At 42.4% G+C, this 1,153,433-nt stretch overlaps 11 protein-coding genes across 22 annotated transcripts; 4 read left to right on the top strand and 7 right to left on the bottom strand.

The window, feature by feature from the left end:
• Positions 1–311,021: 311,021 nt before the first annotated feature.
• On the bottom strand, positions 311,022–580,463 carry rpl12 (ribosomal protein L12). Of its 2 annotated transcripts, none has more exons than XM_060841286.1 (7): positions 580,315–580,463; positions 578,951–579,024; positions 578,763–578,861; positions 577,690–577,771; positions 577,137–577,223; positions 576,502–576,614; positions 311,022–311,033 (listed from the first exon to the last, which is right to left on the bottom strand). In XM_060841286.1, the coding sequence occupies exons 1-7, from the start codon at positions 580,349–580,351 to the stop codon at positions 311,028–311,030; spliced, it is 498 nt and encodes a 165-aa protein (XP_060697269.1). In that variant the 5' UTR covers positions 580,352–580,463; the 3' UTR covers positions 311,022–311,027. The 2 variants fall into 2 exon arrangements, with proteins under 2 accessions (XP_060697269.1, XP_060697268.1); XM_060841285.1 differs by lacking the exon at positions 311,022–311,033 and adding an exon at positions 576,118–576,415.
• On the top strand, positions 562,824–575,416 carry pole3 (polymerase (DNA directed), epsilon 3 (p17 subunit)). 3 transcript variants are annotated; one of them, XM_060841288.1, is made up of 5 exons: positions 562,824–562,907; positions 567,420–567,499; positions 568,180–568,265; positions 571,125–571,243; positions 575,024–575,416. In XM_060841288.1, the coding sequence occupies exons 2-5, from the start codon at positions 567,434–567,436 to the stop codon at positions 575,206–575,208; spliced, it is 456 nt and encodes a 151-aa protein (XP_060697271.1). In that variant the 5' UTR covers positions 562,824–562,907; positions 567,420–567,433; the 3' UTR covers positions 575,209–575,416. The 3 variants fall into 3 exon arrangements, with proteins under 3 accessions (XP_060697271.1, XP_060697270.1, XP_060697273.1); XM_060841287.1 differs by lacking the exon at positions 562,824–562,907 and adding an exon at positions 562,927–563,025; XM_060841290.1 differs by lacking the exon at positions 562,824–562,907 and adding an exon at positions 563,025–563,114.
• A 411-nt stretch (positions 580,464–580,874) lies between the features above and the next one.
• On the top strand, positions 580,875–661,839 carry lrsam1 (leucine rich repeat and sterile alpha motif containing 1). 4 transcript variants are annotated; one of them, XR_009645817.1, is made up of 26 exons: positions 580,875–581,381; positions 589,378–589,434; positions 594,079–594,123; positions 594,744–594,821; positions 596,112–596,180; positions 597,554–597,638; positions 598,892–599,013; positions 606,908–606,998; positions 608,279–608,409; positions 621,757–621,786; positions 625,747–625,869; positions 629,427–629,566; positions 631,577–631,621; positions 633,641–633,711; positions 635,652–635,751; positions 636,447–636,534; positions 640,316–640,390; positions 643,098–643,178; positions 643,935–644,030; positions 645,204–645,302; positions 646,724–646,855; positions 647,302–647,371; positions 649,219–649,373; positions 651,750–651,897; positions 658,876–659,073; positions 661,564–661,839. XR_009645817.1 is itself a non-coding variant. In XM_060841283.1 (25 exons), the coding sequence occupies exons 1-24, from the start codon at positions 581,310–581,312 to the stop codon at positions 651,873–651,875; spliced, it is 2,181 nt and encodes a 726-aa protein (XP_060697266.1). In that variant the 5' UTR covers positions 580,875–581,309; the 3' UTR covers positions 651,876–651,897; positions 661,564–661,839. The 4 variants fall into 4 exon arrangements, 3 of the variants coding, with proteins under 3 accessions (XP_060697266.1, XP_060697267.1, XP_060697265.1); XM_060841283.1 differs by lacking the exon at positions 658,876–659,073; XM_060841284.1 differs by lacking the exon at positions 661,564–661,839 and having other exon boundaries at positions 631,580–631,621; positions 658,876–660,804.
• A 2,447-nt stretch (positions 661,840–664,286) lies between these two features.
• On the bottom strand, positions 664,287–762,796 carry fkbp15a (FKBP prolyl isomerase family member 15a). Of its 2 annotated transcripts, none has more exons than XM_060841279.1 (29): positions 762,639–762,796; positions 750,103–750,212; positions 748,332–748,410; positions 747,825–747,894; positions 747,625–747,699; positions 746,395–746,493; positions 745,287–745,436; positions 744,807–744,875; positions 742,731–742,874; positions 742,063–742,214; positions 734,563–734,611; positions 733,936–734,052; positions 725,234–725,342; positions 724,760–724,854; positions 721,596–721,698; positions 721,175–721,284; positions 719,517–719,621; positions 718,184–718,278; positions 713,984–714,086; positions 705,390–705,561; positions 702,671–702,807; positions 702,248–702,403; positions 694,914–695,066; positions 690,348–690,440; positions 685,734–685,856; positions 677,961–678,068; positions 672,214–673,055; positions 670,696–670,798; positions 664,287–668,118 (listed from the first exon to the last, which is right to left on the bottom strand). In XM_060841279.1, the coding sequence occupies exons 1-29, from the start codon at positions 762,692–762,694 to the stop codon at positions 668,041–668,043; spliced, it is 3,855 nt and encodes a 1,284-aa protein (XP_060697262.1). In that variant the 5' UTR covers positions 762,695–762,796; the 3' UTR covers positions 664,287–668,040. The 2 variants fall into 2 exon arrangements, with proteins under 2 accessions (XP_060697262.1, XP_060697264.1); XM_060841281.1 differs by having other exon boundaries at positions 742,072–742,214.
• A 5,249-nt stretch (positions 762,797–768,045) lies between these two features.
• Positions 768,046–839,692, top strand: slc31a1 (solute carrier family 31 member 1). Its single transcript, XM_060841277.1, has 5 exons — positions 768,046–768,121; positions 825,875–826,039; positions 830,171–830,237; positions 834,177–834,345; positions 835,328–839,692. The coding sequence occupies exons 2-5, from the start codon at positions 825,917–825,919 to the stop codon at positions 835,527–835,529; spliced, it is 561 nt and encodes a 186-aa protein (XP_060697260.1). The 5' UTR covers positions 768,046–768,121; positions 825,875–825,916; the 3' UTR covers positions 835,530–839,692.
• A 4,954-nt stretch (positions 839,693–844,646) lies between these two features.
• Positions 844,647–858,356, bottom strand: cdc26 (cell division cycle 26 homolog). Its single transcript, XM_060841278.1, has 2 exons — positions 858,195–858,356; positions 844,647–845,174 (listed from the first exon to the last, which is right to left on the bottom strand). The coding sequence occupies exons 1-2, from the start codon at positions 858,273–858,275 to the stop codon at positions 845,001–845,003; spliced, it is 255 nt and encodes an 84-aa protein (XP_060697261.1). The 5' UTR covers positions 858,276–858,356; the 3' UTR covers positions 844,647–845,000.
• Positions 858,357–858,531: 175 nt separating this feature from the next.
• Positions 858,532–898,884, top strand: prpf4 (PRP4 pre-mRNA processing factor 4 homolog (yeast)). 3 transcript variants are annotated; one of them, XM_060841753.1, is made up of 14 exons: positions 858,532–858,679; positions 860,422–860,606; positions 869,327–869,513; positions 872,479–872,563; positions 872,725–872,804; positions 873,782–873,875; positions 874,867–874,961; positions 880,059–880,117; positions 883,791–883,914; positions 886,484–886,573; positions 888,806–888,928; positions 895,034–895,141; positions 897,279–897,397; positions 897,967–898,884. In XM_060841753.1, the coding sequence occupies exons 2-14, from the start codon at positions 860,444–860,446 to the stop codon at positions 898,158–898,160; spliced, it is 1,521 nt and encodes a 506-aa protein (XP_060697736.1). In that variant the 5' UTR covers positions 858,532–858,679; positions 860,422–860,443; the 3' UTR covers positions 898,161–898,884. The 3 variants fall into 3 exon arrangements, with proteins under 3 accessions (XP_060697736.1, XP_060697737.1, XP_060697738.1); XM_060841754.1 differs by having other exon boundaries at positions 858,532–858,701; XM_060841755.1 differs by having other exon boundaries at positions 858,532–858,711.
• Positions 898,885–906,582: 7,698 nt separating this feature from the next.
• LOC132825795 (E3 ubiquitin-protein ligase RNF183-like) lies at positions 906,583–914,223 on the bottom strand. The gene is made up of 2 exons (XM_060841275.1): positions 913,834–914,223; positions 906,583–912,994 (listed from the first exon to the last, which is right to left on the bottom strand). The coding sequence occupies exon 2, from the start codon at positions 912,921–912,923 to the stop codon at positions 912,354–912,356; it is 570 nt and encodes a 189-aa protein (XP_060697258.1). The 5' UTR covers positions 912,924–912,994; positions 913,834–914,223; the 3' UTR covers positions 906,583–912,353.
• Positions 914,224–944,154: 29,931 nt separating this feature from the next.
• On the bottom strand, positions 944,155–975,048 carry LOC132825796 (RING finger protein 225-like). The gene is made up of 2 exons (XM_060841276.1): positions 974,926–975,048; positions 944,155–944,721 (listed from the first exon to the last, which is right to left on the bottom strand). Exon 2 carries the CDS (start codon positions 944,701–944,703, stop codon positions 944,158–944,160), a length of 546 nt encoding a protein of 181 aa, XP_060697259.1. The 5' UTR covers positions 944,704–944,721; positions 974,926–975,048; the 3' UTR covers positions 944,155–944,157.
• A 58,617-nt stretch (positions 975,049–1,033,665) lies between these two features.
• wdr31 (WD repeat domain 31) lies at positions 1,033,666–1,077,242 on the bottom strand. 3 transcript variants are annotated; one of them, XM_060841750.1, is made up of 11 exons: positions 1,077,064–1,077,242; positions 1,076,837–1,076,970; positions 1,076,202–1,076,346; positions 1,055,768–1,055,897; positions 1,055,257–1,055,331; positions 1,052,844–1,052,988; positions 1,051,835–1,051,935; positions 1,048,382–1,048,449; positions 1,044,312–1,044,453; positions 1,038,850–1,039,012; positions 1,033,666–1,034,910 (listed from the first exon to the last, which is right to left on the bottom strand). In XM_060841750.1, the coding sequence occupies exons 3-11, from the start codon at positions 1,076,246–1,076,248 to the stop codon at positions 1,034,750–1,034,752; spliced, it is 1,032 nt and encodes a 343-aa protein (XP_060697733.1). In that variant the 5' UTR covers positions 1,076,249–1,076,346; positions 1,076,837–1,076,970; positions 1,077,064–1,077,242; the 3' UTR covers positions 1,033,666–1,034,749. The 3 variants fall into 3 exon arrangements, with proteins under 3 accessions (XP_060697733.1, XP_060697732.1, XP_060697734.1); XM_060841749.1 differs by lacking the exon at positions 1,076,837–1,076,970; XM_060841751.1 differs by lacking the exon at positions 1,076,837–1,076,970 and having other exon boundaries at positions 1,044,429–1,044,453.
• A 2,988-nt stretch (positions 1,077,243–1,080,230) lies between these two features.
• On the bottom strand, positions 1,080,231–1,091,707 carry LOC132826027 (ganglioside GM2 activator-like). Its single transcript, XM_060841748.1, has 4 exons — positions 1,091,441–1,091,707; positions 1,089,059–1,089,220; positions 1,087,399–1,087,581; positions 1,080,231–1,082,300 (listed from the first exon to the last, which is right to left on the bottom strand). The coding sequence occupies exons 1-4, from the start codon at positions 1,091,678–1,091,680 to the stop codon at positions 1,082,145–1,082,147; spliced, it is 741 nt and encodes a 246-aa protein (XP_060697731.1). The 5' UTR covers positions 1,091,681–1,091,707; the 3' UTR covers positions 1,080,231–1,082,144.
• Between the last annotated feature and the right edge of the window lie 61,726 nt (positions 1,091,708–1,153,433).

Raw genomic sequence — 1,153,433 nt, 5'->3', positions numbered from 1 at the left:
CAGGAGCAGCAGGTAATCAGGAAGGCTCATAGATTGTTATCCCTAAGTTCATGGGGGTTTGAGTATAAGAGTAGGGAAGTCTTACTGGAACGGTACAACGTGCTGGTGAAACCACACCTGGAGTACAGTGAGCAGATTTGATCCCCTTTATTTAAGGAAAAATACTACGTCACTGGAGTAGTTTACAGAAGGTTCTCCAGGATGATCCCTGGTATGGAGGCATTGTGCTATGAACAAAGGTTAAACAGGATTGGACTCTACTCATTGGAGTTTAGAAGAATGAGAGGTGTTCTCATTGAGGATATAGGATTCTTTATAAGCTTGACACGGTATAGACTGAGAAGATATTTTCCCTCTTGGGAGAGTCTAGAACCAGAGGACATAGTCTCAGAATTAAGAGGCACCAATTTAACACTGAGTTGAGAAGGAATTTCTTATCTCAGAGATTTTAGTCTGAGATAGATTCTTGACGAGTTGGGTAATCAAGGATTATGGGTAAAGGCAGGAAAGTAGATGTGACGATTGTCAGAGCACATTGATCCTATTGAATTGTGGAACAGTCTCAAGGGGCCAAACAGTTCTATTCATGTTCCTATTTCTTGTAGTCTTTAAAGCAGTAGAGTTAACCCCAGTGTCTTATCTAATATTTATTTCAATCAGTGGAAAATGTATCTGGCTATCATTGCATTGCATGTATACGAGTTCAGTTAGCACAAATTATTGATTACATTTCCTATATAATAACATCAAAAAGTATTTAACTGGTAATTTTTTTTTGATGATAATCAATTCCATGGGATGCAGGTATGCTTTAGTTCCCACTGTTGGAAATGATGAGTAAAACTTTGCAACATTAACAAAAATCTCCGGCAGTTGAATTGATGCCAGTTACTTCCTGCACGCTATAAGTCATTTCCTTTGTGTCAGTATGCATTCACCAAAACAATTTCTGGAATGGCTAATGTTCTTGATTGAAAGAGTAAGGGAAAGTGGCGAGGGCTCTTTATTTTCAGGCAGGAGACAGACTGACAACCTCATGTTTGCCAAAACTTAAATGGACTCCATCCAACTCCAAAGATTCTTGTTCAGAGTGCAAAGTTTTGGCAGTTTTTGTCACAGACTTTAAACATGCTCAATGGTGGTCCATGTTTTTAGAATTAGATATTGGGAATTTGTGATTTCATTGTCAAGCAAAATAGTGCAAATGCTAAAACTGTGAAATGAAAATATAAAATGGTAGAACACTTAGCACAAAAAATGAAATAACTGCACATTATACACTTAATAGTAGGTCCTGGGGAGTGTCGCTGAACAGAGACCTTGGAAGTACAGGTTCATAGCTCCTTGAAAGTAGAGTCACAGGTAGATAGGATAGTGAAGAAGGTGTTTGGTATGCTTTCCTTTATTGGTCAGAGCATTGAGTACAGGAGTTGGAAGGTCATACTGTGGCTTTACCGGACATTGGTTAGGCCACTTTTTGAATATTGTGTGCAATTCTGGTCTCCTTCCCATTCAAAGGATATTGTGAAACTTGAAAGGGTTCAGAAAAGATTTACAAGGATGTTGCCAGGGTTGGAGGATTTGACCTACAGGGAGAGATTGAATAGGCTGGGGCTGTTTTCCCTGGAGCATCAGAGGCTGAGGGGTGACCTTACAGAGGTTTATAAAATCATGAGGGCATGGATAGGGTAAATAGACAAAGTCTTTTCCCTGGGGTAGGGGAGTCCAGAACTAGAGGGCATAGGTTTAGGGTGAAGGGAAAAGATATAAAAGGGACCTAAAGGACCATGTTTTCACGCAGAGGGTGGTGTGTATATGGAATGAGCTGCCAGTGGAAGTGGTGGAAGCTGGTACAATTACAGCATTTAGTCATAGAGTCATAGAGATGTACAGCATGGAAACAGACCCTTCCGTCCAACCTGTCCATGCCGACCAAATATCCCAACGAATCTAGTCCCACCTGCCAGCACCCGGCCCATATCCCTCCAAACCCTTCCTATTCATATACTCACCCAAATGCCTCTTAAATGTTGCGATTGTACTAGCCTCCACCACTTCCTCTGGCAGCTCATTCCATACACGTACCACCCTCTGCATGAAAAGGTTGTTACTTCTTCAAAAAACTCAATCAAGTTTGTGAGACATGATTTCCCACGCACAAAGCCATGTTGACTATCCCTAATCAATCCTTGCCTTTCCAAATACATATACATCCTGTCCCTCAGGATTCCCTCCAACAACTTGCCCATCAGTGATGTCAGACTCACTGGCTATAGTTCCCTGGTTTGTCCTTACCACCTTTCTTAAATAGTAGCACCACATTTGCCAACTTCCAATCTTCCGGCACCTCACCTGTGACCATCAGTGAAACAAATATTTCAGCAAGAGGCCCAGCAATCACCTCTCTAGCTTCCCACAGAGTTCTTGGGTACACCTGATCAGGTCCTGGGGATTTATCCACCTTTAACCGTTTCAAGACATCCAACACTTCCTCATCTGTAATCTGGACATTTTGCAAAATGTCACCATTTATTTCCCTACAGTCTATATCTTCCATATCCTTTTCCACAGTAAATACTGATGCAAAATATTCATTTAGTAGCTCTCCCATTTTCTGTGGCATCTGGATGGCTATATGAATAGAAAGGATTTAGAGGATATGGGCCAAGTGCTGGCAAATGGGACTAGATTAGATTAGGCTACCTGGTCAGCATGGATGAGTTAGACCAATGGGTCTGTTTCCATTCTGTAGATCTCTATGACTCTATGCTGAAAATCAGAATAAAAAGCAGAAATTGCTGGAAAAGCTCAACAGTTTGTTGAGTTCCCAAATGGAAAATGGGGTCGCTGTTCTTCTGGCTTGTGCTGAGCCGTTGTAGCAATGCAGTCTGTCCAACTGTTCTTCTATCACTTTAGGCTCTATCTCCATCTTTTGTTTACTCCAGTCCCTCCACCTAGCCTATCCTCTCCATAAAAGCAAACTATTCCCTAGCTATCATCAGTTCTGAAGAAGGGTCACTGGACCTGAAACTTACTGCAGCGCTCCAGTGAAGATCTGCGCAAGCTGGAAGAACAGTATCTCATTTTCCACTTGGGAATTCAACAGCATTCTGCATTGAGTTCAATCACTTTAGGGCTGAAGGCACCTTCTCCCATGTACTCACCCCAACCCCACATGCCAGGCTTTGCTATCATGTGTTCTGCTATGACACACAACCCATTTTTAGCTACTAATAGTTCTGAATCATAGAATCCCTACCATGTGGAAAAGGCCACTTGGCCCAACAAGCCCACGGCAATCCTCCAGTGAGTAACCCACCCAGACCCATTCCCCATACTAATGCACCTCACCGAGGCATCCCTGAACACTATGGACAATTTATCTAACCTGCAAGTCTTTGAAAGAAACCCACACAGGCACGGTTAGAATGTGCAAACTCCTCATGGAGGGTCGGCCGAGGTTGGAATCGAGCTCAGGTCCCTGGCGCTGTGAGGCAGCAGTCCTAACCACTGAGCCACCATGCTGTCCACATTAGCAGCTATTCATTCTACTAAGGTTATCCACTCCTTTGTCTGTCCAACTGTTCTCCTGTCTCTTTGGGCTCTATCATCACCTATCTCCACCCCTTTCCCCCTTCCTCCATCTCATCTTCTGCATTAAAAAAACCCACGTTATTCCTAGATACCGTCAGTTCTGAGGAAGGGTGGCTGGATCCCAAAACATTAACTGTGATTTCGCTCCACTATTGCTGCTGGACCTGCTAAGCTTTTCCAGCAGTTTCTGTTTTGTTTCACTCAGTTTCTGTGCAGAGAGAAACAAAGTTAACATTTCAAGTTAGAACTGGTGAAAGAGCATTGTTTTCCTCTCTACAGATGGCCTGGCGAATATTTCAACATTTTCTGCACTCGTATTAATTTCATAGTCTCTAACACAGTGTTTAATATTTTATACCTTTGAAAACTAAACCCAAATATTTACATTGTATGGGGGTGGAGGTCATCAGTTAGTTTGAATGCTGGTTCGGCAATGTGGAGAGACACTCACAGTATGAGTTCAAGTCCCACACAGGCTGAGGGTTACCATGAAACACCCTCTTTCTCAACCTCTCCCCTTCACCTGAGGCATGATGACTTTCAGGTTAAATCACCACCAGTCACCTTTCTCTTTCTAACGAGAGAGCAGCTTCATTGGCCAGGAGGACAATGGCAAATGTATAGTGCTGTACGGAGACTGAGTGCTGGCATGTATCATTTCAAGGCTGCATTGTATGACTGTTGTTTGGAAAATGTAAGCGTGGCTCATCCAGTAGAATTGTTGGCTGCTCAGGGTATTTTGTCATTTGGAAGGTGTTTGTAAATTTCAGGTAAGTGAATATGTTCTTAGAGCTTGTTTACAAAGGATGTCAAGTGGTGCATGACCAGCACAAATTTCTATATAAATATATCTCAGGCAGATATAGCTCCAAGCACTTTTAACATTTATTGTAGTGAAGAGGGAAGGATATTCCCCCAGGGAGTTTCAAAAGTAGGGCCCACGTTTCTTAAGGCGAGAGGGGAATGGTTGAAAATGGACATGAGTGGCTACCCTTTCACACAGGGTGGTTCGCGTGTGGGATGGACTTCCTGAGAAAGGGGTGGATGCACGTACAGTTATAACATTTAAAAGAGATTTGGATAAGTACATAAATACAAAAGCTTGGAGGGATGTGGACCAACGGCAGGCAGGTGGGATTAGTTTAGTTTGGGAACATGGTCAGCATGGACTGGTTGGACCGAAGGGTCTGTTTCCATTGCTGTATGACACAGAATGAAATGCGCAATGCGTTGTCTATTTTGATGAGGAGATACTTGTGGCTTTCTATGGATGAAAGTCTGACTGAGTCCATATTTCACCAGTGACTTTCTTTTCACTATAATTTATTTATTTAGCACAAGCATAATTACAGAACCAAGCAATATTCTTGTCAGAACATAGATGCGCTATTCAGGCCAGCCTTGATATTTAGTCAGCGGACAGTCCTCAACCATGTCAGTCATTGGTTGGATTGCACTATAGCTGCAGCCTACATGGTGTTGGTGACTCCACTGATGATGGTTGGCTACACAGAGGTGATTTAAAAGGGCTCACTGTCACTCCAGGATATCAAACTCAGGTGGACCAGTGGGATGGATTCTTGTGTATAATGAGAGCATGATTTCTGATGGATGTTATCTCCTGTCGTTGGTCCTCAGCTGTTATTCCTTTTCTTGGTGGGTTGATCATGTTGGACGATGTGATGGAAAGTGCACTGCAGTGAGTTGAAGAGCTCATTGAATAAAGGCAGACTTGTGTTGTAATACACACACTATCGGTGATCTCGTACCATCTGTCAGTAGTCGGCTAACGCTAGGGAAGCCAAAAATCTGTCAAATTCAACAGGTTTTCACTTGAAAAATCCCAATCTAATAATAAAAAACTGGAACAACATGAAAATTGTGTGTCTCCACATCATTTAATCCATACATTGTTTCCTTCAGTAAAGTTATACATCACCATACATATTAAATCAACTGAAATTATTAATTCCAAAGTACAAGCTACATACCAGGTTTGAGATGAATAGGATTGTCTAGTAATGGGCAGGGGCATGCATCATCTGATGACAAAGGTGGGCAGTCTGAAGGTCTGGAGTAATGGAGAGTGTAGGAGTGTATTCTGGGGGCAGCACCAGGCACAGCTCAAAATGTGGTGTCAACCTGGTGAAGCTACCAAACCTGTGATAGACAGAGTGATGTGATCCCACAATTAAAGGATCAGTTCTAAGTTCCGATGTCCTGCCTTGTCCAGTTGTGAATGGTGATGGATTAGTAAGCATCTCACCTCCAGCATGTATCCCAATCTGTAATTATAGTGAGGCCCAGCAGCACATTGGTATAAAGGCTAAGAGTGGAACATTTGCAACAATCTTCAGCCAGCCGTATTGAGTGGATAATTTAACATGGCTTCCTACTGAGATTCCCAGCATCACAGAAGCCAACCCTCAACCAAATCAATTTACTCCACATGATATCAAGAAACAGCCAATTTGTGTTTTGTTTCAAGGTCAGTGTACCTTTAAGAGACATGCGCATGACTGTATCACTGGATGCGATCTGAGGGTATAAGGGCTTCAGACTTCATCGTGACTTGAGTCAGATGAAGCATGGCATGCTGATGGAGGCATGCTAGTGTTTACCGCTGAATAGCCTCACGTTAGCCCAGGCACAGATGTGCCTGTGAATGTAATGCTTGATTATATTAGTGAGCTGTGAGTAAGTTCTGTTGGGTGTTTCAATATTATGTTAGCCACATTCTAGTTTCCTACATTGTGAGGGATTACATCACTTTGCCACTTGAGATGAAGATGCTGGGAGAGAGTGCAGGGGCTCAGACATTAATATTTAAATCCTCTCTGGACACAGGAAAGACGCAGATGTCTGGAGGCAGCTCATGTGATAACATTATTTAAGAATGGAGATAAATTAGGGAACCAAAGGTGAATGAGTGGTTAGGAAACTTTTAGGAAATATCTCCAGTTGGGAGGATGTGATTGCACTGGAGAGGATGCAGAGGAGAGTCACCAGGATGTTGCCTAGGATACAGCACTTCAGCAATGAAGAGAGACTCAATAGATAGCTGCTGCTTCCTTACTGCAGGAAAGGCTGAGTGGGGACCAGATTGAGGTCTACAGAAGTATGCAGGACATAGATGCAGAAGATAGGAAGACTTTTTTTTCACTTGAGTAGAGAGATCAGTAACCAGGGAACAGATTTAAAGTATGGGGTAAAATGTTTTGAAAGGATTTAATGAATTCTTGCGTCTGAATGTGTGATGTGCATCTGGAACTCACTGCCTGAATGTGTGGCACAGGCAGGAGCCATCACAGCATTTGAGAAGTATTTAGATGATCTCTTGAAATGCTATGGCATACAAGGGTGTGGGTTGAGAGTGTGGTGCTGGGAAAGCACAGCAGGACAGGCAGCCTCTGAGGAGCAGGAGAATTGACGTTTCAGGCAAGAGCCTCATTCCTGATAAAGGGCTCTTGCCTGAAATGTCGATTCTCCTGCTCCTCGAATGATGTCTGTCCTGCTGTGCTTTCCCAGCACCACACTCTCGTCTCTGATCTCCAGCATCTGCAGGGTATGGTCAAAGTGCTAGTAAATGAGATTAGAGCAAGTAGGTGCTTAATGCCCAGCATAAATACAATGGGCCAAAGGGCCTCTTTCTGTGCTGTAATAACTAATGTTTATGACTTTATGACTCTAAGACACTGGCATCTACCTGGCAATGTGGAAAATTGCCCAAGTATGGCTGCCCCCCCCACAAAAAGCAGGACAAATCCTACTTGGCTAATTATCGGTCCATCAATCTCCTCTTGATCATCGATAAAGTGTTATCAATAGTGCAATCAAGCAGCACTTACTCACCAATAATCTTCTCAGTCAGTGATACCCTTTGGGCTCCACCAGGTTTATTCAGCAATTAACTTCATTACAGACTTCTTAAAAACATTGACAGAAGAGCTGAATCCCAGAGGTGAGGCAAGAATGACAGCCCTAGACATCAAGGTTATATGCACCTGACTGTGACATCAAGGATCCCAAGTAAAACTGGAATCAACGGGGGAAAACACAACTGACTCATGGAAGCTGGTTGTAGTTAATGGAGATCAATTATCTCAGCTCCAGGACATCTCTGCAGGAGTTCCTCAGGGTCGTGTCTTAGGCCCAACCACCTTCAATGATCTTCCCTCCAACATAAGGTTAGAAGTGGGGATGCTCGCCAATGGTTGCACAGTGTACAGCACCATTTGCAGCTCCTCAGCTACTGGTACAGTCTGTGTCCAACTGCAGCAACACCTGGACAACATTAATGATTAGGCTGATAAGTGGCAAGTGACATTAACACACCAGTGTTTGGCGATGGTCATCTCCAACAAGAGAAAATCTAATTATTCCCCCATGACATTCAATGGTGTTACAATCATTGAATTCCCCACTGTCCTGTGGATTCAAATTGACCGGACACTGACCTGGACAAATCATTTAAAAACTGTTGTACAAGAACAGACCAGAGGCTGGGGATTTTACACTGAATAACGTAACTCCTAGCTCAAACCCTGCCCACCATTTGCAAGATCTAAATCAGGAGTATGTTGGAATACTGTCCACTTGCTTTGATAAGTAACGCTCCAACAATAATTAAGAAGCTCGGCACTTTCCAGAACAAAGCAATCTCTTGATTGGCATCCCATCTAACCCCTTTAATATTCCCTCCCACCACCACGAATGCACCGTGGCAACAGAGTGTACCATTTACAAAATGCACTGTCACAACCCATCAAGTATTGCTAGATAGCACTTTCCAAACACATGACCTGTCCAAAAAATATACAAGGATGATATATACCAGGGAGAACCACCAACAGCAAGTTCCCTTGCAAACACTCACCAAGCTGACTGAGTGTCATAGAGCCATACAGCACAGAAACAGACCCTTCAGTCTAATGGGTCTGCATCAACCAGTCATCCTAACCACCTAGTTCCATTTGACCCACATCCCTCTGAACCCTTCCTATTCCTATACCACATTCAGATGCCATTTAAATGCTGTAACTGTACCAGCCTCCACAACTTCCTCTGACAGCTCATTCCATACACGCACCACCCTCTGTGTGAAAAGGTTACCCCTCAGGACCCCTTTTAAATCTTTCCTCTCTCACCTAAAACCTTTGCCCTCTAGTTTTAGACACACTATCCTGGGAAAAATACCTCAGTTATTCATGCCCCTCATGATTTTACAAACATCTATAAGGTCACCCCTCAGTTTCCAAAGCTCCAGGGAAAAAAGCCCCAACCCATTAACCTTCTCCCTATAACTCAAACCCTTCAGTCCTAGCAACATCCTTGTGTATCGTTTCTGCACTCTCTCAAGTTTAACAACATCCGTCCCATAGAAGGGCAACCAGAATTGTATACAGTATGCTAAAACGTGGGCTCACCGATGCCTTGCACAGCCACAGCATGATGTCCCAACTCCTATACTCAATGTTCTGACCCCTTTTCCGCCAAATGCCTTCTTTATCACCCTGACGACCTGCGACTCTAGTTTCATGGAACTATGCATCTGCAACCCTAGGTCTTTTTGTGTGGCAACACTCCCCAAAATATATCGCCTTTCCTTCATTGTTATCACTCAAATTCCGAGAACTCTTTCCCTAACGGCATTGCTGCTGGATATATACAACCTGCAGTGTTTCAGGAAGCCACTACCTTCACAAAGGTGATCAGGGATGGTCAGCAAATGTTGGCCATTCCAGCAATGCCCACATCCCGTGAATGAATGCTTAAAAATTGACCATCTTTGCAACATTGTGACAGATCCTCATATAAAAAGAAAGGCTAATTCTTGGATTGTGGGCACGACTGACAATGCCATCAGTTCTTGTCCAGCTTCGAGGTAGCATCCATGCATTGTTATAAACAAGGAAGATACTTAGAGTCATAGAGATGTATAGCACGGAAATAGGCCCTTCGGTCTAACTTGTCCATGCCAACCAGATATCCAAACCTAATTTAGTCCCATTTGCCAGCACTTGGCCCATATCCCACTAAACCCTTCCTATTCATATACCCATCCAGAGGCCTTTTAAATGTTGTAATTGTTCCAGCCTCCATCACTTCCTCCGGTAGCTCATTCCATACATGCACCACCCACTCTGTGAAAAAGTTGCCCCTTAGGTCCCTTTTAAATCTTTCCCCTCTCACCCTAAACCTATACCGTCTAGTTCCGGACAACCCCACCCCAGGGAAAATACCTTGTCTATTTATCCTATCCATGCCCCTCATGATTTTATAAACCTCTACAAGGTCACCCCTCAGCCTCTGACGTGCCAGGAAAACAGCCCCAGCCTGTTCAGCCTCTCCCTATAGCTCAAATCCTCCAACCCTGGCAACATCCTTGTGAATCTTTTCAGAACCCTTTCAAGTTTCACAACACCTTTCCAATAGGAGGGAGAGCAGAATTGCACACAACATTCTAAAAGTGGCCTAACCAAAGTCCTGTACAGCTGCAACATGACCTCCCTACTCCTGTACTCAATACTCAGAACAATAAAGGAAAGCATACCAGATGCCTTCTTCACTATCCTATCTACCTGCGACTCTACTTTCAAGGAGCTATGCACTCCAAGCTCTCTTTGTTCAGCAACATTCCCCAGGACCTTACCATTAAGTGTGTAAGTCCTGCCCTGATTTGCTTTTTGAAAATACATCACCTCACATTTATCTAAATTAAACTCCATCTGCCACTCCTTGGCACATTGGCCCATCTGACCAAGATCCCATTGTACACTGAGGTAACCTTCTTCGCTGACTACTACACCTCCAATTTTGGTGTCAGCTGCAAACATACTAACCATGCCTCCTATGTTCACATTCAGAAGTCTTTAATTTGTGGTAAAACAGAAAATGAAAGGGGTCATGTGACTTCTTTAGGCCACCGCTCAATAATGACCTTGTGCATCTCAATTGACTGAGGCTCAAGGGGACACAGGTATTACTACAAGGAAGAATGTGTAAGGTTACAGATAAAGAATGACCATGACAGCTGTGTTGTCAGTGGACAGACTGCTTCACCAAGTCACAAAGAGGTATTAAGAATGTCAAATTTTGGAAACAGCTATTTTTGAAATGCTCAATTTAATTTCAAGGTAACATGGAGTAGAGAGGTCTAAGGAATAACTTAAACCATAAGACCATTAGATATGGGAGTAGAATCAGGTTATTCAGCCCACTGACTTTGATATGCTACTCCACCATGGCTGACATGTTTCTCAAACCCATTCTCCTGCCTTCTTCTTATAACCATTCTCTCACTTACCAATCAAGAAGCTATCTTTTTCTGGCTTAAATAACGCTTTAGTGTTTCTGTCTGTATACGAGGCCCATATGATTCATGCTGCCATCATGATGGCATTAGAGAATGAAGAAGCCTGTAGGAAGACATTCTAGGATCGTTCTATAGTTTTTTTCCCCTAAAAGGTCCTTAAACCTCACTGACATGTGCAGTTTATCAGAAACTGAGAGAGTTCAAAGGTAGAGGCAACCAGTCCTGCACCTTAAGCTGAAAAACACTGGCGCTGTCAGTCACCACAGGAAACACAATGATTAAAGAGACCGAGTTCATGCGAAATTAAATCGAAATGGAATTTGTTTAACTTGGCAAGAGGTGAAAAAGTCTTCAGTGTATCCCGTACTGTGAAAATAGGTTCTGAATTTAGCAATTGCCTGGCTTGGAAAGGAAAAGAATAAAAATAGTAGAAAGACAGGAGGAACAGGGAATTTTTTTGAAATTGTTCCTCAAAAATGAAGGATCCAATTCAGAGACATGTTAAGTGCACTCAAAACATGGGAGTTTCAGGTCCCCAAACTGGTAAAAGGGCGAAGTATGGTTTGGTAGCTTAAAGTATAAATTGAAGAGAAAGTGAATTAATTTTTAGTGTTCCTTTTAATTATTATGTTACAGTCAAGTTCCTAAAATGTGAAATTTTGACTAGTGATCCTTTCAGTCAAAATTATTAATACCTATAGAGATTGTTCCAGTAGCTTCCTTATTCTATTCTGAGAACAGCCGGGAGACAAGCATGTCAGTGTGTGACCACAGTCACATATCAGGTAATTGAGACAAGAATGAGAGCTTCTCATTCCAGAACTGAACTAGATGATTTTTACAATAATCCGAAAGCTCATGGTCACTTCTTTTGATATCAATTCTTCTTTAGTTTCAGATCTGAGGGCATAGGAGGGTAAAGAAACAAATGCGAGAGAACAAGGGGAAAAAAAATTCAATTCTTTAATATTTGTCCAAAGTATTAGAAGGCATGAGGAGATTTTTGTATTTTTTTTAGACTAGATTACTTACAGTGTGGAAACAGGCCCTTCGGCCCAACAAGTCCACACCGACCCGCCGAAGCGCAACACACCCATATCCCTAACCTAACACTATGGGCAATTTAGCATGGGCAATTTAGCATGGCCAATTCACCTGGCCCACGCAGACACGGGGAGAACGTGCAAACTCCACACAGTCAGTCGCCTGAGTCGGGAATCGAAGCCGGGTCTCAGGCACTGTGAGGCAGCAGTGCTAACCACTGTGCCACCGTGCCACCCACATTCTGTAGAGTGAAATAATCTGAAAGTCTGGAATGTGCTGTCTGATATGGCAGTGGGAACAGAAGCAATAATAATGTTTGAAAGAAATTGGATAAATATTGGACTGGATGAATCTGTAAGGCTCTGGATAAGAGGCAGGGCAGGGAGACTGACTGGTCAGTTCTTCCAAAGAGCTAGCACTGGTGTAACAGCCTGAATGGCTCCTGCTCAGTCCAATTGGTCTTCATTCAGGAATTTTGTTTTGTGATGCCTAAACAGGACAAGTGTAGTTCCATGTCATTGAGATCCCAAATTTTCAGCAGGTTTTAGGAATCACTGCTTTCATTACAGGTAAATCTAAAACTGAAGGTATTGCTTTTGGCATGAAAACAACTAAATATAATGAGATTGCAGCAGGATGTGTGCTTTACATATATTTAATTGCCCAGGACTGTCTGAGTGTATCTGCTTTTGTGCACATTTGTATATGTGTTTTTACATGTGTGGTTGTGTATGTGTGTGTGTAAGCGTCTGTGTATATAGGTGTGTGTGTACGTGTATGTGTTTTTAGCACATTGTTTTTATGTGCGTGAGGTGTCGTATTTTATGTGCATGCTGTTTGTGTGTTTGTGTGTGGGAATATATGTGTGTGCATGCTATGGATGTGCTGCGTGTGTTTTAGTGTTTGTGTGTATGTGCATGTGCGTGCACAATTTTTGAAAATAATCTGAAATTGCATGATCACTTCTTCTGATTTCAAGCTTAGTTAGAAGGGGTAGGAGCAAATGACTGCAGATGCTGGAATCTGTGCAGAAAACAACAAATACTCGCAAACACAGCAGGTCAGGCAGCATTCATGGAGAGAGAGCAAGTTAATATTTCAAGTCTAGATTTGAGCTGTAGGGAGAGGCTGAATAGGCTGGGGCTGTTTTCCCTGGAGCATCAGAGGCTGAGGGGTGACCTTATGGAGATTTATAAGATCATGAGGGGCATGGATAGGATAAATAGACAAGGTATTTTACCTGGGGTGGGGGAGTCCAGAACTAGAGGACATGGGTTTAAGGTAAGAGAGGAAAGATATAAAAGCACCTAAGGGGCAACATTTTCACACCGAGGGTGGTATGTGTATGGAATGAGCTGCCAGAGGAAGTGGTGATGGCTGGTACAATGACACCATTTAAAAGGCATTTGGATGTGTATATGACTAGGAAGGGTTTAGAAGGATATGGGCCATATGCTGGCAAATGGGACTAGATTGGGTATGGGATGGCGCGGTGGCTCAGTGGTTAGCACTGCTATCTTACAGTGCCATGGACCCGGGTTCGATTCCAGTCTTGGACGACTGTCTGTGTGGAGTTTGCACAGTTTTCCTGTGTCTGTGTGGGTTTCCTCCCACAGTCCAAAGACATGCAGGATAGGTGAATTGGCAATGCTAAATTGCCCATAGGGTTCAGGGAAGTGCAGGTTAGGTGCATTAGTCAGGGGTAAATGTAGGGTAATAGGGTAAAGGAATGGGTCTGGATGGGTTACTCTTCTGAGGGTAGGTGTGGACTTGTTGGGCCAAAGGGCCTGTTTCCACACTGTAGGGATTCTATGAAGTAGATTTGCGTTAGGATATCTGGTCGGCATGGAAATTGTTTCCATGCTGTCTATCTCTATCACTGTGATGAAGAGTTATCTAGACTCAAAACATTAGTTTGATGATAGCAGAGCGGGCTGCTCCTGTCAGTGAGATCCTGGAGCACTATGACCTTCCCTGCGACCTCTCAGGTATGACCTGAATGATGCTGTGGGCCACTGGTGAGCTTACATCTGTTCACGGAAACTGTGAGAATCAGCCCTGAATGATGGAGGAAGCAGAATTGTGGTCATAGGGTAGAGTGCTGAAGAGAAGAAATATTTGCTCTAACTTTGTAAAGTGGGGAATGAAATACCATATTTTCATTTTCACTGATGTCTCTCACATTACTGTGAAGCACATTGTCCAATCGGGCCCAACTGCTGCATCATCACTTCATTTGGAAGTCAGCTAATTTGTCTCAGCTTAATGCTCAAGCTGCCTTTCATTTATCACAACTTGGTGGCTATGGGAACAGCTGTGCATGACTCAAGCGTCAGTTGCACACAGACAAGCTCTGGAACTTCACACGAACTGAACAGAAAAGCTCCATGAAACCCACAGCCAGGAATGCGAATGTGTCTGCTCGATCCACTTCCTCATCCATCACTCTGAAAACAGTTTGCAGTGAAGCTGTCGTGATGATAACACTGTCAGCTGAAGAATTCAACTCATAGAACATGAGTTCCCTGATTGGGGCTGTTAATCTGCTCCAATCAGGGAGCCCTGGCTGACAGGTGTAAACAGGAGTGTCAGATGTTCTGTCCACTCGGAGAGCTGGCTCTGAGGGAGCTGTATCAGAGTCGAGGGCTCTTCATGAATAAATGAAGGGTGATAGGATATCGGCTTTTGTGGCGTTACTTCAGGCTTTTGCTGGAAGTGTGAACTGATAATGATGCAGTGGGGGCAATGAAAGATCGGGGCCCATGTGAATGATAGGATTAACTGCTTATTTTCATTAAGCAATAAGCTTAGAAATCAGCTAAAAAAGCAGAAGGACATCAAGGTTAAAAAATTGACTAATTGAAGTCAAATTAGATACATAGAGGGAAATAAAGGAAAGAAAATGATAGAAAAAGTGGATGCAAGAAGCAACAGAATCTAATTCATAAATATTTAGTAGGGGTAGGTGATGGGCACAATGTGTTATTGCTAGAATATTAATCCAGAGACCCAGGTCAGATTCTGGTTTGAATCAAACCATGGCAGATGGTGACATTTGACTCGCATAATTTTCTGGAAATAAAAGATAAATAAATAAAATAAAGAATAAAAAATAAAACAAAAGATGACCATGAAACCATTGTTAATATTCAGGAAAAACCCATCTGGTTCACTCATTTCTTCAAATGTAGAAATCTGTTGCTCTTACCTTATCTGACTCCATGTGACTCCAGGTCATAGAAAAGGGTTGACTGTTCACTGCCTTCTGTACAATAAATGCTGGTCCCACCCGTGACACACACATAACGTAAATTAATTAAGAAAAGATATAAAGTGTTACGAGACTGGAGGAGAATATTTTTCTGTAAGGCTAATTGTTAAAATCTGTAAAGTGCTGTCTGAAAGGGCAGAGGGAAGAGATTCAATAATTACTTCTGAAATTGGATAAATATTGGACAGAATGAATCTGTAAGGCTCTAGATAGTAGGTGGGGTAGGGAGACTGACTGGTCAGTTCTTCTAAAGAGCTAGAACAGGCATAACAGCCTGAATGGCCCCAGCTTGCTTTATTGGCTTTGGATCAGGAATTTTACTTTGTGATCACTAAATAAGGCAAGTTTAGTTCTATGCCATTGAATTCCCAGATTTTCCAGTAGGATATGGAAATCACAGTTTTCATTTTTGCATAAAACGAGCGTGAAGGTTTTGCCTTTGGCCTGAAACTAAGGAAGGCTGCTGCAACAGTAATAGGATGTGTGCTGCAGATATGGTTAATCACCCAGGACTGTGTGTGTGTGTGTGTGTGTGTGTGTGTGTGTGTGTGTGTGTGTGTGTCTGTATGTCTATATGAGTCGATGTGTCTGCGTATCTGTCTGTGTGTGTGTGCATGCCTGTGTGTGTGCATGCCTGTATTTTTGTCTATATGTGTGTGTCTATGTGTTTGCGTGCATCTGTCTGCGTGTGTATCTGTGTGTGTGTCTGTCTATGTGTGTGCGGCTGTCTATATGTGTGTGTGTGTGTCTGTTAACTCTGTGTGTGTGTCTGTTAGCTCAATCTGTCAGCCCTGTGTGTGTCTATCTGTGTTTGTCTGTATGTGTTCATGTGAGTCTATGTATTTGTACATATACCTGAGTGTGCGTGTGCGTGTGTTTGTGTGTTTGTATTCCAAGATGACAGACCTTTGTAGTGACCTCTTAAAAATAACCAAATCTTTGTGGTTTTATGCCAATCCTCTGCCAAAACGATGGTGAAATAAGGACAACCATGCATCGGAGGCGGCAGAGGAAGTTGGTGTGCAGTATAATCACTGAGCTGACCCAGTCAGACCACAGAGCTGATGCCGGTACTACGTAATGCACATTATTTCACAGATATTGGAGGGAATAACGATTATTTTCTGCAGTAGTAGTGACTCCAGGATTTCCACAGGCTTCTCCTGGCTCACATTTGTAACTTCATGAATATGCCTTTTCACAGGAGGATATCCAAAGGAAATTTCGAACCATTGGCTCAGTCTTCCTTGGCAGCGGCATGTTGTGGAATTTATTGTTGATGGTCCCAGAAACAAATCTATGCTTATTTTGGTTAAACTTCCTCTTTACCCTTCAGCAGGAGCCTCCACCACAGCACCTTACTGATAAAAACCACCAGCCTTTCTGATGTCACCAGCCGAAGACATGCCCTTTGAGGTTTACCTTCAGCTGAACAACAGGTATATCTTTTAATTTTAAGAAATAATTTAAAACAGTTATGACACTTTTAAAAACTGTCGTTCACCCGTAAATACATGTAATATTTTTATAACAGCTTAAAAAGGAACACAGAATGCCTATGGTATGGGGTTAGGCCATTCAGCCCATCAAGGCAAAAAGTGAGGACTGTAGATGCTGGAGGTCAGAGTCTAGATTAGAGTGGTGCTGGAAAAGCACAGCAGGTCAGGCAGCATCTGAGGAGCAGGAAAATCACCGTTTAGGGCAAAAGCCCTTCATCAGGAATGAAACAGCCCATCAAGTTTACACTGCCTCTCTGAAGAGCATGCCACCCAGACTCACCCTCCTACCCTCTATTGTCTATGGCTAACCCACCTATAGGGAATTTAACATGGCCAATTCATCCAGTCTGCATACCTTTGGTGTGTGGGAGAAAACCACAGCTCCCAAAGGAAACCCACACAAACATGGAGAGAATGTGCAAACTCCACACAGGCAGTTGCCCAATGATAGGATTGAACCCAAGTCCGATAGTGCTGTAAGACAGCAGTGCTAACTAGTGGGCCATTGTGCTGGCCAGAGTCTATTGGATGTTATCAGCAATGAGCTCCTCTCCAGCAACACCACATCCACCAGTACCTTCATGCTGCCTTAACTCCAGTCCCTGCACCATGGCCCCCCTGCTCTTCCAGCTCCCTCTACCTCAAGTGCTGCTTCCGAATTGGGAAGACTGAGGAACCAGGAAGGAAGTGGAGTAGGGGAGAGCTGGGGTAACTGTGGGGTCAGGAAGGGGTTGCAGAGTTGGGGCAGGAGGAGTCAGACATTCACGGAGAATCACAAAAATCAGTTTTACTTATGATTAGCAATATAATAATTATAGTTAATATAGTTATGAATTATAATATAGATATACCATAATAAGTAATCGTACATAATTATAAATAATACAATACATATAAATAACAAAGTTAAAAATCACACAACACCAGGTTATAGTCCAACAGGTTTATTTGGAAGCACTAGCTTTTGGAGCGACGCTCCTTCATCAGGTAGCTGTGGAGCAGGACCATAAAACTCAGAATTTAGAGCAAAAGATTTCAGTGTCATACAGCTGAAATAATATCTTGAGCAAATCTAGATTGCTGTTAAGTCTTTCATCTTTTAGAATGGGTTGCAGGTTTCAGTTCATTAATATGTAAATCCCAGAACTTCTTTTAAGTCACATTCTTGAGATAACAAGTTTTTTTATAAAAAGAAGGTGACATCTCAGCTCAGACAATGTATTAAAGGTGTGAGATTATAGTCTGTCTGTATCCCAACTTTGAGTAAGACTGGTTCTATTTCCAAAGTAGAGTAGGGGAATGGCAGATAAAAAGGTGGGGTGGAAGGGTTATGGGTGGGGAGGGGGCAGAGTGATGAGGTGGTGATAGGTGAATATAGATGGTAGTAAGAACTGGTAGGTTGGTAGGAAGAATGAATCCAGTTAGTAGCTGGAGGGAGTGGACAGTTGGAGGTATGGAGGAGAGGGGGAGGGGCTGGGAGGGGAGTTGGGGGATGCACTGAAGGGTTATTCTAAATTGGGGAACTCAATGTTGAGTCCTTCAGGCTGGAGGCTGCCCAGGCGGAAGATGGAGTGTTGTTCCTCCAATCTGCAGTCTGATTCGCTGTGGCAATGGAGAAGACTTAAGATGGACATGTCGAGAGGGAGTGGGAAGGAGAATTGAAATGGGTGTTGACTGGGAGGTCAGGCTTACCCTTATGGGCCCGGCTGAGATATTTGGCTACTTCAAAAGTTGCATGGGTCCATACTTTATCCTGGCAGTAATACTGAAATCTTGTGTTCCAGTATGAACTGGAAACTTGATCAAATGGTCTCAGAACGGCTATAACACTGGCATCCATCTAATAAAGTGGAAATTTGCTCAGGAATGTCCGTCCACAGAAAGCAGGGCAAATGCAATCAGGATAATTCATGCACCATCAGTTGGCTGCTGAAAATGATAGACAGTGTGGTCTATAGTGCACAGGAACAACGTGCGTTTGGTTCTGTCTAGACCACTCACTTCTTGACCTCATTGAAGCCTTTGTCAAAACATTGGCAAATGAACTGAAATAAAGGAGTGAGGTGAGAGTGACTGCTCTTGACATCGGGGCAACATTTGAGCAAATGTAGTATCATTGAGCCTAAGCAAATTGGAGTCAATGAAAATTGGGAATGTGGCAAGAAATGATCTATTGGTGGGTCTCACACTGAGAACCAAGTAAGATGATTGTAGCTATTAGAAACGAATATCAGTTTCCTTAGGGTAGAATCCCAGACCAAACAATCTTCAACTACTTAGAGTCATGGAGATGTACAGCATGGAAACAGACCCTTCAGTCTAACTCTTCCATGCCGACCAGATATCCCAAGCCATTTTTGCCCCACCTGCCAGCACCCTGCCCATATCCCTCCAAACCCTTCCTATTCATATACCCACCTAGATGCCCTTTAAATATTGCATAGTGCCAGCCTCCACCACTTCTTCTGGCAGCTCATTCCACACACATGCAACCCTTAGGTCTCTTTCATACCTTTTCCCTCTGTTTTATGATGTTCTATGAGATCCCTATCCAGCGAGTTAGGTTAAAATGATCCTGTCTGTATGTCCAGGTGTGGACTTGGCTGGATCTGCTTTAGGTAAGTCTGATGGATGTTGTGGCACAGTAGCAGTGCCCCTATCTCTAAACTTGGAGACTTGGGTTCATGTCCTGCCTGCCCCAGATAATAACATCACTGAACAAGTTGATTAGAAAATACATCTACACTTGTACAGTCAGAGTTAAATTTGGCTCATTCACCAAAGCAGTTAAGAGCAGGAATACTTTAAATCTTACTCACTTTCTGTTGCCAACACCATAGGAATGATTCATTTCCAAAAGGATCAACGAGCCACAGAGTTAAGCTCATTAATTAGCTTCATTCTAAATTGGGTGCAATTGGACATTTAAAATGTCCTCAAGCCCCACAGTGAATGCTGATACTTCGCTATAATAGCAAAATGTTTACAAAAAAAAAGGTTTTCTTTCCATTTCTCTATGAATACTTGGCTCTGGATGTTGAGTCAGGACACCAGTCTGACTCTTGGGATGGTATATTTTTTCTCATATTGAAAGCTGGAGATCTTCATCACAAGTGTTCCAAAATCCTCCAGGGAAGTCATTGAAGAATAAGCTACATGTCACTCCTGAAAGCAACCTGGGAAAAATTCGTAGTACCCTTAAAAACCAGCATGTTTCTCGGTCAGTTTCTTTGGACTCTTGTGTTGAGTGAGAAAGAGCAGGAGTTGTTGGGGCGGAAAGTAATGGAGACATAACGTGAGGAACTATCTTCAAGCGGGTTTAGAAAAAAAATTTATAGGACCTTATAGATCAATCAAAGGTCCTAACAGCGCGATTAAGAAGTTCATAATGTGACAGTTTCTTCCAGGATCACTAACAATATCATACAGTAACAAATTCTTCTTAGTTCACTTAGAAACTCATACAGTGAGTGATCATTCCCGGATCACTGAGATGCTAATTAGCTAATTGGTCCTTATAGTGTTGTTCTGAACTTAAGACAATGAGAGCTCCTTGCAGGTTAATAAGAAGTTGATCAGTTGACAGATTTGTGAAGGCTATTGAGAAACCATTAAACAGTCTCCAAAGGTAATTGCAAAGCTAATTTGTTCAACTATGCTTTCAGGATGGTGAGAAGCTAAGTAAAGTTAAAAAATAGGTATATGCTGCAGGATAAGAGTTATTGCTGGGGGAAAGGCAATTATAATGCATTTAGACAAGGTTTAGGATACATAGAATGGGGAAGAAACTGCAGGGGATGGGCACAGTTGAAATGTGGAGCTTATTCAAGGAACAGCGTGCACTTGATAAGTATGTACCTGTCAGGCTGGAAGGAAATTGTCAAGTGAGGGAGCCGTGGCTCACAAAAGAAGTTTAGTCTCTGGTCAAGAGGAAAAAGAAGACTTAGGTTAGGATGAGACGTGAAGACATAGTTAGGGCGCTTGAGAGTTACAGGTTATCCAGAAAAGACATCGAGAGAGCTAGGAAGAGCCAGGAGGGGACATGAGAAGTCATTAGCAGACAGGATCAAGGAAAACCATAAAGTTTTTTGCAGGTATATCAGGAATAAAAGAATAACGAGAGAAAGATTAGGGTCAATCAAGGATAATAGTGGGAAGTTGTGTGGAGATAGGGGAAGTGCTAAATGAATATTTTTTGTCAATGTTCACACTAGAAAAAGACAACCTTGTCAAGGAGAACACTGAGATACAGATTAAGGGACTAGACAGGATTAAAGTTCACAAGGAGGAGGTGTTAGTAATTCTGGAAACTGGGCAAATAGGTAAGTCCCCTGGGACAGATGGGATTTATTTTAGGATTCTCTGGGAAGCCAGAGCAGAATTGCAGAGCCTTTGGCTTTGATCTTTTTTTATTGTCATTGTCTACAGGATTAGTGCCAGAAGACTGGAGGATAGCTAACGTTGTCCCCTTGTTGAAGAAGGAGAGTAGAGACAATCCTGGTAATTATAGACCAGTGAGCCTTACTTCGGTTGTGGGTAAAGTGTTGGAAAAGGTTACAAGAGATGGGATTTATAATCACCTAGAGAGGAATAAGTTGATTGAGGATAGTCAACATGGTTTTGTGAAGAGTAGATTGTGCCTCACAAACCTTATTGAGTTCTTTGAGAAGGTGACCAAACAGGTTGATGAGGGTAAAGCATTTGATGTGGTGTATATGGATTTTAGTAAGGTGTTTGATAAGGTTCCCCATGGTAGGCTATTGCACAAAATACAGAGGCATGGGATTGAGGATGATTTAGCGGTTTGGATCAGAAATTGGCTAGCTGAAAGAAGACAGAGAGTGGTGGTTGATGGGAAATGTTCATCCTGGAGTTCAGTTACAAGTGGCGTACGCCAATGATCTGTGTTGTGTCCACTACTGTTTGTCATTTTCATAAATGGCCTTGATGGGTAAAAGGATGGGTTAGTAAATTTGTGGATGACACTATAGCAAATGGGATTACATTAGGTTAGGATATCTGGTCAGCATGGACGAGTTGGACCAATAGGATCTGTTTCTGTTCTGTACATCTCTATGACTCTATGACTCTAAAGTCAGTGGATTTGTGGATAGCGCTGAAGGATGTTGCAAGTTACAGAGGGACACAGACAAGCTGCAGAGCTGAGCTGAGAGGTGGCAAATGGAGTTTATCATGGAAAAATGATTCACTTTGGAAAGAGCAATAGGAATACCGTTTACTGGGCTAATGGTAAGATTCTTGGTAGTGTGGATGAGCAGAGAGGTCTTGGTGTCCATGTACATAGATCCCTGAAAGTTGCCACCCAGATTGATTGGCTGTTAAGAAGGCATACAATGTGTTAGCTTTTATTGGAAGAGGGGTTGAGTTTTGGAGCCATGAGGTCATGCTACAGCTGTACAAAACTGGTGCGGCCAGATTTGGAGCATTGTGTACAGTTCTGCTCAGCTCATTACAGGAAGGATGTGGAAGCTTTGGAGAGGGTACGGAGGCAATTGCCTGGTATGGAGGGAAGGTCTTAAGAGGAAAGGTTGAGGGACTTGAGGCTGTTTTCATTAGTGAGAAAAAGGTTGAGATTTGACTTAATAGAGACATAAGATAATCAGAGGGTTAGATTGGTGGACAGTGAGAGCCTTTTTCCTCAGATGGTGATGGCTAACATGAGGGGACATAGCTTTGAACTGAGGGGTGTTAGATATAGGACTGATGTCAGAGGTGTTATTTTACTCAGTGCATAGTAGGGGCATGGAACACACTGCCTGCAACAATAATAGACTTGCCAACTTTAAGGGCATTAAAACGGTCATTGGATAAACATATGGATGAAACTGGAATAGTGTAAGTTAGATGGGCTTCAGATTGGTTCCATAGGTCAACACAACATTGAGGGCCGAAGGGCCTGCACTGTAATGTTCTATTAAAAGATTTGCAAGTAATTTTGCAAAATGGGGTAACTTGAGAAATGATATACAAAGTTCAGACCTACAAACAGTAATTTGTCAATATATACTTCTGATGAATGCTAAAAAGCAAAACAGTAAAACACAATTAACTTAATTGCGTGATTTTAGAATTTTATTATGGAATTCACTGAAAATTTAGCTGTATTAGTGAACCCCTTTTACAAACATATTCCTGAAAGGTCAACGTTTATTTTTAGCCACTTGATGATAATGATTCAAATATTGGGTTTGAATTGAACAGTTCCAGATGTTTGCAGTGATTGGAATGTAGAGCAGTAAGATTCCAATGTGCTTAAAGTCTCAATCAGATTCCACACAGTGACCTCCAGTCAGGCTCACTTCTGTGAGACATTCACATCCTCTGATCCCATCTGCCTAATGTCGTGTGTGAGCCGTGAACCTGCAGCATGCTGACGTTGGAATCTGTACTTTGACGTCAAACAATCACTGAGCTGGGTTTAGTAAATGGGCAGGGATCTAAAGACAGGCAAGGTTCTGTGAAATTGATGGATAGAGGCTTTACTGATGGAATGCAAGACTTCAGTATAAGTTGGGAAATGCAGCAAGTGTTCAGGGCCTCTTGCGTTTAGCAGGTCACAAGTAGGTGCTACATCTCTCCTGACTCATTTCCTGTCAGTCTAACCACCAAGCTGTCAATGAATGCAGGCACAGCGGTGAGAGTTAACACAATAGCTCTGAGTTTCTGTTTACTCTGAGCTGAGCAACATGCTGGATTACTTTCAAACGCTGTGGATCCATGCTGTGCTTCTCCACCTGGGCTCGAATCACCAAGTGGAAATGCAAAGCCGGAGATAGGTATTAGCTGAAAACATCAGTGTGATTGGGTTTGGTCACTCTGTTGGAACCATTGCACATTTTAATCGTGTGATTGCTAACCTCAGTGAGGATGAAACTGGGCTCAGACTGAATATTGAGTAGGGAGTGCTACCACCCCTGGTAAATGTCAGGATTCCAGAGAGAACACTGTGAGTCCTCAGCACAGAGCAGGACAAACACCAGCGGAATCCCTCATCGAGAAATTTGACTCGAAGCAGTATTTCTCGTGTGTTGCTCCATTCATCACTTTGCTTTGTAACCAGCAAGTCCAGCACTGCACTCTAGTGTTGCACAGTTAAAAAATATTTACAATCCGCTGCAAAATGACTAGAGCTCGACTGATGGATGTTTCCAGTTCGATCTCCCACATTAACAGTTACATCTAAATCATGCAGACAGCAACAGTGGAGGAGAGGAATGCTGGACTTGGCACCCTGGCATATTCCTGTCCACACTCATATGGCAGGTTACAACATTGGGGAAAGGGCTAGATTGTCGACACTCACTCTCCAACAGAAATGATAGACAATATGAGACAGCCTTTTCAGCAACTTTTATTGGCAAAAACACTCTGCAACTAACAACTGTGGCTGGGTGCTGGCTTAAAATGGTACTGACATACATTTATATAGAACCTTCAACCCAGCTAAAAAGCATTCCAACGATGATTCACAGGAGAGGGTAATCAGACAAACTTTCGCACTGAACCCTATGCAGATGCCTGAAGAAAAGTGGCAGAAACACGTGGTCAAAGTGATAGATTATAAGGAATGTTTTAGAGAAACAGACACAGCGAGGTGCAGAGGTTTAGAGAGGAGGTTGCAAATACTCCAAATGAATGAGGGCACATTCCCCAATCCTGCAGCTGGAGGACTGCAGTAAGCCCAGGGCGTTCTAAGACAGGAACAGCTTACAGAAATAAGGGAGGGCGGAAGCCCGAGAATTAGAAAACCTCAAAGTGAATTTGAAAGTCAAGGCATGGCTGGACTGGGAGCCAATGTAAATCAGAGAGCAGAGGAGTGATGCATTACAGTAAAAGAACAGTTTACTATCACAGTGCAGTCAAGTAGAGATAGGAATTAAAGTCTGATGTCACCTCGGGGTAATGTTATTGGATAAATTCTGAGTTGAACAGCTTTGAACACCATCAGTCTTTATTGTTCAGTTGTTCCACTTTGGTACTGACTGCCTTTCCCGTTGCTCATGTTGTACTAATCCTGAGATGCCCATTAGATGGGTGTCATTAGCTGGTAGCTTTAGTGTCCTCTGTTGGGACTCAATTTAACTTTATGTTCTATGTCTATAGCTTTATGGAGTGCAAAACAAGGCCATTCAGTTCATCAAGCCTGTCTAAGCTCTTTGGAAGAGCTATTCCTTTAATCCCATATCCAGCTATTTCCTCAGAAGATTGAACATTTTCCACTGCAATTTTCATCTTATGAAGTATTTTTCCAATTTCCATTTAAAGGTTACCATTGAATTTGTTACTGTCACCTTTCAGGTAATGAATCCAGATCCTAAGAAAAACAGAATTTATTGGAAAAGCTCAGCAGGTCTGGAGGTATCTGTGGAGAGAAATCAGAGTTAACATTATGGGTCTTCCTCAGAACCTCCTCAGCTGCTCTCACCACATCCTGAGGCCCACACTCAGGGCCATGCATCACCATTTGCATACTCTCAATCCCTCTCTCCAATGGCATTGCATCATGCTGGCATTGGGCTGCACCACTCCCCAGTTCCACTTCATCCTCCAACTCATCCGAAATGCTAACAAAAAAATTTTTATTTTCCTTTCAGGCATCAAGGCACACAAGATGTAACAACTTAGAGATTTCCATGGCCCTCCGGAACCTTCCACACCTCCTCTTCCCTCTGACTCCATCCCCTCCCCCAACCCCACCTCCTGTCATGCATTCACGATCTCTCGTGACCTTCCGCTCTCCATCGCTGTTTGTAAAAAAGAAACCCTGTTTTAAAAAAAAACAACAGGTCTGAGGAAGGATTACTGAACCTGAAACGTTAACTCTGATTTCTCTCCACAGATGCTGCCAGACCTGCTGAGCTTTTTACAGCAATTTCTGGTTCTGTTTTTATTTCCAGCAACCACAGTTCTTTTAGTTTTTTAACCAGACCCTAACACTGTGTTAAAAATTCCCCTGAACTGTCCCCCTTTTGCTTCTTCCCTGTATGACCATGAGAGTAATGTTTTACCAACTAGATGTTACACTGATGTCCTATTTGCCCTTTTGGTTGGTGCTGTGTAAATAATACCAGCTCTTCTCAAGTGCGCTCACTGATGGCTTTGCCATAAACAAACCCTACAAATGAAATAAGTATGGCTGGCTGCCATATTTGTCTTCATAACAAGAGTGGCTACGTTTCAAAAGCAGTTAACTTGCTACAAGATATTTTGAGATGATTTCAGGATCTGAAAGATCTTACAGACAACATGCCACAGAGAAATGGGAGCTCTTAAAGACATGATACATATCATAATAGTTTTAATTCCCATTTAAGAACAAAATGTTTGAAATCTCATTACGGTGAAGTAGGCAGCTGTTACCAATGAATGAGTCACTTTTCTTAATTGCAGATGTGAGAAATGTAATTGGTTCCTTGTTTTTTAAACCTATGAAGAGACTGTCTGTGACAACAAAAGTCTGCCACAATTTCCACACAGTAAGGATTACCTAATATATATCATCTTTCCAACATCTGGGGCTAGTCATTGGTGTTAGATGAATAGCGGCCTTGGAAACCCAAATAAGTGACCTCACTTAACAAAGTGGCCCAACTCAAAGAGATTTTTCAATAGGTGTGTAATGGGAGTCACCTGATTGGTTACAATTACAAATGAGATCCCACTGCCTGCTTCTATTGTGACCTGTTGAATGTATCCACTAGACCAACGTAAAGACAAACCTGACAAGTGGCAACAAACTGAACAATGTAACAATGGAGGACTCTCCCATTATGGCATCAATAGTTGGCATGAATCACTCAAAACAGGGCACTGCACAGTTGGTGCTGTAAACAGCTCCCTCTATGCAAAGTGGAGCAAAGTGCCTTACCTCTAATCGCCAGAGGAACATTCAATGCAGCACCTCATACCGCTTTTCCAGTTACCACAATAAGTCGCCCATGGCCTCTCTAAGGCAAATAAAAACAATTTTTGAACTCCGTAAACTTGATGTCATCAAGTCTCTGCTTGTACATACCTAACTCATAACATTCACCCTTCACTCATGGGCTCACAGGCACACACTGATTCCTGACCAACTACACAACAAATCTAGAATTCTCATTTAGTTTGCAAATCCTTCTTTCATTTTTCTCTGCCTCTGTAACTGACTCCAGCCCTTCTCCAAGTTTTACTTTTCTTTATTTACACATGAATGTGAGCAGCAGTAGCTGAGCTACTATTTATTGCCTATCCTTAATTGCCTTTAAATGGAGTGGTTTGTCCTGCTAATCCAAAGTCAGTTAACTGTCAATCCCATCACTGTGGGTCTGAAGTCATACGTAGGTCAAACTAGATAAGGATGGTGGGTTTCATTCCCTAATAGTGAACTAGACGGGTATTTACAATGATTTACAATAGTTACGTGGTCACCATTAGACTAGCTCTTAACTTAGCTAACTGTCTCTACCTGCCAAGATGCAATTCAACTCTATGCCCTGAAACATGAATCTGAGACTGTGAGTTACTAACCTGGCAATATTATCACTTTGCCACCATCTGCCCATGACTCTGATCTCTTCAGCATTCCTGTTTCGTTTAATTGTTCCATCAGTTTCGTTGCAGATTGTCATAACTTCAAATGGTTAGGCATTTTGGAGTTCCGATCCTTAAATCCCTCTAACTTTTGCCTTCTCATTTAAGGTGCATATAAATCCTACCTTTTGACCTAGGTTTTGGTTATCTTTTATTGAATAATGTTTCTATAAGCCATTTTGGGATGTTTTACTACAATGAAAGTATTCAATGAATGTACATTATTGTTGCTGTTAGATCAGGAAAAGACATACACTATCTGTAGTGATTGAAATGAGGTCAGCCAGGTGAGCCTCATAGAACATGAATTCCCTGATTGGGGCTGTTAATCTGATCCAATCAGGGAGCCCTAGCTGACAGATTAGAACAGCAATGTCAAACCAATATTAGATGTACATTATATGATATTTATGGACAACTGAAGGAAAACAAAGCATGAAAGGTGATATAGTATGAAAAAATCTAGAACAGCGATGTCTGGGGGTCGTTAGGGCCGACTGCCTGCCCCTCTTCTGCAGTTATGTTAGAGCCTGAGTGTCTCTGGAAAAGGAGCATGCGGTGTCCACCAACACCCTGGAGTTGTTCAGGGAGAGGTGGGTGCCGCAGGGAGTGGAGTGCATTATTTCCCCCTCCAACTCTATTTTGATTTAGTCCCTGCCCTCCCCTTCACTGTTTGATCACACAACATTGCCCTTTGTGAGGGGCACTGCTTGTCACTGGCCACTCGGGTGTTTCCTTTCTTCCTGGTGGTGGAACATAAATAAATAACACACTTGTTGTTTCTCGCTGTGTCCGATACCGCACACGCACACACAAAAGAAGAAAGAGAAAAATAAAGAAAAAAGAAAAGAAAGAAGAAAAAGGCAAAAAAAGAACAGCAAAGTCAGAGGTTGTGTTCAGTCTCAGAGCCGGCACTGAGGGAGCTGGATCAGTGTCAAGGACTCTCCGTGTGTAAATAAAAATCGACTTGGTGATGGGATATCAGCCTTTGTGCAGTTATGGACTCATAGAAGGTTGGAAATATGGGACCCATTCAACCTATATTCCAGAAATCAAGTCAGTGAAAACCCTTTATTCCATGGTCTAATCTATTCAAGTGACAGCACCTGTTTGACCTTATTGATCTTTTGGGTGTATGTTCTCAGGAAGATATTTATCCTTGCATCATTGGAGGGCTTTTTCTCTGGTACATGATCGCTTTCCAATGCAAAGGTCACTTCCTGACTCATTGCTTAGAATGTGGCTGGCTTTTAGCAGAAATTAGCAACGTGGGAGTTTCTGATAATTTCATGGATGGTTTTTCTCATGCATGCTAATGAGATTTCACAAACTGTTTTACATAACTTGCCCATTACCCATGTCCCATGTCTCCATGAGGTCCTGCGCGTCAGATCTACGACCTTCTGCCAGAGGTGGAAATATTCATCACTTCCTCCTCGGATTTCGATCTCCAGCACCTGGTCAAGCCCCACCAGCCAGGAAGTGACATCATAATAGAAGGGGATTCAAAAACCAACGCTTCTCTGGGCACACCTCTCTCCTGTGTGACATTTCCTTGCAAATACAAGTGTACATTGCTAAGTCATACAGTCATAGTCATACAAATCATAAACAGACGCTTCTGTCCAACCAGTCCATGCTGAACATAATCCCAAACTAAACTAGTACCACCTGCCTGCTCCTGGCCCATATCCCTCCAAATCTTTCCTATTCATGTAGTTATCTAAGCCTCCTTCTTGCCATTTAAGAGGGAAGTCACACTGTTTACGTGTCATTATTGTAATTCCATTTTTGAAGCCTGTCTCAGGGGGTTTTTCCCATTCCCCAGTGCTCAGTGCACCTTAACTGCTCCCATTGTTCAAAGTGGGAGTGTCACACACTGAAAATGCTTTAAACAGTTGCAAACATTCACATGTATTCAGCAACAGCAAAGAAAACAAACAAATGCTGCATTTGCTTTTGGAGCAGACAGGGACCATTTGCCTTGTGACAGCCACAAACTTACTGTCAACAAGTCAATTTTACAATCACAGCACTGAGCTCACACCTTCAGGGGCAAATTTAGTCTTGTCTTAGCTTCATGCAGAAGCTGGTGTTTCTCCTGGCCAATGTCCTCACCTGGTCTCTTCTGAAGGCACTTTCCCAGCTCTTCAGAATCCATCACATCCTCTTTTTGTCTGCTGTAGCTTAGCAGAGCAAAGCATGCTGGGATCACATGGCAGACTGTCTGGACTGTACTGCCAAGCCCTCCCTCCCCAGGCTGATCCAAGCATTGGAATCTTATATTCAGCAGGATTATACTCTCTGCTCCCATGGTTTCAGAGAGTAGCCCTTAACTCCCAGCTAAGGATTCTTCAAAGTGGACAGTCAGTTCTGCTATAATGCATGTTTCTTGAACATGGATTGGCTTTAACACGATCTAGACCATTATTTGTAGAATGCGAACTTTCCTTACCTGTATTGGCTAAAACGCGATTCTGGCCCCATTCCGTTAAACGTGCAGCTATTGCACGATTTCCTTATGATGTGAGATCAGACGAGAACAGAACTATCACATTATGTCAGAACCGACCATACTTCCAGCGCATTCTGTAGTTGCTTCATTTTATTTCTGCAATGATCCAGGGGAGTTGTTAATCTTCATTCCCATTGATTTCCCTAGTAACGTTTCTCTAGTGATCATTATTACAATTATTTCATTTCCCCTGATTGTCCCTTGATTACTTAATTTTCTTGAATGTCTTCTACTGTGCAGACCGATGCAAAATATTTATTCTGTTTTTCTGCCATTTCCTGGTTCCTCATTATTATTTCCCCAGCTTCATTCTCTAAGGGGCATATATTCACTTTGGCTGTCCATCTTAATGTTACTTGCAATCTCACCCTTATGGTTTATTTTCTTCCTCTGATTTTTTTGTCATCGTTTGTTGGTTTTTAAAACTTTCCAAACTCTTTGGCTTATGATTAATCTTTGCCGCATTGTATGTCTATTCTTTCGATTTGATGTTATCCTTAACTTTCCTGGTTAATTATAGTTGCCTTACGTCTTCCTAGAAATCCTTCTCTCTCACTAGGATATGTCTTTGCTGTGAGTCTTGACGGTTTTTTTTAAGTGTATGCAATTGTTCCTCAACCAACTTTGCTGATCAACTCCTTTTCCAGTCCACTCTAGTCAGCTCTGCCTCCATTCCTTTGTAATTATCCTGATTTAAGCCTAGCACAATTATTCATGACATGGAGATGCCGGTGTTGGACTGGAGTGTACAAAGTTACAAATCACACAACACCAGGTTATAGTCCAACAGGTTTAATAGGAAGCACTAGCATTCGGAGCGCCGCTCCTTCAACAGGTGATTGTGGAGGGCTCGATCGTAACACAGAATTTATAGCAAAAATTTGCAGTATGATGCATTCTAACAGATGAGAAACTTAACAAGCAATCAAAGTATTTTTCAATGTATAATTTCAGTTACATCACAGTGTAAACTTTTGCTATAAATTCTGTGTCTTACAATTGTGTGCTCCACAACCACCTGATGAAGGAGCTGTGCTCCAAAAGCTAGTGCTTCCAATTAAACCTGTTGGACTATAACCTGGTGTTGTGTGATTTGTAACTTTGTACAAATTATTCATGTGACATTTCCTCTCCTCTCAAACTGACTGCTAAATTATACCATGTTGGGATCACTGTTTCCAAGGGGATCTTTTATTAATTATTAAACCCAACTCTTTACATATCACTGGATCTGCCTGTACTGCACGCAAAACAAAATTTTCACTGTACTCAGGTATATGTGGTAATTATAAATCAAACCAAATCTAATCCAAAATAGCCTGATGCCTGGTTGGATATAAATGAACTGTCAGAATGGAATTATTTGCATTTCTGAAGGATCCCTGCCTGAGCAGAATCTCATCTCAGAAATGTGGAGCTCCCTTCGCTTACAAAGAGATTATAACCTCTTGGGAAGTCTGACCCATTGTCTTTCAGGAGTAGCACTGAGTGCAGGGAACAGAGCACTAGCAAACAGATACAATCAATGTGTTCACAACCATCACCAATGGGGCAGAAAATCAGTTGTAAACGTACATATCACTTCTGAGACTTGAAAGAGGCCACGGCAACTCGTGACAGAATCTAAAGGTCAGTAGATCTTTAGATTGAGAGATCTATAAAAGATAACCCGACTGATTAAAGTCTTCACAAGAGAAGATAAAGAATAACCATCCTCATCCAGTCAGTAATGACTTCTTGGATAAAAACGGCATGATTCTTACTGAAAGAAAGACATTTTGCCAAAGCTTTTCATTTTGTTCTCCTCAGTACAATTCAGAAGAAATGCCAAAGTAAAGGGAATACAACATTTCTATGATAGGAGACGAAAGTGCTAGTTAGTTCACAAGAGAACAGCACAGTCGAGGCATTGCCATGAAGGATAAAGATTTGGCAAATGAACTAATCAGATATTCTGTCTCAGTCTTCAATAGAGTGTAGCATCCTAGAAATAGCTGTAAATCAGGAACTGAAAGGGAGGGAGGAACTCAAGAAAATTATAATTACCAGAGAAGTAGTACTGAGTGAATTGTTGGAACTCTGAGTTGACAAGTCCCCAGGGCCTGATGGATTTCAGTCTAATGTGAAACCTTGCAGAAGTAGCCACTGAGGTAGTTGATGCTTTATTTAAATTTTCCAAAGCTCATTAAATTCAGAGAAAGTTTCTTTAGATTGGAAAATAGCTAGTGTAACTCTTTTATTCAAAAAGAGAGGCAGGCAGAAAGCAGGTCGCTACAGGCCAGTTAGCATCTGTCAGAGGGAAGATATTAGAAACAAGACATTATTACGGGGCACTTTGATAAATTCAAAGTGATCAGGCAGAGCCAACATGGTTTTGTTAAAGGGAAACCAGGTTTAACTTATTTATTGGAGTTCTGAAAAGAAGGGTCATCGAAGGGGAATCAGTGGTTGTATTTCACTTAGATTTCCAGATGGTATTTCATAAGGTGACACATCAAAGTTTCTTGTGGAAAATGGTGGAGGGTGAAATCTTTAATGTCATTGCCATCGGTTCTTCCTTCTGGATTGCTTCACACACCAGTCTATCTCTGACAAGATCATTTACGTGAATTTGTGGAAACCTACTAACTTCTTTAAAATTGCTCTGACCTGGGTGATGCAGTCATTATCACACCAGTTGCATTTATGGGATCTGAATCTATCGGCCATCACCAATGCATTTAGTTTTTAAAAATGGCTCCATAGGAAGCCGATTATTTCTCTCTCAGTTTTACAACTTGGTTTCTTTGGCTGTACTCAATGGGTTAAAAGTTGCCCCTTTCATAATACATGGGAATGTGAGCCAACAAATCTGCTTCAATTTTGTTCACTTGAACAAGATAACGTAATCTGTCCATGTCAAAGTTCCAGCTCTCTATTTTTATCATACAGCATCTGACAGCGCCAACATTTCCCACTATCTTTTTAATAAGAAAGGCCTCAATTTTACCACTGGGTCATCTGAGGCAAGGTATTCTGGGGACTACCTGTTTCTTTCCGAGTCTACATGCCTTTCTCAAAACATTTCCCTCCATATAAGATATTCGTTACTGAGTGTTCTTTCAGGATACAGCTTCTTTTGAACTGTTCACCTCTTCCCCAGGGCAATTTTACTTTTGCTGACAGAGTTGCCTCAGTGTAGAAATGGAGCCTTTTTGATTTCTTTTCTTCCTTTTGTTGAAGTGCCTCTGAGATCCGCAGCAAGGACCATGATTGTTAGTTTATAACAAATCAAGTGGAATGACCTTGTGGATCTCAAAGCCGTTTATTTATCCCCAATGCCAGTTTTCTTCTTTTGTGAAGCTGCCAGAAGGAGCAGGCAGCTGAATTGGTAGGACAGTAGGGGCTTTAGTATGGAGACATTTACAAGCAACAGCATAAATATGGAAATGATTACAGGCAAATGTTTTATTATGGACATGTTAACACACAGCAGCTTTATTATGGAGATGTTTATCATCGAGAGCTGCATTATGGAGATGTTTACAGGCAGGAGCTGCATTATGGAGATTTTTACAGGCAGCAGCTTCATTATGGAGATGTGTACAGGCAGCAGCTTCATTATGGAGATTTTTATAAGTAGGGGCATTATTATGGCGATGTTTAGAGGCAGGAGCTGTATTATGGAGATTTTTTGAGGCAGGAGCATTATTATGGAGATGTTTACTGGCAGATGCATTATTATGGAGATGTTTACAGGCAGCAGCTTAATTATGGAGATGTTTACAGGCAGGAGCATTGTTACAGAGATGTTTACAGGCAGAAATATCATTAGTGAGATATTTACAGGCAGGTGCTGTATTATGTAGATGTTTACAGGCAGCAGCATTATTATGAAGAAGTTTACAAGCAGGAGCATTATTACGGAGACGTTTACAGGCAGGAGCTGTATTATCGAGATGTTTACAGACAGGAGCTGTAATATGAAGATGTTTAAAGGCAGGAACATTATTATGGAGATGTGTACAGGCAAGAGCTGTAATATGGAGATGTTTACAGGCAGAGTTGCGTTATGGAGATGTTTACAGACAGCAGCTTAATTATGTAAATTTTCACAGGCAGGAGCTTTATTGCGGAGATGTGTGCAGGCAGGGGCTGTTGCATGGAAATGTTTACAGACGGGGCATTAGTATGGAGATGTATATTGGCAGGAGAATTATAAGTGAGATATTTACAGGCTGAAGCTGTATTATGTTGATGTTTATGGGCAGGGGCATTATTATGGAGAGGTTTACAGGCAGGAGAATTATTACAGATTAATTACAGGCGGGAGTTTTATTATGGGGATGTTTACAGGCATGGACACTATTATACAGATGTTTACAGGCAGGAGCTTGTATTTTGGACATGTTTACAGGCAGGAAGTGTATTGTGGAGATGTGTACACGCAGGAGCTTTATTATGGAGATGTTTATAGGCAGAGCTGCATTATGGAGATGTTGACAGACAGGAGCTGTATTATAGAGATGTTTATAGGTAGGTGGCATTATTATGGAGATGTTTACAGGCAGGAGCAATGTTATGGAGATGTTTACAGGCAGATGCTGTATTACGGAGATTTTTACAGGCAGGCGCATTATTATGGAGATATTTACAAGCAGAAGCTGTATTATGGAGGTGTTCACAGACAGGAGCTGTATTATTGAGATGTTTCCAGGTAGCAGCTTTATTATGGTGATGTTACAGCCAGGGGCATTTTTATGGAGATGTGTACCGTTAGGAGCATTATTATAGAGATGTTTACAGGCAGGAGCTGTATTATGGAGATGTTTACGGGTAGGGGCATTATTATGGGGATGTTTAGAGGCAGGAGCATTATTACTGTGATTTTTATAGCGAGAGCATTATTATGGAGTTGTTTACAGGCAGGAGCAATATTATGGAGATGTTTACACATAGGACATTATTATGAGATGTTTAGATGCAGGAGCTCTTTTATGGAGATGCTTAGAGACAAGAGCATTAGTATTGAGAAGTTTAAAGGCAGACGTTGCATTATGGAGATGTTTAAAGGCAGCAGCTTTATTATGGAGATGTTTAAAGCCAGCAGTTTAATTACGGTGATTTTCAAGGGCAGGAGCTTTATTGTGGAGATGTTTACAGGCAGGAAAATTATTATGGAGATATTTACGGGCAGGAGCTGTATTATGGAGATGTTTGCGAGCAGGGACATTATTATGCAGATGTTTATCGGCAGGAGCATTATTATGGAGATGTTTACAGGTAGGAGCATTATTACAGAGATATTTAGAGGTAGGAGCATTATTGTGATGATGTTTACAGGCAAAGGCATTATTATGGAGATGTTTATAGGCAGGAGATGTATTGTGCAGATGTTTACAGGCAGCAGCTTTAAAAAGGAGATGTTTACAGGCAGGAGCATTATTACGGAGATGTTTACAGGCAGGAGCTGTATTATGGAGATGTTTAGAGGCAGGAGCCATATCATGCAGAGTTTTACAGCCAGCAGCTTTATTACGGCGATGTTTACAGCCCGGGACATTATTATGGAGATGTTTACCGGTAGGAGCTTTATTATAGTGATGTTTACAGGCAGGAGCTGTATTATGGAGATCTTAACAGGAAGGAGCATTATTATGGAAATTTTTAGAGGCAGGAGCATTATTACGGTGATTCTTACAGTGGGAGCATTTTTATGGAGTTGTTTACAAGCAGGAGCACTGTTATGGGGATGTTTACAGGCAGGAGCTTTATTATGGAGATGTTTACAGGCAAGTGCATAATTATTGAGATTGTTACAGGCAGGAGCTGTATTTTGGAGATGTTTACAGAGAGAAGCAGTATTATGGAGATGTTTACAGGCAGGAGCAATATTATGGAGATGTTTATAGGCAGCAGCTTTAGTAAGGAGATGTTTACAGCGAGGCTGCTTTATTATAGTGATGTTTACAGGCAGGAGCTGTATTATGGAGATGTTTACAGGCAGAGTTGCGTTATGGAGATGTTTACAGGCAGGAGCTATATTATTGAGATATTTACAGGCAGGAGCTGTATTATGGAGATGTTTAGAGGCAGGAGCATTATTACGGAGATGTTTACAGACAGAAGCAGTATTATGGGGATGTTTACAGGCAGCAGCTTTAATATGTAGATGTTTACAGGCAGGGGCATTATTATGGAGATGTTTACATGCAGGAGCTTTATTAAGGAGATGTTTACATGCAGGAGCTGTATTTTGGAGATGTTTACAGGCAGGAGCTGTTGTATGGAAATGTTTACAGGCAGGAGTTGTTTTATGGGGTTGTTTACAGGCAGGAACATTATTATGCAGATGTTTACAGGCAGGAGCCGTGGTATGGAGGTGTTTACAGGCTGGTACATCATTATGGAGATGTTTACAGGCAGGGGCTTTATGTAAGAGATGTTTACAGGCAGGAGCTGTTGTATGGAAATGTTTACAGGCAGGAGTGGTATTATGGAGGTGTTTACAGGCAGGTGCTTTATAATAGAGATGTTTACAGACGGGGCATTATTATGGAGATGTTTACAGGCAGGGGCATTATTATGGAGATGTATACAGACAGGAGCTGTATTATGGTGATGTTTTCAGGTAGGGACATTATTACGGAGATGTTTACAGGTAAGTGCATTATTATTGAGATTGTTACAAGCACGAGCATTATTATGGGGATGTTTACAGGCAGGATCATTATTATGGAGATGTGCACAGGCAGGAGCTTTATTATAGAGATGTTTACAGGCAGGAGCTGTATTATGGAGATGTTTACACGTAGGTGCATTACTATGGAGATGTTTAGAGGCAGGAGCACTAGTATTAAGACGTTTACAGGCAGAAGCTGCATTATGGAGATTTTACAGGCAGCAGCTTTATTATAATGATGTTTACAGACAGAAGCAATATTATGGAGATGTTTACAGACAGAAGCCGCATTATGGAGATGTTTACAGGCAGCAGCTTTATTATGGAGATGTTTACAGGCAGGTGCTTTATTATGGGGATGTTCATGCACCAGAGCTGTATTATGGAGATGTTTACAGGTAGGGACATTATTATGGAGATGTTTAGAGGCAGGAGCTGCATTATGCAGATGTTTCCAGGCAGCAGCTTTATTATGGTGACGTTTACAGCCGGGGCATTATTATGGAGATGTGTACCGCTAGAGCTTTTTTATAGAGATGTTCACAGGCAGGAGCTGTATTGTGGAGATGCTTACAGGTAGGGGCTTAATATGAAGATGTTTAGATGCAGGAGCATTATTAGGGTGATTCTTACAGCGACAGCAATATTATGGAGTCGTTTACAGACAGGAGCAATGTTATGGAGATATTTACTGGCAGGATCATTATTACAGAGATGTTTAGAGGCAAGAGCCTTATTACGGAGTTGCTTACAGGCGGGGGCATTATTATGGCGATGTTTACAGGCAGGAGCTGTGTTATGGAGACGTTTACAGGCAGGAGCAATGTTATGGAGATATTTACAGGCAAGAACATTATTACAGCGATGTTTAGAGGCAGGAGCCTTATAACGAAGTTGTTTACAGGCAGGGACATTATTATGGCGATGTTTACAGGCAGGAGCTGTATTATGGAGATGTTTACAGGCAGGAGCATAATTATGGAGATGTTAACAGGCAGGAGCTGTATTTTGGTGATGTTTACAGGCAGGTGCTGTGTTATGGAGACGTTTACAGGTAAGAGCTGTATTATGGAGATGTTTACCGACAGGAGCATTATTATGGAGATGTGCACAGGCAGGAGCTGTATTATGGAGATGTTTACAGGCAGGAGCCTTATTATGGAGATGTATACAGACAGGGGCATTATTATGGAGATGTATACAGACAGGAGCATTATTATGGAGATATTTACAGATAGGGGCTTATTATGGAGATGTTTAGATGCAGAAGCATTATTAGGGTGATTTTTACAGCGACAGCATTATTATAGAGTTGTTTACAGGCAGGAGCAATGTTATGGAGATACTTACTGGCAGGAGCATTATTACAGAGATGTTTAGAGTCAGGAGCCTTATTACGGAGTTGTTTACAGGCAGGGGCATTATTATGGCGATGTTTACAGGCAGGAGCTGTGTTATGGAGATGTTTACAGGCAGGAGCTGTATTATGGTGATGTTTACAGGAAGGGCAATTATTATGCAGATGTTTACAGGCAGGAGCCTTATTGTGGAGATGTATACAGGCAGGAGCATTATTACGGAGTAGTTTACAAGCAGGGGCATTATTATGGAGATGTATACAGACAGGAGCATTATTATGTATATGTTTACAAGTAGCAGCTGTATTATGGAGATGTTTACAGGCAGGAGCATTATTACGGATTTATTACAGACAGGAGCATTATTATGGAGATGCTTATAGGCAGGAGCTGTATTATGGAGATGTTTACAGGTAGGGGCATTATTATGGAGATGTTTAGAGACAGGAGCTGTATTATGTAGATTTTTCCAGGCAGCAGCTTTTTATGGCGATGTTTACAGCCAGGGGCATTATTATGGAGATGTGTACCGGTAGGAGCTTTGTTACAGAGATGTTTACAGGCAGGAGCTGTATTATGGAGATGTTTACAGGTCAGGGCATTATTATGGAGAAGTTTAGATGCAGGAGCATTATAAGGGTGATTTTTAGAGCAACAGCATTATTATAGAGTTGGTTACAGGTAGGAGCAATGTTATGGAGATATTTACAGGCAGGAGCATTATTACAGAGATGTTTAGAGGCAGGAGCCTTATTACAGAGTTGTTTACAAGCAGGGGCATTATTATGGCGATGTTTACAGGCAGGAGCTGTATTATGGAGATGTTTACAGGCAGGGGAATTATTATAGAGATGTATACAGACAGGGGAATTATTATAGAGATGTATACAGACAGGAGCATTATTATGGTGATGTATACAGGCAGGAGCATTAATACGGTGATTTTTGCAGCGAGAGCATTATTGTGGAGTTGTTTACAAGCAAGAGCAATGTTATGGAGATGTTTACAGGTAGGAGCTGTATTATGGAGATGTTTACATGCGGGAGCTGTATTATGGTGATGTTTACAGGTAGGAGCTGTATTATGGAGATGTTTACATGCGGGAGCTGTATTATGGTGATGTTTACAAGAAGGGGAATTATTATGCAGATGTTTACAGGCAGGAGCCTTATTATGGAGATGTATACAGGCAGGGACATTATTATGGAGATGTTTACAGGCAGGGGCATTATTATGGAGATGTGTACCGGTAGGAGCTTTGTTATAGAGTTGTTTACAGGCAGGAGCTGTATTGTGGTGATGTTTACAGGAAGGGCAATTATTATGCAGATGTTTACAGGCAGGAGCCTTATTATGGAGATGTATACAGGCAGGAGCATTATTACGGAGTTGTTCACAAGCCGGGGCATTATTATGGAGATGTATACAGACAGGAGCATTTTTATGTATATGTTTACAAGTAGCAGCTGTATTATGGAGATGTTTACAGGCAGGAGCATTATTACGGATTTATTACAAACAGGAGCATTATTATGGAGATGTTTACAGGCAGGTGCTTTATTATGGTGATGTATATACGCCGGAGCTATATTGTGGAGATGTTTACAGGTAGGGACATTATTATGGAGATGTTTAGAGGCAGGAGCTGTATTATGTAGATTTTTCTAGGCAGCAGCTTTTTATAGCGATGTTTACAGCCAGGGGCATTATTATGGAGATGTGTACCGGTAGGAGCTTTGTTATAGAGATGTTTACAGGCAGGAGCTGTATTGTGGAGATGTTTACAGGTCAGGGCATTATTATGGAGATGTTTAGATGCAGGAGCATTATTAGGGTGATTTTTACAGCGACAGCATTATTATAGAGTTGTTTACAGGTAGGAGCAATGTTATGGAGATATTTACAGGCAGGAGCATTATTACAGAGATGTTTAGAGGCAGGAGCCTTATTACGGAGTCGTTTACAATCAGGGGCATTATTATGGCGATGTTTACCGGCAGGAGCTGTGTTATGGAGACGTTTACAGGTAGGAGCTGTATTATGGTGATGTTTACAGGCAGGGGAATTATTATAGAGATGTATACAGACAGGAGCATTATTATGGAGATGTTTACAGGCAGGGGCTGTGTTATGGAAACGTTTACAGGTAGGAGCATTATTATGGAGATGTTTACAGGCAGGAGCTGCATTATGGAGATGTTTACAGGCAGGGGCTGTATTATGGAGAAGTTTACAGGCAGGAGAATTATTACGGATTTATTACAGACAGGAGCATTATTATGGAGATGTTTACAGGCAGGAGCTGTATTATGGAGATGTTTACAGGCAGTTGCTTTATTATGGGGATGTATATACGCCGGAGCTTTATTATGGAGATGTTTACAGGTAGGGGCATTATTATGGAGATGTTTACAAGCAGGGCCATTATTATGGCGATGTTTACAGGCAGGAGCTGTGTTATGGAGACGTTTACAGGCAGGGGAATTATTATGGAGATGTATACAGACAGGAGCATTATTATGGAGATGTTTACAGGCAGGGGCATTATTATGGAGATGTTTATAGGCAGGAGCTGTATTATGGAGATGTTTACAGGCAGGAGCTGTATTATGGAGATGTTTACAGGTAAGTGCATTATTATTGAGATTGTTACAAGCACGAGCATTATTATGGGGATGTTTACAGGCAGGATCATTATTTTGGAGATGTGTACAGGCAGGAGCTTTATTATAGAGATGTTTACAGGCAGGAGCTGTATTATGGAGATGTTTACACATAGGTGCATTACTATGGAGATGTTTAGAGGCAGGAGCACTAGTATTAAGACGTTTACAGGCAGAAGCTGCATTATGGAGATTTTACAGGTAGCAGTTTTATTATAGTGATGTTTACAGGCAGGAGCTGCATTACGGAGATGTTGTTAGACAGGGGCAGTATTATGGAGATGTTTACAGGTCGGGGCATTACTATGGAGATGTTTGGAGGTAGAAGGTCTATGATACAGATTTTTACAGGCAGGAGCTTTGTTACGCCGATGTTTACAGCAGGTGCATTATTATGGAGATGTGTATCGGTACGAGCTTTATTATAGAGTTGTTTACATGCAGGAACATCATTATGGAGATGTTTACAGGTAGGGACATTATTATGGAGATGTTTACAGGCAGAGCTGTATTATGGAGATGTTTACAGGCAAGGGCATTATCATGGAGATGTTTACAGACAGAAGCAGTATAATGGAGATGTTTATGGCAGTGTTGTATTATGGTGATGTTGACGGGCAGGAGCATTATTATGGAGATGTTTCCAGGTGGTAGAATTATTATAGAGATATTTACAGCCAGGTGCATTATTATGGAGATGTTTACAGGCAGGAGCATCATTAAAGATATGTTTACAGGCAGCGGCCTAATTACGGAGATGTTTACAGGCAGGAGAATTATTATCTATATGTTTACAAGCAGAAACATTATTACAGATGTATTACAGGCAGGATGTTTATTATGGAGATGTTTAGAGGCAGGAGCATTATTATGGAGATGTTTACAGGCAAGAGCTGTATTATGGTGATGTTTACAGGTATGGGCTTTATTATGGAGTTGTTTACAGGCAGGAGCATTATTACGGAGAAGTTTACAGGCAGGAAATGTATTATGGAGATGTTTACAGGCAGGAGCAGTATTATGGAGATGTGTACAGGCAGCAGCTTTATTCTGGAGATGTTAACAGGCAGGGGCATTATTGTAGAGGTGTATACAGGCAGGAGAATTAGTATACACATGTTTACAGACAGGAGCTGTATTATGGAGATGTTTACAGGCAGGAGCTGTATTATGGAGATGTTTACAGGTAAGTGCATTATTATTGAGATTGTTACAAGCACGAGCATTATTATGGGGATGTTTACAGGCAGGATCATTATTTTGGAGATGTGTACAGGCAGGAGCTTTATTATAGAGATGTTTACAGGCAGGAGCTGTATTATGGAGATGTTTACACGTAGGTGCATTACTATGGAGATGTTTAGAGGCAGGAGCACTAGTATTAAGACGTTTACAGGCAGAAGCTGCATTATGGAGATTTTACAGGCAGCAGCTTTATTATAATGAGGTTTACAGGCAGAAGCAATATTATGGAGATGTTTACAGACAGAAGCCGCATTATGGAGATGTTTACAGGCAGCAGCTTTATTATGGAGATGTTTACAGGCAGGTGCTTTATTATGGGGATGTTTATGCACCTGAGCTGTATTATGGAGATGTTTACCGGTAGGGACATTATTATGGAGATGTTTAGAGGCAGGAGCTGCATTATGCAGATGTTTCCAGGCAGCAGCTTTATTATGGTGACGTTTACAGCCGGGGCATTATTATGGAGATGTGTACCGCTAGAGCTTTTTTATAGAGATGTTCACAGTCAGGAGCTGTATTGTGGAGATGTTTACAGGTAGGGGCTTAATATGAAGATGTTTAGATGCAGGAGCATTATTAGGGTGATTCTTACAGCGACAGCAATATTATGGAGTCGTTTACAGACAGGAGCAATGTTATGGAGATATTTACTGGCAAGAACATTATTACAGAGATGTTTAGAGGCAGGAGCCTTATAACGAAGTTGTTTACAGGCAGGGACATTATTATGGCGATGTTTACAGGCAGGAGCTGTATTATGGAGATGTTTACAGGCAGGAGCTGTATTATGGTGATGTTTACAAGCAGGAGCTGTGTTATGGAGACATTTACAGGTAAGAGCTGTATTATGGAGATGTTTACCGACAGGAGCTGTATTATGGAGATGTGCACAGGCAGGAGCCTTATTATGGAGATGTATACAGACAGGGGCATTATTATGGAGATATTTACAGGTAGGGGCTTATTATGGAGATGTTTAGATGCAGAAGCATTATTAGGGTGATTTTTACAGTGACAGCATTATTATAGAGTTGTTTACAGGCAGGAGCAATGTTATGGAGATACTTACTGGCAGGAGCATTATTACAGAGATGTTTAGAGTCAGGAGCCTTATTACGGAGTTGTTTGCAGGCAGGGGCATTATTATGGCGATGTTTACAGGCAGGAGCTGTATTATGGTGATGTTTACAGGAAGGGGAATTATTATGCAGATGTATACAGGCAGGAGCATTATTACGGAGTAGTTTACAAGCAGGGGCATTATTATGGAGATGTATATAGACAGAAGCATTATTATGTATATGTTTACAAGTAGCAGCTGTATTATGGAGACGTTTACAGGCAGGAGCATTATTACGGATTTATTACAGACAGGAGCATTATTATGGAGATGCTTACAGGCAGGAGCTGTATTATGGAGATGTTTACAGGCAGGTGCTTTATTATGAGGATGTATACACGCCGAAGCTATATTATGGAGATGTTTACAGGTAGGGGCATTATTATGGAGATGTTTAGAGGCAGGAGCTGTATTATGTAGATTTTTCTAGGCAGCAGCTTTTTATGGCAATGTTTACAGCCAGGGGCATTATTATGGAGATGTGTACCGGTAGGAGCTTTGTTATAGAGTTGTTTACAGGCAGGAGCTGTATTGTGGAGATGTTTACAGGTCAGGGCAGTATTATGGAGATGTTTAGATGCAGGAGCATTATTAGGGTGATTTTTATAGCGACAGCATTATTATAGAGTTGTTTACAGGTAGGAGCAATGTTATGGAGATATTTACAGGCAGGAGCATTATTACAGAGATGTTTAGAGGCAGGAGCCTTATTACGGAGTCGTTTACAATCAGGGGCATTACTATGGCGATGTTTACAGGCAGGAGCTGTGTTATGGAGACGTTTACAGGTAGGAGCTGTATTATGGTGATGTTTACAGGCAGGGGAATTATTATGGAGATGTATACAGACAGGAGCTGCATTATGGAGATGTTTACAGGCAGGGGCTGTATTATGGTGATGTTTACAGGAAGGGCAATTATTATGCAGATGTTTACAGGCAGGAGCATTATTACGGAGTTGTTTACAAGCCGGGGCATTATTATGGAGATGTATACAGACAGGAGCATTACTATGTATATGTCTACAAGTAGCAGCTGTATTATGGAGACGTTTACAGGCAGGAGCTGTATTATGGAGATGTTTACAGGCAGGAGCATTATTACGGATTTATTACAGACAGGAGCATTATTATGGAGATGTTTACAGGCAGGTGCTTTATTATGGTGATGTATATACGCCGGAGCTGTATTGTGGAGATGTTTACAGGTAGGGACATTATTATGGAGATGTTTAGAGGCAGGAGCTGTATTATGTAGATTTTTCTAGGCAGCAGCTTTTTATAGCGATGTTTACAGCCAGGGGCATTATTATGGAGATGTGTACCGGTAGGAGCTTTGTTATAGAGATGTTTACAGGCAGGAGCTGTATTGTGGAGATGTTTACAGGTCAGGGCATTATTATGGAGATGTTTAGATGCAGGAGCATTATTAGGGTGATTTTTACAGCGACAGCATTATTATAGAGTTGTTTACAGGTAGGAGCAATGTTATGGAGATATTTACAGGCAGGAGCATTATTACCGAGATGTTTAGAGGCAGAAGCCTTATTACGGAGTTGTTCACAAGCAGAGGCATTATTATGGCGATGTTTACAGGCAGGAGCTGTGTTATGGAGACGTTTACAGGTAGGAGCATTATTATGGAGATGTTTACAGGCAGGAGCTGCATTATGGAGATGTATACAGGCAGGGGCTGTATTATGGAGAAATTTACAGGCAGGAGAATTATTACGGATTTATTACAGACAGGAGCATTATTATGGAGGTGCTTACAGGCAGGAGCTGTATTATGGAGATGTTTACAGGCAGTTGCTTTATTATGGGGATGTATATACGCCGGAGCTTTATTATGGAGATGTTTACAGGTAGGGGCATTATTATGGAGATGTTTAGAAGCAGGAGCCTTATTACGGAGTTGTTTACAAGCAGGGGCATTATTATGGCGATGTTTACAGGCAGGAGTTGTGTTATGGAGACGTTTACAGGCAGGGGAATTATTATGGAGATGTATACAGACAGGAGCTGTATTATGGAGATGTTTACAGGCAGGAGCTGTATTATGGAGATGTTTACAGGTAAGTGCATTATTATTGAGATTGTTACAAGCACGAGCATTATTATGGGGATGTTTACAGGCAGGATCATTATTTTGGAGATGTGTACAGGCAGGAGCTTTATTATAGAGATGTTTACAGGCAGGAGCTGTATTATGGAGATGTTTACACGTAGGTGCATTACTATGGAGATGTTTAGAGGCAGGAGCACTAGTATTAAGACGTTTACAGGCAGAAGCTGCATTATGGAGATTTTACAGGCAGCAGCTTTATTATAGTGATGTTTACAGGCAGGAGCTGTATTACGGACATGTTGTTAGACAGTGGCAGTATTACGGAGATGTTTACAGGTAGGGGCATTATTATGGAGATGTTTACAGGTCGGGGCATTACTATGGAGATGTTTGGAGGTAGAAGGTCTATGATACAGATTTTTACAGGCAGGAGCTTTGTTACGCCGATGTTTACAGCAGGTGCATTATTATGGAGATGTGTATCGGTACGAGCTTTATTATAGAGTTGTTTACATGCAGGAACATCATTATGGAGATGTTTACAGGTAGGGACATTATTATGGAGATGTTTACAGGCAGAGCTGTATTATGGAGATGTTTACAGGCAAGGGCATTATCATGGAGATGTTTACAGACAGAAGCAGTATAATGGAGATGTTTATGGCAGTGTTGTATTATGGTGATGTTGACGGGCAGGAGCATTATTATGGAGATGTTTCCAGGTGGTAGAATTATTATAGAGATATTTACAGCCAGGTGCATTATTATGGAGATGTTTACAGGCAGGAGCATCATTAAAGATATGTTTACAGGCAGCGGCCTAATTACGGAGATGTTTACAGGCAGGAGAATTATTATCTATATGTTTACAAGCAGAAACATTATTACAGATGTATTACAGGCAGGATGTTTATTATGGAGATGTTTAGAGGCAGGAGCATTATTATGGAGATGTTTACAGGCAAGAGCTGTATTATGGTGGTGTTTACAGGTATGGGCTTTATTATGGAGTTGTTTACAGGCAGGAGCATTATTACGGAGAAGTTTACAGGCAGGAAATGTATTATGGAGATGTTTACAGGCAGGAGCAGTATTATGGAGATGTGTACAGGCAGCAGCTTTATTCTGGAGATGTTAACAGGCAGGGGCATTATTGTAGAGGTGTATACAGGCAGGAGAATTAGTATACACATGTTTACAGACAGGAGCTGTATTATGGAGATGTTTACAGGCAGGAGCTGTATTATGGAGATGTTTACAGGTAAGTGCATTATTATTGAGATTGTTACAAGCACGAGCATTATTATGGGGATGTTTACAGGCAGGATCATTATTTTGGAGATGTGTACAGGCAGGAGCTTTATTATAGAGATGTTTACAGGCAGGAGCTGTATTATGGAGATGTTTACACGTAGGTGCATTACTATGGAGATGTTTAGAGGCAGGAGCACTAGTATTAAGACGTTTACAGGCAGAAGCTGCATTATGGAGATTTTACAGGCAGCAGCTTTATTATAATGAGGTTTACAGGCAGAAGCAATATTATGGAGATGTTTACAGACAGAAGCCGCATTATGGAGATGTTTACAGGCAGCAGCTTTATTATGGAGATGTTTACAGGCAGGTGCTTTATTATGGGGATGTTTATGCACCTGAGCTGTATTATGGAGATGTTTACCGGTAGGGACATTATTATGGAGATGTTTAGAGGCAGGAGCTGCATTATGCAGATGTTTCCAGGCAGCAGCTTTATTATGGTGACGTTTACAGCCGGGGCATTATTATGGAGATGTGTACCGCTAGAGCTTTTTTATAGAGATGTTCACAGTCAGGAGCTGTATTGTGGAGATGTTTACAGGTAGGGGCTTAATATGAAGATGTTTAGATGCAGGAGCATTATTAGGGTGATTCTTACAGCGACAGCAATATTATGGAGTCGTTTACAGACAGGAGCAATGTTATGGAGATATTTACTGGCAAGAACATTATTACAGAGATGTTTAGAGGCAGGAGCCTTATAACGAAGTTGTTTACAGGCAGGGACATTATTATGGCGATGTTTACAGGCAGGAGCTGTATTATGGAGATGTTTACCGACAGGAGCTGTATTATGGAGATGTGCACAGGCAGGAGCCTTATTATGGAGATGTATACAGACAGGGGCATTATTATGGAGATATTTACAGGTAGGGGCTTATTATGGAGATGTTTAGATGCAGAAGCATTATTAGGGTGATTTTTACAGCGACAGCATTATTATAGAGTTGTTTACAGGCAGGAGCAATGTTATGGAGATACTTACTGGCAGGAGCATTATTACAGAGATGTTTAGAGTCAGGAGCCTTATTACGGAGTTGTTTACAGGCAGGGGCATTATTATGGCGATGTTTACAGGCAGGAGCTGTATTATGGTGATGTTTACAGGAAGGGGAATTATTATGCAGATGTATACAGGCAGGAGCATTATTACGGAGTAGTTTACAAGCAGGGGCATTATTATGGAGATGTATATAGACAGAAGCATTATTATGTATATGTTTACAAGTAGCAGCTGTATTATGGAGACGTTTACAGGCAGGAGCATTATTACGGATTTATTACAGACAGGAGCATTATTATGGAGATGCTTACAGGCAGGAGCTGTATTATGGAGATGTTTACAGGCAGGTGCTTTATTATGAGGATGTATACACGCCGAAGCTATATTATGGAGATGTTTACAGGTAGGGGCATTATTATGGAGATGTTTAGAGGCAGGAGCTGTATTATGTAGATTTTTCTAGGCAGCAGCTTTTTATGGCAATGTTTACAGCCAGGGGCATTATTATGGAGATGTGTACCGGTAGGAGCTTTGTTATAGAGTTGTTTACAGGCAGGAGCTGTATTGTGGAGATGTTTACAGGTCAGGGCAGTATTATGGAGATGTTTAGATGCAGGAGCATTATTAGGGTGATTTTTATAGCGACAGCATTATTATAGAGTTGTTTACAGGTAGGAGCAATGTTATGGAGATATTTACAGGCAGGAGCATTATTACAGAGATGTTTAGAGGCAGGAGCCTTATTACGGAGTCGTTTACAATCAGGGGCATTACTATGGCGATGTTTACAGGCAGGAGCTGTGTTATGGAGACGTTTACAGGTAGGAGCTGTATTATGGTGATGTTTACAGGCAGGGGAATTATTATGGAGATGTATACAGACAGGAGCTGCATTATGGAGATGTTTACAGGCAGGGGCTGTATTATGGTGATGTTTACGGGAAGGGCAATTATTATGCAGATGTTTACAGGCAGGAGCATTATTACGGAGTTGTTTACAAGCCGGGGCATTATTATGGAGATGTATACAGACAGGAGCATTACTATGTATATGTCTACAAGTAGCAGCTGTATTATGGAGACGTTTACAGGCAGGAGCTGTATTATGGAGATGTTTACAGGCAGGAGCATTATTACGGATTTATTACAGACAGGAGCATTATTATGGAGATGTTTACAGGCAGGTGCTTTATTATGGTGATGTATATACGCCGGAGCTGTATTGTGGAGATGTTTACAGGTAGGGGCATTATTATGGAGATGTTTAGAGGCAGGAGCTGTATTATGTAGATTTTTCTAGGCAGCAGCTTTTTATAGCGATGTTTACAGCCAGGGGCATTATTATGGAGATGTGTACCGGTAGGAGCTTTGTTATAGAGATGTTTACAGGCAGGAGCTGTATTGTGGAGATGTTTACAGGTCAGGGCATTATTATGGAGATGTTTAGATGCAGGAGCATTATTAGGGTGATTTTTACAGCGACAGCATTATTATAGAGTTGTTTACAGGTAGGAGCAATGTTATGGAGATATTTACAGGCAGGAGCATTATTACCGAGATGTTTAGAGGCAGAAGCCTTATTACGGAGTTGTTCACAAGCAGAGGCATTATTATGGCGATGTTTACAGGCAGGAGCTGTGTTATGGAGACGTTTACAGGTAGGAGCATTATTATGGAGATGTTTACAGGCAGGAGCTGCATTATGGAGATGTATACAGGCAGGGGCTGTATTATGGAGAAATTTACAGGCAGGAGAATTATTACGGATTTATTACAGACAGGAGCATTATTATGGAGGTGCTTACAGGCAGGAGCTGTATTATGGAGATGTTTACAGGCAGTTGCTTTATTATGGGGATGTATATACGCCGGAGCTTTATTATGGAGATGTTTACAGGTAGGGGCATTATTATGGAGATGTTTAGAAGCAGGAGCCTTATTACGGAGTTGTTTACAAGCAGGGGCATTATTATGGCGATGTTTACAGGCAGGAGTTGTGTTATGGAGACGTTTACAGGCAGGGGAATTATTATGGAGATGTATACAGACAGGAGCTGTATTATGGAGATGTTTACAGGCAGGAGCTGTATTATGGAGATGTTTACAGGTAAGTGCATTATTATTGAGATTGTTACAAGCACGAGCATTATTATGGGGATGTTTACAGGCAGGATCATTATTTTGGAGATGTGTACAGGCAGGAGCTTTATTATAGAGATGTTTACAGGCAGGAGCTGTATTATGGAGATGTTTACACGTAGGTGCATTACTATGGAGATGTTTAGAGGCAGGAGCACTAGTATTAAGACGTTTACAGGCAGAAGCTGCATTATGGAGATTTTACAGGCAGCAGCTTTATTATAGTGATGTTTACAGGCAGGAGCTGTATTACGGACATGTTGTTAGACAGTGGCAGTATTACGGAGATGTTTACAGGTAGGGGCATTATTATGGAGATGTTTACAGGTCGGGGCATTACTATGGAGATGTTTGGAGGTAGAAGGTCTATGATACAGATTTTTACAGGCAGGAGCTTTGTTACGCCGATGTTTACAGCAGGTGCATTATTATGGAGATGTGTATCGGTACGAGCTTTATTATAGAGTTGTTTACATGCAGGAGCATCATTATGGAGATGTTTACAGGTAGGGACATTATTATGGAGATGTTTACAGGCAGAGCTGTATTATGGAGATGTTTACAGGCAAGGGCATTATCATGGAGATGTTTACAGACAGAAGCAGTATAATGGAGATGTTTATGGCAGTGTTGTATTATGGTGATGTTGACGGGCAGGAGCATTATTATGGAGATGTTTCCAGGTGGTAGAATTATTATAGAGATATTTACAGCCAGGTGCATTATTATGGAGATGTTTACAGGCAGGAGCATCATTAAAGATATGTTTACAGGCAGCGGCCTAATTACGGAGATGTTTACAGGCAGGAGAATTATTATCTATATGTTTACAAGCAGAAACATTATTACAGATGTATTACAGGCAGGATGTTTATTATGGAGATGTTTAGAGGCAGGAGCATTATTATGGAGATGTTTACAGGCAAGAGCTGTATTATGGTGGTGTTTACAGGTATGGGCTTTATTATGGAGTTGTTTACAGGCAGGAGCATTATTACGGAGAAGTTTACAGGCAGGAAATGTATTATGGAGATGTTTACAGGCAGGAGCAGTATTATGGAGATGTGTACAGGCAGCAGCTTTATTCTGGAGATGTTAACAGGCAGGGGCATTATTGTAGAGGTGTATACAGGCAGGAGAATTAGTATACACATGTTTACAGACAGGAGCTGTATTATGGAAGTGTTTACAGGCAGAAGCATCATAATGGAGATGTTTACAGGCAGGAGAATTATTACGGTTTTATTACAGACAGGAGCATTATTATGGAGATGCTTACAGGCAGGAGCTGTATTATGGAGATGTTTACAGGCAGGTGCTTTATTATGGGGATGTATATACGCTGGAGCTATATTATGGAGATGTTTACAGGTAGGGGCATTATTATGGAGATGTTTACGGTCAGGGGCATTATTACGAAAATGTTTACAGGCAGGGGCATTATTACGGAGATGTGTACAGGCACTGGCATTATCACCTCTTTATTTCTACCTTTGCTTCTGGAGACATGGCTCACCTTCTCTCATCCTAGTATAAATACCTACCTATTTCTCCCTTTTTGTAGCTTTGACAAAGGGTCAGTTAGACTCGAAACGCCAGCTCTTTTCTCTCCTTACAGCTGCTGCCAGATCGTCTGAGATTTCCCAGCATTTTCTCCTTTGGCTTCAGATTCCAGCATCTGCAATAATTTGCTTTTATTTTGTACAGGCAGGAGCATTACTATGGAGATGTTTACAGGCAAGGGGCATTACTATAGAGATGTTTACAGGCAAGGGGCATTACTATAGAGATGTTTACAGGCAGGAACATTACAATGGAGATGTTTACAGGCAGGAACATTACTATGGAAATGTTTACGGGCAGGAGTTTTATTATGGAGATGTTTAAGGGCAGGGGCTGTATTATGGAGATATTTACAGACAGGGGCATTATTATGGAGATGGTTACAGGAAGGAGCTGTTGTATGGAGATGTTGACAGGCAGCAGCTGTATTATGGAGATTTGAACAGGCAGGTGCATTATGTAGATGTTTACAGGCAGGAACATTATTATGCAGGTGTTTACACGCAGGAGCATTATTATGGAAATGTTCATAGGCTGCAGCGTTATTATAGAGATGTTTACAGGGAGGAGCTGTATTATGGAGATGTTTACAGGCAGGAGCATTGTTACGGATTTATTACAGGCAGGAGTTTTATTGTAAAGATGTTTACAGGCAGGAGCATCTTAACAGTGATATTTACGGGAAGGAGCTTTATGTCGGAGATTTTTACAGGAAGGAGCATTATTATGGAGATGTGTACAGGCAGGAGCTGTATTCTGGAGATTTTTAGAGGCAAGAGCTGTATTATGGAGATGTTTACAGACAGGAGCATTACTATTGAGAAGTTTACAGGCAGAAGCTCCATTATGGAGATGTTTACAGGCAGCAGCTTTATTACGGAGATGTTTACAGACAGGAGCTTTATTATGGAGACGTTTACAGGCAGAGGAATTATTATGGGGATGTTTACAGGCAGGAGCGGTATTCTGAAGATGTTTACAGGCAGCAGCTTTTTAATGGAGATGTTTACAGGCAGGAGCTGCATTATGAAGATGTTTACAGGCAGCAGCTTTATTAGGAGATGTTTACAGGCGGGGGAATTATAATGTAAATGTTTACGGGCAGGAACATTTTTATGGAGATTGTTACAAGCAGCAGCATTATTATGCAGATGTTTACAGGCAGGAGCTGTGTTATGGAGATGTTTACAGGCAGGGGCATTATTACGGAGATGTGTACAGGCACTGGCATTATCACCTCTTTATTTCTACCTTTGTTTCTGGAGTCATGACTCACCTTCTCGCATCCTAATTTAAATACCTACAAAATTCTCCCTCTCTGTAGCTTTGACAAAGGGTCAGTTAGACTCGAAACGCCAGCTCTTTTCTCTCCTTACAGATGCTGCCAGATCCTATGAGATTTCCCAGCATTTTCTCCTTTGGCTTCAGTCCAGCATCTGCAATAATTTGCTTTTATTTTGTACAGGCAGGAGCATTACAATGGAGATGTTTACAGGCAAGGGGCATTACTATAGAGATGTTTACAGGCAGGGGGCATTACTATGGAGATGTTTACAGGCAAGGGGCATTACTATAGAGATGTTTACAGGCAAGGAGCATTACTATAGAGATGTTTACAGGCAAGGGGCATTACTATAGAGATGTTTACAGGCAGGGGCATTACTATAGAGATGTTTACAGGCAAGGGGCATTACTATAGAGATGTTTACAGGCAGGAGCATTACTATGGAGATGTTTACAGGCAAGGGGCATTACTATAGAGATGTTTACAGGCAAGGAGCATTACTATAGAGATGTTTACAGGCAAGGGGCATTACTATAGAGATGTTTACAGGCAAGGGGCATTACTATAGAGATGTTTACAGGCAGGAGCATTACTATGGAGATGTTTACAGGCAAGGGGCATTACTATAGAGATGTTTCCAGGCAAGGAGCATTACTATAGAGATGTTTACAGGCAGGGGCATTACTATAGAGATGTTTACAGGCAAGGGGCATTACTATAGAGATGTTTACAGGCAGGAGCATTACTATAGAGATGTTTACAGGTTGGGGTTTATTAAGGAGATTTTTACAGACAGAAGCATTATTATGGAGATGTTTACAGGCAGAAGCTTTATTACAGAGATGTTTACAAGCAGGAGTTTTATTATGGAGACATTTACAGATAGAAGCATTATTATGGAGATATTTACAGGCAGGAGCTGCATTATGAAGATGTTCACAGGCAAGAGCATTATCACAGATTTATTACAGGCAGGAGCTGTAATATTCAGATGGCTACAGGCAGGAGAATTATTATGGAGATGTTTACAGGCAGGAACTGTATTATGGAGATGTTTACAGGCAGGAGCTGTATTATGGAGATGTTTACATGCAGGGTCATTATTATGGAGATGTTTACAGACAGGGGCATTATTATGGAGATGGTTACAGGCAGGAACTTTATTATGGAGATGTTTAAAGGCAGGAGAATTATTAGGGAGATGCTTGCAGGAGCTGTATTATGCTGATGTTTACAGGCAGCGGCATTTTTGTGGAGATGTTTACAGGCAGGAACATTATTATGGGGATGTTTACAGACAAGGGCATTATTATGGAGATGTTTACAGGAAGGAGCTGTTGTGTGGAGATGTTGACAGGCAGCAGCTGTATTATGGAGATGTGTACAAGCAGGTGCATTGTTATGTAGATGTTTACAGGCAGGAACATTATTATGGAGATATTTACAATCAGGAGCATTATTATTGAAATGTTCATAGGTTGCAGCATTATTATGGAGATGTTTTTGGGCAGAAGCATTATTACAGAGATATTTCCAGGCAGCACTTTTATTATGGAGTTGTTTACAGGCAGGAGCTGTATTACAGAGATGTTTACAGACAGAAGCAGTATTATGGAGATGTTTACAGGCATGAGCTGCATTATGGAGATGTTTACAGGCAGGAGCTGCATTATGAAGATGTTTGCAGGCAGGGGCAGTATTATGGAGATTTTTACGGTCAGGGGCTGTATTATGGAGAGGTTTACAGGCAGGAGCATTATTATGGAGATGTTTATAGGCAGCAGCACTATTATGCAGATGTTTACGGGCAGGGGCATTATTATGAAAATGTTTACAGGCCGAAGAATTATTACGAAAATGTTTACAGGCAGGGGCATTATTACGGAGATGTGTACAGGCACTGGCATTATCACCTCTTTATTTCTACCTTTGCTTCTGGAGACATGGCTCATCTTCTCTCATCCTAGTATAAATACCTACCTATTTCTCCCTTTTTGTAGCTTTGACAAAGGGTCAGTTAGACTCGAAACGCCAGCTCTTTTCTCTCCTTACAGCTGCTGCCAGATCGTCTGAGATTTCCCAGCATTTTCTCCTTTGGCTTCAGATTCCAGCATCTGCAATAATTTGCTTTTATTTTGTACAGGCAGGAGCATTACAATGGAGATGTTTACAGGCAAGGGGCATTACTATGGAGATGTTGACAGGCAGCACCTTTATTATGCAGATGTTTACAGACAGAAGCAGTATTATGGAAATGTTGACAGGCAGCAGCTGTATTATGGAGATTTGTACAGGCAAAAGCATTGTTATGTAGATGTTTACAGGCAGGAACATTATTATGGAGATGCTCATAGGCTGCAGCATTTTTATGGAGATTTTTATGGGCAGAAGCATTATTACAGAGATGTTTACAGGCAGGGGCATTATTATGGAGATGTTTACAGATAGGAGCATTATTAAATATTTATTACAGACAGGAGCATTATTATGGAGATGGTTACAGGAAGGAGCTGTTGTATGGAGATGTTGACAGACAGCAGCTGTATTATGGAGATTTGAACAGGCAGGTGCATTGTCATGTAGATGTTTACAGGCAGGAACATTATTATGGAGATATTTACAATCAGGAGCATTATTTTGCAAATGTTTATAGGCTGCAGCATTATTATGGAGATTTTTATGGGCAGAAGCATTATTACAGAGATGTTTACAGGCAGGGCCATTATTAAATATTTATTACAGACAGGAGCTGTATTATGGAGAGGTTTACAGGAAGGAGCTGTTGTATGGAGATGTTGACAGGCAGCAGCTGTATTATGGAGATGTTTACAGGCAGGGGCATTATTATAGAGATGTTTACAGGAAGCAGCTTTTGTATGCAGATGTTTAGAGGCAGGAGCTGCATTATGGAGATATTTACAGACGGGGCATTATTATGGAGATGGTTACAGGAAGGAGCTATTGTATGGAGATGTTGACAGGCAGCAGCTGTATTATGGAGATGTGTACAGGCAGGTGCATTGTTATGTAGATGTTTACAGGCAGGAACATTATTATGGAGATATTTACAATCAGGAGCATTATTATTGAAATGTTCATAGGTTGCAGCATTATTATGGAGATGTTTTTGGGCAGAAGCATTATTACAGAGATATTTCCAGGCAGCACTTTTATTATGGAGTTGTTTACAGGCAGGAGCTGTATTACAGAGATGTTTACAGACAGAAGCAGTATTATGGAGATGTTTACAGGCATGAGCTGCATTATGAAGATGTTTGCAGGCAGGGGCAGTATTATGGAGATTTTTACGGTCAGGGGCTGTATTACGGAGAGGTTTACAGGCAGGAGCATTATTATGGAGATGTTTATAGGCAGCAGCACTATTATGCAGATGTTTACGGGCAGGGGCATTATTATGAAAATGTTTACAGGCCGAAGAATTATTACGAAAATGTTTACAGGCAGGAGCATTATTACGGAGATGTGTACAGGCACTGGCATTATCACCTCTTTATTTCTACCTTTGCTTCTGGAGACATGGCTCACCTTCTCTCATCCTAGTATAAATACCTACCTATTTCTCCCTTTTTGTAGCTTTGACAAAGGGTCAGTTAGACTCGAAACGCCAGCTCTTTTCTCTCCTTACAGCTGCTGCCAGATCGTCTGAGATTTCCCAGCATTTTCTCCTTTGGCTTCAGATTCCAGCATCTGCAATAATTTGCTTTTATTTTGTACAGGCAGGAGCATTATTATGGAAATGTTTACAGGCAAGGGGCATTACTATAGAGATGTTTACAGGCAAGGGGCATTACAATGGAGATGTTGACAGGCAGCACCTTTATTATGCAGATGTTTACAGGCAGGGGCTGTATTATGGAGATGTTTACAGACAGAAGCAGTATTATGGAGATGTTGACAGGCAGCAGCTGTATTATGGAGATTTGTACAGGCAAAAGCATTGTTATGTAGATGTTTACAGGCAGGAACATTATTATGGAGATGCTCATAGGCTGCAGCATTTTTATGGAGATTTTTATGGGCAGAAGCATTATTACAGAGATGTTTACAGGCAGGGGCATTATTATGGAGATGTTTACAGATAGGAGCATTATTAAATATTTATTACAGACAGGAGCATTATTATGGAGATGGTTACAGGAAGGAGCTGTTGTATGGAGATGTTGACAGACAGCAGCTGTATTATGGAGATTTGAACAGGCAGGAGCATTGTCATGTAGATGTTTACAGGCAGGAACATTATTATGGAGATATTTACAATCAGGAGCATTATTTTGCAAATGTTTATAGGCTGCAGCATTATTATGGAGATTTTTTATGGGCAGAAGCATTATTACAGAGATGTTTACAGGCAAGGGCATTATTAAATATTTACTACAGACAGGAGCTGTATTATGGAGAGGTTTACAGGAAGGAGCTGTTGTATGGAGATGTTGACAGGCAGCAGCTGTATTATGGAGATGTTTACAGGCAGGGGCTGTATTATGGAGATGTTTACAGGGCTGGGGCATTATTATGGAGATATTTACAGGCACGAACATTATTATGGTGGTGTTTACACGCAGAGGCATTATTATGGTGATGTTTACCGGCAGGAACATTATTATGGAGCCGTTTATGGGCAGGGGCATTATTAATGGAGATGATTACAGGCAGGTAAGTTAAAGTAAAACAGTTTCCTGCCTAAAATCACATCATCATTATGTCAATTGATCCAATTCTTCGAATAACAGCCCACCATACAAATTTATAAGTATTTGCACCCAACACAGATGTCTAACACATCTCCTTTTAGCCCCTGAGCATCGTCAAGATGCCAGATATATTCCTCCGCTGTCCCCATATTAAAGTCAGGCTGCCCTTCCACATTCCCTTTACCTCCCATTCTCTGTTGTCACTCCCCCTGACATATTGAGTTGGCCCCTTCACAATTGTTAACCCCCTCTGAACCCCAGCATGCTATCTCCAAGCCCCACACCGAGTTCTCCCACTTCCCCCTCGTAAAGACGACCCCTGAGAACCCCCCTCCCCCCTTGTCTCTTAGTGTACAGATCCCCACGACTGACTGTGGGTCATCCCCTGGAACAACCCTGGATGGACAGCCCTGAAAGACGAGTGTTCAGTTCCCTGAGCGATCTCTGTGAAATTCCCCAACTGCCTTTCGTGTCTCTCCAGACTGCTGGGGCTGACTGTGGCCCACTCCCTGGCTTGTAGAGGGTCAGATGCCTTGGCCCTGATTGGGCCGTTGACCCTGCCCAAGCCCTTAGAGTGGAATTGGGTCTGCTCTTGACTTTGTCCACTGGTATCCCTGACTAAAGGCTGTCTCCATTGCCTAGACTGAGACTACCCTTTAGACTTTAAGATGTGGCCGTTTAGTTGAACCACATACAGTGTGTGCGGCATGTGTGCAGATGGCACATGTGAAGCTGCGAGATTGACATCTCACGGTACAATACAGTAATATGTCCACTCCCTTGACTGATCACTTGCTGACAAGCAGGACATGCTGCCTGGCCTTGTATCTGCACTAAGAGCCAAGGCAAGACAGAAGTCCGAGGAGCCACTAATCTCCGGCTGAGGGGGTGAAGTGTAAGAAGGTAAGGCAAGGCAAGGCAGAAATGCTGTGGGCATTAAATTAGGCACAAAGTGAATGAGCACGAAGAGAGCGAGCGAGGAGCACCGACACATGTTCCAGTCCAATCCAGGCAACAGCTGCTCGTCCCTGCAGTGTCCTGGCAGCAACATTGCAATCAAAGGTGCCAGTGCACTCCATAAGACAGCACTGAAATGTAAAACTGACAGTAAGTGGATCAGAGATGTGTCATGATGACGTGGTGAGTCTGGTACATATCTGATGCCAAGGTCTGCATCTTGCATGCAGTCACTGCCCATAAAGTGTGCCCTGAAATGTTGGTGTTCTAGATGGAGGTCTGGAAACACAAGTGGGAAGTACCCCTTAAGGGGAGATAATGGCATTATAGTGGCATTATCACTGGACTGCAAATCCAGAAGCCCAGCTAATGTTCTGGGGTCCAGGGTTTGATTCCCACCAGAGCAGATGGTGAAAGTTCAATTCAATACAAACCTGGATTTAAGAGTCTAATGATGACCATGAATCTCATTGTTAATTGTCAGGTAAAACCCATGTGGTTCACTAATGCCCTGTCAGGAAGGAAATGGCCATCCTTACCTGGTCTGGCCTACATTTGACTTCAGACCCAAAGCAATGTGGTTGACACTTAACTGCCTTCTGGGTAATAAATGCTGGCCAAGCTAGTGACATCACATCCTGTAAATGAATAACAAAAGAGTTGGAATCACAATCTGACTTTCATCTTGGGAATTGTTGTCATCTAATTGGTCAGTGGCAGTTTGGGAAACTGCGGGAAGATAACCTCTGGAACATCTGGAACATCTGGACAACAAGGACACTTACATCACACTCGCTCATCAACTAGAGCTCCATCTTCAACGCCACTAGCCCCTCAAGACAGATCACAAAACTGAGACATAGGTCTCGGCTCTGCCCTCTGCAACTGGATCCTCAACTTCCTGACCCATAGATTGCAATCAGTGAAGATAGACATCAGCACCTCCTCCACGATAACCCTCAACATTGGAGCCCTTCCCCACCTGCCCACACTCCTCTCCCCCCAAGGATATGTCCTCAGCTCCCTAATGTACTCCCTGTAACGTCCACAACTGTGTCACCAAATTCCAAACAACCTCCATACTGATGACACCACTGTGGTAGGACAGATATCAAACAATGAGTCAGAATACAGAAAGGAGACAGAGGACTTGGTGACATATTGCAATTAGAACAATTCCTCTCTCAGTGTTGGTAAAACTAAAGAACTGATCATTGACTTCAGAAAGAAAGGAAGACAACACACTCCCATCTACATCAACGGAACTGAGGTTGAGAGGATGGAGAGTATCAAGTTCCTTGGAGTGACAATAACTGACAATAGCTTGCCTGGACTTCCCATGTAGATACTAGGGTCAAGAAGGCCCAACGATGCTTCTTCTTCCTCAGGCAGCTCAGGAAATTCAGCCTGTCCATAAGGTACCTCATCAACCTGTACAGATATACCATTGAGAGCATGCTGTCCAGATACACAACGGCCTGGAATGGCAACTGCTCTGCCCAGCTTCGAAAGAAACTACAGAAGGTGGTGCACACAGCCCAGATCATCATAGAAGCCAACCATCCATCCATGGACTCCATTTACACCTCTCATTGCTACAGAATGGCTGGCAACATCAAAGACCCCTCCCACCCTGGTAATGCTATCCTACCTCTTCCGTCAGACAGAAGATACAGAAGCTTGAACACACATGGGTTACAAGAACAGCTACTTCCCTGCTGTTATTAGACTGATGAATAGATCATGCTCATGTTGATCTTGCCTCAAGCATGTCCTGTGCAGTGTAACCTGTGTGCCTCACTCTGTCCAAGCTTCTTTCACCCAACGCTCTGCACGTCCTTGCTTACTATGATCTGCTTGTACTGCTCGCAAACAAAGTTTTTCACTGCACTTAGGTACACATGACAATAAGTAAAGCAAAACACTGATGTGTTAATTCATGGCAATAGACATCTTGCCCGCTCACTGATAAGAATCCAGCCTTGCTGGTCAACACTTGGTTAGGAAATAAGATTTTTTGCTCTCAATAAGAAGGTTCTTCCTGGCCACCTCATGAAAATTTCCCAATTTTCTCTCCATGGCCCACACAATTCAAAGGCTGGGAAGCTACCCAATTGGCCAGACTACCTCTTTATGTAAACACCATTCGATGATTCATTTGTCTGTGTGCATGAACATTAGCTGCTGGCTAGTTGCAGTGCTCTTCCGTTTCAGTCTAAAAGTTGTGGGACCCAAATTCCATTCCAGAGACTTTCAGCACAAAATTTAGTCTACCCTGGTAATGGAACTGCCAGTGGAGATGTTAAGCTAAGCTATAGTCTACCCTTTCAGTTGAACCTAACTAATCCCATGATGCTACTTATAAAAACAAGGGTGGCCTCTCTGGTTTCCTGACTGGTTTAAAGATAAATGTCAATCAGTAAAGAGATTATCTGATCTTTGTCATTATCCTTACTGTTTACTCTGCACAAACTCGATCCCACAATTCTTACAATACAACACTTTAAAAACACTTAATTGGCTGGAATGCACTTTGAATGCCCTGAAGTTGTAACAGGTAACAGGTATCTTTCTTTGTTTACTTTACATCTTAAATACAACAAAGTTGTTACAAGTGGTTATTTGGTTGTATGAAATGTGAGAATTGCTGACAAAATTTCATTGAAGCATTTCGTCTTCCCTCGTCATGACAGTTTGCAAGAAATGCCAAAGTATAGGGAAAACAGCATAGATACTAGTCATGATTTGGAGATGCCGGTGTTGGACTGGGGTGTACAAAGTTAAAAATCACACAACACCAGGTTATAGTCCAACAGGTTTAATTGGAAGCACTAGCTTTCAGAGCACCGCTCCTCACACCAACCTGATGTGTGAGAGGAGAGTGCTGATTGGGCAATTAGCACAGCCAATTCACCTTTCCTGCACATCTTTGGACTGTGGAAGGAAACTAGAGCAGCCAGAGGGAACCCACGCAGACACAGGCAAACTCCACACAGAGAGTCACCCGAGGCTGGAATCAAACCCGGCCCCCCGATGCAGTGAGGCAGCAGTGCTAACCACAGAGCCACTGTGCGGCTCCTTAAAAAGGACCTGCAGGGCAACTTTTTCACACAGAGGGTGGCGCATATATGGAGCTAGCTGCCAGAGGAAGTGGTGAAGGCTGGCACAGTTACAACATTTAAAAGACATCTGGATGGGTATATGAACAGGAAGGAGTTGGGCAAAAATGAGCTAAATGCTGGCAAATTGGACCAGATTAATTTAGGATATCTGGTCGGCATGGACAAGTTGTACCAAAGGTCTATTTCCATTCTGTATCCCTCTATCTCATAACAGGGCCCAATGTATTAAAATTAATGAAGCTTCCAGTATATCAATGGACAGAAAGAACACGTACATACACTATGCCTGGTTCAATTTATCAAAATAGGGGACAGCTATCCTTTGATTAATTGCTCAGTGCAAGCCTTGACCAATGAGTCAACCTGTCTGGTTTAAAATTTAAATATATCTTGGTCAGCATCATGAACTGGTGTTCTGTCTATAAAAACATCTCTACTACCAATCAAAGTGCATTAGTCAACCAAGTAGCAGTTTCCTATCATATTGTATAGATGTTGTCTGCCTTTACTTTTGTATTTCTTGCAAATTGTCCTGATGAGGGCACATTGAAAATCTTCAATGAAATGAGTCCTTTTAGCAATATTCAAACTTGTTTCATGACATGTAAGTATTACATATTATTCAGGATCTTAAATATTTGCTACATCGCATTGCGTTACTATGTCAACAGGCTACCACTGCTGTGCAAATAAAGTTGTGTTGGAGAGTTCGCGGAGATTTCACTCACATTTTAGTTTGAACAATCAATTCTGCAGTTTCGATCTGTCAAATTAACTTTTGGTCAAAAGTATTTGCTCCTGTGAAATAATGAAATGAGTGATTCTCAGCGAGCCCGGACTAGGTACATTTTTAATTGGATTTTCTGGAAAACTGCCTAAACAAATTAGCGCTGAGAAAGTGTGGGTGGGTGGGAGTGGCTGGGAGATGAATGTCTCATTGCCGACCTGTTGCTAGGATGACAAGAAAAATTGCGAGCATCATCATCAAATCTCATGCCTCAACCAATTTTTCTGAAGTAAATTACTTTACCATTTCTTAATTTCTTTTTGTGAGAATCTGTCTTGCATAAATTGGATTTTTCTATTAGAATAACTGTGCTTCAAAAATAATAGCATATAATTCAAAAATAAGTACTTATCTGGAGTTTTTTAATGGTGCTACATGAATGCAGGTCCTTTGTTAACTAAAATGCCTTCACACCGTCTGACATTCAGTGACAGAATCTCTATCATCCCTTGCCCACAAGTCCACACTGACCCTGCGAACAGTAATCTATCTTGACCCATTCCCCTACACTATTACGCTACGCTTTTCCCATGACTTAGTGAACCTAACCTACACATCCCTGAATACCATGGCCAAATGACCTAACCTGCACATCTTTGGACTTTGGGAGGAAACCAGAGCACCTGGAGAAAACCCACACAGACACGGGGAGAATGTGGAAACTCAATACAGGCAGTCACCCAAGGCTGGAATTGAAACCAGGGCCCTGGCGCTGTGAAGTAGCAGTGCTAGCCACTGTGCCATGTGATGAAGAATTCCCCCTTGGAATTTTCACTGCATGCACATACATACACACAAAATACATACACACATGTGTGCACACACACACATATATACACAGACATACATATACACACACACCACACATGCACACATATCTACATACAGGCACATATACATACAAACATATATACACATGAACACATATTTACACACAGACACATACACATATATTTGATGTTGGACTGGGGTGGACAAAGTTAAAAGTCACACAACACCAGGTTATAGTCCAACAGGTTTATTTGGAAGCACTAGCTTTCGGAGCGCTGCTCCTTCATCAGGTACCTAGTGGGGCAGGATCATAGGACACAGAATTTATAGTGAAAGATCAAAGTGTCATACAGTTGATGTGACGTATTGATCAAAACAAGATTGTTGTTAAGTCTTTAATCACTGAGAATGGGTTTCTGGTTTCGATTAATTAATATGTAAATCGCAGAATTTCTTTCAAGTCACATTCCCGAGATAACTAAAAAGTTTTATAATAAAGGTCAGATCAGACAATGCATTAAAGGTGTCTGTATTCTGATCTTGAGTCAGGCTGGTTCTATTTCCAAAGTAGGAATTTATAAAATGTCACATGGACTGACTCCCTAGAGATTGTGTGCTTTTTGAACAAAATAGCATGTATCTACAAATGCAAATTTACCCAATAGACTTAAATGTGTGTGGCACATGTACCTGTGTGAGGGAGACAGAAAATGAGATAGAGAGAGAGTGTGTGTGTATGTGAGTGAGCAAGTTTGTGAGTGATTCTGTGTGCTTGATATAGTGTCTGCACAAGTGTGATGAAGTATATGCCTGTGAGAGGGTGTGTGTGTGTGTGTCTGAGAGAGTGTTTGTATGAGAGAGGATCTGAGTGAGTGTGTGAGTGTGATCATGTTATGTGATTTTTAACTCCCTTCACACATATATAAACACAGACATAGATGCACACAGACATATTTACACACGTACACACTCACATATACAGACACTCCCAAATACATACACATATGCATGTACTGTCATATTCACACATGTACATACATTCACACACTCTTTTGCACATACATGCACACCCACACTGTTATTTTCTTTTTCTTTTCAAAGGTGTTATTGCATACCGCTGGGCATTTTTTTAACCACCAGCAAATTGCCCATGTTACTAACTACAATAACAATTAATTGTCCACCAGTTTAATATCGCTGGCAGGATATTGTTTCTTGGAATTATCTTACTGACGTCTTTGAATAGATTGATGAAAAAATGTTCAACTACCACTATCCAATCATCAGTCAGAGTTTTCCAATCTCCGTTAAGGGTGTCTCTTCTTCTCTTAAAGGTGATAACTCTGGCTCACTGCCCAGCCCTGCCACCTCTCTGAGGTTAAAAACCAGGTTACAGTCTAACAGGTTTATTTGGAGACACTAGTTTTTGGAGCACTGCTCTTTCATCAGGTAACTAGTGGAGTAGACCTTTCTGAAGGTCAGGGATTAAAGCTCCACTCCAGAAGTTAAGCACATAATCACAGCTGATATCTCAGGGTAGTGATGAGAGTGCCCCACGCATTTGAAAATTCTACTTTTTGTAAACTATGTTATCATGTGATGTTTTCTGGCCACTCTGATGGATGTAAACATATAAAGTGGTCATTTAGTTCACTGATACATGTGAGAGTTGTCTCTGTGCTAATTGGTTGTGATGTTTCCCTCCATTACAACAGTGACTACACTTTAAAATACTTCATTAACTGGGGGAAAAAAAAACTTTAGGGTGTTTTTCCTGGGGCTGTGAAAGGTGCTACAGAAAACCAAGACTTTTTAAAGCACTGCATCTCTTGTTACTAACTCTCAATGACAATACTCCCTTGTTCAGAAACTCCCTTCTTTCCTCGACCCTTCCCTGTTCCTGCTCATTCACTTTGCACCACTTGACCCTTTATTCATGGTTGAAGATCTGGAAAGTTCCATTTGTCACCTTAGACCCATTCTTTGCAGCAAATGAATCAAAGTCTCCACCATAAACCTGATCAAATGGAAATTCATGTCTACATAGAGATCTTTCCTAATCAATCTTTGGCCCTTTGATACTTTGGGTCTGCACTGGTGAAAAACATCCACCTAGCGATTCTCACCCCATTTTCCAGCACTTGGCCCAGAGTCTAGCCATCAGAAGTGCGCATCTAAATACTTCTTCAATGACTTCCTTACAGGCAATGAGTTCCCTCTGGATGAAAAAGTCTTTCTTTACATCATCTCTACCTCCTGTTCCTTACCTTAAGTCTACGCTCCAAATTACTGATCCTTCCATCATGATAAAAGTTTCTTCCTGTCTACCCTATCTATGCCCCTTGTACTTTCATACATCTCAATCATGTTCCGTTTCACTCTGCTCTGCTCTAAGCAAAACAACCCCAGACTGTCCAATCACCCTTCATACCAGGAAACATACTGGTAAATCTGATATTAGATATCTCTGGAGTAACCGGATCACAGGCAGGGATATTACCACTGCACCATGGAAGCCCTTACATCTCTACTGCAATTACAACATGGGGATAGGTTAATATGTTCATGTTTACATTTACCATTCAGTTTGTCATTGAGCTCAATGGCAATTTGTGACATTGTGGCAAGGTCCTACAGTACAGAGTGAAACTAGGGAGAACACTGTCCATGCAGACTGAAACCAGATAATACAGGATCACCTGCAGAGTGAAACCCGATAGCACAGGTCCCAACCAGTACGGCTGTTTCTGTTTGGGGTGTGTTATAAGTCATTTGAAATACATCATTGAATTTGAAAATATTTTTCAGCAAATTCCTCATACATGCTTTTAAAGAACATTCCTGTCAAACATTCCTCTTCGTGTATCCAAGGTGTGTCTGACTAGGTTGGGCTGTCAGATCACTCCAGAAACTTTATGAGCTTTGTTCAACTGAAACCAGTTCCCAGAGTAGTATCAGGATTGGCTGGTATTATTTCCCTTGGTGAAGAAGGTGAACACGCTCTGTTTATGGTTCCATTGGCTCCTGTGAAAGATCAACCTCTCGCTCGATCATCATGCTACAAAATGGATTATGTTGAGAACATCACTGTAATAATACTTCTTTGGTTTCAACACCAGCTCACCATGTGGCAGCCTCACCTCTGAGTGATAGATTGTGGGTTTGGGTCCCATTCCAGAGGCATGAGCACTTGGCCAGGACTGATCCTCTAGAGCTGAAAATGTGTTGCTGGAAAAGCGCAGCAGGTCAGGCAGCATCCAAGGAGCAGGAGATTCGACGTTTCGGGCATAAGCCCTTCTTCAGGACATCGACTCTCCTGCTCCTTGGATGCTGCCTGACCTGCTGTGCTTTTCCAGCAACACATTTTCAGCTCTGATCTCCAGCATCTGCAGACCTCACTTTTTCCCACTTGATCCTGCAGTACATGGGGACACAGAACACGAAGAGACCAGTCAGCTTCTCAAGACTGCTCCATCTTTTGTCATCCTGTAGAGTTATCCTGTATTGTTATTATTTGGAAGGGTGGGTTAGAAGGTGTAGCAGGCAGCAGTGTTCTAACTTGTCCAGAGGTAGTTGTCAGAATGCCAAGCCCAGTGTACCCCTACAATGCAACATCTTCTTCTTCTGGGGCCATCGAGGATCTCTACATGTGGTTTCATTCTGATGCCATCCAGATAGCAGACACCACCTTATCCTCCAACACTCTGCTCTGGACCACTGCAGGATGTATTAAGATTGCAGGATGGATGAAAGGAATTCACGAGAGCAGCAGCACCTTCACCACTGCATTCTTCAAAGAAACCCAAAGTACCTAAGATGAAAATAAAGCTAATTCCAATCAATTCAATTGAGTTCCAAGCAGGATTTCTTTTGAAGCTTATTCAGTGGGAACTGATTTGTGAGAAGTTGTTTTACTGACTGCAAATGTTTAATACTGCTCAGGCCAGCATCTCCTATATAAGCTCAATTCCAGCTGCTGCTTAAAGGTTAGATCTTTCTACGCATTCTATGCTGCTTAGTAGAGGTTGAGGTCGCAAATGGATTGAAACCTCCACAACATCTGATGCTCCTTCATTCAATCATGACAAAGTCTCATGGACGCTGGCTGAAGGATAACTCAGACAGGGCTCCGACATCATATGGTCCTGGATATCCCATCAAGCCATGGGCACCAGACCAGCCAAGGTGGCAACTTTATCCAGTTTGGAAGGCCTTGGTGCCATGGTGTCCTCCTGGCAGTGCTGAGGAACAAAGATGGAGCTCCTCTGCACTAATCCACCATGGCCTCTGGTTCCCTGTTGATATAACATTGTATCCACCTGTCTCTGTTGGCCATCTCAGAGCCAGTTCTTCCAACACTCTAACTACGAAGGGCAGCTCCTCGGATGCTGCCTGATCTGCTGTGCTTTTCCAGCACCACACGCTCGACGCTAATCTCCAGCACCTGCAGTCCTCACTTCCTCCCTCTCAAATGAAGCTCATCCCAATAGTTATCTTCTCCCAGTACAGGTGTCAATGCCCCACGTGTCTGAACCCATTTCTCTCATACCAATTTTTGAGCCACACATTTGGCTCTCTGCTTGTAATCTCTCAACAGGTATATAAAAAGAAAGAGAGTAGCTAAAGTGAGCATGGGATTCTTTCTTTGGAGGGAGGGAATGGGTTGAGGCTTAACTTGTGTATCATCAAACCTCAAGTAACAGGAGAGGTTGATCTCAGCTGGTACAGTAATTGGACTTGCACTGTTAGCATAGCTCCGTAATACTAACCAGTCATACAACCAAATGGGGCTATCAAACCGTCATGTTATGGCCACAGACAAGGCAATATAGCCTCAATACGATGTATAATTGAGTTATACAAGTGTATTGCAACACAGTGGGTATTGAGAAAGACATTGGAGAAGCTCTTTTTGAACACTTTCAAAGATACAGCTCACCTTGGCAAAAGAATTCAGAAAATGTGCTATAAATGTCAATTTAAGACATTTTGGAATTAAATTACAAAGCAGTTTTCCTTGTACCATTTTAGAAGTAAACAGTATTATGAGTCATAGCAGAGTCACCAAGGACTTTTTTGATCCAGTTGGATGATTAACTGAATACCTGCTTGACAGACGTAGGTTCTGAATAGACTTTGTTCTCCTCGTTGGCATTGTCATATCAACAGACAGAATATAGTTACACCGGGTGTTCAGAACTGGCACATACCTAGATCCCTGGCATACGACAAAAAGAATGTTGAGCTGCCAGTCTAGTATTTGGCACTCATCCTGCTGCAGAGGTGCAGAATAACAGGTGTACAAATAACTTTGCCAAGTATGGTGTCCAGCCCAGCTGGATGGAGAGAAAACAGGGAGGAACCAAACCAAATTGCTATGGTCTCCAATTCATAGATCATATAACACAAAGTGACAGCATTCTCAACCCATTGGTCCATTTGGAAAGGGCAGTGCAGTAAATCCCATTAATCTGTCTATTTCCGATATCCCTGCAAAATTCCTCTTCTCAAGATTATTTCCAATTTCCTTTTGAACGTTATGACTGAATTTGCTTCCACCAAAATGTAGTAGGTTCCAATTAGAGCAACTCATTACATTAGAAGATCTCTATTGCTCCTCGGCTCTTTTGGCAATTATCTTAAATCTGTATCCTCCTGTTACAGATCTTCCTGTTAATCAAAAGTTTCTTCCTACTTACTCGGTCATAATTTCTAAAGCACCATTAAACTTCCCCCAAGACCCCTGCTCCAAGTAAAAGAGCACAGCTTCTTTCCTCATAACTGAAATCCCTCGACCGTTGTCTCCCTCACCCTGGTAAATTTCCTTTGTACCTTCTCACTGAATATTTTCTCTACAAACGCACTGGAAACACAGCTGGTGACAGCATCCATGGAGAGAGACAAGCTAACATTTCATGTCTAGATGTCTCTTCATCTCTCCATGGATGTTGCCTGACCCACTGTGATTTCCAGCACTTTTTGCTTTGAGTACAGATTCCAGCAACTACGGTAATTTGTTCCAATTTTCTCTACAATGCTGGTTGGGCCAACACATTTGATCTTCACAACATGGACTCTTTGTGTTACCATTCCACATTTCTAGTAACTGCATGTAACGCTGAGCAAAGCTGTTCCCATGTCTGAGGCTTGTGACCTCAGACATTATATAGGATACTCTTCTAACTCAGCCCCTCACATTGCAAGAATGAAGAGTTGCACAAACTTTGTAACACAAAAGAGTCCAGTTGGCTCAACTGATCCATGATAGAGATTGTGCTCCTTCTCCCACCTGACTTTGTCTAACTCCATCAACATAAGCATCCATTCCTTTCACCTTCTTGAATTGGATTTTAAGGGGTGCCAAGATCCCATGGTGAAAAAAAATCAAGTGTTCCTAATGGCTGCCCTATCAAAATTAAATGCTGGGAGCAGTGTTAATCACTTTGAGGCAAGACTTAGGCCATAGACCGAGAGAAATAGAATCAGGATAATGCTGTTTAGTCGTCCAAGCTTAGTGTTCCATTCAAATCTAACATTCCTCACTTTCCTGCTTTTTCCCAGTGACTCTTGATAACCCAACTGACAAGAGTCCATCTATTGTCACCTTATATGTACACAAAGTTTCTGTCCCCACAACTCTCTGTCAGAAGGAGCTCCAAAGGCTCACAACTTTCTGAGAGAACTTCCTTCCTCATCTCAGTCTTAAATTGGCACCCTTTTATTCTGAGACTATGCCCTCTGGGCCAACACTGCCCCACAAGGGGAAACATCCTCTCAGCTTTTACCCTGACAACACCCTTAAGGATTCTCTATGTTTTATTGAGCTTAACACTCTGGAGACATGAGCTTGAATCATTGGCAGAAACATAAACATACAATGAGGCTTGGAATAAGCACATAGAAATCCAATAGTCTGTGTCCAAGGGAAAACATTGCTAGATTCGCAGCTCTTATATATATTTATATTTATCTCTCAATTGTTCAATGTTTGTTTTTACATAATAAAGAGGGTTTCTGATCCTGATACTTTAGCAATCTGTTTGATTGTCATCTTTTTTAAAGGTTGTTGAAATAGGATTTTACTTCCCAACAGTTATGAACGAATGACAATATTTGAAAAAGAACACATAAAGCACTGTTACAATGGGGTTCACTGGTTCTGGGCAGCATGTATTCTGAGTGAATTGAAGTGTCATAAGTTGGCATAGAGAATATAGAGAGAGGATATAGATTGGCATGAAAGGTCATGGTGAGTGATAGAGTGCTATGAGCTGGAGGAGTCATGAGATTTTGTTGGTAGAGGGCTGTTCTCTGTTTTATTGTTTTTATATCACTGGATGAAGTCCTAGAGCAATGAGGCAGAACTTTTTAAGCAGCCTGTCCCTGCAGCTGTTTCCCAACTTTCTGAGGAAATGATGGACCCCAACATGTGTTAGCACCAGCCACCCCATCTCCCAAAACTCTCGCCTTTACAGATATCTTCTGAGGTGCGTGCACCAATTTGGGAAGTTTGCCCCAAGGGAAGACTACATTCCAGAAAAATCAATTGCCTGCAGTTGGGGCTGGTTCCACTTCAACGACCATTGACCTGCCCCCTAAAACTGCCAACCAATCAGAGACCTGGTAGCTGTTCAGCCCCAACATTGCCTCTGGGAGCAGTGGCTATGATTGGAACTGCAGACAAATAGGATCACCATATGGAGAAGGCCCACATTAAAGGTAAGTGGGATTGGCCTCAAGGGGGATGGGAGGCGGGTGAATCATGTAAGTCCCACCGAGGTAATCAGTCATGAGGGCAAGGGAAGCCTTTCAGCAAGAGCAGCCCCTGTCACCTTTGGGTGTGGAGACACTCCCTGGGTATAGTGTTTGATCAGGGTGGGGGTGGGCTAGCTTCTCTATGAACCAGCCTTACAGAACATTAAACAGAAGGCACACCAGAGTGTATCTGGTGGAATCCCCACATGATAATACCTCCCACCTCCCCACCCCATGAAACCCATCCCTGCCCCCAGTGTTGGTGGATCGCAAACTATTAATTGCCCTCAATTCGCCAAAGGGCAGGAAGGCCACCATACTTACTGCTGGCAGAATGCAGGTACCAATGGCAAGGCAAGCTATGGGCATATACCCCTAAACCACAGTTATCACACCCCAGTTTCTGTCACTCAGAGCAAGAATCTCAAAAAAACCTTTTTCATAATTCCTAGCTGCAGTATAGGAACAATTTCCAAATGTCTCTGTTACAAACCCCAATGGAACCCACCCTCACTTCTCAAGTTGGGCTGACCAATGGACCATGTGAATAAACCCACTCCAATGCTCCGACCTCTCCTAGGGCAGATCCCAGAGTCAAAGCGCAGGTAATATTGCCCAACATGTCCCACAGGCTTTGATCGGATTTACACCCTGCATATGAGGTTAGTGCTGCATAAAAGCAGGAGGTAATGCTGTAGTGGAAACCAGGCAAAAGTCCATTGAGTGCCTTCAATTAAAATTGCCCCATGACTGTCTGAGCAGGGACGTAAGAATGTACTGGGCAAGGCTCATGTTGATTGTAGTGGCTCCATCTGGTCCATATCAGTCATTGTGTGATTTTATTTGTGTGTGCCTACAGTAGGTTTAGATGTCGTAAGTCACAGGCTGTAAAGTCAAGGTTTTTAGTTAAAAAAACAGATGTAAGTGAACTCTGAGAGTGATGTAATGGATGTTTTGATTAACTTGATTGAGTTGAGCTCAGCACTGACAGGAGTCGAATACCTTTCCTGAGCAATAAAAGATGTATACTAGGTAACATCAGCAGGCACTGTAATAATAAAAAAAAGTTTCTGTTTAATGTTCTCTAAGGCTGTTGATTTCTTCACTTTGAGATGTGAGGTAATTGTGTGCACTTGTGTGCGCATTTGTATGTGTGTTTGTGTACATGAGTTCGCTTATACTTGTGTAATGTCTGACAAATCTCTGCCCCCAACATGAACCTGTCCTTTGCTTTTATCAGATACTGACAGACCCTGTAATATAATCTGTCCAGCACTTTCTGTCTGCGAGGGGTGAGTGCTCTTTCGGGGTCTTTTGGAGTCAATCCAGAAAAGCAGCCAGACACAGTCTAATGTGCAGTAAAGGCATCATCCCCACTATGCCTGTTATTCAAGAACTTCACAATGGCCCTTTTCAGGCTGTTTGTAAGCAGAATGTTTCACTGATTTATTGATCTTAAATCACTAAGATTTGGGAATGAGAATCAAGAGTGAATAAACTAAAACAGATTACAGATCCACATACAGAGCTAATACAGCATACACCTTTTTGGCTGTATACACTTGTCACTGGCAACTGCCTAAACCTGCAGACAGCATTCATCATTTGCCATTGATATAGGAGTCAATTACAGCTGCATCACTTGCAACATACAGCCACAGCGTCATAGAGATGTACAGCATGGAAACAGACCCTTTGGTCCAACCCATCCATGCTGACCAGATATCCCAACCCAATCTAGTCCCACCTGCCAGCACCCAGCCCATATCCCTCCAAACCCTTCCTATTCACATAACCATCCAAATGCCACTTAAATATTGCAATTGTACCAGCCTCCTCCACTTCCTCTGGCAGCTCATTCCATACGTGTACCACTCTCTGTGTTAAAAAGTTGCCTCTTAGGTCTCTTTTATATCTTTCCCCATGAATATGATGGATATTGCGTGCAGTACTTGTTTAAAACTGAATAAAGCTGCTCAAAATCTGTCTTTTCCTGTGCTCGTGAACAGTTTTGAACAGCTAACAGAGACACGAGATAGGCTTACTCAGCTGGTTTTACTGTGTGGACAGCAGATAAATCACAATCAGTACAAACACCCCCGTTGGGAACTATTTCATCCAGGGCAAGATTCTTACTCCATATCGTTTAGTGTTATAATCCCAGTGGGGAAACCATACTCGAAAAAAAACCACCTTTACCTGAATGAAGGAAGTGGCAACAAGATTTCACTTTTTGCAACTTTGCTTTAAAGTGAATCAGACCAACATAAATTAAACATAATTTATCAGGTGAATTAAACTTAAAATAAAAAAGGTACATTTCACATTAAAGAGTTGACAGAACAAAGAAATGTTAAATGCAAAAACAAGCATTGCATCATGCCCTGTATTAGGTGAGGAGCTGAGTGTAGCTAAACAGTTCTACAATATACTGCCCTTTCTTGTTGCAGGGTAAGTCAAAGTCAGATTCAACAACAGCTGTGACCTTTGAGTTTCACACATTATCATCAGCAAGACACATTTCAATCAACCATTTCCATCTTGGGTCATAATTGTCCTGATGCTATATCTTTCCAAAGTTCCTTTTAAACTATCCAACCGAAATCAGTCGCCTGTTCAGAATTTGGCCACTTTGACGTTGTCCCTCCAAGAGCTCCTTTTCATCTCAAACATTTGGTGTTCTTCTTTGTGTTTCTGCCTGTTTTCTCTCTGTGTCTGTAATTGTGCCTTCATCCTCCAGCCCTTCTCATTGTTCTTTGCCTAAAGCTGTCCATTGTATCACAGCTTTTGGTCGTCACTTCCTTTCTGCTGACCTTGGTTTCAGGCAAGGGAGGTTAAGAAACTTTAGGAGGAAAAAAGACCACTTCCCGGAGGAACAGGGGCTGAGGTATGAGGATTATCTCCCACCCTCAGGTTTGTCCACACGTCTTTTCACCCTGTTTGTTACCTGCCTGGATCCCTATTGCATCAGGCCTATCCCAATCCCTTCACCATCTCAGGTCAGCTTGGAGCCAGGGGCTCAGAATGGTGATATGGCTGCCAGTATCACTAGATCACACGTTCCTCCCCCACCCCCTCACATCTCCCCACCCCCTCAACCCCTGCCCCCAAATCAGGTCTGAGTGCTGTCTCTGACCCACAGCCATGGAGACCCCCATCTAACCTGCCCAATCCAAACCATCCATGTGCCAAGGCTGGGCAGAGGAGAGATCTGGCCAGTGTTGATGCCCCTTTGTAGTTCGCGGTCTGCACGTGTGCAGTCCGGTGACTCAGCACTGCACACGCAATGTTGCTGGGGCAATGGCAAGAGCAGGCCTCAAGCCCTCACTACCTATCCTGCACAGAGAAATCCCTTTCAATTATTTTAAGAACAGTTACTGATGCTATTAATATGTTACAGAAATGTCAAATTTTCTTTATTGTGTGGTGTCCAGGTCACAGTCACCTATCCCCAGAATTCCCATAGTGCATTTCTAATCAACCTGAATCCTGTTTCTAAGTGAGAGGTAAATTCAAAACAGCCATTTTTTAAAATCCAGCAGAAATGTCTAGAGAGACTAGTGCAAGACAATTTCCATATTCTTATTCTCAATTGCATTTGGTGGGATTCAGATATCAAAAGTGGGATTGGTACATTCTGCAGCTGTACAGAACTCTGGTGCAGCCGCACTTGGAGTATTGCATACAGTTTTGGTCACCACATTATAGGAAGAATATGGAAGCTTTGGAAAGGGTTCAGAAGAGATTTACTAGGATGTTGCCTGGTACGGAGGGAAGATCTTACGAAGAAAGGTTGAAGGATTTGAGGCTGTTTTCATTAGAGAGAAGAAGATTGAGAGATAACTTAATTGAGACAATATAAGATAATCAGAGGGTTACATAGGTAGACAGTGAGAGCCTTTTTCCTTGGATGGTGATGGCTAGCACGAGGGGACATTGCTTTAAATTGAGGGGTGGTAGATATAGGACAGATGTCAGAAGTAATTTCTTTACTCAGAAAGTAGTAGGGGTGTGGAACGCCCTGCCTGCAACAGTAGTAGGCTTGCCAACTTTAAGGACATTTAAATGGTCATTAGATAGACATATGGACGAAAATGGAATAGTGTAGGTTAAATGGGCTTCAGATTGGTTTCACAGGTTGGCGCAACATCAAAGGCTGAGGGGCCTGTACTGTGCGGTAATGTTCTATGTTCTAACCTCATTATATAGACACTTCAGTTGTTGTTTTTTGTATTCAGTACACTTCCCTACTGGTGTTACATGGTTAGAGCAATAAATCATAGTAATAATTCAGTAACCATCCAGTTATAGCACAGTAACAATATATTAACAGCACAGTAACAAACAGTAACAGCGTAGTAACAATACAGTAACAGTGCAGTAAGAATGCAATAACAGCACTGTGGCACCACACTGTCATACTACAATAATAGCACAGTAACAGGTGTTACTGTATTAGAGTACGGTTATAGTTACTGTCCTGTTAATATGAATACTAATGTTTTCTTACTATATTGTTACTTTTCTACTTAATGCCATCTTAGTCAAATAAGAATATATGGTATTGCACAAGATAATGCTACTGAAAGGGTTAATGGCAGAGATTGCATGCAGCTGCACACAAGTTGATGATGCCATAAATACTTGGGTGTGGTAAAGGCTGGATCATAGGATCTTGCATAATGAAGACATATATTCATGTGTCCCCCATAGTCATTGCTAAATGTTTATCTTGATTATGTAACTTGTACCTGATTGCTACATCTTACTAAAGACAAGAGCCATTTCTCACCAACTCGGCCCTTTGTCCCAGTCGTGGAAAGTCAGTGGTAACGGCAAACCATCCCAATCACAGGTTGGTAGGGGCTGGCATTGCATACAAATAATAGATGGGCAGCATGGTGGCACAGTGGTTAGCACTGCTGCCTCACAGCGCCAGAGACCCGGGTTCAATTCCCGCCTCAGGCGACTGACTGTGTGGAGTTTGCACATTCTCCCCGTGTCTGTGTGGGTTTCCTCCGGGTGCTTCGGTTTCCTCCCACAGTCCAAAAATGTGCAGGTTAGGTGAATTGACCATGTTAAATTGCCCGTAGTGTTAGGTGAAGGGGAATGGGTCTGGGTGGGTTGTGCTTCGGCGGGTCGGTGTGGACTTGTTGGGCCGAAGGGCCTGTTTCCACACTGTAAGTAATCTAAATTCTATTCCTGTAACATGTTCACACAATACAGCATTATACAGTATCAACATGAATTATAGAAATCAGATATTCCCATCTCTATGATTGAATTCCTGGTAAGCTAGAAGGAAACCAGCACTCCTTTTCTTTGCTTTAACATCCTTAGGAAAGGGATAAGTTACATAGAAACATAAGAGGAGGAGTAGGCCATCTCGCCCCTCGAGTATGCTTTACCATTCAATAAGATCATGTGGCCTAACTCCACATACCTGCCCTGGGCCGTATCCCTTGATGCCCTCACTTAATAAAGATTTGTCTACCTCAGATTTAAACTTAACAAATGAATTTGCATCAACCATCATTTGAGGAAGAGAGTTCATAATCTCCACTACTCTTTGCATGTAGAACTGATTGCTAATATCTCGACTGAATGGCCTGGCCTAAATCCATGCCCCCAGCTCGAAAATCTTCAATGAGTGGAAATAGTTTATCTTTACCTACCCTATCTCTCCACATTAATATCTTGAAGACCTCGATTAGATCACCCTTTAAGTTCAAGAGAAGAAATGCCTAATTTACCTAACTCTCCTCATAACCCCTGAAGCCCAGGTATCATCTCTATAAATTTGCATTGAACTCCCTCCAGGGACAAAATATCCTTCCCAATGTACGGCGCCCAGATTTGCTTAAAAGACTGTGAAGAGGATTTAACTTGAATGTTGTACAAATGCAGCACAATGTCTGCATCCTTTTACGCAGCCCTTTAAATATTTCATTGGATATCCATTGTATTTAACTTTGCACGTCTTAAAAAAAACTATGATCTATCCTTTCTCAGTTCCCTTTCTTGATTCAAAAGCAGTGAAAATGCAATATGTTAGCTGAGAATTCAATCAAATTCTGTGAAGAAGCCCAATATTTAAAAAGAAAATACTCATGAGGCTCAGAGTGAATTCTCACTGACTGAAATACAGAGTGGAGAAAAACTGCAGCCACAGGTAGGAGGGGGTGGTTTAGATGCCCTGAGATCAACTACATAATTTAGGGTGGCCACGAGTCACCAGTTGTTCAGGAATTTTCCAGGAATGTGCACTGGAATCAAGTCTCAATGGGCTTTAACCAGAGAAGGCCTCGTGCCTACTTAACCTTTCAATCACATCAAGAGAGGCTTGTACCAGAATAGCATTCACTGTCCTTGCTCTATAGCTTCCACTAACCAAAATCCATTAATGGCAGCCTTTACAACTGATACACTTTCCACATATTTTGAGGCTGAGTCCAAGGCAATTGTCTTGTGTGTGTGCATGTGTGTGTGTGTGTGTGTTGGGGGTGATGCAGGTAGATGGGAAGGAGAATTCAGTATTCCATTGCCCTTTATGAATGGACAGGAAATCAGAGCTGTGGGTGGGGATGGTTTCCTGATATATAAGATTTGGAAAGTGAGAAAATCACGTGCATTAAACTAATTTCCAGAATCTCCCCCAGCATTTGATCTTGTAACTCTTTTAAGGTAGGGAAGATATGAAGGACAAAGGAATCCAGGAAATATCTGGAGTCAAGATATGGATCAGACCCTACCTTACTGAATGACTGAATGGCCTATTCTTGTTTCTAATGTTCCTGAAGGTTCTCAGGAAAGTGAAGCACCTGCGGCAGTATATCACTCACAGTGAAACCAGTGACAGAGAGCGATTGATGAAAGAATTGTTTGATGGAAATATCTTTCTACACGTCCTTGGCACTGAGACAAGAATGTTTCTTCAGTATGACCCTCAAACCATATCTGACTTAGATTTAAATCGAAGTTTCAGTGATTCACTGCCACCCGGAGCTCCTTGTCCAGCCACCCTGAATCATACTGATGATCTCAGGGCATCTGAACTATCTCTTTCTGCCTGCGGTTGTTTTTCTTTTCTTGGTCTGTGTCTCAGTTGCTGAGAATTCCTACTGAGCCTGCAACATTTTTTTGATATATTGAATAACAACCTCTCATTCAGAAATGCAATACCATTGTGAAACATGCAGGATTGCCATTTGAGGAATTTGCTCACTTGGAGTTGGGTAATGTAGATTGAAATGTCAGATTGCGATTTCAGAGTTTCACTCCATCGCTTTTTGGGAGGGGGGTAATTTGCACAGGGCCGCTCTTTTCAAACAACTTTCTTTTCAACAGCTCCTGCCTCAGTTTAAGTTGAATATTGATCATCATAGTGAGATGGATTGACCTGTTTAAAACCCTTGCATTTATCTTTAAGATATATTTCACTGCTGGAATATATCATTGTTAGTGATAGTAATTGTCAAAATAAGCACATCTGCTCTTCTGATACAAAAATTAAATGGTTTATTTTAAGCAAGTTATAACCTCTCCCAAAACAATGAAAAAGTGTCACAGAAAGACTTAAAATATCTGTCCACCCTATTGCAAAGTGTTATTTTAAAGTTGGTATGTACGTTCGAGAGAGTCTCATTGATTTAAAGAGAATGATCGCACGCTGATTAACTGAACAATCATATCCAAGAAACAGTGTAAATATTTCCATCATCGTTTCGTTATTTAAGTGTCATCCATGGCTTACTGGGAAACATGCTATCCTCTGATTCAGAGTGTCACAGTTTCATATCTTACTCTCTGAGTTCCAGCACCCAAATCTAGGCTGACTCCAGTGAGTTAACAGCCTTTCTGTTTTCTCAGGTGGATATTTTTAAGTAAGGTTGGGATTCTCCTAGGTGCCTGGCCAACATTTACCCAACACGAAGCAGATTATTTCATTTCTGTTTTTGGCTCCTTGCTGTGTGAAAAAAAATCAGCTGTCCTGTACAATAATGACTACACTTCAAAAGTACTTGTTTGGCTTTAGAGCTCTCTGGGACATCCTGAGATCATGGAAGCAACTATAGAAACAGATTTCTTTTACCTTCCAGTCTGCTTAAAAGACCAGACAAGAGAACCCAAATTGTGCATCATTTGCAAACACTCCCACAATGTTCAGAAATAAACACTTACAATAGATGATGAATATCACCAATGTCCATCAACCACTTGATATGCACTTGGCAAAACCAAAATAATAGCACAAATGGTGACCAACCATTCTGCATTTTTTTTTAACATCTAGGACAAACCTGTCTGGTTCACTAATGTCCTTTAGGAAAGGAAATTGCCATCCTTTCCTGGTCTGACTTCTATGTGATTCCAGACCCACAATGTTGTTGACATTTCACTGCCTTCTGGGCAATGAATATTGGTCTAGCCTGTTATGCTCACACTCCACGAAAGAATTTTAAAAATTGGCTTTATCAAAAGCAATGTTCAATCCACCGGTTTCTTCAAACAGTATGGAACATTGGTGCCTGGTATTAATCTTCTTGCTGAACTATTCCTGATTTCTTTTGATTTCAGAGGGTCCAAAAAGTCTCAAGTTTCATGAGTTCAGCAGTCCAAAGAGTTTTACGGTCAATTAGATACTTTTAAAATGTTAGTATCTATGAAATGTTGGAAATGGGGCAGCCAATCTGGGAACAGTAAGCCTATAATGAGCAGACAGCTATCTATTTTTCTTTATTGCATAGGACAAGATTGTTACTGGCTGGACCAGCATTTATCACCCATCCCTTTTTTATCCAATAAGGATCAATCATATCGTGGGTCTGGAGTCACATGAGGGTCAGGCCAAGAAGGGACACCTTCATCAAAGGTGTTAATGAACCAGATAGATAATTAAAACAACCATCGGTAACTATACTGCCACCCATAGGCTAAAAATCACACAACACCAGGTTATGGTCCAACAGGTTTAATTGGAAGCACATTAGCTTCCAATTAAACCTGTTGGACTAACGTGGTGTTGTGTGATTTTTAACTTTGTACACCCCAGTCCAACACCGGCATCTCCAAATCATGACCAATAGGCTAGCTTGCAATTCCAGATTTTTATTGAACTGCAAATTTTGCCATTTGCCCTGGTGGATTTGAATCCGTAGCCCCAGATGATTAACCTAAGGTTATTTAGATTATTACCATCTCTGTGATCCTGGATAAATATTGATTAGGACAGTGAGAGTATCCCCTCTTTGCCTTGGACTAGTGCTCTAGGGATCTTCAGTTAATGAGGCATATGACTCCTCAGAGATCTGCCCATAATCAGCAGGAATTTGCTCAGTTGCAGTTGAATGATTGTGAGTTCAGAGTTTCGCTCCATTGTGTTTCGGGATGGGGTCATTGCACAGGACCTTTCTTTTCAGACAACTTTCTTTCCAACAGCTCCTGCCTCAGCTCAAATTGAATATCGTTCATCATCGTGGGGTGGGTTGACCTGTTTAAAGCCCTTACATTGTCAGGAGGGAGTTAAAAGCCAAGTCAGTAATACCATGGCTCATTGATTTTTATGATACATTACAAACTCAGATGCTGTCACTGGGACCGCATGGGGTGGGCCTGGGGGAGAGCCTGGTGGGACCAGGGTTCTGGGGACCGTTGTCTGCCGGATGTGCAGCGTGGATCTTCGGTCCAACTCATCCTTGCTGACCAGAGAGTTAGCACAGCTGCCTCACAACTCCAGGGACCCGGGTTCAATTCCCACCTTGGGGAACTGTCTGTACAGAGTTTGCACATTCTCCCCATGTCTACGTGGCTTTCCTCCCACAGTCCAAATAATGTGCAGGTTAGGTGAATTGGCCATGCTAAACTGCCCATTGTGTTAGGTGCATTAGTCAGGGGTAAATGCAGGGGAATGGGTCTGGGTGGGTTGCTCTTCGACGGGTCGGTGTGGACTTGTTGGGCCGAAGGGCCTGTTTCCACACTGCAAGTAATGTAATCTAATCTAAATTAACTAATTCTGTGGCAATGATACATACAAAATAATGTGTGTGGCTCATCTCCTTACTTACTGAGGAGTTCCTTTTCCTAATTGTCGGGGGAAGAATCTCAGTCATTTCAGAATGACAATTGTTCTAACTGTTTTGTGGACAATGTTTTAAATTCTCATTCAAGTCTCCACTCTGGTTATTGATTATTTTCTGGGAAAGCTTTCACAGGCATTGATATCCCTGCAGGAGCAGGCTGAAGTGACCAATGTTTTCTGTTATGACCACCTGGATTAGATTTATCAACTTTGTACTAAAAGCAAAATACTGTTGACATTGGAGACCTCAGATGAAAATGGAAGTGCTGGAGAAACTCAGCACAACTGGCAGCATTATTGGAGAGAGAAAAACAGAGTTAAGTTCCGAGTCTTTTATGTATCTTCCACGGAATACCAACTATTAGCTCTCCAACTATTGGTTTGTTCACATACTCTGCGTTGAATGTTGGATGTTTTGGCTATGAGAAAGTGAGGACTGCTGATGCTGGAGATAAGAGTTGTGAGCGTGGTGCTGGAAAAGCACGGCAGATCAGGCAGATTCCGAGGAGCAGGAAAATTGATGTTTCGGGCATAAACACTTCATCAGGCTACGCCAAACCCAAGTGCCGGCTGGCCTTTGGTAACTTCATTGTCAGTAACTTTAATTTCATTGTTCAATTTACAAGCACCAGTGACATGGTGCAAATCCCTTGACAAGCATCTGACCCTGAAGTACCTTCACTCTGTGAAGGAAATGGAGGATAAAATTACTACAAATTAAATGTAACTGGACTTTCCAAACAGCTGCTTCGTATATCTGTTCCTTCAATATCCTGGTGCCCAACGCTTTCATCCTCAAACTAAACCCTGACTCTGCCCACTATGGGTGTTGGCCCAGCCATTTTCTTGAGTGGTTTGCATCTTGAGAGGGGGAAATGATGATGGGAACACAGCTTGCGATGGAGACCATCAGCATACACCCCTAATTGGTCACCAGAGGTCTACAAAGTCTCCAATCTCCTATATCCCAGTACTACCCCAACAGTCACAGATTTATAGTAATCATGTCTTAGAGTCATAAAGCACAGAAATGGACCTTTCAGTTACGCGTACCCTCATGATTTTATAAACCTCTATAACATCACCCCCTCAACACTCCAAAAGTCCCAGCCTATCCAACCTCAGCTTATAACTCATCTCTTCTGAACCCTGTCCAACTTAATATCCTTCCTATAACAGGGTGACCAGAACTGGACATTGTACTGTATGACCTCAGACTAACATAACGTCCCAAATCCTATACTCAAAGGTCTGAGCAATGAAACAAATTTCCTTCTTAACCATCCTATCGATGTGTAATACAAAGAATGATGGACCTGAACCTCTAGGTCTCTCTCTGTTCTACAACACGATCCAGAGCCCTACCAATAATTGTGTAAGTCCTGTCCTTGTTGATTTAATCAAAATGCATTAATACAAATTAACTCCATCTGCCATTATTCAGCCCATTGACCCAACTGATCAAGATTTCTTTGTAATCTTAGATAACCTTTCAATACATACTCTATACCACTAATCCTGGTGTCATCCACTAACTTACTAATTTACAAACTCATTAACCTAACCTTCTATATTCTCATCTAAAAGCCCATTTGTACCAGTACTTTCCACCCCCATGTGGAAATCCACTAGACTGAATTTCATCTACACGTTCTCCCTGCCTCCTGACATTATACTATAATGATGCCTCATCCTGCTCCTTTATTTGCCTCCAATTCCCTATCACTGACCCACCCTCCTATAGCTTAACCATACCCTGTGAAGCTGTTTTGCGTATGCCCATCAATGTCCTTGCCTCCACATCTACAAATATCTCTGCCTCAGCCCTGGAAGACTGCCCATCTTGGCATTGTTTCCCATGCTGCCCTTACAACACCCTCTTGCCGCCTTCTGAAAGTTCAACACTCATACCCTTGAACAGTATTCGCCACAGAGTTCAGACCAACATTGACAGGCAGCCCCTAGAAATGACTGAGCAGACATGTCCACTATCTTTGCAGCTCCCTGACTGACAACATGCGATTCCCCGGCTGCTGATGTCCCTGAGGGAATGCACACTGCCTATTCTATCCTGGACAAACTCTCCCCCTTGAGCATCCCATGTGAGGGACTGACTGTGGTGAAGCCCTGGAATATATGTATACTGTGCCCCTGACTGACAATGCCAGAACCACTTGACCAACAGCACCTCCACCCTTGACTGGGCTGAGGACCAACCCTCACCAGTTTCCAACAGGCCAAGTTGGTTGAATGGATGCACGTGTTTGCCACACAGGCAGCTGGCACACACTGCAAGTGTCCAATTGGCATCTTGTTGTGCTGCACAGCAATTTGCCCCTCGATAGATTCTGCCACAAATCTTGCTGTAGCCCCCATCACTCAGACTCCTAGCAGATTCTGCATCTCCTGAGTCAGATGATCCTCTCTCTGGGATGTCTCTAAAGCTAACAAACCGATTCTTTCTTCCAGAGCCTTAGGTATCCAACATCTGGAATAACATGACAGTGCAGTTCTGCATGAACTCAAATAACGGGAAAGATAAGTTCAGGGAAATCAATCTGTAGCATGGTCTTGTCTATGGGTGTGAACTGTGGCTGAGTTGGGAGCATTGTTATAATGAGTTGGAAGGCTGTGGACTCTCGTCTTAATTCAGGGCGTGAAATCAAGACTGACATTTTAGTGCAGTCGAGAAAGAGTATTACTCTGTTTGAACAGCATAAAATCATACAAGCTTTCTGATTCTGGTGAGCTGCATGTGTGCATATCAGTAAAGCTATACGCCCAGTAGGGAGCATATTCCAAGCCACTTCTGTCAGATTCAGGGTGGCATGGTGGCTTAGTGGTTAGCACTGGTGCCTCATAGTGCTAGAGACCTAGGTTTGATTCCTGTCTTGGGCAAGTGTCTGTGTGGAATTTGCACATTCTCCACGTGTCTGTGTGGGTTTGCTCTGGTTTCCTCCCACAATCCAAAGGTGTGCACATCAGGTGAATTGGCCATGCTAGGTTGCCCACAGTGCTGAGTGCATTAGTCAGAGGGAGATGTAGGGGAATGGGCCTGGGTGAATTACTCTTCAGAGGGTCAGTGTGTACTTGTTGGGCCGAAGGGCCTGCTTCCATACTGTAGGAAATCTCATCTTTAAAAAACGATTTTTTGCCAAGGAAGCCTCATCCTTAGGATATTCCAAAGTGTTTAAAGCATAATTGCTGCCGTAATGTGAAACAAACCAGTCAATTCAAGGTTCCAGATAGAACATGTGATAACCATTACATAATCTGAAGCTGTCTGAGGGATAAGTTTTGGCTAAGGAGGGAGGAGCTTGGAGGACAGCACTCTAGGATTTCTTGAGTGCAAACTGGGCCTCAGTTTAACCTTGGGTCTGAAAGGCTGTACACTTAACAGTGCAGCAAGCCCTCAGTATTACGCTGAACTTTCAGGCAAGTTGATGTTTTAAAGTCTCTCAAGTGGGACTTGAACTCACAACCTTTCTGGCCCCAGTGCATGAGTACCGAGTGTTAGTTTGAAAGAAATACAGAAAGTGAGTTCACAACAGTTATTCTACTGCTTCGTCTCGACTATAGGTATTTTATACACAAACACCAGTGTACACAGTGATGAAAAGCAGCCGCTGTAACTGTTTATTTAGTGGGTCTGACATTTTTGCACATTAATAGTACAAAGTTAGTGACATTTTGTTTTGTGCTAACACCTTATAATTCTTCGCAAGTGAGCTGCATACTTCTTGATGTTATGAGCGAGAACATAGTTATTTGACTCATTTTCAAACATTCCATATCGCCCTCCCCTAGTCCCTCTCCATCCGGCCTCAGGATCCTTCAGTATTTCCTTTACTTAGCGGTATACTGGGGAAGTGTGTAGTTGGTTTAAGTATTGCTCCCTTGTTTCCACCAACAGTTTTAATGTGTTGTCGCTAAGAAACCGGCATACCCTAATCACCTATGAAACAGCTCAGTGCAAATGATGAGGGGTGGCATGGTGGATCAATGGCTAGTACTGCTGCCTCACAGCACCAGGGTCCCAGGTTCGACTCCAGCCTTAGGCAACTGTCTGTACATTCTCCCTGTGTCTGTACAGGTATTCTCTGGGTGCTCTGGTTTCCTCCCACAGTCCAAAGATGTGCAAGCCAGGTGAATTGGCCATGCTAAATTGCCTGTAGTGTTAGTTGCATCATTTTGGGGGAGATGGGGTATTGTTTGGAGGGCCAGTGATGGGGCCAAAGGGCTTGTTTCCACACTGTAGGATATCTAATCTAAATGACACACTTGTAGTCCCCAACAGTTCTGTCTCCTTTGATTTACCATCTGGTAATGGTGAACTAGTTCAACCTTCATATACAAATAGCAAGGAGCTGCTATATCTGTAGCACTTAATTGATATCTAGCCTGCACCCTTCTAACACCAGTCCATAAGGTTTTACTGACCATTTACACACATGTGTAGCATGGGTTAGATCCAAGGTAAAGGTTGTTCCAAGGTCAAACATGGGCCAGATACAAAGTATATAAGCCTTCTCTCAGGCCAAGTATATATGTGTTAGATGAAAGGCAAAGCCCACTCCAAGACCAAGTCCAACATGGGTTGTATCGAAGACTACATTTCATAGACACCTAAGTTAATTTGCACACTACCCTCAGTTTAAGAAAATAAATCACAGATCCAGGTCCCCATTACCTCTGCTGGATAGTGAGTCTCTGGCATTTCCAATGCACACTTGCATACCATGTGATCTTTGATGCTCAGGACTGTTACTCAGATCCTTTGGGAATGGTTAGGTGTGACTCTGAAGCATTTCTGTCTTGTTTGTACTTTTAAACCAATATGGCTATGCACCAAGTTAAATACATTAATTATTCAAGTCCATTTCTGTAGAGTGACACATCCTTGTCACTTGGATAGCATACAGCAAGGTTTTTGCTGAACAGACCAGCTCATTGTTCTCCTTGTGTCCTTACGGCCCAGTCTTTTGAATCATGGAAAGTAACACAGAGTTTCAGATCATGTATCAGGTGGCTACTGGAAGTTTGTAAAGCCAACTCCACCAGTGTGATGAACTCAAAGGATGATTCAGCTTTTAAAATGACACTTCTAATTGTCTGATTGGTAACTTTCAGAACGTCACTCCTCAGGACTGTGTTCCAGATGGATTATTTCCAAGTACAATCATTTACAGTTAATTACGATGAATGAATTGATGTGAAGTTTCTGATTTTCAGATGTAATGAGAAGAATGAAAGTTGAAAATGTTGAATTAGATGCTCATGCTAAGGTAGTGACCACGTTTACCTTCATAACCATTGGATGTGTGGTTCAAAAAAATCCAAACGTCACCATCAATATCTCACAGGGTCACTTTAATCAAACTCAACTGACAGGAGGCCATCTGGATCAGATTAGCTGCCTCTTTTCTACTTCTACTGATTTCTGGTTTTACTTCATGCTTCTGATTTCTGAAGTACAGATTTCAAAACATGTAAGTGATTTAATCAATCAGATTAGGTTAAAATTATCCATCAATATAAAGAAACCTGCAGCATTCCACTTGGCAAATTATCAGCATGTTGATATCAGCACCCCCAATTAGCATGAGAACCCTGCAATTTCAACTATCACCCCACAAAGTTGCTGATGAGAATTGTCACTTTTCACCATTTTGTCTCTGTGAACTGGTGGCTTGGAATTATTTTGTTTGCAGGTGTCGTTATCCAATTAGGTCAAATGCATTAGATAAACTCTCAGGCCGCTTGGTCATGCTGCTTTGCAGCTGTTATAACACTTCGGCCTAGCAGTTGGCTGGACGGCTAATTTGTGATCCGGTTTCTTGCCAACTGCTTGAGTTCAATTCCCGCGCTGACTGAGGCTCCCGTGGGAATCTCCTTCTCAACATTGCCCAACGCCTAAGGTATGGTGACCCTCAGGTTAAACCACCACTGGTCGTCTCTCGCTCTAGTGACAGCATTACCCTCCAGCAACTTTACTTTTACTCATATATGTTGAAGTGCTGTGTCAGCTACAGATATTGGACTAAAGTTGAAGTATCACATTTTCAGCATCTCCAGTATCTGCAGACCTCACTTTCTCCTCGTATAGATCATCTAGGCGAAAGTGAGGACTGCAGTTCAGAGTCAAGATTGGAGTGATGCTAGAAAAGCACAGCAGATCAGGCAGCATCCGAGGTGCAGGAAAATCGACATTTCGGGCAGGAGCCCTTCATCAGATAATCAGGATAGATCATTTAGATGAGCGTAAATTGTGATAGCAGCCTCCATCTGAGGACCTTATAGCACACCCACCCCCCCTCCCCAACCCCAGCTGACCCAGCTCCCTTCCACTACTGCTGATGTTCTAGCCACTGGAACTGACCACCCATTCCCCTCACCCACCGTACAGGACTCAACCCGACCTTCTCATTTCCATTCCTTCCTTCCGACCCAACCCAACCCCACCACCAGACCCGAAACCCCAGAAACACCGCCAGACTTGGAAAATCTGCCTGGATATGAATTTAACACAGGTTTGACAAAACATACCAATAAATCACATTTCACCTTTCTCTTTGATGACAACAATGAAATACATCAAGTAAATGTGAAACAATGGCATTTTTTGATGCTTCGCTAGCCACTTTATTACTGCGTAAACTGATACTTGCACCGGATCAAACCTACAAGTTTCACTTTCTTCAGTGGCTGTATGCTGAAGCTGACTGTAGGTTGAAGGCTGACTATGTCTTCTCAGACTATGGGTACATCATGGACCACGCATCCGTTTCCAAATCAAAGCAACTAATTAAAGATACCGCGATCTCTTTATCTCTCTCTCTCTCTCTCTCTCTCTCCCTCTTGCATATACAACAGAATCTGTCAGGCATACACCTTTCTCTATCTCTCAAACTCGTTCCTTACTTTAGTACGTGCTCTATTCTGTGATGAAACATATATGTGATTTGCAGAATCTGAGGTCATAGAATCCTGACAGTGCAGAAAGAAACCATTAGGCCCAACAACTCTGCACCAATCCTCCAAAGAGCATCCCACCCCATTCTTGTTACCCACCACCCCCCCCATGGGGTTTTAAACCATTGTAATCCATTTAAACTGCACATCCCTGGACACACAGGGCAATGTTTAGTATGGCCAAACTCACCTAACCTGCACATGTTTGGACTGTGGGAGGAAACCCACGCAGACATAGGAGAACGTGCAAGCTCCACACAGTCACCCAAGGCTGGAATCGAACGTGGGTCCCTGGTGCTGTGAGGGAACTGTGTTAACCACTGAGCCACCGTGCTGCCCAGAGTTGTGAAATGGCAGCCAGGAAGTGAACTGAGCGCTGGGCTCATCCACAGATCTACCCTCCTTATTCTTACATAGTGGCTTCCTGAAGAAAAGAAGCAGATCTGGCTGTTTCTAGATTTTAGGCAGACAAGATAATGGCCCAGCCTTTGAAAGTGCACAAAGTAATCTCATCTGACCCACAGTGAAGCACATCTATGGGGTTCAGTTGACCAGTTTTGAGAGAAGAGCTTATGAGGCAGTTGGAATAAACTGAACATAAAATTCCAATCTGGGACCAGAGATAAGGAAGAACAGGGAATGAGAGAAGTTGCAACAGTTCAGTTATTTTTAAAGGAACTCATTGCCCAGAACCAACTATATGATGCAAAGTGCTGTGATTGTAGTTTTATGATGATTCTGCTAGATTGATACTGTCAAGACAGATTTGGTTCTTTAAGTTTCTTGATTTGCATTAGGATCACAACAGTTCCCTTTCTTGCCATATGTTTCTCTTCTCACACTGACTCTCTAATAAACTTTCACTCTCTCATTGTCTTTCACACTCCTGGAGTTCTTGTACAAATTACACCACAAGTCCTTTCTGTGTTTTTTTCAATGGTTAGGGATTGGTGAACTGGTTTGTGGTGTAGATTGATGCCAACAAACACTGGTTTGTGGTGTAGATTGATGCAGGGTTCAGGTCCTGCATCAGCTGAAGTAACCATGAAGGACTCTCCTTCTCTATCTCTCCTGTTGCCTGAGGTGTGGTAGTCCTGAGGTTAAACCATCATGAGAGCTATGGTCTGCAAGGACAATGGAACTTTATTACTGAGGTGAAGAGGAATTTCTTCAACCGGAGCATGGTGAATCTGTGGAACTCATTGCTACAGAAATCATTGAGTGCATTTAAGACAGAGATAGATAGGTTTTTTTTAGATTAGATTACTTACAGTGTGGAAACAGGCCCTTCGGCCCAACAAGTCCACACCGACCCGCCGAAGCGCAACCCACCCATACCCCTACATTTACCCCTTACCTAACACTACGGGCAATTTAGCATGGCCAATTCACCTGACCTGCACATCTTTGGACTGTGGGAGGAAACCGGAGCACCCGGAGGAAACCCACACAGACACGGGGAGAATGTGCAAACTCCACACAGTCAGTCGCCTGAGTCGGGAATTGAACCCGGGTCTCAGGCGCTGTGAGGCAGCAGTGCTAACCACTGTGCCACCGTTCTTGATTAGTCAGATGATCAAAGGTTACAGGCAGCAGGCAGGCAAATAGGGTTGAGAAACATTAGCTGTAATCAAATGACAGAGCATACTCAACGGACTGAATGGCCTAATTCTGCTCCTAGATTTTATGGGAGAAAGTGAGGACTGCAGATGCTGGAGATCAGAGCTGAAAATGTGTTGCTGGAAAAGTGCAGCAGGTCAGGCAGCATCCAAGGAACAGGAGATTCAACGTTTTGGGCATGAGCCCTTCTTCAGGAAGGGGTCATGCCCGAAATGTTGATTCTCCTCCTCCTTGGATGCTGCCTGACCTGCTGCACTTTTCCAGCAACACATTTTCAGCTCCTAGATTTTATAGTCTTATGCTTTTTATCTCAAACTCTCATCCTTCACTCCTTATTCCCAATCACTACGTATCTCCTTGGGAATCTTTACTGATCTCTCACAATGTGTTTCCCCATTTCTATTATCTTCTCTCATTCCCTGTCTCTCTCAAACATTTAATTTCCTTTTCTCCATTGCAACTTCTCTCACTCTCTGTTTTGCTATCGCATCCTGTCACTCTGTGTTTCTATCTGTCCTCTGGTGTTTCCGTCTCATACCGTTTCATTCTCTTTCCATCTCAATCTTTTCCTCTCTCAAAATGGATTCCACCATTCTTGAAGAATGGTATCTGATTTTAACCCAGTGCAAATGGATGGATTTGGAATGGGTTAAAATCTTGTCTGTATGTGTTGTCGGGAATCCTGTCTTTCTCCAGACTAATGTTAAGACAGTCACCTCTCAGCACACTCTTAATGGCAGGTGGCCTATAAAATAGAGGATCTTGGCTGATCCTTGGGTGAGGTTCAAGTTGCAAAGTTCAGAAGATTAGTCGTGAAGATAAAAAAGTAATAATTGGAATCTTTGGAAGATGACTATGAAAGAAATGTTTGTATTGCAAAGTCTGGAGCTGCTGAGCTTGTTCATTCATGGTACATTGTGTAAAATCAGCTTCTGATTTAGTTGGACTGTAAATGGACCTCACTTGCCAAGACAAGTGTTTCTCTAGGTTGCCTCTGAAAATGTAAGTTTACTGTACAGGACCTGTATGTTCACAGGGAGGTACCAATGCAGAGAAATCCCAGGGACAACTGACAGGTACTTGCACGTGGAATGAGAGGTGACTTCTCACTGCTTTCAGTGGACAAAGTAGCTTTCACCATTCTAGAGAAATGGTAGCTGATTTTAACACTGTGCAAATGGATGGATTTTGAATGGGTTAAAATCTTGTCCAAAGGTGTAAAATACTAGAGGAATAAAATTGAAAAGCAAAGAAACTATATTAAACTTGTACTGAACTTTGGAGGTATCAGGTTGGACAAAGCGCAGAAAAGCTTGCAAAATGCCCACAGTAAGGAGCGTGACAAGCAACAGGACAAAATCAAAATTAACCCGCTACAATGAGTAATAAATTTCCACAGGTCAGGAGTCTTTACTGAGAGGAATAGTTACACAACAGTGAAAAATCTCGCAATACTAAAAACAAGGTGGAAACGAAGAAGTAGCATTTCAATTGCCATAGCCTACATAGTGAAAGCATGATAACGGCAGATACTCTCCTCCTCCAGATCCTCTAGAACAGGCAGAGCACCCTGACCAGATTATGTATTGGATAAACTGGTGATGGCTTAGTAGATGTTGTACTGCTTTAGGCCTCAGTAAAAAGTCAGGCAAAGACCTGTTCAGTGTATTCTAAATGCTCAGTGGCAGTGCTGATTCCAGTCTCACACAACAAGATGTCAAAGAAGAAACAAAATCAGAAATTGTTGGAAAAACTCAGCAGGTGTTGCAACAACTGTGGAGAGAGAGCAGGGTTAACACTTGGGTCCATTGAGCCTTCCTCAGAACAAGATGAAGAAGTAGAAGAAGAAAATGTAGAAGAACAAGTTGCAGATACACTGGTGGGAAACAAGTTTTCAACTCTTATTTTAGTCTACGATAAAACCCCATTATGATTGGGGTAAACTTTAATCAGCACAATTAGGAACCACGGGAAACTGCTTTAATAGACATTTATATCATCATGCAGATAATTATCAACATGCAACTTTCAAAGAGGAGTCCACATGGGACCATAATTTAGTGGGTTACACAATGAAGCTCTATCAGAACTTTTATAGTGTAAAGAAGACCTTAATTACGACAAGCTGTTCAGTTTGTCAGACAGGTTTGCTCTGCAAGCAGAAAAGTCTCCTTAAATAAAGGAGCAGAAATTCTTCCTGGTATCAGCCCACTGACTCTGACTCAATTCACTTTGTAAGTCAGAGAGCTAGAAATAAATAGGGAACATAGTAGTCACAACAGAAGAGAACATTACTCCTGCCTTTGCTTCTGTGAATGAAAAGCTTAGTGTCAATGTACACACTCAGCAAATCTGAATGCTGTGTGTTAGGCCATTTTGGTTTGCTGAACCTGCAGCAATGAGTTTCAAAACAGACTAACCCAAATCTGTTAATGTTTAAGAGCTGGACTCTTTTCGGACAAGTGTTCGTTCAACAATGAAAAGTAACTATGAAAGAGTATTCAAAGAACAGGATATGACTGGGTTCAAATTGGATCATACCTGTATTCAATGTTCAGAAGAGTTTTGGACATGTGCAGGCACAAACAGACCTAATTCAAGCACAACACTAAGGCTTTCATGTGAGAGTGTGGTAGTTGGTAATGAATGTAACCAGGGCCTGCTAGATCCTACAAGGAGCAGCATAGCTGATGACAGGCACTGCAGCAAGAAAATAGGATCAGTACAAAAAGGAGGACAAGGAGCAAGTGATTAGGAGAAAGTGAGATGCTGGAGTACCAGAGTTGAAAAATGTGGTGCTGGAAAAACACAGCAGGCCAGGCAGCATCAGAGGAGCAGGTGACACCAAGACCAGGCAGTGACATAAGGTGCCCGTACTATTAGTCTAAGTGGAACATGTGAACAGTGTGCATAACTTGAAAGGATTTGCTGTCAGGAAGAGAGTTCCAGGATTATAACCCAGTGTCAGTGAAGGAATGGTGATTGTTGTATAAGATGATGGTTCTGAAGAGATTACTGTTCATTATACATTGGAACCATCCATTCCATTGATCTCACACCCAGTCTCTGGGTGGAGGTAAGGTGCACTGCTCCAGCTTTCAAAGACAGCAAATGTATCTGTATTACCTCCCTAAAGTCCTTGTGATTATGTGCATCCAAATATAATTTTATGTTGTCTGAGAACACTATCTCTTTGTAGATACTCCACAGTGGTGTATCCTCAACCCAGAATCACTAAAGAGGTCAAAATCAAATAAAGACAAAGGCGGGCTAATGGCAGTAAAACAACTCACACAGCCCTTCCTAGTACCATCTGACAGAGAGGCAAGAGTGGTTATCTGGGCAATATACCAGATTGGTTAAAAACTACAGTGATATTGTTTCCAAGCAGGTTGATGGGTGGCTTGGTGAGAACTTGCAAATGGTGCTGTTTGCTTACAACTGCTGGTACCCTCAAAGGCTTTGTGCTGGATTAATTCTCTAACATCAGTCCTATTACTTTGGAAGATTCTGTGGTCAGTAATCGCAACTGCATCATAATCACACCAGGAAACGTTTTGTTTGGAGCACAATCCTTATCTTCTTTTTGAATGCTGCATGACCAACAATGTGTTCTCCAGTGAAGAGAGATGAAAATACTAATTTAATACCTTAGACGTCCCCTTTATTTCCACAATATCTCCTTTTAGGTTCTCAACTGACCCTTCTCTCCTTTAACAACTCTCATTTTACATGTCTATGAAGACTTTGGGATTCTCTTTTAAGTTAACCACCAAACTATTCTCATATTCTCTCTTTCCCTTATTTAGATTTTCTCTTTGGTCTTATCAATCTTACGATCGTCATTTGCGTCTTTGTTACCTGATATTATTTGAAAGGATTCCTGGCTTCTTATGATTCCCTTCAGCAATGTTACATGTTCTTATATCAGCTCATTTCGTAAATCCCTTAGTGTGATAAAATTGTGTTCTCATCACTCATCTGTCATCAAATCTCAACAGCTCCAGCCAAGCCCAGATTGTGTTTTTATACTCTTGTCTATTTTAGAATTTAATTAAATTGGGAATTAAAACAATGTAACGCTCTCATGCTGGGCCTCAGTCCACAAGGGCACATGTATAGTGGCGGTGCACTTGATGAGTGTTATGGGTTGAGGACTTCTGCAGGTAATTCTCTCATACTCTGTGCCAAGGCCACACCCATTGTGTATGCGTGCTCTCGACACATTGTATTTGGCAACACTCTGTAGTACAGGCTGAAACAGAAGCCTGTGGTTTCTTAGCTAAATTGGCTCCAGCTTTCTCCTGCTTCCCTGGTATCTGGAAAGTGAAAGGATAAACATTTGACCAGATTGTAAAGAGGATTTTAATTTTCATCACTTAGTGCTACACTACTGGTAGCAGAACGGACACATGGCACGTACCCACCTGATCTAACAGGACTGGAAAGGAGGAGTACTCAAAGACAGGTTATCGGCCATTACAAGTTCCTAACCACTCACCACCAGACCATCACCAATTAAATCCCTGGATGTCATAAAATATAAATAGGGGTTGATAAAAGAAAAATGCAACTGAAACAGAAAATTAAGACCACCTGGTTAGCAAACACTTAACCTATACTTCCTCAACTCAGAAGAGTATGTGTAAAACAAAGTTTTAAAGAAGTCTGATAGAAGAATGAACAGAGAGCTCTCCAACAGTGGCTTACTTAAGAAATCTACTTGCGTCAAAAGAATGAATTGCAGTGTAACGCACATCCAAAAAAAAAATCAAGTTAACTTCTCAACAAATTAATCAATTTAAAAACATGGGGGTTTTGATGTAATGACAAAAATAATCACAAATTTACCAAGTAACAGAAGTGGTGAATAGGATATTTTAAAATTTACAACTGGTATACTATTCCCACATTACAGTGTCCTCCTTCACTGTAACCACCTGCTCCTGGAACTCCTGCACTATTGTGGCAGCTGCCTGCTCTATTCCCTCGGTCACAATTGCCACATGCTACAGGAGGTTCCATCACATTAAATATGACATATTTTATCAAACAACAGCAATGAGGTACACATTACATTGTTGTGAAAGACATTGAGTATTTCTGAAAAGAGGTGTATTTTGTCAAAACTTTTCATCTTGCACTCATCAGGATATTTTGCAAGAATATAAATTAAAGGAGAAAACAGTTACACTGCATGAGAGAGAATGTTGATTGGTCAGCAAATGGGCCCAGATTGGGCAGCGTGATGGCTCTGTGGTTAGCACTGCTGTCTCATAGCCCCAGGCACCCGGGTTCAGTTCCAGCCTCAGGCTGTGTGGAGTTTGCATATTCTCGCGTGCCTGTGTGGGTTACCTCCGGGTGCACCAATTTCCTCCCACAATCCAAATATGTGCCGGTTAGGTAAATTTACCAGAGTGTTCTGGGATGTGTAGGTTAAAGGTGAATGTAGAGTTAATAGGGTAGAGGAATGAGTCTGGGTGGGTTACTTTTCAGAGGGTCAGTGTGGACTTGTTGGGCCAAATGGCCTGTTTCCACACTGTAGGGATTCTGTGACTACCATGGAGAATGTACCAGTAATGCTGACTGACAGTCAACAACTAAATTTTGGTAAATCTTAAACGAAGCAGGTTAACTCTGAGTAATCAGGGCATTGCCCCCAAAAATAAAATGGCAAGATAGTTCTCAGCTGAAACAGGTGCAGTGTTTAAGCAAGTGTTTCACTTGGGTGTACCACATACATTAATACATAGGACCCTGTTTGTTGTAGACAGAAATGTCTTGTTAAGGTCTGTACTGCAACATGATTATGAAGGGACCTAGCTGATGGGTCTATCTTCTTTGAGACAGAGTTGTTCTGCATTTCCCCATCCAAGTCTCTTTAATATCATTCACATTGGATGGAGCTTAATGTAATCCTCAGCATTAACCATTCCCTTCCTCAACAGAATTCAATGGTCTTGATTGGTCTTGCCATGGTGATGGTAACTAGTTCTGAAACTAGATGGATTCCATCAAAACTTGTCAAATTTAGTGCAAATATAATCTCTTCATATTCATAAATTTTCGAGCTTTACAATATAAGAGGCTGTGCCATGCAACAGGTACTGGGGGCCTAAGGTTGATATCAGCGCACACCTCCATATTCTTCTTATCTGGGCATTTTTTGCATGCGGGAGGCAAGGTCAGACAACACATGATAACAAATTTAAAGTATTTGGAGGATATTCCTGATTAAAGGAAACAACCTGAAGAAATTCCATAGAATCCTTACAGTATGGAAGCAGGCAAGACTACACCAACCTTCTGGAGGGCATCCCACTCAGACTCAACGCTCTACTCTATTCCTGTAACTCTATATTTCCCATGGCCAATCCACCTAACCTACACATCCCTGGACACTACGGGTAATTTAGCGTGGTCAATCCACCTAACCTACACATCCCTGGACACCACGGGCAATTTAGCGTGGCCAATCCACCTAACCTACACATCCCTGGACACTACAGCAACTTAGCATGGCCAATCCACCTAACCTACATATCCCTGGACACTACAGGCAATTTAGCATGGCCAATCCACCTAACCTACACATCCCTGGACACCACGGGCAACTTAACATGACCAATCCACCTAACTTGCACATCTTTGGACTGTGGGAGGAAACAAGAGCACCCAGAGAAAACACATACAGACACAGGGAGAACGTGCAAATACAGCATAGAGAGTCGCCCAAGGCTAGAATTGGTGCTGTGAGGTGGCAGTGCCAATCACTAAGCCACCATAGCAGTAAAATAAACAATTTGGGGGGAAAAGAAACAAAGGCCTGAATCTAAATGTTGAAGACAAAACAATGAGAGTTTAAAAAGAACACAGAATAGTGAAAAAATGGAAGTCAACAATGAGGACTTGTTAGTAGTCACCTCCTTTCCCACCTGCCCAGTAATGTGCATGATCAATTGAATAATATGAAATAAATGTGACATAGGATCGGATGGCCAAACAAGCAATAACTGCATTGGCTAATGTTGAGAAAGTTAAACGTATCAGGAAAACAACTCAGCTTAAAGCATTCATCTTTTTTATTTTCTCTTTTGATGCAAAATGTTGGACCATGAAGAAGACAGGCATGAAAAATCTCAGTTATTTTGCAGTTGATTGTTTCTGAAGGATGCTCAGGGTGAAATGGACCAATAGATAGATATACAAACAAAATAAACAGATTGTTACATAGAAATATAAAAAATAACAACTGGGGTAGGCCATTCGGCCCTTCGAGCCTGCACTGCCATTCAATATGATCATGGCTGATCATCTAACTCAGGACCGTGTTCCTCCTTCTCCCAATACCCTTTGGTCCCTAAAGCCTGAAGAACTATATTTATCCCCTTCTTGTAAACATTCAATGTTTCGGCCTCAATCATTTTCTGCTATCAATGGTAGACAGGTGGAAGTTAAATATTTTGGGTATGCAGCATTATATAAAAGATGACATCACAAGGAATGGTGGATGGAAAACATAATGTAGCCAGGCAGAAATCCAGTAAAGCGATAACATTGTGAAACTAATGGGATTGACTTTCATGAGTGCATAGGGAGTGACACAAGATCAATGCACCTGGAGGAGGCGAGTGGGGGCACGTTGCCACAGCAACTTGGCCTCCAGTGTTATCTGCCAAATTGAGGACAGGATGACACACAAGTATAGCACGTTCGACCAAGGATTGGATGTATAAAAATCAACAGCAGCTTGTGAGCAGGAAGTCTGAAAATGATGGGTGATCTGTGAATAAACATTTGATTTTTTTTCTGGGTAACATCCGCTCGGCCATCCACTTCCAATCAACTTGAATGTATATCTCCAAGATTTTCAAGGGTTTCACTTCCACCAGAATTTAATTGCTTAAATTTATGTGCTCATGTCTACCACTGTCTACTTGCATGGGATTACAAGTAGCAGCATTAAACTGCTTACTGTTTTCCTCACAGCTTTCATTGAGAGTTTTTGGAACCTCACTGACCACATCCCACCGCCCAGACTGTTATATCATTATTGTATTTGAGGCCAGAAACAGTGGGAGTTTCACAAATAGAACTTGGGAAAAGAAAGGGATATAAGATTAAAATTAGGGTCAGATGTTGTGGTTCTGTTCGCCGAGCTGGGGATTTGTGTTGCAGCTGTTTCGTCCCCTGTCTAGGTGACATGCTCAGTGCTTGGGAGCCTCCTGTGAAGCGCTTCTGTGATCTTTTCTCCGGCATTTATAGTGGTTTGAATCTGCCGCTTCCGGTTGTCAGTTCCAGCTGTCCGTTGCAGAGGTCGGTATCTTGGGTCCAGGTCGATGTGCTTATTGATTGAATCTGTGAATGAGTGCCATGCCTCTAGGAATTCCCTGGCCGTTCTCTGTTTGGCTTGTCCTATAATAGTAGTGTTGTCCCAGTCGAACTCATGTTGCTTGTCATCTGAGTATGTGGCTACTAAGGATAGCTTCGTGTCGTTTCATGGCTAGTTGGTGTTCATGGATGCGGATCGTTAGCTGTCTTCCTGTTTGTCCTATGTAGTGTTTTGTGCAGTCCTTGCATGGGATTTTGTACACTACATTGGTTTTGCTCATGCTGGGTATGGGGTCCTTCATGCTGGTGAGTTGTTGTCTGAGAGTGACTGTTGGTTTGTGTACTGTTATTAGTTCTAGTGGTCGCAGTAGTCTGGCTGTCAGTTCAGAAATGCTCCTGATGTATGGTAGTGTGGCTAGTCCTTTGGGTTGTGGCATGTCCTCGTTCCGTTATCTTTCCCTTAGGCATCTGTTGATGAAATTGCGGGGGTATCCGTTTTTGGCGAATACATTGTATAGGTGTTCTTCTTCCTCTTTTTGCAGTTCTGGTGTAATGCAGTGTGTTGTGGCCCTTTAGAATAGTGTCTTGATGCAACTTCTTTTGTGTGTGTTGGGGCGGTTGCTTTCGTAGTTCAGGACTTGGTCTGTGTGTGTGGCTTTCCTGTATACCTTTGTGCTGAATTCTCCGTTCGGTGTTCTCTGTACCATCACGTCTAGGAATGGGAGTTGGTTGTCCTTTTCTTCCTCTCTCGTGAATCGGATTCCTGTGAGTGTGGCGTTCATGATCCGGTGTGTGTTCTCTATTTCTGTGTTTTTAATGATTACAAAGGTGTCATCTACATATCTGACCCAGAGTTTGGGTTGAATTTGCGGTAAGACTGTTGTTCTAACTTTTGCATTACCGCTTCTGCTATGAGTCCCGAGATGGGTGAGCCCATGGGTGTGCCATTGATTTGTTCCTATATTTGGTTGTTGAATGTTGGCTATTGTTCCTCTGGCTAGGATTTTGTCGATAGAGGTGAACAGTGCCGTTATATCGAATGAGACCATGGTTTCTTCCTTGTCTATGTGTATATTTCTGATGATGTCCAAGGATTCCTGTGTTGACTGTATAGAGTGTCTGGATCCGCTGATCAGGTGTTTCAGTTTCTAATGTAGTTCTTTAGCCAGTTTGTGTGATGGTGTCCCTGGTAGTGATACGATGGGTCTGAGTGGGATGTCTGGTTTGTGAACTTTAGGTAGTCCATAGAATCTGGGGGTGTTGCTTTCAGGTTTCATTCTCTGTAGGTCAAACCTGGTTATCTGTCCTTTTTTTTGTAGATTCCTCAGTGTGTTGTTTATCCTATTGATGAGCTGTAAGGTGGGGTCAAACTCCCTCTTTTGGTAGGTGTTGGTATCTGTAAGTAGTGGTTGTGCTTTTTGGATATACTCTGCTTTGTCCAGGATGACCGTCATTCTGCCTTTGTCTGCTGGTAGTATGATTATGTTCTTATCGTTTCTTAGTGATTCTTAATGGGAAATATCAGGGAACACTTTTTCACACAAAGAATATCAGAAATCTAGATCTCCTTTTTCCTCTAAAAAGCTGTTGTGGTTGGGGGTAAATTGAAAAATTAAAAGCCAGGATTAATTACTTTTTTTTCTCTAGCAAAGATTTAAGACATATTAAACAATAGGAAGAAAAAAAATGAGATTCTGAAAGGAGAATATAGGAAGTTATGCAGAAATTTAAAAAGGAGGTTCTTGACGGTATTCATATCTGGATTATTCCCCACACCATGATCTAGTGAGGGTAGGAATAGGAGGATAGAGCAGATGGATGCATGGCCGAGGAGCTGGCGCAGGGGAGAAGGATTCACATTTTTGGATCATTGGAATCTCTTCTGGGGTAGAAATGACCTGTACAAGAAAGACAGATTGCACCAAAATTGGAAGGGGACTAATATACTGGCAGGGCGATTTGCTGGAGCTTCTCATTAGGATTTAAACTAGTAAGGTGGGGAGGGATCCAGGAAGATAGTGAGGAAGGAGATCAGTCTGAAACTGGTACAATTGGGAAAAGGTGCAAGTCAAACAGGCAGGGCAGGCAGGAACCACACTTATTTCAGATGTAATGGGGAAGGCAGATGAACTCAGGGCATGGTTAGGTACATGGGATTAGGATATCATAGCAATTATAGAGACATGGCTCAGGGATGGACAGGACTGGCAGCTTAATGTTTCAGGATACAAATGTTACAGGATGGACAGAAAGGGAGGCAAAAGAGGAGGGGAGTATCATTTTTGATAAGGTATAGCATTACAAGTGTCCTTAGGGAGGATGTTCCTGGGAATACGTTCCAGGGAAATTACTTAGGTGGAACTGAGAATTAAGAAAGGGAAGATCACCTTATTGGGCTTGTACAATATGCTCCCCAGTAGTCAGCGGGAAATTTAGAAACAAATTTGTAAGGAGATCTCAGTTATCTGTAAGAATAATAGTGTGGTAATAGAAGTGGATTTTAACTTTCTAAACATAGACTGGGACTGCCATAGTGTTAAGGGTTTAAATGGAGAGGAATTTGTTAAGTGTGCACAAGAAAATTTTCTGATTCAGTATATGGATGTACCTACTAAAGAAGGTATAAAACTTGACCTACTCTTGGGAAATAAGGCAGGGCAGGTGACAGAGGTGTCAGTGGGGGAAGCACTTTGAGGCCAGCGACCATAATTCTATTAATTTTAAAATAGTGATGGAAAAGGATAGACCGGATCTAAAAGTTGAAGTTCTAAATTGGAGGAGGGCCAGTTTTGATGGTATCAGGCAAGAACTTTCAAAAGTTCATTGGGAGTAGACATTCGCAGGTAAAGGGATGGCTGGAAAATGAGAAGCGTTCAGAAATGAGATATTGAAAATCCAGAGAAAGTATATTCCTGTAAGGGTGAAAGGGAAGGCTGGTAAGTATAGGGAATGCTGGATGACTAAAGAAATTGAGGGTAAAAAATGAGGTCTGCAGATGCTGGAGATCACAGCTGCAAATGTGTTGCTGGTCAAAGCATAGCAGGTCAGGCAGCATCTCAGGAATAGAGAATTCGACGTTTCGAGATGATGAAGGGCTTATGCTCGAAACGTCGAATTCTCTATTCCTGAGATGCTGCCTGACCTGCTGTGCTTTGACCAACAGTAAAGAAATTGAGGGTTTGGTGAAGAAAAAGAAGCAAGTATATGTCAGGTATAGACAGCAGAGATCAAGTAACTCCTTAGAAGATAATAAAGACAGTAGGTGTATACTTAAGAGGGAAATCAGGAGGGCAAAAAGGGGACATGAGATAGCTTTAGCAAATAATGTTAAGGAGAATCTAAAGGGTTTTATAAATATATTAAGGACAAAAGGGTAACTCGGGAGAAAATAGGGCCCCTCAAGGATCAGCAAGTCAGCCTATGTGTGGAAACACAGGAGATGGGGGAGACACGTAATGATTATGTTGCATCAGTGTTTACTGTGGAAAAGGACATGGAAAATCTGTCACATGGGAAAATAGATGGTGACATCTTGAAGAATGGCCATATTATAGAGGAGGAGGAGGCGCTGGATGTCTTAAAGGTGGATAAATCCCTAGGACTTAATCAGGTATACGCTCGAATTCTGTGGGAAGCTAGGGAAGTGATTGCTGGGCCCCTTGCTGAGATATTTGGATCATCAATAGTCACAGCCTGAGGTGCTGGATGACTGGAGGTTGGCTGTTTAAGAAGGTTGGTAAAGAAAAGCCAGGAAACTACAGGCTGGTGAACCCAATATCGGTGGTGGTCAAGTTGTAGGAGGGAATCCTGAGGGGCAGGATTTACATGAATTCAGATAGGCAAGGACTGTTTAGGGATAGTCAACATGGCATTGTGTGTGGGGAATCATGTCTCACAAACTTGATTGAGTTTTTTGAAGTGGCAACAAAGAGGGTTGATGAGGGCAGAGTGGTAGATGTGATCTATATGGACTTCAGTAAGGCGTTCAATAAGGTCCCTCATGATAGATTGGTTAGCAAGTTTAGATCACATGGAATAAAGGGAGAACTAGGCACTTGGATACAGAACTGGATCAAAGGTAAAGGACAGAGGGTGGTGGTGGAGGGTTGCTTTTCAGACTGGAGGTCTGTGACCAGTGGTGTGCCACAAGGATCAGTGCTGGGTCCACTGCTTTTTGTCATTTATATAAATGATTTGGATATGAACATTGGAGGTGTAGTTAGTAAGTTTGCAGATGACACCAGAATTGGAGGTGCATGGAAGTAGGTTATCACAGAGTACAACTGGATCTTGATCAAATGGACCAATGAGCCAAGGAGTGGCAGATGGAGTTTAATTTAGATAATTGTGAGGTGCTTCTTTTTAGAAAGGCAAATTAAGGCAGGTCTTATACATTTAATGGTAAGGTCCTGGGGAGTATTGCTGAACAAAGAGACCTTGGAGTATAGGTTCATAGCTTCTTGAAAGTGGAGTTGCAGGTAGATAGGACAGTGAAGGAGGTGTTTGGTATGCTTTCCCTTATTGGAGAGAGCATTGAGTATTGGAGTTGGGAGGCCATGTTGTAAAGGACATTGGTTAGGCCACTTTTGGAATATTGTGTGCAATTCTGCTCTCCAGAAGGGTGCCGTGAAACTTGAAAGGGTTCAAAAAAGATTTCCAAGGATGTTGCCAGGGTTGGAGGATTTGAGCTATAGGGAGAGGCTGAATAGGCTGGGGCTGTTTTCCCTGGAGTGTTGGAGGCTGAGGAGTGACCTTATAGAGGTTTATAAAATCATGAGGGACATGGATAGGGCAAATAGGCAAAGTCTTTTCCCTGGGGTGGGGGAGTCCAGAATTAGAGGGCAAAGGTTTGGGGTGAAAGGAGAAAGATACAAAAGGGACCTAAGGGGCAACTTTTTCATGCAAAGGGTAGTGCTTGACATTTAAATTACAGCATTTAAAAGGCATCTGGATAGGTATATGAATAGGTAAGTTTTAGAGGGATATGGGCCAAGTGCTGGCAAAGGGACTAGATTAATTTAGGATATCTGGCCAGCACGGCAGAGTTAGACTGAAGTTCTGTTTCCATGCTGTACATCTCTATGACTCTATAAGTGGGAGATTGAGTTTAGAAACAAATTAGCCGTGACCTGAAAGATTTTAGCCTCCAATCCTTTCTTCCTAGACCTCATTGTCACACACATACCATGTGTACCTTGAGGCAGTGCAAGCCTTTCCTTTTGAGGTGATTTTATATGGGTTCATCTACCACCCTGTGTCCTGGGAAATCTATCATCACCATAAGACTATATGTGCTTACCTCTCTGCAACCTTACAGTGATTAGTTCACAAGTTCCTCTCTAAAGTGCTCCAGAGACCTAATGCATGATGCTTACTGTGATATATCAGAGAACGCATAAATTTAGTGGGTGTCATAAATGCTGAGACTGTCACATCGTCAAGAAATACTCATGAATTTACCAAGTATGAGTTACCTTTAGAAAATTCATGTGCACTATCCTTATCAACACAAGAGACATTTTATGCTTTAAATACTTAAAAAAAATCAGAGAAGTTTTAGCAGAGACCATGACCTCAATTTTTCAATCAATTTCGGTTTATTTTGTGTGAGAAAACTCACTGAATGTATCCTCAGTTATATGTAGTATAAGGAGTCCATTTGTTTTATACTATTGCACAATTGACAGCAGTTTTACATCTCTTTCAATATTTATCTGCATTGAAATTGACTGCAACTTATTTTACAATATTGCAGTAAATCCAAAATTCCAACAGCATTAGATTAATTCTGACAGGATGTTACCGATCAATAAAGAGTCCAGCACCAGGGGGTCACAGCTTAAGGATACATGCTAAGCCATTTTGGAGTGAGATGAAGAGAAATTTCTTTGCCCAGAGACTGGTGAGCCTGTGAAATTCTCTGTCACAGAAAGCTGTAATGCTCTCACGAAGAAGTTAGATACAGTTCTTAGGGTTAAATGGGTCAAAGGGAATAAGGAGAAAGCTAGAACAGGGTACCGTCCAGGACACGGAGTTGGCTGATCAGCCAGGGTAATGTTGAATGACATAGGCCAGATGGCTTCCCCTTCTCCGACTCACAAGTAACTGATTAATCCTTTTCTCCTTTCCTGAATGTAGGTATTAATGGGCCACCTAAAAGATATGAACACACAAAAATGAAGAACATGATAACTAATCCATCAAACTGCCTTAGATAGTTGGGATCATTTCTATATCAACACACAGATATTCTCAAACTATCCAGAGTCAGTTGACCTCCACAGAGAGAAAAGGATCATAGGACAATTGCAGCGATATAATTGGGAAATTTGATCTCCAATTCCTTCAAACAGTTATGGTGTTGGACTGGGGTGGACATAGTTAGATATTGCACAACACCTGGTGAAGGAGCAGTGCTCCAAAAGCTAGTGCTTCCAAATCAACCTGTTGGACTATAACCTGGTGTTGTGTTGCTTTCCAACTTCAAACAATTAGACCTAGTTCGAGCGACCCTGACTTACAACTCAACCTATAAACCTTCCATACAAAGTAAACAAATGTGGATTGAAAAATTGAGGTCAGGGCCTCTGCTAAAATTTCTCTGAATTTTAGTCAAGTATTTAAATCATAAAATATCTCTTGCCAGCAGAATTTGGCACCCAGACTAGTGATCTCACTCGGAGTTTCCATAGAAAGGTAGCCACAGATTTGCGTGGGACCTGCAATGGGTGTGAGAGGGTGTAGTTTATTTGGCTGTGCATGAGTAGCGTCATGTGACTGTTACACAACATCCCAGGCATTTTCAGCTCTCTAATAATTGGGATTCCTGCCATCAGACTACAGCACAATGCAAAACAAATAATAAAAACTTGATAATAGTAACAGAGCTGCTGCTACACGATTTTATCCAGCTGCAGTATCTTTCTGTCACACTGGATAGTTCAGTATTTATCTCTCTGTCACGAATGTAGGCTGTTGGGCAAGCAATGTACCAGATGTGTAGATATGAAGCATTTGGCACACAACAGCAACTACAGTGAATGAAAGGGAATCATACTTTGTCTTTGATGTTTATTGTATTTAGGAATGAAATAAATGAAGTCAATTAGCTCATTCTTCTGACATATCATTTACAGCTTGAATTGTCATTAAATAATGTTAAAAATCACACAACACCAAGTTATAGAACAGCAATCTAGGTTTAATATATTGTATCAGTTGTACAACGTTATGATCTTTTGCTATAAATTCTGTGTCCTATGATCCTGCCCCACTAGCTACCTGACGAAGGAGCAGTGCTCCGAAAGCTAGTGCTTCCAAATAAACCTGTTGGACTATAACCTGGTGCTGTGTGATTTTTAACTTTGTACACCCCAGTCCAACATCGGCTTTTCCACATCATAGCAGAGACACACACACAGTGAGGGAAGCAGAGAAGCATCGGTGACAATTCCCCCTAAGTTGCAAAATAAAAGAGTACGAACTCCAGCATGTCAGTGCAGCATTAAAACTGGCAGGCAATCTGAGTATTTGTGATGACCAAGTGACACCAAATTTAAAATACATGACTGGACTCAATGTCTATTTAATCACCAGCATTTCTGATCAACCTTCAACAATTTCTGACTAGATATCCATTTTTTAAAATGGTTTTTAATGCTCATTATCATTGCTTTAATTTCACTTGCTGTATAGTAGAGAGGCTGGGTACTTATCTGAAAAGTAAACATGAAAGTGGAATGAGTTGATTGCTCAGTTTGTACAATGGGTAGTTAGTTAGGGTACTTTACGTCTATTTGCACAAAGCCACTCATTTTTTTTCCACAGCTCTGTGTCCAGAGCAAGCCATCTAACCTGAATAAGGAAATGTTTTTATCTTACATTCAACAGATCGTGGACTGCTGTGGTCGATAAGGCTGAAGTAGACTTGTCCCATGTCCAGGTTATTTTTGCAACAAAAGATACTCAGATCTGGTCAGGTTGCTTTACCTATCAACCAGTCCCAGAACAGGAGGAACAGACTGAGTTTTCATTTGCCTCCACCCTTACAGCCTAACCTCCTACTTTGTGGACAGCGTTACAACAACAGATTAAAACCCCTGAAATACAGACTTATAAAAACTTCTTAATTTCAAAACGTGTTATTTTTTTAAAGGGGGCTGCTGCAGAATAAAAAAAGAACCCCGTTGATCTAAATTCAGCAATCATCTGGCAAACAAATCTGAAGCCCAGATGTACCTCTTAATGTATCAGGGAAACTTCAAATAGGACAAGTTTCAACAATAAGATAGGGAGGGAGCTGATTATCCCTCCCCTCTGAGCAGAAAATCACCTCTTGCAGATGTGTCTGTTTTACACTTCAGTAATTATAAATAAAATAGGGATTAAAATACAGTTGGAACATAAGGATGTGTGTATTTTTGGCTGGATGTCCTAGTGTGGGGACTGAGTACTATACGGATCACATTTTTGAGAACAGCCATTTTAAATACCCTTGCTCTAAGATTAGATTAGATAAGAAGAGGGAATCTAATCTCATCTAATCTAAAACAAAATGAAAGGCTCTGTCTCTCTCGCTCAATTTGAATGCTCTAATTTGGTCACTGTGAAAGGAAGCAGACCAACAGAATCACAGCGGACCGAGGGATGGATAAGTAACCAATGGCAGTCAGTACGCCTTCCTCACTAAGAGACATAACAAGTTGGGGTATCTCATCTGACTCATAACTAATTGCGCAATCTCCTCTGATGTGATTACAGCAAGGACTCCGCAGTGTGACAATGATTTTAAAAGTTTTCATTTAGTGCCATTACTTGAGCAATAAATAATGCAGGCCACAAGGAAGAACTGAATTTTGTTTCTTTAAAACAGTCTTTTATATTAATCAGGAAAGCAGATGTGGTCTCCGTTTAAAAGCTCATCTGAAAGACAGTAGGGCAGAGTGTTAGGCAATGTGACAGGCCTGGTAATATAGCCGGGCAAGGCATCAGTATGGAAAGTAGAAATAGGAATCTTAGCCTCCTGACAGATGGAAAATGAGACACTTGTACTCTATTAAGATCCAGTTCCTACCATTGCTGGAATTTATTTCCTTGTCAGGAGACCTCCCCCGGCATAAAAGGAGACTTCCACAAACACCCTCGTCACCTTCCAACAGGCTTTGGGGAGATGAGGAGGATTGAGTCCTCAAATGATGGGTGCTCCAAAATCCACAGATAATGTGCATTCTATAGCAATGGGTCTGTTGATGAACCACAGGCACGCAGCTCAACTATCGTGACCCATCTGCCTGATGTGTGTTGCCCAGAACTGGATGCTCTGTACCAGATGTGGACTTAACAAAGTTACAATTATGACAATAGATTCACCTCTTCATATTCCAGCTCTCATGGGAACACACCAGAATTCCATTAGCCTTTTAAGTCATTGTTTCGTGATTGTCTTTATTGATTTTCTGTCCTGGGACCCCTATAAGTCCCTGCCCCTCCACAGTTTCAATCCTCTGACCTTTGGGAAATATTCTGATTTATATTTCTTAGGTCCAAAGTTAATGGTTCGATACTTCCTCACTCTGGTCTTCATCATGCATTTTCACATTTGCTTTATTTATCACTGCCGTTTGTAACTTTCTGCCATTGACATGATTTACTGCACGACTGGGCTACTCAGCAAACTCAGATATACTTCTCCGTAACCTTTATCACTGGACCTGAGGCAGTGCTGCAGCCTGAAAACCCAATTCACTGTGGATGGTTGTGTTATCAGCTAGTCGTTTAGGGTTAGGAGCTGAGATGGGGGAGGGGGCTTTGTACAAAGGCTAGAAAATGGGATAACCTGGGATATCAGAGTAGAATCACACCCTTCCCCCACTTCCATGGCAGAGGGAGATTTTTTTTTGATCCTGACTGCAACCCATATGTTTTCATTGCCCGTTTACAATCAGCCTGACGTCAACTCTGCTGCACAGGGTGAACCGGGACATGCTCCAGGAGGGTTTGTGTGCTGTTATTTGAATGAGGTAATCTGATGAGAAAATGAGTGAAGGGACTGGGTTCAAATGCTTTATTTTGCTCTGGGCTTGGTGACCTGCAGTGATGTATAAAATCAGCACACAGGGAGAGTCAGTGTGTGCAAATTATGTGAGGGGAGCCAATGTTCCAGATGAGAACCATTAAAAACCAGCTGGGGGTAAAGAATATAGATGAGGTCCCGTCTGATCGATGTTATGACCCTCTCTCAGCCTCCAAAAGATAGAGTTCAAAGATTTTCATGTTGCCGTTTGTGCCTAAATTGTTCACTTAGTTTAACAATGACCACATGCGAAAGATCCCAAAATCAGCAAGAGAGATTGTTGGGAGGTAATGGCCTAGTTTTATCACGAGGCTATTCACCCAGAGACCTTAGACATGATCCAGGGGCCCAAATTTGAATCTCTGCCATGGCAATTCATGGAATTTGAAATTTTTTTTAAAAATGGCATTAAGAGTCTAATGAGGACCATGAAACCACTGTCAACTGTTGAGGGAAAATCCATCTGGTTTACTAACATCCTTTAGGAAAGAAAGCTACCATCTGGGCAGTTAGAGACGTGCAATAAATGCTGGCCCAGGCAGTGATGTAGTCAATGAATGTGAAGTTATTTTCCCAAATATTATGGTTGTTGTCAGGCTATCCTATCCTTGCTCTCACAATCGTTAATCATAAGTTAATTGTATTCAATTATATGGAAGTGGAGGATCTTCATTAGGATTTCATTTGAATGCATAAATTGTGGCACATATGCAGTGTCCCTACATCTGGGTTAGAAGCGTGGGTTGAAGTGGGTGGCACAGTGGCTCAGTGGTTAGCACTGCTGCCTCACAGCGCCAGGGACCTGGGTTCAATTCCAGCCTCGGGCAACTGACTGTGTGGAGTTTGCACATTCTCCCTGCATCTGCGTGAGTTTCCTCCCACAATCCAAAGTTGTGCAGGTTAGGTGAATTTGTCATGCTAAATTGCCCACTGTGTTCAGGGATGTGTAGATTAGAGGAAAATAAGAGTAATATAGGAGGGGAATGAGTCTTGTTGGGATACTCTTGGGAGGGTCAGTGTGGACTTACTGAGCCGAAGGGCCTGTTTCCACACAGTAGGAATTCTATAAAGTCTCATAGACAATATGTCAGAACACATTGATTAAAAATACTTTTGTTCTTTTAGAAGAGACATTTGAAATCGACTATCCAGTCAGTGGATAATTGCATTGAGCAGGGCTATCATTTGACTTGGCCGCTTCAGCCTTTCTAAGACACTGGGTTCCAGGGATTTTGTAATGCTTCATCATTCTTAGAAATATCACTTTAATTTAATGGTTAAACTTTCTGCAAAATTTCTTTTGATAGTTTTGTTGCAATATATTAACATACTCCTTTAAAAAGAGGCACTTAGTTCTTCTTTACTAGTAATCTTCTGGCTGGACAAAAAGGGGATATAAAGACTCCCTTCAAAACCTTGGTGTTTGTAACGTTTCTCTCTATAAACAAACATAAGACTGAGGAAAGGTTAATTCCAGCACTATCCTTCATCAACAAGTTTCTGCAATGTTACTTATTATCAGGGGATGGCTACCTGAGGTTGGAAACCAAATAAAAGTTCAGAAAGAAAACAATAATCCCAATAGCCATTGTGAGAAATTGCAGAAAGTAAGTGTAAATTGTGAGTGCATAAATACTCTCTGACATTCTCAGTGTCTAACTTATTTGACAGTGGAAGGATGAAATAAAGTGCAGATACAGGTTACATTCCTAATAAAGGACAATCAGAGAACAGTCAAGGAATGGATGGCATTGTTGCTTGCTACAATAAACGAAACCAGAAATGATGAGATTTGTAAGCTGGATGCCTGTCAGTTGGACACTGATGAAAGCTTGACTTTTCGACTATACAACTTCAACAAAATTTGCAAATAAGTTAAATGCCAATGAGGCGTGGTCAGATCGTGATATATTTCAGTTTATTCAAAGGAGGACCACAGTTTGGGCTTTAACGGACTTTATAAAAGATTAATGAAATTCAATACAGAAATCCCTTGCTAAGTATTAATCTTTTAAGTTGCAGTGTTGTGGAACGGTGTCTCATAGGGACAGGCTCCAAGTTCTAACTGATGTTTTGGGGTCATAGAGACAGATTTCCTGTTGAATCAGATGTCGGCTGCCTTCTGAACGATTGCTTGGGAAAGTCATTTTCCGCAGCCATAATGAAGCAAAAGGAACATTCTGCAGTCACAAAATGAATAAAGGACTTAGTGATTGTCAGAGTTCAAAATGGTCCAAATACTGGGCACAGGAAGGGCTATGGGCACAAGGATGGAAGCAGCTTTACAACATTCAGTTATTACACATTCACATTAAGGAAAAACTTAAAGCTTTCTATAGGTATATTAGGAATAAAAGAATGACTAGAAAATGATTAGGTCCAATCAAGGACAGTAGTGGGTGGTTGTGTGTGGTGTCTGAGGAGATAGGAAAGGGGCTAAATGAATTTTTTTGTCAGTATTCACACTGAAAAAAGACAACGTTGTCAAGGAGAATCGAAGGTATAGGCTACTATACTAGTTGGGACTAAGGTTCACAGGGAGGAGGTGTTAGCAATTTTGGAAAATGTGAAAATAGGTAAGTCCCCTGGGCCAGATGCTGTTTATCCTAGGATTCTCTGGGAAGCCAGGGAGAAGATTTGCAGAGGCTTTGGCTATGATCTTTATGTCATCATTGTCGACAGGAATAGTGCCAGAAGACTGGAGGATAGCAAATGTTGTCCCCTTGTTCAAGAAGGGGAGGAGAGACAACCCTGGTAATTATAGAACAGTGAGCCTTACTTCAGTTGTGAGTAAAGTGTTGGAAAAGGTAATAAGAGATAGGATTTATAATCATCTAGAGAGGAATAAGTTGATTGAGGATAGTCAACACCGTTTTGTGAAGGATAGAATGTGCCTCACAAACCTTACTGAGAAGGTGACCAAACAGGTGAATGAGGGTAAAGCAGTTGATGTAGTATATGAATTTCAGTAAGGTGTTTGATAAGGTTCCCCACGGTAGGTTATTGCACAAAATATGGAGGTATGGGATTGAGGGTGATTTAGCGGTTTGGATCAGACATTGGCTAGCTGAAAGAAGACAGAGGGTGGTGGTTGATGGAAATGTTCATCCTAGAGTTCAGTTATTAGTGGTAACTGTTACTAATGCAAGGATCTGTTTTGGGTCCACTACTGTTTGTCATTTTTAGAAATGACCTAGATGGGTGCATAGAAGGATGGGTTAGTAAATTTGCAGATGACACTAAGATTGGTGGAGTTGAGGATAGTACGGAAGGATGTTGCACATTACAGAGGGACATGGTTAAGCTGCAGAGCTTGGCTGAGAGGTGACAAATGGAGATTAATGTGGAAAAATGTGAGGTGATTCATTTTAGAAGGAGCAACAGGAATAAAGAGTACTGGGTTAATTGTAAGATTCTTGGCAAGTTGCAGAGCAGCGAGATCTTGGTGTCCATATACATAGATCCCTGAAATTCTCCACCTAGGTTGATAGGATTATTAAAAAGGCATATTGTGTGTTAGCTTTTATTAGTAGTGGGATTGAGTTTCAGGGCCATGAGGTCATGTTGCAGCTGTACAAAACTCTGGTACAATACTCCGTACTTGGATTCTATATATAGTTCTGGTCATTGCATTAGAGGAAGGATGTGGAAGCTTTAGAAAGGGATCAGAGGAGATTTACTAGGATGTTGCCTGATTTGGAGAGAAGTTCTTATGAGGAAAGGCTGAGGGACTTGAGACTGTTTTTGTTAGAGAGAAGGATGAGAGGCAACATAATTGAGACCTATCAGGTAATCAGAAGGTTAGATAGGGTGGACAGGGAGAGCTTTTTTTCTCGGACGGTGATGGCTAGCACGAGGGGACATAGCTTTAAATTGATGGGTGACAGATGTAGGACAGATGTCAGAGGTAGGTTCTTTACTTAGAGAGTAGTAGGGGCATGGAACGCACTGCCTGCAAGACTTGTCAACTTTAAGGGCATTTAAATGGTCATTGGATAAACATATGGATAAAAATAGAGTAGTGTAGGCTAGATAAGCTTCAGATTGGTTCCATAGGTCGGTGCAACATTGAGGGCCAAAGGGGCCTGTACTGCACTGTAATGTTCCATGTTCTAATTATAATGTGCTCAAAGTGAGGATCTGCAATTCTTGAAATAACATGAAATGGAAATCATAAGAGAAACAGAAATCAAAATTATAAGTAATGTTCAAATTATGAGGAGCTTTAGTCCTGTGATAATGCATAAGTGAGTGAGTTGTGCTAGATAGTACATGCACTTTTGGACAAAATTTAAAAATCACACAACACCAGGTAATAATCCAACAGGTTTATTTGGAATTAATAGCTTTCGGAGCGTCGCTCCTTCATCAGGTTGTTGTCTGACCTGAAACACCAGCACCTCCATGTCAGGCAGCCTCCTGATGAAGGAGCGGCGCTCCGAAAGCTAGTACTTCCAAATAAACCTGTTGGACTATTACCTGGTGTTGTGTGATTTTTAACTTTGTCCACCCCAGTCCAACACTGGCACCTCCAAGTCATGGCATCTTTAGACAGTATAATAGGTAAAAGTGTTAACTGAATTCACTAAGTAACAGGTTAAAGAGTCATGAAGGTTAGAGAACTAAGGTTAAAGAGTTGTGAAGTATTACATCTTTTAGGCTTGGAGATAAGAATGGAGCAATGTCAATCACTAAAGACAGTTTGTGTTCCGTGTACATTTAAGGCATATATTCCGGCAAAAATTTGAAAATGGAGGGATGCAACATTTGTAGGTCATGCAGGGAAATCCACTGCCAAATTCAAACATTGGCAGAATGTTCAGCATGATGACCAAGAAGCAAGATCCATGGGATGAAAGAGTCCGCATGCTGTATCAGTTATAATAATGGGTTCAAATGTGATTCTTGCATCAGACAAGGATCAGATACCAGGCAAGAACCTCCAATTGTGCAATAGAGAGATCTAGTACACATCTAATAGTCCTAATAGATGTAAAACTGCAAACTGCTGCCATAGCCTGAGAAGATTTCACAATTAAATGAGTGTGACAGAGCAGTCTTGGAACTGAATTTGAAACAGAAGCCCTTATGACTGTGAAGTTTTGGGGTTTGCCAATAACTTGAGGAAAAGTTAATAAGAGAGGCAGGACAGGGAGACTGTGCAGTTGGAGAGAAGTTGACTTTATCCTGACAGACCAAATAAGGAGCTGAAAATGTGTTGCTGGTTAAAGCACAGCAGGTTAGGCAGCATCCTAGGAACAGGAAATTCGACGTTTCGGGCCGGAGCCCTTCGTCAGGCTCTGGCCCGAAACGTCGAATTTCCTGTTCCTAGGATGCTGCCTAACCTGCTGTGCTTTAACCAGCAACACATTTTCAGCTCTGATCTCCAGCATCTGCAGACCTCACTTTTTACTAGACCAAATAAGGAGCATGCAATCTCATCACATAGCTGGATTAGTAGTGAAAAATATGTTATACAATATGTGCCTTTAAGAGTGATTTGGAGATGCCGGAATTGGACTGGGGTGTACAAAGTTAAAAATCACACAACACCAGGTTGTAGTCCAACAGGTTTATTTGGAAACACACTAGTTTTTGGATTGATGCTCCTTCATCAGGTGATAGTGGAGGGCTCAATCCTAACACATAGAATTTATAGCAAAAATTTACAGTGTGATGTAACTGAAATTATACATTGAAAAATTGATTGTCTGTTATATCTTTCATCTATTTGAATACAGTGATAGTTTCACTTCTTTCATGTGTAAATCACAAAACATTTTTTTAAAAAGTTGCATTCTCAGGTTAGTTGTTAACAATGGTGATAGCTAGACAATATGTTGAAGATGTTAGCCCCCTGTGTTCTCTGTCTATGCCATGATGTTTAGATTTATTCTAATCTAAAAAGTGAGATAACCCGAGTATTACAGGAATTCATGCAGTTTTTGAGCTCAGAGTTCTACATGAATGCATGCATGCATGTAACCCTGCAAGGGTAACATTGTACTTTGCTCAAAAACTGCATGCATTCATGTAAAACTCCGTTATCTCACTTTTTAGATTAGAATAAATCTAAACATCATGGCATAGACAGAGAACACAGGGGGTTAACATCTTCAACATATTGTCTAGCTATCACCATTGTTAACAACTAACCTGAGAATGCAACTTTTTAAAAAAAGGTTTTGTGATTTACACATGAAAGAAGTGAAACTATCATGGTATTCATACAGATGAAAGACATAACAGACAATCAATTTTTCAATGTATAATTTCAGTAACATCACACTGTAAATTTTTGCTATAAATTCTGTGTGTTAGGATTGAGCCCTCCACTATCCCCTGATGAAGGAGTGTCGCTCCGAAAGCTAGTGTGCTTCCAATTAAACCTGTTGGACTATAACCTGGTGTTGTGTGATTTTTAACTTTGCCTTTAAGAGGGATTTGTTCTGATCTGTTTCTCTTGAAAGAGTGTTGTAAACCTCACGCCGCGGTTCCTGCTTCATAGAAAGCAGAGTAAATGGCTTCGGATACTTTTTACGTAAACAAAAGGAGCATGAGTTAGGCTCAGACAGACTGAAGGTTTTAGTTTTGTTTTCAGTTGTTGAAGTTGGGGTTTTGAAGTAACAGCTGCAAGACACAGCTGTCTCTCTGCTGCTGCAAAAGTTTGAGCTTTCTCTTTGCTGCTGGATTAATTCTGTCCATGTTCCTTCCCCTGAAATAGAGGAGACAACAATTAAGGGAAATCTGTTTTCCTCAATTTGCCTCTGCTAAGGGTGCATTGATGGAATGCTGCTATACTGGAATAGTTGATGAGCAGTAGTTAAATAATAATTAAATAATAGTTAATGTTAATCCAATTCTTCCTTTTTGTTTGTATTTTAATTGTGGTGTAAGAATAAAGTGTGGTTTGCTTAAAGTCCAATAGTTTGAACAATTCAATCATATCTTGAACATAGCACCTCACACTTGCCTCTCAGTAAGATAAAAGTTAGGGTCGAGGCTGTCTCCTTGATATGCCTTGAGAAAGTTTGGTCTGGTCCATAATATACATTACAAATGAGTTTGACATACTCATTATAAATTGGGAATAAAGCATGTGAGGTATTTATATTTATTGATTTAGGTATTAAGCAGGATCTACAATCCCATATAGAGGGGCTACTCCCTTCCTAGCTAATCATGATAAAGTACTACAGACAAAAGATGTTATATCTAAAAATGAGACACAGCAATTGTGCAGCTTGATCAGTTCACTGAACTGGATTAGCATTCAGATTAGATCAGATGCTAGTATTATTGTGTCAGAGTTAAATACTACAATGAATCAGAATAAAATTAATAATATTTTAGGTAAGTAAAACATTGTATAAATTAAATCTGGAAAAATCTGTATTAAGATACCAATCCTTAGATAAACCAAATAATGCATTTCACACACTAGTCTTCTGGATTGAGGTTTATGTAATACCTTTTATGGGTAATGGTGGAAATATCCTTTTGATTAGAAAGCTAAATATTAAAAATGATTGGTAAAAGTGCTTTAGCTGCTGAAACACTCATTTTTGTGGAGATAGTGGATATAGGATTCTATTTCTCAAATATTTTAAGTAATCGTCTCCTCATATTTTCTGAAGATAATATACCGATGAAATGTTCTCTTCATCATTCATAGAGTCATAGAGACGTACAGCACGGAAACAGACCCTTTGGTCTAACTCATCCATATTGACCAGATATCCTAACCTAATCTAGTTTCATTTACTCTTGGCCCATATCCCTCTAAACCCTTCCTCTGCATATACCCGTACAGATTCAATCTCCACGAAAGGAGAATACACAATCTACACAAAATGTAAATAAGAAAAGGTGACAAATTCACCTTTTTGCCTTGAAACAAATGCTTGAAAAGATGAATTCTATGAAATTAAGTAGGTGGATGCAAGCATCCCAGTGAAGAAGATGGATTTTAGGAAGGGAATAAAAGCCAATAAAATACAACAAATTAAAGTAATGAAGAGGTGTAAGTAAATCATGAGGACAAATTGACAAGTAACAAAAAAAGAGCTTCTTTAAATATATAAAAAGGAAGGGAGACGAAAGTGACCATAGGTACCTTGCACAATGAAGCTGGGAAAATAATAATGAGGAACTAGAAAAAGGCAGGAGAGTTGAATAAATATTTTGCATTAGTTTACATGGTGGAGGACGCTAACACATTTAAAAAAAACTCAATAAATAAGAAGCTAAAACAGAATAGGAAATAAACATATTAACAATCGCTAGAGAAAAGGTACTTTTTAAAATTCACTAATAGGACATGGGCATCGCTGTCTGGCCAACCTGTCCCTGGTTGCTCTTGAGAAAGTGGTGGTGAGCTGCGTTTTTCAACTGCTGCAATCCATTAGCTGTGGTTAGACCCACAATGGCCATTGGGAGGGACTTCGAGGATTTTGACCCAGTGACAATGAAGAAATAATGATATATTCCCGAGTCAGGATGGTGAGTGGTTTGGAGGGGAACTTGCAGGTGATGGTGTTCTTATGTATCTGTTTCCCTTGTCCTTCTAGATGGAAGTGGTAGTAGGTTTGAAAGGTGCTGTCTCAGGATCTTTGATCCAAGGATCTCTCCTACACTCTCCATTGAACCAGGGTTGATGGTAATGGTTGAGTGGGGGATATGTCGATCTATGAGTTGGCAGATTGTGTTGGTGTATGATCCTGCTGCTTTCGGGGACTCATTGCACCTCATCGATGTTCAATTTTGATTTGCTAGATCTATTTGAAATCTGTCCCATTTAGCACAGTGATAGAATCACACAACATAATAGAGGGTATTCTTAATGTGAAAGCTGGACTAGGGAAATAATGGGGATAAAGGCCTATTGCCCCCTGGACCTGATGAGTTGCATCTTAGGATTTTAAAGGAATAGAGATGTTGGATGCTCTAGTCACAATCCTCCAGGTATTGTTATATTTTGGAGAAGTCCCAGAGGATTTGAAATCTGCCAGAGTAACTTCCTTATTCAAAATAAGATAGACTAATAAAAACAATAGCTGCACATCAATTGGTTTAACATCCATCATTGAGAAAAAGTTGGAATCCATTATAAAGGCTGTAACATTAGAGCATTTAGAAATACATAACACAATCAAGCATGACTTCATGAAGGGGAAATTGGTCGTGCCTGAGTTATTAATTGGAGGTGTGCTATATGGCTCTAAAGGTAATAAGTGGGAAAAATAAAATGGAACTAGTCGATGGATTTCGATAAGGTGGTAGTCAGAGCATACTTGAAAAAACAGTTTTGATTCCCTATCTAAAAAATAATTGGCATTGGAAGCAGTTCAGTGAAGGTTCACAAGGTTGATTCTGTACGAAGGAGAGGTTGACTAAGTTGAGCTTGTGCTTATTGAAAATGTGCTTAGAATGGAGGAGGCTTTATTTAAACATGTGAGATACTTAGAGGGCTTGACAGGATAGATACTGAGAGGTTGTTTCCCCTTTGTAGAAGTATCTAGGACCAGAGGGAATAATTTCAGAGCAAAGGTTTGCTGATTTAAAACAGAGATAAGAAGTAATTTCTTGTCTCAGAAAGCAGTGGATCTGTGGAATGCTTTGCCGCAGACACTGTCAAAGTTGTGTTAGTCTGCAATTATGCCCCTTTTTGGTTTTTGAAAACTCATCTTTGCATGTAAAAAATGCATAAAGCCATTGAATTTGGCAAAGTAGTCATCTCCTGAAGGGTCATGGGGCTCGAAACATTCACTATTTTCTCACCACAGATGCTTCCAGACCTACTGAGTTTCTCCAACAGTGGCTGTTTTTGTTTCAGACCTCAGTATCTGCAGTTCTTTGTTTTATTATAGGATTTGTGCTGCATGACCGAACTATCATTGATATCCATGACCTAGAGGTGACGGTGTTGGACTGGAGTGGACAAAGTCAAAAATCACACAACACCAGGTTATAGTCCAACAGGTTTATTTGGAAGCACTAGCTTTCAAAGAACCGCAATCAGGTGGATGTGATTATCATTGATATCAAACGATATCCTGAACAATCAGTTTCACGATGGGCTGCTTGGACATAAGGTTATTAAGTACTTAGGTAAAATTTTATTTTCTGTAAGTCATTGAACATAGGCAACATGTTTGCTTGCTTAAGGGATTAGTTGACAACAGGAGGCAGGAAAGACACAGCAAGCCAGGCAGTATCAGAGGGTGGAGAAGTCGACGTTTTGGGTGTAACCCTTCTTCAGGACTGCAGGGTTGGGGTTGGCCAGGCGGGGGGGGTGGAGCTCCAGATAAAGGGGGTGGCGGGGGCAGGGTGGTGAAGTGGGGATAGGTGAAGACTGGTCAAGGGTACGACCTGGTTGGTCAATGGGAGGCATGAATCCGGTTGGTGGCAGGGAGGAGTGGAGGGGAGGGGGAGGGGCTGGGAAGGGAGTCGGGTGATGGGAAACGAGCTTATTTGAAATTGGAGAACTCAATGTTGAGTCCTCTTGGTGGAAGATGAGTTGTTCCTCCAATTTGCAGTTTGGTTCATTGTGGCAATGGAAGAGACCAAGGATGGTCATGTGGGAAAGGGATTGGTATGGGGAACTGAAATGGGCGGTGACTGGGAGGTCCAGTCAGCCCCTACAGGCCCAGCTAAGCTGCTCGGTGAACCATTCCCTAAGTTGACGTTTGGTTTCCCCGATGTAGAGAAGACCACATCGGGAGCAAGTGATGCAGTAAACCAGGTTGGAAGAGAGGCAGATGAACCTCTGTTTCACCTGGAAGGACTGTTTGGGGCCCCGGATGGCGGTGAGGGATAGTTCCTATCATCCTGGGAATTAAGTTCTGGGCAGGGAGGCCTGAGTTTCACCTTCCTGCCTTGCTGTAACTTGAACATTTAAGTGGTCATTTAGAGACACAGCGGTCTCTTCATGGCACCTTGACTACGAGCTCTGATTCATACAAGTGACAATACAGGTGACCTTCCTGACTGATGAAATGGAGCTACCTACTGGGTTTGAGTGGGACCCTCAATCCACTTCAATGTAGGAGCGATTGAGGGCAGGGGTAGGCGCTGAAAACCACGCCCTGCCCTTGCCTCCAGCCCCTCTGACCCCAACCCCATGGTCCCTTCCTGAAAAGTAATCTACCTTTCTTACTGCTCCTGATCCTTTGGCGTTGTTGTTTCAATAGCAGCCTCAAAATGGCTGACTGCTATAGGTGCAGGATATTACTGTTCCAGGATGAGAACCGCTGAAAAAGCCGATTGAATGGCCACTTAGATGTCCGAGGGGCACAGGGTCACAATCGTGAAGGTGGGGATATCCTGTATATTTTATGACTATAATTACGCTTGGACAAAAAGTTTGAACATTCCACATGCTGTGATTGGCTCCATTCTAAGGAAACATTGAAAGTTATATTTAGCCAGATATCATAATGGGCCTGTACAATTAACTGTTCCAGTTTCTTCTGGGCAGCACAGTGACTCAGTGGTTAGCACTGCTGCCTCATAGCACCAGGAAATCCTGGTTTGATTCCATCTTCGGGTGACTATCAGTGTGATATTTGCACATTCTCCCCGTGTCTGCATGGTTTCTCTCTGGGTGCTCTAGTTTTCACCCACAGTCCAAAGATGTGCAGGTTAGATAGATTAGCCATGCTAAATTGCACATAGTGTCCAGTGATGCGCAGGCCATGTGGATTACCAATGGGAATTGTAGGGTTACCGGGATAGGGTAGGGGGTGGGGCTTGGTGGGATAGTCTTCCGAGGGTTGCTATGCACTCAATGGGCTGAATGGCCTGCATCCATACTGTGGTGATTCTATAATTCGAAGAGTCATGCCTTCTCTCATTATTAGTAATGTGGGAGCTTTTTGTATTCTTTCACATGAGGTGGGTGCCGCTGGCAAGGCCAAGTTAAAAATCACATAACACCAGCTTACAGTCCAACAGGTTTATTTGGAAGTACAAGCTTTCGGAGTGCTGCTCCTTCCTCACATAGCTAAACGGGCAGGATCATCGGACACAGAATTTAAAGTAAAAGATCAAAGTGTGACACAACTGATGCGATGGACTGAAAAAACCCAGATTGCCCTTCCTTCGTCAGCAATTGATGGAACAGTGCTCCAAAAGCTTGAACTTCTCAATTAACCTACTGGATTGTAATCTGGTGTTGTGTGATTTTTAAAATATGCCAGACAGACTTGAATTGAGAAAGAATGTATTAGAATTCACTAGAACAATACATGAATTGGAATAATTTCAACTCTAATTTTTTTTCTAATCTTTTGCTAGCAGTTGTTGTGCAATGTTGACAGCTAAGCACCATTTCCCAGTGCTTGATATTTTCAGTAAATGATGATTTTCAAAGTTTTAAAGGACACTTGAGAAGGGCAACTTTAGAATTATCACATGCAGAGAGGGTTGTAGCATTTGAACGGATTTCCAGGCACAGACATGGAAAAGAATATGCGGGAATCACTTAAGGAACAGTTGAGTGTCAACCAGCATCAGAACTTGATTCCAAGACCACAAGGTACTAGGGAATCATTAATGATAACCATGTGGCCATCTGGACAGTAAGTTCCTATTCTTCTACTTTACTGCACAATGTCATGTACCTGGCACAACCCCCTAAGTCTACTAATTGAATGTATGTTGTGCTGCTCTTGTCTACAGATTTGACTGAGTGAAGTGCAGGATGTTGTGCAGTCTTTAGAGAGATTACTAACTGAAAAGAAACACAAATGCTGGCTCCAAAACATCTTGATTTCAGAAGTTACATTACCACAAATAACCGCGAAGCTGTCTGACTGTCATAAAAACTCATTGGTTCACTAAATTCTAGTCTGAAAATAAAATCACCATCCTTATTGGTCAGGTTTTTTTCAGTTCCAAATGAACATAATTGATTCTTTACTGCACACAAATTGATTAAGTTAGCTACTTAGTTATATTCAGAGCAATTAATAATAGGCAATAAATGACACATCCTGAACTGAATGTAACATGACAGAGGTGTTTTCCTGGTAGTGAAAATGTTGAATAAAATATTTATGCACAAAGGTGTCTTTGCTGAGTCACAGCTGTTACACACACACACAAGACAGGTACTAAAAAGGAGAGAAAAAACTATAAATAGGGATTCAGAAACTCCTTACTTAGAAAAAAGTATAACATGACAGAAATAGAGAGTAGCCTTGGCTAGAAGAATAGAACATAGAACATTACAGTGCAGTACAGGCCCTTCGGCCCTCGATGTTGTGCCGATCTGTGGAACCAATCTGAAGCCTATCTATCCTACACTATTCCATTATCATCCATATGTTTATCCAATGACCATTTAAATGCCCTTAAATTGGTGAGTCTATTACTGTTGCAGGCAGTGCATTCCACTCTCTGAATAAAGGAACTACCTCGGTCAACAGTCCAATGTCTATCACCCACCAATTTAAAGCTATGTCCTCTCGTGCTAGCCATCAGCATCCAAGGAAAAGGGCTCTCACTGTTCACCCTATCTAACCCTCTGATTATCTTATATGTCTCAATTAAATCACCTCTCAACCTTCTCTCTAATGAAAACAGCCTCAAGTCTCTCAGCCTTTCCTCATAAGACCATCCCAACATCCTAGTAAATCTCCTCTGAACTTTTCCAAAGCTTCCACATCCTTCCTATTTTGCAGTGACCAGAACTGAACACAATATTCCAAGTGCGGCTGCACCAGAAAGATGCAGCATGACCTCATGGCTCCAAAACTCAGTCCTTCTACCAACAAAAGCTAAGACATCATATGCCTTCTTAACAACCCTATCAACCTGGGTGGCAACATTCCAAGATCTATGTACCTGGACACCGAGATATTTCTGCTCATCTACACTACCAAGAATCTTACCATTAGCCAGTACTCTTTAGTCCTGTTGCTCCTTCCAAAGTGAATCACCTCACACTTTTCGTATTAAACTCCATTTGCCATCTCTTAGCCAAGCTCTGCAGCTTATCTATGCCCCTCTGTATCTTGCAATCTCCTTCAGCACTATCCTCAACTCCACCAACCACAGTGTCACTCACAAAATTATTAACCCATCCTTCTTCACCCCCATCTAAGTCATTTATATAAATAGCAAACAACAGTGGACCCGAAACAGATCCTTGTAACTGAACTCCAGGATGAACATTTCCCATCAACACCACCCCCCTGTCTTCTTCCAGCGAGCCAATTTCTGATACAAATCGCTAAATCACCCTCAATCCCATGCCGCCATATTTTGTACAATAACCTACCATGGGGAACCTTATCAAACAGCTTACTGAAATCCATATACTACATCAACTGCTTTACCGCCATCCACCTGTTTGGTCTCCTTCTCAAAGAACTCAATAAGGTTTGTGAGGCAAAACTTACCCTTTACAAAACTGTATTGACTATGCCTAATCAACTTATTCCTCTCTAAATAATTATAAATCCTATCTCTATAACCTTTTCCAACACTTTACCCACAACCGAAGTAAGGCTCACTGGTCTATAATTACCAGAGTTGTCTCTACTGCCTTTCTTGAACAAGGGGACAACATTTGCTATCCTCCAGTCTTCTGGCCCTATTCCTGTAGACAATGATGACATAAAGATCAAAGCCAAAGGCTCTACAATCTCTTCCCTGGCTTACCAGAGAATCTTGTGTTAAATCCCATCCGGCTCTGGGGTTTATCTATTTTCACAATTTCCAGAATTACTAACACCTCCTCCTTGCGAATGTTAATCCTGTCTAGTCTAGTAATCTGTATCTCAGTATCCTCCTTTGACAACCTTGTCTCTTTCCTGTGTGAATACTGACGAAAAATATTCATTTAGTGCTTCCCCTATCTCCTCAGACTCCACACACAACTTCCCACTACTATTCTTGATTGGCCCTAATCTTTCTGTAGTCATTCTTTTATTTCTGATATACTTATAGAAAGCTTTACAGTTTTCCTTGATCCTACCTGCCAATGACTTCTCATGCCCCCTCCTGGCTCTTTGTTCTCTCTTTAGGTCTTACCTGGCTAACTTGTAACTCTCAAACGCCCTAACTGAGCCTTCACATCTCTTCTTAACATAAGCCTTCTTCTTCATCTTGACAAGAGATTCAACCTCTTTAGTAAACCACGGCATCCTCACTCGGCCACTTCCTCCCTGCTTGACAGGTACATACTTATCAAGAACACGCATGTTCCTTGAATAAGCTCCACATTTCAATTGTGCCCATTGCATCATTATTGCCTTTCCCCCAGCAATAACTCTTGCCCTGCATTATACCTGTCCCTTTCCATCGCTGAAGTAAACATAATCGAATTGTGATCACTATCACCAAAGTGCTCACCTACCTCCAAATCTAACACCTGGCCAGGTTCATTACCCAGTACCAAATCCAATGTGGCCTCACCCCTTGTTGGCTTGTCTACATACTGTGTCAGGAAATCATCCTGCACACATTGAACAAAAACTGCTCCATTCAAAGTACTCAAACTATAGTATTTCCAGTTAATATTTGGAAAGTTAAAGTCCCCCATAACAACTACCCTGTTACTCTCGCACCTATCCAGCATTATCTTTGCTATCCTTTCCTCTACATCTCTGAAAATATTCAAAGGCCAATAGAAAACCCCCAACAGGGTGACCTCTCCTTTCCTGTTTCTAACCACAGCCCATACTACCTCAGTAAACGAGTCCTCAAACATCGTTTCTGCTACCATAATACTGTCCTTGACTAACAATGCCACACCACCCCCTCTGTTAGCATCATCTCTGTTATTACTGAAACATTTAAATCACAGAACCTGCAACAACCATTCCTGTCCATGCTCCATCCATATCTCTGAAATGACCACAACATCGAAGTCCCGGTACCAACCCATGCTGCAAGTTCATTCACCTTACTCCAGATGTCCCTGGTGTTGAAGATGACACACTTCAAACCACTTTCTGTGTGCCGGTGAACTCTTGCAACCTCAAAACCATAGTTCTGACCTCACCACTCTCAATCTCCTGGACACTGGAACTACAATTTAAGTTGGATCCTTCTGCTGAATTAGTTTAAACCTTCCCAAACAGCATTAACAGATGTCCCCCCCCCCCCCCCCCCCCCCCCCCCCCAGGATTTTGGTACCCCTCTGGTTCAGATGTAGACCATCCTGTTTGTAGAGGTCCCACCTATCCCAGAATGAGCCCCAATTATCTACAAATCCGAAACCCTCCCTCCTGCACCATCCCTGTAGCCACATTTTCAACTACTCTCTTTCCCTCTCCCTTGCCTCACAAGCACGTGGCACGGCAACAAACCAGTTGTTATCTACAACTCTGTCTGTTCTGGCACTTAGTTTCCACCCTATTTCCCTGAATTTCTGCCTTACATCCTGATCCCTTTTCCTACCTATGTCATTGGTGCCTAAGTGGACCATGACTTGAGGCTGCTCTCCCTCCCCCTCAAGAATCCCCAAAACACGATGTGAGCCTTCACAAACCCTGGCACCTGGCAGGCAACACTCCAACCGTGAGTCTTTTTCATTCCCAAAGAACCTCCCTAATCTGTCCCCCTCAGTTAGACTCGAAATATCAGCTCTTTTCTCTCCTTACAGATGCTGCCAGACCTGCTGAGATTTTCCAGCATTTTCTCTTTTGGTTTCAGATTCCAGCATCCGCAGTAATTTGCTTTTTTCCCCAATGACTGATGCTCTGCTCCTCTTCCTGCCTTCCCTTCTGAGCAACAGGGACAGAGATGTATACACCATGGCTTACCCCTGGTAAGTCATCCTCCCCAACAATATCCAAAACAGTATACTTGCTATTAAATGTGGAGACTAAAACAATTTATAATATTCATTAGCATTTAAAATGAAATATAATTAACTAATGACACTGGACCTGATGGGTTGTAATGTAGGATATTAAAAGAAGTAGCTATCATGAAAGTGGATCAGGGTTTGCATAAAGATTTGTAGCTCGGATGACAGTGGTTGTAGTTGTGGGTATGTTCACCGAGCTGAGAAGTTGATTTTCAGATGTTTCATCTCAAGGTAGCAAGGATCTAGCACAGCTTTACAGGATTACAGGTTTGCTAGAAAGGGGCTCAGAAATGAACTGAGGAAAGCCAGGAGGGGGCACGAGAAAGGCTTGGCCAGAAGCATTAAGGAGAACCCAAAGGCATTTTACTCATACATGAGGAATAAGAGAATGATCATGGAGAAGGTAGGGCCGGTCAGGGGTAGCGGAGGGAACTTGTGCGTGGAGTCTGAGCAGATAGGGGAAGCCTGAAATGAGTTTTTTGGTTTTTACTAAGGAAAGGGACTTTGTTGTGAATGAGAACTTTGAGGAGTTGGGATACAGGCTTGAACAGATCAAGATTGAAGTTGATGCACTGGAAATTGTGACAAACATTAAGGTTGATAAGTCCCCAGGGCCAGACCAGATTTATCCTTGGCTGCTCCGGGAAGGGAGAACGGAGGTTGCTAAGCCACTGGTGAAGATCTTTGCCTCTTCACTGTCCACAGGAGTTGTACTGGGGGATTGGAAGGAGGTGAATGTTGTTCCTCTTTTCAAGAAGGGGAATAGGGAAATCTCTGACAACTACAGACCAGTCAGTCTCACGTCTGTGGTTAGCAAAGTTTTGAAAGAATTCTGAGGGATAGGATTTATGACTATTTGGCAAAGCATAGTGTGATTAAAGGCAGTCAGCATGGCTTTGTGAGGGGCAGGTCATGCCTCACAAATCTTATTGAATTCTTTGAGGAGGTGACAAGACAGGTCGATGAAAGTCGAGTAATGGATGTGGTGTATATGGACTTCAGCAAGGCATATGATAAGGTTTCCGTTGTTAGGCTCATTTATAAAGTCAGGAAGTATGGGATACAGGGAGATTTGGCTATCTGGATTCAGAATTGGCTGGCTGACAGAAGGCAGAGTGTGGTTAGAGATGGAAAGTATTCTGCCTGGAGGCCAGTGTTGAGTGGGGTCCCGCAGGGCTCTGTTCTTGGGCCTCTGCTCTGTGTAGTTTTTATAAATGACTTGGATGAGGAGGTTGAGGGGTGGGTTAGTAAGTTTGCAGATGACACAAAGGTTGGAGGTGCCGTCGATAGTATCGAGGGCAATTGCCGGCTGCAGTGTGACATAGACATGATACAGGGTTGGGCTGAGAAATTGGGCTGGATAAATGCGAAGTGACGCATTTGGAAGGTAGAACTCAAATGCTGAATATAGGATTAAAGACAGGATTCTTGGCAGTGTGGAGGAACAGAGGGATTTTGGTGTTTAATTAATAGATCCCTCAAAGTTGCCACCCAAGTGGATAGGTTAGTTAAGAAAGCATATGGTGTTTTGGCTTTCATTAATGGGGGATCGAGTTTAAGAGCTGTGAGGTTTTGCTATGGTTCTACTAGTCCCTGGTGAGGCCACACCTGGAATATTGTGTCCAGTTCTGGTCGCCCTGCTATAGGAAAGATACAGAGGCTTTGGAGAGGGTGCAAGGAAGGTTTATCAGGATGCTGCCTGGACTGGAGGGTTTGCCTTATGAAGAGAGGTTGACTAAACTCGGACTTTTCTCTCTGGAGAGAAGGAGGAAGAGAGGTGATCTGATTGCGGTATACAAGATAATGAGAGGCATGGATAAAGTCAATACCTAAAGACTTTTTCCCAGGGCAGGATTGACTGGCACGAGGGGGTCATAGGTTTAAGATATTAGGAGAAAGGTATAGAGAGGACATCAGAGGCAGGTTCTTTACACAGAGAGTTGTGAATGCATGGAATGTGTTGCCAGCGGTGGTGGTGGAAGCATTTAAGGGGCATTTAAGCGACTGCTGGATATGCACATGGATAGCAGTGAGTTGAGGGGTGCGTAGGTTAAGCTATTTTATTTCACATTAGAATTAATCCACAGCATAACATCGTGGGCTAAAGGGCCTGTTCTGTGCTGTATTTTTCTATATTCTATGTTCATCGCCTCTCTAGGTGACATCCTTAGTACTTTGCAGCCTCCTGTGAAACACTGCTGTACTGTGCTTTCTGGAATTTATTTGGTTCCATTCCTGCTGTTTCCGGTTGATGGTTCCAGTTGTTTGTTGCAGTGGCCGGTACATTGGGTTTAGGTCTATGTGCTTATTGATGGAGTCCATGGATGATTGCCATGCTTCTAGAATTTCTCTGGCTGTCCTCTGTTTGGCTTGTCCTATGATTGTTGTGCTGTTGAATGGTTCCTGAAGAAGGGCTCATGCCTGAAACGTCGATTCTCCTGCTCCTTGGATGCTGCCTGACCTGCTGCGCTTTTCCAGCAACACATTTTCAGCTCTGATCTCCAGCATCTGCAGTCCTCACTTTCTCCTATAAATTTATAATGAAAAGCTATCCACATGCTTCTGGGTTGGAGAATCGAAAAGGTGAACGTATTGTAAGTCAAGAAATTTCTCCGCATCTCAGTCAAAATGATAAGCCTCTTAACCTGAAACTGCCTCATTGTTCTATATTCCCTGCCCAAGGGAAATTACATCCCAATATCTATCCTGCTGAACCCCTTCACTTTCAGAACCCTAGTATGTAAAAAAAAATCAGGTCTAAAGATTTGTTGGATTTTATTTCCTTGTGTTTCTTCAGTACCTTATCTCTGTGAATATTAACTACAAGATGTTGCGGTGGAAGTAGATCATTTGTCCCATTGAATCTGTCCACCATTCAATGAGATCATGGCTGATCTGATTATTCTCAGCTCCATTTTTCTGCCTTTTCTTCATAGCCCTTGATTCCCTTATTGATTAAAAATTTGGTTATCTCAGCCTTGAATATACATTTGTGTGCGGCACGGTGGCACTGCTGCCTCACAGCACCAGAGACCCGGGTTCAATTCCCGCCTCAGGTGACTGTCTGTGTGGAGTTTGCACATTCTCCCTGTGTCTGTGTGGGTTTCCTCCGGGTGCTCCAGTTTCTTCCCAGAGTCCAAAAAATGTGCAGGTGAGGTGAATTGGCCATGCTAAATTGCCCGTAGTGTTAGGTGTAGGGGAATGGATCTGGGGGGGTGCGCTTCGGCGGGTCGGTGTGGATTTGTTGGGTCGAAGGGCCTGTTTCCACACTGTAAGTAATCTAATGATTCCTGAAGAAGGGCTCATGCATGAAACGTCGATTCTCCTGCTCCTTGGATGCTGCCTGACCTGCTGCGCTTTTCCAGCATCACATTTTCAGCTCATTATAAATTTATAGCTTTGTGATACAGCTTTGGTCTCTAAGAACATTAAAAGATATTAGGAACAGGAGAAAACGTGCAGTTGAAGATATGGTCATATTCCATGGTACAGCATATTCAATGGCTATATAATCTTCCTCTCCTATTTCTGATACTCTTAACATAAAACATTTAAAACAATGAAGAGTACAGCATCTGCTGATTATAAGGAGCACTTGATACGACCACTTTTTGTAGTTTTGATTTTTTCAATGTTGCAACATTTAAATAAAACTTTAAGTTCTTGAACGATATGTTTTTAAATTTCTTTGAGTTGTTTGCAGCTCAATTATCTACAATCACCTCCTGAGTGAATACTATTGTTTGTCATAATTCCATTTTATCTGAAACAAGTTTCAGTTCAAGGTCAGTGAAATATCCCTGAATTCAAAATATTTAAATAGACAAAACAGTTGCTTCTATTCTCTTTCCCACAATGGATAATAAGGCGGCAGCTACAAATTCATTGATAATATACAATAAATAATTAGAACGCACAGGCAGGATTAAGTCGGGCTGTTTGTACATTGCTGAGGTTAATCTAGGTCAACCCAAGGTTAAATGAATGCTTTGCAATGCAGTTGTGTCAAACCATTCACAGAATACAAGACAAAGCAGCAACCATTAATACAGTCATAAAGCCACAGAGATACACAGTACGGAAACAGACCCTTCAGTCCAATTCGTCCATGCCAACCAGATATCTTAAATAAATCTGGTCCCATTTGCCAGCGTTTGGCCCATATCCCTCCAAACCTTTCCTATTCATATACCTTTTGAATGTCTTTTAAATGTCATAATTGTAGCAGCCTCCACCAATTCCTCTGGCAGCTTATTCCATACAGGCATCATCCTCTGTGTGAAAAAGTTGTCCCTCAGGTCCCTTTTAAATCTTGCCCCTCTTATCTTAAACCTGTACCCTCTAGTTTTGGATATCTCCACCCCAGGGAAAAGACCTTGCCTATTTTCCAAATCCATGCCACCCAGGTAAATAGTGCTGTGAGGAAGGCATATGGTGTACTGGGCTTTATTGGCAGAGGAATTGAGTTCCGGAGTCCTGAGGTCATGTTGCAGTTGTATAAGACTCTGGTGCGGCCTCATCTGGAGTATTGTGTGCAGTTTTGGTCGCCATACTATAGGAAGGATGTGGAGGCATTGGAACGAGTGCAGAGGAGGTTTACCAGGATGTTGCCTGGTATGGTAGGAAAATCGTATGAGGAAAGACTGAGGCACTTGGGGCTGTTCTCATTGGAGAAAAGAAGGTTTAGGGGAGATTTGATAGAGGTGTACAAGATGATTAGGGGTTTAGATAGGGTAGACACTGAGAACCTTTTACCGCTAATGGAGTCAGCTGTTACAAGGGGACACAGCTTTAAATTAAGGGGTGGAAGGTATAGGACAGATGTTAGGGGTAGATTCTTTACTCAGCGGGTTGTGAGTTCATGGAATGCCCTGCCAGTAGCAGTGGTGAACTCTCCCTCTTTATGGTCATTTAAGCGGGCATTGGATAGGCATTTGGAAGTTATTGGGCTAGTGTAGGTTAGGTAGGATTCGGTCGGCGCAACATTGAGGGCCGAAGGGCCTGTACTGCGCTGTATTTTTCTATGTTCTATGTTCTATGCTCCTCATGATTTTATTAACCTCTATAAGGTCACCCGTCAGCCTCGGATGTTCCAAGGAAAACAGCCCCAGCCTATTCAGCTTCTCTCGATAGCTCAAACCTTCCAATTGAGACAACATCCTTGTAAATCTTTTCTGAACCTTTTCAAATTTTACAACATCCTTACAATAGAAGGGAGACCAGAATTGCACACAATACTCCAAAAATGGCCAAACCAATGTCCTGTACAACCACAAGGTGACCTCCCTGCTCCTATGCTCAATGCACTGAGCAGTAAAGGAAAACATACCAAATGCCCTCTGCACTGTGACTCCACTTTCAAGGAACTATACACTTGCACTCCAAGTCTTCTCTTTGTTCAGCAATATTCCCCAGGACCTTACCATTAAGTGCATAGGTTCTACCCTGATTTGCCTTTCAAAACGCGGCACGTCACATTTATCTAAATTAAACTGCGTCTGCTACTCCTCGGCCCATTGGCCCATCTGATCAAGATCCCATTGTACTCTTAGATTACCTTCTTAGCTGCCCACTACACCTCCAATTTTGGTGTCATCTGCAAACTTTCTAACCATATAACCTGATTTGGAGATGCCGGTGTTGGACTGGGGTGTACAAAGTTAAAAATCACATAACACCAGGTTATAGTCCAATAGGTTTAATTGGAAGCACACTAGCTTTCGGAGCGATACTCCTTCATCAGGTGATAGTGGAGGGCTCAATCGTAACACGATCGTAACACGATCGAGCCCTCCACTATCACCTGATGAAGGAGCGTCGCTCCGAAAGCTAGTGTGCTTCCAATTAAACCTGTTGGACTATAACCTGGTGTTGTGTGATTTTTAACTTCATATAACCTGTGTTCACATCCAAACCATTTGTATAAATGACAAAAAGCAGTGGACAAGCGCCAATCCTTGTGGTACACTGTTGGTCACAGGCCTCCGGGCTGAAAAGCAACTCTCCACCACCACCATCTGTCTTCAAGCCAGTTCCGTATCCAAATATCTAATTCTTCCTCTATTCTATGTAATCTAACCTTTCCAAGCAGTCTACCATGAAGAACCGTGTCAAAGGGCTTATTGAAGTCCATATAGCTCACATCCAATGCTCTGCCCCATCAATCCTCTTCCTTACTTCTTCAAAATTCTCAATCAAGTTAGTGAGTCAAGATTTCGTCCACACAAAGCCATGTTGACTATTCCTAATCAGTCCTTGCCTTTCAAAATACATGTAAATCCTGTCCCTCAGGAATCCCTCCAATAACTTGTCCAACACCGATGTCAGACTCACCGTCTATTGTTCCCTGACTCTTCCTTACCACCTTTATTAAATAGTGGTACTACATTAGCCAACCTCCAGTCTTCTGGTACCTCACCTAAGACTATTGATAATACAAATATCTTAGCAAGGGGCCCAGCAATCACTTTCCTAGCTTCCCACAGAGTTCTAGGGTACACCTGATCACATCCAGGGATTTATCCACCTTCATGTGTTTTCTGATAATATGGACATTTTTCAAGATTTGCTATTTATTTCCCCACATTGTCTATCTTCCATAGCGTTCTCCACAGTAAACACTGATGAAAAATATTAGTTTAGTATCTCTTGCAGTTCCACAAATAGGTGGCCTTGTTGATCTTTAAGGGGCCCTATTCTCTTCCCAGTCAATATGACACCATCTCAGCTTATTCTCTGCTCAAACCCAAACTCAAATCTGACATAAACCTGAGCTTGGATTCAAGACCAAATGGTAATCTCAACCAGAATCCAAATTTGGATCTTATTCCCAGGCAGGACCAAATCTGAAACTGAACTCAAATTTGAACCCAAACCCAAACTTGAACCAAGAATGAAAACAGACTTTGTCCTCAAGAAAGTCGAACAAGAATCTCCTTTGGGGATGCTAGCAGATTCAGTACAAGAATGAGCACATAGGTAAAGCCTATAAAGACAATCAAACCTTTAGGTGCATCCTTGTGCTAGATTCAAAAGCACTATTATTCAAAATTCCTGTTCAGATCCAAATCAGATTCGTGAAGGGCGTTTGGCCGAAACATCGATTTTCCTGCTCCTTGGATGCTGCCTGACCTGCTGTCCTTTTCCAGCGCCACACTCTTTACTCTAATCTCCAGCATCTGCAGCACTCACTTTCACTATTATTCAAACTCTATTTAAGGATTTAGATCTGAAAAAAAGGTTCTAACAGTCTCAAGGCTTATCATTAACTCACTGTGCTGATTTATAATTGGAGTCAATACTGTTCCAGGAACTTTTTGGCATAAGATTTCTGCTTTGGACAGAATTGAAGACCTGGCGTCATATTGGTTCCAAAATTATATCAATCTGAAACCACACAAACTTTTCTGCACATTAGTGAATATAAAATCCACAATGAACCAATGCAATCAGACAATGGTTAAAACATAAAACATATTAAATATCAGTTGTTATTTTTTGATTGCAGTAATTTTGTGTCATTTGATTAATATTGATAAAAATAAGCTCAACACAAAACTAAGTATTTATAATTATTGTCATAAAGTGGTAGAAATGTACAGCACAGAAACAAACCTTCAGTCCAACTCATCACTGCTGACCAGATATCCTAAATTGATGTAGTCCTATTTGCCAATATTTGACCCATACCCCTCTAAACCCTCCCTATCCACATACCCATCCAAATGCCTATCAAATCTTGTAATTGCACCAGCCTCCACCATCTCCTCTGGCAGCTCATTCCATACACGCACCACCCTCTGCATGAAAAAGTTGCCATTTACATCCCTTTTAAATCTTACTCCTCTCACTTTAAATCCAAGTCCTCTTCTTTTGGACTCCCCTACCCAGGGTAAAAGACCTTGGCTATTCAGAATTGGCTTCAGAATTGGATCTCTCTCTCTCAAGGTCAAGAATCCAATTTTTCCAATCTTGCCATATTTTCCAACTGACTTACCAATGTTCAATTATGTTATGAATCAATCACCGGTAAGTAACTTGATTTTAAATGATTGAAAGTTATTTTTGAAAAAAAACACTAAGTAACATTTATGAGTTGAATGGGGGTTCAGTAGTTAGTTTCCTCATTAGGTTTGCAGAATTTACACTCAGAAGTTTTAAAGATTGCCTGTTAGAGACCTTGTGCTCAAAAGAACCAGGATTACTTTTACAAAGCCTCCTTTAAGGCCTGAAAATGAGTGCAAGAAGTTGAAATGCTCAATTTACTCTGGAGTTGTGGCTGATTTTGTGGGTGGTTTTCAATGTTGCCTTGAAGTACAATGGTTTTCAAATTAACACAAAAAAAAACAGAATATTGAGTTGCTCTTAACATAAATTGCACCTAAAAATCCACAATATTTCCCTGGAGTAATGCTGCCTTTGGAATGAATAAAAAACATAATGAAGTTGAAGCAATACTCAGTGCTGCACTTTGGGAGTGTTGCACTGTCGGAGGGCGACCTTTCAGAAAATATGCTAATCCAAGGCCCTGTCTGTCCTCTCTGCAGATGTAAAACATCCATGATAATATTTGAAGAATATGAACTGGCCAATGTTCATCTTTCAAGCAACATGATTGAAACAGATTATCATGACCTTATTTCTGATTCTGGGGATCAGTGTGCAAACTGATTGCTGTGTTTTCTACATGACAACAGTCATTCTAAATGTTGATAATAAAGCTCTTTGTGACAGCCTGAGGTGTAAAAGATACTATTACAATGAATATTCTTACCTTTAATTACAAACCTTTGGATTACTGAACTTTATTGAATGCTTAGAGCCTTCCTTTCGTCAACCGAATACAGTGCATACAACACGAACAAGACAACATTATATTTATTTGTATATTAACTTATGTATTTCTTAGTGGCTGTCACATTGCTGTGACCGAAAGGTGTGGGTGGGTTCCAGCAGAAGGTCACTATCTCCACAATCACAAATCAATGTCCTCCATTGTAACATGGTCCTGGGCTGGATTTTGTTTCAATGACTCTTTGACATCAAGTTATTACAGGTTCAATTCCAAGTCAAAAGCGGAATTTAAAACAGGATGAAGCAGTTTAAGGAGAGTTCGCAAATTAGGGTTTCTGTCATTTTAATGATCACATCTCAATATCTGTTTTGAAAAAAATGAGGTAGTTCACCTTCAAACCCCAGATATTGAGATGAACATGAGCAGCACAACAGTAGATGGCAGCAAATTGTTCCCCATTACCCAATCTATATTTCACATCATCAAGATCTAACATTAAAACCCTGATTTTAATCTTAACACCCAACCCAGCAGACATGGGCTTAGATTGGAATTTAATCACTTGAGTCCAACGAAGAGCAAAATTGGGCACGTTCCTGCTGTACAGTTTAGGTATGAATTGGAGAATTAAATTCCAGACTGAGATATAGATCCTACTCCATAAGACTGTGCATATTGACATTGGAGTTCATTAGTGGTGCATGAACACAGGGCTCTGGTCCTGTATACATCTGATTCCCTTCCACACAATGTACACCTTCCTACCTTTCCATTGTCGTCAATATATATCAGTCATGTTTTATGCAAGTATTCCACAACGTGATTTGATTTCTCACCTATTAAATGTCACCCAAAATACTTCATCCTCTCCCACTGTGTGCCTCAATCATTTTACTCCTAAACTGGTCCTCACCCTCAATAATTTCTCCTTTGAATCCTCCCACTTCCTCCAGATGAAAGGGTTAGCCATGGGCACTCATATGGGCCTCAGCTATGCCTGTTTCTTTGTTGGCTACGTTGAACAGCCTATCCTCTGCAGTTACACCGGCATCACCCCCCACTTTTTCCTCCACTACATTGATGACTGCATTGGCACACCTCGTGCTTCCATGAGGAGGTTGAACAGTTCATCAACTTCACTAACACATTACGCACCGATCTTAAATTCACCTGGACCAACTCTGATACCTCCCTTCCTTCTTGGACCTTTTCATCTCCATCAGCGGTAGACCTACTCAACATTGACATTTTTTACAAACCCACCGACTCCCACAGCTACCTGGATTACACCTCCTCGTGTAAAAATACTATCCCTTATTCTTAATTCCTCCGCCTCCGTTGCATCTGCTCCCAGGAGGACCAGTTCCACCACAGAACACACCAGATGACCTCCTTCTTTCAAGACCATAATTTTCCCTCCCACGTGGTTGAAGATGCCCTCTAGCACATCTCATCTGCATCCCGCACCTCTGCCCTTAAACCCCACCCATCCAACTGCAACAAGGTCAGAATCCCCTGGTCCTCACTTTCCACCCCACCAACCTCCGTATACATTGCATCATCCTCCACCATTTCCACCACCTACAAATGGACCCCACCACCAGGGATATATTTCCCTCCTCACCCCTATCCCCTTTCGGTGAAGACCGCTCCCTCTGCAACTACTTCGTCAGGTCCATACCCCCCTCCCCCACCATACAACCCACCCTCCCCTCCTGGCACCTTCCTCTGTCACCGCAGGATTTGCAAAATCTGTGCCCACACCTCCCCCCTCACCTCCATCCAAGGCCCCAAAGGAGCCTTCCACATTCATCAAGGCTTCACCTGCACTTCCACACATGTCATTTACTATATCTGTTGTTCCCAATGTGGTCTCCTCTATATTGGGGAGACAGGACGCCTAATCACAGAGCGTTTCAGAGAACATCTCCGGGTAACCCACACCAATCAACCTCACTGCCTCATGGCTGAACACTTCAACTCCCCCTCCCACTCCACCAAGGACATGCAGGTCCTGGGCCTCCTCCATCGTCACTCCCTAACCACCCGATGCCTGAAGGAAGAACGCCTCATCTTCCATTTCGGAACCCTCCAACTCCATGGCATCAATGTGGATTTCACCAGTTTCCTCATTTCCCCTCCACCCACATTATCCCAGTGCCAATCTTGCAGCTCAGCATCGCCCTCATGACCTGTCCTACCTGTCCATCTTCTTTCCCACCTATCAGCTGCACCCTGCCCTCCGACCTATCACCATTACCCCCACCATTATCCACCTATTGCACTCTCAGCTGCCTTCCATCCAGCCCCACCCCCTCCCATTTATCACTCCACCCAGAGGCTCCCAGCCTCATTCCTGATGAAGGGCTTTTGCCCAAAACGTCGATTTTCCTGCTCCATGGATGCTGCCTGACCTGCTGTGCTTTTCCAGCAACACACTCTTGACTCTAATCTCCAACATCTGCAGTCCTCACGTTTGCCTCATATAAAAAGGTGACATCTGTGAAGGGAAGGGGTGATCCACCTCATTGCTTTCTACTTAATGTGATTTAGCATAAATCATAGAATCACAGAAACCCGTCAGTGCAGAAACAGGACATTTGTCCCAACAAGACCACACTGACCCTTTGGAGAGTATCCTATTCCCCAACCCTATTACTCTGCATTTAACCCTGACTAGTGCACCTAACCTACAAATTCTTGAACTCTATGGGCAATTTAGCATGGCCAATTCACCTGCACATCTTTGGACTGTGGGAGGAAACCAGAGCAGCTGGAGGAAACCCACGCAGACACAGGGAGAATGTGCAAACTCCACACAGACAGTCGCCTGAGGGTGGAATCACATCTGGGTCCCTGGCGCTGTGAAGCAGGGTGATGACTGAATATCTCTGCCAAGTTGCATATTATGCTTATTTCTAGGAACTAACATCGTGGTCCACTTTTCTTGTAGCTTTTACAAAGAATGCTGCCTGTAGCCTTGGCCGTTACTACTTAAACCACTCAGCACCATGAGGTTTCAGACAAACAAATGGAGTTTTTTTTTGAGATACTGTGTCAATGGAGTGCTTTGTTAATGGCTAATCAATTATTTATTTGAGAGGGTTGTTTTCCCCTGCAGATATCAGGAGGTTCAATGTGTTAGCACAGGAAGCTACTCTTGTTGTATTGGTCTCAGTATCTCAAAAATATTCCTCCTGACTGCAGATCCAAGGATGGATCTCTACAATGATTATGCAGTGATTCCTGACCAGGTTGAGCAGCAGTACTCTGCTGTTGGGTAGACCAGGACAAATGAAGCATTGTGTAGTGTATTAACTCTGCTTCCCAGATGGTATCTGCCAGTTTCCATGTGAGATTGACTCAGGGATCAGTGCTGGGATGACAACTGTTTACAATATAGAGTAATGACTTGGAGGAAGGAAGCAAATGTACTGTAGCCAAATTTGCAGAGACACAAAAATAGGTGGCAAGGCAGATTGCGAGAGGGTACAGACAGTTTACAGAGACATTTCAATACATTAAGGAAATGGGGGAAAAAAATGGCAAGTGGAGAATAATGTGGGAAAATATGAAGGTATTCATTTTGTAAAGGGGAATAAAAGAAGAGGATTGGGGGGAATCCTGTGCCTGAAACACAGAAAGCTAGCTCACTGGTGCAGCAGGTAATCAGGAAGGCTTACCGGAACTGTACAAGGTGCTGGGGGACCACATCTAGAGTAATGTGAGAAGTTCTGCTCCCTTTATTCTAGGGCGGCTCGGTGGCTCAGTGGTTAGCACTGCTGTCTCACAGTGCCAGGGACCCAGGTTTGATTCTAAACTCAGGTGACTCTCTGTGCTGAGTTTGAACATTCTCCCTGTGTACACATGGGTTTCCGCCTGGTGCTCCGGTTTCCTCCAACAGTCCAAAGATGTGCAGGTTAGGTGGATTGGCCATGGGAAATCGACTGTAGTGTTTAGGAATATGTAGGTTCGGTACATTAGCCACGGGAAATGCAGGGTTACACAGATAGAGTAGAGTGAAGGGTCTGGATGGGATACTCTTCACAGGGTCGATGGGACTTGTTGGGTCAATTGGCCATTCTCCACACTGTAGGGATTCTATGATTCCTTGAAAGATAATACAAAGGTTCACTAGGATGATCTCCAGTATGAAGGGATTGTCTTATGTGCAAAGGTTAAACAGATTGGGATTTTACTCATTGAAATTTAGAAGAATGAGAGGTGGTCTCATTGAAACATATAGGATTCTTAAGGAGCTTGACAGGGTCAGTGCTGAGTGGATGTTTCCCCTCATGGGAGAGTTTAAGACCAGAGGACATAGTCTCAAATGAAGGGGTGCCAATTTAAGATTGAGCTGAGGAGGGGCTGAAATAGATGGAGTTTTGGTTTGTAAGGGTTTTGGGGAAAGGGCAGGAAAGTAGATATGAGGAGTGTCAGAGTTGAAAAGTGTGGTGCTGGAAAGGCGCAGCAGACCAGGCAGCATCCGAGGAGCAGGAGAATCGACATTTCGGGCATAAGCCCTTCTTCAGGAATGAGGCTGGTGTGCCAAGTGGGTTGACATAAAAGGTGGGGGGGGTGTGGAATTTGGGGGAGGGGCGCTAGGAATATGATAGGTGGAAGGAAATGAGGGTGAGGGTGATAGGCCGGAGAGGGGGTGGGGGCGGAGAGGTCGGGAAGAAGATTGCAGGTCAAGAGGGCGGTGCTGAATTCGGGGGTTGGGACTGAGATAAGGTGGGGGGAGGGAAATGAGAAATCTACATTCATCCCGTGTGGTTGGAGGGTTCCCAGGCGGAAGATGAGGCGCACTTCCTCCAGGCGCTGTGTGGCAGGGGTCTGGCGATGGGGGAGGCCAAGGACCTGCATGTCATTGGCGGAGTGGGAGGGGGAGTTAAAGTGTTCAGCCATGGGGTGGTTGGGTTGGTTGGCGCGGGTGTCCCAGAGGTGTTCCCTGAAACGTTCCGCAAGAAGGCGGCCTGTCTTCCCAATGTAGAGGAGGCCACATCGGGGACAGCGGATGCAGTAAATGATGTGTGTGGAGGTGCAGGTGAATTTGTGACGTACATGGAAGGATCCCTTGGGGCCTTGGTGGGAGGTGAGGGGGGAGGTGTGGACACAAGTTTTGCACTTCTTGCAGTTGCTGGGGAAGGTGCTGGGAGTGGAGGTTGGGTTGGTGGGGGTGTGGACCTGACAGGGAGTCGCGGAGGGAGTGGTCTCTCCAGAATGCTGATGGAGGTGGGGAGGGAAATATATCCCTGGTGGTGGGGTCTGTTTGGAGGTGGCGGAAATGATATGATGTATCCGGAAGTTGGTGGTGTGGTAGGTGAGGACCAATGGGGTTCTGTCCTGCTGGCGATTGGAGGGGCAGGGTTCAAGGGCAGAGGAGCGGGAAATGGAGGAGATGCGGTGGAGGGCATCGTCGACCACGTCGGAGGGGAAATTGTGGTCTTTGAAGGAGGAGGCCATCTGGGCTGTACGGTATTGGAAAAGGTCCTCCTGGGAGCAGATGTAGCGGAGGCAAAGGAATTGGGAATATGGGATGGCATTGTTACAGGGAGCAGGGTGGGAGGAGGTGTAATCTAGGTAGCTCCTAGAGGAGTGTCAGATTAACCATAATTGTACTGAATGGCAGAGCAGACTCAAAAGGCTGAATGTGTTTCTTATGGTTTTATTCTTATTCTGGAAATGTCATCTGTTGCTCAATGTACAGAGTATTTTGTCAGCAGAAAAGAGCTGAAATTGAAATACAGAAGGTCTGCACAGAATCCCACAGGATCTAACCCTTTTTCACTTGATTTCATCACATGCAGGTTCCAAATGTAAGATGAGTACAGAACATGCAACACCACACAAGATTAGTTTTTTTTCTCTCTGTAAGTTATCTACATGTACAGGAACTGATACCAAGGCATACAGCCAGGACAAAATAGGACATCAGAATGAATCCTCTTTTAATCTTACATGTGGTGCAAATGTGCAGGAACATTAACTGTGACAGATATTGACCATCTAGAACTGGACATAATGCCAGAAACAAAACCATTTAGTATAAAAGTTGAAGGTCACCAGCCTCCAGCAACTCATAGGCAAGGCATCCACAGTTTTTCACGGAGCAGAGTGTGACATTATGCTTAATCATTGCACAATGTAAACAATATTAACACTTCAGCTGCAGTGCAGAGGTTGACGTGAAGAGAGGAATGATTCCTCTGTTGTGTTAGGTGATGGCTTAGTTTAATAATCACATCAAGATTAATGATTCAATTAATAAGGGACAGATGGTGGTGTGGGCAGTGTGCCAATGGGTTTAAATTACTAAACTGCCAAGTGATGGATCCAGAAACTCTACTGTAGGGAATGTCTAGACCTGTTCAACAAATTAAGAGTCTTTGCTTGATGAGTTCAATTGCAGTATTAGGATTTTTTTTAAAAAAGTTCTTTCCATGTTTACTGCTTGAGGACCTGACATGTATATAATGATTGTGACTGCTTTTTAAGTTTGTTTTCTTCATGCCAAAAGGGTGTCATTCAATAAAATGAATGATAGTATTAATCAGAGCAGGGAATGTAAATTGACAATCAGACATTTCTGCCCATGCCAGAATAAGGGGGCACAAATTCCAGTTCTCTACGTTGATGGGTAACAGCCAACATAAAAATATCAGAATGATAATAGGCTGTTCAGTCCCCTCAAAGTTAAGAAACATTGAAACATAGAAACTCACAACAGGAGTAGGTTGTTTGGTCCTTCAAACATGCTCTGCCATTCAATACAGTTGGTTCTCTATCACAATGCCATATTCCTGCTTTCGCCCAGATCCCTGGATGCCTTTTAATATCTTGATATTTACCTATCGCTTTCTTGATTATATTGAGTAACTTGGCCTCCACAGCCTTCTATGGCATAACTGTGTATAAGTGTAGTAAGACATCCCTACTTCTGAACTCAAATCCTTTTCAGCAAACGCCAATATATAGTTAGTGTTCCTAGGAAGCCTGGGTTCAAATCTGACACCACCTCCCAGATATCTTTGAAACTGTTTGATTCAAAATGCATAGATGAACAAGGTTCACGGAAGACTCTTGTGGCACAATGGTAGTGTCCCTATATCTGGGGCAGGAGACCTGAATTCAAGTCCCATCTGCTCCAGAGATGTGCTCTAACATCTCTGAACGTGTTGTTTGGAAAATTGAATGCTTTACCTACCTGACTATTTTCATTGACTCAGGTAGTCAAAAAAATCACATGACACCAGGTTATAATCCAACAGATTTATTAGAAACTGCAAAGTACAGGAAGATCCAAAGCCCTTTGTAGATCCAGAAGTCCCAATATATCGCCATTTAAATAATACTCTTCTTTGCTGTTTTTCACACCGAAGTGTGCAACGTCCCATTTACCATGTTGCATGGCATCTGCCATGTGTTTGCCTACTCAACTAACTTGCCTAGATCCTCCTGACACCTTCCTGCATCCTCCTCATAACTCACAATCCTGTTCTATGTTATTAGCAAACTTGGACATATTGCATTGGGTCCCTTCATCTAGGTCATTTAAACATAACATGAAGAGCTGGGTCCAAACTCTGATCCTTCCAAAGAGAGACCCGCTTAATTCCATACTGTTTCCTGTCTGTCAACCAATTCTCAATCCATACCAATATAGTACACCCATGTGCTTTAATTTTGCCCAGTAACCTCTCATATGAGACCAAATACCCCACTTGTTCTCCCTTACCAATTCTACTCGTCACACCCTCAGAATACCCCTCCAGATTTGTTGAAGTATCATTTGCCTGTATAAACACATGCTGGTTCATTGACATGAGTCATCTATGTCCAAACTATTTTCCCAATGTGAAGAAGTATCAGATTTTGCCAGCAAATTTAGAAAAAATTTTTGGAATAAAAGCATGGCTATCAGGTTGACTAACTATCTAGGAAACAGAGTTGTGGTGAAAGGTGTTTTTGCAGACTGAAAGAAGTGTTGAGACAGGGATAACAAGCCGAAGCAAATTAGCCAAACTATCACTGGATTCGCAACACAGTGAAATTAAAATATTCAATAACGCTCCAAACTGCCCAATTGTTCTAAACCAAACTTTATGAATACCACATATTGGGCAACAAGTTTAAATGAAAAATAACAATTCATTATTAATATGGTAACTTCAGCAGAACACATAAACAAGAAGTTACTCTAAATAATATAGAATTTCTACAGTGTGAGAGCAGGCCATTCGGCCCATCAAGACCATACTAACTTTCCGAAGAGCAACCCACCCAGACTCACAACCCTACCAATCCTGTAACTCTGTATTTCCTATGGCTAATCTACCTAGCCTGCACATCCCTGGACATTACAGGCAATTTAATAGGTCCAATCCACCTAACCTACATATCTTTGGACTGTGGAAGAAACCAGAGCATTTGGAGGAAACCCACGCAGACACGGGGAGAATGTGCAAACTCCACACAGACAGTTGCCCAAGGGTGGAACCAAACTGGGTCCCTGGCACTGTGAGGCAGCAGTGCTAACCACTGAATCACTGTGCACCCTAATATCTGTAATCTAAAACCCAACCTTCTTTGGTCATAACCACTACTCAGGCACAAATCAGAAAACAGAGGTAAGGGATAAATTACAAACAAAATAAGAGAATTGTAATTTGCTCGTTCAATAAAGTTTCAAATGATGGATACCAGGTCTTCAGAAATCCTTGGACAATGAGCTATTCACAGGCAAGTAGGACTGTATACCCTGTTTGAATTCCAAAGTCACCAGATAAAGCAAACAGCTTCATTGCTCAGTAATCACTTATTTCTGACAGACTTGAATTCTTTTCTTAGACATTCAATAATTCGATAACTGAAGAGTAACTAGAGTGAGAGCAAAACAAAACAAAGACAATCTCTGGAAATTTCCAACATCATCCAATCTCCTGCTAAACCCAGTCAGATCTGGCGCTCTCCCTTCTTTCTCTTTCCAGTTCTCTGTGGTTGGCTAACACCAGTCCTCCCTCGATTGACCAATTCGACATCTAACCAGCTTCCAACCCCAGCAAAACAACCACTCAGTGCCGGTATATCTGCAGCATCCTTAGAACAGTAATTACATTACATAATCTTCAAGGCCAGTTCCCAACAGTATTTTGTTATCTTCTTCTTTAAAACAAGTGCTGTTCAAAGTTCAATTCCTCATCTTAACTTACATTTACAAATCAAAAAATGAGAAAAATAAAAGAAAGGAGGTGATGGTCTGTAAAGAAGTTATACTGTCAGGTTCTCCAGTGGCTGATAATTGGACCATTACTTTTCTTAATCTACATTAATGACTCAGGCTTAGATGTGTATAATTTCAAAATTTACAGGTTCATGGAGTGGTGTAGATGTCTAGGTGATATAGACAGGCCAGTGGAATGGAAGGACACATCTCAGATAGAACACAATTCAGAGAAGAGTGAGTCATATGTTAAGGCAATTTAACATAAAGCATACAGCAGAGCATAAAGGGGTACAGAAAAGAGAGAACGAGGGGTATATGTTCATAAATCTTTGATGGTGATAGACAGGCTTGTAAAGGTGGTGATTAAAACAAATGAAGGGAAATCCTTTGGCACAGTGGGATCATCTCTTCCTCTCAGCCAGAAGTTACAAGCTTTCCAGGACTTGATAGCCAAGATAGGTTTTATTACACAGCCAAACAGGCTGAGAACAGAACAGTATCAATGTGCAAAGCCTTCCAACATACACTCGTTAGAATGGGAGAGATCCCTGGTTCGTCCCATGATGGAAAGAAATTGCAACCTCTACTAAATGTCCATAGGCTCAGGTTATAACATTCATATATACAAAGGTATGTCACCACAGCCACTTGGAGTCTCAGAGGGGAGTGGTTGACCGAGATGTCTGGACAGTGGTGTGAATTAAACAAGTATCAACATCACAGGGTGCGATCCTATTCCAACTGGGATAGCTTTGGGACCCCTGTCTTGTTGTTCTCTCTGTGATAGAGACCTTGGCATTGAGGATCAGCGATGCCTTTGGATACTGAAATCTAGAAGAAGACAGTAAAAGCCACCCTGATCTTCAAAAGCACAGTAGTTATGAGGAGCATTCACAAAACAGTAGCTGAGACTCAATTTATATTCCTTTTAATTTTTCCAAAATCCAATCATCAACTTCGGAGCCAGACATCAAAGCATCCCTATGCCAATCGGGTGCATGGCCCCTCTAAGCGGCGGTTTAACAGGGACATTGACCTAAAGTATTCTGTCTAACTCTGGACACCAGTAAGGATGTGAAGGCTTACGAAAGGACGCAGAAGAAAAAACATTGGAATGTTCCAGGTACCAGGAACTTCAGTTATACGGATAGATTGGACACACTTGTGTTATTCTCTATTGAGAAGGCAGATGTCAAAAGAGGTTTGAACACAAGGCTAGCTCCCTATATTTTTGAAGTTATCTTTTTAAAACATTCAACTGATTGCAACAGCCCACAAAAGGGAAACTGTTTAAAAATGCTAAGCCACCTCAAGATGGGGGGTGAGAGAACAGAATAAATGTCCTTGGGTGGGGGATGGTGTGAAAGGAAAGACTCCTTAAAACCCATTGATATTTGTTGTGGTTTCAGGAAGACCTTAAGAATTGCAAAGTACTTGACGTCTGGACATGACATCATGGCTATCACAGTCAAAGCCACTCAAAGAATTTCTTGGAAGTACAGAGAAATCACAATGAGTCAAAATCAGTCAACATGAAACTCTAGTTGTGTCAACATTGTCAGCCAGTAGAACAAGAATCCAACAGATAGATGCCTGAGAGATGTCAAAGATCAGGACAGATAACTCCATATTGGCCAAACTGATATAAAAAAAATGACATATGACTATCCAAATGAATCAGAGAGGAAATAGGCCACACCATAAAGTGAAGTCTTAGGTAAAACTACATTGAACATCAAGATCTCTCTGTGAAACCCCAACAGTGTGGCCAAACCTATGCTAAAGGTAAAAGTGCAATCGATTGGAAACAAAGTGATGTTTTAAAAGTGTGGTGAAAAGCAAAAAGCAGACATAGCTAAGGAGTGAGATTTCAGCCTCGGATTTGTTAACCATTCCGAAACACATGGAACACTGGCAGACATTCCTTCCAGCAGGGAAGATAACCTTGACACTGAAGAAGCTCTACTAGCTCAAGCGGAAAACATTCCCATCTCCAGTTTAATCCGGTAGGAAAAGGAAATCAGCAAAGATGCTAGGAAGTAAGGAGGTTCAGCTGCAGTGATGCATGGGTAAACTGATCCAAGGCAAGTACATTATCCTCAGCTGTGCAATAAGTAGTGAAGGCAGCAACAATTTTTGTTATGTGATCGTGGGACGTGGGTTTCACTGGCTAGACCAGCATTTACTGCACTTCCCTGTTGAACAGCACGCAGTTAAGGGTCATCCACATTGCTGTGGGTCTGGAGTCACATACAGTCCAGACCAAGTATTATAAAAGATCAGATCACTACAACGTTTGAACAACTACAAAAATAAAGACATATATCATGTATCTACTGTTTTATTGTTTGTCATTTTGTCTCATGAACGGAGCTTACCGTCGGCAAAACCACTGCTGTCTCCATTCTCACTTGTTCTCAAAGAACTGGCATCCAGTTCCCATGCAAGCAGATCCAGTGAAGAGCAGTAGAGAGCTGAAAACTTGTAAAATAATTGCAACATTTGCTATTGTTGACTTCATCCAAGAAACCAGCTTAACAATCTTGGCCTCTGAGCTACAGAATTGTAATGCTGCAGAAGGAGGCTATTTGGTCCATCATGTCTCCACCAGTTGTCTAAGCATTTTATTTAGTGTTACTTTTCACTGTAAGCCTGAGCATTGTTTCTGCTTCTTAATAGATTAGATTAGATTCCGTATGGTGTGGAAACAAGCCCTACGGACCAACAAGTCCACACTGACCCTCTGAAGACTAACCCACCCAGATCCACTTCCCTCTGACTAATGCACCTAACACTATGGGCAATTTAGCATGGCCAATTCACCCTACCTGCACATCTTTGGACTGTGGGAGGAAACTGGAGCACTCAGAGGAAACCCATGCAGACACAGGGAGAATGTGCAAACTCCACACAGACAGTCGCTTGAGGCGGGAATCAAACCTGGGTACCTGGCACTGTGAGGCTGCAGTGCTAACCACTGAGCCACCTTGCCGCCCAAAACAGGCCCTTCGGCCCAACAAGTTCACACTGACTCTCTGAACAGTAACCCATCCACCTATCCTATATTTACCCCTGATTAATGCATCTAAAATTATACCTGAAAATGTGTTGCTGGAAAAGCACAGCAGGTCAGGCAGCATCCAAGGAACAGGAAATTCGACGTTTCGGGCATAAGCCCTTCATCAGGCTTATGCCCGAAACGTCGAATTTTCTGTTCCTTGGATGCTGCCTGACCTGCTGCGCTTTTCCAGCAACACATTTTCAGCTCTGATACTCCAGCATCTGCAGACCTCACTTTCCCCACTTAAAATTATAGGCAATTTAGCATGGCCAATTCACCAATAATCATCTAATGTCCTTTTGAATACTCCAGTTGAACTTGTCTCCACTATACCCAGTACATTCCCTAACTATATGCTCTGTGACGGGGTCTTCCTCTCTTTTACATTTGCTTCTTTTGTAAAACTGTGCCCCTCATTTGCTAATGAATGGGAACAGTTTCTCCTGACCTATTTTATTTAGACCCCTTACAATTTTGCAAACTTCTTTCAGATATCCTCTTAACTTTCTCTCCAAGGTCTGATATCTATTTATCTCTCCAAGTTCTTTGTACTAAAATACATCACCGCACAGTTCTTTACATTGAATCTCATCGACCACCTGTCCACTCACTGCATCAATTCGTTGATCTCCTGTTAAACTTCTATATTGTCCTCCAGTTCCAAAGTTTTGTATTGTATTGACCCATGTACACCAAGATTTATATCATCCCTAGTGAACTCCACCACCTCCCTTTCTCCAGATGGAAAAATTCCAGGAATCATTACTCTCAATTTCCTATCCCTGAGCCAATTTTGTTTCCATGTTGCTCCTGTCTCATTCATTTCATTAACCATAAGTCAACTTAAAGTCTACTGTACCGCATTATAATGAATGTTTTTTTAGGAAGTTCATGTGCACCAAACCAATAGACTTGTTCTCATTAATACACTCAGTAATCTCTTTTTAAAAAATTCCAGTATTTAGACATCATTTTCCCTTAACAAATCCATCCTGCTTTTTTCAAATTAATCCATACTTTTTCCATGTGACTATTAATCTTATTCTGAATAATTGTTTCTAGATGCCTAGCAAACTTAAATTGATTGGTCTGTAATTGCCGGGCTTATCTTTATAACCATTTTTGAATAAGGGAGTAATGTTTGCAATTTTCGAATCCTCTGGCAACATCCAAGTCCAGAGAAGATTGGAAGATTATTGTCATTGCCTCTGCAATTTCTCTGCCATTTCACAACATCATAACCCCACAGGGAAATGTTTACCTGTAACTCACCGTCCTATTGACAATGCTCCATGCATTCACATACATGCAACATACTGTCCCTGCTGTCTCCTGCACTGTTTCAGAGGGTTCTGTCTCTGCTCTCTGTTGCATTGGTTCAGAGGCTGTTGCCCCCACACTTTAATGCTCTTTATAAAGCTGGTGTCCCCTCTCTTTAGAGCACATTATGAAGTTGCTGTTTCAGAAGCACTCTCTTGTGCTCTTTATGATGCTACTGTCCCCTCTACCTCGGGCTCTTTAGAATGCTACTGTCTCCGCTCTCATTCGCACTATTTCAGAAGCTGCTAATTGCACTCTCTTTCACACACATTGTTTATGAAGCTGCTGTCTCCGTGCTCTCTTGCCATTTTTCTAAGGCTCAGGTTAAAACCTTATACCTCAAAGACAACCAAAGGACTCTGAACTTAATATTCACCTCGAGATTCACACGAATGATCCCTGGAATGGTAGGCCTAACATACGATGAATGGCTGAGGATCCTGGGATTGTATTCATTAGAGTTTAGAAGGTTATGGGGACATCTAATAGAAACTTGGAAAGGGTGGACGCTGGGAATTTGTTTCCGTCAGGCGGGGATACTAGGACCTGTGGCACAGCCTTAGAATTAGAGGGGGGTCAATTTAAAACGGAAATGAGGAGATATTTCTTCAGCCAGAGAGTGGTGGACTTGTGAAATTCATTGCCATGAAGTGCAATGGAGGCCCCAATGTTAAATGTCTTCAAGGCGGAGATTGATAAATTCTTAATCTCGCAAGGAATTATGGGATATGGGGAGAGTGCAGGTAAGTGGCCTTGAAATACCAGTCAGCCATGGTTGAATGGCGGAGTGGACTCGATGGGCCAAATGGCCTTACTTCCACTCCTTTGTCTTATGGTCTTATATCCTTTATTTTCCTTTGCCCTGGACATTATCCCCTTTAACTTTGTAGATGTGTGTATGTGTGTAGTGAGGGCCCAGTCTGCTTGGGGTTAGCAAGTAATAAATTTGCACTTTCATGAACTCCAGAAAACTTTGTGGTTGATTATTTATTGTCTACAGTAAGAACGTTAAATATCTTTAAATTGGAGAGAGGTGTAGCTTTATACTACCAAGATCAATTAAGAAGGTAGCTGGTTCACCCCTTCTCGTAAAAAATGAGGTCTGCAGATGTTGGAGATCACAGCTGAAAATGTGTTGCTGGTTAAAGCACAGCAGATCAGGCAGCATCCAAGGAATAGGAAATTCGACGTTTCGGGCATAAGCCCTTCATCAGGAATGAGGAGAGTGTGCCAAGCAGGCTAAGATAAAAGGTAGGGAGGAGGGACTTGGGGGAGGGGCGATGGAGATGTGATAGGTGGAAGGAGGTCAAGGTGAGGGTGATAGGCCGGAGTGGGGTGGGGGCGGAGAGGTCAGGAAGAAGATTGCAGGTTAGGAGGGCGGTGCTGAGTTGAGGGAACCGACTGAGACAAGGTGGGGGGAGGGGAAATGAGGAAACTGGAGAAATCTGAGTTCATTTCTTGTGGTTAGAGGGTTCCCAGGCGGAAGATGAGGCGCTCCTCCTCCAGCCGTCGTGTTATGTTCTGCCGGTGGAGGAGTCCAAGGACCTGCATGTCCTCAGTGGAGTGGGAGGGAGAGTTAAAGTGTTGAGCTACGGGGTGGTTGGGTTGGTTGGTCCGGGCGTCCCAGAGGTGTTCTCTGAAGCGTTCCGCAAGTAAGCTGCCCGTTTCCCCAATATAGAGGAGGCCACATCGGGTGCAGCGGATGCAATAGATGATGTGTGTGGAGGTACAGGTGAACTTGTGGCGGATATGGAATGATCCCTTGGGGCCTTGGAGGGAAGTGAGGGAGGAGGTGTGGGCGCAAGTTTTACATTTCCTGCGGTTGCAGGGGAAGGTGCCGGGAGTGGAGGTTGGGTTGGTGGGGGGTGTGGACCTGACGAGGGAGTCACGAAGGGAGTGGTCTTTGCGGAACGCTGATAGGGGAGGGGAGGGAAATATATCCCTGGTGGTGGGGGCCGTTGAGGAACCACGAGTGTGGGCGTAAGTACATGAAAGTTTTCGGTACTTACTGTCTTTAATTTCTGATATGGCTAGGAAGAACTGTTTGTTTAGTGTGTGGATTCTTCTGTAGATGAAGAACAGCAGAGGTCCTTTGCAGGTCTATGAGAGTGTTGTCCTGAGCTGGGGTAGGGCTGATTGCAGGGAATGTAGGTAGCGACGCATGGCTGCAAGGGTGGAGCGGACGATCCGGAGGGAGGTCTGATGCAGGAGGCTTCGGATTTGTTGTAGGTACAGGTTGTCCTGGTTGGGTCCAAATTTTGTTGGTTGTGAGGAACCACGAGTGTGGGGGTAAGTACATGAAAGTTTTCGGTACTTACTGTCTTTAATTTCTGATATGGCTAGGAAGAACTGTTTGTTTCGAGTGTGGGGGTAAGTACACTTCCCGCTCCTCCGCTCTTGAGCCCCGCTCCTCCAACCGCCACCAAGACAGAACCCCACTGGTTCTCACCTACCACCTCACCAACCTCCGTATACAACGTATCATCCGCCATCATTTCCGCCACCTCCAAACGGACCCCACCACCAAGGATATATTTCCCTCCCCTCCCCTATCAGCGTTCCGCAAAGACCACTCCCTTCATGACTCCCTCGTCAGGTCCACACCCCCCACCAACCCAACCTCCACTCCCGGCACCTTCCCCTGCAACCGCAGGAAATGTAAAACTTGCGCCCACACCTCCTCCCTCACTTCCCTCCAAGGCCCCAAGGGATCATTCCATATCCGCCACAAGTTCACCTGTACCTCCACACACATCATCTATTGCATCCGCTGCACCCGATGTGGCCTCCTCTATATTGGGGAGACGGGCCGCTTACTTGCAGAACGTTTCAGAGAACACCTCTGGGACGCCCGGACCAACCAACCCAACCACCCCGTAGCTCAACACTTTAACTCTCCCTCCCACTCCACCGAGGACATGCAGGTCCTTGGACTCCTCCACCGGCAGAACATAACAACACGACGGCTGGAGGAGGAGCGCCTCATCTTCTGCCTGGGAACCCTCTAACCACAAGGAATGAACTCAGATTTCTCCAGTTTCCTCATTTCCCCTCCCCCCCACCTTGTCTCAGTCGGTTCCCTCAACTCAGCACCGCCCTCCTAACCTGCAATCTTCTTCCTGACCTCTCCGCCCCCCACCCCACTCCGGCCTATCACCCTCACCTTGACCTCCTTCCACCTATCACATCTCCATCGTCCCTCCCCCAAGTCCCTCCTCCCTACCTTTTATCTTAGCCTGCTTGGCACACTCTCCTCATTCCTGATGAAGGGCTTATGCCCGAAACGTCGAATTTCCTATTCCTTGGATGCTGCCTGACCTGCTGTGCTTTAACCAGCAACACATTTTCAACCAGGATCACCCCTTCTCACCTAGTTGTAACAGTGTTCAGAACTATGTGGGATCTGGTGACAGTAATAGGGAGAACCTTTTCCAGAGATGGAATGCTTAAAATTCAGAGAGCATCAATTTAATGTGAATGATAAACGCTCCAAAAGCAACAGAAAGAAAAATAATTATTTTACATCAAGTGTGGTTAGAATCTGCCTGACAGTGTGAAGGAGGTCAATTCAACCGTGACTTACAAAGGGAAGTTAAATAAATATCTGAAGAGAAAATATTTACAGGGCTTTGAGAAAAGGGGAAGTCAGATTAGTCGAGTTACTCTTGTAGGGAGCCAATATACACACGATTTGAAGACTAGCAATAAGTGATTTCCCTAGATAGACCCAAAAATCTCTCTGCTGTTTCAGAATTTGTAGCTTTTCTCAATTTAGAAACTACTCTGATTTATACTTCGTCGGTCCAAAAGTGGAATATGGTACACTTCTCCATATCAAACTGCATCTGCCAGAGTTCCACAAAGTCACAATTAACTGATGTTCCTTTGCAATTGTTTGCTTCCACCTTTTTTATGTAATACAGCATGGAAACTGGCCCTTCGGCCCAAACTGGTCCATGCTGATCATGGCGTCCATTCAGCTAGTTCCAATTTCCTGCAATTGGTCCATATCCCCCTAAACCCTTCCCATCCACTGATCTATCCAAATGATTTTAAATGCTCTTATTGTAACTGCCTCAACCACTTTCTCGGGCAGCCCATTCCTTATCCACACTAGTCACTGTGTGAAGAAGTTGCCCCTCAGGTTCTTCTTAAATCTTTCTCCTCTCACCTTAAACCTATGCCCTCTATTTTGCAATTCCCCATCAATGGCAAAAAGACTATATACATTCATCCTATCTATGCCCCTCATGATTTTCTACACCTCGGTAAAGTCACCCCTCATTCTCCTCCGTTCCAAGGAATAAAGTCCTAGCCTGGCCAACCTCTCCTGATAACTCAGGCCTACTAGCCCTGGCAACATCCTCATAAATTTTCTTTGCATTCTTTCCAGTTTAACTATGTCTTTCCTATAATGCAGTGACCCAAATTATACACAATACCTCAAGTGCGGCCTCACCAATGACTTATACAACTGAAATACAATGTCCCAATTCCTAACTCAATGCTTAGACCAATAAAGGCCAGCACACTAAATTCCTTCTTCACCGCCCTGTCTAGCTGTGACGCTGCTTTCAACAAACTATGTACTTGTACTCCAAGGTCCCTCTGTTCCACAAAACTCCTCAGGACTTTACCATTTACTGTATAAGTCCAACCATGGTTTGACTTTCCAGAGTACAACATCTCATACTTATCGATATTGAATTGCATTTGTCAAACCTCAGCCCACTTCCCCATCTGATTTACTCGACTTAACTTGGAGAAATCAGCAAACCTGGGGAAATGGTTCTCCATTTCTTTATATGCCTATCAGTACAGACCCAGAAATTCCAACAGTCAGATAGTCTTTTGGCAGGGCAACTTGGAGCTGTATGTTGGGATCATATGAAAATAGTACTGCAGCTGAATGCGGAAATTACACAGGAAACTAAATTTTCTGAATCCGGAACCCTCCAATAAAGTCCCTTAAAGTCAGATATTTTAAAAGGGTCTGACTCACACAAGCCTATTGTTTACTCACAAAAGTTGAGGATATTAAAAACCTGCTCAGACTCATAAGTAACTATAAAACTGAACTCATCACTGACTTCTCCCACAAAAACACCTCACTCCAACCGTCAACAAATCCTGACCTGACAATCCCAACCACAAGACTCAGCCTATCAATGCTGGCACCAACTCCAATCCAACACCTCCCACACCTGACCAAACCCTGTCAGACCTGACACCCCTCATTAATTTGAAATGTCTCATTAACCTGATCTCTCAAACTAAGCACTCATCCATTTACAGGATACTATACTCAGACACATGTCCTTTAACCTCTTATCTCTAACCCCTCTCCTCCCAACTCACTGGTTATCCTAACCTCTCACCCAAATGGAATTCTAACACCCCACCCAACTCACCTGCTTACCTAACTCCTCACCCACCTATCACCCTCACCAACCACACTCTTCCAGTTTGTATGGCCTTTGCCCTATTGTCTGCTGCCCTTCTTATAACCAATTCATGATCTATTTCAGTAGGTCATCTCCAAGCCTATGAAATATCATTTCCATTGAATCCAACTGATGTGTAACTCCCTCCCTTTGCATCCCAGCCAATAAATTCAGTTGGTGTCCGTGCAAACTGCAGCATAACACACTTCTGCTTGAGTTAAGAAACTGAAGTAAAAGGAACTCAGAGTAATCTTTGCCTCATTGTTATGATGGTGTGTGTATGATGGCACCTTGCCCTGTTGTAGGCCAGGAAGGCAATGTGAAAGTGGTTCTTCTTTTACAAGAAGCGGCTTTGAAAGTAGGGGAAGCTGTTAAGTCAGGTTCAGTGAGCTGAGAGTATAACTTTGATAAAAGTGCCTGAGTGCAGCTTCACAAGGTTTCTTTTAACAGGAAGACAGTTTCCCTGACAGACACCCACAACAACAGAAGATTAACTGTAGCTGAAGAAGGACTTCAGTTGGACCTTTTGTTGGCTCTGATCTTTCTCCACAGAGGCTACTAGACCTGCTGAGTTTCTCCAGCAATTTCTGTTTTCGTTGCAGATTTCCAGCATCCTTAGTTCTTTGCTCTATTATATCAGACAACTTTAATGGTCTGACTCTGATCTTAAGATAATCTTTCCTTGTTTCAGGTTCCCCACCAAATGGAATAGCTTCTCTGTACCTAATCATCAAATCACTTTAACATCTTAAATACTTCAACCACATCATCAATCTCCTGTACTCAAATAATACATGTAATGGCCTGCTTACCCTTTGTGAGATTATCAACTTACCTGTGGTGGCATTGCAACTCTTACGGCGTTGGAGGTTACACTGTCTGCAGCAGCTTCTTCTCCTGGTGTGGATTGTACTTCCCACCAATGGGGCTTCCTATCATCAGTGCCTTTCACTCCTGCCATCAGCAGTTCGACTAAGAAATGAGAAAGTCTGGGAGATTCTAAGAGTTGCTACCATTCCCAAAGTTCCTGCTCCATCTGCCATCCGGCTGGGAAGGGATGTACTCATTAATGTGCTTTTCAGACCGACGTGTTTCAGGCTGCAGCAGAACCATTTGTTTCTCCCTTCCAGAGGTGGGTGCTTGCTAGATTCCAAAACGACGGCTAATGAAGAAGAATAAAGTCACAGGTTAAAGGTGCTATCAAAATGATAAAAGTTTAGATTAGATTCCCTACAGCATGGAAATAGCCCAACAAGTCCACATCAAACCTCCGAAGAGTAACTCACCCAGACCCATTTCCCTCTGATTAACGCACCTAACCTATGGGGAACTTAGCATGGCCAATTCACCTGAGTTGTACATCTTTGGACTGTGGGAGGAAACTAGAGCAAACCCACGCAGACATGGGGAGAATGTGCAAACTCCACACAGACAGTTACCCAAGAATCGAACCCGGGTTCCTGGTGCTGTGAGGCAGCAATGCTAACCACTGAGCCACCATGCCAACCCCAAGGTTGTAACTGTTCTGCTACAAATCGACCAATGAAGGAAGTAGTCTGATCCCCAAACAAAGAATCCCAACACTTTGGATATCAGCATTGCTCATTGGGCCATAATTCACTGTGGCTGGCACTGACAAGGCATATGCAGCCAAACTGATTTTTAAGGTTTTATCATATTGCCAACAAAATGTCATTCTGTCTAATTGTTCCAAAACCAGCCTCCCATTGTTTTAACCATTGTGAACTCCAGTTCATTCAACACTCTGCTATCCAAATCCTAACTCACATCAAGTCTCCTTCATTTCTCACTCCCTCTTATGCATGCTCACTGATACTGTTCTCCAGTATGGCAATGCTTCGTTTTTGACATTTAGAATTTGCACTGCCAATACCAAGGCGGTTGCTGGCCGCCCGCATCATTAGTGATTGTGAAGTTGTGGCTGTGACTGAGTCCTCTGGCTGCCCCGCTGGATGTCCTGAAGGCTGCTGTTATGTATGCCTCCTCACTGACGCATACCCCCTCTCCCCACCCTAATCCCCGCACCGCTCTCTCCAGCTATTGGCCACATCACTCATTGCACAGCTTGCCAGTTCATGCTCTGAGTATGTTGGTTGCTGTGTCAGCTAGTCATGGCATTGCTAATAAAGCTAAACTTTAAATTTCTTATCCTCACTGTATTGTGAACCTCCCCCAGCTCGAGAAGCCTCCAAAGATCTCATTACTCATTGAGTTTCAATGTCCCCAGTTTCCTTTCTCTATCTGCTGATTCTCATGCCTTCAGCTGTTTGAGTCCTAAGCTCTGGAATTCCACTTTAAATCTCTCCACTCTCTCCTCCTTTAAGATGCTTCATAAGGACCTATGTCTTTGATGGAACATTTGGTTACCTGTTCTAAAATATCCCAATTTGGTGTCAAATTTTGGTTCCTGTAAAACATCTTTGTATGTTTTCCTATATCAAAGGTGCGATATACGTACAAGTTATTCTTGTCGTTACGGTGCAGTTTCAGAGCTAAACGTTTTAAAATATAAAAGATTGCAAGCTGTCTTATTTTCATATCAAGTGTTCAAAATGGCTCCTGCTGCAGCTCTTAGACAAGGGCAGTCTCTAAATGTATTCAAGAAGTGTTACGCTCACTGTTCCTTTAAATGTAGTAGAGCCAGTTCCAAAGGGAGATAAAGTGAGCTCACTTAGGTTCCATCTCATTGCCAGCATTCACTCAGCATGAACACTGTTAAAATATTTCAGAACCGTTTTCCTTCAATGAAAGTTCCATGCATTTTATGTTTAATCAGGGAACAGAGTTTCTGATTAATGGATGGTACCGAGTGCCTTGTTTGAGAATAAGGCATGCTGACCATTGCCAGCAAGACTGTAAAGGGATATGAGGTAACCTAGGAATGTGGGCTTTGACCAAGAATTATATCACAGTAATAAGTAACAATACCATTAGAAGTGCCTCAGTAACACTCAGAAAGTGTGATATTGCCAACTTTAATCAGTTTGAATTATGTTTCCAAACTGTATTTGATGTTTAAAACAAATGAGATAGCATTTCTGTACCAGACATAGCAAAAAGTCTAAATACCTTCACAGTTATTTTTACAATTAGTCCCTACTTCCTTGGACAAAAAAAACCAGTTTAACAAAGGCTGCATATCAGATCCCACACACAAAACAAGAAAAATAGCTCATCAGTTGGATCTCGGATACAGCGCACGTGCAATTCCTCCATGACAGATTTAGATCAGGTAGGCAACCGAGGGTGAAGAATACACACAATTATAGAAAGAAAATAGATTCGCACGTACACGCAAAGCCTTTCAAAATTCATGATGCCCCAAGGAACTTTACTACAAACATGTTCATTGGAACTCACCAATGGGTATCAGAGGGAAAACTCATCATTGGTTGGAGTACGTCAGCATAGTCCCAGAGGACCATACCCTCTTTAGAGAGAATGAGACAACTGGCAGTGGGTTTAATCAAAGGTTTAACCTCAGGCGAGATTGAGAAGCCAGGATCTTCACAGTAATTTCAGTCAGTACAGGAACTGAGCCTGCACTGATGGTATCACTCTGCATTGCAAACCAGCTATCCAGACAATTACACTAAGAGACCTCCAGCATGCCTAGGCCAAACAAAGATGCCTATGGTACTTTACGGCAATTATATTAGCCACAGGTGATCACTGCAACAGTTCTTCAGGATGGTGTCCTCAGCTCAAGTCTCTTCAATAATTGTCCTCTCCATTCAAAATCAGCTCAGAAGTGGAGATGATTGCTAATAGTTGCAATCCTCAGTACCATTCATGACTGTGTGGATATAATAGCAGTCCATGGTTGTATGCAGCAAATCCAAGACATTATTCAGGTTTGGGGTGAAACTAAGTGGCGAGTAACTTCAGTGCTTTGTAAATATTATGACCAGATCCGTGCACGTTTCTACAAATTATTACGGTTCAGATGGGATACTTCAAACTGCCAACTCCTGAGTGAGGAGGGATGAACTAGTTCCCTTCTTTATTCACCCACCCCCACACTGGGTCACACCCTAACAGCATGTGGGTGTCTCCACATTCCAAGGACAGCCGAAAGCAACTCATCAGTAGATTCTCAAGGATTGTTAGGGATGGACAACAAATGCTGTCCTAGCCAGCAATGCCCACATCATGTGGACGAATAACAAAAATCAACAAGAACCCATTCATGCAGGAGAAAAAAACATAGTTCCGCCTTAAATTTCTACACTTCAGACTACTCTCTATTAAAAAAAGCATTCTCTTTCATAAATATACAATTAGACAGTTCTATACACTTTTTGAGTGGTCAATGTTAGTAGGCACTTGTTGACATTTCTTGGCAGGTCAACAATTGTTGACACTTATGGACAGGTCTTGACAAATTGGACATTTCCAAAGGTTTATGTACCATATGTGCACAATCTTCTCCAGGGTTAAAAATCTCAAAAGATAACCTCTGTGACAGATCACTGATTTCCAGTCCCAATGGAAAACTTATATCCCCCTAACCCAAATGGTCCCCTCTCACAAATACCATAAAGCTACATTACTTCTGCAAAGTGGACTCTAGCTATCTAAAAAAAATGCACAGGAAACAGACACACTTTGACTCGAGTTCCAGATACCAGGGATTCCAAAATCCCACTTCAATGGAGGGAGCTGGTCATTTAAGTTGTCAGCTACCTTCAGGAAACATTCATGAATGGACTATGATCCAATCCAATCCTGCCTCTGGGGAAATGAAGGATGCTAGGTTTGGGACCCCAGACTTGTGATTCCTGAACGTCTTACACTTTAGCCGCATCACAGATGCTCTTCATCCTAATGAAAATTGACACCTAACTGTAACAAACATCATGCCAATCTTGGAACATCACTCAAATAGCAGGGTTGAGGAAGCGATCATGCTCCACCAGTAATGTAACGACTGAAGGTTAAGGAGATAGTCCAAACCAATCAACATGTTAAAATAAAAGCTTTACCTGATTCAGCACAAATCTACAGGGAGACTGGGAATAAAAATCTATTCACACGAATTGAAGATGTGATGCATACAATTCTATAAGTAAAATAATGCAAAATACTGCAAAGAAGAAATTGGCTGTTTCAGCAGGGAAGGCATCCTCCATGAATGAAATCCAAGAGGTTTAAGTCCCCTAGTTTAAAGAAATATATAGACTTCAGACTGTCAGACAGAAAATCAAAGCCAATAGCCTTCCACACGGCAACTTAGCAATTTTCCAAGTCTGAACAGAACACATTCCAGGAGAATGGTCAAACCTTCAGATTTCATAAAGTCAGAGCATTAGGGATGTTAGGGTAATGGTCAATGTAATTGCATACACAAATGTACATCAATATTGAGGAAAAAAATGTTTGTGGGCATCTGTTGTATATGGGTATGAAATGGATAAGATGTGCCACAAGCACTACCCTGTGTGATGATGCCAACTGAACTTGTAAGCAGAACAGCCTAGCACCTCAAAGCAGTGAGACCAAACATCTGGTCCCTTCAACGTCTCTGTAACACTTCTGTTATATCAATGTAACCTGTAACTAGTTGCAAACATGGAATAAACTATTAGTGCTAACTACAAAAGGATCTTCTAATTAGACAAGAAAGTGATTTTCCTCTACCATAAGAGACTAAACAGGCAGTACAGTTTCCTCCACTTAAAGAGGGTGGTGACAGTGATCTTCGTTACAAGCAATAGTTTGTACATTACAGAGAACTGGCAAGTACCTAAATGTATGCAAGCAGCAACCCAGGACATTTTATCACATTAAAATTGCATAATACAGCTTGTAAATAAAAATTTTAAATTGTTATATATGTGTGAATGGATATAACATGCACAACAAATAAATTCAGAGGGAACATTGAGTGGCAGCCCAGCCTTTTGTGTTTAAGTGCCTGCAGTGAGGCTTGGAGCCAGATCATCTAACTTTGTAGTTCACAGGTAGGAAACACATCTCTTCTCACTGTACCAACCAAGTCAGATGAATTGGACCAAGGTTATTGATCAGTTAATAGCAGAATGTAGAAGATTGTGTGCTCATGTTCTGTCAGTGTAAAACCTAAACTGGAACTCCTGAGAAAGTGCTGTGTTGCTGGCAATGCTGTTTATTTTGATGAGGCTTTAAACAAAGGTCCCATTTGCTTAGACCATAGACCATAAGACATAGGAGTGGAAGTAAGGCCATTCGGCCCATCAAGTCCACTCCGCCATTCAATCATGGCTGATGGACATTTCAACGCCAGCAAAAGTGAGGACTGCAGATGCTGGAGATCAGAGTAAAGATTAGAGTGGTGCTGGGAAAGCACAGCAGATCAGGCAGCATCCGAGGAGCAGGAGAACTGAATTATCGGGCAAAAGCCTAATGCCACTAACCCACCCTCTCCCGTATCATCCCTTAATTCCTTTCCAGGGATCATCTGTGTGAATCTCTGCTGGACATGCTCCAGTGCCAGTATGTCCTTCCTGAGATGTGCCGCCCAAAATTGGACACTGTATTCTAAATGAGCCTAACTAGAACTTTATAAAGTCTCAGTAGCACTGATATAATATTCCATTATACTATTTCAATGAACAGCAGGAAGTATCTCTGGCATCATGACTTTTTTTTTCCTCAACTAACATTATTAGAACAGAATGGAAACAAAAGCAGAAATTGCTGGAAAAGCTCTGGCAGGACCTGTGTAGAGGAATCAGAATTAACGTTTCGGTTGAATAACTCTTCCTCAGAATGGGTCCACACAATCTAGAATATCTGGTCAGTATCATATTGCTGTTTTAGGTATCTTGCTGCATACAAATTGGTTACTGCAATTCCTACATTAACAAATGAAACTTCAATTTTTAGAAAAAGTATTATTGGGTGGCACAGTGATTAGCACTGCTACCTCACAGTGGGTTCAGTTCCCACCTCAGGCAACTGTCTGTGTGGAGTTTGCACATTCTCCCCATGTCTGTGTGGGTTTCCTCCCACAGTCTAAAAATGTGCAGGTTAGGTGAATTGGCCATGTTAAATTGCCCCAGTATTAGGTGAGGGGAATGGGTCTGGATGGGTTGCTCTTCGCAGGATCAGTGTGGACTTGTTGGGCCGAAGGGCCTGTTTCCATACTGCAAGTAATCTAATTGGCTGTAAGGTATTTTGGGACTGCCTGAAAGATGTTTCCTTTTACTGAAGATACTTTCCTCATTAACCTGTTCAGGGATTTTATTACAAACTTCAAGGCCAGGTAGGACTTGAACCTCCTGCTTCAGAGAAAGGGACATTACCACTATACCACAAGAGCTCTTTCCTGTTAGTGAATGAGACTCTAATATGTAGATTGCAATCCACCAGTGATTAGGTTTGGATTTAATAGTCTGGCACCTAATAGTGAGAGAGCTCAATTGGATAAGCAGTCAGTCATAATAGTAAATGAGGAAGTGGTTAAGCAGGCTGCCATTTAGCACTGCGAATGTAAACCTAGCTCTAAAGGCCTCCACTTCATCCTGAAGAAGGACTAAGTTCAAGGACTGCCACCTAATACTGAAGTCAGCTAAGTCACATCAACAGACATATTGATTCAACATATTGCAGAGGGGTAGAACCTTGGTGCCAGAGATGGAAATTTCAGTGAATTTTATTAATGTGCTTGTGCAAAAGGACAGCGAAATAGGTTTCCCTCATTCTCCACGTAGTGCGGCATCAGCACTGAATTGATACTGCAGCCATCAGAAAGGCCACCTCCCTTTCCTTGTGCTATTTGGTTAGTCCAGCAACAGAAGCGAAAACTTGAATTTCATGGTGGTCCTGGTAATGAATTCGTGGAAGCAGTAAGAGAGAGACGATAGTCTCTTGGCATGTGGGATTTATACTGGGTATCTCAATGAGATCAAGTTAGTTTTCAAAATGATGAAGCGGCCCACGTCTTGGTATCCTGTTACAGCATGGCAAAAAACTTCTTAAAATGTTCTTTACACTTGCTCAGAATTGTGGTTGTTCCACACTGAAAGGAGGTGACTCAATCCTTTTGGGAGAAAGGATTAGAAAAACTAACAAGAACACAAATCAGGAGGGTTCAGACACTCTCTGAAAGAGGGCCAAGAACTAACCTTTCATCTGTTGTCATGTGAGTCAATGGAGTCTGGAGCACAGCTTACCCCATTATGTAATGTTCCAGTGATGTGTAGAACAAATCAGACACACAGGGGACCCATATACAGAAAGCCAAAGGGCTATAAAGGAGTTTTGTTTGATATGGTGTGTCATAAAACGCACTTAAGGCAAAACAGAAATTATTTTATGTGGTTCTGATATCATCGTAATGGTTTTAATGAACACTGATCATTCCAGTGTTGTAGGATCACCTAAATGCAGTAACCAAGCAAAGCAATTCTCAACTACATCAACTTTTATTTTAAAATAATATTAATGCAGCAACAAACACACTCTTAAATTGCCTATGGTTTTGCATTTTAAAATAACTGAGTACAGAAAAGCATCAACAGTGCTGAACTAAGATATACAAAGCAGTCAGGTCCTGGCTTGGATACAAATCACATTTCACGTCATATGGTAAATTCAGAGATTTCAACACACCACAATAAATTACATTTTTGATAAGCAGATGAAGCAATTATATAGAAAATACACAGCAGATTTCTAAGCAGCAATGAGTAAATAAATTGAATAGCCAGCGTTTCTTGGAAAAAAGAAGTTATTGTGATTCCTGCTCTTCTTTTTTCCTTTATTCATTCACAGGATGAAGGCATCACTGGCCAGGCAGCATTTATTGCCCATAGGGCAGTTCAGATTCAACTACATTGCTGTGGGTCAGGAGTCACATATGCGCCAGACCAGGTGAGAATGGGGCAGTTTCCTTCCCTAAAGAACGCTAGTAAACCAGTTGGGTTTTTCCCAACAATCAGCAACGGATTCATGATCACCATTAGATCCTTAATTCCAGATATTTATTGAATTCAAATTCCACCATCTGCCGTGGCGGAATTTGAACTCAGGTCCCCAGAACGTTATCTGGGTCTCTAGACTAACAGTTTAAAAATGTGTTGCTGGAAAAGCACAGCAGGTCAGGTAGCATCAAAGGAACAGGAGAATCGATGTTTCGGGCATAAGCCCTTCTTCAGTAGAGCAATAATACCACTAGGCCATCACCTCCTCTTACTTTTAAAATAAGGATAATGGGATTGTTTACATCCATCTGAAAATACAGATCTGCAATTTAATGCCGATCTAACATAAAGCACCTTGAATGAGGCAGGATTCCCTCAGGTCAGTCTAAGATATATGTCCAAGAGTTTAAAGTAGGACCTGCATCCAACTCAACGCATGAATGCTACCACTATGCTACCTGCTTTTAATCAATACTCAAGGCAAGACCATAGTTTTTGCCATTCCTTAATTGTCCTTGAGGACCCGGTGATGGGCTGTAGTTTTAAACCAAACACTTCGTACATAGTGAAGGCTATATATCCAGATTATCTGACTTGAGGATATAGCAGAGGTACCAACCAACCCAACTGCCCTGCGGCTGAACACTTTAACTCCCCCTCCCACTCCCCCAAGGACATGCAGGTCCTTGGCCTCCTCCATCACCAGACCATGGCAACACAATGCCTGGAGGAAGACTGCCTCATCTTCCGCTTAGGAACCCTCCAACCACAAGGGATGAATGCAGATTTGTCCAGCTTCCTCATTTCCCCTCCCCCCACCTTATCTCAGTCCCAAACCTCGGACTCAGCACCGCCTTCTTGACCTGCAATCTTCTTCCCGACCTCTCCGCCGCTACCCCCTCTCTGGCTTATCACCCTCACCTTAACCTCCTTTCACCTATCGCATTCCCAACGCCCCTCCCCCAAGTCCCTCCTCCCTACCTTTTATCTCAGCCTGCTTGGCACACCCTCTTCATTCCTGAAGAAGGGCTTATGACCGAAACGTCGATTCTCCAGCTCCTTGGATGCTGGCTGACCTGCTGCGCTTTTCCAGCAACACATTTTTCAGCTCTGATCTCCAGCATCTGCAGTCCTCACTTTCTCCCACCTGGGTTTAAGTCTCACCTGCTCCAGAGGTGTGTAATAACATTTATGAGCCGGTTGAATAGCAAAACAAGCTAAAAAAAAGTGAATGTTTTAAATAAACTTTAGAATCATAGAATACTTATAGTACAGAAGGTAACCTTCTGGCTCTTTGAGAGTAACTCATTTGCTCCCATTTATTCACCTTTTCCCATAATTTTCTTTTCCTCTTTAGATAGTTATCGAATTTTCTTTTGAAGACGATGACTGAATCTGGTTCCTCCACACTCACAAGCCTTTCTCAACTAAAAACCTTTTACATCCAAATGGCCTGTATCCCTCTATTCCCTGTATCCCTCTATTCCCTGTATCCCTCTATTCCCTGTCTATTTATATGTTTGTCAAGATGCCTCCTAAATGTTGCTATTTTATCTGCTTCTACCACCCCCGCTGGCAGTGCATTCTGGGCACTTACCACACTCTGTGCCTTTCATATCTCCTTTAAACTTTCCCTCTTTTACCTTAAAGCTTTGTTATCTAGTAACTGACATTCATACCCTGTGAAAAATACTCCAATTGTCCACTCTAGCCATACCTCTCAATTTTGTAAATTTCTATCAGGGCGTCACCCCTCAGTCTCTGATGTTAAAGTGAAAACTAAGTTTATTCAACTTATCCTCCCAGCTAATTGCCTCCAAATCAGGGAACATCCTGGTTAACGTTTTCTGTACCTTCTCCACAGCCTCCACATCCTTCTGGTATTATGATGACCAGAACAGTATGAAATATTCCAAATGTGGCCTAACTAAAGTTATATACAGCTACAACATGACTTGCCAACTTACTCTATGACTGATGAAGGTAAGCATATCATATGTCTTTATGACCAACTTATCCACCTGTGTTGTCATGTTAGTGGATCTCTCAGTATGTTAATATTTCTACGGGTTCTGTCATTTACTGTCTACTTTCCTCCTGCATTAGGTGTTTCTAAATGCATCAGTTTACAATTGTCTGGATTGAATTCCATCTGCCAGTTTTCCACCCAAGTCTCCAGCTTATCCATATCCTGCTGTTGCGTCTCGCAATTCTCATTATCCCCCAGCAGGTCCCCCAATCGTTGAGTCATCTGCTAACTTTTTAATCAGACCAACTGATTCTCCTCCAAATAATTCATATACATTACAAACAACAGGGGTCCCAGCACTGATTCCAGCGAACTACTAATAGTCACATATCTCCAGTCAGAAAAGCACCCTTCCACTGCTACTCTCTTTTTTCTATGACCAAGCCAGTTCTGTATCCATCCTACCAGTTCACTGCAGGTCCCAAAGACTTCACTGTCTTTACCAGCCTATCATGAGGGACTTTGTCAAAGGCCTTGCTAAAATCCACGTAGACAACATTCACCACTCTCCCCATATCAACCATCTTTTTCACTTCCTCAAAAACCTCAATCAAGTTTATGAGATACACTTTCTCCTGCACAAAGCCATGCCGCCTATCACTAGTAAGTCCATACTCTTCCAAAAATGAGTAAATCCTGTCCTAAGAATCTCCTGCAATAATTTCCTGACCACTGACATCAGGCTCACTGGCCTGTAATTTCCCAGATTTCCCTGATGTGTTTCTTAAACAGCGGAACAATGTCGGCTAGTCTCCAGTCCTCTTGTACCTCTCCTGTGATTAAAGAGGAAACAAAGATTTTATACAAGGCCCAGCAACTTCAGCCCTCACTTCCCTCATTATTTTGGGATAGATCCCATCAGGTCCTGCGACTTGAGCACCTTAATGCTTTTCAAAACACCCAACACCTTGTCCTTTTTTATATCAACAGGCTCTAGAATATCAACAGATCCCTCATCATCCACCATGTCCTTCTTTTTTGTGAATACTGATATAAGTACCCCATCAAAATGACTTTTCTGTTCCTGAGATCTGCCCAAAAAGCCTTGCATATTGAGCCCTCATGGTATTCTCCCTCAGTACAGCTGTGATATTCTCCCTTATCAGTAACGCAACTTCCCCAATTCTTTTACATTCCTCTTTATCTCACCTGAAACATCTAAACGCGGAACGTTAAGCTGCCAGTCTCGTCCCTTTCTCAAATGACCTCCCTACCTATTTTCTACCTGCATCAGCTGTACCAGCAACCTTCATCCCACTCAATCTTTCTTTTTGGCAGAAAGAGTCCAGATGGATGATGGGGAACCTGACATTCATCTCATCATCCCTACAGCGACAGGATCTTAACCAAGATTGTCCGAGCTGCCAATTGACCATGCCTAAGCCCCTGACTGTTATCCAATGACACTGTTGACTAACTGCGCTAGGACCTGAAGGGTGTCTACTTTGACTTGAATGGAGACAACGCCCCTTAGACATTTGAGACAAGGCCATTTGGTTGAAGTACATCCAATATATTTGGTGCTATATTGTTAGCACATGGAGTAGGTGTATATACATCATAACATAACATAGCGCCATATTGCAATATATCCACCATTGACTTGCTGCCTGATTCAGTGCCTGCCCTAAAAGGCATTTCAAGATAGAAGTTCTGTGAGCCTATTAACTATGGCTGAGAGGGCAATTTGAAAATTTGCAGTTGATACAAAATTTGGAAGTATTGTGATACAGTTAATTGTGGATTTCAAGAGGACACACACAGGTTGATAGAATGGCAGAGGAAATTTAGTACACTGAAGTCTAAAGTGATGTATTTTGATTGGCATAAGAAAGAAAAGCAATAAAGAGGTTCAAATTTAGATGATCAAATTGTCTAAAGTGGTAGTTCAGTCTCAGTTAGGCATTGGGCTAGACTTTCATTGAATTGGGAAATTCTGTGCACTTTAAAAGTAATGGCAAGATTAGCCTCTGGAAGTCCCACATTCTGTAGGTGAAGGGGGTCAGGGAATGAAATGAAATCTAACCTCAACTCAACCATTTCAACTCTGCACAGAACCAATCGATCTCAGTTTACTCCAAAAACGGCCTGAACCAGAAGTGTATTTTCCACAACTACATGATGGAAATGAAAGTGTTGATGAAGGCCAGATAAGGCAATGTAGACCTGTCAAGGTAATTAAACGTACATCCTTAAAATTTTGAAAATAAATTGGATTGCCTACATCTCTCAGTAAAATATATTGTGTCACCAGCTCAATGTTGAGAGCCCTCAGGGTAATATTGTCACTGGACTCATATTTCTTGTCATTGTCATAGTGGGGTGGGGTGGGGTGGGGAGCTGGGGGCTGTAAATTCACTTTAATTGACAGCACGAAGATGCTTATCTGTCTTGGAGGTAACCTTATGAACACAACTGCTAGTTTATATAAAGAAATATATACTTGAAGGGATGAGTTGATGAATGTCATATTTGAAATCCCTTCCAGTATATAATCATTTATCTAAATAATAGGTAGAATCTTCTCAGTTCCTGGACAATGTCAGCTATGGTGAGAAATTTAGGAAAATTGGTAAGTTTGGGTAAGTGAGACATTTTCCTCCTAAGACCTGGATGTTGTGAAGAGATTCTCACTGGTACAGAATATCTCCCATTATCATCCTCTTTAGTTTTTAAACTCATCAATATGCAGTCTCCCATGCTCTGGACAGAAAGTAGAAAGTCAGAGGGTACCTGGTGACACGAGCTCGATGCTTGCTCTTCTGGATCTCCATCTTAGACACTAATTGTCAGGCACACTAACCCTAACCACCCTCACCCCAATTCTAACCCAATGACTGCACACCTCATGTCTACAAGTGTTGCACTTGACACAAACACAGAGTCTTACCGAATTCAAATTCTATTCTCTGCCACAGTGGGCTTCAAACCCAGGCCCCCAAGCCATTACCTGTATCGGTGGATTAATATTCTAGTGATAATGCCATAAAGCTATCACCTTCCCCTTCTCATCAGTTCCAATGATAAGATAATTCCTCACATTACTCCAGCTAACTGTCCTGCATGCACTCTAGAAATCAACTCCTAGTTGAGGTAAAAATGAAATTTAAAATGTCTGGATGCAGAAACAAGTGTACTGTGGTATATTTACATATAACATATATAACTGTTCAGACTAGGTCTGAGGAAAAATAAGATTTGGCTGGAAGTACTCAAGTAGATGTATTTTCAGTTAATATGCCCTACCAATCACAAACAACACTCACAAACAAAAACAGAAGTTGCTGGAAAAGCTCAGTATGTCTGACAGCATCTGTGATGAGAAATCAGAGTCAATGTTTCAGGTCCAGTGACTCTTCCTCAGATGTCAACTCTGATTTCTCTTCACGAATACTGCCAGATCTGCTAAGCTTTTCCAACAATTTCTGTTTTTGTTTCTGACTTACAGCATCAGCAGTTATTTCAGTTTTTACAAACAACATTCAGTTTAGTTCAAAACTTAACAAATGCCCACTGGTACCTACTGGGAGAACAATAACAACTTGCATTTAGATGGTGCCTTCAAAATGGTAAAATATTACAAGATGCTTCGCATTGACACATTTAACACCAAGTTACATAGTTATTTTAGGACAGCTAATAAAAACCTTAGTTAAACATGTACCAGCCAGACACACAACAGATGTCTGAGGGAAAGACAACGCAATGAGGACATGCCACAACGCAAAGGACTGGCCACACTCCCATACATCAGGAGCATTTCTGAACTGACAGCCAGACTGCTGCGACCACTAGGACTCATAACAGCACACAAACCAACAGCAACCCTCAGACAGCAACTCACCAGGACAAAGGACCCGATACTCAGCATGAGCAAAACCAACGTAGTGTACAAAATCCCATGCAAGGACTGCACAAAACACTACATAGGACAAACAGGAAGACAGCTAACAACCTACATCCATGAACACCAACTAGCCACGAAACGACACGACCAGCTATCCCTAGTAGCCATACACTCAGATGACAAACAACACGAATTCGATTGGGACAACACCACTATTATAGGGCAGGCCAAATAGAGAACAGCCAGGGAATTCCTAGAGGAATGGCACTCATCCACAAATCCTATCAACAGACCCATCGATCTAGACCCTATATACCGGCCACTGCAGTGGACAGCAACTGACAACCGGAAGCGGCAGATTCAAATCAGTATAAATGCCGGAGGAATCAGCACAGAAGTGCTTCACAGGAGGCTCCCAAGCACTGAAGATGTCACCTAGAAAGGGGACGAAACATTTGCAAGAAAAACTCCCAGCTCGGCGAACAGAACCACATGTACCTTTTAAGAATCAAGATAACGAAGCAACATACATGGACATGCAGAAAGTTGGGGATTCCAGAGCTTAGGACCTAGATAGGGGAAGGCGTGGCCATCACTGATGTGGTGATGTAAATCTGGAATTGGAGGAGCATAATGTGTCTCCTGTAGCATACTACTAATCAATAGATAGGACAAAGGTAAAGCAGAGATGAAGCAAGGTTGTTGATAGCAAGCTACCTTGCCATAAGGTACCAGCAATGGCCATCTGGGAAAATACCTCAGTGGTCCATTCCTGAACCCTGATTTTCATCCCCGGACAGGGCACACAGATGACAGAAGAAAGAGCCATTCTGCAAACACAATCTTTAAAAATGACTACTGTTCACGCCCACTGTTCCATCTCATTTTCATTTACTTTATGATCATTTAGTCCCTGCGCCATTCCATGTCCATCTTCCCAAACTCCATAGGCCCTTATTTTCTATGTGCCTACCCTTGCTGCTAATAAACTCAATGGCCCTCAGAAGCCCCAATATCAGCTCATACCGTCCATCCACCCACCTTTGTTCTTCCCTCTTCCATGCCAACTCATCTGGTACTCATCAAGGGCAAACATCAGGAGGCAGGCTGACATTGTCAATGATGCTTTCACTATTGCAAAAACAAAGTTTCATTAATAACAAAATGTCATTATAACTAAATTCCTTCAACTAATTATGTGAAAACAAATATTTCCCTAAAGTGTTTAACCTTTAAGTGCTAAATCCATTCTGCAACAAACAAGTTTATAAAACATGCTGCCACTAAAATGTTGACTTGATAGGCATTCCATTGTAAAAATGATAATTTCAGAAATCAGTCAGATAGCACACATCTTATAATTTTACATGAACAGGCACTCTGAACCACCTAGTTTTTTTGTGAAGAGTTCTTTGCCATTTATTTCAGTCCCAATGGGTTGATGTACGTTTTACACACAACAGGTTTTTTTTTACAAAGTCTCAAAGGGATACTTCCACCAAAGGATGTCTGGCTTCCATCAAAGGTGACCTGGAAGGATCAAAATGGATATCCTACCTCTTCAAAAGGGGGAAGAGATACATAAATCATTCCTTCAGCACTCACCATGTGTACACCACTTACATTCTTTACGTAATACCCTCTACAATTCCTTATGATCCTCATTCCCCATATCAACTTGGTGTTTACTTCCACCCACCACTTTCCATCATACCAAATCACTAAGTACACACATGCATCCATACATATAGGATAAAACTTATAGCTCTGTCACTCAAAGTTTTTGAATACGTTCACTAAATCGCAGTTTGACACTAGTTGACACTTCTCGTCAGGTGGACACTGGTTGAGACTTTTGGCACTTCTTGCTAAATTGATTCGCCGTTGACATTTTTGATGCCTCTTGATAGGTTGGCACTTACCAAACTGCTGCCTTGGTAGAACAGATTGATTCCTGTTAAGTCAGTAATATATAAATCATCCAGTGGTTTTCACTGGCTTTTGTGCAAATGATGTGGAGGTGCCGTTGTTGGACTGGAGTGGACAAAGCTAAAATTCACACTGTGAGAAAAGACTTGCTAACCCACGATAGGCCCACAAAAGCAAAATTGGCCAAACTGTACCAGAACACCCAGAATTCCCGAGCAGCTCATAAGCTGAATCAGACAGCATGCAGACAAAGGAATACACTTTAAGCTCCCATGGACATGACAGAGCACCACAGATATCTCAAAGCCCTAAGGGCAGTTTCACAACCCAGCGATACCAAAGCCACACAAAGAGCAGGTCAGACAGAGAGGCATCAGCAAGGACATGCTCCAGGCACAGGACAATGGAAGCACCTTACCACTTCAGAAGAGACATTAACACCTACCTGTGAAGAAGAATGGAACCATCGATACTGTCAGGATGTTGCATTGTGAGAAGGAACAGGACATTCATCCGATATTTGTTTTCCAATTAGCATCCTTGTAACTAGATTACTCCGTTTCCAGGTACATTGTAGTTTCCCATTTCTTAATCAGTGTCATTGTGCAGCATTACTATAAAACTGGTCTCATCCTCAGCTCCGAGAAGAGAAATTCTGATCTACCTGCATAGACTGTCAGTTCTGTGTCAGCTGGTCGGTTTTCTCTTCCAGCAATATCGCTTACAATAAACGGTTTGTCAATTTCACTTCGAGCTGTGTTTTGTGATCTCTAAAGCTATTGGGCAAATCTCGTCGACACACACAACAACACGTTTTGAAGGAGCAGCGGTCCGAAAGCTAGTACTTCCAAATAAACCCGTTGGACTATAATTTGGTATGTGATTTTTAACTTTATTGTGCAAAAGAACAGGATAAGATGGATAGTTAAATACATTCAAGCATGCGTATCAAACTGGCTTATCTTTTATTTGTCAAAGATTAGGCAAATCAGTGCACGATTTATATACTAAAGGACTTATATACCCCTGGGAAGTGTTGCTGAACAAAGAGACGTTGGAGTATAGGTTCATAGTTCCTTGGAAATAGAGTCGCAGGTAGACAGAATAGTGAAGAAGGCATTTGGTATGCTTTCCTTTATTGGTCAGTACATTGAGTATAGGAGTTGGGAGGTCATGTTGCAGTTGTACAGGACATTGGTTAGGCCACTTTTGGAGAATTGCATACAACTCTGGTCTCCCTCCTATCGGAAGCATGTTGTGAAACTTGAAAGAGTTCAGAAAAGATTGACAAGGATGTTGCCAGGATTGGAGGGTTTGAGCAATAGGGAGAGGCTGGACAGGCTGGGGCTATTTTCCCTGGAGCATCAGAGGCTGAGAGGTGATCTTATAGGGGTTTCTAAAATCATGAGGGGCATGGATAGGGTAATTGGGCAAGATCTTTTCTCCAGGGTGGGGGAGTCCAAAGCAAGAGGGCATAGGTTTAATGTGGGAAGGGAAAGATATAAAAGGGATGTAAATGGCAACTTTTCCTTGCAGAAGATGGTGTGTGTGCAGAATGAGCTGCCAGAGGAAGTGATGGAGACTGGTACCATTACAACATTTAAAAGGCATCTGGATGGGTATATGAATAGGAAGGGTTTAGAGGGATATGGGCCAAATGCTGGTAAATGGGACTAGGTTAATTTAGGATATATGGTTGGCAAGGATAAGTTGGACCAAAGGATCTATTTCCATGCTGCATAATTTTATGACTCTATGTTATTAACCATGGCTCAGCTCATAGCCTTCTTTAAGTCAGCAAGATGTATGTTTAAGCCCCATTGTCGAGATTTGAGCAGAAAATATTCCAGGTTACCCTTCCAGTGTAACACATTGCTGGAGTTGTCTTCATTTGGATAAACAGTAAATCATAGACCTTTCAGGTGCAAGGAAAAGATTTACATTGTATGAAATAGACTGGTGAATTCTTCTACAAGGTGTTATGGACCAGGCCAGACCCGTTCAAAATATTTTAAGAAGGTGGCCTAGACTCTAACTGTTTTCTTAGGGTTTCAAAGGCAGTTGTGAAGTAGATATTCCAGGTGTGATGAAACTGGTCAAACCACTCGGCTTTAAGCAAAACAGAATTTATATAAACACTACAGTTGAAATATGAACACAAAAGAAAACAGAATTTAAAATAACTTTACTATCGAAAAACTTAACTGATCCAACACAGCAACCATTACTAATTAACTGTTCCAATACAGTAGCATCCTAAAAACACACCTCTTGGCAAAAAGGTAAACTCAAACACAGATTCTTACAGGCAGGAGGGAACTTCCAGAGAGAGATTTCAGAACAAAGTCAGAAGAATTCTTTACTGAAGCATGCAACTCCCTTGATTCTCACATCTTGTGACTGCTATAGCTAAAATAAACTAGAAAAATCCTGAATTGGGAGGACTGGCTACTCCCCTTTCATTGTTCAACCATATTTTTTCACCTCTGCCTTTACAATGTCTCTTTAAAAAAACCATGGATAAAATCACCTTTGCATTGTCGCAACAGGAACTGAACCTCAAAAGCGTTTTAATTGGGTGTAAACCGTTCTCAGATATCATAAAGTCATGAAAGATACTGTGGAAACATAATTTGTGAATTGCTCATTGCAACCAATATTTACATATCTGTGTCCACAGGAATATATGTGTTTATACACTTGTACTCTGTACATGAATATATGTAAGTTCATACTCATGAACTTGCATGTGTTTGTTCCTGATCTGATAACTATCTGGGTCTGTTCTGAGAGTGGACAAGGGGAAAGGCTAGTATTCTGATTTTGCATTTGTAATCACTATGGCTGGATGATTGCTGTCTGAATCAGAGAGATGCAGACAGCAGAGAAATGGGGTGTGGTGGGGGTGAGGAGGGCACAGCTGGCAGAATAATGAGTAAAAAATTCCAGTCAAAAGAACTCTTGCCCACAGAAGACGTTGAGGAATTGATATAATTGTGAAGAAGCCAACTGGGGCTAGAGAGTGATGTCACACAATGATGTCACCCTGGGAGGGCATCTCTCTGGAGGCAAGAGGGGCTGCACCAGGAGCCAAATGTCATAAAGAACATCTTTCGCCTCGTAAAGCTCCAGGAACTTAACAGTTTCTTGTTTTTGTAGAGAGTGTTTATTGAGATAGAGCAAGGAATAAAGTGTTATCCTAACTTAATGTTGCTGAAAATTAGGCTTTACTTTCAGGACAAATGAAACTGTTTCTCTGTCTCATTCCATTTAAAAAAATGGGTGTGAAGTATTACATCAGTTAATTGGCTTTCAGTAAGAAAAATCTGGAGCCAGAGTTAACTCATTGGTGCCCCTGAGGCTGCTGTTCATTATAAACCTTTTACTGCCAGAAATCTCACTTAATAATCAGTCACTTGAGGGGTGAGTGATAATTAGAACCAAAAAAGATCTGCAATTGTGCCAAACTTGATTAATAAAATTGGATAATTCAAAACAGCTTGTTATGAATAACACTGGGGCGACAATTGTATTGCTGACAGAACACTTTGGCATTCGCTTCTAAAATAGGCTATCATTGTCATTGAGATGACAAGACCCAATATTCTTGAACATGGAAAAATCTAATACCATGTACTCTCCTCAAGGTGAATTCTTCCAGTTCTCCCCTTGTTGAAATGGAATACTCCCAGATTACCTCCTCAGAAAGAATCATTCCATTACCATTCACATCAGACCCCCTCTCCACATCCACCCCAACCTTTGATTACTGGAGCTCTGTGTTCCCAATAATAGTTTGTGCACAAGCTTGTAAGGTTCCAACAGGTGATGAAGGGCATTAACTGAAGACAGACTGCATGCCGCTTGGGTGGGTGAATGTGTGTGTTGGCTCAACACAATGAGCAACACCACCAACAGCATCGCAATGCACACATTGCATAGTGGGGGTATTACACTGTTCTTGTAATGTCTTACATCACTACTCTGAGTCTTTTGGAAAGGAAAATCTGCCTTCTGCCAACTGAATAATGTGATGCATGGGAGGCTGTCCCAATCTGTAACCAGCAGCAGCTAAGCATCTGCAAGTATGATCGTCAGATCTGGTTTCTATGAAGAAAATTTGATCATGTTTTCTTTGAAGTATGACAATATTTTTTCTTCTTAAATGTAATGAACAGCTCTGAGAAATCATATACATTCAAAAGCTTAATTAAATATGGGCATAGTGGCCTTTTTCTATTGAATAATCTATGTACCATCTTAGCTGACCTGTAAAACTAAGTGTTAATCACAATAGATTTTGTTTCCCTGCAGAGTGAGGGTTATGAAGGAATGAGGCTCCGTCCCTCTCATCATTTTGATGTAGAATCCTTGCTGTTAGTTTGTTTGAAGATGGCTTTGGATGTTATATTCTAATCGTGCCATTGAATTCTCACAAAGTTTGAGGGGATCAAAAGACATGAAGAATATTCTGAGGTGTTTATTCATACAACAGCGATATGGAGAAGAGCCTGGTGAGACTGGGACAAAGATCTCAACAGCAAGCAACTTATGATTCTGATCTTCTATTGGTCATTAGGTCAGAAATAGGGCTGCTTGCTAATGTTTACAGTTAAATTCTCAATTTCTGAAATCATGAAGTGGTTAATGTAATATGCAACAAGACATGGAGAAGTGACAAGTAGCATTCACATCACCAAAATGACAGGAAATGCTTATCCCTGACAAGAGACAGTCCAACTAACTCCCCTTTGCATTCAGTGGCGTATTGGCTTTTCTGGCTAATTGGTCATGTTGCAGTTTAACACAGACTCTTAGCGAAGTGGGAGAAATAAGCAAGGAACCACCAAAGCTAGCTGCATCAATCTTTCTCTCCCCTTTACTGATAAATTTGCATTCTCAAATTTTCTTAAAAAACTTGTACATGGAAATGCTGAATGAAATCCAATCATGAGCAGAAAGATCACAGGTCTAATTGAGCAACCAGTGAACAAAAGACTGATCATCACTGTGCAAATAGTATTGAGGCATCATCGAAGAAAGTGAAAGGATTACAGGATTAAGCCATTTAAGTTTGTGATTTTAGACTGGTGATTTTGAACTGTGTTACTCCAAATACTTCACTCCCTCCACTCATGACATTAGTGATTGCCTGTTTTTCCTCTGCCTACCAATTTAGAAAGGATTGAAGTTTAATTTTGGAGAAGATTTGTAGCTCAGGTTGTGGTTCTAGCTGTAAGCTTGCTTGCTGAGCTGGAAGGTATGTTCTCAGATGTTTCATCATCATGCTGGGTAACATCGTCAGTGAGCCTCCGGTGAAGCACTGGTGTTCTGTACCACTTTCTATTTATCTGTCTTAGTCTGTTAAGGGGGGTGATATCACTTTCGGTTCTGTTTCTGAGAGGTTGGTAAATGGGGTCCAAATCAATGTTTGTTAATGGAGTTCCAGTTTGAAGGTCAGGCCTCTAGGAATTCCCATTCGTGTCTTTGTTTAGCCTGTTCCAGGATGGATGTATTGTCCCAGTCAAACTGGTGTCCCTCTTTGTCTCTGTGTATGGATACTAGTGATGGTTGGTCATGTCTTTTGATGGCTAGTTGATATTCATGTATCCTAGTGGCTAGTTTCCTGCCCATCTGTCTGATGTAATGTTTGTTGAGTCCTTGCAGGGTAGCTTGTATATGACTTTCATTCTGCTGGTTGTTGGTATGAGGTCCTTTAAATTCATCAGAAGCTATTTCAGTGTAGTAGTAGGTTTGTGAGCTACCATGATGCCTAGGGTCTGGTCATCATTTCCAAGATGTCTTTAGTGTGTGGCAGGGTGGCTAGAGTCTCTGGGCGTGTTGTGTCTTTTTATTTAGGTTTGTTGTGCAGGAATTAGAGAACTGCGCTTATTGTGTACTCCTTGTTCCTGAATATGTTGTATATATGCTTTTTCTTGGCTTCTCATAGTTACTGGATGCTGCAGTGTGCTCTGGATCATTTAAATAATGTTCAGATGCAGCTCCATTTCTGGGTGTTGGGATGATTGCTCCTGTAGTTGAGTATCTGGTCTGTGTGTGTGGCTTTCCTGTAGATGCTGGTCTGCAGCTCTCCATTGGCTTTTCGTTCTCCTGTGTCATCCAGGAAGGGGAGTCTGTTGTTGTTTTCTTTCTCTTTGGTGAACTTTATACCGGTGAGGATGTTGTTTGTGTGTTTGTGGGTTTCTTCTAATTTGTTGTGTTTCGTGACGACAAAGGTGTCATCCACATAGCGGACCCAAAACTTGGGCTGCACCACGGGAAGGGCGGTTCATTCTAACTTCTGCATAACTGCTTCTGCTAAGTGTCCTAATATTGGTGATCCCATAGGTATCCCATTGATATGTTTGTAGATCTTGTCATTGAAGGTGAAGTGCGTTGTGAGGCACAGGTATACTAGATTGAGGATGCTGACCAACTATCACTAGTATCCATACAGACAGACGAAGAGGGACACCAGTTCAACTGGGACAACATATCCATCCTAGGACAGGCTAAACAAAGACATGTATGGGAATTCCTGTAGGCCTAGCATTCAACTGGAACTCCATTAACAAAAATATTGATTTGGACCCCATTTACCAACCTCTCAGAAAGAGAACCAGAAGTGATATCATCCACCACAACAGACTAAGACTCATAAATAGCAAGTGGGAGAGAACACCAGTGCTTCATTGGAGGCTCACTGACAATGTTACCTTGAAAGATGACGAAACATCTGAGAACAAACCTACCAGCTCAGCAAGTAAACTTACAATCTGGTTAAAGTTTAAGTTTAATAAATTTAAAATCTTGTTCTTTTACTGCTCTTGTTAAAATTAAAAGTTTTATAAAAGTACAGCATGTTATTTTTTACACCACGAATCTGGAACGGTTTGCTTTTGGCCTTGGTAGCAGTAAGTCAGAACCAAATTGAGATTTGTGGTAGTTGTCAACAAATCTTAACATTTGTCGCGACTCTGGGCATAGTGGGGTTTGATCCATTGTATGACCCCAGTGGATCATGACAAGTTTGGGGACTCATGGCTGGAATATTTGAGAACAAGGATAATGCAAATTTGTGTGTGGAGTTAAGTGTAAATAATTAAGAGTAAAATGATAGACATGGTTTTTGCTTTAAGAACAACAGAGACCTAGTCTAACGAGTTAACACCTCAGCATGAAAGAATTTAGCCATGCATGCACTACATGCATAACGTCTTTCTGACATTTTTAATATCTTTCCACATACAAGAAGCCCTAGAAGCTTCTAAAGCCTTTTTGCAGATTGAAGAGATGTACCTTATGAGTGATTGCAAAGCCATGTTAATTGAAGTAGCAAGTAAATTAGAAGTGGAATTGTCTGCCAGAGCTTAGAAGGGAGAGATAACTGAAGTACTAACACAGAACTTGGGCTTGGTGGAAACACAAAAAAAGAAGTGAGACAAAATATTCCAAATAGAGACATTAGAATTGACTAATATTGTATTATAACAAAAGCGACTCAAGCGCAAGGAGAAATGTAAGCAGCTTGAAATAGAAAAAGGGATTAAGAACCAGTGATGGAATTCCAAAGAGCATTAGAATTGAAAAGGATGGAGATGAAAAGGCTTGACCTTGAACAGAAAGAGAGAGAATAAACATTTCAGGAGAGAGATAGGCAATATTGTTTCATAATGAAGATTTTTTAAAAAAAGATGCAAGATGCTTAAGCAAGCTTTGAATAGGAAAATTCTCTTCATCATTTAAAAAGTCCAACCAAGAAATGTTTATATTTGTACAGGGCCTCCCAAAATTTGGGAAAAGGAATGTGGAGGCATTCTTTATGTCATTTGCAAAATAGTGAGTTCCCTCTATTCCGTCAACAACCAGTGTCACCATTAATTTTAATTGTACTAGTCACATAAACACAGTAGCTACTAGTGCAGTCAGAGGTTGGGTATTTTATCACAGTGACTTACCTTGTCTTTTCCAAAGCCTTTAAACACAAGCAAAGCACAAGTTAGAACTGTGAAGAAATGTTCTCACCTTTTTTGACAAGTATTCTCTAACACACTTAATAAAGCTTAACAATATCCATGGAAAAAGCTGTCTACTGGATTCGCACATCTTGTGCCAGCTCAAACATTTACTCTTTTCACCACCAGCCAAATGTGCCTTTAGTGGGTACAGGGAGGCTTCATTTTAAATCACCCCTCTTAAATTTTTGTTTCCCAACTTAACAGTTGTTTCTTTTTAATGTCCGTTCTTCTCATTTTAAGTACCACCCCCATAATTCATGATCACATTTTGCAGTTACACTCTCATAGCATTATGCTTTTCAGATTATTGTTTCGCTAGTGAGGCCCTCTGTTTGTGCCGTCAGGGTTGGTACAGCTGTTCTGTTTTTAAGTAGCTCTCTATTCAGGTTCTGAAATAAAATTTTCTTTTTAATCCTCAGTTTTTGCATTCCTTTGCTGTTTGTAATTCTACCAGCTAGTAGAGTAACTGCTGTGGCCTTAGTATTTTTAAAATAATTCTCAGATCTATAGGTACTACAATTGAGGAACTCGTACCGTAGCTGTACTATAAATGTCTTTAAAAACTTCTCTGTAAGCAAAAAGGCTGCTTTCTTCATTGAAATACACCTTGCTTTGTTTTGCAGGTTATTTCAAATAGGAATGCACAGTGCTGCACACTTATAGCGCAGTATTTCAACCTATACATTGGTTTTTAGATTTGATTAGATTCCCTACAGTGTGGAAACAATCCATCTGATCTTACAAGTCCACACCGACCCTCTGAGAGTAACCCACCCAGACCCATTCCCCTACCCTATTACTTTACATTTACCCCTGACTGATGCACCTAACACTATGGGTAATTTAGCATGACCAATTCACCTAACCTGTATAGCTTTGGACTGTGGGAGGAAACCAGAGGAAACTCATGCAGACGCGGGGAGAATGTGCAAACTCCACACAGATACTGTAATCGCAAAAAGAAATTATCGGCAAAAATTGTCCTAAGGGACCCTACTCTTTTACGGAAAACCACACTTCCTATAAAGTTGTTTCAGTTTAGAATCACAGAATCCCTACACTATGGAAACAGGTCCTTTGGCCCAGCAAGTTCACACCAACCCATTCCCCATTACTCTACATTTACCCCTGACTAATGCACCTAACCTACATATCCCTGAACCTATGAACAATTTAGCGTGGCCAATTCACGCAACCTGCACATCTTTGAGTTGTGGGAGGAAACTAGAGCACCCAAAGGAAACCCACGCAGACAAAGGGAGAACATGGAAACTCCACACAGTTGCCTGAAGCTGGAATTGAACCTGGGTCCCTGGTGCTGTGACGCAGTAGTGCTAACCACTGAGCCACCATGAATTAAAGTTATGATTTTCAGAAACGCAACCAAGATAGACTGTTCGGTTGACAAAATTTACTGCACCAGCTCATGAAGGACCTCTATCATGGAAGGGCAAAGCAAGAAGTGTGCTGATACGCTTTGACTCCAGGATTGCCTCCTAGACACATACTCTCCTGCTTTGGATATACCCTGCCATTCATTCACTGTCACGGAGTCCAAATCCTGAAACAAGCTATAGATGCACTTCCATCACACAGACTGTTTTCACATGCCATCTTAGCACTTGTGTTCAAACCTTCAAAAATTCGTCTATATGCTGCTCCTGCTTTTGATTCTAATTCCTCTAAGTATCAGTTCCATAATGCATCTTTACTCATAGCAGATTCTTACTGCTTCATTCTCCCTGACCAACATTGGTTCCTCCCACAGCAAAGCATTAAATTTGAAAGTTATATCCTTATACACAAATCTCTCCCTGGCATTACCTCCCCCTATCCCCAGTCTCCCTCACCCCTCCCATCGCTACAATCTTCAGAGAACTGTGAGTTCATCTAATCTTGAATTTTTGCAGATCCCGATTCCCAACCAACAGGGCTGGGGAGCAAGAGCTGGCATATTGGATCAAATTGGTTAGGTTTTTTTAATGGCTTGAAAGAAGACAATGGGCCAATGGCCTCCTCTGTGCCGATGATCTTTCTGTATTTGTTCGATCTGAAAGCTTCTCAGGTACATGTTAGCAATGCCAGGATGACAAATAGAAATCATAGCTCAGAAGAGGTCTTAATTAGAGCAATTCAGCAGTACAATGGAGTACCACAATGCTCCAAGCGTAAGGCCAATGTAATCTTTCCAAAGAAAGCTTAAGTGATCATAAGTATTTTCAATGTGCATACATTTAAGATTGGATACAGCCTTCAATGCTTAAATTGCAGACACTGAAACAAAAAAATCCAATTAGCCAGGTAAGCAACTCTGAAGGTTATCCATGAGATAAAAGAAAACTGTTTAGACTGTGATTTCAGTTTTCATGAAAAGGCCTTGCATTTTTGAACTTCTAGATTCTTTTGAAAGTCTCTTCTGTTGCATATTAATACTAGCTGGGAAAAAGAAGGATGAAAATGGTTTTTAATATGTTGAGAAACAATGATTACATTAATAGATGATGGGTGGAAATTATTTAACATAGACTATGATAATGAGAAGCTATCCACATGGTCCAGGCCAATACTTATCCTCCAATCAACATTACTAGAAGCAGATAATCTAATCCTAGTTTCATGAGTGATTGTGGTATCTTACAGTGTGCAGATTGGTCGCCATGCTTCTTACATAAAATAATATAAAATTGAACATGAAGGCATCATCTATGCACAAGTCTTCCTTTAAACAATCATCCCTTAAGAAATGTAATGACTAAATTATTCTTCTTTCACATGGAATGGATTTGAGGATGTGCAACGATGCCTGCAGCCATTTCAGAATAAATGACAAAAGGATGAGTGTCAGCGAGAGTGGGTGATTAAAAATATATTAAGGTTTCAAAAAGAACCGAATATATATTTACTAAACAACTGGAGTCAAGGTTAAGTACAATGCTTGACTGCTCTGTGGAATGCAAAGGTTAGTGTGCCATTTGGCTGATGCTTGAACCTTCTGCCCTTTATAATAAGTAGGCACCTGAGTGCGGATTGTAAATGATAGTTTATTCTCTGGCTTTCTCATTGGGTGGGGGGGGCATTGGGATGCTCACCCATTGTGCTACTATTTGTCAGGAGTACCTCTGTGAGGAAGTTGTTTGTGGGATAGTTTCACTATCATAGTTGAGTGGAGGGAGTGGTGCAAAGTTTGAGGATCAAAGTTAAAATGGGTCCTTTTCTTCAAATGCTTGACGCTTCCAAAAGTGCAATCATTACCAGGTAGTCTAAGTGGGTCATTGCAATCGTGGACATGAAATTAATGAATGCCAGAACAAACTCAAAACTTGGATGACGTCCTCTCTTTTCTATCTTATCCTACTACCGTTACCTCTCACTACTGCTATCAAAATTATTGTTATTATTTGTTATTTCAGGGTGTCCCTGGCTCTGACAATATTATTGCTCATCCCTAACTGCCTGGAAGGAAGTTAATCTTGTTGCTGTGAATCTGGAGTCAACTACAGCCTAGACCAGGGAAGGCTGACCACAGTGGTTATTGGTTGCCATTATAGTGGCTTTTCTACAAAAATCCAAATTTTTAGTGAATCCAAATCCCATGTTCCCCAGAATATGAGCACGGAGATCTGGATTGCTTACCCAATGAAATCATACCTTTGCCACAGCTTCCCCAGCAAAGTTATTAATGTCATTTGCCCCATTCAGTATCTAGAGAACATTCATACTTGCAATAAAACCCTCATCCAAAGTAAGCATTGGACATTTCTAATATTCATCCTATTCAAATATAGTCTTTAGATGTTCCCTTAGTTCCTTAGGAAGTTGCTTTCTGCAGGAGCTTAACAGCTGTTATACAACAACACAGACCCTGTTCTGAAGTGATGTTTTAAAAATGATTGAATGTCAGTAACAATAGGAATAACCAGTTGAGTGCTGCACATGTCAGAAGCTCCTATAATTCTGTGCCCTAATATTCTCCATTCATCAAAATTAATAGATGGAAAACCATGACAATGCATGCTCAAATTGCTAACATGCATTTCTGTGAGTACAGTTTCATAAAATTACTTCTATTATGAGTGAGCATTATGAATGGTCATAACTTAGTCACTGTTAATTCAAAAGATTGTGGCTTTGAGTCCCAATGCATAGACTTGTGTCTTGAGCCTAGGATGGCACTTCATGCAGCACTGAGAAAGTGCTGTACCATCAGTTGTGTTGGCTTTCAGATAATTTATTAACAGAATACTTTCCCAGATGACATTAGAAAGTGTCTTGCTCTCTCAGCCAATATAATTATCCCTCAGCCTACAGCTACAACAGACGATTAGCTCATTATTTCTTATGTTTGGGCAGTCTTGCTGAACACAAAGTGGATGCAGCAGAGTATTTCAATGGCTGTAAAACACTCCAGAATCTCGTGAAGAATATCCTGAAGACAGTAGATTATATAGAAAAGGGGAAAGTCCATACTTATTCTTCTGCCCTAATGTAAATGATACCCCTGTCAAATAATTGTCTAAATGCAAATGACTTTGTCATGTTTCTGATACAAGGCACTGCATAAATGTAAATACTTTCTTTTCTTCATTACATAGAATTCCAATGAATTGAACATTATTCCACTAAGTCCTATAATATAAACTTTGAATAGAGAAAACATATTTGCCGTCCATTCTTGATATGTAGATTCCAGATGGACCAAACCCTTTCCTACTCTTTTCCTACACATTTCCATTTTATCAAATTTTAAGATCTAAAACCAATCATATTCCTAAGTAATTTAGTTTGTGACATACTTTGTAATATCTAATCTTAAACTTCAGTTGAAATAATAAAATATTTGAAAATATTTATATCTCTATTTGAATTTTTACTCCAACATTTCTATTTGCAAATAGGCTATGTCACTGGTTAAATGATTAAACAGATTAAGTGGATCATGTGATAAAGTTTTATAATTTGGTTTAATTCATTGTTTCTGATCAATTTTTTATGTGTACAGACCTATTTTACACAACTGTTTAGCCACCTACTAGATTTAATAGTATTTAATGCAAGGGTGAGACAGGTTTCATCTGCTTTTATAGTCCTAAATCAGCACACCATCCAAGGAGTTAGAGATAGAATTCTGGCCTGAAATGCTAAGTTAGTCTACATTCAATGCAAGGTTTAATTTTGGTGAGGATGTTAAAGCCTGTATTGGAACAACCATCTACAGGCTTATTAAAAGATCAAACACCACTTAAAATATCTGCTAGTGCTCACATTGAAGAGGTTGCATAGAGATTTAATGGGTAGCATTCTCTGTTAATAGTGACTAGATCTAAAGGATATTAGTTTCACACTACTCAACTTCAAAACCTTCTAATTTCCCTTTGATTTCTTTGGAACTGTCCTCCGTTAGTCCAAATCTTGCTGTTGTACAATGTTATGTGGAAGTACAGGACACTGTAGCCACTGGGGGCAATGCAACGCTAGCAGTCTAACATGTTTTCATTAAATCAAAATGCACTTACTCTCCACAAATATATCCATATAATGTTAACCAACTACAAAAGCCAAATCCTCAATCCCCTAAAACTATCAAGTCTACCAACATTAACCAATCCTTCAGTGAAGCTTTCCTTTCAAACTCTACCTCATGTCAGTTCACATTTACCATGTCACAATTGAAAAAAACACACTTGCCAGACAGCAACAACATTAATTTATTGGGGAAATTGAGAGGTGCGTACTAAAAGGTGCCTCCAATCTGCAGAAGCAAATGAACTATATCCTCAGTATTCCAGTACATCGAGAAATCATATGGCATTCGCAAGCTGAATTCCTTGGATTTCTGAAAGATATCATCAGGTGTCTCTGATCGGCCACCAATAGGTGGCTTCAAAATGTGAAGAGGTCAGGGAGTGTAGTCCGTTTCCTTGGGAATTATGAGCATACCTACATGAAGTTTTTTCTGGGATTCATATCGGCTGCATATTGATGAAGTGGAAGTTTTACAGGTGATAAATACCGCTGGGTGATCAATATATGCCTTAATTACAATGAGCATGTCACTGATCACTCCCTGACCTGTGGGAAGGCATCAGAGGTGAAATCCTACCACCCTTCATCCCAATGTTTATTCTTAATAGCATCATGCCACCTTCCCTCCATTACAAACTTTTACTCCACACGCTGCATCCAAAAGGCTAAGAGCATTGTGGAAAACCTCAGACACCCCTCACTCAATCTCTTCTCCCTCCTGCCATCTGGCAGAAGATACCGGAGCATTCGGTGTCTCATGGCCAGACTGTGCAATAGTTTCTGCCCCAAGCCATCAGGCTCCTTAGCACAGTATGATCAGACTCTTTCCCAACTGAAACTCTTTGCATGATTTTGAATTGCTGCTAGGAAAAAGTCTTATTATTCATCATTCTTATATTACACTGTAACTTGCGTGTTTTGTACTTCTGCAATTCATGCCGTGTATGATTGTGGAGTTTGTGCTGTCCACGTAGTACCTTTAGTTCTGAAGGAACACTGTCTTGGTTTTACTGTATCAGTTGTATGTGGCAGAAATGACAAAGAAAAGCTACTCTACTCTCCACTCATTACTCTAAATCTAGAGCTGTGCCCCTCTATTGATCGTCTTTCCCCTGTGGAGCTACACGTCTGTGACCAGATTGTGTGACCAGGTCCCATTGCTCTTGTGCTTTTCAGGATCTTGCTCCTTTTCTGAGATCTAAGGTAACTCAGTATAAACAGCACCCACTGCTGATTTGATAGATCAAAGTTCCAAAATGTAGGTCAGATTTCCAAACCTCCAAATATTCATAAGAAAATTAGGGAAGTAAACATGTGGCTAAAGGATTGGTGTGGGAAAGGGGCGGAGGGGATTCCATTACATGGGGCATTGGCATCAGTTTAGGACTAGGTGGGATCTGTAATCCACCTGAATCAAGCAGAGAGAGCCACCAGCAAACATAAACATTGGTTAAGTGTGCGTGATGAGGGATCAGAAGTAAGATCCATGGATATGCAAAATGATGTAAAGATCCAGAAGACTAGAAATTGCAGTGCAAACTCTGAAAGTGACATGGCCTTAAGAAACAATTGCAAACTTCCAGAAGAAATTCTAATCATGGGAGGTGGAGATCTTGTAGCAATAGTCAAAAAGAAAGGTCATTATTTGACAAGATGGAAGAGGCTGGAAATGCCATAAAAACTAGTAGGCTTTATGACTGAGAAGTCTTAGTGGGCACAAACAATTTAGAGGATGAAATAATGGAGAATGCCAAAGAAAATAGTTTGAGATATGGAAAAAAAATTGATGCATACACAGAGGTCCCAGATAGGGGATGGCTTTCCTTTTCAAACAAATGGATAGGCTCCCAAAAAGAGCTCCCTATGCACAGCCAGACTAGTGGTTCAGGTAGCTTGAAAGGGAAGCCTGGGTGATAATGATGTTAGAGTAGATTTGTTTACCATAGAATAAGTGACCCAGAATATATTCTTTGTTGTTTTAGCAATCTACTGCAGGGGAGTAGTAAGTCAATCAACATAAACCTGCACTTTTACAAGGTGTAAAATTTCAAAAGGAAATATTTTTGTAACCACCTAAAGAAGGTGTTGATATTAAAGAAAAACTATGTAAATAAACAAGTATGTTTATGGGTTAAATAATGCAGTGAGGGTATAGTATTTTTAAGTCAAGTCTGTCTCACAGAAAGTAAGTTCTGATCAGTTTAGATTAGATTCCCTACAGTGTGGAAATAGGCCATTTGGCACAACAAATCCACGCCATCCCTCCAAAGAGTAACCCACCCAAACTCATTTCCCTCTGACTAATGCATCTAATACTATGGGCAATTTAACATGGCCAATTCACCTGACCTGCACATCTTTGGATCAGAGGAGGAAACCAGAGCACCCGGAGGAAACTCATGCAAACACGGGGAGAATTTGCAAACTCAGTTTAAAGCAAATCCAGCAATATTCTACTGGTGTTACAAGGAGAAATTAGCACAGCTTTGAGAGACACTTTGATGGTTTGCTGTGAAGAGATTCTAGGAAATTTGAACAATATGTGATGAATAACATGAAAAATGAAAAGTCAGAATTCAGGATATGCAGAGTGAGAGACAAAGTAGAAGTCAGGAGTGACTTTGAATCAATCTACTCACTTTATAAAGTGTTAATTGTGTATGGCAAATTGGGCCTGCAAATTTTGCTTTAAGGAAGAAACTGCCCAGTTGAGAATTTTGATTGGGCAGTTAAACAGATGGTGCACTTGAACTAGATTCAATATCAATTATGATATATTGAACATGAGTACAATCATAGAACATGTGCCATTGAGGAGAGCTTGAGAGAAAATAAAATGTCAAAAAATTTAAATTCATAAAAATACACATCCAGCATCTTTGGATTGACCAAGAAAATTGATGCTCGTCCTTTTTAGTGATAATTCATGTCCCTTTCTTCTGGATGGCTATCAGAATAGGCACAACTTATCATATTTGGGGTGGGAAAGAATAAAAAATGTTTGTGTTGGTTTGAGAAACCAAGGAAATAAAGGGCATAGTTAAAACATGTGTTAGCTGTTGAAACATTGGCATCAGTCAAAATCATAGATATAAGCCTGTATTTGTCTATTATTCAAAAGCAAATCTTGTACCAAGGGCAATCTGAGAAAAGTTTGCCCCTAGAAAGTTATGTGGACAACCCTTCTCTTTGGGGTAATGTACCTGCAACCAAAGGTGTTGCTGAGAAATGGATGACAATTGACTTGGTTTGCATAAAAGAAATGTTATAATGTAAAGAGATTTCCAAAATAAAATAGGTTGGCTTGGTCACCAGCACAGCAGGCCAGGCAGCATCTGAGGAGCGGCAGCTGCCTGGCCTGCTGTGCTTTTCCAGCACCATACTTTTCAACTCTGGTCTCCGGCATCTGCAGTCCTCACTTTCTCCTGGCTTGGTCACCACTCCATCTGCTCAGGTTGTGTGTGACAGGTTGGATGACAATATCAATTTGTTAATTACTCTGAGTGTGATATTGAAGTGGCTTTTGCAGTGTTTTCATGGGTTTCTCAGAAAAAAGTGATCATTGAGATGTCTGCAAGGAAAGTGTCAATAAATACTCATAGCCCCTTCTTACTTGCTTATGCAGGTAGGTTTGTTATCTATACTTGTCTGAGAGGTAACTTTAGTGGGCACTATACACACTTCAGTGGGGTTTGGTGGGAGATCATAAGAACATAAATATAACATAAGAACATAAGAACTAGGAGCAGTAGTAGGCCATCTGGCCTTTCGGTCCCGCTCCGTTATTTAATAAGATCTTGGCTGATCTTTTCATGGCATAAACTCCACTTATCTGCACTTTTACCATAAACCTTAATTTCTTTATTGTTCAAAAAATTATTTGAGCTTTAAAAACATTTATTGAGGAAGCCTCAACTACTTCACTCGGCAGGGAATTCCATAGATTCACAATTCTCTGGATGAAGAAGTCCCTTCTGAATTCAATCCTAAATCTGCTTCCCCTAATTTTGAGGCTATGCTCTCTTACCCTAGTTTCAACTGCCAGTGGAAACATCCTCTCTACTTTTATCTATTCTCTTCGTAATTTACATGTTTCTATAAGACACCCCTTATTCTTCTAAATTCCAATTAATATACTCAGTCTCTCCTCATGAGTCAACCCCTTCAATTCCAGAATAAACTAGTGAACCTCCTCTGCACTGCTTCTATTGCCAGTTCACCCTTCCTCAAGTAAGGAGACCAAAACTGCATGCAGGCCTCACAAGCACCAAATACAGCTGCAACATAACCTCTCTGCTTTTAAACTCAATCCCTTTAGTAATGAAAAAACAAATTTCCATCTGCTTTCCTAATTACCTGTTGCACCTGCAGTCCAACCCTCTGTGATTCATGCACAAGGACACCCAGGTCCCTCTGCACAGCAGCGTGCTGCAATTTCTTACCATTCAAGTAATAGTCTTTTTAACTGTTATTCCTGCTGAAATGGATGACTTCACATTTATTAACATTGTATTCCATTTGCCAGACCTTTGCCACTCACTTAAACTATGTCCTTTTGCAACATTTCACAGTCCTCTGCACACTTTGCTCTACCACTCATCTTAGTGTCATCCGTAAGTTTGACACACTACACCTGGTCCTCAACTCTAAACTATCGGTGTAAATTGTGAATAATTGCGGTCCCAACACTGATCCACAAGGCACACCACTAGTCACTGATTGCCAACCAGAATACCATTCACTTATTCCCACTCTTTCCTTCCTGTTGGTTAACCAATCCTCTATCCATGCTAAGACATTGCCTGTAAAGCCTTGCATCTTTATCCTATGCAGTGATCTTTTGTGTGACACCTTGTTGGATGCCTTTTGGAAATCTAGGTACATCACACTAACTGGGTCCCTGTTGTCCACAGTGTTCATAATGGTTTCAAAGAATTCCAAAAGATTAGTTAAGCATGATCTGCTCTTCGAGGACTCACGCTGCATCTGTCCAATAAAACAATTTCTATCTGGATGCTTTGCTATTTCTTCCTTGATAAAGGTCTCAAGCATTTTCCCCACTATGAAGTTAAGCTAACTGGTCTATAGTTTCCATGTTTTATCTACCTCCCTTTTTAAACAGTGGTGTCATATTTGCTCTTTTCCAATCTGCTGGAACTGCCCCAGAGTTAACTGAGTTTTGGAAAATTACAACTGCATTTGCTATTTCTCCTGCCATCTCTTTTAGCACCTGGGATGCATTCCATCAGGGCCATGAGACTTGTCTACCTTAGCTCCATTAGCTTGCCCAACATTACCTCTTTCATGATAATGATTGTTTCCAGGTCCTCACCTGCCTTCGTCTCTTTGTCACATACTGGCATGTTATTAATGTCCTCCACTGTGAAGACTGATACAAAATACTTGCTCAATGCCTCAGCCGTTTCCTCATATCCCATGATTAAATCCCCCATATCATCCACTAAAGTGCCAATGTGTTCTTTAGCCACTCTTTTTTGTTTTATAAATTTACAGAAACTCTTGATATTTGTCTTTATATTCTGAGCTAGTTTTTTTTTCTCATAATCTATCTTAATTTTCTTCATAGCTCTTTTTGTGGCTTTCTGTTGACTTTTAAAGCTTTCCCAATCTTTTAGTTTCCCACTGATCTTGACCACTTTGTATGCCTTCTCTTTCAATTTGATAGCCTCCCTTATTTCCTTAGATACCCTTCGCAGATCACCCCTTTTCCTACTATCCTTCCTTTTCACCGGTATGTACTTTTGCTGAGCACATTAAAAAATTGCTTTGATGTCCCCCACAGTTCGTCAACTGTCCCACCATAAAGTCTTTGCTTCCAGTCTACTTTAGTCAACTCCTCCCTCATTCTATTGTAGTATTCCTTGTTTAAACACAGAACCCTGATGTTGGATTTTATCTCCTCATTCTCCATTTGCATTCTAAATTCAATCATACTGTGATCACTCCTACCAAGAGGATCCCTAACTGTGACATCATTATTTATTCCTGTCTCCTAACACAGGACCAGATCTAGGATAGCTTGCTCCCTTCTCAGTTCCATCACATGTTGTTCAAGAAAACTATTGCGGGTACATTCAGTGAGCTCCTCCTCAGGGCTACCCTGACCGACCTGGTTCAACCAATCGATGTGTAGATTAAAATCCCCCATGACAAAAATCATAGTAGTTTTACAGGCATTAGTTATGTCTTTGTTTATTATCTGCCCCAATGTGATATTATTATTTGGTGGCCTATAGGCTACATCTATCAGTGACTTTTTCATCTGAGAATTTCTAATTTCCACTCAAATGGATTCAACCTTATTCTCCATAGAACCTATATTACCTCTCAGCACCGTCCTGATGTTGTCTTACTTTCCTGTCTGTCCTTCCAAATAGTATGACACCTCCTGGATATGTAACTCCCAGTTGTGACCATCCTGCAACCATGTTTCCGTAATGGCTACCAAATCATATTCATTCGTGATGATTTGTGCTGTTAACGCATCTACCTTGCTGCAAGTGCTCAGGTAAAGTGCCCTTATGCTAGTTTTTGTACCCTCTATATGAATTCCAACATCTCCAACAATAATATCTCCTGAGTTATCCTTCCTATTTCTTTCATAGTCTGCTATGTAGTTAAATCATCCTGCACACATGCTAACCTGCTGCTTTCCTTTTTACTTACCACCATATCTCCTGTCATTCTTCCCTTCCTTTCCCCGACTCATTAGTTTAAGCCCGTAGTGACCACCCTAATTATGGCATTCTTCCATTTGCTGGTCCCTTCTGGCATATGTGTTACTTTGTTGCCATCTTTGGTTGTTGTCCTCTGGGACAAGTAGCCTGGTCCTTGACCTCTGCATCACTTGGTCTATACTCAATCAGCCCTTTATCTTTCATAATCTGGTCCTCACAATTGTTCAGCATATTTATATGCAAGATGCATGGCGCCTTATCATTTTGTATGAAATGTTCAGATTTTGCAAGTGTGTAATCAGTTACAAGCTCAATTAAGCTCCACAAATGCACTTTTACAGGTTCATTGCTATGTCGCAAAATTACATCACTGTCTACAATTTTATTTGGACGTTCTGCCCTGCTTTTGTATCGTTGACAGAAGACACACTTTGCTGAAATTTTTCATCTTATGCTCATCAGGACAATTTACAAAACTAATGATTCAACTGAAAAGCCAACATTTACATTGCATAAGTGCTCATTAGTATACTTCGGTTATGGTAGAGTCATTGCCATGGAGAATGCATTAATTAATGAATAACAGTTCACTGCCATACTTTAAGTTTTTAACCGGACAATGTGACTCAGATTGGTCAGAACATTGCCCTGAGAAACCAGCGAATGGCAGTCACCTACAATATTGAGCTGAAACAAGTGCATTGTATGTACATGTTCTGTCTGCAAAGAACAAGCTCCTCTACATTAGTATTTGTAGCTTCCAGTACATGCAACTGGGCTACACTTAAACCCAACTGGCGATCCTAAATTGGTTCTAATTCTTCACATACTCAGGAATATCCAACTGAAGAACCATATCTAATGTTGGACATTGTGTTGTGAGATTTACAAGGATGGGCTGTTTGGAGATGGTCAATATCTTGCTTGTTGTTAAAAGTCAGAAGGCCATTCGATTCAATCAGCAGCTTTGGGACATGCAGCCTATTCACCTGTCCCCCTAAGTACAATTTCACAAGCAACCCTTCTCTTGTCCCATAGTTTAACAGCCATTCAGATCGGAAGTTAGAAACACTTCTTCTCAGTAAGCATGGTATGAGTACAGAAATGTTTACAACAGAAAGAGCTAATGCCAGCTCAATTAAACATTTTAAATCTGAGATTGATAAATATTTTTGAGCAAAGAGTGTTAAACAAGCAAAGGTTAAATTAGATAAAATTGGGATATAGTCAGAAATAAACTCATGTACACTAGGCTTGGGGTGCTGAATGGTTTATTTCTATAATTATGTTTCACTTTATCTAGCCCATGCTGTACTTATCCTAAAAGTTTTTGATGGAATGGTGTTGATATAACTTACTGTATATAGCCTATTCAATACCAGGCCTGGTTAACAGTGGGTAACATAATGAATAGGAAACTTTAATCTGAATCTCAGCTGCACTATAAGAGTAGATTGAGGTTTACTGATACTATAATCAGCGCTGCACCTGATGTGGTATTGTCGCTAGGATCACGGAGAGGTAGCTTGGTTTGTATCTTGTGCTGTACCAACTCTCAGCAGTTGATGGGGCATTTTGGAGGAAGCCTTATTGATATCTAACCTGAGCTATATCTGATTTGCAATTGTTAGTGCTAACAAATCATGGAAAGTGAATCCCAGTGAGGGAATATGTTGAAAGGTACTGCAGTTATACTGGAATTAATGTTGAGCTATGGTTTTGTTTGCTTGATACTAAACATCCTTAAACAGGATCTGTCTACAGGAATGTGTTTACTAAGTTGGCAAGATGTGAAACAAACTGAAGATCATAACAAAGCCACATTCCACAGACCACAAGTACACTCTGTTTGTTCTGCAGATAACAGAGAAAGCATTTCTTGTTCAAACTGATGAAGGGCTGTTATTTTTAATTCTTAAACTGGTGGACTGGACATTTTCTTAGTGAAAGTACTATATTGAATTTTAACCTGTTGCGCAGCCAAACAAGGACTCGTACCCAAATTCGATACTGAGTCCTTGATTTAAATCATTCCCTGAGGTAAAAGGGCAAAGGTTCAGGACCTATTCCAGAGAATTGAGTGCTTTGCTTGCTAGAATACCCTTTTGCCTCAGTGTTAGAGGTTTCAGTTATGAAGTTGTGGTGCTCCTGTCTCTGAGTTAGAAATTATGGTTCACAGCACTTTAGAAACTTCAACACATAATCTAAATTGATACTGCAATGTAGTCATGAGGAGGTGAGGAGTGTTTGAGGAAGTTGTGATGATCTGGATTCTTGAGAAAATACAATCCACCCATATTACTGTAAGAAAGACTGTGACAAGCACCTGACTCAGCCACAGTCATGGCACTGTGAGTCCTCCAAGTCAGAATGACATGTGCCTGACTAAAACTAGCAGGGACTTCCACATGATTGATGCTTTTGTCCTTCTAGGTGACATTAGCTTACAACTATCAAGGACCTCAGTGAACTGCTGCACTACAACCTGTAGATGTTACACACTACTGTCACTGTGCACTGGGGGTGGGTGGTGAACATCGAAGGATGTGAATCGCGTGGCAATTATACATTTGGTTTTGTCCTACGGGTGTCAAGCTGCTGATTTTCTGTTTGCCCATATTCAAGTATGCACATCCAGAGTGTGTCACTCCCCTGTACATATGCTCCTTGGATGAAGTGTACAGGCTTTGGCCAAATATGAGGAGAAGTTGTTGCTGGTCAGTTGCCAGCCTCTTATATATAATTGTGGGCCCAGCTTCTAATGGGCATCTCAAGGTCCAAGAGTGGAGAATGATAAACCTAAGGGTAATGATGGTGCAAGACTCAGCTATTCTGGTGACATACAAGTCAAGGGGTGGTGTTGGCATTCTCAGTTAATGTGGATGGTCATCTCCGAGATGATATGCAGCAGCAATGCTAATAGAACAAAGAACAAAGGAAATTACAGCATGGGAACAGGCCTATTGCCACCACCACCAGCTCCCCCACCCCAAGCCTGCGCCGATCCTGATTCTCTATCGCTTATTTTCTAAGGATCTGTATCCCTCTGCTCTCTGCCCATATATGTATCTGTCTAGATATTTCTTAAATGACACTATCATGCATGTTAGGAGAAAGTGAGGACTGCAGATGCTGGAGATCAGAGCTTAAAAATGTGTTGCTGAAAAAGCGCAGCAGGAATGCCCTGAAGAAGGGCTTATGCCCGAAACGTCGATTCTCCTGTTCCTTTGATGCTGCCTGACCTGCTGCGCTTTTCCAGCAACACATTTTTAAACTATCATGACTGCCTCTACCACTTTCATTGGCAATGCATTCCAGGTACCCACTACCCTCTGCTTAAATAACTTTCCATGCATATCTCCCCAAAACTTTTCCCCTCTCACTTGGAACTCGTGACCCCTAATAATTGACTCTCCCACTCTGGGAAAAAGCTTCTTGCTATCCATCCCGTCTACACCTGTCATGATTTTGTAGACCTCAAACTGGTCCCCCCTCAACCTCCATATTTCTAATAAAAATAATCCTAATCTACTCAACTTCTCTTCATAGCTAGCACCCTCCATACCAGGCAACATCCTGGTGAACCTCCGCTGCACCCTCTCCAAAGCATCCACATCCTTTTGGTAATGTGGCAACCAGAACTGTATCAGTATTCCAAATGTGGCTGAACCAAAGTCTTATACAACTGTAACTGGACCTGCCAACTCTTGTACTCAATACCTGTCCGATGAAGGAAAGCATGTTCTTTGCCTTCTTGACCACTCCATTGACCTGCGTTGCCATCTTCAGGGAACAATAGACCTGAACACCCAGGTCTCTCTGTACATCAATTTTGCCCAGGGCTTTTCCATTTACTACATAGGTCGCTCTTGAATTGGATCTTCCAAAATGCATCACCTCACATTTGCCTGGATAGAACTCCATCTGCAATTCCTCTGCCCAACTCTCCAATCTATATTCTGCTGTATTCTCTGACAGTCCCCTTCACTATCTGCTATTCCACCAATCTTAGTGTCATCTGCAAACTTGCTAATCAGACCATTTACATATATCACAAACAGTGGTCCCAGCACGGATCCCAGTGGAACACCACGGGTCACAGATCTCCATTTTGGGAAACTCCCTTCCACTACTATTCTCTGTCTCCTGTTGCCCAGTCAGTTCTCTATCCATCCAGCTAGTACACCCTTGACCCCATGCAACTTCACTTTCTCCATCAGCCCACCGCGGGGAACCTTATCAAATGCCTGACTAAAGTCCATGTTTGTGACATCTATAGCCGTTCCCTCATCAATCAACTTTGTCACTTCCTAAAAGAATTTTATTAATTTGGTAAGACATGACCATCCCTGCACAAAACCATGTTGCCTATCACTGATAAGCTCATTTTCTTCCAAATGGGAATAGATCCTAGCCCTCAGTATCTTCTCCAGAAGCTTCCCTACGACTGACATCAGGCTCACCGGTCTATAATTACCTGGATCATCCCTGCTACCCTTCTTAATCAAGGGGACAACATAAGCAATTTTCCAGTCCTCCGGGACCTCTCCTGTGTTCAAGGATGCTGCAAAGATACCTGTTAAGGCCCCAGCTATTTCCTCTTTCATTTTCCTCAATAACCTGGGATAGATCCCATCCAGACCTGGGGACTTGTCCACTTTAATGCCTTTTGGAATACTCAACACTTCCTCTCTTCTTAGGCCGACTTGTAGGATTCTGGGTAATCCAAGATAGAGGACTGGAAAAATATCTGGCTGTAACAGCTGCTCCTTTATTGAGGTATTTTAGGTGTTGGAGGTGATTTCCTCAAATTCCAGGAGCAGCAATTACTGTTTTATATGCTGTTACATTGTTTTGGAACGTTGGAAAAAAAAAGGCAAAACAACAGCAGTTTTAAAAGGGAGACGAACAGTCAAAGGGAGCACATGGTGAGGTCAGACCAGGACAGAGAAAGAAAGAAACTGACACAGCATTGAACCTGCACAGTTATGCCTTTGCTGTTTGAATTCATGTATCACTGGACATCGGAGTCCGTCTGGGAAAATGAACAAACAGTGAAATTCACAACTGATCTTGGAGGAACTGTTTAAGCGAAGTTCATAGCACAGAAGCAGATGAATGTATTGTTTTTAAGTGGGACCTACAGAAAGTCTGCAGTAGTGAGTAGAATGGGTTCTTTCTTGATGATACATTTTTGAGATATATCTCTTGATTAAACTTAAAATATAAGCCATAAGTATTAATTTAACCTGGGGCAGTGTTTTGTAGAGGAATAAGACGGTGTTATTTTCTGGGTCTGTAGATTGTGAAGGAGAAAAATGGCCTTTAGTAGAGTGATTCTTGTCAGATGTGGGAGTTTATAGAGAGTTTAAGGATTACTGCGGATTATATCTGCAATAAATGCTGTTGGTCGCAACTCTCATCAGATTGAATGGATCGGTTAGAGAGACAGTTAGAAGCAATGAGGAATTTGCAACAGCAACATTATGTGATGGATGGCAGTTATAGGAAGGGGGGCAAGTCTCAGATACAGTCACATAGATGGGTTAACTCCAGGAAAGGTAAGAGAGGTAGGCAGCTAGTGCAGACGCCTTCTGTGGCTATATCCATTTCAAACAAGTATGCTGTTTTGGAAAATATAGGGGGTGATGGATTCTCAGGGGAACGTAGTATGAACAGCCAAGTTTCTGGTATTGAGACTGGCTCTAACGCAATAAGGGGTACATCGGGTTCCAAGAAATCAATTGTGTTAGGGGACTGTCTAGTCTGAGGTACAGACAGACGTTTCTGTGACCAGCAGCGAAAAAGCAGAATGGTGTGTTGTTTCCCTGGTGCCAGGATCAGGGATGTCTCAGAGAGGGTGCAGAGTGTTCTCACGGGGGAGAAGGGGTCAGCAAGAGGTCATTGTCCACATTGGAACCAATGCCAGAGGAAGGGAAAAGGTTGAGATTCTGAAGGGAGATTACAGAGAGTTAGGCAGCAATTTAAAAAGGAGATCCTTGAGAGTAGTAATATCTGCATTACTCCCAGTGCTATGAGCTAGTGAGGGCAGGAATAGGAGGATAGAGCAGGGTAATGCATGGCTGAGGAGCTGGTGTATGGGAGACAGTTTCACATTTTTGAGCTATTGGAATCTCTTTTGGGGTAGAAGTGACCTATACAAGGACAGTTTGCACCTAAATTGGAAGGGGACTAATATACTGGCAGGGAGATTTGCTAGAGCTGCCCGAGAGGATTTAAACTAGTAAGGTGGGGAGATGGGACCCAGGGAGATGGTGAGGAAAGAGATCAACCTGAGACTCGGACTGTTGAGAACAGAAGCGAGTCAAACAGTCAGGGCAGACAGGGCAGGCAGGGACAAGGTAGGACTAATTAATAAAACTGCATTTATATCAATGCAAGGGAAGGCAGATGAACTTAGGGCACAGTTAGGAACATGGGTCTGGGATATCATAGCAATTACAGAAACATGGCTCAAAGAAGGGCAGAACTGGCAGCTTAATGTTCCAGAATACAAATGTTACAGGAAGGATAGCAAGGGAGGCAAGAGAGGAGGAGGAGTGGCATTTTTGATAAGGGATAGCATTACAGCTGTGCTGAGGGAGGATATTCCTGGAAATACATCCAGGGAAGTTATTTGGGTGGAACTGAGAAATAAGAAAGGGGTGATCACCTTATTGAGATAGACCCATTAATAGTCAGAGGGAAATTGAGAAACAAACTTTGTAAGGAAATCTCAGCTATCTGTAAGATCTGTAAGATAAGTTTACGGTAGGGGATTTTAACTTTCTGAATATAGACTGGGACTGCCATAGTGTTAAGGGTTTAGATGGAGAGGAATTTGTTAAGTGTGTACAAGAAAATTTTCTGATTCAATTTGTGGTTTACCTACTAGAGAAGGTGCAAAACTTGATTTACTCTTGGGAAATAAGGCAGGGCAGGTGACTGAGGTGTCAGTGGGAGAGCACTTTGGGGCCAGCGACCATAATTTAAAATAGTGACGGAAAAGGATAGACCAGATCTAAAAGTTGAAGTCCTAAATTGGAGAAAGGCCAATTTTGACGGTGCTAGGCAAGAATTTCGAAAGCTGATTGGGGCAGATGTTCGCAGGTAAAGGGATGGCTGGAAATTGGGAAGCATTCAGAAATGAGATAACGAAAATCCAGAAAAAGTATATTCCTGTCAGGATGAAAGGAAAGGTTGGTAGGTATAGGGAATGCTGAAGGACTAAAGAAATTGAGATGCTGAGAAGATGGTTTCATGAGTGGGGGTATTTGGAACAAGGGGATATATTTACAGAATAAGGGGACCCTCATTTAAAACTGAGGTATGAAGAAACTTCTTTACCCAGAATGTAATGCATATCTTGAATTCTCTACTCCACAGAGTTGTGGAGGTTTGATCACCGAAAGTATTTAAAGAAGGTAGATAGGTTTTAAAAATACCCGGGCTCATGATTTGGAGGTGCTAGTGTTGGACTGGGTGGACAAATTTAAATATCACACAACACCAGGTTATAGTCCAACAGGTTTAATTGGAAGCACTGGGTTTCGGGGCACTGCTCCTTCATCAGGTGGTTGTGGAGTCAACTTCATCAGGGAGTTCACATGTAGCTGAACCATTTTGTTGGGGATTTGGATGATGGCTCATCATTTTTCTTCAGCGATGCTTTCACTGTAAACATTCTACTTTCAGCTTTACCGTTCAGGATATCTTGGTGATCTGGTAGTATGTACAAATGTGAGTAAAGTGGAAGGCTTTGGCACAAACTTCATCCCTCATTTTGATTTGGATTTGATGGAGGTTTTCAAAACCATGAGTGGGCTGGATAATGTAGAGAGCAAGAAGCTGTTCCAGCTCGTAAAAGAAGAGAGGGTATAGATTTAAGTAATGTGCAAAATAAGCAAGGGTGATGTAAAACTTCCTACTCTTCCCCGAGAACTTCCTACTCTTCCCCAGAAACCCATGTCTGTTAGTAAGATGATTACTTGAAAAGAATGAAGGAGTAAGAGAGTGAGTACTACTCTTTGAGAAGGTGGCCAAACAGGTGGATGATGGTAAAGCAGTTCATGTGGTGTATATGGATTTCAGTAAGGCATTTGACAAAGTTTCCCATTGTATGCTATTGCACAAAATACAAAGGCATGGGATTGAGGGTGATTTAGCAATTTGGATCAGAAATTGGCTAGCTGTAGAAGAATGGATTAGTAAATTTGTGGATGACAGTAAGGTCGGTAGAGTTGTGGATAGTGCCAAAGGATGTTGTAGGTTATAGAGGGACATAGATAAGCTGCAGAGCTGGGCTGAGAGGTGGCAAATGGAGTTTAATGCGGAAAAGTGTGAGGTGATTCACTTTAGAAGGAGTAACAGGAATGCAGAGTACTGGGCTAATGGTAAGATTCTTGGTAGTGTAGATGAGCAGAGAAATCTCAGTATCCAAGTCCATAGATCTCTGAAAGTTGCCACCCAGGTTGATAGGGTGGTTAAGAAGGCATACAATGTGTTAGCTTTTATTAGTAGAGGGATTGAGTTTTGAAACCATGCTGCAGGTCATGCTGCAGCTGTACAAAACTCTGGTGCAGCTTCACTTGGAATACTGCGTACAGTTCTGGTCATCGCATTATAGGATGATGTGGAAGCGTTGGAAAGGGTTCAGAGGAGATTTACTAGGATGTTGCCTGGTATGGAAGGAAGGTCTTACGAGGAAAAGCTGAGGGACTTGAGGCTGTTTTCATTGGAGAGAAGGTTGAGAGGTCACTTAATTGAGACATATAAGATAATCAGAGGGTCAGGACAGTGGGCAGTGAGAGCCTTTTTCCTTGTATGGTGATGGCTAGCAAGAGGGGATGTAGCTTTAAAGTGAGGGGTGATACATATAGGACTGATGTCAGAGGTAGTTTCTTTACTCAGAGTAGTAGGAGCGTGGAACGCACTGCTTGTAACAGCAGTAGACTCGCCAACCTTCAGGGCATTTAAATGGAATAATGTAGGTTAGATGGGCTTTGGATTGGTTTCACAGATTGGTGCAATATTGAGGGTTGAAGGGCCTTTACTGTGCTGTAATGTTCTATGTTCTAAAATAAAACACAGAATAGTTAGGATATAGAATGCACTGCCTTGAAGTTGGGTGGAAGCATTTCATTAGGCATTCAAGATGACATTGGATTAATATTTGAATATAAAAGGTGTTGACGGATATGGGAAAAAGGCAGAAGATTGGTACTAGATAGTAGAACTGGTATGGCAGTTGCTGGTATAGCACAATGGGCTAAATTGTTCCTTCTGCACCATAACAATTCTTTGCATGCAATGATACTGAACAGGTGGCTTTCTAGTTTCAAACATTAATTTCTATTTCAAGTCAGCTTTGTGCTCTGATCATTTCTATCAATTTTTACATATTTTACAATTGCTTTTTATACACATAGGATCAATGCCTGTAAGGCAAAGACTCTCATAACATTTAAGAAGTATTTAGATTTACACTTGCAAAGCCAAGGCATGCAAGGCTATTAGTCAAGCACTGGAAAATGGTTGGGTGCTTGTTTTTGACTAACACAGACTCAATGGGCCAAATGGCCTTTTTAATTGCTGTATACCTTTATGACTGTGACATTAAATTAAATATATTCTCTTGCCTCACTGGGGTGGTGCATTGGAAATCAGGTCCTGCTATTCCAGGAGTTGTGACAATACCTAAACGTTTTTGAAAAGTGTTCATAATTCCCCAATATCCCTACTTTTTAGATCCAAGTTGACAGAAAGCATGGACTGGGTTTGTGTACTTAATCAAGTTGGCTATTTATTACAAATAAATATATCCTAGCAATAGATAAACAATTATGATCCATCGACATATACTTATATCAATTAAAACTCTAAACCCTGTATTATCTCTCATTCTAATCACACATACAGATAGACACAGACAGGAGGAGAAAAAATATGGGTATTATATGCAGAGGGAGAGACTGGGAATGTAGTTCAGTGGTTCCTGACAGCAAAGTTTGCTAAGGTGATATTTTTGTTGATCAGAACACTGCTTCTCAATCTTCCTTCTCCAGGTATTGATTCCAGGAGACACAGGGTGATTGGTTCATACTTGTAAAAGTCCTTAACTTATTTATTAAAAGTCACAGCTTCTAACTAGAAAGGGGAATAAACTGGCTATCTTCAGACTTCAGATCTTTTTCTTCTACAGATAAATGGGACAATTGCTTTTGCAGAGATCCAATAGCTTCTGCCAAATATTCCCAACTCCAAGCTGTTCAGCTATCTGGGAACCAATCACATAGTTGTTGACAGGCAGAAGCCTTCATTACCTATAACTGGTCACTAGTCCACAGACCAATCAGTTACTTGTTACCAGGTAAAGCTCCATGCATACCCCTTGGATCCAGTTCACTTAGGCTTCAATTACTGCTTCAACATGCGGTTGTGTAAACAATACTCACAATGAGTGTCAGGCTGTCGCTTTTAAAAAGTGCAGCAATCATTCTACAATACTTTTTAAAAAAAGTTTTTCCCATTTCAGTCCCCAATGTAAAATATAGAAAAATAAAAAGATACAATCTTTACAATATTCTCAAACCAGCACAACTGAAGTGGAAAGTCTGTTGGAGACTATGCACAACAAAAAATTTCAGGCCTATATATGTCAAAATTGTAGTTAAGCTTTTACCAACAGCATCACACAACTTCAGCAGAATGATGCTGCTTTATATGGTATTGTGTGAGGTAATATTGTTTGTCGAGCTAACTCTGATCAAACAGCATTAAAAGATATTAAGATTTCGAATAGCAGACTGCAACTTATCAAGACATCTCTAATCAGCTCATAGGAGACTAGAGTATCTGAAGATTATGACTTCAAAGTTAAAGTGGACATAGAGTCATAGAGATGTACAGCATGGAAACAGACCCTTTGGTCCAACTCGTCCATGCTGACCAGATATCCCAACCCAATCTAGTCCCACCTGCCCGTACCCAGCCCAAATCCCTCCAAACCCTTCCTATTCATATACCCATCCAAATGCCTCTTAAATGTTGCAATTGTACCAGCCTCTACCACTTCCTCTGGCAGCTCATTCCATACACGTACCACCCTCTGCCTGAAAAAGTTGCCCCGTAGATCTCTTTTATACCTTTCCCTTCTCACCCTAAACCTACGTCCTCTAGTTCTGGACTCCCCGACCCCAGGGAAAACACTTAGCCTATTTACCCTATCCATGCCCCTCATAATTTTGTAAACCGCTATAAGGTCACCCCTCAGCCTCCGACGCTCCAGGGAAAACAGCCCCAGCCTGTTCAGTCTCTCCCTATAACTCAAATCCTCCAACCCAGGCAACATCCTTATAAATCTTTTCTGAACCCTTTTCAGTTTCACAACATCTTTCCGATAGGAAGGAGACCAGAATTGCATGCAATACTCCAACAGTGGCCAAACCAATGTCCTGTACAGCCGCAACATGACCTCCCAGCTCCTGTACTCAATACTCTGACTAATAAAGGAAAGCATACCAAACACCTTCTTCACTATCCTATCTACCTGCGACTCCACTTTCAGGGAGCTATGAACCTGCACTCCAAGGTCTCTTTGTTCAGCAACTCCCTAGGACCTTACCATTAAGTGTATAAATCCTGTTAAGATTTGCTTTCCCAAAATGCAGCACCTCGCATTTATCTGAATGAAACTCCATCTGCCACTTCTCAGCTCATTGGCCTGTCTGGTCCAGATCCTTTTGTAATCTGAGGTAACCCTCTTCGCTGTCCACTACACCTCCAATTTTGGTGTTATCTGCAAACTTACTAACTGTACCTCTTATGCTTGCATCCAAATCATTTATGTAAATGACAAAAAGTAGAGGGCCCAGCACCGACCCTTGTGGCACTCCACTGGTCACAGGCCTCCAGTCTGAAAAACAACCCTCCACCACCACCCTCTGTCTTCCACCTTTGAGTCAGTTCCGTATCTAAATGGCTAGTTCTCCCTGTAGTCCATGAGATCTAACCATGCTAATCATTCTCCCATGGGGAACCTTACTGAAGTCCATATAAATCACATCTACTGATCTGCCCTCATCAATCCTCTTTGTTACTTCCTCAAAAAACTCAATCAAGTTTGTGAGGCATGATTTCCCATGCACAAAGCCATGTTGACTACCCCTAATCAGTCCTTGCCTTTCCAAATATATGTACATCCTGTCCCTCAGGATTCCCTCCAACAACTTGCCCACCACCGACATCAGGCTCACTGGTCTATAGTCCCTGGCCTGTCCTTACCACCCTTCTTAAGCAGTGGCACCACGTTAGTCAACCTCCAGTCTTCCGACACCTCACCTGTGACTATCGATGATACAAATATCCTAGCAAGAGGCCCAGCAATCACTTCTCTAGCTTCCCACAGAGTTCTCGGGTACACCTGATCAGTTCCGGGGGATTTATCCACCTTTATGCGTTTCAAGATATCCAGCACTTCTCCTCTGTAATATGGACATTTTGCAAGATGTCACCGTCTATTTCCTGACAGTCTATATTGTCCATATTCTTTTCCACAGTAAATACTGATGCAAAACACTCATTTAATATCTCCCCCAGTTTCTGCGGCTCCACACAAAGGCCGCCTTGCTGATCTTTGAGGAGCCCTATTCTCTCCCTAGTTATCCTTTTGTCCTTAATGTATTAGTAAAAACGCTTTGGATTCTCCTTAATTCTATTTGCCAAAGCTATCTCATGTCCTCTTTTTGCCTCCTGATTTAACTCTTAAGTATACACCTACTTCCTTTACACTCTTCTAAGGATCCACTCGATCTATCTTGTCTATATCTTACATATGCTTCCTTCTTTTTTCTTAACCAAACCCTCAATTTCTTTAGTCATCCAGCATTCCCTATACCTACCAGCCTTCCTTTCAACCTGACAGAAATATACTTTCTCTGGATTCTCATTATCTCATTTCTGAAGGCTTCCCATTTTCCAGCCGTCCCATTACCTGCGAACATCTGCCCCCAATCAGCTTTCGAAAGTTTTTGCCTAATACCATCAAAATTGGCCTTTCTCCAATTTAGAACATCAACTTTTAGATCCGGTCTATCCTTTTCCATCACTGTTTTAAATCTAATAGAATTATGGTCACTGGCCCCAAAGTGCTCTCCCACTGACACCTCAGTCACCTGCCCTGCCTTATTTCCCAAGAGTAGGTCAAGTTTTGCACCTTCTCTAGTAGGTACATCCACATACTGAATCAGAAAATTTTCTTGTACACACTTAACAAATTCCTCTCCATCTAAACCCTTAACACTATGGCAGTTCCAGTCTATGTTTGGAAAGTTGAAATCCCCAACCAAAACTACCTTATTATTCTTACAGATAGCTGAGATCTCCTTATAAGTTTGTTTCTCAATTTCCCTCTGACTATTAAGGGGTTTATACTACAATCCCAATAGGGTGATCACCCCTTTCTTATTTCTCAGTTCCACCCAAATAACTTCCCTGGATGTATTTCCAGGAATATCCTCCATCAGCACAGCTGTAATGCTATCCCTTATCAAAAATGCCAACTGACCCTCCTCTCTTGCCTCCCTTTCTATCCTTCCTGTAGCATTTGTATTCTGGAACATTAAGCTGCCAGTCCTACCCATCCCTGGACCATGTTTCTGTAATTGGTATGATATCCCAGTCCCATGTTCCTAACCATGCCCTGAGTTCATCTGTCTTCCCTGTTAGGCCCCTTGCAGTGAAATAAATGCAGTTTAATTAATTAGTCCTACCTTGTCCCTACCTGCCCTGACTGTTTAACTCGCTTCTGTTCCCAACCGTACCAGTCTCAGATTGATCTCTTTCCTCACTATCTCCCTGGGTCCCACCTCCCCCCCCCCCCCCCCCACCTTACTCGAGCTCCTCCCGAGCAGCTCTATCAAATCTCCCTGCAAATATATTCGTCCCCTTCCAATTTAGGTGCAATCAGTCCTTCTTGTACAGGTCACTTCTACCACAGAAGAGATTCCAATGATCCAAAAATGTGAATCCTTCCCCCATACCCCAGCTCCTCAGCCATGCATTCATCTGCTTTATTTTCCTATTCCTGCCCTCAGTAGCCCATAGCACTGGGAGTAATCCAGATATTACTACTCTCAAGGATCTCCTTTTTAAATTTCTGCCTAACTCTCTGTAATCTCCCTTCAGAATCTCAATCTTTTCCCTTCCTCTGTCGTTGGTGCCAATGTGGACAATGACCTCTTGCTGGCCCCTCTCCCCTGTGAGAACATTCTGCACCCTCTCTGAGACATCCTTGATCCTGGCACCAGGGAAACAACACACCATTCTGCTTTTTCGCTGCTGCCACAGAAATGTCTGTCTGTACCTCAAACTAGAGAATCCCCTAACACATTTAATCTCTTGGAAGCCGATGTACCCCTCGTTGCATTACAGCCAGTCTCAATACCAGAAACCTGGCTGTTTGTGCTATGTTCAGAGAGAAGAGAGTCTGTCATCGGAACCCCAACGGGCAAGTAAAGGGTCAGGCTTCCTGAACACGTTTCTATCTTGGAACAAAACAGTTTGATCTTCCAAATGATTCCATGCAAAGGATTTACTCTCAGCTGAAGACATGAGCTAACTTTAATGGCATTATGTCTGGAATAGGTTGTCGACATAAAGTACAGTATTTAAGAATCCTGAATTCAAAGTAGAAAAATTCTGACAAACTTCTATTTTCAATAACTTTAGCAGGCTGTGAATCACATACATATTTCTGCCGATCAACAATACTGTGATGTAAAAGAACAGAAACCACAAAACTCTGGAAAAGTGGAAGTCAGTATGCTTTCTGAAGTGACTGACATCAACAGTCTGGAGACCAGGCACCAATTTCAAGTGTCGAGCTACTAACGTTTGGCAATGAAATTTATTAGATTTCTAAGAAACATAAGGTAGTTGAAGTCAAAGGAGGCATTTGTGAGGAAAGCCTGTTAATACAAAATTGATAAAAGGCAATTCCCAACATCATGAGATGAGGGATATATAATATTCAGAAGGATATAGGGATTGCTGCCCACTTCAGGAGACAGGTATACAATGCAGTAACCCTGACTGGCAATGCTGCCTTCTTAGGTACTTCCTCATTTTGAGCATGTGTGTTTGAGGATAAACACAAATTTGCAAATGTATATGATAATTAATTATAATTTGTAATTAATTATAAAGCAATTCTCCAATAAATTTTCAATCATTTTAACAAAATGCAATCATTCACATATTTCACAACTTCTGGGGTGTTGCAAAGTGCTTTACAATCAATAAACTGTTTCTGAACAGTAGTCATTAGTGTAAAGTAGGAACTGCAAAAAGTAATTTCTAAAGCAAGATTCCCAATCTGCAACATGTGAATCACCAGATTGGGAGGAGGTGGAATTGCACTAAGTTGGATGGTACAGAGGTCATGAGATATGATTACTTTGTGCAGAGCAACCCAAGCACCACTGAATTCATGTTAACTCCGATGATTACTGCATTTAACTGGCTGCAATTATGCTATTCAATATCTGGGGCCTGATATCATTACTTGCCAGCACTATTTAAAGTTAACCTAATGCTGTATATCCTGCACCTATCAAGGAAACAGACAATGCAGGCATCAATATCATTCACAGTTACAACAATCAGCATTGGGCACACAGGTTCTCCAACACAGCACTGGAGGTCATGGAGTAGGAGATAGAGAGGGAGAGGGATCTGCTTTATCTGCAGGGAGTTAAGAGGCCCTCCAGTTACAGATAGAAGGCAACACAAACAAATACCAATGTAAGCAAATAGTAGGAGTACAGCTCCGAGGACTTGGATGAGTGCTGCAATAAGTAAACTTACCTCCATGAGTCATTAAGATCAATGAAGGCATCTTCAAATGCCACATCCTTCTAGCCAACTGCATCACCAGTCTCAATCTGCTCATTGTCCATATTTCCAAAAGTCACCTACCAAAAATCTTTGAATGAAATTTTAGACCTAATAGTCATATGCTCTGGCTCAAGCCTCACATCTATATCTCACAGCTTGCATACACTATCAGCAAATCAATCACATCGTTCAACATTATTGCTACACTCATCAACACAATCTGTTTCACTTGCAGAAGATGTGGCAAGAAGAGAAAAGATAGCAAGAACTAACCAGAGTGAAGCCATGCTTGCATGCTATGGCCCCTATAAAGGAGATAATGCTGACTATTATGAGGAGGATTATCACTACCATTTAGCCAGCAGCAGAACTGAATCCAATTATACTGCTGTATGATTGTATGCAAGTCTGAAGTGGTGTAGCATGGAAGAGCCAGGAGGGGACGTGAGAAGTCTTTGGCAGGTTGGATCAAGAAAAACCCTAAAGCTTTCTATAAGTATGTCAGGAATAAAAGAATGACGAGAGTAAGATTAGGGCCAGTCAAGGACATTCATGGGAAATTGTACGTGGAGTCTGAGGAGATAAGAGAGGTGCTAAATGAACATTTTTTGACAATATTCACATTGTCTTTCTCCTATGTTGTCCAGGAGAATACTGAGATACAGGCTATTAGACGAGACAGGATTGGGGTTCATAACGATGACGTGATAGCAATTCTGGAAAGTGTGAAAATAGATGAACTGGATGAGATTTATCCAAGGATTCTCTGGGAAGCTAGGGAGGAGATTGCAGAGCCCTTAGCTTTGATATTTATGTCATCGTTGTCTACAGAAATAGTGCCAGAAGACTGGAGGATAGCAAATGTTGCCCCTTGTTCATGAAGAGGAGTAGAAACAACCCTGGTAATTATAGATCAGTGAGCCTTACTTCAGTTGTGGGTAAAGTGTTGGAAAGGATTAGAAGAGATAGGATTTATGATCACCTAGAGAGGAATAAGTTGATTAGGGATAGTCAACACGGTTTTGTGAATTGAGGTTTTTGAGAAGGTGACCAAACAGATGGATAGGGATAAAGCAGTTGATGTGGTGAATATGAATTTCAGTAAGGCGTTTGATAAGGTTCCCCATGGTAGCTCTTGCAGAAATTACAGAGGCATGAGATTGATGGTGATTTAGTGGTTTGGTTCAGAAATTGGTTAGTTGTAAGAAGACAGAGGGTGGTGGTTGATGGGAAATGTTCATCTTGGAGTTCAGTTATTACTGGTGTACCGCAAGGATCTGTTTTGAGGCCACTGCTGTTTTTCATTTTTATAAATGACCTGGATGAGGGTGTAGAAGGATGAATTAGTAAATTTGTGGATGACAATAAGGTCGGTGAAGTTGTGGACATGCGGAAGGATGTTGCAGGTTACAGAAGGACGTAGATAAGTTGCTGACCTGGGCTGAAAGGTGGCAAATGGAGTTTAGTGTGGAAAAGTATGAGGTGATTCACTTTGGAAGGAGTAACAGGAATACAAAGTACTGGGCTAATGGTAAGATTCTTGATAGTGTGGATGAGCAGAGAGATCTCGATGTCCATCTATATTGATCCCTGAAATTGCTACCGAGGTTCATAGAGTTGCTAAGAAGGCGTACGGTGTGTTAGATTTTATTGGTAGAGCAATTGAGTTTCAGAGCCATGAGGTCATGTTGCAGCTGTACAAAACTCAGGTGCAGCCGCCCATGGAGTAATGTGTACAGTTCTGGTCGCCGCATTATAGAAAGGATGCGGAAGCATTGGAAAGCACGCAGTGGAGATTTACTAGCATATTGCCTGGTATGGAGGGAAGGTCTTATGAGGAAAAGCTGAGGGACTTGAGGCTATTTTTGTTAGAGAGAAGGTTGAGAAGTGACTTAATAGAGATATACAAGATGATCAGAGGATTAGATAGGGTGGACAGTGAGAACCTTTTCTCTCGGATAGTGATAGGGACATAGCTTTAAATTGAGGGGTGATAGCTATTGGACAGATGTCAGAGATAGGTTCTTTACTCAGACGGTGTGGAACATCCTGCCTGCAAAGCAGTAAATTCGCTAACTTTAAATAGTCATTGGATAAACATATGGGTGATAACGGAATAGTGTTGTTTAGATGGGTTTCAGATTGGTTTCACAGGTCGGCGCAACACCAAGGGCCGAAGGTCCTGCACTGCGCTGTAAATATTCTATGTTCTATGAAGCCAACAGATTCAAGCATGCTATGATTTACCTTCTTTTTACTCAAATCAAAATAACTCTGCAGAAACAGCTCAGTAAAGATTTCAAAGACATAAGGAGTGTAATGCCTTAAATATTAGAAAAAATGTCTTTCATACCTACCATCACATTACTAATGATCAAGACTAGACGGATGGAGTGGTAATTGAATGGGGGGATGTCACTCTCACCTTCCCTCTGGAGTTCAGCTTTTTTCTCCATGTTTGAACTAAGGCTTAAATCAGGTCAGGAACTGAGTGGCCCTGATGAAACCCAACTGAGCATTATTAAGCTGGTTATTAGAGCCACAGATCTTCTCAAGCAATCACACCCTTTTGATAGTGTGGAGATTAGAACTGCAGCTCCAGCTATGGTCTAACAAATGTACTGTACAGTTTCATCATAACTTTCCAGTTCTTGTATTCAATGTCTCAATTAATAAAGTATCAGATATGTGATGGAGGTAGATTCAATTGAGAGATTCAAAAGGGCATTGGCTAATTATTTAAACAGAAACCACCTGCAGGGTTATGAGGAAAAGCAGCAGTTTGTCATTCAATCAAAACGTTCAGACAGCTGATGTAAATGAGATGCGCTGAATATACCATAACAATTCTGTGCTTCTTCATTATTCTGCAACATTACGCTAGCATAACATTATGTTTTAAATCATTTGGAAGAGCTAAGAAAACATAACAATTATAATCAGTCTGTAAAATTCTTGCTGATTTCAATAGAAGGAAGTCTGATTAATTGTCAAGCAACGTGACTTAGCACCTACATAGAGACTAGTCAATTTAACAGTCATCAGAAACAATGATTTGCAATGACATTTATACACTGTTGCTATGTTTTCCGAGATATTACAACCAGTTTAATATGTAATGTTGGGAGCCTGTTTACTTGTACTGACTGGGAATGAATTTCAGCACAACAGACATTGCCATCTTTGTCAAATTCAGTCATAAGAAAATAAGAATTAGGAGCAGGGGTAGACCATGTGATACCTCTAGTCTGCCTCATCATTCTATAAGATTTTTTTCCATCTGCCCCAGGCCTCAATTCCTCTTTTCTGCCAACTCATCGTAGCCCTCAATTCTCCAATATTTCAAAAATCTATTTACTTCCTCTTTAAATACATCTTCTCAACATCTACTTGAGAAGCACCCTCAGAATCATATATCTTTTAATCAGATCACCCCTCTTTCCTTGAAACTCCTATGAGTAAAGATCTAACCTACTTAAATGTGTTTTATAAATCAATCTTTTCAACCCAGGAATCTCACCAGTGTTTCTCTTTGAATTGGCTCCAAAGCCACTGTATTCTTTCTTAAATACAGGACCAAGACTGTATACAGTACTCCAGGTGTGACCTCATCCACAGCCTGTCCTACTGGAACAAGACTTCCCTATTTTTACACTCCAACCCCCAGCAGTAAAGATCAAATTTATTTTGCATTCTTAATTACTTATTGCACACGTATGCATTTTTTTTTGTTTCATGCATAAGAATACTCAGATTCCTCAGCGATTCACTTTTTGGAGTCTCTTTCCATTTAATAATCCTTTTGATTCTTCCAACCAAAATGCGTGAGCTCACATTTTCGATATTAAACTCCATCTCCATTTGCCCATTCCATCATCTTACTTATTTCTAATATCCACATCACAAGTTGCTCTTCCACTCATTAATTCATGCTCCAAGTCATTAATATAAGGACTGCAGTGGAAGTTTACCAAGCTGATTCCAGGGATGGCAGGTCTGACATATGAGGAGAGATTGACTAAGTTAGGATTGTTTTTGCTGGAGTTCAGATGGTTGAGAGGGGAATCTCACGGAAACTTATAAAATTCTAATAAGACTAGACAGGGTAGATGCAGGGAGGATGTTCCTGATGGTGGGTACATCCAGAACCAGGGGCACAGTCTGAGGATTCAGGGCAGACCATTTAGGATGGAGGTGATGGGACGTTTCTTCACCCAAAGAGTGGTGAGTCTGTGGAATTTATTACCGCAGGATGTAGTTGATGCCAAAACATTGAATATATTCAAGAGGCAGTTAGATACAGCACTTGAGGTGAATGGGATCAAAGGTTATGGGGAGAAAGCAGGATTAAGCTATTGACCCGGACGATCAGCCATGACCATGATGAATAGCAGAGAAGGCTCAGAGGGCCGAATGGCTTCCTCCTGCTCCGATCTTCTATGTTTCTATAAATAATTGAGCCCTTCGGGGTTTGATCATTGTGTCACTCCACTGATTTGTCAAATATGATTTCCTTTTCACAAGACCAAGTTGATTCTGTTTGATTGAATTCAACTTTTCTAAATGCCCCATTAATTCTTCCTTAATAATGGACTCCAGCATTTTCCCAACAATGGATGTTAGGCTAATTAGTCTATAGTTTCTTGTCTATCTCCATCCTTTCTTGAACATTAGTGGTTTTTCAATCCATTGGAACCATTCTCGAATTCAGTGAGTTCTGGAATATTTCAAGCAATGCCTCCAGTATCTCTGCAGCCACTTCCTTACCAGACCCATGGATGCAAATGTTCAGCTCCTGGTGACTTGTCTGCTTTTAATCACATTCATTTATCAAATACTTTTTCCCTCATGACAGAGGCAGTCACAAGATCTTTCTTCCCATCAAGAATGACTCGACAGTAACACTACTGGCCGATGTTGAGTCCAAAAGGATGTTGCTGTTAGACTAGGTCTGCAGCAGGTGGCGAGGGAACCAAGAGGGAAGAACATACTTGACCTCATCCTCACTAATATTCTTGGTGCAGATGGATCTGGCCATGACAATATCAATAAGAGTAACCATATCTTTGGAAATAACATTACATCTTCACATTGAGAATAGCTTCCATTCAGTTGTGTTGCACTATTGCTATGCTAAATAGAAGACTTTGAACAGATCTAGCAACTCAAATCTGGCATCCATGAGGTGCTGTGGGTCACCAGCAACAGACCAATTGTACTCCAACACAATTTGCAAACTCATTACCTGGAATGTGCCCCACTCTGCCATTACCATCAAGCCAGGGATCAACACTGGCTCTGTAGTGATTGTAATGAGGTCAGCCAGCTGGACATCATAGAGTTTGAGTTCCCTGATTGGGGTTGTTAATCTGGTTAAATCAGGGAGTTCTGGCTGGCATATAAAAAGGGGATTGTCAGAGATACTGACACTCAGAGCTGACTCTGAAGGGGCAGTACCAGTTTCAAGGACTATCCATATGTTAATAAAGGGTGATTTGGTGACAGGATACCAGCCTGTGTGGAGTTATTACTGTTTCCATGAAGACTGCAGGAGAATATGCCAGAAGAGGCACCAGGCATACCTAAAAATGATGTGTCAACCTGATGAAGGTACTATATGGGAATGTCAAATGACATAGCCAGCAAGTGGTATACAGAGCTAAGATATTTCAAAACCATGGGTGAAATCTAAACTCTGCAGTCCTGCCACATTCAATCATAAATGGTCTTTACCAAATTTATGAATCCTAGTTTTGATTTCCATCATAAACAGGAACAATTTTTCCATTTCTGCCTCATAAAGGCACCACTCCAGTATATCCTATGTAGTTGAGTAACGTTAATCACATGGTTTTGCACTTCCACTGCACCTTCAGATAGAGTCATAGATTCATACAAGACTGAAATAGACCCTTTGATCCAATCAGGTGACCATAATCCCAAAATAAACTAATCCCAAAATAAACTAATCCCACCTGCCTGCTCCTGGCCCATATCTCTCAGAACCTTTCATATGCATGTACTTAACTAAGTGTTGTTGAGCATGCCCTCATCCACCACTTCCTCAGAAAGCTCATTTCACATGCAAACCAACCTCCGTGCAAAAAAATTGACTCTCATACCTTTTTTAAATATCTCTCCTCTCACTCTAAACATATGCCCCTTGGTCTTGAAATACCCCACCCCAGGGAAAAGACAACTACCATTACCCCTATTAATACACCTCATTATTTTAAAAGCCTTTATAAGGTCATCGTACAACATCTTATATTCCTGTGAAAAAAAGTCCCAGCCTTTCTTTATAAATAAAACTTTCCATACCTGGCAATATCCTGGTAAATCTCCTCTGAACCCTCTCTAGCTTAATACTATTGTTTTATAACAGGGCAACCAGAACAGGACACGATACTCCAGAAGAGACCTCACCAATGTCCTATACAATCTCAATATGACTCCACAGCTCCTATTCTCAAAGAACTGAACGAAGGCAAGCGTGCTAAACACCTTTTTAACGACCTTGTCAAAAAGGTTTGTATGTGAACCCCTAGGTCCCTCTGTTCTACCTCTACAACATAGCTCAAATAGTTTGGATGGAGCAGTTTTTGTCAGGTGTGTCAAGGAAGACTCCTGACTCAATATGTAAATTGACGTTACAGGGGAGGCCATGTTAGATTTTGTGCTTGGCAACGAACCATGCCATGTGTCAGATCTCTCGGTGGGAGAGCATTTCAGTGATTGTGATCACAACTCCCTGACCTTTACTGTATTCATGGAGAGGGATAGGAGCAAATGGTATGGGAAAGTATTTAATTGGAGAGGGGGATGTGGAAGATCTAGTCAAGAGGAAGAAGAAAGCTTACATAAGGTTAAGGAGGCAAGAACCTAGAGAGTGATAATGTAGCCAGGAAAAAACTGAAGAATGGACTTAGGGCAGCTAGAAGGGGGCATGAGAAAGCTTTAGCGGGTAGGATTAAGAAAAGCCTTAAGGCATTCTACCCTTATGTGAGGAACAAAAGGATAGCCAGAGTGAGGGTAGGGCCCATTAGGGCTTGGAGTCAGACGAGGTAGAGGAGCCCCTTAATAAATACTTTGCTTCAGTATTCACTTCTGAGAGGGACTTTGATGTTTTTGAGGACAGCATGAAAGAGACTTATATGCTCGAACAGGTTGATGTTAAGAAGGACGATATGCTGAAAATTATGAAAAACATAAAGATAGATAAATCCTCTGGGCAAGATGGCATCTACCCAAGGTTACTACAGGAAGTCAGGGAAGGGATTGGTGCACCTTTGGGTGGTGGTATTCGCATCCTCATTGTCCACTGGAGTATTGCCAGATGATTGGAGGGTGGCAAATGTTATTCTCTTGTTCAGTAGAGGGATAGGAATAATCATGGGAAGTACAAACCAGTCAGTCTTACATGTGTGGTGGTCAAAGCATTGGAGAGGATTTTGAAAGAGAGGATTTATGATTATCTGGTAAACCATAGTTTAACTAGAGATAGTCAGCATGGCTTTGTGAGAGACAGGGCATACCTCACAAGCTTTATTGAATTCTCTGCAGATTTGACAAAACACATTGCTGTGGATGTGGTGTATATGGACTTTAGCAAGGCACTGGTAAGATTTCCCATGAGAGGCTCATTCAGAAAGTAAGGAGGCATGGGATACAGGAAAATCTAGATGTCTGGATACAGAATTGGCTGACCCATAGGAGACAGAGGGTGGTGGTAGATGGAAAGTATTCAGCGTGGAGCTTGGTGACCAGTGGGTTCCACAGGGATCAGATCTGGGACCTCTGCTCTTTGTGACTCTTATAAATGACCAGGATGAGGAAGTGAAAGGGTGAGTTAGTAAGTTTGCCAATGACACAAAGGTTGGTGGTGTTGTGGATAGTGTGGAGGGTGCAAAGGAGATTTACCAGGATGCTGCATGTCTGGACTGGACGGCATGTCTTATAAAGAAAGGTTGAGGAAGCATGGGCTTTTCTTATTGGCGTGAAGAAGGATAAAAGCTGACTTGATAGAGGTAGACAAGATGATGACAGGCATAGATGGAGTGGATAGCCAGAGACTTTCTTCCAGGGAATGTTTATCATGGGGGGGGGGGGCATAATTTTAAGGTGATTGGAGGAAGACTTATGGGAGAAAATGAGGACTGCAGATGCTGGAGATCAGAGTCGAGAGTGTGGTGCTGGAAAAGCATAGCAGGTCAGGCAGCATCCGAGGAGCAGGAGAGTCGATGATTCGGGCATAGGCCCTGATTGAAGAATCAGAATAAGATTAAGAAGTGCATACAATACTCCAAATGTGGCCTAACTAAAGTTTTATATAAGTACAACATGACTTGCCAATTTTTATGTTTAATATCCCAACTGATGAAGGTAAGCATGCCGTATGACTTCTTTATCACTTTCAGGGACCAATGAACTTGCACCCAAAATCCCTTTATATATCAATGCTCTTAAGGGTGCTGCCATTTACTGTGCACATTCGATCTGCATGAGATCTCCAAAAATGCATCACCTTGCACTTCTCCAGATTAAACTTCATTTCACCACCCCCCAACTTTCCAATTGATCTAAATTTGGTGTATCCTTTGACCACCTTCCTCACTATCCACATCTTCCCCAACTTTTCAGTCATCTGCAAACTTACTAATCAGTCCGACTACATTTTCATCCAATTATTTCACATATATTACAAACAATAGTGGTCTGAACACTGATCCTTGTGGAAATCCACTGGTCACTATAACGGACCAGACCAGACCCCCTCAAAAATATATTAAGAAGGTAACCTAGACCCTAGCTTTTTCTTATTTTAAAGTTGTTGTGTTCCAGATGTAATTTGATCAGTTAAACTACCAGATTTGAAGCAAACGTACTTTATTCATACACTGTTAAAATACAACAAAAGAAAAAAGAAAAACATTGGCTAAGCTGTAACTCTATTAGAAACTTAACAGAACAATAGATTTATTAGCTATTAAACTGTAACTATTCCAATATAGTAACATCTCATAAACACACACTTGGCAAAAGGCAAATTCTAAGAACTGACTGTCTCACATGCAATTCCAGCAGCGCAGGAGGAAAAACATCACAAAGACTTGGACAGAGTGCAGGAGGGAGAGGTGTACTCCAACAACAGACCCAGCAAAACAACTGCTACTACTGAAAAGCTAAGAAACTAAAAATCCTGTTAGAACCTGATCACACCCTTCCATTGCTCCAATTTTAAAAAACCCAAGGACTCATATGCTGTTCACGAATTCTCAACCTCTCGGCACCTCTGTCTTAAAAACTTTTTAAGAAATAACCTAAAGCCATAGTATCATCACATTACAAACCTCCAGTCAGAAAAACACTCCTCCATAACTAACTTCTGTCTTCTATGACCAGATCACTTTTGTATCCAACTTATCAATTCAATATGGATCCTATGTGACTTAATCTTCTGGTCCAGCCTACCTTGAAAGACCTTAACAAGAACTTTGTAAAATCCATGTAGGTGGCATTCACTGCATTACCCTCATCAATCATCTTCACCGCTTCCTCAAAAAACTCAATCAAGTTTGTGAGACAAGATATCCCCATACAAAGCCATGCTGACAATTCCTATTAAGTCCATGCTTTTCCAAATACAAATAAATCCTGTTCCTAAGAATCTTCTCCAATAATTTCACTACTACTGATATAAGACTTACTGGCCTATAATTTCCAGGATTATCCCTGTTCCTTTCTTAAACAAAGGAACAACATTGGCTATTCTCCAGTCTTTTGAGACTTTGCCAAGGCTAAAGAAGATATAAAGGTCTCTGTCAAGGCCTCAGCAATATCCTCTCTTGCCTCCCTCAATATCCTGGGATAGATCCCATCATGCCCTGGGGACTTACCTACTTTAATTTTTTTCAAGGCACCAACACCTTCTCCTTGTTCATATTGTTAAATGCAGAGGAATTTCTTCCCTCCATTGTTAATTGAAGGAATTCTTATCCACAGAGCAGTGGAGGATGTTACTGAAGATATTCAATGCTGAGTTAGATAGATTTTTAATCTGCAAGATCTTAGCTGTGGGAGACAGGCAGGAAAGTGGAATTAAGACTTTTGCACATAGAGGGTGGTACGTGTATGGAATGAGCTGCCAGAGGAAGTGGTGGGGGCTGGTACAATTGCAACATTTAAGAGGCATTTGGATGGGTATATGAATAGGAAGGGTTTGGAGGGATATGGGCCGGGTGCTGGCAGGTGGGACTAGATTGGGTTGCGATATCTGGTCAGCATGGACAGCTTGGATTGAAGGGTCTGTTTCCATGCTGTACATCTCTATGACTCTACGACTCTAAGACTACAATCAGAAGAGTCAAAATTATATTGAAGAGTACAATAGGTACAATGGGCTACATGGTGTACTCATGCTTTGATTTCTTACCATTTTATAATCAGATATATTGTTGAAAAGAGCAAGAGAATTCACCATCAACACCATAGACAATCGGTGTCACCATGAAAAGGTAGTCTTTATTTTCAAGCAATAGAATTCATGGAAGCCCAAGAGTTATCGATTGCATCTTCAATTTCATAGGCACTGTTGTCCTAAAGCTCACAATGTACACCAACAAGATTTTTTCTACTGGCTCAGTGTCCAGTTTGACTGAGTGCAGTATCTGATAATGCATGGAATATGTCACTTTTTGAACGAGTGTCACATGGTTTCATTTTAAAGCATGCTACTGTCCCCACAATCTATCAACCACAAAGTCAAGTATCCAGGTGAATTCTGAGACCAGGGCTATCCCAGGGCAAAAGGGCTGAATTCTGATAGAATGACATTTGTTCTGCTACTAAAGAAATCATAGAAGAATTGGTGGAATTATCAAAGGATGATTCAGCAGTCTGGGTTATTCTGAGTTGTTCTCCCAACAAGAATCTGAAAAGCAGGGGTCTTGAGTTGGATCCTGCACAACTTTTCTTTACAAAGAATTCTCGCCATGAAGTTCTTGGTGGAGAAAGGTTTACAATGTTTGCAGGTGCATCAGAAAGGCAAACAGCGCTGTCACGAAATGCATGAAGAGAACAACTCATTTTCTGTTGTAAAATATGTATCTTCAAATCTGATCTGGGAAAATTTCTCTTGTCTACCACATGGAAAATCTTGGCTTTTTTTTGTTCCCACTTCCAACAATTCACCCCAGCTCGGATCTCAAGTGAGCTCAGCATGGAGGAGAGCGAGCCCAGCGCAGACCTCGATCAAGACCAGCGCGGAGGAGAGTGGGGCCAGCATGGTCCTCAAATGATCCCTTACTTACCTACCCAGGGTGAGCACGGGATCTGGCATTGGAACTGGCGGCTGTTACATCGGTATAGACGATGTTGGCAAGCTGGGCCTAGTGAATTGAATGTATACTAATGTAGTAAGTACAGTGGAGAAGTCCATGGGAAACAGTGCTGAAATCAATACACATCATTGCTTATTGCCATTGGTGACAGGTAAGACATCCACTGACATAGCATTTTTCAACAGACTGGTCATCATGAAATAAGCAAATTAGATTGATCATCTTTTCAGAACAGCCACATTTATACAGAATATTCCACAGGCTTTTCCTGTTTACTGCATGAAAAGCATTAGTCAGGTCACCAAACACCCTATAAACGTTCTTATTCTGCTTGCAGGACTTTTCTTCAACTTGACATGCTGATGTCCACTGTTCTGCATCAGAAGCCACACTGTGCTTCTGAGTTCAATGAGGTGAGTGATTAAAAGTTCTGATTAAAAGTAACCCTTGCAAACGTTTTCCTGCTATTGTGAATAACTGATATTCTATAACAGTGGTCATTGATAGTCTTGCTCCCTCTCTGTTTACAGAAATGAGTTATCCTGATGAAGGGCTTATGCCCGAAATGCTCCTCAGATGCTGCCTGACCTGTTGTGCTTTTCCAGCACCACACTCTTCAACCCTGATCTCCAGCATCTGCAGTCCTCCCTTTCTCCTATACAGGCATCCTTATAGGTCTGGAACACAGTGATCTGGTTCCAGATCAAGCAAAAGAAATTAGTGAGTTTCCTAATCATGTGAATTATTTATTTTGTTACAACAGGTCAGTCGGTGACTCTCCAAGTTGTTAAATTCCAGATGGGAGAAGATCAAATGGTTATTCTAATGGGAGAGCAGGAATAAACAGGCTGCCTTTCTTTTCTTAACTCCTCCTTTGTTGGTCGCAACAAGGTTAACTTAGCAGAAATCCTATCTCTCATGAATACCTATTCTCAGCCCAAATATGTTTGATTTAAAAGGAGGTAATTTAACTACGTTTTTTGAGTTAAAGAGTGAATTTATTAGCTATTGAAACATAAGAAAATGTAATAAAATGTGATACCCATACAAACGGATTAGAAATGAATGGCAAGTCCAAAAAATAAAGATATAAAACAGGAATGTATAAATCTACCTTTGGCCTGTCTGTGGCAAAGAGACTGTGAAATATTGTGGCTGTTAAGTGGGTGAGTCCAGTCGTGCCAGCATTGGCAGTTGAGTAGTTATTGGATATTCTTGATTCTGCAGCTGCCTGAAAGGAGTTTCAGTGTCCTTCAACAGTGGCTTTCCTGTTGACTGGGAAACTCTATTTCCTTTTTATCTGCACCTACAGGCTGTGGAATGGAAGATCTTTCTTGTGCACCTTCACAGGATATGTAAGCATAGTTGAACTTGAATCACATTGGTACACTGAGACACCAGCTCTCTAGCACATAGAAACAACAGGACTTTAGCACCTTACCTTGTGTATTCCTGGAAGGATAAAACAGAAACATGTCTTTCAACTAGAACTGCTTTTCTTTTAACCTGTATCATTTTCACAGTTTGCGACACAGCCCACAGATGATCACAAATCAGTTTTTGAATGACATCTCTTCTTTTGATGTGTTGTTATCTGAAGTTCCTCTGATATTCTTCAGTTATAAAATTCCATAATTCCTTTCAAGATTCAGTGTAGTCCACACAGGGGTTTTAGATAGCCACTACATCCTGAGTCATTATTTGGCTAGCATGCCTTTCTTTTAAAAATCACATACTGTACTGAAAAGTTCAAAATATCTTTAAGCACTTTCAGGCATTAATTTGTTGTTGTTATGTATAGTTGAATAATTCAGGTGGGAGGCCATCAACTTTCCCAGAGAAAACAGCATTTTGGCTTCATGACTTCTGCTGAGAAGGGACAAGAGCAAGTTCTTCCATAGTGTGATGGTTTACGAAATTACTGAAATGGACTACCGACTTGTTAGAAGCTGATTGCTACCTGCTGAGATGTTGAATGACACATTATTGATTTTGGAGTGATAGCGTTTTCAGGATTTTTTTGTAGCAGCGACTACTTGAAGCTCATCAACCTTGCTTTCCCACCATTGGTTCTTGTCCTCTTAGTTTGGCCTGTATTATATGTTTTGCATGACAGCATCTCATGAGTGTTGTTGATTTATTTTCAGATGTGTAAAATCAATGATCAGTATGCATTTCATTTGGAAGGATGTCTATGTCTTGTTTGTTGTTGTCAAATCAGTTTAATGTTTCTACTTAATACCCTGTATTGAAGGAAATCTTAATATTTTGTGTTCTGTAATTAATCCTCCAATGTGTGGATATAAAAAGTAACATTTCCTAAATATGAACTGAATGCATTTTAAAAACAAAAGGACCCACTTACATTTGAAACCTTGGACAATTAACATCTAATAGACTACAAACAGGGATTAAACTGGAGGCGCAGAGCAGCAGAGTCCCAGTTGTTTCATAAATCTAATCTCTGCAGTAATTGCTTTAAAATAAGTTCAAATGCATACCATCTTGTACTAAATTATAGCATCTAATGTGAACACTTTGTACTGTACCTTTTACTTAAAAGATATGCAAGTGTGTGTGTGTGTGTGTGTGTGTGTGTGTGCTGATTGACAAAGGGCTCCCCAAGTGAATAAGAATTCTTCAGATCAGATGTCAGTACAAAAGCGCTGAAAATGGGATATTTAATTATGATTCTTTCAATCACACTAGGACACGCAGTACTCTTACATCTAATACTTTGGCTCCGAGTCAAGCATTTCAGACTCAACTATTAAAATAAAATGCTTATTCCAGTTGAACCACTTTTCATTGTTAGGGAAAGTGTTGGGAAAATGTGGAATTGCCATGGATCAGTCTAGCCGTAAACAGCATACATCATGAGGGCTTATATTCTCAAAGGCAAGCTTATTATCATGATACTAAAAGAGGTCAAAGGCAATTACAACAGAAAGAATACACATATCTGATCAGAAGAAGTGAACATACAGTAAGTCATTGTACGCTCCCGTATTTGGCATTAGTAGTGCTGTTATACAACAGCAGCCCAGGACTCAGTTTCTCCATCACACTAACAATCACTTTCACACTGTTCAGCTCTTTGAGAGAAAATGTCATCTACAAAGCACAAGTCAGGTGTCTGGATTACTCTCCACTTGCCTAGATAACTGCAGCTCCACCACTCAAGATTTTAACACCATCAAGGACAAGGTAGCCTTTGATTGACACCCCATTGATCATCTTCAACCGTCATTCCTTCTACCATGAAACATTGTAGCACTATGTACTATCTTCAAAAGTTATAGCAGCAATTCACCAAGTAACTTTTCAAAATGCCTTCCAAACCTACAACTGTCACCATCTAGAAGAATAAAGGCAACGTATACCTGAGGAAACCAACATTTGCAATTTTGCTTCAAAGTCACACACCATCTTAATGGGTAGCTTATATCATCTGTTCCTGTACAGTGGCCAGGCTTAAATCTAAGGGGTCCTTCCTGAACAACAATGCATCTATCTACACAACATGGATTGCAGCTGTTCAAAGGAGCAGTATACTGCCATCTTCTTAAGGGAAATTCGGATGAACAATTAAACATTTCAGAACATTGTGAAGAATGGTCACTGGACTCAAAACATTAATTGTGTTTTCTATCCACAGATGCTAGCAGACCCATTGAGTTTTTCCAGCAATTTTTGTTTCAGATCTCCATTCTTTGTTTTATATTATTATAGAGCATATGTTATCCATGCTTTCATTACCATTAGTTTCAACTGTATTTATATAGTGCTTTTAATGTAGCAAAGCACCCCAAACTACTTCATAGCAATGTTATCAAACAAATAATCATTGGGTAGTATAGAACTTGAGTATTGCTGAAGGTACATTTTGTAACAACCTGCACTCATCAGGACAGTTCTCAAGAATACCAATTCAAGGGATGACCAACTGCTTAATGAAGACAGAGCTGATTGATTGGCAAGTGGACTCTGATTATTCTCCTACATAATGACCATAACAAGGCTAACGTAAATATTCTGTCTTCTGAAACCACAAAGAGCATACCATAAATTATGAGGCTCTTACGAGAAATTTAAAATAACTGAGATTAGTAAAAGTAAAGTAATCCAGAACTGAATGGAACGAAGCTACTTCAAATCCAGATTAGAGTGGTGCTGGAAAAGCACAGCAGGTCAGGCAGCATCCGAGGAATCCTGATTAAGGGCTTTTGCCTGCTGTCGATTTTCCTGCTCCTCGGATGCTGCTTAATTTGCTGTGCTTTTCCAGCACCACTCTAACTTTGACTCTAAGCTGCAGAATGTGCAGTACCCACTTCTGCCGAGATCAAATTCATGACAGCCTAGGATTTTAAAAGAGATGTTTGCAGCAAATATGGATGCAATTATTTTGAACATCCAGAATTCAAGGATAGTCCCAGTGGATTTGAATATAGAAGTTGGAACCTTAGATAAAACAGAACTTTTAATTTAACATATTTTAACTTGACAAAAGACATTCAACAGGTACCGCATAATAGGCTGTTACACATGATTTGCACTTCTTGGAATGTGGTGATATATTAGCATGGATTGATGACTGATTAATGAATAGAATTTATAAATTGAGAATAAACAAGTTCTTTCAGTGATGACAGAATGTGATTAGTGGAGTTCTGCAACAATCAGTAGCTTGGGTCTCAGCTATTGCTAACCATATTCATGACTAATGTTATACTCCATTTCCTCATTTATCCAAGTTTGCTGATCATGCAGATGGGAATGTGAATTGTGAGAAAGAGGCTGGAAAATGATTTAAAGAAGTGAAGTGTTTGGGCAAGGGAGTAGCAGATGGAGTATAAAGTGAAAAAATGTGAAATTATCCACTTTGACAGAAAGCGTGGAAAAGCAGATTTTTTAAAAGGTGAAAAGTTAATAATTCTTGGAATTCAAAGTGATTTTGTTGTCCTGGTAAAGGAACATGCTGGCATAATAAACAATTTTGGACAGAAATGATATGTTAGCTTTAACAGTGAAAGGACTGAAGTAAGTGTAAGGAAATCTTGCTATAATTAGATAGAACTTTGATCAGACAACAGCTGGCATACCTGGTGTACAGTTTTGGTCTCTTCATTGCTAGAGGGATTGAATTTAAGAACAGGAAGGTTCTGCTGCAATTGTACGCAGTGTTGGTGAGGCTGCATCTGGAGTATTGTGTGCAATTCTGGTCTCCTTAGTTGAGAAAGGATATACTGGCGTTGGAAATGGTGCAGAGGAGGTTCACCAGGTTGATTCTGGAGATGAGGAGTTTATCCTATGAGGAGAGGTTGAGCTGCCTGGGACTGGACTTGCTAGAATTTAGAAGAATGAGAGGGGATCATATAGAAACAGATACAATTATGAAAGAGATAGATAAGAAGGCAGCTAAATTGTTTCCGTTGGCAGGTGAGATTAGGTCTAGGGGACATGGCCTCAAGATAAGGGGGAGTGGATTTAGGACAGAGATGAGGAGGAACTGCCTTTTCCAGAGAGTAATGAATCTATGGAATTCTCTGCCCAAGGAAGCAGTGAAGACAGCTTCATTGAACATATTCAAGACACAGTTGGATGGGTTTTTGCATGGTAGGGGAATGAAGGGTTATGGGGATAATGCAGACACGAGGAGCTGAGTTGATGGACAGATCAGCCATGATCTTAATGAATGGTGGAGCAGGCTCGATAGGCCAAATGGCCTACTCTTGCTTCTATTAATGTGACATACTATGCAAATACCATAACTTATGAGGCACTTTAGATGAAACTCATCTAAAGAAGGACCTTCTTGTCCCAAAGAATGCAACAGAGGTTTAATGCTTTGACATAAAAATAAAACAAAGAATGCCAGGTGCTGAAGATCCGAAACAAAAACAGAAATTGCCAGAAAAACACAGCAGGTCTGATAGCATCGGTGGAGAGAAAGCAGTCCTTACTGCCTGAAAGGAAGAGATTGTTGAACAAGCTGGAGAATGAAGTGGATTTGGGGTCAGGTCAGCTCTGAGAAAGCATGAGGTGGTGCTGATGGAGAAGTCAGGAGTGTGCGTATGGCAGTGCATGGCACTGAGTGTGTAACTGAGGATGTGATGAGAACAGCTGACTGAGGAGTGGTGTGATCCTGGTTGGATTCAAAACATGAATGATGAAACTTCAATTGGAATCCACGTAGGGTGGGTCTGAGCCAGACAATTCTGAAGGGTCACTGGACTCGAAATGTTAACTCTGCGTTCTCTTCATAAAAATGCTGCCAGAGCTGCAGAGTTTCTCCCACAATTTCTACTTTGGTTTTGCTATTTTGACCTTTGGGATGAATGAGAGAGATTGAGCAGAATAGGACTGTATCCTCCAAAGTCAAAGAGAATAAAAGAAGTTCTAATTGAAAAGTATAACATCTTTATAGGTTTGACACGGTTGGTGTTGAGAGATTATTTAATCTGGCTGGAGAGCTCAGAACTTTAGAGACAGTCTGAAGTTAAGGAATCAATAATTTAGGGCTGAAGTGAGGATACATTTCTTTACTCAGAGGGTTCTGAACGTTTATTTATTAAGTACGTTCAAGGCTGAAATCGATAAATGCTTGAGAGAATCAGAGATAAACTGAGAAAGCAAAATTGCCAGAACCTTATTGAATGACAGAGCAGGGTCAAAAGTTCCAATCACCTATTTCTACTCCTATTATATTCTTATGTTCTCTAGTGAAATAGCAGAAAGTGACCAGAATATAATTTTAAAAATTTCTGCCAAGCAAGAATTCCACGCTTGTTGACTCGTCAAATTTGCTCCTCCCGGCCAGTGCACTTGATGGAAATAAAGAAGGCCAGATTTGCATTCATACAGCATCTTTCATCACCACTTGATGTTTCAAGGTATTTTACAGCCAATTAAGAACCACTGATGTGCAGCAAGCTTAAAAAGAAATGTATTTAAAACTGGGCAGAAATTAAGCTTAGGTGAGGAGATTGTTTAAAAAAATCCTTTCTAATAGATTTTTTTTAAAAATTCAGTTGGTAGCACTTTTTCTAAGCCAAGCCATTGTTTTCACTGTTTAGTTTCAGCTCCAGTGAGACACACTTCCACTGGTGACCACGAGCAGAGTATTTTTACAGACCACATTATGTGCTTCTGACATGCCTTTAAGGACTTGGAAACATATTTTCCTTCAGAATCTTTGCACTCGATTGTCTGACAGGATTTAGGTGGATTTCTTTGGTGGCTTACTGGTGCATTTAATTTATTTGCTACCACACAGATATAACAGAGTCAGGTTTCTGAAACTCTGTGTCTGCCAAGGCTATAACCCACAGTGAAAATATTTGCAATGTTTAGGGCTATGGCCAAGAAATGCAACCATCACCTAGTACAAACTAAGAGGATCTGCTTCTGAAGAAAACTCGTCAATGTTGTATAGTCCAGCCGGACAGTCTGAGATAAACCTTTAGTTTGAGAATGACAGCCTGGTTTTTGGCAATCAGCTACATTGTTCAAGTATATCACTGATTTCTTTATGGTATGAACAGAATTTCATTTAAAAAGGAAAGCAAACTTTAGTTTAATCAAACAAAAAATTGCACAAGTCGGAAATGTAAAGCAAAAACAGGAATTGATGGAGAAACTCAGCAGGTCTGGCAGCATCAGTGGAGATAAAACACAGTTAAGTCTTAGGTCCAATGACCTTTCTCCTGAAGGGTTCCGAAGAAGGATCACTCAACCTGAAAAGTTAACTCTTTTCTCTCCACAGATGCTGCTAGACCTGCTGAGTTTCTCCAGAAATTTTGTTTTAGCCTCAGTTTAATCTATGATTCGATCAATGACATCACCTCCAACCATGTTGCACTGGAATGTCAATTGAGCATCAACTGCCAGCGTGTTGTTCTTAGTAGAATAACAAGGCAGCACAAATAGTAAAACTTGCCTTTTCTCTCATAAACTACAGCTGAACATGACAATCTATGCTGATCATTTGGTATGTCCGATTTATGCCCCTGACACTTGAATGAGTAGAAATTTAAATCCTAAGCATGTGAAGTTTAGTGCACACTGCTACTCCACATGTGTTCATCACTTAGCAGCAGGTCAAAGCTGTTAATTAGACACTCATCTAATTTAGCTACTCGTGGTGTCTTGCTATGTTCAATTTGGTTATGGTGCCTGAGTACATTGTCCTTACTAATCTTAATTATTTTTAGTTCTTCACTAGTTCTCACAATTTTTGACATGCTCTTTGTCCCTTCTGAAGACAGGGTATATGTGTAGCCTCATTGTGGTTGATGCATGGAAAACCAATGGTCACAATAAAGGTGGAGTATTCACAGATTGCACATGCAATAAACCTATTTCATCTTTTGAAATCAAGACTACATCAAAAACAAGTTGCCATCCATCAGAAATCAACGAAGAGAAAACAAAATGAAAGGGCTTGCATTTCGATAGGGTCTTTCTTAACTTCTGGACATCTCAAAGTGCTTCAAGGACAAATACTTCTTGAATTGTCACCACCATTGTCAACAGAGAATTTACAGTTCCACAGATCCCTGAGCAGTACCCGTCTCAGGGATACTGTGACACTAGTTGTGGCCCAGTGTTGCATATCAGTGGTGTGCTCTCATTATCGAGCTCACTTCAAATCTGGAATGCCTTCAGCCTCAACAGTCAGGCATCGAAATTCTATCTTGCAAAACTCCCCTTGTACTTAAGAATGGGGACACTCAAGTTTCTACACCAAAGACGCTAATAATCTTTGTGAGTGCATGGGATCAACACAGTAAAGCAGAAAATCTGGAAATTAAATGAACATTTAACATATTATATTTAATTCAATTTTAAATTATGTATTTAAGTATAAACATTAAGTATGATATTAGGTTCAATAGGATTTTTCTAATATTGCATAGAAATAGAATCTTAGACTGGAGTTATACATGAAATTGACAATACAATCTGATATTTTGTCAGACACAACTTTCCTGATTATATGTATAATAGCTGTAAATGAAAGTATAAGCCAGTTGATTTCTGAATCCAATCTGCTCACCATTGACATGTTAACAGAAACCATCTAAATTCCATCTACTTTGACAAATCCCCCAGAACTCCTTCCCATATGCTTCCATTATTCGTTTGTATATAACTTCACTGTATCAAAGCAATTTGATTCATCCAACACACAGAGGGATCTTGGGATCCAAATTCATAGATCCCTGAAAGCGACAACACAAATCAAATAAATAAGGTGGTAAATGAAGTGTATGGCTCCATCGGTTGAGGAATTAAATATAAAAGTTGGCAAATTATGTTGCAGCTATATAAAACTTTAGTTAGGCCACTTTTGGAATAGTGTGTGCAGTTTTCATCCCCACACTATAGGAAGGATATGGAGGTTTTGGTGAGGGTGCAAAAGATGTTTACCAGGATGTTGCCTGGATTAGAATGCATTAGCTATAAGGAGAGGTTGGTCAAACATGGTTTGTTCTCCCTAGAGTGTCAGAGGCTAAGTGGTGTTCTGACAGAAATATATAAAATTATGAGAGACATAGATAGGATGGATGGTCAGATTATTTTTCCTAGGAGTGGAAATGTCAAAAACTAGGGGGCAGAGGATGAAGGTGTGAGGTAAGGTTTTTACAAAGGGGGTGTTAGGTGCAGATAGGAATGCAGATATTCCTATCTACAAAGCTGAAGATGTGCTCAAATGTGATCTGCACACTTTGAGAATCAATGTGAATAGTTGCAACTGACAATTCCCAAAGATGATCAACTACAAGGGCTGAAAAAGATAATTATCCAGCGATGTCCTGAGGAGATTTGTTCATTTTGTAAATATAGAGATGAAATTAGATCACAATAAGCATCGCTTCAAGGGCAACAATTCATAATAGCAAAAACATCGCACCAAAATATCATGTACACGTTACACCAAGGACACGTGGGTATTGAATGGACAAGATGGATAGTGAGTCTGCATACCCAGTAAGGAGGAATTAGAATATTCAATGACATGTGAATGCTTGTGAGGCATGTCAAAAGTACCAAGCCTAGCAGCAGATGGAGCCTCTATATTCAAATGGTGTTCAATATTCTTTGGACAGAAGTAACAACAGACTATGCTTGCAGTGCACAGGAAGATTACATCCTTGAGATGGATTACTTCTCCAAATTTTCCATGGTTCAACGATAAAACAAAACATCAAGCCAACCACCATTGACACAGTGAGCACTATTTTCAATTTATTCAGCATCTCAGATCAGACTGCAGTACACTGGCAAATCATTTCAAGGCATATGCAATAAGTGGGAAGTGACCCATATCACAATCACCCCATTACTGATGGTCAAACAGTCTAGAAGGCCAAAATGGTATGCACTATCAAATCAATTATCATTAAATGCAGAGTAACCAAGCAAGAATTTCACATTGCGTTGCTGCATTCTCCTTCCAACATCAATGGAGAAGAGATTATCACCCCCTGCAAAACGTGTGCCCAGAAAGCAAGTGCAAAAGACTGACCATGAACCAACTGTCTAACCATGCTGAGACATTCTTCTTCTTAGACAGAGGTGAATAAAAGAGATACACAATGAGCAAGCAAGTGGATAACTATCAAAATCGCACACTGGGTAGACAGTACAGGTCTGAAATTCAAATACAAATCCTTGGCTACCAGCAAGGGTTTCTAGAATATGCAACCATAGCTTGGATTAGACACAAAGTCATAACTGATAATGGTGCCACATTGCAAAGGAACGGAAGTCAGCTCTGACCAATACACAGTACACCAACGAAGCATGAAGAGTGAGTAAAAATATCCCAACAATGATGATTGTGTAGTGATGTTGAGTCACAGCAACCAGCAGCAAGACAACCAAATTGTCAAACAAATACAGCACAGAACAGATAACTGTTCAATCACCAGAGCAAGATAGGCTGTCAAACACTCAAAACATTAGATTGTATGATTTTGCATATCTGTTTGCACTAAGGTTTTATTTTTGGAAAAGGGAACTTTGCTGTGTCTCATGGTCAGTGTGTTAATAAACCTTTAAGAGACATGCTCATGATATCATTATATTGTAGCATGCGACCTGAGGGTATTAAGGTCTCATACTCCATCTTATTTGGATCAATAGAAACATGACAATCTACTGGAAGTATGCTCCTCTGTTGCAATCTAATAGCTTAATATTAGCATATGTTCAGGAGGAGCATAGTGTTTGTATCTAAAGGGTTAGTTGTAGCAACTGACTGTTCAAATCTTCAATACCTCAATATGCATGTCCAGTTTGCCATATCAAGTAAACCACTATGTTGGAGACAAACCCAGGCCATGTCCCTGGGTGTTCAGTCTACCAAAGACTAGGAATATTGGAACGCTTAGAGTCATAGAGATGTACAGCCTGGAAACAGATCCTTCGGTCCAACCTGTCCATGCCGACCAGATATCCCAACCCAATCTAGTCCCACCTGCCAGCACCCGGCCCATATCCCTCCAAACCCTTCCTATTCATATACCCATTCAAATGCCTCTTAAACGTTGTAATTGTACCAGCCTCCGCCACATCCTCTGGCAGCTCATTGCATACACGTATCACCCTCTGCGTGAAAAAGTTGCCCCTTAGGTCTCTTTTATATCTTTCCCCTCTCACCCTAAACCTATGCCCTCTAGTTCTGGACTCCCTGACCCCAGGGAAAAGACTTTACCTATTTATCCTATCCATGCCCCTCATAATTTTGTAAACCTCTATAAGGTCATCCCTCAGCCTCCGAGGCTCCAGGGAGAACAACTCCAGCCTGTTCAGCCTCTCCCTGTAGCTCAAATTCTCCAACCTTGGCAACATCCTTGTAAATCTTTTCTGAACCCTTTCAAGTTTCACAACATTTTTCCGATAGGAAGGAGACCAGACTTGCACGCAATATGCCAACAGTGGCCTAACCAATGTCCCATACAGCCACAACATGACCTCCAAACTCCTGTACTCAATACTCTGACCAATAAAGAAAAGGTACTCTGACCTATAAAAGAAAGAAGCATTGAAAGAAGTCTCATAACTAGCAGACAAATGACAGGCAATGGTCATCTCTAATAATTCCAAATCTAACCATCACTTGACATTCAAAGGAATTACCATAGCAGAAGTTTGTTTTTACTTATTCATGGGATATGGGCGTAACTGGCTAGGCCAATTTTTTTCCCCATCTCTAATTGTACAGAGGACATTTAAGAGTCAACCATATTTGCATCAGTTGTCAGTTACAGATTCCCATTTGTCATGACTGAAATTCGCGGTTTTCACATCTATTTTGACAGCATCCTTGAATAGGTACTTTGAGCACCCCACTATTCTCTTGGCAAAGGATAGCATTTTCGTGGGAATGCAGTAATCTTCCATCCTAATTAAATACACTAGTTAGAAAAATCTTCTTTTCTTGACTAGCACCAGTACACATGCATGTTGCCCTAAAACTGACTGCTTAATTGATCTCTTTACCTTTCTTTGTGCTGCTGAGGATGTGTCACAGGCATTGGCAATGAAAGTTATTGAGTCTTTTTCTCTTGGCAAGTGGGAATTGTCCAGGCTTTCCTCCCATAGAGCTGAGGATACTGGCCTACTGATCTAGGATTTCTCTGTTGTCCTGACAGATTACCAGTTCCAGAATTTAATGGTTTGTCTGTCCCATACTTATGTTATGTTCTTCTGCACCATCAGTATCAAAAAGAGTAGAATTGAGACACTAGATGTTGTGACTCTACCTGCAATCAGACTAAGTAGCACACCAATTGAAGTAGGCAATTACCTTGGACCTCCACCAGTAGACAGCCTGTCACTTTACAAAGAGCTCAGCACATTCATTAGATAGGCAGCCATTGACTTTGGCTAAGCAATAAAATAGATATGAAAAAACACTGATACACAGGGCCAAAATGCCAGTGTCCTTAACAGAAATATTGGCCAGGGCACCTTCAAAATAGTCCCAGTATGGGATATTTTACATCAGCCTGTGATCAATCACCATATTCTAAAAACTGTAGCAGAAACTCCCTTAGTTCCAGACTCAACTATCAGTCTGGGTTTTGTGCTCAAGTCTCTGGGATGAAAGTTGAATCCAAAAAAACTTCTGAGACAAGAATATTTTGACAAGAAAACATATATGGCCAGCAAACTATCCCCATCAAAATCATGTTACTGCTACATCAAGGAAGAAGTTTCCTGGATTTAGAAACATCAAACTATAGCATTCAATCCCTGGCTGCAGCATAGCTCAATTTCAATTCTACACCCTGGAACCATATTCCTTGCTAACATCACATAACAAAAATGTATCAATATCAATTCTGGAAGTTTTGACTCACTGAGCATCCGGAGTCTTTTTGAGGGAGAGGGTTTCAGATTTTCATTACCCTTTGTGTGAAAAAATGCTTCATGATTTCACACATGAATGACTTAGCTGTGTCTACATCCTTGATTTTACAGAACTCATAGATCACCTTGTAGCACATTGTTTTTAGCTTCACTTTTTTTTATGAGTTAGTTTTCACATTCCAAACATCATTCACTTTTCACTAGACAAACACTATTTCCATGGACAGACTACACGTTCTGACTGACAGTAATCATTTCAAGTTTTACTGCCTGCTATGACTTAGTTCTGGTTTGCTTCCATAGTCCATACATATTGCATTACAGCCATGTCCAGGCCTGTATGTGAATAAGGCATTTGAAGACAGTGATTCAAAGTTTTTCTGTAATTTGAGAACTGTAACCAAAGCATGCAATTCCATTATTGGAAAACAGACTTGTCCTGCCCACAACGCTGGCTTGACTTGTTTGAGGAGTGTTCTATTTTTACAAGTTGATTTAATTAAACAATTATGGCTACTGGCAAGACTGTCTACTGAGATATCATTGTTACTAAACGCCATTTCAACAGACTAACTGACACATCACTTTATCAATTTCTCACCATCAAATTGTGCCTATTATTCTGCAGTTCAATTTAATTGTACCTTGTTGGATCACTTCAAAAGGCAATTTGATTACAATTTAATGATCATGGGTTGCAGGTTTTGAACTTTGCTATTAAGGAAAATTAGTACAGTACATTTCTCACTATTTATGTCTCTCCTTTAACTTCGATGAGAATAAAAATCAGGTTGCCTATTCATTATCATGCTTTTTAAAAATCAAAATTACCATCAACTATGTTAATGTGGTTCTCAGATATAGACTAGATGGGTAAAAATAGAAGGCATCTTTCCTTAAAGGAAATGAGTGAACCAACTGAGATTTTTACAATAATCCAAACAACTTCACAGTATAAATGAATCATGAGTGTTCTATGTTTAACGTGCTTGGTTAAATTATGAAACAATATATAAGAGATTATTTAATCACAGTAGTGGAGGAAATGCAGTAGACAATGAGCAAACAGTAAGGTTCCAAAAGTGGAAGTAATGTTCTGACTTAAGGAGGACCCCTCTAAATCAAGGTTCATGGGACAAACAACTCACTTTTAGTACATACCTTACATTTTATTCATGCATTGCTGAACAATTATTAAACAATTCAATCCACCATAAAGCTTGGAATTGGTGAAAAAAAAACTATGTGGAGTACTCCGAGAAGCAATTGTTTCACAGACTTCTATTTAGTACAAAGCAAAACTACCCCAGTATGAGCTAAAGTGATGTAAAGTCTTTCAGCAATTCTGGGTTTGATAGTAAGTTAACTACAGTAAGATAGCAGATGGCCCATCCAAAGATTGGTAGAAAGCAGAGGTACGAGAGAGCCAAGGGAGCAGCTCTGTAACCTGACTTTTAGATTAGATTAGATTAGACTTACAGTGTGGAAACAGGCCCTTCGGCCCAACAAGTCCACACCGACCCGCCGAAGCGAAATCCACCCATACCTCTACATTTACCCCTTAATTGAACCCGGGTCTCAGGCACTGTGAGACAGCAGTGCTAACCACTGTGTCACCGTGCCGCCCTGAAAACACTACAAACACAACAGTGTCAAAAGCAACAATCTAAAATTCAGAATACTGGTTCAAAGTTAGTTTTGGAAAACTCAGTAATTTATTCTGCTTAATGTGCTATCTTTGGCTAAGAACAATATCAATTGCCTTGTACATGCAGTCAAACATATCTTCCCTGTTGTAATGCTGTAGTGAGGAATTAAGATGCAGCCAAGGAAGCAGCCATGTAAATAAATTTATCGACAACTATCCTGCATGTAAAGAAAACCAATTAAAAAATAGTAAAACAGTAAATAGGTGAGAAACGCCTTTATTTTCAATTTGTTCACATGTTATGACAGCCTGACCTTGTACAGTAAAACACATTGCAAAATGCCAAGAACTAGCTTTGGAAAACTCTGTAATCTTTCTCTGCTTAGTGTACTATCTTCAGATGATTACAATACAGTCCACCATTTCAACAATGCAATCAAGAATGTTTTCATGCTGCAGTGTGTAATCCCAGAACAACTCCATGGCATTGGAAATTCAGCCTTTGTTTGCAGGTTTGAAATGGAGATGGGAACATTCTCTGCTCAAGCTGCCTTGAACCATATTAACAGAAAATCTTTGCTGCAAGAATAGGCAGCCATTCTCATTTGCTTACTACAGGAGAGAATGCCTACTGTTGAACTGTTCCAAGATATTAACGTTGTGTTTCAGGGTTGACAATTCAATGATAGAATATCCCAATCCTGAACAAAGTCCATTTTTCACTTCGCACTACAGTTTTCTACTTGATGTATTAACGCCACTTTGAATCCAATTGACAGCACTTCTAACTTTTTCTATGGTTTGGCTACACCTATGAGAACATCCTCTCATAGAGATATCTCAATGGTGAATGATTACATATATGGTGCAGGGATGAAACCCCAGAGGAGGATGTTTCAAATTATGTACACAGACTGCACTTACTGCAGAGGTAGAGAATACAGGATTATGATAAGCCTGTCAATGCACAAACCTCCCATTTTGATAAAAAAACAAAAAAAGAATTGCACTGTTATGTTGCAAATTACTCAAGTTACACTATATATATGGTCACAAAGGTCATTCAGGGTCTGCAGCTGAATTATGTGCAAATTGAAGCAGGTAAAAGAAAAATAAGTTAATAAAAAGGTCAATGTATGGTTTATTGATTGGGGTGGGAGAAATGAGCTCAGAATCATGGGACACTGGCATTAGTACTGGGGAAAGAAAGAGGTGTTTCATTGGGACAGATTGCATTTAAAACACACCATGGCCAGAATCCTGGTAAACGGTCTGGGTAGGTTTGCAGATAGGGCTTTACATTAATTAGGCCGTGGGAAGATGCAGTTGAAGGGAAGGTTAAAAAATACCAAAGAACTGACGGAGCAAAGGTACATGGTAATGAAGAGGCAAATCAATATTTGAGGGTCTTTGACTTTTCCAGAATAATATCCAAAAAGGAGGTGGAATAGTTGTGGATATTAACAATTAATCAGTGCCATGGTGAATAGTGATATCAGTGCAAAAGATGGTGATGTGGAATCAATTTGGGTGGAACTATAGAATAACAAGGAAAGGGATCATGGGTGAAAGTTGTTTAAAGGCTTCACTGTATGAAAAAGTAATCAGAAAAAGCTATCAGGAAATAATGGAGATGCCAAAGTTGTAACTGGTGATTTAATCTGCATATTAGATTAGATCAGATTAGATTAGGTTAGATTCCCTATAGTATGGAAACAAGCCCTTCGGCCCAACAAGTCCACACCAATCGCCACCCAAGACCCATTCCTCCCCACCAATCTTTACCCCTGACTAACACACCCAACACTATGGGCAATTTAGCTTGAGTGAACAAATCAGATAGGCCAAGTTAACATTGAAGATGAATTTTTAAATACTTCAGGAATTTATTCTGAGAGCAGAAACTTGCATAACCGACCTAGGAACCTGCTATTTTGGATCAAATGATGTGCAATGAGGGAGGATTAATAAGAGATAGGAATTATAGTTTAGGATCTTCTCGGGGTAGCAACCATAACATAGCGCAATTTCATTTTGAGGGTAAATAATTTGTTTCTCAAAAGTGTCCTCAACATACCTAATGGTGATAACAGAGGCATGAAGGAAGAGTTGTCTAAAGCAAGCTGGGAAAATGGACGAAGGGAAATGTTAGTAGCTGAATATTGGCAGACATTTAAACACATGTTTTATAATGCTCAACAAAGATTATTCTGGTCAAAAAGGACACCCATAGTTAAAAAAGGCAGTCAAGCATACAAAACAGCAAAAATGATTGGCTAGAGGATTGGGAATTTTAGATGAATTAGCACTAAACAACTAAAAAGCTAAAACAAAGGCAGAAAATTGATTATGAAAGAAATTTAGCAAGAAAGAACAACATGAACGGTAACACTTCTATGGGTATACAATAATAAAAAGAGAACAGAGCAGCTAAACTAAATGTGGAATCCTTGGAAGATGTTATTGGGGAATTGAAAAAGGGGAACAGGGAAATGGCAGCTAATTTAAACTATTATTTTGTTCTGGTCTTCATAAGCATCCCAAAGATAACAGATAAGTAATATGCTAATGGGAGGAAAGAACTTGTAATGGTCTCGAAATATTTGACAAACTAATGGGATTAAAGGCATACAAGTTGGAAGGACCTCATGGCTTGCCACTGAAGGTGTTAAAGGACGTGAATGCAGTGATCACGCAGGCATTATTGAAATTTTCCAGAACTCACTGGATTCTAGGAGGGTTCCAGCAAATTGGAAAACTACTAATGTCTTGTTTAAAAAGGGAGGGAGATTGAAGGCAGGAAAGTATAGGCCATTTCGTCTCACATCTGACAATGGGAATCTGTTGTTGACAGAGTCCATTACTAAGAAAAAGAATAACAAGACATTTGGACAAGCTTAATGCAATCAAACAGAGTCAACACAGTTTTATAAAAGAGAAATCATATTTGACAAGTTTTACCAAATTCTCTGAGGATATAAAAAACAGAGTTGTTCAAGGTGAACTGGTAAATGCAGTGTAGTTACATTTATAAACAGCATTTAATAAAAGGTTACTGTGCATAATAGGAGGCTCATGGTATTAGAAGTAATGTTTCCTTTAAGTACTGCTAGGAAGGTGTGTACTAACGAATCAGCATGCCACACACTGCTTCTGCTTCTGGATGCTGCCATCATTCTCTGACCTCGGAGGTCCACATAATGGCAGGAAAAATTGATCGGAAATAGTGTATTATCACAGATTGACAATTGCTTAACACAAAGAAGATACAGAAGCTGGATTACTGGGTATTTCTTAGGTTGAAATGATGTTATTCGTAGAGTACTGCAAGGATCAATTGTAGGACCTCAATTATTTCCTATCTGTATTAATGACTTGGAGGAGGCGACAGAGAGTAACATGTCCAAATACACTGATGATACAAATATAAGTGAGAGGGCAGGTGGTGATGAAGATGTAAAGAAATGAAAGAGGATATAGATAGGTTGAATAAGTGTGCAAAACTTGGCAGGTGGAGGTTAACAAGTTTTTAAGGAGGAGGCAGATTGATTTTTGAAATATCGGGGAACTTAGGCCTATGAGGAGATGTCATGGAACAAAGGCTGAGGTCTATGTCAGATCAGCCATGCTTTTATCAGATGGGAGGGCAGGTTTGACTGGATTAATGTCATATGCCTGATCCTATTTCTTATATTGTATTATCCTTATTAATAGAAACATGCGTTAACTCTAATCAGTTCTACTTCTGTTCTGCATTCTGTTTTGTTATACATTGAATACAAATTGTGAAGGTCTCCTAATCTAACTCTTGTGCATTGTCAAGTTGTTCATTTGGTATCTGTTCATTGCTGTGATGATCCCTGAAATAACGCCACAGAGGCTGGTATCCTGTCACCAAGTCACCCTTTATTTATATGTGCACAGTACACAGACTCTGACCAGCCAGTTCAGAGCCAGTCCCTACAGTGAGGAGAATCTGTGAGCCTCCTGTCAGGCAGGACTTCCTGATTGGCCCAGGTTAATAGCCCCTTCAGGGAACTCATACTCAATTAGTTCAACCTGGTCAACCTCATTCCAATTGCTACAATCCCCCTCCAAGGATTACTGTTCCTATTGTTAGTGCTGCTGCCATGATAAATGTTCTTGCCAATCTATTTCTGTTGCAATGGAATGTTGGATCTAAGGAACCAACGGCTGCTCTGTGCATTGTGCAAGTCTGGACATTACATCTTCCTGATCAACAGCATTCTATGAAGGATCAGTTTCTAAAGATGTAAATAGACATCCACTATTGTGACTACATAACTGGTCATTCCAATTCACTGCATACAATTAAGGTAACAATTCTCAATACAGTTGTTATCTGGACCATCTCTTGTTAAGTGAGTCAAATATTTGTACTCTGACTCTCAAGTGCTCTGGCAATAATTTGTTGGTTTTATCAAAGTGAAATTTAGCTTTCTGCTATTTTACCTTGACATCCTGTTGCTGCACCTGGCTTCAGTAGTTCTACCATCAAAAAAAGAGTATCTCAGGTGCATTGTAACATTAGTCTGGATCGAATTACTTTCCATGCCTCCAGCAGAATTACTTCTCAATTCGAGGACTGATGTTCAAATGTGTGTTAGATTTGATTAATTTCTTTATAATCGCTTTTCACAACCATTTCCCTTTGACTGGGCCAAGTGTGGAGATGTTGGAAGTGTTGAATTTCCCATCCATTTTCAACTTTTCACTCATGAATTGAGGGCAAGTGTCACTCATCAGAGTGTGTGGAATGTCATATTGACTGAGGTATGCTTTCAGGCATTCTGCAATCAAACTAGTTGTCATCGAGCTCAGCTGCTCTAACTCCCAGTAGTCAGGATAATAGTGATGGTGATAAAGTAATCAATTCTGGTGAGCACCACTTCAAGTTTCATTCATGTTTTACTATGGTCCAACTAGATGCCATGTGCAATGAGAAGTTATAGAGTTATAGAGTCATAGAGCTGCAAATTGATCCTTCAGTTCAACTCGTCCATGGCGACCAGATATTCTAAATTAATTTAGTCCCATTTCTCAGCATTTGGATTGTATCCCTTGAAATCTATTCTCTTCATATACCCATTCAGATACCTTTAAAATGGTGCAATTATACCTGCCTCCTCCACCCCCAGCAGCTCATTCCATACATGCACAACCCTGTGTGAAAAAGTTGCCCCTTAGGTCCATTTTAAATCTTGCTCCTCTTACCTTAAACCCATACTCTCTAGTTTTTGACTCCCCCAACCTGGGAAAAGACCTTGGCTATTCACCTTATCCATGTCCCTCATGACTTTATAAATCTCTATAAGATCACTCCTCAGCCTCCAGCGCTACAGGGAAAATAGCCCCAGACAATTCAGTCTGACCCTTTAGCCCAAACTCTCCAACCCTGGCAAACATCTTTGTAAATCTTTTCTGAACCTTTTCAAGTTTCACAACATCCTTTCCATAGCAGGGAGACCATAATTGAATGCAGTACTCCTAAAGTGGTTGAACCAACATCCTGTACAGCCACAACATGACTTCCCAACTCCTGTCCTCAATACTTTGACCAATAAAGGCAAGCATATCAAATACTTTCTTCACTATCCTACCTACCTGTGGCTCTACTTTCAAGGAACAATGAACCTGCACTCCAAGGTCTCTTTGTTTAGCAACACTACCCAAGACCTTACCATTAAATGTATAAGTTCTGCCCTGATTTGCCTTTCCAAAATGCAGCACCTCACATTTATCTAAACTCCATTTGCCATTCCTTGGCCCATTGACCCATCTGATCAAAGTCCATTATATTATGAGGTAACCTTCTTTGCTGTCCACTACACCATCAATTTTGGTATCATCTGCAAACGTATTAGCCATATCTTCTATGTTCACATCCAAATCATTTATGTAAATGTCAAAAAGCAGTGGAACTAGCACCAATCCTTGAGGCACACCACTGGTCACAGGCCTCCAGTCTGAAAAGCAACCCTCCACCACCACACACTGTCTTCTAACTTCAAACCAGTTCTGTATCCAACTGGCTAGCTCTCCCTGTATTTCATGTGATCTAAACTTGCTTAACAGTCCACCATGAGGAACCTTGTTGAAAACCTTATAGAATTCTATATAGATCATGTCCACTGCTCTGCCTTCAACAATCCTCTTTGTTACTTCTTCAAAAAACTCAATCAAGTTAATGAGAAATTATTTCAGATGCACAAAGCCACATTGACTATCCTCATCAGCTCTTGCCTTTCCAAATACATGCAAATCCTGTCCCTCATGATCTTCCCCACACAACTTGCCACCACTGATGTCAGACTCATGGGTCTATACTTCATTGGCTTTTCCTTACTGCCTTTCTTAAATAGTGGCACCACCTTAGCCAACTTCCAGCCTCCTGGCAACGCACCTGTGGCTATCTATGACATAACTATCTTAGCTAGGGGCCTAACAATCACTTCCCTAGCTTCCCAGAGAGTTCTAGGGTATACCTGATCAAGTCTCAGGGATTTATTCACCTTTATGTGTTTTAAGGTGTCCAGCAGCTCCTCTTCTGTAATATGGACATTTTTCAAGACGCTGCTATTTATTTCCCCAAGTTGTCTATTTTCCATAATCTTCATAGTAAACACTGAAGCAAAATACGAGTTTAGTAAATACCCCATTTCCTGCAATTCCACATGCAGGCGGCCTTGCTGATCTTGAAGGGCCCTATTCTCTCCATAGTTATCCTCCTGTCCTTAATGTATTTGTAGAACCCCCTTTTTGCCTTCCTGATTTGCTTCTTATGTATATATCTACCGCCTTTATATTCTTCTAGAGTTTCACTCAATCCCTGCTGTCTACACCTGACACATTTCCTTCTTTTTCGTGATAAAAACCACAATTTCTCTAATCATCCAGCCTTACCTATACCTACCAGCTTTGCCTTTCACCCTAACAGGAACATACTGTCTCTGGACTCATTATCTCATTTTTGGAGGCTTCCCATTTTCCACTTGTCTCTTTACTGGTGAATATCCATCCCCAATCAAGTTTTGAAAGTTCTTGCCTCATTCCATCAAAATTGGGCTTCCTGCAATTTAGAATTTTAAATTTCAGATCTGGTCTATCCTTTACCATCACTATTTTAAAACTAATAGAACTTTGGTCACTGGCCCCAAACTGCTATTCCACTGACACCTCAGTCACTTTCCCTGACTTTATTTCCAAGAGAAGGTCAAGTTTTGCACCTTCTCTACATCCACATACTGAATCAGCAAATTTTCTTGCACATACTTGCCATACTGTCCATCCAAGCCCTTAACACTATAGCAGTCCCTGTCTATGTTTGGAAGGTTAAAATCCCCTACCATTATCAGCCTATTATTCTTACAGATAACTAAGAACTCCTTATAAATTTGTTTCTCAATTTCCAGCTGACTATTTGGGGCGTGGGGAGGGGGTCTATATTACAATCCCAATAAGGTAATCATCCCTTTCTTATTTCACAATTCCACCCAAATAACTTCCCTGAACATACTCCCAGGAATACCCTCGCTAAGTAGTCTAATGTTATGTCTAATCAAAAGTGTCACTCCTCCTCCTCTCTTACCTTCCCCCTGCCTTTTCTAACCTTCCTATAGCATCCAAACATTAGAACATCAAGCTGCCAGTCCTGTTCATCCCTGAGCCACATCTGTGTAATCGCTACGATATCCCGGTCCCATGTTTCCAAACATCTGCCTTACCTGTTAGGCCTCTTGCATTGAAGTAAGTGCAGTTTAATTTATCAGTCCTACATCCTTCTCTGCCTTGTCCCTGCCTGCCATGACCGTTTAACTTGTTCCTTTTCCCAAATGAACCAGTCTCTGACTGATCTCTTTTCTCACTATCTCTCTGGGACCCAACAGGCTCCACCCCCCTCCCAACCCTTATGCGTTCAAATCCTTCCGAGCAGCTCTAGGAAATCTCCCCCAGTATGTCAGTCCCCTTCCATTTTGGGTGCAATCTGTCCTTCTTTTACAGGACACTTCTACCCCAGAAGAGATTCCAATGATCTAAAAATGTGAATCCTTCTCCCCTGCACCAGTTCCTCAGCCATGCATTCATCTGCTCTATCCCCCTATTCCTACTTTCACTAGCTCATGGCACCAGGAGTAATTCAGATCTTACTACCCTCAAGGACCTACTTTTTAAATTCCTACCTAACTTCGTGTATTCTTTCCTCAGAATCTCATCCTTTTTTCTGCCTATGTCATTGGCTCCGATATGTACAACAACCTCCTGCTGGTCCCTTTTCCCTTTGAGAATATTCTGTACCCTCTCTAAAATGTCCTTGATCCTGGCACCAGGGAGGGAACACACCATTGTGATGTCTCATTGTCAGCTGCAGAAACATCTCTCTATGCCTCTGACAAGAGAGTCCCCAATCACAGTTGATTGCTTGGAACCTGATGCATCCCTCGTTACATTACAGCCAGCCTCGATACCAGAAACCTGGCTATCGTGCTACAATCCCATGAGAGTCACCCCGAACATTTTCCAAAACAGCATACTTGTTTGAGACGGGGATGCCCCACAGGAACCTTCTGCACTATCTGCTCACCTCTCCTATCTTTCCTGGAGGTAATCCATCGACCTGGCTGTATCTTCGGTTTTTCTACTTTCCTACAACTGCCATTCCTCACACTCTAGCTCCCATAAATTTCGCATGGCCTCCATCTGCCACTCCAACCGATCCACGTGATACAATACGATTCGCAACTAAACACACTTCCTATAGACATAATCATCATTAACATGGAAACTCTCCCCCATCTCTCACATCTGATAGGAAGAGTACATCATTCTACTAAAGGCTATCTTAGCACCTTAAGAATCTACAGACCCAGAAAATAGCCGGTCTTACTGCTCTAAAAACACTGCTCTAGGATAAATTAATACCTATGCTTTATATTTTTAAAGTTTAATCAAGAGACAGATTATAATAAAATATACAATTAAAAAACCCACTGTATCAACTCTTGAAAAGATTTAGCAGATTGTAGATTTACAAAAAAACACTTTTAAATATAGCCACTTAGCTGTTCCCCTGCTGTGAAGGAGCAGCTTTTACAGCCACAATTTTGTCCCTGTCCTTGTCTTGGAGTACCCTTATTCTTCAATTGCGTAGCATGGTAACTGTTACAAGTGTGGTGATTGGACTGAGGTCAGCCAAATTAAACATCACAGAATATGAGTTCCTGCTTGGGGCTGATAACCTGGGCCAATCAGGGTGTCCTGTCTAACAGATTAAAACAGGAGTGTCAGAGCCCGGGTGTCCTTGGAGAAGGAGCACGCGGTGTCCACCAACACCCTGGAGTTGTTCAGGGAGAGGTGGGCGCCGCAGGGAGTGGAGTGCATCATTTCCCCCTCCAACTCTATTTTGATTTAGTCCCTGCCCTCCCCTTCACTGTTTTGATCACACAGCATTGCCCTTTGATGTGAAGGGCACTGCTCGTCACAGGCCACTCGGGTGTTTTCCTACTTTTCCTGGTGGTGGAAATTAAATAAAGATTTGTGCACTCTATGTCTCTCACTGTGTCTCACAGCTGCACACACACACCATGGGTGCTGGGGATAAAAATAAGCACTACCGCAGTTAGGCGGTAGTGTGGGGTTTAAAGAAAAAGAAAAAAGAAATAAACAGGAGTATCTCCCCTTCACAAAAAAAATAAAAAAAGAAAAAAAAAGTAAAAAAAAGTAAAAAAAAATTAAAACCAGGTGAGCATTTAAAAAAAAATAAAACAGGAGTGTCAGAGCCCGGGTGTCCTTGGAGAAGGAGCACGCGGTGTCCACCAACACCCTGGAGTTGTTCAGGGAGAGGTGGGCGCCGCAGGGAGTGGAGTGCATCATTTCCCCCTCCAACTCTATTTTGATTTAGTCCCTGCCCTCCCCTTCACTGTTTGTTCACACAGCATTGCCCTTTGATGTGAAGGCCACTGCTTGTCACTGGCCACCCGGGTGTTTTCCTAAAAAATAAATTAAAAAAATAAAACAGGAGTGTCAGAGCCCGGGTGTCCTTGGAGAAGGAGCACATGGTGTCCACCAACACCCTGGAGTTGTTCAGGGAGAGGTGGGCGCCGCAGGGAGTGGAGTGCATCATTTCCCCCTCCAACGCTATTTTAATTTAGTCCTTGCCCTCCCCTTCACTGTTTTGATCACACAGCATTGCCCTTTGATGTGAAGGGCACTGCTTGTCACAGGCCACTCGGGTGTTTTTCCTACTTTTCCTGGTGGTGGAAATTGAATAAAGATTTGTACACCTTGTCTCTCACTGTGTCTCACAGCTGAAAAAAAAGGAGTGTCAGAGCCCGGGTGTCCTTGGAGAAGGAGCACGCGGTGTCCACCAACACCCTGGAGTTGTTCAGGGAGAGGTGGGTGCCGCAGGGAGTGGAGTGTATTACTTCCCCCTCCAACTCTATTTTGATTTAGTCCCTGCCCTCCCCTTCACTGTTTAGATCACACAGCATTGTCTTTTGATGTGAAGGGCACTGCTTGTCACTGGCCACTCAGGTGTTTCCTTTCTTCCTGGTGGTGGAAGTTAAATAAAGATTCATGCACTTTGTGTCTCTCACTGTGTCTCACAACTGCATACACACAGCATGGGTGCTGGGGAAAAAATAAGCACTACTGCAGTTAGGCAGTAGTGTGGGGGTGGAGAAAAAAAAATAAGCAGGGAAAAAAAAATAAAGAGAGGAAAAAAAAGAAAAAAGGAATGAAAAAAAAGAAAAAATATAACCAGCCACCTCACACACAACATGGGTCCTGGGGAAAAAATTAGCACTACTGCAGTTAGGCGGTAGTGTGGGGGAAAAAACAAACCAGGAGTGTTAAAAAGAGAGAAAAAATAAATAAACAGGATTTAAAAAAAGGAAAAAAACCTGAAGTGTTAGCATTGAAAAAAAAGTAAAACAGGAGTGTCAGAGCCCGGGTGTCCTTGGAGAAGGAGCACGCGGTGTCCACCAACACCATGGAGTTGTTCAGGGAGAGGTGGGGACTGCAGGGAATGGAGTGCATTATTTCCCCCTCCAACTCTATTTTGATTTAGTCCCTGCCCTCCCCTTCACTGTTTGATCACACAGCATTGCCCTTTGATGTGAAGGGCACTGCTTGTCACTGGCCACTCGGGTGTTTTCCTATCTTCCTGGTGGTGGAAATTGAATAAAGGTTCGTGCACTTTGTGTCTCTCACTGTGTCTCACAACTGCACACACACAGCATGGGTGCTGAGGAAAAATAAGCTCTACCGCAGTTAGGCGGTAGTGTGGGGGTTAAAAAGAAAAAAAGAGGAAAAAAAAGGATTGTTCACAAAAAGAAAAACAAAAGAAGAAAAAATAAATAAAACAGGAGTGTCATCGGTTCTGCTCATGCTCAGAGTCAGCTCTGTGCTAGCTGAACCAGTGTCAAGTACTAAGCATGTGTAAACAAAAGATGACTTGGTGACAGGATATTGGTTTTCATGGAACCATTTCAGTGGCGACAAGAGAAAAACACACCTCTGAAAAACTTTGCTTGCAATGGTCGCCTTTGAGTTGTGGTAAGCATTTCTGGTGACATGCCACTATTTGGCAAGCTTGGTTCATTCGATCCTGCTAAATAAAACTAGGCCCACTATATGGAAAGAATGTGTTTTTTTTTCCAGTCACATGACTTTGGGATAGATGAAAAGCAATGAGCAATTCTCCTGACAGCTTGTGGACTTGCAGCTTTTCCAGTTAATAGGACCTTAATGTTTCCTGAAGCACCAGATGCTAAATCTTTTCAAAAGTTGATAGATTTGGTTAAGGAACATTACAACCTCTCTAATTCTGAGATGTTGTCAGTTTTACTCAGCAGTTCAAGAACCATTGGAATCTGTATTGGTGTTTATGACTAGCTTAAACTAATTGGCAGTGGCATGTGACTTTGGTTTAACCCTTAATGAGATGCTGAGAGACCATTTGGTATGTGGGATTAATGATGTAACCTGAAAATATGCCACCTAGCTGAAGCCCAACTGGACTTCAAACAAGTACAACTAGCTTTGTCACGAGAGAATGCAGCAAGTAGAGCTTATGAGTTACAGGGTATTCTGATGGAAGTGGACCCCAGTCAGCCAGGCCAACTGAGCTTGGAGGACACCGCTTGAGTAAAGGTAATTGCAAAACCTCACTCAGGCCATAGACTGAACAGTGGGACTCTAGGTCAGCCCAAAGCAAAAGTCCAAAACAAAACCAAGCTTCAGCCAAATGGTTAACATTGAGGATCCAGGATGGCAAGCCATTATAGTTGCTGCCGGTATTCACATGTGAGACAGCAAAAGAGTCCCACTTGAGTAAGAAAATTCATACGTCAGTATCCAGGAGAATGCACACTGTGAAAGTCAACTAGTTCTGATGAAGAATGCACACCCTGGAAAGTCCACCTACAGCTAGTTTGGAACAGACCTCAGCCAGGCTGAGAACCTAAACTTGGGAACTCCTACAGATTAAGGGTATAACTTCGGTTCTGGTGTCCTATGAGAAGCAGCTGGTTTAATTACCACTGATTATAGTAAAAGGCTTGGGCCAAAATTGATGGAGTGAAATTGATTGAGATACATTCACCGAGATTGGATCAACATTTTTGCGATTAGAAAATGGTTGCCCGAGTGAAATCCTAATGAAATACCCAGAACTGTTCCAGAATGGTCTAGGGGATTATCAAAGGGGCCAAGATCACCTTACACGTTGACCAAGAAACGATTCAGGTTTCTGCAAGATCAGCCCAGTGCCATTTGCCTTACAGGCATAAGCAGAGGCAGAAGTCGGGAGGCTGCAAACCAAAGGAATCATCAAACCAGTCCAGTTTATGGAATGGACAACACCAGTTGTACAATTTGTGACGCATCCGTTTGACTTTGTGGGGATTTCAGATAAATGGTAAAACACTTTTCACAGGTTACCAATCTCTCCAGAGGGGACTTATATGCAAAACTGGCAGCACGGCTGTCCTTCATGAAGCTGGACATAAGCCATGCATACCTTCAACTGCAACTAAATGAGGATTCCCAGAAGCACACTACAATTAATACCCATAAGAATTTGAACCAATAAATGAAACGGTCTTTTGGGGTAGCATCAGCCTGTTCAATTTCGGTTGGACCGGCAGATGGAGGCAATGCGAAATTTACGGGAGAACATTTTACAAGGCTTACGCCAGTTTGCTATTTATCTGGATGACCTGCTCATAACCAGAAAGACCAATAAAGAGCATTTAGAGAACTAGGATACAGTGCGTAAATTTTTCGCCCAGGTAGGTGTAGGCCTCGGGAGGGAAAAATGTGTGTTCCAGGCACCCCAAGTGACCCGTTCTAACCCTAACCCTAACCTGTTTAGACAAGAGTCGACAAGACCAGATTACACCCGTTGCAAGATAAAGTTGGGGCAATCAAAGGTGCTCCCGTTCCCATGTCTGTACTGAAGCTCAGATCTTCCCTTCGGTTGGTAAATTATTATGGAAAATTCATACATAACCTGGCCTCTATCCTGGTACTCTTACATCTGCTTGGAAATGGTCTCGTAGATAAGATATAGCCTTCAGAGAAATAAAGAAGCAGCTATTATCCTCTGAGCTGTTGGCACACTACAATCCCAAGCAAGATGTGGTGCTGACATCCTCACAATTTATCAGGGTAGTGTTGGCTCACCGGTTGCCCAGTGGACAGGAAAGCCCAGTTACTTTGTGCTTTCCGGACTCTGGCTGATGCTGAATGAAAATATACCCAGATAGAGAAGGAAGGTTTGGCAGTCATTTTTGATGTGACAAAGTTCCACGAACACCTTTACGGACGTAAGTTTGTAATAGTAATGGACCACAAACCCCTGCTCGGGCTACTTAAGGAGGGCAGGGTTTTGGCACCCATAGCTTCAGCTCGAATTCAGCGGTGGGCTCTTATTCAGAGTCAATACAATTACAAGATGGAACACATCCGGGAAGCCAAGCAGCCAATGTCTTGAGCCACATCCCACTAGTGGATACACCACCCCCTTAGAGTCCATTCTGGCTTCAAACTTTCCAGTTACCTCTTGACAATATCAGATTGTGGACGCAAAAAGTTCCATCCTGGAAAAACTAAAATAGCTGATAGTGGTAAGGGAAACAAAAGAGTTATCACAACCAGAACTAAAACCTTTCTGGACCCAGCCAGACCAGATCACCACAGAGAACGACACATTATTATGAGGAGCAAGAATGATTGTCCTGAGCAAAGGTCACTGCTAGATACTGGCTCAAATCCACCAGGGTCATCCAGCAGTTTTGAAAATGAAGTTGTTGCCAAAAAGTTCTGTCTTCTGGCCAGCCATGTTCATAGGACAATGAGGACCTAGTGGGAGCACGCCTTATGAGAAGCTACAGGAAAAAGAACTGTCTATGTCCCAGGACTTAGAGGGGAGGGATGTAATGAGGTCAGCCAGGTGGATATCATGGAATATGAGTTCCCACAGTGCCAACAGCGATACAAATTACTGCCCATACCTCCCCCACATCTGCGGAAATGGCCGGGTAAACCCTGATGTTGGTTACATGTTAAACATGCCCGTCCTTTCATGTGCTCTATCTTTTTCGTCATTGTGGATGCCCATTCAAAATGGTTGCATATGCATAGAGTTCATTCGGCAAACACAGGAGTGACAACCTGAATAGCTGTGAGCATCTTTTGCAATACACAAACTCCTGGAGGTGTTGGTCACACAACAGGTCATCATTTAACAGCAGGCAATTTGAGTTCTTCCGAGAGTCAAACAGCATTTGGCGTGTAAGGACAGCTACACACCAACCAATGTCCAATGATTCAGTGGAAAGAGCAATCCAAACTTTGAAGGCAGGCTTAAAGAAGCAGCATACAGCTTCACTGGATACCAAACTGTCCCGATTCCAGTTTAATGCATATTCACTTCTCACACAATTACATGGATAGCTCTAGCAGAGTTGCTAACGAAGTTAAACCTTATCCTCCTAGACCGGGGGAGGGGTTGTTGAAATGGCATCAGGAACACCAATGCTGGACACAAGACTCCTCTAAGTGAGAGAAGCAGTTTATTTCAAGGGACTAAGTTTGCTGTGAAAACCGCAGGAATGGCCCTGCATGGGTCAGAGGTATGGTCAACGCGAGGACAGGTCCCATGACATACAAAGTTTGGGCAGGAGAAGCAATTCTGAACAAGCATGTAGACCATATAAAAGCAGCAATCCTGGAAAAATGGGACAGGAGCAAAACATACTCCACTCCTCTGAACATTCCTGCAAGGCTGCGAGAATTTGTGGGTTCTCCCCTTCCACCTCAGTTCTGAGGACAAGATGGGCATGGTAGATGTTGCAGCATCAACACCATTACTACCCGAGGGTGAATTTTGGCCAAAACAATCTGGGGGCAAGAGGCGGGCAATGGTCCGGTAACGCCATAATTCTACGAAACAGCGTCAGAGGAGTGGGACCTAGTGGGAGCACACCTTATGAGAAGCTACAGGAAAAAGAACTGTCTATGTCCCAGGACTTAGAGGGGAGGGATGTAATGAGGTCAGCCAGGTGGATATCATAGAATATGAGTTCCCTGATTGGGGCTGTTAACCTGGTCCAAACAAAGAGTCCTGGCTGACAGATATAAACAGGAGTGTCAGGGGTTCTGCTCACTCTAGGAACTGGTTCTGTGCCAGCTGGATCAGTGTCATATACTATGCGCATGTAAATAAAGGGTGACTTGGTGATAGAATAGTGACCTTCATGGAGTTATTTCAATAACCACTACATTGGCTATGGTGGTCATGCTTGGCCAGTGGAACCGTTCTCTTGTCTTTGTAATGACTGTGTCTTTTTTATTATTTTAGTACTGTGGACTGAAATGAGAAATTACTGTTCTGAAAATTAGGGATTTAAAAGGGTGATTGCATGTTTTGAAAGTAAAGAATTTGATATCTATCGCAAACAAATGAAGCTGATTGTCTTTGATATCTGGTCCCCAGTACACAAATCAAAGATCCTCTGTAAAGTGATTGTCAGTTAGCTGAACAGCTTGGGGCTGTGACTAAGACAGACAGAAGCTGGGTCAGAACAGAAGAGAAACACGGAGGTCTGCAGCAACCAAGAAATCTCTTCCTTTCTCAGTTGTCTACGGCACGGCGACTTCAAAGCTGGAGAAAATCAGCTTATCTTTCTTTCAGTAGATCCTGCAAGTTGTGACTTCGATTTAGATTAGACAGAAATCTTTTATCAGTGCTTTTTGTAAACCTGGGGAAGCATTCAGAAAAATAAAGGTCCAAGAGAAACCTTCGGATCAGCAGGAACCAATCCAAATGGATCTTGTGAACAGAGACTATGGGACTGTGTTCCCACTTTTCACTCCACCAATGTGATTTTTTTCTCCTTTTGCTGTTTAAATTTATCTGTCTGCATCAACCCTGGGTATGAAAGCCAGGTCATTTGGGGACTTTAAACTTTTGTGATGTCTCTGCAAATAGCAAGGCCTTATTTTAAACACGATACCCAGTAAGTCGTGACATCATCCTCTAACAACATTTGTTACTTCATGGCTTATAAACTTGGGCACCTCTGTTCTCATCTCCTTAGGGTTAACGGCTCGAGTCCATAGGACACAGAAACATAGGAATAGGTGGAGGCCGTTCAGCACATTGAGCATACTCTGCTGTTCAACACAATCGTTATGGCTGTTCAAACAGTTCAATGTCTAGACTATTCCTATAATCCTTTATGCCTTTGGTAATCAAAGACTAAGCTTCCACAGTCCTTTGCGGTAGAGAATTTTTTAATGGTCCACAACCCTCTGAGTAAAAGCATTTCTTGCCAACTCAGACCTAGTGGCATCCATCTTATTTTAAAATTGTAAGCCTGATTCTCGACTCCCCAAGCAAGGTAATGCCTTACCTGCATCCATCCTGACTACCTCTTTAAGAATGTTGTAAGTTTAAATGAGATGTCCTGTCATTCCTGAATAATTCAAGTAATACAGACTCAGTTTTTCCAACTTCTCCTCTTAAGACAGTCCCACTATCCTGGGAATAAATCCACTGAACCTTCATTGCACTCCTTCGATAGCAATAATATCTTTCCTGAAATAAGGAGACCAAAACTGCCCGCTGTTCTCCAGGTGTAGTCTAACCAAGCTCCTACACAACTGAAACAAGACTTCACTAATCCTATACTCAAATCCTTTTGGTGCACCTTCATGTTAGCCTTTAGTGACATATTAGTAGAAAGTGAGGACTACAGATATTGGAGATCAGAGTTGAGAGTGTGGTGCTGGAAAAGCACAGCACGGCAGGCAACATCCGAGGAGCAGGAGAATCAATGTTTCGGGCATCAGCCCTTCATCAGGAATCTGGCTTATGCCCGAAACGTTGATTTTTCTGCTCCTCGCATGCTGCCTGGAGTCAGGACTGTTGAGTCCTGGCAACAGTCTTGTACATTTCTTCTGTACTCTTTCCAGTTTAGTAACATCCTTCCTATAGCAAGATGATCAAAACTGAACATAATACTCCGAGTGCGAGCACATTGACATCCTGTACAACTACAACATTAATTTCCCAACTTTTATACTAAATGCCCTGACTGACGAAGGCCAGTGTACCAAAAGCCTTCTTCACTACCCTGTCTACCTGTGACTCCATTTTCAGACAACTATGCACCTGAACACCAGGGTCCCTCTGTTCCACTATGCTCAAGGCCCTACCATTCATCATGAAACTCCGACCTTGATTTGACTTTCCAAAATGCAAGACCTCACACTTATCTATATTAAACTCTATTTGCCATTCCTTGGCCCACTTCCCCAATTATTCAAGATCCTACTGCAATTTCTGATAACCTTCCTCACGGTCCACAATACTTTAGTGTTTTTTGTGAATCTACTAATCATACCTTGTACATACTCATCCAAATCATTGTTACAGATAACACACAACAATGGACCCAGCACTGACCCCTGAGGCACATCACTAGTCACAGGCCTCCAGTTCGACACGCATCCTTCCAATATTACCCTCAACTTCCTACCTTTAAGCCAATTGTGTATCCAATTTGCCAGCTCCCCCTGTATTCCGTGCAATTTAACCTTCCAGAGCAGCCTACCATGTTAAACCTTATCAAAGGCCGAACTGAAATCCATTTGGAAAATGTCTACCACCCTGCCCTCATCAACCTTCCTGGTCACTTCATTAAAGAACTCTAACAAAATCTGAGAGGCATGATCTCCCCCGCACGAAGCCATGCTGACTTTTTGTAATCAAACCCTATCTTTTGAAATGTATGTATATCTTATCTCTCAGAATCTTCTCAAGTAACTTCTGTATCATAGATGTTAAGCTTGCTGGCCTACAGTTTCTAGGCATTTCTTTGCAGGCCTTCTTGAATAATGGCACAACATTTGTTACCCTCCAGTTTTCCTGGACCTTATCTGTATGCAAAAATATCAGCCAGGGACCCTGCAATGTCTTTTCTAGTGTCCTGCAGGGTTCTTGGATATGTATGGTGAGGACCAGGAGATTTGTCCACTTTCATACATTTTAATACATCCAACACATCCTCTATTGTGATATGGACTGTCCCCAATGGTGCAGCTATTGCATGATTTTCTTATAACACAAGAACGGAACTATCACTTTATATCATAACCCACTGTATGACATTTTGTTCCAGATTGCCTCACAAGTGGAAACATCCTTTCTCGTCTACTCTGTCAATGTCCTTTACCATCTTATATATCGATTAGACCTTCTTTAATTCTTCTAAATTTGAGTGACTAGAGGCCTAAATGGCTCAATAAGATGTCATAAGTCAAGCCTTTTATCCCTGGAATTAATCTAATGAATCTTTTCTGAACAGCTTCCAATGCAATTCCAACCTTCCTCAAAGGGATCAAAACTGAATGCAGTTCAGATGTCCAGATGTTCTCTGCAAATGAAATAATTTTGCCGTCAAATAGAAATACTTCCAATTCTGTCTTATGTCTCCCTTTAATTTCAACAGCAGTGAGGAATGGAAAATGAAGCGCTATTTTTGACACCCCAAGTAATTTAAAGTTGAAAACTTGTATTTTGTTAATTTTTCTTTGCTGTTTCCTTCAGATATTTCTGTTACAACACAGAAAAAAAACATTTCCAGATGAACATTCCTTGTACAGTAGCTGGTTTTCTTACAGCTCTGAAAATTCACACGTTACGCTACACCGTTCCGAACACCATGTTTCAAAGGATGTGTATTTATGAACACTTCAGATGCACATGAAGGCAAATACAGTAGAAGTGAAGATCACATAATTCCAAGAGTCCAGCCATAACCCTAAATATAAGTGCATATTTCCAACTTTGTTTCAATTAATGTAGTCATGTGTACCTAAGTACAGTGAAAAGCTTTCTTTCTGAACAGTACAGGCAGATCATAGTAAGCCTAAGGAGATACAGATCATAGAGTGCTTAGACAGAGTGAGGGCATAAAGATTACACTGCAGAGGAGGTGCGTGAAGCAAGATGAACATTGACAAGATCAATATTATTTGAAGTTAGAGAGTCCATTAATCCATCTAATAACAGCAGGGAAGAAGCTGTTCTTGAATCTGTCAGTGCATGTGTTCAAGCTTCTGTACTTCCTGCCTAATGGAAGGAGTTGTAGGAGAGCATTACCATGGTGGGAGGGATCTTTGATGATATTCGGGTAAAAAATGAGGTCTGCAGATGCTGGAGATCACAGCTGAAAATGTGTTGCTGGTTAAAGCACAGCAGGTTAGGCAGCATCCAAGGAATAGGAAATTTGACATTTCGGGCATAAGCCCTTCTGAAGGGCTTATGCCCGAAACGTCAAATTTCCTATTCCTTGGATGCTGCCTAACCTGCTGTGCTTTAACCAGCAACACATTTTCATCTTTGATGATATTGACAGCTTTCACATGGCAAGGAAAAATTATAAATAGAGTCCATGGCTGGAAGAAACAGTCATACCAGATTGCTTCCTCAGCATGGTCCCATCATTAGGATATTTGACCAGCAGTAGGTAGAGAGGCTGCTCTGTCCATGGAAACAGACAGTCAATTTCATGAGCTAAAGACCAATTACAGGTCATTTTGCAGTGCTGTTTTCATTTTACTGATTATAGAAAGAACCCTTCCCTCCACCCCAGCTACATGGAACTAGCCTCCCAATGTTGGTCCAAGTGGGGAGGATTTACTTGAATAAAGATGACTGGTGTGGAAGGCTATTCTCAATGCCACACCTTTTTTTTTAAACAAAAGAACTACCCCTCCAACACTCAACCTTGTTATTTTCAAAAGTTGTATTTTATTTAGTAGGCCTCTGCTCTCCTGTATTCTTCAATAGCGACCATCTCTCAGCCCTCGGAGATGACAGCCCTCTAAGTGGATGAATAACACCAAAAGCTCACTCAACATTGGATCCTCAAGCAGTTTACTATGAGTTAGCCTATGGTAAAACTGACAAACAAGTCTTGATGTTGGAAAATGATGGCTCAGGACCCGAAAGTTGAAGTTCAAACTTATCTCATTAAATACTGCCCCTACTGTAGCACAGCCAATGTACAGACAGATGCCGAGTACTCTCTATAAAAGGCTAAAGTAACATTATATAAACATGATTCTCAATCCTGTTTGAAACGTAGCCAAGGCCGGATGAAAAATAAACTGCTAGCATGAAGTTCAAGGCCAAAAATATTTTGTTAATAAAGTTTATGATAATAAAATTAGTGAACTGGCCTCCCAATATATCTAAGCCTTGCCATAAGTTTGGTTAATGCTGCTGACATAACTGTTTTGGAATCGTAAAGGTTGCAGTCAATTCATAAAACCTTTCTTTTAAACTTCTCGGGCTTGAAAGGCCCTACTGATGCCAAAATATTTTTTAAAGATGTACTGCCCTGCTTTAATAAAGTTAACAAGGAAAAGTGAGAGTGATTGCCTTAACATCAATGTAACACTTAGTTGAGTGTGGCACCAAGGAGTCCTACTAAAACTGAAATCAATAAAGTTCGGAATCGAAACTCTCCATAAGCCTTTTTCCAACATAACTTTAGAAGTCACGACGTTCGCTGATAATTTTTGTTCATTTTACAATTCATCAGACTTCTGAAGCAAGAGCTGGAAAACATCCAGGCTTGGGCAATGAATGTCAAGAAATGTCTATGTCATATGAGTGCCAAAAGGCGACCATCACCAATAAGAAAGTCGAATCATTGCGGAGACTTTTGAAAACAATTTGAATTCAGAAATTTTGTAACTTGTTTATAAAGTCTGTGGAATCTGCAATTGTAGGTTCTGAAAAGAATTTTGAGAGTTTACATCAAATGTAAAGTGGTCAGTTGTAAGTTTCTTGGGAAAAAAGAAAACTGGTTCATGTGGCCTGATGATCCTTAATTGTGAAGTAGTATTAACAGGAAGGAATTTAATACACAAATATTACAATGTGGCCAGAAATAAAGGAAAGCTGCAAAAAGATGTATAAAAGCATTCAGTAAATTTGGTCATTTTGGTTTACAGTTCTTCCATGGGGGCATAATACATTGTCCATAATTCAACAATATTTTTGAATTTCCAACCATAAAGATCCTGTGGGTCACCATCTACTAAATGCTTTTCCAGTCCAGCCACATAAACATAGTGAGTCCAGAGAAGAGCTGAATGATGGTTATTCTGCCGTAAGTGACTCACATCCTGATTCCACAATACCTACTTGCCACAAATCATGAAATGCTTACCAAGTGCCTGCTCCAACATCATGGAAGAAACGTATCATCATATAAGAGACACAGTCCAATTGGATTGGAACGCTATCCACCACCTTGAATATTGTCTCCCTCCACCACCTGCGCATTGGCAACAGTGGGTGACATTTATCTAGATATACTCCAGTAATACAGTGCTTCAGTAGCACCTCCCAAAACTGCACCTTCTACCATCTAAAATATCAAGGGCAGTAAGTACTTGAATACATCATTCACTTCCAAGTACGTATCCTGAATTGGAAATATTTCCGATTCTAACACCACCACCATCTCAAATGTGGAAGGAAAATGGATGTTGATGTTGTCATTGATTCCCTCACGGCATAGAATGCAAGTTAAAACCTTGGGGTCACTGGAAGAATGGTAGAGTATAGAGGTTTAAAACTGGGATGTAGAGGGCAGAGGTGAAAAGAAAGAATGGGAGCTGTGTTACAATGCTATGGAGCACAATGGAATAATTGATTGTGCTGTGGAGGAAGAATGGGCAGGCGAATAGAATAATGGGTGGTGCACTCCATCCAAACCTTATATCTATGCCCCTTGTTCACTGATCCTTCAACCAAGGTGAAAAGTTCCTTCCTGTCTATCCTGTCTATGCCTCTCTTATATATTTATATATCTCAATATATTTATATATGTTCCCCTAATTCTCCCTGCTCCAAGGAAAACAATCCCAGCATACCTAACCTTTTTTCATTAGTAAAACTCTGCTGCCCAGGCAACATCCTGATAAATCTCCTCTGCCCCCTCTCTAGTGCAATCACATTTCTTCCATAAAGTGGATTCCAGAACTACTCACAATCCTCTAGCTTTTGCTTAGGCAAAGTTTCACACAGTTCCAGTATAACCTCCCTGCTCTTAAACTCTATGCTTCAGTTAATAGTGGTGAAAGTCCATCTTAATAATTGGTTATGTGTTAGAAAAACAATGATTTGTTGGTGTTGTGAACCATCATCTTTCCCCAGATTTCATTTTGATATTGGTATTTGGTATGCAGTTGACAATGGCTGCTTGGAAACTTTCTCACTAGGCAGATATCCAATCAGCCCCTCAGCATAGACATGTTTCTCTGGACTATCTGTCAGCTCAGCACCCTGTTCCTTGAAGAGATTGAGCAATCTTATGTCAGGCATCACCTAAGTATGTTGCACTGGTTGTGTATGTACTTCTTCTGCTTAAAGAACAATGAGGAGGCATTAGCATACACATGAACATTTTGCTTGCATTGATAGATAGATAGAATACCAATCCCAGGAGCTTTGACTGTGTGTGTTATGAGTCAAAAAATGTGGTATAGGGTAAGTTAGGAGTTAAAGTCTTCCAATGGAGTTTAATCTAGATAAATATGAGGTACTATATTTTGGTAGGACAGGACATATACATTTAATGGTAAGGTCCTGGGGAATGCTGCCAAACAAAGAGACTTAGTTTCTTGAAAGTGGAGTCATGGGTTGATAGGACACTGAAGAAGGTGTATATTTGCCTTTGTTGGTCAGTGCATTGAGTATAGGAGTTGGATGTTCATGTTGCGGCTGTACAGGACATTGGTTAGGTCACTTTTGGAATACTACGTTTAATTCTGGTCTCCCTGCTGTAGGAAGGATGTTGTGAAACTTGAAAGGGTTCAGAAAAGATTTATAAGGATGTTGCCAGGGTTGGAGGGTTTGAGTTATAGGAAGAGGTTGAATAGGTCGGGGCTATAATCCCTGGACCATTAGAGGCTGAGTGGTGACATTACAGAGTTTATAATATCATGAGGGACATGGATAGGGTGAATAGTCAAGATCCTTTCCCCATGGTAGGGGAATCCAAAAGGGCATAGGTTTAACGTGAGAGGAGAGAGATTTAAAGGGACCTGAGAGGCAACTTTTTCATGCAGAGGATGGTACGTGTATGGAATGAACTGCCAGAGCAAGGTTTGGAAGTTGGTACAATTACATTTAAAAGGCATTTGAACGGGTTAATGAATAGGCAGGGTTTAGAAAGATATGGGCCAAACGCTGGCAAATAGGACTTGATTAATTTAGGATATCTGGTCAGCATGGATGAGTTGGACCAAAGAGTCTGTTTCCATGCTGTAGACCTCTATGACTGAAAGACAGTTCAGTGTCATCAAAGAGCTAGAGTTGACAGAAATCAATAAAGCGTTGTGTTATATGTACGCACATATAACCAATCTGAAAAACAACCCACCACCACCACTCTCTGTCTTCTACCTTTGAGCTAGTTCTGTATCCAAATGGCTGGTTGGTCTTGAAGGAAGGCACTCAAAAGGTAGGAATCCTTCTTAAATGGAGAGCAGTAAGACATTCATTCGTTTATGCCACTAGATTTAGGCACTCTTAAGATATCCAAGGGTGCTGACCTTCACAGCAATCTCTATCCAGGTTACTGTCAACAGATAGGTTGGCCTCTTGTTGCTACCTCTGTACTTCCTTTCTCTCTTGGACAGCCTTCAATAGAATTGCTTGGGAGACACTGCTGAATCGTAGCACCATTTTTTTTTCAGGTCTCTGCTATCTGTACGACCAGGTGTATGCTCCTCTACCGCAGGGAGTACAGTGCTGTCTGTGCAGTTTACAGCCCAGGAGGTCAAGATGGGGGCAGAAGTAGTGAGCAAAATTTGATTATTTTACCATATCTGAGTATGCAATGAGCGGAGAAAAATGTAATTGCAGAAGAAAACCTTCCCCACCATCAAGCAAAAGTGCCACTCACTTTTAGGTCCACATCTACACTTAGCCTCAAATTGATAAGATTCCATCCTTGTTTTCTGCTTCAGCTTTTTCTTGAATACCAGCTACAAATGAACAATTTCCCAATCTGTTGGGACTGTTTCTGAAGATAGGTAAGTTTAAAAAATTAAAACCAATGCACCTACTCCATCAACAGATCATCCATGATTCCCAGTTAGCAAAAGCACTGAAGACAAGGCTCATAAGCTCACAAAGACCCTTGCAGAGTGATGGTTTTAGTTCTTAAAAGGAATGAGTTTTGCAAATACAATTTTCTCTAATTAGATAAGCACTCCATAATGCCACATGTTGTATAAATAGAATAAATTGAAAATGCTGAGTCAGACCACTCATTGCAGAACTGACATTACTCAGTAATTTACTTCTTAGGTGGGCTCCACACTAAGCTACCCTGTTCATGTGCCTTGTATCACTGCTTCTGCAGTATTTCTACATTTTAAACAAAGAATTCCCGGCAGAATATTACATAGTGAAACAGAGCAATGAAAATTGCATGCTGATGTTTGGCCTGTTTATGCATCCAGATTTAGACTTCCTTTGTCGTTCCTGGTGGTGAAATAAATATTTTATGAGCAAAAATCTTAATTCTTGCCTCTGAACAAAAAAGTCATAGTTTTAAATCCCATTCCAGAAACTTGAGCACGATAAACTTTGATATTTGCATGTAGTACAAAGGAAGTGTTACATTGTGAAAAGTGCTGTCTCTTAGGTTAGATGTTAAACTGAAGAGTCGTCTGCTATCTCTTCTAGATTTCAAAGTCCCATTATTTTGACAAAAAGTATAGGAAGTATCCCTGGTGCTCCTAGCTAATATTTATCCCTCAACTAACACCCCGCTGCTGTTGTGGGTTTGTGCCATGTACAAATTGGCTGCCAAACGTCCCCCATCTAAAACTGTGAAATAGGTCTTAAAGATAACATTTCTTTCTCATAATATCATAAGACAACAGTTTATCTGCATTGGAGATATAGTCATAGTCATACAGCATGGAAACAGACCCTTCGATCCGACTAATCCATGCTAACCATATTCCCAAACTAATCTAGCCCTACATGTCTGCGCATGGCTATCATACCTCCAAACCTTTCCTATTCATGTACTTATTCAAATGTATTTTAAATGGTGAACAATACCTACATCCATCACTTCCTCTGGCAGTTCATTGCACACGCAAACTATTCGCTGTGCAAAAATGTTGCTCCTCATGTTCTTTTTAAAACTTTCTTCTCTTGCCTTAAAAGTATGCCCCCTAGTTTTGAACTCCCCCATCATAGGAAAAATACCTTTGTTATTCACCTTATCTATGCCACTCATGATTTTATAAACCCCTCCATAAGGTCACCTATCAATTTCCTATGCTCCTGAAAAAAATCTAATTAACTCAAACCCTCCATTCCCAGCAACATCCTGGGAAATCTTTTCTGAGCCCTCTCCAATTCAGTAATATTCTTCCCATAGCAGAGTGATCAGAACTGCACACAGCATTCCAGAAGAGACACCACCAACATCCTATACAACCTCAATATGATGTCCCAACCTCTATATTCAAAGGTCTGAGCAATGAAGGCAAATATGCTAAACACCTTCTTAACCACCCTATCTAACCGTGACGCAAATTTCAAACAAAAGGATTGAACACGTGGCACTACATAGATGAAATTTTACTGTCAAGTGGGCATTCAAAGATGTGGCAGAATGGAGTTAGAAGGACATTAGAAATTGAAATTCCAGGACGACTGCAACAAGTACCAACAGCTTAAGGGGAAAAAAAATACCAGTTTCTCTGCAGCTGCGAGGTCAATTCAAGGATTAGGAAGCCTGATCTAGGGTCTTATCAGTGGTGAGAGACAGACAGAGAGCTCCAGACTCTGGGAATTGTAGCATCCAATTTGGTGAGCAAGCCCCAAAAAATTGGAAGTTGACATTGGCAATAATGTGAAACAGGCAGTAATGCTTCAACCACCAGTTATATTGACATCAACTGAATGAAATATGAAGCGGGACAAATAATATGATTTGGCCCATTTTGCGACGGTCCTTCAGATAAATTGGTATTATGCACAACCTTGTGATGGACAGTGTGTAAACCAATTGAATGCAAACTAGTATTGGCCTCTCAAAGTGGCAGGCCCTACCCTGATCATCTTTCTGATCATCAATATCTTCCCTTAGATCTAGCCACGCTTCTCAACCACCTCCATCAATATCATCAACCCTATCAACATCATCAACTATTTCTTGTCTTTACATTCTACCCTTAAAATACTTAATTGTTTCAAAAATGAATGGATGAACAAATTAAAAATGTGGATACTTAATTTTCTCTCCCAAGAGCATTTGTTAAAGGGAAAAATTATTTTAACATCAATACATTCCCTTAAAAAATACTGAAACATGAACTCCCAATTACATGTGTTGCCTGTTAATATATTTTTTTAAATATCAGCCTTTCTAAAATAATGCCATTAGGAATTCAGTCTGCCTCAGTCTTGATTGAAGCAAGCAAATGAATTCCTGATTGTCACAGGATGAAGAGATGCACTGAAATAAACCCATTAGAATACAGAGTGAAAGGAGAGAGAAACAAACTGATGCTTCACGACTATGAATCTTTACCAGACCAATATCACAGCTGTTGTCACACATTATATAAGCTGAAATGTTTTTTGTCAAACTTCATAAAATTGGACTTTTATTTCTCTCATCCTTCATATCAAGAAAGGATTTGTATTTATCACCTATGGCACCCTAAAACACTGATATTCTTTATAATAAAAGAGAGAAATAGGAGAAATTATCAAGACAAAGATTGAAAGGAGGCTTTTAACACTGGATGAGGGGGAGAGTGAGGTTGGAAGATTTAGGAAAATGAGTCCAGAATATGGCTGCAGGCTTGGCAGTGAAATGTGGCAGGATGTGCAATGGTCAAATTTCAGAAGTGTGAGGTCAGCATTGGCACACAGCATTGCTGGAAGTGACAAAGAAGTAAAGGCAAGGTCCATGGGAGAATCTGTCAACATGGTCAAAACGTTAGAGCTGAATGAATTGAGAAACAGGGAACAATGGGGCTGCGAAGGACAAACAGCAGCAGGGAAAATAGGATTGGATACGGGCAGTGTTAATTCAGATTTTAGCTACTAGAGTCAGAGAGAAATACAGCATGCAAATAGACCCTTTGGTCCAACTCATCCATGTCGATCAGATATCTTAACATAATATTTACTAGCACTTGGTCCATATTCCTCTAAACCCTTCCTATTCATTTACCCATCCAGATACCTTCTAAATGTTGTAATTTTACTACCTACATCACTTCCTCTAGCAGCTCATTCTATACATGCACCACCCTTTGCGTGAAAAAGTTGCCCCTTAGGTCCCTTTTAAATTTTTCCCCTCTCACCCTAAACCTAGTTGTACTTCAAGAGGTAATTCAAGAGCTTGGACATGGTGCTTCAAATGTTTTGAGACGTCCTTAATCCCAGCATCAGGAAAGCAACATACTCTCTGAGATGGAGAAAAAGATACCTTCCTTTATGGATAAATTTTATTTTCAATCAACTATTCAAATGTGTTATGACATAGTTCCATGGTTTCACATTCTGCAGTGGGACTTCAATCAGAACCTTAGCGAGTTTTGAGAAGATTTGAGTTAGTCTCCATCTACCACCTCCTGAGAAAAGGAACAGAAAGTGACTTCACCACAGGAAATAACATCACCACTGGAAATGACATCACCAACCCAAAGAAACCCAAACGTATAAATAGAAAGCAGAAATTTTCAGCATTGCTTTGCATGAGGTCCACTGAAGATGTTACCTAGTAAGGTAATGAAATGTCTGGAAATGAACCTTTCAGCTCAGCAAGCAAACCTGCATTCCATCTGAACCTTCTGGCCTATAGGTAGGGATATTACCACAGCATTTTTGGATGGAGTTTATAATTTTCATATTCAGAAGTGACCTTGCACATAATTGGACAGTACTTTTCCATCAGTCAAATCATCTGTGCTACCTTTCGACTATTAACCACTACCAGTAAATCACCAATGTTTTCTGATTAATTTACATGCAAAACCCATTAAAGACAGTGTAGTCATCAGAGGTGAGAGAGAGGTTCGGAGAGGGCTAAAACAAACAGAGATTGAAGGGGAGATAAAGTACTCAACCCACTGAGGTGCCCACTTCTCATCTAAAGACACAAGAGTATTGGTGGCCACTGTACGGATGAAATTTATTAACTACTCAGTCCTACAACTCTACAAAACAATTCCCCCAGAAATTCTCTTGCACACAACTGAAAAGCTTTATTTCTCCATCCACAAATCACCTATGGCATTTTATTTCACTTTTCAACCACCAGCAATAAATCACACATATTTCCAATGAATAATTAACGTGCAAAGACCATTGAAGGCAATGGAAAACATAGAAGGTGAGGGAGAGATAGGAAAATGGGAAGGGAGCTGAATCAAATGGAGTTGGAAGGGGAGATAAAGCACTTTACCTGCTGTGGTACCCATGTTTCTCTAAAGGCATTGAGAGTATTGGTGGACACTGCATGGATGGAGTTTATTAACAACTCAGTCTTCCAGCTCTTCCACAAAGTAGTTCCTCCCCATTTTCCTATATTTTTCTTCAGCAGTAGTGCTGATATTCCCCAGCATCCATGTTTGTGTGTGTCGGTGCAAGACACAGTGAAAACACCAAGTGAAAATAACTTTATTAATATTCTACTACCAGGAATGACACCCATGTGGTCAAGGAACCAGTGACAAGCAAAGCCCAATGCTTACATGAAAAAAAGTGAAGGGGAGGTTTGGAACTAAATCAAAATAGAATTGGAGGGGGAAATAAAGCATTCCACTCCTGTGGTGCCCATATCTCCCTAAAGAGGTCAATGGCATTGGTAGATACCACGTGCTCCTTCTCCATGGATACCTGGGCTTGGAAGAAGGGCAGGCAGTCACTCGTAACAACCCTCTTAACAGCCTCCTGCCTGTACCTGTTAATGACCAGCCTGGCCAGGCCCAGGAGCAGATTCACTAGGAGATCCTCTGACCTGCCTGCTCCCCTCTGCATCAAGTGGCCAAAGACCAGAGATTTGGGAAAGAAGTCCAACCAGAAGCAGAGGAGAAGGTTCTTCAGATTCACTAAAGAGGGAGTGCAAATGCCTACATCTAACCTATACATGGTCCACAAACTTCACAGTGCCACAAAACAAACAGTTGGGCTGGGAGTCTGTGAACCACCGCAACCTGCAGTTACAAGGGATTATTGTGTGCAACACCTTCCACCCCAGATCTCCAAGGGAAAAGGGGAGGACCCTCCCTAAAGAGAACCATCCACTGGGAATCTCCACCACCTGATGGTAAATGGGCACTCCAAGGCATGTTTGAGTAGTGGATGTCCTATTTTATGTCAACCTAGTCAATTAATTAATCAATTAACCCTATTCATCTGAGGTCACTAATGAGAGGGAAACTGGCAGTATGCCTCTGAAGGATCATAGGATTTAAGGATTAGCACAAGCTGAGAACCTCAAAGCAAAATGCACCATAGAAATGAGTTAGATTTTGAGATTTGATCCTTGTTGAGTGAAAAATTACTGCCATGTCAGATTAAGAAAAATTAAATAGCATTTACAACATTGCAACATGGCATTAAGTCCAACATGCCAATGTCAGTTATTATACTCCAGAGGGCAAAATATGTACTTGGATGAGCAATTTCAGTGTGGGAGAGGAAGTCTACCCAATGTTTTAGTCATCACCAGTATGTTGTTTGTGTTACTTCGCAAAAAGTAGATATTAGCACGAGTCATGTGGATATTTCTGTATTTATTCGACAATGTTAATGTTGCCCTTCATCGCTTTGCTAATGGTTGAGAGTAGACTGAGGAGGCAATAATAATTGGCTAGGTTCGATTTTTCCAGTTTTTCATGGACATACCTGGGCAAATTTCCATATGGTTGCTTAGATGCTAGTGTTGTAGCTCTAATGGAACAGCTTGGGTAAGGGCATGGAAAATTCTGAAGCACAAGTTTTCATTAACATTGCCAGAATGTTGTCAGGACCAATAGACTTTGCAATGTCCAGTGCCTTCAGCCATCTGTTGATATCATGCAAGGTGTACTTGTATCTATGACGCTGTGGCCCTCAGGAAGATATAGAGATGGAACAACCACTGGCACTTTTGGCCGAAGATGCTTCCAAATGCTTTAGCTTTGTACTTTGCATTAATGTGTTAGGCCCCTCAATCATTAGGGATGGGTATATTTGTAAAGTTTCTAACTCCAATGATTTATTCAATTGTCCATCACCATTAACGATTGGTTGTGAAAGAACAACATAAGTTAGTTCTGACCCATTAGTTGCAGGATTACTTAAATTGCCTATCGCATGCTGTATGTTCCTTGACATGCAAGTAGTTCAGTATTGTGCTTCACTAAGTTGAACCCTCTGTTGTTATGTATTTCCGATGTCTACATGACCCTGACATGCCCTCCTGCACTCTTCATTAAACAGATAGAAAGAGACTACAGATGAAATCATACAAGATGGTGAGGAGTGGGAGAGGAACGTTGAAGAAATGTAAAAGCATGGAGGACCATCAGAAGTTTGTCCCAAAAAAAGGATATAGATTACAGTTGCCCCAGTAGAGGCAAATGAATTAGTGCAGGATGCTACATTGGAAAGTCACCAGTGGAAACGATAGAGGGCCTCCTACTTAACAACCGAGGTAGGATATGAGGCCTATTAGGCAAGATTCAGTTGTATGGTAGCAGTCATGAATGTTAGTAGAGTAAGAGAGGGGACAATGTGCAATTTAGAAATTTAAGGTAACTCTGCACTGAGGACACTATGCACTGTGTAGCATGCAGGATATCTTCAAAGTGATAAATTCGTGAATGCAAACATTATTATCTCAAGACAAATATATAAATGCTACTAAAACAGAACCATGCATCACAGAATTGTTATGGTGCAGAGAAGGCCATTCAGTCCATCATGTCTGCCCTGGCTGTCTGAGCAAAATGCATGGGTTTGAAGTGCTTCCATTGTTTACACGTTCTGCTTCCCCACAGTGACCAATTAATATAAACACATAAAACTGGATTGTTAATTTATCATGCACAAAAGAAATCTCATACAGTAACTGGCCAATCTAATGTTATCCTTAGTCTCTGATTCTAATTTTGTCACTGACAGTTTACACAAGGCTGTTTATGAAGAGTTGAAGAATTCTTTCTTTGACTCCAGCAGGTATACTTGTGTTTTACTGACACAACTGTCGAAGATGAAATGCATCATTGCTAGAAATGTAAACTTTTGTGCATTACGGAATTTAGAATTAACTATATCTCTCTTGTCACAGGCCCTTCATTGTTACTTTTAGGTTGGTCAAACGATGTGCCTTAAACATCCACTATGAATTGTGTAGACACTGCCCCAACTCCAGTAGGTAGTGCCTGTTCCACAAAACATTTCCAGAATCTTCTATTTCATTTAGGTAAGCCCTTAATAGACAGAAAAGTGGGGAGTCTTTAATCCTACCGGTTTGAGTTGGATTGAAACACGATTATGAGAAAGATAAGGGCATTATTAGTCTCTGTCACTAGATCAGCCAGAATGCCAACATCATAAATATTTTGTCTATTGACTTGAGTTCTCACTTAGAATTAGTTTTTTCTTTGTTCAATGAAGAAATGCTTCTGTGTATCACTTCAATAATTGCAATTCCTTGACTCTCTGACATCCAGATTTAAAATGTTCACTTACTTCTTCAAACTTGTTAGAAGGAGATTAAAAGCAATGTTGCCTATAAAGAAAGAAGTTCTTCCAGCTAATAATAATTTAAAGCTTGTAAAGAAAATTCCAGGAAGAGATGAAAGTGCTGCAATTTGGCACTGAATGAAATGTGTAAAATTATACAATAACTGATCTTGAATTCCTGCACTGAATCAAGGCCTAACATTTTGTTGTTTCTTGCACTTGCCAAAATTTATTGATTGCAAAATAACATACTCATTTGTTGACGTCTTGCTTCCTCGAATATCGCTCAGCTAATATCAGGAAATTGCATTCTCTACTTCAGGGTTTCATTATACAATATAGGTATTATGTTTCAGTCCAGCAATGAATAAGTATTGCATTTTTGCTGGTGCTGTTCTTTTGATGATTCATAAAATCAAGACACCATTTACTGGTTCAGGTTAACAACAAAGGCCCCATGTATTATTTAAAGAGTAAAGAGTTCTCCTACTATCATGATCAATATTCCTATGTCAACCCACTATCAACCTCAAAAACAGATCAACTGGGCATTGAGCTTGCAATTTATTTTAAACTAACTGTTTACATAAAGAGTTGTGATATTGTATTAGATTTTTTTTCTATAGATTGGCTACCTTTTTGTCTATTAGATAGTCTTCCCAGATTAGTACTAGTGATCTGGTGAAACTAGTTTGTAAGCTCCAACTTCTTAATGGGAATATCTTAATTCAGTTGCTCCCAAGCAGCCCAGTTAAGATCACTGGTTAGGAAGGAATAATGAGCATTTATTCTGCATCACTCATGTCATAGTATGCTTGATGTGTTTCATCATTTACAACATGCACAAGTTACAAGTCACCAGAGATTCCAATTAGTGATGTATTGGCATTCATGCTACTGCAGAAATTCCATTAAATCATAAAATCATATAATGGTCACAATATGAAAGGAAATAATTTTGTCTGTAATGTCTGTGCCAGTTCTCTGGGAGAGTAACTTGGCCAGTTCCACTGTCCAATCTTTCTCCTTATCCCTAGAAATGTTTATTCTTCAGATAACTATTTAAATCTGTTTTGAAAGTCAGGATTGAAAATGTCTCCAACAGATTCTCAAGCAGTACCTACCAGTTCCCCACAATTCAATGCACATAAAACAATCGCACATAATCATTAATTTGCCAATTATTTTAATTCAGTGTACTCTGGATATCAATGCTTTTACTCATGGGAATAGTTTCTTCCTATCCCCTTTGTTAAGACCGCTCAAGGTTTTGAACATTTCCAAGTAATGTCCTCTTAACCTTCTTTTCTCTAAGGAGAACAGTCCCAGTTTCAGCAATTTACTCATATAGCTGAAGTCTCTTATCCCTAGAATAATTCTTGTAAATCAATTCTCCAGCCTCTCCAATGCATTGAGTTCTGTATATGATGCCTAGAATTGGACACAATACTCAGTTAAAGCCAAACCAGAATTTTATAAAGTTCATCATAACCTCCTTACTTTTGTACTCTGCCTACATTTCCAAAGCTCAGGAACCTAAATGCCTTGGTAAACATTCTCAAACTAATCTACTACCTTCATCTATTTGTGCATATACACATACATACAGCACCATAACAGACCCATCTGTCCAACTTCTCCAAGCTGAGCAAGTTTCTCAAACTAAACTAGTTCCACTTGCCTGTGTTTGCCCCTTACCTCTCCAAACCTTTCCCATTCACGTATCTGTCCAAATGTCTTTTAAATGTTGTAACTATACCTGCACTTACCATTTCCTCTGCAGTTCATTCCATATATGAACCATCCTCTGTGTGAAAAAGTTTCCTCTCAGGTCCTTAAAAATATGTCCACTGGTTTTGAATTCCCCCTCCCTAGGGAAAAGACCCTTAGTATTCACCTTATGTACTCCCCTCATGATTTTATAAATTTCATAATGTCACCCCTCAGCCTTGTACGCTTCAGTGAAAAAAATCTCAGCCTATCCAGTGTCACCTTATCACTCAAACCCTCCAGTCTTGGCAACAATCTAGTAAATCTTTTTGAACCCTCTCCAAATTTAGTAGTATTCTTCCTATAACAGGGTAACTAGAAATGTACCTAATGCAACAAAAGTGGCCTCACCAACATCCTGTACAACCTTAACATGATGTCCCAACTCCTATATTCAATGGTCTGGGCAAAGAAGGCAAGCATGCTAATGCCTTCCTAACCACTCTGTCTACCTGTGATGCAGCTTTCAAAGAAATCTGTCCCTGAACCCCTAGGTCTCTCTATTCGACAACACTACCTAGGGCCCTACCCTTAACTGGGTAAGCCCTGTTCTTGTAACTTTATCAAAATGTAATACTTTGCACTTATCCAAATTAAACTTCATCTGCCACTCCTCAGCCCATTTGTCCAATTGATCAAAATCTCTTTATAATCCTGGACACCCTTTCTCATTCTCAACTATACCACCAATTTTGGTGTCATCTGCAAACTTACTAACCGCGCCTCCTAAATTCTTATCCGTTTATATGAATGACAAATAACCATGGATGCAGCATCAACATATGTATCAGTTCCCTCTGTTTCTGCATTCCCTTTAGAATTGTGTCTTTTTGGTTACATTTCTTTCCACATTCTTCCTACCAAAATGTGTTACTTTGCATTTCTCTGCATCAATATTCATCTGTCACTAGCTTGTCAATGTCCATGTCTTAGAATTCACAATATATTCAAGCAAAATCTGCAAAGTTTGAAACTATGTTTTTCACAACCATATCAAGGTCATTAATATAGATTGAGAAAAGCAATTATCTTTACACTGACACTTCAGAATTTGGATTCCAATTTAAATGGACTGGATCCATTCTGAACTTACTGAAATTGGCCTTCTCCCAAATAAATATTTTTATACCAGATTTGTACTTATTCTTTTCCATAGCTAATCTAAACCTTAAAATATTATAATCGCTATTAACTAAATGCTTCCCCATGATGTGTGATTCACATGTCCCATCTCATTACCCAGATCCCGCAATTCTTCTTCATTGTCAGGCTAGATATATAGAGGCAGAAAATTCTTTCGAACATATTTTTAAAACTCCTCTTCTTCTATGCTCTTTACAATATTAGCTTGATCTACAGTCATGTAATTAAAATCCCAATTATAGATGTTACATAGTTTTTGTACTTCTGTTATTTCCTTGCAAATTTGTTTCTCTATGTCTTTCCCTCTTGTTGATAGCCTCATTGATTCCCCCTAGCCGTCTTCTCATTTCAGTACGAGAATATTAACCTCAAATTTTACTTTCACCTCCCAACCATCTTTCTTTCATACCTATTTTTCCTGACCAAACAAATAAAAGATTAATGAAAGGAACACTTTCATTTATAAATGCTAAATATGTTGAAGCCTGGTCTGTAATTTGGTAATTTTCCAAACTTTATTTAGATGTAGAATCCAGTATTTCAGTAACGCTGCACGTACAGTCTTATCACATTGGATGCATTTAAAAAAATGGATCTGTGAACAGATGAAATGTTGATCCAGCCAAAATCTTCATGATGTTCTATAAAAATCACATTTGTAGATCCAGTTCTTATGATTAATTGGTCACTATTAAGGCACAGAAATATTACTGGAACTAACTGGTAGGTAATGAACTAAAACAATGTAGATATTTACTCAAACCACTCCAAGTTCAAATTCTCCAATTATGATTCACTTTCAAAAGAATCATATTAGCCATATCACAACATTCTATATGAAATATTCATTTAACAGGAATTATTATTGAATGCACATGAGTGATAGGTTATCACACATCGGCGCCTGCTAAGTTTAAACACATCTGGGTTCTGAATAGTCAGCACATGTTTTAGTGCTAACTCCTCTCGTCACAAGAGAACCTATGGGTGTTTGAAATGGCTTAATTGTTTATCCATCTTGGCAAATGGGCTGGTATTTGACAGTGAAACAAGCTGTCTGTGGGATGGTGAGTTTTTGTGTAACAGGAGAACAGCTTGTGTCAATATTACAACCAAGATGCAAGACTGGAATTTGATAACTTGATGATCCCAAAGCTATTTTAAATGATATTCAACACACTCTATTTGCAACATCGGGGATAGTGTGTCAGATCATGCTGGGCTCCATAGTTTGATGATATTGAAGCTGGCTAGTGAGATCATGTGTCAGTGATACCAATGTCTTTAACTACGATCATGAGAGATTTTGTCAGTGATGTCAGAGCTGGAGATTAACTACAAACACACAAAAAGGTCAAGATAAGATAGGCTACTCATCAGTAACTACACTCTCTGCCAGGTCTGCAATCTCATGCACTACTCAACTTCTAAAAAGATTAACTCCCGGGAGTCAAGAGAAAATCAACAGTCTACAATTGCAAGAAAAATTCTTCCAATCTACATAAGGAAACCAAAGGCATCACCAAAAATCTTAATTCAGGTACCAACATCATCTTCTATCAACATCTTGTCAAGTTCCTTCCTAAAGGATAGTCGAATATCTAACCTAAGCAGTAATATCCAGTTTCAGTGGTCTACAATCTTTGGTGACAAAATGAATATTTCCATTAAGATTAACCTTATCCAACATATCATATCTTAACATATTATTATCATTCACTTTAATTATCATTACCAGATTTACTGTATCTTTCATAATTCATAATTTCAAAGACACAAACCCTACACTTCACTGATACTGCGAACACTGCAGGGCATTTTTTTAATGAATAGACCCAAGTTTAAGGATCATTCATCGCTTCCTCTGAGTGATCTCTTTCGCCTCAATATTTATTGTCCTTACCGGAATCAAGTAAACAGATACAATAAGCTTAGGCACACCAAAGATTCCCAGTCACACTCAATTCCAAATGAAAAGGCTACAAAACTACATTAATTTGGAAGCAACATGTTACAGCACCAACTTTTAAGTGAGATAAAATAAAACTCAATAGCCAACCAGATCACTCACTCTAAACTATTCAAACTTGAAACAAGCACCTAAAAGATCAAAAAATCTAATACAAAAGATCCAATTGTACCCACAAGCAGAAGAAATAATCCAGCAACTAGATGATAGTAATTCATGATTCTCATAAACAGAACTGGTGGAGGATGCTTTTTTATATTTTCTAATTGACCTGTTCAGAGATATTATTACATACCTCTGGAGCAGTTGAGACTTGAACTCGGGCCTCCTGATATAGTAATAGATACATAAACCATCATACACACACATTTCAGATCCAATTTTTGAGCAACAGGAGGCTGTTGAATGACTAAAACAAAGTACTTCACAACACAATTTCTATCCTTCTAGACTAGCCTATTCCAATCACAGTTGATGTAAAGCAACCTTAGGGAAAAGCTAAAAGGAATCGAACATGAGGGCAACTTGATATTAATTGACGAAGCAGCTAACGGCTCTAGAAACCTATCATGAGACTTTTTGTCATTCAAATACAATGGGACTAGAGTGGTTGATTGCATTTTGACTTAATTTTCTGCATAGCAAAACACACATAAGTATCCTGTTTTTCTTGCAGACAAGACAATTGCCAAAGTAAGATGCATCCACAAGACATTATTGCCAAGTATTTAACACTGAATTATTTTGGTCTGCTTATTCCAGCCGCAAAAAGTGCAACTGAAATTTTCCAGACCACTCCAGGTCTACAAACCAAATCAAAATCTCACTATAACCGAGTCCATGTTGTTTTTTAATGTTTTCTTTTATTATGATTTTAAAATGCCACCAAGTAAACACTTTGACTGAGAATGACTGAAGTAGTTAGTTAGGGCGATCAAGTCATGAAATTTCCTGACAAGATACCCACGTTAGTAATGAAAATGTGACCCCATGAATAAGTTTGATTAAAAAGATGGTTAATCATTTCAACATAAGTCGTTATAGGTAAGAAAACTGTGAGCTTGTGAACACGATGTCCATTATGAAATGCACTTGCTGATGGGAGAAAGAATCAGATTTAATATTAATTTTTGAAAGGGACTTGAAAAGAAAATTCTGCAAGACAACAGTTAGTGGAACTAATCAGATAGATTTTTCAAAAATTCGGCAAAAGCATGGTAAGAAAAAAGGCTTCCTTCCATGCTGTGTGATTCTATGATCTTGCAAACTGAAAATTAAACAGCTAAATGTTTCATTGTCTCAAGAAAGGTGAGCTCATAGGAATACATTATAAGGCTTCAAAAACAAATATAAAGATGATCAAATAAGGCTAACTAATAGAAACGTTCACTGCCTGCTACCAATGGCATATATTTCATTTGCAACTGATATTCTGTTATAACATAAACACACAGATATAAATCATATCTTATTTTCAATTGCAAGGATGCACAACCCAAACTAGTACATTAACATCCTAATTGAAACAGGGTTGATTGTAATTACAAAAAAGAACATTACCCGTGTCTCTGAAAGAACAGTTAAATTTCAGAATAACAAGTTTCCTGCTGAAGCACTATTCTGGCATGTGACAGAAATGATACTGAGTTCAAGCCATCTGTGGCTAGCTCTAACCTAGCTTTAATCATCATACGATAGCAGAAATCCAAAAGAGCAACTAATGTGTGTCAATTACTACTACTATATTCATTCTAGGCTAACATGTCCCAAATTACAAGGTGGAACTGGGGAGCTTGCAGGGAAGGACCCAGGGACATCTCTGGCCATATGGATCCACATACGTTAAGGTAGTAAATCTTTCTGAGATACACAAATATATCTATAGATGTAGTAAATTCCCCATTCAGCAGTATATGCAAGTAGTGTCTACATCCCTTGTAGAAGCATTTAATCATTTTTAAATTCATCCTCAAGATCCAGAGCTTTGTAAATATGGGCACAGAGTGCAAAAGCTAGGAATTTATGACAAACCTGGATGAAACATTGGTTCTCCCTCAACAGGGATACAGTTTTGAGTTCTGAGCACCATTCTTCACGGAAGAATGTGAAGTCATTAGAGAGGGTGGTTCCAGGGAAGAGGAACGTTTAACTATATGGATAGATTGGTGAGGGTAGGGTTTGTTCCCCTTGCCAATGAGAAGATCAAGAAAAAGCTTGTGAGAGGAGTTCATAATCATGAGGAATTCTGACAGAAAAGATAGCATGAAGTTGTTCCTCATAGCAGAAAGAAGATGAGGGGATCAAGTTCAAGGTGACTGACAAAAGGAACAAAAAGCTTCCTTTTCTAATGGACTTTAGTGAAGCTGTTGTGCTTTTACAATACTCCAATAGCTTCATTTACTGTTTCATCAACATCAGCTTTTATATACAGATTTGTAAACTGATTTCAAGTTCTGAAACTTCCAAATCACACTTTCTGGAATACCTGACCAGTAACATAACCACAACATCACCATATCTGATATTTCAGATTGTGAAAGGAGGCATTACTTACTCATGATGTCTCATCTACTCTTTCAACAGATCAATAGTTGTCAGACATGAGCTAAGAAGATAACCTGAGAAAGAATTTGCCTCACTGACAACTTTTAATTCATCCAGTGCCAGTACAAAGACCCATGGAGAATTGCAAAACATGATTCACTAGATGATGGTGTTAGTATGACTAAATCTGAGAAGTGAGATTGTGGGAAAAGCTTCAGATGGTCAAGGACATTTTGAAAAGAAGTACAGTATGGATGTTATCCTCTGTTACCTAGAGGTGCACATTTCAGTGAATATTTCAGTTATGAAAGGACTTCAAGAGTAGGTGAGTGTTGATGCATTATTGCCTTCTCAGGTCAGTCTGCCTTGTCAGATCACCTTCTCAAGGTGCAAAGGATTCTTGGATACAGAGGTATACCACATAGCCAAGCTGGCTGCTGTTACCAAGTGACAATAATTTCAACTGCAGCCTACCATAGAGCAAGGGCCAGTGGCTGTGTCAAGTGTCAAGGCACTGGCAGCTTATTTTTGGTCATACTAGTGACATGGATGATTTGGAAATAAACTTTGAAGTGGTCATGAGCAGGATTCAATTATTCCACTGAAGAGAAAAGTGAACAATGAGAAAGGAACGTACAGGACACATTGCTTGATAGTTGACAGTTCCTTAATACTCAGATAGGGTTATGCCCAAAACCACTCAGCTCCAATTCTGAATCATTGTAACAACCTTGCAACATTTTAAATCATAGGGCAACAACATCTCAGGGTGACTTTGCATCTAAATTTCCTCATCATTCCTTTACAACTCTGGAAGAGGTTGAGACAAGCCAATGTAAATGGACATGAGAAGCAGATGTGTAGCTGGGAGGAAGGACACAATTTAATATAACTAGTGCTTCTCATCTTCAGTCACCCAATCAGCTTATCACAATATTTAGAATCCCCAACAAATTCAAATCGTCATTCAATTAACAGAACTATTATAATAGAATTATTATGGTTCCAACAGTTATGAGCTGCTAACAAGATGCATTTTTGCTTAAAGCTATTTGTAATGGTTATTTGACAGTATGGAACTTAAATGTTGCTGAAAAAAGCAAAAAAAACTTCTCATCTTGCAGTCATCAGGTCAATTTGCAAGAAATGCCAAAATAAATAGAAAAGATAGTTCTTTTAAATTTATTTAAGAGATGTGGAAATCATTGGCTAAACCAGCAGTTGTTGCCCATCCCTAACAGAGGGCAGTTAAAAGTCAACCACATTGCTATGTATTTGGAGTCGCATGAAGTCACACTGACATTCTTTAAAACATTACGCAGTATACTATCTCTCTGTTTCTCACCATCTCGAGTCTGTATTGTAAGGTGACATGGCTCAATCCAAGAACTTGAAGTTTCACCAAAATACCTTTTAATGCTCAAGCATATTATTCTACTTGTACATACATTGGAGGAAATGATGCATGGCTGTCTTGAGGCATGCTCACGTGACATGCCCTCCAGGTTTCTATCTCTCTTTCTACACCTATTTTGATCAACCCACAATGAACCATAAGGATCCTGAGCTGGTAAGGCACTGAATCCACTGTTCGAGGATGCCAATATTGTCTTTTGCTGCAGGTTACTGCCTAGTAACTTGTCATCAGCTGCATGATGTGGTGTAGATGGTCACATGCTGCCTGGATGTTAAGGAAACAAAGGCCCTTGTGATTCATGTCGGTGCACATCTATAAGGAAAACAAAGGGTTCAAGACCTTGTGCATTTCATCATATTTGATTATTCAATCCCTTGCTCTTTATGTCTTCCATGTGATGATGCTAATATTGATGTTCCTTTCATCATTTCTGCAGTAGAGTGTGGCTAATGCAATGAGATTATGATGTGGAGGAGCCAGTGTTGGATTGGAGTAGACAAAGTTAAAAATTGTACAACACCAAATTATAATCTAAAAGCGTTGCTCTTCATCAAGGTGGTTGTGGAGCATGAGACCATAAGACACAGCATTTATAGCAAAGGATTACAGTGTCCTACAAGTGAAATGATACATTGAACAAACTTGGATTGTTGTTAAGTCTTTCATCTTTTAGAATGGGTTGCAGGTTTTTGTTCATTAATATGTAAATCCCAGAACTTCGTTTAAGTTACCTTCTCGAGATAACTTAAGGTTTTATAACAAAAGGAGACATCTCAACTTGGACAATGCATTAAAGATGCAAGTTTAGAGTCTGTCTGTATCCCAATTTTGAGTCAGACTAGTTCTATTTCCAATATGGAATTTACAAAATATTACATGTACATTTGAGCAAAATAGAATGTATCTGAAATACAAATTGACCCGATAGACTTATATGTGTGTGCGTATGCATGAGAGAGACAGACAGTGAGCGTATGTATGTGAATGTGAGTGCATGTAAGAGAGTGCATGTTTGCATGTGTAAAGCTGAGTAAAGTGCGTGTGTGGGTTTGGTGGAGTATAAGCCTGTGAGAGGGTGTGAGCGTGGGAATGAGTGCCGGGGGCTGGGGGGGTGGGGGGGTGGGGGGTGGTGGATATGTATATATGAGAGGGTCTGCGAGTGTGTGTGTATGTGTGCTTGTGTGTATGTGTGTTGTGTTTGTGTGTGTGTGTGACAGTGTATAGTGTAGTGGGGTCACCTGTAGTGTGACAGGAACCCACGTCCGGTTGAGGCCATCCTCATGGATTCTGAATGTGGCTATCAGCCTCTGCTCTGCCACTTTGCATTGTTGCCTATCCTGAAGTTTGCCTTGTAGGATGGTCACCTGAAGATCCAAGGCCAATGTGTTGCGCTGAAATGTTCCCCGGCTGGGAGGGAACATCCCTGCCTGGTGATTGTTGTGCGGTATCCATTCACCCATTGTTATAGCATCTGCTTGATCTCACCAATGTACCATGCCTCCGGGCACCCCTGCCTGCAGAGTATAAGATAGACAACATTGGCCAAGTCACGTGAATACCTGCCACGTACATGGTGGGTGGTGTCCCCTTGGGTAATGATGGTATCCGTGTCAACACTCTGGCATGTCTTGCAGTGGTTGACATGATAGGGTTATAGGGTGTTGTAGTCGATGTTATCCTGAAGGCTGGGCACTTTGCCATGAACAATGGTCTATTTAAAGTTTGGTGGTTGTTTAAAGGCAAGAAGTGGAGGCATAGGGAAGGTCTTGGAGAGATGCTTATCCTCATTGATAATGTGTTGCAGGCTGTGAAGAACAAGATGTAGTTTTTTGGCTCCTTGGAAGTACTGGACAATGAAGGGTACACTATCGTTTGCAACCCATGTCAGTCTCCTGAGAGGTCATTGCAGTTTCTTACTGTGGCACGTCAGAACTGGCAATCAATGAGTTGAGCATTGGACCCTGTTCTTATGAGGGCATCCTTGAGCACCTTCAGATGTCCATCATGTTCCTCCTCATCTGAAGAGATCCTGTGTATGCGTCGGGCTTGTCCATAGGGATGGCTGTTTTAATATGTTTAGGTTGGAAACTAGAGAAGTGTAGCATTGTGCGATTATCCATGGGTTTGCAGTAGAGTGAGGTACTAAGGTGCTCATCCTTGATGGAGATGCATGTCAAAGAATGAGACAGATACTAAAGAGTAGTCCATGATAAGTTGATGGTGGGATGAAACTCATTGATGTCATTGTGTAGTTGTTTCAGTGGCTCACCGTGGGTCCAGATGAAGAAAATGTCATCAACATATCTGGTGTATAGTGTTGGTTGGAGGTCCTGTGCAGCAAACAAGTCTTGTTCAAACTTGTGCATGAAGGTGTTGGCATTTTGGGGTGCAAATTTGGTCCCCATGACTGTTCCATGTGTATGGATGAAGAACTGGCTGTCAAAGGTGAAAACATTGGTTGAGGATGAAGCGGATGTTTTGTAAGAGGTTGCTTGGAGATTGGCAATTGGGTTGAGTACTGAGGCTGTTGTAGCGATGTTGTCATTGTGGGGGATGCTGGTGTAGAGTGCTGAAATGACCATTGTGACAAAGAATGTTTCTGGTTCAACTAGTCTGTGGGTGCTGAGTTTCTATAAGAAATTCATAGTGTTGCGACAGAAGCTGGGGCTCCCCTGTAAAAAGATTTCAAGATGCCTTTGACTTAGCCACAGAGGTTCTCACAAAGAGTCCCATTGCCTGATATGATGGTAAGTCCTGGTGTGTTGGATTTGTGTATCTTCAGTAGGCAGTAGAAGTCCCCTACGCAAAAAGACACATTGCTCCAGCAATTGTGGTTGCAATCAGAGCATCTTTAACACGATGAAAGGAGATCACTGGTGACAATGTGAAATAGAGGCAAGTTCTGAGAAAAACCACTGAATGTTTGCTACTTTGTACTTTATTCACTTGCAACTCCAAGAATAACTAATAACTTACATTTACACTTAAACATTTTAACAAACCATAAAGGTGCACAGGAGCATACTATAACAAAATAGGACAACAAGCCACAGAAGGAGTTGTCAGACTGGATTTCAATTACTGGTGAGGTAGGGAGGGGATGAAGGCAAGATTTGAAAATTGCATTCCTGGAGTCTGTGACAATTTGCAATTTTTCAGAAGGTCTGCTAGAGGCAATGGTCAACCTACTCATGCCAACTGGTAAGCCCTTAGTCATCTTAAGGAGGTTGCTATGTAGCTTCTTGACATGTCTGGAACAGAATGGAACTTTTTTTTCCAGATAATGTTGAGCTGCCTGTTTATTTGCAGTTTTTTGCAATCACTACAGTGCAAAAGAATGTTTAGATTTGTGAAATTTGAAGGATGAACAGCATCGCGCCACATACCTCAACTTAACATGTGTATCATCTTTAGCCATGTTTACTCTAAAGGCCCTTTTCTGATCTTCTTGGTGAGGCATTAGCAGCCTCAAACATGATTGTTACTTGCCTTGCCACTGGCAACAAGCTAGCAGTTCCTATCCCTTGGAGAAAAATAGTGTTTCAAATTTGGTATCATTTAAGGGTGGCACGGTGTCTCAGTGGTTAGCACTGCTGCCTGACAGCGTCAGGGCCCCAGGTTCAATGCCAGCCTTGGGCAATTGTCTGTGTGGAGTTTGCACATTCTCCCCATGTCTGTATGAGTTTCCTCCTGTAATCCAAAGATATGCAGGTTAGGTGAATTGGCCATGCTAAATTGCCCATAGTGTTCATGGATGTGTAGGTTCGGTGCATTAGTTAGAGGTAAATGTAGGGGAATGGTTCTGGGGGGGTCAAATGGCCTGTTTCCACACTGTAGGGATTCTAAGATATTTTGCCTTCTGCCCAATCAGCCCATTTAGATTTTTAAAAATTGTGAGAATCGCACAGCTCAGGCTGGGGTCAAGATATGGAATTCCTAATCTGGCTTTGAAAATGCAGTCCATCGAGTCCAATGACTAAGAAGTTGGTCATAGAGGTAGATTTTAAGAGGTGCCTTAAAGGAGGAAAGAAAGACAAATATTAGGAGAAAATTACAGAATTTATGTCCTCGGACAGAAGGCACAGCCACCAATTGTAAAGCAATTAAAACCAAGAATACACAAGAGACCACAGATGTCTCTAAGTTTTCTGGCTGGAAGAAGTTACAGAGGTTGGACAAGGAGAGGCCATGGAGAGGTTTGAAAACAAGGATGAGGTTTTAAAAACTCTGAACAGCTGTAAAAATGGCAGACGAATTAGGAGCAGATAGGCCCTCGACTCATACTTTTGAGCCTATCCATAGCTGTTCTATTACTCCACACTCCAATCAATGATAAACTGTGCCAAAAAAAAAGAAACATGGTCTTCCTTCATATTGGCAGAACAAGATCACTGGTCATAAAGTGTTGAAACAATCTTGAAAGCACCAGCATGGAGGCTATTATAATCAATGCTCAACTCAATAGGCAGGATGTGTTGTTAAGATAGATTATACTCAGATTAATAAAGCAGATGTTTATGAGATGGTTGAAGAATGCAGGACAACAATAAAAGTGCTAGAAACATACGCTGAATATTCACTTGAAGCACAGAAACATGATCTTTGTTCCTTGGGAAACTAATGGTCACTGACAAGTGGGAATGAGGTACTAAAATGTGAGGAAAAGTGAAATGTTTTCAGCAGAATATATTGGAAGGATCAGAGGGATCAACAGAAGAATCTCTCCAAAAACAAGGATGTGTTAAGGTTTGTGATAGACAATATCTATCACGTATTAGTTAGCATAGTTATCATTATGTCTTATTGTCATCTCTTCTTCCTTTGCACCACCATCCTCGAGTTCAAGATGCCAAGCCACTATGCAAGAAAAATAATTAATTGACAGTAATGGTAATTGAATCAAATAGTTTTTCTCCCTCCAACCATTGTTGCTATACAAAAGTGACTTATCCAGCTGGATCCATTTGCGTGTCTGAAACCCACTCAACTGTGATCTGCTGGCTAACTGTATCTACTACAAGCTGGGTATTGTATTTGATAAGTGGATGAACTGAATGCAACATCATAGCTCCTTTCATTTCTTCCACTTAGTGCACAACACAAATCAGAGATTTGAATATGAGAAGAGTTACCGAACATTGTGGTAAATTAAAGAGAAGAAAAGTTCCGCAGGGCTTTTTCAAATGAACTAATCATATCATAAGCACAGAAGTAATAGTCCAATGTATAGGCAAGAAAAGAACTTTTAAATGGAAATTCACTTCATCAGTGTATCAAAAAGACAATAGAGACCTGCAGGGAATTTAAACTTGAAATCCAATCTCACAAATAGCAAGGCTCTGTCACATGTAAATTTTACAATTACTACTATATAATTCTCTTACAGCTCTTGGTTACAAGATGATATCGGATCAAAACTCAATTGTAACTAAATCCGCCCAAGTTATTCAGTATTGTATGGTGTGCAGGATTGAGTTTAATCAACATGTTTTAAGTTCTTTTGAATCTTGGGCCAAGGTGCTTTATATCTAATTTAACTGTAGAATTTGATCACTTTTATAAATACAATTTGATACAGTTAATGTTACATCGCAATTATATTTTTGGAGTTGGTACGTTTTTGACACTTGAACAGCCTGTCTGTCACCACTGATACCATGCAGCAGACATATTAACAGTGACCTATCTTCTATAATCATCTACAAAAATGAAAAAGCACCATCACCACTGTCATAATTTGTCCAAAGTCAAGTTTGTTGAACAGTCAGACATGCCTTTGAGCCTACCTTTAAATTCACCTCATTCATTGCACCTCTCATCAACAATATTGGGGTTAGTTAAGAATATATGAATGACATTACTCAGCCCACCTTGTTCTTTGGATAGCAATAATTTTCATGGAATGAAAGGAGTGTAATGCTGTCCTGTAATCAAGTTACATCATAACAGGATGTGAATAATTTATATCATAAGACACCATTGACAAAAAACATAACTAAATATCTGTTGCATAAAACTGATTATTCCACTTAGTGAAAGTCACAGATCAGAGGCCCATTAAAAGTCAACTTTGTTGTTGTAGGATTGGAATTATATAGGCGTGATAAGGATGTCAGTTTTCCTTACCCAAAGGGCAGTTATTTGTTTGTGAGATATCACATCACCAACCAAGCAAGTATTTATTACATATGCCTAACTACCTTTGAAAAAGTACTGCTGAGCTGGCTTTTGGAACTGCAACAGGCCACTTGCTGGAGGTGCACCTACTGCACTATGAAATGAGTAGTTCCTGGATTTTGACCTGATGTACTGTAGGAATGGCAATATAACATACTGAATGTTCAGTAACTTGATGGAAACTCGCAAGTGATAGTCTTCCTGTGCATTTGCTTTTTGTGTTCTTTTAAGTGTACACATTGCGTATTTGGAAGATGCTGTCAAAGGAGTCTAAGTAAGTTGCTGTATTGGTAAATGGTACACACTGCTGTCACTATGCACTGATGGTGAAAAGAATAAATACTGGCAGCAGTGAAGAAAAACACCATGACCTGAGAAGGAATCTGAATTAGCAAAGATAAAAGTGAAGAACGCGAAAAGGAAGTTCATGAGATAGGATACTAACCAAGCAGACTGTTTCCTCATGGGTGGTGTCAAGCTTCTCAAGTGTTATTTAAACAGCAATCATTCAGGCAACTAGGATTCTGTGGTCGCAATCTTGCTAAACATCAATGTGAATGAGTAGGCTTTTTGTACTGTAGGAGTTGGTCATTGCCTGGCTCTTGTTCGCCACAAATGTTATTTGTCATTTATCAGCCCAAGCCTGAATGATGTCCAGGTTTTACTGTACGTGGACATGAACTGCTTCAGTATATGAAGTTACTGAGTAGTACTGAATACCAACAAAGTGTATTCCTAGTTCTAAGATTAGAACAAGAGAAGAGAGCTCTTGTGGTGAAATAATAGTATCCCTACCTCTGCTCAGAAGGTCAAGATACAAGTCTCATCTGCCCAAGGCATGTTATAATATGTTGTGGCTCTGTTCGCCGAGCTGGGAATTTGTGTTGCAGATGTTTCTTCCCCTGTCTAGGTGACATCCTCAGAGCTTGGGAGCCTCCTGTGAAGCACATCTGTGATGTTTCCTCTGGAACTTATAGTGGTAATGGCACACAAACCAACAGCCACTCTCAGACAACAACTCACCAGGACGAAGGACCTGATACCCAGCATGAGCAAAACCAATGTAGTGTACAAAATCCCATGCAAGGACTGCACAAAATATTACATAGGACAAACAGGAAGACAGCTAACGGTCTGCATCCATGAACACCAACTAGCCACGAAACGACATGACCTGCTACCCCTAGTAGCCACACACTCAGATGACAAGCAACATGAGTTCGAATGGGACAACACTACTATTATAGGACAAACCAAACAGAGAACAGCCAGGGAATTCCTAAAGGCATGGCACTCATCCACAGATTCAATTAATAAGCACATCGACCTGGACCCAATATACCGGCCACTGCAGCGGACAGCTGGAACTGACAACCGGAAGCGGCAGATTCAAACCTCTACAAATGCTGGAGGAAAGATCACAGAAGCGCTTCACAGGAGGCTCTCAAGCACTGAGGATGTCACCTAGACAGGACGAAACATCTGCAACACAAATTCCCAGCTCGGCGAACACAACCACAACAATTACCACATCTTTCTAATGAAGTTGGATAGAAACTTAAGAGAAAATATGGGAGTCTCCAGTTTTGGATAAGGTATAAATGATATTCAAGATGTATGTGACATTTGATCAAACATTAGTGCTGCTGGATATTTGGCCTGGAGCTACAAATATTGGGTATCATTCAAAAACATAATGTATGAGACCAATTCCTTTGGTAAATCATTTTGTTTTGCATTTGGATGAGTCAATGGAGCCAAGTATTTAACAATGGCTGTGTCTTTTTTTTTAATGAGCATGTTGCGCCTGAAGGGAATTACAACAAATTCTGGGGAATATGAAGATTTATAATAAGAACTGGGCCAGCAGCAGTGAAGAAAAGCACTTTGACCTGGGAAGGAATCTGAATTAGCAAAGATAAATGCAACGAAATTATTGATACTTTTGTTCAATTGCTGAGCAAGACAGGACTTGGAAACATATTCAAGATGGCATGAGTGACTTCATTAAAATATTACATGAATCTATCTCAGTAAATTCCCCTTCACTTACACCATCCACTTATCATCAGCAGCTTTGAGAAGAGAAAAACTACATTAACTATGATAGCTTGCTGTCAATTGCAAAGACATCAATTAGTGGGGGGAGGGTGAATGAAATTTTATAAAATCTGAAATTGCAGGAATGTGACATCTAGGTTAAATTAATTTTTCAGGGTGAAAAATTTCCATTTCCAAGGTGGTTAGCACTGCTGCCTCACAGCACCAGGGTCCCAGGTTCGATTCCAGCCTCGGGCAACTGTGTGTGGAGTTTGCACATTCTCCCTGTGTCTGCCTGGGTTCCCTCCAGGTGCTCTAGTTTCCTCCCACAGTCCAAAGATGTGCAGGTCAGGTGAATTGGCCACGATAAATTGCCCATCGTGTGAGGTGCATTTGTCAGAGGGAAATGGGTCTGGGTGGGTTACTCTTCGGAGGGTCAGTGTGGACTGGTTGGGCCGAAGGGCCTGCTTCCACACAGTAGGGAATCTAATGGCAAATTGAGATGCAGAGAAAAGGTCAACAACATATTTGTGGCATGTCAAGCCTCATGCCACTTTGAGGTAGGTTAATATTTATAATACTGTTGCACGCTATAGTTAGGCAATAGCATAAACATTTTCTCAAAACTATATCCTTCTCCCTTTAAGATAAAGTCAGTGGCGCATGGGAATCTTATAGTACCTGCTTCAGTTTTGTAAAACTGGTGTGCGCCAGTCAGCTTTGTGCAATTGCATATAAAGACTGCAGTTTTCTTTGTTCAGCTTGACAGAACAAGGAAAGGGAACAGGTAAGTAGCTCATATACTGACAAGAGTGAGTCCACTGTAATAGGGGAAGGGGAGCATACAATGGAATGAAAGTTATGGAGGAGGAGAAGAGGGATTCAGAGGAAGATAGACGGTGTGGTTAGGTACATGGATGAAAGAAGTGGAAAGGCCTGGAATCCTAGCTGATGTTTGAGGAGCGGTAGTTGGAACAGTCACTCAAGGTTAGAAGACAAAAAGGCCTAATGGGTAAGTCAGTACTGTCTAAGAATTTGTCCAACATGGGGTGTTGAGCTGTAAAGGTCCCTATAGCATCTTTGAGTTCACATATTTTTTCAAATTACCCCACTGTGCTCTCAGACAAAGTCCTTTAAGATGCGTGGGAGCTGAGTCTCCAAGTTCATCCGTGTGTCCCACAAACAGGCAAGCATATCAGCAACAAATGAAGTGCAAGGGATTTTTTTTTAAATTTTGGGCTGTAAATTAGAAAATGGAAGTTCGACTGCTTTAGGGTGGAGGTGAAAATCAAAGACTTAAATATTTCCATTGTAATAAAGTGGGACACCTTCATTCAGAATGGTAGAAGTTGTGTGGGAAGACCATGGGATTTATTGGGGTTGATTGAAGAGAGTCAAAAAATAGGAGTTCACAAGGAAAATGCCATGGATCAAATTATAGCTTTAACTATAACCAGGAAACAAAAATGCTGCTGTGTGTGCAACAGAGTTAAAAAGGTAGATGAATGGTAAGAAATATTTTGTCAGAAGAAAAGATGATCCTTTTTGCATCAAACGATATTGCTAAACCGATGACTACGATACTGAGCTACTCAATGCTATTTCTGGAGAAAGACAGATATTCCTCTGCAATGAAAATTAAAATGTTAATAAACAGGATAAATGGAAAGTATATCTCCCAGTGTCCTTGTACAAAATTAAATTAGAGTTGTCCTGAAAAGTGGTAATAGGAGTTGTTCATCTATGGGTGGAGTTGACTACTCTTGGGTAATTATTCATTTTGAGTGAAAAATATAGCTTTGCCAATATTCACAAAAGGTCTGAGTGAGGTTAAAGAGACAAACAGTTACAGGTACAAATTCCATGTAATTTTTGTTCGCATGTGGCAACGACGAAGCAAAGTCCACCACCAGAGATCAAAATAATATGCCAAAGAGATGTTATTGGAGTGGCTGAAACTTTCTTTATGGGGATGCTACAAAAGAAGTGTTTAGTATATCTTCATTAACAGACACTTAAGAAACAGATCTGGAGTTAAGCAAGTTAATAATGTTAATGCAATCAGCTCACTCTGAAGCTGAGGCTAAAGGAGTTCTTGTGCATTATTGTATTCAAAACTAAGTTAAAATCAGGAAGCGAAGATACCTTCAAGAGTTGAAGATGAGGAACAGACAGTTGTTCATCAGATAGTGGTATGTCCAGATATTGTAAGGAAATATTGTGACTAGCACATGAAATTCCTATATCAGGACATTTAGGACAATGGATAACTCAAGCATTAATAAACCGACATTTCCCCTGGCTAAGGAAGTGTAATGCACTTCTGTCAAATGTGCCACACAAGTCTGGGAGTGAGAAACCTCAACATCAATGGTCCCCTTAATTTTCTTTCTGGCTGCGTGTCTCTGAGGTCTGTGCATGACAGCGACTTCAGGAAGAAGTCAATGCTGCAAATCACACGCCAGTGCTGATTGCTCTGCGTGGAATCTTATTTTACAGGGATTGTTGTTCAATATGTAATCAAATCTGACACCTTTAACACCCATGCCAATTTTTGAAGAACCATTCAGCAGGGTGTTAGTAGACTGTGTATGACTGTTGCTGAAAACAAAAGTAGGCCATCTCCTTACAGTTATGGTTATGACAACCCAATTTCCGGAAACTGCTCCTTTGAGGACCATTACAGCTAAGGCAGTCATGGAAAAAAAATAACTTTCACTTGTTATGGGCTACCATTTAAAATACAGTCAGACTAGAGTACAAACTCTGTCAGAAATATTTCAATTTGAGTCTAAAACAGTTGAGGTTTACCAACTATAATCTACAAACAAAGGGAGTTTAGAGAGATCCCATCAGACTCTCCAAAATAATAATTAAAGCAGGAAAAGTTGAAAGAATGGGCAGACACACAATGTATAACTATAGTACTTCAAACAGAAGACAAGTTGCTGCTGCTATAACCTTTACAAGGTAGACCCCAAAACTGAATTTCAATGATGCATACAAGATTGTCAGGAAGATTTGTAAAGTGACCTGTCTGATAGCATCTCCAGATCACAATAAGAAGCATTGGTCATGCAAAATTAATACATTAAAGCTATCATAATAAAGAAGAAAGTATTTCGGGGAAAAGAGTAACACAGGATGGCAGAGACAGTAAGAATGAGATAGAAAAAGAGGGAGACAGTTCACAAACAAACCTCTTGCAATCCAACTAACCAATACAGAAAGTTTAGATAGTGAGACAATATATTCTCATACTTAAAAGAGCAACAGAAAAGTTTCATAAGGTTACTTCAGAAATTCAAGGAAATCTATGTATACATCCAGATGTACTGTGTTAGGCAGGTAGAATATGGAATCTGCATCAATAAAACAACACTTCTCAATTAAACCTGGTTAAAAGGAGATTCATTACATGCTAAAAGATTGTCTGATCCACCGAAGACAAATCAGTTGGTGTTCATTGGTAGTGTTAGTTCCAATGTGGATGAGTCAACAGGATTCTGCATTGATTTTCAAAAAGCAAGTGCAGTAACAATAGTAGATTAACACCCAATTCCTTGGTTAGAAGATTATATTGATAGGGTTTGTGGTGTTTCAATAATTTCTAAGATTTACATATTAAAAGGCATTCAGCCAGAATATCTAAAGAGGTATCAACATTGTTATATTAAATGGATTACATCAATGTTGAGCAGTGGCATTTGGGTTTAAAAATTGCCTTACAACATTTCCAAAAAAATCACTAGCCATTTGGATACAGAACTGGCTCAAAGATAGAAGACATAGGGTGGTGGTGGAGGGTTGTTTTTCAGACTGGAGGGTTGTTTTTCAGACTGGAGGCTTGTGACCAGTGGAGTGCCACAATGATCGGTGCTGGGCCCTCTACTTTTTGTCATTTACATAAATGATTTGGATGCGAGCATAAGAGGTACAGTTAGTAAGTTTGTAGATGACACCAAAATTAGAGGTGTCATGGACAGCAAAGAGGGTTACCTCAGATTACAACAGGATCTGGACCAGATTGGCCAATGGGCTGAGAAGTGGCAGATGGAGTTTAAATCAGATAAATGCGAGGTGCTGCATTTTGGGAAAGCAAATCTTAGCAGGACTTATACACTTAATGGTAAGGTCCTAGGGAGTGTTGCTAAACAAAGAGACCTTGGAGTGCAAGTTCATAGCTCCTTGAAAGTGGAGGTGCAGGTAGATAGGATAGTGAAGAAGGCATTTGGAATGCTTTCCTTGATTGGTCAGACTATTGAGTACAGGAGTTGGGAGGTCATGTTGCGTCTGTATACGACATTGGTTAGGCCACTGTTGGAATATTGCATGCAATTCTGGTCTCCTTCCTATTAGAAAGCTGTTGTGAAACTTGAAAGGGTTCAGAAAAGACTTACAATGATGTTGCCAGGGTTAGAGGATCTGAGCTACGGGGAGAGGCTGAACAGGCTGAGGCTGTTTTCCCTGGAGCATTGGAGACTGAGGGTTGACCTTATAGAGGTTTACAAAATTATGAGGGGCATGAATAGGATAAATAGGCAAAGTCTTTTCCCTGGGGTCAGGAAGTTCAGAACTAGAGGGCATAGGTTTAGGGTGAGAGGGGACAGATATAAAAGAGACCTAATGGGCAACTTTTTCACGCTGAGGGTGGTATGTGTATGGAATGAGCTGCCAGAGGATGTGGCGGAGGCTGGTACAATTTAAGAGGCATTTGGATGGGTATATGAATAGGAAGGGTTTGGAGGGATACGAGAGGGGTGCTGGCAGGTGGGACTAGATTGGGTTGGGATAGCTGATCGGCATGGACGAGTTGGACCAAAGGGTCTGTTTCCATGCTGTACATCACTATGATTCTGTGATTCTATGAAGTCCTAGCTAACATACCTAACTGTACCATTTATTTTCCTTCAGATTTCTAATCAACCTATTCAGAGATGTTATTACACGCATCTGGTGCAGGTGAGACTCAAACTCAGGTCTCCTAGTCTAGAGGTGGAAACCACTAACAGTGCACCACAGAACTATTAAAAGTCAACTTTGGGATTATTATTGATTTTTCAAAAAATGTTTAAGCCTATGTCGATCACTATTGCAAAGAAACACTACTATGGATGTTTTCTAACTGATCTGTTCAGAAATGTTATTACATACCTCTCGAGCAGGTGGGACTTGAACCCAGGCATGCTGGCTCAGAAGTAGACACTTGCACTGCATCCCAGTAGTCCCTAAATGTAGAGCCAAAAAAAAAACCCACCATGGAGCTCGACAAGATTCCAATTCTCCACTTCTTGGAAGAAGGTGCAACTTCTGACCAGATTCCCTTAGATTTTGTCAAGAAATTTAAGACTTGAAATGTGGAATTATTTCAATGGAGGTTTTTGATTCTCCTTTATAATATCAAAATTGTTTACATTGCTGGAAAGGATAGATACGTAATGAAGAATATAATTAGGCTGGAACAATTTAAGAATTTGAGAGTGAAAATATTAAGAAATTGTATAAGTTCTGCTTAATGGATGAATAAGGCTGAATGGAAGTAATTTTCTTGTATCTTACTGTATATGCATGTCATGTTTACCTTGCAATGAAATACATTTAAAAATGGCATCTTATCTCTTGCAAGGGATATAAAGTAGCATTTTTTTTTCCCTTTTGGACTTTAAACTGGAAAATGGAAGTTGATATAGAGCTGTAGTAGTTGAAGACCTTTTGCAAGTTGAAGATCAAAAAGATTAGATGGTCATAGAGTCATAGAGGTCTACAGCACTGAAAAAGGCCCTGGAGCCCATCGAGTCTGCAGCAGTTGGAAACAACCACCTAAGAATAGAGGAACCTCAATTATCCCAAAGGACACGGGTGGGGAGTATTTTGTTTGGTTAACTGAATTCAGGTAATCGAATACCAGATAACATTATTTAGCCAAGCATCAGGACCTTGCAATCTTGCCAGATAATCCGATATTTGGATATTTAAATGCCGAATAATCAAGGTTCCTCGGTATTCTAATCCCATTTTCCAGCACTTGGCCAATATCCTTGTACGCACCATAAGTGTGCACCTAAATATTTCTTATATGTTATGAAGGTGTCTGCCACCCTTATAGGCAGGGAATTCCAGATTCCTACCAACCTTTGGGTGAACTGTTTACCCTCACATTTTGGAAGGTCAAATTTGAATGCAAAATACAGGGTTAAAGGCAGGATTCTTGGCAGTGTGGAGGAACAGAGGGATCTTAGGGCCCACGTCCATAGATCCTTCAAAGTTGCCACCCAATTTGCTAGGGTTGTTAAGAAGGAGTATGGTGTTTTGGCTTTCATTAGCAGGAGGGTTGAGTTTAAGAGTCATGAGTTACGCTGCAGCTCTATAAAGTCATGACTCAAGATCTGAAATAGCTTTTTTTATTTCAAAAACTTACTTTATTCATAAAAATGTATTTACATACATACACAGTCACTAAGCCAGCTCAGTTTTGTACAGTAGCATAAGAAGAATCAAATAAACATTGGAGTTTGACTATCCAGCAAACAAAAGAACGGCATTTCTTACTTATATAAGATTGCATTTAAGATTTGAGGCATTGGGAGAGTATGAAACTGAACAGACTCACATTGTACTTTAGCAGAAAGACCTTAGCTGCCTCAAGTTTCACTGAATCCCTCAGTATGTCGTCCAGGATGTTGGAATGAGCCAGTCTGCAATTGTTGGTTGGGGTCAACTCCTTGCTCTGGAAGACCAACAAGTTTCGGGCAGACCAAAGAGCTTCTTTCACCGAGTTGATGGTCTTTCAGGCGCAGTCGATGTTTGTCTTGGTATGCATCCCAGTGAACAGGCTGTATAGCACAGAGTCCTGCGTCATGAAGCTGTTTGGGAGGAACATTGACATAAACCACAATATCTTTCTCCAGACTTCCTTTGCAAAGACACATTTCAGCAGGGGATGTGTGGCCATCTCAGCTATACCACAGCCACTTCGAGGGCAGCATGCAATAGTGCACAAGTGTCTGGGCACACTTGGTGCTTTTTGGAAAGTTCAGGTGATGAGGCATTTTGCTAAATAACTTTGACAATCTGCTCAAGAAACAACCTGACAGGATCCACTCTCTCCTTTTCCCACAGGGTCTCAAGAATGCTATGTGCTGGCCACTTCCTGATGGACTTGTGATCAAAAATGTTTTTCTTTGCAAATTTCTCCATGAAGGACGGGTGATACGGCTCAGTCCAACTACATTGGAATGGTCCACGGCATTGAGGCCAAACCTATCCTTCACAACACAAGGCATAGGTAGAACCTCAGTATGAAGTGACACTTACTGTTCACATAACGAGGGTCTACACATGGCTTTTTGCAGCCACACACAAAAGTGGCCATCAGGATGAGGGTGATACTGCTTACGTTCTTACCCCCACACCCCCCACCTTATCCATAGTTTTGTATGTGGTCTGCCAGCAGACATAGTCCATCTTAGACCTCCAAATGAAGTGGAAGATGATTCAGTTAATTGCAACAATGACAAATACAACAACAGAGAGTGCCTCACACTTGATGACCAGGGCTTTACATGCAATGGAAATGGACCAGTGTTCCCAAAAGCCCAGTATGTACCTCACCTTAGTGATACACATTTCCCAAGATTTTGCACATACCCCAGCTCCTCCGAACCATATCAATTTGCACTATCAGCAGTCTCCCTCCCCAGCACTCAAATACCCTCTCACTACACTAATGTATAAATGCCACCTCCTCCACTCTTCATGTCAGCTCTGATGAAGAGTCATTTAGATTCAAACCATTAGTTTGTTCTCTCTCCATGGATGCTGCCTGACCCGCTGTGATTTCCAACATTTTTTGGTTTTAATACAGATTCCAGCATCTGTAGTAATTTGCTCCTTCAGGCAATCTGTCCTGATGGTGAAGGGGATAAAGGATCAGTTGGCCCAATTCCCAAAGAACATGACCTCGTTCTTGCCTTGATTTAACTTGGCTCCTGAGATTTCACATAGCACCAAATATTATCATTGAAACTCAATACAGGTAGTTCTGGTATAATGCACATTTTGGCAGTGCAAGTTAGCTATAATGTCGCTGAAGAATTAGGGAACGGTATTTTAGAAACGCTTACCTCTGTTGGCAATAGTGCGATTCCTACAGGGATCGGTTTGCGCACTTCATTCAGCACATGTGTGGTTTTGCACACCGAAATCTCTGTGCTGTTCTGCACATGCACCAGTATTCTTGCGTTCTGCGCATGCTCCAGTGTCTGTGCATGCACAATGTTGATATCTGTCTTCATGCCATCCTGCACATCACTAAAGTCTCTGTGCCATCCTGCGCATGTGCTTTGTGAGCTCCGGTCTTCGAGCCATCCTGCGTATGCGCCAAAGTCTCTGTGCTGTCCTGCACATGTGCTTTGTGAGCTCTGGTCTTCATGCTGTTCTGCGCATTTGCCAATGTCATCTGCCAAGAGAGCAGCTTTCTGTGAGATGTAATACACGGGTACCTCAATTATCCAAAGGAGATCTCAAGGTCCCGATAGAAACATTACATCAAAGACGTGTTTCCAACAGGGATCACATCTTTTGTTTACAGTGATCAAACAGGCACCATCTCCAAATAACTGACCTCCCGCCCTCTCTCTCTCTCCCCACACTTACCATGGAATTCTACAGAGGGGTGTACCCTAACCCGCTTCCTAGGAATGCTCTCTCCAACATTGTCCTGTGCAGGGTAAACATAGAACCTGTCAAAAATTTGCAGTAAAAAGTTGTGTGCGGCTGTGGCTGTGTCTGTGTGCTATTTGGAGACTTACTCCACAAAGGCCACAGCAATCTTGTCGGTGTCCAGTCCGGGGGGGAGTTGGGGGCAGGGGCTCACGCACTTTGTGCTGGGGGCGGGGTTGGATGGTGTTGAGGGTCGGGGATGGACGGTGTTGAGGACAGGCTTGGACAGGGTTAGGTGCGGGGTTGGACAGGGGAGGGGGCTGGGTGTCGCGCGCTGTATGCTGCTGCCCATCACCTGAACACGGAGCAGACTTTAAAACACCGAGCCCCAGAGGAAAGGCATTTAATCAATTTTCTGAATAATCAATTTTCCGAATGAAATAGTGCCCGCCCATCTCATTCGGATAATTGAGTTCCCACTGTATATAGAGAGCAGCTTTCTTACATTTTTAAATGTATTCTGGTAGATTAGTTTTGTATTTTTAATAAATATGGTTTCAACCTTCATTCAGGCTGTGCTTTACTTTGTATTACACTTTTGGGTGATTTTTGAGTGATCGTGAGTGATATTTTTTGCTGATCTGCCCCAACCCCATTATTTCTAGTAAGCAATTTTCTATTAAGTGAGGTTTCACTGGAACGCAACTATGGCATAATAGGTGAACTACCTGTACATACTACTTTAGCACATTATCAGGATGGTCACATTGATAATCATACTCTGGATTTGGAGATGACGGTGTTGGACTGGGGTGTACAAAGTTAAAAATCACACAACACCAAGTTACAGTCCAACAGGCTTAATTGGAAGCACACTAGCTTTCGGAGTGTCGCTCCTTCATCAGGTGGTAGTGGAGGGCTCAGTCCTAACACACAGAATTTATAGCAGAAATTTACAGTGTGATGTAGCTGAAACTATACATTGAAAAATTGATTGTCTGTTAAGCCTTTCATCTGTTAGAATACCATGGTATTCTAACAGATGTATAATTTCAGTTACATCACACTGTAAATTTCTGCTATAAATTCTGTGTGCTAGGATTGAGCCCTCTACTACCACCTGATGAAGGAGCGACGCTCCAAAAGCTAGTGTGCTTCCAATTAAACCTGTTGGACTATAACCTGGCATTGTGTGATTTTTAACATAATCTTACTCAGTAGACATCTATCAAAGCCTGCTTACACAGTATCACAATTGGTAACACTGGGAAAGAGTGCAACCTCTTCACAAATGCAGCCCCCACATGTTCAGCTCAAGGATGATCAACAACCTTGTAGAAAAGGAAGAATTCCAGATGACACAGCTAACGTGAAATTATTTTGACTCAGCCAGTTCTTAAGGACAGGAAATGCTACATCCCTCTACTTGAATTATCAGCGCATTTGTGAAAGCAATTTCAGTGGTTGCATTTTCACTTCTAGGTCAGATGACTGTAGGATTAAATTCCATTCAGGGACTTCAGCCCATAGACCAGAGGGAGTGCTGCATGTTGGAGATGCAATCTTTCAGATGAAACAGTAAACTGAGGTCAGACTTCACAGAAGTAAGGGATCTCGCAGCACAACTTTGAAAGAGGATGGGTGAATTCGCCTCAATATTAGGCAAAATACTTCCCTCAAGTAATATTATTAAAAACTGATTTACTTACCATTTTTACTTACTATTTTACTTATCATTAATCTGTAGAAGTTTACTCTACGCAAATCAGCTTCTGCATTATTTGTATCATAATCGGTGACGACATTTCCAAATTTCTTAACTGCCATAAGGACATAAAGGACACAAGAATAGGGTCCCTTAAAGATCAACAAGACTGTCCATAATTGGAACCACAGGAGGTAGGTGAGATACTAAACGAGTACTTTGTGTCAGTAGTTATTGTGGAAAAAGACATGGAACCTAGGGAACTTGGGAAAATAAACAGTGATGTCTTGAAAAGTGACTATAATACAGAAGAGGAGGAGCTGGAGGTATTAAAACACATAAAGATAGATAAATTCCTGGCACTGGATCAGATGTATGCCAGATCTTTGTGGGAAGTGAGAAAAGAGATTGCTGGGCTCTTTGCTGCGATATTTGATCATTGACAGCCACAGGTGAGCTGTCGGAAGACTGGAGGTTTGCTAATGTGGTGCCACTATTTAAGAAAGATGGGAGGGAAAAGCCAGGGAACTATAGACCAGCAAGCCTGATGTCTGTGTTGGGTAAATTGTTGGAAGAGATTCTGATGGACATTTACATACATTTGGACAGGCAAGGATTGATTACAGATAGTCAACACGGCTTTGTGCATAGGAGATTATGTCTCACTAACTTGATTAAGTTTTTTTCAAGAGGTGACTAAGAAGATTGATGAAGGCTGGGCAGTAGACATTGTCAATTTGGTCTTCGACTGGTTAGCAAGGTTAGATCATATGGAATCCTGTAGATAGCTAATTGGATACAACATTGGTTTGAAATTAGGAGACAGAATATAGTGGTAGAGGGTTGCTTTTCGGACTGGAAGCCTGTGACGAGCAGTACGCTGCAAGGATCAATGCTGAATCCACTTTTAGCCATTTACATAAATGATGTAGATGTGAATACAGGAGGAATGGTAAATAAGTTCACAGATTACACCAGAATTGGTAGCAGACAGTGAAGAAGATTATCTCAGAGGACAATAGGACATTTTCACTGTACTCAGATACATGTGGCTACAATAAATCAAATCAGATGGCCATATGGGGCCAAGGCAGGTGGGGTTTAATTTAGGTAAATGTGAGGTGTTGAAGTTTGGTAAGGCAAACCAGAGCATGACTTACACAGTTAATGGTAAGGCCCTGGAGAGCGTGCTGAACAAACAGACCCAGTGGTGCAGGTGCATAGTTCCTGGAAAGTGGAACTGCAGGTGGACAGTGATGAAGAAGGTGTTTGCCTTCGTTGATCAGTGCACTGAGTATAGAAGTTGGGAGGTCATTTTACGGCTGTACAGAACATTAGTTAGACCACTTCTGGAATATTGCGTTAAAATCTGGTCTCCCTGCTATAGGAAAGATATTGTGAAACTTGAAAGGTTGCAAGGATATTGCCAACATTGGGGGTGGTTTGAGCTACAAGTAGAGGCTGAATAGGCTGGGGCTATTTTCCCTAGAGCATTCGAGGCTGAGGGGTGACCTTATAGAAAGTTTATAAAATTATGAGGGGCATGGATAGGGGCAATAGCCAAGGTGTTTTACTCAGGGTAGGGGAATCCAAAACGGGAAGGCATAGGTTTAAGACGAGAGGGGAGATATTTAAAAAAGACCTGAGGGGTAACTTTTTCATGCAGAGTGTGGTACATGTATAGAACGAGCTGCCAGAGGAAGTGGTGGAGGTGGGCACAATTACAACATTTACAAGTAATCTGGATGGATATATGAACAGTAAGGGCCTAGAGGAATTTGGGCCAAATTCTGGCAAATGGGACTAGATTAGTTTCAGATACCTGGTCGGCATGGATGAGTTGGGCCACAGGATTTGTTTCCATGCCATATAATCTATGACTCTATAACACAATGAACATCCTGAGAAATAAATTGTAGTTTCTCCTTTCTTGATGATGGAGGATATGCAATGCAGGAAAATATGAGCCAGTGTGGAAACTTCAGGTAACTTGAAGTATCTTGGATGACTGCATGTGGAGGAAATGTCCCGGCTGTTTGAGCTCAAACTCAAGATTTCTGACATTGAGGCAATTAGAGTCACTGCACAGGATCATGGAGCATGAGAGTTCCCACACAGGCAATATTCTACAGGCTTCTAAATAATGTGAGACAGATAGACTAAAAATTCTGCAGACTACGGAGTTATGCACTTGAACTTTAAATTGTCCAGATATCAATTGGGACAGTGTTAGATAGGTTAAAGTGAAAGAAGGTGGAGAAATTTCTAAAATATGTGACAAAAACATCCTTTATCAGTTGAACTGGAAAGCTGGCATTGCTGGATCTGATGCTGGGGGATGATATAGGCCAAATATATTTCCCCTGCTATTTTGTAATATTACCATATAGCATGTTTTAGATTAGCAATCAAGAAAACCAAGGAACAGTCTAACTGCAAATAATGAAAGGGAAACAAATTTGAGTAAATTGGAACCAAGGATTGATAGGAATAATTGCCACTGAACATGGTGATTTTAAAGAGATTTTCAGGCATTGGCTAGATACATTACTAGTAGGCCAAAATATCGGGGAACTAAAGTCAGGACTTTTAGATTAGATTCCCTACAGCGTGGAAACAGGCTCTTTGGCCCAACAAGTCCACACTGACCCTCCAAAGAGTGACCCACCCAGTCCCATTTCCCTCTGATTAATGCACTTAACACTACGGGCAATTTAGCATGGCCAATTCACCTAACCTTCACACCTTAGGACTGTGGGAGAAAACTCACAGGGAGAATGAGCAAACTCCACACAGACAGTTGCCCAAGACTGGAATCAAACCTGGGACCCTGGTATTATGAGGCAGCAGTGCCAACCACTGCACCACCCTGTTGGATGATATGTGATGTAGAGAATATGATGGGACAAAAATAGGTGAATTCTTTAACTGAGCACCAAGCCAATTACAATAGTTTATGGGAGAAAGTAAAAACAAAAACAAGAATGGCAAAAAGGAAATAAGAGAACAGAATGACAGTGCCCCTTCAAACCCCTAAACATCTTTTACAAAGTTGAATGAGTGTATGGTCACTTTAAGAGAAAGGTGCCTTTTCTGAGCTGAGAGATTGTGGCAGCAGATTGTCTGTGATTAAGTGACAGGAGCAGAGAGTGCTGCAAATTGATAAAATGGCCGTGGACCGCCTAAGACCAGCAAGGTACCACAAAACAGCACAGGAACGGTGTCTGGAGGCACCCAGAAGGAAGGGCAGGCTGTAGTGGAGCAGACGGCAGCCAGCGAGGAGGTGCAGCAGCCGATCCAAGCTCCTTCAAAACAGAAATGGAAGAGGAGGGTACAAAGGAGGCAGAGGATTGGATTACTGTCAAAAGCAGGAAGAGGAAACCTCACCAGGCCCCCAAAGGCACCCAACAAAGGGGGAAGCAACACCTACACGACGAGGATACAGGCAGCTCTTCCGACGGTGAGGACGGGCGCAAGGAGGGTCGTCACCAGAGGAAGAGACAGAGCGCCATGGAGAAAAAGGAGGGCAGCACCGCCCAAACAGGAAAAGACGATCTCTCTGAGGGGATGGATAAAGACCCCCGCCCCCACCTGGTGAGAACCAAGAGGTACCCACCGGCCCAAAGATCCAGGTAACTGGGAGCAGCGGTCCTGTGACAGCCCCGCTGTCAGATGGACAACTGGACTGTGCAGACCCTGGGCCCGACCCGAAGACACTAGAGTGGGGAAATGGCTCCAGTGTGAGCCAGACAGCTACCTCAGCTCTGGGAGGGTCCAGCAGTTTGCCGTCACCTCGGGGATGCACATAGCTACCCCAGAGAGGCAGAACTAGCAGCAAATGGACACTGGCAACCTCGTAAACTGTTAAAATGGAGATAAGAGTTGCCAGCATCAATGTGCGTAGCATCAAATCGGCCACACGATGTGTATCTATGATGGCCTTCCTGGCCAACGTTAAAGCCGACGTCCTGTTTCTTCAGGAGTGTGGGATACCGCACCTCAGCAGCTACAGGAGATGGTCGAGCTTGTGGGCCCATGGGTCGTCAGTTTGGTCGGGCGGCAACAATAGCCGCGCCTCCGGCCTGGGTATCCTGTTGCGAGGAGGCAACTTCACCATCTCCGAGGTTAAGGAGGTGGTAGGCGGGCGCCTCCTCGTCACTGACGTCATGTACAGGAATGCTCCCCTGAGACTGATTAATGTGTACGCCCCAGTGGGTAAGAGTGAACGGTTGGCCTTCCTGCAGCCACCGTTGCTAGCTACGTCCAGGCCGGTCATTCTGGCCAGAGACTTCAACTGTATCATTGATGCAGATGGACGGTCTGGTGGGGGGGAACAGTAAACTGGACGCCACGTCCAGAGCCCTGATGGACAAAGTAAAGATGCCAAGCTGCACAACGTCTTCAGCACCCCTGCAGACGGAGCGCAGCGTAGATACACCTGGTCACGGGCAGACGGGTCTATCCGCTCAAGGATAGGTTACCTGTTTGTGTCCCGAACGCTCTCGGTCAGATCCACCGACGTCAAGCTGGTGTTCTTCTCTGAACACTGCCTCCTGCTGGCCCACTGTCACCTACAGGACGAGCAGCGGGCTGGTAAGGGAACGTGGAAGCTGAATACAAAGCTGTTGACCCCGGGAAACATTGAGGAGCTCAAGAGGGACTAGGCAGGTTGGAGAACCGTGAAGCCCCTCTTTGAGTCCCCAGCAGACTGGTGGGAAACAGTAAAAGGGAACATCAAGAGGTTCTTCATCTTCGAAGGTGTTCAGGAGGCGACAGAGAGAGGCAGGGAAAACTGTCCCAGCTCCAGAAAAGTATGCAGAACCTGCTCCTGCTGCAGACAATGGGAGTCAATGTCACGGAGGACCTCCAGGAGGTGAAGGACCGGCAAGCCTCACTCTTTGCCTCGTAGGCCTCCAAGACAATCTTCCGGTCCAGGGTCCACTCAGTGGAGCAGGACGAGATGTGCTCATGTTTCTTCTTCCAGAAGGTGCACAAAGAGAGCTCCATGCTCAACAGCCTGAAGGAAGAAGATGACTCGGTAACGTCATCTCAGGCTGACGTCATGAGGATCAGCAAATCCTTCTATGCCAGTCTGTATGACACGAAGCCAACTGACAGCGTGGCCTCCCAGTCCTTCCTGTCCTCTATCACGGAGGTCTTAATGACAGAACACGGGAGAGGCTGGACCAGCCACTATTTCTGGACTAGCTGACCAAGGCTCTTGATTCCTTCCAAAAGACTAAAACACCTGGAAGCGACGGCTTACTGGTCGAGCTGTGTTCTGCTCTGTGGGACTTGATTGGCCTGGACCTGCTGGAGGTGTATGTCAGTATGTTTCTGGCAGGTACCGTGAGTGAATCCATGAGGAAAGGCATCATCACCCTCATCTACAAGCGGGAAGGGGAGAGGGAGGAAATCAGAAATTGGAGACCAATCTCACTATTGAATGCAGATTACAAAATTCTGTCAAAGGTCATCGCCAACTGGGTCAGGTCTGCTCTGGGGTCGGTGATTCACCCTGACCAAACCTGTGCTATACCAGGCAGGAAGATCACTGACAGTCTCGCACTCCTCAGGGATACGATCGCCTACGTGCAGGACAGAAGGTTGGACACCTGCCTCATCAGCCTGGACCAGGAGAAAGCATTTGACAGGATATCACACATGTATATGAGAGATGTTCTCTCCAAAATGGGCTTTGGGGAGAGAATCTGCAATTGGATCAGACTGCTCTATACCAACATTGTCAGTGCAGTCTAAATCAATGGGTGGGAATCAGATAGCTTCCAAGTCAGATCTGGAATCAGGCAAGGCTGCCCTCTCTCTCCTGCCTTGTTTGTGTGCTGCATAGAGCCATTTGCTGAATCCATCAGGAAGAATGCGAGCCTGAGAGGGGTGACTATTCCTGGCAGCAGGGGCCTGTAGGTCAAGGCCTCCCTGTACATGGATGACGACGCCATTTTCTGCTCGGATCCGCTGTCCGTGCACAGACTCATGTGCGTATATGACCAGTTCAAACGGACCTCAGGGGCCAAGGTAAACCGAGGCAAGAGCGAGGCCATGCTCTTCGGGAACTGAGCCAACCAATCCTCGATCCCCTTCACCGTCAGGACCGACCACCTGAAGGTGCTGGATATTTGGTTCCGGGGGGCTGGGGTGTACGCCAAGACCTGAGAGGAGCGTATCAGCAAAGTGAGGCAGAAACTGGGCAGATGGAAGCTACGGTCACTCTCCATCGTGGAAAAAAACCTGGTCATCAGGTGTGAGGCACTGTCATTGCTGTTATATGTGGCACAGGTCTGGCCTATTCCCAGAACCTGTGCCGCTGCAGTCACCCGGGCCATCTTCCAATTTATATGGAGATCAAAGATAGACTGGGTCCGAAGGGAATCGATGTATAAAGATCTGGGCAACGAGGGAAGAAAACATACCCAATGCCACCCTCACCCTGATGGCCACCTTTGTGTGTGGCTGCATCAAGCTGTGCCTGGATACCTGGAAAGCAAACACCAAGTGTCACTACGTACTGAGGTTCTACCTGTCCCCGGTGTTGCGGATTTGGGCCTGGCTTCGCTGCCGCGGAACGCTCCGAGTAATTGGACCGTTCCATATCACCTGTCCTTCGTGGAGACGTTTATGAAGAAAAACACCTTTGACCACAAGTCCATCAGGTAGTGGTCCTTGAGACTCTTCAGGAAAAGGAGAGGGCGGATCCTATCGAGCGGTTCCCTGAGCAGACTGTCAAAGCCATTTGGCAGAATGCCTCATCACTAGAACTGACATAAGTACAGGAAAGCCACACACAGACCAAGTCCTGAACTACGAAAACAACCACCCCAACACACACAAAAGAAGTTGCATCAAAACACTGTTCAGAAGGTCCACAACACACTGGCACATCAGAACTGCAAAAAGAGGAAGCAGAACACCTATACAATGTATTCGCCAAAAACGGATACCCATGCAATTTCATCAACAGATGCCTAAGGGAAAGACAACGGAATGAGGACATGCCGCAACCCAAAGGACTAGCCATACATCAAGAGCATTTCCGAACTGACAGCCAGACTACTGCGACCACTAGGACTCATAACAGCACACAAACCAACAGCCACTCTCAGACAACAACTCACCAGAACGAAGGACCCGATACCCAACATGAGCAAAACCAATGTAGTGTACAAATTCCCATGCAAGGACTGCACAAAACACTACATAGGACAAACAGGAAGACAGCTAACGGTCCACATCCATGAACACCAACTAGCCACAAAACAACACGACCAGCTATCCTTAGTAGCCACACACTCAGATGACAAGCAACATGAGTTCGAATGGGACAACACTACTATTATAGGACAAACCAAACAGAGAACAGCCAGGGAATTCCTAGAGGCATGGCACTCATCCACAGATTCAATCAATAAGCACATCGACCTGGACCCAATATACCGACCACTGCAGCGGACAGCTGGAACTGACAACCAGAAGCGGCAGATTCAAACCACTACAAATGCCGGAGGAAATATCACAGAAGCGCTTCACAGGAGGCTCCCAAGCACTGAGGATGTCACCTAGACAGGGGACGAAACGTCTGCAACACAAATTCCCAGCGAACAGAACCACAACAACGAGCACCTGAGCTACAAATCTTCTCACAAACTTAGAACAGTATGTTGTGGAACCAACCAGGAAGCAGGCTACTCCGGATTTGGTATTGTAATGAAAAGAGTAATTGATGACATCTTAGTTAAGGATCTTCTAGGGAGTAGTGACCATACTATGATAAAATTAAAAATTTAGTTCAGGAGTGAGAAAGTGAATCCCACAGTAGAGTATTGGAATTAAGCAAAGGAAATTACATAGGCACAAGGACAGACTTGGTCTCAGGTAGATTGGGCAGGAAGGCGAAAAGTTAAGATGGCAGATGTTTAAGGAGCTACTCAGTCCCTCACTTAAAATACTTCCCAGTGATTTTTGAAAGATGGTAGTGGGGGGAAGGGGGGGTGGTGTTCAAAAAATCCATACCTCAACAATGATGAACAGAAGAATACAATCCAAAAACCGAAGTATACCATATTGCAAATGCCAATGGCGGGCTGGAAGATTGGGAAACTTTCAAACATCAAACAAAGGATACTAAAAAAAATTGGATAAGGTAAGTTACAAAAGAGAACTAGTGGAAGATATCAAAAAGGATAGCAAAAGTTTCTATTGGTTCATAAAAGGAAAGAGTTGCTGAGGTAATGTTGATCACTTGGAAGATGAAGCTGGATAATTAATAGTGGGAATACTGAAATGGCAAAGATGCAAAATCAATACTTCACTTCTATTTTCATGGTGAAGGAAAACAGCACCATTTCTATTGAATGGGCAAGTCAGAGGCTGTGATAGACCAGGCAAGACAGCCTCAAAACATTTTAAGAAGGTAGCTCAGATCCTAATTTTTCCAGTTGTTTTAAGCAAATGTGAGGTAGATATTTCAGGTGTGATACAACTGGTCACACCACCATTTTATTTAAAACAGTGAACTTAGTCACAGGCAATTAAATGAAACACTAACAAAGGAAAACAGAATTTAGAATAACTATTTGAAAACCCAACCAACACAATATTCCCTGCAACCTAAACACATGTTCTGATTTCCTGCAAAATCCCATAAGCATGCCCCTTGGCAGAAAAGGTACATTCAAACGTAGGTTCTTCCAGAACAGATAGATTGCAAAGAGGATCAGCCAGGGATCACTGGCTGAAACCTGGCTCTTTTTTTTCTCTGAGCAGCTTTTCAGGCACCCCAGCTAAAACTAAACCAAACCAGAAAAATCTCTGAACTGAACTGGCCACTCCCTTTCATTGTACAGGTGTTTTTTAAAAAATCTAAAAGACTTTTCTTTTACTGATTACTATGTTAAGCTTGTTTAAGGAGCAACATTGTTGCACTATAGAAAGGGTAGAACTTAGAGTAATTAGCATCAAAAGGGAAAAGGTACTCTGCAAGCTACTAGGATTGAGGGCAGACAAGTCCCCCCAGACCTGATGGCCTACATCCTAGGGTAAAATCTTCCAAAATTCCCTGGCCACAGGGAAAGTTCCATTGGATTGGAAAAATAGTAATGTAACACCCTTCCTCAAAAAGAAGGGAGGCAATATACAGGGAAACTACAGACCAGTTAGCTTAAGATCTATTGTTAGGAAAGTGTTAGAATCAATTATCAAGGAAGCAATATCAACGCATTTGTCAAAACACTATCCAAAAGAGTCAGCACAGTTTATGAAAGGCAAATCCTGTTTAACTAATTTGCTAGAGTTCTTCAAAGACGTAACAAGCAAAGTAGATAATGCAGATCTTTTGGAAGAAATATATTTGTACGTCCAAAAGGCACTTAAGAGGCTGCACAAAAGATTAATTCACAAAGTTGGATCATCTGGATAATTTATTATATTGGCTTCTGTCTTCTGTCCATCAGTCATAGTTAGGATAAATGGTTTTTTTTCTGGATGGCAATATGTAACTAGTGGGGTACCGTGGAGATCAGTCCTTAGACCCCACTAGCTACAATCTAAATTAACAACTTGGGTTCAAGGATAGAAAGCTCTATAGTAAAAAGTGAGGTCTGCAGATGCTGGAGATCAGAGCTGAAAATGTGTTGCTGGTTAAAGCACAGCAGGTCAGGCAGCATCCAAGGAACAGGAAATTCGACGTTTCGGGCCAGAGCCCTTCATCAGGAAGGGCTCTGGCCTGAAACGTCGAATTTCCTGTTCCTTGGATGCTGCCTGACCTGCTGTGCTTTAACCAGCAACACATTTTCAGCTAGAAAGCTCTATAGCCAAATCTGCAGATGACAAAAATGAGCAGGATGGTAAATTGAATGAGGAAGTAATAACATTACAAATGGATATACATAGATTAGGAGAGTGGACTAAAACATGGCAGATGGAGTTTAATATGGATAAGTGAGGTCATGCATTTTGGTTTGGGGAAAAATAGGAAGGCAACCTATTATCTAAACAGGGAGAGAGTGTTTTTGTTCATGAGTCACAGAAAACTAGCATGCAGGTACAACAGATCAAGAAAGCTAATGGAATGTTGGCTTTTAGAGCTAAAGAAATAGAATATTGAGTTAAGGACGTATTGTTGCAACTATACAAGGCAGTGGTGAGACCACACCTGAAGTATTGGGCAATTTTGGTCCCCTTATATGAGGAAAGAAGGAGGCAGTTTAGAGGAGGTTCAATAGATTGATCCCAGAGATGAGGAATTTGTCATATGAAGAGAGATTGACCAGTTCAGACCTATACTCTCTGGAATTCAGAGAATAAGGGGAGATCAGGTTGAGGTAATCAAGATGATAAAAGATAGGGATAAAATATATATGGAGTGGAATCTTCCATTTGTGCGGTTTTTTTAGGACAAGAGGTCAGTCTTAGGGGTAGCAAATTTTGAAGAGTTGAGGAGAAACTACTTCCCCCAGTGGGTTGTGAATCTGTGAAAATTGCTACCCCAAATCAACTGGTCAAAGCTGAAGCAGTGAGTAAATTTAAGGAGGAGTTAGATAGATTTTTAATTGGTTATGAGGAGAAGGCAGGAGAATGGGGATGAGGAGCATATCAACCACGATCAATTGGCAGAGAAGATACAATGGACCAAATGACCTAATTCTGCTCCTCTGTCTTATGATTTTGGATTCAGGTTGTTCTCTCTTGTGGATGAGTCTTGGACCAGAGGATATAATCTTAGAATAAAGGGTCACCCTTTTAAGACAGATGAGGAGGAATCTTTTCTCCCAAAGGGTAGTGAATTTGTGGAATTTATCACAGCACAGGGCTGGGCAAGATTGGGTCATTAAGGATATTCAAGGCTGAGATAGAAATTATTTTTTAATCAGTAAATATGGAAAGGATTATGGGGAAAAGGCAGAAAAGTGAAGCTAAGGATTATCAGATCCTCAACTACGATCACATTGAATGATGGAGCCAACCTGATGGGATGAATAGCCTGCTTCTGCTCCTATGTCTTATGGTCTTAAGTCAGAATAGTGTGTGACTTGGAAGACAACTTGCAAGTGGTGGCATTCCCATGAATCTGCTGCATTTGAGAGAGATTATAAATTTGGAAGGTGCTACTGGAGAAACCTTACAAAGTTGCTACAATATATCTTGATGATGCTAACATTGCTGGCTACAGCATCTGTACATGGCTTAACACTGTACAGTGGTGATAAAGGTGTGAATATTGAACATGGCGAATAAGGGTGCCAATTAAATGAACAGCTTTGACCTGTCTGGTGTCAAGCTTCTTGAATGTTATTGAAGTTTCACTCATGCTAAGTATTAAATTTGAGGATCATGGAATAGCAGAATCAAGTGTTGCCTTAGATTTTTTTAAAAAATTGGTCCTAAGGACATAAACGTGGTAAATAGTTGATTTTTCACACTGAAATATGGTAGGCAGTTATCGTCTTCAAGATTCATTTCCTGGATAATTGATTTTCACTATATATTAGAATGGATATTGGAATATAAAACAATATTGAAAACATTTCCAAAGATGCTAAACTTGAAAGTAAGGCAGACAGGGAGGATGTCAACTGCAATAGGTTACAGAGTCGAACAGTGTGGTGCTGGAAAAGCACAGCCAGTCAAGCAGCATCCAAGGAGCAGGAGAGTCAATGTTTCAAGCATAAGCTCTTCAACAGGAATGATGGGGTGGCCAAAGGGGGCTGAGATAAACGGGAGGGGTTGGGGCTGGGTGGAAGGTAGCTGAGAATGCAATAGGTAGATGAAGGTGGGAGTGAAGGTGATAGGTCGGAGAGGAAGGTGGAGCGGATAGGTGGGAAGGAAGATGGACAATTCAAGGAGGTGCCAAGTTGGAAGGTTGGATCTGGGATAAGGTGGGGGGGAGAGGAAATGAGGAAACTGATGAAATCCACATTGATCCTGTGTGGTTGGAAGGTCTGAAGGCAGAAGATGAGGCGTTCTTCCTTCAGGCAATGGTGGGTAGAGTTTGACGTGGAGGAGGCCCAGGACTTACATGGAGTTAAAGCGTCCAGCCACTGGGTGGTGGGGTCATTTAATGAAGGTGTCCCAAAGATGTTCTCTGAAACATTCTGCAAGTTGGCATCATGTCTCCCTAGTGTAGAGAAAACCATATCAGGAGCAAGAGACACAGTAGTTGATGTGTGTGGAAGTACAAATAAATTTCTGTCGGATGTGGAAGGATCCTTTGGGGCCTTGGATGGCGGTGAGGGGGGAGGTGAGGGCGCAGGTTTTAGCCTTCTTGCGGTGGCAGGGGAAAGTGCTGGGAGTGGAGGGTGGATTGGTAGGGGGCATGGACCTAACATGGGAGTTACAGAGGGAATGGTCTCTCTGGAACACAGATAGTGGTGGAGAGGGAAATATAACCCTGGTGATGGGGTCTGTTTGTAGGTGGCTGAAATAGCAGAGGATGATGCGGTGTTTCAGGAGATTGGTGGGGTGGAAGGTGAGGACTGGGGGAGGGGGGAGGTTCTGTCTTTGTTGTGATTGGTGGGGTCCAAGGTGCGGATGTGGGAAGTGGAGCTGGAGGGTATCGTTGACCATGTGGGAGAGCAACTTGCAATCTTTGAAGAAGGAGGATGTTCTATGGTGGAGTTGGTCTTCCTGGGAGCATACGCAGCGGAGGCCGAGGAATTGGGAATAAGGGATAGGGTTTTTACAGGAGGCAGGGTGGGAGAAGGTGTAATCCAGGTAGCTGTGGGAGTCCATATTGAGTCGGTCACCAGAAATGGAGATGGAGAGGTCCAGTAAGTGGAGGAAGATGTCCGAGATGGTCCAGGTGAAGTTGAGGTCAGGGTGGAAGGTGTTTCTGAATTTGAAGTTCAACCTCCTTGTGTGAGCATGAGGTGGCGCCTAGACAGTCATCAATGTAGCCAAGGAAAAGGTGGTGTATGGTGCCAGTGTAGCTGCAGAAGATGGACTGTTCCACGTACCCAACAATGAAGCAGGCAAAGCTGGGGCCCATGTGGGTGCCCATGGCTACACTTTTGGTCTGGTCAAAATAAGATACAGATCAGCTTCGGAATGGACAAATAATGAATGAGACAGAATTCAGGAGAGAAATGTGAAGTGATCTAGTTTGGAGAAGGAAAGAAAGGAATTTTACACTTGGCAAGAAAAGAAGCACCAAGAGAATTTAAGGGATATTGAGAGAATGATTGATTATCAAAGGATATGGGATCTTTAGGCTTCATAAGCAGAGCTTTAAGGACAAAAACAGGATGTTACACCAAACCTTTATTGAGCTGTGGTTAGGCCCATTACTATAGAATTGCATCAATTTCCAGTCAATACACTTTTTAGAAAGGAGGGTACTTCACAGGGTGTACAGGAAATAAAACAATGGTTCCAGGAATGAGGAGTTTTAGCTACAAAGTTAGAGAAGCTCGAAACATGGGAGATTGAGGAAAACTGATAGCAGTGCACAAGTTTATTAAATATTTGAATAAGATAAAGTTATCTGATAGTACAAAGCTCATGCCCTCATGTAGGGCATGAGGATGAAGGATGAGAAGAGCTGTTTTACAAAGTAATGGCAATAACCTGGAATTTGCCACTCAAGGGTGATAAAGCAATGAGAATCAGTGATTTTCTAAAAAAAAATTATATGGAACCTGAAGAAAATAATGCTGATCCAGCAATCTACAAAAAGTTGGCATACGCTCAATGGGCAAAATTACATTCTGTGATGTAATGACTATAGTTTGTCTTAATTGAAATATTATAAAATGATATACAAATCACAAAGTGAACACAACATTTCAAACAGGAAACAGTAGTGACTTTCAGATGACCGGGAGATCTGATGAAACTGTGGAAGGATGAGGTTCAGTCTTATTCATGGCAATGTTTGTCTTATCATGCTGCTGCCAGGACAAGTTTTTATTTCCACCACCTGGTTATAAATTACTTTCTTGTTTTAAAGCCCACACTTTTATGAGAAAGCTGGGATTTAAAATGTGATCCAAAAGTTCTCAGCTAAAAACATAGTATAAAAATTAATATCTTGGTATGCTTTAAAAGCCATTAAATTGGTATGTAAGGTGGAAAAGAACTGACAATGAGAAAATAACAGGAACCATTTATGTCCTGAGCATGCAATGTTTTAATATTGTACATTTCATATAGAAAACTGAGTTAGATTTTACTGTACTAGTATATTGTGGTAGTCAAATGATTCACAATGGGTACAGTAAAGGACACTGTGGGAACAGTGGGAGCAAAACACACAGGCGAACTGCTGATTACAGGGATGATAGACTGGGGAAAAAATGATATGGAGATCCAACAGTAGGGAATAGCAGAATATGGGGGAGATATTGGGGGTTTGATTTCTAATCCAGAGTTGGATACTAATGCTTGGTTCATTTTTGGGTCTCAACACTAGGCTGTATCTGCATTGCTCTCATGCTTTATTCTAATGTAGTTACCCTAATTGGACCACTAGTGAGTTTGGTACGCAATTAAAATGCTGCCAATGTAAGCTGTTAGGTGGTAGTGTGGGAAAAATTTAAATAAAAAGAGAAAGAAAAGAAAAAAAATATATAAAAAATATGCTGGCAGGTGTCACAAACTGATGGCAGAGCACAGGTTGTAAAATCAGACAGCAACCAGGGACTTGCCACTGATTTGTGGAGTACAGAAGGTAAGACCTGAGGGTGAGTAGCTTCACAGTACAGAGAAATGGCCAAATCAACATTCCAAAGTCACTGGTCAATGCAAACAGCTTTCACCAGGCTCCAAGGAATATTCACTTTTTATAAACTCGGATTCTTTTGTCAGAACACTTAATTCTTAAATGGAATTTTAAAAAGTAAAATTAAATACAGCTTCCCAGTCAGCAGTTTCAGAGTACACAGCTTTCTTCCTGAAATCTGAGTCAAAACCAGTTCAATTTTCAATTTATCCTAACATGTCTCAACCTTAAACTTTCAAATCACTTTACCTACTTTAGCTTACTTTCGTCTTACTCTTCTTCTATTAACAACAAACTGGTGTTGAGACCATCACTGCTTTTCTTTATTTTTCTCATTTTTGGTTTGGAACTTTGACAGCTTGTTTTGGAAGGAAGGAGAGAGCAGACAAACTAAAGTTAATTTGAATGTTTCCAGTGGGAACAATGGATGAATCAGGTGTCATTTGCCCACTGAAGGCTAGGTGTGTGGATCCTTTACAGGAAATCCAGATACAACCTCCATAAGGCTATTAACAGACGCCAAGATGGAAGACCAGACTAGGTTAGCGATCTAAACTAATCACATGGACACCTGCCGTTGATGGCAAAGCTTACGTGGCATGGTGGCTCAGTGGTTAGCACTATAGCTTCTCAGTACCAGGGTCCTGGATTTGGTTCCACCCTCTGGTGACTGTCAGTTACATATTCTTCCTAATTCTGCATGAGTTTCCTCTGGGCATTAAGGTTTCTTCCCAGGCTCCAAAAATATGCAATTTAGGTGGACTGGCCATGCTAAATTACACATGGTGTTCAGGGATGTGTAGGTCAGGTGCAATTAGCCATGGGAAATGCAGGGTTACATGGATAGGGGTTGGGTAGGATGCTCTTTGGAGGTCGGTCTGGATTCGTTGTGCTGAATAGCCCGTTTCCACACTGCAGGAAATGTATTTTAAAAATATTAGCTACAAAGTGAAGCTGAACAGAATAACAGACAAGAATAGACCCCTCCCTGATGTGCTTAATGTATTCTATGCTCATGTTGAATAGAAGGACAGTGAAACGATGCCCTGTCAGCCTCTCCTTATTTTGATCTGAAGTCCCCACCTGCTTCAAGATGACCACTATCATTCCGGTACCAAGGAATAGTCATGCAATGTGCCTCAATGACTCACACCTGGTAGCTTGAACCTCCATAATTATGAAGTACTTCAAGAGGTTTTCATGGCTCACGTCAACTCTAGCCTCCCAGGCTGCCTTGGTCCCTTGCAATTTGCCTATCTTAGCAACAGATTTACAGCAAGCATTATCTCCCTGGCCTTACATTCATTCCTGGAACATCAAGGATATCTACATCAGCCTCCTACTTACTGACCATAGCTCTGCCTTAACAACATAATTCCAATGAATTTGTTTCCAAACTCCATGACTTAAGTCTCTGGTCCACCCTCTGCAACTGAGTTGACTTCCTCACCTACAAACCACAATCAGTGAGAATAGACAACACCTCTATCACAATACTCAACACTGACATCCTGCAAGGTTGCATACTCAGCCCCTTACTATACTCCCTGTACACTCATGACTGTGTGGCCGAATGTCATCCTAACTCCATCTACAAGTTCGCTGATGACACCACCATTGTAAGTCAGATCTCAAACATTGACAGACAAACAGAGAGAGTATTTGGTGACATGGTGTCAAGATAACAATCTCTCCCTCAATGTCAGCAAAACAAAACAGCTGGTCATTGACTTCAGGAAGCAGGTTGGAGGGTACGTCCCTGTCTTCATCAATGGTACTGAGGTGCAGATGGTCAACAGTGTCAAGTATCTAGGAGAGATGACCACCAACAATCTGTCATGGTCCACCCATGATGATGCTACTGTCAAGAAAGCACAATGTTAAACTTTATTTTAAAGTGTTTTCTAAATTTTGGAGTCAACTTAATGTGCAGGCTCAGCTGCCCAAACGGAAAAGCTGGGAGACGTGCTGTTCTAAACCAGACACCTAACAATTGGCTGTTAAATCTGGCTGAATTTGGCTGTTGTTTTGACAACAATTCAAAGTTAACCAATTAATTTAAATGATGCCCATTTTACTAAAACCCAATTGAGTTTGAATTTATTGTATTGACAATATTGGACCAATGCAAGGGAACAATGTTGGAAGTATAAAAACGCAAGCCTTTTGAAAGTTGGTCAGAGCAACTTCCACTGATCAGAGCAACTGCTGTACAGCTGGAGGGCTAACTGTCCATCTAATAAGTTGCTCTCAAAGAAATAAGAAGGCACCATCTCCACCAAAAGGTATGTTTTCCTAGACAAGCAGTAAAAAGAAAGAAGACAACCAGAGAGATCAGCATATGGAAGATTGAAGACAGCAGAGAAGGCAGAGACAATGTGAACTTGAGATTAAGTTCATGCAATGTCAAATAACTGTGTTACTGGAATAGCATGTTAATAGGATTGTGTTCAGTTCAGGGAATCAGTGTTTGGTTTGTTAATAGTGTTTAGTGTTTACTGTCAGAGTTAGGAAAATAAATTGTTATTTTTCTTTGAATAGTAGAAGTTGAGAGTTCTCTGTCACCCACTCACATTTCAACAGATTATGAAACGAAGCGAGCTTCTGGGTGGTTGATTTAATTCGACCTCCGTGTCGTAACAATAACAATGCTTCTGCTTTTTCAGGAGACTAAGGAAATTTGTCATATCCATAAAGACTCTTCCCAATTTTTATAGATGCATTATAGAAAGCATTCTATTCGGATGCATCTGCCGCGCCCAGGACCGTAAGAAACTACAGAGTTGTGAACACACCCACTCCATCATGCAAACCAACTTTCGATCCATTGACTCCATTTATATTTCTCGCTGCCTTGGGAAGGCAACTAACATAATCAAAGACCCCTCTCACCCTGGTTATAATCTCTTCCAAATGGGCAGAAAATAGTTGGACAGAAATACAAATGCTTAAACACATGGACCAACAGATACAAGAACAGCTTCTTCCCCACTGTCATTAGATTTCTGAATGGACCTCTCAAATTTTAAATTGCACATTGAACTCGGTCTTTGTGCACCTTCCCTGCAACCATAACATTGTATTCTTTGTCTGTTCAAATACCCTATTGCACTTTATATAGTATGATCTGTCTGTATTGCACAAAAAACAAAACTAGGTACGTGATAATAATAAATCAAATTAAAAGGACAGTACGGGGCCTCTATTCAAGCCAATGGGGGCTAAACGTATAGCCATGTTGTCATGGATCTGGCTACCATTTCCCAGAGACTGTTCCCCTGCAAAATATATGTGTCAAAGCCTTCAGCATATCACAGCAATGCAAGTGAATTGAAGTAACAAACTCCACTAGAGCAAACTAGCATTCTAGGTTTTAAACTTTTCCATAATAGCTGATGGGTTGTGGTAAGTATAGACGATGGCCTTTTGTAGTCTGGTAGAAAGGCATGTACAAGAGATGTTACAACCAACTGAAGGGATGCCTGAACAAATTAGGGAGCAAGGTTATCTCTCACAGCCTTGGAGGTTAACAGTTTGAAGAAACCCACATAGGCCCGTGATAAATTAGATTAGATTAGATTAGATTACTTACAGTGTGGAAACAGGCCCTTCGGCCCAACAAGTCCACACCGACCCGCCGAAGCGCAACCCATCCATACCCCTACATTTACCCCTACCTAACACTACGGGCAATTTAGCATGGCCAATTCACCTGACCCGCACATCTTTGGACTGTGGGAAGAAACCGGAGCACCCGGAGGAAACCCACGCAGACACGGGGAGAACGTGCAAACTCCACACAGTCAATCGCCTGAGTCGGGAATTGAACCCGGGTCTCAGGTGCTGTGAGACAGCAGTGCTAACCACTGTGCCACCGTGTCACCCACTACCACCGTGCCGCCCACTACCACCGTGCCGCCCACAAATTGGGGAATGTCACACAGTAACTGGTCCTAACAGTCTAGGAAGCTCACTAAAATTTCCTACAGGTTGATCAATAACAGTTTATTATCAAATCAGTTGTTCTCGTGGTTCTGACTTCTTCTAACTGAGGTATACTTTTAAGCTCAAAAGTGAGAAGTATTTATTTTGCATCATTTGTAGATCTTTAACTTTCAAACACTGTGTTGCAGTGTTAGTTAAAGGCTACCTTTAATTTTAGGAATTCCACCTAGACCATGTAGTTTAATCTTTATTGGCCATAACTTCAGTTTCTTCATCAATGATATTTAATTTGAAATTATTGTGACAAGTATTCCTGAAAATTGGCAAGAGTCCATTAACAGAAAAATGGTCTGTGAAAGCCAAGTCAATTAAATCACTATTTTCATTGAAAATGATAATTTGTCGATGGAATTCCTCTGCAATCTTTTCTAGTATAGCAATATAATCTAATGAGGGTACCTTTATAACGGTAGTGCGAGCTCTGTGGTGAGATTTATGGTAGCATGGTGGCTCAGTGGTTAGCACTGCTACCTCACATCACAAGGGTCACAGGTTCGATTATACCCTTGGGTGACTGTCGGTGTGGAGTTTGCATGTTCTCCCTGTGTCGGTGTGAGTTTCTTCCCACAGTCCAAAGATGTCCAAGTCAGGTAAATTGGCTATGCTAAATTGCCCATAGTGTTAGGTGCATTAGTCAGAGGGAAGTAGGTTTGGGTAGGTTACTCTTTGGAGGGTCAGTGTGGACTTGTTGGGCTGAAGGGCCTATTTCCACACTGTAGAGAATCCAATCTCTTTACATGTGTGACCACAACTAGGTCCATTATTCAGAAATTGTATCTTACTTCTGAACATTTCTGGAAGTCACCTACAGTTTTACAATTCTAGCATTCCTTTGTCATGACTGACATTGTGCTTATTATCCCACAGTGCTGACATGGATTCTTAGTTTCTATTATTTGACTTACTTTCTATTTGATTATAATGTACCTGTTTACAGCGTCCATGGATTATAAAGTGAATAGACTCTTTGGTTATCCTGAGCTAAGGTGGCTTTTTCCCTCTTAAGAGCTGGAGTGAGTCTTTCTGGCTTCTGCTTCCAGCACAACTTGAACAGTTTTCTCCAAAGTTAAATTTTCCTTGGACTGTAAGAAATCTGACAATGTTTAATGAAGAATTCCAACTGAATTCAAATAGATTCCTTGAGGGCAAAGCCGAGGCAACATTCCCAGGGCAAAAAGTGAGCTAAACCTGGCATAAAACCATTTTATTCCTGACGTGAAAAATTTCAAAGCCAATATCAGTAGCCAAGCAAGGAACTTCCTGATTTTGTGCATTTAAAAAAACACTCACAATTTAAAAACTAAATACTTTATACACTCTGATACATGTTGATTCTTTTGGTGCTCATTTCCTCTGCTAGCCATAATAGTCATAACAACTTGAAATAATTATAAAGTAAAAAATGAGGTCTGCAGATGCTGGAGATCACAGCTGCAAATGTGTTGCTGGTCAAAGCACAGCAGGTTAGGCAGCATCTCAGGAATAGAGAATTCGACGTTTCGAGCATAAGCCCTTCATCAGGAATAAGAGAGAGAGAGCCAAGCAGGCTGAGATAAAAGGTAGGGAGGAGGGACTAGGGGGAGGGGCGATGGAGGTGGGATAGGTGGAAGGAGGTCAAGGTGAGGGTGATAGGCCGGAGTGGGGTGGGGGCGGAGAGGTCAGGAAGAGGATTGCAGGTTAGGAGGGCGGTGCTGAGTTGAGGGAACCGACTGAGACAAGGTGGGGGGAGGGGAAATGAGGAAGCTGGAGAAATCTGAATTCATACCTTGTGGTTGGAGGGTTCCCAGGCGGAAGATGAGGCGCTCCTCCTCCAGCCGTCGTGTAGTTGTGTTCTGCCGGTGGAGGAGTCCAAGGACCTGCATGTCCTCGGTGCAGTGGGAGGGGGAGTTAAAGTGTTGAGCCACGGGGTGATTGGGTTGGTTGGTTCGGGCGGCCCAGAGGTGTTCTCTGAAGCGTTCCGCAAGTAAGCGGCCTGTCTCACCAATATAGAGGAGGCCACATCGGGTGCAGCGGATGCAATAGATGATGTGTGTGGAGGTACAGGTGAACTTGTGGCGGATATGGAAGGATCCCTTGGGGCCTTGGAGGGAAGTGAGTGTGGAGGTGTGGGCGCAAGTTTTACATTTCCTGCGGTTGCAGGGGAAGGTGCCGGGGGTGGAGGTTGGGTTGGTGGGGGATGTGGATCTGACAAGGGAGTCACGAAGGGAGTGGTCCTTGCGGAACGCTGATAGGGGAGGGGAGGGAAATATATCCTTGGTGGTGGGGTCCATTTGGAGGTGGCGGAAATGGCGGCGGATAATACGTTGTATGCGCAGGTTGGTGGGGTGGTAGGTGAGAACCAGTGGGGTTCTGTCTTGGTGGCGGTTGAAGGAGCGGGGCTCAAGGGCGGTGGAGCGGGAAGTGGAGGAGATGCGGTGGAGGGCATCGTCGATCACGTCTGGGGGGAATCTGCGGTCCTTGAAGAAGGAGGCCATCTGCACCGCCCTCCTAACCTGCAATCCTCTTCCTGACCTCTCCGCCCCCACCCCACTCCGGCCTATCACCCTCACCTTGACCTCCTTCCACCTATCCCACCTCCATCGCCCCTCCCCCTAGTCCCTCCTCCCTACCTTTTATCTCAGCCTGCTTGGCTCTCTCTCTTATTCCTGATGAAGGGCTTATGCTCGAAACGTCGAATTCTCTATTCCTGAGATGCTGCCTAACCTGCTGTGCTTTGACCAGCAACACATTTGCAGCTGAAATAATTATAAGTCAGGATTGGTTTAACGAAAGTGCTTCAATGACTTGTGTTTCAATCAGATCTGTCAGCCCTCAGTAATGTTTCATTCTGAAGTGAACAAACAGAATGACAATCAACATTAGTAAAGACATGCACTTCTGCAGTGCCTTTAACGTAGATAAATGTCCCAAACCATTGAAGCATTTAAAAGTAGTGCCAGAAAAGTATGAAGCAAAATCAGCATATCAGTTACAATATAAGCCTTCATAATTCAAAAGTTACAATGGAATTTATCTGCTTAGGTCTAATGAACCTTAGAAGCAAAGGGAATATTAATTGTTAATAATCAGAACCACCACCACAGACAAAGAACTTTCTTAACACACAGATGTCCTTTAAGCATTAATAATGTGTTTGCATTTTAATGAAAGGGACTGTGAGGAGCTATATCAAGTTGTCAAGGTCACATGCATTCATAATCCAGCTCTGCTGAAGTTCTCCAAGGATTGTTTTTAGTAACGTTTTTTTTACAATCTGGAATGCACTGCCTGAAAGCACAGTGGAAGCAGACTTAAAAGTAATTTCCAAAATAGGACTGTATAAAACTTAAAAAGAAAATATCTGTAGGGCAAAAGGAAGGAGCAGGATGTGGAACTAACTGGTTAGCTTTCAAAGAGCTGGTGCAGTCATAATTGGCCATATTGCAATTTCTGTGCTGTGATTCTAGGAAATTTGTTGGGAAACAAATATCTGTAATGCAGAGAAAACCTTCCTAATCTAACCAAAAACACAAGTATGAATGAAGACAGCCCTTTAAGTGTCAGAATTAATTTTTAAAAATGTCTTAGCCATATGTCAAACTAAAAGAACAGGTACATGACAAAAGAAAGATGATTATCCCTGTCAAGGAATTCTTTAGAACTGTACTGGCCAGAATAAAGAACATTTGAAGTCTTTTTGCTCTCAAGTTCTGATATTAAAGATCATTTGTGATCTGTAGCTGAGTATTTTTCTTAATTCACTCATGAGACATGGAAGCTGTTAGCTTGGTTTACATTTATTACCAGTCCGTAGTTACCATTGGACCTTCTTGAGCACTGCAATCCATGTTCTGTAGGTATACCCACAATGTGGTTTGGAGGGAAACTTGCAGGTAGTGATGTTCCCATTATCTGCTGATCTTAACTTTTTAGGTGGAAGTGCTTGTGTATTTGAAAGGTGTTGTTTAAGGATCTTCTAAGAATTTCTGAGGTGCATCTTCTAGATGTTACACGCTGCTGCAACTGAGTATCAATAGTGGAGGGATTGGATGTTAGTGGATATTAGGCCAATCAAACCAGCGGTTTGTCCTGGATAGTGTTAAGTTTCTTGAGCATTGGCAGGCAAATGGGGAGTTTTCCATCACACTTCTGTGGACAGGTGTTAGGGAGTCAGAAGGGGAGTTACTCGCTATAGTAGTCGCAGCCTCTTACCTATTCTTGTAGTCACTGTATTTTTATGGCGGGTCCAGTTCAGTTTCTGATCAATGGTAACCTCCAAGATGTTGATATTGGGGGAATTCATGATGGTAATGCCATGAAATGTTCAGGAGTGTTATTAGATTGTCTCTTATTGGAGATGGCATTTGTGTGGCACAAATGCTACTTGTGACTTTTCAGTCTAATCCTGAATATTGTCCTGTTCTTGTTGCATTTGAACATGGACTGCTTCAGTTTCTGAGGAATTGTGAATGGAGCTGAATATTGTGTAATCAGCAAACATCCCCACTTCTGACCTTATGATAGAGGGAGGGTCGTTGATGAAGCAGCTGAAGATAGTTGGGCCTGAGGAACTCCTGAAGAGATATCCTGGATCTGAGATGGCTGATCTCCAACAACTGCAATTATCTGCTTATCTGGCAGGTTTGACTCCAACCAGCAGAGACTATTCTGCTTGATTTCCATTGACTCCAGTTTTGCTAGATCTCCTTAATGCCACAGTATTATAGCATTTCTGTGAAACCTTGGAGATATTGCAGGATGACTTCCCTGACAGACACTGGATAAATTTAATTTTCACCCACACTTCTATCCCAGACACTAAAAACCAGACAGGACTTACTTGAAACCTGATTCCAGTAATTATCAACAAGGTGCGCAAGACCATCATCAACTGTCAAGGTCACCATGGAAGCTTTTGGTTTACTTTGAGGAGCAAGCACTTGTTTTCTTTGTGCACCCTTTGGCTGGTGTCATGTTTGGATTTGTCTTATTGCTTGCCAACATGCAATGTTTCCTTGCTGAACAATGACAGGATCCTGATGTGTAGCAGACATTGCTACACAGACAAAAAAGTACTGCTGACTTAAAGAGTGTGTTTAGATGAGATGTAATTAAGAACAGGCAAACTGTGAGACATGGTGGTTATACAGTGACTGCCATGTGTCACAAGGTGACATATGTTACACAGTGTCAGCCCTGCTGACTATGTGCTGTGAGCAGCACGGCTTTGTTACTACAATGTCATTGCATTGTTAGTGAGCAGCAAAACTGGATACAAATGCTTCAAATGGCCTTTCAAACTTCAAACAGCCTTTCTCTTGGTGGTCCAACTAATATCTATCCCTCAACTAACATGACAAAAAAGTAATTATGCGGTCACGCTGCTGTTGTGGAACTTTGCGTTACAGCAATGACTTGATCTCTAAAAGGTGTATGTCATTAGCGCCAAAGTGTTGTGGGATATCTTTAAATTGTGTAAAGCACCACATAATAGACTATGAATTGTGTCATCTTCACTTTTACTATGTTCAAAATTAGCTGTGTTGTTCATCCAATTGCTGTGCTCCATTGAAGATATAATGAATATATTAAGTGATAATGTTTGTGACTATAGTTAATGAAATACATCTCTTGAGGAATATCAATCTATCTTGATTGTAAAGTCATTTCTGAGTCTTTCAAGATGTATTTATGCTTAGGAACCTTCTTAGCATTCTGAGGCCAGGTTTCTGATATTTGAGCTAATGTGCTTTAGATTAGATTAGATTACTTACAGTGTGGAAACAGGCCCTTTGGCCCAACAAGTCCACACCAACTCACCGAAGCGCAACCCACCCATACCCCTACATCTACCCTTTACCTAACACTACGGGCAATTTAGCACGGCCAATTCACCTGACCCGCACATCTTTGGACTGTGGAAGGAAACCGGAGAACCCGGAGGAAACCCACACAGACACGGGGAGAACGTGCAAACTCCACACAGTCAGTCGCCTGAGTCGGGAATTGAACTCGGGTCTCAGGCGCTGTGAGACAGCAGTGCTAACCACTATGCCACCGTGCCGCCCACATGTGATCCTGACCTGAGCTCAAATAGCAACAGAAAAGTGGCAAGTACTGTGTGTCTGTGCCTGGAAGATTCTTTGCTCTTCTTTTCACTCCTTACACATGTCATACAGCACAGAAGAGGCCTTTCAGCCCATTGAGTCTGCGCCAACCCATCTACATTAATCCTACTTTTCAGTATTTGTTTCGAGATTTCAAGTGCTCATCCGTGTACTTTTTAAAGATTGTGAAGGTTTTCACCTCCACTACCCTCACCAGCCGTGTATGCCATATTCCCACCATCCAAGTGAAAAAACATTTCCTCAAATGCCCAGTAAACCTTCTGTCCTTCACCTTAAAATTATATTCTCTTGTTATTGACAGTTCAACTAAAGGGAACAGCTGCTTCCTATTTACCCCGGCTATACCCCTCATAATGCTGTTATACACCACAATAAGGTGCTGCCTCAACATTCTGTATTCTAATGCAAAAAATCTCAAGCCATTCAAGCCTCTCTTCGTAACTAATATGCTCCAACGTAGGCTACATCCTGGTGAATTTCCTCTGCATCCCCTCCAGCATAACTACATCATATAGTGCGGTGACCAAAACTGCACACAGCACTCTAGCTGTAATCGAGCATAACTTGTGTACAAAGTCAGAAGTCACACAACACCAGGCTATAGTCCAACAGGTTTATTTGAAATCACGAAAGAGCAGCGCTCTGAAAGCTTGTGATTTCAAACAAACATGTTAGCGTGGTGGCGTGTGACATCTGACTTTGTCCAATCCAGTCCAACACCAGCATTTCTACATGAAAGTTTGTGCAGCTCCAACATAACCTCTTTGCTCTTATAATCTATGCAACAATGAGTAAGCTGTGCACGGTCAAGAAGGAGAGATCACATTGAGAATTAAATACAGCCCGCGTGAGTACATAATTTAGGAAATTTGGAGACAGTGTTGGAATTCAGTGCAGAGGAAAGAGTTGTTTTTTAGCTCGCTTTTTTGGTTCCTAGTTTGTAAGGTCTTTTGCACAATAAACTGAAGCCCAGGATCACAGCCCAACACACAAGTGACGTCACAGGAAAAGCCATAGCCACCAATTTGATTATCTGTTATTGGTTACTTTCAAATTTAAGGTAAAAGGGGAAATATTACAAGTTACAAACTAAAAGACCAATAGGAAATGTTTAAAACTCAAATTAAGAAAATAAGCAAATTAGAAATTCAGGGCCAGGCGATGTGTTGTACTTGCCTGTCATGGGAGTTGGTGGACCCCATTGTGGTTCACAGTTAGAACATTTGTAGTAAATGTTAGTTGCTTCAGGAACTCCAGCTCCTGATAGTTTTTTGGAGCAACTTGTCGTAAAGCCCACTAGGGAACAGGCAATTCTGCATTTGGTGATGGGCCAGTGACCATAATATGATAGAATTCACCCTGCAGTTTGAGAGAGAGAAGCTGGAATCAGATGTAATGGTATTACAATTGAGCAAAGGTAACTACAAAGACATGAGCATAAATGAGCTGTTTCATTTCTCTATATAAAAAAGTGATTACATTTCAAGAGAAGTACTTTGCTGGCTGTAAAACACTCTGAGACATTCCAAGGTTTTGGAAGGCCAAGAAATTTGAAGATAGGAAAACAAGTCCAGGTCGTTCCCTGATAACGTGCATTTTGTCAATGCGATTTGGCTGTAACACGACTGGCAAATTGGGGAACGATTTTTTCTAAATGCAAACTCCTGTTGGCTATTGTGCGATTTCATCCCAGGCAATAGGTGTCGTGGTGCGCAGAGGACTGGTCCGCACTGACACCACCTGGTCAGTTGGCTTGCGCGCTTTATGGTGAAGTGTTTTGTGACAGGTACAGTGCTGCACTCAGTCATTTTCAGTCCTGTTTTTTGCAAATCTTGCTGTGTTTTCCACGAATATGGAAGGACAAAGTTGCAAAAAATGTCAACAGGAAGCATACAGGTAAAAGAATCACAGATGGTGACTGCTATACAGCAAGGCTATACAGGAGCTAGATGTTATAAAGCATTTTGACCGTAATGAAAGAGCATGTGATATTGTTTGTGTAACAAGAATAAAGAAGTCCACGCTGCGCACCATTAGAGATAACACTGATCTACAACAACTTGTTGATGTAGGCGAAACTGAAGTTTGAGATGAAGATGATGAAATCCAGGAAGCAGGACCATGAGAAATTTGCACTTTTCTTTTGTCTTCTATATTGAGGGAAGTTAAGAAGCAGTTGCAAAACAATGGCTACAATGCAGAACACAGCAGGATAGCAGCTCATGGCAGAAAATCTTATCTGGCACCCTATGAACAGCTTCTTCATGAAAGAAGAAAGATGGCAAAGCAGCAAAAACTAGATGCCTTTTTTAATCCAAATCTCAAAAAACAGTTTGAGGACAATGAACCACAGCCATCCACTTCTAGACTAAATAACCCTCAACCCGTGTCTTAATACAGTACTGTAACTCAGCAAACTCAGAAACCCCTTAAAGTGTTACATTTATTGTATGATTTCAATAAAATATGTGACTTTAACACTTACTTAGACGAGCTATTTTTTGTGTTAGGCTAACCACTACTTTTGTTTCAATTTTTCGCCCCAACCCTGTTTTTCCCATAGGCCCCATTATTTCCATTGCGATTTTCTATAACACAAGGTCACATGAGAATGTAACTACCACATTATAGCAGGACAAGCAGACTAAAACAGAAAGATGAACTAAGACAACCTGAAACTAATTAGAACAAAGCGACATAGACAGCCATAGGATGCAGCCTAATTTGGAATTTTTGAACAAAATAGCCTTCAGTCTAATGTGTTGAAAAACAAAATAATTTTAATTTAGTGTTCATACAATTACATTAGATTCATACATCACTCTCATTTGTAAACAAAAGCTCAAACGCAAGAAAAAGACATTATGGTAGAGGAAAAATGCTTTATTTATTTCTCCGTTTTCATACATTCAATCCAGAGCATTAATTAGACTCCTCTAAACACCAATCAAAAGCGTATCTTATAACACAATGTAAGAGCATGTCGGTGTGCAGAAATGCTAGAAATACAACTGATAACATAAAACAAGTCAGATGTCATACTAGTTGTCATTCAGCCACTCAGTCTTTTTAAAGTCAATTGGTTCAGCTTTTGGGAAAATCTTGAATTGGTTTGTTTACACTAATAATTCAACTGAAATCCAGAAAAAAAGTAACATCAACATAATTGCCATATTCTACTTTGTAAAACACAGTAAATGCGTAAATACTAAAACAATAAAGAAAAACTAGTCCCCAAAGACTTTACAACTAGTGGGAAAGAGACCACTATCTTCCGCTTACTCAAAGTACAAGTAAAACAACAACATTTTTATTGTAATTCTAAAAACTCCCAAACATGCAAAATGCACAAAGATGATATGGAAATCAAGACAGTTTTAAGCACTCAGGGAAACTAATGGCAATGAATGGAAAAATGGAATATGCAAATAAACACAAACATCTAACAAAGAATTTCCATTAAACATAAGCACAGGACAGCTGCACATGAAATCGTTGTTAGAGATAGGCTGTTACAATTCTCACTTTTTTCCAACAGCTTTTTCCTTTTTTAACAACTTGACAACAGTTTCCGTAGGGGAAGCAGTCTGCCTATGATCTAAAACATGCATTACTTCACACAATATCATTCCTAGCTAAAAATAAATCACAATCATAATAAATTGCTTACCACATTGTGTGAAAGATTTAATACCTCCTGTCAGTCTGGAATGCAGAACAGATCATAATGTAAGACCATTTTGTGCTACTGACCAAACTTACTTAGGAATAAAAGTTAATATATAAAACAAAATGAATGCTGACAAAAAAAGGTTCACAACACTTGCACAAAGTAGGATTTATATTTTTATTACACCTTTCGTGTCCACAGGATGCCCCAAACCACTTTACACTCAATTAAATATTTTTGAACTGTTCTGAAATAGAAAAAGAGGAAGACAATCTACCCCAGAAAGCATTCACAAATAGCAGAGAAATAAATGTGTTTTAGGTGTTACTTGAGGGGCAAGCCTTGGCCAGGACATTACAAGACATTGCTAACAGTGTAATCCCCAGCAAAGTTGGATAGTACAATGATTGCTGATTTCTTTTTTACTCTTCTTTCAACAGAATACATTAAAAGGATAATCAGACAAACATTTTTCTTTTCTTTGGTAAAATAGGTAGAATCTTAAGGTCCAATATTTCAGAATGAGATACAGCTACTGCTCTTGACTTGCTTAAAAGCTCCCTTGCCCATGACTTTGTCACTCTTCATGTCCTTCTTTATCTCCCATCCTCACAATTCCCTGATACTATTCTCTGCAATATAGTTGGCTAGCAATTTATGAACAGATGTATCCTAGTTGTTTAAATATATGTAAAAATTCATATTTCTAAACACAATCAGCACTAGTCAGATATGCAGGTAAAGAAAAACAGAAGGGTCTGTGGTTAAAAACGTGCTAAAAATGAGATCTGCTCAACTTCTCCAATAACATCACCAAGCATTTTGAAGATCTGGGTGTTTTTTGCAAGAGAAATATTAAATAGAACTTAGTAAATAATGAAAAGATTAAGAGGAGAGTGCAAGTTATATCAATTTGTACCATAATGGAAAGAAGATGTAATGCAGGAAGAAATTTCCATGAACTATATCACTCTTTGTTAATTCTCATGCTTTTACATTTTTAAAGGTAAAATCCAAGAGGGCAGCAAATAACATGTAGTAGACCACATTGCCACTGTTAATTCTGCCCTCTTTCTGACTTGCCTGCCATAATAGTGTCATTTTCATAAGTAAAGGATGTTAGGTGGTGACTAACAAGATAGAGGCAACTCATCTAATCATGTGCGAATTAGCTTGTTAAAAGCAGACAAGAAATGTGGGTGAATTTCTTGGCCTATCAAATCCTCAATAGTGAGATCTAAGATTGCCTAAAAGCTGCCTGACAATCAGAAGCCAGCAGCTTTGATGTGGTCAAAGGCAAGGTGATGGTCAGAGGAAAGGGCAGGGAGGTGACTTCCTGAAGCCACCTTTTTGCCACAGTTTATGTTCTGATTACACCCAGATGAAGCAATTGCAGGTTTCCCCCATCCCCTGGTAGGCAAGTCTAGGCAATTGGGGAGTCGGTGAATTAAAGCCTGTAAGTGACCAGTAATTGATCAGTTGGGGACCTTAATTGGTCCTCAATGGACCTTCTTCCCAGATTTAATCAGTGAAGTGGTAAGAAGGGGCTTAGTCTCTCAACAGGACCAACTCACACAATTATTTCCCCTTCTTGCTACCATTCTTATCACCTCCAAGCAGGGGAAAATTCTGCTAATTGAGTTGCACAGCACAGAAGAATTAGACCTACTGAGTCTATATCAATACTTTTAAAGACCAATTACAGTACGCCGGACTCCCCACCAAATTTCCCTGTAGGTTTTTTCTCTAAGTATTATCCAATTTTCTGTTAAATCTGTTCCTATCACTGTGACTACAGAGACTGTTCAAATCTGACTTTAGCTATTTGAGGAGAAAGTGAGGACTGCAGATGCTGGAGATCAGAGCTGAAAATGTGTTGCTGGAAAAGCACAGCAGGTCAGGCAGCATCCAAGGAGCAGGAGAATCGACGTTTCGGGCATGAGCCCTTCTTCAGGAATGAGGAAAGTGTGCCAAGCAGGCTAAGATAAAAGGTAGGGAGGAGGGACTTGGGGGAGGTGCGTTGGAAATGCGATAGGTGGAAGGAGGTTAAGGTGAGGGTGATAGGCCGGAGAGGGGGTGGGGGCGCAGAGGTCAGGAAGAAGATTGCAGGTTAGGAAGGTGGCGCTGAGTTCAAGGGTTGGGATTGAGACAAGGTGGGGGGAGGGGAAATGAGGAAACTGGAGAAGTCTGAGTTCATCCCTTGTGGCTGGAGGGTTCCTCGGTGGAAGATGAGGCGCTCTTCCTCTAGCCGTCGTGTTGCTATGGTCTGGCAATGGAGGAGTCCAAGGACCTGCATATCCTTGGTGGAGTGGGAAGGGGAGTTGAAATGTTGAGCCAGGGTTGGGTTGGTTGGTCTGGATGTCCCAGAGGTGTTCTCCTGAAATGTTCCGCAAGTAGGCGGCCTGTCTCCCCAATATAGAGGTGGCCACATCGGGTGCAGTGGATGCAGTAAATGATGTGTGTGGAGGTGCAGGTGAATTTGTGGCGGGTATGAAAGGATCCCTTGGGGCCTTGGAGGGAAGTAAGGGGGAGGTGTGGGCGCAAGCTTTGCATTTCTTGCAAAACTTCTTTGCACCTCTCCGCCCCACCCCCACTCCGGCCTATCACCCTCACCTTAACCTCCTTCTATCTATCGCATTTCCAACACCCCTCCCCCAAGTCCCTCCTCCCTACCTTTTATCTTAGCCCGCTTGGCACATTTTCCTCATTCCTGAAGAAGGGCTCATGCCCGAAACGTCGATTCTTTAGCTAATTGAGGACATGGCTCTGGGAGATGCTGCAAAGCAATTCTGAAGGAGGACTGTTTTGTTAGGGCTGTAGCATAGCCTCTCAGAAAGAAAACAAAAAATCATAAAGCTCCTTTCAAAGAAAGACTGATGAATTTTCAAAGCAAATATTTATCCCTTGGCCAACATCACTTTTTATAAAATATTATCTCATTATTGCTTTGCACAAAGTGGCTCTTTTGTTTTGTACATTACAACAGTGACTGCACTTCAAACTGGAATGTCCTGAGATGTGAAAGGTGATATTAAAATAGGAGTTTGTTCTTTAATTTTCATGTAGGAGACATGCACATGTGGCATTAGGCATATATATGGCATCATCTATCCTATTGCCAAAGCAAACCGACACTCCCTTCATTGGTCAGTGCATTGAGTATAGAGTTGGGACATCATGTTATGACTATACAGGACATTGGTGAGGCCACTTTCGCAATACTGCATTCAATTCTGGTCTCCCTGCACTAGGGAAGATGTTAAACTCAAAAGGGTTCAGAGAAGATTTACAAGCATGTTGCTGGGATGGATGGGTCGAGCTATAGGGAGAGGCTGAATAGGCTGGGGCATTGGAGGCTGGGGGCGCGGGGGTGACCTTATAGAGTTTGAAAAATCATGAGGGGCATTTTATCGGATGAATGGCCAAGGCATTTTTCCCAGGGTAGGGGAGTCAAAAACTAGAGGGCCTGTGATAAGGTATGTGGGGAAAGATTTAAAAGGGATCTGAGGGGCAACGTTTTCACACAGACAGTGGTGTGGAGAGAATGAGCTGTTAAAGAAGGTGGCAGAGCTGAGTACCATTACAATATTTCAAAGGCATCTGGATGGGTACATGAACAGGAAAGGTTTAGAGGGATATGGGCCAAATTCTGGCAAATGGAACTAGATCAGTTTAGGATATCTAGTTGGCATATACGAGTTGAACTGAAGGGTCTGTTTCCATGCTGTATAACTCTATGACTCTACAATGCTGGGTTGTTCAGACACCTGGTGAACACGCTCTCTAACAAAATTCCCGTGCAGATTATATCAGCATTTTATGGAAGAGGAACAAATTGCAATTTTTAAAAAATTCCTGTAATCACTACTCTTACCAGAGATGACAGAAAACCATCCATTCCCAAATGTGAGCTAGCTAGATGCCATTGAGTACCACCTAAATCATAGTAATGGCATCCAGTTCAATAGCAGGTACCAAATGAACTGGGGAAATGGGAAGTCTCAGCATGGGGGACAGCCTTATTGCACCTTTTGATCTTGTAAACAACAGGCAGAGTTTCACACTTGTCATGAAAACTCAGAGAATCTGGGAAATGGCATATTTTCAGGTGTCCATGGAACTATTCATACAGTTATGAATTATATCTCCCCACTTTGGTTGCAAGTGGGTTAGGTAGCAAGTGGATTGCATCAGTTACCACTAAGTTTATGTGAATAAAAGCCCATTTTTAATTTCAGCGGTATTAGATTTATTGCTATCATTTATCTTGTTAGCTATTTATAGATCAAATACTGAAGCACGAAGACAAATACTTTCCTCAAAGGCAATTTCTGGGAATTCAAACATTGTTTATTACGTCTTGTTGTATGTTGTCACTAAAGAACATTATTAAATGTCATTCAGTTATACACTTCAGTCCTCCCAGGGAAAATTCTTTTTAATGACGCTTAGACTATATAAATTAGTATACAAGCAGTACCCAGGTTACAAATGGATTCTATTCTTGACTACCTTTGTGAATTAATTTTAAACAAGTCTTAACACAATACAGTGCAGCATAAACCACCATTTGTAAATATGAGCAAATATTCACGTCAGATCATTAAAATGAATATGAATACACCCTGTTTGGAATCTCGTTTGTAAGTCTGAGCATTTGTAAGTTGAACATTCATGAATCAAAAGCTGCTGTATTGGCTGGGCTGCAATTAGGATTCTGTGTCCAGTTTTGAGCAATACTTAGATTCATAGAGACATAGAGATGTTCTGCATGCATACAGACCCTTCGGTCCAACTCATCCATGCCGACCAGATATCCTAACCTAATCTAGTCCCATTTGCAGGCATTTAGCCCATGTCCATCTAAACCCTTCATAATCATGGATCCATCCAGATGCCTCTTCAATGCTGCAATTGTACCAACCTCCAACACTTCCTCTTGCAGCTCGTTCTATACACAGACCATCCTCTGCACGAGAAAGTTGCCACTTATATCCCTTTTATATCTTTCCCCTCTCATCCTAAATCTATGCCCTCTAATTCTGGACTTCTCCATCCCAGGAAAAGACTTAGTCTATTTATCCTATCCATGCTCCTCTGATTTTATGAACCTCTATAAGGTCACCCCTCAGCCTCCGACCCTCCAGGAAAAACAGCCCCAGCCTATTCAACCTTTTAGCTTCAATCTTCCAACCCTGGCAACATCCTTGTAAATCTTTTCTGAACGTTTTCAAGTTTCACAACATCCTTCTGATAGGAAGGAGACCAGAACTGCATGCAATATTCCAAAAGTGTTGTGTACAACCGTCACATGACCTCCCAACTCCTATACAGTGTACTCATTACTCTAACCAATAAAGGAAAGCATACCAAACTCCTTCTTCAATATCCTATCTACTTTCAAGAAACTATGAACCTGCACTCCACGGTCTCTTTGTACAGCATCACTCCCCAGGACCTTACCATTATGTGTATAAATCCTGCTCTGATTTGCTTTTCCAAAACACAAAATTAAACTCCCTCTGCCACTCCTCAGCCCACTGGTCCATCTGATCAAGATCCCATTATACTCTGAGGTAGCCTTCTTCGCTGTCCACTATACCTTCAATTTGGTGTTACCTGCAAACTTACTAACATACTTCCTATGTTCACATCCTGGACAGAAAGAATGAGTACAGTTGCATTTATATTATGTATTTTATGACATCAATACATACCAAAATATCTTACAGCCAGTTAAGTAATTTTTGAACTGTTATCATAGGATCAGGAATAAATTATTCAGCCTGTTGAACCTGTTCTGGCATTAAACCAGTTCATGTCTGATTCAGTTTATATCTTTATCTATTCGCCTTGGCTCCATATGTCCACTCATTCTGGACTCTCCCACCACTGATAATAGTTTATTTCTATCTGTCGTTCCAACTCAACTAATCATCTTAAACACATAAAAGGAATCTCCTCTTAGTCTTCTGTACTCAAAGGAATAGAAGCCTATTTTATGACCAATGCACTTATAAGTTAAAACCTTGAGCCCTAGTATAGGCAGTCCCTGGGTTGTGAATGGCTTTCAAACCTGTCCATTCACAAGTTGATTGGTATGCAGCAATGCAAAAACGAGGAGCTAAACTTGTTTTAGCATATATTATGTAGATGAACAAATGTTACCTAGGTGTCAGAAGAACTCCACTACTCTTTGTTAAAATGGCGCCAATGGATCTTTTCCACCCACCTGAGCAGAAAAAGGGATAAATTTTGGATGTAAATTGTTTGCTTGCATAATCCACCAACTAACTAGAAATTCATTGATCAACCAGCTGACTGAAAAGGTGGCTGCCTGCAACAATATTACACAAAGAATAGTTTTGGGTGAATCAGAATGGGACCTCAACATTCACCTGGGAAGGAGTCCTACCGTGATTTGCCATCAGCCAATAGAATCGTGACCACCTCTGGGGCTACTGCCTATCTCAAAGGAAGAAAAGTCAATGGAACCTGGACTCAGAGGTTAATCCAGTAGTTTGAATGGGCCCAAACTTGAAGACCCCAGTGAGAGGTGTAAGGGAGGTGGCGAAAATTGGTTAGGGATACCGGGGATCAAAGTTTTATACAATTGATGTGATGTATTGAACAAACCTAGATTGCTGTTAAATCTTTAATCACTTAGAATAGGCTTGCAGATTTCAACTGATTAACAGCAATCTAGGTTTGTTCAATACATCGCACCAGTTGTATGATACTTTGACCTTTTACTATAAATTCTGTGTCCGATGATCCTGCCCCACCAGCTATCTGATGAAGCAGCAGCCCTCCAAAAGCTTGTACCACCAAATAAATGCATTGGACTATAACCTGGTACTCTTGCTTTGTTATGTTAGCTCTTGCAGTGTGAACATTGAGACTGGGTTCTTACTGAGATGAAGACCCCACTCCAGCCCTTCTTGTTTGAGGAAGAGTGCTCCGTATGTTTGAGAGGAGATTCAGCCCTGGATCCCCTCACAAATGCAAATCCATACTTCCCTCCTGAGAGTCTTTTTTGTCATGCAAAACTGACAGCGGAAGGCAAAGCATGCAACAAATACTATGTTACCAATTTCCCACTTTGTCAATATCCCTTTGTACTTTCTTCAGTCCCCTAATAGATGAAAAAAATCTCCTATTTTAGCATTAATTTTAAATGTCAACATCACTTCCTCTAAGTTTATTGCATATCTAACTCATTTATATACAAAGAGAACACGAGTGACCTCCCTAATAGTGCTGCATGTCCTCTTGGTGCATCACTATCCAATCCAGACTACACTGAAAAACTTTTGATTTATTTGCCATGTTCACATCTATTGAATCAACCTTTAATTTTCTAATTATCTCTTAATTCATAACCCTTAATTTTCTTTTATAACCTCATGTGTAATCAAGGATTCCCCAAAGTTTTGTACATTAATTCATTCCTCTAACTACCACACCTGCTGCCTCATTGTGCATAAAGCATTGACACTCCAGTGCAATTCTGAGGGAGTGCTGTACATTCAGAGATATTACTTTCATATGAAACATTAAATCAAGGTCTAATTTGCCTACTTGGGTTAATTTAAGAGATTCCATTACATTATTTCAAAGAAAGTCAGGAATTACATTCAGTGCTTTGATCAATATTCATTCCTCAGTAAGTATCACAAAAAGACAGTCATTATCATATTGCTGTTTGTAGGAGTTAGCAATATGATCATTAATGGTGCATTTCCTACATTGCAATATACTTCAAAATACTTCATTAGCTGTAAACCACTTTGATTCACCAAGTGGTTGTGAAAAGCGTTTGATAAATGCCTTTGATAAGTTCCTTTTATAAAAAAAAGTTTAGTTTTTTCAACATTGACTGCTTCTATATTCTTTTTATCTAATCATATGATAATTTTATCCTTGATTAAAGATGCTAAAATATTCTCTACAAGACTAGTTAAATTAATTGTTTTGTCTATAATTAGATAGGTCACTACTTATTCCCATTCTGAAAATGAGCACTATGTTGGACATGCTCAAATCATCTGACATACATTCAAAACACATATAGCCTTGAAATATAATTTATAGGTTCTCTGGTGTTTCCTGCTTTTCCCTCCTTCAGAGTCAAGAATACATCCTGTCAAGTGCTGGTGCTTTATCTTTCCTTGACCTAATAAACTCATTTAAAACATTTATTTTATCCAATATTCCAGGATTCTCCTCCTCCAAGTAACTGTTAAAAGAGTTAAAAACTCAACCATTTTTGATCATCACCTATAAACTGACAACTTTCTCAGAGATCCAATTTCATTTCCCAACTATTACCTTATGGTATATTTTGAAAATACTTTATCATTCTTATTGATGTTTCTTGAATACATTTTCTGCATATTTCCTATAGGCTTTCCTAATTTTGCAGTTTAATCTTTTTTAGCTATTCTTATTATCCTCTCACTCCTTCTTTAATTTTAATTGATTTTTACCCTCTTTCTCTTATCTATTTCCAACACTCAATGAGGGAAAGCTGTTGTGGATCAATATGGTTAAAGTTCTTGTTGCAAACATTTCGTCCCCTTTCTAGGTGACATCCTCAGTGCTTGGGAGCCTCCTGTGAAGCGCTTCTGTCATATTTCCTTCAGCATTTATAGTGGTTTGAATCTGCCGCTTCCGGTTGTCAGTTGCTGTCCGCTGCAGTGGCCGGTATATAGGGTCTAGGTTGATGTGTTTGTTGATAGAATTTGTGGATGAGTGCCATGCCTCTAGGAATTCCCTAGCTGTTCTCTGTTTGGCTTGCGCTATAATAGTAGTGTTGTCCCAGTTGAATTCATGTTGTTTGTCGTCTGTGTGTGTGGCTACTAGGGATAGCTGGTCGTGTCGTTTCGTGGCTAGTTGGTGTTCATGGATGCGGTTGTTAGCTGTCTTCCTGTTTGTCCTATGTAGTATTTTGTGCAGTCCTTGCACGGGATTTTGTACACTATCCCTAGTAGCCACACACACAGACGACAAACAACATGAATTCGACTGGGACAACACCACTATTATAGCACAAGCCAAACAAAGAACAGCCAGGGAATTCCTAGAGGCATGGCACTCATCCACTGATTCTATCAACAAACACATCGACCTGGACCCAATATACCGGCCACTGCAGTGACAGCAACCGACAACTGGAAGCGGCAGATTCAAACCACTATAAATGCCGAAGGAAACATGACAGAAGCGCTTCACAGAAGGCTCCCAAGCACTGAAGATGCCACCTAGACAGGGGGCGAACGTTTGCAACAGAAACTCCCAGCTCGGCGAACAGAACCACAACAACGAGCACCCAAGCTACAAATCTTCTCCCAAACTTTGAGTATGGTTAAAAGCAAATCAAAAGCTTATGTAATCTGTCCTATAGTATAGGAGCGACTACCTTGCAAAGTACTGCTTTGGCTGCTAGCCACTTTAAGATGTCCTGAAAGTACTATATAAATGCAACACTTTTTTGACTTTAAGTGTAACATGAACTGAAATTCATGATGAACCATTTTGCGATAGTGCCCAAGATGAATTTCCCACCTAATCACCCCAACATTTTTTTAATATGAATATGTTGAGATAGAACAATATAGTCTATTGCAGGAAAAGAATGGTTGACAATCAATCCTGCCAAACACTGTGACGAGTAAAGCATTGTGATTGAATACTTTCTACCCTCCCCCCCCCCTCCAATGACTTCCCAACGCACATCTAACACTGCATCATGTAATGTCCCTGGAAAACCTCAAGGTCAATGTGGGAAAATTGCTCTATAAATTTCATCTGGACCCCCTCAGAAGATCAAAACCAGTCCAGGTTACATTCACAACATTACATTCATTACATTACATTCACAAACCTCTATATGATGAAATTCTTCTGCTGTCAGGAGTTAGTCCTACTCTCTCTTGAACAACTATACCACCCATCAAATAACACAGCAACATTTCCAGAACGATCACAATTCTCTAAGGAGAAGCTCTCAGCAGCATGCGTATTCCTATTTTTGAATATTTTATATCACGTCCGCCTTCTCAATTTTTAAAACTGGAATAATTCATCCGCAGAGATGCTATCCAGCCTTTAAATATTTTGTAGATCTCTATCAAGTCACCTCTTAAGTTTAGAAATAAAAATAACATCTAAGTATATGAAGTCCTTTAAGCTATAAGCCATTATTGTTGCTATCCTCTGGATCTTCTCCATGGCATCAAGATCATGCACCAGGTAGCAGGGCTGCAACTGGACACAGTGCTCCAGATACAATTTGATGGGTGGCCATTATAATGTCAAAATAGATCCTTTGATTTATAACAAACAAAAACAGAAATTACTGGAGAAACACAGTAAGTCTGTTAACATCTGTGGAGAGAAAACAGAGTTAACATTTCAAGTCCAGTGCCCTTCCTCACAACAGACTCTGTGATTTATACCAAGTGGTTCTATTCATGGAAACTGTTGGTTTTAACTAATTTTCTACATTGGTCATGAATCTTTCATGATTTATACACAATAATAACTAGATAATTTTCTCTTTGGACTTTGCTCAGTATTGTTCCCTGCAAATGATAGGTGTAGTCTGTGTTAGTCTGACCAAAACACATGACTTTATTTTTCTAAATACAATCACTTGCATTGATCCCGCAACATTCAAATATTTTGAGACTCAATTGTGCATCTCCATTTACAATCTTAACCTTTTTTCCAGATTTTGGTGCAATCATTAGAATTTACTCACCATACTCCCAATGTTGCTGTCCAAGCAATGATTGGAAATCACAAATAGTTCCATGGAAACTCCAACGTTAACATTTCTCTGAGCCAATCACTTTTGATAACTACAATTTTTGCATTGCAGGAACCCCAATTTCCAACCTCGCTTTTCAAATTTCTACTGACAGCACAAGATTCTATTTTGAGAAACAGACTCGTATGAAGAAGTACTTCATCAAAGCTTCTTTGAAATTCCAGAATAATTTCTACCAGAGTTCCCTCATCCTCTAGCCTTGTTTCTCCCTCAATAAATGCTACCAAATTTGTAAGACACAAGCTATTATTTTCAGAAGCCCTGGTATGAATTTCTAATAGTCCCCCCCCCCCTTTCCTAACAATCATTAAAGAATATCTTACATTTTCAAGCAAATGCTCAACACTGCACTTTAGGTCTGGTATTGCTGGTTCTGACTTTGTCCTTTTTCTTTTGAAAATCAAACTATCTTAGTTTAATATCACACAAAGGGAACTGTCCTGATCCACTGAATGATTGAAAATACAGAAAAGTAACTGATAGATACTTGTGCCATCTCTTCAGTCATGCTTGGACTATTATCTTCGAATCTTTGATTTCTATCATACATTAAAAATTATGTTATGATCTATTTTAATGATAATGCTACTTAATATTGAGCATACCTCACCTGGAACATAAAAAGCATCATTAAAAATAGTCTTTTAGGAGCTCTGTGTAATCTAACAATCAGTTAGAAACTACTCTGCAGTATCTTTTAGTGACACTATATGACCCTTGGCTACCTTCTGACTTCTGACACAGTATAAAAGTCTCTTGCTATTATTGACATTATTATGCACCATGCTTTTTTTTTCCAGAGACATCTTAGCTAATCTCATGTCTATTTCTGTCCTCTTTAATTGCATGCAATACTTCTCTGTTTTTATGAAAGCTAAATGCCTTAAATGTGTGGAATACATCTTTACTTCAATCAAATTTGCCTTTGTAAATTCCTCAGAAAGCATAATTATTTGGTTTATCATTTTAAGCACATGCTTGGTTTTATTCTTTTTGGGAATGGTTGTAATTAGGACCCAGTTTCTCTAAACATTTAATTCTCTATCTAGTATGGTTACCCAGACAACTCAGCCACTTTTGTACTGCCTGTTCTTTACAAAATCTGGGATCAGCACTAGATTGATTGCAAACTTATTTTGTGCTCATGGAATCTCTTTTATTTTCAAAATAAAAACATTCTACTGTTACTCTACAGTACTCTCCAGCAATTTCACCTTCCTGCTCAGCACAGTAGCATATTGCAGAGATATTGCAGGCTAAAATCCCTGACAGTGTCGTATAATGTAGATATGAGACACCTTAACATTCTCCATTGCAATCTGAGTAGACAAACTGCCATGGAGAATGTTTACAATCCACTCACATAGATTTGCCAACTATTACCCAACCAAATATCAACTACTCTGCCATTTACACTGGCAATTACAAAAGTCACTGCGACATGCAGGCTACCATAAAATAGACCAAATGAGCACATATTTGGAAGGCTGGTGCTGGCTTCTGATATCCATCTATGATGACAAACATCAAACACTCTTTCCTCTGCCTTTCCTCCAACATACCCTACCCCGCTGACAGAAGGAATACTGACCGAGCATCTGTTTCACTACCAATGACAGCTAAGGACAGCCACTCATCATCTTCCAAAAAAACGATAATAACATTTCCCATTTATAACAACAACTTAACATTGTGCAAACTGTTTTGAAGTGAGGATTAAGGACAGAGTAACTGGGAAGGGATTACGTCCATTGGCAGTCTTTTAGCAGATGGATTGCGAACTGAAGTATACTAGTCCCTGGAACTATTCTGAAGCATCCCTTCCTCATCTTTTTCAATGTCTTCAGTCCTTTCCTAAAGTGCAATGTGCAGAACTGAATGGATATTCCAATTGAGACTGAAGCAATGTTTTATGCCAACTTATCATAACACTTTTCTTTTTTGTACTTCATGCCTCTTTTAATGAAACCCAGGATCCTTGATCTTTTACTAACCCCGTTCTCAGCCTTCACGACCATCTTGGAGATCTGCATACATATTTTCCTCTGCCCTTTAGAATTTCTATTATATTTCGTCAAGTTTCATACAAAATAACATCATGTCACAGTTGAAAATGCACTGCTGGTTAAAGCACAGCAGGTCAGGCAGCATCCAAGGAATAGGAAATTGCTGCCTGACCTGCTGTGCTTTAACCAGCAACGCATTTTCAACTGTGATCTCCAGCATCTGCAGACCTCATTCTTTACCTGAACATCATGTCACACTCCACTATATTAAATTTTGTCTTCCACTTAACCAGCCATTCTACCAACTCGTATATGACCTTTTAAAGTTTATCCTCAGCACAGTTCACAGCACTTCCAAGTTTTGTGTGATACACAACTGTGAAATTGGGCTTTGTACACACATATATGGGTCAATAATATTTATCAAGAAAAGCAGGAATCCTAACTCGAATGTCCTCAGAAAATTCTCACAACACTGACAGTATATCAATGTCAAGTTCTTCAGAATTTCAAGAAAGCAGCTCACTCTAAATGCATACATCCCATGAGCAAATAACAAAAAAAAGTTTCTCCAGTCTAAAAAAAAATTCACCCTTGAATCACCCAGCCAATCTTGCATCCAAATAAAGTTGAAAAATGTGGTGCTGGAAAAACACAGCAGAGCAGTCAGCATCCGAGGAGCAGGAGAACCGACGCTTCGGGCATAAGCCCTTCTTCAGGAATGAGGAAGGTGTGCCAAACGGGCTGAGATAAAAAGTAGGGGGGTAGGAATTTGGGGGCGGGGCACTGGAATACGATAGGTGGAAGGAGGTGAGGGTGATAGACCAGGGAGGGGGTGGGGGGGGGGGGGGGGGGGCGCGGCGGAGAGGTCGGGAAGAAGATTGCAGGTCAAGAGGACGGTGCTGAATTCGGGGGTTGGGACTGAGATAAGGTGGGGGGAGGGGAAATGAGGAAGCTGGAGAAATCTACATTCATCCTGTGTGGTTGGAGAGTTCCTAGGCGGAAGATGAGGTGCTCTTCCTCCAGGCGTCGTGTGGTCAGGGTCTGGCGATGGAGGAGGCCAAGGACCTTCATGTCCTTGGCAGAGTGGGAGGGGGAGTTAAAGTGTTCAGCCACGGGGCGGTTGGGTTGGTTGGTGTGGGTGTCCCAGAGGTGTTCCCTGAAACGTTCCGCAAATAGGCGGCCTGTCTCCCCAATGTAGAGGAGACCACATCGGGTGCAGCGGATACAGTAAATGATGTGTGTGGAGGTGCAGGTGAATTTACGACGGATATGGAAGGATCCATTGGGGCCTTGGAGGGAGGTGAGGGGGGAGGTGTGGGCGCAAGTTTTGCATTTCTTGCGGTTGCAGGGGAAGGTGCTGGGAGTGGAGGTTGGGTTGGTGAGGGGTGTGGACCTGACAAGGGAGCCGCGGAGGGAGTGGTCTCTCCAGAACGCTGATAGGGGTGGGGAGGGAAATATATCCCTGGTGGTGGGGTCTGTTTGGAGGTGGCGGAAATGACGGAGGATGATACGATGTATCCAGAGGTTGGTGGGGTGGTAGGTGAGGACCAGTGGGGTTCTGTCCTGGTGGCAATTGGAGGGTCAGGGTTCAAGGGCTGAGATGCAGGAAGTGGAGGAGATGTGGTGGAGAGCATCATCAACCACGTCGGAAGGGAAATTGTGGTCTGTGAAGAAGGAGGCCATTTGAGTAGTTTGGTGGTGGAACTGGTCCTCCTGGGAGCAGATGCGACGGAGGCGACGGAATTGGGAATATAGGATGGCATTTTTACAGGGGGTAGGGTGGGAGGAGGTGTAATCTAGGTAGCTGTGGAAGTCAGTCAGTTTGTAGTAAATGTCTGTGTTGAGTCGGTTGCCCGAGATAGAAATGGAGAGGTCTAGGAAGGGGAGGGAGGAGTCTGAGACGGTCCAGGTAAATTTGAGGTCGGGTGGAAGGTGTTAGTAAAGTGGATGAACTGTTCAACCTCCTCGTGGGAGCACGAGGTAGCGCCAATACAATCATTGAGGTAGCGGAGGAAAACGTGGAGAGTGGTGCCAGTGTAGCTGCGGAAGATGGACTGTTCCACATATCCGACGAAGAGGCAGGCATAGCTGGGGCCCATGCAGGTGCCCATGGCTACTCCTTTGGTTTGGAGGAAGTGGGAGGATTGGAAGGAGAAGTTGTTAAGAGTGAGGACCAGTTCAGTCAGTCGAAGGAGGGTGTCAGTGGAAGGATACTGGTTGGGTCGGCGGGAAAAGAAGAAGCGGAGGGCTTGGACGCCTTCGTGATGGGGGATGGAAGTGTATAGGGACTGGATATCCATTGTGAAGATAAGATGTTGGGGGCCGGAGAAGCAAAAATCATGGAGGAGGTGGAGGGCATCGGTGGTGTTCCGAATGTAGGTGGGGAGTTCTTGGACTAAGGGGGACAGGACAGTGTTGTTATGAAAATAAACACAGGAACAGGAGAAGGCCAAAAAAATGAAAGAACTGCAGATGATGGGAATCAGAGATTGCTGGAAAAATGTAGCAGGTCAGGCAGCATCTCTGGAGAGAAAGCAAAATTAACATTTTAGTATATACTGTAGAGAAGGGGTGGGGAGAGGAGGAAGAATAGAGACCAGAGAGAAGAAAAAATCAGTTGGTTGGATAAATGAGTGAGGAAAGGGAAGCCTGGGAGAATGAACAGCTGCTAATGGGGTTCGTTACTGGCTGAGTAGGTTGTGGTAGCAGCCCATGCAACGACATGGTCTGATATGTGGGGGCTGGGGTAAGGACATAGGAGAAGGTGCTCAGGCCCTAAAATGATTTAACTCAATATTGGGTCCAAGAACTTGCAGGGTTCCCAAGTGGAAAATGGGATGTCATTCTTCCAGTTTGTGCTGAGCTCGAACAGGTTGATGTTAAGAAGGAAGATGTGCTGAAAATTTTGAAGAAGGGTAGATACGTTCCCTGAGCCAGATGAGATATACTCAAGGTTATGAGAGGAAGCAAGGAAAGAGTTTGCTGTGCCATTAGCGATGATCTTTGCATCCTCACTGTCCACTGGAGTAGTGCCAGATGATTGGAGGGTGGCAAATGTTATTCCCTTGCTCAAGAAAGGGAATAGAGATAATCCTGGGAATTACAGTCCAATCAGCCTGTGGTGGGCAAATTATTGGAGAGGATTCTGAGAGACAGGATTTATGATTACTTGGAAAAGCATAGTTTGATTAGAGATAGTCAACATGGCTTTGTGAGGGGCAGGTCATGCCTCACAAGTGTTACTGAATTCATTGAGGATGTGTCAAATTACACTGAAGAAGGTACAGCAGTGGATGTGGTGTACATGGATTTTAGCAAGGCATCTGAAAAAGTTCCCCATGGTAGGCTCATTCAGAAAGTAAGAAGGCATGGGATTCAGTAAAATTTGGCAGTCTGGATAAAGAATTGGTTGGCCCATAGCAGACAGAGGTTGGTAGTAGATGGACAATATCAAGCCTGGAGCTCGGTGTCCAGTCGTGATCCACAGGGATCTGTTCCAGAACCTCTGCTCTTTGTGACTTTTATAAATGGCTTGGATGAGGAAGTGGAAGGGAGTGTTACTGCATTTGCCAATGACATGAAGGTTGGTGGAGTGGTGGATAGTGTGGAGGGCTGTTGTAGGTTGCAACAGAACATTGACATGCTGCAAAACTGGGCTGATAAGTGGCAGATGGGGTTCAACTTGGAAATGTGCGACGTGATTCATTTTGAATGCTGAATACGGGTTAAAGGCAAGATTCTTGGCAGTGGGAAGGAACAGAGAATCTTGGGTTCATAGATCCCTCAAAGTTGCCACCCAAAATGATAGCTTTGTTATGAAGGCGTATGGTGTGTTGGCTTTTATTAACAGGGGAATTGAGTTTAACAGTCACAAGATTTTGATGCAATTCTCTACAGCCCTAATTAGACCACACTTGGAATATTATGTTCAGTTCTGCTCATCTCCTTATAGGAAAGATGTGGAAACTTTAAAGAGAGTGCAGAGGAAATGTACCAGGATGCTGCCTGGTCTAGAGGGCATGTCTTATGAAGTAAGGTTGAGGGAGCTAGAGCTTTCCTCATTTGAGTGAAGGGTGAAAGGTAAGTTGATAGAGGTGTACAAGATGATGAGAGACATAGATAGAGTGAATAGTCAGAGACATTTTTCCCAGGGCAGAAATGGCTATCACAAAGCTATCATAATTTTAAGGTGATTGGAGTAAGGTTCAGGGGAAATGTCAGTGCTTGGTTCGTTACACAGAGAATGGTGTGTGCATGGAATGTACTGCCAACAGTGGTAGTAGAGTCAGATGCATGAGGGACATTTAAAAGCTCTTAAATAGGCATGTGGATGATAGTACATTGAAGGATATGTAGATTAGTTTGATCATAGAATAGGATAAAAGGTTGGCACAACATCAAGGGCCAAAGGGCCTGTACCAGGCTCTACTGTTCTGTGTAAACTACATTGTGAATAGCGAATATAGTGAGACTAGATTGAGTGGAGTGCAAGTAAATCACTGTTTCAACTGTAAGGTGCATATGGGGGCTCAGTTAGTGAGGTGGGACAAAGTAAACACTTTCTGCGTTTGCATGGGCAGGTTCCGTGGGGGTGTGGGGATATATTGGGAGTGGAGGAGGAGTGAACCAAGGCTTCTCAGAGGGAAGAGTCCCTGCAGAAAGCTGACAAGGGAGAAGAGGAGAATATGTATCTGGTGGTGATATTCTGCTGGTGGCAGCGGAAGTGGCATCTCATGATCCTTTGGATGCGGATGCTGGTCGGATAGTAGGTGAGGACGGGGGGATTCTTTTGCTGCTGTAGGAGGGAAAAGAGGGGGTGAGGGCTGAAGTGCCATGGGGTGGACACAGCTGAATCCCCTGTCAACCACAGTAGTGGGGAGCCCTTGGTTGAGGAAGAAGATGGACATTTGAGAGGCTCCCCGGCGTCTTGTTGAAGTTGGCATCATCGGAACAGATGTGATGGAGATGGAGGAGTGTGCCATTCAGCCCACTGAGTCTGCCCTGTCATTCAATATGATCATGACTGATCAAATGCTTTCACCTATTTTAAAGGAACCTCGATTATCCGAATACCAATTATCTGAAAATCGGATTATCCAAAGTAGAGCTCGAGATCCCAATAGAAACATTGTGTTTCCAAGAGTGATCACGTCTTATTTACAGTGATTAAACAGGCACCGTCTCCAAATGACTGACCTCCCGCGCTCTCTCTCTCCCCACACTTTCCCTGAAGTTCTACACAGGGAACCCCACCCCCACCCCTACTTCCCCAGGTAATCTGACCAACATTGTCCTGTACAGGGCAGAGGTGGAACCTGTCAAAAAGGTGCATAGAAAAGGTGTGTGTGTGTGTGTATATGCTATTTGGTGACTTACCCCACAAAGGCAGTAGCAGCAGTCTTATTGCTGGTTTCCAGTCTGGCTGCCCCGAAGACGGGGCAGGGCAGTGCTGGATGGGCATTGGGGGGGAGGTGGTGTTGGATGGGGTTGTGGGGGGGTGGTGTCGGTCTTGGTTGGGGTTGAGAGGCAGGAGTGGGGGGAGGTATTGGACAGGATTGGGGCGGGTGGCATTGTCAGAAGGTGGGGTGAGGTATTGGATGGGGTTGAGGGGCGGGGGACATTGTCGGGAGGGCGTGGGGAGATGTTGGACGGGGTTGAGGGGAGGGGGCGGAATTGACAGGGGTGGGGCCTCGTGTGCTGCTGCAGTCTCCTGAACGGTGAGCAGACTTTAGAGCTCCAGAGCCCCAGAGGAAAAGCATTTAATCGATTAACTGAATAATCGATTATCCGAAATGAAATAGTGCTCGCCCATCTCATTTGGATAATCGAGGTTCCCCTGTATCTACCCTATCCACATAACTTTGCACTCCATTGGTAATCAGAAAACTATTAAGTTCTACCTTAAACATACTCAAAGACTGAAGTCCCACAGACCTCTGGTCAGAATTCCAAATGTTCATAAGCCTTTGAATATAAAATATTCTCATCTCAGATGAAATGGAAATTACCTATATTGTTCCTAGAGTCTTCTAGAGACAGGAGTAATATTTTGCCCACACATACTCTGTCTATCCCTTTAAGTATTTTGTAAGTTTCAATGTGATTATTTCTTATTCTTCAAAACTCTTGAGATTACAGGTCCAGTTTTCCCAGCCTCTTTTCATAGGATAGTCCCACTATCCTGGGAACAGGCTGAGCAAACCTTTGTTGTAATCCCTCTCTGGCAATAATAACTCTCCCGAGATAAAGACACCAATCCTGCACACAGTATTCGAGGTGTGGACTAACCAAGTTCTTCTATAATTGAAACAAGACTTCGCTATTCCTACCCTCAAGTCCTCTTGTAATAAAGATTAACAGAGTCTCAGAGACATATCGACAAGGACACCTAGGTTCTTTTGTACATTTACTTTCCAACTTCTTCCCGTATAAGAGATACTCTGCATACTTGATCTTCCGAACAAAGCGGATAATCACACATTTTTCCGCTTTAAATTCTATTTGCCATGTCCTTGCCCATTCATTGTCTCTCAATCTTCCTGAAACCGCTTTACATCTTCTCCACCATACACATTCTCCTGGCTTTGCATCATGTGCAAATTTATAAATGTTACATTTAATCTCCACCATAAATTCATTGATATATTTTGTGAACATCTGAGCCCAAATACTGATCTTTGTGGTAGCCACCCAGTTACAGCCTGGGTATTTATTTTATTTATTCTTGCTTTCTGTTTTCTGTCTATAATCTGAATCAGTACATTGCCTTCTATCTGACATGTTTTCATTTTTCTAACCAGCCATTTCTAGAGGATTTTATGAAAAGCCTTCTGCCCATCCCTCTCTTTCATGAATTTTGTTATTAACCTCCTCAAAAAGCTTTTCTGAATTTGTTGAGCATGATTTCCTAGTTGCAAATCAATACTAACTATAGCCAATTACATCATTATCATCTAGATGTCAAGTTATCACCTCCTTTATAATAGTCAGCTCTGCTACAACAGGGGTTTCTTCAATGTAACTTGGCTTTAACGCAATTGAAGAACTTAGATCATTATTTGTAGAACGTGAACTTTCCTTACCAGCATTGATTATAACACGATTCTGACCCTGTTAGTTTAAATGGAGCAGCTAGTGCGCAATTTTCTTACAACGCAAGATCGCATGAGAACATTACTATCATGTTATATCAGAACTGACTGTAGATTCTAGTATTATCTTTACTAAAGATGTACAGCTAACAGGTCAGTGATTCCCTGCTGTGTCTCTTGCTCCTTCCTTAAATAGTGGGTGGCATTTGCTACCTTTCAATCTGCAGAAATCATTCCAGAATCTATGGAATTTTAGAAAATAATTACCAATACATCGACTATTTTTATACTCAGCTCTTTCAAGAGTCTGGGATTGAAACTGTGGGGAATTATCAAATTTTAGCCCCAATAATTTCTCTAGTGCAATCTTCTGAATAACGCTAATTTCCTGCAACACCTCATTCTCTCTAACCACTTGGATCTCTTGTTTTAAAGAGATTTCTGCTATTTTCCTGAGTAAAAACAGACTCAAAGTAATCATTTTATTTCTCTATTTCCCAGTATAAATTCTCTTGTCTGTCCTGTAATGGAACTAATTTTTTTTTGACAAATTTTCCTTTTTTACATACCTCAGAAGCCTTTACAGTCCTTTATTTTTTGCTAAATTACTTTCATATTCCATTTCACTTTCTTATCAGTTTCTGGGTATTCTATAAGCCTCCCAATTCTTAGAATTAATCAGATCAGATCAGATTCCCGACTGTTACTTCTAGCAAGAATATCAGCCTTTTTGAATTTTATACAATCCTGAACTTTCTTTGTTGCCTGTAGTTGACTAACGTCTTTGAGTTTTGCACCTTCAAAGAACGCATGGTTGCTGTAAGCCTTTAAAGACTACCAAGATTCTGAAGGGAGAATATAGAAAGTTAGGCAGGAATTTAAAAGGAGGCCCTCGAGGGTAATAATATCTGGATTACTCCCAGTGCTACAAGCTAGTGAGGGTAGGAATTAATGGATAGAGCAGATGAAGGCGTGGCTGAGGAGCTGGTGTAGGGGAGAAGGGTTCACATTTTTGGTTCATTGAAATGAAGTGCGAGGTGCTGCTTTTTGGAAAGGCAAATCAGGACAGGGCTTCTTCACTTAATGGCAAAGTCCTGGGAGGTTTTGCTGAACCAAGAGACCTTGGAGTGCAAGTTCATAGTTCCTTGAAAGTGGAGTCACAGGTAGATAGGATAGTGAAGAAGTCGTTTGGTATGCTTTCCTTTATTGGTCAGAAATTGCATCTGTACAGGATTTAAAATCTGATTGAAGATTTGTAGCTCGGGTATCCGTTGTTGTGGTTCTGCTCGCCGAGCTGGAAGTTTTTGCTGCAAACGTTTCGTTCCCTGGCTAGGGAACATCATCAGTGCTGTTGGAGCCTCGTGTGAAGCGCTGCTTTGATGTTTCTTCCGGTATTTATATTGGTTTGTTCTTGCCGCTTCCGGGTGTCAGTTTCAGCTGCAGTGATTTGTATGTGGGGTCCAGGTCGATGTGTCTGTTGATGGATGTTCTTGCCGTTTCCGGGTGTCAGTTTCAGCTGTAGTGGTTTGTATATGGTGTCCAGGTCAATGTGTTTGTTGATGGAGTTTGGGGATGAATGCCATGCTTTTAGGAATTCTCTGGCTGTTCTCTGTCTGGCTTGTCCTATGATAGTGGTGTTTTCCCAGTCAAATTCATGTTGCTGGTTGTCTGAGTGTATGGCTACTAGAGATAGCTGGTCGTGTCGTTTTGTGGCTAGCTGATGTTCATGGATGCGGATTGTTAGCTGTCTTCCTGTTTGTCCTATATAGTGTTTTGTGCAGTCCTTGCATGGTATTTTGTAAACTACGTTAGTTTGGCTCATGCTGGGTATTGGGTCCTTTGTTCTACTGAGTTGTTGTCTGAGCGTGGATGTTGGCTTGTGTGCTGTTATGAGTCCTAAGGGTCGCAGTAGTCTGGCTGTCAGTTCTGAGACGCTCCTGACGTATGGTAGAGTGGCTAGTCCTTTTGGTTGTGGCATGTCCTCGTTCCTCGGTCTATCTCTTAGGCATCTGGTGATAAAGTTGCGTGGGTATCCGTTTTTGGCGAATACCTTGTATAGATGTTCCTCTTCCTCTTTTCGCAGTTCTGGTGTACTGCAGTGTGTTGTGGCCCTTTTGAATAGTGTCCTGAGGCAGCTTCGTTTGTGTGTGTTGGGGTGGTTACTTTCATAGTTTAAGACTTGGTCTGTGTGTGTTGGTTTCCTGTGTACCCTTGTGGTGAATTCTCCGTCGGGTGTTCTCTCTACTAACACGTCTAGGAATGGGAGTTGGCTATCCTTTTCCTCTTCTCGTGTGAATCGGATTCCTGTGAGTGTGGCGTTGATGATTCGGTGTGTTTTTTCGATATCTGTGTTTTTGATGATTACAAAGGTGTCATCAACATATCTGATCCAGAGTTTGGGTTGGATTTGTGGTATGGCTGTATGTTCTAACCTTTGCATAACTGCCTCTGCTATGAGTCCCGAGATTGGTGATCCCATGGGTGTTCCGTTGATTTGTTCGTATATCTGATTGTTGAATGTAAAGTGTGTGGTGAGGCACAGGTCCAGTAGTTTAAGTATGCCGTCCTTGTTGATAGGTTCGGCCTCCTGTGTTCTGTTATGTATGTCCAGTAGGTTGGCTATTGTTTCTCTGGCTAGGGTTTTGTCAATTGAAGTGAACAGTGCTGTCACGTCGAATGATACCATGGTTTCTTCTTTGTCTATGTGTGTATTCCTGATGACGTCCAAGAATTCCTGTGTTGATTGTATGGAGTGTTTGGATCCGCTGACTAGGTGTTTCAGTTTTTGTTGTAGTTCTTTGGCCAGTTTGTATGCTGGTGTCCCTGGTAGTGATACTATGGGTCTGAGTGGGATGTCTGGTTTGTGTACTTTGGGTAGTCCATAGAATCTGGGGGTGTTGTTGCTTTCAGGTTTCATTCTTTGCTGGTCCGCTTTGGTTATCTGTCCGTTTTTTTGTAGATTCCTTAGTGTGTTGTTTATTCTATTGGTGAGTTGTGGTGTGGGGTCACTGCAGCTGAAACTGACACCCGGAAGCGGCAAGAACAAACCAATATAAATACCGGAAGAAACATCAAAGCAGCGCTTCACACGAGGCTCCAACAGTACTGATGATGTTCCCTAGCCAGGGAATGAAACGTTTGCAGCAAAAACTTCCAGCTCGGCGAGCAGAACCACAACAACGGATACCCGAGCTACAAATCTTCAATCAGATTTTAAACACTTACGGGCAAGAAACGCTGAAACAAGCCAGGAGATGGGAATCTTGCGCTAACCGCCTCAGCGCAACATATGAACAACTCCGGTTCCTCCACGAATGCAGAAAAAATCAAATCCTTCCACAATGTGTCAAGTACAGACCTCCAGTAAATAACCCACAAGCCAGGGAAACAGCCAAGAAGAACGGATTCAGGATGGTCCAGGTAATGATCACAGACGCTCACAACCGACTGCACAGATACAAGCAAGAAATTGCGCGCCAAAAGTCGTTAATTTCAAAAACTACTAATCAGGAATGGACCCGGACCATAGAACAGGCTATCACTATAGGACAGAACAGGACAACACTCCGCAAAAAAACAGCACTAAGAGAAAAAAATGGACAAACAAACACACAAAAAGGAGGACACTACAACACACAACTGGGTTAAAAACCTCTCCCACAGACAGCTCACAGACATGGAAAGAACTATACTGGCCAAGGGACTCAAATACAACCACAGGGATGCCAACACAGCAGACTTCCTAGCAGCACTAGAAAGCACACTCAGGAACAATGGACTGACAGAAGAGACACAACAAACAGTGAGACAAACGGTAGTACCCATGATGATAAGAAAACGACAAACACATAACCTCAACACCAAGGAGAGGGAAGCACTGAAAGCACTGAAAAATGACAAAAACATAATCATACTACCGGCAGATAAAGGCAGAATGACGGTCATCCTAGATAAATCAGACTACATCAGTAAAGCACAACAACTACTCGCAGACACCAACACCTACCAAATGAAGGATTCCGACCCCACACCACAACTCACCAATAGAATAAACAACACACTAAGGAATCTACAAAAAAACGGACAGATAACCAAAGCGGACCAGCAAAGAATGAAACCTGAAAGCAACAACACCCCCAGATTCTATGGACTACCCAAAGTACACAAACCAGACATCCCACTCAGACCCATAGTATCACTACCAGGGACACCAGCATACAAACTGGCCAAAGAACTACAACAAAAACTGAAACACCTAGTCAGCGGATCCAAACACTCCATACAATCAACACAGGAATTCTTGGACGTCATCAGGAATACACACATAGACAAAGAAGAAACCATGGTATCATTCGACGTGACGGCACTGTTCACTTCAATTGACAAAACCCTAGCCAGAGAAACAATAGCCAACCTACTGGACATACATAACAGAACACAGGAGGCCGAACCTATTAACAAGGACGGCATACTTAAACTACTGGACCTGTGCCTCACCACACACTTTACATTCAACAATCAGATATACGAACAAATCAACGGAACACCCATGGGATCACCAATCTCGGGACTCATAGCAGAGGCAGTTATGCAAAGGTTAGAACATACAGCCATACCACAAATCCAACCCAAACTCTGGATCAGATATGTTGATGACACCTTTGTAATCATCAAAAACACAGATATCGAAAAAACACACCGAATTATCAACGCCACACTCACAGGAATCCGATTCACACGAGAAGAGGAAAAGGATAGCCAACTCCCATTCCTAGACGTGTTAGTAGAGAGAACACCCAACGGAGAATTCACCACAAGGGTACACAGGAAACCAACACACACAGACCAAGTCTTAAACTATGAAAGTAACCACCCCAACACACACAAACGAAGCTGCCTCAGGACACTATTCAAAAGGGCCACAACACACTGCAGTACACCAGAACTGCGAAAAGAGGAAGAGGAACATCTATACAAGGTATTCGCCAAAAACGGATACCCACGCAACTTTATCACCAGATGCCTAAGAGATAGACCGAGGAACGAGGACATGCCACAACCAAAAGGACTAGCCACTCTACCATACGTCAGGAGCGTCTCAGAACTGACAGCCAGACTACTGCGACCCTTAGGACTCATAACAGCACACAAGCCAACATCCACGCTCAGACAACAACTCACTAGAACAAAGGACCCAATACCCAGCATGAGCCAAACTAACGTAGTTTACAAAATACCATGCAAGGACTGCACAAAACACTATATAGGACAAACAGGAAGACAGCTAACAATCCGCATCCATGAACATCAGCTAGCCACAAAACGACACGACCAGCTATCTCTAGTAGCCATACACTCAGACAACCAGCAACATGAATTTGACTGGGAAAACACCACTATCATAGGACAAGCCAGACAGAGAACAGCCAGAGAATTCCTAAAAGCATGGCATTCATCCCCAAACTCCATCAACAGACACATTGACCTGGACACCATATACAAACCACTACAGCTGAAACTGACACCCGGAAACGGCAAGAACATCCATCAACAGACACATCGACCTGGACCCCACATACAAATCACTGCAGCTGAAACTGACACCCGGAAGCGGCAAGAACAAACCAATATAAATACCGGAAGAAACATCAAAGCAGCGCTTCACACGAGGCTCCAACAGCACTGATGATGTTCCCTAGCCAGGGAACGAAACGTTTGCAGCAAAAACTTCCAGCTCGGCGAGCAGAACCACAACATCTGTACAGGACATTGGTTAGGCCACTTTTGGAATACTGTGTGCAATTCTGGTCTCCCTCCTACTGGAAGGATGTTGTGAAACTTGAAAGGGTTCAGAAAAGATTTACAAACATGCTGCTAGGGTTGGAGGATTTGAGCTATAGGGGAAGGCTGAATAGACCGGGGCTGTTTTCCCTGGAGTGTCAGAGGCTGAGGGGTGACCTTATAAAGGTTTATACAATCATAAGGGGCATGGATAGGATATGTAGACAAGGTCTTTTCCCTGGGGTGGAGGAGTCCAAAACTAGAGGGCATGGTTGTAGGGTGAGAGGGTAAAAATTTAAAAGGGACTTAAGGGGCAACATTTTCACACAGAGGGTGATGCGTGTACAGAATGAGCTGCCAGAGGAACTGCTGGAGGCTGGTACAATTACAATATTTAAAAGGAATCTGGATAGGTATATGAATAGGAAGGGTTTAGAGGGATATGTGCCAAGTGCTGGCAAATGGGACTAGATTCAGTTAGGATATCTGGTCAGCATGGATGAATTGGACCAAAGGGTCTGTTTCCATGCTGTATATTTCTATGACTATCCACTGCCCATGTGCAGTCATACCTTTTCAAGTATTTTCTGAATCCATCTCAGCAATTTGTGCCTCATTACCTTCATAATCTCCCATACTCAAAGTTAATACACTTGCTTCAAGATGCACCACCAACTCTCAAACATAATGTAAAATTCTAACAGGTTGTGCTCACTCATCCTTAAAGATTATTTTACAACAAGAGTGTTAATTAGCCCTTTGCACTGCATAATACTAGATCTAAAACAACATGTCCTGTAACTGGCTTCTCAACATTCTGTTCTGGAAAAAACATCCCTAACATACTCCAGAAAGTTGTCCACCGCAGCTTTTGTGCTCAACTGAATGCCTAGTCTTCATCCTGCAGCTGTTCCATGACATCCTTGACTCTGGCATCAGACAGGTGACACACCATCCTGGAGTCATGTTTCCTGCCACAGAAATGCCTAGTTGATTCCTTGACAATAGAATGGTCCATAACTATTGCTCTTCCATTCTTTTTCCTCCTTTTCTGTAAAGGATAGTCACTCATGGTACCATGGCTTATCTTTGGCTGCACTTCCCTGAAGAACCATTGACCTCACTGGCTTTCAAAATGGAAATCAGATTAACAAACATGATTAGCACAGGGCACTCCTGTACTGCCTGCCTCAGCATTTTAGACTGCCTGGTCGTCAGCCATTCCTTCTCTTCCCAAACATTGCTAATCTGCAATGTGACCACCTTCCTATACATGGTATCCACATAGTTCTTTGCCTCGTGAGTGCACAATGGTAACTCCAGCTGCTCTTCAATTTCTAAAACCTGGAGCTCAGACTTGCGCATGGTCAATCCACCAAACTTGCATATCTTTGTGAGTGTGGGAGGAAACCAGAGCACCTGGAGAGAATGTGCAAACTCCACATAGACAGTCGCCCAAGGCTAGTATCGAACCCAGGTCTCTAGCACTGTGAGGAAGCAATGCTAACTAATGAGCTGCCATGCTGCCCCAAATTTGATTTGGTTTATTACTGGCACATGTACCTAAGTACAGTGAAAGTTTTGTTTTGCATGTAGTACACACAAATCATATGATACCAAGATAAAAGGGGAAAGAGCAGAGCGAGGAATACAAAGTTACAGCTGGAAAGAAGGTACACAAAAAGCAACATCAACATTAGATTTTAAATTTGAGATGTCCATTCAGAAGGCTGATAGCAGCGGGGAAGAAGCTGTTCTTGAACCTCTTGGTACATGTGTTTATGCTTATCTTTCTTCTGCCTAACGGAAGGGGTTGAAAGATATTATAACTGGGGTGGGAGAGGTATTTGATGATGATGCTGGTTGCCTTTCCAAGGCTTGCATGATGGACTGCATGTGTTCACAACTCTCTGTAGTTTCTTATGGTCCTGGGCAGAGCAGTTGTGTACCAAGTTGTGCTGCATCTCGATAAAACGCTTTCTGCAGTGCATCTGTAAAAACGTTAGTTAGAGTCCTTATTAACATTCCAAATTTCCTTAGCTTCCAGAGGAAGAAAAGACATTGTTGTGCTTTCTTGACCATCGCATCAACATGGGTGGTCCAGGACAGATTGTTAGTGATCTTCACTCCTGGGAATGTGACACTCTCAAACATTTCCACTTCAGCTCCATTGATGTACGTAGAGGCGTGTCCTCCTCGTTGCTTCTTTCAGACATGTCATCTTGCAAATCTGAAATCTACCTGTTACCCTTAGAATAAACATGGTTGTATCCAAACTTAATCAGCCATTTCTCAAAAGAAAAGAAAAACCAAGTACAGTTCAACACAAACTAAATACCCAACCTTCACCTTTAAGATTGAAAATACTGACCAAACCTATTCACCAATCACAGCTGCAAATGTGTTGCTGGTCAAAGCACAGCAGGCCAGGCAGCATCTCAGGAATAGAGAATTCGACGTTTCGAGCATAAGCCCTTCATCAGGAATAAGAGAGAGAGAGCCAAGCAGGCTAAGATAAAAGGTAGGGAGGAGGGACTAGGGGGAGGGGCGATGGAGGTGGGATAGGTGGAAGGAGGTCAAGGTGAGGGTGATAGGCCGGAGTGGGGTGGGGGCGGAGAGGTCAGGAAGAGGATTGCAGGTTAGGAGGGCGGTGCTGAGTTGAGGGAACCGACTGAGACAAGGTAGGGGGAGGGGAAATGAGGAAGCTGGAGAAATCTGAATTCATACCTTGTGGTTGGAGGGTTCCCAGGCGGAAGATGAGGCGCTCCTCCTCCAGCCGTCGTGTAGTTGTGTTCTGCCGGTGGAGGAGTCCAAGGACCTGCATGTCCTCGGTGGAGTGGGAGGGAGAGTTAAAGTGTTGAGCCACGGGGTGATTGGGTTGGTTGGTTCGGGCGGCCCGGAGGTGATTGGGTTGGTTGGTTCGGGCGGCCTGGAGGTGATTCACCAATCAGTTGCTTTCCCTGCACTCTTGACATCACGCACCATGAATGCAAGTAGGTCTTTCAATCTTTGCCTTATTTCACCTTCCATTCACCTCTTGCTCTGCAGACTTTATTTCTTGGATTAACTCTTAACTAAAACAACCATTTGCTTCTTTGCCCCAAATTTCCATTTGAGTCAAATTCCCAGTTACTCACTCTGTCATAGCCTCACCGTAACAAAATCTCCCTTGCTCTGACCATGTGGCTTACGTTGATCTATCCTACCATTTATTACTGTCCTTTATATATATTGAACTTTGACTCTGCTAATAAACCTACAGGTTGTTCTGCCAAAATACGTGTTTCGTCAGCGCAAATTGGCTATAATGTGATTGACAAATTGTGGACGCTGCTGAAAATGTGTTGCTGGAAAAGCGCAATAGGTCAGGCAGCATCCAAGGAGCAGGAGAATCGATGGTTCGGGCATGAGCCCTTCTTCAGGAATATTCCTGAAGAAGGGCTCATGCCTGAAACATCGATTCTCCTGCTCCTTGGATGCTGCCTGACCTGCTGCGCTTTTCCAGCAACACATTTTCAGCTCTGATCTCCAGCATCTGCAGTCCTCACTTTCTCCTGGAAAATTGTGGACATTACTTGGATAATGCAAACTTTCTACTGACCAGGCATAGGGATCTTCTATTAGCAATCTCCTACAGTGTGATTTTTTTTTAATAGTGTGATTTTCATTAGTGAGAGATTGCAGAAGAACACAATTGTTGTATTATGGCAGAATGGCCAGTATTAGGTTGTACTATATCAAATAACTTTTTAATTCCCTCAAATATCATATCACACCATTAGCTTCGCAAAAAAAACCTCAAGAAAATTAATCATAGAATCTGTCCAATGCAGAAAGAGACCATTGGGTCTGCACTGACCCTCCAAAGAGCATCCCACCCAGACCCAAACTCCCACCTATAAGTGGGGATTGGTTTAGCTCATTTGGCTGGACAGTTAGTTTGTAAAGTAATATCATGTCAACAGTGTGGGTTCAATTCCCATGACCAGCTGAGGTTAACATGAAGGATTCTCTTTCTCAACTACTCCCCTTGCCTGAGGTGGGGTGGCCCTCAGCTTAAATCACCACCAGTCATCTCTCTAATGACAGCAACCCTATGTTTCATGTACACTTATTACAAAGACTTCTAACACTGTTTTATGAGTAAAAAGTGAGGTCTGCAGATGCTGGAGATCAGAGCTGAAAATGTGTTGCTGGTTAAAGCGCAGCAGGTCAGGCAGCATCCAAGGAACAGGAAATTCGACGTTTCGGGCATAAGTCCTTCATCAGGAATCAGCCATTCCTGATGAAGGGCTTATGCCCGAAACGTCGAATTTCCTGTTCCTTGGATGCTGCCTGACCTGCTGCACTTTAACCAGCAACACATTTTAACACTGTTTTATGTAAAACAGGAATAAATATTTATTACAATACTAACAAAAAGTACTTTACAACTTCTAGGAATGGTAAGGATACATGCTGTTAAACTATTAACCACTCTCTGTACTATTAGCCCAAAATTCCCCTTTTACCTCAAGCTGACACAAATCTTAATAGACACAAGGTTAGTAGTAAAGGCTAGTTATTAGGTTTAAGATAGAAAGAGAGTAACGTGGTAAGCCAGTATTTAAATCTCAGGCTAAGAGTTCTGCCCTTCAAATGTGCTGAACCCCTGAATGAATCATTTATTCATTATCATTTGCATTTTACAGTGAATAATAGTGAAATACAATAAAAAGTTTCAACAGTTGCCACAATCCAGCACCATTTTGAATTGTTTATGAATACAAAGGATAAAAGATATCACTTAAAGAGTGTGGTAGCATGGTGGCTCAGTGGTTAGCATTGCTGCCTAACAGTACCAGGGACCCAGGTTCAATTCCAGCCATGGATAACTGTCTGTGGGGTTTGCACATTCTCCCAGTGTCTGCGTAGGTTTCCTCCCACAGTCCACAGATGTGCAGGTCAGGTGAATTGGCTGTTCTAAATTGCCCATAACATTAGGTGCATTAGTCAGAGAGGGGTGGGTTACTCTTTGGATGGTCGGTGTGGACTTGTTGGGCTGAAGGGCCTGTTTCCACATTGCAGGAAATCTAATCTAAACAGTTTAATAATTTAAAAGATATAACTGAAACAGAGACCCAAACGTGTTCACCAATGACACCCGTGCAGCTACACCTCCTTTACTGCCTTGCCACCACCTGCGCTGGACTAACCAATGTAAAGTTGCCTCTTTTTAGGTCCCATCTCTTCACCGCTAGGCCTACCTTGCCAATGCTGTTGCCGACATCTGGTCCCATGCCGAAATCACACTCGCCCTGCAACCAGGAGACCCCAGTCCTGCTGCCACCTCAATGATGCCAGGAGTCCTGGCTCTGGGCATACGATGGTGCTGCCTCTAGAGCCACCACCTTACCACTATGAGGGGTTTCTGCACTGGTCCTACTGTAACCAAGAGTCCCTGACTCTGTTATGAGACAAGGACCCTGCTGCCATCTTGCCAAGAGTCCCACTCTGGCCACCATCCTCCAAGATGCCATCTTGCTGACACTGCTAACTTGAAAATTCCATTGCTACCGCTGTTCCAAATCGCTAAAGGAGCTTTACCTCCACTTCTGCCACCAGTGCCAATCGTCAGGAGGATATCCCTGCTGCCACTGCCACCACCGCCTCCAGTCGCTGTGAGAAGCTGCATCTGCTGCCACCTCTGACCAGTGCAAGGAGCCGTCATTCCACATATGGTTCACTCTAACTACCAACCAATTTTGTTGACTAACCTGCTGATAAAAAGCTCCAAAGAAGAGAGAAACAAAAGAAAGAAGTGAAAGAAACAGAGCAGAAGTAAAAAGAAAAGAAAGCATGCGCGAAGGGATGAACCCCATGCAAGCACCCACACGCAGGTCTAATGGTGCGCTGCCATCTTCATACACCTTTTGAGCAGCTCTAAGACAGTTTGGTGAGAAAAAAGTTGAAACCTTTGAAAGAGTTACTAACTAAGGTTGGTTCCTTTTTCTGGGCAGTTTCCTCTTGGTACCCTATCGATTGGATTCTTAGGACATGGCTCCTCACTGAAAACGGTCTTCTTGTTGACCTTTACTGTTCCAGATGGTTATCTGTTCTTTGCTTCAAGCAGTGTCCTCATGGTTCCTATCAAGTGGGCGCACACAGTATGTCTCTTCTCTGGGAGCAATCCTTTCTCACTGCTGTCGACTCCTCTTACAGGGATGCAGAGTTTGCCTTTACAACTCTGCCCCTCATTTTCCTGGCTGATTTTGTACCTATTGTGAGGTCGTTGGGTTAAATTCCCTTGTAGCTCGATTGGCTTTCTGAAGTGGGGAGGTCAGCGGCCAGTCCCAATCAATACTGACTTCTGCTGTCTGCAAAGTTGATTCCTCAGGGGTTGACTGAATTTTGAAGCTTACAAGGAATCCCAGTATTTTCTGCTAAATTTCTTTAAAAGTTGATACTCAAAGTTAATTATAGAAGGCAATGTTACAACAAATGAATAGGATTATAACACAATGCATTTCGATTCTGAGAAGAGAAATGAAATTTATACCTTGAAAAGGAAAAATTGCAAATGCATCTATAAGCAGGATGTATAATGGCGGTTTGATCATTTTAGACTGTAAAAGTATGAAGCTACAATTTAAGCTACTGCCTAACATTTCAACAATAGCATCCAATTCATACTGATCTGCAGTATTGATCAGGTACTGCTTACATTACTCTGGACAGAATGATATAGAAGTATGAATGACGCGGGTACTGGTGAAATTTGAGAGCAAAATCAGACAAGAAATCCAGCAAGACCTATCTCAACATCGGAGCTTCTTGCTGAATCTTCTGTGCATTTGCTGAGTGGCAAGACAGGATTCTTGCTATAGAGTACAAACAGACTCAAACAAACAGATGTGGAGGCAAAACAATGAAAGTTGTACAAACATGACAATTCGTATATAATGCAAAGTCACCCCTGCCACCAAAACATCCTCAATAGGTTTTCCCTCCAACCCAATATGAGTGAGTAGTTTCTAGTTTCACGATTAGGATGGAGCCCGTTATCCCTGGAGGTTTGGTCAGGCGAGCCCTCAGGCATTTGTGTCTGGACAACACAAATAAGCTGAGGATCTGCTTGCCAAAAGCAGGTGCACTTTCTAAGGGTCACAAGGAAGCAGGCCTTGTAGGGCCCAGCTGCCTCCTGTGTTCTAAGGGGGTCTGTGAGTGGTCCCTTCTCTGGCTGAAAGCCTCCTGGCACTGTCATCTTCTTAAGAGGAAGGCAATGTTGGGTGCTCCCAAGTCACTGTTGACAAGCCTTTAGTCGTGAGGACCAGTAGCTGGGATAATGCTATGCAAGTGTCCACACCTCTCCAGCAGACCAGAAGCAGGCAGCCGCTCCAATGCATGAAGTTCTACAAGTTGGAAGCTTACAAGCAGGGTTCACAGTGGAAGGCCCTAGCCTTCTATAGGTGTCTTAAGAGACTTAAGAGAATGATTCCTTCTGCTGGCTGGGTGCTAGCTGGTACCACTTTGTCTCTTTGTGAGGAAGAGACATCTGGAGTGAGCTCAAGACTCCCAATTCCCCTGTCACCTTCAGTCATGAAGATCAATTACTAGAGTGACGGAGTCCAGATTTATGTGTATATCCAACAGACTCTAAGAATGCTGGACCTAGATCTCCACGGCAGATACCAACCTGTCCGTGGAGGCAGCCAGACGATCACACAAGTTACTGCACTGCTGCAGTTACTGGGCAATGACCCAGCGACTTACCAGTCCATCACTCCTGTTCCTCCCTGTGCATTCTGATGAAGTGCCTAGTTGCTAACACCACAGTCTCCTCTCCTGCCTGGGCTTGAGCAAGTACCTGATCTCTGTCAGTCCACCATGGGTGGCACGGTGGCTCAGTGGTTAGCACTGCTGCCTCACAGCATCAGGGACCCGGGTTTGATTCCAGCCTCAGGTGACTGTCTGTGTGGAGATTGCACGTTCTCCCTGTGCCTGCGTGGGTTTCCTCCGGGTGCTCCAGTTTCCTCCCAAAGTCCAAAGATGTGCAGGTGAGGTGAACTGGCCATGCTAAATTGCCCAAATTGCCATTAGTCAGAGAGAAATGGGTCTGGGTGGGTTACTCTTCGGAGGGTTGGTGTGGACTTGTTGGGCCGAAGGGCCTGTTTCCACACTGTAGGGACTCTAATTTCCCAGCAGTAAGCTGCAGAGATGTTGCAGTGAGGTTCTCAAAGGTTGTGCTTCCAAAGATTCTAACACTAATATTCTTACTGAGGTGTTAAGAGGGCACAAGAGCAAATGGGGAAGATGTTGCATTCAATACCAAGAATGGTACAGCGTTGGCAGCCGTCTTACGGGAGGTGGCTGCAAGAGCAGAATTAGACTGAGTGTAAGGTATAGAAAGAACAGTATGGTACTTATTTTGGGGGAGTGGAGAAGATTCTTACAACATTGATGGCTGTTCCTCCACACTGGCCAAGTGCCAACCTCTAACCATGAACTCAGGGTCTGGTGGTGCAGCCTCTCTGCCAGTTCCTTGGGAACAAGACACCCCTCCTTTGCATCATTCTCTCCATCAGATCTCCAAGTCCCTGCTGGAGAATCATGACGTGGTTTTCCCCTTCTCCAACACGTTCAGATTCTGTCCTTGACCAAGCTGGGTAGATTCAGAATGTCAGTGCTCATCCAGTTGCACAATGGCCCTTTCAATATAATACAGGCATCAGATATGCTCATCTTTTAGCAAATATCTCATGAGCAGTGAGTTATTCCAGGAATTGCGCATTTCAAAATGGGGATAGAATGAGACATGACAGATGCCTGGGCATGACAGATTGTTAATGAGGCAAGTTATGTAAGAAACTGTCAGAGATATTGCTAGGCTTCACGACAAGAATTGCTCTAAATAACTCAATATAACTTGCATTAAGCCAATAAAAGTTTTTGACTTCTTTAATATAATACACTCCAAACAAGCAGATTATAGATTAGCATTGCTAGCAATACAGTCTGGAAGGTGTGAGGTTTTCTTGCCCATGAAGAATGAAGTGCCCTAGGGCCCCCTGGTTCTATTAACATTGCAGATGTATGTCCCTGTCTCAGACAGTTGGTAGTTTCCAACCAGAGGTGCAAAAACCTATACCAGTGTTCAAATCATTGAAGTGACAACGGCTCCAATATCAACACAAGGTTTTTCCTGCACAACATTTTCTTCCTTTCTCTTTGTTCCTTCCGCTGACTAATTTTCCTGTATATTTCCTGTATATATACACATACCAATACTCTAAGAAAAAATATGGAAATAATGAAACACTTTCCATGCTATTTTATGATTTGTTCTCACTATTGTTTATACAACAGAACCTTCAATCCAAGGTTACATTTAAATATTTAAAATTACTGTTACTATCTCCTCGCGATTATTTTCATTGTTCAGTCTCTCCAACGCTGCACTTTCTGTTCTTTTTAAAAGAAAAATTTGTTAATAAACATTTTCACAATCACTGGATATCTTAAAGCTCTTGATAGCCAATGAAGTACTTTTGAAGTGCAGTCACTGTTATAATGTAGGAAAGACAACTGATTTGCACAGCAAATTCACATTTTGTCAAAATATGATAATTATCAGTCAATCTGTTTTGTGATATTGATAAATATTTGCCACCACATGTGCACAGACACATTTTTTGGCTTTCCTTTGAAACAGTGTCATAGGATCTTTTAGCTTCCATAACCAATTAGATCGGGCCTAAGTTTAAAATCTCTTCAAAAGATTATACCTTGACACTGCAGCAGTCCCTCAGTAATGCCTTGCACTGTCAGCCTTAATATCTGTGAGAGACTTGAATTCAGAATCTTGTGATTCAGAATCAAGAGTACTACCAACTCAGGGATGACTGACAACTTTTCTAATTCTTCTGATCTGCCAAACATCTTAATGCAACAAGTTATCACATCCAATTCTCTGATCAATTCCACATTTTTCAAGAAATGTATTTCACTCTGTATTAGTAGCTTAATTTCAGCTAAGTTTCTATAATACATTGGAATCATCACAGAAGCCAGAATACTGTCTCTTTGAAAAAATATTTCAATCTACAAAATAGGATGCATTTAAGAGGAAGAGGGAAAGCTAGATAAAAACATTGAAAGAGAAAAGAACAGGCAGGCAATCCACTAATTGTGAATGATCTTATTCTTGAGTCTACAAGTCGATTAGTTCACAAATCCAAACACAAAGCCGGACAAAAAGGCTACTTTATATGAATGAATGTATGTTTACAGTAGCCATTTGCAAATACACAAAATGTTTATTTATCAAATCTTTAAAATTACACACCTGTATGTAATCATATCTGTAAGTACAAACATTCATAAGTCAAACATTCGTAGATCAAGGACCCCCTGCAAGTTACATTCATCAAATTACAGAGGAACCTCGATTAACCGACCGAGATGGGTAGGCAGTATTTCTGTCGGATAACTAATTCAATGCCTATCCTCTGGGATTCTCAAGTTTCCTTTTTCCTCGCTCTGCCTGCCTTGCTCCCTCTCTCTGTCTCAGGGTTTGTTTCTGAGCAGACACACACTTGTGTGTAAGGGACGTACAGCATTGCTGAAGCCCCCGCTCCAACCATCAGTTCAAAGGGATGGACACAGCGAGCACTTGCTAAGTCCGCTCCCTGTTCAGGACACTAGGCAGCAGCACACCATGTGTGAGTCAACCTCCCCCAGGACACCAACAGCAAAACTGCTGCTGCCTTTGGGGAGGAGGGGTTGTGTTTCAAAATAGCACGCACACACATTTTTACTGCAACATTTTGACAAGTTTGTCATGTACAGGACAATGTTGGAGAGATTATCTGGGGAAGTGGGGTTTACTGTACACCCCTGTGTAGAACTCCAGTGAAAGTGTAGGGGGAAGACAGAGAGAGAGGGCAGGCTGTCTGTCATTTGGAGACGGTGTCTCCCATTGATGTCCAGGACTGTTCTCGGCAGCATTTCAGTAAGCTGAATTCATTTTTAATCATTGTAAACAAAAGATGTGATCAGTGTTGGAAACACCCCTTTGATGTATTGTTTTTAATAGGGACCTTGAGATCATCTTTGGATAATCCAAAACTCATATAATTGATATCCAGATAATCGAGGTTCCTCTGGAGATGAAGAACATGGAATAATTATGGTGCATAATGTTCCACAGCACCACGTATTACAGGTCCATGTCGCTTCACAGGTTCTTGAATCGCATTTATACTGGGATAAGGTAGAAAGGGAAATTAGTTTACTAAGGACAAGAAAATAAATAAATTTAGACTAACAATCAGACTTGGTTCATTATTTAGCCCTGGTTGGTGCATGTGTGGCAATTTTCAGTTGGGATCTTCTTTATAGTTAAATATTTTACTAGTGCTACTTTGGTTTACATGCAAGGAACAGTCACAGGAAATATTAGAGGGCTGTCGCAGCTCTTGTGCATAATCTAGGCTGACGTTTCAACAAAAAGTGCTGCACTGTCAGAGATGCCATCTTTCAATGAAACATTAAACTAAGGCCCTATATAGTGACTTGGATGAACATTACAGGTCTTTGTTCAAAGGAAAGTAAAGTTTTCCCTTGCCTTTCCCATATTACATTGACAAGTATGCTTTAAAAGTACTTTATTGCAATGCATTTTGGGATGTTCTTAGATGTTTAATAAAGGTGTTATATAATTGTATGTGTTCCTTCCTTTTCATTTTAAGAGTTAACATCTTCAGAAAAAGAACATTACAGACTTAATATTATACAGTAAATTATACAGGTTATTCTTGACAGAACCTTTTTCCTGAAAGATGCAGGCCATAACAAGAGAGTTGGGAAAATCATGAGATGAACGGCGAATGCAAAAAATACCATTTCCTAACCAAGTAATGAACGGGTGACAAAATTCTCATAGATGATTAGTGAGAGTACTATTTGCATGCATTAACATCTCATTATCAAATAATGTCACCTCATTAATATGCAGTTTCCTATTCTCTCACCAACCAGGGAGAAACTAGAGAACAACTCCTGACATGAAAGACAGAGGAGTTACCTGTCGACTCTAGCTTGCTGCTTGTCCCTCCAAGCCTCCACCTTAGACACCAGGCAACAAAATTTCAGGGCCCATTCCATGGGCAACCAACGTATACACCTTACATCCACTGACCTTGGCATTTGACACATACTAGCCACACTGCATCATCACAGCATATCCCGGATCTAGTTACTGTATGATTCCGTAATTCATTGCTGCACGATACAGCTCACTGGTGAATGCTACTGCCAGGATACTGCAAAGGGGGTGGGGTGGGGATGACAGTCAACTGCATTGGACTATATGTCAAAGTAGGGATCTCAGAGCTTTTCGCTTGCTCTCTTAGCATTCACTCACTTTGTTCCTTCTTGGATGTTTTGCCTTTTGGATTTTGCTGTCCCAGCCAGAGCTTAAAGTACTTCTGTCTTGCCCTGCTATTTAATGCAGACAAAGCCAGGCTGTGTCATGGCTTTGATGGGCAAGACTAAACTGTAGGGCTGGGGTTAAGGGGTAGATGATGACAAGTGCAGACATAATTCCAAATGATGTGTGAGAACACATGGAGAATCATTACTGATGGGGTGGCCAGGGAATGTCAGGAAGAAAGAGACATTAAGGCTGACTACCAGGCTGCGCTTGTGACTCACTAAATCAAACACATTCTGTGTTTCCTTCTATATTCAAATTAAAAACAAATTCATATACTGCAAATTAAATCAGCAGCAACCACACTGGAGTAGGTGAAGTCAAGAGTTTCTTTTTCACCTGAGTACACAGACTCTACTTCTAAGTGATCTGAGGCCCTTCAAATAGCAAATGAATTAATCAGGCACTTTCAAAGTAGAGTAAATAATTTATAATTGGAGCTGGTGTGTGTGGAACACATTGTGTACAATTGTGTGGGGTGAAAATGCTGATCACAAGTAATCTTGATCAGGTAATTGGTCATTGTAGAGTGAAGACAGTCATCTTTGTGAATGTGATGATTTTCGTGGGAGAAATGGGGCTCAGAGGACAAGTCTTGGGACTCATACAGAACTTGGAAGCTCCTACAGTCTCTGTGACATTTAACAATGGTAAGAATTTGGGCTACATTGGACAGTAGGAAAACAGTAGCATTGATTGAGAGGCTTGGATCTTAAACAGAGGTAGACGTGAGACTGCACTTACACATACAATCAAGTGTCAGCCATGTCACTTATGTGGTTGCTCTCCATTACATGTACATTAAAAGGCAACCCCAGACTACCAACACTTGACTAGATGCACAGAAGAGCTTCAAACATGGCACTGGTGACAGGGATCCTGGGAGTTCAAAGTTTGGGAGATTTGTAGCTCAGTTGCTCATTGTTGTGGTTCTGTTCGCCAAGCTGGGAATTTGTGTTGCAGCGGTTTCGTCCCCCGTCTAGGTGAAATCCTCAGTGCTTGGGATCCTCCTGTGAAGCGCTTCTGTGATGTTTCCTCCGGCATTTATAGTGATTTGTACCTGCCGCTTCTGGTTGTCAGTTCCAGCTGTCCGCTGCAGTGGCTGGTATAGTGGGTCCAGGCCGATGTGCTTATTGATTGAATCTGTGGATGAGTGCCATGCCTCTAGGAATTTCCTGGCTGTTCTCTGTTTGGCTTGTCCTATAATAGTAGTGTTGTCCCAGTCGAAATCATGTTGCTTGTCATCTGAGTGTGGGGCTACTAAGGATAGATGGTCATGTATAGTTGGTGTTCATGGATGCGGACCGCTAGCTGTCTTCCTGTTTGTTCTATGTAGTGTTTTGTGCAGTCCTTGCATGGGATTTTGTACACTACATTGGTTTTACTCATGCTGGGTATCGGGTCCTTTGTCCTGGTGAGTTGTTGTCTGAGAGTGGCTGTTGGTTTGTGTGCTGTTATGAGTCCTAGTGGTCGCAGTAGTCTGGCTGTCAGTTCAGAAATGTTCTTGATGTATGGTAGTGTGGCTAGTCCTTTGGATTGTGGCATGTCCTCATTCTATTATCTTTCCCTTAGGCATCTGTTGATGAAATTGCAGGGTATCCGTTTTTGGCAAATACATTGTATAGGTGTTCTTCTTCCTCTTTTTGCAGTTCTGGCATGCCACAGTGTGTTGTGGACCTTCTGAACAGTGTTTTGATGCAACTTCTTTTGTTTGTGTTGGGGTGGTTGCTTTCGTAGTTTAGGACTTGGTCTGTGTGTGGCTTTCCTGTATACCTTTGTGGTGAATTCTCCATTCGGTGTTCTCTATACCATCACGTCTAGGAATGGGAGTTGGTTGTCCTTTTCTTCCTCTCTCTTGAATCAGATTCCTGAGAGTGTGGAGTTGATGATCCAGTGTGTGTTCTCTATTTCTGTGTTTTTAATGATTACAAAGGTATCATCTACATATCTGACCCAGAGTTTGGGTTGAATTTGCAGCAAGTCTTTGTTCTAACCTTTGCACTACTGTTTCTGCTATGAGTCCAGAGGTGGGTGACCCATGGTGTGCCGTTGATTTGTTCATAAAGTGGTTCTTGAATGTGAAGTGCATCGTGAGGCACAGGTCCAGTAGTTCGAGTATGCAGTCTTTGTTGATATGGAACAGACAACAACACGGGGAACCTATGTCCAGCAGATTGGCTATTGTTTCTCTGGCTAGGGTTTTGTCGATAGAGGTGAATAGTGCCGATACATCGAATGAGACCGTAGTTTCTTCCTTGTCTATGACGACGTCCAAGAATTCCTGTGTTGACTGTATAGAGTGTCTGGATCCGCTGATCAGGTGTTTCAGTTTCTGCTGTAATCCTTTAGCCAGTTTCTGTGATGGTGTCCCTGGTAGTGATACTATGGGTCTGAGTGGGATGTTTGGTTTGTGCACTTTAAGTAGTCCATAGAATCTGGGGGTGTTGTTGCTTTCAGGTTTCATTCTCTGTCGGTCAAACCTGGTTATCTGTCCGTTTTTTTTTGTTGGTTCCTCAGTGTATTGTTTATGCTATTGGTGAGCTGTGGGGTGGGGTCAAACTCACTCTTTTGGTAGGTGTTGGTATCTGCAAGTAGTTGTGCTTTTTGGACGTACTCTGCTTTGTCTAGGATGACCGTCATTCTGCCTTTGTCTGCTGGTAGTATGATTATGTTCTTATCGTTTCTTAGTGCTTCCCTCTCCTTGGTGTTGAGGTTGTGTTTGTCTTTTCCTTGTTATCAGGGGTACGATACTTTGTCTCACTGTTGTGTCTCTTCTGTCAGTCCATTGTTTCTGAGTGTGCATTCTAGTGCTGGTAGAAAGTCTGCTGTCTTGGCATCCCTGTGGTTGTAGTTGAGTCCCTTGGCCAGTATTGTTCTTTCCGTGTCTGCGAGCTGTCTGGGAGAGAGGTTTCTAATCCACGAGTGTGTTGTGGTGTCCTCTCGGTTGTGTGTTAGTTTGGCCATTTTTGCTTTTAGTGCGGTGTGTGGTCCTGTTCTGTACTATGGTGATGGCCTGTTCTATGGTCTGGGTCCATTCCTGATTGGTGATTTTTGAAATTAACAATTTTTGACATGCAATTTCTTGTCTGTATTTGTGTAGCCTGTTGTGTGCATCTGTAATCATTACCTGGATCATCCTGAATCCGTTCTGTCTGGCTGTGTGACTGGCCAAGGAAACATCACCGAAGCGCTTCACAGGAAGCTCCCAAGCACTGAGGATATCACCTAGACATGGGACGAAACAGCTGCAACATAAATTCCCAGCTTGGGGAACAGAACCACAACATCCTGGGAGTCCCAGCCTATGGTGAGTGGGAGAATACGATAATTGGGGCACGACTGGAACATAATGCACAAGTTATGATGCACATTTGGACAATCGTACCAGAAACTTACTAGGCCTCATTGAGAATTCACCATGAATTTCAGTGAAAATGACAATTAGCTGATTTCTGGTAAGATTCAGTCCTCTGTCTCTTTATCATGCATACAATAAATACACTCATCTTTATACAGAGTTAATCATAGCACAAGTTCAGACTTAACACAGTAAAAAAAAGCTTTACTTATTTTCAATAAATAGACTGTGGTTAAATTGTAATATTGATTCCAGCCTTTGTTGGTTATACATGACATGCAACCTCAATGAAAAGTGTAGTTTAACTGTAAGTTCTCAACAGAGGAGTACATGCAAAAATACTTTCAAATTAAGCAACGTCAGTATTAGTGAACTGACTGACATGAAATTTGAAATGTAATATCTTCAAAGGATAAGACCAAGTGTTCATGTGCCTGCAGGGTACCTAGTGCAGTTCTCACCCAAAATGCTTTAAACTGCATGTGGGAGAAAATGCACTGAATCTTGTGATTCATTCTGACTTACACACACACAGTCTATGGGGGGAATTTGCACATACACTGTTTTGGTCAAAAAGCACACAATTTGTACACAGTCAGTCTATGTGACATTTTTATAAATTCCTATTTTGGAAACAGAACCAATCTGACTCAAGGTTGGGATACAGACAGGCTCTAACCTGACATCTTTAATGCATTGTCTGAGCTGAGATGTCACCTTTTTTAATAAAACCTTAAGTTATCTCGGTCCTATGACTTGAAAGTTGTTCTGGGATTTACATATTAATCAATCGAAACCTGCAACCCCATTCTAAGTGATTAAAGACTTTACAGTAATCTAGGTTTGTTCAATACATTGCATCAGTTGTATGACAATTTAATTTTTTACTATAAATTCTGTGTCCCATGATCCTGCCTCACTAGCTACCTGACGAAGGAGCAGCACTCCGAAAGCTTATACTTCCAAATCAACCTGTTGAACTATAACCTGGTGTCATGTGATTTTTAACTTTGTCCACCCCTGTCCAACACCACCACCTCCATATCAATGCACATACATGCACTCAGGTTAATTGTCTTTTGCAATGATGAAGGTCAGTTATTGGGCTTTTTTTAAATATATCAGACGATAACAAGAGCTGACGTTTTAAAAATGTAATCCACATTGCCGTAGATTAGTTGAATAATGAATTTAGCAAGGACCCCAGTGGGATTGCCAAATACATGAGAAATATCTAAATGTCTGCAAGAAGCTTATTAGGTTCAAACCATTACCTGCGAAAAGTCACAGATCAGGATGTGGGAGCAAATTGAAATATCTGAGGATCCACTCACTTTTTTGGTCTTGCTTATTTCGCTCAGTGACTTTTGGAACAGATTTCAAAAAATAATGAATGATTTTTATGAAAAGATTTATTATTTTGAAGCAGCATATGACTGCCACAAAAAGTGTAACAATAAAGGTTTTCAAAAGAGCTGTTTCGAGTTGGTGTCAAGTCAGCTGCCAATGCTACAGACTGTATGCACAAAACCCATTAATGAAGCTGACGCATGATTGTTATTTTATTACTTCAGTGTTTCAATTAACTGGCCCCTTTGAAATGCACGGTATGAGCAATACAGTGCACAGCTATTTGACTTATTGGTACTGCCAATTTAAAAGTGAACAAGACTTTTCCTTCTGTGTTGTATCAGGTGCACTGACATCTGTTAAACAGCAACAGTCTCCCTGTCATAACTATTTCTCAAACTATCTACAGAAGGGTAGAAAACCTAATAGGCAATACATTATCAACAAGTGATACAACAATAGATTTGAACATGATTAAACCAGAAGATGTGTCCCGAAAAACTAAGTAAAAGGGTCAGTACTTATTCATTAGTGTCATAACACTAAACTTAAAGACATTTTTCAGTATGAGGACTCCTCAAAAGAAGAAAGAGTCCAAAAGTTGTAAATACTTTTTTTCTCTAAATGTCTAGGATTTTTATGCACACATGCTTGCACACCCACATACTCAAATAAAGTGTCTGCTTCAATGTCCAAGGTCAGTTAGTAATTTCTTTTTCACATATCAAATAATACCAGAGCTGGGATTTCAAAAATACACTCTACACTGCCACCTAGTTAAAGGGTCAGCACATGCAGAGCAGCGAAACAATAAAATTACAATGGTCCAGGGCTGAAGTCATGCTTGGCAGTTCTTTATTGGTAATGCCACCTGAGAGGCAGTAGTTGCTGTTGGTAATGCATTCATCCGAGACACAAGACCCCAGGTCACAGATAGAGTTATAGAGTCATAGAGGAGATGTACAGCACGGAAACAGATGCTTCGGTCCAATTCATCCATGCCGACCAGATATTCTAAACTAATCTAGTCCCATTTGCCAGCACTTGGCCTATATCCCTCTAAACACTTCCGATTCATATATCCATGCAGATGTCTTTTAAATGTTGTAATTATATCAGTCTCTTCCTCTTGCATCTCATTCCATACATGCGCAACCTTTCACATGAAAAAGATGTCCCTTAGGTCCCTTTAAAATTTTTCCCATCTCACCCTAAACTTATGTCCTCTAGTTCTGGATTACCCCACCCCAGGGAAAAAACCTTATGTATTTACCCTATCCATGCCCCTCATGATTTTATAAACCTCTGAAGGTTACTCTTCAGCCTCCAACACTCCAGGGAAAACAGCCCCAGCCTATTCAGCCTCTCCGTTTCGCTCAAACCCTCCAACCTTGGCGACATCCTGGTAAATCCTTTCTGAACCCTTTCAAGTTTCACAATATCCTTCCTATAGGAGGGATACCAGAATTGCACACAATAAGGAAAGCATACTAAACACCTTCTTGACAATCCTTTCTACCTGAGACTCCACTTTCAAGGAACTATGAACCTGCACTCCAAGGTCTTTGTTCAGCAACATTCCCAAGGACTTTATCATTAAGTGTATAAGTCCTGCTCTGATTTGCCTTTCCAAAATGCATCACCTCACATTTATCTAGATTAAACGCCATCTGCCACTCCTCGGTCCATTGGCCCATCTGATCAAGATCCTGTTACAATCTGAGGTAACCATTGCTGTCCATTACACCTCCAATTTTGGTGTCATCTACAAACTTACTAACTATACCTCCTCTGTTCACAACCAAATCATTTATATAAAATGATAAAAAGGAGTGGACCCAGTACTGATCCTTGTGCAACACCACTGGTCACCGGCTTCCAGTCTGCAAAGCAAACCTCCACCACCACCCTCTGTCTTCTATCTTCGAGCCAGTTCTATATCCAAATAGCTATTTCTCCCTGTATTCCATGAGATCTAACCTTGCTGAGCAGTCTACCATGAGGAATTTGGTTGAATGTCTTACTGAAGTCCATATAGATCACATCTACCACTCTGCCCTCATCGATCCTCTGTTACTTCTTCAAAAAACTCAATCAGATTCGTGAGACATGATTCCCCATGCACAAAGCCAAGTTGACTATTCCTAATCACTCCTTGCTTTCCAAATACATGTAAATCCTGTCCCTCAGGATTTCTTCCAACAACTTGCCCACCACTGTCAGGCTCATCAGTATAGTTCCCTGGCTTTTCTTTACCAGCTTTCTTAAATAATGGCACCATGTTATCCACCTCACCTGTGACTATCGATGATGCAAATATCTCAACAAGGTGCCCAGCAATCATTTCCCTAGTTTCCCACAGAGTTCTAGGGTACACCTGATCAGGTCCTGGGGATTTATCCACCTTTATGCATTATAAGACATCCAGCACTTCCTCCTCTGTAACATGAAAATTTTTAAGATGCCACCATGTATTTCCCCACATGTCCTTCTCCACAGTAAACACTGATGCAAAATATTTGTTTAGTATCTCCCCATCTCCTGCAGTTCCACACATAGGCTGCCTTGCTGATCTTTGAGGGATCCTATTCTCTCCCTAGTTACCCTTTTGTTCTTAATGTATTTATAAAATGAGAGATAATAGGATGACAGACTGGCTGTGGGTACTATCAGGATTTACTTTTCAGGATTGACAGGCCAGAACCCCATTGCTGGTGGGTGCTGGATGAATAACCGTGAAATTCATATTAATTGCCACTTGATTTGTCAACAGGGCAAGAAAGCCATCGAGTCTTTTACCATAAAAATAATTGGGATATTGGCATGAAGATGTCACAGAGTCCATCCATCACCTTCCTGATTTCTCACTACAAACCTGGCTCAGGAGAGAACATTAAAGTCCACATGTAGTGTACTTGGACCAATCATATCTTCACGTCTGATCACCAAGATAGTGGGAGATACTTAAGAGTTAGAGTCTGTGCAAGTAAGCATCATAAGTCTGATCCTATGTCCTTTGAGGATTGTGTAAAGAGGAAAGACTGATTTTATATTGATTTCTCATGATATTATACATCTCTATTAGGTCACCCCTCAACCTCCAATGCTCCAGAGAAAAACATCCCAGCTTATTCAGCCCCTCCAAACCTGGCAATATCCTTGTAAATCTTTTCTGCACCCATTCCAGTTTAATAATACTTCCTATATCAGGGCAACCAGAACTGTATGCAGTATTCCAAACGTGGCCTCACCAATGTCCTGTACAGCACAACGTGACCTCCCAACTCCTGTACTCAATGTTCTGAACAGGGAAGACAAGCATGCCAAATGCCTTCTTCACCTTGCTGTCAACCTGTGATGTCACTTTCAAGGAACTATACACCTGAACCCTTAGGTATCTCTGTTAACACTCTCCAAGGCCCTACCATTAGGTATGTAAGTCCCAACCTGGTTTTTCTTACCAAAACGCAACACTTCACACTTATCCAAATTAAATTCCATCCACCATTTCTTGGCCCATTGGCTCAGCTTATCAAGATCCTGTTGTACTCTTAGATAACCTTATCACTGTCCATAATACCACCAGTCTTAGTGCCATCCACAAATTTACGAACCATTTCTGCTATATTTTCATCCAAATCATTTATCTAAATGACAAACAACAGTGGAACCAGCATCGATCTTTGCAGAGCACCGCTGGTCACAAGCTTCCAGTCCAAAAAACGATTATACAGATTAGCTCTCCTTGTTTAAGAACAGACATAATTATAGTAAAAGCAGATCAAACAAGGTTTACTTGACAAAGTTTAAGGATGATATAATAATCTGACAGAGAAAGGTTGGGCTTGTATTTCTTGAAGTTTAGAAAATTGAAAGACGACCTTCTGGAAGCATGTAAGATGCTGAGAAGACTTGACAGGTTGGTTGTTAATAGGATGTCTCCTCTTATGAGAGAGACAAGAACAAGGGAGCTGTATAAAAATAAGAGGGTCTCCCAGTTAAACAACATCATTTTTTTTCTCAGAGGGTTATGAATCTGTAGAATTCATTCCCCCCGAGAAGAGCTAACAAGGTCATTAAATGGTTTTAAGGCAGAAGTAGGAGTCAAAGAGAAGAGGCAGGAAAGTGGATCTGAGGCCACAATCAGATCAGCTATGGTCTTATCAAACTTAACATAGGCATGAGGGACTAAAATGCTTACTCCTGCACCAAATTCATATGCTCATATTCCTGCAGAATTCAGTTTATTTCCCTAGACACAGCAGCTATGCAACATCACAAGGAAGCATTCAATCAGCTAAAAATCCCAAGGGAAAGCTAATATTGCTAACTGATTTCTACAACTCGGAGAAAGTGAGGACTGCAGATATTGAAGTCAGATTGAAAAGGTTGGCGCTGGAAAAGTATAGCAGGTCAAGCAGCATCCGAGGAGCAGCAGAGTCAACATTTTCCTGATGAAGGGCTCATGCTCAAAACATAGACTCTCCTGCTCCTCAGATACCACCTGACCTGCTGTGCTTTTCCAGCACCACCTTTTTTGATCTAACTGATTTCTACATTGATTCTTTGACATAGTTCCAAGAAAAGTGATCTACACCTTTAGAACAAGGAAAACTACAGTACACTTACAGTATTGCAGTAATGGGGAGCACCATCTAGTGGCAACTTCCTCCCTAAAACCTGATGGAAAAAAATAACCGAGGCTGAGATAAAAAAAAACCTGAATATATGTGTCACCTTATTACATCAAGACTCCTCAAAGGACTTCATAAAATACGTTACATTGGAGAAGTAATGTCTCACAAAAAGGGAACAGACAAAAACGTGGCTGGCTAAAAAAATCTTAATACAAATCAATCAAGATCTAGAAGTACCCTGACAGAAGTTGGCTGTGTTAAATCAATTCGGGAGGAAATCTGGGGGAGAGGCACTGGGAATACGATAAGTGGAAGGAGGTGAGGGTGATAGGCCAGAGAGGGGCTGGGGGTTGAGAGGTCGGGAAGAAGATTGCAGGTCAAAAGGACAGTACTGAATCCAGGGGTTGGGACTGAGATAAGGGGGGGAGGGAGGGAATGAGGAAGCTGGAGAAATCTACATTCATCCCGTGTGTTTGGAGGATTCCTAGGCGGAAGATGAGGCACTCTTTCTCCAGGCGTCGTGTGGTCAGGGTCTGGCGATGGAGGAGGCCAAGGACCTGCATGTCCTTGGTGGGGTGGGAGGGGGAGTTAAAGTGTTCAGCCACAGGGCGGTCGGGTTGGTTGGTGCAGGTGTCCCATAGGTGTTCCCTGAAACGTTCCGCAATTAGGCGGCCTGTCTCCCCAATGTAGAGGATGCCACATCGGGTGCAGTGGGTACAGTAAATGATGTGTGTGGGGGTGCAGGTGAATTTGCGACAGATATGGAAGGATCCATTGGGGCCTTGGAGGGAGGTGGGGGGATGTGGGCGCAAGTTTTGCACTTCTTGCAGTTGTAGGGGAAGGTGCCGGGAGTGGAGGTTGGGTTGAAGGGGGGTGTGGACCCGACAAGGGAATCACGGAGGGAGTGGTCTCTCCAGAACGCTGATAGGGGTGGGAGGGAAATATATCCCTGGTGATGGGGTCTGTTTGGAGGTGGCGGAAATGACGGAGGATGATACAATATATCCGGAGGTTGGTGAGGTGGAAGGTGAGATACCTTTTATCTCAGCCTGCTTGGCACACCAGCCTCTTTCCTGAAGAAGGGCTTATGCCCGATACGTCAATTCTCCTGCTCCTCGGATGCTGCCTGGCCTGCTGTGTTTTTCCAGCACCACATTTTTCAACTCTGGTCTCCAGCATCTGCAGTCCTCACTTTCTCCCAGTGTTAAATCAAGGAAATTTACATAAGAAAGGGAAAGGAGCATTGAACAAAAACAGAGAGAGAGAGAGAGAAAGAAAAAATAAGCAGTACTGCAGTTAGGTGGGAATGGGGGGGGGGGGAAATTAAATATAAAAAAGAAAAATAAACAGGAGTGTGAGAGATGCAAAATGAAAAAAAACTAAATAGGGGAAATCTTCAGGCACCCGGTACAGAGGAGGGAGGGCAGGTCTGAGAACCTCCTCGTGGGTCTACTCCTGGACCTGGCCAAACTGGCTATAAACAGGTCCAGGCAGCGGGCCATGGAGGGGGTTGTTAGGGCTAATTGCCTGCCCCTCTTCCACAGTTACATAGAGCCCAGCTGTCTCTGGAAAAAGAGCACGCGGTGTCCACCAACACCCTGGAGTTGTTCAGAAAGAGGTGGGTGCTGCAGGAAATGGAGTGCATCATTTCCTCATCCAATTCTATTTTGATTTAACCCCTGTCCTCCCCTTCACTGTTTGATCACACAGCATTGCCCTTTGATGTCCAGGGCACAGCTTGACACTGGCTACTTGGGTGTTACTTTTCTTCCTGGTGGTGGAAACTGAATAAAGATTCGTGCACCTTGTTTCTTTCACTGTGTCTCACACCTGCACACACACAATATGGGTGCGGGGGAAAAATAAGCACTACCGCAGTAAGGCGGCAATATGTGGGTAATGAAAAAAAACAAAAAAAAACAGGAATGTCAGAGGTTCTGCAAAAAAAAACAAGGGAATCAGAAAAATAAAAAAAAAGCTGGATTCCGTTTCAAATCATACAATCTGGTGGTAGATGCTAGATTGAAGTTCCTCCCAATAATGGTTGTGCTAGAAAGTGATTGCTTCACCTCTTGCATACATTCTAAAACAAGGCTCAATTTGTTTTGATATAAACTGCCATGTACACCTCAAATAAGCTGACAACTAATGCTCATCACGTTCACATCTAATTTCTCACCTCGAGTGAAATTACTCCATTCGATGATCCTAATGATTGGCCAGGAGCATCAGTCTAGAATTTGTGTGTGTGCTGTGAATCTGCATCAAGTTCATCCTAGATCATGCCCTCTGTGGTTATGTCTAGTAAATGTTCCTGGCTTTCTGTCAATTCATACATGCATGGATAACACACATTTCACTCTGTCATCATTATCCCATGCTTGTGACCACATTCCCCCAATTATTAAATTATTGATGAGTATGCTGTTAACAAATAGAAAACCTAGAGTATTCTTCTTTCACACTCATAGGTGTCTATTATCATGTATTCACAGCTTTTGTCAGCCACGAGTACAAAAGTATTTGTAAATAGTTTGCCATTTTGAATTCTGAAACATGGGTAGGATAATTTCTCAATTGCTTGCATGCTCTGCTAATCAGCAAAGTAAATACGCAACATCAGGCATATTCCAAATACTTAGTACCAATGCCGACTTCAGGTGTCATCTGTTATGCGGTATTGCTGAAGGTATTTAAAAAGGTAATTTATGTATTGACAGATGGTGTCAGTCAGCTCCATAATTAAACTGATTGGTGGTCATTTCGCAAATATAATTACATAATAAATTCAGTAATGTATATGAAGGGGAGGAAAAATTAATAAATCAAAAATTCCAGCACAGGGAGTCAAGCATCTTTGTCCAATGATATGCTGATGGGACAGGCCCTTTACAGGAAGATCCTGTTTGACGCATGCATATTTCATTAACTGTACCAGAAGACAGCTGGTTGAACTGTGCTGACTGATAGTCTTGGCACAATGGAGGAAGCAATGAGCTCATAGTCATTGACAGTTCTTGAGTCAGCTCAGATTGAACAGCCTTGCATTCCCGACTTTTGATTCAATGCCCTTCTAATCGACAGGAACTTTTGCATTCTCCACTTCTTCAGCATTCAAGTCATACCTGACAGTAGATACATTACTTGCAAAAATGGAATGGAATCCCAAGATGTTCCCTTTAACAAAACTGTAGCTAAACCTTTCAAAATGTGCAGAAACTGAATCAATTCATACCATAACAAAGATAGTGAAGGAACTGGCTTGATGTTAACATATGAGGCATGGTCCTGTTATGGAGTAAAGAATGCAGAATTAGCATTGAACTTTATAACACAATACATATCAATTTCAAAGTAGATACCCACTGACAATCCATTCTTTTCCATTGTTCAGATATCAGTTGTGGCTCCATTGGTGGCAATCTCAACCACAGGAACGAACTCTAAAAGAAATAAGTCGGGGGTTGTGGAGTTTGTAAGATAGAATGCAAGATAGTTGGTGGCATTTGATAACTATCATCTATTCAATAAAATATATAAATTCTATGCACATGACACTATTTAATGACCGATGACTGCATTCCCTTAAAAATCACTAGCCATTTTTAAACTGCAGAAGCTTTGCAATGCTTTGAACAATTTGTGCTGCTGAAGTATGAGAACAAAACAAGCCACACTTTCAAATTACAATGCATAGCTTTTCCTAGTTATAAAGAGCATGTAATGACATGCTTGATGAACTCAACCCAATCCAGATCAACAAACTACAAATCCTTTGAGGTTTTTGCTTCATTACTGCCAATGAAATGACCATATATTTTCATCACTATAACATTTGTGTCAACATCTAGCTGCCAGAGCCCTGCATTGAACACACTACTGACAATATGAGTGAAAAGCAATCAGCTTTGAAAAATTCAGGGTTCTTGTCAGAAAATATTTTGTATGCTAAATGATGAATTCCCAAATTGTCATTGGTATTATCAGCTGATAAGTTGGCACTTGTTGAGAATCCAATCCTTCCTTATCCAAGAGCTATCAAAGCTAGCTTTGCAGCAGTCTCAGTCGATTCAGCTCAATGTTCAGAAAATTTTAACAGTTTGATCACACAGTCATATGAAATAGCGTAGTACTGTACACATATAGGGTGCATCATCTTACTTTCTTGCTCAGAAGTCTCTATTGCAACTGAGAAGAGAGGATATGGTGATACAATTCAAAACTGAAGTAAAATGAGACCTACAGACTGGTTGGCTCAGTTGGCTGGATGGTGGTTTGGAACTCAGAGTGATGCCAACAGTGTGGGTTCAATTCTACACCAGATAAGGTTACCATGAGGGACTATCCTTCTCAACTTCTCCCTGCACCTGAGGTACAGTGACCTTCAAGTTAAACTCATCACTAGTAATCTTTCTCACATGAGACAGCAACCCTCTGAGACTATTGTGACTTTATCTTAGTCTTGTGAGTGAACAGCAACATACAAAATAACTATAAACAAAAGATGGTAAGGGAAGGCACATTACCTGCAGCACTACAGACCAGGGCTTGAGTTCTAGTGCTATCTGATGTCACTAGAACATAAATGCTATAATTTCCTCGATTTACTTTTATCATACTTCTTTAACCACTGACATTTAGCCATTTAATACTTAATACTTTTCCACCCCTCCAAGTTTCTTGTTCTTGAGGGACTAATCTCCATCTATATTCCTGGTTCTCTCTTGTCGTTTCTAGTCATTTCCTTGGAACTCCAAAACATTGAAGCAATAGAATGACAGTTGGGTTTTTGGGTCTCACCCATGTGAAAACTTGCATGTAGCATCAGTGAAGAACAATCACAGAGTCATACAACATGAAAACAGACCCTTTATCCAACCAGTCCATGCGGAACATAGTCCCAAACTAAAGTAGTCCCACTTGTCTGCTCTCAACCCATATCCCTCCAAACCTTTTCTATTCATGAATTCATCCAAATGTTTTTTAAACATAATTGTACACACATCTACCACTTCCTCAAGAAGTTCATTCCACACATGAGCTACCTTCTGTGTAAAAAATTTGCCTCATGTCTTTTTTAAATCTCTCTCCTTTCACCTTAAAGTTGTGCTCCTTAGTGTTGAAATTCCCCATCTGAGGGAAGAGACTTCTACCATCAACTGAGAAACCTCTAATGCTGTCACCGTGAAACCTATGTGATGCCTGCCATGCTCAATGTCTACTGTAAAATTTCAGCATAGCTTTTAGACATATTGCACATCACCTGCACTCTAGAGAGAAATTGCTGGTGATGGTGAAACTCCAAACTTTTCATCTTCATGCACAGCACATGAAAGCACTGATCTTGTCTGTGTGACAACTTCCACTGCTGGCCATTTGCATGAAAAGGCATCACAACTCTACTCAACTAGATAATCCATTCAGGTTTCTATGAACAGTTTTGTAGTACCCTATATGACTCAAAAGCCAATCGTACCCGGATAACCTGCAATCAAAGCATCTAACAATATGTATTATCCAGGAAGGTCTAAATCCAATCAAATTGGGCCAGACCACAGCAGGCAAGCAATGAAAGCCTTATTCCAATGCTTTTCAAACTACTTCCTACTGTGAATCCATTCCTAGACTGAAAAATTGCCATCACCCCTCAGTGGCAGCTGCATGTGATGGGGAGAGTTGTGAGGGAGAGGGCAGTGGGGAAAGCTATGAGAACAGATTTAGGGCGGGAAAGAGCTGAGAGCAGGGTCATGCCCACACTTATAAAATGCCAGAATTTAAAGGGTCTTTGCAGCTGTTAACACTTGGTTGGAGATCCATGATAGCCATTATTCACTTGGAGCATATGACCGTAAAATATAATCTCACCATGTCCACTACAGTTGTCAAAAGCTGCCTTATTCCACCCAAAATTTGTGGTGGATAAAATAAGTCTGGAATAAACAAACAAACAATATGCATCACGACACCTCTGCAAGCTGCCAACAATTATTTGGTAGACAAACAGGAGGCTGGAAAAACACAGCAAGCCAGGTAGCATCAGGAGGTGGAGAAGTCAACTTTTCAGGTGTAACCATTCTTCAGGACTGGGGACAACTTCTCCACCTCCTAATGCTGTTTGGCTTGCTGTGTTCTTTCAGCTTCCTGCTTGTCTACCTTGGATTATAGCATCTGCAGTTTTTTTTGTCTCTAGCCAACATCTATTTGTCACATAATAATAGAAGAATTAACTATCATAATTGCAAGACATTCAACATCCTGATTTTGAAAAATATCACCATTCCTTAACTGTTGTTGGATCAAAATCCTGGAACTCCCTCCCCAACAGTATTATGGGTATACCTGTAAATGGACTGCAGTAATTCAAGAAGGCACCACCATTTTGTGAAGTGCAATTAGGGTTGGGGACTAAATGCTGGCCCAGTCAACAAAGTCCACTTCCCCTGAGTGAATAAACAAAAACTGCTGTTCATTATAAATAGCCCAAGATAAGATGACAGTATAGCGTCATTTATATCATAGAATCCCTACAGTGTGGAAACAGGCCATTTGGCCCAACAAGTCCACATCGATCCTCTAAAGAGTAACCCACCCAGACCCACTTCCCCACCATATTACTCTATATTTATCCCTGACTAATGCACATAACCTATACATCCCTGAACACTACGGGCAATTTGATTAAGAGATTGTAAGTACAGGATAAGGTGATTAACATTACACACTGCCATTGGCAAAACTCAAACAGCTCTGTTTCTGGTCCTTCACAATGAAACCCATCCATTGTGTTCTAACTCTGCTGCTGAGTTCCTTCTACCCACGCCTGAAGAAACAAAACTGGTCATAAATATTCAAACTATGCACTCTCTCCCTCAATGCTTTATCTCTGATCACTTTCTCCTCATCTCTCAAGTGGTCTAAAGCATCAACTTATTCCTTGCTTTTCTATGTGGCTCCAGGCCCTGCTACTATTTAGATGAGCAACTAGTGCAGATAGGGATATAAGCAGGTCAGCTGTGCTGTGCTCAAAGTGGCTCCCACATAAGCTACATGGTGACTGTGAATGTATTTCAAAAGAATTTAATTGATTGTACAGTGTCTTTTGGACATCTGAGGCTGTGAAATTTGCTATGTAATTTTTTTGTTATTTCATATAGGGCAGAATTTTAGAGGCTCCCTCTGTGGGCATGCAGATGGGAGATGAGTCTTCACATTCTCCATGTGGCCCTCCTGCCAGCCCCTGATAATTGCAGACTGATACAGTGAGGGTAGGAAAGGCTTAGGGAGATCCAATTGCCCTCAACCAAATGAGGCTCACAAACGGCCAATTTTTATTAGCAATTTAAGGGCTGCATTCTGCAAGCCTTAATTTTCAAGGAAAGGGGAAAGCAGCACTTCTGGGCTTCAAGCGGGAAGAGGATGTATGGGGACTGGTTTCTAAATTGGGATTGCCCCCAATATTGGCATTCCTCCCGACTTCAGTTGCTCCCTCCTTAACCTGCCAATTTTTAGCCTCTTCATCAAAACTCTCCGTGATGCTCCTTGAGCCATTGTCTGGCAGCTCTCAAAGAAGGGACTTATACCCAAATAAGGAGCAAAAGAGCCATGTTCAACCAATCGACAGTCCTTGGAGGATTAAATGGCAGTAGCAATGTCATGATAGGCAGAGATTCCCATTGATTCTTCAGCTGGACAGCAGGAATCTCAGTCATCCAAAAATCATGCCTAAAGTAAATATAAATTAAACAGAAAGCTATGTCCTGACAGTAGATTTCAGTGTGCATTTGATTCACACTGCGATAAATAAAATTGAATGACAGTTGACAAGTTTTAACTTTCAGAATACTAAAATCTGTCCAGAAAGGAAACACAATTCAAAAATACAAAGAAATGCTGAGACTGGAAAGGAACAAAGTGAAAAGGAGAGTAACAGCTGAGGGCAGCACAGTAAATGGATAGGATCAAAGAGTAAAGCACACGCATGAAATGAGGATGTAACTTTCCAACCTGATACATAAAATTACACACATCTGAAACTCACAATTTCTCAAAAAATTAGAACAAATCTAAGTTAGCTCATTTGTGTTAATAATTTACAATATTATTACTGTGTACACAAAATTTGGCATACAATTTATACAAACAAGAATATAACCATCAATAATTCTGTCAATATAAAATGTTACCTTTGCTACTTTTACCTTTTTTCTAAAAAACACATATAATTCCAATTTAGGCAACAGTCTGAATTTAAAATGAAAACTTGGTAAAATTTTCAGAGTTCAGAATCATAGTTCATAACATCATTTGTCCTATATATATCCAGATGATTTGTTCATTTACTAAAACACAAAGGATTCCTTGGCAATAAGAATCAATATCTTGACTGAGAAGAAGTCATAGAACAGTACAGGCCCTTTGGCCCACGATGTTGTGCCAACCTTTTATCCTACTCTAAGATCAAACTAACCTACATACCCATCAGTTTACTATCATCCATGTGCCTATCCAAGTTGCTTAAATGTCCCTAATGTATCTGACTTCACTACCACTACTGGCAGTGCATTCCACGCATCCACCATTCTCTGTGTAAAGAACCTACCTCTGACATCTCCCCTAAACCTTCCTCCAATCACCTTAAAATTATGTTCCCTCGTGATAGCCGTTTCTGCCCTGGGAAAATGTTCTGGCTATCCACTTTATCTATGTCTCTCATCATCTTGTACACCTCTATCAAGTCACCCCTCATCCTTCTTCACTCCAATGAGAAAGGCCCAAGCTCCATCAACCTTTCTTCATATGACATGCCCTCCAGTCCATGCAGCATCCTGGTTAATCTCCTCTGCACCCTCTCTAAAGCATCCACATCCTCCCCATAATGAAGCAGCCAGAAATGAACATGATATTCCAAGTGTGGTCTAACAAGGGCTTTATACAGCTGTAGCATAACCTCGTGGTTCTTAAATCCACTTCTCCTGCTAATGGAACCCAACACAACATAAACCTTTTTAACAACCATATCAACTTGGGTGGCAACTTTGAGGGATCTATGGATGTGCACTTCAAGCTCCCTCTGTTCCTCCACACTGCCAAGAATCCTTCCTTTAACCCTGTAAGCTGCCACTTTTCAGCCCAATTCTGCATCCTGTCAATGTCCCTATGCAACTTACAACAGCCCTCCACACTATCCACAACTCCACCAACCTTTGTGTCAACGGCAAATTTACTAACCCACCCTTCCACTTTCTCATCCAAGTCATTTACAAAAATCACAAAGGGCAGAGGCCCCAGAACAGATACCTGTGGAACACCCCTGGTCACCGAACTCCATGCTGAATACTGTCCACCTACGATTACCCTCTGTCTTCTATGGGTCAGCCAATTCTGGATCCAGACAGCCACATTTCCCGGTATCCCAAGCCTCCTTACTTTCTGAATGAGCCTACCATGGGGAATCTTAGCAAATGCCCTGCCACAATCCATATGTACCACATCTACTGCTCTATCTTCATCAATATATTTTGTCACATCCTCAAAGAATTCAGTAAGGCTTGTGAGGCATGACCTGCCCCTCACAAAGCCATGCTGACTATTTCTAAGCAAACATTACTTTTCCAAATAATCATAAGCTCTGTCTCTCAGAATAACATTTGCCACCCTCCAATCATCTGATACTACTCCGGTGGGTGGTGAGGGCACAAAGATCATCGCCAAAGGTGCAGCAATCTCTTCCCTCGTTCCCCTGGTAACTGTGAGTATATCCTGTCTGGCCCAGGATACTTATCTATCCTCATGTTTTTCAAAATTTCCAGGACATCCTCCTTCTTAACATCAATCTGTCTGAGCATAGCAGCCTGTTTCATGCTGTCCTTACAAACAACAAGATCCCTCTCGCTAGTGAATACTGAAGCAAAGTATTCATTAAGGACCTCCCCTACCTCCTCCGACTCTAGGCACAAGTTCCCTTCACTATCCCTGATCAGTCCTACCCTCACTCTGGCCATACTCTTGCTTCCCACATGAACTGGAAGAGTGGATTTCATAGGCTCCCTGGCATGTTAACTGATATTTGGTACTCATGTGTTATAACTCAATCAGGAAGTTTGAGTTTGTGTGAGCACATGCATTTTTACTAACATGTTGTTGTCAGATGCTTCAAAATGACAATAATTGCTCAACATTTCGTTCCAGCACATGGCTGATGATAAATCTCTCCCACTTCTACTATTTGCCATTGGTATGATAGGAAGATTTCTATGTTGATAATCAATCTGTTTGGACATACTGTGAACACACACTTTCCTTGGTCATCAAGTCCTGGTGTGGAATTCAAACCCAGAGCTTCTGACATTGAGGCAGCCACGCTACCAAATGCACCACAACACCTCATATTTACCCACTATCTTACAGGTAAAAATAAACAATTAAAGAATCTTCTATTACTTTGCAAACCAACAGATGTGTTTTCTTTCCTAGTTCATCAACATAGTGCTGTTTTGAAAAACTCTATCAGATCTATTCTTGGTTTTCTTGTTAAGTTGATGCCAGGACTTGCTGTGAAAATAACAATAGGTTTAATGCACACACCATGATGAAGTTAGTGAAGAACAAAGAATAGCCTGCCACAAGCTGCTAATGCTGCACTCTGCCATTTGTCTTGCAAATAGCGACATCACTCACAAACCTCCCTCTATGAGTTTAAGGAAATTTCTGCAGTTGCACTGTTAAATTTGATGCAGCATGTTAGGACCAAAGTACTTTCTAAATTTTTTGAACTTGTATAACCATTTAAGAATACAGGTCCTTTTTTTTGTGTGTGGCTGCTTGCAAATAGTAATTTAAAGGGGAAACCTGTGTGGAACTTCCAAATTGCTGTGCAGCCTTTTAGGAACATTGGTAAGACCTGATGAAAAAAAAACTTAAGATTCCTTTTAATGATGAAATTTCTGAATCACCACTCAATCACTTAGCTCAGGGAGGGAACAAATGGACCTGTTCCTTGCAAATACTAAATTGTTCCAGAAATTCTAAAATTTGTTTGTGTTTTTTCTGTTTCTTTTTCAGTCTTTCTCTTAATTCAATCTTTCTTTCCTTTTTTTTCAATGCTAACCGAATTCTAATTGACTCCAAACTCCTGTCATTTCTTTGCTTCTTTACAATTAAATCTTAATTGTCGCATTGTTCACCAAAATCTAGATGTCTTTTTGACCTCACAGCATCATTAGCAGTTCGTAATTCCAGCAGTTTGCAGGGCACAAGCATTTCCAGTTGAAAGCTAACAGATATAGCACATTGCACAATCCACCACCCAATTCTCCCTTCTCCCCCACATGGATAGTCTGTACTTCTGTCAGTTTAAAGTTAACCTTTATTAGATTAAATCCATGTTAAAGTTACTTCAGACAAGTGGGAGAACTCTTGCTGATTTTCACCTTCAGTCCAAACTCTCCCATTGCTCATAAACAAAATTGCTATCTTGGTCCAGCTTGGTAAATCTCAACACTATTTTTGGCCTTGATTTTTACTTTAGACTAACATTAGTTATTAAATAAACTGCCCAATATTCTTCGGCGCTACATCACTTACTTGCTATCATTTTTATTCGATGAATTACCTTGATTGATACACAAAATGTCAGTAAATTCTAAAATGTTGCAATTAGCAAGTACAGTGTATTAAAATGTCAAATATACTTTGCTATAAAATATGACGCAAACACTATTTTGCATCAGCATTCAGGAGATAATTAGCTGATCAGTCTTTCTAAAAATTAAGAACATCTGATGCTGAAGATTCTGGTGTATTTATTAAACAAATTCATAACTCATTTATGAGGAACAGATTTACTGAGCACAGGTGTTTCTCTTACTGTCTCAGATTTTCAGAGTAATTATGGTAAAGATATAATTAGTAATTTGTTTTTGAACAGGTGGATAAATATTGTATATTAAAAATGTCTGAACAGCTGCAGGCCTCCCCTGTGAAGTAGTAATTACTGCTAAGTGTTGGATTACCATCAATGGTACCACAGTTCAAACAACACTAATTAGACATTACCACATAGGACCATTCTACTGTGTGGCTTTAGAAGCAGCAATGTTAAGACAACAGCAGCCCCTAGTGGTTGCAGTGAGGTTCTCTGTTAAGTATTGTTACAAATCTAACTATCCTCTGCTTCAACCTGAAACCCAGCAGAGATGAAGGATCCAGTGGTTTGTGTGTTTAGATTATGACAGAGTGCCCAAGTTGCATTCTTCTGACATATGGCTTAACTCCCCCTCCCACTCCGCCAAGGACATGCAGGTCCTTGACCTCCTCCATCGCCAGATCCTGACCACACGACGCCTGCGGAAGAGCGCCTCATCTTCCGCCTAGGAACCCTCCAACCACACGAGATGAATGTAGATTTCTCCAGCTTCCTCATTTCCCCTACCCCCACCTTATCTCAGCACCGCCCTCTTGACCTGCAATCTTCTTCCCGACCACGCCGCCCCCCACCCCCTCTCCAGCCTATCACCCTCACCCTCACCTCCTTCCACCTATCGTATTCCCAGCGCCCCTCCCCCAAATTTCCTCCTCCCTACCTTTTATCTCAGCCCGCTTGGCACACCAGCCTCATTCCTGAAGAAGGGCTTATGCCCAAAACGTCGATTTTCCTGCACTTCGGATGCTGCCTGGCCTGCTGTGTTTTTCCAGCACCACATTTTTCAACTCTGGTCTCCAGCATCTGCAGTCCTCACTTTCTCCTAATTTACCAGGATATTGTCAGGAATAGAAGGTTTGAGTTATAGAGAAAAGCTGGAAAGGCTGGGACCTCTTTCACTGGAGCGTAGGAGGTTACAAGGCAACCTTATAGAAGTTTATAAAATAATAAGGCGTATAGATAGAATTGATGGTTGTTGTCTTTTCCCAAGGAAGGGGGAATTTCAAAACTAGGGGGCACAATTTTAAGGTGAGAGGAGAGTGATTTAACAAACATGTGAGGGACAAATTTTTCACACAGAGGGTGGTTCATATGTGAAATGGACCTCCTGAGAAAGTGGTGGACATGAGTGCAATTACAATTTTTAAAAGACATTTGGATAAGTACACAAATAGGAAGGGTTTGGAAGGATATGGGCCAGGATCAGGCAGGCGGGACTAGTTTAGTTTGGCATTATATTTGATATGCAGCGGTTGGACCAATGGGTCTGTTTCCATGCTGTATGACTCTCTGGCTATGAGGGGCATGGATAGGATAAAAAGACAAAGTCTTTTCCCTGGGGTCGGGGAGTCCAGAACTCCCCGGCGGCACGGTGGCACAGTGGTTAGCACTGCTGCCTCACAGCACCAGGGACCTGGGTTCAATTCCCGCCTCAGGCGACTGACTGTGTGGAGTTTGCACGTTCTCCCCGTGTCTGCGTGGGTTTCCTCCGGGTGCTCCGGTTTCCTCCCACAGTCCAAAGATGTGCGGGTCAAGTGAATTGGCCATGCTAAATTGCCTGTAGTGTTAGGTAAGGGGTATATGTAGGGGTATGGATGGGTTGCGCTTCGGCGGGTCGGTGTGGACTTGTTGGGCCGAAGGGCCTGTTTCCACACTGTAAGTAATCTAATCTAACTAGAGGCCATAGGTTTAGGGTGAGAGGGGAAAGATATAAAAGAGACCTAAGGGGCAACTTTTTCTCACAGAGGGTGGCACGTGCATGGAACGAGCTGCCAGAGGAAGTGGCAAAGGCTAGTACAATTGTAACATTTAAAAAAGCATTTGGATGGGTATATGAATAGGAAGGGTTTAGGAGGATATGGGCCAAGTGCTGGCAGGTGGGACTAGTTTGGGTTGGGATATCTGGCCGCATGGACGGGTTGGACCGAAAGGTCTGTTTCCTATGACTGTAGGACTCTCCAAGCCACTTGCTGGCCTTTAGGAAATGTAGCTCAGTAACTAACTTTTTTACGTATTGGTGGCATTGATGACACTGCACTATATATTGATGTTCAAGTTTCCATAAATGCTAAAGGTTTTGCACTAAATCTCTTAATTTGAATCTTTGCATAACCCTAAATGTAACTATGCCATCATGAAGCCTAATATCATATCTATACAGAATTACTCTGGAGCGATATCTGTGTTGACAGTCAACTACTGCATGTGGAAGCAAGATGAACAAGGCTTACTTAGGACAATGTATTCTGCTAGCACCATTTTTCCTCTTAGCCAAATATTCCTTGCCTGGCTTTTGTATGCAAAAGTGCTGTTCTTGAATGAAATGGTCAGTAACATCGAGGGCAGGGAAGTGTACAGAACACAGGGAGCTAATACATTAGTATTCCAAGGATTGGGCGCATGCACATCTGTGTCCAAGAAAGTGCATCGGTCTTGTGTAATGTTGTCGCCCTTTAAAGGGACTCACATTGGTGGAATAGTAGCTCCTCTCTCACAGATCAAGATATGTAGCCTGCCCACTCTAGGTTGGCCATAGCCATTTTCTTTTCCATTGCTCAGTTTTGATTTCCAGCACAATTTGTTTCCGTGCTGCATGACCATATAACACTATGGCAGAGAGCATGATTCAACCAGTGGTTTCCAGCCTCTGTTTCAAAGTGTTTCTGAGCCCTCAGATATATAGTCCCTTTCTTAATAGCCCTTCCCATGAACCCCCCAGGCTCCGCATCACCCCAGGTCACTACTAAACCATCTATATGCACCTACCCTTGTCTCTCACTTACACATTTCCCTTTTGTTTTCTGAATGGACCCAATAGACTGACTATGGCCAATCCCTTGAGTGACCGAATCAGCCTTAAATAAGAAATGCCCAGATCGCAGATTGAAGCCTGTACATTTCCCTGACTGCAGTAATCCTAATCCCAAGTGACCATGATAGAGTCAGAAGACTTAGACTGGCCCACTCCATGGATTGTAGTGACACAGACCCCCCCGACTGCAAAGACTCCAACCAGAAGTGGATTCTGGGTAATCCAAGATGGAGGATGGGAAAAATTTCTGGCTGTAACAGGTAGCTCCTTTTTGAGGTATTTTAGGTGTTGAGGGTGATTTCATCGAATTCCAGGAGCAACATTTTATATGCTATTGCATTGTTTGGGAACTTGGGAGAAAATAAAAGTCAAAACAACAACACTTTTAAAAGGGAGGGGGACAGACAAGGGCATGACATGGTCAGGTCAGTGCAGGAGAGTGAGAGAGGAAAAAACCCACACTGCTAACTGACACGGTAGTGAACCTGCGCAGTTACTGCCTTTGCTGTTCAATTCATGTATCGCTGGACATCAGAGTGTATCTGGGAAAATTAACAAACACAAAATTCACATCTGAGCTTGAAGGAACCTGTTTGGGAGACGTCACAGCACAGAAATAGCTAAGTGAATAGTTTTAAGTGGGGTCTCGCTCTAAGTCTGTAATAATGAGTAGAATGGGTGCTTTCTTGATTATATGTCTTAGACATATGTCTCTTGATTAAACTTAAAAAACGCAGTGTTTTGTAGAGGAATAAGACAGTGCTATTTTCTAGGTCTGCAGATTGGACGAAGCAAAAATGGCCCTTAGTAGAGTGATATCTTTTCTTGTTAGATGTGGGAGTTAGGGAGAGTTTACGTGTTACTGAGGATTATATCTGCAATAAATGCCATTGGTTGTGAATCCTATCAGATCAAATGGATCAGTTGGGAGTGACAATTAGATGAAGGGCTCATGCTCGAAACGTCGAATTCTCTATTCCTGAGATGCTGCCTAACCTGCTGTGCTTTGACCAGCAACACATTTGCAGCTGTGATCTCCAGCATCTGCAGACCTCATTTTTTACTCAGTGACAATTAGAGGCAATGAGGAATTTACAAGAGCAGGGGGGTGTGATGGAAGGCATTTATAGGAAGGGAGTAAAGTCACAGATACAGTCACACAGACGGGTTAATTCCAGGAAAGGTAAGAGAGTTAGGCAGGTAGTGCAGGAGTCTTCTGCGCTATCCCCATTTCAAACAAGTATGCTGTTTTGGAAAATGTAGGGAGTGATGGATGCTCACAGAAATGTAGCATGAACAGCCAAGTTTCTGGTATTGAGACTGTCTCTAATGTAATCTCGGGTTCCAAGAGATTGATTCTGTTAGGGTACTCTCTAGTCCGAGGCACAAACTCACTCTTTGGCAGTTAGCATAGAAGAATCAGAATGGTGTGTTGCCTCCTTGTTGCCAGGATCAAGATGTCTCAGAGAAGGTGCAGAATGTTCTCAAGTGGAGAGGACCCAGCAGGAAGTCATTGTACACATTGAAATCAATGATGTAGGAAGGGAAAAGGATGAGATTCTTAAGAGAGAATATAGAGAGTTAGGCAGAAATTTAAAAAGGAGGTCCTTGAGAGTAGTAATAGCTGGATTACTCCCAGTGCTACAAGCTAGTGAGGGTAGAAATAGGAAGATAGAGCATATGAATGCATTGCTGAGTAGCTGGAGTATGGAAGAAGGATTCACATTTTTGAAGCATTGGAATCTCTTCTGGAGTAGAAATGACCTGTACAAGGACAGATTGCACCTAAATTGGAAGAGGACTTAATATACTGGCAGGGAGATTAGCCAGAGCGGCTCAGGAGGACTAGTAAGGTGATGGTGGTGGGGATGGGCACGAGACAACCAAGGAGATAGTGTGGAAAGAGATCAATCTGAGACTGATACAGTTGAAAAAAAAGCAAATCGAATTGTCAGGGCAGGCAGGGACAAAGCAGAGAACAAGGTAAGACAGATAAATGAAATTGCATTTATTTCAATGCAAGAGGCCTAACAGGGAAGGCAGATGAACTCAGGGCATGCATAGGAACATGGGACTGGGATAGCATAGCAATACAGAAACATGGCTCAGGGATGGACAGGACTGGCACCTTAATGTTCCAGGATACAAATGCTATAGGAAGGACAGAAAGATATGGGATAGCATCCAGCTGTACTGAGGGAGGATATTCCCGGAAGTACATCCAGGGAAGTTATTTGGGTGGAACTGAGAAATAAGAAAGGGATGATCACCTTATTGGGATTGTATTATAGACCCCTAATAGTCAGAGGAAAATTGAGAAATAAATTTGTAAGGACATCTCAGTTATCTATAAGAATAATAGGGTGGTTATGACAGGGGATTTTAATTTTCCAATCATAGACTGGGACTGCCATAGTGTTACGGGTTTAGATGGAGAGGAATTTGTTAAGCACGTATAAGAAAATTTTATGAATCATTATGTGGACAAGAGAAGGTACAAAACTTGATATACTCTTGGGAAATAAGGCAGGGCAGGTGACTGAGGTGTCAGTGGGGCCAGCAACCATAATTCTATTAGTTTTAAAATAGTGATGGAAAAGGATAGACCAGATCTAAAAGTTGAAGTTCTAATTTGGAGGAAGGCCAATTTTGACAGTATTAGGCAAAAACTTTCATAAGCTGATTTGGGGGCAGATATTCGCAGGTAAAGAGACGGTTAGGAAGTGGGAAGCTGGGGGATCCAAGATGGCGGCGACCCAGCAAGTCTGAGTCTATAGTGCTCTTCCCAAGACTTGGGTAAAGTGGGTCACCCACCCCCACCACACTCACCAAATCATTCATAATAGCTGTTAAATTTAAATAGTTGCTGAGTATTAAATTTAAATAATCTAATATTTAGTGAAAAATGACCAAAGGGAAGGGAGCCCGCAGCTCTCAACAAGCTGGACCCCCTCCCCCACCCTCTTCAGCTGCAGCAGAGGCGTCCACAGCCACCCCGAGGGAACTTACTGACGGTAACAAGCCTTGTGGAGATGATCACCAAGCTGGACGCGAAGATCGACGCATTTATCGAGGAATCCCGAAAGCGATGGGAATCACTCTCGGCCACGCTGCAGAAGCACAGCCAAGACATCCAGGAACTCGAGCGCCGAGTCGGAGGGGCGGAGTTAAAGGCCACGACCTCCGAGACTGCAGCTCAATCGACTGTGGATCAGGTCCGGACTCTCGAACAGCGAGTTCCGGACCTTAGAAAATCATATTGATGACCTCGATAATCGAGGTCGTCGAAAAAATATTCGTTTGCTGGGCCTTCCCGAACGGCAAGAGGAAGGCCAGCTTACAGCATTCCTGGAGCAGTGGCTGCCACAGCTTTTAAATCTGCATGCTGGATCAGGCCAGGTAAGGGTGGAATGGGCCTACCGGGTCGCAATACGTGGGCCCGGCTCGAACCAGCGCCCACGCCCGGTCCTGTTCTGGCTGCAGAGCTATAGGGAGAGGCAGATGCTCCTAGAAACCTCTAGAAATCTTGGACAAGATCCCCAAGCCATGATCTATAAAGGATCCAAGATCATGCTATTCCAGGACTTTTCCCCAGCTCTGGTCCGAAAGAGGAAGGCATTCGATGAGACGAAGAAGCGTTTAAGGGACTTAAATATTCAGTACTCCTTACGCTATCCAGCGACGCTACGCTTTAACCACGAAGGATCCATATATAACTTCGGATCACCAGAAAAGGCTCAGGAATTCTTGGACTCTCTTAGATAAACTGTAAGAGATAGTGGATGTTGGTTTGCCTTTCTCCCCACTTTGGTCTATATCACCCCCTTTATTTTCTCTTTTTTCTTACCTTATTGTTTAATATTATCATGGGGGGGGGGGCGGGGAGAGGGATTTGATTTTCTCGCCCCCCCCGGGTTGTTTTCTTTTATTACTTTATGTATATATGGGGGTATGTATGTGTGTGTAAGTTGGGGCGTTTGGTTAATGTTGGTGGGGGGAGGTGGTTACCTTATTCTATTTTACCTCTGTCTTTAGGAGCGGGGTTGTTTCTCTCTTGTTATTTTGTATTATTATATTTAATTACTTGTTGAGATTGTAATTTTATAGTTATATATGGTATTAACATTCCCAAATATATCCAGGTGTTGGTGTGGGCGGGGGTAGGGTGCTCACTGTTAACTCTAGCTTTGTATTATATCTGAATACTCCTCATTTTATTGATGAGCACCTGGGTCAAGGGTGGGGCATTGGTTGGGAGAGGATAAGATGGACTTTTGGAGAGGAAGGGACGCTCCCTGGGAACAAGGGGGAAAATCTCCATTTAGGTACGTTTTATAATTTTTTTTATTTTGAAATAGTTTTTTATTATACTGTTGTGAGTGTATTAGAGAGCCTTTATTTTTGTAAATTTTATATGCTCCATGCTCGGGATGTTCCAGATAGGGTTTCCCCTCCCGAGGGGTCTCGGATTTGCCTAGATGATTATGGTTGATCAGTCGGTTAAGTGGTGCACCTGGAATGTCAAGGGGAGTAATTCGCCAGTCAAAAGGAAGAAAATATTATCAAATCTTAAGAAAGAAAGAGGTGATATAGCTCTCCTCCAGGAGACACACCTGTCGGATAAAGAACACTTGAAATTCGACAGGGTGGATTTGATCAGGCCTTTTTTTCTTCTTTTAGCTCAAAAAGCAGGGGAGTTGTTATTCTTGTTCGGAAGAATTTCCCTTTCAAAATCCTAAATCAGATAAAAGACGAATCTGGACGATATATTTTAATTAAAGCCCTCATAAATGGAGAGGAATATGGGATTTTAAATTTGTACTGCCCCCCGGCACACCCCTTTAAATTTATAACGGAAGCTTTTTCAAAATTGATGGCCTTTGGTACCCGTCATACAATTATAGGGGGAGACTTTAATTGTATTATGGATCCGGAAATAGATAGGATTCCCAAGAGTGCTACAGGAGTATCTTCCAGATCTAGACAATTGGCGGATCTGAATAAAGAATTAGGATTGGTAGATGTATGGAGATGTCTTCATCCACAGGGCAGAGATTTTTCTTTCTACTCTAATCCACATAAACGTCATACCAGAATTGATATGTTTTTTGCTCCCTCGATTTTTTTAAATTCCATATCATCCTGTAAAATAGGTACTATAGCAATTTCCGACCACGCTGCTGTATATATGGAAACTAAGGCGAGGAACAATGGGACATCCGCTCGGCATTGGCGAATGGACCCCTTCCTGATAAAAGATAGTAAATTTGTAAAGTACTTCTCCCAAGAATTTAAAACTTTTTTAGAAATTAATTCAGGTACGGCTAGCAACCCATCAATGATGTGGGAGACCATCAAAGCTTATGCACGAGGTTTGATCATCTCCTACTCAGCGACCCAGAAAAAATTAAAGGGAGAACAACAGCGTCTGCTCGAAGCTCGCTTAAAAGCAGCTGAAACAGCATACGCTGATAGACCTTCTATTATAAAATTGCAAAGGATTAGGGCTTTTAGGACAGCTCTGAACACTACGCTTACTCAAACGGCTAAGAGGGAAATATTATTTGCAAAACAAAGGTTATATGAATATGGCAACAAACCGGGTAGATACTTAGCATTTCTCGCAAAGGAAAAGAAGGCCCCTCAGACTATTATGTCTACCAAGGAAAGTACAGGTACTTTGACTCATGATCATAAAAAGATTAATGCGATCTTTAGAGAATTTTATTCTGAGTTATGTAAATCACAGGATTGTGAAGATAGGACTAGGAGGATGCAGTCATTTTTAAAAAATTTGACCTTTCCGGGCCTAACTCCGGAACAGGTATCGGTCCTAAATGCTCCTCTAACAGTCCAAGAAATACTTGATGCAATTAGGCAACTCCAGAGCGGAAAGGCACCGGGCCCAGTTGGTTTTCAAGCTGAATTCTATAAAGAATTTACAGAAATATTGGCTGGTCCACTTATGGACATGTATAACTACTCATATAGTCAGGGCTGTCTCCCGCCTTCGCTGAAAGAGGCAAATATCTCTCTTATCCTTAAAAAAGGAAAAGATCCAGAAGACTGTACGTCATATAGACCAATATCCTTGCTAAATGTAGATTTTAAAATCCTTTCTAAAATGTTAGCACTGAGACTAGAAAGGGTACTGCCACATATTATAAACGAGGATCAGACGGGATTTATTAAGGGTCGTAGATCATCCAATAATATTAGAAGGGTTTTGAATATGATTCAAGCCTGTCATCAGGGAAAGACACCAGGAGTAGTAGTTTCATTAGACGCAGAAAAGGCATTCGACAGGGTTGAATGGTCATATTTGTTTTACACATTGGAAAGGTTTGGCGTTGGACAGGTGTTTACCAAATGGGTCTCAACATTGTATAGTGATCCCAAAGCAGTTGTGGTTACCAATGGATTAGGTTCGGATAGCTTCAGTGTGGGTAGGGGCTGCCGTCAAGGATGTCCTCTCTCGCCATTGTTATTTACGTTAATAATTGAACCACTAGCAGAAGCTATACGGACTGATCCTAATATAACGGCCCCGAGGATTGGTACAGGTAAACATAAAATTACCCTTTATGCAGATGATGTTCTTTTATTCCTCAGTAATCCTCTGATGTCAGTACCTCGCCTAATCCAAGTTATTAATACATTTAGTGCATTCTCAGGCTATAAAATTAATTTTTCAAAATCGGAGGCTATGCCAATGGGTGGCTGGCTATGATACCCCACTTAGTGGATGGATCCCTTTTTCCCTTTCGTTGGTCCCTGGAGGGCTTCTTATATTTAGGTATTTTTATTACTCCTGTATTTGGTCAGTTGTATAAGGCTAATTTTGTGCAATTACTGGAAAGGATAAGGCAGGGCCTCCAGCGATGGGGAGGCCTTCCAATTTCCTTGTTGGGTAGAATAGCACTAATTAAAATGAATGTTCTGCCCCGTCTCCTATATCCTATGAGAATGCTCCCGGTGATGCTGCCGAGGATGGCTCTATGTAAATTATATGGCTGGCTGGGTTCCTTTATCTGGAATCATAGACGGCCCCTCATTAAGCTGAAGAAGCTACAGCTTCCACAGGCAAGGGGAGGACTGGACTTCCCAGACTTTAGGAAATATCAGTTAAGTTCCCTATTAAGTTACATAGCTGATTGGGTCTTGTCTGATCCACAATCAATCTGGCTGGACATCAAGGCCTCTCAAGTAAAATACCTACTTATTAACCTCTTATTTTCAGACAAGAGGAAAATTATTACAGATCATTGTAAAAAACCCATAATACTAAACACAATTAAGACTTGGAATATAATGCGGCAAAATGAGGGTAATTTACATAAAACATCCTCCTATGCACCGATAGTAGGAGCATGGGGATTCCAACCGGGGTTTACAGATGCCACTTTTAAACTCAGGAGATCCAGGGGTATCTCATATTTAGGGGACCTATTTAAAGATGGGGTCCTGATGTCTTTTGAACAGCTGCGTCAGAAATTCGGATTACCTAATGGAGACCTCTTTCGATACTTCCAAATTCGAGATTATATACAGAAGAAGACTACGTTATTAGATAGTCTTTATAAATCAGATAGAGAATGTAATGTCCTACGACCAGTGGGGGTATCCTCCGTCAGTACTATTTATCATTTACTACATGATGAAGTATCGGGAGATATGGACAATCTGCTTAAAACATGGGATCAGGATTTGGGACTAGAAATCTCTATAGAAATGTGGAATGATATTTGGGAAAACACTAGAAGAATTACTATCTGTAACAGAACCCAGGTTATCCAGCTGAAGATACTTCATAGGGCCCATATAGCACCAGTTCGATTGGCAAAATTTAAGGCAGGAGCATCTCCAATGTGTCCCAAATGCAAAATAGAGGTGGGCACTCTTGTACATTGCCTATGGACTTGTCAGAAGATCCGTAGATATTGGACTAAAGTAGCAAGTACCCTGACAGAAATTTTAGGAACGGAAATTAGAGTGGACCCTATATCTCTCCTTTTGGGCTTTTCGAACTTTCCCTCCTGGATATTCACGGGAAGAGACTATTTTCTATTCTCTCTTTCTGTGCAAGAAAAAATATTTTGGTGAACTGGGTGGCTGAGGGCCCCCCTGGACTTTTAAATTGGCACAGATTAATTATGGAATGTATTCCCCTTGACTTCCTTACAAATATGGTGCACCAAAAGACTGAATTATTTTATAAAATATGGCAGCCCTTCTTGAATTACATAAATATAGATATTTCGGCCATCTTAACAAGGGCTTTTATTTAATGGAGATTACAAACCTGGCTGCTCCGGGGCCCCTTAGGAGGGAAATCCCACACGAATACGGGTTTTATTACATTTGATGTTAATACATTCCGAGCATGTAAGAGACTTAAATACACACTCTGGTTAGCTGTAGGTTAGATTAGTTGAAAGTTGAGTTTTTTTTTCTCTATTTCGGTATTTTTTTTTCCTTTTCCTTTGTTAAATTTTGACTATTGTATATTTGATTTAATTGTATATCAATGTTTGTATTTGAGAGTTTTGTTTATTTTTGTAAACTTGTAAAAATGTTAAATTTCTAATAAAAATATCATTAAAAAAAAGAAAATGGGAAGCCTTCAGAAATGAGATAACGAGAGACCAGAGACAGTATGTTCCTGTTAGGGTGAAAGAAAAGGCTGGTCGGTATAAGGAGTGCTGGATGACTAAAGAAATTGAGGGTCTGGTTAAGAAAAAGGAAGCATATGTCAGGTATAGACAGGATAGATTGAGAGAATCCTTTCAAGAGCATGAAGGAGGTGGGAGTATATTTAAGAGGGAAATCAGGAAATAAAAAAAGGGTCATGAGATAGCTTTGGCAAATAGAGTTAATGAAGTGCCAGAAGACTGGAAGTTGGCTAACATGGTGCTACTGTTTAAGAAAGGTGGTAAGGACAAATCAGGGAACTATAGACAAGTGAGCCTGATGTCAGTGGTGGGCAAGTGTTGGAAAGAATCCTAAGGGACAGATGTACACATATTTGGAAAGTAAGGACTAATTAGGGATAGCCAACATGGCTTTGTGTGTGGGAAATCATGTCTCACAAACTTGATTGGGTTTTTTGAAGAAGCAACAAAGAAGACTGACAAGGGCAGAGCAATAGACGTGATCTATATGGACTTCAGTAAGGTGTTCAACAAGGTTCCCAATGTGAGACTGATTAGCAAGGTTAGGTCTCACAGAATACAGGGAGAACTTGCCATTTGGAAATGTAGAAAACAGACGGTGGTGGTTGAGGGTTGTTTTTCAGATTGGAGATCTGTGATCAGTGGAGCGCCGCAAGGATCGATGCTGGGTCCACTGCTTTTCGTCAGTTATATAAATGATTTAGATGTGTGTAAGAGGTACAGTTAGTAAGTGTGCAGATGACACCAAAATTGGAGGTGTAGTGGACAGCGAAGAAGGTTACCTCAGATAAAAAACAGTATCTTGATCAGATGAGCCAATGGGCTGAGAAGTGGCAGATGGAGTTTAATTTAGATAAATGTGAGGTGCTACATTTTGGGAAAGCAAATCTTAGCAGGATTTATACACTTAATGGTAATGTCCTAGGGAGTGTTGCTGAACAAAGAGACCTTGGATTGTAGGTTCATAGCTCCTTGAAAGTAGAGTCGCAGGTAGATAAGATAGTGAAGAAGACGTATAGTATGCTTTCCTTATTTGGTCAGAGTATTGAGTTGGAGGTCATATTGCAGCTGGACAGGACATTGGTTAGGTCACTTTTGGAATATTGCGTGCAATTCTGGTCTCCTTCCAACTGGAAGGATGTTGTGAAACTTGAAAGGGTTCTGAAAAGATTTACAAGGATGCTGCCAGGGTTAGAGGATTTGAGTTATTGGGAGAGGTTGAATCGGCTGGGGTTGCTTTCCCTGGAGCATTGGAGGCTCAGGGGTGACCTTACTGAGGTTTATAAAATCATGAGGGGCATGGATAGGTTTTCCCTGGGGTGGGGGAGTCCAGAACTAGACGGCATTGGTTTAGGTTGTGAGGGGATAGATATAAAAGAGACCTAAGGGGCAACGTTTTCATGCAGAGGGTGTGCGTGTATGGAATGGGCTGCATGAGGAAGTGGTGGAGGATAGTACAATTGCAACATTTAAAAGGTATCTGGATGGGTATGTAAACAGGAAGGGCTTGGAGTGATATGGGCCGGGTGCTGGCAGGTGGCACTAGGTTGGGTTGGGATATCTGGTCAGCATGGACGAGTTGAACCGAAGGGTCTGTTTCCATGCTGTACATCTCTATGACTCTAAGTCTGACAGTGGCTAACTCCCTACACTAGCTTCAGAGGATGTCATTGATTTATTTTGCTGTGGTTGGTATTATAAAACGTTTTCTATTGATAAGATAAGATCAACAATTAATAAGGTCATTAATAAGCAATAGATCCCTTAATAGGGAACTCACAGCCACCGAGTGAAAATCTTACCAGTCAGGATCTTGTTAAAAGATGCAGCGAGTTGATTCAAATGACAAGATAGGCTTCTCACCACAACCCATGTTGCTCAGCCCCCTATAAGATTCCACCCATTGTATATTTAGAGGGAACTGAATTGTATCATAGAAAAATATAGGTCATAGGACCATCGACATTTACAGCATGAAAGGAAACAATACAGCCTATTGTACTCATTGACTGACAAGTAGCCATTTAGCAAATCCCACTGGCAGTTCTTGATCTGTGGCCTTGTAGAATGAGTCATCTCAACCTAGAACTCTGTGGGAAGCTAGGAAAGTGATTGATTGCTGAGATATTTGTATCATTGATAGTCACAAGTGAGGTGCCGGAAGACTGGAGGTTGGCTAACATTGTGCAACTATTTAAGAAAGGTGGTAAGGAAAAGACAGGGAACTATAGACCGGTGAGTATGACATCGGTGGTGGGTAAGCTGTTGGAGAGAATCCTGAGGGACAGGATTTACACAAATTTGGAAAGGCAAGGACTGATTGGGGATAGTCAACATGGCTTTGTGCGTGCGAGATCATGCCTCACAAATTTGATTTAAGTATCCTCTAAACCTTCTTCCCCGCACTCTAAACACATACCCCCGGATTATTGATCCTTCAAACAAGATCTCCTAACTTTGCTCTCATAAGAGCTTTCATGATATAACACATGACTAGATCGCACCTCCAGTCCAAATTATGATCTCTCCCACCTAGAATGGAAATAGCAACAGGTGAACAGGAACATCACTATTTACAATTTTTCTTCAAGTCATAGGCATCCTGACTTGGAACTAAATGGTGTTTTTTCACTATCACTAGGTCAAAACCTAGTGTGCCACTACACCCCAAAGATTGAAGTAGTTTAAGAAGGCAGTTCATTATCACCTTCTCCAGGATAGTCAGGGCTGGGCATTATGAATGAATATGGTGCAATTACATCTATTTTACAGTGCTGCACCCAGCATACCCATAGTACTCCAGGTGAAGCTTAATTAGTGTTTCGTACAGATCTAGCATAAAGCCCCAGTTCTTAAATACAAGTCCCCAGCTATAAAGACAAGTGACCTTCCTGACCACCTTACCTCCATGTCCAACTATCTTCAGGAATCTTTGGACATGATTTTCAAGGACTATCTGTTCCTCTGCACTTCTCACAATCCTACTGCTTCCTGTAATCTATTGCCTTGTTCACCTTTCTCAAATGCATTAGTACACTCTTCTCCACTTGTCATTGTTCTACACATCTGACTAATCTACTAATATGATCTTGCAGACTTTGGGTCTTTCTTTGTTAACAACTATATGGCCAATTTGTGTATCATCTGCAAATTTTCAAAGCATACTTTCTACATTCCAGTCCACATAATTACAATAAGCAAGTGTGACAACAAATGAGTCCTGAAGAAGCCCACTAAAAATAAATACACCGTCTGACATTAGTTTTTGCTTTCTGCTTTTGTGCCAAATTTGAATCCAATTTGTCACTGTGTCTTGGGTCCCAATAGATTTTACTTTGGTTTGCAGTCTGCCATAAGAGGCTTGAAATAGACTACATCAAAACATTACCTGCATCTATTCTCCTTGTTAACTCCTCAAAAAAATTGATCATGCTCTCAAACACAAACTTCCGTTTTAAAAGCCATACTACTTTTGATTACCAATCACAAAGAATTCTGGAGAAACTTGACAGATCTGACTGCATCTGTGGAGAGAAAAACAGAGTTAACATTTCCACTGTTACGATTCTTTATTAGAATACCATGTGGGGCAATGCAGGTATTTGCACATGATTGGAGCTCCATGGCAGCCTTTGGGGGGCCATGACCTACAGTTTGGAAAGCCATGTACAAAACTTACTTTCTCTCTCACTGAGTACATTTCATTGAACATTATTCAGCTGTCCTACCTGACTGCAATGTCTGCTTTGTGAAAACAGAGGCAAATATGCATAAGAACCAGGTCAATTTAGCTTTAACTACGCTCTTGCTCATTCTGGACTTACAAAAATATCTTTGAATTTTCCACGATTTTACTTGCCAGTTTTTTTTTGTGTTCTCTCTTTGCTTTCCTGAGTTAATTTTAATTCTACCCATAGACTTTCTATTACTTTTCTAGAATTATTTCATTATTGAGCATTTGGTATTAATCATAAGCTTCTCAGTTTTCTTTAGCCTCTATATTAAGCCTGTTAACAACCAGAAGTTCTATTTTTTTTTAAATCACCCCATTTTCTTTAAGGGAACATACCTGCAATTAATTCTGACTAGTTCTTCCCTGATCCCCCTCATTAATCTAGCACTGAATTCCCTTCAAGCATCTGTTTCCAGTCCACTTTAGCCAATCTCATCACAGCTCAGCAAAATTAGTTTTTCCATTATAAAAACTTTATATATCATTATTGTCCATTTCCATTATGGAATCATGATAATCATTTTGCCAAATTGCTGCCCTACTGATACCCCTTCCACGTGCCCAGTTTTATTCCCAAAAATCTGAGTACAAAACCACTCTCTCCCTTGTTGGGTCTGCTATGCACTGGCCAAAAAAAAACAATTGAATGCATTTTAAGAATTCTCTCCCCTTGAATCATCCACACTAATTCTTGCTAATTACTAATGAAGTATTTGAAATCTCTCAATAATTCTGCTGATTGATTTTGTACTTCTTAAAGAGATTTCCTGAAATATTTATTCTTCTATTTCCCTCTAATTGTTTGGGAGATCCTAGTATATTCCCTGTATCATAATTGCCCCTTCCTTGTTCTTCATTTCCAATTATGTAAACTTAATTTGATGATCCTTACTTCATAGTTTTAATTGCTTCCTTAATCAATATTGCAACTTCAACTCCTTTCCATCACCCTTTCTATTTATTCATCCTCTATCCAACAAATATCAAGACGTGCTCTTGCACAGAACTGAATGACTTTTTCCCATCACCAAATCACCCTTTGTTCCCCCCTTATCCTTCACCATTAAATCGCCTGTGTTTCCACTCAATGAAATTACATGAATGGCAAGGGCAATGCAGACCACCAAAGGTGACAGAGAGGGAGGAAGGAAAATCAAAGTGGAGTTGGAAGGGAAGATAAATGGTGGTGCATCTGTAGAATTAAATACTCAAAAGTGTAGTGGACGATGGAAAATTGAATTATTTTTAAATTATAATGCTTTGGAGGGTTATGGAGAGGAGACCAGAAATTGGAGTTGAGGCTGGATGAGATCAGCCATGATCATATCAAATGGCAAAGCGAGCTAAAGGGGAGGAATTGCCTACTCCTGCTCCTAGTTCTTATGTTTTAAAATGATCGATTTATTTCATTGTTGATTGATTTGATTTATCTATTGTCACAAAATACAATGAAAAGTGTTGTATTGTGTTGCCAATCTCTGGAACCATCTCAAAACACACCAAAACAAACCTAAACCAAGGCAGAAAAATAAAAGAATAATAAACTATGTTCAACATTACAGGCCTTTGTGTTATGTGCTCAACTAAGGACGATGGGCTGATAACGAGGTATCGCACCAGCTCAAATTTGACTCCACCACTGCCATGAGTCTGTTTCGGCTCACCCCATCAATGCAGACGCTGCCAATACCTCCAAGTCTCATACTGGGCCCGAACTCGCCTCTGATGTTGCCTCTGTGTGCCAGTGCTGGATGCAGATGATACCAGGACCCAAACTCTCCTCTGTCACAAGAGCCATGAATTGGCGTTAGGACTATCATGTCAAAAGCGCAGGCAATTAAATTCACCTCCAAAGTTATCGTCACAAGTCCACACTACTGGGCCTACTTGAGTTCACACTCGGCTCACTCACCAATGACATTGCCGCAACTGAACTCTTCCTAAGAGGTAAGTTCTAGAAAATAGAAAAAAGAAACAAAGAGAAAAGTTGATACAGCAGATGAGGCTAGGGATTTGGAGCCCTACACCACCTCCATCTTAGTAAATAAGTTGTAAAGCACTTATAAAGCACTCCTGCAGTGCCAGCACACATCTTAAATATTACAACGTTCAAACAATAATGCCTAAAAATACATTCTCAAAACCCTTCCTCTTAAGCAGACCATCAGGGTTGTGGGTCTCCTGCTTTCGCTTTGGTGCAATGCATTCTGATGAGGCCACCACATGTGGAGCAGGTGGTGCCTGAAGGGTTGGATTTATCAGATGTTTATAGGTTTGTATACTCCGCCAATGATTTAATGTATCTCTGCACGTTCCTAAGGAAGAAGGTAAGTATATCTCTATGCATTCATTGGTTTCCCATTTGTATTGGTTATAAGTAAGGGACTTCAATGAGTGGGTCAAGATGACTTCAAGAATGCTTTGGAGACATCCCTAACTTGTTTCCCTTGTCCGCCTGGAAGCTCTTCTGCCATGATCGAGTTCTGAATAAAGCATGACTACATGCACAACACAGGAGGGATGATTTTGAGGGATTCACACTTTGATGCAAGACAACGAGGTTGAATGCTACTGTTGAATCGCCATTGAATCTTGAGGATCTTGCAAAGATACCTTGGTGGTAATTCTCCAGTGCTTTGAGGTGCCCGATGTATGTTGGACAAGTATAAAGGAATGCAGGGACCACTGCTACCCAGACAACAACGACTTCAGTTCTGGATCTGCGATAATAATCTTTTCCTCAAACAGCTTAACATTGAGTTGCCACTTTGGAAGAATTATTCAATTATTAAATTCATTGTACACAGTCTGACTTCACTGAAAGGAATTTTCTAAGATAGGAAAATGGTTCATATTTTCTAGGATCTTGCCATTGATCTTAGTCATTGATCTGGAAGAACTGGTTGAGGGCATTTGTTTTCCTGTGTTTGGTAAAAGATTGATTTTCTCATATGGTTTGGAGGATGGTGACAATTTTTTGAGGGTGGCCAAATTTGAGTGTGACGCTCCATTAGCCTTTGTAATTGGCAAGTTAAAGGCTTTCATGAAGTTGGAAAAGGCCATATATAGCACTTGTTGGTGCTCCTTTCATTTTCCTTACATTTGCCATGTTTATGCCTATTGTACCTATTGATGGATATTGATGTATAAACTACGACTCTGGAAGGAGTTCCTCAGCCGATGGCAGCAGCAAGTAGAGCAAGATTCTTGCAATGATCTTCACATTGGCAAACTCCAGTCAGTGACAGCAATTAATCTTGTCACCCTTCTTGAATATAGAATTTTTAATCAACCCTGTACAGGGATGTTATGACTTATGACATCTGGAGCAGGCAACATTTAAACCTGGCCTCCTAGCCCAGAAGTTCAGACATTACTATTGCCCCATAACAAGCCCAATCCTTTGTTGAATATATTTTCTAATCAATCTGTCCAGAGATATTATTACATGCCTCTGAAGCAGAGGCAGCTTAAATCTAGGTTTCCTGATCCAGAGGTAGAGACACTACCACTGCACCACATGAACTTTCCCTTCTTAAGTACTTCTTTCCTTTGTTTTCTGTTTATATCCAGTCTTTTTTTTCCTCATCACTCATGGTATTTTTTCATTTATTTACTACCGCCGTGTTCTCCAATTGATTAATTTGCATGCAAGGCCATAAAGGGCAATACAGACCACAAAGGTGAAAGAGAAGGGAAGAGAAACGGGGGATAAATTAAAATGGAGTTTGGAAGAGATAAAGTACTCTACCCCATCCAATGCCATTTCTCTCTCTCTCTCTCTCAAGGCGCTGAACTTTATGTTCCCTCTGCAAGTCACCCGAGCATGAACATAACTATGGAAGTGACACAGTCAGCGGTAACTATAAAGCACCATTAAAATCTTTTTTTAAAATATATTTACTAATCACTCAGTTCAGAGATGGTATTACACATGTCTGGAGTATATTGGACTTGGAACTTGGATCTCCTGTCTCAGAGGTAAGAATACTCCTACTGTGGCACATGGATCCTCTCATCCTGAATTTAGTTACAATCACAGAAATATCTGTGAAACATTACAGTTTACTTGGCTAGTTCAAACACCCACTTCTTATGTTATTGGTATACCACAGATGCTATTTGCAGAAATTTGCCAGCATATCTTCAGTAGGACCTCTCAAACACATAAACTCCATCACCTAGAAGGACTAAAACAACAGTTGCATAGATACACCAACGTGTCCAAACCCTTGAAGTCATACACCAACATGGCTTAAACATATACCACTTGTTTTTTTGTCAGTGGGTCAAATCCTGGGACAGCATTGCTCCTACTTTCAGCACAGGTGTTTGAGATGATGGTCTACCACCGATTTCCCAAGGGCAACGAGGGGTGAGCATTGAATGTCAGTCATGAAAGTGTTAGGAACATATCAAGAATAATTTATTTTAAACATCCTCCAACGCTCAGCTAGACAAATAATGATCTGCTTCTTAAGTTCACTACTTTGTTGATTATTTAAGGAGAGTTTCTTTTGATGGGTTTTCTCAGTCTATCTTCCCAAATTTGTCTCATTACCTAAACAACCTACGGTTCCCTGTTTGTTGTATTCTCCACTTGCTGCAAGTGAGGAAGAAATCATAGGTTCCTCAGAGGATGCATTGGCAAATCTACATTAAGCAGCTTCCATCAGTAGCTGATAGGTAATTTTGCAAGATTTGCGTTGGGAACAGCTACTAGTGAGGACATCACTGCCACATTTCTGCAGCTGGTTTCTGGCATTCAAAGGACTGCTTGAGACCTAGCAATTTTTCAGCCCAAGATAGAAGAGGACTGCATGGTGTCAGCAATTAATAACTTCATTCGAAAGAATAGCCAAAGCAGTGAAGGGCTCTTGTGGCACAGGCAGGATATTCAAGGATTCCCAAGAACTACCCTATGCTCTTTTGGCACAGGGTAGTGTCTCTACCTCTGACCCAGGAGGCCCAGGCACAAGTCCCACCTCTTTCACAGTATGCAATAGTAACTCTCAATAGATTGATAATAGAATATATCTACATAAGATGGAAGAGGTCAACACAGGGAGAAGCACTCGCAGCAATCTTCAGCCAGAAATGCCAAGTAAATGATCAGTCCTGGTTTCCTCCAGTGGTCTTCAGCATTATAGATAAAGTCTTCAGCCAATTCAGTTATATCAAGAAACATTTGGAAGTACTGGACACTGCAAAGGCTATGGGGGTCCTGATAACATTCCAGCAAACATACTAAAGACTTGAGCTCCAGAACCTGCCGCTCTCCTAGCAAAGCTTTTCCAGTACAATTACTACACTGGAATCTATCCAGCAATACTGAAAATTGCCCAAGTTTATCCTGTGCACAAAAAACAGGACAAATCCAACCCGACCAATTATTGCTCCATCAGTCTACTCATCAGTAAAGATGTCATTAACAGTGCTAACAGGTAGAACCAGCTCAGCAATAACCTGCTCTCTGAGAGAAACTACTGGAAAAGCTCAGCAGATCTGGCAGCACTTGTGGAGAAAAATCAGAGTTAATGTCTCAGATCGAGTGACCTACCTGCACTTCAGTCCTCATCCTCTCGCTTACTTCCCACAACAGTGGAAGGGCTCCCTTGTCAATACCTATCATCCCACCATCATTCACATCCAGAGGACCCTTGCCACCTCCAGCAAGATAACACCACCAGGAACATATTCCCCTTCCCTCCCTTGTAAGCATTCCACAGGGACCGCTCCTTCTGGGACACCACAATCCACTCTTCTATCAGTCCCAACACCCGCCCACAGCCACACAGCAGCTCCTGCCTCAACTGCAGAAGGTATGACAAGTGTCCATTTACTTCCTCTCTCCTCAGTATCCAAGGGCCCAAAACACACCTTCCAAGTGAAGCAACACTTTACCTGCACTTTACACAATCTAGTCTACTGCATTCACTGCTCACAATGTGGCTTTCTCTACATTATGGAAATGAAGCATAGACTTCTGGAGCCATGACTCACCTTCTCTCGGCCTAGTAATAAACACCTCCTTATCTCTCCCTTTTGTTAGCTTTGACAAAGGGTCAGTTAGACTCGAAACGTCAGCTCTTTTCTCTCCTTACAGATGCTGCCAGACCTGCTGAGATTTTCCAGCATTTTCTCTTTTGGTGAATCATAGACTGGGTGACCGCTTTGCAGAACACTTGCATTCTGTTTGCAAAAAAGACCCTGGACTTCCAGTTGCCTGCCACTTTCACACACCACCCTGTTCCTGAGCCAACATTTCTGTCTCAGGCTTGCTGTGGTGTTCCAGGGAAGCTCAACGCAAGTTGGAAGAACAACAGTTCATTTTCTGCCTGGGCACCCTGAGCCTTTAAGACTCAATATCAAGTTCAATAATTTTAGGGCCTGAGCTCTCCCACATCCTTTCCCTATACCCCAAAACCAGGCCTTGTTAGTCTGCTATTACTCACCACCATTGTTAGCCACTAACAGTGTCCATTAACAGCTATTCACTCTGTTCGCCCGATTATTATCTCTCTGTGTCTCTCTCCCTGAGCTCTATCCCCACCTATTGTTTACTCCTTAACCCCTCCCCCAACTCTATCTTCTGCATATAAACCCACATTTTCATAGCTACCATCAGTTCTGAGAAAGGGTCACTGGATCCTAAACCTTAACGCTGATTTCTTTCCGTAGATGCTGCCAGCCCCGCTGAGCTGTTCCAGCAATTTCTATTTTTGTCTTTGATTTACAGCATCTGCAGTTCTTTCACTTTTTATTTAGTATTTAACTCATCGCCATTTCTCTTCTAAGTATGCCCACTTTGAAGAAGTTCTTCTCCTCTCTTCGATGGGATTTCCATTCCAATCTTTTTTCTTGTCCACTGACAATAATTTCACTGTCGTTCCTGGCATTTGACTAGGTATTTACTGAAACTCGTTTTCACAGCCACATCATAGTCCTCAGTGACTGCTTTCAGCTCAGGCTCACCCCACATGGATTCAAAGTCAATTTTCATCCTTCGTACTTTGAATCCACCTAGGATCATAGGTATCTCCACGATGTTCAACGTTCCAGACTGCTGCACTTGCTGCATCCTGAGGTCCACACTCAGTGCCATGCATCGCCATATGTACACTCTCTACCTCTCTTTCCAACTGCATCATATCATGCTGGCTCAGAGCTGCACAACTCCCCAGTTACACTTCATCCTCCGACTCATTCGACGTGCTAACAAAAAGCCTTTTCTTTTCCCTTCAGACATCAAAGCACACAAAATGCAACTTAGAGATTCCCACAGCCCTCCGGAACGTTCCGTACCTCCCCTTCCCTCTGACTCCAATCCATCCACCAACCCCAACTCCTGTCATGTATTCACTATCTCTCGTGACCTTCTGCTCATCGATGCTGAATTTCCTGTACTCAGCAAAGGTCTCAGTTCTATCCCTCTGCATTCCCACCTAAATGAATTCTGTGCTGCCTCTCTCTCTCATCCAGAATTTGAAACATTTATCAATTTCACTTCCAAGTTTGCAACCTGCTCTCATCTTCATCTGGTCCATCTCTGACTCCCCCCTCTCCTTCTTCGACATTTCTGATTCCATTTTTAAAAACAAAACGTAGTTCTGAGGAATGTCAACTCTGATTTCTCTTCACAGATACAATCAGGCCTTCTGTGATTTTCCAACAATTTCTATTTTGTGTCTGATTTACAGCATCCACAGTTTTTTGAGGTTTTTTACCGCTCTCTGATACCCAGTTTGGCTTTGGCCTGGGCCACTCAGCTCCTGACCTCATTATATCCTTGGTTCAAACATGGACAAAACAACTGGGGCCATTCGCACACTCGCACCACTCAAATGCCAGGCAATGACCATCTCCAATAATAGACACGAAGAAGGGTTTATGCCCGAAACGTCAATTCTCCTGCTCCTTTGATGCTGCCTTTCCTGCTGCGCTTTTCCAGCAACACATTTTTCAGCCCTGATCTCCAGCATCTGCAGTCCTCACTTTCTCAATAGACAACCTAATAACCATCTACTGACATTCAATGGTGTCACCATTCCCACTATCAAAATCTTTGGGGTTACTAATGACAAGAAACAAAACTGGACTTGCCACATAAACACAGTGCCTACAAGAACAGGACAGAGGCTAAGAATACTGCAACAAGTAATTCACCTCCTAGTTCCCCAGAGCCTATCCACCATCCACAAGGCACAAATCATTAGTGTAATAGAATACTCCTCACTGGCTTGTGTGCAGCTCTAACAACACTCAAGAATCTTGATACAGGAGAAACAACCCACTTGATTGGAACCATATCCACAAATATCCATTCCCTCCACACCTAATGCTCAGTAGTAGAATTGTGTACTATCTATATGTTGCACTGCAGAAATTTACCAAAGATTCTTAGACAGCATCTTCTAAACCCACAATCACAAAGGCAGCAGATAAATGAATACCACCACCTGCACATTCCCCTCCAAGCCAGTCACCATCCTGACTTGAAAATGTATCGCCATTCTTTCACTGCTGCTGAGTCAAGATTCTGGAATTCCTTCCCTCAGGACATTGTGGGTCAACCTCCAGCATGTGGACTGCAGTGGTTCAAGAAGGAAGTTGACCACCACCTTCTCAAGGACAACTAAAGCTAGTCCACCCACAATGCCAATGTCCCAAAGTGAATAAAAGATAAAAGCAGCAGGTAGGTTTGTTGGAGGCACTGAGCAAACTGTTTGCAACATGCTGCCCCTGACATGGAAGTATCTGGCTGCCTCCATAGACAGGTTACTCGCATTCTGAGAAGGCAACCAGATCCTGCATTCTCAGTGTCTGTTAGATAAGCACATTGACCTGCATTCTATCATTCCACCAGTGGTGCTCAATAACAAGAGCAAGGTGGCAGGGGCACCTCACTCCAAGTACAACTTCCTCACAAGAAAACAGAGCGGTGCCATTAAGAACCTGAGAAGGCACCACATAAGGTCCCCCAGAAGTGTCTCCTCAGATCCATGAACAAGGGGTGCAGTCATTGCCACTGAGTGTGCTCTGACGTGTTAGTTACTGGTGTCTAGGTGGAGGTCTGGTGAAGCAAGTGGTGAGATGGAGTCACTAGGGAACCACTCTGACTTCCATGCTGGGAATTGTTGCTATTTTCTACCCAGCGGCTGGGCGAAATAGAAACTGTATATTAATAAGGTGAGATCAGTTAGTAATGAGATTTAATGCATGAAATATGTCTCTTGCCACTCACCTAACATGCCATTCAAAATCTAGTTGGAAAATGGGACCTTTTGTTCTCCACATCAGAAGGTTCTTCATTACCTATCTCTCCCAATTTCCCCAACTTTCTCACTAATACTAATATTGTTCACTACCCGGAAAGATTCTGCCCATGGCCAGACTATAATGAGTGTTGTACTGCTTGCAGCAGACAATGTTGCAGTGAATTGGAATAGAAGTGCCAAAATTATGAAGGAATTTGAGATAGCAAATAAGGAGAATTCAATTCCACTAGTAGGAAGCACTCATGAGAAAAAATGTTTAGAGGGGAATGACTGTTTTTCAGCGAATTGTTATGATCAGGAACATAATAGAAACTTACTGGGAACTGATTCAACAGGAAGTTTAAACAGAGAATTAGATAAATATTTGATGACAACTATGGATAAAACATTGAGGAAAGAGAAGGTTGTGACACTAATCAGCTGGTACTTTCAAATGATATGACAGGCTAAAGACCTCATTTGATTTGAATATTCAAAGAGTGGCAAAACAAAACTTCTTTATTTCACCTCGTTGAAATGACCAACATGGAAAAAAAATTCAAATAACAGCAAGTCAACTCACTGCAAGGAAGTCATGTTGCAGCTGTATAGAACAATGACTATGCCACCTTTGGAATACCTGATGCAATTCCGAGTTCCCTGCAAATAGGAAGGATGTTGTGAAATAGAAAGTGCTCAGAGGGGATTTACAAGAATACTATCAGGATTGGAGAGTTTGAGATACAGGAAAAAGCTGAATACTCTGGAGTTATCTTCCTGGAGCATCAGAGGCTGAGAGGTGACCTTGTAGAGGTTTACAAAATCAGGAGGGGCATGGACAGATTGAATTTCATATCAGAGAGCAGCGGGAGCTGGGCGGAAGTGAAGGCAAAGCGCAAAGCCGGTCGGGAATGTAAGTGATTGTTATTTGAGTGGGTGTGTTCTAGACCCCAGGTCCTACAAAGTAGGGCCTCCCTCCTCCTCTAACCTAAATTAAAAGCCCACAGACTTGCCCCAAAAAGAGAGTCCAAGGAAGTTCCTGTGGATTGAAAAGTGAGGTTTTAGCTCAGAAGTCTTTGACAAGGAGGTTAAGTGAAGTGATTGTGCCCCAATTGAAGAGGGTGAAGGCATGATTGCCAAGCAGGTTCAGTGTGCGACGTGCCTGATGTGGGAGGTCAACGACTCTGATGTATCTGGCTCTTATAAATGTGGAAAGTGTGTGCACGTTCAGCTATTGACAGAGCATATTGCAGCACTGAAGAAAGAACTCGAGGACCTTAGGCTCATCCAAGAGGACGAGATCTTTCTGGACAAGACCTTCAGCGAGGTTATTACACCAGTTGTACCAGAAGAGAGCAGAAGAGAGCAGATGATGAGGAAGGCAGAGAGGAGACAGGTGGAAGAGACCTCGGGGGAAGTACCCGTCAGGAACAAGTTGAATCCTTTGGAAACAGTAGAGACAGATGACACTGCCAGTCTGCGAGGTGGCCAGGTCTGTCAATCAAAAGTTGGCATGGAGACAGAGTGGAAGAGTCGGACATCGCACAGAGCCATGGTAATAGGGGACTCCATAGTGAGAGGAACTGACCGGGGTTTTTGTGGCAGTAGACGGGATTTAAGAATGGTGTATTGCCTTCCTGGTGCCAGGGTAAAGACATCACAGACAGAGTGCAGGAAATGCTCAAGGACAAAGGTGAAGAGCCAGAGGTGGTGGTACATGTCGGCACAAATGATGTCAGGAAGAAGAGGAGGAACATACTACAGCGGGACTTCGAAGAACTAGGAAGAAGGCTGAATTATCTCCATTTGCTTCCAGTTCCTTGGGCTGGTGAGGCCAGAAACAGGAAGATAATGGACTTGAACGTGTGGCTGGGGAACTGGTGCAGGAAGCAAGGATTTAAATTCTTGGATCACTGGGGTATGTTTTGTCGTCAGCATAAATTCTACAAGAGAGACGGTTTGCAACTTAATTGGTTAGGGACCAGCATTCTGGCAGGCAGGTTTCCTACTGCAACACAACTACGGCTGGGGGGGGGGGAACAAACTGGATGTTTATGAAGGAAATTGGAGGGAAAGTTAGAAGAGGGGAAGTAAAGAAAGACAACTGTATCGATGAGGCAGAAAACTCGGAAAGGGATCATGCTGTAAGGTTGAGTGAATTGGAGTTGATGGGAAGGGTGAGGGCAGTAACAAATTAAAAATACGATACATGAATGCACGAAGCATTAGAAATGAGATGGATGAGCTTGAGGCTCTTTTGCAAATTGGCAGATACGATATTGTGGGGATAACTGAGACATGGCTTCAAGTGGACAGGGCCTGAGAAATGAATATTCAAAGCTACACGTGCTACCGTAAGGACAGACTGACGGGCAGAGGGGGTGGGGTGGCCATGTTGGTAAGGGATGATATTCAGTCCTTTGCACGGGGGGAGGGACCTGGAATCAGGGGATGTAGAGTCAGTGTGGATAGAGCTGAGAAATATTAAGGGTAAAAAGACACTCTTGGGAGTTATCTACAGGCCCCCAAACAGTAGTCTGGATGTCGGATGTAAGTTAAATCAGGAGCTGAAATTGGCCTGTCGCAAAGTTGTTATGGGGGATTTCAACATGCAGGTAGACTGGGAGAATCAGGATGGTACTGGACCTCAAGAAAGAGACTTCGTGAAATGCCTCAGAGATGGATTCTGAGAACAAATGGAGTTCAATGTAGCTAACTGTGAAGTCATTCACTTTGGTAGGAGTAACAAGAAGATGGATTACTGGGCTAATGGTAGACTACTTGGTAGTGTGGATGATCAGAGGGATCTTGGTGTCCATGTACACAGATCTCTGAAAGTTGCCACCCAGGTAAATAGTGCTGTGAAGAAGGCATAAGGTGTACTGGGCTTTATTGGTAGAGGAATTGAGTTCTGGAGTCCTGAGGTCATGTTGCAGTTGTATAAGACTCTGGTGCGGCCTCATCTGGAGTATTGTGTGCAATTCTGGTCACCATACTACAGGAAGAATGTGGAGGCATTGGAACGAGTGCAGAGGAGGTTTACCAGGATGTTGCCTGGCATGGTAGGAATATCGTATGAGGAAAGGCTGAGGCACTTGGGGCTTTTCTCATTGGAGAAAAGAAGGTTTAGGGGAGATTTGATAGAGGTGTACAAGATGATTAGGGGTTTAGATAGGGTTGACAGTGAGAACCTTTTTCCGCTAATGGAGTCAGCTGTTACTAGGGGACACAGCTTTAAATTAAGGGGTGGTAGGTATAGGACAGATATTAGGGGTAGATTTTTTACTCAGCGGGTTGTGAGTTCATGGAATGCCCTGCCAGTAGCAGTGGTGGACTCTCCCTCTTTATGGTCATTTAAGCGGGCATTGGACAAGCATATGGAGGTTATTGGGCTAGTGTAGGTTAGGTAGCTTCGGTCGGCGCAACATCGAGGGCTGAAGGGCCTGTACTGCGCTGTATTTTTCTATGTTCTATGTTCTAACAGCTGGTGCTGGAGCCGACCAGGGAGAAGGCAATTCTGGATCTGGTATTGTGCAACGAACCAGAATTAGTCAGGGACCTCGAAGTGAAGGAGCCATTGGGAAGTAGTGACCATAATACAATAAGCTTCAATCTGCAATTTGAGAGGGAGAGGGTACAATCGGAAGCGACAATATTTCTGTTGAATAAAGGGAACTATGGAGCTATGAGGGAGGAGCTGGTGCAATACCTTAGCAGGGATGACAGTGGAGGAACAATGGCGGATATTTCTGTGTATAATGTAGAAGTTGCAGGATCAGTTCATTCCAAAAAGGAAGAAAGATCCTAGGAGGAGGCATGGGTAGCCGTGGCTGACGAGGGAACTTAAGAAACATATAAAGTTAAAAGAAAAAAAGTATAACATAGCAAAGGTAAGTGGGAAAATGGAGGACTGGGAAGCTTTTAAAGAGCAACAGAGGATTACTAAGAAGGAAATACGCAGAGAAAAAATAAGTTACGAAGGTAAACTGGCCAATCATATGAAGGAGGATAGTAAAAGTTTTTATGGGTATGTGAAAGGCAAAAAAAAGGTTAAAACTAAAACTGGGCCCTTGAAGACAGAAACAAGGGAATATATTACGGGGAACAAAGAAATAGCAGAAGAATTGAATTGGTACTTCAGATCTGTGTTCACTGGAGAAGACACAAGCAATCTCCCTGAGGTAGCAGTGGCTGAAGGACATGAACTTAAGGGAATTTATATTTGCCAGGAATTGGTGTTGGAGAGACTGCTAGGTCTGAAGGTTGATAAGTCCCTGGGGCCTGATGGTCTACATCCCAGGGTACTGAAGGGGGTGGCTTGAGAAATCGTGGATGCGTTGGTGATTATTTTCCAGAGTTCGATAGATTCGGGATCAGTTCCTGCGGACTGGAGGGTGGCTAATGTTGTACCACTTTTTAAGAAAGGTGGGAGAGAGAAACCAGGAAATTATAGACCAGTTAGTCTGACCTCAGTAGTGGGAAAGATGCTGGAGTCTATTATAAAGGATGAAATTACGACACATCTGGATAGTAGTAACATGATAGGTCAGAATCAGCATGGATTTATGAAGGGGAAATCATGCTTGACTAATCTTCTGGAATTTTTTGAGGATGTAACTCTGAAGATGGACTAGGGAGATCCAGTAGAGTTGTGTACCTGGACTTTCAGAAAGTTTTGATAAAGTCCAACATAGGAGGTTAGTGAGCAAAATTAGAGCGCATGGTATTGGGGGCAAAGTACTAACTTGGATTGAAAGTTGGTTGGCTGATAGGAAACAAAGAGTAGTGATAAACGGCTCCATTTCGGAATGGCAGGCAGTAGCCAGTGGGGTACCGCAGGGATCAGTACTGGGACCGCAGCTTTTTACAATATATGTTAATGGTATTAGTGATAACATTAGCAAATTTGCTGCTGATACTAAGCTGGGTGGCAGGGTGAAATGTGAGGAGGATGTTAGGAGATTACAGGGTGATCTGGACAAGTTAGGTGAGTGGTCAGATGCATGGCAGATGCAGTTTAATATGGATAAATGTATGGTTATCCACTTTGGTGGCAAGAACAGGAAGGCAGATTACTACTTAAATGGAATCAATTTAGGTAAAGGGGCAGTACAGAGAGATCTGGGTATTCTTGTACACCAGTCAATGAAGGTAAGCATGCAGGTACAGCAGGTAGTGAAGAAGGCGAATAGCATGCTGACCTTCATAACAAGAGGGATTGAGTATAGAAGCAAAGAGGTTCTTCTGCAGCTGTACAGGGCCCTGGTGAGACCACACCTGGAGTACTGTGTGCAGTTCTGGTCTCCAAATTTGAGGAAAGACATTCTGGCTATTGAGGGAGTGCAGCGAAAGTTCACGAGGTCAATTCCTGGAATGGCGAGATTACCTTACACTGAAAGACTGGAGCGACTGGGCTTGTATACCCTTGAGTTTATTAAAGGATTGGACACTCTGGAGACAGGAAACATGTTTCCGCTGATCGGTGAGCGCCGAACCAGAGGACACAGCTTAAAAATACGGGGTAGACCATTTAGGACAGAGATGAGGAGAAACTTCTTCACCCAGAGAGCAGTAGCTGTGTGGAATGCTCTGCCCCAGAGGGCAGTGGAGGCCCAGTCTCTGGATTCATTTAAGAAAGAGTTGGATAGAGCTCTCAAGGATTGTGGAATCAAGGGTATGGAGATAAGGCAGGGACAGGATACTGATTAAGGCTGATTAGCCATGATCATATTGAATGGTGATGCAGGCTCGAAGGGCAGAATGGCCTACTCCTGCATCTATTGTCTATTGATGGGCCAAGGTCTTTTCCTCGAGGGCTGGGGAGTTCCAGAATTACAGAGTAAATGTTTAAGGTGAGAAGGAAAATGGATCATTTAAAAGGGACCTAAGCGGCAACTCCTTCATGCAGAGAATGGTGCATGTATGGAACGAGGATGTGGAGGCATATGGGCCAAATACTGGCAAATGGGACTAGATTTGTTTAGGATAATTGGTCGGCATGGACGAGTTGGGCTGAAGGGTCTGTTTCCGTGTTGTATAGCTCTATGACTTAATATTAGCCTCTCCCCGCACTGATGTAAGTCGTACGAACTGAGGATACGTTAGGTAAACCAGGGTTGGCTGATTAAGATTAAATGCTCATTTTAAAAGAACTACTGAGGGACCACCGCCAGGAAGGACCATATAGTAAGTTTAACTTTTCTATTGCTGAACACTCACGATTGTCTTTTCCGACTAATTCGCGCCGTGAAAATATTAAAAGGATTCAGTAGTTGTTGAATCAGTTAAGTATAAATATAAATACGTAAATATTTACTATTTAACTAGAAAACTACCCTTTCATTCAGAGGTTTCGATAGCACATTCAGCAGCATCCTCGCCTCGTGCTGGATACGTTTCCCTTCCATTGCCGCCACCATTTAAGCTCCGCCCATTCGGGCAACCGTCGCACTGAGGACATCACCTGGTGCGTGACGTAACACGCAGCCACGTGCCCCAGATTCCTGCGACTTCATTGGTCAGCGGGTAGAGAGGGGATGTCAAGCAGGCGATGTGTCTGCGCCCTCCTCGGCCGGTGAAGCGCGCTTCCGGATGGTTTCTGACGTCACTGGACGCGCTCACGGCGATCCAAAACGTCACTGGCCGCATGTTGCGCCCTCGTGGAGCGCGACCTCGTCGTCGTGGGCGGCGAGGCGCGATCGTGGCTGTTGCGAGAGGCGTGTTTGGGGGGCGACGGAGTAGTTGGTTGAATACGAGCGGCGGTGGCGGGGTGAGAATACCGTCGCCACTCAAACCTCACCTTCTCCAACACTGCTTTGGGTGTCGGTAGTTGAATCGTTTGGCCTGAACAGGGTAGCTGAGGTGAGCTTGATGGAGGGAAGCAGGGCGGCGGCCATGTTCTTTGTGGGTGCTCTGGGACAGTGGGAGTCAGGCCAACCCAACAAGGAAGCCGACGTTTCAGAAAATACCTCTAACCGTACAATTATTGCGGGTTGTAGAACGGGAGCTCGCGATTAACTCACCGTGGAATGTTTTTGGCAGCCGTGAGAAATTCATATCTGTCCCCGAGGCTGAAGCCACGAGGGAGGGCGAGTGCGCTAGTGTCCTTCCCGCTCAGGGGGGAGCATGGCGAAATGGTGAAATCAGTGAAGTACTGGACAGAATGTGTGTCTCTGTGGAACACTTGTTCCTCCAGATAAAGTATCTGCGGAGTTTATCGAGGGTGGATTTTGTTTTTGGTTTTAGCGGCGAACAAAACGAAAGGAAGTACTGCCAATGTTGGAAATCTTTGAAGGTGAAAAGTGAGTGTTTGGGTAAAAACAAAACCTCCATAGAAATGACCCGCGACGTGATTTTCATCGTTTTTTTTAATTTAAACTGTACTATCATTCCAGAACATGTGAATTCCCCAAAAGTAACAAATATAGGATCAAAATGTCTGCCAACTTTAATTAGATGAATGATTTGGATAATTAATTGAACATGTTGAGCCGATCACTTAGTAATGTATTCCGAAAAATCTGTGAATTAGTGAAAAACTGGATTTAAATACATACCGGTAATCAGACAGAACAAAAATTGCTATTAACAGTGTAGGAGACGTGGGTCGACGGAGAGTGTGCAGCAGAATCCTGAAAGTTTTATTTCCCATTCTTAAAATTTGGACAGTGTCCTCGACAGATTTAGTTGGAGGTTGCCTCATTACTGAATTAGGGCTATTGATGGTATCTGTGTGTTTATTCCAAAGTGTTCTTGATTGTTTACCTTTGAATAATTTATCTTAAATACTTCAATTCTATTTAGATTGAAATTTTTTCACATCAATTCTTCTTGAAAGCTACTAAATTCTTACCACGATAACCTAATTTTCATCGAATAAAGTCAAGCATTTGTTTGCTCTTTCCATTTGAGAAATGCATTAAGATGCTCAATTTCAACAGCATCTATCATACAGGAAGCTTTTAAAGAAGTTATCTGAAAACTGCATGGCTCATTTCGATGCAAAATGTGTTTGCCTCTGCTTTGCCTTGATTGTATTTATGAATCATCAGTAACACAACAACTTTCCAAGGAGGCGTAATTAGCCAAAGAGGGATGTCAACAGAGGTTGTAGAAGGGATGACCAAAAGGTTTGCTAACGAGGTAGATATTAGGGAGAGTCACTTGTTTTGAAAGGAAGGTTGAGGGATTGAAGGAAATTGGCTGTAAGTCCAGCTGTAAATGAAGGGGTGAACTGGAGAAGGGTGCAAACACAAATAGGCCAGTCAGAAGAACCCATGCATTCTAGTAGAGGTTGTAGGGCTGAAGGAAGATAAAGAGAATGGAGGAATGAAGTCTTGAAGATAGTTGAATTGGGTCTGTTATTAAAATTTCACAATGCATGCTCCAACATAATTCTGTCGCACTCATATTTAACCTGTTTGTCCTATCCAGCAGTTTTCTTCCTAAACCTTAGCACTCTGGTTCCTTTAGGGGTTATATATCCCATACAACTTCACTGTTGTACTGGTGTTTAATTTGTTGTCACTTCTGTTCCAGGAACACCCACCTTGGAGATGTTCTGCTCTTGTCGCCTGTTCACCTCTGTTGTCTTCTTCATCTTTATTAGTTTCTGTTTCCCTTCTTAATTTAATCAGATTTGTACGAAAGCTAACTTTCACAGCCATATCTCCTTCTACAACTGTCTCCAACTTTGATTCCTCCATCTGGATTCCAAATAAAGTTTAATCTTTCTTGCTTCATGTTCACCCAACATTGCAGAAATCTAGCCAAGATATATAACATTCCTCAAATCGCTGGACTTGCTCCTTATGACAGTTTACTAGCCTGAAATGTTAGCTCTGTTACTATATTTACAAATGCTGTAAGACCTACTATTTCCAACACGTTTTTCTGCAATTGAGGCGCAAATTTTATTTACTTTCATGATTTTTCAATGTATCAAAAGAAATGAGCAACACCTGCAGCATGATTCATCCTCCGAGGTCAGTTGGGTTTCTTTCTGATTCTTACTACCACCCAGAAGGTTGGTGGGAGCGGAAACAGGGAGGAAGTAGTTTACAACTGTGATCTTTATGGAGCCAGGCTGATGTTTAGCTGTGGATAGATTGACAATTGGACAAAGGTAGGAATCAAACAACACCAGGTTATAGTCCAACAGGTTTATTTGGAAGCATTAGCTTTCGGAGCGCCACTTCTTCAGGTGGTGAGGGAGCAGCGCTCAGAAAACTAGTGTTTCCAAATAAACCTGTTGGACTATAACCTGGTGTTTTGTGATTTTTAAGTTTGTCCACCCCAGTCCAATACTGGCACCTCCAAGTCAAAAGGCAGGAATGTGCAAGTTTGGGCCCCATTTAATGGTTGCCATTTGACTGAAGGAGTGGATGCTTCAGAGCTTCTCAAGAAGAAACATGTCTGCCACTAGGAGCAGGGATGTCGCTCCGTACTCCAGAGCTGACCTCAAGGTTTTTCAACGACATGAGAGGAGAATGTTCTCTTTAGGGTGATTGAAGAAGAAGCCACTCATTCAAAAACAAACCTGCCAGCATCAGCATTATTTTTGGGAAGTGAGGTGAGTGCCATAAAGAACATAGTGTGCTTCTTCCCTCTGAAAAGGCAAATGCAATGTCACTGCTTCATGACTGGCCTATGGGTATTCACCCTCCAGATGCTAATGAGTTTGAGGATACTTGTTAATCTTGAATACATTAGTGATGTGTGCTGAGGATACTTAATGGGCGCTCAGCAAAGCTTAACACCCACTATTGAGGGTTTGCCAGCATTGAAATTTACAGCTTCCTTTTTAAAGAGTTTGTAGCTTCTGTTACAGTGCCCTTTTTGTATCTATCAAGTGAAGAGGCCATAGAGAGTGCCAAAGAAAAGGCTCTGAAAGGAGTATTCCATTTATACGTAATCAATCCCATGGAAAAATTGTGGGAATCACAAAACTCGACAGGTGTAAATAAAAGGAAGCCTGAAGAACATTCCTGTTGGTCAACGTGGAAGTACTGCAGTCTGTACATGAAGGAAGTGGAGTGTATTCCTCCCTATTTGATAGCAAGCCGAAAGGTCATCAATGCTGGGAAGCTTTTATAATTTATTCATAGGAAGTTGGTGTCGCCAGCTTGGCTGCCATTTATCACCCATTCCTATTTATCCACACAGCAGTTAGGAGTCAACCATGTTGCTGTGAATCTGCAGTCACATACAGGTCAGACATGAATGGCAGCAGATTTCCTTCTTTAAAGGGCATTAGTGAACCGTATGGATTTTTAGAACAATCAACAGTGTTACACAGTCACCATTAGTCTTGCACATTATTCAATACTTACACTGAATTCAAATTTCACCATGATTTCATAAAATTTTAGACCATGTCCTCAGAATATTAACCTGAATTTCTAGACCACTGGTCCAGAATCATTACCATTGTGCCACTGCCTCTCCAATAATTTGGCATTGGTCAGGCTTCACCTTATATCCATAATGTAGAGCCTTAATGCATAGTCTTTACAATGAGGGGTAAGCCATTTAGGACAGAGATGAGGAGAAACTTCTTCAATCAGTGATGCATCTTTAGAATTTGCTACACCACAATGCTGTGGAGTATTGACGTAGTTTCTGATTATCAAAGACATCAAGCGAAATCAAGATAATGCAAGAAAATGATGATTTAGTCAAAAGACAGCCATGATCAAATTGAATAGCAAAGCAGCTTAAGGAGTTGAATAGCCAAATTCTTCCATTTTCTGTATTTCAAAGATATATTCTCATGTTTTTGTCTTGTGTCTCCCACAGGCACTGCTGTGAAGTGGGCGTGCCAGGGTCCAGGAATGGCATCAAGGCAGTCATGAAACAGATAGCAGAGCACAATCATACCTTACAAACACACCTTTTAATAACACAGACAACCTCAAATTTATTGATCTTAGCATGAGATTAAGAAGAAACTGGGTGAATCGTAAGTCCTGAGTAAACAGGAAGAGATGAGAGACGTAGTTTTATGCAGTACCCCATGGAGTATTGACAGCAGACACAATTATGTTGAATGCTTAGTTACAAGGAAGGAGGCTTTACCTGATCAAGTCGCAGCAGGTGTATACCCAAGTAATAGAGTTTCCTAAGACAGTGTAAAGCCATGGACTGAAAACGAAGGAGCTCATGTGCCATTGTGGCTCAGTGCTTTGTACATAAGCGTGTGATGGTTTTAGCCTGATCTTCAGCCTACAGTGACTAACAACCAACCCATATTCCTTGAAAGTTCTCCAAGCCGTCACCATTTTAGGCACAGGTCTTTAGCAGCTCCTCAATTCTGTTATAAAATGTCTGTCTGGCATACAACAACCAATGCTATCTTGAAGAAACAAAAGCAGCTGCTGCACTATATAATAGCCTATTCTCAACTTCTGGTTCTGCCTTCTGTTGCCTGTTTGTACTGCACAACTGCCAACATTGCCTCATCCTAATGGTGTTCTTGTACTTCTAACCAATTTTAATTTTGGTTTCCAATCCTGTTTCAGTCTTGCTTTTCTTCATGAATCAGTTTCATTTTTCAGGTTCACTTTTTAACGTAGTACAGTTTCAAAACTACAAGCTTTGAAATTAAGGATTCCACCACAGAATACCTTGTAAGTTTGGTAAATGACACCGATGTGTGAGTTTCCATTCTTCAATAGTATGTCTGGAAGAAAGGGGTTGGATGAGGAATGGAAGCAGAGATCATGAAGGAGGATAGATCTTCTGGACAGTTCTATATCATTCATTGGCATTAATAGTGAGTCTATTTAAAGCTGCTTCTTTAAGGGAAGTGTTGTTATGTGTTTGCTCAGAGACCATTCTTTCTCCAACCTAGTTGAAATGTACATGGATCAGGTGACCTTGACATCCATAAGACATGGAAGCAAAAGTAAGTCATTTGACCCATTTTGTCTCCTCCATCATTCATTGAGATCAAAGCAGACAGGATAACACTACTTACCTGCCTTCATACCCTTAATTTCCTTACCGATTAAAAATCTGTCAGCTTCAGCCTTGGATATTCTGAATCCCTCAGTTACAACAGCTTTCCATAGTGAAGAATTTCACAAGTTCATGACCCTCTGAGAGAAAAAAAATTCTTATTCATCTGTGTCTTAAATGAGTGATGTCTTACTCTGAGACTTTGTCCTCCTCTTCCTAGACTCTCCTAGAAGGGGAAATAGTCACTCCACATCTGCCCTAAAAATCATGTCTGTTCCCATAAGTAGCTTCCCATTTTTCTAAATTCCAATAGGGTATAGGCTCAACTTATTTAACTTCTTCTCATATGAAAAGACCTCCATACCTCGCATCAATCTAGTGACCTTCTCTGGACTGCCACTATTTCTTTCCTTAGATAAGGAGACTAACCTAAAGCTTTAAGTGTGGCCTGCCTTTTTTAAACGTCACATATTCCTGAATATTTAGTTCCTGCTTTTATTTCCTTGTAACTGTGTATCCAAATGGCTATAAGATTATATTCATTAACCTACATTTGTACAGTTCATTAATTAAGTTTATTCCAAATATTATGCAGTCAAATAGAGAGTCATTTTGCCTCTTTTCTCTCAGACCATATTTGCTGCTTTTTCTTTATGTTTGCATGGAACCCTCTTGTCTGACACTGGATATCATTATCTAAGTAGTATTCCAACAACACTGCTATATTCTTTTGCTTTATAAGCCAATGTATCCCCTCTTTAAAATCCTCTTTTTCAGCTCCCCCTCCATGAGATTAAAGCCCTCTCTAGAACCACAAGTCTTTCAACAGGGCATTAGTCCTGACATAGTTTAAGGGAAGCCCATCTCACCAGAGCACCTCCTTTGTCCTCCAGTGTCAGTGATGCCATATAAGCTAAATCCTATCTCTTCAACACGAGTCTTTAGGATGTATAATTTAACTGCTTGACTTTATTTTCCTTATTCCAGTTTGCCAATGGCTCAGGTAGTCACCCCCAAGATTCCTACTTTGAAATTCTCCTTTGTAATTCAGCTTCTATTTGCTAAAAATCATTCAGCAGAACTTCCTTTTTGCTCCTTACAATGTCAAGATACTGATGGGGACATGACAACTGGATTGCTTCTCTCTCTATCCTCAGCCCTGAGGAAATGTTGTCAATCCTGGTACTGGGCCAGCAGTAAATATACCTTTGCAGTCATGCACTCAGATACACAGAACAGTGTCTATCTCCTACCAGTGCTATATTCCTGTTGCTTCCCCCCTTTTAAATTGTTTCCTGTACCATGGTGCTGTGGTCTGTTCACTTTTCCATTCTGCAATCCCCATTCTCATCGATTTAGCCTGCAAGAACCTTAAAACTGTTGGACTGTTGCAGGCCTCTTTGAGAGCTATCCTTGCAAGTCTATTTCATCTGCAGTCATATACTGCTGTCTCTGACCATAGGATTTATACACCCCCTGCCCAATCCATGTGGCATAATTCCTACAGCCCAGCACTACAGCTTTTCAACTATGATCCAAAATTGCTCCAGTACCAAACACATGTCACAAGTTACAGCAGCAACTCACCACCTTACCTACCATCTTGTCATATTTTACTTAGTTTATTCATTAATCACTTAGAGCCGTACTTCTTACTCTTTATTAATTAAAATTATTTGTTAACACCACTATCTATCTTATTCTTTACAAGTTTTTTTTAAAGAAAATGAATCTAGATTAGAGACCAGTACATAAATCAAAGTTCTTAAGGACTGGAAATACTCACCACTCTACTGACCAATCAGTTTGCTTTTTGTTTAGACAAAAGCAAAAAAAAATCTTTTTCCTTACTTTGCTTAACTCCTGAATATACTCAACTTTGGACTCAATTGCGAGTCATACTTTCAGGTACTAAGTCACACTAAGTTGGCTATCTATTTATGCAGCCAACAAAAACGTCTGTCTGTTTAGTGTTTGCAACGCAAGGAACTTCAAATCTGAGTTGCTGAATTGAAATCTGAGTTACAGATAATGTGACATATCAGGGAAAGGAAAAGTTACCTGGACACATTGCTCCAGACACTAGTAACACTCTCCGACTAAGTAAGTCAGAATTGGTCTGTGATAAGGGAAAAATGGATGTGACCAGGTGAGGATATTCGAGGACCTAGGGGTTTGCAAGTGAGGAATGTCTGCACTTGCAATTGAGTGATAATGTTCTTGCAAACTGTGTGGACAGAGGTGGGGAATACAGGGAGGATGAGCAAACTGACAATGGTATCTTGGCATCCATTCAAGTGAGGCCGGAAATAGTTTTTGTAGTATTGGTGCAGGACAGTATAATTAGTTGGATAGATAACTGGTCTCTGTATCCATGAATGGGAGTCCCAAAATCTGTGTTACCTGCCTGCTGACAGGGTTAAGAAATCTAAAGAAGAACTTTGAGAAGGTGGGTAGGGATCCAGTAGTTATTGACAACATTGGCACCAATGACATTGGTAGGACTACAAAGGAGGTGTGCTAAAAGATTTTAAATGGGAGCAAAATTTGAAAGCAGAACTTCTGAGGTAATGGTCTCTGGATTATTATCTGAGCTAGGAGCAAACTGAGTAAATAAAGACAAGGATTTAAATGTGTGGCTTAAATATTGCTTTATGTGGAATGGGTTTCAGTTCATGGAATACTGACACCAATACTAATGTTAAAGGGAGGTGTTTTGGTGGGATGAGCTACACTGGAACTAAGCTGTGATAGCATGGTACTGATGTAGTTAGTATATTAGCACCAGGAGACAGAGTTGGGATAAGGGAGTCATTTTCAGGATGACAACCTGTAACTACTGGAGTTCTGCAAGAATCACTGCTGGGTCCACAATTATATACAGTATGTATTCAAGAATTGCATGAGGAAAGTGATCGCCAAGTTTGCAGATTATACAAAAATAGATGGGAAGGCAAGTGGTGAGGATGACAATCCAGAGAAATACAGATAGATTAGGCGAGTGGCAAAAAGTTGGCAGGTGAAATAAGTGGAAAATGTGAGGTTACACTTTGGCAGCAAGAATAGAGCAGTTGAATATTACTCAAGTAGGGAAAGACCGCAGAGAGCTGCAAAACAAATGGATTTGGGAGTCCTAGTCTCAAAAGCAAGCATCCAAGTTCAGCAGGTAATAGGGACGGCAAATCAATCCTTTATTTCAAAGGAAATGGAGTATGGGAGGTTTTGCTAAAACTGAACAAGGCACCAGTCAGACCACACCTGGAATACAGTGAAGTGTTTGGGGTCCCTCATTGGAAAGATATACTGGCATTGGTGACAGTCCAAAGAAGATTCATTATGTTGATCTGGGTATGGAGGGACTGTCGTAGGAGGACAGGTGAGTAGGTTGTCCCTGTACTTGTGAAGTTTGGAAGAATGAGACACTACCTTATTGGAATATATAAGATTCTTAGGGGACTTGACAGGGAAAATGTGGAAAAGTTGTCTCCCTTTGTGGGAGAGTCCAGGACCAGAGGGCATGATGTTAGAATAATGCTCTCCCAATTAAGACAGCAATAAGGAATGTCTTCTCCCTGCGGGTAGTGAAGTTGTAGAATTCATCACTGCAGAGAGCTTTTGAGACTTGGTTATTTTAAGTATATTCAAGGCTGAGGTACTGCAAACAGATTTTTAATCAATAAAGAATTGAGTGTTGTGAGAAAAAGGCAGGAACATGAAATTGAGGATTATCAGTTAAACCATAATCTCATAGTATAACGAAAAAGACTCAATGGACTAAATAGCAGACTACTGCTCCTATATCTTGTGTTGTTTTTAATTTGTTCATGGAATGTGGGCATCACTGGCTGTGCCATCATTTATTGCCCATTCCTTGCTGCCCTTGAGAAAGTGGAGTTGAACTCTCTTGTTGAAATGCTGCAGTTCATATGCTCTAGCTAGACCTGGTGGCATTAGGGAGGGAAATGCAGGCTTTTGACCCATTGACACTGAATGTCTTTCCAAGTAAGGATGGGGAACTTGCAGGTGATGGTATTCTATATATTTGCTGTCCTTGTACTTTTGGGTAGCTGTGATCATAGATTTGGAAGGTACTGACTAAGGAACTTCTGAAGTGTATCTTGTAGATGATAGACACTGATACTATTCAATTCATTCATTAATCAGTGATGGAGGGAGAGGATGCTTGTAGATGGATTTCCAGTCAAGTAGGCTGCTTTGGATGGAGCCAAGTTTCTTGACTGTTGTTGGAGTTGCAGTCATTCAGATAATTGGAGACTAATCTATCACACTCCTGATTTTGCTTTGGAGATGGACAGGCTTTGAGGAGTCGTGATGAGTTATTGAGGAGTCATGAATAGTTTAGAACATTGTGAAATCATCAGCGAACATCCCGCTTCTGACAGTATGATTGAGGGAAGATCGTTGATGAAACAGCTGAAGATGGTTTTGCTTGGGACATTACCATGAAGAACCCCTGAGCAGAGATACCCTGGAGCTGATCTCCAGCAACTACAACCATCTTCCTATGTGCAGGGTATGACTCAACCAGAGATTTTATCCCCATGATTCTCATTGATGCAAATTTTGCTAAGATTCTTCAGCGCACACTAGGTCAAAAGTGGCCTGGATGTCAAGGGCAGGCACTCTAATCTCACCTCTGGAATTCATCTCTTCTGACCATGTTTAAACCAAAGCTGTAATGAGGTAAGGAGCTGAGTGGCCATGCAGAATTTAAACTGAGTGTCACTCAGCAGGTTATTGCTGAGCAGAAGAGGAACGATTTTGAAACTGGTGAAGTCGATAGAACATTACAGCGTGACACAGGCCCTTTGGCCCTTGATGTTGTGTCTATCTGTGAAACCAATCCAAAGCCCATCTAACCTACACTATTTCATTTTCATAAATATGTCTGTCCAGTGACCATTTAAATATCCTTAAAGTTGGTGAGTCTACTACTGTTGCAGGCACCTACTACTCTGAGTAAAAAAAACTACCTCTGACATTTGTCCTATTTCTGTCATCCCTCAATTTAAAGCTATGGCCCCTCATGCTAGCTTTCACCAGCCGAGGAAAAAGGCTTGCGCTGTCCACCCTATCTAACTCTTTGATTATCTTTTATGTCAAGTCACCTCTCAACCTTCTTCACTCTAACGAAAACAGCCTCAAGTCCCTCATCCGTTCCTTTTAAGACCTTCCTTTCACACCAAGCAACATCTCAGTAAATCTCCTCTGAACCCTTTCCAATTCTTCCACACCCTTCCTATAATGCAGTGACCACAACTGTACACAGTATGCCAAGTGCGGCTGTACCAGAGTTTTGTACAGCTGCAGCATGACCTCATGATTCCAAAACTCAATCCCTGTACTTATAAAAGCTAACACACCACATGCCTTCTTAACAACATTATCAATCTGGTGGCAACTTACTGCGATCTATGTAATGGAAGCTGAGATTTCTCTGCTCATCTACAGTAATGGTGAGGCCATTAGGCTGTAAGCTTCTCAGGCAAAATATAAGGTGACGCTCCTCCAGTTTCTGTTTGGCCTCACTCTAACAGTGGAGGAGGCCAAGGATGGACATGTCACCAGAGCAGTAGGTAGGGAAATTAAAGTGGATAGAACCAAACGTTTAGGTTGGTTAATACATGCAGAGCACAGATGCTTTGCGAATTGGTCCCTGAATCTGCATTTGGTCTCCCCCATATAGAGGAGACCACATTGGGAGCAACAGATGCAATAGATGAAGTTGATGACGTGCAGGTGAAACTCTGTTGGATCTGTTAGGATTGTTAAGGGCCTTGTACAGAGGTGAGAGGGAGGTGTGGGGGCAGATGTTGCACCTCTTGTGGTTGCAGGGAAAGGTACCATGTGTGTTAGAGAAGTTGGTGGGGAGTGTAGAGTGAGCATTACCTGCAGAAAGTGGGCAAGGGTGGGGAGGAAGTATCTTTCTGGTGGGGGGGTCTGATTCTAGGTGGCGGAAATGTCAGAGGCTGATGCGTTGGATTCGGAGATAGGTGGCATGGTAGGTGAGGACTAATTCTTACAATTGTTGGGAGGAGAGGGTTTGAGGGCAGAAGTGCAGGAGATGTGGTTGAGGGCACCTTGATTACTGAGGAGGAGCAACTACAGTCCCTAAAGTAGGAAGATATCTGGAATGTCCTGGAGTAAAACGCATCATCCTGGGAGCGGAGGCAGAGGAATTGGGAGTACAGGATAGCACTTTTTCAGGCGCGTGGGTGAGAGGCGATGTTAAGACTGATTGTAGGAGTCAGTGGTTTTGAAATGGAGCAGGTTCTGCTTGACAGCATAGTTGATATCACTTTACTCATCAAGAGTAGACTGTTGTGGTGGCAATTGGCTAGGATTATAGAATCATAGAGCTGTACAACATGGCAACATGTATCGGTCCAACTCGTCTGTGTCGACCATATATCCTAAATTAAGCTAGTTCCATTTGGCTCATATCCATCCAAACCCTTCCTACTCATATACCTATCCAAATGCCTCCTAAATGTTGTAATTATACCTGCCTCCATCACTTCTGCTGGCAGCTCAGTCCATGAATGCAACACCCTCTGCCTGAAACATGCCCCATAAGTCTTCTTTTAATCTTTCCCACACACCTTAAACCTATGCCCTGTAGTTTTGGACTCCCCACCCTGGCGGAAAGATCTTGGCTATTCACCCTTTCTGTGCCGCTCATGATTTTATAAATCCCTATAAGGTTACCCCTCAGCCTCCAACCCTTTAGGGAAAATAGCCCCAGCCCGTTCAGTCTCTCCCTGTAACTCAAATCCTCCAACCCTGGCAACATTCTTGTAAATCTTTTCTGAACCCTTTCAAGTTTCACAACGTCCTTCCTATGGCAGGAAGACTCTAAAAGTGGCCTCACCAATGTCCTGTACAGCCACAACATGACTTCTCAACACCTATACTCAATGCACTGATCAATAAAGGCAAACATACCAAACACCTTCCTTATCCTATCTACCTGCAATTCCACTTTCGAGGGACTGTAAACCTGCATTCCAAGGTCTCTTTGTTCAACAATACTCCCAGGACGTTATGATTAAGTGTATATGGCCTCCTTTTTTTCTGTATAAGACATACCTGAAAATTTTCCACATTGATGGATAGATGCTAGTGTTGTAGCTGTACTGCAGCGGCTTGGTTATGATTGTGGCAAGTTCTGGAGAACACTTTTTCAGTATTATTGCCAAAATGTTGTCAGGGCACATAGTCTTCGTAATCTCCAGTAACTGCAATCATATTTTGATATGACATGGAGTGAATGAATTTTGTGACCACTGGTATGTATGTCACTGGAGATCTCTGGAGGAGGCTGAGACGCATCATCCACTTGGCATTTCTAGCTGAAAATTGTTGCAAGTGCTTTAGTCTTGTTTTAGTACTGATGTGCTGAAGTTGGAGTTATTTGTGGAGCTACCTCCACTAGTGAATTCTTCAATTGTCCTCCATAATTCACAATTGGATGAGGCAAGACTGCAGAGCCGAGATCTGATCTTTTAACAGTAGAATCATTTAGTTCTGTCATTTGCTGCTTAAGCTGTTTTGACATGCAAGTAGTCCTCATTGGTAGCTTCACCAGATTGACACCACATTTTTAAGTAGGCCTGGTGCTTCCCCTGACATGACATCCTGCACTCATCATTGAACCAGGATCAATCCTGTAATCTGATAGTATTGGTAAAGTGGTTGATTATGCTGTGTTGAGATTGCATATTCTTTAGGAGCTTGATTCTCTTTCTGCTGATGGCCTACAGTGCCTCATAAATGCCCAATCTTGATTTGCTAGATCTGTTCAAAGTCTGAGAGGTTAGTGTGTGATAATAGTAGGTTGTTTCCACCCATGTTTGAACTTACGTCATGAAACTTCATGGTATCTAGAACCAGTGTTGAGGACTTCTGGGTAACTCTATCCCAACTGTATCTCACTGTGCCACCACCTCTGTTGGGTCTGCCTGCCTGTGGGCATGATCCATAAAGGGATAGTGATGGTGGTAATCTAGGACACTTATTAAGGAATGATTCTGTGAATATGGCTGTGTCAGGGTGTTGCATGACTAGTACATGAGACAGTTCTCCCAATTTTGGCACTAGACCTCTGGATGTTACTAAGGAGGACTTCTCAGGCTCGACATGGCTGTTTTTTGCCATTGTCGTTTCCACTGCCTCAAACACTTGCCAGGTAGTCTGTTTGATTTCATTTCTTCTTTGAGACTTTCTGATGATTGTTACAACTGAGTGGCTAGCTAGTCCATTTCAGAGGGCAAATATGAATCAATCACATCCTGTGAATCTGGAATCATGTAGACTAAACCAGGTAAGGGGGCATTTTCTTTCCTAAAGGACATTAGAGAATCAGATGAGTTTTTTTCTAACACTGATTTCATGGTCATCATTAGACTTTGAATTCCAGCATCTGTCATAGCGAGCTTTTAAGTTGGCTTCCAAAAACATTAGCTGGATTAATAGCCCAGCCATAATGCCACTAGGCCTCCCCACCCCACCCAATGGTCTTATAATTCCTTATGATATTTGGGTGGGAAATTGATTATGAAAAACAAAGACATAGAAGATACTTTGAACAAATAATTTGTATCCACCTTAACTGTGGAAAAAGTTAAATATATCCAAAGATTAACATTAGAGGCAAAGGAGATGGAGGGAATAACTTTAAACAATGATCATCCCTAATTTTATCTCTACGTGAAAAGAGTCCACGTTCAAGTCCCCTTTCAAGAATACACATCTTGTTCTATACAACTTATATCTAGCATTTAATATTTTTGCCTCCAGTAGAGTAAAGTTAAATTTGTTATGCCTGCTCAAAGAAAATGTTAATAAGGTCCTGCGCTTGAATTGAATACAGCATTGCATATTCTGTAACACTTAATATGCTGATCTCTTTCCAGCCAATTAATTTTTGAGAGAAGGTTGACAATTTTAAACTCTGAACACTGTTTCTTCATTGGCAATTTTCCTAGCTAAGTACAACTTACCATGTCATCTGCTATAATATGTTGCAAAATACATAAATTAGTTTCTAAAGAAATGAGATTCTTATTGAAATAGTGATCAGTAAATTTTGATGTCTGTGTAGTCGGTGTGAATATCCAAGAACTTAACACCTTCAAAAGACAGTTGGGTATTACAGTCCGTTACTTACACAAAATTGCCAAACTTCCAGTGTTGCTACAGACTTTGTGTAGTGTAACCCAGTTTTTCCTGAAAGTTGAATACTGTCATGTTTTAGGGACAGAGTTTTTAAAATTTGAATACGGTTCGTGAATCACCAGTGGATTTCTCTTATAAAACTAAGTATTATGTGTGTGTGTGTACATATAGTTTTGATTAATATTTAAAATGCTTGGCACCTGAAGTGTGAAACTTTAGATAGCCATTCACAGAGAATAACCAAACTTATTATTTTTTGTCCCTCTCTTATTTTGAACCGGTTTTTATAAATTCTCAGTTTCCTTATGATGAACTAGATTTTCCCACAACAACATGTATCATTTGGAACGGAACAATCAACGAATAAGAAAATATTGAACCAAAGTATGTTGATGAATTTTGTTTTGTAGGTCCTTAATACACTCTTAATACAAGAGTTCCCAAACAAGAGTGTTGTGGGCAGCCATCTATGGAACATTGTATTAGTCATGAATCAGTTAGAATGGTATTCAGAATTGATTGCCATCAATGAATAAATATCCTATTCATTGTCAATTAAATATCCTATGATTAAATAATGAAATAGCTCTTGTAGGAAAGTATGGAGGCTTTAAAACTACGTAGTGCAACATTTTGATGTAAGGAAATAAAAGATTATGGGATGTAACGATAGTAAATAACATGTATAATATCATTTACAATGTTATTTCATTGAAGTTACTGTAAATTTTACTGAATCTTCATGCAAGGGAAAATTGGTCATTTTCTGCAGATGTCTAGGTATTTTGAGGATATCATCTTCCTGTGAAATCGGTGCCAATTTCACAAAAAAAGTGAAAGTAGTAGTTGGTCCTGATAGTAATTGTGAACTCTTATAGTACCCCTTAAGGCAACCATCATTTGAATGAATATTGCTTAAATATCTTTGAATTAGTCACCATAAAAAGTCACATCAAATATAATGCTGCTCCTTCATGCTGAGATGCCTAACCTCCCTCCAAGTTCAATGATGCAGATAGATTGAAAAAAGTTGGTGTGGCTTTCTTGAATAGGAGAAGCTTGATACAAATACTCTAGAACCAATGAGGGGCCTTGATAAGTTTCGAGATTGAGTAAGTAGAGGAAACTGTACCCACTGGTGGAAGAATCAAGAAGAAGAAGGCATAGATTAATGAAGAAACGATGGAGACAAGACATTTATTCATACAGCAAACGGTTAAGATCCAAAATGTACAACTTTGAGAGTATGGTCGAGGCAGGTTCAACAAAGGAATTCAAGAAGGATTAGATTAGTATCTGAAGTGAAAGAATGTGTATGGAGAAGGCTAGTTTAGATATGAGAAGACAAATGGTGACAGTTATGGGACTCAAAATTATGTAACATGAGTTGCACTTATTGTTGTAAATCCATCACATTGTTAGCGATGTTAAAATTGTTATAATGTTTTGCTTTTCCCCTCAACAGGAAAATACCAGTATGGCAACATCTGCTGATAAAAGCCACAGTACCATGTGGGCACGGTTTCACAATGAATCATCAAATAAGGTTGTAAAACTGCTGAGAAAAAGTAAAAGTATGGATACATTGCTGGAAACCTCAAATTGGACACTGAAGGATATCCCAGAATATGATACAGTTGGGACCTTACTCCCTACATCTTTACCAACGGTGCCACTTACAAAATGGGAAGCTCTGCTTCATCAGCATGGGGAAGACATTTTCTCATATCCCAAAAGGAACTCCACTACCAGTAGGAGCTGCCCATCACTTCTGTGCAGGCCAGAATCTGCTGCAGACTTTACAGTACACTGTGTTGTCCAGTCACGCAGTGCAGGTTAGATTCTATCCCTTGCAATGAGAGTTTAGAAATACTGAGAAGCTAAAAAACCTAAATATTGTCAGATGCGCTACAAGTAGAGAACAATTTGTGCATTACATGCAAATTAAACCCATTTATGTATTTCTGCATATAGATTAATATAGCACTTCAAATTCTTGGAACCTGCATGACATTAACTTTTAGATCTGCCATTCACATGTAAATTTCTTACTTTGATCAAAGTTTTATCATTTTTAAAAAATTTATGTTTGTTTTTCTGCTAAATTAACACACATTTCAGGAAATAAAATATTGGAAGTTGTCTTGAAAAAAGTATTGCATTCAGTTTTGGTCACCTTGTTATAGAAAGGGTATTATTAAACTGAAAAGAGTGCAGAAGGAATTTTCAAGGATGCTGCCTGCACTCAATGGTCTGAGTTACAGAGAGAGGTTGGACAAGCTAAGACTTTTTTCTTTAGAGCTTAGGAGACTGAAGGGCAACCTTATAGAGGTGTATAAGATCATGAGAGGCATGGATAGGATGAATGCACTCAATCTTTTTCCCAGGGTTGGGGAATCAAAGACTGGAGGGCATCAGTTTAAGGTTAGAGGGGAAACAATAAAAGGGAACCTGAGGGACACCGTGGATGATATGCATGTGGAATGAGCTGCCAGTGGAAGTGGTTGAGACAGGTGCATTAGTAACATTTAAAAGGCATTTGGATAAATACATGGATAGGAAAGGATTAGAAGGATATGGACCAAGTGCAGGGAATTGGGGTTAGCATGGATGAACATTTTGGATGGCATGGACCTGTTTGGGCCAAAGGTCCTGTTTTGTACTGTAGGATTCTATGACACTTGGTCCAACTAGTTCACGCTGACCCTTTGATGAGTAACCCACCCAGACCCATTCCCCAACCCTATATTTACTTCTGATTAATGCACCTAACCTACACATCTCTGAACTCTATGGGCAACTTAGCATGGCCAATTCACCTAACCTGCACATCTTTGGATTGTGGGAGGACACCGGAACATCTGGAGGAAACCCACACAGACACGGGGAGAATGCGCAACTAAGCACAGACAGTCGCCTGAAGCTGGAATCAAACCTGCCTCCCTGCCGCTGTCAGGCAACGGTGTTAACCATTGAGCTGCAGATTGGCAAATCTGTATTCTTTCAAAGTACATAAATTTGCATTTCAAAAATTGAACATAATATGTAATAATTTTTCAGCTAATTTGTCAGAGTGGTTGTGGTTCTGTTCGCTGAGCTGGGAGTTTTTGTTGCAAAAAACTCCCAGCTCGGCGAACAGAACCACAACAACGGGCACCCGAGCTACAAATCTTCTCACAAACCTTGTCAGAGTGGGCCATAAGTCTTAGAGTATCCATTAAGTGTTCATTTATTGTGTTCTGCAGATCAGACCATGATAATGTTGATTCCATCTCAGTGCCAGTTTAATATTTTAGCTTTTGGTATGTATGCCTTGCTTGATAGTGTGTTAAGCCTCCTAAACAAACAGACTAAGTAAAGACAGAATAAAAATTGAAACAACTGCCAATACTGTAAATCAGAAACAAAAACAGAAGTTGCTGGAAAAGCTCAGCAGGTCTGGCAGCACCTGTAAAGAGAAATCAAAGTTAAAATTTCAGGTCCAGTGACCCTTCCTTGGAACTGGTGGTAGCTAGGATAATGTCAGTTTATATGCAGAAGATAGGGTGGTTGAGAAAGGGGTAAGGAGTAAACAATACATAAAGATAGAGCCTAAAGAGAGAAAAACTGTTGGACAGACAAAGGAGACAATAACGATCTGGCATGGAGGGTGAATAGCTGTTAATGGAGACTGTAAGTGGCTAACAGGTAATGTGTAATGGCAGACTGTGATAACAAAACCTGGTAAGTATGTGTGGTAGGGAGCTAGGACGTGGAGGAGTTCATTTTATTCAAATTATCGAATTTGATGTCGAGTCCAGAGGTTTGCAAGGTCTCCAAGTGGAAAATGAGATGTTATTCCTCCAGCTTGTGCTGAGCTTTGCTGGAGCACTGCAGCAAGCTTGAGACAGAGATATTGATCAGGGAACTGGGTGGTGTGTTAAAGTGGCAGGCAACTGGAAACTCAGGATCTCCTTTGTGGGCAGAACATAGATGTTCTGCAAAGCACTCACCTAGTCTACACTTCATTTCCCCAAAGTAGAGGAGGCCATCATTGTGAGCAGCAAATGCAATAGACTAAATTGTGAGAAGTGCAGGTAAAGTGCTTCTTTACCTGGAAGTTATGTTTAGACCCTTGGATATCGAGGAGGTAAATGGGCAAGTGGTACACCTTTGATGATGCAGGGGAAGGTGCCATGGGTCTGTGGAGGTGTGTGTAGGGAGTGAGGGGAGAGTGGACCAGTGTGTCTCGGAGGGAACAGTCCCTACATAAGGTAGAGAAGGGGAGGTGGGGAATATGTGCCTGGTGGTGGCATCTTGCTGGAAGTGGTGGATACAGCGGCTGATAATTTGCTAGGTGTGGATGCTGGTTGGATCGTAGGTAAGGACAAGGGGAACCCTATTGTTCTTGTGGGAGGGAAAAAAGGGGCTGAGGGCAGAAGTGCAGGAGATGGGTCAGACCCAGTTGAGGGCCCTGTCAACAACAGTGCTAGGGAATCCTCGGTTGAGGAAGAGGATAGACATTTTGGAGGCTCCCTGTGGCCTCATTGGAACATATATGACGGAGACGGAGGAACTGGGAACGTGGTGCAAAGATGTGTAGTCCAAGTTGCTGTAGAAGTCGGTGGATTTATTGTGGATACTGGTATCCAGTCTATTCCCAGAAATGGAATCAGAGATGTCAAGGAAGGGAAAGGAAGAGTCAGAGATAGAGCAGGTGAAAGTGAGGGCGAGGTGGAAATTGGAAGCAACATTGATTAAATTGTCCAGTTCCAGATGAGAGGGAAACCGAACTAATGATATCATCTCTATTGCATATGTTCCTATGAAGCCAATTTCAACAAGGGAGCCTCTGAAATGTCCGCCTTCTTCTTCAGTGGAGAATTCCCCAACACCGTTGTCGGCCCTCAACCAGGTTCAACCCATCCACTCTCCGTTTTCCCTCCCACAACAGTGATAAGATTCCCCTTACCCTTACCTACCATCCCACCAGCATCCACATTCAGAAGATCATCAGCCGCCATTTCCGTCACCTCCAGCGAGATGCCACCTCCAGACACACATTCCCTTCCCCTCCCTTGTCTGCCCTACACAGGAACCCTGGTCACCCTGGTCTACCTTTCCTTCACTCTCAACATTCCCTGCCACGGGCCCATGGCACCTTCCCCAGCAACCGCCGAAGATGTAATGCCTTCCCATTTACCTCCCTGCTCTTCAATCTCCAAGAGTCCAAACATACCTTCCAGGTGAAGCAGCACTTTACTTCACAATCCAGTCTACCGCACTCACTACTCACAATGTAGCCTCTTCTCCTTTAGGGAAATGTAGCATAGACTGGGTGACCGCATTGCAGAACATCTACATTCTGCCTGCAAAAAAAGACCATGAGCTTCCAGCTGCCTGCCACTTTAACATACCACCCCATTCCCAGGCTGCCATCTTCATCTCAGGCTTGTTGCAATGCTCCAGCGAACCTCAGTGTAAGCTGGCAGAACAACACTTCATTTTCTGCTTGGGGACCCTGCAGCCCTCCGGACTCATGAATTTTAGAGCTTGAACTCCCCTATGGTCTAGCCCCCTACCACGCACACACCAGGCCTTATTATCACATAGTCTGCCATTGCACACAACCTGTTGTTAACCTGTAATAGTCTCCATTAACAGCTATTCACCCTGCCAGCCAAACCATTATCGACTCCTTTGTCTGTCCAATAGTTCTTCTCTTGAGCTCTATTCGCACCTATCATTTACCCCTTACCCTCTTGCCCCAGCCTATCTTCTACATATGAACTGACATTTTCCAAACCACCATCGGTTCTGAGGAAGAGTCACTGGACCTGAAATGTTAACTTTGATTTCTCTTCACAGATACTGTCAGACCTGCTGATCTTTTCCAGCAACTTCTGTTTTTGTAACTTAAGACAGAGATTTATCCATGCTAATGTTTCTTTCTGTTGAGTGCATTAAAATTTGCTTAGGACTTTAAATCTGCAAACTGCTTTAAGAAGATAATATTGGAAATACACCCATGCAATTTAACCTATTATTTGTATTTCATAGGCATTCCAAGTATTTCCATTCAAGCTGACAGTGTTTCTAGTGAGGAAACAAATCGGTAAGTAGAATCTGTGCCATTGCTTATTGTGAGATGGATAATGCATTTTCTTGTAGCATGTCATTAATTCAAGAAGGACTGAGAATTATAAATGATTGCAATAATATGCAACCCGTAAATAAGTAGTATTTTTTTTCCCTTTGTCTCCATATTTAGTTTTCATTCCATAACAGTTCTTAATGATGAGAATATGCATCAATTTGTTTTCAAGATATATTTGTCAAAGCTCACTCCTGGTTAGCAACAAGTGATAGGAATCCAAATACAAAGAGAGCAGTCATGAGCTTTGTTAACACTGTGGGACAATGCCAGGTTTTGATGGAATTGGATTGGGTGTATTCAGGTTTGGCAGTAATGTGAGTTTGGTGGAATGCAAAGTTCATTTCATGTTTAATGTCAGAATATAGACATTGCTAAAAGCCTGCATTTCTTACCAATCCCGAAGTGCTTTAAGAAGGATCGCCTTCTTAAACCAGTATTGTATACTTGATTAAAGTATTCCTAGATATTCTCATCCACTATTCAATGTGGAATTAAAGGATTTATTCTTAAATAATGCAGGAACAGCAACATCCCAACATGCTGGGATGGTCTTTAACTCAGAGGTGATGGTGCTGGTATACATCTCCTGTGCTTGTCTTTCCTCATGGCGAAGGTCTCGTGATTGGAAATGTTGTTGAAAATACCATGACTACCTGCACAGTGCAGACATAGTGCACCAAATTGACAACTGAATGTTTAAACTGCTGGGTAAGAGCATGTTTGACAATCTGTGGACGGCAGAGACCTGATATTTGCCATATGAGGCTGAATGTGTACAAAACATGGCCACGTGTCAGTTTCAGGCAGTTTTGTGATGAGAGTTTTCGTGAGTGTTCTCTTGCAATTTTTGAACTGGTCACCTCATTAATTACACGCCACAGCACCAATGTCACACTAGCTTGCACTTACCAGCAGCAGAAGCACTGCCAATACTCTCTCTAATGTCTTTTTGATGCACAGTGATTTCCGATGGATGTGTGCAGAACCTTGGAGTTGGCATGCAGCTTAGAAGGACCACTGCTCGCTACAGCCAGAACCTTGCAAGATTCCTGCCATCAACGCCTTAGTTCAAATCCAGCTGTATACCAGTTCAAATGCTGCAATCCAGAAATTGCCTTTGACAGTTGCAGTTTATCAAGAGTTGTCCCAGAGATGGCCAACTGAGATGAAACCCCTAATTTCCTAACAAAGACTAGATGGACTGGGTAGTTGAGCGGAAGATCATCTTCTTCCCTCGGGATCAACGAAGGAGACCATGGTAGCAGATCCTGTCGGTATGTTGCACCAGGTAGGTGCAGTGTCCATGGTCTAAAGGAATGCCCAAAAATGCAGGAAGAAAGACCTTTTGCAGTCCTGAAACGTAAGCACCACCATCTTCTCTCTGCTACCTCATACTCATTCTAACTCTGCAGCTGCATACATCTCCCACTAAGGGTCTGGGCCAAGCACTTTTATTATTACTTGGCAACATCTCTCTGTGAGTATAATCTATGCTATTTCTCCAAACTCCTCTGTCACTCCCTGAGGACATCTCACCATATTCCCTCCACCTACACAAGCACTAATACTGGACGGCACGATGGCTCAGTGCTGCCTTGCAGCGCCAGGGACCTGGGTTCGATTCCAGCCTCGGGCGACTCTGTGTGGAGTTTGTACATTCTCCCCATGTCTGTGTGGGTGTCCTCCAGGTGCTCCAGTTTCCTCCTGTAATCCAAAAGATGCGCAGGTTAGGTGAATTAGCCATGCTAAATTGCCCATGGTGTTCAGGGATGTGCAGATTAGGTGTATTAGCCAGGGTAAATATAGGATAATAGGGTAGGGGAATGGGTCTGGGTGAGTTACTCTTTGGAGGAACGGTGTAGACCTGTTGGGCTGAGAGGCCTGTTTCCACACGAGGGATTCAATAATAGCTGTGCCAGCTGCTTTGACTTTACTCAGTTCCTCACAGTTCTTTCCAAGGGAGCACCAGAAAGCCTGTCCCCTGCACTCTCCATCAGCTCAAGTACTGATAAGACAGTGAATAATTTAGCTAGATCAACTTGAGAACACATCCTGGTGAGCGCTTCAAAGGCATGCCTCATGGCTGGCCAAGTAAGAAATGCTCCACGTTTCTTTGATTTGGAGGACAGCCGAAGACCACATAGCTGCTCAGCCACAGGGAAAAGGAGACCTCATGATCTTAGCCATTAGCATCAAAATGCTCAAGCTGAAAAAGGAACAGCAGGCAGATTTGTTGGAGAAATTTAAGAAACAGTCAAAGTTTGGAAAAGACTATTATGCCATCTATGCTGTGTTGGCTCCAGCATACATGTGTCTGGCTGCCATGGACAGTTTGGTGGTTGCCATGAAGAGTCTGATCCTCTGTCTCCCAGATGTGCACACAGTCATGCACTTCGTTGCTGTAGCCATTGGTGCTCAGCACCAACATCAAGGCACCAGGCAGTCATCCACACTTTGAATCACAGGCTACCCATCCTCCACTAAAAAGTGTCCTCTCAGCACACTCCAGAGGTGTCCTGCCCCTCCAGTTTCACCCTGCCTGTAATTCAAATCCTGCAGAAGTGCAATCTGAGAAAGGAGAACTTGCAACTGACCAGGGCACTTTGTGTATGCCTGGGCTGTCTAGCTACGGAAGTCCCCAAGGTCACCCACTCAAAACTCTAACATCAACAGTCTCCATTATAGTCAAACAGAAAGTGCTGGAAAACTCACCAGATCTGGCAATATCTATGGAGAAGGAAGCAAAGATAACATTTTGAGTCCAACAACGCTTCAGAACTGAAAATTGATGGGCAAGTGTGGCAGATGGGATTGGGAGGTGGTAGAGAATGGAGTACTGGAGCTAGTGCCCAGAGAGAGGGAAAAAAAGGATAAGCCAATAGAGAGAAAAATGCTCAGAAGGTATTATCGAGAAATATAAATGGTAGAAAATGTACAATAGGAGTTTGGGTTTGGAGAAGGTAATGAACAAGGAAGAGGGCACTCACATTCTGAAATTGTCGAACTCAGTGTCCTGATGATTGGAGGGCACCGAGGTGGAAAATATGATGTTATTCCTCTCACTTACACTGAGCCTCACAGAAGCATTGCAGTAGGCCTGAGACACAAATGTTGACATGGGAGCATGGTGGCATGTCAAAATGACAGGCAACTGGAAGCTTTTTTTACGAACAGAGCATAGGTGTTCCACAAGCAGTCACTCAGTTTGTGTCTGATTTCCCCAGGCTTCGTTAAAGTGCAGACTCTGTCTATCCCTGTGAATCCTAGTACGGCACCTAGATCTAGTGGGAGGGAAAAGGTACATAATACACAGGTGAAACTTCAATGTAAGTCAATTATGACATTGGCAAATCGCGGGAACCGTAGTTTATTAAGTTGAATCTCTTGTCAAGAGGAAAAAGGAGGCTTATGTTAGGATGAGATGTGATGGCTTAGTTACAGTGCTTGAGAGTTACAAGTCAGTCAGAAAGAACTTAATGAGAGACATAAGAGCCAGGAGGGGACATGAGAAGTTGTTGGCGTATAGAGTCATAGAGATGTACAGCATGGAAACAGACCCTTCGGTCTAACCCGTCCATGCCAAGCAGATATCCCAACCCAATCTAGTCCCACCTGCCAGCACCCGGCCCATATCCCTCCAAACCCTTCCTATTCATAAACCCATCCAAATGCCTCTTAAATGTTGCAATTGTACCAGCCTCCACCACATCCTCTGGCAGCTCATTCCATACAAGTACCACCCTCTGCATGAAAAAGTTGCCCCTTAGGTCTCTTTTATATCTTTCCCCTCTCACCCTAAACCTATGCCCTCTAGTTCTGGACTCCCCGACCCCAGGGAAAAGACTTTGCCTATTTACCCTATCCATGCCCCTCAATTTTGTAAAGGATCAAGGAAAGCCCTAAGGCTTTCTATATGTATATCAGGAATAAAAGAATGATTGGAGTAAGATTAGGGCCAATCAAGGATAGTAGTGGGAAGTTGTGTGTGGAGTCAGAGGAGATAGGGGAAGTGCGAAATGAATACTTTTTGTCACTATTCACACTTGAGAAAGACAGTGTTGTCGGGGAGAATACTGGGATACAGACTACTAGACGAGATGGGATTGAGGTTCACAAGGGGGAGGTGTTAGCAATTCTGGAGAGTGTGAAAATAGATAAGTCCCCTGGGCCAAATGGGATTTATCCTAGGATTCTCTGGGAAGCCAGGGAGGAGATTGCTGAGCCTTTGGCTTTGATCTTTATGTCACCATTGTCTACAGCAGTAGTGCCAGAAGATTGGCGGATAGCAAATGTTGTTCCCTAGTTCAAGAATAGGAGTAGTGGCAACCCTGGTAATTATAGAACAGTGAGCCTTACTTTGGTTGTGGCTAAAGTGTTGGAAAAGGTTTTAAGAGATAGGATTTATAATTATCTAGAAAGGAATATGTTGATTAGGGATAATCAACATGGTTTTGTGAAGGATAGGTCATGCCTCACAAACCTTATTGAGTTCTTTGAGAAGGAGACCAAACAGGTGGATGAGAGGAAAATAGTTGATGTGGTATATATGGATTTCAGTAAGGCATTTGATAAGTTTTCCCATAGCAGGCTATTGCACAAAATATGGAAGCATGGGATTGAGGGTGATTTAGTGGTTTGGATCAGAAATTGGCTCGCTGAAAGAAGACAGAGGGTGGTGGTTGATGGGAAATGTTCATCCTGGAGTTCAGTTACTAGTGGTATACTGCAAAGATCTGTATCGGCTCCACTGCTGTTTGTCATTTTTATAACTGATCTGGATGAGGGCATAGAAGGATAGGTTAGTAAATTTGCGGATACCACTAAGGTCGGTAGAGTTGTGGGATAGTGCTGAAGGATGTTGTAGGTTAAAGAGAGACGTGGATAAGCTGCAGATGGCAAATTGAGTTTAATGGGGAAAAGCATGAGGTGACTCACTTTGGAAGGAGTAACAGGAATGCATAATACTGGGCTAATGGTAAGATTCTTGGTGGTGTAGATGGGCAGAGAGATCTCGGTATCCAGGTGTGTAGATCCTTGAAAGTTGCCATGCAGGTCGATAGGGTTGTTAAGAAAGCATGCAGTATGTTAGCATTTATTGGTAGAGGGATTGAGTTTCGGAACCATGAGGTCATGCTGCAGCTGTACAAAACTCTAGTGCAACCGCATTTAGAGTATTGTGTACAGTCTGGTCACCGCATTATAAGAAGGATGTGGAAGCTTGGGAAAGGGTTCAGAGGAGATTTACTAGGATGTTGCCTGGTGTGGAGGGAAGGTCTTATGAGGAAAGGCTGAGGGACTGGAGGCTGTTTTCGTTAGAGAGAAGAAAGTTGAGAGGTGATTTAATTGAGACATATTAGATAATCAGAGGGTTAATTAGGTTGGATAGTGAATCTTTTTCCTCGGATGGTGCTGGCTAGCACGAGGGGGCATAGTTTTAAATTGAGGGGTAATAGATACAGGACAGCTGTCAAAGGTTTAGGGTGTAGGTTTGCTCACTGAGCTGTAGGTTTGATATCCAGACATTTCATTACCTGGCTAGGTAATATCATCAGTGGCGACCTCCAAGTGAAGCGAAGCTGTTGTCTCCTGCTTTCTATTTATATCTTCCTCCTGGATGGTGTTCCTGGGGTTTATGGCCATGTCATTTCCTGTTCATTTTCTGTGGGGTTGATAGATGGCATCTAGATCTATGTGTTTGTTTATGGCGTTGTGGTTGGAGTGTCAGGCCTCTAGGAATTCTCTGGCATGTCTTTACTTAGCCTGGGACAGGGTTCAGAGGAGATTTACTAGGATGTTGCCTGGTATGGAGGGAAGGTCTTATGAGGAAAGGCTGAGGGACTGGAGGCTGTTTTCGTTAGAGAGAAGAAAGTTGAGAGGTGATTTAATTGAGACATATTAGATACTCAGAGGGTTAATTAGGAACCCCATCCAGGAGAAAGAGATAAATAGAAAGCAGGAGACAACAGCTTCGCTTCACTTGGAGGTCGCCACTGATGTTACCTAGCCAGGTAATGAAACATCTGGATATCAAACCTACAGCTCAGCGAGCAAACCTACACCCTAAACCTCAACCTGAGCCACAAACCTTCCAAAAAGATGTCAACGGTAGTTTCTTTACTCAGAGTAGTAGGGGCGTGGAATGCACTGCCTGCAACACAACTAGACTTGCCATCTTTAAGGGCATTTAAATGGTCATTCGATCGACATTTGGACAAGAATGGAGTAGTGTAGGTTAGGTGGGCTTCAGATTGGTTTCATAGGTCGGCACAACATCAAGGGCTGAAGAATCTGTACTACAATGTAATGTTCTTTGTTCTATATTCGCTTCAGCAATAGCTGCGTCAGTGGCTATCAGTTATTGCAGTTACAAGGGTAAAAGTAGTGAAGCTAGTTATCCTAAATGCCAAATTATATTCTGATGATATCTGAAGAATATTCTTTGTTTAGTGCCGGTAGTAATATTATGATAATTGAATGAAGGAATATCAGATGTTGTGAAGATGTCGTAACCTTAACTTTTGTTAAACAACAGCAAAAGCAAAGTAAGAACAAACTGGTAATCTGCATAATTTGGATTAGCCAGGACATGCTGGCCTCAAAACATTCCGTCAGTGAAAACTGATTTCACACAACTCAGTTTCATTTGAAGTGGTTGCCAAAGAGATCTTAATCTTGTTTGCTACAACTGATGCTGCTACACTGTAGGATAGTTCTGCTGATGGATGCTCTTATGTTTCTGTGGTGGCGTGTGTCAGAATCAGGCAAACAAGTAAGCAAGTCAACATGGAATCCCATGTTGTCACCTACCCATTCAACTGGGCCTGCAGGACTCTGCCCACAAAGCAGGGTGCTTTTTCTGGGGCAAACATCAGCAACTCTGCAGCGCAACTCTGATTAATGGTACTCGTCCAGTTACATATTGGGCATTCAATGATGCAGGAACACAATGGATGCCAGTGATTTCCGGGATATCTATTGTGTAGTGAGTTGCTCCAGGAACAGTGTATCGCAAGAGGGGGAGGAAATTGACTTGTGTGATACTATATGGGTGTGGTAATAATTAATAGGGCAAGTTTGCTAAGCTATGCCATGAAAACTTTCTAGGCTTATTCAACATACCCTCCAAAAATCTCAATGCAACTTGAAGTTAGCCAGCAAAGAGTGAGATTCAGTATCTGCCTTGGTTCAAACTTGGACAAATGAGCTGAATACCAATGAAGTGGTCAGAGAGACTGCCTTTGACACCAGTCAAGGCACATTTGACCAAGTAAAGCATCAAGAAGCTCTAGCAAAACTAAGAGATCAGTGCAAATTTGAGAGAAAATTGACTGTTGTTTGGACCATAAGACAATGCAGTATGGGAGCAGAATTAGGCCATTTAGCACATTGAGTCTGCTTGCCATCTGATCATGGCTGACATGTTTCTCATCCCCATTCTGTTGCCTTCTCCCTTTTAGCCTTGATCCCCTTACTAGTCATAGAAATACTGTGACTTGCAGAACAAGTTAGCGTCTAGGCATTCTTCAGTGAGTAACTCACACCCTGACTTCCTTTCCACCATCCTCAAGACACAAGTCAGGAATGTGATGGCATTCTCTGAACTTGTTTGGCGACTGCAGCTTCAGCAACAGTCAGGAAGCTTGATACTGTCTAGGTCAAAGCAGCTTGCTTGATTGATGTCACTGCTACAAAATATTCTTCCTCCACTGACACATAGCAGTTTACCATTTACAAGATGCAATGCAGAAATTCATCAAGAGTTCTTAGACAATGCCTTCCAAACCCATTATCACTACCATCTAGAAGGAAAGGGGTAGAGATAAGGGATCGCTATCAGCCACAAGTTCCCTTCCAAGCCACTCACCATCCTAACTTGGATATATGTCACTGTTTTGTCTGTGTTGCTGAGTCCACACCTTGGAACTCTCTCCCGAACAGCTATGTGGGTATAGCTACAGTAAATGAACAACAGGACTTCAATACAGCTACTTACGACCTCCTTCTCAAGACCAATTTGAGTTGGTTAATAAATGCTGGCCTACCAGTGACACACACATCCATTAATGAATAAATAAAAAGACCCTGATACCTGTGCAGCTGCCTTAATAGCATACTTCCCTGACTGGTTGTATTGGAACCACAGGATTAACTATGGCCCACACCACAAGTGTAAGGTTGTGGAATCATGACCCTGATTGTTGTTGATTTTGGGGGGTTTGTAATCAGAGTTACCTAATGTAGACCGTGTGTAATGTAAGCAATGTGTAGGTCTCAATAAAACTGAGAAGGCAGCATCCTGCTTTCTTGCCAAAGTGTTAGCAAACTCTTCCTTGAATCTTCCTCATCCTTTTCTGGTCCATCATCCATCTGGTGAAAACAGCTCCCTGACAAAGACTGCAGAGATGACAGCTGTCATCTGCCTCTGAGTACTTGTTGATATACCCAATTTCTAGAGATTGGTAGCAAATCCTGTGCCAGTCAATTGTCTGAAAATGTGTTGCTGGTTAAAGCACAGCAGGTTAGGCAGCTCCAAGGAACAGGAAATTCGACGTTTCGGGCATAAGCCCTTAATCAGGAAGGCTTCATCCTGATGAAGGGCTTATGCCCGAAACGTCGAATTTCCTGTTCCTTGGATGCTGCCTAACCTGCTGTGCTTTAACCAGCAACACATTTTCAGCTGTGATCTCCAGCATCTGCAGACCTCATTTTTTACCCAGTCAATTGTCTGAATGCTTTTGACCAATGGCCATGGGGCAGGAACTGTTGTCACCTTTTCTGCCTCCCTTTTGAAGATTATTTTTTGTTCCTTCCCGAGAAAAAGACTTCTTATGTTCCCAGGCTTTGCATTTATAATCAGAGTAATGTGGTACCCAATAGATCTTTTCCTTTGCAGGCAGATATTTACTACTGTAGTGCAGTCAAATGAGGTCTCATTCCACACAAGCGATACAAAATATGGAATACTAAAGTAATTTAAAGGGACCCTAATTTTCCAACATTAGCTCAAGTTCCCAACTGTGTTCAGTGCTCCAAACTGGTATCAATTAATGCCCTTGACTGAGTGTTAGATCCCCTGACTGATGATGGTACCCCCTTAAACTGAGGATGACTCCCCTTAGACGTTAGACATTGATTATGTTTTGAAGCATATTCGCTGATGACATGAACTGCAGGTGTCGATATAGCACTGATACCATACAACAACATGCCCATCCTTTGGTGCGCTAAAAGGCAAGACAAGATGGAAGTAATGTGAGCCAGTAAGTTCTGAATAATGCAACAATGCACATAAAAGCAAGGCAGGAATGGTCTGAGCATTGAAGTATGCAGGAGGTGAGTGAATGCGAAGAAAATCAGCCGAAATCCCTGAAGTGTCGTCTGTTTCTGTTGTTATGAAGATGTAGGGGTACTGTACCTTTAAGAGAGTTGAAAAGCTAGCAGAACTACCTGATACCACACAAAGTGTTCGCAACAAGGTAACAATGTAACATTTAGTCGAACAGCTAGTTTAGCTGGGTTGTCTGGATACAAAAACAAATTCAAATTCGACCAATCAGTTTATATTATGCCCCAAGATACCAAATTCCAATCAAGTTTGAATTTAGTATTTTGACAATATTAAAACCATTGAAATGATGCGATATTTTGGGGTATAAATATCAGACTTTTTTAAACAGTTAGACAGAGCAGCAAAGAGAACTGCCAAGCACCACCAACTATAGAGAGCCTGCTTGCAGAAGTATCTGCTCTCTTAAAGGTACCTTTATCTATCAACAGCCTGTGAAACAATCTCTAAGAAGAAAAGAAGACAGAGGAAAATCTGCAGAGGATACTCGGCAAGCTGACTGGTTTTGAAACATGGTTATATTTTTTGTAAATTGTAATGGGGATTTTTATCGGACCAGTATTGTAGAGGGGGATGTAAAAGATAGGTTTAGAGAAAGGAGTTGTAAATAGTTGTTAGTTAATATTCTCTGTTAGACTTAAAGAATAAAGTTCTTGAATTTTTTTGTACTTTAAATAGTGAGTTTGGGATAGTTCTTCGCCTCTTGAATTTACACATTTCAGCACGGGATGAATCTATGCTGTGTTGCTGGTTTAAATTAGCAGAGGGGTTCACCCCATGTCGTAACAGTTTGGGGGCTCATACATTTAATATGTCTTCTTAAGTTTATTAAATAAATTATAATTTTAACATTTAAAGCTCCAACATATATAACCAGCAGAATCTGTCACTTTTGTTTGATTACCAAAAATTGACTTTGTGAAAATCTTTGCTCTGGAACAGTAACTCCAGACAGCAAACCAATTCAAATTGGATATGTTGCACCGTAATCAGAGTTTTGGCATAAGAATGTTTTTGACACTGCATGAATCAGAAAAATAACCAATGTCATCAAAGAAATACACTTCTGACAGATGATTTTAGTCTTTCATAATCCACCATATTTGTCAAAATTATTTTTAAAATCAGAAATCTTGTCCTATTAACAAGAGAGGAAGTAATGCTATTTGGTCTCCTGCATTCCTATAATTGGATCTGCTGCATCTTTAATATAGTGCTTGGTGTAGAAGTTATATGTTTTTTCTACATTTCAGGTTTGGTGATGAAGAGGAGGGCCATTCTCTGCAAACCACCAGACGTACAGAAGATAACAGTAAAACACAAGTGGATGTGAATCAGAAAGATGAATTCTTCTCTTGGGCTTTGGAACGGTAATGGCATATTTCTGCAAATGTATGGGTGTGGATGCTCTCACTATTTCATCAGAACTTAAATATTGGACTGTTTTGGCTATAATGACAATATTGCTGCATAAATATCCACTTTGTGGTGAATAAGTTCGAATATTTTGAATTAATTACTTGAAGCATAAATAACTTATAAATAAAAAGTTAAACCTTGTAAAGCAAAACTGTAAACACAGGCATTATTGTATCAGAACTGAACTTTTTTCAAATTTAATTACTTCTCCAGTGGTTCACTAAGTATATTTGTGGTCCACTTTTGAGCTATTTAGAATATAGAAATCCATTTTTTATTAGTTATTCTGAGTTCATTAGAAAGACAATTAAAGCATTTCAGCTGGAATATCTGGAGTAAAAACAGGAAAATTAATCATTATCCTTTTCCAGATTGTAATAACTTAGAACCAGTAATCACATGGTAAATCATATGGCCTAACCTTGAGTGAAGAAAGGAATCAGCAATTGAGATGGCACAAGCTGTCACATTGGTCTGAATTTCCACTTCACAGTCAATAATTGAGAAAATTTCCAACTTCACAAACTCAGTTCAGGAGAAAGTGCTCCAGATGGTCTGATTTTTATTCCAGGAGGACAGGTGTTGACAGGAGGTAAAAGCAATGACTGCAGATGCTGGAAACCAGATTCTGGATTAGTGGTGCTGGAAGAGCACAGCAGTTCAGGCAGCATCCAACGAGCAGCGAAATCGACATTTCGGGCAAAAGAAACAGTTCTGATGCAACCACTGTGTTCAGCACTTTTAAGGAAAAGTATATAAAAAAACACTCACTTTTACCAAACTGACATCACCTCTCTTAGCCCTTATATCTCTGTGTCTACTCACCAAGTCCATACATTTTTGGAGCAAAAGTTCTGAAATTACACTTCATTTTGTGCAAAAAGGAGATTTCTGATTTAGTTTTTAGATAGTCTAGTCATAATTTTAAGAATGTCTCCTTGTTTTTGATCTCCTATCAGAGGAAAGATTTTCTCAATATTACCTTTTTTTAACTTTGCATAAACTTTGATCAGATTTCCTTTCACACTCTGTACTCAAGGGAAGTAATAATCAAGGGAGTTGAGCTACTATTCTTTATCATTGAAACTTTTAAGTGTAATATAATTCTGGTGAACCTGTGCTACACTCACTTCAAGGCCAGTATACCCTTCCTGAACTGCAGTTTTCAAAACTGAATGCAGCACCTCTGATGGATGAATAATTGCTTAGACAAGGGTTGCGTGTTCCTATGATGGTTTCAATACAGTTGCGAGGAGAGAGAAAAATTGTATCAGAGAATTAACAAGCAAATAGAACAGGTCTGTGTGTTATTGCAGTGTGGTCTATAATTTATGAACGACATGTAAAATTTGTTAACAGCCAGAAATAGTTTAAATTTATATATATATATAAATATTTCTATTTCTAGAGCTGAAAGTTCAAATATTAAAGATCAAATCTTTGAAGAATTTGCAATGGAAGAAAAGGAAGGTTTGATTTTGGAAAATGACTACTTGAGCCCACCAATGACTGTTAATCAACCGGTGAGATGATTGTTTTCTATCACTTGCACCCACCAGTCAACCAATGCACCCCTACCCCAATGCTCATCGTTCACAATATTTTTTCTCCCCACTGGACTGTGGTGGTGCCTTACATGCATAGGGTATAGAATACAGAAGGTGGGCATTTGGCCCAAGTAACCCTTGACATAATTATGCTTCACTCAAACCTTCTCTCATCTCTCCTCATCTAAATCCTTCAGTGTAATCCATTACTCCCTTCAAATTCATATGCTTGTCTCCACGTTATTGCATCTGTAGAGTGTGTTGTACCTCAACTTCCAAAATACATTTCACAGAGTTCTATTGGAAACATTATTAAATTCAAAACTGCAAGCCTCATAACCAGTTGAAGATTAGGAAACAGTGTATATTCATTAGAGGACTGGATCAGTGAGAGGGGAAAATACTGTATAAGATGTTTAAGAGCTCAATACATTGATTGTTCCTAATTTTCATAAATGACTCATTCAGAAACTCAGTACACAGTGGTGAAGTTTGCCAATGATGCCAATCTAACTGGACCAGTACAATTTTAATGTATAAATAAATGCAAGGTGCCAAGTCCACAAAGGATTATAAGTATCTCTTTCCATATTAGAGAGAGATGTGGTCTCATATAGTTTAAAGATAATCACTCCACCAGCATGCAATGAGGTGGATAGGCAGGCCTTCCTGAACTTCCACAGACAGTCCGGGAAGTAATATTACGAGGCAACTGATAAATGATAGTTTGGGTTGCTCAAAATATTTAAGCAGACAGAACAACAACGGATGAGTTTATTACAAACCCACGAGGATGAATAATAGATGGACCTATATACTCCATGAATACTCTCATCAGATCGCACCATGAACACAGCATCCAGTTCTGGTTGCCAAGAAACAAGAAAAGTTCTTGCACTGAAGTCTGCAAAAATGAACCACAAAACTCATTTCCAATGTAATGAGCATTAATTATTGAAAAAGCTTGCAGGAACTCTGATTGTAGGTTCAAGAAAGGAAGTTAAGAAATAACTTTGTACAGCCTCATGTAATACTAAAATTAAGAAAATATTAACCCGGGCTTTTTTTTTAGAATAGAGTAAGGGGTACAGACTAGTAAAGAAAATATCTTAGATTAGAAATTGAAAACTGCTGTTTCAGACAAAGAATTATCAAATGTGGAATAAGCTTCCATCAAGAGCGGAGATTGCATTAACCCCTGAGACACATCACCCAGTATATCTATACCAAATAATTGATTTCTATCTCAATCATGCTGCCCCATGCAGACACAACTGTGAACAGTAGAATAAAAGATGCAGTTGACCATGTGAATCCTGATACCAAATTTAATTATTTTTTATGACACTAACTGGTCAAAAAAGAACAAAATCAGGTTTAATTACTTGGATTTATTAATCCAAATGAGATTAAGTTGCTTCAGTTCTTTTGTAATTATTGTACAGTTTTGAAGATGACATTTAGTTGGATTGGAAAAGGAATTACAGCTAGAAATAGTCACAATTGCTGTACCATAATTGGGATATAGGACAAGGTTCAACGTTCTCTTTCCTTTTCTGAAGTTTTCACTAGTCACAAATTATCTCTGCGAAATTAAATTCAGGAAAGGCCAGAAGAACCTTTCTTAGTTACGTTACTGTATACTAAGTATATAAATGGTAAATGATGCTATTTCTACAAATCAGGTGAATCAAAGACCTAAAGGAGGAGCTGAAGATTTGGAGGAAACTATGGCAAGTGTTTGCATTGTCTGTAATTATTATATTTCTTCGATCAGAGTCTCACAAAATTATTGAATATGATAAAATGTTACATACAACATTCAGCTGAAAGAGAAACAGTGCGCTACTGGTTTTTAAACAAGACAGAGTTTGCTAAGAAAACTAATTTATGTTTATCATCTGAACCAAAATGTGTTTTTATAAAACTTCAGTTTAAATAGGCAAGGATGAAAGAAGTGAAAGAAAAAGCCTTAGCAGCTTTACGTTTCCCAAATCCAAGATTGCAGCATTTATAAAACCAATGGGACCTTGCATGCGCAGATTATTGGTCAGTCAAAATAAAGCTGCTGAGTCAAGTTTTTTTTATGAGAGAAAGTCTCCTTAGGTCAATGAATTTACAAAAGAATAGTTAGGAAACACATCAGATCTATCAATGACCATTCTAAGTTAACAATTGTGCTAGTTAAAATTTTGATTTTCTCTATTTCTAATATAGAAATAATTTGAAAATACGAATGTGTTTTATGAGAAATTTGTTTTTACTTGCAGGCAGGGAAAAGCATCATCCATTCAGAGTATTTTGGCAACAAGGAAAAGGTTGGAAAGGAGATTTACTTGATCTTTCTGAAAATATGATGATTTTCTTTAAGTTGTGTGAATTACTCATAGTTTGCCAGCTTTGAAATTCTGACCTTTTGTGTAGACAGTATTGGTGGTCACTTAGACTGTGAATTGTGTAGCACGGTGTAAGTGGATATAGAAATGCAGTAATGTGCATCTGTAAGCTGCAGGAGGCTGTGAACTGTCATACAATATTGTTATAATGACTGAAGATAACTTTATATGCAATGATTATAGTTTCCCATTCTAATTTGAAATGATATTTATTCTGGTGAGGTTGCCTGCCTTAACTGCCATCTTTTTGGTTTAGAAGGTTTGAGCTTGTCTAACCTTCAGAATTTGTCCCATTTAGATTCACGGTTAATCTTTTTCCTGTTCTGAACTCTGCAGTACATAATTTAGTGGCTGTGTCCTCTTGCTTTTAAATTTTTTTAGCTTTCAGAAACTAAAATGAATGTGAGGTGTATCTGAATGTGAGGTATATTGTGGACAGTCAAGAATGTAACCTTGCTGAAAAGTTTTTGGATGATGCTCAGATGCAGTATCCTCTGGTCTATCAACATGCATCTATCATTACCTAACCTAGACTGAAAAGAGTTCACGTGGAGACTTGGGGCTGAATTTTACCAAACATTGGCTATGTCAATTTTGTGCTGTTTCGTGGGGGTTTCTCTCCATGAGATCTCTCCCACAACTCTCGACTGTTCACCTCTTTATGTATTCATTGCGCCAATGTAATATTGATCTCACACAACTTTGCGCTCACTGCATGCCCTAGGAGAAAGTGAGGACTGCAGATGCTGGAGATCAGAGTCTAAAAGTGTGACATTAGAAAAGTACAGCAGGTCAGACAGCATCCAAGGAGTAGAAAAATCAACGTTTCCTTGTGAAGAGCTTATGTTTGAAACATCAATTCTCCTGCTCCTCAGATTCTCCTTGACCTGTTGTGCTTTTCCAGTGCCACACTTTTTAGACTCTGATCTCCAGCATCTGCAGTCCTCACTTTCTCCTAGACCATGTTTTGACCAGGACATTCCCTGGCCATTATCATATTTAAAGCCCATCTAAAGTCACGACTAGCTTTCATAGTACATGTGCAAAGATCTGCAGGTTAGGTGAATTGGCAATACCAAATTGCCCTGTAGTGTCCAGGGATGTGTAGGTTAGGTGGCTTAGTAATGGTAGATGCGAGGTTATGGGTGTTTTCATTTATAGCACATGCAGCTGGGGGCAGCTAGTTATGCTGGCAAAACTTACTGATGTGGTTCTATAAGGAAAGGAGCTAAATGTCACATATTGTATCGGTAACAGTCTTGGTACCTTTGTAGGTTGAGGATTGAGAGATCTCACACAGATCCCAGTGGAAGCACATAGTTACATAGAAGTTTAGCACAGCTATCTCCTTGATGGCCACTGAGATAGGATGGCCACCCCATCACTTCAGGTCACAACTCATACTCCAGCAGGTGACACAGTTTTGTGACAGTATCCTGAGAAATCCTCAGTGTATGGCAGCAATTGGATCTTACTCATCTGGAGGAAATGGCATGTAGGATAATAGACTCTGAGCCTCCTGTACATCCTCCACACCTCAGAGGACCTTCAGCTGCAACTACTTCATAGGGAGAGAGCTTCTGGAGGTTGCAACTGGGCCTGAGCTTCCTGATGTATTTGTTCTTCCTAATTTTGTCTGCACTTTTGTTGCACCACAGCTTCAGTGATGATAACCCTCCTGTGGCTGGATTCATTGGAGCTTGTTCTGATAATCCTATGTGTGGAACAACAGAAACAGGACAGGTGCTTAGTAATGAGAGCAGTCAATATTCGTATCACACACTAGTAATCGTTTAATATAGATCTCAATGCTGTGAAGAAAGTTTGAATTTAGATATGCTACCAGCTGATCAGAGTAGCATTTGAATTCAGACCTCAGAGCAGCAAATTTTTAGCTGATTTATGAGTGTGAAAACTGGAAAGCTAAGGAAAGAATGAAACAGTGAATGTCGAAATTAACTCCAGCTCATTGAATGAAATGTGCGACAACATCACCCTGCTTCCTTATTATAAAAATTCCTGCATGCATTGGGAATTATAAATTTGATGAACTCTGGATTAAATAACTTGCCTCAATATAGTGGAGAAAGTGAGGTCTGCAGATGCTGGAGATCAGAGCTGAAAATGTGTTGCTGGAAAAGCGCAGCAGGTCAGGCAGCATCCAAAGAACAGGAGATTCGATGTTTCGGGCATAAGCCCTACCTTTTGTATTAGCCTGCTGGACACACTTTCCTCATTCCTGAAGAAGGGCTTACGCCCGAAACGTCGAATCTCCTGTTCCTTGGATGCTGCCTGACCTGCTGCGTTTTTCCAGCAACACATTTTCAGCAGCTGCCTCAATAATGGCAACCATTAAAATATCATGTTATTATAAAACCTTAACTAATTCTCCAATATCCTTCAGGAAAGGTAACCTACTGTCTTTTACCCCGTTTGGCCTCCAGATTCTCTGACATGCCATTTGAAGTGGTCTAGTAAATCACTCAGTTGTATCAGAATTGCTGCAATAGACTTCAACACACAAGAAGGTAACTCATCACTATCTTCACCAGGGCAAATAGGATTGGGCAATAAAGAATTAGGCTTGTTGGGGGTTGGTTAACTCAGCTGCATGACTGATTTGAAATGCAGGGACACCAACAGTGTGTGTTCCTAGCGAGGGTTACCATGAAGGAGTCTCTTTCTCAACTTCTCCTCTCACCTGAGACATGGTGATCCTCATGTTAAACCACCACCAGTCATTGCCCTCTAAGAGAGAGTAGCCCTACGGTGACTTTGCCTTTACTGAGATTGCCAATGATATCCAAATCCTGTGAATGACTCCCCACCTCTTCCTCCGCTATATTGATGACTGCCTTGGCGCCACCTCGTGCTCCCGCGAGTAGGTTGAGCAATTCATCAACTTCACCAACACATTTCACCCTGACCTTACATTTACCTGGACCATCTCTGACACCTCCCTCCCCTTCCTGGACCTCTCCATCTCCATTAATGACAACCGACTTGACACCGACATTTTTTACAAACCCACCGACTCCCACAGCTACCTGGATTACACCTCTTCCCACCCTACCTCCTGCAAAAATGCCATCCCATATTCCCAATTGCTCCTCTCCCAGGAGGACCAGTTCCACCACAGAACACACCAGATGGCCTCCTTCTTTAGAGACCGCAATTTCCCTTCCCACGTGGTTAAAGATGCCCTCCAACGCATCTTGTCCACATCCCGCATCTCCGCTCTCAGACCCCACCCCTCCAACCATAACAAGGACAGAATGCCCCTGGTGCCACCTTCCACCCTACCAACCTTCGCATAAACCAAATCATCCGCTGACATTTCCATCCCCTCCAAACAGACCCCACCACCAGGGATATATTTCCCTTCCCACCCATTTCCGCCTTCTGCAAAGACAGTTCCCTCCGTTACTACCTGGTCAGGTCCACACACCCCTACAACCCACCCTCCTGTCCTGGCACCTTCCCCTGCCACCGCAGGAATTGCAAAACCTGCACCCACACCTACTCCCTCACCTCCATCCAAGGCCCTAAAGGAGCCTTCCACATCCATCAGAGTTTTACCTGCACATCTACCAATGTCATTTATTCTATCCGTTGCTCCCGATGCAGTCTCCTCTACATTGGGGAGACTGGACGCCTCCTAGCAGAGCGCTTTAGGGAACATCTCTGGGACACCCGCACCAATCAACCACATTGCCCTGTGGCCCAACATTTCAACTCCCCCTCCCACTCTGCCGAGGACATGGAGGTCCTGGGCTTCCTTCACCGCTGCTCCCTCACCACCCGATGCCTGGAGGAAGAACACCTCATCTTCCGCCTTGGAACACTTCAACCCCAGGGCATCAATGTGGACTTCAACAGTTTCCTCATTTCCCCTTGCCCCACCTTACCCCAGTTCCAAACTTCCAGCTCAGCACTGTTCCCATGACTTGTCCTACCTGCCTATCTTCTTTTCCATCTATCCACTCCATCCTCCTCCCTGACCTATCACCTTCATCCCCTCCCCCACTCACCTATTGTACTCTATGCTACTTTCTCTCCATCTCCATCCTCCTCTCATTTATCTCTCCACCTTTCAGGCACTCTGCCTGTATTCCTGATGAAGGGCTTTGCCCGAAACGTCGGTTTTACTGCTCCTCAGATGCTGCCTGAACTGCTGTGCTTTTCCAGCACCACTAATCCAGAATCTGGTTTCCAGCGTCTGCAGTCATTGTTTTTACCTAATAAAAAAAGAATGTAATGCAAAGCAGAGGGCCCAGAATATTAACTTCCTAACATCACTAGAAGCTAGTCTGTAGTATTTAAAACTACATGTTTGAAATGGGAGATTTGTATTTTTACCAAGGTTATAGTATGTTCTGGAATCAAGGGCTCCGAGGCAAAGCTTGTCCTGCATTTTGTGGACAGGACATTGTTACGAAGTCAAAAGATTTGAATGGTCACTTTAAGATAGAAAGCATTTTCTGCATTTAAAGTACAGCCACAGCTGTCAGTACACAGATCAGCTAGGAGGCAGGCTGTTCCAAAACAGATACATGTGGCATTTAGATGTTAAATGGATACCTGAGTTTTGGTTGCTTTTTTGTAAACAGTTCAAAGTTAACCAATTTATTTAAGTTGTGCCCAGGATTCTAAACCCCAATTGAGTTTGAATTTATTGTATTGACGACATTGGAACAATGAGAGAGAACGGTGATGGAGGTATAAAACAAGGGCATTTTGAAAACTGGTCAGAGCAACTGCCATCCGAAAAAATAAATGTGCTGCTCTCAAAAAAAATTTTCAAAAGATATCTTTTCCTGTAAAAGCAATAAAAATAAGAAGACAACCCAGGGAGAAGACAACAGAATCGGAAAGAGGAAGCAGGATAGCAGAAGAGACTATATGGACCTTGAGAAGTTAAATTAATGTAATGTTTAAGAATTGTATTATTGGAGCAGCATTTTATAAGACCATAAGACATAGGAGTGGAAGTAAGGCTATTCGGCCCATCGGGTCCACTCTGCCATTTAATCATGGCTGATGGGCATTTCAGAACCACTTACCCACACTCTCCCCGTATCCCTTAATACCTTGCGAAATCTCACAAAGAATTTATCAATCTCTGCCTTGAAGACATTTAACGTCCCGGCCTCCACTGCGTTCTGTGGCAATGAATTCCACAGGCCCACCACTCTCTGGCTGAAGAAATGTCTCCTCATTTCCATTTTAAATTGACCCCCCCCCTCTAATTCTAAAGCTGTGCCCACGGGTCCTAGTATCCCCGCCTGACGGAAACAAATTCCCAGCGTCCACCCTTTCTAAGCCATGCATTATCTTGTAAGTTTCTTTTAGATCTCCCCTCAACCTTCTAAACTCTAATGAATACAATCCCAGGATCCTCAGCCATTCATTGTACGTTAGGCCTACCTACCATTCCAGGGATCATCCGTGTGAATCTCCGCTGGACACGCTCCAGTGCCAGTATGTCCTTCCTGAGGTGTGGGACCCAAAACTGGACACAGTATGCTAAATGGGGCCTAACCAGAGCTTTATAAAGTCTCAGTAGCACGTCACTACTTTTACATTCCAACCCTCTTGAGATAAGTGACGACATTACATTTGCTTTCTTAATCATGGACTCAACCTGCAAGTCAACCTTTAGAGAATCCTGGTTTGCACTCCCAGATCCCTTTGTACTTTGGCTTTATGAATTTTCCCACCATTCAGAAAATAGTCCATGCCTGTATTCCTTTTTCCAAAGTGCAAGACCTCACATTTGATCACATTGAATTTCATCGTTTCTTGGACCATTCTCCTAAACCTTTCTGCAGCCTCCCAACCTCCTCAGAACTACCTGCCTGTCTGCCTAACTTGGTATCATCGGCAAACTTCACCAGAATGCCCCTAGTCCCTTCATCCAGATCATTAATATATAAAGTGAACAGCTGCGACCCCAACACTGAACCCTGCGGGACACAACTTGTCACTCGCTGCCATTCCGAAAAAGAACCTTTTAACCCAACTCTCTGCCTTCTGTCAGACAGCCAATCCTCAATCCATGCCAGTAGCTCACCTCAAACACCATGGGCCCTCACCTTATTTAGCAGCCTCCAGTGAGGCACCTTATCAAATGCCTTTTGGATATTTAAGTAGATAACATCCATTGGGTTTCCCTGGTCCTAACCTACTTATTACCTCTTCAGAGTTCTAACAGGTTTGTCAGGCACGACCTCCCTTTACTAAATCCATGCTGACTTGTTCTAATCCGACCTTGCACTTCTAAGAATATAGCAATCTCATCCTTAACAATGGATTCTAGAATTTTACCTACAACCGAGGTTAGGCTATTTGGCCTATAATTTTCCAACTTTTGTCTTGATCCTTTCTTGAACAAGGGGGTTACAACAGCGATTTTCCAATCATCTGGACTTGCCCTGACTCCAGTGATTTTTGAAAGATTACACCCAACGCCTGTGCTATTTCTTCAGCCACCTCCCTCAGAACTCTAGGTTGTAGCCCATCAGGGCCAGGAGATTTATCAAATTTTAGACCTTTTAATTTTTCTAGCACTTCTTCTTTTGTAATGGTTGGAGTTGGAGTCATAGTATTTTTTTAAGAAAAAGAGGGCTTTGATTTGTTAATAGTTTATGTTTAGTTGTTCGCTGTTAAAGTTACGAAAATAAATTGTTATTTTTCTTTAAACAGTGAAAATTAAGAGTTCTCTTTCACTCACTCACACTTTTATCATATTACAAGGCGAGGCAAGCTTTTCTGCATGTTTGGTTTTAATTAACAGAGGGGTTCGGCCTCTGCGTCGTAACAACATAACTTGAAATTTTCCACTGAAATCAGATTGATGTGAGTATTGTAGCTGTACTGGAACTGCTTAGCTAGAGCGTGGCTAATTCTGGACCACAGGTCTTGATACAACAGCCATGTTGCCTAGGCCCTTAGCCAGTGCACTCAAGCATTTCTTGAACACTTATGGAGTGAATTGAATCATTTGAAGACTGACATATGATCCACAAACCTCAAGAACAATTTCATATGGATGATCTATTGGCATTCTTGGCTGAAGGTAGCTCCAAATGTGTCAGCTTTATCCTCTGCACTGACATACTGGGCACTATTACAGAATGTTTATTGATCGTCTCTTCAACTTGTTCAGTTGCCCTCTGTCATTCATGGAATGGATGTGGCAGAACTACAAAACTTTGGTCTGATCTATTGGTCCTAGGATTGCTTGGCTGTCTCTATTGCTCGCTAATACAGCTAATACAGCTGAGTCTCAGCCATTGAAATCCTTGCTATTCTCAATAATTTTTCCAAGTGATACATGAGACCCCATGGGCTCCAGAATCAATCTTGGGTCCAGAGCTGTTAATCATTGTGACATCACTTCTGGCGTCTTAGGCATCGGCTGTAAGTTATGAAGCTGAGCGTATAGTGTCAAAGTGCTGCTCAATTAGTCTGAGGAACAACTTTTGGCACAACTCCAAAAATATTCACAAGAATGTCTTTGCATGATATGGCTTTTTTTTTGTCCAGTGTCTAAGTCAATAAACCAATTAGCTAACCTATATGTAGCTTATGATTCCTAGTGTCCTTGCTGCACACTCAGTTATGAAAATTTCTTCAGGTCCTGCTTGCACTTAATCAGACAAGGAGTCATAGAGTCAGACAGCTGTCATGGTATGCCATGCTCATCTGCCTTGCACACCCTCACATTCATTATAGCTTATCTGCAATCTCTCTGTGAAATCCAACTTTCAACCATGCCTAGGTCAATCCGTCTTTCTGCTGCCCTTAACTCAAGGTTAACAACTCTGGGTGGCGGTGGGTAAGAGATTAGAGATATTATGGAATGCAAGAAAAAAGGTGACTAAATGGTCAGTGCTGGTGAAACAACAGAGGTAGGTCATGGAGCAGCAGTTATGCTTTCTGTAAATAAATTCAAATTCTATATAGAACCAGGAAATTTGCAACAATCCATGTTTTGTTTATTTATTGACTTCTGTCTCCTCTCTCCGACACTCCAATAAGTAACTGCTTTGAACAAAAAGAAAAGAGTCACCAACAATCTCCAAGTTGCTATCTTAGGAATGTTGGGCAAAGGTATTCCAGCAGCAAATAACCAAACACACAAGACCATTGTCCCAAATTACAGGATGGTCTTAGAAAGTTGGTCACTCTGCCCTCCAGAAGAGAGCTTTTCTTTGATTAAATGACCAAATTATTGACATTTTCTTTGCTGTATGTTCCTTTTTAGTTTTTGGTCTTGCAGTTTCAAGCACTCTTTAATTTCTGTTATGGTTTGTTAATGAAATTTAAACAGATGTCTTAATATCCTGTTTCAAAGGGTTTTTTTTCTTCCACAGGTCTTTATTTATTGTCCAAGTTTCTGAGATATTAAGAAAATTGGGAGCTACGTAGCAACTCATGACCTTTTTCTTGTTTCAAATTCAAGTTTTCATTGTTAACACATCTTTCAACTTCACAAAATTATTTTAAGCTATTTCTATTCTTCTGATCTCAGCATCACATGCAGAGTTATCATTTGTCCTAAGATACAAACATACCTGCTTGTTACAATGTGACATCAATCACTTCCATCTTAACTTGAGTTTCTTCTAATAACATTTTCATTGCTGAATTTCTTCACAGAACATTTTCTCTTTTCTCGCATTGGTCTCTGACTTATCCAACTCTTGAACGATTTAGATCTTTTGATCAAAATAGTTGTTGGGACATGGGTAGTCTTAACATGAGGATGCAAATTACTTTTCAAGTGAAAGCGAGCAAACAATTGAACAAATTTTAAATGTTTGAGGGAATGGAATATGGTTTTTGACTAAATATGTAGCACTTTCAGAAACCTGACACAATTATAAAGCTTTGAGGAGTGGAGGAAGTGGGAGGATTGGAAAGAGAAGTTGTTCAGGATGAGGACCAGTTCAGTCAGTCAAAGGAGGGTGTCAGTGGAAGGGTACTGGTAGGTACGGCGGGAAAGGAAGAAGCGGAGGGCTTTGAGTCCTTCGTGATGGGGGATGGAGGTGTACAGGGACTGAATGTCCATCGTGAAGACAAGGCGTTGGGGACCAGGGAAGCGAAAATCACGGAGGAGGTGGAGGGCGTGGGTGGGGAGTTCTTGGACTAAGGGGAACAGGACCGTGTCAAGGTATGCAGAGATGAGTTTGGTGGGGCAGGAGCAGGCTGAGACAATGGGTCGGCCGGGGCAGTCAGGTTTGTGGATTTTAGCAGGAGGTAGAAACGGGCGGTGCGGGGTTGTGGGACTATAAGGTTGGAGGCGGTGGATGGGAGATCCTCTGAGGTGATGGGGTTATGGATGGTCTGGGAGATGATGGTTTGGTGGTGGGAGGTGGGGTCATGCTCAAGGGGGCAGTAGGAGGAGGTGTCCGTGAGCTGGCGTTTGGCCTCTGGGACACCTGGACCAACCAACCCAACCACCCCGTGGCTCAACACTTTAACTCCCCCTCCCACTCCACCAAGGACATGCAGGTCCTTGGACTCCTCCATCGCCAGACCATAACAACATGACGGTTGGAGGAAGAGCGCCTCTTCCGCCTGGGAACCCTTCACCCACAAGGGATGAACTCAGATTTCTCCAGTTTCCTCATTTCCCCTCCCCCCACCTTGTCTCAGTCGAATCCCTCGAACTCAGCACCGCCTTCCTAACCTGCAATCTTCTTCAAGACCTCTCCGCCCCCACCCCACTCCGGCCTATCACCCTCACCTTGACCTCCTTCCACCTATCACATCTCCATCGCCCCTCCCCCAAGTCCCTCCTCCCTACCTTTTATCTTAGCCTGCTGGACACACTTTCCTCATTCCTGAAGAAGGGCTTATGCCCGAAACGTCGAATTTCCTGTTCCTTGGATGCTGCCTGACCTGCTGCGCTTTTCCAGCAACACATTTTCAACAATTATAAAGCAAATGCATCACTTCTGTGTAAAAGTTTCAGATATGAAACAGACTGTATAAAATATCTGCTTCCCAAATGTTTCTTTTGTGGATGTTGTGTTTTGCTCTGAAACTCTTTTTGTGCTATTGAGATTGTTACTGCTGTGTGTGAAATGAATCTCAGCGCACTTTCTCTTCATTGCTTTAGTTGTAGCTTGTTCAAAATAATGTGAGAAGTTTGGGCTCTGCCTTGTATTGTCAAACTAATACTCAGTACACAGCAGTTTGAAAGATGAAGTATTGGAGTACCCCATAGTCTTACATTGAAACGTGATTTTATAGATGAAGTAATGAGAAGTTAACACTCCGATAGAAATGTAGATGGTATGGAATTATTTTATGATTATATAATGAACATAAATCAAAACCTTTTCTCCAAAAGTAGAAATTAGGTTACACTGCCTTATTTACTAATAAATATATCTAATAATCCAGTGTGAAGATCAGATATGGATATTTCTGCATAAATATTAATTATATCTGACCAAAATTTCCCAGTTCTGAAATATTGTTTTTTTTTTCTAGAAGGATCAAACGTGCCAACAGATGGATATAACTGTACAACCCGAACATTTTGAACAGGTAAAAGCAACAGTAGTAGAAAGCAGTTGGACCTGTTGTGCTTTATTTACTTGTAATTTTGAATGGTTGTGATTGTGAGTTATTCATCTTCTGTGGAACCATTTAGCAAATGGCATGTCATGAAAAGACCTACAATTCTCTTCAGGGCTGCAAGCCATGGAGTATTTCAGTTTTTAAAATTATCTATATTATAAACTTCTGGAGCTCTAAATTTGGCCTGGATCAATACTAAGACCATGACCCTGTGATGAGAGAAAAGGGACAATATAGCAAAGGAATAAAAAAAGTTGAAGTTTAACATTTTAATTTCAATGGTCAGATAAGCAGGAGGTTGAAAGATCTTTAAAGAAACAAAATGATATTTAATAAATATGTATTTAAAGAAGCTAATATTAATGCAAAAAACTTTAAACTTATAAGTTTCTTTCAGAGGATTCCAGTGTCGTGAATAAGGATCTAAGATTTCCGGAAATGGTCTGTGAACATTTCAGGCAGAGCACAAATCTAAATTGTGTGATTAAAGTACAAGTTATGTAGAAAAGTATTTGCTAGCTGTCTACATGTATAACATGTCTCCCACAAGAAGAACTTCCTCGAGGTCAAAGACATCAAATTTCTTCTCAGATGACTCCTCCCATTCTCAGGGGTTTCTCAGCATCAATCATGTGGAGAAATAAATAGCAACATCTTAAAAATTATCCATATTGCAGAAGAGGAAGTACTGGACATCTTAAAAAGTATCATGGTGGATAAATCCTCAGGACCTGATTAGGTGTACCCTAAAACTCTGCGAGAGGCAAGGGAAGAGATTGCTGAGCCACGTGCTGAGATATTTTCATCAATAGCCACAGATGAGGTGCCGGAAGACTGGAGGTTGGCTAATGTTGTGCTACTATTTTAAAAAGGTGGTAAGGAAAAGCCAGGGAACTATAGACTGGTGAGCCTGACATTGGTGGTGGAGAAGTTGTTGGAGGGAATCCTGAGGGACAGGATGTGCATGTATTTGGAAAGGCAAGGACTGATTAAGGATAGATTAGAGTGGGGCTGGAAAAGCACAGCAGATCAGGCAGCATTCAAGGAGCAGGAAAATCCACGTTTCGGGTAAAAGCCCTTCGTCAGGAAAGTATAGTCAACACAGAAATCATGTTTCACTCACTTAATTAAGTTTTTTGAAGAAGCAATGAAGAAAGATTGATGAGGGCAGAGCAGTGGACATGATCTGTATGGACTGCAGTAAGGCATTTGACAAAGTTCGCATGGTAGACTGGTAAAGCAAGATTGGATCACACAATACAGAGAGAACTAGCTATTTGGATACAGAACTGGCTCAAAGGTAGAAGACAGAAGGTGGTGGTGGAGGGTTGTTTTTCAGACTGGACACCTGTGAACAGCAGCGTGCCAAAGGATTGGTGCTGGGTGCAACGCATTTTGTCATTTTATATAAATGATTTGGATGTGATCATAGAAGATATGGTTAGCAAGTTTACAGATGACACTAGAATTGGAGGTGTAGTGGACAGTGAAGAAGGATACCTGAGTGGATCTTCAATAGTTAGGCAAGTGGACCAAGGAGTGACACATGGAGCTTAATTTAGATAAATATGAGGTACTACATTTTGGAAAGGCAAATCAGGCAGGACTTATACACTTAATGGTCAGGTCCTGGGGGGTGTTCCTGAACAAAGAGTCCTTGGAGTGCAGATTCATAGCTCCTTGAAAGTGGAGTTGCAGGTGGATAGGATAGTGAAGAAGGCATTTGGTATGCTTTCCTTTAATGGTCATTGCATTGAATATAGGAGGTGGGAGGTCATGTCACGGCTATACAGGACATTAGTTCAGCCACATTTGAAATATTGTGTGCAGTTCTGTTCTCCCTCTTGTCGGAAGGATGTTGTGAAACTTTAAAAGGTTCAGAAAAGGTATACGAGGATGTTGCGAGGGTCAGAAGGTTTGAGCTATAGGGAGAGGCTGAATAGGCTGGGGCTATTTTCCCTGGAGTGTCAGAGGCTGAGGGGTGACCTTATAGAGGTTTATAAAATCATGAGGGGCATGGATAGGATAAATTGGCAAGGTCTTTTCCCCAGGGTGGGGGAGTCCAAAACTAGAGGGCATAGGATTAAGGCAAGATGGAAAAGATGTGAAAGGTACCAAAGGGATAACTTTTTCACACAGAGGGTGGCACATGTAATGAATGAGCTGCCAGAGGAGATGGTGGAGGCTAGTATAATTACAGCATTTACAAGGCATCTAATGGATATATGAGTAGGATGGGTTCAGAGGGATATGGGCCAGATATTGGCGAGTGGAACTAGATTTTTACAGGCTATCTGGTCAGCATGGACGAGTTGGACTTCAAGGATCTGTTTCTGTGACTCTGTGACTTCACCTTGGTGCCTACTGCAGTTGTACAGTCCAGGATGGTATAGCACACTCTGGGCTATACTGAAGGTCCACACCAGACTGCTTCAGAGCGGATCTTCAGAAGCTGCTGCATAATGACTTTGGTCACAGAACATACACCAACCTGGTGAAGGTGTCATGAAGGGCTTATGCTCGAAACGTCGAATTCTCTATTCCTGAGATGCTGCCTGGCCTGCTGTGCTTTGACCAGCAACACATTTGCAGAAGGTGTCATACCAGGGTCAAGATTAGAGTGGAGCTGGAGATGCACAGCAGGTTAGGCAGCATCTGAGGAGCAGGAAAATCAGTGTTTTGGGCAAAAGCCTTTCATTATCATTCCCAATGAAAGACTTTTGCCTGAAACGTCTATTTTCCTGCTTCTCGGATGCTGCCTGACCTGCTGTATTTTTCCAGCTCCACTCTAATCTTAACTCTGATCTCAGCATCTGCAGTCTTCACTTTCGCCTCCGGTGTCATACCAGCTGAGTGATCAACACATTATATCCAAAAGGGAGTGCCTGCTGTAGTCTGACCTTGTTCCAGTCCCAGACGTACTTCAACCCTATATGTCTTATGATATAGCAATGTTCCGCTTGTCCTTCGTTGCCCTTAGATATTTCACAAATGATGGGGTACCTTTGACCAGTATTTGCTTTTTCTTAAATTATTGTTACTAATGTCTGTACCATTAAAATGACAAATTACTTTTGCTAGCACCAGTGGAATGGTGCAGTCTGCCTATGACCAACGTTTGACACATAGCGTGTTCACTTTTTATGAGTTTGTACATGTGTGAAGAAACCTTTGTGAACAGATTGTAGCTGGACTTTGCCATCTCATGCTTTATGTATTTGTCCTAATTTCTAACAAGCATAAATCCCACGCTTTGCCCAAAGTGATATTAACTCTCCCCAACATGGACATAGTCAAAGCTATTTTTCAGTTTCATTGTGTGCCTAGAAAAGAGCAACTGAAGACAGGGTGTGCAGTTTGCTGTGGATACCATCAGCACTGGGCTCTGTGTAGTCACCAGGTATCCGCGGTGCTTCACTCTACTCCTACAGCCCATTTCCACCCATTACCCCAATCTGGACACCCATCACACTGAACTTCACCTCTACTGTCCTGCCTAGCCCCGAACCCTGAGTTCATCTTAAGGATACCAACTCTACTCTCAATGCTCCCTGTGGTGCATGGTGATGGTCACTGCCAATAACCGCCTATCCCGCCCACAGTCTTTGATGCTGTTCCACATGTTCTGTATATGCCTTGAGTTTTACCCATTACTATTCTTGTTCCACAAATGCCTATTCTCTTCACCATAGCCTTGACGTAGCTACCCCTTTTGTCAGTAATCCACCCATCTAACCCAACAGGCCTCTCCCCCACATCTTGCAATCTCCTTAACAATCAGTAAATGGAAACCCCTGGTTATATTCATTCCAGACCAACTTCAAAGAGCAGTACCTAAACATCTCTGCAGCTCCCCAACTGATGGCATACAATCTCCCAGACTGCTACTGCTGGCCCTACAGGATAACTGTTGACCACTCCCCAGCTGGAGTCGGGTAGAGTCCCTCACAGTGTGCATCCCAAGCTGACTGTGACTGGGCCTGTGGGCTATGTAGACTGTGCCCCAGACTAATGGTACTTGGATCCCTGATGGACACTACACCTCCATAGGAGATGTAGCAGTGTGTTTGCTGTATATGGTAGAGGACAAGGTAGTGAATGTGGTAATTAAGAGAGAGGAAGGTGAGACAGACGAAAACCTACCATGATTTTAGAATAGATGGGGAAACGGGTAAACAGAGGAATTTCAGTAGACAGGGTATATATGGCCAATTTCCTCCCATAGTCTGTAAATTTGTATGTTAGGTGGATTGGCCATTCTAAATTGCCCTATAATGTCCAGGAATGTGCAGGTCATGTGGAATAGTCCAGGTTTACGAGGTTAGGTTGGGGCTGGGTGAGATGTTCTTTGAAAAGTGGGTGCAGACCTGATGGGTCAAATGACCATTTTCCATATTATAGGGATTCTATGATCCTGACTTCATCAATAGGCTGACTGGACTAAACTCTGGGACTGATATCAGATGCTGCCATTGACTTACTGTACTGAGGTAGCCTTTCTTAATGTTACCAAGAATCACTCCCTTTAAACTTGGAAACATGACCATTTGGTTGAAGTACATCTGTACTGACTGCATAAGTTGCTGTCACGTGGTACATGACACAGTGCCATCCAACATCCTGTCCGGCCTCTTGATGGATCACAGTTGACACCCATGATAAACTGCTAAATTGGTTTTGTTGCTAAGCTAAACAGGAAGACAAGGTAGAAGTATTGACCTTTAAATTATGAATGAGGTGGCATAGCGCAAACAGACAAGGCAGCAATGTTTCGAGCGGCCAAACAGACACCAAGTGAGTGGATGCTAAAAGAGTAAATGAGGAGTCTTCAGATGCATCCTGGTGAAATCCATGAGATGGGTGCTTGACTCTGCAAAGTGTCCTAGCAGCTGTATCAAGGTGAAAGGCGCTAGTATGTTCCAAAATGCATTATTGAAGTGAGTTTGTGATGTACCAAAATGACACAGAGAGGCTGATAAGTGCCTTGTGTACAGTCGCTCTGCTTGGAGTATGCTTTGAGCTACCTGTCCAACATGGCTGCCTGGAGGATCAAGTGATGAGCTGCAGTCACCAGGTACCCAAGATACTTTCATGTTGGATTTGTTCCTATCTAATTTTTCTTAGGCCCCATGGGATAATAAGAAAATGTATATCAGTGAGGTGAGATTATATAGTAATGACATGGTAACTCATGCAAATTCGCTTCTCGATGAGCAAGAGTCTCATTTCTGCCATACTGTGACTATCGTTGTAGTCCCACTGCCCCACCAGTTGCAACACAGCATAAGAATACTTTTTCTTGTTGCCAAGATGACCATTTAAATACCTTACCTATATCTGATTTTAAACAAAAAGTAAATCAACCAGGTTCCTTAATATATGAAACTATGGATTTATTATCAAATAAACCTTACTCAATGAAGATGCATAATTGGTTCATGTACACATTCAGTCATATAGAAGTTGAAATACATCTCCCCCTAGGTATCCCCAACACACACACACACACATTTCTAGAAAAGAAAATTATGTGAAGAAATTGGCTTTCTGAGAAAAAAACACTGACCAATGGGCTATTTTTGGCATCACAAGCATAATGCGTGGAATGTTCTGGAGTCTGTTGCTCTGATGTTCTGGCATGAGTTCAAGTTATTAATGACATGTTTGACTCTGACATCTTGCAGTCATAGCCTTGAGAAATACACTCTTGACATGTTCCTTCAATCATTCTTCCAAAAGAATGAACAACTCTCACATTGAACATGAAATAATTGTAATTTTCCATAATCCTTCAGGATTTAAATCTTCCATGCATTATTGTATATAAAGCTCTTTGTAACAACGAAGTTTTAGATACAAAGTTTATGAACAAACATTTTTGGAAGATTAAACTATTTTAAATTAAAATCAACTTTTGTCTAATTTTGAAATGAGAAATGAAAACATTTTTTGCAGATTGGAAGCATGGAAACATTTGAATATTCGTTCGCTAAATCTAAAGGAAAGGTAACAATTTGGGCTTGGTGTCACTTAAGTAATGTTTCATTTCATACTAGTTTCGGCTTTCTTGGGGTTTTTACCCTTTCGTGTAGAAGTGTTAAATTAAGTAAAATATTAAGGGATCAAAGGCTAGTTCATGTGTGAATTGACTTGATTGGCTGCTTGTACTGTGAATAGGGAATGCTTTGGGCTTTGAATATATATTTTCAACTGTACAGCCTATTAGTACATGACCCACAAGGCATCACAGGAGAGCTAGGAAATTAGCTTAGTTTCAGTCAGTGCAGGTATCTTTAAATAGTTATATAGCCTGATAAAGACTGAATCAGTTAGTGTCCTGTTGATTTTTTTCTGCTGCATCCACCCAGATCTCTCTTATTCTTTTGAGTTTAACTGTAAATCCTTAACATGCATATGTATAAAATGGTAATTTACTCATTCTTAACTTCTATATTTATGTAGTCTTACTGTACAGAGGAAGAAATGAAACTTGTGGTGAAGGATAAATCTCAGGTATCTATAATTCCTATAGATTTTGATTTTATGGGGAAGAGACAAATGAAAAGGATTGTTGCAAATCATTCAGGCTAGCAAATAGCAAGCAGGATTGGTTGGATTATTAAATCACTTATTCTAGAATAGTTCCATAACTTGAAGGCTACAGTGCAGTGGTGAAGACTACCAAGAAATGCTGGCAGTGTATAGGTTTTTTTCAGAGTTCTTTGATCTATAAGTGCATTCTGTTAAAAAAAGACTTAGAGTCATGCAACATGGAAACAAACCCTCTGGCCCAACTTGTCTGGACGGGCCAGACATCCCAATCTGACCTAGTCCCATTTGCCAGCATTTGGTCTATATTCCTCTAAAACCCTTCCTAATCATATACCCATCCAGATCCCTTTTTAAGGTTGTAATTGTACACACCTCCACCACTTCTTCTGGCACCTTGTTCCATACATGCATCATCCCCTGTGTGAAAACATTACCTCTTCGTTCCTTTTAAAATCTTTTCCCTTTCATCTTAAACCTATGATTTCTGGATTTGGACTCCCCCACCATTGGAAAAATACCTTAGCTATTCACCTTATCTATCCCCCTGAAGAATTTATAAGCCTCTAAGTTTCCAGTGGTAGGGTTGCTGCAATATTTTTGGACATTTATTGTCCATTAGTATCTGCCCTTGAGAAGGAGATGGTAGTGAGCCACTGCATTAAAACATGCTGCAAGTCATGAAGGTACTCCCTAATTATTAAGTAGAGATATCCAGGATTACGACCAAGTGACAATGAAGGAACCATGACAAGTATCCAAGTTAGAACAATCTGTCATTTTGAGGTGACCATGACCCTGTGCATCTACTGCCTACTCTCTCGAGGTGATAGAGATCACTCGTTTGAGAGGTGCTGTTAAAGAAACCTTAAGAGGTTATTGCAGTGCAGACTGTTTGCAGTACACACTGCAACCATGTTCTCAAAATGGAGCAAGGAATGGATATTATTGATGATGGATGGAAAGCTGGCATGTGCACTGTTTTGTCCAGGATGTTGTCCAGCTTCTTGATGTTGGAACTGCACTCATCCAAGAAATTTGGAGGTTATTTCATCATATTTCTAAATTGTGATTAGTGGGTGGCAGAGAGGATTTGGGCAGTTAGGAAATGAGCCACTCACCATAAAATACTTGACCTCTGATCCACTGTAATAGCCATATTTGTGTCTGGTCTGATTCAGTTTCCATTCATTGGTGACCCACAAAATGATGATGGTGAAGCAACCTGTCAACACATTGTTACAGGGTTCTCCTTCACTTAATTTCAATTTCCAGGAGAAGCAGCCAGGTCCATGTCATTCCCATGAGATATTTTCTTTAACCAATCTTTTTGTATTTAGCCGATGATCATATTTATACATCCTCATCAAGTGTTCATTCTGTGTTGAATGCATTTTAAACTCAAATCTGCATGGTCAAACATTTAATAAAACATTTTAAACTGTGACTTTTTTTCTTATACAGATTGACAACAAGAATACACAATCTACGTTTACTCTAGAACATTATCAGGTAAATTCTACAACTTGAGATCTTGCCAATAAAAATGCCATTATCTGGGAAGTCATTTAATCAATGGACTATGTCGAACTGACTGCTAATTATTTTTGGACTTTTGAAGAGCTGTTCATCCCATGGATTCCAGACTTAGTCGACTAGCTTCTTAATTTTTAAGCCAGCTCCATGTTACTGAAAGGAAGTGGTACAGATAAACAAAGGTTCTAAAGAAGGGTCACTGGATTCAATATATTAACTGTTTTTTCCACAGATGCTGCCACGCCTGTTGGGTTTCTCCATCAATTTCTGTTTTTGTTTGCTGATAGGAAATGCAGGCTACTCTTATTATAGTAAAACTGTTCACATATCAAGATGTCAGGCTTTACTCCTGTAAGATTTAACTGCAAATCACTTGGCTTACATGAGTGGATTTCTAAGCCTGGATCTGGTGAGAGAGCAAAGATCACTACTGAGTTGTTTTATGATATAAGTTGAAATGTTGGAAAGGAACACAGGGATTGAAGAATGCTATTTAGCTCCTCAAGGCTGTTGACTCTGACTGATTTGCAATCTTTGCCCCCTTTAGTTATAAAAACAATCTGCTGGTCTCCAGTTTAAAAATATAGGTGGGCTAATTAGGATTGAGGTAGAAATATATTTCTTCACTCTAAAAAGGTAGTGACGCTTTGGAATCCTCTACCCAGAGGCCTGTGGAGGCACAGTCATTGAGCATATTAAATGAAAAGATCGTTCATATATGAAAGATATCAAGGTAAATGATGATCATAGAATCATAGAAACTGTGTGGAACAGGCCCTTCAGCCCAACAAGTCCACACTGACCCTCCGAAGAATAACCCACCCTGATGCATTCCTCTACTCTTTTACTCTACATTTACGCCTGACTAATGCATCTAACCTACACATCCCTGAACACTATGGACAATTTACTTTGGCCAATTCACCTAACCTGCACATCTTTGGACAGTGGGAGGAAACCAGAGTACCTGGAGAAAACCCATGAGACACGGGGAGAATGTGCAAATTCCACACAGACGGTTACCCAAGGCTGGAATTGAACCCTGGCGCTGTGAGGCAGCAGTGCTAACCAGTGAGCCACCGTGCCATTCAATGGAAAATGGTGTTCAGATAGAAGATAGCAAAGCATTCTCGGAAGACCAAATGGCCCAATTCCACTCTATTTCCAATGTTCCTTTGACATATAAATGAATGGGCAAAACAATGTGGATGGAATATTTCCTCCTTAAAGTGTTGTGGAGTAGACAGCAAGGTATAGATTAGACCCTCAAAAGGAAATAACATTAACCAAGAATGATCTAAACTAATAAAAGGCACAGACAAAACTTTAAAATCACCATGGATTTCCAAAATGAAGACTTAAATAAAAAATTCCTGGATCTTTAGTTCAGGGGGACAAAAAAGCAAAGATTACACGAGACAACATGTAACCACCAACGAACAAAAGTACATTCAAAACAGATCACAATGAGTAAATACTTAGATCAGTGAGAGTAGCCTGTGTGATTTTCATTTTCTCTTTTTCTTTCTTACTATATATCATTTTCCTGATCAGATATTCTCTCACACATAGTTGGAGTATCCTTTCCACCTACACTGAGGGACTGTCCCATTGTACCTTATGACTCCTTGCTCTCCACTAAACAAATTTCAACCGGAAAAATCAATAAAACCGAGTGAGAAATTTACCAACCCTGTCTTCCTTTTTACATAATTTCATATATTTAACCGGCCATTTCAAAACTACAGAGTAAGAAATTTACCGAGACTGCTCTCCTTTTTCTCTATTCTTATGAGTTCAACCAGCCATATCTGAAGGAGTCAGCTCACTAAACCAAATCTGTCAGGTAGTGGGGAACACTTCCCTGACTGGGGTCCCCAGTCCCATTTCTTCATTTCAGGAACAAGACAGAGTAGCCAGTGTCACCCCGCAGCAACCTTGGGGGAAAAAAATAGCTTCATACCTTATTCTTCCGGTCCAAGCAGTTCAGTCGATCCCTTCAAGGTACAAGTCTCACTAGGCGAGGAGCAGATCGTCTGTTCGGACACAAGGAATACCTAAGGGGCTCCCACTGCTGCATTGTGACTGATTCAAACCTTTGACCACTTACTCAGCCTGGAGAAACGTTCCCTTTGTTGGGAGAGCAGAGTCACAGCATCAAAATGTTAACTTAGAAATTCTCGGACCCATGTAAGTTGCAATAAACACACTTTATTGTAATTACGCTGCCGAGAGATAATAGTCAATAATACAGAGTATCAATCATAGGTATCCCTGAATAAGTTAATAATAGATATCTAATTCTTAGTAATATTTAGTAAAGTAAATAGATATCTAATTCTTAGTCATTTTTACCCTTAATGTGCGTAGTTATCTCGTTTTTGTCCAGTTCCCACCATATAATATTTCTTGTTTTAATTAAATTCCCATTATATAATTAATACATTTAGTGCTGTTTCACATAGGTTAAATAAAGCCATTAATGTGGTGTCATTTATGTCACTGCAGATAATACTAGGTTACAATCAGTATTGTAGTCATTGTATTATAGCAATTGCTTAGGAAACAGACAGATACTTGATTATACCAAGATTCATGCATTCCCTTATTCCATTCTCATGGTCACTGTGCTTAGCCATTTTAAAAGGCAAGTTATTATTACAAAATAGAGACTTACAAAATGGAGGATTTTAGCTATTATTTCCCTAATACTTTATCAAAGAAAATGTTTCCTCCATGATCTATAAATACGACTTCAAACTCTCACTAATGGTCAGACCTTCCACTCATTTGCACTATTATTTCAACCAAAATGCACATCATTTCTATTCCACTTCCAATTCTCCTCTCCTCTCCTCCAAGAAACTAGACGGTACAAATTCTCACTTGTAAATATGAATAGATACCTGATACTTGTAATCACCAAATGTTTGTTCTGGCCTTCATTCAACTCTTGTCTTCACCTCAATGTCGTGTATGCTCCATAGACACCATCCTCCTCCACCTTTTGTCCATACAGGTTAGCATGGTAAACCACCAGGATATTCACATGATCTTCCCTGCTCTGGGTCCAACTGTCACAGCATTTCAAGACTTTGGAGCTCATGGTCAGCTAGGGCTTGCATGTTTATGCTAAGCTACTTTGTACACAGGGACACATGCATACCATGCTTTTAAGGAAGCATCTAATGGTCCTTAGATTGATTTCTTAGCGTAAGTTGCAGACTTGGTTCATGCTTAGTTGAAAGCCACTATCCTTTGTGGTTTACAGTCCTTTTTAGCACAGACGGTAAGATAGGCAACTTGTCACAATGGGGATCATTGAATATTCAAAGGGCTGGACATGTCACTGTTCTACATAAGTAACACACCTACATCATTTGCCAACAATTTTCATGAAAAACGCATTGCATGTGCTTCAACTAAAAGTCAAAAGGGAGCAATCCTTAGCGAAGTCAGTCGGGGTGCCACCAGAGCTAGTCAAAAGGCTCATCTGATTTCCAAGCTGGGAAGTTGGTTAGAGCAATTCAGGCACTTGTTCTTACTAGAGTCTGAGGAATTATGTCCTTGCAAAACAAGGATTGGACCATAATCAGTCTGACAGATCAAGTGCGAGGAATTATAAATGCATTAGTCAAGATGCAATGGAGACATCAATCCAGGGCTGAGCCATATTTGTGTCATAGAGACATACAGCATGAAAACAGACCCTTCAGTCCAACCAGTCTATGCTGAACATAATCTCAAACAAAACTACTGGGCCATGATCCTGGCTGTTTGCTAAATAATGGGCAGGGGCTTATCTGGGAGAAGTCTGTGAAGTCCAGGAAAGTGAGCATCTCAGTTCTGAGGATGGGATTCAATCAGCTGAGCAGCTAAGGAAATGACTACAGTGAAAGAGGGCAATTTGATATAGACTAATGGCACATCTTGGACTATAGGAGGGGACAGACAACTGCAAGAGGGGTTTCTCATGGAGCATTATGGCTCTGGAGATGGTGTAGGCCGAAAGGGCAGTTCACAAGGCCATAGGCTCTGGGGGTAAATTGAGCAATTCATCAACTTCACCAACACATTCCACCCTGACCTTAAATTTACCTGGACCATCTCTGACACCTCCCTCCCCTTCCTGGACCTCTCCATCTCCATTAATGATGACCGACTTGACACTGACATTTTTTACAAACCCACCGACTCCCACAGCTACTCTTCCCACCCTATCTCTTGCAAAAATGCCATCCCTTATTCCCAATTCCTCCGCCCCCGCCGTATCTGCTCCCAGGAGGACCAGTTCCACCGTAGAACACACCAGATGGCCTCCTTCTTTAGAGACCGCAATTTCCCTTCCCACATGGTTAAAGATGCCCTCCAACGCATCTCGTCCACATCTCGCACCTCCACCCTCAGACCACACCCCTCCAACCGTAACAAGGACAGAACGCCCCGGTGCTCACCTTCCACCCTACCAACCTTCGCATAAACCAAATCATCCGCCGACATTTCCACCACCTCCAAAAAGACCCCACCACCAGGATATATTTCCCTCCCCACCCCTTTCCACCTTCCGCAAAGACCGTTCCCTCCGTGACTACCTGGTCAGGTCCACGCCCCCCTACAACCCACCCTCCCATCCTGGCACTTTCCCCTGCCACCGCAGGAACTGTAAAACCTGTGCCCATACCTCCTCCCTCACCTCTATCCAAGGCCGTAAAGGAGCCTTCCACATCCATCAAAGTTTTACCTGCACATCCACTAATATCATTTATTGTATCCGTTGCTCCCAATGCAGTCTCCTCTACATTGGGGAGACTGGGCACCTCCTAGCAGAGCGCTTTAGGGAACATCTCCGAGATACCCGCACCAATCAACCACACCGCCCCGTGGCCCAACATTTCAACTCCCCGTCCCACTCTGCCGAGGACATGGAGGTCCTGGGCCTCCTTCACCGCCGCTCCCTCACCACCAGACGCCTGGAGGAAGAACGCCTCATCTTCCGCCTTGGAACACTTCAACCCCAGGGCATGAATATGGACTTCAACAGCTTCCTCATTTCCCCTTCCCCCACCTCATCCTAGTTTCAAACTTCCAGCTCAGCACTGTCCCCATGACTTGTCTGGACTTGTCCGACCTGCCTATCTTCTTTTCCACCTATCCACTCCACCCTCTCCTCCCTGACCCATCACCTTCATCTCCTCCCCCATTCACCCATTGTACTCTATGCTACTCTCTCCCCCCACCCCACCCTCCTCTAGCTTATCTCTCCATGCTTCCAGCTCACTGCCTTTATTCCTGATGAAGGGCTTTTGCCCGAAACGTCGATTTCGCTGCTCGTTGGATGCTGCCTGAACTGCTGTGCTCTTCCAGCACCACTGATCCAGAATCTGGTTTCCAGCATCTGCAGTCATTGTTTTTACCTGGGGGTAAATTGGTAACAGTGGTTGTGTAAAGGGGCTAAATGGAAATTAACAGGGAGGCTGAAATGTCAAAGAGGCCACAAGGACAGCAGCACAGAAGGAAACATTTTGTGGGTGGGGGAGTTATCTTGCATTTCATATCAAGCCTGCAAGTCACTCACAAGCATAGACTTGAAATTTTTGCCATCCTCCATCTAACATTAACTACATAATCATGAGACAAAGTAGCTAGCATCACATTAAAAGTGAACAGAGTAAGTTATTTTTTCTTCAGGGGCAGAGTAAAATTGTTTGAATTTGAATACCTGTTTGGGACAATTGGAGTTATCATACATTCATTGATCAAATAGTGTCACCCATTTTCAAATTGCCCTTCTTCAAGAAATAACATATTGTCGAAGAATGCAACATGATTAATTATAGTCTAAAGCAATCACAACCTTTACATTGTTCACGCAAGTTGCTTTCATGTCAAACTGGCTAAAGTAATGTAATCAAACAAGCTAACTTAGAAGTGTCAACTGGGCATCACATTTGTGACACTAATTCCATAAATATTACCGGAAAAGAACACAGATGCCACATTTACATTCTAAATTGTAGATGTGCAAGGACATAATCTGTGAGGTACAGGGATGCCTTTAACTGGGGAGGGGTCTGTCATGACTTGCTATCTATGCGGAGGCAGAGAAGTGGCATACTTCTGTAAACATATATTTACTTGCATTCTTAGAAGTCTGCTGTTGCATCTTTGTTGCTGTAAGACCTGGAAAAGTCACAACTATTTAAGAGATAAGCAACCTGTTCAGACAACCCAAAGATGAAAGTAGTTGTAGGAGCCAAGAATCACTCATCTGCCACGAGCAATTGATTCCTTAACTGCAGATAGCCATAAATGTCAGGGATTCTTGAACCATAGCATTGACAACTTAAATCTATGGCACTCAGTCGGAGGAAATGTTTCTTCCTGTCTACCTCATTTCTGCCTTTCAAAATTTCATACATCTCAATCGTGCCTCCTCTCAATATCCAATGGTGTAAGGAAAACAACCCCAGTCAGTTCAATCTCTCTTCATAACTGAAATTCTCCAGCCAGATAATATCCTGATAAATCTCCTGTGCACCCTCTCCAGTGCTATCACAATCTTCCTATATTGTAGATTCCAGAACTGTAAACAATAATTGTATCCTAACCAATGTTTATACAGCTCCAACATAACATTCCTGCTTTTAAACTTTATGCCTCAGCTAATAAAGGTAAATATTAGGGAGGAGGAGAACTTCTTCAAGGCAGGCATCCTTGCAAGAGGATTCGCAGTAAGGTTGAAATCAACTAGGTAAAAACGAGGACTGCAGATACTGGAAACCCGAGTCTGGGTTAAACTGGTGCTGGAAAAGCACAGCAGGACAGGCAGCATCCAAGGAGCAGGAAAGTCAACGTTTCGGGCAAAAGCCCTTCATCAGGAATACAGGCCTATTCTTTTTATATATATTTATATGTGTGTGTGTGTATAATATGCATTTATATATAACATGTTCCAATGGGCAGTTGAAAATATGGATATAATAATTTACTAGAAACATGGATGGAATGCATTTCACCTGCATGCCAGTAATCTGACTGTGCTTACGCAAAAACTGGGCCAGTACATTTGTACATGTGAACTAACTATTTACTGAGTTGATACACCCTATGTGGTGTCCATAGTGCTGTAAAGCGCAGCTACTGTTTGCAGCTCCACATCTTCTTCATAGTTAGATAGTATCAAAACCAAAGATAACATAGGGTCTATCTAGATGCTTTCAAGTGATATGCCCAGAGGCCTGTTTACAGAGTACAGGTTTCTGTCTGATAGTGCATTGAGAGGTGGAAAGGAGGAAGGGATAGAAATGATGTATTGAATCTTTCAAATGTGAACTCTTATTCATATAGGGATTGGATGTAGACCTTAAGTATTCTGAGGAGCTGTTTGATGAAATTGATGATGATGAAGATGAAGAAAGTACTGAAATGTAAGTACTGAAATTTCATGTACAATATGTAAATGGACAAGCACAATTCAAGAGCATCACTCATGATCCAACATGCAGGTGCTAAATGTTCAATATTTTTGCTGAATTCCTTCAGAGAGTTATCTACTTTTAAAAAAGAATTGGAGAATGAAAAAGGAAGAAATGATTGCAGAACACACCATAATATTTGCATTAGTTTAGCAAGTAAATAGTAACCTGTACCCTCTAAATTGAATCCATTTGCCCCTGTAAGCAGAGATATTTTGCTATTTCACAATTCTAGCTTTCAGGAGGTCATTTTGAGAAATTTTTGAAATAGATTTTATTTGCAGTCACCATATTTTCAGCTGTACCATTCTCCTCACTTTTGTTTCTTTTTAGGGAGACACAAACAATATTATGCCTACCGTTTTTGTGTTGGAAAAGAAGAAATAAACATGAGGAAGAAGAAGAGAAGGTATGTTGAAGGTAATAATTTTTGTAGCTTGTAAATTTTTGTAAATATTTTTACCAAAACAATTTGGCATTTGTTTGATGTACAGGTAGTTCTCCTATAATGCCTTAGTTGCGTTCCAGTGAAACCTTGCTTAATAGAAAATCACTTAATAGAAATAATGGGGCCTATGGTAAAAGATTGGGGCAGACCGGCAAAAAATATTACTCATGATTGCTCAAAAATCACACGAAAGTCTAACGCAAAATATAGCATAATCTGAATGCAGGTTCAAATCATATTTATTAATTAAACAAAAGTAAATTTAACAGCACATTTTAGAAAATGTAAGGAAGGTGCTCTCTGTACAGTAGCTGTCAGCAGCTGATATTGGTGAATGCGCAGAACAACATGAAGATTGGCGCTGACCCACACATGCTCAGAATGGCGCAGAGACTTTGGCACGGATATCGCGCATGTGCAGAACCATGCAGAAACTTCAAAGCATGTGCAGAATGGCACAGAAACAGGCACAAATTTGGCGCATGCACAGACATAGGTGTATGAGCAGAAAGGTAAGAACATTGGCACGTGCACAAAAACGGCTTTAGCAAATGCGCAGAACGAAGTGCGCAAACTGATTCCCACTGGAATTTTGCTATTGCCAATAGAGGTAAGCGTTCTCCAAATATCATTCCCTAACTCGGCAGTGACTTTATAGCTAAATTGCACTGCCGAAACACGTGTTATACCAGAAGTAGTTGTATGAATTTTTTGAATAGATATAATTTCAGATATGAGAATTATAGAAACTTGTGAGTTTTGTTTATGATGAGCTGTTCACTATGAGCTTCTCAGAAAGTTGCTGAGCATTGCTGAGAAGTGGTGCATGATGAATAAGGAAGGTCAGGATCTTCAAATATGCCCTTGATATTTGCTCACTGTATGAAACAGCTGATGAAAGTCTTGGAGCCGGTTTTCTGATCCCCAGCTGCGAATTGGGATTTTTTGGATTTGAATGGATGATGTATAAGATTTTTATTTTGATCCATTTTTCGCTATTTTTGAAAAATCATACAGAGAAAATATATGCGCTGAAATTGAAATAAAAATGAAATGATCAGCTTGATGGGATTGTACTATTGAACCCCAATAGTCACAGAGAACTTGAACAAATATGTAGAGAGATCTCAGACATGTGTACAAATAATAAGGTTGTAATATTATGTGATTTTAATTTTCCAAACATTGACTGGGACTACCATAATGTTAAAGGTTTGGATGGGGAAAAATTTGTCCAAGAAAAATTTCTTTATCAATATGTTCCCACTAGAGAAGGAGCAAAGTTTGACCTTCTCTTGGGTAATAAGGCTGGGCAAGTGACTGAAGTGATAACAGGGGAACACTTTGGGTCCAGTGATCATAAATCTGTGTGTTTTAAAATAGTCACGGAAAAGGATAAGCCTTCCATAAACATTAAAGTTTTAAATTGGACTAAGGCACATTTTAAGAGTATGAGACAAGAACTTTCAAAAGGTAATTGGAGTAGACTGTTTGCAGGTATTGGGACATCTGATAAGTAGGAGGCTTTCAAAGTGTAATAATGAGAGTTCAGAGTCATTATGTTGCTGTTAAAGTGAAAGATAAGGCTGGTGGGATTAGAGTTTAGATTAGAGTGGTGCTGGAAAAGCACAGATCAGGCAGCATCCGAGGAGCAGGAAAATCAATGTTTCGGACAAAAGCCCTTCATGTTTCCTGATGAAGGGTTTTTGCCCAAACCGTCGATTTTCCTGCTCCTCGGATGCTGCCTGACCTGCTGTGCTTTTCCAGCACCTGACCTGCTGTGCTTTTCCAGCACCACTCTAATCTAAACTCTGGTTTCCAGCATCTGCAGTCCTCACTTTTGCCTGGTGGGATTAGAGAACAATGGATGAATAAAGATATTGAAGTTCTTGTCAAGAATGAAAAGAATCATCTTTGATGTACACAACTGCTTACAAATGAATCTTGAACAGCATAAAGAGTGTTAGGGGCATTCTTAAGAGGGGATCAGGAAGATAGAGCAGAGATATGAGATAGTCTTGGCAAGTAAGATTAAGGATAATCAAAAGAGATTCTTCAGGTACATTAAAACCAAGAGAGCAACTAGAGAGAGAGAGAGAGTAGGGCCTCTTAAAGGTGAACAAGGTCATCTTTATGTTAAACCTCAGGAGATGGGAAGGAGATTAAATACATATTTCACGTCACTTTTTTTTACTGTGGAGAAAGAAATGGAGACTAGAGAACTCGGAACTAAATATTGATGTTTTGAAAACAGTTCACATTATAGAATAGGAAGTACTGGAGGCCTTAGAAAATATAAAGATGGATAAACCTCTGGGACCTAATCATGTGTATCCCAGGGTGTTGTGGGAGATTAGTGAGGAAATTGCAGGGCCCATTGCAGAAATATTTATATCTATAACTATGAGTTAGGTGCGGGAGACTGGACAGTGGCTAATGTTGTACTTCTTTTTAAGGAGGGATGTAAGGAGAAGCCAGGGAACTACAGACCTGTGAGACTGACATCGATGGTGGAGATGATTCTGAAAGATAGAATTTATGTGCATTTGAAGAGGCAAAGAATGATTAGGGATAATCAGCATGGTTTTGTGCGAGAGCAATCATGTCTTACAAACTTGATTGACTTTTTTGTAGAGGTAACCAAGAAAATTGATGAGGGCAGAGCAGTGGACATTGTTTACTTAGACTTTAGTAAAACCTTTGCATGGTAGACTAATTACTTAAATTAGATCACATGAGATTCAGGGTGAACTTGCCAATTGAATAGAAAATTAGCTTAATTGCAGGATACCAAGTGTGATGGTGGAGGGTTGTTTTTCGGACTGGAAGCCTGTTACCAGCGGTATTCCACAGGGATCAGTGCTGAGTTCACATTTGTTGTCATTTATATAAATAATTGAGATAACAATATAGAAGACATGGTTTCTAAGTTTGCAGATGACATCAATATTGGTGGGAGAGTGAAAAATGAAGATTATCTAAGATTACAAAGAGATCTTGATCATTTCGTCAATGGGTTAATGAGTGGCGGATAGAGTTTAGTTTGGATAAATGCAAGGTATTCCATTTTGGTAAGACAAACAAAGGCAGGACTTATACAATTAAAAGTAGTGTCTTGGGTAGTGTTGTAGAACAGAGGACCTAGGGATTCAGGTATGTAATTCTTTGAAGTTTGCATCTCAGGTAGATAGGGTGGTTAAGAAGCACACTTGCCTTCATAGCTCACACCTTTTTAGTATCGGAGTTGAGACGTGTGTTGAGTTATACAAAACATTGGTGAGGCCTCTTCTGGAGTGCTATGTACAGTTCTGTTTGCCGTATAGTAGGAGGATATTATTAAGTTGAGGGTTCAGAAAAGATTTGCAAAAGATGTTGCTGGAGGATTTGAGTTTTAAGGAAAGGCTGGATAGGCTGGGACTTTTTTCACTGGAGCAAAGGCTTATAAAATCAAGAGGGGTATAAATACGGTGAATGGGAGGTGTATTTTCCAAAGGATGGTAAACGCAACAGGACAAAGGGGCAACTGTAAATGCACATAGCACTGGTCTTGTACTCCCTGAGAACTTAGATCTGCAACCTACATTCATTTTTAAGTTGAGTTTAACCTATTATTGTCAATCGAAGCTTCAGTCCAGAGTCATTTTGCAAATATACTTTAACCTCAGATCATAATATTGTTCATTTTTGCACAGGATCTAGGTGCTTTTTGATGAAAGATTAGAAAAACAGGTTTACCTTCATTTTATTTAGTGGGACAAAGTTGTCAGTAAATGGGTAGCCATCCCAGTGCTGGGCTTCTGTTCCCCTGTTCTTTGCAATCTGACTTCTATGCATTTGAACACAGCAAAATTATGGAAGCAATACAAGTTTTCTTTTTACTTTTATCTGTATGTACAGAACGGATGTCAGCTTTAAATCAATCGTTATTGTCCCTGTAGTTTTCAGTGATGTGGTGCTCTCTACTTTAGTCTAACACGCAGCAGGCCACAGATCCCAAATTTTCTTGCTTGTTTTTAACTTTGTTGTGTGTGTACTCAGGAGTAAGCCATTCAGACCCTCAAGCTCCAGCATTGTAGATCATGGTTGATCATCTGCTTCAATACCATACTATCCCCATATTCCTTAATGTAATTAGTAACTGGGAATCAATCAACCTCTTGAGCTTTCAGTCTGTGAGCTTTTAGTCTCCTGTGATTGAGAATTCCAAGCATTGCCTTTTGAGTGAAGAGGTTCCTCTACATGAAGAAGATTGATGAGGGCAGAGCAGTGGATGTGATCTATATGGATTTCAGTAAGGCGTTCAACAAGGTTTCCCTTGGGAGACTGGTTAGCAAGGTTAGATCTCATGAAATACAGAGAGAACTAGCCATTTGGCTACAGAACTGGCTCAAAGATAGAAAACAGAGGGTGGTGGTGGAGGGTTGTTTTTCAGACTGGAGGCCTGTGACCACTGAGTTCCACAAGGATCAGTGCCGGGTCCACTACTTTTTGTCATTTATATAAATGATTTGGATGCGAGCATAAGTTTGCAGATGACACCAAAATTGGAGATGTAGTGGACAGCGAAGAAGGTTACCTCGGATTACAACTGGATTTGTTCAGATGGGCCAATGGGCTGAGAAGTAGCAGATGGGAGTTTAATTTAGATAAATATGAGGTGCTGCATTTTTGGAAAGCAAATCTTAGCACGACATTAATTTAATGATAAGGTCCTGGGAAATATTGCTGAACAAAGAGACCTTGGAATGCAGGTTCATAGCTCCTTGAAAGTAAAGTCAAGGTAGATAGGATAGTGAAGATGGTGTTTAGTATGCTTTCCCTTATTGATCAGAGTATTGAGTACAGGTGTTGGGAGGTCATGTTGTGGCTGTACAGGATATTGGTTTGGCATCTTTTGGAATATTGCATGCAGTTTTGGTCTCCTTCCTATCGGAAGGATGTTGTGAAACTTGAAAGGGTTCATAAAAGATTTATAAGGATGTTGACAGAGTTGGAGGATTTGAGCTATCGGGAGAAGTTGCATAGGTTAGGGCTGTTTTCCCTAGAGTGTGGGAGGCTGAGGGGAATGACCTTACAGAGGTTTACAAAATCATGAGCATGGATAGGATAAATAGTCAAAGTCTCTTCCCTGGGGTGGAGGAGTGCAGAACTAGAGGCCATAGGTTTAGGTTGAGAGGGGCAAGATATAAAAGAGACCTAAGGGGCAACTTTTTCACGCAGAGGTGATGCGTATATGGAATGGGTTGCCAGAGGAAGTGGTGGAGGCTGGTACAATTGCAACATTTAAAAGGCATCTGGATGGGTATTTGAATAGGAAGGGTTTGGAGGGATATGGGCCGGGTGCTGGCAGGTCGAATTGGATTGGTATGGGATATCTGGTCGGCATGGATGAGTTAGACCGAAGGGTCTGTTTCTGTGCTGTACATCTCTATGATTCTACCTCAGTCCTAAATGTGTTGCCTTTTATCTTGAGACTATTTCTCCTAGTTGTCGACACCACAGTCGGGAGAAACTTCATTTCTGCACCTATTCTGTCAATCCCTTGAAGAATTTTGTAAGTTTCACATTCTTCTAAACTGCAGAAAACGAATGAATAGAATGAGTATTCTTTACTGTCACTATGCAGTGAAAAGTGTGTACTATCGCCATGCCCAGTCTACACCATGCCGCCAAGAGTGACCCATTCTGGGCTTCCCAGCCATGGCATGATGCTGAGCGTGTCCAACTCTAGGAAGCCCAGAGCAGGACACTCTCAAAGGTGATGGCCTAATGGCATTATCACTAGACCATTAATCCAGAAATCAGCTAATTCTGTCATAAAACCATAGAAATAATAACAGCACAGAACAGGGGGCATTTGGTCCATATGTCCATGCCAATCAAAAGAAAGATGCTCTTTCTAATTCCATTTTCCTGCACATAGTCCCTCGCTCTGCAGCTTACAGTACCTAAGATTCAGACACTTTTTAAAAGCTTTAAGGGTCTTTATCTCCCTAGTTTAGTTCAGGTACCAAATTCATGGCAGATGGTGAAATTTGAATTCAATAAAAATATCTGGAATTTATCATGTACTAATGACCATGAAACCATTGTTGATTTTTGGAAAAACCCATCTGTTTCATAAATAACCTTCAGGGTGCCATTCTCACCTGGTCTGGCCTACATGTGATTCCACATCCAAAGTAATGTGATTGACTCTGAACTGCCCTCTGGAATGGCCTAGTAGCCACTCAGTTGGAACAATCACTATTAAGTTCAACAAAGAAATGAAACCAGACTGACCACTTGGCATTGACCTAGGCACCAGGAAAGACAAAACAGCCCTGTCAACCTTGCAAAGTCCTCATTACTAATATCTGGGAGCTAATACCAAAATTGGGAGAGCTATCTCACAGGCTAGTTAAGCAAAAGCTTGACATAATCATACTCACAACATCACGTCTGTTGGGACAGGACTTCTGTCCCCGTGTTCGTTTGGAGGAGAGAGACACCGGGTCTGATTAAAGTATAAACAGGTTTAATGAGAGAGAATCGTACACAGTACAGTGAGGTGTCTAGCTCACTGGAGAAGGCGCGTTCTGACTATATTTTTAATTTGTCTATCCTTTTGTTCTCTCACATTCCAGAGTTACATCCTTATTTGGTAAAATGCAGAATTTTGGTATGTCATTGGTTCTCACCTGATAACATTCTATTACCTCAGTTTGAGCTACGTGCATTTAGACACGGCTCCAATGTCCTGTTATCTCTCACCCTCCCTGGGGCCTCTTCAGGCTATGCCATCAGCTTTTCAGTCTGTTCTTAGTGTAACATAATGGCTTACTGTTGCCTAGTGAAGCTAACAAGTTCCAGACTTGCTAATACTACCTTACGTGAGCACTACCTAACAATAAAGTTTCTTACACTACCTAACCTTAATAATGGATCCCAACACTCCCTCCCTTGGCCTCGAAAGAGGCCACACAAAATACAGCAGTTCGCGCGCAGCAGTCAGGACCCGGATGGTCGGTGAGCGCCCCTCCGTCGCTCGTTTGCAAGACCGACCAATTAGCTTAACCCGGCTTGTCTGACTGTAGGGAGACATAGTTATAGGGGATAGGAGTCCCTAAGCAGCATACAACTTCACAAAGCAATCCGCGTCACAAAAAAATCCCTACTCGAGGCGCCTCTCCAGTTCGCATACAATCGTTAAGGCACGAGAAGCAGTGAAATAATACATAACAGACATAAGCACTCAAAAGTCGTAATATGCGGGTGGGAGGTCCCCCTCCATCTCAAATTCGGCCATGCCAACTGTCGCATAGGGAGCGCCTGCGCACTCCTGCTGTACAGCTTGATAAGGTGAGGGCGAAGAAAGGTGGTCATCCTTGCCTGTAAGGGCTCGGTCGATAGTTTGAGTTACAAGGGTCCTGCACGGAGAGTCGTACCGCAAAGCACAGACCCAGCCCTATGAGAAGATGACCAGTCCGCCTTGGTTCAGACATCATCACCACCACTCTCCGTCTCCTCTCCGGGAGCGCCCTCTGCCAGTGATTGTCCTTTTGGAGATCTGGAACAGTGTGAAAAGTGGTGCCAGTTATTGTCCCCCTCCCTGTCCACCCTCAGGGTGTTGTTAGCCACTTCGGTGACTCGGAATGGCCCTTGCCACCTCTGCTCACTCCAGGACGTCCTGCCTGGGTGTCGGAGGTAAACTTCCTCCTCCACCGAGAGCGGTGCCGTCGAACCAGTCTCCTTTTCCCGAGCATCGATCACCTGTTGCCTGACTAGCCTAACCATCTCGTGCAAGACCTGCATGTACTGGGTCATGCCCTGGTTCATGAAGTCCCAGGTGTCCTCACACCGGGGTGATAAGCGAGGTCCGGGCATGGGTCTACCGGTCAGAATCTCATGAGGGGAAAGGAAGGTGTCTCCGCACTTCTCCTGGCGCATGGACATAAGAGCCAGGGGCAGTGCTTGTTCGCAAGTCATGGAGGTCCCCGCCAGGACCTTCGCTATCTTGTCCTTCAGGGTCCTATTTGCCCGCTCAACTAAGCCCTGGCTTTCTGGATGGTATACACTGCCAAATCTATGGCTTATTCCCAGCGCCGCCTCCACACGGGCTAGGTGTTCGTTCTTAAAGTGGGTGCCGTTATCGGTACAAACGAATCTGGGCACCCCATGTCTGGGGATCAACTCATTTCGCAGCCAGTTGGCCACTACCTCCCCATCCTCCTTCTTTGTTGGCGTCGCCTCCACCCACCGGGAAAAACGGTCCACAGTCACCAGGAGGAACCTGTAGTGGTCTGGCGTGCGCCACTTGGCCCCCATGTCAGTGAAGTCCATGCAGATTTCCTGCCACGGGCTGAGGGGCGTTGGGAAAGTAAGTAGTGGGTGAGGGAGAGCTCTGCGAGCGTTATGCTCATTGCAAATCTTACACTTTGCTCTCAGATTTTCCAATTGTTCCCGTAGCTTGGGGGCCCACCAATGATCCCGCACTGCCAGGAGGACCTTAGACAGTGCCACATGCGTTGGCCCATGGAGTTCAGTAAATAGTGTAGGGAGCAGGGACCGGGGTGCCACTACCTCTCCGCCTGCCGATCTCCATAGTCGATGCTGCGAAGTCCCCACACAAATCGTCTGGGCCACCGCCCCCTTGCTCTCCCACTCACCTTTCTCGGCCGCACTTGCGCGGTCCTGTAACTCAATAAGGTGCATAATGGCATCCTCCCGGTTGACCGGGTTGCCCACATCGCGTTCATTCCCATGTGGTGTCCCCTGTTCATCCGTTATCCCTTCTTCCGTGGCCCCTCTAACACTGTCTCCCTGTGTGCGCCTCCCTTCAAAATCCTGAGCCACCAATCTTGTTTCAGTATCAAATGTCCTTCCACAATAATGGCATCCTGCCTGTGGAGACCTTCGTCTCTGCCCCTGTCGCTCAAACTCTCTATCAAATGCTCCTCCTTGTCTCTCCCTATCCCCTTTCTTCTCTGCCCTACATGCTATCTCTCGCTGCTCCGTTTGCTCACTTTTGGTTCCATTCTTCTCCTAATTACCTCATCAACCACAGCTACCATCATTTACGCGTACTGCTCCAGTCACTCGTCCTTTCTCTCTTTACAAACACTTTCTGTGCCCTTCCTAACAATTCATTTAATGGTTTTATCCCACTTCACCCTTCTATCTTCCGTATCTTTCCCTATCCAGCATCCCCATATAAGTCTCCTTTCTCCCGCAGTAAATAGTAACATTCAAAATAGACATCAACTCAGCCCACAAATACAGACTGGGCCTCAAAAATAAATTAATTTGTTCTGACAATCCTATCGGATTCTCAACCAGGACCGTCATTTCCTTTTAAATGTTCCGACCTCCCCACTGGTGAGGGGGTCACACACAAACCCAATCTCCTTGTCCCCTATCAACACTTCCCGAAGGGGACAAGTCGTTATGTTCTTCCCTGTTTCTTTCTTTTAAGAAATTTTCCAATGTTCCTATCTTCCCATATGCTCAAACACCAATTTATCAATTCGTGCTTGACTAACTTTAAGGCCTGTTCCTAACTTGTAAACATATTTATATATTTACGTCCATTTATTCAGTGTTTAATATTTAAAATGTAAAATGCGTACAGTTCCCAATTTTGAAATCCACTGTAATCGTCCAGATTTAGTACCCTAATTTAGATCCAAAATTAGTTTTCTTATGTACTCCTGACCAATCATTTCTCAATTACAATACTTTAGGTCGTAAAAATAATCAGAGCTGTCTTACAACAATTTGTCAATTCAAGTTAAAAACTTCTAACGCATGCACAATGGTCGAATCCAAGGTCACAGATAATAACCATGGAAATTTTCGTTTTTACAACTACCCACTGTCGAACGAAACTTCGACTGTCCTTCATATATTGCTTTTATGTAAAAATAAAAGAGGTTAGTAAGAAAAGTAGTTAGGGAGTCATGACTCATAAAAAAACAGGAGTTATTAGCCTTAAAAAATCATGTTAAGTTCACATAAAAAGAAATCACTTTAAACAGCAGTCCCGGAACTCAAGCTCTAGAAACAAAAACAAGAATTCAATCACCAAACAAACAGATGCATCTAAATCATGTTAAACAACCATAACAATCACATCCAAAACAGTCCCGGGACTTACGCCCTAGGTGACAAGACTTAAACATTCAATCACTATCAAACAGATGAATTCAAGCCAGAGCACAAAGTGTTAAACTGTGTGTTAGCAGAGAAGCTTTCAGCCAGTATCTCTCTTTTACACAGACACACTGCTGACGCACGCAGCAATAGCTTTCTCTCTCTCTTTGGGCAATAATACAGATTATTTTTTACAGACTCACACACAGATTTCCACACACAGAAACTCTCTTTCTCACACAGACTTTTACAAACACAGAAATACTTATACACACACAGATTTTTACACACCCAGAGACTCTATCTTTCTCATAAACAGACTCCCTCTCACACACACACAGTCGCTCTGTCCGTAACTCTGTGTCTGTCTCTGTCCCCTGTCCTCTGTCTTTGTCTCTCTCTCCTTGCCCAATGCCCCCCTACTCTAGGAATTCAACTTATGTGCGTCGGGGTTCGTGAGCCCCTATTAAATACTTCCATTATATTGCGGGACGGGACGGCTACTGAAATACGGTCCAGAAATCGGGTTCTCAAATCCTTGTAATTCGACTCCTGACAAAGCCTGTTCCAGTCAACACTCCTCTGGTCAGGGGAAGTATACACTTTACCCCAAATTCGTCAGCGCGGGGGGAAGCATACGCTTTACCCAAATTCGTCAGCGCGGGGGGAAGTATATGCTTTACCCAAATTCGTCAGCGCGGGGGAAAGTATACGCTTTACCCAAATTCGTCAGCACGGGGGGGAGCATACGCTTTACCCAAATTCGTCAGCGCAAGGGGAAGCATACGCTTTACCCAAACTCGTCAGCACAGGGGAAGTATCCGCTTTACCCCAAACCAGTCCAAAGCGCAGGGGAAGTATCCGCTTTACCCCAAAACTATCTCTTCACCAAAACTTCGCAGCGCTGCATCCAAAAATGACTCACCACTCTTGATCACCGGTTCACTCTACTTACTCATCTCTAGGACTTTCAATCCTTCACCCAGAGACTTTCGTTAACAGTGAAACAAAACAGTTCGATTCTCTCTCGGGCTGACAAGCTCAGAATTTCAGTTGGCAAAGAGTTGTGAGATGCCAAACAAAATAAGAATTTAGTGTATTCAAACCCCTACTGGAGAACTTTTGTATAAAGGGCGTCTCCGAGCCCGATTAGGAGTGGCCGGCCGTCCGGCGAGCTCTCAATCCCTGCCAACAGGCGTGTCTCTACTCCTATCTCGCGGCGGGGTCACCATCTCTGTTGGGACAGGACTTCTGTCCCCGTGTTCGTTTGGAGGAGAGAGACACCGGGTCTGATTAAAGTATAAACAGGTTTAATGAGAGAGAATCGTACACAGTACAGTGAGGTGTCTAGCTCACTGGAGAAGGCGCGTTCTGACTATATTTTTAATTTGTCTATCCTTTTGTTCTCTCACATTCCAGAGTTACATCCTTATTTGGTAAAATGCAGAATTTTGGTATGTCATTGGTTCTCACCTGATAACATTCTATTACCTCAGTTTGAGCTACGTGCATTTAGACACGGCTCCAATGTCCTGTTATCTCTCACCCTCCCTGGGGCCTCTTCAGGCTATGCCATCAGCTTTTCAGTCTGTTCTTAGTGTAACATAATGGCTTACTGTTGTCTAGTGAAGCTAACAAGTTCCAGACTTGCTAATACTACCTTACGTGAGCACTACCTAACAATAAAGTTTCTTACACTACCTAACCTTAATAATGGATCCCAACACGTCTTACAGACAATTCTGCAGGCACCATTATCACCATTCCTGGATATGTCCTGTTCCACCGCTACAACAGGCCCAGCCTAGGTCTATAATGATATACTGTAAGGAAGGAATTGTCCTATGAGACTTCAACATTGACCGCATGAAGTCTCATGGCAACAGGTTAAACATGCGCAAGGAAACCTCCTGTTGATTACAATGTACTGTCCTCCCTTGCCCAGTGAATCAATGCTCCTTCCTATTGAACAACACTTGGGGGAAGCACTGAGATGGCAGGGAAATGGGGTTCACCTGAACAGACATTTTGGCTCACATGGTCCAGTTTGGGCCAAAGGGCCTGTCTCTCTCCTGTAGGACTCTATGACCTTGGATACTCAAAGGCTACTGGGCTCTGACAGCATCCCAACAATAGTACAGAAGATTAGTGCTCCAGAACTTATCACTCCCATAACTAAGGTTTTTCCAATACAGTTACAATACTGACATTTATCTGACAATATGGAAAATTGCCCAAGAACATCCTGTACACAGAAAGCAGGACAAATTTAATCCGTCCAATTACCATCCTATCTACTCAATCATTAGTAAAGTGGTGGAAGGTGGGCGATGGCTCAGTGGTTAGCACTGCTGCCTCACAATAAAATACAATATACTTTTACTTTCACATGTACCCCACTGTAGGAGGACAGTGAAAAAACTTTTACAATGTAACCATTTTATGGTGACATCTTAGGTACAGGTACCTTGGTACAATTCTTGGATGCAGCACAGAAATAAAACTAATTGCATTATTTACAGAGTTGAAAAATAAGTTAAAAATAGGATACCATTAAAGATTTGACATTGCAGTCAGGTAGGAAATTTCAAATAGGCATTACAGTGTAACATCTGAGTGCAAGGCGTCTTAACATGGTCTGACCGCCCGTGCCAGACCCCTAGTCCAACAGACGTCCCAACCCTTCACCAAGCCCTGGACTGTTCTGTATCGGCAATCAGCTGCTACAAGGTAAGTGCCAGGAATGCCTCCCTGCCCTGTATCAGGGCTCACTGCCTGCGCTGTTATGAGGCTCACAGCCGACACACTGTTGGAGGGCTCACTGCTCGATGTGTTCCAGGGCTCATAGCTCATGTACTGCTCTGGGGACTTGCTTCCAATGTCTGCTACTGCACCAGTATTCACCTCCAGTGCTGAGGGGAGAGCAGAATTAAAAAAGAGAAAGGAAAAAGAACAGGCAGAGCACAGAAGCTCAGGCGGGTGCATCCTACTCTGCCACATTTTGCTAGGTCAGCACCAGGGACCCTGAGTTGTATTCCAGCCATGGGCAACTGTCTGTGTGGAGTTTGCATATTGTCCCCATGTGTTCTCCAGTTTCCTCTCAAAGATGTGCTGGTTAGGTGGATTAGCAATGCTAAATTGCTCAGTAGTGTCGGTGGGATGCTCTTTAGTGAATATATGTAGATACGATTGCCCAAATGGACTCTATGCATTCTAGGGATTCAATGAATAGTGCTATCAAGCAGTACCCACTCAACAATACCAGCTTACTGATGCCCAGTTTGGGTACTACCTACAAGATACACTGCAAAAATTAACCAAATATCCTTAGAGAGCATCTTCCAAACCTGTGATCACTTCCACCCAGAAGGACAAGGGCAACGGATACATGGGGAGACCACCACCTGCAAATTCCTCTCCAAGTTACACACCATCCTGACTTGGAAATATAGCAATATTCCTTCACTTTTTCTCGGTCAAAATCTTCAAATTCCCTCCTTAACAGTATCCGTCGGTTCTGATATAATGCGATTGTTCTGTTCTTGTGCAATTTCACATTATAAGAAAATTGCACAATAGTAGAATCATTTAAACTAATGGGGCCAGATTCGAGTTAGAGCCAATACAGGGAAGGAAAATTCGCATTCTGTGAATAACAGTCTAAATTTCTGAATCACATTAAAGCTGAACAGACTGTAGTCCATCTACCTACAGCACATTAACTGCAGTGGTTCAAGAAGGCAATAAATGTCGGCCAGCCAGGGATGCCCACATCAAGTGAATAAAAAAACAGACCAGTCTCCTCAATCTCAAATTATAGGTCAGTCTCACCAACCCTCTTTGGCAAGTATATCCTTCATCAGGCAAGGGGATGAGAACTGTCCATAAAACTTCAGGTCAATCACCAGTGTTCTATACAACTGAAGCAAGATTTCTTTGTTCCTGCGCTCAAATACTCTGAAAAATGTGAATTGCTGATCGCACCTGCACCATAAAAATCAGATGGCACAAGTGTTATCAATTACTTTAAAGTATAAATTAACCCTTCCCATCTGATATATCCTCCAATACAGAAAGTTCCTTGGTTATGAGCGCCTGGCTTACGAATGTCCTGTACTTAAGAATCGACCTCCGGCTTCTCATTTTTAAAAATTATTTTTTAAAATCCAAGTTATGTACGATGTTTCGTCCTAACGAATGGGCAGACTAATTAGCCCATATTTGTTCTGACTTGCACAAATTCAGCTTACGAACAGCAAAAAAAACGGAACTTGTTCGTAACCTGGGGACTTTCTGTATGTCACTCAGAACAGGTAATTAGAAGAATATAGTGCACAATGAAGAATAAACAGAAACCAGCACTACATTGCATTCATGTGTTGTTATCATATCCAATGTCATTAACAGCAAGTACACTGAACTGACTCAGATGAGCCAGTTTAGGAATAATCTCATTGGGTATTAAGTTGCATGGTTTCAACACCTCTTAATCTGCCTTACTTGAAAGAATAAATGTTGAGTTAAGGGTTGGAAATTCTTAACATGTTCATTTGTCACACCACTGGGAAAATTTTAAAATAAGCTTATTATATGCAATAAATTCAGAACTTTGATTGTTTTTTTTATTTTGCAGAAGGGCACAAGCTGCTTTGGGAGATAACTTCATGCCTGTAGAGACATTTTGTTAGAATGGAACTAATCAACCTGTTTTATAATAAGTGGAGTTCTACAAAATCTGTTGTAAATTGTTCTGCCTGTTGATATGTTTAGCTGCATTGTTTTGACTTTTAAGCTAACTTTAATAAAGATATTATTTCCATAATACAGTTATTGTATTTCCTGGCCCCTCTTAGATGTGTATTAGTAGCAAACTCATTTCCACAGTGCTACATTGCTGGTCTGTTGGTTCAGACTCAGGTGTCAAAGAGACATATATTTAAAACTATTTGATAAGTTCATCAGGTCTGCAGCATCTGAAAGTTTACCTTCCATATGTTTGTAAAAAGCTAACCATAATGGCATTGCTGTCATACAGGATATGGGCTGAACAAGGATTTTACTTAATGACAGTATTGGGAAGGAACTGGAATGACAAGGCAACTAACCTATCTTATTTCAAGATTTGGAGGAGCCAGTGTTCGACTGAGGTGGACAGAGTTAAAAATCACACAACACCAGGTTATAGTCCAACAGATTTATTTGAAAGCTAGTGCTTACAAATAAACCTGTTGAACTATAACCTGGTGTTGTGTGATTTTTAACTTTATCATATTTCACTACTAAACAATTATCCAACCATAAATTATTGATTGCCTATAATGTTCTCAAATTATGGAAGGATGAAGGCAGTAAATAAACTAGGAATTGTTCCCACTACAACTATGCATGTAAGATTCTGTACCTTTTACTGTTTTTTTCTTCCATGACCACTTAAGTACAACCTATTCTGACATAATGCAATATCTCTATTCCCATGCAACCCCCATTATAAAAAAATCTCATAATATCAGCACTGTTTAACTAGTGGGGCCAGAATTGTGTGGTAGCCAATTGTAAGGAAAGTTTGTGATCTACAAATAATGGTCTAACTTCTTCAATCGTGTTATAGCCAATCGCATTTTATAAACACACATTAAAGCTGAACCAACTGTATTCCACCAAAGAACATAATCTCAGTCCCAATTCCTATGTCACACCATGTTGATATTATTGCATATCCTATGAATGGGCATTGGCATTATTGTTGAAGAGTTGTGAATGCTGCTGAATAAGGTACACTGATTGGCAAACATCCTCACTTCCAAACTCATGATTGAGGAAAGGTCATTAACAAGGCAACTGAAGATGATGGGCCGAGGACACTCCCCTGAGGAACTCCTGCAGACCTGTCCTGGAGATGCCTAATCTCCAACAACTCAACAATTGAGTAGAAGAGTTGGGAAATTATGCTAACCTTTGAAGGAATTTACTTTGCAGGCTTATATGGATAGAGTGAGGTTATGGAACGAATTCAATGGGATTGCTCTATCAGGAGCTGACATTCATTCAGCTGAAAATAGGTTAAGAGAGATGGTGCAGTGGACTACATTAAGAAAAGGATTAGGCCATTCCCAAACATGCTCATCTGTACTCTGTTGAGATACCCATCACATTGATTACAATCTTGAAAGCTCCAACTGTGCCAGATTTCCATTACTGTTTAGGTGAAAAAATGCTTCCTGATTTCTAACTCTTATTTCATAATTCATCACTGAACTTGTTCCCAATTAGAGAAACTAAGTTCCCTCTGAGGAATCATTTAGGGAGATCAAAATAAAGTACTTGCCAGAAAATGTTATTTGTAACTGACCCAAGGCATGGTAGCACTATGCTAGAAAGATTGGTGCCTGACTGCAGGAACCAGAAAAAGATTTTGGTTAAGGCAGGCAATAAGGTGACTAAAATTCTGAAAATAGATGGCTTGAAGATAGAATTTTTCATAGAATCCTTTCAGTGTGAAAGCAGGCCATTCGGCTCATTGAGTCTTCACCTACCCTCCGAAGAGCATACCAACCCCTACACTATAACACTGTACATGTCCCTTTTTGAAGGCCTTGGGACAATAACCATTCAAAATAACAATTATATCAACGGATCACTTAGTTGAGTAATCAGGAGATCAAGTGAGCTAAAGAATATCACAAAATTAAATTGAATAGCGCAATTGGGAGAGAAACTGCGGAGTGTGAAGAGGTCTTGCATTTCCACTTGAAAGAGCTAAATGGAGCCTCAATTTAACATAGTAAGCAGGAGTAGGCTGTTTGGCCCTTTGTGCTTGCCATTCAATATAGTCGTGCCTGATCATCCAACTCAATAGCCTGAGCCCACTTTCTTTCCACATCAGTTAATCTCTTTAGCCCTGGAAACCATATCTAACTTCTTGAAAACATTCAATGCTTTGGCCTTGATATGGTTAATGTAATTTCTGCAGTTTCATGCATTCTCTCACACACACACACACACACACACACACCTCACACATAACCCACACACACACACATACACATACACACACACACACACACACCTCACACATAACCCACACACCTACACACACATACACACACACACATACACACACACACACATACACACTGTACTAAAACTGAGGTTTAATGAATAAAAGCTAAATTATGAAACTAATGATCGACTAGGCCATAATGAAGCATGAACTAGAAGTCACCTCTGTTATGCCAGGAACATGGTAACCTTGGGCAAGAAACCAAGGAATGCTTCAGTTAGACACAGAGGGCAAAATACAATGAAAGCTCTTTTCATGACATCAATAAATGTTATAACTAGTAGCAGAAATTGTAAAATAATATAACATTTTAATTAAAGAAATTGGCAGAGAAAAGCGTGAAATGCTTTAACCAATGGAATTGGCATTAATGATTTTTAATGAAAGAAAAATCCATAGCGTGAGATGTTTAAACCAATGAAATTATCACCAATGTATTTGAATGGAAAAATAATGTATAAGTATTAGTGCTGTAAAATCTCCCGTTGCGACTTCCGAAGTCCCTTTTGGAACTTGCCCAATCTTCGAAGATTGAATAAACATCTGTTGCTCCATTTGTGTGTGTCTCGCAGTATTTCGATTTGCCACGGGAAAAGTGACAGCCGGTGGGGATAAGGGCTGATACCAGTCAACTTGGAGTTCGCCTTTTTGAACTTAACCTTGCGGACAGTCTCCCTTGACACAAGGGTTAAAGGACAGTCCGCGGTTGGCAGAGTTCGGAGGCAGGACCCGGTTGTTCTGAATCAGATCCCTAGAGTTAGAATAGTTAGCCAAGTGTCAGGAACTATTCTCTGGAGATTCAGAAAGCCTAGACAGAAATCACTTATAACAAATTTGGGGGCTCGTGTCCGGGATCCTAAACAGAACTCCCACGGGAGGCTCTGAAAGATTCTGGGACACTGTGACACACACAGATGTTTGAGCAAACGATGTGAATAGGTGGTGCTCGCAATAAAGTAAAAAGGTTGAAGCTTCGAAAAGTAAAAAGGTGATTTTTTACTTTGAGTCGGACAACTCCGTGCACAGGATCAAGGTAAGAACCTTCTCTGGTATTTTGGGGCTTTCACAGTAGGGAAGGGTACACTGCCTTGTCGACTCGGTGGTTGTGACAGGTAACCGGGGTTAATTGAGTAACCAGAGTGTAGGTTAGCCTGAAGACCAACCATGGGTGGCCGAGGTTCCAGGTCTAAAAAGGAACGGGAAAACGAAACCCCACAGATTCCCCTTAATAGTCCGCTGGGACGAAAATTGGGGAATTGGAGTCCCTACGAAAGTCGGGGCTTAGGAAATGATAAAATACTGTTGTTTTGTTTGGGTAAAAGAACCCATCCCGTCCGCCATCAGTGATCTGGCCAAAATTTGGATCGGACGAGGATTGGGTTTGTCAAATTTTAAATGATTATGTAAAGAATAAACAGTATCCAGGTTTAAAGGAGAGCGAGTATGCTGCATGTTGGGTAGGGAACCTGACAGCAACTGCTCCAACCCCAGTACCCTTATATCCTTTAACCCCACTGAATGAGAGTAAGTGGGAAGTGTTAGAGAACTTACCCCCGCCTGTGGCACCCCCGCCATATGCTCTTCAGGAGGAACAACGGCAGCGGCCGTTGGAGAATCGGGAGCGGGATCCAGGGGATCTGGCGAAGGGGACGTAGAAGCCACAGCAGCAGGGGCTGAGGGGGTAAGGAGATCTGCACGACTAAAGGAGAGAGAGATGAGGGGAAAAGGTGATAAAGAAGTAGTGAGACTGTGTCCCCTACGGGAGGTCCCGTTTGGGGAACGGACCACAGGATTTGTTGTAGCCCCATTAAACTCAAATTATATAAGACAACTGAAGTTTATTTTTTACCAGCAGCTTGCAGTAAGACCAACAGAGAGAGAAAAAGTGCGAGAACTGCTCGCAAAACATTTAACCCTCTGTGATTCGGTTTGAATGCACATTGGTTTGTTGGTGATTGAATGAGGAAGTTTTATTCACTGGAGCTTGAGTTCCAGGATTGTTTTAAATGTGGTCTTTATGTAAACTTAACATGATTTATTTTCAATATGTGAAGGACAGTTGTAGTTTCAGTTCAACAGTAGACTGTCGGGAAAAAAAAGACGATAACTTCCATGGTTATTATCTGAGACCTTGGATTCGGCCATTAGAATTTTTTTTTAAACTTGAATTGACAAATTATTGTAAGACAGCTCTGATTATTTTACGACCTAAAGTATTGTAATTGAGAAATAATTGGTCAGGAGTACATCAGAAAACTAATTTTGGATCTAAATTAGAGTACTAAATCTGGGTGAATACAGTGGATTTCAAAATTGGGAACTGTATGCATTTTACATTTTAAATATTAAATACTGAATAAATGGACGTAAATATATAAATATGTTTACAAGTTAGGAACAGGCTTTAAAGTTAGTCAAGCATGAATTAATAAATTGGTGTTTGAGGATATGAGAAGCTAGGAACATTGCAATATTTCTTAAGAAAAGGAAGAACGTATCGACTAAAGTGCCAATAGGGGACAAGGAGATTGGGTTTGTGTGTGACCCCCTCACCAGTGGGGAGGTCGGAACATTTAGAAGGAAATGACGGTCCTGGATGAGAATCCGATAGGATTGTCAGAACAAATTAATTTTTGAGGCCCAGTCTGTATATGTGGGCTGAGTTAATGTCTATTTTTGAATATACTATTTACTGGGGAGAAAGGAGACTTATATGGGGATCCTGGATAGGGAAAGTGTTAATTGAGATTAAAAAAACTAGTAGCAGTGCCGGTATTAAGCTTGCCGGACAATTTGGCATGAGAGGGGGATGGTTAGGGGTGAAGACAAATATCCCCTTCAGAACCCTAACTGGGACCACCACAACATAGAAGGGTGGAATAATATGTTAGACATGCAAAATTTGATAATCCAAGGGATACAAACTTGCATCCCCAAACAACAAAATTTAGCCAAGGTTTTCGACCTGAGGCAGGGAAAGGACGAGTCTCCCTGTGCATTCTTACACAGATTAAGGGAGTCGGTTAGGAAATGTTCGGGTATAGACCCAGATGGGGAAATAGGATGACGGATGGTAAAGGTTCACTTCGTGAAGGGAGGACTGTATGAAAGACAAAAGGAGTCGGATAAATAAGGTGGTTATCTAAATCTGAATATTTATGTCTTTGTGGGCCGGCCCCCGATAGGAATTTTGTGTTGGTGAAGATTTATGTGTGTCTTTGTGTGTGTAAATTTGATTGTAAAAAAGTCTCTGTGGATGTGAGAATTTGTGTTTGTGTATGGATTTTTTTTAAAAAAGGCTTCTCAGCTAACAAGCAGTTTAACACTTTGTGCTCTGGCTTGAATTCATCTGTTTGTTAATGGTTTTATGTGTGAAACTTGTTGTTTGTCATTTGATTCAGTGCGCTATTTTTGATTGTAATTTTATGAATGCTCAACGTTATTTTTTTTTCTCATGATATGATTTTATTAGAACTTAAGGAGGACCCTGATACTGGGAGAAAACAGCAGTATAGGTGGACTGTCTTAGCTGAAGGTTTTACCGAGTCACCAAACTTGTTTGGACAGATCCTAGAACAAGTTCTTGAGGGCTTGACTTTAAGACCAACTTTAAAGTTAATTCAGTATGTGGACGACCTCCTGTTGTCCGGTCCCACCCAAACTGACACACAGCAGGGAACCAATGATTTATTAAACTACCTTGCAGTGAAGGGATTGCGAGTTAGTCAGAACAAACTACAGTATGTGGAATGGGAAGTCAGATATTTAGGACATCTAATCAGTCAGGGACAGAAGAGAATAAGCCCTGAAAAAATAAAAGGAATTGTAGAATTAGGATTACCCAGAACTAAAAGAGAACTCAGAAAGTTCCTGGGTTTGCTGGGTTATTGCAAACTCTGGATAGATGACTATGCTATTCTTACAAAAAAGCTATATCTACAGCTAACAGAAGAAGCTCCGGACAGGGTTAAATGGGACCCAGAAGGAAAAATGCTGATTGAAACTTTAAAAGAAAAATTAGTTACAGCACCCGTTTTGAGCTTGCCAAATTTTAATAAAGATTTTAGACTATTTGTTAATGCCAAAAGCCGGACAGCTTTTGGGGTCTTAACTCAAGAATGGGGGGGGGGGGGCAGGCATAGAAAACCTGTAGCTTTCCTCTCCAAAATTCTAGACCCTGTCTCACGGGGTTGGCCTGAATGCGTTCAAGCAGTAGCAGCCACTGCTAAACTAGTGGAAGAAAGCCAGAAACTGACGTTTGGAGCACCACTGACTGTGGTTACTCCTCACCAAGTCCGCACTATTCTGAATCAAAAAGCGGGACGATGGCTCACAGACTCCCGAATCCTGAAATATGAGGCAGTGCTCTTAGATAGAGAGGACCTTAAGATAGAGGTGGGTGCATGTTCAAATCCGGCTGACTTCTTATGGAAAGGAGGACCATTCATGAGATTGAGTGCAAGGTAGTAATAAGTTAGAACAATTCCAAATTCACACGACATGAGGGGTGGTATCCACCTTCAGGAAAATGAGGCAGGGGAGCAGGGGCTCCAGGGGCAAATGTACCCAGTTACACAGAGAGATAGGCTGCCAGTGAGGCAGGGGAGCAGTGGCTCCGGAACAGATGTACAAAGAAATAGGCTGCTGATAAGGCAGGGGGGAACAGAAACTCTGAGGGTAGATGCGAATTAATATGGGTAACTTGAGAGTGAGTTTCAGGACGTTGAGACAGTAAGTAGACTGTATTGCGCTGAGATTGTTCGTGGGGGCTATACGGCGCGTAGGACCGCATTGAAAAACGGTAGGTAGGGAGCGGGAGCTCCGGGGGCGGATGCGCCCAGACACAGGGATGTGCTTGAAAGAAAAGAATTAGTACTTGAAGACCTGGTGGTCGAGGGGAGGTCGCTATGAGCTCCGATGCGCAGACACAGGAGACAGTGACAGGCAGACATAGACAGAGAGACCAACACTGTATGAGAGAGAGAGAGAGAGAGAGAGACTGGCTGTGTGTGAGGACCTACAGAGAGAGAACGGAAGCTATTACATTTTGTTGTGTTTCTGGCTGAAAGTCATCTGTTCGTTAGTGCATGAATGTTTGAGTGTTTATCACCTAGAGCTTGAGTCACGAGATATGTGTATCTGTAAATATGTTGAGACCCTGGGCTTCGCTGTTTCTCGTTTACTTCACCAGGGACTCCTGACTCAGACACCACCTCTGGATTTCGCTGTGCACACTATTGAACCCGGTGAAGGGGTTTTGATCAAACATTGACAACAGTTAACTCTCGAACTTGTGTGGGACGGCCCGTTCCTAGTACTCCTCACCATTGAACGGCGGAGAAAAGCTGGCAAATGGCCAGTCACCTCTCCAGTTAAGAAAGGAGTCTGGACAGCCGAATCAACACGTGACCCACTATAACTCAGACTGAACAGACTTTGATTAACTGACTATACTATGGCGACGTGAGTGCGGGGACTGTTTCTTCAGAATTGTATGTTAATCTTGTTTTGTGCTTTGATATATTGTTTAAGTTCTTAGCACTAGTCAGAATTATGCTGCTATTCCTGTTACCTCCAAGATATTTCTTCACACCCTACCGAACCGCAAAAGCCACCGCCTAGCATCACTATCCATAGAGCCCCCTTTAGCCCAGCCCTAAACTGTTTTGACAGGAAGTGTCATCCTACATATATCTCACCATTAAGAAAATGCTTCCTCTGAAGACTCATTTCCCCATAAAAATGGGTCCCAACTCCTTAGTAAAGATTTAAAGATAGAGATGACAGTGTATGGGAAGCGTTTTGTGGGCTGCTATTTTTGAATTGGCGTCAGACGGGGGCAGCCTTTGGGATTCCTTGATTCTAAACTGCAACCTTTAACCCCTTACACTGATCCAAAGTCACTGCAGATTATAGAGGTTAAAGACCTGAGACAGACTCTTGAAATAGAAACAGGATATGGAGAAACAAATGCCTGGATTGAATGGGTTAAATATACTGTAAAAAGTCTGAACAAAAGCAATTGCTATGCATGTGCCTCCGGTAGGATAGTGTCTCAGATAGTTCCCTTTCCGCTCGGGTGGGAGCGAAACAAACAGGGCATGGAATGCATGATAGCCCTATATCAAGATGAGACTGCATGGAAAAATCCGAATTGTGCTTCTTTGTCTTTGATGTTCTCTTCCTTAAAAAGACATAAGAGGCAAGCTCCCCCTGTGTTTTCTGCCGCTGTTGGGAATCACACATCGTGTGTTTATAGACAGGGTGGATCTATTGATTTGGGGGAGCTGAGATTGTGTTCGGTGATTAAAAACGTTACTGAAGCAGTGGAAGGAAGAAATTACTCATCTTTAAACGTTCCCCGAGCGGATCTGTGGTGGTATTGTGGAGGAAAACTACTGAGACCCACCCTGCCCCCTGATTGGAAGGGGATATGTGCAATTGTACAATTGGCAATACCATTCACCTTGGCATTTGAAAGAGAACAGTGAGTTGGGAGAAAAGGAAGAGATAAGAGATCACTGCTACCCACTTCTGTTGATGAAAGGATTTATCTTGATTCAATAGGGGTCCCTGGAGGGTGCCTGATGAGTTCAAAGCTCGTAACCAGACTTCAGCAGGCTTTGAATCATCCCTATTCTGGTGGGTTACTATTAATAAGAATGTGGATTGGATAAACTACATTTATTATAACCAAGCACGGTTTATTAACCATACTAGAGATGCAGTAAAGGGTTTGGCCGAATAACTGGATGCCACCAGTCGTATGGCTTGGGAAAATAGACTGGCCTTGGACATGCTCTTAGCTGAAAAGGGGGGCGTTTGTGTCATAATAGGCTCTCAATGTTGTACTTTTATTCCCAACAATACAGCCCCTGATGGCTCGGTGACCCGTGCCCTGGAAGGTCTCCAGGCACTGGCTGATGAGAGAGCTGAGAATTCAGGTGTAAATACTAATTGGACTGGCTGGCTAGAGCGGTGGTTCGATAAATGGAAGGGGGTGATGGTCTCAGTGGTGATTACACTTCTGTTGGTAATCGGGATTTTAGTTGCTTTGGGCTGTTGTATAATTCCATGTCTGCTTGGTCTAATTACCCGCCTTATTGAGACTACTTTGATTAAGAGTGACCCGCATACAGTTGTGGGCATTCACCTTCAAGCTAATGCAAATGATCCTGAGGCTGATTGGAATAGACAGGCCATGATTATGTTGCAGAAATTACAGACTGTATAAAAAGACAGGGGGGATTGATATGGTTAATGTAATTTCTGCAGTTTCATGCATTCTCTCTCACACACACACACACACACACACACACAACACACACACACCTAACACATAACCCACACACATACACACACCTACACACACACACACATACACTCACACACACACACACACACACCTCACACATAACCCACACACATACACACACCTACACACACACACACACATACACACACACACATACACACTGTACTAAAACTGAGGTTTAATGAATAAAAGCTAAATTATGAAACTAATGATCGACTAGGCCATAATGAAGCATGAACTAGAAGTCACCTCTGTTATGCCAGGAACATGGTAACCTTGGGCAAGAAACCAAGGAATGCTTCAGTTAGACACAGAGGGCAAAATACAATGAAAGCTCTTTTCATGACATCAATAAATGTTATAACTAGTAGCAGAAATTGTAAAATAATATAACATTTTAATTAAAGAAATTGGCAGAGAAAAGCGTGAAATGCTTTAACCAATGGAATTGGCATTAATGATTTTTAATGAAAGAAAAATCCATAGTGTGAGATGTTTAAACCAATGAAATTATCACCAATGTATTTGAATGGAAAAATAATGTATAAGTATTAGTGCTGTAAAATCTCCCGTTGCGACTTCCGAAGTCCCTTTTGGAACTCGCCCAATCTTCGAAGATTGAATAAACATCTGTTGCTCCGTTTGTGTGTGTCTCGCAGTATTTCGATTTGCCACGGGAAAAGTGACAGCCGGTGGGGATAAGGGCTGATACCAGTCAACTTGGAGTTCGCCTTTTTGAACTTAACCTTGCGGACAGTCTCCCTTGACACAAGGGTTAAAGGACAGTCCGCGGTTGGCAGAGTTCGGAGGCAGGACCCGGTTGTTCTGAATCAGATCCCTAGAGTTAGAATAGTTAGCCAAGTGTCAGGAACTATTCTCTGGAGATTCAGAAAGCCTAGACAGAAATCACTTATAACAGCCTCAACCATTGCAGAGAATTCTCCAAGCTGGCTGGCTGAAAGGTTGGATTTGTGACCAATCAGCACTCTCTCAGGACTGCACAGATGTGTCAGCCTAGATGATTCTGCTTAAGTAACGAGTAGGATCTGAAGGTACAACCTTGCTGGCTGAGAGGTGTGTGCCAACCCCGCCAAGGTTGAGAATACTGTAATGGAATTGAAAGGGTTACATCACTGAGAGAGGCCATAGGGTAATAATGCACGGCTGAGAGATTGAGTAATGTATTGTGAGGTGGCTGCCCTTAGTGCCTCAGTGAGGGGATTCTCGATTGTCTCTCGTTTTTTTTTGCCTGTTTTTTGTGTTTGGACAAAAACCAGTTTTCACAATGAAAGGTTCAGGTTCTGAACTCGAGAGCGCGTCCTCCGCTCCTAAGCAACCGCGCCTGTAACAGAGGAGGTAGTGCGTGTCTGAGAGAGTGAGCACCAATAGCACCCAGGGTCACTGCAAGGCACTGTACCAGGTAAAGTCATTTCAGTCTGTTGACTGTCTAATAGATTTAATAGACTAACCATGACGGTTGAGCTTATTGCTCGGTTGGTTTCTTTTCGGGGCGGTTAAAGTTGTTCCACTGAAGGACTCGGAGAAGTTTCTCGGTGGGACGAGTCTTTCTATTCGTTGACCCAAAGACTTTGTTGTTCTATGCTTTCGATTTTGAATATTGACACATTACCGGCAATCAAAAAAAGAAATTCCACTGGTTAAAAAGCCACTCGTCTAACAAAAATATGTAAAGGAATTCTAACGAAATTTGGTTTCAGGTTTAGGTTTAAAAAAACATTCCAGATCCCAGTGCCCTCGGCTAGCTGCGGATATGTGTGCTCCCAGCTCCAAGTTCGATAACATAACCCACTGCGGTGTCTGAAGGAAGCAGCATTGCCCGTGCTTAGTCAGAACTCTTCACTCCAAAGGATCATAGAGGTCCATTTTTGGGGGGGTCAGCCCTTTTGACTGCCCAGTGACTATATCCTATTCCATCTTGCCAACATACAAAAGAGTGAACAAAGAATCCCTATGGTGTGGAAGCAGGGCCACTCAGCCCATCATGTCTACACTGATCATCCAAAGGAATCCCACTTCCCCACCCAGTATTTCACATGGATAATCCATCTATTTTACACATACTTGGGCATTATAGGCAATTTAGCATTGCATATCCACCTAACGGCACGGTGGCACAGTGGTTAGCACTGCTGCCTCACAGCGCTAGAGACCCAGGTTAATTTCCCACCTCAGGTGACTGACTGTGTGGAGTTTGCACGTTCTTCCCCTGTCTGCGTGAGTTTCCTCTAGGTGCTCTGGTTTCCTCCCACAGTCCAAAGATGTGCGGGTCAGGTGAATTGGCCATGCTAAATTGCCCATAGCGTTAGGTAAGGGGTAAATGTAGGGGTATGGGTGGGTTGCGCCTTGGCGGGTCGGTGTGGATTTGTTGGGCCGAAGGGCCTATTTCCACACTGTAAGTAATCGAATCTAATCTAACCTGCACATCTCTGTGACTGTGGGAGGTAGCTAGAACATCCGGAGGAAACCCACGCAGACATGGAAAGAACATGCAAACTCCACACAGTTGTCCAAGGGTGGAATCAAACCCAGATCCCTACTGTTGTGAGGCAGCAATGCTAACTACTGAGCCACCCTGCCACCAAACAGAAGGTAACATGGCCAGTAACGATTAATATATGTCACTGATAGTGGAGTTAATATGAAGGTTGCAATGGAATGAGGACTGGTATTTACTCAGTTGGCGAGATACAGATGCATCCCCATTGGAGTGGTCGCAATGCTCTCCTGTGAGAACCAGGGTTCTTTCTTCACAGGAGATGATGATCTAAATGTCAGGCATTCCACTGTCCATCTTTCTACCTTATTATGGGCCATTTTCTCCTGTGACAAAAAAGGAAGGATTCAGTGAGATGGAATTGGATGCAATAGCTGATGTCTTTGCTGGTCCTGATCAATGAATAGCAGTGTGGTTTCTCAAGTGAGTAAGTAGGCAGCAGAGAGGACATGCAGGGTCAGTAGTTGCTAGATCTCATATTTTCAGATGAGGGTCTGCGTCTGATTCAGGTACAACTTAATTTTGGTACAACTCATTACAACTTCAGATTTTCTTAGCAGCATGGCACACACAAAGCTTTGAAATGACTTAACTTATACAGTTTAAACTTAGTGTGTGCACACAAACCCCACCCCGATTACTATTGGTCAGCGAAACTAAATTATCCCTTTGTAATTTGCTGTCTGGTACAGTATTTTATACAATTCAAGCTTGCCTCAGCAAAATGAAAAGAATTGGACAGACTTGTGCTTCAACCCCCACCCCCCATCCTTCATGATGTTTTCCAGACTCTTATTTCCCTTCTTGAGACTTATAACAATGGATACTGTATTCAAGTAATATTTGCCAGCTGCACCATGTTAACTGCCAATTAATTCGAACTTGCTGATCACTTCATGACTTTATTCATTTCTCCCAGCAATATCAGGGACTACTTTTACTGCCTGAACTGATTTGAAACTTTTCCTTTAATGTTTTTAGTAATCTTTGAATATATGTGGATATATAATTCATTTGGAAATTATAGTTATTGATTAAACAACTATCCAGTGGGAGATATTCTTCTTATGCATACAACATTAATCAAATCTTAAATGTTATTATCTGTGTCTTATGCGTAGCTGCCAATGTTCTATTTGTGAAGACTACATTAATCAAATGTTAAATGTTATTACCTAACTTGATTGAGGTTTTTGAAGAAGTAATAAAGAGGATTGATGAGGGCAGAGCAATAGACGTGATCTATGTGGACTTCAATAAGGCGTTCGACAAGGTTCCCCGTGGGAGACTGGTTAGCAAGGTCAGATCTCACGGAATACAGGGAGAACTAGCCATTTAGTTACAGAACTGGCTCAATGGTAGAAGACAGAGGGTGGTGGTAGAGAGTTTTCAGACTGGAGGCCTGTGACCAGTGGTGTGCCACAAGGATCGGTGCTGGGTCCACTACTTTTCGTCTTTTTTGTGAACATAGGAGGTGTAGTTAGTAAGTTTACTGATGACACCAAAATTGGAGGTGTCGTGGACAGCGAAGAAGTTTACCTCAGAGCACAACTGGATCTTGATCAAATGGCAGATGGAATTTAATTTAGATAAATGCGAGGTGCTGCATTTTGGAAAAGCAAATCAGAGCAGGACTTATACACTTAATGGTAAGTTCCAAGGAAGTATTGCTGAACAAAGAGACCTTGGAGTGCAGGTTCATACCTCCTTAAAAGCAGAGTCACAGCTAGATAGGATAGTGAAGAAGGCATTTGGAATGCTTTCCTTTATTAGTCAGTGCATTGGGTATAGAAGTTGGCTGGTCATGCTGCGGCTGTAAAGGACATTGGTTAGGCCACTTTTGGAATATTGGTCTCCTTCCTAATGGAAGGATGTTGTGAAATTTGAAAGGGTTCAGAAAAGATTTACAAGGGTGTTGCTGAGGTTGGAGGATCTGAGTTACAGGGAGAGGCTGAATAGGCTGGGGCTGTTTTCCCAGGAGTGTTGGAGACCTTTTCCCTGGGTGGGGGAGTCTAGAACTAGAGGGCACAGATTTAGGATAACAGGGGAAAGATATAAAAGAGACCTACAGAGCAATTTTTTCACGCAGAGGGTAGTGCCTGTATGGAACGAGCTGCCAGAGGAAATGGTGGAGGCTGGTACAATTACAACATTTAAAAGGCATCTGGTTGGGTATATGAATAGGAAGGGTTTGGAGGGATATGGGCCAGGTGCTGGCAGGTGGGACTAGATTGGGTTGGGATATCTGGTCGACGTGGACAGATTGGACCGAAGGGTTTGTTTCCATGCTGTACATCTCTATGACTCTATGGTGGATGTTGTTTTAAGATAGTGATGGAAAAGGATGGACCAGATCTAATAGTTAAAGTTCTAAATCAAAGGAAGGCCAATTTTGATGGTATTAGGCAAGAACTTTCAAAAGTTGATTGGGGGCAGATGTCCGCAGGTAAAGGGACGGCTGGAAAATGGGAAGCCTTCAGAAATGAGATAACGAGAATCCAGAGAAAGTATCTTCCTGTTAGGGTGAAAGGAAAGGCTGGTAGGTATAGGGAATGCTGGATGACTAAAGAAATTGAGGGTTTGATTAAGAAAGAGAAAGAAGCATATGTAAGGTAAGGACAATAGAGGTTGGGTGAATCCTTAGAAGAGTATAAAGGCAGTAGGAGTATACTTAAGAGGGAATTCAAAGAGAGCAAAAAGTGGACATGAGATAGCTTTGGCAAATAGGGCTAAGGAGAATCCAGAGGGGTTTTACAAATACATTAAGGACAAAAGGGTAACTACAGAGAGAATAGGGGCTCTGGATTAGTAGTGCTGGAAGAGCACAGCAGTTCAGGCAGCATCCGAGGAGCAGTAAACCTTTTGCTGGAAACCAGATTCTGGATTAGTAGTGCTGGAAAAGCACAGCAGTTTAGGCAGCATCCGAGGAGAGGAAAATCATTGTTTTTACCTAGAGAATAGGGGTTATCAAAGATCAACAACACAGCTTATGTGTGGAGCCGCCGGAGATTGGGGAGGGGTGGGATACTAAACAAGTATTTTGCAACAGTATTTATTGTGGAGAAGGACATAAATCATATAGAATGTGGGGAAATAGATGGTGACATCTTGAAAAATGTCCATATTACAGAGGAGGAGATGCTGGATGTCTGAAAATGCATCAAGGTGGATAAATCCCCAGGATCTGATCAGGTATACTCCTCTGTGGGAAGCTACAGAAGTGATTGCTGGGCCCCTTGCTAAGAAATTTGAATTATCAAATAGCCACAGGTGAGGTGCCGGAAGACTGGAGATTGGCTAACGTGGTGCCACTATTTTTAAAAACTGGTAAGGAAAAGCCAAGGAACTATAGACCAGTGAGTCAGACATCGGTGGTGGGCAAGTTGTTGGAGGGAATCCTGAGGGATACGATTTACATGTATTTGGAAAGGCAAGGACTGATTAAGGATAGTCAACATGGATTTATGTGTGGAGAATCATGTCTCAATAACTTGATTGAGTTTCTTGAAGATGTCACAAAGAGAATTGATAAGGGCAGAGTGGTAGACCTGATCTATATGGACTTCAGTAAGTCATTCGACAAGGTTCCTCTTGATAGACTGGTTAGCAAGTTCAGATCTCATGGAATACAGGGAGAACTAGTCATTTGGATACAGAACTGGCACGAAGGAAGAAGACAGAGGGTGGAGTTGGAAGGTTGCTTTTCATGCTGGAGGGCTGTGACCAGTGTGTGCCACAAGGATTGATGCTGGGTCCACTGTTTTTTGTCATTTATATAAATGATTTGGATGTGCACATAGGAGGTATAGTTGGTAAGTTTGCTGATGATGCCAAAATTGGAGGTGTAGTGGACAGCGAAGAAAGTTACCTCCGAGTACAATGGGATCTTGATCAGATGGGACAATGGGCTGAGGAGTGGCAGATGAAGTTTAATTTAGATAAATGTGAGGTGCTGCATTTTGGAAACGCAAACCAGGACAGGACTTGTACAATTAATAGTAAGGTCCTAGGGAGTATTGCTGAACAAAAAGACCTTGAAGTGCAGGTTCATAGTACCTTGAAAGTGGAGTCGCAGGTGGATAGGATAGTGAAGAAGGTGTTTGGTATGCTTTCCTTTATTGGTCAGTGCATTGAGTATAGGAGTTGGGAAATCATGTTGCGGCTGTACAGGACATTGGTTAGACCACTGTTGGAATACTATGTACGATGCTGATCTCCCTCCTATAGGAAGGATGTTGTGAAACTTGAAAAGGTTCAGAAAAGATTTACAAGGATATTGCCAGGGTTGGAGGGCTTGACCTATAGGGAGAGGTTGAATAGGCTGGACCTGTTTTCCCTGGAGCATAAGAGGCTGAGGGATGACCTTATACAGTTTGATAAAATCATGAGGGGCATAAATAGAATAAATAGACAAAGTCTCTTCCCTGAGATGGGGGAGTCAGAATAGAGTGCACAGGTTTAGGGTGCGAGGGAAAAGATATAAAAGGGACCTAAGGGGCAACTTTTTCACGCTGAGGGTAGTGCATGTATGAAATGAGCAGCCAGATGACGTGATAGAGGTTGGTACAATTACAACATTTAAAAGGCATCTGGATGGGTATATGAATAGGAAGGGTTTAGACAAATGTGGGCCAAATGCTGGCAAATCAGATTAGATTAATTTGGGATATCTGGTCGGCATGGATGAGTTGGACTTAAGAGTCTCTTTCTGTGTTGTACATCTGTATTACTCTTATCCTGGTGGCAGAGAAGATCACTGACTTTCCTGCACTGCTGGGCATCCTTTTGGATAATGAAAACCACACTGACCCTTACAGAGTCATACTTCACAGAAACAGACCCTTCGATCCAACCAGTCTGTGCCAACCATAATCCCAAACTAAACTCAGCCCACCTCCCTGCGTTTGGCCCATATCCCTCCAAACATTTCTTATTCAAGCACTTACCTAAATGTCTTTTAAATGTTGTAACTATGGACAGCGAAGAAAGTTACCTCACAGTACAATGAGATCTTGATCAGATGGGCCAATGGGCTGAGGAGTGGCAGATGAAGTTTAATTTAGATAAATGTGAGGTGCTGCATTTTGGGAAAGCAAATCTTATCAGGACTTATACACTTAATGATAAGGTCCTAGGGAGTATTGCTGAACAAAAAGACCTTGGAGTGCAGGTTCATAGCTCCTTGAAAGTGGAGTCGCAGGTAGATAGGATAGTGAAGATGCCACTGACTGCATCTATCACTTGCTCTGGAAGTTAATTCCACACATGAACTCTGTGAAAATAATTGCCCCTCAAGTCTTTTTAAAATCTCTCTCCTCTCACCTTAAAAATAGCCCCCTAATCTTGAAATCCCACACCATGGGAAAGAAACACCTGCCATTCACCTTATCTATACCCCTCATGATTTTATAAACCTCTATAAGGTCACTTCTCAACTTCCTACAATCCAGTGAAAAGAGTTCCAGCCTATCCAGCCTCTCCTAACTCCAACCCTCCATTCCCGACAACATGTCAGTAAATCTTTTCTGAAATCTATCCACCGTAATAATATCCTTTTGGCAACCTCGGCGCAAGTTGATAGAATCTGGTATTGTATTTCCTCTGCTGGTCTTCCGGGAAGGGGACATCACTCCTCTGCATGACCCTGTCCACGAGAATCTCCAGGTCCCTGTCGAAGAATTGTGGCACCAGTTTCTCTTTGTCCAACAAACTTCCATTAGACTGGAACTGAACAAGGCAGCTTTGGAATGCTAGTGTTATCCTTGTGCACAATGGCCTTCCATGTATGGTGTGGGTGCCAAGATGCCAGTCTATACCAGACTATAGAGATTAGCAAGCTCCTCTAGGTAAGGCAAGTGGTAGACGACAGGGTAAAATGGTAGCTAATGAGGTGACTTTAGGATTACAGCAAGAAGTTTTGCAAATCTCATGAAGAGAACACCTCCACGAAACTTGACATAATTGACACTCAGGATCGAGGGTGTGGTACTGGAAAAGTACAGCAGGTTAGGCAGCATCCGAGGAGCAGGAGAATCAATGTTTTGGGGATTACGATTCCTGACGAAGGGCTTATGCCCAAAACATTGATTCTGCTGCTCCTCAGATGCTGCCTGACCTGCTGTGTTTTTCCAGTACCACATTCTCCACTCTGATCTCCAAGATCTGCATCCTCACTTTCTCATAATTGACACTTAGCCAATATATTGTAAGATTCAGTCCAGTGAATTTCAAATAATATGCAAAATTGAGGATCGTGAAATCAAGCATTTAACTATCAACATCAATGCTACCAGTAACTTCTACTGTAATAGCTGTAATATTCAACAATTTGCTCTTCACAATCAATTCAGAAATTGATCCATAAGACCGTAAGACATAGGAGCAGAAATTAAGCCATTCAGTCCATCAAGTCTGTTCTATCATTCAATCATGGATGATAAGTTTCTCAACCCCATTCTCCCGCATTCTCCCTGTAACCAGGCAAAAGTGAGGACTGAAGATGCTGGAAACCAGAGTCTAGATTAGAGTGGTGCTGGAAAAGCACAGCAGGTCAGGCAGCATCCATGGAGCAGGAAAATCGACATTTCGGGCAAAAGCCCTTAATCAGAAATAGAGGCAGGAAGCCTCCAGGGTGGAGAGATAAATGGAGGGGGGGTGCGCTGGGAAGAAGGTAGCAAAGAAGGTGAATAGGGGTGGGGATAGAGGTGATAGGTCAGAGAGGAGGCTGGGTGAAGGTAGCAAAGAGTACAAGAAGGGAGGGTGGAGCGGATTGGTGGGAAGGGAGATTGGCAGGTAGGACAGGTCATGAGGACGGTGCTGAGTTGGAAGTTTTGAACTGGGGTAAGGTGGGGGGAGGAGAAATGAGGAAACTGGTGAAGTCCACATTGATGCCCTGGGGTTGAAGTGTTCCGAGGTGGAAGATGTTCTTCCTTCAGGCGTCGGGTGGTGAGGGAGTGGCGGTGGAGGAGCGCCAGGACCTACATCTCCTTGGCAGAGTGGGAGGGGGAGTTGAAATATTGGGCCACAGGGCAGTGGGGTTGATTGGCGCAGGTGTCACAGAGACGTTCCTAAAGTACTCTACGAGGAGGCATCCAGTCTCCCCAGTGTAGAGGAGACCGCATCAGCAGCAACAGATACAATAAATGACATTGGTGGATATGCAGGTAAAACTTTGATGGATGTGGAAGGCTCCTTTGGGGCCTTGGATGGAGGTGAGGGAGTTGGTGTGGGCGCAGGTTTTGCAATTCCTACAGTGGCAGGGGAAGGTGCCAGGGCGGGAGGGTGGGTTGTTGGGGGGGGCGTGGACCTGGTCCCTATAACCGCTGATCCCCTTGATATTCAAGAACCTATCTATCTCGGGCATAAATATACTCAATGACCTGGCCTCCACCGCCTTCTCTGGCAATGGATTCCATAGATTCACCACTCTCTGGCTGAAGAAGTTTCTCCTTATCTCTGTTCTAAAAGTGTCTTCCCTTTACTCTAAGGTTGTGCCCTCGGGTCCTATCTCTCCTTCCAATGGAAACATCTTCCCAACATCTACTCTGTCCAGGGCATTCATATTCTGTATGTTTCAATTAGATTCGCCATCTTCCTTCTAAATTCCATTGAGTTTTGGACTCAGAGTCCTGAAGCATTTCTCAAATGTTAAGCTTTTCATTCCTGGGACTGTTCTCGTGAACCTCCTGTGAACACGCTCCAAGGCCATTCCATCCTTCCTGATATATGGGGGCCAGAACAGCACACAATATTCTAAAGGTGGTCTGACCAGAGCCTCATAATACCTCATAAGCACATCCCTGCTTTTATATTCAAGTCTCTCAAAATAAATGCCATCATTGCATTTACCTTACTAACTACTGAATCAACCTGATAGTTTACCTTGAGAGTATTCTGGACTAGAACTCCCAAGTCACTTTGCACTTCAGACTTCTGAATTTTTTTCCCCATTTAGAAAATAGTCCATGCCTCTAATCCTCCTACCAAAATGCGTGACTTCACACATTTCCATGTTGTACTCCATCTGCCACTTCTTTGCCCATTCTCCTAACCTGTCCAAATCTTCTGCAGCCTCCCTGCCCCCTCAATGCTACCTGTTCCTCTACCTATCTTTGTATCATCTGAAAACTTAGCCAGATTGTGTCTATTCCTTCTTCTAGATCATTAATGTATAAAGTGAAAAGTTTTGTTCCCACACTAAGCCTTGCAGAACACCACTTGTCACCAGCTCCCATCCTGAGAAGTACACTTTTATCTCCACTCTTTGCCTTCTGCCAGACAGCCAGGCTTCTATCCATGCTAGCACCTTGCCTCTGACACCATGGGCCCCAATCTTAAACAGTAGCCTCCTGAGTGACCTTGTCAAAGGCCTTCCTGAAGTCCAGGTAGATAACATCCATTGGCTCTCCTTGGTCTAACATGCTCGTTACTTCCTCAAATAATTCTAGTAGATTTGTCAAGCATGACATCTTGATGAAACCATGCTGACCTTGCCCTATTTTTACCATATACTTCCAAGCATTCAGAAATCTCACCCTTCACAATGGATTCCAGGATCTTACTCACGGACGAGGTTATGCTAATCAGTTTGTAATTTTCCATCTTTTGCCTTACTCCCTTTTTAAACTGGGATGTCATGTTAGTGATTTTCAGTCCTCTGGGACCCTTCCTGATTCTAGTGATTCTTGAAAGATCACCACTAACACCTTCACTATCTCTTCAGCTCTCTCCCTTAGAGCCCTGGGATGTAGTCCATCTGGTTCAGGTGATTTATCCACCTTCAGGCCATTCAGGTTTTCTAGCACCTTCTCCTTGGTGACGGCTCAACTCTGCTCCCTCACTGTCTTGACTTTTTGGAATATTACTCATGTCTTCTACCGTGAAGACTGATGTGAAGTAATTATTCAGTTCCTCAGCTATTTTCTTGTTCTCCACAACTATCTCTCCATCGTCATTTTCCATCATCCTAATGTCCACTTTTGCCTCTCTTATGCCCTTTATATATCTAAAGAAACTCTTACAGTCTTCCTTTATATTATTGGCTAGATTATCCTCATATTTAATGTTCTCCCTCCTTTTTTTTGTTGTTGGTCGTTGTAAGCTTCCCAATTCTCTGGTTTCTCACTGCCCTTTGTCACATTATATGCTTTTCATGCTATCCCTGACTTTCCTAGTCAGGCATGGTTACCTCATTCTCCCTGTACCATGCTTGTTTTTACCTCAGGATGAATCTCCACTGTGTCTCCCAGAAACTCCTGCCATTGCTGTTCCATTGTCTTTCCTGATAGGCTCCTATCCCAGTCACTTCTATCCAATTTCTCCCTCATGCTTCTGTAGTTGCCTTCATTCAGCTGTAATACTGTTACCTCTGATTCTATCTTCTCCCTCTCAAATTGCACGGTAAATGCAGCCATATTATGATCACTGCCTCCTAAGGGCTCCTTCACCTTAAGCTCCCTTATCAAGTCTGCCTCATTGTTCAACACTAAACCCAGTATTGCCTGTTCCCCCGTAGGCTCCACCATAAGATGCTCCAAAAAGCCATCTCATAGACGTTCCACAAATTCCTTTTGTTGCAATCCACTACCAACCTGATATTCCCAGTCCTCCTGCATATTGAAATCCTCCATGATCTCTATAGCTTTGCCTTTCCTACACATCTTTTCTATCTTCCTGCGCCCCAGCTCCTGCCTACTGTTTGGAGGCCTGTACATGACTCCAACTATGGTTCTTTTACCTTTGTGGTTCTTCAGTTCTACCCACACAGATTCTACACCATCTGACCTTATTTTCTTTCTTCCTATTGATTTAATTTTATTTCTTAATGATAAGGCAACCCCCGCCCTCTGCCCACCTGTCTGCCCTTTCAATAGGATGTATGTCCTTGAATATTCAGCTCCCAATCCTGATCCCCTAGCAGCCACATCTCTGTGATTTCCACCACATCATTCCTGCCAGTTTTGATCGACACCACCATTTACCTAACTCCTTTCATTTTATTCTTTTGGGACTCACCTCTTAATTTTAAGCTGTGTGTATGTGTGTTGCATTAGTAATTTCTCTCACATTTAGTCATTAATAAACTCACTCTGTTACTTTAAGAAAACCTGGTTAAATTGGCTGCATTTAAAACACAAGTACTTTTGGGTCTGACAGAAAGGTATCCACAAGGGAAGGGATCCTTTCCACATTAACTTTGTTGCAACTAACCAAGGATTCAGAATGGGAACCAGTTCAGCCCCTTAACTCGAGAGCTTAACAGTTTGTGGTGTCTTACTCTGAAACTGGAACAAATTGTGGGACTTTGTCTGGGGTCTAGTCATACTCAGGTTCACAATTAACAGTTCCTGTTGTATCTTCTTGCCAACCATAAATTGTTGGTTCCTTTCCAAAATTTGTTTCCTTGCATTTCAGGATAGAAAGCTTCAAGTTTATGTCTCTTTTTAGCCATGTGTAAACTTTACACTATCAAACATTTACTGTAGATGTTAACTGTTCACACATTCAGAGGAATCCCCTGCAAATATTGTCATACTTTTAGCAATCCTCTGTCCACCTTCACTTCCCAAAGGAAAACAGAGCAACAAATATGGAATGTGTAGTTTATTGGCATTTAGCCACTGGAATAACCTGTTATTTATGTGAGGTATATAAAAATGATGGACATGAAAATCCAATGCCACGATCCTTCAATCTGTCGAGACAAACCACAAAGGACATGACCCGCTTCGTAGCTTCTGAGGGAAGGCTCCAGTCAACATCGGTTCTGCAAAGTGATTGGGTGAGGTGACTTTTTAAAATTTCTCCTTTTCCCCAAGGAGCATGGCGACCATCCGAGAAGCCCTGAAAAATGTGGATGAGACCCTGTGTGAAGATGCACTCTGCCCACACCCGCTGTGCTGGGAGACCCTGAGGCGCCTGCAGCGTGGGCTTCCTCGCAGGAGATTAGAGTCCATTCACAAAGTCCCTCCGGAAACTGAAGGTGAAGGTTGTGATGGATTGTGATTGGTTGGGATGAGATCCTCGGGAGGAATCAAGTGATACACTTTTGGCACCAACTGTGTCATTTGGCTTTGGTGCCTAATTGAATCGAATTAACTTCAATAGAGATAGAGCTTGATGCTGAGGGTGGGGTGTTTGTTACGAAATGACAATATGATAGAACTGACTGAACAATTAATAAGAGCAAAGTGAAAATGACAGGAAGTGGAGTGGATAAAAAATACTCTTTATATACTATATTCCGATGCTTCAATTCTCGAATTACATCCTTAGTAAGGCATACCCCCCTAGCATTCTACAGTTTCCAGCTCCTCAGTACATCATAGCTGAATAGCCTCAGACTGCAACCTTTCCATATTGGCCGTCTGCAGTGGATGACAAGCTTTAAAATATCCCTCAATGCATAGTCCTATGCATTGGAATGTGCCAGTCCACAACACTTGGTCAAGGACAACTACTTGAATTGGAAAACCAACAAGTTTCAGGCAGACCATGCAGCACCTTTCACTGTATTTCTTTATGGGTCTCAATCTCACATTTTGTCTGATTGGTTTTGAGCAAAGTACTTCAGGGTGTTAAAGCAGCAGTTTGGAAAATAACCAAAGAGATGGTGTGGAGTTTTCTATTTAACCAGAGGCTTACTGTGATTGTAAACTCCTTGAAAGGATGGGTAAAAACAAATCCAATAGTTAAGCAAATACTTGAAAAAGAAAATTGACAGGCCACAATGAAAGATCAATAGGACAACTCTTCCAAAGAGCCAGTACGGGCTGCTGGGCCGAATGGAGTCCTATGATGTAGGTAAATGGAAGTTGGAGAACAGACTGACCCTTTGTTAATGATTGCTTACTTTTCATTTTGCAGATGAGTTGCCATCACTGAGTTTACTGGCGCTCCCCCAGTGGAGTGCGGATCGGATGTTTGCTGCATTGGATCTACCCATAACATCAGCAACAACCAGTGTCAGTTCTCAGTCTCATGAAGCAGCCAGACCTGGTAGCCCACAGACTATGATGGGCTACAACTTAGAAGACAGGTGGGGACAGAAAGAGTCTGGGAGAAACGTCACCAGCCACTGAGGGGGCTGAATTAGAATAAAGAATCAGATGAGAGATTTGTACAACTTTTGAAATTTAAAGAGACAGTGTTACAACATGCGGTAAACCCCTGTGCTAATTTAAACCAGCCAACAACTATTTACAATTCCTTTCTCTTAAACTTATCTTTTACCTCCCATCTACAATACTAGTCCAATTAAAAAAATTCCCATTTAAGATTTACAAAAAAAAACCATGTTCCAAACCCAGTCAGCTTTGCCAATTCTCCTTTGTAGGTTTTTCTCGGTAGATTTTCTCTAGGTCAGTTTTGATGTTCTCCTGCACAAACGTAGAGACAGGTACCTTTCAGAAAGCTGTTCTGCTGGCTGTCTATACTTGGTGATGGCTTAGCAGTTCTTCCTCTAACTGTTCAAAATATCTGATTTTATACCCCAAAACATTGAATCGTTTCATTGGTTTTATTATTATCAAAATACTAAATTCAAATTTGATAGGATTTTGGTATCTTGAGGCATAATTTAAACTGATTGACCAAATTTAAGTTTGTTTTTTTGTTTCATGGCAATGCAGTTCCAGCTATTTGTTTCCCAAATGTTACATTCTAATGCTCTTAAAGGTAAAGTACGCCACTATCCCTTCATGACACTGGAAAAATGTCAAAGAAAATTGTCAAACCTCAAATGTGTATATCCCACACCTCAATTCACTGCACTGGGATCATGCACATCAATAAGCAGTATTAGTTCTTGCAAACCTGCACACTCTCACATATACAACCTCACAATGTGCAGCAACTCACAAGTACAGTCTCACACAAAAGCATCATTGCACTGTTTCACACATCAGAGTCTCATCCAATAATCAGTGTCCCAATTTTACAGTCTCTCACACACAGACACACAGTCTCATACTTATCCAGTTGGAGTTGTTGGTCTGTTCGCTGGGCTGGTGTAACGTTTTGCAAACATTTCATCTCCCTATTGGGTGTAATCTTCAATGCGGTGTAGCCTCCGGTTAAAGCACTGTTGTTGTGATCTGCCCAGACTTTATATAGTTCTATCTGCCATGACCAGTGGGTCTATTTCTGATTTTGTACTGTAGTGCTTTGTTGATGGGGTCTATTTCAACATGTTTGTTTATAGCACAAGTAGATAAATACCAGGCCTCCAGGAATTCCTGAGCTTGTCTTTCTTTTGCCTGTCCCTATATTAAACATTATCCCAGTTGAATTGGTGTCTGCCGTTGTCAGTGTGTATTGACATGAGAGAGGACTTGTCATGTTGTTTTGTTGCAAGCTGATGCTCATGTATTCTGCTGGTGAGTTTCCTGCCCGTTTCCCCTTTGTACTGTTTCTCTCGGTTGAAGCATGGCATTTCTAGACAAATCGACAACACAGACCGCCAATGAAACTATCGGTAAAGATAATAGCTGGAACCTACTGGACCCATGACTGACCACACACTTTGTATTTAATGACCAGGTGCACAAATAAATTAATGGGACACCCATCTCTGGGCTCACCCAACTCGGGGCTCATTGCTGAAGCAGTAATGCAAAGACGAGAAAGCACAGCCCAAACGATGGATCAGATACGTGGACAATACCTTTGTTATCATTAAACGGTCCAAGTTAGAAAGCACACGCCACCTTATTAATAGCATATTCACTGGAATCAAGTTCACCAGAGGAGAAGAGAATGACAACCGACTCCCATTCTGGTAGAACAAATGAACAACAGTGAATTCCCTTCCAGAATTTAAAGAAAGTTTACACATACAGACCAGATTCTTAATTACAACAGTAACCAACCCAACATCCACAAACAGAGCTGTGTCAAGACTCTATTTAAATGAGCTCTAATACACTGCAAAACCCCAGAGCTCCACAAAAAAGAAGAGGAACACTTACACAAAGTCTTTGCTAATAATGGGTAGCCTAGCAACTTCATCTGCCAATGCCTAGCAAATAAACAACACAAAGAAAACACTGCACACGCCAACACACTGACCACCCTACCCTGTATTAGAAATATCTCCGAACTGACTACAACACTCCTACATCCTCTGGGTCTAATGACAGCACACAAACTCACAGTCACACTTCGCCAGTTACTATCCAAGACAAACACACAACATGCAGGACAAATGTGATATACAAAATACCATGCAGCAACTGCAAGAAACATTACAAAGGACAAACGGGCAAGAAACTGACCACCAGAATATATGAGTAACAGCTTGCAACAAAACAACACGACCAGTTCTCCCTCATGTCAATACACACTGACAAATGAAGGACACCAATTCAACTGGGACAACATTACGATACTGGGACAGACAAAATAAAGACAAGCTTGAATTCCTGGAGGCCTGGTATTCTTCCACTGGTACTATAAACAAATACTATAAACAAACATGTTGAAATAGATCCCATCTACAGACAATGCAAAACTGGAAATAGAAGCACCCGCCATGACAAACAGAACCATATAAATTCTGGGCAGATCACAACAACAGTGCTTCAGCCAGAGGCTACACAGCACTGAGGGTGTCATCAGTCGCGAGATGAAACGTTTGCCAAAAATCAACTGGCTCAGCGAACCAACCAACAACTCCAACCACAAAAACCTTATCCATATGGTCACAGTCACAGACATTCTCCTTGGAATAGATACAGAGAGGTAGGCTAATGCTCTGTAGTCATGGCATGAGATTGAATCTCATGATTAGAGATGATGAAATTTGAATTCAATAAAAATCTGGAATTAAAATGAGTTCATAATGAACATGAATCCATGATCGTTTGTCATAAAACCTCTCTGGTTCACTAATGCTCTTTAGGAAGGGCTTCAGCCCCCTTACCTGCTCTGGCCTACATGTGACTTCAGACCCACAAGATGTGGTTGACTCTTAACTACCCTCTGAAATGGTCTACCATTTGTAATGCTTGCTAGAAAGTCTCAAGACACTTGACACTATCCAGGACAAAGCAGCACATTTGAGTAACAATGTCAACTTTCACTCCCTTCACCATCCAGGCGCAGTAGCAGCAGTGTGTGCAATCTGCAAGATGTACTGCAGGAATTTACCAAGGCTCCTTCATCAGCACTTTCCAAACCTGTGAACTCTATCACGAAAAGGAGAAAGGCAGGAGATATATGGGAATACTACCACCAGGAAGACCCCTAGCCACTTACAATTCTGGCTCACAACTATATTTACTATTCCTTCATTGTCACTGGTTCAAAATTATGGAACTCCTTTCCCAACAGCACTGTGTACCATACAAACTGTTCCTCAACATCACCTTCTTAAGGGCAGTGAGGGGTGGACAATGAACGTAGTCCCATTAATAATTTTTTTAATGAGTCATACAGAATGGTTACAGTGAAAAAGAAGATAATATAAAATATAAATTATTTTATATTATCTCTCTATATCCTTGTGATCGCACCAACTCTTCAAATAAACACTTCACCCAATGTCATTGCCTCCCTGAAACCCCCTCACATTGCTCCTTTGAGGATAATAGTCTAATTCCCTTTCAAACACTTCAGTTGAACCTGCTTCCACCAATCCTGAAATGCAGACCTTAACCACTCACTGAGTGAAAAGGTTTCTCATGTCAACTTTGCCAATTACTTTAAATCAGTGCCCTGTCATTCTTTACCTTTTGACAAGTGGGAACAGTTTCTCCTTGTCTATCCTGTCAAGACCCCTCATTATTTTCAACACCTTGGACAAAATCCCTCTTCTCCAAAAAAAAAACTTGCGGTTTCTCCAATCTACTTTTGTAACTATTGATTCTTAACCCTGGAACCATTCTTGTTAATCTTTTCTGCACCTCTAATACTTTCACATCTTTCCTAAAATACGGCACTCAGAACTAGACACATACTCCAGCTAACTAGTGTGTGATTTAAGTTGAACATTGCCTCCTCCCTCTTCTACTCTATGCCCCTATTAATGAAGCCTAAGAGATACTGAATATTTTATTACCACATTCTCACCCTTTTGGAAATTACCATTATTTTATATTATCTCTCTATATTCTTCTTAACAAAATGAATCACTTAATATTTCTCCACACTGAACTTCATCTGTCACAAACCAACTTTCAGTTTTTGGTCGCAGACTCTTAATGGCCAGTGGCTTTATGGTCACCTTTTTTGGGGATAGAATTGCCCCAGAGTATCTACAGAATCTCAGTGATGTTACAATGCAGAAGAAGATCTTTGTACAGCCAATGCCTGCATTGGCATCATTACCTAGTGTCAATCACCCATTCTTTCCCACACCCTTGCATATTATTTTTATCCAAATAAGCACATAATAACCTCTTGAATGTCACAACTGAACCTGTCATCATTACATTTTCAGGCAGTGAATTCCAGACCCTAACTACTGGCCCAGAGAAAAGGTTTCCTTGCTTCACTGTTGCTTCTTTTGCACATCACTTGAAACCTACAGCCTCTTGATCTTTTGACTTTTGTAAGCACGAGATCATCTCCCTGTCTACTCTATCCAGTACCTTCTATCAGATCTCCTCTTGGCCTGCTTCTCTCCAAAGAGAACAGTCCCAACTTCTTCATTCCTTCCTTATATTAAAGATTATCATTCCTCAAACTATTCTTGGAAATGACTTATGCACCCTCTCAAAACATTCATATCCATCCTAAGGTCTAACAAGTGTCTTGTACATGTTCAACATCACCTTCTGAGGACATTAACCTGGAGTTCTGTATTATGAGTCCAATGAAATTACCACTGCCTCCCCTGAATCTCTACTTTCTTTAGACTTGTAGCCCCTAGTTTATAATGTCTTTCAATACTCTTCCTACCGATGTTCATCATCTCACATTTCTCTGCGCTGAACCTCATCTGCCACCCATTCACCCACTCCATCAACAGGCCAATGTCTTTCATAAGTCCACATTATCCGAACAGTTTACATTTCTCCTAAGTTTTGTATCATCTGCAAACTTTGAAATTGTCCCCTGCCCAACAAGATCCAGATTATTAAAATATATCAAGAAAAGCAAGGGTCCCAGTACTGAACCCTGGGGAACCCCACTTCAAGCCTTCCTCCAGGCTGAAAAATATTCATTGACCATTACACTCCATTTTCTATCACTCAGCCAATTTTGTATTCACATTGCTACTGTCCCTTTTATGTCAGGACTTCTAACTTCCTTTTAAACCACTTATGCACTTTCTCTGATGTGTTCATATCCTTCTTGTACAGGGTACCCACAACAGTACATAATACGCTGGTTGTGGTCTAACAAGTGTTGTACAAGTTCAACATCACCATCTGGCTCTTGTCCCCTATCCCCTCTGCAGTGCAGAGGAAGGCCCTTCAGTCCATTAAATCCATGTCTCGTGAAGACAAATGCCAGCACAGCATCACCAAGCAGGATGGGACTAGGTCAAGACAGTGTCCAGCACCACAAAGGAAGTTAGAAAGTGTCACTGAAACAATTATTCATTTCCTGACTGTTTGTTTAACTTTGATAAAGAGCTCAGGAACAGGTTTAGAGCTCCTTTCCCCAGTGGCTGGAATCTATAACTAGGAGGATTTGCTTTGAGCAATTTTTCTTGTCTATGTTACTCCAAATGTAATTGATTTTCAGATGCTCTAAAACCACAGAGACCACTCTGATAAAGAATCATTAGACTTGAAATGTTAGCTTGCTCTCTCTCCATGGACGCTGCCTGACCTGCTGTGATTTCCAGCATTTATTGTTTTCAGTACAGATTCCAGCATTTGCAGTAATTTACTCCTCCATAATGAATTTTCAGTTCAGCCTACAGCTCGGTATGAAACTAATGTCAGGTTCTTCCTCTTGCAGTCTGCACAGAAGCCAAATTTGTTCCTTCACAACCAGGAGTGGTCCTTCCACACTGAGAAAGGTTGGTATGAAAGGAGATGTTGCTGGGGCAAGGATTTGGTGGGTACAGAATGTTATAAATTAATATGCAGCACTAGGGGCCAAGGGGCCCAAGTTTTCTTATTGCACTGATTAATCTGTTGTTGAGATTCCAACTGAAATTCTCATAGACTGGTGTGAGGGAGCATCCCCATGGCTCCTGGTATCTCTGGTTGGATATAAACCTAGTTACAGCATCACTAAATTGTCCAGCAGTAAATGGGAGTGTTCAAAGAGTTTTTACTTTTAAAAAACACTTCCTCTTTTGCTAAATTATTCCCTCATGCGGTGCTTGCTGCAGTTGTCATGGAGATTGTGATTTGATTGCTGGTGACTTCAGACAAGCGTTAATGTAGTCGGAGGACCACCCTGGATCCCAGTGAAAACATTTTGCACAGACTTCACTAGCATCACTGCCCCTTGTGCTGCGCTGGAGTCTGTTCACTCCACGTATTTTTTAATTTTCTTTCTAATATTCTTTCCCTCTCTTCCTCCAACATTTCCTCTCGCTTCCCACACAACACACCTCCCTCACCCACCACCACCCCCACAATCTAGATGGACACACATTCTTACCCACCACAGCAACATAACAAAAGGAAAGACTCACAATTTTCTTGCACATTTCACAACCTCAGAATTCTCATCAGCAATTCACAGCCAATGAAATTAGTTTTTAAAGGTGACCTTTTTTTGACCAGTGTTCAAAACAAATGAACTAATGTGCACACAGCACGATGCCATTGACAGTAATTTGATGCAGACCTGATGTCAGCCTCCAGGACAGTACAGAACTTGTTGATTCTTCCTTGAATGGAGCCAGTCCTCTTACCATCACCCTCCTCTACCTGGCTAAACTTATTCTCACATTAAACAACTTTACCTTTGACTCCATTCATTTCTTCTCTAGCTGCAGGTCCAAGCCATGCCTGTCTTTACATGGGGCCAGTCAATTTTTATTTTCACTCAAGTCCTTCCTAGAGCCCCTCCCTCACTTCTTCTGATACATTGTTGACTGCTTTGTTGCCACTTGCTGCTCTCACCCAAAACTGTTAGGTCATCAATAATGCTTCCAGTTTCCACTTGGGCCCTTGACATTACCTCTGCTCTCAACTCTTCCTTCCTTTCACATTCCTCTCACATTCCTCAACTCCCCTCAGCTCTAGTTATTTCAGTGGAAGTGCAATGAATCTTGCACTTCAATACTTTTGCAGCCTTCTGGATTCATCATGGAGTTGTTGTGGGAAAATCACCAGCCTCAGAGTCAGAGTCAGGGTTAAACGACAGAGTTTATTGTACAAGGACATACCAGAGCTCCAGGGAGAGAAAGACACTAAAAGCACAGTGGTCAGCTGCGAGTACTTCTCTCAACCCAGAGCACATGTCAAGATACTTTTATACATTTTGTAATATAATAGGTTGGTGATGAGGTATTGCTGTAATAATGGGTGCTAATCACTCTTCCTGACGAGGACGATTATTGCAGACCTGGCCATTAGCACTTTGTATTGAATCAGTATCAAACTGTTAGCATTTCCATCAAAGGTGTTGGCTGGACCCAGACACTTCAGGGGGCAGTATATGCTACTCGTGTATTCTCTCCCCAATCCACCTTAAACTAATCAACTAGGTTGTGAGTGCATTGTGCTGGCATTCTGGTGGCCCCAGGCAGTATCTGTGTTTGCTCTGCTGTCTCTCTCCATATTGTGCTCCAGGGACCATCTTGTGTGTCAAGTGGCCAACTTATAGCTCAGCGGCCATTTTGTGTGTCTGTGTGCCTAGTGTCACCCTGCCCTGTGCCATCTCCCACTTCAGGTCATAAATTGCTACTTCCATTTATTTTCTTAGCACAGTTATTATGATTTTCTGTTGCCACTACACCTCCCCTATACTTTTGATTCTGTGCTTATTCTATTATCTTGCCCCTTTGGCATTTATTTTCTCCAGTCTCCCACCTTATCACAGAGCTTTTCTTTTGTATTTTCACACATTCATCCTTTTCCAACCTCTGTACTCACTTAAAACCTCTTACATATCTAACCTTTTCCAGTTTTAATGGAGGCTCATCAACTAGACAGCTTAACTGTGTTTTGTTCCTCAGATGCTGTTTGATGATTTGCAGCATTATTGGTTTTAATTTCTGACTCCATAACCCATTGTCTTTTTTTTGCAATTCAAACTCATTTGGTTCAGAGAAGAGGACAAATTTCTGCTTTGTGTAATCTGATGTTTACTTTATGTTTGCAGGCTAATGTAGTGGAGTTGAAGCAACCTCCATCATCTTGTGACCAGTACCTGGGGAAGACAGTGTTTATCTGGGTCCCAAACCCCTCATATGATCGGAGACAGCAGAAAAAGCGGACACAATCGTAAGAATGAATGGTTTCTTCTGTCAAAACGTACTTCCCCAATAATTAAAACACAACATGAAAAGACAATCATGGAGGTTTTGGATCTTTTGGACATTTTAGCTCCCTATTCTGCTACTTACAATATCAAGCTGGAAGGTCAAAAGGAGCAAGTTGCAAAGACTAGGCTTGTGTTCCATGAAGAGTCACTCGCCCCAAAACATTAACTCTGATTTCTCTCTACAGATGCTGTCAGACCTGCCAAGTTTTTCCAGCAATTTCTATTTTTGTCTGATGTTCCATAGACTAGGCTTGTGTTCCATAGATTAGGCTCATGTTCCCTTCAGTACTGAAGATTAGGGTGTGATCTAATTGTGCACTTTTAAAAAGTAATAATTGATGTCATGTTGGAAATGTGGCAGCCCATATGCACACAGATAGGTCCCACAATGACCAGATCATTTGGTACAGTGTCAATTTTAAACCCACCTGAGGAGAAGGATAGACTTTCTGTATCATCTAAAAAGCAGCATCTCCAACACTGCAGAACTCTGCTGGTCTAGCCCAGGTGCTCGCCTCTGGAACGGGATTCAAGCCAACTCAGCCATAACTGGCACCTAGGGCAAAGATTCTTTCAAAAGTTAGGTTGAATAATTCAATTGCTTCTGTTCCTGTGTTTTATTTTTATTGGCCCATTTTATTTGTATTTAAACATTATTTTCACAGTCCGGCCCTAATTCTCAGACTATGTTCCAAGTTCTAGAATCTGCAATCAGTGGAAAGCGTTTATTTTTATCTACCCCATCATTTCCAAAGCAATCTCAAAGATTTTGATCAGATCACCATTGACCTTCTAAATCCTAAAAAAAACCAGACCTACTTTGTATAATCTTTCCTTATAATGTAATCCCTGAAATCCAGGTATCATTATTGTGAACCTACATAGTTCTCCCTCCAAGGCCAATATAACCTTCCCAAAATGTGGTGCTCAGATCTACTCACAGGACTCCTAATGTGTTCTAACCAGGGTTTGTATAACTGCAGCATAACTTCTCATTCTTGTGTTCCAGTGCTCTAGATATAAAAGCCAGCATTCCATTAGCTTTCATGACTTCTTCTGCTCCTGTTTGTGGCATTTTAAATGTCTATGCACTGAACTCCCAAGCCTCTTTGGACATCCACTTTATTTCAGCAAATCTGGATATATGACCTTTATGTGGAGAAAGTGAGGTCTGCAGATGCTGGAGATCAGAGCTGAAAATGTGTTGCTGGAAAAGCGCAGCAGGTCAGGCAGCATCCAAGGAACAGGAGATTCAATGTTTCGGGCATAAGCCTTTCTTCAGGAAGGGCTTATGCCCGAAACGTCGAATCTCCTGTTCCTTGGATGCTGCCTGACCTGCTGCGCTTTTCCAGCAACACATTTTCGGCACAAGACCTTTATGTGCCAATATCCAAGTTGTTAATAAATCATGTGAATAACTGAAGCCCTAACACAGATCCTTGACCACTTAGGGTGATGAGTGCCTTGGAAGTGAGGTGTTCCCGAAGTACCTACCACCTTTATCCTTCTAGATGGTAGGGTCAAGGATTAGGAAGGCACTGTGGTCAATTTGCTGCAATGTGGATGGTGCGGTGGGTGCTACTGTGCATTGGGTGGTGGTGAATTGTTCCGATTAGCTGCACCAAAAGGATTTGAAAGCTATTTGAAGTGATTTCATTGCCTCAGGCTGTGGTTACTTTATTTGTAGATGTTAAGTTTGAGTTGTGAAACATATGATCCAATCTCCGATGTAAGATTTGTGTTTTGGTAGTGTCACAGTTTTCATTTTTACTGACACGTTCTCTCGTGATATTAAACAGCATCACATCTGCACGGCATGTCACTGTCCAAGAACTCAGATTCCAGGGTCAGCCCCATGACAAACAGAAACAAAGTCAAAAAACGGTGAGTCTCAGCCATGACACACTCTGCAGTTTATCAGTCACATTGAACATGGCTAACTGGTTAGCAGCTGTCCCTTTTTTTAAGTAAAAACTTGAATTTCTGTAGTGGCTTTATTACCTCAGAGAATTCCAAAGGGTTTTACCAGCAATGAAGTGTTTATTTTAGGTATTGCGGCAGACAATTTCCATATGACAAGGCCATGTAAACAGCAATGTGATAATGAGCAGATATTCTGTTTTACCAATGTTAGCTGAGAGACGAATATTGGATAACAAGGCAAACTGGTCCTCCTCTACTTCAAAATAAAGCCAAGGGGGTCTGTAATAGGCCCTGGAAAGTGTCATATTAAAAGTGTCACTGTGGATAACAGGCTCCTGTCCCTGGCACGCGACTCGAACCTATGGCTTTCTGACACAGAATTGAGAAAGCTACAAGTGAAGCAAAGCTGGGCTACCTCTTGCTAAGGCCACGAGTCAGTAGGAGCATAACGAGGCCAATTGACTCTGCTCTGCCATTCAATGAGATCATGGCTCATCTGATAATCCTCAACTCTACTATTCTCCTTGATTCCCTCACTGTTTAAAATCTGTCTCAGCCTTGAATATAACAACTCAGCCTTAACAGCCCTCTGTGGTAATTCCACAGATTCACTACCTCAGGGAAAAAATTCTATCTTATCTCTTAAGGCATTACCCCTCTGGTTCTATACTCTCCCAGAAGGATATCCATCCTTTCAGCAATTACCATGTCAAGTCCTTTATGAATCTTATATATTTCACTAACATCGCTTTTCATCCTTCTAAATTCCATTGAGAGCAGGCCCAAACTATTCAACCTCTCCTCAGAATCTCTCTCCCACCTGGAGTCCATTTAATGAACCTTTTCTGGACTGTCTCCAATGTTTCCTTAATTAAAGGGACCAAAACTGTTCACAGCTCTGACAAATGCCTTGTATAATTTTAGCAAGGCTTCCCTATTTTTCTACTCCATTCTCTTTATGTAAAATTCCATGTTCCAATTGCCATCCCTTTTACCATCTGAGCTTGGAAGCTAGCTTTTTTGTGATTCATGTGCGACGACCCCAAATTCCTATTTGCTGCAACTTTCTGCATTTAAAAAGTATTCATCTCCTCGAATCTTCCCGCCCAAAGTGCATAACCTTACACTTTCCCACATTGTATTTTATCAGCTAAGTCTTTTGCCCACTCATTTAATCTGTCTATATCCCTCCACAGACTCTTTGTGTCATCCTTAATACTTGCCTTCTCACCTATTTTTGTCATCCATGAACTTGATTGTAGTTCATTCACTTTCCTCATACAAGTCATGAGTATGTATTGTAAATAATTGTGATCCCAGTACTGATCCCTGTGTACTCTACTAGTTATATGTTGCCACCTTTATCCCAACTCTGTCTTCTAATTGTCAATCCTTTGTTCAGACAAATATACCATCTCCAACAGGATGTGTTTTTATCTTATTAAGTAGTGTTATATGCAGTACCTTCTCGAACACCTCTTGGAAATCCAAACTATCCCAAAAGAATTCTAGTAAATGTCAGGTATGAGGCCATTTGTATTATTACACATTTCCAGAAGTTCTGCTACCAAATCCGGCTCAGTGGCTAGCACTGTTGCCTCACAGCACCAGGGACCCGGGTTTGATTCCCACCTCGGGTGACTGTCTGTGTGGAGTGTGCACATTCTCCCTGTGTCTGCATGGATTTTCTCCGGGTGTTCCGGTTTCCTCCCACAATCCAAAGATGTGCAGGGTAGGAGAATTGGCCATGCTAAATTGCCCGTAGTCAGGGTAAATATAGGGTAGGGGAATAGGTCTGGGTGGTTTACTGTTCAGAGGGTTGGTGTGGACTTGTTGGGCTAAAGGGCCTGTTTTCATGCTGTAGGGAATCTAATTTAAAAAATTCTTTATATTATATGCCCAGTTAAGCCAACTAGTTAATATTATTTGTACTTTGTCCAGGAACTTTTTAAATCTAAGAGTTCTCAGATTCTAAGGATCCCTCCGCTATCTATGTTCCTGCATCCTTTATTAACTTAGAAGCATCCCATCAGGTCCGGGGTTTATCAGTCTTAGCCCCATTAGTTTCCCTAGTACTTCTTATGGAATAATATTTATTCTGCATTTTCCTCACCATCCTGTGCCCCTTGATAGGGTATTTTTGGAATTCCATTAATGTCCTGTAGAGTGAAGATGGATGCAAAATATTCATTCAACTTCTCTGTCATTTTATGGTTAACCATTATTATTTTTCCATTATTATTTTTCCAGCCTCATCCTTTAAGGGGCTTATGTTCACTTTAGCCTCTCATTTCCTTTTTTATATATTTAAGGAAGCTCTCCCTGTTCATATTTATATTATTTGTAATTTTATCCTCAAAGTTAAATTTCTCTCTATTATTTTTGGTCTTTGTTTGGCTTATAAAACTCTCCTAATCTTCTAGCTTACTACTATAACTTCACCACATTGTATGTTTTTTTTCTTTCAATTTGTTTCCATCCTCAACTTCCTAGATTAATCAGGGTTAATGTATACCCTTCCTGAAATCCTTCTTCCTTACTGAGAAATACCTTTGTTGAGAGTCATGAACCATCTTCATAAATGTCTGCCATTGTTCACCAGTTATCTTTCTCTGCTAACCCCCTTTCCCATTTGCTGCATTCAAGCCAAAGAGGCTTACCTCCATTTCCACTTCACTGCCTCCCCCTCCTTTGTCAATAACCTAACACTGCTCAATTCTGACAAATGGAATTCATTTAACCCCAATACTGACTGTCACCTTCATCCTTCCATTAATGTTACAAACAGCAAAGGCTCAGATTTTATTCTGTATCCCAACATGTTACTTCTCTGGTTGCCTCTTAAGTGTCACAATTTGACAGTTCCTTGTGGTACAATGCTGCAATCCTCCAGGGTTGACAGAAATCTTCTGTCCTGACATCCTCCCCTGAGATTGCTTATGGCCTGCCTAAGTCATATGGCACAGAAACTGTTGTTTCAGTCCAACCAGTCATGCCGAACATAATCCCAAACTAAACTAGTTCCACTTGCCGGCTCTTGGCACCTGAGTTCATGTCTAGTCTTTCAAATGTGGCTACTGGAGGGGCACTGCTTTCCAAAGGTAGATGGAGGGGCTACATGGCAAGAATTGAAGGTTATAACGATTAATTCTCTTCTCAGAAAAAGAAGGCAAAAGACTATGTCCCGACTGGTGGGCAACCATACACCTTCCTTGCCAGACAACAGCAGCTCCTCAAGGAATGGAGAGATACAACAAAGGGCAAAAAACATTTACTAGAGTTGGCTAGACCAAACCAGAGGTAATGTAGAAAAAGCAAGCCTGGATCATGCATGACATTGTGAGAGTGAAATATTGCTGTGTTAGAGAAAAATATGACCACTGCAGGGCAATGTGCTTAATGCCGATTAATGAATCTCAGTCAAGTGACTGAATTACTTTTACGGTTAGTGCTTTAGCTGACAGCTCTGATCAAGGCAACACAACAGTTCAGTGGTCAGCATTGCTTTCTCACTGTGCCAGAGACCTGTCACCAGCCTTGGGTGACAATCTGTGTGTAGTTTAGATATTCACTCTGTGTCTGTGTGGGTTTCCTCTGGGTGCTCTGGTTTCCTCCCACAGTCCAAAGATGTGCAGGCTAGTTGGATTGGCCATGATAAATTGCTGATAGTGTGCAGGCTGGTTGGATTGACCCTGGGAAATGTGGAGTTACAGAGATAGGGTAGAGGGCTGGGTTTGGAACAAGTTGAACATTGGATTCATTGAACAAGTTGGTCTAGGTTAGTTCCCAGACAGTCTTTCTCATTCTCTTGCTGTCCTTGTAAACACTGTGGGTCTCTTGTGTCTTTGCTCACTATAGTAACCGTGCAGTTGAGCAGATTCTGAAATAACACTATGTTCAAAAGCCACCTTAGACTCATCTGCCGTGATTTTTCTCGCTGGTTTGGGGAAAATCCTCACTTTTCACTCCTGACTGTTAAAAATGATTGCTTGCATTTCATACTTTCATTTTGAGGAAGGGGTATTGGGTGAACAGGAAAGATACTCGAAGAGGCAGACCAGTTCCTAAATGGAAAACATCTTTCCTGCTCCCACCTCCTCACTCCCTTCACTCTCAATGCACCCTTCTTATCAACATATATCCCTACAGCCACTCTCCAAACTCTCATAGTGCCTGCATCACTCAACGCCATCACCATCTACCCATTTCCCACGGCCTTTCTTGTCTCATATGCCCCAAATCATCCCTATGTCCCATTATAGCCCCTATCCTAATTCAGAGCCACTGATCTCCCACCATCTTTTGCCCTTCCCTCTCCATGCCAACTCACTGAGTATCTAGTGTGGACATTCTTCAGAAAGCATCTTGATAGAAAATGAAGTTACCAGTCAATTGGTTATGTTACAACTGAAACAAATACACACTCTCGCTGTTACAAAATAAACATCCAATGCAGTGAAATTGTAAGAACAAATCTTGTAAGAAAACAAACATCTTACTCTAGTGTTTAATAACTTATATAATTTGGGAGAAGATTTGTAGCTCGGGTGCTCATTGTTGTTGTGGTTCTGTTTGTCGACCTGGGAATTTGTGTTGCAGATGTTTTGTCCCCTGTCTAGGTGACATCCTCAGTGCTTGGGAGCCTCCTGTGAAGCGCTTCTGTGATATTTCCTCCGGCATTTATAGTGATTGGTATCCTCCGCTTCCGGTTGTCAGTTCCAGCTGTCCGCTGCAGTGGTCAGTATATTGGGTCCAGGTCGATGTGCTTATTGATTGAATCTGTGGATGAGTGCCATGCCTCTAGGAATTCCCTGGCTGTTCTCTGTTTGGCTTGTCCTATAATAGTAGTGTTGTCCCATTCGAACTCATGTTGCTTGTCATCTGAGTGTGTGGCAACTAAGGAAGCGGCAGATACCAATCACGAAACGTCTGCAACACAAATTCCCAGCTCGGCGAACAGAACCACAACAATAACTTATATAATCAAATATTTCACTTGCAGAGTGAATAAACATCTTGGTCAAACACTTAAAAATCTTATGTCAAAAGATATTTCCAATCAACAACCAACTGGAGATACCCATCAATAGACACCACCTTGTGAAAATAATAATTTAGGAAATCATTCATGCAGCATAAATTCTGCATTTGTTTACATAATCAGGTACTATGAAATACCTCACAATGAGTTTTTTTTTAGTATCATGCGTTTTTATGATAATTTCTTGACAAGTGTGCAAGTCCTAATGGGTTTATACATTTCTTAAGCACAAACATGTTTCTCTTATACTCAAAGGATACTGAGCCTCAATCAAACATGTCCCTGGATCAGATCCAAATGATAGTTTATCTCTCCGAAAGAGGAGAAATGTAAAACATTCCGGTAGCACTCATCCCTCATACTCTCTCACGCCTCACATATGCCAACCAAATGTAACCTAATGCCCTCTACCCATCCCCAAGGCCTCTCACACCTCGATGCCAAATTAGTGTCTACTTCCACCTGTTGTCCTTGACCCCCTTCACCTTCTATGTCAACTCATTGAGTGTCCCAGATGGTGCAGCTCCAACAACACTCAAGAAGCCCAACACTACCCAGGACGAAGCAGCCGTTTGAGTGGCACCCTTTTTAACATCTTCAGTGTTCACTCCCTCCACCAGCAAGACACAGTGGTGGCAATGTTTGCAAGATGCTATGCAGTGAGTCAAACTAAAGACACAATCTACCATCTAGAAGGACAAGGGCAGCAAATATCTGGGAACACCACCACCTGCATGTTCCCTCTAAGCCTCTCATTATCCTGACTTAGAAATATTTTACCATTCCTTCAGCATCACTGGGCTAAAATTCTGGAACTCCCTCCGTAATGGCACTGTGGATAAGAAATACCATTTTAATGAATGCAACCGGTCATTTAAGTGGCCAGCAACCTCTGAGAACAGTGCATTGTGAACCACAGCCTGCCCCAATCCTGACCCCACAAAAATTGAGGTGAGAGGTTTGTGGACAGATCTAGAGATTCCTGGCATTTTAGCCATGACATCCTAGTCAAAATCAGGACCATGGAGGTCATTGAGTGTACAGGAGATCAAAAGGCCAATCAAGTAATGCTAAGTCTCTGTAGATCAACCCAGTTGGTTTCATTCCCAAGTCCCTGGAAACTTTTTTCCCTCAAATATCCATCAAAATTCCTTTCAAAATTGTTAATCGTATTCATTTGAACCACCCTTGTAGGTCATGAGTTCCAGATTATTACCATGTGCTGCATAAAACTTTACTGCATCTCTTGACCAAAACCTGCATTTCCTTCTACCATTAACCAGTAGGAACAACCTGTCTTTATCTGTAATACTATGTCATAATCTTGTATACCTTCATGAATAAAGGCCAATATTTTTTGCGTAATATTTCAAGATCTCCTGCCACCTCAAAGACACCCAGGATCCTCTGTTTCTGTACATTCTTTAGAACTGGACGATTAAGTTTGTATTATTTCTCCTTATATCTCCTTATAATATTTCACCTTCTTCCAAGATACTCTCCACATATTTCTCTCTACTAAGCTCTATCTTCCACTTGTCTGCCTATTTACTAACCTATCTCTATTCCGTTGCAAGTAATTTTTTTAACCTTCCTCATTGTTTGTTACCAAACTTGGAGATGTGACATCGGTAAATGTTGAAATTTGAAACTTTATTCCAATGTTTTATATGCATACGTTTTATATGCATTCCTTGTATTGAACTTTGGGAAACACCAGTGTGATCCATTTTCCAGTTTGAAAAATAACCATTTAACATGACTTATTGCTTAATGTACTTAAACCAGTTCTTCATCCAACCTGACACTGGCCTCTGTATTTTATGAGCCTCAATTTTGTTAACCAGATTTTTATGAGATACATTCTATAAATCCATAGATACAGCATTCATTACATTTCCTTCACCAAAGCGTTTCTTGGTTATCTCATCAAAAAATATTTGATTCGTCAAGCATGATATTTCTTCTACAAATCCGTTCTGGTCCTGACTAATGACATCAAACTAAGTGCCCTTTGATTTGTCTTCCCCCAATTATTGTTTCTAAAACCTCACCCACCATTACATTGAACTGACCAGACTGTAGTTGATAAGAATGTCTTTGGATCCTTTCTTGAATACAGGTGTCACAATGGCTACTCGGTTTTCCTCTGGAACACCGTCCAATCTAGGAAAGGTTATCACAAACCTTCAACTATTCCCACTCCCAGTTCCTTTATTTGGAGTGCAATTTTTCCAGTCCCTGAATGATGAAGGCAATGACAAATTAATTGGGAAACTACAGTGAGATCAGAAAAATTAAGTTCTCTCATATCCACAGAAAGTAAAATATTCCACCTATGGGAATCTCACTATGAAGCAGCCTATTTCCAAACATTAACATCTCATTTCTATTTGATCTCACCTCATTTATATGTAGTTTGATATTTTCCCAGGCAGCGGAGAGAAACTAGACAGCAATAATCCCCAACATGACAGCCTGGGTAGGTACCAGGAGGCTGCAGCTCACTGATGCCTTCTCATGTTGTCCATCTTGGTCAAGATTCCCAACATCGCAGGACACACTCTATGGGCAATGACTGTCCGCACTCACTGTATATTACGGCTGGTATCAGCAAAGTGTCAGCCTTACCACATCACCAGGACATAGTTGGGAAAAAAAAGATTAATACAGTTCAGTACTTCAACAGTGCACCTTGGAGTTCAGTGATACCTTACATTGCGATTATGTGGTCAGGTTGCTTTGCACATAATTACAGACCCCCATCTTGTGCATTGGAAGAAAGAGCATTGTAAAACTTTTTGCTTGCTTCGTTGATGCTCACTCACTCTGGGTACTGACAGCATCTGCCTTGCTATTTAGCACATACAGGTTACCAGATAGCTTCAAAAATAGAAATTTCTGGAAAAATTCATCAGAACTTTTTTCCTGAAGGGACATCGGACCCAAAATGTTAACTCTGCCTTCTCTCCATAGACATTGCCATACCTGCTCAGGTTTTCTAGCAATTTTTACATTATCTTTACATTTCCCATAGTTCTTCTTATAACCAAAACAGAAATTGCTGGAGAAGCTCACTCACTCACTCCAATCACAGACTCCAATTATTCATTCACTTGAATCACCTGCAGGAGAAGGGTGACCTGAACAATGGGGTGAGGCAGATAACTGATGGAGGATCACATCGATCTATCACCTTCGCACCCTTGAATGGATGGATCTGAGGGCCACAGTTCCAGTGCAATGGATCCAATGACACTGGGCAATGCTGAGGGCATCTTGTGTGATGCTATTTGCTGGTTTATTCACCTTCTCGACTAAATCCTCATCTTCAAGCTGAAATATGTCTTGAATTGGAGGCTGTGCATGGAAATGACCTCATACATTCTCACGAGCTCTTTACCCTCAGCCTTCCCCTTATGTTTCTGTGCTTTCAGGTACCCAGATTTGCAGACTGTTCAACCTTTGCAGCTTCATAAGTAAGTGCACTAGGGGTTAGAGAGATTGAAGGAAGATTCAGTGGCATTTCAACACAGTTCAGACACCAGCACATTGGGAAATTGGAGGTACATGGTGAGTATCCATGAACAAGTGGGCTGCAGCCAGGCCAGGATGATAGGTCAGATTGACTACAAACTCCCCAGAGTACAAGCTTTCATTCAGACTAGTTCACCTGCAGGACAATGCAGGACGAGGACTCTGTTGGAATGATGTAGTGACTGGAACCTCGTAAACCTCATTGACTGCGAGGCTCTTGTTCGGGGTTGTTAAGCTGGGCCGATCAGGAAAGCCTTGGCTGACCTATACAACCAGGACAAAATAAATAAACACTACCGCTGTTTGATAGTGGTGTGTGGGAGCTTAGAAAACAAAAACATACCATAGGTAAGTTATGGTTAGACTCAGGGTCATATCTGATGAAACTCAGCACTGAGGGTGGCACGGTGGCACAGTGGTTAGCACTGCTGCCTCACAGCACCAGAGACCCGGGTTCAGTTCCCGCCTCAGGCGACTGACTGACTGTGTGGAGTTTGCACATTCTCCCCGTGTCTGCGTGGGTTTCCTCCGGGTGCTCTGGTTTCCTCTCACGGTCCAAAAATGTGCAGTTAGGTGAATTGGCCATGCTAAATTGCCCGTAGTGTTAGGTGAAGGGGTTAATGTAGGTGAGTGGGTTGCGGGTCGGTGTCGACTTGTTGGGCCGAAGGGCCTGTTTCCACACTGTAATTAATCTAATCTAATCTTATTCTAGATCATTTTTGTCACCAAGAGTTTGATTGGCATTCAATAGCTCTTATCACATTGTTTGAAAAGGGAGAAATGTACTGAAAATAATTACTTAAAAAACAAAAAAAAACTAGGAGAAGAAGAAAAATATATAACCAGGAGATTTGAATCTCCTCAGTTGAGGACTGACTCCAAGCTGGATGGCCACAGCCAATGTACCGTGCCCTAGCAAATAAAGGGTGACTTGGTGACGGGATACCAACCTCTGTGCTCTTATTTCAGTCGCAACAAGGATAGAATAGGACATGCCTGAAGAACAACAGTCATCTTGGAGTTGGGGTAAGCATTTCTGGCATCATGCCTCTATTTGGGAAACTTGACTCATTTGACGCTGTTGAAGACTGGATCCAGTATGTGGAAAGAACATTTTTTTTATGGGCAAATGACTTTGGGACAGATGAAAAGCAATGAGTAACCCTTCTGACTACGTGTGGACCTGCAGCATTTTCGATTATGAAAGGATGAACTTGAGACACCAGTCACTAAAACCTTCCAAGAGTTGACAGAGTTGGTTAAGGAATGTTACAAGTCCAAACCTCCTCTAAACGTGAGATGCTATTGGTTTTATTCAATGTTTAGAGAACCAGGGGAATCCACATCGGGATTTTTGACAAGGTTACAACGACTTCCAGGGGCATATGACTTTGGGTTGACCCTAAATGAGAAGCTGAGAGACCGTTTGGTATGTGGGATTAATGACATAACCATGCAGATGCGCCTACTAGCTGAGGCCCAACTGGACTTAAAATAGGCAATGTAGCTGGCTTTGTCATTAGAAAATGCAGCAAGTGGAGAATGGGAACTACAATGTATCCGAATGGAAGCAGACACTCTCACTGAACTCGGGGAATACCACTTGTGTGTGGGCAATCGCAGGGCATGTCTTGAGCAGAGGGATCCTAGGCCAACCCATCTCAGGACCCAACAACATAGCCAAACCTCAGCCAAGTGGCTAAAAGTTCTTCAGGATTTGGGTTGTTGTTGTTGTTACGGTATGCAGACGCAAAACAGCAAAGGAGTCCTGCAAGGCCTGACTCGAATAGAAAAACTCAGAGATGCGGAGAGTGCACACCCTGGAAAGTCCCCCTATGTGTGGGTTGGAATAATTAAATTGCTTAGTGACACCCAAATCGGAACCAATTAATGTTTGGTTAAATGGTCAACCAGTTCCCATGGAGGTCAATACTGGTGCAGCTGTATCTGTGGTTGCAGAATCCGTCTTTAATAAGATTCACTTGGACTCCAGTCTTTAAGTTTGTGCAAGACCTCAGCCAGACTGAGAATATGCACCATGGAACCGTTGCAGATTAAGGGTAACAATTCAGTTCCGGTCTCCTATGAGAAGCAGTTGATGCAGTTATCATTGATGATAGTAAAAAGGGCGGGCCCAAGCCTATTGGGGCGGTATTGGTTGAGAAAGATTCACCGAGATTGGAAACATGCTGCCTCAGTGAAGTCCTAGTGAAATACCCAGCAGTCTTCCAAGAAGGGTTTGACACTATCAAAGGAACCAAAGCCACTTTACATGTTGAGCAGGACACAATTCTGAGATTTTGAAAGGTTCGCCCAGTGCCATTTGCCTTGTGGGCAAAAATGGAGGCGGAAATCAGGAAGCTGGAGAACAAAAGAATCATCAAACCAGTGCAGTTTGCAGAATGGCCATCATAGGTTGTACTGTGCACTAGTAAATAAAGGGTGATTTGGTGATAAGATACCGGCCTCTGTGCAGTTATTTCACACAAACTGATAAACACTGGTAAAAACTAGGAAAACACAGGTAAACATGTACACTAAGATGCTTAGGGCAATAAAAGAGCAATCAACTCCCATTACTGACTAGGAACACAGAGGACTTGGGCTCCACCATGGCACAGAACACAGCACAGGGGTGACCTTATAGAGGATTATAAAATCATGGGGGATTTGGTTATGATGTCTTTTCCCTAGAGTGAGGGATTTCAGGGCAGGGGCATATTTTAACGTGAGAAGAGAAAGAATTAAAAAAGACATGAGGGGCAACTCTGTTACACAGAGAGTGGTTCATGCGGCCAAAGGAAGTGGTGGGATGCGAATACAGTTACAAACTGTGCAGGTGCAGGACTGGAATGGACAAAGTCAGAAGTCACACAACACCAGGTTATACTCCAACAGCTTTACTTGAAATCACAAGCTTTCAAGAGAGCTGCTCCTTCATGAAGTGCAGGGAAGTGCACAAGTACAGAACTTATGGGCAAAGAGACAATGGCAAGATAATTCCAGGTCGAGTGTCAACGGATAAGTACAAATAGTACGAGTGGAGTGTCGATAGCTGAATAGCACATCATAGAGATGTAGAGCACTGAAACAGACCCTTCGGTCCAACTTGTTCATGCCGACCAGATATCCCAACTCAATCTAGTCCCACCTGCCACCACCTGGCCCATATCCCTCCAAACCCTTCCTATTCACATACCCATCCAGATGCCTTTTAAATGTTGCAATTGTTCCAGCCTCCACCACTTCCTCTGGCAGCTCCTTCCATACATGTACCACCCTCTGCATGAAAAAGTTGGCCCTTAGGTCTTTTTTATATCTTTCCGCTCTCACCCAAACCTATGCTCTCTAGTTCTGGACTCTCCCACCCCATGGAAGAGACTTTGTCTATTTATCCTATCCATGCTCCTCATAATTTTATAAACCTCTTTAAGTTAACCACTCACCTCCAACGCTCCAGCAAAAACAGCTCTAGCCTATTCAACCTCTCCCTATAGCTCAAGTCCTCCAACCCTGGCCACATCCTTGTAAAACTTTTCTGAACCCTTTCATTAGGCCTGTTTGTAAATTGGTGGTTCCCTGTACTCTCAAATGCTGTCAAATCACTTGAGGATAATAGAGTCATAGAGATGTACAGCATGGAAACAGACCCTTCAGTCTAACCCGTCCATGCCGACCAGATATCCCAACCCAATCTAGTCCCACCTGCCAGCACCCGGCCCATATCCCTCCAAACTCTTCCTATTCATATACCCATCCAGATGCCTCTTAAACGTTGCAATTGTACCAGCCTCCACCACATCCTCTGGCAGCTCACTCCATATACATACCACCCTCTGCGTGAAAACGTTGCCCCTTAGGTCTCTTTTATATCTTTCCCCTCTCACCCTACATCTATGCCCTCTAGTTCTGGACTCCCCGACCCCAGGGAAAAGACTTTGTCTATTTATTCTATCCATGCCCCTCATAATTTTGTAACCCTCTACAAGGTCACCCCTCAGCCTCTGACGCTCCAGGGAAAACAGCCCCAGCCTGTTCAACCTCTCCCTGTAGCTCAGATCCTCCAACACTGGCAACATCCTTGTAAATCTTTTCTGAACCCTTTCAAGTTTCACAACATCTTTCCGATAGGAAGAAGACCAGAATTGCACGCAATATTCCAATAGTGGCTTAACCAATGTCCTGTACAGCCGCAACATGACCTCCAAACTCCTGTACTCAATACTCTGACCAATAAAGGAAAGCATACCAAATGTCAAGACATTTTGGATTTCAGCGGTATGGGGTACTGTATAGCTGTAATCAAAGTGCTCAACTATAACACAAATCACAGGAAGCCAGAGTTTGGTTAGGTCAGTCTCACCCATACTGGGAGCTTGGCTTGACTTGACATAGAAGCACAAAGTGATATTGTAATTGCTAAGAGAAGGTCCATAAGCATAAGGAGTATGAGACTGACAAGAGAGGAAAGTGTTTCAAAGGAACTGGCTAAGAATGAACCCGAGAGGGGCCTATAGTGAAGGGATGACCTATATTCCAATTAATTAAGGCAGAGAGATAATTTTTAAAAATCAAAAATAAGATGGTTGCCATCTCTCTGCCTTAATTAATCCTATCTTAGGTGATCCCTTCACTTGCTATTGAGCTGTTGACACTTTATTCACCTGACACTTTTATCAACTGCAAAGACTTGTTATTCAGCCTGTCAACACTCCACTCACACAATTTGTCTTTATCTTTTGATACTCTCAATTACCTGGAATTATCTTGCCATTACCTCTCTGCCTATATTTCTGTGCCTGTGTGCTTCCCTCCACCTCACCTGATAGAGGAGGAGCGCTCCAAAAGCTTGTGATTTTGAGTAAACCTGTTGGACTATAACCTAATGTTTAAAATCTGATTGAAGATTTGTAGCTCGGGTATTCGTTGTTGTGGTTCTGCTCGCCGAGCTGGAGGTTTTTGCTGCAAACGTTTCGTTCCCTGGCTAGGGAACATCATCAGTGCTGTTGGAGCCTCGTGTGAAGCGCTGCTTTGATGTTTCTTCCGGTATTTATAAATATATAAATGCTTCACACGAGGCTCCAACAGCACTGATGATGTTCCCTAGCCAGGGAACGAAACGTTTGCAGCAAAAACTTCCAGCTCGGCGAGCAGAACCACAACATATAACCTAATGTTGTGTGACTTCTGACATTTGGATAAGTACATGAATTAAAAAATGTTTGGAGGGATACAGGCCAAATGCAGGCACGTGGGTTTAGTTTATTTTAGGATTATGGTCATGATGGAGAGTTGGACCGAACGGTCTGTTTCCATGATGTATGACACTATGACTCTATAGGTCAGCATCTGTGGAGAGAAAGCAGAGTCAACATTTCGGATCCAGTGACCCTTCACCAGAAATATCAGATATAGGTTTACTTATTCTGCTCACAATTAATATGCTAATATTTCCTTCTTTAGTACAAGCCTTTATGCACTTGATTTCTTTTTTCTACTTCAAACTATTGGTACTCCCCTCTTTGCCAATACCTCATGCGAGGACATGCTCCCAGTTTGCTGAGGTACAACCAATCCTTTTCAGAAGGTGCCTCCTGCCCTTGAACTGGTCTTAATTCTCAACAATCTGTAGCCCTCCCTTTTGTACCACGCTTCAAGTAACACATTGATCCTCCCCATCTTCATATTTCTACTTATGCTAGTGCATGGCACTGGGAGTAATCCAGAGATTGCTACCTTTTGTGACTCTGCTTTTATGCTGACGTCCTGTTCTGAAAATCTGGCTGCAGGATCTCAATACTTGTTCTGTTTATGTCATTGGTGCCAATATATACCACAACTTCCTCTTCATCCCCTTCTTCCTGCAGAATATTCTGCGGACTCTGTTATCAGAGAGGTGACCATGGGGACTCAGGGTGACAATTACAGAAATGCCTCTTTATCCCCACATGTAGAATCTCCCATAACACTGCAGTTCTCTGTTGATACCTCCTGTGCAGTCCCTTGACCACTGGCATCATAGCCTTCTGATGTCATCACTCCCACTAATCTTCTATGACTTTTGTACTACATGCCCCATCCTGATAGTCACACAACTGTAATGTTGAGCTTGTACTATGGGTAGGGTTGGCCAACTAGAATGTCTGATCCAGGAATCTCTCATTTTTCCTGATTCTCTGCAGTGACTCCAGTTGCCCCTCAAGTTCAGAGTTTCTAAGCATTTGAGAACACTTACTATATACATAGCCCCTGAAGATATCTGAAATGCTCTGAAGATCCACAAGCTGCAGGAATTGCAAGCAACAGGTCTTGACTGCTCATCCATGAAGTTTATTTCCTCTTTGAGAATCTAGTTAGTACCCTAATGAAACTATTGATTTTAATTAGTGTCTCCAGACATCAATAATTTTATTATTAATTCGCTTACTTTTACACTAATTCTGATTTTAATATCCGATGTCTTCCTGTCTTTTAATGTCATACTTTATTTTCTTTCCTTTTTTTACAGTGTGGATGAGAGTCAGGATTCTAGAAAGCTCTCAGCCCAAGTTGTGCCAACCCCAGTCAACAAGAAATTTGCCCTGCGTAGCCTCACGGGGAAGCAGCAGCAAGTTCCACCAATCACCCGCTGCAATATGGATGGCAAGGTAAGACAGGGACGTTGCAAGTACATAGGCTCAAAGATCAGCTTAAATCAAAAGAAGAGAGTTCCTTTTACTGTAAGTGCTGGAGAACTGGAAGGTGCGATTGTAAGGGATGTGCCAGGGAAGGGAGCAGCTGCAGTTCTGGAGATCCAAATGGATTTTCTGTACTTGTCTGTTCCTTGGCAAGGGGTCAGTTAGCTCATTTGCCTGGTAAGTGATGCCAACAGCATTGGTTCAACTCTTGCACCAACTGAGGTGACCATGAAGGGCTCCTTATTATATTTTCCCCTCCTCAGCCTGAGTATGATGACCCTCAAGTAAAGCACTATCAGTTGTCTCTCTCTCTAATAAGAGAGTAGTCCTATGGTCTAGCAGGACTTTGGCAACTTTATTCTTGGCAATAAGAAAGATTGTAACCCACTCAGTCATCTCCACTGTGGAAGGGAAGATGCTGCAAAAGGCAAAGATTATCCACTCTCTCCAAAAAGGGACTTGTTAAGAAGGCAGAAGACCATAAGACATAGGAGCAGTAGTAGGCCATTCAGCCCATTGAATCCACTCTCTATTCAGTCATGGCTGATCATAGGATGCTCAACTCCACTTTGCTACCTTTTCTCCATAACCCCGAATCAGTCTGTCTCAGCCTTGTACATACTTATTGATCCAACTTTGACATCTCTCTGCAGTCAAGACTACCACAGATTCGAACCCTCATAGAAAATAATTCCTCCTCATCCCAATCTTAACTGAGAGACCCTTTACACTGAGACTTTGCTCTCAAGTCCTAGACTCTCCCACAAGCAGAAACAATTTCTCCACATTCATCCCTCAATCCCCCTAAGAATCTTCCATAATGTCTCCTCTTATTCTCCTAAACTTGAATGAGTACAAGCCTAACCTACTTAACCTTTCTTCAGAAGAAAATTCCTCTATACCCAGAATCAGCCGAGTGAAATTTCTCTGGGCTGTCTCTAATACCAGTACACTCTTCCTTAGATCAGGGCACCACAACTGTTCACAGCATTCCAGGAGTGGTCTGACCAGTACCTTGTACAGTTTAAGCAAGACTTTCCACTTGATCATAGCCATAAGATATAGGAGCAAAATTAGGCCATTTGGTCCATTGAGTCTGCTCTGTCATTCAGTCATGGCCGATATGTTTCTCAAGCATCCTGTCTCCTGCTTCTCCCCATAACTTTTGATTCCCTTATCAATCAAGAACCTTTCCGTCTCTATCTAAAATACACTCAATGACTTGGCCTCCACAGTCCACTGTGGCAATGAGTTTCGCAAAGGAACCACCCTCTGGCTGAAGAAATTTTCGTCATCTTAGTTTTAAAGGGTCATCCCTTCATAGAACATAGAACATTATAATGCAGTACAGGCCCTTCGGCCCTCGATGTTGCACTGACCTGTCATACCAATCTGAAGCCCATCTAACCTAACTATTCCATGTATGTCCATAAGCTTGTCCAATGATGATTTAAATGTACTTAAAGTTGGCAAATCTACTACCGTTGCAGGCAAAGCATTCCATACCTTACTACTCTCTGAGTAAAGAAACAACCTCTGACATCTGTCCTATATCTATCACCCCTCAATTTAAAGCTATGCCCCTTCGTGCTCGCCATCACCATTCTTGGAAAAAGGCTCTCCCTGTCCACCCTATCTAACCCTCTGATTATCTTGTATCTCTCTATTAAGTCAACCTTCTTTCTCTAATGAAAACAGCCTCAAGTCCCTCAGCCTTTCCTCATAAGACCTTCCCTCAATACCAGGTAAATCTCCTCTGCACCCTTTCCAAAGCTTCCACATCCTTCTTATAATGCAGTGACCAGAACTGTACACAATACTCCAAGTGCGGCCACATCAGAGTTTTGTACAGCTGTAGCATAACCTCATGGTTCCGGAACTCAATCCCTCTATTTATAAAAGCTAAAACACTCTATGCCTTCTTAACAACCCTGTCAATCTGGGTGGCAACTTTCAAGGATCTGTGTACCTGGACACCGAGATCTCTCTGCTCATCTACACTACCAAGAATCTTACCATTAGCCCAGTACTTTGCATTCCGGTTACTCCGACCAAAGTGAATCACCTCACACTTGTCCATTTGCCACCTCTCAGCCCAGCTCTGCAGCTTATCTATGAAAATGTGCCCTCAGGTCCTAATCTCTCCAATTAGTGGAAACATCTTCTCCACAACTGGTCTATCTAGGCATCAGTGTTCTGTAAGTATCAATCAGATTCTCTCACCATCTTTCTAAACCCAGAGTACAGACCCAGAGTCCTCAACCACTCTTCATATGACAACCCCTGGATCATTTTTGGTAGAAACTTCCTCTGGGCCTCCATCAACACCAGCACATCCTTTCTTAGATGCATGACCCAAAACTGGTCACAATGCTCCAAATGTTTCCTGATGAAGGGCTTATGCCCGAAACGTCAAATTTCCTATTCCTTGGATGCTACCTAACCTGCTGTGCTTTAACCAGCAACACATTTTCAACTGTGATCTCCAGCATCTGCAGACCTCATTTTTTATGCCCCAGATGTAGTCTGACCAGAGCCTTATACAGCCTCAGCAGTACAATTCTGCTCTTGTATTCTAGCCCACTTGAAATGAATGCTAACAGTGCATTTCCCTTACTGCCAACTGAACCTGGTGTTATCGTTAAGAGTCCTGAACTAGGACTCCCAAGTTCCTTTGCGTTTTGATTTTCAAAGCCTTTCCCCATTTAGAAAATAGTATACACCTCTATTCTTACCAAAGTGCTTAACCTCACACTTCCTCCATTGTATTCCACCTGCCACTTCTTTGCACACTCTTCTAGCCTGTCTAAATCTTTCTGCAGCCTCCCTACTTCCTCAACACTACCTGTTCCTCCTTTTACCTTTATATCATCTGCAAATTTGCAACAGTGGCCTCAGTTCCTTTATGTTTATCATATGAATTATACATTTTTTAAAAACTCCTCCAACTGTCTTTTATGTTGCTAGCTAGTGTACTCTCATATTTTAGTTGTCCTTTGCTAGTTTGTAAAGACTTCCTAATCTTCTGGCTTCCCACTAATTTTCATCATATTGTATGCTTTTTAAAAAATATTCCATTTCCTTTGAAATAAACACCAATATGTGCCTTCCCTATTACCTGCTGAACTTTGATATAAGTGCTCTGTTTATCTGCGACAGAAATACCATGCTTGTTGCATTGATTAAGTGCATTGAATCTAAATTTAGATAAAGCTTCAGGCCAGGGCAGGGCTAGAAATGGTGGGAAAGATCACCCATCGTGGAAGGAATATACTTGCTATACTGTAATAATAACATAGTATTGTATTAGTGTGAACAAATCATGCTGGAAGTAATGACATATGAATTCAGATGGTCAGTTGTCTTTTTACTCTCACCCTCACATTAAATGAACTGTTGGCAAGTGACTGGGGAGATAGCCAAGTCAGCACCATGAGAGCAGGAGTGAAAAACTATGAGTAAAAACAGAAAACATTGGAAAGTTTCAGCAAGTCTGGCATCATCTTTGGAGATAAGCAAAGTTAACAATTTGAATCTGATATGATTGGCATGTACTGCATGTTTCCAGCACTTTCTATCTTTATTGCAGGTCTCTAGCATTTGCAGTATTTTGCTTCTAGTTTAGAGAAAAATGAGAGGGAGTTTGGTTTTAAAAACTGAGGTGACAGGAGAAACTGAACCTCTGGTGGTCAGTTCACTATCTTAGCCTAGTCACGCCAGGTCTTATTATGGCACGGTGCCTCAGTGGTTAGCACCACTGTCTCATCATGTTCAGGACCCAAGTTCAATTCACCCTTAGGCAACTGTCTGTGTAGTTTGCACATTCTCCCCGTGTCTGTGTGCATTTCCTCCATCTGTTCTGGTTTCCCTCCACAGTCTAAAGATGCACAGGTTAGGTGGATTGGCCTCACTAAATTGCGCATAGCCTCCAGAGATGTGCAGGCTAGGTGGGTTAGCCGTGGGAAATGCAGGATTACAGTAATAGTATGGGTCTGGGTGGGATGTTCTTTGGACAATTGGTGTGGACTCAATGGGCTGAATAGCCTCATTCCAGACTGTAGGGATTCTATCATTATTACAATGCTTAACATCTCCATGTTTTCTTTCAGTTCTTGATTGGCAAGAGGATGAACATCGTTCAGATGGAGATTTTGAAGCATCACAAATACTTGGATAAGAATCTTTTTACTTCCCACAAGGCAGACACAGGTATAACTTTATTAGAACATAGAAAAGTACAGCATAGAAAAGGCCCTTTGGCCCACGATGTTGTGCCGAGGTTTAATCTTAATGTAAAATATAATAACTTAGCCTATGTACCCAACTCACTGCTATCCATGTGCATGTCCACCGGTCGCTCAAAGGTCTCTAATGACTCTGCTTCCACTACCACCACTGGCAACGCATTCCATGCATTCACAACTCTCTGTGTAAAGAACCTACCTCTGATGTCTCCTCTAAACCTTTCTCCTAATATCTTAAAACTATGACCCCTGTACCAGTCAATCCTGCCCTGCATTTATTTGGCATTTCCTGATGAAAGTTTGGAAGAAACTTTGAAGGCAAGTGGTAGGATGAAAGATAGAGAAGAAAAATGAATGCCTCCAAATTCCTGCAAAATATTTCCCACATTGATTTATTTCATGAGGTGTAGTGATTACCAAACTTTCAGAAATCAATGGGAAAGCCACAACTGAGAATGGTGTTTGGTTTTAGGCAATATACTTTGACAAAAAACATCAAAGAGAACTTTACAAGAATGGTACCAAGTCTGAGAGGATGCAGTTATATGGAGACAACTCTGATGGTGGGACTGTTCTCAAGAGCAGGAAGAAAATGTAATAGAGGCACCCAAAACAAAGAAAATTTTGAGAAGATGGAAAGAAATTGTTTGCACCAGTAAGTGGGCTGTAACCAGTAGAGCGAAACAGAAAGGAGTTGGAAAGAGGACCACAGGGAAAATTAGGGTAATTACTTTTATGCAGTGATTTGTTAGGATTCAGAGTCCAGTGCTTGAATGGCTGCAGATTAAACAGTCATTTCCAATTCAATATTTAATCTAAAATGCAGGAGCTTTGAGAAAAAGCAGGAGAGAGGAACTAATTGGTTGGATCTTTCCAAAAGCCCAGGTAGAACGGGATCAATAGCTGCCTCCTATCTTCCATGATATTTTGGACTTTTATATATGATGTATAATTGTCCTTCCTTCTCATCATTGTTTACATGATATAGTGAGAGGAGTGAGATTCCACAAGTCAAAGGCTAGGGAGCTTTACACACTGTATGGCTGGTTATGGTACTTAAGAGTCATAGCAATGTACAGCAGGGAAACTGACTTGGCGATCTCCCCAGTCGGTTCACCTCATCCCTGCCGACCAGATATCCCGAACATATCTCTCCCCATTTGCCAGCACTTGGTGCATATCCATCTAAACTCCTCCTATTCATATACCCATCTAGATGTCTTTTAAATATTGTAATTGTACCAACTTTCCTATGGCAGCTCACACACGCACCACCCTCCGCGTGAAAATGTTACCCCTTAGGTTCCTTTTACATTTTTTCACTCTCACCCTATGCCGTCTAGTTCTGGACTCACCTACCCAGGGAAAGGACCTTGCCTGTTTACTTTATCTATGCCCCACATGATTTTATAAACCTTTACAAAGGTCACCCTCAGCCACCAACACTTCAAGGAAAACATCCCCAGCCTATTCAGCCTCTCCCTGTAGCTCAAACCCTCCAACCCTGGCAATATCCTTGTAAACCTTTTCTGAACCCTTTCAAGTTTCACAACATCTTTTCTATAGGAGGGAGACCAAATTGCACGCAATATTCCAAAAGTGGCCTAACCAATGTCCTGTACAGCCGCAACATGACCTCCAACTCCTTTAGTCAATACACTAACCCATAAAGGCAAACATATCAAACGCCTTTTTCATCATCCTATCTACCTGCAACTCCACTTTCAAGAAACAATGAACCTGCACTCCAAGGTCACTCTGTTCAGCAACACTCCTCAGGACCTTATCATTAAGTTATAAGTTCTGGCCTGATTTGTCTTTCCAAAATGCAGCACCTCACAATTATCTAATTTCAATTCCATTGCCACTCCTCATCCCACCAGCCCATCTGATCAAGATCCCATTGTACTCTGAGATAACATTTTTCACTATCCACTACCACCAGTTTTGGTGTCATCTGCAAACTTAATAACCATACCTCCTATGTTCACATCCAAGCCATTTGTTCCACAGACATGATTCCTGAAGCAGCCGGCTCCTCATTGGCACAAACATGTCAGGAGAGGACGGCAGAGGGTAATGGTCATTAGCTCAGAACATTCTATGGGAAAATGTGGACTTTCTGTGTCCTCACACCACTGGCCATGGTTTTGAATTGGACATTCAACTCATCAGAAAATTCCCAGGCCCTGCCAACCCAATTGTTTCCCCGATGATGCCAGAAGCAGCAGGACAGGAAATCATGGAATCTGTACTGTGATGTTAAAATAAACAATATGACACAAAGTTACAAAGCACACAACACCAGGTTATAGTCCAACAGGTTTATTTGGAAGCACTAGCTTTCGGAGTGCCTCTCCTTCATCAGGTGGTTGTGGAGGTTAAGATCATGCTCACAGAATTTATAGCCAAAGGAGTTTTGTGTCGTGGAGATGTGATACAGTAAACAATCTGAGATTAAAACTTCCATCTTTTATAATGGGATATGCTGATTTCTGTTCTTTGGTATGTAAATCCCAGAACTTCTTTTAAATTACATTTTCAAGATAGCTCAGCTTTTTGAACAATAGGTGTGTCCCAATGCTATGTCAGACTGACAAACCCTCTGTATAGTTTTACGAAGTTTTACATGGATTCATGCAGTTTTTGAGCAAAATAAAATGTATTCTGCGAAAACAAATTCACCCAATAGGCTTGTATGTGTGCACATGGAGGAGCGACAAATTGAGTGTGAACGTGAGCGTGTGCGTGTGGGTGTGATTGCATATGATATAATATGTGTGTAAGCTTGGTTAAGTGTGTGTGTGTGTGTGTGTGTGTGTGTGCGTGCCCCCGCGCAATGGAATATGTGTGAGAGGGTGTGTGTGTTGGTGAGTGTAGGGGGTGTATGTGTGTGCATTTGAGACAGGGCTTGTATATGAGGGAGGGTTTGCATGGGTGTGTGAATATGTAGGAGAGTATGTGTGTGTGTGTGTATGAGAAAGAGTGAATGTATCATGCATGGGGTAACCTGTAGTGTCACATGAAGTGAAGGGCCTGGTTGAGGCCATCCCATGGGTATCAAATTTTGCTATCAGCTTCTGCTCAGCCACTCTGTGTTGCTGCTTGTCACAAAGTCCACCTTGGAGGGTGGTTACCCAAAGGTCCGAGACTGAACGTATCTGACTGCTGAAGTGTTCCCCGATTGAGAGAGCACATCCGTATCTGGTGATCACTGCGCAGTGTCCATTCATCCATTGTCGTAGCATCTGCTCAGTCTTGCCAATGTACCATGCCTAATATCAGGGCAATTGACATCTCCCCGAAATCTTCCTCCAATCATCTTAAAATTATGCCCCCTCATAATAGACATTTCCGTCCTTGGAACAAGTGTCTGGCTATCCACTCTATGTCTCTCATCATTTTGTGCACCTCTATCAAGTCATCTCTCATCCTTCTTCACTCCAATGAGAAAAGCACAGCTCCCTCAACTTTTCTTCATAAGAAAGACATACCCTCCAATCCAAGCAGCATCCTGGTAAATCTCCTCTACTCCCTCTCTAAACCTTTCACATCTTTCCGATAATGAGATGACCAGAACTGAACACAATATTCCAAATGTGGACTAAACAGGGCTTTATTCAGCTGCAGCATAACTTTGTGGCTCTTAAACTCAATTCCCCTGCTGATGAAATCCAACACATCATACACCTTCTTAATAACCCTATCAAATTCGGTGGAAATCTTGACAGATCTACGGACGTGGATCCCAAGATCCCTCTGTTCCTCCACACTGCCAAGAATCCTTCCTTTAACCCTGTAATTCAAAGTTGACCTTCCAAAATGAATCACTTCACACTTTTACAGGTTGAAGTCCACCTGCCACTTCTCAGCCCAGCTCTGCATCCTGTCAATATCCCGTTGAACCTACAACAGCCCTCCACACTATCCACAACTCCACCAACCTTTGTGTCATCGGCAAACCTACTAACTCACCCTTCTATTTACTCATCCAAGTCATTTATAAAAATCACAAAGAGCAGATCCCTGCAAAATACCACTGGTCACCGAGCTCAAGACTGAATACTTCCCATCTACCACTGGCATGGTGGCTCAGTGATTAGCATGGATGCCTCACAGCGCCAGGGACCCGGATTCAATTCCAATCTCAGATGACTGTCTGTGTGGAGTTTTCACATTCTCCACATGTCTGCGTGGGTTTACTCTGGGTGCTCCGGTTTCTTCCCAAAGGTGTGCAGTTTAGGCGAATTGTCCATGCTAATTTGCCCATAGTGTTCAGGGATGCATAGGTTAGGTGCATTAGTCAAGGGTAAATATTGGATATTAGGGGAAGGGAATGGGTCAAAGAGTTGATGTAGACTTGTTGGGCCAAAGGGCCTGTTTCCACACTGTAGGGATTCTGTGATTCTCTGTTTTCTATGGGCTAGCCAATTCTGGATCCAAACAACCAACTTTCCCTGCATCCTATGCCTCCTTACATTCTGAATGAGTCTACCATGGGAAACCTTATCAAATGACTTGATAAAATCAATGTACACCACATCTACTTCTCTACCTTCACTAATCTGTTTTTATCATATCATTAAAGAGTTCAATAAGGCTTGTGAAGCATGGCCTGCCTCTCACAAAGCCATGCTGACTATCTCTAAGCAAACTCTGATTTTCCAAATAATCATGAACCCTTTTTCTCAGAATCCTCTCTAATAATTTGCCCACCACTGATGTATGACTAACTTGTCTGTAATTCCAAGGGTTAACCCTTTCTTGAACAAGGGAAAAGCATTTCTGACCCACCAATCATCTGGTACTACTGCAGCGAACATCGAGGATGCAAAGATTATCACTAAGGCACAGCAATCTCCTCTGTTGCTTCCTGTCCTAACCTTGGGTACATTCCATCTGGCCCTGGGGACTTATCTATCCTTGTTTTTCAACATTTCCAGCACATCCTGCTTCTTAACATCCACTTGTTCAAGCATATCAGCCTGTTTCATGCTGTCTTCACAAACAACAAGGTCCCTCTCAATAGTGAATAAGGGCTTATGCCCAAAACGTCGAATTTCCTGTTCCTTGGATGGTGCCTAACCTGCTGTGCTTTAACCAGCAACACATTTTCAGCTGTGATCTCCAGCATCTGCAGACCTCATTTTTTACCCTTAAGTGAATACTAAAGCAAAGTATTCATTAAGGACCTTCCCTACCTCCTCTGACTCCAGGCACAAGTCCCCTCCACTATCCCTGATGGGGTAAAAACAATGACTGCAGATGCTGGAAACCAGATTCTGGATTTGTGGTGCTGGAAGAGCACAGCAGTTCAGGCAGCATCCAAAGTGCAGCTAAATCAACATTTTGGGCAAAAGCCCTTCATCAGGAATAAAGGCAGTGAGCCTGAAGCATGGAGAGATAAGCTAGAGGAGGGTGGGGGTGGGGAGAAAGTAGCATAGAGTACAATGGGTGAGTGGGGGAGGGGATGAAGGTGATAAGCCAGGGAGGAGAGGGTGGAGTGGATAGGTGGAAAAGGAGACAGGCAGGTTGAAGAGCTTCAGGGCAGAGGAAATGGCCTGGGAGCTGCAGTGGGAGAGGGACTCCCTACCCTCACTCTGGCTATCCTCTTGTTCCTCACGTAAGTGCAGAACACCTTGGGGTTTTCCTTAATCCTACTTGCCAAGGCTTTTTCATGCACCCTTCCAGCTCTCCAAAGTCCCTTCTTCAGTTCCTTCCTAGCTGCCTTGTAACCCTCTAGACCTCTGCCTGATCCTTGCTTCCTCAACCTCAAGCAAGCTTCCTTCTTCTTCCTCTTGACGAGGCAACATTTGTGGAGACAGAATCAGCATGAATATACTCTATTATAAATGTGTCTCAGAGCAAGGAATATGCAGTGTATCACATGCGGCTTTTAAAAAAAAATAAAAGCTTTACATTTTGTGTGTGCAGGATCTGAGTGCCGGCCTACTCCGATCTCCTCCATGGAAGGTGAATGGATGGAGCAATACCCTGAATTATTTCAAAGGGATTTGAGGAATATTTCAGCTCACTATTCAAACCTAGGTGACAACAGACAGTTCACTGACGTTATACCGGTGAGTTCTTCATTCCCTTGTCACTCAAAACTCAGGTCCAGATCAATCATGGCATTCCCTCATGATCAAATAGTTGCAAAGGAAATATACACATGATATATATTTACCTACATTATGCATAAAGGGTGTTTTACTAATGTTAGTGTATGGCTAAGCAATGTTGCCACAGCCATCATGACAAGTCTCCTGGAACTGATGGCCAGCATTTTAGGGTTTTAAAAGCAGTGGCTACAGAGTAGTGAATGCATTGGTTGCAATCTTCCACAATTATACAGATTCTGGAAAGGTTCCAGTGGATTGGAAACCACAAACGTAATACCTCTGTTCAAGAAAGGAAGAGGACAGAAAGCAGGGTACTACAGGCCAGTCAGTCTAACAGTGGTTATCAGGAAAATGTTAGTATCCATTATTAATGATGAAGTAGAAGCAGACATTTAGAAAATCATGATACAATCACATGCATAGCCAACATGGTTTTGTGAAAGAGAAATCATGTTTAAAAATGTATCCCAGTCTTTGAGGATGTAATAAGCAGGGTCACTGGAAGGAACCAGCAGACATGATGCATTTAGATTTCCAAAATGCATTCCATAAGGTTCCACGTAAGGTATCACTGCAATCTTATTGCCTCAGGGTTGATATACTAGCATAGTTAAAGCACTGGCTAAATAAAAGAAAATGGAGTGCTAGGATAAAAAGGCTATTTTCAGGATGGCAAACAATACTTAATGGAGTTCCAGAGTTCATTTTGATAATTCCACATTAATGCCTTGGATGAACGGACCCTACTTCTATTATTAGTTAATGCTCTGAATGTAGGAATGGGAAGTCATGTTGCAGATGTACAGGACATTGGTTAGGTCATTTTTGGAATACTGTGTTCAATTCTGATCTCCTTGCTTTAGGAAAGATGTTGTGAAACTTGAAAGGATACAAAAAAGATTTACAAAGATGTTGCCAGGGTTGGAGGGTTTCAGCTATAGGGAGAGGTTGAATAGGCTAGGACAATTTCCCTTGGAGCTTCAGATGTCGAGTGGTGACCATATAGAGGGTTATAAAATCCTGAGGGGCATGGATAGGTGAATAGCCAAGGTCTTTTTTCCGAGGGTAGGGGAATCCAAAACTGGAGGGCATAGCTTTAAGGTGAGAGGAAAAAGATTTATAAGGGACCTAAGAGGCAACTTTTTTCCACACAGAGGATGGTGCATGTGTGGAATGAACTGCCAGAGTAACTGGTGGAGGCTAATACAATTACAACATTTAAAAGGCATCTGGATGGGTAAATGAATAGGAAGGGTTGAGAGAGATTTGGGCCAAATTCTGGCAAATGGGACGAGATTAATTTAGGATATCTGGTTGGCATGGATGAGTTGGACAGGAGGGTCTGTTTCTGTGTTGTTCAAGACAATGACTATAACTGAATAGTAGCCAAAGTTGCTTTATTACAAAAATGGGTAGAAAAGCAAACTGTGAGGATTGTGGGATTGTGTTCAAATAACAACCGGAACTGCTGAGTGGTGAAAATAGCCTCTTTTATTCAGTAGCACAGCACAAGTTCAAGGTGGCAATAGAATCCCAAAATACAGTTCTTACAAAACCTCCTTTACACATAGTTCTTACGTATATTAAATTCCATTGCTATGGTGTTACATCATTTCATCTATAGCACACAAAGATTTGAAGGGGAAACAGGAGGTGGGTTAACACGTGCTAAATACTGGATACGACTTCTGATAGGATGAAAAGTGTCTGTCCGGTCTGCTTGCATAATTAGGAGGCATTAGTCCTTCTGTCTTTTAAATTAGTAAATATTAGCAAAATGCTAGGTCTATATATGCTCTAAATAAATTAGAAATTGTACCTATACTTAATAAAAGAATAAAGGATGTTAAACTGATTACTGCAGCTGGTTTTACTATTGTTTACTATTTGCCGGTGTGAGTTTCATTCATTCATACAATTTCATAGAAGTGCTGTTTTGTCAGTTAGTTTCTTAAAGGATTTATGGCCCAGTTAAAAGGTATTTAACAGATGCTTACTAATTGGGGAATTTTTTCAGGTCCTGGATATGGTTAGTAAGGGTTGATTAATTTTATAATGTTCAGTGAAGACTTGATGGAGATTAGAGAATCCCTACAGTGTGAAACAGGCCTACAAGTCCACACCTAACCCTCTGAGAGTAACCCACCCAGACCCCATCCCCAACCCTATTATTCTACATTTACTCCTAACTAATGCACCTAACCTACACACCCTTGAACATTATGGGCAATTTAGCACAGCCATTTCACCAACCAGCACATTTTTGGATCATGGGAGGAAACCGGAGTACAGACACAGGGAAAACGTGCAAACTCCACACAGACAGTCACCCAAGGCTGGAATCGAACTCAGGTCCCTGGCATTGTGAGGTAGCAGTGCTAACCACTGAGCCATCCAGAGAGAGCATAGAGATGTACAGCACAGAAACAGACCCTTCGGTCCAACTTGTCCATGCTGACCAGATATCCTAACCCAATCTAGTCCTAAATGCCAGCACCCAGCCCATATTCCTCCAAACCCTTCCTTTTCATATACCTATCCAAATGCTTTTTAAATGTTGCAATTATACTAGCCTCCACCACTTCCTCACACATTCCACATACGCACCACCCACTGTGTGAAAAAGTTGCCCCAAGGTTTCTTTTATATATTGACCCCTCACCCTAAATCTATGCCCTCTAGTTCCGGACTATCCATCCCAGGGAAAAGACTTTGTCTATTTACCCTATCCATGCCCCTCATGATTTTATAAACCGCTATAAGGTCACCCCTCAGCTTCCTATGTTCCAGGAAAAACAGCCCCAGCCTATTCAACCTCTCCCTATAGCACAAGTCCTCCAACCTGGCAACATCCTTGTAAATCTTTTCTGAACCCTTTCAAGTTTCACAACATCCTTCCGATAGGGAGGAGACCAGAAATACACATAATATTCTAAACTGGCCTAACCAATGTCCTGTTTAGCCTCAAAATGACCTTCCAACCCCTGTACTCGATACTCTGACTAATAAAGGAAAGCATACCAAACGCCTTCTTCACTATCATATCCACCTGCAACTCTACTATCAAGGAACTATGAACCTGCTCTCCAAGGTCTCTTTGTTCAGGAACACTCCCTAGGACCTTACCATTAAGTGTAAACGTCCTGCCCTGATTTGCCTTTCCAAAATGCAGCACCTCGCATTTATTTAAAGTAAACTCCATCTGCCACTCCTCATCCCATTGGCCCACCTGATCAAGTTCCCATTGCAATCTGAGGTAACCTTCTTCGCTGTCCACTACATCTCCAATTTTGCTGTCATCAGCAAAATACTAACTATACCTCTTGTGCTCACATCAAAATCATCGAAAGGTAGTGGTCCCAGTAACGATCCTTGTGGTTATAGGCCTGCAGTCTGAAAAACAAACCTCCACCACCACCCTCTGTCTTCTACCTTTGAGCCAGTTCTCTATCCAAATGGCTAGTTCTCCCTGTATTGCATGAGATCTACCTTGCTAAACAGTCTTCCATGGGGGATGGGGTCGGATGCCTTACTGAAGTCCATATAGATCACATCTACCGCTTTGCCCTCATCAATCCACCTTGTTACTTCTTCAAAAAACTCAATCAAGTTTGTGAGACATAATTTCCCACACACAAGGCTGTATTGACTATCTTTTATCAGTCCCTGCCTTTCCAAATACATGTACATCCTGTCCCTCAGGATTCCATTCAACAACTTGGCCGCCCCCAACATCAGGGTCACCGGTCTGTAGTTCCCTGGCTTGTCCTTATCACCTTTCTTGAATAGTGGCACCATGTTAGCCAACCTCCAGTCTTCCAGTACCTTACCTGTGACTATCGATGATACAAATATCTCAGCAAGAGGCCCATCAATCACTTCCCTTGCTTTCCACAGAGTTCTAAGGTACACCTGATCAGGTCTTGATGATTTATCCACTCTTATGTGTTTCAATCCATCCAGCACTTCCTCCTCTGTAATACGGACATTTTTCAAGATGTCACCATCTATTTCCCTAAATTCAATATTTTCCATGTCCTTTTCCGCAGTTAGCACTGATGCAAAATACTCGTTTAATATCTCCCCCATCTCCTGTGGCTTCACAGAAAGGCTGCCTTGCTGATCTTTGAGGGGCTCCATTCTCTCCCTAGTTATCATTTTGTCCTTAATGTATTTGTAAAAAACCCTTTGGATTCTCCTTAACCCTATTTGCCAAAGCCCTCTCATGCCCCCTTTTTGCCTTCCTGATTTCCCTCTTAAGTACACTCCTACTGACTTTATACTCTTCTAAGGATTCACTCAACCCATCCTGTCTATACTTGACATATGCTTCTTCGTTTTTCTTAATCAAACCCTCAATTTCTCCAGTCATCCAGCATTCCCTACAACTACCAGCCTTTCCTTTCACCCTAACTGGAATATACTGTCTCTGGACTCTTGTAATATCATTTCTTAAGGCTTCCCATTTTCCAGCTACCCCTTTACCTGTGAAAATCTACCCCCAAACAGCTTTTGAAAGTTCTTGCCTGATACCATCAAAATTAGCTTTCCTCCAATTTAGAACTTCAACTTTTAGATCTGGTCTATGGTATTGTTCTATATGCTACACTTATTCCGAGGTAAACAAGGGCTGATAAGGTGTGAAAATGCAGAAATGGGGTTTGAAAGGGTTGTTTTAAATTTGGCTAGTAAAATATACTACAGAACGGCAGTTTTATGAATGAATGAATGAAACCACGTTATAGTAAATAATGGGTTAGTAAAGGGTTATGAATGAATGAACAGGAACCTGGTATTAATAGTTATAGCGAGCTTGTGAATGAGTTAGTAAAGATAACCTAAAATACAATATCTCACAGGAGGATACAATAATTTGCAAAGGGATATAAACTGGCTAAGTGTGTGGGCAAAAAAATGGACATTTGGAGGCATAAAGTGAGGTCCACTTTGGCAGGAAGAGTAGAAAAATCGAATACTACTGAAATGGAAAGTTTGAAAAAATGGTGTGGTGCAGAGGACTTAGGTGTCTTTGTCCATGAATTATAAAATGTCAGCATGCAAGGTGTGGCAAATAATTAGAAAGACAAGATGACTTTTAAAAAAATTAATTCACTGAATGTGATTGCTACTAGCTAGGTTTTTTTATTACAAGGAAAATGGAGTATAATAGGAAGGTCTTGCTGTAACAATACAGGATATTTGACGAAGTTGCATCTGGAGCACTACACACAGGTTTTAATGAAGGTAGGAGATAATTCAGAGAAGGTTCAACTCACTGGTTCCTAATAAGTGGGCTTTGTCCTATGAGGAAAGGTTGAGCAGGTTCAGGCTTGAGTTTCGAACAAGGAGAGGTGGTCTCATTGAAACATGAAAAAATTCTGAGGAAACATGACAGGGTAGATGTTGAAAGGATATTACCCCTCATGGAGGAATCTCCATCCATGGGTCACAGTTTCAAGACATGTGAATGGAGATGAAGAGGAATTTCTTCTCTCAAGGGTTGGTTAATGTTTGGAATTCTCTTCTCTATCGAACAGTGGAGACTGGGCTACTAAATATATGCAGTCTGAGTTGTGAAGATTTCTGATTGACAAGAAAGTCAACAGTCATTGGGGTAAGTAGTAAAGTGGATTTGAGGCCACAAACAGATCAGCCATGATGTGTGGCAGAGCAAGCTCAATGGACAAATTCTGCACTTATTTCTTACAGTCACTCTGAAAAAGTGACCCTCTGAGTTTTTTTTCCAGAACATTCTCCTGGTACATAATCCTTGAGAGAAAGTTGTGTGTGTGCAAAGCAATAGCAGATGCAGTCGAGCTTGCATAAGTGTAAGGTTATTCACTTTGGAAGCAAAAGCATGAAGGCAGATTGCTACCTAAATGGCTGTAAATTGGAAGAGGGGAGTGTGCAGCTGAACTTGGGTGTCCTTGTGCACCAGGCGCAGGGGTGAAGAAGGCAAATGGTATGTTGGCCTTCATTGTGAGAAATGTTGAATACAGGAGCAGAAATGTGTTGTTGTAGTTATACAGGGCTTGGTGAGGCCACACCCAGAACAAGGTGTGCAGTTTTTTCTCCTTTTCTAAGGAAGGGTGCTCTTGAGGGAGTGCAGCAAAGACATACCAGGCTGATTCCAGGAATGGTGGGACAGACGTACAAAGAGAGATTGACAAGAATACGATTGTTTTCACTGGAGTTTCGATGACTGGGGAGTATCTCATAGAGACTTATAAAATTCTAACAGGACTAGACAAGGCAGCGGGAATGTTCCTGACGCCGGGTGTGTCCAGAACCAGTGGTCACATTCTGAGGATTTGGGCTTGATCTTTTGAGATGGAGATGATAAAACATTTCTTCACCCAGAGAGTGTTGAGCCTGTGGAATTTATTACCAAAGAAAGTAGGTATTGTCAAAATATTGAATTTATTCAAGAAGTAGCTAGATATAGCACTTGGGGTGAATGGGGTGAAAGGTTATGGGGAGAAAACGGGATTATGCTATTGAGTCGGACGATCGGCCATGAATGGTGGTGCAGGCTCGAAGACCAAATGGCCTCCTCCTGCTCCCATCTTTGATGTTTCTAAGTAGAGTTGCCAAGGACAATTTGGGCCCCAGTTGGAAAGATAAGGGCGTGAACTGAGAAGAGAAAATGAGTTAAGGGAATAGAAAGCTGTGTGTGATATATTGAATATCTGTTCCTGCCTACATGTATCTTAGCCACATTGCCAGCTATCTTCTATTCAAAGCTGCACATCAAATACAACCCTGGACCCTGACTGACTGCATCCCCAGCTCTCACTGCCTGACTGCTCTTTCTTGCTACAGGAAATGATTACCGAAATGCAGGGCAGTTTATCAACTGCTGTGGATAACCAGATTACAGCGGAGACTGACATAGAGAGAAAATTCCCAAGCAGTAAACTAACAAAGCCGGGTAAGTGACAACATCACTAAACTTAAAGTAAAAGAGCAAATGTTACATTCCATAAGGTTGTGTAGGTGATGCTGTGACCCCCCACCATCAGCATGTATTCTAGCAACATGAACCTAGGAGGAAATGGTTTGCCTTTTAGCCAAAACATAAAGCAAGGCATTGGTTTAGGGTGAGAGAGGAAAGACATAAAACGGACCTAAGGGGCAACTTTTTCACACAGAGGGTGGTGTGGGTGAGGAATGAGGTGCCAGAGGAAGTGGTGGAGGCTGGTACAATTGCAATATTTAAAAGGCGTCTGGATGGGTATATGAATAGGAAAGTTTTAGAGGGATATGGGCCAAGTGCTGGCAGATGGCTCTAGTTTGGGTTAGGATATCTGGTCTGCATGGATGAGTTGGACCAAAGAGTCTGTTTCCGTGATGTACATCTCTGTGACTGTGACACTATTTGACTGACTTTCAAAATGCCTCAAATACTCAAATTATGAAATAAAAGCAGAAAATATGCAAGTTAGACAATGGTTTTGTAGATTTTGATGCAAGTAAGATTCCCAAATACAGGTGAGTGTATTGATTCCCTCCTATTTTGCCCAAACTCAAAGTACCAAATCCAGTCAACTGTCCTTTCCCCTAATCCCCAATCTCTAGCATTTTTACAACTATCAGTGCAAAGGGACAGAAATCTTTTTTTAACACCATAGTTATTTTTCCACTGGGTTCCTTGCAGTAGCATTCAAGAGATCAGCCAGTAGTTATTCCCAGGGTCTTTAGAACAATGTTGATGAGGCTGGCAACATGATTGTCAGTCAGCCCTAGAAACCTCCTCCCACAGCACAGTCTGTGTGGGAAAACCAAACAACCAACGGTTTAACTTAAAAGCAACAGATTCGGATTGCACTTCAGATTTTGAAGCATCACTAATATCTCTAAAACACAACTAGATCATAACAGCAGGGACTGGATCGGAGGAATGGGAAAATCCTGAAGGTTTCACATATCAAGCAAGGTGTTGCACATTATAACCTAGAATGTCTTTGACATGCAGGCTAAAAAGGAGCTATTATACCAAGAAAAATAGTACTTTGCACCCGAGTCCCAGACGTGACTGTAGCCCACTGATGAAATGAAAGTCCTGTTTGCCAACTGTTCTATAGACAATTCCACTCTAGTTTCTAACGGTCTTGGAATCCCAACAGGCCTTAATTCAACATTACATAGTACTTTGTAGGAAATGAGTGCGTCACAGTGCAGCAATTTAATGTGACAAATAGTACCTTTAACATGGCAAACTATCTCAAAGTGCTTCACAGAAGATAATCAAAGGAAATTTGGCCAGATGGTGGAAAAAGATTCAGTAATAATTTTCTAAACAGTAGAAGAAATACTTGAAGAGGAAAAAAAATTGACAAGGCTAAGAAGTTGTCTAGGGGTGTAGGATTAATTGGTTAGCTCTTTGAAAGTGCCAGCACAGGTACAACATGCTAAATGGCCTGCTCTGTGCTGCATGAATCTATTGTTCTGAGGGAACTCTCAGATATTTGAGCTCCTAAAACACAGTTTAATGTCTAAGTTAGTAATATGTAATAGAACAAGCTGTGATTGGATTCCCTGAGCAATAAGTTGCAGTGTAATCCTTCACCTGTTTTCTCTTTACTGTCACCCAGGAGATGAAGTGCAAATTGCAAAGCAGATTGATGAGCAATCTCTGTATAGCACCACTGAAATGGGGTCTCCGATTGTGGAACAAAAAGGCTCTGAAACCAGTCTTTCAGTTGCTGAGAGGAATCACCAGGTTGTCTCCAGTACGACCACTGAAATGGAGTCTCCGACTAAGGAAAACAAACCCTCTGAAACCAGTCTTTCAGTTGCTGAGAGGAACTCCCTGGATTTCCCCAGTATTACCACTGATATGGGATCACCAACAGTGGGACAGATACTATCTGATACCAGCCATTTAGTTGAAGAAAGTTACCAGGGTACTCCTAGTACTACCACTGAAATGGGGTCATCAATAGTGGGACTGATACTATCTGATACCAGCCATTTAGTTGCTGAAGGAAGTTACCAGGAAACTCCCAGTACTATCAGTGAAATGGGGTCATCAACAGTGGGACTGATACTATCTGATACCAGCCATTTAGTTGCTGAAGGAAGTTACCAGGAAACTCCCAGTACTATCAGTGAAATGGGGTCATCAACAGTGGGACTGATACTATCTGATACCAGCCATTTAGTTGCTGAAGGAAGTTACCAGGAAACTCCCAGTACTATCAGTGAAATGGGGTCATCAATAGTGGGACTGATACTATCTGATACCAGCCATTTAGTTGCTGAAGGAAGTTACCAGGAAACTCCCAGTACAATCAGTGAAATGGGGTCATCAACAGTGGGACTGATACTATCTGATACCAGCCATTTAGTTGCTGAAGGAAGTTACCAGGAAACTCCCAGTACTATCAGTGAAATGGGGTTACCAACAGTGGGACTGATACTATCTGATACCAGCCATTTAGTTGCTGAAGGAAGTTACCAGGAAACTCCCAGTACTATCAGTGAAATGGGGTTACCAACAGTGGGACTGATACTACCTGATACCAGCCATTTAGTTGCTGAAGGAAGTTACCAGGAAACTCCCAGTACTATCAGTGTAATGGGGTTATCAACAGGGGGACTGATACTATCTGATACTAGCCATTTAGTTGCTGAAGGAAGTTACCAGGAAACTCCCAGTACTATCAGTGAAATGGGGTCATCAACAGTGGGACTGATACTATCTGATACCAGCCGTTCAGCTGCTGAAGGACGTTACCAAGATATTTCCAGTACTACCACTGAAATGGGCTCACCAATAGTTGAACAGATACCATCTGATACAAGCCATTTAGTCACTGAGGCAAGTTACCAAGATACTCCCAGTACTACCACAGATATGAGGTCGCCAACAATTGAACAGATACCATCTGATACCAGCCATTTAGTTGCTGAAGGAAGTTACCAAGATACTCCCAGTACTATCACTGAAATGGGATCACCAACAGTGGGACAGATACTATCTGAAAAGAGTCTTTTATTTGCTGAAGGAAGTCACCAGGGTATTCCCGGAACATTTGAAACGGGGTTATCAATAATGGGACTGAAACTACTTGAAAGCAGTCTTTCAGTTGCTGAAGGAAGTTACGAAGGTATTCCCAGAACACCTGAAATGGGGTCATCAATAATGGGACTGAAACTATTGGAAAGCAGTCTTTCAATTACTGAAAGAAGTTATCAGAATACTTCCAGTACTGCCACTGAAATGGGGTCACCAACAGTGGGACAAATACTATTTGAAAACAGCCATTCAGTTGCTGAAGGACGTTACCAGGGTACCCCCAGTACTACCACTGAAATGGGGCCACCAATAGTGGGACAGATACTGTCTGAAAACAGTCTTTCGTTTGCTGAAGGAAGTTACCAGGGTACTCCTAGTACTATCACAGAAATGGGGTCATCAGTAGTGGGACAGAAACTATTGAATAGCAGTCTTTCAGTTGCTGAAGGAAGTTACCAGGGTATTCCCAGAACACCTGAAATGGGGTCATCAATAATGGGACAGATACTCTCTGAAAACAACCTTTCAGTTGCTGAAAGAAGTTACCAGGGTTCTCCCAGTACTATTACAGAAATGGGATCTCTGACTGCCGAACAGATACAGTCTGGTGATGAAATCAGTCAAGTTACTGGAAGAAATGGACAGAAAGATCTCAGTACTGCCAGTGAAAATAATGTTCTGAACCTAGATCACCGAAATTCCGAAAGGTCTGAAGACCGTCAGAACAGCACTGACATAACCACAAGAGTTGAACAAGATTCTGCAGCTCACAGTGAAGGCCTATCCTCACATGTTGCAGAGATGGATCTAAGACGTGCAGAGATTTAGCATCAGGGATGTGTGGAAAATTATCAGTTAAAATTGTTCCTTCTCTCACTTTTTTGCTGTCTCTTTTCATGATATCAAACATGAAGACTTTTGTGATGCTGGTGATAGTCATGATACGGAACGGTGTAAACTTACTGGCAAATTGCTTTGTTGGTCAAGGTGGACCACATTAACACTGAAGAACGAAATATTCTTGCTATCCATTGTCCAATTCAGGTTTTTATAAGTCAGAAGCATTTCACCCAGATATTGAAAGTAGTCAGAGCCATGTGCCTTGATTCCAACTCCAGAAAAGCATCCCTTCTGGACCAGAAAAATACTTCAAATAATAGTAACGTCTATATCATGATCAGAGATTCTGTTTACAAATTAGTTTCCCCTTTGCTTGCATGACTGCTTTTCCTTATGGGATTAAATATTTTCTGTGCCTATATTGCTGTGTTATCATTGTGAGAACAAATATCATCTAATATTACATTTGTATTTATGTTTTCTCTTTGTGGTTCCTCTTTTTTATTCCTCAGTCTCTACTGATTCTTCATTGCATTGATGTTATATTGTCTGCACATTATCTTGTGATAATCTGTCTTTATTGATCTACCTTCAGTCTGTTTCTCACTGCAGATCCCTCAGCATCTCAGCTGCTTAGCAAAAAAGGCTATGTGCAACCATGTCACAATTTTACATTTTTAAAAATTATTATGAAGTGAATTCTCAGGATGTGTGCATCACTGGCATGCCTGGCATTAATTGCTTATTGCAGTTACTGTTGAGAAGGAGGCTATGACCCAATTTTTGAACTACTTTTTGGTACAATCAAACAGCTTGCTAAGATATGTCACGGTCAACTAAGAGGTCAATGATCACTGTGACACTAAGATCACTGCCAAGAGACAAGACAGAGATTGCCTTTCCCAGAACACATGATTTCAATATGTTTGCTTCCCTGTTATGATAATTTCACAGTTCTCTGTAACACAATTACTTTTGTTTGTAAAAATATTGGAATACAAATAAACGTGGATATTATTTTAAGTTTACTTACTGGTACTTAATGTGATGGTTTTGAACAGCAATGCAGTGGACTATGCAGGTATCTCAAGCACTTGTCACTGTCATAATTAATGTTCATCCTGACTCAATATTCATTGAGGTTTCTGCAGAAATTCCAGCTTCACCTTATGTAAACTGTACTAAATAGCACTAGCAGACTTTGGTGCATTAATGTACAGGCAACAATGATTTGGATGAGCGCAACTTTACAGAGTGTGGAAGGACCAAGCCTTTGTGGAAGAGTGGTCAGTAGAGGTATTAAATATCAGGTTTTGGAGATGCCGGTCAATGTATGCAGTTTGTATTAGGGAACATTGGTAATTTTTTTTCATTATTCATTCACGGCATGAGGGCATTGTTGGCTAGGCAGCATTTATTACCCATCCCTAATTGCTCAGAGGGCTGTTAAGAGTCAACCATGTAGCCACATCACATGTAGGTCAGACCAGACAGTTTCCTTTCCTAGAGGACATCAGTGAACCAGTTGGGTTTTTTCCCAACAATCAACAATGGATTCATGGTCACCATTATATTTTTAATTCCATATATTTATTGAATTCAAATTCCATCCTTTGCAGTGGCAGGATTTGAACCCAGATCCTCAGAACATTATCTTGGTCTCTGGATTTATGGCCCAGTGATAATACCACTAGGCCATCAGGGGTGGTATGGTGGCTCAGTGGTTAGCACTGCTGCTTCACAGCGCCAGGGACCCAGTTTTGATTCCACCCTCAGGTGACTGTGTGTGTGTGTGGAATTTGCATGTTCTCCCTGTGTCTGCGTGGGTTTCCTTCCACATTCCAAAGATGTGGAGGTTCAGTGAATTTACCATGTTAAATTGCCCATAATGTTCAGCAATGTGTAGTTTAGGTGCATTGTTCAGGGATAAATGTAGAGTAACAGGATAGGGGGAATGGGTTTGGGTGAACTACCCTTGGAGGGTCAGTGTTGACATGTTGGGCGGAATGGCCTGTTTCCACTCTGTAGGGATTCTATTCTATAGCTTCCACATACCTGTTAATGTGTAATTGGTAAGACAGGGCAAAGTCCCTTTCTTGCTATTGGCAATTTTAAAACAAAAATCCAGAAAAATTGTTTGCTGTGCAGAGGAACAGAAATTTGAACATTTTAAGATAAATAAAATCAGTTTAAAAATGACAAGATGTTTTCAGTAAATTTGAACAAAACTCCCTTCCTCTTCAGATTAAAGTACTGCAACAGACAAGTTCTTTGTGGATTCTAATATACCAGAAATTGGGGAAATCAACAAAACGTGCATTTCTTGGGAAATCATGTCACCAGATCTAACCATAATCATAAGATATCACACATAAGAATAATTAAAACTCTGTCTTTCAGTTTTGAATACACTTCCAAGTTTTGATGTCAGAAATGGCATCTTTCAAGGGAAAAGTTTAAACTCTACATTCCCCAGTTTGTTATGGTTCCAGACAGTTTGTCCAAGTTGTTAAACCCCTCGGTGCAGTGGGAGGAGGGAGGTAAAATGAACTGCCTTTTCCTATTCACGCAACCCATGTTGATCACAACAAGTTTAATTCAAAACCAAATCCTTTCTCTTGTGGATGCCTTTCTCCCAGACTCAAATGAACTTATGTTTTTAAAGAAATAAATTTAAATGTGCAAACAAATAATGCATTTAATAATTATAATACAGTGGTGGAGGCTGGTATAAATACATCTAAAAAGCATCTGGATGATTACATGAACAGAAAAGGTTTAGAGGAATAAGGGCCAGGTGCTGGTAAACGGGACTAGATTAATTTAGAGTATCTGGTCAGCATGGACGAGTTGGACAGAAGGGTCTGGTTCTATGCTGTACATCTCTGATTCTATAAGAATAATTAGTAACGCAGCATACAGATTAGAAACAAAGTGCAATCTAAAAGATAACAATTTTAGAAAGCAGATAAAGCAAATTTTGTTTTAACTAGCATCTTACAAACCAGCATACTTGATAAAATGGCAAAAATTATATACTTAAATTCCTGATGTTAATTGTACTATTGCGATCCCCAGGATGTCTGAATACTCAGACAATGGTGCAAGTGAAGACTCTCTGCGAGTAAGTATTATTTAAGGCAAAGTTGCATTAAGTGTTGCAAATACAGTGTAATAGTGATGTGTACACACCCAACATTCAGACGGCACGGTGGCACAGTGGTTAGCACTGCTGCCTCACAGCGCCAGACACCTGGGTTCAATTCCTGCCTCAGGCGACTGACTGTGTGGAGTTTGTACATTCTCCCCGTGTCTGCGTGGGTTTCCTCCGGGTGCTCCGGTTTCCTCCCACAATCCAAAGATGTGCGGGTCAGGTGAATTGGTCATGCTAAATTGCCCGTAGTGTTAGTTAAGGGGTAAATGTAGGGGTATGGGTGGATTGCGCTTCGGCGGGTCGGTGTGGACTTGTTGGGCCGAAGGGCCTGTTTCCACACTGTAAGTAATCTAAGTAATTACATTTTTATTACTTCGTGTGTTTTTACATTGATTAGGTGGACATCTTGATCAACTGGAATATTTGATTAACCAGCATACTCCTGGTCCCATAGGTGTCAGTTAATAAAATATTTGCTGTATACAGATCAGCCTCTGAATTGTTCCCAAAAAGTTGATGGTTGTGACAGTGGAGTTTATTGGTGGCATTGATGTTGGTAGTTGAACAGTTTTTTTTAAGATTATAGTGTGGAAACAGGCCCTTCGGCCCAACAAGTCCACACCGACTCTCTGAAGAATAACCCACCCAGACTCATTTCCCTCTGAGTAATGCAGCTAACACTATGGGTAATTTAGTATGGCCAATTCTCCTGACCTGAATATCCTTGAACTGTGGAGGAAACCCGCACCGATCGTCGCCTGAGGCTGAAATCTAATCTGGGATCCTGGTGCTGCAAGGCAGCAGTGCCAACCAATGAGCCACTGTGCCTCCCGAAGTTTTCAAGTCTTACATTTGCATGTTGATTGAAATCATGTAGTTCTGATTCTTTTTTCATGAATGAATCACAACATTCAGAGTGACAGTCCTTTTGTTGCCTTTGCTACCTTTTCTCTAGTTACCCAACTGCTGGTTATTAGCACTTAGATTACAAGGCTCCCTTTACCTGCAATGCAGGGGTGATTAGACAATGACTTTGTCCTTCAAAGCACCAACATTCAAATGCAGCTTAGAACAAATGGGTACTTAGTCTTTTTAACATGCCTGTTCCACCTGTAAAAGATTATTCGTTGAGGTTTCCTTTCGATCTTTTAAGTGTGACCTTCGTGGCTCTGATTAGATACATTACCGTGTGGAAACAGGCCCTTCGGCCCTACAAGTCCACACTGACCCTCCGAAGAGAAACCCACGCAATCACGGGGAGAATGTGCAGACTCCACACAGTCTGTGGAGGCTGGAAATGAACCTGGGTCCTTAGTGCTGCAAAGCAGCAGTGCTAACCACTGAGGCACCGTGCCTCTCTCTCTCTCTCTCCAGATAGCCAAGTGATTTACATCTGCAGCTATTTACGGCAATAACACTTTTTTTTAAAAGAACCGACTTTGGAATTATGAGTTAAAAACATTAACAGAACTTTGGGTTCTTGCCCCGTGGTCATGACAATATGAATAAGTCCAGCATGGCAGTGTTAGTTTTAAGTGAATATTGGGGTGTTAAGTTGGAAAAGAACGCGGTTTTTGAACCATTTTTCTTACTACAAGACCGGGATGATTGAAGAGCACCACTCGTGGATTTTCTCCACTGCCTTCAGATGGCGCCGCACTCTGGAACTCACCGCCAAGCGCGAGCAGATGACACGTGGGGCGTGTAACGATCACATGCCATAGGAACCGTCCAATCAGACGATCCGGAGGAGGTGAGGGGTGAAAGGTTCCCGGATGCTGTGGACGGACATGCTGGCTGGTGAGTGCGCGCGAGGAGGGGAGAGTCGGGGCAGCCGTTATTCTAATGAGCTGCTTCAGTGCCATGGCGGCGACATGTGGACACTTCACTCCAGCTAGTGCCCGGGGCTAGACTGTGGGTGAGGCGGTTAAAAAAAACGGGAATCACCTGGCAGCCGGCAATCTGAGGGAGGGTCAGTGCCCGCACTGTCGGAGGGTCAGTGCTGAGGTAGGGTCGGTGGTGAGGGAGTGCGGCACTGTCGGAGGGTCGGTGCTGAGGGAGGGCCGCGCTGTCGGAGGGTCGGTGCTGAGGGAGCGCCGCGCTGTCGGAGGGTCGGTGCTGAGGGAGCGCCGCACTGTCGGAGGGTCAGTGCTGAGGGAGCGCCGCACTGTCGGAGGGTCAGTGCTGAGGTAGGGTCGGTGGTGAGGGAGTGCGGCACTGTCGGAGGGTCGGTGCTGAGGGAGGGCCGCGCTGTCGGAGGGTCGGTGCTGAGGGAGCGCCGCGCTGTCGGAGGGTCGGTGCTGAGGGAGCGCCGCACTGTCGGAGGGTCAGTGCTGAGGTAGGGTCGGTGGTGAGGGAGTGCGGCACTGTCGGAGGGTCGGTGCTGAGGGAGCGCCGCACTGTCGGAGGGTCGGTGCTGAGGGAGCGCCACGCTGTCGGCGGGTCGGTGCTGAGGGAGCGCCGCCAGTGCTGAGGGAGCGCGGCACTGTCGGCGGGTCGGTGCTGAGGGAGCGCGGCACTGTCGGAGGGTCGGTGCTGAGGGAGCGCCGCGCTGTCGGAGGGTCGGTGCTGAGGGAGCGCCGCACTGTCGGAGGGTCAGTGCTGAGGTAGGGTCGGTGGTGAGGGATTGCGGCACTGTCGGAGGGTCGGTGCTGAGGGAGCGCCGCACTGTCGGAGGGTCGGTGCTGAGGGAGGGCCGCGCTGTCGGAGGGTCGGTGCTGAGGGAGCGCCGCGCTGTCGGAGGGTCGGTGCTGAGGGAGCGCCGCGCTGTCGGAGGGTCGGTGCTGAGGGAGCGCCGCGCTGTCGGAGGGTCGGTGCTGAGGGAGCGCCGCGCTGTCGGAGGGTCGGTGCTGAGGGAGCGCCGCACTGTCGGAGGGTCGGTGCTGAGGGAGCGCCACGCTGTCGGCGGGTCGGTGCTGAGGGAGCGCCGCCAGTGCTGAGGGAGCGCGGCACTGTCGGCGGGTCGGTGCTGAGGGAGCGCGGCACTGTCGGAGGGTCGGTGCTGAGGGAGCGCCGCGCTGTCGGAGGGTCGGTGCTGAGGGAGCGCCACGCTGTCGGCGGGTCGGTGCTGAGGGAGCGCCGCCAGTGCTGAGGGAGCGCGGCACTGTCGGCGGGTCGGTGCTGAGGGAGCGCGGCACTGTCGGAGGGTCGGTGCTGAGGGAGCGCCGCGCTGTCGGAGGGTCGGTGCTGAGGGAGCGCCGCACTGTCGGAGGGTCAGTGCTGAGGTAGGGTCGGTGGTGAGGGAGTGCGGCACTGTCGGAGGGTCGGTGCTGAGGGAGCGCCGCGCTGTCGGAGGGTCGGTGCTGAGGGAGGGCCGCGCTGTCGGAGGGTCGGTGCTGAGGGAGGGCCGCGCTGTCGGAGGGTCGGTGCTGAGGGAGCGCCGCACTGTCGGAGGGTCGGTGCTGAGGGAGCGCCACGCTGTCGGCGGGTCGGTGCTGAGGGAGCGCCGCCAGTGCTGAGGGAGCGCGGCACTGTCGGCGGGTCGGTGCTGAGGGAGCCCCGCGCTGTCGGCGGGTCGGTGCTGATGGAGACCCGCGCTGTCGGCGGGTCGGTGCTGAGGGAGCCCCGCACTGTCAGAGGGTCGGTGCTGAGGGAGCGCCGCGCTGTCGGAGGGTCGGTGCTGAGGGAGTGCCGCGCTGAGGGAGTGGCGTACTGTCGGAGGGTCGGTGCTGAGGCAGTGGCGTACTGTCGGAGGGTCAGTGCTGAGGGAGCGTGCGCTGTCGGTGCGTCAGTTCTGAGGGAGTGGGCACTGTCGGAGGTTCGGTGCCAAGGGAGTGGGCACTGTCGGAGGGTCGGTGCCAAGGGAGCGCAGCGCTGTCGGCGGGTCGGTGCCGAGGGAGCGCCGCGCTGTCGGCGGGTCGGTGCTGAGGGAGCGCCGCGCTGTCAGAGGGTCGGTGCTGAGGGAGCGCCGCGCTGTCGGAGGGTCAGTGCTGAGGGAGTGCCGCGCTGAGGGAGTGGCGTACTGTCGGATGGTCGGTGCTGAGGCAGTGGCGTACTGTCGGAGGGTCAGTGCTGAGGGAGCGTGCGCTGTCGGTGCGTCAGTTCTGAGGGAGTGGGCACTGTCGGAGGGTCGGTGCCAAGGGAGCGCAGCGCTGTCGGAGGGTCGGTGATGAGGGAGTGCGGCATTGTCGGAGGGTCAGTGCTGAGGGAGTGCCGCGCTGTCGGAGGGTCGGTGCTGAGGGAGTGGCGTACTGTCGGAGAGTCGGTGCTGAGGGAGTGCGGCACTGTTGGTGGGTCAATGCTGAGGGAGCGTGCGCTGTCGGAGGTTCGGTTCTGAGGGAGTGGGCACTGTCGGAGGGTCGGTGCCGAGGGAGCGCCGCACTGACGGTGCTGAGGGAGGGTCGGTGATGAGGGAGTGGCGTACTGTCGGAGGGTCAGTGCTGAGGGAGTGCGGCACTGTCGGAGGGTCAGTGCTGAGGGAGTGCGGCACTGTCGGAGGGTCAGTGCTGAGGGAGTGCGGCACTGTCGGAGGGTCAGTGCTGAGGGAGTCTTGCGCAGTCGGAGGGTCGGTGCTGAGGGAGTCTCGCGCTGTCGGAGGGTCGGTGCTGAGGGAGTGCTGCGCTGTCGGAGGGTCGGTGCTGAGGGAGTGCTGCACTGTCGGAGGGTCAGTTCTGAGGGAGCGCCGCGCTGTCGGAGGATCGGTGCTAGAGGAGGGGGTGGGGACGCTATGCCGTCAGGTCAGTACTCAGTGGTGCTGCACCATCGGAGGATCAGCGCTGAGAGAGGACTGCACTGCCGAAACTGTTGAACAATTGTTTAATAGCCCAGATAATTGTTAAACACTTTCTGAGGACCAATTGTGAATAACAGCATCATTCATTTGAAATGTTCAATGATACAATGTTTCAGTAGAATTGGGATGAAGTCTCTCCTTATTGTTCTGCTCTAATTTTATCCCTGAACCAACATCTCTGGTTATCTATCCCATTTGTGTTTGTGGAAGCTTGCTGTGCAGAAATTAGCTTCTGTTTCTGCATTACAGAATGGCTTCACTTCTTTGAAAAGCATTTTGGAATGTTTGGATGTTGTTTCGGATGTTAAACAAATGCCTGTCTTTTTTTGTTAGACTCAGCCTTTCAATGTAAAGTCATCACAACAGTTAATAAGGATCCAACTTAAAATGTTATTAGGTCAGGTAAAATTCTTTATTCAATGTTGGACAGCACACATTGTGATTACTGTTGAGACTTTCATAGACGGTGGAGATTCAGGGGGTCCTGGGCATCAGGCTGTACAAGTATTAGATCAGAAGAAGCATCTTTAACACTCAATTGTGAGGACATAGAATTTATTTTCATAGTGGCTGAGCTAGAATCAAAATTAATATTGATTGTTAACTTGGATAGTAGATGACAAGACATGCAAGTGGGGTGCATAAGCTTAAGTAGATTGAGCAGTGTTTATATTTTTGTTGTCCTTTCATTTCCTTCAGATATCTCAAAGTATTTTTCAATCCATGAATTATTTTTGAAGTATGTACAGGCCAGCAGCTAATTTGAATTTGGGCCTAACTGGGTTCCACAAAAACCAATAGGAACAGTTAATCATTTTTTAGTGATGTTTATTGAGGGTTCTGCGCTCCTCCTTTATTAGTGCCAGGCATCTTGCTGTGTTTGCATGCACAGGGAGGTGGATCCTCAGTTTAATGTTTCATTAAGACAATCTTCAGTGTGCCATGCATACTGCAGTAAAGGTACTGACAAATGTAGAAGCCTGATTGTGTATGCAGTATAATATTTGTTGTAAGCAGACAGTGAAAATTGGTTCTCTTTTTGGCATTTTGACTTTTGGATCATGTGTCACAGTTATCCCAATGATTGTTGAGGGCAGAGTGGTGGAGGTGATCTATATGGATTTCAGTGAAGGCATTCGACAAGGTTCCCCATGGGAGACTGTTTAGCAAGGTTATATCTCATGGAATACGAGGAGAACTAACCATTTGGATACAGTTCAGAATACACCCATGGCAAATTTATCCCAGTATAATATCCCCACTGCAGATCCTTCCCAGTGTGGCTTATTCATGCTGTAGATTTGTCCCAGTCTGGAGTGTCCTCTATTAGATGTATCCTCAGTGATATGTAGTGAACTTGTACTTGGGATCATCGGGCCAAGTGGGGATGTCAATAAATCACCAAAATGCCCAAACAACTAAGAATGTATTGCTTTCATCTAAAAGTTTCCATATTCCTGAAATGTTTGTGCAAGGTATTATACCTTTGCTCAAGGTTTTATGGTAGCTTTGAGTTGAGAGGAATGTCTCGGCTGCCCTGGACTTTGACATTTCTAACTGAGTTGTTTCTGTATTTGTAGTTTAGGTGAGAAAGATGGCTGAGAGACCAGAAGACTTGAATCTACCAAATGCAGTCATTACTAGGATTATGAAAGAAGCGGTGAGTATGAATTAGATAGATATCTGTAATCACAAATGTTGCGCACTTAATTCTGCTAGATTGTGAACTGTATTTTTGTACCTCATGCAACTAATACCTGACAATAAATGGACAATTTACTTTCCTAATAAAAAGATATTCTCACTGCTTAGTTATCCACTGGTAGCTAATGCTTTTCTTGACAGAATTTTACTTTTTAAAGTGAGAAGTTGGGTAAGTGAAGTTAAAACAATGAATGGATGCTGGAAATCTGAAACAAAAACAAATTAATGAAGAAAATCAGCAGGTCTGGAAGCTTCTGTAGAGAGAAAACAGCTAACGTTTTGAGTCCAGCGACCCTTCTCCAGAACTGTTTCTATTAGTAAGGATAATTTGAATAAATGCAGTTTTGATTACCTGGCGAGGTTACTTGAATAACCAATAAAGGGGTGCACTTCGCATTGCTGCATGATGTTTCAGTTTGAAATTGGTTATCAGAGGATGTTCAAGTTCTAGAACACACTCTTCTTTGTTAACACCCCAATTAAAAAGTAGCAAGTTCCTTAAAGTTAAATATAAGCTATTATACCATGTTGGCTATATAATAAATAATGTTCTGTTTGTAATTTACTAATTCCCAAAAGCTAGTTTTACTCTATACTTGAGAGCATACAATTGGATGAATGCATTTATTCTCTTAGCTTCCAGATGGAGTGAATGTTTCAAAGGAAGCACGCAGTGCAATATCCCGAGCAGCAAGTGTCTTTGTTCTTTATGCAACCTCGTGGTAAGAAATTCTATGTGAGCGTTAAAGTGCTGTGCCAACTTTCTGTAATTGTAATGGAAATCATTAGTTTACTGCAATGACAAAGTGTTTTCTTACAATGACTTTGAAATTTGGGGCTCTGTGGTGGAAGATATTAATAAAAGAACTCACAGTGATGTAGTGCAGGCTTATCCAACCTTTTCATGCAGGGGGTTGCATTTCAATTTTTCTGACTTGGAGGATATTAGTGAGCAAATTTCTGAGTATTGGAAGTTTGCTATAACTATGAACATAATTTTCTTGACTTTACAATTTATAAACCATTATATTGATAAATGAGTAATAAAACATCTTGTCAAACTATGAAGCAGCAGAGCTAACTCAAAACCTTTCTTATCTTTTTGGTTAAGAAGCAGAGATAGAGAGACAGATAGGTCTGAAGTCTTGGTCACCAGGGAAAGTTAAGCAAACATAAAACTTAGAAGCAGGAATAAGCTATTAGAGCCTGTTTTGCTATTCAATAAGATCATGGCTGGTCCAGTTATGGTCTAACTTCTACATTCCTGTGTGTATTATATGACTCTTGTCCCCACTATCTATTGAAAATTTGTTTAACTTGGTCTTTAAACTTATTCAAGACTTAGCTTCCACGGTGCTGATGGGAATGGGATGCAAGTCCATCGTGAGGTAGGGGTGGGATCAGATCTGTCAGTAGAGGAGGGGTGTGGAGGCAGTGGTATCTGTTGGATCCTAGGTCCTGACGGCAGGATCTGGGGTTTGTGGGTGGCTTGGTGTGATGTTGGAGGTTGTATCAATTCACAGTGATAGAGGGGGCTGTCAGGTCATGGTCTGGGAGAGTGTGAAGTAAGACGGGTCAGTTGAATAGTTACACTGGAATTAGACTAGGTATTCAACAGTTCAATATTTCCTCAGTAACTATTAACTGCAGCAGAACCTTCTGAATTCTCTGAAGTTAAATGGACACTTTTGGATGGTTATAAGCAGAGGGGAAATTGCCCTTCAATTTCTCAATTCCTTTGGCAGCTACTACTGTGGGGATTCTGCAGGGTTCCTATGTTTAGCTCCTGTCTACGATTATCAGGCCATCCGAAAATCTGGGCCGAAATGTTTCTACATCATTTCACTTCCTGCACGTATTGTCTTCTGATCTGCATCTGAGTACTTTACAAAGCATTCAATTATGTTTCCGATATGCCTAGTTATTGTGATGGTGGATGCTTTTCTTGACTCTTCTCCTTTTCTGTTTCTTGGATACAGTTAATCTATATCATTTTTAGTTTCAGAAAATGATTTGACATCCAAAACTTAATTGACAAGTCTTTTGATCATTTGGTGTCTGACGTGCTATCAGTGATTTGAGTGTTTGCTGTCTTTGATGCAGATTTACCAAATGTGTAATATTTTGTTTCTCATTCATCAAAAAGTTTTAGGATTGGGGTCATGGGGGCAGGCAAGCGGGCAATGTTACTTCAAATTAATTCAATGGTCCATATCCACGATATTCGTTCTTATTCTGTTCCCAACTACTACCCCTTTTGACTCTGTCACATTGAGTGTGCATTGCTCTCCTCAGTCAAAAGTATATATTATCCCAGGCTTAGCTTATCAATAACTCAAAGCTCTTTCCTCCATAATTAACCTTTCAATGTCTTCACTCTCTCAACCCCATCTTGTCATTCAAACTCAATGAAATATATCCATAATTACCAGAATCTATAATACATGGCACAAAATGTCAGGGTCTGAGAATGCACTGTTCAGGAAGGGAAATGGAAATGTGTGGATGTATATAAATATGTAATGTTATATAAACAAGTTATGGACTTGCAAAAGTTCTTTGTACAAGAGAATACTTGCAACAAAATTGTGGATGGGTTTCATTAATGGAACATGAGACCAGCACATGGGTCTGGATGTCAAATTCTTGTCAATCACAAGAGAAGCTGATTTGGGTTGGAGATGGGAAATGTTATGGGAGTAAAAATAATCAATCTTGATACTGGATAAGATCTGGTGTTTAAAATTAATCTCTGCTCAAAGCGGAGGCCAAATTTGCAAATGTTCTGATTTGGTATGCGGTATTAGCTAGGTAGAAGTCATGGAGTCAGCAGCAGAGATTTTGAGGTAAAGTCTAAAAGGACAGTCGCTTTTTAAAAATTATATTCCTGCATTGAGACATAATTTTATTTCAACTCATCAGTCCAGAAATTTGGGTTCTAAACTATAGCAGCTGGGGAATTTAAATTCAGTTAAACATATTTGGAGTAATGAGCCAGTCCTAGTAGTAACAACTGCAAAACTGTTAGATTATCATGAAACCCATTTGGTTCACAAATGCCCTTTATTTGGGAGGGAAGTCTGCCATCCTGGTATATGTGAGACTCCATACCTACAATGATGTAATTGACTCTTGTAAGGCTATTTCAAAGGGCAGATAAAATATTGAATTGTATGCAAGAAGGCAGCTCGCTAACGCTTCCTCAAGAGCAGTCAGTGATGGGCAATCAATGCAAGCTTTATTAATGATGCTCCGATTCAGTGAATGAAAAAACATTGTCCTGGAGATGTTTAGAGCAGGAAAGAGAAACCATCAATGCATACGCATTAGTTCATTTTTTGGATAGATAAAGCATGGATGCATTCAAGTGCCTGAGTATAAGGGTTTTGGTGAAAGTTGAATAAAGTGGTTTCTGTCTTCCAGTACTTATACTTGGAGCATTATGTTAGTTCTAAGGTCTGTCTAATGTTGCAAGAGTGCCATAACCATCTTAGAAATTGATCTACGTCTATGGGATAATGCAATAAGAGCTGTACCAAATGTAAATATAAAGAGTTGCATTAAAGTCTGTATATTCCTAGCGCAAATAACTTTGCAATGAAGAGCAAGAGGAAAACACTGAGTGCCTCTGATGTGCTTGCAGCAATGGAAGAGATGGAGTTTGATCGCTTTATAACCCCACTGAAAGATGCTTTGGAAGGTGAGGAATCTCTGGTACTAGTTGCATTGACATTTAATTAACATACATTTGGGGATGTCACCATATTACATACCTCACTAGGGACCAGGTGTCAAAGTAATTCAAAAATCTTGTTTAATTTTTTTAATGCCAAAACTGACGTTTTTTTAAGGGATTAAGACAAATATTTTAACGTGAAATGAAAATTAGTAGACAGGACAAGTGAAAAGGTACTATACAGCCGAAGTATGGTTTCAAATACAGGAGGTAGTGGTCAAATTCATTCTTTCAATTCCCCATAAATCCTGGTGATGTTCAGTATTTTAAATAGTCATTGAGACGTACAGCACGGAAACAGACCCTCTGACAACTAGTCCATGTCGACAGAAATCCCAGCGGATCTAGTCCCATTTGGCAGCACTTGGCCCATATCCCTCTAAACTTCATTTTCATTTACCCATCCAGATGCCTTTTAAATGTTGCAGTTGTACCAGCCTCCACAACTTCCTCTGGCAGCTCATTCCATACACACACCACCGTCTGCGTGACAAAGTTGCCCTTTAGGTCTCTTTTATATCTTTCCCCTCTCACCCTAAACCTATGCCTTCTTGTTCTGGACTCCCCCACCCCAGGGAAAACACTTTGTCTATTTATCCTATCCATGCCTCTAATGATTTTATAAGCCTTTGAGGTCACCCCTCGGCCTTTGATGCTCCAGGGAAAACAGCCCCAGCCTATTCGGCCTCTCCCCTATAGCTCAAATCCTCCAACCCAGGCAACATCCTTGTAAATCTTTTTCGAAACCTTCCAGGTTTCACAACATCTTTCTGACAGGAAGGAGACCAGAACTGTGCACTATATTCCAAAAGTAACCTACCAAATCTCCTGTACAGCCACAACATGACCTCCCAATTTCTGTATTCAGTGCTCTGACCAATAAAGCATACCAAACGCTTTCTTGACTATCTTATCTGCCTGTGACTCTACTATGCACTCCAACGTCTCTTTGTTCAGTAACAGGACCTCACCATTTAACTGTAGAAGTCCTGCTTTGATTTGCATTTCCAAAATATGATGTGGATTTGTAAAGACCTGTGGAGAGAAAGCAAAGATAACTAGACCTGAAACGCTAACTCTGCTTCTCTTCACAGAGTAAAGATTAGAATGGTGCTGGAAAAGCACAGCGGGTCAGGCAGATCTGAGGAGCAGTAAAACGATGTTTCGGGCAAAAGCCCTTCATCAGGATTGAGGCTGGGAGCCTCAGGGGTGGAGAGATAAATGGGAGGGGGGGTGGGGGTCTGTCTGGGGAGAAGTTACCAATAGGTGGATGGAGGTGGGGGTAATGGGGATAGGTCAGAAAGGCAAGTGAAGCGGAGATTGACAGTTGAGATAGGTAATGAGGATGGTGCTGAGCTGGAAGGTTGGAACTGAGGTTGGGGGGGGGGGGGGGGGAGGAAAAATGAGAGAACTGGTGGAGTCCACAATGATGCCCTGGGGTTGAAGGGTCCCGAGGCAGAAGATGAGGCATTCTTCCTCCATAACCCTATTAGCCTTCTTCACTGCCAGCTTACCTTCATTGACTGGTGTACAAGAACACCCAGATCTCTCTGTACTGCCCCTTTACCTAAATTTATTCCATTTAGGTAGTAATCTGCCTTCCTGTTCTTGCCACCAAAGTGGATAACCATGTATTTATCCACATTAAACTGCATCTGCCACGCATCTGACCACTCACCTAACCTGTCCAGGTCACCCTGTTATCTCCTAACATCCTCCTCACATTTCACCCTGTCCCCCAGCTTAGTATCATCAGCAAATTTGCTAATGTTATTACTAATACCATCTTGTAAAAAGCTGCGGTTCCAGCACTGATCCCTGCGGTACCCCATTGGCCACTGCCTGCCATTCCGAAATGGAGCCGTTTATCACTACTCTTTGTTTCCTGTCAGCCAACCAACTTTCAATCCAAGTTAGTACTTTGCCCCCAATACCATGTGCCCTAATTTTGCTCACTAACCTCCTATGTGGGACTTTATCAAAAGCTTTCTGAAAGTCCAGGTATACTACATCTACTGGATCTCCCTCATCCATCTTTAGAGTTACATCCTCAAAAGATTCCAGAAGATTAGTCAAGCATGATTTCCCCTTCATAAATCCATGCTGACTCTGACCTATCCTGTTACTACTATCCAGATGTGTCATAATTTCATCCTTTACAATATACTCCAGCATCTTTTCCACCATTGAAGTCAGACTACCTGGTCTATAATTTCCTGCTTTCTTTCTCCCACCTTTCTTAAAAAGTGGAATTTTTTGAAGAAATAAGAGGATTGAGGGCAGAGCAGTAGACATGATCTACATGGACTTCAGTAAGACCATAAGACATAGGAGTGGAAGTAAGGCCATTCGGCCCATCGAGTCCACTCCGCCATTCAATCATGGTTGATGGGCATTTCAACTCCACTTACCTTCACTAAGCTGTTCATCAAGTTCCCCGTGGGAGACTGATAAGCAAGGTTAGATCTCATGGAATACAGAACTGGCTCAAAGGTAGAAAACACAGGATGGTGGTGGAGGGTTGTTTTCCAGGCTGGAGACCTGTGACCAGTGATATGCCATAAGGTTCAGTGTTGGGTCCACTACTTTTTGTCACTTACGCTCACATCCAAATCATATAAGAGGTATAGTTAGTATGTTTACAGATGGCATCAAAATTGGAGTAGTGTTCAGCGAAGGAGGTTACCTCAAAGGTTATGACGGGAACTTGATTAGATGGGTGAATGGAGTGAGGCATGGCAGATGGAGTTTAATTGGGATAAATGTGAGTGCTGCATTTGGAAAAGCAAATCTTAGCAGGACTTAATGTTAAGTGTATAAGGCCCTAGCGAGTGTTGCTGAACAAAGAGACCTTGGAGTGTAGATTCATAGCTCCTTGAAAGTAGTCACAGATAGAAAAGATAGTGAAGAAGGTGTTTGGTATGCTTGCCTTTATTGGTCAGAGCATTGAGTACAGGATTTGGGAGGGCATGCTGCAGCTGTACAGGACATTGCCAGAAGAAGCGGTGGAGGCATCTGGATGCGTATATGAAGAGTAAGCGTTTGGAGGGATTCAGACCGCGTACTGGCAAATGAGACTAGATTAGGTTGGGATATCTGGTCAGCACGGATGAATTTGACGAATGTTCTGTTTCTGTGCTGCACATCTGTAACTATTTGATTGAACGTTCTTAAGCAGATAGGGTTAACAGAGAGAAACAGCTTCTACTGATTGGGAATCAACAATTAGTGGGCATTGTCAAATAGATCTTTTGGGTGTAAAATAAATAAATACTTACAATTGCCAAACGTTATATGTCTGAGGTGCTTTTCAGCAAATGGCAAATAGAATGTTCACATTCTAACCATTTGTTTTCCTGGAATTCTGTAGTAGAATTCATACTTGATTATCTTGTATTGATGTCCCCTAATTTAATGATCCCTACCAGTTTTATGTATCAGTGGAACAATAATCTTTTGAGTTAAAAGCTCGAATTTAATTTCTTCCTGTGTACCTATCATTAATGACACCAGACTTAGTGTGGGGTAAATAAGTGGTTTTTTTGTTTATCATAAGAATATGATGTATATTGTTTCCATTTTTCTTGTCTTTCATAATTTCCAAAATTCGCTATTGATGTCCAGTGCTTCAATCACTCCAGGTGGTTTTCAGCATTCAGATGTCAAATTGATCTGTTTTCCATCTAGGGACAGTTTCCAAAATTTATGATTTCATCTCTTACTGATTTTGCCTCTTTTCCCCAGTTTACAAGCGAGAGCAGAAAGGTAAAAAAGAAGCTTCAGAACAGAAGAAAAAAGATAAAAAGCCAGAGAATGAAGAACAAGACAAGAGCAAGGAAGATGAGAATGAGGAAGACAGCGAAGAGGTGAAAATGGTAGACGATGATCAAAAGGAGATTGAAAACGAGGAAGATGATGTAGAAAACTAAGATACCTGTAAATGTGTTTGAAGATTGGCCACTATCACAAAGATAAATTTCCATGGCCATTCCAGGGTATTGTTACATTGGGACTACAGGAAGGCAGTGCTGGAACTATACACTGCTGTTTGTTTTTGTATAGTTTGCAAAACAAAGCTTTTCTACTTTGTTAACCCTTGTTTTTGTAAAATTGAAACTGAATAATTTATTCAAAAGATTTCACTCTTGCATTTTTAATGCTTTGAGATGCCATACCAGCAAACTGGAATGAGTCAGTGAGAGTGAAGATAAAAGGTATTACAATAGCTGAGGAGAGTAGTGATCAGATCAAAAAAGTGATCTGTCTAAACTGGGTACTGGATATATCTTAGGTGGTAGCTAGTAGGGTCATTTTTTTAAAGCCAGATGAAGGTAGGAAGGCAGAGACTCAGGTACTAGTCTGGCAAGGGAATCAAAAGTTAGAGGATAAATGTTTATGTAGACTCCAACTAGTACCTCAGATTCCTGACTGCAGGGCTTTCAAGTACTGTAAAGAATGACATTAAAGGATGGAGGAGTAAGCTGAAGGGACTGAGTAACCTCCTGTTAATTGTACACAAGTACTATTGGGTAGAATCGATTTGAATCAAAAATTACCATGAAGAGTATAAACCTGAACAAAATAGATAGTCAGATCGTTAAGATCCCTGTGTTGTGGTTAAGCATTTACTTAATTTGACTAGCAAAAGAATGAAAGCCATTGAAAGTGTTATAGAGGTGCAACTTTAGTAGCTCTCTCTACAGAGGGTGTCTGAGATTGCAGCTAGAACATAAAAACAGAGCTGTGTATTGGGGCGATAGCAGCAGCTAGAACAGTTTGATTTCCACTACTAAAATCCACTAGATTGCATCAAACAAAATAGCCAACGTACAGCAAAATTCTGTTCCTGCCTTTACTGCATGCTGAACTCCAATTGCAACACTTCACACAAGCATAAAATTATTGTACGTGGGAAAGACAGACCACCAAATCACACTTGCATGAGAAGATCAAGTGGTTAAAGTCAAATACCCCAAACTGGATGGAGTGAGTACAAACACCATAATCAGATTCTTAGTTCGACAGTGATCAAATGATTCAAAAATTTCAGCTACAGTTTGAAATTTTAAAAGATTCAAACACCAAGTTTTTTTTAGAAAATGCTTTATTTGGAAACTTGACACCTCCATTTTATTCCTGTTGGAAAGAAGAGAGAAAGTAAGTGATTTGGTAAAACAAGTTAGAAATCAAATTAGGCTAATGTAATCTAAAAACAAACTTACTGAGGGAACCTCAATCTTGCCCTGGTTGATATCCTCAATCACACTGTGGGGGTGTTTGCCATCAATGTTGCAGCCAATGGACTGAGCAGTTCCCAGAATTTCCTTCACAGTTCCTGCATTTCCAAGCAAGATTTAGTCTTTTCATTAATTTATCAAATGCTGTATTTACATGTGCAAAAAAGTCAAACCCATGACTTGTTCCCTAAAAGTTTGACTTTTTCAGATCAAATGTGAAAGATCTGTTACATTAAAACCTGAATTCATAAAATGAATGTGCACATATTTCCTCCAGATCCTATTGTAAATAGGAAAAAAAAGGAACTAAGGCCTTACCAACTGGCTTAAGGTCTGATTCAGTGCAATGCTCATCCAAAGGATGCATGCCAATCACATTTTTCAACAGTGTAGCCTTCCCATTTCCCCCACCACCCTACACTGAAATCTCAAACTGACCAACACTGTTTGGAGTGGAATAAGGAGCAAGTGCCCAAAAGCACTGGCTGCCATGTTAATCCTGGGTGGTCGAGTTGGAAGCCCCTTAAACACATCATTAACCCTTTAGCCGAAAGATGTAATCAAGTTTGACACCAAAGTACGTACAATACACAAGACTACCCATTACTGTCCGCACCCACCTGCAAGTTCCCTGGCCAGAGAACGGTGCCTCATTTGTCGGGCAATAGCAACCACTTCATCGAAGGTGATGCTGCCACTGTGTTTGACTGGAAGACAAAAATCAGCTCTAGTCAATACAGAATCCGCTGCCTGAGAGCAGACCAAGCGGACCAATGCCAGGAAAATTCAGTGCTCAAAGAACAGCAGACCGAATTTAGTTTCAGATTTCAACTACAGGGATTTACAACTTTTGCAGTACAGCGAGGGAGAGAGAAACAAGTCGAAAGTCAGTCAAATGCTTTGCCCAAGGCCCACTGAAGATGTTACCTAGGAGGGTACCAAAATGTCTGGAAATGAACCTTCCAGCTCAGCAAGCAAACCTACATCCAAATGCCAGCAATTCCCACGGGAGCCTCGCAGGCTGTGACGTGCAGTTTTCTAGCATCCAGGATATAAGGGACAAGTAGAAAGCACTCTTCTTGCATAATTAACTTTTTATCATGAGCAACATTGCACAAAAAGGTCAAACGGAGAAGCACCATACCCTCACTGAAACCCTGCAGAGCCACTTACTGTTCTTTTGCTTCTTCCTATCACGAGGAGGCTCCTTCAGAGCTTTGATGATGAGGGCAGAAGCTGATGGAACAACTTCAATCTAAAAAGGAGTGAAAATAACAGCTGTCAGTGCAGAATGATAACATATTTTGGAACAGGACTGGAAGACTTATATTATTAGCTTCAGCACTTGCTCTATTTACTCAGCTACATTCCTTCCTCTCTGCCCCCCCCTCCCCGTGTCCATTGGACACTGCAGGAGTTCAGAATGATCGTCGGCCCCTTATCCAAATGGAGATTTAAATATATTCCCCTCAAAACAATTCTGACCAGTGCAAGCAACAGTTAAAGCTAAACAAATGCTTGGTAAGCACAACTTCCAGCTTGACAGCTGCAACAAACAGAATCAGGAACTACACCACTTCCGCTATCTCAAGCCACATACAATGTCTGGCTTACTCAACAACCAAGTGTCCAATCAGAATAATAAATCAAGCTCTCAATTCATTTTCCCAAGTTACTTGCATGACAAAGCCCAAAACCTGTTCTATATATATTAGAACATTATGGGTCAATAGCTCCAATCAACTATGACAGTTTATGATTGACTGATGTATTCACGTGTAAAATTCAAAATAAATCACCAGTTACTTTCAAAAGTTTGCATCATCAAACTGCACACTGATTCCTGTCTTTTAACCCAAGCCAAATAGATTTGTAGTCTCTTAAGGAAGACCCAACATAAACCACCCCCTGGGAAACATCATGCAAGACATGTTGCATTTCATGCAATATATAATGACTCGATTGCCTAGGATTTCACAAATATATTGAAAACCAAAGCTAGCTATATTATATTCCAAAACAGATGTCTTAGCAGGAAAAGGCAACTGACCTAGGACGCACAAGCAAGGAGGCTGGCTTAATAGGCAAGACCTAAACAAAGCTGTATCTGGAACACCTCAGACACATTAACTGAACCTTACAATAGTCACATTACCTCGCTATACATAGCTCTAGTTCTTGAGAACACATTGTTCTGCTAGGCTATAAACAAAATTTACAGCTGTAAAAGTGATGCTCCTTCATACCTGTGCCTGTCGATTTTGAATAGTCAGTTTGATAGTTATACGCAGTCCTTTCCAGTCACCTGTAGCCTTGGCAATGTCATCACCTACTTTCTTGGGAGACTGAGCAAAGGAAATGAACAGCATATTTAAAAGTAAAAAAAGTTACTAGCAGCAGTCTGAAATCATTTAAAAAAGGAGCAAAGACTCACCAGACCCAGTGGGCCAATCTTGGGAGCCAGTGATGAAGTAGCACCAACTTCACCCCCAGTACATCGGAGATACACTACATATGCACAAAAGACAAAACCCACAGGTTTACAAACAAAGCTACCAGAATAATTCTGAGCCTGACAAAATTCCCAATCAGAATATACATTAGTTACAACAGTTCAGCAACTGAAAAACTCCTGACAATCAAATAGTCCAAGCAGAAGGAAGCAGGTCTGTTCACATTAAATTCATTGCAGTTAAACATCATTGTTTAAAAAGTAATCTTGAGTTTAAGGAAAAGCAATATCAATCATCAGCTGCCCTTAGACAGCTGATGTGTGGTAGTGAAAGAAAGTGAGCACTACTGTCAAGAGTCACAGCACAGAAACAGACCCTTATGTTTTCTTGAATGATGGAATTAGCAAAAGTATTTCAGGACCTACAAGAACACGTACACACGACAAAGCCCCTCAAGTTTGCAACTGTACTAAACCCCTCAATTCAATTTTCCAATCCTAGTCTCATCTCAACTTCATGGCCATACATGCACAGCTTTTAATAGAATACCGTAGATTCGTAGGAGACAGTGAGGTCTGCAGATGCTGGTTATTAGAGTTGAGTGTTCTCGGAAAAGCACAGCAGGTCAGACAGCATTCGAGCAGCATAAAACCTTCATCAGGGGCTCCAGCCCAAAACGTCGATTTTCCTGCTTCTCGGATGCTGCATGACCTGCTGTGCTTTACCAGCACCACACACTACACAGATACATGCCCGAGTGAAGAACCTTATCTTAATCCTGAACTATGCCCAAAATCGGACACTGCACAACCTGAATAGGAGATTAAAGGCGAAATTCTTACAATGAAAATTGTTGCTTTATCCCACCCATGAATTAGTGCTATTTACTGCATCTCTCTATTTACAAATCCAAAGAAATAAAACATGAGAACTCAGAAGTGTTTGATAATCAGCCTGCAGCAAGCCTTTGTGCAGCAGCAATCGCAAACAAAAAACCCAGACGCACGGATTTATCGAGTGTTTCAGTTAGTTAGAAAAGGAAACAAAGCACATCAACTACAAGTACAGTAAAAGGGTAGTACAGTCCGCCCAGAGAGTATTCAGGATCTCAGACCGTGAAGGTGCAATGAGGAAACTTAGCTGAAGCTGAGAACAAATCAGCACCAGTTCCTAGGAACACCTCAAACTGCTGCCATTCCATGAACGGAGACACACTTACCCGGGAGTGCAGCCAGTGGCCCAGAATCCGCGCTGACACACGGGACACGTGCCCGGGCCTAAGCGCATGGCCTCCCCCGCCCCTAACCCCAGGCCCTGCAGCCTCCCCCATCCACTACGTACACACCGATTTTAACTTCGTTGGGATCGAATTTGGGAGGCATCCTCGCGGGTAGTACACTGGCGCGCGGTTCCGGTGTCGGATGAACCCGGGTTCGGGACGACCGATAATAAGTTGCACCGTCACCGACAGGAACAGCTGAAGAGGAACAGCGCCGCCTCTCGCACCTTTATATACCCAGTAAACTCTCGCGAGGTTTCCCAAGGGCACGGGGACAGCGCCATTTTGAATGCGGACAGTGACGACAGAGTTTAAAAGTCACACAATAGCAGGTTATAGTTCAACAGGTCTATTTGGAAGCATTAGTATTCGGAGCGCTATTCATGCTTCCAAACAAACTGTTGAACTATAACCCGGTGTTGTGTAGCTTTAACTTTGTCCACCCTAGTTCTACATCGTCTCCTCATTGTGACTTGCTGATATCAAGCCTTGCACAAATCCAGAAATACACATGCGCTAACCCTGACTGAGCATGCTCAGAAATATGGCAGGAACCAGTGCATGCGTACTTCCGCTCCGAGACTGCGCTTGCGCAAATATTTTGCTGGTAAAAACAAAATCACAGTTTGAAAATCCGAATGTCATCTACGTTTCAAACATTCAATAAATAATCAAGTGAATAATCATAGTGAGCGTTTGCACAGGGTTATAACTTGATGTTGCCGTTCCTCGGGCTGTGGTCTTGCGACACTTCTGCGGTTAGTCACACCCCTTGCTTTCTGTTTGATGCTCGGTGCTATCGGCGGTGCCTCTTGCCTCACTCGGCACACTCGTTAGCTCTGGAGGAGTGACAGGAGGTGGAAGTCGGAGAGCTGTCGCTCGCTGTTTGGGACGAGGATCTAGCGGGAGTTTTCTGGCTGCAGACCGGCCCGGGGACACTGCGAAGGAGCCCCGCCTCGAGGCTGCGCCGTTGTCTTGCTGCTTCTCTGCCCCTGGGGTGCTCCCTCGCCGCCTCCGCTGTTGTCCGGCCGCGGGGAATTTGGAACTTCGCTAGGCCCGAGATGATGCTCTTCACTCGGAAGAAGAAGCAGAGCGAAGAGGCGCGGAAACGACTGGAATATCAGATGTGCCTGGTGAGGCCTGGGAGTCGGGGGTGGGAGATGGGGGGTGTGTGGGGCTAGGGGCTGGGGTCCGCTGGAGAGCAGAGGGAGATGGGGATGACTGGGAAGAGTCAGGCTGGGAGTTGGAGGTGATGGTGGAATCGGAATGATGGGGGTAGCAAGAAGACAGAGAGAGAGAGACTGCGGGGCGAAGAACAGAGTGAAGTCTGATCTGTGGCTCTGTCTCTTTCCCTACAGTCAACATTTCACATCCGAATTGTTTAAATCCCTGTTGTGGTTCTGTTCGCCGAGCTGGGAGTTTTTGTTGCAAACGTTTCGTCCCCTTTCTAGGTGACATCCTCAATGCTTGGGAGCCTCCTGTGAAGCGCTTCTGTGCTGATTCCTCCGGCATTTATAGTGGCTTGTCTCTGCCGCTTCCGGTTGTCAGTTTAAAACACTACATAGGACAAAAAGGAAGACAGCTAACGGTCCGCATTCATGAACACCAACTAGCCACAAAACGACACGACCAGCTATCCTGAGTAGCCACACACGCAGATGACAAGCAACATGAATTCGACTGGAACAACACTAGGGCAAGCCAAACAGAGAACAGCCAGGGAATTCCTAGAGGCATGGCACTCATCCACAGATTCAATCAATAAGCACATCGACCTGGACCCAATATACCGACCACTCCAGCTGAAACTGACAACCGGAAGCGGCAGAGACAAGCCACTATAAATGCCGGAGGAATCAGCACAGAAGCGCTTCACTGGAGGCTCCCAAGCACTGAGGATGTCGCCTAGAAAGGGGACGAAACGTTTGCAACAAAAACTCCCAGCTCAGCGAACAGAACCAGAACAACGAGCACCCGAGCTACAAATCTTCTCACAAACTTATCTAAATCCCTGTCGGCTCTTCGATCCGATGGGGGAGTTTGTATTTTTCCCTGAAATGAAACTGACTTTATTCTCGTCTCCTAAAGTTGATGACAATAATCGACAAGTTGTTTCTCTCCCATTTGAAACCACTTTGTCTGTGAGTGGAGATGGTCACAGCCAAGTCGCTGGACCTAATCGGTGACAAGGGAGAGAGCTGCTGAGTGCAGTGGAGACCCCATGATCCCTGGTTTTCCCCTCAGCCATTTTCAGCTCAAACCAAGATGGATACAGTACTCAGTTGCGGGGGGAGATTTGAAGGAAGATGGTTGAATTGATAGTGATGCTGAGGAAGTTGCAGAGGCTGAGTGATCGAAGGAGTAGCTTGTGACAAAGAAACTGTGTTTGAGGAGTGAACGGTGCATGAAAGGACAGAGCAGGGGTGTGTGGGAGAGATTAGAGATCAGCAAATAGGTCGAGAACCTGGATTCTAAGTGGCACGGAGGTAGATAAAATTAGAAAAACTGCAATGTGGATAAAGAGATGGACTGCAGACTTTGGATGGCTTTTATGTTTGTATATGCAGAGGGAGATGGGGAGATGTACTGCCCAGGTACCAACATGATTCAGATCAAGTTTAGAATTAAAATTAGGCTTATTGTCATGTGTACTCAATGCTGTGTTATGGAAATAAATGTGCTTAACCTAACACTTCTCAATCTATTGAGCAGAATTATATTCTTTTACCCCACATTAAATCATAATCACAGAAGTGTTGCAGTGTAAGATGAGCCCATTGTATCTGTGCTGGTTCTCCAAATGACCAACACCCCCAGTGTTACCTTCTCTCTGTAATTAGACAATTAAGCTGCAGAATTCTCTATTCAGCGCTTCAGTTGAATCTGTTTTCATCAATATAAATGAGTCAACATGTTCACTCCAAATGAGTCAACATCAATAAAGAAATTTTGTCTCTTTAACCAATGTCTTTGCGCCTGTGGCCCTCTTGTTCTCAATCCAAACACTGCTGGTAGCTGGAGAAATTGGGTGATTCTATACCATTTCACCCTTCAGCCCCATCTCTCACACACGACCCCCTCTTCCCCCAATGTGGATTAAATATTTAATTGCCTGTGGGCAACGGAATATGGGGTGTGTGGGTTTGAAGAGCCCTTTCTCTTTCTCATTTATTCATAGCTGGACTGTAACTGGCAACTTGCCAATAGTTTTGATGCCACTACTACCAGCCAGTCAGAAGAGAGCCAGGCATTTTCCTCTCAGCTTCAACACCCTGCCTCATTGGAGATAATGAAGGAATGCCTGGAACTATGAATATCTTGAAGGATTAAGCTCTTAACTGGTTAAAACAATATTGTGATTACAAGAGTGGAGTGAGCCTTGTACTCTGTTATAAATAAAAGGGTGGTTGACTGAGTGGCTTCCGTTCTGACACTTGCCTGTCCACCAAAAGAAGACCCCAACCTGTTTGATTGCTGGGGTCTTTGGACCCCAGCAATTTGAAAAGATTCAATTGTTTGGCCATTTCATAACAAAGTGGCCTGTTGAACTCCTTAAACTGTTATAGCATTGGCAGGGGTGGAGAAGAGGTTTCATCTTCTGGGAGGATTCAAAACTCGGAGCTGTAAATACAAAATCATTAATAAACCTAATGGGTAAATGAGCAATTTGTTCCTTTGCCTTTATACTTCCTATAGGAAGTGGTTGAGGTATATCACTTGGATGCTTTCAAGAGGAAATTAGACATGTATACAAGAGAAAAGTGACAAGAGGAAGACACAACTAGCAGCTACGTGGGCTGAATGACCTGTTTATTGGCTATATGGTCCATGCAGTTTTATGCAATGTTTGGGACTTGGCAGGCATGAGGATATGTTTCTGTGCCTATCACCTATGGCTGGAGGCTGTTGGGCTGTAATAGTCTTCAGGCATTTGAATGGTTCTTTTTATGACCTAGAAATGTCTGCATCACCGGGGAGATAGTTGTGGGGTGGGGAATGGAGGTGTAATTCTGTTGCTGTGTAACTGCTGAAGCATAATGTGCTGTAATCTGTTTATAACCACTGACCTGCTCCAGCTAAAGTAGCTGCTCTGATTTATAACGGTTTGGTAGGACAAAAACCGGCCACTTGGGCCTACTGAATCAATGCTGATGTTTCTACCACACACAAGCCTCTTAATACCCTATTATCATGCTAAAAATCGCAACACCAGGTTATAGTCCAACAGGTTTAATTAGAAGCACTAGCTTTTAGAGCGCCGCTCCCTCATCAGGTGAAGGACCAGCACTCTGAAAGCTGGTGCTTCCAATTAAACCTGTTGGACTATTAACCTGGTGTTGTGTGATTCTTAATTTTGTACACCCCAGTCCAACACCGGCACATCCAAACCATGGCTATTATGCCGGTGCTTTCCCTTCCCCCTGTTGCATTTTTCTATCATCCCCTTAAATAATTTGACATGTTTAATCTATGAATACCTTTTTGTTTAGTCATTCTGTGCTTCTCAATGTAAAACACATGTATCCTGGGGACTTGACAGGGTGGATATTTCTTATAGGAATGTCCAGAACGAAGAGGCACAGGTTAAGACTCAGGAGAATGAGAAATAGGAGCAGCAGTCAGCCATTTGGCCCCTCAAACTTGTCCCACCATTTGTTAAGATCATGATTGATTTTCCCCAAAAACTATTTAACCATTTTTGAAAACTCCTTCTTCCCAGGAATCTGTGGAATGAATTTCTTTTTAACTGCTTCCAACACCAGCGAATCCTGTTTTAAACATGGAACCTAAATTTACTCCAGGTACAGCCCCACCGATGTCCTATCCTATTCTTAAACTCAAATCTTTTAGAAGAAAAAACAATATTCCATTTTCCTTCTTAATTGCTTGCAGCACCTGTGTACTAACTTTGTGTATCATGAACAAGAACACGTTGATCCTTCTGTGCTTTGGGCTCTTTCTCTTTTTAGATAATAGTATTGATTATGATTTTTCCTACCAAGGCGTATGACTTCACAGTTTCTTACATTAAATTCTTCAGGGGGAGGGAGAGCAACCAAAAGTCGTGGTACACATCTGTATCAATGACATAGGTAAGGAAAGAAAGGAGGACCTGAAAAAAGAATATAGGGAGTTAGTTTGGAATGTAGAAAGTAGGATGCGCAGAGTAGTAATCTCAGGATTGCTGCCGGTGCCAGGGTAGTGAGGCTAGGAATAGAGAGCGAGTGCAGAACATCACGTGGCTGAAGGCTGGTGTAGGAGGGAGGGCTTCAGATATGGGGATCATTGGGATACATTTTTGGGAATGTGGGAAGTGTACAAGAGAGACGGGTTGCACCTGAACTGGAGGGACACCAATATCCTGGGCGGGAGATTTGCTAGAGCTCTTCTGAAGGGTTAAAACCAGATTGGAACTAGTTTTGGGATGGGAACTGGAGCTATGGATCAAATGATGGAGTAGGCAGTGAATAGCCAAGTACAGTGTGCACAGAGTCTGTGACAAGGGATAGTCATTTGATAGGGCAAAGGTGTGATAGGTTGAAGTGTGTCAGTTTTAATGCAAGAAGTATCAGGTTTAAGGGTGATGAACTTAGAGCATGGATCAGTACTTGGAACTATGATGTTGTAGCCATTATGGAGACTTGAATATCACAGGGGCAAGAAATATAGTTGGATGTTCCAGGGTTTAGATGTTTCAAAAGGAATGGGGGAGGGGAGGTAAAAGAGATGGAGGAATGGTATTGGTAATCAGGGATAGTATCACAGCTGCAGAAAGGGAGGCTGTTGAGGAGGTTTTGTCTACTAAGTCAGTATGAATGGAGTCAGGAAAGGAGCAGTCACTTTATTGGGAGTTTTCTACAGCCTCCCCCCGAAAGAGCCAAAGAGAAACCAATGAGCAGATTGGGAGACAGATTTTGGAAAGGTGCAGATGTAGCAGGGTTGTTGTCATGGTTGACTTGAGCTTCCCTAATATTAATCGAAACCTTTTTAGTTCAAATCATTTGGATGGGGCAGATTTTGTCAGGTGTGTCCAGGAAGGGTTCCTGACTCAATATGTAGATAGGCCGACTAGAGGAGAGGCCATATTGGATTTGGTGCTTGGCAATGAACCAGGCCAGGTGTCAGATCTCTCAATGGGAGAGCATTTTGGTGATAGTGGTCACAACTCCCTGACCTTCTCTATATGGGAGGGTTAGGGGCAGAAGGTATGGGAAAGTATTTAATTGATCATGGTGGGGGGGAAGGGAAATTAAAATGCTATTCGGCAGGAACTGGAGTGGGAACAGATGTTCTCAGGGGACACCAAAAATGTGGAGGTTGTTTCGGGAGCACGTGCTGATAGGGCTGGACAGGTTTGTCCCACTGAGACAAGGAAAGAATGGTAGGGTGAAAGAACCTTGGGTGACCAGGGATGTGGAACATCTAGTCAAGAGGAAAAAGGAAGCTTACTTAAGGTTGAGGAGGCAAGGATCACACAGGGTTTTAGAGGGTTACAAGGAAAGAACTGAAGAATGGACTTTGGAGAGCTAGAAGAGGGCATGAAAAAGCTTCAGCAGGAAGGATTAAGGAAAACCCTTAGGCATTCCATGCTTATGTGAGGGCCAGAGTGAGGTTAGGGCCAGACAGTAATAATGGAAGAAACTTACACCTGTAGTTGGAGGAGGTAGGGGAGGTCTTTAATTAATACTTTGCTTCAAAATTCACTAGTGAGCGGGACCTTGACGTTTCTAAGGACAGTGTGAAACAAACTGATGTGCTCGAACAGATTGATATTAAGAAGGAGGATGTGCTGAAATGCTTGAAAAACCGTAAGGATAGATAAATCCCCTGTACCAAACAGGATATACAAAGAAAATTTACAGCCCAGGAACAGACCCTTTGGCCCTTCAAGCCTGAGCCGATCCAAATGTACTGTCTAAACCTGTCGGTCAATTCTTAAACAAAAAATATAGCCTAGGTTGTTACAGGAACCAAGACAAGAGATTGCTGTGCCATTGGCGATAATCTTTGCATCCTCACTGTTCACTGGAGTAGTGCGCAGATGGTAGGATGCTGGCAAATGATATTCCCTTGTTCAAGAATGGGATTAGGAATAATTCTGGGAACTACAGACCAGTCAGTCTTACGTCGTGGTGGGCAATGTATTGGAGAGGATTCTGAGAGACCGGATTTATGATTACTTGGAAAACCATTGTTTGATTACAGATAATCAGCATGACTTTGTGAGGGCTGGTCATGCCTCATAAACTTTACTGATTTCTTTGAGGATGTGACAATACACATAGATGAACGTAGAGCAGTGTATGTGGTGTACATGGATTTTAACATTGCATTTGATAAGATTCCCCATGGTACGCTCATTCAGCAAGTAAGGAAGCATGGGATGCAGGGAAATCTGGTTACTTGGATACAGAATTGACTGGCCCATATTAGAAACAGGGTAGTAGTAAATGGACAGTATTCAGCATTAAGCATGGTGACCAGTGTGTTCCGCAGGTATCAGCTCTGAGACCTCTGCACTTTGTGATTGTGTGATGTTGGGTTAGCAAGTTTGCTGGTAACATGAAGGTTGGTGGAATTGATTGCAACAGGAATTGACAGGATGCAGAACTGGGCTGATAAATGGCAGATATAGTTCAACCTGGACAAGTGTGAAATCATTCACTTTGGAAGGTTGAATTTGAATGTAGAATACAGGGTTAAAGGCAAGATTCTTGGCATTATGGAGGAACAGAGGGATCTCGGTGACCACGTCCATAGATCCGTCAAAGTTGCCACCCAAGTTGATAGGATTGTTAAGAAGGCGTATGTTGTGTTGAGTTTCACTAACAGGGGGATTGCGTTTAGGAGCCATGAGGTTATGCTGCAGGTCTATAGAGCTGTGATTAGGCCATACTTGGAATATTGTGTTCAGTTCTGATTGCCTTGTAATAGGAAAGATGTGGAAGCATTAGGGAGGGTGCAGAGGAAATTTAACAGGATGCCTGGACTGGAGGGCATGTCTTAAGAAGAAAGATTGAGGGAGCTAGGGCTTTTCTCATTGGAGCGAAGAGGCTTAAGAGGTGTCTTGATCAAGGTGTTCAAGATGATGAGAGGCATAGATAGAGTGAATAACCAGACACTTTTTTCCCATGTCAGGAATGTGTATCATGAAGGGGCATAATTTTAAGGTGATTGGAGGAAGGTTTAGGGGAGATGTTAGAGATAGATTTTTACACACAGAATGGTTGGTGTGTGGAATGCACTGCTAGCCGTAGTAGTAGAGTCAGATACATCAGGAACATTTAAGTGACTCTTGGATAGGCACATGGATGATAATAAAATGATGGGTATGTTAGTTAGTCTGATCTTAGAATAGGATAAAAGGTCAGCACAATATCAAAGGCTGAAGGTCCTGTAACTGTGCTGTACTGTTCTGTGTTTTAAATTTCATTTGTCAAGTCTTTGACTCGTTGTATCTATGGCCATTTGCAGATTCTTTATGTCCTTATAAAATGCCCTCCCACCTATTTCTGTCATTATTAAATTTAGGTACATTGCACTATTCCCCCCTTTCAAGTTATTGATATAGATTGAAAATAATGACAGTCATAGGACTGAACGTTGTGGAACTCCATTTCTTGTATCTTTCCAATCTGAAAAAGTGTCATTACCTGAAGCAAAAACAGCAATTGCTGGAGAAACTCAGCACATTAGCAGCATCTGTGGAGAGAGGGACTGAGTTAACATTTCGAGTCTAGTGACCCTTCTGCAGCAATTTCTGTTTTCTTTTGTTGCAGATCTTCAGTTCTTTGTTTTATTATTCATGACTGTTCTTTTGTCTTGTGTTAGCCAACCTCAATCTGATAATGCAGTACCCCCCCAGTGCTACAAGTTCCTGAACTGTGCAATAGCCTTTTACGTGGCACCATATTATTGCCTTGTGGAAATCCAAATTCACCACATCCACCAGTGCCCCGTTCTTATTTTCTCACAAAGGTGTGTGAAAATTATTGCAGATACAGCTTACGAAGGTTTGAGTGAATCTCATTCTCTGGCTTATTGTCTCTTTTTGTTTTAAGTGTTGAACTGCGAGTTCCACATTTTGATTAGGTTCAAATTACAATGCTCTCTTTCTCTTTTATACAGGCCCGAGAGGCAGGTGCAGATGATATTCTGGACATCTCAAAATGCGAGCTGTATGAGGTAAGTAGTGGCCAGACAGGCAGTCTTTGGTGATATCTATTCCAATAGTCAGAGAGTAGAACCTATCCTGTTGGTGGGAGTGAGTTATGGATGTTGATTGGTCACTAAAATTCTTTAGAGAAAATACCTGTCTACACAATGTCTTGCAAGACCCAAGAACATTTTAGAACATTTGCTAGATAATTGTTATGGTTCATGAAAACACAGCAACTAATTTAAAAATTAGGCTAATGGAGCACCTGACATTGACATAACAGAAGCTCAATGAACTTAAGGGCCTCTTTTTCCTCCATCTCCACCACCACCCCATTCCAATATTGCTCTCATGATAGAATGCAGTTCAATGCACGGACACTACTTTCTGAAAGGCCCTTGGTCTGGGTGCTAACAGGGTTTTGATGTCTGTAACAAATAGAACAGCCTCAGGCCAAACTCTCTCAGAACATGGAGTCATACAACATGGAAGGAGACCTTTCTGGACCCTAACTTTTATCTTACAGCTGAGTGTAAAATGCTGTGTCCCAGATGTGACTTGACTAACCAAACTACTAGGTTTTAAAGCCTAAAACACACTTTATCCTTGCACCACAGTTAAAATACAAACAAAGAAAGAATTGGCACATCGACTCTATCAAAATAGAGTTATTAGAGATGTACAGCACAGAAACAGACCCTTTAGTCCAACTGGTCCAGCGCTTGGCCCATATCCCTCTAAACCCTTCCTATTCATATACCCATCCAGATGCCCTTTAGATATTGTAAATTGTACCAGCCTCCATCACTTCCTCTGACAGTTCATTCCATACTCCCACTGCCGTCTGTGTGAAAAAGTGCTCCTTAGATGCTTTTTAAATCTTTCCCCTCTCATCCTAAACCTATACCCTCCAGTTCTGGACCTCCTCCACTCCTCCCCACCCTCACTCCCCCAACCCCCAGGGAAAAGACCCAGACCATTTACCCTATCCATGCCCTTCATGATTTTATAAACCTCTATAAGGTCATCCCTCTGTCTCCAACACTACAGGGAAGAGTAGCACTAGCTTATTCAGCCTCTGCCTATAGCTGAAACCCTCCAACCATGGCAACATCCTTGTAAATCTTTTCTGAACCATTTCAAGTTTCACAACATCATTCTGACAGAAAGGAGACCAGAATTGCACGCCATATTCCAAAAGTGGCCTAACCAATGTCCTGTACCTTAGAGTGGTGCTGGAAAAGCACAGCTGGTCAGGCAGCATCCAAAGAGCAGGAAAATCTACATTTTGGGCAAAGGCCCTTCATCAGTAATGAAGGCAGTGAGCCTCCAGGTTAGAGAGATAAATGGGAGGGGGGTGCTGGGGAGAAGGTAGTAAAGAGTAGAATAGGTGGTTGGGGGTGGGGATGAAAGTGATAGGTCAGAGAGGAGGGTGGGAGAAGGTAGCAAAGAGTAAGAGCTTCAGGGCAGAGGAGATGACCTGGGGTTACAGTGAGAGAGAGAGAGACTCACTGAGATTCTTGTGGAGAGAGGAGGAGAACTTCTTCAAAGTAGGCATCTTTGCAAGAGGATTCATAGTAAGGTTAAAATCAACTGGGCAAAAGTGAGGACTGTTCTGTACAGCTACAACATGACCTCCCAACTCTTATACTCAATGCTTTGACCAATAAAGGAAAGCATAGTAAAAGCCTTCTTCACTATCCTATCTACATGCAACTCCACTTTCAAGGAACTTTGAACCTACACACCAAGCTCTTTTTGTTCAGCAAGACTCCCCAGGGCCTTACTGTTAAGTGTATAAGTCTTGCCCTGATTTGCCTTTCCAAAATGCAGCACCTCACATTTATCTAAATTAAACCTATCTGCCACTCCTCAGCCCATTCGCACATCTGATCACTGTCCTGTTGTGCTCTGTGAGGTAACTTTCTTCACCATCCACTACACCTCCAGTTTTGATTTATCTGCAAACTTAGTAACTATACCTCCTATGTTCATATCCAAATCATTTATATAAATGATGAAAATCAGTGGACCAGGCACCAATCCTTGTGGCACACTGCTGGTCACAGGCCTCCAATCAGAAAAGCAACCTTCCACCATCATCCTCTGTCTTCTACCTTCGAGCCAGTTCTGTATCCAAACGGCTAGTTCTCCCTGTATTCCATGTGAGATAAACTTGCTAACCAGTCTATTGAGTACCCTTGCTGAACGCCTTACTGAAGTCCATATAGAGCGCGTCCATCACTCTGCCCTCATCAATCCTATTTGTTATTCAAAGAACTCAATCAAGTTAATGAGACATGATTTCCCATGCACAAAGCCATGTTGACTATCTCTAATCAGTCCTTGTCTTTCCAAATGCATCTAAATCCTGTCCATCATGATTCCTTCCAACAACGGGCACCTCCCCATTGATGTCAGGCTCACCGGTCTATAGTTCTCTGGCTTTTCCTTACCACCTTTCTTAAATAGTGGCACCACATTAGCGAACCTCCAGTCTTCCAGCGCCTCATCTGTGACTATTGATGATCCAAATGGGAGCCCAGCAGTCACTTCCCTAGCTTCCCATGGAGTTCTCGGGTGCATCTGATCAGATCCACCTTTCTGCGTTTTAAGATACCCAGCACTTCCTCCTCTGTAGTATGGACATTCTTCAAGATGTTACTTAACAAAATGATAAATTCCTTAACAACTGCTCTTCAACTGTTCCAACATAGCAGCAAAGGCAAGTTCAGCAAAACAGATTTCCTCACATGTTCTCTTCTTCTTCAGTCCAGGAGAAGGAATCTAACATCAGAGAGAAAGAGAGCTGTGTCTGGCAGCTTCAACTTCAAAAACCCCAACTTCACCAACGGAAAGCAAAACTAAAACTCTGGACCTGTGTGAGCCTGACTCCACCCACTCCTGCTTCTTTTGTGTAATTTACAAAAGACAAAGATACTTACTCTGCTTTCCATGGAGTAGACACCTTTTGTACCAGGCTTACAATCCTCTCTATAGGAGCAAACTCCCCAGTTGGGGATCAAGACTCCAGAGGTGGAAGGTTTCAGGCATTTGGCAGTTTGTTCAAGCAATTGCAATGAGAGGACAAAGACCACTCTGGATATAGCTTCGACATGAGGGCTCAATTACTCCCTTAATCTTTGTTTCGGATCAGAAGAGAGGTCAATGACACTCTCATTTTCCCAGTGGTATACAGTATTTTTATACATTTCATGATCCAATAATCACATATAATGTGGTCATTGTGCCTTCCCCTTTAATCTAGACATCCAATCCTGTGAAACACCTAATCAATGATGGACACTCCTGTGGACAGCCCTAGGTTCCTCATGATCACATCATGTTTACCAGGTCTTGTGATCACCAGGCCTTGGGATCTTAGAATGCATCCCGTTACTTCACATTCCAAAGTTACTGGTCATAAACTTTCCCAAAGCACTGCTTTAATTCTGTCATTCATTTTACATTTTCCACTGCCATAATTACAACAATTACAAAGCAAGTTCTTACTAACTGCTATAAAATTCATAATATTAGTTCTACTAGAAGTAAGTTATGTGAGAAGTTTTATGTCTATCCCTATGGTTAGCATTCTTTAGCTAATGAGTTGTGAGTAATTTGTTTCTTACTGTGTGTGCAAGGCACTCCTTTAATGATAAGATGAGGCAGCTTTACTATCTCCCACATTTGTATTTGAAATTTTTCTTCTAATGTTTTTAGTGATTTTTGGATTTTGTTTATGTGTATCTATAAATACTATAATCTATCTCTGATTATTTGAAGAATATTTAACTAGAGCCTACTCTTAATAGTATGAATAGTTGAAAAAAACTAATTACTGTGAAATGTTCTTATTGTTTTACAGCTGCATGTTCTATATGAGCTCTGTAACCTTGCTTATGCAGACTGGCTGTTACCCTTCTTGTGGAAGCTACCTTTAACAAATGTTTTTTTCCCAAGGTTATAATTACTGTCAACCATTTTCTGCAGGGCTAGTCGGAGCTAGCTGTTGGCTATTTTGTGTCTCTTCAGTTGCAGGCATCCCTAACACACTCCAAGAGAAATGGAGCAGAACAGATCCCTCTTGAGGCACATACCATCACAAACTGTTGGACATCAGTCAAACCTGATCACACCCTATATCAAAACATGCCTTTTATAAAATTCATTCCTGGTATTACTGACTCACCCAGTGTTTCTTGCCCATCCCTAATTACACCTGGAGAAGGTGGTGGTGAGCTGCCGTCTTGAACCATTGCAGTCTGTATGCTGTAGTTTGACCCACAATGACCTTAGGGAGTGAATTCCAGGACTTTGACTAAGTGATCCTGAAAGAATGGCAATACATTTCTGAGTCCAGATGGTGGGCAGCTTGGAGAGGAGCTTGCAGGTGGTGTTCCCATCTATCTGCTTCCCTTGTCCTTCTAGTTGGTAAAGATCATGGGTTTGGGAGATGGAACAGCCCAGCAATGACCAGAAGTGGGCTTTGTGACAAATTTTCAGCCACGGGGTAGTGACGCCATTTTCTGAACTCAGTCCAGCTGGTTTCCTAAGATTATCAGCCACTGTGCCAGGAGTTATGGACCTCGTCAACATGACAGAATCTTGACAGCAATTTGAGTTTGATTGTGCTACACTTTTAGTTATTCTCAACCCTGTTATTCCAGATTCCAGTCAGTGTGTTCTCCATGTGCAGAGTCTTACAGAAGAAGGTAAGAGTTTAATCTGTCTAGTCTCTGGGTTTGATCTGTCTCACCCTCCCTGGGTGCCTGCCTGTGCCCTCAGTCCCTTCCTGTGTCTGTGTGCGTGCCTTGCTGGCCTACTTGCTGAAACAATGGATGTTGGCATCACGTTCAGCAACAGCTTCTCGTATTCTGTAAGCACCTGCTTGTCTCTCTGGGTGGGACTGCGTTCACCTGGTTTCACCTTATCCATCTAATTATATATGAGGAATCATCAATAATGGCTTCCCTGTCTGCTCCCACTCCATTGCCTCTGGAGTTCCCAAAGATCTATCACTTATCCCCCTCCATTTTACATCCAACCCCTGTCACTTGATGATTTTCGAAAGTGCAGCATTAGTGTTTATTTGTATGGTGATGATCCCCAGTGTCTGTCAATTAGTGAATAAGCAGTTTTAGTGCTGCCTGTGATCATCATTACCTTCTCTCCATAGAGCCTGTGATCTTGTATGAGCTGTTAACGTTTTCAGTGCTTTGACTTCCATTTTACCTCAGCAGAACTCTGACTTTTGTGGATTGCTCAGTGTGTCTGGAGCAAGGACACAGTGTGTCTGGAAGAGCTCCATCACTCTGCTCTGTTTGTTTTCCAGGTTTTAATTGCTCACACCAATCACTTGTCAACACTGCTGCCAAAGTCGTGTAACATCCAGGATTTGTCAATGCTGAAGGTAAGTGCAAGTCAGCTTGGCACTTGACTGCCTCAGGTTTATGTTACGCCTAATGTATTTGTCAAGACCTGCAATTCTCTGGAGACCTGAGCCTAGAATATTATCTGCTTCTCGTTCAGTGGGTATGTACGTACACTGCAGCCTTTTCCCAATTTTCCTTCCCTCTACCTACACATCATCTTTCACCTTGCTTTCTCCTGTCTAATTGGACCCAGAGGAAGTCTTGGCACATAAGATACTTGAGTGTGAACTTCCAATGGGTAGTGATTATGCTGCCTAGATGCCAATGTGGACTGACCTTTGAGTATAGGAGTTAGGGCATTATGTGAAGTTTGTACAGGACATTGGTGAGGCATGTTCTGGGGTACTGTGTGCAGTTCTGGTCACTTTGTTATAAGAAGGATATTATTAAATTGGAGAGGTTGTAGAAAAGACTTACCAAGATGTTGCTGGGAATGGAAGATCTGAGGTATAAAAAGAGACTAGATAGCCTGGGACTTTTCTCACTGGAGCGTTGGAGATAGAGGGGTGACCTTAGAGATTTATAAGATCATAAGGGGTATAGATAAGGTAAATGGCAGATATCTTTTCCCTAGGATGGGGGATTTCAAGACCAGGGGGCATATTTTTAAAGTGACAGGAGAAAGATTTTAAAAAGATGAGAGGCAACTTTTTTTTTAACAGAGTGGTTCACATGGAATAAATTGCCAGAAGTAGTGGTGGATGCGGGTAAAGATACAACGTTTAAAATCATTTGACTAAGTAAATGAATAAGAAATGTTTGGAGGGATATGGGCCAAGTGGAGGTAGATGAGACTAGTTTAGTTTGAGATTATGGTCAGGGTGGACTGGTTGGACTGAATGATCTGTTTCTGTGCTGTATGACTGTATGGCCGCCATTGGGCCAGATGCTTTGAAATAAACACCGTACTGCTGCGAATCTTTAAGTGATTGATAGCGGAAGCTGTATCAGGAAGACTTTTCTCTGAAACAAATTGATTTTTATCTTAAATTTGCTGAGCAGTGCTCAGGCCCCACCCTCTGGCACCTACCCTCAGCCCCTTAGGATAATCTGAAATGAATTGCACTTCCTTCCAGGCAGCATTTCTTTTTATTTTGCTATTTGTTAAAGGCGGTTGTTTTCCCAAGTGGAGCAACTTTAAGTGCCAGAAGAATGAAGGAGAGTTGGGTTAATGGTTCATGCACCAGATTGGGACTGTTGTGTTGTGTTGAAGACAAATGATTGGTGGTTGTGGAGATAATCATTGCTTGTTTCTTGCTTGTTACTAGATTCTGGATCTCCATGACAACGTCCTCAGCTCGCTCCCCGAGGATATGGGTCAGCTGTTATCCCTTCAGGTAAAACACTGGAGTTCTGCTAGAAGTGAGCATCCTTTAAGTCAGTAGGAATCATTGTGCAGGTGCCAGTTGGTATTAAGAGCTTCCTTTAATATGAGCACAATGCCAGGCCCTCATCCAAATTGGATATTTTAATTTCCCGTTTTTTGCCGGTCCTTGTGTGACTGCCTGCTGTGTTTGCCTCCCAGTTTGGTTCCCACCTGTCCTTCCTCCCCTTCTCGAGTTGCTATGCCAGGTTCCCCAATCAGACATGATGAAATCTCTTCATTTGGGGTTATCAATGCTGACTGTATTCTGCTCCAGAATCTGGAGCGAGATGATATTGATTGTTACAGATACTGGATCAGGAAGGTCACCAACTGCTGATTGCACCACAGTAACATGGTGAAGATTGACTCAGCAACTTGCATTTATATAATGTCTTCAGAAAATACCTATGGAGTGTAATCAAGCAAAAATCAACCCTGAGCCCTGGGACAAGTAACTTTGGAGTGCTTTTCCACTTTAAAATGTAAAATTTTGGTCAGAGAGATACAATAGCAGAGATATCGAAAGGTAATTCTAAAGCCCAGCAGCTAAAGTTCCAGTTGTCAGTGCATTCCAAAAGCTCTTCCCAACCCGAGAAACACATTTTTCTCCCATTGTCTGGAAGTAGTTGACTTGTTACCCTGGACACTGAGTTTTTTGGTGCCTCTGTTAAATGTCCATTCTTAATATCGTGAGTAGAGGCTGAGAGTAATTCACAAGCTGCTGGACTGGAAGTATCACTACCAGTACATGTCCCCATCTTTCCGGACATGAACCACTTACTAATGGAAGTCACCGGATAACCAATCAGGATCTAAATATTGTCTGCCTGTACCCCATGACACAGACCAACTGCACCAGTGACAGAAACAGAGATACAGGCACAGACACATGCACCCACTGCCACTACAAGCAGAATATTTTGCAGTGCAGCAGTAATGGTTGTTGTGTAGTTAGATGTAGCAAGCTCCAGTAAATGATCACACTGTGCTTTGATCTCAGTTGAGGGTGAAGCTCTCTTGCAAGTACCATGCGAGCTTTGACTGTCTAATCAACCAGATAGGCTAAAAACTGGCACCTCCAACAATACCCCACTCACTCAGCACTGCAGTGAAATGCTGGCCTGAACAGGGGGCAGGCACGCATCTTGGTGCTCAGAATAAATGCCGAGAAGGGAGTTTTCCTCTTGTGATTTGGGACAATGTAAAGGATTCCTGTTGATCCTCAAACAAACTATTCCCTTAACTGGTCCCTCATGTGATATTATTTGCCGTGTTCTATTACCTGTGGAATTGTTGCTCGTTTTGGCCCATATGGATTGATTTTTCGGTTTTGTTTTATTTCAGGTGCTCAATGTGGAACAAAATCTTTTGAAATCTCTCCCAAACTCTCTTGCAACTTTGGCGCAACTTCAAACGTTAAATCTAAAAGGTAATAGAGCCTGTGTTGAAGGTGCATTCCTCTGGGTGGGTTAATCAATTTGAAAGCTGTGACCTGCCCACACTCCTGACTGCCGTACCTGAGGCTGGAATCACCACTGCATGATATAGTCAAATGGTTGGTCTCGATCAGGGTCTGTGCCTCTCCGATCCTCCCCTCCTGGTAGAAGCAGCCATTAGCTTTGGAATTGAGATAAATCTTATAAAGTTCTATATAAGGAGTAGCACTCGAGGGAGCCTGAATGTAGTGTATATCTCCTTGTTGAGGAGATTTGTGTGACCTTGTGATTATAAAGTTGCGAGACTAACTGGGTTGTATTTGTGCATGGTTCCTATTGGTGGGGACAAGCTCAGCGAAGGGAAAGCCTCCAAGAATGATAATTGCTGCTTTAGTGTTTTTTGTGTTTGGTCTGTTTCAATTATATTTCTGGCTCAGTACTAGTTCCCAGCCACATACTCTTCCATAGCAGGCGCAGTAGGTGGTGCAACTCCTGCCTGTCATCATGAGCACGTAATGCACTTGTACATTTGCTGGCATTGCAACAGAGAAGTTCTGAAGTAAGCTGGTCAGGTTTCCTGACCAAGTGCTGATCTACTATCGGTGGCATGTCAGCAGCCAGAGTCTTTAGAAATTATCGTGTGACTTCAGAATTGATAACTCCGGCACCCCCACTCCAGGTCCAGAGGCTGGTCATGTCTTTAATTCTGGTCTGCTGTAAACTGAGTTAGTCTGAGTTGGATTCGATCTCTCTGTTCAAGTCCTACACCATCTAGCCCATCTGATTCTGACATTTTAAAATTATCACCATGCAATTCCACTAAATTAATTTGCAGTGCAGTAGTAATGGTTATTGTACAGGGAAATGTAGTTATCCTCAGTGAATGTACGCACTCTGCTTTGATGTTGGCTGAGGGCAAAACACCGAGCAAGCTCCCTGGCAAGTGCCATACAATGTTTGACAATCTGATCAGCCAGATAAGCTAAAAACCAGCAGCTCCACCAGTACAGCTCTGAACATTCATGTTGTGCATTTAAGATACCTCACAGCTGGGAGTTGGAGCTAAACAACAGTTGACAGGGGATTGAGGGGAGAGGTTGAAGAGACCATCTGTGTGGTGTTTTTGTAAGGTGAGGAGAGTAAGATAACCCTTTTCAACCTCAGTCTTGTGTGAGGTTTAAATATCTCTTTGTCTTCACCACTTCCACCCCCCCCCCCCCCCCCCCCCCCAATCTGACTACATCAGGGAACCGGATCCGGAAAGTGCCAGAATCTCTGAGCGGACTGAGGAGTCTACGAACTTTGGACATCAGTCAAAATCGGATTCAGATTCTCCCACAAGACCTGGCTCATATCAGGACACTTGAGGTATTTCTGTGATCTGCCCTTCATCCTTTGATCCATTCAGAAATTTCTGAAGGGTACGTAAAGACCAGAGGGGTTTTATCTAAAAGAATGTAAGCATTGCAATGATACCTGAGGTACAGCTGTGAAGCCTGAAGGCCAAGCACATGACATGAGTTGTTTAGTTATTGTCCTCTGGTTGATTTGCCAGTTTAACATTGAGCAAATGTAATGCTCTCCATTTGGGTTTTTTAACCACAAGTACCTACTCAATAGGTCACAATTTAATCAAGATTTGTGTTGCCATGGGATAAAGGGTGTGTGTAGTGATTATTGATGGAGTATAAGATTGGGTTTAGGACAAGACTGTGCCTGTTTTAGATATGCTCCATGCAGTAGTGTACAGCCCTCATGGGGGCTCTCTCACAGCCTGGCAGCCACTTCAGTCTCTGACCAATTTTCACAGAGCAATCTTCCCCACACAGCAACAGGGAAAGTGTTGGTTAAGACCAAGGTTCGAGATCATATCCTCCCCTGTTCCTCATCAAAGTTCCGACATCAATGATTTGATGTCTACTTGAGACAGCATCAGGTGCTTTTAATTTCTCATCTCATAGGTTGTGCCCCTGACAGTGCAGCACTCCCTCAGTATAGCAATAGAGTGTTAACCTTGATCAAGAGCTCAACTGGGACAATTTTCCTGTTTTAATTTTCTCTCCAGGGAGGTTAGCTCATTGCTAGTTGCTGATAAACATTGGAGAGATCATCTTGCTAAGAACATTATGATTGTACATCTGAAAATGACAGACTTGATGGAACAAACTGACCTTTCTCCACTTGTTTTTGTGCGTTTAGATGTTCACCTTTAACTTGCAGTAAAGGTCATACACTGTCACGGAAAATAACAAACCATCTTAAGTTAGGAGTGCCAGGGTAAATCAGACTGATCCCCTCATGAAAAGTGAGAGATTTTAGTGAGGATGTTCATTACGATGAACAATGTAAATGGATTTAGTAGGTAATTGGGAAAGTTTCTGCAGGAGAACATAAGAAAGAAGGTAATTGGAGTTTAGGGATAGACTTGCGTAGTCTGGCATGCAAGATTTGTTTTATTCATTCATGGGACTTGGGTGTCACCGGCTGGCCAGCATTTATTGCCCGTCCCAAGTTGCCCTGGAGAAGGTGTTGGTGAGCTGCCTTCTTCAACCGCTGCAGTCCATGTGCTATAGGGAGACTCCTAATGCCCTTACGGAAGGAATTTCAGGACTTTGACCTAGTGACAGTGAAGGAACAATGCTATGTTTCCAAATCAGGATGGTGAAGGGCTTGGAGGAGAACTTGCAGGTGGTGATGTCTTATGTATCTGCTGCCCTTGTCCTTCGAGATGGAAGTGGTTGTGGGTTTGGAAGATATTCTGTAAGGATTTTTATGTAGTAGATCATACACTCAGTAGCAGTGTGTAAATGGGAGAGGGAGTGAATGTTTTGTGGATGTGGTCCCAATCAAATGGGCTGCTTTATCCTGGATGGTGTCAAGCTTCTTGCATGTTGGAGCTGCACCCATCCAGGCAAGTGGTGAGGATTCTATCACAATCCTCACCTGTGCCTTGTAGATTGTGGGCAGGCTTTGGGAACTCAGAACATGAGTTACTTGCTGCAGCATTCCTAGTCTCTGACTTACTCTTGCAAATATTGTGTTTATGTCTTATTCATAGAATCAGAGAATGGTGAGTCCAGTTGAGTTTTTGGTAAATGGCAAACCCCCCCCCCCCCCCCCCAGGATGTTGGTAGTGGGGGATTCAGTGATGATTACACCATTGAATGGGTAGAGATTAGATTGTCTCTTGATGGTGATATTTATAGCCTGGCATTTGCGTGGTGTGACTGTTACTTGCCACTTCTCAGCACAAGCCTGGATCTTGGTCAGATCTTGTTGCATTTGAATACTAGCTGTTTCAGTCTCTGTGGAATCGCAAACGGTGCTGAACATTGATCAATCATTGGCAAACATCCCCACTTCTGACCTTTATGGAGGGATGGTCATTGAAGAAGCAGCTGAAGATGGTTGGACATAGGACACTGCCCTGAGAAAGTCCTGCAGAGATGTCCTAGAGCTGAGATGACTGACCTCCAACAACAACCATCTTCCTATGTGCCAAGTGTGACTCCAACGAGAGGAGAGTTTACCTCCAAATTCCATTGAGTCCAGTTTTAACACATAGAACAAAAAGCACAGTACAGGCCATTCAGTCCTCGATGTTGCACCAACCTTTTATCCTACTCTAAGATAAAACTAACCAACATACCCTTCAGTTTACTATCATCCATGTGTCTATCCAAGTGTCGCTTAAATGTCCTGAACGAATCTGACTTGACTACCACTGCTGGCAGTGCATTTCATTCACCCACCATTCTCTGTGTAAAAAATATACCATTGACATGTCCCCTAAACCTTCCTCCCATCACCTTAAAATTATGGCCCCTTATAGAACATAGAACATAGAAGGATACAGCGCAGTACAGGCCCTTCGGCCCTCGATGTTGCGCCGACCGAATCCTACCTAACCTATACTAGCCCAATAACTTCCAAATGCCTATCCAATGCCCGCTTAAATGACCATAAAGAAGGAGAGTTCACCACTGATACGGGCAGGGCATTCCATGAACTCACAACCCGCTGTGTGAAGAATCTACCCCTAACATCTGTCCTATACCTACCACCCCTTAATTTAAAGCTATGTCCCCTAGTAACACCTGACTCCATTAGCGGTAAAAGGTTCTTAGTATCTACCCTATCTAAACCCCTAATCATCTTATACACTTCTATCAGATCTCCCCTAAACCTTCTCTTCTCCAATGAGAACAGCCCCAAGTGCCTCAGCCTTTCCTCATAAGATTTTCCTACCATTCCAGGCAACATCCTGGTAAACCTCCTCTGCACTCGTTCTAAAGCTTCCACATCCTTCCTATAGTATGGCGACCAAAACTGCACACAATACTCCAGATGAGGCCGCACCAGAGTCTTATACAACTGCAACATGACCTCAGGACTCCGGAACTCAATTCCTCTGCCAATAAAGCCCAGTACACCATATGCCTTCCTCACAGCACTATTTACCTGGGTGGCAACTTTCAGAGATCTGTGTACATGGACACCAAGATCCCTCTGCTCATCCACACTACCAAGTAGCCTACCATTAGCCCAGTAATCCATCATCTTGTTATTCCTACCAAAGTGAACGACTTCGCACTTAGCTACATTGAATTCCATTTGCCACATTTCCGCCCAGCTCTGCAACTTATCTATATCCCGCTGTAACCTACCACTTCCTTCCTCACTATCCACAACTCCACCGACTTTCGTGTCATCCGCAAACTTGCTTACCCAGCTTTCAAGTCCTTCCTCTAGATCATTTATAAAGATAACAAAAAGCAATGGTCCCAAAACAGATCCTTGTGGTACACCGCTAGTAACTGCGCTCCAAGATGAACATAATCCATCAACTACTACCCTCTGTCTCCTTCCAGCCAGCCAATTCCTAATCCAAACCTCTAAAGTATCCTCAATGCCATACCTCCGAAGTTTTAGCATTAGCCTACCATGGGGAACCTTATCGAACGCCTTACTAAAATCCATATACACAACATCTACTGCTTTACCCTCATCCACTTCCTTGGTCACCTTCTCAAAGAACTCAATAAGGTTTGTGAGGCACGACCTGCCCTTCACAAAACCATGCTGGCTATCCCTGATCACGTTATTCCTACCCAGATGTTCATAAATCTTATCCCTTACCATTCTCTCTAAGACTTTGCCCACCACTGAAGTCAGACTCACTGGCCTATAGTTGCTAGGGCTATCCCTACTCCCTTTCTTGAACAATGGGACCACATTCGCTATCCTCCAGTCCTCTGGTACTATTCCTGTTGACAACGATGACATAAAAATCCAGGCCAATGGCTCTGCTATCTCCTCCCTAGCTTCCCATAGGATCCTGGGGTAAATGCCATCAGGCCCAGGAGACTTATCTATATTCATCCTTTCCAATATTCCCAAAACCTCTTCCCTGCATATTTCCAGGTCATCCATTCTAATTATTTGTGATTCCATATTCACATCAGCAACAGTGTCCTGTTCCTGAGTGAATACTGATGAAAAGTACTGATTTAATGTCTCTCCAATCTCCTCCGCCTCCACACACAACTTCCCACTACTATCCTTGACTGGACCGATACCTACCCTAGTCATCCTTTTATTCTTGACATACCTATAGAAAGCCTTTGGGTTTTCCCTAATCCTACCAGCTAAAGACTTTTCATGTCCCCTTCTCGCTTCTCTTAGCTCTCTCTTTAGCTCCTTCCTGGCTACCTTATAACTCTCTATCGCCCCTACTGAACCTTCACGCCTCATCTTTACATATGCCGCCTTCTTCCCTTTCACAAGGGACTCCAATTCCTTACTAAACCACGGCTGCCTCACAAGGCCCTTTACACCATGTGATAGCCATTTCTGCCCTGGGAAAAAGTCTCTGGCTATCCACTCTATCTGTGCCTCTCATCATCATGTACACCACTACCAAGTCACCTCATCTTTCTTCACTCTAATGAAAAAAGCCCAAGTTCCCTCAACCTTTCTTCTTAAGACATGCCCTCCAGTCCAGATAGCATCTGGTAAATTTCCTCTTCATCCTCCCTAAAGCTTCCACATCCTTCCTACAATGAGGTGACTGGAACTGAACACGATATTCCAAGTGTAGTCTTGGAATCTATAGAGCTGCAGAATAATCTCATGGCTCTTAAACTCAATCCCCTGCTGTTGAAAGCCAACATACAATCCACCTTCTTAACAACCCTATCAACTTGGGTGGCAACTATGAGGAGCCTATGGACGTGGATCCCAAGATCCCTCTGTTCTTCCACACTGCCGGGAATCCTGCCTTTAACCCTGTATTCAAATTCGACCTTCCAAAATGAATCACTACACACTTTTCCATGTTGAACTCCATCTGCCCCTTCTCCACCCAACTCTGCATCCTGTCAATGTCCAGTTGCAACCTACAATAGCACTCCACTCTCCCAACCTTTATGTCATTGGCAAACTTACTAATCTACCCTTCCACTTCCTCATCCAAGTCATTTATAAAAATTACAAAGAGCAGAGGTCCCAGAACAGAACCCCGTGGAACACCACTGGTTACCAAGCTCCAGGCTGAATACTTTCCATCTACTACTACCCTCTGTCTTCTATGGGCCATCCAACTCTGTATCCAGACAGCCAGATTTCCCTATATCCCAAGCCTCCTTACTTTCTGAATGAGCCTACCATGGGAAATCTTATAATACGCCTTGCTAAAATTCACATACACTGCATCCACTGCTCTACCTTCATCAATGTGTTTTGTCACATTCTCAAAAAATTCATTAAGGCTTGTGAGGTAGGATTTGTCCCCCTCAAAACCATGCTGATTATCTCTAATTAAATTATGATTTTCAAATAATCATAAATCCTATCTCTCAGAATCTTCTCCAATAATTTGCCCACCACTGACATAAAGCTGACTGGTCTGTAATTCCCAGGCTTCTCCCTACTCCCTGTATTGAACAAGAGAATGACATTGCCACCCTCCAATCATCTGGTACTACTACAGTGTACAGTGAGGACACTAAGATCATTGCCAAATGTGCAGCAATCTCTTCCCTCGCTTCCTTTAGTAACCTTGAGTATATCACGTCTGGCCCCAGTTTTGATGGGGCTGTTTGGTGCCGCATTTGGTCAAATGCAGCCTTAATCTCAAGGGCCCTTACTCTCACCTCATATGTGGAATTAAGCTCTTTATCCATGTTTGAACCAAGCTGTGATCAGGTCAGGGGCTCAGAGGCCCTCATGGAACCCAAATTGGGTATCACTGAGCAGGTGCTGCTTGATGGTACTCTTAATGATACCAGTAGACTGATGGGACAGTAATTGCCTGGGTTGAATTTGTCCTGCTTTTTGTGTTCAGGATAAGTTTCTACACGGCAATATTGCCTTTGCAATATCCAGTGCCTCCAACCATTTCTTAATATGATGTAGAGTGAATCAAATTGGCTGAAGACTGATAAATGTAATGCAGGAGGCAGAGATGGATCATCAATTTGGCACCTCTGGCTGAAGATGGCTGAGCTATGTATAGCAATACCTTTTTGCATTGATGTGCTGGGCTCTTCCATCATTGAAGTTGCCAACAATTGTGGAGTCTCTTCTTCCACTGAGTTGTTTAGTTGCCCACCACCTTTCATGAATGAAGGTGACAGGACTGCAGAGCTTAGATCTGATCTGTAGGTTGTTGGATTGCTTAGCTCAGTCTGTCACTTGCTATTGATGCTGTTTAGCATTCAAATAATTTTATTTGGTAATTTCACCAAGTTGACATCTCATTTTGAGATATGTCTGATGCTGCTCCTAACATGCCCTCCTGAACTCTCCATTGAACCACGGTTGATCTCATGGCTTGATAGGAATGGTTGAATGGAAGATATGCCTGGTCATGAGGTTATAGATTATGCTGGAGTACAATGCTGCTTTTGATGGTCCACAGCGCGTCTTGGATGCCCAGTCTTGAGTTGCTAGATCTGATCAAAGTCTGTTCCCATTTACCACAATGATTGTGGCACACAACATGATGGAATGTCAATGTAAGGGTGTGACTTTGTCTCCACAAGGACTGTGCAGTGGTCTCTCTTATTGATACTGTCATAGACAGATGTATCTGAATCTGGCAGATTGGTAATGATGAGATCAAGTATGTTTTTCCATCTTGTTGTTTCTCTCACCACCTGCTGCGGATCCAGTCTAGCAATTATGTCCTTAGGACCTGACCAGCTCAATCAGTTGTACTGCTGCCAAGCTACTCTGGGTGGTGAATATTGAAATTCCTCACCCAGAGTACATTCTGTGCTCTTGCTATCTGCAGCGCTTCCTTCAAGTGCTGTTCAACATGGAGGAGTACTGATTCATCAACTGAGGGAGAACAGTACGTGGTAATTAGCAGGAGCATTCCTTGCTCTTGTTTAACCTGAAGCCATGAAACTTCACGAGGTCGGGAGTCAACATTGAGGATTCCCAGGGCAATCCCCTCCCAACTGTATACCACCGTGTTGCCACCTCTTTTGGGTCTGTCCTGCCGGTGGGACAGAACGTTTCCAGAGGATGGTGGCGTCTGGGACCTTGTCATAAGCACGGAATCATGCCTTACAGATAATGTCAGATTGTTGTTTGATTAGTCTGTGAGAAACCTCTCCCAATTTGACACTAGCCCTCAAATGTTAGTAAGGATGACTTAGCAGGGTCAACAGCGCTGTTTCGGTCAATGTCTTTTTGGGTGCTTTGGTCGATGCCAGATTGTCCATCTAGTTTGAATTATTTTGAGAGTTTGTAGTGGTTGATACATTGAATGATTTGCTAGGCCATTTCAGGGGAGAGTTGAGTCAACCACATTTCTATGGGCCTGGGGTCACATGTGGGCCAGACCAGGTAAGGAAATGGGTTCCAAAGTGTACACACCAATGTAAATCTGCACTGTTGACATTATTCTAAACTATGTACAACTATTCTAAACATCTACCGACTGAGCTGACCGCAGTGGTGTCCAACAGACCCCAAAATTCAATCCAAATACGTTTCGAAAATGGAGTAAGGCGTAATTCCACCAAAAACCCATTTTCACATATCAATTATCATATTACACCATGATTAGATTTGCTGAAAAGATGTGGAGTCGGGTGTGCTATTTCCACACTCTAGGTTTTATGACCTGCTGAATCTGTTTTCTGAGCTTTCTGTTTTTGTTTTCTCTCTCTTGCTATGTCTCTGGGACATTGCCTCCTGCTGGTTTTGTCCCTTCTCCTCCCTCAATCCCTCACTCCAACCTCTCCAACAGTCCCTTAGCATCGACGCAGAAGCTATGACCTATCCTCCAGCCAGTGTGTGCAGCAATGGAACAGAAGCCATCAAACAGTTTCTGTGCAAAGGTAAGATTTTCGGGAGATTGTCAATCTTGCCACATGTATCGCACGCCCGGCACATAAGAAGCTTCGGTACTTGTTGGATAAAGCTGAGTTATACATGCACACTCGCTGACAGAAATACTTTACATTCATTTCCTAATTGGGGAATTGGATGAGGCATCGCTGGGTGATTTGATGGGGTGGTTGCTGAAAACAACTGACAGAAAGAGAGTGAAAGCGATTTGAGAATGACCAAGTTGCGCGCTTGTTATCATCTTCACACGAGAGCCTACCCATTACTGAGATAAAGGCTTAAATATAAACAGCTGTGATCAGAGGCCCATATTGTCCTGTATTGTCATACTGCAGCCATCTGCTGTTTTTTGACACTCAGTCTTGCAAGTTATTTTTTGTTGCAAGTATGTTTCTGTGAGTTCTGTGTTTCTGTGAATCTTAAGTGTCCTGATGCATTCATCATTAAAGGTTAGTATTCAGATACAGGAAGTAGTTGGGAAAGGTATAATAATGTTTGTTGTGAGAGGAATTCAGAATGGTTACAAGGCTCCTTACCATCACTTCAAGTGTGGACAATGGGTCTTTTGACAATGGGTATTTGTCCTGTTAAAATAATGACAGCAATTTGATCCAGTCTGTCAGCAAGGTTAAAATGCAATCAAGTCTGCACAGGTAAATGAAGGATTTCTTGTCTCACTGGGCAAATGCACCACCCAGTAATGCCCTTGCTCAAATAGACCAGGTTCCATAGACACATCTCCCTCTGCCACCCGGGCTAGATTCAGGCTTTTTCCCTTTACTTGGATGAACTAAAATTTCAAAGAAAGGTAATAGTTTTCTCCCTAGTGACCTGGTCAATGGTTATTCCTGAACCAATGTCTCTTTAATAAAACAATCATGATAATCTGATCTTCATATTACTGTTTCTGGGATGTTATATTTCTGGCAGTAAGGTTTGGCTGGGAAGGGCTATGAAACATTGAGGTTGTTAAAGGTGCTGTATAAATGTGAGTTCCTTTTTAAGATCATTCCTCCAATCTTAACTTATAGGAATGCTGAATGCCAGGGTGATAATAAAATGGACTTGAACACCCTCCTGTCTTGCCCCCCATATGTATCTGTATTCAAGGAGTTGAAAATGGAATGATTGTACACAATGAAAATCATTAGGGTACTATTTACTGGCTATCTGGAGATATTAGTGAAAAGGAGCAGGTTTATAATGTTCATAATGTGAACCTTCATCTGGGCACAGTAGGATCAGCCTTGGATTTTTGTATCCATTCCAGAGCTTGGAATCGAGTATATGCCTCCCTCTCAGTACCTGCTCCCGGTGCTGGAGAGTGATGGGAATATAACCGAGAGCGACGGAGTTGATGCCGTGTTCCGACAACAGATGCAGGAGGCTGAGCAGTGGCAGGTGAGATATACAGAGGTACAAGTTCTACCTGTGAGTGATAGTGGATAATAAAGTATCCAATCCATCTGGCACGTGATAGCATATGGGCGTGGATGAAAGATTGGCTGGCTAGCAGGAAACAGAAAGTAAGTATAAATGGATGTAATCAGTGGTGTGTCGCAGGGACCGGTACTGAGACATCAACTGTTTATAATTTATATCAATGACTTGGATGAAGGGATGAACAGTATGGTTACTAAATTTGCAAATGTTGCAAAGGCAGGAAGGAAAGTATGTTGTGAAGAAAGGGTAGAGATGCTACAAAAATAATTAGGTAGATCAAGTGAGGGGGCATTGATTCGGTCAATGAAATAGTGTGGGAAAATGCAAAATTGTCTCTTTTTGACAGGAAGGATAAAACAAATATTATCTAAGTGGTAATAGATTGCAGAGCTCTGAGCTTTAGACAGATTTGGGTGTCCTGATGCATTCATCACTAAAGGTTAGCGTGCAGGTAAAGGAAATTATTGTGAAAGGTATAATAATGTTTGTTATGAGTGGAATTAAGAATAAAATATGGAGATTTTGCTTCAGTTACAAAGGACACAGGTAAGATTGCATCTGGAGTACTGTGCACAGTATTGGTCACCTTAAGGAAAAATGAATATGCATTGACCGTAGTTGACAGGATTAAGAATGGAATGGGTGTGTTATGAGGAAAGGTTGGCGATGCCGGGCTTGTATCTGCTCAAATTCAAAAGAAACTTGATTGAAGTCTACAAGATCCGGAGGGGCTTTTGAAAATATGCTTTCTCCTCTGGAACTAGGAGTCATTGTGTAAAAGTCAGGAGTTACCCATCAGACAAACTTTTATTTCAAAAGATCGAATCTGTTTGGAATTCCCTCAGTCAAAAGTTGGTGGGGGCAGCATACTTGAATATTTTTAAGACAGAGGTTAACGGGTCTTTGATAAGGAAGGGGATGAAAGGTTATCAGCAGTTGGCAGGAAAGTGGAGTAAGTAGATCAGCCATAGCCTTGGTGAATGGTGCAGCAGGCTGAAGGTGCTGAGTGGCCTAGTCCTCCTGATTCATATGTTATCCAATTCCTTTTTGAAAGTTACTGTTGCAAATCCTTCCACTGCCCTTTCATGTCTTTCGTTTCAGGTTCATAACTTGTATTAAAAATATTCTGCACATTGTGCTGCTGGATTGTTTTTGCTAATTACAGGTAGAAGATCCTTTTTCCGAAATGCTCGGGACCAGCTGTTTTCGGAATTCAGAATTTTTTGGTTTTCAGAATAAGTGACAGTTTAATGGTGAAGTTTTTATTAATCTTACTGGAGGAGCAGACTTCTAAGGAAGGTGTGGCTTGACCGCCACCCCCACCCCCATGTTGCATCTGAGTGACACACATCAAGTGGGTGTCGACTTGGGTTAACTGTTTGCACACCAAACAACCTTGTTAATGAGAAAAAAAACTTCACAAAAAACCTTCAGATTTTGGAGCTTTTCGGTTTTTGGATGTTCAGACAAAGGATCTTCTACCTGATTCTAATATTTGTGTCTTATAACTATTGACCCTTGTCATTGGAAACAATGTTTTTCTTTATTTATTTTGAAAACTTTTCATAATTTTGAATATCGCAGTTAAACTTCTACGTAATCTTCATACAAGGTTAAAATTTGGATAATGAGATGCTTACAATGTAAAGATACTCAACTTCTCTGCATTCTTCAGAGTTTGCTTTGCTCTTTTAATTATTTTAAATTCATTTGTGGATTCGCTGGCTGGCCAGCGTTGATAGCCCATCCCTATTTGCCCTTGAAAAGGTGGTGGTGAGCTGCTTTCTTGAACTGCTCCAGTCCACTTGCTGTGGGTTGATCCACAATGCCAATAGGGAGAGAATTTCAGGATTTTGACCCAATGACTGAGAAGGAACAGTGGTATATTTTCAAGTCAGGGTGGTGAGTAACTTGGAGGGGAACTTGTAGGTGGTGGTGTTCCCAAGTACCTGCCGTCCTTGTCCTTCTAGATGGAAGTGGTCGCTGGTTTGGAAGGTGCTGTCTGAGGATCTTTGGTGAATTGAAGCATATCTTTCCCCAGATCACTCAAATAAGTCAATTGTAAAACTGTCCTCGGTCTCCAGATATTGATTGATTTAAGTGATGAAAATAACAATCTTCTTTGCTGATCACATCTTCCTATAGTCTTGCTACACTTGGCAAGTTATGAGTGACTGGGACAAAATGGACTAGAGATGATAACGTTGTGGCATTGCTTCCTTCAAATACAAAAATTACAGGCGGCTACAGACAAAAGGTAAACCAGAAGAACCAAGAGGATCCAACAAAATCAGATAATTCATTCTTGGCTACACTGAAAGCCATTCAGGTCTGAGATCAAGCTGCACAGCCCTGTTAGACTGTACAACAGATGATTGAAGCACATACGAAATAACCGACTATTTAACAATGGGTAAACACTGAATCATGTTACCTACTGAATCCTGTAGTCTCCATTACCATTCAGGTAATTCTTAGCATTCATCTTTCCTGAAATATGGTGCCCAGAATTGTACACTACTATCTGAGTCCTAACCTGTGACCTGTAAAAGTTGAAACAATTTTTATACTTCTGATGTCATTGAGTCATGGAGATGTTCAGCACGGAAACAGACCCTTCAGTCTAACCAGATATCCCAACCTAACCTAGCACCTTGCCCATATCCCTCTAAACCCTTCCTATTCATATACCCATCCAAATGTCTTTTAAATGTTGCAATTGTACCAGCCTCCACCACTTCCTCTGGCAGCTCATCCCATACATACACCACCCTCTGTGAAAACGCTGCTCCTTAGGTCCCTTTTATATCTTTCCCCGAGTTCTAGTTCTGGACTCCCCCCACCCCAGGGAAAAGACTTTATCATGATTATATTATTTTAAAGTCACCTGTTATCAGTCTGCCCATTAGCATTTTTTTGTCCAAATGATTTTACTTTCCTGAACCAACTATGCTACTTAGTATCATCTGCAAATTTGACCAATTTGCATTGGGTCTCTAAATCCAAATCAGTATAAACTAAAAACGCTGTTGATCCCAGTACTCAAGCCTGTAACATTCCACTTTGTATTGTCCCCATCTTGAAGTAATCCCTCAATAGTTATTACCTTTCATCCATACCCAAGGTTTATCCAGGATCTTTATACCTCTGAGTTTAGTTTAAAAAAAAACTTCCATGTGGAATTTTTAAGAACCTCCTCAGTGATCTGGATAACATTGCATTGTAGCCCTTGTTCCTGTTCACTTGGATCACTGCTACTTCAAACAAAAACCAAGGTGAAGGAAATAAAAGGTGACAGTGTAGCGAGTAGCATAGATAGAAGATTGATAGCTAACAGGAGCAGAGAGTGGGAGTAAATGGGTCTATTTTAGGTTGGCAAGATATGTGTGCAACAGGGATCGGTGCTGGGTCCTCAACTATCTACAGTTTGTATAAATGTCCTGAGGGTTGCAATATATTGTCAGATTTATTAATGACACAAAGATAAGTAGGAAAGTAAGTTGTGAAGAGGACAGAAGAAGGTTACAGAAAATATATGGATAGGTTAATTGAGCGGGCAAAGATGTACAAATGTAATTATAATATGGGAAAATTTGATTTTGTCCATTTTGGCAGAATGGATGACAATAAGCATTGTCTAAATGGTGAGAGATTGCAGGGTTCTAAGGTGCAGAGGGATCTGGGTGTTCTAATGCATGAATCACAAAGGGTTACTATGCAGTTACAGCAAGTGGTTAGGAAAGATAATGCAATGTTACCACTTATTTTAAAGGGAAATTATACAAGGCAACAGCTAGATTGTATCTGAAGGATTGTACACAGTTCTAGTCAGCTTATTGAAGAAAGAAAGGTAAATGTGTTGGAAGCAGTTCAGAGAAGATTTATTCGACTAACACCTGCAATAGGGGACTGTCATATAAGGAAACACTGGACAAGCTATGTTTATATCTGCTGGAATTTAGGAGTCTGAGGTCGCTTGATTGAAACATAAACCCCTGAAGGGTCTTGACAAGGGGATTTGGAAAAGATGTTTTGTCTTGTAGAAAAATCTAGAACAAGTGTCACTAATAGCAGATGATTGGAAGGAGGTGATTGTTTTTCCTTTATTCAGAAAAGGGAATAGGGAAATCCCTGAGAATTACAGACCAGTCAGTCTTAAATCTGTGGTAAGCAAGGGACTGGAAATGATTCTGAGAGATAGAATTTTGATGAAAGATCGGATGTTTGATTAAAGATAGTCAGCATAGCTTTGTAAGGGGAAGGTCATGTCTCACCAGCCTTATTCAGTTCTTTGAGGATGTAACAAGACAAGTTGATTCATGTCAAGCAGTGAATGTGGTGTATGTGGATTTCAGGAAGACATTTGATAAGGTTCCCCACTCTAGGCTCATTCAGAAAGTTTGGAAGTATGGAAACAGAAATTTGGCTATCTAGATACAGAATTGGCTGGCCAAAAGAAGACAGCGAGTGGCAATGCACGGAAAGTATTCCACCTGCAGGTCAGTGACCAGTGGTGTCCGCAGGGAACTGTTCTTGGGCCTCTGCTCTTTGTAGTTTTTCTTAATGGCTTGGACGAAGAAGTGGGAAGGGTGGGTTAGTAAGTTTGCTGATGATAAAGGTCGGTGGTGTTGTAGTGTCATGGGCTGTTGCAAGCTATAACAAGACATTGACAGGATGCAAAGCTGAGCTGAGAAGTGACAGATGGAGTTCAACCTGGATAAATGCAAAGTGATTTATTGTGAAAGATCAAATTTGAATGCTGAATGCAGGGGTAAATACTGGATAAAGACCGGATTCCTGGCAGTGTGGAGGAAAAGCGGGATCTTGGGGTTCACATACATAGATGCCTCAAGGTTGCCATCCAAATTGATAGGGCTGTTAAGAAGACATATGTTGTTTTGGCTTTCATTAACAGGAGCTTTGAGTTTAAGAGTTGTGAGGTTTTACTGCAGCTCTTAAAGCCCTGTTTAGACCACAGTTGGAATATTGTGCTAAGTTCTGGTTGCTTCATTATAGGAAGGGTGTAGATCCTTAAGAGAGGGCGCAGAGGAGATTTACCAGGATGCTGCATGGATTGGAGGGCTGGTCATATGAACAGAGGTTGAGTGAGCTAGGGCTTTTCACACAGGAGAAAAGGGAAAGAGGTGATTTGATAGTAGTGTACATGGTAATGAAAGGTATAGTAGAGTAGATAGCCAGAGACTTTTCCCAGGGCAGAAATGGCTGTCAGGAGGCATCATAATTTTAAGGTGATTGGAGGAAGATATTGGGGAGATGTCAGAGGTAGACTCTTTACACAGAGCGTGGTGGGTGCGTGGAATGCACTGCTAGTGTTGGTAGTAAAGTCAGAAACATTAGGGACATTTAAGTGAGTGCTGGATGAGCACATGAAATGTGTAGGTAAGGTTGATCTTAGATTAAGATAAATGCCAGGCATGACATCGTGGGCTGAAGGGCCTATACTGTGCTGCACTGTTCTATGCTCTATTTAAAACAGAGTAGGCAAATTTGTCCTGAGGTTTCTGAGCTCTTTTCCTGAAAAGAGTAAAAGTGCAGTGTAATTTTAAGTTGGAAGTGGATAGATTTTTGATAAGCAAAAATCTCCCTGTGTCTGTGTGGGTTTCCTCCGGGTGCTATGGTTTCCTCTTATAAATCAAAGATGTGAAGGTTAGGTAAATTGGCCATGATAAATTGTCCATAGTGTTCAGGGATGTGTAGGTTAGGTGCATTACTCAGGGGTACATGTAGGGTAGGGGGAATTGTCTGGGTGGGTTACTTTCCGGAGGGTCGATGTGGACTTGTTGGGCTGAATGGCCTGTTTCCACACTAGGGATTCTATGATTCTAAAATCTCACAGTTTAATTACTTCCATCTTCCATGTCTCTGAAGTCTCTGCTGTATTTGATATTGAGATAGAGGGATAAAATCACTATGAAATCTGCTGTTAATTCTTTCACTTGAGCAGTCTGAGCCAAGATATTTTATTGTCATAATCTGCTAGTTTCAGCATCAAAAGCAAACTGACCTTTTTTTACATAATTGAGCCTTCTCAATCAAATTGTGATCAGAGTGTTTACCTCCATTAGAAGCATTGAGTGTAAGTCATCTTGGCTACATCTCTGCCATTGTAAACCAGTCCAAACCTGTGATTGTTGCTAATAAATCAAATTCTGAGAAACTGCTTCACCCAGAGAGTGGTCATAATGTGCTTAGATTATTGAAATGAATAGCAAAGGTGCATGTAGCTCCAGTAATACTCCAGAAGCTCGATATTGTCAAGGATTACTCATTCTGCTTGCCTGGTATCCCATCCATCATTCTAAATCCTTGCTTCCTCCATCACTGCAGCACAAGTGGCATCTATGTGTCCAAGATACACTGCAGCAACTCGCCATTTGAGTACAACTTCCAAACCTGTGGCTTCCACCACCTAAAGGAACAAGGACTGCAGAGACAAATGGGAACACCACCTGCAAGTTGTGCTTCAGGTCAGACATCTTTCTGACCTGAAACACTAACTTTCTTTTTGCTGTCACTGAATTAAAACAAAGACCCAACACCTCTTTCCCCCACCCCCACCCCCCACCCCACCCCCACCCCCACCCCACCAACAGTACACAGCCACACAGACTGCAGTGGTCCAAGATAGCAACTGATCATCACTTTCTTATAGGCACTTTGAGATGGGCAGTAAATGGTGGCCTGCAATTGCATCCCATGAATATATTTTAAAGCATGTATTTGGATTTTACTGTCTTAAAGTGTGTTTGAAGCAGATTCAAAAATAACTTTCAAAAGGGAATTGAATGAATACATGAAGGGAAATTTTTGTAGGACTGTGGGAAAGTGCAGAGGCCTAATTGGATAGCACATCCAAAAACATAACACCGGCACAATTGACTGACAATCCTATTGTCCTATTATTCAGAATTAGCTTGATAAATTCTTGGGGAAGGATTAGTATGATATCTCAAGAGGATGATGGCAAGGGGAGTGTGGGAACATGTTGCAATCGAACATTAGCGCCTGTTTCTGTACTACAAAGAAACATAAGCAAAATACTGCAGCTGCTAGAAACTAAAAGTGAACATGCTAGAAATATTAGTAAATACCAAAGGTCTTTTCCCTGGGGTGGGAAGTTCAGAACTGGAGGGCATAGATTTAAGGTGAGGGGAAAAATTTGAAAGGGACATAAGGGGTAACTTTTTCACAGAGGGTGGCAAGTGTATGGAATGAGCTGCCAGAGAAAGTGGTGGAGGCTGGTACAATTACAATATGTAAAAGGCATCTCGATGGGTATTTGAATATGAAGGGTTTAAGAGGGGTATGGACCAAGTGCTAGCAAATGGGACTAGATTAGATTAGGATATCTGGTCAGCTACATATCTTTCAACTGGCTATTTCACAACACGCTAGACCAGGGGTGGGCAATTAATTCTTCCATGGGGCCACCTGAGAAACCCGAGTTATGTTGTAAGGCCGAACCGATAATGAACATAATTCTGCTCAATATTAATTTTCACCCATTGTAAAAAGTACTAAATTATATAGTTTTGCACTGAAAATTATAATCAAAAGAATAAGGATATTCTGTTACAATAAAGATATGAAATTGTGGAGTAGGTCAAATATAGAAGAAATAAACTGTAAAAACAATAATTTCAGTATTTCATTTTATTTTTAACATGTTAACCTCACAACCCAATAATGAATAGTTATTTCATTTTTGTTCAGTATTACAAAAAACTTTATACAAAAAGCAGTAAGTGCTTTTGATGTTTTTCAGTTAATATTACTTGTTTAGTGAGAAATATCCAGTCTGTTTTGGGCTTGAACAAGTGCATTGAAATCTGGTTGAATGTCTGAGGTAGATATGCGAAGGACAGCTGAGAGGTGATCGTCAATGATAGAGGATCTGTATTTGGATTTGTTGAACTTCACTGAGAATGTCTGTTTGCATATATAGGTAGATCCAAAGAGGACTAGAATCTTCTGAGCATGCCTCCTCATGTGTGGAAAGTGGTCCTCTTTGAGTGAAAAGTAAAAATGAAGCAGTGAGAATGACCTAAAGTACTTGCCAGAAGTGTGTCAGACTGCAGGTCAATGAGTTCAAGCAGAACATCACTAGGTGCATTCTCTACATTGCATGTAAATGGGGAAAAATCATGTGCATTTCATTCTCAACCGTTTTAAAGTCTTGAAATTGCCTTGGAAATTCACCATGCACTGCTTCTAACATAGATGAGTACCTGTGGAGGTGATCAGCTGAAAGTGTAGCTTCCTTCAGTGTTGGCAAGTGGGTGAGAATGTTGGCTTGAGAGAAGCTGCAACTTTCTCATAAAAGCATTCACCAAGTTGTACATTTCATGCACAAAAAGGCCTTTGCACTGCAGTTTCACATTTAGTTCATTCATAAGTGCAGTCACGTCAACAGCAAGACCAAGGTCTGCAATCCAGTCTGCATCTGAAAGTTGTGGAATGCCATTCCCTTTCTTCACACAAATCTTGAATCTCTTCTCTCAGGTCCCATACACTTTTCAGCATTTTGCCCAGGCTGAGCCACCTGACAGATGTGTGGTAGCCTATGTCACGATGTTCAGTCTCACTTTCCTCAAAGTGCAACAAATTGCCTATGATTCAAAGCTCATGCCCTGATGAAGTTAACTATTTTAGTTACAACATCAACCACATGGTTAATTTTTAACACTGACTTACACAACACTTCCTGATGTATAATACAATGCAAAAATACCATTTTGAGAGCTAGCCAGCAAGCATCACTTTTAGCTGTTCATGCACATACACACGCATGTGCGTCCATACATAAATAAAAAAAGCATCCTTTTCAAAGCAAAAGCAACACATGTGTATTGTGTGCATTGCGTAAATACTTTTTCATGTATGTTCTAATTTAAGATTGGTCATTCCCGTCGGCCTGCACAAGGCAAAGGGCCGGATATGGCCCGCGGGCCGTAAAGTGCCCAGGTCTGCTCTAGACTCATTTTGCGTTTGACAATTTCAGACTGTAGCCATTTTGTGCTACTTTTTGCTTTTAGATTGTAGTGAGTCACGCCTCTTCTAGACACAACTTTTGGTTCTTTCCCCATACAACTCCCACTTCCTTTGAAATTGCACCATATAGTATTTTGCGATTTATTCTCACTGGTTTCCCACCCAATCACAGACATCCCTTTAGTGCTTTCTCCTAACACTGCCCTATCACTTGTTTAGTACCTCTCTAACAAATAACTTTGCCCAGTTCTGACGACAGGTCACCCAGAAAGTATATAAGCAGCAGGTCCAAAGTACAAATTGAAAGAAGTGAACGGTACTTGAAAGGGCGGCACGGTGGCTCAGTGGTTAGCATTGCTGCCTCTCAGCTCCAGGGACCCGGGTTCAATTCCAGCCACTCCACTCTGTGTGGAGTTTGCACATTCTCTCTGTCTGCGTGGGTTTCCTCACACAATCTAAAAGATGTGAAGGTCAGGTGAATTGGTCATACTAAATTGCCCATAGTGTTAGGTAAAAACAAGGGCTGCAGATGTTGGAAACCAGATTCTAAATTAGAGTGGTGCTGGAAAAGCACAGCAGTTCAGGCAGCATCTGAGGAGCAGGAAAATCGATGTTTCGGGCAAAAGCCCTTCATTAGGAATAGAGGCAGAGTGCCTGCAAGGTGGAGAGATAAATGAGAGGAGGGTGGGGTGGGGAGAAAGTAGCATAGAGTACAGTAGTGAATGGGGGTGGGGATGAAGGTGATAGGTCAGAGAGGAGGGTGGAGTGGATAGGTGGGAAGGAAGATAGGCAGGTAGAACAAGTCATGGAGACAGTGCTGAGCTGGAAGTTTGGAGCTGGGGTGAGATGAGGGAAGGGGAAATGAGGAAACTGGTGAAGTCCACATTGATGCCCTGTGGTTGAAGTGTTCCGAGGCGGAAGATGAGGTGTTCTTCCTCCAGGCGTCTGGTGGTGAGGGAGCAGCGGTGAAGGAGGCTCAGTCCTTGGCTGAGTGGGGGGTGGGGGGGTGGGAGTTGAAATGTTGGGCCACGGGGCAGTGTGGTTGATTGGTGCGGGTGTCCCAGAGATGCTCCCTAAAGTGCTCTGCTTGGAGGTGTCCAGTCTCCCCAATGTAGAGGAGACCGCATCAGAAGCAACGGATACAATAAATGATACTGGTAGATGTGCAGGTAAAACTTTGGATGTGGAAGGCTCCTTTGGGGCCTAGGATGGAGGTGAGGGAGGAGGTGTGGGCGCAGATTTTGCAATTCCTGCGGTGGCAGGGGAAGGTGCCAGGACGGGAGTGTGGGTTGTTGGGGGGTGTGGACCTGACCAGGTAGTCATGGAGGGAACGGTCTTTGCGGAAAGCGGATCGGGTTGGGGAGAGAAATATATTCCTGATGGTGGGGTCCATTTGGAGGTGGCGGAAATGTCGTTGGATGATTGGTTTATGCAAAGGTTGTTAGGGTGGAAGGTGAGCACCGTGGGGTTCTGTCCTTCTTATGGTTGGAGGGGTGGGGTCTGAGGGCGGAGAGGCGGGATGTGGACAAGATGCATTGGAGGGCATCTTTAACTACGTGAGAAGGGAAATTGTGGCCTCTAAAGAAGGCCATTTGGTGTGTTCTGTGGTGGAACTGGTCCTCCTGGGAACAGATACGACGGAGGCAAAGGAATTGGGAATACGGGATGGCATTTTTGCAGGAGGTAGAGTGGGAAGAGGTGTAATCCAGGTAGCTGTGGGAGTCGATGGATTTGTAAAAAATGTCGATGTCAAGTCTGTCATCACTAATGGAGTTGGAGAGGTCCAGGAAGGAGAGTGAGGTGTCAGAAATGGTCCAGGTAAATTTAAGGTCAGGGTAGAATGTGTTGGTGAAGTTGATGACTTGCTCAACCACCTCGCGGGAGCACGAGGTGGCGCCAATGCAGTCATCAATGTAGCGGAGGGAGGAAGAGGTAGGGAGTGGTGCCTGTGTAACTATGGAAGATGGACTGTTCTACGTAGCCAACAAAGAGACAGGTATAGCTGGGGCCCATATGGGTGCCCATGGCTAGCCCTTTGATCTGGAGGAAATGGGAGGATTTGAAGGAGAAATTGTTGAGGGTGAGGACCAGTTCAGCCAAACGAATGAGATTGTCGGTGGAAGGGTACTGTTGGGGACATTGGGAGAGGAAGAAACGGAGGGCTTGGAGGCCCTGTTCATGGCAGATGGAGGTGTAAAGGGATTGGCTATCCATGGTGAAGATAAGGAGTTGAGGGCTGGGGAGTCTTGGAGGATGTGGAGGGCATAGGTGGTGTCTCGAACATATGTGAGGAGTTCCTGGACAAGGGGGGATAGGACAGTGTCTAGATGAGCTCAGTGGGGTAGGAGCATGCTAAGACAATGGGTCAGCCAGAGGGGTCAGGCTTGTGGTTCTTGGGAAGAAGGTAGAACCGGGCAATGCGGGGTTCCTGGACTATGAGGTTGGAAGCTGTGGGTGGGAGATCTCCAGAGGTTCTGTATGGTCTGGGAGATGATGGTTTGGTGATGGGGGGGGGGGTGGGATCATGGTAGAGGGGGCGGTAGGAGGAGGTGGCTTCGAGATGGCGTCTGATTTCGGCGGTGTAGAGGCCAGTGCCCCAGACTACCATTGCAACCCCTTTATCCGCTGGCTTGATGGTGAGGTTGGGATTGGAGCAGAGGGAGTGAAGGGCTATGAGGTTGGAGTGGGGGAGGGGGTAGACAGGTTGAGGTGGTTAATGTCCTGGTGGCAGTTGGAAATGTGTGCATTAGTCTGGGGTAAATATAGGGTAGGGAAATGGGTCTGGGTGGGTTGCTGTTCGGAGGGTTCGTGTAGACTTGTTGGGACAAATGGCCTGTTTCCATATTGTAGAAAATCTAATCTAATCATTATCTCCTAGGAAAATGGTGAGTGCTTTGGGTCGTGAGAAGTAATCAGAAGGGGAAAGTGCTGTGCTTGCGGTGCTATGGGATGGGGAGGTGATATCACATAATAAGGGAATGTCGCAGAGAGAATGGTTGTGGGTGGGAGTGTACAGGGATTGGATGTCACTGGTGAAAAAGAGATGGTTGCAACCAAGAAGTTGGAAACTGATAAAATGGTAAAGGGCATCAGAAGAATCACAGCTGTGTGTGGGAAGAGAGTAGAGGTAAAAATAGAGTCGAGATCGGAAGAAATCAGAGGGGGCTAGAGCAGACTAATACAGCAGGTTTCTCAGGACAAACAGGTTTGGAAAAGAGGTCAATGCATTCAGAAGCAGTAGGTGAAGATCTCCAGAGATCATGAGGTCATTGCTGATCTCAGTGACTTATCTTTCAGTGGTTAATCATTGTTCTGAGCAACGTAGGAGGAGGTGTCAGAGAGTCAGCTTTTGCTTGTGGAGGTGGTGTATTCTAACGCTAAAAGTGTCTAACAGGGTCTTTAAGGCCTAATCAAAATGAATACAAGAAGAAACGTGCCCTTCAATATAAAGCAAATTTATTAGCTAAATCTACTTCAGATATATGCACACTAATGAGTAAACCTATTCGTTTAAACCACTTTCAGCATATTCAGCAAGCAGGTCTCACTGCCTTCTGCCCATTTGAGACGCCTGGGTGATGGCCAGCACTTGGAACTCTATCTCAGATTCCATGGCGCCTGTCTGTGAACCCCAGCTGAAGATGCAAGTTATACCCTCCCCAGAATGGGAAAAATCTCCAGTATTAAAACTACTCTAAATCTGAAATTGTGTACTGTATTGCCATCTTTGGGTGCTTCGCCCAAGCATTCCTTTATGCAAAAGCAGGTCCAAGTATGTCTGTGTTTTGGCAAAACAACCTCTTCCCAAATTCCAGCCAAGAACATTGCAATTACCTTCCATCCAAAACCAAAGGTTGGTTTTACACTTAGCATATTTTTCATGCATTTTCCTTGCTTTTTGCCACATTCAATTAACCTATAGCCGTCTGATTTGGAGATATTATTTTCAAGCTGAACACTATAGAGGAGAAAATTTTGTGCAACGCTTTCTAAGTTATTCCATTTATCAGAGGTTATTCCCTTTCAATGTTATGTTCATGTTACTGTCACTGCAGGTGCATCTCTGAGCAATGTGTTAACCAACATTTGTGCTTTATTTTGAAGAGACATCAAATTGATCTTGATGTCTTGATCCATCACTTTCTTTTATTCACTGGAAACTGGAGTTTGAATTGGCCCTGTCCACTTTGCGATTGGCCGGATTATCATTTGGAAGGTTTGGCACTTGTTTTTCCTTCTTTCTTCTGCCATTCCCCCACTCCAGTATTTACAAATGTTTTCTTTTATTTGCAGAGCAAATTCATGGACTACGAAAAGAGGAAGGTAAGAAACTGCATAAAGCTGCTGCTCCTTGCAGTTCTTCCGATTAATGACTTTATTATAAATCTTGAATTGACCATTGTTGATTCCAGTACTGACACCAATGCTGATGACTTTTTTTTTGGAAAGAAAATTGGATGGATATCTAAAGGAAATAAACTGATAGCAAATATGGGGTTAGATCAGGGAATAGGAGTGACTGCATTTCTCCCAAGAGAGCTGGATGGGTCAAATAGCTGCCTCCTGGTCTTTAAACAACTCAATGCACAAACTCTCTTTGCTCTTCTCATCTATAGTACAATATTCCATTGAGGGAAAACCTTTCCTAATTTTAACCCACCACACGAACCGAAGAAGCAGTGGCACAGTGGTAGTGTCACTAGACTATGTCCTCAGTTAATGCTCTGGGATCATGGGTCGAATCCCACCACAGCAAATGATGAAATTTGAATTCAAGTCAGAAATATGAAACTAAAAAGCATGCCTCATAGTGGTTTGGTGCCTGCTGCCAATTGTCTGAAAAACCCATCTGGTTCACTGATGCCCTTCAAGAAAGTGCCATTCTTCCCTGGTCTGCCTACATGTAACTCCAGACCTACAGTAATATGTGGATACTGAACTGCTCTTTGAGATGATCAATCAATCATAGAATCCCTAGAGTTTGGAAGCAGACCATTTGGCTACACTGACTCTCTGAAGAACATCCCATCCAAACCCATTCCTTATTCTGTGTCCCCGTTGCAGTTCTCCCCTCTTTTTCCAGCGATTCCAGCAACATCGAGTTCTGCTTCCTTCTGAGAGAGGTAATTGGTAAAAATAAGTCTTTTCACACGATAATGAGAGGCAGCAATACTGCCCTTCAAAGCAAAACAAAATCTCTCCTTGATGGAAGGCAGCATAGAATCCCTACAGCGTGGAAGTGGCCATTCAGTCCATTGAGTCGACACCAGCCTTCCAAACAACATCCCATCCAGACCTATCCCTTACCCTGTCCCTGTAACTCTTCATTTCCATTGGCTAATTCACCTATCCTGCACATCTCTGTACACTATGGTAATTTAGCATGGCTAATCCAGCTAACCTGCACATCTTTGGACTGTGAGAGGAAACTGGAGCACCTGCAGGAAATACACGCAAACACTGGCAGAATGTGCAAATTCCACACAGATAGTTGCCCAAAGGTGGAATTGAACCTGGGTCCCTGGAGATGAGAGACAACAGTGGTAACCACTGAACCATCAATGAATTCAAGAGAAATTAGGGATGGGCAACAAGTACCAAACTTGCCTGTGATGCCCACAATCCATGTAAGGATATAAGAATCGTTCCATTGGATCAAATCTATTCTCTCTGAGCTGTTGTGCAGAATTCTTATTGTCTAAATCTATTCCTGATCCTAATCATACTATAGAATCCCAACAGCGAAAAACTTTTCACATTCTTACCCCATTGTGCAGTTTTAATGTACCAAATGTTTCCAAATTCTTGTACATTTTAACACAGTTGTTAGACACCCATGTATTAAAAACTTACTTTTTATTTGGAAATTCTTCATTTTTAAACATAGGATAATCGAGGGGATACATAATTTGAGGGGCTGGCAGACAAAAGGGCAGCCATATCATAAGTTATTAGAGGTATAATTGTAGAGTCTGTAACTGCCTCTTGAGGAGGTAATCAATCTATGAGAACTTGGGAGGTGTTTAAATTAGTCCTGTTAATTCCCCTGATTTAAGGAAGAGTTTTGAAGGCTACAGGTAAACCGAAGGTGGTTTCAAAGTATCCATATACTTTCAAATCATAGGACATGTTTTAAGTTAAATGTAGTTGTTTTACATTTCTATCTGCAAACAAATCCAGTGTGTCATGTTGCTTGTAGCTGTGCTTTTTAAAATTTAATCATGAGGTGTGGGTGTCACTGGCACTTACTATCCCTAATTGCCCAAAGAGTATTTAAGAATCAACCTCATCACTTTGGCTCTGGAGTCATCTGTAGGCCAGACCAAGTAAGAATTGCAGTTTCCTTCCTGCAAAGGTGTTAGTGAATCAAACAGGTTTTTCCAACAATTAACAATCACCATTAGATCCTTAATTGCTTAATTATTGATTTCAAATTCCACTGAATGCCATGGTGAGTTTCAGACCAGTCGCCAGAACATTACCTGGCTTTCTGGATTGACAGTTTTGTGATAAAACCATCACCACTTTCCAGGGGAAAGTTTATTTGTTTTGATATTGTCACAACTTAACTGGGAATACTACCATTAATTATGCTGCACGTGTAATTTGTCACAAAGTGCATGAAAATATAAAATTCATAGTGAGACCGCCAAACTGTTATCCACTTCATTCTTCCGTTATAGTAAAAATAACTTTTTATTGTAATATTTAAGTTTAAAAAGAATAGTAAAACAATTTCTCAGTTATGTAACTTAAACTTCATAAGGCTAATGTCAGCGGGCTCTGATACCTATAAGCTTTTTAAACACTGCAGTTCAACAAGGCAGAATGTCCTTAACTCAAAAGAATCATGGTGCTGTTCAGTTTTAAATAGCTCAACAATATACATTACTTGCTTTCCAAGTTGCAGAACTTTCCCATTTTTCAACTAAGTCAGTCTGATTTCCATTTCAGTTCATAGTCTAAAAAATGAAAAATATGTGGTCTCCGACAGTATGTTTCTGCTGTTTGCACTTTCAGAAGCAGTCTGAGAATAGACAATCTGTAGCTATAGCAGCTTTAAGTGAGAAAGAGAGAGTCTGGCAGAAAGTGGGGACAGGACAGAAAGCAGGGTTATTTCAATGAGACAGGATGCATAGATGAAAGCAGAGCCCCTGCTCAGAGGACAATTCCAAATTTCTAAGGATTTCAAAGTTGCCAGGTCTGTCTAGCAGAGCGAGTGAAAATGATTGGCAGAGGTATCCTCCAAGTAAGAAAAATCAAAATCTAAATGCCAGAGCTGGGAAATTGTGAAGAGCTCAGACGTGGATCGATTTATTCAGAAGGAATGAAAGGACACTGAAGAGGAGTTCTCCGTTTAAATTCAAAATAAAGTGGGGAAACCTCTGCTCAGAATTTTGACATAGAAGATAAAGGATTAAATGAAAAGTACTTGTTTTTTCATCAGTAAAGAGCTTTTCCTTTTCAATTGTAAAATCTCGTGTGTGCCTTTTAATTTTAATTGGGATTTTGATCGACTGCTAACAGCTGTGTTCACAACAGAATATAAGATTGACTGACTCTTGCCTCTCAGTATATATCATCCAATCACTGGCAAATTCCAGCAGCCTTCCAGCACACTCCCACCTAATTACTGAACATTCCCAGCGGCCTTCCCACATAGGAGCCACGCAGTGCCTCACAGTGCCAGGGACTGGAGTTTAATTCCAGCCTTGGGCAACTGTGCGGAGTTTGCGTGTTCTCTCCGTGTCTGTGTGGGTTCCTCCCACAGTGTAGGATGTGCAAGTTAGGTGGACCGGACATGCTAAATTATCTATAATGTTCATGGATGTGTAGGTTAGATGCGTTAGCCATGGAAAATGCAGGGTTACTATTATACAGTCTCAAACCACACAGGAAAGCTTTTTCCAGTAACGGTTACAATAACTTTGCAGGGTAGAATAAGGAATCACCAGTCACCTGCGCACACATTTTCCAGCAGGGATGATTGAAAGGTGATGAAAAGCTGGAGAGGGACCCCGGGTGGATTTCCCAATTCCACTATCTCCCCTGTGCCTTACTGTAGCCATGTCTGATAATAGTGTTTCATTTGAATCCACTGTGAACCTGGACCCTTCCTGGATTCTGCAGTTCAGTCCATTGTTGTCATCACACCATAGCAAGTGCTGTGACGTGTCTGTTGCTGTGGATGTGGAGTCAGTGCTACTGTGGAACTACATACCCAGATGTCTCTGACATGAGTTTAAGGTGCTGTGCCTCACCCACTGTATCTCATGTCCTCAGGAACAAAAGCAGCAGGAAAAGCTGGACTTTGAGCGGCGATTGAATGAGGAACAGCGGGAGCGGACACAGCTCATCCTGCTCAATACTAGTCAAAAAGAGCAAGTCCTGATGTCGGTGAAGCAGGTAATTAGGGGTGAATAAACAAGGTGAAAGATGGTGGATGGGGTCCATACCAGCATGAAACAAACTTTGGGGAGTGAGGAGGAGCTGGGGCTGTTTCTAACTTGATGCAGGCTCCTGTCGATTGATGCTGGCCAGTCTCATTCATTACAGAATCTCAGAAGGAGGTCATTTCACCAATTTGTGTCTGCAGTGAGTCTCCAAATGAATATCATGATTTAGAGTAATAATGCCCTCTTGGGTACCTGGATTTGAACCTATGTTTACCACACTTCCAGTCAATACGTTCTCATTTGTTTGGGAAAGGCTTATTCCCTCACATCTCACTTGCTTCTTTCACTTTAAATATGTGGCTTTTTGTTCTTGATCCTTTTAGAAATGGAGAGTTTCCTCTTATCCACTCTATCCAGCCCACACATGATTTTGAAAACTTCAAACAAATATAGAACATAGATTACAGTACAGTACAGGCCCTTTGGCCCACAATGTTGTGCTCAGCATTTATCTTAATCTAAGATCAACCTACCCTACACACCCTCAATTTACTGCCGTTCATGTGCTTGTCCAGCAGTCGCTTCAGTGTCCCTAATGTCTCTGACTCTACTATCATGCATCCACCACTCTGCGTAAAAAACTACCTCTGACATCTCCCCGATACCTTCCTCTAGTCACCTTTAAAATTATGACCCCTCGTGACAGCCACTTCTGCCCTGGGGAAACGTCTCTGGCTATGTACTCTATCTATGCCTCTCATTACCTTGTACACCTCTATCAAGTCACCTCTCTTTCTCCTCTCCAGTGTGAAAACCCCTAGCTCACTCAACCTCTATTCATGAGACAAGCCCTCCAGTCCATGCAACATCCTGGTAAATCTTGTCTGCACCCTCTCTAAAGCATCTACATTCTTCCTTTAATGAGGCGACTAGAACTTGACATCATATTCCAAGTGTGGTCTAACCAGAGTTTTATAGAGCTGCAGCAAAATCTCGTGGCTCTTAAACTCAATCCCCCCATTAACAAAAGCCAAAACACCATCAGCTGCCTTAACAACTCTATCAACCTGGGTGGCAAGTTTGAGAAAACTATGTACGTGGACCCCAAGATCCTGCCGTTTCTCCACACTGCCAAGAATCCTGTCTTTAATCCTGTATTCTGCATTCAAATTCAACATTCCAAACTGAATCACTTCTCATTTATCCGGGTTGAACTTAATTTGCCACCTCTCAGTTCAGCTCTGCATCCTGACAATGTTATGTTGTACCCTGCAACAGCCCTTGATACTACCTACAACACCACCGTCATCAGGAAACTTACTAACCCACCCTTCCATTTCTTCATCCAAATCATTTATAAAAACTACAAAGAGGAGAGGTCCCAATAATGGATCCCTTCGGAACACCAGTGGTCACTGACCTCCAGGCAGAATATTTTCCATCCACTACCACTCGCTGTCGTCTTTCGGCCAGCCAATTCTGTATCCAGACAGCCAAATTTCCCTCTATCCCATACCTCCTAACTTTCTGAATGAGCCTACCGTAGGGGATTTAATCAAATGCCTTACTGAAATCCATATTCACCACATCCACTGCTTGACCTTCATCAACTTGTCTCATCACATCCTCAAAGGACTCAATAAAGCTTGTGAGACATGACCTGCCCCTCACAAGGCCATGCTGACTATCTTTAATCAAACTATATTTTTCCAAATAGTCATAAATCCTACTCTCCGAATTCTTTCCAGTCCCTTGCTTACCACAGATTTAAGACTGACCGATTTGTAATTCCCTGGTATTTCCCCATTCCCTTTCTTGAACAAAGAAAAAACATTTGCCTCCCTCCAATCAGCCAGTACTACTCCTGTGGCGTGAGGATGCAAAAATCATAGCCAGAGGCGCACCAATGTCATTCCTTGCTTCCCATAGTAACCTTGGATATATCTGATCCTGCCCTGGAAACTTATCTATCTTGATGCTTCCCAGAATTTCCAGCACATCCATTTCCTTAATATCAATCTATTCAAGACTATTAACCTTGTCCAGTGTTCTCACTATCAATCTAACAGATCTAACATCTTAGCTTCCAGTTCTGGGAACAGATGAAATATATCCTGGCCTGTTTCCAGCTTACCTCACTTGAGTTACTTCTTTACTATTGTTCTTGGTGTGTGGAGCATGTCTGAATCGCACCTAATTCTGATTGGTTTTCTGTATGCCTTTGTCCCTCCTCAGTACCATTGGTAGTTGGTGGTCTGTGACTACATGTTAAGAGAGTTGTCACTAGCATCAATCCTCATGCTGAATAAATAACAAGATGTTGACTTAAATTTGGCTGTTACAAATTCAAAACTGTTTTCATGCTTTTTAGGAATAAATTGTACAGTGCTGAAAGAGGCCTTTCAGCTCATTGTGTCAACTCCTTTAAAGAGCTATCCACTTAACACCACTACCATGCCGCTTTTCTAATTTCCAGTATTGTTCCTGTTCCATTCATAAAATTATTGTTGAATCTGCATCCACCAACCTTTACAGACAGTGCATTCCTGATCATTGTTACTCAGTCTGTAAAAATTGTCTTCCTTCTGGTCTTTTTGCAATTATCTTAAATCTGTGTCCCCTCGCCACTTGCCCTACTAGGCATCTTGATTTGAAGTAGCCAATGTCAGGAAATTAATTTAAGGGTAGCAGTGTTCAAAAATCGCAAAGGAGATGCATAATACGGTTTGGTTAAGTCTTTTAATACAGTGAATACTGTCCCAAAATTCCATGGTCAGGCAAGGTGCGTCCATAACCTGGTCAAACTGACGTCAACCTCTGATTCCTTCCCATCCACACCAATGGCAAATCAGAAGGCCAGGAGAGATCCCTGGTTAGCAATCTGCAGAAGGTAATGAGAAACCACTGCATACTTTACCGAGCATAACGAGGGGCTCTTACTGAGCCCTTTAGGAGTGTGGTACCCAAAAAGATGAGCACAGAGATTTGTTGGGGAGTTGGTTGAGAGGATTTGGGCAGGGACTGTGGGCAACTCTCTGCTTGGTAAGAAGTACTGCCAGATCCAACTGTGGAAAATCAGCATCATGGAGGTTTGGTTATTTTTCAGAGTTCATTGTGGAGTTTTACTTCCAGTTTTTGCACTAGGCCATACCCTCTACCCCTTCCCACATGGGGCACTTGACCAGTTCCCCTGAGCAGCATTGGGTACAGGGCAATCTGAACCTCCCCAGAAGCTGATGAGCGATTATGTTTTATTGCGAGAATTAAGGTAAGCAGCTTCACTGCAATGCACTTGAAAAATGTGACTGACAAAGCAGGTCAGGATTCTTTACCATGGAGGGATTCTGGTGTTAGAAGCTGCTTCCGTCCCCCACCTTCTTGTTGGAATAACTACCCCCTCTGCTACTTGCCATTTCCTGTGACTTTACTCTCCATTTTATTGTCGCCCTTTCTTGGTTTCTGCTCACCATGCCTTGTCCTATTCACTCTTTCAGTGGGGCCAATTTGCTGTCCCTTTCCCATGACTTTGCGTTTTATTTGTGCCTGACCCTCATCATGTCACCACAGGAGCAGGGGAAGCTGGATCAGGATCTCAGAGACCAGCAGCGTCACCTGGAGGTGGAGCGCCAGCGACTGCAGGAGGAGTTGAAACGGGGAGAACATGGAGCAACGAACCTCATCCGCAGTTTGCTGGAGGATAGTGAGAGGTGAGTGGACAGCAAATGCAACTGCAGGTTACCTGGTCTGACTTGTTTGTACTTATTCACACAGGATCTACGGTGTACCTGCTTCATCAAAGGTTGACACCCTTCATCCTGTGAAGGTGCTATCCCATTAGTGACTAAATGACCCAGGACATATCTTGTGCTGCGTCTGTCAATATCACAAGTGATTCTGACTGGAGCAGTGTGACCCTCAATAGCATCTAATTCTAGAGGCATTACTGTGAATGAGAGGCTGTGGGCCAAGGGTAGATTATGGACACTAAGGTGAATCAGTGGTGGTGGGATGTTTACTTCCTTTACCTGACGTCGTTAAAAATCTGACAAAAACCGGAAAATAACAAGTCCTTCACCGAGAAGAAAATCAAATGGTTCTGATAAAAGCTCCCCCCTGGTGAGACCACCAACTCCAGATGTCAATTGTTCTCCTTCTCCCTTCATGTGCCAATGTGAAGTTATCAAGAGGTTTTTAAAAATATAAGTTTTATCTTTCCATTCCTCAGCCGTGCATGGTCTTTGGTGCTTTGAGAGTTGTCCTGTTTCTGCTATTTCATATAGTGTCTTAGGATCTTTTACATCCACCTGCGAGGGTAGAGTAGGCCTCAGCTGAAAGATGGCACTTGTGACAGTGTAGCACTCCCTCAGTGTGGGCTGATGTGAGCACTCCTGAATTTAATTGGGTCAATGACGGTACCTTGAGCTGCCTGGGCCCGGAGCTCTGGAATTTTCTCACTCAACCTCTGACCTCTTCAATTTTACTTTTTTCCTCTAAGATACTCCTTAAAATCTTTTGGTCACCTGCCCTACCTTGTGGCTGTGTCAAATTTTGACCTATTACACTTCTGTGAAGGAGTGAAGTGAACAACTGACCCCGTCAAATATCTTTACAAATATAAAACATTCATGTTGCAGACTAAACTGATATTGCTATGAACATTTTTAATACCAAGCGATAGAAGAAATCAGTAGAGGTAACCAAATAGAAGGGTTTCGTGAAAAGGTAGTGAGCAAAGTGGAGAGATTAGGAAGGAAATTCCTGAAGTTAGAGCCTGTTCAGAGTTCCAGCAAAGAAAACCCATGGTTAAGTGATCAAAATCACCATTATCAGAACTAGAGGAATGCAGAAACACTGAAGGCACAGATAAGGTTATGGGGAGTGAGGCCATGGAAGGAGTTAAAAAGATTGCAGTTTGTAAATGGAGGCATTGTCAGACTGAGAGCCAGTGAAAGTCAGTCTAATGGTTTGTCCTTGGGGTTAAAAACTCACTTCCTGGCGAAACGTGATTAAAGTTGTCAAACGGTCTTGCTCAATGTAAGACAGTTAGTTGTCAGAGATGGAGCTGTTGGACTTGTGACTTCATTTCTGGCAATGATCAAAGACAGTCCCTTCTCAGGAGTGAGACCTGAACCCACAAAAGAGGCAGAGCCTCAACTGGGAGAGTAGAACAGCCCCTTTCAGACTGAGCATCTTCCAAGTGAACTTAACTGGTCATTCAATCACTCATTGGCCTCCAGTGTAGTGCAGAATAGCAAAGATTCAGCTACTGCACGCCTCACTGAGTGGCCTGGGCTTGATTTGACTCCAGTCCTATGTGAACTGTTAGGCTAATGTGTTTCAACAGAATGGTGGTTCAGTGGTTAGCAGCACTGCTTCACAGCACCAGGGACCTGGGTTAGATTCCATTATCAGGTGACCGTGTGGAGTTTGCACATTCTCCCCGTCTGTGTGGGTTTCCTCCGGGTGCTCCGGGTTCCTCCCACAATCTAAAGATGTGCAGGTAAGGTGAATTAACCATGGGGAATGCAGGGTTACAGGGATAGAGTAGGTGAGTGGGTCTGGGTAGGATGCTCTTCGGAGAGTCAGTGTGGACTTGATATACCATATGGCCTGCTTCCACACTCTGGGGATTCTATGATTTTATGTCGCTTTCCACCAAAGAGATTTCGTTTTTATTGTGTGAAAGCATTTGTTTTTACCAATTACATCTTTTTCAGAAGGAAGCAGAACTCAATGTTGCTGGAATCGCTGGAAAAAGAGAGGTGAGAACTGCAGTGGGGGACACTCGAACGTCTGGGTTTCAAACCTATCATACCTGTCTCCAAAGTGCAGAGCTAAAACTATTAATCAATTGCATTTTGGTTCTCCTAAATAAAAGCAGAAAATGCTGGAGAAACTATTCAGACAAAGAAAACATATCATTCACCCTGTTGACTCTGTCTCTTCATAACCCCTCCCCACCACACAGACAGTTGCTGCCAAGTCTGCTTAGTTTCTCCAGCATTTTCTTATTTTATGTCAAATTTACAGCATTCGCAGCATTTTGCTACTGATAATAAACTGAAGAACAATATAGCGCAGGAACAGGTTCTTCGGCCCATCAAGCCTGCGCCAATTACTATTACTTATTTAGGCTCACTATTGCCCATGCTTGGTTTCTATGCCTGTGTTTACTTACTGTTTATGTGTCTATCAAGATACACTTTAAATGTTGCTAATATGGCTGTTTCCATCACTTCCACTGGCTGTGCATTCCAGGCACCCACTATTGTGTTTGTGAAAACATTTCTCCTCTCACCTTGAATCTGTGCCCTCTTGTAGTTGAATTTTCCACCTAAGGAAAAAGCCTCTGACTATTCACCCTATTTATGCCTCTCATAATTGTTTAGACCTCTATCAGGTCGCTCCCCAGCCTCAGACTTTCCAGTGAAAACAATCCAAGTTTATCCAACCTCTCCTCGTAAGTCAAACCTTCCAGACCATGCAACATCCTGGTAAACATTCTTTCCACCCTCTCTTTCTGGTACTGTGGTTACCAGTACTGCAACAACATTCCAAATGTGGCCTCACTGAAGTTTTATACAACTATAATGTAACTTTTACATTCGATATCCTGGCAGATCAAGATAAGCGTGCTGTATGCCTTCTTGACCACCTTAGCGACCTGTGTTCACAAATCTTTGTGTTTCGGAAATCTTTGATCCCCTTATGTTAATACTCCTAAGGATTCTACCTATTGTATAATTTGCACCTGAATTTGATCATCCAAGAATGCTCATTCATACTGTCACTCTGCAACCCCTCTCCCCAGCATACTGTATTGCTGACTGCATCTCTGCTGATGTTAATCCGTCTCCCTCACACTGTCACTCAGCAACCCCAACCCCCGGCAAAGTGTTACTGACTGTATCCCTACAGATGTTAATCCATCTCCCTCACATTGTCACTCAGTAAGCCCTCCCCTGTGCTCTGTGCTTCGTAGCTGGGACCCTGTTACTGAGCATTGTTAATTCAGTCCATTAGGGTTAGACATTATATTGGCCAAGTGGAACAGCTTTTCCAAACCTGTGAAAATTTTTGCACCCAAGAATCAAGTCTGTTTCTGGCATGGGAACCGAACTGAGAAGTCGATTGCTTCTTGTAATTCAGAGCGGTGGTGGTGTGGTAATGCAATTGGGCTGGTATTTCAGAGACTTGGGCTAATGCTGTGGATGTCAGTGTTCAAACCCATCACAGCTGATGGTGAAATTTGTACTTGTTTTTAATTCATTCATGGGACGAGGGCATCACTGGCTGAGACAGAATTTATTATCAACCGCAGAGGGCAGTTAAGAGTCAACCATATTGCTGTCAGTCTGGAGTCAAATGTAGGCCAGACCAGGTAAGGAGGGCATTTTCCCTTTCCTAAAGGACATTTTTAAAAAAATAGCAAGTCAAATGGTGATCATTTAGCTATTAATGAAAAATGGTTAAATGATCACCATTAGACTGGCCTGTCTGACTCACTAATCTTGTTTAGAGATGGAAATCTGCCATCCTTACCTGGTCTGGCCTACATGTGACTCTAAATCTTAGTAATTACTCTGCGCTGCACTGGTGGAAATGGCTCACAAGGTAATCACTTCAAGGGCAATTAGGATGGACAACAAATGCTGGTCTTGCCAGTAACAATCACCTTTCAAGAATTAGAAAAAAACAAGGAACATTGCTTGAGGGGTTTTAACAACCGAGCCAGTCAGTTTGCACTGTCGGTCATTACGGTGCTTTTAATCTTTCCACAGGCTGAGGATGGACCAGCTGATGGCCATTTCACAGGAGGAGAACGAGAGGCTGCGAAAAAGGGAAGTGGCAGGTCAGCAGTATGCCTTTAACCTTCTTTCATTCATTTGGATTCCTGAATTGTGTTTTGAAATCCCATTGCCTGGCATGGATCTGATATTCCTTGTTATGCAAACAGTTGTTGGCTCCAGCTGGCAGTCACGGGGTAGAATTCAAGCAGGCACCTCACCCTATTAGTACAGGGGGTGTCTTGCTAAAACCAAAGTATCCCCTCAACTAAAGGTTTGCTCATATCTAAGGCAGAGACTGATGGATTGGAGTCTCAGTCCTGACAGTCGAGTGTCTAACCTTGGCTAACACTCTAGAGCTGTACTGAGACAGTACTGCACAGTCTGGTGAGACGTTAAATCAAGGCCCAGTCTGCCCACTTGTGTCTATGTAAAAGATTGTAAGAGGTGGACAACAGTTCTTCTGGCTGCCCGAGCCAATATTGATCCCTCAAACAGCATTGCTATAAAATCAATTAAGTGAGCATTATCACATTATTATTGGCTGGAGTATTTCCTACGTTACAGTAGTGACTGCATTTCTAAATACATCACTGGCTGTAAAACAATTTAAAGAGGGCAACAATGAGTTTTATACTGCTTCCCACAATTTCAGTGTGTTCTAAAGTGACTTACAGCCAAAGTACCCTACTGAATTATAGTCATCTAGATTAATAGTACTACTGACAGTGCAGCATTTGCTCAGCTTAGACTTTGAAGAAGTTTCTAGAGTGGGATTTGAACCTATAACACACCGACTCAGGCAGGAGTATGACCAACTGAACAGGTTTAGGGTGCGAGTCTTCTAATTGAGTGGTGTTGAGAGCTGTTGCTCCCATCTAACCATCCTCTGATAGATGCCGTTTGGAGGGGCCACGTGTGTTCTTACCATGGACTTTTTTCTGTCTGAATTACACTGGTCCTCTAAGACCCTTTTATAATTAATGATGAACCTTGTTCATTCAGCCAGGCGTACAGTCTTTTGGTGAGTGTTGTGGAGATGTGTTGCTGGTTAAAGCACAGCAGGTTAGGCAGCATCCAAGGAACAGGAAATTCAACGTTTAGGGTCAGAGCCCTTCATCAGGAATGATGAAGGGCTCTGACCCTAAACGTTGAATTTCCTGTTCCTTGGATGCTGCCTAACCTGCTGTGCTTTAACCAGCAACACATTTTCAGCTCTGATCTCCAGCATCTGCAGACCTCATTTTTTACTGAGTGTTGTGAAGATCCAACCGTCTTGCTGTCTGACAGAGAACACCAATTGTGACGCTCCACGGGGGAGGTAGAGGCGAATGACAGTCTCACTGGCTTAGTCATCCAGGGATCTGGGCTAATGTTCTTTAGACAGTTTCAGATCCTACCATAGCAGCTAGTAGAATTTAAATTCACTGAATAAACCTGGAAGATAAAACTGTTCTCAGTGATGGTGTACATTGTCTGGGCATGGTGCTGGATAGAAGATACCCCTGGCAAAATCTCTGTGGGCAGTCAGCCCTGATGTCATTGTGCTCAATTGCTCCCTTTTCTCTGCTACCTGTTGCTTCACTGACCCCAGTCACCCTGTGCTTGCTCAATCATTCACTTAACACCTACTCCCTCCCTGTGTTTTCAAATTTTTTTATTATCCCAGCCTCGCTCTTTGTGGCCTCTGGCCTACAAACTCCAGTTTCTTGCATTCCTCCAACCTATTATACCTCTCCCATTTGCCTCACCCTTGCATGGTATGATGTGCCTTCAGCTGCTGAGGTCCTAGGCTCAGACAGGGAATTCCAGAGCTGTTCTATCCCTCTCTCCTCCTCCAAGATACTACTTCAAACCAGTGTCTTTGACCTGTTCACATAATTACCTTTTGAGGTGAAGTGTCAGGTGTCATTGGAGGGCACTGCTGAGGGGAGACATGGAATGGTTTACTACATTAATGACTGCGTAAAGCTCTAGTACCCCTTTCTCTCCTGGCATCTTGCAGCTGCGATGCAGGAAATGCTGTCTGAGAGCTCGATGAACAAGATCCTGCAGATGGTTTATGAGACGAGACGGCGTCAGCTGGTGGATGAAGCCAGTTCAAGGTACGGCAGCGACCTGGATAATAAGGGGTGGGCCACATTGATATTAGCCCAATGGAGAATCTTTGATTTTCAGTTTGATAATTTGATCCTAAATATTAAACCAACCTGCAATGCAGATCGTGATGAGTATTTTAAAAGGGATGGCATAATAGCTTCCAAAAGATGCAGAGCCAACATCAGAAAGTAGTGGCCTATTGGTATTAACTAGACTATTTGTACAGAAGCTCAGGTAATGTTCTGGAGTTCAAATTCCGCCATGGCTGATGGTAGAATTTGAACTCACTTTTTAAAAATCTGTAAATAAGATTCTAACGATGACCATGAAACCACAATTAATTGTCAAAAACCCATTTGGTTCACTAATGTCCTTTAGGGAAGGAAACTGCCATCCTTACCTGGTCTGGCCTATATGTGACTCTAAACCCACAGCAATGTAGTTGACTCTTAATTGCCCTCTGAGCAATAAATGCTGGCCTAGCCAGAGGCGCCCCCATCCCAGGAGCGAGTTTAAAATTATTTGAGGTTACATTGACAATTGTAGGTTAATTAAGTGGTCATGAGGAACAGGAAGAACGCAGTTTGGTCACTACTGGAGGAGTGCTAAACAATGGGACATACCCTTCAGATACCTGGAGGCTTCTAAGTTTTTGTTTTAATCTGATGTTGTTTGCAATGAATTCTGTTCTGTTTTATAGTATGACTGAAATGGATGGTAAACTCCAGCAGATTCAAGCCTGGCAGCAGCTGGACCAAAACAAGACCATTTCACAGATCCTGTCAGAGGTGAGTCTTGGTGTTGAGTGTGACACTGAGCTGTCATCACTCACTGCTTTGTGAAACTCTTGCATCAAGATAATCGAAAGCGAGAAAGCTTGGAGTGCACATTTGTCAGGGGAAAGAGATTAGATGGTTCGTTAAACTGGAAAAAGTTGAAAATACCAAACATTTAAGTAAATAGAAGAGGAGAGGCTGGGAGAGAGAACAAAAGGGAAAGTTTTTGACAGGAGAGACTACATGCAAAAGGTTTGGTGATGTAGTTTAAAAAAATAGTAACAGGACAAATACAGAAACGAAAGATGTGTCTTGAGGTGCGAATGGGAGAATGCTGAACAGGTGTCATCCCAAAAGCAAAACACGATAATAATGAGTTAAAACCAAATACAAAAAGAGAAATTGCTGGAAGAGCTCAGCAGGTCTGGCAGAAACTGTGGAGAGAAATCAGAGTTAACGTTTCGGGTTGAGTGATCCTTCCTCCAAACTGAAGGGTCACTGATTTCTCTTCACAGATGCTGCCAGACAGACCTGCTGAGACTTTCCAGCAATTTCTGTTTCTGATTTCTAAAATCTGCTGTTCTTCTGGTTTCTTTTGAGTTAAAACTAAGATCTGCAAAGAGAAAGGAAGCAAGGTGGAAAGAGAGATTACAATCTGAAATGGTCAAACTCAGCGTTGAATCGAGAAATGTAAAAGACCACATTGAAAGATCAGGTGCTGTGTTGGAGAGATTGCATTGAGTTTGTTGGAATGTGACCAGAGCCTAAGGACAGTATGAGTGTAAGGTTAAGAATTAAAGTGGTGAGTGACTGGAAGCTGGAGATCACATCAATGAGCTGTGTAGAGGTTTTGCTACAAAGCAGTCATTCCATTTTCAAGCTTGGTCTCTCCCATTGTGGAGAGTCTCATATCATGAGCAGTGAATGCAGTAAATTGATGAAGTTTGTGTAAATGGTTGTTTCAAGTGGAAGTACTGTTAGGGGCCTAAACAGTGAGAAGAAAAAAAGCAAAAGGATAGTATTGCATCTGGTGTGTTTTTGTGGAAATGAGTCATGGGGAGAACAAAGGAAGATGAAAGTGATTGAGAGTTGACCAAGGTGCTAAAGGGGTAATGGTTCCTTTGGAGAAGGGAAAGTAGATTCAATGGAAATGATGCAGTGATTTCTTGTGAATGGAGGTGACTCTGATGGATGATAAGAACGAAGGAATGCTATTATGGATTTGAAAAAGAGGGAAACAGCTAAGTACAGGATTACAATGAATGGCCTGTTCACAGGCAGGAGCTCTGTCAACCCATAGTGGGTAAAGTCTGATTTAGAGCCATAGAGCTATACCCTTCAGTTCAACTCATCCACGCCAATCAGATTTCCTAAATTAATCTAGTCCCATTTGGCCTATATCTTTCTAAACTTTCCTGTTCATATACTTGTATTATAATTGTACCAGCCTCCTCTGGCAGCTCATTCCATACATGCACCACCCTCTGCATGAAGAAATTGTCCCTTAGGTACCTTTTTAAATCTTGACCCCCTTATCTTAAACCTATGCTGTCTAGTTTTGGACTCCCTCCCCCCCCCCCCCCCCCCCCAGGAAAATCCCTTGACTATTTACCTATGCCCCTCATAATTTTAAATACCTCCGTAAGGTCACCCCCTCAACCTCTGATGCTCCAGGGAAAATCGCCCCAGCCTATTAAGCCATTTCTGACAACATCCGTGTAAATCTTTTCTGAACCCTTTCAAGTTTCATAACAGCCTTCCTATAGCAGGAAGACCAGAATTGAATACAGTATTCCAAAAATGGCCTAACCAATGTCCTGCACAGCCGCAACACAACCTCCCAATTCTTATACTCAATGCACTGACCAATAAAGGCAAGCATACCGAGCAGCGCCTTCACTTTCCTATCTACCTGCGACTATACTTTCAAAGACCTTACACTCCAAGATCTCCTTGTTTAATAAAATTCCCCAGGACCTTACCATTAAATATGTAATTCCTGCCCTGATTTGCCTTTCCAAAATGCAGCTCCTCACATTTATGTGAATTAAACTCCATCTGCCAATCCTTGCCCCTTTGGCCCATCTGATCAGGGTCCTCTTGTACCCTAAGGTAACCTTCTTCACTGTCCACTGCACTTCCAGTTTTGGTGTCATCAGCAAACTTACTAATCATACCTCCTATGTTCACATCCAAATCATTTATATAAATGACCCAGCTCTGATCCTGATAACACACCGCTGGTCACAGTCCTCCAGTCTGAAAAGCAGCCCTCCACCACCACCTTCTATTTCCTATCTTTGAGCCAGTTCTGTATCCACGTGGCTAGTTCTCCCTATATTCCATGTAATCTCACCTCAGTCTAACATGCAGAACCTTGTAGAATGCCTTACTGAAGTTCATATAGATCATACCCACCATTCTGCCCTCATCAATCCTTTTTGTTACATCTTCAAAAAACTCAGTTTAGTTTGAGAGAAATGATTTGCCACACACAAAGCTATGTTGACTATCACTAATCAGCCCTTGCTTTTGCATTTAAATCCTATCCCTCCAACTTGCCCACCACTGATGTCAGGCTCCTTGACTTTTCCCTATCACCTTTCTTAAATTGCAGCACCATATTAGCCGACCTCCATTCTTCTGGCACCTCATCTATGGCTACAGATGATACAAATATCTCAGTAAGGGACCTAGTAATCACATCCCTAGCTTCCCACAAAGTTCTGAAGGAAGATGTATCAGAAGCTCTTGTGTGGATGTTTGTGTTGTCAGACTGAGAAACTGGATGAAAGGAATAGACATTTCAAGAAGCTGGCTGTGAGTAAATGTAGTCAAAGTGGCTGTGATCTTCCAATCAATGTTAATTGAGCGCCTATTCCCAGAAATACAAATGAGAGCACTTGAAGCAAAGAGTTGGAGATGGGTTAAAATAATGTCATGGGATATGTTATGTTGATTTTGGAGGGCATACAGGGATTTGACATCTCATCCGAAGTACCCTCCCTCTGACAGGACAGCATTAAGTCAGATTAAGTGTAAAGTGGGACTTGGACTCAGCAGTTTCTAACTCAAGTGACAGCGCTTCTCCTGAGCCCAGACTGTCAGTGTCTGTCCGCTGCACGGAGCAAATGCTGCAGTGAGTCCCAGTTCTGCAGGACACAGGAAAAGGAGGAAGTCACCTGTGATTCCAGTTTCAGGTCACTACCCAATAACCTCTGATATTTGTGAAGCTGTGTTTGGAAGGTGCTTCAGGATGAATTCTGATCAAGTCTGTTTGATGCTGTGGTGGGTCACCCTAGGATGTGCTTAAAGGTGCTATTACCACTGCAAGTTTTACTTGTAGTCCCACAGCTAGCCTCCCAATCGGTTCATTTACAAATAAGGAGCAGAGCATCAGACGGTAACGAGGGCCTGTGGGACTAACAACTAGAGTGAGGAGGTGGTTTGGGTATTAAACAGGTTTAGAATTGATTGTTAAGAATCCAACATTATCGAAGGCAAAGATTTACATGGCTTAGTTTAGTGGAATTAAGTGCAACTCTTTGTAGAATGCATTAAGGCCTGGAATTGTGTTCTATTTGTTCAAAGATGGAGTTTCTGATGATTAACCAGAAGAAATTTCCAAACAGAGAGTGGTTAAAATATACAGCTTATTCCCACAAGGAGTAGCATTGATCCATTTCACAGAAGATTGGATGGGATGGACAGAAGATGTTGTGGAGCTGGCATGGTGGTGCCAGACTGATTGCCTGCTTTTCTGTTGTAAGTTTCTGTGGTTCTGTGTTTTCAGGCGGAGATGCAAAAGGTGGCATTTGAGGTACTCCAGATGAAGAAGGACAGCAAGCACAGCCGCATTCGAGACCAGGTGAGAACAGGCAAATAGCTACAGGGGAAGAGGCTTCAGGCGATGTTCCAAGTAACTGGAACTTAGTCACTCCCCGAACAAGGGTTCACAGTGTTTGTTTATATCTATATGATGGTTGGTAAGGGATGCTAGAACAAGCAGGAACTTAGTGTTGGAGCAGGTGACAGCACTCTGCAGAAGTAGGTTTCTCACCCAGGAGACTGCAGCTCTCCACACATTTGTGCTGAGCCTCTCACGGCATCTACAACATATATCAGTATTAACAGACAGCCAACATATCAGCTAGCCTTGTTACTCATGACCCTTAAACACATTCCAGACACTTGGGTTTTGGTCCCCTTCAATATTTCAGTTTAGATTTTCCTTTCAATGCCTTGCAGTCCTGTTATGATCTTTAGTTTTCAAACATTTTATCCTTCGTATCATTTGCTCCTCCCCTTTCATGTGTCCCACCCCGATACTGTCTGCCCCTCTCTTCCAAACATTACCTGTATCTGGTCTCCCCTGTGTGTACTTCTCTCCCTCACCATGTTGGTGTACGTCACCATATCTGTTCAACTCACTCTGCATCTGTGTGTGTCTCTGCCCCTCACTCTATTTCTGTAAGAGGGTCACTATTTTTGTCCCCATTCCCTTTCCTTCTGTGTTTCCTGTGTGATGTCTAACTCTGGAACATGTTTCTGTAATCTCTGCCTGCTCCCTTGCCTCTGTTCCATCTTGCCCTCTTTTCCGTCATCTTCCTCATCTCTCTGTTCAGTTTTATGCAGTCATGCCATCAGCCTGTTATTAACTGTGTAGCTGGAGAACTGCTCGTATGTTTTTTTTTCATTTCATTTCCTGTTTATCAGGGATGCTGCTCTCAACCTGCTGCTGCATAATTGACATGTCAAAACAGTTTAAGTATTGAGACTCAAGTTTATTCCTCGTGCTTTACAATTCAACTAAATTGCACATATTACTTTTATTAACAAAATGCAAATGAAAGACAAATGCAGGAGTTGGTTCACATTTTAAGACAGCATTCAGATACTTAGAAGGTTCTTAAATCTGAAAGGTTTTATACTATACTCTGGTTATCATTAACCTCTGTTGTGCAAGTAATATGAACAATCTGCTGGTACAGTCTCTAGCCCCAGGTCCACTATAGGAAGGCACTTGTTTGTTGACATATTGACTTTCAATTACCCCAAAACTTTTGAGGTGCCATCACTATTGTTATGTAGATGAATAATTATTTTACAGTACAATTCCATAAACAATAACATTAACCTGGATATTTCTTTGCTGGAGAAAGGACATTGAAAGGATTCCCAGCTCCTCTTCCAATAATGCTGAGTTGAGTATTCAAACAGTGCACATTTCAGAGTTTGTTCTCTTGCTCAGTGTTTGATGTCAGAAAACTGCCTGTGTTACAGTTCAGCCAAATGAGCAAACTAAACTCTGACTAACAGTGTAGCACTCCTGTATTGCTGCCCTGTGGAGCTCAACTGCCAATCTGTCTAATGTGGTCAAGACACTGGAGTGGACTTGAACCCATAACATTTTTATTATCGGGTATAGGTTCTACCCCAGACCCAAACTGACACTCATCCTGCCTTGATAAGAAGCCAATGGTAAGAGAGTCACTGATGGAAGCTGTTTCCTAAACTTAAATGAGCCTTGTTAAGCCAGCTTTTCAACCCATCAGTTTAAACAGCGTGGCCAGATTCATTATCTTGAGCTATTCTGGGTTAATACCATCTCCAAAAGGTAAAGTGGAATCTGCCTGTGTCACAATAAGTTACAGAAAACATTCCTATCTTCCATATTTCTATTTTTTTTTGCTTCAACTCAATTTAAACAGCAAAGACTCACATTTGTAGGCAGTGCCTTTAATACAGAACAAGCATCACAAGGTGAGTATTTCAGAAGGGGGAACCTGGCAGGGCAATACAGGCCATGCGCAATAGACCGGTAGTAGACATATGCAGTGTTATTTGTGTAATAAGGCTAGAGGAGATGGGAGGGGTGCTGTCATCAAGGGGGATAAGCATGCACAATGAAAATGTTACAATGGGATTTGGAAACATTGTAGGTCAACAAGACCAAAGATTACTGCTGGACACTGCTGATTAGTGTTGTATAAGGGGGTTAGAATTGGTTGTGACATGCTAATAACAGTATGCATCACATGTATACTGTTACATGATCTTTCTCTCTTGCAGCTTTGTGGTAAGATGAAGCCAGGGTAATTGTTTCTCAAAGTTAATGCTTTCTTTAACTCAGGTTCTGTGTGTAGTATTTATAGTAGCACAAGAGACCAGAATATTACAGTTAGTATATTAGAGTTTAAAAGATGTGGAATCTCAACAGGAAATTTGCTGAGGAGTGACATTAGAGGTGGGAGTAAGTTGATAAACGGTCAGAAAATTCACTTTGACCATTCTACATGCTCAAATTATGTACATTGATCTGGAGGTAAATTTCCCAACTGTGGATTCGCTGTTTTCAGCATTAGATCAAAGTTAACCTACTTCACACGATTCACTTTTCCCCCTCGCTCCATCTCAGCCAACATCTCATCCTCCATCGTACTGAACACTTGCAGAATTTTCTTTTGTCACCGTCCAGCCTTGCAGCTCTCTACTACTGGGCTGGAAACAGACCATCTCATTCACATGTTTTTTAATCGACCCATTTGTATTTTTTTTTGTTTTGAATCATTCAGATCAAATTGATTGAGAATGAGTTAATGCAGCTGACACAGATCGAGTTAGACAGAAGAGAGAATGACACGGAGAATCTACAGGTAGGGTGGAAATTATTTGGATATACACAACCCTGTGACTGCAAACAGGCAGAGAGAAGTGCTGGGGGGGGGGGGTGTCTATCTTGTGTTAGCAGCTCGGGAACTGGTCTCATACCGTCATCTGTGAACACGCTTCATGACCGATTCTAACCTTTGTTTTCCAGTTGGTGAGGTGGCTTCACCCTGCAGTTTTTACTCATTCACCCAAAATATGATTGGAAGTAATGGTAGTTACGTGTCTCCCTTCACACCCTTCAGTTCCCGGACGTCCCCTGCCTCTTCCGCATCCTCACTGCGTCCACTCTGCCAGTCATGTTCCCCATCGACCCCACCTCTCTCCTCCCGTTCATCTTTTCCCTCCTCCATTCTCGTCCCCCGCCACGTCCCAGGACGTTAACGGTCCAGGTTTTTTTTCGGTATTAATTTTCAAAAAGATGAACGTGCCTTAATTTGCAGCTCTACCTCATGGCCTTTTCTGCCTATTTTATTTCTCGGTCGGTGCGCCTCCCTGATTTTCCAAGCGTGTGAATGCTGCCTCCAGGCTGCGGCGGGGAGATCGCTCCCATCTCCATCTGACGTTACGTTTCTCCCGCTCCAGGCTTCCCGTCGCAGCCGTTTCTCTGGGCGGGAACCTCCCCCCTCGTGGCTTTCCCCCTCGCGTGCCGGGAGCCGTTGGCCGGCTCACGCGATCTCCTCGCGCGCTCCGCCCTCGTGGGTAAACTCGCGGCTTCTCATTGGCTGTTTGTCGCCCGCCAGGAAACTCTGATGGGAGAGAGGCAGGCCCTGAGTGACCTCCTCCAGCAGCTACTGAAGGAGAAGAAACATCGGGAGACCGAGCTTCGGGCCCTGCTGGTACGTGAGGGAGGATTTGACTTCTGATTCAATTTATTATTGTCACATGCGTCGAGATACTGTGCAATGGAAAGAATGCAAAAGACATTTACAAGTTATGCGGATAGATTGAAGAAGTTGAGACTTGGAGAGGTAAAAACACGGCTGATGGGAGATTTGATAGAGGTTTCAAAACCAAGAGCGGGTTGGATACCGTAGACAGGGAGAAGCCTTTGATTTGATTTATTATTGTCACATGTACTCGCACACAGTGAAAAGCATTGTTTTGTGTGCTAACCAAAATACCCCACATAATGACATCAGGGTAGTAGAACAGAAAGCAGAATGTAGTAACAAAAATAGCAATTGCTGGAAAAATTCAGTAGGTCTGGCAGCATCTGTGGTGAGAAATCACTGTTAACTAGTGACCCTTCCTCAGAACACTTGTCTAGCCTACAGAGAAGGATCAAATCTAATAGATGAGAAGTCCATTCATAAGTCTTGTAACAGTGGGGAAGAAACTGTTCTTAAATCTGTTAGATATCTATGGTATGATCACTTCACTTATTGCTTCAATATTGGTGTATCTCTTGTACGAGGCTCTTAGTTCACTCTAGTACCAACCATAACTGGCTTGGAGTGACAGCTCTCCCCTCACTCCTGGTGTCTAGCAATCCCAATTAGGAAAAGCAAATCAGAGGCTTTGCAAGGCTCTTTTATGGTGAAAGGTTACATAAACCGGACTTCTGTTTGCTAAGGAAAGGATGTGATGTGAGAACTGTACGGGTGTAAGAGTGACATTTTTCCACTTGTAGAGGGTGGAAGTATGTCCAAGAAAAGGAGACATTAAATTTAAAATCAGACCCTGAACATGCAAGAGAAGTTAGGAAAGCAATATTTTACTGAAGGGCAGGGGATGTATTATTTTATTTTAAAAATAATTTGTGCAAACTCAATTTTATCTTGGAGACCAGTAGACTTGTATTAGCTAAGAAATAAGTAAGCAAGCTGGTTAGATTGAGTTACTGTACAGATCAGTTCTGATTTCCACAATGACACATAAACAAATAGCCTGCTGTTTCTCTGTTCCCTCCCATAATTACGCCCTGAATGTTTTGGGTGCATGCTGGGTGTTGTACCTGGTCAGGGCGAGATGTACCCAGTTGGAGTAAGCTGTATTGTGCATTTCTTCAGGCAGAAATGGAGACCAAACACGAGACCAGCCAGGAGAATTACTGGTTGATTCAGTACCAGCGTCTGATGGACCAGAAACCCCTGTCTCTCCGAGCACGGGTAAGTTGATGCATGTCACTTTGCTTGCCTGACATATCCCATTCTGAATAAAGAACCTTCTTTGCAGGCTTTTGTGACCTGAGCAATTATTTTATTGTGTTAACTGATCTCTGACTGGATCAGATGTTTGTTCCCATACATGTCCTAAAAACCATTCTGCATTATTTACCCACCTATTGAATGGGGGCAAAGGTCTTTCAGCCCAGCTCCTTATATCTTGCATTCAGGAGGCAACAGTCTGTCAAGCTTCATCCTTTTTGGTCCATTAATGTAATCCATTGCTGTTGAATCATAAACAAGTTTATTTTTCTGTCAAATGTTCTTCTTCAACATCTAACCAACGGAAGCACAATGCAGTTGGGTAGGCACCAAGTCTAGTGGCATCTGACCTCTGATTTACCAGATTGTGAGCAGAGGACATCATCTGGGTACACAACAGGAGAAGTATTTGGGAATAGCACTAGTTGGCACATTAGGCTAAACACCTTTGCCTCTTCACATGGACTTGACCTCTATTTGTTCTGATGGAATGATGGCTCCAGAATTTGAGACACCCTCAAAGGAGCTTCAAGTGAAAGAAGCCCCATATTCTGACCTGTTTGGCGCTGCACAGTACTCACTGTGGTCAGTACTGGGGATGATTAGGCTGAGACATGGAAAGCCATTAACAGCTAGTGGCACATTCTCCGGGGACACCCGCACCAACCCACCCCGAAACCTCAACGTCCACTCTCACTCCGCCAAGGACATGCAGATCCTGGGCCTCCTCCATTGCCACAACCTTACCATCTGATGCCTGGAGGAAGAACGCCTCACCTTCTGCCTCGGGACTTTCCAACCCCTCGGCATCAATGTGAATTTCACCAGTTTCCTCATTTCCCCTTCCCCCACCTTATCCCAGATCCAACCTTCCAACTTGGCACTGCCCTCATTACCTGTCCTACCTGTCCATCTTCCTTCTCACCTATCCACTCCAACCTATCACCATTGCCCCCACCTTCATCTATCTATTGCACTCTCGGCTGCCTCCCCCCACTCCATCCCATTTATCTCTCAGCCCTCCGGCCCACAGGCCTCATTCCTGATGAAGGGCTTCCGCCAAAATTGTCGATTCTCCTGCTCCTCGGATGCTGCCTGACCTACTGTGCTTTTCCAGCACCGCACTCTTGACTCTGATCTCCCAGCATTTGTTTCCTCACTCTCCCCAGCACATTCTCTCTCCAGTAGCTCCTCTCAGATGTATCTCCACTAAATGTCTCGCTAGCCTTCCTTCATGCCTCCTCACAGATCATCCTCCCTCCCTAGCCCTGCCGTACAGTCAAACCGCTGATATCCTGATCCTGACTCGGTGAACAGAACCACAACAACGAGCACCTGAGCTATAAATCTCACAAATCCTGACTCTGTTTTGTTCCATACAGGAGGAGGGTGTGGAGAAGGCACTGGTGGATATATTGGCTGAGCTATCAGCAGATCAGTATCTGCCGCTTTTCGCCCACCATCGAGTCACCCTGAAGATGCTGCGTTACATGACAGCAGAGGATCTCCAACAGGTATTAGCAAGAATGTCTTTAAATTAAAAAGCACCGCCCGTGGTCTGGGTGAATCTGGAAACAATTTGGAGGTGGAGGACTTGGTTGGGTAAGGAGAGTCCCATTGGAATGGACACAGTGAGTGGTATGGGAGTGACCGCACCCACTGGGACAGAGTGAATGGTGTGGGAGTGACTGTTTCGTTGAGACTGACTCCCTCCAAATCATTTCTTTGATGTCTGATTCAGTGGAACCTATCTCTCGTATCAATGAGCAGTCACAGTCAAGCAGCCCACCCTAAGCTAGCCGAGACTATCCCACCCTCTGTAAAGAAGCAAGGTGTCCCCTTGACCGTGGAAGAGGTGAAACCAACAAGGAAGGCTGTGAGCAGTGTGGGATCCTGCCCTAAGTTGTGTGAATGCAGCGCTTGTGAATAGCATTGTGAAGATGTGCCTCTCTGTCCACAGATTGGAGTCCGAGAGAGCAGACTGCAACGTGCCATTCTGCGACGAGTCCAGGAGAGTGGGCCTGAAGAAGGTCAGTGTACAGGATGGCTGATTCTCTCCCTGTACCAAAGGAACCTTTGTACGTAGACATTGTGTGGATACCAAACAGACACTTTGAAATGGCTTCTGTTAATCAGTGAAAGTCATTGCTCAGACTGAGCAAATTGAAACACTCCTTCCAAACAGACCATCAGGACCCCGCATATTGGAGCAATATAGCAATTATGCTCCTTCTCCAGTGGACTTCACCCGGTCTCAAAATGTTTCTGATTCTAACCCGCACCCACAATCCACTATCACCACCCCCTTATTGAGCCAATTAAATTCTTTTTCAGTGAATGGTATCACCTTGGAAACTTGTCCAATTGAAACATCATTGGCTTTAGATGTTTGGGACATCCTCGTGATGTGAACATAACTACATAAATATGGATGTCTGTTTTGCCTCTGTAAAATGTCTCACATGATCCCAGTTAAACAGGTAGAGGGCCCCCTTTGAAACAAGACAAATGCCTAGGAAGGTGAGAGTACACATTAAACTATTTGTTGGGGAGGGGAAGCAGAAGTTCTGCCTCACCCACAGCTTATCCTCGGATGGAGTGTGGCTCAATCAGAGTGTGGGGTATGTGGGGCGGACATGACAGACCTATCTGTCTCCAAATACGAAATAATGCAGCAGGCACCATTAACAGAGCGGGCACGAGAACTGTGACAGAGTCGGCAAGAGACTTGTTAAATTGCCAGCATACTGATGACTCCATTTTCTAACTTGATGCAGAGATCACAAATAAGGTCACATTCTCTCTCTGATAGTCTGAATGCAGATTTCAGTTTTTCTCCCTCAGTAGCTCAGCAGCCCAGTTCAACCCTCATGTTGTCTCAACTGTTCTCCTTTTGCATACTCATCAGTTTCCTTTTACTCCTCTGTGGGTCTCTCTCTCTCTCTCGTTTTCACTCCCTCTCCCCCACACTCTTTCTTCCCCCCCCCCCCACACTCTTTCTCTGCCCCTTTCTCTCCCCGCCCGCTCACCCCCTCTCTCCCCGCCCGCTCACCCCCCTCTCTCCCCCCCCCCCCGCTCACCCCCTCTCTCTTCCCCCCCCCCCCCGCTCACCCCTCTCTCTTCCCCCCCCCCGCTCACCCCTCTCTCTTCCCCCCCCCGCTCACCCCTCTCTCTTCCCCCCCCCCGCTCACCCCTCTCTCTTCCCCCCCCCCCGCTCACCCCTCTCTCTTCCCCCCCCCCGCTCACCCCTCTCTCTTCCCCCCCCGCTCACCCCTCTCTCTTCCCCCCCGCTCACCCCTCTCTCTCCCCCCCCCCCCGCTCACCCCTCTCTCTCTCTCCCCCCCCCCGCTCACCCCTCTCTCTTCCCCCCCCCCCGCCCACCCCTCTCTCTTCCCCCCCCCCCCCGCCCACCCCTCTCTCTTCCCCCCCCCCCGCCCACCCCTCTCTGTCTCCCCCCTCTCTCCCCGCCCCCCAAATCTCTCTCACGCACTCTTCTCGCTCCTGACGCGCGCACACCCACCCCCCCCCACCCCCGGCAGCCACCTGTTGCGCTCTCTCTCGGACCTGTCATTGATTCCCTCCCCCTCTTCTCCCCCCCCCACCCCGTGTCTCTCTCGAAGCCCCCCCCCCCCCCCGCTCCCGCTCTATCTACCCATTCTTCTCTGTAGGTAGAATTGGACACAGCATAAATGATGCATCCTTGACAGTCCCACAACTTCAGTGCAAAAGGCACTAGTCTGACTGATACAGGAAAGGATGGAGTCTAATGAGACCACCTCTAGGAGCCAAATGACTTAAGCTGCTGATCAGATGGGGTTTGGTACAGAAGGTTCTGGTGCTGTATCTGCTAACTCGTGCATCTTTTCTCACCATACAGATCAGGGGCCCGTCCCAACAAAGGAAACTGCTGCAGACGTGGGTGAGAGCCAGCCCAGTGCTCCCCTGGAGGATAAACCAACACCTTCTAGTCCTGCTGCAGTCTCTGAGGAGGTCCTGGCTCAGTCGGAATGTGTTGTCTGTCTGGAGCGAGAGGTAAGGTCGCTGGCAGTGGCTCAAACACGGAACAATATAATCTTGGTGTTTCATGTAGATAGCTTCCTACCTCATGTTGTCTTATAATGGAGGCCATTGTGTCTAGTGATTTGTATTATTAGCACCTTCAACACGGTAAAATGACCTGAGGAGAAGGATATCATAAAACGGAGACATAATCAATGGAGCAGACAATAGGGATCTCACTGAAAGCTTGGTCAAAGTTGGAGGAGATTGTAGTTGTCATTGGTGTAGTAAAGGCAGGGAGTGGGTGTTTAAGACAGCCCAGGCTCGGGTGGGGTTACAAAGATCGCAGCAAGTGGCCACACTGAAGAGGGTGACTGATACGAGAATGGAGTGAGGCCAACACTGAATTTCCCACATCATAATGCTCAGCAGGTCCTATTCAAGTGTTATCCCTGACCTACATCAGCTTCTAGTTATAAACATTCTCAGCTATTTTTAACTCCCTTTGCTCTTCTCTATCTCTGTACCCTCCTGCAGCCTATACACCCCTCCCTATCTGCGTAACTTCCTCTGGCCCCTACACTGCCTCCCTATTTCTGTACCCTGTCAGTCTCCTAACTCTGTAACCTCCTCTGGCCCCTATACCTCTCCCTGTCTCTGTAACCATCTCTGGCCCAAACCAACTCCCTATCTCTGTAGCCTGTCCAGCCCCCACACCCCTCCCTATTTCTCCACTACCCTCCAACCCCTACCCACCCGTCCATATTTCTGTAACTTCCTCTGGCCCCCACACCCCTCCAAATCTGCGTACCCTCTCCAGCCCCTAAACACCTCCCTATCTCAATATTCTCCTTTTGGCCTCTACACCCTTCCCGATTTGTGTATCCTCCTGTCCCTACATCCCTCCCTATCTCCATACCCTCCTCTGGCCCCTGCACTCTTCCCTGTCTCTGGAAACCAGCTTCTTAAACCTAGTCTTCTCTTTGGTCCTCTAAGATGCCTCTTAAAGTTGACGTCTATTGTCTCCCTGCCATTAACTCCAGGGGAGACTGCCTGTCGACTTCTATTTGCTATTGCTGCTGCAAAGTGATGTGGGATGGCTACAACATTAAAACTGCTACAAAAATACATATTATTGAGTGTAAAAATCCAGGGGCTGTTTTTCAAAGAGCCTGTGTTTGGCTGTAAACAAGGGAGCTGGGTAAATTAGATCTTGGCTGTTGAATAGAAATGAATCTTTCTGGTGGACTCCATCTTGCCTCCTATGACGAGCTGGATACAGACCCTGCTGGATAAAGAATTTTATGGACTGCCGTTTACCGGTTAAGGCCAAGTTCTCTCACTCACAGGTTGGACCAATATCTCTGTTTATAGACAGCATCCAGGACTTTGCCTGACATTTCACGGCAGGATGATTGTTCCTTTCCCAGGTACGTCTCCCTCCTACCCTGTGTTGTTCGTGAGATCCACACTTGCCCATGGTTTGGGAATTGATCATCCCAAAAGACAGTCAACTCTGTATATGGGATAGCATTATAGAACTGTGTAGGTTGTAGCTGACCGTCTATGGATAGTTTCATAGTCATCACAGTGCAATCATTTTCTGTGCATGGCAAACTATATATAGTCTCCAATGACACTATATACCTTTTTTTACTGTTCTATTCTTGTAAGCTGCAGTCTTTAAAGTTTCATTGATCTTGTGTTAGTGCTAGGTCAGGGGGCTGAGAGATGTCTGACCACATTTAGTGTAAGATTAGCTTTGATAATCGAATGGGGGAAAGAGGGAACAATGGATTTGGACATCACTGACTGCAAATCGGTTAAGTACCAATACAGATTTGGTTTCCAGTTGGCGTGGAGAATTTGTGTATGTTCCAGCAGTTTCTGAACACAAGTTAGTTTTTCTTTTGTCTGGGTATTGGGAGTTACTGCAATTGTCAGTTTTTATTATTTAACCCTTGAAGTTGGTGCATTGTCTTAAACCACAGCAGCTTATGGCTGTACAATGCTGTTATGAAGAGGTCCAGGATACTAACTCAGCGACACTCAAGAAATGGTAATATATCTCCAAATCAGAAAAGTGTGTGGACTGAAGGGGAACTTGCATATGGTGGTGTCCCATCTGTGTCTGCCCCAGTTCTCGCAGAAAGTAGAGGCTGTGAGTTAAGAAGCTGTTCCACTGATTCCTGAGGTCAATCTGTTCCCATATGGTAGTGACCCCACCTCTGAGCTAGGAGGCCCAACTTCAAGTCCCACCAGCTTCAGAGTTGCCCAAAATATCTCTAAACAGGCTGATTAGAAAATAGCCAAAGGAGAAACACTTTAAAAGGCAAAGCGTTGTTTGTGAATATCATTTGGAATGGAAGTGTTAACAAGCTCTCTCTCTGTTTTGTTTTGTTTTGTCAGAGTCAGATGATCTTCCTGCCATGTGGTCATGTTTGTTGCTGTCAGACATGTGGAGCTGAGTTGTCCACCTGTCCCCTCTGCCGGAAGGATATTGAGCAAAAGATTCGCATCTATCGTACCTCCTGAGCTGGGCCTGTCCCTCTCCAACGTACGTGTACTTTCCAAGGTTTGCAGTAACTCAAAAGCTGCCTGCTGATTTGTACCCAGCCTCCTGGAGGTGGCAAGGAGCACAGAGATGGGCCTGGGTTTGACTCCGTTACTGAGGGTATGATAACTGCTCCCATCCACTCGAGGTATTGTCCACCGGTGTCAGACTTGCCCAGTACCCCACCCTGGGTATACCCACAGATGCTGTCTGTTGACTCAGAGGTACAAAGGTGGCAAATAAGAAGCAACAAGAGAGTTGGGAGTTGAGAATTGGTTCTGATGAAAGATCACCTCGACCTGAAACATTAACTCTCTTTCTCTCCTGCTGAGCATTTCCAGCACTTGCTTTCAAAATGGAATAGAAATAGTCGATTGACTATGCTTCGACCACTCTAGGCTCATTTCTGATCCTAATCACTCGCTGCTTGAGTGTGTTTCCCCTCCAGTCTCCATTGCTTGTTTTGCCAATTACCTTAAACCTCGTTCTCAATCCTTACAGCGGTCGGAACAGTTTCTCTGTATCTACCATGTCCACATCCCTCGGGATTGGAAATTTCTATCAAATTTTCAACACTCACTCTCCAAGGAAAACAGTCCCAACTTCTTGAATCTATTTTCAAAACTGAAATTCTTCATCCTGGAGCCATTCTTGTGAATCATCTCCGTGCTTTCTCTAACACTGTCACATCCCTAATAGTGCCTGGAACCAGTGGAAACTGACCAATGTTTTATGCAGGTTTAATGTTTTTTTTCTTGCATTTTTACTCTGTGCCCCTGTAGATTTAGTCCAGATTGCTGCATGTTTTATTAACTGCTCTTAATCCCCTCCTACCAACTTCAATGTTGCATACACCCAACTGTCCCTCTGTTCCTGCCCTTCCTTTAGAATTAATAGTGCCCTTTATTTGTCTGGCCTCTATGTTCGTGTTACCAAAATGAATCACTTCACATTTATCTGCATTAATTTTCACCTCCTGCCTCTCCACCCATTCAGGTAAAAAATGAGGTCTGCAGATGCTGGAGATCACAGCTGAAAATGTGTTGCTGGTTAAAGCACAGCAGGTTAGGCAGCATCCAAGGAATAGGAAATTCGACGTTTTGGGCATAAGCCCTTCGTCAGGAATCTGATTCCTGATGAAGGGCTTATGCCCGAAACGTCGAATTTCCTATTCCTTGGATGCTGCCTAACCTGCTGTGCTTTAACCAACACATTTTCAGCTCTCCACCCATTCAACCAAGCTGTCCCCATCCTCCTCACAATTCACAAAGCTTCCACATTTCAGCTCGTGAAAACTTTGAAACTGCGACCTGTGTGCCAAGATCGAAGTTTAGAGCAGGGAGGTGTAATGGTGATATTCCTAGACTAGTAATCCAGAACCTACAGACTAATGTTCTGGGGTTCAATTCACACCATGGCAGATGGTGACATTTGATTTCACTAAGAACATCTGGAATTAAAAAAGGCTAGTCTAATGGTGATCATGTAAATCAAAAACGCGTCAAAACTAATGACCTTTAGGGAAGGAAATCTGCTGTCTTTACCTGGTCTGGCCTACATTTGACTCCAGACCCGCAGTAATATTGTTGACTCTTAACTCCTCTCTGGGCAATTAGGGATGGACAATAAATGCTGGCCGAGCCATTAATGAATAAAAATAAAAATCATTAGTGTACATCAGGAAAAGCAAAGGGGTCAACACCAAATCCTGGGAACTTCACTACAAACCTTCCTCTAGTCTGAAAAGCATCCATTTCCCAGTACATCCTCTCTCTTGTCACATAGCCAATTTTGTGTCTGTATTGCTACTGACCCTTTTATGAGCTATATTATTGATTACAAAACTGTTGTGCAGCACTTTATCAAATGCCTTTTGGGGGTCCATATACACCATAACCATAGCATTATCCTCAACAAGAAAGCTAGGGCAACGTGATTTGTTCTTAACAAATCCCACGTAGGCTTTCTTTTATGAACCCATATCTGCCCCAAGTGACTACTAATTCTGAGCTGAATTCTTGTTTCCAGAAGTTTCCCCAACATGAAAGTGGAACTGGTTGTGGGTTGCTGGACTCATCTTTACACCCTCTTTTTATACAAGAGTGTGACAGTTGCAATTCTCCAGTCATGTGGCACCATCCCGGGTCCAAGGAAGACTGAAAATTTATAACCAGTGTCTCTGCAATATCCACTCTTCTTTTCCTTCAGTATCCTTGGCTGCATCCCACCTAGTCATGATGCCTTATCAACATTAAGCACATCCAGTACTTCCTCCTTATCAATTTAACCAGGGAGGAGATTGCTGAGTCTTTGGCATTGATCTTTAAATCATCATTGTCTACAGGAATAGTGCCAGAAGACTGGAGGATAGCAAATGTGGTTAAGAAGGGGAGTAGAGACAACCCAGGTAATTATAGACCAGTGAGCCTTGCTTCAGTTGTTGGTAAAATGTTGGAAAAGGTTATAAGAGATAGGATTTATAATCATCGAGAAAAGAATAATTTGATTAGGGATAGTCAGCACGGTTTTGTGAAGGATAGGTCGTGCCTCACAAACGTTATTGAGTTCTTTGAGAAGGTGACCGAACAGGTAGATGAGAGTAAACCGGTTGATGTGGTGTATACGGATTTCAGCAAGGCGTTCGATAAGGTTCCCTGCAGTAGGCTATTGTACAAAATGCGAAAGGATGGGATTGTGGGAGATATAGCAGTTTGGATCAGTAATTGGCTTGCTGAAATAAGACAGGGTGGTGGTTGATGGGAAATGTTCATCTTGGAGTCCAGTTACCAGTGATGTATCGCAAGCGTCAGTGTTGGGTCCACTGTTGTTCGTCATTTTTATAAACGACCTGGATGAGGGCGTAGAAGGGTGGGTTAGTAAATTTGCAGATGACACTAAGGTCAGTCGAGTTGTGGATAGTGACAAAGGATGTTGTAGGTTACAGAGACATAAGCTGCAGAGGTGGGCTGAGAGGTGGCAAATGAAGTTGAATGCAGACAAACGTGAGGTGATTCACTTTGGTCGGAGTAACCGGAATGCAAAGTACTGGACTAATGGTAAGATTCTTGGTAGTGTAGATGAGCAGAGAGATCTCGGTGTCCAGGTACACAGATCCTTGAAAGTTGTCACCCATGTTGACAGGGTTGTTAAGAAGGCATACAGTGTTTTAGCTTTTATTAATAGAGGGATCGAGTTCCAGAACCATGAGGTTATGTGACAGCTGTACAAAACTCTGGTGCGACCGCACTTGGAGTATTGTGTACAGTTCTGGTCACCGCATTATAAGGATGTGGAAGCTTTGGAAAGGGTGCAGAGGAGATTTACTAGGATGTTGCCTAGTATGGAGGGAAGGTCTTATGAGGAAAGGCTGAGGGACCTGAGGCTGTTTTCGATAGAGAGAAGAAGGTTGAGAGGTGACTTAATAGAGACATACAAGATTATCAGAGGGTTAGACAAGGTGGACAGAGCCTTTTTCCAAGTATTAGATTAGATTAGATTACTTACAGTGTGGAAACAGGCCCTTCAGCCCGACCTGCAGAAGCACAACCCACCCATTCCCCTACATTTACCCCTTTACCTAACACTACGGGCAATTTAGCATGGCCAATTCACCTGACCTGCACATCTTTGGACTGTGGGAGGAAACCGGAGCACCCGGAGGAAACCCACGCAGACACTGGGAGAACATGCAAACTCCACACAGTCAGTCGCCTGAGTCGGGAATTGAACCCGGGTCTCTGGCGCTGTGAGGCAGCAGTGCTAACCACTGTGCCACCGTGTCGCCCACTCGTGACGGTGACGTTGAGCACGAGGGGGCATAGCTTTAAATTGATGGGTGATAAATATAGTACAGATTACAGAGGTAGTTTCTTTACTCAAAGTAGTAAGGGTATGGAATGCTTTGCCTGCAACGGTAATGGATTTGCCAACTTTAAGTACATTTAAGTTGTCATTGGACAAGCATATGGATGTGCGTGGAATAGTGTAGGTTAGATGGGTTTCAGATTGATATGACAGGTCGACGTAACGTCGAGGGCTGAAGGGCCTGTACTGCGCTGTAATGTTCTATGTTCTATTAACCCTTCAAGCATCTGAATGACCTTCCCTTTACCATGACCTGGGCAGCAGCATCTTCCTTAGTACAAAGTATTTATTTAATAAGAGCCATGTTCTTTGTCTCCACGAATAGATCCCCTTTTTGGTCCCTAATCAGATCTATTTCACCTTTAACACCTTTTCAGTAATTTTATACCTGGAAGGATTTATAGGTTTACTTTAAAGCTTGCTGTCAGTTTGTTTTCATTCCCTCCCTTATTTGCTGCTTCAGTTTCCCTTTGAACTTAACATTTTCAGGTAGAATTTTAACTGTGCTGTCCAGCGGACATTAGCACACTTTATCTGCTTCTTACTTTCCACCTCTTCAACTGTCCAGGGAGCTCTGGATTGTTTGTGGTACCTTTTGCCCTTTTTGGAGGTATATCATGACTTGGAGTTTGAGTCATACAGTTGTGACTCTGACTTAAATTAATTGTTTGTTTCAGCTACAGCAAGAGGCTGGATATGTTCGGGTTGTTTTCATTGGAGCAGAGAAGTTTAAGGGGGGATCTGATAGAAGTGTCTAAGATTATGAAGGGGATGGACAGAGTGAAATGAAAGGAGCTGTTCCCCTCAGACAAAGGATCAATAACAAGGGGCACACCTTTCAAGTGAAAGGGAGTTTAGAGGAGGCACAATGGGCCAAATAGTATCAACATTTCCAGCATTTAAAAGGATGTTGCCAGAATTGGAGGGTGAGCTACAGGAAGAGGCTGAATAGGCTGAGGCTATTTTCCCTGGAGTGTCAGAGGCTGAGGGGTGACCTTAGAGATTTATAAAATCATGGCATAGAGTCATAGAGATGTACAGCATGGAAACTGACCCTTTGGTCCAACCCGTCCATGCCAACCAGATATCCCAACCCAATCTAGTCCCACCTATCCCTCCAAACCCTTCCTATTCATATACCCATCCAAATGCCTCTTAAATGTTGCAATTGTACCAGCCTCCACCACCTCCCCTGGCAGCTCATTCCATACACGTACCACCCTCTGCGTGAAAACGTTGCCCCTGAGGTCTCTTTTATATCTTTGCCCTCTCACCTTAAACCTATGCCCTCCAGTTCTGGATTCCCCGACCCCAGGGAAAAGACTTTGTCTATTTATCCTATCCATTCCCCTCATAATTTTGTAAACCTCTATAAGGTCACCCCTCAGCCTCCGACGCTCCAGGGAAAACAACCCCAACCTGTTCAGCCTCTCCCTGTAGCTCAGATCCACCAACCCTGGCAACGTCCTTGTAAATCTTTTCTGAACCCTTTCAAGTTTCACAACATCTTTACGATGGAAGGAGATCAGAATTGCACGCAATATTCCAACAGTGGCCTAACCAATGTCCTGTACAGCCACAGCATGACCTCCAAACTCCTGTATTCAATACTCTGACCAATAAAGGAAAGCATACCAAACGCCGCCTTCACTATCCTATCTACCTGCGACTCAACTTTCAAGAAGCTGTGAATCTGCACTCCAAGGTCTCTTTGTTCAGCAACACTCCCTAGGACCTTACCATTAAGTATATAAGTCCTGCAAAGATTTGCTTTCCCAAAATGCAGCACCTCACATTTATCCAAATTAAACTCCATCTGCCACTTTTCGGCCCATTGGCCCATCTGGTCCAAATCCTGTTGTAATCTGAGGTAATCCTCTTCGTTGTGCACTACACCTCCAATTCTGGCGTCATCTGCACACTTACTAACTGTTCCTCTTATGCTCGCATCCAAATCATTTATGTAATTGACAAAAAGTAGAGGGCCCAGCACCAATCCTTGTAGCACTCTACTGGTCACAGGCCTCCAGTCTGAAAAGAACCCTCCACCACCACCACCCTCTGTCTTCTGCCTTGAGCCAGTTCTGTATCCAAATGGCTAGTTCTCCCTGTATTCTATGAGATCTAACCGGTCTCCCATGGGGAACCTTGTCGAACACCTTACTGAAGTCCAATAAGATCACATCTACTGCTCTGCCCTCTTCAATCTTCTTTGTTACTTCTTCTAAAAACTCAATCAAGTTTGTGAGACATGATTTCCCACACACAAAGCCATGTTGACTATCCCAAATCAGTCCTTGCCTTTCCAAATACATGTACATCCTGTCCCTCAGGATTCCCTCCAACAACTTGCCCGCCACCAAGGTCAGGCTCACCGGTCTATAGTTCCCTGGCTTGTCGTTACCGCCCTTCTTAAACAGTGGCACCACATTTGCCAACCTCCAGTCTTCCGGCACCTCACCTGTGACTATTGATGATACAAATATCTCAGCAAGAGGCCCAGAAATCACATCTCTAGCTTCCCACAGAGTTCTAGGATAAATAGGCAAGGTCTTTTCCCTGGAGTTGGGGCGTTCAAAATTAGAGGGCATAGGTTTAAGGGGAGAAGGGTCACTGAAAAGTGACCTCGGGGCAACTTTTTCACACAGAGGATGCATGTATGGAATGAGCTGCCAGAGGTTGATTGTAATATTTAAAAGGCATCTGGATGGGAATGTGAATAGGAAGAGTTTGAAGGGATATGGGCCGTGTGCTGGCAGGTCGGACTCTATATAAATAGAGTACCTGGTCAGCATGGACAAGTTGGACTGACGAGTCTGTCTCTGTGCTGTACAGCTCTATGATTCTATTTCTAAATTACACACCCTCCAGCTCTTGATCAGTGTGCTTGTAGGCTATAACAGGTGCATATCTAAATATTATTGAAGTGATAGCTCAGTTTCAGGCAGTGATTCAAACTGGATTGCTTCTTGAAAGAGCTGATCCGCTTCCTTCTGTGCTGAGCTATTCTAATTCTATGGTGTACTGTCTTTTCCAGTCCGCACTGTTAGGAACTCTGTTTTGTTAGTGTCCTGTTCTCTTTCATGAGTTCTTATCTTCACACTTTTGTGTCCACAGATCTGCCTGCAACCTTGTCTGTTTCATCTCACTGCCTGCTGGTGCCTTGTGTCCTCTTTCTCTAGCCATGCTGCCCTACACAAATAAACCAGGCTGCATTTAATCCTGGTAAGACCACGTGGAGCAGCCTCCAGGCTGAGGTGGACAATTCCTTTTCTTCTGGTTGAGCCTGGATGCTGTTGGCGGTGATGTTAATTGGTGTGTATTATTCTGCTGAGATGTAACCTGACGTAGTAACTGGATTTAACCCAACTCCTTGAGTAGGCAAGGTGCAGAAAACTGATAGAACAGTTAAAACTTTTGTTTTCTTGCTGCTGTTTGTCTTCTTTGTTCATGGAAATGCATTGGAATTCCACTGAGAATTGGTGTAGCAAATCTGCAGAGAACTCAGGTGGGTGTGCAGTCAGGTTGAGCGGTGTCATTTGTGCCCATCATCTTACTCAACCCAACCCGTCCACATACAGTTGCTCAGCGATCTGCAGATCAGACGTAAAGCAGGATCTTTCGAACTATAGAATGGTTACATCACCGAAAGAGGGTATATGGTCCATTGTGTCCAAGCTGGTCCAATAAGAGCAGTTTGCCCACCTCCATCCTTCTCTCTTGCCCTATTCTCACAGTCCTGCCAATCCTTTCTCCTCCGATCACTGTATAATTCTGTTATGAATGCAACAACTCAATCTGCCTCCACTGCAGTTCTCAGGCTGTGCACTCCCAATCCTAACTGCTCACTACAATATAAAATTCTTCCTCGTATTGTTTTTAGTTCTTTCGCCAATCTGTCTCCTCTGGTTTCTAGATATTCCATAAATGAGGATACTTTCTCCCTACCTGCTCTGTCCAGAACCCCTCATGATTTTAACATCTCAATCAAATCTCTCGAAACCTATCTAGATTGACCAAATTTAGCCATATTACTGACCTCTCATCTTTTGTGCCATTTTAAATCGTGTGCAGCATGATTCTGCAGCGCTTTCCTGAATTGTGGTTCCCGGAATTGGATACTTCAGTTGAGGCTGAACCATTGTGTTATAAAGGCTTACCATAACTACTTAATTCTGTACTGTATGCTTCAATTTTTAAAGCCCAAGATCCTGTATGCCTTATTGATGATTTCTCAATCTGCTGTTTCATCTTCAACTATTTGTATACTTCAGCCCTTTGCTCCTGCAGCTCTGTAGTATCCTTTCTTTTTGATCATGTGTTTCCTCATTCTTCCTATCACATGTACCAGTTTGTATTTCTCTGCCTTAAATTTGATCTGCTCCATATCTAGCCATTCATCAACTTATGGATATGAAGTTTGTCACTTACCACCTTACAATTTACAATATTTCCAAGTTTTGTTATCTGCAATTTTTGAAAATGTGCCTTATACATACAAACCCAGGTCATTAATATACCTCAAACATGGTCCTGATAGTGACGCTTGAGGAACCCAACTGTATACGCTTCTGTATTCCTGAAAAACACTGATTCACCATTACTGTTTCCAGGTTCTCAGCTAATTCTGTAATCATGTCACTGTGTTTTATTCCATAGACTTCAATTTTTCTGATGAGTATTTTTATCAAATGCCTTCTTGGAAGTCCATTTACACCATATATGCACATTACCCTCCTTGTCATCATAACAAAACTTAGACTAATCTAACACTATTTAGCCCTTCAGAAATATGTGCTAGATTTTCTTAATTAGTCAACATTTGTCCAACTGACTGCAAATTTTGTCCCAAACTATTATTTCTAACAACTTTCCGATCACCAATGACTGGCCAATTGTTGCTGTACTTATCCTTGGATTTTTTTCTTTGTGTTATGTCAGAAAGCTGCTGTGAGGATTGTGTTGAATTGTTTTATCGTGTTGTAATTTTATATGAAAACCATCAAATAATTTTGTTTATTTTTATATTAAAAAAGTTTAACCCGACTAAGGTTTTATTGTGCAATATATTGAATTGTAGCCTTCCTGTTTGGTTCATAATGTAATTACTACTCTCTTTGTACGATTGTATTGATAGCAACTGTAAACATGAATGCTTGTCAATTCTAATACTTGCTGTGAAATTTTCTTAATGGATATTTTATTTTTCATTCTGCTGCCCCCTCGGTGACTCTCCATCACCCAACCAGGAAGTTTTCAGTGAGATGGCCTCTCTTTCCCTAAATAACCTTCTGATTAAATAGTTTTACTTCTCCCTGATGGACAATTACTAGAACATGAGCTATATTTATCCCTTTTATATTTGCGTCTAACTGCACATATATTTGTGTAGTGTTTGCACATTCTCCCAGTGTCTGCGTGGGTTTCCTCCCACAATCCAGACAATTGCCCCTAGCTGGAATCAAACCTGGGTCCCTGGTGCTGTGAGGTGGGAGAGCTAGCCACTACGATTTACTTGTCATTGGGGATGTCTCAAGGAACTAGTCCCATTACAAAAGATTCCTGCCCTTACCATATTCATTCTTTTCTTAAGGGTTGCTGAATTTAAGGGCTTTTCAAACCAGAGGTTGGTGTCACTCAACCACTGCTTTATTTTCTTTTGCACTCAGTGGTATCCTGCATTAAAGGTTTCTTCCTATGTTAATACTTCTCCCAAGAAATAGTTAGAAGCTGCATGTTGAACTCAATACTAGAATGTAAAGCATGTTTTCAGATATTTATTTATTTATTGAATTGTCCCTTCAGGATGTGTGCATTGGCTTAGGTGCTGCTAAGGTAAAAACAATGACTGCAGATGCTGGAAACCAGATTCTGGATTAGAATGGTGCTGGAAAAGCACAGCAGTTCAGGCAGCATGCGAGGAGCAGGAAATCGACATTTTGGGCAAAAGCCCTTCATCAGGCATAGAAAGGGTGCTGCTAATAAAGATCTTGCTGAAAGCTATGAATTTCAATATTCAATTATATGTACATCAAAAATAGTGATCTTAATGAAAAGTCTTTGTCACAATAAAGGTCTTAAATGAAGCATGCACCATGCTGGATCCTGCTTTGTCATTTGCCCTTGGGTGAACTCTGCAGTTTCTGATCTGAACTTAGATACTTGGGATTACCAGTGGAACCTTTCTTTTTTCTGGACGTTTTGAGTTACCAGCTATGAACAGTCCCAGATGAATACTGATGGGCATGGAAAAGTCTTGGAGTAAGTTGAATGGAATTTTTCAAATATATTAGCTATTCTCTTTGTGGTGTTAGAATTGAAAGTATTTGATGTTTTCTTTCACAACTTCAGAGATATCCCCATCTAATACTAGGAGGTGGGGGTTTCAAAGGAGATGTGGGGCAAGCTTTTTTTGAGTGGTAGGAATCTGGAACACACAACCAGGGGTCTGGTAAAGGTAGATACAATAGGGGCATTCAAGGGCCTTAGATAAGCACACAAAAATGCAAGGAATAGAGAGCAATATGGACCAAGAGTAGGTAGAAGAGATTGGTTTAATTAGGCATCATGTTTGGCACAACAGCATGGGCCAAAAGGACCATTTCTGTGCTGTATTGTTCTATGTTCTAATAGCCAAAGTGGTTTGGTTGATAAAGTGCTGTTGTAGGAATTGCAGCCACTAACTTATGTGCATGGCAGATAATTCCTTAGTTAAGTGCACAAGAATAAATATCAGCTAAGGCATGAAGGCAAACTCCTATAGGAGTCAACAGGACCTTAATTTAATATCACAGCTGAAAAATGTCACTGACAGTAAGCACCCTCTCTGTACTGCACCAAAATGTCTTCACCGCTGGAGTGGGAAGTGTAACCCTCTCCTTAAATGCTGAGCTATGGAGGGTTTTTACAACCATAGTAAAGTAGGGGAGTTTTGGAGAGCCTTTAAAGGAGAAAGGGCACAAAAGTTTGAACAAAGAATGCCAGAATGGAAGCAGGGTTACTAATCATTAGGAAGTGAGAGAGAGATGGGTAAGTCTGTAAAAGCAGTGCAGATAATTCCTGTTGTTTTTTTTCATCAGAAGCAATAATTAACCCCTCTCCCTATGAGCTCATTTGCCTGAATGGGGAATGTGGCTATGTGTCCTGACCTTCAGGAAAGTGTGGTCAGACTCCATCCGTCCTTTGTTGTAGTCAAAACAGAAAAACAAGGGCACCCAGCAACAAAATGCATGAGGCTGTCCAAATGTGGGTTTAGAGATATTTTTCTTTATTCCTGTGATGGCTGCTGCTAAAGCCAGTGATTGATGCCAATTCTTAATTAACCTTTAACTGAGTGGCTTGCTAGGCCATTTCAGGGTGCAGTTAAGCATCAATCTCATTGCTGTGTGTCTCGAGTCAGGTTTTTTTTTGAAGGAAAGTGGTAAACCAGATTTAAGAACAGATGTACTTTAGATTTAAATTCCACTAACTTCCATAATGTGATTTGAATGCTTGGCCCTAGGACTGAGTATCAGGTATACTGTAAACTCTAGCCCAATCTAAAACAGTATTACAAGTTGGGTGGTTGTTGCAGATGAACAACATCTGCAACAACCAAACTAACTTTAAGCTGTTTCAACCTCCTTCACTTTCCACTGATCTGACAATTAGATATCATTAACAAAGACTTTAAAGAATTGCACTCTCCCCACAACCAGACAGCTGTGATCTAGTCACAACCTTTGGCTGAATATGCATTTTTTTTTCATCAACTAAATGAAATTCAGTCAGACAGATCCGGACCAGTTTGGACAAGGACTGGAAGAACGATCAATAAAGGAAGCTAAGATGTTCTCAAAAGCCTCTTCACCTTTTTTCAAGCCTGTGATCTCCTTCCACAGTTCTCCATAGTTCACCTCAGTCACTCAGTTGAAGCAATAAGGTTTGTATTGGTATGTTGAAAAATTAACAACTGCAAGCATCAGGATTTATTGGCAGAATTCCACTGGGCTACCCTAAGGAAGAGTTAGAAGGGTGACCGAAGTTATGGACAACAAACATACAGTGCAGCTGCAGGAGTCTGCCTGGTGAGGTCCTAACATATATTTTACAGCACTTGAATGGCCATTAGAACTTTCAGCCAGGGCTGGCAAGTAACATCTGTTTCAAACAAATGCCAGGTTATAACCATCTCTAATCCAAGACAATCTAACTGCCATCCCCTCAACATTCAGTGGCATTACCATCAGTCCCCTGCTATCAACATTCTGGAGATTACTAGTGTCCAGAAACTCAACCAAACCAGCTATATAAACACAATGTAGTGTGCAGTGAAAATAAAATTAACCTCTGTCAATACCAATGAAGATCAACAGGAATTACTCATTCTGTGGTCAGAATTACTGTGTGATGTGAAATCATGGTTTTACTTTCTTGCTAATGTGAGGCAACCATGTGGAGATTGCTGAGCTGCACATACCAGCCTCTTGTGGACATCAGCTGCTACTGCATTGTTTTTTTTGGAAATGGGATACTCAATTACACAGCACTTTCAATCAAATGTATTTATTCATAATCATGCAGTTCACCCACCATATTTTCTTTACATTTTTCCTGGAATACAAGAAATACTACAGGAGTAGGGCACATGACGCATCCAGCCTGCTCTGCAATTTAATGTGACTGTGGCTGACTTTGGGCTTCAACTCTACCCCCTTATACACTCTCCCAATATTCTTCAATTCCCTGAGACCCCTTTCTCAGCCTGAAATATATTTAAACATTAGTATTCACAATCCTCTGTGGGGAAAATTACAAAGATTCACAACACTAAGTTAAATAATTTCTCATCTCACTCCTTTGAAGCTAGCTTCCATGTTTTAGATTCCTCAATCAGCCAAAACAATTTCTCAGCATTGGGGAAGTAATGGCCTAGTGGTATTATCACTAGACTATTAATCCAGACACTTCGGTAATATTCTGAGGACCTGATTTTGAATCCTACCACATGGAATTTGAATTTAATAAAAATCTGGAATTAAGAATGTAATGATGACTGTGAATCCATTGCTAATTGTTGGGGGGGGGGGGAAACCTATCTGGTTCTGTAATGTCTTTAAGGAAAGAAATCTGCCATCCTTACCTGGTCTGGCCTACATCTGACATAGCAACGTGACTGACTCAACTGCCGTCTGGACATTTAGGATGGGTAGTAAATGCTGACCCAACCAGCAAAGCCCTCAAGCCTGTCTATGAATAATAAAAAAAAGCTCGACCCTCACGAACCCTTTGTGAATCTTGGATGTGTAAATGAGATCATTTCTCATCCTTCAAAACTCCAAAACATAGAGCCCAATTTATCAACATCTCATTGCAGGATAACCATATCTCCAAAGGACGTGTTTAATAAACACTTACTATACCTTATCCAAAAGAATATATCCTCTGATAAATATGGCAACCAAAATTGCACACAGTATTCCAAATTTGGTCTTCCTTGACTATTCCTTTGCTCTAAAGCCCAATCTGCCATTTGCTTTCTAAATTGCTTGCTGTACTGACATGCTTCCTCTATCACACCAATTTTTGAACATCAGTCTCACACCTTTTAGAAAATATTTAGCAATTCCACTCTTACAACCAAAATGAATAATTTTCCCCCATGACCGTCCAGTTGTTAACTCACAACCAGTCTTTGCAGCCCACAACTCACTAAACTAGGTGAAAAGTATCATCAGCAAATATGATGCATTATATAGTCGCATGTCTTCACACTAATGATGTAAAGAAAGAGAAAAGTGTAAATAGCTGAGGATCCAGCATTGATGCTTGTGGCATCAAGGTTTAAAGCCTTAATATGGAAAAGGACAAACAGCAAACAAAGATGCTCAACTGGAAGAATACCAAGTGTGGGATGTATGGCCAGGTTAGAATCCAAGATTTGCAGGTGAAATAGTAAACGAAAAAAGGGGAGATATTCAAATATCCAGCCTCAACTGCTTTTTGGGGAGAAGAATTCCTTAGACTAATGACCCTCAAAAAACATTTCTCCAATCTCAATTTTAAAAAGGATACTTATTTTTTAATTATATCTCCTTACTCTGATCCCTCGCTTAAAGGAAACATCCTTCCAAGTTTCCTCATGATATTGTGTTTCAGTAAGTTCACCTCATTCTTCCAAACTCCAACAAGTACTAGTCTGAACCTGTTCAACCTCAAGAAATCCATCGAATGAGAAGTGAACCTTAGCTGAACTGCTTCTGATGCAAAATAATTATCTACTCTTTTCAAATATGGAGTTTCAAAACTACACAGTACTCCACATTTGAAATCAAATGCTCTATATTTTGACGTTCCATTCCCCTTGCAGCAACCATCAACATACATTTTGTCTTCCTCATCACATTGTCCTTCCATACTAATTTTTTGTAAATCATGTTCCAGGACACCCAGATCCCTCTAACAACAATCTCTCTAAGTAGTACACTGCCTTTTACATTACTCCAGCCAAAGTTCAGTTTCCCACATAATAGTCCATCTGCCAAAATTTTTATCCACTCACCTAACCTCTATCTCTTCCTTTGCAGACTCTACTTCCTCACGACCAACTGACTTCACCACCTCTCCTTGTTTATTTGGTAAATTCAGCTATAGAATCAGAAACCCCACACTGTAGAAGCAAGCCATTCGGGCCCTTTGAGTCCACACTGTCCCTTTGAAGAGCATCCCATCAGACCCATATCCCTACCCTATCCCTGTAGCCCCGCATTTCCCAAGGTGAATCCGCCTCGCCTGCACATCTTTGGACTATGGGAGGAAATTGGAGCACCCAGCGGAAACCCACGCAGATACAGGGAGAATGTGCAAACTACACACTGACAGTTGCCCGAGGCGGGAATTGAACACGGAATCCTGGCACTGAGGCCAGTGAGCCACCATACCACCCAATGGTACATTCAATCTCACTATCTAGGTCACTTTGACAGGAAAAGGGCTTGGATGGTTCATGGAGGGAGGGGGAGAGAGCAGCTACTGATTCACTTTGAATGATCAGACAAGAGGGAGGTGAGTTGCCAATCCACAGCACTGTAAAAACTCTACAGGATTAGCCCTGGCAAAGCTGGCACCACTGTGCACTGGTTTTGAGAATTCAAAGATCAAGACACAATAGCCATGAAAAACTATAATTCAGCAAAATGGATTATGTAAATCGATTGGAAACAGCATGAAACAGGCCTGTTTTCTCTAACAAGTGAAGGTCTATGGAAACCATACTATAAAGTACAGAGTATATATGTCAAGTATATATGGCATGAGGTTATTGGTCATGTTAAGATTTTTTTAAATTAACTTATCATTAACTGCCTGTTAGGTAATGCTTAGTCCAGGTTGCTTTTCGTTTGTTATAGTAAAGTTGTAAAACTTGAAATCTTGTTGCATAATTTCTTGAAGATTGGCTTGAGGAATTCAAATCCCTCCATTCAACATCTCTACAATGGTCATGAACGGATCTAAAACAAAAGGACATTTAGGCTTCACAAGTCAATCAAAATTTGACATTAAGGTAAATTAGATTGCATGACCGAAAATCTGAGCAGAGAGGAATGTTTTCAGAAGTATCATTGGACAGGAAATGAAAGGTAAAGAAATTAAGCGGTTTGGAGAATTTTCAGTTCAGGCTGTACAACTGAAGACAATGAGTTCCGCCCAAGTAGGCTGCGTCAAGAAACAGGAGTGAAAATGTGTAGGGTGGGCACCACGTAATTGGAAGTTAAGGCACAGAGATACTTTATTTTGGACCAAACCAACGCTGCACCCAACACACCAGGAAAATGTCTTATTCCCCATGTGAGCATCATTCACAAATGACAGAATGTGATGAAGAGAGTCTGATATTCAGACTCTGGCAGTTACAATAACAAAGTTAATAAGCAGTCTCTACTTGCCTTGTGCTGCATCGGGCTGTCCAACAGCTGTCAACAGCTCTGGCTGTTTAAGCAGTAAAAATTTAATGAAATTCAGCAGGAATTAAAAAGGAAATCTGATTACAACAAAGTCATATGATGTTTAGGAACAATACCAGTGTGGTTTAGAGTTAGTGCAAGTTCATCCACAATTTCCTTCTGTTTGGACTCCAGACAACCTCACACCAGGAGGCTGTGTCCAGTAGGTTACAATCAGAGAGAATTTCTGAATATAAAATTCCACAGGGAATAAGCACTGTGTTTTCAGGCAGGTCTTTGAGGCAGGATCCTTTCTGGTTCTCCATCTCCACAGTAATTACACTCAATCTTAGAGGTGACCTTATCCAAGCCAATCAAAATCATCTTCTTCATCCTCATCTCCAAAGAGGGGTGCTGGTGGTGGGCGGCCCTTCATACTCTGTGATAGATAGAGAGAGAGAGAGAGCGAGCGCAATGAGAGATGGGAGGGGAATAGAGGGAAATAGAGGGTGGCAAACAAAAAACTGACAATCAGGTTCTTGAAGCAATAGGAATTGGGGGGGGGTCACTTTTAAAAACTTTTACCGCAGTCACTGCTACGGAAATTAGACCTGGAATCATATCCTACGTTCCCAACATCCAATATTTTGTAACATCCAAGTTATTTACCTCCTCATAGCTTTGGCAAATAGGATTAAGGAGAATCCAAAGGGATTTTATAAATACATTAAGGACAAATGGGTAACTAGGGAGAGAATAGGGCCCCTTAAAAATCAGCAAGGCCACCTATGTGTGGAACCACAGGATAGAAGAAACTAAACAAGTATTTTGCATTAGTGTTTACTGTGGAGAAGGACATGGAAGATACAGAATGTGGGAAAATAAATAGCAACCCCTGGAAAATGTCCATATCACAGAGGTGGTGGTGCTGGACGGCTTAAAACACAAAAGGTGGATAAATCCTCAGGACCTGATCAGATGTACACTAGAACTCTGGGAAGCTAGGGAGGTGATTGCTGGACCCTTTGCTGAGATATTTGTATCATCGATAATCACAGGTGAGATGTGAGAAGTCTGGAAGTTGGCTAACGTGGTGCCACTATTTAAGAAAGGTGGTGAAGAATAGCCGGGGAACGATAGACCGGTAAGCCTGACATCAGTCGTGGGCAAGTTGTTGGAGGGAATCCTAAGGGATAGGATTTACATGTATTTGGAAAGGCAAGGATAGATTTGAGATAGTCAACATGACAGTGTGTGTTCAAAATCATTTCTCACAAACTTGATTGAGGTTTTTTGAAGTAACGAAGAGGATTGATGAGGGCAGAGCAGTGGATGTGATCTATATGGAATTCAGTAATGTGTTCAACAAGGTTCCTCATGGTAGATTGGTTAGCAAGGTTATATCACATGGAATACAGGGAGAACTAGCCATTTGAATACAGAACTGTCTCAAAGCTAGAAGACAGAGGATGGTAGTGGAGGATTTTCAGACTGGAGGGCTGTGACCAGTGGTGTGCCACAAGGATCGGTGCTGAGTCCATTGCTTTTCATTATTTATATAAATAATTTGGATGTAAACATAAGAGGTACGGTTAGGAAGTTTGCAGATGACACCAAAATTGGAGGTGTAATGGAAAGTGAAGAAGGTTACCTCAGATTACAACAGGATCTTGATCAGATGGGCCAGTGGGCTGAGAAGTGACACATGGAATTTAATTTAGATAACTGTGAGGTGCTGCATTTTGGGAAAACAAATCTTAGCAGGACTGATACACTTCATGGTAAGATGCTGGTGAGTGTTGCTGAACAAAGAGACCTTGGAGTTCAAGTTCACAGTTCCTTAAGAGTTGAATCGCAGGTAGACAGGATAGTGAAGGGAGCGTTTGGTATGCTTTCCTTTATTGGTCAGTGCACTGAGTACAGGAGTTGGGAGGTTATGTTGCGGCTGTACAGGGTATTGGTTAGGCCACTATTGAAATTCTGTGCACAATTCTGATCTCCATGCTATAGGAAGGATGTTGTAAAACTTGAAAGGGTTCAGAAAAGATTTACGAGGATGTTGCCAGGGTTGGAGGGTTTCAGCGATAGAGAGAGGCTGAATAGACTGGGGCTGTTTTCCCTGGAGTGTCTGAGGCTGAGGGGTGACCTTATGAAGAATTGTAAAATTAGCGATTTTTGAGAAGATTTGTTTCTCAGGTTGATGTTAAGTATGTAAGCTAGCTCACTGAGCTTGAAAGTTTGTTTTCAGATGTTTTGTCACCATGACTAGGTAACATCATCAGTGCGAGTTACCAGAGAAGCGCTGGTGGTACGTCCCACCTCTCTGATATCAGTCTTAAAGGTGGGTGATGTCAGTTCCGTTTTTTTTAAGGGAAGGTAGATGGAATCAAAGTTGGTGTGTTTATTGATGGAATTCTGTTTAGAACGCCATGCCTCACAGAATTCTCACTTGTGTCTTTGTTTCACCTGTCCTAGGATGTGTGTGTTGTCACGAAAGGCATGCATGGTCTTTTCCCCAGGGTGAGGGAGTCCAAAACTAGAGGGCATAGTGGGGGCAGGGGGGTACTTAAAAGGGACCTATGGGGCAACTTTTTCATGCAGAGGGTAGTGTGTGCATGGAATGAGCTGCTATAGGAGGAGGAGGAGGAGGAGGAGGCTGGTACAATTACAACATTTAAAATGGCATCTGGATGGGTATGAGAGTAGGAAGGGCTAAGAGGAGTATGGGCCAAGTGCTGGCAAACTGAACTAGATTAATTTAGGATATCTGGTCAGCATGGAAGAAATGACTGAAGGGTGTATTTCCGTGCTGTACAACTCTTCCCATTACTCTACGGTCCCTCCCTTCCCCCCCCCCCCCCCCCACCCCCACCCCCTTTACACTACGGCCCCTCCCTGCCCCCCCTCATTGCTAAGCCCTCAGGTTCCCAACTTCCCTTCCAATGTAGAGTCCTGCACGTCAACACTGCTCCCATTCTCCCTCATCGTTGCAGTAATGAAATCCCTATTTTCTTACCACTTCATCTTCATCCTCTTCCTCCTCCTTCTTGATTTGCTTTCCCGATTTCAGAGTCACCGGTTTGAACAAGCCCTCATCATCGTCATCATCACTGAAAAGACTAAAAAAGTAAAAAGGTCACAAGGGCAGTAATCACTATCTCGGTTCTTCATTTCTAACAGAGATTACCCCATTCTTTACCCAGTCGTGACTAACACTGGGCAAGATTCTTCAAATGGCAAAACTGGCAGCTCAGAACTGCTCAATCTTCACTTGTGAAGATGAGGTAGGAAATTCAACTGAGGAAGTCATCATCCCAGCCAATCCTGAGCCAGCTCAGACACCTGCTCAAGCAGGAGTCACTGGACAGAAAGCAGATGAGGGGAATTCCTCAAAACATTACCTAACAAATATAAACAGCACTGTTGCATTTCTATAGTGCCTTGCATGACCCAAGGGCACTTGAAAGCCTTTTATAGCCAATGACCCTTTTAGAAATGCAGTCAATACCTGCACTTAAAAGGAGCCAACTTGCACACAGCAAATCAGATGTTCAGTTTTTCAAATGTGATACTGCTTCAGTGACAAACATTATAACACTGAAAAAAATCTCTACTTTTCTTCACATGGGGTGTATACTGGGAGGATGTTACCCCAGCACTGCAGTGCAAAGGGGTCAAGACTTTAGAATAAGCAGTCAGTTGGTTAAGACTGAGATAAGGACAAATGCCTTCACCCGAAAGTCTGTATACCTTTGGAATTTCTTATCCTACTGCTCAGTCATTGGCCATATTCTGCTCAGAGATCAACAAATTTTTGGATAACAAGAGAATTGAAGAACGAGGGAAAAGGGTAATGGGAGTTGGAATTGACGTAGACCAGTTATAATCTTAATGAATAGTGCATCAGACTTGAGAGGTGAAATGGTGAATCCTGCTCCCGTTTCTTTAGGTTATATTCTTACATTATTCAGCTCGGAGTATTTTTTTTAAAACTGTATATTATGACAGCTGTATACCTTAACTCCATCTGCCCACTCTGGTTCCCTGACACCACTGTTCAACAATCTGATATCAATCCCAGTTTGGAAATGGAATTCCCTTGGCTATAACTGCATTTGGGAGGAAGAATGTTTCCAGATTTCCAATTACTGTTGAATCTCTATCCAAATTTCAGCAAGTGCATTCCAGATGCGAGCTGTGGAGACAAGGTCTCACCTCCACCCCACTTACCTGCTGAGGGCAACAACACCGGCAACATGAAGCACCCACACTCACTGATGAGTAACAACCAAAACCAGACAGTTGAAACATTTTTTTTTAAATCTGTTTCCCTTCAAAATTAGCCACATCACAGGAACACCTGTGTAATCCCATCACATGACTACAGCTTCCTGAATAATCCAGCCATTGGCTTCTCTCACTTGGGGGTCTTGAATACTTTGGAAATGGAGTATAATGTAGTCTGACTGAAATAACACCCAAAGTCTGGGAAATCCAAACTCTCCGCAATTTTACTGACTTGTACAGCACTTACCTGGCGGCATTTGTTGAGGGAGCAGATTTAGATTTATGTCCTGGTGTTGATATTGTGTCACTGGAACCATGTTCCACCACGTGCAATGCCTCCAGCTCTGAGGGAGACTCGCTTGCTTCAAACACTGGACCCTCTGGAATTTCTGGACTCTCTTCATTCCCATTCAGGGCTGGGACTGCTTCCTGCAAGGGTTCTGAAAGCAGAGTCTCCTCTTGAATTCCAGAACCGCTTTCAAAACTGAGTGCTTGAGATTGCTCTTCCTGTCTTTCAGTCGGACTGTTTAAATCCGATGTATTGTCCAGCTCACAGTGCTGAACCCTGTCCAATGGGTTAAGGCTCTTCTCTACTGTTCTATCATGATCAGGGACCTCTGTTTGTTGATGAGATTTTCCATTTTGACAATCAGACAAAGGCTTCTTCTCAGTCTGTGTGTCAGCAGCTCCTGTCCTGGAGGTTTCTGCAGTAGCCTCCTGCTTATCTGCAGTGGGTGAACCTTGTGCGAGAGTGGGAATGTTCAGGCTAGAGGTCAGGGCTGCCTCTGGCTGCTCCAATTGCAATGCTTTTGAGCCTTCAGCCTCATTATGCTCAGATTTCACTGTAACCACCTCACCAGAGTGACCAGGTGATAAATTCACATCTTCTATCCGGTGAGCTTCAGCTACCATGGGTTGTTTTTCATCCAATACTGCAGTGTTCGGACTTTCCGAGGTATCAGTATTCGCTTTCTTCTCAATCGGAGAAACTGCTTGTTCTTCGAGCTCCTCCTCAGATTCATCATCCTCATTGTCACTCTTTGTGATTGGCTGGTCTTGGTCACTTCTCAACAGTTTCAAGGTAACTGCCTATTCAAAAAGAACAAGATAAGATCATTTGTAGATACATTGCAGAACCAGAAACAGAGGTGTAAAGAATTATTCCTGGGCCCTGTAATGGCCAAAGGTACACTGGGTTCAGTGAAGTTCGGATATTGAACGGATTCATAAATTTTAATCTTCCATTGGTACTGATCTTAGCAGGTGCCAAAAGTTTGCATGTTTAACATTAAACACAAATACAAGTATTTGCTGAAAAACTACTTATTTTTGATGGATGAAGAAGAGAAAACCGAAAATTTGTGTCAATGCCTTCCTAAACCAGTCAGGATGAAAAAGTCCCAACTCCAAACTTTGGCATATCCTGAGTTAGACAACAAAAGCAGTGACCCAGGGCTCTCAATTTCAGATTAATAATCAGTATGCGTGCGGAGATTTCATGAGGACAACACCAGAGTTTGGTGTAAGGCATGTCAGCAATGTCAAACTTCCAGATGATGGGTCATTTGGGTGACTGCAGAACCAAATCCAGCTCAAACTAACTTATTTTTATGAGGGGAGGCCACTTTAATTCATGTTTCCAGAACTGTCCTAAAGGGGCAGTATAATGAAGTTTAAAAAAATATCAGCAAGGGCTAGACAAGAGTATTAAAGCAGTTTTTTTCCCCCAGTAATCAAAGAGGCAAGAATAAAGAAACCATCAACACAGGAATTCAGAATGAAAAAACAGAGGGAAAAAAGATGTCTCATAGTTGAGGGGCTTTGGAACCCACATGGCTGAAAAGAAACAATATCAGTGTTCAAAATCAGATTAGACAGGTGGATGAAGGAACAGCATTTACACCAACAATTAAGTCTATTTTCTCAGATGGAGGGTAACGGCCAGTTTCTATACCACAGCTTCTATGTAGTTTAGCAGCTAAGTGTTTAAAAATGTTCCAGATTTTTACAGAGAGGTCGACTCCATACACTGACTGCTGTGCATGAAGCATTGCTGCACATCAATCTGAAATTAATGGATGTAGGTTTGCTCGCTGAGCTGCAAGGTTCATTTTCAGACATGTCGTCACCATACTAGATAACATCTTCAGTGAGCTTCCGAACAACGCACTGCTCATATTTCCTGCTTTCTATTTATATGTTTGGGTTTCTTTGGGTTGATGTCATTTCCTGATCTTTTTCTCAGGGGGTGGTAAATGGGATCCAAGTCAATGTGTTTATTGTTGGAGTTCTGATTGGAATGCCATGCTTTTAGGAATTCTCATACATGTCTCTGTCTGGCTTGTCCTAGGATGGATGTGTTGTCCCAGTTGAAGTGGTGTCCTTCCTGATCTGTATATAAGGATGTGAGTGAGAGAGGGTCATGTCATTTTGTGGCTAGTTGATATTCGTGTATCCTGATGGCTAGTTTTCTACCTGTTTGTCACAGTTCTTGCACGGTATTTTCTAAATGGACAAACAAGGCAGAAAACTAGCCACCAGGATACATGAACATCAACTAGCCACAAAACGACATGACCCTCTCTCACTCGCATCCTTATGTACAGATAAGGAAGAACACTAGTTCGACTGGGACAACACATCCATCCTAGGACAAGCCAAACAGAGACACACACGCACGAGAATTCCTGGAAGCAAGGCAATCCAATCAGAACTCTATCTACAAACACATTGACTTGGATCCCATTCACCACCCCCTGAGAAAAAGAACAGGAAATTATATCACAGGAAATGACATCACCGACCCAAGGAAACCCAAACACAAATAGAAAGCATGAAACACCAATAATGCTTCATCCGGAGGCTCACTGAATATGTTACCTAGTATGGTGATGAAATGTCTGAAAATGAACCTTCCAGCTCACGGGCAAAACTACATCCAGAACCTTAAACTGAGCTACAAATCCTCTCAAAACTTGCTATCTGGAATTAATGTCTAATACACTACTCTTGCCCAGCAATTCAATTAAATCTTTATTTACTTCTCCATTTCTTTAAGTGCTCTAATCTTAGAAGTCCAGTTTGTGAACTTGTCCTTTCCAGGCTGACAAACACCACCTTTTCCATCTTTCCTCTTAACTCAGAGTCTTGGCACAGGGAAAGCAATCAGCTTTATTACCCTTCCCTGCAGCGCCTCCACCAATCACGGTCTCCTCAGCTGAATATCTTCTTGGTGTCTCAACCACAATTGGTGCATAACTTCCTCTCTCTAACATGATTTTTCAATATTCTTCCAACTTCCTATCGACTTTGAATGCTGTTCCTCACTGGTTAGACATTCTGAATATATTCAGAATCTAAATTTCTTTCAGCAGCATTCATCAACGGTATAGCTTATACAATTAATGGTAGGGCCTTGAGTACTGTTGTAGAACAGTAGCAGTGCAGGTACATAATTCTTGAAAGTTTGCATCACATACAGACAGGGTGGTTAAAAAGGTGTTTGGCACGCTTGCCGTCATTTCTACGTCCTTTGAGTAGAGGGGTTTGGAGGTTATGTTGAGGTTGTGTGGGATATTGGTGAGGCCTCTTCTGGAAAACTGTTAGGAGAAAGTGAAGACCTCAGATCAGAGTTGAGTGTGTAGTGCTGGAAAAGCACAGGTGGTCAGGTAGCATCCGAGGATCAGGAGAATCGACTTTTCAGGCACAGACCCTTCATCAGGAATTCGGTGTCCAGTTCTGGTCATCCAGTTATAGGAAGGATATTATCTTGCAGGAGAGGGTTCAGAAGAGATTTACCAGGATGTTATAGGTGTGGAAGGCTCGAGTTATAAAGAAAGGCTGGAATAACTGAGACTCTTTTTTTCACTGGAGGGTAGGAGGTTGAGAGGCAACCTGATAAAAATTTATAAAATAATAAGAGGTACAGATAGAGTTGATGGTCGTTGTCTTTACCCTAAGGTGGGGAGTTTCAAGACTGGGGGGCACATTTTTGAGGTGAGAGGAAAGAGATTTAAACAAAATATGAGGCAATTTATTTTTACATAGAGGGTGGTATGCATGTGTAATGAACTTCCTGAGGAAGTGGTGGATGCAGGTACAATTACAATGTTTAAAAGACATTTGGATAAGTACATGAATAGGAAAGATTTGGAGGGATATGGGCAAGGAGCAAGCAAGTGGGACTAATCTAGGTTGGGATTATGTTTGCCACAGAACCAAAGGGTCTGTTTCCGTGCAGTACTACTGCATGTGTTGCTTATTTTTTTTCATTACATGTAGTACTATACTCATGACTGCATTTAATTTCACTGGACATTATCATTTTGCCCACTGATCTTTTTGATCAGTTTATTATGCAACCTCTGAGCAGTTTCCTCATTTTTAGTGTCAGCAGAAAATTTTACTGGCTTGCAGAAGGTTTCTCGTATTTACATTAGAAACATTGTGCTCTGGGGAATATCACTCAACATATGCCTGAATTGATTTCTGGCCCTTCACCCAATTTCATACCTACACCCAAGTCTTTCCTGGATAGATACAGCTTCAAAAAGTGGAAATCATGTGAATTCTAGGTTGAAGGGTAGACATAGTAGGGGGCAGAGCTTTCCTAAGCTTACTTTGGGTACCACGCACTCAGGAATTAAGAACTTCTTCAGTCAGGACAGTCTGTTTTTTCGAATCACTGTTGTTTACGAGATTTTACATAATGCTGAAACGCATGTTTGCAAATGAATTCCATTAATGGCACAGAGAACAGATGTATAATGGGATGGCAGTTCCTCATGTCTGTCTGATATATTTATTGATTATGCTTCTTCCCAATCACTCCATTATGATTCCCAATGGTTCCCAGAACCCCTTACTTAGCATTTTAGAAAGAGTACTCTCTCTCTCTCGCAGGGATATGTTTTTAAATTGTTTTAATCTCATTTTGAATCAAAATTACTAAGTTCCTGAGGTTATCATATCTTCTCTTGTACTAAGATGATACTTGGTCATCTGTTTTACTCTTTTTTTTTAGGCTTTAACCTTGTATTCATCCTTGTTCATCTAATCAATCTTTTAATGTTCTTTCACATTTTCTTACATTACTTCCAATATCTCCTGCCTTTTTCAACACAGTTGGTATCATTTGACAAAAACAATAGCTCTTGTTCTGAAGTTAAAGTCTTTTGTGCCAAGTTACAAGAAAGGAGATCCTACAGCAAAGACGAGCAGGCAATAGATTTCACTTCTTTTTTCAAGCCTTTATCAGGAAAATGTAGGCACACTACATTCACAACACAAATTACATTCTCTAATTCTGATCTCATGTATCGTAATTTCTGTTGCCTCTTCAACGAGGATTCTGCCAAAAGTGGGTGCATGTCTTCAATTAAGTGTTTCATAGAATGCAGACAGTATAGAAGCTGGCTTTTTCAGCCCATCAAGTCCACATCCTCCAAAGAGCATTCCATTCAAACCCACCCCACATCTGCAATTCCCATGATGAATCAACTTAGCCTACACATTCCTGGACAGCGGGAGGAAACCCATGTAGACACAGAGAGAATGTGCAAACTCCACACGGACAGCCCAAAGGTGGAATCTGTGAGGCAATAGTGCTAACTGGACCATGTGATATTGCATCAACCTATACCGAATGCTGTTAACGTGAATCATCTCAAGCTGTTCCACTTTTGAAGCGTCTAAATGTTTGCTATGTTATTGCTGCGTATGCACTGTAACTTTATGTAAGAAAGAGACCAAACACCAAAGCCATTCTCACAGCAGAAGGTAAAGTGACTGCTCCTCTAGGCTGGGCAGACAGATGACTTAGATATTAGCTATACTTGCATGTTTATTTTGATATCTGAGGGAATAAGCAAAAGGAAATGATAGCATTAAAAACAAAAATCCAGATCTGGACAGTGGGTTTTAATCACAGGCACCAGGTGGACAAGCAAGCCCAAGCTTTGACTTCTTGGAGTTGGTTGGTTGCAATGTCTGTACCTTGATAGTGTTCACAATGATACCAAGGACTGCTCTGCCACTGTACATTTCATCCAGGTCAAACTCTCCTCGCAACGACTGAAACACTCCATTCATGATCTTCTTCACCTGCAAAAAGATTTATAATATCCTAGTTCTCATAAAAACCAAATGTGGAGAGAGTGATCTTTCAAGATAAACAAAAGAACCATTGGGGTGGGACTTTCCACCATTACCAATATCAACATCAAACACTCTAAGGACAGATACAGGTTAGATGCAGAGGAGATTATCTTTCTGTAATGCCCCATTAATATCCCTCCACAGTAGAATAAGGGCTTGCACTTGTTAATTTGTTAAGTGTGTTGACGAAAACACAATCATTATGTAAATGGCCCTCACAGCAAAGTGGCAAACTTCAACCTCTTCTTGGGAAATAACACTGGGCAAGTGACTGAGGTGTTAGTGGGGCAGCACTTTGGGATCAGTGATCACAATTCTATTAGTTTTAAAATAGTTATGGAAAAGGATTAGTTAAAATTCTAAACAGGGTCAAAGCCAACTTTGATTGTATGAGAGGTGAACTTTCAAAAGTTGATTGGAGAAGATTGTTCACAGGCAAAGGGACAATTGGCAAGTGGGAGGCTTTCAAAGGCAAGATAACCAGAGTTCAGGGACAGCATGTTCCTGTAAGTGTGAAGGACAAGGCTGGCAGGAGTAGGGAACACTGGATGACTAGAGGTATTGTGGTCCTGGTCAAGAAAAAGGCAGCAGCATACGTCAGGTACAGGCAACTGGAATCAAGTGAATCCTGAGGGGGTGGAGGACCACACTTGAGGAAAATTAAGGAGGACAAAAAAAGGGACCATGAGATAGCTTTGGCAGATAGCAAAGGAGAATTCAAAGAGATTCTACAAGTATATTAAGAGCAAAAGAGTAACGAGGGAGAGAATAGCACTTCTGAAAGATCAATAAAGCCATCCATGTGCGGAAACACAGGAGATAGGGGAGATCCTAAATGAATATTTCACATCAGTATTAACTATGAAGACAGACAAGGAAGCTAGGGAACTTGTGGAAATAAATAGTGATGTCTTGAAGAGTCCACACTGCAGAAGAGGTGATGCTGGAAGTCTTACAATGCATAAAAGTAGATAAATCCCCAGTGTCTGATCAAGTGTACCCTAGGACAGTGTAATGAAGCAAGGAAAGAAATTGCAGGGGTCCTAGCAGAAATATTTGTATCAATAACCACAGTTGAGGTGCCAGAAGACTGGAGGGTGACTAATGTTGTATCATACTTAAGAAAGGCTGGAATAAAAAGCTAAGGAACTACAGAACAGTGAGCATGACATCAGTGGTGGGTACGTTGTTGGAGGCATATCTCAGACACAGCATCTACATGCATTTGGAAAGGCAAGGACTGTTCAGAGACAGTCAACATGGCTTCGAACATGGAAAATCATGCCTAACTAACTTGAGTTTTCTTTTGACAAGGCGAGCAAGATGATAGATGAAGGCAGGGCGATAGACGGCATGTACATGGCCTTTAGCAAGGCCTTTGACAAGGCTTCACTGTGGCAAATTGGTTACAGAGGTTACATCATAAGATCCAAACAGATGTAGACAATTAGATACAACTATGACTTGTGATTGGAGATAGAAGGTGGTGATGGAGGGTTGTTATTTAGACTGGAGCCCTGTCACCAGCAGTGTGCTACAAAGATGAGTGCAGGTCCACTGTTGATTGTCATCTATATAAATAATTTGGATGCAAATATAGAAGGTACGGGTTAGCAAGTTTGCAGGTGACAACAAAATTAGTGAAGTTAATTTAAGATTACAACAGGAATGTGGGCCAGCGGGCTGAGGGACGGTAAATGGAGTTTAATGCACATAAATGTAAGGCATCATGTTTTAGTAAAGGGTGAAGGCAGTGCTTGGCATGCTTGCTTTCATCAGTCAGAGAACACAACATCATATTATAGCCATACAAGGCACTGGAGTATTTGGAGTATTGCATACAATTCTGGTCACTCTTATATAGGAGGAATGTTATTAAATTGGAAAGGATGCAAAAAAAGATTTCCAAGGATGTTACCAAGACTGGATGGTTTGAGTTATACAGGGAGGCTGGATAGGCTGAGACTTTTATCCCCTGGTGCGTAGGAGGCTGAGGGGTGACCTTAATGAGATTATTAAAATCATGAGAAGCCTAGATAAGATGAATAGCCAAGGTCTTTTCTCCAGAGTAGGGAGGTCCAAAATTAGAGGCTAAGAGGGGAAAAATTTCAAAGGGACCTGAGGGGCAACTTATTCCACACAGGTGGTGGTGCATACAAAGAATGAGCTACCCAAGGAAGTGGTAGAGGTGGGTACAGAGGGTGGTTACATTTAAAAGACAATCGGACAGGTTTACAGATCGGAAAGATTTAGAGGGACATGGTCTAAATGCAGGTAAATGGGATAAGTTCAGTTTAGGAAACCTGGTTGACATGGGCAGGTTGTTCCTGTGCTGTCTGACTCTATGGCTAGGACGGTTTGAAAATAGTGCAGCTCAAACCTCTCAGCCATCAATTTGTTTTTGCAGCAAAAGCTGAGCGGAAGTGAGGTCGGAGCACAGAGGCTGTTGGGAAGGTTAGGGAGTGCTATTTAAGTAGGTGTTCTGGGCCCCACATCCTACACAGTAGGGCCTCCCTCCCACCCTCCTCCTCTAATCTAATTAAGAGTCCACAGACTCGCAGCAAAAAAAAGGTGGGGGGGTTAAGAGAAGTGTCTGGTTAAAAAAAAAGTGCGCATCTTTGGCTGAGGAGTCCTCAGCGAAGAGGCTGAGTGAGGAGATCACGCCACAGTTGAAGAGGGTGAAGACATGATTGCCAAGCTGATTCAGTGTGCTGCGTGCATGATGTGGGAGGTCAGGGACACTGGTGTCGTCTCTGGCTCCTATAGCTGGGGAAAGTACACACATTCAGCTTCTGAAAGACCACGTTGCAACACTGAAGAACGAACTAGATTACCTCAGGCTCATTCAAGAGAATGAGAATTTTCTGGACAGGACCTTCAGCAAGGTCATTACACTAAACAAACCACAAGAGAGAAGAAGGGAGAGGACGATGAGGAAGGAAGAGATGATTCAAGTACAAGAGACCCCAGGGGAAGCACCTGCCATGAACAGATGGACTCTGCTGGAAACTGTGGAGACAGAAGACACTGCCGGTCCAAGAGACGGACAGGTCTGCCAATCAAAAATCGGTATGGAGGCAAAGCCGAGGAGTCAGACATGGTAATAGGGGACTCCATAGTGAGACGGACTGAAAGGCGTTTCTGTGGCAACAGGCGGGATTTGAGGATGGTGTGTTGCCTTCCTGGTACCAAGATCCAGGACGTCACCAGAGTGCAGAGAATCCTCAAGGGCGAAGGTGAAGAGTCAGAGATGGTGGTGCATGTTGGCACAAATGATGCTGGGAAGAAGGGGGGGGGGGGGGGGGGGGGACATTTTACGGCAGGCCTTCAGAGAACTCAGAAGGCGGCTGAAAAGCAGGACTTCCAGGGTGGTTATCTCCGGTTTGCTTCCAGTTTCTCGGGCTGGAGAGGGCAGGAACAGGGAGATAGTGGACTTGAATGTGGCTGAGGAACTAGTGCATGAAGCAAGGATTTAAATTCTTGATCACTGGAGTATGTTTTGCAGTAAGGATAAATTATACAAGAGGGACGGGTTGCACCTTTATAGGTGGGGGACCAGCATTCTGGCAGGCAGGTTTGATAGTCTAAACAAACCTGTGTTGCAGTAAGTAGTGGAGGGGAGAAACTGAAAATTTAAGAAGGAAGTTAAAGGGAAAGTGAGAATAAGAGAAGTTAAGACAGACAACAGAATCAATGGAGCCGAAAACTCAAGGGATCATATAGTATGGGCAAGTGTAATAGGGTTTCATAGGACGGGTGAGGGGAGTAACAAATTAAAAATATTAGAATGAATGCACGAAGCATAAGAAATAAGGTAGATGAGCTCAAGGCTCAGGTGGAAATTGACAGGTACAATGTTGTGGGGATAACTGAGACGTGGCTTCAAGTAGACAGGGCCTGGGAAATGAATATTCAAGGCTATACATGCTATCAAAAGGACAGACCAACGGGCAGAGGGGGTGGGTGGCCTTGTTGGTGAGGAATGATATTCAGTCCCTTGCAAGGGGGGAACATAGAATCAGGAGATGTAGAGTCAGTATGGATAGAGCTGAGAAATTCTAAGGGTAGAAAGACCCTAATGGGACATATCTACAGGCCCCCAAACAGTAGCCTGGATGTAGGGTGGAATGTGAATTAGGAGTTGAAATTGGCCTGTCGCAAAGGTATTACTACAGTGATGATGAGGGATTTCAACATGCAGGTAGACTGGGAGAATCAGGATGGTACCGGACCCCAAGAAAGGGAGTTTGTGGAGTGCCTCCGAGATGGATTCTTAGAACAGCTTGTACCGAACCTACCAGGGAGAAGGCAATTCTGGATCTGGTGTTGTGCAACAAACCAGATTTGATCAATCCCCTCGAAACAAAGGAGCCATTAGGAGGTAGTGACCATAACATGATAAGTTTAAATCTACAATTTGAGAGGGAGAAGGGAGAATCGGAAGTGTCAGTATTGCAGTTGAACCAAGGGAACTATGGAGCTATGAGGGAGGAGCTGGCCAAAGTTCAATGGCGCAATACCCTAACAGGGATGGCAGTGGAACAACAATGGCAGGTATTTCTGGGTATAACGCAGAAGGTGCAGGATCAGTTCATTCCAAAGAGGAAGAAAGATCCTAAGGGGAGGCAGGGGCGGCCGTGGCTGACGAGGGAAGTTAAGGACTGTATAAAGATAGAAGTGAAGTATAACATAGCAAAGATGAGCGGGAAGCCGGAGGACTGGGAAACTTTTAAACAGCAACAGAGGATAACTAAAAAGGCAATAAGCGGAGAAAAAAATGAGGTATGAAGGCAAACTGGCCAAAAATATAAGAGGAGGATAGTAAAAGCTTTTTTAGGTATATGAAAAGAAAAAAAAATAGTAAAGACTAAAATTGGGCCCTTGAAGACAGAAACAGGTGAGTATATTATGGGGAACAAGGAAATGGCAGAAGAGTTGAATTGGTACTTTGGATCTGGCTTCAATGGGAAAGCCACAAGCAATCTCCAAGATGTATTAGTGTCTGAAGGACCTAGGATAATGGATGAACTGAAGGGAATTTATATTAGGCACGAAATGGTGTTGGAGAGACTGAGGTCTGAAGGCTGCTAAGTCCCGGGACCTGATGGTGTGCATTCCAGGGTACTTAAGGAGGTGGCTCTAGAAATTGTAGAAGCATTGGTAATCATTTTCCAATTTTCTACAGATTCAGGATCAGTTCCTGAGGATTGGAAGGTGGCTAATGTTGTCCCACTTTTCAAGAAAGGAGGGAGAGAAAAAACAGGGATTTATAGACCAGTTAGCCTGACATCAGTGTTGGGAAAGATGCTGGAGTCAGTTACAAAAGATAAATTCCGAATCCTTTGGATAGCAGTAATCAGATAGGTCAGAGCGAGCATGGATTTACCAAGGAGAAATCGTGCTTGACTAATCTTCTGGAGTATATAGAGGATGTAACTATGAAGATGGACAAGGGAAAACCAGTGGATGTAGTGTACCTAGACTTTCAAAAAGCTTTTGATAAAGTCCCACATAAGAGATTAGTGAGCAAAAGTCTGGTTGAAGATTTGTAGCTCGGGTGTCCGTTGTTGTGGTTCTGTTCGCCGAGCTGGAAGTTTTTGCTGCAAACGTTTCGTTCCCTGGCTAGGGAACATCATCAGTGCTATTGGAGCCTCCTGTGAAGCGCTGCTTTGATGTTTCTTCCGGTATTTATACCACTATAAATTCCGGAAGAAACATCAAAGCAGCGCTTCACAGGAGGCTCCAATAGCACTGATGATGTTCCCTAGCCAGGGAACGAAACGTTTGCAGCAAAAACTTCCAGCTCGGCGAACAGAACCACAACATTAGTGAGCAAAATTAGGGCACGTGGTATTGGGGGCAAAACACTGACTTGGACTGAAAATTGGCTGGCTGACAGGAAGCAAAGAGTAGTGATAAACGGGTCCCTTTCGGGATAGCAGGCAGTGACCAGTAGAGTACCACAAGGTTCGGGGACCACAGCTGTTCACAATATACATTAATGATATAGATGAAGCTACAAAAAGTAATATTAGCACATTTACTGATGACACAAAGCTGGGTGGCAGGGTGAAATGTGAGGAGGACGTTATGAAATACAGGGTGACTTGGACAGGCTAGGTGAGTGGATGGATGCAGGGCAGATGCAGTTTAATGTGGATAAATGTCTGGTTATCCACTTTGGTGGCAAGAACAGGAAGGCAGATTACAAGCATGCAGGTACAGCAGGCAGTGAAGAAAACTAGTGGCATGCTGACCTTCATAACAACAGGAATGGAGCATAGGAGCAAAGTGGTCCTTCTGCAGCTGTACAGGGCCCTGGTAAGACTGCACCTGGAGTATTGTGTGCAGTTTTGGTGTCCAAATGTGAGGACGGACATTCTGGCTATTGAGGGAGTGCAGCGCAGGTTCACGAGGTCAATTCCCGGAATGGTGGGACTATCAGATGTTGAAAGATTGGAGCGACTGGGCTTGCATCCACTTCAGTTTAGAAGGATGAGCGGGGATCTGATTGAGATGTATAAGATTATTAAAGGATTGGACAAGCTGGAGGCAGGAAGTACGTTTCCGCTGATGAGCGAGTCTAGAACCAGAGGACACAATTTAAAAATATGGGGTAGGCCATTTAGAGCAGAGTTGAGGAGAAACTTCTTCACCCAGAGAGTGGTGGGTGTATGGAATGCTCTGCCGCAGAAGGCAGTGGAAGCCAAGTCTCTGGATACTTTCAAGAAAGAGATGGATAGAGCTCTTAAAGATAGTGGGATCAAGGGTTATGGGGATAAGGCAGGAACAGGATACTGATTGTAGATGATCAGCCAGGATCATAATGAATAGTGGCGCTGGCTCGAAGGGCCAAATGGCCTACTCCTGCATCTAATGTCTAATTTGGCTTTGATGGCCCCTTAACTCGCATTATGCATTAGGGGGAAGAGAGAAAAGGCAATATTTGTATTAAGGGAAGGAGGAGACAAAAATATTTTTGGGTACAACTGAAGGAGGTTACACCCAAGTGACACGCTAACCAAACGTGTTAGATAGACACATTTTAACAGTCTCCACTAACTGAAGAAACGGGTGGCCTGATCTTCCCGATTAAAGGGACAACTAAAGTTTCTTTGATTATTGAACAACTACAAGAACAAGACAAGATTCATGGTGATCGAGGGACAATAACAGATAAACATGTCTGTGGGTGACTGCTGTGCTCAGGATATCAGATCGCTGAGACAGCCAAAGTCAGACCGCTCGCAGGACCCATGGGAAAAACGGTGGTCAACATCACATTCACCCTTCAGTGAAATGGATGGCACAACCAGGGAGCAGTCAGGACCACGTTTGCACTGTTTGTCCTCTATCAACAAATGCTCCAATTCCCAACAATAAGGTAAGCACTTCCCTCTTAGGAGAGAATAAAACAAAGTGACAGTATGTTCTGGTCCACTTCAGGAATCTTTAGTGGTTGCTATATTTCACCAACCTTTCAGAACTTGGTTAGAATGGTTGTATGCCAAAGCAAGGGATAAAATACCATTGAAAGCAAACTAATATTCTCGAACAATCAAGCATCTTTCATTGCGTTACTGTGACAGTAACAATAACTCTCCTCCATACCTCCTCAGCAGTATCAGCTGACTGTAATGCTTCAGTAGTTGCAGGGACCCGTTGTTGGAGTTCACGGATTTGGCTATCATAATGTTCCTTCATTGCAGCCGCTCTGCTCTGCAGGGATGAATACTGAAACACAGACATACAATTCCACATATTTGTGCAACATCTCATTCAACAAAGTACACTTTTTGAGAGGTGAAACAAATTGCAGTTTTATTTTGTGATTGCAGGTATGTAATCGGATACCTTCAGGTTTTTAAACCCTGCTCGGAGGCAGAGTCACGGGACTGCTATAGGCACAATATCAGAGTTTGGGAATACATACTAAAGACTACAGACAACCATCAGGATAATTTAATGACAGGACAGAAATCAAAAAGGAGGTTCGTCATGTTGGACACAACAGCAGGGAGACCACTCTGGTAAAAGGACAGCGAAGACGGTTACCTCAGATTACAACAGGATCTGGACCAGTTGGGCCAATGGGCTGAGAAGTGGCAGATGGAGTTTAATTCAGAGAAATGCGAGGTGTGCATTTTGGGAAAACAAATCTTAGCAGGACTTATACACTTAGTAGTAAGGTCCTAGGGAGTGTTGCTGAACAAAGAGACCTTGGAGTGCAGGTTCATAGCTCCTTGAAAGTGGAGTCACAGGTAGATAGGATAGTGAAGGCAGTGTTTGGTATGCTTTCCTTTATTGGTGAGAGTATTGAGTACAGGAGTTGGGAGGTCATGTTGCAGCTGTACAGGACATTGGTTAGGCCACTGTTGGAAGATTAGGAGAAAGAGAGGACTGGAGATCAGAGCTGAAAACTGTGTTGCTGGAAAAGGGCAGCAGGTCAGGCAGCATCCAAGGAGCAGGAGAATCGACATTTCGGGCATAAGCCCTTCTTCAGGAATTGTTGGAATATTGCATGCAATTCTAGTCTCCCTCCGATCGGAAAGATCGAAAAGGGTTCAGAAAAGATTTACAAGGATGCTGCCAGGGTTGGAGGATTTGAGCTATGAGGAGAGGCTGAACAGCATGGGGCTGTTTTCCCTGGAGCGTCGGAGGCCGAGAGGTAATCTTACAGAGGTTTACAAAATTATGAGAGGTATGGATAGGATAAATAGACAAAGTCTTTTCCTCGGGGTGGGGGAGACCAGAACTAGAGGGTATAGGTTTAGGGTGAGAGGGGAAAGATATAAGAGAGACGTAAGGGGCAACCTTTTCATGCAGAGGGTGGAATGAGCTGCCAGAGGATGTGGTGGAGGCTGGTCCAATTGCAACGTTTAAGAGGCATTTGGATGGGCATACGAATAGGAAGGGTTTGGGGGAATATGGGCCAGTGCTGGCAGGTGGGACTAGATTGGGTTGGGATATTTGGTTGGCATGGACGGGTTGGACTGAAGAGCCTATTTCCATACTGTACATCTCTATGACTCTGAGTAGCAATAGAATCCCAAAATAGATTTTTTAGGGAACTGCTTTGTGGTAAACAAATAGATCCATATAAATGATACAAGGACACCAGAGGAAAACATGTCTTAAAGTAATACACTACAAAACAACCTGTCTTGGGAAAATATAGAACATTACAGAACCAAATGAAATATGGGGGTTCTGCAAAAACACACATTTCAATAATGCAAATGTGCTGTAACGTGATTGACTAATTGGGAGACACTGTTTCTAAAGCGTGAACTTTCAGAACAAGTGTTGGCTGTGAGGTGATTATATCAACATGTTAAGCATTATTTCTCAAGCGGGATTCTTTTATAATGCAGGGTTGCACAAGAACGCAACCATTGCTTTATAGAAGAACTACCTGCAGAGATACGGTCCAGCTCACTTGGAGAGTCAGTCATAGTACAGGCCCTTTGGCCCTCGATGTTGTGCCGACTTGTGCAACCAATCTGAAGCCCATCTATCCTACACTATTCCATTCTCATTCATATGTCTATTCGATGACCATTTAAATGCCCTTAAAAAGTTGGCTAGTCTACCACTGTTGCAGACATCTACTGAGTAAAGAAACTACCTCTGACATCTGTCCTATATCTATCACCCCTCAATTTAAAGTTATATCTCCTTGTGTTAGCCATCACCATCTGAGGAAAAAGGTTCTCACCGTCCACCCTCTCTAACCTTCTGATCATCTTATATTGTCTCAATTAAGTCGCCTTTCAACCTCCTTCTAACAAAAACAGCCTCAAGTCCCTCAGCCGTTCCAGGTAAGGTTTCCCTCCATATCAAGCAACATCCTAGTAAACCTCCTGTGAACATTTTCCAAAGCTTCCACATCTTTCCTACAAAACGGTGACCAGATCTGTACGCAGTACTCCAAACATGGCCGCACCAGAGTTTTGTACAGCTGCAGCATGACCTCATGGCTCCAAGACTCAATCCCTCTACCAACAAAAGCTAACACACCATATGCCTTCTTAACAATCCTATCAACCTGGGTGGAAAAAGTGAGGTCTGCAGATGCTGGAGATCAGAGCTGAAAATGTGTTGCTGGAAAAGCGCAGCAGGTCAGGCTGCATCCAAGGAGCAGGAGATTCGACGTTTCGGGCATAAGCCTTTCTTCAGGAACCCGAAATCTCCTGTTCCTTGGATGCTGCCTGACCTACTGCGCTTTTCCAGCAACACATTTTCAGCTATCAACCTGGGTGGCAAATATCAAGGATCTATGTACCTAGACACAGATCTCTCTGCTCATCTACACTACCAAGAATCTTACCATTAGCCCAATACTCTGGATTGCTGTTACTCCTTCCAAAGTGAATCACCTCACACTTTTCTGCATGAAACTCTATTTGCTATCTCTCAGCTAACTCTGCTGCTTATTTATGTCTCTCTGTAAACCACAACATCCTTCATGACTATCCACAACTCTACTGACCTTAGTGCCACCCGCAAATTTACTAACCCATCCTTCTATGACCTCATTCAAATCATTAATAAAAAATGACAAACAACAGTGGACCCAAACAGATCCTTGCGGTGATCCGCGAGTTACTGAACTCCAGGATGAATATTTCTCATCAACTTCTTTCAGCGAGACAATTTCTAATTCAAACCACTAAATCACCCTCAAACCCATGCCTCAGTATTTTGTGCAAGAGCCTACCAAGGGGAATCAAACGCCTTACCGAAATCCATGTACACCACAGCAACCATTTTACCCTCATCCACCTGTTTGGTCACCTTCTCAAAGAACTCAATAAGGTTTGTGAGGAAAGACCTATCCTTCACAAAACCGTGTTGACAATCCCTAATCAACTCATTCCTTTTTGGATGATTATAAATCCTATCTATCTATCTCTTATAACCATTTCCAACACTTTACCAGTTTCATCTACATGCAACTTATAACATCCAATATGCCCACAAGATAGTAAGGAGTGAGACACAGCACCAGAAACTCCCTCAAGCAGACTTCAGTTCTGTGGGATGTTCTCACACAGTTTTCAACCATGAAAGGATTCACAAAAGCCAATGAAGTTGCTTACACAGTAGGTACTACAGATGTACTGCTTCAATGACCCACTTAATCAAAACCATCTTGCTCTTCTAGTATGACAATTGCTGTTTATGCTCAAGTTAAAAAGGGTCAACTGTGTCTCGGTGAGCAGCATACACTTCTGAGTCAGAGGTAATGGATTCAAGTTCCATTTTAAATATTCCAGCACAAAATTTAGCCAACATTCCAGAACACCAAGGAGGTGCTGCACAGTAATGGAGCTGTGGCTTACAGATTACACACTGGTTGAGTGATGACACTCAAACAAGAACTTCATTGACCATAAAACAATTTGAGATCCTCTGAAGTTGTGAAAAGCTCAAAATCAGTCCAAGTCTTTCTTTCTTTAGCTGTACTTTAAGTGTATTAGCTGTCACAACACAGGAAATAGGTTTTGTTTTTGTCAGACTTGGATGTATGACTTTCTATCCAGCATCTAAGTACAAGTTTATATATAGCAAGGTCCCAAATATAGTAACTCATAGTGGGCAGATAACTTGTGGTCAGTATTTATCTTTCTGCCAGTACCACTGAAACAAGTAATCGCAAATATCTGTTCTCATTGGAATCTACTTTATTTGTCCTTGGGACAAGACTGCCTGTGGTAATACTTGTATTTATTACTGATTTCTAAACTCTCATCAACAACATGCTGGTAGTGAGCCACCAAATGTAGTCGTCGTCAAATTACTCCCAACTGCTGTGAGGAAAGGAACAGATTTTACACCGATGCACTATAGTACAATTCAAAGAGGTGGGGATATTGAGGGAATCTCCCTGGTATATTGGCCAATATTTAGCACTCAAATGACAGGAGCAAAATATAAATCAAGCTATTTTTAAAAATCTAATTGCAGATTTAGACCTTTTTGTGCACAAATTAGCTTTTCTCTATACATAACAATAATTACACTTCAAAAAGCACTTCATTGACTCTGAAATGCTTCGAGACCAAGAATGTGAAAAAACTGTTTTAGAAATGTAAGTTCTAGCTTTTTGCCTCCTGTTCTTACGTATATATCCCACTGCAAACTAGCCACATGCATTTTGTGAAGTTGAATGCCTCAGCATTTTTAACCTAATATGCTCCATGTAATCACAAATATCATTACCCGCTCCTTCAATGCCTGCAGCTCCTCTGCTTGTTCCTGAAGTGAGCCGAGCCTGTCTTCCTCCACTTGACGGGACTGCTTCAATAATGCCAACTGCAGAACGACAAAAAGGAATTACTGTGTGATCATAAGTGGGCTGAACCACACATGGTGTAAGACTCAAGAATGTGGTGCTGAGCAGGAAGGAAGCACTTGTGTAAGCTTCAAGCAGTGTGCGTGAAAATCAACTTAATCTGGGTTATCCATTTTGGAGTTTGTAAAAAAATGATATAGGAAGCTATTTGTCCAGGCCACAGCATGTGGTCTAGAGGTAAGGGGTGGGGGGAGGGGATGGGCAGGGGTTGAGGGCATGAAAATAGCTAAGGGCAGGGAAAAAGGTAAGTGCCAAAGGCAATAAGGGGGTCACATGAAACAGACAGCAGGGTAGGGGTCCAAGAGGGAAGGCAACTGGAGTCACATGGGCTCTTCAAAAAAGATCTCAGTAACACTGACCATGAAAATAAGGCAATAACAGATATGCTAAATCATTACTTACTCTCAGGTGTTTACAGTAGAGGAAGAGATCGACACATTGGGCCATCTAGAAGACAGGGACTTGCCAAAAGTACGGTGAGGAAAAAAGAAATGGTGCTATGGAATGATAAATTGCAAAGACCAGATAGGATTCCATTTCAGGATTTTAAAGCAAGTGAGCATATTTCTAACTATGATATTCCAAAGTTGCCCTAGGTCAGAAGCTGTTCCATTACACTGACCTGCAGAGACCCCATTCTTATTGAGGAAAGGCAAGAGGAAGAAAACAGAGTAATGGACCAGCCAACGTAAATGTGTAGTATGGAAATTAGAGCCTATAATTAAGGGAAGGATGTAATTAAGAAAAATACAGAAAATTTAACTGATCAGAAAGTCAGCATGGATTTATCAATAGTCAGTCATGTCTAACAAATCTTCATTTTTTGACGAGGGGACAAATTAATATCCATGGATCCTATTTGTATCAACTTCCAGAAGACATTTGATACATTCAAGAGACTTTCGCTAAAGCTGAAGCCTGTGGAATCAAAAGTATATTAATGACCGAGTTAGGAAGTTGTCTGAGCAGTGGGAGACAGTAGGAACAATAGGCAGGTATTATAAATGGCAGATGTGACTAGTGGGGTCCTGCAAGGATCAATGATGGGGCCTCAGCGATTCATCATATTTGATAAGAGTTTAGATGCTGGATAGAAAGCCATACATCCAAGTTTGTCAAAAACAAAAAGAAGCAAATTACAAAGAGATCTGATGGGTTAGAAGGTGCAGGCAAATATCACCCACTATCAACAAAACAGGATATGTTCGAAGTAGTGAAATGCCAGACAGAATATAGGAAGTGTAGTATATCCAGGACATGAGATCTTAGGAAGGATATATTGGTCCTGGAAGGAGGAAATATTAGGTTTGGCAGAAGGATAATGGACACCAAAAAAAGACTAGATTAGGAGGACAGTTTGTTTTATATTCTTTCATGGTATTTAAGCATCAATAGCAAGGTCAGCACTTTCTGCTCATCACTACATGCCCTTGAGTAGACAGTGAACAGACAGCTTGGATTGACAGGGCAAATATATTTATTGCTGCTAAGGAAGGAGTTCCAAGATTTTAACTGGGTGACGTTGAAGTATTATATATTAGATTCCCTAAGTCACCTAAACGGAGTCCATTCAGGAATTTGCAGCTTCGCAGGTAGGTGTTCCGCGCATTGCTTCCCTTCCCCTGGTGATGTTGCAGGTTTGGAAAATGGCATTGAAAAAGCTTGGATGAGTTTGTACTGTGCATCTTGTAGATGGTACACTTCGCTGCATCAGTAAGAGTGAATGAACAATTCAGGTGGGTGATAAGCAAGCTCATAGATTACAGGAAGCCTTCCCACCCATCAAGCTTGCACGAGTCATTCAGATCAGGACTGATCTGATTGTGGTCATCACTCCACCTCCCTGCTTTCCCGCTGACCCTTCACCCCTCAAACTCCCTTCCTAATCAACACCCATTCATGACCCAGCCTCTATTGCTCTGTTAAAGAACATTCAAGGATGAATGATCCCAAGAAAGAAAATCATTATCTCCATCGTCAAGGCAAGTAAGCCCTTATTTTAAACTAGTTTTAGATTCCATAGAATCCCTACAATGTGGGAACAGGTCCTTTGGCCCAACATGTCCACACTGAACCTCCGAAGAGTAACCCACCCAAACCTACTCCCTGACCCTATTCCTCTATATTTACCTCTGACTAATGCACCTAAACTACACACTCTTGAACACTATGGGCAATTTAGCATGTCCAATTCACCTGACCTGCACATCTTTGGATTGTGGGAGGATACGGGAGCACCCAGAGGAAACCCACACAGACACAGGGAGAATGTGTATTAGCAATATACAGGCTGCAAAACAAATCATCAAGGTAGACTGTAAATACTGAAAGATCCAGCAGTGATCCCTGTGTAGTGATCTCCACTGGTTAATCAGCGACGCTGAAAAGGACCCATTTGTCCTGACTGTTTGAAAACCGAAAGAACTATGGATGCTGTAGATCAGAAACAAAAATAGAAGTTGCTGGAAAAGCTCAGCAGGTCTGGCAGCATCTGAGAACTCAGAGTTAACGTTTCAGGTCTGGTGACCCTTCTTGAGAACGCCTTCTGCTGTCCTGATTGTTAGTTAGTTAATTCTCCATTCTTACCTTGGAAACACCACTCACTTTTGCTGCTCTTTCTCCTTGATGTATACCTAAAGGTTTTACGGTCTGTTTTCATATTTCGTGTTAAATTTTCTTTCCTACCTGAAGTTTTCCCATTTTTTCATCGTGCTTTGTAGGCTTCTAAAAAATACCACAATCTTTTGAGTCACAGTGAATCTTTGCAGCATTGCACGTCTTTTATTTAATTTGCTGTCATTCTTAACTTCTTACAAAAGGCTGTTTCTGCCTTGATGTTGATGATTAAATCTTGTTGGAGCTGCAGTCAGCCAGCCCATTGGAAAGCACTCTCTCTCACTGTGACTTGTGTCTTGTTGATGGAATCCATGATTTGGAGGTGCTGGTTTTGGACTGGGGTGGACAATGTTAAAACTCAACACCAGATTATAGTCCAGCAGGTTTATTTGGAAGTACAAGCTTTCACAGCGCTGCTCCTTCATCGGGTAGATGGTGGGGCAGGTTCATAGGACTATAACCTGGTGTTGAGATTTTTTAACTTGTAGTTACTTTTGAGAAGAGTTGTAGCTCAGATTGATGATAAGTATATAAGCTACCTCACTGAGCTGAAAGGTTTGTTTTCAGACGTTTCATCACCATACTAGGTAACATCATCAGTGAGAGTGTCTCTGGTGAATCAATTTAGACTCTACCTACCTTTCCCTGGGGGAAAAAAAACACGGAAATGACATCACCCACCTTAAGAAACCAAGACCTATAAACAGAGAAGCGGGACATACCACCAGACTCTCACTAGTGATGTTACAGTCATGGTAATGAAAGTCTGAAAACAAACCTTCAAGTTCCGCCAGCAAACTTAGATACTTATTTTTAACTTTGTTGACAGAATTCAGGGGAAAGAAGGGGTGAATTTCTTACCTCAGAATTCTTGTCCTATAACAACCTGGTCTTGTGGCCTCAATCTGATGGAGCTAGCTGAAAGTTGACATAACTCTCAGGATGTTAATGGTGTTGGATTCAAAGAAGAGTGATCTAAAGGAAATGTGGAATGCTCTCTTGCTCAAACAAACATCACTCATAATAAATGATGAGAACTATATATTTAGGAATTTGGAAGGGTGAAGAGTGATTGCAAAGAAAGGGAAGCTTTTCCTATCTTGCTTGATGGTAGTGCGCTGCTACCTGAGCAACTGGACTGTGACATCAGATAGCAGCAACAAATTTAGAAAAGAGGCAAGAAATTTGTGTGTGGAGGGAGAAGGAAGAAGAATCCCAAAACAAATACACATGAGCAGATAGCACGTGTTGCAAAACAGATAAACCTGCTCATTCTGCAGGTTACAGTTGCAGAATGGTTCCAGCAGGAGGAAGCCATTTCAGCCATATTGCCCAGAACCAGTCCCAAAGCCCAGACGTCTAAAACTCCCACTCCTGAATGTTTCTGCAGCCATGTGTTCATCTGCACAATCCTGTTTCAACTGTTTGTGTAAAACAACATAAGCAATCCAGAAACCACCACCTTTGGAGATTTGGCAAACTAATCTCCTTTCCAGCTCTCTAAAATCTACCTGCAAGCTCTCATCACTTTCTACTTACATTAATTTCAGGAGAGAGTAAGGATTAGTAGGAAGTTACTGAAATTGCAAGATATTCTAATGATTACAGTAACAAACATCTGCTTCCAAATTGACGAAACATCCGAAACATTGCAGAGAGGCAGGTACAAGAGACAAAAGAAACCACCTCCTCCTGGTTTGATGCAATTATTAAAACTAAAATTTCTCCAGTGTTGGATCAGGTCTATGAACAAACCCTTCATCTCTGAACACAGAATGAAACCACTGTCCTGCAAGGGAACCCAAGGCACTACCCACCTTGGTCTCCAACTGGGAGATCTGAAGCTGCTGGGAATCCCGTTGTTCACAGACTTCCTGGTACTGCTGACTGTGCTGCTCCTTGGCTAATGCCAGTTTCCGATCACATTTGGCCTGCCACTCCGATTCCAGTTCTGCCTGCATCGCAGCAATCTGGGGGATAAAAAGAAAGCAACTTCAAAAGATATTCAAATTTAAATTCAAAATACAATGAAGGACATACATGAAGACATTCAAGTTAGTTCAGAACATTACATGCCCAATGACATTCAGACCATGATAAAAGTACACAAGATACTTGTGAAGTCACAAGCAATTTATTTACAATAAAAACACAACTGTGTAATACAAGGACAACATATATTTTATTTGGAGTAAAAACTGGGAAAATAGAATTTTAGCCATGCTGTGGTGCAGACTCAGAAATATTTGTTTTTCTTTAAACTGAAAACGTTAAAAGTGACCTGTGTGGTTTTCACTCCTGTAACATTTGGAGAAGCTGGATTTAAAACATTTGGGAGACAAACAGGCAAACAGCCCTTTGAAGAAACTGCCTAGCAACAGCTTTTAGATAGTTCAGGTTTGTCACAGAGCAGGGAGGGTGTGATTTAGGCTCTTGATTGAAACAACAAGCTTCTTTCTGCCCATGTTTCCACCCATAGTACTTCTTGTCTGTCTTGGTAGTCATGAAGTGCTTTGAAAGGCTGGTCATGGCATTAATCAACTCCAATCTCCCCACTTCTCTTGATCCTCTCCAATTTGACTATTGGACCAACAGATCCATGTCACATGCCATATCACTTACCCTTCACTCGTCCCTAGAACATCTTGACACCAAGAACTGCTGTGTAAGAATCCTACTCATTGAAGGCTGAACTGTAGTCAACACTACTATCCCCTCAAGACTGATTACTAAACTTAGTGATCTCAGACTAAGCCCTTCTCTCTACAACTGGATCCTCAGTTTCCTGACCCACAGGCTACAATCAGTGAAGAATGGGGACAATATTTCATCCCCACTAACACTCAACACGGGAGCCCTCCAGGGGTGCACACTCAGCCCCATAAATGCACTCACTGTATAACCATGACTGCATCGCCAAATACCAGACTAATGCCATTTACAAGTTCGCTGATGACACCAACATAGTTGGTTGAATCTCAGATGGCAACGAAACAGACTACAGACAGGAGAAGGAAGACCTGGAAAAATGGTGCACTGAGAACAACCTAGCTCTCAATGCCAGCAAAACCAAGGAACTCATTATTGACTTTCGGCGGGATGTTACTTATGCCCACCCCCCCAACTTTTATAGGTGCACCATTGAGAGCATTCTGTCTAGATGTATCACTACCTGGTATGGCAACTGTACCATTCGAGATCGGAGACGGTTACAAAGGGTGGTAAACTCAGCCCGGACAATCACAAAAGGCCAACCTCCCATCTATAGAATTCATCTTCCAGACCCACTGTCAAGGAAAGGATGCCAGCGTTCTCAAAGTTCCATCCCACCTGGCAATGTTCTTCTACAACCTCTACCACTGGGGAGAAGAAACAAAAGCCTGAACACACACACCAGCCGGTTTCAAAACAGTTTCTACCCTAGTGTTGTGAGAATACTGAATGGACTCTCAAACTCTTAACATTCACATGTACCTGTGTTTTTGTTTTTGCCACTGTTTACCTATTATTTACTTATCAATGCTACTTAGTGATCTGCCCGTATTGCTCGTAAGACAAAGCTTTTCACCGTGCCTCGGTACACGCAACAATAAATTCAAATCAATTCAATTGTCTGTCCTATTTGTGAATGAATTACACTTTTGGGTTTAAAGCAACTGTTATGCAAATTTGCACATTTGTAACTAATGACCTGCTTGGCCACTTAAAGGATAAAAGTTTTTTTTCTTATTTATTGATGAGATCTGGTGAGATTCCTTTGTCCAAAGTAGTTGATGGTTCAGTTGCTCATTTATACATTGTGACAGCTGTGGACTTGATTACCAGCACACACTTCCCACCACAGTCACGACAGTACCAATCACAATAATACCTGCTAAAGGTAGTGCATATTAAATTGAGGGGAGTGCAGGACAATAGGTCTGCCTGGACAGATTGGTCCAGGCCACAAGTTGAGCTTCTGACCACCAAGGTCAGGTCATTCCACAAAAGGTGTGAAAACGATTATCCTGGGTATCAAGTACCACGACAGAGTATGACATCAACGAAGGCAAAAGTGAGGAATGCAGATGCTGGAAACCAAGGTTTAGGTCAGAGTGATGAGAGACTCTCAGATTCTTGTGATGAAAGAGAACTTCAAGGTAGGTATCCTTGCAAGAGGATTTGCAGTAAGGTTTCTCTGACTCCTCCCTCCCCTTCCTAGACCTCTCCATCTCCATTAATGACAACCGACCTGACATTGACATTTTTTTTTTACAAACCCACTAACTCCCATAGCTACCTGGATTACACATTTTCCCACCCTACCTCCTGCAAAAATGCCATCCTTTATTTCCAATTCCTCCACCTCTGCCGTATCTGCTCCCAGGAGGGCCAGTTCCACCACAGAACACACCAAATGGCCTCTTTCTTTAGAGACCCTCCCAATTTCTCCTCCCACGTGGTTGAAGATGCCGTCCAACACATCTCATCCACATCCTGCACCTCTGCCCTCAAACCCCATCCCTCCAACTGTAACAAGGACAGAACCCCCCTGGTCCTCACTTTGCACCCTACCAACCTTCACATTAACTGCATCATCCACCGACAATCCCGTCACCTCCAAATAGACCCCACCACCAGAAATATATTTCCCTCCCCACCCCTTTCCACTTTCCACAGAGACCATTCCCCCCGTGACTACCTGGTCAGGTCCACGCCCCCCTACGACCCACCCTCCCATCCTGGCACTTTCCCCTGCCACTGCAGGAATTGCAAAACCTGCGCCCACACCTCCTCCCTCACCTCCATCCAAGATCCCAAAGGAGCCTTCCACATCTAAAGTTTCACCTGCACATCCACCAATGTCATTTATTGTATCCGTTGCTCCCGATACGGTCTCCTCTACATTAGGGAGACCGGATGCTTCCTCACAGAGCGCTTCAGGGAACATCCCCGGGACACCCGCACCAATCAACCCCACTGCCCTGTGTCCCAACATTTCAACTTCCCCTCCCAGTCTGCTGAGGACATGCAGGTTCTGGGCCTCCTCCACTGCTGCTCCCTCACCACCCGACACCTGGAGGAAGAACGCTTCATCTTCCGCCTTGGAACACTTCAACACAAGGGCAATGTGGACTTCACCAGTTTCCTCATTTCCCCTTCCCCCACCTTACCCCAGTTCCAACCTTCCAGCTCAGCACTGTCCCCATGATCTGCCCTACCTGCCAATCTCCCTTCCCACCTATCTACTCCACCCTCCCCTCTGACCTATCACCTCCATCCCCACCCCCATTCACCTAGTGCACTCTTTGCTACCTTCTCCCCAGCCCCACCCCCATTTCTCTCTCCACCCTGGAGGCTCCCTGCCTCTATTCCTGATGAAGGGCTTTTGCCTGAAACTTCAATTTTCCTGCTCCTCGGATGGTACCTTCTGTGCTTTTGCAAACCACTCTGATCTAAACTCATGACATCAACAAACCCAAATTAAACTGGAGTCAATGGGAATCATAGTGCCATAGTAATAGAAGCAGGAAGGCCATTTGGCCCATCGAGCCTGCGCTGCTACTCATTGAGATCATGGCTGATCTATCCATGGTATCTGTTCCTCCTGCCTGCATTATCCCAATAACCCTCAATGTCCCTACCATGCAAAAACCCATCCAACTGTGTGTCTTGAATATATTCAATGAAGCTTCCTTGGGCTGAGAATTCCACAGATTCACTACTCTCTGGGAAAGGCAGTTCCTCCTCATCTCTGTCCCCCTAATCTTGAGGCCATGTCCCCTGGTCCTCGTCTCACCCACCAGCAGAAACAACTTGCCTGTCTCAATCTTATCTATCCCTTTCATAATTTTATATAAAATCCCTTCTCAATCTTCTAAATTCCATCAAGTACAGTCCCAGGCAACTCAATATCTCTTCTCCAGAATCAACCTAGTGAATCTCCTCTGCACCACCTCCAAAGCCAGTATATACTTCAAGAAAGAAGACCAGAACTGTGCACAATACTTCAGGTGCAGCCTCACCAACACCTTGTATAATTGAAGCAGAACCTCCCTGCTCTTAAATACAATCCGTCTAGCAATGAGAGCCAATATTCAGTTTGCCTTCCTGATTTCCTGTTGCACCTGCAAATCAACTTTCACTGATTCACATACAAACTCTCAAGTGCCTCTGCACAACAGCATGCTGCAATCTTTCACCATTTAAATAATACTGACCTATTTTTACTTCCAAAAGGTGGATAACCTCGCATTTACCAACACTCCTGATGAAGGGCTTTTGCAAAAATGTCAATTTTCCTGCTCCTCGGATGCTACCTGACCTGCTGTGCTTTTCCAGCACCACTCTAATCTTGACTCACATTTACCAACATTGTACTCCATCTGCCAGACCCTTGCCCACTTATATAACCTATCTAAATCTCTCTGCAGACCTTCCACATACTCTGCACAATTTGTTTTTCCACTCAATTTAGTGCCATCAGCAAACTTGGATACATCACACTCATTTATATATATCATGAACAGTTGTTGGCCCAACACTGAACCCCACAGCACCCTGCTCACCACTGGTCTCCAACCAGAGAAACACCTATTTATCCCAACTCTGCTTTCCATTGGTTAACCAGCCCTCTATCCATGCTAGAATATTTCTCACTACTCCATGCATTATCTTATGGATGAGTCTTTTATGTGGCACTTTATCGAATCCTTTCTGGAAATCCGAAGTGTACAACATTCACCTGTTCCCCTCCATCCACCGCACTTGTTACATCCTCAAAGAACTCTAGTCAATATGTCAAACACGACTTTCCCTTCCTGAATTCATGCTGTCTGCCTGATGGACCATCCAGATATCTCACTATTTCTTCTTTAATGACACCCTCCTGCATTTTCCCAACCACAGATGTTAAGCTAACTGGCCTATTGTTTTACCTACACCCTTTTTTTAAAAAAAAAGCACAGCAGCGTGACATTTGTTGTTTTCCAGTCCGCTGGGACCTGCCTGGAGTTCTGTAAATTTTGGTAAGTTACCATTAACTCATCTACTATAACTTTCACCATTGCTTTCAGCATCCTGGGACGCATTCCATCAGGAGCAGGGGACTTATCAACTTTGCGAGCCTCAAGTTTGCTCAACACTACCCCTTTAGGGATAACAATTGAATTGAAGTTCTCGCCTCCCATCATTCTTTGGCATGTTAGACACATTTTCTGGGTGGCATGGTGGTTCAGTGGTTAGCACTGCTGCCTTCACAGCACCAGGGACCCAGGTTCGATTCCAGCCTCGGGTGACTGTCTGTGTGGAGTTTGCACATTCTTCCCTGCGTGGGTTTCCTCTAGGTGATCCGGTTTCCTCCCACAATCCAAAGACATACAGGTTAGGTGAATTGGCCATGCTAAATTGCCCAGTGTTAGGTGCATTAGTCAGGGGTAAATATGAGGAATGGATCTGGATGGGTTACTCTTCGGAGGGTCAGTGTGGACTTGTTGGGCCATTTGTTTCCACACTGGAGGGAATTTAATCTTAATCTTTAATCTAAATTTAATCTTCCACTGTGAAGACTGACACAAAATAGTTATTCAAGGCCTCAGCCATTTCAACATTACTCAATATCAATTCCCTTTTTTCATCCAGCAACGGACCTATGTCCACTTTAGCCAGAGGGAAAACTCTGCTAGTTAGAGTCATACCTAACACAAAGGAAAATAGCTATAGTTGTTGGAGGTTAATCATCTCAGTTTAGTCTCATGATATTTAATGGTGTTGTCATGACTGAGTATCCTACTATCAACACTGACTAGAAACTGAATTGAATTGGATCGGCCATATAGGTCAGTCCCCACAAGGCACAAATCAGGGGTGCGGTGGAATACTCTCCACTTGCCTTGGTTGGGCTTAGCTCAAAAATATTGAAGTAATTTAACAACATCTAGAGCAAAGCATCCTGCTTGTTGGGCATCTCAACCACCAACTTCAGTTAGCTCAAACATCACATGATATAGCTGATGGTCACATTTTATTTAGTAATGCTCCCATATGTCTTTCCAGGTTTCACTATGTCAAAGGCTCTATCCAAATAAAAAGGTGCTGTTACGGTAGGCACACCAGCTATACAATAACTTGCATTTGTTAGGGTGGAACATAGAGAAAATTTATTGGATTTTAGGAAAATTTTCATTGTTTTCAATTGTGACTTAGTGTAAACTAGAACACATCAACTAATTAAAAACTTAATTTGCTCCCCAAAACATCTTTCAGCAAGGGTTGCTGCATTGTACAGTTTTGCCATAGAAACTAGACAATGCTGAACCCTTGGCTCCCAACAGCAGCTACCTTTGTGTCATGACACCACCAGGTGGCACAATTTGCCAAGAGTGGAACATTACTCAAACCAGTTGGAAGCCATTTTTGTTTTAAGTTTGCTACAGGATGGGTCAAAGTAGTTATCAAGTCTGTGTGCATCTCTACATATACACTGGACTTGAAATATTTCTCTCTCCACTGATGCGCCAGATATACTGAGTTTCTCCAGCATTTTCTGTTCATTTTTAGTTAACTCTGATTTTGGCTATTACTTACGCCTACTCTCTCATTCTATCCTTCATTACTTTTAGATCAAAATTCTGCTGCCTGTACTCGCATGCCCAATTTTAATCACTCCACTACAGGTGATATCTTCAACTGCCGAGGCCCGAAATTCAGGATACTCTCCCTGCAGCTCTTTCTTCCATTAAAAGGTTCTTTGAAACCAACCTCTTGGTGCGAGTTCAGATAAGCAAAAACTCTTGTGTGGTTCAGTGTTCTACTTGGGTTTGTGATGCTGCTAATACCTGTCACTGTTCAAAGGTGCTTTGTAAATAAAAGCTACATCTGTTTTTCAAAAAGCAGAATTGCGATGTGCGCTTAGATTTTGATGAGTCAGAGAGTGTTTAAGCTTCCACATTGCCCTTCTGTAACAGACCAGAACAAGGTGACTGTGTAGTGAAGCGCCATCCTATTATATACCCAGTTCAACCTCCCATGCAGTTTGTTCGTGATCTCAAACTACTGAGGAGACCCAGAGGAGTTGAGCCCAGGCCACTGCATGGAACATTAAAGATGGATATGAATGGCTGAGATTGACAGAGAGGAACAAACCAGTCTGTTGCAGGATCAGTCCCTTTACCTGCTCTGCTGCAGCCTGGTCAGTCGACGATCGGGTTTTCTTCAGCAACGACCGCACTTTTCCCAGTTCCTCTTCGTACGATTTCCGGATTTCATCCATTTCCTCCTCCGCCCGCTGCCGCTCCGTTACTGCTTTCCTCTTCCTTTCCGCTAAATTCTGAGCGCAGAAAGCTTGAGTTACCACAGAGAATAGGAGGGAAGGTCACCTCATTACCTGAAGAGAAGCACATTGCCAGTCTACATCAAGCAGATGAGGAAGTCATCAGGAATACCTGGGTTCAAAGCTGCATTTCACCATCTGATGGCACAGCACACAGCACACAGCTGGAATGCTGCACTGTCTCACCATCAGATAGACATGATTGCCATAAATAAGGAAGCATTACAGAGCAATCACAGCTAACATCTTCTCCACATAATCTACCTTTTCCAGATTTTCTCTTTCAGTTCGCAGATCCATAAGCTCCTCCTCCAGACTGGCAACCTTCACCTCAAGCTCCTTGCGCCTTTGTTTCTCCGCTTTGCACTGAGTCTGAGCATGCTCCGACACTTCCTGTAGCTCTGAGACACACAGGTACATTACTGTCAACCTTGAGAACACGTCAGACTCAGCTAAGAGAAAGCTACTCATTAGCTTAACCCATCATCGCGAACTATTACAGCTTCCATGTCTGCCCAGAAATATTCCATTCAGACTAAGCTGCAACATGGGCTACTGTTGTAATATACAATAAATCATTCTCCACTCCCCAGAATTCCCACCCGTTTCCAGGGTGACCTGGAGATGTGCGAACTAATTTTAACGTAGGGTGCCACAAGCTGACCTCAAAAGAGGCAGTAGTTATGATTTAGGCATAGTTGTTTCTATCAATGCATTCAAAATAGCATTAAATTATCATTTAAATAAAAATGTGTGGAGTAATCAGGAAAGGAAGGGAGAAAGGATCCAACTCCGTGCTCTTTTGGAGAGCTAGTACAAACCACGATGAATTGGATGGCCTCCGGCTGCACCACAATTCCCTGATTCTACTGCCATTCCTACAGAGCTGTCACCCAAGCTTTGCAAGAAATGCCAGGTGCTATACAAGCATAAAGGCACTAAAAGAACTATGATATCTGCCTAAGACATCCCAGGGACCACAATTCCATAAGGCAAAAGGCAGGTAGGACTACTTTAATTTGCAATTATGGTCAGCAAGGACTATTTGGACCAAAGAGTCATATAGCACAGAAACAGACCCTACGAATAAGGACAAAAATAGACGTTACTGGAAAAAGCTCAGCAGGTCTAGCAGCATCTGTGAAGAGAAACCAGAGCTAATGTCTTGGGTCCGGTGACCCTTCCTCAGAACTGACATAGCTAGGAAAATGTCAGTTTACATGCAGAACATAAGGTGGCGGGAGGGGGTAAGAAATAAACGGTAAGTGGGGATAGTCATGAGACGTACAGCACGGAAACAGACCCTTCGGTCCAACCCGTCCATGCCGACCAGATATCCCAACCCAATCTAGTCCCACCTGCCAGCACCCGGCCCATATACCTCCAAACCCTTCCTATTCATATACCCATCCAAATGCCTTTTACATGTTGCAATTGTACCAGCCTCCACCACTTCCTCAGACAGCTCATTCCATGCACATACCACCCTTTGTGTGAAAATGTTGCCCCTTAGTTCCCTTTTATATATCTTTCCCCTCTCACCCTAAACCTATGCCCTCTAGTTCTGGACTCCCCCACCCCAGGGAAAAAAAGACTTTGTCTATTTATGCTATCCATGCCCCTCATAATTTTATAACCCTCTATAGGTCACCCCTCAGCCTCCGATGCAAAGGAATGGATACCTTTGAGTGTGAATAGCTGTTAATGGAGACTGTAGATAGCTAACATGAGGGAGTATGTAATGGCAGACTGTGACATAACAAAGCCTGGTGTGTGGAGGCGGTGGCTAGGACATGGGAGAGTTCAGGCCCTAAAATTATTGAACTCAATATCAACTCTGGAGGGCGGCAGGGTCCCTGAGAGGAAAATGAAGTGTTGCTCTTTCAAGTTACATTGAACATCACTGGAGCACTGCAGCAAGCCTGAAACAGAGATGTTGTCCAGGGAACGGGGTGGTGTGTTAAAATGGCAAGTAAATGGATGCTCAGGGTGTTCTTTGCCAGCAGAACATAGATGTTCTGTGAAGCAGTCACCCAGCCTATGCTTCATTCCCCAATGTAGAGGAGACCATATTATGAGCAGTGAATGCAGTAGACTAGATTGTGAGAAGTGCAGGTAACTTTGGGTCTTTAGATTCCGAGGGAGGGAGGAGATAAAAATGACATCCAGCACGATTTCAGACAGTACATCCCAAATCATAGCTAAATGTGTACAAAATAAATTCCTTCTCCCCTTATTCTTCTGATTACCTGGCTACTAATAGAATTCCTCATCCATCTCCATTTATGAAACTGATAATTGTGAAGACGGCTTTTAAATTTCTTTCAAGTAGAAAAGCTTCAACTTCGCCAGACTGACGACTTCATCATAAACGGTCTTGACAAGGTGGACATGAAAAGGATACTTTTTCTCACGGGTCAGTCAGCGGGCACATAGTTTAAAATTAGGGTTCATCCTTTCAGGCCAGAAGGCGAGAAATTCTTCTCTCTGGGGTTGAGGCATTTTCGAACACTGCCTCAGAAGGTGTTGGTGGCGGGTTATGATGACTTGAATTATACAGGAGGTGGAAAAATTCTTACTTAGTTGGGGACTCAAAAGTTATTTGGGGGGGGGGGGGGGTAAGGGGAACGTGGAATTCAAAACACAATCAGACCAACCATAATGTTATTGAGCAGGCCCAAAGGGTTAAAATCTACCCTATTTCATACATTCTTATCACTGGCACTGTTCAGTTAAATCTCATCGGCACCCAGTCTGTGGTCTGTATGCAATTGCTACTGAGGTTGGCTCAGCAATTTATGAAGCCGAACCTAACTTCCTTGTTTTTGTTCTTTACGAGAGAAACATTAAGGTCCAGATATCACATGTTTAAAAATAGCTAAATCTTCCCTACCACTGTTCCTATAGAAATCTTTTGACAAAAACAAAGCTCGTTCCTCTTGATGGATTTGCACATCAAGGTGATCAGAGTGATAACCTGTACCTGTTAACTGGACTTCCACGTTGTTGAGCCGTAGCCTTTGTCCCTCTACCTCCTGCAATGCTGATGCAAGCTGGCTCCGTAACTCCATCTCCTTCTTCTGGTGGGATGTGAGCTCCAGCTGCAACTTGGCAACCTGGCTGGTAGCAATTGCTAGTTCTTCAGTCACCTTAACCTAAGGTCACAGTGGAAAAATAAAACAGGATTTTTAAAATCAGTCTTTGGACATTTTGCTAAAGAGTGCCAATAGCACATCAATTAGATCAGGTAAAATCTGCACAAAAACAGGCACTGAACACTGCAATCCAGGAAATCTCAGCCTGTGATTAAGACACCAAATGTCAGATTTTCAACACAACTGACACCAATTTCACACAAACATTCAAAAAGTGTGCTTAACCATTGTTTTAAGTTAACAGCTATACATAAAATTTCTTTATCGCACTCTCTCACCAACCCAACATAAAAGCAAAGTACTAGGAAACCTGTCTAGCATTTTCTGTTATAAGCAGCCAGCAGTGTAACTCAATGGTCTATTTGGATCTTCAGCCATTCAAGCCAGGGTTCTGGCTGATGCGTATCCCAAAAAGTATATCGCTGCATTCCACAAAAAAACTTCACCTTATACCAATCGTCTGCACAACAGACGATTCAAGTCCTGATTAACCCACAGGCACACAGCCATATATTGCATTGATTCACAAATTCACAAGTAGTGTGAACATCTGTGTATCAACTCAGTCAGCTCTCTACACAGATCTAATCCAACTGAATACAGTGCCACAGGTTGATGCAGGTAGTATCCTTAATTTATTCAGCATGTGACATTAGTTAAAGCAGTGTTCCCAACTCAGTTGCTTTTATGAGTGAACACTCTGCATCTGTGTTTACCATAATGCTAGGCGAAAGTGAGGACTGTAGATGCTGGAGATCAGAGTCTAGATTAGAGTGGTGCTGGGAAAGCACAGCAGGTCAGGTAGCATCCGAAGAGCAGGAAAATTGATGTTTCAGGCAAAGCCCTTCATCAGGAATGAGGCTCATTCCTGTGCTTTCCCAGCACCACTCCAATTTTTACCATGATGCTGCCAAGTGACAGTGAAAGATAAGGTAGTAGACATTGGACAGAGTAAAAACTGTTAAATAAGAAAAAAAGTAGGCTGGATATGTACTTAAGATCAATGAGTCACGAAAACTGGTTGAATGCACCCACAGATTCTTGGGAAAGTAGGTGAAAATCATGGAAGCACTCACTATAACCTTCCCATCCCTCAGAGTACAGGGTTACGGCCAGAAAGAGTATAACATCCACAATTCTGTCTTATTCAACTACTGGCCTTTCAGTGCTGGGGAAAGCTTTTAGAAACAGTAGAACTACCTGTTACCCAGACAAATATCAATTAAGGAAAGCCTGAACAGATTTTTCAAGATCAAATCATGTTTAGCTACATAACTGTTTAAGGGAGGACTAGCAAGATCCAGCCAACATTCAGACTTAGGCAATCATGCCAGGCAATGGTCATCTCTAACCAGAGATTCCATACTCCAGATACTGTGTAGAAACCCTGAACATAACTTTGAATCTACGCCCACTTAACTTTATTCTCTTACGAACGGAAATAATTTGTTCCCATCTACTCTGTCCCACCCACTAGTGATTTTGAAAACTTTGCTTTCTTACCAAGGAGAATAGTCCCAACTTTCGTTAGATTAGATTAGATTAGATTCTCCACAGTGTGGAAACAGGCCCTTTGGCCCAGCAAGCCCATACTGACCCTCCGAAGAGTAACCCACCCAGACCCATTTCCCTCTGACTAATGCACCTAACGCTATGGGCAATTTAGCATGGCTAATTCACCTGACCTGCACATCTTCCAACTGTGGGAGGAAACCGGAGCACCCGGAGGAAAGCTACGCAGGCACAGGGAGAATGTGCAAACTCCACATACAAAATCGCCCCAGGCAGGAATCGAACCGGGGTCCCTGGCGCCACAAGGAAGCAGTGCTAACCACAAAGCCACCGTGCAACTTCTTCAAACTATCCTCATTATTGCATTGCTCATCCCTGGAACTATTTGTGTGAATTGCTTCTGTGCTCACTCCACTGTATTCACATCTTCCCTACAATATTATATCCACAACTGTACACAGTGCTGCAGCTGAAGTCTAACAAGTGTTTAGTTACTCACTGCCACCTTCTCAAATACCAGTTAAGAACAGTTTGCAAATGCTGACATTACCATTCACACCCACTTCCCGCAAACGAATACACAACCAAATGGTCTGAAAAATGTGAAAAAAATCTGTTATAAAGCACCACTGAAACAAACAAACTTTCAGGACAAGTTTGTGCATCACAATTCTTGTATCATTAAAAAGCAGGTTTTCATGTTTAGGAGTACTCCGCAAAATCATTTACATTCTTAGATATTTCAGCAAAGCTCGCCATACTCCATGGCAACAAAAACCTCAGTGTAGCCCTTCTCCCAACCTCATCACTCAGCAGCCCCTCTCCTGAATCCAAGCTCCAACTCATCTCGCAGACACCATTTCAAAACAGCACTCACCTGCAAAACCGCATCCAGATGGGTTTCGCTGCTTCCCCCTGCCCTCCAGAGACTTGACCGGTGCTCCTGACTAACTCCTGAACCTTACAAACCCCTGTAGTTCCAGCAAGCAGCAAAGTATGCCATTCTGCTGAGCTAGGGAGAGAAGCCATGGCAGCCAGGTTGATGTAATGCATATGGACCTCCAAAAGGCATCTGATACAGTGCGATAACAGAATAAGCAGCGTCACAACCAAATTATTCTGGAGGTCATATTCATGAAGGGAGGGAGGCAACAGTCTAGTGATATTATCACTGGACTGATAATCCAGAGACCCAGGTAACCTGGGACCTGGGTTTGAATCCCACCAAGGCAGATAATGGAATTTGAATTCAATATTAAAAAGAAATCTGGAATCAAAAGTCAAATGATGACCATGTATCCATTGTTGATTGCTCTTTAGCGAAGGAAACTGCTATCCTTACCTTGCCTGGCCTACATGACTCCAGACCAACTGCACAACTGACTCTTAATTGCCCCTAGGCAATTAGGAAAGGGCGCTAAATGCTGGCCTAGTTAGTGACACCCTCGTCGCATGAATGAATTAGAAAATAATGGTGTGGAAGATCATTGCGCAAGTCAAGTACCAACTACTTCAGCCATGCTGCATTCAAATGAACTAGGACTGCGCAAGACTCAATGCAAGGCCAGTGAATGCAATGACTAGGCTTTCTCAACTCACCTGTAAGAGGCCAGAATAGAATTTTGCCAAGAGACAACAGAAATTTACAAGGAGGAAAATAACAATACATCTCGCAACAGAACAGATGGATAAGGCAATCCTAGACACAGGACATTCTTTAATTAAGCAGCCAGAGGAGCCCAGTGACCTTAAAGATTCCGATAGTGCCACTCAATCACCTGTTTCCCCTAGCTGAGGCAAATGCCATAGAACGTTTGTGGATTTTTGTGTGAGAGCACAAAAGCAGAGAGATCACGTTTGACTGCACTGATGACGTTGCGATTCAACTGCACTCATCTGAAGTCATCATGATAAACAAAATATAGAGATTTTCTTTTGTGTGGCACAGCAGTTAGCTCCAGTGCCAGAGTTCGATTCTGTTGAACTGTTTGTGTGCAGTTTTCACATTCTCGGGGTCTGTGAAGGCCTTAGAAAAAACCCATGGCTTCCTCCCACAGTCCAAAGATGTGCAGCTTACATGGATTGGCCATGCTAAATTAACCATAGCATCCAGGGAAGTGTAGGTAAGGTACATTAGCCATGGGAAAGAGTAGGGGGATGGCTCTTCAGAGTGTTGGTGCAGACTTGTTGGGCCGAATGGTCTGTTTCCACAACATAGGGATTCTCTTCTAGAACTAAGTCCCAATAATTTCAATAATTTTTACTATACAAGTTCAGCACACTGTAAGGTCTGAACAAATTTAAAAGTAAAGTTATGTTTACATATTTAGTGCATCATTATTTTATTGATATTAAGTTATTGATAGAATGTTTATGGTCACATCATTATAGGGGCTTTCTCAGCTACCCTGGAGCTCTGCTTAATGCAAATTCATCAGTGGACTCTGTGATTCAACTTGTGACTTAGTGAAGTTACAAATTTGGATGTGTGACAGGAAATAGATGGTTTGTTTTCCAAACAGAGAAAAGTTTCCAGAGAGCTTCCCCAGGCATTGGTTGAGGGCTCCCACTTGTCCTGATTTTAAAAAAAACTAATGAATAATGCAAAATTTTACAACTGCTTAAGATCAGTGAGGGCAGAGTGCTAGATAAGGCAAAGGAAAGCCTGTAACTCAGTTCCAAAGCTGGGCTTGCACTGATAATTGGATGCTGGACTGCACTGTCATGAATTCGATGGGACACCATCTCAGGAGAAGAGATTGAGCAATCGAGTCTTGGACAAACTGAGTTGGGCAGTTGCCACAGGAAGTCAGAGGTTAGACTTTTCAAACAGAGAAGCTGAAACCTCTCAGAAAATAAATTTTGAGTTTCATTAACATCTGAGTGGATTGATAAGAAAATTCAGGGTCTCCATTTTGGTTAAACCTGGTCAGTTAGTGTAGCATTTGTTAAGACTTGTATTACAATTAAAAAGGTAGCACTGATTGTTGGCTTTATGGAGTCTTAATGTCAGGGTTATGCAGCACAGAAACAGACACTTCAGCCCAACCTGTCCATACCGAACAAATATTCTAAATTAATCTAGTCCCATTTACCTGCATTTGGCCCATATTCGTCTAAACCCTTGCTATTCATATGTTCATCCACATGCCTTTTAAATGTCAATCATACCAATCTCTACTACTTTTTCTGGCATTTCGTTCCAAACACACATCATCCTGTGTGAAAAGGTTGCCCCTCAGGTCTCTTGTAAATCCCCCACCTCAGCTCACCTAAAACTTGTGCTCTCTAGTTTTGGACTTCCCTACTCTGGACAAAAGACCTTGTCTATTTTCCCTATTTATGCCTCACATGATTTTATAAACTTCTGCAAGGTCATCCCCTCAGTCTCTGACATGTCAGGGACAAAATTCCCAGCCTATTCAGCCTCTTCCAATAACTCAAATCCTCCAATCACAGCACCCTTTGCTTACTTTTTTTTACATTTGTACTGTAAAATCTATTGCTTGTTTAAAACTGTGGAATCTTGTGCCTTCTTACTTCGTGAGTAACTGGAATTATGAAATTTCATCTACTTTTGCAAATAAAGTATGGTTCCTAGCCAGATTGTGGCCAGATTTCTCTCAGATTTCACCAAATCTGGTCTGAGATCAGAAAGAAGAATAAAACCTATGACTAACATCCACACAAAGCACTGGTTTAGCCTCGACTGAATTAGTGCGTCCACTCCTAAGCATCACATCTGACCCACCCATAGCATTCGCTTAAAGCGCCCAATCATAAATAATTCACGTTTTTTGGTTGAAGCATGTTGCTTGCATGCAGTGACATGGCAAATTCTGAAATCAAAAATCATTGCAATGTATTAAAGTATACATAGCAAATAGGGAAAGGAGCAAAACATGAGTGCACAACTGCATTTCTGGACAGTCTCCTTTCCTCCATCCTCAGCTCTTGTTCAGAACAGGCACGTGGTTTGAAAATTGCTTTAAAAGGCATGGGTTGCTGTTGGCTGAGATAATCAGTAACTAGAAATACTAGGAATTATACGGAGGTCCATCATAATTCTAACCATAAGCTCACTACACTTACCACTTCACATAATTCCAAGTGTCAAAACTGAACGCAAATAGACGCATGTCACAACATGGGTGGATGAAAAATCTCATACACCAACAATCTGATCTTAACAGGACAAGTCACAAGCCAAGAACAAGAGGCAACTCAAGAACTCCTTTGTAGTTCACAGACTATCACCAGAATGCAAGGATGAATAATTGATCTATCTTCACAGACAGACAGATAAACAGAGTGCTGTACATTAATAGTGTTCAACAAGCAACCCAGTGATGCAAGACCCTCGTTCACAGTTTATTCCAAAAAACGTCAAACATGATTCAAACCTCAAACAGACACACACTGTGAAGGCACAGCACTTGAACACATGTTGCCAGAGAGTCAAGACACCATAGCCATCTGCATATACTTTCAGCAAATAGTTAAGGGAGTTAAGGAGTAGTGAAACGCTATAACTTGTAAACTGTGCTATCTAAACTAGGGTGCTAGGCAACTAGATTGTAACCTTTCCATTTCTCCCATGCCCCAAGCTGTAATCAGAGTCAAACAGTGCCTGCAGAGTTGGCATGAGCTGTTTTCTCCAAAAAGCACTGATGGGTGGAGACTGGTGAAAAGCAGAGAAGCACTAGGCATCTACCTCTGTTCATCTCTTGGTTTGAGAAGGTGCAGGACCTTGGATAACACAAAGGAAGGATAGCATGAAAGCAAGCTGAAGAGAGACAATAATTCAGAAATAGTAAACTGAGCAAATGATTGATTTTGCTGCTGTTATTTGCATAAGCTGCAGAGGCGAAGAAGGTGGTTACTTCATGTTCCAGCTGACCAGCTTTACCGAAAAGGCCAACTTAACCCAGAAAGGGCTGTAAATGATGCAAGTACATTTAAAAAGATGGGCTCCCTCACCTGAGCTCTTGCCAACTCCACTGGCAGTGCAAGCTGGGAAGAGAAAGTAGACTGACAGTAAGTGAAGCGCACATACAGAATAGCACAGAGCATGAAGGCTTGCGTGATAGTAACCATATCTGAAATGTTCCCCTTTCATAGTTCAACATCACTGGCAGATTTGGACCCCATTTACCAACCTCTCAGAAACAGGACCGGAAATGACACCACCCACCATAATACTGAAGACAGTAAGACGCATAAATGCCAAGCGGGACAGAAGACCAATGCTTCATCGGAGGCTCACTGATGTTACCTAGCATGTTGACGAAACGTTTGAAAACAAACCAGCTCAGTGAGCAGACAGACAACCTGATCACTGGCATATTCCTAACATTGAACATAATGCACACCATCCTTTGAATTCAGTGCACTACACTGAACAGAACTCCACAACCAAACTAGTTGTGCAGTTATTGCTCTTTGGCTAACACTATGTTCCTTATGCATTGCCCTCTCAGGGCAGGACTGAATGGCTAACCTCTTGCTTCATTGGTCCATTAAATATCCATCACTGTCCATCGCTCTCCTCAGGGAGAGATGAAAGAGAGCTGCCAACACCTGCTACTCAGCATCTTCAGATCAGAGGATGAAAGAGAGACTCTCTCTTAAATTAAGCAGACTTGAATTCTACAATGGTCACTGTTTACATACCCACAACATACAAGGCTCTGTAGTTTGAACATCACCTGACTTACAAAGCCGTGGGCAGCATTAAAATTAAAAAGACAATGGAACAGGAAATTTTTTTAAAAGTTGCAATTTCTCCAAAATAAAGGTCAGAGGTTTGCATATGGAGATGAAACTTCATGGGAAGGCAGAATGACTGTGCCTTTTGAAAGTAATTTTGTTACACCTGATTGACTCAACCATTGCAAATCACAACAGCAGTTGGAGATTGTCTGATATTTTCCAATGAGAATGGGCTTCAGCAGTCACAGCAATGCAGCAACCTACAGTCATTCGTAAACTATTATCTGCACATGAATTACATGGAACAATTCACAAAAGGCCTTTGGACAATGGCTATGGCCACAGCACAAGTGGAGTGAGCATGAATGAATGTTTCCCCAATTAGTAGCTGACAGTGATATATTCCAGGAACCACCGGCATTTGGTTTACTTATTTAACAACAAAAAAAAAATCATGCCACTGTCTTAGAATCTAGCTATGCAGCAAGTAATCTCTCTCTCAACAGCATGCAGGAATATTGAAATATTGCCAACTTCTAAGTTAAAGGACATTTTTATTTCAGTGACTTCTGTGATCAAGTCAAAAGATACAATGCTTGCCATTTCACATGCCTAGTTTCAGCAACAAAAACTCCCAGACACATCTTAAATTAATGTCTTTGTATTTTATCTCAAGGTTGCACCCTCAAGTCATATTCTTAGATGAGCACAACAGAGATTGATAATTCACCCTCATCAGTCGGTTCTGAATCAAATTTTATAAATGCTAAATGCAAGATAGTTTTGAGCGCTGTAGGCCATATCCACACACCATCAGAATTAACTTGCCTGATATTTCCAGAATGTCAGCAAAGCTAGAATACATAAAAACAAAATGAACCATTTCAGATTTCCAGTATCTGGAAACAATACATTCTAGAGATACTCCGTTCGGAAAAAGTCATATAGGACTTGAAACTCTTTCAATCTCCGTAAATGCTACCAGACCTGCTGCATTTGTCCTGCAATTTCTAATTTACTTCGGCCAGAATGTATATCAGGTGAATTTCCATGAGCAGCTGCTGCACTGATTCTCCCACACTGGAACCTAAACCACTTTTATCCAGTCCACTTCCACTCCACCTCTGCTACCCTGAAAAATCCACCATAGCATCAGTATAACTGACTCATTTATGGGGTAAAGGAGAAACAATCTGACCTTCTCCTGCTCTGCAAGCAGGATACGAGCCTGGTTATTCTCGGTTGAAGATATTAGAGAGTCATTCCTCTGCTCCATCAGCAAATTACTCTGTTCCACATATCTGAAAAGGAGACAGACAGAAACTGATAAAATAAAAGTGAAGGTAAACATTAATAATGAAAATAGGGCAAGGTTTGAATTACTACACTTGACAAGATTTTGGTCAATCAGACCTTATCTGTCAATCCATCAAGCTTCACCTGTTGGACAATCTAGGAAACTGTAACAAACAGAAATTCGCAGTAAGCAGATGCCATGGCTAATGGACATCAATTCTACAAATGTGCCAACATATAAAAACTACATTGCTTCTTCAACATAAAAAGTGGCAAGTATATATCAGAATCCATTCGGTAGTGTTCAATTTTGGTGGTTTTACCCTTTGTACAGGGTAAAACAAATAATTGTTGGAATGACATTGAGCTTAAGTATCGAGGACAGTTTGCATAAGCTTCCATTCCCTTACATTTAGAATACAGAAATTGAATCAAGTTTTTTTAAAAAATAAAGAGATTGAATAGATATAACGACCATTTCCCAAGGTGGAGAAATCCACATTGGAGTATAACCTTGTGAAGCCACGTAGCAGTGAAACCAGGGGGCACTTCACCACTCCAGGAGAGTGGGCATTTCTGGAACTCTTAACCCAAAAAGCTGACACGGTCAAAGAAATTGGAACACAAAAGATTGAAACAACTGATTTTTTTTGTTTGATAAAGTCAGTATGGGATATCAAACAAAAACAGGAAAATGGAGCCAAGGTTTGGATCAGCAGAATCTACAACAATGGCGGAACAACCAGAAGAGACCCAATGGCCTTGCCCTGTTAAACAAGCAGGTGCCATGCCATCACAAAGCAACAGACTAAGTTCAATTTTCTAATCTTCATGGGAAGATAGACATTGCTTCACGTGACAAGACCAGTCACTGCTGGTCTCCCCCTATTGGTCCCATGGAGGGGATACAGCATTCACCAGTGTCTCATAGCTCCAGTTCCCAGTCAAGGAATTCAGTGGCGCCTTCACAAAAACTTGAGTGCACTAGCCCACAACATCGTACATGGAGAATGAGTTGAGGCATTTGAAATGGAAGTGCATCATTACTTAGATAGCAAATGGATTAAAAAAAAACAAAAAGATTAAATGAGTCAAATTGTCAATTCAAGTGCTGAAGTCAAATACAAAATGACAGAGTGCAAACTCAACCCATCAACTTAACCCTTAGCTCATAAACCATGCCTCCTGAAACAGTTCACCTTGGCTCACAAAAACAAAGATTGTTTTAAGATTGTACAGAAGGACTGTCAATTGTTTAAGAGCAATTTGGCTAGTCCTATTGCAACACAATTGACAATTTCACTTCCTTCAAGTATTTATCAGAGCTACAAATAAAACTCTATCAGCCTACTAACATTTAGCATACTGACCTTTATTGCAAGATGACGACATGAATATAAAAAGTAAGAAAGCCTTGTTAAAATTCTAAAAGGCTTGGAGGAGATCTCACATAATACACGTGTGCAATTTGGTGCAATACTTCCATTGGAGACAATACTGTGAACCCTCCCTAGCTTAGTGCTTAGAACGAGAAGATGGTCTTATATGAAACGGAGTACACTGGGCGATAGATTTTCGAATAATGAGCGGTGATCTTATTTAGCATTTAAAATTGTGAAGCAGCCTAACGGGGAGACAGAGGCTGTTTCACCCAAGTGCAGAATCTAGAAAGGATTACAGTCAAAGTCAGAGGTTAATCAATCATTACGAATGGAGATGAAAAGAAATTTCTTCACCCAAAGGTTTGAGAATCACTGAATTCTCCAACCCAGATAATTGCCAATGTTCCATCATTAAATATAGCTGAGATAAATAGATTTTTGGTCACCCAGCAGTGTGTGGGGAGCAGGGAAATAGCAGGCTGCTAACTGATGTGATGATGACAGGCAAGAAAGTGGAATTAATAACAATGATCAACCATGATTGTATTGAATGGTGGAGCAGGCTTGAGAGATCAGTGGGCCTACTCCTCTCTCTTTTTGAGAACTGGAAGCAAAACATTACAAACTGATGTTCATTGACTGAAAACATATTTTAAACAGTTTAAATCAACGGAAAGTCTACATATTCAGAAACTGACAATGCTACTGTGATGAGCAGAATTCATCCTTGAAATATAGAAAGAAGTTGGTTAATGATTTACTCTTCAATAGCACTTTAGACAAGCAAACGGATACAAGCCTTAAAAAGCGTAATTATTAAGTCAATGAAAATCAACTCTTTCATTAGGAAATCAAAAAACAACAGATTGGTACAGCACAGAGGGTGTTGACTGTTCCAGCTCTCTCAAACTGCAGTTCCATTAGCCCCATTCCAGAACTCTGTATAACATTAGCCATTCAAGCTTTGGTCCAGTGTTCTCTTAAAAGCCACTATTGAATATCTATCTGCAAGTTAATTCTGCTGCTTAAAAAAAGCATAATGTCCATACAGACTGGAGAGTCCACACTGATATATCAGACCACTGGCATTAAAATTCATCCCAATAACATGATGCAATATACATTTTTGTGCATTTGGGAATTGGGAGCAAAACATTAAACTGAATTTTCATTCATTGAAAATCATTTCATAGATTTGTTTTAATGTGATCTGGAAGCCGACATAGGATGTTTATCGAGTATTGAGAAGATTTGTAGCTCAGGTTGAGGTTTTGGATGCAGGTTTGCTCACTGAGCAGAAAGATTCATTTCCAGATGTTTTGTTACCTTACTAGGTAAGGTAGCAAAACATCTGGAAATGAACCTTTCAGCTCAACAAGCAAACCTATATCCATTATACGTATATATTACATGCATGGGCTAGTCCATCTCAGGCACATTGATACATGCTACACAGGAGTATGGTCGATGAGTATACTTTATCTACAGCATTTCATCAAGTTTGCTTCGATCTGAAAGAGCTAATTATTCCTTAATGCCTAAAAACAGCAATCAAGTCAACCAAATCAAGCAACGCCACTAACTCACCAGAATGGTCACATCAGCACAAATGCTCAACAGTATTTGCGTTTGATTTTGACTAAAATTTAAAGTTAGCACAATCCCTGCAAGATTATGCAGAGCACAGATGCCTGCTTCAAATGGCAGTACTCCCCTATTACCTCAAAGGATAAACAAAATACGGGCAAGAAAGCCAAACCTTAACAGCCAGGAAACAAGTTGATTTGAATTTGCTCCAGCCTAACTAAAACCTGCTCACCTAATCACTCACGGTGATCCCCACCTTCAACTCCCTGAAAACCCCACCCCATGCACCCAACTCACACTACCCATTATCCTGTAATGATTGTACCTCCCTCTGTCCCCAGACTCCTCACCTCCCTTCCTTTCTTCACTCTACCACCCATGGGCTTCTCCAAAATCAACATCTTATGCCCTCACCCAAACACTCACCTTTCTGTCATCTCTGGTATCTCAACCTAGCACTTTACCTCACTCTTAGCCCTCTCACCTGTCATTATCCTATCACTTCACCCAACAACCTATGGCCCAGCTCGACACACAGTGCTGGTCTGCTCTGCCAGTGCCTCTCCTTCCACACCCTCTGCTCTTTCCTGACCTACTGAGCTGGCCCACTCTTCTCTCTCCTGCTCTATGTCATTGCCACCTTCATCCCCACACACCACCTGTCATCAAACACCTTTTGTCAGTCTCCAGGTCCCTTGCTGACCTCCCTAATCCCTTGCTTCTCATCCAGGTCCCATTCAACATCTATCTCCTGAAGCCTCCAAGTTCCCTCATTCTCTTCATCATGCTCCCACGCATGTCTCAACTTCTTTTGCACCTGTTCAGCCCCTCTCCAGGTCCCCTCATACCCTCACCCAGCCCACTTACTCTGCACCAATTTACTCCATTGCTGTATCCATTTGTTGCAATGCACATGAGAACAATCCTCAAAAGATAAGTGGAAGATCCTCTTTGACATGAGGCAGAAACAAATTTCAACTAGATTGAAAGAGTCAGGCTGCTGATTTAAAATAAAACGCTGATTTAAAAATAAAAATGCTCATTTGAAACCAAGGACTGATCTTGGATGCCACTCATTCCTTTAACTCTCCTCACATCACCAGGATCCAAAAGGTTTTGTTCCTCTGCAGTACCTTTGGTTTCTCTGGATCAGGTCACTGATCTTCCCATTCTGCTCTTCAATTCGACTGCTTTTCTCAAACACTTCCTGTTTCAGCCTCTCATTCTCCTGCATAGGAAAAAGCAAACAAAACAAGTATATAGAAATACTACACACTCACTGGGGGATGACAGTGTCCACTGGCATGCGAAGCGAAGCAACAAGATTACTTGCTAATAACACAAATCAGAAAATAGCCCCGCCTGGACAGAATGCCACCAACTATTAACATTCTGGATTAGTGGTGCTGGAAGAGCACAGCAGTTCGGGCAGCATCTGAAGAGCATTAAAACCGATGTGTCGGGCAAAAGCTCTTCATCAGGAATAAAGGCGCAGAACCTGAAGCGTGGAGAGATAAGCTTGAGGAGGGTGGGGGTGGGGAGAAAGTACAATCGGTGAGTTGGGGGAGGGGATGAAGGTGATAGGTCGGGGGAGGGTGGAGTGGATAGGTGAGAAGGAAGATAGGCAGGTAGGACAAGTCATGGGGACAGTGCTGAGCTAAAGTTTGGAACTAGGGTGAGGTGGGGGAAGGGGAAATGAGGAAACTGTTGAAGTCCATATTGATGCCCTGGGGTTGAAGTGTTCCAAGGCAGAAGATTGAGGCATTCTTCCTCCAGGCGTCTGGTGGTGAGGGAGTGGCGTGAAGGAGGCCCAGGACCTCCATGTCCTCGGCAGAGTAGGAATGGGAGTGGAAATGTTGGGCCACAGGGCAGTGTGGTTGATTGGTGCAGGTGTCCCGGAGATGTTCCATAAAGCACTCTGCTAGGAGGCATCCAGTCAGTTTGTAATCGTGCTTTAGTAAAATGTTAAAGTGTCTGGACACAGTGACAGCATAAGTGCTTTGTAATATGCAAAGGAAAACAGCACCAATGTTGGTTTCCACGACATAGACGCACCAGGATGGAGGGTGAGTGGTCATAAACACATTCAGAAGATCTGCACTGATTGCAAAAATACTCAAGGTCCTTGCCAATGTATATTAACTCTATATACAATCCACAATGGCCCATCATAAACAACACTACTTGGAGGTAGAATACCAACATGTAAATAAGGCCTCGTGATAATCTAATTTGAAACACAAGCTACTGCAAAATTTACAGAAACAAGATGCACAATGGGGATTAAAAGCTAACAATACAATGCCACAGAGAATGACGGCAAATCAATTCCAACAGGAGGTCTCCCCTATCAAAAAAAAGCCAAATTCTCATTGCTTGTCATTCTATTAGAGGTAACTTGGAAATTAAAAATCTCCATAGCATCTTCTCCACAACCTAACATCTAGACACATTAACTGCACTTACCTGGATAATTCTCTGGATGTTATGCATGATCATGCTGGTTTCCATTGTTACTGATGAAATGCCAGGAAATGAGGGCCCATTTACATGTTTCTGCAAGTCATCAACCTGCAACATGGAAGGATGACCATCAGCCACAGCTCCCTAAGGTGATGCACATGTAAGAGCTCATTTGTTTTCCCCTTTGGACTATAAAATAGAAATGGACGTTGTCATATAAAAGCAACAGGAGTGTTTTCTTTGTAACTTGGTCAAGTGGAATTTCACACTTTAACTATCTAAGTGTATGTTACTTTCTGGAGGAGTGAGGGGGATACTTTACAAGACAGTAGAACCAGAAGAAAGCGAGGGCTGGAGATCAGAGTCGAGAGTGTGGCGCTAGAAAGGTGCAGCAGGGCACCTGAGAGCAGGAGAATCGACGTTGCGGCCATAAGCTCTTCATTCCTAATGAAGAGCTTATGCCCGAAACATCAATTCTCCTGCTCCCAGATGTGGCCTTATCTGCTGCGCTTTTCCAGCAACACACTCTCGAACAGAACCAGGAGTCCAAGTTCAGAAAAAACTGCCTCACGGCTGCCTGTTGGATTTGCCACACTGCAGTTTCACAGAGCTGTAAGGTAGTACACCCAGAGACATCCAGATCCTGAAAGCAAAATGAAAACACCTCTTTTTTTCTACTCTGAAAGAATAAAAAATATCCAGCAACGCTTGAGAAAATGTGACAGAAGACCTAGGTTCACTTCATTAGCTATTGAATCGAAGATCAATCTCTCTGTGCGCATCTCCGTCACGATTGCCAAAAATCAGAAGAATTCTGACAAAGACATTGCATCCTTGCAGAGTGGTCACTGATCTAGATAATTTGTTTCTCCCTTAATTTTCCCACCATTCTATTTGTGTTAAACTGTCTCGTATTTGTGAGTGAGTGGGCATGCTTGGGGTTTTAAAGGGTTATAGCTTTAATCACATATCAGTAAAATAGTAGTTTTTACCATTTGTTAAAGAAGTTTATTTACAGCAAATAATTATTTCCTGTTCATGAAGAAACCTGCTGTGAAGTGCTTTTTGCTGAATAGCAGTCCTCAGGCAAATCCTCATATGCGAGGTTTAATTGGATAATTACACATTTGTGAAGGCTTGCGACGCAGTGCATTCTTCCCACTCACGTTGTGGCGCATATTTTAGCTATCCCATCTGCCGCAGCATTCTTGCAATGTTCTACCAAGCTTGTATATCCCCGACTCTGCACCCTCCCCCCCCACCCCACCCAACCAATTTATATTTAAAACTTTAATTCATAGGTCATGGAAGTTTTTAAAAAATTATTTCATGGGATGAGAGTCTCTGGAAAAGTCAGGATTTGATGTTCATCCGCACTGGCCCTCAAGATGGTGATGAGCCATCTGGTGAAGGTGCACTCACTGTGCTCAAGGCAAGGTGTTCCGGGATTTTCAACCAACAATAAAGGAACAGCAAAACAGTTGGCATCTGTGGGGAGTATTCAATGACTGCAGCAAGGAAGTGTGAACATCAATGATCATATGGACTAATTTAGACAATATCTGTAGCTGATAGCATTATTAGTGCTCACTGGCCTCTGTTTGAGTAGCTGATTCAGTGTTCTGAAACAAGCCATATCGAAGATTCTAACAGCAACTCACCTTAAGAGAAAGCTGGTCAATTTTATCAGATGCCTTACTGATAGCCAATCGAATCTCAGTGTTATGCTGGCGTGCCTCTGTCATCATAAAGGAAGTGACATCTCCAGCAGCTATTAAAACACAAAGAAGCAGCACAACAATATACAGTGTTGAAATATTTTGCTTGGAACAACAGTTTTTTTTAAACTAATATGCTATGCAACTACTTCACCCACCTGCTGCTCAACAAACTGGAAAATTAACAGTAGATTCACAAACTAAGCAAGTGTCTACAAAACTGGAAAAAGGATATTTGGCAAGTGCCAACTGCTAGACTGCAAATACAGACTCTCAATTTATGATTCTTTCCAGAAGCTTAACATTAACCAAAAAATGTAACAAGATTAGCATAATGTCTGGTACAATTCCAGCATGCATATACCTTGATACTGGTGTGCCTGGGCTGGGTACATTGGTGCAACTGTCTGAATCTGGGTCTGCGCAGCATGACCTTGTGGGTAACCATAGGATATCCCTGCATATGGCTGAATGAGAGAAAAGATTAACAAGACAAAAGTTGTTGTTTACATTGAAACAAAATCCTCAAAATTTCCTTTAGTTTTCAATCTATCAGCCATGGATGCTAACTTCACTGCTCTTCCTTAGCTGGACAGATAGCATCCTTTTTACCTTTCTAACCAGCGTCCAGGATCAGGAAGTGACCATGCTCAAGTGAACAGGTTACTCCACTGTAGATTCACTTCGTGGATGAAGCCATTTTCTACTGTTAGGTAAATTACAGTATTGTACTTATCAACAGAGTAACACCAGGAATAGACCAACAATGAGCAAAGAGTGTAGAAACATTGGTCCTATTAAGGATGCTTTCAATTAAATGATATGAGCAACAGCGAAAATGCTTGCACTTCCCTCTAACATTCTCCAGCTCTATAACAGCCCTCCCATCTGCATTGGCTTGGTGTAAAATCTGGTTCGATAGGAGTCTATAGATTTTTTGGAAAAAGGAGGCTTTCAGTGTTTCTAATCATGATTCTGGGAAAGTTACAGCAGTTTGTCAATCTGCTCATGCACAGATAAATGCAGCAAGCCAGAAGTTACCAGTGATCTCCTGTTCCTCCACGAGATATTCAATTTTTATGTTCTTGCAAATGGAAACCAATTATGAAGATGATGCAAAATGTCACTCTTTATTAAGGTTTGAAAAAAAAAATCACATTTAATGAGATGTAACTCTTAAAAAGGCAGGCTCAATCATCATTACTGAACAGCTGAGAAACTCATTTTATCTTTGTGGAATCTCACATTTCTCCACTCCGTTAGATATCAATTTCAGCTCCTACTTTAACCCATTGTGTCTGTTCAATCTAAAGCTTTTTTGTGCGTTAGCTACGGCAAGTTGATAAAACTTGCTCTTCAGTCACAAAGGTTCCAAGTCCTATGCTGGGGCTTCAGCACAGACCTCAAGATCAATGCTCCAACGTAGTAGTCAGATAGTACTGAGCTGCCAGAGGTGCCATCTTTAGAGAGAGGTGTTAAAGGAGGCCACACGTGCCAGCTATCATGGATGCAGAGTACTATCCAAAGCACTACTTTGGAGCATTGACCTTGAGTTTTGTGCTTGAGCCCAAATGGGACTTGAACCTGGAACTTTGAGACTCATAGGACAAAATGTCATTGCTGACACTCACAAACAAGGTGAAGATTGAACATACACAACAGGTTAAAGTAGAAGCTGAAATATTATGAACCTTAAAAAGGAAATTTAAAACCTAGCGGAATGGAGAAATTTCAGATTCCACAATATACAGTATATTTACACTGATCAGTTCATCATGAAATCTGATTACTACATTGCTGTTAACGAGTGCTGGTTGTGTGCAACCTGGCTACTGTGCTCACTGTATACCAATAGTGAAGATACTTGGAAAGTAATTAATTGGTTGTCAAGTGTGTACAAATATCCATTGGTCCCAAATAGCCTTCCACAATTTCTGTGAAATGATAAAAAGTGAATGATAAAACATGCTTGCTATTTGCTAGCTTGACGTCAAGAGAATTCTCCATTGTGACTGGTCTCAGTCAGCTGATAACCATACCGTAAAGCTTTGCATCAAATATGTTAACAGCCTGTGTCATAAAGATGTACAGCAAGGAAATAGACCCTTCAGTCCAATTTGCCCATGCCAACCAGATATTCTAAATTAATTTAGTCCCATTTGCCAGCACTTGGTCTGTATCCCTTACTATTCATATACTTATCCAGATGCCTTTTAAATGCTGCAATTGTACCAGCCTCCACCACTTCCTCTGGCAGCTCATTTCATTCCAAACACACACCATCCTCTGCATGAAAAGGTTGCCCCTTAGGTCTCTTTTATATCTTTCCCCTCCCGCCCTAAACCTATGCCCTCTAGTTCTGGACTCTCCCACCCCAGGGAAAAGAGTTTTGTTTATTTATCATATCCATGCCCCTCATGATTTTATAAACCTCTATAAGGTCACCCCTCAGTCTCCGATGCTCCAGGGAAAACAGCCCCAGCCTGTTCAGCCTCTCCCTGTAGCTCAAACACTCCAAACCTGACAACATCTTTGTAAATCTTTTCTGAACCCTTTCAATTTTCACAATATCCTTCAGATAGGTAGGAGACCAGAATTGCACGCAATATTCCAACAGTGCCCTAACCAATAACCTGTACAGCCGCAACATGACCTCCCAACTCCTGTACTCAATACTATGATGAATAAAGGCAAGCATATCAAACGCCTTCTTCACTATCCTCTCTATCTGTGATTCCACTTTCAAGGAGCTATGAACCTGCATTCCAAGGTCTCTTTGTTCAGCAACACTCCTGAGGACCTTACCCTTCAGTGTACAAGTCCTGCCCTGATTTGCCTTTCCAAAATGCAGCACCTCAATTATCTAAATTAAACCCTACCTGCCACTCCTCAGCCTATTGGCCCCTCTGATCAAGATCCTGTTGAGGTAACCTTCTTCACTGTCCACTACACCATCAATTTTGGTATCACTGCAAACTTACTAACTATACTTCTTATGTTCACATCCAAATCATTTTCAAAAATGATGAAAAGCAGTGGGCCCAGCACCGATACTTGTGGCACTCCACTGGTCACAGGCCTCCAGTCTGAAAAGCAACCATCCACCACTTTCTACCTTCGAGCCAGTTCTGTAGCCAAATGGCAAGTTCTCCCTGGATTCCATGTGATCTAACCTAGCTAACCAGTCTACCACTAGGAACCTTGTTTAACATCTTACTGAAGTCCATGTAGATCATGTCCACTGCTCTGCCCTCATCAATCCTCTTCGTTTCTTCTTCAAAAAACTCAATCAACTTTGAGAGACATGACTTCCCACATACAAAGCGATGTTACATGAACATCTAATACAGTGGAAGGTTCATTCGGGCAAATTCCACTCAAACATTCAGGCAGGAAAATCTCTGGATCACTGAATGTGAATTGCAGACAGTCCTCAGCATTCCAAATTTCATGAAGGCTGAAAATGGCAAGTTTTGCTCCTTACCTCCCCCTGTTGAATCTAACTAGATGGAAGATATTTCAATGTACCTGGAAGGTCTGCCCACTGCCAGCCAGTCCTTGTTGTGCAGAAAGCGTGACTGGCAATAGTGCGGCAGAGGAGGATGCATGCATGGAAACAGGCGCTGTTAATACAGAAAAAAAAAGGCAAAGTATGACAATTCAGAAAATAACTTCCTGCAAGGAATGACAAATAGATGAGTAGTGTAAAATGCAAAATTAAACTGGTGAATGTTTGAGAACTAGCTGCTTTGTAGTGAGTAGGCAGCTAGTGTGGCAGGATTCCACATAGAACAAGGGATATCTCACGTTCACTCTCCAGCCTGTAGAGAGATCACAATTGCCACATTAGCAATAGTGGCTTTACAAGGCACCAAGCAAACCCCAAGGATTTGTGATTCAAGTAAGAGTTGTGCATTTCCCAAGTTAATTAATTCTTCAGTGTGACACAAAATAACAGAATTCGGAATGAGAGGGTCAAGGTAAACTGAATAGAGACTCTACCTGGTGCTGGCTGCTGTGGAGGCAGATTGTGAACAGGATGTGCAGTGTGCTGAACCGATGATGGGGCAGGAGATGGAGCAGCAAGTGGGGTGCCCTTCAATGAATGATCCTGTGGGATTGATACAGGACATTAAGGAGATGGTGGGTGAAGAAAATCAAAACTAGAACAAGTGCTCAGCCGTAATCATCCATGCTTGCAACAACTCAATACCCAACGCAGAGGTGATATCTGATGCATGGAGATACAGATGTTCAAGGTTAAACAAATGGGTCCTCTTTACATCTTAAATAAATCCTTGTGACTGGAGAGAGTAAGGAACTGAATATGAAAAGCTTTCAGATCAGAATTTAACAACCTAGGTCTGAGGATAGCAAGGATAAACAATTTACATAATGCCTTTTACTTAAAACAGTCATCTTTTTCAGTTAAGAGGTCTAACCAAAAAAATACATGGAGACTAATAAGGAGCTTAAAGAAAGGGTGCCCAGCTTAGGCAAAGATGGCTGAAAAATAAAAGGATGGTCAAAAAAAGGAAAGTTAAGTGATATATAGGTTTAGGCAAGGAATGTGCCCTTGGTACATAAAAGCTATACAACAGGAAAGAACAAGAGTCATGGAGAGTTTGGCATGAATGCAGTTGGCATGGTGATATGATTAGGGGAGACTGCAGACTTTGGGAAGAGAAGAGTCAAGAAGAAATTTAAAACAAGAATTTACTAATGAGTAGTTGAAAAGCCAAGGAGGATAGGAGTGGTGAGTGAAAAATACTTGCATGAGCCAAGTTTTAAAGCTGCAGGGGAGTACACAAGCTTCAGAAGTGAGATAACAAGAGTCCAGAGACAGTATATTCCAGTTAGGGTGAAAGGAAAGGATTGTAGGTGTAGAGAATGCTGGATGACTAGAGATATTCAGTTTTTGGTTAAGTAAATAAGGAAGCATATGCCAGGTACAGACAGCAGAGAGCAAGTGAATCCTTAGAGTATAAAGGCAGTAGGAGTATATTTAAGAGGGAAATCAGGAGGGCAAAAAGGGGACATGAGATAGCTTTGGCAAATAAGGTTAAGGAGAATCCAAAGGGTTTTTACAAATACATTAAGAACAAAAGGGTAACTAGGGAGAGAATAGGGCCTCTCAAAGATGAGCTAGGTGGCCTTTGTGGAGCTGCAGGAGGTCGGGGAGATACTAAATGAGTGTTTTGCATCAGTGTTTACTGTGGAAAAGGACATGAAAGATATAGAATGTGGGGAAATACATGGTGACATCTCTATAAATGCCCATATTAGCACAGAGGTGGTGCTGGATGCCTTGAAATGCATAAAAGTGAATAAATCCCCAGGCCCTGATCAGGTGTACCTTACAAGCTGGGGGAGGCTAGGGAAGAAGTGATTGCTGAGCCCCTTGCTGAGATATTTGTATCATCAATAGTCATAGGTGAGGTACCTGAAAACTGGAGTTTTGCAGTGCCACTGTTTAAAAAGGTGGTAAGGACAAGCCAGGGAACTATAGACCAGTGAGCCTGACAACAGTGGTGGGCATGTTGTTGAAGGGAATCCTGAGGGACAGGAGGTATATGTATTTGGAAAGGCAAGGACTGATTAAGGATAGTCAACACGGCTTTGTGCATGAGAAATGAATTCTCACAAACTTGACTGAGGTTTTTTGAAGTAGTAACAAAGAGAATTGATGAGGGCAGAGCGGTAGACAATCTATAAAGCGTTCAACAAGGTTCCCCATGGGAGACTGGTTAGCAAGGTTAGATCTCACAGAATACATGGAGAACTAGCCAATTGGATACAGAACTGGCTCAAAGGTAGAAGACAAAGGGTGCTGGTGGAGGGCTGTTTTTCAGACTGGAGGCCTGTGACCAGTGGAGCGTCAGAAGGACTGGTGCTGGGTTCACTACGTTTCATCATGCATATAAATGATTTGGATGGGAACATAGGAGATATAGTTAGTAAGTTTGCAGACGACATCAAAATTTGAGGTAGTGGACAGCGGGGGTTACCTCGGAGTACAACGAGATCTTGATCAGATGGGTCAATGGGCTGAGGATTGGCAGAAGGAGTTGAATCAGCAGGATTTATACACTTAATGGTAAGGTCCTGGGGAGTGTTGCTGAACAAAGAGACCTTGGAGTGCAGGTTCATAATTATTTTCAAATAGAGTCACATGTAGATAGGACAGTGAGGAAGGCATTTGGTATGCTTTCCATTATTAGTCAGAGTATTGAGTACAGGAGTTGGGAGGTCTTGCTGCGGCTGTACAGGATGTTGTTTAGGCCACTTTTGGAATATTGCGTACAATTCTGGTCTCCTTCCTATGAAGGAAGAATGTTGTGAAACTTGAAAGGGTTCAGAAAAGACTTAGAAGGATGTTGCCAGGGTTGGAGGATTTGAACTGTAGGGAGAGGCTGAATAGTCGGGGGCTGAGAGGTGACCTTACAGAGATTTATAAAATCATAAGGGGCATGGATAGGATAAATAGACCAAGTCTTTTCCCTGAGGTGGGGGGAGTCCAGAACTAGAGAGCATCGGTTTAGGGTGAAAGGGGAAAGATATAAAAGAGGCCCAAGGGGCAACTTTTTCATGCAGAGGGTGTTGAGTGTATGGAATGAGTGCCAGGGGAAGTGGTGGAAGCTGGTGCAATTACAGCATTTAAAAGGCATCTTTATGTGTAAATGAATAGGAAGGTTGAGAGAGAAATGGGCCAAAGGCGAGCAAATGGGACCAGATTAATTTAAGATATCTAGTCAGCATGGACGAGTTGGACCAAAAGGTCTGTTTCCATGATGTACGTGGACCTATGACCACAAGCAAAGCGTAACAGGGCAGCCTGGGGAGCATTGGATCAATTGAGTCCAAAGATGACAAGATAAGGGTTGCATGAGCAGATGGACTGTAGAAATTTGAGAATTAGGAAAGGATAAGAGAGATGTATTTAGAAATTAAACTTGGTGACTGCTGGTTCCAAGTAGGTTAGTTCAGCCCTAGACAGTGGCCAGGGAGAGTGATGGAATGGTTGGTATTCAATCTAGGAAGGTCTGGCAAAAGGAAAGCAGGTTGGGGGTTGTTGTTGGTAAAAGACAAAAATCAGTGTAATAAGAAGATATTGTTAGGAGGAAATCTGGATGTCAAATCAGCCTAGGTGGTACCAAGAAACAACAAGGAGCAGAAAACATTAGCGGTCATTGTTGACTGGTCTCTAAACAATGCTGATTATGTCGGGATTGGGAATAAATAGGAAACTAGAGGTGCGTGCAACAAAGGTGTAACAGTCATCATGGCTATTTTTAATTTGCATTCAAATAGGGCAAACCACATTAGCTACTGAGTAGCAGATGAATTCCCGGAGTGTGTACAAGAATTCTTTAAAGTCCAGTACAATGAAGAACCAACTAAGGGGAAACAGGCTATCTTAGATTTGGTTTTGTGAAATAACAAGGGATATTTTAATAATTTTGTTGAGTGTCCTTTGGCTTGGGGGCAGGAGCAGAAGAACTGACCAGAATTCTTCAAGATAGAAATTGAAATTGTTCAATCTGAACCTAACTAAACAAATATATGAGGGACAAGTTAGCTGTGATACAATGAAATAAGTAGCCTAAGGCATGACAGTAGGTACAGATTAGTGTATAAGAATAATGCATGCATTAAAATAGTTATTTATATTCCTTCTGGACAAGAGAACACAACAGGAAATGTGGCCAAACTACAACACGTAAAAGTAAATTAAGAACAGTTTTAGATCTAAAGAGAAGTCATAGAAAACTACCAGAAAAAGTAGCAAATCTGAGCACAGGGGAACACTCAAGATTCAGCAAAGCAGGACTAAGGAATTGATGAAAAATGGAAAAGTTGCCATACGAGAGTAAAATTGTAAGAGTGGACTGAGAGAGCTTTGACATGTGCAAAAAAGAAATAGAATAGGACAAACAAATATAGGCCCCTTACAATCTGAAATGGAATGAAAGAAAAAGAATGAGGAAATGGTACAATTATTAACTGCGAAATAGTTAATAGAACAGTACAGCACGGTAAAGGCCCTTCAGCCCTCGTTGTTGTGCCGATCTTTTATCCTAATCTAAGATCAAGCTAACCTACATACCCTTCACTTTACTATCATCCATTTGTCTACCCAAGAGTCACTTAAATGTCCATAATGTCTGACTCTACTACCACTGCAGCAATGCATTCCACACACTGGTAAAGAACATACCTGACATCTCCCCTGACATTTTCCAATCACCTTAAAATTACGTCCCCTTGCGATAGCCATTTCCGTCCTGGGAAAGTCTCTGGTTATCCGCTCGATCTAGCCTCTCAACATCTTGTACACCTCTACCAAGTCACCTCTCGTCCTTCTTCGCTCCAATGAGAAAAGGCCCAGTTCCCTCAACCTTTCTTCATAAGACATGCCCTCCAGTCCAGGCAGGATCCTGGTAAATCTCCTCTGCACCCTCTCTAAAGCTTCCACATCCTTCTGAAAGTGAGGCGACCAGAACTGAACACAATACCCCAAGTGTGGTCTAACCAGGGTTTTATGAAGCTCCAGCATAATTTTGTCTCTTAAACTCAATCCCCCTGCTAATGAAAGCCAACACGCTATATGCCTTCTTAACAACCCTATCAACCTGGGTGGCAGCTTTGTGGGATCAATGGACATGGACCTCAAGACATCTCCGTTCCTCCACACTGCCAAGAATCCTGCTTTGCTGAATTAGGAATGTTCCCGTGCTCAGATTTGCTACTTTTTCTCGTAATTTTATATGACTTCTCTTTAGATCTAATACTGTTCTTAATTTATTTTGCTCACTTCATGCTTTTCCATGTTGAACTCCATCTGCCACTTCGCCATCCAGCTCTGCATCCTGTCAGTCAATGTCCAGTTGCAACCTACAACAGCACTCCACACTAACCATCACTCCGCCAACCTTCGTGTCATCAGCAACCGTACTAACCAACTCTTCCACTTCCTCATCCAAGTCATTTACAAAAATCACAAAGAGCAGTGTCCCAGAACAGATCCCTACAGAACGTAACTGGTCACTAAGCTCCAGGCTGAATACTTCCCATGTAGTACCACCCTCTGTCTTCAGAAAGTCAAATTTATCTGCATTCCATGTCTCCTCACTTTGAGTGAGCCTACCATAGGGAACCTTATCGAACTAAGTTTTAGTTCGGTCTCCAAAGATGACAACACAAATAATTTCCCAGAAGTTCCATGGAAGCAAGCGTCTCTTGGCAAGTAGAAAGTGAATGACGTTTAAGGGCATTTGGCCAAAAAATTTAGTTCTACAGAAATTAATGGAACTGAAAGCAGATAAATCCCAGGTCTGATAATATAGATCCCAATGTGCTAAAGATGGAGGCCTTGGAAGTAGTGAATTTGTTGGTGGCCATCTTCCAAAATCCTGCCGATTATGGAACAGATTGGAGAATTGCAAATGGAGCTTCACTTTTTTAAAAAAGGAAATGAGGGAGAAAACCAGGAATTACAAATTCATTTGTCCAGCATCAGTAGCAGGGAAATGCTGGAGTCTATTTAAAGGATTTGATAACATGACACAAGTTTCTATTAGCATTTTCCAAGTCAACACTGATTTCTGAAAAGCAAAGAGTGCTTGACAAATCTCTCTTTTCTGAGGACATATTGGATTTTCGATGAAGTCCCACCTAAGAAGTTGGTGTCCAAACGCAAATAAAATGTGCTTGTTGGTAATATACTGACTGCTTTAGATTGAGAATTAGACAAGATACAGACTGGGGGGTGGTGAGAAGTGGGTTCTGCAGGGATCAGTGCTCAGGCCCCAGCTGTGCATAACCTATCAGATTTGGACAACAGAGCCAAAGTAAAACTCCTAAATTTGCTGATGACACATAACTTAATGTGAGTTAGAGTGAGAGCATTCAAAGAGGCTTCAAGGTAACTTCGACAAGTTGACAGAGTAACCAAATGCATGGCAGATACAACATAATGTAAATAAATTTTCACTAAGGTAGGAAGAAGAAAAGAGAGACTGGCAGAGTATTATTGAACTGGTGATGGATTGGGCAATGTTGACATGAAAAAGGGACCTGGATGTCCCTGTACACTAGTGACTGCAAGCAGACATCTGGGTATAGCAAACAGTTACGGCAAATGGTATGTTGACCTTCATTGCAAAACTGTTTCAGTACAGGAAGTTTTACTGAAGGTGTACAAGGCCTTGGTTAAATCACACCGAGTGTACTGTTTGTATTTGTGGTCCCCTTACCCAAAAAGATACATTTGTTCTTGAGGGACTGCAAGAGAGCTTAACCAGACTAACTCCTGGGATGGCAGGTTTGTTGTACAATAGAAAAAAAAAGACATGATCAATTGAGTCTGCATTAACTGGAGCCGAGAAGAATCAGGGGAAATCTCGTTGAAATGTGTAAAATTCTGAGAGGGCTGAACCAATTGGACGCAGGGATGGTGTTTTCTTCAGCTGCGGATCCAAAACAAGTTCTCAGTGTCTCAGAATTTGCGGTGGACCATTCTGGATTATGACTAGGAGAATTCTTTTCAGCGGTGACCCTGTGAAATTCTCAACCACAAAAGGCTGTGGGGGCAAGGTCACTGAATATATTTAACAGAAAGAGATTTCTAGAGGCTAAAATGTGTGAAGATGTATGGAGAGAAAGCAAGTGTATGACTTTGAGTTGGAACATCAGCCATAATCATGTTGAATGACGGAGCAGGCTTGATGGGCTGAATGGCTTCCTCCTGCTTCCATATTCTCTGTTTAGAGCTTTTATATAAAGGATGAAAGTGATCTGTCCCATATGCTCTTTACCTACAGAGAAATGTTGAATGTGGCCATGTGTCAGTTTTTTTTATGGATTCAAAGCATTTTAGATTTTAAATGGGGTAGGGAAACCAGTTACTGAACACCAGAGTTTATGAAGTCCCCGACAACAGAACTCACTGACATGTGCTATGTTTCTTCCCACTCCCCCACAAAATACATCCCATGTTAAATGTGAAATACAATTTCTTTGAAACAGCACATTTGCCATAAGAAATAACCAAGGAGATATTCGTAAAGCCAAAGTACAAAGGGATCTGGGAGTGCTAGTCGAGGATTCTCTAAAGGTAAACATACAGGTCGAGTCCGTGATTAAGAAAGTGAATGCAATGTTATCACTTATCTCAAGAGGGTTGGAATATAAAAGCACCGTTGTGCTCCTGAGACTGTATAAAGCTCTGGTTAGGCCCCATTTGGAGTACTGTGTCCAGTTTTGGTCCCCACACCTCAGGAAGGACATACTGGCACTGGAACGTGTCCAGCGGAGATTCACACGGATCATCCCTGGAATGGTTGGTCTAACATATGAGGAACGGCTGAGAATCCTGGGATTGTATTCATTGGCGTTTAGAAGATTAAGGGGAGACTTACAAGATAATACATGGCTTGGAAAGGGTGGACGCTAGGAAGTTGTTTCCGTTAGGCAAGGAGACTAGGACCCGTGGACACAGCCTTAAAATTAGAGGGCTCAATTCAGAACAGAAATGTGGAGACATTTCTTCAGCCAGAGAGTGGTGGGCCTGTGGAATTCATTGCCAGAGTGCAGTGGAGGCCGGGACGCTAAACGCCTTCAAGGCAGAGATCGATAGATTCTTGATGTCTCAAGGAATTAAGGGCTACGGGGAGAATGTGGGTAAATGGAGTTGAAATGCCCATCAGCCATGATTGAATGGCGGAGTGGACTCGATGGGCCAAATGGCCTTACTTCCACTCCTATGACTTATGGTCTTATGGTCTATATTTGAATTGTAGATCTATGAAAAAAATTTTGTTCAGTAATTTACTTTTGCTTTTGGGCAGCTAGACACATCTATCAAGGTTTCGGATAGCAGGCTCGTAGAGTTAAACAATGTTTACACAAACACTCACACCATTCATCACTAATTTAGATTTGGATATTATTGAAATGTCGATATGCATGTGAATTTAGATGCTCAGTCATTATTGCCCATCACTAAGTGCCCAGAGGGCAGATAAGAGTCAACCACATTGCTGTGTGGTCTGGGTAACCAGATAAGGCAAGGATGGCAGATGATATTAGTGAGCCACCTGACAATCAACATGGTCAGAATTAGGCTAGTATTTGATTCCAGATTTTTGAAATGTAATTCAAATTTCAACATCTTCCATGGTGGGATTCAAACTCCTGTCCCCAGAACATTAATCTGGTCTTCTCGTTTCCTAGCCCAGTGATAGCACCACAACGCCACCACCAACCCCCTCACTCATATGAACTGTTATGTGCATGCATCTGTTTTATTACATGGCAATCAACTGCAAAGTGAACTGTAGCAATCCAAATTTTAAGCACTTGGGTTACAACAACCAACTTGCATATTACCGCAGACACAAGAGAACAAATATCTCGTCATTTAAACCAGAAGGCTGCATTTGCTGACACCATTTACCATGCACGCTATTCCCTGCAAATATCTCAACTCCGATCCATTCCCCCTCCCCTCTGCTTGCATCCTCCCGATCCCATTACCTCCCCACAAGCTCATCAGTTCTCTTTCTTCCACTTCCTCCATTTTGCTTAGAACCAAACAGAACCAAAAAAACTTATTCAGTACAAAAATTAGATTAATTGAAATATTGCAGAGTGAATAAAACAGAGGAAAATAGAGAAAGGCATGGGCCTTGCCAAATTTTTACCTCAAGCTCTGAGTCACTGGAGTCAGGTTGTGCAGAGAGCGCTCCTGTGAGAAATGGCATTGGCTGACCCATCTTCGCCATTCGAGAAATCAACTTGGCTTTCGTGGTGTCTGGATTCTAGGGGAAAACAAAACACAATGACTGGCTGCAACGGAAAGCAAAAGCAACAAAATGGTAACTCTCTCAATTCCCTTTTATTTCAGAAGCTGAACTCAATTGCAAAGCATTAACTGACGAGAGTTCAACTCAACACAGGGATATAAATGTGGACTCAGCCAGCCTTGAAATCCACAGTCTCAGAAACACGGCTGCACATGTCCAACATTAATGAAGTAGTTTATCACATATTCACAATTTTAGTTACTAAGTTCCTATTCTCAACCACATTTCAGAAAGACAAGGAGGAATTAGGGCTGTGTGCATCTCTTCCATGCAATGCAATCGATCAAAGATAGATGACATCAGGAACTGGTTGCCTGATTCATTTTCAATTCAAGATTCACACAGGAAGTAAAAGCAGATGAGGCGGAAATAGAATTAATATAGCCAAAAGGAAAAACGGAAAGACAACTTGGATAGTAAGCAGAGGTCACTGCGCAACAACAATAAAGCAGAGTTCTTACTTACAGCCAACGTGTCACTCAGTGAATTTGACTTGGCCCGCACCACAGGCTCCCTGAAAAGCATAATTATTTTGTTCATTAACAGCTTAAGGATAAACCCATTTCCTTCTTTATCTGCAAAATTATTTTTGAAAATTCAGCACATCCAAAACATCAGAGAATTCCTCTCTCAAATAAATCAAATAGCTATCAGGCACTAACTCTCAAAACTCCCCACATTAAGTCTTAACAAATGCATCCACAGAGGGTGCAGTGTACAACAGTGAAGCTGGACACAAACAGATTCTACTTGATAGTTGACTTCAATATGGGGCACCAACGTCAAAAGTCTGGATGCAGTAAAGCGTTTCATAACATGTGTATCACTGCCAAAATGAGCATATATTGTCTTCCTCATTTGCGCTACAGGAGACAGTTTCAGCGATCTCTATTTAGTCAACAAGCAAGACCTCATTGTTCAAGGAGACACTTTACTGTCTTCAGAAACAACGTTAAAAATCACAACACCAGGTTATAGCCCAACAGATTTAATTGGAAGCACTAGCTTTCAGAGCGCTGCTCCTTCATCAGGTGGTTGATGAAGGAACAGCGCTCTGAAAACTAGTGCTTCCAATTAAATCTGTTGGATTATAACCTGGTGGTGTTGTGAGATTTTTAACTTTGTTCACCCCAGTCCAACACCAGCATCTCCAAATTCAGAAACAACAGCAGAGTTCAACAATCTGAGATGGTAATCTCTATACTCATCTGCTTTGCTTTGCAGTTTTATTCTTGCCCTTGTGCTTCCGTTTTCCAACAGCAGCTCTTCAGTCTACCATATGACAATACTAAGTCTTTGAGAGATGCATTTTGTCCTGTTTTCTTTATGAAAAGTTGAGACAGAGGTGACAAGCAGTCCAAAGCCAACAAACAGCTTGTAAGGTCTTGTGGGCTTTTTATTTTAAAACGTTGAACAAAAGAAGCTCCCTGAATGGGTGAGATCAAGTTCCCACAAAAACAGGGTTTATTTTCATTTTAGCTTTCAGTGGCAGTTGCTGTGGTCCTCTTCCTGGGGCTAGAAATGCACGCGTTACAGTTTTATTGAATGTTCCTTTGCCAAGGATGTTTACGGGATGATACTACATTGGAACAGTTAATTAGTAGCTAATATATTTATCATTTTGTAATGCATGTCAATAGAGTTAGTTAAGCCAATTCTTGCCTTTTATTATTGTCTGTATTTTAACTCTTATAAAAATAAAAGTATACTTTGCTTAATGTTGGGTAGTTTGACCAATTGAATTGCATCTGGAATGCAACACATTATACTTACCTTTAAAATAAAAAAAGGGTCTAGACTATCATCTTAATATATTTTGAGGGGGTTTGGTCTGGTCAATAGCAAATCTGGAGCTCTTGACAGGATTAAAATCTATAATCTCAGATTGGGTTTAGGATTACTGAACTCAAAGGCAGAACAGAGGAAAGGTCACTTGACCTGAAACGTTAACTCTGATTTCTCTACACAGATGCTGCCAGGCCTGCTGAGCTTTTCCAGCAATTTCTGTTTTTGTTTATGCTCAAAAAGCATTTTGATAGGGAAGGAAAGGAAAAAAAGAATGCATTACTGGTGACAGAGTGAAGAACCAAGTTCAGATGATCCTGAATTGGACATTCCTCAAATTCAAATTGAGCAATGAGGAAGTTTTCAAAAATTGAGATAAACTGAAGTACCATCCAGAGGAAAATTGAAATGACCTGAAACAATTATAATTACATGGGAATAAGCTGGGAAGTATGATACTAATTATGCATAATGTAGACATAGGAAATATTATTCCAATTTAGCAACATTCTTATAGACTTACTCCTCCAAAGTTAGCATAGGTTTAAAGGCAGATTGAATGCATGCTCGAAGACAAGGTAATTGAAGTGAGTTGCAGCAAACGGAGCTGACCCAAAGTATTGGTGCAAAAACCAGACGGTAATCAACAGTTGTGTGTGGACTGTCACAAAGCCAATGCAGTTACACAATCTTATTTCACGTTTGGAAGACTGTATTGATAAGGTGAGACAAACAATTTATATTTCCAAGTTGAACTTACTCAGACGACACTGGCAAGTACTTTTATCCAATACAGCAAAAGCAATTTTGGCTTTTGTGACTTTGAATGGGCTGTACCAGTTTATAAACTTGCCATTTGGTGTGAAAAATGTACCAACACATTTCAAAGACTAACGAATAAAGTGATTTTGGGATTACCTAATTGTGGGGTGTTAATCAATAATCTGGTGATTTTTATACACACGTGGAAGGAATACTTAGATCAAACAATTCCAATAAATGCTCCACTTTGGGGGGAGGGGGGTTGGTGGTTACTGGGCCATATTATTTCATATGGACAAATGACCCCATGGGATGTGAAAACAAAAATGTTACTGAGGCTTCACTGACTAACTTATTGTAGTACAGAAAATTTCAACGGATGGAAAAATGTTCAAACGGATTTGACTGCCTGAAAGCTGTGTAAACCAATACTACCTACACCTAAATATGCAAGGCCATTTAAGGCATCTATCATTGCAACTGATGTTGGTGTCGGTGCTGAAGACCAATGAAGAAGATCTTACAACAAGATGACGACAAGATAGAAAGACCTACTGGGTATTTTACGAGAAAACTGAATAATCAACAGAAATATTCCATGATTAAGGAGGAGACCTGGAGCTTGCTTTGACATCACAACATGTCAATATTTATATTGCCTGTAATGCATGTGAAACAATTGTATATACTGATCATAACCCCTTGAAGTTTTTGGAAAAATTAAAGATTAAAATGACACCTCTTAAAGCCATAGTATCGTTACAAACAGACACATTGGGTCTGGATACACTTTGCCTTTGTCTGAAAGAAAACTTGTCCCTTGGCTATGCACCATTAACTCTCATCAGGAAAAAACTGCAGCGGTACGAGTTGTTCCTTTGAGGTATTTTAGGTGTTGGAGAGGATTTCCTCGAATTCCAGGACCAGAAATTATTCTAATGAGTTGTTGCATTGTTTTGGAACTTTGGGGGGGAAAAAAAAATCAAAACTCTGGCACTTTAAAAAGGAGGAAGACATACAAAGTCAAAGACCATATGGTCAGATAAAGAAACCTACCCTGCTGTCTGACACAGCAGTCAATCTGCACAGCTACTGCCTTTGCTGTTCAAGTACCTCCGGACATTGGAGTGCATCTAGGAAAAATTAAACAGGGAAATTCACAGGTGACAGAGGAACCTGTGTGGGTAAGCTCACACATAGGAAGAAGCTAAATGAATAGCTTTTAAGTGTAACCTTTCGGCAAATCTACAACAGTTAGTAGTGTGGGTTTGTTATTGATTATGTGTTTTACTGAGATCTCTCTCTTGATTAAACTTTAAAAAATATAAAACATAGATATTAAGTTAGCCTGGTGAAGTGCTTTTGAGTGCAACAAGATGGTGCTATTTTCTGGATCTGCAGTTTGTTAAGGAGCAAAGATGGCCTTTAGTTGAGTGAACATGCTTTTCCTGTCAGATGTGAGAAATTAGGGAGGGTTTCCACGTTACTGATGATGTTAGCAGGAAGTGTCTTTGGTTGCAAATCCTATCTAATCGCCTGGATCGGTTAGAGCAGTACTTAGAGGCAATAAGGAATTTACAGGAGCTAAGGGGTGTGATGGATGGTAGTTATTCGAAGGGAGAAAAACCACAGATAGACAGTCAGGTAGATGGGTTACCTCCAAGAAAGGTAGGAGAGGCACAGACAGATGTTTCTGCAGCCAGCAGCAAAAAATTCAGATTGGTGTGTTGCCTCCCTGGTGCCAGTATCAAGGATCGCTTGGAGATGGTGCAGAAAATTCTAAGGGGAAAAGAGTCCAGCAGGCTGTCGATGTACACATTGGAACTAATGACAAAGGAAGGGAAAAGGATGAGATTCTGGAGGGAGAATATACAAAATTAGCAGGAATTTAAAAAGGAGTAGTAATATCCGGATCACTCCTGGTGCTTTGAGCAAGTGAGGGTAGGAATAGGAGGACAAAGCAGCTGAGTATGTGGCTGAGCAGCAGGGGAGAAGGGTTCACATTGGATCATTGGAATTTCTCCTGGGATAGAATGGACCTGTGCAAGGAGGACAGATTGCACCTGAATTGAATGTGGACTAACATACTGGCAGGGAGATTTGGTAGAGCTGCTCAGGAGGATTTAAACTAGTAAGGTGGGCGGCAGGAGATCGAGAGAAACATGGAAAAAGTAAAGAGATCAGTCTGAGATTGGTACAGTTGGGAAAAGATGTGAGTCAAACACCCAGGAACAAAGCAGAAAACAAGGTAAATTAAACTGCATTTATTTCAATGCAAGACGCCTAACAGGTAAGGTGATTAGAGAGATGTGGCTCAGCGATGGTTAGGACTGGCAGCTTAGGGTCCCAGGACACAAAATCTACAGGAAGGATTTGGGGGTGGGGGGCAAAAGAGAAGAAGTGGCATTATTGCTAAGAGATAGCATTACAGCTGTACTTAGGGAGGATATTCCTGGGAATAAAACCCTCAGTAGTCAGCAGGAAATGGAGAAACAAATCTGTAAGGAGATTTCAGTTATCTGTAAAAATAATAAGGTGATTGTAATAGGGGATTTTAATTTTTCCAAACAGACTGGGACTGCCATCGTGTTTAGGGTTTAGATGGGGAAGAATTTGTTAAGGTTGTACATGAAACTTTTCTGATTTACTATGTGGATGGACCTACTAGAGAAGGTGCAAAACTTGACCGACTCTTGGGAAATAAGGCAGGGCAGGTGACTGAGGTGTCAGTGGGGGAGCACTTTGGGGCCAGCGACCATAATTCTATTCGATTTAAAATAGTGATGAAAAAGGATACACTGGACCTAAAAGTTGAAGTTCTAAGTTAGAAGGCCAATTTTGACAGCATTAGGCAAGAACATTCAAAAGCTTATAGGGAGCAGATGTTCGCAGGTAAAGGGATGGCTGGAAAATGCAAAGCCTTCAGAAATGAGAAAGCGAGAGTCCAGAGACAGTATATTCCTGTTAGGGTGAAAAGCAAGGCTGGTAGATGTAGGGAATAGAATAAAGAAAAAGGAGGAAACAAATGTCAGGTATAGACTGATTAAATCCTTAAAAGAGTATAAAGAGCATAAAGGGAATAAAAGTATATTTAAGAGGGAAATCAGGAGGGCAACAAAGGGAAATGAGGTAGCTTTGGCAAATAGGGTTAAAGAGATTCTATGAATACATTAAGGACAAAAGGGTAACTAGGGGGAGAATAACAAAAATCAGCCAGATAGCCTACATATGCAACTACAGGAGATGTAGGAGATACTAACAAGTATTTTGCATCAGTGCTTACTGTGGAGAAGGATGTGGAAGATAGAGTGTGGGGAAATAGATGGCGACATCTTGAAAAATGTCCATATTACAGAGGAGGTGGTACTATATGTCTTAAAATTCGAAAAGGTGGATAAATCCCCAGGATCTGATCAGGTGTATCCTAGAACTCTGTGGAAGCTAGGCAAGTGATTGTTGGGCCCCTTGTTGAGATACTTGTATCATCAATTGTCACAGGCGAGCTGCCAGAAGACTGGAGGGTGACGACCGTGGTGCAACCTTTTAAAGGTGGGAAGGAAAAGCCAGGGAACTATAGACCAGTGAGCCCGACATCAGTGGTGGATAAGTTGTTGGAGGGAACCCTGAGGGACATGATGTACATGTATTTGGAAAGGCAAGGACTGATTAGGGATAGTCAACATGGCTTTGTGCATGGGAAATCATGTCTCATAAACTTGATTGAGTTTTTTTAAAGAAGGCACAGAGATGATTGGTGAGGGCAGAGCAGTGAATGTGATCTATATGGAATTCAGTCAAGTGTTTGACAAGGTTACTCATCAGAGACTGATTAGCAAGGTTAAATCACATGCAATACAGGAAGAACTAGCCATTTGGATACAGAATTGGCTTGAAGGTAGAAGACAGAGGGTGGTGATGGTGGACGGCTGCCTTTCAGACTGGAGGCCTGTGACCAGCAGTGTGCTGGTTCCACTGCTTTTCGTCAATTATTTAAATGATTCTGGTGTGAACACAGGACATATAGTGAATAAGTTTGCAGATGACACTAAAATTGGAGGTGTAATAGACAGCAAAGAAGGCTACCTCAAAATACAAGAGGATCTCGATCGGATAGGCCAAATGGGCCAAGGAGTGACAGATGGAGTTTAATTTAGATCAATATGAGGTGCTGCATTTTGGAACAGCAAATCAGGGCAGGACTTATGCACTTAATAGTATGATCCTGGGGAATGTTGTTGAACAAGGAGACCTTGGAGTGCAGTTTCACAGTTCCTTGAAAGTGAGTCATAGGTGGATAGGATAGTGAAGAAGGGGTTTAACGTGCTTTCCTTTATTGGTCAGTGCATGGAGTATAGGAGTTGAGATCATGTTGTGGTTGTACAGGACAGTGGTTAGGCCATTTTTGGAATACTGTGTGCAATTCTGGTCTCCCTCAGAAGGACGTTGTGAAACTTGAAAGGGTTCAGAAAAGATTTACAAAGATGTTCCCAGGGTTGGAGGGTTTGAGCTATAGAGAGAGAGTGTGAATAGGCTGGGGCTGTTTTCCCTGGAGTGCCAGAGGTGGAGGGGTGACCTTATAGAGGTTGATACAATCATGAGGGGCATAGATACGGTAAACAAGCAATGTCTTTTCCCCGGGATGGTGGAGTCCAGAACTAGACAGTATAGGTTTAGAGTGAGAGGGGTAAGATTTAAAAGGGACCCAAGGGGCAACTTTTTCATGCAGAGGGTGGTGAGTGTATGGAATGAGCTGCCAGAGGAAGTGGTGAAGGCTGATACAATTGCAACATTTAAAAGGCATCTGGATGAGTGTATGAATAGGAAGACTTTAGAGGGATATGGGCCAAGTGCTGACAAATGGGACTAGATTAGGTAAAGATATCTGGTCAGCATGGATGAGTTGGACCAAAGGTTTCTGTGCTGTACATCTCTAGGATGCTGTGTAATCTCTCCTGTCTTCCACTTGGTCATGAGCCTTTCAATTTGTTCTCCTCCTCCCTACAACTAGTTACATCTCTTAACTTTTCTCTGTTCAAAACTAAGGTAGATTTGATATTGTTTCTCATACCAAAACACGAACGGACTTTTCTCCACAGATGCTGCCAGGTCTGTTGAATTTTTCTAACAATTTCTGGTTTTGTTAATATTAAAACATGAACAGATTTTGGTCTCTAACCTAAGCATTCTCAGCATTTTCTATTTTTATGTTAGACATCAAGCTCAGATGGTTTACCTTCAGAACACATTGTGAAGTGTCTATCTTGGACATGGAGTGTAATAACGCACTTGTCAAAAGTAACCCTCCAGACTCCCAGAATCTGGAACGTAACTAATTATTCCTTAGCACATTTCAATGAGATTGTAAGGAGGGAATAAGTCAGTCAAACCAAAATAACTGGAAGTAGCCATGTTATACACCTTTCATACCCAGGCTTTGGAGGCACAGATACAGGTGCTGGGATCGCAGTTTCTGTGGTCAGGCTTTCTATGCTGGGGGCTGGTGAAGACGTAGCAGATTCATGAGAGCTGGTACTCAGCTTGTCAGACCCAGACTCCTTTGCAAACTTTACCTGTGACAAAGAATAACAAAGTGAGTTTTCTAGTTCAGAAATACCCAAATAACACCTTGCAGCGCCACAAACTCACTGAGCTGGTAAAGCAACCACACAAAGATCTTCAGTGTTTAATTTAGCTGTCAGTTTGAGTATGCAATGAAGAGCTGATAGTTCAATAGATCTGAGAACATTCGACTATAGAAAGTAAAATTCTTATTGAGAAGCCACATTATGTCCAAACACACAATTTACAGGAAACCTTGTTGTGTACATCAAAATAACACCCATGATCGCACAACTGTTGTCTGTAAGGCTTGGCTTATATGTTCAATCTGAACATTCAATTAAATCCACAATCTTTATCAACTGAAATTCCAAGTTTTCAAAGTGGATACCAATTCGAATCACACTGATCCAATCAGAGTTGTGGGGAAAATAATGATCAGCATATATTCCCAAAATAAGCCAGACATGGCTAAGTCTTAGCCTGGAATGAGGTGAAAGCTTATACACACGCTAACTAATACTCACCCTTTTAACCTCCACTTCAAAGATTAGTGTGGCATTGGCTGGAACCCGGTTTGGTATTCCCTGTGATCCATACGCCAAACCTGGAGGTACAATCAACAGTCTCCTTCCATTCTTCTTCATTCCCAGCATTCCGACTTCCCAGCCCTGCAAAATGCACCCATTTACAAAGACCAACAAATTATTCCCAAAAGATTAACATAATAATCAAAAGAGTTGGTACAAGTGAAAATAGCCACAAAGATGTTGAATGCCATTAGAAATTCACGTTCAACTCGTATTCTTTAGGCCAGGAACAAGGTCAAGGCAGCAAACGGTGTGCTGGCCTTCATTGCGAGACGTTTCGAATACAGGAGAAGGGATGCTTTGTTGTAGTTTTTCAGGGCCTTGGTAAGGCCCACCTAGAACACGGTGTGTAATTTTTCTTCCTTTTCTGAGAAGAATGCTCTTGCTCGAGGTTAATACAGCAAAGGTTTACCAGGCTGATTCTGGGAATGGTGGGACTGGCATATGAGGACAGATTAACTGGGTTAGGATGGTTTTCACTGGGGTTCAGACATGCACGTGTGCATGTCTTTTTTATTTGGGGGGGGGGGGAATGAATGGATTCTCAGAGATTTACGAAATTCTAACAGGACCAAACAGCATAAATACACGAAGGATATTCCCAATGGTGAGTGCGCTCACAACCAGAGATTACGGTCTAAAGATACAGGCTGGATCATTTGGAGACATTTTTTCAGCCAGAGCGGTGAGCCTGTGAAATTCATTACCACAGGAAGTAGCTGATGCCAAAACTTTGAATGTATTCAAAAGGCAGCAACATACAGCATTTGGGGCAAATGCATTAAGAGGTTATGGGAGAAAGCAGAATTAGGCAATTGAGTCAGACGATCAGCCATGACCATAATGAATGGCCTCCCCCTGCTCCTATGTTTCTATGTTTGACTCTATTATCCCACAAGTAACCTAGTAAACCATACCATACACACCAACATCCAAAATACAAACAGAAAAGTAAAGCATCTTGAAGTAGTGCCCATCGTATGACAGAATTACTTAAATTTGAATGCTGTGGCTGCAGGGTGCAGACAACACAAAAAGTGCTTTAAATTAAAAGTGATGATAAGGAAAAGGCATTTGTGGATCAATAAGTATATCCCTCCCAAGGACAAAAGGAATAAATCTGAAATACTGCAAACATGGTTGAAGAACAGCATTCATCAAAATGCAGCTCATTAATGGCAGAGGAGCCCTGTTTAAAATTAGGACGGTGGTGATAGTGGTGGGGTGGGGCAGCGCAGCTAAACATAACATCACAAAGCTAGAGTGGCAGGGGTTGGTGAATCAGATCACAAACAAAAAAAATAAATAACTCTGGACAACTTCAAGGGTTATGGCCAAAGGTTTATAGAAAGTAAGATTGTTGAAGAAGAGAAACTATTGAAATACTGAACCTTTTGCTCTTGAGTTTAGAAGGATGAGAGGAGATCTAATTGAGATATAAGAGATGCTAAAGGGGATTTACAAAGTAGATGGAGAAAGGATGTTTCCTCTAGTGGGGGTAATCTAGAACAAGGGGTCAATTTTCAGATGAGTAGCTGATTTAGATCAGATTTAAATCTCTCAAATAGTCCTGAACCTGCGGAATTCACTTACCAGCATGTGATGGATGCTGAGACGTGGAGTAAATTTAAGGAGGAGACACAAATTTTTAATTAACAACAGGTTAATGTAGTCAATGTATTCAAGAGGCAGCTAGATTTGTGGGGAGCAGGGAGGAGTGTGGAGTTGAGGCGGAGATGAGATCAACCATGATCGTATCAAAGCAGACGAGGCTCAAGGGGCTGAATTGCCTACTCCTAATTCCTATGTCCTTTACCTAACCCCTCTGCAAGAGTTAGCGTGTTACTTTGATTCACTTGTATTTGCATTTTCACAGCCAAGTCAAATTCTCCAGTTAATAATGACCACAATTCACTCCAGTCGCTTCCCATTTTTCTGACTGCCACCAACCCCCACTAATCATCATCTCCACCAGGAGTTCCCATGGCTCCATTCCTGATCCCCAAGACCTACCTTTATCACTTTCCCCGATCCTATTTTCAACCGCAGCAACTTGTCTCTATTCACATTCGTGTCAAACACCTGAAAACGTTTGAAACAGCAAATGTGACAAGGAGCAGGAAACAATGTACATGGACCTTCTGCCGCTTTTGCTCTTTCTAATATTCTGCATTAAAGCAACTTATTTTGCACCAGTGTCTGCACCAGTCATTCTATGGTCAGTTAAATGAGCATTCTTTGGTATTTAAATCAAGGAAATGATCAGACTGACCAAACCTAGAACCTCTAGAATCAGAGTGTTTCATTCACAACAGTTTGGGCTGTGTTAAAAGGCCAAATTTGCCCCAACAATCTTAATTCAAACACAAAGCTTCTGGTCGGGATGACAATTGGACTTTAAGATGGATCTGTTTTTAAGTAAATTACAATCTTTAACATAAAAAGACTGCAGCTCAGATTCAGAAATCATGGTATTGAGTCAATTTTCCCCACCTGTCCAAACGTGTGGTTCTGGTAAAGCCAACCTGTGTAGGACACTTCCAGAGAGTCCCCTGTTTCAACTGCTTGTCCTTCTCCTGGGGCTAGATCTTGGATCAGCACAGATTCCAGTGTCGGGGTGCTGTTGCATTTTGCCAAACACACCTGCACAGCAGAAGCAAGTAGAGACTAAGCACATGGTCTGGGAAGTTAAATGCTAAAATTGGTAAAAAAATCAGTGTTAACTGAAATCCACCAAGTGGATTGGGCGGCACGGTGGCACAGTCGTTAATACTGCTGCCTCACAGCGCCAGGGACCTGGGTTCAATTCCCACCTCAGGTGACTGACTGTGTGGAGTTTGCACGTTCTCCCAGTGTCTGCGTGGGTTTCCTCCGGGTGCTCCGGTTTCCTCCCACAGTCCAAAGATGTGCGGGTCAGGTGAATTGGCCATGCTAAATTGCCCGTAGTGTTAGGTAAGGGGTAAATGTAGGGGCGGGTTGGTGTGGACTTGTTGGGCCAAAGGGCCTGTTTCCACACTGTAAGTAATCTAATCTAAAAAAGTCAAAAGTTCTGAAGACAACTAGTGACAAACAATAAAGAATGACATCAACCTGCACCAACATCTCATAATTACAAATTAGCCAAAAACAAACTAATCAGCAACATTAATTCGTACTGAATACTCTTCAGAGCACCATGATGTAGAGACAAAGTGGGAGAATGAGTTCGAAATAAATCACCTTTTCAAGCGATTGAAGACAGACTGTCTCGGATTACTTGATCTATTCGAGAACATAGGACAAACAGAGAGGCCAGCAGATCAGTTTAAACACAAGTAAAAAAAGGTAGTGTTGAAGTTCAAATCCCATAGGATTTGCAGGGATTGAACCAAGTGACTGATTATCATTTCTCAGGCTTTGCCAACATCCTATAATCAGCACTACAGGATGAGATCATTGACTTTGACCATGCTACACAATTAATTTTCGCTCCATCATGATACCTTTAAAATAAAACTAGCAATCCCAATCTTGAAGATTTCAAGTAAGCCCACATTGAGAGAATGTTCTGCAATTACAGCCCAGAAGAGCCACAGATGCTCAATGAGCAGCCAGGTTTTACCTGTTTGGTGAATTCCACCACAGCCTTCTCAGAATCAAACATGATTGACCAATTCTGCCGCTGGTCATCGTAAAACACACAATAATTATTGGCTTGAACCTGAACAGAATGAACATTGAGATGGGTTAAGTTAAGTTTAGCAGAGTGATTTCCAATGAATTGCTCATTCAATGATACACTTCTGGAACAAAGCTATACAAACTACAGACAGAACTCTGGACCGAGATCCAAACTGTGTTAACCCCCTTGAAGCAAAACAACAATAAAAACTGCTAGAATTTGATATCAATATCCAGAGTTCAGCAAGAAAGTGCAGTTAAAATCCAAAGATCCACCTGGTATTATTTGGTCTTTGGACAGGATGGAACAACGTCATGATGCACAGCACAATTTAATAATCTGACATTTTCAGGACCCACGTGTGAAAAGGATACGGAGTTAAAAGATTTGGACAAATAAGCACGTGCAAACTAAACCACAAAATCAGTTGGTCCTTCCAAAAATACTGAATAGACAGGATTGGGGGAAGGGCACTGAAGTATACAGAGCCAGGAAAATAAAAATTAAGTCTGACTTAAAATCATCATCAGGAAAATATTACCATTACCCTGTTAAAATATAAGGACCAACAGTTACAAACACTAACCAACTGATCCAAAGTTAGACAATGAAAAGGAGGATATGACCTTGGACAGGAATATGGAATTTCATTCCAATTCCCAGTGAAATTAAGTAAAATTATATCAAGGGAACTGCCCAATAAGTTCCCAGGACAATAGCCAGCAGAAAGAGGTAAATTGAACATGCCAAGATTGCAATTAATAAATGAAGGGACAGAATCAGCACTTCTCATTTAAAATGTAAAGGCAAGTATATACAAACAATGATCAAGACAATATATTTATTACAAGTTGTGCAATTTAAAGATCAAGCAAATATTGTGTGATAAAGATCGTTCATTAACTTGGTCAATTAAAGCCGATGCCCCTAGACAATCTGTAGAGGTACCAATGTTCATTCAACTCCCTGACACCATCAAGTTCATCAGTACTGCCCAACAGCATCCAATCCAACTACAAAAAGAACAAATATCTGATTGAGAAATGCTTTAGAAGAAAAACGCATCAAATTGAAGCACAGAATTTTAAACCTCAAATAATGAACAAGTTACCCATTGGTAAATAACAATCCACTTTCAATAATCCCATACAGCAAAAAAAAGTCACTCACAGTAAAAATGAAAGCTGGATAAATGCGGGCAGCAGCAATCCGTTTCTGTTGGCTGGCGTAGAGGAGAACCTTGTACTTTAGGGATCAGAGATGGAGAAAAAGAATCAGTTCGCATGCAAAACCTATATAGAATCAGACACTTCATACTGCATTGACTGACAAAAAGACTACATCACAAAGTATCCCTCAGTCAGACCTACCTCTGCAGAAGTATGGTTTCCAAGAATTGCTGCCCCTAGTTTCCCCTGCTTCACATACTGACCATTCACACTGCAATACAATGAAAAGAAAGCAATCAATAACAGACCCAGAACTGTGACCAGGATACCCACATTCCAAATATTCAATGCCCTGTGCCAATTATGATAGAGTAGAATACAAGTACTAAAGGCTGCAGGTTGCATTTGCAATTCTAAAGGAAGATGGGACAAAAATCTGTTAAATCATCCTCTAAAACTTTGGAACATTAGTTTAAATATCTGCCCGACGATAAGTTTTTCATCAAGAACACATTCCCTACCTACATGTTAAAAAGAAAGCTGAGAACACTAACTCACAGATGAGCCCAAGATATATATTCAAACCCCATGATGATGCTGACACACTAGCTTCCAGCACCAAGATCAGTCTTAACCATCACTCCACCCTACTTCTCACACAGAAGACCCTTATCCAGCCTCTGTTTCCCCACCCTCCACAACACTTACTATTGGTAAGCGTGCACTCCAGTTGCAAACAAGACCGCTGGAGGAGCAGCAGTAGCTGATGGCTTCTGTGAACCTGCTCCTGCAGAAAAGATAAACTCATTATTGGTTCGAAAGTAAACAAGTCTCCCCACATTTAAATAGGCACAGCATTTAACGGGACTGCAATACTGTCAAGAGGATGGTGTGACATGATGGTTCAGACTGCCACTTGTAGTGCCAGTTATCAAGCATTGTCCTCTGGTTCCAACCCAAGGCAAGATTAAACCAAGCATCAGAGCAAAATAAACTGCAGCGAGAACAAACGAAATGATCTTCTCCAACAGATGGGCAGATCTGTTCACAATCTTCTCCAATCGTTCACAAGGCAACTCAATCAATTGGATGTCACTATAAAAGGGTCACATGGTCAAGCTGACTGGAAAGCCAGCAGAATAAACATGAAAAAAAAGATAAAAATTGCTTGTTTGTACACAATCCAACTTAAAGCAGAACATGCAGGGAAACTAATCCTTTAGCAAAATTCTAATGCAATAAAAATTCAAAGATACTAGGTGGACAAACTCCAAGATACTTTCAAGTGCCATAATAAGTAGTGACAGAAAACAAAAGTTTAAGATAATTGAACACCAAACAAAAACACAAGCCTTTGTACAAGACCTCAATAAGAAATAGCATCCAGCTTGGTCAAGGATAGAGGGGCCCCCAAAGGGTTCTGGTGAAGCAGTGTCTCCAGATAGCTTGGCTTCAAGTTTCATGTGCCCAGAGTGGGGAGTCATGACATGTCCAAATAAGTTGACTGAATTAACTACAGATGCCCCAGAAAAGTTTAGCAGAGTGTCACGAGATTGATCGCCAACTTCAGATTCCTTCGTTTAAAAAGTCCAATCTTGGAGGGCTAAGGATTTGAAGGGTTTTGAAACAATGAGGGGATCATAATCACTATGACGAAGGACACCCAGAAGCAACAAAACAACAAAACCGGGTTAAGTGTGAGCCCATATTTTGTTTTGCAGAATTGTGGTGCTAAGACTGAATTGCTGCATTCAAACAGATGGTGGATTTAATTTTGCAGTAAATAAAAAGTGGTCAAGCTCCTAAGATTGATTTGTCAACAATTCAGGATTGCCTTGAACTGTCCAGAAATTAAATAGTAAACATTCATCTTCAGAACACTTCCACAAGCAACCAAAGTGAACAATTATAAGTCAGAAATCACACCATACCAGGTTATAGTCCAACAGACCTATTTGAAGTCACAAGCTTTCGGAGCTCTGCTCTTTCATCTGGTGAAGTGGAGGGAAGCGAACAACATATTGAAAATGCACAAAAAGACCCCCCCACTCTGGGTACTTGGACAGATGGTCAAGATTCGTCAAACCAGATAATGAAGAGCCTACTCACTTGCTATTGGAAAGGGAAGGAGATAGAACACAATAGCCATGCAGTGGTGGGATTGTTGGAAGACAGGTGGTCATGTGACGACAACTCCTGGGGTAGGTCTAATTGGGTTCCAACTTAATTGTGAAAGGGGTCTTAATATAAATGGATAGTGAGACATTGGAGAACAATCACCATGCTCTCCAGGAGCATTGACTCGACAGGTGAGAGGAATTCTGTCCTAAACTGTCTTCAGACATTTTACCCCAGACTGCACTGAGAGATGGAGGAGAATTGGCGTTGACTCAGCAGACCATTTTGCCCTTTTCCTCCATCAAGCACCATTCCATGCCCCAAACTAACATGCACTGTTGTTCTAACTTCACATTTTTACCAGGTGGTGGTGTTCCTCTCTTCGGCTGCTTGGGGGCAGTATACTGGAAGGACTCGTTCCCCTGACCTGTTGAAGCCTGATCCATGCCAAATAGAGAGGCCAGTTTGGACCTGCACAGGGAAAAGGCAAAAGTTATCAAATCATCCACCATTTTTGAGCAATATGTTCAAAAAGAAAGGGTTAACTAAAAAAAACAAAACAACTGCAGACACTGGAAGCCCAAAACAAAAACAAATTGCTGGTGAAAGTCAGCAGGTCTGGCACCATCTGCGGAGAGAAAGCAAAGTAAACAAATTGGGTCCAGTGACCTTTCTTGAGAACTGATTCTGCCAAGCCTGAGTTTCTCCAGCAATGGACAAGTCTGCATTCAACTTTACAGTTGATTATGTGGCAACATTTTTGTGGCCTCAAGAGAAGCTTCGTCCCCCAAACAGAACCATAAATCCAAAAAAAAAGACAAAATTCAAAATAGAGCAAAGAATAATTCTGGAACAGCACTACTAGGCAACTTGGAACTACACTGGACAGGTGAGGAGCCATTTTTAAGTGAATTGTTTATTGGATGGGGTATCACTAGTTTAGACAATAAATGTTGGCCCATCCCAACTGCCTTTGAGAAGATTACAGTGAGCTACTTTCCCGAATCTTTGAAGTCCTCAGGGTGTGGATAGACCCACACTGCATTGTTTTTTTGAGATGAAGATAGTAAACAGAGAGATAGCTTCTAAGGGAGCACAGAAAAAAACTGATGCTCCATTTAAATGAACCAAATCTAAGTCCACGTTTCAAACTGCATAAAATTTACAGCATAAAAAAATTACCAATTAAAAAATTCATTCAATAATTTGGACCACGTTCCACACATTTTCCCCTCTATCATTAAAGTCTCCTAACAATACCATCCGTATCCTTCTAATTCCTTGCCCCTCAAAGTGAACCATAGCATACAGGTAGTACTTTTATAATACAATGGTTGCATTCTTATACAACCCAATGTCATCGAAAGATTGTGCTTGAAGCGTTGGCACTGTAATTGCGTTACCGCCAGCATGCATTTTAGAAGTTGGCACTTCAGAAACAGCATTTCCAATTTGTCATTCTTATTACAACGAATTAGTGTTGACAAAACTCGTGTTATAACAGCACAACCTGTATTATTAGTTTTGTAAATTAAGAGGGAGAAGGCAGCGACAGATAACTAACAGATGGTTCATGAATTAACTAAACATGGCAAAGCTGGGAGCAATCGTACTTACACCAACCTTTTGTTTACATAGGATACTAGTAACAATGGTTTTGGACAAAGCTGCACAACATTGACCATAGTGTAGGAGTTACAAGTACATTGCTGGTTCCTGCCGCAAACACAAGGACTCTTTGCTTACTGCTGTAGTCGAACACTGATCTCATGGGCACACTAAACATTGCTTCATGCACTATATGTAGGGTTCCTGTATACAGCATTGCTCCAGGTACAGAAAATCTTAACAAAGAGCTAGAAAACATTCACAGGAATCTTCCAGTCCATTATGATTCATCAGGGACTCATGGCCAAATGTTTAACATTTAAGAACAAAAACTATGTTTTACTGGGCATTATTATGAGGAGAAGTTCCTTTAATACACCAAGTCCTCCACCTCACTTCCAGAAACGTCAGGTTAAAAAACTTAACTCCAGTAGAGAATAAGGAAGAGGTGAAGGACAAAGTCAGGTGGGTGGTGGTGTCAGAGGCACAGACTGAATATTCGATATAGGGTAAGATGTTCAGAAATGCAATGCCTTGACAAGTTCATCATGTAAATACAGTATTGAAGACCAGAGTCTCAAATTTCACTGCTGGCTTGTTAAATCAAATCACACCACTGAGACGCTGAACAATAGGATTCTTCATCATTGGTCTGGTAGAGATCAAAGTTAACACAAACGATCCTTATAAATTATACTAACCCTTGAATCTCATTCCACATGTACTCGGTTCCCCAACATCCCAGCACATCAGCCATGTTCCGATGATTACAAGGTGCAGAATCAGAGCAACATCACACGTTCAGGTAAAGCGCACCAGCCCAAATGAAACAAACAAGCCGGAGTTGCAAGACTCTGACGAGGCTTCAACAAGTATCAAGGGTTCCCTCACAACTGCCTACATACTCATTAATTGAAAGCATAGGACCGTTCTTAATGGAGTTACAGATATTCCACATTCCACCCAAGCTCAATGACTAAACTGCTTTATTTCACCACATGCAGGATTTTATTTTGTATTTGGAAACACTTCTATCAAACACAGCTGCATTCAAACTTGTATGATCTCGCAAAATCAAATTTTCTAAAATTTAGGTCACTACACGTCACAATTCTTTGACCAAAATGTTATTTTTTTGGTAAGACAAAATGTTCTTCTGCCCACATTTAGTGTTATTCAATGGTATGACAACGCACCTGTAAATGTAATCTAAAACTATTGAAATCCAGGAACAGCATAAACTCCAACATTTCGCATCACTTGCCATTACAGTGGGAGCCATTTTCAAAGAAAATAAGGGGCACAAACTAGAGAGCAATTCATTTTGCATCACATCACAACAACCAAGAGCAGGTCAGAGACTGGATAATCTGCAGGAAATGGTCTGCCTCCCAAATCCCAGAGAGACTTTTAGCCACCAACTTCGGACGTTTGGTGAAATGCTCACCACTTGCTTGCACTGGAGCAACTCCAACACTCACCATTAAAGACAGAAAGAACAGTTTACTTTGACACCATGTCCTTCTGCTTAAAACATCTACCTTGTTGCTGAAATATGCACAGTCAACAGGTTCCACTGCAGCAATCAAATAAGCTTTGACAATAGTGACTTGTAAACCTGTGATCTCAATCACTGACAAAGACACAGGCAGCAGAAAGATGGGAACATCACCCCCTTCAAGCTCTCATTTAAGCACTTGGACAGATATTGCAGTTGTTTAATTGTCCCATTCAAAATCGAGTAAGCTTCTCCAACTACAGGGCAGGAGCACTTCCTCAACACCACTGAAAATATTCAAGGTGAAAAGTGTGTTGCTAGAAAAGCACAGCAGGTCAGGCAGCATCCAAGGAGCAGGAGAATTGAAGTTTCGGGCATAAGCCCTTCTTCAGGAATTCCTGAAGAAGGGCTTATGCCCGAAACGTCGATTCTTCTGCTCCTTGGATGCTGCCTGACCTTCAGTATTGGGACTCTTGCTTTTCCTGGTATATATAAATGATCGAGATTTAAGCGTGCAGGGGACAATTTCAAAGTGTGCAAATAACAAAACTTGGGAAAATAGTAAACAGTGAGGAGAACAGTGTCAAACTTCAGAAGGACATTGAGTGGAGTGAGCAGGTGGGTGGCAGATAAAGGGCGAGGTGTTGTAAGCAAAAACAGAAACTGCAGGGGAAACTGAGCATGTCTGGCAATGGGAAGAAATGAAGAGTCACCAGACTTGAAATGTTAACTCTGCATTCTTCCCATAGGTGCTGCTAAACCTGCAGAGTTTCTCCAGCATCCGTTGTTCTTTAGCTGATTATTATGAGGTGATGTGTTTTGGGACAACAAAAAAAAGAGACAGTATGATGGGTACTATTCTAAAGTGGGTGTTAAAATACACAAGTCATTAAAGGTAACAGGACAGGTAGAGAGGGCTGCTAAAGCATTCACTATTCTAAGCTTTATAATTAGGGGCAGAGATTATTACAGCAGGGAGGTTATGCTGAACTTCTATAGAACACTGGTTGGATCTCAGTTGGAGTATTGTGCACAGCTCCAGTGCCACACTCGAGGGAGGAATTAGAGACTGCATAAGAGCTTTAAGACAATGAATCCATACATGAGATACTTGTGTTACGAGCAAAGATTAAAATGGAGACTGTTGACCTTGGAGACAAGGTAGACATTTTCAAAATCATGAGGGGAGGGGGAAATCGGGAGAAACTGTTCTCACTTGTGAATGGATTTTTTTAAAAAAAAAACAACAGATTTCAAGTGTTTTGCCAAAAAAAAAACAAACGCAGAATGAGCAATATTTTCAGACAGATTCTGGTCTGAATTGCACAGCTTGTCAGTGTGACGGAAGCTAGTTCGAGGAGGCATTCAAATGAACATTAAATACTTATTTAAATGTAAACAACATGCAGGATTACAGGAAAAAGGCAGGACGTTAGAACCAAGTTAAATGCTCAGAGCCAGTGCAGACACGATGGGTTGAACACATCCTTCTGCACTAACAGTTCTGATTGTGTGTGCTCCAATTCACCGTAAATTGTCATGGGGTAATAATTACTGAAAAGCTGTGATTATAGTTTCTTCTTGGAAAAAGTGAGGACTGCAGAATCTGGAGATCAGAAGTGAAGAGTTTGGTGCTGGCAAAGCACAGCGGGTCAGGCAGCATTAAAGTAGAAGAACCAATGTTTCAAGCATAAGCTCTTCATCAGGAATCTCCTTCATTTCTCCTTGTTCATTGAACTCTCATGCAAGCATGGATACAATTTAAGTATAAGTGGCTTAACATCCTGTATTCCAACATTGCAACCACATTCCATATCATGACATGAGCTCAGAATTATTTCAATTAACAGGCTGGTATTTCTACTTTTAATTCATGATTAAAGTGATTAAGTTTCAAATTTAAATTCAGATATGATGAATTTCAGAGCAGAATAATGAAAAGCAATGCACAGGTCTAGATTTCTGAATATTAAATTTGTAATTATAACATTTTTCCATTAATTATAACTAGGTATAAATCACTAGGGAAAAATTAGAGTGAAAACTAAGATGACTCAGGAGATGTGTCGAGTTAATAGAAAATGCCAGTTAAAATTATCAGTCTTGAGGTCTGCAACTCTTCCATTTGGCTTTTTTTCAAATGGTTTGTCTGTAAGTGACAATAGCAGAGGGCCACATCTAGACATTTTATGTAGAAAGGTCCCCACATGCTCTAAGCATGTCTCTGAAGGAATCTGCATTCTGATGGTTGTATAAATAGTTTGATAGATTTAGACCTGTAAGAAATAAAGGACCCCTTAAGTATTCCAAGCTATTCTGAAAATGAGAATTTACTAAAACAGTTGACAAAGCATTTATTCTCCCACTTCTCCTCACTCATCTTTGAAAAACACCATGGCCAAATCACAAACATTATGTTCTCAACTGTCACAGGAGGGTGCCTGAGTCTCCAGACCTTCATGAACTAACAACAGAATGCTCTATTGGTGCGAGTGCCTGTCTTTCTGTGCAAGCATCTATTTAAAGTTAACAATAGCCTTCAAAATGAAGTACTATTTTCATTAATGCAAAGTGACCTTAAGTTGAAGTGATGGACAAGGGAAAGGTGACCCAGATGAACACCTTGGGTATTCATCCATTAAAAAGAGAGTTGACATCAGCACCAGAATTAGGGTATGTCATTAGATGCTTTCAGGGGCAAAGAACAGCCCTGGTCTAAGAGATTCTGATGAAGGGTCAGTGGACTTGGATCATGAACTCTGCTAAACCTTTTAATTCTGTTTTGTTTCTGTTTTCCAACACCTGCAGTTTTGATTTTTTTTGATGAAGGATTCTGATACCTTGGTCAGCCTGAGCAAACAGACAAGCTCCTGTCACTAATAATTACGGAGACTGTTTATGTTCATTCATTTGTTCTCTGGATTCAATAAATTGCTCTTTTCTTATTAATTACCTTTTCAAAACTGCTGCTTAATATTGAAAATTACTTACAAGTGTCAACTTTGGGTTAACTATCACTTTCAAGCCTTCAAACTTAAGCCGAACACATCTACTGTAACAAGCATATTTACCCAGTGAAAAGATACGGATTTCCGGTATTGTTTTGGATCTTCCAGAAGAGGAAGAGTTACCTTGGGATAGGAGACTAATAAAAAAATTAATAAGTTGTGCTTTGGAATATGTGAATTTATCAGACAGCATTTAAAAAAACATCAGGAATAAAATTTGGTTGAAGAGTTAGTCTCGGTTCATCTATTCCAGACTGATTTTTTAAAAAATTATTTACTTTATATTTATTTTAATAGGAGTTTGTACTCTTTTCACTGACCCTCCTTGACAGTGGAGTGGGATAAGGTCAGAAGGGATTGAAAAATAAGTCAACTCATTGCACACTACAAACTGCTCGAGGAGTTTATTTAACTGAATTTGAGAACCATCAAGTATGATGTAGAAAGAAACAAAGTATTTCAGTCAATACAAACCAAATGTGTAAATTATGAAACAAAAGCAAATTGCTAGAGAAACCGAGGAGGTCTGGCAGCATCTGTAGAGAGAAAGGTCTCCCCCCACCTTCTCCCAGTTCCAACCTTTCAACTCGGCACCGTCCTCATGACCTGTCCTACCGTTCATCTTTCTTCCCACCTATTCACTCAACTCTCCTCTCTGACCTATCATCTTCTCCCCCACCTTCATTTACCTATTGTACTCTCAGTTACCTTACTCCCAGCCCCACCCCCTCCCATTTATCTCATCCCTCACTCGGCTCACAGCCTCATTCCTGATGAAGGGCTTTTGCCCAAAACAGATTCTCCTGCTCCTTGGATGCTGCCACACCTGCTATGCTTTCCCAGCACCACATTCTCGACTCTGTAGAGAGAAAGCAGAGTTAATGTTTGGGGTCCAGTGCTACAGATTTTCAGCATCCTCAGTTCTTCACTTTCATACAAATTATGGGCACGAATATGGCATTTATCCTCAAGCTAACTCTACCATTGCTAGTCTGAATACATTCTCAACTCCACTTTCCAACTACTCTTATACCTTTTAACTTCCCTGTCAATCAAAAATCAAACTCTCAAACAATTTTAAAAACATTTCAGTGACCCTGCCTCCGCCACTGTCTGGGGTAGAGACTTCCACAGAATAATGGCCCTCAAAGAAAAATTCTCATCTCCATCTTAAATAGGTCACCTCTTATTTTTAAACTTTCCCCCTACTTCTATCATCTTCCAAAAGGAGAAATTTATCTTCTGGACATCCATATCATCAAATCCCTCAGGATCTTGTATACTTCAATAAAATCATCTGTTATTCTTCAGAAAGTCCATGTGTACAGGTCCAACTTACTCCATCTTTCCACACAAAATCCTTTCCTTTCTAGGAATCAGTCAAACTGGTTACTCTAAATGATTCCAGAGCATTTATATCGTCTCTCAAATACCGAGATCAAACTATGCCGAAACTTTAGATTGGGCTACCAACACCCCACAGTACAAGGCCCATATTTTACTGTTCCATTTCTCTTGTCATGAACAAGAAGTGAAATCATTGCTACAATGTAGGAAATGCAGCAACAACTTACCACACAGCTGGAATGCGCAAGTGGCAACGTGTTAAAGACCGGATAATCTGGCTTGCAGACATGTCAGGAAATGAACATCGGCCAGGTCCTTACGGACAACTTTCATTTTCTGGTTCACAATAGCACTACCGGATCTTTTACACACTCCTGAGATTTGCTGGTGTTTCTGTGGACTGGCTTGTTTGATGAACTTAAATAGCACAGCAACTGCTGGATAATAGTGTGACCTTTGCTTCATCCAATTAAATCCTTATGTTGAAATATTTTGAGTTGTTGTAAGCATTACAGCCCACTATTTGTCCCTTTAACATCAAGGGAGCTGGCAATATTCATTCTAATCCTGAAAACAGGAACCTAGAGCACTTTCTTGAACACATTTTACAGAGAGTACAGCATTACAGTGAAAACTGTCAAACAGTTATAAACTGATGGAAGGCAAAAAATTCCAGTCACAAAATTTAGGCTTTTTGCTCCAGGCAAGTTTTAGATGCTGTTGGTTCTCCATTTTAGTCCCGCTTCCTCTTTGCACTGACCATTATTTTAAAATAAAGTTTCAATCGAAATCAATACTGTTATAGCTGAAGATGTTAAAACTCTTTTTTTCAAGGCTATATAAATCTTGAGAGAGCACTGAACTACTCCACAGCGAAGCAGACGATCTGGATCACCAAGAAACTGAGTTAAATAACTATTTATCAAAGTGCTTTTATTTTTTATTTAAATCAGACCATCATGCTCTCATTGCCCTAGGACAATGAGTTAGCAGAGTAAGACAACTTGGATCTGTTTCATGGGACCTCACCTGTGCTGCTCTGGATAAAGGTCACGACACAGAAAAAAGGATCAACTGTGCAGTAAAAGATACTAAATCCAGCAGGAAGTACAGTATTTTAAACCGACATATTCTGCTCAACATCACTATGTAATGGTGTTCTTCAGGTCAAGTGATTTGTCTAATCCTGTTTTCTTGAAATGTTCGGCATTATCAACATACAAACGCAAAGGAATTTGCCTGTAATGTTACAGGCTGTGTCTCAATAACCATTTACAAAGTAAAGACTCATTAGAATGAACTACTAAGGGAAAAAAACTAATTTTTCATAGAATAACTAGGCGAGTTTAAGAGAGTATAAATCTCTGGTCTTGTGACAAGGTGCATGCCTCTGCAGATTTAAATAATCTCAGTGCATCCATAGAAAAAGCTGCTTGTTTGCAAAGCTATCTTCAGAATCACAACACAAATGAGTGAGTAAATTGCAAGTACATCACTTCACCCATCATAAAAACAAATAGAACACACCATTATAGAGCGAGGACATTCAGCATGAAAAGAAACTTTGACCCATTATACAAGCTTCACTTGGAATAATGTAACGGTCCCCTCAAATGGTGCATGATAGACTTCTGAAAAAGTATAGTTTTAACACCACTGCATTATCATAAAAAGCTGAATAAAGTAGATCTTTTTAAAATACAAATTGATGTGATTTAGTAAGATGTAACTCAAGAATTTAGAATTAAAAAGCAAAATGACTGCAGCCCTCAAGATTCCACAGCTATTCCTAAGCATGTGTGCATTTACTCAGCACTGGTAGCATAAAATAGGTCACAAAGCTTTTCACAAGAAGAAATTGAGACAAAAAATAAACATTACCAAAAGAGAGATAGATGTTGGGACTGAAGCTAGTTTAGGGAAAGAACTTTAGATGAGGGCTGAGAAAATTATGTAATAACAATTAATTGTAAGCACAATTGAGAGTTTCACTTGAGCACAAAGACTGAGCTTCTCATGGGGTGTACACCTGCAGTGTTTTGAGTTAAACAAATATAAGGCTGCAGTACTATCCTTCACTTTCTAAAGTAAGCAGACAACTGAAATGCAGAGATAGGTGAAAAAGAGTTAAAGCAATGCCAAATTCTTGGAGTGTTTAGAGCTGGTACACAAATGAGGAGCAGCAAGTTTATGAGAGGGTTTGAACAGAAGTACAGAATTTATTAATTTAAACAAATCTCTTCAACGCAGGAAACAACATACGTCATTCGCAAATACTGGGATGATGACTTATAGGACAGTGAGCAGACAGGTGTTGTGTTCATGTTCAAGTATATGGCAGCATTGGGAAGACAGGAGGCCAGCTGAGAGAGAATTTATGTTTTCAAGTTTAGAGACAGAAGGGTGAATAAAAGTCTTCAGTACTGGATGGGCTCGTGGAGGGGTGGAAAATTGATACATCCATTCCATAATACTCAAAGGAATACCTGTGAAGAGCTCTGGATAAAAGCAAATTACTGCAGGTGTTGGAATCTGAAACCAAAAGAGAAAATGCTGCAAAGTCTCAGCAGGTCTGGCAGCATCTGTAAGGAGAGAAAAGAACTGACATTTCGAGTCGAACTGACCCTTTGTCAGCTCTTTTCTCTCCTTATAGATGCTGCCAGACCTGCTGAGATTTTCCAGCATTTTCTCTTTTGGTTCCTGTTAAGAATTCCGCTCATAATGAACTAAGAGGCTACGGTCGCAAACAGTAGAGTGTGCTGGAAAAGTCAGCATGTCTGACAACATCCATGGAGAGTGAGAGAGAGTCAAAGAGTCTTGGGACTCAACTTCAGAACATTTGGAACTCTTCTGCTCCAAAGGAGTCATGGGACTCAAAACATAACGTCATAAACTCTGTTCCTCTTTCCACAAATGCTGCTAGACCTGTCGAGTTTCTCAGTACTTCATTTTTATTTCAGATTTTCAGCATGCACAGTATTTTGCTTAAGTTTGAAAACTGCTGACAATCTATTCAATGTCCAAGTGGTTAAGTTGAGGGAGAGGAACAGGGCTCAGTCGTGGTATTTGTAACAGGACCCGCAATGGCTTCAATCTTCCCAAGGATTAATGGGAGATAAGCATGGTTCATCCAAGATTTGAACAAGTATTTGAACAGAGGCAGCGAAAGGATGGACAAGTGGTGATGAAATATTGCCAGACATTAGTGTACACATGGAATCTGACTTTATGTCTCTGTCATCTAGATGAAAATACATAGGGTTTGAGGATAGACCTCTGGGGCAAAATTACATCACTTTATAAGGATGATATATTGCCATTGCAGGACCGGAAACACAATTAGAGTTTCAAACATTCGGTTCCAGAAAGATTTGAGAGGCACTAGGGCAGGTTGAGCATAATTTGGATTTTTAAAGAAAGGTGACTCAGATTACAATGGAAACTTAAAACAGGTCCAGATTGATGTAAGCAGAAATATCTGTATCATCTATAGAGACATGTGGGGCACCAGAGGACTGGAGAATGGCTAATGTGCCTTTATTTAAGAAAGGCTGTAAAGGAGAAGCCTTGGAACTATGAGTCTGATATTAGTGGTGGGCAAGCTGTTGGAGGTGATTCTGAAAGGTAGGATTTACCTATATTTGGAGAAACAAGCATGGATTTGTGCATGGAAAATCATGCCTCACAAACTTGATTGTGTTTTTTGAGGAAGTAACCAAAAAGGTTGATGAGGCAGAGCAGTAGATGTTGCTTACTTGAATTCTCATAAAGCCTTTGGTAAGGTTCTGCATGGTAGTTTAATGAGTAAAGTTCAGTTATGTGCAATTCAGGGTGACATTGCCAACTGGATATAAAATTGACTTTAAGCTGGAGACCAAGGATGGTGGCAGAGGGCTGTTTTACAGACTGAAGATCTGTGACCAGGGATCGATGCTGAGCCCACTTTTGTTTGTCGTTTTTATAAATAGAAAGTTTTGAGAAGATTTGTAGCTCAGGTTGAGGTTCTGGATGTAGGTTTGCTCACTGAGCTGGAAGATTCAAATATTTTTATAAATAATTTGGATGAAAACATAGGAGGCTGAGTGGCAGATAGTGTTTAATTTGGATAAACAAACAAACAAACAAGGGCAGGACTTATGGTAATGGTAGGATCCTGGGAGTATTGTACAATAGAGAGATCATGGGGTTCAGGTACATAATTCTTTTGAAATTTACATCACAGGTACTTGGTGTTTAAAACAGCATTGAGCTGGCTTGTCTTCATTGCTTTCAGTGTAGGAGTTGGGACATCATGTTGAGGTTGTACAGGACATTAGCAAAGCTTCTTCTGGAGTATTGTGGGCAGATCCAGTCACCCTGTTACAAGAAGGATATTAAACTGGAGAGGATTCAGAAAAGATTTACCAGTATGTTGCCAAGAATGGAAGGTTTAAGTTATAAAAAATAGGCTGGGACTTTTTTTTCCACTGGAGCATAGGATATTGAGGGCTGTCTTTGGAAGTTTATAAAATCATGCGAGGCATGGATAAGGGGAATAGAAAAGGTTTTTCCCTATGATGCAGGAGCTTAAAACTCAGGGGCATTTTAAGGTGAGAGGAGAAGGATTTGAAAAGGACAAGGGGCAACATTTTTTTTAAAACAGAGTGGTTCAACTGGTGGACGCAGGTACAGTTACAACATTTAAAAGGCACTTGTAAAAGTAAAGTGAATAGGAAAGGCTTGGGGGGGGGATGTGGGCTCAGAGCAAGCAGGTGGGACTAGTTTAGTTCAGGATTATAGTCAGCCTGGAATAGTTGGACTGAGATGTTTATTTCTATGCTGTCGAACTATGGTTACTCCAGAGGAGGATAAAACACAGGTATGGGGATTGCAGCCTGGAAAGGAGCCAGGCTAGATAAAACCCACTGAGCTCTGTCCCATCTTTCAGTTGATCTATCTCAGAACAAGACTCCAAATTATGAATTATTTGGAGATGCTGGTGTTGGACTGGGATGTACAAAGTTAAAAATCAAAACACCAGTTAATAGTCCAACAAGTTTAATTGGAAGCACTAGCTTTTGGAACGCTGCTCCTTCATCAGGTGCTACCAATTAAGTCTGTTGGACTATAACCTGGTTTTGTGTGATTTTTAACCAAATTATGAAGACAGTAATTTGTACTACAGACAAACAGCAATGATACATGAGGACAATATGAAGTAGGAGTTATGATGAGCTGCAGGAAAAATGTTCACATGGCTCAATGATGCCCCCCCCATCTTTCTGATCAAGGTTCTCCATCCACCCCCACATTAACCCCCGGACCCTCCCTCCCACTGACAGGAGCCAGGCCCCCAGAGAGTGGACCCTCCCGCTGACAGGGGGAGGGAGAAAGAGTGACAGCCAGACCGAGGGAAGGTGGAGGCTGGGAACCGCTCTCCGTCCGACCCGAACTCACCCGCCGCTCGGTGACAGGAAATCGACATCATCATCATCCGCCCCGAACAGCGACATGTCGATACTAATCGACCGGAGGGTCCGTGCCGCCCGCCGATAGCGTCGCTTTACAGCGTGCCGCACAACAGCATCAAAAAAACAGTCAACACCACCCCCACACAACACTTTACGGCACACGGACCGGCGCCTGCGCAATGCGTCCGTCGGGCATGAGTATGCGCAGAGATGATCGAGGTCATGTGAGCATTTCACCCTGATCAGGACAGTAAAATCCTGTGACTGTGACATTCATTCCAATAGGAGGCTCAATATAAACATGGGGAGGGGAGAAACAGTAACAGGATTGATGTTTATTCTTTCAAAGGTGTAAATGACACTGACGGAGTATTTTAGCTGGCAGTTGGGAATCAACTTTATTTCTGGGCAGAAAGCAGCATAGGCTGGAGGTCACAGACTTCAATCGGATAGAGTCACCTAGACTCGAAACGTTAGCCTCCTTTCTCTCTCCATGGACGCTGCCTGACCCGCTGTGATCTCCAGCATTTATTGTTTTCAGGACAAATTCCAGTAGCTGCAGAAATTTGCTCCTTCATTTAGAATTATAGAATCCCTACAGTGTGGAAACAAGCCTTTCGACCCAGCAACTCCACACTGACCCTCCAAAGCATAACCCACCCAGAAGCATTCCCCTTCCATATTACTCTACATTTACCCCTGACTATTGCACCTAACCTACACATTCTTGAACACTATGGGCAATTTAGCATGGCCAATTCACCTCACCTGCACATCTTTGGATTGTGGGAGGAAACCCACACATCCGGCTCTCTGGTGCTGTGAGGCAGCAGTGCTCACCACTGAACCACCATGCCATCTGGGCATCAGGAGTCAAATGTAGAACAAGATTTCTTCTCTATAGGGCATTGATGGGCTAATTAGATTTTGACAAGATGTATGGTAGTTGAAAAGAAAGGTGATTGGAACACACAATTCTGAGGGAGTGTATGTTGGGGGTGTGGGGTAGTTGTTTGCTCCAGGGAGAATCTAGTCAGAGATCACCCATTTAAAGTAGACATTAGATGGTTTTGTTTTCTGAAGGTTTGTGAGTCTTTAGAACTGTCTTTCTGAAAAGGTGGTAGGATTATACTCCCTGAATATTTTTAAGGAAAACATAGAGAGATTCTTGTTAAGCAAGGGTTGACAGCTAAGTCGGAATGTGAATTTGAGATTGCAATCAGATGAGCCATAAATTTATTGAATGGTGGAGCAGGTGCAAGGGTGGATCTTTCTGCTTCTAATTTATATGACTGCATGTAAGTTCCACCACCTGGTGGATTTTAATCCATGGACCCAGAGCAACTCTGGACTTCTACATTAAAAGTCTCGTGACATTACCATGAAACCACTATTTCCCGAAGTATAGGGTGGACACAGAATTAGAACTCCCTCCAATTATCTATACAATAAACTGTGTTCGCCATCAACTAAACACCGTGGGCGGCACGGTGGTTAGCACTGCTGCCTCACAGCGCCAGAGACCCGGGTCAATTCCCGACTCAGGCGACTGACTGTGTGGAGTTTGCACATTCTCCCCATGTCTGCGTGGGTTTCCTCCGGGTGCTTCAGTTTCCCCCCACAGTCCAAAAGATGTGCAGGTCAGGTGAATTGGCCATGCTAAATTGCCCATAGTGTTAGGTAAGGGGTAAATGTAGGGGTATGGGTGGGTTGCGCTTCGGCGGGTCGGTGTGGACTTGTTAGGCTGAAGGGCCTGTTTCCACACTGTAAGTAATCCAATCTAATCTAAAAGTTTCTTTAAACAGAGGCAACAGGACTGAGGAAGAGATAAAGGATCATATGACAATGTAATTAAGGAAAGGACAATAAAGCAGAAAGCTCTAATTAAGGACAAAATAGCTGGTCAAGTGAACTTGTTGTAACCACATAACTAATAGAAACATTATCATTCACAAAGTGGGACTTCTTATATGCTCAAATCTAGTAAAGTTCACTCGTGTCAAACAAGACATCTGCCTCTTGAGGCATTATTAATTAGTGGGTCAGGCACTCACCCGGGGAGCTCTGTGACAGTAGAACAGAGAGAGGGGAAGAAATGAACAGCAAAAATTATCCAGTGAATACTGGTGAAGAAAGGACTGGATTCAACTTCATGATCAAATAACCTGTTTATATTCACTATTTGACCTTACAGAGAAAGAATGGTCACTTGCATAAATGACTGCCAGAACCTCTGCAACTAATATTTCCCATCATCAAAAAGCAATATATTCATAGGGAGCAGAAAAAAAAGACTTTGAGAGCTCACAACAGCTTTGAGGATAAATATTTTGGAGAGGAGATTGTTCAGGCCCTCAAGTGTATCGAACCATTCGATTAGATAATAGCTCAACAACACACCAAATTTTCCCATGTGTGTTCTTTATTCTATTATACTCTTACCAAACAAAAAGATCTATCCGCCTTAAAGCCCCAACTCTCCTAGCATTTACAAGAGGATTGTGAAGTCTGATGGGAGGTTTGATCATATGACATTCAGAACACATGAGCATAGATGTTTCATCAAATGTTGGTTACACAATTGAATATTTATTCAAATTCCTTTGAAACGAAGACTTAATTCATTCCTCAACAGCAACATGTGGCAATGCAATGCACACCCTAATACCCACATGTCAAGAATCTTTTTCTTCCCTACCCACATATTACAATGGAAATCATTGGTTCCTGTTCTCTATCAGTGGAAACAATCTTCATTATTTATCCACAGAGAAGTCCCCAGGTTACACTCACCCCTTCACCAAAAGAAAGAAAAGTTTTCATTTCTATGGGGCATTTGGCAACCTTGGCTCTTCCAAAATGCCTAACAGACTGACATATTATTGGAAAATTGTCAATGTTGTAATGTAGGAACACCAACTGCACAATTACTGTGACACTCAATCACTTGTCCTGCCCTTTGAATGTCCTGCTGCTTCCAGCTCTTCAAGAAATGCTGTATCCTGTCCCCAAGATACTCCTCATAGATTCCCAAATATCTCCAGCTAGCTGCATTCCTTTGCGAGTAACCATTTAGAATAGTCACATATCAAGTCCACAGTAAAAAAAAAGGAGAAATTATGGTGTTTAAAATGAATGGGACTTTTGAATCCTAATGCCAGGCCAATGATTTACAGTATCCTAGATAAACAGCTGTCATTCATGGGACCTCACTGTAACTGGAAATCTTGGAACTCTCATTGTTTATCTGTTGGACTGCTGGAGATAAGCATTGGAGACTTGATTCAAAGTATTTCTTGTTCATTCTGGAAGAATTTCGAAACAAAATCCACATTTGGAGAGGGGCTTCCAAATTCATAACACCCTCTGTGTGAAAAGTACTCCTCGTGTATTCCCCTCAAGGGTCTAGCTCTAAACACGATGATCTTATTTTATATGCGACCCATATTCCTCCAAACCCTTCATTTTCATATACCCATCCAGATGCCTTTAAAAAGTTGCAATTGTACCAGCCTCCATCACGTCCTCTGTAGGCTCATTCTATACACACATCACCCTCTGAGTGAAAAAGTTGTCCCTTAGGTCTCTTTTATATCTTTTCCCTCTCACTCTAAATCTATGCCCTGTAGTCCTGGACTCCCACACCCCAGGAAAATGAATTTGTCTATTTATCCTATCCATGACCCTCATAATTTTATAAACGTCTCTAAGGTCAACCTTCAGCCTCTGACACTCCAGGAAAAACAGCCCCAGCCTATTCAACCTCTCCTAGAGCTCAAATCCTCCAACCCTGGCAATATCCATGTAAATCTTTTCTGAACCCTTTCTCATTTCCCAACATCCTTCCAATAAAAAGGAGACCAGAATTGCACGCAATGTTCAAAAAGTGGCCTAACCCATGTCCTGTGCAGTCGCAACATGACCTCTTAACTCCTATACTCAATGCTCTGACCAATAAAGGAAAGCATACCACATGCCTTCCTCACTATCCTATATACCTGCAACTCTACTTTCAAGGAGCAATGAACCTGCACCCCAAGGTCTCTTTGTTCAGCAACACTCCCTAAGACCTTACCATTAAGTGTATAAGCACTGCTAAGATTTGTTTTCCCAAAAGGTAACAACTTGCATTTATTTAAATTAAACTCCATCTGCCACTCCTCAGCCCATTGACTCATCTGATCAAGATCCTGTTGTAATCTGAGGTAACCTTCTTCACTGTCCACTACATCTCCAATTTTGGTGTCATCTGCAATCTAATCAACTTTACTTCCTATATTCACATCCAAATCATTTATATAAACACTATGGCAGTCCCAGTCTATGTTTGGAAAGTTAAAATCCCCTAGCATAACCACCCTATTATTCTTATAGATAACTGACATCTTCTTACAAATTTGTTTCTCAATTTCTTGCTGACTATTACGGGGTCTATAATACAATCCCAATAACGTGGTCATCCCTTCCTTATTTCTCAGTTCCATCCAAATAACTCCCTGGATGTATTCCCAGGAATGTCCTCCCTAAATCAGCTGTAACGCTATCCCTTATCAAAAAACACCACTCTGGTCGAAGCCTCCATCCTCTGTACACAGAGTCGGTCACTCTGGTCGATGTCTCCATCCTCTGTACACGGAGTCGGTCACTTTGGTCGATGTCTCCATCCTCTGTACACAGAGTCGGTCACTCTGGTCGATGTCTCCATCCTCTGTACACAGAGTCGGTCACTGTGGTCGAAGCCTCCATCCTCTGTACACGGATTCGGTCACTGTGGTCGAAGCCTCCATCCTCTGTACACGGAGTCGGTCACTCTGGTCGATGTCTCCATCCTCTGTACACAGTGTCGGTCACTCTGGTCGATGTCTCCATCCTCTGTACACGGATTCGGTCACTTTGGTCGAAGCCTCCATCCTCTGTACACGGATTCGGTCACTCTGGTCGATGTCTCCATCCTCTGTACACGGAGTCGGTCACTCTGGTCGAAGCCTCCATCCTCTGTACACGGATTCGGTCACTCTGGTCGATGTCTCCATCCTCTGTACACGGAGTCGGTCACTCTGGTCGAAGCCTCCATCCTCTGTACACGGATTCGGTCACTGTGGTCGAAGCTTCCATCCTCTGTACACGGATTCGGTCACTCTGGTCGAAGCCTCCATCCTCTGTACACGGATTCGGTCACTCTGGTCGATGTCTCCATCCTCTGTACACGGAGTCGGTCACTCTGGTCGATGTGTCCATGATGAGAAGTTCCACAGGCAGTTGCAGTGACGTCACACCAGCGGGAGAGGCATGTTGACGGTTGGTGCACATGCACGTGCGTTTGACGAATGCGTTGACGTCAGCGCGCCGGTCCGCCCCGCGACGACGTGCGTGCGCGTGCTGGTTTTGCGGAGTGCTCTGCTGGCGGCTGGAGGACGTGGAGCGGGCGGTGTGAGCGGCAGCGCCAGCCTGACAGGAGCTCAAAACGGGGTAAGGAGTCGGGGGGTGGGTATCGCAGCGGGCTGGGCGGAGAGGTCATGGCCGGGTATCCCCGCGGGGTTTTGGAGCTTGTCCCGTCCCGAGGTGACCCTGGGATGCCCTGGCTGGGCTGTGCACACTGACGGGGGTAGACGTGGGCACGGTGTGTGGATCAGTTGGTTCGGAAACTTTAAACTGGGCGGCCTTCTGAATGAAGTGTCCTTGGGCTGCCTTTTGCAAATGCGGCCAACGTGAGGGCATTTGTACCCTCCCGCCTCTCAGACACCGGTTTAAAGTCTCTGATTAATTCATCTTAAGACAGTTATACAGCTTTTTAGGTGTCTGCAACATATTGGAATAACACCTACCTTTTAGTTTAGAAAATTAATTTAGTTAAATGCAAAGTGTTGCATCAGAGCAGGACAAATTGGGACTAGATTAGGATATCTAGTCGTCATGGACGTGTTGAACCGAAGGGTCAGTTTCCGTGCTGGACATCTGAGTCTTCGTCCTGTCAATATTAATCACTTCGGCAGAAGTGTCCTGAAAGCCTGTGTACGTACGGGGCCTTTCAGGGACTCGGCAAGTGCAAAATCTCTTTATATTCAACCTTAACTTTTTGAGTTGTAGTCACTTTTTAATGCAGAATGTGTAAAAACCATTGTACGTGCATCAAGTACTCTGAAACTGCAGTGAGATGCAGTCAAATGCTCAGATTAACTGTAGGTTGAGTGGTGAATGCTAACTGGCCGACCAGGGAATCTTTAGCATTTTTCTGAGTGCAGTGCTTAATATCTCATCTGAAGATTTGGAGATGCTGGCGTTGGACTGGTGTACAAAGTTAAACATCTCTCGAGGAATCTGAAGAAGGGCTCATGCCCAAAACATCGACTCCCCTGCTCCTTGGATGCTGCCTGACCTGCTGCGCTTTTCCAGCAACACACTTTCAGCTCTGATCTCCAGCATCCGCAGTCCTCACTTTCTCCTAAAAATCTCACAACACCAGGTTATAGTCCAACAGGTTTAATTGGAAGTACAAGCTTTCAGAACCACCTGATGAAGGAGCAGCATTCCAAAAGCTAGTGCTTCCAATTAAACCTGTTGGACTATAATCTGATGCTGTACGATTTTTTTAACTTAATCTGAAGATGACATTATTGTGCCAAAGTTTTGCCCTGAACTTTATGTACGAGTCTCTGGAGTGGTTCTTGAACTAGCAATTTTGACAAAGAGGTGAGAGTGCTCCCAACTACTTCAAGGCTGTTCTATTCTCCAAATCCTTCTAAATATACTCGGAGGGGTAATTTTAATCCATAGCTCAGATGGTGGTGAATCTGTTGAACTCATTGACATAGAAGGCTGTGGAGGTCCAGTCATTGAGAGTAATACTAAGGCCAGAGAAAATAACTTAAGACAGAAGTTCTTGATTAGTAAGGAGATCAAGGGTTGTTGCGAGAATTCAGAGAATGGGGTTGACAAATGTCTCTGCCATGATTGACTAGTGGAGAAGACTTGATGAGCTGAATTGCTTAACTCTGCTCCTGTATTTTATGGTCAGTGTAGCATATGCCTACACAGCATGTGTTTCCATGGTGCAGTATGTAAGATACAGATCTCCTAGTAACTAGTTGTCTCAATAAGCTTACAGCAGATATCCCGCAAACATTTTTGTACCTTGAAGTTGCAACTGGATGATATAATCTTGTGAGGAGTGTGAAATCTAACAAAACAGAATCAAGCCAATTATAGAGACGATATTATACTGCAGTGTGACAAATTTGGGTTTGCAGAATCTCCTTTAAGTTCAATAGTAACATTAAATGCTTAATTTTGAAATTTGCTTTCTGGTGCAATAGCTGCTAACATTCAAGTATCTGTTTGCTGCATTCCTGATGAGCATCCGTGCTAAAAATAGTATTTTCCCAGTCAGAATGTGTTTATTCCTGGATTACACTAGACTAGTTTTGATTAGTTTTCCCTGCAGTGTGGAAACAGGCCCTTCAGCCCAACAAGTCCACACCGACCCTCTGAAGAGTAACCCACCCAGACCCATTTCCCTCTGACTAATGCACCTAACACTATGGGCAATTTAGCATAGCCAATTCATCTGACCTGCACATCTTTGGACTGTGGGAGGAAACCGGAGCACCGGGAGGAAACCCACACAGACATGGGAGAATGTGCAAACTCCACACAGACAGTCGCCCAAGGCCAAAATCGATCCTGGGATCCTGGATTACACTATTTGATGCAATATGTACAGATTTGGAGGTTTATTGTCTGTAAGTGGGTGGCACAGTGGTTGGCACTGCTGCCTCACAGCGCCAGAGACCTGGGTTCAATTCCCGCCTCAGGCTACTGACTGTGTGGAGTTTGCATATTCTCCCTGTGTCTGTGTGGGTTTCCTCCGGGTACTCCGGTTTCCTCCCACAGTCCAAAGATGTGCAGGTCAGGTGAATTGGCTGTGCTAAATTGCCTGTAGTGTTAGATAAGGGGTAAATGTAGGGGTATGGGTGGGTTGCGCTTCAGCGGGTCGGTGTGGACTGGTTGGGCCAAAGGGCCTGTTTCCACACTAAGTAATCTAATCTAATCTAAAAGAATGCTTGAACATTTTGTCTCAGTAATTGATTCCAGCTGAAGATGGTGGAAATGTGATCAAAATGTACGCACAAAACTTTGTAGCTCAGTTGCTGAGGTTGTGGGTATGTTTGCTGACCTGGGAACTTGATTTGCAGATGTTTTTGTCCCCTGTCCAGGTGACATCTTAATTGCTTTAAAGCCTCCTGTGAAACTTTGCTATGTTGTGTTTTCTGGAATTTATTTGGTTCCGTTTCTGCTGCTTCCAGTTGCTGGTTCTGGTAGTTCATTGTTGTAGCAGATATCTTGGGTCTAGATCTATGTGTTTGTTGATGGAAGCTGTGGATGAGTGCCATATTTCTAGAAATTCTCTGGCTGTCCTCCTATTTAGTTTGTCCTTTGATTGTTATGTTGTTCCAGTTGCATGTGTGGTCCTTGTCATCTGTGCATATGACTGCTGGGGACAGCTAGTCATGGCGTTTAGTGACTAGTTAGTGTTCGTGGATATGGATTGCTAGTGGTCTGCCTGTTTGTCCTACTTGGTGTTTTGTGCAGTCTTTGCATGGAATCTTGTATATTGTTAGTCTTGCACATGGTGGATCTTGGGTAGACCCAAGGACAAACACCATAACGATTATTGGACAAGCTTAGCAGAGGGCATCCAGGGAATTTCTAGAAGTATGGCACTCATCCACAGACTCCTTAATCCAGCAAAACAAAGACCTAGACCTAGACCTAATATACCAGACAGTACATCGAACCACCAGGAGCAAAACCAAATAAATTCAAGAGGACACAGTACAGCAGTGCTTCACAGGAGGCTCCAAAGACTGAGATGACACCAAGACAGGGACGAAACATCTGCAAATCAACCTCCTAGCTTAGCAAACATACCCACATCCACGGCATGTGATCAAAAATTATATGAAGGTCTAAGCTAGTCACCCTCTTGGGAAGAAAGATGATACCCCTGAGGGTAAAGTGAATCACTTCAGAGAGGTTAACTTCTGGACAATTGAATAGAAGTGAAATCTGGTGGTCTAGTGGGTATTGATATTTAGTCCCTTTTTTAGAATGTGGGAAAAAGAGCTATATAGGATTGCACTAAACTGATGCTTCATCTTCACTGATAACTGTGGGCTATTATATTTTGCTGCATTTGCAGACAGTTGCTTAATTTTCTGAGTGTACACAGACCATTGTTTGTCGATTTCATAGAATCCCTTCGCCCAATAAGTTCACACCGACCCTCCAAATAGTAACCCAACCAGACCCATTCCCCTGACCCTATATTTACCCCTGACTAATGTAAAAAGTGAGGTCTGCAGATGCTGGAGATCAGAGCTGAAAATGTGTTGCTGGTTAAAGCGCAGCAGGTCAGGCAGCATCCAAGGAACAGGACATTCGACGTTTCGGGCCAGAGCCCTTCATTAGCCCTGACTAATGTACCCCAACTACACATCCCTGAATACTATGGGGAATTTAGCATGGTCAATTCACCTAACCTGCACATCTTTGGACTGTGGGAGGAAACCAGAGCAGCGAGAGGAAACCCACGCAGACACAGGGAAAATGTGCAAACTCCACACAGTCGCCTGAGGCTGGAATCGAACCTAGGTTCCTGGCGCTATGAGGCAGCAGTACCTGTTTAAGGAGCCTTGTTAACTGTTGCTTTGTCATTGTACATATTCCTAAAGACAGCATCTGAGGAGCAGGAGAGTTGACATTTTGAGCATAAGCTCTTGAGGAATGAGGGGATGGCTCAAGGGAGCTGAGAGATAAATGGGAAAAGGGGTGTGGGGGCTGGGCAGAAGATAGCTGGGAATATAGGTAGATGAAGATGGGTGTGAAGGTGATAGGTTGGAGAGGAGGGTGAAACAGATAGATGAGAAGGAAGATGTACAGGTAGAACAGTTCAAGAGGGTGGTGCCACGTTTGATGTTTGGATCTGGGATAAGGCGGGGGGAGGGGAAATGAGTAAACTGGTGAAATCCACATTGATTCCATGTGATTGGAGGGTCCTAAGTCATAAGATGAGACATTCTTCCTACAAGCATCGGTGACTGGAGTTTGGCGGCGGAGGAGGCCCAGGACTCGCATATCCTTGGCAGAGTGGGAGGGGGGAGTTATTGTTTGGCCACAGGGTGGTAAGATTGCTTAATATGTTCTAGAGATGTTTTCTGAAATGTTATGCAGTTGACATCCTGCCTTCCTGATAAAGAGGAGACCACATCGAGTGCAAGGGCTACAGTAGATGATGTGTGTGGCGATTATAGATAAATCTGTCAGATGTGGAAGGATCCTTTGAGGCCTTAGACAGAGGTGAGGGGGGAGATGTGGGTGGCAGGGGAAGGTGCTGGGAGTGGAGGGTGGGTTAGTGGGGCATTTGGACCTAATGATGAATCATGGGAATGTTCTCTCTGGAATGCAATTGTGGTGGGGAGGGAAATACACCCCTGGTGGGGTCTCTTTGTAGGTGGAGGATAATGCAATGTGTCTGGAGGTTGGTGGGGTGAAAGATGAGGCCTAGGGGATTCTATCCTGGTTGCAGTCAGGTGTGGGGTTCAAGGGCAGAGATGTGGGAAGTGAAGATGTGCTGGAGAGCATTATTGACCACATGGGAGGGGAAATTGCGGTATTTGAAGAGAGGCTATCTGGAATGTTCTATGGTGGAATTGGTCCATCTGGGAGCAGATGAGGTGGAGGAATTGGGAATAAAGGATAGCATTTGTACAAGAGGCAGGGTGGAAGGAGGTGTAGCCCAGGTAGCTGTGGAAGTCTGTGGCTTTGAAGTAAATGTCAATGTTGAGTTGGACACTGGAAATGGGGAGGTTCAGGAAGAATAGGGAGGTATCTGAGATAGTCCAGGTGAACTTGAAGTCGGGATGGAAGGTGTTCGTGAAGTTGGTGAACTGTTCAACCACCCTGTGGGAGTACGAGGTGGCACCGATACAGTCATCGATGTAATGGAGGACAAGCTGGGGAATGGTGCTGGTATAGTTGAGCTGGCTTTCTGGAGATTTGCTGCCAATTTGTTTTCAGCCATAAAGCTGAAACTGCAAATATTATAGCTGCAATCCTCACTTTCTCCGTGCTCTTGAAAGGTTGAATGTCTTTGGAATTCCCTGGCATAGAGAGCTGTGAGGGCAGGGACCTAATGTACAGAGGAACCTTGGTTACCTGGCATTCGATTAACCGAATTTTGGATTATCTGAACAACATCTCATCGTCCCGATGCTTAGCCAATTATATGTTATCCACTATTCGGTTATTCAGAATTTGATGAACCAAGCAAAATATACCTGCCTGTGTTCTTCGGATAATCGAGGTTCCTCTTGCATATTAAAAGCTGAGACAGATTCTTAATCAGTAGGTGAATTATGGATTACGACGAAAGGGCGGGTTGATGGCTTTGTGAGGAATGTTAGATTAGCCATAATCTCTTGAAAGGTTGAGCATGCCCGAAGGGCTCAATGGCCTACTGTTATTGTTATGATCTTCTAAAACATTTGGAACCACTGTGGATGAGGTTGTGTTTCATAAGACTGATATGGAACAACATGCTGATTTGGTTTACATCTTAGGCTGTTTTTCAAATGGTGATATTTGTGCATATATCTATTGTCCATGAGTGGAATGCTTGCTGTGAAGCCAGTTTATGCCCAGTGCCCATAAACATAGTTCTCTGGAGAAGTAGCAGCTAGATCTTAGTTACTTTTGCTGAAAGTTGTTTTAATGAGCTACTGACTATTTTCACTTGATAAATTTTATGACTATCGGGTTACATGGTGCAGTGGTTTTGCATTTTGTCTTTGACCTGAGTTGGGGGTATATATCCTAGGACACAGAACACTGGCTTTCTGGAGATTTGCTGCTACTGTTTTCAGCCATAAAACTGAAACTGCAAATATCACATTGGTAAAGCAGTGTTGTTTTGGGAGAGCTTCTGAGTGGGGTAATCTTTTTTCCATGAAACCTCAAGTGGGCATTTTCCATGTGTACTTGTCGAGAAAATAAGATGGGCCACCATTTTTTGAGAGGGGTTGGAGACTATCCAACCAAGTCCAATTAGCTTCATCTCACTGGTTGCAATATGGGATTGTGGAGTCACAAGATAATATCAAATGAGGAACAAAAATCTCTGCTGTTTGTCTTCTTCTTGGCCAAAATGACTGAGACCAATTGTGGCATCCCAAAATGCTTCCTCTATTGAGATTATTTAGTGCAGATCAAGGATGAAACACTGCGGGCTCTTTCCTGTTTGAAATTTTATTGCACAATAGGCAGTGAACCCACCGGCTGAATTACTTGCAACATTGTGGATTTTTTTTTTGCTTAATTTTTTTTTAACATAATGTGCAATACAAGGCTCTTGTGCAGATCGTGCACAGGGATACAGTCATTCGACTTAGGCTTCAGCTGCTGAGTTATGTGGCAGTCCAGACAAGTTGAAGTTTGTCGCAAAATCTGCATGGATCTGTACTTGTGTACGTTCTAGCCGCAGGTAGACCTGGCTATTTTGAAATGGTATCCATTTAACTTTCTAAAATTCCTTTCAATAGCTGGCTGATGGAGCGGCATTTTCACTTGAATCTTATGCTTTTATTGAATGTTAACTCTGCAGTTGGCAGACCTGCAAAGATTGGTGAGACCGTTGATTGTGAAAGTTGTATCAAATCATAGCACTGAGCCAACCTGAATCATAGAGTGAACTGACCAGTCAACCAGCAGGAATGAAGAATTGAATCGTTGTTCACAAGGTTAAACACTGTTCCTAATTTAGCCTGATTCCAGAATCTGGAATAAAACTACAGTGTGATACTGTCTCGTCCCAGACTAAGTTCAACTTAAAAACAACTCAGAGGTTTGTCTTTCTTGGACCGTGTGCATTCGAACCACTGACTTCCTTTCCTGTAGGGATAGCTTACTTTTTAAAGAATCTCAATGCCCTGTTCTAAAAGTGTTAGTTTAAAATATTTGACGGCAAAAATATTCACCTTGGACAAGTCTGTTTGAGAATAGATCACTTACATTTTGAATATATTCTTGGGTTAAAGAGCAAGTTTAAGGTTGGGTTGTTTGTGTTTTTGGTGAATTTAGTTGATGCAGTGCAATTCATAGCAGACAGAGTCCTGAATTGTATACAACCTCCAGTGAGCAACAACCTGTTCAATGTTGTGCTATGGTCTCCTGAGATACAGCATAAGTAGTAGGTCTCCGTGATACTGCTGTATACAAATTATGTTTAATAAGTACTTTGCACAATAGCCTTGTCTGCCAACAAAATACACTGAACCATAACTGACGTCATGAATATGCACACAAACTAAAACTGCTAGAAAATCTCAGCAGGCCTGGCAACATTTGTGGAGAGAAAGCAGAGTTAGCATTTTGGATCCAACGACCCTTCTTCAGAACTGACTGCAGCTAGGTATATGCTGAAGATGGGGAGAGGGAGGAGTAAATGGTAGATGGAGATGAAGCCCAAAGAGAGAAAACAACAGTTGGGCAGACAAAGAATGGGTAAAGATCAATCTGTGAGAATCAATAGCTGCTAATGGAGACAATTAGTGGCTGTCACTGAGTTGTTAGTGGTCGCAGCCCATGTGATGACAAGGCCTGGCGCAAGGGGATGGGATACAATCATGGGAGAAGCTGCTTAAATTGGTGAAATCAATATTGACTCCAGAAGGATGGAAGGTTTCCAAAATGAAAATAAGATGCTGTTCTCCCAGCTTTGTGCTCAGCTTTGCTTGAACTCTGCAGCAAGCCTGGGATAGATATTGGCCAGGGACCAGGTTGTGTTGAAGTAACAGGTACCCGAAAGTTAAGGGTCATTTTTGTGATCAAAATGTAGGTGTTCTGCCATGTGGTTACCCAATCTGCATTTTGTCTCCCCTTCCCTGGCCAGCATCTCTTTCTAGGGCTTGCTGCTGTGCTCCAACAAAGATCTGTGCAAGCTGGAAGAACAGCGTCTGATTTTCTATTTGGAACTCTGAAACCATCAGGACTTGATATCAGGTTCAACAATTTTCAGACCTGAGCACCTTCTCCCATGTCCTTACCCCAACCCCCACTCACCAGGCCTTGACATCAGAGAGGCTGCTCCCACAGTCAACTCATGACCCCCCATTAGCAGTTGTTGCTTCTCCCAGGCTGACCTTTACCCATTTCTTTGTCTGCCTACTGTAGTTCTCTGCCCCTCTCTCTCTCTCTCTCTCTCTTTCTGTGGGCTTCATCTCCACCTATTGTTTAGTCCTCCCCCTCCCCCTCCCTTCACTCCATATCAGCTTATATACCAACCTTTACCGACTACAATCAGTTTTTAAGAAGGGTCACTGGACCCGCAATGTTAATTCTGCTTTCTTTCCACACATAGTTAGACCTTCTGAGTTTTTCCAATAATTTCTGTCAGCATTTCTTATTTCCAGCACTTGCAGTTCTTTGGAGTTTTTTTTAACTGATGTTTCAATTTTTTTAGCCAGCAAGAGCATTTTAGTGTGCTAAGGTGCATGGAGAACAAACTAATTGGTACATGTAGTTATGAACATGATGTGATCGTTTTCATGCACAGCAAGCTTCAGCTCCAGTGAAAATTGCAGGGTTTCTGTTTGAAATTTTCATTATATTGTAAGTCCAAACTAGTCTTTAACTATGTGTAATTTGAGAAGTGTGTACTATTTACGACAATAGAATTGACTGTATACTCTGTTGGCTTCATCACGACATACTATAGGAAGGAATTTACTGTAATATGTTGTGCTTGGAGGAATGTTTATTTGGATTCCAATAGTTAAGTTCCAATTCTCTGGCATTGGGTAGGCACTACAAACAAGACTCAATCTGTGAAGTCAGGAAAGCAGAGTAAAATATTGGGTGGGACCCTTCAATTTTACAAAATTGTTTTGGACCACGTTTGAGCGGTGCCTGCAGATGTGATCCCCGTACTGTAGGAAGAATGTGAGGATCCTTAAGAGAGTTAGATTAGATTAGATTAGATTAGATTACTTAGAGTGTGGAAACAGGCCCTTCGGCCCAACAAGTCCACACTGACCCGCCGAAGCGCAACCCACCCATATCCCTACATTTACCCCTTACCTAACACTATGGGCAATTTAGCATGGCCAATTCACCTGACCCGCACATCTTTGGACTGTGGGAGGAAACCGGAGCACCCGGAGGAAACCCACGCAGACACGGGGAGAACGTGCAAACTCCACACAGACAGTCGCCTGAGTCGGGAATTGAACCCAGGTCTCTGGCGCTGTGAGGCAGCAGTGCTAACCACTGTGCCACCGTGTTGAGGAGATTTGTCATAATGGTTCCAGTGATTAGAAATTATAGCCAAAAAATGGTTAAGTTGGAGTGCCTCAGAGGTCGGTGCTGATCCCATTACTGTTTGTTACCTACGTCAATGATTTGGATGAGAATGTACAGGGAGAATGTTTGTTTGCTCATGACGCTAAAATAGGTGATATCATGGACAGTGAGGAAGGATATCAGAAATTGCAGCATGACCTTGATCAGCTGAGCAAGTCCACCAAGAAATGGCAAATGGAGTTTCATGCAGATCAGTATGAGATCTTGCATTCTGAAAAGTCAAATCAAGGTAGGAGTTTCATGGTGAATGGTAGGGCCTCAAGGACTGTAGTGGATCAGAGGGCTCTTGGAGTTCTCTAAGTGGAATCATGGGTTTACAGGGCAGTGAAGAATGCTTTTGGTGCATTGGCCTTCATCACTTGGCATTGACTACAGAAGTTAAGGTATTTTGCAGTTGTATAGAATGTTGGTGAGGCTGCACTTGGAGTATTGTGTTCAGTTTTGGTCACCTTGTTATAGGAAGAATGTTATTAAACTGGAAAGATACGGAAGAAATTTACAAGGATGTTACCTGAGTAATCGGGAGAGGTTGGACAAGCTACGTGTTTTTCTTTAGAGTGTAGGAGACTGAGATGGGAGGGGGGTGCGAGGAGTGGAGGTGGAGGGCAGCTTAGAGGTGTACAAGACGATGAGAGGCATGGACAGGGTGAATGCACTTAGTCTTTTTTCCAAGTTTGGGGAGTCAAGGAATAGAGGCCATCAGTTTAAGGAGCACAGCAGTTCAGGCAGCATCCAAAGTGCAGCGAAATCGATGTTTCGGGCAAAAGCCCTTCATCAGGAATAAAAGCAGTGAGCTTGAAGCGTGGAGAGATAAGATAGAGGAGAGTGGGGGTGGGGAGAAAGTAGCATAGAGTACAATGGGTGAGTGGGGGAGGGGATGAAGGTGATATGTCAGGGAGGGAGAGGGGGGAGTGGATAGGTGGAAGAGGAGATAAGCAGGTAGGACAAGTCCGGACAAGTCATGGGGACAGTGTTGAGCTGGAAGTTTGGAACTAGAGTGAGGTGGGGGAAGGGAAAATGAGGAAACTGGTGAAGTCCACATTGATACCATGGGGTTGAAGTGTTCCAAGGTGGAAGATGCGGTATTCTTCCTCCAGGCATCTGGTGGTGAGGGAGGCCCAGGACCTCCATGTCCTTGGCAGAGTGGGAGGGGCAAGTTGAAATGTTGGGCCATGGGATGGTGTGCAGGTGTCCCGGAGATGTTCCCTAAAGCGCTCTGCTAGGAGGTGCCCATTCTCCCCAATGTAGAGGAGACTGCCTCGGGAGCAACGGATACAATAAAAGATATTAGTGGATGTGAGGTAAAACTTTGGATGTGGAAGGCTCCTTTAGGGCCTTGGATGGAGGTGAGGGAGGAGGTGTAGGCACAGGTTTTGCGGTTCCTGCGGTGGCAGGGGAAAGTGCCAGGATGGGAGGATGGGTTGTAGGGGGGCGTGGACCTGACCAGTTGGTCATGGAGGGAACGGTCTTTGCGGAAGGCGGAAAGGGGTGTGGAGGGGAGTATATCCTTGGTGGTGGGGTCTTTTTGGAGGTGGCGGAAATGTCGGCGGATGATTTGGTTTGTAGGGGTGGAAGGTGAGCACCTTGTTACGGTTGGAGGGGTGGGGTCTGAGGTTGGAGGTGCGGGATTATGGACAAGATGCGTTGGAGGGCATCTTTAACCACGTGGGAAGGGAAATTGTGGTCTCTAAAGAAGGAGGCCATCTGGTGTGTTCTACGGTGGAACTGGTCCTCCTGGGAGCAGATACGGTGGAGGCGGAGGAATTGGGAATATGGGATGGCATTTTTGCAGGAGGTAGGGTGGGAAGAGGTGTAATTCAGGTAGCTGTGGGAGTCGGTGGGTTTGTAAAAAAAAAAATGTCAGTGTCAAGTCGGTCATCATTAATGGAGATGGAATGTGTTGGTGAAGTTGATGAATTGGCTCCCACAAGGAGGTTGAGCAATTCATCAACTTCACCAACACATTCCACCCTGACCTTAAATTTACCTGGACCATCTCTGACACCTCCCTCCCCTTCCTGGACCTCTCCATCTCCATTAATGACGACCGACTTGACACTGACATATTTTACAAACCCACCGACTCCCACAGCTACCTGGATTACACCTCTTCCCACCCTACCTCCTGCAAAAATGCCATCCCGTATTCCCAATTCCTCCGCCTCCGCCGTATCTGCTCCCAGGAGGACCAGTTCCACCATAGAACACACCAGATGGCCTCCTTCTTTAGAGACCGCAATTTCCCTTCCCACATGGTTAAAGATGCCCTCCAACGCATCTCGTCCACATCCCGCACCTCCACCCTCAGACCCCACCCCTCCAACCGTAACAAGGACAGAACGCCCCTGGTGCTCACCTTCCACCCTACAAACCTTCGCATAAACCAAATCATCCGCCGACATTTCTGCCACCTCCAAAAAGACCCCACCCCCAGGGATATATTTCCCTCCCCAACCCTTTCCGCCTTCCGCAAAGACCGTTCCCTCCATGACTACCTGATCAGGTCCACGTCCCTCCTACAACCCGCCCTCCCATCCTGGCACTTTCCCCTGCCACCGCAGGAACTGTAAAACCTGTGTTCATACCTCTTCTATCCAAGGCCCTAAAGGAGCCTTCTACATCCATCAAAGTTTTACCTGCACATCCACTAATATCATTTATTGTATCCGTTGCTCCCGATGCAGTCTCCTCTACGTTGGGGAGACTGGGCGCTTCCTAGCAGAGCGCTTTAGGGAACATCTCCGGGACACCCGCACCAATCAACCACACCGCCCCGTGGCCCAACATTTCAACTCCCTGTCCCACTCTGCAAGGACATGGAGGTCCTGGGCCTCCTTCACCGCCGCTCCCTCACCACCAGACGCCTGGAGGAAGAACGCCTCATCTTCCGCCTCAGAACACTGCAACCCCAGAGCATCAATGTGGACTTCAACAGCTTCCTCATTTCCCCTTCCCCCACCTCTCCCTAGTTTCAAATTTCCAGCCCAGCACTATCCCCATGACTTGTCCGGACTTGTCCTACCTACCTAGCTCCTTTTCCACCTATCCACTCCACCCTCTCCTCCCTGACCTATCACCTTCATCCCCTCCCCCACTCACCCATTATACTCTATGCTACTTTCTCCCCACCCCCATCCTCCTCTAGCTTATCTCTCCACACTTCAGGCTCACTGCCTTTATTCCTGATGAAGGGTTTTTGCCCGAAACGTCGATTTCGCTGCATTTTGGATGCTGCCTGAACTGCTGTGCTCTTCCAGCACCACTAATCCAGAATCTGGTTTCCAGCGTCTGCAGTCATTGTTTTTACTTCGCCATCAGTTTAAGGTTAGAGGGGAAAGAATAAAAGGGAACCTGAGGGGCAACCTTTTTACACAGTGGGTGTTACACATTTGCAATGAACTGCCAATGGAAGTGATTGAAGCAGGTACATTAACAACATTTAAAAGGCGTTTGGACAAAAACATGGATAGGAAAGGATTCAAAGGATATCGGCCAAGTGCAGGGAAATGGGGTTCGTGTGGATGGACATTTTGATTGGCATGGACCAGTTTGGGCCAAAGAGCCTGTTTCCCTGCTGTAGGACTCTGTGACTCTATGGAGAAGCTGAACTTTCCCTTTGGAGAAAGAAGTTAGAAGGAAGACTTGACATGGGTGTGTAAGGTTATGGCAGATTTGGATAAGGTAAACAAAAAAAATCATTATTCCCATTAGCTAGTTGAACATGGTTGCAAGTTTAAGGCAGACTTTGGGCAAGTTGCAGGAAGGATGTGATGGAAAAACTTTTTAGAGTGGTAATGATCTGGAACCCTCTGCTCTCAAGGGTATTAAAAGCAGACACTATTAACTATGAAAATAAATTAGAGAACTCTGCAAGATGGCGACGATTCTGTCGAACTGCTGTGCACAGTCAAGGCACACTGGTGTTTTTTTCCATCCCTGGCCAATTTATGTAGTGAAATTATTAGTTTAAAACCTTACAGAACACTTGTTAACATTTGGAGGTGGGAAGGATGCCAAAGGGAAAAGGAGCGAGCAAACAGCAGCAGGGAGGACACTTCCCTGCAGCACCCACCACACCAGAGACTGCAGCAGGAGCAGCCTCTCCTGAACCCCCCCCGGGACCTGACAGACTGTCAGGAATTGGCTGCGGTGGTGGAGAGAGTTGCCTTGAAAGCTGGGGCTACGATTGAGGAGATCCTTGGGGAGATTCGTGACAAAGTCCAACCTATCGCATCCATGCTGCAGAAGCATGAGCAGGAGATTCAGGGCCTCTGGGAGAGGCTGGAGGAGGTGAAGGGTCAAACCAAGGCCTCAGAAGCTGCGATGGAGTCCTCATCCAATTGGATCCAGGTGCTGGAGCGAGAGATGTGGACCTTACGAGACCGTATCGACGACCTCAAATCGAGGTCAGAGAAATCTCCAAATTCTCGGGCTCCCTGAGGGCGAGTAGCCAGCCAGCTTATTTAAAAGCTGGTTGCCAAAGGTTTTGGGCCTTCACATGGAGTCCAGCAGGCTGCAGATTGAAAGGCTTATCGGGTTACAGTGCACAGGTCAGGCCCAGTGCAGCACCCCCGCTCGATCCTAGTGCACTTAAACTCTTATAAAGACAAGCAGAAAATCATAGAAGCTTCCAGATACCTGGGAAAAGATCTGCAGGAATTGCTGTACAAGGTGTCAAAAATCATGTTTTTCCAGAATTTCTCTGCAGCTGAAAGAGCAAGTCCTTCGATGAAGTTAAAAAGAGGCTGAGGAACTGGATGTCCAGTACTCCGAGATGCCCCGCAGTGCTCCATTTCAGCCACAAGGACTCAGGTTTATACATTTGACTCAGCGGATAAAGCTAAAAACTTTGCAGACACTTTAAAATAGACGGATTGGTCTGAAGAATACAGTTAATGTTTGTTCTCTTTTCTATCTTTCCCCATGTTTTCCCTTTTATTTATTTCTTTCTTTCTCCCTAATCATTTCCTTTTTTGGTAAGGGCAGGAAAAGACCTTGGAATAAGTTGTTCCTTTTTTTTCAATAACTGGATTTTCTGATGGTAAATTTTATGGATGTTCTTTGTTGTCTTTCCCCCTTTTTTTTTGTTCTGTTTCTTTTAGTCACAAGTAGGTGTGACATGAAGACGGATGGATGGAGCGTTCATCCTGACTGTCTATTTTCTGATGATTTAAGGATCATCTCCTTGGTTTTTTGTCTGGCCTAAGGCTGGGGCGCAGTCCAGGTTTGAAGGAGCTGTGAAGGAGGGGATGGGTAGGGTGAATGCCCCCTATGGGCGGGGGGAAGAGTCTTCCATTCAAGGTTTTATAGGTTTTTTTTGTAGTTTTTTGGTAGCAATTGTTGTTTATAGTTATGATAGAGTAATTTTTGTGTAAGTGCTTTGTAAGCATGGTTCTTCCTCTGAGGAGTTCAAGCGTCTCTGAAAGGGGATATGAACTAAGTGTCTTATTAAATGGTGCACCTGGAAGTCATTCGCCTGTGAAAAGGAAAAAAAAGTGCTTTCTAGCCTTAAGAGGGAAAGGGTTGATTATCGCTTTGTTGCAGGAAACCCATGTTGATGATGGGGTACGCCTGAAATTACGACAGGAGGGTTATGACTGGGTATTCTTTTCATCCTTTACTACTAGTGGCGGTACTTATCCAGAAAAATCTTCCGTTCACATTATTCGTGCAGGTGAAAGATGAGCAGGCACGGTTTGTGATACTTAAAGCCCTGATACATGGGGAGGAATATGGCATTTTAAATGTCTACTGTCCTCTGGCGCATCCCCTCAAATTTTTGATTAGTGCTTTCTCTAAGTTGAGTGCTTTTGGAACACGGCAAATTAGTATAGCAGAGGTATTTTAATTGTCTTTTGGATCCGACAGTGGACAGGATGTCTTGTGGGCCACCAACTATTTCTTTACAGGCCAAGCAGGTGGCTGACTAATGCGAGGAGTTGGGGCTGATGGATATTTGGAAGTATCTTCACCCTACCAGCAGGTACTTCACTTTTTTTCAAACCCACATAAATGTCACACGAGGATTGATCTCTTTCTGGCTCCCTCGGCCCTTTTGGATTTGATTATGGGTTGTAAAATTGGGAATATAGCTATCTCTGATCACGTGGAAGTATGTTTGGAGGTTAAGGCCAGGAGTGAAGGGCTAGGTGTGCGGCACTGACGTTTGGACCCTTTTCTCCTTAAGGATTCCTAATTTGTGGGATATGTTTTGAAGGTGTTTCAGGAATTCTTGACTATCGACTCTGGCACGCTTAATAGTCCATCTATGCTATGGGAGACTGCTAAGGCCTTTGCTATTTCCTATTCGGATAGCCGGAAACGAAAGGAAGGGGAACAGCAGCATCTACTTGAAACGCGGTTGAAAGCCGCCACGGCTGCATATTTTGCGCGGCCTTCAGTGACTAAGCTACAGCGGATCACCGCCCTCCGGGCTGCCTTGAATTCAATACTGACACAAATTGCAAAGAAAGAACTTGCTTTTACTAGACAAAGGCTGTTCGAATATGGGGATAGGCCAGGGAAGTATTTAGTGTACCTGACTAGGTAAAAGCGTGCTCCCCAATCCATTACTGCAATCAGAGACAGTGCCGGGTCCTTACATACGCTGCTCAAAAGATTAAGAGGCTTTTCGGAGCTTTTACTCTGAATTGTATTGGTCTGAAGGTTGCAAGGACAGGAGGGCTAAAATGGAGACCTTTTTTAAAGAACTTGGATCTCCAGTGGTAACCTCGGAACAGGCCTCTCTCCTTTAATACCCCCTTGACAGTTGAGGAAATACAGGAGGCAGCTAGGCAACTTCAGAGTGGGAAAGTGCCTGGCCCTGATGGTCTCCCGGATGAGTTTTATAAGGAGCCGACGTTGGAGATGTACAATCACTCCTATATGCATGAATGCATACCACCATCTTTGAGAGAAGCTAATATTTCCTTCATTCAGAAGAAGGGGAAGGTTCCTGAGGATTGTGCCTCCTACAAGCCCATCTCTCTATTAAATTCAGATTTCAAGATTCCGTCCAAGATCCTGGCGCTGAGATTGGAAAGGGTGTTGCCCCATATTATTAAAGAGGACCAGGCAGGCTTTATAAGGGGCCATAGGTCCTCTACTAATATTAGAAGGTTGCTGAATATGGTCCAAGTTTGTCAGCAATGATCGATTCGGCGGTTGGTGATTTCCTTAAATGCAGAGAAAGCATTTGACTGAGTGGAATGGCCATATCTTTATGTCTGAGAACAGTTTGGGTTGGGTGAAGTCTTTGCTAGCTGGGTGGAGGTTTTATATCTCCACACTCTGGCTGCGGTCATCACCAACAGGGTGAAGTCTGGGAATTTTAGGATTGGTAGGGGTAGTCGGCAAGGCTGCCCCTTCTCATCGTTGTTGTTTACGTTGGGTTATAGAGCCGCTGGCAGAGGCCATTCGTCAGAATGTCCACATAACCACTCCGGAAGTGAAATCGAGGGCGCACAAGATTAGATTGTACGTGGATGATGTCCTTGTGTTTTTATTGAACCCGATGACCTCCGTACCCCATTTGATACAATGTATCAATTCATTTGGGGCTATTTCAGGATATAAGATTAACTTTGCAAAATCGGAGGCTGTGCCTTTGGGGAACCTTAAGGATGTACCAGAAGTTGAAGGTCCATTTTAAGTGGTCACGGGCAGAGTTCCGATACCTAGGCATCTTTATTACCCCCAAGTTTGATCTGCTATTTCGGACTAACTTTGCTCACTTGCTTGACAATATTAGGTGAAATCCCCAGAAATGGGAGGCTCCTCCGATTTCATGGCTGGGCTGAATATCTTTCATTAAGATGAATGTTCTTCCTCATTTGCTTTATCCCATGCGTATGCTCCCTATAATGTTTCTCAGACCAATGCTGCAGAAGCTTATGGGGTGGTTTGGTTCCTTTGTCTAGCATCGTGGGCAGCCCCTCATCAAACTTACTAAATTGCAGTTGCTTCAAGGAGGCGGAGTTGATTTCTCAGACATCAGGAGGTATCAATTGAGGTCTCCTCTGTCCTTTGTCTGTGATTGGGTAAATAACGATCTAAACTCAATATGGCTGGATATTGAGGCCTCACAGGCAAAGTGCCCTCTTATTAACCTGTGGTTCATGGAAAAGATAAGGAGAGTTATGGACCACTGCTGGAACCCCATTGTCATTAGTACAGTCTAGGCATTGAGGATGATGCATCAGTGAAGATTGTTTATCCAAGACTTCACCACTTACGTCTGTAGTTGGCATGCCAGAGTTCCAACCAGGAATGATGGACTATGGGCAGTGAGAGGAGTTTCTATTTTGGTACACTTATTTGAGGGGGAGATTATGACTTTTGAGCAACTGAGCCGCAAATACGGGTTGCCCAGCAGAGACCTTTTCCATTTTTTTCAGGTTAGGGATTTCTTCCAGAAGAAGACTACGCTTCTTTATAAGCCCGATACTGAGAGGTTGTTATTATGTTCCACAAGCCCCTTTCGGTTAGTGCCCTCTATCACCTAGGTGGCAGGGCCTGGCAGGATATTAACCGGTTATGTGAGGTCTGGGAGCAAGAGCTCGGAGTGGAGATCTCGTCTGAAACATGGGAGAGCATATGGGAGAATAGTCGAAAGATCTCAATCTGTAATTGGACATGCGCTACGCAGTTAAAAGTTCTGCACAGGGCTCATCTGGTGAAGTTTAAATAAAGGACATCTTCAGTGTGCCCCAAATGTAAAATAATTGTAGGTACTCTTACTTATTGCTTCTGGACATGCCATAGGCTCTGTGTTTATTGGAGCGTTGTGGCGGGAGAGATCGGGAGGGTATTGAGGACTAAAGTCAAAGTAAACCCAATATCTCTCCTTTTAGGTCTATCAAATTTACCATCTTTAGACGGGCATGGGATGAAACTATTTAATATTCTTGCATACTGTGCACAGATGAATATTCTGATGAATTGAGTGTCTGAGAACCCGCCGGGCTTGCTGGGTTGGCAGAAATTAATTATGGAGCACATTCCCTTGGACTTTTTTTACAAACATGATGCACCACACAACAGACCATTTTTATAAGATATGGCAGCCCTACTTGAGTTAATTGGATATAGAGTTGTCAGCTATCTTAAGTAGGGCATTTGTTTAACCATGGTGGTTATATTTGTCAAGCCCTGTGTGGGGGGGTGTAATATGGGTATTTGTACAGTGCTCCTGTTCCTTTGTTTGGGAGCTTTGTGCTGAGCATAGCTGTTCTGTATTTTGTGGGGGTTTTTTTGTTTTTTTGCTTTTTTTTCTTTCTTTTTGGTGTTGCTTTGTACAGTGTTAGGGTTTGTTTTGTATTATAGGGTAGGTTAGTAGTTAGTAGACAGTAGTTGTATTGTAACTTGTTTTTTTTTTAATACTGATATAAAGTTATTGAAAATACAATAACAAATATGTTTGTAAAGTTAAATTTGCTAATATATTTACAAAAAAAATAAATTAGATGAGCACATGAAGGAAATAACCTTTTGAATTACAATGATAGAGCAGGGGAGTGTACTGATTGGACTGATAGTCAGAGAATTGGCATTGACCTGATGGATCTTATGGCCTCCTGTGCCATCATGACCGTGAGGCCAGAGGAAAGCTCGGAAAAGTTATCAACTGAAGGCGAAGTTCTAAATTGGAACTGCATAAGGTAACTCCAGTTTTGTTGATCAATTCTGGTTTGACCTGCTTTATTTCAGAAACAGGGTCTCTGCAAGACAAAAGTGCTTTGCAATCAAAAGCTGTTCATATCCACAGCCTGAGAGATCCACAAAAGACTGATTTTAATTTTTTTATTATGGAGCCCAGAAATCTCCTCAACTTGCATTTAAATTGAAGTGTTTGATCTCTTGTGAGCCTCTGTTCATTCAGAGATTGTTGATAAGTGAACTAACCTTCTAAACACAAGCTAGAGATGAAAAAGGTGGTATGTTATACAAAAGTAATTCCAATCCTTGAATTGGGAGGTTGCTAGCCGTATATACTAAGCACAAGCTAAAAGTTTTTAAGTCCTTGGGTTCAAGGCCTCACTGAGTCTGAGTTGGCCAAAGGATCCGATAACAACTGAACTATCAGGAAAGACTGAACAGACAAGAATGCTTTCTAGAAAAGAAGTATTGAAACCACTTGACAGCATTCAAAAGGTAGGTTCGGACAGGATGTTGCTACTTCTGGGAAAGAATAAAACGAGTTTATAAATAATGGAATAAAATATTTGGGAGTAACTTCACTCAGTGATTTAGATTGGAGAATGCTATGAGCAGAGACAAACGGCGTATTGACATTTACATGGAAGCCACATGAGAAAGAAAGCAATGGAAGAACTTGTTATTTATAAAACTGAAAAACTTGCAGATGCTGAAAATGAGAAACTAAAACCAAATTACTGGAAAAACCTAGCATGTCTGCCAGCAATTGTGGAGAGAAAGTAGAATTAACGTTTTGGGTACAGTAACTCCCCTTTAGAACTGCAAATGTGCAAGTGGAGTTGTTCGAAATAAGGTGGAAGCCATAGGTCACTATAATCAATTGGGTTGAATGCCCTATTGCTGTTAGAAATTTGACCTATCTGATCTATTCCCTTGTGAGAATGTTTTTTTTTGTTTTTTTTTCTCATTTACAGGATGTGTGTGTGTCACTGGCTAGTCCAATATTTAATCTTAACTGCCCTCTGTGAAATTAGAGATATGATTCAGGATTACTCTGGGTCCCTGGTCACATGTAGGCCAGATCAGATAAGGAAAACAGTTTTTTTTCCCTGAAGGATATGAGTGAACAGATATGATTATCTGACAATTGAGAATTATGTAGTTACCATTCGCCTTTTAATTAATGGTTTTTATTCAATTCAAAATTTGCTATTTGTCATGGCAAAATGTGAAGCCCGATCCCGGGAACATTAGTTGAGTTATTTTATTTGCTCGTGGGATGTGTGTATTGCTGGTTGGCAAGCATTTATTGCCTGTTCATAGTTGCTCTTGAGAAGGTGGTGGTGAGCTGCTGCCTTGAACTGCTGTATTCTACACACTGTAGGTTGACCCACAATGCTCTGAGGGAGGAAATTCCAGGATTTCCAAGTCAGGATGTTGAGTGGCTTAGAGGAGAACTTGCAAATGGTGGTGCTGGTCCTATACATCTGCTGCCCTATCATAGATGAAAGTACTTGTGGGTTTGGAAGATGCTGTCTAAGGATCTTTGGTTAACTTCTGTAGCGTGCTTTCTAGATAGTACACACTGCTACTGAGCATTGCTAGTGGAAGGAATGAATTCTATGGAAGTGGTACCAATCAAACAACAAGCTGCTTTGTCCTGGATGATGTCAATGTTTTTGAGTATTGTTGGAGCTGGATTTGTCCAGTCAAGTGAGGAGTATTCCATCATACTCCCGACTTGTGCCTTGTAGATGTTTGACGGGCTTTGGGGAACCAGGAAGTGAGTTACTCACTGCAGAATTCCTAGTTTCTAACCTGCTTTTGCAGCCACTGTATGTGATGAGTACAGTTGAGTTTTTGGATAATAGTAGCCACACAGGATATTGATAGTGGAGTAATGGCAGTGATGGTAACACCATCAAATGTAAAGGGGTGGTGGTTATATTGTCCAACATGAGACACTGACATGGTCATTGCTTGGCATTTGTGTGTTCATTGTTACTTGATAGCTGTCAGCCCAAGACCAGATATTGTGCAGATATAGTTGTATTTGAACATGGCTGCTTCAGTATCTGAGGAGTTGTGAATGTTGTTGAACGCTGTTTAATCCTTGGCAAACATCCCCACTTGTGATATTATGGAGGAAAGGTCTTGATGAAGCAGGTAAAGGTAGTTGAGTCTTGGGATATGTGCAAGAATGTCCTGCAGCTGAGATGACTGAACTTCAATCAGCACCATCTTCCGTTGTGTCAAGTATGACTCCAGCCACTGGAGAGTTTGTCTCTTAATTCCACTTTTGCTAGGGCTCCTTGATGCCATGCTTTGTTGAATGCAGCCTTACTGTCAAGGGCTGTCACTTTCACTTCATCTCTGGAATTTGGCTCTTTTGTCCATGTTTGAGCCAAGGCTATAATGAGGTCAGGAGCTGAATGGCCTTGGTGGAACACAAACTGAGCATCATTGAGCAGGTTGTTGCTAAGCAGGTGCTGCTTGATAGCACTGTTGTTGACATCCACTATCACTTCACTGGTGATACAGAATAAACTATTGGGACAGTAATTAACTGATTTAGATTTATCCTGCTTGTTATGTCAGGGACAGAGCTGGGCAATTGCCCACCTTTTTGGGAGATGCCAATGTTGTAGCTGTACTGGTTAGCGATGTGTCTCTGGAGCACTTTGATCTCTGGGTTAATTGTCTAGCAATAATACTGCAAGGATATCGCCTTGCCTGAAAAGCAATCAGATGGAGACTTTGAATTGTTATGCATGGATAATTCCATGTTTTTCCATTTGAATTTGTTACAGTCTTTGTGACGGTTAATAGATTTCTGCCAATACTGTTTTCAAGCCCTCTGTGTTCATGCTACTGCATAGTTAGTCAACCTTATTGTTCTAAACATAATGTAGCCTTGTTCAGCTGACTGTTAGGCGTGCGATAAATGCAGTGTCAATTTAGTCACCAGGTAGGCAGCGGAAAAGGCTTGTGTTGCAATCCCCAAATGGCCCATTTAGATATTTTCCATTTAACCTTTAAAGAAATGGTGTTATACACCTCTAGGGAAAGTTGGACTTGAAACTGGGCCTCCTGGGGCAGAGGTAGGATCACTACCATTGTACCATAAGAGGCCCCCTGTAATGACCAAGGTAGTGTTTAACTCTGAGGCTAGATGACTCCAGTTCTATTTTCTCATCTGTGCTGAGTTTGTTAAACCTAATACAACATACAGTACAGTTTGACAAGAAAGACCAGGCCTGTCAAATGTTCCAAACACTGCTATGGCTGCAGAATTGTGACTAAACTCTTCTCATCTTTCACTCACCACTCACCATTCCATTACAACCTTCATGTAATCTCCTGAATGTTTGTGTGTCCACGCCTGCCTGCCTGGTGAGGGGTGGTGTGGGGAAATTCAGTTTGGTTTGTGTTGCCCCAAGGTTAAATGACAAGTTGGAGTTCACTGTCTATTTTTTCATGGAGTAGCCTCTTGGCAGAGGAGCTTGTAAAGTATTCAACTCTTATTTACTCCAACTCAATAATAAATTTTGGTTGATATAGCTAACAGGCATGTTTCTTATTGCAACACTGGCACCCTCTCCGCATGTAGTTAAAAGCCATGCTGCTTTGTTAAAATATTTCCAAATTGTACTCTGTAAAATTCCTCAATGTCCTTCACGGGATATGATGTGCCTATTGCACGGCTAAGTGCTATGCAGTGAGAATTGTTCAAGATTACTGGCTGGTGAAATATTTGTCCTAAAACAAACAACACTGTCTGTTCTGAGTTAGTCAATGTAAGGGCAGTCTGGTTCGCTACCATGTCCCAATTCAAGAGACGTTGCAAAAAAAGCTGCCATCCTGTCTCTGACAGCTACCTAATTGGGAAATGCTTAGAGTGTGGGGGCAGTGAACTGTGAAGTAGTCCATACACACTCACTTTTTGGTCTTATACAGTTGAGGAATTACAGCAAGTACGTTCGGGAAATTGATATGCTTGGAGTAGTTCACAGAATCCCGACTGTGTGGAAGCAGGTCAGTCAGCCCGAGTCCACACTGAACCTCCAAAGAGCATCCCACGCAGACCCACACTCTATCCCTGTAACCCTACATTTCACATAGCTAGTCCACTTAATCTGTACATCCCTCTGCACTATCGACAATTTAGTCTGGTAAGTCCACCTAAACTGCCTATCTTTGGACTATGGGAGGAAATCTGAGCACCCAGAGGAAACCTATGCAGACCTGTGGAGAACTTGCAAACTCCACACACAGTCACCTCACGCTATGGGGCAGCACTAACCACTGAATGACCATGTGTGGAGGGCTAGATAAATTCTGGAAGATGAAAACACGAGAGCTTCAATTGCAATCTTTGTCTTTATGTTTTCATGGAATGCGGATGTTGCAGGCAAGGCCAGTATTTGTTGCCATCTATAATCATCCAAGAACTTGCTCCCTCATTTCAGAAGGCAGTTTAGAGCCAATCACATTGTTGTGGATGATATGTAGGTCATTGTTCCCTCACTAAAGGACAGTTACTAACTGGTTTTATAACCACAAAGGACAGTTCTCATAGTAACCAGTACTGAGACTAGCTTCCAATTTGAGATTTGTTAATTGAATTTAAATTCTACCAGCTACAATCGTACAATTTGAGCTCTTGTCCCCAATGAATTAGCCTGGACCTCTGGATTATTTGTTTCGAGACAGTGCGACTCTGCTACACTCTGTCAGTTTGCTTTAACTGCAAGATTCTGGGTAATCCAAGATGGAGGTCAGGAAAAATTACTGGCTGTACCAGCTGCTCCCTTTTTGATGTATTTTAGGTGTTGGGAGGTGACTTCCTTGAATTCCAGGAGCAGCAATTACTGTTTTATATGCTGTTGCATTGTTTTGGAACTTTGGATTTAAAAAAGTCAAAACAACAGCCGTTTTATGGATATATGAAGAGGAAGGGTTTGGAGGGATATGGGCTGGGTACGGGCAGGTGGGACTAGATTGGGTTGGGATAAATGGTCAGCATGAACGGGTTGGATCGAAGGAACTATTTTCTATACCTACATCTCTATGACTCTCTAACTGTTCTGAATTAAGTTAATTCATCAGCTTGTTGGGTGGAATGAAATTAACGAGCCTTCCACATAGAAAGTCATGAAAATGCGAAGAACACAATACTCGTGAAGTTCCAAAGAGAACTTTTGGCCAGTGAATCTTCCGGTTGTCATTTGTGCCTGCCTGTGAGGTGTGAAGAAGTAACAGGCAATGATTATCATGCCAGGTAATGGATTAGATGGAGAGTAAAGTTTTGTCCTCTCAATATCTCAGTGATGCAAATGTTGATTGAGTCATTGTAGTTAAAACGAAATTTGTGACTGGAGATTAGTTAAACAATATGTGATCTATGACCAAAGCACGAGTGGCAATGAATTACAGTATAATAATTTGACTATTTGTCACCTTTTAGTTTTATTGAGAATTTTGATTTTCAAATAGGTGGATGCATACAAAAAATAGATTGGCCATCTTCAAGGCAGACATAGCTATTTGTGCAAAAATGGGAGGGACGGGAGAAGTCTGTATTCTTTTAGTTCTGATTTTTTTGTGCACCCTCTGTATTATTTGTCTTCAGACTTATAGACTCAGCAATGTGGAATTCACTCCATAAGATCCTCCATTTAAGCACAACTCTTTCACCAAGTTGTCAGCCACCTATTTGTATCTCTGGCTCATCTGCTTTAATTAGATGCCATGAATCTTTTTGGGCTGTTCCTACATTTAAGTGTGTTACATAAATCAACAGTAGTGCTCTTGTGAAGTGAAAGATTACCCTGGATTTCTCAGTTTGCAGTTGAATATTCCATTTCGGGAGTTAAACCTAGAGTTCTTTGTAACTTTGATAATGAGTTGGTGCTGACTTTAAATTTAATGTACAGCCATCTCTTTAACTGAAATCTCAAGATTCCTTTCTAACTCAATTAATTTGGAATGTAATTTATTGAAAGACAACGTCTCTTTGTTAGTTGAGCATGTGAGGCACTTGGATCAGGAACAATGTGGCCATCAAAATTGAATCAGTACATTGAAGATGAATTTCCTTGGAAAACCTGATGTTTTGCCTCTAGTTTAAAATCTTAATAGAGAATAAAAGTAAAAGGTGTTCCATAAATGGGAGTTATGATTTCAGGAAGTCCCAAAACTCTTGACATCTTGCCCGTTATAATTATCTGGGGAACTTAGTCTCTTCCTTTTGCAGTTTTATATCAGATCATTTTCTAATTTGTTTCAATTAATTGAGTTCCTGCTAGTCACATGGTAATTCTTTCCATGTTTTTGTCATATAATTTTCCTGATTTCTTCGACTAGTGGCCCTGTCATAATTTCAAGACCTTAATTCCATTAACATTTCCTATCCATTGAGGAAAATGTTTTGTGCTAGTTACAGTCCTCCATCCCCTGTATTTCTGGAAATTGCTTTCTGTACCTCCAATGTTATTCGTTGAAAAAACTAACAAATTCATTGTGTCACAAAGCTAGTCCCTTTTTTTATTTTCTAAAAGCTATTCCTTGGCTCGAGACTCTGTCCTTGATTTGATTGAGGGTCAAAAAGCCGGGCTGGGCTCAGATCAGTCTGGTTTAGTACAGAGATGAAAAAAGATTTTGAGGCCTTTTATTTATGTGTCAACAGTTGAGACTTCAGGCCATAATGGTCATGTTTTAGAAGTGACCTGTATAATGAGAGGGGAGTGGTCAGCTCTCTAGCTGAGTTGAGCAGTTTAGTTCAGTCTTGAGCTGGTGAGAAGTTCAACAGGGAGCTGTGTGGAAACTCTCTCTTTTTCTGACCTTCAACTTAACTCTCTTTAAAAACCAACATAAATGGAACACATGCTTACAGGTTTTTCTTATTGGGAACGTTGTGCATATTCTGAACAGCACAATTAAGTCTAGTTGGATAGGTTGAGTTCTGTAGGGGTTCTTTATTCTGTTCTTTGTGTTTCATTATGTAATTTTGTGAATAAATTTTAGTCTGTTTTAAAATCTAGTAGTCAACCTAGCTATCTTACTCCATGTAATTTTCACTGTATACTTACTGAAACAAATTGCAATGTTATGGTCTGGGGCTGCCGGCTTAACGTTTTGAGTGGTCTGGCCGAGTCCACAACAGTAGCATCCTAGTTAGAACACTGCAACAGAACGCTTAGTATTTTTATGGCCTTTGCTCCCCTCATTACCACCATCACTAATCTCCAGATTAAAACTCAAGGGACACTGGCTTCTCCCAGCCACAGGGTGAGTAAAATAGTTTTGTAGGGGGAATGATAGGGATTGAGATGGTTGAAAATTAATTGACTCTGCAAACAGCAATCCATACAAAACAGCATTTATGGAGTGTGGGAGTAGGTAACATAGCGGACTATTCATTTTCTGAAGTTGCTAAGCTCCGTGTTGAGTCCTGAGGTACCTTGACCTGAAACAGAAATATTATGTGATCATTGAGTTGCAGTGGCAGGTTACTGGAAGCTCAGGGTCATTTTTACAGACACAATAATTATACTGCACTCAGTCACTAGTCTGTTGTTTGTCTTCCCAGTGTAGAGGGATCCATCTTGTCAACAGCAAGCACAGACTAGATTGAGTGAAGTGCAGGAAAATCGCTGCTCCACCTGGAAGGTGTGTCTGGGCCTCGGATAGTGACGGACAAGGGAGAAGGTAAATGCCTAAGTGAAAGTGAGGGCTGCAGATGCTGGAGATCAGAGTCGCTAGTGTGGTGCTGGAAAAGCACAGCCGGTCAGGTAGCATCCAAGGAGCAGGAGAATCGATGTTTCAGGCAAAAGCCCTTCATCAGAAATGAGGCTGTGAGCCAAGGGGGTGGTGAGATAAATGGGAGGTGGGTGGAGGTCTGGGTAATGGTGATAGTTCGGAGAGGAAGGTGGAGCAGATAGGTGGGAAGAAAGATTGACAGTTAAGACAGGTCATGAGGGTGGTGCCAAGTTGGAAGGTTGGAACTGGGATAAGATGGGGAGGGGAAATGAGGAAACTGATGAAATTCAAACTGATGCCATGGAGTTGAAGGGTGCCGAGGCGCAAGATGAGATGCTTTTCCTCCAGGTGTCTGGTGGTTAGGGAGTGGTGATAGAGGAGGCCTAGGATCTGCATGTCTTTGGCGGAGGGGGCGATTAAGTGTTCAGTCATGGGGCGGTGGGGTTGGTTGGTGCACATGTCCGTTAGATGTTCTCTGAAGTGCTCTGCAAGTAGGGTCCTGTCTCCCCAATGTAGAGGAGACTGCATTGGGAGCAATGGATACAATAAATGATGTGTGGAAGTGCAAGTAAAACTTTGGATGTGGAAGGCTCCTTTGGTACCTTGGATAGAGGTGAGGGGGGAGGTGTGGGTGTAGATTTTGCAGTTCCTGTGGTGACATGGGAAGGTGCCAGGAGTGGAGGGTGGGATGGTGGGGTTTGTGGGCCTGATGAGGGAGTCGTGGAGGGAATGGTCTTTACGGAAAGCGGATAGAGGTGGGGAGGGAAATATATCTCTGGTGGTGGGGTCCATTTATAGGAGGCGGAAATACCGAAGGATGATGTGATGTATACGGTGACTGGTGGGGTGGTAGGTGAGGACGAGGAGGGTTCTGTCCTTGTTGCAGTTGGAGGGTGGAGGTGCGGGAAGTGGATGAGATGCCCTAGAGGGAGGGGAAATTGCAATCTTTAAAGGAGGACTGGTGAATAGCCAATGTTGTCCCATTGTTTAAGAAGGGTAGCAGGGATAATCTTGGAAATTACAGACCTGTTAGTTTCACATTGATAGTAGGGAAATTATTGGAAAAGATTCTCTGGGACAAAATCTATATGCATTTAGAAGCAAATAGACGTACTGGCTATCGACAGCATAATTTTGTGCGAGGCAAGTCGTGTCTGACTAACTTGATTGGGTTTTTGGAGGAGGTGACAAAAGCTATTGAGGGAAAAGCAGTTGATATTGTCTCCATGGACTTCAGTAAAGCTTTTGGCAAGGTCCCTTATGGCAGACTGATAGAAAAGGTGAGGTCACATGGTATTGGGGTGAGCCGGCAAGATGAATGCAGAACTGGCTTCGTGGTGGAAGGATGCTTTCTGAATGGAAGTCTGTGACTAGTGGTGTTCCATGGATCAGTGCGTGGTCGACATAAATGATTTGGAAGAAAAAGTCTCTGGTCTAATTAGTAAGTTTGCAGACAATACAAAGGTTGGTGAAGTTGCGGATTGTGAGGAGGTTTGCCAGAGGATACAGCAGGATATAAATCAGGTGGAGGCAGGGGCAGAAAAATGGCAAATGGAATTTAATGCTGACAAATGTGAGGTGATGCATTTTGGAAGGTTAAGTACAGTTGGAAATTATAGAGTGAATTTCAGAACCCTTACGAGTATTGATATGCAGAAGGATCTGGATGTGCGGGTCCACAGATCACTGACAGTGGCAGAGCAGGTAGATAATATAGTAAAAATAGCTTATGGCATGCTTGCCATAATTGGGAGAGGCATTCAGTATGAGGATAGACAAGTTATGCTGCAGCTTTATAGGACTTCAGTTAGGCCACACTTAGAATATTGCATACAGTTCTGATTAACACACTACTGGAAGGACGTGGATGCTTTGGAGAGGGTACAGCAAAGGTTTACCATGATGTTGCCTGGTGTGGTGGGTTTTGGCTATGAAGAAAGATTTGTTTTCAGTGGAACGCAGGAGGTTGAGGGGTGACCAAATAGAAGTTTATAACATTGTGAATAGATAGAATAGAAAGTATGAGGCTTTTTTCCAGGGTGGAGGAGTCAATTACATGGGTTCAAGGTGTGTGTGTGTGTGTGTGTGTGTGTGTGTGTGTGTGTTTTTGTTGGGGGGGGAGGAAAGTTTAAAAGAGATGTGCAAGACACATTTTTCACAGAATAGTGTGTGCCTGGAACACGTTGCCAGAGGTGATCATGGAAGTAGACGCAATAGCAACATTCAGGAAGCACCTGGATGAGTACATGACTGGGAAGGGAATAGAGGGATACAGATCTTGTAAGTCAAGACAGTTTTGGTATAGAAGGTCAAAATAAGTTGGCACAGGCTTGGATGACTGAAGTGCCTGTTCCTGTGCTGTATTGTTCTTTGTTAATTGTTGTCTCAGTTATGTCTGTCTCTTTGACGGTTGGATGGAGCATTCCTATTTCCTGTCCTATTCACCCTGCCACCCAAAACACTTCCTCCTGTAGATCTTTTTCTATTTAGTATGCTCGCTCATTTAAAGTCATTAGCACAAACTAATCATACTGAAGTTGACCAATATTCCAGTGCTAATCATTAGGGGTTGTTATTATTACAGCTTGCTGATTTTAAAAAGAAATAATCATTTTTAATGAGGTGACTCATTAAGCTTAGTTCTAAAATGATTGCACTCCAAAAGTTTTAAGTTTGTTCAGTAATATAATGAATGTCTCCAGCCACTGAACTGTATCCTTTGGTAATAATTTGAAAACATTTCTGTTATAGCTTCTAATTCTATTTCTCTAAGGATTTTTAGTTCTGGTGTTCCATCCATACAAGGGGTTTGCCTTGTACTGATCAATTTCAGAGTTTTCTTTTTCAATATCCTAATGTTGTGTCCATTGTTTACCTCAGCGTCTTGATTTGTATCAATGTATTTGTGTTTTGCCCGTTTTCTTGCACTTGCATTGTTTTCAAGTGCTTTGCCACCCTTTTGTTTTGCATCCATTATCTATTATCACATTATTCCTTTGTGTCAATAATTTCACTTTCTGGTGCAAGACTACAATTTTGTTTTTATTCCCCCCAGCTATGGTACTTCAATATACATCTCATTGGAGCATTTCTCCTAAACTTATATACATTCTTTATTTTCTTTTCAGTTTGAACATACTTGGATTTTTTTCTTTCCCCATTCTGTCATGATTACTTGAATCGTAATAACACATTTGAGGCAGAGATTCCTGAAACACGATCTGGATTTAGATCAGGTGTAAGGACAAGAGAGGACACACTCAACTTAATGATTTTCAATATATATCCAAGCATAAACGAACACTCATGTATGCTTCATACACTATTGTGAAATGAGGTATGTTATTTGTATGTATTTTAATATTTATTTTTGGGGTTTTGAATTTTGAATTAGTGGCATATAGTTTTGTGTTGTCTGAAGACAATAAATGATTAACTTAAGTATTTTTCTAGCCACGATATCTTTTAATAAAGGAGCCTAAGGTAATATCCCAGAGGCTTATGGGAATTTGTTTATATTGGGAGAATTTTGAGTGAGCAAAGACAACAATGTCCTATATTAAGATTCACATTGGAATATTTAGTATTTTTGGGAGTTTGGAGGAATCACGCGTAACTTAGAAAAAAAGACGTTTATTAAGTTTGGACAATTCGGTGGGGTTCTTAGTTGAAATTGGATGTGTCAAACAATTATCCTGAGAAAGGGAGAAGATCGTTTAGTGTTGTTAATATAGGCTATCTCAGTGTAAGGAGCTGGTTTGGAAGTTCCAGACCAGAACTGTTTGATTCTAAGAGTTCTTAGGTGAAGATGAAAGTCTAAATTCAGTTTAATGGCAGATCTAGGAAGACAAAGCATTTTACAGGGCATGCAAGATCTCAGAATTTATAAATAGAAGAAAAGTTCCAAAATAGGGAAGTTATGGTAAATATTTTTAAAAATGTTTCTGTCTGAACTGAATTCAATCTGGACACCAAACCTTTGAAAGGATATGAAGGTATTGGAGACATTACAAAAAAGGTTTCCAGAATGGTTCCTGAGCAACTTCAGTCAGATGGATAAATTGGAGATGCTGGGGCTGAATTCTTTACTGAAGAGAAAGTTTTTAAGATGAGATTTGAGTAAAGATACTCAAAATCATGAAAGTTCTGCCTATATTAGTTGGGGAAACTGTTCCTATTGGTAGAAGACTTGAAGGCAAGAGGGTATGATTTGAGGTGAATCACAAAAGACCAGAGGCATGCTGAGGAAAAGCTGCTTCATCCAGAAGATGGTTATGACTTGAAATCCACTCTTTGTGTGGTGAAGGAGGATCCGTTGTCGATTTCAAAAGCAGATAGAAAAATTATCTGAAGAGAAAAGATTTGCAGGTTATGGGGAAAGGCAGGCAGTGGGACTAGCTGAGTTGCTTGCACAGAGGTAGCATGGACATGATTGGCCAAATATCCACCTCATATACTGTAGCTGTTCAATAATGCCAGGAGAATCACCCCTGCTGTTTGATTAATGTCATAGATGTTTCATGTCATATTCAGCAAGTAGGTAGTTTAATGTTTCAGGAAGAAAGTGAGGATTGTAGATGCTGGAAAAGCACAGCAGGTCAGGTAGCATTCGAGGAACAGGAGAGTTGACATTTCAGGTCTACACCCTTCATCCAGAAGTTGAACGTTTAATCTTAAATCATAAGTATTGTATCTTTGTCAAAAATTTCAACACAAATAAGTGTGCAATGCAGGTGTGACCTTGCTTCTGCATAGGGATATTAAGCGCGGGAAATTATCAGGAGTGTTATGCAGAATTCCTCATGCCCTGATAAAGGATTGAGTTTTGTTTCTTGCCAATGGATACTTGTGTTGTGTTATGGTACTCTGCCTACAAAGACTTAGCTTACTGCGTATGTTATTTGCCAAAGCTGTAAGGACAGTCAACCTTTCTACTTGAGCAACCAGAACAGTTGAAAATATGTTCTTGAATCTTTGCAAGGTCACTTTGGATTTATTCACTGCTCACATTTCTTATGGATGATCCTATCAAACCATACAAAATAGACTAGGCTGTTTGGCCCCTCAAGACTGCTTTGCCATTCAATGGGATCATGGCTGATCTGAAATTGCTCACTGCCACTTTGAAAGCTTAGTTTTTTCCCCAATAACACTAGACACCGTTGTTGTCAACAATCAATTTTGGCATTAAAAAAGCAAGGACTCTACTCCCACAGCTCTTTGTGGAAGGAGAACCAAAGACTCTTCTCAATCTGAGAGAAGAAATTTCTCCTCATCTCAGTCTTAAATTGGTGCTCCCTTATTCTGAGACTCTGCATCTGGTCCTAACCCTGTCAGGATGGGAAACATCCTCTCAGCGTTTACCTTGTCAAACCCTTAAGAATCCGATCTGTTTCAACAAGATCACCCTTCATTCTTAATTCCAAAGAGTAGAGTCCCAACCTCTTCAATCTTTGCTCACAAGACAATCTAGGGATCATCCTAGCAAACCTTCTCTAAAATGCCTCCAATGAAAAGATTTTTCCTTAAATAAGAAGTCAAAACTGATCACAGAATTCTAGATGTGATCTTACCGTCTTATCAGATGCATTAAGACTTATGACTATTCTAAGACTCCAAACCTCTTGAAATGAGGACCAGCATTCCATTAGCCTGAAACAAAACAACTGCTGACAATTGCTGAAACAAAAATTGCTGGAAAATCTCAGAAGATCTGACAGCATCTGAGGAGACAGCAGAGTTAATAATTTGAGTCCAGTGACTCTTCAGAACTGATTGTAGCTAGGAAAAAGTTGGGATATATGCTGAAGATAGAGTCGGGGGAAATGTAGGACTAAACAATAGGTGGGGCTGGAGCCTAAGTTGGGCAAACAAAGGAGTGGGTAAAGGTCAGCCTAGGTGAATTAACAGCTGCAAATGGGCGTCATGACTATCTGACATTGAGATTGCTTGTGGTAGCAGTCCATGTTATGACAGGGCCTGGTGTGTGGGGTAAGGAAATGGGAGAAATGGCAAGCAGCTGGAAAATGTCAGTCCACCGAAATGGCGCTGAGCTTGCAGTTGCCTGCCACTCCAATACACTGCCATGTTCCCTGGCCAACATTTCTATCTCTGGCTTGCTACAGTAATCCAGCAAAGCTCTGCACAAGCTGGAACAACAGCTTCTCATTTTCTGCTTGGGAACTCTGCATCCTTCGGGATTCAATATGAAGTTAAACAATTTTAGGGTTTCAGCATCTTCTCTCATGTCCCTACCCCAACCCCCACACTCCACGACCTGTCATCACATGGGCTGCTACTACAGTAATCCCATTGTCAGCCACTAATAATCTCCATTAGCAGCTATTCATTCTCCCAGGCTGACCTTTTACCCATTTCTTTGTCTGCTCAACTCTTTTTCCCCCCCCCTCCGTCTCTCTCTGTCTCTCGTTACTGTAGTAGCTAGCTTTGTGTTTCATGCACAAGTACCCCCAAGTCACACTGCGCCATCTGGGATGTGACATTGAAGCCTCAAATGAGCAAAGCCATAGTTTGTTTATGTCTTGCACAATGTTTTGGAGTTCCTGATCTATTGTGAAAGGCCTTGAAATTTAAACATAGTTAAAGTAAATTTACCTTTGCTTGTTTACATCCTTGTACCTCTTCCAAAATTAACTATTTTGTTTTTTAAAAGAATTTCATAGGCCTTCAAAATCCCTTAGAGTTTAAAAAAAAATAATTCCTTCAGTTTTCTCTCTTTTTCTCCTTTAAAGGTAATGATTAAAATTTGGGATTTTTTTTTGCATGAGTGATGGTCTTATTGCCACTGTAGTTCATTCAGTGGCATTCTTTTGTCAAAGGCAAGAAGCGAATATTTGAATATTCTGAGGAAGGGTCACTCGACCCAGAATGTTAACTCTGATTTCTCTCCATAGATACTGCCAGACCTGCTGAACATTTCTAGCAGTTTCAGTTTTTGTTTCTGATTTCCAGCATCCACGGCTATTTGGGTTTTCATTTTTTTTTGCACAGAATCAAGATGGATGTGCAGACTTTTATAGTTGAGCAGAGGCTTGCAAACTTATGAATCTTTTTCCCCTCTCAGTTCTTGGGAAACAGAAGTAATTTGTGTACCTCCATTTGTTCTAGCTGAAGCCAACTAACTTGGTACACTAAGTATTGGCAATAACTATATCAATGATGTCCTATGAGAACTTGTAAATAAATAAAACTGCCATATTAATGGAAAGGCCTCTGCAAAGTCCCAATGGAGTATTCTTTCTGAGCTGTTACATAGATTGTTCGCCCATTTAAGTCTATCAAACAAGGTGGAAAATTGCCCAGTTGGTCCTGTCTATTGAAAACCAGACAAATTCACCTTTGGCCAGTTAACACCCTTACAATGTCTTTTCAATCATCAGCAAAGTGCAATCTAACAGCATCTAATTAGCACCAACTTACACATTGATGCTCATTTTAGCTTCTGTCAGGGTTGCTCCATTCTAGAACGTGTTACAGCCTCAATCCAAACACTGAAGGAAGAGCAGAATTTCAGGGGTGAGTGTGACTGCTCTTGACATTAAAGCAGCATTTGATCAAGTGTGATATGTAGAAGCCCCAGAAAAGTGAATCAGTGGCAACTAGGGTGGGATGAAGGCACCTGAGATATAAATTGGGGGTGGGAGGTGATTTTGAAAGGTTGGTGGAGCAGCTAGCTGGAAAGGAAGATGGACAGGTCAAGAGGGCACTGCTGAGTTGGAGGGTTGGATCTGGGTTGCAGTGGAGAGTGGGGTGGTTTGGAAACTGGTGAAGTCAGTGTTCATGCTGTGTGGCTGTAGGGTCTCGAGATGGAAGATGAGGCATTTTTCCTCCAGTTGGTGGGTGGCTTTGATTTAGTCGTGAAGGAGTACCAGGATTTGTATGTCCTTGGGGAAGGTGAAGGGTAGTTGACCGCAGGGTGGTGGAGTTGTTTGCTGTGTGCAAAGACCAAAATCCTGAAACACTCCTCCTAATGGCATTGTGGGCACTCCTACACCATGTGGACTGCAGTGTCTTTAGAATGTAGCTCACCACCATTACTGCTTTCACAGTAAACAGGCATCTGTCAGTTTGCTGCTTTCTATGAAAGAGAGGTGTGGTCAAGAGTTAGTAAAGACTCCATTAACCTTCAACTGTAATTTGGGAGATGAATTGAGACATTTGCCTAGGAATGTAGCTTATTGCAGGGTGTGTAGACAGGTAGCTTAAAATCCTCCCAGTATTTAGTAGATAAAATTTCTGCTCCAGAACTATGCAACAAACAAGTATACACAAAGATAGGAGGAGTTGGGAATGTTAGAGGAAATATTGTGCTAGATGAAGTTGCATCAAGCTTCCCATTTTATTCAGTTTCTAATCTACAAATGACTTGAATTAAAATCCTGTTGAGAATGGAGTTAGTACTTGCTGAAATGTTTTGAATGTTGTTAAAAAGAGACCCTTACTAAAGTCTTTTTTCTTAACACTCATCAGGACAAAAGCAAGAAAAGCAAATTTGACTTGATAGCTGCAATTTATACCTCAGGGTGCTCAACTTGAATCTGAATTCTTCAGACATTACCATGCATAAAGTAATGGGGAACATTTGCATCCCTGAGCTCTTGAATAGTTCAAAAAAGATACAAGGCTTTGATATTTTGTTGGTCAAGAACAGGTTCAAGCATATCAATTTTTTTTGGCAGGATGCACCTGCTGAAGGTATGTAATGCTTGGGTGTTGTGAACGTTCTGTTTTCGATCTGAGATATTAGGAACTACTTTCACTATATCTTTGTTTGCAGCTTTGGTGAAATAGACATCAGGGAATGGTGACCTGTGAGTTTATTTTAATTAGTTGGGCTTTTTTTTATATTATTTGACAAGTGTTACATGAAATCGTGGAGAAAGAACATGACCCAAAACCAGATTTATTAAGCATCCATAACCCATTTTTGATCTATGCTATCTGCTTTGGATCTGACCTGACTTGTACTATAACCTGTGCTTCCTATTAACCAATCATTGAAAGAAAGGAGGCATCCATTTTCTCCACCTGCTTTAGGCTACGACTGCATTCACAGTGGAGTACCCAGTGTGCCAACAATGTCCAACTCCTCTCCAAAATAACATGAAAAATTGATTTGGCAATTGAAGCAAGATCACTTTCACATGATAAAGAAATTCCAGAAAAAGAAGTGCTTTGAAGTCTGAGAACTTAACTACTAATTGATTGCAATGCTTTAAAAACAGTTCAGTTTACCTTTAAGCTTTTTCTTACAAACCTTAGGTGTTTTCGTGGGTTACCATCCCATGTGTGAATAACAATGCTTGGGTAACTGACCAGAAGGGCCATTATATTTGTTGCATGGAATTAAAGACATGAATTTATATAAAGCCTATAAAGTTTTAGAGACCTTCCAGAGTGCTTTACAACTAATGCAAAAACTCTTGTGATATAGGAAATAACATAGCCAATCTGTCAACAGCAATGTTTCACAAACAAAAGTGTAATAATTGGACTCTCTCAGTCTTCTAATGAGTGCGGCAAGAGTGTTGCCCTCTGATCCACATCTGGTACTTGAAATTGAGCTTTGATGGACATCTGGAAATTAATTCTAATCTTTGTCCTTATCCATCAGGCAAACCATTATACACCTTTAGTAAGGGGCATTAAGCATGCCTGATTGTTATTCTCCGTAGCCTGAATTTGCTTAATATGCGCCTACCCTCATCCTGATGTGATGTCACAAGAACTGAAACTAGAACATTGAATTACACAGTAGATAAATTTCATCATTATCTGAGCCAATATCTGAACAGTGTCAAGGTAATCACAGTAGCAAGTTAATCAATGGTGCTGAATTGTAAAAGTTCATTAAACATTAATCTGCTTCATATATATGTCAACAGATGACAGAGTAGGTATAGGGCTCTTACAAAAGTACTGACGTGGCCATGAATAGCCGCAACAGGGTGAGTAGGATTTCAAAGAACGTTGTTTTTATTTGGCCATACTGATCATCTGAGCTATTGATGGCCTGTGTGGAAAGGGTAGTGCAAAGTTTGTGAGAAGATTTGTAGCTTGGGTGCTCGTTGTTGTGGTTCTGTTCGCCGAGCTGGGAGTTTTTGTTGCAATAAAAACTCCCAGCTTGACGAACAGAACCACAACTGGGTAGTGCAAGAAATAAAATTTTAACAGAGGACCTGAATTATGTGTGCTGTCACTCTGCTTGCATAGATTCTGCATTCAAGTTTGAGACAGAAGGACTGTGTGTTCAGGTTTGCTTCTAGAACTGACTCTGAAGTGCATTCTGAGGGAACAATCTGAATTCATCTAAAATGTGTGAAAATGAATTTTTCAACAGCCAATCTCCAATTTCTCAATCTTTGCAGATGTGAGGATTGTTTGTTTTTGTTTGATTTCTTTCCATGTGCATTGATTTGTAGCTGTGATGGATACCTGATGTCACTGGTTGGGGGGGAATCCACATAGGAAGGAGTGGGGGTGGGGGAGATGGGGGACAAGCAAACAAATCGCGACTTCTTGGGTCAGCCCTTGCCTGTTGTTATTCATGTCAGTCAGTTGTTTAAGATGCAACTTTGTGCAGAGGTTATTGTTTTGTATGTCTAAGGCAGGATCATATTTCACCCTGTCGTGCAGGTGCCTGATACCATACTTCATCAATGTAGCGTATATACCAACATCCTACTGACTTCTACCTCTTGAATACACATAGTTTCCCCTTCCCTGTGGTGAGATGCAGCTGGTCATGTACCCTCATGTAAAAATGATCGATCTCACTGCCCCCATTGGTAGTTCAGTCATAGTGTTTAATTAGTGTCATTACAGCAGAAATTTTACTGAGGCCTAATAATTTGCTGGTCAGGCAATCTGAGTAGTGTGTTTATCTTTGGCTAAATTTCAAAGGGAGTGTACGTGTAGTGAGTCAAGGGGAAAGATGAACAGAAAGGCTGATCTCAATGTAAAAAGCAATATATTTTTGGCCTATAGATCATGGACTTTATAATCTGTTAAGATAAGGAAGAATTAAAGAACATAAGATATGTAGTGGCATTGACAAGGTGACCTAGAATAATTAAAGAAGAGTTGCGTCTATTTGTTAATATCTTTGGTTACTTCCAAAACAAGTCTTGTTTCAAATATAATCACTGTTCCATTAGTTAATGTGGCAATGAATTTCAGTATCATAAGGACCCACAAAATTAAATGAGAAATGGCTAGACAGTATGTTTGGAGTGATGGCTGTGGGCTTGGTATTGTTCAGGACACCAGGGGAGTCTGATTAATTATGTCCAACTGAACAGGTGGATGTGGATTTGGTTTAATGTCTTATGTGCAAAGTTATGGTTAAGGTCAATCCAGCAATCTTTCCCTGCTTCCTTAAATTGTGTATTCTAACTTTGGAGTACAATCTGACCTCAATTTTTGCCCTGCCATCAAGACAAGAGTCAATGAATATTCTCTGTCCTCTCCTTTGGTCTGCTCTACCCAGTGCTCACTGGGGCACCTTTTCCTTTCCAGTCCCTCTGCTGACTTGAAGTTAGTGCATCCCCTTCTGCTCCAGTGCTTATAATTCCCCTTTCAATGTTATCCCTTCACCGAGAATTGCTCTATTTCCTTCCCCATAATGTCCCATGTTACTTTTGCCATTAGTTTATTTAATTCTCTTTCCCTCCCTTGGTCAAAATGTTTGCAAGAAAGCGATTGTCTTAAAATGGTATAAAATCAGCAAACTACTTTTAAACTGTCAGCCTTTATTACGTAAAGAAAATGTGCATGTTGCAAGAACAATGCAGGAGGTTGGGGATCACAGTTTGAGGAGTAAGTATGGCTAGAACACAAGGAGCTTTTCAGTCTCCTGAGTTTCTGTCTGCATAGTTTGGCCAGATAGCAGCTACCTTTAACGTAGCATTCCTAAATCTTGCTATGAAGTAATTGGCCTAGATTCATGTTCAAACCTTGGTGTCAGCTCAACCAACAACTTTTTGAGTTGCAATATAAGAGTGCAGCTGCTATGTCAAGCTGACCTGAAAGTTGAAAGTCCAGGGTACAGTTATTCTATTTTGCATTTAGATTAAACTATAAACGAACTTATAAATGAAACTGGGAACAGCTCCACATGGAAGATGTAGCAGAAAAAGCTAAGGTCTGAAAGGACTTTATTCTGGATGTGGAGGAGTAAGAGAATTAATTTATCTCTCCTAAATAACTGCAATATATTGAAAAAGGGAGGATGAAAAAGAGAAGTCACCTACCAATTTCCTAATCAATGGTAGAGATGTGTTTATGTAATTTAATGGAGTTTGGTGTTTTGTAAATTATTATACTCTTCTTGTGATCTGTGGATTTTTGAAAAGACTTTTGAGCAGTAGGTGGTTCACTAACATTGATCCACACCATGAACCTGAGTGCTCTTGTGCAAGAAATTTATTTGCAGGCAGCAGAAATTTCTTGTGGTTAAGACTTGTGTGCATTAAAGCAGTTCAGTTTGGTGCTTTGGAATCACGGTCCATTCAACCCATCAATCTTCTGCAGTGTTCATCTTTATTGAAATTACCTGGTTTTATCCCCAGCCCCCATTATTGTCTTCATTCTTCCTCTTTCTCTCAGATTACCCTTAAAACTTCAGATTTACAAGCAGAACTGAACAGAGAACTCAATATCCTGTTATTTGTCTGTGTGAAGCAATTTTTTTAAACTACTTTGCTATGTAAGAGTCTGAATGAATAAAGAAGCAAACTGTCGTGAAACCATTTAAATCCATTTGCGGTGGAGCCTCGATTGACCAAACAAGGCAGGCGGGGAGTATTTTGCTTGGATGATTAATCGTTCAGGCAGCTAGAAACAAGCGATAATCTGAGTGCTGGTTGTTCAAGCATTTTTTGATTATCCAACAACACACGCCATAATGGTGGTTGTTGAATATTTCTCAGTTATCCAGCAACGCATGCCATTTAACTGATAACTGAATGATGGGTCCAGTTTTTATAGACCTTGAGATTTAGTTTGGATGGTTGATGTTTGGATAGTAAATTCTTTTTGAGCAAGCGAGCATGGTGAAAGGAAAGCATACAGCCAAGCTCCAACACGGGACACTCGTTGAAGGTATCAGGCAGGCCCGTGACTGCAACTACAGATGCAGCTGCAGCTCCCATGATGGCTGAGAAAGAAGTACCTGCGCAGCAGAATGTCGCTGAAGAACTTGTGGCGATCCGAGGGATGGTCAAGGAGTTGATGGAAGGCAATGGTACTCAGCTGGAGCCGATTTCGGTTATTCTACAAAAGCATGTGAAGGAGTTGGAAGGGCTTGGGAAGAGAGTTGAAGAGATTGAGCCGTGGATTGCAGCATCAGAGACAGGCAGGGTCCTCAGTTGGATGGATCCAAGCCCTTGAAAAACAGGTCCAGGTCTTGGCTGAACAGGTTGATCTAGAAAGTTGAGGTAGGAGGAGAATATCTGGATCGTTGGGCTGCCAGAGGGAGTGGAAGGTGGTCAGCTAGCAAGCTCTAATAGACTGGCTGCCACAGTTTCTTGGCTGGGATACAGAGGCGGACTGAGTAAAGGTTGACAACAGCTCTCCGGGTTGCGGTGCACAGATCCAGTGTGGATCGGCGCCCCCGCTTGGTCTTGGTAAGATTTCCAAGCTATTGGGACAAGCAGAGTCCTGGAATCTATTAGAAGGATGGGCAAAGATCCACAGGCCCTGACTTATCAGGGAGCTGAGATCATGTTTTTTTTTCAGGACTTTTCTGCTGCAGTGAAAGGGAATCATTTGATGAGGAGAAAATTAAGGGACCTTGGTATCCGGTATTTGATGAGATACCCAACGGTGCTTCATATTACTAGCAAGGAGACGGCACGATCATTTGACACCTTGGAACAAGTAAACATTTCTTGTACACCTTAAACTAATTCGGATCGGTTTATAGACATGGACAATAATATTTGGGTTTTTTCTTGCTTTGTTTCTTGTAATGTTACCCTTTCTTAAAGAAGCTGCTGTTGGTACATCCCACTGAGAACTCTCTCTCTCTGTCTCTGATGCTGCGGTCCACGGCTCAATCTCTTCAACTCTCCCCAACTTCCAACTTCTCATGCTTCTCTTTCTTCAATTAGATTTGGTGTTATATATAATTGGGACTGGGCGGAGTACTCACTATTTTGTCTGTTTTCTTCTCTTTCTTGGGTCTGGGGTGTGGCTTGAGCTGGATGGTGGAATGGAGAGGTGTGTGGGAGGTGTAAGTGCCCTCTGTGGGCAGGGAGTAGAGCGCCCCCATTAAGTGCCTTTTGTGTTTTAAAATTAGTTTAGTTTTTTGGTTTTTCGTAAATAGACTCCACAAGTTGTCTTTTGTATATGCTCTACGTATTGTAAATCTAAATCTTCCTCTTGGCACGTGAAAGGTGGTTGTAAAGGATCATGGCTAGCAGTGTTCTTAGATGATGCACCCTGGAATATTTGAGGGATCTATTTGCCAGTTAAAAGAAAAAAGGTGTTGTGAAACCTCAAAATGAAGTGAGTGGATGTTGCCCTGTTGCAAGAGACTCACCTAATGACAAGGGACACTTGAAGTTACAGCAGGATGGGTTTGACCAGGTGTTTTGCTCGTCCTTTAACATTACGGGGGAGATGGCCATATTCGTCCAGAAGAATCTTCCATTTAATTTAATTTAATAGATTACATTAATGATGAGTATGGTCGGCTTGTCATCCTTAAGGCCCTAAGACATGGCTAGGCATATCGTATTTTGAATGTCAACTGTCCTCCGGTCCAACCCCTTTAAATGTTTAGTAGACAGTCAGTGACTATGGTGCAGCGGACCATAGCCCTTCAATCCACCCTAAACTCCATGCTTGCACATGGAACTTTCCTTTGCAAAGCGGAGGTTGTTTGAGCATGGTGATAGGCCGAGTAAATATTTGGCATATCTAGTTAGGAAGGAGAATGCTTCCCAATGTATTGCTACTATTAAGGAAGGGAATGGGATTCTTACTTGTAATGCTAAAACATTCAATGCGGCGTTTCGTAGGTTCTATTCTGAACTGTCAGTCTGAATGTTGTGAGGATAGACTGGATAAGATGGAGTCTTTGTGTAGGAACTTGGATCTTCCTGGGATGTCTGCTGAGCAGGCATCTCTCCTTTCGTGCTCTGTTAACAATACAAAAGATACGAGAGGCAGTGAGGCAACTTCAAAGTGGAAAGGCACCCGGCTCTGATGGTCTTCCCAGTGAATTTTATAAAGAATTTTGTAAACGTACTGTCAAGGCCAATGCTAGACATGATTGCCTCCCACCATCCTTAAGAGAGGTTAATATCTCTCTTATCCTCAAGAAAGGGAAGGACTGTGCATCTTATACACCTACCTTGCTCTGATTCTGATTTTAAAATTTTGTCTAAGACTTTGGCATTGTGGTTGGAAGGGGTGTTGCTCTCAATTGTTAAAGGTGATCAGACTGGCTTTATAAAGGGTCGCTGATCCTCTAATAATGTTAGGAGGTTACTAACATGATTTGAGTGTGCCAGCATTGGTTGGTTCAAGGGTTGGTGGTCTCTTTAGACGCAGAGAAGGCATTTGATCGGGTGGGATGGCCGTTTTTTTATACCCTGGAGCAGTTGGCTGGGTGAAGTGTTTACTAGATGGATAAGGGTTCTTTACTATGATCCTCTGGTGGTGGTTCTCACCAATAGTATAAGGTCTGATCATTCTAACATTGGTAGGGGCAGTCGGCAAGGCTGTCCCCTTTCAACTTTGGTGATTGAGCTGATGGCGGAGACCATTAATGGGGACTCTAATATAGCTGCCCCAAAGATGGGGGCGAAGGTTCATAAGATCACACTATATGCAGATGATCTTATTTTTCTTTCAACCCCAGTGGTCTCTGTGTCATGTTTGATACGGTGTATTAATTCAATTGGTTCTTTCTCAGGATACAAGATCAATTTTTCAAAATCAGAGGCTTTACCTATGGGGGGGGGGGGGGGGGGGGGTCTTCAGGGAATACCTGGTGTGGAAGGTGGGTTCCCCTTTAAGTGGGCACAGGGAGGTTTTCTTTACTTGGGTCTCTGTTACCTCTAGCTTTGATCAGTTATTCAAGACTAATTTTGTTTATTTGTTTGACAAGATTGCACAAGACCTTCAAAGATGGGGGGGGGGGTCCTTTCAATATCATGGTGGGTCAAGTCATTCTTATGAAAATGAACGTTCTTCCTTGCTTATTATACCCTTTACAGATGTTCCCGTTGCTCTTTCTGAGGCAAACATTTTGGAAATTGAGAGGCTGGTTTAGTTCTTTTATTTGGTGTTATGAATGGTCCTTTATAAAGCTTCCAAAACCCCAATTGCCCTAGGGATTGGGGGGAGTGAGCCTTCCGGACATTAGACGATATCAGCAGAGCTTCCTCCTATCTTTTGTAAGCGACTGGGCCTGTGGGAACTTAGCGTCGACATGATTGGACGTTGAGGCCTCTCAGATGAAGTGTCCTCTATCAACTGGCTGCTTTTAGACCAGGTGAGGACAGTTACAGAATGTTGCCATAATCCAGTGGTTACTAACACTGCCAAAACTTGGGCACTGAGGCAGTTGGAAGGTATTGTGTCTAAAACCTCTTTTCTTACTCCCATTGTTGGCATGCAGGATTTCAGGCCAGGGACAGTGGATCCCTGGTTTAAATTTTGGGCTGATAGTGGAATCTCTTTGGGTGATCTGTTTGAGGGTGAAACATTGATGTCATTTGATCAAATAACTGAAATACGGAATGTCAAGTAGGGACATCTTCCATTTCTTTCAGAGTAGAGATTTTATCCAAAAGGAGACTGCACTTTTGACTGAGTGCTATAGATTTGGTACGGAAAATAGGGTGCTTCAGGCAACTAGCACTCTTTCAGTGAGTATTCTCTCTCGTTTGTTGGGGGATGGTTCCTCGAGTGACATCAAATGTCTACGTGAGGTCTGGGAGAGCGAGGAGTAGATTTGTAGCTCAGGTTGAGGTTCTGGATGCAAGCTTGCTCACTGAGCTGAAAGGTTCATTTTCAGATGCGTTGTCATACTAGGTAACATCAGTGAGCCTCCAGTGAAGCACCGGTGATATGGCTCACTTTTTTTATTTGTGTTTAAGTTTCCTGATGATTCCAGTGGTGATGGTATTTCCTGATCTGACACTGAGGTTTCAAAACCAACATCCAGAGAGTTAGGAGTTGAGATCACTCTGGAAACATGGGAGGACATTTGTGAAAATGTGAAGAGGGATCCTGCTATGCACTTCAAGCTTCTTCATAGGGCTCATCTGGCCCCAGATGGTCTTGTGAAATTTAACGTGCTCCAACTGTAACATAAATACGGATACCCTTACTCATTGTTTGTGGTCTTGCCACAGGCTCTGTGCGTATTGGAGAGCTGTGGCAAGAATAATTGAGAGGGTCTTGGGGACTCAAGTCAAGGTGGACCCGGTCGTTCTCTGCTCCTGGGTCTGCCAAATTTACCTCACTTAGGTATACATGGGAAAAAGCTTTTTAACATTCTCTCTCTTTTTTTTGTGCACGGAAGAACATTCTGATGTGTCGGGTGTCTGAACGCGCCCCTCCCCCGGGTCTGTCAGAGTAGCGTAAGTTAATTATGGAACACCTTCCTTGAGACTTTCTTACAAATATGGTGCACCAGAAATTGGACAGCTTTTACAAGATGTGGCAGCCCTTTTTGAATTACTTGGAAGCAGATCTGTCTGCTATTTTGATTAGGGCTTTTGTTTAACCATGATAGTTTGGCCTAATGAACCTAAGGCCATGGGAGGAAGAATTTCCAACAAATGTGGGTTTAATGGTTGATGCTCTAAGGTTGAGAGCTGTGGTCTTGCACATGGTGGCATTATTTATTTGATTTGTAATAATTGTAGTTTTGATTTCTATTGTAGAGTAGTATAGTAGTTGATTTCTTGTTTTTGGCTTTTAATGTTATGCTATCATTTCAAGCTTATGTAACTTTCTAATTTGAATAAATAAATAATTTCAATGAAAATATTTTTTAAAAACTTGTGCAAGGCCTTGGTCATACCACATTTTAAATGCAGTATTTTGTCCAGTTCTGGTCTACACGTTATGAAAAGGATATAGAGGTGTAAAGACCACTTCTAAACTTGATGTTAGAACTAAAGTTATAGCTATCAGAAAGGGTTGAGTAAGCTATGACACGCTCACATTGAAAAGAGAAAGTTGTAGAGTGGTATTCTTGAAGATTATTAACAAGTTTAGTAAGGTAGACATGGAAGATGTCTCCTCTTGGAGGGGGAATAAAAAGTAAGCATTTTTAAATATAAGTTAGTCACCAATTGGGGTTGGTCAGCTTAGTTAGCTGGATGGTTGATTTGCAATGCAGAGTAATTCCTGCAATGTTGGTACTCTCCTCAATCTCTCTCCTCAGCTGAGGTGAAGTGACCCTCTCTAAGAAAGCAACCCTAAGTTTCAGTAGCAACTTTACCATTTAGTCACTAATCAATTTAAAACTGAATTCAGGAGGTTTTTAAAAAGTAGAATGTAAATTGCAAATAGAAGGACTAGTTAAAGTAAACAATAGATGTATTTAAGGGAAGTTAGACAAATACTGTACTTGAGGGAAAATAGAATAGGATTTGCAGAATAGTCAAATGAAGAGGAATGGGATGAGATTTGTCTTGAACATAAATAGTGGGCCTGTTGGTTGAGAGACCTATTTCTTTTTATTCCAATGTAATTTTTTTTGAGATAATATCTTGACTTGTAGCCTCTCACTATTGGAAACATTCTAATAGTAGTTACTTTATAGCCCTTATTACACTGACTCTACCACTATTCATTTTATCACCACTTTCCAAAAATATACTATTCAAAAAATTTCTAAATAAAAACATTACAAAGTAAATTCAAGTCAAATATTATAGAATTGTAATAAGATTAAATTTGTTCCAATGAAATCGTATAGAATAGAATGTACTGTAATGGTCTTAATGTTTGCAAAGTACATTCCATCCACTGTGTATTTGGGGGGGTGAAGCCGGACCAAAGAAAGGTTTTGCTATTTGTGAAATGGACAAATAATCTACCCCCCACCCCCCAATGATGAGTTGACTGCTGCTCACTAAGTGCAACAATGCCTTGCACTTATCTGAACAGGCTGTTCAGAAATATTTATATGTTGTGATATACCTTTGGAACAAGTGGGACTTAAACCCAGGGCTTTGGTCCAGAATTAGGGACACTCCCATTGCTCGACACCAGGTGTCTTAGATGGAGTGTTGGTGCCTGAGGAATGCCAACTGCAATATACTGCTTCTGCCTGGAGGTGTGCAATTTGTTTGCCTTTCAAAGCAAACATGCTTAAGGAATGTGGATCAGCTTTAGTGTCACTGTCACTGTTTATTGCCATGAGGAATCATTACCTGTAACAATTCATGTCTCTGAAGCCTTTCACTTTTAACTTTGCAGTGATGTATACAATGATGTGCTGTTTTCTTATCAGTCATCAAAATAAACTCCTGTGTGCGCTTCAAGGTTTCTTTTTAACAAGGAGATGGGTCAAAGCAGGACTAGGCCAAAGGGGAGACGGGCTGTTGATTACAGTCAAGACCCACGGGTACTGTCTGATGAATGAAGTGAGGCAGTACCAATACAGCAGGACTACAGGTATAGGCGGGGTGGGTGGTAGAGTTATCTAGAATAACCCAATTACGTATGACGTGGTATACTTTACAATCTTGTAACTTTGACCTGTAAGGAGTGGCAGAACATTCCCTGTACCCCTTTCTCATTTCAGTATCCTCACTGTTTTGGCATCAAGTTTGGTTCCAGGGCACATTTGCTGTTGGTTGCAGTTTCAAAATATAAACTATCCACTTTGTCATGTCTAGAGGCACAGTGATCTTTATGGTTGTTACTCCAGAATCAAGGTAGCATTGTATCTGCGGAAGAACAGCAGTCAGCTGGAAATGGTTACAAAATGAGAATATGGGGCTGGCCATTTAAGTTGAAATGAGGCATGTTTTCACGCAGGAGGGTGAATCATCTGAATTCTCTATCCAGGGTACCATGGAAGGTCAGTGATTATATTCAAAAGAGTTTATAGATTTGTAGATATTAAAGGTATCAAGGGAGGTCTGGAGAGTTTGGGAAAATGCCATTGAGTTAGAGTATCAGCAATGATCTAATTAGTTAGAGGCCTTGAAGGCTTCTAGGTTCTTAAAAGGGATTGTCACAGGCACAGCAACAATTGGCACCATCGGTTCTGCAGTGTAAAAAGCTCTGGTATTAACCATACGTCAAAGTAACAGTAGCTTTGAGCCCTTGTGGGCTCCTCACAATGTGCTCTGTGATTCTCGACCATATTGGTTGTGCTGCGAACCATGAAGCTCCTTATGCAAGATAGAAATCTGCAACACAGAAAAAGGCCCTTTGGCCATTGCATCTGCACTAGATGAGAACAACTGATGGTTGTTTCAGAGCTGTAACAATTATTAACGGGGTATTTTTAATGGCTTTTTCAGTGCAGTTCTAGGAAAGGCTATTTTTCTGATCATATCTTCCTTTTAATTTATTCATGATTCTCAGCCCGGTGGTAGGTTGTTGTATATTTCCCAGGCTGACTGACATAGGAATTTCTCTGCAAATAACCCATGCAAACTACTTGAACGTTTTCACACTAATCCTGAGCTGTATATAAGTAACTTTTTTTACACCTGTTGATCTTCAACATGTTTGTCTTTGTTGCCCAGTTCTTTTTCCTCTACTTGCTTTCAAACTCTATCCTGTTGCCAATCTATATTTTTGAGAATTTGATGATGTGTAACGCAGGGAAAGAGGAAGAAAATTGCAAGGGTGCATACAGCAGTTGTAGCAAGGGCGGAGGTTATTGTAAGAATATTAGATTGTTATGATGTGGGGTTTGAACAGTCACTGTGGCCAAAGGAACACACACCACATCTAGGCGCAAGGCTATTTGTCCAAGTCAAATGGGATGATCTCGATCATGTTATTGAGGGAAGCTAGGTAATAGTCTGTGGAGCAAGATGCAGTAAACTGAGTGGCCTTCTGTGCTGACACAGTTTGGTTCTTTACTTAGGACAGTTATACATCACGCGCACTAACATTATACAATTCAAAGCATCAATTTCATAGCGGTTGGTGCATTTTTCTTCCTGTGGTTGAAGTCAAGTCAGTGAAGGTTGCAAACTTTAGTGGCTGTTTCTGATAATATTGCACCAGACTATGTATCATTTAATTAAACCTTTCACTGTAGACGTGGAAGTGCAACAAGCCAATGCAGGAAATCTGCTTCAGAGGTCTGGTTGCCAGTACTTAGCTGTGCAATTTAATGTCCTGCTGTTTACCTCGGGAACATTGCCCCAGGGTGGGTGGAAATTGGTTTTTAAGTGGCTGTAAGTCTGGGTTACTACAGAGTTCATGAAGGATGATTTGTGCTGTGAGATCAATGCCATGTCAATCACCAGAAGCTCTGACGTGGATAAATCAGTTTTTAAAAAAGATGAAATGTTGATTTAAAAATAAGTATATTTCTCAGCAATCCCAACATACAATCTGATGATTTGTTGAGCCTTTTTTTAACAAAGAAGACTTACTTGCATTTTTGTGCTTCCAGAGTTCAGTTGTGCATGGAGAGATCTATGCACAGTTAATGTGAAGCAAAGATTGCTTCCTTGAAGTTTATACTTCAAGCTATTTGGAATTGAGCCATCAGCCAGTGGCTGCTGTGACCCTTTTGGCTCAGGCTTGCTTTCTTTTCTGTGCTTCTGTTGAGATTGTGTGTATTTTTCCCTACATTTTACACTCAGAAGCATGACTATATTTGATATGATTGATTTATTGTCGTATACTAAGCACAGTGAAAAGCTTCATTTCCAAGCAGTACGGGCAGATCATAGTTAGCAAGGACGTACAGATCATAGGGTGAGGCGTACAAGTTATGTGGCACAGGCCATGCGCTAGGCAAGATCAGCGTTAGTTGAAGTTAGAAAGTCCATTAGTCAGTCTAATAATAGCCCGGAAGAAGCTGTTCCTGAACCTGCTGGTGCATTTGTTCAAGTTTCTTTATCTTCTGCCTGACCGAAGAGATTGTAGGAGAGCATTACTGGGGTGCAATGGATCATTGATGGTAGCCTTTCAATGGCAATGAGCCATGTAAATGGAGTCCATGGACAGAAGGTGGCTTCTGTGATGGTTTGGGCTGCGCACACCACCTTCTGGAATTTCTTATGGTCCTAGACTGAGCAGTTGCCATACCAGGCTGTTCTGCACTTGGACAGTATGCTTTCAATGGTGCATCTGTAGAAGCTGGTGAGAGTCCTTATGGACATGCCAAATTTGGTAAAGCGATATGAGGATATGCTAAAAGTGACCTTGTCTAACTTTGGGGCACCTTGGTAGGAAGGGAAACAATGATAGGACTTAGATTTAAAAACATCTTTCATGGATGTCCCAAAATGCTTTACAGTCGATAATGTACTTCTGAAGTCTCGTCACAGTTGTTATGTCGGACTAATGGCAATCACTTTGTACATAGCAAGGTTCCATAATCTGAATTGTGGTGATGACCAGATAATCTGTTGCGATCTTGGCTGAAGGATAAGTATTGATCAGGTGATGTGTAACACCCAATTGAGACCTGAAATTGATTTAACGTTGCATCTGAAAGCTGGCAGTTCTCACATTTACACACTGACTTAGTTATTGCGCTGGAGTGTCAGCTTGGATTTTTTTCCTCATGCCCTGGACCTGCTGATACAAGGACAGATAGTTAAATGATGCACCTTGTTCATAGTTTACCTATACTGGAGCTAACAACAGTATGGGGTGAAGTACTTAAAAAAAAATGTTTGAGTCATTTCCTAAAGACCCTGATTTTATGTCTGAAAAATAACAGCCTTAGAATTTGCATTATATAGCAATCTTCAGATGTTTGCAACTTCAAAAGTAGTGTTTGAAGTGTAGTGTCTGTTATAAACTTGTGCAGAACAAACTCCTGCATAGATTAATGTTGGCCAAATATAGGGGGATCTTCATTCCTCTTCAGCCATTTTTTTCCCCAGTTCCTCAAGAGGACAGACTTAAGTGAATGCCTTGTTTGAACAAAGAACATTTCCACAGAGTAATTAACACTAATTTGCTCAAGTTTCTAAAATGGGATTTGAACACAACCTCCTTTGGACTCGGGCAAGCATACACCACTGAGCAAAGGCTGAATGCCTATTTTTTGTTTCTGTTCATGGGAAATGGGTGTCACTGGCAGTAATAAGAGTCAACCACATTATTGTGGGTCTGGAGTTACATGTAGGCCAGACCAGATAAGAATAGCAGTTTCCTTCCATGAAGGACATTGATGAACCAGATGGGTTTTTTCCCCCAATCGACAATAGTTTAATGGTCATCATTAGACTCTTCATTCCAGATTTTCTGTTTTGAATTCAAACGTCACCATCTGTCATTGTGGGATTCGATCCATGGTCCGCACACGTTGCTTGGATCTCTGGATTAATAGTCTAACAATAATACCACGAGGCTAACACACTCCTGTACAGAAAACAAATGGGCCTGAAGGGAAGGAAGGTCTTATCTCTCTCAACTTGTGCATAATCAAGTTCCAATAGGCATCATTGTAGAGTGATCAAAAGTAGATTCCTCAGCTCCTTTTTCTCTTCCACACCTTGGTTTGGGTGAGGTGAATTGTACATCCTTGTCTATTGCTGTATTTGCACTTATTTACCTCCAAGCCAAAGTTAAAACGAAAACGTTCTGAAAAATTATGTTGTGTATTTGGTTAATCGTCTGGGAAGTTTGGGGTTGATTTTTTTCTCTCAAAATCCTGCTACTGTTAGACTGCCATTCAGCACTTTCAAACCATCTGTTAGTTTTCCATGTCCAGTATAAGCTAGTCAGTGTATTCTATTGGCTGTAAATGATGTAAGGTGTTCTAAGATTGTGAAGGGTGTGATGTAAATGTAAACCTATTTTCTCACTTGTTTGAATTGTGCTACTTGGTACCATCATATGGCCTATGAAATATTTCATTTGCTGCAGAGCCGTTCATTTTCATAATCATATTTTTGTGTGGTGACCACTTCGTAAAAATATTCTTCTAACAAGCACTGTGCACCTGTATGCGGAGCATGGACGTTCCCAAGGCTTCACCTGGGAGTTTTGATATTGACTCTGAATTCCTGGGGAAACTTGCCCAAGGCCACTGACATAACCAAATAAAACTCTGCAGCCTTCTTCAGAATCATGTTCAGGTTGGAAGCAGAGAGAGAACATAAAGTCAGCAACTTGTCCAAAATTTACTGTCTGCTGTACCCTGCCTATACTGCAGAACCGTACAGACACAAATTAGCCTTGGTGGTAGCTTGCATACCCATTGCAACTCTTTAATCTGTTTATCGTCTGGGGTGTTTATTACCTTTGTTCAAAAGATGAACAGTGAGAGTTGCAAGTTTACTTTTTACTTTATTAGCTTATTTTTTATTTGTGCAGTGCTCATCCTTGAGTGAATAGATAAGTCTACAGTGGTCACTAGACTCAGCTATAAACGTAAGGATACTGGAAAAAAAGGAGTAGAGAGTGTGGTGCTGGAAAAGCGCAGCAGGTCAGGCAGCATCTGAGGAGCAGGAGAATCGACGTTTTGGAACAGAGCCCTTCATCAGAAAAGGGCTTCTTCATCCTTCGAATCTCCGGCATCTGCAGACCTCACTTTTTCCTTACTAAAAAAAGGAGGTTGAGTTGGTCAGAGAGAGGATAGAGATAGGTTTAAAACTGGAAAAGTAGCATGACAGTTGATCTTTGAAGTGATGAGAAAAATGAATCTGGGTGATTAAAGCAGCATTTTTATGTTTAATGACTACAGCCTCAATAACTAGTAATCAATAATTTCTTCAGCCATTCGTCTGACTGTTCATAACACCCAAATCGTAAGCAAATTCAAAATGGCTGTGCTTGATGCTGTCCTCTCATGATGTCCAAGATAAAGTTGCTTTCTGCAGTGTCAGTGGATTAACAAATACACCTTTCCTCCTTCACTCCTGAAATGCAAGAATCTCGAAGGCAACTAAGGATCTATCCACACCAAAATAAACCAACAGCACAGACCATGGTTTGAACCCGGGTTTTATCTAGTATCTGCTTCCATACCTTGTTTGGCAATCCATTAAATCCTAGCAATAAGGGATCTGTAGTAAAAGTTCTGACTGAAGATGGAACAGTTCCTTGGTGTGCCAATGTATGTTGTTATACAATATCTATCTGTTGGATGTGTGTGCTCCTTAGTACGTCAGCAGAGTTCTGACTAATGTTTACCTATCTTCAATGTTACTGAGCAAAATAATCTGCTTGATACCTCATTACCGTTTGTGAGATCTTACTGTGTGATTGCTGTGTATCCTACATTGCACCAATAACTTGCACTTGAAGTACTTAATTGGAAGTAAAAAGCCTTGGGGATGTTCTGAGGTCATGAAAGATGCTAAATAAATGCAGGTCTTTTTCTTTGCATGGATTATTATGTGCTGTATACCATAATGTTGTGTATCTTTTGCAACATTGAGGCCAAAGGGCGTGTACTGCGCTGTAATTTTCTTTTGTTAATGGTTGTGTTTTCCTCCTTGGCGACTGAATTCTGGTAGTTGTCAACTAAATTTATGAACAGTAGTGCATGTGACTAAACTGGGGCTGCCATGAATACATCATAGCCAGTCAGTTATTTATTAAACCGTAGCATATAAAAAAAATAAAGCACAGACAACCTTCAGGAAAGCCATGGAAGATAAACCTACCAAAGCACGGAACCCTGAATGTATCCTTTGAATGGTGACCATCTTGCATCACTGGAGGAGCTGCACCCTGTTATGTTACTAAAATACAACAAAACTAGCCGCCGCCTCACGTAGAGTTGAGATGGAGGCTGTTTTTCTGAAACCTAAAAAATTTGGTCACGTTTAAAAGCATGTCTCTGGTAAATCGCGTACAAGTAGCTGTCAAAACTTTGGTTGTTCCTGTCGTTGTAATTGCCAGAAAACGCAATTGTTTACAACCTTTTTGTGCATTCGATTGTCAGTGCCACAGTCAAATGAATTGATTGCTCTGATCTAAATTCAATGCTAAATTCAATTTGTGCCTCCCACTATCTCCGAAAACCTAATTTTACTGCAACTTTCAAGATGAGCTTTGAGGCCCAGAGGCTATTCCCATCTAACGGAACAGGTGAATCATTGCCAATTAGCAGCATGAGAAGGATAAAAAATTAAGTTTTAGATCAGCTTAAAAGATTATGCTGTGTTCTTAACTCAATTCACAAAATCTGATTAGGAAATGGGAGGGTTTGTCTGTGTGAGGTTAAATTTGTGGATGACTGGATTAAGGTAAATTGCAGCACTAAGTGTTTCTGTGATTTATATAAAGTTACAGCATGACTTTAAATATTATGCCAACCTTGGTTTCAGTAGAGTATGGGGCGCTGGAAAAGCGGAGCAGGAGAATCAACATTTCGGGCATAAGCCCTTCATCAAGACTGATTTCAGGCACATTTTCCAGGAAGATTAGTGAATACGACTGATCTTTACCTTAGCTCATTTTGCCAGTTTAGTAAGTGTAAAGTAAATATATTGCACGTCCGTATCTGTTGTGGCGCAGTTGGTAGCACTTACAACTTTTTTGCCTTAATGGGTTAAAATCTTATTCCAGGCATTGAGTGTAAATATGTGAGGCTGACACTTGTGCTGCTCTGTTTTGGAATGATAGATAGATAGGCAGGAGGCTGGAAGAACACAGCAAGCAGGCAGCATCAGGAGGTGAGGTCGATGTTTTGGGTGTAACCCTCCTTCAGGACTGGGGGTGGGTGTGGGGGGAGCTGCAAATAAAGGGGCTGGTGGGGATAGGGTGATGAAGTGGCTATAGGTGAACACAGGCAGAGGATATGACCTGTTTGATCAATGAGAAGAATGAATCCAGTTGGTGACAGGAGGCTGGGAAGGGAGTGGGGCAGGGGAGGTGTTAGAAAGAAAGGTTATTTGAAATTGGAGCACTCAATGTTGACTCCTCTGGGCTGTAGGCCCAGCCAGAAAATGAGGTGATGCTTCTCTAATTTTCAGGTTGTTTTGTTGTGGCAATGGAGGAGGCCAAGGGTGGTCATGTCAGAAAGGAAGTGGGAAGGGGAATTGAAATGGGCAGTGACTGGGAGGTCCGTAATTCCCTAAGTTTTCCCTCCGATGTCTTCTCTATGTCAGGAGACCAAACGTAAACTTAGGGAACAGTTCACCTGAGCATCGCAACTCAAGATTGAGTTCTCCAATTTCGAATAACCTCCGTCCGCATCCCCAACTCCCTTCCCAGTCTCTCCCCTTCCCTTCCGTTGCTCCCTGCCACCAACCGGATTAATTCCTCCCACTGACCACCCAGGTCGTACACACTACCTGTTTTCACCTATCCCCACTTCACCACCCTGCCCCAGCACCCCCTTTATCTGCAGCTCCCCCTACACCCGCCACCGTTCCTGAAGAAGGGTTACACCTGAAATGTCAATTTCTCTACCTCCTGATGCTGCCTGGCCTGCTGTGTTCTTCCACCCTCCTGCCTGTCTACTTTGGGTTCCAGCATCTGCAAGTTTTTCTTTTGTTTCTAATCTTTTTGGAATGTGACATTAAATTGATTCCCTATCTACCCTCTTAGATGGATATGTGAGATTCTGTTGGACTAATTTGAAGAATACCTGATGAAATTCTTGTTGGTGTTGTAGCTTATCATAGCCATTGACTGATTCTCAGTTCAATGTTTACTTAGGGTTTCAGGTATTTTGCATTGAATTTTCATGACTAAACAGCCTAAATCTTGGCCTTGACATTTTTGGGCACACACAGCAGGAAGTTTTTCAAGGGCTCTGAGCTTTTGCTGCCTCTACTTTTCTATTGTTACAGTGCCTAACCGTTCATGCCTCAGATTGTGCAGTTTGAACAAGTTGATGCCATTCTGAACAATTGGTAACAAGCTTCTTCTAGTCATTATGTTTAGTGCAGGGAGTATTGATATGAGCAAAAGGCTATCTCCTTTGAAGATCTCACAGAATTTTCAGTTAGGGTTGCATGTTTGGTTTTTAATATAGAATCCCAGTAGTGCAGGAAGAGATCATTCAACCCATTTGAGTGCACAATTTCTGTCTTGGGCTTGTTGCAGTGCTCCAGCAATACTCAGTACAAGCTGCAAGAAAGCTTTCTGTTTTCTGTTTGGGTACCCAGCAACATTTCAGGATTCAATATGAAGATCAATAATTTTAGGTATGAGCACCTTTTTCCATGTCCTCACGCCAGCCTTCAAACACCAAGCCTTGTCATCACGTAGGCTGCCACCACACGCAACCCATTTGACAGCCGCTAATGATCTCCATTGTCAGCTATTCATTCTCCCAGGCTGTTAACCATTCCTTTGTCTGCCCAATTGTTGTTCTCACTCTCTGCTCCATTTCCACCATTTTTCACTCTTGCCCCTAACACCATCTTCAGCATATATAACTAACCTTTTCCTAGCTGCCATCAGTTCTGAAGAATAGTCAATGGACCTGGAATGTTACCTCAGCTTGAATCCACAGATGCTGCAAGACTTCCTGAAGTTTTTCCAGAAATTTAGTTTTTGTTTCAGATGTCCAGCATCTGCTGTTCTTTTTATTGGTTTTATGTTTTGCACTTTCAGTGCTTGCATGTGGTACTGTAAGTATTTAAATGGAAGTTATGAATTGGACAAGTCAATTTGTCCCATTTGAAATTCATCCTTCCAGTATATTAATTCTGATTAGACCACCCAACCATGTTTTGGAGATCCGTTATGTCTATTCATTAATGATAGTTTAATACACAAAAGGTTGGCTCAGTGGTTAGCACTGCTGCCTCACAGCACCAGGGTCCCAGGTTTGATTCCAGCCTTAGGTGACTGTCTGTGTGGAGTTTGCACATTCTCCCAGTGTCTGCGTGGGTTTCCTCTGGGTGCTCCGGTTTCCTCCCACAGCCCAAAGATGTGTAGGCCAGGTGAAATGGCCATACTAAATTGCCCATAGGTTATGTGCGTTAGTCAGAGGGAAATGGGTCTGGGTGGGTTACTCTTCAGAAGGTCGAAGGGCCTGTTTCCACACTGTAGGGAATCTAATTTTAAAAAATAAAAATCTAATAAATAAAAGAAAATCAACTGGATAGAATATTGAACAGAGAAATCGTTCATTCATCTTATGTGGACTTTCCAGTGTTTATTCTCCACTTTTGGCCTTCAGTCCTTTCATATCTAACTCTTATCAAGGTAATTCCTTTATCCCTGTATTTACCCAGTTTTCCCCTAGACTATTTTCCTGAAGCACCCACTGTGGTAATAAGTTACATATTTTCATCACACCCTCAATCAAGATGTTTTGTCTGAATTACTTGTTTGATTTCTTGTAATAACTTTATATTAATGGCCTCTAGGCTTGCTTTTCCCCAACAGCTGAAATGCTAACCACTAAATACTGATACTTGGTCAGTAAATCTGCCCTGAAAGTTACTTTTGTTTCTTTAGTATTTGTACCTATTGCCCCTTCACTCTGCTATTTTCTATTCCACCCCATCCTCTTCTGTCCCTCAGCTTCTCCCTTTCCCGTCCTGTCCCCTGGATCCATCTCCGACTGACCCTAATCTCTTGCCATCTTTGGCAGCTTCTCACAAGCTTCCCCACCTAATCTTTTTTTTCTATCTCTTGTTTTCATTTTTTTAAGATTAGATTCCCTACAGTATGGAAACAGGCCCTTTGGCCCAACGAGTCCACACCGACCCTCTGAAGAGTAACCCACCCAGACCCATTTCCCCTCTGACTAGTGCACTTAACACTATGGGCAATTTAGCATGGCCAATTCACCTGACTTGCACGTCTTTTGGACTGAGAGGAAACCCACGCAGACATGGGGAGAACATGCAAACTCACACAGACAATCGCCCGAGGCTGGAATTGAACCTGGGACCCTGGTGCTGTGAGGCAGCAGTGCTAACCACTGGGCCGCTGTTCCGCCCATTTTTTCACCTTTATTTCTGGTAAAAAGGCTAAATATTTTGTTTAGGTGCCTTTTCTTCGAAATATATTTCTAACATGGCTCAATATACTCTACGTATGACTTGATTAGTGCCTTTTAGAACAACGTCTTACTTTTGTTCTTTTTAATTAATCTGTTACAACCCATGTGATCAACGTTTTAAAAATCCTGGCTTTGTTCCAAAGCATCACTCGGTGTAAATCCATCTCTGTAATCAATCTGGAGCATAAATAACTTATTGTCGACCAGTTTGGTCTATGTTTTATATCCAGCTAGAGAAACCTAATTATGTTTGTTTCTATTTGCAGACTCTGATAGAGAGTCTTGGACTCATTTTTTCCACCACTACAATGAATATGTCAATGGATGACAGCAGCCATCACAGTATGACGATGAACCCCGACAGCCATGCTCACCACTCGCCCACATCGACTCCAGGCCATGGTCATGGTTCGGGTAGCATGATGATGATGGTAAAGTCTTTCACTTATCCAAATGTTTTAGGATCTACATTAATTGCTGTCTATGGAGAAAGTGAGGACTGTAGAGGTTGGAGATCAGAGTCGAAGAGTGTGATGCTATAAAAGCACAGCCAATCAAGCAGCATCTGAGGTGCAGGAGGATTGACATTTTGAGCATAAGCTCTGCTCGAAACGTCGATTCTTCTGCATCTCAGATGCTGCCTGATCGGCTGTGCTTTTCCAGCACCACACTCTTCGACTAGTTGCTACCTACCCTTGTCTAAACAGCAAGTTGATGGGATTCAAAATTCCTTGTGTGGTCCTAGGTGAATAGAAGAAACTGATATTATTTGGGAATGCAGTGTGGAAAAGGACCAGTTGGAATACTGTTGTACTGGTGTTCAATTTAGACATTATTTCCTTTACAGTTGGAACCTCCTTTCACATTAAGATAAGTGACTAGGTGTTCAGTGAGTCATGGGATGGCTGTTTGTGAGAATAGTTAATATTGCTTACAGCTGCAGCGATTTTGTTTCCTCACTGTGCTTTTAATAATTTTCAGTAGAGAACCCTTACAGGGTGGAAGTAGGCCCTTTGGCCCATCGGGTCCACACCAGCCCTCTGAAAAGCATCCCACCTAGATGCAACCCCACCCTCCCACATATACCATATCCCTATAATCCTGCATTTCCTATGGCTAAGCCACCTAGCCTGCATATCCCTGGACACTATGGGCAATTGAACACATCCTTGAACTCCAGGAGGAAACTGTAGCACCTGGAGGAAACCCACACAGTCGCCCAAAGATGGGATCAAACCCGGGTCCCTGGCATTGTGAGGCAGGAGTGCTAATCACTGAGCCACCCAGCACTTCATTTGAAGTGTCTTTTAGTCCACATATCACTGAAGAATATTTTCACTTGCCTACTGCAAGAATTCAGCTTATTCACAGTTTAAGATTTAAATGCTTGTACTTAAAAAAAAAAATTCTAGTAAGTGGACATTTTGTTGGCCCTGCCTGAAAGTTGTTTTCTCTCTTGTTTGGGGAAAAGGAAGTCATGGGATAACAGGAGGAAAAAGCAACAAAAACAAAAAGTGCAAGTGCATTTTTTTGACATAACGGTCCTGAGAATGAGCTGAGTTTAAAAAAAAATTGTTGGGTTTGCAAAACAGTGAGTCAATGTTAGAAGGCAATCTTGTTGTTAGAGCACACAGCTCGGGCTTGCACATAGGTTGTTCTTGTGTTTTCACAGTCAAAAACCTTTGTCCTCGGGAAGAATAAGTATTGGAAAGTCTTTTTAGGAAAGGTTTAAGACTTAACTCTAATACTACGTCACAAGTGTATATTTGAAATTATTTATTTATTAAAGCATACTTGCATCTATATTCCAGTTCAAGTTTACAAAACAATGTACTAAATGGATGAGGAATAGAATTTTTCTGCTTCAGTTGAAATGCATGTACAGGGGCCTTGAGATCTTGTTCAGTTCATCCGAAGTTCAGTTAATTGATGTTTGGATAACCAAGGTTGTTCTGTAGTCACCAACTGTTGAATTGTTTCATATTGGTTCGGCCTCAACTGCAGTACTGTCCTGTTTTGACTGCCACGTTTTAGGAAGGATATAAGGATACAGAAATAATTTACAGTAGTTCCAGGGATAAAGCGCTTCAGTTTGGTATATAGATTGTAGAGGTGAAGATTGTTGTTCTTGGAAAGATCGGGTTGAAAGATGTTTGGCGTCTTCAAAATCATGAAGGTCTGGATAGAGTACACGAGGTAAAACGGTTCTCACTGGTGAAAGAGCACACATTTAAAATATTTGACAATAGGTACGTTGGAAGCATTGAGAAACATTTTCACACAGTGAATTATAGGATTCAGAATGCACTACCTATGTGTGGAGGCAGTGTCAATTAAAGCCTTCAAAAGGAAATTGAACCATTATCTGAAAATGAGAAAAGACATGGGTGTGGCTCTCCTTTTAGAGAGCTAGCTACAATGGACTGAATGGCCTCCGCTGTAACTAATCTAGGATTTTATTTGAGGAAATTGTTAGGGGTCTTTCAAGGAAAATAGCTTGCAATGTGATGCTTTGTAAAGAAGCTGAAAACTTTCATTTGTTCTGAATTTTTTGTACAAAACTATTTTTATTTAAAAAGACAGCTGTCAGGGCCACTCTTTTATTCCTTTGGGAAGGGAGAAGTGAGAGTGTTGGTGGCTAGATCAGCATTTGTTGCCATCCCTGATTGTTCTTCAGAAGATGGTGAGCTCCTGCCTTGAACTGCTGTAGATGTCATCACAATAATGTTAGGAGGTATTTGCAGAACTTTGATCTAGCAACACTGAAAGAACAGTGATACATTTCCGAGTTTCAACAATAAAGTTCAATGTCATTCAGGATAAAATGGCATCTTGGCTTAAAACCACAGCACCACCTTTAAACATTTACTCCCTCCACCAGCAAGCTCAGTGGTAGCAGTATGCAACATCAACAAGATGGACTGCCCCAAATGAGCAAGGCTCCATCAACATACCTTCTCACAGTGTGATCTCTGCCACTATGAAGGACAAGGTCAGCAGATACATGGTAACACCACCAACTGCAAACCCCCCTGCCCCAAAAAGAAAGAATGTTGCTAGTGAGGGATTCAGTGTCGGTAGTACTAATGTATGACACACTTCCTGGAGGTTGGCATTGCCTATCATTTGTTTGACACGAATGTTAAGCTCAGCCATAACGTAAATATTATCTGGATATTGTTGCATTTTGTCTAAAATTGCTTCAGTATCTGAGGAGTCAAGATGGTACTGAACATTGTGAAATTATCAGCGAACAGCTTCTGACTTTATGATGGAGGGAAGATCATTGATGGAAGCAGCTGATGTTTGGGCCTAGGACACTACCCTGAGATGACAGACCTCCAGCATCATAATCATTTCACTTTACACTGGGCATAACTCCAGCAACCACAGTTTTCCCCCAATTCCCGTGGATTCCAAAGTTGCAAAGTCACCTTGATGCCACATGCAGTCAAATTCTGGCTTGATGTCAAGGACAGTCACTCTCATTTCAGTGGCGTTCAGCTGTTTAACCACCCTTTTTATCTCTCCACCCTTCAGGCACTCTGCCTGTATTTCTGATGAAGGGCCTTTGCCCGAAACATCAATTTTACTTCTCCTTGGATGCTGCCTGAACTGCTTAGCTTCTCCAGCACCACTAATCCAGAATCTGGTTTCCAGCATCTGCAGTCATTGTTTTTACCTAGCTGTTTATCCATGTTTGGACCAATATTGTAATAAGGATATGAACGGAGTTGCCCTGACAGAACCCAAACAGTGTCACTGAGTAGGTTATTCCTGTGTAAGTGCCATTGATAGCACTTGATGACACCTTCCATCACCTTCCATCACTTTGACAAGTGAGAGTAAAGGCGATTGACCAGGTTGGATCTGTCCTGCTTTTTGTGGTCAGGACATACCTTGGAAGTTTTCCACATTGTTGGGTAAATGCCAGTGATGTAGCTATATTGGAACAGCTTGGCTTGGGGTGTGGCTAGTTTTGGAGCACAAGTCTTCAGTACTATTGCTGTAATGTCATCAGGGCCCATTGCCTTTGCAGTGTCAATGACTTCAGCTGTTTCTTGATATCACATGGAGTGATCGAATTGGCTGAATGTTGGCATCTGCGATGCTGTGGATCTCTGGATGAGGTCACGTTGAGTTGTCCACTTAGCACTTCAGGATGAGAGGTGCAGATTCTTCATTGTCATCTTTTGCCCCAATATGCTGGGCTCTCCCATCATTGAGGATTTGTGTAATCACCTCCTAATTGTTAATCATTCATTTGTCCAGCACCATTAATTGTGTATTAGTTGTGTTTGTGTGTAGATAGTGGGAATTCACTGGTGCTTGTCTCAACGAGTTGGTTGGAAGACGTGTATTTGTATACCTGCAAATAAATGTTTATGAAACCACACATTTCTTTTCCAATTCTCTCTTTCACCATCTGGCTTTCTGGAATGCAATATTGTTATTTTACCATGGTCGGGACGTGGTGAGAGTGAAAACAGTTTGAATGTTTAGCTAGATTTTGTGGTCGCAATCTAATCTGAGTCTCATGCTGCTATTCCTTTATCCCTCAGACCTTCTACTTTGGGTATAAGAAAGTGGAGCTGCTCTTCCCTGGGCTAGTGATCAATTCCGTTGGAGGTGAGTACTGATGTTATAGCAGTTCAGAGGCCACAATCTGCAGTTGGAGACTTGAGCAACAGTCCTTGTGTTTATACAGCCTCTTTAACACTGTTGTTGTCCCACAATTATTTAAGAATAATTAACAGACAAAATTTGGCAGAGCCCAGAATGATATATTAGGACAGGTTATCAAGAGCTTTAGCAATGATGTAAGTGGAGATCTTGAAATGTTGGGTGGGAAGAGGTGACAAGATGGGGAAGAGCAAGGACTTGGCTGTAATAAGAACACAAGGGTATTTCATATTCAAAGTAATGCTAGATTGGAAAAGATGAATGAAGTCTTACAATCAGCTGGTTTGGCAAATGTTGAAGCCTGTGCTGCAGGACATCCTAAACTGTGTGTCATGTCACAAGATGAGATTCTGGGATTGAGAGCTCTTAACTAGCTGTAGTAGAGAGCTGGCCAGTGTTAGCATCTGTGAGACCCCTTTAAATCCTCACTTTTTAAAATGGTGGACTGCAAGCTCATAGAGTCATAGAGATGTACAGCATGGAAACAGACGCTTCAGTCCAACCTGTCCATGCCGACCAGATATCCCAACCCAATCTAGTCCCACCTGCCAGCACCCGGTTCATATCCCTCCAAACCCTTCCTAATCATATACCTGTCCAAATGCGTCTTAGATGTTGCAATTGTACCAACCTCCACCACTTCCTCATTCCATACACATACCACCTTTTACGTGAAAAAGTTGCCCCTTTTGTCTCTTTTATATCTTTCCCCTCTCACCCTAAACCTATGCCCTCTAGTTCTGGACTCTCCAACTCCAGGGGAAAGACTTTGTCTATTTATCCTATCCATGCCCCTTACCATTTTGTAAATCTCTATAAGGTCACCTCTCAGCCTCCGACATTCTAGGGAAAACAGCCCCAGCTGTTCAGTTTCTCCCTATAGCTCAAATCCTCCAACCCTGGCAACATCCTTGTAACTGTCTTCTGAGTCCTTTCAAGTTTCACAATATCCTTCCTTCCGATAGGAAGGAGACCAGAATTGCACGCAATATTCTAACAGTGGCCTAACCAATGTCCTGTACAGCCGCAACATGACCTCCAAACTCTTGTACTCAATACTCTGACCAATAAAGGAAAGCATACCAAACGCCGCTTTCACTATCCTATCTACCTGCGACTCCACTTTCAAGGAGCTATGAACCTGCACTCCAACGTCTTTGTTCAGCAACACTCTCTAGGACCTTACCATTAAGTGTATAAGTCCTGCTAAGATTTGCTTTCCTAAAATGCAGCACCTTGCATTTATCTGAATTAAATGCCATCTGTCACTTCTCAGCCCATTGGTCCAGATCCTGTTGTAATCTGAGGTAACCCTCTTCACTGTCCACTACACCTCCAATTTTGATGTCATCTGCAAACATACTAACTGTACCTCTTATGCTTGCATACAAATCATTTATGTAAATGACAAAAAGTAGGGATTTGTTGAAACTATAATCTGGAGTTCTATCTGTAGTTTTGAATTCCCTGCATTAGAAAGAAAATACATGTAGTTAGTAAAAGGTTCGTTCAATGGCTTTCTGAGAAGATCGTCCAATCAGGAAAGTTTGAATATTTTGGGTTTATATTCTGTCATTTAGAAGAACAAGAGGTGGTCTCACAAAGTATAAAATTCCAAAAGTTTGATTTGATAGTTTTTGAGAGGCTAAATCACCTTGCTCTAGAGTCTAGCACTGGAACATAATTTCAAGGTAAGGGTAAGGCCATTTTAGACTGAGACGATAATCCATGATGTTCTGTAGCACAGGATATTGTAAATGCTAAATCAATAAGTACCCCTTCACGACTATTATCACTATATTGTTGGAGTTCAGCTGACAGGGCAATAGGGCGATATGAGGAATTGATGTTGAGATTCTATCATGGTCTTAATGAATGATGAAGCAGGCACAACTAGCTGCACTGTCTACGTTTTGTTCAATTGCTTTGGTTCTTAATGCGTCATCTGAAATACACTACCTCTGCAATGCAGCCCTCCCTCAGTACTTCATTTGAGTATTGGCATTATGTGCACAATTTGGGTTTTGCCAGAGCAAAACAGCTGCTGACCTCATTACAGCCTTAGTTCAAACATGGTCTAAAGAGCTGAATTTGAGGTGAGGTGAAAGTGACTACAATAAGCCACATTTGACTGAATGTGGCATCAAGGGGCCTAGCAAAACTGGAGTCAGTAAGATTCGGGGGGGAAACCCTTTCTGGTTCGAGTAATACCTGGTATAGGGGTTCCTTAGGGTCGTGTCTCAGGTCCAACTGTATTCAGCTCCTTCAGGAATGACCTTCCCTCCATCGTAAGGTCAGAAGTAGGCATGTTTACTGTTGGTTGTACAATGTTCAGCACCATTTGTGACTCCTCAATTCTGAAGCAGTCCATGTCCGAATGGTCAATTTGCAGATTTTGCAGGCATGTGCCAGGCAATAACCATTTCCAAAAAGGAGAATCTAAACATTGTCCATGACGTTGCTATTACTGAATCCCCTATCAGCATCATGGAGGTTACTACTGACCAGAAACTGAACTAGATTAGCTATGAAAATAGAGGTCACAAAAGAAGATCAGAGGCTATGAATTCTGCAGTGAGTAACTCGCCATCTGACTCCCCAAAGCCTGTCCACTGTCTACAAGGCACAAGTCAGAAGTGTGATGGAATCCTCCCTACTTTCTTGGACGATTGCAGCTCCAAAAACACTAAAGAAGCTTGACAGCATCCAGGACAAAGCAGCTACTTGACGGTTCATCCACCACTTTGATACGACGAATATTAAATCATCACTAAGTGACACTAGCAGCAACGTGTAAGATCTACAAGATGCCCTGGAGAGATTCAGCAAGACCCATCCGATAGCATTTTCCAAACTGCACCCATCTATAAGGACAAGAGCAGCAGATAGAAGGGGATACCACTTGCAAGCCACTCACCATTCTGACTTGGAAATATATTGTCCTTCCTTCAGTGTGACTGAGTCAAAATCCTAGAACTCACTCCCGAACAGCAGATGAGTTGCTTGTGGCGCAAGAGTACAGCTCACCCCCTCCACTTTCAGATGGATAATTAATGCTGGCTCAGCCAGCAAAGTGCACATCCACTGAATGAATTTTTGAAAACCTGAGTTGATGTTTGAAACCTAAAACCTTCTGATGTTGAGGAAAGTGTGTTGCTAACTGAGATACAGCAGAATAGACGGCCTCAAGTCCCAGGTCATTGTCTCCTGTGCTATTAATCTTGATTCTCTGATTTCAGATTCACATGAGGAGAATAGTCATATGAGAGATATTTAGCGGTCACTGCCACTCAAGGAATTAATATAAGTGTGTGTTAACAACTGAAGAAGCACTTTCCATCACGTAGAAATATTAAGGGATGTGAATGTTCTTTGTTGTAGGTATTTACGAATGAAACTATTTAGAATTGTTATTACACACTTTCAAAGGAGGTAGGACTTGAACCCAGGTCTCTTGATTCAAGGATAGGGACACTACCACTGCTTCACAAGGGCCCTGGTTCCCTGTAGTAAACTGGCTTCAGCTGGAATTAGTCAAAGCCTTGCAATTTCTAGATTTCACATGCACCAACCTTCGAATGAACAAGACGTTTTCCTCATTCCAAATTGTCACTGTTATCATTCAGTTTTTCAGAAAACATCTCTTTACTCATTTGGCATCTTCTAGGTCCAGTAGCAACAGGTGAGATTGAAGGCAAGAATTGGTGTTCTGTCACTGTGTGAGCTGAGATGCTCCTGCTGACCTTTCTCTCTTCCATTCCTGACCCTATGACACAGTCCATGCCTCTGTTAAATCATTCCGAAGTATGTAGGTCCAGCAAATTGCCATATTTCTAGATTGCTTAATCCTAACCTTGCCTTTGTTTGTTTGTTTGTTTTCTGCAGGGATGGTCGGTGCCTGTGTGGTTGTCTTCCTCTGTGCATTAGCTTATGAAGGACTGAAAATCAGTCGAGAATGTTTGCTTCGGAAATCGCAGGTCAATGTTCGTTATAATTCCATGCCTGTTCCTGGACCAAATGGGACAATCCTGATGGAAACGCACAAAACTGTTGGGTGAGTGATGCAAAACATATCATGATTTGGTACTCACCCCGAAAGGTCAGAATATTTCGGGGATGGGGAGACTGGTGCTACAATTAGCCTTGGCTTTGCAACTCCCATACCACAACACCCCCAACCTTGGTGGCTCAGTTGCGGTTTCTGGAAACTGCACGTCCTCCTATAGATTGTAGACAGGCCTGTGCCGAGATATTGAGCAGTGGCTGATTTTGGTCTAAGTTTGTTCAGGTTTGGATCAATACCTCAGTGGAGGGATGGGGAAGAAACCAAGGGGCAGTAGCTATTGCGCAATAGTGTTAATGTAAATTGCTTTCAGAACATCGAACTGTGAAACACAGGAGCAAGCCCTTCGGTCCATGATGTTGTGCTGAACGTGATGCCAAATTAAACTAATCCCTTCTGCCTGCCCTTGGTCCATACCCCTTCATTCCTTGCGTATTCATGTGCTTAACTAAAAATCCCTTAAACAACTGTGTCAGCCTCTATCTCTACCCCTACCACACTGTGTGCAAAAACAACTTGCCCCTCACATCTCCTTTGAACTCTTCTTTCCCCTCCCCAACTTACATGCATGCCCCTTAGTTTTAGACATTTCAACTCTAGGGAAAATGTTCTGTCAACCCAATCTGTGCATCTTTTTGCATCTCTTTTTTCAAATTTGGTTGCAATTTAAAGCAAAATGTTGTTGGGAAATGTGACTTAATTAAGGGAATTGCCCCACTTGGGCTTCAGTTTTGGATTTGGTGAAGTGGTCAGACTTTGATGCAGGAGAAGCTGACCATTATTAAGTACACCACAGATAGCATATTGCATTATAATCTGAATTACTTTCTTGTCCATTCCAACTGTAATTTCACATTGAAAAATTGTGGTGGTGGAAGCAGCAATTGAATATGCTGCTAAAAAACTGTATCACTTGTTCATTCGACCCTGAAGAACTAGGGTTTTTCATTGACTCTGATCCTTTTGTTTGCAGCCAGCAAATGTTCAGTGTGCCCCACCTCATCCAGACTGTACTTCACATCATCCAAGTGGTCATCAGCTATTTTCTTATGTTGGTCTTTATGACTTACAATGGTTACCTCTGCATTGCTGTGGCATTGGGTGCAGGTGCTGGATACTTCCTCTTCAGCTGGAAGAAAGCAGTGGTGGTGGACATCACTGAACACTGCCATTAACAACAGCAGTGACCAAATTGCACTCCCCAGCACTATGATCTGCCAAGCAGGAAATGACCATTCAGCCAGTTTAAAAATACACGTATATACACATGCAGGTACCCCCATACACTTACTAACATACTCTGTTCAGACTCCAGTTGAAGGATCGCTGCTCAAATTGGGTTGTTTTCATGCCTTAATTGCTGCCAAAGAGCAGGTTTACACTTTCTTTACAGAAACCTGAGGCATGATCTTGGGTAATGGTGCTGGGGCAGTGACTTCCAACTTTATGTATAACGAAGTGTGCTAGGAATCCTAAACGATGAGCCATTTCTTTGCCTGGAGTTGTTCATTAAATCTTTGCAATGTCGTCTTCACTCGGACAGGATTATGTAAAGCTCTCATCAAGTAAACTATCTAACTGAATTCCTGTTTTAATTTGTAGTTTCCCATAGTTCCCACAATTAAAGTGACAAACAGTTATGGCCAGAACCATTTTTTTTATATTGATATGGCAGATCAGTTTGTAGACAGAAATGCCATAATTAAGTGAGGATGTAACACTCTCTATGATTTTCTCCTCTGAATATGTGAATAGTGAAGTGATTTTTTTTAAATATAGAATTTTCAAATGTGTTATACAAAGCTGAATACTATCAGGACCAAGACTCCATGATGATCACTTCATGAATAGTTTTTTTAAAAAATGACCTCCTCTTCCATCAGTAAAATATTCAGTAGCAGACATAATCTTAATAGCGAGAAATTGTATTTGTTTTGTTCGTGTCAATATTTTAAAAATGTAATTGTTCACTTTTTTAAAGTTTGAATGCAGAAGTGCATTTGTACTGTCTGTGATCTGTGTTCCTGCCTACAACCCTATCTTATTGTTCAACCTCCTGGTTCTCAAAATTGATGCTTGGATCCTTGATTCATAAAATGTTTTATATTTGTGCTGGATGAAATTGTAATTTAAAAAGAAAATTATGTATTGATTCCAGGTAGCTATATGCAATTATCTGGTGTTTATGGTAGGAATTTTCCTCACTATTGATTAGCAGAGTATTTGTACTCCGAGTCATCGGAGGACTGAAAGACTCCATTTTAATTTTGGGTGCTGCTGGGCCTGCACAGATACACATGAATGGAACAAACTTGCTCAGGACCAATAGGAATGAAGGTACTGGTCCTCCGGAATTTATTTTTAGAAATTGGTTTTAATCAACTGGTGGTTGTAAGCCAGAGCAGCTCAAAAATTGAGGGAACTATAGTTTTGGCCTATTACATTATTTCAAATAATTGCGTTTTTTTTGCCTGTGTTTAGTTAAGGATGGCCTTCGGGGAGGGGGCAAGGAAATTAGTTCAATCAAGACCTTAATTCTATTGATAAGTTCTAGTCGCAGCTTTGAAGGTCTGTGAGATCAGTATGATTAAATTCTCTTCTCCAGCTGGTATTCAAGGATTACGAAGCAAAGTATGATTGTGGAGACCATTTGGCCTAACTTAGATAATCATTCCACAGAAATCTGCTATTCTGTCAAGATGGCGATGGGTGTTTGTAGCCTGTTTCAAATCATTTGATGTGTTGAGATTCCACAAGTGCTGCTGGTCTCCTCTTCTCAAGTAAACTCTGCAATTGAGTTTGTAGGTTGCTCCATCAAGGGGACTATTACAGTTCAGGCTGAATATTATTTACATCCAGCACCTATGTATGTGCACTTTCCACTAGAATAGTGAGCTGCTTGGCTCAATTCCATTATCCTCCCCAACAATAATGGATGCACTATATCTATTCTAACCAACTGGAATCAGTGACCACATGGTTGAGTGAAATGGCATTTATCCACAGTGTCACAAGCCAGTTATAAAACCTTGCTTAAGAAAGAACATACTAAGCATCTAAAGAATTTGAAGATTCCAGACTGACTCTCCTGGTTATTCCAAAAGATCTGGATCGTGGTGTCTTTCTGTCATCAAGTCAGTCAATACAATACACCTTAGAAGATCTTCAGTGTTTTGAAGTAAACTTACTTTTTCTGAGGTTTACACTGTACTTGACACCGTCAATACAGATGTAGTTATCTGTTGTGACCATGCTCTTTTTTGGGCTTCTAGCAGCCCATGAGATGTGGGATGATGTTGTCTGGGAGGGTCACATGTCCCACACAAGAGTCTCATCTCAAAGGTTTTAATTTTGTTCACTAATGTTATGCTGATTCCCCACCAATCTTAGCAGTACTTCATATGTCACATTTTTTTGGTCTGGTATTTCCCAAAAAATTGATGAAAAGATCATGATTAACAGAAGGAATTAAGAGATGGTGCTATTGTTTAATACTGAGTTACAACTTGAATCTGATCAACATTAAATAGGTACAACTGTCTTGTTCAGTGATAGCTCCAGGGCAGAATTTCCAGAGGCACCACTAAGTAACACTATTACACTCTATAATGTTGAGTTTTTGTAAAATGGTATCATCCAGGTGTATACTTGAAACTAGCTAATGGGGGTATTGGGGTGAGAATGACAAACTTCTGAGCTGCAATCAGTTAATTTAAAATATAATGTTTTGAGGGCTGTGTTTGGAATGGAGTCGTCTTCCTCATCTTGCAGAAAGCAATTTGCTCATATTAGCTGCTCAGTGACACTACACGACCTGACCACATGAACCAAGCCTGAAGATGCAGGTATAGTTTGGATTGAGACTGTCCTCTACTCAATACTTTCTCCTGGACCCCTGCTTTTATTGGGATTTTTCAGTTTTTTTTTCTGATTGCTGTATCTAATAGGCACTGTTTAAATAGATTCTGCTGTAAAATAAAACAAAATGCTGGAATTACTTACAACTGACAAAAGATCATTAATCTGGTAAACTCTTTCTTTCTCCTCAGCTTGCCTGATCCTTTGTATTTCCAGCATTTTGTTTTGTTTTACAGCAGAATCTCTTTAAACAGTGTCATGGATACTCATTTTGGGTTACTGGCTGCAGTACAAATGTGAATAACAATGTTCATTGACACCACTATATTAGTTAATGGATCAGAGGCAAGAGACTTAGCAAACCTGTTTACATCAGCAAACACTACGAATGTTGGTAATCTGAAACTAAGATTAGAAAATGCTGGAAATACAATGGATCAGGCAACTGTGGAGAAAGAAAGAGCTTACCAGAGCAGTGATCTTTTATCAGTTATGAGCATTTTCAGCATTTTCTGTTCTTAGTTTCAGATTACCACCATTCGTAGTGTTTGCTGAAGTAAAACAGGTTTGCAAACTCTATTGCCTCTGATTCATTAACTCAATATAGTGGTGTCAGTGAACATTGTCATTCAACTTTGTACTGCAGCCAGTAACCCAACATGAGGATCCATGATATTGTAGTGTCATTTGGACTAACCAACGCTGAATGGTAGTTTCCTGTATTTAGGTGCATACAAAATGTTCCTGTCCTTTGGTACTTTTAAACATTACATGATTTGAAGGAAGCATTTGCTGTGCCACTGAAAGCATTCCATTTCAGATTTTAAAACTCAAGATGAGCAGAAAGAATCACTGATACTTTTAAAGTAAAACTTGACTCCAGATTGGACCTGTGTTTGGTTGTTATGCATTTAAGATGTTGGAGCAGGAGATGACAAGTGCTCTTGCTGGTTTGTGCTGCTACTTTCATATTTGCGCTCCCAAAACTGCTATTGACATGGGGTTATTAATATAGCTGAACATCAAATCTGACTTCTCTGTGATACAAAGTGTATTTTCCTTCTGACATAAATAGCCATCATATTTCATACTGATTATAGATAATAAAAGGATATATTGGAAAGTACTGTAATTTTTTTGTTGTCAATCTTATGTAAGGTGTTTTATAGTTTTCTTTAAATCACCCTTTAAAACTTGGTAAAGCTTTACTCAGCTTGTATTTGAAATTGTGCCTTTGGTTATCTCCTGAAAACATGCGAGCAATGGTCACCCTAGTTAAGCCTTTGTCTTGTAATTTGATTTCTCAGTTCTCATGTGTTGATGACTTTCCTCCCACTCCACATCAGTGTTGCAATGTTACCTTACTGGTGAGCTGTCAGAAACAATTCTTTTGAGATTGTACAATACAATTTTTGGTACTGGAAAATCATAATATATTATCATGCTTATTTCCAATAAACTATTAGTTTGTCTTATCAAACTATGCTGTTATTTCTTGTGTCGACAACCTATCTTACATAGCTGATTACGGGAACATTAAGTACACTGCCAGATCTGAGCAATGCAAAATAAACTCACTCCAAACACAAACATCAGGGAGTACAAAGAACAATACAACACAGGAACAAGCCCTTCAGCCCTCCCAGCCTGTGGTGACAGATTTTGCCCTTCCATACAAAAACTGTCTCCACTTACAAGCTCCATCTCCCTCCCTACTCATGTATTTTGCATCTGGAATGTTGCTATTGTGTCTGCTTTCACCACCACCTATAGCAGCACATTCCTGACACTTCCCACCCTTTGTGTGAAACATTTGCATGCACATCTCTTTTAAAGTCATCACACCACCACCACCATCAACCTGTGTACCCAGTAATTTGACTACCCCACTCTGGGGAAAATGCCGCATACTTTCCACTCTAGCCAAGCTATTCACAATCTTAAACTTTTATCATGTCACCCCTCAACCTCCTGTGTTCCAAGAAAAACAAACCCAGTCTATCCACCCTTTCTTCATTAGTAAAATGTTCTATAGCACAAGATCCTGAGAAATATCAAGGTGTCTTCAAAGAGCAGGTGATATAAACAAAATGTCATTTTGCTTTTTTAATAAGGGATTTGACAAATAGGGAAAAATATCAGTTTGCTCATGCTCCATATGTCAGACCCAGTTCTGGATGTAGGTTTGCTCGCTGAGCTGGAAGGTTCATTTTCAGACATTTCATCACCATACTAGGTAACATCTTCAGTGAGCCTCCGAATGAGTCACTGGTGGTGTAGCCCGTTTCCTATGGTTGGTGTCATTTCCTGTTCTTTTTCATAGGGGTTGGCAGATGGTGTCTAACTCTTAACAAAAACAAGAGTTCTGGTTGGAATGCCATGCTTCTAGGAATTCTTGTGCGTGTCTCTATTTGGCTTTTCCTAGGATGGATATGTTGTACGATGGAAGTGGTGTCCTTCCTCATCCATATGTAAGGATACGAGTGAGTGCATCATGTCATTTTGTGGGGCTAGTTGATGTTCATGTATCCTGGTGGCTAGTTTTCTGTCTGGTTGTCCAATGTCATAGCGTTACAGTTCTTGCAAGGTATTTTGTCAATAACATTAGTTTTGCTTGTTGCCTGTATAGGGTCTTTCAAGTTCATTAGCTGCTGTTTAGTGTGTTGGTGGGCTACCATGATACCATGTCTACAGGGTAACAACACATACGGACTAAATATTGAACTACAGAAGCAATCATCCCAACACCCACAAACTAAGCTGCATTAGAACATTATTTCAACAAGCCACCACCCACTACAGCACCAAAGAACTATACAGAGCAGAGGAAAATCACCTATACAATGGGTACCTGTTCTTTTTGAATACAATGAACATAGTCCATTGATTTCTGAGCAACAAACCCCAACAAGCAGACAAAACATATACAGAAACCCTAGTCACTCTCCTTTACATCAAAGACATCTCTGAAATGACTGCCAGACTACTTAGACCCTGTGGCAACATGGTAGCCCACAAACCCACCAACACACTAAAACAGCAGCTAATGAACTTGAAAGATCCTATACAGACAACAGCAAAACTGTCATTTACAAAATACCTTGCAAGAACTGCAACAAACACTACATTGGACTAACAGGCAGAAACTTGCCTTCAGGATACATGAACATCAACTAGCCACAAAAAGATATAACCACCTCTCACTAGTATCCTTACATGCAGATAAGGAAAGACACCACTTCGACTGGGACAACACATCCAGCCTAGGACAAGCCAAACAAACCGAGACATGCACGAGAATTCCGAGAAGCATGGCATTCCGACTGGAACCCTATCAACAAACACTGACTTGGATCCCATTTACTACCCACTAAGGAAAAGGAACCGGAATTGATACCATCATAGGAAATGACATTACCAACCCTAAGAAACCCGAACATATAAACAGAAAGCAGACTACACCACCAGTGCTTCATTCGAAGTTTCATTGAGGATGTTACCTAGTATGGTGATGAAACATCTGAAAACAAACCTTCCACCTCTGAACAACCTATATCCAGAACCTCAACTTGAGCTACAAATCTTCTGAAAACTCTCCATCAGACCCAGTTTCTGTCCTGGCTGATACTCCTATTCAAACTGATTTATTCCTGGTACCCTCTGAGTAACTGTGTAAAATCACTTTTACAAACAAGTCCTCCCTCTACCATTGACACTCACATGGTGTCTGTTGCTTTTACTACAAGATGCACTGTAGAAATTCATTAAGGCTCCTTAGCACCTTCCAAACCTGTGATTAATCCCATCTTAAAAGAAGAGCAGCAGAGACAAGGGAATGCTCCCACTATCTGGGTTCCCCTCCAATACTTTGACCTGTTCACTTTATTCAGAATTTTTGGAATTGTTGTTTTGCTTCTGAAGCTTGTGTGACCTTGAGGGCATTGAAATGCACAGCTGCACTGAAAGGCCAACACACACTCCTCCATTCCCCCAACACCCATGGTCTAAACTGTCTTTATTTTACTTATCCCTAAAGTAGGGCAATAGGAGCATAAATGTGTTCTTGTGTTGCTTCAAGTGGTTGAACTTCCTAATGAAAAGCAGGTAAATTTCTGCAAAGAACAGTGGTCTATCGCACTTTTAACTTATTCACTATACATGTCAGCATTCAGCCCCTGACTGACATAGTGAATGCATACTTGTTGATGTAGGTTCCATTAATGACCTCTCATGGGACTTTGAAACCTAGGTAGTGGTAGCAGAGGAGCTTCTCCTTGCTGCACTCACCCACAAGCACTTGTTTCTTGTTCTGGATGGTGGTGGGCTGCTTTCGGTAAGCTCTCTCTCACGTGTCTGCCATTTCATGCTTCCTGACTTGAAAATGTATCAGTGTGTTCAAATCCTGGAACCCCCAATAGCACTGGGAGTGGACTGCAGCGTTTCAGGAACACAGCTCACCACCAACTTTTCAAGGGCAACAAAAGATAGGCAATAAATGCTAGCCCAACAAACAATGCTCTCATCCCGTAAATTAATTTGAAGTGTCTCAAGCAGAAAGTTCAACAACTCAAATAAAAGAATGGATCATGTGCAGCTGGGTCACTCATGTGCCTGTGTGAATAAAGTTATTTTTGTAGTTACACTGAATTGCTGATTGCATGAATAATAGGAATTCAATCTTCTTGTATTCCTGGGAATGTTTACTGAATGTAAGCAGCCTCTATAATCAGAAATATATTGTGTATACATACAAAAATGATCAAGACCAATCAAAGTTGGATCCATCAGATATGGCACAGCCACATACCTAATTGAACAACACAATTGGAGCAGGGTGGTGTACGGAAGAATCTCCATTATCCGGCTTTCGATTATCCAGCAAGATCACCAGGTCCCAATGCTTGGTTGAACTGTTAGCTGGCCTGGTTATCCCTGCCCGTGTCCTTCAGGTAATTGGGGTTCCTCTGTATAGTAATTCCACCCATTTTAATTTTTAAAAAATAAATCGACCTGTTCAGATATTATTACACATCTCTGGAGCAGGTAGGACGTGAACCCAAACCTCCTGCCTCAGAGTTAGGGACACTACCACCACAATAGCTCAACTCTCAGTTTAAAATCAAATAACTTACCTGTGCATGCGTGGGAGTCTACCATTATAATGGAGGCTGCCTATATAAACCTATTATCTAATTACGTTCTCTTCCCAATGTAAATGCTTTAGTGTATTTACTAGTGGAAGAAAGTAATTACTGTGGCAAATTTACATAACAAAGGTAACCATCAAAATTTATGATTGAAATGTTCATAGATGTGGTGAGATTACTAAAAGGGAAGCTTATTATGGAGGTATTGCCACTGGACCAGTACATCAGAGGATAGGCTACATGGCTTTGAATCCCATAAGACAAATGGTGAAATTTGAATTCAATGAATGCAATCCAGAATTAAAAACTGGCATATTGACATGAAAGGACTGTCAATTTTACTCCCTTCAGTCTGAAGAAGAGTCATATTACACTGTCAACGATACGCTTTTCTGTCACAGATTGCTACCAGACATGCTTAATTTCCCAAGCACTTTGTTTTTGCTGCTACTTATACAGCCTGTTTAGATACAATTAGAAAAGGACTGAATAAACCAAACCTTACCATAAAGTAGCAGGTCTGAGTCAATGGAGGATAGCATAACTTCCATGCATGTCTTTTTGACAGAATTAAATGAGTCTTCTACACCTCAGTACACCTCCATAATACAGTTCAGTATTACAGGTAAAGGTCAAACTGATCATCCACCAGCTAACATTCCAGATTGTCTACTGTTAACATGACGCAAGCCAATGTGGGAAGGGGCAGGAATATTAGTAAAAAGCAAAGCAAATTAAGTTTATTAACAGAGTCTGTTTTACAGAGACTAATAGATTCCTAGTTAAAGGTAAGGAATACAAGAATAGTGCTGGAAAATGGTGTTCAGGTGAAGATTAGCCATGATCGAATTGAATGGTGCAGCAGCTGAACAGCCACCTCTGCTCCCATGTCCCTGCTAAATGAATTTTCATGAATTGCTGTAAACAGAACTAGTAACCAAATGTGCAGCAAAACCTCCTGACCAAAACTAGCAAAGGTATAATGAATAGAGAACAGTTACAACTGATATATTGAAATCAATCTCAGCCACTTACAGCAATGTGATCTCGACTGTGATTGATGGGGGAATTGATTCAGACATTGAACTGACTTCAGGAGAGTTGTATCACTATGTGCAGCCCTAACCATCTCAGCCATAGACTGTGCCGAATAGAGATGTGAGGGAATAACAAACCCAGGATGTTTTGATTGCTGTTATTTTAATGCTGACTGTACTCTAGCTATCAAAGTGATGCTGATCAGAAAATCTTAACTAATTAACTCTCTTCACTCTAACTACGAATCAATTCAACTGGAAAAATAAGAGGCATGTTTATTATTTTAAAATAAATCCATTGTGTAAAATCCAATATAGTATGATCATTGGAATTCACAACACAGTCATTCTTAAAAATCAAAGGATCAGCTTGTTACCTCTTTATAAAACACTGGTGGAAATATCTCAAGTGTGCATGGCTAGGTCAGTGATTTTCACACCATTTTATCTTACATTTGGCACAGTCCTCAGCAGGAAGGTTAGCTGGGCACCAATTTTGCCAAGACCCAACACGTCTTTGAATTAACAATCCTCAAAATATTCAGGTCTGATTTCACTCCTTGGTGAACCTGTACATTCCACGTGTGTTCATGTCAACGGGCTATCAGTGGAGGTTCCCGAACATAGAGAAGGGTTTGTTGATGTGAGCATTGGGTCGGTAACCAATTCGCTCATTTATCTTTTCTCTAACTTTGGCATCATCTCGTGCTCCATTTGCACTGTCCACATCACTGGAGCTCACCATGACCCCTTCCTCACGCTGCTGTTTCTTCCGATTCTGCAGAAAGACCAGATCACATTATGGATTTACTAGGTGTGCCCACAGCTCCTAAACTACTTCAGGCAGAGAGAAAAAAATTAGACATATTGGAGCCAGAAGGCCAACAGCCTGAGGTTTCACCAGAGATTCAGGACTGTCCCGTAGCAAAAACTGGTAAAAGCTCTATGGAGCTTGAACATCCTCATGACAGGGCATGGGGAAGTGTATGTTCAAGCTATAGAGGATTTAGTAATTAGGGGGACAATAAGCATCTAAACCAGAAGACGTAGTAGCAGGAATTGGCCATTCAGCCCATTAGGTCTGCTCCACCATTCAATGCGATCATAGATGATCTGAATCCTCAAACCATAGATTCCCTTAATAATCAGAAATCTGTCCATCAGCCTTGAATATACTTCGCGAACCTGTCTCAATAGCCTTTTGTGGTGAAGAATTTCAGATTCAGTATCCTCAGAGCCAAAAATCCTCACCTCTGTCTTAAATGGGTGACCCCTTATTCTGGAATTATGATCTCTGGTCTAGAATCTCCCATATGTGGAAACATTCTCTCCACATCTACACTCTCAAGCTCCTGAAGAATTGTGTGTTTTAATAGGGTCATCTCTCATTCTCCTAAAATCCAGTGAGTGCAGGCCAACATACTCAACATCTTTCCATAAGAAAATCCTCCATACCCGGAATCAGCTGAAAATGTGTTGCTTGTTAAAGCACAGCAGGTTAGGCAGCATCCAAGGAATAGGAAATTCGACATTTCAGGCATAAGCCCTTCATCAGGACCCATACCCGGAATCAACTGAGCGAGCCTCCTCTGGACTGTCTCCAATGCCAGTCTAAGTTTCCTTAGATAAGGGGACCAAAACTGTTCCACTATATTGTAAGTGTGGTCTGACTAGTGCTTGTAGTTTTAGCAAGTGCTCCCTGTCTTTATATGTCATTCCCTTTGAAATAAAGGTCAACATTCTAATGCTTTCACCATTACCTGCTGAAGCTGATATTAACTTTTGGAGATTCATGCACGAGGACTCCTAAATCCCACTCGTGCTGCAGCTTTTTCCCCGTTTAAATAATATTATTTTCTTCCTGCCCAAGTTCATAGCCTCACATTTTCCCACATTATATTACAACTGCCAAATATTTTCTCACAAGCTGTGTATATCCCCCCTTCGATCATCCTCTTTTTTTTAAATTAGATTAGATTAGATTAGACTTACAGTGTGGAAACAGGCCCTTCGGCCCAACAAGTCCACACCGACCCGCCGAAGCGCAACCCACCCATACCCCTACATTTACCCCTTACCTAACACTACGGGCAATTTAGCTTGACCAATTCACCTCACCCGCACATCTTTGTGACTGTGGGAGGAAACCGGAGCACCCGGAGGAAACCCACGCAGACACGGGGAGAACGTGCAAACTCCAACACAGTCAGTCGCCTGAGTCGGGAATTGAACCCGGGTCTACAGGCGCTGTGAGGCAGCAGTGCTAACCACTGTGCCACCGTGCCGCCCGCTCTCATGGGATGCGGGCATTGCTGATTGGCCAGCATTTATTGCCCATCCCTAGCTGCCCTTGAACTGAGTGGCTTTCTAGGCCATTTCAGAGGACAACTAAGAGTCTGGAGATTTATGTAGGCCAGATCAGGTGAGAATGGCAGATTTCCTTCTCTAAAGACATTAGGGAATCAGGTGAGTTTTTCCAACAATCAACAAAATTTCACAGTCATCAGTAGTTTCTTTATTCTAATTTTTTTAAATTGAATTCAAATGTCTCCATCTGCGTTGGCAGAATTTGAACCAGAGTTTCAAGATTAATACCACTGGCCTACTCCCTCCCCATTACGTCCCATCCATTTTTATGTCATCCACAAAACTTGGCGACAGTATGTTTATAATTTGGATAATGGAAGTGAATGCAAGTTGTGATTAATTGTGACCTACCAAGCATTGATCCCTGTGGCTTCACTAGTTACAGGTTGCCATTCTGAAAATGCCCCCTTCGTCATAACTTTGCTATTTGTTCGTCAATCCTTCGTCCACGCTAATATGCTATCTAATAAATTAAGTTGTTATATGGATGGTACCTTATCATGTGCATTTTGGAAATCTAAACATATTACATCTATTAGTTCCTTTTATCCACTATGCTCATTATCTCCCCAAAGTACTGTAACAAATTTTTCAGGCATGATTTTCCCTCATGAAGTCATGCTGACTCTACTTGATTATATTGTGTCTTTCTAAATGCCCTGTTTTTATATTCTTTATAATAGATGCTAACATTTTCGTAACTACTGATGTTAAGCTAACCAGCATATAGTTACCTGTTTTTGTCTCCCTCACTTCTGAAACAAAAGTATTATACTGGCCGTTTTCTAACTCTGTTGGACTTTTCCAGAATCTAAGGATTACGAAGATTATGACCAGTGCATCCACCACCTCTGTGGCTACTTTCTTTATAATGCTAGGATCCATTTTGTAAACATGGTATGCTACACCATCTTGTGCCCGGATGAAAGATATTGAAGAAAAAGGATGCAATTGTTACGCAGACAACATTGGAAAGAGAAAGCAGAAAGTCTGGTTTTGGGAATACCAGCAGCACAGGGCCAAATTGCAAACAATACTTCAAGCCTTCTAATCTGTGGACTGTTACATAAATTCACACACATCTTTAATAGAGATAAACAGATTACAACGGTGAATCTATGGTTGAAAAAAATGTTAATGTTGAAGAGGCAGGTTCCATTTCGTGCAACACTGTAATCAATCCTGGGCCAGGAAGAAACTGCAGCTGGAATGGTATCCACCTGAATAGGGACAAGATGAGGGTCCTCATGGAAATGTTAAATCAGGAAGTCAGAAAGACTCTAAACTAATAAATACCTGGGGGAGGTCCAGTGAAAAGTGTAAATAAAAGTTCAAAACAAAACAAAAGCAAACAGAATAGACTAAGTCAGAAATTGTGCTTTAGGTGCTCTTGGTAAAGGGGAAAGACTAAATGGTTGAAATGAAGTAAACCAGAAGAGAAATAAGAAACGTGAGAGGAAAACATCTTTAATCACAGCATCCCTACAGTGTGGAAACAGGCCCTTTGGCCCAACAAGTCCACACCGACCCTCCGAAGAGTAACCCAGCCAGATCCATTCCCCTAACCTATTACTTTACATTTACACCTGACTAATGCACCCAACTACACATCCCTGAACACTATGGGCAACTTAGCATGGCCAATTCACCTAACCTGTACATTTTTGTACTGTGGGACAAAACCAACGGGGAGAACGTGCAAACTTCACACTGACATTTGACCAGGCTGGATTCGAACCTGGGCCCCTGGCGTGTGAGGCAACAGCGCTAACCACTGAGTCACCATGCCACCCCATGAACAGCTTCTGATAAGCCAAGCAGATCACATCCTCCCATCGTAACAGTTTGGGGGCTTGAGTCAGAGATTTGGACAGGTTTAGACAGATCCAATCTGAGATTTGAACAGATTTAGGTTACGAGAGATCCCAGCAGATTTAAACGCAATGGGAAGGACCGATTGTGGATTGTGACCCAAATAAAACAGAGGATGAACAAACAACTGAATGAATTGTTGAGGCAATTTTAACCGAGCAGGTAAACAATAGGCGTTACCGAGACATGGCCTTGAAATGGTCTGGTCTGAGAACTAAGCTTCCAGGTTCTAAAATCTATAGGAAGAATAGGGAAGGATTAAATAATTTCTATATTAAGAGATGATACATGATGTAGAAAGAAGCCAGAGGACACTAATGGCTAGCATTAATAAATAGAAAAGGATGTGGGAGTTGTGAATAGCCGTTCCCCCAAATAACAGCTGTAAAATGGCAATTGTATACATGTAGGGATGAGACATGCAAAAGGCAGAGTGGCTTTAATGGAAGATTTTATCTTCCATCTCGCTTGGGCTAAGCAGGTAAGGTTATGTTAGAAAATGACCGCATTTCTTGAGTGTGTTCAAGGCAGCTGTTTTGCAACAATATGTCCTAGAACCCACAAGGGGGGCAGGCCATATTAGGTTTAATTAATGAGCCAGATTATGGTGCAGGAATATTTACCCAAGATCAATCTTGGAATCTATGGATTTCTTTTCCCTTGGCCAAAACTTTTCTCTATTGTAATTTCTCTCCTCTCTTTCCTCACCATTAGAGTTCACCTTGTTCATGAGACCCATCTGGTGCTCCATGACCCTATTCCCACTAAATTACTGACCACCAACTTACCTGTCCTTGCTCACACATTAACTAAAATTACTAGTGGTTATCTCCTCTGGTTCTGAGCCTCTCTCCTTCAAATCTGCCATCACATTCCCCTTATCAAAAAAATCTTGAATTCCCTGTGCGTGCAAATTGCTGCCCTACTTTCACCACCCCCTTTTCCAAAATCCTTAAGTATTGGTGCCACCTCAAATCTGTGCCCATCTTTTCCAAAACTGAGTGCTTGAATCCTTCCAATTAACACCGCAACAGCTCTTATTCGAGTCACAAACGGCACCTTCTTTGATCATTCAAAGGTAATCTCTTCAACCAGGCTGTGGTTTTCAATCAGGCTTCAACATGGTGGCCATCTTCTTCCAATGCCTCTCCCTGTTGTCTAGCTAGATGGGAGTCCACTAGCCCGATCCCACTCTTGTCACTTCATAGCTGGGCAACTCATTGAGCTTCTGTTTCTATTCTTAACCTAACTGCAGATTTCCCCCAAGGATTCATTTTTGGCCCCCTCTTATTTCTCACTAAGCCTTGGCAACATCATTATCAACTCTCAGTACCAGTTTTCATATCTACCTGACTACTACTTCCCTTGACTCTCCACTGTCTCATCTTTATAATTAAAAATTGCACAACACCAGGTTATAGTGTTGGACTATAACCTGGTGTTGTGTGATTTTTAACTTTGTCCACCCCAGCTTCTCCACATCATCTTTATCAGCTTTCTGCTCTGACATCCAAGACTAAATGGAAGAAATTTACCCCAACTAAACTTTGAGAGACTACAGGCCCCTGTTTTTGATCATTAATAAAAGCCCCGTTCTGTTGCCATCGATTTTTCCCCCCACCCTAGTAACTGTTTTTGGCTGAACAAGATTGTGTGCAACCTTGTAGCATTTAACTCCATGTGAGCTGTAATCACGTATTTACGTCGGAATGAGAAATGACTATGTCCATCTCTTTTGCACTGTCTGACTCTGTGCATTACTGCTTCACCTGTTCTGCTGCTGAAACCCAATCCATGCCTTTACCTTCAGACTTAATTATTTCAATGCATTTCTAGCCGATCTCCCACATTCTAACCACTGTGAAGTTGAGGTAATTAAAATTTCTGATGCCTGCATTCTAACATGTAGCATTCCCCAATCACCATTGTACACGCTGATCCACACGGACTACTAGTTAAGTACCACCTTGATTGTAGAAAATCTTCATCACTGTTTTCAAATCTCTTCATGGCCTGGACCCTCCCCACATTTGTAATATTCTCCAACTCTGTGACCTCCTGCACCTCTCATGCATTTTCAATATCCCTAATTTAATTATTCTACCAGTGTTGGCTATGCCTTCAGTTGCCTGGGTTCCAAGCTCTGCAATTCCTTTACTTAATCTTTCTGCCTTTGTCTCACTCTCCTCAGGACATTTCTTCAAACCCACTTTTTTTTAGCCATCTGACAATTATCTAATGTGAGTTGGTGTTCTCTTTTCTTCGTAATGCATCTGTGAAGTGTCTCACAACATTGTATTAGATTAAAAGGTGCTTTATAGGTTATTGTTATGCATATTGTGTGTTTGAAATGGAGAAATGAGGAGCAGCTTAGGATCTGTATATTGCTAAAGTCAACTCCAGCAGGTTGAGACAGAGACCATCCCACATAATATTGGAAATTTGAAATAAAAACAGAAATACGAGGAATAATTCCACAGTCAGGCAATATTTACAGTGAACAAAACTAAGTCAATTTTTCAGTTGATCTTCCATCCAAACAGAAAAGTCACCAACCCGAAATGTTGACCAATGATACTGTCTGGGTTATACAGTCACAGAAATATACAGCACAGGAACAGAGCCTTTGGTCCAACTCATCCATGTTGATCAAATACCCTAAATAAATCCAGTCCCATTTGTTAGCATTTGGCCCATATCCATCTCAACCCTTCCTATTCATCTACCCATCCCGATGCCTTTAAATGCTGTAATTATACCAGTCTCCACCACTTCATCTGGCAGCTCATTCCATATACACACCACCCTCTGCGTGAAAAATATTACCCCATACATCTCTTTCAAATCTTTCCCCTCTCACGTTAAATCTATTCCCTCTAGTTTTGGAATCCCCCATCCCAGGGAAAAGACCTTGTCTATTTGCCCTATCCATGCCCTTGATGATTTTATAAACCTCTGTAAGGTCACCCCTCAGCCTTCGATATTCCAGAGAAAACACCCCCAGCCTATTCAGCCTCTCCCTGTAGCTCAAATCATCCAATGTGGACAACATCCTTGTAAATCTTTTCCGAACCCTTTCAAGTTTCACAACATCTGACAGCGGGGAGACCAGAATTACACACAGTACTGTAGATCCCCCCGTATTCTCAGGGGATACGTTCCATGACCTACTGCAGTAGCCTGAAACCGCGGATAGGAATGAATCCATTCATTTCAATGGGAAAACTTACCTTCCCAGCAGCCCCGGTCCCTGGTTCCAGAAGGTCCCCTTTAATATGTTTGGGCCACAGTAAACCATGGAAAACGATTCTGTAGATACGGGGGTCATCCTGTATTCCAGTAGTGGTATATTCAATGTCCTGTACAGTTGCAACATGACCTCCCAACTCCAATAACTCAATACACTAACCAATGAAAGAAAGCACATCAAAATCCTTCTTCACTATCCTATCTGCCTGTGACTATGCTTTCAAGGAGCTATGAACCTGCACTCCAAGGTCTCTTTGTTCAGCAACACTCCCCACAATCTAACCATTAAGTGTATAAGTCCTGCTTAGATTTGCTTTCCCAAAATGCAGCACCTCGCATTCATCTAAATTAAACTCCATCTGCCACTCCTTGGCCCATTGGAGCATCTGATCAAGATCCTATTGTACATTGATGTAACCTCCTTCGCTTTCCACTACACCTCCAATTTTGGCATCATCTGCAAACTTACTAGCCATACCAATATTCACATCCAAATCATTTATATAAATGACGAAAAGCAGTGGACCCAGCACCAATCCTTGTGACACACCACTGGTCACAGGCCTCCAGTCTGAAAAGCAACCCTCCACCACCATCCTCTATCTTTTCCTTCAAGCCAGTGCTGTATTCAAATGGCTAGTTGTCCCTCTATTCTATCTGATCTAACCTTGCTAACTAGTCCACCATGAGGAACCTTGTCGAATGCCTCACTGAAGTCCATACAGATCACGTCCATCGCTCTGCCCTCATTATCTGCTTTGTTACTTCTTCAAAAAAACTCAATCAACTTTGTGAGCCTGTTTCATATGCATAAAGCCACATTGACTATCTCTAATCAATCCTTGCCTTTCCAAATATATGTAAATCTGCTCTCTCAGGATTCCCTCCAACAACTTGCCCACCACCAATGTCAGGTTTATTGGTCTATAGTTGCTTGGCTTGTCCTTCCATCTTTCTTAAATAGTGGTACCACATTAGCCAATCACCAGTCTTCCGGGACCTCGCCTATGGCTATTGATGATACAAATATCTCAGCCAGGGCCCCAGCTATCTCTTCCCTAGCCTCCCACAGAGTTCTAAGGGTAGACCTGATCAGGGTTGAAAATGTGTTGCTGGAAAGGCGCAGCAGGTCAGGCAGCATCTAAGGAGCAGGAGAGTCGACGTTTTGGGCATGAGCCCATTCCTGAAGAAGGGCTCATGCCCGAAACCTCGACTCTCCTGCTCCTTGGATGCTGCCTGACCTGCTGCGCCTTTCCAGCAACACATTTTCAGCTCTGATCTCCAGCATCTGCAGTCCTCACTTTCTCCTAAACCTGATCAGGTCCTGAGGATTTATACACCTTTATGCATTGCTGAGCATTTCTCGCCTTTTCTGTTTTTAATCATTGTCTGTGGTTAACCCCTGAATATTTTAATGAATATGACAATGAGATTAGTGGAAAGTGTTCAAAAGTCATAGAGCCATACAGCACAGAAACAGACCCTTCAGTCCAACTCAGCTTTTTGGCCCATATTGCTCTAAACCTTGCCTATTTTTTAGATTAGATTAGATTACCTACAGTGTGGAAAGAGGCCCTTCGGCCCAACCAGTCCACACCGACCCCCCGAAGAATAACCCACCCAAACCCATTTCCTTCTGACTGATGCACCCAGCACTATGGGCAGTTTAGCATGGCCAATTCACCTGACCTGCACATCTTAGGACTGTGGGAGGAAACCCACACAGACACAAGGAGAATGTGCAAACTCCACACAGACAGTCGTCCGAGGCTGGAATCGAACCTCGGACCCTGGTGCTGTGAGGCCGCAGTGCTAACCACTGAGGCACCGTGCCATTTAAACAGAGTTTCAGTTATAAGGAGAGGCTGGATAGGCTGGGACTTTTTTTACTGGCGCATAGGAATTTATAAAATCTATAGATAAGGTGAAGAGCAAAGGTCTTTTCCCTCAAGTGCCGTTTACCTGTCTAAATGTTTTTTTAAGTGGTGTAATTGTACCCACATCTACCACTTCCTTTGGCAGTTCATTCCACATAAGAATCATCCACTGTGTGAAATCATTTTCCCTCAGGCCCCTTTTAAATCTTTCTCCTCTCACCTTAAAATAGTTGAGGGACCACAAAGGTAAAAACCATAATGGGAGTTATGTACAGGTCTCCTAAGTGGTCAGGACCAGGGGCGCACGATGTACCGGGAAATAGATCGCGCATGTCAGAAAGGCAAGCTCACGGTGATCATGGGAGACTTCACTATGCAGGTGGACTGAGAGAATAATGTTGCCGGTAAATCCAAAGAAAGGGAATTCATGAAATGCTTACAGGATGGCTTTTTGGAACAGCTTGTGATGGAGCCCACAAGGGAGCAGGCCATTCTGGACCTAGTGCTATGTAATGGGCCATACTTGATCAAAAATCTTACAGTAAGGAAACACTTAGGAGGCAGTGATCATAATATGCTAGAGTTCAGTCTGCCGTTTGAAAGAGAGAAGGCAAAATCGGATATAACGGTGTTACAGTTAAATAAAGGTAATTACAGGGGCATGAGAGAGGAACTGACGAAAACTGATTGGAAGCATAGCCTAACAGGGAAGACAGTAGAGCAACAATGGCAGGAGTTTCTGGGTGTAATGGAGGACACAGCAAAGAGGTTCAGCCCAAAGAAAGCAAGATTTTTTTTGGGGGGGGGGGGCGGTTTAAGACAGCCATGGCTGGCAAAGGAAGTCAGGAAATATATCAATGAAAAAGAAGACAGCCTACAAAGTGGCCAAGAGCACTGAAAAATAAGAAGATTGGAAAGGCTACAAAAAGAAACAGTGAGTAACAAAGAGAATAAGGAAGGAGAGGATCAAATATTAAGGTAGGCTAGCCATTAATATCAGAAATTATAGTAAAGGTTTCTTTCAATACACAAGAAACAAAACAAGAGGCAAAAGTAGACATTGGCCCGCTCCAAATTGATGCAGGAAGGCTAGTGATGGGAGATAAGGAAATAGCTGAAGAACTTTTGCATTAGTCTTCACAGTGGAAGACATGAGTAATATCCCAACAATTATGGAGAGTCAGGGGGCAGAGTTGAGTATGGTAGGCATTACAAAAGGGAAAGTGGTAAAAAAGCTAAAAGGTCAAAAAATTGATAAATCTCCTGGCCCCGATGGGCTACATCCTAGAGTTCTGAGGGAGGTGGCTGAGGAAATAGCGGAGGCATTGGTTGTGATCTTTCAAAAGTCACTGGAGTCAGGGAAAGTTCCAAATGATTGGAAAATTGCTGTTATAACTCCCTTGTTCAAGAAAGGATCAGGATAAAAGATGGAAAATTATAGGTCGATTAGCCTAACCTCAGTTGTTGGTAAAATTTTAGAATCCATCATTAAGGATGAGATTTCTAAATTCTTGGAAGTGCAGGATCGGATTAGAACTAGTCAGCATGGATTTAGTAAGGGATGGTCGTGCCTGACAAACCCGTTGGAATTCTTTGTAGACGTAACAAGTAGGTTAGACCAGAAAAACCCAGTGGATGTTACCTATCTAGACTTCCAAAAGGCCTTTGATAAGGTGCCTCACAGGAGGCTGCTAAGTAAAGTGAGGGGCCAAGGTGTTCAAGGTGAGCTACTGGCATGGATTGAGGATTAACTGTCTGACAGAAGGTTGAAAGTTGGGATAAAAGGTTCTTTTTCGGAATGGCAGCCAGTGACAAGTGGGATCCCGCAGGGTTCAGTGTTGGGGCCGCAGCTGCTCATTTTATTTACTAATGATCTGAATGAAGAGACTTGGGGCATTCTGGCGAAGACTGCCGATGATACGAAGTTAGGTGGACAGGCAGGTAGTACTGAGGTGGTGGGGAGGCTGCAGGAAGATTTAGACAGTTTAGCAGAGGGGTCCTGGAAATGGCTGATGAAATTCAATGTGAGCAAATGCGAAGTCTTGTATTTTGGAAAAAACAAATACAGGCATGGACTATTTTCTTAACGGTGAGAAAATTCATAAAGCCAAAGTACAAAGGGATCTGGGAGCGCTAGTCCAGGATTCTGTAAAGGTTAGCTTTCAGGATGAGTCCATAATTAAGAAAACTAATGTAATGTTGTCATGTATCTCAAGAGGGTTGGAATATAAAAGCAGTCATTTGCTTCTAAGACTTTATAAAGCTCCAGTTAGGCCACAGTTAGAATACCGTGTCCACTTTTGGGCCCCACACCTCAGGAAGGACATACAAGCACTGGACCATGTCCAGCGGGGATTCACATGGATGATCCCTGCAATGATAGGCCTAACATACAATGAACGGTTGAGGATCCTGGGATTGTATTCATTAACGTTTAGAAGGTTGAGGGGAGATCTAATAGAAACTTACAAGATAATGCACGGCTTAGAAAGGGTGGATACTGGCAAGTTGTTTTCATTAGGGGGGAGACTAGGACCCATGGGCACAGCCTTAAAATTAGAGAGGGTCAAGTTAGAACAGAAATGAGGAGACATTTCTTCAGCCAGAGTGTGGTGGGCCTGTGGAATTCGTTGCCACAGAACGCAGTGGAGGCTGGGACATTAATGTCTTCAAGGCAGAGATTGATAAATTCTTGATCTCGCAAGGAATTGTGGGCTATGGGGAGAGTGCGGGTAAGTGGAGTTGAAATACCCATCAGCCATGATTAAATGACGGAGTGGACTTGATGGGCCGAATGGCCTTACTTCCACTCCTATGTCATATGACTTTCTTAACCACCCTGTGATACAACTTTCAAATTCAGTTTTTATAAAAGTTAGGTACATAGGCTCAAATCAGAAAAACCTTGGTCAACTGTATATGGTGAAGTGAATGTTGAAATTATAGACCACTTCATGGGTCAATGTTAGTAAATTACTGAACAGGGTGATTAGACAACTAGAAATGACCCATAACTTCACAGATGACACAAAATTTATTGGAGTGATAAAGAGCAAAACCTTAGCCTCCAGCCTTTAGATGGACTGGTCAAATGAGTTGAACAGCTGCAAATGGAATTGAATTCTGAAAAACGTGAAGCAATACATTTTGGGAGGAATAACAAGGCAAGGGCCTGAGGACGTGATGAACATTAGAACCGGAGGAATCTTGATGTGGATTTGTCCACAGATCCTTGAAGGCAACAGGAGGTGGTTCAGAAGGTACACAAAAAAAACTTGCCAGTGTCAGTCAAGGCACTGAATACAGTGAAAAGCTTCATTTGCGAGGAGTACAGGCAGATCATAGTAAGGAAGGACATGGCGTGGTGGCTTAGTGGTTAGCACTGCTGTCTCACAGTGCCAGGAACCTAGGTTTGATTCCAGCCTTGGGCTACTGTGTGGAGTTTGCACATTCTCCCCGTGTCTGCCTGGGTTTCCTGCTCCAGTACAAAGATATGCAGGTTAGGTAAATTGCTCATGGAGTTCAGGGACGTGTTGGTTAGGTGCATTAGGGATAAGTGCAGAGTAATAAGGTAGGGGAATGGGTCTGGGTCGGTTACTCTTTGGAAGGTCAGTGTGGACTTGTTGGGCTAAATGACCTGTTGCCACACTGTAGGGATCCCATGATTCTATTGTATAGTAAGCAAGGGCATAAAGAGCATAGGGTGCTTAGCCAGAGTGAGGCATACTGCAGAGGAAGAGTGCAAAGCAAGATCAACATTAACTTAGGCCACTGCTCGAGCACTGTGTGCATTTCTGGTAGCCCCTCTATGGGAAGGATGTGTTTACACGAGAGGGAGATTCACCAGGATATTGAGACACAAACTGGGGTTGTTTTCCTTAAAGCAGAGACGGCTAAAACACAAGACCAAGTGCTAGAAATTTGTTTGGAACAGGCAGGACTCGATAAGCAGAACCCGAATGGCCGATAGTGTAAAACACAGCGGCTCTAACGTAGTAAGAATTCCAATGTTACAGCACAGGCCATTCAGCCCATCAAGTCCAAATCTCTCTTCACTGGGTCCAGTCCCACGGTCATTCATCCCGCCTGATTTGAAGCGGTTTCCCGTTCCCTATAGGAGAAAGTGAAGACTGTAGATCAGAACCGAGAGTGTGGTGCTGGAAAAACAGGTCAGGCAGCAAAAAAAACAGGAAAACTAACATTTCGGGCAAAAGCCTCAACCTCGAACCTCCTGCTCATCGGATGCCGCCTGACCTGCTGTGTTTTTCCAGCACCACACTCTCGACTTCCCGTTTCCTTTGTCGGTGCCGTCTCCAGGCGATGCTGGCTCTGGCTCTGGAGTGAACCGTGAGCTTGAGTAAGCGATGGCCGAGGCTCTGGGGACCCGAGCCTGGAACCAGCCTTGGCCCAACTCCTGCCGCCTCGTCACTCACCTCCAGCTCCTTCTTCATACTCTCAAACTCCTCGATATCGTCCAGTTTCAGTTCGAGCCGGGTGGGCTTCCTCCGCAGCATTCTGCCGGCACGGCTCACATCCAACTTCGAGGCTTCAAACCCAACAGGCCGCACTCGCCAGGGCGTTCGCGTCAGCGCCGCGCGGCATTCTGGGACATGTAGTTTTCGGGAGGGGGGAGTGTGTGGAACGACTACAACTCCCAGCAAGCCGTGCGCGCTGTACCACGGGCAGTGTCGTCTCGAGACGAAGAACTGCAACTCCCGGCCGCCAACGCGGCGCGTCCTAAGCCTTTGACCCGGACGCAGTTGGCGTCAGCCTAACGATGGTGTAGGAGCTGGGAAGGGCCTTGCGGGGTCGGTTCGGGTCGGAAGCGTCAGCCCCAGGAGAGAGAGAGGATCGTCTAAAGCTAGGCCTTGACCATCGCCGTCGTCTTCCTATCCTTAGCCGGGCCTGAGAATTGCGGGTATTGTTTGCCGGTGAAGTTGGTCAGTGCGGGTAAAGCTTGTACCAGGGGCCGTCAGTGAGCCCCAGTGTATGGGGGGAGGGAGTTGGGGGAGAAGGCTGTGCTGGATCAGAAACCACACAATGCTCTAGTTGTGGTCCACAGCTTTATTAAGGTTCGGCGTAAATTCCCCTGCTTTTTTCCATCAACATTTCTATTTTTGAAGCTCTTAACTCCCATGTGCTTTCTTAATCACGCTCTGTGTACCCTGCAACCTTCACAGTTTGGTGCATGGTGTTCTCAGTCTCTCTGCACGCTCTTTAGGACTGGGAAATTAAGGAAATCTGGGAAATCCAAAATGAATGATTTGTTAAATCCCAATCTCTCAGTCAATGTTGTCTGACAGGCAGTTGCAATCATACACTCCCTACACTGTGGACGTATTTGGCCCATGGAGTCCGCACTGAGCATCCCTTCCCGATTCCTGTAACCCTACATTACGCAGGGCTCACTCATCTAGACTGTACATCCCTGGACTCTTTGGGCAATCTTGCATAGTCAATCCACCTAACCTATCTTTGGGCTGTGGGAGGAAACCAGAGCACCCAGAGGGAACCAACACAGGCAATGGGAGAATGTGCAAACTCCACACACTGTTGCCCAAGATTGGAATTAAACTTGGGATCCTGGTGCTGTGAGGCAGCAGTGCTAACCATTGAGCTGCTGTGCCAGCCTGTGCAGTTGTTAATAGTGGTATCATTAGTCCTCTTTCCAAGTTTGGTATAATTGGTAAATTTTGAAATGTTACTCAATTTCAATAATCAAATAACATCTAAAACCCAACCCATATATCTATAATATATTGACAAACTAATCTTTTGTAAGAAGATAGTTAAGAATAAGATAGATTAGATTACTTACTGTGGAAACAGGCCCTTCAGCCCAACACATCCACTCCGACCATCCGAAGAGCAACCCACCCAGACCCATTTCACTACGTTTACCCCTTTACCTAACACTACGGGCAATTTTGCATGGCCAGTTCACCTAATCTCCACATTTTTGGACTGTGGGAGGAAACCCGCGCAGACACTGAGAGAATGTGCAAGCTCCACACAGCTAATTGCCTGAGGCGGGAATTGAACCCTCTCTATCACAGTGAGGCAGCGGTGCTAACCACCGTGCCGCCCTTTATTCCCCCCTTTATGCCCTATTACACTTACTATGCATTTAGATACTTTTAATCAACCTGTTCAGACACGTTATGGCTGATTTGTACCTCAATTCCAATAATCTATCTTTATTCCAATTTTCTTGGTACTTAGACAAAATAAAAATCTTTTCAAGTTTCTAGCTCAATTATCCCAATGTGCATTGGTTTTGATTTGGAGAGAGAGTTTCAATTTTTCTATGGTCATTTTTCTCACCTATCAGATCCATTCTTGATTTTGATGTTTGGATTTTCTTCTGTTGTCTTTGATTCTCCTGGTTTCCTGCTTGTTCCTCTGAAGATCCAAATCCATGATCCTATACATCTGCTCCTGGGCTAGAAATCAACTCTCATTCAGTTCTTCCTGTTCCAATTTATTTCCCAAGGCATCAAAAGAACAGAATTCCTTTGGGCAATGCCTGAATTTAAGTGTGCAGATGCGTGTATATATGCGCGCGCACACACACACACACAGATTAGAGCTAGAGTCAACAGTCTGCCTTTCTCTGATTTAAAATAGTTTGTTAATATTGTGCATTTTCCACATCTTCAGTTTCCTGCTTCACATTACAAGAATGTCTGATGATGATGATGCTCCGTTGCCTAAGAAATCTCGGATTTACTATGGAAGCCTTGAGGAGAAGGAGAAAGAAAGGATTTCCAAAGGAGATGGAGGATACCTGGGGAAAGATGCTGTGAAAGCTGGGATAGAAGCTGGACATATTAATGTATCCAGCAGTAAGTGGTGATGCTTCAGTTTCTTTTACTGTATAATTGGATAGTTACTCCATCTAATTGAGTCAGAAAATGTGGAGCTGCTGAAAGATTGCTGAGAATTTTAGAAAAATAGGTGGGAACGATAGCAATAAATAACAGTTTTAGATGATTTTTGGCAGTATTTTAGATGCAAAAGTAACAGACAGTCTTTAATGTTTGAAACACTTTTGGAAATGGTAACAATTGTAATGAAGAAATTTGTGCACAGAAATTTAAATGATGTTCTGCATACAGTAGAGACCAAATAAGTATTGTGCTGTTCTGTCTCATCTTTAGGTACAATGCCAGCACTTTCTGATGATTGAGAGGAAATAACAGGTTCTGTTGGTATTCCAGGAGAAAGTGAGGACTGCAGTTGCTGGAGATCAGAGCTGAAAATGTGTTGCTGGAAAAGCACAGCAGGTCCGGCAGCATCCAAGGAGCAGGAGAATCGACGTTTCAGGCATGAGCCTTCCTGAAGAAGGGCTTATGCCCGAAACATCGATTCTCCTGCTCCTTGGATGCTGCCTGACCTGCTGCGCTTATCCAGCAACACATTTTCAGCTCTGTTGGTATTCCACAAAGGTTGATGAAGATTAGAGCTTGATGCAATCATAGAATCCCAGCAGTATGGAAACAGGCCATTTGGCCTAATCTCTAATCCGACCCTCCAAAGAGTAAACCACCCAGACCCATTCCCCAACCCAATTACTCTACATTTACCTCTAACTAATGCAACTAACCTACACGTCCCTAAACGCTATTGGTAAATTTAGTATGGCCATTTCACCCAACCTGCATACCTTTGGATTGTGGAAGGAAACCAGAGCAGCTGGAGGAAACCCAAGCAGACATTTCTGAGCATTTATTTTCAACTTGCACACAAAGATGTCCTCGCCCAAGAATCACAGTTTCAATCTGATCCTTAGATGGGGGATACAGGGAAGTCTCAGTTAATGCCAAATACTGGCAAGTAATGAATGTACAATTAACAGATGTTCAAAAGAAAGTGAATTGAAAATACTCTGGCTGTTCAAAGCAACGTTTAATAGATCTCTTACCAGTGTGAAGTTGCTTATATGACGACATGTTTTGACAGTACTCATCCCTTATCCCACACAACCAGTGAATGGCCTAAATCAAAAGGTACTCTGCAAAACTTTGCATTTCAAAACCTCCTTTCTCTGAGGTTCTTCACAATTTCTTTGCACATGCTTTTCTTTTTCTGAAATGGTTGATGATTTGCATCTACCCATTTGTTTAGAGATCTCCAGCATTTGTTTCAAGCCAGCAAGGTCAGTCCATAACCTCTCTCTCACATTTTGTATCCCGTTGTGAAGCATTGTCTACACTCTCTCGATGTACTATTTTCAGTAGGCCCAATGTAGAGTCTCCTTAAATTATTTCACAAAGAGAATTCCATTTCCACAGCCTCCACACGAACCAGTGTTTAATCAGCCAGTGTACTTTTACAAACATAAGAACAGGACAAGGCCATTCAGCTCCTTGAGCTTATTTCTCATCCTGAGAGGTCATGGCCGATCTGTGTTACCTAACTCCATATACCTGCCTTTGGCCCGTACCCTTTAATACCTTTGCTTAACAAAAATGTATCCATCTTTTATTTAAAATGAGCAACTCATCCAACAGCCCTTTTAACAATTCTTATCAATTTCCGAGCCCCGCAGGCAGAAAAACAATGTTTTTCTATTCCTGCATCTCAGAAATATTAAGAAGTCATATGCTCTGGAATACCCACCAGGAAAGTTAGCATTGCTACATTTTTGTTTCTCTTTATTCATTGACATTGAGGTTGACTTTGGTTAGGAAGCATTTATTGCCCATTCCTAATTGCTCAGAGGGCATTTAAGAGTCACCCGCATTGCTGTGAGTTTGGAGTCCCATGTCGGCAGTTTCTTTCCATAAAGGACATGAGTGAACCAGATGGGATTTTCCTGACAATTGACAATGCATTCATGGTCATCATTAAACTCTTTCTTCCAGATACTTATTGAAATCAAATTCCACCATCTGCCATGGTGGGATTTGAATCTGGATCCCCAGAATGCTTTCTGGGTCTCAGGATTAACAGGCCAGCAATAATACCACTAGGCTAGCGCCTCTCCAAAATGACTAGTTTCACGTGTTTTGGGTCACCCATGAATGGCGAACGTGAACTTTGGTATGCATTTCGCCTGATTTTAATTTTTTAAATGTTTTATTTCCCCTTGAAACATTCTGAACTTCAGGATGTTCCATCATAGGCCCTGACTACAACATGTCAAATGTAGCATCTGGTCAAGTCTCAGGGTCCAACTAACTCATCTGACCAAACAAGCATTGTGGTGTTCTGTCTCACCTTTAGGTATAATGCCAGCACTTTCTGATGGTTGAGAAGAGATAACAGGTTCTGGAAGTAACATCTGAGAAAGGAAATAATGTTATCCAAGACTAATTTGCTTAATATATTAAACAATTGCTTAAATTTCAGTACAGGTGAGGAAAGTCAAGAAATTTTAGCTCCTAATTAATAACTTAGACTTATACCTCAAGATATCAGGACTTAGGCAACAACTACTACTGTACAAGTTGAACGAAATGATCATTATAAATTGAACATGGTATTTCATAAATACTGTATTCTGTCTTTATAGGGAAGCACTTAGGTGGTAATACTTTAACATGTAATAGGTGGGAGGGAATGTTGTGATGAGGACATTGGAATCTGCAAATGGATATAGATGTAGTGAATGAGTAAAAAGTTGACAGATGGAGTTCAGTGTAAGAAAGTGAGAGTTCTTGTACTTAGGCAAGAAGTTTGGTTCCTGTATTTAAGAAAGGGTATATTGGCTTTGGAGGCAATTCAAAAGAGATTCATTAGACTGATTCCTGGAATGAAGGGGTCTAGTTATCAAAAATGGCTAAACTGTTTTCAAAGAGAGGCTAGATAGATGTTTGAAAAATCAAGGAATTGAGGGCAGTGTGGGGATGACACAAAAAGGAGTTGAGGCGGATCAGCGATGATAGGACAGTCTTGATTCCTCTTGCTTCTTAATATCTTACTCTTTTAATTTAATCATCCTGTTCAGATGTGTTAGGAAACACCTTCAGGACAGAGGTGACCTGAAGACAAATTTATGGACTGCTACTGTATTGTAAGATTAAAGATCTTTAAGTTTTTTAATTTAATAGGATTTTGAAAGTCTTTAGTTTTGTGGGACAAAAACTAGAAGTGCTGCAGCTGTCAAGAATTAACTTTGATTCTCAGTTTTCTACTATTCTCCAAGGTAAAAGATTTCTTGGGGTTCTTCCACCAACATTTTTAAAATCTATTTATTGGATATGGGATTGCTGGCTGGGCCAGCATTTATTGCCTATCCTAATTGCCCTTGAGAAGATGGCGGTGAGCTGCCTTCTTGAACCACTACACTCCATGTGCTGGAGGTCGACCCACAAAGAGGGAGAGGGAATTCCAGGATTTTGACCCAGGAATACTGATACATGGTAATATATTTTCCAAGTCAGGACTGTGAGTGGTTTGAAGGGAAACTTCCACGTGGTAATACCCCCATATAGTTGCTGCCCTTGTCCTTCCAGAAGAAGATGGATTTGGAAGATGCTGTCTAAAGATCCTTGATGAATTCATTGAATCATCATAGAATCCCTACAGTGTGGAAACAGGCCATTTGGCTCAGCAAGTCCATACCAACCCTCTGAAGAGTAATCCCCTTCCCCTTCCCCTTCCCCTTCCCCCCCCATCCCCCCCATCCCTGTACATTTACCCCTGACTAATGCACCTAACCTACATAACCCTGACCACTATAGGCAATTCATCATAACCAATTCACCTAACAAGCACAGACAGTCACCCAAGGCTGGAATTGAACCTGGGTCCCTGGTATTGTGAGGCAGCAGTGCTAACCACTGAGTCACTGTGCTGTCCTGTTACTGCAGTTCATTTTGTGGATGGCATTCTGCTACTGGGTGTCAGTGGTGGAGGAAATGGCTGTTTGTGGATGCAGTGCCAGTTAAGCAGGCTGCTTTGTCATGGATGGTGCAGATATACACATCCAGGCAAATGGGGAGTATTCTATCAAACCACTGACTTGTGCCTTAGAGATAGTAATCAGGCTTTGGGGAGTCAGAAGGTGAGTTATTTGGTCCTAGCCTTAACCTGTTCTTGTAGTTGTCATGTTTATATGGATAGACCCGTTAAATTCCCCCCCCCTTTCCCCCCCCCGCCCCAACCCCTAAGACCGTTGGTAGTATTCAGAGATAGTAATGCCATTGAATGTCAAGAAGCAATGATTTGCTTATTGGAGATGGCCGTTTCCTGGAACTTGTGTGGTGTGAATGTCACTTCCCGTTTTTCAACCCAAATATTGTCCAAGTCCTGTTGCATTTGAACATGAACTGCTTCAATATCGGACAATACTGCTGAACATTATGCAATAATCAATTAACATTCCCACTTCTGACCTTCTGATGGAGGGAAGGTTATTGATAAGGCAGCTGAAGATGGTTGGATCTGGGACACTATCCTGAGCAACTCCTGCAGAGATGTCCTGGAATTGAGATGGCTGACCTTGAACAACCAGAGCCACCTTCCTATATGCTAGATATAGCTCCATCCAGCAGAGAGTTCCCCCCCCCCAATACTCTTTGATATCAGTTTTGCTAGGGTTCCTTGATGTCACAATCTGTCAAATGTGGTCTTGATGTCAAGGGCTGTCACTCTCACCTAATCCCTGGAATTTAGCTATTTTGTCCATGTTTGAACCACAGCTGTAATGAGGTCAGGAGCTGTGGCCCTGGCAGAACCCAAATTGGGAATCACTGTGCAGGTTATTGCTAAGCAAATGCTGCTTGATGGCACTGTTGATGGTATCTTCCATAACTTCGCTGAGAGTAGACTGATGGTGTGGTATTTGATCAAGTTCAGTTTGTGCTGCCTTTTGTGTATAGGACATACCTGGGCATTTTTTCACATGGGGTAGCTTTGGCTAGTTGAGTCCTTCAGTTTTCCTTAAACACCACCTGAATGTGTACTCCCAGCTGAAAAATTGGCCTCATTGCACTCTTGCTTAATGATTGCAAATCGGAAAACCTGCTTGGTTTCTGATAGTCCTCTACTCCTGGTTCTAGTTCTTTTACACCCTCTGGTGGATTCTCTGCCTGGGTCAGAGTGATTACCAAGCTGCCTGATTTACATTTACTTTTCAGTTTATTTACACTCTTCTCAAAACAAATGTTTCATGTATCTTAAATTTAAAAGTTTTAATTCCTAGCAAAAGATACTCCTTAATGGACAAATCTTGACTTTAGATATTCACAGCAGGACAGGCAACATCCAAGGAGCAGGAGAATTGATGTTTCAGGCATATGCCCTACATCAGGAATCATTATGCCCGAAACGTCGATTCTCCTGCACCTTGGATGCTGTCAGATCTGCTGTGCTTTCCAAGCGATGCACTCTCGACTCTAATCTCCAGCATCTGCAGTCCTCACTTTCTCCTTTAGATCTTCACAGTACAATCTAGATGAAAGCCCAACAAGCCTGTCTCCCAAATGTAAACTCAATCATAATCTTAATTGTATTTCTCATTCCTCAGTAAGAAATCAACATGCATCACAAAGATGCTCAAGAGCTTTATTAATGATTCCCAGGGTTATCTCTATTCCCTTTCTTTAACAAGGGAATAACACTTGCCATCTCCCAATTATCTGGGCTAGTCCAGTGAACAGTGGGGACGCAAAGATCATCGCCAAAGGCCTAGCAATCTCTTTCCTTGCTTCTCATAGTAACCTTGGGTATATCGCGTATGGCCCAGGGGACTTATCAATCCTGTTTTTCAAAATTTCTAGCACATCTTCCTTCTAAACATCAACCTGTTCGAACATATCAACCTGTTTCACACTGTCTCACATATGATAAGGTCCCTCTCACTAGTGAATGCTGAAGCAAAGTATTCATTAAAGACTTCCTCTTCCACCTCCCACTCTAGGCACAAGTTCCCTCCACTATCACTGATCAGCTCTACCCTCACTCTGACCATCCTCTTGTTCCTCACCTAAGTGTAGATTTTCCTTAATCCTCCTTTTCATGCCCCCTTTTAGCTCTCCTAAGTCTATTCATCAGTTCCTTCCTGGCTACCCTGTAACTGTCTAGAGCCCTGTCTGATCCTTGCTTCCTCAACCTTAAGTAAGCTTTCTTCTTCTTGACTAGATGTTCACATCCCTTGTCACCCAAGGTTCTTTCACTGTGCCTCAGTGGGACAAACCTATCCAGCACTCGCAGCAAGTGCACCCAAAACAATCTCCACATTTCTGTTGTGCATTTCTCTGAGAATGTCTGCTCTCAATTTATGCTCCACCTGATGGCATTGTAATTCCCCCTACTCCAATTAAATACATTCCCATACCGTCTATTCCTATTCCTCTCCTTGACTATTGTTCTATAAGAACTAATACTGTAGCGCCTCAACTTATGAACTTAATCCACTCCAGGACCCGGTTCGCAAACTGAATCAATTTTTCCCATAGTTTGGACAGTGTAAGAATGCTTGGAAGTAGCAACGAACGCTTTTCACAGCGCACGCGCCAAAGACAAACTGAATGAGATCACACGGGGCCTGAGAGCTTTTGCGTTCAACAAGCCCATAGCAAAGCAGAACAATGAAACCATGTGGTCGCACACAGGCTTTCTGCACTCGTACCTTGAATTTCGTACGTATGTTGAGGCAAAATTCAATGTACAATCCTGTTCGTAAACCGATTTGTTCGTGAACGGGGTCGTTCGTATGTCGAGGTGCTACTATATATCTCTTAAATAAAACCTTCATCATACCTTGTTTATCCCTTAGCAAGGGCGTAAACCCATGCCCACATATCCATTTGATTCATGTGCTGGAACATTGGAGGGTAATCATACTCTGCAAATTCACTGTTGCTTCCTGACAGTTTACACTTGTTTTTCCCCATTTTCTACTCAGCTTTTAGTTTCCATCTTTTTCTTAGATCCCTCCTTTCACCTTTAAGCAACTGTTCTCTACTACCATGTTATAATACAGAAAACCAGTTAGTGAAAAGTACAAAAGTAGAACTGGAGCCAATCTTTAAGAATTGTATCAGCATTAACTTACAAACTTACACATTTAAAATCATTCTTCAGTAAATGCCCACCACCCTCACCCAGCTGTCAGAATAAAAAACAACAGCAGGTTATAGTGCAGCAGGTTTATTTAAAGAGCAAAGCAAAATGCAGCACAGGCACAGGCCCTCCGGCCCTTCTGGACAAAAACACTCTACACTTACAGAATCATAACCTTCTATTCCCTTCCTATTCATGTATTTGTCCAGGTGTGTCTTGAATGTTCCCTGTGATGTTGAGAAGAATAAATATTTAACTTTATCCAAATTGAATGCACGGACACCCTCAAATAATGTATGAACACCCCATTGAAGAGCAGAATAGAATATAAGCAAAGTGTGATGTAAACTGTGGGATTTTTGTATATATTTTTAATATTATTTGTTATGAGTTTAAATTTCTAGTTTTTGAGTTGTTAACTGGTGGATTTTTTGTATGTCTGAAGTTAATTTAAAAAATCACAAGCTTTTGGAGAGCTTCTCCTTTGTCAGTCCCTTCACCTGACGAAGGAGCAGTGCTCTGAAAGCTTCTGATTTCAAATAAACCTGGTGGCGTATAACCTAGTGTCATAACTTCAGATCTTGCCCACCCCAGTACAACACTGGCATCCCCACATCATGGCTTTCATCCAACTAAACATAATTAATATACAATTAACAGCCAACACTTCTTAAATAGGATTGTAGGATTTTTTTTCATCCATTTGAAGCAAATGAGGACTTCAGTTTAACACCTTAGCCAAATTACAGTGACAGTACAACATTGTTGCTATTGTGCTGCAAAGTCAGTTTAGCCTTTAGAGTAGGACTGAAACCATCGACCTGATTCACGCTTCCAACTCAGTGAGGAAAAACCAAATGATGTGGAAGAGCAGAGGCATTTGGTATCCAAAAAATTTCTTTCTAAAAAAGACGCTTCTGTTGGATAGTGGTGTAAATAGTCAATGGGATGCTAGATTTTATGAAGAAGTACAAACTTTTAAGTCGTGTTATTGAATATGTAAAATCCCAGTAAAATTGCAAAGAGCTCTATGCTATTTACGACTTCACAGCAATAGAAGGATATGGGAATAATAGTGAGGGCATAGCGTAGATTTCCTCAGAAAAGATTTCACAAAAAATAGGGTTGGCTTGGTTGAAAATCGGCATTCTGATGGAATGGGACTGAGTAGGTGAAAACAAACTTCTTCCAATGATTGAGAAATCTAGAACAAGGGGGGATAAACACAAAACTAGGACCGCAATAAACTCTTTTTCACAGAGATTGAGAGCATGTCGAATGTAATACCGGTTTGAAGCAGAGGTCAGCTCAGCATTTAAGAGTGAGTTGAATGTAATCAAAAAGGAAGGCTGATAAAGAAACATTGGATTAGGCGGGGCATATAGGACGAGGACTTCTGCTCATGAGGAGTATAAATGCCAACAGGACCAGGTTTGAGGTGAATGAGTTCTTTCTAAACTAACACAACTGTTTCCATTGATCAGAGTTAGGGTAGGGAGAGTGAGTAGGCAGTGGTCAGTGTTGTGTGTAATTTCAATCCTCTCTTCTCCAGATGAGTTCTATGAGGTCGAAGACCACGTCAGTGAGAGGCAAGCAGAGGTGCTGGCAGAGTTTGAACGCAGAAAACGAGCACGGCAGATTAATGTTTCAACAGATGATGCAGAAGTGAAGGCCTGCCTACGAGCACTTGGAGAACCAATCACTCTTTTTGGGGAAGGACCAGCTGAGCGACGAGAGAGGTGACATTTGAATAACTCTGGTGGGGTTTAGCTGTGAACAAAAGCAGTCCTGGTATGGTGTGAATTGACTGTGTCATGTGGTGTTTGGCTTTGAGGAGTATTGGTATTTACAGGTGGCTGAGAGTATTAGTGGGAGCCTTGGCTTTGAGGATCATAGAATTCATAAAATCCCTACAGTTGGCCCAACAAGTCCACACCTTCCCTCTGAAGAGTACCTCACCCAGACCCATTCCCCTACCCTATTACTTTACATTTCCCCTGACTAATGCACCTAACCTACACATCCCTGGACACTGTGGGCAATTTATCATGGCCAATTCACTGAACCTGCACATCTTTGGACTGTGGGAGGAAACCCACACAGACACAGGGAGAATGTGCAAACTCCATATACACAGTCGCCTATGGCTGTAATCGAACCCAGGTCCTTTGGCACTGTGAGGCAGCAGTACTGAGCTACCGTGATCAGTGGTCTGAGTATTGACTGAGGAATTGGCTGTGGTGAGCAACTTAGGGATCATGGGTAGTCTGGTGAGGTTGGCTGAGAAATATAGAAACAGGAGTGGGCCATTCAGCCCATTGAGCCTGCTCATCCATTTGGTTAGATCATAGGCTGGTTATCTACCTTAACATCACTTCCCTGCACCACCTCCATATCTCCTAATGTCATTGTTCGCCAAAAAAATCTCTCCGTGTCTGTCTTGAATCTGCTCAATGATTAAGCTTCCACAAACCTTTGTAATGGAAATTTCCAAAGATTCACTACCATCTAAGTGAAAAGATTATCCTCATATGAATTTTAAATGACCGCCTTTTATCCTGAGACTATATCCCTGTTTGTCAACTCACCAGGCAGGGGAAACATTATCTACTTCCATCCTGTGAAAATGTCAGTTTCGATAGAATTACCGCTTGTCTTTTTTAAACTGTAGAGAATGCCGATGCAGTTTCCTCAATCTCTCGTCAAAGGTCAATACCCCATCTCAATGATTAATCTGGTCACCTCCCATTGTGCTTGCTCTAATGGTCATGTCCTTCCTTAAATAAGAATGCTAACCTGTACACATTACTCCAGATGTTGTCTCACCAAGATTCTATTCAATTGCAGCAAGATGTCTCCTGTTTTCATATCCCCTTGGGATAAAAAAAATCAATCAGTTGATAATCAACCAGTTCAGGGTAGTTGTGATATATATCTGTAGCAGGTGGGATTTGATCCTGGGCCTTCTGATCCTGAGTTAGGGATACTACTACTACTGCACCACAGGACTCTATTCACTTACAGTGAATGCCATCATTCCATTTGCTGCCTTAATTGCTTGCTGTAGTTGCACCCTCGCTTTTAGCAACTCATGACCACAGAAATCCAGGTTTCTTTGGACACCTTTATTTCCCAATCTCTTGCCATTTAAGAAATATTCTTTTGTTTTTCTATCAAAGTGAGTAACTTTACCCTCGCCTTTGTGTTGAATTCAATTTGGCCCATTCACTTAACCTCTCCCAGTTTGCTTGAAGCCCCCTTCTTCCTCACAACTTGCAGTTTTGTGTCATCAGCAAATTTGCAAATAATGTTGATCCCCCATCCAAATTATTTATGTAGGTTGTGAACTGCTGTGGTCCCAACTCTGATTCTTGCTGTACCCCACAGCTAACCATTTTCTATCCTGTGAATGACCTATTTATTCTGATTCTCTGCTTTCTAACTGTTAACCAATGCTGAATCCATAATAGTAAATTTGTTCCAATGCCATCCCTTAACTACAGTATAAGGAATGATAGTTTGAGTGAGGCCAATCAGAGGCCATAGATTCAAAATAATTGATAAAATAAGTAAAAATGGTATGAGAGGAAACCTTTTCCACAGCAGGTGGCTAAGGTACGGGAATGCACTGTTTGAGAGAGTGGTGGAGTTAAGATTAGTTGAAACATTTCAAAGAGAATTAGACAGTTTTGTGAAAAGGGAGTGAGTGCAGGGTTATGGGGAGTAGATTGGAGTTTGGAATTCTAAATTGTTCATTCTTAGAACCGGTGTAGACACAATGGGCTGAATGGCTCTTCTACACTGTAAGGAAAAGTAACCTGGTGATTTATAGTGGACCTGGCTCAACGAGGTAGTAGTGTCCCTACCTCTGGGCCAGAAAGCTTGGGTTTACATCCCACTTCTTCCAGAGGTGTGTCATAACATCTCTGAACAGGTTGTTTAAAAAATATCCACATGTACATGCAAGGTAAACAGCATTTTGGAGGCTATTATTTCTCTAATCAGCCAATCACTGCACAGCATCCACTTCCCAGATGCTGAACGTCCCTGTATCCTTTCTTTGGACTGGGGAATCCCATTTCTGAGCACAAGAGGGTGCTATTTGTCTAAAATCTGAATAAGAAAACAATCACAATACTTACAGTTAAAAAAAAATTGTACTTTTAAAAAATCCCCAAATGGAAATCATTTTATTTGACCCATCTGATCAAAGGTGAGGTTTATCGAAGTTCCTTCAAAGACAGTTGTCTCTCCTGCACAATCTGGGAGTAATATAAGATCTTAAATTCACTCATCTTTTCTCTTTACTGGTAATGATTGACTGCTATTTATATTGTAGACTTCAGTATTTTTGAGCATTAGTCCTCACATCTTGCTCAGTCCAATAGATCCTCCTGCCCCTCTTCCTGTTTTCTCTCCTTCTCACCCTGTCCCCATCTGCCACTCTATTGCGCTCAAATGCACTTATTCAAATAGTGATTGCCACATACATACAAGCTAATGCTCAAATTCGGCAGGTGACACAGTCAGAATTGAGTTCATTTGGAGCTTTCTTTGGTTTTCTTGTGACTTTTTATTTCCAGCAAAGAGAGTCTGATTCTGAGATTGAAGTTATGTTGACTGTTGAAGGAGAGATCCCATAGATATCCTGTTGGAGGTGTGCTGTCGACCCACAGACTGCTGAGTTGTGCATTATTTTTCCAGGTTACGTAACATACTATCTGTGGTGGGTGCTGACGCTTTGAAGAAAACAGAAAAGACAGAGGATGCAAAGAAAAGCCGACAGGAGGTATGGCACGCAAAATTGTTTGTGGTGTATTAGCAATGCATCTAAGTCATTGTCACAGGAAAAGTTGATAGCAGGTGATGACCCCCTGACCCCAGGTGGGAAATCATAGCTGAGTCACTTGGCTAATGTGTAACACTAATCCGATATTTCTTTATGCCCAGCATCAGCAAACCTGGTATCACGAGGGCCCCAGCACCTTAAAGACAGCTCGTGTCTACATTGCCCGCTTTTCTCTGCCAAGGTCAGTTTCATCACACTGGCTGCTCTTTGGGATCGGGTAGGAATATAGAAGATCTCTAATTTGCTTTTCAAGAGTTGGGCAACCTGCGAATGAACATTTTGGGTCATTTGAATTTGCCTCTGTCCTAAAAGAGATTGTACTTAACAGTAAAACTAAATAGTTTTCAAAATGTTGAGATTTTGATTTATATCTGTAAATCAAGCACAGATTTTGAGTCGTTTATACACTGGTAGTGATGGTGTGAGAGCTGTAGTAGGTCAGCACAGAGAATGTTGAAAAAAATCGCATAGGCAAGGGAATGAGGCAGATACAATAGCTATACCACATAGAGGCAATGCTGAGTATTGCATGTACAATTTCTCTAGCTTGGTGCCCATAATGCCTCAACAAGCTTGGTTCATAGTGGAATGTGTGTTGGACAAACTTTACGAGAGATTTGGGAATGTTGCCAACTCCCCACCTGTACCCCAGCAACTCCCTCCCACTTCCCTGCTACAAACAGACCCCATAAACCAAAAGGCAAATTCAACAGGAACTTGTGAATTTCCCTGATAGAATGACTAGGGTTAGGATCCAGTTGACGTGACGGGATGTAGGGCTGGTTTACATTTATTTTGTTAAGATCATTTTTATTCTATTAGTGTGAGGTTGCATAATTGATGTGAGACTAAGTATTCCACAATATGGAAATGAATGCATCTAATACACCATATAGTGTTAACATCATCTGACTGAGTCAGTGCATCTAAAACACTACAGCATTGGCACTATCTTACTGGATAAGTGTGTTTGAAAACATTGTACATCATTAACACCATCTTACTGCATCAGTGTGTCTAAAACGCTGTGTACCATGCTAACCTCGTCTTACTGGTCAGCAGATAAAATTGAACAGCATCGCTGTACTAGGACATTGTATAAAATGCATTGTGTTTGCTGGATGTGATTGTTTGACTGAATTTTATATTCTTTCTTAGAGCTGTGAAGCGACTGGAGGAAGCCCGGGCAAACAAGGAAATTCCAGAGGCTTCACGAACTGCGCGACAGCAAGAGCTCCACAAAAGCTTACGGGTAAGTAGAAATAGGTTGAACAGTTTGAGGATCAGGAACTAAATATATATCTGATGTGAAGAGCAGGTTACAACCATTTCTGAGTTGTTATTGGGTACTAGGAGAAATGTCAGTAATGTGTTATTCTTTATGTGGAAGCATAGAGTGGGCTAGAGTCATTGAAGTTTTACAGCACCGAAAGAGGCCCTTTAGCCTCTCGCATCCACAGCAGAAGTCAAATATCCATCTATTTAGTACTAAATACTTATAAATGGAAGAAAATATCGCTTTTTCAAAGCTCTGATATCTCATTCCCCTTAAACCCATTTTTAAGAAAAATTAACAATCTTTGTAATGAAGCCTATTATATTTCACTAAACTTTGAATCTAATTGTTATTATCCATCAAGGTGACAGATGTCAGTGCTAGGGATGGGCATATATGTGACCTCTGTCACCTTGTACCACTGCCAAGCTGTCTTGTGTTCGGTGTAAAGTTGTTTATGATATCCACAGCTATTACAAAGTAATGATTCTTCTATTGTCCATCTCATAAGTATTGCTTAGGAACAGCTCCCTCTATGTTTTTGTTATGTTCTGTTCCAATGTGCCGTGATGGTATCTTAATATTGCTGGCCTCTCCCAGTGCACTTTTAACAAGGAACTCTTATAGCTTAAAGAAACTAAAGCCTTTAATTCTGTTGATCCAGTTAGGGTCAGAGGTATCAGAAGTAAGAGTGTCATACTGAAACCAGTTACAATACATAACCTCTAGCATAGCCATAATTAAACTGGTACTTCAGATTTAAATTTCTGTTTGGCTGGCTGATTAGAATCCAGCATTGGACTTTGTGTCACTGTTAACTTCTGCATTTCCCCCTTTGTGTTTATACTACCTCATTGTTTTGTAAACATGGTACAGTTTAAATGCAAATTCTGTTTGTTTACCTAAGAGGACCATCCACACACCCAGACATGCACACACCCCAATTCTCACTCTGTTCTTATTGCAGGCCTTAAATAATTTCTGCAGCCAGATTGGTGATGACCGACCCATCTCCTACTGCCAGTTCAGCCCCAACTCCAAGCTCCTAGTTACAGCTTCTTGGTAAGACACAAGGGCATCAAAGCCGAGTAATAATATTCATTGGGGCTCATAAGCGGGTCAGTGGGTGGCAGGGCATGTCACGGAACCATACAGATGGCACATGTTCCTGTTTCAAACCTTGGTTTCTACTGAGTTAGTTGATTCCACCCAGTCAGAGCAGTGACACTGAAACTGTTTCTAGACCTAGGGGTGAGCATCATAAAATGAGTCTAGGCTCCTCCGGTGATTCATTGACGTTGTTGGAAAATGCTGCGAGTGGATGGCAATGGGGTCAAGATCGGACCCTTGCTGCAATATTTTGCATGGTCACATAGTTTGTTCTGAATGTCCAGTTCTCACAGAAGATGCGAGGGGACCAATAGTGATTCACATGTAAAATGTGACTACTTGATTGAGGTGCCTAAGGCTTGCCTGTGTTCAATGCAGTTCACTATATTTGGCAAGGTAGGAAACGACTGAAGGAAAGGAACAATCGGTGACTTAAAATAGTCTTACACTTTGTTCTCCTGTTTATTAATCTTGGGCCTGAGTTAGAAGGTCAATGGTTCAAGACTCACTCCTTCAAAGCCTTTAGCACAATTATCAAGATTGTGTAGTTCAGAGGGGCGTGTTGCACTGTTGGAAATGTGGTTTTTGGGGTGAGGCATTAAACCGAGGCCTTATTTGCTATCTAAATTTGCTCGAAATTATTTCCCTCCTACATGGACCTGGTATATTGATGCCTGATCAGATCGATGCAATGCATTTAATGCTACTGACTTGCAATATGGTGCTTTTCTGCAAGTTCCAGTTTCTATCTTTTATAGTCTTGGTTCACGAGTGTAGAAGTATGGGAGACAACACAGTGTGACACTGGCTGCATTGAGCTCTCTTTGGAGAGATTCCTCTTTTCCTTTCACCGTTCAACAGAGACAAGAGCTTGGAGCATGTTCCCTAGCACAGTTACATACAGAACTGGTCATTCTGAGACCTGGAAGATTTATTCAAATCCCACGTCAGAAGCTGTGAAAACCTGTAATAGTAAGGTAGTCTTAGTAGTGGATCTACCGGGTAGTTATAGAAAGTCAAACTTGTGGAGAACAGGATGCCGTTCTTAAGTGGTCTGGTTTACGTGTGACTCTAGTTGACTTCTGACTGCCCTCTGAAATGGCCATTCCAATGTATTAAAACCACCATTAATTGCTATGATCTGCAAGGACTTGAATAATTCTACGCGCCAGTTAACACTTTCTCAAGGGCATTTAGGTATAGTTAGTGAATATATATATATATATATGTAGACCCAGTGACGTGCTTACTTCTCTCTCTGGTCGTGAGGAATGGATAATCTACAGAATGGTTTTCCTGCTCAAAATAAAAACAAAGCTGAGCTAATCCTTCCTAGTATTGTAGAATCTTGGTATTATTTGGACAGTCCAAATGTTTGTGACATTATTATAGCAAAATGGAGAAGGAAAAGGATAGACAGGATACAAAGGTTAAAGTTCTAAATTGCAGGAAGGTCAATTTTGACAGTATTAGGCAAGAATTTTCAGAAGTTGATTGGGTGTAGATGTTTGTGGTAAAGGGATGGCTGGAAAATGGAAGCCTTCAGAAATGGGACGAGAGTCCAGAGGCTGTATGTTCCTGTTTGGGTGAAAGGCAATCAGGTAGGTGTAGGGAATGCTGGATGACTACAGAAATTGAGATTTTAGTCAAAGAAGGAAGCATAGGTCAGGTATAGACAGCAGAGATTGAGTGAATCCTTAGAAGAGCATAAAGGCAAGAGGGAAATCAGGAGGGCAAAAGGGCGACATGAGATAGCTTTAGCACATAGGGTTTAGGCGAATCCAAAGGGATTTTATAAATACACTAAGGACAAGAGAGTAACTAGGTAGAGAATAGGGCCCCTCCAAAGATCAGCTAATGTGTGGCACAGCAGGAGTTGGGCGAGATACTAAATGAGTATTTTATATTAGTGTTTACTGTGAAGAACAGAGTGTGGGGAAATAGATGGTGACATTTCAATTCCTGCCTCGGGAAACTGTCTGTGTGGAGTTTGCACATTCTTCCCATGTCTGCTTGGGTTTCCTCCCACAGTCCAAAGATGTGCAGGTTAGGTGAATTGGGCATGCTAAGTTGCCTGTAGGGTTCGGTGAATTAGTCAGGGGTAAATATTAGGGGGGGGGTGGAGTTTCTCTTTGAAGGGTCGGTGTGAACTTGTTGGGTTGAAGAGCCTGTTTCCACACTGTAGGTAATTTAATCTAATTGAGGAAAAATCTTGAAAAATATCCATCTTACAGAGGAGGAGGTGCTGCATGTCTTAAAACACATAAGTGGATAAATCCACAAGACCTAATCAGATGTACCCCTGAACTCTGTGGGAATGTAAGCAAGTGATTGCTGGATCCTTTGCTCAAATATTTGGATCATTGATAGTCACAGGTGAGGTGCATGAAGACTGGAGGTTGGCTAACATTGTGCAACTATTTAAGAAAGGTGATGAGGAAAAGCCAGGGAACTATCGACCGATCAGCCGAACATTGGTGGTGGTAGGCACGTTGTTGGAGGAATTCCTGAGGGACAGAATTTACACGTATTTGGAAAGGCAAGGACTGATTAGGGATAGTCAACATGGCTTTATGTGTGGGAACTCATGTCTCACGAGCTTGATTGAGTTTTTTGAAGAAGGAACAAAGAGGATTGAGGGCAGAATGGTGGACATGATCTGTATGGTCATTAAGGCATTCGACAAGGTTCCTCATGGGAGACTGGTAAGCAAAGTTGGATCTCATGGAATACAGGAAGAATTAGCCAATTGGATACAGAACTAGCTTGAAGGTAGAAGACAGAGTGGTGGAGGAGGGTTGCTTTTCAGACTGGATGCCTGTGACCAGTGGTGTGCCACAAGGATCAGTGCTGGGTCAATTATTTTTTGTCATTTATATAAACGATTTGGATGTGAACATAGGAGGTATAGTTAGTAAGTTTGCAGATGACACCAAAATTGGAGGTGTAGTGGACAGCAAAGAAGCTTACCTCCGATTACAATGATCTAGATCAGATGGGCCAAGGAATGGCAGTTAAGTTTAATTTAAATAAATCTGAAGTGTTGAATTTTGGAAAAGCAAATCTTAGCCGACTTACCCACTTAATGATAAGGTCCTGGGAAGTGTTGCTGAACAAAGAGACCCTGAAGTGAAGGTTCAAAGTTGCCTGAAAATGGACTCACCGGTAGATAGGGTAGTGAAGGGGTTTAGTATGCTTTCCTTTATTGGTCAGAGCATTGAGCAAAGGAGTTGGGAGGTCATGTTGCAGCTGTACAGGACATTGGTTAGGCCACTGTTGGAATATTGCATGCAACTCTGGTCTCTCTCCTATCGAAAAGATGTTGTGAAACTTGAAAGGGTTCATAAAAGATTTACAAGGATGTTACCAGGGTTGGAGGATTTGAGTTATAGGGAGAGGCTGAATAGGCTGGGGCTGTTTTCTTTGGAATGTTGGAGGCTGATAGGGTAATTGGACAAGGTCTTTTCCCTGGGTTGGGGGAGTACAGAACTAGAGGGCATAAGTTTAGGGTGAGAGGGGAAAAATTTAAAAGGGACCTAAAGGGCAACTTTTTCATGCAAAGGGTGATACATGTATGGAATGGGCTGTCAGAGGAAGTGGTGGAGGCTGGTACAATTTACAACATTGAAAACATATGAATATGAAAGATGTAGAGGGATATGGGCCAAGTCCTGGTGAATGGGACTAGATTAATTTGGGATGTCTGCTCAGCATGGACGTGTTGGACTGAATGCTCTGTTTGTTGAACTGTACTGTGGTCTCAACAAGATTTACATATGCCTCTTCCAACTTTGTATATTGTGGTGCCCACTCTCAAGGTTGTAAATGGAAAATACCTGCGCAAGTATCTGATGCTGTAATTGCATCCTGACCACACTGGTAATTGGGTGAAACAACAGATTCACTCACCGAAACAATACTCTTCCTGATGTCTGACACAAAAGTGGTCAATTCAAAGGCAGGAGAGCCATGTCAGAGGAAACAACTCCTGACAGGGATAGAAATTCTGGTTCTTTTGCTTAAAAAAACAAAGACCACTTTAGAGAAAAAGTAATCCCCAGAGCTTGCATATGCCATGGATCCACTCACATTACTGACGTCGCTTTAAAATGGGCGAGAGGTCATTGGCAGCTCCAATTCCCCTGTGCCTTGGTAAGCACCTTTTCTGACTTCATGTCCCATACCGAAAGTATTTGTCACTCCCAATCCTTCCATCCATATCTCTATCCCTGATCTGTTCTTGTCTTCTCCTTTGTTTTCTATTGCTGTCTTCCACGATCCTTACCTTTTTGATCCTCTTGTCCCTATCTATTTTCCCTTCTTCCTATTTTTGCCTCTTCCCTGTTTTGGTTCAGTTAATCCGAACACATCCCTGGTGTATGTGAAAACTCCAGTGGGTTTAGATCATCCTGATTCAGCGTAAACAGATGTACTCTAACATCATTGATTTGGGCACTAATTTATATGTTCACATTTATCATGAAAGCTACTAGTGTAAGTTTATCACACTGAAACATTATCCTCCTACCAGCAGTGACACAGTACTGTTTCAATTTTCCATCGCCCACTTCTGTCTGTCCTGTAGATAGCCCCTGCTCCAACCAAATCCACTTGCCTACATCCCGACATGCTGCAAGCTTTTCTGTTTATTTCAGAATATAAAGGTATCATACACACCAAAACAATGAGTCTGCACCTTAAACTGTGTGGAAGATGACCAGAAGACAATTTGTAATTCACTGTGCAATAAACAACCAGGCTGTGCACAACAAATATTCTCTTTAGAACTTGTGTGCACACCCTTCTCGCAATCTCAAAGGGACCAGTCAGTACAACCAGCAGACCACACAAAGCCAAAATAAATTTGAGGAAACACTGGTCTGAGTGTCCTACCCAAATCCTGCCTCACTAGAACACTGTTCACTCCTGAATTTGTGTCGTGTGCTGTGGGAAATCAATCCATCAGAGTGTTCCTGCATTCTTTGATTTCCTGCCATGTATGGATAATTTATACTGACAGTCATTATTACTTCTCCCGTTTATCTACAGGAGTGGACTTTGTAAGCTTTGGGGTGTTCCTGACTGCAAACTTATCCGTACACTGAGAGGTAAGGTAATCCCACAGAATTTCAAGGTAATTGCAGGTGAGAAAGGTCTGATGTTAAACTTGAGCAGTTTCTGATTCTGAAGAAGTTCACCCCGACCACCATTGTAGCATCCAGTTGTTTCAGCTTCATGAATCTCCTAGAAAATGATGTTGGTTACTCTGAAGAAAGAAATAAAAACGCTGACATAGAATCATAGAAGGATTCTGCAGGGAACAAAACTATTTGACCCCGAGCCTGTCCCATCTCTACCAGAGAACCCAAGGAATTCCAGTCCCCTGATTTTTCTCATTTCCCCCATAAAGTTTTTCCTTTTGAGTATTCAACCAATTCTCATCCACTTCTATCCAAAATGTACTGTGTATAACAACTTTATGTAGCACTTTCAACATAATTGATGCAAATCACAGAGTCACGATAAAACAAATATGACATAGAAGGATCTATAGGGTCAGATAACTGAAAGCCTTTGGAGTGTTTTAAAGGCCAACAGCAAAGCAGCAGGACAGAAAGGTGCAGGGAGAAAATTCCAGAGTTTTGGGACTGAGTAACTTGAAGGTATGGTCACTAATGAAGGAGCAATTTTAGTTGGAAATGGGCAGAAGGCTGGCATTGAGGCTTACCCAGATGATTCTCTCATTCTCCAAGCTACCCCTTCTGATTCCCCTGCCCTTACTAGATTGCACCATTGATAGATTTGCCCACATTATGGTTCCAAATCTCAATTATTTATATACCCACTCGGTATATACATCCTGATGTAATATCTTGTATCAGTAATTGGTTTATTTTCCTTTCAACGAATGTATTTCATAAAATATTCCTTCCTGTTGAACGATTGCGATGATGTGATGCAGTCTGAGGTATGCTACATTTTGGGGCTGACCGTAATCCGTTTGGGTAGTCATAGAACAGTGCAGCACAGTACAGGCTCTTCTACCCACGATGTTGTGCTAAGCATTTATTTTAATCTAAGATCAACCTTATTTACACACCCCTCAATTTGCTGCCATCCATGTGTTTGTCCAGCAGTCACTTAAATGTCCTTAATGTCTCTGACTCTACTACCACTGCTGGCAGTGCATTCCATGCGCCCACCACTCTCTGCGTAAAGAACCTACCTCTGACATTTCCCCTATACTTTCCTCCAGTCACCTTAAAATTATGCCCCCTCGTGACAGCCACTTCTGCCCTGGGGAAAAGTGTCTGGCTATCAACTCTATCTCTGCCTCTCATTACCTTGTACACCTCTATCAAGTCACCTCTCTTCCTCCTCCTCTCCAGTGTGAAAAGCCCAACCTCACTCAACCTCTATTCATGAGACAAGCCGTCCAATCCATGCAGAATCCTGGTAAATCTCTTCTGCACCGTCTAAAACAACTACGTCCTTCCTTTAATGAGGCAATCAGAACTGCACACAATATTCCACGTGTGGTCTAACCAGGGTATTGTAGAGCTGCAGCCAAACCTCGCAGCTCTTAAGCTCCAATCCCCCTGTTAATGAAAGCCAGCACACCATATACCTTCTTAACAACCCTGTCAACTTGAGTGGCAACTTTGAGGGATCTATGTACATGGACCCCTAGATCCTGCTGTTCCTCCACACTGCCAAGAATCCTGTCTTTAACCCTGTATTCAAATTCGACCTTCCAAAATTCACATTTATCCAGGTTGAACTCCATCTGCCCCTTCTCAGCCCAGCTCTGCATCCTGTCGATGTCCTGTTGTAACCTGCAACAGCCCTTGACACTATCTACAACACCACCGACCTTTGTGTCATTGGCAAACTTACTAACCCACCCTTCCACTTCATCTAAATCATTTACTGAAAAACTGCAAAGAGTAGAGGCCCAGGCCCAAGACCAGATCCCTGTGGGACACCACTGGTCACCGACCTCCAGGAGGAATACTGTCTATCCACTACCACTCGCTGTCTTCTTTCAGCCAGCCAATTCTGTGTCCAAATTTCCCTGTATCCCATACCTCCTAACTTTCTGAACCAGCCTACTATGGGGAACCTTATCAAATGCCTTATGGAAATCCACATACACCACATCCACTGCTTGACCTTTGTCAACTAGTATCGTCACATCCTCAAAGACCTCAATAAAGCTTGTGAGACAAGACCTGCCCCTCACAAAGCATGCTGACTGTCTTTAATCAAACTGTTTTCCAAGTAGTTATAAAACCTATCTCTCAGAATCCTTTCCAGTACCTTGCTTTCCACAGATTTAAGATTGACTGGTCTGTATTTCCCTGGTATTTCTCTATTCCCTTTCTTGAACAGTGGAACAACACTCACCTCCTTTTGCTGAACTGGTACTACTCCTGTGGAGAGTAAGGATGTAAAGATCATAGCCAGAGGCGCAGCGGTCTCATTCCTTGTTTCCTGTAGTAACCTTGTATATATCTGGTGTGGCCCTGGGGACTTATCTATCTTGATGCTTCCCAGAAATTCCAGCACGTCCACTTCCTTATTATCAATCTGTTCAAGCCTATTAACCTGGTCCACAGTGTTCTCACTATCAACAAGATCCTTCTCTCTCGTGAATACTGAAGCAAAGAACTCATTTAGGGACTCCCCCACCTCTTCAGACACCAGGCACAAATTCCCTCCACTATCCCTGATCGGCCCTACCCTCTCTGATCATTCTCTAATTCCTCACATAAGTATAGAATGCCTTTAGGTTTTCCCAAATCCTTTCCACCAAGGCTGAATCGTGCCCCCCTCCTAGGTCTCCTCAGTCAATTTTTGAGATCTTTCTTAGCTACCCTATAAACCTCTGGCTGTGCCAGACCCTTGCTACCTCAACTTTATAGAACATAGAGCAGTACAGCACAGTACAGGCCAGTTAGTTTCTTAAAGAAGTGGAGGGTGCTGTTGAAGTGTAGTCTTTCTCTTGTGAATCTGTGTTGGCTGCTGGTACCACAATTATTATTGTATAAATAAATCCTTAAGTTTACTCCTGATCAGTTCCAGTATTTTATACTGAATACAAGTAAGGCTAATATGCCTGTAATTATCTGTATCACCTTTGTTATCCTGCAGATCCCCTGCGCACAGAATGAGCTTTGTAGTTTCCTTAACACCAATAAGTGCACAGGCAAACCTTCCTCCACCCACTCAGACTTATTCCATTCAACTGCTCATTGGGATAGAGTGACCCTTGTAGATTTGTTTCATCCTCCCATTCAGACATGACCCAGACATGTCTATGACAAGTGGGATTTAAATCTTGAAAGCACTTCCAGTAAAAACACTGGGTGACTTACAGCATACATTAAACCGATGGTTACGTTTTCAAGAAATCACACCTCTCTGAAATAAGAAGTCTGAAATAGTTCAAAATCTTCCAGTATTTTTCCAATATATCTATATTTAAAGAAAACATTTCCAGCAAACATTATAATTTCTCAACAATTTTACTGGCTGAACTCTAAGCTGTACTAAGTCTGGTAATTTTGTTAGGTGGGCTTTTTGACTAGAGCTGAGTGCAGTTCGGAGACCCTGTGAGCTAAACTGTAACCAAATACTCAACTCAGCCCTCTGGATCAGGAGTAGAACTGGATCAGGACCAGGTATACCAAGCTGACCTCAGACAAGACAGTGCTCACTCAGGTGTCTATGGACATCTCAAGTTAAGGCAGTTGCTGACTGGCTTTTCTGTTTTGTCAGGTCACAGCACAAATGTGGGTGCCATTGTATTTCATCCCCAGGCCACCATCTCACTTGATGAGAAGGACTGTAATATGGCATCGTGTGCAGCTGATGGCTCAGTGAAACTCTGGAATCTGGAAAGGTTTGTAAAGACTACTAAGTGAACAAAAACTTTAAGTTGTGATGGGAGAAAAGATATCTGGGGCAAGTGTGAAGAACTTAAAATCTCTTTCAAAGCACAAAATGTCATTGTGGATTTATGAAAGCAAAATTATGTTTGACAAATGTGTTTGCAGATTTTGGGAAGAATAATTAATAAGATGGGTAAGGGATATTCAGTAGTTGAGGTGTAATTGAATTTTCAAATCAAAATTGCTACAAGAGGTTATTATGCAAAATTCGAACAGTGACATTGGAGGATAATAGTATGGATTATTAATATTAATAGACAGGAATAAATAGGACACTTCCATGTTGATAGGCTATAACTAGCAGGGCACTGTATGAATTGGTACTGATTTGTCAGCTATTTACAAATCTACAGTGTTTTTGAGGAATCTGAATGTAGCTTGTTTAAGTTCACTGATGATGCAAAGTTAGATTGGGAGGTAAGCAATGAGGAAATAATACAGAGAGGCGGAGACAGGTTGGGTGAATGAGGAAGATGATGGTGGTTACAATACTGTGTGATTAGATGTGAGTTTGTCTGCTTGGATAGGAAAAATGCACTTGAAAGTACCTGAGTGTTCTTACACAAGAGTCACGGAATGTTACCTTGCAGGTGCAGTAAACATTTCAGATAACATCAGTTAAACAGCATTGGAATATGACAGTAAATTCTTACAAGACACTGATGAGATCATATACTATGGCAGGTTTGGTCTGTTTCTCTAAGAAAAGACTTGTCCTTGGGTAAGAGGATTGACCTACAAGGAGAAATTGGGTATTGGAGGTATTCTGATGAAAGGTTTTCAATTTGAAATATTAATTTTCTTTCTGTCCACAGATACTGTGTGAGTTGCTGAGTTTTATCAGCTATTCTTGTTATTATTTCACATTTTCAACATCAACAGTAGTGTTTTTGTGCTATATTCCCTAGAATCCAGAAGCCCCTTAAGAATTTTATATGTCTTAACTTGATCCCTTTGTACCTCCTTATATTCTGTTCACAATCTCTTCATCAACTAACACCATTCGCAAGTTTCTGTTTCATCAAACTCTTTAACATTTGTTAATTCTCCAACTTTTGCTTTCAATAATCTCACTGCCTTTTGCAGAAGTGTTTGTTTTTTAACAATCAGTTCTTTCCAATAACATTTGCTTAAAAACTCCTGAATCTTGAGAGAAACAAATTAGGAATGAAGCAGCATTAAGGCTTTATATTTCTAATGAATCAAAAGATCAGTGACCAGATCAAGAAGGTTAACTCTTGTTATATAGAGTAATTTCAAGGTTTCATTCAACCCTACCTGTGTGGGGGAGATCAGTTTGACATCAGTTAAACCAGGTCTTCCTTTGATGTTGTTCAGTTCCCAGTCAGGGTCAGGATTCTATCCCCAATTGGGTTCTTTTTGCTGTTACCTTCACTGTACATGACAGAGATTTCTGGCCACACATCTGATTGACCTTGTTCAGACCCAGCACATTGACCAAAATGCGTGGCTCGGGTTCCAGCTCTATCACTCTGGTGAATCAAGTCTTCATGTTGCGGAATGATTCCAGTGTGTTTTGGAATGTCAGTCCTCCCGTGAAAATCTGGACAGATTTAAGAAGGACGTAGTATACCAAGTCCTCATTGTTTGTGTCTGTTTCCCATAGTCACTTGGATGCTGGCTGTTAGTGATTGTACATCATTGTTAATGAGTAAGTGTTTGCGGGCCTTGTTACAAAGTTGAGATATGACCCATCTGATGGTGTTTCCTCTGATAGGTCAGTAAAGCATGAAATAAGCCTGTATTTGCTGCATTTAAACTCTGCTAGTACTGAAATGGCCGCAGTCTGTAGTGGTGAAGAAATGGTGCCTGTGAACTTTTACTTAGTTAAGACCATGTAGGAAAAACTGTAGGTTATTTATTGTTAGTTATCTTCTGATGCTCTGACAGTGCAAACTTGGATAACATTGTTTTCTTGAATCTGACATTGTTGTCAAAGTCTAGAGTGACCCGTTAGATTTGAATTTGTCGATTCCAACTGGTGTGGAATGCACAGCTTTGTTGAGGGTTTCTAGACCTAGCAGATTGATTTGTTTACACAAAGCACACCACCCCAGTGTTTGCATTGACATAAGGTAACTATTATCTTGTCTCTGAGTTTGACGGTTCAAGCTCCACACCAGAGAATTAATCACAATGCAGGCTAGCTTTCCAGTGAAATACTGGAGCGGTACTGTACTGATTGTGGTGTCATCTTTCAGAATAAATATTACATTGTGGTCTTGTCTGCCCTATCGGTGGAGTCAGTATTCCGTGACACATTTTTGCAGTAACCTAGCCAATTTCAATTTTGCAACCAAAAGCTGAAACAGCTAACCAAGTCAGTTTTCTTATTTCTGTTTGTGGGAGCTTGCAGAGTTTTGTACCACAGTGACTACATTTCATGTTCTTAACAAGCTTTGGGCACCTGAGGTCACGAAAGATGCTATGTAAATACAGTGCTTTATCTAAAGTATATACTCCATGTGTCTGAACTGTCAAAGTCTTGGAATTTTGCAGTGATGAGCCAGTAGCTGACATTGAAGGACATACCATGCGAGTTGCTCGAGTGGCATGGCACCCCTCAGGCAGATTCCTGGGCACCACATGGTAAGTAATATTAAACGCAAATATTACACAAGTTAATTGGAAATATACAAATTATGCAAGTTTGCATAAATAAAGAGGAGCTCAAAATGAATTGTGCTTCATGTTGGGCGGCCTGGTGGCTCAGTGGTTAGCACTGCTGTCTCACAGCACCAGGGTCCCAGGTTCGATTCCAGCCTTGGGTGACTGTCTATGTGGAGTTTGCACCTTCTCCCCGTGTCTGCGTGGATTTCCTCCAGGTGCTTCGGTTTCCTCCCACAAGTCAAAGATGTGCAGGTCAGGTGAATTGGTCATGCTAAATTGTCCATGGTGTTAGGTGTATTAGCCAGAGGGAAATGGGACTGGGTGGTTACTCTTCGGAGGGTCGGTGTGGACTTGAATCGAATCGAATCTAATCTGTCCGGTGGTTGCAGAAATTCAAACATGTAGGGTTTGTTGTTGATGTTGCTTGACTTCTCGACGTTCTGTACACCTCCAGGCTGCTCTGTTCTGTTTCGATTCATATATTTACTGGTGGCGAGTGTTGTACAGTCCAGCCTGTGTTCTGATGCTCTTGCATTAGTGTTTCCCTTTACCCTCTCTCTCTCTACAAACCATGTTTATGCACTTACCATTAGTGTCTATGCTCTGCCATTGCCTTGTGAGCATTCCTTCATTTCACAGTAAGATCTAATTTCTTTATATTATATTTATATTAATTGCAGTGCTACTTATATTATTTGCAGTTTCTTTGGTCATAGATGGTTGCAGGTAAAATTCAATTTCTATGGTTGGACCATAACCATAAGAAAGAGGTCATTTCGCCTATCAAGTCTGCAGTGGCATTTGTTGAGATAATGGATGATCTAATAATCGCAACTCCACTTTCCTGCCTTTTTCTCATAATCCCTTGATTCATATTGCGCCTTGGGACCCTGCAACCACAGAGGGTAAATGTGGATTTCAACAGCTTCCTCATTTCCCTAACTCCCATATTATCCTAGTCCCAAGCTTCTAACTCGGCACCACCCTCTGGACCTGTCACCTTCTCCCTCACATTCATCCACCTATCGCTCCCTCAGCTACCATCCCCCAAACCCCACCCCCTCCCATTTATCTCTCAGCCCTGACCCACAAGCCTAAGTTCTGATGAAGAGCTTATGCCCAAAACGTCCATTCTTCTGCTCCTTGGATGCTGCCTTATTTGCTGTACTTTTCCAGCACTACATTCTCAACTCTGATCTCCAGCATCTGCAGTCCTCACTTTCTCCTGTCTGTCTGTCTGCCTTAACCATTGATGATCTAGAATCAAGTTAATGAACCGCCTCTGGACTGCCTCTAATGCCTGTATATTTCTGCTCAGGTAAGGGGACCAGAATTGTTCAGGATATTTTCAGTGTCATCTAGCCTAGTGCCATGGGTAATTTTAACAAGATATTTCTATTTTTATACCCCATTCCTTTTCAAATAAAGATGAATGTTCCAGTTGCCTTCCTGATTACCTGCGGAACTTCTGTGCTAGCTTTTTGCAATTTATGCACAAGTACCCCAAAATCCCTCTCTGCTACAGCTTACTGTCATCTTTCTCTATTTAAATAATGTTCACTCCTATATTCTTCCAAATGTAATTTCTTTCATTTTCCCACATTTTTTCTGCCAGGTTTTTGCCCAGTCACTTAATCTGGCTAAGTTACTATGTAGGCTATATGCCATTTGCAAACTTAACAACAGTACATTCAGTTTCCTCATCACTTTTCCTCAAGTCATGAATAGATATTGTAAATAAATGTGACCTCAACACTGATCGTTGTGGCACTCCATTATTTGGAGGCTGCCATCCTGAAAATGCTCCCCTTTTCCTAACTCTGCCTTCTATTATTTAGCCAATCCTTTATCCTTGATAACATTCTATTTCTATCACCATGGACTGCTATCTTAAGTAATTTAATGCATGGTGCCTTATCAAATGTCTTTTGGTAACCTAAATATAAAATCTACCGGCTCTCCTTTATCTACCCTGCTTGTTACCACCTCCAAGAACTCTAATAAATTGGTCATTTATGATTTCTCCTTCATGAAGCAAGGCTGACTCTGCTTGTTATATGCATTTTGAAATGCTATGCTGTTCCATCCTTTATAGTAGACTCCAATATTTCCCCTATGACAGATGGTAACAGATTGCCGCAGATAAGATGTAGTGTCCATTGTAAAAGATGTTTCAGTGATGATATTTTGACTGTTCTTTCTGACTTTTAGTTATGACCACTCCTGGCGACTGTGGGATCTGGAAGCTCAGGAGGAAATCTTACACCAGGAAGGCCATAGCAAGGGTGTCTATGACATTGCCTTCCATCGTGATGGCTCATTGGTGGGAACTGGGTGAGTCCAGACCTATTGGAGAATGTATAACTGGAACTGAATCTTCTCAAATGAGCAGCTACTGAGAATCTCGCATTATCCATCTGCAGCTATTCTGTTAAATGTTATTAAAAATATGACTTGAGCTGCAAGTCCTTATTGAAATCATAGATTATATATTGATAACATTTAACTACAATAAAGCCTAGGAATTTCCATCATTCATTCAACTTCCACATGGAAGAAAAGATTTCCCTTGCAGATGTGGAAGGACAGAACTTGGAATCCAATGTGGAACTGACCATTTGAAACCATGAGTACTTCCGGGAACTGTATTGATTACATGGTCTTCCCTGTGACCAATGTATGTAATACAATCATTGGTAATCATGAGCTCTCATCCATTGTGAGTTTCAGTTGGCCAACATATTCACCATCACGGTTGGAATAGAATACTTACAGCTTTTTGATTAATCAACAAACATTTAGAGATTGAGATTTGAAGTTTCAGTATTTCCATTTCAAGGGCATGAGTAATTTAAAAAATTTTAAATGACGAAAATGTGCAGAGTCTGAGGAGAGTGAAGCCTTCATGAACCTTTCCATCTCCATTCAGGATATTGACCAGTATTTATTTTCTGCCAATGCTGATAGGCTTGCTGTGTATTTCCAGCATCAAAGAATTGTAGAATCCCTGCAGTGCAGAAGCAGGCCATTTGCCCGTGGAGTCTGCACCGATCCTCCAAACAGCATCCCACCCAGACCTTCCGCCACCCCCCCAATCCCCATAACTCCGCATTTCCCACAACTAATCCACCTAACCTATACATCCCTGGGCACCATGGTCAACTTAGCATGGCCAATGCACCTAACCTGCATATCTTTGGACTGTGGGAGGAAACCAAAGCACCTGGAGGAAGCCCACACAGATACAGGGAGAATGTGCAAACTGCACACAGTCACTTGAGGCTGGGTTTGAACCTGGATCTGTAGTGCTGTGAGGCAGCAGTTCTAACCATTGAGCCACCATGTCATCCCACTTCTTTCTTTATTTCTGTAAAGTTGCCTTTGCTGCTTTGCAGCCTAGATAGCATCTGCGTGTGATGTGCTAGTTTGATAATTTCAGTCAAGGTCCAGTTTGCTTTCGCATTCCTGATGAAGGTCTTATGTCCAAAACGTTGATTTTCCTACTCCTCGGATACTGCCTGACCTGCTGTGCTTTTCCAACGCCACATGTTTTTGACTTTGAGCTGATCTATGTCTTTGGTGAACATTGTTGGTTTCAGCATCTCCATCAGGTATATCATCATGCAAGCTCCCAGGAGGGATGGCCTTGTTCTAACCTTATAAACCAATACCACTCTTCCTGCACATTCTCAGTAACAGTCATATCTATTGCTCTACCATAAAAATGTTTTCCAATTAGTGAGTTTTGAGGAGATTTGTAGCTCAGGTTAAGGTTCTGGATGTAAGTTTGCTTGCTAAGCTGGAAGCTGGACCTGTTAATGTCCTTTTGAAGCTATCCACCTCACAGTTTACAATTCTTCTAAGTATTGTATTGTCAAGCTTTGAAGTTGTCTGCTGCACACCAACATCTAGATCATCTACATCAGGAAAAGCCAGAGTCCCAAATCCAGCCTCTGGGGAACTTCACTATCGGCCTTTCTCCAGCCTGAAAAATATCCATTAACATTTCCTGTCTGTTTCTTATCCCTCAGCCAATTTTGTACTCGCATTCCTACAGTCTCTTTTATTCCTTAAGCTATACCTTTCCTCAAGTTTCCTGTGTGGCATTATATCAAACGCCTTTTGGAAGTCCATATGCGCAACATAACAACATTAGCTTCATCAACCCTTTCCATTACCTCTTCAAAAAAAAACTCTAGCAACTTTTCACTTCACACATCCTTGCTAGCTTTTCAAATTAAATCATATTTTTCCATTTGACTATTAATCCTAAACTGCATAATTATTTCTAATAGCTTTCCCACGACAAAGTTAAACTGACTGGTCTGTAATTGCTAAGCCCACCTTTATAAGCCTTCTTGAACAAAGGTGTAATATTTACAATTGTCCAATCCTCTGGGCCAACACCCAAGTCCAGGAAAGATTGAAAGATTACTGTTAGTGCATCTGCAATTTCCGCAATCACTTTCTTAAGTTTCCTTGGACACACTTCAATTTTAAGCAGCGCATCTAATGTGTTCTCCTCAATTTTAAATGCTTCTGGAGACTGCGTTTCCTCCCCCATCACCATGGCCTGGGCAGCATCTACCTTGTAGGTAAAGACAGGTGCAATATTTATTTAACATCTTTGTCTAGCCTCCTGCCTCCATGTGTAAATCTCTTAAATGAGATTTTGACTCTACATGGCTCTACTCTTATCTTTAACCATCTTTTGCAGTTTCCTCATTCATCTGAATGTCGTCAGAATTTTTGAAAGATATATACAAAGGTTCCTTTATTTGCTCTTTGGTTTCCTTGTTACATCCACTCCACCTAGTTTGTTCAGTATGTAAAGCTTACATGGAACAAAAGTGGGAGGGCTCCCTATATAGGAGAGATATGTTAATAATGAATGCAAAGTCAATTTGTAGTTTAAAAAAATGAGGAAAGTGGTGTTCAGGTAGGCAATCAAACATTATTGAAATGTGTCACTGGCAATGGTTTATCCCTCTTGCCTTTAGCAATTGCCGCCTTGAATTGTTGTCACTAGTTTGACACGTAGCAACTTTCTCTGGTGATTCAGATGGTTGTAAAGAGTCAACTGTGGTTTAGACTTGAAAGAGTAAGATTTGCAGTTTTCTTTTCCTAAAGGATATTAATAAATCCATGGGATAACGAGTTAAAAGTGTTAAGCAAATCTAAGGTGGATGTTGAGAAGCTCATGAAATGGGGAGACACATTATCGTTCTCTCTCTGTCTGTCTGTCTCTTTTTTTCTCTCTCTTTTTCTGTGTGTGTGTGTGTGTGTGTGTGTGTGTGTGTGTGTGTGTCTCTCTCTCTCTTTGTCTGTCTCCACACCTGTCTCCCTTGCAGGTAGTTGTTTTGCCTATCTCATAAACCAGTAATGTGCTATATGAATTTCACTGCTGGTAAATTGCTAGGTGTGCTGGCTATGCATTCAGAAAACTGGTCCATCATATTGCACAGTGTATCTATTCAGCTACATGACATGCAAGATACTGACCGTGCTCAACCAGACTGCGCATGTAGTATTCACGACTTAATGTCCAACATTAGATTCTGCAATTGGACAATGTTTACTGGTTAATCCTGAACTGGTGAAGAACTACGCTGACAACCAAATTGTCAGGCAGACTCGGTGTATCGCCATAAAGTCATAGAATCCTACAGTGCAGTTAGAGGCCATTTAGCCCATCAAGTCTGTACAGACCCTCCGAACAGCATCCCACCCAGATCCACCACATAATGATCCCTGATCCAGCATCTTTAAACATTAGAATTATTGATTTATTAAAAAAGCAAGATTTAATTGACAGCGATGCAAGGTTGATTAACATACAGTTTGAAATATGAAAGTATAAATATCTGCCCTTAATAATCCAACTCGAAAAGATGTTTGCTGGCTGGTCAGTATTTATTGCCCATCCCTGGTTGCCATTGAGAAGGTAGTGGTGAGCTATCGTCCTAAACCATTACAGTTCAATGCTGTAGGTTGACCCATACTGCCCTTAGGGGGAGAATTCCAGGATCTTGACCCAGTAACGATGAAGAAACAGCAATACATTTCCAAGTTAGGGTGGCAAGTGGCTTGGAGGGGAACTTGCAGGTGGTGGTGTTCCTGTGTATTTGCTACCCTTGTCCTTAGAGATGGAAGTAGCTTAGGAAAGTGCTGTCAAAGGGTCTTTGGTGAATCTCTACAATGCATCTTGTAGATATTACAAATTGCTGCTATTGAGTATCAGATGGAGGGAATGGATGCTTGTGGATGTGATAGCAGTCAAGCAGGCTGCCTTGTTCTGGATGGTGTCAAACTTCTTGAGTGTTGTTGCGGTGGCACTCATCCAAGCAAATGGGGAGTATTTCATCACACTCTGACTTGTGCATTGTAGATGATGGTCAGACTTTAGGGAGTCAGGAGATGAGTTACTTGCCGCAGTATTCCTAGCCTGTAACTTGCTCTTGTAGCCACTGTGTTTATGTGGCGAGTCAGTAGTAACCCCCATGAAGTTGATAGTGGTGACACATTAAATGTTAAGGTGTGATGGTTAGATTAATTCTTATTGGAGATATTACCTGACATTTGTGTGGAGTGAATGATGTATGCCACTTATCAGCCAAAGCTTGAATAATGTCTAGGTCTTGTTGCATTTGAACATGGACTGCTTAAATATCGGTGGCGTTCCAAATGGTGCTGTACATTGTGCTGTCATTAGCGAACATACTCACTTCTGACATTATGATTGAGAGAAGGTCACAGATGAAGCAGTTAAAGCTGTTTGGTTCTAGGACAGTACCTTGAGGGCCATATGCCAGGCCATGAAATCATAGATTGTGTTGAGTATAATTCTGCTGTGGCTGATGGCCCATAGTTCCTTATGGATGCCCAGTCTTGAGTTGCTAGATCTATTCATAATCTGTCCCATTTTGCATCATGATAGTGCCACCCAACATATTCCTCAATGTGAAGGTGAAACCTTGTCTCCACAAAGAGTAATGTAATAGTTATTCCCACTGATACTGTCATGGACAGATGCATCTGCGGCAGGCAGATTGGTGAGGATGTAGTCAAGTATGTTTTTACATCTTGTTGATTTTTTCCACCTGCCGCAGACTTATTCTAGCAGCTATGACCTTTAGTAGCCGACCAACTTGGTTGGTGGTGCTGTTACCAAGCCACTCTTGTTGAATTCCCATAGCAATTCCCCCCCCAACTTTGACTTCCAGTGAATCATAGAATAATACAGCACGGAAACAGGCCCTTAGGCCCAAACTGGTCCATGCTGACCGTGGTGCCCACTCACTAGTTCCAATCGCCCACATTTAGTCCATATCTCTCTAAACCCTGGTACCTGTCCAAATGTTTTTTTAAATGTTGCTGTTGTACCTACCTCAACCACTTTCTCTGGAGGCCCATTCCACATATGAGTAACTCTCTGCCTGATGAGATTACCCCTCTGGTCGTCCTCAAATCTTTCCCCTTTCACCTTAAACCTAGTGGTTTGGGGAAAGAAAATGTGTGCACAGTGTCCCTTCACTGGCCTTTAGAAAAGTAAAGTTGGTCTGGATATTTCCTCAGTACTCCAAAGAACAGAATTCACAAAGCTTTAGTCTGGAGTTCCCAGAATATACTAATTATGAAAGCTCTTTTCTTGCTATCAGAGACTCCTACTATAGGAAAGATGTTATTGAACTGGAAAGAGTGCAAAAAGGATTTATAAGGGTGTTACCAAAACTGGAGGGTCTGAGTTATTTTGAGAGGCTGTATAGACTGGGACATTTTCCCTGGAGTGTAGGAGGCTGAGGGGTGACCTTATGAAGGTTTATAAAATCATGAGGGGCTGGATAGGGTGAATACGCAAGGGAATTTTCCCCAGGGTAGGGGAGTCCAAAACTAGGGGACGTGGGCTTAAGTTGAGAGGTGAAAGATTTAAAAGGGACCTGACGATGTTGCATATATGAAACAAGCTTCCAGAGGAAGTGGTAGAAGTGAGTACAATGTCAACATTTTTTAAAAAAACATTTGGACAGATAATGGATAAGAGGTTTGGAAGGATATGGGCCAAATGCAGGCAAATAGGACTAATTCAGTTTGGGAACCTGGTTGGCATGGATGAGTTGGGTTTCAGGGCATGTTTCCATGCTGCATGAATCAAATCCCATTTTCAGCCTATGTAGCTGTATTGGATACCAGTAGGAGGATTCCACCAAATTAACAAAACCAGGGTGTTGTCTTCAGAACTATGAGAGGGTTTGTAAGAGGTTATTGTTGATGTCTTATCCGATCAGAATAATAAGGTTCAAAATCAACCTCAGAAAGGGCAGTGATGGAGTAGTCAACATTTTGGAGAGATGACAGGATTCATTTGGTTTTGTTTGAATTGGCATCATCCCACCGCATGTCATTACTGTGACTAATACTTTGTGTTTCTCCCTCTAACAGAGGTCTGGATGCCTTTGGGCGACTGTGGGATTTACGGACGGGTCGATGCATCATGTTCTTGGAGGGACATCTGAAGGAGATCTATGGGATCAGTTTCTCTCCCAATGGGTCAGTGAATTTCCAGAAACCCTTTGACAAACTATTGCTTGGGAAATTACTGGCATGCAATCTTAGTATGAAATTAGAAGGAGGGTAGCAAACTCACAAGTTAATAAGAAAAAAGAAATCAAAGAGATCAGGGCAGTTTTTCCAGAATGGTTGGCCTTTAGATTCAGATCTGGAGCCATTTTTGCTTGTCTGTGTGTGTTATTGATTTTAATCAAAGCCTAGATGTGATTGTATCTTCAGCTCATGCCAAATTAGGAGATACAAGTTAACCCCTTGAAAGGCTAAAGGGATTTTAATGAGATGGGGAATGGACTACAAGATGTCAGAAGAAGTTTGTGTCAGAGTGGGAACTTGTGCTTCAGATAAAACAAACAGTACTTTGAATATAAATAGGCTCAGTTCTCAGAATGAGAAGAGGCATTTAGGGAACAGGTCCACAGGACATTCAACGCAACGTTGTAAAGCTGTAAGTGAAAAACTAATAGAATTCTAGAGTTTTTTCACACGAAGAATGAAATCAGGAAGAAAACAGATCATGACTATCTAATTATAAAATCTTCATGATTCCTCAATTAGACCATTATGTGTAATGTTGGATGGCAAGCTACAAGAAAATGTTGAAGCACAATAGGGTGAGAACATTACAGATTTGCTGCAATCTGGTATCGAAATACAAATGTAATAAATCCTCTCTGTCCATGAAATTGTGAATTTGCCAATCTGTGTCAAAATGTAAGTAACATCAAAAATCAATATCCATGGGCAAAAGTCTTGAATCCATGATTTTAAATCACTTTTTCTCAAGCTTCACACTCGTGAATTTTCATTGTATGGTGGGGAGGGGTGGGGGGGGGGGGGGGGGATGTGTGTGTGAGGAATTGAATCCTTGCTAACATGGAGGAATAACTCCCACGATATACTTGGAAAGTGTGCACGGTCTCTCCTTGCGTCAACACAGACTGTTGAGTTATTTAATAAATGTGTTACAATATTGTCATGTTACCAAAAGGTGAATCATGGTTAGCTAGATGCAGATCTTTTCCAGTGGCTGTCTAGAATGAAGGGTCACACATAATATTAAACACGACAGGTTTAGAGCAGAAATACTTGAGCAGAAAGCCGCAAGGCTGTTGAATTCACCTCCAGAGTTGGCAGTGTAGGCATAGGTTGTTAACATTGCAAAAGGTAAATATCAAAAAAAGACTGGGTTGAGTGGCTTGTCCCATGTTTTAGGTTCTGCAGTTTTTATACATGTGTTTCTCAGTACTACACTGAAGTGAAGCACTAAAGGATAGAGCTAATTCACAGAAAATGAAAGAAGCAGACAGATTAAAAAGTGGTACATAACATAACTGTGGTTGTGTCTGAGTGATTTCCATGGAGAAGCAATTTAGACTTTGCTCTGTAAATAATACTTTCTGCCATTGTCCCCGTAATGTAGCCGAGCAGTGTTCTTACAATGCATTTTATATACACCCTGCTGTTTATTCAGCAAAATGGATGGTTGCCCCCATATCATAATGTGTACAGAGCTTTCCAATCATCCCACAACCAGAGTGGACACTGTCCATTTCCTCAGTAATGGCTACAAGCTCCCATTAGCAATTCACCCCCCCCCCACCCCCCCCAAAAATATTTGTGGGTTCCCATCTGCTTTCCTGTAATGCGTGAAGGCACATAGTCCTACTGTGAGTGTGTAGGTGTTGATGCTTATCCACTATCAGGAATATAAGTAGTTGTTTCCTTTGCCCCATATTATGATGTGGTCATCTGTTGTTATTTTACTGACTCTTTCCACATTCTGCTCTGCAACCTGCATGTTATTTTGCACAAAGCCGCTGAGAGTCATGTGATATATTGACCCTTTGCTTTTGGCTCTGTAACACAGGATCAGACAGTTTGCTGGGTTTGAGGGTTGTGTCTCTGCCTGGACCGAACAACAAGCTAGTTGTCAATTTCTCACTGTTAAATCTAAAAGTGACCCTTCGGTTCCGAAGAAGACTCTTCAGACTTGAAACACTAACTTCCTTTCTGTCTGCACAGATGATGCCAGACCTGTTGAGTTTCTCCAGTACATTTTGTTCTTATTTCAGATCTCCATTTTTCTTTAATTGCAAACTGACTTTTTTTTTTGTAGGTACCATACAGCAACAGGGAGTGGAGATAATACCTGCAAAGTTTGGGACCTGCGCCATCGGAAATGCATCTATACCATCCCAGCACACCAGAACCTCCTGTCTGCAGTCAGGTTTCAGCGTAAGTACTGTACAGAGCAACCCAACAGGAGCACAATTGTTCTCCTTCGAGCAGAGCTGCTTAAAATGAGTTAGATTAGAGGTGTTCAGACTTAGGAGGGTTTGAGATGGAGAAAATAAGGAAAAACTGTTGCTCTACCACAAAGTTCAGAGGTTACAGGTTTTGAGAATTGGCCAAATAATGAGCGTAAGATAAGAGTTGTTTTTGCATGTTGAGTAGTTGTGATCTAGAATGTGCTCTCTGAAAAGGGGGTGGAAGCAGTTTCAATCGTTGTTTTTAGAAAGGAATTCAGTATTGAGAAAATAAAGCTGTCAAGCCTGAGAGGATAGAGCAAGGGAACTGGCTTGTATGTTTTGTGTTTCCAATGTGGAATGTCTGACCCCACCCTATGTAACATCATTGCAGGGTGTGAGGGAATGAGGTGTTGTTTTAGTGGGGGTTTGCCAGTACATGTAAGAAGGTGATATCGTGACCAGTTCCTTCTCATCCACTTCCATCTCTGAAATGCCTTCCTTTTATTACTTTCCAAATCTCCCACTGTCTAACAGCCAATTTATGTCTCCCTGCAGCCACGGATGGACATTACCTGTTGACCGGTGCCTATGACAACACTGCAAAGATTTGGACACACCCTGGGTGGTCACCTCTCAAAACCATGGCTGGGCATGAGGGCAAGGTGATGGGGTTGGACATCTCTCCAAATGGGCAGCTGATTGCCACATGTTCGTATGACAGGACCTTCAAACTCTGGACATCTGAGTAGACAGAATGGAGCAGAGCACTGACTACAGGCCACTCCTATTCTGGTGGAGGAGAGAAATTCCTTCTAGTAACTAATATATGACCAAAAGACTGGCAACTGGCCACGAGGTTCAACATCTCCAAGAAATGACACATCCAGTCATCAAGCACTCATTGCCATGGTCACCTAAAGACTTTGGTCATGTATTCTTATTGTCTTGGTGATTGACAGGTCTATTGAGAATTGGACCTTCCCAATACCAGTGAAACCTGAGTTGATTGTTACCAGTTTAAATTGACCTGGCCCTGCTCCACAGAAACAGCATAACTCTGAGGTGGAACAGACGCTGAACAAGATCTTCTCTACTTGCAAGAACAAACCTCAGAAGATCGTGTTCTTTCTGTTCCTCACTGCCTTCTCATTTGTATCAACACCTTCAAAGAAACAACTGATTCAATCCTGGCACACCTACAGTCGAAATCAAAGATTAGCTGAGCCCAGCAGCTCTGAGCAAACCTTTGTGTGGCTGTTGGAATCCGGTGAAATCTGCAGAGTTGGGGATGAAATATGTTAGTGATTTGAGTGTCAGTGTAATGATTTGGGTGTCAGTGTAGTGCTGAGCCCACAGCAGTGTCAGTGATGACTGGAATTTGTGCGTGTGCAGTATTGTGTAAGCCACACAGGTGATGGTGTTCTCTCGCAATGCTTTTGTAATAAATATTTTGATAAATAAGTGTTGTTATAATTTCTGTATCAGACTAAGTAATTTCCATTCAGTATTCATGATTTGGAGATGCCGGTGTTGGACTGCGGTGTACAAAGTTAAAATCACAGAACACCAGGTTATAGTCTAACAGGTATAATTGGAAGCACACTAGCTTTCGGAGCGACGCTCCTTCATCAGGTATTTGTGGAGGCCTCAATCGTAACGCAGAATTTATAGCAAAAATTTGCAGTGTGATCTAACTGAAATTGTACATTGAAAAATTGATTGTCTGTTAGCCTTTCATCTGTTAGAATACAGTGATAGTTTCACTTCTTTCATGTGTAAATCACAAAACCCTTCTTTTTAAAGTTGCATTCTCAGGTTAACTGTTAACAATGGTGATAACAATGGACAACATATTATCTAGCTATCACCATTGTTGACAGTTAACCTGAGAATGCAACTTTTTAAAAAAAAGGGTTTTGTGATTTACACATGAAAGAAGTGAAACTATCACTGTATTCTAACAGATGAAAGGCTAACAGACAATCAATTTTTCAATGTACAATTTCAGTTACATCACACTGCAAATTTTTGCTACAAATTCTGTGTTACGATCGAGCCCTCCACAATCACCTGATGAAGGAGCGTCGCTCCGAAAGCTAGTGTGCTTCCAATTAAACCTGTTGGACTATAACCTGGTGTTGTGCAATTTTTAACTCCATTCAGTATGTGCACAACAGCACTTTGCATATAAACCATCCAAACCTTTTGATTTTATTCAACTAATTTCTGGACATGTTCTATATCTTTCCAACTCCACTATATCTACCCATTCAAACTCCAAATTAGATTGCAACCTGAAATGCACTCCATGATATTTGTCATTCTATGGGTAAGAGCCCACGCAGCTAATATGATTCATTGCACTCTGTCTTCAGGCTCAGCCTCTGTCCTTCAAACCTGATCTTGGAGTGCAGGTTCATAATTCCTTTAAAATAGAGTCTCAGGATAATGAAGAAAACATTTGGTATGCTTTCCTTTGTTGGTCAGAGCATTGACTATAGGAGTTGGAAGATCATGTTGTAGCTGTACAGGGCATTAGTTAGGCCACTTTTGGAATATTGCATGCAGTTCTGGTCCCTTCCTATTGGAAGGATGTTGTGAAACTTGAAAGGGTTCAGAAAAGATTTACAAGAATGTTGCCAGGTTTGGAGGATTTGAGCTATAGGGAGAGGCTGAACAGGCTGGGGTTGTTTACCCTGGAATGTAAGAGGCTGAGGGTGACCTTATAGAGGTTTATAAAGTCATGAGGGCATGGATAGGGTAAACAGACAAAATATTTACTTTTCCTAGAGTGGGGGTGGGGAGCCGCATCCAGGACTGGACGGCATAGGTTCAGGGTGAGATGAGAAAGATAAAAGGGAATCTTAGGGGCAAAATTTTTATGGACAGAGTGGTGTGGAATGAGCTGCCAGAGAAAGTGATGAAAGCTGGTACAATTACAGCATTTAAAAGGCATCTGGATGGGTAAATGAATAGGAAGGCTTTAGAGGGATATGGGCCAAGTGCTGGCAAATGAGACTAGATTAGGTTAGGATATGTGGTCAACATGGACGGGTTGAACAAAAGAGCCTGTTTCTGTGCTGTACACCTCTAGACTCTATGATGTCATCATCCTTCTGAAAAAAGCATTCCTGATCTCAAGCATCCTTGTTAACTTCCACCCCATCTGCAACCTCTCTTTCACTCCAAAGTCCTTTAAAAGTTTTGTTATCAAGCAAATGTAGTCTTTCATGAACTCCATGTTAATGTGCCTCCAATCGATTTTCAAGGGCCTATTAATTCAGTTGGATAAATGATTAGAGGTTGGTGCAGCATAATGCCAACAGCACAGGTTCAATCCCGTTACCTGTCTGCTTCCCTTCTCCATCGCATATCTTGACAAAAGTGGGGATGCCACATGAAGAGAGAGTAAAGCAGGATTCTGCCCCGCTACAGACTTTTCTCAAAATCACAAACAATTGTGACTATAGCAATGCTAAACTAGTCTCCTCATCCTTCTGAAATGCATAAAGTTTCAGCATAATGAGTCATCCATCCTTCCTCATTCTAATCCAGCTGGATGTGATAGTGTAAACCCAGTTCCATTCATATCTAGCTGGATATATCCAGCAACTCACTGGAAATGGATTCTCTTCCTGCTTTTGAATGATTATCTCTAGCATTCCCCAAGAATGTTGCCTTGGCTCCCTACAATTCCTCAGCCATCCTAGATAATAATATTTGAAAACATTGAGTTTATTGGATCTCTCAAAGGTTGATAGGGTTGCTAATGGAGTGTATGGTGTATTGGCTTTCATTAGCAGGGGGATTGAGTTTAAAAGCCTCAAGGTTATGCTGCACATCTGTTAGACCACACTTGGAATATTGTGTTCAGCTCTGGTCGTTTCATTGTAGGAAAGATGTAGAAGCTTTAGAAAGGATGTAGAGATTTACCAGGATGCTGTCTGGACTGGAAGGCATGTCTTAGGAAGAAAGGTTGAGGCAGCAAGGGCTTTTCTCATTGGAGTGAAGAAGCATGAGAGATGACTTGATAGAGGTAGGTTCTTTTACACTGAGCGATGGGTGTGTGGAATACACTGCCAGCACCAGCAATGGTGTTAGAGTAGGATACATTAAGGATATTTAAGCTACACTTGCATTGGCGCGTGGATGATAGTAAAATGAGGGGTCTGTCGGTTAGTTTGATCTTATAGTAGGATAGGTCAGCACAACAACTAGGGCTGATGGGCCTATACTGTGCTCTACTGTTCTATGTTATCATTTGTAGACTAAGGTCATCCAATTCTACCTCACTACTACCTCTGTTGACACCCACCGCCACTATCTCTAAATTGTCTGACATACAGTACCAGATGATCATATATTTCGTCTATCAAAATATTTGGCAGCCTATCACCATTGCTTTAGTTCCTGAGAAAACTCTATTCCTTAGGCAGTGGCTGCATCCCTCTGTTGCAACCCTGATGTCATGTTTGACCATGAGAACAGTTGCTGATGCTTCACGTTATTCCTGAGACTGCCTTCTGCCACCTCCGTAAGATTGTCCAACTCTGCGCCTAATGCAGTTCATCTGCTGAAGGCCTCACCCATACCTTTCTCACTTAAATTTAATTATTTAATGAAGCGCCTCTATGTTCCATCCTCTGTAAATTCGAGGCCTTTTGAATCTCTGCTGTTGATGTCCTAACTTCCGTCAAACCCTGTTTACCCATAAGCCCTGGGTTCGCTGACTTGCATTCATTCTTTGTTGAACAAAACCAAATACATGATTTCCCTGTCTTATCTCTTATACTATATAAAAGCTATATCATACCCTTAATTAAATTATTGCTTGCAACTTACTCCTGGGCTAGCAAGTTTTGAGAAGATTTGTAGCTTGATATCACCAACCCAAGGAAACCTAAATGCATAAATAGAAAGTGAGACATAACACCAGTGCTTCACCAGAGGCTCACTGATGATGTTACCTAGCATGGTGACGAAATGTCTGAAAACAAACCTTACAGCTCAGTGAGCAAACTGACTTCCGTTACTCCTGGGACTTTGTAACAAATATGAAGTAGTTCTGATTGCAATTCCTTTAAATTGGACAAACAATATGCATTTCAAAGCTGATAGCCATGAGAGCTTAGCCTACTTTGATAAATATGTGAAGTTTGTTGTGGTTTTACCAATTGCTGGCTTAAGGAGTGAAATATAAATTCATCACACTTACTAGTTAATCCTCTTACATTATACTATGATCAACTCTTGAACAACAACTGGAGGATGGTTTGCAGTCTGGTCACCTCATTATAGGAAGATTCTGACTACTCTATGGACTGCAGTGCTTCGAGAAGGCACCTTACTATCACCTTTTCAAGGGCAACTAGATTCAGGCAATAAATATTGCCCCAGCCAGTGATGCCCATTCCCCATAATAAGAGCATTCTTTTAAAAAAAGGGTGCACAGGAGATTTACCAAGGTCTTGAAGTATGAGGATTGAGTTTGAGTTTGTTTTTCTATAAGCAGCAGGTTAAGAGGGGACCTGATAGAGATGTATAAGATTGAGGGGCCTAGACTGGATTAGAAAGTCTTCTCATTGGTAGAGTGGTCAATAATCTGGGGTCATAGATTTAGAGTAAGTGGCGGAAGGGTAAGAGAGACGGTGAGAAATGTTATCACTGAGGGTGATGTGAATCTAGAGGTCCACTGCCTGAAAGGGTGAGTGATTTAGAAATTAACAGTACTTAGAAAGTCACTCACATTACCACAGGCTCCAGGGCTTTGGGCTAAGAGTTGGAAAGTGGACTAGTTTAGTCAGATATTTGTTGATGGGCCAAATAAACATGTCTTGTGCTGTGTGAATCTAAATTGAACTTAGTAACCTGGACCACGGGTGCATTTCAGTTATCATTTTAAAATGATACTTTGACCTTAACTTATACTTTTATTTTTGTCAATATCATTTGAAGTGAAAACTAAACCATGAAGATGAGGAGAGTTGATTGGAGCTGAGGAGATCCTGCGTAGTACAAACAAAATCAATGCCACGGATGGGACATGTAATAAAACACACAATGAAACAAGGGAACTAAGGTTTTGTAAACTGGAAGCAAGTGTAATTTTTAAAGCAGTATATAACCTTAAACTAATCTGTCATTTCATTTGATTTCAGTCCTGGTTGCATATATTATTGTTTATGTATGCAAATTATCTAAACCCCCTTGATTAAGTTGTACTCTATAATTAAGCTTTATAGAGTTGTTAAATTCCAAGTTAAGTCCCTCACTCCTGATGCTTAGTGGAACTGTGCTGGGTGCTAGTGAGGAAAGAATCAAGTTCCCTACAGTTCAATAGGCCATCTGCACTACCTGTCAGACTGTGATTCATTACACGTTCTTGGCCACGCTTCTCAGGTGTGTCTGTTATTAAGGGATTCTATACTTAGCAGAGGCCAATGTTTTTGGAATAGGTCAGGATGATATTCTCTCTGCAGTCACAGTGTACTAGGAGTAATGTATTGTATCTACAAGATACACAAGCTCTTTGATAACACCTTCCAAAACTGTGACCTCTGTCATTTAAGTGGACAAGGACAGTAGGTGGACGAGCACACCAGCATCTATGAGGTAATCTCCAAGTCACACACCATCCCGATTTGAAACTATACCATTTTACTTCTTTGAGTCAAAATCCAAGAGAACTGTGGCTTAACCTTCGCTGCACCAGAGGGCAACTAGAGCCAGGCAAGTATTGTAATAATACTTACATTCTAAGAGTGAATTAGAATACAACAGTTGATTGGCTGATCTTAAGTATTCAATGATTATCAGCTGAACTCTACAACTCAGGAGGAATCCCCTTTAGTGCACTTGGTTCTAGGATTACTATTAATTTAGTGATGCAAGCCAGTCTCTTCCAATATCCCTGAAAATGAACTCTCTTGAAATACATGTCCTTTTGGAAGTTTCTATAGAATCTTCTTCCAGCACACTTACAGAAAGTGTGTTCCAGATCTTAACAATCATTCTCATTTTCCTCTTCAGGCAATTCTGACAAAAAAGAATCTAGGACCCTGATCAACCAGAGTTGCCAGAGTTTTTTCTCCCTATTCTATTAAATCCCTCAGCCTTGATCCCTTCCATTAGATATTCCCTTAAACATTTGCTACAAGAACAATCGGACTTTGACTAGTATCCACAAAAGTGTCCCCTCTTATCCCTTTAGTAAGACTATAAGATGCTTTGTAAAATGTGCCGCCTGGAATTGTACACAGTGCTCCAACTGAGGCCTAGCCAATAAAAGTTTAGCCTGACTTCCTTGTTTTTGTATTTAATGTCCTTATTTACAAATCTGAGAATCTAATAAGCTTTCCTAGCTGCCTTACCAACACACCTTGCAACCTTTGAATATTTGAAAACTTAGAGTCATACAGCACGGAAACAGACTCTTCAGTCCAACCCATCCATGATGAGCAAGTTTCCCAAACTAAATTAGTCCCATTTGCATGTAGTTGGCCCATATCCCTCTAAATTTTTCATACTCATTTACCTATCCAAATGTCTTTTAAATATTGTTACAAATCATACAACACCAGGTGATAGTCCAACAGGTTTATTTGGAAGCACTAGCTTTCAGAGTGCTGCTCCTTCATTGTCGATATGTGCAATCTTCTTGGAGATCCTCTCCACTTTGGGTCAGCAGTTAGTGGTGCTGATGGTAGCCATGATGTAGAGGTGCTGGTGTTGGACGGGGGTGGACAAAGTTAAAAATCATCCAACACCAGGTTATAGTTAGTGAGTTTTGAGAAGATTTGTAACTCAGGTTGAGGTTCTGGATGTAGGTTTGCTCACTGAGCTGAAAGGTTCATTTTCAGATGTTTTGTCACCATACTAGGTAACATCTTCAGTGAGCTTCCGGGCGAAGCGCTGCTGGTATTTCCTGCTTTCTATTTATATGTTTGGGTTTCCTTGGGTTGGTGATGTCATTTCCTGTGGTAATGTCATTTCCTATGGTGATATCATTTCCTGTTCTTTTTCTAGGGGGTGATAAATGTCATGTCCCTCATGACATGACCCTCTCTCACTAGTATCCTTACAGATAAGGAAGGACACCACTTCAACTGGGACAAGCCAAACAGAGACATGCACAAGAATTCCTAGAAGCATGGCATTCCAACCAGAACTCTTATCAACAAACACTAGTTTGGATCCCTAATATGGTGACGAAACATCTGAAAAATGAACCTTCCAGCTCAGTGAGCAAACCTACATCCGGAACCAGGTTATAGTCCAACAGGTTTATTTGTATGCACTATCCTTTGGAGTGCTGCTCCTTCATCCTGTTTGACTATAACCTGTGTGATATTTTAACTTTGTCTACCCCAGTCCAACACTGGGCTCCTCCACATCATGACTTTTAAATATTGTAACTGTACCTGCACCTACCACTTTTTTAAGCAGTTCATTCCATCTGCGAACCACCCTCTGTGAAAACATTGCCCTTCAGGTCCCTTTTAAATCTCTCTCTCCTCACATTAAAAAAAATGCTCCCTGGTTTTGAACTCCCCACTCTAAGGAAAAGATTTTTGCTATTCACCTTATCTATGCCTCTCATGATTTTAAAACCTCTATAAGGTCACCCCTCAACCTCCTATGCTCCAGTAAAAAAAAAGTCTCAGCCTATGCTTATAATTCAAACCCTCCAATCCTGGCAACGTACTGGTAAATCTTTTCTGAACCCTCTCCAATTCAATAATACCCATCCTTTGGCAGAGTGGTCAAACCTATACACAGTATTCTGAAAGTGGCCTCACCAATGTCCACAACCTGATATCCCAACTCTTACACTCAATGATCTGAGCCAATGAAGGCAAGCATGCTCAATACCTTTTTAATCACCCTGGTCCAGTTGTGATGTAGCTTTTAAGGTTACATACCTTGGCTACCTCAGCTTGTCCTGGTGTTCCCATTGATTTTTTTTTCCCCCAAGGACACTTGAGGATTGATTTCCAACCTCCCGATTTTCCAGGACCACCTCTGTGTGCTGATCTTGCAGTGTGTAGTTGGTCCCGGGGGGGAAAATGGTACTCCAGTGAATCAATACCTTTCAAATCCAATGATTCTGCAGATTTCATTCATTCATTCATCCATCCACCAACACAACAAATTCTTTTTCATTAGCTTTTAATTAACATTTAATTGGATTGTGCAGAGATTTAAAACAAAAGGGATAACATTAAAAAGTGTTATACCAGTTCACATGTGCAGTGTGAAATATTTAGAGAAGAGAGAGGTCCTGATCAGACAGCATTGTAAAAGCAGGAATTGTCTGCTGAGGCAATTCCTAATACACTGTCAGCAGGCCACTAGAAATGTTCCCTATGTGCATTCTGTCCAACTCTGGGTATATTTCATCTGTACCCAGGCAGGCTGTGTGTCCTTCACAAAATCCCACTCCCACGCTTTATTCCTGTGTCATTGCGTTTCTCCTCACCCCTCTATGTGCAACCCTTGTACCCTACAAATATCCGCTGAGTGACAGCAGCCCCCTCCCCCACCCCATCTCTCTCATTTCAGTTTGCAACAGCAGCAACCTATTTGAATGTATCTCAGTCGGAGTAGCCGTTACCCATTCTGCAAACTGGTGTTCAATTTTATAAATCCCACTCAGAAGTTACCCCGTTGTCCCCAGCAGCCATGGGGCATGCATTTGTGGAACGGAAGTTGCTGAGAGTTGTTGGTGGGGGTTGAGGGTGGGGTGTGGAGGTGAGTATAACAGTCCAGAGGCATTACCAACCATCTTCTAGACAGACCTGTACCTTATGTTACTAAAATAAATGATATGGCCTGCCTGCTGTACCTGGGATTAGTTCCTTTGCTGTGAATTAAGTGCCACCTCATTGGATGATTCAGATTCCATAGAAGACAGCCAAAAGGACCCATGGTACAGTTTGTTTAAGAGCTCGTGTGGTGCAGTGGTAGTCTACCCACCTCTGGATTAGGAAGCCCAGTTTCAAGTCCCACACTGTCCTAAATGTGTGTCATAACGTGTGAGCACGTTGGTTTGAATATCTACAGGCTTGTTTGAATGTCACTGCCTATGCAGGGGGTGTGCATGTTAGGGAAATATTTTCAGGTTAATATCTGAACACTCAAGGCAATGAACATACTTCCTGGTGTCAGTTCCTTCTGTCAAAGAAACATTGGAAAGGGAGTAGGCCATTCAGCCCTACCAACCTGTTTTCACATTTATTAGATAATGATTTGTTGCTGTCCCAATGCTATTCACCTATCATTACAGCATATCCTTTAAATATTTCGACTATAAAAATCTACTATTATCAGTCATGGAAATTTTAATTGTCCCACCATTGGGGAAAGGAGTTCCAGATTACCATTTATGTGCAAAAGTGCTTCATGGCTTCACTTCAGAAGGGCATAATTATAATTTTTAGAATACAGCCCCTTACACTGGTTTTCAATTGAAGTTAATTGCTTTGTTTTACCTCCCCTCCCATGTCATTTTTGGCACCATGACTACATGACCCCTCCACACACAGAATTCATATTTATCCCACCTGTCCCTTAATTTAGCCCTTTAAACTAGATATAATTTTGGTGAATTTGTGGTATTCCCCAACCAAGGGGAAATATCTTTCCTGAGGTACATTTCCCAAAACAGGATGCAATAATGATCTGACCAAGGCACTATTTTCTTTCTTTTCATGAGATGTAGGTTCACTGACATCGCTGCATTGGTCATCCCTATTTGCCCTTGAACTGAATGGCTTGCCGGGGCAGTTCAGAGTCAACCATATCAGAGTCGAATGTAGGCCCGACCAGGTAATTAAGGACAGCAGACTTCCTGTTCCTGAGTGAATCAGATGGGTTTTTACAAATGGTGATAATTGCCATGGTCACCATTACTGAACTTAGCTTTCAACTCCCAATTTATTGGCTGTGTGTGATGGGAATTGAACTATGTTCCCAGAGCATTAGCCTGTGCCTCTGGATTATTTGCCCAGTGACATTATCACCATAGTACTGTCTTTCCCCATGTGTAAGTACAATTAAAGGAGTGTGTCCTCCATTTTGGAGTCCAGCCTGCTGGAGATAATGGCCAACTTTATCCTCATCTTCCTGATTGCTTTTGTATCTATGCTTCCAGATTTCATTGCCTTGTGGACCTGGAATCATGAATCACTGTGCTTGTTCACGGTTCCCAGACTCTGACCAAAGGGATGATATTCCAACTTGCCTTTCTACAACTTGAATTGAATGACACTCCCTTTTCTCCACATTAAAGTCAGTTTTACCCAGTCAAGTAGTCTACATTGTTTTGTAACCTGATGTTTCCACCTAAATAACGCAGAGAGACGTGTATGCAGATAAAAAGATAATGGACAATTGCTTCATCAGGACTTTGGCTCCAAAATACTCTTGAAATTATAATTTCTTTTGGTTCTAAACCTATAAAAGTTGGTCTAAACCCCCAAGCCCTTATATGGTACAATACTGACATAGAAGACCCTCAATCCAGAGACTCCCTAATTTTTTCCATTAATGCTTCCTGATTCTGATTCATCCTGTATTGGAAACGCACAAACTTTCCTATTGTAGCCCTGGTATGAGGGTGTTTTTGGAATTTTATACAAATATGTCAATTACAATGTCACACCGAAACACTCAGGCTGTTAATGATGGAAGGGCTTTTGACATCTAATGTTACGAAATTCTCAGATATACCCAATATAATGCCCCTCAATCACCACTACCAAAACTGATTTCCTGGTCATTTTGTCACATTGCTCTTTTCATTTCAAAAGTACTTTGTGGGTTGTAAAATCCTTTGGAATGTCCCCATGACATTGAAGGAGATTTATAACCACAAGTCTTTCTTTAACAACAGTATTGAAATTGCATTTGGCTTTCTCTGCAAATTAAGGACCATCCTGGGCTCTGATGATAGCGAGGAAATGAATTCAATGCAAAGTTTGAGTTCCTGATTTCTCAGACATCACATTTTGACTTTGTCATAAAGGCCAATGATGTCATTTCCCTAGTAACCAGCAGCTGATGTAGTATTTCCCAAGTAACCAAAGACTCATGGCAATATTGTCCTGGCATCAAAATGCTGATGGCATTATTTCCATGGAAACCAAAGGTGATTGTTGTAGTTCCTTCGCAGCCTTAGGCTGAAGGGATGGCAGCTGTTTCTCAATGTATTTCTCTGCAAACAGGCCAAGGCCCTGGGAGCTCAATGATAAAAGGACTGTCTTTCAAAAGAGATTATTTGGTTTATCTGCTTAGTGCTGGATTTTCTCCTCACTCATTGCAAACAACGTAAGAGTCTTCAATCTCTTATATTGCAACTGATTAATTAAAACCATTTTGTGATGGAATCTGCACAGTCACCAGTCGCAATGTGAGAGTGGAAGAGGGAAATACTCATCCTCCTTCATGACCAAGGATACCTTCATGTCAACATTCACAGGTATGGAAGCTATGACTGCCTGACAGCATACACGTATCAAGCCCTCACTTACATGGGAGTTAGTGAAAGCACTAGACCTTCACTCAGATGGAGGTTAGTGGAATAGACCCTCACTCAGATGGGCTTTAGTGTATTAGATCCTCACTCAGATGGAGGTTAGTGTATTAGACCCCCACTCGGATAGGGGTTAGTGTATTAGACCCTCACTCGGATGGGAGCCAGTGTACTAGACATTCATTCAGATGGGAGTTAGTGTATTAGACACTCACTCAGGTGGGAGTCAGTGTACTAGATACTCAGATGGAGGTTAGTGTACTAGACCCTCACTTAGATGGGAGTCAGTGTACTAGACCCTCACTCAGATAGGAGTTAGTGTACTAGACCCTCATTTAGATGGGAGTTAGTGTACAAGACCCTCACTCAGATGGGGGTTAGTGTACTAGACCCTCACTTGGATGGGTGTTAGTGTACTGGACCCTCACTCAGATGGGGGTTAGTGTACTAGACCCTCACCTGTTTGGGAGTTAGTGTACTAGACCCTCGCCTGTTTGGGAGTTAGTGTACTAGACCCTCACTCAGATGGAAGTTAGTGTACTGGACCCTCACCTGGATGGGAGTTAGTGTACTAGACCCTTACTTGGATGGGAGTTAGTGTATTATACCCTCACTTGGATGGGTGTTAGTGTACTATACCCTCACCTGGATGGGAGTCAGTGTACTAGACCCTTACTTGAATGGGAGTTAGTGTATTATACCCTCACTTGGATGGGTGTTAGTGTACTGGATTCTCACTTAGGTGGAAGTTAGTCCACAAGACCCTGACTCATATGGGAGTTAGTGTATTATACCCTCACTCGGATGGGAGTTAGTGTACTAGACCTTCACTTGGATGGGTGTTAGTGTACAGGACCCTCACTCAGATGGGAGTTTGTGTACTAGACCCTCACTCAGATGGGAGTCAGTGCTCTAGACCCTCACGTTGGGTGGGAGTCAGTGTACTAGACCCTCACTCAGATGGGAGTCAGTGCTCTAGACCCTCACTTTGGGTGGGAGTCAGTGTACCAGACCTTCAAGCAGATGAAGGTTAGTGTTTTGCCTCCTCACTCAGATGGGGGTTGGTGAGTGTATTAGACCTCCCTCGGATGGGACTTAGTGTGTACCAAACCATGACCTCATGGAGTATTTATGTACCTGTCCTTCAGTGGACTGTGAAGATATCCTGGTATATATTGAACAGGTATACTGCCTACCTCTCCCAGTCTGTTATAATTGTGTTGAGATGTCATTGTGACTTTTGACCCTGATCTAAATGGCACCTCACCACACCTATTCCATGTTTAATGGTACAGTCACAGTTTGAAGGTGCACTGAGTGATTTTGTACAAGAGTAATATATGATGTCGTTAGAAAGTGTGCCTGTGTGCCACACTCAGAACACGTCAACTCAAAGAGACCACATGACCCTGAGCAGCCTCCCTGTGACATTGGGTCTTAGGAGTATCCATGTGAACTGATGATCATATCAATTTCCTTTCAGAAACTTTGCAGGGATTGGTGACACTCCCTGTGAGGAACAGACCAGCCAAGTTTAGATCAAAACTTCAACCCGATCCCACTTACGTGAGGTGATATTCCCCACCTGCTAAGATTCTCACTCGGATGCTGCTCCTGATCCTCATGGATCATCGATTGCTTAAGCTGGGGGGGGAGCTCGTGTTTTTAGATTAGATTACTTACAGATTAGATTAGATTACTTACAGTGTGGAAACAGGCCCTTCGGCCCAACAAGTCCACACCGACCCGCCGAAGCACAACCCACCCATACCTCTACATTTACCCCTTTACCTAACACTACGGGCAATTTAGCACGGCCAATTCACCTGACCTGCACATCTTTGGACTGTGGGAGGAAACCGGAGCACCCGGAGGAAACCCACGCAGGCACGGGGAGAATGTGCAAACTCCACACAGTCAGTCGCCTGAGTCGGGAATTGAACCCGGGTCTCTGGCGCTTGTGAGGCAGCAGTGCTAACCACTGTGCCACCGTGCCGCCCACTGCCACCGTGCCGCCCACGGGATCTCCCGTGTTATGAAGCCGGAAGTCATGGGTTCATCCCTCCTTCCAGAGACTCAGCACAGAATCCAGCTGACAATCCAGTGCATTACTGAGCTTTCAAAGATCCTGTCTTTTGGATATGACATGAAACAATTTTCCCTCTCAGGCAGCAGAAAATTCCACATTACCATTGGGGAAACAATGGCAGAGGCGGTTTCCCTGGCCAATGTTTATCCCTCAACTGACATGGTGAAAACAGGTTATCTGAGGATTTGTTACATGGCAGTTTCGGGGAACTTGCTGGGAACAGATTGCAATTCCTACCGTGCAACTGTCACTAAAGAGAAAGGACTTCAGAGGGAGGGTTGAGCATCCTGAAGGTGGCTAAATAAATGCAAGGAGTTTCTCTCAGCCCAAATCCCACAGGATTTTCTTAGTCCAGAAGAGTGAGATGACGAGAATGATGGTGATGCCAAAGGTAGCGATCATGATGTAGATGGCCGTTCTGCAGGGCGGACTCTGGCAGCATTTCCACATGGTGTTCTGGGGCAGTCGGTCTTCCAGTGCTGGTGCTGCTTGGGTAGGCAGGGGGAGGCCGCCCTCGCGCTCCACGTCCAGGCTGAGGGTGTAGACAGTGGGCCGCCGCAGCAGGAAGCTGGCCTTGCCCGGACCCTTGTAGAACAGGCGCCCGTGGTCCAGGTAGACATGGACTGGCTGCAGCCTCATGCGGCCCAGAATCTCCGCGTTGGTGCGTAGGCCCGTCACCAGTTGCCCGGCGCCCAGGGGTGTCAGGTGGCGGCACAAGGGGCAGGACATGCCTGGATCCATCTCTGGCACAGACGCCAGGCTCATACGGGCCAGGCACTCCAGGCAAAAGGTGTGTTTGCACTCCAGGATCTTTGGCGTACGAAAGGCATTGTCATAGGGGTTCCAGCAGACTGCGCACTCGCACTCAGAGCCGTTTCCCTCCGGCGTCATGGTAACCTCTAGAGCCAGCACTGTCGTAGGCCTCACACCATCTGAGGGAGCACCACCGTTCCCGTCACAACCTTATAGAACATAGAACATAGAATGTTACAGTGCAGTACAGGCCCTTCGGCCCTCGATGTTGCCCCGACCTGTAAAACCAATCTAAAGCCCATCTAACCTACACTCTTCCATTTCTCTCCATATATTTATCCAATGACCATTTAAATGCCCTTAATGTTGGTGAATCTATTACTGTCCTTGGAGTGGGGGAGTCCAGAACTAGAGGGCATAGGTTTAGGGTGAGAGAGGAAAGATATAAAAGGGAACTAAGGGGCAACCCTTTCACACAAAGGGTGGTGCATATATGGAATGAGCTGCCAGAGGAGGTGGTGGGGGCTGGTACAATTACAGTATTTAAGAGGCATCTGGAAGGGTATAAGAATCAGAAGGGTTTGAAGGCATATGGGCCAGGTGCTGGCAGGTGGGACTAGATTCGGTTGGGGTATCTGGTCGGCATGGACGGGTTGGACCGAAGGGTTTGTTTTCTATGACTCTGTGACTCTATGTTGCAGGCAGGGCATTCCACGCCCCTACCACTCTCTGAGTAAAGAACCTAACTCTAACATCTTTCTGATGTCTATCACCCCTCAATTTAAATCTATATCTGCTTGTGCTAGCCATCACCATCCGAGGAAAATGGCTCTCCCTGTCCACCCTATCTAATCTTTTGATCATCTTGCATGCCTCTATTAAGTCACCTCTTAACCTTTGTCCCCCTAATGAAAACAGCCTCAATTACCGTTCTCACCAGCCTCCAATCTGGCCATTCATCCCCCCACGCCCCCCCCAACTACTTCCATACTTCCCGTTCCGACTTGCGTCATGCTACTGACTGGACAAGGAAATCTCCCTCACTTACCCGGCTTCTCCCAGTGCCCAGTTGTCCTGCTCAACCAAAACCTGTTGCCCGGCCCCAGCAGTGGCTCTCTGGAACGGTGAGCCTGAGCTGTTTCGCACAGTGAGGTCAGAGTCAGGTTAAAATCTCGCTGCCTTTCCACCCAAAACCTGGAGGAGTCTGAATGGGCCTGAAGGCCGGTCTTCCTCTTTGGCTCTGAACCAACAGACCTCCTGGACGCTGCAGCCTTCCGATGAATTTGACCTGACGTCCTTAGCTCTGTGGTTAACCCTTCACCGGCTGCGTTGCCCTCCCTTCACTTGTGTCAGTCTGGTTTGCTGCATCGGTCCGTCTCTCGCTCTCTTTGTCCCATTGTCTCCGGGAGCTGCTACCTCTATGACTGTTCCTGTTGTGTGTGCTGCACGAGAAAGCTAGCGGAACAGGTTCTCCTGGTTTGTTGAGGATGTTTCCTTAGAAGGCCACTCTCCTCCTTTAAGCTGCTTTCATTGTAATCTGCCTGGCACCGGGATCCCCCGTGGGGAACCCTCGCAGTGACCACAAACCCAGCCCCTGACGAACTGTACACTCAATCTACCATTGCCCGCCCTGGCCTTACACATACCTGCAGCAGGTAGATGGTCACCATGGAAACGCTTTCATCGGGGGCTTTGAGGGGGATGTCACGGGTTCTGAGTGAAAGTGGCACAGGGCAGCACAGTGGCTCAGTGGTTAACACTGCTGCCTCACAGCGCCAGGGACCCGGGTTCGATTCCACCCTCAGTGTGTGTCTGTGTGGAGTTTGCACATTCTCCCCGTGTCTAGGTGCTCCGGTTTCCTCCCACAATCCGGAGATGTGCAGGTCAGGTTAATTTGCCATGCTAAATTGCCCGTAGTATTCAGGGATGTGTAGGGTAGGTGCAGAAATCGAGGTAAATATAGAGTATTAGGATCTGGGTGGGTTACTCTTCGGAGGGTCTGTGTAAACTTATTGGGCCGAAGGATCTGTTTTCACACTGTAGGGATTCTATTCTATAAAGAAAAAGCTGCCATTCCCAGGGACAGAGACAATCTGCTCATCTGAGAGGGCTGTGTGCACCACCTCCACTTCAATAAAACAGCACCGGGCAGCACCTGAGAAAGGGGCACATCAGAGCATCGACCTCCACCCTGCAGTACCAACCCAATGACGCTGGTGTATTGAGGTCATTGAGAGCAGAGACTGAGCTGACCAGCTGCTTAGTCCAATCCAATGGGAACATGGTCCACACACAAATCTGTGAGGGTGTGGCAGTACTACAGACGTGGAGAGCATAGCTAGGCACAAGGGCAACACAGCTACACATGTGGGCAACATAGCTAGAAGCATAGGCAACAGAGATACAGGTGCCACAGGTACACGTGTGTGCAACACAACTACAGGTCAGGGTGACACTGTAGCATGTCTGAGCAGCACAACTACACCCGGCGTACAGTCTTCAGTATGAGAGTGCCACTATTTTATTCCTGATGAAGGGCTTTTGCCCGAAACGTCGATTTCGCTGTTCGTTGGAAGCTGCCTGAACTGCTGTGCTCTTCCAGCACCACTGATCCAGAATCTGGTTTCCAGCATCTGCAGTCATTGTTTTTACCACTATTTTAATACATCAGTCACAGTGTTCTTTTTAAAATTAGATTAGATTCCCTACAGTGTGGAAACAGCCCTTCAGCCCAACCAGTCCACACCGACCCTCCGGAAAGAAACCCACCCAGACCCATTTCCCTCTGACTAAATCACCTAACACTACGGACAATTTAGCATGGCCAATTCACCTGAGCTGCACATCTTTGGACTGTGGGAGGAAACCAGTGCACCTGGAGGAAACCCACGCAGACACGGGGAGAATGTGCAAACTCCACACAGACAATTGCCCGAGGCTGGAATCGAACCTGGGACTCTGGTGCTGTGAGGCAGCAGTGCTAACCACTGAACTATCATGGTGTGGGTGGGTGGGTGGGTGTGTGTGTGTGTGTGTGTGTGTGTGTGTGTGTGTGTGTGTGTGTGTGTGTCTTAGTATACAGTGTGTTCGTGTGTGTCAGTGTCTCACTATATAGTATGTGTGTCTCGTTCGTGTTAATGTACAGTGTCTGTGACTCAGTGTACAGTGTGTGTATGTCTCAGTGCAGTGTGTGTACGTGTCTTAGCATACAGTGTGAGTGTTTGTCAGTGTACAGTGTCTATGTCTCTGTATAATGTGTGTGTGTGCGTGCGCGCCAGTGTGAGTCTGTGTGTCGCAGTGAACAATGTGTCTGTGTCTGTCATGTACAGTGTGTGTGTGTTTCAGTGTACACTATGTGTGTGTGAGTGTAGTTTGCATATGTCTCAGTGTATAGTTTGTTTCTGTGTAGCAGTGAGCAGTGTGTATGTCTCAGTGTACAGTGTATGTGTCTCAGTGTACATTGTGTTTTTGTGTGTGTCAGTGAACAGTGTGTATGTCTCAGTGTACAGTTTACATGGTATCTGTGCTTTACATAGTGTATAGTGTATTTCCCAATATACAGTGTCTATGTCTCAGTGTACAGTGTGTGTGTGTTTCACTCTACAGTGTCTGTATCTCAGTTACAGTGTGCCTGAGTGGAATGTGTGTGTATTAGTGTACGGTGTGTATCTCAGTATACGGTGTGTCTGAGTACACTGTGTGTGTGCCTCAGAATAGAGTGTGTTTGTGTCAGTGTACAATGTGTCTCTCAGTGTATGGTGTTGGTGTCTCTCAGTATGGAGTGTAAGTGTTTCTCTAGTGTACAGTGTGTGAGTGTCAGTTTACAGTGTATCTGAGTGCACTGTGTGTTGTCTCAGTGTAAAGTATATGTGTCTCAATGAACAGTATGTGTGTCTAGGTGTACATTGTGTGTGTTTCAGCGTACAGTGTATATTTGCCTGACTGTACACTGTGTTTTTGTGTCAGTGTACAATGTATGTGTTCAGTGTACAGTGTGTATGTTTCAGTGTACAGTGTGTGTGTGTGTCAAGGTGTGTCTCAGTGTACTGTGTGTTTTTATGTGTCAGTGTACTTTGTGTGTGTGTCTCAGTGTACATTGTGTGTGCGTTACTCAGTGTACTGTGTGTGTGTCTCAGTGTATAGTATGTCTGACTGCACTGTGTGTGTTGTCTCAGTGAACAGGATGTGTGTTTGGTAGTGTACGGTGTATGTACATCTCAGTGCACAGTTTGGATGCGTGCCTGAGTGCACTGGGTGTGTGTGTCTCAGTTTACAGTGTGCCTGAGTGGAGTGTGAGTGTTTCTCAGTATACAGAGTGTGTATCAGTGTATAGTATGTATCTCAGCGTACAGTATGTATGTCTCAGTATGCAGTCTGTGTGTGACTCAGTATACATTGTGTGTGTTTTCCTAAGTGTACAGTGTCTGCGTCTCTCAATGTACTCTGTGTATGTGTGTGTGTTTCAGATTACAATATGTCTGAGTGAGTATGTCTCCATATACACAGTGTGTCCCAGAATAGTATGTTTGTGTCAGTGTACAGTGTGTCTCAGTGTACAGTATTTGGGTCTCTCAGTATAAAGAGTAAGTGTTTCTCAGTGTATAGTGTGTGTATGTCAGTTTACGATGTGTGTCTGAGTGCACTGTGTGTTGTCTTAGTGGACAGTATGTGTGTCTGAATGTACAGTATGTGTGTTTCAGTGTACAGTGTAAATTTGCCTGAATGCACACTGTGTTTTTGTGTGTGTTAGTGGAAAGTATGTGCATCTCAATGTACAGTATGCGTCTCAGTGTACGGTGTGTGTCTCAGTGTGCCGAGTGTGTCTCTCAGTGTGCGGAATGTGTGTCTATCTCTGTGTACAGTGAGCATGCCGAGTGTATATCTCAGTGTGCAGTGTGCATGTTTTGGAGTGTACTGTATGTGTCTCTCAGTGTACAGTGTCTGTAAACAGTGCACTGTGTGTGTATGTGTGTGTCGGTGTAGTGTGTGTGTGTGTGTGTGTGTCTTAGTATGGAGTGTCTGTGTATGACACATTGTTACGATTTGAGTTTCAGTGTACTGTGCCTCAGTGTACAGTGTGTATGTGTCGCAGTTTACAGTGTGTGTTTCTCTATTTACAGTGAATGTGTCTGTATCTCAGACAACAGTATGTGTCTCGGTGTCTGCGTGTAGTGTGTGTGTGTCTCAGTGTAGAGTGTGTATCTAATGTACAGTGTGTATGCTTGTCACAGCATACAGCATGTCTGTCTCAGTGTATAGTGTGTGTCTCAGAGTACAGTGTGTGTCTGTGTACGCTGTGTGTGTGCCAATGTGCAGTTTGTGTGTCTCAGTGTATGGTTTGTATGTCTCAATGTACAATGTGTCTGTGTCTGTCGGTATACAGTGTATGCGTCTCAGTATACAGTATATATGTATCAATATACTTTGTGTCTGTCTCAGTGTACTGTTTATTTGTGTGTAGCAGTGAGCAATGTATATGTCTCAGTGTACTGTGTGTCAGTGTACACTGTGTTTTTGTGTGATGCAATGGACAATGTGTGTGTGTCTCTGTTTCCAGCATGTACCTGAGTGTAAAGTATGTGTGTGTTTCTCAGTGTACACTGTGTGTATGACTCAGTGTACAGTGTGTGTATTAGTGTGCTATACATCTCAGCTTACAGTATATGTGTCTCACTATACAGAGTGAGTTTCTCAGTGTTACTATGTCTGTCTCTCAGCGTAGAATTTGTGACTCAGTGGACAGTGTCTGTCACAGTGAACAGTTGTGTGTCAGTGTAGAGTCTATTACGTGTCTCAGTTTACTGTGTGTGTTTACAGTGAGTGTGTCTCATTGTTCAGTGTATTTACTCCAGTGTATACTGTGTGTGTGCCAGTATACGGTGTCTGGAAGTGAACAGTGTGTATCTCAGTGTACAAAATGTGTTTGACCTAGTGTACAATGTGTGTGTCTCAGTGCATAGTGTTTGTGTCTCTCAGTGTACAGTGGGTGTCTCAGTGAACTGTGTGTGTCGCAGTGTGCAGTATGTCTCAGTGTACAGTGTGTGACTCAGTGAACAATGTGTATCTCAGTGTACAAATTGTGTGTGTCTTAGTGTACTGTGTGCATGTGTCTCAGTTTACAGTCTGTCTCAGTGTACAATGTGTGTCAGTGCACAGTGTGTGTGTGTCTCAGTATACAGTATGTATATCTCTATGTACAGTGTATATGTTGCAGAGTACAGTGAGTATGTGTGTCAGTTGTCAGTGTATGTTTGTCTCAGTATACACTGTGCTTTTTGTGTGTGTCAGTGTACAGTGTGTGTGTTTCAGTGTAGTGTGTTGTCTCAGTGCACGGTATGTATATCTCAGTGTGCAGTGTGCATGTTTTGGAATGAACTGTATGTGTCTCTCAGTGTACAGTGTCTGTAAACAGTGCACTGTGTGTATGTGTTTGTGTGTCAGTGTAGTGTGTGTGTGTGTGTCTCAGTATGGAGTGTCTGTGTATGACACATTGTTACGATTTGAGTTTCAGTGTACTGTGTCTCAGTGTACAGTGCGTATGTGTCGCTGTTTACAGTGTGTGTTTCTCTACTTACAGTGAATGTGTCTCAATGTTCAGTGTGTTTACTTTAGTGTAGGCTGTATGTGTGCGCCCCAGTATATGATGTATGTAAGTAAACAGTGTGTAACTCAGTGTACAGTTTGTATTTGACTTAGTGTGCAGTGTCTGTATCTCAGTGCAGTGTGTATGTGTGTGTGTGTGTCTCAGTGTACAGTGTGTGTGGCAGTTCACAGTGTGTGTTTTTCAGTGTACATAGTGTGTGTTATTGTACAGTGTGTGTATCAGTGTACAACGTGAAAAATCACACAACACCAGGTTATAGTCCAACAGGTTTAATTGGAAGCACACTAGCTTTCGGAGCGACGCTCCTTCATCAGGTGATAGTGGAGGGCCCGATCGTAACACAGAATTCATAGCAAAAATTTGCAGTGTGATGTAACTGAAATTATACATTGAAAAATTGATTGTCTGTTTAGCCTTTCATCTGTTAGAATACAGTGATAGTTTCAGTTCTTTTATGTGTAAATCACAAAACCCTTTTTCTTGAAGTTGCATTCTCGGGTTAGCTGTTAACAATGGTGATAGCTAGACAATATGTTGAACGTGTTTTGCCCCCTGTGTTCTCTGTCTATGACCTGATGTTTAGATTGATTCTATTCTAAAAAGTGAGATAACAGAGTTTTACATAAATTCGTGCAGTTTTTGAGCTCAGAGTTCTACATGAATGTATGCAGTTTTTGAGCCAAGTACAATGTACGACATGTCTTTCAGTGTACAGCGTGTGTGTGTGTTTCACTGTAAAGCATTTGTGTTGCATTGTACAGTGTGTGTGTCTGTGTGTGTTTACCCATGTGCAGTGTGAGGATGCCTCAGTGTAAGCGTGTGTGTCGCAGTGTACAGTTTATGAGCCTCAGTGCACATCTGTGTTTTGCAATGTTTCATGTGTGTCTGTGTCTCTGTGCACCATATCTCTCAGTATGCAGTGTGTCTCAGTGTACATTGTTTATGTCTCTGTTTGTGTCCTCATTGACAGTGTGTGTGTATATCTCAGTGCACAGTGTATGTATCTCAGTGCACAGTGTACATCTCAGTATACAGTGTGTGTGTGTCTGTGTATATCGTTTATGTCTCTGTTTGTGTCTTCATTGACAGTGTGTGTGTATCTCAGTGTGCAGTGTATACGTTGTGGACTGTACTATATGTGTCTCAGTGTACAGTGTCTGTCACAATATACTGTGTGTGTGTGTGTGTGTGTGTGTGTGTGTGTGTGTGTGTGTGTGTGTGTGTGTGTGTGTGTGTGTGTGTGTGTGTGTGTCAGTGTGGAGTGTCTGTGTAAGACCCATTGTTACAATTTGAGTTTCAGTGTACTGTCTCAGTGTACAGTACGTATGTGTCTCAGTTTATAGTGTGTGCTTCTCTACTTACAGTGAGTGTGTCTCATTGTTCAGTGTGTTTACCTTAGTGTAGGCTGTACATGTGTGTGCCAGTATATGGTGTGTGTAAGTAAACAGTGTGTAACTCAGTGTAAGTTTGTGTTTGACTTAGTGTACAGTGTCTGTGTCTCAATTTACTGTGTGTGTGCATGTGTGTGTGTGTGTGTGTGTGTGTGTGTGTTTGTGTGTGTGTGTGTGTGTATGTGCATGCACACACGTGTGTGCCCATGTGCAATGTGTGTATGCCTCAGTGGACAGTGTGTGTTTCTCAATGTACAGTGTGTGTCATTATACTGTGTGTGTGTGTGTGTGTGTGTGTGTGTGTGTGTGTGTGTGTGTGTGTGTGTGTGTGTGTGTGTCACAGTGTACAGTTTGTGAATCTCAGTGCACTGTGTGTGTGTGTGTGTTGCAGTTTACCATCTGTGTCTCGCAGTGTTTCATGTGTGTGTCTCAGTGCACCATCTCTTTCAGTATACAGCGAGCCAGGATGCAGTGTATGTATTTCAGTGTTTAATATGTCTATGTCACTGTAGAGTGTGTGTGTGTGTCTCAGTACAGTGTCTGTGTGTCAGTGTACAGTGCACATGCTTCAGTATACATTGTGTGTTAGTGTGTAGTGTGCGTGTCTCTCAGTGTACAGTGTGTGTCAGTGTAGAGAGTCTGTGTTTGCCTTAGTGTGCAGTCTGTGTTTGTCTCAGTGTGCAGTGTGTATGTGTCTCAATGTACAGTGTGTGTGTGGCTCAGTGTAAGGTGTGTGTGTCCCAGTGCACAGTGTGTGGGTCTCAGTGTAGAGTATGTGTCTCTCAGTATAGAGAGTGTGTGTCTCAACATACAACGTGTCTGTATCTGTCAGTGTACAGAGTGTGTGTGTTTCAGTGCACATTGTTTGTGCCTCAATGAGAAGTGTGAGTGTGTGTGTCTGCCTCAGTGCAAAACCTGCGTGAGTGTGGCTCAGTGTAGAGTGTGTTTGTCCCAGTGTAGAGTGTGTGTCTCAGTGTACAGTCTGTGTCTGTTAGTACACTGTGTGTGTTTCAGTGTAAAGCATTTGTGACTCAGTATATAATGTGTGTGCATGCCAGTGTGCAGCACCTGTATGTCTCAGTCTACAGAGTGTGTTTCTGAGTGCACAGTGTGTGGGTCGCAGTTTGCAATCTATGTTTCATGTGTGTGTCTCAGTATTCAGTGCATGTGTTTCTCAATGTACAATATGTGTATGTATCTGTGTATATTGTGTGTGTCTCAGTTTGTGTCTTAGTTGACTCTGTGTGTGTGTGTGTCTCAGTGTACAGTGTGTGTGTCTCAGTGCACAGAGTGTGTTTCAATGTACACTGTTTGTATGTCTCAGTGTGCAGAGTGTGTCTCAGTGTTTGTGTGTCTTAGTGTATAGAATGTCTGTTTCACCGTAGAGTGTTTGTGTTTCTTAGTGCAATGTCTGACTGTCAGTGTACAGTGCACTTGCCTCAGTATACAGTGAGTGTGTCTCTCAGTGTACAGTGTGGGTGTGAGTGTACAACGTGTGTGCTTGCCTCAGTGTCCCATCTGTGTGTGTCTCAGTGTGCAGTGTCAATGTGTCTCAATGTACAGTGTATGCGTGTGGCTCAGTATACAGTGTGTGGGTCTCTGTGTCCAGTGCTTGGGTCTCAGAGCACAGTTTGTGTGCCTCAGTTTATGGTATGCCGGAGCAGAGTGTGGGCGTGTCAATGTACCTGTGTGTGTGTCAGTGTACAGTGTGTGGGTCTCAGTGCAGAGTGTGTGTGTGTCAGTGTACAGTGTGTGGGTCTCAGTGTGCAGTGTGTGTCTCGATATACAATATGTCTGCATCTGTTAGTGTACAGAGTTTGTGTTTCAGTGCACAGCATTTGGATCTCAGTGCACTGTGTGTGTGTGTTTGTGTGTGTGTGTCTGCTTCAGTGCACAGTCTGTGTGTGTGTATATCAGTGTAATGTGTTTGTGTTTCTGTGTACAGTATGCATCTCTCAGTGTACGGTATGTGTGTCTCAGTGTAGAGTGTCTCTGTCTCAGTGTAAAGTGTGTTTGTCTCAGTGTAGAGTATGTGACACGGTGTTGAGTGTGTGTCTCAGTGTACACTGTGTGTCTCAGTGTACAATGTGTCTGTGTCTGTTAGTGTACAGCGTTTGTGTGTGTCAGTGTGCATCATGTGTGTGTCTCAGTGTACAGTATATGTGTGGCAGTGTACAGTGTGTTTCTCAGTGTACAGTATGTGTATGTGTGCCCGTGTGCAGGGTGTGTGTCTCAGTGTAGAGTGCATGTGTCTCAGTGCACAGTGTGTGTCTCTGTGTACAATGTGTCTTTAAATGTACAGCCTGTGTGTGTTTGAATGTTTATCATTTGTGTCTCAGTGTGTACTGTGTGTGTCTCAGTGCACAGTGTATATGTCTTAGTGTACAGTGTGTTTTGCAGTGTACAGTGTGTGTGTCTAGTGTATAGTGTGTCACCGTAAGTGTGTATATCTCAGTGCAGTGTGTGTGTGTCAGTCTATAGTGCGCATGCCTCACTATACAGTTTGTATGTTAGTGGACAGCGTGAGTGTGCCTCAGTATACAGCCTGTGTTTGTCTCAGCGTGCAGCATGTATGTGTCTCATTGTACGTGTCTCATTGTACAGTATGTGTGAGGGTCAGTGGAAGGTATAAGTGTCTCAGTCTACAGTGTTTGTGACTCAGTGTGCAGTGTATGTTTCTCAGTGTACAGTGTGTGTCTCAGTGTACAGAGTGTGTGTGTTTCAGTGCACATCGTTTGAGTCTCAGTGAGAAGTGTGAGCGTGTGTGTCTGCCTCAGTGCACAACCTGCGTGAGTTTGGCTCAGTGTAAAGTGTGTGTGTGTCGGTGTAGAATGTGTGTGTCTCAGTGTACAATGTGTCCATTAGTATACAATATGTGTATGTTTCAGTGTACAGCGTTTGTATGTGTCTGTGTGCGTGTGCCAGTGTGCAGCGCCAGTATGTCTCAGCCTACAGAATGGGTTTCTCAGTGTACAGTGTGTGTCGTTGTGTGGTATAAGTGTCTCAGTGCATAGTGTGTGGGTCACAGTTTACAATCTGTGTTTCTCAGTGTTTCATATGTGTGTGTGTCACAGTGCACCAAGTGTCTGAGTATACAATGTGTGTATCTCTTAGTGTACATTGTGTGTGTCTCAGTTTGTGTCTTAGTTGACTCTGTGTGTGTGTGTGTGTGTGTGTGTCAATGTATCGTGTGTGTATCACAATTTAAACTCTGTGTGCCCCAGCGAACAGTGTGTGTCTCCGTCTGCTGTGTGTGTAAGCGCCAGTCAGAGCTTTGACAAAGGGTCAGTTAGACTTGAAATGTCAGCTCTTTTCTCTTCTTACAGATGCTGCCAGACCTGCTGAGATTTTCCTGCATTTTCTCTTTTGGTTTCAGATTCCAGCATCCGCAGTAATTTGCTTTTATTAAGAGAAAGGTAGGCTTAGAGTTGTGAATAGTTGTTGTTTAATGTTCACTTTTAGAGTTAAAAAATACATGAATATTACTTTCTTTAAATAGTGGAATTTGTAATTCTCTGTCACTTATATTTTAACAGGTTGCAAGATGACATGAGCTTTTCTGGGTGTTTGGTTTAATTAACAGAGGGGTTCACTGCTGTGTTGTAACAAATATGTTTGTCCCAGTGTGGAGAGAGAGAGAGAGAGAGAGAGAGAGTGAGAGAGAGAGAGTGAGAGAGAGAGAGAGAGAGAGAGAGAGAGAGAGTGTGTGTGTGTGTGTGTGTGTGTGTGTACGTAGAGTGTGCACGTTGGTGAACAATGTGTATCTCAGTGTACAGTTGTGCGTGTCTTAGTGTATAGTATGTATATCTCAGTGTACAGTGTGTGTCTCCAAGTTTACAGTGTGTGTCTGAATGTAGTGTGTGTGTGTCTCAGTCTACAGTGTATATCTCAATGTACAGTGTGTATGTATATCAGTGTATGGTGTGTGTCTCAGTGTAGAGTGTGCCTGTGTCTGTCAGTATAGAGTGTGTCTTTTAGTGTACTGTGTGTGTCTGTGTGTATGTGTGTGTGTTGATTTACTGTATGTCTCAGTGCACTGTGTGTGCTGTCCAATGTACAATATGTATCTCTCAGAGTACATGGTGTATGTGTCTGAGTGTACAGTGTCTGTGTCTCAGTGTACAGTGCATGTGTTGCAGTGTACAGTGTGTGGTTCAGTGCATATTGTTTGTGTCTCTCAATGTAGTGTAAATGTGTCTCAGTGTACAGCGTGCATATGTCTCAGTGTGCTGAGTGTGTCCGAGTGTACAATGTGTATGTCCATCTCAGTGTACAGTGTGTGTATCAGTGTGCAGTATATGGGTGTGTCTCAGTGTACAATGTATGGGCTGTGTGTATGCTAATGTACACTTTGTGTTTCAGTGTACAGTGTGCATGTGACTCAGTGTAGAATGTGAGTGTTTCAGTGTGCTGTGTGTTTGTCTCAGTATACAGTTTGTGTGTCTCAGTGTGTGGGTGTGTCTCAGTATGTGGGTGTGTCTCAGTGTACTGTGTGTATATGCCAGTGATCATCGTGTTTGTCAGTATACAGTGTGTGTCTTGGTGTATTGTGTGTGTGTCTCAGTGTACAGTGCGCATGTCTCAGTGTGCAGTCTGCCTGTCAGGGTACATTATATGTGTCTGTCTCCCTATGCAGGTTGAGTCCGTCATTAAGAAAACGATTACAATGTTGTCATTTATCTCAAGAGGGTTGGAATATAAAAGCACCATTGTGCTACTGAGACTTTATAAATCTCTGGTTAGGCCCCATTTGGAGTACTGTGTCCAGTTTTGGTCCCCACACCTCAGGAAGGACATACTGGCACTGGAACGTGTCCAGCGGAGATTCACACGGATGATCCCTGGAATGGCAGGTCTAACATACGAGGAACGGCTGAGGATCCTGAAATTGTATTCATTAGAGTTTAGAAGATTAAGGGGAGATTTAATAGAAACTTACAAGATAATACATGGCTTGGAAAGGGTGGACGCTAGGAAATTGTTTCCATTAGGCCAGGAAACTAGAACCCGTGGACACAGCCTTAGAATTAGAGGGGGTCAATTCTGAACAGAAATGTGGAGACATTTCTTCAGCCAGAGGGTGGTGGGCCTGTGGAATTCATTGCCACAGAGTCCAGTGGAGGTCGGGACGCTAAATGTCTTCAAGGCAGAGATTGATAGATTCTTGATGTCATAAGGAATTAAGGGCTACGGGGAGAACGCTGGTAAGTGGAGTTGAAATGCCCATCAGCCATGATTGAATGGCGGAGTGGACTTGATGGGCCGAATGGCCTTACTTCCACTCCTATGTCTTATGGTCTTATGGTCTATAGTGTTTGTGTGAGTCTCAGTGTATAATGTGTGTATCTCAGTTTACTGTGTATGTGTCTGTTTGTGTGCAGTGTGTGTGTGTTTCAGTGTATATTGTTTGCGAATCAGTGTACACTGTATGTGTGTTTATGTGTGCATGTGCGCACATAGGTGTTCAAATGTACAGTGTGTGTGTGTGTGTGTGTGTGTGTCTCAGTGTAGTGTGTGGATCTCAGTGTAATGTGTGTGGGTTTCAGTGTACAGTGTGTGTCACAGCATACAATGTGTCTGTGTCTGTTAGTGTACAGCATGTGTGTTTCAATGTTCAGCATTTCTCTCTCAGTGTACCGTGTGTGTGAAAGAGAGAGTGTGTGTGTGCGAGAGTGTGTGTGCATCTGTGTACGCTTGTCTCAGTGTACAGTATGTATGCCAGGCTACACTGTTGATATTAATGTACATTGTGTATCTGTCTCATTATGCAGTGTGTATGTGTCTCAGTACGCAGTGTGTATGTGTGTCACTGTACTGTGTATGTGTCTCAGTTTACAGTGTCTGTGTCTTCATTTACAGCGTGTGACTAATTGTACAGTGTGTGTGCGCGCACGTGCGCATGCCATTGTACAGTGTGTTAAGTGTTCATCTCAGTGTACGTTTTGTATGTCTTAGTGTACCTTGTGTGTTTCTTTCAGTTTACAGACTGTGCCACAGTGTACAGTGTGTATGTTGCGGAATACAGTGTGTATATGTGTGTATATCAGTGCACAGTGCATGTGTCTCAGTGTACAGTGTGTGTCACAGTATAAAGTATGTAAGTCAGTGTAGAGTGTATGTGTGTCTCAGTGTACAGAGTATGTTTGTCTGAGTATACACTGCGTTTATGTGTGTGTCAGTGGACGGTTTGTGTGTGTCGCAGTGTAAAGTGTGTGTGTTACTCGGTGAACTCTGTGTGGGTCTCAGTGTACAGAGTCTGTGTCTCATTTTACACAGCCTATGGTTGTGTCTCAGCGTAGAGAGAGTTTGTTGTGTATGACTCAGTGCGCAGTGTGTGTGTGTCTCAGTGTAAAGTGTGAGTGTGACTCAGTGTACACTATGTGACTCAGTGTACAGTGTGGAAAGTGAGGGCTGCAGATGCTGGAGATCAGAGCTGAAAAATGTGTTGCTGGAAAAGCGCAGCAGGTCAGGCAGCATCCAAGGAGCAGGAGAATCGACGTTTCGGGCATAAGCCCTTCTTCAGGAATGAGGAAGGTGTGCCAAGCAGGCTAAGGTAAAAGGAGGGACTTGGGGGAGGGGCGTTGGGAATGCGATAGGTGGGAGGAGGTTAAGGTGAGGGTGATAGGCCGGAGTGGGGTGGGGGCGGAGAGGTCAGGAAGAAGATTGCAGGTTAGGAGGGCGGTGCTGAGTCTGAGGGTTGGGATTGAGGGGGGAGGGGAAATGAGGAAGCTGGAGAAACCTGCATTCATCCCTCATGGTCGGAGGGTTCCTAGGCGGAAGTTGAGGTGCTCTTCCTCCAGGCATCGTGTTGCCATGGTCTGGCGTTGGAGGAGCTCAAGGACCTGCATGACTTGGTGGAGTAGGAGGCGGAGTTAAAGTGTTCAGCCACGGGGTGGTTGGGTTGGTTGGTCCGGGTGTCCCAGAGGTGTTCCCTGAAACGTTCCGCAAGTAGGCGGCCTGTCTCCCCAATATAGAGGAGGCCACATCGGGTGCAGCGGATGCAGTAAATGAGGTGCAGGTGAATTTGTGACGGATATAGAAGGATCCCTTGGGACCTTGGAGGGAAGTGAGGGGGGAGGTGTGGGCGCAAGTTTTGCATTTCTTGCGGTTGCAGGGGAAGGTGCCGGGGGGGGGGGTTGGGTTGGTGGGGGGTGTGGTCGTGGAGGAAGTGGTCTCCCTAATCAGGTCCACAGATGGTATGTAAATGTAAAGTGTTTGTGTGTCTACTTTAAAGCTTATATGTCTGAACGCAGTGTGTGTGTGTGTATTTGTCTCAGTGTACAGAGTGCTTCTGGCTGTGTACAGTGTGCGTGTCTCAGTTCACTGTGTGTGTCCCAGTGTTGTGTGTGTGTCCGTGTCCCAGTGTTTTGTGTGTGTGTGTGTGTTTCTCAGTGGACAGCGTGCCTGTGCCTCAATTTAAAGCATGTGTCTGAGTGTAGTATGCTTGTGTCAGTGCAATGCGTTTTTGACTCAGTGTACAGTGTGTGAGTGTCATGGTGAACAGTGTGTGTATCGCAGTGTAAAGTGTAGTGTGCCAATGCAGAGGGTCTCAGTGTATAGTGTGTTGGTGTCTCAGTGTGCAGTGTGCCTGTGACTGTCAGTGTACTGTGTGTGTGTGTTTCAGTGTACATTGTGTATGTCCCTGTATGCAGTATGTATATATCAAAGTATTCTGTGTATGTCTCAGTGTATAGTTTGTTTCTGGGTCTACCAGTGAGTAGTGTGTGTGTCTCAGTGTACAATGCATGTGTCTCAGTTTGTCTCAACATAAAATGTGTTTTTGTGTGGGTCAGTGTACATTGTGTGTGTGTGTCTCAGTGTATGGTGTATGCATCTCAGTGTACAGTGGTGTATATCAGTATATAATGTGTTTCTAAGTGTACACTTTATGTGTCTCAGTTCGGTGTGTGTGTGCCTCAGTTTACAATGTGTGTGTCTGTGTGTGTGTGTGTGTGTGTGTGTGTACAGTATGTTTCTCATTGAACAGTGTCTGTGTCTCACACTGTACAGCGTTTGTGTATCAGTTTACAGTGTGTGTCTCAGTGCACTGTGTTTTTGTCTGTGTGCAGTGGGTGTGTCGCAGTGTAAAGTGTAGAGTGTGTCAGTGCAGAGTATGTGTGCCTCAGTGTATAGTATGTGTCTCAGTGTAGAGTGTGTGTGTCGCAGTGTGCAGTGCATGTCTCTCAGTGTACAAAGTGGCTGTGTGTGTGCTTCAGTGCACATTGTGTGTGTCTCGTGTACAGTATGTGTACAGTATCAATATACTCTCTGTGTCTCAGTATACAGTGTGTGTGTCTCAGTGTACAGTATTAGTATCTCTCACTCTACAGTGTATGTTTGTCTCAGTGTAAACTGTGCTTTTGTGCATGTCAGTGTACAGTGTTTATGTCTCAGTGTACAGTATGTACCAGTGTACAGTGTATGTGCCTCACTTACAGTTTATGTATCTCTCAATATACTGTGTGTCTCAAAATACAGTGTGTGTGTATATGTGTCTCAGCATACAATGTGTGTTTATGCCAATGTACAGTGTGTGTGTGCCTGTCACAGTGCAAGAGTGTGTCTGTGTCTCAATGTAAAGTGATGTGTCTCAGTGGACAGTGTGTGTCTCAGGTTACTGTGAACATGCCTCAGGATACAGTGTGCCTGTGTCTCAGTCTAAAGCATGTGTCTGAGTGTAGTGTGTGTGTGTCAGTGCAATGTGTTTTTGACTCAGTGTACAGTATATGTGTGTCACAGTGAACAATGTGTGTATCGCAGTGTAAAGTGTGGACGACGTCAGTGCAGACTGTGTGTGGGTCTCAGTGTACAGTGTGTTTGAGTGAATCAGTGTACAGTGTGTGTCTCAGTGTGCAGTGTGTCTATCAGTGTACAATGTGCCTGTGACTGTCAGAGTACTGTGTGTGTCCGTGTGTGTTTCAGTGCACATTGTGTACATCTCTGTGTACAGAATGTGTGTATCAATGAATTCTGTGTACGTCTCAGTGTACAGTTTGTTTATGGGTGTACCAGTGAGCAGTGTGTGTGTGTGTCTCAGTGTACAGTGTGTGTGTCTCAGTCCACAGTGTATGTTTGTCTCAATATAAACTGTTTTTTTTGTTTGTCAGTTAATGATATGTGTGTCTCAGTGTACAGTAGTGTATGTCAGGATATAATGTGTGTCTCAGTGTACAGTAGTATGTGTTAGTTGATGGTATGTGCGTCTCAGTGTACAGTAGTGTATGTCAGTATATAACATGTGTCTCAGTGTACAGTAGTGTGTGTCAGCATATAATGTGTGTCTTAGTGTATAGTGTGAGCCTCGGTTCGTTGTGTGTATGCCTCAGTTTACAGTGTGTTTGTGTTTGCGTCTGAGCGCGCCCATGTGTGTTTGAGTGTCAGTGTACAGTATGTTTCTCATTGAGCAGTGTCTGTGTCTCTCACTGTACAGTGTTTGTGTCTCAGTTTACAATGCGTGTCTCAGTGCACTGTGTTTTTGTCTGTGTGCAGTGGGTCACAGTGTAAAGTGTAAAGTGTGTCAGTGCAGAGTATGTGTGCCTCAGTGTATAGTATGTGTCTCAGTGTAGAGTGTGTGTGTCGCAGTGTGCAGTGCATGTCTCTCAGTGTACAATGTGGCTGTGTGTATGCTTCAGTGCACATTGTGTGTGTCTCAGTGTGCAGTATGTGTACAGTATCAATATACTCTCTGTGTCTCAGTATACAGTGTGTGTGTCTCAGTGTACAGTATTAGTATCTCTCACTCTACAGTGTATGTTTGTCTCAGTGTGAACTGTGCTTTTGTGCATGTCAGTGTACAGTGTTTATGTCTCAGTGTACAGTATGTACCAGTGTACAGTGTATGTGCCTCACTTACAGTTTATGTATGTCTCAATATACAGGGTGTCTCAAAATACAGTGTGTGTGTGTGTATGTCTCAGCATACAATGTGTGTTTATGCCAGTGTACAGTGTGTGTATGTCTGTCACAGTGCAAGAGTGTGTCTGTGTCTCAATGTAAAGTGATGTGTCCCAGTGGACAGTGTGGGTCTCAGGTTACTGTGAACATGCCTCAGTATACAGTGTGCCTGTGTCTCAGTCTAAAGCATGTGAGTGAGTGTAGTGTGTGTGTGTGTCAGTGCAATGTGTTTTTGACTCAGTGTGCAGTATATGTGTGTCACAGTGAGCAATATGTGCATCGCAGTGTAAAGTGTAGACGATGTCAGTGCAGACTGTGTGTGTGTCTCAGTGTACAGTGTGTTTGTGTGAATCAGTGTACAGTGTGTGTCTCAGTGTAGAGTGTGTGTGTCTCAGTGTGCAGTGTGTCTTTCAGTGTACAATGTGCCTGTGACTGTCAGTGTACTGTGTGTGTGCATATGTGTGTGTATGTGTGTATGTTTCAGTGCACATTGTGTACATCTCTGTGTACAGTATGTGTGTATCAATGTATTCTGTGTACGTCTCAGTGTACAGTTTGTTTCTGGGTGTACCAGTGAGCAGTGTGTGTGTGTCTCAGTGTACAGTGTGTGTGTCTCAGTCTACAGTGTATGTTTGTCTCAATGTAAACTGTTTTTTGTGTTTCAGTTTACGATATGTGTGTCTCAGTGTACAGTAGTGTGTGTCAGTTCGTGTATGTGTGCCTCAGTTTACTCTGTGTTTGTGTTTGTGTGTCAGTTTACAGTGTCTGTGTATCTCAGTGTACAGTGTGTCTCAGTGTGCTGAGTTTGTCTCAGTGTACAGATACTATGCCTCAATATTCAGTGTGTCTGTATCTCAGAATACAGTGTGTATTTCAAAGTGTGTGCATCGCAGTTCACAACATGTGTCTGTGTGTAGTGCGTGTGTGTCTCAATTTACAGTGTGTGTTTCAATGTACAGTGTGTGTATCAGTGCACAGTGTATGTGTGCCTTTCCCATGGTACAGTGTGTATATCTCAGTGTACAGTGTGCCTGTGTCTATCAGTATAGATTGTAAGTGTCTCTATTGTACTCTGTGTGTGTGTGTGTCAGTTTACAGTGTGTGTCCCAGTGTACAGTATGTGTATGTCAGTGTAGTGTGTTTGTCTTAGTATTCAGTGCGTGTTTCTCAGTGTATAATGTGCATGTTGCAATATACAGCGTGTGTGTCACAGTGTACAGTGTGTGTGTCTCAGTGTCGAGTGTACATCTATCTCAGTTGACTCTGTGTGTGTGTCTCTATTAACAGTGTGCAATGTGTGTCTGTCAGTGTACTGTGTGTATGTCTCAGTGTACAACTTGCCTCTGTCTGTCAACATATAGTGTATGTGTGTTTCAATATACAGGGTGTGTGTGGCTCAGCGTACAGTATGTGTGTGTCAGTGTACTCTGTGTATATCTCAGTGTACAGTTTGTGTGCATAACAGGGAGCAGTGTGCTTGTCTCAGTGTATTGTGTGCGTGTCTCAGTTTACGGTTTGTGCCTCTCTGTTTACAGTGTGAATGTTTGATTGTGCAGCGTGTTTGTTTCAGTGTAGAGTGTGTGTGTGTCAGTGAACAGTGAACAGTGTGTGTATCAGTTAACAATATGTGTGTCTCAGTTTACAGTGTGTGTCAAAGTCTACCATGTGTGTGTCTCAGTGTAAAGTGTGTATGTGTCACAGTGTCCTGTGTGCGTGTCTCAGTTTACAATGTGTGCATCACTGTGGACAGTGTGTCTGTCTCAGTATATAATGCGTGTGTCAGTGTAGAATGTATGTATCTCAGTGTGTCTCAGTGTGCTGATAGTATTTCTTAGTGTACAGTAGGTGAATCTCACTGTACAGTGTGTGTGTGTGTGTGTGTGTGTCAGTGTACAGTGTGTGTCAGTGTACACAATGTTTAGCTCATTGTACAGTTTGTGTGTGAGCTAGTGTGCTGTGTGTGTGTGTCTCAGTGTGCAGTTGTTTGTCTCACTGTATAGTGTGTCTTTGTCTCAGTATACACTGTATTTTTGAGTGTATCGGTGTCAAGTGTGTGTGTCTCAATGTATTGTGTGTACGTGTGTGTGTCGCAGTGTATGGTGTATGTGTGTCACTGTACGTTGTGTGTATGTGTCAATGCAATGTGTGTATTTGTGTCAGAGTACTATGTGTATATATGCCAAATTATAGTGCATGTCTCAGTGTTCAGTGTGTATCCATCTACACTGCGGGTGTCTCAGTGCACTGTGTGTGTCTGTGTGCCTCAGTGTACAATGTGTCTGTGTCTGTCAGTGCACAGTGTACAGTGTGTGTCTCAGTGTACAGTATGTGTGTGTCATTGTACTCTGTGTATGTCTCAGTGTACAGTTTGTTTCTGGGTGTATCGGTGAACAGTATGTGTGTCTCAGTGTAAACGGTTTCATTGTGTGTGTCAATGCGCAGTGTTTGTATCTCAGTGCATGGTGTGTGGCTCTCAGTCTCATTTAGTGTGTGTGTGTGTGTGTGTGTGTGTGTGTGTGTGTGTGTGTGTGTGTGTGTGTGTGTGTGTGTGTGTGTGTGTGTGTGTGTGTGTATACAGATGGTGTGTGAATGTCATTGCAGCAGTGGGAGTGTTGAGATGAGAACACAGACCAGGGAATCTACGTTTTCCCTTTAAAGATGTACCTGGTGAATAGGTGGAGTGAAGGCTCAGCAGGAGTGTACACGGACACGGGGACTGCTGGGTACATGAGCTGATACATTCAGACTGTGTCTGAACCCAAGACACTACACGTGTAGTATCTCCACCCGCCGTCCTCCTCTCACCAAAAAAAGAAGACTCTGTGTAGGAGATTGATAAGGTAAGACTTTTTAAAAATTCAATCCCACTTGGCAATTTACAGCAGAGGAGATGGAGGCTGGGGCATGCAGGGTGTGGGAGGTAAGAGTCACCATGAGTGTCCCTGCTGACTTCACCTGCGAGAAGTGCATCCAACTCCAGCCCCTCACCGACTGCGTTAGGGAACTGGAGCTGGAGCTGGATAAACTTCAGGGAGGCTGAGGGGGCGATAGAGAGGATTTATAGGGAGGTATTCACATCTATGTTACAGGGTAAAGGTAGCTGCATGAACATCAGGAGAGAAAAAGGGAATATGCAGACAGTGCAGGGATTCCCCGTGGCCCGACCTACCAGGGGAAAGTCACAGTGACCAGATCTCTGGCACTGAGCCTGGCTCTGTGACTCAGAAGGGAAGGGGGAGGATAGGGGAGCTATAGTGATAGGAGATTCAATGGTTAGAGGAGCAGACTGGAGATTCTATGGTCACGAACGAGACTCCCGGATGATCTGCTAGCTCCCGGGTGCCAGGGTCAGGGATGTCTCATTTCGAGTCTACAGGATTCTTAAGGGGGAGGGAGAGCAGCCAGAAGTTGTGGTACACATCAGTACCAAAGACAGAGCTAGGAAAAGGGAGAAAGACTGAAAGTGAATACAGAGTGTTAGATTGGAAGCTAAAAGGCAGGATGAGTAATCTCAGGGATTGATACCGGTGCCATGGGCTAGTGAGGCTAGGAACAGAGAGTAAGTGCAGATGAACACATGGCCGCAGAGCTGGTGTAGGAAGGAAGGCTTCAGATATGTGGGTCATTGGGATACCTTTTTGGGGAAGGTGAGACCTGTACAATAAGAATGAGTTGCACTAAACTGGACAGGGCACCAATATCCCGGGCAGAAAGTTTACTAGTGCTCTTCGGGGGGGTTTAAACTAGTTTGGTGGTGGTGGGGGGGGGGGGGGGGGGAGGTGGGAACCAGGGCTATGGATCAGAGGATGGGGTAGCTGGTGAAGAGGCAGATAGAGTGTTCAGAGAGTCAGAACAGTTCAGAGAGTGTTCAGGTGGGATAGACACTTAATAGGGCAAAGTTGCAGTCAGTGTGCTGGGTTGAAATGTGTCTATCTTAATGCAATAAGTGCCAGGAATGAGGGTGATGAACTAGAGCATGAATTAGTGCTTGGAGCTACGATGTTGTGGCCACTTGGAGACTTGGATATCACAGGGGTTGTTGGATATTCCGTTGTTTCAATGTTTCAGAAGGAATAGGGAGAGAGGTAGAAGAGGTGGGGGAGTGGCATTGCTAAACAGGGATAGTATCCCAGCTGCAGAAAGGGAGGTTGTTGAGGAGGGTTTGTCTATAGAGTCAGTATGGGTGGAAGTCACAAACAGGAAAGGAGCAGTCAGTTTATTGGGAGTTTTCCACAAGCCCCCCAATAGCAACAGAGACATGGAAGAGCAGATTGGGAGGCAGAATTTTGGAAAGGTGCAGAAGTAACAGAGTTGTTGTCATGGGTGACTTTAACTTCCCTATTATTGATTGGAATTAGTTCAAATAGTCTGAATGGAGCAGTTTTTGTCAGGTGTGTCCAGGAAGGATTCCTGACTCAATATGTAGATAGGCCGACTAGAGGGGAGGCCATATTGGATTTGGTGCTTGGCAATGAACCAGGCCAGGTGTCAGATCTCTCGGTGGGAGAGCATTTTGGTTACAGTGGTCACAACTTTCTGACCTTCTCTATATGGGAGGGTTAGGAGGAGAAGGCATGGGAAAGTATTTAATTAGGGGAGGGGGAATTGCAATGCTATTCAGCAGGCACTGGGGTGAGAGCAAATGTTCTTGGGGAAATGCACAACAGAAATGTGGAGGCTGTTTCGGGAGCACTTGCTGCGAGTGCTGGACAGGTTTGTCCCACTGCGACAAGGAAGGAATGGTAGGGTGAAAGAACCTTGGGTGACAAGGGATGTGGAACATCTAATCACAAAGAAGAAGGAAGCTTGCTTAAGGTTGAGGAGGCAAGGATCAGACAGGGTTCCAGAAGGCAGCCAGGAAGGAACTGAAGAATGGACTTAGGAGAGCTAGAAGTAGGCACGAAAAAGCTTTAGTGGGTAGGATTAAAGAAAACCCTAAGGCATTTTACACCGATGTGAGGAACAAGAGGATGGTCAGAGTGAGGGTAGGACCAATCAGGGATAGCGGAGAGAACTTGTGCCTGAGGTTGGAGGAGGTAGGAGAGGTTATTAATGAATACTGTGCTTCAGTATTCACTAATGAGAGGGACCTTGTTGTTTGTGAGGACAGCATGACACAGGCTGGTATGCTCAAATAGGTTGATGTTAGGAAAGAAAATGTGCTGGAAAGTTTGAAAAACACAAAGAGAGATAAGTCCCCTGGGCCAGATGGGATATACCCAAGGTTACTATGGGAAGTGAGGGAAGAGATTGGTGCGCCTTTGGCAATGATCTTTGCACCCATTACTGTCCACTGGAGTAGTGTCAAAAGATTGGAGGGTGGCAAATGTCATTCCATTGTTCAAGAAAGGGAATGGGGATAATCCTGGGAATTACAGACCAGTCAGTCTTATGTCAGTAGTGGGCAAATTATTGGAGAGGATTCTGAGAGACAGGATTTATGATTTCTTGGAAAACATTAATAATTAGAGATAGTCAGCATGGCCTTGTCAATGGCCGGTCATGCCTCACAAACATTATTGAGTTCTTTGAGGATGTGACAAACACATTGATGAAGGTAGTGCAGTGGATGTGGTGTACATGAATTTTAGCAATGCATTTGATAAGGTTCCCCACGGTAGGCTCATTCAGAAAGTAAGGAGGCATGGGATACAGGGAAATCTGGCTGTCTGGATACAGAATTAGCTGGCCCATAGAAGACACAGGATGGTGGTAGATGGAAGGTATTCAGCCTGGAGCTTGGTAACCAGTGGTGTAGGGATCTGTTCTGGGATCTCTGCTCTTTGTGATTTTTATAAATAACTTGAATGAGGAAGTGGAAGGGTGGGTTGGTAAGTTTGCAATGACATGGTGGAGTTGTGGATAGTGTGAGGGCTGGTGTAGGTTGCAATGGGATGTTGACAGGATGCAATGCTGGCCTGATAAGTGGCAGCTGGAGTTCAACCTGGAAAAGTGTGAAGTGATTCATTTTGGAAAGTTGAATTTGAATGCAGATTACAGGGTTAAAGACAGGATTCTTGGCAATGTGGAGGAACAGAGTCCATATCCACAGATCCCTCAGAGTTGCCACCAAGTTGATAGGGTTGTTAAGAAGAGTTTCATTAGCAGGGGCATTGAGTTTAAGAGCTGCAAGGTTATGTTGCAGAGCCCTGGAATGTTGTGTTCAGTTCTGGTCACCTCATTATAGAAAGATGTGGATGCTTTAGAGAGGGTGCAGAGAAGATTTACCAGGATGCTGCCTGGACTGGAGGGCATGTCTTATGAAGAAAGGTTGAGGGAGCTAGAGCTTTTCTCACTGGAGTGAAGAAGGATGAGAGGTGACTTGATAGAGGTGTACAAGATGATGAGAGACATAGATAGCCAGAGACGTTTTCCCAGGGCAGAAATGTCTATCATGAGGGGGCATAATTTTAAGGTGATTGGACGAAGGTTTAGGGAAGATGTCAGAGGTAGATTCTTTACACAGAGAGTGGTGGGTGTGTGGAATGCTCTGCCAACAGTAGTAATAGAATCAGACATATTAGGGACATTTAAGCAATTTGGATAGGCACATGGACGATAGTAAAATGAAGGATACGCAGGTTAGTCTGATCTTAGAGTAGGATTAAAGGTCAGCACAACATCGAGGGGCAAAGGCCTGTACTGTGCTATACTGTTCTATGTTCTATGTAAAGTGTATGTGTGTCTCAGTGTAAAGTGATCGTGCTTCAGTGTAGTGTGTGTGTGTCCCAGTGTACAATGTCTGTCAGTATACAATGTGTGTGTCGCAGTTTACAGCATGTGTCTGAGCATACTGTGTCTGTGTCTCAGTGTGCAGTGTGTACATGTCTCAGTTTTCAGTGTGTGTCTCAGTTTACAGCATTTGTCTCATTGTACAGTGTGTTTGTCTCAGTGTACTGTATGTGTGTGTATCAGTATATGTGTGTGTATCAGTGTACAGTGTCTGTTTCAGTGTACAGTGCCTGTGTCAGTATACAGAGTGTGTCTGTATCAGTATATAGTGTGTTCACCTCAATATACAGTGTCTATCTTAGTTTGCAGTGTCTGTATCTGTCAATGTCTAGCATGTGTGTCTCAATGTACAGTGTGTGTTAGTATTAACTGTATGTGTCTCAGTATACAGTTTGTGCTTGAGCCAGTGTGGAGTGTGTGTGTGACTCAGTGTACAGTGTGTTTGTGTGTGTGTCATTGTAAGGTGCATACGTCTGAGTGCACAGTATGTGTGTGTCTCAGCATACATTGTTTGCATGTCAGTGTACAGTGTGTGTGCCTCAGTGTCTGGTGTGTGTGTGCCCCTGTACACTATGTGTACATCTCCATGTACAGTGTGTGTGCCCCAGGGTATAGAGTGTGTGTCAGTGCAAAGTGTATATTTGTATCAGTATTCAGTGTGAGTTTGTTAGAGTACAGTGTGTGTTTCTCAGTGTACACTGTATGTCTCCGTGCTTAGTGTGTGCCGCAGTGTACAATGTGTGTGTGCCAGTGTACAGTGAATGTGTCTCAGTGTAGAGTTGTGTGTGTGTGTGTCTCAATGCAGTGTCTGTGTCAGTGTACAGTGTATTTGCCTCAGTATACAGTGTATATGTGTCTCTCAGTGTACATTGTGTGTGTTGGTACACAGCGTGTGTCTGCCTCAGCGTACACTCTGTGTGTTTGTGTCTCTGTGTACAGTGTACATGTATCTCAATGTAGGTTCTGTGTGTTGCTCAGTATAAAGTGTATGTGCCTAAGTGTACAATGTATCTGTATCTGCTGGTGTACAGCATGTATCTCTGTCAGTGTACATTATTTGTGTCTCAGGGTACAGTGTATGTATGTGGATCAGTGTAAAGTGTGTGTGTGTGTCTCAGTATAGTGTGTCTGTGTCAGTGTACAGTGTGTGTGTTTGCCTCAGTGTACAGTTTGTATGTGTGTCTCTGTATGTATCTCAATGTATATTGTGTGTGTTGCTCAGGACAAAGTGTGAGTGCCTAAGTGTACAGTACATGTTTCAGAACAATGTCTCTGTATCTGCTGGTGTACATCATGTATCTGTGTCAGTGTACATTGTTTGTATCTCAGGGTACAGTGTATGTGTGGGGCTCAGTGTAAAGTGTGTGCGTATGTCTCAGTACATGTGTCTGTGTGTCTCAGTGCAATGTGTGTGTTAGTGTACAGCATGTGTCTGCCTCAGTGTACAGTCTGTGTGTGTGTCTCTCTGTGTACAGTGTGTAAGTGTCTCAATGTACAGTCTGTGTGTGTGGCTCAGTGTAAAGTGTATGTGTCTCAGTGTACAGTGTGTGTGTCAGTGTAAAATGTGCCTGTTCATGTACAGCATGTATGTGTTTCAGTGTTACAGCATTTGCGTACAGTTTATGTGATTCAGTATACGGTATATATGTCTCAGTGTAAAGTGTCTGTGTCCCTGTATACAGTGTATGTGTTTCAGTGTACAGTTAGTAGGTCTCAATGTGCATTGCTTGTGTTAGTGTACTGTGTGTGTGACTCAGCGTACAGTTTGTGTGTGTTTCAGTGTACATCGATTGTATCTCAGTGCACACTGTGTGTATCTCAGTGTGCAGTGTGTGTGCCAGTGTACTATACAGGTGTGCCTGTCAGTGTACAATGTGTGTGCCTCATGCCTCAGTGTGCAGTGTATGTATGTATCAGTGTAGCATCTGTGTGTGTGTGTGTGAGACAGTGTAGCATATGTGTGTGTGCCCGTGTGTGTGTCAGTATACAGCATGCTTATGTCTCATTGTAGGTTGGTCTCAGGATGCATTGTGTGTGTGTGTCTCAGTGTACAATGTGTATCTGTCAGTGTAAAGTGTGTGAGTCACAGTATGTGTGACTCAGTTTACAGTGTGTGTCTCAGTGTATTGTGTGTGTATGCCTCAGTGCACAGTATGTGTGACTCTGTACATTGTGAGTCTCTCAGTGTGCAGTGTGTGTGTGTGCCACAGTGTGCAGTGCGTGTGTTTCAGTGTACATTATTTGTGTGTGTGTGTAAGTGTAAAGTGTGTCTGTGTCAGTGTAGAGTCTGTTTCTCAGTTTGCAGTGTGTGTCTCCTTCAGTATACAGACTGTGTGTGTATCTCAATATACAGCAGGTATGTGTCTCAATGTACAGTGTGTGGGGCTCAGTTTCAAGTGTCTGTGTCTCAATGTACATTATATGTGACGCAGTGTACAATGTGTGTGTGTCAGTGTCCAGTATGTATCTGTCTAAAATTTGCCTGTGTCTGTTAGTGTACAGCATGTGTCTTTCAGTGTACAGCATTTGTGTCTCAGTGCACTGTGTGCGTGTGTGTGTGCGTGTGCACGCTTGCACACACCAGTGTGCAATGTGTGTCTGAGTGTACAGTGTTTATGTTAATGTGCAGCATGTGTGTCCGCCTCAGTATAGAGCCTGCATTAGTTTCTCAGTGTACAGTGTGTATGTGTCTCAATGTACAGTGTGTGTGTCTCAGTGTAGCGTGTGTGTGTGTGTGTGTGTGTGTGTGTGTGTCAGTGTACAGTCTACCTATGTCTCACTGTAGGTTCGTCTCAGGATGTATTGCGTGTGTGTCTCAGTGTACAGTGTATACCTATCAATGTACAGTGTATCGGTGTCAGTGTACTTTGTGTGGATTTCAGTGTACTGTATTTGTGACTCTGTACAGTGTTTGTGTCTCACTGTACTGTGTGTCTGCGACAGTGTACAGCATGTGTGTTTCAGTGTTCATAACTTGTGTCTCAGTGTACACTGTATGTATCTCAGTGTACTGTGTGTGACTCTGTACAGTGTGTGTCTCAGTGTACTGTCTGTGTGCCACAGTGTACAGTGTGTGTTTCAGTGTTCATCATTTGTGTTTCAGAGTATACTGTGTATATCTCAGTGTACAGTGTGTGTGTGTCTCAGTGTACTGTACAGGTGTATCTGTCAGTGTACAATGTATGTGTGTCAGCGTACTGTTGTGTGTCAATGTACAGTGTGTGTATGTCTCGTTGTAGGTTGGTCTCAGGATGCATTGTGTGTATGTCTCAGTGTACAATGTGTATCTGTCAGTGTACAATGTGTGTGTCTCAGTGTACAGTATGTGTCTCTCAGTTTACAGTGTGCGTGTGTGTCAGTGTACATCATTTGTGTGTGTGTAAGTGTTAAATGTGTCTGTGTCAGCATAGAGTCTGTTTATTTCTCAATGTACAGTGTGTGTTAGTCTACAGTGTGTGTGTCTGCCTCAGTGTACAGCCAGTGTGTGTGTGTGTCAGTATACAGTATGTATGTGTCTCAATGTACTATGTGTGTGTGGTTCAGTGTGAAGTATCTGTGTCTCAGTGTAGTGTATGTGTCTCAGTGTACAGTTAATAGCTCTCAGTGTACAGTGTATGTGTCATGATTTAGAGGTGCCAGTGTTGGACTGAGGTAACAAAGTTAAAAATCACATAACACCAGGTTATAGTCCAACAGGTTTAATTGGAAGCACCAGCTTTTGGAGCGTCGCTCCTTCATCAGGTGGTTATGGAGAATAAGATTGTAAGACACAGAATTTATAGCAAAAGTTTACAGTGTTATGTAATTGAAATTATATATTGAAAAAAGACCAGGATTGTTTGTTAAGTCTCCCATCTTTTAGAATGACCATGTTGTTTACAGTTCTTTCATATGTAAATTACAAAATGCTTTTAAAAGTTACATTCTCAAGTGAACTTTAACAATTGGTGTCACGTCGGCCCAGATAATGTATTGAAGGTGTGAGCTTCCTCTGTGAGGCTGTCTGTGCCACAATGGTCAGACTGATTCTAATCTAAAAAACGGATTGTGTGTATGTGCTGGAGTGTACGGTGTCTCAGTGTACACTGTATGTATTTCTTCAATGTGTGTGTTTCAGTGTACATTATGTGTTCCTCAGCATACAGTGTGTGTCATAGTGTACAGCGTGTATATCTCATTGGACAGTATGTGTGTGTACCTCAGTGTGTGTCACAGTGTACAAGTGTGTGTGTCACAGTGTACAATGTGTTTCAATATACAGTCTGTGTGTCTGTCTCAGTGTACACTGTGTATCTCTGTATACAATGTATGTGCAGCTCAGTGTACTGTGTGTTAGTATATAGTGTTTGTGCGTCTCTGTGTATAGTGTGTGTGTGCATGGCTTAGTGCAAAGTGTGTGTGTCAGTTTACACTGTTTCTGTCAGTGTATAATGTGTGTTTCTCAGTGTACAGTGTGTGTGTCACAGTCTACTGTGTGTGTGTTTGAGTGTCGTGTGTGTGTGTCAGAGTGTACAATGAGTGTGTTTCCTGTTTACAGTGTATGTGTCTCAGTGTATAGTGTGTGTGTGTGTGTATACAATGTGCATGTCAGTGCACAGTGTGTTACTCAATGCAGTGTGATTCAATGTACAGTGTGTGTGTCTCAGTGTACAGCATGTGTCTTTTTACTCAGGGTACAGTATGCGTGTCTCAGTGTGCTCTGTGTGTGTTACAGTGTACTCTATGTATGTATCAGTGTAGTGTGTGTGCGCCTCAGTGTACAGTGTACATGTCTCGATGTTCAGTGTCAGTCAGTGTGCAGTGTTTGTGTGTCTCAGTGTAGTGTGTGTCTCTTTTTACTCTATGTGCATGCCTCAGTGTACAAGTGTGTGTGTGAGACTCAGTGTACAGTACGTATGTGTGTGTCTCTCACTGTAAAATGTGTTTATCTCATTTTGCAGTTTCCGTGTCTCAGTGTACAGAGTGTATGTGTGTATGTCAGTGTACAATGTGTCTGTGTCTCAGTGTGCAGTGTGTGCGTCTCAATGTACAGTGTGTGTGACTGTGTTGAAAGAACTGTTATTTTGACTTGAATCATTAACTCTGTTCCTCTATGCACCAATGTTGCTGGACCTGCTGAGTTTCTCGAGTTTTCTGTTTTTATTCAGATCTCCAGCTCCCACTGTATTTTATTTTTACTTTGTATTGATCCCTGCCTCATGTCGGACACCGCTGTCACACTGCTGCTTGATTCATTATTGAATTTTGGACAGTAAATGCCCCTTTATGTTTGACACAACAATTTGAACAATTAGTTCCAGTAGAATCTGCTGGATGTTGAACATTGGTTTATCTCAGATATGACCTTGAGGAAGAGTTTGCCCTGGATGGTACCACATTTGTTTTGGTCACTGCTTTGTGCTGGGCATTAATTTGTGTTTGAGGTTTGTTCATGTTGAATGTTGGACAGTATTCAGAGTTTGAGGTCTTGTGGCACAGAGAGTAGTATCCCTGCCTCTGAACAAGAAGCTTTAGCTTTGAATCTCAGTCAAGGACATGTTGGCCAAGGAACGTTATTCGTAATATTGGTTATCAACCTGCAAAAATCTTTCCAACGCCCCTATGGCTGTCCAAAAGAGAGGCAGGGTATTCTGGTCAGCTACACTGGTTATGGAACATCTGTTCCAGGACTAGGCTAGCAACGTCAGAAGTCACCTGCCCCCTTGACAGGTGAAACACACTTGTGATTTCGAATAAACCTGTTGGATTATAACCCAATGTCATGTGACTTCTGATTTTGTCCACCCCAGCCCAAACCCAGCGCCTCCACATCAAAAAGTGTGGCACTGGAAAAGCGCAGCTGGTCAGGTCGCTTTTTGACTCTGAGCTCCAGCATCTGCAGTCCTCACTTTCTCCTCCACATCAGGGTCTGGCAAGTGAGTCTTGTGTGTTGGCCATTGCTATGTGTTTCATCCCATTCCATGTTGGACATTGTTTGTATTCACATCCTGACGCTGAGACACTGTTTGCAGACAGGCGGTGAACATTACAGGCAGTGAGCTGTCAGAGAATAGGACAGAGAAAACCTGGCACCACACAGGTCTCACTTAAAAGACGTCTCAGAGCACTGAGACTAAAAATCTAACTAAGTTAAAATCAAGGATACCAAATGTTGAGTAGGCATCACAGTCAGTGTTTAACCCATGGCTTGAATCTAGCAGATATACAGAATCAAATTAACGTCCAACCAATTTAAAATGATCTGTGTCTTTTTTCGTCTGAAATTCCTTCATCCTGCATACCCTGATTTGTCATTCTCGACTAATTTCTTTGGGTTTCATAGAAATTATAGAATTCCTACAGTGTGGAAACACATCATTCAGCCCAAAAGTCCACACCGACCCTACAAAGAGTAACCCACTCAGACCTGTTCCCCCTGCCCTATTACTCTACATTTATCTGTGACTAATGCACCTAACCTACACATCCCTGAACACCATGGATAATTTAACATGGCAAATTCACCCTAACCTGTACATCTTTGGATTGTGGGAGGTAACCTACACAGACACCGTCAGAATGCGCAAACTCCACACCGACAGTTCCCCCAAGGCAGGAATCGAACCTGGGTCCCTGGTGCTGTGAGGCAGCAGTACTAACCACTGAGCCACCCTAGTTTCAAGTGCTTGATGAATTTCTGCAGGAGTGTTTGTGTCTTTCTGGCGCTGATGAGACCGACCCCCACCCCCCCACCCCCAGAGCGGTTCAATGACTAATGGTCCCTGAACAACCAGACGGAACTGATGAGGAGCCCCACAGAGACTAGAATGACGATGATGGTGACGATGCAGAACCACTTGTTGTGAGACCAATACCAGCAGCTGTGGCCATGCTGCCTCTGCCCGCCTGCTTCAGCTGGGTGGCCCACGTCCAGGCTCTGGCTTACCGTCCTCACAAAGAACGCCTTGACGTTCTTCTTCTCCACCTTCTTCTGGGAGCTTTGCCCCTTCTTCACGAAGAGCTTGCCTTTGTTCCGGCTGAAGCGGATGCTGTGTATTCGTTGCATCGCCTCCGGGAGGCAGGACACGATGTTCGGGTCGTTTCCCAGCCTGGGCAGCCCGTCCTTGGGGACCAGCGTCAGGTCACGGCACATGGGGCACTGAATGGCCTCAGCCACGTGGGACTTCATGTTCATCCGGGCCAGGCACTCCAGGCAGAAGGTGTGGCCGCAGTCCAACACCTTGGGAGCTCTGAAGACATTGTTGTAGTTGCTGAAGCAGATGGCGCACTCCAAGTCGCAGGACTTGTCCTCAGACATCCTCAATCTCTGGACCGCCTCATTAAAAAAAAGACAGAACATGATCACTCAGCGCAGGAATGCCTCATCTTCACTCCCCAATTTCTTTGTCTTTCCTCAAGCTTTCCCCCTAGCTGGGTCTGTTACTGGGCTGGTAAACCAGGCATTGGACAGGCCATAGAACGTAGAACTGTACAGCTCAGAAACAGGCCCTTAGGCCCATAACGTTGTGCCGAACATGACGCCAAATTAAACTAATCCCTTCTGCCTGCCTTTGCTCCCTGTCCCTCATAAACCTTGCGAATTCATGCACTTATCTAAAGTCCCTTAAACCCCCCTGTCATATCTGCTTGTACCACTACCCCTGACTGTACGTTCCAGACTCCTACCACTCCCAGTGCAAAAAGACTTGCCCCTCACATCCCCTTTGAACATTGCCCCCTCTCACCTTAAATGCATGCCCTCTAGTATTCAACATTTCGACTCTGGGGGGAAAGAAAGGTTCTGGCTGTCACACAAAGAACCACCAGTCAACTCCCAGCAGGAGAGTTTCTGAATTTCAATTCTGGTTTCATAGGATCCGGAATGAAAGGCTGGTATCAGTAACAGAGCTTTACGATTCTCGTTCAAACCAAGGTGAAGTGAAATCTCTCTGCCAGACTCTACGCCCAGTCATACATCAATGTGGTCAACTCTGAATATTGTTTTGAGGTCACTGGGCAAACCAGTCTTTGTATCAAACTGCTCCCAGAGATTAAAGAAGGGGGTGGCACAGTGGCTCAGTGGTTAGCACTGTTGCCTGACAGGGCCAGGGACCCAGGTTCAATTCCCACCTTGGGCAACTGTTGATGTGGAGTTTGCACGTTCTTCCCATGTCTGCGTGGGTTTCCTCCGGTTTCCTCCCACAATCCAAAGATGTGCAGGTTAGGTGGATTGGCCATGCTAAATTGCCCACAGTGTTAGGTGCATTAGTCAGGGGTAAACATAGGGTAGGGGACTAGGTCTGGGTGGGTTACTCTTCGGAGGCTTGGTATGGACTTGTTGGGCCAAAGGGCCTGTTTCCATACTGTAGGGAATTTAATCTAAACTGCTCCATTCCCATAAGAGCCAATTTCTTGGAGTACATTTTTACAAAGACAGTAGAAGAAGCTCAGCTGATGGTTGTTGATTGTTTGATTTGTTATGGACCTGTGTGAGTTTGCATGGGATATCAGTGAGACCTTTTCTGGAATATTGTGTCTAACTCTGGTGGCCCTGTTATTGGAAGGATATTGTTAAACTGGAGAAGGAGCGGAAGAAATTCACCAGGATATTGCCAGGAGGGTTTGAGTTATAAGGAGAGGCTGGGATTTATTTCACTGGAACGTAGGAGGTTGTGGGGTGACCTTATAGAGGTTGATAAAATCGTGAGGGACATAGATAAGTTGAATGGCAGGTGTCTTTCCCCTGGGGTGTGAGGGATTTCAAGAGAAGGTACATTTTTAAGGTAAGTGGAGAAAGATTTATAAAAAGACATGACAGGAATTTCTTTTGTACAGAGAGTGGTTTGTATGTTGAATGTACTTCCAGAGGAAGTGATGGATGCAGGGAGAGTTTGCACATTTGGATGAATACACGAATGGGAAAGGTTTGGAGGGATATGGGCCAGGAGCAGGCAGGTGGGGCTAGTTTAGTTTGGGAACATGTTTGGCATGGAATAGTTGGACCAAAGAGTCTGTTTCTGTGCTGTATGACTCTACGACCTGCAGTTTCAAGGACAGATCTTGTACCAAGACTTTTTCTAAGATGCTCACTTTATTCGTACAGTAAGACAGCAATTAAACAAAGACTCTGACATTAAATGGGCGGGGAGAGAGTGGCTAAAGTAAGACTTGATCCCTTCAAGGTCGAGACTGGGGAACTAATGATGGGAAACAAGACAGAGATACTGAACAAGTGTTGTGTGTCTGCCTTCACAGCACAAAACATAAAGGTATCCCAGAAAAATGAGGAAATCAAGGGTAAAAGAGAGGGAGGAGCAATATAATCACATGAGATAAACTACTGGAAATACTATTCAGGTGACTAATGTCTGACAAGCATCCTTTTGAATGGCACTAGATGGGCTGAATGACCTGCTCCTTTCCCTATTTCGTATTACCTTATGTTCTACGTCCCCCGGACCTTATGGTCTTAATCATCAAATCTTAATAGGAGTGGCTGGAGTGATGGTGATGCATTAGTTTTGATCTTCCAAATTCCCTACACCCTGGAAACGTTTCAATGGAATGGAAAATGGAACACTGTTGTTCAAAAAAAAGAGAGAGACCCAGAAAGCAGGAGACTGCAGACCAGTCAGTCTAACACCCCTGATTGGGAAAATGCTGGAATTCGTAATTGAGGGAGTGGGAGCAGGACATTTTTTTTAAAAACAAAATCACGATACAGTCAGGCAAAATCACCATGGATTTGTGAAAGGGAAATTGTTTTTTTGGAAAAATTATTGGATTCCTTTGAGGATATAACAAGTAGATTAGATAAAGAGGAGCCAGTAGTTATATTTAGATCTCCAGAAAGGTGTGTAACAAAGTTAAATATGAAAAATTCAGAGATGAAGTGAAAAAGGATGTATAGAGAAGAGAACGTGAGTCGAGACTTGCATTTACAGTTCTTCTATATATGATGTAAATAGAAAATGGTGTACCAGGAGCAATACAGTTAAATTAGCGTAGGGATAGACTGAGTGTCGCTTTGCAGAACATCTACGTTCTGTCTGCAAAAAACACACTGAGCTTCAGTTGACTTGATTTCATTATTTGATTTAATTTATTGCCGTATGTACCTAAGTACAGTGAAAAGCTTTGTTTGTGAGCAGTACAAGTAGATCATAGTAAACAAGGACACACAGATCATAGGGTCCTTGGACAGAGTGAGGCATACGGATTGCACTGCACAGGATGTGCACAAAGCAAGATCAATATTAACAAGATCATTTTTTTTAAGTTAGAGTCTAATAACAGCAGGGAAGAAGCTGTTCTTAAAGCTGTGCCTGTCACTTTAACACGCCATCTTGTTCCCTGGCCAACCTCTCTGTCTCAGGCTTGCTGCAGTGCTCCAGTGAAGCTCAGCACAAGCTGGAAGAACAGCACCTCATCTTCTGCTTGGGAACCCTAGAACCTTCTAGATTTGATATCGAGTTCAACAATTTTAAGGCTTCTCCCATGTCCTTAACCCAACACACACACACCAAGCCTTGTTGTCACATGGTCACTATTACACACAAAGCATTGTTAGCCAGTAATAGTCCCCATTAGCTGACAAGCTGATAGTTATTCACTCCTTTATCCATCCAAGTGTTCTTCTCTCACTTTGGGCCCTATCCCCATTTGTCATTTATTCCATACCCTTACTCCATCCTCTGCATAAAACCAACTTTTTCCCAGCTACTAACAGTTCTGAGGGAGGGTCACTGGACCTGAAACATTAACTCTGATTTCTGTCCACAGTTGCTGTCAGACCTTTTCCAGCAGTTTCTGATTTTGCTTGACAGAGCAGTAGTGAATGGTTAATTTTTCAGACTGGATGAGATTTATGGCAGGAGTGCCAAAGGGGCCAGAGTTAGGCTTCTCTTGATCTTTATGATAGGGGCTATATATTCACCACAATAAAAGATATTGTGGTGAGCCTTCACAAAGCTACAGATTGAACTTGGGTTTATGTCCAGTTCTAAGCATTACACTTCAGGAAGGAAATGGAAATGGTTCATAAAGGGTTCATGAGAATGGTTCCTCAACTTCAATTACATGGATAGACTGGGAAAGCTAGGATTCCTCCATTACTGAAGTTTTAGAGATGGATTTGACTGAGTCCTTTGAAATCAGGAGGGGTCTGGGTGGAATAATTAGAGGGGAAAGCATTGGTGGAAGAGTTAAGAACCAAAGGAGACACACTTAAGGTGATTGGTAAAAGTTGCAGAGACATCTTGAGGAAATTCTAGTTTGTGCAGCAAGGTGTCAGAATTTGGAACGGATGTTCAAGGATGCAGTGGAGGCAGGGTCAGTTTTCAGATGGAAATTGGATATGGAGTCTTATGTGATGTTGAGACGAGATGGTTCAGATGGGGCGATAGAGAGTTACAGATTAGCAAGGAAGGATTTAAAGAGAGAGTTAAGAAGAGCAAGGAGAGGACATGAGCAGTCTTTAGCACGTGGAATAAAGGAAAACCCTAAAGCTTTCTATAGGTATGTGAGGAATAAAATGATGACTAGGGTAGGAATAGGGCCAGTCAAAGACAGAAGTGGGAAGTTGTGTGTGGACCCTGAGGAGATCGGAGAGGTGCTAAATGAATATTTCTCATCGGTGTTCACTCAGGGAAAGGAGAATATTGTAGAGGAGAAGAATGAGATACGACATATTCGACTAGAAAGGATTGAGGTTAGTAAGGAAGAGGTGTTATCAATTCTAGAAGGAGTGAAAGTAGACAAGTCCCCTGGGCTGGATGGGATTTTTCTGAGAATTCTCTGGGAAGCGAGGGAGAAGATAGCAGAGCCTTTGGCTTTGATCTTTGAGTCGTCATTGTCTATAGGTTTAATACTAGAGGACTGGAGGATTGCAAATGTCGTGCCCTTGTTCAAGAACTGAAAATGTGTTGCTGGAAAAGGGCTCATGCCTGATACGTCGATTCTCCTGCCCCTTGGATGCTGCCTGACCTGCTGCACTTTTCCAGCAACACATTTTCAGCTCTGATCTGCAGCATCTGCAGTCCTCACTTTCCCCTTGTTCAAGAAGACCAGTAGAGATGACCCAGGTAATTATAGACCAGTGAGCCTTACGTCTGTTGTAGGAAAGGTTTTGAAAAATATTGTAAGAGATAGGCTTTATAATCATCCAGCAAGCAACAATTTGATTTCAGATAGTCAACATGGTTTCGTCAAGGGCAGGTCATGTCTCACAAGCCTCATTGTGGTTTTTGAGAAAGTGACTGAGCATGTGGATGAAGGTAGGGCAGTTGATGTGGTATACATGGACTTCAGTAAAGCCTTTGATAAGATTCCACATGGTAGGATGATGGAGAAAATACAGAGGCCTGGAATTGAGGGTGATTTAGCAGTTTGGATTAGAAACTGGCTTTCTGTAAGGAGGCAGTGAGTGGCAGTTGATGGAAAATATTTAGCCTGGAGTCCAGTTACTAGTGGTATGCCACAAGGATCTGTTTTGGGACCACATAGGTGGATGGGTTAGTAAGTTTGCAGATGACACTAAAGCCGGTAGAGTTATGGACAGTGTAGAAGAATGTTGCAGATTGCAGGGGGACCTGATAAACTGCAGAATTGGGCTGAGAGGTGGCAAATGGAGTTCAATGCAGCTAAATGTGAGGTGATGCACTTTGGGAAGAATAACAGGAAGGCAGAGTACTGGGTCAATGAAAAGATTCTTGGTAGTGTAGATGTGCAGAGGGATCTTGGAGTCCATGTACATAGATCCCTGAAAGTTGCCACCCAGGTGGATAGTGCTGTGAAGAAGGCATACAATGTGTTAGGTTTCATTGGCAGTGGGATTGAGTTCTGGAACCACAATATCATACTGCAACTATACAAAATGCTGGTGCGGCCACACTTAGAATATTGTGTACAGTTCGCCCCAGTATGGGAAAGATGTGGAAGCATTGGAAAAGATGCAAAGGTCTTATGAGGAAAGGATGAGAGACTTGGATCTGTTCTCATTGGAAAGAAGAAGGCTAAGCGGGGATTTGATAATGACATACAAGATGATCAGAGGATTAGATAGGGTAGACAGTGAAAGTCTTTTTCCTAGGAGGATGACGTCAGCTTATACGAGGGGGCAGAACTACAAATTGAGGGGTGATAGATTTATGACAGATGCCAGAGGAAAGTTCTTTACTTAGAGAGTGGTAAGGTGTGGAATGCCCTACCTCCTAATGTAGTTAACTCAGCCACATTAGGGAGATTTCAACAATCCTTGGCTAAGCACATGGATGATGATGGGATAGTGTAGGGGGAAGAACTTAGATTAGTTCACAGGTTGTGCAACATCGAGGGCCGAAGGGCCTGTTCTGCGCTGTATTGTTCTATGTTTCTATATTTACCTGAAGAGAAAGGCATTTCAGGGTCAAGATGGGAAAGTGGAACTAAATGAGTTGCTTTTCCAGAGGAGCCAGGCCCCTCAATATTGTCTTAACATCTTGGTTAAAATATGGTCATGGTCTTCCAGCTCAGATTTAACCAGGCAGGCGCCACAGTTGGCAACGTTTTGAGGTGTCATTGACCTGCTTTGGTGTAGAATATTCTGCGTCAGGAGCCCGGCCTTGGGATGGGGTAGTGCGTGGTGCATTCACTTGCCTCGACTACTTTGAGGTCCCTGTAGTGTGGGGGCATTGAGTCCATACTGACCCTTTGAAGAGGGTCCCACCCAGACCCCCGCCCCCTCCCTGTAATCCTGCATTTCCCATGGCCAATTCACCTAAACACATATCTTTGGACTGTGGGAGGAAACCGGACCACCTGGAGGAAACCCACATTGGCACGGGGAGAATGTGCAAACTCCACACAGACAGTCACCTGAGGGTGGAATCGAGCCTGAGACCCTGGTGCTGTGAGCCACTGTGTTGCCATTACGCTCTTTCCAACATCACCAGGTGAGTATCGCCACACTCTGGGCATTCACTACCTTTGCTTCCTGTTCCTAGTCCCTTGGTGGCGTCGGTCTGGAGGGTATCCTGCCATTATTGCAAACCTACTCCCAAACATCAAGGGAAATGAATGTTATGTTCACTGACTTTGGAACCAGCTGCAGTGTGAGAGGGCTTGCCTGCTGTCTGTCTATTCTCTCAGCTGCACAGGTGTATAGGGTTTGCCTTTATATCTTGGTGCCATACTCTCACATTGCAGTGACAGACTAACATTCCCATTGCAACAGCCGTCTCTTATGTCAACCTCATGGCTTAGCTTTAAGAATCTTGTTCTGACAACTTTTGACTGGTAGAAGGCAACCTCACAGAAATGCATCTATTACCTCGTAATCTGTAAATGCACTGCTGACTTTCACAAGTCACTGAGGGCCCGCAATTGGATCCCACCCTAACCCTTCCATTGCCCATGGAACTTCCTGCAGCTTATTCCGTGCCTAATATCACAGGAGCAGAAATGTCTCCAAAGATTTTCAGACAATTGAAGTTTGAATGTCACGCACTCCAGATTCTCATCATATCCACCTCCTCGATCTCTGTCAGAGGCTGAGCAAGCCTGTCTGTGATCTTGCTGTGCTACTTAACCCTGTGCTCAGCTCAGAACCCACACTAACACTCACTGCCCACTTGCTCCTCGGTCGATTCCCCACTCTCTGCCCAGGTTTCAGCTCAGCTGCCGCTGAAACCCTTTTCCAGGTCTCTGGCACTGCTTAACTTCTCAAATCCCCTCCGAAAGAAAAGGAAGGTGAGGTTGAAACGCAGTGCCAGCCATGATCACACTGAGTCATACAGCAGGCTTGATCAGCCAAATGGTCCAATCCTGCTCTGCTTTCTTGCGTTCTTGCACTCCCGTGAGCTTATTCAAACATCTGTGGCTTGTGTCTGAACTAGCACTGAGTTTTGTCCACCTCCCTCCTGTGTGTTCACTGACTCATTTGGGCCCCAGTACAGCAGTTCCTCACATTCTCATTGTCCAATTAAATGCCCCCATTACCTCCTCTCCCTCCCCAGCAACGTAATCTCTTTTCCCTACCTCTCCCATTCCTCCAGCCTTACTACCTTCTGAGCTCTTTGTGCTGCTCCAGCTCTAGCCCCTGCAGCATCCCCTTCAGCTGCCGAAGTCCGAACTTCAGGAAATCCTGCCCTCCGCCTCTATCTCCTCCTTTAAGATATTCCTTAAAACCCGGTTCTTGAAGCAAGCTCTTGATCACCTGCCTTGTGTAGCTCAGTGTTTGTTTGCTTAAACCCGTTTGAAACACCTTGGGATGTATGAGGTGCTATGTAAATGCAGATTTGTTCTTACTCTATTATAAATATTCAGACTGCTGTGGTCAAGGGCCTTTGTCCCTGGCTCTGCCAGTGTTGGAGCTGAAAATGTGTTGCTGGAAAAGTGCAGCAGGTCAGGCAGCATCCAAGGAGCAGGAGAATCGACGTTTCGGGCATGAGCCCTTCTTCAGGAAACGTCGATTCTCCTGCTCCTTGGATGCTGCCTGAGCTGTTGCGCTTTTCCAGCAACACATTTTCAGCTCTGATCTCCAGCATCTGCAGTCCTCGCTTTCTTCTGCCAGTGTTGGAGACCTGGTCAGAAGACCTGCCAATAGGTAGCAATGTACAAACCATGAGTGCGGAGATTTCCTTGCAGTGAACATAGATACATGCAAAGTAAAGGCAGGGATGGAATAAATAATCAGAGTCTATTTCCCAAGGTAGAAGTGTCAACCACCAGGGGACACAAATTTAAAGTAAAGGGGAAAGTGTGAAGGAGATGTGGAGAGGTAAGTGTTTTTGTACAGAGGGAGGTAACTGCCTGGAATGCACTGTCAGAGGAGATGGTGGAGGCAGACAGAACACAAACATTTAAGAGGAATCTTGTCAGACACACAAATATGCATCAAACAGAGGGATACAGGCTGCATACAGACAAAAGGATTTTAGTTTGAAAAGGCATTATGTGTGTCAGTGCAGTCTTGATAGGCCAGAGGGCCTGACCCTGTGCTGGACTGTTGTGAGGAAGGGTCACTCGATCCCAAACGTTAACTCTGATTTCTCTCCACAGATGCTGCCAGACTCACCGAACTTTTCCAGCAACTTTTCTTTTAGTTTCTGTATTGTTCTTTGTTCTTTGAGATAGCCATTCAGCCCAAAACGCCCACTCCAACATTCAATATGATCATGGCTTATTCCTTTTGTCAATGCCCGCTCTTTCACCATAACCCCTAGTACTTTTAGCCTCGACAGACCCATCTATTCCTTTCTAATCTACATTCAGTGACTTGGCCTCCACAGCCTCTTGGGGGAGACAAATCCACAGGCTCCCCACCCTTTGGGTGAAGATCTAAAATCATGACGGTTATACACAAGGTAAACAGCAAGGCTCTTTTTCCTGGGATGGGGGAGTATAAAACTAAGGGTTGCATTTTTAATGTGAGGGGAGAAAGATTTAAAAGAGACCTGAGGGCAACTTTTTTCTTTACGGAGGGTGGTTCATATGTGGAATGAACTGCCAGAAGAAGTGATAGATTCAGGTACAGTTACAACATTCAAGATAAGTACATGAGTCAGAAAGGTTTAAAGGGAATTGGGCATGCAGAGGCAAATGGGACTAGTTCAGTTTGGGAGATTTGGTTGGCCATGGATGAGTTGGATCTGTCACACTCCTTGACTGAGTCTAAAATGACTTACCCAGAGACCGTGCCTCATTGTTCTGGAGTCCTGACCCGGGAAAATATTATCCAGTTGTATCCAGTCTGCCTAGCCCTGTCAGACATTTATATGTTTCAGTGCGATTCCTCTAATTCTTCTGAACTCCAGTGAATACAGACCCAATCTCATCCCATGAAACAGAGCTGTCATCCCAGGAATCAGACTGGTGAACGTTTGCTGCACTCCCTCTATGACTAGCATACGTTTTCTTAGATAAGTTGACAATGATCTTCGGGACATTTGGCAGACAAATATCATGCATTGCTGATAGTGATGTCAGTGCTAGGATTCACTTGAGGGTTAAATAAAACTTGTTTCACTTGCTCTTGGTCAAATGAGTCTGTTGAGAGAAAATCACCTCATCCAAGTTTGTATGAACTAATCAGAAAGGCGTTAACCACTCACAAAAGAATCGTTGTATCCCAAACATCCCAAAAGCAGACCATTTGGTCCATCACATCTATTCTGGCCCCTTCAAGTATAACTCACCTAGGCCCATTCTGCCCCCCTCCCCTCCCACCCCTTTCACTGTAGTCCTGAAATTTGATTTGATTTGATTGATTATTCTCACATGTACCTTGGTACAGTGACAAGTTTTGCTTTGTGTGCAGTGCAGGCAGATCATACCATACAAAAGGCATGAGGGTAATAGAACAGAGCGAGGGATGCAATGTTACAGCTTCAGAGAAGGTGCACAAAAAACGAGATCAACATTAGAATTCAAATTTGAGAGGTCCGTTCAGAAGTCTAATAACAGCGGGGAAGAAGCTGTTCTTGAATCTGTTAATGCGTGTGTTTAAGCTTTAGTATCTTCTGCCTGATGGAAGAGATTATAACGGGAGTGGAAGGGGTCTTTGATGATGTTGGCTGCCTTTCTCAGGCAGCAGGAAGTATAGATGGAGTCGACAGATAATGACTCATTTTTCTTTTTGAAAAGCAGAATAATAGTTTTGCTATTCCGGGAGGTGCTGCCTATCCTGGAGACTTGCTCTGGTACTTGTCCTCCCTGTTGTCCTCCTGGTTTGTGACTCTCATTGTGTTGCTGGGTGCAGGTTAATATGAGGAAGCAGAGGGCTTGCAGAAGAAATTACTTTTGTGAAAGGGCAAGCTCTCGACTCAGCAACAGGGCAGCAGAGAAGCTGCTGTAATTCGGCGCTCAGAGCTCTCCATGTGTATTCAACAACAGCTTCCATTGATAAAGCATCGTTACGATATGTCACAAGGTGCCTCACAGAAATGCCAACTGATTAAAGGTGTCATTGAGCCACCAAAGAGGCATTAGGATAAATGAAAGACATAGATTTAAAGAGTGTCTAAAAAGGGGAAGCATAGGTGGAGAGGTTGAAGGAGAGGTTAGGGTCCAGGCAGCTGAATGTACAGTCACTAATGGGAGAATATTAATCTTGGGAAGGCAGAGGGAGGTCAGAATGAGCAGATATCCTGGAGATTGTTAAGCTGGAGGAGGTTACAGAGCGTGGGAGAGATTGGAAAACAAGGATAACTGCAATAGTATTTAGAGGCTCAGAGCATGTGTCCCATTGATCAGACCAGATGATCAGATGTCATGTGATCAAAGGCCCAAGAGTACATCCGACAGAATTTCACAATCTTCACCTTCTTAATCTGACAGCAACCTGGTTTATTGGCAGAGCACCGAGATGGGAGCTGGCAATTTAGGGACCATATCCCATGGATTTCTGCCTCACCGATTCATCTTGTGGTTGATGCCACACTCAGGAAAGGAGTGGACGGAAACCCAGGCAATGGCACAGAGAACAACAAGGTCAGTCCAGAGCACCGCTGGGGGAAATGACGCATGGACATTTGATAATCAAATCCAATGGTGAATAGTACAGAGACGTATGCAAAGCATGTGTATACAAAGCTGATAGTCTTTTTGCCACAGGTTTGTAAAAATAGGACTGCTTTAGATTGTGAGGCTGATTCCTAGAATGAATGGGCTGTCTATTGAGGAACCAGACTTGGCTTATAACCACTGGAGGAACAAGCGATAAGGTTTCAAAAGCTTTTGACAAGATGGATGTGGAGTGAATGTTTCCTGTTGTGGGTCAGCCCAAAACCAGAACAGGGGGACTCTGTTTTACAATTAGGGGTGACCCTTTCAGTACAGAGTCCTCTCCTCTCAGAGGGCTGTGTAATTCTTTGCATCAGAAGGTGGTGGAGGTGGCTCGTTGGATAATTTTAAGGTGAAGCTGAGTAGAATTTGTTCGGCAGGAGACTCAATAGTTCTCGGTTAAGGATGTGAATGTGGAATTTGAAACACAAACAGATTGGTCTTGATTTTACCAAAGATGGAGCAATCATCAGAATGGTTGACTTCTGCTCTGAACTCAGGGTTCATTTGCATCTGCTCTCCAGAAAAACAATGGCAGTACTTTTGCCAAATATTTAACTAATCTCATGCCTTTTTAAAGCATATATTTTATCGCCTCTAGGCCATGCAGCGTTCCCCATTCAATAGATGATAAGGGAAATTCACCATTGCCTGTAAGAGTGTATTTGATGTGCTAGCCTTTATTGGTCAGAGCATTGTGTATAGGAGTCAGGATGTCATATTGCAGCTGTACAGGACATCGGTGAGGCTGCCTTTGGACTGTCTCATGTAATTCTGGTCTCCTTCCTATCGGAAGGATGTTGATGCCTCAGCTAAATATATGGGCATAGGAGTGAGAAATGCACAGACCTGTATATATCAATGATAATTTCTGATCTGTGTATGTAAATATTGACCTATGTATGGCATGACCAAATGTACAGACCATCGAATTATTTTATGATTATTTTACGAATAAAGTATATTTTTGAAATAAAAAAAATGTTGTGAAACTTGAAAGGGTTCAGAAAAGATTGACATGGATGTTGCCAGAGTTGGAGGATTTCGGCAATAGAGAGAGGCTGAATAGGCTGGGGCTGTTTTCCCTGGAGAATCGGAGGCTGAGGGCTGGCCTTATAGAGGTTTATAAAATCATGAGGGGCATGGATAGGGTAAATAGACAAGGTCCCTATGGCGTGGGGGAGTCCAGAACTAGAGGATTAAAGTGAGAGGGGAAAGATTTAAAAAAGACCTCAGGGGTAACATTTTCACGCAGAGGGTGGTACGTGTATGGAATGAGCTGCCAGAGGAAGTGGTGGAGGCTGGTACAATTACAGCATTTAAAAGGCATCTGGATGGGTATATGAATAGGAAGGGTTTCGAGGGATATGGGACAAATGTTGGCAAATGGGACTAGATTGATTTAGGATATCTGGTCGGCATGGACAAGTTGGACAGATGGGTCTGTTTCTGTACAGCTCTATGACTCTAAGGCTCTCTTTCTCACTCAGTCCCTCTCTCACTCTCTCTCTCTCTCTCTCTCTCTCTCAGGCAGACTGTCAATGGAGAGAGAGAGAGAGAGAGAGATAACTACAGACCAAGGTTGAACCTATTTAATTCTCCACCACTTGCTGTGCAGCAATTGCCAGGTCCAGGTAAGGGTGAACCATTTGAGAAGTTTGCAATGCAGTTTGTACTTTAACATCTGCCTATCCTGTGGTGGTTATTGGGGCACTTCCTGTAATGAGCATCTCACTGTCCCCTCACTCTGTGATGGATCATTTGTCTCCCCTTCCCTGAAGCTGCTAGGACTCAGTGGATACAGTTTCCTTGGATTTATATTGAAGTACATGCGACACTAACTCTCAGCAGAGTATGAATTGCAAAGACACTGACTTGCAATTGGGTTTGAACCATCCAGGAGCTAGTCGCTGGCTGGTTTTTGTGTGTTTCATGAGCATTGCCTCTTGATGGGATGTACATTCCTGTATTGCCCACTGGGAGAGTGGTATAGGTCCCTGCTGACTGCTCTACTCATACCTCACCTTAGTCAGCTTTGTTTTGTGTGAGTTGAGGCAGTAAGTGTTCACAGATTGTGTGTGCATGCCTGTGTGTCTGTCTGTGTGCATGTGTGTCTGTGTGTGTGTCTGTCTGTATGCATGTGTGTCTGTGTGCGTGTGTGTCTGTATGTGTATTTGTGTGTGTGTACACCACATCCAAGTGTAATCCTGGGTATTGTCATAGAGTTATATTCTGTCCATCTTTTCTCCTGTCCTCATTTCTATGGAGTGGAGCAAGGATTTCCAATGGATTGGTCCACATTTATGGTCAACATACTGCAGGGGTATGCACTACCTTCTGCAGGATAGCTAATCAGGAGACTCTGCCCTATCTTATTACCTTCCATCAGGTGTACTGGAGAGATTTGCAGCTTAGTGATTGACCTGCTTAATGACAATATGAACGTATTTTCCATGACCTCCCTGGCATCCCAGCCAGAGGTAAGGATGATACCCAGTGCACCACAAGATCTCTGAATGGTTACATCATAGTAGATGAACAAACTGTGGCCTGGTTTAATAATTCAGCCTCCAGTAAATTCCAACCTGACCTTTAGACATCAATTTTAATGTTGTACCCACAATCTTCCTTTTATGCTTGTAGATTTTATTTACGTAGGCAGCGATGGTGTGGCGGTATGGCACTGTAGCTCAGTGGTTAGCATTGCTGTCTTGCAATGCCAGGGATCCACAAGTTTGATTCCAGCCTTGGGCAACTGTCTGTGTAGAGTTTGCATGTTCTCCCTGTTTCTGTGTAGGTTTCCCCTTCTCAATCCAAAGATGCATAGGTGGATATATGCTAAATTGCCCAAAGTGTCCACAGACAGGTGGATTAGCCATGGGGCATACAGGTGTACAGGGATAGGATAGGGAGGTGGGTCTGAGTGGGATGCTGTTTGGAGGGTTAGTACAGCTGAATGACTTATGATTAGAACATAGAACTGTACAGCAACAGGCCCTTCTGCCCATAATATTGTGCTGAACATGACACCGAATTAAACCAATCCCTTCTGCACGCCCTTAGTCCATATGCCTCCATTCTATGTTTATTCATATGTCTATGAAAGCCCCTTAAATGCCCCTAATGTATCTGCCTCCACCACCACAACTAGCAGTGTGTCTCAGGCACCTACCACTCTCTGTGTAAGGCATTTGCCCCTCACATCTCAGTTGAACTTTCTCCTTTCACTTTAAATGCATTCCCTCGAGTACAGAGGAACCTCAATTATCCAGCATTTGATTATCTGAAGTTCAGATTATCTGAATAAAATTACAAGGTCCTGATCCATGGCTATATTGTGTTGTCTAGCATTCAATTATCCGAACATTCGATTATCTGAACAAAATACTTCCCGCCCAGTTCATTCAGATAATTGAGGTTTCTCTGTATTAGACATTTCAACTCTGGGAAAAAGACTCCAACTGTCAACCCTATCTGTGCATCTCCTAATTTTAATGATTCTTTAATTAATCTCTAGAGAACTCCAATTATTTAAAACAGGCTACAGTTCCCTAACTATCCTGGGAGGTAGCTAGCAGGACTTCCTGTATTTAAAAGCTATGAACTACTTTTGAATAGAGCTAGCTGTATAACTGGAGAGATGAGGAGGTTTGGATCATCCACTTTACACCTAAGTGCGATGGACAGCGACAGTTATGAAACAGTTTGTAGCTTCAAACCACCTGGGGGCAGAGGACTTGGAGATCAGGTACTGGTATCACTGAAAACTAGTAGGCAGTTACACAAAATCATTGTAAAGGCCAATGGAATGTTGATTTTGAACTAAAGAGGTGTGAAGTTATGAAAAGCTCTGATTGGACACCATTTAGAGCAGAAATTCAGTTCTGGACATTACTCCACTTCAAGATTAGATTGGCCTTGAAAGAGAATGTGATGTGGGGCAGCGGAGATTGGAAGGACCTAGATTAGATTAGTCCTGCATTTCTTTGAAGATTAGGAGGTGATCCAGTCGAGTTGTTTGAGAAGATTGAAAGAATTGATAGAGGATTTTGGTAAAACAGGGCCTTGTCTAACAACTTGGAGCTCAGTGTTTGAGTGGTGATTTCAGAGGAACATTAGTTCATTCAGAAGGCAATGAAAACCCAGATCCCCCTCCCCCAAAGCAGTAAGGATCGGAGGCTATTGAAAATACCAAACCAGAGATTGATCTATTTTTAATAGGAATGAAAGAAGGATCTAAAGAATGTGAGTGAAATTTAGATACAGAGTATTATGATTTGTTTGAATATTGGAACAGGTTTGAGGGGCTGAATAGCCTTCTCCAAGCTTCCATTCTCTGGTAAGGAAGTGGCAAGGAGCAGCTCAGGGAATTCACTGAGGGTTTTAAGGCAAATCTCAGATCCCAGCCAACATCACTGAAGCAGCTGACCTGCCCATTAACCTCAATGGCCTTTATAGGAGCTAGCTCTGTACAGATTGGTTGCTGAATCTTTCTACATTACAGCAATGCGTACACTTCCTGAAAACACTTCACTGGTCATAAAACACTTTGAGGTGTTATGTGATTGTGATGGAAGCTAAAATACAAACAATGGAAACATAGAAAATAGAAATGAGAATAGGCCAATGGCCCTTCGATTCCGCTTTCCCATTCAAAATGATCATAGCTGGTTATCCAATTCAGTAACCTTTCTCCCGTATTCACTGGAGGAACGATAGCTATCTCCTTTTTGACAAGTCTTCATTTTTACAATATATATTAATGATATGGAAGATGGTATTAGTAATAACGTTAGCAAATTTGCTGATGATACTAAGCTGGGTGAAATGTGAGGAGATTATAGGGTGACCTGGACAGGTTAGGTGAGTGGTCAGATGCATGGCAGATGCAGTTTAATGTGGATAAGTGTATGGTTATCCACTTTAGTGGCAAGAACAGGAAGGCAGATTACTACCTAAATGGAATCAATTTAGGTAAAGGGGCAGTACAAAGAGATCTGGGTGTTCTTGTACACCAGTCAATAAAGGTAAGCATGCAGGTACAGCAGGTAGTGAAGAAGGCTAATAGCACGCTGGCCTTCATAACAAGAGGGATTGAGTATAGAAGCGAAGACATTCTTCTGCAGCTGTACCAGGGCCCTGGTGAGACCACACCTGGAGTATTGTGTGCAGTTCTGGTCTCCAAATTTGAGGACAGACATTCTGGCTATTGAGGGAGTGCAGCGTAGGTTCACGAGGTCAATTCCTGGAATGGCGGGACTACCTTACGCTGAAAGACTGGAGCAACTGGGCTTGTATACCCTTGAGTTTAGAAGACTGAGAGGGGATCTGATTGAGACATATAAGATTATTAAAGGATTGGACACTCTGGAGGCAGGAAACACGTTTCCGCTGATGGGTGAGTGCCAAACCAGAGGACGCAGCTTAAAAATACAGGGTAGACCATTTAGGCCAGAGATGAGGAGAAATTTCTTCACCCAGAGAGTGGTGGCTGTGTGGAATGCTCTGCCCCAGAGGGCAGTGGAGGCCCAGTCTCTGGATTCATTTAAGAAAGAGTTAGATAGAGCTCTCAAGGATAGTGGAATCAAATGTTATGGAGATAAGGCAGGAACAGGACACTGATTAAGGATGATCAGCCATGATCATATTGAATGGTGGTGCAGGCTCGAAGGGCAGAATGGCTTACTCCTGCACCTATTGTCTATTGTCTATTGACATGTCTAGGTAAGTTGGAGTCAATATCACTATGTTAAGTCAAGGGTCTACCAGGCTATTTTGTACACAGTTAAACAGAAGGCTGAAACAGAGGGTATTGAAGACAAAAAATAAATAGCATTTTCCAAAGTTATCAACTGCAGCTTGTTTCTGTTGCTGCTATGCGACCGTTGTAAACTTGGCACACAAAGTTACATCCCAACAAGAATGCACCTATATTCACCTTGTATATATGTGTGTGCAGGTAAGAAAAGAAAACCCCACAAATAGAAATCTGATAACCAGGTAATCTGTTTTCATGGTATTGTTGAGGGATAAGTGTAAACTATAGTGTGGGATGTTTTATTTCTGCCTGAGGACCAATGAGGATCTTGATTTAATGTCCTATCTCAACATCTAAGAATGCAGGAGTATGGGAAAAGGTCTGGTCTATTTCACCTCTTGAATGAGGTTTTGGTTAATCTGCAATCAACTCCAAATAACAGACACCACACACAGACTTTCCCCAGTATTCCTTAATCTGATTGCTTGAGAAAAATCTATCAATATCAGATTTAAAATGAATGATCTTGCATCAATTTCTCCTTGTAACTGAGACCCAATCATTGAACGCCCTTTGTCTGCTTCCTAACTTCCTCCCTGAAAGAGCTGGCTCTCATTTTTAAACCATGTCCCTTAGTCCTGGACACTGTGACTAAAGAATATAATTTACCTCTGTCTACCCTGTCTACGTCATGGAATCCCCACAGTCAAGATCGAAGTCATTTGACTCATTGAATCTACACCAACCCTCTGTACAGTATTCCACCCAATTCCTATAACTGCACATTTCCTATGGCTAGACCACTTAACATGCACACCTCTGGACATTACAGGGTAGTTTAGCATCTTTGGACTGTGGGAGGAAACTATAGCACCCAGAGGAAACCCACACAAACACAGGGAGAATGTGTAAACTGTACACAGACAGGATGGAATCAAACTGGGTCCCTGATACTGTGAAGTAGCTAACCACTGAGCCACTGTACCACATATCTGTTCCCCTTAACCCACTCTAGTTTGTGTAATCTGAGGTTGTAATTTAACCCTTAAAGTCTAACCATCATTCTGGTAAATCTAGTTGCACTTCTATTCAAGGTCTATTCATGGTGCCTAGAATTGCTCTCAGTGCTCTAGGCATGGCCTTGACTTGATTGTACAGCAGTCACTTGAATATAAAGACCAGCATTCCAGTAGCCCTGTAATTCCCAAACTTTTAACCTAATACCATTTTAACATATACAAAATTATAATGATCCGGATTGTTTGTAAGGATGTGGTCACTTCTGTTGTGGTTCATCCTAAGCAGCTTCCTTACACAGGGCCTTGGTGCTATCCAGGCTGCTCCATCGTCTCAGGCCCAGCTGAGGGGCTGGAGACTGTAAAGTTTCAAGAATTTTGTGTTTTACATGAAATGTACATGTGCAATTGCAATTGTGCTGATTCCTCAGATGGCTACGTGGTCTGTAGGTAGGAGTTGAACTGAACTGCACTTTTGGCAATATCCAATTGAAAATTTAATATAAATTTAATGGATAAAGTATACCTCTGGAAAATAAACCTTGCACCCGTTCTAGATGGTAAAGGTCACAGGATTGGAAGGTCCTGTTGAAATGGGCTGATTGAGTCACCATCTGGGAAGATGGTGGGTGACACGGTGGCACAGTGGTTAGCACTGCTGCCTCACAGCGCCAGAGACCCGGGTTCATTTTCCGCCTCAGGCGACTGACTGTGTGGAGTTTGCACATTCTCCCCGTGTCTGCGTGGGTTTCCTCCAGGTGCTCTGGTTTCCTCCCACAGTCCAAAAATGTGCAGGTTAGGTGAATTGGCCATGCTAAATTGCCCATAGTGTTAGGTGTAGGGGTAAAATGTAGGGGAATGGGTCTGGGTGGGTGTGCTTCGGCGGGTCAGTGTGGACTTGTTGGGCCGAAGGGCCTGTTTCCACACTGTAAGTAATCTAATCTAAAAAGATGATGGGTACGGTGCCAATCAAGTTAACAACTTGGTGCAGATGGTCTCTAGCTTGGGAAGCTTTATTACAATCCTGACACCTGCTTTGCAAAAGGCTTTGAGGACTCAGAAGGTAACTTACTTGTCCCAGTCTCTGACCTGCCGTCATAGCCATCATATTTGCAATATAAGGTGCAGTTCAGTTCTGAATGTTGATGGTGGTGGGGTGTGGATTTGAACAATGGTGTACTGCCATTGAAGATCAAGGAGAGTTGGTTAAACTCTCTTTTGAGGTGCTTGGTGTGACATTACTTTTACTTGCCACCTATTTGCCTAAACCTGAATATTGTCCAGCAGTTTGGTGGCCATTTTCAGAAGTGAACCATTCCACACAACGTGACAGGGTAGGAATCAAACTCAAAATTTTGGGACTACCACTATCACCAGGAACTACGGTGCCTGAGCAAAATGAAATGAGCAGGATAACAAGAAGCTTGTGATATACAGACTGTACCGACCCACATCATTGTGATAGACAGACTGTACCGACCCACATCATTGTGATAGACAGACTATACCGACCCACATCATTGTGATAGACAGACTATACCGACCCACATCATTGTGATATACAGACTGTACCGACCCACATCATTGTGATAGACAGACTATACCGACCCACATCATTGTGATATACAGACTGTACCGACCCACATCATTGTGATAGACAGACTGTACCGACCCACATCATTGTGATATACAGACTGTACCGACCCACATCATTGCTGTATTGCATGAACTGTGCTTTCCCTAAGAGTTTCAGAAATGTTCTCGCCAGCATTCTTCCTATTCTGATACACACAGCCACTTTGTCTACTAACAAATAACATGTTAATGGTTCCTTTCTAACCTTCTGAAGTCTTCGGCTCACTAAGGCAGATGTTAACAGAAACATCCAATTCCGCCCTAACGCATTCTGTGTTCCATCGAAGGGCAGCATATTTGTAAATCAAACAGATTTCATTTTTCTGACCGTCACTTCAAACATTGCTGCATGAAATATGGATTGCCAATATTTTAACAGAAGGTGTCACAGATTTTGAATAATACTCTCAATCTACGTTCCTTATTAGACATGAGCCTATGTTTTATTGATCTATTAGTATCAGGGCTGTTAGTTAGTAATAGGGACTAATGTGATAGTGTACAGAATTTTATGTGATCACAAAATAATGACAGAATATTTTGACAACATTCAATGTGACTTTGTTCGCTGTAGAAGAGGACACACTAATTATCCATCGCAGACCAAGTTATGTGTGTACTATCTCAGTCTATACGATGGGACATATTGCAGATGATGCTGTGAGATCACTAGGATATGGTAGGTATTTATAAATCTTGGGCTTTAATTGCTGCAATTCACAATAGCTTAAATTTGTACAGTGCCCTTTAAATCATGTTGCATGTTAAGGGTGGAGCAGCTCTGAGAATATGTTGATATATCAGTATTTGTTAAGGACGTCATGATGGCTCAGTCATTAGCACTGCTGCCTCACAGCACCAGGGTCCCAGGTTCGATTCCAGCCTCGGGTGACTGTCTGTGTGGAGTTTGCACATTCTCCCTGTGTCTGTGCGGGTTTGCTCCGGTTTCCTCCCACAGTCCAAAGATGTGCATTTCAGGTGAATTGGCCATGCTAAATTGTCCATACTGTTAGGTGCATTAGTCAGAGGGAAATGGGTCTGGGCGGGTTACTCCTCAGAGGGTCAGTGTGGACTTGTTGGGCCGAAGGGCCTGTTTCCACACTGTAGGGAATCTAATCAAGAGGCAGTGTACCAACATGAATGAAAACCTGCAGAAGCAGTTTGACATTGTTTGATGATGGATATTTTGATGGGAATGATAGTTTATAGTATTCTCCTGTGTCTTCCAAGAAATGTTGGATTCCAACAACATCCCTCATTGCAGTGAGTCCAGCAGGTCTCAGGTGAGGAATATCCCTGTAATGCGACAGTGCCAATATAAAAGACTGTAAGATCAGATGTGAAAGTAGAAGCAGACCTCTCTGCCTATCAAAGCTGTTCAATGAAATCCCTGATCTGATAATCCTCCATTCCACTTTTAATGTTCTAAACATTGAGAGATGTCATGGTTCCAAGTGTTACGATTCTACGGCTTTACGGAGTATATTTTGTCCTGGTTTTTTTGAAGAGACATTTTAAGACAGAGGTAACATTTAAATCTGATAGAGTAAACAGCTTTTATAAGGCCTTGGGTTTTCTTTTAAAGTTGGAACAATAGAAGCAGCCCGAATGGTCTTAAGCTCCTACAGAGCCAGGAGTTTTAGTTTTGGCTTTCAGCAGCAGTTGTTGAAGCTGGGTTTGGAAACTGTAGCACATCTCTCCCGGCTACTCTCTCCCTCAGCATTTTCTCTTGAAGGTTTTCTTCCTGGCCTGGAGACCTGCCTGTGAGACAATCGATTTTACTGAAATTGCCTTTACAAAGGGTGTGTTTATGTGATGTTACTGCATTGGGATAGTGACTGCATCCTAGTTAAATAATCTGTTTTCCAACAGAGTTAAATTATTCCAATTGCTTCTTTCTTTTGTTGTATTTTAACTATAGTGTATGAATAAAGCACGTTTTCCTTCAATACTGATAATTTGACCAATCGAATTGCACCCAGAACTCAACACTTGGCATCTTGCCTTTAAAATGAGAAAATATGAGAAAAATGATGAGTCAGCGTACAGGGGAGGCGCAACGACTAACGGACTGGTGCAGAGCCAGCGTACAGAGCCAGTAGAGTCGGCGTACAGAGGAGGAGCAGCAGATAACGGACTGGTGCAGAGCCGGCGTACAGAGCCAGTGTGCAGAATCAGCGTGCAGAGCCAGCGTACAGGGGATAGCGTACAGAGGAGGCGTACAGCGGAGGCGTACAGAGGAGGCACAGTGGCTAACAGACTGGTGCAGAGCCAACAACCGGCTCTGGACAGGACGAAAGAGATGGTTGTTGACTTCAAGAGAGCACGGAGTGACCACTGTCCGCTGGACATTGACTGCTCCCTATGGAGATCGTGAAGAGCACTAAATTTCTTGGCATATACCTGGCGGAGAATCTCACCTGGACCCTCAACACGAGCTCCACAGCCAAGAAAGCCCAGCAGCATCTCTACTTTCTGCATTGTCCACGTTCCTTACCCCCACCACACACACACACACACACACACACACACACACACACACACACACCCCTCCATTCTACAGAGGGTTCATTAAGAGCACCCTGAGCTGCTGCATCACTGCCTGGTTCAGGAATTGCACCGTCTTGGATCTTAAGACCCTAAAATGGATAGTGAGGACGGCTGAAAGTGTCATCAGGGTCTCTCTTCCCCCCATTACAGACATTTACAGCACACGCAGCATCCAAAAGGGTGACAGCTTTGTGGAAGACCCCACACATCCCTCACTCAAACTCTCCTCCCTCCTGCCATCTTCTCCCAAGCCAACAGGCTCCTTAACACAGTATGATCGGACTCTTTCCCATCTGAAATCCTTTGCACAACTTTGGATTGCTACTCGAAAAATGTCTTATTATTTATCATTCTTCTATTACACTGTAACCTGCATGTTTTGCACATCGTATGCCCTTTATGCCGTGCACGAGTGTGTAGCTTGCGCTGTCCATGTAGCACCCTCGGTCCTGGAGGAAAGCTGTCCCGTTTTTACTGTTTCAATTGTATATGGGAGAAATGATAAATAAAAGTTTCTCTTTCTACATGTTACGGCCTGAGTTATCTCAATATATCTTGAGTGGATTTGGTCTGCTCCATAACAAATGATTCCAAGCACTCTGCACTGGAGAGATAGAACGTAGAACATAGAAAAGTACAGCACAGAACAGGCCCTTTGGCCCATAATCCTAATGTAAAATAGAGTAACTTAACCTACGCACCCCTCAACTCACTGCTCTCCATGTGCATATCCAGCAGTCGCTTAAATGTCCCTAATGACTCTGCTTCCACCACCACCGCTGGCAATGCATTCCATGCATTCACAACTCTCTGCAGTAAAGAACCTGCCTCTGACGCCTCCTTTATACCTTCCTCCTAATATCTTCAAACTATGACTCCTCATACCAGTCAATCCTGCCCTGGGGAAGAGTTTCTGGCTATTGATCTCTATTCCACTCATTATTTTGTACAGGTCTCCTCTCTTCCTCCTTCTCTCCAGAGAGAAAAGTCCAAGCTTATTCAACCTTTCTTCATAAGGCAAGCCCGTCATCCAGGCAGCATCCTGGTAAACCTTCTTTGCACCCTCCCCAAAGTCTCTATCTTTCCTATAGTAGGGCGACCAGAATTGGACACAATATTCCAAGTGTGGTCTGCATCATCCCAGAGGTGAAGGAGCTCTGTCTAACTCACCTTGTACCTCAGCACAACCATCTTATTATTGAATAGCATCAGGTCACCGTTATTTTTAAATATTAAATAAACCATACAATGGCCACCACTGAACCCATCTAACTTTAAATGGAGCAATCATTTAAACTGGACAAATAGCACTTAGGGGTTTCAGTTCCATTAATGTCAAATTATGCAATAGTTGTTTACAGCTTGTTGATACAATCATAGCATTCCTAAAGTGTGGAAGCAGGCCATTCAGCCCATCGTGTCAACACCAACCCTCCAAAGAGCATCCCATTCAGTCACACCCCTTTGTCCTATCCTTGTAACCCCGTATTTCCCATGGATAATCCACCTAGCCTGCACCATCTCTGGACACTTTGGGCAATTTAGCACGGCCAATCCATCGAATCCGCATATCTTTGGACTGTGGGAGGAAACCGGGGCACCCAGAGTAAACCCACCGAGACACATGGAGAGCTTGCATACTCTAGCCCAAGGGTGGAATCAAACTCATGTCTCTGGTGCAGTGAGGTAGATGTGCTCACCACTGAGTCACCATACCTCTCTATATTAAAAAGAATTTCCAATATTTAGTGGGTTTCCTCCGGGTGCTCCGGTTTCCTCCCACAGTCACAAAGATGTGCGGGTCAGGTGAATTGGCCATGCTAAATTGCTCGTAGTGTTAGGTAAGGGGTAAATGTAGGGGTATGGGTGGGTTGCGCTTCGACGGGTCGGTGTGGACTTGTTGGGCCAAAGGGCCTGTTTCCACACTGTAAGTAATCTAATCTAATAATAATCGGTGGCCGACAAGGGCCTGGTTTTGGGTTGAAAGAGACTCTTGGTCTCTGGTCATTTGGAGACCAGCTGGTGGTGTGGGAGTATAACCAAGCCTTGACATTATCAGCACTGTTTGCAGACGGACCAGAGTTTACACTCACTCTCCCAGGTCCCTCATAGCATCCACACCAAGATATAAACAACAATCAATTGTTTGTTACAGCTGGCTCAGAGTCCCCTCAGAACCACAGCCTACTTCCTCAATCCTGATGATAACCAGTACCTACACATTTCAGATGTCATGGATTTGTGGTAATACAGATGGATAGGAAAGGACTAGGATCTATTGACCTGTTGCCTTTGGCCCTGAACGTTTGAGGATCCATCACTATTGGGCTGACCTCTGTAGTCCAGGGATATTTCTCAGTTTAATAAGTCCCTTGGCTGATGGGCTGTTCAAAGATCTAAGGTATGCCCTCTCAGAATTGCTGCCTCATGTGTCCTCTGTCTCAATTTTCTTTTATTAATTCTCAGGAAGAAGGCATCACTAGCTAGGCCAGCATCTATTACCCTTCCTAATGGTTAGGAGTCAACCACATTACTGTGGGTCTGGAGTCACATGTCGTCCAGACCAGGTAAGGATGGCAAAGTCCTTCCTTAAAGGACATTAGTGAACTCGATGGGTTTTTCCAACAGCAGAAATAGATTCATCGTCATCATTAGCCGCTTAATTCCAGATTTTTTTTTTACAGACTTTAAATTCAATTATCTGCCATGGTGGGATTCGAACCTAGGTCTCCAGAAAATTAGTTGGGTCTCTGGATTAATGGTCCAGCAATAATGACACTCAGCAATCCCCTCCTCCTGGATGCCCCCTGCAGGGCATTTAGAGATGGGCAATAAATGTTGGCCTAGCCAATGACACCCACATCCCATGAACAAATCAAAAGGAATGCTAATCCCAACATTCACCTTCCTGCTTTGATAGCGCATGGTTGCAATAAAGAGTTTGCTCCCAAGTTGAAGTGAGTCAGAGCTTGACACCGGCACTGGGGTTCGATACAGGGCGGGAGTTGGTGGGGGTTTCAAGGGTGTCAGGAGCAGATCGAGTTCTCAGTACTCTGCACAATGTGACCTCGCTACATCAGGAGATGTGGGCAGCCTGCAACATGCGAAGTTGAGTTGAGAGTGTTGCTGGAAAAGCACAGCAGGTCAGGCAGCATCCGAGGAGCAGGAGAATGGATGTTTCGTGCCAGAGCCCTTCATCAGGAATGACCTGATTCCTCATTCCTGATGGAGGGCTCCGGTCCAAAATGCCGACTCTTTCGACTCTGATCTCCAGCATCTGCAGACCTCACTTTCTCCTACATGTAAAGTTGAGCTCATTGGTGATCACCAAGGAGCAGCAGCAAGGTATGGAGCAGACCTACAGCAGGTACAGAAACACTGAGAATCTCACACCAGATAACCTGGTTCAAATGGCAGTAAACTGGACTGTCACTTCCCCGTGTCCAATCTCTGTATGGCCTTGGCTCTAGGATGGTCCCGATTTGCGATGTATACCCACAACTCCTTAGAGCCCTATCCCCAGCGCCGTTAGACAATTCCTACCTGACGGTGAAGGGGGCTATAGATCGGAGGCCTAGTTACTGAACAACACATCACACTCCAGGACTGACCCATAAAATGTGTCAGAACATGGCCAAATAGATTGATGGTCAATCTATAAACCCCTGTGGCTTGCATATAGCAGAACAGGCCTAGCTGCAGCACCACACCATCCCACATGGAGGGCTTTCTGTGCAGCTCCTCTCTGTCAGCAACATTACCCTCGTTCTGGGGGGATGGGGGCTACCGCAGAAATGTCAGCTCCAGAGGTATGTTTGACACAGTCACAGATGGTTACCATTCTGCACAGTAGACAGTGACACTGTCCATTTCCAGAGTGTAGCTGGCATGCTTCCATGGCCTGGGATTACCACAAACTGCAGGCCCACATCCTTCCTGATGGACTCACGGTGGCTCAGTGGTCAGCACTGCTGCCTCACGGCCCCAGGAATCTGGGTTCGATTCCAACCTTGGGTGACTATCTGTGTGGAGTTCACCCTGCGTCTGCGTGGGTTTCCTCTGGATACTCCAACTTCCTCCCACAGTCCAAAGCTGTGCAGGTTAGATGAATTGGTCGTGCTCAATTGCCCATAGTGTTCAGGAATGTGTAAGTGAGGTAATAGGGTAGAGGAATGGGTCTGCGTGGGTTACTCTTCAGAGTGTAGGTGTGACTTGGGCTGAATGGCCTGTTTCCACACTGTAAAGATTCTATGATTCTATATACAGCCCTCGATCTCTTCCTATCCAACTGCTGCCGTGACATTAACCACCTCAACCTGTCCACCCCTCTCACTCACTCCAATCTCTCACCCTCATAACGTGCAGCCCTCCACTCCCTCCGCTCCAACTCCAATCTTACCATCAAACCAGCAGACAAAGGAGGCGCAGTAGTAGTTTGGCACACTGATCTTTACACCGCTGAAGCTAGACGCCAACTCGCGGACACCTCCTCCTACTGCCCCCTTGACCATGACCCCACCTCCCACCACCAAACCATCATCTCCCAGACCAACCATAATCTCATCACCTCTGGAGATCTCCCATCCACCACCTCCAACCTCATAGTACCACAACCTCGCACCGCCCGTTTCTACCTCCTGTCCAAAATCCACAAACCCGACTGCCCCGGCTGACCCATTGTCTCAGCCTGCTCCTGCCCCACCAAACTCATCTCTGCATACCTCGACACTGTCCTGTCCCCCTTAGTCCAAGAACTCCCCACCTACGTTCGGGACACCATCCATGCCCTCCACCTCCTCCATGATTTTCAATTCCCCGGCCCCCAATGCCTTATCTTCACGATGGACTTCCAGTCCCTTTTCACTTCCATCCCCCATCACGAAGGCCTCCAAACCCTCCATTTCTTCCTCTCCAGCCGTACCAACCAGTACCCTTCCACTGACACCCTCCTTCGACTGACTGAACTGGTCCTCACTCTTAACAACTTCTCTTTCCAATCCTCCCACTTCCTCCAAACCAAAAGAGTAGCCATGGGCACCCGCATGGGCCCCAGCTATGCCTACCTCTTCGTTGGATATGTGGAACAGTCCATCTTCCACATCTACACTGGCACCACCCTTCCACCTTTTCCTCCGCTACATCAATGACTGTATCGGCGCTACCTCGTGCTCCCACGAGGAGGTTGAACAGTTCATCCACTTTACTAACACCTTCCACCCCGTCCTCAAATTTACCTGGACCATCTCAGACTCCTCCCTCCCCTTCCTAGACCTCTCCATTTCTATCTCGGGCGACCGACTCAACACAGACATTTACTACAAATCGACCGACTCACACAGCTACCTAGATTACACCTCCTCCCACCTGCCCCCTGTAAAAGCGCCATCCCATATTCCCAATTCCTTCGCCTCTGCCGCATCTGCTCTCAGGAGGACCAGTTCCAATACCAAACTACCCAAATGGCCTCCTTCTTCAAAGACCGCAGTTTTCCCTCCGACGTGGTCGATGGTGCTCTCCACCGCATCTCCTCCACTTCCCGCTCCTCCACCCTTGAACCCCGCCCCTCCAATCGCCACCAGGACAGAACCCCACTGGTCCTCACCTACCACACCACCAACCTCCGGATACATCATATCATCCTCCGTCATTTCCGCCACCTCCAAACAGACCCCACCACCAGGGATATGTATCCCTCCCCACCCCTATCAGCGTTCCGCAGAGACCACTCCCTCCACGACTCCTTCGTCAGGTCCACACCTCCCACCAACCCAACCTCCACTCCCGGCACCTTCCCCTGCAACCGCAAGAAATGCAAAACTTGCGCCCACACCTCCCCCCTCACCTCCCTCCAAGGCCCCATTGGATCCTTCCATATCTGTCACAAATTCACCTGCACCTCCACACACATCATTTACTACATCCACTGTCCCCGATGTGGCCTGCTATACATTAGGGAGACAGGCCGCCTACTTGCGGAACATTTCAGGGAACACCTCTGGGACATCTGCACCAACCAACCCAACCGCCCCAAGGCTGAACACTTTAACTCCCCTTCCCACTCCACCAAGGATATGCAGGTCCTTGGACTCCTCCATCGCCAGACCATGGCAGCACGACGCCTCATCTTCCGCCTAGGAACCCTCCAATCACACGGGATGAATGTAGATTTCTCCAGCTTCCTCATTTCCCCTCCCCCCACCTTATCTCAGTCCCAACCTCTGGATTCAGCACTGCCCTCTTGACCTGCAATCTTCTTCCTGACCTCTCCGCCCCCCCAATCCCTGTCTGGCCTATCACCCTCACCCTCACCTCCTTCCACCTATCGTATTCTCAGCACCCCTCCCCCAAATTCCCTCCCCCCTACCTTTTATCTCAGCCTGCTTGGCAATCAGCCTCATTCCTCAAGAAGGGCTTATGCCCGAAACGTCGATTCTCCTGCTCCTCGGGTGCTGCCTGGCCTGCTGTGTTTTTCCAGCACCACATTTTTCAACTTTAATTGTGGATAACCCCATTTTGGACAGCACATCCGTCATATATGTTTGCAATATTCTGCCAAATGCTTTCTCCTGGCTTGGGCCTAGTGAGGCATGTGTCCAGCTCCCTGCCCCTGTCCTGCACACAGTCTGAGTAGCACAAGGTCCAGAGAGAGGTTGCTGTGAAGTACCATGTATTACTGATCAGGGGGTACATCACCAACTCTGAAACAATGACCTTGGACAGAATTTTGAAATCCACATGAAGAGGTGAAATAGACCATTGATTTCTGATCTCTTTTCCAACCCCTCCACCTTTCCCCACCCCCAGCTTTCAAGGTGAAATTTCTGAAGACATTGCTCATGGCTTCAAACTTGCTACTGGCCACAACCATTACTCCCCCAGACCTCCAGCAGGGCTGGGCTGACCCAATCCCACAGGGCGAAATGGTCACTTCCAGGAACATTACAAGATTGGACAGCCATTGTCAGTTTGGCCAGTGCTATCAGAGCACCCAGATTCTCAGTGGTTAGCACTGCCGCCTCACAGCGCCAGGGACCCAAGTTCGATTCCAGCCACTGTCTGTGTGGAGTTTGCACATTCTCCCAGTGTCGGCGTGGGTTTCCTCAGGGTGCACTGGCTTCCTCCCACAATCCAAAGATGTGCAGGTTAGGTGAATTGGCCATGCTAAATTGCCCATCGTGTTAGATGCAATAGTTAGGGCTAAATGTAGGGAATGGGTCTGGGTGGGTTACTCTTCGGAGGGTCAGAGTGGACTTGTTGGGCTGAAGGGCCTGTTTCCATACTGTAGGGAATCTAATCTAATCTTGTTCTGTTGGCACCCTATGGTGGGGGACAGGAGAGGCTGGGAGACATGAGAAGTTAAATCAAGATCCTGGAGTTCACTGACAGAGAGGGGCGGGGAAAGCTGAATTGTTTTGAAGGGAAATTAGATGAGCTATTGAGGGAAGTCAATTATAGGGTCATGAGGATATGGAGAAGGAGGAATGGGACTGAGTTAATACCTCCACAAGGAGCCAGCATGGGGGAACTTGAGAAGCCAAAAGGCCTCCATGTGCACCATTTACCTCAGAGACCTACTTTTATTGGCTGGTTTTTCAGATTTCCACCCTTGGTTGGACAATTTCCTGTCAGGTTTATCTCTTCGCCTCTGATCTCCAACCCAATTAGACATTCATTTTGTCCATTTCCAAATTCTCCGTAACGGATAAAAGTATTCCAAGGAGAAAGAGCAAAGTGCAATTTTAAAATGTCTTTATTCTGTGTGTTGTTCACACGATTGACCAGGAAGTTAAATTCTAGTTCCTGGTGGGTTTGACGACCCCAGTAGTTTCAGACAACGTCCTGTGTTCGGGGCTGGTTAATCTCATAACAATGTACTGAAAACTGTACGAGAACCGAGGACAGATGGTGCTGGCAGTGTTGTTCTGAAAAACTGGCCCCAACCAAATTACACCAAATATATTTACAGGAAAAATATTTCTGCTGATTGTAAAACCCCTGCTTAAAATCAAATTAAAGACGGAATTCCTTGAGAGATACTCACAGATGCCACTGACGGCGTGTCACTTCTCCTGGTCTAGTCCCAGATCCTGCTCCCCTTCCTGATGCTGTCTCTCAGGGGACTGCTCTCAGAAGATAAGGCTGGACCAGAGGGTAAACTGTCTATTCCGTGTGAGGACGAGAGTATCTGCTGTGGAGTTGCACACGGCCGTCAGAAGTAACAGGCAATAGAGCAGCACTCCCACAGGCGTGTCCAACACACACACGCTCACACACACAAAGTTAGAAAAAGGCTCTTTGTTCCCATGCATTTTCCTAATACGTTATGCAGCTGAAACCTGAGGAGCATTAGTTAAATGAGAAAGGAGTTTAATCTGGCCCTCAGTGCTGGCAGATTCTATCTCAAGGGAGGGTGAAATTATAATTAATGTGTCTTAGGAAACTAACTAGAATGGGGGCAATGCTGCTTTACCACCCTGAAGTTCTCCATGGTCCTTTTTTATTTATACGCGGGATGTGGGAATCTCTGGCTAGGCCAACATTTATTGTCCATCATTTTTAATAGAGTTCCTACAGTGCAGAAACAGGCCATTTGGCCCAACAAGACTGCACCAACTCTCCAAAGAGTGTCCCACCCCCAGACCCATCCCCCTACCCAATCCCTGAAACCCTGCATTCCCCATGGCTAACACACCTAACCCACACACCCCTGAGCACTATGGGTAATTTAGCATGGCCAATCCACCTAACTTGCACATGTTATGAAAACAACGTTTTCAGCCTTGAAGAAGTTTAGGATTGGCCAGGAAGAACGCAAAAGGAATGCGTCTCCTATCACGAGATATCATTCCAAATGCCTGAAGCTTGGCTCAGTCCCTCACTAACTCCATTGGCTCCCACAACAGCTCTTGTCAATGTTACATTCATGACAGCAACTGATAACCTTTTCGAGAAATAAAGGAATTCCATCTCCCCCCACCCTGAGACTGATTGAAAGAAAACTGAAGGATTTTAATGTAACAAACCAACTGAAACCAATATGAACCAAACATAACTTAACCGTTGAAGGATATTTCAACTGAAAAGACAAACGACTTTAAATTGACGATGCAACAAAGAGAGAGCTCACGTCACTAGGATCGCTTGAATTACTTTGACTTGACCTGGGCTTTTTAGGATCTCTCATTTTCCTGACAATTATTTCATCCAAAGTTCCAAGAAATGCTTTCCCCATCAAGACACATCTCTAAAATTCCTCCCACATTCACAGTCATAGACTCATAGGGTTATAAAGATAGACATCACAGAAACAGACCCTTCAGTCCAACTCAGCCATGCTGACCAGGTATCCTGTATAGATCTAGTCCCATTTGCCATCATTTGTCCCATATCCCTCTAAATCCTTCCTATTCTTACACCCATCCAGATGCCTTTTAAATGCTGTCATTGTACTAGCCTCCACCACTTCCTCTGGCAGCTTATTCCATACACGCACTGCCCTCTGCATGAATAAGTTGCCCCTTAGGTCCCTTTTATATCTTTCCCCTCTCACCCTAAACCTTTGCCCTCTAGTTCTGAACTCCCCACACCAGGGAGAAGACCTTGTCTATTTACACTATCCATGCCCCTCATGATTTTATAAATCTCTATCAGGCCAGCCCTCAGCCACCGATGCTCCAAATCCCTAATGGGACATTATATAAAAATAAAATGCATGCCTTTTCTCCCTGCACATAGGTCATCACAATTGCTGTTGCGAGGGAATTTAACTGTGTGCGTCTTGTCTGCTGTATTTGCCTACACAACAGCAATTGGGGTGGCATGGTGACTCAGTGGTCAGCACTGCCGCCTCACAGCAGGAAGGACCCGGTTCGATTCCGCCTTGGATGTCTCTCTGTGTGGATTTTGCATGTTCTCCCCGTGACTGCGCGGGCTTCTTTCAGGTGCTCTGATTTCCTCCCACAGTTCAAAGATGTGCAGGTTCAGTGGATTGGCCATGGGAAACATAGGGTGATAGGGATAGGGTTGGTGGAGGGGGAATGCTGGGAGTGGGTGGGATGCTCTTCAGAGGGTCAGTGCAGACTCGATGGGCTGAATGGCCTCTATCTGCACAATAAAGATTCCATGTGTAATAAATGAAAGAGTTACACTCGGCATGTTTTACACCTGCTTCCTTGGTGAATGAGTTGACAAAAAAATTTCTAGCCATAGCTTGATGATCTGTGCAGATAAATATTAAAATATACAAATCACAAATAGTTTCAGCAAATATTATGCATATTCTGGATTTAGCAACAAGTCCATGTGAATTCAAATTGGTCTCACCATAATGCTAATTTATATCAATGGTGCAGCTATGAATTCCTGTCCTGCTTCCTGCTGTAACATTTGCATTTAATATTAATATTTAATATCATATGTATTTAATATTTTCCTTCCCCCTTGGATAAGCCAGGTTCATTACATCCTCTGTGGTGGACCCAAAGAACTTGGTGATATCACTACTCAGTAGATCACTGATACAGGGCTGTGAGGGGATGAACAGGGGATATCTCTATTTCCTTATTGGCTCCTCACTTTTAACATAGTAGAATTCTGGAACTGTTTCTGCCTCAGCTTCAGTTTGAGCGCACTGAGTTTGTGCCTTTTCATTTACAGTGGATCAGTTCACTCGGCTGTCTCAAGGAAAGGCCTCAGAACAGCCCCTCATTTTCTGCTTTGGGAGCCCTGCAGCGTCCTGAACTCAATATTGAGTTCAACAATTTTAATGTGTGAGCAGCCTCTCCTATGTCCTTATCCCCACTCACTAGGCCTTGTCATCGCCCACCCCAGGTAACCCATCGTCAACCTCGAATAGCTATTGATTCCCTTAAAATGACCTTTTACCTCTTATTTGTCTGGCCAATTGTTTTTCTCTCTCTCTCTCTTTGGGGTGTAAGTCCACCTTATCCCTACTCTCTGTATTCCCCCCCAGCCCCACCACTGCCCTCACCCTACCAATGGACCCAAAACATTAACTCTGCTTTCTCTTCTGAGATGTTGCCAGACTTGCTGAGTTTTTCCAGGACTTCATGTTTTAGTTTTTGTGTCTAGGAAAGGCCGGATTATTGTCTTCTTGGGATCTTCCAGATTGCTGAAACCAGGATAACCAGATCTTTATGTTGTCACCTCCCCCCCAGTCAGCCTTTACTGGCAACTGTCTTCTCCTGCAGAGATTCGGTCTCCCTGAGTAGCGCCAGACCCTAGGAGTCTCCTCGGATATCACCGGGGAATGCTTTCACAAGATTCCACCAGCTCATTGCTGAGGATCAGATCAATCCCATCCCCAAGCAGCCCACAGTCGCTGGTCCCAACACAAGGTCACACTCCAGATGTACCTGGAAAAGGGGAATAGGCATGGACCGGGTTTCCATCCCTTTTGTGAGCCCTTGGCACTCACTGCACCCTCTGCTGGAACGGTCAGGCAACAGCAGGAGAGTTTGGCTGGCCCCAGCATCCCTCAGCATCACCACAGGCTTGCTCGCCTCATCCCGGGCAAATGTGGCCAACCATCTTGTAGGCACAAAATCCCCCAGTAAGTCTCAGCCATGGGTTAAACCTCATCCACACTCTCAGCAGGGGTGTATCAGGGATTCCCAGCAGCAGATGGAGTTTAACTCTGATAAATGCAATGTATTGTATTTTTGCAAAATGAACAAGAGCGGGATTCATATAATTAATGACTTGATTTGATTTATTATTGTCACATGTACCTAGGTAAAGCGAAAAGTTTTGCTTTGTGTGCAGCACAGAAAGATCATACCATACAACAGACATTAGGGTAATAGAACAGGGTGAGGAATACTGCAGAGAAGGTGCACAAAGTGCAAAGTCAACATTAAATCTAAAATTTGAGAGATCCATTCAGGAGTCTGATAACGGCTATTCTTGACTCTGCTGGAATGCGTGCTTAAGCTTTTGTATCTTCTGCCCACTAGAAGAGGTTGGCAGAGATTATAACCAGGGTGGCAGGGGTCTTTGAAGATGTTAGCTGCCTTTCCAAGACAGCAGGAAGCATAGATGGAGTCAATGGATGGAAGGTTGGCTTACATGATGCACTGGGCTGTGTTCACAGCTCTCTGTAGCTTTTTATGGTCCTGGGCAGAGCAATTACCATAGCTGAAAATGTGTTGCTGGAAAAGCGCAGCAGGTCAGGGAGCATCCAAAGAGCAGGAGAATCTACCAGCTCAGTGAGCAAACCTACATCCTTGGTAAAAGTCTTTATGGATATGCAAAAGTTCCTTAGCCTCCTGAGGAAGTAGAGTTTTCTTGACTGTCCCATTAGCATGGGTGGACCAGGACAGATAGTTGGTGATCATCACTCCTAGGAACTTGATGCTCTTGATCATCTCCACCATAGCTCCATTGATGTAGATAAGGCCATGCCCTCCACCTTGCTCCCTGAAGTGGGAAGGCCCTGGGGAGTGTTGCCGAACAGACAGACCTAGGAGTTCAGATACATAGTTCTTTGAAATTTGCATCACAGGCAAACAGGATGGTTTAGAAGGTGTTTGGCACATTTGTCTTCATTGCTCAGACCATTGCACAGGCCAGTTATGAGGAAGGGTCACCGGACCAGAAACGTTAACTCTGATTTCTCTTCAGACTGCTCAACTTTTCCAGCAACTTCTGTTTTTGTTTATCATTGAGTATAGGAATTGAGACATTATGTAGAGGTTGTGCAGGGCATTGGTGAGGCCACTTTTATACCAGTGCTGTGCATAGTTCTGGTCACCCTGCCACAGTAAGGGTATTATTAAACTGGAGAGGATTCAGAAGGATTTACCGGATTGGAGGGTTTGAGGCTGGATAGGCCAAGACTTTTTTAACTGGAGCATAGAAGGGTGAGGGGTGACCTTGTAGAGGTTTAGAAAATCATGAGGTGCCTGAATAGAGTGTACAGCAAAGGTTCTTTTCCCCCCTATGGTATGGGAGTTCAAAACTCAGGAGCGAATTTTTAAGGTGAGAGGAAAAACATTTAGAAGTAACCTAAGGGCAATTTGTTTCACACGGCGTGTGGTTCATGTATGGAATGAACTGCCAGAGGAGGTGGTAGATATAAGTACAATTACAACATTTAAAAGACATTTGGACAGGTAGAGAGTCATAGAGCCACAGAGTCCGACAGCACAGAGACAGGTTCTTTGGCCCAAACTGGTCCATGCCATCCAAAATGTCCATCCAGGCTAACCCCATTTCCCTACAACTTGGCCCATATCCTTCTAGTCCTTTCCTATCCATGTAATTATCCAAATGCTTTTTAACTGTTGTTAATGTACCCGCCTCAAACATTTCCGCTGGCAGCTCATTCCATATGCGTACCATCCTCTCCATAAAAAGGTTGTCCCTCAGGTTCCCTTTTATTGTTTCCCCTCTAACCTTAAACTGATGCCCTTTAGTCTTTGATTCCCAACCCTGAGAAAAACACTGAGAGCATTCACCCTCCCCATGCCTCTCATGATCTTATTCACCTCTATAATATCTCCCCTCAGTCTCCTAAAGAAAAAAAAGGTCCGAGCTTGTCCAACCTCTCCCTTTTAGTCAGACCTTTGCAGCCAGGCAATATCCTTGTAAATTTCTTCTGCACTCTTTCCAGTTTAATAACATCCTTCCTACAGCAAGGTGACCAAAACTGAACGCAACACTCCAAGTGCGGCTTCACCAACGTCCTGTACAACTGCAACATAATTTCCCAACTTCTGTACTCAATACCCTAACTGATGGCCAGTGTGCGAAAAGCCTTCTTCACTGCCCTGTCTCCCTGTGGTTCCACTTTCATAAAATCGCGCACCTGAACTCCAAGGTCCCTCTGTTCCACTACACTCCTTAAGGCCCTCCCATTTACTATGAAACTCCTACCTTCACTTGACTTTCCAAAATGCAAGGCCTCACACTTATCCACATTAAACTCCATTTGCCATTTCCAGACCTACTTGGCCAGCTGATCAAAATCCTGCTGCAATTTTTGATAACCTCCCTCAACATGGTTTTGTGTGGGTTAGATCGTGCCTTACCAACTTAATAGAGTGCTTTGAGGAAGTGACCAAGTTGATAGATGAAGGAAGGGCTGTTGATGTCATATACATGGACTTTAGTAAGGTATTTGATAAGGTTTCCCCAGGGTAGACTAATAGAGAAAGTGAAGTCACATGGTGTGCAGGGTGTTCTGGCTTGGTGGATAAAGAACAGGTTGAGCAGCAGAGTAATAGTTGAAGGGTATTTCTCGGAATGAAGAAAGATGACCAGTGGTGTTCCACAGGGATCAGTGCTGGGGCCACTGTTGTTTGTAATATACATAAATGATCTGGAAGAGACATAATTGGTCTGATCAGTAAGTTTACAGATGACATGGAGATTGGTGGAGTAGCAGAAAGAATAGGGGACTGTCAAAGAATACAGGAGAATATAGATAGACTGGAGAGTTGGGTGGAGAAGTGGCAGGTGGAGTTCAATCCAGGCGAATGTGAGGTGATGCATTTTGGAAAGTCTAATTCTAGAGCCAACTCTACTGTAAATGGAAGAGCCTTGGGAAACATTGTTGAGAAGAGAGATCTGGGAGTTCAGGTCCATTGTACACTGAAGATGGCTGCACAGGTGGATAGAGTAGTCAAGAAGACATATAGTATGCTTGCCTTCATCGGATGCGGTATTGAGTATAAGAGTTGGTAGGTCAAGTTAAAATTGTACCAGACTTTGGTTTGGCCGCATTTAGAATACTGTGTACAGTTCTGGTCACCACATTACCAAAAGGACGTGGATGCTTTGAAGATGGTGCAGAGAAGGTTTACGAGGATGTTGCCTTTTGTTGAATGCTGAGGTTGCGTTGGTTAAGATTATTTTCATTAGAAAAAAAGGAGACTGGGGGGGGGGAACCTGATCGAGGTCTACAAAATCATAAAGGGTATAGACAGGGTGGATAGAGATGAGCTTTTTTCCAGGGTCAGGGATTCAATAACAAGAGGTCACGTGTTCAAAGTGAGAGGTGAAAAGTTTAAAGGGGATATACGCGGCAAGTACTTTACACAGAGGGTGGGAGGTGCCTGGAATGCGTTGTCAGCAGAAGTAGTAGAGGCAGGCATGGTAGATTCATTTAAGGTGCATCTCGATAGATGCATGAGTAGGTGGGGAGCAGCGGGGTAGTGATCCTTAGGAATTGGGCGATAGGTTTAGACAGTGGATTTGGATCAGCACAGGCTTGGAGAGCCGAAGGGCCTGTTCCTGTGTCGTAAATTTTCTTTGTTCTTTGTTCTGTCCATGATACTGCCTAACACCCTGCCCTCATCACTTCATCAAACAAATCTGTGAGGCATGACCTCACACTCACAAAGCCATGCTGGCCACTCCTAATCAAACCCTATCTTTCCAAATGTATATATATCTTATGTCTCAGAATCTTCTCAAATAACTTACCTACCATGGATGTTAAGCTTACTGGTCTATAGTTCCCAGCTCTTAACAGCCCTTCTTGAATAAGGGCAAACATTCGCTACCCTCCAGTCTTCTGGGATCTTACCCATGGCCAAAGACGATATAAAAAATTTCAGCCATGACTCCCACAATTTCTTCTCTACCCTCTTGCAGGGTTCTTGGATATACCTGGTCAGGACCAGAAGATTTGTCCACTTTCATACATTCTAATACATCCAACACCTCCTCTACTATGAAATGGACTGTCCCCAAGATATCACCACTAACGTCCCCAAGTTCCCATGTCTTCAAGTCTTCATGTCTTTCTTCATGATAAACACAGAGGAGAACTATTCATTGAGAACCTTGGCCTCTCCTGCGGTTCCACACATACATGTCCACTTTGGTCCTTCAGGGGTTCTATTCTCTCTCTAGTTATTCTTTTTCCTTTAATATACTTAAAGAACCTCTTTGGAATCACCTTAATCTTCTCAGCCAAGGCTATCTTGTGCCACCTTTTCACCCTCCTGATTTCCTTCTTCAGTAAACTCCTGTGTCCCTATATACCTCCAGGGATTCCCTTGATCCTAGCTGCCTGTACCTGAGCAATACCTCCTTCTTTTTTCTGGTCAAAGCCTCAATATCTCTTGTCATCCAAGGTTCCCTCTTCCTGCGAACCTTGCCCTTCACCCTCACAGGAACATAGAGACCTCGAACTCTCGTGATCTCACTTTCAAAGGCCTGCCACTTGCCAGAGGTCCCTTTGCCTGCAAGCAAACTATTCCAATCACCCCCTGCAAGCTCCTGTCTAATTCCATCAAAATTCGCCTTGCCCCAGTTTAGAACTTGAACCTGCGGACCAGTTTGTCCCTCTCCATAACTGTTTTAAAATTAATAGAACTTCGGTCACTAGTCTCAAAGTGCTTCCCCACTGTCACCTCAGTCACCTGTCCTGTCCTATTTCCCAAGAGTCGGCCGAGTTTTGTCCCTTCCCAAGTAGGACCCTCTGTATACTTCTTGAGGAAACTTTCCTGAACGTACCTAATAAATTCCATCCCTTACTGCTCTGGCAGTGCTAGTCAATGTTAGGAAAATTAAAATCCCCTGCTATGACAACCTTATTGCTCCTGCAAAGCTCCTCAATCTCCCTGCTTATTTGTTCCTCTAATTGCTGTTGGGGGCTTATAATACTACCCCAACAACGTCACCATCCCCTTCTTATTTCTTAGCTCCACCCACAAAGCCTCACTGGATGACCCTTTAGTTATTTCATCTCTGACTACTGTTGTGATACTTGCCTTAATTAAAAATGCAACTCCCTCTCCCCTCCCCTCCTTCCAACACCTCTGTCCTGCCTAAAGCACCTGTAACCTGGCACATTAAACTGTCAGTCCTGTCCCTCCTGTAGCCATGTCTCTGTAATGGCTTTAATATCCCAGTCCCATGTACCTATCCATGTCCTGAAATAGGAAAGATTTAGAGGGATACAGGCCAAATGCAGGTGAATGGGATTAGTTTAGTTTGGGAAACTTGGTCAGCATGAACGAGTTGGACCGAAGGGTCTGTTTCCTGGACTCTATAACTGACTCCTGTTCTCAGCACAGGCTGCATGAGTCCTGGTAAATACAGTTGGCTTATTCTTATTTTCTCCAGCAATTAACCTGGCCATGCCCTACCTGATTGCATTAAAACAAACAGGACTTTTATGGCTTCAACTTTCATCTCAGCACCACACTTTCTGCCCTGAAAAGGGCCGCCAGCATGTCCGTCTTTCCCACGGGGTCTCAGTTTTCTATCCGTCTCCCCACACTGATCCTCTCCAGTAGGTCGGGGGAGTGGGTGGGGGTGGGGAGCAACAAGTGGTTTGTGGGTCAGCTACCTACCTGGACACTGTCACTCTCTGTTCCTCTGGGTATGTTGTTAATGAGAAGGAGATGGAATTTTTAAACTCCTCAAAGTGAATGATCTCACACCGATTTCCATAAGAAGCTTCTGCATTAAGTGCCCGTTCTCATCGCAACAAAACAAGCTGCTTAACCGGCACAATTTCCAGGTAAGTCTGGTCAGGCTTTGGGATGGTACACCTCCAGCAGCAACTGCTTTATACTTAATGCACTCCTTTCTACCGTCTCCTAGTCAATGGCACTTTCCTCAGTCCAGTGAGAGTAAACTTTGCGAGTTCTCCCTAAAGGTTTACTCTGCAGTCGTAAGGACCAACATTGGATGTGCCACTTTCATGACACTGCAGCCCACTCAAACAACAGAAAGAAGGCTTCCACCTCTACTTCCTCAAGCCTAGGGATTAAACGAGCAAACTGTGTTGCCTCAGCCCTTGAAGTCGCAGCTAGTGTGCCCTGAAGGTAAAAGGGGTCCATGTTAACATGACACAGCATCTGCTTGTTTTCCTGGTCTGGCAAGTTGGGTGAGTACAACAGGAGCTAGGTGGTAGAAGTTTAAGGTGGTAAGGTAGGTGGATAAGTACTTAGGATTGATGGGAGGGGTGTTCAAATCAGCATTCGCCGGTTAGTTTGGGGAAGGGGGAACGGGGTTTTGGAGGCATTGTGGACTGCCAGTGAGATTTCGGGTGGAGAGATTGTGGTGGGTGGAAATCAGATCAGGTCAGGCAAGGAGGAGTCGGGTGGAGGGAGTGGACTGGGTTTAGGTTGGTCAGCGGCTAGCCAGGTCTGGAAGGTGGTATCCATGGAGGGTTATATCTGGCGAAGGTAGTTGCATTCTGGGATGGAAGGGCCAGTTTAGGAGGGGGGGGGGTATACCAAGTTTGGGGTGTAAAGTTGCGGAATTGTGGGCATGTGCCCATGATATTTGAGAAGCTGTTGAGGGTGAGAGGGGTCAATAGTGAGTAGTGGGTTTACCAAGTAGCCTACTCCTATAGTAAGTTGGAAATGTCCAATGACGGCTACAGTAAGTCAGAACTGGAGACCTTCTCAGAGGGTTCCAGGTCTTTGGGTGATTGCCTGCTGAAAGTTTCAGACACATCAGCTGCATGGTCCCAGTCTCCATTTCTATAATGCCCATCTTCCTGTTGGCTGAACTGAGGGATGAATATCGCCCACCGAGTGGAATTTCCCCTGTGTTTTTCCAGTCAGGATGTGGAATCTTTTACCTCCATCTGAGAGAGCAGACAGAGCCTTGGTTTGTTGTCTCATTGAAAATTTTTATTTCACCGGATGGATTTCCCATTTGACTGGAGTTATAGAGCAGGAACTTAGCAGGGACCTGTTGTAATCATATAATCACTTCATGTCACTAAACAAATGATCTCAGCAGTTTGTTTTTATTCATTCACAGGATGAGGGCGTCACTGGTTAGGCCAGCATTTATTGCCAAGAGGGCAGCTAAGGATTAACCATATTGCTGTGGGTCTGGAGTCACATGTAGGCCAGGTAAGGATGACAGTTTCCTTCACTTATATAACATCAATGGACCAGATGGGTTTTTCCAACAATTGATTCATAGTCAACATTAGATTCTTAATTCCAGATATATATTGAATTCCAAATTTCATCAGTTGCCATGGCAGGATTCAAATCCAGATCCCCAGATTAGCTGGGTCCCTGGATTAACGGTCCAGCGATAATACCATGAGGCTGTTTACACATTGTTGCTTGCACCAACTTGCCGTGACCAAATTTGATGCTGTGCTGTCCGCCGTTACCGTCCTGGTTACGCGATGCTCTTGGCTGTAAAATTCTTTATGAATAAGAAGGATTAAAAGAGGCCATTCAGCCCCTCGAGTCTGTTCCAGCATCTCCTGAGATGTTCGTTGATCTGCATTTGGACTGTATCTCAGTACTATACCAACAGTGGACCCTCAGCAGAATCACATTGAACCATAATTTTTAAACTCATGGCCCACCATTTACCGAGCTCTATCACTGCTATTAGGATAATGGATCTCCTCCTTCAGTGGGGAGTGCAGGAGGGGAGGCAGGTGTGAGATCTGGCATCCTGACAAATCCCAAGCAAACCTTCTGAAGCTACAACACTGGATTATGGGCAAGATAAACCGTCATAGCATCCAGAACTGTGCAAAAATCTCATTTACCTCACCTCCAAAATACACCAATCTATCTGAGCTACTAAATGGGTGACCCAATTTTTATACTTACATCCATCTGCCACAGTTTCATATGTGGACCCAATTTGTTGCTGTTAGCTTTGGTTTCCTGATTCCTTATAAACTTACAGTGACAGGCTGTGGCTACAATAGAGATTCTTGGGACACCACCAGTCATGTTCTGCAAGATTGTATATTCAGCAATCCTTACTCTCTGTCTCCTCCTTCATAACCAGCCTCTCAAATATGTAAATACGTTATCTTCAATTTTATGTGCTTTCACTTTTTGTTAGCTTGCTAAGTGGAATGGTCTTGAATAGGCAATTTACATAATATCCATGGGGTCATCCTTAAATTAGTAAACTTCCTCAAACAAAAAGGTCAACTAAGTTTGTTAGACATAACCTCAACCAAGTGTTACAGACTGGCACATTCCAAGGTCTAGAGCTATGTGCTGACGACACACTAAAGCCTGGGCAGCTGCTGCCAAGCTGCTATTGTAAGGTCTTCCTGCTGAAGTTAAAAGGGGCTCCATTCAGTAATTGGACCCTCCTGATGCCTCAAATATCTGTAAATATAATCTTATACAAGCAAGAGGTGTCTTTGGTTTGTTTTTCAGATAGAGTCAACTCCAATGTTTGTTTGTTTTCTTCATAAGCTATTGTACAGAAGTGAACTAATTTAGTGACTATGTATGTATATATATTTCTGTTATGAATAAGGTTTATTTTTGAAATTTAAAAAGGCCTGGCCAAGTGCAGAAAGAGAATTATACTGGCAGCAAACTCTGTTTTCTCACTTTATAGATGAGAATCAACCTAAACGTCATGACATAGACAGAGAACACAGGGGGCTAACACCTTCAACATATTGTCTAGCTAATGCCCATTGTTACAGCTAACCTGAGAGTGCAACTTTTAAGAAAAGGTTTAGTGATTTACACATGAAAGAAGTGAAACGATCATAGTATTCGAACAGATGAAAGACTCAACAGACATTCAAGGTATTTTTCAATATATAATTTCAGTTACATCACACTGTAAATTTTTGGCTATAAATTCTGTGCCTTAGAATTGTGTCCTCCTCTACAACCTGATGAAGGAGCGGCGCTCCGAAAGCTAGTGCGCTTCCAGTTAAACCTGTTGGACTCTAACCTGGTGTTGTGTGATTTTTAACTTTGTGCACCCCAGTCCAACACCAGCATCTCCTAATCATGTATACTGGCAGAAGCATTCTGTCCCTTGTCCAATGTAGTTCTACCTACATCTGTGACTTCTTCAACAGCTTCCAGTTTTCTGTGGGTAGCTATCGCTTTTTCACGAACGAGATCCAGATCCTCTACATTCTGGAAGGTCTACATGTATTTTATTTGGGATATAAACTGGAAAATGGGCAATTTAGATCCTGGTGGGTTACAGGGAAGGTTCCAGTTGCTTTGGTTCACAGATGAAAGGTTCAAAGTAGAACTGTGAGGTGTTCACTAATTGGTCACACAAGGTCATACAACTCTTGGAGAAACTAGATTTGAAACTTTTGTGGTGAGACTAGGTGCCTTTGTATTAATAAAACTAACCAGCAGCAGCTTATGTAGTCAGGATACAGTTTATCACAGCACTGGGCAGTGGACAGATTCCTGGAAAGCCTACAAACCAAGACTAGCTACCAAATTGAGGAACTTAATTCAGGGCGGCACGGTGGCACAGTGGCCAGCACTGCTGCCTCACAGCAACAGAGACCTGGGTTCAATTCCTGCCTCAGGCGACTGACTGTGTGGAGTTTGCATGTTCTCCCTGTGTCTGCATGGATCTCCTCCGGGTGCTCCAGTTTCCTCCCACAGTCCAAAGATGTGCGGGTCAGGTGAATTGGCCATGCTAAATTGCCCATAGTGTTAGGTAGGGGGTAAATGTAGGGGTATGGGTTGGTGTGGACTTGTTGGGCCGAAGGGCCTGTTTCCACACTGTAAGTAATCTAATCTAATCTTATTACTCTGCGAACAATGTCACCATCACATAAACCAAAGAAGTGTGAGGAAGCCACTTCATTCAGGAAGGGAGTTCCATCTTTTCGGGGAGGTTAGAACTAGGGTTCACCATCCCAGGGTACAGGTGGGCCATTTAGATGGGCGAACATTTCTTCACTCAGAAAGTGGTCAACCTATGGAATTCTCTACCACAGCGAGCCAGAATAGCTAGATAAAGAGATTGATAAGCATTTCGATATTAAAGGCATCAAGAGGTATAGACAGCCTAGGAATGTGACACTGAGATAGAGGATCAGACACGATCATGTGGAATGGTGGAGCATACTCAAAGGGCTGAATGGCCTGCTCCTGCTCCTAGTTTCTACGTTTCCTTCCACTCTTGTGCTTTAGACCCTTGACCTACACAAGGTGGTCCTTTCGCTTATGTTCCTCACCTATGGTATTTCTGCTGAACTGTCTGCCCAGTTATGAATCAATGTGTGCTATTTGGATTTAAAGGGGATATGGTATGAGTTTGCTTACTTGTTTTGCCACTTGTTAAAATATAAGTTTCTTTATAATAATTAAGTCTTGTTTTCTTATTTATTGAAGAGATCTAGTGAGTTTCTTTTGTCTTAAGTAACAACCAAAGTTAGGTAAATGAACCTTCTTGGTGGTTCAGTTGAACATTTGAGATGGCTTATCAGTCAATTCTAGAAAATTGGTGTTTGTGTAATTTAACCCTTCGCGTGACCAGTACATAATTTAGATTTATGACAAGTCGAAGAGTAACTCATCATAAGATGAAAATAGTACATTGATTTTAAACTGAGGTTTACTTCTCACTTTTGACATCGTTTGCCATGTTAAAATAATGGAACTCATAATCTGCAGATTTTTCCAAATCTTTGTTTTTCAATTCCCAGTAGGATTGGAACAAACTTCAATTTCCATCAGCATAGGTGTGAAAACTTTTCAGTTTTTTTGTTATAGAAAAGTCCAGACAGTCTTTAATTGCTGAAGTCTATTTTACAACATAGAGTCATAAAATCATTGAGTAACACAGCACAGAAACAGACCCTTCGGCCCAACCAGTCCATGCTGAACATAATCCCAAACTAAACTAGCCCCACTTGCCTGCTGCTGGCCCACATCCCTCCAAACCCTTCCTGTTCATGTACATATCCAAATGCCCTTTTAATGTTAAGACCACAAGACATAGGAGCAGAAATTAGGCCATTCAGCCCATTGAGACTGCGCTACCATTCGATCGTGACTGATAAGTTTCTCAATCCCTTTCTCCTACTTTCTCCCCTGAACCCTTGCTCCCCTTGATACTCAAGAACCAATCTATCTCAGTCTTAAATATACTCAATGACCTGGCCTCCACAGCCTTCTGTGGCAATGCATTCATAGATTCCCTACTCTCTGGCTGAAGACGTTTCTCCTTATCTCCGTTCTAAAAGGGTCTTCCTTTACTCTAAGGCTGTGCCCCCGGGTCTTCGTCTCTCCCACCAATGGAAACATCTTCCCAACATCCACTCTGTCCAGGCCATTCAGTATTCTGTAAGTTTCAATTAGATCCACCCCTCATCCTTCTAAACTAAGTCGAGCGTAGACCCAGAGTCCTCAAGCATTCCTCATATGTTAAGCTTATTCTTGCTGGGACCATTCTCGTGAACGTCCTGTGAACACACTCCAAGCCCATTACATCCTTCCTTAGATATAGGGGCCAAAACAGCACATTATATTCCAAATGTGGTCTGACTAGAGCCTTATAGAACCTCAGAAGTACATCCTTGCTTTTATATTCAAATCCTCTCAAACTAAATGCCACCATTGCATTTGCCGTCCTAACTACTGACTCAACCTGCAAGTTTACCTTGACAGAATCCTAGACTAGAATGTCCAAATCTCTTTACACGTCAGACTTCTGAATTTTCTCCCCTAGTCCATGCCCCGATTCTTCCCACCAAAGTGCATGACCCTACACTTTCCCACATTGTACTCCATTTGCCACTGTTTTGCCCATTCCCCTAACTTGTCCAAATCCTTCTGCAGCCTCCCTGCCTCCTCAATGCTACCTGTCCCTCCACCTATCTCTGTATTGTCTTCAAACCTCAGTTCCTTCATCTAGATCATTAATGTATAAAGTGAAAAGTTGAGTCCCAACACTGAGCCTTGTGGAACACCACTTGTCACCAACTGCCATCCTGAGAAGGACCCTTCTATCCCCACTCTCTGCTTTCTGCCAGACAGTCAATCATCTATCCATGCTAGCACATTGCCTCTGACCCCATGGGCCCTTGCCCTTGCCCCAGCCTTTTGTGTGGCACCTTGTCAACAGCCTTCTTGAAGTCCAAGTAGATAACATCCATTGGCTCTCTTTGGTCTAACCTGCTCATTCGTTCCTCAAAAGATTCTAGCAGATTTATCTGGCATGACATCCCTTGATGAAACCAAACTGACTTTGCTCTATTTTATCAGTTACTTCCAAGTATTCAGAAATCTCATCTTTCACAATGGATTCCATGATCTTACCCACGACTGAGGTTAAGCTAATCGGTCTAGAATTTTCCATCTTTTGCCTTACTCCCTTTTTAAACAGGGGTGTCATATTAGCAATTTTCCAGTCCTCTGGGACCCTCCCTGATTCTAGTGATTCCTAAAAGATCACCACTAACTCCTCCATTATCTCTTCAGCTATCTCCCTGAGAACTCTGGGATATGGTCCATCTGGTTCAGGTGATTTATCCACCTTCAGGCCATTCAGATTTTCCACCACCTACTCCTTAGTGATGGCCCCCATACTCAACAATGCTCCCTCACTCGCTTAAATCTTTGAGATATTACTCGTGTCTTCCACCGTGAAGACTGATGTGAAGTAATTATTCAGTTCCTCAGACATTTCCTTGTTCCCCACTACTATCTCTCCAGTGTCATTTTCCATCAGCCCAATGTCCACTTTTGCCTCTCTTATGCCCTTTATATTTCTAAAGAAACTCTTACAGTCTTCCTTTATATTATTGGCTAGATTATCCTCATATTTAATCTTCTCCCCCCTTATTTATTTTGTTGGTCGTTGTAAGCTTCCCAATCCTCTGGTTTCTCACTGCCCTTTGTCACATTATATGCTTTCTCTTTTGCTTTCATGCTATCCCTGACTTTCCTAGTCAGGCATGGTTGCCTCATTCTCCCTGTACCATGCTTGTTTTTACCTCAGGGTGAATCTCCACTGTGTCTCCCAGAAACTACTGCCATTGCTGTTCTATTGTCTTTCCTGATAGGCTCCTATCCCAGTCAATCCTACCCAGCTCCTCCCTCATGCCTCTATAGTTGTCTTTATTCAGCTGTAATACTGTTCTCTCTGATTCTATCTTCTCCCTCTCAAACTGCAGAGCAAATCATATTATGATCGCTGCCTCCTAAGGGCTCCTACACCTTAAGCTCCCTTATCAAGTCTGCCTCATTGCTCAACACTAAACCCTGTTCCCCCGTGGGCTCCACCATAAGCTGCTCCAAAAAGTCATCTCATAGACGTTCCACAAATTCCTTTTCCTGCAATCCATGACCAACCTGATATTCCCAGTCCCCCTGCATATTGAAATCCCCCATGATCACTGTAACTTTGCCTTTCCTACACATCTTTTCTATCTCCTGTTGTATCCTGCGCCCCAGCTCCTGACTACTGTTTGGAGGCCTGTACATGACTCCAACCTTTGTGGTTCTTTTACCTTTGTGGTTCTTCAGTTCTACCCATACAGATTCTACACCATCTGACCCTATTTTCTTTCTTCCTATTGATTTAATTTCATTTCTTACTGATAAGGCAACCCCCGCCCTCTGCCCACCTGTCTGCCTTTTCGATAGGATGTGTATCCTTGAATATTCAGCTCCCAATCCTGATCCCATTGCAGCCATGTCTCCGTGATGCCCACCACGTGTTTGAAGTTTGATTGCTAACCCTTTCCAAAAACTCTGTCCTATTTGTTTCTGTTCTGGAGATTTTTATAACCTCTTCTGAGTTCTGCAATCTTACCTCCTCCTTAAATTCGGGTTGTCTAATTTCCCCTATAATTGAACCCTTCTGCCCCCTATTTAGTTTAAAGCCCTGTCTACAGCCCTAATTATGCGATTCACTAGGACTCTGGTCCCAGCATGGTTCAGATGAAGACCGTCCCATCGGAGCAGGTCCCTTCTCCCCCAGTACTGGTGCCAATCTCCCATGAATTCAAACCCATTTCTCCCACACCAATCTTTGAGCTACGCATTTACCTGCTTAATCTTGTTGACCCTATGCCAATTCACTCATGTAGTAATCCAGAGGTCATTATCTTTTTGGTTCTGCTTTTTAATTTAGCTCCTGGCTGTTCATACTCCCTTAGCAGAACCTCTGTTCTAGTTTTACCTTTGTCTTTGGTACCCACATGAACCACAACCACTGGATCTTTAGCCTCCCACTCCAAGTTCCTCTGCAGCCACATTCAGGTATCCCGAACCCAAGCATCTGGTAGGCAACACATCCTTTGGGACTCTTGATCCAGGTCTTGGAGAACAGTGTCTACACCCCTAACTATACTATCCACGATTACAACAACCTTTTTCTCCTCTCCCCCCACTTGAATGGCTCCCTGTATCACAGTGCTGTGATCAATTGGCTCATCCTCCCTGCAGTCCCCATTCCCATCCATACAGGGAGCAACACTCCTGAACCTATTGGCTGCTGAAAATGTGTTGCTGGTTAAAGCGCAGCAGGTCAGGCAGCATCCAAGGAACAGGAAATTCGACGTTTCGGGCAAAAGCCCTTCATCAGGAACCTATTGGACAAGGACAGGGGCCAAGGCTCCTGTAACTCTCCCTCCTGGATCCTTCTACCTGCCTCACTCACAGCCACACCTTCCTGTCCCTGACCACTGGCTGAACTCGAGTTAGTCTAAGGGGTGTAACTGTCTCCTGAAACACAGCGTCCAGGTAACTCTCCCCCTCCCTGATGTGTCAGTGTTTGAAGCTCAGACTCCAGCTCATCGACTCTGAGCTGGAGTTCTTCCAGCAACCGACATTTACTGCAGACACAGTCACTACGAGCCACAATATTGTAGTTGTACCTACACCCATCACTTTCTCAGGAAGTCCATTTCACACGCAAATATCCCTTGGTGTAAAAAAATTGCCCCTCAATTATTTTTTGAACCTCTCTTCTCTCACGTTAAAAACATACTCCCTAGTCTTGAAATTCCCCATCTTAGGGAAAAGCCAACTACCACGAACTCTATCTATACCCCTTATTATTTTATCAAACTCTATAGTGTTGTTTCTCAACCTCCCATGCTCCTGTGAAAAAAGTCCCAGCTTATCCAGCCTCTCCTTACAACTCAAACCCTCCATAGCCAGCAACATCTTGATAAATCTGTTCTGAACCCTCTCCAGTATAACAATACCCTTCCTATAACAGGGCGACCAGAAATGGACACAGCATTCCAGAAAAGGCCTCACCAATATCCTGTACAGCCTCAATATGATTTCCCAAATCTGATACTCAAAGGACTGAGCATTGAATCTTCCAATGTCAGTATAGTAGGGGCAAGATCTCATTTTATTTTCTCCATTCTTGCTAAGTAAGGTCCTCAGCCTTCCATCCATGTGTGACAGCAATTTATTTGTACTTATTTCAATTTATTAGACTAATGTTGTTCTGCTGTTGGTGTTGCTGGACAAATCAGATCCTAGACAAAAAATATTCTTGATGAACCGTACGTTTCATTTTTGGCAGTTCTTCGCTTAAATGATTCAACATGATGCTACTGATGTTCTTTAGCATAGATTTATTCCACAAAATGAGAAAATAAAGCTTTATAAATAAGGCAATTTAGAAAGCTCAATGCATGAAGAATAAAACAAAATTGTGACCTGTTTCTCAGCAGTATCCTGAGGAACTAAAGCCCAGAGAAATATCACTTCTACCTCAGCTGTTTTTTTTGGGACTTAACTATTTTCAGCTCTACTGAGACAATTGTGCAAGTTCAGAAGGGGAGGGTTTTGGAAGTCTAGAATGAGGGGGTCACAGTCTCATGATTCAGGAGGCAGAAAATAGCAAACTACAATTCAGTTAGTGTAACATCTGTCAGAGGGAACTGTTTGAATCTATTACTAAAGATAGGGCACTTGGATAAGTTCAAGATAATCAAGTATTCGGGGACGTAATGGTCTACTGGCATTTTCACTGGGTTGTTAATCCAGAGACCCAGGCAACTTTCTGGGGACCCCGGTTCAAATCCTGCCATGGCAGATGGTGGACTTTGAATTCAGTAGATGACCGTGAAATGCTTGTCAGGAAAAACCCATCCGGTTCACTAATATCCTTTAGGGAAGGAAGTTGCCATCTTTACTTGGTCTGGCCCACATCTGACTCCAGACCCACAACAATGTGGTTGACTCTTAACTGTCCTCTGGGCAATTGGGGATGGGCAATAAATGGGGGTCTTCCATCCTGTGATTTAATGCAGAGCCAATGTGATTTTCTCAAAGGGGAATTCATTTTGAAGTAATTTATTTGAAGAAATAACCAGAGCTGCAGGTAATGGGGAACCAGTGGATGTACTGTGCTGAGATTTTCAGAAGATATTTGATAAAGTGCTACATCAAAGGTTACTGTGGAAAATAAAAGTTCATGGAGTTGGCAGGAACAAATCATCATGGAAAGAAGATTGGCTGATGTACCTGGTCATAGCTGTACCTGTCAAAGTATTTGAAACCACTAAGGTTTAATCCTTCTTGGTCACTTAAACAAAATAGATGAAAAGGAGGAAGAGAAAAAGAATGTGGCCCACCTCAAGCAAAATGGTTACATATTGTGCCGATGCTGGCATTATGTGGAGTCCAGAATAGTGTCAGCAGTGACTCCTGGCTTGTAGGCCTGATGTGTAGTCTCCTGGAATGGCAGAGGTGTATTGGCAGTAGCGACGGCGAGGCAGGGACTCCTGGCTGTGGTAAGCCCAAGGTGGGGACTCCTGGCTGTGGTAGGCCTGGGGCAAGGACTCCTGGCTGTTGTAGGCCCAGGGTGGGGACTCCTGGCTGTGGTAGGCCCAGTGTGGGGACTCCTGGCTGTGATAGGCTCAGGGTGCGGACACCTGGCTGTGGTAGGCCCAGTGTGGGGACTCCTGGCTGTGGTAGACCCAAGGTGGGGACTTCTGGCTGTGGTAGGCCCAAGGTGGGGACTCCTGGCTATAGTAGGCCCAAGTGGGGACTCCTGGCTGTGGTAGGCCTGGGGCAGGGACTCCTGGCTGTGGTAGGCCCAGGGTGGGGACTCCTGGTTGTAGTAGGCCCAAGGTGTGGACTCCTGGCTGTGGTAGGCCTGGGGCAGGGACTCCTGGCTGTGGTAGGCCCAGGGTGGGGACACCTGGCTGTGGTAGGTCCAGGGTGGGGACACCTGGCTGTGGTAGGTCCAGGGTGGGGACTTATGGCTGTGGTAGGCTCAGTGTGGGGACTCCTGGCTATGGTAGGCCTGGGCCAGGGACTCCTGGCTGTGGTAGGCCCAGGGTGGGGACACCTGGCTGTGGTAGGCCCAGGGTGGGGACTTATGGCTATGGTAGGCTCAGTGTGGGGATTCCTGGCTACGGTAGGCCCAAGGTGGGGACTCCTGGCTGTGGTAGGCCTGGGGCAGGGACTCCTGGCTGTGATAGGCCTGGGGCAAGGACTTCTGGCTGTGGTAGGCCCAAGGTGGGGACTCCTGGCTGTGGTAGGCCCAGTGTGGGGACTCCTGGCTGTGATAGGCTCAGGGTGGGGACACCTGGCAGTGGTAGGCCCAGTGTGGAGACTCCTGGCTGTGGTAGGCCCTGTGTGGGGACTCCTGGCTGTGGTAGGCCCAGTGTGGGGACTCCTGGCTGTGGTAGGCCCAAGGTGGGGACTTATGGCTGTGGTAGGCCCAGTGTGGAGACTCCTGGCTATGGTAGGCCCATGGTGGGGACTCCTGGCAGTGGTAGGCCCAGGGTGGGGACTCCTGGCTGTGGTAGGCCCAGGGTGGGGACTCCTGGCTGTAGTAGGCACAAGGTGTGGACTCCTGGTTGTGGTAGGCCTGGGGCAAGGACTCCTGGTTGTGATAGGCTTAGGGTGGGGATGCCTGGCTGTGATAGGCCCAGGGTGGGGACTCTTTCAGTGATGGCAGGTGATCAACTGCAGTTGTATCTGTGCCCAGAATGAGGGGTCCTGGCTGCAATAGGCCAAAGTGTGGGCCCTGCAGACATGTTGGAGCCCCCTTTGGGATCCTTACCGATGAAGATCAGCTCTACTTAAGTATCTCCTTTTTTTTCTCTTCTGTACTGAAATGGTGCCAGATTGTGATGACAGAACACTTTTCACAGTTTCTCCCTCGATACTTGTGACAATAAATCATTCATGCATTTAAATCATTCATTCATTTGTCTAGCCATCTTCTGAAATTGGGTAAAATATATTCCATTTCCTCATTAAATTTAGGCACTAAGCTGTTTTGAAAATATTCCACCATTCACACTCCCTCCAGGCACATCTTTTGTTCCTTCAGGGTCCATTGCCAAACTCTTTCACCTTGAACCATCGACTGTCTTCTTGTTTAATAATCTCTCCTTCACTCAGTTATCAGAGCTTCCTTTTTGATCGTATTCCTAAATGTCCTTGCTTTAAACCAATTATCCCCAACTTTGCTTAGTTCTAATGAAAGTTCACCAACCTGAAACATTTAAGGATCTTTCTCCCTCCGCAAGTACTGCCAGACCTCCTGGGTCCAATCTGCTTCCAAGTCTTTGAATGCCCTCCCTAAAGACATTGTGGGTCAACCCACAACACATGGACTGCAGTGGGTCAAGAAGGCAGCTCACCCCCACCTTCTCCAGAACAATCAGTGACCTGGCCAATGATACCCACATTCCATGAATGAAGAAATTTTTAAAAATGTAATGTTGCTAGCATCGACTGAATTTTGCATTATGCTTCTACAATTTTCTGGTTTGTCTCTCTGTTGTATCTTAAATAGTAGGGTGGCAGCAATCCAATCCAAAGTGACAGTCTGAAGAGAGTGAAATAAATGGAGGACTCTTCAAAGACTGCTGTACTTTTAACTTAATTCCTTTAGTTTTCTAGTTTAAGTTAAGCAGGGGATTCTGGATTAGTGGTGCTGGAAAAGCACAGCAGTTCAGGCAGCATCCAAGGAGCAGTAAAGCTTTTGCCCGAAATGTTGATTTTCCTGCTCCTCGGATGCTGCCTGAACTGCTGTGCTTTTCCAGCACCACTCTAATCCAGAATCTGGTTTCCAGCATCTGCAGTCATTGTTTTTACCTAAGTTAAGAAAGGCTTTAGTGTTAACCATTACCTTATTTCTTTAGATTTCTACTTATTCTGTGAAGACAATGAGTAACTTTTGAACTCTGTTCCCTTTGTACCTCAGATGGTACTGTGCATGGTGACATTGTACACTTTTCACTGCACTCCTGTCCTTGGGTACGCGTGACAATAAAATCTAAATCTAAATTTCGGGAACGAGAGAGTTTCCAAAGACCGTGACTGATACATCAATAATTCCTCACCCTCTTCCAAAAATTTCCTGGGCTAGAAAGCAACAGCTCTGGAGATTTGCCTGAATTAACCCTTTTAATTTCTCCATCATTTTTAGAAACGTCTACTGAACGTACTATGTTCCTCCTTTACCTGAGCAAGGCAACTATTTGATAAAATCTGCCAGTTCCTGATTTCCAAGTACAATATCACCTGCAGCTATTGGTTATAACACTCTGAACAACCTTTTATCCATTTGCAAGCTTTTCCTTACAATTCCTTATTTGTAACTTTGATCATTTGCTTTCTATCCCTTTATTTTATCAGTCTCCATTGGTAGGATCACTACAGCTTGTCTCTCTTTGTCTAAATCCTTCCTTTAAGCTTGTCCAAATCTCACTGCTGTTGTTGTAGCACTTCAATTATACATGTCAGGTTCTTGCCCTTTATGAAAATGTTACAGATCTTCTATTTTATTATGACGCACGGTGCTACCTTAGGTAGAAAGGTAGTTTTATCACATGCCAATTGTCCCCATTCTCTGAATTAAGTCAGATCTGAATGGAAAGCTGCAGTCTGTGAATCCCCCCACTCCCTGCTGATCTCAGTAGATTGGATTCTTTCCGTCAGTTGTACTGACTAATTCAAGCTCCTTACTCCTAAATAACTCTAATGAGACCCATTATCCTATCAGTTGAAAAATACATTGTTCAGAAGACTATTTCAAATACATTCAAGAAATTCACTGCTTCTGGGAAGGAGTTAAACTATTCTGCTCCACAGCAGCCCAGCTTGGTCTGTGTAGCTCAGTCCATCACAGAAACTAGCCTTCCATCCACAGACTGCATCCATTGGGGTGGCACAGTGACTCAGTAGTTAGCACTGCTGCCTCACTGCACCAGGGACCTAGGTTTGATTCCACCCTCAAAGAGTAGGATAGAATCCCTACAGTGAATAAACAGGCCAGTTGGCCCAAAAAGTCCTCAGCGACCCTCTGAAGAGTAACCTTCCCAAATCCATTCCCCAACACTATTACTTTACATTTACCCCTGACCACTATGGGCAATTTAGCATGGCAAATTCACCAAACCTGCTCATCTGTGGGCGGAAACCAGAGCATCCGGAGGAAACCCACAGGGACACGGGGAGAATGTGCAAACTCCATGTAGACAGTCGTCCAAGGCTGGAATCAAACCTGGGTCCCTGGCGCTGTCAGGCAGCAGTGCTAACCATTGAGCCACCATACCACCCTCAGGTGACTGCCTGTGTGGAGTTTGTACATTATTCCCATGTCTGCGTGGGTTTCCTCCCACAGTCCAAAGATGTGCAGGTCAGGTGGATTGACCATGGGAAGTGTCGGGTTACAGGGATGAGCTGGGATGCTTTTCAGAGGGTCAGTGTGGACTCGATTACCTGCTTCGGATTCTATAAACCAAACCAAACTCTATTTCTCACTTCACTGGCCTCCCACAGTTACTGAATGTCCTGTATCAACATCCATTCACTCTCCCCAATGTTTAAAGAGGCTCAAACCAGGAACATTTCTCTTTGATTCATGCCCAAGTTACAGTCCATTCTCATCTCTGCATAATGAATGTTATGTATTGAATCCACTTGTTTTATTCCTTAAAAGAAGGGATATAGAAATGGCCACACTTGCTTTCAGTGAAGCTCAGAAATAATGTCCAACAACTGCCCGCCTGGATAGAGTTTTGCTCACATCAGGCTGCTATCTCAATGTGATGATTGTCCTCGTGTCAGTCCCTGGCAGTCTGTCTGGCTGATTTCCCCCAGACTGTGCCTGTTTACACTCTCCCTGGGCTGCAATCCAGCCATTGCCTCACCAGGAGCCTGTCCTCTCCCCATTCGACCAGTTACTGAACAGGAGCTGGCAGTGCTGGGGCTCGGACTGTCAGCTCAGTGACAGCAGTAACCAGGAAAATAAAGAGACCAGCGCTTAGAGACAGCCAGCAAACACACACACCCAGAAACAAAGAGAGAGAGAGAGAGGGAGCGAGAGAGAAGCAAGCACCCAGAGAGGGAGAGAAAGAAAGAAGCAAACCGTGAGAGAGAGAGAGAAAGAAACACAGAGAGAGAAGCAAACAGACAGAAAGAGAAAGAAGCAAGCACCCAGTGAGGAGGAGAGAGAGAAGCAACAGAGAGAGAGAGAGAGAAGCAAACAGAGAGAGAAAGAAACAGAGAGAGAAGCAACAGACAGAGAGAAAGAAGCAAGCACCCAGCGAGGGAGAGAGAGAGAGAGAGAGAGAGAGAAGCAACAGAGAGAGAGAGAGAGAGAGAGAGAGAGAAGCAACAGAGAAAGAGGCGCCAGAGATAAAGCTTGACTTACTATGTGCTCAGGCACATTCAGCACCAACCACACCTCTTCATAGGAGCAGGTTCCCACTGAGAGAAACGACAGTCTCTACAAAGAAAAAAAACAAAAAAAAGTGGATAACAATGAGGTGAGAAGAGAGTGGGCTTTTCCCCAGCTTGGGAGCCTATGGTGTGGGCAGCCTGGATGTGATCTGGTGTTTGTGGTCTGGGACATGCATCTCTGTCTGGAACGGCCCACTGGTGATTGCTGAACACATGGCTGCTGCTGAGAGGGTGAGGACTGAGCCACACAGAGCACTTCTCGAATGTCCAGTTTGTTTCCTGGTCTACGACAATGCCTCCAAGACACCACTGCTGCTGCCCTGCGGCCACACCTTCTGCATGGAGTGCCTGGCCAGGATCTGCATCTTCCTCAAGCTGGATGACAGGTTCCCGTGCCCGCTGTGCCGCACTGCTGTCGCCATCCCACCAGGGGGAGTGCCCAAGCTCACGCCGAACCTGGAGATAATGTCCACCTTCCCCCCGGCACTACAAACCAGACAGCAAGCCTGGTTGGAGGGCTCTCAGCTCTGTTGGCTGAAGAAGGATGAACATGAAGACACAACGACTGTGGTGACGTTACCATTGTTGCCCCATCCCAACCCTGAACTCTTGAACCCTTCACATCTGGTGAGGGTCCACCGCCCAGCCCAGATTCCAAGGTATTGGCTTTTCTTCAGCAACTGTTGCTGGGTCAGTGTCCTGATTATGGCCGGATTCTTCATGATATTTGGCATCATCTTCTTCCCCATTTATCTCATCAAAGATCTCTGAAGCTCTTTATTCAGACTCGCTTCTCAATTTGCCTTAGAGACAGAATGATAATATTATCACGTGATCCTATTATTTCCCTTCCAACTAAATGTGCGTGGATAATCAGGAAAAGTCATAATGTGCTGGTTTATGCAAAGGTTCAGCTGGGGACTCTTTACAAGAAAATGATCCATTACTTAATCTGTTACCAAGCAGTCTCTAATATTAGTTATGCAGCCCTATTATGTTTAAGTTTATAATAATATTTTATGCATCCAAATTGCTTAAACTGTGAGCTAGTAATGTCACGGCGAAGAAAACAGAATCTAATACCTGAGTAAACAAGGCAAGCTTCTTAAACTACCAGATTGAAGGGTCGTACATTAACAATGTGAGGACTCAATAGGCTGGGGCTATTTTCTCTGGAGCATCAAAGGCTGAGGGGTGACCTTATAGAGGTTTATTAAATCATGAGGGGCATGGATAGGATAAAGAGGCAAAGTCTTGTCCCCAAGGTAGGGAAATCCAAATTTTGAGGACATAGGTTTAAGGTGAGAGGAGAAAGATTTAAAAGGGATCCATGGGGCAGATTTTTCACACAGAGGGTGGTACGTGTAAGAAATGAGCTGCCAGAGGAAGTGGTGGAGGCTGGTACAATTACAGCATTTAAAAGGCATTTAATAGGTACATGAATAGGAAGGATTTAGGGAGATATGGGCCAAATGCTGGCAAATGGGACCAGATTAAGTTAGGATATTTGGTTGGCATGGACGAGAGGAGGGTCTGTTTCTGTGCTGTACAATTCTATGACAATGACTGAGACACAAGTGTACATTAGGATGGTTGAATTGAATGTCAAATCTGGCAGATTAATGAGAGGGAAGAAGAGATTAGAGCAAGGAGAAAGCAGAAAGATACATAGGAAAGTCAAACAAAATGAATATTTTACTTTTGTTAAACCGCCACCAGAAATTAAGATCTGAAAGAATTAGATGTCTTGCGCCTAACTGTTTTTTTTATTGATTGGGAGTGACTAACTGTAATCACATTGTTAAAAATAAACTCAAACTGCAGTGTACAAGATTAAACATTCTGTGGTTAGTTTCAATCCTGTCCACCACAGAAATATAGCAACTTCAACTCTTCAATACATTTGAATGGAGAGAGAGCTGGGAAATGTTGGTGAAGTGGGGAAAGACCTGGACTGTAATTTTTGACTGTTGGGGTTTAACCCCAGATCTGGTCCTCATCTGAAATCACTGCACCATTTGCACATACTAGGGCCTTGTCTTTATTTCCACAGGAAGTTATCCTCATTGACTCCTAACTCTGTGCCTGACTTCTCACTCTTTAGCTGTACTGGGGATTTTCAAAATACGAAGCACTTGTACATTCTGCATCCTATGGTTGTTTGTGAGTTTGCTTTGGTTATATTAAACATGATTGATCAGCAAATCCTGTGGAGTGGAGAAAATCTGAATGTAAATGCCTCCCTAAAACTACATACAACATTAATATCTATATGGAATCCCCACAATGCAGAAAGAGGCCATTTGACCCACCAAGTCTGTGCCAACCCTCTGAACAGCATTCTACCACATTCCCATAACCCCATATTTCCCACGGCTAATTCACCTCCAGAGAGCAAAGAAAATTTGCGGTTCGGGAACAGGCCCTTCGGCCCTCCAAGCCTGAGCCAATCCAAATCCATTGTCTAAACCTATTGCCCTATTCCTAAACATCTGTATCCCTCTGGTCCCCACCTACTCATGCACCACTCGAGATGCACCTTCAATGAATCTACCGTGCCTGCTTCTACTACTTCTGCTGGCAATGCGTTTCAGGCACCTACCACCCTCTGTGTAAAGTACTTTTCATGTGTATCCCCCTTAAACATTTCTCCCCTCACCTTGAACGCATGACCTCTTGTTATTGAATCCCTGACCCGGGAAAAAGCTTGTCTCTATTCGTCTTGTTTATACCCTTCATGATTTTATAGATCTCCCCACACCCAATCTCCTTTTTTCTAATGAAAACAATCCTAACTTACTCAACCTCTCTTCACAGCTAGCATCTTTCATAGCAGGCAACTTCCTCGTAAACCTTCTCTGCACCCTCTCCAAAGCGTCCACATCCTTTTGGTAATGTGGCGACCAGAACTGTACACAGTATTCTAAATGCAGCCAAACCAAAATCGTAGAGTCACAGAGTCATAGAGATGTACAGCATGGAAAAAGACCCTTCAGTCTAACTCGTCCATACTGACCAGATATCCCAACCCAACCTAGTCCCACCTGCCAGCACCCGGCCCATATCCCTCCAAACCCTTCTTATTCATATACGCATCCAAATACCTTTTCAATGTTGCAATTGTACCAGCCTCCACCACATCCTCCGGTAGCTCATTCCATACATGTACCAACATCTGTGTGAAGAGGTTGCCCCTTAGGGTCTCTTTTATTTCTTTCCTCTTTCCTCCTAAACCTATGCCCTCTAGTTTTGGACCCCCCACCCCAGCCCAGGGAAAATATTTTGTCTATTTCTCCTATCTATGCCCCTCATAATTTTGAAAACTTCTATAAGGTCACCCCTCAGCCTCTGACTCTTGTACAATTTTGACTTGATCTGCCAGCTGTTATACTCAATACCCTGTCCGATGAAGGCAAGCATACCATACGCCTTCTTGACTACTCTATCCACCTGTGCAGCCACCTTCAGGGTACAATGGACTTGAACTCCCAGATCTCTCTGATCATCAACTTTTCCCAAGGCTCTTCTGTTTACAGCATAGTTCGCTCTAGAATGAGACCTCCCAAAATGCATCACCTCACATTGGCCTGGATTGAACTCCATCTGCCACATCTCCGCCCAACTCTCCAGTCTATCTATATTCTCATGTATTCTTTGACAGTCCCCTATGTTTTCTGCTACTCCACCAATCTTCGTGTCATCTGCAAACGTACTGGTCAGACCATCAATGCCATCTTTCAGATGATTTATGTATATCACAACTACAGTGGCCCCAGCAATGATCCATGTGATACACCACTGGTCACCTTTCTCCATTTCAAGAAATTCAGTTTAACGACTACTCTATGTCTCCTGTTGCTCAACCAATTCTTTATCCCCCTAGCCTGTATGTCCTTGAATACTACTGGGCAATTTAGCGTGACCAGTCCATTTAACCTGCACACCTTTGGATCATGGGAAGAAACCCACATAAATACGGAGACAATGTACAAACTCCACAAAGACAGTGGCCCAAGGGTGGGATCGAAGCTGAGTCTCTGTTGTTGTGAGGCAACAGTTTAAGGTGAGAGGAAAAAATTTAAAAGGGACCTACAGGGCAGCATTTTCACACAGAGGCTGATACGTGTATGAAATGAGCTGCCAGAGGAAGTGGTGGAGGGTGGTATCAGTTTGCCACTGTACTGTACCATGGTAAATGTGAATTACAGACATTTATATATTCATTTTTGATACTAGTGTTAGATTAATCAATGGAATGAAAATCCTGACAAATGTTTTTTTGTCTTGTAGCTTCATAAAAATCTTGTTTGAAGAAAATGATAATTGAAAACCCACAGCCTGTCTAGAAAATGGGTGGGGAAATTGGTTTCTGGATCTGGTTTATCGGATAAATCCATGGGTAACCAAAATCAAATATGGAACAAAATCAGTTATGGACTGTGCCTTCACTGTGGTCTTGTACTAATGATGGAAGAGCCTTATACTAATTTCCAAATCTCCCCACTAGCCATCTTATCCCAGATCCAAACCTCCAACTCAGCACACCCCTCTTGACCTGACCTAACCTGTCCTATCCGCTCCACTGACTCATCACCATCACCCCTCACCTTCATCCACCTATCGCCACCCCACCTACCTTTCCCCCCAGCCCCACCCCCAACAACCCTCTTCCCCCTTCACATTCCTGATGAAGAGCTTATGCCTGAAACGTTGATTTTCCTGCTCCTCGGATGCTGCCTGACCTGCTGTGCTTTTCCAGCCTCACACTTTCGGACGCTGACTCTCCAGTCCTCCCTTTGTCATAGTCTCTCTTTCTTTGGGCAGAATTTATAGGAAGAGCAAAGAAGATGGATTTGCAATGTAACCCCACAGGAGAGGATAAATTGTTCTGTGTGTCCTGAACCAGATGGATAAGTAGCCTCACCAAGAATGTTTAACAAAGGGAATGTGACCAGAATAATAATAACAGAATGCACTTGTAGTAAGTGTTGTGTCCCAAGTTCAGTCCAGATGTTTGTTGATCACCTGCATAAGGTTCTTTAGCAGCGACAAGTCCTTCACCTGTGGCGATTCACTCTTTCCAATGTCTTGTCATGGGAGCAAAACACCATTTTGAAACACTTTAGCAGCCACCGCATAATTCCAAACAACACACATTTCTCGAGCTCCTTGTTGTAGTCAGAACTCAGGGAATACGCTGACTGCTGCTTCAAGAGGCAGGGATTTTTGTGATCTGAACCATCAACTTGTCATGTGAAAAGTTTTTGTGAATCTCTGCAAGCATGCTTAGAGTCATAGAGTCATAGAGATGTACAACTTGGACACAGACCATTCAGTCCAACTTATCCATGCTGACCAGATATCCCAAATTAACCTTGTCCCATTTACCAGCATTTGGCCCATATCCCTCTAAACACTTCCCATTCACATACCCATCCGGATGCCTTATAAATGTTGTAATTGTACCAACCTCAACCACTTCCTCTGGCAGCTCATTCCATACACGTATCACCTTCTTTGCAAAAAAGTTGCCCCTCAAGTCCCTTTTAGATCTTTTCCCTCTCACCATAAACCTACACTCTCTGGTTTTGGACTCCCCTACTCTGGGGAAAAGATCTTGTCTATTTACCCTATCCATGCCCCTCATGATTTTATAGACCTCCATAAGGTCATCCCTCAGTCTCCGACGCTCCAGGGAGAACAGCCCCAGCCTGTTCAGCCTCTCCCTATAGCTCAAACCCTCCAACCCTGGCAACATCCTTGGAAATCTTTTCTCAATCCTTTCAAGTTTAATTACATTTTTTCGATAGCATTGTGGGAAAAGACAGCCAGAAAGGAGTCCTTACACCCTTTCGTTGATGGCACGGGGCAGAAACACTGATACTGAGACAACACCTTCTGTGGGGGGCATCTATGTGCAAGTTCAAAGGTGAGTATACTTATTTGACAGTTCTGCTGCAGACCCAGATTTTTATTCTCTATCATTTGCTCCCAGATGGAACTTGGAGTCTGATTCTCTCTGATCTTTGTGAGTAAAACCCTCTGCATTCTGGCTTCACTAAGGGCAGAGGTTGCAGAATGTTAAAATATGCAGGATTACAGTTTGAAGCCAAGAGGGTCAAACGAGATGAATTGCACATTTAGTGCACAAGCTCAAAGGGTGAAAGGCCTCCCTCTGTGTTGTAATCAATTTGGTTATGGCCAATGGAATTCTCACAGCTTCCAATACATCTGCTCCCCTTCATGGTAAACTGCTGAAATATGACCACCAATCGTAGAATCCCTACAGTGTAGAAACAGGCCATTCAGCCCAACAAGTCCACATTGACCCTCTGCAGAGTATCCCACCCAGACCCATTCCCCTACCCTCTTACTCTACATTTACCCCTGACCATTGCACTTAACATACACATCCCTGAACACTCTGGGCAATTTAGCATGGCCTAATCTACACATCTTTGGACTGTGGGAGGAAACCCACACAGACACAGGGGGAATGTGCAAACTCCACACAGACAGTCGACCAAGGCAGGGATCGAACCCAGATCCTTGGTGCTGTGAGACAGCACTGGGCCACCGTACCACTGTTTTGTTTTTGATCAGGAATAAATGCTGCAGTCACTTTGAAAGAAATTTTCAATTTCCTCCACTCAGGGACTGGACTGTCTAGAGTCCTAGAGTTTTACAGCACAGAAAGAGGTCCTTAGTTTCATCATAGCCGGTTGATCATCCAACATCTATCTATTCTAATTCATTGTCCAGCGCTTGGGCCTGTCCCATTATGAGCTGAATGTTTCAAGTATTCATTGAAATAGTTCTTAAATGTGTTGAGAGACTCCTACCTGCACCACCCTTTCAGGCAGTGCCGAACTCTCCAGGAACAGTAACCTGTTAAGGTGAGCTGACTTACCCAATTCTACAACTGGTCGTTCCTCCACACAGACAGTTGTCTGAAGTGGGAATTGAACCCGGGTCTCTGGCGCTGTGAGGCAGCAGTGCTAACCATCGTGCTGCCCAGGACTTAAGCCAAGACTTCAGCAGTGAAATCTGCTCCCCAGTAGCGCACTGACAGAGATGCTGTCTTTTGGAATGTCTGATAAACCCGTAACCTTTTCTGCCTCTTAGAGGGTGCAAAGGATCGCTTGTCAAGGTTTTGAAGACAAGCAGGGATTTTCTTCTGGTGTCCAACGGTGTCCATCCTGACACTTCTGATCTGTTCACTATCTCCACTTGCATACTTGCTTCTCATATCCCCTGATTCCCTGAACGTCTGTATGTCCCAGCCCTACAATGCAACAATGGAACATCTGCAACCTACTAATGTAGACTTTCAAACAAGAAAGCAATTTCTCCTCATCTCAGTCCTAAATAATCAGTGCTTTACACTGAGACTGTGTTCCTGTTTTCTGAATTTCCCAGTCAGGGAGAAAGAACCTCTCAGGATATGTCCTGTCAAAACACTTCAGAATCATGAATGTTTCCATGTGAAAACCTTGCATTGCATTAACCTCCAGAGAAAATAGGCCTAGTTTACTCAGCCTCCCATCATGAAACAATCATCTCACTTCAGGAACCATCCAGTGACCCTTCACTGTCTCTGGTGTAAGTACATCCCTTTGTAAATGTGGAGCCCCAAACTGCACATGATGTTGGTCACACCAACACCCTGTGCAATTGCAGTAAGCTTATTTATTTTTCTACTCCAACACCACCACATCTTCCCCAACTGGTATCTCACTCGCTTCATCTGACCGTATTTATTTGAAAGCCCCTCAGTGGTCTCCTTACAACATACAACTTTACCCAGCATTGTGGACTCAGTTAGTGTAGATAAGCTATTCTCTGCCTCTTTGTCTAAGTAATAGAGTTGTACAGACCTTTCCGTCCAACTTGTCCATGCTGACTAGATACCTGAAATTAATCTAGTCCCATTTGCCAGCATTTGGTCCATATTCCTCTACATCCTTCCCATTAATAGATTGTAAATAGCTGAGGCCCAGTACTATGTGTAGCATTTTGCCAATCACAGCTTGCTAACTTGCCTCATGCCTCATTTATATCTGCTCTTTGTTTCTTGTCTATCCAAATTACTCCCCACTCCATGGGCATGTAACTTGTCCATTGACCCTTCACGAGCTCCCTCATTGATTGGCCTTTTGGAATTCCAGGAATACTGCATCTCCTGCTTGTTCTCACCCACCCTGCTCATTATATCCTCAAAACCTTCTAATGTGTTTGACAAAAGTGATGTGAAACCATATTGACCCTGTTGGATCACGCAATGATTTTCTAAGTGCGTTGTTAAGACTTCCTTAATTTTAACCAATTAATATGGGGAACGAAGAAATGATAATTTGATTTAATTCATTATGGTCGCATGTACCGAGATATAGTGAAAAGTATTGTTTTATGTGTTAACCAGACAAATCATACCTTACGTAAGTACAGGAGGGTAATAGAACAGAATGCAGTTCCAAAGGAGATAGCTGCTGAGATAGTAGATACCCCACCCAGTGAAGCAAGTGAGGCTATCTCGTTGAATGTTTTTCAGGCAAACATGAATAGGTTTTTGAACAGTAAAGGAATTGAGGGTTATGGTGAGCGGACAGGTACGTGGATCTGAGTCCACAAATAGATCAGCCATGATGTTATTGAATGGCAGAGCCAGATGGCCCACTCCTGGTCCTAGTTCTTACGTTCCTGCACCCGCAGTTCTTTCAGTTTTTTATTTGGACAGAGTAAACATGGATCTATGAAAGGAAGATCATGTTTGACAAACCTGTGGAGTTGTTTTTGAGGATTTAATTAGAAGAATAGATAAGACTGAAACAATGAATGTGGATTATTTTGATTTTCAGAACGTCACACACAGAGATTTATAAATTAAATTAGAGCATGTGGGATTGGGTGGGTTACAGCGACATTGATGCAGAAGAGGTTAGTAGATTAGATTACTTACAGTGTGGAAACAGGCCCAACAAGTCCACACCGACCCGCCAAAGCGCAACCCACCCATACCCCTACTTTTACCCCTTACCTAACAATACGGGCAATTTAGCATGGCCAATTCACCTGACCCGCACATCTTTAGACTGTGGGAGGAAACTGGAGCATCCAGAGGAAACCCACACAGACACAGGGAGAACATGCAAACTCCACACAGTCAGTTGCCTGAGTCTGGAATTGAACCAGAGTCTCTGGTGCTGTGAGGCAGCAGTGCTAACCACTGTGCCACCGTGCCGCCCACAGAATTAGGATTTTTCTCAGGTTGGCAGGCTGTGACTAGTAAGGTTCCACAGGGATCAATATTTCAGCCCCAACTTTTCAAGATCTATACTAAAAATTTGGATGTGGGGATTAAATATATTTATTTCCAAGTTTGCAGATGACACTGAGTGGGATAGTGAGTTGTAAAGGTGACGCAACAAAATTTGGAACGACTGAGTGGGCAAAACGTTGACAGATAAAATACAATGTGGAGAAATGTACGGTTATGCACTTGATAGGATAAACAGAAATACATGCTAACAGATCAGGAATAGACAATAGATAGATAATAGACAATAGTCAATAGGTGCAGGAGTAGGCCATGATGCCCTTCGAGCCTGCACCACCATTCAGTATGATCATGGCTGATAATCCTTAATCAGTATCCATAACACTTGATTCCATTATCCTTGAGAGCTCTATCTAACTCTTTCTCAAATGAATCCAGAGACTGGGCCTCCACTGCCCTCTGGGCAGAGCATTCCACACAGCCACCACTCTCTGGGTGAAGAAGTTTCTCCTCATCTCTGTCCTAAATGGTCTACCCCGTATTTTTAAGCTGTGTCCTCTGGTTCGGCACTCACCCATCAGCGGAAACATGTTTCCTGCCTCCAGAGTGTCCAATCCTTCAATAATCTTATATGTCTCAATCAGATCCCCTCTCAGTCTTCTAAACTCAAGGGTATACAAGCCCAGTCTTTCAGCGTAAGGTAGTCCCGCCATTCCAGGAATTGACCTCGTGAACCTACGCTACACTCGCTCAATAGCCAGAATGTCTTTCCTCAGATTTAGAGACCATAACTGCACACAATACTGTGGGTGTGGTCTCACCAGGGCCCTGTACAGCTGCAGAAGCACCTCTTTGCTTCTATACTCAATCCCTCTTGTTATGAAGGCCAGCATGCTATTAACCTTCTTCACTACCTGCTGTACCTGCATGCTTACCTTCATTGACTGGTGTACAAGAACACCCAGATCTCTTTGTACTGCCCCTTTACCTAAATTGATTTCATTTAGGTAGTAATCTGCCTTCCTGTTCTTGCCACCAAAGTGGATAACCATATATTTATCCACATTAAACTGCATCTGCCATGCATCTGACCACTCACCTAACCTGTCCAGGTCACCATGTTATCCCCTAACATCCTCCTCACATTTCACCCTGCCACCCAGCTTAGTATCATCAGTAAATTTGCTAATGTTATTGCTAACACCATCTTCTATATCATTAACATATATTGTAAAAAGCTGTGGTCCCAGCACTGATCCCTGCGGTACCCCACTGACCACTGCCTGCCATTCCAAAATGGAGCCGTTTATCCCTACTCTTTGTTTCCTGTCAGCCAACCAACTTTCAATCCAAGTTAGTACTTTGCCCCCAATACCATACGCCCTAATTTTACTCAGTAACCTCCTATGTTGGACTTTATCAAAAGCTTTCTGAAAGTCCAGGTACACTACATCTACTGGATCTCCCTCGTCCATCTTCAGTGTTACATCCTCAAAAAATTCCAGAAGATTAGTCAAGCATTATTTCCCCTTCATAAATCCATGCTGACTCTGACCTATCCCTGTTACTACTATCCAGATACGTCGTAATTTCATCCTTTATAATAGACTCCAGCATCTTTCCCACTACTGAGGTCAGACTAACTGGTCTATAATTTCCTGGTTTCTCTCTCCCACCTTTCTTAAAAAGTGGTACAACATTAGCCACCCTCCAATCCGTAGGAACTGATCCTGAATCTATCGAACTCTGGAAAATAATCACCAACGCATCCACGATTTCTCGAGCCACCTCCTTCAGTACCCTGGAGCTGTGAAGTGTTGAGCTTCTAAGGAACTTCGGTGTTCTAGCTCAGGAGACACTGAAAATGAATATTCAGTATGGCCAACAATTTAAGAAGGCATATAGTGGGTGGCTTTTTTTTGCAAGAGGATTTTGGAATATTGGAGTAACGATACTTTTTGTGATTTTCTAGAACAAGTTCTTCCCAAAGTAGGTAATTCTGAAGATAGGCCACTTGCCCTGAAATGTTAACTGATTTCTCTTCACAGACCTGCTGAGCGGTTTTCCAACAAGTTTTGCTTTTGTTTTTGATTTCCAGCTTCCACAGTTCTTTTGGGATGGTTTTCTTCCAAAAAAAAAGGGATTGGAAAATCAAGTGGATTTGCCAGCTGAAATTTTGGGGTCACAAACTCTGACCCAGCAATGCTGCCTTGGGGCTCTAACTAAGTTAAAGTGTCTGCTTCCCCTCACTAACAAGCCCCTAACCTCAAACAATGCCTCACCACATCCCTCCCTTAGCATCCCAAACACTCAAACCTCTCTCTCTGAGGGAGTGTGCCAAGTTTCAAGTGGGAAAAGATTTAGGAACCAATGACATGGACCTTTGCTGAGGCCACACTTGGTGTGTTGTATTTAGTTTTGGTCTCCTTGCCTCAGGAAAGATATTTCTACCATGGATGAAGTGCAATGAATATTCACCAAACTAATTCCCAGGATGGAGGGATTGTTGTTTGAGGACAAGGTAAATAGAATGGGCCTTTCTTCTCTGGAGTTTAGAAGAATGAGAGGTAATCTCACTCAAACAGACAGAATTCTTACAGAATTTCCAAGGTATTTGCAGAAAGGATGTTTTCCATGTCTAGGAAGATCCAAAATCTTTCATTCATCAGAGGATGAGGGCATCACTAGACAGCATTTATTGCCCATCCCTAATTGACCAGAGGGCTGTTAAGAGTCAACCACATTGCTGTGGGGTTGGAGTCATGTGGAGGCCAGACCAATTTCCTTCCCTCAAGGACATTAGTGAGCTAGATGGGTTTTTCTGACAATTGGCAATGGTTTCATGGTCACTTAATTCCAAATCTTTTTAATTGAATTCAAATTTCGCCATCTGCTCTGGTGGGGTTCAAACCAGGTCCCTGAAACATTGTCCGGGTCTCTGGATTAATAGTCTACCACTAGGCCATCATGTCCTGAAGGAGGACCAGGATGACTCACTCTTACAATCAGGGTCGGCCATTTAGGACCAAGATGAAGAGAATTTATTCATTCAGAGGGTAGTAAATCTTCGCAATTCTCCAGCCCAGAGATTTGTGGAGGCTCAGTCATTAACTACATTCAAGACAGAGATCAACAAATCTCTACTTGTTAAAAACATCAAGGGCCGTATGTGGGGAGGGTGTAGGAAAATGATGTTGAGATAGAAGGTCAGCCATGAATGGTGCAGTAGACTTGAAACGTTGAATGGCCTCTTCCTGCTTATTCTCCTATATTCTTGTTTCAATTACTCAAAGGCTTTCAAATTTATAATTTTCCTCAGTTCCAATTAAAACTCACAAATCAGCTGTTAACATTTTCTATTTCCACAGATGAGAATTTCCAGCACTTCCTGGTTATCACTCTGCCTGGCATCATGGCTAGCAGTTATCCCTCAATCACCACCTAAATACAGATTACTTTCCATCATCATGGGATTATTCAGGGAAGCTTGCCTTGTGCAAAATTGGCTACTGCAGCATTTCCTGAATACAAACAAAACTAGCATCACCGCAGGAAAGAGATGAGGCGAGATTTCTCTGAGAATTGTATCATTTGGAACTCTGCCTGTGAAGGTGGGAGAGGGAATGGGACTGAATATTTCTAAACGAAGGGGTAGATAGATTCTTGTTGAGCAACGTGGTGGAGATACACGGTGGTGTTGTAGATTATCACAGGTAGATAGGAAATTGAAACAGAATGGCACTCTAGCTGATCCCGTCCACCGGTTTCAAGGTGCCCATCTCGTCCACACTCCAAACCACGCTAACAGTGAATGTCAAAATTCTCACCTCGCCCCCTCCTCTCAGTGACACTGACTGCCTGTATCAGAGTCCCCACCCCCTCCTCTCAGTGACACTGACTGCCTGTATCAGAGTCTCCACCCCCTCCTCTCAGTGACACTGACTGCCTGTATCAGAGTCTCCACCCCCTCCTCTCAGTGACACTGACTGCCTGTATCAGAGTTTCCACCCTCTCCTCTCAATGACACTGACTACCTGTATCAGAGTCTCCACCCCCTCCTCTCTGTGAAACTGACTGCCTGTATCAGAGTCCCCACCCTCTCCTTTCAGTGACACTGATTGCCTGTATCAGAGTGACAATCCTCTCCCTCTCCCTCTCCCTCTCCCTCTCAATGATAATGATTGCCTGTATCAGTGTCCCCACCCCCTCCTCTCAGTGACATTGACTGCCTGTATCAGAGTCCCCACCCTCTCCTTTCAGTGATACTGACTGCCTGTATCAGAGTGACAACCCCCACCCTCACCCTCACACTGAATGCCTGTATCAGTGTCCCCACCCCCTCCTCTCAGTGATGACTGCCTGTATCAGAGTGACAACCCTCACCCTCACACTGAATGCCTGTGTCAGTGTCCCCACCCTCTCCCCTCAGTGACACTGACCCATGAAGAATATTTAAAAGAAGGAGAGAGAGCTACCATGCAATGTTTCTGACTCCTGTCCCCTCCATCCCAATCTGCCCACACCGTAAATGATCACAGTTTTATTGGATTTAAAAATATCATGCGTAAGTAAACAGAGCAAAGGTGATAGGAAAATATTTGTTCATGATGTAGCTTTTAAGACTACAGTCCTGAAGATCCTCCGTGGAACAGATAACCTTGAAGTTGTTGCTGGATAAACACTAAGTGTGTTTGTAATATGTTCCTTTATATGCTTTATATGTGCAGCTATTAACCCATTTGAAATAAATAGCTTGGGTTAATGCAATGGATGGAGAAATGACGTTCTAAGGTGCTGAGGTAATCCTGAATAATAACTCCTGATGGCTAGTGATCAGGTATTGCAGTGCTCAGGTCTCACATTAACATACCTACAGTAAATTTCCTCTCCAGAGTGGGCAAGACCCTGCCCTCTGTGAGATAAGGCTTCTGCAATTGCCTGCCTCTCTGTAATCTTGTGATGGGTGGGAGGTAATGGAGCCTTAGCTTTCCTTGTGGGATTAGGAGACAAGGGACAGAGAGAATAATATCCCAACCTCTCTCTCGGGTAGTTTCCCATCAGCTCGGGGTTCAGCTGAAACAGTTCCCATTGTTCAGCGCAAGTTAAAGTTGCAGCCAGGATCCAGTAATGTCACCAGGGTTTTACATAGAAGGCTCGCTTGTTGCCTGCTCAGGATAGAATTCCTGGTTAGAGACAAAACAAAACTGTAGATGCTAGTTCTTCCAGTCTCCTGCCTGTCTACTCAGGATAGAATTCCTGGCCCTCCAGAGCAGGTTAGTAACCCTTCCCTGTTTCCACACGGTAAGTTGATTAAAATCGCCCTCTAGTGTTAGCTTGGCTCAGGTAGTGGCACTCTCTCAGCTTCAGCTTGAATAGATGGTTGTGAGGTATCAGTACAGGTGAGTGAGTCAAATCAGAAAATACAAGACAGTGAAGAGCAGAAAGCTTTGAAAACGGTTAACCTTTACTGTTCAAGAGTGCGATCAGGGACTTGCTAAATCACTAACACAGCCATGTCGCCTTTTCTCATCTGCTTCTCCAGCTCTGACTCATTCTGTTCTGAAGAAACATAGAAAGTCGATGTAGGAGTAGGCCATTCTGCCCTTCAAGCCTGGGCCACCATTCAACATGATCATGGCTGATCACACAGTTTCAGTGTCCCACTTTCAGCTTCTCTCCATACCCCTTCATCCCTTCAGCCACAAAGGCCACATTCAGCTCCCTCTTGAATATATCTAACAACCTTGCTCTGACAGCTTCCTGTGGGAGAGAATTCCACAGGATTACAACTCTTGAGTGAAGAAGCTCTGGACCTGAAACATTGCTTTCTCTCCACAGGTGCAGCCAGACCTGCTGAGTTTCTCCAGCAATTTCTGTTTTCACTACTGATTCATTCTGCATGGATCCCAACTTAAATTCCACACTTCCTGTTTCCAGGAAAACCCATCATCCACAGTTCCTGAAGTCACTGAGCTTGCCATTTTGAGATCTACCCTTTCTACGTGTTGCTATGTTCACTTTCTCAACTCTCTTCTTCAGCAGAACATGACATCCCAGAGTTGGGCTGCACCTCAATTCTACTTCATCCTGCATGCATACCCACATCCCTCCAAACCCTTCCTTATTCATGTACATATCCAAATGCCTTTTAAATGTTAAGACCATAAGACCATCAGACATAGGAACAGAAATTAAGCCATTCAGCCCATCAAGTCTGTTCGGCCATTCAAACATGGCTGATAAGTTTCTTAACCCCATTCTCCCGCTTTCTCCCTCCAACTCTTGATCCTTTTTATGATTTATCTCAGTCTTAAACATACTCAATGATCTGGCCTCCACCACCTTCTGTGGCAATGAGTTCCATCGATTCCCCACTCTCTGGCTGAAGAAGTTTCTCCTTATCTCCGTTCCAAAGGGTCTTCCCTTTACTCTAAGGCTGTGCCCTCGGGTCCTCGTCTCTCCCACCAATGGAAACATCCTCCCAACATCCACTCTGCCCATGCCATTCAGTATTCTGTAAGTTTCAATTAGATCCCCCTCATCCTCCCCAACTCCATCAAGTATAGGTCCAGACTCCTCAAATGTTCCTCATATGTTAAGCTTTTCATTCCTGGAATCATTCTCATGAACCTCCTCTGGACCTACTCCTGGCCAATACATCTTTCCTGAGGTATGGGGCTCAAAATTGCTCATAGTACTCTAAATATGGTCTGATCAGAGTCTTCGAGTAAAAAATGAGGTCTGCAGATGCTGGAGATCACAGCTGCAAATGTGTTGCTGGTCAAAGCACAGCAGGTTAGGCAGCATCTCAGGAATAGAGAATTCGACGTTTCGACCATAAGCCCTTCATCAGGAATAAGAGAGAGAGAGCCAAGCCGGCTGAGATAAAAGGTAGGGAGGAGGGACTAGGGGGAGGGGCGATGGAGGTGGGATAGGTGGAAGGAGGTCAAGGTGAGGGTGATAGGCCGGAGTGGGGTGGGGGCGGAGAGGTCAGGAAGAGGATTGCAGGTTAGGAGGGCGGTGCTGAGTTGAGGGAACCGACTGAGACAAGGTGGGGGGAGGGGAAATGAGGAAGCTGGAGAAATCTGAATTCATACCTTGTGGTTGGAGGGTTCCCAGGCGGAAGATGAGGCGCTCCTCCTCCAGCCGTCGTGTAGTTGTGTTCTGCCGGTGGAGGAGTCCAAGGACCTGCATGTCCTCGGTGGAGTGGGAGGGGGAGTTAAAGTGTTGAGCCACGGGGTGATTGGGTTGGTTGGTTCGGGCGGCCCAGAGGTGTTCTCTGAAGCGTTCCGCAAGTAAGCGGCCTGTCTCACCAATATAGAGGCCTATCACCCTCACCTTGACCTCCTTCCACCTATCCCACCTCCATCGCCCCTCCCCCTAGTCCCTCCTCCCTACCTTTTATCTCAGCCGGCTTGGCTCTCTCTCTCTTATTCCTGATGAAGGGCTTATGCTCGAAACGTCGAATTCTCTATTCCTGAGATGCTGCCTAACCTGCTGTGCTTTGACCAGCAACACATTTGCAGCTCTGATCAGAGTCTTATAGAGTCTCATAAATATATCCCTGCTTTTATATTCTAGGCCTCTTGAAATACAACATTATATTTGCCTTCCTAATTACCAACTCAACTTATAAGTTTAATTAAGAGAATCCTGGACTAGGACTCCCAAGTCCCTTTGCACAGCAGATTTCTGAATTTTTCTCCTCATTTAGAATATAATCTATGCCTCTACTCTTCGTACCAAAGTGCATAACCTCACACTTTCCCACATTAAATTTCATCTTCCACTTCTTTGCCCACTCTCCTAACCTGTCTAAATCCTTCTGCAGCCTCTCTGTCTTCTCAATATGACCTGTCCCTCTACTTATCTTTGTATCAGCTGCAAACTTAGCCAGAATGCCCTCACCTACTTCATCTAGATCGTTAATGTATAAAATAAAAAGTTGTAGTCCCAACACTGATACATGCGGAACACCACTTGTCAGCAGCTGCCATCCTGAGAAGGACACTTTTATCCCCACTCTCTGCTTTCTGTCAGACAGCCAGGCTTCTATCCATGCTAGCAGCTTGCCGCTAACACCATGGGCCCTTATCTTACTCAGCAGCCTCCTGCGCGACACCTTGTCAAAGGCCTTCTGGAAGTCGATGTAGATAATATCCATTGGCTCTCCTTGATCTAACCTGCTCGTTACCTCCTCAAAGAATCTCACTCAGTGTTTTAACAATAAAAGTTGCAAGATTGTCACACTTTGATAACTGTTAAATGTCAAGTCACCTCTTCAGATTACTCTAGGTAAACCTTGAGTTAAATAGCTGATAGGAGGTTGGCAGTGTGTTGTACATTTCTTCCTAATTTCAAATCATGACTTCAATGGAAATTGGAATCTTTAAGCAAGCCAAAGTCTCACTGTTAGCCATGTTATCCAATCAAGTCAAGTCAAGATCTATCCTTTCTTGCTCTTTGCAAGGAGAGATGAAGATCAGATAAAAACAATGTCATCTCTTGTAGGTTTTCACTAATTCCATTTGGCCTTCCATTCCCTGATCCCACATATCCCTCACCTTGATGAGTTCTGAGCTTGGCGTACTGTTGATCTTTCATTGCATCTCCACAGCTCTGAGGTCTCTTCCAGTGTGTTCAGCTTCATCCTTCAGGCCACATCACTTCGTCTGACCAAAACCAGCGCCACATGGCTCAGTTTCCTGTGCTCACGGCAGACCAAGTCTCCCAGTCGCTGAACTGGAGTGTCAGAGCATGGTCTGGCAGCTTTTCTAAATATGACGCTAACTCCAGTGCCTTGTTATGATGGTGATCTCTCGTGCCTCACATGGAACGGATAGTCAGCACTGTTTGGCTGATATCGGTTTTGAAGCATTTAGCTATTTGACCAAATGTCCTCACGTTTGGAGGCACCAACTCTACTTTCAGAAGAAACAAGAGAATGACTTAAGATTAAAGGAAAGGCAATTTCCCTCTGAGCTTATTGTGTTTAGGCCGTCACTCTAGCAGAGGACTGAAGAAATGCTGCACTGTCAGAGATGATATGATGAGATGATAAATCTGAGATCCTGTCTATTCTCTCTGATGGATACAAAATGTTTCATGGCAATATTTAAATAGGAAGCAAGAAGTTCTTCCTGGTGTCCTCGTCAAACAAAACCCAGAAACAGATTTTTTTTTTTGGATGTCATGTTCTTGTTTCTGCTTTGCACAATGTTACCAGTACTCCTGCAAACTTACTTCATTGGCTCAATTAGGCCATCCCACAATTGTGAATGATACCAATTCAAATCTTTAAAGTTAATCTGTACTGTCCTCACTATCTGCTGTAGATTCACTCATGAACTTATTAACTTCTGTCTGGGTATTTAGACCATAGCTCACATAACTGAAGAATCACAGAAAGGTAGCATACCATAGAGTGTTTTAACAGACTTTTATTACAGTTTCCGATAGCTACATAGTTTACAATCACCAAATTACAATAAATTACAATTGCCATCTTACAATAAATTATAACTGCAATATTGTGGCACAGCGGCTCAGTGGTTAGCATTGCTGCCTCACAGCGCCAGGGACCCATGTTCGATTCCAACCTCGAGTGACTGTCTGTGTGGAGTTTGCAAATTCTCCCTGTGTCTGCGTGGGTTTCCTCTGAGTTCTCAGGTTTCCTCCCACAATCCAAAAATATGCAGATGGATTGGCCATACCATATTGCCCCATAGTTTCCAGGGATGTGCAGGCTAGATGGATTATCCATGAGAAATGCAGGGTTACAGGGATAGGATGGGTGGGGGGTATGCTGTCTCACCTTTCTTACTCACAGGCTGCAATCGGTGAAGGTCGGTAACTGTTCCTGCACAATAACACTCAATACTGGAGCCCCCCCGATGATACGTTCTCAGCCCCCTATTGTATTCTCTGTACACCCACGACTGTGGAGCCAAATTCCACACAAACGCCATTTACAAGTTTACTGATGACATGGTGGGACAAATAATGATGAATCAGAATACAGAAGGGAGATAGAGAGCTTGGTGATGTTATGCAGTGAGAACAACCTCTCTCTCAAAGTCAGCAAAACTAAAGAACTGATCATTGACTTCAAAAAAAAAGATGAACACATCCCTATCTACATGAACAGAGCTGAGGTTGAGAGGGTGGAGAGTATCAGGTTCCTTGGAGTGACAAAAACCGACAACCAGTCCTGGACTTCCCACGTAGATACAACAGTCAAGAAGGCCCAACAACGCTTCTTCTTCCTTGGGCAGCTCAGGAAATTCAGCCTGTCCATAAGGTGCCTCATCAACCTGTACAAATACACCACTGAGAGCATGCTGTCCAGGTACACAACGAGCTGGTATGGCAACTGCTCTGCCTAGGACCATTAGAAACTACAGAAAGTGGCGTGCATAGCCCATACCATCATGGAAGCCAACCTTCCATCCATGGACTCCATTTATACGGCTCACTGCTACTGAAAGGCTGTCAGCATCATCAAAGACCCCTTCCATTCTGGTAACATTCTCCTACAACCTCTTCCATCAGGCATTAGGTGCAGAAGCTTGAACACATGCACCAGCAGGTTCAGGAACTGCTTCTTCCCTGCTGTTATTAGACTGATGAATGGACTGTCTAACTTCAAATAGTGCTGATCTTGCTAATGTTGACCTTGCCTGGTGCATGCCCTGTGTGATGTAAGCTGAAAATGTGTTGCTGGAAAAGCGCAGCAGGTCAGGCAGCATCCAAGGAACAGGAGAATTGACGTTTCGGGCATGAGCCCTTCTTCAGGCTCATGCCCGAAACGTCGATTCTCCTGCTCCTTGGATGCTGCCTGACCTGCTGCGCTTTTCCTGCAACACATTTTCAGCTCTGATCTCCAGCATCTGCAGTCCTCACTTTCTCCTGTGTGGTCTGTATGCCCTTACTGACAATGATCTGCTTGTAAACAAAGCTTTTCACTGTACTTCGGTTCACATGACAATCAATCAATCAATCTTTGGAGGGGTGGTGTGCACACGATCGGCCAAATGGCCTGCTTCTACACTGCCGGGATTCTAGATGATAAATTACAATTGCTGTATCTGGGCTGGTACTGAGCAATGTGGTCACAAATTGTTGCACACTTCCATGTCACGCTGCGAGTGGCCCCAGTAAGATGGAGACTGAGACCTTTAAACATCAGACATCATAATATCAGGGGCATCTCTCTTAAAGGTACATTGCGTACTAGCTGTGAGACATAGCTCAACAGGCCACCGTGGGGTTGGGAATAGTATCGATCCAAATCTTTTTGCTGTTTAAAGTTTTCTGTCTCTGCTTAACCCATAGCAAACACCAGCACATTGCTGAATGTCTAACTGCAGTCATGAGATGTACTGTGACCAACCCCAGTTGCTTGGTGAGAGTGTGTAAAGACCACCTGAGGAAAAAGTCAATCCAGTTTAATAAACCTGCCTCACAAATGGAATTGTATATTGTGGTATGAGTATGCTATTGTATGAACAGTACGAAACAGTCTTCCAAGTCTGGCATGTGATGTTCAGATGACAAGCTCATCAGAGCAAAAATTTTTTTTAGTCTAAGTGAAAGCTTCTCCAATTTATCACCAACAGGAAAATAAGAACAGAAGAGAAAAATCTTTGCTCTGAAAATAGCTTTTTGGTGACTTGCAGTGTTAGATTGTTTAATCTTTTGAATCGTCCACATTCCGTCTTTGTTTGGTATGTATACATGAACCAATTTACCTGATGAACTGGGTTGCTATCTGTAATTTAAACCCAAAGCTGAAATAAGGGACAAATTGAGGTGGCGAAGACTGAGGTAGAGCTTGGCTGATGATGACTTCCTTTCTGATGGTGAAAATTCACTGAGTGACCAAGTAATGAAGGGTCTTTAGACTCCAACTGTAACCTCTGCTTTCTCTCCACAGATGCTGCCAGACCAGCTGAGCTTCTTCAGAAATTTCTGTTTTTTGTTCCAGATATTCAGCATCCTTAGTTCTTTGTCTTATTGCAGAAGCTATTAAACACATCTGCACCACAAGGCCTGAGTCTACATCGGAGGGTTGTTTATATTTATTTCTGACCGAGAGTCTTTAATCTTTGGAATTCTCTTTCAACAGTACCGCTGCAATTGGGCCATCTAACAATTGTGAATGATATTAATTCTAATCTTTACGGTTAACATGTTCTGCCCTCATCATCTGCAGTAGATTTACTCATGAACTTGTAAACCTCTGATTGGGTATTCAGACCATTCCTGTGATAGCTCACATAACAACCACATGCAGATCGTGTACCATTGAATGTTTTGACAGACTTTTATTACAGTATCTGGTAGCTATATGAATCACAATCACCAATTTTTAATAAATTATAATTGCCATATCTGGACTGGTATTGAGAATTTGATTACAATTTGTGGTACATTTCTACAGCATGTTATGCTGCAAGTGGCCCTAGCAAGATGGAGACGTATAACATCAGACATGATAATATCATGAGTATGTCTCTTAAAGGTACGTTGAATACTGGCTGTGAGACATAGTCTACTCTAAGATTGGGAATGGTATCAGTTCAAATCTTTCTATTCTTTAAAAGTTTTCTGCCGCAGCTTAACCCACAGCACACACCAGCACATTGGTGAATGTCTAACATTCAGTTCTAATATTGGAGAGAAGTGGAGGCTTACTCATTGAATACATTCAAGGCTGTGTGAGACAGGTTTTTAGTCTACAAGTTAAAGCAGAGAGGATGGTGAGAGGGCAGCCTGGAAAGTGGAGTTAAAACCACATTCAGATCAGCCACGATCTTATTAAATGATAGGGCAGGATCAAGGGGTCAAATAAGATACCACAGAAGTAAATAGAAAATGTGTTTTGTTTCCTAGAATAGATTTGACCTACATTTTACATTAGATGCAGAGGTTATATTTCACAGTTAGCAATTGGCTTTGCACAGAAACTGATGGATGAGTTGTGAAAATACAGAGAAGCATGAATGATTTATTATCACATATATTTGGGAACATACAGTGAAAATCCAGTGCCATGTTCTATTACAAAACGCATAATAAGAAATAACTTAAATACAGCTTCATCATCTGTTCAATGGACAGAAAAATATAAAGGCTGAAAAGTAAGAATTAATGTTGAACATCACAGTCCATCTTGTCAAACATGTTTTCTTAAGGTCTCCAGAGTTCTTGTAAGGTTTTCTGGTCCCCGGGCCACAATGTGACCCTGTTCCAGGTCCAGCCAATGTCCCAGGAGTCCCCGGGTGTCATCCTGCGAGAATCTCTCAATATCATTCCCCAACAGAAATAAGCCATTAGCTTGTAGCTGGCAAACATTCCACTGAGGACTTTGCAATTCAGAAAGGACTAAATTCCACACCCAAGCCCCCTGTTAATTGATCAGGAGTGAGTAGAAATATGAAAACCCCTTATTGATGGCAACTGGTTTTTCAGGTCTATTGAGGCCATCAACAAGAAGCAGAAGCACCACATAACTGTCCAAGAGGTCAGGTTCAGGGTGAGGTCAGCACAAGAGATAGTGATGGAAGGTATCTTTGTAAACTACTTCCACCATGCTCGGTTCAAATGGGTTATGACTGAGAAAGGGAAGGCCAACAAACCTAATCACAAGATACCTTTTATTCACCTCCAGGGGCATAGACGTTTGAGCAGAGACAACGGAAGAAACTTTCACTGAGGTGGATGACACCATAGGCTTCACTGACAAAAAGTGCCTGATGACCTTGAACTGGTTGATGAATATGTGCCACCGCACCTGCCTCTTTCCCCAGCTAATGACGTAAACACTGTAGAGATGCTGTAGGATTTTTCCACTGGAAACATGCGCAACTGTGTTGAACACATGGTGGACTATGCAGCACATGTCCAAAGACAACCCATACGCTAAGCAGAAAATGATCACAGATGTTCTCTGACATTAATCTCTGATTTTTTTCAATTGCAAATCTGTGGCATTTTACAAGGCCATTGTAGGGTTTAAACAAATTAAGTGTAAAAAAAAACAAGCATTTACTGCTGAACTGTGTTTTCATTTGGCATTTGAATCTATTGTTTTTCTAAGGATGTACCATGTCTGTTGGCATAACGGGTCACGTCGCTTTGCATTAGTGTGAACAGAGCCTCCTCAGCTCCACTTAACATGAATTTGTGGATGGTTCCCCTGGGATTCAACTCATCAGGATTTTATTATACCTATCAAATATTTGTCCAGTGTAATCATAGATTCTATACAGTATGACCCTCCAAACAGCTTCCTGCCCAGACCCAACCTATCCCTATAACCTTGCATTTCCCATGACTAATCCACCCCTGGACACAATGGGTAATTTAGCATGGCCAATCCACCGAACCTGCACATCCCTGGACACAATGGGTGATTTAGCATGGCCAATCCACCTAACCTGCACACCTTTAGACTTTGGGAGGAAACCCAGGCAGACACAGGGAGAACATGCAAATTCCACAGTCACCCAAAGATGGAATCAAACCCAGGTCCCTTGCGCTGTGAGGCAGCAGTGCTTACCACTGAGCCACCACGTGCCCAATCCTGGTTGTTAATAAGGTGCATTTGTGTAGATGCAAATCATATGTAACTCTTAGTTTAATAAGAAACAAAATAAAAGCATTAGAAAAGATTCATAGAATTGTTCCAGGAATGAGGAACTTCAATTACATGGATAGACTGGAGAGGTTAGTTCCAAATAAGAGCCATATATAATCAACTCGAAACCTTTTACCTCTTTCTCCCCCAACATGGTGCAAGATTCAATGGGATTTTCCAGCATTCTCTGCTTTTATTGGAGAAGTTGGGAATGTTTGGAGAAGGGAATGTTGAAAGGAGATTTAGTAAAGGTACCCACAATCATGAGCAGCAGAAAATTGTATGAAAAATGTTGTCAAGGCCAAAATCCTCCATAAAACTCCCTAAACATTGACACTTAGACAAACTAAGAGTACAAGTCTGTGATACTGTAACCAGGTAAATAATTAGTGCTCTAAATAAACTTCAAGACATTTGTCTCGATAAGAACATGAGTCTCTGTGTATATTGTTCTGATTCAATTAGATTAGATTACTTACAGTGTGAAAACAGACCCTTCGGCCCAACAAGTCCACACCAACCCGCCGAAGCGCACCTACCCAGACCCATTCCCCTACATTTACCCCTGCACCCCTACTTGCAATTTAGCGTGGCCAATTCACCTTCTGTGGGTTAACATATAGTAAAGCACAAATGCTTGAGAGCTACAGGGAGAGGATAGAAGTTGATACTTCTAATACCGTTTCCTATCCAATGTTTCATGTATCATGTTTATGGGCATGGATAAGAGGATGGAGCTGTTAACCAGCACTCAAAAGAAGAGTTGAGTCTTGCACCAGTGAAAGAATAGCAGAGGAATGGAGAAATCAGGAATACAAAAGTAAAGTGCTGCGGCTGTTGGAAATATGTAACAAAGCCAGCATTTAACAAGTCAGGCAGCATCTCTGGAGAGAGTAAGTGGCTTAATGCTTCAAGTTTTTAGCTGGAACATTTAGCTGAAATACAAATAATTGTTTCTCTCTCTTTTGAATGCTGAAGAAGATTGGTTTCCATAGCCTCACTTGACTCTGGGGTGAGGAAAAGTAAAAAAGCTGTTGCAATGAATTTTGTTGAAAAATCTGTTCATTTATTTTAATCTGCAGAACATAAACATTTTAGAGAGTTTAATTTCTTTAGGGAGCTTTAGTTGGGACCAATCCTTTGCACACAGTGCCCTCTGTTGGATTGTCACACACATTAAATCCATAGAATAAGAGTGGACAACGCTGATGATAAATAATCTTGAACGCTCCATAGCAGCTATGCAGTGATCTAGATAAAATCATGAAATATTACAGCACAGAACCCAATCCATCTGCTCTGAGTCTCCAATGGTTAGTCATATATCTTATTTCTAATAAACTTTAAGATAGCTTATTTTCAAACTAACTACTCAATTTATTTTCAAAAATTACAGACACTGTCACCAGCTCGGATTTGTGGAATAGAAATCCACATTTTTATCAACATTTTTTCTAAATGCTTTAATCCTTTTTATGATCATCTTAAATTTGGGCTGTTATAACTAGTTATAACAAAGAATTACTATCAGCATTTCATAATCATGAACACCTCTATAAGATCAGTGCGCAGCTCAAGTTTCTTTCAATAATTGTAACTGTTCATTCCTGAGAGTGTCTCAGTGAATCTGCAAGGTACATTTTCCAGTTCCCCTTCCTGGGTAACCTAGCACGTGGAGACACAGTCTCCTAAGAAGGGACCAGGCACTTTAAAACCATCTTTTATGGGATGTAGCAAAGTTAGCATTTGTTGCTTGTTATTTAAGGTTATGCTTCTGAATGGGTTAATGCTCATGTTACATTGGCTCTATCCATTCTATAAAGCTTAAAATTGCATTACTGGCTATTTGTAGTAATTTACTGCTTTCAAGTTTGTTAAGTCTGTTTCTTTTTGTTGTGGTTCAACTTGACAAACTCCTATGAGATTCATGTATAGGTCATGATCTTTTATTGAAGCAAACGTGAGGAGATGCAGCTCTTATGAGTCTAAAACTAAGCTTTGCAAAGTCTCACAGGTTTCCAGCTTCTAAATACCAAGTCATGTCCAATGTTCTGAAGTTGATTAATTCACACTGCTTGTTGATCAAATGTCCCAGTGTTGGTTGATTTACCTCCTGCAGTTGCATTCAGTTGCCATTGTTTGTAATTACATAAGGCCTTCTTTAACCTGGAAAGGCAAAAATACCGTGAATGCGGAAAATCTTTAACAAGCACAGTAAAAGCTGGAGAAATTAAGCAGGTCTGGCAGCATCCGTGGAGAGACAAACAAAATTAACATTTTGAGTCTGGTATGAATCTTCAGTAGAACTTCCTTATCTTTGCTGATGGTCTAGCTGTCCCCAATTCCCTATCCTGTTTCTGTACATCCTATCTTCCTTCAGCTTTGTGCTCTACTCTTTTACTAAAAACACTGAGTGAAAATTTCGCCCGTAGTTAACTAAAACTGACTTAACCCCTTCACTTTGAAATACTGTAATGCTTACTGGGTTTACCATTCTTTAAAACAATCAGAATGGTGGTTACCCATTTCTCAGCTTTTCCTGCCCTCTTTAACCAAGATTGAACTTACCAGAGTTCTCCCGTGCAAATGGATGCTTTCCTGCCTTTCATGGTGCAAAACACCACACATTTTCTTCTGCACATAGTTTTTAATAAAGTTCTCTAGCTACAGTCTTTATACATTCCCCGGTTGAAACTGCAGCTTAATTACTAAGTCCCAGTTCTTCTGGTTTTTTATGTTTCACTGACTTTCCTTCTTTCTGCAGGACTCAATTTTCAATTTATTTTCTGACCCTATGGAGTCTAATGAGGTAATCAGCAAGAATCCTCTTGCTTCCATTTCTACTTTTTTGTACTGTTTACTTTTAATATTATTCTCTTTTCTTTTAGGGGTGTCTATCCTGATAGCTTCACATTGCTCCCAACTGAGTCTCCTTCACTCCATAAAAGTGAGGACTGCAGATGTTGGAAATCAAGAGTCTAGATTTGAGTGGTGCTGGAAAAGCACAGCAAGTCAGGCAGCATCCAAGGAGCAGGAACTTTGACGTTTCAGGCAAAAGCCCTTCATATTGCTTCTCAGCCTTTTGGCTCAATCAAGTGTAGTTTCCCTCCTTCACTATGGCTGCCGTATTTTCTGATTGTTTTCTCTCTTTTCCTCGCCCACACGCCTACAATCATAGAGTCGTACAGCACAGTGACCGGCCCTTTGGCCAAAACTGGTCCATGCTGACCAAAATGTCCATTAACACCAACCCGTTTCCCTGCATTTGGCCCATATTCTTCTAAACCTTTCCTATCCATGTATTCATCTGAATGCCGTTTAAATGTTGTACCCGCCTCAACCACTTCTGCTGGTTATGCACGTACCACCATCTGTGTAAAAAAGTTGTCCCTCAGGTTCCCTTTTGTTCTTTCCCTTCTAACCTTAAACTGATGCCCTCCATTCCTCGATTCCCCAACCTGGGAAAAAGACTGAGTGCATTCACACTAACCACACCTCTCATGATCTTACACACTTCTATAAGATCCCTTCTCAGTCTCCTACACTCAAAAGAAAAAAATCCTAGCTTGTCCAACCTCTCCTTATAACTGAGACCTTTGAGTCCTGGCAACATCCTTGTAAATTTCATGTGCACTCATTTCAGTTTAATAATATCCTTCCTAAAGCAAGGTGACCAAAACTGAACTCAAATTCCATGTGTGGCCTCACCAATGTTCTGTACAACTGCAACATAACTTCCCAACCTCTGTACTCAATGCTCTGACTGATGATGGCCAGTGTGCTAAAAGCCGTTTTCACTGCCCAGTCTACCTGTGACTACTTTCAGAGAACTGTGTACCTGAACTCCAAGGTCCCTCTGTACCACTGGACTCTCACCCACATCCATCTATTACCTTCCTAGCTACTTTTCCCCCAACCCCAACCCTATCCTATTTATCTCTCAGCATCCTTGCCCTTCCCCCACCATCACCCCACATTCCTGATGTCTTATGTCTGACACGTTGACTCTCCTGCTCCTCAGATACTGCCAGACCTGCAGTGCTTTTCCAGCACCACACCTTTTGATGCTACACTCCTTAAGGTCCCACCATTCACTATGAAACTCCTACCTTGACTTGACTTTCCAAAATACAACACCTCACACTTATCTATATTAAACTCCATTTGCCATTTCTCAGCCCACTTCCCCAGCTGATCAAAGTCCTGCTGCAATTTCTGATAACCTTCCTCGCTGTCCACAATACCGTCTATTTTAGTGTCATCTGCAAACTTATTAATTATGCCTTGTACATTCTCATCCAAATCATTGACATAGATAATAAACAACAGTGCACCCAGCACTGGCCCCTGAGGCAATGCACTAGTCACAGGCCTCCAGACCGACAAGCGTCTTTTGGCTATTACCCTCTGCTTCCTACCATCAAGCTAATTGTGTATCTATTTTGTCAACTCCCCTGGATTCCATGCGATCCAACATTCCAGAGCAGCCTACCATGCGGAATTTTATCAAAGACCTTACTGAAACCCATATAGACCATGTCTACCACCATGCCCTCATCAACCTTCCTGGTCACTTCATCAGAGAACTCTAACAAATTTGTGAGGTGTGATCTCCATGCACAAAGTCATGCTGACTACTCTTAATCAAATCCTGTCTTTCCAAATGCATGTATATCTTATCCCTCAGAATCTTCTCATATAACTTATGCACCACAGATGTTAGGCTGGTCTATAGTTCCTAGGTTTCTCTTTGCAGCCCTTCATGAATAAGAGCATGAAATTCACTACCCTCCAGTCTTCTGAGCTAACGATGATGCAAAAATATCAGCCAGGACCCCAGCAATTTCTTCTCTAGACTCTTGTAGTGTTCTTGAAAGTATCTAGTCAGGACCAGGAGATTTATCCACCTTCGTACATTCTGATATGTCTAACACCTCCTCTACTGTGATATGGACTGTCCTCAAGATATCACCATCTTTCTTCATGATAAACACAGAGGAGAACTGTTCATTGATGACCTTGCCCTCTCCTGCGGTTCCACACATACATGTCCACTTTGGTCTTTCAGGGGTCCTATTCTCTCTCTAGTTATTCTTTATCCTTTAATATACTTAATTAACCTCTTTGGAATCACCCTAATCTTCTCAGCCAAGGCTATATTGTGCCACTTTTTCACCCTCCTGATTTCCTTCTTCAGTAAACTCCTGTGTCCCTATACACGTCCAGGGATTCCCTTGATCCCAGCTGCCTGTATCTGAGCAATACTTCCTTCTTTTTTCTGGTCAGAGCCTCAATATCTCTTGTCATCCACGGTTCCCTATTCCTGAGAACCTTGCCCTTCACTCTCACAGAACATAGAGACCTTGAACTCCAGCTATCTCCCTTTAAAGGCCTCCCACTTGCCAGAGGTACCTTTTCCCACAAACAAACAATTATAATCACCCCCTGCAAGCTTGCCCAAGCACTTATCAGCTTCTGAACATCTTTTTGCCCCTTTGGAATGCTTAGCTTGCCTTTTTACTGCATCCACATCTGCAGCTTGTTTCTGTTGGTACACTTCCTACAGCTGACTGATTATCTGTGTCATATAGAGTCATAGAGCCATACTGCACAGAAACAGACCTTATGGTCCAACTGGTGACCATAATCCCATATGAAACTATTCCTATCTATTTGAGTTTGGCCTGTATACCTCCAAACATTTCGCAAATTTATCCAAATATGTTTAAAACCTTGTAACTTTACCCGCACCCACCACTTCCTCTGGAAGTTCATTCCACACACAAACACACTCCCTGTGGAAAACAAATTGCCCCAAGTCCGTTTTTAAATCTTTATCCTCTCACCTTAAAAATATTGCCCATACTCTTGAAATCCCCCACCCTAGGGAAAAGATATCTGTCATTCACCTTATCTATATTCCTTATGATTTTACAAACCTCTACAAGATTACTCTTCAACCTCCTACACCACAGTGAAAAAATGCCCAGCATTTCCAGCCCCTCCTTATAATTCAAACCTTCCAGTCTTGGCAACATCCTTTTAAATCTCTTCTGAACCCTTTCCAGATTAATAATATCCTTGCTATAAGAGGACAATCTGAACTGGACACAGTACTCCAGAAAAGGCCTCATCAACATCTGTACAACCTCAACATAATATCTCAACTCCTATGCACAAAGGTTTGAACAATGAAAGCGTGTTAAATGCCTTCTTATTGTCTTCTAAAAGCAATAATGCTCTTTAAATAGTTGACACATTTGATTCAATGTTTTTCTTTCTTTCTGGCCCTCCTGATCTCATCCTTGTGGTGGTGTCAGATCCAAAAGTTTTAATGAAGAAGAATTCAATTCAGTATTAAAAAATTACAGGAATTAATAAGGCTGGCAAATAAAGAAAATACAGCAAGGTTGCTGTTGTACAGGGTCTAGCAAACTCAACAGTCATGCAACTTAAACAGCATCAGTAAATACAAAAATACAAGCTTAAAGAATAGCACACAAAAAGCACGATTCAAATTATCTTGATTTAAAATACCATTATATTCATAATATTAATCACATTGAGAAGAAATTAAAAAATATGCATTACTTCAAGGTCAAAAAAATTATACACAAGCTTGGTCTTAATGAAGGTGACAGTTCTTAAGTTACATCATTTCCTCAAAATGAAACACGAGTACTGAAGCTGAGAAAGTTAATATACTATTATAATTAGTGGGTCCAATTGCGGATGATGTTATTAACAGACAAAATATCAAAGAAACACATTCAAATATTTCATAAAAGCTTTTGAGAACATATAAATTTAGGAGCAAATAAAATGAATGAACAAAATTTAAGAGAAGAGTTTAGTTTCTAGGAAAATCCATACCATGTTCATTAATGATCTCTAAAGATAAAGGGTAAAGTTACATAATCCTACCAGAGCAGAGGGCTGCTCTCTCTTTAGAGAGAGATGACTGGTGGTGGTCTAACCTAAGGATCACCTCACCTCAGCAAGGTGAGAGAGATTGAGAAGGAGAATCATTAATGTTAACCCCAGCGAATGCAGGAATTGAAATCACGCTGTTAGCATTCCTTTAAATTGTAAACTGCCCTCTACAGATTAATGGAAAACTGTAGGTATAGAGCTTTGAAATTACAATTCATAAGAGACAGAATTGTTGGAATTCTTTTTGAAATTTGTCAAATTTATTAAGGTCCAAAGAAGCTTTGATTTTGGAGAAAACTATTCAAATGATGTTGGAACAGAAACCAGAAAGATTCACAGCCAGACTCTGAGAAGAAAAGGCCAACTATGCAACAGTGGGCAATAGAATCTGGACATTTTATATGGTTAAGGCCCTCGAAGGAGGCTTGAGACAAGTCTACACAAGAGAACATGGCAAACAGCTGATGTAAAAACCCAGTGTCGGCACTGCAGGGACAACAAAGGCATGCAAGCACAGCCAACATGCGTGGGTGGTAAGGTGGCTCAGTAGTTAGCACCACTGCCTCACAGACCCGGGTTCAATTCCACACTCGGGCAACTGTCAATGTGGAGTTTGCACATTCTCTCAGTGTCTGTGTGGGCTTCCTCCCACAGTCCAAAGATTTGCAGATTAAATGGATTGGCCATGGGAAATGCAAGGGGACAGGATGGGGTGGTTCTGGGTGGGATGCTGTTTGGTAGGTCAGTGTAGACTCAGGCTGAATGGCCTGCTTCCACACGGTGGGGATTTTATATCGTCCAACCTTCACTAAGGAAGGCTACATTTACAAAACTATAGGTCACTTCCAGACAATGTGTAGAGCTAACAGAGTTTCAGAACAGCGATGGGCATACATGTAATAAGATCTACACATTAGAATACCAAAACTGTGAGAAAAGATAACTGCATTGACAAGGCACTACCACTGGAAAAAATACCAGAGACATGTCTAGGGCAACTAGCTAATACAGACATGCCAGAAAAGACAGAACTTGTGTATGTCAATGGATATCCTGTTGATTTGTTTGCTTGATAGAAGAACAACTGTAACCATAACTGAAGAAACAGAAGTCACACCCTACAGTAATTACATAGTGAAGCTGGAATGACTGTCAGAAGCATAGGATTATCACAAGTTAAACTGCAGTGAAACTCACTTGGTAACTTTGAAAATGTGCCTATCAATCAACCATCACTTTGAGCCACTGCTTACGACTCCAGATCATCAGAAACGTTGGAGAGAACAACTGACTAGAAGCAATCAGCAACCAGAGACTGATTCAGGAACAAACCATTGATGGGCCAACAAGGAGAAGACTCCAGTGACTACCATATTTATGTGGTTGGTTTTGTCGAGTTTCTGGTCAGTAGTGACTCCTAGGATGTTTGTGGTGGGGGAATTGATTGATGGTAATGCCAATGAATATCTTCTACTGAAAGTGGAATTGGCTGGATCTTATGTGCCCATTTACCCCTTAGCAAGCCTAGTTGCTGTTCAACACTCGCTACGTGAGGGTATAGAGTCAGGCTGCTTCATTCCCCGAAAAATTTCCAATAGAATGAAGTACAGTGCAATCATCAGTAAGAAGCCCCACATCTGACATTTTAATGATGGGAAAGTCATTGTTGAAGCAGTTGAAGAAAAACTCTACAGAGGCATCCTGCTGAGAGGAATAGTCGATAATCAGCACAAACATCTTCTTTTGAACCAGGTATAACTCCAAGCAGTGCAATCAGTTTCCATTGACTTGGGTTTTAATGGAGTTCTTGAAGGTATATTGGTTCAAATGTTACCCTTTGTCAAGGGTAGTCTCTGTTGCTTTATTGCTGAAATTTAGCATTTATTTCCAATTTTGCTCCAAGGTTTGATGAGTTCTAGAGAGCTCACGAAAGGGTGCACAAAGAACAGATTATTGATGAGTAAGGAGAAGGTGCCCCTGAGGCTGTTGGAAGTGGTGACAATCACTGATTTTAAAAGAAAATTGTATGGGGACATGAGGAAAATAAATTTGCAGGGCTGAGGGTATAGAGTGAAAATATGGGGACTTAAACAAAAACAGAAATTGCTGGAGGAACTCTGCAGGTCCAGTAGCATCTGTGAAGAGAAAGCAGAGTTAAGCAGAGCTATCCCTTCAGAAGGGGTAGGGCCAACTGGATTGCTCTGTATAGAGCTGTGCAGACATGATGGTTGAATGACCTCCTTGTCATTATGACTTCAAGGGGCCCATGATAGCATTACTGACACTGATTGAGAGCAGGTTGCTGGAGTGAGTTATTAGGTTGGATTTGTCCTGCTTTTCTGTGAATGATGAATACCTGGATCATTTTGTGTTTTGTTGGGTATGTGACAATATTAGAGATGTGGTTGAAAAGTTTAAGTTTATTCAATGATAACACAAGATCAAATCAAGAAAGAATAGATTTTAATTGCCGTGGTCTACATTACAAATTCTGTTTAAAACAATATCACAAGACATTACACACTTTGGTGCAATAGTTACCAATCATTCTAAATTTACTTTTTTTAATGCTTAATCAAATTATATTTTTTTAAACCAATGATTAAGATCAGTAATTTTAGCTTCTCCGTTTCTATGTTAATTAAAACAAAGTTATGTACATCTTTGCACTCCAGCAAGTAATCTCCTATGATTACGGGAAGGGTAACTTGCTTTTGTGCTCACTGCTGGGACAGGTGTGTCACAACAGTTATCACAAAAGCAATCCAGTAAGAACATTACAGACGAGAGAAGCGTTCCAATTAAAATAGCACAGAAATGATATTATAAATACCAATTCGCCCATCAGCTATGCTCTTTCCTCTGTTCTCCGCCAATTATTCAGTAGGAACTATGTATGGAGGAGCCATGTACAAACTGAATAGCACCAGATTGAGGTCAGCTGCCAGCAGGAGGCACTGCATAGTTACAATGCTGCTGTATTGCATTGTCATCACTTTGCCTGACACATCCACATTCTTTCTGTTATTCACCCAGCTTTTCTCAGATCATGACTAAATTGAACTCACTAACAGATTTGCAGAATACCTGGATACAGCTGCTTTTCTTTTCCTTAGTGTAACACTACAAAGTACAGACTCTAATCAAGTGGGCTATGCTTTTGCTGTAAGCATATGGATGACATTTGACAGTAATGACTTTGTGAAGGTAAGAGGGATCAGCAGGGTACAGAAGTAGCACTGTACTTACTAGTTTGAAATATAAAAGAAAATAATAACCTGCCCTGGAGCAGTTAAGGGTTCAGCTCCTCCCCAACCATTGCCTTCTTTCATCTTCTGCTTCAATCGGTGATTCAATCGGTGATTCAATGATCCAATGGTTCCTGTCTGAACCACTTCCAGAATAAGGAACAAATGAATCATGATATAATTCAGTGTAATAAATGAATCAGAACCAAATCATTCTAATCCTCATTCTTGAGATCCACATAATACATAGACAAGATTCAGAGTAGAAAACTGACCAAAACCAGAGCTCACTGCTTTTTTCACCCATCGCCTGCTGATTAGCTAAGGACCTGCTGCGCATGATCCCAGCTGTAATGCTACATCGTCACACTTGATCTGCCTGCTCAGAACCTCGCCACCTCAGTCAGGCTCCAGCTGTTTGAATGGTTCACTCGGAGGTGGTGAATTCCTGTATTAAAACTGCCACACAGCAAATTTGCAGCATCACTGGAAGCTAATGACGTCAGGGGTCCTGCACCATCCAGGCAAAGGGAACTCACACAGACTATAATGCAAAGAGAAACATATAGGTTGGTTAATGAGATTCTTCGACACCTCCCATCAGAATATCTAATATAAATAGTTTACTTTTCACTACAGGAATCTTAAAAAGGTCTTAAGCTGGTTTGAACTCTTCATAATTCTATGCAGTTAGTAATTTTTCTTTTTCTATTAGAAAGAACTGCTGAAGAAATAAAGCTGAACCATCCCACTGACTGAGCAGGCTGGGAGGAGACCACAGGAGCTTACTCTCTCAATCAGCAGTGAAATAGCATCAAGGCCAGAAAATAGAAAGGTTTGTGCAAGAAGAGAAAGTACCATTTAGCTGGGCCATTCCACACTGGAAAGAGGAAAGCAGAGTCTGCCCCGTCTGCTCCTCAGCATTTGGACTGCATGATTGCCCAACCACCACTGGAAACTAACGTCAGGGCATCCCAAAATGTAAATACATAAAAAACATTCCAGTAAATGGGAATACATATTCAAAAACAAACATTGCACTCTCAAGCTAAGGTAGTAGGTGTACAATGAGAAAGTATTTTTAAATGATTACTCTCAAAGGGTTTGCATGCCTGTTTCAAGGAAGTAGTGTGGTGTCAGGACTTTAAGCATCAAGTACTTATACTGGTTAAAGTTAAAAATCACACAATGCCAGGTTATAGTCCAACAGGTTTAATTGGAAGCACACTAGCTTTCGGAGCGACGCTCCTTCATCAGGTGAATGTTTCCGAAAGCTAGTGCTTCTAATTAAACCTGTTGGACTATAACCTGGTGTTGTGTGATTTTTAACTTTGTACACCCGAGTCCAACACCAGCACCTCCAAATCATTTATACTGGTTAAGTAGCTCATTTTTGTATAAATATATATTTAAACAGCCCCTCCATGTTGGTTTCTTTATGTAGTTCTGCCAATTTATTAAACATACTTGAGAAAATGTCTTAGAGGGATTTCCAACATCCCTTGTTTGGGACCACAAATTTTATCATGGTTTCAGACTGAGAGTGAAAAGTTCTTTATACGCTTCTTTACGCTTTATTTACTAGTTGTGCACCAAACCACAAGAGAAAGCTTTAAAGAATGTAGGGCCAGTTCACAGCCAATAGCAGAGAACCATCCTGACTAGTGAGATTGATTAATAATGCTAATCCTGCGTTCCACCTGAACTGTACATTAGTATAACTACTCAATACTCCAACTCTGTCGAGAGAATATTGCTAGAGACAAAAACTGGGAAATACATAGCGATTTTCACAACTTTAATAACTCAAAGCACCTAGAGTCATTGAGCACGGAAACAGACCTTACTGTCCAACATTTCCCATGTCAACCAAGTTTCCAAAACTAAACTATTTCCATTTCCCAACGTTTGACCCATATCCCATTAAACTCTTCCTATTCATGTACCTGTCCAAATACCTTTTAAATGGTGTAACTGTACCTACATCTACCACTCCCTCAGGTAGTTCATTCCACATAGACATTACACTCTGACAGGATTGCCCCTTGGGCCCCTTTTAAATATTTTGCCTCTCACGTTAAAAATACATCCTCTAGTTTTGAACTTTCCCATCCTAGGGACTTGCTATTCATCTTATCTATGCCAATAAAGTATTTCTGAAATGTATTCACTGTTATGAATATGAAGTACAGCAGATAATTCAGTCACAGCAAAAAAGCAGTGAAATCAATGACCAGATCAGCTCCTTTGGCAATGTTGGTAGAATGTAAGATGTCAGCCAGACAACAGCTCTTGGAATAGTGCCATGGTAACTTTAAAATCCATTTGAGACGGCAGATAGGGACTTCAGTTCACCAGCATGATTTAATGTAAGGCAGCATGGCGACACAGTGGTTCACACTGTTGCTTCACAGCCCTAGGTTCGATTTCAGCCTCAGGTGACTGTCTGTGTGGAGGTTACACATTCTCCCTGTGTCTGTGTGGGTTTCCTCTGGGTGCTCGTTTCCTCTTACAGCCCAAAGATGTACATGTTCGATGGATTGGCCATGCTAAATTGCCCACAGTGCCCAGAGATGTATAGGTTATGTGGATTAGCCATGGGAAATGCAGGGTTACAGGGATTTGGTGGGATGCTCTTTGGATGGTCAGTGTGGACCCGATGGGCTGAATGGCCTCTTTCTACGCGGTAGGGTTCAATGATCTCACCTAAAAGGTAGCACCTCAGACAGTATAGCACACCCTTAATAAGGGTAGGAATGTCAAAGTTATGGAACCTATACATATATATGGACTAATAACTGTAACTTGAAGTTTTAAAATAACATATCATTAACATGGAGTGTGGTCTCAGAAATCAATTCCAATGCCATGAAGTCAGATATTCAGGCTAAAAGAGCACTGCGAAAGCACCACCGTTTTTAACTCTGTGAGAAGCATATGGCATTCATTCGTGGTTTGTACACATTGGAAGGGCTGAGACTGGGAATTAATTCTGTGAGGATCGTGGACATAAACCACATTCTCCCTTAATGGAAATATGTGGTGTCACCATCAGCTATCTAAGTTATATTGGATTTTGGCGGAAACCACTTCAGAGATATTAGTAGAAGAGCTGCAGAGCCAGATCAGTACCACCTGCATCTGACAAATGCTGAATAAATGCTCTATGTGAATGTGACTCTATATAGCTTTAAGTTTGAGGGAAGGCTTTGAACTTGCCTAATGTATTTACTTACATGAAGTTGTTAGTACCAAATTAATTTCCTTGGTCTGATCAAATGGCATCCCAGCCACAACTAAAATGTGCTTGCTTTGAGCAGTGAAACCCACTTGTGTAAAATGGGATCAGCAGATCAATCTCACCACAAAACGATGCATACTGGAACCTGCATCAAATAGCTTGGGCAGATCAATTTTTGGCTTCTGGAATTCTGGTTTCTGCTGAAATCTTAGTGGCTTAATCATTGGATATTACTTCTATGATTTCAATAATTGTTACATATTTTTAGATGGATTTTAAGTTGTTTCACTCATCAAGGTAAATTGAATTATGTAGATAATTTATTGCATAGAATCAGGCCATTTGACCCTAACCCCCTCCTATTCCTTTCATCTCACCATATCTGTATAACTTTCCATTCTTTTCTCAGTCTTGTGCATCGCCAGCCTCCTCTTAAGTACATGTATGCTGTTTGCCTCAATTATACCTTATGTCAGTAAGTACAACATTCTGACCATTGCTGGACAAAGACACTTTTTGTCAAGCACTCAGCAGAACAATTTACAAAAGATACCAAAGTAATGGGAAACATTTGTAGCTTACCACAGTACTAGATGAGATTCTGCAATTGGGCAATATTTGCTACATAATTCAGAGTGTGTGAAGAATTAAGACAACAACCAATTTAAAGATTGTCAAACAGGCGCACAGTATGGCTCACTTGCACATACAGGTCACTCTACCATAATGCAACAGTTGCATACCTCTGCAATCCTGTGCTATAGAAAATCACGCTATGGAAAACCATTATACAAAATCATGCTATACGAGATTGCTATAGAAAATCTCTATACCTGTTAAGTAGAAACTTCATGTTATTCAAACAGTGTCCGCAATTCATCAATTGCATTATAGCTAATTTGGGTTAATGAAACATGCGTTATCCCAGAATGACCTATAACTGGTGGCTGTATAATACTGCCTTCTTTGCAGACAGAAAGATTATGAACACAAATACTGCCTGTTTCAACTCAATAAAGTAGTGGAAACAACTTCTCTAAGTTTAATCCAATAAACATGTTCAAAATTTTAGAAAACCTTTATTAGGTTACTCTTCAGTCTCCTATTTTCTTGTGAAAAGAGCTCCAACCTGCTTAATTCTTCCTGAGAAAGATTGCATGTTGCAGTATAACCTAGTTATGAGACACCAACTGAAGTTAGTTCCAAAATACTGAGAGATGTTGTCCAGTGTAAGGATAGTACCTGCAGTGTCACGATTCCAGATCTTCACAGTGCAGTCATGACCTGAGGTTGCAACTAAGGGAAATGAAGAAGTTGTGTTTGGAAGAAATATACAGGCTGTAGTGGTCTGTACGTGTCCGTTGTACTCGCACACCTTACGTTTTGCCTGTCTCAGATCCCATAGCTGGAAGAAGAGACGAAAACCATCCTGTTAAAAATCTTGCTAGGTCGCTACCAATCCCTTAGCAGCTAACATTTATAGATGGCTATCAATTAAGGCATGCATTAAATTGACCCACTGGCCTCCATTGGCAAAAACTCCTTTCTGCATGATACACACAAGTAATTGTTCTGTAACAAACTACTTTGTAAATGAAAAGTAGCAACTTTCTCCAATAGGGGCCCCACAAATCTGCTGCTGAGGATGGGAGATTGACTTGAAGTTTCAACCTGGACTATAGTTTATGTGCAAGATCAAACCATGCAAATGTCTTCAAACCCAGGGGACTATTTTTTTCTTCGTTAGATAGCACCAATCCTCTTCTGGCAAATAAGGATGAAGTGTGGACATGGCAAATAAAGCAGAGAAGTAGAAAGAGAAATCAGAAGTAAAGATACAATCAACAATGGTGGAACAATTAAATGGGCTGATGTGAAAATAATATGGAAACATTGGAAGGTTTATAAGTGATAAAATGGATAATGTACAAGGTATTAAGGATAAGCTAGAGAGATGTAGGCACCTACACTATAGACTGATCAGTGGAGTTTTAATGTTTCTTGAAAATTACTCAGTGCTTCTCTCTACTCGGTAGTGTGCGAACAAATAAGAATAGGAAGGAAGGAGAAGAAGGGGATGGTGAGAAACAGAAGGGAAAGAATCAAGCACTGGGTTCATATGAACCAGGGCTGTAAGAAACTACAGGAGGTGATGGGCACGGCCCAGACCATCACAGAAGCCAACCTTCCAGCCATGGACTCCATTTACACAGCTTGCTGCCATGGAAAGGCTGCCAGCATCATCAAAGACCCATCACACTGTGGTAATGATCTCCTGCAACCTCTTCAGTCAGGCAGAAGATGCAGAAACCTGAACATATGCACCACAGGTTCAGGAACAAGTTCTTCCCAGCTATTATTAGACTCATGAATGGACTCTCTAGCCTCAAATAATGCTGATCCTGCTAATGTTGATCTCACCTATTGCTAGCCCTGTGCAATGTAACCTGTGTGCCTCTAACTCTTTTTGATCTGTATTGCTTACTATGATCTGTCTTTACTGATCAGAAACAAAGTTTTTCACTATTCCTCGGTACACATGACAATAAACCAATCAAATTTTGTGTTGATTTGAAGAGTAGTCATGCCTCTTTTCCTGTGATTACAGATCATGTGCAGTCTAGTCGGCAATTGGGAAGACAGCGTGTTAAGTGGAACCTGAGTCTGGTAGCCAAGTAGCAGCCTTTAGGGAAGTGAAAAAGCTGTTATTGTAATCTTTGGCCCACTACAATCCAAAGTGAGAGGTGGTGCTGACATGCGATGCCTCCTCGTACGGTATCAGGGTACTATTGGCTCACCGTTGGCCCAACAGAGAGGAACGCCTAATAGTGAATGCTTCTCGGACTTTGATGCCAAATGCAAAGTTTGGTGATCATCTTTGGTGTAAGCAAGTTCTACCAATATCTTTATGGATGTGAATTTGTCAGAGTAACAAACAACAACCCCTGCTAGGGTTACTTAAAAACGACAAGGCTGTGCTGCCCATAGGTTCTGGACGAATTCAGTCGTCGTCCCTTATTCTCAATGTGTACAAGTTGGAACACAGTCCAGGAGGCCAATTGGCTCACATGGATGCTTTGAGCCTTCTCCCACTGGCAAATATACCACCGGTGGTGCTGCCCCTGGAAGAATCTGTTCTAGTTTTAAACTTTCTGAAAACCATTCCAGTCATTGCAGGCAATATTAGACTATGGTCACAAAAAGACCCAGTCGTGGCAAATTTAAAACAGCTGATGATGGGGGATCCAGAAAGGCCACCACAAATGAGATTGAAACCTGTCTGGACCCGACAAAACCGGATCACTGCAGAAGATGGGCATACTATGGGGAGCTAGTGTGACTGTCCCAAGTAAAGAATGCTGCCAAATACTGGCTGAATCCCACCACGGTCATTCAGGGTTTTCCAAAATGAAAATGCTGGCATGAGGTTATGTCTGGTGGCCAGGATTGGATGCTGACCTAGCTGTATTTATGAGGCAATGCCCAGAGTGCCAACAAAGGACAAAAATTACTGCCAGCAGCACCCCCATTTTCGCAGGAATGGCTGGGTAAACCCTGGACTCTGTTACACTTTGACGATGCAGGTCCTTTCATGGGGTCAATGTTCCTGGATCATTGTGGATGCCCATTCAAAGTAGTTGGATGTGCAGAGTGTTCATTCGGCCACGATGTGTTTCTCAGCCCCGTTCTTCTGCTGCCTTCTCTTCATAACCCTTGATGTTCTTACAAATCAAAAACATGGTTTTAAAGGCACTCAGTGACATGGCATCAACAGCCTTCTGCAGTAATGAATTCCACAGATTCACCACCCTCTGGCTGACAAAATTCCACCTCATCTCAGCTCGGAAGGGTTGCCCCTTCACTGGTTGATGATTGTTAGGTTTTGGGGAGTCACATAGTGGGTTACTGTCTGCGGTATTCCTAGCCTCTGACTAGCTCTTGTATCCATTGTATTGATATGACAAATCCAGTTGAGTTTCTGATCAATGCTAACTCCCAGGACATTGAAAGTAGGGGATTCAGTAACACCACTGAACGTCAAGTATGGTGGTTAGATTGCCTCTTATTGGAGATGGTCATTGCCTGGCATTTTCCAACATTAAGGGGCATTCCTGATGAAGGGCTTTTGCCCGAAACGTCAATTTTCCTGCTCCTCGAATGCTGCCTGACCTGCTGCGCTTTTCCAGCACCACTCTAATCTAGACTCTGGTTTCCAGCATCTGCAGTCCTTGTTTTTACCCATTTTACGACATTAATGTTACTTGATCAGGATTGAGGACAAACAAGTTCTCTGGGCCTGATAGCCTACATCCTAGGTTATTACAGGAAGTGGTGGCGGAGATACCAGATCCACTGGTTACAATATTTCAAAATTCTCTGGACATGGGAAAAATTCCAGCGGATTAGAAAAATGCTAATATGATGCCCTTATTCAAAAAGGGAAGGCAATAGGTGGGAAATTACAGACAAGTTAATTCAACATCTGTTGTTGGGAAAGTGTCAAAGAAGCAATATCAGGACATTTGGAAAGTCAAAACACTATCCAGAGTCAGCATGGCTTTACAAAGGGTAAAGCATGTTTGGCTAATTTGATAGAGTTCTTTGAAGACATAACAAGCAAAGTAGATAATAAGGATCCTGTAGAAGTAATATATCTGGACTTCAGGTAGGCATTTGATAAGGTGCCGTATAAAAGGTTAATTCACAAGGTTGGATCATATGGGACTAGAGTAATTTATTAGCTTGGATAGGTGACTGGCTGTTGGACAGAAGACAGAGAGATGGGATAAATGTTTTTGTTTCTGGATGGTGAGTAGTAGCTAGTGGGGTGCCACAGGGTTTGGTCCTTGGGTCCTAGCTATTTACAATCTACATTAATAACTTGGATACAGGGATAAAAGGCTTTATAGGCAAATTTGTGGATGACACAAAAATAGGCAGAATGGTAAATTGCAATGAGGAAATAACAGCCTTACAAATGGATATAGATAGGTTAGAAGAGTAGGCCAAAATGTGGCAGAGGGAGCCGAATGTGGATAACTGAGAGGTCATGCATTTTGATTGGAAAAATGGGAAGGCAACTATTATTTTAATGGGGAGAAGACTTTGGGTCCTCCGATACAGAGGGATTTGGGTGTCCTCATTCATGTGTCACAGAAAACTAGCATGCAATTACAGCAGATAATAAAGAAAGCGGTTGGAATGGTAGCTTTTATAGCTAATGGTGTAGAATATAAAAGGTAAGGAAGTGTTATTGCAACAAAGGCATTGATGAGACCGCATCCAGAGTTTTGTGCACAATTTCGGTCCCCTTATTTGAGCTGAGCTGTAGTGGCATTGGAGGCAATTCAGAGGAGGTTCACTAAATTGATCCCAGAGATGAGGGGTTTATTGTATGAAGAGAGATTAATCAGTTTAGGCCTATAATGTCTGGAGTTTAGAAGAAGGGAGATCAAATTGAGGTATTCAAGATGATAAAAGGTAGGGATAAAATAGACATGGAACATATGCTTCCTCTTATGGGGCATTCTAGGACAAGATGTCATAGTCTTAAGGGGTAGCAAATTTAAAACACAGTTGAGAAACTACTTCTCCCAAAGCGTTGTGAATCTGTGGAATTTGTTACTGCGAAGTGCAGTGGATGCTTGGATGGTGAGTAAATTTAAAGGAGTTAGACAGATTTTTAATTGGTTTGGGTTGAAGGGTTATTGGGAGAAGGCAGAAAAAATGGGGTGAGGAGGATATCAGCCATGATCGAATGGTGGAGCTGACTCGATGGGCCGAAAGGCCTATTTCTGCTCCTATACCTTATGAACTTATGATATTAAATTAGAAGGTCGCAGTTCCTGACCAAACTCATGCTGTACAGTTAGCTAACAGCTCAAAAGGTTCTAGCTGTACCTTAATTGATATTATTTACAGTCTTACTCTCTCTCAGTGCTAGTGATGGAGTAAGGTCACATTGGGTCAGCTCTTCATTATTGTCAATGTGAACCTGGATGTTACACTATAGATTTTAGTTGGTCTTAATCGGTTGTTGATGAGCTGTGACCACGTGTGGTGTTAAGGTGTTATAGTCTTGCCACTCAACTCCCCACCCTGCCTCTAGATAAATGGGCCAGGGCTGGCTGAATGGAGCTGGAAAACTGTTTGCTGGGTGGACCACTAACTCCCATTTCTCTCCGATCCTGACCCTGGTAGGATCTAAAAACCTAGCCTCAGATATCTGCATTGTTCTTAAGAATTGGCTAAATGTTTTCTTATTCCAACTGCTAATCAATCATAAAGCGTCTTTTCTTCATTTTGCTTTTATTAAACCAATTCCTGTCTTTTCAGTATCAAAACAGATATAATATTATTCCACCAGTCCCCACACATAGAAAACGTGAGTCTGATATCCAGGTGACAATAAAATTTGAGAGCTAAAGCGATGGACATTTCCCAGGGATCACAGATATCCAGTGACCCTGCAGTAGTTGTGGGCGTCACAGGTTTGATTGTGATGCCTACTGTAGTTCAATAGCCTGTCAATATGCAAAGCTTCAATGTGAAAAGTTAGATGATATAATGTGCAAGGGCAATAAATGATGGCCACCCAGCGATGCCCACGACTCATGTGAGAATAAAAAAAAGGTTTCTTTTAAAAAAAAGTTCTGCCTGACCGCAAACCTTCTTTAAACTGGACTACAATGCTGGTCACATACTGTGGCTTCACAGCCCTCGCCGCTAAAACCATTGCTGCAGGTAATGCAGTATCGCCCATCAGCACTGGCATCACAGTATGTTTGGATGTGCTGTTTTATTGGGAAAGTGTGAGTCACCTGGAGTTCGCGACTATTCCAGATTCTGTCAAGAGAAAAGACAAGAGTGAGGAAACCTCAGTAAACATTACTAGCTCGTGTGAAACCTTGTTCTTCTAGACTGTTTCAGCTCTCTTAAATCACTTTCATGGAGGTTCCAACTTCCAATTATGTTAGAAGTGTCAATACTTACCTTAACTGAGATCTAACTGCAATCGTATTAACATAACTGCAATTAAGTTTAAACCCTGTCATCCAATTACTTTTAGCTACGGGGTTTATTGCGACACTCTCCAAGGTCTCAACCATGTCTTCAACAATAAAGAATCACACCAGAGTTAAATTAAAAGTAAGTTTATTAGACAAAAGCTGAGCAATTAAGTTGCTAAGAGTAATAACTTTACAGGTGGCATCATTTCACCCAACTCTGAGGCAGCAAAAATAATGAAAAGAACTGAGCCAACACTTTGGAAACATTAAAGAGGATGGTTCATGGAAATTAAAACAGCTTCTTAAAAATTCATGCTGAGCTTTTCATAATTTCAGGACATTCAAACTATTTGGTGCCTTTTCTAAGGTTTCTAACACTGATTTTGCAATCTAGCCAGAATCAGCCTTTCATATCGTTGAAAATTATGACTTAAATCTCCTGGGCACAAATTTAATAAGAACCACCTTTGGACATTTACAAACTGGTTAAGTTTTATTTACATTTTCTGTATAACCTGAAACTAACAAACTTCTAACACACTGAAACAAGTTTGGCACGCAAATATGAACTGGAGTTGCCTCTTAAAATGGGTTATGTACTGACTGAGTATCATAACTGGATAAACAGACCAAACTTCTATCAAATTAAACAGCTCCTCTATCTACTGCAACAGAAACAGAAGCTACTAAATATAAAGATGACAGATAACCAAGTGTTTAAAACCTTTGAAAAACAATATTGTAACATGCACCATTCTGCTTGCAACTACTCCTATAAGGCGAGCTGATGTCATATGTCATGCACATCTATCTTGCACCATCCTCGCACACTCACTATACCTTATCTCCAATCTCCATCATCCAACAAAATCTCTTTCTGCTGTCCTCCACAGAGATGTCTTTAAACTTTTAGCTCTGATCAAGTGGCTTAAATACTGACATTTTTTTCTTCTGGAAGTAACATTTCAGAGCTCTTTCAGTTTCAAACGCCTCATCACTTGCCTTATGATCTGTATTTGGATTTTTCAGCATATACCTGAGCAACTAGATTTCAAAGGTTTCTAGTCTCGCTCACAGATCTTTACTTATTATTCACATTTCTGAGATGTAAAAGAAATTCAATAGAATGCAACATCTTATGATTTTTCCTTATTATAAGTTTGAGTTTTCTTGTTAACACATCCTTCGCCTTCACAAAATTACCATCTGTAATATTTATTCTAAATCCTACAAAACACATCTGTCATCTTCTGTTGCTCATGAATAGACAAATTTGTGTTTCAGTGTGTGACACCAGCCATTTCAATCTTTACTCTAGTGTCCTTGAATATATTCCTTTTAATTAACATTGTTTTTGTCCTTTTGGTGATCATATTTAATCTAACTTTGATATATAATAACTTGTAGGACCTCCTCTAATTTCACGCTGTGTATCACACGTGAGGCATGTTTATACCTCTAATTTTTTTTATCCCGGAACTACATCAAGTTTTCTAAATATTTGTTCTGTGTCCAGCTTAAATAATTTTGGTGGCAGTACACAGCCTTCTTGTATTCCTGTCTTCACTTGGAACATACATGGCTATCTCTCTTCTGGCCTGATGTTCATTATTTGTTCCTAATATAGATTCTGGATACATCTCACACCTTTACTGTCAATATCACATTTATTAGTGGAAGGAACTGTAAACAATTCTATCTAGCAACATCTACCCACTGACAAAAGCAAAAAGCTGCAGATGCTGGACATCTGAAATAAATGGAGAAAATTCTGGAGAAACTCAGTAAGTCTGGTAGCATCTGTGGAGAAAGAGAGAGAGTTAACTTTTCAAATCTGATTTGACACTTCTTCAGAACTGCTCACTGGAACTCAGTATAATTTCTGTCAGGCTCACTCAGTTCCTGACTGCATTACAGCTTTGGTCCGACCATGGATAACAGAGCTGAATTCCTGAGGTGAGGTGAAGCAACTGCCCTTTACATCAAGGTCACATGTGACTATGTGTGGCATCAAGGATCCCAAGCAAAACTGGCTTCAACGGGAATCTGAGGAAAACCCTCTTCTGGTTGGAGTTATACCTGGCACAAAAGATGACGCCTGCGGTTGCTGAAGGTAATCATCTCAGCTCCAGGGCATCTCTGCAGGAATTAAACAGTGTTTAAGGCCCAACCATCTTCAGCTGCTTCATCAATGACTTCCTAGTCACGATTTCTCAGATACTGAAGCAATCTGTCTACATATGCAGCAAGACCTAGGCAACATCCAGGCTTGTAAGTGGCAAGTAATATTTGTACAAACTAAATGCCAGGCAATGACCATCTCTGACAACAGGGAATCCAACTACTGTCCTTGACATTCAATGGCATCACTATCACTGAGTCCACCATATCAATATTCCAGGGGGTTACCATTGACTATAAACTGGATTAGACCAGCCTTGCAAATACAATGGCGACAAGAGGAGGTTAAAGCTAAGAACTGTGCAGCAAGAAACTCAATTCCTGTCTCCCATGTCTGTACACCATCTACAAAATAGAAGTCCAGAATGCGACAGAACTCTGTCCACTTGCCTGGACGGATGCAACAATATTCAAGAATTTCAACACCACCCAGAATGAAGCAGTCCACTTGACTGGCACCCCATTTAGCACCTTTAACATTCAGTCCCATCACCACCGATGCACAATGGCAGCAGTGTATATTGTCTACAAGAAGAATGAACTGCAAAAATGCAACAAGGTTCTTACGACAGCAATTTCCAAACCTATGATGTACCATTTAAAAATAGACAATTTCTAACTGTCAATTCCTGAAAAACAGAGCTAGGATAGGCAGTTAGATCTTGGCACAGTGTAAGATGAAGTCACACATTGTTGCAGTAGTATGGAGCTGCATGCATTTCTGCAGAGACTCCAACATAGTTCTGTATATTTGTGAACTAACACACACTCCCTTCCCCAGAGGGAATATTCTGCATTCTCTGCTAAATTAGTTTCAAAATGATCTGCTTTTTTCCCCCGACAAATGGTTAGACATATCTTCAGTTTAGCTTCACCTACCTTTAAGTGCCTTAAGGTTTCTTTGTTACATACAGATAAATGATCATACTTACTAAAGTTATTCCAACTCCTAAGTAGCATCAGCCTGAAAATCTCCACTGACCTAGATCCTGCATGAGGTTACCAGCACTTAATACTTCAGTGACAAGTTTCAAAATAAAGTAACAAATTGACATTTAACAAAATTATAAAACTGCTTTACAGATCTTATTATTCAGCGTCCATTCTTTAACCAAATGGCCAGGACTTATATTAACTGAACTGTAAACCTTCCCACACAGAACTTATAATAATGAGTACTATAAGACAATACTGATGACAAAGAGGACCTGTACAGTTTACAACTAGTTTTCATCAAAGACAGAATATAGCTGGCCAGGCTCGAGAAGATAGAATGGAGGAATAAATCAAAATAAAAAATGCCTGACTTAAAAGAGAACAGTCCTAACCATCTGAAATTCACTCAATGTCATTGGTATAGCATCAGTTAAAGCAACTATTTATTTTGCAATGTTTTAAAGTTAGTTAACATTTTGGAAAGTCTAACTACTTTTATTGATCTCCCTTGAAGTTTGCTATGTTGGAGAAGCATACACAAGTATACACCTTGAATTCCTAATTCAATTTACTGTATGCACAAAACATCCATTTAATGATCCTTACTGAATGAGTGAACTAGTTGATGTGGACTAAAGTTAACTCACCTGATCATCTTGTCCTCTGAGGTCTGAATTACAAGTGATTCTGCAGGAATCCAGCAGATGTGTGTCACCTGGAAAAGAATTGACTACAATCAATTAATTCATCAATCAAGAAATGTTGCTATGTAACTAAACAACATACCAACAATCAAGAAAGAGTGGGACAGTTATAAACAAAGCCTCTAATTTAGTTTCAATGCAATAGAAAAGTCAGATGACCAAATCACCAGTAAAAATCTCACAATCCAGAGCTACTTGGACATTAGACTCTTGTATTTGGGACCTGAGTTTAAATCCAGCTGAGACTGAGAGTCAAGCAACATTCTTTCCTGGTTGTAAGGATTCTATTGAATGGAGTTTTATTCTATGTTGTAGTTGGGGCCAAGGATGTCATTAGGGTCACATTTACATATTTAACAAGAAGCTTGCTGGCTTTTGGGCAAGTATACTTGGGTACATATTATTTAAAATTCATTGAGATGGTAGGTCATCTGTTCCATTTTAACTGGCCCCTTGCCTGGTTTCTGTTAAAATACTTTACTCCCTTACTGTCTTTCACAAGATAACCAACAATAGACAAACACAAATCTTGAGTATTTGTTAAATCTTCAAAATAAAGCGTATGTTCAAGGAAGTAACACTCTTGTGTTTTAAGAGAGAAATAAAGACAGTGATACTTTTGCCAGAACAAGGAAAGATAAATCATTTTGTGGTTCTGACTTTCTTTTTCTCATCTTACCATTTAAATAATTTAAAGAATTATATACATTTTATAATATTCCACAATCACCTAATTGATTTAAGCTTTGCAGTCCTTCCAAATCCAGCCATGAATGGGTGTCGACACTGGAGGAGGTGGTTCCATAGATATCCCCATCCTCAATATACAAGGTTAAACATTTACAAACAAACAATCTACAGCCAGAAGGGCAAGTGGATCTCAACCTCCTGCAGAGGTCATCAACAAAATAGTTGCCAGGCTACAGCCAAACTGATGCACTCTGTGATATCAAGTAACTGGATAGTTCAAAGACCATAGGCCCTGACTATTTGGCAGTAGTACTGAACTTGCAACTGTGTCAGTGCAGCTACCTGACTATGTGGAAAATTGTCTAGCTATGTGCAGTACACAGAAAACAGGGCAAATACTCAGTTAATTACCAGCCCATTGGTCTAGTCTTGATCATTAGTAAAGTGATAGAAAATGCTGTCAACAATGCTACCAAGCAGCATATGCTTGGCAATAACCTGCTCACTGGCCCTGGCAGAACCCTAAACTGGGCATCACCCCGTTCCTAACCTCATTACAGGCTTGGTCCAAACATGGAGAAAAGAACTGAATTCCAGAGGAGAGATGAAAGTGATAGCCCTTGTAATCAAATCGGCATTAGACCGAGTGTGATTTTAGTAGAAAAACTAAAAGTCAATGGACATTGGAGGAAAACTCTCCAATGGTTGGAGTCATACCTGGCACAAAGGAAGCTGGAGGTCTTTACTGGATTTTAGTCATCTCAGCTTCAGGACACCTCTGTAGGAGCTTCTCAGGATAGTGACCTAGGCCCAGCCTTCTTCAGTTGCTTCATCAATGACCCTTCCCTCAATCACAAGGTCAGAAGTGGGTATGATCACTATGACTACACAGATATTGAAGCAGTCCATGTCCAAATGCAGCAGAACCTGGACATTATTCAGGTTTGGGCTGAAAGGTGGCAAGTAACATTCACATCACACCATGTCAGGTGAGGACCATCTGCAACCACTGCCTCTGGACATTCAATAGGATTACCATTGCTTTAATCCCCTACTACCAACAGCTTAGGATTTATCACTTACCAGAAACTTTGGGACTTATCAGTTACTGAACTGAATAAATACTGTGGCTGTAAGAGTAGGTCAGAGGCTAGGAACCCTGCAGTAAGTAACTCACCTCCTGACTGCCCAAAGCCTGTCTATCATCTATAAGGCACAAGTCAGTAGTGTGATGGATGTTACAAGATGCTCAGTAGAAATTCACCAAGGCTCCTTAGACCAAATCTTCTGAACCCATGGCTACAACATCTAGAAGGACAAGTTTAGCAGATTCATGGGAACACAACCATCTGCAAGTAACCCTACAAGTCACTCAACATTCTGACTTGAAAATGTAAATGTATCACAATTCCTTCAAAGAAGCTGGGTCAAAATCCTGGAGCTTCCTCCCTTGCAGCATGGTTGGTCGACTTACACCATGCTTCAGGAAGGCAGCTCACCGCCATTTTCTCAAAGGCAAGGGAATATATGAACAGCAGGACCATGAGAAGCAACAAGGATCAGAGGGACTTTGGTGTGCATGTACACTGATTCCTGTGGTGTCAGGTCAGGCTGATTAAATGGCTAAGAAGGCATATGGGATACCTGCCTTTATTACTGAGGCATAGAGTTTAAGAGCAGAGAGGTATGCTGGAACAGTATAAAATGCTGGTGAGGCACAACTAGAGTATTGTGTGCAGTTCTGGAATCCACCGGAATCCACATTACAGTAGTGCATGTATGAGTGTCATTACAACATTCAAGAGAACTGACACCATCAGTACTGGATAGTGGTAGCACCAGACAGGATGCAGAGGAGATTTACCAGGCTGTTGCCTAAGCTGGTGAGTTTCAGTTATTGGACAGACTGGGTTATTCTCCTCAGAGGAGAAGAGATTGAGAGAGGATATGTTTGAGGTGTATAAATTTATGAGGAGCATAGAGTTGATAGGAAAAAATGTTTCCCCTTGATGGAAGGATCAATGAGCAGGGAGTGTAGACTTTAAGTCAGGGCAGGAGAATGAGAGGGGATGTGAAGAAAAATATTTTCATCCAGAGGGTGGTGGGAATCAGGAACTGACTGCCAGTAAGGGCGGTAGAGGCAGAACCCCTCACGACATTCAAGAGGTTTTTAGTACTTGCAATGCCCAGGCATACAAGGCAATGGATCATGTGGTGGAAAATGGGATTACAATAGTTAAGTGGTTGTTTTTGACTGGTATTGATGCATTGGGCTAAACGGTCTTTTTCTGTGCTGTACACTTCTATATTTCTATTATTCCCAGATTTTCCAACATGCGTTAAAGCTAATTGTGTACTTTGAAGTATATTCCTAGTGGTATACAAGAAATGCAGGGACCAATTTACACACAGCAAGCTATCACAATCTGATAAATAAGCAATGTGATAAATCATGATCGGTTTCTGGTTCTGTGAGGGACAAATGCTCACCCCACAACAGGATGATAAAGAACTCACTTGCTGTTTATCAAAACAGTGCCATACGAGCAGTACAGTCCAGCCAAGAAGGCAAAAAGAGACAGATTCTCAGTTGAATATCTCATGTAAAATATTGCACCTTTGAGAGCAGTGCTTCCTCAGTACTGCATTACAATATCATCCAAATAATAGCAGAAGAACCAGTGGCCAGCTGCTAATTAGTCCTACCAGATTCCTGGAAATATGGCAGCTTTGTAGACAGTCTCCTGTCTCCACGTCCCAGACACAGATGGAATTGTCCCGCGATCCTGTACATAGTTTCAAACCATCTGAAAAAAATAATAAGACCACATTATAACAGAAATTCAAATTCAGGTCAACAAAGTTTGTATCTTTACAGGAACAAAGTTCAGTATAGGCACAATATCTTCTCATCCATGATTTGACACACACATAGGAAAGAAAAGATACAATTTTTGTCAGAGATATGTATAAATTGGTAAATACAGTACAATGTAGCTTTGCTCACAGACAATAAGGAAACAAAACCTGGTACCCTTTTCTTCCCACTGGCTCTGCTTTGTGCCCAATCGTTAATCCTGCTAATTGTTAATCTCTTCCTCTGCCTCCCATTTTCTTCTCTTTCTGTCTACGTGCAAGATTTATAAATTCCTTATCCTGTTGCCAACTCTTTTTCTTTTAAACTCGCTAATTCATTATCATCCTTCAGATAGTTCTCCACTTGTCTTTTCCAGTCTGTTAGACACTTTCTGTTGTTATCTTTCAACTTGCCTCTGACTCTCTTCCTTTCTTCCCTCTTCTTTCTGTTCCTTTTTAATAAATTCATAACTTTACTATGACCTGGCTCAGTGGTTAGCACTGCTGCCTCACAGCGCCAGGGATCTGGATTCGATTCCCACCTCGGGCCACTGTCTGTGTGGAGTTTGCACTTTCTCCCCGTGTCTGCGTGGGTTTCCTCCGGGTGCTCCAGTTTCCTCCCACAGTCCAAAAGATATTCAGGTCAGGTGCACTGGCCATGCTAAATTGACCATTTGTCAAGGGTAAATGTAGGGGAATGGGTCTGGGTGGGTTAGTCTTCAGAGGGTCAGTGTGGACTGGTTGAGCCAAATGACCTGTTTCTACACTGTAGAGAATCTAATCTAAATTTTTTTGTGGCAAGAGAAACATACAAAAATTCTAAAATATTACAGAGAAAGACAGCTTCCTGTATTCATACCTGGGCTCACGGCTAGGCCGGACACCATCAGTTCATGCCCTGTAAACTCCTGTAGTGGTCCAGCTTTATTGTACATATCCCACATTAAGGCTGTTTTATCACGTGAAGCACTGAAGATTCTGTTTGACTGAAAGAGGCAGGTTACCTGAAATAATATAACATGCACAATTCCAGGTTATGGGGACCAGCCACTAGTTTGTTCACATGCAGGTCACTTCAACGTAGGACAGGATGTCTCCCAATCATGGCATCAGCTGAAAATTAAAGAATGCACCAACATTGTCAAATTTTTGCCTCTACTTCAGACTCTATTGAGAATCATTTCCAGCTGATAAGAGTGCAGTGGGTACTTGTTCTTGCACTGAATTCAGACAAGTCACTGCAAGATGATTCTGGGAGTTATCAGATTTGGGGCAATAGTGTAAATCAGTGCTGGAAATGGAAGAGAAAATCAGAGGAGTTGTATGGCTGTTACAGGCTGTGTCTCCTGGCTTTCGTCTCTATCTCCCATGGTTGTAACTCCTAGTTAAAAGATGTACAATTAAAGTCTGAGGCAAGGCAAAATTACTTCATTCAGACGATGTTGGATCTTTGGAATTCTCCATCAAGTAGGTTTAATTATTTGAGACAAATACTGCTGATTTTTGACCACTTAGAGGAACTTGGAAATTGAGCAAAAAAGTGGAGTTCAGAAAGAATATCAGCCATGAATGGCCAGGCAGGCTCTCAGGATCAAATGGTTTAATTCTGCTCCCGTTTCTTATATTTTTATGATCTGATGTTGCTAATTTTACACTATCGTTCAAGGTCAAAACTCGCTTCTCAGAGCAGAAACTGAATGTGTGCAGTTATTGGAGTAGCCAGCTCCAGGTCAGCTCACACATTTGGCTGAAACGTTGAGTCTCATTACAAAGACTGAAAGAACTCAAAATGGCCGATATCCACTGGGAGAAAACTGGACAGATAACAGTTATGTGTTTGAACAGATAGGATGGGAAGGAGATATTGTATAGGGAGTGTAGAGTTACATCCTTTGAATACTCTGATTAGATTCCCCTGCTCTTTGTAAGTATTAGACAATTCAGTGGACCAGTGGGGAAAGTCATATATCCATGCGTATTCAAGATCAGTTCCTTTACTTGTGACATGAAATATCATGCTTCCAGATAAACCCGGTGTAGGTTTATCTAGAATAATTAGAGTCAGAGAGGTCTGCAGCACAAAAATCTGCAATGGTCAAAAACAACCACCTAACTATTCTAATCCAATTTTTCACCACTTGGCCCAAAGCCTAAATATATCTTAAATATTATGAGAGCTTCTGTGTCTAATACCCTTATAGACAGTGAGTTTCAGATTCTTACCACTCTCTGGGTGAAAAGATTTTCCTTCACATTCCCTCTAAACCTCCTGCTTCCTGGTCATAATTTTATATATCTCAATCATGCTCCCCACTTCAGTTTCCTCTGCTCTGAGAAAAACAACCCCAGTCTATCCAATCTCTGTTCATATTTAGAACTTTTCATCCCAGGCAATACCCTGTTAAATCTCGTCTGCACCCTCTCCAGTGCTACCACATCCTTCCTATAATGTGGATTCTAGAACTGCAAACAATATTCTAGCTGTGGCCTAACCAACATTTTATACAATTCCAGCATAACCTCTCACTATTCTTGAACTACACGCTTTGGTTAATAAAGGCAAGTAAGTCAGATACCTTCTTAATCACTCCATCAAGCTGTCCTGCAATTTCAAGCATGCACACCAAGATCCCTCTGATCCTGAGTGCTTCCTAGTTTAAGACAAATTTTCAGAATCCTATCAAACAGGATTGGAGATATGTATGCTAAAGGGTTTTAAAGTGACTTATGATCTTTATGAGAAGTGTTTTAGCATGTGCCTATTCAAATCTCTGGATCTCAATACCTTGATCCTAAACACAGCAACTATGGTGGGATTGGGATTAGCTGAGTGGTACTCTGACACAGGTTTGGCAGGCTGAAAGTGCTCCTCTATGCTGTTACCAGCCAATGATTTTTGACAGATTGGCCTCAGCGATGAAAGATAAGATTAGAGCATTGTGCAATCAATCTAATGCAGGGACAACTTCCATCCATTGCGCCTCATCAGACATGAAAAACTAGTCCTCAGAGAATAAATGATTAGCATGCTCCACATCCATAGTCAATGCATGCTTTCATTTCTTCCTGCCTTTCAGGAATAGTAGGGTAAAAACAATGATTGCAGATGCTGGAAACCAGATTCTGGATTAGTGGTGCTGGAAGAGCACAGCAGTTCAGGCAGCATCCAAAGTGCAGCGAAATTGACGTTTCAGGCAAAAGCCCTTCATCAGGAAGTATTCTATAGTAACTATTCTAACTATTCTATCAGGTGGTTTATTAATCATTCTTACCTTGGTCACATCACGTTCATGGCCCATGAATTTCTGCTGCACACAACCAGATTTCCAGTCATATATGACCACTGTCTATAGGGCAGTAAAATGGGTACACTTTAGTAACAGTCTGCACACATTACTACTGAATTCAATGAAAGCCCAAACATTTTTACATATATGCAAACATAAACATTTTATTATCATAACAGTGATTGCATTTAGAAATGAGCAAGATGGAACTTAAATGAACACTGAATACTAAGGCACAGGGTACTGTTGTCTGCAATTTAAAGCCTGTACCAACCTTCTGGATAAAGGAAGCTAGAGTAAGGCATTATACTGTGAATATAGTTAGATATGATGGTTTAATGTATGTGTGTGCACGCACTTGCGTGTGTGTATATATATTAAAAAATAGAATCGTAAAGCACCCCATTAAAATGTCACAAAACCAATATGCATTCACATAAATTCCTGTTCATAAACATGCCCTCCTATTCCACCATTCTAAGGATGGAAATCTTACCTTGTCCTTTCCTCCAGACACACAGGTATCAGATGTAAGAGAGGCTAATGATGTCACAGCATCATTATGTGCAGGACTGTATTGCTGAACCACTTGAGTGACAGAACTGTGACCTGCATCGCCATCAATCCTTAAAAAGTATAACATAGTTCAAGCACAATGTATAGCTCAATCTGAGAAAGCCAGTGTACGCAACATTGTCTGGAATATATTCTATACCTCCTTGACAGATTACAAAGCATTTCAAGCCCAAATAGCTCAAGCTGTGGAGATCTAGGTAGTGAATTAAATAATACACTACCATTTTTATCTCTGTGTTCTGTGCTTCACCCTGAATGGAATAAGAATCTGCTGGTTGTAAGGGTATCAAATGAAATACATAATTTGCACTTTCAGGAGTTGAAGATGTTCTATTATATGTTAGAAGTAATGTAATCGCTTATGAAATACGGTCACTGCTGGTTTGTTAGTAATCATAGAAGTGAATTTATTGCAAGTAAGATCCCATACATAGCAATGGGATCCATGTTCAAATAAGTTGTTTCAGTAGCATGGATTGAGGGATATATAATGCTAACACACTGTGAAAACTGATTAGGCAGAACGAACATAGATTTAACATCTCATCCACAAGACAACACCACTGTCAGTATGGTGATTCTTCTGTACTGCACTGTAGGATGGGAAAACTAGAAAGTCAGAAAATAATGGTTGGATTAGGCAGAGTCAACATGGATTTACGAAAGGAAAATCATGTTTGAAAAAATGTTTATCTAGCTCAGTAGAAAAAGGGAAAACTACAGTATCTTGGATTTAAATTTTCAATACGGTCCCACATCAGAGGTTTGTAAGCAAATTACAGCCGAGGGAGTGCCAGGTAATCTATCTTCATGGATTAAGAAATTGCTAGCAGACAGAAAACAGAGAGTAAACATAATTATATCATCCTCAGGTTAACAGGCTGTGACTAGTGTGGTATCCCAAGAATCAGTGCTTGGGGGCCTGCCTATTCAATCTACACCAATGACTCGAATGTGGGCAGCAAGTGTTTTTTTTTTAATATGTTCATGGGATGTGGGCATCACTGCCTAGACCAGCATTTGTTGCATGTTCCTAATTTCCCTTGACAATGTGGTGCTGCATTGCCTTCTTGATACAACTGCTGTCCTTGTGGTGTAGATACGCCGAAAAGTGCTGTCCGTAAAGAAAAGTCCAGGATTTTGAGTAAAGGGTGGCTCTGTGGTTAGCCCTGCTACCTTACAACATCAAGGACCTGGATTCAATCCCAGTCTTGGGTGACTGTCCATGTGGGGTTTGCATGGATTTCTGTCTGATGCTCCAGTTTCGTCCTACGGTTCAAAAGCTGTGCAGGTTAAGTGGATCGTCCATAATAAATTGCCCATTGTCCAGGGAGGTGCAGGCTATAAGCTGGTTAGCCGTGGTAATGCAGAGTAATGGGGTTAGGTTTGAGTCTGGATCTGTGTGAGATGCGCTGATGAGGGTCGGTGCAGACTCGACGGCAATTTAACTCCAAATCAAAACAGTACGTGGCATGGAGTGAAACGTTAGAAGCATGGGAACCCCATCACCTACATGTCCTTCTGGGTAGTAGAGGTCTTGGGTTTAGAAGGTACTATCTGAGGACCTTGGATAAGTTGTTACAGCCAACACTGTAAACATAGGGCAGGAGTGATGGATTTGTCAGAAAGTGACCAAATCACCCAGGAAAATTCAATCATCGTGACCCATTAGAGAAAAGTCAGCCCCATAGTTGGAACAAACAGAATCTGAGAGGGGTTATTATTCCAATCAGAGGTTGGGTCTTTCTCATGCTTGCTGCTGATAGACTCATAATGAAACAATCTGCAGCAACAGTTGAAGGAAACAGTGTGTGATTGGAGGAGCAGCTAGAGGCAGTGTGGCAGGAGTGACCAAGACTGAAGCAGGCAGGACCAAAGGCTGGAACAAATAGACTAAGGGGTAGCTGTTAGACACCTCAGATTAAAGACTGATTAGACAAAGTTAAAGCTTATATTTTCCAGTCAGAATTCATTCCAACTCAAACCTCAACACATTGTGGGCGACACGGTGGCACAGTGGTTAGCAATGCTGTCTCACAGCGCCTGAGACCCGGGTTCAATTCCCGACTCAGGCGACTGACTGTGTGGAGTTTGCACGTTCTCCCCGTGTCTGCGTGGGTTTCCTCCGGGTGCGCCGGTTTCCTCCCACAGTCCAAAGATGTGCGGGTCAGGTGAATTGGCCATGCTAAATTGCCCGTAGTGTTAGGTAAGGGGTAAATGTAAGGTATGGGTGGGTTGCGCTTCGGCGGGTCGGTGTGGACTTGTTGGGCCGAAGGGCCTGTTTCCACACTGTAAGTAATCTAAAAAAAAACATTGAGTATTTGCTCCATAGTTATATATACCAGGTCCTCGCAAAATGGACAAATAACCAACATCCATTTCTGACTTGCATTTGGTATCCGGCATTCCTGTTAGACTCTACCACATTATTAAAAAATTAACACTAATGTTATACTATATATTAATTCATTTTTAAAAATGAAAACAAAAATATAAGATGACAACTTATTGTGCAATATTTCCATGGTCAGTGGCCTTCACTAACAGAAGATGATCTAAGATTACAGAAGGACCTCGATCAGTAATGATAATGGGCTGAGGAGTGGCAGATGGAGTTTACTTTGGATAAGTGTGAGTATTGCATTTTGGTAAAACAAACAAGAGCAGGCTTTTAACAGTTAATGGTAGGGTGCTGAGTAGTGTTGCAGACCTGTGGTTTCAGGTACATAGTTCTTTGAAAGTTGCATCACAGGTACTCAGGATAGTTAAGAAGGTTCAGCATGCTTGCGTTCAGCACTCACACCATTGAGTATGAGTTGGGATGTCATGTTGAGATTGTACGAGATGTTGGTGAAGCCACTTCTGGAGTACAGTGCACAGTTTTCATCACCCTGCTATAGGAAGGATATTATTAAATTGGAGACAGCTCAGAAAAGATGCTGCCAGACTGGACAGTTTGAATTATAAGGAGAGACTGGAACAGATGGGAGACCTTACAGATGATATAAAATCATGAGGGGCATAGATAAGGTGAATTGCAAAGGTCTTTTCCCTGGATGGGTGAGTTCAAAACTAGGGGGCAAATTTTTAAGGTTAAAGGGAAAGACTTAAAAGGAAAATGAGGGGTAACTTTTTCACACAGAGATTGGCACATATGTGGAATGAACTGCCAGAGGAAGTGCTGGAAGCATTCAATTATAACATTTAAAAGACACTTGGTCAGGTACATGAAAGGTTTAGAAGGATACGGGCAGGTAAGTGGGACTAGTTTAGTATGTGAAACTCGGTCAGTGTGAACAAGTTGGACCGAAGGGTCTGCTTCCGTGCTGTATGACTCTATGACTAGGTTTTCTAAACTGAACCAGTCCCATTTGCCTGCACTTGGCCCATATCCCTCTAACCCTTTCCTATCCATGCACCAGTCCGAATATTTTCTAAATGTGGTAATTGTAACCACCTCCACCACTTCCTGTGGCAGCTTGTTCCATAAACACACCACTGTGCCCCTCAGGTCCCTTTTAACTCTTTTCCCCTCTCACCTTAAACCTACATCCTCTAGAGACAGAGTCTTAAAAATTATACAGTACAGAAACAGACCCTTTGGTCGAACTCATGTGTATTGACCAGACCTCCTAAACTGATCTGGTCCCATTTGCCAGCATTTAGCTATATCCATCCTAACCCTTTCTATTCATATACCTGTCCAGATGCCATTTAAATGTTGTAATTGTACTGCATCCACCACTTCCTCAAACAGCTCATTTCACACATCCTCTGCATGAAAAAGTTCCCCCTTGAGTCCCTTTTAAATCTTTAATCTCTCACCTTAGACCTGTGCCATCTAGTTTTGGACTCCCTTACCCTGGGAAAAAGACCTTGGCTATTCAGCTTATCCAAGCCCCTTGTCATTTTATAAATCTCAGTCTCCCATGCTTTTAGGGAAAAAAGTTCCAGACTATTCACCCTTTCCCCTCAAACCCTCCAGTCCTGGAATATCCTTGTATATCTTTTCTGAACTCTTTCAAATCTAGCAGTATTCTAAAGGTCGCTCTACCAATGTCTTGTACAGCATAACATGACATCCCAACATTTGTATTCAGTGAACGACTTAGGCAAGCATGCCAAGTACCTTCGTCACCATCCTGTCTACCTGTGATGCCATTTTCAAGGAAATATGTACCTGCACCACTACATTTCTCTGTTCGACAATACTCCCCAAGGCTTTCCATTAACTGTTTAAGTCCTGCCCTGGTTCGTCTTACCAATATGCAACATCTCGCATTTATCTGTATTAAACTTCATCTGCCATTCCTCGACTCACTGGCTCAGCTGATCAGATCTTTTTGTATTCTTAGATAACCTTCATCATTGTCCATTATACCATTAATTTTGGTGTCATCCGCAAACTTACTAACTATGCCTCCTTTATTCTCATCCAAATCATTTATACAAATGACAAACAACAATGGATCAAGTACCAATCCTTGCAGGACACTGCTGGTTAAAACCTTCGATCTGAACAACAATTTCGACCACCACACTGTGTCACTTACCATCAAGCCAATTCTGTATTCGGTTGGCTGGCTCTCCCTGGATCCCATGTTATCTAATCTTACTAACCAGTCTAACACGGAGAACCTTGTTAAAGTCCTTGCTAAAGTCCATGTAGACAACATCCAATGCTCTACCTTCATCTGTCTTCTTGATTGCCTCTTCAAAAAAACTCAAATCAAGTTGTAGAGACACAATTTCCCCCACATGAAGCCATGCTGACTACCCCTAAACAGTACTTGCCTTTCCAAATGCATCTAAATCCTATCTTTCAGAAATCCCTCCATCAACGTACCCACCACTGACCTCAGGCTCACTGATGTCTAGTTCTCTGGCTTTTCCTTGTAGCCTCTCTTAAATAATGGCAACATTAGCCACTTTCCAGTCTCCAGCGCATCACTTGTGGCTATCAATGATGCAAATATCTCTGCTAGGGGCCCCACAATCTCCTCCTTAGTTTCCAATGACGTCCTGGGATACACTTCACTAGGTTCAGGGATTTATCTATCTTTATGCATTTTAAGACCTCCAGCACCTCCACTTCTCTAATATGGACTTTTTTTTCACGACATTGCTATTTATTTCCCCGAGTTCCTCAGCTTCCCTGAATACTGACATGAGATATGCATTTAGGATCTCATTCACCTCCTGTGATTCCTCACATAGATGGCCTTGGTAATCTTTAATGGGCTTTATTCTCTCCCTAGTTACTCTCTTGCCTTAATAAGCTTGTAGAATCTCTTTGGATTCTCCTCAACCTTTTCTGCTAAGCTATTTCATGTCCCCTTTTTGCACTCCTGATTTCCCTCTTCACTATATCTCTAACCCCCATACCCCTCAAGGGATTCACTTGATCCCAGCTGTACACACGTGACAAATTCCTCAGTTTCTTGCTCAGTTTCAATATTTCTGGTCATCCAGTGTTCCCTATTCCTGCCAGCCTTTCCCTACATTCTAACAGGAACATGCTTTCCCTGAATCCGTTATCTTGCTTTTGAAAGTCTACCAATCGCCACGTGTCCCTTTACCTGCAAGCAGCCTCCCACAGTCAACTTTAGAAAGTTCCTGCCTAAAGCATCATAATTGGCCTTGTTCCAATTTACAACATTACTTTGTGGACCAGGTCTATCCTTTTCATAACTATTTTAAAAGTATTAGAATTATGGTCACTGGTCCCAAAGTCCTCACCACTAACACCTCACCCACTTGCCCTGCCTTATTTTCCAAGAGTACATCTGGTTTTGCGCCTTCTCTAAAAGGGCTATTAATGCATTGATTGAACACACTTAAATTCCTCCCCATTCGATATTTGGAAAGTTAAAATCCCATGCTACTACAACCCTATTATTCTTACAGCTAGCTGAGATTTCCCTACATATTTGCTCCTCAATTTCCCACTGGTTACCGGAGGAGGCCTGTAGTACAATCCCATCAAAGTGATCATCACTAGACAATTCCCCAGGAATATCCTAAGTACAATCCTCAGTCTTTTAAATGTACACCATTTCCTAGTGACTTATTACTCTTGCAGCAGTAAATGGGTATTGCTGCAGAATCCATTTTTTGTATATCTTCCATCTTGGAATTTTTCATTGATTCTTCAAAACCGGCAACCAGTTCCATTTGAGGGTGCAGTTAATTCAGCTATCTAATTGGACTTTCCAATCCCTCCATTTCAGTTTTAGATGTTGCTGCACCTTTTAGTGTTGCCCTACTTTGAAAGTGGAGCTAACACTTGCCAAATGAAATTGCTGATACAAAGTGATATTTGATCCATTTGCTTGTTTTCCAACTCAATGTACTGGTCTGACTGGAAGTCTGGCTTCCACTTTTGAATTCTGCTTTAAGTCCATTATAATGTTTTCTGATTCACTGTTTCCATTGCACTAAAAAATATCATAAAAATGTCTAAAAACAGACTCTGTCATGTTTTGCCGGCAGCATGAGGGGCAGCTTTCAGACATCTTTATGATGCACATTGATGTTTTTTTGTGAGGTGGAAATAGTGAATCTGAAAACATTGTTATAACCGGCTTAAAGCAGAATTCAAAACGGGAAGTCAAAACTGGTGACAGCCCAAGAGGGACCTTATTGAGAAGTACAAAACTCTAGAGGCATCATTTAGGCCACATACACATTTATTTAACTTCTAGATGAGCCCCACTACTTTTGGCGCCTCGTTTGGAGAGTGAAGAAACACTTCCTGTTTTGAGCTGAACTTTCTAGGTTTGGTTTCGTTGTTGGTCGGTTCACCAAGCTGGTAGGTCTGTTGGCAAGACATTTCATCTGCTTTCTAGGTGACATCATCAGTGCTGTGTAAAAAACAGGAATCAACACCAACCAGAAACAGCACAAACAGAACCATGTCAATTCAAAGCAGAACAGTACAGCTGCACTTCACAGGAGGCAACACAGCACGAATGTTGTCACCTAGATAGGGGACAGAATGTCTGCCAACAAACCTACCAGCTCAGCAAACAGATCAACAACTAATCCAACCAGCTCTTGAGCAATACAGATCTTCACAAAAACTTTAAATTCCTACATTTAGAGTCATAGAGATGTACAGCATGGAAACAGACCCTTCGGTCCAACTCATCCATGCTGATCAGATAACCCAACCTAATCTAGTCCAACTTGCCCGTACCCAAACCTATTCGTATACCCATCCAGATGCCTTTTAAATGTTGCAATTGTATCAGCCTCCACCACTTTCTCTGGCAGCTCATTCAATACACGTACCACCCTTTGCATGAAAATGTTGCCCCTTAGGTCTCTTTTATATCTTTCCCCTCTCACCCTAAACCTATGTTCTCTAGTTCTGGACTCTCTCACTCCAGAGAAAAGATTTTGTCTATTTATATTATCCATGCACCTCATGATTTTATAAACCTCTATAAGGTCACCCCTCAGCTTCTGACGGTGCACGGAAAACAGCCCCAGCCTTTTCAATCTCTCCCTATAGCTCAAATCCTCCAACCCTGGCAACATCCTTGAAAATCATTTCTGAACCTTTTCAAGTTTCACAACATCCTTCTGATAGGAAGGAGACCAGAATTGCATGCAATATTCCAAAAGTGGCCTAACCAATGTCCTGGACAGCCACAACATGACCTCCCAACTCCTGTACTCAATACTCTGACCAATAAAGAAAAGCACACCAAATGCCTTCTTCACTATCCTATCTACCTGCAACTTTTGTACTCTATTCTTCTACTAATTTAAAGCCCGAGATGCTGTATGCTTTATCAACTGTGCTTTTCACCTGTCCTGGCACCTTCAATAAGTTATATACATGGACAACCTTCTGTCAACAACTCAGTCGTGCACTGAAGAACATAGAAATATCATTTAAGTTTTTAATTTGAGGACTTGAACCCATGGAAGGAATAGAGCTGCATCCAATTATTGGTTCCAACAAAACCAAAAACAATCCCAAAACTGCTTTTCCTGATGAAGGTGAATCTATCTACATCTTGGTCCAACAGCTGCCTTTCTAAATCTCATACCATTAGCCATGCTTTAGCCCTATAAGTCACTTGTCCATATTTATGTGATGGCATTGGCTGTCCTCATCTCTCCAGCTTTTTTAATTCCTGCTGTTTGACATCTTTTATTAAATTGTCACCTAACTTGTTTCTAGCCAATAAGACCTCCTGATCCCATGGGTTTCTTCACCCAGTGCCATTCATGGTCTTCCTTATAGTCTTTGACCTTAAGTCTCACCCTCTTGTTACTACGTGGAGGTTGAACTCTTCTGGTAATTAAAACTGACATACCAGAGAAGCTCACCTCACCTTGGAAACTGCTAAAAGTGCAAGTGAGTGAAAGAAAACCCTGATTTCCACTGTTTAAAGAAAAAACATTTTCCTAATTTTAACAGTGAACACTAAACAGAAACTATTAACAAATCCAAGCCCCCTTTTCCTTCACTAATTATGTTCTGACCCCAACTTTAAAAATGCTGTTTCAATAACACAATTACTGAACATTACATTAACTTAATCTCTCAAAGTCCATACAGTCTCTTATGCTGTCTTCCTTCTGGTCTTACAAATCTGTGGTCTTCTTCCTGACTCATCTTCTTTTTACTGCAAGGGTTTTTGTATACAATTTCTTGGTACCTTTAATAGATGGTGCCTTCTGAGATTTCTTTTTGAGAGCCCCTTTCAGATGACACGTGCTCTCCCATTCAATGCGTTGTCAGCTTTGACTTATTTTCAGTATTTTCTTCCTTTTGATACAGGGTAAAAAATGAGGTCTGCAGATGCTGGAGATCACAGCTGAAAATGTGTTGCTGGTTAAAGCACAGCAGGTTAGGCAGCATCCAAGGAACAGGAAATTCGACATTTCGGGCATAAGCCCTTCAGGAATTCCTGATGAAGGGCTTATGCCCGAAACGTCGAATTTCCTGTTCCTTGGATACTGCCTAACCTGCTGTGCTTTAACCAGCAACACATTTTCAGCTTCCTTTTGATACACCCAACATTTTACCCTCTCATGGGTCCAATACTGTCAATGCAATAAATTCAAATTCAATTGGGTTTTGGGTCCTGGGCATATTTAAAATTAATTGGTAAGATTCAAATCCATTTGCCTTAACATCAAAACACAATGCCAAGTTGATTGTTACACATGATCAATTCTCAGCACTCTCTGCACCTGTTAGCTAGTCACAGACACATGTGCTGTCACAATCTCTCAGCTCAGAAAAGCACTTTCTGTCTTAAAGTGACCATGCACTCTTTCGACTTCGTAACACTCTCACTTAGAGTCATAGAGATGTACAGCACGGAAACAGACCCTTCGATCCAACTCATCCAGATATCCTAACCTAATCTAGTCCCATTTGCCAGCACTTGACCCATATCCCTCTAAACCCTTCCTATTCATATACCAATCCAGATGCCTTTTAAATGCTATAATTGTACTAGCCTCCACCACTTCCTCTGGCAGTTCATTCCACACACGCACCACCCTCTGCAAGAAATAATTGCCCCTTAGGTCCCTTTTATATCTTTCCCCTGTCATCCTAAACCTATCCCCTCTAGTACTGGACTCCCCCACCCTAGGCAAAAGACCTTGTCTATTTAGCCTATCCATGCCCCTCATGATTTTATAAACCTCTATAAGGTCATTCCTCAGCTTCCAATGCTCCAGGGAAAGCAGCCCCAGCCTATTCAGTCTCTCCCGATAGCTCAAATCCTCCATCCCTGGCAACATCCATGTAAATCTTTTCTGAACCCTTTCAGGTTTCACAACATCTTTCCGATAGGGAAGAGACCAGAATTGCACCAAAGGTGGCCGCCATCCCAACTCCTGTAGTCAATGTTCTAACCAATAAAGGAAAGCATATCAACGCCTTCTTCACTATCCTTTCTACTTGCAACTCTACTTTCAAGGAACTATGAATCTGCAAGAATCTTTGTTCAGCAACACTCCCTAGCATCTTACCATTAAGTGTATAAGTCCTGCTAAGATTTGCTTTTCCAAAATGCAGTAGCTCGATTTACCTACATTAAACTCCATCTGCCACGCCTCAGCCCATTGGCCTATCTGATTAAGATCTCGTTGTACTCTGAGGTACTTCTTCACTGTCCACTACACCAATTTTGATGTCATCTGCCATTTAGTAACTATACCTCCTATGTTCACATCCAAATCAACAAACTAGCATGGTCATTCTAGCAGATGAGAGACTTAACAAACAATCAAGGTATTTTTCAATGTATAATTTCAGTTACATCATACTGTAAACTTTTGCTATAAATTTTGTGTCTTACAAATGTGTACTCCACAACCCCCGATGAAGGAGCAGTGCTCTGAAAACTAGTGCTTCCAATTAAACCTGTTGGACTATAACCTGGTGTTGTGTGATTTTTAACTTTGTACATCCCAGTCCAACATCGGCATCTCCAAATCATTTTATATAAATGACAAAAAGTAGTGAACGCAGCACCGATCCTTGTGGTACACCACTGGTCACAGCCTCCAGTCTGAAAAGCAACCCTCCACCACCACCCTCTATCTTCTACCTTCGAGCCAGTTCTATATCCAAATGGCTAGTTGTCCTCGTATTCCAAGAGATCTAACCTTGCTAACCAGTCTCCCATGGGGAATCCTGTCAGACACATTACTGAAGTCCATATAGATCATGTCCACTGCTCTGCTCTCATCAATCCTCTTTTTTACTTCTTCAAAAACTCAATCAAGTACATGAGACATGTTGACTATGCCTAATCAGTCCTTGCCTTTCCAAATATATGTAAACCCCGTCCTTCAGGACTCCCTCCAACAATCTGCCCACAACCAATGTTTGGTTCACCGGTCTATTGTTCCTTGGCTTTTCCTTACCCTATTCTTAAATAGTGGCACTACGTTAGCCAACTTCCTGTCTTCTGGTACCTCATCTGTGACTCTCGAAGATACAAATATCTCAGCAAGAGGCCCAGCAATCACTTCCCTAGCTTCCTACAGAGTTCTAGGGTACACCTGATCAGGTCCTAGGGATTTATCCACTTTTATGCATTTCAAGACATCCAGCATTTCCTCTTCTGTAATATGGATATTTTTCAAGATGTCATCATCTTTTTTTTAAGCTTGTTACTGTTTGACTTCCCCACCCTAATGAAAAGATAGAACCTCTTTCTAGGGATATGTTTGCTTCTAGGGCCACTCTCTGCGCTGACACATTTTCTTGCCTTCCACCTTTGTACTTCATGCTCTCTAATCTATAAGCCTAATTTCCTTCTCCGCATCCTATATACTCAATCAATTGCCTTATTTTCTAATGGCCTTTCTTGCTCAACATATAATATCTGCATTTGTCCATTGACTCCATCATCTGGTAAATATTTGACTTTAGTAATCATGTTTTGGGATTGAAGGCCGCACTCTATTCATCAGAATTGATCTGTCTTTCATCAGACAAACTGTCAATTGTGACAGTCTAATCTTCATAGCAGTGTGACATGCAGTTATGAGAAACATCTGGTTCCTCATTACTTTCTATAATCCCTTCAGAATCTGTAAATTTGTAATCCACACTGAGCAACCTTGAAAAACATACTTGAACAATCATCATTTTTCTGTGTTTACCAATAACCTTTCTGGAGCCACTCCACTCTTTAAACCTATACTTTTATAATAAACTGTCTATTCCCAATTAAAACTGGCTTCCAATGGACTTGTGTTACAGTTTAAACTACGATTATACAAGTTAGATGTAGGAAGGATATTCCCAATGGTGGGAGGGAAGGTCCAGAACAAGGAGTCATAGATTAAGGATAAGGGGTCAGCCTTTTAGGAGCGAGATGAGGAAAAATGTCTTCATCCAGAGTGTGGTGAGCCTGTGGAATTCACTATCACAGAAAGTGGGTGAGACCAAAACAGTGTGTTTTCAAGGAAGAAGCAGATACAACTCTCGTGGTAAAAAGGGATCAAGGGCTTTTGGGTGGTGGTGGGGGTTAGCGTATCAAGCCATGCACAATTGATTGGTGGAACAGGCTTGAGAGGTCTGTGGCCTATTCTGCTCATATCTTCGATATTTCTATGTAAAAGCTCGCAAATTATTTCTCAGACAGTCACGAAAACCTTTTTTGCCGGTGTGTAGTACATTCAAATGCTCAACCAAAGTACAGCTAACTAGAACTCTTTATTAAGCTGTTGGCAGATCATTAATTTCTGACGGAACTGCTAGATTTCTATGAAGAAGCAACTGATATATTCTCCAATCTTTTCCAGAGAATTTTTGGCATTGTCAGCTCATGCTGTTGCAGATGATCATTTTGGCTGATCTGCCAAATTTTTATGAGCTAATTTGCCTACTCTGGCAGAGTTTCTTTCACAAATCCTGTTACTAAGAGCATTTGCCCATCATATTCATAACTATTACAGAAATGTCATGTTTATATTAGCCCACATATCTATAAATTCATCATTAGCAAATTCCCCTCCTCCAATTAACATTCAGAAATTTAGCCAGTGGCCTACCCACTTTTCAAGGACCTTATCCATAATTATTTTCTTTACTATGCATTATTGCCAACTTTCAGAAAAGATTTACAAGGATGTTGCCAGGGTTGGAGGATCTGAGCTATAGGGAGAGGTTGAATAGGCTGGGGCTGTTTTCCCTGGAGCATCGGAGATGTGACCTTATAGAGGCTTATAAAATCAAGAGGGGCATGGATAGGGTAAATAGACAAGGTCTTTTCCCTGGGGTGGGGGATCCAGAACTAGAGGGCATAGGTTTAGGGTGAGAGAGGAAAAATTTAAAAAGGACCTAAGGGGCAATGTTTTCTCGCAGAAGGTGGTGTGTGCGCGGAATGAGCTGCTACAGGAAGTGGTGGGAGCTGGTACAATTACAGCACTTAAAAGATATCTGGATTAGTATATGAATAAGAAGATTTTAGAAGGATATGAGCCAAGTGCAAGCAAATGGGACTAGATTAGGTTCGGATATCTGGTCAGCATGGACGAGTTGAACCGAAGGGTCTGCTTCCGTACAGTACATCTCTATGACTCTATAGTGGCCATATCTACAAAATGCAAATTTAAAAATGCGTTTTCCTTCATCTCACACTACCCATTTTCTCATTGAAATCCATTGATAAAAGTAAATGGCGTGACTGTATCTTTCAGTGCTTCTTACAAATCTCACATTTGTCACTTATCTCTGTTGCAAACTTATTGTGTTCCTCCTTTATTGCTGTATTCTTAATCAAAATGTTTAACTTTTTGGTATTATTAACTATTTAATGTTTTAACTATTTAATGTCTTGTTATGTAAATTTCTGTTCCCTAATGTCAATGATACTTCCTAATTTCTTAAGTGGAGAAGTTTCATTAAAGAAATGCAACAGTGTAATGAGTAATTGCAAATTCACAGGTTTTCCAAATACAATAATCAAATTATTTCACATGTCCAGTATAAACTGCGCATTTTTCTCCAACCAATGGCCTACCTATACATTTGTACTAATAAATGATTATAAAATTACCAGAATCAATGAATGACTACTTGTATTACAGATTTTAGTGTTATCATGTCAAAACTGAAACTGTGGAACTCTCAAGTTCCTCAACGTTGTTCCAACCCTCAGAGTCTAGTTAGCATTGCAACCACTTGGTTCCTCACATTGTAGATGTGCATCCACTATCTAATACCTCACAATTGAAATATTCTGCCAACACATCACTCCATTGAACCTTCATGGTGATAAATACAATGCACTTCTTCTTTTGTATGGTTGTCTATCAGCTGTACCTCGGCTGTCTTGTCTTTGTGTACTTCATTTTCCGTCCAGTATTATGAATGCTGCTGGAACTAAATGTTTTTCAAGGAATTTTTTTACCACACTTAGCTCCCGTCAAAACCAGACTTCTGTCTAAACTTAATACTTTGCCGCAGTCAAAAAGACCATTAGACACAAGAGGAGAAATAGGCCATTCAGTCCATCAAATCTGCTCCATCACTGAGTCATGGGAGTTCTGATAATCCTCAACTGCATTTCCTGTTATTTCCCTGTAAGTCTTAATCCCTTATTAATTAAAAATCTGTCTCAGCCTTGAACTCACTTAATGATCAGCCTCGAGAGCTCTCTACAATAAAGAATTCCACAGATTGACTACCCTTGAAGAGGAGAAATTCCTCATCTTTGTCTTAATGTTTGACCCCTTATTTTGAGATTATGGCCTGTGGTGCTGGATGCTCCCGTAAGGGGAAACAATCTTTTCACATTTACCCTGTCAAGTCCCATACGGATCTTATAGATGTCAAGAAGGCCACCTCTCCTTCTTCTATATACTAATAAATACAGGCTCATCCTCTCCTGAGAGACAGTGCCACCATTCCACGGTCAGCCTGATGAACCTTCTTTGGACTGCTTCCAATGCCAGTATACTTTTCCTTAGATAAGGAGTATAAAACTGTTCACAGTATCCCAGCTGTGGTCTGATTAGAGCATTGTACGGTTTGAGCAAATCCCCCTTAATTTTATACTCCATTCCATTTGCCTTCCCTAATACCTACTGAACTTGGATGCTAGTTTTTTTGTGATTTACAGTTGAAGATTCCCAAATCCCTCTGTGCTGCAGTTTTCTGCAGTCTTTCACCATTTGACTAATATTCAGCTCCTCTACTCTTCCTGCCAAATTTCATAACCTCACATTTTCCCACATTATATTCCACCTGTCAAGTTTTTACCCACTCACTTTACCTGTCTATATCCCTTTGACTTAGAAACAGCAACTATCCTTGTTACATGGGAAGACAACAGAGGTTAAAGTTTGGTAGAGCAGTCCAAGCAGATAGTTTTCTTGTCAGAGTTTTATTTCAAATCAGAGAAAAACAAAACTCTAACCTAGTGTTAAATCTTCCCGTTAATTGAGATAAACATCACGTGCTCCCTACTTCCATTTGGTCTCTGGCATCCTAGCCAAACCCTACGAGATGATAACAGAAGGGTGGCTGGAGCAAGTGAACACAAGGAACGTGGCTGGAGGCAGTATGGCTCGAGCAAGCCGAGCCAGAACACCGAGAAAGGGGGGCTGAAGCACACAGGATCAGTGGAAACTTGGTTAGAGCAAGCAGATTGGGAAGCCAGAGGAGGTGGGGCCACTGAGGCTGGAGGTAGTGCAACCAGAGGGTGAGGGTGGCGGCTGTGGGCAAAGTGAGTCAGCAACTCCATTCTGCCAAAGGGGATGTGGGAAGACGGCCTGTTAAGGAGGTGGAAGAGCAACACAATGGGAGGAGGTTGGGGAAGGACTGCAAAACAGAAGTCAGGAGCTGCAAAGAGGTCAGGGAGAGGAAGAGTAAAGAGGAACAGTAAGGGAGGATCAGAAAAGGTGAGGGGTGAGGAGCAGAAAGATGAAGGGTGGGAACAGCAGCATATGTTGGGGAAAGCAGTTTTTAACCTTTCAATAAAGGAATGGACATGACTATTATAACTAATACCATCTGTTGAATAATTTAATATTGAATAGCTTTCTTTCATAAAAAATTACATTGTGTTACCACATTTCAATGTATCTCATACTGTGAATTACTTGATGTACAGTTAGAGTGCTAGAGAAAAATATACAGTCTTTTAGCTGTGACCTTACCAGCCTGCAGAAAACTTCTTTACAGTAATGGATTTTTCTGTATAGAAGTTTTGTACTTGTTTTTTCAAAAAACATTTGTTGCTAACTTATGCCCGTTATCTCATGCCAATCTAAATAATGTTATGTTTGAAATTAATTCTTTACTTGTGACATAGCTTTAAGTCTAAAAGAGTGGTCATGATTATTAAGTTTTTAAAAAATTCTTCTAACTGCTTCTGTGTAGATTGAGATTTCCAATATGTCAGCATAAATACAGAAAGTAATGTAGCTAGGAACCTGCATCACCTCATGAACGAGTTAATGAAAATGAAAAAAGTAGCCTCCAAAAATCAAAATGTAGCCCTTGAAAAAATCATCTTTGACCCCGGTCGCTGTGCATCTTGAAGACGGTGCACACTGCTACTACCATATGCTGGTGATGGTGGGAGTAAATGTTGAAGCTATTAGATAGGGTGAAAACCAAGCCTGCTGCTTTGTCCTGGAGAACACTAAGCTCCTTAAGTGTTGTTGGACCTGCATTCATCCAAATAAGTGAAGAGCATTCTATCACACTCATGGCTTGTACACTCTGGATGGTGGACATGATTTGAGGAATCAGGTGGTGAGTTACTCATCACAGAATTCCTACTCTCAGACTTTTTACTGAAGCTACAGTATTTATATCCAATTTAGACTCTGGTCAATGGTAACCCCAAGATGTTGATAATGGGGGATTCTGCAATATAGTTAACGTCTAGAGGCAATGGTTGGATTATTTCTTACTGGAGATGATTATGACCTGATATTTGCGCGGCGAGAATGTTCCTGCCCACGTATTTACCCAAGCTTAAATGGTGTCCTGCTTTTCCTGCATTTGAATAGAATTAACCTGTTTCAGAATCTGAGGAGTCTGGTGTTGTACCTTGTGCTATTATCAGCAGATCTCCCACTTCTGACGTTATGATGGAAAAATAATTGATAAAGCAGCTGAAGATGGTTGGTCCAGTACACTACCCTGAAGATCTGTAGGGATTCGTGTTGCACCATGGCAGTGTCCCTACCTTTGGGTCAGGAGATCCAGATTGAAGTCCTAGTTCCAGGTGTGTAATAAGGACTCTAAACTGGTTGATTTTTTTTTTGAAACCTTTAAAACCCTGTGATCTCCTGATAAAATTTCCAGTAGCTAAGATAACTGACCTCTAATCACCCCAGAATTATTTTTGTGTCTCCAACCACATGATGCAAATATAATGTTTCCAAGTTTGCTGATGAAACAAGTTCAGGAATGAGAGTGTTGAGGAGGATGCAAAGAGGCTTCAAGGGGATTCAGACAGGCTAAGTGATTGGGCAAGACATGACAGACAGGATATAATGTGTAAATCATGTGAAGTTTTCTACTTTGGTAGGGAAAACTAAAATGCAGATTATTTCTTAAATGCTGAGAGATCAGGAAGTTGTTAATGTCCAAAGAACCAACAGGAGTTGGCTGCTCAGGCACACTGAAGACCAGGATGTGTGGAAAAGTAAGTGACTTTTTGGCATCATGGAATGGGGCTGCTAGAAAAGAAGATGGTGACTGGGCGGGGGGAAGGGCAGGGGAGTGGCTTTCTACATTCACTTTATCACTCGTGATCACTGTCTCTTTTCTTGTTTGCCAGAAACTTAAAGAATCTGAGCACTGGTGGGATACGTTAGAGTTAGCAGCAGTAAGTTACTTGACTCCTCAATAATGTCAAAGTTGATCTGATCAACCCATCTTGGCAGTGGATTGGGAATTATGATCCTGGGCATTCAACCCCAGAACTTAATTCCTCATCCGTTTTTTGTTTTTGCTGGACCAAGTGTGTGTGGGTGAGAGCTCTACGAGATTGTTAAAAGATTTTTCTTCATCGCATGGCTTTAGCGATCTGCTCAGAGTGGATACGGAGTGAGTGGCTAGTGAGTGGCATGGCAGTACAAGTTAGCACAGATATCGGGCGGGGAATGTGGTGGATGTCTGGTGGCATGGGTTTACATGGAGCTGGCATACAGAGGGCATGGGACCAGGTTCAATTCCAGTCTCAGGCGACTGTCTGCATGGATTTTGCATGTTTTCCCTGTGCCTGTGTGGGTTTCCTCTGAGTGCTCTGGTTTCCTTCCACAGTCCAAAGATTGTGCAGATTAGATGGATTAACCATGTTAAATTGTCTGTAGAATCCAAGGAATGCAGACTAGCTGGGTTAGCCATGGGAAATGCAGGGAAACAGGGATAGGGATGGAAAACAGGATAGGATGCTCTTCAGAGGGTTGGTGTGGACTTGATGGGCTAAATGGCCTGCTTCTACAGTGATTCCACAGATTCTATATGAGAAAAAATGTGCAGCTCCAGAGTGGCAATTTGCACCTACATTAGGTGATGAAATACATGGGCTTGAAGCTTCAACATGTGAACTTCTGTATCAGTGGTAAAGGACAGTTTTCCCAATTGGCTCAGCTGACATCCCAATCTGGCAGTGATAATCCAGTTTCCAATGGCTACAGGCCCAAATTGACCAGTAGTAGGGACCTGTAGTTAATATGCAATGACATTGCTTAATCTAGTTTTTATAGTTCAGAAATTGCACACTGTGAAATGAGCTTAAACTATGAAATGTCACACAGATAGTAAATGAAATTTGATTACTGGTATAAATAAGTGTTCAGTGTCTGGCCATGATATAGAAATGATGACTCAGTACAATGTAGAATACATTACACAAATTCCACTCATTTGTTTCATTTTGTATTTGGGTGGCATGGTGACTCAGTGGTTAGCACATGCTGCCTCACAGCATCAGGGACCTGGGTCTGATTCCGGCCTTGGGCGACTGTCTGTGTGGAGCTTGCACATTTCCCTCTTGTCTGCATAGATTTCTTCTTGGTTCTCCAGTTTCCTCCCACAGTCCAAAGATGTGCAGGTTAGATGAACCAGCCATGCTAAATTGCCCATACTGTTCATGGATGAGTAAGTTTGGTGCATTAGTCAGGAGAAAATGTAGAGTAATGGGGTAGGGGAATGGATCTGGGTGGACTTGTTGGTTCAAATGGCCAATTTCCACAGTAGGAGCTCTATGATTTCTATGATTGAGCACTCATCAGGCTGAGCTTTTCGTGGTTACTTGGATTTTGGTGCCACATAATTTTTAAAGTAACCCAGACTCTCATTATCAACAAATATAGCATCATGCTCTTCCATTTGTTTTCACTGCCCTTTTTCTTAATCCTTTCTTCCTCTTTTTCTGGCCACTTCTTGATTTTGTCATCTCACATGGTATAGCCACTCCCAACGTAACAATCACAGGTAAAGCTACCTCTTAACACTCCTTTTGAGTCCATCCACATCCCTCTTCCCTTGTACATTTTCTTCTTCCTGTATCTACCTCTGGTTTTTAAAAAATGCATGCGCGTACTGAGTTCCAGATTATTACCACTCCAGAGCCACAATGTAGTTGATTTTTTGCTGTCTTCTGAAGTAGCCTACCAAGCCAAATAGTTATAATACATTATCATACTTGCAATTGGTTCAAGAAGGCAGTTCATCACCAGCTTTTGAAAGGCAATTGTGGGCAGGTAATAAATATTAGTCAGGGCAAGGACACCCACATTCTGAGAACATAATGAAAATATAAATAGGAGTAATATGCAACTTGTACAAAACCTTAGTTCTGCTAAAATTGAAACCATGTGTACACTGATTTGAACTCCACTGTCAAAAGAATATAAAGGCAGTTGAAAAGGTTCAGATTCACTGGGATGCTGCAAATGACAAGTGTTGCTAGCCAGGAATACAAACTTGAGAAATGACAGCTTTTTCCACTTCAACTAAGGCTAAGGGGAGATCTGACAGAACTCTTCAAGGTTATGAAGGATAATTACAATGACAGCCATCAATAAGAGACTACAAGTTTACAATCAAAAACAAAGTGGGTACAAGGGTTGAAAATTGTTCTATGCACAACATGTAATTATTTGTGAATCTGTCTGACTTAAAGTGCTATTCAGGCAGAATCCATAAATCTCATTCAAGGAAATTAGTTGGTAACTTGAAAGGATATAAAGAAGAGCAAGGAAGTGGGATCAAACTAAGTGGCTCATGTAGAGAAAAGTAGTGGTGCTGATTAGATGGGTTAAATAGCTACTTCTGTGCATTGATATTCTATGATTATCAGATTCTAAAAGAAAGCACTAATATAAATTTAGAATTTTGACTTTTCTTTATTTAATAAGAGCGTCAAGGAGTACTTGAATAGAAGGCTAGAGGAGACAGTATCTCAAAGAGATTTAACTTTTAAGTTAAAGATTCATTTTATGCAATTAGTAAGGACAGCAGTCATAGTCGTGGTAATCAGGCTGTCAGGCCAAAGAAGCTGAGTTCAAATACCACCACAGCAAGTGGTGAAATCAAACTCAAAAAGTGAGGCTTGGTGCTTGAACACCCTTTGAAATCTGTCAAATTGTGACAATGCTTCCACCTTGAGCAGGTGTGGCCATTGTGAGATTCTACTCCCCACAGTGGGCAGTAGACTCTTAATCTCCTCAGATCAATTTGGGGTCGGTATAAATAATGTGTCACATAAATCTCAAGACTAAATAATAAAAAGATCTACTTTGAATATTTAGATAGAGCAAACCTCAGTGTGATGGTAGATTCATTGTGTCTGTTATTACCACCTTCAATCAGGTGCTGCACAAATATATCATACCTGTATCGGGATATGTTACGTTTCTGCTTACTCTGCAGTTTCCCCATGGCAAAAAAGCATTAACTGGACGCATCTAAAAGTCCGGTAAACAGCTTACTGGCCAGCATGATGTAAGATGTAATTCTCAGTGCTTTTAAGCCAGAGCCTAAGAAGAAAGGAAAGTCAAATAGTGCAATGACAATATTGAAGTTGCAAATGCATAAATTAAATTCATGAATTAAATGCATATTTTAAAGTGTCACTTGAAACAAGCTGGGGTGGTACCAACTGCCAAGATTTTTGATAAATATTTTGCAGAACCAACATGCTTATGCAAAAAAGCACAAAGTATTCTTTAATTAGATTCATGGAAAATATCAAAAAGAATGGGTACATTGTGCCATCCCATAACTTCTAGTTACATAATTCCTTTAAAATGTCTTAGAGATTGGCATCATATGCATTACTGTGGGCAATGCCTTGTAAGGCAAGCTTGTCCATCAGTGAACCACATTTATCCAAATTAGCCAGAAAAACAAAATCTAGGCAATGTTACAAATCCAGACAAGGTTTTGCAAAGTTGTAATTACAACACTTTGCAACATCTTTGGTACGCTTATACCATGGAATGTGAACCGAAAATAGCCCTAACTTACGTCTCTGAGCACTTTATCTGATCGACAGGAGAATGCTGCCAACACTCTGTCCTCTGTTTGCTATCAACACAAATCTTTTTTTTTGTATGCAGTTCAGCATCGCCTTCCATCTGCTGAGGCTTTGGGTTATCTCTCTGGATGGATGAATTAAGATGAAGCTTTATAATGACCTTACATTGAGGTGTATGCCCAGTTGTTTCTATGTCAGTAACCTGCAGGGTTCTTACCTTCACAGAGCTGTCTAAGATTGATTGCTTATTGTTTTAGCTTTGTGTTTCTCGGACAGAGTTTATTCATTCCCATTCCTGCTAGCTCTAGATATTCAATCCTCTTTGTTGCATCCGACTTTATCTTGGCTCCTCACTAACCCTCCCTTTGGGTTGTACCTGGCAACGCCTCTCCGGTATCCAAGGGGGTCCCTCCCTCTAACCTGTCCCACGCCTCCACTTCCGGTCCGTCAGTCTAACCCCTCCTCCACCGTCCCCAGGGAGTGAGGTATGAAGGGAAGGTGTTTCATGTTGCAGTAATCAACTGGGAACAGGTTTCATGTCTGAATTATAAAGACAGAAAATAATTTTTCAAAGTTGTTTTACATATTCCAACCAAAAGACAATTTTAGAGATAAGCGTCACGAAGCATTTTACCCTGCCAGCAAAATTAATATATAATGAGGTAATTGTGTGCAGAATTTCAAATGCATCAGTGGATGGATGCAATGGATTTTACCTTATTTTATTAATCAACATTGTTTGTAATTCCACATCCCCCGAATGTATACCCTGAATTTCTTGGGGTCCCCTTTTCATCAGTGGATCACGGTTATCCAAATTAGCCAGGAAAACAACACCTAGGCAATGTGACTGGATTCCTTGGGAAGCTTTCTTGGTATCAGATTCTTCCCTTGGTGGACAGTACCATTTTAATGGTGTGTTAAGTCAACAATGTGACTCTTTCACCTCATCTCTCATCCTGTCACTGTGAATTACATGGTTCCACTGCCTTAGACATCAAAAAATGTTTCATTCACATAGCCTTCTTGGTTCATATCTCCCACAGGTTTTGTCTCATTTGCAAAGCAACAGCTAGCTGTACCAAGTGCTGCGCTCCCATTATGTCTGTCCTCTCCGTCAGCTCCTGTGCTCAGCATCTCAATGCCAAAAATCACTTTTTTCTTCTCTGTGGTAAGTCACACTCCATTTTAGTGATCATCTTATGACTTCACAAACACCTTCTGACCCTTAATTACCCTACTGATGCCGAGGCTATTATTTGTTGCCTTACTCCTAGATGTTCTTACGGTGGCAGTGGTGAATGTGCTCCTACAATATTGTTCAGTAGAGAGCAGGGAGATCCACAGTACCTGTTCTGCTCATCCTAGCCTTATTTGTCAGAGTGCAAGTTGTCTGCATTATCCATTAATTATGAGGGGAAAATTAAATCTTACGTATGATGTATTGTATGACCCCACATTCTCTGTGCTCAAAAACATTTGACTGCACCTCAAATAACCCATTTACGGTGTACTAATTAATGACTGACTCCACTCAAAAGCAAAAATATTTTCACAATGTCTTTCACTTGTGTACGATGTTAAACTGTGCACTTGGGGAAGCTTCAAATGGCCGGACTGGAGCATTGCGTTCAATTTTAGTCACCTCACATAGTGAGGGATAATGAAGCTTTGGGTGAAGTAGATAGAATGGCTGAAGTGATACACTATCTTCGGCCTTAACACTGATCAGTGCTGGAAAATTAGTTGGAGTTAGTTTTATTGATGATACAAAACTTGGACAAAATATAACTGTTGTTTCCACACTGACAGATGAAAGGAATTTGTCCAGTGGGATAGTCTATTTGGACTCAGTAGCAAGTGTTAATATAAAACATAAAGTCATATTAAGAAGTACTTCACAGAGACACATTCCTTTTGAACAGACTTTAAAAAGGCATAGGAATGTGGATCCCTTGCTGTCTGTCTGAAGACAGCTGAACAAATTTCTGGAGTAGGAGAACCTTTCAAGCTGTGAGGTGCTTAAAGGCCAGTGAGATTCCAAAATCTATCAACTCTGCAAGTTCATTTGTGAGGTTGGTGAATTGTCCAGTTATTCGAAATTGGAATAATTTCTGTTTCTATGTGATAGTGAGATGATGGAAGAGGATAGTAGGTGGGTGGGCATGATTAGTTGAGATAGACCTAAGAAACTAAGTAGCCATTTACTATCATGTGGATAAATTATCAGTCTGTTCCTAAGACTGAAGCTAATGAGTATAAATGTTTAAAACCACTTTGAAGATAATGAAGTGGCAAAGGAGAAATTCCACTTCCCATAAAAGTTTTGGAGAATCTTTCAAAATCTCAGATTTAAATGTGAGGTGTTAGTAGGATGAGATCGGACTTTAACTCATTCTTGTCCTTTTTTGTAACATGTTCCATGAGTCAATTTGTTAAAGGAACATGGTTGAACCTTCCAAAAAGTAGCTCACCAAAGCTTTCTCAAGGGCAATTAAGGATGTGCATTAAACATCATTGAAGAATGAAAGAATAAAAGAAAATGCATGTGCCAGGAATGGAGAACAAATGGTCGCCATTTTGGACTTTGGATGAATAGACCAAGCTGTGCTTTAATATCATGAATCGGGATGGAAGTTGAATTCAATCCATGTTAAAATCCTGTATCTGCAAGTCCTTCTCCTGAATCTTCCACTCTGTCTAATAGAAATGCAAGTTATTTATAATCTGAAGCATCTTTCACAACTTCAAGGCATCACAAAGTACTTCACAGCTAACTTTTGTTTGAAGTTTAATGACTATTGTGACTTCAGTAAGCAAGGAAGCAAATAAAAGGATGACCACATAATTTGCCTCTGTAATGAATATTGACCAAAAAACCAGGGAAGACTCTTAATACAAAAGACACCATGGATGTTGAAATTCCTGAGTAAAAACACAACATTTTTAGAAGGTCTGGTGGAGACCAGTGGAGAGAAGAATGGAGTTAACCTTTCACGTCAGTGACTTCCCATCAAACTTTTTGTCATCACGTGTTTAGGAAAATGCTACTTGGCAAACGGAGGTTGAGTTTTGGTGCTGGTAGTGAGAACACTCACCAATTGCACTGATAAAAGATCAGTGATTGGAAATATTTCCAATGTTTCTTTTTATCCACAAGTCGCCAGACCTTGAGTATTCACAGCATTTTATATTAATAAACAGACTTCCTTGCATGACATGGAATCTATTAGCTCTCTGAGTATATAGAGCCTCAGTTTAACATCTTGGCAGACAATGCACACTTCCATCAGCATTGCATGAGAGTGTTAACTTTTATTTTGTGCTTAGCCAGAAATTGAAAAGATGCTATGTATTGAATAAATAATTTGGAGATCTCACAAACGCAGATGTGACTTTTATTTTTTGAAAACAGAGCATGTTTATTTAGTAATTTCATACAAATTTGACATTAAATTTTGCAAACAAAAACACTGCTTCAACTGCAGATTTGAACACCCACTCAAGAAGTAAATGAGGAACACTATTTAGCATTTCCTCATAAACAAAATGCAACATAGTGCATTTTGATACCCAATGTTATGTCCTGAAATGGCAAGTGATTGGAATAAAAATTGAGTACCGTCTCTAGTTCTGGTCTCCCTGTTATAGGAAGGATATTTTAAGCTGGAGGAGGTTCAGAAGGGATTTACCAGGATATTGCTAAAAATGGAGATTTGAGTTATAAGGAGAGGATGGATTGGGTGGGTGGTTAGGAGGTTAAGAGGTGACTTTAGAGAAGAGTTTAAAATAATGAGGGGTCTAAATAAGGTGAATGATAAGTGTCTTTTCCATAGAGTGGGGGATTTCAAGACTATGGGACATATTTTTAATGTGAGAGGAGAAAGATTTTAAAAAAGACATGAGGGGCATTTTTTTTTTTTAAAAAGAGTAATTTGTGAGTGAAATGGATTTCCAAAGGAAGTGGTGGATACAGTTACAATGTTTAAAAGCCATTTAGATCAATACGTGAATAAAAAAGGTTTGAAGGGATATGGGCCAAGCGCAGGAAGTAGGGACAAGTTTAGTTTGGGATGTTGGACTGAAGGGCCAAATGACTATTTCTGCTTTTCCCCCCAAAACAGAGATCTGCCAGACACAGATAATAAATGCCCCTTTACAAGGTGAATCCCTATTCTCCTAGAATTCTGCTCGTGTTTCATTTAACATGAATCAGAGAAACTGTGTACGTCAGCCTCAATCACATGAATAACCCAGCACATTCAGCATTGTTTAATTATTTAAGCATCCACCAAAAATAAATCTGCATCGTGCAGTTGGTCTGATAAGTATATCCTGCATGCTGTGACAAGGCAGCAATTGTCTAGGGTCCGGAATGCACCGACTGAGAGTGATGGAAGAAAGCTCAATCATGGCTTTCAATTGCTAATTAAATAATTATTATAGAGAGTAACATATGCAGGGCCTCAGGTAAAGGTGGGGAGTGGCAATAGATGAGCTGCAGAGAGCCAGCATGAATGCAATGGGCCAAATGGCTGTTTTCTGTGCTGCAACCATCCTGTGATAAGGAAAACTTCCCATTGGAAGGAAACTTGGTAAGCAGATATTAGATAATCAGGAAGAGAGTTAGGGGATTTTTTTAACCTGCAAACTGTGCAAGTGCAGAGTAAAAGGGGAATTGAATAAATATATAAGGGTGAGAAATGTGGGGAAAAGATAGGGTATTTGGAAAACTCTTTCAAAAATCAGCACAGGAATGCTGGGCCAAAAGTCCTCTTCCATTATCTGTATGATCGTACAAGATAGGTTCTTAATCAAGAGGGGAATCAAGGGTTATGAGGATAATGTAGGAAAGCGGATGAGGAATGTTGGTCAGCCATGATCCCACTGAACAGCAGAACAGGTGTGCGGGGCCAAATGACCTACTCTTGTTCCCGTTTTTAATGGTTTCCCTCAGCTTTTTGTTTATTGCTCGGATAAAGTGTACACTGTGACAATACAGAACTGTCATTTGTACCTGATAGTCGAGTGATCCGTAACCACGATCTACACTTAGAAAAGCAGAAGTATTGTAGGTCCAGTTCATGACCACAGAATATGAGGTTAACAGAGACAATTCCTGATTCAATGTAGAACTGAAACAAGTTGTTTACTGCTTCAAAACAGCTGTTGATTTTAGAGAGAAGAAAAAAATACTGAGCACGCATTATTGATGTTAGCGTAGAGATAGAAAGCAATTTCTGATTCTGCATCCGAGAAGTTCAACTTCTGGAATAGGAGGTGAATAGTTTGATTTGATCACTGTGTCTGGAGAGAGAAGGTGCCCTTGAGACAAGCCAGCTCCTGATTGTTTCTGGTAAGAATGCCCATAGCTTTGTAATTCCCACTGGCCATCCAAGTCGGCAGCGCGACAGGAGGGAGGTCGAAGTAAGTGTTTGGCAGAGAGTACTCACCCTAAGTGCCAAACAAAAGAAAGTAGTTTTGTGAGACAGTCATTTAAACAGGAAACATTTATCCATCTAATTGAAGCCACAAGTTTTGACTTTTAGAGATTAACTGATTGCTTTTATGGTAATATTCTATTTGCTTTCCTGACCAACGTCTCCCCTCCACACCCAAGAGATTATGTTACTGAAGTTCCTTGTGCATGACCTCATCCAAGAGCCCTTTGTTCATGTGTTACAACACTTCATTCTCACTGTATTATCCACACAAAGTTCTACTTAAAAATTCATTTTGCATACATTGTTCATTAAAATGTTACGGAAGTAAATACTGTAGTAATAAGATTGAAAGATAGACAAGTGGATCAATCTAACTTTTAATTAAATTAGGTGTTCAAACTATTCCAGTGTAATTAGAATTTTCAGCTAGTCCACTCTGAGTACTTATTCTTGTCTACCCCTCAGCTCCTGTTAAAAGCGCTTATAGAGAAGGGCACAGATGAGTTCAGCAGGCAATTTGTCTTGCCTCAGAGATTGTAGTCTTTTCCCTAAGTGCAACCAATGACCAGGATCATTCTCATTGTTCATGACACTTTGTCAAAATCCTTTGAAAGATTTCATCAAGACGACGAAATATCCCTCCCTGCCTCCGTACCCTTAAAATCTGCTTTCCTAAACATCTCCCCAGGCAACGCCTTCAATAGGAAAACATGCGGAACCACAGCTGTATAAAGAGTTTCATTACTTATGATCAACTCAGAAAGGTTTTAATTTGCTCTGATAGCATGACTGTTTATGATTCTTCACCATTATACCTGTGCAATGTTTCCTCCCACTCAATCTATCATCCACTTTGATAGTTAGATGCTTGGGAGTGATTAACTATTTTAATATCCTCATCATGAATCTTCACAGGAACAATATCATTAACTAGCTTTTTAAAAAATTCTACAGCCAGTCCTTTTGTCTAGCTTGTGTTTTAAGAGAATTATTATTGCCCCATTTGACAAAGGTCTCCATCAAGTCCCGATATTTACTTTGTTCTTCCCAATTGACACCCACAAGTATTGTAACACTAACATACTGCAATTGTTATACCATTGTATTCTGACCGACATCATTCCTTTAGCAAATGAAAAGTAAAGGTGGCAATACACAACCCGAAGGAGAAGCTGGTGTTTGTTAACATTGGGTCCAAGAAAATCTTGGAAACTTATACCAGCTGGATATTATTTGGCTGGTTGTGTCCATACCAGTCAACAAAGATCTGACTACACTAATCCTATTTTCCAGCTCATGGCCAATAGCTCTGGAGGCTTTGACAATGCAAGTGAATATCTAAATTCCACTTAAATGTTACAAGAATTTCTAACTCAAACCACCTTTTCAGGCAGTGTTCCACACTTCAGCATCCTCAGTGATAAAATGTCTCAACTTTCCGCTTATCCTTCTGCCAGTTGCCTTACACTTATGCGTTTTATCCTATTAGAAGAAAGAGCCTTCCATCCACCTGGTGTCTCTCGTAATCTTAAAACACCTAACTGGTTCACTGTCAACCTTTGCTAGTCCAAGCATAACCTGATCTAGCCATCCTGTTAAAGAGATTTGTGAATATGCAGTACTGATCTGCAGTACTTTCCAGGGTCCTACCATTCATAGTGTATTTCCTTCCCTTATTAACCTTTCCCAAGTGTATTGCTTCACAGTTTTCCATGTAGAGTTCCATTTGCCATTGCTTTACCTAGCTGACCAGTCCCTTGATATCCTCCTGCAGTTTGTTGCTATCCTCCTCAATATTTAACATCCAACTAATTTTCTGTCATCCGTAAACTTCTTTGTTTTACCCAAATCATTAACATACACCAAAAAACAAAAGGGCTCCAGCACTGAGCACTGTGGAACCCCACTGGAAACAGACTTCCAGAAAAATCTCTCCACTATGACCCTTTGTTTCCTGTCTCTCAGCCAATTTTGGATCCAATATGCCAATTCGCTTTGGATCCTATGGGCTCTTACTTTCTTGACCAGTCTGCCAAGAGTGACCTTATCAAAAGTCTTCCTAAAGTCCACATAGACCACATCAAATACTTAACTCCTAGTTACCTCCTCAAAAAATTTCAATCAAATTTGTTAAACACAACTTTCCCTTAACAAATCCCATCTTGACTATTCCTGATTAATCTGTATCTCTCCAGGTGCAGGTTTAGTCTGTCACTCGGAATTCTTTCCAATAATTTCCCCCACCATTAGATTAGCTGGCCTGTCATTTCCTGGTCTATCTCTTTCTCCATTCTTTTAATAATGGGACATTGTTAGCAGCCCTCCAGTCTTGTGGCACCTTATATGTGGCCAGAGAGGATTCGAAAATTAACGCCAGAGCTTTCGCTATCGCATCCCTTGCCTCTCTCAATCTTCTGGGAAGGTTATTGATAAATGATCAGGATTGGAGACTCTTGCTGATTTTTCCTCATCCAGGTAAAAGAGGTGATTTGAGATACCCCGAACTGTGCCGGGATACAACAAGGAGAAAGTGAGGACTGCAGATGCTGGAGAATCGGAGTCGAAAAGAGTCGCGCTAGAAAAGCACAGCAGGTCAGGCAGCATTGGAGGAGCAGAAGAGTCGACATTTTGGGCATAAGCTCTTTTTCAGAAATATAGAGGGGAAGGGAGAGATAAATGGCGGGATTGGTGGGGGGGGGGCGGGGGGAAGGGAGGTTGGATGGCGATCGATGCAGGCTGATGGGAGGTGATTATGATCGGTCTTTAGGGAGGGTGGAGTGGATAGGTGGGAAGGAGGATAGACAGGTAGGTCAGGTCAAGAGGGCGGTGCCGAGTTGGATTCTTGGGAGATGTGGCTGTAGTAGCGGAACTGCTTCAGGATATGGTTGAAGAGCTTCAGGGCAGAGATGACGACCTAGGGGGTGCAAAGCCCTTCAACACTGCAGCACCCTCTTGACCTGACCTACCTGTCCATCCTCCTACCCATCTATCCATTCCACCCACCCTAAAGACCGATCATGATCACCTTCCACCTATTGCCATCCCACCTACCTCCCCAACCCTCCACCCCAGCCCCACTCTCACCCATTTATCTCTCAGCCCTTTTCCCACTCCACATTCCTGATGAGGGGCTTATGCTTGAATAGTTGACTCTGCTGCTTCTTGGATGCTGCGCTTTTCCAGGAGTACGTTTTTCGACCCTTCTGAAAAGCTATTCTTTTTAAGTACAAACTACAAACGTGGAGCAGAAGTAGGCCATTTCACCCCTTAAGTTTGCTTCACCATTCAATGAGATCATAGTTGATATGTTTTGTGTTCTGAACTCCACCTTGCCATCTCTCTGTAATGCTGCTGTCTTAAAAATATTCAATGACAGAGTTCCAAAGTTTCACAACTCAGGAAAAAAAAATCCCTTCCATATTTGCTATATAAAAACCACTCAATCTTATATACTTCTGTCAAGTTACCCCTCAATCTTCATCTTTTTGTCATTATACCTATTAACCATATTCTCTATCAACACAGCCACCTCCAATGATGTGTGATACATACCATCAGCTCCCTCTTTATTCCTGCACTTGTTTTGAATCATATGCTTGTAGGTACAGCAGGTAGTGAAGAAGGCTAATAGCATGCTGGCCTTCATAACAAGAGGGATTGAGTATAGAAGCAAAAAGAGGTTCTTCTGCAGCTGTACAGGGCCCTGATGAGACCGCACTTGGAATACTGTGTGCAGTTCTGGTCTCCAAATTTGAGGAAAGACATTCTGGCTATTGAGGGAGCGCAGCGCATGTTCACGAGGTCAATTCCTGGAATGGCGGGACTATCTTATGTTGAAAGATTGAAGCGACTGGGCTTGTATACCCTTGAGTTTAGAAGACTGAGAGGGGATCTGATTGAGACATAAGATTATTAAAGGATTGGACACACTGGAGGCAGGAAACATGTTCCCGTTGATGGGTGAGTCCCGAACCAGAGGGCACAGCTTAAAAATAAGGGGTAGGCCATTTAGGACAGAAATGAGGAGAAACCTCTTCACCCAGAGAGTGGTGGCTGTGTGGAATGCTTCGCCCCAGAAGGCAGTGGAGGCCCAGTCTCTGGATTCATTTAAGAAAAAGTTGGATAGAGCTCACAAGGATAGTGGAACCAAGGGTTATGGAGATAAGGCAGGAACAGGATACTGATTAAAGATGATCAGCCATGATCATAATGAATGGTGGTGCAGGCTCGAAGGGCAGAATGGCCTACTCCTGCACCTACTGTATTTCCACTCCACGTTCCTCCTAATTCATACTCCATCAGCCTATCCGCCTCGCAATTCACAATATTTTCCAGGTTGTGTCATCCGCCAATATTGAAACTGTGCCAGAAATCCCAGCACCTAGATCGTGCATGTTGATTGGGAAAAAAACAGCAGTCTAATACAAACCTTTGGAGAATTGTAATATGTACACATTTCTCACCTGAATAACTGTTCATTACCACTTGCTGTTTTCTGTCGCTCAGCCAACATCATGCTCATGTTGCCGATGTCTTTGTAATTCCATGGGCTTCAAATTTTGCTGAAACCCTGACAGGTGGCGCTTTATCGAAAACTCCTTGTGAACCACTTAAATTGCATTGCCCTCATTCACTTCTTGCCTCGTTAAATAAAAGGTCAATCAAATTTGTTAAACACAATTTGCCTTTAACATCTACACTGGGTTTCCTTACTTAATTCACAGTTGCACAGGTAACTGGTATTGTTTTCCAGATTAATGTTTTTTAGATGTTTTCACTTTATCAAGGTTAGACTGAGTGACCTGTATTTGCTGGGTTTACCTTTGCATTCCTTTTGAAGCAACATTTGCAATTATCCAGTCCTCTCGCACCATCTTTGTGTCTGGACAGGGTTGCAAGATTACTGCTAGTGCCTCCCCAAATTCCATTCACATTACCCTTGGTCTTGGTGACTTATCAACTTTAAATGTAGCCAGTGTTTCCAATCCCTAATCCCTCAAATTGTGTAGCAACAGCAGCCTTGTTGAGGGTATGGCTCCTTGCACATGTAATGCTCATGCCAGGAGTTGTATTGCTGTCTACTTTGTTAAATTTGTGAGCACTCTTACCGCTTTGAAAGGACAGTGACATGGGAGTCCATATGTATATAGTGGCTCTGGGCAGTCTTGTCCAGGTGGAATCACTAAGTCCAGTAGTCGGCAGACATCGTCATAAACACAACTTCCAATTTCATCAACGCACGGAACTTTCACCCAAACTCCAGCAACTTCCTTTTCCAGTGTTATGTTAACCTATCAAACAACAGCAGTTTACCTTTAGGTAATACCCTTTAATATGTAAAACATTTCAAGGACAGTGGTTTTCAAATTTGACACCAAACCACTTTTGTGATTGGTAGAAAAAGTCAAGTGGAGATGAGGAAAGAAATCTTTCATTCAGAAGGTGGTAGGGGTCCAACACTTATAGCCTCAAATAGGTAGTAGAGGCAGAATCCCTCAACTCATTTAAAAGCAACCTTGATAGGCACCTCAAGTGCTGAAATTAAGCGAATGCAGAAAAGTGGGATGAGGGAGGCTGGCTCATTTTTCTGCTGCTGCAAACGTAATGGACCAAATGGCCTCTTTTTTGCTGTCAATATTTCATGAATTTTTGATGAGATATTAAAATGGATGCTCAAAAACATACTAAGAGAGGGTTTTTTTTTACAGAAAACCTTTTATTTTACGTGCCTTTTCTATTTCCTGACTAATTTTCTTCCCCATATTCTGACTATCGTTAGGAGCCTATGTCTAACTGCCATTGAGTTGTTTTTCCTTCGCGGTCCTTCAGCTCTACTCACGCAGATTCTACATCTTCTACCTTGCCAGGGACCTGGATTTGATTCCAGCTTTGAGGACTGTGTGTGGAGTTTGCACATTCTCCCTGTATCTGTCTATGTTTTCTCCAGGACCCTGGTTTCCTCCCACTGTCCAAAGATGTGCAGGTTAGGTGGATTGGCCGTGCTAAATTGCCCCATAGTGTCCAGGGGTGTGCATGCTAGTTGGATTAGCCATGGGAAATGCAGTGTTAAAGGGATAGGGTAGGGTGGCTGGTCTGGACAGAATGCTGCTCGGACTTCATAGGCCAAACAGCCTGCTTCCACTCTGTACAGTTTCCAGCTGATTCTATGAAAATCTTAGGAAGGGAGTTCCAGAGTTAAGGATTCAGTAACTGAAGCATTAAAAAAAACAAGGATGGAAACAGGTGAGATTTGGAGGAATACAGATATCTCAGAGAGGTGTAAGGCTGGGTGGGTAGACAGGGGTCAGGGATGTTAAGGCCACGGAAGGCTTTGAAAAATGAAAGTAAAACTGCGAATGCTGGAAACATGAAACAAAAACAGAAATTGCCAGAGAAACTCAGCAGGTCCGGCAGCATCTGTGGAGAGAAAGCAGAGCTAATGTTTCTGAAGAAGGGTCACTGGACCTGAAATGCCGATTGTGCTTTCTCTCCACAGATGCTGCCAGACCCGCTGACTTTCTCCAGCAATTATGATTTTGCTGGTGAAGAAATGAAGGTGTTGGTGGATTGGGAGCCAATGTATTTCAGAAGTCTCTGGGTGACAGAACTCAGTCCAAGTTGGACAGTAGAGATTTGAATCAAGTCTACAAAAGTTGCGAGGTGGGAAGAGAACATTGGAATTATGAAGGGTCAGGGGCAAGAAAGCCATTGATGAGGGTTCTGCTGGGAAAACAGGAAGCTGTTGCGAGGTGTAAAATGGATTCTTACCGTCAAAGGTGCTGTAAGATTAACAGCAGTGAAACCTGTAGCACTGGCCTGTAGATCCCCAGGAATAGAGATCGGATCTGGTTGGATTGAAAGACTCTTAAGGACTGCAGGTTCCTTCTCACTCCCACAATTAGCCCAGGAAAAGGTACCTTGACTTAGAATCTGAAAGAGAGGAGATAGTGCAAGTCTGTGAGAGGGAAAAAGATATCTGTCACCTTTGAACTCAATCACTGCAAAGGATGTCAAGGGGCACGTTCAGTCATTCTCTTATCTGAACCACAGTTTTCAGTTTATTAGCACCATCTTGGATTTCAATACCAGACTTCTGAGTCATGAGAAAGGTTACTGTCTGACAGTTCTCACTCCCTGTGCCATCCCGCTGATTATGGTGCACACTCAGCTGTGGTCCTTCCTAGGTTCAAAGTTGCCTCAGTACTGACCTTCTGACAGCACTGGGCTCCCGTGGCATTGACCCTGACAGTGCAACAATCAATTAATAGTTCTCTGACAGTGCAGAGATCTGTTAAGTTTTGTTTGTGACAATGCTGGGCTCCCTTAATACTGACCCTTTGACAATTCAGGATTTCCTCAGCACCATCCTACTCTCAGTGCAAATTACATGACTTCCAGATTAATGTTAGCTAGTGGACAATACAAAATCTAATTCACATAATCATCTCCTCTATGCTTGCAGGCTTATACAGGATGACACGGTGGCTCAGTGCTTAGCACTGTTGCCTCTCAATGCCAGGAACCCAGGTTCAAGACCACCCTTGGGCAATTGTCTATGTGGACATTCTCCCCGTCTCTGCGTGGGTTTCCTCCAGTTTCCACCCACAGTCCAAAGATATTCAGGCTAAGTGGGTTAGCCATGGGAAATGCAGGTAGGCAGGCATGAGTCTATATGGTAAGCTCTCTGGAGAGATACCGTGGACTCGATGAGCTGACTGGCCTGCTTTCATTCTATGATTGGTTATTAATCTGACAGCGTCTCAGTGTTAAAATCCTCATCCCAGACTTTGAAACCTTCCATGGCCTCCCCCCTTCCTATCTCTGTAACCTCCTGCAACCTTCCCAGATCTTTGTGCTCCTCTCATTCTGGACTCATGAGCTTTCCTGGCTTTAATCACTCCATAATTCTCTTTCTAAATCTATTTATCCATTCTCCACCTTCGTGGTGTACCTGAAAACTTGTATCTTTAACTGAGCTGTCAGTCATCCTGAAGATCTTGACCTTTGGGAGAAGGCCTCTCTGTTCAGTGATCGGTCAATGGGCTCATGCCAGAAACATCGATTCTCCTGCTCCTTGGATGCTGCCTGACCTGCTGCGCTTTTCCAGCAACACATTTTAAGCACTCAATCAGTCTGGCTCTTTAAGACTTCATTCTTTATTTCTTCATACAGCCGGGCACAGATTGTCCAGAAACACAGAGGTTATACACATCCATGAGCCTCAGAGGAGCTGCACACATGGCTTAATACAAAGACATTTTTATACTTTTCTTAAGGAAGGGTACAGACCATGATTGCATAGTACATTCACACAATTACCAATCAATACATGATACTGCTTTATTTGACAGTTACTCAGTCCAATGATATTTCCTGGCAACCAATTTTGTCTTCCAACACTCAGGCTACCCTTATCTCATTAACAGAGACTTTGCACCTGCATCTGAAGGTCAGTTAGGATGGCCAGTAATGTCTTATCTCATCCAATTATTTCTATGTTGTAAATGGAACATTGTCTGCTAGTCTCTATTTGAGTAAAAAATGAGGTCTGCAGATGCTGGATATCACAGCTGCAAATGTGTTGCTGGTCAAAGCACAGCAGGCCAGGCAGCATCTCAGGATGAGGGAATTCGACGTTTCGAGCATAAGCCTTTCTGATGAAAGGCTTATGCTCGAAACGTCGAATTCTCTATTCCTGAGATGCTGCCTGGCCTGCTGTGCTTTGACCAGCAACACATTTGCAGCTAGTCTCTATTTGAAGCAGACTGTGGTTAGTCAATTATGCAGCTATAACAGAATTAGCAGTTAGTAACTTAAAAGCTATTTTATGCAGCTTTAACAGAATTGTCAATTTGCAGCCTAGAAGCCATTTTGTCATGTTATTTGCATCAAGAAACCATTTTATTGGCACCTAAGTTATTAAGAGCATCTATTAAGTGGTTGTTCCTGACAACAACTAGTTACCTCAGCCTGTATTCAGATTTCAGATCCTGAATCCGCCCTAATATCTCATGTGGCATGGTGTAAAATTGCATCTGATAAATGTCTTGGGACATTTTATTACGTATAGGTGCTACATAAACGTAAGCTGTCCTTAAAACAGCAATTTGCAGCAACTGTACTAGATCACAGAAACATAAAGAGACTTACCGGCTGCAGCTTCTTATAGTGTAACATCCGGTAGTAGAAAGTGTCCCCATTATCCACTTGATATGCAGAGGCACATCCTAAATAAACGAGGAATACAAACACAACCTTCATCGCACTGTTCCCTGTATAAAGATTCCTGGGGAAGAAATGCAGAAAGTGAAAGAAAAGCCAAGGATGTGTCTGCAGACACCGTGTGAATGGGTCTGTGCAAACACTGACATTAATAGCTGAATGAAACATCCAGGCTGCCTGCCCAGTCAAGTCATAAGACTGTTGCAAATAACCACAAACAAGGATCATAAAGAGAGCAGCAGGATGTATACCTTCTGCATCAAGTTCCAGTACAGATACACTCCTTCGCCCTCTGTGGGCTGGAGGGCTACACTTCAAAAATGGACAAAGCAGTGGTTTGACCTCAGCTGGACCTTTCTGTGCAGGTGTAGCCACTGTACATCAGAAATATCAATGGATAGAACAGTGTAGAAGGAAGGCATCTGATCCATCAAATATGCACTGACCTTCGTGAAGGGCATGCTGATTTAGCTCCAAATCCCTGCTTCTTCCCCCATTTCCTTGCAATATTTGTCTCAAATTTTGTTTTATTCTTTCACGGAATGTGGGTGTCACTAGCTTGCCCAACATTTACCCCTAACTGGGAAGAGTCAACCGTATTGCAGTAGGTCTGGAGTCACATGTAAGCCAGACCAGGTAAGATGTCAGATTTCCTTACCTAAAGAACCAGATGGGTTTTTCCAACAATTGACAATGGTTTCATGGTAATTTCAATAACTCCACAGAGGCTGGTATCCTGTCACTAAGTGCCTTTTGTTTACATGTGCATAATACATGACATTGGTCTGAGTTCCTCAGAGCCAGTTCTCAGAGTGAGCCGAAGCTCTGACACTCCTGTTTATACATGTCAGGCCAGGGTTCCCTGACTGGACCATATTAACAGCCCCAATCAGGGAACTTATATTCTATGAAGTTCATCTGGTTGACCTGGTTACAATCACTACAGCTATCATTGGACTCTTATTTCCAGATTTATTATTGAATTTAAATTCCACCATCTGCCATGGTGGGATTCGAACACAGGTCCCCAGGACATTAGCTGGGTCTGTAGATGAACAGTCTAGCAATAATACCATCGGCCATCATCTACCCAGTTCCTTTTTGAGGAACTTACTACATCATCCTATCAAGCAATGCCTTCCAAATCCTAATCACTCTTGAGATTATAGAATGGTTAGAGCACAGAAGGAGACTATTCAGCTGGTTGTGTCTGTGCTGGTCCTCTAAAGGAGCAATTCACCTCAAACTACATAGTCCATAGACCTATCCCTGAGTCTGAGCAATGTTGCAAAATCCCATCTGGTTCACGAACATCCTTTAGGGAAGGAAATCTACTGTAATTACCTGGGCTGGTCTCCATGTGATCCTGATTGACAGCAATATGGCTGCCTCCGAACTTCTCACTAAATTACTTAGGAAGCCACTCAACTCAAAGTCGATTTGAGATGGCAACAAATTCTGGGCTTGTCAGTGGTGCCTATTTCCCGTGAAAGAATTACAAAAAAGGCTGAGGCCGAGCCAATATTTATGAAGGTTTAACATTGCTTTTTCGCTTTTGCACTCTGTGACACTGTTATTAAGGCCTGGGATATAGTATGGTAATTAATCAATAGAACAAAAAACAAAGAAAATTACAGCACAGGAACAGGCCCTTCAACCCTCCAAGCCCGTGCTGATCCAGATCCTCTATCTAAACCTGCCATCTATTTTCTAAGGATCTGTATCTCTATGTTCCCTACTTATTCATGTATCTGCCTAGAATAATCTTAAATGACGCTATCGTTCCCGCTCCTACCACCTTCGCTGGCAATGTGTTTCAGGTATCCACCATCCCCTGCATAAAGAACTTTGCACGCATATCTCCCCTAAACTTTTCTCTTCTCACTTTGAACTCGTGATCCCCAGTAATTGAGTTCCACATTCTGGGAAAAAGCTTCTTGCTATCCACCCTGTCTATACCTGTCATGATTTTGTAGACATCAATCAGGTCCCCCCTCAACCTCTGTCTTTCTAATGAAAATAATCTAATCTACTCAACCTCTCTTCATAGCGAGCACCCTCCATAGCAGCAACATCCTGGTGAATCTCCTCTGCACCCTCTGCAAAGCATCCACATCCTTTTGGTAATGTGGCGACCAGAACTGTATGCAGTATTCCAAATGAGGCTGAACCAAAATCTTAAATAACTGTAACATGACCTGCCAATTCTTGTACTCAATACCCCATTCGATAAAGAAAACATGCCATATGCCTTCTTGACCACTCTATTGACCTGCTTTGCAACCTTCAGGGAACAATGGATCTGAACACCCAGATGTCTCTATACATCAGTTTTCCGCAGGATCTTTCCATTTACTGTACAGTTCGCTCTTGAATTGGATCTTCCAAAATGCATCACCTCGCATTTGCCCGGATAGAACTCCATCTGCCATTTCTCTGCTCACCTCTCCAAATTAGCTATATTCTGCTGTATTCTCTGACAGTCCCCTTCACTATCTGCTACTCCATCAATCTTACTGTCATCTGCAAACTTGCTAATCAGGCAATCTACACCTTCCTCCAAATCAGTGGTCCCAGCACGGATCTCTGTGGAATACCACTGGTCACAAGCCTCCATTTGAGAAACTCCTTTGCACTTCTACTCTCTGTTTCCTGTTGCCCAGCCAGTTCTCTATCCACCTAGCTAGAACACCCTGGACCCCATGTAACTTTATCTTAAGCAACGGTCCACCGTGGGCAACCTTATCAAATGCATTACTAGAGTCCATGTATGTGACAACTACATCTCTTCACTCATCAATCAACTTTGTCAACTCCTCAAAGAATTCTATTAGGTTTGTAAGACATGACCTTCCCCGCACAAAACCATGTTGCCTATCACTGATAAAGCCCATTTTCTTCCAAATAGGAATACATCCTATCCCTCAGTATCTTTCCCAGCAGCTTCCCTACCACTGACGTCAGGCTTATAGGTTTGTAATTACTTGGATTATCCCTGCTACCCTTCTTACACAAGGGGGCAACATTAGCAATTCTCCAGTCCTCTGGGACCTCACCCATGTCCAAGGATGCTGCAAAGGTATCTGTTAAAGCCCCAGCTGTTTCCTCTCTCACTTCCCTCAATGATCTGGGGACTTGTCTGCCTTAATGCCTTTTAGAATACCCAAGACTACCTCCCTCTTTATGCCAACTTAACCTAAAGTAATCAAACCTCTATCCCTAACCTCAACATCCGCCATGTCCCTCTCCTCGGCGAACACTGATGTAAAGTACCCACTTAGAATCTCACCCATTTTATCTGACTCCATGTGTAATTTTCCTTCTTTATCCTTGAGTGGGCCTTTCTCTCATTACTGTCTTGCTCCTTATATATGAATACAAGGGTTTGGGATTTTCCTTAACCTTGTTTGCCAAGGATATCTCAAGACTCCTTCAGCCCTCTTAATTCTTTGTTTCAACATCTCAATCTTTTTTATCTAACACTCAAAATAAAGAACTATGGATGATGGATATTGGAAATGCATACAACAGAAATTGTTGGAGAAACCGATCAGGTATGGCAACATCTGTGGAGAGAAAGCAGGGTTAACATTTTGAATCCAATGAATAAGGTTCACAGATGCTTCCACACCAACCGAGTTTTTCCAGCAGTTTCTGTTTTGTGTGTTTGTCAACCTCTCTTGACAGCTTTGAGGATTTATGCCCATATACACCCAGGCCCTCTCCTCCTGCACCCACCTTTAGAATTATGCTCTTTGTTTTATAAGGTCTCTCTAACCCATACAAATAACTTTACACTTCTCTGTTTCAAATTTCAACTGCCTGTTGTTAATCCATTTCACCAACCTATGTCCTTATGATCTTCTACACTAAACTCTTCACAGTTCAGAATACTTCCAACTTCTGTATCATTAACAACATTTGAAATTGTTTTTTGTACATGAAAGAATGTGTCATTAATGTAAATCAGTATTCTCCCCAAAGCCTTTCCATCCTTTCTAACAATATTGAGGCTTTGCAGAGGTTGCAAAAGAAATATACAACTATGGTACATCAAATAAAACACTTAGTTATGAGGAGAAACTGGCACGGTTGAGGTGTTAAAAGAGTAGAGTAATTCCATTGAAGTGAACATGATTGTAGAGTGTTTTCATGGAGTAGTTTCCACAGGTGGGAGATTACAGAGAACACTACAGCAGGGAGACTTTATCTTACACAATGAATTACTGTGGTCTGCAGTGCGTTTCCTAAAAGCGCAGTGGGAATGCATGTAATAATAAGTTATTGATGATTTTCAAAGCAAATTGAAAAGAGTTGAAAAGGAAAATGTTGTAGTTGTAGACGGACAGAACAGGGCATTGGGATGAATTTGATTGCTCCTTCAGAGAGCCAGTATGGGATGATGGACTGAATGGCTCCAGTTGTGCTGTATGATTCTACATGGAATAGAGGAGAAAAACCTATGTAAACCAGACCTCTTTCTTTGACCTGCCTTTCCAGAAGTTTCACTCAACCTCTCTGAGTCTCCAACAATTGAGGAAAAATATTTCAGAAACTGCTGCAGACAATACAGGAGAAATATCATTAAACATTCAAAACATCTTGTGTTTCATCCACTTTCTTTGCAAGCTCATGTTATAGAAAGGCTGAAGATACGAAGGAAAAAGAAAGGTTACCTGACTGTATGAAGCAGTTGGAAATAGGTAATAATGTGACTAAACCTCCAGGAATACATCCAACCAGAGTTGGCAACTGTCACTGTCACTCTGGGTAACTTGCTGCACTGTTTTTCCACTGCAATTTCCTGCTCTTTAGTTGTTATTGTCATTGGCATTGTTATTCCTGTTTCTCTTTTGTTGTCTAAGGATCATAGATCTTAGAACTTAGAAGCAGGAGTAGGTCATTCAGCCCTTGAGGTCTGCTTCACTGCTCAATTAGATTTTCTTGATTTGGAGATGCCGGTGTTGGACTGAGGTGTACACAGTTAAAAATCACACAACACCAAGTTATAGTCCAACAGGTTTAATTGGAAGCACACTAGCTTTCGGAACGACGCTCCTTCATCAATCACTGGTGTTGTGTGATTTTTAACCAATTAGATTGTGACTGATTTACCTGTCAGCTCAATGCTGCCTTTGGCTGTAGCCCATAACCCTTTTTACAGTATTTGTTGTCTCCTTTCCTGTGTCCAATTCTGGACTGATGATGCTTTATCAATCTTTTTCTTGGGGGGAAATGGAATAAACAAAACAATAAGATTCATGCAAGTGACAATGATGAGAAGATGGAGCTATTAACATGTACAGTTCATCATTCGGTATTCAATTCAGCTCATCGTAGCTGTTGTGCAATGCAAATGTGGAAACAATCTGTAAACAATCCAAATGCTGCACTGCTCTTTACTCAGTATCATATGATCTTAAGCTGTATTTTCCTGTTCTTAAAATTAATTTTTAACATTAAAATTCCTCAACTGTACCCTATTACAAAGGATTCTCTGTACAAAAACAATCTCTTTCTCCCTCCATTCTGGCATACTCCTGTCTAAACACGTGCTTTGTTACTTAATAAAGAGAGGCCTGGGGTTATCTATTGAGTGTAAAACAAAGACGGTTTTATACTCGTCTCGTAAAGATGTCTGTATATTTGCATATTGCGAAGGATACAAAAGAATTCAGAGCAGACAGAACAGAATGATACAGGGCCTTTGGGAAACTTACATGAGATATTTTCTTGTGTTCAAGATCAAGTTACATTTATATCTTTAACGCAGTGAAACCCAAGATGTTTCCTGAAAGTGTTTACAGACAGAAAAAACTAAAATATTAGTAGATCATTATTTGTTAGTACCAAACTTGAGTATTGCTGATAAAAGCAAATTTGTCAAAGCTTTTCAGCAATACTTATCAGGACAGTTCGCAAGACATGTCGATTCAAAGGGAAAATCACCATTTATACTGTAAGGGAGGAGAGGGCTACTTGATTGACAGGTAGTCATTGACTTGCTGAGATGGTGCCATGGAGAAAATGCAGCATTTCATGGTCAATGTTCCATGCACGCGATTTCCAATTCTGGAAATTACTGCTGTGTACAGTCCTCAGAGGGTCACACAGCTGGAAATTACTGCTGTGTACAGTCCTCAGAGGGTCACACAGCTGGAAATTACTGCTGTGTACAGTCCTCAGAGGGTCACACAGCTAGAAATTACTGCTGTGTACAGTCCTCAGAGGGTCACACAGCTGGAAATTATTGCTGTGTACAGTCCTCAGGGGATCACACAGCTGGAAATTACTGCTGTATACAGTCCTCAGAGGGTCACACAGCTGGAAATTACTGCTGTGCACAGTCCATAAGACCATAAGACCATAAGACATAGGAGTGGAAGTAAGGCCATTCGGCCCATCGAGTCCACTCCACCATTCAATCATGGCTGATGGGCATTTCAACTCCACTTACCAGTGTTCTCCCCGTAGTCCTTAATTCCTCGAGACAACAAGAATCTATCAATCTCGGCCTTGAAGACATTTAGCGTCCCGGCCTCCACTGCACTCCGTGGCAATGAATTCCACAGGCCCACCACCCTCTGGCTGAAGAAATGTCTCCGCATTTCTGTTCTGAATTGACCCCCTTTAATTCTAAGGCTGTGTCTACGGGTCCTAGTCTCCTCGCCTAATGGAAACAATTTCCTAGCGTCCACCCTTTCCAAGCCATGTATTATCTTGGACGTCTCTATTACTCTCCCCTTAATCTTCTAAACTCCAATGAATACAATCCCAGGATCCTCAGCCGTTGCTCATATGTTAGACCTGCCATTCCAGGGATCATCCGTGTGAATCTCCGCTGGACACGTTCCAGTGCCAGTATGTCCTTCCTGAGGCGTGGGGACCAAAACTGGACACAGTACTCCAAATGGGGCCTAACCAGAGATTTATAAAGTCTCAGTAGCACATCTCTGCTTTTATATTCCAAACCTCTTGAGATAAGAGACAACATTGCATTCGCTTTCTTAATCACGGACTCGACCTGCATGTTTACCTTTAGAGAATCCTCGACTAGCACTCCCAGATCCCTTTGTACTTTGGCTTTACTAATTTTTTCACCATTTAGAAAGTAGTCAATGCTTTTATTCTTTTTGCCAAAGTGCAAGACCTCGCACTTGCTCACGGTAAAGTCCTCAGAAGAACACACAGCTCGAAGTTACTGCTGTGTACAGTCCTCAGAGAATCCCACAGCTGGAAATTACTGCTGTGTACAGTCCTCAGAGGGTCACACAGCTGGAAATTACTGCTGTGCACAGTCCTCAGAGGATCACACAGCTAGAGGTTACTGCTGTGCACAGTCCTCAGGGGATCCCACAGCTCGAAATTACTGCTGTGTACAGTCCTCAGAGGATCGCTCAGCTGGAAATTACTGCTGTGTACAGTCCTCAGGGGATCACACAGCTGGAAATTACTGCTCTGTACAGTCCTCAGGGGATAACACAGCTAGAAGTTACTGCTGTGTAGAGTCCTCAGAGGGTCACACAGCTGGACATTACTGCTGTGTACAGTCCTCGGGGGATCACACAGCTGGAAATTACTGCTGTGTACAGTCCTCAGAGGGTCACATAGCTAGAAGTTACTGCTGTGTACAGTCCTCAGAGGGTCACACAGCTGGAAATTACTACTGTGTACAGTCCTCAGAGGGTCACACAGCTGGAAATTACCGCTGTGTACAGTCCTCAGGGGATCACACAGCTGGAAATTACTGCTGTGTACGGTCCTCAGAGAGTCACACAGCTGGAATTTACTACTGTGTACAGTCCTCAGAGGATCACACAGCTGGAAATTACTGCTGTGCACAGTCCTCAGAGGGTCACACAGCTAGAAATTACTACTGTGTACAGTCCTCAGAGGGTCACTCAGCTGGAAATTACTGCTGTGTAGAGTCCTCAGAGGGTCACTCAGCTGGAAATTGCTGCTGTGCACAGTCCTCAGAAGATGACACAGCTGGAAATTACTGCTGTGTACAGTCCTCAGAGGATCCCAGAGCTAGAAATTACTGCTATGTACAGTCCTCAGGGGATCACACAGCTAGAAGTTACTGCTGTGTACAGTCCTCAGAGCGTCACACAGCTGGAGATTACTGCTGTGTACAGTCCTCAGGGGATCACACAGCTGGAAATTACTGCTGTGCACAGTCCTCAGAGGGTCACACAGCTAGAAATTACTGCTGTGGACAGTCCTCAGGGGATCACACAGTTAGACGTTACTGCTGTGCACAGTCCTCAGAGGGTCACACAGCTGGAAATTACTGCTGTGTACAGTCTTCAGAGGGTCACACAGCTGGACATTACTGCTGTGTACAGTCCTAGAGGGTCACACAGCTGGAAATTACTGCTGTGTACAGTCCTCAGAGGGTCACACAGCTGGAAATTACTGCTGTGTACAGTCCTCAGAGGATCGCTCAGCTGGAAATTACTGCTGTGTACAGTCCTCAGGGGATCACACAGCTGGAAATTACTACTGTGTACAGTCCTCAGAGGGTCACACAGCTAGAAATTACTGCTGTGTCCAGTCCTCAGAGGGTCACACAGCTGGAAATTACTGCTGTGCACAGTCCATAAGACCATAAGACATAGGAGTGGAAGTAAGGCCATTCGGCCCATCGGGTCCACTCCACCATTCAATCATGGCTGATGGGCATTTCAACTCCACTTACCAGTGTTCTCCCCGTAGCCCTTAATTCCTCGAGACAACAAGAATCTATCAATCTCGGCCTTGAAGACATTTAGTGTCCCGGCCTCCACTGCACTCCGTGGCAATGAATTCCACAGGCCCACCACCCTCTGGCTGAAGAAATGTCTCCGCATTTCTGTTCTGAATTGACCCCCTTTAATTCTAAGGCTGTGTCTACGGGTCCTAGTCTCCTCGCCTAATGGAAACAATTTCCTAGCGTCCACCCTTTCCAAGCCATGTATTATCTTGGACGTCTCTATTACTCTCCCCTTAATCTTCTAAACTCCAATGAATACAATCCCAGGATCCTCAGCCGTTGCTCATATGTTAGACCTGCCATTCCAGGGATCATCCGTGTGAATCTCCGCTGGACACGTTCCAGTGCCAGTATGTCCTTCCTGAGGCGTGAGGACCAAAACTGGACACAGTACTCCAAATGGGGCCTAACCAGAGATTTATAAAGTCTCAGGAGCACATCTCTGCTTTTATATTCCAACCCTCTTGAGATAAGAGACAACATTGCATTCGCTTTCTTAATCACGGACTCAACCTGCATGTTTACCTTTAGAGAATCCTCGACTAGCACTCCCAGATCCCTTTGTACTTTGGCTTTACTCATTTTTTCACCATTTAGAAAGTAGTCAATGCTTTTATTCTTTTTGCCAAAGTGCAAGACCTCGCACTTGCTCACGGTAAAGTCCTCAGAAGAATACACAGCTCGAAGTTACTGCTGTGTACAGTCCTCAGAGAATCCCACAGCTGGAAATTACTGCTGTGTACAGTCCTCAGAGGGTCACACAGCTGGAAATTACTGCTGTGCACAGTCCTCAGAGGGTCACACAGCTGGAAATTACTGCTGTGTACAGTCCTCAGGGGATAACACAGCTCGAAGTTACTGCTGTGTACAGTCCTCAGGGGATCACACAGCTGGAAATTACTGCTGTGTACAGTCCTCAGAGGGTCACACAGCTGGAAATTACTGCTGTGCACAGTCCTCAGAGGGTCACACAGCTGGAAATTACTGCTGTGTACAGTCCTCAGGGGATAACACAGCTAGAAGTTACTGCTGTGTAGAGTCCTCAGAGGGTCACACAGCTGGAAATTACTGCTGTGTACAGTCCTTGGGGGATCACACAGCTGGAAATTACTGCTGTGTACAGTCCTCAGAGGGTCACACAGCTAGAGGTTACTGCTGTGTACAGTCCTCAGAGGGTCACACAGCTGGAAATTACTGCTGTGTACAGTCCTCAGAGGGTCACACAGCTGGAGATTACTGCTGTGTACAGTCCTCAGAGGGTCACACAGCTGGAAATTACTGCTGTGCACAGTCCTCAGAGGGTCACACAGCTGGAAATTACTGCTGTGTACAGTCCTCAGGGGATAACACAGCTCGAAGTTACTGCTGTGTACAGTCCTCAGGGGATCACACAGCTGGAAATTACTGCTGTGTACAGTCCTCAGAGGGTCACACAGCTGGAAATTACTGCTGTGCACAGTCCTCAGAGGGTCACACAGCTGGAAATTACTGCTGTGTACAGTCCTCAGGGGATAACACAGCTAGAAGTTACTGCTGTGTAGAGTCCTCAGAGGGTCACACAGCTGGAAATTACTGCTGTGTACAGTCCTTGGGGGATCACACAGCTGGAAATTACTGCTGTGTACAGTCCTCAGAGGGTCACACAGCTAGAGGTTACTGCTGTGTACAGTCCTCAGAGGGTCACACAGCTGGAAATTACTGCTGTGTACAGTCCTCAGAGGGTCACACAGCTGGAGATTACTGCTGTGCACAGTCCTCAGAGGATCACACAGCTAGAGGTTACTGCTGTGCACAGTCCTCAGGGGATCACACAGTTAGAGGTTACTGCTGTGTACAGTCCTCAGAGGGTCACACAGCTGGAGATTACTGCTGTGCACAGTCCTCAGAGGATCACACAGCTCAAGGTTACTGCTGTGCACAGTCCTCAGGGGATCACACAGTTAGACGTTACTGCTGTGTACAGTCCTCAGAAGGTCACACAGCTGGAAATTACTGCTGTGAACAGTCCTCAGGGGATCATACAGCTGGAAATTACTGCTCTGTACAGTCCTCAGAGGATCCCAGATCTTGAAGTTACTGCTGTGTACAGTCCTCAGAGTGTCACGCAGCTAGAAATTACTGCTGTGTACAGTCCTCAGAGGATCACACAGCTGGAAATTACTGCTGTGTACAGTCCTCAGGGGATCATACAGCTGGAAATTACTGCTGTGCACAGTCCTCAGAGGGTCACACAGCTGGAAATTACTGCTCTGTACAGTCCTCAGAGGATCCCAGATCTTGTAGTTACTGCTGTGTACAGTCCTCAGAGTGTCACACAGCTAGAAGTTACTGCTGTGTACAGTCCTCAGAGGGTCACACCGCTGGAAATTACTGCTGTGCACAGTCCTCAGAAGATCGCACAGCTGGAAATTACTGCTGTGTACAGTCCTCAGGGGATCCCAGAGCTAGGTGTTACTGCTGTGTACAGTCCTCAGAGGGTCACACTGCTGGAAATTACTGCTGTGTACAGTCCTCAGGAGATCATAAAGCTGGAAATTACTGCTGTGCACAGTCCTCAGAAGATGACACATCTGGAAATTACTGCTGTGCACAGTCCTCAGGGGATCACACAGCTGGAAATTACTGCTGTGTACAGTGCTCAGAGGGTCACACAGCTGGAAATTACTACTGTGTACAGTCCTAGAGGGTCACACAGCTAGAGAGTACTGCTGTGTACAGTGCTCACAGGGTCACACAGCTGGAAATTACTGCTCTGTACAGTCCTCAGGGGATAACACAGCTAGAAGTTACTGCTGTGTAGAGTCCTCAGCGGGTCACACAGCTGGAAATTACTGCTGTGTACAGTCCTCGGGGGATCACACAGCTGGAAATTACTGCTGTGTACAGTCCTCAGAGGGTCACACAGCTAGAAGTTACTGCTGTGTAGAGTCCTCAGAGGGTCACACAGCTGGAAATTACTGCTGTGTACAGTCCTCAGAGGGTCACACAGCTGGAGATTACTGCTGTGCACAGTCCTCAGAGGATCACACAGCTAGAGGTTACTGCTGTGCACAGTCCTCAGGGGATCACACAGTTAGATGTTACTGCTGTGTACAGTCCTCAGAGGATCACACAGCTGGAAATTACTGCTGTGTACAGTCCTCAGAGGGTCACACAGCTGGAGATTACTGCTGTGCACAGTCCTCAGAGGATCACACAGCTGGAGGTTACTGCTGTGCACAGTCCTCAGTGGATCACACAGTTAGACGTTACTGCTGTGTACAGTCCTCAGAAGGTCACACAGCTGGAAATTACTGCTGTGTGCAGTCCACGGGGGATCACACAGCTGGAAATTACTGCTGTGTACAGTCCTCAGAGGGTCACATAGCTAGAAGTTACTGCTGTGTACAGTCCTCAGAGGGTCACACAGCTGGAAATTACTACTGTGTACATTCCTCAGGGGATCACACAGCTGGAAATTACTGCTCTGTACAGTCCTCAGGGGATAACACAGCTAGAAGTTACTGCTGTGTAGAGTCCTCAGAGGGTCACACAGCTGGAAATTACTGCTGTGTACAGTCCTCAGAGGGTCACACAGCTGGAGATTACTGCTGTGCACAGTCCTCAGAGGATCACACAGCTAGAGGTTACTGCTGTGCACAGTCCTCAGGGGATCACACAGTTAGATGTTACTGCTGTGTACAGTCCTCAGAGGATCACACAGCTGGAAATTACTGCTGTGTACAGTCCTCAGAGGGTCACACAGCTGGAGATTACTGCTGTGCACAGTCCTCAGAGGATCACACAGCTGGAGGTTACTGCTGTGCACAGTCCTCAGTGGATCACACAGTTAGACGTTACTGCTGTGTAGAGTCCTCAGAGGGTCACACAGCTGGAAATTACTGCTGTGTACAGTCCTCGGGGGATCACACAGCTGGAAATTACTGCTGTGTACAGTCCTCAGTGGGTCACATAGCTAGAAGTTACTGCTGTGTACAGTCCTCAGAGGGTCACACAGCTGGAAATTATTACTGTGTACAGTCCTCAGAGGGTCACACAGCTGGAAATTACCGCTGTGTACAGTCCTCAGGGGATCACACAGCTGGAAATTACTGCTGTGTACAGTCCTCAGAGGGTCACACAGCTGGAAATTACTGCTGTGCACAGTCCATAAGACCATAAGACCATAAGACATAGGAGTGGAAGGAAGGCCATTCAGCCCATCGAGTCCACTCCACCATTCAATCATGGCTGATGGGCATTTCAACTCCACTTACCAGCGTTCTCCCCGTAGCCCTTAATTCCTCGAGACAACAAGAATCTATCAATCTCGGCCTTGAAGACATTTAGCGTCCCGGCCTCCACTGCAATCCGTGGCAATGAATTCCACAGGCCCACCACCCTCTGGCTGAAGAAATGTCTCCGCATTTCTGTTCTGAATTGACCCCCTTTAATTCTAAGGCTGTGTCTATGGGTCCTCGTCTCCTCGCCTAATGGAAACAATTTCCTAGCGTCCACCCTTTCCAAGCCATGTATTATCTTGTACGTCTCTATTACTCTCCCCTTAATCTTCTAAACTCCAATGAATACAATCCCAGGATCCTCAGCCGTTGCTCATATGTTAGACCTGCCATTCCAGGGATCATCCGTGTGAATCTCCGCTGGACACGTTCCAGTGCCAGTATGTCCTTCCTGAGGCGTGAGGACCAAAACTGGACACAGTACTCCAAATGGGGCCTAACCAGAGATTTATAAAGTCTCAGTAGCACATCTCTGCTTTTATATTCCAAACCTCTTGAGATAAGAGACAACATTGCATTCGCTTTCTTAATCACGGACTCAACCTGCATGTTTACCCTAAGAGAATCCTCGACTAGCACTCCCAGATCCCTTTGTACTTTGGCTTTACTAATTTTCTCACCATTTAGAAAGTAGTCAATGCTTTTGTTCTTTTTGCCAAAGTGCAAGCCCTCGCACTTGCTCACTGTAAAGTCCTCAGAGGGTCACACAGCTGGAATTTACTGCTGTGTACAGTCCTCAGAGGGTCACACAGCTGGAAATTACTGCTGTGCACAGTCCTCAGAGGGTCACACAGCTAGAAATTACTACTGTGTACAGTCCTCAGAGGATCACACAGCTGGAAATTACTGCTGTGCACAGTCCTCAGAGGGTCACACAGCTAGAAATTACTACTGTGTACAGTCCTCAGAGGGCCACTCAGCTGGAAATTACTGCTGTGTAGAGTCCTCAGAGGGTCACTCAGCTGGAAATTGCTGCTGTGCACAGTCCTCAGAAGATGACACAGCTGGAAATTACTGCTGTGTACAGTCCTCAGAGGATCCCAGAGCTAGAAATTACTGCTATGTACAGTCCTCAGGGGATCACACAGCTAGAAGTTACTGCTGTGTACAGTCCTCAGAGGGTCACTCAGCTGGAAATTACTGCTGTGTACAGTCCTCAGAGGGTCACACAGCTGGAAATTACTACAGTGTACAGTCCTCAGAGGGTCACACAGCTGGAAATTACCGCTGTGTACAGTCCTCAGGGGATCACACAGCTGGAAATTACTGCTGTGCACAGTCCTCAGAGGGTCACACAGCTAGAAATTACTACTGTGTACAGTCCTCAGAGGATCACACAGCTGGAAATTACTGCTGTGCACAGTCCTCAGAGGGTCACACAGCTAGAAATTACTACTGTGTACAGTCCTCAGAGGGTCACTCAGCTGGAAATTACTGCTGTGTAGAGTCCTCAGAGGGTCACACAGCTGGAAATTACTGCTGTGTGCAGTCCTCAGGGGATCACACAGCTGGAAATTACTGCTGTGCACAGTCCTCAGAGGGTCACACAGCTAGAAATTACTGCTGTGGACAGTCCTCAGGGGATCACACAGTTAGAAGTTACTGCTGTGTACAGTCCTCAGAGGGTCACACAGCTGGAAATTACTGCTGTGTACAGTCTTCAGAGGGTCACACAGCTGGACATTACTGCTGTGTACAGTCCTAGAGGGTCACACGGCTGGAAATTACTGCTGTGTACAGTCCTCAGAGGGTCACACAGCTGGAAATTACTGCTGTGTACAGTCCTAGAGGGTCACACAGCTGGAAATTACTGCTGTGTACAGTCCTCAGAGGGTCACACAGCTGGAAATTACTGCTGTGTACAGTCCTCAGAGGATCGCTCAGCTGGAAATTACTGCTGTGTACAGTCCTCAGGGGATCACACAGCTGGAAATTACTACTGTGTACAGTCCTCAGAGGGTCACACAGCTAGAAATTACTGCTGTGTCCAGTCCTCAGAGGGTCACATAGCTGGAAATTACTACTGTGTACAGTCCTCAGGGGATCACACAGCTGGAAATTACTGCTCTGTACAGTCCTCAGGGGATAACACAGCTAGAAGTTACTGCTGTGTAGAGTCCTCAGAGGGTCACACAGCTGGAAATTACTGCTGTGTACAGTCCTCGGGGGATCACACAGCTGGAAATTACTGCTGTGCACAGTCCTCAGAGGGTCACACAGCTAGAAATTACTACTGTGTACAGTCCTCAGAGGATCACACAGCTGGAAATTACTGCTGTGCACAGTCCTCAGAGGATCACACAGCTGGAAATTACTGCTGTGTACAGTCTTCAGAGGGTCACACAGCTGGACATTACTGCTGTGTACAGTCCTAGAGGGTCACACAGCTGGGAATTACTGCTGTGTACAGTCCTCAGAGGGTCACACAGCTGGAAATTACTGCTGTGTACAGTCCTCAGAGGATCGCTCAGCTGGAAATTACTGCTGTGTACAGTCCTCAGGGGATCACACAGCTGGAAATTACTACTGTGTACAGTCCTCAGGGGATCACACAGCTGGAAATTACTGCTGTGTACAGTCCTCAGAGGGTCACACAGCTAGAAATTACTGCTGTGTCCAGTCCTCAGAGGGTCACACAGCTGGAAATTACTACTGTGTACAGTCCTCAGGGGATCACACGGCTGGAAATTACTGCTCTGTACAGTCCTCAGGGGATAACACAGCTAGAAGTTACTGCTGTGTAGAGTCCTCAGAGGGTCACACAGCTGGAAATTACTGCTGTGTACAGTCCTCAGAGGGTCACATAGCTAGAATTTACTGCTGTGTACAGTCCTCAGAGGGTCACACAGCTGGAAATTACTACTGTGTACAGTCCTCAGAGGGTCACACAGCTGGAAATTACCGCTGTGTACAGTCCTCAGGGGATCACACAGCTGGAAATTACTGCTGTGTACAGTCCTCAGAGGGTCACACAGCTGGAAATTACTGCTGTGCACAGTCCATAAGACCATAAGACATAGGAGTGGAAGGAAGGCCATTCAGCCCATCGAGTCCACTCCACCATTCAATCATGGCTGATGGGCATTTCAACTCCACTTACCAGCGTTCTCCCCGTAGCCCTTAATTCCTCGAGACAACAAGAATCTATCAATCTCGGCCTTGAAGACATTTAGCGTCCCGGCCTCCACTGCACTCCGTGGCAATGAATTCCACAGGCCCACCACCCTCTGGCTGAAGAAATGTCTCCGCATTTCTGTTCTGAATTGACCCCCTTTAATTCTAAGGCTGTGTCTATGGGTCCTAGTCTCCTCGCCTAATGGAAACAATTTCCTAGCGTCCACCCTTTCCAAGCCATGTATTATCTTGTACGTCTCTATTACTCTCCCCTTAATCTTCTAAACTCCAATGAATACAATCCCAGGATCCTCAGCCGTTGCTCATATGTTAGACCTGCCATTCCAGGGATCATCCGTGTGAATCTCCGCTGGACACGTTCCAGTGCCAGTATGTCCTTCCTGAGGCGTGAGGACCAAAACTGGACACAGTACTCCAAATGGGGCCTAACCAGAGATTTATAAAGTCTCAGTAGCACATCTCTGCTTTTATATTCCAAACCTCTTGAGATAAGAGACAACATTGCATTCGCTTTCTTAATCACGGACTCAACCTGCATGTTTACCTTTAGAGAATCCTCGACTAGCACTCCCAGATCCCTTTGTACTTTGGCTTTACTAATTTTCTCACCATTTAGAAAGTAGTCAATGCTTTTATTCTTTTTGCCAAAGTGCAAGCCCTCGCACTTGCTCACTGTAAAGTCCTCAGAGGGTCACACAGCTGGAATTTACTGCTGTGTACAGTCCTCAGAGGGTCACACAGCTAGAAATTACTACTGTGTACAGTCCTCAGAGGATCACACAGCTGGAAATTACTGCTGTGCACAGTCCTCAGAGGGTCACTCAGCTGGAAATTACTGCTGTGTAGAGTCCTCAGAGGGTCACTCAGCTGGAAATTGCTGCTGTGCACAGTCCTCAGAAGATGACACAGCTGGAAATTACTGCTGTGTACAGTCCTCAGAGGATCCCAGAGCTAGAAATTACTGCTATGTACAGTCCTCAGGGGATCACACAGCTAGAAGTTACTGCTGTGTACAGTCCTCAGAGCGTCACACAGCTGGAAATTACTGCTGTGTACAGTCCTCGGGGGATCACACAGCTGGAAATTACTGCTGTGCACAGTCCTCAGAGGGTCACACAGCTAGAAATTACTGCTGTGGACAGTCCTCAGGGGATCACACAGTTAGAAGTTACTGCTGTGTACAGTCCTCAGAGGGTCACACAGCTGGAAATTACTGCTGTGTACAGTCTTCAGAGGGTCACACAGCTGGACATTACTGCTGTGTACAGTCCTAGAGGGTCACACAGCTGGAAATTACTGCTGTGTACAGTCCTCAGAGGGTCACACAGCTGGAAATTACTGCTGTGTAGAGTCCTCAGAGGATCGCTCAGCTGGAAATTACTACTGTGTACAGTCCTCAGGGGATCACACAGCTGGAAATTACTACTCTGTACAGTCCTCAGGGGATCACACAGCTGGAAATTACTGCTGTGTACAGTCCTCAGAGGGTCACACAGCTAGAAATTACTGCTGTGTCCAGTCCTCAGAGGGTCACATAGCTGGAAATTACTACTGTGTACAGTCCTCAGGGGATCACACAGCTGGAAATTACTGCTCTGTACAGTCCTCAGGGGATAACACAGCTAGAAGTTACTGCTGTGTAGAGTCCTCAGAGGGTCACACAGCTGGAAATTACTGCTGTGTACAGTCCTCGGGGGATCACACAGCTGGAAATTACTGCTGTGCACAGTCCTCAGAGGGTCACACAGCTAGAAATTACTACTGTGTACAGTCCTCAGAGGATCACACAGCTGGAAATTACTGCTGTGCACAGTCCTCAGAGGATCACACAGCTGGAAATTACTGCTGTGTACAGTCTTCAGAGGGTCACACAGCTGGACATTACTGCTGTGTACAGTCCTAGAGGGTCACACAGCTGGGAATTACTGCTGTGTACAGTCCTCAGAGGGTCACACAGCTGGAAATTACTGCTGTGCACAGTCCTCAGAGGGTCACACAGCTAGAAATTACTACTGTGTACAGTCCTCAGAGGGTCACTCAGCTGGAAATTACTGCTGTGTACAGTCCTCAGAGGGTCACACAGCTGGAAATTACTACAGTGTACAGTCCTCAGAGGGTCACACAGCTGGAAATTACCGCTGTGTACAGTCCTCAGGGGATCACACAGCTGGAAATTACTGCTGTGTACAGTCCTCAGAGGGTCACACAGCTGGAAATTACTGCTGTGCACAGTCCATAAGACCATAAGACATAGGAGTGGAAGGAAGGCCATTCAGCCCATCGAGTCCACTCCACCATTCAATCATGGCTGATGGGCATTTCAACTCCACTTACCAGCGTTCTCCCCGTAGCCCTTAATTCCTCGAGACAACAAGAATCTATCAATCTCGGCCTTGAAGACATTTAGCGTCCCGGCCTCCACTGCACTCCGTGGCAATGAATTCCACAGGCCCACCACCCTCTGGCTGAAGAAATGTCTCCGCATTTCTGTTCTGAATTGACCCCCTTTAATTCTAAGGCTGTGTCTATGGGTCCTAGTCTCCTCGCCTAATGGAAACAATTTCCTAGCGTCCACCCTTTCCAAGCCATGTATTATCTTGTACGTCTCTATTACTCTCCCCTTAATCTTCTAAACTCCAATGAATACAATCCCAGGATCCTCAGCCGTTGCTCATATGTTAGACCTGCCATTCCAGGGATCATCCGTGTGAATCTCCGCTGGACACGTTCCAGTGCCAGTATGTCCTTCCTGAGGCGTGAGGACCAAAACTGGACACAGTACTCCAAATGGGGCCTAACCAGAGATTTATAAAGTCTCAGTAGCACATCTCTGCTTTTATATTCCAAACCTCTTGAGATAAGAGACAACATTGCATTCGCTTTCTTAATCACGGACTCAACCTGCATGTTTACCTTTAGAGAATCCTCGACTAGCACTCCCAGATCCCTTTGTACTTTGGCTTTACTAATTTTTTCACCATTTAGAAAGTAGTCAATGCTTTTATTCTTTTTGCCAAAGTGCAAGCCCTCGCACTTGCTCACTGTAAAGTCCTCAGAGGGTCACACAGCTGGAATTTACTGCTGTGTACAGTCCTCAGAGGGTCACACAGCTGGAAATTACTGCTGTGCACAGTCCTCAGAGGGTCACACAGCTAGAAATTACTACTGTGTACAGTCCTCAGAGGATCACACAGCTGGAAATTACTGCTGTGCACAGTCCTCAGAGGGTCACACAGCTAGAAATTACTACTGTGTACAGTCCTCAGAGGGTCACTCAGCTGGAAATTACTGCTGTGTACAGTCCTCAGAGGGTCACACAGCTGGAAATTACTACAGTGTACAGTCCTCAGAGGGTCACACAGCTGGAAATTACCGCTGTGTACAGTCCTCAGGGAATCACACAGCTGGAAATTACTGCTGTGCACAGTCCTCAGAGGGTCACACAGCTAGAAATTACTACTGTGTACAGTCCTCAGAGGATCACACAGCTGGAAATTACTGCTGTGCACAGTCCTCAGAGGGTCACACAGCTAGAAATTACTACTGTGTACAGTCCTCAGAGGGTCACTCAGCTGGAAATTACTGCTGTGTAGAGTCCTCAGAGGGTCACACAGCTGGAAATTACTGCTGTGTACAGTCCTCAGGGGATCACACAGCTGGAAATTACTGCTGTGCACAGTCCTCAGAGGGTCACACAGCTAGAAATTACTGCTGTGGACAGTCCTCAGGGGATCACACAGTTAGAAGTTACTGTTGTGTACAGTCCTCAGAGGGTCACACAGCTGGAAATTACTGCTGTGTGCAGTCTTCAGAGGGTCACACAGCTGGACATTACTGCTGTGTACAGTCCTAGAGGGTCACACAGCTGGAAATTACTGCTGTGTACAGTCCTCAGAGGGTCACACAGCTGGAAATTACTGCTGTGTACAGTCCTCAGGGGATCACACAGCTGGTAATTACTGCTGTGTACAGCCCTCAGAGGGTCACACAGCTAGAAATTACTGCTGTGCACAGTCCTCAGAGGGTCACATAGCTGGAAATTACTACTGTGTACAGTCCTCAGGGGATCACACAGCTGGAAATTACTGCTCTGTACAGTCCTCAGGGGATAACACAGCTAGAAGTTACTGCTGTGTAGAGTCCTCAGAGGGTCACACAGCTGGAAATTACTGCTGTGTACAGTCCTCGGGGGATCACACAGCTGGAAATTACTGCTGTGCACAGTCCTCAGAGGGTCACACAGCTAGAAATTACTACTGTGTACAGTCCTCAGAGGATCACACAGCTGGAAATTACTGCTGTGCACAGTCCTCAGAGGATCACACAGCTGGAAATTACTGCTGTGTACAGTCTTCAGAGGGTCACACAGCTGGACATTACTGCTGTGTACAGTCCTAGAGGGTCACACAGCTGGAAATTACTGCTGTGTACAGTCCTCAGGGGATCACACAGCTGGAAATTACTGCTCTGTACAGTCCTCAGGGGATAACACAGCTAGAAGTTACTGCTGTGTAGAGTCCTCAGAGGGTCACACAGCTAGAAGTTACTGCTGTGTACAGTCCTCAGAGGGTCACACAGCTGGAAATTACTACTGTGTACAGTCCTCAGAGGGTCACACAGCTGGAAATTACCGCTGTGTACAGTCCTCAGAGGGTCACACAGCTGGAAATTACTGCTGTGCACAGTCCATAAGACCATAAGACCATAAGACATAGGAGTGGAAGGAAGGCCATTCAGCCCATCGAGTCCACTCCACCATTCAATCATGGCTGATGGGCATTTCAACTCCACTTACCAGCGTTCTCCCCGTAGCCCTTAATTCCTCGAGACAACAAGAATCTATCAATCTCGGCCTTGAAGACATTTAGCGTCCCGGCCTCCACTGCACTCCGTGGCAATGAATTCCACAGGCCCACCACCCTCTGGCTGAAGAAATGTCTCCGCATTTCTGTTCTGAATTGACCCCCTTTAATTCTAAGGCTGTGTCTATGGGTCCTAGTCTCCTCGCCTAATGGAAACAATTTCCTAGCGTCCACCCTTTCCAAGCCATGTATTATCTTGTACGTCTCTATTACTCTCCCCTTAATCTTCTAAACTCCAATGAATACAATCCCAGGATCCTCAGCCGTTGCTCATATGTTAGACCTGCCATTCCAGGGATCATCCGTGTGAATCTCCGCTGGACACGTTCCAGTGCCAGTATGTCCTTCCTGAGGCGTGAGGACCAAAACTGGACACAGTACTCCAAATGGGGCCTAACCAGAGATTTATAAAGTCTCAGTAGCACATCTCTGCTTTTATATTCCAAACCTCTTGAGATAAGAGACAACATTGCATTCGCTTTCTTAATCACGGACTCAACCTGCATGTTTACCTTTAGAGAATCCTCGACTAGCACTCCCAGATCCCTTTGTACTTTGGCTTTACTAATTTTTTCACCATTTAGAAAGTAGTCAATGCTTTTATTCTTTTTGCCAAAGTGCAAGCCCTCGCACTTGCTCACTGTAAAGTCCTCAGAGGGTCACACAGCTGGAATTTACTGCTGTGTACAGTCCTCAGAGGGTCACACAGCTGGAAATTACTGCTGTGCACAGTCCTCAGAGGGTCACACAGCTAGAAATTACTACTGTGTACAGTCCTCAGAGGATCACACAGCTGGAAATTACTGCTGTGCACAGTCCTCAGAGGGTCACACAGCTAGAAATTACTACTGTGTACAGTCCTCAGAGGGTCACTCAGCTGGAAATTACTGCTGTGTACAGTCCTCAGAGGGTCACACAGCTGGACATTACTACAGTGTACAGTCCTCAGGGGATCACACAGCTAGAAGTTACTGCTGTGTACAGTCCTCAGAGCGTCACACAGCTGGAAATTACTGCTGTGTACAGTCCTCAGGGGATCACACAGCTGGAAATTACTGCTGTGCACAGTCCTCAGAGGGTCACACAGCTAGAAATTACTGCTGTGGACAGTCCTCAGGGGATCACACAGTTAGAAGTTACTGCTGTGTACAGTCCTCAGAGGGTCACACAGCTGGACATTACTGCTGTGTACAGTCCTAGAGGGTCACACAGCTGGAAATTACTGCTGTGTACAGTCCTCAGAGGGTCACACAGCTGGAAATTACTGCTGTGTACAGTCCTCAGGGGATCACACAGCTGGTAATTACTGCTGTGTACAGCCCTCAGAGGGTCACACAGCTAGAAATTACTGCTGTGTCCAGTCCTCAGAGGGTCACATAGCTGGAAATTACTACTGTGTACAGTCCTCAGGGGATCACACAGCTGGAAATTACTGCTCTGTACAGTCCTCAGGGGATAACACAGCTAGAAGTTACTGCTGTGTAGAGTCCTCAGAGGGTCACACAGCTGGAAATTACTGCTGTGTACAGTCCTCGGGGGATCACACAGCTGGAAATTACTGCTGTGCACAGTCCTCAGAGGGTCACACAGCTAGAAATTACTACTGTGTACAGTCCTCAGAGGATCACACAGCTGGAAATTACTGCTGTGCACAGTCCTCAGAGGATCACACAGCTGGAAATTACTGCTGTGTACAGTCTTCAGAGGGTCACACAGCTGGACATTACTGCTGTGTACAGTCCTAGAGGGTCACACAGCTGGAAATTACTGCTGTGTACAGTCCTCAGGGGATCACACAGCTGGAAATTACTGCTCTGTACAGTCCTCAGGGGATAACACAGCTAGAAGTTACTGCTGTGTAGAGTCCTCAGAGGGTCACACAGCTGGAAATTACTACTGTGTACAGTCCTCAGAGGGTCACACAGCTGGAAATTACCGCTGTGTACAGTCCTCAGAGGGTCACACAGCTGGAAATTACTGCTGTGCACAGTCCTCAGAGGGTCACACAGCTAGAAATTACTACTGTGTACAGTCCTCAGGGGATCACACAGCTGGAAATTACTACTCTGTACAGTCCTCAGGGGATCACACAGCTGGAAATTACTGCTGTGTACAGTCCTCAGAGGGTCACACAGCTAGAAATTACTGCTGTGTCCAGTCCTCAGAGGGTCACATAGCTGGAAATTACTACTGTGTACAGTCCTCAGGGGATCACACAGCTGGAAATTAATGCTCTGTACAGTCCTCAGGGGATAACACAGCTAGAAGTTACTGCTGTGTAGAGTCCTCAGAGGGTCACACAGCTGGAAATTACTGCTGTGTACAGTCCTCAGAGGGTCACATAGCTAGAAGTTACTGCTGTGTACAGTCCTCAGAGGGTCACACAGCTGGAAATTACTACTGTGTACAGTCCTCAGAGGGTCACACAGCTGGAAATTACCGCTGTGTACAGTCCTCAGAGGGTCACACAGCTGGAAATTACTGCTGTGCACAGTCCATAAGACCATAAGACCATAAGACATAGGAGTGGAAGGAAGGCCATTCAGCCCATCGAGTCCACTCCACCATTCAATCATGGCTGATGGGCATTTCAACTCCACTTACCAGCGTTCTCCCCGTAGCCCTTAATTCCTCGAGACAACAAGAATCTATCAATCTCGGCCTTGAAGACATTTAGCGTCCCGGCCTCCACTGCACTCCGTGGCAATGAATTCCACAGGCCCACCACCCTCTGGCTGAAGAAATGTCTCCGCATTTCTGTTCTGAATTGACCCCCTTTAATTCTAAGGCTGTGTCTATGGGTCCTAGTCTCCTCGCCTAATGGAAACAATTTCCTAGCGTCCACCCTTTCCAAGCCATGTATTATCTTGTACGTCTCTATTACTCTCCCCTTAATCTTCTAAACTCCAATGAATACAATCCCAGGATCCTCAGCCGTTGCTCATATGTTAGACCTGCCATTCCAGGGATCATCCGTGTGAATCTCCGCTGGACACGTTCCAGTGCCAGTATGTCCTTCCTGAGGCGTGAGGACCAAAACTGGACACAGTACTCCAAATGGGGCCTAACCAGAGATTTATAAAGTCTCAGTAGCACATCTCTGCTTTTATATTCCAAACCTCTTGAGATAAGAGACAACATTGCATTCGCTTTCTTAATCACGGACTCAACCTGCATGTTTACCTTTAGAGAATCCTCGACTAGCACTCCCAGATCCCTTTGTACTTTGGCTTTACTAATTTTTTCACCATTTAGAAAGTAGTCAATGCTTTTATTCTTTTTGCCAAAGTGCAAGCCCTCGCACTTGCTCACTGTAAAGTCCTCAGAGGGTCACACAGCTGGAATTTACTGCTGTGTACAGTCCTCAGAGGGTCACACAGCTGGAAATTACTGCTGTGCACAGTCCTCAGAGGGTCACACAGCTAGAAATTACTACTGTGTACAGTCCTCAGAGGATCACACAGCTGGAAATTACTGCTGTGCACAGTCCTCAGAGGGTCACACAGCTAGAAATTACTACTGTGTACAGTCCTCAGAGGGTCACTCAGCTGGAAATTACTGCTGTGTACAGTCCTCAGAGGGTCACACAGCTGGACATTACTACAGTGTACAGTCCTCAGGGGATCACACAGCTAGAAGTTACTGCTGTGTACAGTCCTCAGAGCGTCACACAGCTGGAAATTACTGCTGTGTACAGTCCTCAGGGGATCACACAGCTGGAAATTACTGCTGTGCACAGTCCTCAGAGGGTCACACAGCTAGAAATTACTGCTGTGGACAGTCCTCAGGGGATCACACAGTTAGAAGTTACTGCTGTGTACAGTCCTCAGAGGGTCACACAGCTGGAAATTACTGCTGTGTACAGTCTTCAGAGGGTCACACAGCTGGACATTACTGCTGTGTACAGTCCTAGAGGGTCACACAGCTGGAAATTACTGCTGTGTACAGTCCTCAGAGGGTCACACAGCTGGAAATTACTGCCGTGTACAGTCCTCAGAGGATCGCTCAGCTGGAAATTACTGCTGTGTACAGTCCTCAGGGGATCACACAGCTGGAAATTACTACTGTGTACAGTCCTCAGAGGGTCACACAGCTAGAAATTACTGCTGTGTCCAGTCCTCAGAGGGTCACACAGCTGGAAATTACTGCTGTGCACAGTCCATAAGACCATAAGACATAGGAGTGGAAGTAAGGCCATTCGGCCCATCGGGTCCACTCCACCATTCAATCATGGCTGATGGGCATTTCAACTCCACTTACCAGCGTTCTCCCCGTAGCCCTTAATTCCTCGAGACAACAAGAATCTATCAATCTCGGCCTTGAAGACATTTAGCGTCCCGGCCTCCACTGCACTCCGTGGCAATGAATTCCACAGGCCCACCACCCTCTGGCTGAAGAAATGTCTCCGCATTTCTGTTCTGAATTGACCCCCTTTAATTCTAAGGCTGTGTCTATGGGTCCTAGTCTCCTCGCCTAATGGAAACAATTTCCTAGCGTCCACCCTTTCCAAGCCATGTATTATCTTGTACGTCTCTATTACTCTCCCCTTAATCTTCTAAACTCCAATGAATACAATCCCAGGATCCTCAGCCGTTGCTCATATGTTAGACCTGCCATTCCAGGGATCATCCGTGTGAATCTCCGCTGGACACGTTCCAGTGCCAGTATGTCCTTCCTGAGGCGTGAGGACCAAAACTGGACACAGTACTCCAAATGGGGCCTAACCAGAGATTTATAAAGTCTCAGTAGCACATCTCTGCTTTTATATTCCAACCCTCTTGAGATAAGAGACAACATTGCATTCGCTTTCTTAATCACGGACTCAACCTGCATGTTTACCTTTAGAGAATCCTCGACTAGCACTCCCAGATCCCTTTGTACTTTGGCTTTACTAATTTTTTCACCATTTAGAAAGTAGTCAATGCTTTTATTCTTTTTGCCAAAGTGCAAGACCTCGCACTTGCTCACGGTAAAGTCCTCAGAAGAATACACAGCTCGAAGTTACTGCTGTGTACAGTCCTCAGAGAATCCCACAGCTGGAAATTACTGCTGTGTACAGTCCTCAGAGGGTCACACAGCTGGAAATTACTGCTGTGCACAGTCCTCAGAGGGTCACACAGCTGGAAATTACTGCTGTGTACAGTCCTCAGGGGATAACACAGCTCGAAGTTACTGCTGTGTACAGTCCTCAGGGGATCACACAGCTGGAAATTACTGCTGTGTACAGTCCTCAGAGGGTCACACAGCTGGAAATTACTGCTGTGCACAGTCCTCACAGGGTCACACAGCTGGAAATTACTGCTGTGTACAGTCCTCAGGGGATAACACAGCTAGAAGTTACTGCTGTGTAGAGTCCTCAGAAGGTCACACAGCTGGAAATTACTGCTGTGTACAGTCCTTGGGGGATCACACAGCTGGAAATTATTGCTGTGTACAGTCCTCAGAGGGTCACACAGCTGGAAATTACTGCTGTGTACAGTCCTCAGAGGGTCACACAGCTGGAGATTACTGCTGTGCGCAGTCCTCAGAGGATCACACAGCTAGAGGTTACTGCTGTGCACAGTCCTCAGGGGATCACACAGTTAGAAGTTACTGCTGTGTACAGTCCTCAGAGGGTCACACAGCTGGAAATTACTGCTGTGTACAGTCCTCAGAGGGTCACACAGCTGGAGATTACTGCTGTGCACAGTCCTCAGAGGATCACACAGCTCGAGGTTACTGCTGTGCACAGTCCTCAGGGGATCACACAGTTAGACGTTACTGCTGTGTACAGTCCTCAGAAGGTCACACAGCTGGAAATTTCTGCTGTGTACAGTCCTCAGGGGATCATACAGCTGGAAATTACTGCTCTGTACAGTCCTCAGAGGATCCCAGATCTTGAAGTTACTGCTGTGTACAGTCCTCAGAGTGTCACACAGCTAGAAGTTACTGCTGTGAACAGTCCTCAGAGGGTCACACAGCTGGAAATTACTGCTGTGTACAGTCCTCAGGGGATCATATAGCTGGAAATTACTGCTGTGCACAGTCCTCAGAGGGTCACACAGCTGGAAATTACTGCTCTGTACAGTCCTCAGAGGATCCCAGATCTTGAAGTTACTGCTGTGTACAGTCCTCAGAGTGTCACACAGCTAGAAGTTACTGCTGTGTACAGTCCTCAGAGGGTCACACCGCTGGAAATTACTGCTGTGCACAGTCCTCAGAAGATCGCACAGCTGGAAATTACTGCTGTGTACAGACCTCAGGGGATCCCAGAGCTAGGTGTTACTGCTGTGTACAGTCCTCAGAGGGTCACACTGCTGGAAATTACTGCTGTGTACAGTCCTCAGGAGATCATAAAGCTGGAAATTACTGCTGTGCACAGTCGTCAGAAGATGACACATCTGGAAATTACTGCTGTGCACAGTCCTCAGGGGATCACACAGCTGGAAATTACTGCTGTGTACAGTGCTCAGAGGGTCACACAGCTGGAAATTACTACTGTGTACAGTCCTAGAGGGTCACACAGCTAGAGAGTACTGCTGTGACAGTGCTCACAGGGTCACACAGCTGGAAATTACTGCTCTGTACAGTCCTCAGGGGATAACACAGCTAGAAGTTACTGCTGTGTAGAGTCCTCAGCGGGTCACACAGCTGGAAATTACTGCTGTGTACAGTCCTCGGGGGATCACACAGCTGGAAATTACTGCTGTGTACAGTCCTCAGAGGGTCACACAGCTAGAAGTTACTGCTGTGTACAGTCCTCAGAGGGTCACACAGCTGGAAATTACTGCTGTGTACAGTCCTCAGAGGGTCACACAGCTGGAAATTACTGCTGTGCACAGTCCTCAGAGGATCACACAGCTAGAGCTTACTGCTGTGCACAGTCCTCAGGGGATCACACAGTTAGATGTTACTGCTGTGTACAGTCCTCAGAGGGTCACACAGCTGGAAATTACTGCTGTGTACAGTCCTCAGAGGGTCACACAGCTGGAGATTACTGCTGTGCACAGTCCTCAGAGGATCACACAGCTAGAGGTTACTGCTGTGCACAGTCCTCAGTGGATCACACAGTTAGACGTTACTGCTGTATACAGTCCTCAGAAGGTCACACAGCTGGAAATTACTGCTGTGTACAGTCCTCAGAGGGTCACACAGCTGGAAATTACTGCTGTGCACAGTCCTCAGAGGATCACACAGCTAGAGCTTACTGCTGTGCACAGTCCTCAGGGGATCACACAGTTAGATGTTACTGCTGTGTACAGTCCTCAGAGGGTCACACAGCTGGAAATTACTGCTGTGTACAGTCCTCAGAGGGTCACACAGCTGGAGATTACTGCTGTGCACAGTCCTCAGAGGATCACACAGCTAGAGGTTACTGCTGTGCACAGTCCTCAGTGGATCACACAGTTAGACGTTACTGCTGTATACAGTCCTCAGAAGGTCACACAGCTGGAAATTACTGCTGTGTGCAGTCCTCAGGGGATCATACAGCTGGAAATTACTGCTGTGCACAGTCCTCAGAGGATCCCAGAGCTTGAAGTTACTGCTGTGTACAGTCCTCAGAGGGTCACACAGCTAGAAGTTACTGCTGTGTACAGTCCTCAGTGGGTCACACCGCTGGAAATTACTGCTGTGTACAGTCCTCAGGAGATCATAAAGCTGGAAATTACTGCTGTGCACAGTCCTCAGAAGATGACACATCTGGAAATTACTGCTGTGTACAGTCCTCAGGGGATCACACAGCTGGAAATTACTGCTGTGTACAGTCCTCTGAGGGTCACACAGCTGGAAATTGCTGCTGTGCACAGTCCTCAGGGGATCACAGCTGGAAATTACTGCTGTGTACAGTGCTCAGAGGGTCACACAGCTGGAAATTACTACTGTGTACAGTCTAGAGGGTCACACAGCTGGAGATTACTGCTGTGCACAGTCCTCAGAGGATCACACAGCTAGAGGTTACTGCTGTGCACAGTCCTCAGGGGATCACACAGTTAGAAGTTACTGCCGTGTACAGTGCTCACAGGGTCACACAGCTGGTAATTACTACTGTGTACAGTCCTTAGAGGGTCACACAGCTGGACATTACTGCTGTGTACAGTCCTAGAGGGTCACACAGCTGGACATTACTGCTGTGTACAGTGCTCAGAGGGTCACACAGCTGGAAATTACTGCTGTGTACAGTCCTAGAGGGTCACACAGCTGGAAATTACTGCTGTGTACAGTGCTCAGAGGCTCACACAGCTGGAAACTACTGCTGTCTACAGTCCTCAGAGGATCACGCAGCTGGAAAGAAAATGAGAGATGTTCATGATGTGTCCTTTTTCAGCTTCATATTAGTAGATGTTAATGTACATGAACAAACTCTTAGTGAAAGACTTGGAATTTGAAGGAGTGACTTAAAGAAGAAAAGAGAGAGAAAAAAAAGCTTAGAGAGGGAATTCTGGAGGTTAGAGTCTAAAGAATTGAAAGCCTGGCTTCCATTGTGGAGTAATGAAAGTCAGAGCAGAAAAGTGAAGTCATGAAGATATGTGAAAGCTTGGTTGAGGATTGTAACATTACTAATGGCTGCATTGGAAACCATTGCAGTGAGCACAGGGGTGAAGCGTGAACGATGTGTAGTGTGTTTAAGTGGATGTCATATCCATTCTTTTTATTCCTTTCTGCTATAGTACGGATGTTGTGAAACTTGAAAGGGTGCAGAAAAGATTTACAAGGATATTGCCAGGGTTGGGAGGTTTAAGCCATATAGAGAGACTGAATAGGCTGTGACTGTTTTCACTGGAGTGTTGGAGGCTGAGGGGTGACCTTATGGAGACTTATAAAATCATGAGGGATATGGATAGGGTGAATAGACAAGATCTTTTCCCCACGGTAGGGCAGTCCAAAACCAGAAGGCATAAATTTAGGGTGAGAGGACAAAGATTTAGAAGGGACCTAAGGGCCGTTTTCATGCAGAGGGTGGTGTGTGCATGGAATGAGCTGCCACAAGAAGTGGTGAAGGCTGGTTACAATTATAACATTTAAAACGCATCTGGATGGGTACATGAATAGAAAGGGTTTAGAGGGATATAGTCCAAATTCAGGCAAATGGGACTAGATTAATTTAGGATATCTGGTTGGCATGGTTGCGTCAGATTGAAGGGTCTGTTTCCGTGCTGTTGAACTCTATGACTCGATAATCAATCAAACTAATTAAATGACTGTCCTGGAAACTAACTGTTGTAATTTGGTACATGTCTTGGATGTACTTTCTGTCTTGATGGAAGACAGACTGAAAAGTAATTAATTTAAATTACACTTTGCTTCATAACACAAATGCCTTCTCGGAGTGCTCAAAGCTGCCAAACAAATGAGTTGGCTGAAATTAGCATTATTTCTTTGCTCTGGGTTTAATTCCTCTTTGCATGAGACCATTTGCTTATTATCCATTATGACCTGAACCCCCCAAAATACTCCAGATTTCTGTTTCCCTCCAGTCTGTGTACTTCCTATTGCTCTGCTTTCTGTGAGATATTGAACTGCCAGTCACACTAACTCACCTGAGACAAAAGTCTGCAGGTGAGGCTAGCCACCTGGTATCACGTGAACTCGGGAGAATTGAGTAACACGCTGGATCATCAGGTTTTGCTAGGAGTCATCTTTTTTACTATGCCTGGAATTTTACATAACCACATTTCCTTGGAATACCGTATATAGTCGTGTAAAAGTTGAGTCTTTAAGACTGAATTTTTCATCAGAAAGTAGGGGATTGATTTTTGCATGATTTACATTTTGGAGAGGTTGAAGTTCACATTCACTTGCCAGTGTTACACAGTTTGCCAGATCATAGACTGTTCCCATCAACTCCACCCCAAACCTGGAGCAAAGACAGCGAAAAAAAGTATTTTTATTTGGAAATGAATATCAACCTCCATTATTAATCAATTTTTCTATGCTAAATTCATTAAATCAATCAGATAAATAAAAAAAAACCATCAGCCATATACTGTTTGTATAATTTAATTTTTTCACAGTACAGAAAGGAGTACTGTATAGCAGGAGAACATGCACAAAAATGAAAATCCAGAATTATTCTCTGTCCTTCTCATCTTCGGATCCAAATAACTCATGCCAGTCTGCTTCCTGAATGGTATCAGCACATCAGTATCAATTATGTCAGCAATCGTGTTATTGGCATAGCAAGATATCAAGTCTGAGAGAGATAGATTTTTAATCAGTAAAGGAATAAGGATACTAAAAAAACAGTAAGAAAGTGGAGTTGAGGATTATCAGATCACCCATGATCCCATTGAATCGCGGAACAGACTCAGTAGGCTGAGTGGCCTACTTCTCTCTTGTACCTTTTGGTCTTATATCATTCTTTGTTGCCGACTGTATTGGATTTCTTGAATGATTTCACAACAGTCTCCCTTTTGATTTCATCCTCAGGCCTCTACAATCCATTCACATAGGATTGCTAATGTTGGAGCCCATATGCTGCCTCCCTTGGTGATCTTCTTCCCTCCAGCCACTTTGCTTTTTCTCATGCTATCTTTAAATAGACTTATTTATCAGACAGTGAATCCTAGAACAAGGCTGGTTAGACCTCCAGAAATTGTTGTGCCTGAACTGTTTTGTCATCTAACACCAGCAATAAGATCTGACCACGTTCCAAATGAGAAGACTCTATTCATCACTAAATCTTCCTGGTCAGAAATTCCAGACTTTCTTCAACCATATCTTCCAATCACCTTTATCCAATCACCTTGTATTGTGAATATATCATGACTGCTTCTTTTGGAAAGTGCTCATTTGGGAAGTTTAATGGTTTAATGTTTGTTCCTGCAAGAATGCACAACAGCACAAGTTGCTGTTTTAAGGTGTGAATGGAAAGATCTAAAAGAGACCGAGAGATAACTTTTTCACACAGCGAGTGGCTCATATGTGGAATGAACTGTCAGGTGAAGTGGTAGATGTAGGAACAGCTACAACATTTAAAAGACATTTAGCAGATACATGCATAGGAAAAGTTTGGAGGGATATGGGCCAAATACAGGCAGGTAAGAGTAGTTTAGTTTAGGAAACTTGGTCGGCATGGCCAAATTGGTCCAAAGGGTCTGTTTCTGTGCAGAGTGACTCTAGGACTATGTGAAACATAAGATCTTGAGGGGACTGGATGGAGTGAATATCTAAAGAATGTTTCCTATTTTGGGAACTCTAAAACTAAGAGACATCATTCAAAAACAAGAGATGTTTCTTTTAATAAGTGGATGAGAAAATCTTTATGTTCTTTTGAAAGATAATTAGAGAGAGTGGAATTTTCTTCACCAGAAGGTCATGGAGGCTTGGCCTTTAATCTTTTTCAAGGCTGGGTTATATGAAGTTTTGAATGATGAGGGCGTCGAGGGTTAATAGGTTACATGGAGGAAAGTGGAGTTGAGTTAGACCACAACCAGATCAGTCATTACCATATTGAATGGTAGAACAGGCTTGAAGAGATGAATGGCCTATTGCTGCTCCTATGATCCTATATTTCTATCCATTTCCTTTCAAAAGTCACACACATTCCACATGGAAGTGGCCAACAGTTTCTTCTCCACTACAGCCACCTCAAGAGGAAGGATCTGACGAGAACGGCCCTTCTCATCACCAGCAGATTATGTCTTAGTGCTTGTTTGTAAGTGTTGCCATTAAGAGAGTCTGCCAAATGATTTATCAGTCTGCTCAAGGAACCTTCTGTCAGGATCCAGCATCTCCTTTTCTTGCAGGACTCTAATGTCGTTAAGTGCTGGCCACTGCCTGATGAACTTATGGTCACAGATTTTTTTAACATCAACAGGTGGGATGGCACAGTCCAACTGACTGAAGGGTTTTAGCGCAATGTGGTTTAGCGCAATGGGTTTAGCGCAACCCATTCTTCACAACACCTCAGCGCTTAGTGACACTTGATGCAACTGTTACGATCCTAGCTAGTGGTAATATTGGTCAAGTCAGATTGCAAAGTAAAATGTGGCTCAATAAATTGTAATTTTTAAAAAAATCTTTTTTGCCATGATCCAGTCACTAAACATATCCAAAAAAGAGGTTGCTAATGTACCTTAATGGAAGAACACAAACCTCTGTTACATACAAAATAAAAAAACAAACTATATTACACTGTACAAAAACTATTTGAAACAGTATTATTACAAATATCAGAAATAAAAATTCAAACTTTTTAACCAAACAACAACCTTACAGACACTCAAATCTCAATAAAGTATCACCCTGTCTCCATGCTAAAGCTCTTGATCAGTTAGCATAGCTGTGATCAGTTTCTCTTTGGCAAATTTCTGCATTCTCTCAATCTTTTTTTAGTTAATATGTTTTCCTGAGACCTTTAAATAAATTGCTAACAGCTCACTAATTATTAACAATGGTTCCTTAAACTCATCTCTTCTGTTTTCTGCTTCTGAAGTTCCTTTTAAACAACCCAGGAATGTTTCACCAGTGCTGACTGCTTTGGAGACTGTTTTTAACAGCATTTCTGTTCCTACTGACCTGTTCTCTCTGACTGACAGGTTCCGAATGTTTCGATCTCTCTGTGGTACTCAGCACAGCTTTTATCCCCTTCCCTTCTTTGTTCCTAAAACACTAAACTATTCACTTCAAGGAATTCATCAACTCATCAAAATGCATACAAACAAATTCTGGACATCTCGCATCACTCAGAACAAATGTAAAATGAAACCAAAGTCTCTCCCAATATACATACATAATATCAAAATACAAATTAAACTAAAAGCTAATTATTTCTTCTATTTTAGAACCCAGTTGTCAAACAACAATAATTTATTACTGTAACTTTCTTCACAAGATGGCTATTAAGGTGAGGATGATGTTGGGTAAACTTTACCTGGCTTATGTAGAGACTTGTATAGACGATATATAAGACCATAAGAAATAGGAGCAGAAATCAGCCATTTGCCTATCCCTGCAGAAATGGTCTATTTCCAAGCAACAGTTATTTGCTTTGGGTGATTGCCATGTTGCAGGAGTTGGGTTGAGGTCAGTCTTGCATCATGTACAGCAATACAATTACATTTTCCGGTTCTCAGAAAATGTGACTCTGCTCTTGTCACGATTTACTTTGGCTGCTGAGATCATTTTGAACTGGCAGGGGATGCTCAGCAATCTGCACACTAATGGTCCATACAGACAATTGACAGTGATGCTGACTATGTACACCAAGAGGTTAAAATCTTCGAGGAGAAAGTGAGGTCTGCAGATGCTGGAGATCAGAGCTGAAAATGTGTTGCTGGAAAAGCGCAGCAGGTCAGGCAGCATCCAAGGAACAGGAAATTCGATGTTTCGGGCATAAGCCCTTCATCAGGAATGAGGAAAGTGTGTCCAGCAGGCTAAGATAAAAGGTAGGGAGGAGGGACTTGGGGGAGGGGTGATGGAGATGTGATAGGTGGAAGGAGGTCAAGGTGAGAGGATGTCATGAGGGGCTCTGCTGCCTGTGATTGTCACCTCTTTTATGCCATTTTTTTTTGATGATTTGGAGATGCTGGTGTAGGACTGGGGTGTACAAAGTTAAAAATCACACAACACCAGGTTATAGTCCAACAGGTTTAATTGGAAGCACTAGCTTTCGGAGCGCTGCTCCTTCATCATGTGGTTGTCTGGCTAACACCAATTGTTACAGTTAACCTGAGAATGTTACTTTTAAAAAAAGTTTTGTGATTTACACATGAAAGTAGTGAAACTATCGTGGTATTCGAACAGATGAAAGACTCAACAAACAATCAAAGTATTTTTCAATGTATAATTTCAGTTAATTCACACTGTAAACTTTTGTTATAAATTCTGTGTCTTACAATTGCGTCTCCACAACCACCTGATGGAGCGGCGCTCTGAAAGCTAGCGCGCTTCCAATTAAACATCTGGTGTTCTGTGATTTTTAGCTTTTTTTGATGAATTCCTCACACATGGGCTCACCCACCTGGCTTCTGATTTGTTCAATAAGCCCTCCATTCAATTCCCACTCAATGCTTAAAACTGCATTCCTGATACTTTCGTAGAACAGTTGGATCCAGCTATAGATACCTTCCTGAAACTGCATTTTGGAGAGTACATCCATCATGACATTCTGTCAAAGGCATTTTCCTGGTCCAGGCTGATGAGGCAGGTATCCAATGCAACCAATCATATCCGTGAGCTATGTAAGGTTCATAGAGACCTTGTGCAGCTCTGGTCAGGATGCATCACCACCTCCATAGCAGATTAGACACAATTGGTGATGATCTTGGACAGATAGTGCATATTAAGCAGTGAGAGAGGTCGTCAGTTTGAGGTTACCTCTCTCCCCTATTCACTGTTGTTAGGCAGAAGCATACTTTAGATTCTTCCATCAAGCCCAAAGCCTTCACTTCTGGGGGTTTTACTCTTCATGGGTGACTTGATGGTCTTTGTCAGCTCTCCTAGAGTTTACCACAGTGATAAAGATATGACTGGAAGGCTTATGGGCTTCACAACGTACAATCCTGGCAAAAACGTATTTTCATATCTTTAATATGAGTGACTGTGAAGATCTTATTGAGCTGCCTTCTTCATTCAGGCTGCTGATTGCATTGCTCTCTCTGTGCACCTTTAGGAGATGGCTTCCTCCCTCTGAGGCTAGGGAGCACTGGCCTCCTCACCCAGAGATTGGAGAGCACTGGCTTCCTCCGTCTGTCCAATATCTTTGAGCTCGGTTTCCATCTCCTCCAGCTCTTAAGGGTTTTCCCGTTTCAGCTTCAGGATCATTCTTGTGCCTCCTCATCTGAAGCAAAATATATAGTCTGTGTCAGATGACAATCACCTCATACTACTGGTTTGGGAGCTGGCTTGGCCTCTTCTTGATCTCATCTCCATTCCAACCAGCAGTTACTCACCTGGTTGTTCCTGTATGGGCTTCTCCTCCATTGATTGGGTCTGCTGAGGTGGACACAGCATGAGGGAGCTGTTCTGGGGCTTGGCACCTGTTACCACACTCTCTTCCTTCTCTTGTCCATCCCTGTGTCCTCCTTTATCCTGTTCTTCCTGGTGGGGGGGCGGGGCTTCTTGGGTTCAGGTTGCAGGATTGGGAGTTAACGGCTTGCATTGGGGTTGCCAACTCTTGTTGGGTATATTCCTGGAGGTTTAAATGCAGCCTGAATTTATGGGTGATTTGACCAGTGGATGGAGCAATGGTACATTGTCATGCCATGTCATTGCCAAGTGACTGAGCAATAGTTTCCTCTCTCACAGATGAAACTGCCCATATATTCACAGGGCAGTAGGCATATTCACAGGAGATGGAAACTGAGCTCAAAGATATTGGACAGATGGAGAAAGTCAGTGCTCTCTAACCTCAGGGTGAAGAGGCCAGTGCTCCCCAGAGGGTCCCCAGCTATATAAGACTGAAGTCACTAAAGTAAATCTTATGTTTTTGACTGTAATGTCCATGATTGGAGGCATATTTCTGCAGAATAAAGAATGGTTGTTTTTCCTCTGTTGTCTAGTTTATGTGGACAGTACTGAACTAAAATCATCGAGTAAAAAATGAGGTCTGCAGATGCTGGAGATCACAGCTGCAAATGTGTTGCTGGTCAAAGCACAGCAGGCCAGGCAGCATCTCAGGAATAGAGAATTCGACGTTTCGAGCATAAGCCCTTCATCAGGAATAAGAGAGAGAGAGCCAAGCCGGCTGAGATAAAAGGTAGGGAGGAGGGACTAGGGGGAGGGGCGATGGAGGTGGGATAGGTGGAAGGAGGTCAAGGTGAGGGTGATAGGCCGGAGTGGGGTGGGGGCGGAGAGGTCAGGAAGAGGATTGCAGGTTAGGAGGGCGGTGCTGAGTTGAGGGAACCGACTGAGACAAGGTGGGGGGAGGGGAAATGAGGAAGCTGGAGAAATCTGAATTCATACCTTGTGGTTGGAGGGTTCCCAGGCGGAAGATGAGGCGCTCCTCCTCCAGCCGTCGTGTAGTTGTGTTCTGCCGGTGGAGGAGTCCAAGGACCTGCATGTCCTCGGTGGAGTGGGAGGGGGAGTTAAAGTGTTGAGCCACGGGGTGATTGGGTTGGTTGGTTCGGGCGGCCCAGAGGTGTTCTCTGAAGCGTTCCGCAAGTAAGCGGCCTGTCTCACCAATATAGAGGAGGCCACATCGGGTGCAGCGGATGCAATAGATGATGTGTGTGGAGGTACAGGTGAACTTGTGGCGGATATGGAAGGATCCCTTGGGGCCTTGGAGGGAAGTGAGTGTGGAGGTGTGGGCGCAAGTTTTACATTTCCTGCGGTTGCAGGGGAAGGTGCCGGGGGTGGAGGTTGGGTTGGTGGGGGGTGTGGATCTGACAAGGGAGTCACGAAGGGAGTGGTCCTTGCGGAACGCTGATAGGGGAGGGGAGGGAAATATTTAAATCAATCAATGGTCTTTCATTCTAGGCTGAACTTGAAACCTGTTATATACTCTTGTGTATGTAGGTTCAGTGAGATTTTTATGTTTGCTATTCATATTTCATGTCATAACATGTAGCTTTCGGAAATAATTAAGAAGCTTGGTACTTGGATCATTTTGTAATGCTGCATTTGCTGGTCAAAAGGTCAGGGTGATGATATTATACATGTCAGAACTCTAAAGCTTCAGTATATTGATTAAGGAATCATTTGATTCTTAAATATATGAGCCTGCTTTTTTTTGCTATACTTTCTTTCTCTTCTATCTGTTTTCTGCTCCTGAAGCATTGTGCCATTACGATGTCACTGTGCACGCGCAGAAGCACATGGATACACCCAGAGCTCCTATCACTGAAACTGATGTCACTAAACTGTGCATGAGCTATTTTGAATGATGGCCTGTATTGGGAATTTACACTCTGTTCTTTACGTAACTTCCTCCTTCCCTGCTATACTCCTGCTATCGACCACCCTTCACCCAAGGAGTGGCATGGTGGCTCAGTGGTTAGCACCGCTGCCTCACAGCGCCAGGGACCCAAGTTTGATTCCAGCCGCGGGTAACTGTCTGTGTGGAGTTTGCACATTCTCCCCGTGTCTGCGTGGGCGAGTGCTCCGGTTTCCTCCCACAATCCAAAGATGTGCAGATTAGGTGAATCGGCCATGCTAAATTGTCCACAGTGTTCAGGGATATGTGGGTTCGGTACATTAGTCAAGGGTAAAATGTAGGGGAATGGGTCTGGGTGGGTTATTCTTCAGAGGGTCAGTGTGAACTTGTTGGGACAAATGGCCTATTTCCACACTGTAGGGATTCTATGGATTCTGACCTGCTGGTATACTTCATATTCATTGGAAATAAAACAAACTATCCACGTTTCAATTCAAAGATGCTATCCTTCCACTTATATGATCATATCCAAAACACTTGTTTATTTGTTGTGAGTTTGCTCGCTGTGCTGAAAGGTTCATTTTCAGATGTTTCGTCACCATAATAAGTGACAGCATCAGTGAAGCACTGGTGTTATGGCCCACTTTCTATTTGTGTTTAGGTTTCCTTGGGTCAGTGATGTCATTTCTGGTGGTGATATCATTTCATGTGTTGGTAATGTCATTTCCTGTTCTTTTCTCAGAGGATGATAGATGGGATCCAAATCAATATGTTTGTTGATAGAGTTCCTGTTAGAATGCCATGCTTCGAGGAATTTTTGTCTCTGTTTGACTTGTCCTAGGATGGATATGTTGTTCCGGTCAAAGTGGTGTTCTTCTTCATTTGTATGTAAGGATACTAGTAATAGTGGGTCTTTTTGTGGCTAGTTGATATTCATGTATCCTGGTGGCTAGTTTTCTGCCTGTTTGTCCAATGTAGTGTTTGTTACAGTTCTTGCAAGGTATTTTGTAAATGACATTGGTTTGGCTTGTTGCCTGTATAGAGTTTTTTAAGTTTATTAGCTGCTATTTTAGTGTGTTGGTTGGTTTGTGGTGTAATGGAAAATTAACAAATTTAACATTTACTGTGAAATATGAAAGAAAATGCCTTTATAAATTTAATACTGTGCTAAGCTTTGTAAACAATACTTTGCTGAGCTCTGCCGCCAGGAGACAGCTTGGCTTTGTTTGAATTCAACTTGACCTTGCGACAGCCGAATTCAGCAAAAGCTGAAGAACAGTTATGTCCTTGACCAGGGGATGAGCGAATAACAACCTGAGTTTTCCTAGTCTTTGCCCTTGAGAAGAAGAGTTTCTGAATTATGCTCAGTACCCCTTACATGAGGCACCTGCCTGAATGTATTGGGTCAATTCTACAGAATTTGAATAAAGCTCCTTTCTTTGCTCTTGCTAACAGTTGAGTTGAGTCAATTTAATTTCCAAGACAATAAACTTGGGGGGCTCGTCCCGGAACCCCGCGATTGGGTGGGATTCTGAAGATTCCCAGGAAGCGCAGGTGCCAGTGCCTTGAAGGTCTTTCATTTCATCTCAAGCGCTGAATTTGCCATTTTGCGTGAGAGGACTGGGAATCTGTGGGTCGCCCCGGCGCTGGGGTTCAAATCAAATAGGCCCGGGGTAAGAGTCGTGGCTTAAGTATTCCTACATAAAGACTATTTCTAAGAGAATAAATGAATCAGGAAAAGGGTTCAGTAGACTCTCGCAAATCTCAAGGGAAAGGATTGCTTGCTCTAGAGTGCTTAAGAGACAGCGAGTTTAAGGGTGGTTTTAGACTTGGAGCCACCACTGGCTGAGTTGGACTCGCCAAAGACGTACCGGATACGTGGTTTCTTGGTTTACAAAAACCAAGGCATTGAGGTGGACACCCAATGTGAGAGGGGACCTCCAGAAGTAAGAAAGCAAGTCAAAGGGAAAAGACAACGGTACCGCGAGAGAGAGAGAGAGAGAGCTGAACACTTTTCTAGGTACACTAAAAGTGGGCTCCGGCAAGAGCAAACAAAAGGAGAGTCCACACAGGACATGGAATGGCCAACCAAAACTACAATACATGCTAAATAATTATGGCCCGGAGTCTGTGAAACAGAATTGTGGATCCAGGAATGTGGTTTTCCGGAGGGAGGAAGTTTTAGTAAAAGACAGTTGGAAATATTGAGGTCGAGGTTGGAGGAGAGAGAGAAGGAGAAAAGAAAGGGAAAAATAGAACCTGTGAATTGGAGTGCTCATAAAAGGTGGAAGGCTGAGGCTGATGTCAGAGAAAGGAAATCTCAAGTGAAGGATAGATCAAATACACGTACAAACAGCAGTGTACATGCAGACGCACGTGGAAAACAACCTAACGAAGCTGTACAGTGTCTTAAGTCTGTTTCAGATCCTGGCCTTGATGACTGCCCTCCGAGACCCACAGCCCCCCCCCACGAGATCCGCCTGGCGAAGGTTCCACGTCAGCAGCCGCTGCCTCAGGGTCTGCTGAATCACCGATAGCACGCCATACCCACAACCAATTGAAGCAAGAAGCCCAAAAGAAGGATGATCGCTCCAAACAGGAAAGGCATCCAGGGCCTGTTAGCAATCACCAATGGATGATGAGTCAGACGGTGAGGGTACTGGCGTACGATTGTCTAACCAGGTAGTTCTGCAAGCTCCAATGGTTGAAGTTGCAGGTCCAGAAGGGTATCCAGTGTTGGTCCACTGGCCATGGACCATGAATGATCTGGAAATTGCCTATGGGCAGATTCCTGACCCGTGCAAGGTTGGAGGTGATAAGTTCGCCGAAGAAGTGACAACGTTGTGTACCGAGTTCCGTCCCACATCACATGAGATGAGATGTCTCCTGGGACGAAAACTGGGTGCCGATGTCACCAAAGTCAAGTATAACTGGCTAGCCACAAACATCCATGCCAGAGTAGCCAACCTGCAAGCGGAGCAGAATGGAGACTTTAATGCTTTTGTTGTAGTGCTGGCAACCACCTATAGGGAGGCATTCCCAGTGCGAATGGACATGACCAAAATAGAAATGTGTAAACAACGGGAAGGTGAGACAGTGTCCCAGTATCTTACACGCTTCACTGAAGTCCATAATGCCCAGAATGGACTGAGACCATCCGACGACATACCTGCGGCAGAAATCACGGCGTATGAGGCACCTGAGGAACAGCTTCATCAATGGAATGAAGGAGGAAATAGCGAAAAAGGTAAAAGACACATGTATTACCTGGGACATGGGAAAGCTGAATTTGATGGAACAACATGTGATACATGCTGAAAAATTACTTACTCAAGAGAAGGAGAAGTGGAAACTAAAGATGAAACAGCAAGCACATGAAGCTCCTTTCTTTGCTCTTGCTAATAGTTGAGTCGAGTCAATTTAATTTCCACAAGAGTGGGCTACCATGATGCCAAGACGTCCGAGCAATCTGGCAATCATTCCCGAGATGTCTGATGTAGGGGAGAGTGGTTAGATTTTCTGAGTATGTTTTATCTGCTTGATTGAGTTTGTTGTTGAGAAATTAATGGACTGTTTTCATTGGGTACCTGTTTTTTTTGAATATGCTGTATGGGTGGTTTTCTTCTGCTCTTCATAGTTTCTCGGTGCTGCAGTGTGTGGTGGCTCATTGAAATAATGTTCTAATGCAGGTTCATTTGTGGTTGTTGGGATGATTGAGTCTGTAGTTCAGTATTTGGTCCGTATGTGTTGTTTTCCTATAGGTGCTCATTTGAAGTTCCCCATTGATGGTTCACTCTACTGTGACATCTAGGAATGGGAGTTTGTTGCCATTCTCCTCCTTTTTTGTGAATTTTATGCCTGTAAGTATATTACTAATGGCCTTGGGTTACGTTTGTTTTGTTTAGTGATGACAAAGGTGTCACCCATTTAGCGCACCCAAAGTTTGGGTTGGATGGTTGGCAGAGCTGTTTGTTCGAGTCTTTGCATTACTGCCTCTGCTAATAACCTCTGATGATATCAGAGATCCCATGGGTGTTCCATTGGTTTGTCTGTATGTTTTGTTATTGAAATTAAGTGGGTGGTAAGGCATAGGTCCATGAGCTTGATGTTGTCCTTGCTGATGAAGTTGGTGGTGTTTGGTGTGTGTGCCGTTGGTTCTTCTAATAGTGTAGTCAGTGTCTCCTTGGCCAGTTTGATGTTGTTGGATGTGAGCAGGGCTGTTATGTCAAAGGAGACCATTATTTCATCCTCTGCTATCTTAGTGTCTTTGATGGTGTTCAGGGATTCTTGGGTGGAATGAATGGAATGAAAACTAGCCACCAGGATACATGAACATCAACTAGCCACAAAAAGACATGACCACTGTCACTAGTATCCTTACATACAGATAAGGAAGGACACTACTTTGTCTCGGACAACACATCCATCCTAGGGCAAGCCAAACAGAGACATGCACAAGCATTCCTAGAAGCATGGCATTCCAACCGGAACTCTGTCAACATAGACATTGATTTGGACCCCATCTATCACCCTCTGAGAAAGGGAACAGGAAATTACATCACCGACACGGGAAATGACATAACCACAGGAAATGACATCACCAACTCAAGGAAAACTAAACACATAAATAGAAAGCGGGCTATAACACCAGTGTTTCACCAGAGGCTCACTGATGATGTTACCTAGAATGGTGACAAACCGTCTGAAAACGAATCTTCCAGCTCAGTGAACAAACTTACATCCAGACCCTCAACCTAAGCTACAAATCTTCTCCAAGCATGCTAATTAACAAGTGTTTTCAAAGAAAATTAGAAGGCCCACTATTTTATCCATTGCCATATTATTTAAGTGTGTCAGCCATGACTCAGATAGTAACACACACCCCTTTGAATCACAACATCCCTAGTTCAAATCTCACCTGAGGGCATGGGCACAAAAATGTAGAATGACATTCCATTACAATACTGAAGGAATGCTACACTGTCAGAGATGCAATCACGGTTCCATCTGTCTGCCTGGGTGGATGTAAAAGATAGCGTGTTACTATTTGAAAGAAGTTATCTTGACCAGTATTCATGCCTCCCCCAACATTACAGAAATAGATGGCCTGACTATTATCTAATTGATGTTTAGTGAGTTGTATGCAAGTGAGGTGTTTTGTTTCCTACATTTACAACAGTGGCCACAGTACGTCATTAGTTGTAAAATAGCTTTAGGCGTCCATCAGTGGCAAAAACCACAATACCACAAGTCTTTTTTTGCTTTGTGTGTTGCTTACAGCAATGCTCAGGATGTTAATCTTTTGTTCCCAGGGCAATCTTGGAGATTTGGCTATTCTGTTGCATGCTCAATTTCATGTAAGAGACATCAAATCTTAAAAATGTCCAAAACAGGCAAAAAATCATCTGAACTAGAAAGTGGCATCTGACTGGGTATTACAAGCATAAGGGCTGAATAACTGCTACCTTTGCCATTCATTTCAATAATTTATCTTTTTGAAATAACCTTGTCAACTAAGCCTTTAGTATTCAGTAAATTGGTATCCTTAATCATATAATTGACCTATAGTACTCCCAGTCAGGGGATAATCACTCCTGCTTTTCCATGAAAATAAATTATTTCACGCATTGTGTCGAATGTTACTGTTTGATCAAGGAGTGTTTTGCAGAATTCCATTCCATTTTCTCAATTTTTTTCCTATTTTTTTTCCCAATTGATAAGTGGTTAATTAAAATATCCCAGAATAATTGTCTTGTTTTTGTACACGTTCGTTTATTTGGACCACAGAGTCCGTCTTCAAATTCCTTTCTATAATTTGAAGGTGTGTAGTACACGCCCCAGTAAAACAGAGGTTGTTTCACAAGTCTACCTGTATTACCCGAACTATATTGACTCTGTAATAACTTAGGAAGCCTGACTGAAAAGGAACATTGATAATTATTGAACACCAAAATACAGCCACTGCTTGTGGCGTATGTAGGCTAGTCGCAGCCAAGGACAGACAGTACTGCAGATCCCTCCCTGGCTCTGTTATCCATAAATGCGGTTACACACATCTGAATTGTTTTTCTTCCTCGGTCCCTCCTCACTATGACTTTTTGTTTTACCCATATATGAACCATCACCAGTAAATCAGTGGATCAGCTTTATTATTATATATCCAGGCATTCTCTTCTGCACAACTTCATTTCTTCTTTCCATCAACAATTTACAGTGGCTTTTTTTTTCTCCATCTATGAACAGTAATCATCCCTGTCACCAGCTGAACAGTAACATGCAAAGCCCGCTATGGCAATGCGAACCTTTAAAAGGTGAAGGGGAGGTTAAGAAAGCAGGAAGGGACTAAATAAAAATGTATTTGGAGAGAGAAGTACAGTACTTCACGCCCTGTGGTGCCCAATTCTCTCTAAAGACATCTGGTCTGCTTTTTTTTCTATCTGGGTCGGCTTTAAGATATTTTCTAATCAACCTATTCAGAGATGTTATTACACACCTCTGGAGTAGGTGGGACTTGAACTTATGCCTGCTGGCAGCAAGGAAAGGATGCTACCAAAGTGCATTGGTGCTCCTTCTGAGCCTGTTTTATTTTGTTTTTAAAGTAGCCTGTTCAGAGATGTTACTATATACCTGTAGAGCAAATGAGACTTGAACCCAGACACATGCAGCCCTATATAAGGACACTACCACTGTGACACAAAGACCTTCTGGGCTGCTTTCTTTTTGCGTGGGTCTGCTTTATAATATTTTCAAGAGGAGCACAGACTACAGGCAAATCGTGGTACTGAACTCAACTGGTGCACAAGCTGCGATTTTGTACTCCACACATACTGTTTCTTTGGATACCTTTTCATCAACCTGTTCAGAAATATGATCACACAACACTGGAGCAGATGGGACTTAAACCTGGGCCTCCTGGCTGAGCGGTAGGAATACTACCACTGCATCACAAGAGCCTGTAAAGTATTGGGATCTCTCCTTGATTTTTTATTTTAGTTCAACCCCAGGAATAGAGGTTTTGTTTCACAAGTCTAACTGTATTACCCGAACTATATTGGCTCCGTAACAACTGAGGAAGCCTGACTGAAAAGGAACATTGTTGATTATTGAACACCAAAGTAGAGCCACCACTTGTGGTGCACATTGATTAGCCCCAGCCAAGGTGTGGGTGTTGTTGGCTAGGCCAGTGTTATTTGTCTGTGGCAGGGCTTGAACTTGAGCCCTCGGAATGTTACCTTGGTCTCAATGATAATACCACTAGGTCATCACCTCCCTGTGGGTCTTGTTGTTTTTCACACAACTGAATGGTTTTTCTCCCATCATCAAATCACCATGATGTCTTTTTTTGTTTTTAACTATTTACCACCCTCCAGGTCTGCTTTTTAAATTCTTTTTTCATAACAGGTCTGTTTTTTTTCTTTTTTAAATCCAGAAATGTTATCGCCCACAACTAAACAACTTTCCCACCACTAAATGACCATGACATTTTTTAAACCATTAACAGTCACCAGTAAATCACCCATGTTGCCATTTAGAAATTTACAAATGAAGCCCAGTACAGACAATGCAAACCATTAAACTGAGGAAGGGGGAGGGAGACCAGGAAGGGAATAAATCAAAATGGAGTTGGAGGAGGACATAAAGCACTGTCCAGTGGACACTAGGGTCTGCTTTAATTTATTTTATAACCAGAAGTGCTCTCACACACAATTTAACTGCTTTCCCAAAACCAAATCACCCATAACTTTTTTTTTATTTTGAATATTAATCAACATATCTACTTTTTTTTTAATATGTGGAAGCTGCCTTCTCTTGAAGTTTTTGGGATGTGGAGACATTCACACTGCTGCTTTGGGGTGGGGGTGGGGGCAATGGGGGTGGGTGCAGACCTTCCAGGACTTTGATTGAGTGACTATAAATGGATACTGATGCGATTCCAAGTGAGGGCGGACTGTGGCTTTGAGCGGAAGTTACAGGGAATGGTGTTCCCTTGCATCTACTGCCCTTGTCCTTTGGAATGGTGTAGTTTGTGAGTATGCAAAGTGAGACTTGGTGGGACACTGCGTTGCATCTTGTGGATAGTGTACACTGCTGGCACATGGGATTAGAAATGAAGAAATGTCTGTTGAAAGTGGTGGATGGGTTGCTGGACAAGTGGGCTGCTTTGTTCTGGATCCCGTTAAACTTCTTCAGTGTTCTTTGGGCTGCGATCTTCTGGGCAAGTGGGGATTGTTCCATCACGTTCCTGACTTGTGCCTTGAAGATGGTTGGCTGGCAACAAGAAGACCTATAACAAGGTGACCAGAACTGAACACAATACTCCAAGTGCAGCCTCACCAATGTCCTGTACAACTGCAACATAATTTCCCAACTTCTATACTCAATGCCCTGACTGATATAGGCCAGTGTTCAAAATGTCTTCTTCATTGCCCTGTCTACCTGTGACTCCACTTTCAAGGAACTGTGCACCTGAACTCCAAGGTCCCTCTGTTCCACTACAGTCCTTAAGGCCCTATTATTCACCATGAAACTCCTACCTTGACTTGACTTTCCAAAATGCAAGGCCTCACACTTATCTATATTAAACTCTATTTGCCATTTCCTGGCCCACTTCCCCAGCTGATCAAGGTCCTACTACAATTTCTGATTACCTTCCTCACTGTCCACGATACCACCTATTTTAATATCATCTGCAAATTTACCAATCATGCCTTATACATTTTCATCCAGATCATTGATATAGATAAAAAAAAAACAGCAATAGGCCCAGCACAGAGCACTGTGGCACTCCACTAGTCACACACCTCCAGCCTGACAAGCATCCTTCCACTATTACCCTCTGCTTTCTACCATTAAACCAACTGTGAATCCAATTTGCCAGCTCCCCAAGATTCCATGTGATCTAACCTTCCAAAGCAACCTACCATGTGGAACCTTATCAGAGGCCTTACTGAAATCAGGATAGACTACATCTACCACCCTGTGCTCATCAACCTTCCTGGTCACTTCATTAAAAAACTCTAACAAATTTGTGAGGCATGATCTCCCATGTACAAAGCCTTGTTGACTATTCCTAATCAAACCCTGGCTTTCCAAATGTATGTACATCTTATTTCTCAGAATCTTCTCAAGTCATTTACGTTAGGTTTACTGGTCTATAGTTCCCAGGTTTTTCTTTGCAGCCCTTCTTGAATAAGAGAACTGTGCACCTGAACTTCAAGATCCTTCTGTTTTAGCTCACTCCTTAAGGCCTTACCATTCACCATGAAACTCCTATTTTGATTTGACTTTCCAAAATCAAGACCTCACACTTATCTATATTAAACTCCATTTGCCATTTCTTAACCCACTTTCCCAAATGATCAATGTCCTGCTGCAATTTCTGATAACCTTACTCACTGTCCACAATACCGCCCATTTTAGTGCAAACTTACTAATCATGCCTTGTGCGTTCTTATCCAAACCATTGATATAGATAACAAACAGCAATGGGCCCAGCACCAACCCCTGAGGCACTCCACTATTCACAGGTCTCCAGTCCAACAAGCATCCTTCCACTATTACCCTCTGCTATTTAGATTGAAGTCAATTGTGTATCCAATTTGCCAGCTCCCCCTGGATCTAACCTTCCAGAGCAACCTACCTCATCAAAGGCCTTACTGAAACCCATATAGATTATGTCTATCATCCTGTGCTCATCAACCTTCCTGGTCACTTCATCAAAGAACTCTAACAAATGTGTGAGGCATGATCTTCTGTGCACAAAGCCATGCTGACTTTTCGTAATCAAACCCTGTCTTTCCAAATGTATGTATGTCTTATCTCACAGCATCTTCTAAAGTAACTTATCTACCACAGATGTTAGACTTACTGGTCTACAGTTCCCAGGTTTTTCTTTGTAGCCCTTCTTGAATAAGGGCACCACATTTGTTGCCCTCCCGGTACCACTTATCTAGGCTACAGGTAAGATCTTCCAGGACCTTACCTGTGGCTAACAATGATGCAAAAATATCAACCACGGCCCCTGCAATTTCTTCTCTAACATCTTGCAGTGTTCTTGGATATATCGAATCAGGACCAGGAGATTTATTCACCTTCATACATTCTAATACATCCATTACCTCTTCTACTGTGATATTGACTGTCTCCAAGACATCACCATTAACTTCCCCAAGTTTTCAAGTCTTCATATCTTTCCCCACAGTAAACACAGAGGAGAAATATTACATTATACATAAGAACTAGGAACAGGAGTAAGTCATCTGGCCCCTCTAGCCTGCTCTGCTCTTCAATAAGATCATGGCTGATCTTTTTGCTCCATTCAGCTCCACTTACCTGCCCTTTGACCATAACCTTTAATTCCTTTACTGTTCAAAAAATTATCTTATTAAAATGATCTGATTCCTCAACATTCCTTTCCCCCAAACCCTTTCTTATCTAATTCAACTTTAAAAATATTCAAGCACTCTGCTTTTACCACTTTATTGAAGAAGACAGTTTGAAACATTCAAGACTCACTCTGAGGAAAAAAATGGCTCAACCCTGTTTTAAATGAGAGCCCTTTAATTTTGAAACAGTGACTCCTAGTTCTATATTTTAGAGAAAAACCTTTTTTGCAGAGACACTGACAAGACCTTTCCTGCATGATTCAGTCAAGTCAGTTCTTAGTTGACGAGTACACCTTCAGCTGGGATCAAGGAAATTTGGCTGTCTGGATATAGATTTGGCTGGCCCATGGAAGACAAAGAGTGGCAGTTGATGGAAAGTATTGAGCCTGGACCTCGGTGACCAGTGGTGTTCTACAGGGATCTGTTTTGGGATCTTTGCTGTTTGTGATTTTTTTATAGGTGACTTGGATGAGGAAGTGCAAGGATGGGTTAGTAAGTTTGCTGATGACATGAAAGGTGGAGTTGTGGATATGTGGAGAGCTGTTGTAGGTTGCGACGAGGCATTGACAGGATGCAGGGCAGAGACAAAAGAACTGCAGATGCTGGAATCCAAAGCAGACAGATAGGAAGCTGGAAGGACACAACAAGCTATGCAGCATTAGGGTGTGAGGAAGTAGACGTTTCAAGTATAATCCTTCTTCAATACTGGAGATGGGTGTAGGGGGAGCTGCAGATAAAGGGGGTGGTGGGAGCAGGGTGGTGAAGTGGGGATAGGTGAAGACAGGTAGAGGGTACTTTGTTACCGCACCCTTCCTATTTCTGAGCTCTGCCCATGTTGCCTCACTGCTCAAGTCCTCCATAGTGCCCTCCTTCAATACAGCTGTGATATCATCTCTGACAAGTAATGCAACTCCTCTACCCTTTTTACCTCCCTCTCTATCCCACATGAAGCATCTATATCCTCGGATATTTAGTTGCCAATCATGCCCTTCCCTCAACCAAGTCTCAATAATTGCGATAACATCATACTCCCAGGTACTAATCCAAGCCCCACGTTCATCTGGCTTACTTATTACACTTCTCACATTAAAACAAATGCACCTCAGACCAACAGTCCCTTTGCATTCATCATCTGCTCCCTGCCTACTCTTCCCCTTAGTCATGCTGACTTCACTAGCAGTTCCTTACAGGCTTTAGTTACTATCTCCTATACTGTTCACTAACCACCTCATTTGGTTCTCCCCCGCCCCAGCCATATTAGTTTAAACTCTCCCCAACAGCGTTAGCAAAAGCACCCCCTAGGTCATTGGTTCCAGTCCTGCCCAGGTATAGACCATCCAATTTGTCATAGGCCCACCTCCCCCAGGACCAGTCCCAATGTGAACCCCTTCCTCCTGCACCATCTCTTGAGCCACGCTTTCATCCTGCTTATTCTTTCATTTCTATTCTGACTAGCATGTGGCACAGGTAGCAGTCCTGAGGTTACTACTTCTGAGGTCCTACTTTTTTACTTGGTTAAAAATCACACAACACCAGGTTATAGACCAACAGGTTTATTTGGAAGCACTAGCTTTCAGAGTTTTACATGGATTTTTGCAGTGTTTGATCACCGAACACCCGAAATTCTGTTTATAGGACCTCATTCCATTTTTTACCTATATCATCGGTGTCTGTATGCACCGTGACAACTGGCTGTTCACCCACCCCCTTCAAAATATTCTGCAGTCAGTCTGAGACATCCCTGACTCGTGGACCTGGGAGGCAACATACCATTTGGGAGTCTCATTTTTGACCACAGAACCACCTGTCTACACCCCTTACAATTGAATCCTCTACAGATATAGCCCTTCCACTCTTCCAGGTCGAGTTTTGCCCCTGCCTGAATAGGACCCTCTGTATACTGCTTGAGGAAATGTTCCTGAATGCACTTAATAAACTCCATCCCATCTATGCTGTTAATGTTAGGAAAATTAAAATCCCCTACTATGACAACCCTATTGCTCCTGCAAATCTTCCCAATCTTCCTGCATATTTGTTCCTCTAATTTCCATTGACTATTTGGGGGCCTATAGTACAACCCCAATAACATCACCAACCCCTTCTTATTTCTTAGTTCCACCCACAAAGCCTCATTGGATGATCCTTAAATTATTTCATCTCTGACAATTGCTGTGACACTTGCCTTAATCAAAAAATGCAGTTCATGATAGAGGTACTTAAAAAATCATGTAGCAAAGATTGAGCAGGCCATTCACTGTATTTATGAGTTAACCAACATGGTGAACGGGATCTGCATTACGAATTGTTGAGGTTACTTTAATTCTCTATGTAGCTGACATGTTGAATGGCCAACTCTTGTGTTTTCGTAAGTTAATAGTTTTGAACAATCCGTTTGGTAAGTAGCTTACCAGACTCGGGAGTGACATGCGTAGGTCAATCTTCTTTGAAATCCCTCGGACACAAGCATTAACTTCTGGAATGCTGAACTCTGAACTCCTTAGAGCCCTGGGATTATCTGTCACATGCATCTCCATGGTTCTGACTGAATCCACTTTACAGCTGAATGGCTACAACTGAGCTTTCCTCTTCCCACTCTCAGTCTCAGGATTATTTTATTCTCAATTTTTGTTCTTGGAAAATAAACTTTTTTAAAAATAAAACTACATATGTAGTGTCAACCTTGAACAGTCATGTAAAGTGCAAAACAAATCAGTTCCTGCCACTATGGTACTCCTTGCCTTTACAATTAAACCAATATTTACAATGTTAATAACATGTCAAACATGTAGCACAAAGGGTTTTCCACAAGTTGCAGCCACGAATTCATAGAGTCACAGAGATATACAGCATGGACACAGACCCTTCAGTCCAAACATCCATGTTGACCTGATATTCTCAATTAACCTAGTCCCATTTGCCAGCATTTGACCCATATCCCTCTAAACCCTTCATATGCACATTGCTATCCAGCTGCTTTTTTAAATGTTGTAATTGTACCGGCCTCCACCACCTCCTCTGGCAGCTCATTCCATACACGCACCACCCTCTTTGGAAAAAAGTTGCCCCTGAGGTCTCCTTTAAATCTTTCCCCTCTCACCTTAAACCTAGTTTTGGACTCCCCTACCTTGGCGCAGAGACCTTGGATATTCGCCCTATCCATACCTCTCATGATTTTATAAACCTCTATAAGGTTACCCCTCAGCCTCCAGGGAAAATAGCCCCAGCCTATTCAGCCTCTCGCTATACCTCAAATCCTCCAACCCTGGATATATCCTGGTAAATCTTTTCTGAACCCTTTCTGAGTTTCACAACATCTTTCTTTGTGAAACTACAATTGAATGCAGTATTCCAAAAGTGGCCTAACCAATGTCTGGTACAGCTGCAACATGACGTCCCAATTCCTCCACTCAATGCACTGACTAATAAAGGAAAGCATACCAAATGCCTTCTTCACGATCATTTTCAAAAGTGACTCCACTTTCAAGGAACTATGAAACGGCACTTCAAGGTCTCTTTGTGCGGCAATACTCTAATGGACCCTACTGTTAAATGTATAAGTCCTACCCTAATTGGCATGATATTGCAACACCTTACATATTTCTAAAGTAAACTCCATCTGCCACTCCTCATCCCATTGGCCCATCTGATTAAGTTAGCACTATGTTCATTGGAGTTTAGCAGAATGAGGGTATCTCATAGAAACATATAAAATTCTAGTGGAACTCGGCAGGATAAATGTAGGAAGGATGTTCCCAATGACCTATAAATCCAGAACCAGGGGTCACAGCTTAAAGATACAGGGTGCAGACCGTTTAGGACTGAAATGAGAAATTTCTTCATTCCAAGAGTGAGGATAAGACTGTGATACTCCCTGCTGCACAGTGTGGTTGAAGCCAAAACTTTGAACATTTTCAAGAAGGAGTTAGATATAGTTCTTAGGGCTAAAGGGATCAAAGGGTATGGGGAGAAAGCAGAAACGAGGGACTGAGTTGGATGATCAGCCATGATCATATTGAATGGCAGAGCAAGCCTAAAGGGCTGAGTGGCCTCTTGTTTCTATTTTCTGTGTTTCTATGTCTGCACAAAGTGTGTTTTGTCTGATGGCTTATGTACAGATGTGTATCAGGTAATTTTTTAAGAAATAAAGTTTGTTGCTAACTTATGTCTATTGTATTGTGCCTATTTAAATACTGTGGTGTCTGAGACATTAAACCTTTCCTATACATTGAAGCTTTAGATTTAACGGAGCATTGCCAATTATTGAGGAGATTTGATTTTTTTTTCTAGTTCTGCTTCTATGTGAGTCTGAATCAATATGACAACACAAGTACAGAAGGTGGTGTTACTATGAAACTGCATCAAATCATCAAGGAATTAATGAAGCAAAATGGAACCTACAAGAAAATCCTAAAAGGATACCACAAAAAAGACTCCTGCCCTGCAACTTTCCCACTGATTAAATGCTCCTGTCACTAAACTCAGCACAGGAGGAGGCACAAGATTCTGCCCAGTGTCTGCTACCAAATACAAAGAAAAACTCGACTTAGTGATGCACATAGCAGAAGAATGTCTTATTTTTTAATGTAGACAGGCAGGAGGCTGGAAGAACACAGCAAGCCTGGCAGCATCAGGAGGTGGAGAAGTCAACATTTTGGGTGTAACCCTTCTTCAGGACTGAGGTCGGTGTAGGGGGAGCTACAAATAAAGTGGGTGGCGGGGGCAGAGTGGTGAAGTGGGGATAGGTGAACACAGGTAGAGGGGACGACCTGGGTGGTCAGTGGGAGGAATGAATCTGATTGGTGGCAGGGAGGGGTGGAAGGGAGGTGGACGGGCTGGGAAGGGAGTTGGTGGATGGGGAGGGAGGTTATTTGAAATTGGAGAACTCAATGCTGAGTTCTCCGGGCTGTAGGCTGCCCAAGTGGAAGATGGAGTGTTTTTTTAGATTAGATTAAATTAGATTCCCTACAGTGTGCAAACAGGCCCTTCAGCCCAACAAGTTTACACCAACCCTCTGAAGAGTAACCCACCCAGACCCATTTCCCTTTGACTAATGCACCTAACACTATGGGCAATTTAGCGTGGCCAATTCACCCTGACCTGCACATCTTTGTGACTGTGGGAGGGAAACCGGAGCACCCGGAGGAAACCCACACAGACACGGGGAGAATGTGCAAACTCCACACAGACAGTCGCCCAAGGCCAGAATCGAACCTGGGACGCTGGTGCTGTGAGGCAGCAGTGCTAACAGTTCCTCTAATTTATGGTTTGGTTCACTGTGACCATGGAGGAGGCCAAGGATGGTCATTTAGGAAAGAGCGTGGTTAAGGAAATTGAAATGGGTGGTGGCTGGGAGATCAGGTTGGCCCCTGCGGGCCCGGCTGTGATGCTCAGCGAACCATTCCCTGAGTTTACATTCAGTCTCCCCCCAACAATGTGTCAGTCATCTCTAACAAGTCAGTAGGCTGAAGCATTGATCCAGATCAATTCCATTTTCACAAACCCTTCCTGTCTCCAATTTAGAGTTTTTTAACAAAGAATCAGTTGTGACCTGTTTTTGACTCACTAAGCACTTCAGATGTTGGACTCCATGAGTTAGTGACTTAAAAGTTCGCATTCAGTATTTAGAATTAAGCATTATTTCCCGCTCAATGAATAAATAAACCACCATGTCAGAAAGTGTGATCTAAGGAAGTTAATACCAAGATGTATAAGGGGCACAAATAGAGAACATGAGGGAAATCTCAAAGAAAATATGAAAAGTAGCAACAAAGTTCAGCATATCAGGAGCAAGAGAGGGAAGCAGATCATTGTTGAGCTGTTTACTAACAACAGTAGTGTCACAGAACAAGGAAACGGTAGAATTATTTATTTTGTTACTCATTTTATCACTAAAAATAGGAGATAACGTTTTCAGTTGACAGTATGGGAGAAGAGAACAAATTGGAAACCCCGATAGTGTGTCAAGTAAAGCAAATCAGAAAGTTAACAGGAAGTAAACAAGGCTTTACCAATTTCTGTACAAAGCTATTGTGGATTGGCTGAAGCGATTATTGCATCATTCAAATTGTCCTTCTGTACCTTTCAAGCAGATGCTTTCCATCGTCCTGATGGGGAGCCTGTGCTGTAGATGTCGGTTCTCCTGCTCTTCGGATGCTGCCTTACCTGCTGTGCTTTTCCAGCACCACACTCTTCAACTCTGATTTCCAGCATCTGCAGTGCTCACTTTCTTCCTGTCAGCAGTAGATGCAGGTGTGATTGAAGGAACATGAGAGATACAAAACCCTAACTTTTTTGAGCAGCAGCTCCTGCCAAATTCTGTCACTCTTGGATAAGGGTCTGATTGGGCGTCAGTTCAAAGAGGGGCGGTGTAGCCCTGAACCAGGAACCCCCCAGACGTATGGACTATGGGGATCAGAACTGATGAGATGATCAAGACAGTCTGATTAGATGAGGACAGTCTCCATTGCTCCTTCTTAGATCCGAGAGAAAGAAATATAGTGCAAAACAAAAGAAGTAGAAGATTGTATTGTATTGAAGGACACTCAGGGCTCCCTGAACAGAAAGTTCATGTCATTGTTAATGGCTGTCTAGGAATACTCCATGTGAACCCACTCACACTGGATAATCCAGTAGTGCTTTCATTGATAAGAAGTTGGACATCACAAGTAGGATAGTGAAGAACACATCTGGTATGCTTTCCTTTCTTGGTTAGAGTATTGAGTACAGGAGTTGGGAGGTCATGTTGAGGCCGTACAGGACATTGGTTATGCCACTTTTGGAATACTGTGTGCAATTCTGGTCTCCTTCCTATCAGAAGGATGTTGTGAAACTTGAAAGGGTTCAGAAAAAATTTACAAGGATGTTGCCATGATTGGAAAGTTTGAGCGAAAGGTAGAGGCTGAACAGGCTGGGGCTGTTTTCCCTGGAGGGTCAGAGACTGAGAACTGGCCTTATAGAGGTTTATAAAATTATTGATAGGATTAACAGACAAGGTCTTTTCCCTGGGGTGGGGGAGTGCAGAGTTAGAACACATAGGTTTAGGGTGAGAGGGGAAAGATATAAAAGGGTCTAAGGGGCAACTTTTTCACACAGAGGGTGGTGTGTATATGGAATGAGCTGCCAGAGGAAGTGGTAGTGGCTGGTACAACTACAGCAATTAAGAGGCATCTGGATGAGTATATGAATAGGAAGGGTTTAGAGGGATATGGGTCTAGTGCTTGGCAAATGGGACTGGATTAAGTTTGGATATCTGGTCAGCATGGATGAGTTGGACTGAAGGGTCTGTTTCTGTGCTGTGTATCTCTATGACTGTACCTCACATTGAAATGTTCACTGGGATAATGTTACAGAAGTTTTACACTGCATCTAACTATAGATGTGCTTTGAGGGGTCTGCTGAGATTTGATGTGGCAGAGTAGAACATCATTTCTCCAGTTTAATGTTACATGCATTCACTGCAAAATCCTGGATATTCTTCCAAGGACTGTCACACCACAATGTGCACAAGGACATGACCCAGTGTGATTATTTAATTCGTTGCCACTTCTGGCGCTGCATTTGTTTTATGTGTGGGAGTGTCAAGTAATATGGGACTAGTTTAGTTTAGGAAGCATGGTTGGCATGGACAAGCTGGACCAAAGGGTCTGTTTCTGTGCCGTGTGCCTCTATGACTCTAACATGTTTAGATCTTAGCTCTCACTTACTGTCCATATGTTACCAGTCAGCTTCATTCTCACTCCCTGTATCGTCCACTGCCAAGAGATATATTTTACAAACCCCTTTCACTGCAACAGGGACAACCCTTCAAATGCACCTTTTTGGTTGAGATGGTTTCTGGCATATCTTGAAGTTGGGAAATGCAAATCTCTTTTAAATTTGGAGTTCAGGCTCCACTCCAGTGAGTTGTGTATATTATTGAGGCTGCCACTCCTGTAGGACTGTAAGATTGCTGCAGTGTTATAAGTGCCATCTTTCAGATATAGTATTAATGGAGATCCTCTTAGGTGAATGTAAAAGATATTATATTTCAGTTTTGAAGAGGAGGAGTCGATTTCTCCCCTGGCCAAAATTGTTAAAAGCAGAAGTAAAGACAAAAATGCTGGGAATGCGCAGCAGCTTTAGCAGCATCAGAGAGAGAGAGAGAGAGAGAAGAGTCAGTGTCTCAGGTTGATGACCTTACATCAAAGTTAAAAATCACACCAGGTTTTGTGATTTATAACCTGGTGTTGTGTGATTTTTAACTTTGTCCACCCCTGTCCAACATCAGCTCCTTCATATCTTATATCAAAGCTGATCATTATCATTAAAAACAGCTTATTTGGTGTAAAACCCTGTTGAAAACTTAAAATAACAACAGGAAATGCTGGGACTACTCAGCTGGTCTGGCAGTATCTGTGAAAAGACAAATAGAGTATATGTTTCAGAACTGGGTTCTTTCATTAGCATTCAAATGTTAAATATTTGTCAGGTTTCAGTTAGGGAGGGAATAGAGGAAAGCACAAAAGGGAGGGTCTGTGAGAGGGATTATACAGTAGAATCCCTCCAGTGCAGGGAAAGGCCATTTAGCCCATTGATTCTACACTGACCCTCTGAACAGCAACCTTCCCAGACCCATAACTAATTCACCCCTGGACAGTATGGGTAATTTAGAATGGCTAATACACCTAATTTGCACATCAGACTGTGGGAGGAATCCAGAGCACCTGCCTGGAAACCCACACAGACATGGGGAGAATATGGAAACTCTACACAGACAGTCACCCGATGGTGGAATCGAACCCGGGTCCCTGGCGCTGTGAGGCCGTGATGCTCACCACTGGGCCACTGTGCAGCCCCTAATTAGGAGCTATTAAATGACAAAAGCCAATGATGGTACAATTTAAAAGGAAATGGTAATAGGACAAATAGAGATACGTAAGAAGACTTAAGAACAGGTATAACTGGGATATTAGAATCAGTGTCTGCAGTTGCTGTTTGAAAAGCATGAACTGTGCCTATCAGCTAAAATTATTGAACGTGATGTTGATTCCACATTCAAAGATGAGGCTCTCCCTGTCCCTTGAGCTTCCATTCAGCTTCATTAGAACAGTGTTGTAGGTTGTGAACAGAACAGGATGTGGAGATGCTGGTGTTGGACTGGGGCGAACAAATTCAGATAGTCACATGACACCAGGGCCCTTCACCTGATGGAGGAGCAGTGCTTCGAAAGCTTGTGCTTCTAAATAAACCTGTTGGACCATAACTTGGTGTTGTGTGACATCTGACTGTGAACAGACAGGTCAGAGTTGGGGGTGAGGGTGTGGGGGAGGTGGTCGGAGCTTAAAAGAAAACAAGACTTCAAAAGTATCAGCAGTAAAGTACATCACCATAAAAACACAAGGTGTCTCTTTTCAAATAGGCAGTGGGCTTTCGGTGTCAATTGTTTCATGAAGAGTCACTATCGTGGTCTTCTGCCTGGACAGATTTGCCATGTTTGTGAAAGTAACAACTTTGATTTGAATAGAAACATTTAATAATTTAGGGAATAGTCAGGGAAAAGGGATTGGAGAAAGAGCTCTGGTTAAAAGGACAATACCAGCACTAATGTGATAAATTATTACCTCTGTTATTTAACGAATTGAAATACAGGCTTTCTGAATTTCTTGGGATACAGTTTGTGATGAAATTATTCTGTTTACAGTTACGAAGCTTAAATTAATTATTGATAATAAGCAAAATCAAATACAGAAAAAGTCATTTAGCAGAGAAACAGATATTTCATTCTAACTTGTCCATGCTGAAGAGCTTTTGGAAACTTAACTAGTTCAATTAAATTGCATTGGCCCATATTCCTGTCAACAATTCCTATTCTTGTACCTGTCCAAATGTATTTTAAATGTTATAACTGTGACTGTATCTACCATTTCCTCTGGCAGTTTATTCCAACATAAAAACCATCTTCTGTGTGAAAAAGTTGCCCCTCAGGTCTCTTTTAAATCTTTCTATGCTCACCTTAATATTACGCCCACTAGTTTTGAATTTTCCTGCCCCAGGGAAAAGACCTTTGCTGTTCACCTTATCTTTGCCCCTCATGATTTTATAAACTTCTATAAGGTTACCCCTCAACCTCCTGGGCTTCAGGGAAAAATGTCACAACTCATCCAGCCTCTTCTTAGAACTCAAACCCGTTTCTGCACCCTCTCCAATTTAATAATATCCACGATAACGCCTGTTTTTCTCACATGTAATTAGAAAGTAGGTTTTTTTTAAGTTTTCAGGGCAAAGAAAGATAACAGCGATGATCTGGAAAAGAATGGATTGAACAAAGGATTCTTTCAAAGATTTCTGTCCCAGTCTTTACCTTTAACCTAGCTTTATCTCAGCAAGCATCAATTGTGGGCGGTGGTTAGCACTGCTGCCTCACAGCGCCAGAGACCTGGGTTCAATTCCCGCCTCAGGCGACTGACTGTGTGGAGTTTGCACATTCTCCCTGTGTCTGCGTGGGTTTCCTCTGGGTGCTCCGGTTTCCTCCCACAGTCCAAAGATGTGCAGGTTAGGTGAATTGGCCATGCTAAATTGCCCGTAGTGTTAGGTGCAGGGGTATATGTAGGGGAATGGGTCTGGGTGGGTTGCGCTTCGGCGGGTCGGTGTGTATTTGTTGGGTGGAAGGGCCTGTTTCCACTCTGTAAGTAATCTAATCAATTGTGAGTTAGATTTCAGGCAGCAGAACCACTCCTTTGCTGTCATTCACACTGATCTGAAACCAATTACAACATCCCTGAAATAGAAATTAGCAGCAAGTACGAGACTCAAAATGCACACTCTTGTTTCTCGTGAAAACTTATCAAGAAACGGAGGACAACTCCCTCTCTATTGTGAGTCAGAACCTGATTGCATACGAGAATTTGAGGGGGGCTTGTCAGGGTAGATGTTAAGATGTTTCCACAAGTAAAGGAATCTTGAAATAAGGGACATAGTTATAGAATAAGGGGACACTCATTTGAAACAAAGATGTGAAGAATTGAATTTCTAAATTGGAGGAAGGCTAATTTTTATGGTATTAGGCAAGAACTTTCAAAAGCTGATTGGGGGCAGATGTTTGCAAGTAAAGGGACGGCTAGAAATGGGAAGCCTTCAGAACTGAGATAACGAGAGCCCAGAGATAGTATATTCCTGTTATAGAATGAAAGGCAAGGTAGGTAGGTGTAAGGAATGCTGGACAACTAGAGAAATTGAGGTTTTGGTTAAGAAAAAGAAGGAAGCATATGTCAAGTACGGACAGGAGAGATTGAGTGAATCCTTAGAAGAGTGCAAAGGCAATAAGAATATACTTAAGAGGGAAATCAGGAGAGCAAAAAGGGGGCATGAGATAGCTTTGACAAATAGGGTTAAGGAGAATCCAAAGGGTTTTTACAAATACATGAAGGACAAAAGGGTAACTAGGGAAAGAATAATGCCCCTCAATGATCAGGAGAATGATCCAATCGCCACCAGGACAGAACCCCACTGGTCCTCACCTACCACCCCACCAACCTCCAGATACATCGTATCATCCTTCGTCATTTCTGCCACCTCCAAACAGACCCCACCACCAAGGGTATATTTCCCTCCCCTCCCCTATCAGCATTCCGGAAAGACCACTCCCTCCGCGACTCCCTCGTCAGGTCCACACCCCCCACCAACCCAACCTCCACCCCCGGCACCTTCCCCTGCAACTGCAAGAAATGCAAAACTTGTGCCCACACCTCCCCCCTCACTTCCCTCCAAGGCCCCAAGGGATCCTTCCATATCCATCACAAATTCACCTGCACCTCCATACACATCATTTACTGCATCCGCTGCCCCCGATGTGGCCTGCTATACATTAGGGAGACAGGCCGCCTACTTGCGGAACGTTTCAGAGAACACCTCTGGGACACCCGCACCAACCAACCCAACCGCCCCGTGGCTGAACACTTTAACTCCCCCTCCCACTCCGCCAAGGACATGCAGGTCCTTGGCCTCCTCCATCACCAGACCATGATAGCACGACGCCTGGAAGATGAGCGCCTCATCTTCCGCTTAGGAACCCTCCAACCACAAGGGATGAGTGCAGATTTCTCCACCTTCCTCATTTCCCCTCCCCCCACCTTTTCTCAGTCCCAATCCTTGGACTCAGCACCGCCTTCTTGACCTGCAATCTTCTTCCTGACCTCTCTGCCCCCGCCTGCTCTCTGACCAATCACCCTCATCTTAACCTCCTTCCACCTATCGCATTCCCAACGCCCCTCCTCAAGTCCCTCCTCCCTATCTTTTATCTTAGCCTGCTTGGCACACCCTCCTCATTCCTGAAGAAGGGCTTATGCCTGAAACATCGATTCTCCTGCTCCTTGGATGCTGCCTGACCTGCTGCGCTTTTCCAGCAACACATTTTTCAGCCCCTCAATGATCAGCAAGACAGCCTATGTGTGGAGCGCAGGGGATGGGAGAGATACTAAATGAATATTTTGCATTTGCTTACTGTGGAGAAGGACACAGAAGATATACAATGTGGGGAAATAGATGGTGACATTTGAAAAATGTCCATATTACAGAGGAGGTGGTGTTGGATTCCTTGAAATGCATAAAAGTGGATAAATCCCCAGGACCTGATCAGGTGTATCCTTGAACTCTGTGGGAAGCTAGGGAAGTGATTGCTGGATCCCCTGCTGAGATATTTATATCATTGATAGTCACAGGGGCATGAAGACTGGAGGTTGGCTAACGTGGTGCCACAATTTAAGAAAGTTGGTAAAGAAAAGCCAGAGAACTATAGATTGGTGAGCCTGACATCGGTGGTGGGCAAGTTCTTGGAGGGAATCCTGTGGGACAGGATTTATATGTATTTGGAAAGGCAAAGACTGATTGGGGATAGTCAGCATGGCTTTGTGTGTGGGAAATCATGTCTCACGAACTTGATTGAGTTTTTTGAAGAAGTAACAAAGAGGATTGATGAGGGCAGAGTGGCGGATATGATCTCTGGACTTAAAGTAAGGCGTTCGACAAGGTTCCCCATGGAGATTGATTAGCAAGGTTAGATCTCATGGAATACAGGGAGAACGAGCCATTTGGATGAAGAACTGGCTCAAAGGTAGAAGACAGGGTGGTAGTGGAGGGTTGTTTTTCAGACTGGAGGCCTGTGACCAGTGGAGTGCCACAAGGATCGGTGCTGGGTCCTCTACTTTTTGTCATTTACATAAATGATTTGGATGTGAATATTGGCAGAATGGTTAGTAAGTTTGTAGATGACACCGACATTGGAGGTGTAGTGGACAGTGAAGAAGGTTACCTCAGTAACAATGAGATCGTGACCAGATGGGCCAATGGGCTGAGGAGTGGCAACTGGAGTTTAATTTAGATAAATGCGAGGTGCTGCATTTTGGAAAAGCAAATCAGGGTAGGACTTATATACTTAATAGTAAGGTCCTAGGGAGTGTTGCTGAACAAAGAGACCTTGGAGTGCAAGTTCATAGTTCCTTGAAAGTAGTTTGCAGATAGATAGGATAGTGAAGAAGGTGTTTGGTATGCTTTCCTTTACTGATCAGAGTATTGAGTATACAAGTTGAGAGGTCATGTTGCAGGTTTACATGATGTTGGTTAGGCCACTTTTGGAATATTGTGTGCAATTCTGGTATCCTTCCTATCGGAAGGATGTTATGAAACTTCAAACGGTTGAGAAAAGATTTACAAGGATGTTGCCAGGGTTGGAGGAT

This window comes from Hemiscyllium ocellatum, chromosome 21 (genome assembly GCF_020745735.1).
Source record: "Hemiscyllium ocellatum isolate sHemOce1 chromosome 21, sHemOce1.pat.X.cur, whole genome shotgun sequence".
Classification (NCBI taxonomy): domain Eukaryota; kingdom Metazoa; phylum Chordata; class Chondrichthyes; order Orectolobiformes; family Hemiscylliidae; genus Hemiscyllium; species Hemiscyllium ocellatum.
This window is presented reverse-complemented; position numbering and strand designations above follow the sequence as displayed.

Coding starts and splice junctions, on each gene's coding strand:
- LOC132825795 (XM_060841275.1), bottom strand. CDS start 912,923: ATGACGCCGGAGGGAAACGGCTCTGAGTGCGAGTGCGCAGTCTGCTGG.
- LOC132825796 (XM_060841276.1), bottom strand. CDS start 944,703: ATGTCTGAGGACAAGTCCTGCGACTTGGAGTGCGCCATCTGCTTCAGC.
- wdr31 (XM_060841750.1), bottom strand. CDS start 1,076,248: ATGGGGAAACTGCAGAGTAAGCAGAAACGTAACATATCCCGATACAG. Junction 1,055,898..1,076,201: donor CGTAACATATCCCGATACAG/GTATGATATATT, acceptor ATACTTTTTAAG/GATTGATGGCGATGCAGGTC. Junction 1,055,332..1,055,767: donor TGTCTGGAGGAAAGGACAAG/GTAAGATTTCCA, acceptor ACTGCCCTATAG/ACAGTGGTCATATATGACTG.
- cdc26 (XM_060841278.1), bottom strand. CDS start 858,275: ATGCTGCGGAGGAAGCCCACCCGGCTCGAACTGAAACTGGACGATATC. Junction 845,175..858,194: donor GTATGAAGAAGGAGCTGGAG/GTGAGTGACGAG, acceptor GTCTTTCTGCAG/AATCGGAAGAAACAGCAGCG.
- fkbp15a (XM_060841279.1), bottom strand. CDS start 762,694: ATGTCGCTGTTCGGGGCGGATGATGATGATGTCGATTTCCTGTCACCG. Junction 734,612..742,062: donor CCAAAGCCTGGGTATGAAAG/GTGTATAACATG, acceptor TATGCTTTTCAG/GGAGCCTGTGGTGCGGGCCA. Junction 725,343..733,935: donor CCAGTGACTCAGAGCTTGAG/GTAAAAATTTGG, acceptor TCAATCCCACAG/GATCATTCATTGAAGGGCAC.
- slc31a1 (XM_060841277.1), top strand. CDS start 825,917: ATGAATATGTCAATGGATGACAGCAGCCATCACAGTATGACGATGAAC. Junction 830,238..834,176: donor AGTGATCAATTCCGTTGGAG/GTGAGTACTGAT, acceptor TGTTTTCTGCAG/GGATGGTCGGTGCCTGTGTG. Junction 834,346..835,327: donor GAAACGCACAAAACTGTTGG/GTGAGTGATGCA, acceptor TTTTGTTTGCAG/CCAGCAAATGTTCAGTGTGC.
- prpf4 (XM_060841753.1), top strand. CDS start 860,444: ATGTCTGATGATGATGATGCTCCGTTGCCTAAGAAATCTCGGATTTAC. Junction 869,514..872,478: donor CCAGCTGAGCGACGAGAGAG/GTGACATTTGAA, acceptor TTATTTTTCCAG/GTTACGTAACATACTATCTG. Junction 883,915..886,483: donor AAACTCTGGAATCTGGAAAG/GTTTGTAAAGAC, acceptor GGAATTTTGCAG/TGATGAGCCAGTAGCTGACA.
- pole3 (XM_060841288.1), top strand. CDS start 567,434: ATGGCTGAGAGACCAGAAGACTTGAATCTACCAAATGCAGTCATTACT. Junction 568,266..571,124: donor GTTCTTTATGCAACCTCGTG/GTAAGAAATTCT, acceptor GTATATTCCTAG/CGCAAATAACTTTGCAATGA. Junction 571,244..575,023: donor ACTGAAAGATGCTTTGGAAG/GTGAGGAATCTC, acceptor TCTTTTCCCCAG/TTTACAAGCGAGAGCAGAAA.
- lrsam1 (XM_060841283.1), top strand. CDS start 581,310: ATGATGCTCTTCACTCGGAAGAAGAAGCAGAGCGAAGAGGCGCGGAAA. Junction 594,124..594,743: donor GCAGAGTCTTACAGAAGAAG/GTAAGAGTTTAA, acceptor TTTGTTTTCCAG/GTTTTAATTGCTCACACCAA. Junction 631,622..633,640: donor GAATCGCTGGAAAAAGAGAG/GTGAGAACTGCA, acceptor ATCTTTCCACAG/GCTGAGGATGGACCAGCTGA.
- rpl12 (XM_060841286.1), bottom strand. CDS start 580,351: ATGCCTCCCAAATTCGATCCCAACGAAGTTAAAATCG. Junction 577,772..578,762: donor TTCAAAATCGACAGGCACAG/GTATGAAGGAGC, acceptor ACTCCTTTTTAG/ATTGAAGTTGTTCCATCAGC. Junction 576,615..577,136: donor TCTGGCCAGGGAACTTGCAG/GTGGGTGCGGAC, acceptor TTGGAAATGCAG/GAACTGTGAAGGAAATTCTG.
- LOC132826027 (XM_060841748.1), bottom strand. CDS start 1,091,680: ATGTTTCATTCAGCTATTAATGTCAGTGTTTGCACAGACCCATTCACA. Junction 1,089,221..1,091,440: donor ACTATAAGAAGCTGCAGCCG/GTAAGTCTCTTT, acceptor CCTCTCTTTCAG/ATTCTAAGTCAAGGTACCTT. Junction 1,082,301..1,087,398: donor GTCACTGTCCTTTCAAAGCG/GTAAGAGTGCTC, acceptor TTTGGCACTTAG/GGTGAGTACTCTCTGCCAAA.